Source organism: Nyctereutes procyonoides, unplaced genomic scaffold, assembly GCF_905146905.1.
Source record: "Nyctereutes procyonoides isolate TBG_1078 unplaced genomic scaffold, NYPRO_anot_genome, whole genome shotgun sequence".
Taxonomy (NCBI): Eukaryota; Metazoa; Chordata; class Mammalia; order Carnivora; family Canidae; genus Nyctereutes; species Nyctereutes procyonoides.
This window is the reverse complement of record NW_026575043.1, coordinates 41,895,620-43,049,052: the sequence shown is the minus strand read 5'-3', so window position 1 is coordinate 43,049,052 and position 1,153,433 is coordinate 41,895,620. Positions and strand designations below refer to the sequence as shown.

The 1,153,433-nt window shown below is 43.1% G+C and overlaps 7 protein-coding genes, 2 long non-coding RNA genes, 1 other non-coding gene and 2 pseudogenes across 19 annotated transcripts; 6 read left to right on the top strand and 6 right to left on the bottom strand.

The window, feature by feature from the left end:
* Positions 1-178,152: 178,152 nt before the first annotated feature.
* Positions 178,153-225,577, bottom strand: MN1 (MN1 proto-oncogene, transcriptional regulator). The gene is made up of 2 exons (XM_055323405.1): positions 221,211-225,577; positions 178,153-181,333 (listed from the first exon to the last, which is right to left on the bottom strand). The coding sequence occupies exons 1-2, from the start codon at positions 225,022-225,024 to the stop codon at positions 181,152-181,154; spliced, it is 3,996 nt and encodes a 1,331-aa protein (XP_055179380.1). The 5' UTR covers positions 225,025-225,577; the 3' UTR covers positions 178,153-181,151.
* Positions 225,578-268,102: 42,525 nt separating this feature from the next.
* Positions 268,103-332,713, bottom strand: PITPNB (phosphatidylinositol transfer protein beta). 2 transcript variants are annotated; one of them, XM_055322354.1, is made up of 12 exons: positions 332,639-332,713; positions 328,150-328,180; positions 324,579-324,724; positions 312,952-313,043; positions 312,001-312,008; positions 311,418-311,492; positions 309,752-309,835; positions 290,276-290,353; positions 276,709-276,819; positions 274,969-275,091; positions 271,402-271,487; positions 268,103-270,181 (listed from the first exon to the last, which is right to left on the bottom strand). In XM_055322354.1, exons 1-11 carry the CDS (start codon positions 332,656-332,658, stop codon positions 271,440-271,442), a joined length of 816 nt encoding a protein of 271 aa, XP_055178329.1. In that variant the 5' UTR covers positions 332,659-332,713; the 3' UTR covers positions 268,103-270,181; positions 271,402-271,439. The 2 variants fall into 2 exon arrangements, with proteins under 2 accessions (XP_055178329.1, XP_055178328.1); XM_055322353.1 differs by lacking the exon at positions 271,402-271,487.
* Positions 332,714-332,985: 272 nt separating this feature from the next.
* LOC129507723 (uncharacterized) lies at positions 332,986-389,596 on the top strand. The gene is made up of 4 exons (XR_008664065.1): positions 332,986-333,040; positions 370,105-370,162; positions 373,607-373,734; positions 381,982-389,596. It is a non-coding gene; the product is annotated as an uncharacterized LOC129507723 (long non-coding RNA).
* Positions 389,597-389,687: 91 nt separating this feature from the next.
* TTC28 (tetratricopeptide repeat domain 28) lies at positions 389,688-1,011,469 on the bottom strand. 3 transcript variants are annotated; one of them, XM_055322350.1, is made up of 23 exons: positions 1,011,290-1,011,469; positions 977,175-977,453; positions 699,192-699,339; positions 689,429-689,701; positions 688,319-688,449; positions 567,823-568,330; positions 504,893-506,234; positions 503,081-503,604; positions 499,160-499,269; positions 497,519-497,648; positions 495,209-495,427; positions 493,063-493,228; positions 436,918-437,058; positions 421,093-421,237; positions 409,676-409,855; positions 407,127-407,847; positions 404,304-404,428; positions 401,835-402,066; positions 401,180-401,256; positions 399,430-399,453; positions 398,618-398,747; positions 395,515-395,622; positions 389,688-395,081 (listed from the first exon to the last, which is right to left on the bottom strand). In XM_055322350.1, the coding sequence occupies exons 1-23, from the start codon at positions 1,011,389-1,011,391 to the stop codon at positions 393,472-393,474; spliced, it is 7,425 nt and encodes a 2,474-aa protein (XP_055178325.1). In that variant the 5' UTR covers positions 1,011,392-1,011,469; the 3' UTR covers positions 389,688-393,471. The 3 variants fall into 3 exon arrangements, with proteins under 3 accessions (XP_055178325.1, XP_055178326.1, XP_055178327.1); XM_055322351.1 differs by lacking the exon at positions 399,430-399,453; XM_055322352.1 differs by lacking the exons at positions 977,175-977,453; positions 1,011,290-1,011,469 and adding an exon at positions 813,897-814,171.
* LOC129507724 (uncharacterized) lies at positions 398,740-400,431 on the top strand. The gene is made up of 2 exons (XR_008664066.1): positions 398,740-398,851; positions 399,453-400,431. It is a non-coding gene; the product is annotated as an uncharacterized LOC129507724 (long non-coding RNA).
* On the top strand, positions 865,691-866,551 carry LOC129507822 (40S ribosomal protein S12-like; annotated as a pseudogene).
* Positions 999,918-1,002,534, bottom strand: LOC129507821 (40S ribosomal protein S18-like; annotated as a pseudogene).
* A 1,375-nt stretch (positions 1,011,470-1,012,844) lies between the features above and the next one.
* CHEK2 (checkpoint kinase 2) lies at positions 1,012,845-1,105,377 on the bottom strand. 3 transcript variants are annotated; one of them, XM_055322505.1, is made up of 15 exons: positions 1,105,321-1,105,377; positions 1,061,606-1,061,933; positions 1,045,907-1,046,031; positions 1,045,626-1,045,773; positions 1,043,011-1,043,101; positions 1,037,318-1,037,426; positions 1,034,354-1,034,407; positions 1,029,504-1,029,565; positions 1,027,867-1,027,966; positions 1,025,413-1,025,499; positions 1,024,478-1,024,641; positions 1,024,169-1,024,284; positions 1,023,061-1,023,146; positions 1,017,708-1,017,788; positions 1,012,845-1,016,494 (listed from the first exon to the last, which is right to left on the bottom strand). In XM_055322505.1, the coding sequence occupies exons 2-15, from the start codon at positions 1,061,925-1,061,927 to the stop codon at positions 1,016,405-1,016,407; spliced, it is 1,635 nt and encodes a 544-aa protein (XP_055178480.1). In that variant the 5' UTR covers positions 1,061,928-1,061,933; positions 1,105,321-1,105,377; the 3' UTR covers positions 1,012,845-1,016,404. The 3 variants fall into 3 exon arrangements, with proteins under 3 accessions (XP_055178480.1, XP_055178481.1, XP_055178482.1); XM_055322506.1 differs by lacking the exon at positions 1,105,321-1,105,377 and adding an exon at positions 1,064,155-1,064,221; XM_055322507.1 differs by lacking the exon at positions 1,105,321-1,105,377 and adding an exon at positions 1,064,186-1,064,205.
* Positions 1,064,443-1,080,438, top strand: HSCB (HscB mitochondrial iron-sulfur cluster cochaperone). Of its 5 annotated transcripts, XM_055322508.1 has the most exons (6): positions 1,064,443-1,064,751; positions 1,066,383-1,066,479; positions 1,066,829-1,066,918; positions 1,067,498-1,067,642; positions 1,070,950-1,070,997; positions 1,080,299-1,080,438. In XM_055322508.1, the coding sequence occupies exons 1-6, from the start codon at positions 1,064,516-1,064,518 to the stop codon at positions 1,080,388-1,080,390; spliced, it is 708 nt and encodes a 235-aa protein (XP_055178483.1). In that variant the 5' UTR covers positions 1,064,443-1,064,515; the 3' UTR covers positions 1,080,391-1,080,438. The 5 variants fall into 5 exon arrangements, with proteins under 5 accessions (XP_055178483.1, XP_055178485.1, XP_055178484.1 ...); XM_055322510.1 differs by lacking the exon at positions 1,066,829-1,066,918; XM_055322509.1 differs by lacking the exon at positions 1,070,950-1,070,997.
* A 227-nt stretch (positions 1,105,378-1,105,604) lies between the features above and the next one.
* Positions 1,105,605-1,119,078, top strand: CCDC117 (coiled-coil domain containing 117). The gene is made up of 5 exons (XM_055323204.1): positions 1,105,605-1,105,909; positions 1,106,517-1,106,567; positions 1,112,340-1,112,564; positions 1,112,980-1,113,117; positions 1,116,128-1,119,078. The coding sequence occupies exons 1-5, from the start codon at positions 1,105,728-1,105,730 to the stop codon at positions 1,116,363-1,116,365; spliced, it is 834 nt and encodes a 277-aa protein (XP_055179179.1). The 5' UTR covers positions 1,105,605-1,105,727; the 3' UTR covers positions 1,116,366-1,119,078.
* On the top strand, positions 1,110,082-1,110,185 carry LOC129508437 (U6 spliceosomal RNA). Its single transcript, XR_008664175.1, has one exon. It is a non-coding gene; the product is annotated as a U6 spliceosomal RNA (small nuclear RNA).
* Positions 1,119,079-1,122,709: 3,631 nt separating the features above from the next.
* On the bottom strand, positions 1,122,710-1,128,856 carry XBP1 (X-box binding protein 1). The gene is given in 6 exon segments (XM_055323361.1): positions 1,122,710-1,123,859; positions 1,124,177-1,124,284; positions 1,124,287-1,124,322; positions 1,126,456-1,126,590; positions 1,127,604-1,127,700; positions 1,128,571-1,128,856. Coding segments are annotated over 6 exon segments (1,176 nt in total). The 5' UTR covers positions 1,128,813-1,128,856; the 3' UTR covers positions 1,122,710-1,123,301.
* Between the last annotated feature and the right edge of the window lie 24,577 nt (positions 1,128,857-1,153,433).

Here is a 1,153,433-nt window from a genome sequence, read left to right as displayed (position 1 = left end):
AAGGGAGGGAGAATAGCCTCATGGTTAGTGTCACACACATCAGGGGTAAGTCCTGGCTCACCTAAGCTAAATCATCTCAGGTTTACCTCGGAGCCTTTCTGAACATTTGGGGCTTTTTCAGCTGTAAGAGCAACCTCTGCCTATGCCACCCTCTGCCTCGCTTTCCTGGTCTGCAACATGTATGTGAAGAGGTTGGCCAGGTGGCCTGGCTAGGGTGGGTGCTCAACAGGCAGGAATAAGCCTCTCCGGTTTCAAGCTTTCCCAGGGAGCTCAGCATGGGGCTGGGCCTTATTGAGATTCTAGCCCCATTTTACAGATGAGGCCCAGAGAGGGGCTGTGACTTGCCTGTAGTCCCACATTGAGGCCCAGAGAGGGGCTGTGACTTGCCTGTAGTCCCACAGCTCAGAAGAGGCTGAGGCAGGATTCGAACCTCATTTGAGTCTTCTCTATTAATTGCCTATACCCAGGTCTGGCTACACAACGTGCAAAGCCCAGTGCAAAGTGAAAAGGCATGATCTCTTGTTCGAAACTTTTGCATTTCAAGTCTGTGACAGCAGAGCGTGATCTCAGCACAGCGCTCTGTGTGACAGCATGAGTCACATGCTGGTGAAGCTGGCCCTGGCAGCACAGGTGGGGTTAGCTGCTATTATTCTTATTCTTATTATAATTTCATCCTTCTGTACGCCTGGATCTTCATGAGGACCTTGGTGATACCAGAACTACAGAAACAGTACCCATCCCCTCAAATCCTTGCTAGATTGGGACCCAGAAGATCATAAAGAATGAACAATAGGTTGTCAAATACAGTGTTGGAGCTAGAAAAGGTTAACGAATCGACCCATTTGACAGATGTGGAAACTGAGGTCCAGGGAGTGGTAGTGGCTCTCCTGGTATCCAGGACCCCGGGATCTGTGAGAACAATTCTCTGGGCCCCAGCTCTGCCCATTCAGCTGACAGGCTTCCCCCATTCCTCCTGGCTCTGGCCTTCCTGAGGGGGAGCTCTCCAACCTGTTGTCCTCCTCCTGGGCCCATCTTCGTCCAAGCCAACCGCCTCTCTTAGCTCAGTGCCCCAGGGGAGCGTTACCAGCAGCTGCTTAACTCAGATTATAGCTTCTTTAGAAAGCAAGAGAAAAGGAGAGGAGATGGAGGCAAACATTGCCACTCTAAAGAGGCCCTCGTCAGCCTGTTATGAGCGAGGAGTTTGTTTTTTGTTAATATTTTTTCTGCATGGCGTGCTGCAAATAAGAACATTCAGAGAGCAAATTGGTGGCGTATTTATTGCCGTTGGTTCTTCGGCAGTGCTAAGCCAGTAATAACGGAGAAGCCACTTGAAGTGCTAGCTCCATTCCGCCTGGTTAAAGAGATCAGGGCTCTGCTCGCGGGCTGTGTTTTGTCAAGTAGACGCAGAGCGCAACCCCAGAACGCCCAAGCTAATAGCATAATAGGATTGAGCCTTCTGTGGGCTCCACACATCCTTGTGGGCTCTGCAGGGCAGGGGACTGGACTCCAGGCTCTGAGTGCCCACCAGGCACCTAGTGCAGGCCCAGCGAGGGCTGGCGCCTCCCGCTGCCCAGCCAAGCTGAGCGATGCTCTCTGGCTACCTAATTTGCAAAGCCTAGTGCAAAATGAAAAAGAAGGGTCCCCTTAAGTTGTGCATCAGGAGTGTAGGATACCCCTCGAATGGAGAATTGGGCAGACAAGATGGCAAGGGGGCCACGTGGGTCCAAATCCCAGCACTGGCTATCTCTGGCTGGGCGATCCTGGGCACTTTACTTTAACCGCTCCATCCATACCTCTATTTCTCCATCAATACAATGAGTGGGGCTGGGCCTCAATGAGATTCTAGGCCCATTTTACAGGTGAGGCTATTGAGGCCCAGAGAGTGGCTGTAACTTTGCCTGCAGTCCCATAGCTAGGAATGAGTACCAACCCCATAGGATTATTATAAGGATTAAGCTGAGTTAATACATGGGAAATGTTTAAGACATGCCTGGTCCAGAGGAAAAACTAAACAAGCAATGAATTTTATCATGACTGGGAAGATCACAGACCTGAACTTGGCACGCTGTGTGAACTTGAGTCACTTCATCCCTGGCTGTTTTAATGGAGTTATAACTCATGCCTATGTCACGTGAGCTAAAAGGGTTAACCAGAGTAAGGAATGTTTGCAAGTGTTGTCAGCAGCTCTGTACGGTGGCTGTTACCATGGTCCAGTTCGGGCCCTCCCGGGACATCGTGTGGTCTACCGCCTGTGTACTGCCTGGGAAAGATTTTGCCACAATGTGGCCCCAAGTGGAAGATGCACTCAGCCCCTGACCCAGCAATTCTGCTCCTAGAGATAAACCCAAGAAGAATCCTGGCCCATGTGTTCCAGGAGATGTGCACACGCATGCTCACAGCGGCCACGGTCAAGGAGCTCCAAACTGGAAACCAACCTGATTGTCCATTTCCGTTCCTCTTGGAAGCATCAGGGCCTCATCCTGTATGCAAATAGGTGAACTGTGTTGCTTCCCATCCCTTCTCTGATTTACCCACATGGGTGCAGACCTTGCTGGTTTTCTCCCTTGGGTCTTCTTCCTCCACGGCAAAGCTGGAGTAAGCATACTTCAGCATTGGACTTGTTGGGCAATGAGCCCCATAGGCCTCACGCCTGGACCCTGTGCCCCAGCCTGGCTGGACCAAACCTCACCTACAACCAGATGACGTTCACCTTCCCATCCTTCTCTTCCCACCTGAATCTCCTTTGAAAATCTTGTCATTGTTACTGCTTTGAGCAATTTAATTCTACTACTCAGAAGGGCAGACTTGGTTTTGTGATGATTGGAAACCCAAACACTGGGATGCCTGAGTGGCTCAGTGGTTGAGCATCTGCCTTTGGCTTGGGGTGTGATCCCAGGGTTGCAGGATCGAGTCCCACATCAGGGTCCTTGCAGGGAGCCTGCTTCTCCCTCTGCCTGTGTCTCTGCCTCTCTCTGTGTGTCTCTCATGAATAAATGAACAAAATCTTAAAAAAAAAAAGAAAGTCCAAGCACCAAATGAGGGAAAGTCAGCCACTATCCACCCCTCTTCACCTGCTCTGACCACATGGGCAGAGGCTCAGTGATGAAATATCCCTTCCATTTAGAAGAAACCTGTCATTTCCCAACTCCTGCCCCCCCCTGCTTCCAGCTCCCTAAATATGTGTGAATAGAAAATATAAATAAATGTAAATATAATTCTGTAGCCATTTGTGTTCAGGATTTAGAATTTCCTCCTAGAGGGAAAAGACAGGAAGGGAAAGGCTTGTAAGCACAGGCTGTGCTTCATTAAGAAGCGTGTTTGGGTGGCGATCACTTTTCTCTAACGTAGACAAGCCGGCTGGAAGCTGACCCCCATACATCCTGAAATTTCATCAACTCCTCCCTGCCCCCCAAAGAGTCTCCCTTGACTCCTCCCCGACCAAAACAGAGCCCCTTCCTTCCTGTCTCCCCAAGGACCTCCAAGGGTCACCGGGACTGCGTGAAATACGCTCTTCCACTCCCACCGGTGGGGCTCTGGGCTGCCAGATGCCTGGCAGGCGGCCCACCGGCACGTGATGGGGCCCTGGGGCCACGAACAGCAGGGCTGGTGACTAAAGCTGGGCCACTGCCTCAGTTGACGGAAAGGGGTCCTTGTCCTGATTTCAGCAATGGACATGCTGTATAGCACCCTGTGTCTTCGACAAAACTGTTTAGGAATACTAACAAATGGAACATCGACGATAATGCTGATAATCATATCAGCTGTATCAGAGTGCTCTACTGTCTCCCATCAAGCTGGAAAGCGTGAGAGCTGTTTATTGGACACTGATTAGATGCTAATATTTTATGAACATCCGGGGATCCAATTCCCACAACTATCCTCCGAAGGAGGGCCGAATATTCCCCCCATTTTACTGATGGAGAAACTGAGCCTCGGTGGAGGTGGGCTCCTTTGCCCAAGGGCACCTCCTCCAGTAAAGGACAGCACCTCGCACTGTCCCTGGAGCCACAACTCTCTCTCCAGTTCCAACATCTACCACGGCCTGGAGATATTAAAGTGATGTTTCTTCCTGGTTTTGGCTCAACAGAGGCTCCTTCGGAGCCAGAGCCCTTCGTAGGCGAGCCTGGGCTCCCCACATGCCCTCCCGGCCCCAAGTGTCCTCACAAACTTCCAAGATCCCCAACCAAGGCCCCTTCCAGCAGAGCCCCATTACAAAACCGTCGGCTGCCAAAGCCCCAGCATGTGGGTTAGCCCAGCCCCTGTAATATCAGAAATATTGAAAATAGCTCGCAGGCTCTCCCCCACCACAGCACCCCCCGCCCACCCCTGCCTTCGGGGCTGGCAAGGTGCCCCCGACGCCTGGCTTTGTGCGGACATGCGGGCCCGCCGCGCTGGCTTCAGTTCTGGGTGGGCCAGAGGGCAATCCTGCGGGAGGCAGAAACTTCTGGTGCTCGCGACTTAACCTCTCGTCCAGAGTCAGCCAGTCACGCGGGGGCTGGGGTGGGGGCGGGGGACCCCTCCAGCCTGAGCGGGGGAGCCCCCTTCAGCTGGCAAGACATCAAAACCCACACAAAATGCTTCCATGTGGTGCCAGCCCTCAGCCTGTGTCCTTCACGTCAAATTAATCCTGGGGCTGCTTGGACAGACATGTCCTCACAACTCTGCTTTCATGTTTGCCCACAATTTCAACGTCATCACACAAAATCAAGGCTAATTGTGAACAGGCCTCCCCCGCCCCCCTGCCCTGCTCCCCTCCCCCCGCCACATCTGGATCCCACAACCTTTCCCGGGGGCCTCAGAGACCTGCTCAGGCTCCGAACTCTTAGACTCTAATTTGATCTCTCCTTCCCTTCCCCAGCCTCCTAAATGTACGGATTGGAATGTTCTTTTCTTTCCTTTAGCCATCGACCTTGTCATTGCCAAGACTACCCTACGAATTCTCTACCTTTCTGGGCTCTCTCTGAGTGAACAGCTAGGCTCTGGAAAAGCCGGGGGAAACCCGCCTTCTAACCAATGGGGAAAACGTCTCCCCCTCTGCCTGCCTGGCACATCCTACCCGCTGCCCTGCGCTGTATTTCCTGTGGCCTGTCCGGATGCATGAGTATCCTCACCCTGTGCCCAGATCATGTGAGTGATGTTACCCACGGCAGAGGGGAGGTGGTCCAGCCTGATAGGGCACCCTGGGCTAAGAGAAGGAGTTTGGTGCAGGAGAAATGGAGGTATTTGCCTTCCTCGGAGAAACCCAAAGGAAGGAAGGAAGGAAGGAAGGAAGGAAGGAAGGAAGGAAGGAAGGAAGGAAGCGTCTTTGGTATTGGCCAGTGACTAGTTTGGGGGAGGAAAAGAAGAGATCTGGGGGGAACCTCCAGGTTCTGAGAGCATAGGGGGCATAGGGACCCCCAAGTACTCAGGGCTCCGTGGATCCTTTGGGGCAGAAAGGTAGGGGTGGGAGGGTTTCTGAGCATTGGTTAATGTCAAGTGTGTGTGGCCAAGGCCCCCAGAGTATTCCAAAAAGGGGGTCCTTAATGGTGAACTTATCCTCTCTTCTGAAAAAAAACCCCACATCGTTTCAGAGCCCAAAGAGGGCTCAGAAACCCCCTGCATGCCCATTCTGCAGACGAGAAAGCCAAGGCCCAGAGAGAAGAGAAGGGCCTACCTGAGGTTGAAGAGAACAATGGTCCTTCAGGCCTAGGAGGGTCTTTGTCTGGTGTCGCCTGTCGAAAAAGATGGCAATGAGCACCACTGGCGGCCCGTACTGGGTGTTGGGGTTCCCAGAGAAGGCAGCCCCACCCTAGACAAGGCCAAGCGAGGACAGAAGAATCAGAGTTTGGATCTGTGCTCAGCCCACACCACTCAACCACAGGCTGGTGGCCCAGGGCTGGATCCACAGGCCCAGGCAACACATGTGCTGACATTTAGCAGAAGAGCAGGGCCGAGGGAAGGAACGCAGGCTCTGGGTCCAGACCCCACCCCAAGGCTCACTCTCAGGCCAAGTGACCAAGTGACCGTGAGCAGCGACCTAACCTCTGCAGGACAGAGTATCATCCACCACCGCCCCTACAGCACCAGCCCCATCCTGTGGGCGTTTGCCCTGGGGCCAGGGAGTAAACCAAACGCTTCATTTTAATGACCCCAGTTCGTCCTAGTAAGGCTCTGGACTCTCATCATCCCATTTCCCAGCGGCAGAAACTGAGGCTCTAACATACATAAGAACCCATGAGAAGTTTTCCAGGGGAAAATCCAAAGCAATTCAGGGGAATGAATAAGAGACAACACACATTATTGAATAAACCACTGAACGAATAAACAAGGGGATGAACGAATGAATGATGGGGGGAATTAATATAAATTTACCCTTCTTGAGACAGAACATGAAAGACTCTTAACTCTGGGAAACGAACTAGGGGTGGTGGAAGGGGAGGTGGGCGGGGGGTGGGGGTGACTGGGTGATGGGCACCGAGGTGGGCACTTGACGGGATGAGCGCTGGGTATTATTCTATATGTTGGCAAATTGAACACCAATAAAAAATAAATTTGTAAGTAAAAAAAATAGAATGAAATTAAATAATAAATAAATAAATAAATAAATAAATAAATAAATGTCTCTAAAAGAAAAAAAAATTTGCCCTTCTCCGGGGCTCTAGGGCACATTTTTGGCTTTTTCCCCTTTGAGGTGAAATGTGGTGTTTGAGAAGGAACCCCTCGCCCCCGGCCCCCGCCCCACGCCACCCCCTTCATTTCCAAAAACCACAGAAGGGGATTTAAATGCACTGCGTCCCCTATCACCCGCATCTGCCGAGAAGAAGGCTAGAGCTGCTCGGACAAATGAAATTCTGACAAAGTGTGTCACAGGTTTGAAGCATCTGTCACCGAGGGGGAGAGACACACATTTGAATGCTCTGAAAGCAGGAGAAGTGCCACGGCTCTCGAATGACAATCGCACGAGCCCGCTGACTTTCCCTCTGACCTTCTGGCGGCACCGAAGGGCTCCCTCCTGTAAACATCCCGCAAATAGTTTATCTTCATAAAAGTGCCTGTAATGGAGACAGAGTTAATTTGAAATGGTTTCCTAGACCGTTTGTCTTGTGGGCCAATTGCCGGGTGATGGCCGGAGTGAATGCCGCCCCGCGTGGCAGGGTCCCCCGGGCCGCGGCTTGCGCCCATGTGACAGGGCAGCGCGATGCTGTTTAATGGGCCTTCGAGGAGCCGCAGTGGATGAGTTCAGTCAGTGCTGGACTTGACCTCGGACACATTCAAGGGCCAACCCCCCACCCTCCCGGCCTCTTTCTCCTGGGGTTTGGGAGCGGGGGTGGGGGGACCCGATGACCACCCTACAGACATAGACACTGAGGCCCAGGAGGAGGAGATAGGGAGCCTGTGGTCACCTCGCAGATTGTCCGGAGTGTCGGAAACCGTGTTTTCCCTTCCTGAGCGCACGTGCGCTCGCCAGCCAGTTGCTTGACACTGCGATGCACAGTTTGAGAAATCTCCATAGGAACCCCCTGGGAGCTCCCTCCACCCAGGTAGCAAAAAGGAGCGGAGGCTTTGGAGGCAGAAAGACCTGGATTCCAATTCCACGCTGAGCACCTCCTGGGCTGGGTCACTTGGACGCATTGCTCCGCTGTTCCAGGTCTCGATAAGAAAAATAATAATATTTCACAGGAAGGCTTTGAGGGCCAGACGGCTTTGTGCAGGGCCTGCCGCCGAGGAGGCCTGGTCAAGTGCAAATTCCCTCCCCCGGGGTCCAAGGCAACGTCTTTTCACCCAAGGCCCTCTGCCTCCCCGGACTGCCCAGGCCTAGGCTTCCCTGCTGCCCGACCCCAGACCTTGCAGATGTGACAAATACGGAAAGCATTAGGCTCGCTGGCGATCGTCGGCGCGGCCGTGTTTATGTTTGCAATAAAAGCAAGCAGGTGCTGGCAATTTAACTAATCAGGTACCATCCTGGCCCCAGACGCTGGCCTCCCATTGCTCCTTGCTGTGGGCTAATCTCCACTTGGCCTTCCCTGAGCTGCAATTAGCTGGGTCCCCTGGCCCCTGCACACAGCTCGGATTCCCGCCGTGGGATGGACGAATGGACAAACGGACAGACCCTTGGTGATCCAAGACCAGTCGCCTGGGGCTGAGACCTCCATCTCTTGGTTTCTGAGAACCCATCTGCTAAAGAGGTAGGATCTGTCTGGGGGTTTCAGCAGGGAAAGGAGTAACTTTGAGAGGTCATACGGTCCCCAGCCTGGGTTCAGCTGTGTCCCCAGAATTCAACTGGATCAACTTGGCCTCTGGAATCAGACTGATCTCTAAACCCACAGAGCCTAGCACAGTGCCAGGAACACAGCCTAGGGACAGAAGTTCATGAGTCCTGCTTGTCCGACACCAAACACTCCCTGCATGACCCCAGACAGTGCCCATCGGCCAGTCTGGGCCTCAGTTTGCTTGGCTGTCAAATGGACAGTCTAATAGACTAGAACAGGATTCCTTAACTGACATTTGGGGCTGGATGACTCTTTGTAGTAGGGCCTGCCCTGTACATTATAGGATGTCCAGTAGCATCCCAGACCTCTATCCACTAGGGGCCAGTAGCTGCCCCCTCCAGTTATAACAACCAAAAGTGTCTGCAGACATCACCACATGTCCCCTGGGAGGGCGACATCCCACCCACCCCCAGTTGAGCCCACTGGCATAGAACAGGGTCTTTCCTTCCTGCTACCCGCACATCAGAATACCCCAGGGAAAGGTCTTGGAAAGAGCAGCCATGCCCTGCTCCCGTCTTCCAAGGGATGCCACTGATCTGGGGTGGGCCATGGAGTGGGTCTGGGCCATCAGGCCTGTATTTTTTCAAAAAGCTCCCCAGGTGATTCCAGTGATGGGGTAGTTTGAAACCCACCTTAGGCAGAAAGATCACCAGGACACTCCCAGGTCTCTGGGCAGAGACCTCCTGGCACAATGTTAGCGACACCTCCTGTAGCTCTGTGTCCGCCCATATTCCTGTCTGTCATGCAGGACCGCCCAGAGCCACCCCCATCCCATCCCACCCCACGTGCGGTCCCTTCATATTTCCTTGCAGACATTATTTAACCAATTCTGAGTTGACCAGAATCCAATAAAATGCGGCCTCTACAACACTTTCACAGCTAATTGGTTTGACTGGTACATTGTAAATGTGTGAAGTGACTTTACTGAGAGACAGCAGGGCCCTCGTTAACATTTCCGTGGGACTTAGCTGGTTTATGTGCCTCTCCCAAGACCTGTCCCGCCCCTGGGGGTGCTGCAGCTTGCCCAGAAAGGGGACCCCGGCCCCCAGAGCTCCTGGCTGGGGTGCCGCCCTGGGCTCCACCCCGTCCTCCTAAGATGACCTCCCACAGGCCTTCCTTCCTCTATCCTTCTTCGTCCTCCCTACATTCCCACCTCCCTCCCCCACCTCCCCTTCTTGTTGCCTCACTCCTCCCTGCTTCCCCACATCCCCACACTCCCAACTGTGCAGTCACCCCAGCATCCAGGCGTTTCCTTCCAGCCCTCAGAGCTCAGCTCAAACACCACTTCTTGGTGAAACTGTCCCTGCCACCAAGCAGGCTTCTTCAGAGGACTGGATTGGTCACCATCCGTCACTTGGGCAGTTGATCTGGGTAATCATCTGTCACCCTGAACTCGAATGGGGGCCTCTGGAAGGCAGGTCCAGGTGTGCCTGGTCAGCCAGCCTTGGGGGAAGGTCACCGTGCCCGGCCAGGAGCTGGGCCACCAGAACGGAGAATCAGGGAGGCCAGGCCTCTGTGATCAGGGACTCCCACCACATGCAGGGGCGGAGGGCCCACAGTTGGGGCTGGGGGACCCTCAGGGAGCACTGACCCGTATGCCGGGCCCCAACCTGGCTACTTCCTGCCAATGTGTAGAAATAAGCACCCTATTTCCAGTGGCAGCCACTCTGCAGCTCACGGGCCGCCCCGCTGGGGTAAGCCCTACGACCGGCGTGCAGTGCCAGCTGCTGTGGGCTTGCCTCCCCCCAGGGACCTGGAAGACAGTTTCCAGAGTGAACTATATAGGCCGTTGTCCCTTTTTCAATTAATCTTTTATTTGCTGTAAAAGGAACGCAAGCGCATAGGCTTTACAAAATCCAATGGTACTAAAATGCTTCATAGCCAAAGCAACGACTCCCTGCCCCACACCTGCTTCTTCCCGGCGCCACTCCACAGGGACAGCTTACCTGCGACATGATTAGCTGACTCTTAACTGTATTGCTGAATACTGCGTATGTTACATGTTTTACTATTTTAATCTTAACCACATACAGTACTGTATACACATTTTTTTTTTCTTTTGAAGGACAAGCTTTAAAATCCAGTAGATATGTTTGATGCTGTGAGGTCCTGGGCCAGTTCTTGACCTGTCTGAGCATCAGTTTTCCCTGTCATAAAATAAAGATAAGAACACCTATTTGGCTGGGTTGCTGGGGTTTGAAATGGGCTGATCTCATAAACCTGGGGCCCCAAGAGTAGGTGATAAACCGCAGCCTGCCCAGGCCCAGCTCAGAGGGTCCCTCCTCCAGGAAGATGTCCATGATTCAGCCCTCAGCCCTCCTGCTCCACCCAATCTTAAGTATCCTCCAGCTGGGACACTCTTGCACTCTTGTCAGGTGCAAGTCCTCCCACCCGGGCCTGGTTTCTCCCTGAGCATCGTGAGTCCTTAAGTACAGAGGACTCCACTCTTCCCTGCAACAGAGCAAGCACAGGGGGGCAGCTGGTGTATGTCAGCTGAGGCAAGTCCCATGTGGGACCCACGCAGGGCCAAATGCCTCTTCTAACACAGCCGGACAGAACTCTGGGCACTTCTTGCTTCCCTCTTCCAGCCAACCAAAGGTCTATTGAACACCTACTATGTGCCAGGCTCTGTCCTAGGGACAGAGGACAAAGCAGTTATATATTTACTCATTCCTCTGGACACAAACATGTGTGAGGCGCCTACTCTGTGCCAGGCAGCATGGTTGCGTGGTTGCAACGTAGACAGGAGTTCTGGTCCTCTCCGAGATGCTTCAATCACATCTTAGAGAGAAGCCTGTAGGCCAGGCACAGACTGGGAGCCCAAGATACAACTGCTGAAGTGAGTCCTTACTCCTGCCTGATGCATTTTTTTAATTTAATTTTTTATTTTTTAAAATATTTTATTTATTTATTCATGAGACACACACACACAGAGAGAGATAGAGAGAGAGAGAGAGAGAGGCAGAGACACAGGCAGAGGGAGAAGAAGGCTCCAGGCAAAAAGCCCGATGTGAGACTCGATCCCAGGTCTCCAGGATCACGCCCTGGGCTGAAGGCAGTTCTAAACCTCTGAGCCACCAGGGCTGCCCCAATTTCTTTTTTAAAAGATTTTATTTATTTATTCATGAAAGACAGAGAGAGAGGGGCAGAGACAGAGGGAAAAGCAGGCTCCATGCAGAGAGCCCGATGCAGGACTCGATTCCGGGACTCCAGGACTTCCTGGACTGAAGGCAGACGCTCAACCACTGAGCCACCCAAGGGTCCCCTGCCTGATGCAAATCATACTCAGAGGGCCTGCAAGCTGGTCATGAGCTTTTCATGAGTGCCAACTGATGCACGCCACCATGCTGAGCCCTGGACATGCCTGAGGTCAGGCCATCCTCAAGACAGCCACCTGAGATCGGTGCCAGCCTCTGCGTTCTTCAGGGAGGCAACTGAGGCTCAGACAACCCAGGTAGAAATGAGACCCAGGGTCTAGTCCCTCTGAGTCTAGGCTACTCACTGCACAACAGCTTTAATTGATTTATTTCTTTTCTTTCTGGATTGAGAAGTTGCTTTCAGCTTCCTGGTGGCCCAGAGGAGTGACCTTCTTGGGTATTTGAGCAGACCCTCAGGTAAAGAGATGTTTTGGGTGTCCCCAGAAAAGAGGGTCAGAGAACATGCCAAGGCAGCACCTACATCTTCCCACAATTCCAGGGATGGTCTTGGGAAAGGAGAAGCCAGTGCCAAATGGAACAGACTGGTCTGGAGGCACCTGGGTGGCTCAGGGGTTGAGCATTTGTCTTTGGCTCAGGGCATGATCCCAGAGTTCTGGGATTGAGTCCTGAATCGAGCTCCCCTTAGGGAGCCCGCTTCTCCCTCTATGTCTCTGCCTCTCTCCCTGTGTCACTCACGAATAAATAAATAAAATCTTAAAAAAAAAAAAAAAAAGGAGGAACAGACTGGTCTGTTTGGAAGTGAGCATCCTGTCATGGGAGGAATACAAGCACTTGCCAAGGATGCCACAGTAGAATTCCAGCATTCCAACAGAAACAAGCACAGTTCTTAATTACAGTAAATTCTATTGATTATATAATATCATGCAGCTATGAAGGTATTCTTACCTGCCCTTTATAAACAGGGAAACTGAGGCTCAGAGAGGCTAAATGACTTAGCAAGTAGCCAAGTCCCCAGCTGCCTTGTCTGTGTAGCTCAGAAACTGCGCTCTAAACGTTCTCCTTGACGCAGTCCGTGAAGCCTCCTCCCGCCCTGAATGTTTGTGATTATCTGCTCACTGTGGGCCCCGGAAGAGAGACTGAGGTTCAAAGGGAGTTGAAGGGAGGGCATCTGAGAGGTGCACGTGTGGACCACCAAGCCCTTGCACAGCCCTGGCGGGGTCGGACACTCCAGAACCCGGAGGGGGCACGGACCACAGAAAAGACCAGTTGGCCTCAGGATCCGACGGTCCCCCCTGCCCCAAGTGGGGTTCCGGGGCGGGGTGCACTGACGGCCTCCCCCACCCACCCCCAGAGGCCTCTGGGGGCACTGGTCTCCCTGTTCAGCTCGCCTAACGTTTTCTATTTAAATGCAAATTTTGACTTTTCACTTGGCAGCTAGCAAAAGTTTTCTGCACTGGAATGAGGGTCACGATAATAATTTATCCACAGGCCTTTTTCTAACAATTATTATTTGTTCAAGGGAGAGAGCGGAGGCCCCAGCGGCTGGGAGAAGGGGCTCAGGGCCTGCACGGAGTGGCCTGCATGTGTTGGGAGCAGAGGCCACGCCTGGGCCTTATCCCCAGGGCAAGGGGGCAAGGTGGAAGTAGAGGCTGCCTGCCCTGGGGGCCCCAGCTCTGGGATGCATGCACAAAGGGGATTGGTATTTATTTACTCAGCCCCGAGCCCTGCGTTGAAGCCTGAATAGGCCCGAAGACTGGCTTAATCACGAAGGTTGGTCTCAGGGAGCTCCCAGTCTGAAGATGGGGACAGAGAAGAAATAGACCAGTGCCATACAGCATGCCACATGCCCAGCGCAGAGGCAGGGGTCCAGACAAGGCTCCTGATACGGCCGGAAAGTCTGAGAAGGCTTCCTGGAGGAGGTGACAGTCGTCACATCTTAAAAATGATGAAGAGTCAGCCAGGCCGCTCTCATGTTCTTCTGGTGATAAAGCCTGTCAATAAAATAAATGGACATTTTCAGATTTAGGAATTTATGCTGTAGAATGTCCCCCCTAGATGCAGATAGATGTATTAGGTTATTCAATGAAGTCTTTAAGCAATGAGGGAAAACCACAGGGAACACTCTAGAGAGCCACTGGTAGGAGATGAGATGAAGGAATGGTGGGATAGCCACACCGAGGAATACGATGCAGCTGTATAAACTGAACACGTGAAAAAGATGGGTTGTGTATGGTGGAGGTGGAATTCGTGTGAAAAGCAGCACATGGATAATTTTTTGAAGTATTTGCTTACATTTGCAGAAAGCTTCTGCAAAAGGACATATGCAGCCCTGGGCATTTTTCCACGCAGCCCTGAGCACCCCCACTGCCCCTCTCTGCGTCCCTTTGCCCTCATCTGTAGATGGGGAGCACTGTGCCTTCTTGGCTGATGTCCCCAGGTTGTTGTGACCTGCAAAGGACCGATGGCAGGGAAAAGGCTTTATATACTGTAAAGTGCGATGACCTGGAGTCAGCCTCCTCTCCCCTGTGGGCTCCTTCCTCCATCAGTGTTCTCAGAACAGGAGCCATGTGGAGGAACGAGTGTCACAGCCACCCTGGGTCGGCGGCTTATGCCCAGCCCTCAATTGGACGCCTCCTGCAGCTTCAGGAGGATGCCCCTCTGGGTGTTCCAACCAAGCCCCCACCTGATCCGTCCCAGTTCCCAAGAAAGCAGGTGGCCAATGGGGAGAGGGTCCTGCGAAAGAGTGACAAGGGAGCAGAGAATGAGAGGGAAGAAGGGACAACCAGGAGAGGGGGTGATGCTGGGGATTGCTGTGTGGGCACCTGGGGCTCTGTCCTGCTGGGGGAACAGCACCTGGGGCTCCGTCCTGTGCTGAAATACAGCTCAGGACTATCCCTCCAAAAGGTGGGAGGCTGGGACACTTATCCACGATGCACCTATTGATGGCATCCCACAGTGCCAGGAAGACGAGGGAGTGATGTCGGGGCTCAGGTGAGGTGTTGCTGTCATGCCTGGAGCTGTCCTGCAACTAGATGGGGGTAGGGTCATGTGATGTGGGGCAGAGAAAGCACCTGCTTCCCAGGGCGGTCCCTCCTCCTCTTATACCTTCCCTTTCATTCCCCGTGGCACCCCCATCCCATTTTCCAAGCTCCCGGCACTCAATTATAGGGAAGGAGACAACCAGGAGAAATCACCCCAGCAAAGGAAAAGCCCAAACCAATGCCAGAAGGAACTATTCTCAGCGTAGAAAGGCAATGAGCTAAAAGGTGCTCCCCACCCCTGCCGTCTCCCGCAGTCCCCCACTGTCCCCTGCAGTGGAGATGGTGGCTAGAAGCAGGTCCTTCGGTATGGGCTCTGGCCCTTCAAACCCAGCCTCTGTGGCGGGCCATTCCTGTGTGTCTCCTTGCACCTTCCCTTCTTCTGCACACACACACAATGGACACCTGTTCTCAAAGCCCTCTCAGGCCACGTCCACACTCCTATGAAATGCCACCCCTTCTCCTACTCCTACCTCCTACTGTCCATGTTATTAAAACAAGCAGCCATACCAACCATCCAGTTCATGCTCCTGCCTCTAGACTCCTAGGATCCATGACTGCTGCTCTTCAAACACCAGGAGGACCTACGGCGGCCCCTGTGCCTAAGCCCCAGCCCTGTCTCTCCCCCATATCCCCTTCTCCTCTCTTTATTTGCCACGTCAGCCTCCTTTCTGTCCTTGAAATAAGCCTCCACATCTCCCACCTCAGGGCCTTTGTGATAGTTGTCCCCGCCTCCTAGAATCCTCCTCCTGCAGCTTCCTCACCACTACAATTGTTCTCATCCTTTGGGTCTCTGATGACATGTCACCTGATCACACTGACCTGCTGTATCAGTTAGCTACCGCTGCCTAACAAAGCATCTCAAAACTGCATGGCCCAAGGCGTAGGCATTTGTCTAGCTCACAAGCCCACAGTTCTACTGACTTCTGCATGTGAGGCCCACTGGCAGAGCAGCTGGGTGCTGGCTGGTCCAGCTTGGCCTTGACTGTGATGCTCATCCCTGTTCCACGTGCCTCTTGTCCTCCAGCAGGCAACCCTGGGCTTATATTCCCAAGGTGGTAGCAGAAGTCTGCAAGGTCTCTTGAGACTCGGGGCAGGAGCTGGCCCTGCATCACCTACATCACATCCTATTGTCCAAAGTCGGTCACAGATCCAAGAAGTGGAAGAGAAATACAATCTACCTCTTGATGGGGTGAGCTGGGAAGGCCCATTGCAAGGGGCCATGGTGACAGGGAGGTGTGAAAGGCTGGGCACATTTGTGCAATCCATCCACTTCACCTTCCCTGACCACTCAATCTAGAAAAAAAACACCCCAAGAAATGTGTCTCTGCCCATTGGTTTCCCTTGCTGCATTCATCCCAGTGTGTTATTATCTTGTTTACTTAGTTGACTCATTCTTGTCTGGGGCCCCCATGTAAGGTCTCAAGGCCCAAGACCCAGAGACAAGCACAGTGCCTGACACATAGTAGAGAACACTGCCTGACCCCATTTCTACCCCCAGAAGGAACAAAACAAGCCAGAGCCGTGGCAGCTGGGCCTGGGCGGGGAGGGCGGGTGCTCTGGTACCCGTACGTACGGGGCTCAGCCTAGCCCGGACCACTCTGCCCAGCCTCAAAGGCCCCTGACCCCCAGTCCCCAGCCCAAGAACGTAGCAGATCCTCCTCCTCCCCATCCCGATTCTGATCCTGGGGGCCCGCTCTGAGGAGCCAGGGTCTTGCTTCACAATTGCGTCTGAATGCAAATAGCTCCACCAGTGAGAATATATTAAAATCCGCGGTGTCAGCGATCACAGTGGAGGAGGGGGAGGGGAGGGGGGCCTTGTGGAACCTGAAATACAGACGCCCGCCCGATTATCGCTGCCTCCCAAGGAGGCCGGAGGGTGCACAACTCATTGTATCTGGGGAGGGTTCTCCTGCTTGGCTCCCAGAGGTTGTGCACCACTGTGGCCAAATTCTGTGGTGGGTGGGCGAGGCCCCAGGATACGGCAGAGAGTCTAAGAGTGTAGGGGTGCTGTCTTTCAGGGGGATCACCTGCCAGAGAGTCTAAGAGTGTAGGGGTGGTGTCTTTCAGGGGGGATCACCTGCCGGTGGGGCAGTTTGAGGAGCAGTGAATAAAAGGGGGCAGGACAATGGAGCCCCGTGGGCCACGGTGTAGAGGATGCTCACTTCCCAACTCATTCAACTCACTCATTCCTTCATCCGCTCACCATTCCCTAGGCACACACTCAGACCTGCTAAGTCCTTTCCTTAGAACCTATCTGAGGCTCTTTCAAGTGCCTCAGACCTGCAAAGCCTGGCCTCACCAGTGCCCCCACCTGTCCCCTGACAGTGCAGCACGTCACTGAGGCCTTCATTGCCCTTGCCAGCTCCCAGAAGTCCTCCCTGACGGCCCCCCCCACAAGGACACCACCCACGACCCCTTACCCTGCCCCCTATTCCTTCATAGTCCTTGGCATCACTTATATTAATTCACTTTTTCCCACCTCAGTCTCCCCATTAAAAATGTCAGCTCCGTGCCCATCTTTTTCGTGGCTGGGTCCCCAACATTTGCACATTACCTGGCAGGTGACAATAAATGTTTATTGAGTGGCCAAATGCATGATCAGCATGAGAGGCGGGTGTCACAGGTCATCGCCGCCCAGCACGTGCTGATTTCAGCAGGAAGGGGGACTCTGATAACCCCACGATTCTGAGTCAGGAGGGCAGTAGAGACAAGCCTTAGGATGAGGCCCAGGGAGCATCCCACTACAGGCCCAGAGGCCATGTGCGACTCCCTTTATGCACCTGAGAACATCACCTGAGCCAGGGGGAGTAGCCAGCTCCTACTCTCAGGAGCTCTCAGGCCAGCGTGGGAGGCACTCGGTGACTAATCAAACAAGTACATGATGCCATAGAAAGTGGGAATGTGTGCTGAGGAGAAAAATAAAGCTGAGGGAGGGGTCGGGTCGAGCTGAGGTCGAAGGACAGGGAAGGTCAGGGAAGGCCTCTCAGAGGAAGTGGTGCTATGGCAGGAAGCTGGGTGGAGAGGAGTAGCCCTGTGAGTTCCTGGGGGCAGGGTCTCCTAGGCAGAGGGAACAGCCGACTCCCAGGGAACTCTGCTGGCCTATCTGCTGGGCGACCAAAGTCCTGGGGTGGCTGAGCAGAGCAAACAGGGGGGACACGCTGCAGCAGGGGCTGGGGGAAGAGGGCCTCATGAAGGGAGCCCTTGGGGAGTTCTGAGCAGACCTGGGGAGATCCTACAAATGGGTTCATGGCTTCCCCCTGCTAAGAGGGGCCACGGGAGAAGCAGAGAACCCAGAGAAAGGGCCACTGCAGGTGCCACGTGGGAGGGTGACAGAGGCTCGAGATGCTCTGACGGTAGAGTTGTCAGGACGACTCTAGGACTGGGTGTGAGGTGGAGGGAAGAAGAGGATTCTAGAATGGCCCATGGGTGTGCCTTGGTGCTAGAGGCAAAATGAAGCTACCTGGGTGTGGCGGGTAGAAGACAAACAGGCTTGGCAAGTAAGCTCGGCAGGCAGGTACAGGTCCCCCCCAAACCGTACAGTCCACCCCCACCTCACCACAACGACCGCACCAGGTTGCCATCTGGCTTCTGCTAACGGCCCTGCCATGCCGGGGAGCTCACCACCCAGCCAGGTAGTGGGTCTCGTTGTCACAAACACAGCTCTTCTCTGCTTTCCTGAGCCCTCCCTCCACTCCATTCCAGCACAGAATCCCTCTTGGAATTCTGGAATCCATGAAAGGAAACAAGGAAAGGAAGAGGAGGAGGGAGGGAAGGGGGGAGGGAAAGGTGGGCCAGGGACCTGGGCTTGTAGAAGCTCCCTTTTTCCCTCTGTCTTAGTCTGCTCACGCTGCCATCTCAAAACACCATGGACTGGGGGGTTTAAACAGCAGCCTTTTCCCTTCCCACAATTCTGGAGTCTGGAAGTCGGGGAGCAGGTGCCAGCGCGGTCCGGCTCTGGTGAGAGCCCCCTTCCTGCTCCTGCACGTGGCAGCCTTCTTGCAGCGTCTTCACGTGGCAGGGGGTAGAGGGGTCCCTGGTGTCTCTTCTGGAAAGGCACTAATCCCATCAGACCATAGCCCTGCCTTCATGACCCTAATGACCTCCCCAAAGCACCCAATCCCATCACATTGGAGGTCAGGGCTTCAATACTCAGCCTGTGACATCCTCCGAGGGCCACTCCACTACAGTGATGCCACTGTCTCCACGTGACAGTCCATGAGCCTGCGGCTTAGAGAGACGAATGGACGTGCCCCAACCCCCACCCCCGGAGGCAGTGAGTGGCAGAGGAGAGACCGGGGGCCCTGTTGGGGCCCCACCTTCAGCACAGACATGATCCCACACTGCCTCTGAACAGAACCGACCCCGGGCGGTGGGGGGCGGGGGTGTCACTTTGTCCAGCCTCTGACATCCCGGCACACACCAGGAGCGGGAGTGTGACACCCAGGACAGGCTCCTTGCTGAGATGCCAAAACACGAGTATGAAAATGGGCCCGTATGGCACCGAGGCCCCTCCACCTTGGGGGTACCTAGAGAAAATGATTTGGGGCACACAGTCTCCCCGGAGCCAGTGGGGCTCATGCCGATGTTTCAGACACCTGACCCCCAACAGGAGCAAAACCCCCGGTTTGCTGATACACAGCAAGTGCTGCGTTAATGTGTGCGCGTGTGCATGAATTAGGGGTTAAGTCATGACCTGTGTCTGTCCCCTTTCCTGGTAAGGAGACAAGATCATCAAGCCCTTTGGTAAAAATAATAATAATAATAATCAATCAATCAATCAATCAACCCCAGGGTTTCAATGGCAGGGCCGAGAGACCAGGTGGGTGCGCCAAGTTGAGCCAGGACGAGGCGGCCGCGCCAGCCCACTGTGGGCCACTGATAAGAGGGCTCGGCTGGGGAATCCAGACGGCTTGTCTATCAGCCTCCTAAACACCATTCTTACAAGTTTTTTTTTCCTCCCCCCTTTTCATTAATACGCAGAGTGAATAGAACATTGAATAAAAATCAGCCCTTTCTGCACAATTGTGGGATTGAAAGGTAACTGTCAACAGAAGAATTGGGTGACAAAGGGACCCGTTTCGCGCTTAGCAAATGATTTTCGGCTTGTCATTTCAATGGGCTGTGTTTTTCAGAGATTGTGGGGTGGGTTTTTCTTTTTCTCTTTTTTTTTCTTTTCTTTTCTTTCTTTCTTTCATTCTTTTTTTTTTTTTGAATAGCATTTATTACCACGCTTTAAAAAAATTTTTTTTTGCGTGTTGTCTTTGCAGCCACCCTTCCTTCACAGATGCTGTGTTTCCCTCCTCCTCCTGGGTCTCCTCGATGCAGCTTTCTCCAAAAATAAAATAAGATAAAATAAGACACACGAAGAGATCTGGAAAGCCGAGGAGGGGAGGAGAGGTTCTGTGAGGAGCAGATAGTTGCAAGGTAGGGAGCAGAGGGTGAGGGAGCTGGGCTGAGGCCTTGGTGGGTGGAGAGGGGGCCTTGAACTCTGACCCCTGGGCTTGGCCTGGCGGGATTAGGGATTCTCCAGTAGCCTGGGGGTGTGTCTAGTTTGTCCCTTTGGGGAGTCAGCATCCTGTGGCCCCCCTTGCTTGCTGGACCTTGCTGTTGTTGTACTCAGGGCAGCTTACTTACAGGAGCCCCAGGTCCGTAAAGAGGGTGTGTCCCATGGTCTGATGGCCATGCTGCAAAGTTCTGCTGTGACAATGCATCGCTCCTAGGCACCTTGAAGCCAGCTCTCCAAGCAGGCAAGACGTATCACAGAAAGCATACACCTGTCAGGGTATCAAAATCATGCCTTCCACACTTTCATAAAAAAGCATCGTTTTTAAAGAGCTTCTTTGCCTCCCTTTTCTCAGAAGAGCATGTGACCAAGAGCAGGGATCCAGCTGTAGCTGGACAAACCTGTTTCAACCCACAAGCCTCAGCTTCTTTCATCTGTGAAATGGGCCAGTGATACAAAACCACTGTCATTAAGCACGGAGCAGGGGATCACTAGCCATCAGTGGGACGCCGGTGAAAACTGCAATGAGACAGAGCCGCTCACCTACCAGAAGGGCTACAATTAAAAATAGTGACACACCAATTGCTGATGAGGGCGAGGAGGAACTAGATCATTCATACAATGCCAGTGGGAATATAAAATGGGAAAAACAGGCTGGCAATTTCTTCAAAAAGTAAACACTCTACCGTACAACCCAGTAATCGCACTCCTGGGCATTTGACTCAGAGAAATGAAGACTTATGTTCTCACAAAAACCTGTACGTGAATGTTCACAGCAGCTTTATTGGTAACAGCCCCAAACTGGAAACCACCCAGATGTCCTTCCACAGGTGAGTGGATCCACACAGTGTGGCTCATCCATCCCACAGAATACTACACAGCAGTGGCAAGGAGCAAGCTATGGATCCGCACCACCTGGCTGACTCTTTAGGGAACTGTGTGGAGTCAGAAGAGCAAGTCCCAGGAAGTTCCATACTGTATGATTCCATTTACGTACAACTGTTCAAGTGATGAAATTAAAGAAGTGTAGATGAGTGGGGGAGGATGGGGGACAGGTGTCAAGGGTCAAGGAAAAACTGGGGCGAGCGGAAGTGGGTGAGGCTATGAAAGGCCAGTGGGAGGGTCCCTGTGCTGATGGAGATGCTCCTGATGTTGACTGTGTCCATGCCAGTTTCTGGGTTATTACGTGTCATATGTTAATATTGAATCTCGTCTCGGGGTCATCACTGGGGGAAAGTGGGTGAAGCTCTGTGGGATCTCTCTAAATTCTTTCATTCAACGACATACGAATCTGTAAGTATCTCCAAATAAAAAGCCTGATTAAAAAAATAAAAATTAAAACCGCAGAGCCCATTTGACAAATAGAACGTTGTGCAGCCCGAGATGTGTGCCAGGTGGATTTGGGGGTGCTCTTGTTGAACTGGGGTCATGGCCAGCAGCCTCTTCTCTGTCTCCCAGGGGCACCCGCAGTTTGGAAACCCAGGGGCTGTAGGACCCCTCGGGGATCTCCTGCCCCGGAATCTGCAGATCCTGGGAGGTGTCACCGGGGGCCAAGCCAGCCTTGGGTTTCCAGACTTCATCTATGTGGGCTCCAAAAGGTGAGACCCTTTTTGTCCCTTGGCTGTTGTGCTGACTCATCCCCTGGACCCTGTGAGGGTTCCAGGCAGGGAGGGGTTGGGCAAGACACACCAGGCCCGGGGCAGGGGCCGCAGCAAAGTCCGGGAGGGCTGGACTCTTGTCTCCGCCCCCCTAGCAGCTGGACCACGCCCTGGCCACACCGCGGCCACGTACTGCGGTGTCTGTCTACCTGGGTGCCTACTGCCGTGCTCTGTCCCCCTACCACAGGCCAGTAAAGTCAGACCCTTCTCACCCTAGTCCAGCCCCACTACTCAAGGGGGCTGTGCTGAGGCTGGCAGGGTGTGGGACCCCCCAGAACAGGGGCAGGAGGAGCAGCGCCCAACACGCTGGGACTGGGGCGCCGGTCTCCTCCACGGGACTCTGCTGTGGGCTCACTGCGCCGCTGAATGTCCCATGGCCCTTCTTCTTTGACCTTGTGTCAGCAAGTGAGAAGGCACTCAGTCATGTCATCGGTACTCACTGAGCACTTCCATGCGGGATGCTCTTCCAGATGCCAGAAGGACCCCAGCTCCCTCTCCAGGGGAGAGATTGAATGTTAAACCAGGAAACACATAAAGGAGAACAGTTTGCAGTAAAACAAGGTGACAGAGCGGGACCGGTGGGGCGCAGGGGAGGGCCTACTCTCTGAAAAGGGGAGGTTTGAGCAGGACACAGTCTTGTGAAGGTCTGAGGAAGGACTTTAGGGGTGGGGGAGTGCATGCACAAAGGGGGGGATGGCATGCACAAAGGCCCTGAGATGCAGGCAAACTCAGTAGATTTGTGGGGTAGAGACCAATGTCGGGATGGGGGTGCGGTGAGTGCAGCAATGCAGGACCTGAGGTCAGATGGGTCAAAGGGACCTAATGGGTCCTGAGAGGCCAGGGTTGCCAGGAGTGAGAAGGAGTCCGGCTCTCCTTCTCAAGGCAGGGAGGAGGCACCGCACAGGTTGGGGTGGACAGTGGCCAAGCTCTCAAACACTTCTAAAGGATCACTGTCTGCAGTGGGAGGACTCCCAGGAGGGCACAGACAGGACAGAGCAAACATCCCTGCAACCTCCCTGGGGAGGCTGTAGGGCCCAGAGCATGTGAGGTATCATTCACGCACACAAGGCCTCCCCAGCCTCTAACAGCTCCCAGCCACCAGCCTCTTGTCCAGCCCTGCTGCTGCCGGCAGCCCGGGCCTTCCAGGTGTCCCGAGGACAGTCACAACAGCAGCCAGGGATATCCCCAAGCAGTCACAGTCCAGGAATGCTGGTGCGGGGTGGAATCCTCCTGCCACCTCCTTGCGTTTCCCCAGAGTGCTCTGCACCATACAGACGGGCCCTGGTTCTCCAGCTGTCTCGCCCTCAACAGGGCCAGCCAGGGGGAGGGGCTGGTGGGAAACCGGAGGCCAAAACAGGGGTGAAGGCCACTGTACCTCCTGCGAAGCTCCCGTCAGGCAGCCCTGGCTGCTGAGCTGTGTCCCCGAGCCCCGGGGAAGAGATCCTTGTATTACATTCCCTCTGTTGATATACTGGATGCCAGTGGCCTCCCTGGACACTTGAGCCCTACCACCCAGGCCTCAGGTCATTTGGAGAGCACCAGGTCAGCCTTTGCCCAAGCACCCCTCCCGGGGGGAAGGCCACCTGCCCAATCCAGGGTGTGTTCACCCCTCACAGCCCAGGACAGAGTTCTCCACCCCTCTCTCTGTCAGAGGCCTGCTGGGAGCTTCAACTCCATCCCACAGGCTACAAGAATCCCCAGAGGCCCAGACTCTTAATTGAGAGGGAAGAGCAAAGCACCCGCCCTCCTAGGCTATGGAATATGCCTCAGTTTCCCCATTTGCGAGAGGAAGTCAGAGCAGGTGATCTTCCAAGCTCTTCACTGAAATTCCAAGGATCTCTGATTCATCGGCAATATTAAAGTCTAGCATTGATTGAGCACCTAATGTATTCCCCACATGTTAAGTGCCCTCTTAGGGAGGCATCTCATCAGTCCTCAGCACATCCTCACGAGGCAGGCACAGCTAGCGTCTCCATTGCACAGATGAGAACACCAAGGCACAGAGAATTTGAGTCATTTGCCCAGGATGCCTGGCTGATACATGGCACAGCTGGAATTTGACTAATGTCTACTTGACCCTAAGCCTGTCCCCCTAACCACTCTCCTACGTGGCCTCTTGATTATAAATAAAATCCATGGGGGAGAGCAGCCCAGGTGGCTCAGTGGTTTAGCACCACCTTCAGCCCAGGGCCTGATCCTGGAGCCCTGGAATCAGATCCCACATCGGGCTCCCTGCATGGAGCCTGCTTCTCCCTCTGCCTGTGTCTCTGCCTCTCTCTCTCTCTCTGTGTCTCTCATGAATAAATAATCTTAAAAAAATAAAATCCAAAAACTTATTTTTGACTTAGATGGAAAGAAGATTTATTGAGGTCCTACTAGATGCCAAGCTGGTGCTGGATATTGAGCAGTGAGCAAAAAAGATAATAAATCTTTCTGCTTCCACCAAGTTTATATTCTGGTTGGAGGAGGCAGACAATGGCATAAGTAAGTTATATAGCAGTCGGTGAAAGGTACAATTGAGCAAAATAAAGCAGGGAAGGACACTGGGAAGCACTGGGGCTGGGGGTAGCAATTTAAAAGAAGGTGGTCAGAGGAAGCGGTGCTGAGAAAGTTGGCAGAATCAGAAAGGAGGTGAGGAAGATGACCGGGCAGGTACCCACACAAGGAAGAGTCTAGGCAGGAGGAGCAGCAAAAGCTGGCACCATGTCACTTCCCCTCCGAATGCCTCAGTTTTCCCATCTGTAACATGAAGATGGTCACTCAGGTTACACCGTCCACCCGGAGCTCATCTTTGATTCCTCCCTGGAGATAACCCCACCCAATGGTACCAAGTGTGAGTCTTTCCAAGCAGGCCTTCCAATGCACATGTGGCACTCCCTCCTCATCCTCAACCCCAGGCTGTGGGCTGCTGCCATGAGGTTCTGGGACACTACAGTGGAGGCTCTGCTGTAGGTTGGGCCTCACTCTTCTCCTCTGTGTAATGGGCACCACACTACCACCCCACACATGTCTTTGCTGATCCATGGGGACAAAGAATATAAAACATCAAAACATCTAATACTAGGCCTAGGACAAAAAACCTCTCGTGAGGCCAAAGCCACATGAAGACAGAGGTGGGGATTATAGCGACATGGCCACAGCTAGGAAACACCCAGAGCCATCAGAAGCTAGAAAAGGCAAGGAGGGATACACCCCTAGAGCCCTCGGAGGGAGCACGTTCTGAGTGACACTTTGATTTTGGACTTCTGGCCTCCAGAACTGGGAGACAATCAATTTCTGTGTCTTAAGCCATCAGGTCTATGGTACTTTGTTACAGCAGCAACAAGAAACTAACCCAGTATTGCTTCTTTTAATACTCTTGCACCACATGGTTATGAATCACAGCTGCCCACACATCCATCCTCCCCTCTAGACTGTGAATTTCTGGAATGCAAGCACCATGCTTTGGGGGCCTACAGAAGCATGGAATATCCCTTAGCTATTCTGCTTGAGGGAAACTAAGTCCCTGCTTAGAAGCATTAGGAACAAGGTCTTTATTTCTGATCCCAAGACTGACGGAGCCTTGCCCCAGTGCCACTGGCAAGACCTGAACCCAGAGCCCTCAGAAACATCAAGCCTGTAGCAGCTCCTGCCAGGGATACATGCAGCCTCCAGAGAGCATGTCACCCTACCAGCCAGTAGTTCAGACCCTGCCTGAGTGAAAAGGCAGAGAGAGAGAACCTAAAAATCTCTATGGACTTCTTGTTCATTTAGTCTAGTCCGTGAGGGAGGCTGCATTTTATTAGAACAAGAGAATCAAGTGCTGTGATTCAATGGGTCTTGGAAAGAATCGGCTCAGGGCCCCACATGTATTGACTGCTGGGCTGGAATTACAGGATATGGAGAGGGTTTACCTGTGGGTTCCTAGGGAAAATCAACTCCTTATGCCAGCCTCTCCCCACCCCACTTCCCACACACACCATCTTCCCTGTAAAGGTTCCAATGTCCAAATTGGGTCCCCCTGCTGAGTAAGAGAAACCCCTAACCTGTTGCTTCCTGCCTCCTCCTGGCAAGCTTAGACTATGGCATTCAACATGATCCAAGTGGTCAATCATGATGACTGATGGTCAGACTCCAGACATGGTGGCCTTGGGAACAGTTCTGGGGCATCACTCATTGACCCCTAGGACATCATTCATTATTAAGAATGATTATTGTCTGGCACATGCTTGATTACATTGGATGGATGGATGGATGGATGGATGGATGGATGGATGGGAAAGAAGGAGAGAGGGAGGGACAGCATGGGAGAAATAAGAAAAGGAGGGAAGGAAGGAAGGAAGGAAGGAAGGAAGGAAGGAAGGAAGGAAGGAAAGGAAGTTATAAGGGAGTAAGGAAAAGAGGAAAGGAGGAAGGACAGATGGATAGTTAAATGGATGGATGGACACGTGGATGGATGGATGGACACATGCATGGATGGATGGATGGACATATGGATGGGTGGATGAATGAATGGATGGATGGACACATGGATGAATGGATGGACACAAAAATGGATGGATGGATGGATGGATGGATGGATACACAGATGGATGGATGGATGGATGGATGGATGGATGGATAAAATCTTTTGGAGTTGAGCACAGATTCAAATTCTTATCTCCCCCCACTAACTTATCTATGTGATTGGTTCAAATTACTTCCTATCTCTGAGCCTCAGTTTCTTCAATTATAAAATGGAGGTGACGATGCTTAGCCTGCTGTGAGTTCTAACAAAATCATGCCTGTGAAGGGACTGGTCCCACTTTCATCACACCTTTCTCAGAGTCTCCTGGGCAAGGCTCATCACACCTTTCTCAGAGTCTCCTGGGCAAGGCTAGGTCCTCAGGGTGCCTTAGAGGGGGCCATCACTTTTAGGCCCCAGATCGCCCATCTTGCTTTGGGGCTATGAAAGCCCTTTTCTCTGTGGAATCAGAGGGAAATTCTGATTTCACACAGAGGTGGGTAGAGAGCTAGGCTGGGACATGACCCCTGCTCACTGAGGGCCAAGGCAGACACTTGTCCCAAGACCTGTCCTCCACAGGAGTCCACAGGCCGGGAGGGTGCAAGCACAGCACACATACCCCAGCTGACCTCCCTACAGGTGGACTTACCTGAGCAGGAAGGAGAAGCAGCCCCTTTCCTCTATCCTCTGTCCCAGGCATTGGAGAAGGGAAGGCTGCACGGAGCAGAAACAGATGTACATGCTGTACCTCTCTGGGTGACTGGACACACATTCCCAACTGCTCTGCCAACCAGTGAAGAGGATATTTGGAAATCTGGAGAGTTTTCTGAGTGGCCTTCAAACCCACACTGCTCATGTTAAAGTCAAGAAGAGTACAGGCCTTGGAGCCAGGCAGGACCTGTGTTGGCTTCAACTAGTTAGTCTACCTCCTTGACCGAAATAAGTGGACCAATATGTTGCTCCCAAAAGATCATGTGAACTGTATCATGTCAAAGAGATGCGGGGATGAAGAGTGGTCTACTGCATGAGAATGGAAATCTCCAGCCTGTCACCCAGGCCACAGGCCCCTCAGCAGGGCTGGATATCACCTGGACAGGAGGCCTGCCTGGCTAGGACCACTCCAGCGGTGGGACCATGTGCAGCCGAGGTCACGTGAGTGAGCCTGGTGGATGCAAACTATTGTTCTCAGATCTTCACCTGCTCTTAACCAGCTGTCCGGGGCTCTGCGAGGGACACCTGCCATTTCTAGGCTGGAGCTGCCCCGTTCCAAACTCCCCAAAAGTTCCCCCATTAATGGTCCCAGCTCCTCCCACTCAATCCTTCCTTCCAGAATAAAGCAGCAGAGAATTTTCTTCTCCCTGCAGACGCATCCCCTAACAGGGGCCCCAAGAAAGGGCTCTCAGAATAATTGAATAATCCCAGGCAAGTATGAACAGCAGTTGAGGAGGCGTGTGGAGGAGGAACCCAAGGTGAAATTTATTTCTGTCAACTGGTGGTCTATTTCCCTGATACTATTTCCTTGTATACAGATAAGGAGTTATCTTAAATGACCATGTCTTTTTCAATTTGTACTTAACAGTCAATCCCATTTTCCTTATATGATACTATCGCAGCTGGATGAAAAATGCATTCAATAATCCCTAAGGATCTTCATATATCAATATCAAATGGTCTGAAATTGACCTGTTATAAAATCCAGTCCTTCAAGCTAGCAAGAGACTGAATCAAAAAGAAGCAAATTTTAGCGCTCACGGCGTTTTGTGGAAGCTGAACGCTCTAGCACCGGAGCTCACGTTTCCCGGGTCCTTAATGAGAACAAATGCTCAACATCCATTAAAAACCAAAAACTTACCTGGAAGATGTACCTGGATTATTGATACATCTGTCTAACGCATGGGGCCTCTCAGACACGTGGACCGGCAGGAGCACGAAGGCCAGAGGGGTGGTAACAAGATCCACCCAAAAGTTCTTAGGACCCTGAGGTCGGTGCCCCAAGTTGCAGAGTGTCACGGAGTCCCGGGGCTCAGGAGAGAAGACTGGGACACACGTCTCACACGGCCTCGGTCCTTTTCCACGGTAAATATGCGATATGCGTTCTGGCCAAGTTCCTCTGATGGTAAATAAAATAAGGAGTTCAGCCACTATTCACAGCTCTTCCTCTGCTCTTAGCAAGTCCTCAGAAGCTCTACTAGGAGGGGCGGACTCTAAAGTCTCCCCAACTCCCCTCATTAATAGTTACGATGGAAGAACGATCAACACTGTGTCTGTACTGAATCCTTAGGATAACCCTCTGCTATTAGAGACTGAAGAAACTGGAGCTCAGTGCAGTAAAAGGACATGCTTAGGGCCATCTACCTGGTGACAGAGCTGGGGTCCAAGCCCAGAGTCTCCTAACACAGAGACTATACCCTCCACAGCTGCACATTTCAATTAAGTATAAGACTGATTAATATTTGATTAATATTAGAGGAGGAGGAGGAGGGAGGGGAAGAGGAGGAAGGAGGTGGTACAGATGATGCCACCGTCTGGGCTCTTTGGGGTCAAAGAGGGGAAAATGAGGTCCCCATGACTGGGGCAATCAGGGCAGGCTTCCCGGAGAGGTGGTTCAATCGGTGCACAAAAGGGTGTAGATGCTGGAATTAGTTCTGTTTGACACCCCTATGCTCTGGCCTTGCTGCTATTTAGACAACATGTGGGATCCGTGGGGAACCAGGATGGAGAAGACACAGGTCCTGTCCTCAAGGAGGCTCAGATCAGAAATCGGGTCACCACAGGGGTGGAAGAATGACAGCCTCCACGTTGGACTATCCCTTCCACAGACAGGTACGGGTCGCAGGAGAATCACATGGGCCGAGTCTAAAGTCCAGTGAGACCACCCCAGAGCTGGTGAGCTTGGGCAGTTGACTTCACCTCTCTGAGCCTCACATGTTGGTATCTGGAAAATGCGGCAGCAAAACCAATCTTGGCTGGTTGTGTGCATGAAAATCACGTAGGAGGAATCCCCAGCGTGTAGTAGGTGCTCACAGCACATCGGCTTCTTTTCCATCCTGCATGGAATGTCAGCTCTGTGAGGACAGGGATGGTGTCTGTTGTGCCCACCGCTGGGTCCCGGGTACCAGACACAATCAGTGCTTGGGGCTCATTTATGAAATGGATGGAGGGATAGATGGATGGGTGGACGGATGGATGGTTACAGAGGGACCCAAGCTCCAGACATCACATCCAGGGCTAAATGTCCTGTAGCCCCCATGTCCTCCAGGAGAAACGTCCTCTACTTTGAACCAGAGAGCCAAGCCCCAGAAGTCACTAGCTTCCCAGCCCCAGCCTCTTCCCCAGTTCCTTCCAGCTGTTTCACACCAAAGGGTCAGGATGCCACAAATCTCCATGCATGTCTTCAAAGTGTGAGTGTCTGCATGAGTGTCTCCCACCAACATTAAATCCAAGACATTGAAAGAACAGCCAGATAGCAAACCTAAACACATCCCTGGGCAATGCCCGGGGCTTGAGCCGAATTTCTGTCTGGGGTGAGGTGGTGGGGACACTGGGGGCTGCAGGGGCTGTCCCCAGGAAGCACAGCCAACACCTATTGATGTCACTACGTACCAAGGACACTGTGGTAAGCAGCTTATGAGCATCACAGCAACCGACCTTGACAAAAACAGTTCTTCCTTACTTCCCGTAAGGGGGCACTGAGGTCAAGCTGGGATCCAGGAAGCTCCTGAGGAGACACAGAGGTAAAATGAGGCTGAGCCCCCGGGAGCCTGCCATCCAGCAAAATGGGCATTGGGCACAATTCTGAGAATGTATTACTGTATTGTGGTGTATTCATGTATGTATCGTGAATGCTCAGGGGGAGGTACATCTAAAACTGCCAGAGTGGAAGCAAGGAGGGTTTCCTGGAGGAGGTGGCATCAAAGGCCTGAGTCATATCAGTAATAACAGAGATATTCACCAGAAGTTTCCCAGGAAATAGGTAAAATGATCACTCTTTACTTGCCAAAGGATAGGGATCTGGCCCAAAGGATGGAACTGGAGGGTATTATGCTGAGTGAAGTAAGTCAGTCGGAGAAGGACAAACAGTGTATGTTCTCATTCATTTGGGGAATATGAATAATAGTGAAAGGGAATATAAGGGAAGGGAGAAGAAATGTGTGGGAGATATCAGAAAGGGAGACAGAACATAGAGACTCCTAACTCTGGGAAACGAACTAGGGGTGGTGGAAGGGGAGGAGGGCGGGGGGTGGGGGTGAATGGGTGATGGGCACTGAGGGGGACACTTGACGGGAGGAGCACTGGGTGTTATTCTGTATGTTGGTAAACTGAACACCAATAAAAATTAATTTATTAAAAAAAAAAAGAATGGTCCGTGAGCTCTGTAAGTTCCCACCGTAACACCCTCTAAAGGCTCCCCACCAGACTCAGAATACAATCCAAGCTCTGCAGTAGCCTGTATGTGGTCAAGCCCCTGACTATCACATGCCGTCTGCCCTCGCCCGACTCCACTCCAGCCACACTGGCCTAACTCTTGCCCGCCCCAGGACCTTTGTGCATGCTATTCTCTCCACTTGGATTGACCTTCTTCTGCTATTCATGCAACCAGCTTTCTCTCATCTTTGAATCTCAAACCAAAAGTCCTACCTTCAGAGGGATCTTCCCTGACCAACCATCCGGTGTAAAGTAGGTGCTCCTTCATTCTCCATATAACCACCTTGTTTATTTCCTTGAGGACACTTAGAGGTGTTTTATTTTATTTTGTTTTGTTTTGTTTTTCCTTTGTCTCTTGCCTTGTTGAATCCATCGGTGCTAGAGGACTACAAATTCCCTGGAGACACAGATGACCACATGCTTCTCAGTCACTGCTGTATCCCCAGTGCCCATCACATAATAGATGCTCAAGAAAACTCGTCAAATGAATGAATGAGCTGATGGCTTCTAAATGTGAAAGAATGGTATCAGACAGAAGCCTGGAGCATCAGATATCCTCTGCACGGCTCTCAGACTTGGCCAGAAAAAAAAAAATGAGAGGGGTAGACGTAGGATCCCTGCAAGGGTGATCTGTCCTACAAAAGAGGGAGTCGGAGGTGACTTGCCGGAGACACAGCCCAGCTGGATGCGGGAGCATGGCCGGGAGCGTGCTGAGCGGAGGCAACGGGAGCACAGAGTCTTCCCTCCACACCGCCTGTTTTTCGGAGCGGCCCCAGAAACACCTGCATCGGCATCTCCGAGAAGTGGTGAACAGGTAGTAAAGGTGCACGACCCGGACCAGCTGAATCAGAGTCTCCGGGGCTGGAGCCTGGGGATCTGCATTCTCACCAGCTATTGCAGGGTCCAGGTACATCGGGGTTTGAGAAATGCTCCAGACTCAGAGTCAGTGAGAAACTCAGAGCCAAAGTGAGCCAGCATCAAGCCGCCGCCAACCGATCTGTTGTTCTGACACCCCCCACCCCAGGCCTGGCGGGCGCGTGCCCCTTGAGCCCCGGGACCCCCCGGGCCAGCCCTTCACCTCCAGGACAGAAGTTCTCTACTTCCTGAACAGACCCTGACAATCCCTCCCCGTTTGGTGCTAATGGACTTGGGCTGCCCCCGAGCGTCCGCGCTGCGCCCCAGGAACTTGCTAGATCAGGGAGAGAGATTGGCAAACACGATGCAAACATCACTCATCCTGTTTGGTGGTGGGAGAGATTTTCTTTTTTAAAGAGGAGGGAAAAAAAAAAATCCCTGATGATTGACTGTGTTTTTGCATCTTCCAGCCATTTGTTGCCATGTAATATAGACATTTGCCTGTCAACAAAAACGCCGTCAGTTTTACAAACACACTGATTCCACTGGCTTCGTCGGGGGGAGTGTTTTGACTGGCTTCACTTGTTGAGTATCTGTGCACCGCTCTGCCCCGACCAGCTGTGATGCAGCCTCGGGCCGCCCGAAGCTCTCTCCTCCCGGCAGACTTCCTTCCCTTCAGACCAGCAGGATCCGACCCAGAGAGGCGCTGGGCCCGTGGGAAACAGGCTGGGCGGAGAGAGAGCTGGGCCTGGAATCAGACCCGACGGCCCCCGAGCCTTGGGCAAGCCACTTTCCTTCTCGCCGCCTCAACTTTTTCTTTTGTAAAATGGGAACTGTTCTCAACCCTTCCCTGTGAGGATTGAATGAGATCGTCTCGGTGAAGGAGGCAGCGCCGCGTGGTAGGCAGCCTCCGAGCTGGCCTCGCATCCTCCTCGGCTTCTGCTGTGCGTGCCTCTGTAGAGTCCCCTCCCACAGTGAATCAGAGAGGGCCTGTGGGACCAGCGGAAGATGGTGGCCAAGACGGGGCAGGACTTCTAAAGCTAGGTCAGAAATCCACTGGTGCTCCCCACTTTGCACTCTTGGGTCACTCACTGGGGAGGAAGCCAGCCACCATGTTGGAGGGTGCTCAAGCAGCCCCAAGATAGACCCACGTGGAGACCCAGGGGAACTGAGGCTCTTGACCAAACCAGCCCATGGGTAGGCCAACTTGGAATTAGATCTTCCAGTCGGGGTCAAGTCTTCGGATGACTACAGCCTCCCTCTGCACCGCCCCCCACCCGTATCTGAATGCAACACTAAGAGAAATCCAGAACCAGAGCCACTCAACTCGGCTGCTCCCAAATCCTCGACCCACGGAAACAATGAGAGACAATATACAATCACTCTTGCTTCAAGCTACTAAATCTTGGGGTAATTTGTTACAGAGCAATCGAGGGCTGATACATGCAGTGACTGGCACATAGATAAATACACCTCGAGATGAATAATAGCTAATAGTTATTGTTTTCTGGGCGCCAGGTACTCTGCTCAGCGATTTACATACATACCTCTATCTGTCCTCACCCCACAACTGAGTTAGAGACCCGTATTAGGCTTGCCTTACAGACGAGGCTCAGAGAGATGGAGCCACTTGCCCCAAGCTCACACAACCTGAGAGTGGCACAGTCAGTATTTGAACCGAGCCCTGTCTGACGCCAGAAGGGTATTCTCAGTAGCTATGCCACATGCATTCCAGAGAGCACCAGGAATCAGGGTTATCGGTGCTGGTCCTGACTTCGGAAGGGGTGTTTTTGCTAGCGAGAGGCGGGGACCAAGAAAAGGCAGTTTGTGTTTATGCACCCTGCCCCCACATCCTCCACGGCAAATGGGACAAAGCCCAGAGTCCCCTGGCCTCAGGACATGGCTTCTGGTGGCCATGTGGAGGAGGCCCAGAGAGGGCCGCAGAGTCCCCGGGCAGCCCAGGAGGGACGGCCCGCTCTGCCGCCTGTGTGGCCTGCACACCAGGGCTGCAGGGGTTAAAGAGAACCGCTTGGCTGCAAGAAAATCTCTCCACCGGTGTTAGAGCAGGGGAAAAAGACAACATGATTGTAAATTCCGCCAAGGGAATTCTGCTATGAATCCGGCTCACCTTTCGCAGACCCCCCCCCCACCGCCCCCCGCCCCGCCTGAGAGGATAACTGACCTTTGGAGGGAAATAATGAAAAGAAGAAATTCCTTGGAGAAAATAATGTGTCCGGGCCTCAGTAATGAGATCGGCTCCTTTTATGTTGCCATGGCGACGGCAGTCATTTTATAATACAAAATACATGAATGGGTGCGGGTGGGCGCAGCCTCGTCGAGCAAGGGGGGGCCTGGGGGTGGGGGGGTTGGCCTCTTGCAGGCTGCGGTCTAGGGGTCAGGCAAGCGGCCGGGGTCAGGGCCCGCGGTGCCCCATTCCCCGGAGAAGCAGGCCTGGCTCCATGGGTCTTCTCGGGCTGAGGGGGGTCAGGACTTAGAGGGGGGCTGGGGGTCCGATGGACAACATCAGCCTCCGGGAGGGCTGGGAGTGGGGGTGTCGGGGGGGCCAGGGCGAGGCTCTGGCATATTAATAATAGTGACACTTAACCCCACTTTTCTGCAGGCGTGTGTAACCCAGCACTGGGCCTCATCTTCTCTGCCCCATGAGAGAGCGGGCATAATGACTCCATTTAACAGATTGAGAAACTGAGGCTCAGAAATGCAAAGCAACACATTGGAGGTGTCACCATAGGGATTCCGGCCCAGGTATGGCTAGGGCCACAGTTTGGGGACAAGGTGGTGGACTCTGGCCCAGGGAACTTCTCAGGGTGTTTCATGTTGGGCAGTGTGCGTATGTACAAAGGCATTAAGCTCTCACTTAAACTTTGTGCACTTGACAATTTGTAAGTTAAACCTCAATTTTTAAAATTCTTTCTGTGGGGACACCCGGGTGGCTTAGTCAGTTAAGCGTCTGCCTTCAGCTCAGGTCATGATCCCAGGGTCCTGGAATCAAGCCCCTCACCAGGCTCCCTGCTCAGCGGGGAGCCGGCTTCTCCCTCTCCCTCTGTCCCCCACCCCCCCTCCACCACTTGGGCTCTATCTCTGTGTCAAATAAATTTTAAAAATCTTTTAAATTTTTAAAAAAATAATAAAATTGTGTGTGTGTGCATGTGCGCACACAAGCATCTAACACAGTGTGCAGATGAAGTATGAGGTCTCTGGGGTCAGTGAGACCTAAATGCAGACTCAGCCCTAGCCCTAGCTTCATGTGACCATGGCAGGTGGCTTCCTGCCCTGGGCACCCCTGTCTTTGCCGGGAGACAGCACAACAACGTGCCCACCTCCTAGGGTTGTCGGAGGATGTTACACATGGGATGGACTTAGCTCACGGGGTGGGATAGAGGGAAAGCTCACACATGCTGCTAAGTGTCGCTCTGTCCTGATGTGTTTTCAGGATTATGATGATCACGACAGGAAAACCAGGTGGAGTGGGAAGCCTTCTGGAGAAAGGATCGGAAGAAAGGAGGAAAGGCGAGGAAGCAAGGAGACAGGGAAGAGGAGGGAGAGCCTGGTGAGAAGGGAAGAGGCCGCACAAGCGGGGCAACCAGAGAGAGAGAGTCGGGGCTGGGAGTCTGGGAGAACCGGTCACTCTTGCGCTATGTGGCCTTGGGAAAAGCACTGTCCCTCTCTGAGCTGTGGCTTTCTCGGCTGTGAAAGGATTACCTGGGGGGCCCTGGGGAGCACACAGTAGGTGTACTGGCCGCTGGAAGAGGGAGGAGAGGAAGGGGCAGGGGTGGCAGCCAAGAAGGAAGGGCCAGCCCGCCTTGGAGTGTAAATTTAGCCTCGGACCTTAACTGTCGCTGACACCCACTGTCTGTCTCCTGCTCTTGAAAGCCGGCTCCGAGCTCTGCCGCCAGCCGTGAGAACCAGAGGTCAATTCCAGCAGGGACCCTTGGAGGGAAACACAGTGACAGCCCTCAAAATAACAGCCCCAGTCAGCTTTTTATAGATCCGAGCCTGAGCGGGTGGCATAGGGGCGGGTTACAGAGGTTTTCGTCTGGGAAGGTAAATTAGGGAAGGCCCGGACAGCGCCTGCAGAGAACCTAAGGTCTGGTCCAGAGGGAAGATCCAGAACGATGACATCACACCTCACCCAGTGGGCTGTGGGTCAGGCTGCCCTGGGCTCTGACCTGGCCACTCGCCTGCAGAAGCCAGGCTGCTTTGGGCATGTCCCTTTGTCTCTCTGGAAAATGGGCTTAATCTCCGAGGCCACTGACACCACCAGCAGCTTCCTGTGCCAGCCCCGCTGAGCACCACACAGGTGCCTTTAAAGCCCTATGCAGTGCGGGCATCCTCATCTTACAGATGAGAAAACAGATCCACAGAGACCGGGCAAAATGCCCAAGGTCACCCAGCTGCTAAGAGGCTTGACAGGGATTTGAACTCACGTCTGGCTCCCTCAGAAGCCCGTCCTCCTGATGCTGCAACCCCTTGGGAGGAAAGGACGAACCACACACCTGGCAAACAATCGTGTCCATCCCCGGCACTGTGATGCTTACGTTGTCACCGTGATCCCCAACTTCCGAAATCCCAAAACTGAATCAGGAGCCTGAGGTGAAACAGAGCAAAGCTCTGGATTGGGGAGAGGCAAGTGTTATGTTAAGGGCATTAGTTTGGGGTTGATTGGATGCTTCAGGGGGAAATGCCTTCTTGCTGTTCAGTAATCCCTGAGAAAAATGTCTTAGGGCAACACAGAAATGTAAGAACAGGCCCGCCAGCGGGAAAACAACACTCTTTTCATTCCCGTGTTGTATTCCGCGTTGCCACTGAAGCAGCCGGTTCAGTTAAATAGAAAGTTATCCGGTCACGATTTGTAGGAGCCGGTGTCTGAGCCCAGTGTTGCCACTGGCTCGCAGTGGGATCTGTTTTCCACCTGCAAAGGGAAAACTGAGCGATCGCTTGAGTTCTGAGTGTCAAAGTCCCCTCCCCGTCTGGCCTTGCTGACCACTGCCCAGGCGTGGAAATCAGGCTCAGAGAAGGCAGAGGGTCAGCCCCGTGTCTCACGGTGGCTCCAAGCCGGACGTCAAGCCTTAGGGCTCTTACTCAGCCTCCACATCCCCCCTCCCCGGCCTGCTTCTCCTGCTCGAGGAGAGCCTGTGACCCTGGTGGAGCGACGGGTCCCTTCTGAGCATCTGGCTCCTCTCTGCCTGGGGCTGGAGGTGGTGTCATGGAGACATCTGGGGGCAATCTGGCAGCCCCCTCAGCCTGTGGATCTCGGAGACATCCTGGGGCGCTGAGCACATCTGGCTGGCGGGCGGGAGCCACAGCAAACATCTGGGGGAGGGCGGGAGGGAGGGGCGGAAGGAAGCCGATGCTCCTGGGGTCTGAGGGACACAGTCCTGGCCCTGCTCCAGGGAGCCAGGTGAGCACTATAGTTTCGGGGCTTCAGAATGTGTGTGTGAGTCCGTGCATGTGTGCACATCTGTGTGACCATATGTGTGCATGTGTGCGTGCATTTGCGTGACCGTTGGTGAGTCTGTTGGGCTTGTGTGTGTGCACGGGTTGTGTCCGTATGTGTACACATGGGCCGTGTGTGTGAATGCGTTGCTCTGTGTGTGTGCGTGTGTGTGTGTGTGTGTGTGTGTAGGCACGTAGCACGTGGCTGTCTAGGTGTGCATAATGGTGCTACAGTGCTAAAGACTGGGCTCAAATCCCAGCTCCACCACTCCTCCGCTGTGTGACCTCAGGCCAGTCGCCACCCCTCTCTGAACCTGTAAAGATGGGCAGGACGACGGACGGCCCCAGACCCACAGCTGACCCTGGTGACTCCTGGGTGTCGTCCTGCCCGCCGCGTCTCTGGCCACCAGGGCCCGGCCCACGGCCCCCAGGAGGGCCCGCCGCAGGAATGCCATATTTCTATCATCTTACCGACAGCGTCAGCCTTCTCTCCGAGCTGTTTCCCTTTGGCTCACAGCCAGATTTGAGAGTTTTATGAAAATTCCCAAGACCTTTCGCCGTCTCGACTTGAGAAGTCGGAGCTGCTGGGGCTGGGGTGGGGGTGGAGGCGAGACTACCAACGGCAGGAAGCAAGCTGCGTTCCTGGTCCCAACGAGGGGCTGCTGGCGGGAAGCTCCGAAGGGCTGGGATGTTCTTCTCCGAGTTAAAAATATGTAGCCCGTCAGCTGCAGCAAAGGCCCCTGTGACCTAAACCTGTAAGAGAAAGCAGGAAGGTGCAGGCGGCGTCTGTTGCCGGCTGGGAAGCAGACGAGGTTGGTCGGTCCCAAAACCAAAGGCGCCCAGCTGGCCTGTGTCGGCCACATGCTCACCCGGGGCGGCAGCATCCCCTCTACTGGGGACTCTATCCTCAGCCACAGTCTCTGTGGCACAGTGCCTGGATCTGGGGTTTAAATCCCGGTTTTGCTTCTTACTTGCTGTGTGTCCTCCAGAGAGTTGCTTTACCTCTCTGAGCCTCAGATTTTGTTTGTTTGTTTTTAAGGGGGTTTCATACCCACCTGTGGCTTGAACTCACAATTCTGAGATCAAGAGTCACGTGTTCCACCGACTGAGCCAGCCAGGTGCTCCCGAGCTTCACAGTTTAAAATGAGAACAAGAGGGGCTCCTGGGTGGTTCAGTGGGTAAAGCATCTGCCTTCAGCTCAGGTCATGATCCCAGAGTCCCAGGATCGAGTCCTGCATCAGGCTCCCCACTCAACAGGAAGTCTGCTTCTCCCTCTGACCCTCCCCTCTCCTGTGCTCACCCGTTCACTCTCACTCTCTCTCTCAAATAAGTAAAAATAAATAAATAAATATAAAATAAAGTGAGAGCAAGAAGGCATGCCTGAAAAGATGTCTCTGAAGATAAAGACAAATGGTATCTGTGAAGCTCAGCCTTCTTTGGTTCCAGAGTTAGGCTGGGCCCTTCCCCGGGGGAGCTGTGCTCTCCTGATACACACAGTTGTTTGAGAGAAAGAGGATGGCCCCAGGCCTGCGAGTCAGGAGGCCCGAGCTCTGCTTGCTGTGTGGCCTTGGGCAAATCACTGAACCTCTCTGGGCCCTCTCATAAAATAAGATGGTTGAACTGGACCAGTGAGTCCCCCAGTGAGTTTTAAACATCCCAGTGGCCAAAAGATGGTGGTTAAAAATTTTTATTAATTTAAAAAATATATATATGCACATATATATAGCGATTATCTAATATTTATTTTAATATGTTTTTAAAATATCACCAGTTCTAGCCTGGGATGTCTTGGATATTGTTGCTAAGGCTGAGGCTAAGATTTTTTTTTTTTTTGAGTGAATCAATGTAAGGTTGATTTGGAGAATAACCTTGGGTAGATAATGGGACAAGAACCATTGAGATGGGGGCACCTGGGTGGCTCAGAGGTTGAGCATCTGCCTCTGGCTCAAGGCATGATCCCGGGGTCTTGGGATCGAGTCCCTGAGGGGAGCCTGCTTCTCCCTCTGCTTGTGTCTCTGCCTCTCTCTCTGTATCTCTCATGAATAAATAAATTAAATCTTTTTAAAAAAAAGTGAGATGACCCAGAAAGGACCAAGTTTGGAGAAACAGCCCTACAGATTCCACAGAGGAACCCAGTTCAAGTCCCGGCTCCTCCCTTTCCTAGCTTCAAAATGAGGAGCAAGTCCTGGCGTGTCTGAGCCTCTGTTGGCCCCACAGTAAAACGGGAAGGGGAAAAGCACCCCTCCTTCCCCCAGGCTGCAAGGGAAGGATTCATGAGAACGAGGCTTGTAAAATGTTGGACATGACTCTGGCCGATGACAGATGCCCCGTGCAATGAGTGAGTTACACTATTACCACAGAACTTCAATCCTAGGCTAACTCTCAGCACAATTCCATATTACCATTACTTGTACTGTCATCATCCTCCGGAACGCTGTTCCAAGCACGTTACACCAACACCACAGTGAATGTTTATTAAGCCGCTATTGTGGGCCAGGCCCTCTACATAATTTCTCTTATGTAGTAATCCCTATGACAGCTCTATGGGTCCTACTTTCAAGCGGATGTTTATTGAGCACTTATTTGATTGCAGACACAGGAGATGTCAGAGAGAGCGAGACCGCAGGGCAAAGCCCTGCATCGGAGCAGGTGTTCTTTCTCATCCCCGTGTGACAGCTGGGAGAGCTCAGGAAAGGGACAGAGGCCCAGGACAAGGCCGAGCCAGGATGCGAACCCAGGTCTGAGTGGCCCCGGCACTCGGGCTCTACCCCACAGCCATCTGGAGTGAGGGCGCTTCCCCTGTTCACAACTGTGGAGGAGATTGAGCCTTGGTGACTGTGTCCTCTGCACTCCCCACATCATCCCCGCTGGAGGACCTGGCCATCCAAGAGGCTGGCACAGCCCCCACTGCCTAGGCTTACAGCTCACCCCCCTGCGAGGGCTTCACCCCAGGACGACGGGAGTCTACTGGGGCTGAACCTGATTAGAAACACTGTGCGGCATGCTCCTCTCCAAAAGGTCCTGGATTCTAATCCTTTTCATTAAGACTCTGGATCCTGCGATTTGAAGGGGTCCGCTTCTCACTTATAGGGCGCTCAGAGTTGAAGGAGGATGGCTGAGTGTGAGGAGGGTGAGCATGACCACTGCACATGGGGGCCCAGGGAGGGTTCCCACAAATCGCAAAGCAGACTTGACATTCTTAACTCAGCTCCAACTTCCCAGCACTTTGACTATGGCCATGAGACCTAGTCTCAGTTTCCCCATCTGTAAGATGGAGATAACCTTACTGACTTGCAGGGTTCAGCGTGTGGGAGTGTGCACATCACACGCAGCAGCATGAAGGCAGCATCCAGCCTGTTGTCAGATGCGGACTCCCTGTTCAGCCCAGCTCAGATCTGCACAGCGTCCCGTCCTCAGGGTGTGGTGGCCTGTAGTGGTGCCAAGTCTCCCTGTTGGCTCTACGGATGAGAAACTGAGGCTCAAGGGTGGACAGTAGGCCCAGTGTGGCTCTCTCCATCACCCTGCCCTCCATCCCCCCCAAAAGCAATGCCCTTCACAGAAACAACAAAGTCCAGGGGCCTGTCTCTGAAATCAGGAAACCCCTGGGGCCACATCCTCACCACACCACCCTCACTGAGGCAGTCTGAGAGTTAGTCACCTTCTGGCCACTTCTGCTAAGTCAAAATGCCTGGGGGGGAGTGGGGGTGCTGTGTGTGGGTATGCCCATGTGCACCGTGTGTGTGTGTGAGCGTGTGGTGTGCCTGAGAGCCCACACGCCTGTTGGCTGCAGCACGCACCATGCACACACATGCCCAAGGGGCACCGCCAGGTGTGGGCCACCAAGAGGGTCCTGTGTGTGTGCCCGGATGTATAACATTGCACATGTGTGTGCAGGAGGTCACACGGGTGGATGGAGAAAGAAGTCCTTGAAAAATCTCTGAGAAGTTTCTATGCTCACAACCCCCAGTGGCTCCCATCACACATAGAGGACAATCTGAACTCCCTACCACAGCCGCAAGACCCCGGATGTACTACTTCGTCACTCTCAAGTGTCCCTCAGCGTCATCCACTCTGTCCCACCCTCTCCCCAGTCCTCATGACCTCTGCCCCCAGGTTCCCTCTTCCAGAACATTCTGCCCCGAGATCTTCCAATGCATGACCAACCAGCACCTTCTCATGATTTCAATATGGCCTTGTACAGGGACAGGGTGTCTCCCTGACCCCCCATCTTCTGATAACCCCCTTTACCACCACACCTGCAGTTAATTCCCTGAAGCCCTTCCCCCGATCAGAATGGTTTTGTTTCATGTGCTTTGTTTGGGGCTTTAGGAAGCATCTGCCTCCCCCGTTAGACTAGACATTCAGGCCCTCTACATATTTTCTCTTACGTAACCCCCACGACAGTTCTATGGGGCCTATTTTCTCATCTGCCTTTCTCAGAGTTGGGAAGTGCTGCCTAGTATGACCGGCAACAGATACACTCATTGGACTGAATTGACCGTGTGTGTGTGTGTGTGTGTGTGTGTGTGTGTGTCCATGTGCTAGGGCCGGTGGCACGCTCACGTGCTAGCATATGTGAATGCATCTGCGTCTGTCCATCTTGACATAGATGTGTGTCCACGTCGTGTGTGTCTGAGAGAGAGAGTGTGTGTATCAGGGAAGGATGACCTAGAGCTAAATCCACTGGCTAGCGTCCCAAGGGGCCTGTCCCTGCCTACGTTTACTGGTTCTGTCACCGTGTGCAGAACCCCCAGGTACTGCGGAGACAAGGCTAACACCTCTGCTGGCCCCTGAATGCCCCAGGGGCACAGTCTCATTTCACACACACACACACCCCCCCCCGGCTCCATGCTGGGTGGACCCTGCTAGTTACCCAGATCTTCCAGACGAGGACCTGGGGCTCCCCAGGGGACAGCGTTCATCCTGGGCTCTGCAGTGAGAGAGCAAGGGCTGGCATCCAAACCCAGGCCCTCGGGCCTGAGCCCCTGGTTCTTGCCGCCCATGCCAGAGCCTTCTAGAGAGACCCAGGGACTCCCAGGGAGCATTGGGAGGGAGAGAATTTTTCCAGCAACAGCCCCCATCCCGGCACTTGGCAGCCTGTCCCTACGTGTGACAACAGCGTGAACATAGACACAGGAGCAACAGCTGGTCCCTACCCCAATCCAGATGTAGAAGAGACAGTCTCTCCCAAAATACTCTCGCTGTGAAGTCAGAAACCCTCCCAATATAAACAAAACGTGCTGCTCAGTGCTGGGAAGGAGCTGTTCACGCCTCCGCCAGTGGTCCCCAGCACCCCTCCCCCCGCCCCAGGCCCCTCTCCTGGGCTCTCTGCGAACGGTCTCCGGGAAGACCCCGTTCAGAGGCTATGGCGTTCACCTCCGCAGAGCCCAGGATGCAGTTGGCTCTACCCAGAGGACAGGAGCCGGAGGGGAGGTGACAGGGTAGGCCGGGCTTCCCCAGGCCGAGGGGTCTGGGACAGTGACTCCAAACTTGCCGGTTCTTCCTCTTTCCCTCCCAGCCCCCATCTCTGCCTTTCTCTCTGAGGAAGATTATTCTAGATCCCTGCTGTGTCCTGGTCTGCCCCTCTCTTGTTCATACTGTTCCACCTAAGGTCTCATTTGGAAGAAGAAAGTTGCTGCAAATAAATGAGGAAAAAAAGAAAAACGGTTCTCTCGGCTCGCTGATCTGCCCTAACCCACACCTTGGACAGGGCACTAAGGTGCCCAGAAGGGATGTGACCTACGTCAAGCTAAACGGTGGGTCTGTAGTAAAGTGAAGTGGTACTCAGGTCCCCCGTCTCCCCACTCAGGACCCTTTACAAATCTCCATCCTGCTGAGGATGCGTGGGGAGGTGCCGGGTCCCACAGGGGCCAGGAGACGGAGAGGCTTTAGAAGGACAAGGCCTCTTGGACACCAGTCTCACTTCAGGCACAGGGTCAGGTGTCGGGCAGCAGAGAAATGATAGTGATGTGTGTATGTGTGTGGGGGTGTGTGTCAAGGAATAATCGGGCCTATTGGTCAGCATGGACACCCAGCCTCCTGCCAGGAATCAAGGAGCAGCCCACTCGGGTGGAAATGTCGAGATGGGCACGGTGGGCTCTGTTCCCCCATCCAGACAGGACTTCCTCGTCACCGAGCCTGGCCAGTTTCTCTCAGGCAAAAGCTTTGTCATAATTCACATGGACGCAGAGAGGGTCCAGACGCTCTGGGGTGGAGCATCGCCAAGGGGAGGTTAAGGCAGCTGCCGGTGGGGGCAGAAATCAAACCCACAGAGCCCAGCAGTAGAGCCTGGGTTCTTACTGCACCCAATACAGTGGGAAGAAGGTCCCCTGGCTGGAGCGAGATGGAAAAACCCAGAGTCGTGTGAGCTCAGGGTGCTCACACACACACACTCACACACACACACACACACGCACACACACACACACATGCATCGCTGGGTTTCCACCCAAGGGACCCGCCCAGGCAGGAGGCAGGAGCAGCTGCTGTGTCCAAAGAGCGTGGAAAGGCCCCAGAGTCGGTGGGCTCCGAGCGGGGCACGGATCCAGCGTTGCCCCAGCAACCCCGGACAACAGCCTCATAAACAGGACGGGGCCCAGAGGAGGCAGGCCGAGTGGGGCCCTTCCTTGCCCGAGGATGGCAGGGGGGGCAGGAGGCTCCTGGCAAAACCCAACAGGTTGGAGGAGCCAGAAGCCAGTGTGACGCTGGGAGCCTGTGCGCAAATGGGCTCAAAGCCATGAGGCTTGGGGCAATTCAGTGGGAGGGGATGCTGGCCAGGGTCCAGACCCTAGCCATAGACACCCAGGGCTGGGAGGGCTTTAAAAGTCCCCTAGCCCAACCCTCTCACTGGTGCCAGAGCATATCAAGGAGTTTTCTAGGATTTGCTTGCACACCTCCAATGACAGGGAGTACACTCCCCATATCAGGTACAGAGAAATCTGTTTAATATTGAACTTACTCAACCTCTACTCATTCATCCATCCCTTGGACTACGCAGAACTAAGGCTGAAAAATGCACAGACCTCATTTAGCAAGTTTTTGTCAGGCCTTGGTTGATATATATAAATTCCATGAGAATTCTGTGAGTGCTTTTCTTGCTATGCCCCTCGTTCCCAGCACAGCGCCTGGCACATAGTAGACCGTCGGCAGGTATTTATTTATTTAGCATATGACTGAACACATGAGTGAACGAATGAATGAAGCTCTGGTGAGCATGCAAGAGAGCATTCCTCCCTAGGTGTTGAAGCCAAAGTTCTCAGACTAGACTGGTTTAGCAGAGGATTTACCCAGGACGGCCAGCAGCAGTCAGAGAAGGGATGCACAGGTGTTGAGTTCAAGGTAAGACTATGACAAAAACTCAAAAGCAGGGATCCCTGGGTGGCTCAGCAGTTAAGTGCCTGCCTCTGGCCCAGGGCGTGATCCTGGAGCCCACATGGGGCTCCCTGCATGGAGCCTGCTTCTCCCTCTACCTGTGTCTCTCATGAATAAATAAATAAGATGTTTTTTAAAAAAAGAAAAAAAAACTCAAAAGCAGGAGACAAGGTCTCAGAGGTCAGGATGATAGAAGCAGGTGGCAGCAAAGAAGGCTGAGTGCATGGTCTGGGAGGCTGGGAGTGAAGTGGGAAGCCATGGTCTCATATTTGCCCCCTGTGAGCCACCACAGGGGTGACCCCGAGAGCCTGACAGGATGGCTCAGGTCAGAGATGACAATATCCCTCGTAAGAACACAGCAGCCTTGCAGTTCCCTATAGCATCCTTTCAAGGGCAGATATCACCCCAGTTTGTAGATGGGGACAGTGAGGCTAGGGAATGGCAGAGGCCAAACTAGAACACGGGTGTTCTCTGTCCACGGCCACATTTCAGCCCACCCCACACCTGCCATATTACCTTGCAGGGCAGAGGAGGCAGGGAGAGGCCACAGCTGCCTGGGTCTTGAGGAAAGGTTACTTGGGACTGCCAAGTAGGTAAGTGGAGGCCAGAATGTGAAGGGGAGGAGTTTGGGCTTGCTCCTGCAGAGATGGGACACTGCTGGGCCCACTTTCAAGAAGTAGCAAAGAGCAGTACAGAAAATCAGTGGCCGAGGCTTGGTCAGCTCCTCACTTTCTTGCTATGTGACCCAACGCCCCTGAGCCCCCACTTCCTCATCTATGACAAAGCTACGGAAAGAGTAGCCACCCATGGGGTTGCTGTGGAGGTGATGAGATGTATACAAGGCACAGTCCCTTGCACACAGAAGTGCACAATAAATAAATATCTGTTACTCTTATTAACTCTTGAAGATAGGCATCTCTCTTGCTCCTCATTCCACAGCTGGGCCCCCCCCCCACCAGGAGCCTTTTCTCTAACCCTCAACAGCCCTCCCTTTGCTGCAGGGCATAGTATCTGGGCAGGGGAGGTGTTGGGGAAAGAGATGCTTGATGCTGTACCCTCAAGTCTCAAAGCAGCACCAGCAGGGCAAGGTGAACCAGATCATTCTGTACTCTCCACAGCTGCTCATCGGTTATCCTCTCAGAATCTTTTTACTTCTCCCTGCCAATGGCCTGTCCTGCTGCCATATCCTCAGTGTGAGGGGTGGAGCTGATAATCCCTAATTTTTTTGTTTGTCCACACATAAGACTGGGGAAAATGGAATCTCTCAAAAAGACATGCCTTGCTGTCAGAATTCATCCATCCATCCAGTCATCCAACCACCCATCCACCCATCCACCCAACCATCCATCCACTCATCTATCCAACCATCCATCCACCCATCTACCCATCCATACATCCATTCATCCACCCATCTACCCATCCATCCCTCTGTCCATCCATAAAACATTGTACCCATATAACCATCTATCTATCCATCCATTTATCTATCCATCTATCTGTCCTTCTACCCACCCACCCATCTATCCATCCATCCATCTATCCATCAATCTATCTACACATCCACCCATCATCCACCCATCTCTCCTCTCATTCAACCTATGTTCGCTGAGAACCTCCTCTGTATACTCTACTACTGGAGGATCCAGGACTACAAATAGACCAGACCTTGCACTCATAGACTTCACAACCTGGCAGGTATCAATTAAATAATCAACTGAATCAGTACTTCTCACCTCTAACCTATTCCTCCCTGTGGACCTGGAGAGACCCTTGGAAAACCCAAATCCCTGACCCCCATCAGTCTAGGAACAATGACCCCACCCCACTAGACGGGGGAGGAAATGCCCTTGCAGTCATCACTGCCACAGATGTAACATGTTACAGCCTTTGAGAAAAGTGATTGTACTCCATCCCTGAGAATGTAAAATCCACCATAGGGCCCTGAAAATCTGCCCCCCCCCCCCGGAGTCTCTCCCACAGAAATAACAAGCAGCTCTCTAAGACCACGTGCCTCAGAAAGTTTCCTGCAGCATCACTCGTGATGGCAAAAAATCAGCAAGGCAAAACCACACAAATGCTCTCAGACAGGAAACAGTGAACACGGGGGGTGTGTCCATGCCCCAGAATATCACAGAGCCCTTGACGAGAGGGATCTAGGCTATATCCCAGTCGGCTCAAGAGATTACAGGAGACGTTTTGAGTGGGAAAAGCCAGGTAGAGCAAAGTGTGCACAATAGGATCCCCTTGCTGTAAAAGGAACATCAATCAGGAAACTTCACATGGGTATTTGTGTGTGTCTGGTTAGGACGATGTGAGCACAGGGACGGCTATGACAATTGTAAAGGAATTAAGACCAGGTTGTTAACTTGGGTGACCTTGGCAGGCAGGTGGTCGGGGGTGCGGGGGGGGGGCGGTTGGGGAGGGGAGGAAGCCGAGGATAAAGAAAAAAAAAGGAAATAAAGCTGTCAGCACTAGAGAAACACAGAGGCGACATGACATTTACACAGGTTCATAAAATTACATACATGGGGAGTGTATGAAGGAATTTTAGAAGTTGAAGAGAAGGGAAACTAATCTGATCATGCCTCCTCCTGCTGCCATCCCCCTCGCAACTGTGCCGCCCCACCTCCGCTCTCTGGTCTCACGGGGTGCCCTGCCTGCACCGCTGCCCACTGCTCCTGCGCCCCGGACAGGGCCTGGCTCCCTAACCAAGCACAGCATCCGCCCACCTCCAGGCCCTGGCATGAGCTCTTCCCTCTACCCAGGATGCCCTTTCTTGCTGACCTATCACATCGGGGCCTCTTTTTGAGGATCCCTGACACCTATTTCTCAAGCCTCAAGACCAGACATGAGCTGACACCACTGAGCACCCGCTGTTTACCAGGCAAGCTGTGGGCTTTGCCAGCTGACTCGTCTGCTTCCCCCAGCCTTGGGGTTGCTCTTCCCTGTTCCAATGCATACTGTTCTTACCAAATGCAATCACCTCCGTCCAAAGCTGGCTTCCCTCCTAGGCTGCATTTGATTTATTCCCATTTACAGAGAAGGAAACCGAGGTTCAGAGTGGCCCAATTACCACATAATTAGTGAGACAGGATTTGAATCCAAGACTCTGACCCTTAGGCCTAGACTCCTTTCTTTCCACTGAAGACTGTCCCCTTGGAGCAGAAGGACAAGGCATGAGTTTGGCTCAGGCAAAGCCATTTGAGGTTTAGACTCTCCCATCTCAGATGGGTTCTTTGCTCAGACAGGTGCTCTGGAGTGGGGCACCAGGAGTTGATGCGGCCACTGCAGGTACAGACATGGTCAGGACCCCTCGCGCTTCCCAGCTGGGAGAAGCCGTCCACCCAGCCCCTAGCCTGTGGCCATCACCACTGCTCACCTAATATTTACTTGCCTCATTAAACACCCTCTGCCAGTGCTTTCCTGACCTCCCTGCCTCCCAGGCTGAAAAAGTGCGAGCATCGTGACCTTTGGGGCAGGTACATAAATCACCTGGGTTTGGCAGAAGCGCTACTGTGTCTGTGTCACCTCTGGCTGGGAAGCAGAGGCAGGGCCCTGCCAGGCTTTAATCAGATGCTCCTGTTGTTGTGCTGTGCCCTGCTATTTACACCAGAAGTTTCCCTGAGCACCTGAGGACAGAGGTGGCCTGGAGGAGGCCTTGTCATTCAGGGCCTCTGCAAAGCTGGCAGGCTGGGAGTCATAGGCCATTGTAGGGCATTGCTGTCCACTGAGATCTCCGACTGGGTGAGGGCCAGCCCAGAGAGGGGGAGGGCCTTGCCTGAGGCCACACAGCAATCTAACCAAAGCAACCGGCATTTCCCCTTGACACGGGAGACAGTCACCTCTCAACCAGAAAAATCCTTCTCCTCCTCCTCCTCCTCCTCCTCCTCCTCCTCCTCCTCCTCCTCCTCATAATCTAGCAGCTATGGCCCACCTTGCTAAGCCCCTGCCTGATGCTGAGGGCTCCACATGAGCACCCTCCGAACCTAACACACTTCTGCCCCCTTTAAATACCCCCCCAACTATTTATTTGTCTTTTTTTTTTTAATTGGCTGATTTTTTCCAACCTGAGTCTCATCTGCAGCAACACCCATGGAACCACAGGTAGGATGTACTCATTAGATGTATGTCCAATAGATATTAAAACAAATACATAAAAGGAGAAATAGAAACCGTGCTCCTGTCCCCCTCACTGGTGAAATGCAAACCGCTCTTTGACAAATGCTATGTCCTTGTGCTGAACCTTACAAGGACCCGTCATGGTTGGCAGACCGTGCCTATTTCACGGATGAGGCAAACAGAGCCTCCGAGGTCAGCCTGGGCTGGAGGAGCAGCCCGGTCAATCAGCCCGACGGAGGCAGAGCCGCAATTCAGACCAGGGCTTGTGAGACGCTGAGGCTGGGCTTAAAGTCCTTCCCTTTGCTGCTTCTAGAAGTCAGATGTGCCAGGCACCTTTCAACCCCGCTCAGCAATGGAAAATTACTGGAGGTGAAAGGCACCACACCTTTCAGCAGGTTCTCCCCAGCCACAGATGCAGAAACTGAGCCCCCGGTGGGTGAATCACCCAGCCACAGGCGGACCCTGGCTCCCAGCCTCCTCACCTCTCAGCCCTGGCGGTCCCCAGAGGCTTTCCCCAGGCTGTTTGTCCAACCTGCACCCTGTCCTACGCCTGCCTACCTTCTGTTCCCTGTGATATTTGTTTTGCTTCCTGAGATATTTGTCATTTTCTAGGGGATGACAGGGGGAGAGTCAGCTCAATGAAGAAGCCAAGGAAAATGGATGTATCTCCACTGTACTGAAGTATAGACTCTTCTCAGGTGGGCCAAGGTCCAGGCCAACAGGAGACAGGCTAAGGGAGCAGAGGATGCAGAAAAAGAGGTTCGCTGGCCCCCAAGAAATCCAGGAACAGCCACAGCACCCTCTTTGGAGTCCAGCCTCTGCACAGGGCTCCCCTCCTCCTCGAATGCTCTTCGCCCCAGACTCACCCACGGCCATTCAGCCTTCCAACCTCCCAGATCATGCACTCAGCCTTCCTTCCCCTTCTCTGGTGCTTCCCTGAGCACCTTCTCCAGGTGGGACCCCTGCTTCTCTTTTCCTCTGTCTTGACTTTATAGTATATCCAGCATAATTTGTACTTTTGGGCTGACTTGACTCTTGTCTCCCCCTGACTCAGCAGCTCCAGGAGGATGAGGACCTGTCTTCCCAGCTCCTGTGCTGTTTACCAGCTCCAGGCACAGAGCGGGTCCTGAATAAATAAATATCTGTGGAATGAATGAATGAATGAATGAATGAATGAATGAATGCCTTGAGGACTAGACCCCTTGTAAGTCTTAACATCCTCTTAGCACCTAGGGGAGGAATGAATGGAGGGAGGGGTGGGGGAAGGAAGGAAGGAAGGAAGGAAGGAAGGAAGGAAGGAAGGAAGGAAGGAAGGAAAGATAATGGATCCTCACATTTTAAAATAGGAGGACCTGAGGCCCAGAGAGGGAAAAAGATTTGCCTGAGGTCACACAGCAAGCAGGAACCGAGTGGCCAAGTGGCAGAGTCCCTGGGCACAGCCCTGCTCGCCCGCCCCTGAAAGGCAGGTCCCCGACCAGAAGCCCGACTCGTGCAGGCCTCCCGACTCTCCCTCCCGGGAGCCACGCAGTCCCAGGCGGAAAGCAGTTGGGGACATCGGCCCTCCTGTCACAGACAATTGAATTCCAACCAATTTATCTGTCAGGACGGCACTCACGCACCCGAATCCCGGAGCTTATGACTGTGTAGTCGAAATGCACCCCTGACGCCTTCCCCTTATGAATGATGGGCCCGCGTCTCAGGTGAGAGGCTCCAGCTGACCTACTTCCCTCCCGCTGCAGGCGGCGGCCAAGGGGGGGTGCAGCTGGCCCTGGATGGATTCCTGTCTGTCAGCCGCAGCAGGGCTGGGCACTGGGGTGGCGCCGGGCTGGCCCTGGGCACGTGTGCCAGCCGGGGCTCAGGACCCAGAGTCCATATCCTGCAGACAGCCACGGCCCAATGTCCACTGGCATCTAGACAAAGCAGGAAGCACAAGCTGGGGGACAGAGGGGGTCTGTCCAAAAATCAAAGCTGCCCAGGGCTGCTAGGGCCTCCCGACCAGGTGCCCTGGTCGCTGCCTTGGGGTTGGTGTCATTGAGGGGGCTTGTCGACGGTGACCCATGAGGAGGAAGTAAAGCAGCCATTGGTTTCTGCATCTGCCTATTTGTCTCTTGATTCATTCCTTCCTTTGGGCTGACATTCATTCATTCATTCATTCAGTCAGTCAGTCAGTCAGCCAATCAGTCAGCTGGTCAGCCGGTCAGTCAATCATCAACTCATCTTCCATGGCAGGTGGCTAAGACTTGAATGCTGGAGTCCACCAGATATCAAGCTCAGCTCCTCCCCATCAGGCCTCTTGGGCCTGCTAATCATCTCTCTGTGCCTCACCTGGCTTATCTATAAAATGGGACAGGAGTTTGACAGTGAGGGTATGGTGTTTAGCACAGGGCCTAGCAGCCAGCGCCAGCCCTTAATGTTATTGTTAGGCCCCTACTTCAGTGATGTGAAAAAAACACAGTCCTGGGAGTGGATTCATGAGCTAATCTCTTATTAAAGAGTGTCATTGGGCCAGTAATTGCTACATACCAGGCACTGGAGCTTGACCCGGAGACAGGCAAAGAAAGAGGTACCTGTGCGAGTGCATAGAGGCCAATGTATTCATGGAGGACCTCCTGGAGGCGATGACTCCGAGGCTGGGCTTTGCGGAATGTGTAGGAGTTTTCTGGAGAGATGTAAGGGAAGGGCATTCCAAGCCCTGGGGATATCATTGGTAAAACCCTAGAGGCTCCGGAGGTCTGCTGGGCTCAGGGAACTATAAGTAGTTCCAGACAGCTGGAATGGGAAGTGCGTACGGAACACAGACGGAGGACCTAGTCAGGCCTGAACACCAAAGCTGGGAAGCAACTACACTACCCAGAGTCATGGCTCCTGAGGGTCCAGCCACTCATTTGAAGAATTATCACTTCCTGAGCCCCTCTATGCGTCATGCTCTTTAACGATGTTGCCTCCCTTAATTATCCAGGACTCTGAGCTGGCTTCCATGCCCCCTTTGGACAAATGGGGAAACTGAGGCATGGAGAGTAATATCTATCTACCCAAAACCACAGCTAGGAAGGGAAAGAGCCAGGACTTGAACCCAGGTCTCCTCACCCAGTCCCTCTCTGTGCCTTCAGGCCTTGACCAGGGTGGTGTGCAGGACATGAAATTGTCCAAATATATGAGTGTGGATATGTAATTGGGTGGTGTGAAATATATGCCTGAGCCTCCACGAGTGAGCTTGTGGGCACGCCTGCAGTGTGGACACACGTGGATGAGCATCTGAGTATGTTTGGGTCTATGTGTGCATGTGGGTGCTTGTATGTGTTTGCACAAACACACACATGCACTAAGCCTGGGTAAATGCATGGTCCCGTGTGAGCATGACTGGGTGCATCCCTGTGCATGTGTGTCCATGCACATGTATGTGTGGGCATGGCCATAGCATATGTATGAACGCACACCAGTGTGCGCGTGCACTGTGGTTGAGTGTAAGCACAAGCATATATTCCCTCACACGTGTGTCTGCATGTGGGCACGCCTATCACACGTACACAGTGTATGGGCATGAACACGTGCTGTGGGGGCTACGTGCCCGTGTGCGTGCGTTCCCAGAGGGTGTGGGTCTCCCCACGTGGGCATTTCCTGCAGTTCCCCCGGCGATCTGCAGCCCAACTCCCAGAGGCTAAGACAGGACTCCCTTTTTCTCTCAGCGCCTCCCAAGCAAATGGTCCGACTCCGTCAATACTAGGAGGACGAATATTCTCAGGTAGTGATTTTCATATAAAAAACCCGACAGCCCCATAAATCAGGCCAAAGCTGCGGTCATCACAGCCTCAGGATTAAACACACATAGTGGCTTGTTTCAGCATAAATCACATGAATTTGACTCGGGCCAGGCTAGGGGAGGACGTATGACGGGAGTTCGGCCCGAGAGGGTAGCTCTCTCCACCGTCGGTGTCAGGCCCCGAGCGAGCGCGAGTCCCGCTTGGCGGTCCCGAGGGGCGGATGCTGGAGCGCCAGTGACGGTGAGTCTGCAGCCAACCTCAGGAGGAGGAAGGAGGGAGAGACCTGCACCCCCCCAGCCTGGCTGCCCCCTGCTGTGCAGCTTTGGGCAGGTCACGTGACCTCTCTGAGCCTTAGTCTCTTTTTTCTGCAAAATGGGAATATTGGTCACACTTGGCGGAGATGCGACGGGATTGGATGAGACAAAGCAGCAAGGGCCTGGCTCCGCACAGCCGCTGTTCCCTGTCCTGTGATTGCTGTTCCTGCTGCTCCCAGCTCGGAAAGCCCCACCGTGGAGAGGAGACCCGTCGGCCGCTCTGCTCGTCTCAATGGATGCTTCCTCCCCGGAACCCACAGATGGCTCAGGGAAGGAGGGGAGACGTGCCGCTGTTGGGCAGCCTGGTCGGCTCTGGGCCGACACTGTCCAGCGTTGCACTGTGGCTCTGCAGACAGGACAGCCCGAAAGGTCATATTGGCCATGCCCCTGCCCCCACGTGCTCCTAAACCCACCCAAGCAGGGCCAGAATCCCCAGCCCTTCTCAGCAGCTCCCGAAACTTCTGTGTCCCCCCATCTGTAAAATGGAGGCATGAGAGTACCTACCTCCTAGAGTTGCCGTCCAAATTCAGTAAGATAATCTGTGGAAAGTGCTCATCAAGAGGGCCTGGCTATTACTACTATTCTTGTTCTTATTGTTTCTTTTTTTTAATATTTTATGTATTTATCTGAGACAGAGAGAGACAGAGAGGGGGCAAGGGGCAGGGGGAAAGGGAGAAGCAGACTTCCCACTGAGCAGGGAGCCCGACCTGAGGCTCCATCCCAGGACATTAAGATTATGACCTGAGTCAAGGCAGAAGCTTAACTGACTGAGCCACCTAGGTGTCCATTATTATTATTATTATTATTATTATTATTATTATTTCTGTCTTTCATGAATGGCATTCCATTTGCTCTCCCTTTGAATTAAGCCTTCCCCACTCTTTCCCCTCTTCTTTCTGCGCCCCTCTCCCCATCTTACCTGCAGCATGCAGCTTCTGGGAGCCCCCTGGGCAAGAGGCTGGGTCTGGGCACAAAAGCCATCCAGGTCACCTGACAGCATCAGCTACAGTAACCTCAAGCTGCACCCAGGGTGGGGACCCATCAAGGGCAGGGGTGGCAGTGGGGACAGGGTGGGGGGTTCCTTCTGAACCAGCCAAATACCCATCCCTGAGAAACGAGGGGGCAGGAGGCTCGGCCCTGGGAAAAGCAAGGGGGCAAGTTCTAGAGGCCGACCCATATCCAGATGCCAACCAGTCCCCTCTGAGCCTGTTTTCTCATCTGTAAAATGGAGCTAATGCTGGCACTGGGGTCACAGTACAGCTGCTAGGGTAGTAGGGTTGTTCTGCCCATCTGTGCCCATCGGGGTGGGGGTGATCAGTTTGCCACACATACCCCACCTCCCAAGCCCAGAGAGCTGCTCAAATACAGGCCTGGAGGTTTGGGCAGTGCCACCCAGGGAGCTCAGATGTTCAGTCATGCAGACACACGAACAGGGTTGAAGGTGGAAGACATTTGGCCTTGCCTGGTGCCCAGACGACACCACCCACGGTGCCATACATGGTGCTGTATTTTTTAAATGTAGTTATTTTGCCCAATGATCCAATCTCCCTGCCTGTGGCTTCTCTGCGTTGAAAGCTGCACTGTGGTCAAGGTGAGCTTGCAAAAGGCACCTGGACACTTGTAACCCCCTTGCCCCTTCCTGGTTGATGATATGGCTCTGAAGGCCCAGAAAGTGAAGCAGCCAACAGCCTGCCCTGCTCCTTGAGAAGCCCTGGGTGTCAAGCACCGGGCCCTGCGCCTCCTCCCAGACTGGGGCTTCCAGAAGCCCCAGCTTTCTGCATCCCATCTCTCACCCACAGTGAGTCACCTGCTCCCTTTCATCCTAACACAGAGGCCCCATATCCTTTGTCTCCTTTTGCTTTGTGCCTGGAGCCTCGTAGACATTCATTTTGCAAATCCTTCTGCTTCCTCTCTTCAAGCTGTCCCAGTCAGGGCTGCCGAGACGTGACTCCGTGTCCCTCTCCTCCCCTTCCCATTCTCTCACACCCCTGATTCAATCTTCCCTTTCTCTTGCTCTTCCCTTTACCCAGATTCCTCTAACTCTCAGCCAAGCCTCCCCAAATCCAAGACCTGTCCCATCTCAGGCAGCCCTGGGTTCAAATCCCACCTCCTTCTCTTCCCGGCTCTAGGCCTTAGTTAAGCAAGTTCTTCATCTCTCTGGCTTGCTTTGGCTAAAAGTCTTAGACTCATCAGGCTGGTGAGAGAATTTTGTGAGCAAGTGCATGTAAAGCATTTAGTGCTGTGCCGGCACGTAGTAGGCACGCAATCCACGTTCCTGTCTGCTGTGGCTGCTGATTCTCCTGCTGTTGTTAGGATCACTGTTACCCTGGGGCAAGGAAAGGCAGGGCAGGGTGATCCAGGGAGAGGGAATAGCCTCCAACATATAATGTAACGCGGCTCATATGGCCGACTGGAGGGAGGAGGCCGTCAAGGGAAAAGAGAGTAGCCCCTGAAAACTTGTAAGAATTTTCATAATATCCTTAGATTCCAACAAAGTCCCCAGGGTAGTGGGAAAAGGTTGGTTTCCCCTGGGAACCAGCACAACATCCCTGTAAATCACACCCGGCTAAAAGGAGCCAGAAGAGTTGAAAAGTCCTTCCCCACCCTCCCAGTTTCCACCAAGCAGCCTCCCAGGCCCCCTTCCTCAAAAGCATGCTCAGATTCCAGAGCTGGGAATGGTGAGGCCCAGCCAGCTCTGGTATGCAGGCTGTGGGGACCTGGGATCCCTCTGGAGCTGACAGAAGGACCAGAAGTCTCAGGCAGAGCCACCCGGAGAGACCGTTTTCCCCTCCATAGTCTGTCCCATTCCCAGCAACCAGCTCCCAAAGGGGCCTGCATCTCTCCTGCTCAAGGACTTGCCATGGCTGCCCACTGCCCACTAGCCACAGTCAAAATCCTCATGCCAAAATTTGAGGCCCTGCCCAGTGGGCCTGTACCTGCTTTTCTGTTTCATTTCATCAAGTCTCCATCCTCTCTCCACCCATGATCCCTTACCTGAGCCACATCAGATTGTCCAGCCTCCCCCAGTACCTTCTAGTCCTCAACCTCCAGGCCATCTGCACATGCTGTTCCCTCCATGTGGAATTCCATTCGCTTCCTCCTTCCCTCTGGAGAACTCCTATTGATCCTTCAAGACCCAAGTCACATGGTTCCTTCTCAGTGAAACTGATGAGAGCAGCCTCCTTCCTCCTCCTTCCACACCTAGTTCATACAGTAGTGGGCGCACACACCTGAAGTGTCACCCAGGGGGTCACAGATAGAATGATCTCTATGAATCCTCTAGTCTCAGTCTTACTTTTTAGTAATGGGATTTTTGTTCAAACAAAATTTTAAAGTGGAATTCCAAAGTATAAAATGGATAGATGGAGGTTCCCTGAGTTGAAGTGGAATGAGAGTCCACGTGAGTTGGGACCCTTTAGGCTTCTAAGTTACAGTAACTCAACTTATAATTGATGAAGGAAAAAAAAAAGAATATATAAGCTCATAGGTTCCTATAACTGAAAAGTCCAAGGCGTCAGGTCTGGCTGGATCCAGGAGTTGGAAAGCTGACATTGGAAATCTGTTTGTTTTTTTAAAAAGATTTTATTTATTTATTCGCAAGAGACACACACAGAGAGAGAGAGAGAGGCAAAGACACAGGCAGAGGGAGAAGAAGCAGGCTTCACACAGAGAGCCCGATGTGGGACTCGATCCCTGGATTTCAGGATCATGCCCTGAGTCAGAGGCAGACACTTAACCTCTGAGCTACCTAGCTGTCCCTGTTTTGTATTTTGGTTCTACTTTCCTTTGCATCAGCTTTGTTCTCAAACAAGGTCTTCCCAAATCATGACCAAGATGGCCCTCAAAGCTCTAGTCTCTCATTGTCCTGGCTCAGCCACCCCAAAGTTATGAGACACTCATTCTAAATAGTTCTAGCAAAAATGCCAGGAAACAAGATTCAGTGGCTCTGACTGGACACATAGAAGTCACGTGATTGCTCCAAACCAATCACTATAGTCGAGGCAGTTTGCTGATCATACTGGTCAATCCTGGGTCAGAGCCACCCTCTGGAACCAGGAGGTGGGTTAACTCTTCCAGAAATACATGGACCAGGGGTGCCTGGGTAAAGGGTCTGCCTTCAGCTCAGGTCATGATCCCAGGGTCCTGGGATGGAGCCCAGTGTTGGGCCCTCTGCTCAGTGAGGAACCTGCTTCTCCCTCTCCTCCCCACTCATGCTCTCTCACTATCTCTGTCTCCGTCTCTCTCTCTCTCTCTCTATCTCTCTCAAACAAATAAATAAAATCTTTATTAAAAAAAAGGACTACATGGAACTAATAAGAGTGGTGGGAGAGAGATTCCCCAAGGGACAATCAGGGTGCCAGCACTCAAAAATGGAATCTAGACAGACTCCCCAAAACTGATGCCCATTCTGCTGAAATCTCATCCCATCTGCCTTTTTTAAGCTCCCAAGACATTTTCTGAAGCCCTAGGACTCTGCAGGACATGATATGGAAACCATACCGATAGTCCCATTCTATAGAAGAAAAATAAAGGCCCAGAGAGGGAAAGTGGTTCCCCAAAAGTCACACAGCACACTCCATCCTCACACTCCCAATTCCCCGAGAGAGCCAAAGCCTCCTTGATGAGTCTCTTCCCTGCGGGGTCCATAGTATCTCCATTACCGGGTTTGGCTGAAAGGATTTGTCAGTTGTCGGCTTGCTTGTCTAACCAAATTAATGTTTTACATTTCTCCTACAGTTTGCAAACTTTTTAAAAATTAATCCCATCATTTCAACAAGTGTAACAACTAAATTATCATCTTTACATGATTAAGGAGCCTGCCGCGTCTTCTCTTGGCAAACACTGCATGCACATAATTTTGCTAAATGTAATAAACCAACCATAGAACTATTAATTTTGCCATGGTATTCATAACAATTAGAAACGCATGAACCTTAAAATGATAAAAACTGAATGGAATACTGAAATTGCAGGAAATCCCCAATCCTCCCTCTACAGGCTGAAGACAATGTCATGAGATGCAGATTAGGGTCGAGAGACAGAAATTAGATGTCGTTTGCCTCCCAGCTCCGTTGCAATACACCCAGAACATGACAGACCAGAGTAGGAGCACTTGGCTAACTCGATGAAGTGTGACTCAAAGTCTAGACATTTCTGAAAAATGAAGTATTGGGGGAAATTCCCTACCTATTCAGAGTTTCAGTAGCCTCTAAGGGTGTCTAGTCCTGAAACAGCAAATACATGGCAAAGGCTCCATCACTCCACTTCCCACGCCCGTGGCAGGCATTATTAAGTGATCACAGAACTCTTTCCTGCCACGGCGGGAGGGCTGGGCAATCTCTTCTGAGGCAGGCATTACCAATCAATCACAAGGTGATCTATGTTCTGTTCCAAATTTAGCCTAATCTTGCTTGTTTATAGGAGAGAAACTGCAGAGGGGTAAACGACTTGCTCAGAGTCAAATAGAGATTCAGGGCAGAGCCCGAACCGGAGCTGTAAAGCTGCGGCTTTAACAGTACAGGCCACGAGGCTGAGCCCTTACTGACAGACTGTTCTTCCTTCAACCTGCTAAAGAGAAATCTCCCTCTGCAGGCTCCTGGCAAAACCAAGTACTCCATCCTATCCTCTCCTTCTCCTCCTCTTACTTTCGTATCAGATTTATACTGGCCTTTTTCTTTCCCGCATTATTGGTGGAACAGCGCATCGCTACAGCACTCCGAGAGAAAAACTTGGCAGTTTGTATCAAAAGCCTTAAACACCAGATATCCTCTCGCTCAGAATTCCTAGAATTTATCCCAAGAACTTAAATGCACAAAGACCCAGAAGCATGTTCATCATAATGTGAGATAGTATCACTAAGTGGAAAACATTGAAAATAACCTGATAGCCTAAATTATCTTTAGACATTTAAAAATGAGATATTTATTAACACAAAAGATGATAACAGTATTCTTTCGGTAGTAAATGCAACTTTTCAAACAGTATATGTAGTTTGGCATCGTTGCTATAAAAAATTAACATGCACAGACATACACATACTCCGGGTTGCCATACACAGTGGCCCAGGCTGTGCACTAGACAACTGTAATCACTCAAGAATACTGTATGCATGGTGCCCGCTGGAATGAGTCAATGCAACATCCCTGTATAGCTTGAAAAAGTATGAAGGCTCATTTACTAAAATAGTAATAGCGGCTACTGGTGAGAGGGATTTTATTTTTAATCCTTATCTTGATGTTCTAGTATTTTTATCATGAACATGGCTCACTCGTGTAAAATGCATAAAATAATAATCCTTTCAAAGCACTGTCCTGGGATGCCTGGGTGGCTCAGCGGTTGAGCATCTGCCTTTGGCTCAGGGCGTGATCCCAGAGGTCCTGGGACCAGTCCAGCATTGGGCTCTCCACGGGGAGCCTGCTTCTCCCTCTGCCTGTGTCTCTGCCTCTCTCTCTCTCTCTCCCTCTCTGTCCGTCATGAATAAATAAATAAAATCTTAAAAAAAAAAAAAAAAGGCACTGCCCTGCTCGAAACCCCTCGTACATATCCTGGCTTACTTTGGCATGTTTCTGTGTGTGTGCGTGTTTATCTTACAATATTAAGTCAGAACTAATGAAGGACCTATGGGGCCCAGGCATTGCGTTAGGGGTGCCATCTCCGTCTTTGAAAGTTTCGAATCTATCGAGAGGGGCGTACATCACGCAAACGCCCTGCGAACATCATGAGCCAGAGCTGGGAGGGAGGGAGAGAACCACCCGCCTTGGTGCACATTGCGGGGTGGGGGGCTCTGGGAAGGCATCGGGGAGGTTCCACAAGGTGCATCACAGGGCCGGGCATCTTTCCCTGTAGGCCAAGCGTCTGGTGGCAGATACTGTGTTCTGTCAACATTCTTCGACCCCAGAATAGGAAGCCCAGACACTCCGCAGTGGGGACCGGGGCCAGCCAGCTCCCGACAATCCCCTGTCTGACACCGGGCCTGAGCCTGTCCATGACACTCAGTCTACTACCTCAGAGCTTTGAAGCCAGCGGATCTGGGTTTGAATCCAGCCAACCGAATCTCGCTTTCTTCCTCTGTGAACTGGGAAGAATTCCTAACTCCTGAGGATTAAGCAAAGTCAGGCGAGCCATGCACAACCGCCAATGGTAGTGTTTAAGACTTATTGTTACTGTGAGTATATGGGGGGCGGAGGCAGAGCTGATGGAGGCACCAGGCAACAGCCCCAGCCAGCCCCTCTGGACGGGACTGGAACAGGATGGGAAGGCGAGGGCTTTCCCAAGCTGGCGAGCTCCATCCCCCGCTGGCCGCAGACGGCAAGGCCGGCCCAGAGGACAGGGGCAGCTGGTGGCAGAAGCGACCCAGACATGGCAAGGTGCACCTCCCTTCCCTCCCTTTGGTCTACCAGCCAGTCTCCCCAGACATGCCCCTGTCACCCCAGACGGCAGGTCATTTCCTCCAAGGAAACTGTAGTCTGTGCCTCTGTGACCCCCGCACCCTTCAAGTAACATTGAGGTGATCTGAACAGGCCTGAGGAGTGCTGTTTCCCTCCATGGCCCCAAGGGCTTCTCTGTAGGCCAAGTACCTCCCGTTTTCCTCCTCGGGATGTGTTCCCGAACCAGGGAAACTCGGCTCAGAGTCAGCTTTCAGTTCTGGTTCTGTCGGAAGCAAGGCCCCCTGCCCCTGGCCTCCATTTCCCCACCCGTGAATGGAGGCTTGGGTTTGAGGTTTCTATAGGCACTGAGGTTTTATTTTATTTGAGAGAGAGAAAGAGAGGGCATGAGCCGGGGGAGTTGCAGAAGGAGAGGGAGAGAGAGAATCCCAAGCAGACTCCCCCTCTGCTGAGCACAGAGCCTGACACAGGGCTCGATCCCAGGACCCTGAGATCACAACCTGAGCCGACATCAAGTCAGACGCTTAACTGCCTGACTTGGCTTCAGACAAGCCTCATCGTTGGCCATCTCCCTCCTCCGTGACAATTTCCTTTCCAGGCCTCCAGGCTTTGTTCAGGCCATTGGACCTTCCCTTCCCTATCCCCCAGACAAGACCCAAAACACCTTGACCTGAGTCCCTTCCCTGGACAGCCATAGGCTCCCAGCTCCCAAATGCTGAGCCTCACTTTACCCTTAGCTTCTAAGGCCATCTCTGCCCAGCTGGGTCCCATGACACCATGGGCTGAATGTTCAGGCCCCTGGGACCCACCACGTGTCTGGGTAACCCCCAGTGCTTTGGACCACCTCTTCAGAGGACGTGGTCAACCAACAGGCTGGAGTCACTTAGTCATACAATGAACATGCATCCAGCCCCTGTGATGAGCTAAGGCACATGAAGGGTGCCGGGGAACCCAAATGGGTAAAGTCCAGGCCTGTCTCCAAGGAGCTCACCACCCAGGGCAGGACAGGAGGGAGGAGCAGACCATTTGAATACATTGTGGCTTTCCAGGTAGAAAGGGCAGCGTGTGCACACTGAGGTATGAGGGAGAAGAGAAAGAACACGTGCAAAATTGCAGGTGGTCTGGTCTTGCATGTGGGGTTTGGACAGGTGGCAGGACTGGGGTGGCAGGCAGGTGGGCAGGGTGTCCAGACCCCATAGACCCTTGAGAAGCTAGATTTGAGGCAGGGAGTGAGCTGCATCTTGGAGGAGGCTCTGGCTGCTGTGGGGCGGCTGAGTTGCAAAGGGGAGAACAGACTGGGGTGGACTGGTGGGGGTGGGGGGTGCTTGGCAGTCTTGACCCACTAGGGTGGTGGCAGTGTGGGAGGCGAGAGGCAGACAGACCCGAGATGCTCAAGGCCTTGGGGACAGTCGTGCCTGGGGATTCCTGGGAGAGGGGACTCGAGGGCACCTCCTAGAAAGACAGAGGTGTTCCTCCGGTTTATGAGAGAAGCCACCCCAGGGGAGAGCGAGGAGGGAAGGGGAGGGGATGTTGGGTTCAGTCTGGGGCATATCGAGTTCAAGACCTCAGGCGTCCACAGCTAAACACAGCAGATGCTCCGGGACAGGAACGAAGGTGCCGACAGCCACGCTGGTCCGATGGCCCAGTAAACGGAGCTCCACAGAATGGATGGACACACATGACAGGAAAGGGGCTCAGGGGTGTTGGAAGAAGCCTCTGGAAGCCAGCATCTAAACCCAGAGGACGGGCAGCCTGGGTGGCTCAGCGGTTGAGCACCTGCCTTCAGCCCAGGGCATGATCCTGGAGACCCAGGATCGAGTCCCACGTCGGGCTCCCTGCATGGAGCCTGCTTCTCCCTCTGCCTGTGTCTCTGCCTCTCTCTCTCTCTCTCTCTCTCTCTCTCTCTGTTTGTCTCTCCTGAATAAATAAATAAAAACATTTTAAATAAACAAACAAACAAACCCAGAGGACTGGCCAGGACACCCCGCACGTAACCAGAGTCCTCCACTAACCAGAAGGTCCAATTCCGGATGCGGTGGCCTGACAACCAGGCACTGTGTGGGGCTTCGGGACGAGTCCCCTGGCGTCACCCTGGATGAGGCCCTGGAGCTCTCTGAGCCTCGAGGGGCTGCTGGGCGGGGAGGGAGTGTCAGAAACAAGACAGGGCGTGTGGAGAGAGGGAAAGAGAACTTTCTCGATGGGCGAATCGCACTGGGTGTTGTGGTCAATTCCGTCGCCCAGCCACCGGGTGCCAGCCGGGTGCCCAGCCCAGCCACCTGCCCCGTCCCCAATCAGCGAAGTGCCCTGTGCAGCCTCCCGGCCGCCATCCCCAGACACAGCCCATCTCCGTTTCAGACGAGCCGGAGTAAAATCGGTGCCAGGATGCAGTCAAAACAGTGTCGGCAGGCACGGCCCGGCGGGGAGCGAGCATCACCGGGACTCGGCTGTGCCCCTCAATCTAGCAGCCGGTTCGCAAACGTGAGCTCTAGCCTCGCTGCGAACCCGATAAGTCTTTCAGTTTGACTTGAAAGTCTACATTTTTCCTCTTTAGAAAAATGTCACCCACATTCCTCTGTTTCATTACTCTTGGCTGTGCGGCCCCGGCCGTTAGGGAAATTGCCAGCGGAGAGAGGCTGCCGAGTGGACGCGGCCTCCGCCTGCCTGGACCCCGCCCCGGGCCGGTGCCCCACGCAGCTCATGGGCCGCAGACCCCACAGGCTGGCCCACTCCGGCCTCTCCCGGGGCGGGCTCCCTGCCTCCGGGTCCCGCGGGCCGTCAGCCGCCCCTCCGCCAGCCACCGACCAGGCACTCTGCCTCTGTTTACATCCTCTCTCCATTTTTGTATCCGACAAGCACATATCGAGCACCTACTGTTTGCCAGGCACCGTCCAGAAGCTGAAGATGTGGCAGCGAGCGACACCAGGTCCCTGTGGTCACAGGACAGCAAACAGAGAACCAAGCAGAGTTAAGGCAACGGATTATATATTTTCCAAGGACGGTCACCGCTGTGTCTCCTGTCCCTCGCACTCGAGAGGTGGAGCCTCCATCTCCGCTTCTTTGAAACGAGGCTGACCTTTGTGATGGCCCGAGCAACAGAGGGTGGCTGAAGGCGGCCGTGTTCCTTCCACGCGGGCTGGGTAACATCACGCACGTACCCCGTGCTCCGTGCGGAGACTTGGAACCAGCCTCCACGCGGGGAGGAGGACCAAGTGGCTCGTGGACCATGAAGGGGAAAAGAAGACCCCGCTCAGACCATGGCAGCTGATGGCACCCGGAGCAGCGAGGAGTCCCTTCTGCTGAGCCGGAGCCGGGTGACAGATTCAAGAGCCAGGTGAACGGTGGCTGCCGTTTTAAGCCAGTAAGTTATGGGATATTTGTTAACACGGCAGCTGATACCTAGAACAGCAATAACGAGGCGGGGATGGGCAGCTAGCAAGCTGAGGGAAGCCAAGAACGGGGGGAGGTGGGGCTTGGTGGAGTCGGGTCCCCTGTCCGCCCTGTCGGACCCCAGGTGCCCAGACGGCATTCACCAGCCCCGCGGACACACTGGGACCATGTCTGTTAAAGAAGAGGAGCCTTAGAGGCTGTTTCATTCCTAGGGTGAGAATTCCGACCCCGGCCTCTGCCTGCATACTTCCAGCGATGGAGAGATCACTCCCTAGCGAGGCAGCCCCGCCGGGCGAACAGCTCTGGCCCTGAGAACCAGCTTGGTGGTTCTGGCTCCCTGCTCTGCTCTCTGGGGCCACGTGGACGCAGACGGGGACATGTGTCCCGCCGACCTCTGTGGCCCCTTCTGCACCCCATGGTGACCCTTAGAGAAAGGACTGGACACTAAGAACGTGATCGGGAGCAGAACAGAGTCCCAGCCAAGGAAAGCAGCTGTCATCATACATACAAGGCAGGGGGTGACAAGGACAGGTGGCAGAGTGTGTGCGGAAGTTCTGAGACTAAATGGCAAAGCCGCTGAAAATTTTGGCGAAATCATGCCTTCATGATTCACAAGCTCTTTTGAGGAACCGGCCACCACCAGGGCCCTGACCTCCACCCCACCCCATTCCAAAAAGTGAAAAACTCCTGAAATAAAAGCATAGGTTTTGCACGCACAAGGACCTGAGTTTGAGGCCTTTCTACACGCCGCACGCTTGCTGTGTAACCTCGGGCAGTCACTGGCCCTCTCTGAGCCCGAAGTCAAACTGACAAGGAGGCCTTTGTGGCCTCCAGCAGCTTTTCCAGACTTCACTGGTTTTATGCACCTCCAGCACGATTTCTGTGCCGATCTACTTAGTATTTTCCTCTAACCTGACCTCTATCTTTTACTTAAACTTATTTGTAAAAGAAACATTCTAGGGGATCCCTGGGTGGCTCAGTGGTTTAGCACCGCCTCCAGCCCAGGGCCTGATCCTGGAGACCCAGGATCGAGTCCCACGTCAGCTCCCTGCATGGAGCCTGCTTCTCCCTCTGCCTGTGTCTCTCCCTCTGCCTCTCTCTCTGTGCCTCTCGTGAATAAATAAATTAAATCTTAAAAAAAAAAAACTTTCTATTCCATCTTGAATGGGAACCCCGTATAAGATGCCATCGATAAAAAGGAACCCTCAAAACGATGAAAAAGCAGTGCAGCTAACTTAGAGACAGACATGGTTGCCTTCTCCACCTCCCGAGGCTTTACAAAGGAGAGAAATCAGTCTTAGGGACGAATATTGCCGACACATTAACACCCAACCAAGGCTTTCTCCCTCGTATTACCAGCAGGTTGAAGGAACACCAGCAAGAAGCCGCTTTCTCACTGTTCAATGTCCTTTGTGCCAACAGACAGCAGCATCTCTCCCGGCCTGGGGCCGGCGGTACAGCCCTCGGGAAGTCCCGACCTGCAGTGACCAAGGCAGGGAGGGAATAATCTACGGAGTTCTAGCAATGGCTTTTGGCCCAGGACTCCATTGAACACCCAGGGCAGGAAGTCCTGAAACTGTAGAAATCAAGAAAGGAAGGGACATTGGGAATGTGTCGCCTTGTAGGGCACCACAGGCCTTCCAGACGCTGGACACCAGCCAGCACAGCGACAGCCCAGACCCAGGAGAACATGGGGTTCAGCTAGAGGCTTTGCAGGGGGCAAGTCCTGGGAGCGCAGGGGGATCGCCCCTTTCTTGGTGGTAAGTCACCCACCCCAAAATGAACCTTGGTTTTTCTGGCTCCTTTTGTTAACAGGTTATGTGTCCCTGAGCTAGGGGCCTTACTTCTTTGAGCCTCAACGTCGCCCTGTGCCTCAGTTTCCCCTCTGTACAGAATCAATTTAACCATCAGGGCACGGCAGTCACAGAGCCTAGGACTTGAGATAACATTAGGGGCTTTGAATGTGTTTTAGTTTATTTTAAAACCAGAAGGGAGGGCAGCCCGGGTGGCTCAGCGGTTTAGCGCTGCCTTCAGCTCAGGGTGTAATCCTGGGGACCCGGGATCGAGTCCCACATTGGGCTCCCTGCATGGAGCCTGCTTCTCCCTCTGCCTGTGTCTCTGCCTCTCTCTCTCTCTCTCTCTGTGTCTCTCGTGAGTAAATAAATAAAATCTTATAAAATAAAATAAAATAAAATAAATAAAATAAAATAAAATCAGAAGGGCAAAAAAAGAACTTTTGAACACAATGGTTTAACATATGAAATCAATATTTTCATTGTTCTACCAACATAGTCATAAAATATAATTTTTAGGATTTTTTTTATTTTTTAAAGATTTATTTATTTATTTATTTATTTATTTATTTATTTATTTATGAGAGACATAGAGAGAGAGACGGAGACACAGGCAGAGGGAGAAACAGGCTCCATGCAGGGAGCCCGATGCGGGGCCAATCCCAGGACCCCAAGATCACGCCCTGGGCCGAAGGCAGGCGCTAAACCACTGAGCCACCCAGGCATCCCTAATTTTTAGTATTTTTTAATGGAGAAAGGGGCTCATGAAAACTAAAATGTGAGCCCTATAAAACAGGGAGGGAAAAAGTACCTGCATGGAAAACCTTTGGCCCGGGACCCAGCATCTAGTATATGCTTGACAAATGCTTTTATTGTCATTCTTGGAGGAAGCGGCACTGGTTTAGGCATCAGGACATGGAAACCACTCTGGGCTCTCTCTCCCTCTGTGTGATCTTTGGAAGCTGTCCCCTGGCGGGCCTCAGTTTCCCCAGCTCTACAGCAAGAGTCTCAGAGTCGGGGATCCTCTCCTGGCTCTTTCTCTGCCTTTCTGCCTGGAGAAGCAAGAAGCCCTCCACCCACCTAAACACCCCCACCCCCACCCCCAGAGGCAGACCAGCTAGAAGCTGGACGGCTCACTCCTCAAAATTATATTGTCTCCCAGTCAGGTAAATATTACCAGTTCAGACAATAATTGTGGCTTCTCTTTTTTTGTTTATTTTTTTAATTCCCGGATGTTTGATTTGGCCCGGGCCCAGCTCCCAGTGTTTTCACTTGGCCATCTCTGATTCCTGCTCCCAGCACCAGATTTCCCTGTAGGGACTGGGGTTGATGAGCACAGGGGCAGGTTCCCGTCGGAGCCGGAGTTTGCAGGTATAAAGGCAGCTACCACTTCCTGAGCTCCCACTCTGTGCCTCATGCTGTTCCAGGTGCTGGGACGCTGCCAAAAAGCTAAGAAGTGTCTCTGGGGAGCGTCCTCTGCTCACAGTGCCGAGGGTAAGGTGGCCATAGAACAGGTCCGTGCAGGCATAGGATGGGGGTGGGGGGGATTGTGGGAGAGAATTGGAGAAAGCAGAGGGAAGGGACCAGGGGACCCTACAAGAAGGCAAGCCCAGGGGTGCCAGCCAAGGTCCCTTGTAAGAATAAGTGACCTCCAAGCTGAGCCCTGGCACATGGAGAGGTGTCGACTAGGACGAGAGGCAAGGAAGGGAGTCCTAGGCAGGAGGAGCAGAACATGCGCAGGTTAGGTGCTCTCCAACCCAGGGAGGGAGCAGCCTCACTTTCCAGGTGGGGGAACAAAGTCTCGGGGAGGTCACACGGCTGGTAAATAGCAGCTGCACCACTTGAACCCAGGCCTGGCTGGTTCCAAAGTCGGTCCCTAACCACTGGATTATGCTTCCCCCCCGCCCCCAGCACCCTCCCCTGGCTTCACCCAAGGAACCGATCAGAACTCGGATCACCTACTAAGTCTCCGGAGACACTGTCCCCCTTGTGTCAAAGCAACCGCCAGCGTCTCAAGTCCCACTATCAGGGCCCATCACTTACAAAGTGAGGCTCCCCTGCCCCCATTCCGTGGGGCCCTCCTTGGGGGGACCCCAGATGGGGAGACTGAGGCTCCGACCCCTGAAACGCTGTGCTCCCAGCCACCCAGTGTGGGAGACTGGAGACAGGGAGCTCCCGATGCTGAGCCCCCGAGCCCTAGCCCCGTCTGTGGGCGGGACACCCCCTCCCCAGACCCTCCGCCTGCTCGGGGGACCCCTCCCCGCCTCCCACTCCTGCCCCAGGACAATGGGGCCTTTCACAACCAGACAAAGGGAAAAAGTTTAAAAGGCGAGAATTATGTTTCCACCATGGCGCAGGGGGTGGGGCGGGCAGAGGGAGGAGAGGGCTGGGGAGGAGCCGCCGCAGAAACCGACCGGTGTGTATTTATTCACGTCTGACACAACACAATTTGATTTTCCACATAAAAGATCAAATAATATTTCAGTTACAGTTAATTACACACCCCAAAAGCACATCAAAGGATGGCCCGCGGCCGCCCAGCCCTTGCTCTGCTGCACCGCGTGCGCCCGGATTTCACGCCCCGCTTCGTGGCGTCGGAGGCACAGAAGCTCAGCCTTTCACGCCTGCATGGGCCTTTGAGGCTGGGCCCCGGGGGCCAAGGTGCCTCTGGGGCCCTCATGCCCCTCGCTGGGCTCCCAGGACAGTCCTGTCCCTAATTGATGCCTGGTCCCCCCACCAAAATAGTAGCCCTGGAGGCAGAATCTACACTAGGGCCCAATCCCCCTCACCCTCAGCAGCCACCACCACTCCCCCAGCAGACCTGAATGTCGAGACGTGGGCACCCTGATCTCCATTTGTTAGATGAGGGAACAGGTCCAGGAAGGTGAAGTGATTTGCTCAAGCTGACCAACAAGCTACAGCGCCAGTAATTATGAGGGGGCAGAGGCAAAGCCCAAGTGGAGGGACACCTCTGAGGTATGACCTGGGAGGACCACAGCTGGGCCGGAGCCTTAGCTGACCCTGCAGGGCTTCCCAGAACAATCACTGGTTCATAAGACAGACACAAAGTGGTCGAGAAAATTCTGGAAAGGCTGAGTCTGAGAATCACAGACTCTCAGAAACCTGAGGCTGAAGGAATCTTAATATCATCAAATTAGAAAATTCAAGGGCAAGAAGAGAGATTCCCAATTGATGTCCTTTCCAGTGCGGTGAGGAGGCCCAGAGAGGGTGTGTGCTCTGCCCAAGATTACACAGCAAGGCAGGGTTGGGCTCCTGGCACCCCAGGGGCCATCTGGGGTGGCGGTCAGTGTGCCCCGCCTCTCAAGCCGGACAGAGCTTGCCAGGCACCCCGCACAGACACTCTGTGGGGAGGGATGTGGGCGGGAAGGGCAGTGAGGGAGGGAAGGGGGAGCTTTTAGGATGGCTTAGACTCAGAGCTTGTCAGATGCAGGATCACCACACCCCCATACCCTTTGTGTCACCGCGCTCCATTCCAGAAATCTCTCCTAACAGCCACCTGCCCTTAGGAGGAGCCTTTGAAGGACGTTGAAAGAGTCTCTGCTCCCAGGGGTTAGAGCTCTGGGAACCGTGCCCTGGGGGAGCAGGGTGCAGAGATGAGGGCCAGGAGCCCCAGGAAAGGGGGGATCTAGATCCACTCAGATGGCAGCTTGGCCAGGAGGTGAGAAAACCCCCAAAGGCGGCTCCTTCTTCCCCGACCCCCGATCCTGAAGGCACCCCGGGCCTGGAGCTGGAAGCTCTTTGACTGAGCACCCCCCCTGCACACTGCTGGGATCCCACAGGTATCCACTTCCCCTCCCTGAACCTCTGCTTTTCCCTTCTGCAGGCTGGGGTCCGTGGGAAGCCCGGAGGAAGCAGGCTTGCTGGTGGAGGTTCCCATCTGCGGGCACCTGCGGGGCGTCGGAGGCCGCTGAACGGCAGGCAGGGGCCTGGCAGGGGGCAGGGGGCAGGGGGCAGGGGGAGGGCAGGAACTATTCTGGGTCTTTCTGCCCCGGCACCGCGGCGCCCGAGGCTCAGACGGCAAACGACCATCCTGTTTGCCAGGCCAAGATGTTTCCTGTACGGGCCTCAGCCAGGCTGAACCCGGCCGGTGCCCACCGCAGGCCTTTCCCAGAGGCCTCTGCTCCTCAGCCACCTTGGCACAGCGCCCCTGCACCCCCCCTCCCTGCTCCCCCGACAGCCTTTAACTGCCCCATGCCCCCAGCTCAGGTCCCGAGGCTCCCGATTGCCGAGAAGGCTCAAAGCAGCAGACTAAGGACACTAAGACGGCCACGAATTAGGTCAACCCCAGGAGGCTCTGCGCGCAGTAGGTGCGTGCTCCAAACGCGTGGCGTGGCTGGGAAGACCTCCTCGTGGTTTCTGGCCCACAGAAGGGAGCTTGAGAGCAAGCTCAGATGATGGGCGCCCCGTTGTCGCCAGCACCCAGCTCTGCTCTGCCCACAGCGGGTGCCGGGGGGTGGGCGCTGACCTTCCCCAGGGACATCAGCAGCCGTCTGTCTCCTTGGGGGCGGGGCTGTGCTTTGTTTAGCTCTGTACCTTGCATGTACTCTCTGCTTCGCAAACATTTGTTGGGTGGACAGACCAACTGACAGAGAGGCTGACGGATGTACAGACAGACGGATAGATGGATGGTGGATGGGAGAATGGATAGACGGATAGTTGGAAAGAAGAAAAGGGTGGACAACTGAACAGATGAGTGGGTGAATAAAAAAGGAGAAATCCAGGGGGAAAGAATACTCTGCTCATGGGACTCAAGCATCCTCGATGCAAGTCACCTGACTCTGCTGGGCAGCCTTGGCCGGGACAGTCACCTCCTCTGAGCCTGTTTCATTTGTCGAATGAGCATCACAGTGACTCCGGCCTGCCAGCCCCCTGGGAGGCCTGGAAGATTCCCTGAAGGGCTGGTGCAAATTACTTCCCAAACTGTAAAATGTTCTGCTCTGGGCAGGTGGCGGGCCATCCTGAGCCTCTGAGGAAAGTAGGCCCGATGGATGAGCCCTGGGGTTGGGCAGCCCGGCAGGTGAGGGGGGGCCCCCGAGAGCCAGCAGCCCTCTAATCCTGCGTGGCTGCCCTCCTGGGCAGCAGCTCTTGCTCCAGTAAAATTTTATGGCCTCTGAGAGCAGGCGGAGAGCTGCCAGCGGCAACTCACTGGGAATTTATGGCCAGCCTCCTCCCTCCTGGCACACTCTCCCTGAGCTCGACTCTCACCAAAACTGAGCTCCCTAGGCTTGGCCACTGAGGCCTGAGACCCTCTGTGGGACAGGGGAGGAGGGGCCGAACTACGAGAAAGTAAAAGTTTGTGGTTAACGGCAGGGTGGAGGCAAGCTGGAAGACCCCCGACCTGAGAAGCATTGGCTTGGCAAGACTGTGCAAGAGACCGAGTCCCCCTGTGTCAGGTTACATGATGGCCTGTTATCTAAGGTCCCTTGGGAGCAAACAGGAATGTGGCCACAGCAGGCACAATTGCCTCTTTCAGTCCCTGAGCTTACCTCCACAGGTAAGCGCTCCCACCACAGGACCTTTGCACATGCTACTTCCTCAGTCAGGTGCACCTTCTCCCCAGCCTGATTTGCATAGTTAACCAGAATGCATGGTGGGCCTAACACATGTAGACACGTATGTGCAAGATGCATATGTGAATGTGTTCATGACAAAGCTGGCATGTGGGCATGTGAAGAGCATGGATGGGCTTGATTAGGAAAATCGGAGCACTATTGTAGAGGGATGTGCATGTGTGGCAAGTGCTGAGTGTGGCCACAGATGGGCTGGCAAAGGGGGCAGAGCTCCCATTTCTGGGGTTTTACAGGTCCTGGGCACTGCAAGGCCTAACATGCATTAGCCCATGAGCCCGATGTAGGGCGTACTTGTATTATCCTCATTTCATAGAGGGAGAAACTGAGGCACCCAGGAACTCGCTAGAGAGTTTACACTCTGAGCTTAGAGGGGATGTAACGATCTAGGAGGTGGACCCGGGTGGCAAGGGAAGAGTCTTGCGTGGACGTGGAGGTGCCGGGTGCAGGGAGCAGGCCAGGCTTGGGGCAGTCCCTGTGGACCAGGGTGACAGTGGGGAGGGACGGAGGGGCCCGGGCCCAGCGAGAGCCAGAAGAGGCGGAGACTGGGCAAGCGGCGCCCAGTGCGCCCCTGCCCTGGGCGGGGAACCTGGGAACGCCAGTCTGGCCGCCCGGGTGACTCCCTGGGGCTGTGCTCTGGTCACGAGGCGCTGGCCGGCGTGGTCACCGCGGTCAGGCTGATTTACGGTCGCCCGCCGCGGGGGCCGTCAGCTGCGGCCAGATCTATTATTGATGAGCTTCCCGAGCCCTGCTGGTCCACTGCGCAGGCCCACAGCAAGCGGCAGGGCATGGGGCTCTACTACGGCCTGGACGCCCCAGCCGGCGTCACCCGTGCCTCCCGCATCCCAGCGTGGGTCGTCTGGAGGGGACAGAGCACGGGGTCCTCAGGGCACAGTCTCAGCCATCTCAGTCCCGGCCTCAGGGGTAGGGGCCTGCCGGGCTCTAGCCAGGACCCCCAGCTATGCTGCATGGCCTTAGGCCAGCTGCTTGGTTTCTCTGACCCTGGGACACAGATCACCTAGAACACTGTGGCAGGGGCCGGGTCAGTGACTCCCCTGCCAACCTCAGGGGGCAGTGGGGTGGCACGAACCTCAGGAGACTAGCCCATCAGTGGGACCTGGGTTCCAGCCCCTTCCAGGGAGCTTCTTCCTAGCAGAGAGCAATGGTGAGAGATGGAAGGTGGGGTGGGGGGGACCTCGATTGGGGTTGAAGAGCCAGCAAAGACTCCCTGGAGACTGTTGAAGCCCCGGGGTAGCAGTGGTGGGTGGAATGTTCCTGGCAGAGGGAACGGCTACAGGAAGGAGGCAGACGGGCCAGCGGAGGGGCGGGCTTGGAAGACCAGCCAAGAGGAGATACGGCCAGGGGCAGGGCCTCGGATGCGAGACTCAGCACTGGGGTGGGAATCTGAACCCAGGACTGGGGCGTGGAGACAGGTGCCCGGGACTGCCTGTCAGGTCCCCACGCCACCTCTGGGTGGGGGGTGATTCAGCAGCTGCCCTGCCGGCCCGCCTGGCTCCCTCCCCGGCTTGGCTCCTGTGAACACCATCTATCCCCTCCCCTCTACCTCCACCGCTAGCAGGTTCCTGAGTCAGGAGGGAGACAGTCCTGGGGACACGGCCAGGACTCTGAATCTGTCCTGATTTTGTACATGAGGACGTGAAGGCTTGGACGGGGCAAGCAACCCCCCCCCCCAAGACCGCACAGCTGAAACCTCCCGGGAGCACCAGTTCTGGGGCAGGTGCAGTGCAAGGAGGAGGCCCCCTACCCGCCCCCCCGCCCCCCGCCTCCTGCCCCCCGACTCCCCACGCCTGCCTTCTCCTGAGCATCTCGCCTCCTGTCCACCGGGGAGGGCAGGGGGTGCACTGAGACAGGAGAGAGAGGTCTTGTCTCCCACTTCTCAGGAAGGAACTGGGCTCCGAACTGGTTTGACAAGGAAGAGGAAGCTGAATTTCAATTTGTCTGTAGTTCTTTTTCATTGTCTAGAGACATTCCTTTTTCTCATCTTTTACTCAATTCATACAATATTTATCTTGTTTGTTATGGTTTTTTGTTCCCCCTTGAGTCTGCCTCCCACTCCCATCCAAAAAAGTTAAAATAAAAAACCAAAACCAAACCCCACAGGTCATCTGTGTAGCTATAGTTTGGGTCCTTTTACATCTGTTTTCCTAAATCTGTCCTTCGGGGGTCACACACACAGGATCTGAAGCCAAATGGAAGTGAAGCAAAGAGACAGAGACAGGGGAAGGGACAGGGGAAGTGAGAGGAGGAGAGACACGGAGGGACTGGCAGGGTCAGTGGAGAGAGGAGAGGCGCAGACGGACAGACAGACAGACGGACGAAGCAGGACGGGAGCCCGGCCAGGCTGAGAGCACAGGTGTTCATCCCTGAAAGCAGAGAAGCCAGGGTTCTGAAGGCCGGAGTGGCCATTGCCCAGCAAGGCCCGGTGGCATCCGGAGCCGCGGGGGACACCCTGGATTTCCTCTTGAAGTCTCCTGCCCCCGCCTCCCCCAGAGCAAAGTCACTTGAGAGACAGGATCAGAGCGGTGACTTCCCCACCACAGGCTGCCTCACAGTCACAGGGCTCTCGACGCCGTAGGGTGGAGAGTGCCCCCCAAATCCCCCGGTGCTGAGGAATCTCCCCCCTGCTGCCTGTGCTGGGCAACAGTCTGCAGGAAAAGGCAGAGGGATGACAGGGCGGTGACAGAGCCAGCTACTGAGGGACAGGAGGATTCGGGGGGTCAGAGATGCTGTGTCACCCTTGACGAGTCACCTCCTCTCTCTCTGGGCCTCCCCTATGTCCCCAAAGCCTTCTGTGGGCCAGGGGGAGCTTCTCCAGGGGAAGAGGTATTATTATTTCCATGTGCGGCTTTGTTGTTGTCTGAAAAGAAGGCTAAATGGGCCACTGGGTGGCTCAGTGGCTGAGCGTCTGCCTTCAGTTCAGGGAATGATCCCAGATTCCCAGGATCGAGTCCCACATGGGGCTCCCTGCATGGAGCCTGCTTCTCCCTCAGCCTGTGTCTCTGCCTCACACTCCCTGTGTCTCTCATGAATAAATAAATAAAATCTTTTTTTTTAAATCTTGAAAAGAAGGGATCCCCGGGTGGCACAGCAGTTTGGCGCCTGCCTTTGGCCCAGGGCGCGATCCTGGAGACCCGGGATCGAATCCCACGTTGGGCTCCCGGTGCATGGAGCCTGCTTCTCCCTCTGCCTGTGTCTCTGCCTCTCTCTCTCTCTCTCTGTGACTATCATAAATAAATAAAAAATTAAAAAAAAAATAAATAAATCTTGAAAAGAAAACAGGGAGACAGTCTTTCAGGTTACAAATCTGGAGGCACACAGACCTGGGTTCAGATCCTGCCTCCGCCACTTCCGGCTGTGACCTTAGGCAAGTGCATTCCCTCTCTGAGCCTGTTTCCACGTCTATAAAAAGGGTCACAGCAGCCCCCTCCCTGTGGGTCGTTTGAAGGAGTCAGTGGGTAGGGAGGAGGTGGCAGCTGGTGCCCCAATAAGCAGGCACTCGGCCATGCTCCCACGCTCCTTACCCTCTGTCCTGAGGAGCAGGGACGTCTGGCCTCCTGCCAATGACGGCCGCCCCGGGGCCCCCAGCTCCCTCCCGAAAACACCTGCGCAGACCCTCTTTCCGGCCTCACGGAATGAAAATTATGTAAAGAGGCCCATGCTTCTCCCTTGCAGACAAAGACCGAAAAATACAAATTCCAAACTGTCCCAGGAAGCAGCTGGAAACACAGGAAAGACCGGAGCCAAGACCGCGTACCCCCTGAGCACGGGGCCCGCCCTCCGGGGCCCCGGTTCATCCTCACTGCTGCCCGAGAGCCGGGCGGTCATGCCAGGCTCCCCATTTGCCAGGAGAGAAAACCGAGGCCCCACGAGCAGAAGCCCGTGGCCCCCAGTGCGGCGCTCTGGACCCAGACTTGCCCCTGGAGTGTGACACAGGTCGCTGGGGAGTGGGAGGGGGGGAGCCGAGGGGGAGGGGGAGAGACTGAAAAAGTGCTTAGGTCTTTCTGCAGGATCGGAAAGTCCTGGGCAGGAAAGCAGGTGCTACAGAGCGGGCTGGGGGCCACGCACAGGACGCGAGACAAAGGCCGCTGAACGCCAGGGTGACACAAGTCGTCCTGGTTGCCTTCCAGCGCCCCTGATCCGGCAAGGAGGGGGCGTCTCCTGGGTGCTGCTGCATCTCCCCCTCCAGCAGAGAGGGAGCCGCTGTCCTGAGCCTCGGAGCCTCAGGGCGAGCCTGCGGCCAGCTGGACTGGAAAGACACTTGCATTTCTTTTTTTCTTTTTTTAAAGATTTTATTTATTTATTCATGAGAGACACAGAGAGAAGCAGAGGGAGAAGCAGGCTCCTCGCAGGGAGATGGATGCAGGACTCGATCCCAGGACCCCAGGATCACAACCTGGGCCGAAGGCAGATGCTTGACAGCTGAGGCACCCGGGCACCTGACACTTGCATTTCTAATTCAGCAGTTATTTCTCCTTTGTGGCAAGTTTTCAATTCAAAGCAACGAAAGAACGCTTCCCGATGAAATGAAAGGTGAATGTCTTTAAGCACAGGGCAAGTGAGAAACGGGGCAGCGGGGTGTGGCCCGCATCGGGAGGGAGGGATGGCCGCTGGGGAAGCTGTGTTTTTCCCAGCTTGGTGCGTTGGGAGCTTTCAGACCTCGCCGTCCCCAGGAGGACGCTCCACACGTGCTCGTCCGGCAGCCACTGGCTGCTATTTAGGGGCCAGCCACCACGCGCCCAGGGGTGGTGGGGGACTTGCAATGCTCTGCGTGATCAAGCAGACGGGGCCCTGCCTGCCCTCCAGAACTTTCTGGAGTCTGTTGGGGAAACTGATACATGAGATCCTCATGGAGGGTGAGAAATTTCCTGAGGACCCAAAGTTGTGCTAGAGAAAAACTGAGGGATGGAGATGGGGGGGAACGGAGATCAGGGTGGGCCAAGGAGGCCCCTCGGGAGAGGCACCATATTAAGCAGGCGATGCTAAGAGCAGAGGGGACAGCAGATGCAAAGGCCCTGAGGCAGGAAAAGACCACCTCCTCCCCCATGGAAGAATTAAAGATCCACATTAAAGGATCTTTTATGTCCTGGGGAGGATTTAGGGGTTTGTTTTGGGTGCAGTGGGGTGCAGTTGTTTTTGCTTTTTTAAATCAGGAGACTGGCCTGGTCCAATTTGAATTTTAAGAAGACCCCCCCTCCCATGGCTGCAGCTCAGACCATGCACTGAAAGGGTCACAACAGAGGAGAGGGGGTGGGTCTGACCCGGGTCCAGAAAAGCAGTCAGATCCGAAGGTTTTATTGGAGGAAGAACCAAGGGGCTTGATGATTTGTTTACACACTTAGCAGACATTATGAAGCACCTACTGTGTGCCGGGCACCAGTCCGGGCAGCAGGGAAACCTCGTCATGGGTGAATGACACCCCCAAGGCATCCTGTCCTCATGGGCTGACTCTCCAGGGGGTGGGCAAGTCACACAGAATGCCCAGATCCACGAGTGCCACACACGTACACATGCACACATATGTGCACCTGCTCAAGCCGCTAACCCTCTCCCAGGGGTCCACCCGCACACACCCATACACAAGTGTCCCTGCCCCAGGCACCCGCACGCACACGTCTGGCCTCCTCGCCTTTGCACCCGCACACGCCTATTCACCAGCCTCACTTATAAAAATAACCTCGGTGATTACACTTCATCGGGCTGACGTTGCCAGGGAATAATTGAGATCCCCTCGCTCCCGCGGTAGCAGGTGATTCATTGAGAATGTGCTTCGCCCTCGCCTCAGCCCCGCTGAACACCGCCAGCACTAAGAATACTTTCTTTTATTGTAGCGAATGACATTTGAATTCATTTTCCTACCTATTATGCGCCGAGACGGCAGAGACTGAGTGGTTATTACCTGCCCGCCATTATGTAACATGACAGAAATACGACACGGCTCACGGCTGCCAGAATGCCTCGGGGGCCGCCCGGACCCCGCCGGTCTCCTGGACAAGAGGCAAGAGCCCCGTTCCCTAAGCCGGGGCCTCCCCCAGGCTCCGGCCAAGCCGTTGTGTCGCTTGGGGCCTCAGCTTCCTCATCTGCTACATGAGGGGGAAATGGATGCACGGGATGATCCTTTGGGAACTTTTCCAACTCTCCTGCATGTAATCCAGAGCTTAGTCAGGGAGATTGGCCTCCTCTTGGGCCTCCTCTCACCAGGGAGTGAGGGTGCCTCCCCCGTGAGGCTCACTGTTCATTCACTCACAGAGCAAGTGTGGTTGCAATCTACCATCCGCCAGTCCTGCTCCAGGGACTGGGGCCAGGGTGACATGCAGGACAAAGTTCCTGCATGGTGGACCTTCCATTACAATGACAAAATCTCATGGGTGGATGGGTGGATGGATGAATGAATGAGCCTGGAATGGAAATGGAGGTTGAGGAGGTGTTGGTAGAAAATGGACATCAAGCCCAGAGTGGGCAGCAGATGCAAAGGTCCTGAGGCAGGAAAAGCCTGCCCCCTTGGAAAAGCTGATGTGGGAAGAGGAAGTGGGGAGTGAGAAATGAAGCAGGTGAGGGGGAGTAAGAAGAGCATCTGTGCTGAGCTCGGAGAGCTCCAGTCTATGAGACAAGAAGAAGAAGAGCTCACAGAGGAGCCTGAAGAGGAGTGAAAGAGAAAACAGAACCCAGGGCAGACAGGAGGAGCAGGGGAGGGGACAGTGGGCCATCAGCAGTGTGGAGCCTTGGACACAGCAGGTGACGAGGGCTCTGGCTCCTCACTGGGGCCAGAGCTCTGCACAACCTGTATTTCCAGTAAACCCAGGGCCCCTGAATATTGGTGCAATTAATCCATCAATGGATTCCCCACGTTAGCCGCTGCGTCTTGGCCTCAGAGCCACCACTTCCTGGGCCAGGCACAGAGCAGACCACACCTTAGAATCATTGTCATCATTTTACCACACGGAGTTATTCCCCGGGCACCTACTGTGTACACCAGCCCTGAGGGCATTTTGCACGGCTATCCTGTGCCCTTGCCAATAATAGCAGGTGGTCGGAGTGTGACAAACCCATTTCAGAGATGAGAAAACATACCCGAGGATAAGAGAACTTTGAGATTAGCTAGCTCTCGAGGGGCAGAGGGATTTGAACCTGAACCTCTGGCTTCAGAACTACCCCCAACCCTCACCCCCCACCCCCAACCCCACACACACACTACGCCACAGAATTCAGGAGGCATTTTGCAAAGTAAAATCCCTGGCATACGTGGGGGCCCTTACACTCAGGCCCTGGACTGGGGGCTCCAAGTGGCTTTCCCAGGCCAGGTCCCCACCCCTTCGGGTCCAAAACCAAAATCCCCCCTCTAGGACCCCACGGAGCAGGTCTGGGGCCCCTCAGCCTGGCTCCAGGCCTCTCACCTGCCCAGCCTCAGGAACCCTGCTGCTGGTCGCCTGGCTGAGCCGGATCCCCACTTCCCCAAGTTCAGCGGAGCCTGCAGATCCTTTTCACAACTGCTGCCGATTATAGCAACTTAACTGGCACCTCACCAGGAATGAGGAGCCACGTTCTGTTCTCGGCTTAACGATAACCACATCCCCTGACCTGATTCTTCAGGCTCTGCCCTTGGTCTCCTAAACCTCTAAGCATAGAAGCTGCTGGAAAGCCCCACGTGAGCACACACTGTCACTGGCCCTCACCCCAGCCCTACGTTCCCAAAGAGCAACCCATGCCAGTAAGCCCACTGTTGACAATTGCCAGTATGCCAATTGTCCTTTGGCATAAAGTGTACCTCCCCGTGCTTACCATGCAAACCTTCTGGAAGACTGCACACTCCTTTGCCATGGCTCATGGGACGTGGTGTGATGGGGTCTCTGAGGATGCCCCAGTCTTGCTTGGCCATTACCCCCCACGCATGGTGTCTCAGCCTTGTCGAAATTCTTTCCACTCTCCAAGAAGCAGTGATGCGCCACCCTGCCAAGTCCTTGCCCACGCTGAGCCCTCTGCCTGGAGCACCCCTTCTTCCCTCTCTGCTTCTTCACCTGACCCGCCCATCCCTGATCCCAAGCACTCTTCACTCAGACTGCTAATCCTCACCTCTTTCCCCAATTCCTCCACGACCTTGCAGGGGCAGCAGGTGCGTCCCACTCAACTACGCTTCATAATAACGGCCGTAAAAATAAACCAGTAATTATTGTAGCTGTGATGCACTGAGCACCTACTATGTGCCTGGGCTGGTGCTGCGCGCTTGGCTGTTATTCCTGTTTTAGAAATGAGGCTGCCTCGGATCAGAGAGGAAAAGCCACTCACCACCCATCGCCCATCGGATGTGGGCTCCCAAGCCTTCACTGTCCCAGGAAATAAAACCTGCCTCCTGCTTCCAACCCCAGGGGGGAGGAGGAGGAGGCCCCCAGCAAATTGGGAGCGGGGATCATCTTGAGGCCTCAGCTCCTTCCCTGGTCCCCACCTCAGCCACAGACCTGAGGTTGGGGGCTGAGTGGCTGTTCCATCCCCGCCTCCCCCCCAAACAGCCCAGTGTTTATAACATTACACCCCAGAGAAGGAATTTACTGTCTTAATCCTGAAATATCAAGGAAGACATTCTGAGCAGACGTGTCATCGGCAGGGCCCTGGAGAGCTGCTTCCCACTTCTACAGAAATAAAATAAATACCCTGAGAGGGCCATGCCTTTAGATGGGAAAGCCAGCCTTGGGGCTTCGGGGGAGTGGGGCTGGTGTGTGCTCATCTGGTCTGAGCCCATCCCGCTGGGTTTAGGATGGCAGCCCGGAGGGAAGATGCGTGCAACAAGATGAGGACTCCCCTCAATTCTGAGAGCGGTCTTGACATTTCAACCCGGGGTGTTTTCTGCCTCTGGACAAAGCTGTGCACCCTGAGCCGAGTGGAGTGCCCTCTCTGGGCCTCTCATTTTCCTCATTGTCAAAGGAGGGGCTTATTTTTCACCTTGGCTCCTCTGAGCATTGAGGTAAAAGCAGGAAACCGAGACCACTGGTCTGCGCAGCAAGGTCAGGGCAGTGCTGGCATTCAGCCCAGCTCTGAATCCCCAAGGAAGGAGCTCGACTTCCCACTGGTGGTTTTCAAACTGTCCTCTGTGGAAACCTGGGGTTTCTGTGAAGCCCCTACAAGTAGCCCTGTGGGGTATGGATGGGAGACAGGGGAGCAGGGGATTACAGGCCCTCACCCCTCCCCAGCCAGGGCAGCTCTTCTCATCCGTCTTAGCTCAGGGGTTCTAGAAGAATTTGCCTGAACCAATGGAGCCATGGCTAAGAAGAAAAACTAAAAGCCTTGGCATCTGTAGGACCAAAGCAGGTAGAATGGAAAGAGAGAGGAAGGCAAGAACACAGGCTCCCCAGCAGAGGCAAATTTGGGTTCTGCCTCCTGCCCCAACCCTGGTGGGGAGGAAGGGGACCCCGCTCCTGAAAGGAAGGGGCCCAGGGGTTCCCACGTGAATCCTGGTGGGGAGAGATGGCCCTTGTACCAAACATGTTTGCTGAACCCAGGATCCTCAGTGGGCCTGAGATTCCAAGAACGGCTAGGGGGTGCCAGGAGGGATAACCTGGTGTCCCCAGGAGCGGCCGGCAGCACCAGGCCCGTGCGGTTAGCTGGGCACACCCATGGTTCTTCTTGTGGGCCGCCCAGCAACCCGTCACACACACGGAGGTGAGCTCCAGCCTCCCTCCAAACCAAGTCATACCCCTTCCATCCTGACAGGACACCCCAGCCTCAATGCAAACCTCTGCACTGAAAATGTTGGCACCCTCTGTGAGCAAGGACCTATGGGCTCGCTGGGGGTCAATACAGAGACTCGTGACAAGGCCAGGGTAAGGGCACAGAGATGCCTGGGAGGTTTCCTGGGGCCCCGTCCGGGAAGAGACAGGGCCTGGTTTCTGGCATCAGCATGTCGCCTCCAAATGGCCCTCGAGGACTTCCTCCGAAGGCCCCCTGGTGGGGCCCACAGTCCAGTTGATCATGCGTTTGATGAGACACCACTGCAATTTTGACCTTAGTATATTTAAGTCCCAAGGCAGGAGTTAAATGTCCAGAGAAAGCAAAGAATAAAAAGACAATGACAGGGAGTTTTCTTGTCTCTTAACAATTTCTAGCTGAGTTACCCACAAATGAAGAAAGCCTCCTTCAAATGGAGTAGGGGCAGGGGGTCCTTCCCTCCCCGCCTCGGCCAACCCCCAGACCTCCCACCTCCCCTCCCTTCTACGCTCTGGTGTCTGAAATTCCTTTACCAGCATTGTTTGCTTGTTTATAAAGCACTCAGCCTTTATCATGTTTAACCTCCCTACCCAACCCCTGCCCCTGCCCTGAGTATTTTCCGTGGGTCCTGATGGACCCTCAACTAATCAGAGAACTTTGCACTGACCCCAGCCTTTGAGGAACCAAAGGTAGGCAGCTGATGCCAGCTGTGCAGCCCAGGCCAGCCCCATCCATTTGGATCCTGGATGTTTTATCCAGACTGAGGTGGCCCAGGGTGGCCAGACACTTTCGTACCCAAAGCCCAGGATTTCCAGATCAAAACATGAGAAAATCTCTTGCTTTGTCATTGGTTAAAATTCCAGATTTGACATCTTGGTCATGGAGCTTTGAACTGGCTGTTGGAGCATAAACCCAAGGCCCGACTGCAGGGACCCTTGGCCCCTGGGATTTGGAATTGCGTGCTCTCGGGAGCTGAGATCTGAGAGTTTGGGAAGTTGTGTGCTCTTCCCATTAGACAATTTCGAACCTACGTGCTAGAGATCTTTTCATCGAAAGGATTGGAGGAGCATACCCCGTGTGTGATTTCCCAGTTTCAAAAAGAATACAGTAATTGAATAAATTTTTTTAAAGATGTATTTATTTTCGAGGGAGAGGGAGAGAGAGCGTGTGTGAGCAGGGGGGAGGGGCAGAAGGAGAGGGAGAGAGAGAATCTCAAGCAGACTCCCTATTGAGTGAGGAGCCTGACTCGAGGCTCCATCTCATGACCTGAACCGAAATCAAGAGTTAGACACTTAATCAACTGAGCCACCCAAGCACCCTCGGTAATTGAATAAATTTTAAGAAAATTTAATCACCGAAAAATCATAAAGGGAAAACCACCTAAAATCAGCAAGTCTCGAAGTCACCACACTCGTCTTCTTATTCCCTTTAGACCCTTCCTCCACACAGGCATGGTGCACGTCTACACAAAAAGGGGATAACACAGATGATCTTGACAATAGGAAGATGATCTTTCCATGTTAAGCATTTGTTCCTTCACGCATTCTCCAACAAATGTTTATTGAGCACCTCCTCTACGCCAGGCACTGTCCTAGATCCTGGGGATTACAGCAGCAAAAAACCCAAAGGATGAACAAGAACCCTACCCTTGGTGGAGCTGCCATTTTTCTGCTACAACCTGTTAACAAGCTGGCTGTATGATATTCCACTATGGGCATGCCACATGATCTGTTTAACCAATCCCCTATGGCTGGGCAGGTAGGTTGCTTCTAAATGTTTGATGAGATGAATATCCTTTTATAGCTGAATCTTCATGTGATATTGTAATAACTTATTTTCTTAAAAGTGGAGCCCTAAGAATGAAGCAGATGAGCAGAGAGATAAATAAATACGTATTTATATATAGCACGTTGAACGTCTACTTCCGAATCACCCTCCACAAGAAATTATACCAACGTGGACTTCAGGTGGCAGGAAAGGAGAGGGCACCGTGGGACTGTGTTTAGTTAGACTAAAAATGAGAGGGGTGCCTGGGTGGCTCCGTTGATTAAGCCTCTGCCTTTAGCTCAGGTCATGATCCTGGGGTTCTGAGCCCACGTTGGGCTCCCTGCTCAGTGGGGAGTCTCCTTCTCCTTCTCCCCTCCCCCTCCCCACACTTGTCATGTTCTCTCTCTCTCTCTCTCTCTCTCTCAAATAAAAAAGTATTTAAACTAAAAAGGAGAAAGGTAAGGAGTTTCTTAGTGTTTCTAGACTCCTTGGACATTTAAAGTCATTCTGCTGTTTCTGGAACACACGACATTTTTAAAAAATGTGGTCAGCCCATAACTGGACCACCTGTGTCTTCTCTACATAGTGACACCAAGGCTCAGAAAGGCAAAAGTTACACAATGAAAGATTCTGCATCCCACTCTTTAAAACGTCCTCGACAGATCCCCGTCCAGGCTTCTGATTGGATCACACAGGAGGCAGGTGCAGAGGCCCAGCCATCGCCGGCACAGGGACGGGAAAACTTGAGGGCATGGTCCCTTCTTCAGGACATGACCATTTCCAACAGGCCAGTTTGCTTCCAAAGGACATTTGGTATCAGCCTCATAAACGGGAAAGCAGCCTCAGCTGTCACAAAATAAAAGTGTGAAAATGCACCCCGTGAAAAATGTGTTGCTGAGTCCTAAGCAGCCGCTTTTGCCTGCCGCATCTCTGGCCTGCTGCCTGGCCCCTTTGGGTTAAAAAGGAAGATGAGCAGGTGGTGGGGAGGTGTGAGAGCCAGAGGGGTGCCTGACCGAGATGCTCCCCTCCACGGTGACTCAGCAGACCAAACGGGAATTTCAAAAAGGAATCCGTTTCTCCCTCCCGGGGTTTGGTGTCAGTTAATCCCAAGTCCCGTGCGCCATGGAACAGGCAGCCTTGTCCGGCCAGCAGTCTATGTCTCTCACCATAAAATAAATATAAGGATGTCAGTGCTTGAAGTGGGTTTTCTTATGTGTCAGGTCCCACTCTGAGTGCTTCGCTCCTATTCACTCATTTAACCTGACAGTCCTCGTAAGTGGGGACAACTGCTCTTATCCATCCCATTTTGCAGATGAGGAAACTGAGCCTCAGAGAGGTGAGGTAACTTCTCTGAGGTCACAGAGCTGGCACAAAAAGGACAGAGATTTGAACTCAGGCAGCATGGCATCAAAGGCCTCACAATCGCTAAACCTTTTCTTCCTCCTGGTGAGGGGAGAGCAGGTTTGGGGGCTGCCCAGAAGTCCTGAGTCCCCTTCCCAACCCAACACCTTGTAGCTGAGTGGTCTGGGCAGGTTCCTTCAGCCTTTGTTTCACTATCCGTGTATCAGGATCCTAACACCTACCACAGGCCTACTGGGTGTTCCAGGGGTGAGGGAAGGCTTCTGGGGTTGCATCCCCAAGATCCCAGGAGGACTCTGACCAAATCCAGCAGGGAAAGAAGAGAGGCTGGCTAGGGAGGAGGAAGGTCTAGCCTTGGCGAGGCTGGAGCATGGCTGGCCCATGTTCTAGCTCAGAATTCACTCCAAAGAAGATGTCAGGTATGACATGAGCAAACCCATTCCTCATCAGAATGAGGGCCCCATCTCAGGGGACCACTTGGCAGGGTGCACGGTCACCTGGGTGCCCACACACAGGTCATTGTACACACAGAATCAGAAGCACATCTCAGAGCTGTCTCCTTCAGTCTAATAGAGGACGTGCTCTGTCTTTTTCCTCCTGACATCCCAGGGATTTAAAATACCTGCAGAGTCCCCGACCAGAGGAGAGTGCCAGGTCATCCCAGCACAGAGGGGGCTGCAACGGTCTGGCCGCTGCACACTGTGCGGTCTTCGGCAAGTCCCCTGTGACCTTACTTTTCTCACCTGCCAAATGGGAACAAGCTGGAGTCCATGGGAACCAGTGCTCACTGAGTGCCTGTGACTTCATGCTCTGAAAGGCCCGGGGGAAGGAGGCTGCAGCTGGGCCCGCAGAATCCCACTGAGGCTCTACGATAACCACAGCCAAGTGGACCATCTGGCTGCTCCGCCCTGGGTGAGCCTCACATCAGCCCTGCATGGAAAAAAGGACCATCCCCATTTTACAGAGGACAAAACAGAGGCCCAGAGACCTTAAGCAACTCGCCAAAGGCTCCTGTATCTGTTTCCCCTGCTATGACACGTCGCCACAATTCAGTGGCTGCAAACAACACAAATTTATTATCGTTCGGAGGTCATGATTCCAGAACGAGTCTTCTAGGGCTAAAATCAAGGTGTCAGCAGGACCACGGTTCCTCTGGAAGCTCTAGAAGAGAACCCGTTTCCTTGTCTTTTCCAGCTTCTAGAGGCCACCTGCATTCCTTGGCTCAAGGCTCCTTGCTGCCTCTCTGAAGTGCGTCACTCCGACCTCTGCCTCGGTCAAGACGACTTCCCTGACTCACTGACCTTCCCAACTTCCTCTTAGAAGGAGCTTCGTGTTCACGTTGGGTCCACCCAAGTAATCCGGGGTAATCTCCCAACCTCAAGAACCCTAACTTCAAAGTTCTCTTGCCATGTAAGGTGACATATTACAGCTCCCAGGGGGTAGGACACAGCGTCTTTGGGAGGTAATGTGGGGGAGTGTTATTTTGCCCCCTTCAACCTCATGGGAAGAGAGTCCCAAACCAGCTGGAACCAAGTCCCCCTGGCTCCAGAGTTTGTTTCTGCTACCCCCAGACCCTGCCAAGGCTCTTAAGAATGGTGGATAATGTTGCCAGATAAAATACAGAATAAGTCATTTTTTAACATAAGTATGTCCCCAATACTGCACAGGATATACTTGGACTAAATTTTGGTCATTGTTGATCTGAAACTAAAATCTGGGCATCCTATGCTTTTATTTGTTAAATCTGGCGACCCTAAAAGCCAAAACAAAACAAAACAAAATCCTCAGGAAAAACAAGAAGCACTTGAATGAGAAGATATGGGTCCAAGGCTTAGATCCGAGTGAGTGTCAATGGAGACTCCCTCGTTTCCCCTTTCTGGGTCTCAGTTTGTCCCATCTGTAAAATGGGGCCATAATGGTGCCCCCTCCCTCCCTCCACCCCCACCAACAGATGCCGTTGAGAACACAAAGGAGAAAGTGTTTGCACACTAGAGAGATGTGCCCACCACAGGAGCCTGCTCCAGCCCCTGCTCCCCCGATCCCCAGGCCAGGGATTGAAGAGGCTATTCCCAGGGCCCAGCCCAGATGGGGCTTACACTCCAGTCAGACAGGAGCCAATTTCCCCAGCTCATTATCCCAAACCAAATTAGGAGCAGCCTGGGCCGCGCCACTCGTGGCTTAATTGGGGCTCACAGACGCCCTCGCCCCGTGGCTCCTTTCTTTCCCATTCCCCTGTCCCCAGCCGGACCGTGCCTTGAGGGAGCGAGAGGCTGCCCAGGCCCTGCCACCTGGGCCCGCGCAGACACCCCAGTGTAATCAATTAGAGCCAGGCCAGGCCCGGCTCGTAATGGGGCGCCGCTGGGCAGCTGGGCCCGGCATCGATCCCAGCCCCTGGTGACCCCCAGGGAGGCAAGGCAGCCAAGACGGCCACGCAGATGGCGGTCTCCAGTCTCCGGGGCCCGCTGCCCCCACCCCCAACCAGGGCCGCCGGTGGGACAGGGGCCTGTGCACCTGATGGGCCCCAGATGAGCCTGGAGGCTGCACTTGGTGTCTGTTGTCCCCAGAAAGAGGCAGAAATATTCAGGAAACACTGCCCTACTGGGGGTCCAAGTGCCCCCCTGACAGAAGCATCTTTCATCTCTTTAAACCACCCGGATGCCCCCTCCGGCCCCTATTCTGACAGGGCCCACTGGGGAGTCACTCCAGAGGCTCTGAATGCAGGAGGGCACAGGCGGGGCCAGAGGTTTTCTTTGAAGAATCTTCTCCTGGGGCCTCCCCTGCTCCCTTCCCCATCACAAAGGTTGGTCAGGCTGGCGGAGGGGTGGGGTGCAGGGGGGCAGGGAGGGGAGTGGTGGCAGCCACGGGATTCCCATCTGCAGGCCCTCAGGAGGCCTGGGTGGGGGCAGGATCCCCACTCAGCTTTGTTTGGGGCCATCAATGCTGAGTCCCCCACCCTACTTTCTGGGAAAGCCGGGCAGGAAGATTTGGGACAAGGGGAGGGTAGCGGAGGAGAGATTTGAGGAGCTAACCGGGGCCTCCCGTGTGTGTGCATGCACCCGTGTTGTGTGTGTGTGTGTGTGTGTGTGTGTATCAGGCTGTGCGTACAAGGGGGTGGGGTTCAGGGGTACATTGTCTGAGGGCAGGGATTTCTCTGGGTCTGGATTACTCTGTTTCCCCATGTGGGGCACACAGCAGGTGTTGGGAACTACTGGTAGTATGTAGGATCTGTGTTTCTGAGCTCATGTGAGGGAGTGTGTGTGAGTGTGTGTGATAGTGTGGCATTTTGTCCTCCCTCTAGGTGAGGGTACATATCTAAGAAGGGACTTCAGGGCTCTACCTCCCATCCTGGAGACTCCAGGCCCAGAAGCACCCACCCTGTGTGGGCCTCAGGCCTTGGCCACCTGCTACGGGAGCTTTCCAGCCCAGTCCTGGTAAAATGCAAATTTGGAAAAAATGAGGTAACAAGAATAAAACACACATCACCTATAGTGACATCCCCCCCCAAGATAGACCCCTTAACCTGAGCCCTCACCATGCACCCCCTGGTATCCTCACAGCCTATGGGGCAGCTACTGACAAGAGCCCATTTTACAGATGAGCAGAGTGAGGCTGGGGTCGGGGCTCAGGTGCCGAGTAACAATGCTGGAGTGGATCAAAGGCAGGCCTTAGGGAGAAGGCTGCCTTGTGGACAGAAAGAAACAGGTTTCGGGATCCCTGGGTGGCTTAGCGGTTTAGCACCTGCCTTTGGCCCAGGGATCTAGTCCCAGGATCTAGTCCGGCATCGGGCTCCCTGCATGGAGCCTGCTTCTCCCTCTGTGTCTCTGCCTCTCTCTCTCTCTCTCTCTCTCTCTCTCTCTCTCTCTCTCTAATGAATAAATAAATAAAATCTTAAAAAAAAAGAAACAGGTTTCTTACGGGGCTAGTGCCCTTTGGGGTTTCATTTTATACGCCAGGTGTCCAGGGCAACAATGTTTGTGGAATCACATTGAACCCAACCCAAGATTCTCACAGGCTTTAAGTCTTACACCTGCTACCACTGGCTGTGTGACTTTGGGCAAGTGCCCTTCCCTCCCTGGTCCTGGTTTCCCTGTCAGCAGCCCGGTCCCGAACAGCTTACATCTCCCAGAGTGTCCATCCCACTCTGCCCAATAGAGGATTCCCCTCTTCCCCCAGTAACCAAGGAGAGGCCTGCCCAGCCGCTGCTTACGCTCCTTGCCAGATGGAGAGCTCACTCCCTCCCAAGGCTTCAGGTTGCGCCGTCGTCCGCCTGAACCACACAGGAGAGGCGCGTGGACTGGGAAGCCAGACTGCCCGGCTTTGAGACTCGCCTCTCATCATGCAGCGGTGTCACTAATCTAGCAGTGCCTCACTTTTCCCATCTACAGAAGGGGCCTATCTACCTCGCAGGATTTTTGATGATTTACGGGCACACAGCACCGCCTTAGGAGCTGCCCTGAATGCTAGCTGAGCCACTATGAAGCCCCCACTGTCTCCACCAAAAAAGGAAGCTTTAGAATCAGGGAAGGGGATGTGAGAGGAGTAGTGCCTGGTGCAGAGCAAGGGCCATCCAAGTGTTTGTTATGGTCATCATAGTAATGACCCTTGCCTCTTCCACCCATTAGTCCCCAAGCAAGATTTTTCTCACACAAGGACACCTGAGTGGTTCAGTGGTTGAGCGTCTGCCTTTGGCCCAGGGCGTGATCCTGGAGTCCCGGGATTGAGTCCCACACCGGACTCCCTGCAGGGAGCCTGCTTCTCCCTCTGTCTGTGTCTCTGCCTCTGTCTGTGTGTCTCTCATGAATAAATAAATGGACTCTTAAAAAAAAAAAAAAACAAAGAATGATCTCACCCACTTTACAGACGAGGAAACCGAGGCCCAGAGAGAGGAAGACATTTGCTGAGTTCACCGGGCGGCTTCCCGAGCGGCGAGGCAGCTGCCACCCTGGGGTCCGCTCCTGCACCCGGGTCAGCCCCTCCTTGTCCGTCCAAGGCCGAGCCAGGGTGGGCCGGGAGGGCAGAGAAAGGAGGTGGGGGCCCGAGGCCCCCCTCGGGCCCTGCCAAGGCCACGGTGCCGGGCCAGTGGGCTGCGGGCCAGCCACCGGGCGCAGGCTGGCTAATTGCCGACGCGCGGCCGCTGCCCTGGACCGTGACACGGGCCCCTGACAGACGTGATTTATGAGGGCCCTCGGCAAAGCGGAACCCACTCAATTGCCTATTACCTCACTTAGCAGACACCTTGTCACCGCCCGAGAGCCGGGTGTTAAAAATACAAACCAGGCAGCCGGCAGGCCCTGAGTGCTCGGGCCCTCCACCTGCTCCAAGCCAGATAAGGCCCCCTCCCACTCGGGCCGGCCAGCAGCTGATCTCCGGACGCCTCCAGGGCCAGATTTGCCGCGTAGACATCATCAGGCCCCAGCTCCTGGGTGGAGGAGCAGGCTGGGCAGAGCCGGGACAGGGCCCCCACATTCAGACGGGTCTGTGGTCTGTGCCCACTGCAGAGATGGGGACAACTGAGGCCCAGGCAGTGGTAAAGGTGGGCCTGGATCTTGGGAGTGCCTAGATCCCCACCTTCTTTGCTCCTGTCCTCACGCACCCTTGGTGCTTGCAATAAGCCAGTCAGCAAATTCTGGGCCCCTGGCTGTCGGAGCCTCACCTTTGAGCCTGGAGTCCCACACCCTTCCTGCTTGGCCTCATGGCCTTCCAGAAAACCCCAGCATGAGTCTGGTTCAGGTGGAGCCCCCCGCCCCACTTGGTACTTGCAGGTCGCAGACCCTGGAGAGACACCCAGTGCCAGCAGCTTTATTTGCAGGACCCAGGGCACGATGACACTGCGAGGTGCCTTGTTCAAAAGTGACTAAGAATTTAGGGGTAGCGACGGGAGAGCAGGAAGCCACGCACAAGCCTTTCTGAGCACGAGGCCCTTCGGGGCGGCAGAGGTGGGCCCATGCCCTGCGTGCCTCCGGGGGAATGCGGCAGGAAGCTGAGGTCTTCACCACGTCTGCACATGTAATTCTCATGCTAACCTTGCTGGCCATGTAGCTGCTGTTAGCTTGATTCCCTGCCCTCCATGTGGGGGAGAGCGCGAGACCCACAGGGCAGAACCAGAGGCCAGGGGTACCCGGTGGTGGCCCCCTGCCTCAGGGCAGAGCCACGTGCGTCCCCATGTGTGAGTCGGTGTGCATATCTGTGAGAGTCTGTGTGCACATCCGTGTGCATCCATGAGAGTCTCTGTGCATATCTGTGTGTTCATGTGAGTCTCTGTGCATATCCATGTGTGTGTGTCCAAACGAGTCTATGTGCACATCCTCCTATGTGTCTGTCCATGTGCAGGTATGTGTATGTGGTCCTGTGCATGTATGTCTATGTGTACCTGCGCCTGTGGCCACGTCTGTGTCTCCACAGATCCTTATATGTGTGTGCTGACAGACATTTCCAAACACCTGAGAACAAAAATCAGATCAAAAGCAGTTGGCCCTCTGGGGAAGCCTCACCCGGGCTGGCGGAAGCTCCCTCCTGCCCTGGGAAGACGGGATCCAGTGTCCCCACCCCACCCCGTGCATCCTTGTGGGGTCTTCGGCTGGGGTCTGGGTAAACTTCTGGGGTGGTGCCACCAGAGGCAGAAGGGACTGTCCCCATGAGTCTCCTGGGTGCCAGCGTCACAGATTTCACCCTCAGCAAAGAGAAGTCAGGCAGTGGTTTTCTTCACTCCTTCCTTTACTCAACACTCACCGAGCACTCCCGCCACACTGTAGTGACGGGGACCAGTGTGGTGCCCAAACCCGGCCCTGCTTCCAGGGAGCAATCTGGTTGGCACAGGGGACCACTCAGAGCCTAGAGGAGGCCACCGGCCCAGCCAAGGAGACAAGGCCACAGCTTCCTGGAGGGGACAGTGTCTGAGCTATGACCTGCTGGACAAGCTGGGACCCAGAGCCAGAGGAGGGACAGGCCGAGTGAAGGCCCGCCAGTGGGATGAACCAGAACGTCAGGCCCCTGGAGTATCTCCCCTCCTCCTTGCCTCTGCACATTTTGCCCTCCTGACTCCTGTTCCCCCTTCCAGCCTCCGTGGACACCTCACTTGCTCTGGAAATGGCAGAAAAAGCAAAACAAAACAAGGTGAGTCTCACATGTCCCTGGGCTTGCCCTTCAGAGCACACACCAGAGTGTAACCAAGCTGGGAAGTCCCGTCCCCTGGATGGGGTGAGCTTAGCTCTACCCCACACTTAGCTGTATTCCAGCACAGAGAAGGTGGCTCCTAGGAGGTGCTCAACTAGGGTTTGTTGATTGAATGAGTGAGAGAAGACAGAAAGGCATGCATCTTTCACATTGGGATCAAAGAGCCAGGAACAGCAGGAGCTTCAGAGATCAGTGGGAGCGGGCCCGGATCCCTGGAGGCAGGGACCAGGGCTGACCACATGGCTCATGTCATGGTCAGGGGCACAGAGGTCCTGAGTCAAATCCTGCCTCTACCCCCTCCCAGCTCTGTGACGTCGTGAGCCTCCCTTAGCTGCTCTGGGCTCCAGTTGCCTCATCTGTAAAATGGGATATCAAGAAGGCTGGATGAGTTAGTATAGGAGGTAGGCTTAGGAGAGCATGGGACACATTGCAATTGCTCCGTGACCGTGGTCAGCATGTTATTCTTGTTCTCTGTCCCCTCAGCACTCAGCACCAGGCCGGACACTCCTGCGTTCTCAGTTAATTAATACACCGTCATCGCCATCATGACCATCACTCAGAAGGATGGGCCAGGCCATTCCTGGTAGTGGGGGCGTCTCAGCGTGATCACAGCAGCCCCTGACGATCACACAGGTCCGTAAAGTTACCAAGGATTTTCCCAGGTGCTGCTTCCCCTTCCTCCTCCTGAGGGGAGGTGGGAGCCAGGACCCTTTCTCTCCAACGTGGTTTTGGGGCTGCTTGCAGCAGGCTTGCCCTCTGCTTCTGCACCCCCTGCCATGTGACCTCAGGCTGGCTTTGCCCCTCTCTGAGCTCCGGGATGGATGGGCAGCTCAGCCCCCTGGGGGTGTCAGCGCAGCCTCACACTGAGGAGCCCATGCTTGGAGAACAAATGGACTCTGGTCCCAGGCTGACCAGTTTCCAGGACGCAGGGCCCTTCAAAGGCCCTTCCCCAGAGCAGTACCTGCAACCTTCATGACTCACCTACCTCCATGGGGCCCGGCTCAGGTCCCCCAGCCACTCTGGGGTTTAAAACCAACATTAAAAGAAGCTACAGAGACCCCTGGGTGGCTCAGGTGGTTAAGTGCCTGGCTCTTGGTTTCAGCTCTGGTCATGATCTCAGGGTCATGAAATCGAGCCCTGCAGTGGGCTCTATGCTCAACAGGGTATCTGCTTGAGATTCTCTCTCTCTGTCTCTCTCTCTCTCTCTCTCTCTCTCAAAATACATAAATAACTAGTCAAAAGAAGCTACAGTTGTATTTTTCCAACAAGATCATGCATTCATTCAACAAACATTCCCAGCTCACTCAGGAGCTGAAGACAGAGATGAAGCAGACGTGGCCTCTGTCCCCAAGGAGCTCACATTTCGAATGCACAGAGAGCAGCTTCAGTCAGAGCCTGGGGCTCCTGGGGGGACAATCAGGGAATGCCCCAGTGACAGCTGGAGCCCTGAAGCAGAGACAGGGAAGAGGAGAAGGAATGTGCTAGAGGGGAAGGAGTTTCAAATAGAAGGAACAGCACATGCAGAGGACAAGGAGCTGGAGAAAGTATCAAGAATCCCAACACATTCAACAGGACTGGCATGAAGCAACAGAGAGGGAGCACAGCAAGAAGGGGGCGCTTCTCCAACACCTCCCACTATTGGGAGGCAGAGGCTGGGAGGGATTTGATCACATGGATCTTTATTCATCTATCTGTTTGGTCATTCAGCAGTCACTAGTCACCTACTCCATGCCAGGCCTGGGGTGGGCGCCAGGGCGGCGGGGGGTGAGGGGAGAAGGAGACAAATAAGGGACGACATGAGATGGGTGAGGTCACGGGGCAGAGCATGGTGGGGAAAGCATGAGGGAAGACTGCCTGGAGGAGGGGATCCCAGACAATCCAGAAAACACTTCCTCGTGGCTCTAAACTGAGTTCATAGTAAAAGGAAAATCAGCCCCAAAGTTGTCCCTGCTGTCAGGTGTGAGAAAGTCCAGAATTCTCCAGTGGCCATCCATCCATTCATTCATTCATTTGTTCCTTCGTTCATCCCACCCAGCATCTACTCAGGTGGGCAGCCGTCACTCAGACCCAGCCCTGCCTTCAGAGGTCTGGATGCTGCTGCAAGAGAGACAGGTGTGAATAAACAAGCACACCTCAGTGTCAGGAGTGGTGGCAGGTGGACGGCCCAGGCTAGCTGGCAGCAGAGTCACCTGGGAGCTTTGTAAAGAGCAGATTTCCAGGCCCTCCCATCTGGCCGCTAACTCTGCCTCTCAGGGTCAGGGCAGGGAATCTGTATTCTAAACCCCATCTCCCAGCCCCTCCCGGAGGTCGGAGGTGGCTCCGACTGACACCCACCTGCCAGCTGTCATTTCGGAATCCCCCCGTGCCAGGAGTGTTGAGCCCAGAGGGGCTGGGCAGAACCAGGTGGCGGCAGGAACAGGCTCCTGCTGACTTATTTTCGACTCTGCGTGTCCCCCAGAGGCCCAACGGGAGGAGGCTGGCTGTTTTACAAGGGGGATTTGCATGGGTATTTTCAATCTGAAGAGAGGGGCAGACTGGCCCCAGCCAGCCCTGCAGGAGGAGAAATCAGGCGCTGAAACCTAATACCACTTGCCACACATCACCAACCCGGGAGAAGTTGGTTCTCTCCTGGGTCCTGGGCTGGGGCTTGGCAGCCAGGGACAGGGTGGAGGAGCCTGGGTGGGCCATGTCAGACCTGTCATCTGGTGACTCCCAGTAGCTTGAGGCTCGGATTGCCTGAGAATGGTGAAGCTAGGGGCCTTGTCCCCATTTCTCAGATGCAGACACTGAGCTCTGGAGAGGCCAAGGCCAAGTGTCATGACCTAACCCAACCCAAGTCCTCATGACAACGAACTAGATTTTTGCTAAAAAGGCAGCCTCAGCACTGAACAAATGCCAGGCCCAGCTGATGACTGGTGATGTTAGTACAGCCAACGTTTGCATGGTCTGGTCCTAAGCACTGGACACATTTTACTACTAATTCATTTGCATCCTCATAGTACGCCCATCTGCCCACCTGATAGATGAACTAAAGCCACCACCCCACTTGGAGGTGCCGCAGAAGGGCCCACGGAGCCTCGAGTCCCCAGAGAGCATTATTCTCCCCAGACCACGTCCCCAGCCCCTCCCTATTGCCGGCTCTGACTGGGACCCCCGAGGTCAGGATCAGTGAGGGGCTTAGCAAGATGCGCACCTGCCGTGGGGATTGGCTTACACCTACCAGGTAGAAGCAGAAGACGGTCTGGGGTTGAGAAGCGAAGCCGAAAGCCTGGGTTCAAATCTCAGCCCTACCCTGGTCTGGCTCTGGCTCCTTGGAAAGACCACTGGCCTCTCTGAGCCTCAGTTTGCCCTTCTGAGAAGTGGGAGCCCCTCTTCCCATCCACTCTACCTTCCAGCATGGAGGGTCAGGCCAAGCAAGCAGGAATAGGCTTCCGTGCCCCCAGAGGAGGAGGAGGAGGGCCAGAGGGGCTGAGAGATGCCCGGGCCCCTCCCACGGGGCAGGGACAGAACTGAAGGGGGAGCAGAGGAGCGCTGAAGGGCTGGCAGCAATGTCTGAGGCCTCTCTGACTCCCGCTGGCCGTCCTTAACAAGGGAAGCCACGAAAACCCGGGCGCTGGAGCTTAACCCTTCTAACCAGCTGGGTGACCCTGGGCTAATGACTAAACCTCTCTGGAACTCTCTTTTAGTCATCCTCAAAATGAGCATGATCACACCAGGGCTTTCATGAAAATCCAGTGAGGCAGAAGGTGTGGAGTTGCCTTTTTACAGGTGTGGCACCAGAAACGGAGGGGCAGGGGGAAAGGGGGACATGGGGGAAGGGGCCTGCCCAAGACCACAGAGCCCTCGCACAGCGGCCCAGCAGAGGGGCCGTCACTGCCCTTCCCTGGGCCACGGGTCTGGGGAAGCCCAGGGCCCTGCCAGTGTTGAGGGGTCAGGGGATGGGGACAGGGAGGGGCTCTCAGAAGCCAGGGCTTTGGCAACCACAGGAATGGCCCAGAAGGGGGGTTCAGGTGCAGGAACTGCCAGGCAAAGGCCCGGAAGCAGGGCCGAATGGAACGTGCATGGAGAATAGCAGCCATTTAAATGGTTAGATGAAAGGATGCATGAAGGTCTGCAAATAGGGACGCCTAAAGGGTCTTTCTCCTCCATGCATGCGTGTGTGTGTGTGTGTGTGTGTGTGGTGTGTGCACGTGCGTGCGTGCAAGTGTGTTTGCTCTGCCTACCGTTCCAGGATTTGTTTGCTCAGTTCCGGGTCTCCCGTCGCCCCCGCTGCCTCACTGCACCCCGTTTGCCCGTCTGCTCTCTCTCCCCCTCCCGGGGGCTCCACGGGTCACTGAAACCGAAACAAGCCCCTGCTCTGATCGTTAAACCAGATGCCCAGGCCCCGTCCCGCCTGGGCCCCCTCCCGGGTCAGAATGAGCAATGGAGCTGCTCAGGAGGCCCCACCTGGGCCGCAGCAGACCGTGGGGGGCCTCGGGTCCCAAGAGGGACAGGGCCAGACAAGGGGAAACCCAATCCCCGACACATGGAGATCATTTGCAGAAGGAACCAAATCCGTGACCAGCTCTGAACGGACACGGAGGGGAGGAAGGGGGGGCTGGCCCAGGAGTGCAGGGACCAAGGGGAAAGAGAACCGAGGCCGACCTGGGCCAGCCGCAGACCAGGTACAAAGGGAGACCCGGGCAAGGCTCCCCGTCCTTGGACCCCTGTGTCCTCTCCAACGTGGTGAGGACTGGATGAGACAATTCATAGCACACAGCCAGCCTTCTGCAGACGGAGTTCACGTATGGATGAGGACACCAAGGCCCAGAGAGGTTGTGTGACTTGCCAAAGGACACACAGCAAGTCAGTGAAGAATGGGGCCGGAATCTCTGACAGCCTTTGGGGGACAATGTACACCCCCAGGGAGGGATCAGCGACAGCCCGCCGTCATTGGCCAAACTGGCCTCTTTCTCCGCAAAGGCGATTTCTCCTTCTTTCCATTTTACTGAAAATCCAAGGAGCCTCAACATAGCTCCCACCCGTTTTGTTTTAAACAGCTTTATTGAGATAGAACTCATATGCCACCGAATATACTCACTTTTTGAAGATTTATTTATTTATTTGAGAAAGGGGGAGATAGAGAGCGCTTCAGAGGCAGAGGGAGAAACAGACTCCGATCTGAGCAGGGTCCCCGACGATGCGGGGCTTGATCCCAGGATCACGACCTGAGCCAAAGGCAGGCACTTTAACCCACCTAGACGCTTCCCAATATACTCACTTAAAGTATAAATTCAGTAGGCTTTGGTATACAATTAATTTTTTCATTGTGGTAAAATATACACAACATAAATCCTGCTGTCTTAAACATTTTCATTGGACAATTCGGGTGTGATATTTATAATATCGTAGTGTTGGGAACCCAAAGGTTTCTCTGTTTTCAAGACTTCTTCATCCCCCCAGACAGAAACCCTGTACCCATGAAGCGATGACTCCCCGTTCCCCCTCCCCACCCAGCCCCAGGGAACCTCTACTCTCCTTTCTGTCTATGAACTTGCCTCTTCTGTAGACGCTGTGAATAAGTGGAATCACAGCATTGGTCCTTCTGTGTCTGCTGTCACTTAGTATGATGTTTTTAAGGCTCGTCCATGTCGTGACGTGGGTCAGTATTTCATTTCCTTTTAAGGCTGAATAATATTCCGTTGTATGGCTAGACCACATTTTTTTTCTCTGCTCACCTGTGATGGGCAGCTGGGCTCTTTCCACCCAATGGTTGTTGTGAATGGCCCAGCTGTGAACCGGGTGTACGAGTATCCCCCCCAAGTCTCTGTTTACAACCCCTTTGGGCGGACACCCAGGAGTGGAATTGCTGGGTCATAGGGCAAGGGTAAGTCTAAGCTTTTTGAGGGACTCACAAACTGGGCCAGTACTAGGAGTCCACAGGCCTCTGGCTCAGAGCCCAGCCTGTGGGAAGATGTGGGGCCTGGGGCCAGGCTCTAGTCCCTTCTCACCTGGACCTTCCCGGGAGGTCCAACACCACCCCCTACCTTTGCCCCAGCCCTTCGGACCTGGGGAGATATCACCGAACCCTCGGAACCCGTGCATGGCACCACAGTGCTTTCTGGATAAAATCCTCCAGGCCAGTGTCCCCCGTGGAGCCCTCCCGGACTCCAGGCTGGGTAGGGGTCCCCCTGAGGTCCTCCTGCCCCCTCTGCCCACCCACCACCCCACTTTCCTTGTGTGCTGGGCTTTCTACTAACTGACCTGTCCCCCTCCCTTGGCAGGGAGCCCCACAAGGTTAGAGAGTGTGTCTAATTTATGACTCCTCGTGGTCCTGAATATAGAAGGTGCTCAATAAATAAGTGCGAATTAGATGAAGAGCACCGGAGCTCAGAGAAGGGAGTTAACACGCCCGAGGCCCCAAATCTGGCAGGTGAGGGTAAGCTGACACAGGTCTGTCTGATTCAAGAAGACCGTGGGTGTCAAGTGCCTGGCACACGGCTGGTGTTTGAGACACGCGCGTGCTGTCTTCCTCCCTCCTCTTACCTTGCGGGGGTCTAAACGCTCCTGGGTCCAGCCCAAGCCCTCCCTCTCACTCGCTGTGTGACCCCAGGCAAGGCTGTTGCCCTCTCTGGGCCCCGGCTTCCCATCTGGGATCTGGGGGCTGGAACTCGAGGTTTCTCCAGCCGCCACCACCACCCACCCCCCTTCCAAGCAGCTTCCTAACCGCGTAGCTGGCCCCTCAGCTGGCCCTCCTGCCCACAGGTAATTAGAGGAACGCAGTGGGGGTTGGGGGCAGGGGGAAGCCTCAGCAGGCAGCTCCTTCCTCTGAAAGAGGCCCCTCAATGCTGCCCGCCCAGCCCCTGCTGCGGGAACAAAAGGCCTTGTGGACGTTCAAAGCGAGGCGCTGGGCGGGAGGCCAGCGTGGGAGGCCACAGTGATGGCCACGGGGCTCGTGGCAGGGACGGCCGGCGACTGGAAGCTGTCCCCATCCATCCGTCAGCGGTGACAGCTCCCGGGGCCCAGCGGCCCCCTGCAGCCCAGCCAGCTGACCATCCCGGCTGCGGCAGGCCCATCCCTCCCCCACCCGGTGGCTCAGCCTGATGACCTGAATAATGGAGCTGCCTTTAGCATCCGGCCAGAGTGACAGACACATCTCTGCTCCGTGCCTCTCATGCTCCACCACCGAGCTTTCCCTTCCCGGCCGTGTCCCTGGCCACCGGCCCCCAGTGTGGAAGGAGACATGTGACACATGTCACCCTCATTCCAATGGGGTGGTGCAGTCTGGGCCGGTGTGGCCGGGAGCCTAGGGGTTCAGGAGATGACCGGGGCTGGACCCTGCTTGCTGCCAACTCTGTGTGACCCTGGGCAAGTCGTGGTCCCTCTCTGGGCCTCAGTCTCCCCCTAGGTGAAATGAAGGCGGTATATGTGTGAATTCTGTGATGCTCAAGTGTCCAAGGAGACAAGTGAAGGCCATGTGATGTTAGCCAGGCAGACCTGGTTTCAAATCCTACCTCTGCTTGTCCTTGATGTGTGACCCTGGGCAAGCTACTCCACACTGGTTAATGCCTCTGAGCCACCGCCTCCTGCTCCTCCTCCTTGCCTGTGACATGAAGACCATGTCCCCACTTCAAGAGATAATTGCGAAGATCAAATGTAAAGCACTCTGCCCAGGGCCGGTGCGGAATAAGTGCTCAGTCCCAGCATTACTTAGCAAGTATCTACTAGACGCCATTGCTGGGTGCTAAGGACATAGAGATGGGGGACGCCTGGGTGGCTCAGTGGTGCAGTGTCTGCCTTCGGCTCAGGTCATGATCCTGGGGTCCTGAGATCAAGTCCCACATCGGGCTTCTTACAGGGAGCCTGCTCCTCCCTCTGCCTGTGTCTCTGCCTCTCTCTGTGTGTCTCTCATGAATAAGTAAATAAAATCTTTTAAAAAGAATAAGGACATAGAGATGAAAATCAAGGCTCTGCCCAGTGGAACTCACACACCTAAACCATGACCCAGAGGACCAACTAATTATACATGTAGTGCGTGCTGGGAAGGAAAAAGAATAAAGCGTCCCAGAAGGCTCTTGAGAGGCAGCATGGGACATGAGGCTGGAAGAGCATGCTCGGCAGAAGGGAACAGCTGGTGCAAATGCTCAGAGTTATGACCAAGCTGGGGGTATTTGAGGGATGTGATAGAGGAGGGGCGGGTGACAGAGGAAGAGAGAGCAGCAGGGCAGGGCAGCAGTTAGCTCAGAGGGTTTGCATTCTGGCTGGGTGGCCTTGGGAAAGCTGCCGGGCCTCTCTGGTCTCCACACAACTGTCTGTTACGTGAGATCGATGTCGGGGTCCGCCTTGTGGGGCGTGGGGGTGGACAAGAGGCTGTAGGCTAAGGGGCTTGCGGCAGACTTGGATGAAGGAAACATTCAGGACCTGGGAGTTGTCTGTTATCCTCGTCATCCTCGTCATGGTGGGGCCCGCTGAGAGGTTTGACAGGTACTATTGGCTTTCTGTCACCAGGTGGTTTTCTTTCCTAAAAGAACACCGAGGCCGAGGGTGTCGACGGGTACAAGAAAGTTCCTACAGCTTGGGTGGTAAAAGAGAAAGAAAAAAAATTGGAAACAACCTAAATGTCCATCAGCGGGAGGATGATTCAATGAGTAGTGACACATTCATACTGCGGAATAGTCTATCACGGTGACAGTGTGTCAACTGGAGCGTCACGTATCAACAAGGATCAGTCTCAAACGAGGACGTCGAGCCAAAAACGTGATCACGGGATATACATGGGGGATGCTTGCATTTACAGAAAGTTTTGAAACACGCCGGGCCACACCGTATACCATTGGTGGTTACCTACGTTGGTAGCCAGTAGCCACGGGGAAGGGCAGGCCTGGGAACGAGAGACCCAGCTTGGGAGAGGCATTCTCCTGGGGGACTGACCACCCCCGTGCCCGCTTCTGGTCTTCTCTGCTTCATTTTGATCATTATCTGACATATTCTATGCTCTGACCTGTTTTGTGCATCATGAGTCTTCTTTCTATTAGAATGTAAGCGCCGTAAGTCAGGGACCTGGGCCTGATCGGTTCTGTGCTGGATCCTCAGTGGCCTAGAAGAGGACCTGGAACATCGTGAGCTCTCGATAAAATTTAAATTCGCACAGAAGGGGAGGACAGGGAGGAGGAAGGGAGGGAAGGGGAGGGGGAGGGGGAAAGGAAAAGATGCAAGAGGGAAGGAATTAGCATTGCTGCGGAGAGAAATACAAAAGGACATACTGCAGAGTCCCTGGGGACCCCAGAGGGGTAGCCTCCCCCTCTGTCACCGCTGCACCCCCCAGGGCCCACTGCCCTACCCCATGGCCCCGTCCTCCCATGCACCCGACACCTCCTCCCAGAGCTGGAAGGGGAAGCTGTGACCAAGGGCATCTGGGGAAAGAAGACAGGGGATGGGGTCCCTGAGGACCACAGGACGTCTGTCTGTCCGGTATACAAAGAGATTCGCCATCTCTGAATCAGGGTAGCCTGAGCAATACAATGCACTCACTCCCCCCATTCCCGGTCCCCATCTCTCCTGCACCCTACAGCAATGTCCCTTGGCCATGTCCCTGTGGCCTTCCCTGGCCCCTCCAGACCTCTCTCCTAACCCATGGCCTTCAGGACACAGTCTTTGCCTCAGCCAGAGGCCTTGCCTCCTGCTCCCTAGCATCATCCCCACCACCCCACTCGCCCTGTGCTCCAGCTGCTTCTTCAGAGGCCCCCTCCATCTCCCCACTCTGAGCTTTTTGCACATGCGGTTCCCCCCACACCTTCCCTTCCCCCTCTTTCCCCAGCTCCCTGCCCGCCACCCTGGAAAGCTCCTCCTCGTCCTCCTGTAACTCAGCTTTGATGCTTTCCACCACTGCCACCACTGGGAAGCCTTCCTGGCCTTCTCCTTTTGGGCCAGGTTCCTCCTCAGGGCTCTCAGGGCACCCCGAGTCTCTCGCGACAAAGCTTGCTGCGTTTGGGAGTGTGAGCCCCCAGAGGGCAGGCACCGTGTTCAGTTCATAACTGCATCCCTAGTGCGGGGTTCAGGGCATGCACAGGTTCAATGCTTCAGTGAGGGAGGGAGTGGGGTAGAGAGGGAATGAATGAATGAACCACACCGGTCACACCTGGGTAAGCCCCAGGACCCTTTGGAAGCTCCAGACTCGGGTGTTCCAAACTATCTGAACTGCGGGCGTCCCGGGGGTCTACACGGCCCACAGCCCCTCTCGCAGGGATTGAAGATGTAGAGAGTTTATCACCTGCTCTGAGCACTTGTCCAACGGCACCTGCACGTCCCCCGACGAGCAGAGTGAGTGTGATATAGCTGATAAAACCACATTAGAATTCCCCTTGGTCCGATTTCCCTACAGGAGGATGGTGGGGCCCTAAATCTCCCTGGGCATGAAATATAGTCGGTGCGGGGGCTGGGGGTGGTTAGAGCCGCGCTGCCAGGGGGAATCAGGGAGGAGGGAACGGCAGGCCCATAAATTGCCCTGGAGCCACTGGCCTGGAGGGCTCGGCCCAGAGCGGTCAGGCTGATCAGGAGAAGGCAAAGGTGTGAGGGTCCTGGGGGCGCGGAGGAGGTGCTGGATCCCCGGGGACTCCCCCTCCAAGCAGCCAGATACAGCTGTACAGATGTGCCAGGAGGCGGGGCCGTGGCAGAGGAATTAACCAACCTTGCTAAGCCTTCAGCTCACCTGAAGCCCTTACTTTCCATTAACACCCACATCGGCCCCAGGACTAAGGTGCATCCATCATGCCCCTGTTTCCAGATAGGGAAACTGAGGCTCAGAAGGGTTATATGACATGCCTGATGTCACACTAGTTGGAGGCCCAGAGGCAGGCTGACAGTGTCCATGGTCCACGGAGAGAATGTTTTAAAAAATACCTTTTCATTTTCCAGCCTCTCTATGTCCTCGGACTTCTGGTCTTCGGTGGCTCCAGTGGCCTCCAATTGCCCTTCACAACCAAGGTGGTGCAGACCCCTGAGATCTCAAGGAAGAGGCGGATCTCAAATCATCGAGTCAGCTGTCACATGACAGCTTTTTATTTTCGCGATGCTCATGTTTGAAGACACTTTCTGTCGGATGCCGCTAACGTTGGTTTCCTGTTATTTTCAGCAGCAGCAAACTTCCTTTAAAGAATGTATTTGTGTGTGTTGAAGTGAGCCAACTTCCAGAAAAATAGGAAGCAGATGATACAGGTGGTGCCGGGTTACGGCCAAGACGCCCAGTGCGCACCCCCTAACCTGCCAGGCCGGCTGGTTCTGTGTGGTCACGGCCCCTCCGTGGGTGAAGGCCAGCGGGCAGGACACTTTGGCCTGCTTAACTTATGGATTTATCCCCAAGTGGCCTAGAACAGTGCTTGGCACATAGTAAGTGCTCAGTAAATATTTGTGAAAGAGAGGTGTTGGCAACACGGGGTGGGGTATTGGCAACTGGCGTAGGCAGCCCCAAGCAGTGCTCCCCTGACTCCCAAACCCTCTGTCCCCAGTGTTCTGTTATCCCAGATCCCGTGAGCCCCAGCTGCAGACTTCTGGGGTGCTTAGATCCCAGTTTTCTCGACTCTAGGCTTCTCTGCTGCCACTGTCCTCTGTTCCTCAGGGCTTCTGTGGCTCAGATGGGACATGCGGTCAGTTGCTCCTGGGATCTAAGAATGTGGCTGGGATCATGTGTCTCTGAGACAACCAGGGCCAAACGGCAGAAGCAGGTTCTCCTGCTGATGTTGACAGAGAGCAAGAGCCCGGGGGTTGGGGCTGGGGAGAGGAAGGGAAGGAAGAGGAGGAGGGGAGGAGGAGAGGGGAAAAGAGGAGAGGCAGGGGTAGAGGGACATGAGCAGAGATCCAGAGGGGACCGAGGTCCCACATCCACACACAGCCTGGCCCCTCGTGAATCCCCCTCCCCATGGTCCCTCGCCAGGGCTAGGGGATAGGTGGCCCTCATCCCCTCGCACCCCACCCCAGGGTCACCTGGGCAGTAGGTCCTCCCTCCCTCCTCTCCACGGGTGTGGTGTGACTTGGCTAAGCCCTTGAGGAATTAACCTGCTAGGGAAGAGGAGGTAGAGGCTCTGCAAGCATAAGAGCTAGATGAGGAGTACATGCCTGCTTCCCCGATCCCCATACTGATGCCAGGGCTTCTGAGAGAGGTGTTGGCCAAGCCCCTCCTCTGTGCCAGGTACACCTTCGGAACCTTGCCTACATCATCTCCTGTGAGCCACACAGCCGCACTGCGAAGGAATGTATATCCCATTCTGAAGAAAAGAGAATTGAAGCCCGGCAAGATTGTATAACTTGGCCAGGTCAAATAAAAAGCTTAATAAAAATTGTGTGAATGAGGGCAGCCCAGGTGGTTCAGCGGTTTAGCGCCACCTTCAGCCCAGGGCGTGGTCCTAGAGACCTGGGATCAAGTCCCCCTTCAGGCTCCCTGCATGGAGCCTGCTTCTCCCTCTGCCTGTGTCTCTGCCTCTGTGTGTGTGTGTGTGTGTGTGTGTGTGTGTGTCTCATGAAGAAATAAGTAAAATCCTTTTTAAAAAATTGTGTGAATGAGTAGATGGATGGGTAGAAGAAAGGATGAGTGGATAGATGGATGGACCAGTGGATGGGTTGGTAAGTGGACAGATGGACAAATGGGTGGATGGATGGATGGATAGATGGATGTACAGGTAAGTGGATAGGTAGGTGGATAGATGGATGGAGGGATGGGTGAATGGCAGATACACAGGTAGGTGAGTGGACAGATGGACAGGTGGATGGATGGTGAATGGATAGATGAACAAGTGGACAGGTGGACAGATGGATGGATAGATGATGGATAGATGGATAGACAGATGAAGAAATGAATGGACAAACAGGTGGTGGATGGGTAGACAGACTGGTGGATGGACAGATGGATGAATGAATGGATGGGGAGATGGATGGATGGATGGACAGAAGGGAAGGAGGAATAATTAGTTTAACAGATGACTACATGGCAAGCAGCCCATCCTAGTGAAGGGTGCCTCTGCTCCCGCAAAATCATCCCAAGCATCCACCACCTTTGTCACCCCAATCTTGTTCCCGACATGTCCCTATAACCTGATATCAAGATAGTAACCACAAGAAAGAACATAAGGACATAGGAATAAAATCACAAATACTGGTGAGACCTGCCAGACAAGCAGAAATGAGCCCTGAGAACATCGAGAAGGAACAGTTCAAGCAAAGGCCTGAAGTGGGAACCTGGTTGAACTTGGCCCATTTAAGGAGCAAAACTGAGAGCCATGGGGCTGAGTAAAAAAAGGAGGGCCTTGCAGGCAGAGTCTGCATTTGGGTTTAAAGCCACAGGCTTTGAACAGAGGACTGATGTGACCACTTACACTCAGCCAGGACCGCCCCTGCTTCTGGTGGAGAAGAAATTGGGGGGAGCAGGAGAGGGGCAGAGGGAGAGACAATAGTGAAGGTGAGAGAGGGGAGAGGGTGGGTTTGGATACATTGGAGGTGGAATCGTTGGGTCTTGGTGATGGAAGGAAGCAATGGTGCCTCTCAGGCTTCTGGATCTAGGTTTTGAGATCATGGTGGGAACACATATTGGCCTGGGAAGACTGGTGGAGGTTTTAGGTGGGGAGATCGAGACTTTTTCTGTTCATTTACTCATACGAAAATATGTACGGAGGACCTACTATGTGCCTGGCACTGTGCTGGACTCAGAAGAATGTACCAACTCCCCTAACCCCCACACCCCCAGTCACCCAGCACAGCGTGTACCCGACCAGGTTACCCACCAGCTCACCAAATCCCCTGGGAGTGACAGGGCCAAGTGTTCTGGGGTGTCAGGTTCCCCCCCACCTCCCCCTGAGACCAGCTGGCCCAATGACCGCCTCGCCAGGCCTCCCAGGGAGCAGACAGGCTGGGTGCTAATCCCTCGCCCTCCTCCCCCTGGACAGGCACAAACAGTACTTGCACAGTGGTGGCCTGTGTCACCACCAGGGTCCATGCCCTCCCAGCAACCAGCTGGCCCTTGCCGGCTGTGTGACCTTGAGGGGGAGGGTCACATTCCAGAAATCACCACTCCTAGGAGGTATCATCCTTCAACCACCACTTGCATGGCAACTTCTAAATGCCCAAGGCTCCCAGGGAACAAAAATTAAGACCTCTGGGCCACCCACCCAACCCGTCCATACTCCATATGCCCCTCCCAGCAGCAGATGAACCCACAAACATTTCTGGAGTTAAGGCTTCCAGGGAAATTCAAGAGAAGACAGTGAATCGCAGATCACAGACACACTCTCATCTTTGCACCATCTTCAAGACCAGGGGAGGAACAAAAAGCCCATTGGATAGGTGGAGAAAGGAGAAACTGAGGTCCATGGAGCAGAAGGGTCTCACCAACTTGCATAGAGACTCGGAGGCGAGCCAGCTCTCAACCCCGCATGTATGACTCCAGCTAAGTGTTTCTGCCTTGGCGCCAGCTTCCTCCAACCAAAAGAGAGGCACATGACCAGGTAGCCTGAAGGCTCTAGGGCAGAGAGGAATGATTATGAAATGGGATGTGTCCCAGGGGGATTGATGAGGACTTGAGGGTCTCTTGCCCCCTCTGATCCTCCTCATGATGGTTCCAATTCTATCCCTTCCAAAAAAGGTTCTAAGAGGCCCCCAGATCCCAAGCAGGAGCCGGGGTTGGAAAGATGAAACAGCCAGGGTTATACAAGTCTTTGCAAGTTGCTAAATTTAAAACTGCAATGTGAACCTTGGGAAAACACTTGGGGGAAGGACTGGGGCCAAAGGAAGAGTTTGGGACACCCCCCAGGCCCCCGGAGTACTGCAGAGGGAGTTCGTTCCCAGGTGTGACCAGAGAGTGGCTCCTGAAGCCAGCCTTGCAGACAGCAGGAGCATTACCAGCCCACCCACAGGGCTCCGTGGGCCTGCCTTGGTCATGTGAGCCACTCTTCCTGACTGGGGAAGGGGGACATCCTTCCTGATTCCAAGATGGAAAGAAAGAGAGAAACAAGAGAGAGAGAGAGAGGAGAGAGAGAGAGAGAGAGGAAAGCCTCTTTCACAGGGCTTGAGGCAAATCCTACTACCTCCTACAGAAAGAACAAGTTCGATTTTCCTACAAACCCTTCCACACAAATTAAGGTATTAATCGAGTTAATGAACATTGATATGAAGTGTTCAGAGCAAGCACAAGCCACACCTTGCAAGTGTCTCTTGACTACCAGGTTGCATCTACCCATCATGAATACACAGGTCACATGTAATGCACACAGGTACATAAAACGCAGGCGTGCCCATGTGTGCCAGCATATGTTGTGTACAGACATTCGCCCACGCGGGCATGTGTGAATACACACATGTGATAAGCCCAACATATGTGCTAGCTTGGATAAAAATTCTGGACCCAACTTGCAGTGCGCACACATACACACACACGCATGCATCATCATAGCTGACCCCTATAAGAGAGCTTAACCTGGGCCAAATACCATTCTTCACAGTTATGTATGTGTTACTCATTCCATCCATCCATTTAGTAGGCTAAAAACTACTACCATCCTCATTTTACAGGTAAGGCAATCAAGGCTCCAAGAGGTTGAATGGCTTGCTTATAGTCACACATCTGGCTGCTAGAAGAGTTGAGATTTGAACCCAGGCAGGCTAGCAGCAGAATCCATGTTCTTAAACCCCATGGAAATACAAGGGCCCCACATATGTGAACTCACAGCTACACACATGAAGCCTATTCTTCCTGTTAGTGGGATGGGCGCATGCACACATGCACACACACATAATGCAATCAAATTGTGAGAATAAAAGGAAGAAAGACCATAAGATGTGCAGACCACAGGGCCTTTGCACCACACTCACTCAAACAGGAACCTGAAGAGGAGAAAGACTCAAGAAGAATAGTGAGAAATGAGGGGCCCATAGTTTCAGAGGCAGGGTCAGGATCAAGGATGGAAGGGCCCACAAAGTCAGGGACAAAGTGCAAGATTAAATATTTGTGTCCTTCCACCACCCGTAAGACCCTTCAGCTTCTAGCCCACCAAACCCCAGGCCCACCATGCCTAAACGACGGCTCTCCTGGGCAAGGTCTAACTTGCTGAGAAAGGGCAACCCTTGCCCTAGGTCCTTGGCACTGCCAGCATGCCATGCCCTCCCACTCATGCACTGCAGGAGTGTCAGTGGCTGCTCTGTGCACAGGGACCTGTGGGGGAGGGGACTAAGAGGAGCACAAGCAAAGTCCTCTAGAAGGTGAGAGCTTTGCCTGCAGAAACCACAGCCTGAGGCCTCCGTTTGCACCTCCATGACCTCATCTGTAAAATGAACATGGCAGTAAAATCTGGGCCACTGGGCAGTTAGGACTAGGATAAAATGAGGAAATTCAGGTTCAGAGCTTGGCAAGGAAGGAGATCTTGCTTATATGCATGATTAATATTCATATTATTATTATCATCACTACATATGTTGACTTTTGTTGCTATTTATTAAATGGTGGGAGGAGGGGAGAACCAGAGGGAACCAGTCCTTGAAGGTCCTACCACTGAGGGAAACAAAGGCACATGGCAGGAAAGGGGCAGGTATGGCAGGGCTGGGAGGGCCCTTCCAGGTCCCTTCACCACCAGGGGTCTGCAGCAGGAGTAGATACACAAGCAAAAGCTCTGGAAGCTGCTAGATGCCAGCAACCTCCACACTGGTGCTATGAGGCTGCTATTTTCCAGATGGGGAAACAGAGGCACAGCCCAAGATGCCAGAGCGACATACAGGATGGGACCCCAGCCAGTGCCAGCAAGTCTAAGATGTTTTGCTCCAGCCACCCCCAAGGCCTGGTCCCAGTCACCTGCTTCCCCCAGGGCCCAAACCCCAGACAGTAGCATTTTCTTCCTGTTGTCCAGATGGTGCCTGTTTCTTTGTCTTGAGGGGTTCACTCCCTTTTCTTTTCTTTTTTTCTCCCTTTCTTTCTTTTTTGCCCCCCATTCGAAGGATGAAGCAGCAGCTCCCTGAATGGTGGTGAAAATAAAAGGGCTGCTGTCAGCCAGCCTGTGGCAACCTCCGCACCCAGAGCTGGGGGATGTGTAAATGAGCTGGTGTGTATACAAATGAGGCTCCTGGGTGATTTGCATGGAGCTAGACTGGGCGGGGCTGAGGTGGAGCATGTGGGACAGGCTGCTGGGAATTCTTGGTGAGCTCCCCTGGGGGTCCTTCCTCCAGGTACCTAGCTTCTCCAGGCCAGCCTCCCCTCTGGAAGTCCTCCTCGAATACTCCAGACTCTGTAGCCTGATACCTGGACAGCTGTTGGGGTTTGATCATTCCTATTTGTGTAAAGTTAATTTTCTATTTGTTCCCTCGTGGTACAAACCTACGGCTAGTTGGCTTTTTTTTTTTTTTATTACATTTAAAGGGTAATTTTGCTCTGACTTCACAAAGTTTTCCTGTGAGAAAAAGGAGTCAGAAAAAATCCTGTGGTAAGGCACCATGGATAGAAAATATAGAGGTGTCCCATCAGGACTCTGGGCTGAGGGTCCCAGGGGCAGGTTTTGACATGGTTTGGGTAATGCTAGTGCAGGGAGTGGGGTGAGGGTGTCAGGGCATCCAGCAGTACCAGCATGGGATGGACAAGGGGTAGGCAAAGGAAGGATGGGGCAGGAGGACGGGTGGCTGAGTGGAAGGAGAGAAGGAAGGAAAAGGAAAAGGAAGGAAAAGAAGGAAGGAAGGAAGGAAGGAAGGAAGGAAGGAAGGAAGGAAGGAAGGAAGGAAGGAAGGAAGGAAGGAAGGAGAGGAAGGATGATATATGGATGGATATATGATGGATGGATGGATGAATGGATGGAAGGATGGGTGGATGAACGGAAAGAGAGAAGGAAGGAAAAAAAGAAGGGAGGGGAAGAAGAGAGGAAGGCTAACATATGGATAGATACATAATGGATATATGGATGAAATGATGGAAGGATGGGTAGATGAATGGAAAGAGAGAAGGAAGGAAAAGAAGAAGGGATGAAGGGAAGAGAGGAAGGATGATATATGGATGGATGGATGGATGGATGGATGGATGGATGGAAGATGAAAATGAGGGAAGGATGGGTGGGTAGAAGGAAAGAAGGAAGGAAGAAAGGAAGAAAGGCAAGAAGGAATGGGAAAGGGAAATGGAAGGTGTATTAGCTCAGATTGCCAAGACAAAATACCATAGACTGTATGGTATAAACAACAGAAATTTATTTTCTCACAGTTCTGGAAGCTAGAAGTCTAAGATCAAGGTTCCAGCTAATTCTGTTTCCAGTGAGACCTCTCTTCCTGGCTTATAGATGGCTGCCTTCTCGCTGGTCCTTACATGGCCATTCCTCTGTATGTGCACAGGGATAGGGGTGGGGAGAACTCTCTGGTGTCTCTTCTTATAAGACTACTAAACCCATCAGATCAGGGCCCCACCTTTATTACCTCACTGAACCTTCATGATTCCTCTAGAGTCCTCTCCTCCAAATACAGCTACCTGAGGGCTATGGCTTTGATGTATGAATTTGGGAGGAGGCACAAACATTCACTCCACAGGCAGATGGGTGGATGGGTGGGTGGATGGGTAGACAATGAATGTAATATCCTTCTCTTATTTCTCCATTCACTCAACAAGCCTTCCTGAAGTATCTGCACAGAGGGCCAAGCTGAGCACTAGAGCCAGACTAAGGAAGGAGCCTGTCCCAAAGTTCACAGAATATGTAGGCTGTCCCTCAGCAGAAGGCCTAGGAGACCAGGGCAATTTGCTCTCAGATCGACTGTGCCCTTTACCAACTGAGTGCCCTTGGGCTATGACACCTTGCCACTCACTGTGTTCAGAGGAAGGTCATGCTTCCTCCCCGAGTCTGGCTGCCATCGCACACTCGCTGCATGGCCCTGGACACCCTCTGGTCTCTCTCTGGGCTTCCATTTCCTCCTCTATAAAATGGGGAGCTGGGGGGATCCCTGGGTGGCACAGCGGTTTGGCACCTGCCTTTGGCCCGGGACGCGATCCTGGAGACCCGGGATCGAATCCCACATCGGGCTCCCGGAGCATGGAGCCTGCTTCTCCCTCTGCCTGTGTCTCTGCCTCTCTCTCTCTCTCTCTGACTATCATAAATAAATAAAAAAAAATTTAAAATGGGGAGCTGGACCACATCCAGCTCTTTCCAACTACAAGATTTCTTTCTTTCTTTCTTTTTTTCTTTCTTTCTTTCTTTCTTTCTTTCTTCTTTCTTTCTTTTCTTTCTTTCTTTTTTCTTTCTTTCTTCTTTCTTTCTTTTTCCTGTTCCCTTTACCTCTGGGGACCTCAGCAGAAAATCTAGAAATTTTATTAGCCCACTGCAAAATTTAGCTCAGTCTCATAATTCCATGATTAGGTCACAGCTATCAGCTAACAAAATCTGGCCACCTCATCATGGCAGCCGTCACCAAATATGGCTGCCATCAAGAAGAGAAAAGTTATTTAATTTTAATTCTCTACTTTCCAGTAAAGGCCAAAGACCCCTGTGGTAGGACCCTGAAACAACTCCCATCCCATCCCTCCAGTGAGCCTGCACATAGAGCATCTCCTTTAACATGTGAACCCAAACTCTCCCTGCTGGCACCCTAGAAAGGACATCCATTTATATCTTCATTGCCACATTGCCAGGCTTCATTACCCCATTTGAAAATCAATTTCCCCCAACTTTCTGCAAGGTGAGCCATCTGAGAGCACAGAAGCACTGGTCGGGGAGTCAGGCACCCTGATGAATTGCAGCCAGCAGCACTGTCAGACCCCCACGGGCCAAGATGTACCCTCGCCCTCCTGCAATGGCGAGGTGGGCAATAGAGGCTGGCAGAGGCCCAGGAGGCCTGGGCAGGCCAGCAAACAGGGAACAGCCCATTTGTTTGGCCCATCACAGGCAAGAAAGGAGGACCAGTGACAGATCCCTCTTAATACATGAGGCCAGGGAGGGTAGGTCCAGGATGGGGTTGGGGAGAGGCTTGCTCTGCCCACCTGTGTTCCTGCCTCTCAAAGTTTGGCCTCACCAGGACCCCCATCCTGAGAAACCGCAGCAGTTTATCACCACCAAATTCTGAGGGTGTCACCAAATGGAGACAGGAAGCCTCCCCAGGGGTCAGCAGGAGAAGAAATCAGTACTCATATCACTGTCATTATCATATTAATTAATCTAATATTAACTGTGGTGTGGTAAGGCTTACTTTGGATTAAGACAACTCTGGGTTCAAGCAGCATCTTGCTCTCTAATGACCCTGAAGGTCGCTTTGCCTCTATGAACCTTAGTTCTATGATCTGTGAATGGGTATCCAGATCATTCCCACCGGTGAGATGAGTTGTACAATCCCTGCGGGCCCAGAGAGCATCACTTCATTTGTCCCTCGGAACAATGCCAACAGGTTGGTTCTCATTCTTCTATTCCCACCTCGAGATGAGGGTCCTGAGTGCGGAAACAAGAAATAACTCCTGTGATTATACAGAGCGAAGCTGGAGTTCGAACTTAGGTCTGTCTGACTCTGAGCCCCAGCTGGTTACACCCACCCACCGACCACTCCCCTGAATCCCAGGCAAGGACCTTGGAGACGGAGATCCAAGAGTCTCAGAACTGGGCTCTGCTGAGGAGCTTTGGGCAGGTTCCTCGATGTCTCTGGGCCTCCTTGGCCCTACCTGTAAAATTGAGGAATGAGTTGCTCCTGCAGGTTGGGTGTGAGTTAGACCCATCCATGTGGAAGTACCCAGTTCATGCCTGGCAAAGAGCAGCTTTCTTCCACCTCCACCCCATTGCCTGCAGGCCCACCCTGCTCCACTGAAACCCCCACCCTGACTCCCTGGGCTGCTCAGAGCGCAGCAAACCCACTGCCAAAACCACAGAGCCACTCTCTGCCAGTGGCAGGTGCCACATACCTACCTCGCTCACGACGTGCGAGGTCCCATCTGTGCGTTAACTGAGCAGGCCTCAGGACAACTTATTCTCACTCTACAGAAGGGGAGGAGGAACCCCCGTGAGGGACAGGACTTGCCACATAGTTAGTGAGCAGCTGGCCCAGGACGCGACCCAGGTCTGGCACCCACACATGCCACGTGGCCAGACAGCTGCTGGCGTTCAAATGACTCTCATGTGCCGCATGCTGTTCCCCCCTCCATGAACATCAACTGGCTCTTAGAGACTGTTCCACCGAGAGCCCATTTTATGGCTTTGGAAACTGAGGCCTCAAGATGCTCAACTATGCTTATTGAGCTCCTTTACTATGGCAGGCCCGGGGAATCGCTGAGGTCGAAACACAGGAGGATCTTTATTTTCAAGGTTACATTGGGAGGGAGTTGGGCCAATCCAGGTGGCCCTAGCCTCCAGCCAGGATGAGCAGGGCTTATGGGTGGCCTGAATCCAACTGCTCCACACCCCCATCTCATTCCTTGCCCCAGGTGTAGACAGACACTGTCACATTTCCACAGTTCTTTCCTTGTCTCTGCCCCTGCCCAGCCCACTTGCTGTCAATCCCCCCATCAGCCGTGGGACAGCTGGACCATCTCCTGGCTCTGGACATGCCCCATGGAGACAGTTACATTTCTGGGTGTAATTACTACCCGGCCATCTCCACTGAGCTCTTCAAATGGATTTCCTGGTGATTTAAGGTCTTATTCATATTCTATCAATAAATGAAGTTCTCAGGCCCACATTTTGATGCAAGCAGTCCTGAGCATCTGCAAGGAGGAAAAAAAAAATCTCATTGCTAAACTGCAATGTCTTGTCGAATAGGATTCTGTGACTTACAGTTCTCTCCTCTTCGCTGCACTTGAATATTAAATGTTGTATTAATAGCTCACTCTTAATTATCCATGAGTAATGTACTACGGCTCGGAAATTAATGAAGGGAAGGACCCAAACGAGAATATTTCCCACTCCTCTGGGGGCCGCAGGGCTGATGGGAGGCAGGAGATTTGCATGCAATTTGCATGAGATACTGTGGGTTTGGTGGCCCTGGCTGGGAGGGTGGAAGGAAGACATGTGGGCTCAAATGTGGAAGTGGAGGGGACCTAGCCATTTTCTAGCACAATCTGGAGAGAGAACTCACCTCTCTCGCTTCTACCTCCCAGCTGTTGCCTGTACCCAGCCCCCTGCCAGGAATGCCCACCTACCTACCTCTATAAGTAGAACAAAAACTATCACAAATAGCTCCTACTTCAGGGCAATTTAACTCAGAAACCTAACAAAAGTGCTCACATACCTAACACGCATGTACAAATGCAGGTGTCCATGCACTGATTCTCTCTCAATATCTCTCTCTCTCTCTCTCTCTCTCTCTCTCTCTCACACACACACACACACACACACAACTTTTGAATTATTTCAGAAAACAACCTGGTAGTTGCTTAGAAAGTTAGACCAAGAGACTCCTGGGTGGCTCAGTGGTTTAGCGCCTGCCTTTGGCCCAAGGGCATGATCCTGGGGTTCTGGGATCAAGTCCCACATCAGGCTCCCTGCATGGAGCCTGCTTCTCCCTCTGCCTGTGTCTCTGCCTCTCTCTCTCTCTCGTTCTCCCATGAATAAATAAATAAAATCTTTAAATAAATAATAAAAAGTAAAAAAAATTAAAAGTCAGACCTAGAGTTGCCATATGATCTAGTAATTCCTCTCCTAGGGATATATCCAAAGGCAATGAGAACACACGGACATACAAAAATACTCAGGGCAGCGTTATTCATGATAGTCAAAAGGTGAAAACAATCCAAATGTCCATCAACTAATGAATGGTAAGTAAAGTGTTGTCTATCCATACAAGGGAATATTTTTCAGCCATAAAAAGCCGTAGTGCACTGATCCGCATCACCGCTTGGAAGCATCTCACACACTATGTTACATGAAAGAAGCCAGTCACAGGACCCACATATCATATGGCTTCATTTATATGAGATGTCCAGAATTTGCAAATCTATCGTTTGGAAGTTCCAAGAGGCTGGGTGGGGGGACGAAGGATTGGGGGCTAAGTGCTAAGTGTACAACGTTTCTTTTTGAGGTGATGAAACGTTCTAAAATTCAATATGGCCATGGTTGCACGATTCCTGAATATACCAAAAAAACCACTGAACTGTACACTTCAGATGGGTGAATGATACGGCACATGAATTATATCTCAATAAAGCAGTTACCGAAAACCACCCACATATTTACACTCTGTCCCATCTAGGACTTGGCATATGTTGCTCCCGCTGGAGGGAACACTATTCCTCGCCCTCCTTCCTCTGAAAAATGACAGGCATCCCCCCAGGGGCTGAGAAGCAGAGCCTAGGGTGGGACATGTGGGGTCTGCAGAGAGCTGTCCTACAGGCCAGCTGCACCCCTGATGGGCTGGCTGTATATGATCCTGGGCAGGTGACTTTGTGGCCCTGCCTGACTGTCGAGACCAGGCATGTGGGGTAGATATAAGCTGATGGAGCAGAGAGGAGGACTCTTAATTCAGGCTCTAACCTCAACAGGGTGCCCAGTGAGCTGCGGTCATCAGGCCACCTCCTGTCATGACACTGAGGTCAGAGGGTTGCAGGGAGGCTGAGCAAAGCAGGATACAGCCAGCCCAGTCCCGCGTGATGCCCAGAACAGGGGTGACACTCGGGCCCTTCAGGGCAGGCAGGCTTTTAGCCAGGCCAGGGAAGAGATTTGCTGTTCCCATCTCCCGGCAGTGGGAGAAGGGGGTCCCCGATCCCCATGGGTGCAAGGGGGCCTTGGCCTGTGGCCAGGTGGATGGACCCACCCAGTGTGCAGGCCCCTGGGAGGGATGCCGAGGGGTAGGGGTGGGAGAGGGTCCCATCAGGGCCGTGCACCCGGAGGCCGGACTCAGCAGACCGCCAGCCACAGCCCTAAGGCAGCCAGTGACCTTTTAGAACATGGATCCGGTCACGTCCTTCCCCAGCTTAAAACCCTCTGCTCACCTCCTACCACAGGCTTTGAGACTGTGTGCCCTGGCCCTGCCCACTCTCTGGCCCCATCTCCTGCTCTTGCCCTCGCTCATGCCAAGCCAGCCTCCCCTCTGGCCTTCTCATCTCTCCCATCCTTAAGCCTCAGCTCAGAGGTCAGCCCACCCTAGGCCCCACCTCTCCCTCTGCTCGGCTCTTCCCCACCCCACCCTGCCTTCAGCTCCCATCGCTCCAGCCAAACTGATCACTTGACTGGATGACCAGGATTTTACAGCCTCCCTCGTAGAACGGAAGCTTCGGGAGAGCAGAGGCCAAGTCTGTCTGATTTGGCGTTGATTCCTTGGGGCTGATCACAGTTCCTGGCATACAGATGGTGCCCACTAATGACTGTCCGATAAATGCACAAGGCAGGCAGCCCGGGGCCCAGCCCTGGGTCTGCCCCTCCCTGATTTGCTGGCAGCCCTTGAGCAGATCACACCTCCTCTCTAGATGATACGCTGAACCTTCTTAGAGGATTGTTCTTGATCGAAATTGTAGGTGGGCCCCAATATCTGAAGCAACTAATTGGGCAGCTGGGTGGCTCAGGCAGTCATGATCTCAGGGTCCTGGGATGGAGCCCTGAACTGGGCTCCCTGCTCAGCGGGGAGTCTGCTTCTCCCTCTCCCTCTGCCCCTTGTCCTTGCTCGTTCTCTCTCTCTCTCTCTTAAATTAATTAATTAATTTTAAAAAATAAAGCAGTTAATCACAGAGCTATCTGGGGTCAGAGTGAGTAGCTTCCTACAAAATTGTGGGATTCCTCAGACCCCAGGGACCGGTTACGTCGACTGGGGATGCCCACACTTGGAATATTCCACCTGCCGTGTTTATGTCTACAAGGATCTTTACTGACGTGACAGAGAACGAGCAGGTTATAAGATTATATAGCCAGTACGATGCCAACCACGTAAAGGGAAAACCGAGGGCAAATCTCCACCAGGAACCACAGCCAGGTGTCAACCTTGACTGTGCTGATGGTGGAAATGTGGGGCAGGAGCGGGGGCTGTTCTGCTGCTTCATACCTTTATCATTTTTTCAAATTTTCCACGATGAATAGTTCTTTGTTCGTCAGAGTGAAAAGATTGCTTTAAAAAAAAAAATCCTGAGAACGTCTGAGAATGGAGGGCTAGATAACTTCTCAGGGTCCCTCCAGGTCTGGAAAATGCAGTGAGGAGCTCGAGCAGATGACAGGAAGGACTCCGGTCCTAAGTGGAGGAAGGAGGAGGGACATGTGGGGGAGTCTCGGAGGGAATGGCGACCGGTCAGGACGGGGACACTAACACCCGGCCTTCGCTCTTTCTTATTTGAGGCCTCCAGACTTTTCCTCATCTTGGCCACAAGCTTCCAGTCTCGTTCATTCATTCTCTCACCGAACTCACAATCGCATGGCATCCCTCCCACTTATTGGTGTCATCTGTGAAGTAGGGACAGTTCTAGGCTCCACCTCTAAGATTCACTGTGAGAACTCACAGATGCCCAATAAACAGAGGCATTTCCTAAGGCACCTGGCATCAGATAGGTTCAATATCAATGCATTAGGGACACCTGGGTGGCTCAGTGGTTGAGCGTCTGCCTTTGGCTCAGGGCGTGGTCCCCAGATCCAGGATCGAGTCCCACGTCGGGCTCCCTGCATGGAGCCTGCTTCTCCCTCTGCCTGTGTCTCTGCCTCTCTCTCTCTCTCTCTCTCTCTCTGTGTGTGTGTGTGTGTGTGTGTGTCTCATGAATAAATAAAATTTAAAAAAATAAATTCATTAATATGAAGAAGGCAAAGAGAGAGAGGGAGAGAGACACCTAGCCCCGCTGCAGGGGGTAGGGGGCGGGAAGGAAACCAAGACAATATTTGAGGTTCATTTCCTCCAGAGGTTTCTCTCTGCACAGATTTTAGAAAGAGAGATAAAACAATTTTTTTTACAAGAATTGGGATCGCATTAGAATTCTATTTTTGTGACTTGATTTTTACTTTCGTGGAACAGCCTGAAAATGTTAATATCAGTACAGTTCCCTCGAAACCTTGATTTTTGCAGCTGAACTGTAACAGAACAGCCTATAGCCATAACTTATTTGGGTGATATTAAGAAAAATTGGTGAACAATGAGCAATCTTTAAAAAAGGCAGCAAAATAAGCAACACTGGTTGCTGTAATGTTGGTCATTTTGTTTGTTGTTATTTGCTTGCTATAACAATGCTGCCACGGACATCCTCGTTGATAAATCTTTGTCCACAAGAAACAAATGCTTTAGGATTTCTCAGGGAATTAATCCCCCCAAAGCCGAGAGCACGAATAAGCTTCCCAGAGTGTCGTTGCCCCTGTGATGTGCTCATAAGAAGGGGGACAGTCATCTTGGGGGCATTTTTAAAGGGCTAAGTGTCATGCCATAACGCCATCCCTGAATCTCTGCAATACCTCTGTGAGATGGGCACGACTAGCCCCATTTTCCAGATAAGGAAACAGGCCCACAAAACTGCATTTATAGCACTTTTCATCTTTTAGTGACTTGCACAGATATGCACAATTTTAGCAAGCTGCCCTCCTGCTGGTCCTACAGGAGGGAGTCTATTTGCCCACACCGTCACCAACATTGGGTCTCCTGATCTGCATCAGCTAGTTAGAGCTGTGTGACAAGTCACCCCAGAACTCACTGGCTTAAGACAGCAAGCACTTATGATCGCTCCTGCATCTACAGGTCAGCCGGGCAGGTCTCCTGCCAGGCTCAAGTATGAACGTTTGGGTGGCTTTACTGATCTTGATGGGGTGCCATGGTATGTCTGGGGCTGGTCTCTGCTCCACGCGGTCTCTCATCCCCCAGTGGACCGGCCCAGGCTTGTTCACGTGGTGGCGGCACGGTTCTCAGAGCACAAGCAGACACCACGAGGCCCCTTGAGACCCAGGCTCACAACCGGCACCGCGGCACCTCTGCTGCATCCTATTGGCCAACCAAACCATTCAAGGAGTGGGAACCAGACGCTCTTTTGATGGGAAGAACTGAGAAGCCACGTTGCAGGGGTACAGATACAGGGGCGAGTCAGAGACTGAGAAAATTTTTGCCACCCCTGTGCTATATTTTTTAAGGATATTTTTAAAATTTGTTAGAATTCTCGAACTTTCAAAAAAAGAAGACATCATAGTGTGTGTTTATGGATCACACACTCCTGAGGTTACCCTCTTCCCATTCCATCTGTTTGTCGGCCATTGGTCAGTGGACTCCCTGCACCCAAACACTGGTTTCCACATCCATCCTGGTCCACACTCCCCTTGGAAGTCCTGCTCATGCCCCTTCTGGAAGCCAGCCGTCAGCCCCACACATCAACTCCCCCTTCCCATAATGAATAGCTCAGGAGCCTGCAGGAGAGAGAGCCATGCCCGCCCACCGCCCGCACTCCCCCTGGGCAAGCCCCGTGATGACACCATCCATCACTGCCACCCTCGATGGCTGGGCGCCCCAGGCCCGGCCAAGGAGGGGAGGAAACACTGCCCACAGCTCAGTGGAGCCCTTAATGATTACGTCAAGTGGCAAGCCATTTATTAGTCTCCTTAGCAGCCAAAAAAAATAAGGTCTGAGAAGCCGGCAAGCACATTGGGGGGACTGTGGTTTTATTTTTTATGAGGGCCTCAAGCCTCAGACACTGAGAGGGATGTGGGTGGAGGTAGGCAAGCCTTGGAAGGGAAGGGACGGGGGTGGGCAGGAGAGTCTCTGCAGCGAGACCGTGGGCCCAGAGTGGCCTGTCCAGGGTCGTGCGCAGGGTCTATCTAGGCTGGGTCTTCCCCCAGGGCAGCCTGCCTCTCCCTTTGCACCCCTGTTAACAGCTCCTGTGTTTTACGGTGAAGTTGCCTCGGTGAAGTTGAACTCCTCTGGAGTTCGTTCAGTCAGTAGAAATTAGAGGTGAGAAGGCACAGGTGGGAGAAAATGTAGGGTGCTCGGGAACAGGTGAGAATTCCGGGGCACTCGTCCCCTGCATTTAATTCCTTGAAGCCTCTGTTTTCCCATCTGAGAAATGGGCACAGTCCCGGTCAATTTATGGATAGGTGATCTCTATGGTCACACGGGCCCTGTGGGGAGTGCTCCTGACTGCTGGGCCCCACACGGGTTTTAACATTTCTCTGTTACTGTCTTAAAATACTTTTTAAAAAAGATTTTATTTATTTATTTATTCATGAGAGACACACAGAGAGAAGCAGAGACATAGGCAGAGGGAGAAGCAGGCTCCATGCAGGGAGGCCAATGTGGGACTTGATCCAGAACCCCGGGATCATACCCTGAGCCGAAGGCTGACACTCAACCGCTGAGCCGCCCAGGCGCCCCTTAAAATTCTTTTTTTATTTTATTTTATTTTATTTTATTTTATTTGCCCCTTAAAATTCTTAATAATTTTTATCTTTGAGCCCGTGTTATGTAAGCGAAGTCCGATGGGACACTGGAGCATAGCATGCATCACGAAAGCAGACAAGACGGGCAGAAGGAAAGAAAAGTTTCATATTTTTGTACCTTTATGGGCACTATTCCTGCTTTTTGAACAAGGAAGCGTGTGATTTTATTTTGTACGGAGCCCTTCCTGGTGCTCAGGAGGCTCCCAGGAGGGGCTTCTCACTCTGGTCAAGGGCTCCATTCGCCCTTTCCCTCCACCATTCCTGGCCTCCATCAGAACCCGAGGCTCCTCCTCCTGCCATGTCCAGACAAGCCCCACTGGGATCTTCCCTTCCACCTCCTTCTCTTCCCTGCTGAGGCCCAGCACCGGGCACCACCCCCCACCCCACCCCACTTACTGTTCCTCTGGCTCATCTCCTCTGAGACCTACAGGCCTCTAGGCTACCCCCCCACCCCACCCCCATAGTGGCAACTCAGACCATGTGACTCCTTCTGTGGTCCCCGAAGACCTCCCCCTCTGGGATCCAGATGTTCCCTACCCACCTCTGACTCGTGCTCCTCCAGGTCCGGATGCCCTTCATTCTCTGTACCCTCTCACCAGCTCCCGTTTAGTGAGCACCTGCTATGCACCAGGCGTAGCATCCTACATGGCTTATCTCGGGGTTATCTTCAAATTCACCCCATGACATAAGCACTATGAATATCTTCAGTTTACAGGTGAAGAAACGGAGGCACAGAGCAGATCACACAGCAAGTGGCAGAGCCTGGATTTGACCCTACACACCAGCTCCAGCTCCCACCCCCTCAACCATCTCAGGACTTCTCCAGACCTTTGCAACAAGCCAGCCGTCCCTCCAGGAACACCCTCCTTGAAGGACTTACCCTGCCCTTAGCACTCCAAAAATATTTACCAAGTCGATGAGTGAGGGACTAATTGTGTCCCTTGCTTGCTGTGTGGCTTTGGGTAAACCACTCCCCCTCTCTGGGCTTCCATTTCCTCTTGCATCCAAAGGGAGTGAGCCCAGCCCCACTCACTGAGCAAAGAGAGGCTCTCGGATTTACTGGGATTGGCTGCAGCTGCTGGGAGGGAGCAAGACAGAGGTAGCCACCCCTGGGGACAAGATTATATCTGGGCCATGACTAAGCTTGCTGAGCCCTGTCCCATCTGTCTGTCCAAGTCTGTCACCGTGGGGAGGGGGTGGGGAGCCACGGCCCTGAGCTCCAGCCCCACATGACACCTCCTCCCAAAAGGGCAGAGCTGGCCGCCCAGGCTACCTACTTCTCTATTCAACTGTCCCACCCAGGACCAGGACGGCAGCTCCTCCAGGACTCACACCCTTCCTTCCTGGGCAGGAAGAGCCAGGAGGAGCCCTGGGCTGCCCCAAGCTCCCCTCGCTGTGACCTTGGGAAAATCTTTTGTGCAGCCATCAAGCAGATGTCCATTGTCCCACTAATCCTCCTAACCAGTGCCAGGTTTTGGGCCGATTCTGTGCCCATTATTTCCTTCAACATTCCCCACAACCCTGGGACGTGCGTGCTCCTCTTAGATCCGTTTCACAGAGAGGGAAGCCAGGACGCAGAGAAGCTCGGGACCAGTGGGGGGGGGAGGGGATCACACAGAGGCGGTGGCTGGAACTGCTGGTCTTTACTGCCCACCTCGTGCAGGCACTGGGGGTGGGGGAGGGGGCGGGGGCAGCCAAGGGTAAATCCAGGGCCCACCCTCAAGAGGCTTCCCTGAGCAAGTGCACGCATGCCAGTGATCCCTGTCACTCCTCCTCACCGAGGCCAAAGGCCCCACCTGGAGCCCAGCTGCCTGCGGGAGGCACACAGGTCCCCATCTCCCTGCTCACCCAGCCTCGGCAGGCCCCTGACTTCATCGGCCCCCTTCAAGGTCAAGCCGCGTGACCTTGGGGAAGTCCATTTACCTCTCTGGACTGCCTTTTTCTCATTCATCAATAGACCTGACCCATGTAGTCGACCGCGTGGCTTCTTTGGCTGGAGCCTCCAGACTATCCATGGAGGTTGGAAGATGATTCCCATTACCCAGATATGGAGACTGAGGCTCACAGAAAGGGAAGCTAGGGACCTAAGGTCAGGAGGTGCATTAAGAGCCAACCAAGCAGAGGACATGGGTGTCCACAGGGCCAGGGTGCTGCCTGCCCAGACCTGAGGCGGGGCCAGCCAGGAGGGAGGGACTGTAACCCTTTCCTGGCCATGCTCCTCCCTCTCTCCAGCCTCCCTCTCCCCCTTCCCCCCAGGCCTTCAAACAAAGATGCCTTTATCCAGACCTTAGCCACATTCCTCAGTGACACATGAGGACAAAGGCGGGGGCCACCGGCAGCGACAGGAAAGCCCTGCCCCCCAAACCAGTTTACAGCCTTCCCACGCCCCACCCCCACCCACGGGGCCTCCCCGGGGCCTCCAGCCCAGCCCAGGGGAGCTCTGGGAGGAAGCCCTTCAACCCTGCCTCTCCTGCCCCTTTGGAGCCGGGCTCCCAGGCCTGGCGAGGAGGAGGAGGCCTCGCTCAGGCAGCCTGGGGCCTGGGGCCAGTCTGCACCTGTCTGGGCCTCAGTTCCCTTGTCTGTAAAATGGGGATGGATGGCTAGGAGGGCTCAGTGAGACAACACCTCTGGGGAAGGGGATGATTACTGCTGTCCTTACTATTACTGGCTCCCCATTTCCAGCCATTTCGACCTGCCTTTGGTTCCTTCCAGGGCCATTCTCAGAACTTTGCACATGCTGTGCGTTCTGTTGACTCAAAACGCTTCCACCCCTCACCACCTCCCCATTAACTCCTGCAGGTGTTTTGTTCAACATCCCCTCCTCCAGGCAGCCTGCCCCTACAGCCAATACCCAGGCTGATTTAGGAGCCTCCCGTGGGCTCCCACAGGCCCTGTGAGTCCCCATCACAGCCCCCAGTGCCCTGAATTATCCCTGCTACCTGACCTCCTGTCACCCCCACCAGGCTCAGAGCCCCTAAGGGCATGTCCACAGATGTGCTTGTACGATAAGTGGGTGGTGGGTGGGTGGGTGAAGTAACAGATGAGTACAGGGCCCAGCTTCCTGCTAAATGCGGAAAGGAAGGAAGGAAAAAAGCAGGCTGAGGCCCTGGGGAGGGGAGGGGAGAGGAGGGAAGGGCAGGGCCAGGTGTCTCTCCAAACCAACAGAGGGTTGGGAGTCTCTGAAGCTAGAGCTGGCCCTCTAATCCCACCCTATCCCCATTTTTGCCTCACTAGAAGTGAGAAGGCTGAGGCCGATGGGGTTTCCATGAATAGAAGTGCAAGAACCTCTCCTCCTCCCCAACTCAGCCTGGCCGGGCTGGCCCAGGAGAATGAGCCCCATCTGACAACCAGAGCCCTCCGACCAATTCTGTACAATCTGGTGCCCAGACATCGCCAATGAACCACTTACCTCATTTCCCTGTTCGTTCCCAGAGCACCTACTATGTGTCCCAAGCAAGACAGAAAGCACACAGAAAGTTCTAGTGTCCCCAGGAACTCACAGCCTGGACACCCAATATGAGAGGGAGCTTTTGAGGTGACCTGGCTGGACCAGAGAGGTGCAGGTGTTTGCCTTAAGATCTCATAGCAGAGTAGGGCAAGGTGAGAATCCAGACCCAGGGTTCTGGAATCCCGGTCCAGGGTGTTCCCTTGTCTACAGGGCAGATCCAGGTGGGGAAGGAGGCTACGTGGCCGGACCAAGAGAAATGGGAGTCAGGGGGACAGAGAAAGGAAGAGGTTCTGAGCACCTAGTGCATGCCAGGCGGGTACCAGTCTTGTCGCTCTCATCCAGGATGTGGGGAGCCCTCCCAGTCACCCTTGATCATCCCCACTGAGTAGATAAGGAAGCTGAGCTTGGCGGGGGGGGGGGGGGGGGGGGGCAGGCCTGGGTTTCGAGCCCCACGTCCGTTGCACTGGAGAGCCTGGCCTCTTCACAACAGAGGCGGCCTTGGATTCATTCACAGGGACCAGGCCCGAAGGTGCTGGAACTGCAGGAGCTTGGCTCAGGTGCTTAGCAAGGGGTTAAGGGAAGGGCGAGATGGCCTCAGCAGAGCTGCCCCCGCGTGTCTTCCCAGGGGACACATGCCCAGGTGCCTCTCGGTGCCTGCCGCAGGAGGCCCGCGGGTGTCCTCGGGGTTCCCAGAGGGACCGCGGGCCCGGCAGCCCCAGCCCCGGGCCATCTCACGCCTGCCTCCAGCTCGGCTGGGCGGCCCCGAGGAGGCCGCTGGCCATTCAGCCGGACATAAAGGCTGCGTCTAAAAACAAACAAACGACTTCCGGGGCAGAGGGCAGGGAAGTGGTTCCAGCAGGGTGTTTGGGCAGCACGTCGGCCATTCAATCAGACCCGCCGGGCTGTGAGGGGAACGGCGGGGAATCAATCACGGGCCGTGTGTGTTTGCAGAAGGACGTGTGTGGCTGTGACAGCGGCGGGAGCCCCAGCGGAGGCCCCCCGGGGACACGTGTCCACCACCTGGGCTCCCGCGCCTGCTGAATCCCAGGCCCCGGCCGAGCCCGCGGCCAGATTGCCCGAGTCGGGGTCCGGGACTCTGCAGTCTCTCTGAGGGGGCCCCAGAGGCTTCTGGAGAGCCGCCAGGCTCGGGGCCCAGGCAGGGTCTGGGGGAGGGGGAAGGCTGGGGGGGCTCAATCTGCAGGAGGAGCTGGGGGGGCTTTGCCGTCAGGACACCTGACCGCGTGCACGCTTCCCCCCATCCTGCTCTCACCCAGGAGGCATCGCCCAGCTACAAACTCAGTCCACCAGCCTCTCTTCTCTGCCCCGGAGTCGGCCTCGGACACAGTAGGTGCTCAGTAAACACCCGTGAAATGAATGAAGGAAACTTATCTTCGTTTTTTTCTATCTTTCTACCTCTTCTCTTCTCTGTTTCAGTTCCCCCCTCTCTCCACCCCTCTCTGCCTCAAGCACAGCATCGGGCACCTAGTAGATGCTCAGTAAATATTTGTAGCGTGCCTAAAAGTGTGCGTGATGTTCTTTCTTGGCTTCTGCTCTTGCCCCTGTGCCTGTCTGTCCCTCACATTCCGTCTGGCCCTTCCATTCTTGCTTCTCAGTGTCTCTGTATATCACTCCCTACCCTGCCCCACGCCACCCCTACCCCTCAACCCTCCAGGTCCACCTGCAGCAGCCAGAACCACCCACTCCCCAGCCCAGTTCAGGACACTCTACGAGTTCAGAAAGGAGTCGAGGCTAAGGAGAAAGCCAACCTGCTGGAGAAGCTGCCCCATCCCAGCCCCACCCTAAAGCCATAAGCACATGGCCTGTTCCTCCGGCTTCCATCCTACTGTGCATAGCTGCTGTCTTTTATTCCAAGCAATCCCTCCTTCCTGGACCTGGTGACCACAGGCCTAATCTACAGCCCCAGCACCTGCCGATGCCCAGTGGCTGCAAATAGAAAACCATGGAGCTAAGCCAGTCAATGCACAGATGGGGAGATAAAGCAGGGAAGCCAGCACTGCCTGGGGTCACCCAGAGAGTCTGTGGCAGCCCTTAGGATGGGGCTTGGGGTGGTTTTTTTTCTCCCACAGGGCAGCTTACAACCCCAGGCTAGCAGGGGGTACCCGTTTTGTCCAAATCCACTGCCCCCTTCTCATCATGTATTTATAGCTGAGGACACTGAGGCCCAGAAAGATTAAGTGACCTGTCTGGGACCACATTAGGATCACAGTTCAGGTTTTATGACACAACCCTGACATCCCAGCCAGCTCAGGAGGTGTTGGGGAGTTACAGACGAAGAACAAGTGGTCAATCAAGAGTTAAGCCCTTAGCATACTGGCCTCCCATCATATGTGAATTTAACTGAACTTAGTTAAAATTGGTCAAGGTCAACCTAACTAAACACATCGCCTGCCCCACCAAAACAAGAGAGGTTACGTGGGATGAGCACATTCCCCAGCTCCTTTGGCTTCGAAGGGTGCCTAACCCAAGCGGAGCCCCTCACTTCTGGTCCCACGCATATGCCTGGGTGTGAGCACCCACCCTCTCTGGTTCCCTGTGAGAGTCACAGCATGTGACCCCTAAACACAAATCCCTACTTCTTCTGGAGTCTGACAGGAGAAATAGCAATCTGTCCCAGCACAGGAGGAAAAACTGGCTGTGCTGGGTTTATTGAGATAGCAGTTGGCCCCAACCTGACAGCTTCCCAAGGAATTTTCTTTCTTTTTTTAAAAATATTATTTATTTATTTATTTATTTATTTATTTATTTATTTATTTATTATTTTACATAATGATGTATTTATTATTATTGATTATTTATTTATTATTCATGAGAGACACACAGAGAGAGAGACAGAGAGACAGAGACACAGGCAGAGGGAGAAGCAGGCTCCATGCAGGGAGCCTGATGAGGGACTTGATCCCAGGTCTCCAGGATCAGGCCCTGGGCTGAAGGCGACGCTAAACTGCTGAGCCACCCCGGCTGCCCTCCCAAGGAATTTTCAAGTGTGTTTTGACTATACATGCTTTTCCCCCGGCACACGTGTCCTCCAATAAGATGCAATCCCATCGGCTCTCTGGCAATTAAAAAAGAAACAAGAGACCTGGCATTTTTCTCCTCTCTCCCAAAGTAGAACACACACACACACAAATGCACACATTGTAAGTCTACAGCTCAAAAAAGGTTCACCAAGTGGACGTACCTGTATAACCAGCACCCAGCAGTCCCCTCTCCTACCTCCTCCTAATCACTGTCCCCCAGGTGGAACTACTATCCTGACTTACCTCACCATAGATCCCTTTCACCTGCTTCTGTACTTTTCGTGAAATGGAATCACATAGTACATGTTCTGCTGTGCTAGCCTTACCCGACATCCACGATTCATCCGTGTTGTGTATTATGGTAATCCATTGGTTTCTCCCTTGTTGGGTATTATTCCATGCGTGACTGTACCCATGTAACCATTTTACTCTTGATGATGTAACAATGAGCTATCACTGGGTAACAAAGCTCCCCGAAGTTTGGTGCCCTAAATCAACAGCCATTTATGCAACACATGCTTCTGCTGGTGGATTTGGGCTGGGATCTGCAAGGTGGTTCTTCTGGGCTGGGCTAGGCTAATCTCAGCTGGGCTCACTCATGTGTCTGCATCTGCGGCTGGGGCTGGCTGGTCTAGGAAGACAGCAGCTGGGAAAGCCCACCTATCTCGCATCCTCCAGCCAGCCAGCCTGGGCTCTTCACATGGTGACCGCAGACTTCCAAGAGGGCCAGGGGGAGTGTGCAAGACCTCTGGAAGTCTTAGATCTAGCATACATCGCTTCAGCCATGTTTGATTGGCCACACCAATTAAAGAGCAGCCCAGATTCAAGGGGAAAAGAAATAGACTCTGCTTCTTCGTGGGGTAGACTGCAAAGCATTGTGGCTGTTTTTGTAATCTATCAGGACAGACATTTGGTAATTTCCAGTTTCAGCCAAGATGAATAATTCTGCTGTGAACATTCTAGTGCATATCTTCCAGTGACCACAGGACTCATTTCTACTGAGGATGTTCCCCGGAGTGGAGTCGCTGGGTTATAAAGAATGCTTTCATTCAGCCTACATTGGCCCCAGAGGGACCTAACTATTTGTCAGGATGAAGCTAAGCTTCTAGGATATTTGTTATCTTAAGGAAATCCCCCAAAGGGGCATGTGCACATTCTGAAGCCCCTCCCAACTCTAGACAAGCTCCTCCCTCATGCAGGAAGTGCCCTGTCACCCTCTATAGTTGGTTAAAGAGTATCCCCCCACAAATTCATATCCATCAAGAATCTAGGCATGCGACTCTGTCTGGAAACGAGGTCTTTGCAGATGCCACCCAGTTAAGTTGGGGTGATACTGGTTAGAGTGGGGGCCAGTGTCCTATTTGGTGGCCGGTGTCTTTAGAAGGGAATGGAGGGGAGATCCACGGCAGAGACTCACCAGGGGAACGTCCGCCTCGTAACCACAGAGGCAGATTTGGAGGGATGTGTCTACAAGCCAAGGAACGCCAAGAATTGCTGGCAGCCACCAGAAGCTGGAAGAAGCAAGGAAGGACTCTCCCCTAGAGCCTTCAGAAGGAGCATAGCCCGGCTGACACCTCGATTTCAGATTTCTAGCCTCCAGAACGACGAGAGAATAAATCCCTGTTGTTTTATGCCTCCGGCTTTGAGGTACTGGTGTGTTACAGCAGCCCTGAGAAACCAGTATGCCCTCCTACCCTCTCCCCGCTCTGTGCTCTGGTCCAGAGCAGGAGCAAAGGACAAGCTCCTCTGTGCCCTCCGTACTTGACCTTTTCACGCTGTTTGGTCCCCGGGGTCACACGTGTAAGCACGTTACTTAGAAGATTTATCCCAAAGCACGCACGGGGTGCGGGCCCCATGCAAACACTTGCCGCTGGTTTGCCATGATTTACTCTGACGGAGGGGGCCCCAGCCAACGAGCCTCTCTCATATATCAAAAAGGAAATCCTGAAGACATCCCTATAAACGCAGCAGGGAGGAGAACCTGCCGCCGCCATAAACTTACACGACGTGGTGGCGTCAGATGGGCCATCTGCTTCTCTCCCCCATCCAGATGCGCTCAGCGGCTCTCTCCTGCCTAACGGTTCGCTTCTGTGACTCTGTCCCCTTCCCTATCTTGTGGCTGCAGCATCAGCAGCAGGGCAGCCTACAGGAGGAGCACACCCGGGCAGGGAGGCGAGCTGGGTTATAGAACGGAGCCACGTTCAAACCGTGACCGCACCATGGCTGTGCCATGAAGCCTGGGCTCATTCCGCGCCTCCTCTGAGTTTCAGCTGCCTCGTCTGTAAAATCAGAGAGCTCCCCGGCTCACAGGGTTGAAGGGAAACGAATGAGAAAACATCCTGCCAGACTCAATGCATGGTAATCCCTCTGTGGCGTTACCAGGACCCCTGGTTGTGAGTGACACAACCCCAACTCATAGCAGCTCAAGCAATAGGCAAACTAGAACCATCATCTGGTCTCTCGCATACCTGAAAAATTCTTGAAGTGACAGCTTCAGGTACGGCTGGATCCAGGAGCTTAACAATGTCAACAAGAAGCTGCCCATGCCTTTCAGTCAACTTTCCACTTGATTGACTTTGTTCTCAGGCAGCCCGTCCCCTGGGGGTGACTGAGCAAAGCCAGTAGAAGAGAGAGTTCTCCAGGAGGCCCTGGACTCACCTGAGGAAACTCTGGCCAGCCACAAGGATAGCAGGGGGTTGGAACAGACGCACAGACTCATGTAACAGGATAGTTATGAGATGCTAGGCACTGCTTTTATCACCCTGCTCCGTCTTTGCTCACCAATAGCCTCCCCACTGCTGGGCAGGGTTCCCACTGCTCCCCATGGGATACTGTCCTCTCACCCCCTCTTCCTGTGCCCTCTCTTCCAGGGCGGCAACATCTGCAGCTGGTACAGTATCCCGTGTTGCCCATCATAGTCCAAGTGTTGTGCCCTGGGCCCTTCGAGACTTTGACTTTTGAGGCTCGAAAGCCAGATTGAAGTGCCATAAAACAAACCTTTGAGATCCAAAACCCACGAGCTTAATGCTTGCTTATTCCTCTTTTGCTGTGACAACCACTCCTAAGGCAGAAACTCAGAACAGCCTCCTCTGGCACCTAAGGTGGAGGAAGGATGGGGGGAAGCAGGGGACATCGCTTCACAGCCCAAAGAGTCATTCCACCACCCTCAGAGCACACTTCCCACAAACAGTTGGGGCTCACCCTGCGCCACACCATAGGCTCCCCAGCTGCTCAGAGGGAGAAGACCCCAGCCCACCCCTCGTCCGGGTCTCTCTACCCTTCCACTGACCAGAATACCCTTCCTCCACAGAGCCCTCCTTGGCTTATCCAGTGGGAATGCCTCCCACTTTTCCTTCCTTCTCCATGCTTTCGGCAACCTGGCGTTGTGGATTAATATTACGGCATAGGATAATATGCTCTAGGAGATCTGAGTATCTCCCCTCTCCTAAAAGACCATGAGCTATTTGCCAGTGAGGGGCTGTTTTATGCTCCTTTATGGTCCCAATGCCTGGCACACAGTAGACAGAAGGGGGTGACTCCCTTATCTCCTCTCTGAGCCACTGAGCGAAAGCGAAAGTCCCCAGAAGGCAATTTAAGGAAGGGCATCGAACTGTCAGAGCCATGCACAGACACAATGGCCTACCTTGTTGGGTAATGAGCTCCCTGTCACTGGAGGCAGACAAGCAAAGGCAGCTTGGCAGAGACAGGCAGTCAGTTACCTGGAATCTCAGCAGCAGGAGAATTGGATGGTATCATTTAAGTGTCCTTTTTTTTAAGATTTTATTTATTTATTCATGAGAAACAGAGACAGAAAGGTAGAGACACAGGTAGAGGGAGAAGTAGGCTCCATGCAGGGAGCCCGACGTGGGACTCGATCCCAGGTCTCCAGATCATGCCCTGGGCCGAAGGCGGCACTAAACCCCTAGGCCACCCAGGCCGCCCTAGGGTCCGTGTTTAACACAATGCATGGCTCTTAGGAATTTAAAATACTCTTGGTGAGCAACCAAATTCCTTTCTGTGCTCTCCAGGTTCTGTTGATCCGACTCCAGTCTTCCTCTCCAAACCCCTCTCCTCCCACTCCTCACTTGCCTGAGGCCACTCTGGCCTCCTTTCTCTTCCCACCTCAGGGCCTTTGCTCATGCTACCCTCCCTGCCCGAAATGCCCCTTCTGCAGATCTTGGCATGGCCAGCCTTCGGATCTGAGGACAGATGCTATATTCCCTTCTCTAGGATACTTTCCCTAAGTACCTCATTTAAGAACTCCTTTCCCCTCCCCAGCCCTCTCCCCACCATTAACCTATTTTTTTTTATTGTCCTTGCCACCAACTACAATAATCCCATTTGTTTATCCTCTGTCTCTCCAACTTGAATGGAAGCTTGTTCACTGCTAAATCTCAGAGCTTAACCCAGTGCCCAGCACATAGTAGATGCTCAGTAAGCATTACAGAATGAAATGTGTTTTATCTTTTATATATTTTTTAAGATTTTATTTATTTCAGAGAGTGAGAGAGAACACGAGGAGGGAGAGGGAGAAGTAGACTCCTCGCTGAGCAGACAGCCTGATGCGGAGCTGGATCCCAGGACCCGGGGTCGTGACCTGAGCCGAAGGCAGACACTTAACAGACTGAGCCACCCAGGCGCCCCAAGATATGTTTTTTGGGAAAGCACTAGATGCTGTAACAGGCAAGCCCCCGGTGCAGAGGCTGACACAGCGATTATGTTCTCTTCTTCTAAAGGCCGCATGGTGTTCTTGAGCGGTAGGCAGTCCTCTGCAAGGGCCCGGGCTCCTTCCATTTTATGGCTCTCCCCTCCTCTAGGATGCCAGAGTCTCCTGCATTCAATTGGTAGATGGAGAAAGAGAGAAAGCGAGGGACTGGGGGTCCGGGAGGTTATGGGCCAGGCCTAAATATGGCTCATGTTGCTTCTGCCCACATCCTGTTAGCCAGAATTCAGTCACATAGGTGCACCGAAGTGCCAAGGAGGCTAGGAATACGGTCTATTTGTGTGCCTTGGAAGAAAGGGAAATGTGTTGAATGAAGAGCTGGCCAGTCTCCACCACAAGGGTGAATGAATGAATGAAGGAAGGAGTGAATGAATAAAACAATCTTTTACATGTCTTGCATTTGAAGGTCCCTGATAAAATTCCAAGTCCTGCTGGTCCAGGAAACCTGATGTCAGCTGCTCCCTGTCCAGTTTCATCCACGCTGCCGGAACGACACAAAGCAAGGGCTCCAGGACCCAAATGTGCAGCCTAGGGAACAGACAGACAGAGCTTCCAGGCTGCTGGCTCCACGTAAAAGCAGCCCAGAGATCTGGGCTTTCCTGAGAGGTGCCTGCGGGGCAGCTCTCACCCCTGCAGAGCGAGGGAGAATTGCATCCATTTGCTCAGGATGACTTCATACTGGCTCCACCTGGGGATACAGCAGGCCGGGGGAGCGGAGCAAGGGCAGCTCTCCAGGGAGCTTAGCTCACCTCCAGAGGCTTCGGGAAGTACTGGCGTACGTGTTGGGTGCCTTCCTTGCACTACTGACTTCCTCCTGGGGTTAGTACAGGGAAGTGCTCAGAGCAGCGCCTGGTACACCGTGAGCGCTGAGTTCGTGCTTCTCACCCTTTGGGGTCACTGCGTGTATAACAGCTAGGGCCCGTTCCTGCCCTTTACTGGGTGCTTGGGAAATGGCAATGAACAAGCAAGACGGGGCACGAGAGAGTTATAGTAGGCGCCAGGCCGCCCTTCGCGGAGCTTCTAGTCCGGAGGGAGACCGCGGCATTCAGCAAAGGCACCGGCAGGAGGAAAATTGCCAAGAAGGTGCCAGGACTACGAGGGAGCCCCAGGAGCCCTGGCCCAGCCCGCGGAGGGGCGCTCATCTCCCCCTCTCTCATCTCACACCCACACACTCAGTGTGTGCTGGAGGGACACCTGCAGTGGGGACAATCCCCTGGACAGACACTTCCTCCTGACAGGTGCCCACAACCGGCCAGAAGCCAGGAGAGCCAGGCTCTAGGGACACCCACAGCCTGATCCTTCCCCACCAACCTGATGCTGCTGCAGCCACCAGGAAATGGAGGAGCCACTGGTTGATTGGGGAGAACTCAGCCCCCGGGGAGGTTCTGCAGCGGCAGATGACTAGTAGAGCAGAAGGGTGATGGCCGGAGCCCATGCTGCCTGTCTCTGGATGGCAAAGTGAAGTGGTCACCAAAGGAAGTGCTCTGCGGCCCCCCGCCCCACATCTTTCACCCCATTAACTGCTTATTGGATGCAAAGTCAGCCGGCTATATGCTCAACTGTGAAAGGAAAGAGCCCGTTAAGTGGACTGGTACAAAATTCTAGAAAAAGATCATCAATGACTTTGCCTAAACACAGCCCACTCGAGGATTTAAGAATATAGTGTAGATTTCTGGGGATAACATACCTCTTTAGAACATACGAGCTTATGGCTCCACGTTCACACATTTGCAGATAGGCACATCACGCACACAGATACGTAAGACATGAATTCGGGGGAGAGGGGGGAGCGCTGTTCTCAGCACAGGCCACCACCACAGCTTGCGAATGGGGCTGCCTGCAGCCCAGAGACCCCGCGGGTCTGTGAGGAGCCGGAATTGGGACCAGGGCCTGGCCACCAGGTCGTGGAAAAGCACCCCGAGGGAGAAGGCCCCCAGATCTGGAGGTCCTGAGCGCCCCCCGCGCCCCCCACCAGGAACAAAGGCCAGCCAACCTCTCCCTCTTGTGTGCATCCAGTCCCAGGAGCTGGAGAAATGGGGGAAGGGGACACAGACAGGGGGAGTGAGGCGGGAGCCCGTGTGCCTTCCTCAGGAGGCCAAGGGCACCCGGGACGTGGAAATTAAAAAGGAGGAGGGGAGGCCCAGCATATTAACCTCTTTAATCTTTCATTTCTGACACAGATTGTGGTCCCTCATTTCAAAGAATTTCAAGCTAATGTCTGGAGGGCAGAAAAATCTATTTCCCAATACGCAGCTCCAGCTTTTTTACCAATCGACTGCCCTTCCTGGTACAATCAGCCAAGCATTGATTTTTTTTCTTTTTCTTTTTTTTTTCTTTCTCTCTCTCTCTCTTTTTTAATGCTAGAGCATCATCCAAAAATCTATCAATACAAACATCTTTGGAGAAAATACCAGGCTGCTTCTTAATTAACCCTAAAGCTGCTGGCCTGAGATTGTGGGGTCACTTCTGGGAGACCCAACCTGGGGACACATTTGTGTCCCTCCTAAGAATGTTAGTCTCTCTCGGGAATTTTTAGAATCCCTGTGTTAGGACCCTTTAGCACAGGGACTGTATGAGGCTGTTTAAATGTGAATTAATTTTCATTAGATAAAATTAAAAACTCGGTTACTCTGTCAAACAGGCCACAATTCAAGGGCTCAGTAGCCACACGTGGCTCGTCCTCCTGTAGTCTGTCATCAAAGAAAGTTCTGCTTTAGAAAAAATAAAGTGGCAGCCAAGGACAATATGTCAACAAAAGGGCATTTCACTAAAGCTTGATTTACAAAAACAGGCAGTGGGTTGCATTTGGCCCACAGGCCTCGATCTGCTAACTCCTGCTTTAGCAGCTTCTTCAGAAAAAGTAAGGATCTCGGAAGGTTAGAAATATTAGTGTTAGGACACGAGAAGCACCCTGTGGAGCTATCAGGGGCTGCAAACATTTCATACCTTGGTTCCAGTGATGGTTAGAGGGGCAACGCAATATTTGCATTTTACACTATATAAATTGTCTCACAATTAAAAAAAAAAATCTTGGGACACCTTAGTGGCTCAATGGTTGAGCATCTGCCTTCGGCTCAGGGCATAATCCCGGGGTCCTGGGATTAAGTTCCACATCGGGCTCCCCGTGGTGAGTCTGCTTCTCCCTCTACCTGTGTCTCTGCCTCTCTCTGTGTGTCTATCTTGAACAAGTAAATAAAATCTTTAAAAAAGAATAAGGACAGGGATGCCTGGGTGGCTCAGTGGTTGAGCATCTGCCTTTGACTCAGGGCCTGATCCTGCAGTCCCGGGATCAAGTCCCGCATCGGGCTCCCTGCATGGGTCCTGCTTCTCCCTCTGCCTATGCCTCTGTCTCTCCCTCTCTCTCTCTCTCTGTGTCTCTCATGAATATATAAATAAAATTTTTTTTTAAAAAAGAATAAGGACATAGAGATGAAAATCAAGGCTCTGCCCAGTGGAACTCACACACCTAAACCATGACCCAGAGGACCAGTTAATTATACATGTAGTGCGTGCTGGGAAGGAAAAAGAATAAAGGGTCCCAGAAGGCTCTTGAGAGGCAGCATGGGACATGAGGCTGGAAGAGCATGCTCGGCAGAAGGGAATAGCTGGTGCGAATGCTCAGAGTTATGACCAAGCTGGGGGTATTTGAGGGATGTGATAGAGGAGGGGCAGGTGACAGAGGAAGAGGGAGCAGCAGGGCAGGGCAGCAGTTATGCTCAGAGGGTTGCATTCTGGCTGGGTGGCCTTTGGAAAGCTGTCAGGTCTCTCAGGTCTCCACACCACTGTCTGTTACGTGAGATCGATGCCGGGGTCTCTTGTGAATAAATAAATAAAATCTTTAGAAATATATAAAAATAAATCTTTGGAATGTTAGACTGTCTTAGGGAGCTAGAGTGTCTTAGAATGTCAGAATCCTGTAGGATTTCTGAGCAGTCTTACCTTCAAGGGACCCCACTGCAGCTTCAGGGACCTCCAAGCAGGGGAAGGTGTCTGGGGGCCTCCCATGGACAGCCCCCTTCACCCAGACCTGCTTTATTTGTAAGGATTCTGGGGGCTAAGAAAACCACTAACAACGTAATAGCATCTGAAGCTATTCAGCTCAGTGTGTCTGTGGCTTTTAGGATCGTGGGAAGCCTTAAAAGAAGCAGATACAAGGCAGGATTTGGAGCTGGAACCCTAGCAAGGGTTGGGGGGGCGTGGATTGGGGCTGAGCCTGGAGGTCTCCGAGGCTCCAGTTCCCACTCTGACCAAGACAGCTCCCATCTTCCATATTTTGCATATTGAGTTTCCAAGTTAAGAATTTGTCTGTGGAAAACAGCTCCAACCCCCGCCCTTTAGGGCTGGAGTGAGAGCGTTTTAGCCCAAAGCAAGCAGCAGAGTGGAGAGTTAAAAGCATGCACCAGAGAGCCAGCAGGCGCAGTTCAGATCCTAGTTTTAGCTGTGTGACTCTGGGGAAGTCACTTTGCCTCTCTGTGCCTCAGTTTCCTTCTCTGTTCTCTGTTGAAGTGGGATTTAGGATAGGACCACACTCGCAGGTTATATGAATAAAATGCATTCATGCTTGAAAAGCGCATGCTCACCATCTCGTGTCCCGGACTTTAGAGTCTGCCTAGGACACCCCCTCATTCATTCCTCCAGCAATCTCTACAGATGGAGCTGCCAGGCCTTGGGAAAAGGTACAGACTGGCTAAGGCACAGCGAATGCCCCCCTTTCCTTACCCCTAGGGGACCACTCAAGCTGCCCCAACCTCCAGGTCCCCACAGCCAGTCCCCTCATCAGGACACCCAGGCCTCAGCCCAGGAAACTGCTTTCCACTAGCAGCTCCCAGTGTCCAATGTTCCCAGAGTGAGCTGGGCACCAAGAGGCCACTCTGTCCCCAAGCTGGACCTGGCTGCCCTTGGATCCCACTGCACATGGCCCAGACTCCCTCTCCCAAGATCCTGCTCCCTGTCACCCCACAGCTAAAGGAGGCTCCACTCTGGGCACACAGGCAGCCCGAGGCTCTGTCCCCACAGACATTCACCTGCCTGTCCCTCCTGGTGGCCTCTCATCCCTGAGGAGCCCACACCCTCAGTCACTCACTTGACACCTACCTCTAAGACACCTACTATGTGACAGGCTGGGTCCCCTGAGAGCACAGGGAAGAAGAGAAACAGTCTGCTCTCATGGACTTCGTTTCTAGGTAGACATCCAATAAGCACTCGCCCAAAGACATTGCACTTGGGCGCCTGGGTGGCTCAGTGGTTGAGCGTCTGCCCTCAGCTCAGGGGTGATCCTGGGGTCCTGGGATCGAGTCCTGCATCAAGAGTCCCGCAGCGAGCCTACTTCTCCCTCTGCCTGTGTCTCTGCCTCTCTCTCTGTGGCTCTCATGAATAAATAATCTTAAAAAAAAAAAGACCTTTGCATTTGGAAATCAGTTCAAAGAAGAAAATAACTGGACAGACTGGGAGCAGGCGTGGTCAGGGAAGGCACCCTGGAGAAGGTGACAGATACACAGAAACCCAATGAAGGGGAAGGAACCAGATGCACTGCATGTCTGGGCGAGGGGTATTCCAGGCCGAGGAATGTTGAGCCCAACAGCACTCTGGATGCTTCTTTCCTGCTTGCTCTGTCCTCCTCTGGCAATGCCTGGTGGTCACCCTCTGGGGGGCTGCAGGTGCAGGAGTGTGGGTTCAAATCCTACCACAATCCCTGCTCAGCTGCACGACCTCAGGCAAGGGCCATCCTGGGCCTCAGTTCCTCACCGAAGAACACAGAGGCTAGTGCCTCTGCCAGGGGCTCATAGCAGAGGGTCAGAGCGAGGGTGTCAAAGGCTTAGCACAGTGCCTGCCACGTAGTGAGTACTCAGCCAACATTAGCCAAGACAGAAAATCCGTTACCCCTGACGCCAGACAAGGCCTAATTATAGACACCCAAAGGTCTCTTTTCAGCTCCTTGTGACTCGGGCCGAGGGCCAAGGAAGCTTGGGCTGCCCAAGCGAGGAAGGTTCTCCCGGTGGTCATACAGTCTCCACCAGCAGGCCGGCCCACTCCCTGTCTGCTCCTGGCTCTGCAGGACCTGGCCAACCTGGAGATAGCAGCAGGCAATAGATGGGGCAAGGGACAAGGAGTCAGGCGGGCCTGATGCACTAGGGCCGGTGGGGGTGTGCCTCAGTTTCTCCATCTGCTAAGTGGAGATAGCAGTGGAACTTGCTTCCCCGGGGCCACATGAAGCTTCAGAGACGGGCCTAGTTCTTAGGCAGGGCTCTGCTTAACCTCCACGGTCTACAAGTACACACATAAATGTGAAATTAGTTGTAATTTAGGTAAATTTTCCCAGAGGCTTTCTTTTCTTTGATTCAGCAAATATGTGCTGAGTCCCTTGGTGTGTCTGGCTCTGTGTTAAGTGCTGGGTATACAAAAAATGCCCACGACAGCCACCCAAGGGCTTACAGAGCCAATGAAGAAGGTCAGCGAGGTTGCAGGGGCATGTTTAACCTGCTCAAAGAACAAACTAGAGGGTTCTAGAAGGAACAACCGTTCTTCTTTGTTCTTCGCCAGTTTGTTTATTCAGCTTTATAGGAGCCGGGCCTTGTCCAGCATGCCGCGGCATCTGAAATCTGCTGGGCGGGAGGTGGAGGGACTCATCCTCCAGCCCCCGATGTGGGACCCTCTGTATTCACCTCAAGATCTGAGTTCAAGTCCTGATCTTCCCCTGCCCTGCTGTACCTGGGGCAAGGTCTGCTGGCGGGCTGTACCTTTGCATCCTCAGCTGTGACACGGGTTACGGGAACAGTAACCTGTCAGGGCTGTTTAGGGTGGTATCATCACAAAGGTGATCTGTACCTGTCTAGGAGACCAAGATGATTCCAGCTCTGAGTCCAAGAAGAAGAGATGCACACACTCCTACGTATTCCCAGCTCCTACCCGCTGAATGACTTTGGGCAGGACTATCCCAATCTGGGACCATTTCCAGGCTACTCTCTGGAAAAGAGGGTTCTGAGCTAAGTAGAGGTGACCACTCCTCTGGATTCCTCCTTCCTTCCCATTATCGTAGAATTGTTGCTGGGAAGAGGTTGAGTAGGCAAAGACTACATCTCCCAGCACCCCTTGCATCTGGGTTAGGTCAGGTGACTCGCTCTGGCCAATGGGTTATGAGAGGAAGGGTGTGCATCACTTCAGGTCGCACGTGGTTAACAAATGCATGTGTGTCCTCATCCTCTGTGTCCCCATCTGCCAGCTGAGTGGGTGGGATGCCAAGCCACATGTTGAGGAAGGTAGAGCCACAGACAGAAGGAGCCTGCGTGCCAGGATCACGGCGGGAGGGACGCCACCCAACCAGGAATGCCAGCGGTGGGCTGCGGTATTAGTGAGAAATAGAGGCTCACTGCGTTAACCACAGAAGCATCCACCTCTATGTCAACAAGCCAGCATTGCCTGAATGATCCCATACACGTTCTACGTACTTTCTTCAGTTGTATATACATCATCCGCTTTAATACTCAGCAAACTTCTAGCACCAATAACACAAGCCACTAATTTTTTGAGCATTTGATTTGCGCCAAGCACTGTGCTAAGTCCCTCGCACAGTTTCTTCTTCATCCTAACCACAGTTCTATAAGCTGGGCTCACGGGATTATTAGTATGCCCACATTATAGACGAGGAAACCGAGCCTCAAAAACGTTCAGAAAGCTGCCGAGGGTCATGGGCTGATAAGTGGAACCAGCTAGATCAGAGCTGAGAGTTCCCATTCTGGATGGCTGCACTCCCTGGCCTTCCAGAACCCACTGAGGTAGATACGACAAGCTCAGATTTATAAGTGAGGCCGTGGAGGCTCAAAGGAGGTCTGTCACTTGGCCACAATCACAGAACCAAGTGGCAGTGACTCGCTTAGAATCCAGAGTCACCTGGCTCTGCCCCTAGAGTGTCCAAAGTCGTCTGGCTCTACACCTAGTGTGCTTAGCTTACCTACACGGCTGCCTCAGTTGCTCTACTCGGCAGGCATGAAAGCCCTGACCCTGTTTCCATTCACCAATGTTACAGCGCCATGGCTGATGGCAAATCTGGCATCCACAGAGCCTGTGATGATGCTAAATAAATTTTTCTCTTGGCAGCCTTGGCACTTATTAAGCACCTGGGAGGCTGTTAGTGCCTTGTGCTGTCCAAAACACTCTTAATTACTGTCTAATCAAGATATCTTTTACTGTAGTGAAAATAAGACAGGAGAGAAGGGGAAATGTTCATGCACGTAACTTTCAGGGCCATTGTTGAAAATTGCCCCTCAACCACCACATCCTCTGAATCTCAGTCAGTGAAGGGGGACAAAGAAATAAAGAGGAAGGGAAATTGTCTCTGAAAGAGGCTTGGCTTTCACCTGGGCAATCCCACTCCCTGGACTTGACGTGGAGGGGAATGGGAACAGGCGAATGGTGAAGATGGCTATACCAGGATAATGCTTGTTACTCGGCATCACACTAAGTGAAAATTGGAAACATCTGAACTGCTCCTCAACAGGGCACAGATTAAATAAACAGGTGAATACACGGAGGGGAGTAGTATGCAGCCGTTAAAAAGAATGCCCTGCAGCCATTTGGGCTGATACGGGATGATCCAGCAGAAAAAGCAGGAGGCTTTTTGTGTGCTCCCATTCCAAAACAAAGGGACATTTATTGTCATAGCCAACATTTATTGGGGGCTTAATATACTCCGTGTCAGGCGATCACAGTCACTGCCTCACTTAACCCCTGCAAGAATCCTATGATGTAGGAACTGCTAGCAACTCCAGGTTACAGATGAGAAGTTCAGTAGGTCAGAGATCCAGTAAGGACTGCCCCAGGGTCACGACTTTAGCGAGTGGCGGGGCTAGGATCCACACCCAAGAAGCCCAAAAGCCACTGCTAACCATGAGGCTATTACAGCCTCCCCTTGACACAAGCAAGCATATTGGCTGATGAGAGATTTCCATTTCTTCGAAATGGGGAGAGCAGGAAGTGCAGGGCACACAGGAGGTTGCTGGAAATAGTGGGGATCTGATTTCAACAGCCATATGGAGACAAGAAGCAAAACCTATAGCTTTCAAAAGATAAAGTATTGAGACCAAGAGCCACTACCTAAAACCAGGACACCCAAAGGGCAATATTCTTAAAGGAAGAATGAAGTACAGGGGAAAAAAAAAAACATTAAAACAAGTGCAAGCAAAGAGCAGAAATAAGGCGTTTTGCCTGTCCTGGCTCAGACTCAGTGAAGAAAAAAAATTTCCTTTAAGAATTTGTAAACAAGGACCTACAATCACAGCACTTTGGAGTTTAAACCCCATATTCCCCGCATGGAAGGGAACCTCCAAACTGAGACCAAGGAGGATGACATCATGGCAAACCAAGCAGAAGTAAATGCTAATCTTTTTGCAAATCTCTCTGGAGGGTACCAGACACAACCGTAACACCCAGGATTCCCATGGGTATGGTCACACCAAAGATGAACTTGCAATCCCAGATTATCAAACCTACGAGAAACCAAACCACCACAAAAATGTCTGGAAAGACACTGGAGGCACTGATTGTCTTTGAAGACTGAGTACTGGAGAGACAGTGTGGAACAAGACTGTGGCTTTTTACTTAATACACATCCAAGGCTGGGCGCATTTCTTAGAATAAGGAGTTGATACTTCTTTCTTCTTTCTGCTTTAAAATATGAGATATTTAAGTTGAGCAGAAATAAAAAAGAAGGAAGACAGGAAGGAGATATGAAAAGAGAGAGGGGGGAAAAACTCACTTTTGTGGCCCTGCCCTCCACCCCCAAAACTGCTCGCCCCTCCACCCCTGCCAGCCATGGTCATGGCCACTGGCCTTGGTGCTGCTTCCTAGAATAAAGTTGGGATCCTTCCCATTTGCTGAGAGAGGATGTTTTCACGTATAGTGATCAGCCGCTTCATATAAAATCCACAATTGGGGTCTGTGCTCCCAAACTGCCTCCAACAAGAAGGAGGCTCTATTTTAATTCCTCTGCTGGGGGCAGCCCAGGTGGCTCAGTGGTTTAGCGCCGCGTTCAGCCCGGGGCGTGGTCCTGGAGTCCCGGGATCAAGTCCTGCATTGGGCCTCCTGCAGGGAGCCTGCTTCTCCCTCTGCTTGTGTCTCTGCTTCTGTGTGTGTGTGTGTGTGTGTGTGTGTCTCGTGAATAAATAAACAAAATCTTTTAAAAAAGGGATCCCTGGGTGGCTAGGCGGTTTGGCACCTGCCTTGGGCCCAGGGCATGATCCTGAAGTCCCAGAATCAAGTCCCACTTCGGGCTCCCTGCATGGAGCCTTTCTCTCTCTCTCATAAATAAATAAAATCTTTAAAAAAAATAATTCCTCTGCTGCCACCAATTGATCCCAATCTCCTTGTTTCTACCTCTTAAATATTCCTCAAGCCCCGCCACTGTCCTCTTTCCCAGTCCCTCCTGTGTCCAGAGCACATCTCAAGCCTTGCTCAGAACACAGTTCTCTCGGCTTTTCTGCTGACCATCCTCCAGCCTGTCCACCAGCCAGCAGCCAGAGTCTTCTTCCCAATAAGCACAACAGATTCCTCACCTGCTTGAAATGTTCCAGTGGGTTCCTTCTCACCCAGAATACACTACAAGTTCCTGGATGACCCAGTCCCCATTGGCCAGGCCCATGTGATCACCCACCGTGTCCCTCCTGTCCACTCCCTTCTACTGACTCTGCTCCATTCATACTGACCTCATGTCAGGCCTATGAACACACAGTTCAGGCCAACTGCACAGGGCCACATCCACTGCCTGGTCACTTTTCCCTGCACAGGGAAAATCTCTTGTCAATCTTCAGATTTGGGCTAAACGTCCTTGCCCTCAGGAGGCCTCCATGTACCTGCCTAGAGCAGATGCTATGGTAGATAGAGTAATGGCCCCCCATAGAACCTAATTCCAGAACCTGTGAAAGGGTGACCTTATCTGGCAGCAGAAAGTTTGCATGTGGGGCAAAGCTAAGGATCTTGAGATGGGAGGATTATCCCAGATGATCTGGATGAATCCAGTGCCATCATAAGTGTCCTTATAAGAAAGGAGTTGGAGGCTCAGAGTCAAAGAAGTCAACATGATGACAGAAACAGATATTGGAAGATACTAGATTGCTGGTTTTCAAGATGGAGGAGAGGACCACAAGCCTAGGAAGGCAGGTGACTTCTATATGCTAGAAAGGCAAGGACATGGATTCTCCCCCCAGAGCCTCCAGAAGAAGTCATCTGTACTGTTAAAAACAAGGCAACAGGCCCAAAACGGAGTCACTGATGCTAAGCCTCACACCACCAACCTGGCTTCCCAGAACTGGAATCTCGAACCAGTTAGTCAGAAGCCACCTCATCAGCAACCAGTCAAGCACCTCCACACCCCCTGCCTTCCTCAGACTTGGCGTCCCTGTCTTCTCCAGGGGTGCCCAGGGGCCAGCCCCAGCCTCACTCACCTGAGGGTTTTTCCAGACCTGCAGAAGGCATGCACACTGGGGGCACAGCTCGAGGGCATGGCATGTGCAACATGGTCTCCCGAGGTCCCTCCAGCTCCAACAGGAGCTGCACACCCAGGTAACAGAGTCACGTGCCCTCCCCTCCCTGTCCTCTTCCGGTGCTTTCTAGAATCATCTCTCGGACAAATCACTTGTCTTTGAATCTTTATCTCTGGGACACCTGGGTGGCTCAGCGGTTGAGCGTCTGCCTTTGGCCAAGGGCATGATCCTGAAGTCCCGGGATTGAGTCCCACAACAGGCTCCTTGCATGGAGCCTGCTTCTCCCTCTGCCTGTGTCTCTGCCTCTCTCTGTGTGTGTCTTTCATGAATAAATGAATAAAATCTATTTTTTAATAGAATCTTTAAAAAAAGAGAGAGAGAGAGAGAGAATCTTTATCTCTACGTGACCCTAACCAAACCCCAGCCTCCCCAACGCCGCAGCCTATTTCCTGCCTCACTATCCTTCTCCCCAGTCCTCCCAGCACCATCCCAGTTGTAACTGTGTCTTGCCACTAGGACTACCAGCCAGGACCCTGCACACCCAGTCACTGTGGGCCTCTGGAGCCTGGCACAGGGCCTGACATGCTGGGTACGCTGGATAAATTTTGAGTGGCAGCTTCATAGAGAAAGCAGAGCATCCTCCGGAAGGCACAAGGCACTCACTGTGCCAACAGCTTCCTAACTAGTCCTGGGGGGCCACCCTCATGAGGCCCAAGCTCCGGCTACAATTAGTGGCTCCCATTTGCTTGCAAATAATGGAGGCACCAAAATGCTCCAGGGGAGTTTGTTCCAAATGAATTAAATATACCTCTGCAACCGTCACGTGCTTGCATAGACCAGGCTACCCAACCTGTGTGGATAGTACAAAGCCGCAACTCCTGAGGGGGGCTCCCAGAAAGAGGCTGCCTCTGCCTGGGTTCCCTGCACACTCTCGGGGAGCTGTTCCGAGGCACCACTCAGTCTCCCACCTCCTTGACTTTCTTCAGGCTGCACCCTCCACCTGGAATTCCTTTTGTGCCCCTGGAAAGCAGTTTATCTTTCCAGGCCCCCCTCAAGCAGGGCCTCTCTAGGTCTTCCCTTACTTTCCTTTGCTTAGAAACCCAGTTGAGCCCTTCTGCCCAGTTCCTCTGACACTTACCACTTTGGGCATCTTGGCCCCCAAACGGGTTCCTTGGCAGCAACCCTGCCCATTCCCCTCCGTTCCCCAATGTCTGGCACATAGGAAGTGCCCAATGCTTGCCAACGTGTACAATTTCCCCTCGTTGGCCGTAAACCTGGGAGGCCAGGAGGCTAACCTCACACCCATGCCCCATGGTGGGTCCTGAGCGCAGCAGCTGGCCACAGCTGGAATCGGGGAAGCCCAAAGTGATCATGCTAGGAAGATCCCAAGAAGTCTCTAGAAGGAGAGAAAAGAGATTAAGAGGCAGAACCAAGGTGCTGGGGCTGGAGACAGGCCTGCATCCCAGGCCCCAAGGTCAGCATTAGGTACCCTCACTCTGGGCCCCATCTGCACTGACAGACCTGGGAGGAACCGAGGAACCTTCATTCTCTTGCTCACAAGCTCCCCCTGAGTGGACTTCGGAGGTCTCAAGGGGGAGGGGGTATGAAGATATCATTCTCCTAATTGCTGAACAAATAGATAAAGACAGGGTCCCTAGGTTCTGGATTCAGGGCAGAGACTTGGCCCCAGAACACCCAGGTCTTTCCCCATCACATACCTTCAGATAAGTCCTGTGAGCCAGAGCGGTTCATCCCATAGAAACCAACAGACAGGCTGCAATCTTCCTCTGGGCTGTGCATCCTTGGCAGGCAGGGCCTCGTGTGACTTGTCTCAGCCTTCCTGCAGGGCAGCTGTGACAGGGCAAGGAGACGAGCCTGTAACGCACGCACTGGGACCTGCAAAAAACTCCCTCATTCAATCCATAGACCTTGGTGAACACCTACTGCATGCCAGGCACCGTGCTAGGTTCTGAGGATCGGGGATCAAACAAAACAGACAGGAAGAGTAAGGAGGATATGGTGAGAACAGAGTGTGCAGGAGGGGGACGTGGGCAGGCCCAGGAACCCAGAGCCTGGCAAGTTTGGGGATTGACTCTAATGACAATGAGAAACCCAGAGAAAGTTTTGAGCAAAACCTTAGCCCACCATCAGAGTTCAGAGTGCTTGAAACCAGTGTATCCTGGTCTTGGCATCTGTGGACATCTGGCCAAACCCCTGCAAATAACCCTGCCTTCCATTCCTATGGGCAGCTGCTCCCAACCTTTGAATGTTCCTGGCACACTCTCAAAAATTAAGAGTCCTTGGCCACCCTACCAAAAGGATTAAATCACTCAAAACAAAACTAAACAAGTCAGGGATAGTGGTGAGAACTCCAACATGGCATAACAAAGAATTCATGGCCGGCACGCCGTGTACTCGTTCACCGTTTGAGTAGAATGTGCCCTGCCCTGTCCTGGTTCTCTTATATACTCCCAGGGAGGGTTTGGGCTTATTCCAGCAAACATGCCATCTTCTTTGGGTCAGCTTAGAGTTGGACTCCACCTCCTACCAATGGTGCTCCTTGGAATTGACCAAACCCGCTCAGTATATGCCATGATGAAGCTTGGTTGGTTGGGCAGGAGAGGATGATCAAACTTGAAAGGCCTTCTGGGGAAGGATTCCCAGCCATCTGTTGATGAGCAATGACTTGGGAATCACAGGGGTCTTCATTCTACTCCCAGCTGGGGCCCCCAATTCAATGATGTGAGTTGTCCGGGTTTTCTCCTCACCAGGAATTAGATTTTCCACAGAGCAGGGGAAGAGGTGAAGCTGCCAAAGCTGGTGAAGGTCAGCACATTCATTCTGGAATGATCTCATCAACAAATGAGTCCGTGGCATGGCTGTTGATTCCCCCATCAGATTTCTACTCTCAGTCACACACCTCGGCCTGCCCTCCAGGGCTTTTTGAGGCTTTGTACCTGCAGATCTTACCGGCCTCATCTCCTTCCATAGCCCACCTTTCTCTCCTTCCAGCCTCACCGAACACATCAGCAGTTCCCCTTCATCCTCTGCACCTTTGCACCTGCTGGCCCGTCTATGTGCAACATTATTCCCCTCTTTCTGTCCCTGGGAAAATTCATGCTGCATACCCAGCTAAAATATCCCCTTCTCCCAGAAGCACCTCTGCCTGGAGTCTGGCTCTGATCCTCATCTGTTGTTCTGGGTCCACCATCTCCACCATTGGACAGGGAGGTCCTCCAGGGCAGACATCATGTCTTACACCCTCACAGTCCACCAGCACCCAATACCAATGGTCCTTTGGTTCCATAGGCCTTAAAATCCTGAGCCTCAGTTTCCTCAACTGGAGAATAGGATCATCACTCCAACCTCTCAGGGTTGTGGGGAGGAGGACATGAGCAAGGCATGTAAAACTCCACTCTGACGCAGGACAGGTCGGGAGAAGCAACTGGCTGCCCCTCACAGCAGCCCTGGAGGCCAGAGTAGTGCCGCCCCCCACCTGAGGGGCAGTGAGGATGACACTTGTGTGCTTCTGTCCCTCACTGGGGGAAAAAAAGGCAACAATTAGAAGTACAGACCAAGGGTCATGTGCTCCTCAAAGCCACCTTCCTCTCTTGTCCTCCCCTGACCTTGCAGAGCAATCCCTGCCAGGCTAACACTCACTGCCTTCATACCACACCGGTCAAGAGACCAAAAGGAGAACTTGTCCCCAGCCCAGGGCCAGCTGTCCTCACAGAAGTCATGAGGCTCAGCCCAGAAAGCTGAACCCAGGGGTGGCTGAGGCCCCCACCTCCTGTCCTCGGCCCAGCCAAGACCCCCAGTACCCGGGGCCCTCCCAGTGCCAGGAGCTTCCCACACATCATCTTGAATCCCCACACCAGCCCACCGGGCGATGTACCTTTAGCATCCCCACTCTACAGATGGGGAAACTGAGGCTGGGTGCTGAGTGATGAGCCTGAGGTTTCATAGCTAATAAGCAGGGGAGCCAGGATTTGAACCCATGTCTGCAGGACATTCTGAGACTCCTTGCTTCTTAAGCTCATATTTTCAGCCTGGGGACACCCTTCCATGCCCCAAGGCTGGGACTGTCCTGTGCATGCAACAAGGAGGCCTTGGAGAAATAGCAGATAAAGACATGGGTTCTCACTCAAGGCCTTTGGTGCCTCCACCGAGGGTCCCAGGACCCCTTCCCTGGGTACCCCAGCTGAGCTGCCTTCATAACTCATGGCCTGGACAGAGGGGGCTTGGGCCAGAAGGCTGAGCCCTAGTTGGCCCTGCTGCCACCTGGGGAGGGTCAGAACAAGGTGCAAATCCACCCTGTCACTTAGTGACCTGCATTTATTGAGTGCCCACTGTGGTGGCTGCCCAAAGAGTGGCTTCCTGGCACTTTTTTGCATGAGCCCCCACCCCCACCTCTTCCTCTCAGCAAACATCCATGGATCCTCAGAGACAGAGTGGCACGTGAGACAGGCACAGTCCCTTCTCCATTATCACATGAAGGAGACAAACGACACACAGGTAAGTGACCAGTCATTGAATAAGCCAAGATTGCACAGGGCAGGGGGGAAATGAACTGAGCACCATGCAGAGTGCAGCACGCAGTGCAGTCAGCAGGGACTGCCTGGAGGAGGAGGCTCCTGGGCTGAGAACTTGGAGGAGAAGCAGCCACCCTGCAAAGAGCTGGGGGAGGAACATGGATTAGGGGAATGGAGCGAGAGAAGGAGTTGCACTGCCCCTGCCATACAGTGAGGCTCCACCAAGGTCGCTCTCAGTGCCTGGCCTTCACCCTTCAGCAGCCGGTCTCATTTCGCAAGGCGCTTTACAGTTTATAAGACATGATTCTACTCAGAACCTTCTGGGCTCCTTGCATCTGCCCTAGGGTATGTAGACGAGGAAGTGGAAGCTCAGAGAGGAGGTCATCCAAGGTCACACAGCCAGATGTCCCCGTCCTAACCCAGGCCCCTCCCTTCTCTACCTGCCTCTCCATCTGCCCCAGAAGGCAGTGTTGAAGGACCCCTGCCTGCATCCCCTCCCAGGCCCACCAGCCTCCCCAGAGGGGAGGCAGCTCTGCACCAACCCATATATAACCCACTCCACATGCCTTCTCTGCATTAATAAATGGGGAACCAAGGGGTCGTAAATCCTGGGGCTGCCAATGTCCCCGGGACCAGCTCTTTCTCTGGCCACGCACTAGTACTTTTTACAACCCATTAATTAGTCCCTCTAATAAAGTTTGACAAAATGATAACTTGCCCATGAAAAGTGTTGTAATAAATACATTTTCCCTAACTTTCAACCATTCGAGCATGGCCGCCTCATAAACCCTCCGCCATGGTTCACTGCCTTATTGTCTCTCTATATTTCTCCATCACCATGGAAGTTCAGGGCCTGGGGCCTCATGGACTCAGGATAGGCCTCGGCCTAACTCCAGGTACCCAGCACCTCCAGGGAGACAGTTATGAGCAGTCCCTTCCCCGCTCACAGACCTGCACTGGCTCCCACCGCCCAGGACAGCTCCTCCTAAACTCCGGGCTCATCTTCCAGAGGCCTGCGTTATCCATGTGGCATCTGGAGGAACAGTGTCTGGACATTATGTTCTCTTCAAATGGACTCACTTTAATAAATTTACTTTGCAAGGAAACTTTGTATCATCATTACCCAAAACTGGAAAAGCGGTGTAACCAGCCCTGAAAAGGAAAGAAAAACAGAAGATAGGATAAAACAAAAGCATGCCACAAAATCCCAGACAACTCGTACTACTGTCTGCCTAATGCTCTGGGCCCAAAGCCTGTCTTCTCTCTGTTGGAAAGGGAAGTGAGCCAGGACTAGAAAGGCACTAAAGACACATCAGCCTCGAGTTGAGACTTTCTCCTCAGTATAGACAGAGTCTGAAAAAGGATTTCAGAACCATCTTCCCCCTTGAAGAGTCTCTGACGTTGAATGCCACGTCCCCATTCACCACCCTAGAGGGTTCTGTTGAGTGGCTAGGTTGGCAGCCAGGTGGGTCTGGGGGGTGCTGGTTAGAAGGGTGCCTGGGGGCCCCATATGGAAGCAGCAGGTGTACTGCCAGCCGAGAGTGCTTCAGGTCAGGAACAGGAGACATGGTCCTTCACGATGTAAAGTTGAGAGCACCACCACTGTTCCTATGACAGAGTAAGCACCCTGAGGTGTGGCTTGTGGGGAACAGGCTGGAGGGGCATCCGAGTTCACCAAGATCATTTGTGCTCCCTTCACCCCTGAAGGAAAAGTTAGAACTGCTTCCAAGATCAGCACTGACCTTGACCCACCTGGGGTTACCAGATTCCACGCCCAGGATCTCTTAAACTCCATCCCCAGCCCACACCATTCGGGCTGCAGGACCAGGTCACCTCCTCGTGATCTGTCTCCGAAATGCTCCCAGCATTCCTCCTCATGTCCCATAATGTGATGATTGGGATATAGGGTTAGTATCCTCCGTCTGTTCCAGCACCTGACTCCACACAGAGGGGGGGCTCCATCAGTGTTGCCTGAGTGAGTGACCGCGTGAGTCTCTCAATAAACCTTCGAGGACAAGATGATTGTGTCCATTTAACAGGTCGACAAACTGAGGCTCCAAGAGGTAAAGTCACCGGGACCAGCCCCAAGCACTTTGGTCTTAACCTCTGAAGGGCCATTAACAAGACTGGCCCGATTCTGAGTCTGCTCTACATGGGGAGTAACTTGTCAGCCACCCAGTGCCTAAAAGTCCCGCCCTTAGTCTCACCCATTTGGGATAAAACAATATATGGCCTGAAAGCCTCTTTTAAAATAGAGCAAGGGAGTCTAATACAGTAGAAAGAACATTGGATTAGGAATTAAAAGACCCAAATTCTAGTGGTAGTTATGCTTTCAACTATGAATCTATCCTACCGCCTGCCCTGGTTCCCATAATCCAAGTCTCTTAATTCCTAATCCAAAAACAGGAGAGCACAGCCCTAGAGCACAGTTTCCTGCACTGCAAGGGACGCAGTCTGAGAGATGGATTTTAGGGAGACATGTGGACTCAGCATTAAGAATTACCTGATGATGGCAGCCCCGGTGACCCAGTGGTTTGGTGCTGCCTTCAGCCCGGGGCGTGATCCTGGAGACCCGGGATCGAGTCCCACATCGGGCTCCCTGCATGAAGCCTGCTTCTCCCTCTGCCTGTGTCTCTGTCTCTGTCTCTCTCTCTCTCTGTGTGTGTCTGTCATGAATAAATAAATAAAATCTTAAAAAAAAAAGAATTACCTAATGAGGGGTGCCTGGGTGGCTCAGTCAGTTAAGCTCCAATTTGATTTCTGCTCAGGTCATGATCTCGGGGTCATGAGACTGAACTCTGCATCGGGCTCTGTGCTGGGCATGGAGCCTGCTTAAGATTCTCTCCCTCTCCTTCTGCCCCTCCCCCCTCTAAAAAAGTTTAAAATTTTTAAAAATATTTTTAATAAAAAAAAATATTTTGGGGATGCCTGGGTGGCTCAGCAACTGAGCATCTGCCTTCTGCTCAGGGTATAATCCCAAGGTCCTGGGATCGAGTCCCACATCAGGTTCCCTGCAAGGGACTGGCTTCTCCCTCTGCCTATGTCTCTGCCTGTCTCTCTGTGTCTCTCATGAATACATAAACAAAATCTTTAAAAATATGTATTTTTTTTAAAAAAAATAATTACCCAGTGAAAGCATTATCTCCTTTCTGGTTGAAAGAAAGAAAAGAAAAAGAAAAGAAAAGAAAAAAGAAAAGAAAAGAAAAGAAAAAAGAAAAGAAAAGAAAAGAAAAGGAAAGAAGGAAAAGAAAAGAAGAAAAGAAAAGAAAGAAAAGAAAGGAAGAAAGCAGGTAAGAAAGAAAGAAAAGAGAAAGAAAGTCTCTGGCACCAACGTGCCTTTAACGCCTCCCCTTTGGCACCCACCTTTTCAACAAACACCAAGCGGACCTCAGGCTTGGAGCCCCCATGGACTCCTGCACCTGGCTGTCTTGCAAAATCTCGCTCCGCTCTGTTTTCATTGCATTTTGGTTTAAGGGCACCGTCCATTTAGGGCAAGTGAAACGCACTTCCCGTTTACGAGAGCAATATAAAATGTCCTTTTTAAATGCGCTCCTTTAAGTTATGAGGATGAGTTGATATAAAGAAAAGCACCGAATACATGTGAGGATTGGTGGCTGCCAAAGTGAGCCAACTTGTAAAGCAGAAGGTGAATGGCAGCCGTGGGCGGAAGGCCCTGGCGGAGGGGCTCTCCCGGGGCACATGCTGGGCTCGCCATGAAACAACAGCCCCTCACTCCACAGTTTACAAAAGCCCTTTCTAAACACAGTCTCCGCGGATGCGTCCCACGGCTAGTGACCCCTCTCCACGGGGCCTCGCGCAGGCCACGTCTTGTAAGCATCCCAGCTGCCAGGCCCAGGCCGGGATGGGCATGTTACAGGCATCACCAAACCATGCCTTCTCCGTAGCCTACGAGGCTGGCATGACCTGAGCCCCATCTGCCAGGGGAGAAAATTAAGGCTCAGAGAAGCTGAGGGACAGGCCCAAAGCCACAGCGCAGTATGTTCGTTTCCTGGAGCTGCTGTAACAAATGAGCACCAACTTGGTGGCTTAAAACAATGGAAATTTTTCCTTTTTTTTTTTTTTCTTAGTTCTGGAAGTCTAGCCCAGAAGTCTAAAATCCAGGTGTTGGCAGGGCCAATGGCTCACGGGAGGGGTCTTTGCGGCCTCGCCCCGGCTTCTGCAGGGCTTCCTTGGTGTGTGGCTCTGTCCCTCCAGCCTCTGTCTCTGCCTTCCCGTGGCCGCCTCCTCTGTGTCATTGCACCGTCTGCTTCTGAGCACACCTGTCACTGGTCTGAGGGCCCATCTTAACCCAAGTGGATCTCATCTCAGGGTCCTTAACTCGATTACGTCTGCAAAGACTCCAAATAGCCAGATTCACAGACTCTGGGGACATCTTTTGGGGGGGCATTGCCCACTACAAGTGGGATCAGGATTGATACTCTGAATGTTCTGTTCTCTCTACTCGAGGCACACACACACACACACACACACGTAGGTACAGATGCACACACAGGAGCCCACCTCCACTGCCCATCCCGCCACCTTGATGCCCAGGGACAGCGGCACCTGGGGCAGCCAGGCCCTGCACAGACCCACATTCCCGTTTAATTAGGACAGAAGACCGAACTCCGCTCAATGGCACCAGCATCAACCCACCCACCTGCCTGGGGACCCATCTCTTTGAGGAAATTTATGGCCATAATTTAGTGGGTGAATTATGGCTGCTGGCACCTGAGCTATGAGAATTGCCCGGGCACATTAAACCCACCTGCTGACGCCCCTCTACACCGGAGCCACCCTCACCGAGCCTATAAAACGGGGGGTGGCAGAGAATGGGGGCCCCCGTGGGAGCCGTGCAAAGCCCAGGACTGCAGCAGCTTCTGGAACTGAGTACAGAGGCCTGGGTTCCCGTCCAAGTGCTTCGTGGCTGGTTAAACCGTGGCGGGTTGTGTGCCCATCCCGGGCGTCAGCGGCCTGGCAACCTGTCGTGCGTGGAGCAGCAGCATTGGCAGCAGCCACGGCATGGCTAGCTGCGCAGAAACTCAGGACCCCATGCCGAATTCAGATCCACTCATTAGCAGCCGCCCCCCACCCCCACCCCAGGGACACGCGGGCACAGTCGGGTCTGGGAAGTGCTGGCAGAAAGCACAGGTCAGGGCCGAGCCCCGTGCAAGCCCAACGCACCTGAGAAGCAACACCAAAGCTCTTTACGGTTTCTCCTTCTTTTTTTGTTTTGCTTTTCTTTAGATTAAAGCTTCATGGGGACACCGGGGTGGCTCAGCAGTTGAACATCTGCCTTCGGCTCAGGTGATCGAGTCCCGCATCGGGCTCCCCCCAGGGAGCCTGCTTCTCCCTCTGCCTGTGTCTCTGCTTCTCTCTGGGTGCCTCTCATGAATAAATAAATAAAATATTTTTTTAAAAAATTAGAGCTCTGTGGGTCAGAGGTTAAGAAGCTCAAGATATTGTCCATGATAACCTCTCACAGTGCCCTTAAGGAAGCCAGACTGATAAGAATTTTTTTTTAATTTCCTCATACCTGAGCTTTTAGAAAGTTTAGGACAAAGGAAACCCTATTCCTCAAAGAAGGTTAGTACATCAAACCCACCTGAGGCCTTGATTAGATTGGAGACAGAGGTAAGCAATGATGGTGATGCTATGACTGCACATCAGGCTTCTCAAGGCGGTGTCGGGGAACCAGGCCCCTGGCCATAGGAGAAGCTGCGCAAATCCATGTAAAATAACCTCAAACCAGCGGAGGCGGGAGGCCACGGGCCAAACTGGAGCATGGGAAGACGGCAGAGGCTGTGGAGGAGCGCAGTCCCCCCACCTCCTGGATCCAGGAGGCCTCTGGAGGACCGCAGTCCCCCCACCTCCAAGCCCCCCACCCCCCATTCCGTGACCTCCCCTCCATCCCACTGTGACAGGCAGGCCTCTGTCATCCGCCCGGCTGGGCCTGGCCTGGCTTGCGGCTCCAGCTCTGCCTAAATTGCCCTCTGCAGCCGCACGCAGTCTCCCGGAGCTCGATCGAGGCAAAGATGCACTCAGAAGTGAAGCTCCAGATGAGGTTGTTTGGAATTCCTAACCGGTGCAATTATCAGATCCCAAACACTGTTAATTATGTTTCCCGTGGCCAGTGTACACAGAGGCTGATCGATCTGCCCGGCGCTGCCAATTATGGAGGCACCACAGCATCAAGGCTCATGGGGGGCGTGCGGGGAGGTGGCAAGGCCTGGGTGCCGGGGAGGGTGCTCCGGGGACACCTCCCTGAGCAAGGCTTCACACAGACACCCCCCACCACCACCCTCATCTTTGAGGATTGGCCAGCGGGCTCCAGCCAGACACAGAAGGACCCTGGGAGCCAGAGAGCAGGGCGCCCTGAGACCGTTCCACTTGGGAGGGAACGAGTGATCTGATTTCTGTGTGTGCTATTGTGTATGATCATTAGAGTGTGAGGGGTGTGTGTGTGTGTGCAAACGTGACTACAGGTACACAAGTACAAGTGTGCAGGGCGTGACTGGCAGGCATACGCTAGAAGCTATGAGTGTGTATGTTTGTGTCTGAGAGCACGATGTCATCGTGAGTGTGGGTAGATGTAGGTGTGGGCCAGGTCGAGCGGGAGCATCTGTGTGAAAGGAAAAGTGTGTGTGTGTGAGCGTGTGGGGCAGTGCAAAAGTGAGCGTGCAGAGGCCGGCAGCTTGAAGGAGCGTGTTTAATGGAGGGAGGGACGGTGCTGAGTGCGGGTGCACATGTGTGTAACAGGCTATGAGGACAAGCAGAGAGCGCGTGGCTGAGAATGTGTGGGTGATGGGCGTAGGTGGGAAGGTGAGCGATGCTAGGAGTGGGTGTTGGTGGGATCCAGCATGCTAGAGGGGACCCCCGTGCACCTATGTGGACGCGTTGACCCCCCGCACTGCCAGCACAGACTTCCCCTAGAGAAGGATGCCACCTCGCGATGTCCCGCATGACCCTGTGACTTGCTCTGGACCACAGAATGTGAGAATGCCATGCGTTCACTTTCGGGCAGAACCTTAAGAGCCAGGGCATGGTGCTCCTGGTCCACACAGTGGGCCGGGTGGGAGGACAGGGAGGTGGAGCCGAGCGCATGCCAGAACATGCTGGAGCCAGAGTGTGAGGGGGAAACGAGCCGCGCTAATGCTAGGCACTGCTTCGGGCTGGGGCTGCTTGTTGCTACAGCACAACCCAGTTCACACTGACTGATACAGCAACCATGTCTGTGCGAGTGAGGGGATGTCAGAGTGAGTGGGCAAGATGTGTACGTATGAGGGAAGCCTCTACTGCTGGGAGGTGGGGTGGGTGTTGGGGATGTTTGTTACGCAGCATGACCCTGCGCACGCTGACTGACACAGGGACCGCATATCCTTGAGTACAGGGCTGTGGGAGAATAAAGGCGTGAGCGTGAGCGGGAGTGTGTCAGGATGTCTGTGAGAGATGAGGTCTTGAGGGAGGAGGTGAGGGCACTGTGAGGGATGTTCCCCCACACCCACCGGGGGCCTGCTGTGTACCTAGAGCCCCAGGTCAGGCAGGTGGCATGGTCGGCACCCTCCCCCTGCCCACGCCAGTGCCAGTGGCACCCACACTCCTTCCTCTTTGCCACCAAACCTTCCTGTGAACCTCTCAGCTCCTCCTCCCCACCCTGCTACCTCCTCCCTCCTTCCAGCCACCGTCATCTGCATCTGGAGGGCGCAGCTGCCTCCCTGTCTGACTCCACGCCACCCCCGGGCTCTTCTCCACACAGCAATCCTTCTAAACCCAAAGTGGACCCTGTCACTCCTTTGCTTAAAGCCCTTCAGTGGCTTCCCATGGCCCCATTACCTTCCTTCCCATGGCCAGGACCCCCTCGGCCTGATGTCACAGAGTTCCTGCCACTCTGGCCTCCATTCAACCTGTCAGGCCTCTCCCCTCAGGCCCTTTGCACATGCCATTCCCTCCTCCCAGAATGCTTTCCCTTATGCTCTTCCCCTAGCTCAGATCTCCACTGCCACTTCCTCAGGGAAGCCCTCCCTGATACACACTCTCATCGCGCCACATGTCTCTTTTCTGAAGCATCGTATATGCTAACCCCATGAGCTTTGTCTCTCTTGTAGTCTGTGAGCTCCTGGTTGGGAAGCAGGGAGTAGTAAGAGCCAGGACCTGTTCTCACTCACCACCACGTGCATTCACTGTGCCTACTACTGGCACACAGTAAGCACTTAATAAATGCTTGTGAATGAGTGAATGAATCAGTGAATGGGCAGCCTCTCCATCTTTTCTGCACATCTCAGTGCAGGCAGGGGGCAGGGGGCTCAGGCCTCTGGGGGTGACTAGCCGTGAGTGAACCCCTCCATTCAACACTAAATAAAGATGCCGTCTGTGTTATCCTTATTTTTTTTGACAATTTTATTTATTCATTCATTTATTTTTTATTTTTTATTTGAGGGGGGGCAGCAGGGAGAGTACAAGCAGGTGTTGGAGCAGAGGGGGAAAAATCCTCAGCAGACTCCTCGCCAAGCGTGGAGCCTGACACAGGGCTTGATCCCACGACCCTGAGATCATGACCCGAGCTGAAACCAAGAGTCAGACGCTCCACGGACTGAGCCCCCCGGGCGCCCCTGTGTTATCTCCCTTAAGAGGACAGGGGTCCAGCTTGAATTCCTCATGAGGCCAGCTTCACATAGCAGAGCAGAGCACTCAGGTCTCTCTCGGGGGCGGGCTCCACTCAGCCAGCCTTTCCCAAATCCCTGCAATGGGCCAGGCTCCGTGTGGGGCATCAGGAGCCAAAAGGCCTGGAGGCGCCTCGCCCCACCCTCAGAGACAGGGCTCTAATGCAGGAGAGGGGTTCAAGGGTCCAGGCAAAGAGCAGGAGAGTTCTGGCTGCAGCCGGCAGGGCAGGCTTGCAGAGGATGGCGTGCCCCCCAAACAGACCCAGAAAGACAGGAAGGACTCGCACACAGGCCGATAGAGACGGAGAAGGACGAGGGAGGGGTGCTGGGCCGGGAGGGCTGTTCCAGGTGGTAATACAGCGGGAGCAAACCTGGGAGTCCAGAAACTCTCATCTGCTCGGATTTAAGCTCTATCAACACAGACACTGTATCTCTGTTACTCACCTTTGTGATCTCCAGAGCCTAGCACATAGTAGGTGCTCCATAAATGTGGGGGCGGGGAAAGACACAGTTGATTCCTCCACAAGGCTTTCCTAAGTCAGTCCTCGAGCCCCGAACTCCGACTGTGGTTCTGCCATTTATAAGCTGTGTGAGTCTGGCCAGGACACTTACTCTTTGTCACTCGGTTTCCTCATTGGTAATGTGTATATGAGATTCGCAGACCTCTGTGATAGACGCCTTCCTGCCTGCTACCTGTCCTCTCTTCTGGGATCAGCACGCTGAGGCTTCCTTGGGGACCATCCTCCCACCTCATTCAGTCTGTGAAGTTCGAGAGAGACCCCTTTCCCAAGCTCTCTCAAGGGCACCTGACCCAGGCATGACCAATTAAAGCACCCCCTGGTCTTATGATTGATTCAGGAACATGCACGTGACTCAAGTGCAATCAGTGATAATGAGCTCTGGAACTTGCACTTGAGCTATTGGGAAGAGTTATTTTGGTTTGTTCATTGGGGTTATTTGTGTGTGTGTGTGTGTGTGTGTGTGTGTGTGTGTGTGTGTTGGGGGTGGGGCAGCGAGGGGGTTTCTGTTATACTTCTGAAAGAATAATATAGTTCTGGAATTGCCCAGAATCCTATAAGTGAAGCCTGCCTCAAGAGGAAAGCAGAACCAGAAGGAACCAAGTCCTTAGGATATTGTTTGAGCACCTGGATCCAGCAGTGCCTGAAGGCAGTATTGAGCTTTTTGGTGGCTGGTACATAGTATTATACAAATGGTAGCTGCTATTAGCAGCGTAGAGTCTGGTACCCAGTAGATGCTTGGCAATGTTAGTTCCTCTCCTCCTTCACTCCCATGCCCCTGAAAACATTTTAGTATTACTGCTCCCCCTCTTTCTGCCTATTACAAATGCTTCAAAATGGATTGTGGGGCCCCATTCAGGGCATGAGCAAAATGTGTTAATGACAGAACGTCTGTCAGAGCACTTTCCCATCAAGCTGTTCTTCTTCCCCACTGAAGACACTCAGGGGAAAAGACAGATGCTGAAAATAATGAGGCCCAGAGTTGCCATGATCTCTGCCTGGCAAATTCACAGCTGCCAGACTTTCAGGCCCTGGGACAGCCACAGGGAAAGGGGGAGCTGGGAACCTCAGAGGTGCTCAGGTGCAGGGTACCCCTCCATCAGGCCAGCAGTGGGTGCTAGGGTTCATGAGGTGAGGCCAAGCCCCCATCAGCAGGGTAGTCAGGCTGTGAGTGCATTTAGCAGACACCTGCTGGATGCTAGGCCTGTGCAGGGGGCACAGCAGTGGGCAGCACGCAGCCCTGCCTTCACTCAGTGCTGAATCTAAAAGAAAAGACAGGTCAGCAGACAGTTCCAAACCCACGTGAACAACAGTGGGAGGGGGTGGGGTGTGCAGGAGCCAGGGTGAGGGGAGGGGCTGACCTAGCTCAACCTGGGGAGGGAACAGAGAAGCCTTCCTTGGGGTCATTTGTGAACTGAGTTGAGCCTTAACAGATGAGGAGAAATTGTGCATAAAGGGACAGAGAAATGTTCCAGGCAGGAGGAGCAAAGGAGCAGAGTCCCCCGCAGTGGGCTGGGAATGAGGAGGCTCCAAGTGCACCAGGGCCTCACAGACCTTGCTAAGGAGTTCAGGTTTTGAATTGGGGCACTAGGGAGCCACAGAAGGGCTTTGAGCAGGGCTGACCCGGCCAGATTAGGGTTCAAGAGAAGCCTCTCCAGCCACTGTAGGATAATGGAGAAGGAGAAATCCTGGAGGCAGTTAGAGTCCTTCAAGGGGGTGGTCCTAGGGCAGGAACCACGCAAGAGATTCCAGGAGCAGAAGGAGTAGATTGGGAGTCGGATCAGAGGCAGGGTGGGACAGGAGGCCCAGGAAAAGGATCTCAAGCTCGGGGCCTTGCCTCCTGTGGCCAGGCTGTAGGTCCCTCCTCTAGAAAAGGGAGCTGAATAATATCTGCCCTGCCAAACTCAGGGGTGGCATGAAAACCAAGTGCAATGGGTGACGGGGTCTCCATCGCTCAGAGCACGAATGCAGCCACAGACGATACATAAATGCATGCGCGTGGCTGTGTTCCAATAAAACTTTATTTCTCGGCCCACGGGTTGGGGCTGGCCAACTCCCAGTTTAAAGTGATATGCAGATACCACGCCTTCCTCATCACCGCTGGCATTCTCTGTCGGAGCTCTTCCTGCAGAAAGTTCTCACTTTCTGTATCTCCATAGCCCAGAGGCAAAGAACATCCTGTCCCCTTGGCACCCATTTTATAGATGAGGAAACTAGCACAGAAGAAAGGGAAGCCTTGCACTTAAGGGGGTGTTTTGTTTACTAACCGTTAGATGACTGAACGGGCCTTGGAGATCCAATCCACGGATAACACCCAACACCCGTGCCCCCAACTGCCTGGCCCATTTCCATGGCAGACATCACTAATCAATCCCAGCATGCTCTTCCAGAGAGCAGTGGGTCAGCTTCCAAATCCTCAAGTCAGCATCCCAAGCAGCCACCTCCAATCAAGATTGACAACTAAGAAAAAATGGGACTTGGTTCAACCCACCTATTTTGCGGATGAGGAAATGGAAGCAAGGGGTCTCACGAGGAGCCCATGGGCCAGCTGGTACCCTCTGGCTGCCTGCTTCACCCAGCCGCTCCAGAAGCTCCAGAGCAGCCCTCATCCAGCTGGGCAAGGAGGGGGTGCCAGGGAGGAGCACAGCTGGGCAGCTGGCACGGGCTCGTCCAGGGCTTCCCGGCCCCTCTGCACCGTGATCGCTGCTCTGGCGACGTCCCCTCTGTTCTCCGCCCGCCTGCTCCCTACAGCTGCTCTTTTGAAAGCCCCGCATGGGAAGCTGTTGATGTGTCTCTCTGTTCCCTTTTCAGACCATTGTCCTCTCATTGGCGCCAGCCGTGTTCTTCTCTTGGCCGCTTAATTAACAGTATTATTAATGCTGAGAGGCAAGGCTCGCCCAGAGCCTTTCTCATAGCAACTCCCGCTTGGGAGTAGGAGCCTCGGGCAGGCAGGAAGCAGGGCTGGTGCCAGGCGATGCCCCCGCCCACCTCCGGGGCCCTTCGCTCGCCAATGCCCAGCTGGACCACGTGGTCCCCACCTTCCTCAGGGCAGCCGTGGAAGGCCCAGGAGGGAAGAGTCGGGGAGGAACCCCGCGTGCAGGTACCTAAGGCTGATTGATGAAGCCTGCTCTGAGCTATGGGTACAGGTTTTTCGGAAGAGACAGGAGAGCCCAGCCTTTGTCGGGCTCAGAAACCGACGGTTGTGTTCTGACCACCTCCATGCAGAGAAGAAGCAGAAAAAGCAGATGGAAGACATGCCCAGTAGCTGTGTGACCTTAGGCAAACCCACCACCGTCTCTGTGCCCAATTCCTCTTGTGTAAAAGGAGCCTACATTGCATCCGGTCCTGGGCTAAGCCACCTACGTGCACTATCTCAGCTACTCTTGGTTCTGAAAAACTCTTACTACATAACAGATCACCCCAGGACTTAGTGTCTTAAAGCAACAAGCCATTTTGTTTGCTTGCAGATGTATAATTTGGGTGGGGACTCAGCAGAGATGGCTCACCTCTGCGTCCCCCAGCATCAGCTGAGGCAGACCCACCGTGGAGTAGAGAATCGACTTAGTTTATTCACTTAGGTGGCAGGTTGGTCCTGGTTGAGAGCTCAGCTGGGGGTCTCCATTCCTGCCCACAGCCTGCTTAAGCTCCTCACAACCTGGTGGCCGGGTTCCGAGAACGAGCACCCCAAGAGAACCAGGCACGAGTATGTGCCATTTTTATGACTAGCCCTGGACATAGCATCACCTCTACAGTACTCTGTGGGTCGGGGCAGTTACAAATGCCCACTCAGCTTCAAAGTGAGGGGATTCAGACTCTACTTTCTGATGAGGTCATGCTGAGGTTCCACTGGGGAGCAAAGGATAGGAAATATTGGGACCATCTTTGAAAAATAGTCTTTCACATTCTTCAAACCAACTGCGAGGTAGGTACTAATATTATTCCCATTTCACAGATTAGGAAAATGAGGTGCAGAGAGGTTAAATACTCTGCCCAAAGTCACACAGCTAAGCAGCTGAGCAGAGATTTAGGCATATGCAGTCTGACTTCAAAACTTAGGGCTTTCGGGGCACTCAGTGGTTGAGTGTCTGCCTTCAGTTCAGGTCGTGATCCTGGGGTCCTGGCATCAAGTCCCACATCGGGCTCCCTGCATGGAGCCTGCTTCTCCCTCTGCCTGTGTCTCTGCCTCTCTCTGTGTGTCTCTCATGAATAAATAAATAAAATCTTTAAGAAAAAATAAAAAGACTTAGGGCTTTCAAACTTTTTTTTAGCTGCAAAATATTTCTTCCTAATAAAATCTCCTGGGGAATATCTATGAAAAATGGGGATGGAGGGAACAAAGTGAATGAGGGCTCTGCTGTGGCCTCCACATTCTCAGGAAGTCAAATTCCCAAGAAAGAATCAAAAACCCCTGGGTAAGCTGCTCCCCAAGTCCCATCTATGCAACAAGGAAACCTCACTCCATCTTCCAGCTGGTCCACCTGTTCTTTGACCCCGCTCCCCATTGTCTTGTGTCATGGGCCTCCTGCATTTCTGAATCTCTTCCAAGACAATCCTACAGACCCGGTTGCTTTTCCTTGCCCCCTCCCCCCATCCCATCTCCTGGTTCTTGTTGGAGGTGATGTTTCAAACAAATAGCAGTCAGCCAGGTCAAGGAGGTCGGAGGAAAGGTGGTCTAGGCGGACGGATCAGCATGCACGAAAGCCCAGAGGGCAGGGTGGCCGGGGCACAGAGTGTGAACAGGAAGTGGCATAAGCTGAAGCTGGCAGGAAGGGCAAGCCCAGGGCTTGCAGGGGGCAGGGGAGAGGAACTTTATTTTATTGACAAAGGGGAGCAAAACTAAGGAAGAGTTTTGAGCAGGGGAGACCCACGATCACATTTGGTCTTGAGGAGGAGCACTCTGGCCATGGTGGGGGCCTTGGATCAGTGGGGATGGGAGAGGAGGGAGTGGGGACTTCTGGACTGGAGGGGACTCTGTCATCCTGGGACCATCAGCCCTCCGTGCTCAGAGCAGGTAGGGAAAAATCACCCAGGACCTGGGACTCCCTCCAGTTGGGGGGCAGAGTGGATGACAAGTTCTAGCTGGGGCCGCTCCTCCTGTCTCTAGGAAGCTCCCAACAAGCCAGCTCCCAGGCACAGAGGAGCATAAGCTAGATGTGAGGAAGAGGGGGTGACTCATCGGAGCCCCACCCCGGGCTGCCAGCCTGGCAGCTCTGACAACGTCAACAGAGGCTTCGCCCTGGCCCTGGCCCCGCCTGAACGTCACTTTCCGGGATGCCTGAGGTGCTCCTTACGTGGTGGCTTTGACACGAACACGTTTTAACTTTAAGCAGAGGGGTTTAAAAATAGCCACCCTGTCACGAGGTGTAGGGAAGAGAGATCCACGGGTGAGAGGTGGAAAGTCACGGGCGTTTCGCAGAGCTGCACCCATGGGTGCCACCCCCTCCGCACCTTGCTGAGCTGAATCGGAGCAACTTCATGCAGGTTCACTGGCGCCCTGGGCTCAGGAGTCTTCTGCTGCTTTAGGCAGATCATCCTGGTGTTCGCTGACATCTGCCAGCTTTGTTCTCTCTCCTCTTAGGGCTCAGCAAGAGTGAGAAAAGGTTCTTGCAGCTGTCAGGGGGCCAGCTGCTGATCCGGGGGGCCCACAGAGGTGCTGCTCAAAGCCTGGCTCTCTGCACCAGCGCGCCCAGATCCAAGTCTTCTCCCTTTCCCCTTCTCACCGGGTGACCTTGAGCCATTGATCTAACCGCTCTGGGTCTCAGTTTCCACATCTGTAAAGTGGGGCCCATAATGCAGGGAGATCAGGGAGGCCATGGAGGACAGCATCTGAAAGGCTGGAGCTGGAGTCGCCTGTGTCCATGCAAGGCCAGCAAGGGGCCACTTCCTATCTCTGTCTCGGCAGAGAGCATGGCCCCTGGGGACAGCCTGGGTGCCCTCAAGCTGCTTGATTAATGTTCCATTTAGTGCAATGAACAATACAATTACTCAACCCCTGCAAACTCCACTCTGAGTGGGGGGGACGGGCGGGCTGAGCAGGCAGGACCAGCCTTCGGAGTCAGCCCTGCTATTAATTACAGGCACTTAAGAACAGTTCTAGAAGCCCATGTCACACCTCAGCTGCTGAAAGGGTGGGTGTCGGGGGTGGACAAAGATGGTGTCTTGTGCCACCAAAAACGGTGTCTGGAATGCCTTCATTACGGCATCCAGCAAAGCAGGTGCAGCCAGATGTGGCTTGAGGAAGACACTCTCCCTCTCCCCCTTGCTGTCATTGCCTGTGTTCTGTCGCAATGAATCTGCATGACAAAGAATGACATGGCCTCAGAGGCATCCCGTGCCAGGCACTGACTGCTCCCACATCTAGAGTGGTCCGTCAGGTAGCTCTGCTAGTCTTGGCTGGGTTCACTCTCGTTTCCGGGGCTCAGCTGGCTGTCGGCTGATCCAGGCTGGCCTCAGCGGCGCAGGTCCGGTCCCTGTGCCTCCCCGTCTCCAGCAGGCTAGCCCAGGCTTCTTCTCCTGGCAGCCGGGCAAGGGCTCAAGGAAGAGTGAAGATAGCAAACCCTCCTGAAAGCCCAGTTGGGAATTGCCAGAGTGCCATTTCTAGCACATTCTATTGGCTAGCACGAGTCACGGGGCAGAGCCCAGCTTCAAGGCATGGGAGAGAGACTCACCTCTCCGTGAAAAGAGCTGCAAAGCCACACCATAAAGAGGCATAGACAGGGGAAGGGCTGGGGCCTGGGGGAGGAACTGAGGCATCCTCATTCAGCCTAACACCACCAGCCCCGCAGTATAGGATTTGTGGGCACCAGCTTTGGAATAGCACAGACATTCTGGCTCTGCCATTTGCCAGCTGTGGAACCCGGAGCGAGTCCCTTGACCCCTCTGCACCTCCATGTCTTTATCTGTAAAATGGATATAATAATAAGCACTGCCCCCAAGGGCATTGTAGGATGGAATAAAATAATTCTGCAGAAGGCTTACCTTGGTGGCTGGCAAAGGACTGAGCTCTTCGGGGGTGGGGGTGATCTCAATTATTAATATCTGTAAATAGGAATATTAATACCCATCTAAAGAGCAGCTCTAAGAAACAATGAGGTTAATGAACCATGGAGGTGCCTTGGAAGCCAGGATGAGGCTTGCATTCATCAAAACTGTTTTAGTCATATGAGACAGAAACACAAGTCTAATTAGCCTGAAGCAGAACAGGAGATGTTCTTGGCTCTCGTCACCAAAAATTATGTGAGGAGGGTAGGCGTGGGGCTGCCAACCTCACCTGGACATTTCCTTTGTCTTTATCTGCTGCTCTCGTTACTGGTCACCTTCTTTCTCAGACCAGCCTCTCTTTAGAGCAGGGGACACCCTCCTTGGAAGTTCACCTCTGGGGAGGAAAAGGAGCTGTCTTCATCCAGCCCAAAAGCAGAAATCCCAGGGAAGGGATCTGATTGGCCCAGTGTGGGTCACATGCCCATCTTTAGACCAATCACGGCACCCAGGGGGTGGGATATTAAGATCAGCAGCCCCATTCAGAAGCACACATGTTGAGAAAAGAGAGAACAGGTGTCTGGAAGGAAACAGAATTTGGATAAAATGAAAAGGCCTGCTTTGGCTCGGCTCAGACCTACTCTCCAGGTCCGCATGCTGCATTTGACAGACAGGGTCCCCTAAGTCTAGGCAGGGTCAAGAGACTCACTCAGGTTACACAGCTGGAAAATAAAACCTCACTCCCAACACTCTGTGATACTGTGTCTGCTGGAGGGAAGAGTCTCTGGCGCCCGGGCAGCCCCGCTCAGCACCTCGCCCAGCCTGGCCGAGAATTCCCCTGAATCTTGGTCCCCGTCCATGTGTCCCTGGCACGCTCATGGGATGAGCCATGGCATTCGGTTGCTCACTGCTGGACTGGCTGCCACAGCCTGGTGCTGCTGGTCCATTCTGCTGAGTCTTGGAGTTGTCAAACATCTCAGAAGCAATTGCCCACATATTTTAGGTCCGGCCAAGGCAGCCTGCCTTTGTCCAGCATCATTTGCTGTATATTCCAAAAGAAATTGGATCCATATGGACCAAATTCCTCCACACTCATCTCACACAGGCCAGGGTTTGGCACAAAAGGGCTGAGCACTGTGGAAAGGCTTCTCTACCTTCCCTGGGGGCCAGAGCAGAGGCACCAATGCCAAGGGGATGACAAGCCCCCAGCCAAAGGCGCAAGCAGTGACTTCAAAGCCTAAACGCAAAGGATCAGGCCAGGACAAAGGCTGGGGACAAGAGGAACCTGCTGTCCCTGTGCCCCGGGTCTGGGGGAAGGTTAGCACACAGCCTCTCCTGCCGGCTGCCTGCAAGCAGGAGGCATGGCATCCAGAACTCGGTGCTCAAGAGTGGGACCAGCCTGGCACCCCAGCCCCGCTCTGCCATTCTTTAGCTGGGTGGTGATGAGCAAGCCTCAGTTCCTTCATCTGAAAAGTGGGCATAAAAAAATGGGGATCAATCCCATGGGACAGTGATTCAATAATAGCAATGACGTGAGGAGTGTAAAAGCCAATGTTAGTTGATGGTATTATTTGTGCTGCTAGCGCCACCACCATCATCATCGTCGTCACCATCACCAGGGCCCTTGGGCAAAGCCTAGCTGTTAAGCCAGCACTCACGGCTTCATCCCCAAAGCCACCGTCCTCCTCCCGGTCACCATCACCCAGTCTCACTACCCGCCTCTAGTCTCACTACCTCCACACCCCTGCTCCTGCTCTAAGTTCTTCCAGGACTCCCACTCCTCAACGAGGACATCCCAAGCCCTTTCATACGGCACTGGGGTCCTTCCCACCTGGTCACCCACACCCTGCAGGCCCAGTCACGGCCAACGGGCTTCCTCTCTCCCAGGTAGGCTTTGCTTCCGCGGTGCCTCCAGGCAGGACTGTACGCCAACTGCTCCCTCCACGCAGAATGTTCCTTCCTGTTCCCTGGCGCGCTCCCAGCGACACCCCTGAGCTCAGCTCAAACGGCTCCTTCTCGACAAAACCGCCACTACATTCCAGCGAGGCAACAGCATCGCCTGCAGAAGGTTCTGGGCTGCTTTGTCGAAAAGGGAGTTGAGCAAGAGCTGGAGCGGAGTGTTAAAGACACATTAGCACCAACAGGAGTCTCTCCCTGTCATGAGAGAAAGTGGCAGGAGACGGCTCCCCGGGGAATCTGCAACCATCCAGCTCACACCCTGGTTGTCCCGCCCTGCAGGACACAGTGGCTGGTGTGACAGGCCAGCCAGCTTGGGTGCTTCATGCAGGAGTGTCCCTCCCTACCAACCTCTATGAGCAGAGCCAGCCTTACGCTTTTGGGGGTTCACCTCGTCGTAGCATTTATCCTTCTCTGAAGCGGACATTCCAGTTCAAATCTCAACGTCGCCCTTTTATTGTCCGTTTGGACTCAGTTTCCCCAGCTCGACAGTGGCTGTGTGAAAGCGCCCCGGGGAACCCTTCCCGCCCTAAGCAGGGAAACACAGGCTGGGAATCTGGCAGACCTGTACCCCATCTGGCAGGGCCGCCCACCCTTGATGTGAGAATGGGAGCTCCCCGGCGAGCTGGCTGGAAGCTTCCACCCTGACTCTGCTCGCTGTGAGCAAGCAGGCTTTGGGCTCGGAGCGGATAATGCTCTGCTCCTGTCCCGGGGCCTGCGTGGACACCGCGCGGTGCTTTCTGAGCCTGGCACGGGGGGAGCCCCCGCAGACACCAGCTGGGCACCACACACGCCTCTCACCCACTCCGCTACAAGAGTCCAGTCAACTGGGGCAGGCCAGGGGGTGGTGGACGGGAGTCCAGGGAGGCTGCAAACCGGCAGAGGCCCCACCCGATGCCCACCCGCTCCCAGGATACTCCTTTAAGCAGCAGCCTGCGTGACAGAGCATTTGGCTGGAAACTTAAAAAAAAATAATTGTAGGGAAAATGCAAATGACACACGAAAATGAGCTACAGATGGTGCCCAACTCCCAAAAGAGTGCCACCCTGGTCCCTTCCTGGGTCCCATGTTAGTGCCCCACCCAGCTGACCCACTGTGCCCCTTAGGGAGAGTCTTCCGGAGGAGCCAGCTGAGTAGGGGGGGTCCAGCCGCTGTCCTGAGCAGAGGAAAGGAGAAAGGGGACAGAGCTGCCTGTCAGCAGCCTGCTGACATCCTGACTGCCTCAAACCACATCAGCTGATGTGCTCACTCCTGGGTGTCAGACCCTGCTCTGGGGTTGCCATGAGGATCTGATCTGATCCTTCTGCTCCAGGAGAGTGGCAGAGGCTTTAAGACCTCAGTGCCTTAAAAGGCAACTCTAAGTAAGATTCGTCTACTTCACTGGCTCATTCCTACCACCCGTTCTACTCTCCTTGCACTCTGGCCACTCTGGCCTACTTGCTGTTCTCGGAACATATCAAGTTCTCCCTGCCCCAGGGCCTTTGCACTGGTCAGTTCCCTGCCTGGAGGCCATTTTAAATCTCACCTCTTCAAAAGAATGGTTCTGATCCCCCAAAGTATAATCATCCCAACCGATTCCTCTTTATTAGAGCCCTCAGTTCATGTCCTTCATAACTACTTTCGCAGCTAGCTACAATGCATTGATTTGTGTTTGTTTGTTTTTAGATTTTTATTTATTTATTCATGAGAGACACAGAGAGAGGCAGAGACACAGGCAGAGGGAGAAGCAGGCTCCATGCAGAGAGCCCAATGTGGGACTCGATCCTGGACCCCAGGACCACACCCTGAGCCAAAGGCAGATGCTCAACTGCTGAGCCACCCAGGTGTCTGGTGGAGCCAGGTTCATTTGTTCATCGGTGTTTCACCAAGACCTCGCACCACGCCAGGACCACAGAGGTACTCAGATATTTGTTAGGTAGAGAAATGGAATGCCCCTTGTCTGGGGACTTGAAGAAACAAAGAATAGGGTTTTGAAGGATGAGTAAGAGTTCACCGGGGTGGGGGTAGAGGTAATGGAGGCAGAAAGAGCAGAGAGATGCGAGCAAACAGGACTGTGGCAGTGTGGCCTGGAGGTTTGGGGCTGATAGGGGAGCTCCACATGGCCTGGCTGAGAGCCAGTTCCCCCTCTCACAATGCCTTTGGGGGAGTCACTTCAACTCTCTGAGCTCAGTTCTCTCATCTGCAAGTCGATAGGGTTGGGTGAGGATTCAGTGAGAAGATTCACAGGCTTGGCACAGTGCTGGACTCGCAGTAAGCTGGATAAACAAAGCAGCTGAGAGTTTCAAGCACAGACTCAGCTGAGGAAGGGAGGGAGAGGGAAAGGGAGAGAGAGAGGGAGGGGAGGGGAGGGGTTGGGAAGGAGGAAGAGAGAGAGAGGGAGGAAAACCTGACACATCTAGGCCATGAGGCCGTGTATCAGGGACTCTTGCGGCTGTGCCAGAGAGCCAGGTTCCAAGGAGAAATCTTGCCTGGGGACGTGGCCCAAGAACTGACCAGGTTGGAGATGGGGTTCGGGGTCACATGACCCCTGAGGATCTCCTTTGGGGCCTCTGGCTCAAACCTCCATCCTCACCCTCCTCTCTCCTCAAGGTCCTAGGCTTTGGCAGCTTGGCCCTGAACCCCTTGCTAACTGCAGGACCTCTCCCTAGCCTGGGCCCTCCTCCTGAATGCCCTTTTACTAGCCACTGGGACTCTCAGCAGTGGCACCTCGGTCAGCTGTTGCCATTCAGGGCCCAACCTCTGGCCACTCATCAAGGGGTGATCAGAGTCCCGGCTGCTGGTATCAGGGTCTGGAAGTTTCTAGACAGTGTATCTAGGCTCGGAACAGAGGGCCCTGTCCACAAGGGCTGGGGTCAGATCAGTCTGGCCAGGCACAGAGTAGACAGTCAGCCACCATTTGTTGAATGAGTAAATCAGTAAATGTTTGAACTGCAGGAAGCAGGAAATGATTGGTTTCTGTAGGCTCATTTTCACTTCTGTCGCCTACCAGCACCCGTCCCCGTCCCTGTGAGGCAAACCTGATCTTCAATCCAAATGGATAAACTGAGGTCCAGCGGGGGGTTGGGGGTGGGGTCCTGGTTTGTCCATCTACAGCCTCATCTGGGTTCCTGCACCCCTTGGGGCCTCAATTGCCATCTGTAAGAGAAGTGGTGCTCCCCGAACAGGGCTAGCCTCCTGAGCATATGACTTCTGCAGTCCACAGCCCCCCAACCCCCGGGCTCACAGGGGAACCCCGGGACCCCCACACTCACAGGAGCCCGCGCTCGCTCTCAGGTTTTGCTGTCCCTGTCTGCAAATGAGCAACAATTTTATCTTTGAACTTGTGCCATGTAAGTGAAGTTCCGCCGGGACAGGATGAGCCAAAGAGACAAGAGGAACACGCACATCTGCCGCCTCGCTGCCTGGCCCCCCTGGACTGTCCCCGTGCCCACTGCACAGGCGAGTTGGCAAAAGGCGCGGCACGAAGGTGAGCAGCCTGCAGAGGACTGAGTAAGTGGGGGTGCTGTCTGCCCCGAGCAGCCCCCACTTTCCACCCGAACTGCCTTTGCAGGCAGGAGGAAGGCCCTTGGAGAAGCATGGACAGACAGCTGGAGAACCCTACGGTGTCCCCGACCCGAGCTTAGGGATGCTGAAGCCGACACGGAAAACTAGGAAGCCGGCGCATCGGGGCCACCGCGCCTTCCCGCGCACCCGCAGGCCGAGGGACACTGTTGCAGCGTCACGAGCCTCAAGGAGTGAAATAAAAAGAGCCGAGCTCGTTTTGAGTAACATCTCCGCTGTTCCGGGTAAAACAAAATTCATAGGTGTACACGCAAGCACGTATTGGTTTACGGATCCTGTGATTTTGGTGACTCGGTGCACGAGCTAAATCCTCTTATATTTGCGCTGAATACTGGCATTGCGCAGTACAAGAATGAGTGGTAAAATTCGTGCTGAGGATGGAAAAGCATGGTTTTTCTTTGCTTAGAACCACGTTAAATAGCCAGTGAAAACCATCATGGCAAGTCAAGGGAGAGGCTACAGAAAACATGGAAAACTTTACTTTTTAGTACCTTTTTTCCAGCTTTTTTTTTTAAGGTTTTATTTATTTATTCATGAGAGACACAGAGAGAGGCAGAGACACAGGCAGAGGGAGATGCAGGCTCCATGCAGGGAGCCCTATACAGACTCCATCCCAGGACCCCGGGATCATGCCCTGAGCCCAAGGCAGATGCTCAACCACTAAACCACCCAGGTGCCTCCCAGCTCTTTTTTTTTTTTTAAAGATTTATTTTTTTAAGAGAGAGAGTGCCCAAGTGAGCAAGGGGAAGGGTAGAGGGAGAGGGAGAGAGAGAGAATCCCAGGCAGGCACCAGGCTAAGTGCTGAGCGGGACCCAGGGCTCAATCTCATGACCCCAAGATCATGACCTGAGCTAAAAGCAAGAGTCTAATGCTCAACCAACTGAGCCACCCAGGTGCCCTTTTTTTTCTGCTTTTCGAACCAGGGGCTCACATTTTCATCTTGCATTGGGTCCTATAAATTATGTAGCCGACCTGCCCTGAGCCTGCTAGAAGGCCGGCCCAGCCAAGTCTGAGCCCATGGCACATGGACCTTGGCCTCCATCCCCAGACTGAGCTGGCCTGGCCTCCCCACTATAGGGGTCCCCAGTACTAGGATGGGGCAGCTGGGGTATTGGATCTCAACCTGAGCTTCACACCTGGCCCAGAAGTCAGAATTCTAGACCCCACATCCAGAGGATCGGGTCAGAGAGTCTGAATGGGGACCTGCATCTCTGTGGCCCTTTAACCATCCCCCGGCCCCCCTGGCCCCACGTGGGGCTCACCAAAAGGGTGAAGATGCCAACCCCAGGGGAAAAGACGCTTCATTTCGGAGCGCAAGCCGCTCTGAGTGCCTTCACATCCAGCAGCTCAGTCATTCAATCCTCCCAGAAGCCCTCTGAAGGGCTTCTTGAGCCCATTTGGCAGGTGAGGAAATTGAGGGCCAGGGGCAACCTGGCTGGCCTCAGGTCCCAGGGCCAGCAGGAGGGCTAACGGGATCCAAATTCAGGCCTACCTGCCGCCCTTCAGCACCCCACACCGCACGCCTCCAGCTCCCAGTGGAGCTGGGCTCTGGGGACCACTGACAATGACTCGGGGGCTACCTTGCCCACAACGGGCACCAGTTGCAAGTCACTTATGGCCCAAGCTTGTTGTCTTATCTTCAAGCAGGTCATACCCCTGGTGTCTATTTCAAAAGCCCATCGCTGTCCGGTCCCCAAGATCTACCTGTAACACAATACAGGGGAGAGGTTCTCAGAAAACCTGAGTGTTCAGGGTGGAGGACACTGGCTTCCTCATTCTTACATGAGGCTTGAGGACTCCATGAACCCAAGTACCTGTAGACACACGTGTAGACATTAGGCCGCCCAGCCCAGTGTGCGCTCCGTAAGACGGAGGCTTTGCTGTTTTCCACTGGGTCTCCCAGGCCAGCAGTGTCTGGCACATAGCAGGTACTCAATAAATATTTACTGAATGAATGAATGAGGGAATGAATGAAAGACATAATGAATTCTAGCAGTAAAGGATCATACTCTGTCATGTGCAATCCTGGAGGAATCCAAAAAGGTTCTAAAAAACAGCAAGCTCTTAGATTTGCGTGCCTGGAAGTCTTTCTTTATTTCATATCCTAATGAGAGTATTCCAGTGCTTTCTTATAGTTGATTGCAGCACCCCCCGGAAGAGTCACTGAACACATTAGATGCATCCTACCTTGCTCACCTTTTGAAGTTCTCCCAAAATCTGGATTTGGAAGCACATCTGGCCCCAGGGGTTCCATGCAGGATGGTATCTAGGTCCACAACGTTCAACTCCATGCAGTATACATACAGCAGTTACAGTGAGGCCCCAGTCAGCCCATCTCACAGATGGGTAAATAGAGGACCTCAGAGGCAAGTCCTCTAGGTCATGTGGGCTTTGCAGGCAGAAGCAGCCTTGCCAACTCTCCTCCCTCGCTCCTCCCTCTAGCCTTCCCCTCCCCCTCTGCTTGGCCTTGGCGCCTCAATGAGCCCTTTGTCCTCTGAGGGGCTCAGAACTCCTGAGGGTTCCTCCTTGAGACAAAGGCTAGAAGAGTATAGAGGCTGCTTGGGGTGGCTGGCAGGGGGGTGGCAGGGCGGCTCCAGAGGCCAGGCCAGGAAGAATGTGCTCCTGCAGTGAGATTCCCGTGGTGTCAGGCTCCTCCCACCCTCAGGGAAGGAATATAATGGTGGGGACAAAGGTTCCAGCCACAGTGCACACTGTCCAGGAGGTCCCTGCAGCCCTTCAGCCCCCTCCAGGCCTCCTGCAACTGGCCAGACCTGCAGGGCTCTAGCCCCAAGCCAGAGGAGGGTCCAGAGAAGCAGGAATGCTTGCCTCCCACCAGAGCCCATACCCTGCCCTGCCAGGAGGGGACATCAAAGTCAGGGGCCTCTTCCTCCCAGCCCTTCCTCCCCACCTCCTTGGCCAAAAGGAAGATAAAAAGGGAAGATTTGGCCAGGTCCTGCCCTGGACAGGCAACAGAGCATTTATCCAGTGATTAATGCATGCAGGACACAGAGTCGGGGAGGAAAAGCAAAATGAGCTTAACCCCTTGAACCTGGAGGTCTGTGTGGCCTCAGGTAAGTGGCTGTGCCTCTCTGAGCTCCATGTGTATCACCCAGTGGGGCCTGGCCAGGCCAGGCCCCTTGCCGAGCATGATTGAATCTATTCATGGCCCTGGGTGGGGGAGCTGCCACCAGCTGCCCAGGTGACCTCAGCCAAGTGGCTTTAGCTCCCTGTGCCTCTATTCTGGTTCCCCCTGTGTCCCCACCATCCCTAGAAAAACAGGGTGGCCACAGGAGGGGCAAGTTTACCCCTGTTTGCTCAAATCTCTATAAAAAGTACAAGTAGAAGAAGATGCCTCCTTGCCAGTCCACAAGCTGAGAGCTCAGATCTTTCCAAATAGGTATCCCACCAGCCACTCACCCCCTGGGCCACCTTGGCCCACAGATGACACCACCCTGAGCCTCACTCTCTTCATCTATAGATGAGGACGGATTCTGAGGCCCTCACCTCCCTGGTGAGCACCTACTCAGCACTTGGGGTCCAGGAGGTGATCAGGAACCTTTGGCTGGATGGGTTCTGATAACAGGCAAGGGTGTCCGTCCAGACCCCACAGAAGTTCACCATTTTCAACTTCCCCTTTCTATCTTTCCGAGAAATCTTGTCTTGGGAGGTACCTGAGGCTGATACTGGCTTAATCCCTTTTTTCAGATGGGGAAACTAAAGTCCAGAATGAGGACTCTTGGCTGGCTAGGGGAGAACTCAGCACCGGCCTCCTCACACCACCTGTTCAAAGCCCACCGTGTCCCCGACCCTGCTGGACTGGGGCTTCCTGGGGGCCACAGAGCACGAGCAGACTTCTGGATGGGGACTCAAGCAGGCCGGGGTTCGAATCCCAGAAAATGGGGATGAGAAGGCTGAGTTGATGGTTGGTACATGGGAAGTCCCTGGGCCCATGCACAGTGAGAGGGAGGCCGTCCCAGCAGCAACGGCTTTATTTCAACCTCCTTCCTGCCCCACAAAGCCAGAAATGGGACTGGGAACCCCAAACCACCCAGAGACAAAAGTCGAGCTTCTAGCTCAGGTAGGGGAGCATCAGGGCCATTCCCTGGCCTCCCTGCATCCCAAGACCCTGACGCTGTCACTTCTGGCCTGGCAGCCTCTGCACACACAGATCTTTGTGTCACTTCCCTTAGCAAAATAAAGTGAGATGAATAACTGACACTCAATGAGCTTCGGTGGGAGCCAGAGATGCAGAAACCCGGGAGTCGGGCCAGGCCTTAGGGAATAAGGTAGCAGGTGGATCGGAATCAAAACAGAAAAACTCAAGAAAACACTGTGGGATTCTGGAAGAGAGTAATGAGATGAAGAGGATGCTGGGAGCTTACTTAAAGTTTTTGTCTTTAAATGTAGCAGAGTAAGAGGTTCAGAGGACAGGGACTGGATTCTGGAAGCCCATTGCTGCTGTGCTTCTCTATAAGCCCTGGGCCCAGTGCAGTTGTTATCACAGCCACCTCACTAGTCCTCCAATGTGCCGAAGATGCTCCTACCACAGGGCCTTAGCACATGCTGTACTTGCTATCCATATATCTGCTTGGCTCGCTCTCCTACCTTCTCAGTCTCTACTCCACTCCCTCTTTGAGCATCCCTGAGCAGTCCCTTGTCCCCCTCTATTTCCATTAGTCTCCGTACCAGGGTTCACTCATGACCCGTTGTCTGTTTTGTGAGCACATCCATGAGCAGCCCCAGGGGTGCACAGCAGCTGGAGTCAGATTCTGAGCAATCAGTTCTCACCCCCAGACACAAGCATCATTCTCCACCCGTTAACCTCAATAGCAGCCAAAGGTGAAGAGGCCATCGGGCAAGAACGAGGAACCAGCAACAGCTCCTTTTATCCAACCCCTACCTCGTGAGGTCCTACTGTGTGCCAGGCCCCAAGCTGGCTGCTGTGTATACAGAACAAACCATGCCTGGAGAGGAGCTGCCCTCCCTCCCAGCCATTCTGGAGCCAGATCTCAGGACAGGGGACAATGGGAGGCGGCAGAGAGGCAGGGTGTTTGGTCCGGGCTCCCCTGCTTACTGCTGCATGACCTTCATCCAGAAGCCGGATGTTCAGAACGACTGTTTCTTATGCGTAAAATGGAGAGATTGAGCAACATTTCTGGGAAGTCTGAGGCACGGTGACACATGAGGTGTGCAAAGGCAGCCTTGAGCAATTCCCAGTCTCCCAGCATTGAAGTCACTCCTTTTTCAACCCCACAAACCTTTCTACTGCTACAAGGAGAAAGTGTCTGCTCGGTGCTACTCGGTCTTTAATGCTTCTCTCAAACACGTCAACCTTGTTTTCCAACAGACAGAAAGTCTCGGGCTGGGAGCTTCCATCAGGCAATGGCAGCATTGCCATGCAAGGTGTTTATTTTAGGATCAGGGTAGGACACATTGATACCTTTCCTCCAGATTCCCTCTGTTCTATTCTATTATTTGGAGGGAATGCACCAAACCTGCCATGTGACTCCAGCTTAAAATGCATCCAAGTGGCAAAACAGAGTAAAAAAGCAGACCCCCGCCCACACACACAGTCAATGATTTCCACCAAGAATGGCTAAGCAATCTCCTTTCTAACAAGGGACTAGAAAGTCTCTTGAACTGCTGGCACGGAACACCTAGACATTCTAGAAACAAGAAATCCTTACCTTTGTCTTAATCCTAAATCAAAATGTATTGTCAGAAGTTAAACATAAAACCATCAAGCTACTAGGAGCAAGCCTGACCCTAGGAAGGAAGGAAGGATGCATCTCTTGCCATAACAGAAACTGATAAAAGGGACTATGAAATTTTTTGAAATTTTAAAATCTTTGCATTTCAAAAGATCATGACAAAAAGCCACAGTCTGAGAGAAAATTTTTACAGCAGGTAAAGGGGCTCGTATTAGGCAATGATAAAAGACAAGCAACCAAACTAGAAAAAGCAGGGGCGGGGGGCGGACAAAAGAATTTAACAGACACTTTACGAGAGAAGACATACAGATAGCAAGTAAACACATGAAAATATACTCCACATCATTAGGGAAATAAACGTCACAGCCACAGTGAGATGTCACTACACTCACTCTAGAACAGCTAGAGTTAGAAAGAGATAAAATCTAGTGTTGGCAAGGATACGAAGAGGAACTGGAACTCCCATACATGGCCATTGGGAAGTAGCATCATTTTGAAAAATGGTTTGGCAGTTTCTTTTCTCTCTCTCTTTCTTTCTTCCTTCCTTCCTTTCTTTCTTTCTTCTTTCTTTCTTTCTTTCTTTCTTTCTTTCTTTCTTTCTTTCTTTCTTTCTTTCTTTCTTCTTTTTAGAGGGAGTGAGAGAAGGAGGGGAAGGAGCAGAGGGAGAAGGAGAGAGAATCTTAAGCAGGCTCCACACCCAGCGTGGAGCCCCATGTGGGGCTTCATCTCACAGCCCTGAGACGAAATCAAGAGTCAGGTGCTTAACTGACTGAGCCACCCAGGCTCCCTGGTTTGGCAGTTTCTTAAGTAGGGAAACATATACCTGCTATACGACCCAGCCATTCAAAAAAAAAAAAATTGAGAGCCTAAGACCACACAAGAGTTTGTACACAAATGTTCATGGTACTTCAACTCCTAGTAACCAAAAGTGGAAATAAATGTATATCAACAGGTAAATGAATAAACAGACTGTGGTATGTCCACAGGAGGAAATGGGACTGATACAGAGGAAGGGATTCCTGACTCATGCTTCCATTTTTTTTAAAGATTTATTTATTTTATTTTATTTATTTATGATAGACAGAGAGAGAGAGAGAGAGAGAGAGAGAGAGGCAGAGACACAGGAGGAGGGAGAAGCAGGCTCCATGCAGGGAGCTCAACGCGGGACTCGATCCCAGGACTCCAGGATCGCGCCCTGGGCCAAAGGAAGGCACTAAACTGCTGAGCCACCCAGGGATCCCCTTGTGCTTCCATTTATAGGACATCAGGATGTAAGGACGAGCAAAGCTAGTCAACGGTAATAGAAGCCCAGTGGGTTGTTGCTTGAGGGGTGGGCAGTTGACTGAAAAGGGCAGGAGGAAACCTTCTGGGAAGTTTGTCCTATTCTATGATCTTGGTTTGGGTTACACAAGTGTAGCCATATGTAAAAATGCCCCAAATTGAACACTTAAGACCCTTGGGTTTCATTGTGTATAGATCACACCTTAATTTTTAAAATGTGATAAAGGGGAGCGGGGAACAGTGGGTTAAATAGACAAACAAAAAATCCCTTCCCAAGATGGTAAAATGGCACAACTGCTCAGAAAACAGTCTGGATGGGACGCCTGCGTGGCTCAGCGGTTGACCATCTGCCTTTGGTTCAGGGCATGATCCGGGGTCCTGGAATCGAGTCCCACATCGGGCTTCCTGCAGGGAACCTGCTTCTCCCTCTGCCTGTGTCTCTGTATCTCTGTGTGTGTGTCTCTCATGAATAAATAAAATCTTTAAAAAAAGAAAACAGTCTGGTGGTCCCTCACAAAGTCAAACATGGGGTTACCATACAACCGGGTGATTCCACTCCTAGGTGTACACCCAAGAGGTTTGAAAACAATGTGTTCACAGAGAAACTTGCCCCTGAATGTTCACAGCAATATTATATAATAGCCAAGACATGTGGACATCCCTAATGTGCATCAACTGGAGACTAGAGGACAATGTGGTATATTCATAAGCAGAATGCTATTTAGTCATTAAAAAGGAGCAAACTTGAAAACTTCAGGCTAAGGGGAAGACGCCAGCCCCAAGGGACTGCAGATTGTACCATTCCGTTTACATGAAATGTCTAGAATAGGCGAGGCCATAGACACAGCAAGTAAATTAGTGGTTACCAGGGGCTGGAAGGGGGGGTGGTAATTGGAATTTAATGAGCATGAGTAGAGTGTTCATTTTTCGGGTGATAAGAATGTTCTAGAAGTGGATAGCAAGGATCGTCGTGCAACACTATAAATATACCAAAAACCACTGGATTCTATACTTTAAAATCACTTAAATGGTGAGTTTTGTGTTAGGAAAATTTTACCTTAATAAGAAACTTTTTTCCAAGGTTCCTGGGGCACCTCGTTGGGCCGTGTGACAATTGCAGGATTTGGTACCCACAATCATGTCCACCCCAGGCCAGCCCAGTCTGGGGGCCAAAGCTTGGCACCTCCCACACCCTCTATCTCTGCTACAACACAGTCCTGGTGCTCAGGGTGGGGCCCTTCCTGCCCATCCCCTTGTCAGTTAGGGAAACACACGGTTCACTCTGCCCTTGGAATCTTTTTCCAATTTTTTTAAAGTGAAAGGGTGATGGGGCCCCTGGGGGACTCAGGGGTTGAGCGTCTGCCTTTGGCTCAGGTCTTGATCCCGGGGTCCCGGGATCGAGTCCCACATCAGGCTCCCTGCATGGAGCCTGCTTCTCCCTCTGCCTGTGTGAGTGTCTCTCTCTCTGTGTCTCTCATGAATAAATAAATAAAACCTTTAAAGAGAGAGAGAGAGAAAAGGTGATGGGACGTCCTTCTTTGCACTTCCCCCTAGCTCTGGAAGAGCAGAGGGTCCACCTGATGCCTCCTCTGTCCCCTCATCAGAGATGGGTGGAGGAGGTAGCTGGTGGAACATTCAGGTAAGATGGTATCTCTCTGTCAATACAAAAAGAGCAACCTGCAACCTGCACCCTACCCTGGAGCCCTACCCAGGCCCTCCCTGAGACCAACATGCACCCCCATGTGGCAGCCCCCAAGGCACAGGTTCCCACCTACTCTCAACAGCGTGCCGGTCCCTGGCTCTCTGGTTCTTGGGCCCTCTGCGACACTCCCTCATTCATTTCACACTGACCTGAAGTCTCCCAAACGCCTGTATCCAAAGTTCATCATTCTGTCATTTCTCTTCCCTTCCCTGGGTACTGAACGTGATCATATACCACTGTCACTTTGAGTAGGAGACCTTTAAAGGTTAGAGAGATTTTTAAGCTTCTCCAAATTAAAGTGGATATACAGGCCTGTCCTTAAAACTTCATATTCTGACAAATATACCTTTGCATGTATAAAGAAACCTTTAAAAGCTGGAGAGAGAAGTACAACAAAATTTCTGCCAAATCAGGGCCAATTTATATGCTGGGACAAATAAGACGAACTCCTATTCATCCTTCAAAACCCCATCTGGACATAACCTACTGAAGAAAATCTGCCCTAAGCCCGTTATATGAGATTCAAGAATCTCAGAGTAACATTCATCCCTTGTACTGCCATGGGTTATTGGGCATATTCCCCTCACTTTTAACTGTCAATTTACTTGTCTATTTCTTCACCCCCAAACCCTGTTTTGTAAACTAATGTTTTGTAATGACCTAGAGTCTGAGGCTGCAGGTACCAGCATGAAGCTGTTGCCCAAAGGGTAGGAGAGCTTTTACAGGGCCTGGGACAAGGTTGGTATTCACAGTAACCTGCAAGCTAGATGTTATTTGCTCCATTAAAAAAAAAAAAGACTGATTGATTGATTGATTTGAGATGAGGAGGAGCAGGAGTGGGAGAGAAAGAATCTCAAGCAGAGTCCCTGCTAAGCAGGGAGCCCCATGCAGGACTCGATCTCATGACCCTGAGATCCCACGATGACCTGAGCCGAAATCAAGAGTTAGATGCTTAATCGACTGAGCCACCCAGGTGCCCTTCTGTGCTCCATTTTTGAGACAAAAAAATAGAGACCAGCTTTAAACCACTTGCCCAGAGCCCATGGTTGTAAGCAGAGGAAGCAGCATCTGACCCAGGACAGCGTAACCCCAAAATGCTGTCAGTTGAGCCACACTCTGAGAATGATGCCATGCTAGCAGTTTATTCACACGGAGCCCTACCACCTGCTGGGTCCACCTGGGTTGTCCCCTGGAACCCCAAATTCGACCCATTTCATAGATGAGAGAGAGGAGGAAGTGAGAGGTTACATAGGTAATTTGCAGGTTACAAAGCTTACTGGGATCTGAATTCAGTGCTGGAACCCAAAAGAAGAACCACAGTATGACCACCTGGGGGGGGGGGGAGTCTCTCCTCACCCCCTCCCTCCTGCACCAATCAGATACCAGTGGTCCTCAGTCCCAGGAGGGTCATGCCTCCTGGGGGACACAGGGCAATGTTTAGGGATGTTTTGGTTGTCACGGGCAAGGGGAAGGGAAGGGGTGCTACCACTCTACAGTATAGGGGACAGACTCCATCAGAAAGGACTATCCAGCCCAAATGTCAGTAGCGTCCAGGATGAGAAACTCTGAGATGACCCAACTTAGAACAGCATCAATACACATAGGTGCAGGTGCACATACACGCGCAGTACAGCCTCCAGACCTGCACTCCCATCTCCCCGCTGCCCCGTGGGATTCCAAACAGACCTATGGAAAAAGAGGGGGGTGGGAAAAAAATAAAGCAAGCCCCACCCACAAATGTACCACAGTCACCATTAACGTCATATTTATTGTTATTTAGCTGCTCAGGAAAACATATACAGGTATATACAATATGCATGAATACAGAAGACTGCACTTTACATATTTTTTTAAAAAAGAAAGAAAAAAATAACACTCAATTTCATGAGCTATTGTCACAGTCTTCCAACCAAGCATTTCAGAAATGAATTTCTTTTAAGAGTCAAAAAAGATTACAGGATTGCCTAACACACAGCAGAGTTAAGATTTCATATTTTACATGTGCAATAACGTTTTCGTTTTCTTTCCCAAAAAAGTTTGCTATGCAGTACCGATTACCAGTGTTTGGAGTCTCGTGAGTTGGGTGTGTTTTTAATTTGCCTTTATTCTTTCCATTAAACCAAATTTAATGAAATAACATCCTTTTGCTTAAGGCTATTTTTAAAGCTGTTCCATTCTAGGGTCGTGGGGAGCGAGAAAGTTTCAAACTTCAGGGGTTTCCGACGATGCTAGGACCTCGAGCTGATGGCCAGGTGCTAATGAACTCAACGCAGGGAAAGGCAAAGACAGAAGTCAAGACGCTTGGCTCCCCGGCCTTAAGCAATTAAGGAGAAATCATTCCTGTTTAAAAAATAAAGTGATAAAGCTCTCAAACAGCTGTACATTGTGGAGTCAGAGGGGGGCGTGGGGTTTCGCTCAGACTATATGGCTGATTCTCCTGCAGCCCGTGGCAGGAGGGACCATTTTCTTTTTCTTTCCTCTGGTGGCAGAACTTGGGGACCGAGTCCGTTCACACCTTCTCACTGCGGACCAATTCGCACCACCTGCTTCGCCTGCCTTCTGGGGGCCGGGGGCCGGGGCCGGGCCCCGAGCAAGGACTGTCCAGTCTCGGACCCGAGCCAAAAGGGCCCCCGCAGGAAAGAAGAGGGAGGGGAAAGAGCGAGATTTTTCGGGACACTCTTCCCCCTTTGCTGAAAAGTTCTTTGAAATAAACAATGTGGGTGTTGTATGGTGAATCCAAAGCCTTCAGATCACTTGCAAAAAAAAAGAAAAGAAAAAAGAAAAGAAAAGAAAAGAAAGAAAAGAAAAGAGAAAAGAAAAGAAAAGAAAAGAAAAGAAAAGAAAAGAAAAGAAAAGAAAAGAAAAGAAAAGAAAAGAAAAGAAAAGAAACAAAGAAAGAAAAAGAAAAATAGGTCTAGAAACTCTCGGGACCTGGGGACAGCGGGGAGGGGGCGCAAGGCTTTTAAGAAGACTTGCAATTTAACAAAAATAGAAGTAAATGGGGGAGTTATTGATTTGGGTGAAGGGCTGTCTGTCACTTGTCTGATCCACCCTGGAATCTGTGTGCCCCTCACGACCCCCCACCGGAGTCATACAAGCCTTTTGGAGGCGTCCACAGCCCCCAAGGTGCCTGTCCACAGCCCCCAAGGTGCCTGCCCTGCCGAACCTGAGCTTCCAAGGCCTGCCGCGCCGGGTTCTCGACGGGGTCCTGCTGCTCCCCATCTCTGCTAAGAGATCATTCCTTGGCGAGGTGCTTGGGACATGGCTCTGGTTTTGCAACAAGGTGAGATTAAATCAAAAGGTGGGTGGGGGGTTTTCTGGGTTTCAGAAAAAAGGCAGAGGAGTCAAAAGTCCTTGGTTCTGTCCATTGTTTCCTTCCAATGCCCACCCCACCCCCTGACCGGGAGCCTGCAAAGAAATATACCCAGGTTCAGAGAAGGGGGGCTCCGCAGGCTGGGCCTGGGGGCTCCTTCACTGAATGAGCCCCTGGGAAAAGTGCTGGCAAGAGCCCTTCTAGGGATGGGGGCGGGGGTCGGTTGCCCAGGTTGGATGGTGCAGGGCTGGGGCAGGGGTGGAAATAGATGGGAAGCAGGGACAGAATGGGAGAGGCTGGGTACATACACGCTGTCCCACCTCCTTCCTCCCGTGAGGCCTGGCTGGAACAGCTGTGGGCAAAGGTCAAGGGCTGAGCGTTGATCCTCCCCCAACCTGGGCACCAAAGACCCAGCCAGCCCGGCTGCAGCAGGGCAGGAGCCAGGAGCCCCCCAGAGCCTCTGCAAGCTGGAAGGGCACCATCCCCCACGCACACCAGGGCTGCTTAGCATAGCGTGAAAATTCAGAGCCTGGGCGTTTGCACAGAGGCCCAGAAAAGGAGAGAAAACACCACTGTCGAACATTCTGACTCCTTCCCACTGAGCGGGCTGGACACGTCATCACCTCCATTGCAGAGAGGACAGCTTCCAGCAGAAGACAGAACGGAGCTGAAGGCTGAGCGTGTGTTTGCAGGAACGAAAATATATATCTCTCTATTTTCTCAGGGAACAGACAAAACAAAATCCCAGGCGAAATACCTAAGGGGGGCATTAGTTGTTTGGCTCCTGCCTGACTTGATGACAGTTGGGTGTCAATATATAATATCGTGATGACAATTTGACTTTCACCCGGCAATATTCCAGAACTACTATTCTCCAGGATTTCCATTTTAATAAGCAGTGAACAAAGCAAAAAAGGAGGGGGGGGGGGAAGACGGGGGGAGGGGGCAGAGGAATAAGAATAAAAGAGAATAAAAAAAAGAAAGTAACTCTTGTCTTATTACGAAATAACAATGCTTGGACATACAGCAGCATGGAAATAAAACAGGGAAAGAGGTCATCTAAAAAAAAAAAACGTATGCCAAGGTTACAGAAAAACGGGAATTATCTAGCAGGAAAAAGGCTGAAGCAAAAGTTTGCTAACTGCAAAAGGGTTAACACTGGTAACATACTGTGGCAGACGAGTTTTCTTTTTTAAAAAAATTTTTTGAGGTTTTTTTTTTCCCTTTAAATTAACCCTTTCCGGTCCATATGCCACTAAGCAGGTACCAACCTAGAAAAAAAATCATCCACTCAGCAATAGTGGCCCTTTCAAATTACCAGGAGGGTGGGGGTCAGGGGGAGTAGGGGTTCAGGGCAGGGGTGGGGGGAGAGGGAGGGGGAAGGGGGGGAGAAGGGAGGAAAGGGCCTGGTGGGGGAGGGGCGTTCTTGTCAATTCAAGTTAGGGCGGCCACGAATGTCCCGAATCTGTTGGAAATGTCGGAGTGCAGGGACCGCCAGGTGGGCACGGAGGCTCGGGCCTTGGCGTCGCCCACGTCGTCTGTGCAGTGGACAGACAGGCACTGCAAGTGGCTGCCCGGCTGGGTGGCTGAGGCCTTATTTGCAGGGAGGTCGTGGGCTGCGGAGAAAAAAGGAAGAGATGTTAGCAGCAGGCTCAGCCCCGCGGGAGGCCCTAAGGGGGGGCGGAGTGGGAGAGGCAGGGAACAGAGGCTCCGTCCACGCCCTCTTTTCATGCCTGAAGACGTCTGTGGAGATCTAGATACGTTCGGTTCAAATCCCCCTGCCGTTGCCTCTGATGTGGCTGTGAGACCTCAGCCAAGGGTAGGGCTCCAGCTCACATGTCAGGTTCTCCCCCCTCAGGAAATGGGAGAATTGGGCCGGGTTGGCCCATCTCTCTGATGGACCAGAGCTCCCAAAAGATTGCCTGGATGTGAAATAACTTGGGAAGGCTTCCTGGAGGAGGGGCATCTAAACTGGGCATTGAAGCATATGTAGGAGTTCGCCAGATGTAATTGGAGGGCAGAGGGGAGGAGTGTCTGGGTGTAGGGCACAGCCCATCCTCTTGTCATCCTCTGGACAGACATTTGCTAGAGGCCTATTATGTGCTGGGAACTTCCTGAAACAGTACCACACTACTCGATAACGATAAGGAGCCCAGACTCCCCAACTAGACCAGTGCCCTTTGCCCATTTCCAGTGGCTTTACCAAGGGACTTTCAGTGATGGGGGTGAGGGAGTTCCATTCCTCCTCTATACCCTCAATGAAAATCCCTTCCATTTCCTGCTCACAGCACCAGAAACACCAAAGATCACAGTGATGTCTGAGTTAGACAGACTTGAGGGGAAAGGAAGTCTGGCAGCCACTCACACCTTAGTATGAATTACACTCAAAGAGAGTAAGAGCTGGGAGTTCTGAGGCAGGAAAGGAATGGCAGAGACATTTCAGGGGGCTGCTAGTTTATTGCTGCCAAGTGACCCATGGTTCTGTTCTCAGACCTACTCTATGTCCATGAGTATTCTCATCCTTCCTCCTGTTTGGAGCCTGACTCAAGAGAGGAGAGGTGACCTGCCCAAGGTCACACACCCAGGAAGGGGCAGAGCTGGGCTCGAGCATGGACCTGAGGTAAATTTCTGACTCCAAAGAAGTGAGAAAAGCTGGCATTGGGGGTGGGGGCCCAGCTCCGGCTGAGGGAGCACACCCAGATACTGAACTCCATGACCGGCCCGCCCTCCTCAGCAGGGCCAGGTGCCAGGCAGGAGTTCCCCGCCCATCCCTCCCTCTGGGATGAAGGGGGAGGCCTCCCCCCCCCCCCCCGCCCCGGGGAGCTGAGCCACCGCCTGCAGAGAAAATCCTCCGGAAGGATGGGCCAGGCCGTGTGACTAACGCAGCTCCCACCCTGGAGCCCCAGGGACACCCAGCTGAGGACCTGTGTGTCCAGAGCAGCTGGGGCGGGGGCCGGAGATTCTCTCCCTTGCTTCTTCCCTCAGTCACCCAATGAATAAGCCCTACTAGGTGAGTCCCTACTACGTGCCAGGAGGGGCTCTAGCCCTGCGGATCCAGCGGGAAGTACGGCAGGTGCCCCCTTCGTCCTCCTCCTGGAGTGGACAGTGAAGCCAGGAGACAGCGTCACAGCGGTCATTCTGGAGTCACAGACCCCACGGAGCTTGAATCCCAATCCCAGGCCCACCATTGCGTGGCATGGGGTCTGCCACTTGCCCTCGCTCTGAGCCTCAGTTCCTCGTTGCTAAAGTGGGGGTGACGTCCTCTCCCCTGGGCCTTATAATAACCTGGCATACAGAGAGATCCCCCAAAGGGGCTGTGGGCGCTGTCATTAGTCTCCGGAGAGGTCAAGAGGCGAGGGGTCCTTGCAGCCATTTATTTAGAGACCCCCCCCCAAGCCTCGTCCCCTCCTTGGGACTGGCCAGGTAGGCACGTTACTGCCTAAGAGACTGGAATCTGTGCTCCCATTGCACGGAAAGGAAAGCTGAGGTTTCAAAGCCGGTTAGCAGCGGTGATGCTGGGATGCTGCTAGTGCCACACCCAGGGCCTCCTGGGGAGAAGGTACCCCAGAAAGCTAGGGGCCTCAGATTCAGCCCCCACATTGCTGCTCTTGAGCCCAGGCTTGCCTTGTTCCCAGTGACACCCCACTCCCTAATCTCCCCAGAAGGAATCTTGTTCCAAGCATTGTGAGATCCGGATTGGGGAAGCGGAACACCTGCCACAGACAGAGAGGATTCTAAGAAGGGTTCCTTACTTCACTTTACCACATTATCTCACAGAGCAGACACACAACGCTGTGTCCATTTTATGGACAGGAAACCGAGGTCCCTTGCCAAAGTTTGCACAGCTAAAGAAAGACAAGACCCAGGCCCCAACTCCTGACCCCTGGCTCCCTTGCTCTGAGGCTGCAGCGCCAGGGAGGGGAGGAAAGTTGGCATTTCCCAAGTTCTGTGCTCAGACAGAGAAGGCCTAGGGACCCTTCTGGGAGCTGGGTTTGCTGAGTGATGTTTCCAGACTGATCCAAAAGGGCCAAATGTCCTCAAGATGCCATATTCCCAAATTACAGACGACTCCTGAGCATGCCGTGTGCCAACACCAGAGGCAGCTGCTCTTCTTGCCCAGGTAGGACTTAATGAGGGCACACCAGGCACACAGCTAACATGCCCGTGTGTTATCTCACTGCATCCCCCCGCAAGCCCAGAAGCTGGGTGCCCCTCCTCCTCACATGAGAAGGGGCACCTGGGGCTCAGAGAGGGTGAGGGGTTTGCCCAACGTCACAGAGGATGGGCACAGGATTCCCCAGCCTCTGCCTGGGACGAGCCAGAGAGCCTGGTATCCACGGGGAATATTTTTAAGAGAGAATATTATCCTTCAGTTCCTGACAACCCAAGCATGACCAAACTCATCCTCCCGCCAGATTCATTCCAGCCGGGGGGACCCAACACGCCCTAGGACCGCAGCTCCTCCCGGGGCTGCCGAGCGGCTGCGAATAAATCAGTCCCATGGAAGCCGCCTCAAGTCAGGGCCTGCCCCTGCTCCAGAGAGGCCCTCAGTCCCTGCTCCCGGGCCCCCCATGCCAGGACCCAGAGATAAAACCATCCCTCGCCGAGCTCCCAGGATTGGGGGGAGACCCTGGAACTAGTGCAACAGCGACACCGACGCAGATTGCAACGTTTTCCAGTGAGCGGCCGGCCTCCCCCGCCAGACTGTGGCTGCAGTGGGGGGGGCAGGTTTGTCTGCCACGGCTCCCTGCACACCGGAGGCACTCACTTGGGGCCTGTGGGCTGTGGAGGGACCTTCGTCCCTATTTGACAGATGGGAAGACTGAGGCCCTCGGGGGCCCTCTCCTTTTAGGCTGGGATTCTCAGAATGTCAGACAGAGGTGGGAACCTGGTCCCCCCAGACCTGGGCAGCTGCCCCTCAACACCATCTACAACTTGGAGACAGGGATTCCTGGCAGGCTCATCTCTGAGCAGCTTGGGGCGGGCGGGGGGGGACCAGATGAGAGAAAGAAGCGATGACAATGTGCATGTGGGGGGATCAGTCCCTGAGGCAGGGTGTCTGCAACTCAAAACCTATCACCTGGAATGGGCCTCATCCACTCACCCCATGCAGGCAGCACAGGGGCTTCTGGTTCCCGGGACCCGATGTCACACCTGCCCTGCAAGGAAGGGCTCTGGGGCCAGTTTTGAAGGACACTCCCCTACGGGCCAGGACAGACCATCTGAGTCCCCACGCACAGGGGCAGGGCCCGGAGAGGGGCTGCCCGGCCCCTCCTGCCCGCTTTCTGCATGTGCACGAACAAGTCGTGGCTGACGTGTCCAGCACCCAGCACGTCCCCCAGCACCCCTCCCATACCCACACAGCACGCCAGCGACTCGGTCACGTCTGCCACCAGCTTGGTACCGAAGTGTGGAGGTACCGGCTGCCTCCTGCTCCCCCCGCGGTGACCGTGAGACCCGCGCGGATCAGCCCACGACAGGGACCGTTCATCCCACGCAAGGGACGAGAGAGGACCTCGGGGCCGTGACAGGAAAGCCACCGCACGAGTAACAAACGAGATGCCGCTGCTCTTCCCAGGTTCAACCGTGAGAGCGCCTACCATTTGCGGAGCATGGGGACTTTCTGCGAACATCACCTCAGCCCCCAGAACCTCAGCCCTAGAAAATGGGGGAAATAATAGGACCGGCCGTCCTGGAGGCGGTTAGGAGGATTAAATGAAATGATCCATGTAAAGGGCTTAGCCTGCTGCCTGGCGCAGAGCAGCTCCCGCCCCGCAGTCCAGAGCACACACCCGCGCGGCCAGCCCGGGGCCCCCATCGCCAGCCACAACCGGGGTGAAGGGAGAAGGGGACAGACATGCATGTGTCTACCTGGGGGACACCTCGTGCTTAATTTCAGTTCTGGAGATGCCGCCCACGGAGGGGGCCGAGTGTTCTTTCTTTTTTAAAGTCAGCGAAACAGGCCCCGTCACCACCTTGCTCTGCACTCAGTGTCCCTGGGACTGGGTTCTGATTTGGGTGAAACACGTGTTCGGGAGTCACGAGTTTGGTGGGGGCGGCCGCCACCCCCGCCCCTGGCAGCACAGCACTGCTGTGTCCTTGAACCTTCAGGAAGGGGACTTGTACCTGGCCCCCTCCAGTCCTTCACCGACCCCCACCACCTGCTCACCACAGGGAAGGTCAGAGGCGCGGGCCCGTGGGGGTCAGGTGGCCTCCAGCTGGCGCCCAGGTCAAGGGCCCTGGCTGCTAATCCAGGGTGTGGCCTGCGCAAGGTGTTCACCTGTACTGTAAAATAGGAACCACGTTCACAGGCTTCTGGGAGGCTCCATTGAGGTAACGCGGGTAAAGCGTCTAGCACGTGATGAGCCTCCTGAAACGGTTAGCTGCTGTTCGGGTTGTTACCCTCCTGGTCTTCAACAGCGCAGTCGGAGCTAACACCGCCCTGTGCCAGCAGGGGAGCCCGCCGGGCGACAGCCCCTTGGTCTCCGCGGGTGCCAGGGGCCGGCCCACCAAGGTGGGGTGCAGAGGGGGCACCCAGGCACAGCAGGTAAATTAGAATTCTGTGCGTATTTTTAACTCAAAGCTTATGTAAGGAGCAGTGTGGGCCCCAGAGCACAATAGCAAATGACTCTCGCCCGACTCACCCTCGCCGGATTCCAACAAAGGGAAGTGTATTTTGGTTTTTCCTTTATTTGGACCTGGCAGGGGGAGACGCTGGTGTCTGACAGCTGCCACTCAGCTGGGGGAGCTGGGCCATTGAGGCTGGAAGCAGAAGCAGGCCTGGGAGCCACCGGGTGAGGTCACATCCTCCTGGTGAGTCAGGCCTGCGGCTCGAGAGTCCTACAGGCCCCCAGACACATCCCTGAGTCTCCCAGCTCCTGTTCCTCGTCCCCCCGAGAAAGGCCAGGCCATGGCACCCAGACTCGCTCTGGGCCTCGAACGTCGCTCTTCTCTCTCGCACGGGCCTCACTCACAGTCCAGGCACCAGGGAAGGAAGAGGCTGCCTCCAAAATCCACCTGCTTCTCTCCTGCCCCACTGCCTCCACCCTGGTCCTGGCCCCCACCGCTCCCGCCTACAGCAGCCACGTGCTGCTTTCTGATTCCACGCTGGCCCCCAAGCCCCTCTCCCCCTGAGTCAGGTGACTCTCCTGAAGCACCAACCAGAGCAGACCTCACCCCTGCTTAAACTTCCATGGCTCCCCAGTGCTCCCAAGATAAAGTTCCCAGCTTTGTACAACCTGGCCTGCCCCGCTCTTTGGGCCTCCAGCCTCACCGCTCCATGAGCCAGCTACACAGTCTCTCGACAAGGCCCTGATCCTTCCCGCCTCCACACCCCTGCTCCTGACGCTTCTGCTGCCTTAGAACACCCTCCCCTCCTCACTCCTGCTGACTCCCACCATCCACTGGGCTGTCAGCCACGTGGCAAACTTCCTCTGATGCCCCTACTCTGAGGTATGTGACCCCTCTCCCTGCTCACAGAGGCCACCCCTGCCCCCAGCCACCAAAATGGCAATGAAGTGCCAGTGACCTCCTAGCTAGCTGCCGGGAAGCACTGACACATGTCACCCTGGCAGAGGGGGGAGTCCTGAGTTCGGGTCCCTTCGACAATAAGCTGCAAAAGATGAAAAACATTATGGGGGGGGGGGACTTTGGAGTCAGACGACACTGGCACTTCCCTAGCAGGTCAAGTCCAATCACTGTCCCTCTCTGGGCCTCAGCTTCCTACCCGGTGAACCTGAACCAGGACAGCACCCAGCTCCTTGCAGAGCCCCACCAGGTTCTATGGTGCCTGGCGCATCACGGCAGGGGCACAGCCACCAGCTATCACGGCAGACAAAAGTCACAGGAGAAGAGAGTCCTGCCTGGCAGTAAGCAAAGTCACAAGGATGTTTAAGGCAATTGTAAGGCCCATCTCCAAAAACCCATCGCTGGGGGCATGGGGGACCCAACCCCACTGGAAATGATCCCCACCAGCCAACTGGAATCCTTCTGCAGAGCCCCACCACCCCAAAGCAGACCCCTCCTCAGCTGGCTGTCCATATCAGGTCCCAGGCCACGTCCCCTCCCTCCAGGGAGGTGCACAGGGCCCAGGGGACTCACCCCCACCCCGGGCTCAGGGCAGGAACAGCACATCTAAGCCAGACAGTGGGCTACACAAAGTGGGTCTATAGAGCCACCAAGGAAGCAGGGAAACAGCACCCCAGACCCACACACACATCCCTTCCCCACACTCTGGGGGAGCCCCAGCTCTGTGCGCTCAGAAGCCTCGACTCCAATCCCACCCTGGTCTCCATCTCACCAGCTCCACCACCTGAGACAAGCTCAACTCGCTGAGCCTGTTTCCCCGTATCCCTCCGAGGAGCCTGGCCTGGGCACCCTGAGGGGAGACACACCCATGAGGATCCCAGAGGTCTCTCTGGTCCCTGGCACACAGCAGGCACCTGATGAGGATTTGTTCAGTATTTTATTTGGTTTTTTATTTTTTTGTTTTTAAATATTTCATTTTTAAGCAATCTTTTAAGCAGAGCTGAAACCTACAACCCTGAGATCAAGAGTCGCGTGCTCCACCAACTGGGCCAGCCAGGCCGTCCCCAGGATTTGTGAAATATTTTAAAGAATGACTCACGTGCTCATCCCAGGTCTTCACCTGCTTGCTGTGTGACCTTGGGCAAGCCACTCCCCCTCGCTGGGCCTATTTGGTCCTCTCTGAAATGACTGGTGGTGGGGAAATATACAACCTCCCAGACTCTTTCCATTCCTTTGGGGAAATTAGATTTTACATTTAATGCAGGAGCCCTCCCCAAGCGAGGGACACTAAGATACCCTAGCCTAAGTAAGCCCCAGGAGCCGGCTCCCACGGCCCCAGGGATCACGGAGTGAGGGCTGACAGCTGGCAGCCTGAGTGACACTCCATCCGGGTACCTCCCAGAGGCCAAGGGACCAGCCCTCCTCAGCCCAGCCCTCTGCCAGCGTTCCCACCCTTCAAGGACAACTTCTAGTAGTGGTATCACTGTGACAAATGAGGAAAGGAAAAAGGAAAAGGAGCCCCGTCCCTACTCCTGTCAGCCCCTGGGATGTTAAGCATGAGCACTGACCTCAGGCTCCCTACGGGCCGGGCCCCAGCCTATCTCACTGGCTGACAACACCTGGGGAGAGAGAGGATCTGACACTCCAGCCCATCTCACCGGGGGGGACACTGAGGCCCAGAGAGGGGACATCACTGACCTACAGTCACACAGCTAGCCAGCGGCACTCCTAGGCTGGCCTGATGCCAGAGGGTGTGGGTTTATCAAAGTCACACGAGAAAGTAAAATATCCCGACCAAAGAGGCAGGTGCTACCTCCCCCCCACCCTCGTTCTCTCTCTCCATCTCTCTGTCATCACCCTCCCCAATTCTTTCTCAATGTCTCTGTTGTCTCTCTCTCTCTCCCCCTCAACTCCCCACCCGGTTGCCCCTCGCTTCCCTGTCTCCCCCTGAAACCAATGCTCATTTTTTGGGGAAGGGCCCTGATGCTCACAGATGGGATGAGAATGACCCAGGGTGACAGGACAAAATCTGAGGCCCCCGCTCGATGCCTTCTCCATGGACGCTGCCCAAGTTCCGCGTCAGCCCCATCTCACGGGGGCGATCCAAAGCTTGCACAGAGGGAGAAAGGCCCCCCGCCCCCCCGGGATCAGGAGGGACCCTGTGCGGCCCGCCCTCCCGGCCCCACGAGGGTGAGGAAGGGGCCTCGCGCCCACCGCCGGGGCAGCCGGGTCCGCTGCGAGGCTCAGCCAGGCCCCTGGAAGCCTTGGGAAATTAATTGGAGTTGACTTGGCTGAGGGCAGCTGTCATTTAGATTGAGAACTGGCTCAGGGCTCCACTGAGGCGAAGCAGCAAGGGCATCGTGGGGACCGGGCGGCCGAGCGCCGGCGATGGGGGCGGGGGCCGGAGGCCGGGGACCTTCCCGGGGCCTGGAGGAGGAGACGGGGTGACGGAGGGGGACCGGAGCCTGCGGGACGGCCGGCGCAGGCCCCTCACCCCAGCCTGAGCCTCCGATCGGGCTCCTTCTCCTGGCGCCTCGGGCCACACGGCCAGTGACCTGTGACAGATGCAGCCCCGCGCACCCCCCGGGCCACTCCCGAGCTGTGTGCTGCCGAGACATGACAGGCCGGGGTGGGGGGGCTGCAGGGCGACCCGTCGGCCTGCCCCTTCCTTCCGACAGGGCCCACAGCCGTGTGGCAAGGGTGCCAGCGCGGGAGGCCACCGCCCCAAGAGTCCAAGTGCTTTTGAGAGAGCCACCGGAAGGGCCCAGTGCTAGCGCGAGCAGAGCCCTCAGCACCCCCCAGGCACCAAAGGTGACCCCACACGGCAGCCGCTGTCCGCGTGTAGGATTGCTAGTGGGATCATTACACTTGAGATCCTCCTCCCACCCCTCTGTTTCCTCACCTCCTCGCTCATGATTCACTCCCTGTGGCATCAGACCCTGTGCTGGGTGGCCCTGGACAGGACACTGGCCCTCTCTGCATCCCAGCATCCCCACCTGTTTATGGGGGACAACCTAACACCGGGGCAGACACCTCACTGAGCTCCCAGCACTCTGCTTGGCGGCGGTCAGCCGTTCCACAACTGTTTTTAAAATAAGACAGAGAGACACGCACATCTCTGTTGGAGTACAACTCATTGCTTTCAGCCCACGGAAGGGAAGACCAGCTCTGGCGACGACGACTCGGGATTGTACAAAGTAACTTTTCAAAGTGCTGATGTTTTGCGTGGCGGTTCTCGGGGACATGTGTCCTGCTTGCCCGCCCATCTGAGGGAGCTTTGGGATTGTCCCACGAGGGGTCAGTGGGACTGCAGGTGGCCTGCTCCCCCAGGCGGTTTCCCATAGCACTTCTGCATCCCCGAGGAAGGGCTCTGGAGTGGGGAGTGGTCCATCGTGGGATAGTCGTGTGCTTTGCTAGAGGCTTGGGGTCAAATCCTGACCCTGTCACCGCCAGGCTGCAGGACCCCGCATCAGCTACTCTGACTCCCTGAGCCTCTATTTCCTCACCTGAAAAATGTGTTTGGTCATCCCTGCCTTGCAGACAGGGGCAGTGGACTAGTACCCAGGGGCCTGGTACCCAGGTGACCCTCCATATCCTGTTCCCAGAATGGATTCTCCAAACCTGAGCCTTCCTGGGGCCAGCCTGTAAGAGGGGGATCTCGAGGGGCACCTGGGTGGCTCATGTGGTTAAGCGTCCAACTCTTGACTTCGGCACAGGTCATGATCTCAAGGTGGTGAGATCGAGCCCCGCGCCCAGCTCTGCACTGGGCATGGAGTCTGCTTAAGATTCTCTCTCTCCCTCTGCACCTGCCCCTCTCACCCCCACTCTCTCTCTCCCTCCCTTAAAAAAGATAAAAAGAAGGGGCCCTTAAGACTACAATAACAGCAGGGCGATGAGCCAAAGCATCCCAACTGAGCAGGTGCTCCCAGCAGCATGCTGGGTGCTGGACCGAGAGGTGACCCCAACACAAGGCTCCCAGCCAGCCTGCACCTCCACCCCGGAGTTCGCAGCCTGGTGGAGAGATATTCCGTAAACATGTAAGAGTAAAACAGTGCGCCGTCACTGCCACATGCAAGGCTGCCCTGTGTTGCAGACCCAGGGGACAGGTGGGGATCTGGGGCAGAATTTGCAGAGGAGAGGACATGCAAGGGGGCGGTGGGGCTTAAGGATGAATATGACGCTTGGCAGCGAGAGAAGCAAGAGGCGAGCTCCAAGCCTTTACTGTGACTGGGAAGAACAAGGAGCCACCCCAGGGGCCCTGATTTGGGGCCAGGGGGAGAGGGAGGAGAAGGAGGCTACAAAGTTGAAATGAAGTCAGTCACGGAGGCCTCTGGAGGCCCCAGGAAGTGTTTGGCTTTGTTCCTGAGAGCAGAAGGGAGCCAAGGAAGGCTGGTGAGCAGGGGAGGGGCATTGGGAAGCTGTCAAAATGAATAAGAAGCTTGTACCTCATCCGTTCCAGGCTTGGCACAGTACACCTGATTTAGAAACACATTCCAGGGGGACAAGGTCCTTTGGGTTCCACAGCTTTAAACAAGTAGGGGGATCCGATCCCACCCCCGAAGAGAATGGTATTCTGAGTGAGCGCTGGTCTAATTGGATGGGCCATTCCTCCCCAGCGGCTTCCCCAAGAAACCCAGCTCAGGCTTGCCATGTCTCAGCTGATGGCCCCTGCAAGGGACCCCACCTCTCAATGGATGCGAACATCGTGCCCTGTCCATTTACATCAACAGATCCTCTCTGAGGATACAGGTAGGGAAACCAAGGCACAAAAATGCACGTCCCAGGATATCCAATGGCGAGAAGGGTTGAGGGAAAGAAAGTTCCTTACCTCTCTGCATCTGAGTTTTTCCATGTGTTAAATGAGACCATACACTGCTGACAGGGCTGCTGGGGGAATGAATAGGGTGATACTAACAATAACACACAACAATTAGGGTTAATACCTGTCACGCGTTCATTCTTCTCAACTAATTCCTCACCATAGCCCCAGAGGGCAGCTTCTAGTCTCCCAGCCCCCTTTCACAGGTGAAGGACCTGCCAGGTCAGCAACCTATAGCCCAAGGGTCAAATCCGGCCCACCGTTTGTTTTTATCAATAAAGTTTTATTGGTACGTAGTCACGCTTGTGTATTTACATTTAGTGTGTGGCTGTTTTATGTCACACAGCAGAGTTGAGTAACTGTGACGGAGACCGTATAAGCCACAGACCTAAAATATTTACTGTCAGGCCCTTTACAGTCAAAGTTTGCTGACCCCTGAACCTGACACTCAGAGAGGCTGACGTCACTTGTCTAAGTAGGAAGGAGCAATCAGGCACCCAGTTGGCGCTCAATACCTGCTCCCTAGGAACATGTTTATGTGTAAATGACATTGCTGATCCGCACAGACTCACACAGGGGCCCTTAGGGAATCAGAAATGTCCCTCCCATTCACCGTGTCCCTGTTCTTCCTTCTCAGGCTACAGTGGAAACCTCTCTGGCTTCCTATTTAAAAATCAATAAAACATTACAATGTTGGGGGGCGGAAGGATAGGGGTTGTTATTTAAAAAAAAAATCCTTCTTAGATGTGTTTACAATGCAACAAAAGAGAAAGGTGGGCTCTTGAAGGCAGAACAAGTCAGCCACGTCAGGCCAGAGGAGATGGGTGCCCACCCCCATCGCCCCCCTGCCAGAGGTCACCCCTGCACAGACTCTGAGGACCCTGTCACAGCTCCACTCGACGAAGGACAGAATAATGGGCGAAGTGGACAGCGACAGGCAGGACACACAGGCCAAAGCGGCCGCTGGTGGGCAGGCCCGGGGGTCTTGTCTCTGGCAGAGCTCATTTATTCCCTCAGCAGTCGTATCAGGGCCAAGGTCACCCAGCGAGAAGGTGGAGTCAGAACTCGAACCCAGGTCTGTGTGAGTCCAGAGCCTGTATCTATCGTCTTAACCACCCTCGGCATCTGCCTGGCCTGGAGGGGAAAAAGACAGCTGGAACAGTGGAAGCTGGTCTGGGCTTGGGAGGAGCCGGTTGGTCACTCCCATCAAAACAACAGGGAACAGACCCCAGCCAGGACTGCCCGGCAGCTGGCACACCCGTCCTCAGCTTCCATCCTCCATGGGTTCCGGAAGGTCCGGCCTAGGCTTTTGAGGAGAAGCATACCTGCCACAAACAACCCCAACCTGTTGTCCCTCCAGGTGGGGCTGTCCGTCCCCGACTCTGGGAAACTAGGGCCCAGCTCCGCCAGAAGCTGGCTGCGTGGATCCAGGTGTATCACTCACCCTCTCTGGGCTGCCGTCGCCTTTGTAAGTGGCAGGAGTCCCTACAGCCAAGCCTGTGACTCTGTGACCCAAGGAGGCCGCCCAAGTACCTCCCATCCCAAATTATGCTGTGGACTGATGGGAACTGTTGGCTAAGCTGTACCTCAAGGATGGGAGAGGGGATTTGGCTCAGCCCTCCATGTCCCTCCTGGGGCTTCTGATGTGAGTCTCTGGGGTTGGCTTGGGAAGGTAGGATGTGGGCTCTCAGCAGAAGGCGGGAGCCACACTCCTTCCATGGCAGAGGTCACACCTTCTGGTCCCTGCGGTTTTCTGAGGAAGGCAGACCTGGGCCCTAGGAAGACGAGGCTGGCAGATACTGTAAGTTGGGGAAACTGAGGCCAGAGAGGAGTAAGTCGGGCAGAACTGGGAATAAATCAGAGAATTCTTGCCACTTGCCTAAGCCAGTGATTAATCCTCTCCTCATTCAGAAAGTTTGACAATCGGGACGCCTGGGTAGCTCAGTGGTTGAGGTCTGCCTACGGCTCAGGTCGTGATCCTGGGGTCCTGGGATTGAATCCCACATCAGGCTCCCTGCAGGGAGCCTCCTTCTCCCTCTGCCTGTGTCTCTGCCTCTCTCTGTATGTCTCTCATGAATAAATAAATAACATCTAAAAAAAATAAAATTAAAATTAAAAAGTTTTGACAACAGAGTTTGCAGTATGCTGTCACCAAGTGGTGGCAACACTACTCCTGCCCGCTCTCCCCTCTTTCTGGACCACTGTCACTTCTTCTTTCATCTAAGCAACTCATCTCTCTCCTCCTTCCTCAAGGAGGTCTTTCCAAGGCCCTCAGTGAATTCCAATGGGCACTGTATTATAATACCTGATCCTAACCCCGACCTCTCATAATTGTCCTACTCTCTACCACAGCCCCTAGAATATGAGTTCCATGAAACTGGAGCCTCATCTCTCCTACTCGCTCCTGTGGCCCTGGCACCTGGCACATGGTAGCCCTCAACCAGTATGTGCTGACTTTATCAGTTCCTACGGGCAGGAACAAACCCTAAACAATCACTAAAATAAGGAAGATGAAACCACATCACCTGGGCCTCCAGACAGACCTGAATAGGAATTCTTCAAGGCTTCCTGGTGCCAACGAAACAAGACTTCATTAAGAGTGTGGCCTACTGACCCCACCCAAAATTTACTAAGCGGGACCACACCCCCTCACAGACTATTCTCCAGCTGTGGAGGAATGATAGCCACTTACACCCACAACCCCAACCCAGCAACACGCTTCCTTCCAAGTCTGGACACTAGAATTCTCCCAATTTATTTGAGGCCCTGCTGGGGTGTGAGGAAGCCACAAAATGCAGGTGCCTTTTCCATGGGAAGAAAAATTGGGGGGAGGCGGGGATCAGATAACAAATGCCAGAAATCTTCCTCCCAGCTGAGGAGGACAACTCAGGAAGGCTCCATTCCCAACAACACCCCCCCCCCAGCCCACTCCTCCTGCCTGCTGGCCCCGAGCCCCTGAACCCACTTAGACAAGCCCTGAGGTGAACCTTTTAAGTTGACAGACACCAAGCATGGGAGTTGGTAAAATAACTGTCCAACACTGTCACACCGTCTCTGTTTTTCCTTCTTCTTCAGGAAAGGGGACCACATTCCAGATCCTGTTCTAAAAGTTCCATGTATGGGACGCCTGGGTGGCTCAGCAGTTTAGCATCTGCCTTCGGCTCAGGGCATGGTCCCGGGGTCCTGGGATCAAGTCCCACATCAGGCTCCCCAGAGGGAGCCTGCTTTTCCCTCTGCCTGTGTCTCTGCCTCTCTCTCTGTGTTTCTCATGAATAAATAAATAAAATCTTTAAAAAAATAAAAATAAAAGTTCCACATATATCACTGCATCAGGACCTCCCAGCAACCTACACCAGGAGGGGTTGTTATTCTCCTCTTTAAAGGACACAGAAACAGGTTGAGAGCAATGGGGTGACTCACCCAACACCATACAACTAAGGAGCAATCGAGGCAAGATGAGGTCAGGTCTTTTTCCAAAGGCTCTGCTACTTACTGCATGCCAGAAATAGGAGAAGAGGGAGAGAGGAGGAGAGAAAAAATAACAAAAAGATTCCTCTCTCTCCCTGCCTTCCCTCCCGGTCTGTCCACTCTGCGTCGGGAAGCACCTGCCAGTCCCTCAGGGGTGCCACAGGGTGAGGAGAAGCTAGCATTCGTGCCATCTGATAAGGACAGCTGATCCAGGCCAGGCCTCACACACTGCAGGATGTGAGTCCTGGGGAACCAGGCCCCCAGGGAGGGGAGCGGGACAACAGGGAAAAGCCTTTACCCTCAGGTGTGCAGCTCATCCACCTGAGCAAAACTCTTGCAGAGGTGGTTTCCGGCTGCCCGGGGGCGGTGCTCTACTGCGCGTCTGTTGCTAAGCAGCAGGCTTGCACCCAACAACCTACTTGGAGTTCCCGACCTGCTTAGGATATAACAAGCCTGTGATCTTGGGGGCCCCTATAACCCATCTCGGGTCTAGGGCAGAGCTGCCCAACATGGCATCCACCAGCCACATGTTGCTTTTTAAATTTAAAAGTCCATCCCTCATTCACAACTAGCCACACTGCAAGGGTTCAGCAACCATCTGCGGCTCGTGGTTACTACTAGACAGTGCAGATACAGGACATCTCCATCATCAAGGGGCGCCTGGGTGGCTCAGTGGCTGAGTGTCTGCCTTCAGCTCAGGGCATGATCCCGGGGTCTTGGGATCGAGTCCCACATCGGGCTCCCTGCATGGAGCCTGCTTCTACCTCTGCCTGTCTCTCTGCCTCTCTGTGTCTCTCAAGGACAAATAAATAAAATATTTTTTTAAAAGAAGAAAGGACACCTCCATCATTATAGAAAGTTCTATTGGACACCACTGGTGTAGAATAATAATCTACAAGTGCCAACCTACGTCAGCGGCTGCCACGTCAACTAGTTTTCTTAGAAAAGGTGAGCTCCGTCGTTTTTTAAATGGAAGGTTCCATAGATGGAGGTAAGTTGGGGGCCGGAAGGAGCCACTGAAGCCATCTTTTCCAGGTTTATCAACGACCAGGGACTCCCACCAAAACATATTTCCTCGTGAGCCCAGAGCAGAGCCCCACTCACTGACCACCCACCGCACCAGCGCCCATGGAGCCCAGACTCGGCCTCAGAGTCTTTCTCAACATAATGTCTAAAGCAGCCAGAAAGAATCAATCTGGATTTGCAGGTGACATTGAAGCTATAAATCTGACCTTGTGCAAGTACAGAGATGAGGAAACTTAGGCCCAAGGAAACCAAGCGACTTGCCCACAGTCAGGCGGCAGGTCTAGGCCGGGCCAGGCCAGGGGGAAAGCTCCCGTCTCGCGCTCCTGCTCTCCCCAGGGCATCTTCCCCATTAAGGCTCTGGAGAGCAGAAGGTCACAATCCTCAAAAAATGCCTGGAGATGTAGTGTCTGAAGACAAAGAACGAAGAGTGGCTTTGCTATATCAGCGTAACAGCAATACTACCAGCAGGGGGGCCTGTGTCCTGATGTCCTGATCACCTGCTACGTGGCCGGCCCCACGGGCCCACTCACACCAGCCCCTCCTTTATTCCCATGACAATCTGCAATGCATGATTATCTCCATTTCCCAGATGAGGGAGACTGAGAGGCCCAAGGGGACTCGCCCAAGGTCACACATTCACTCAGGGGTGAGTACAGTCTGCCACTGACAACTGGCGTCTGGAGCCCTCCCAGGCGGGCCCGGGGCTGGGGGCTGGGCGGAGAACCAGGTGTGCGCTCAGGTCCCGCCTCTGCCTCTTCCCTGCTGTGTGACCTCAGACAAGGTGCTTTCCCTCTCTGGGCCTCGTCTGCCCGCAACGGGGGTAATAGGTCCTGCCTCGGTCAAAGAACTCAAAAAAAAAAAAAAAAAAAAAAAAAAAAAAGTCCAGATGCCGTATGAATGGTAAAAAGGGATGATCACCATCCCTTTGTCACCCATACTTCACAGCATTCACAGCACAAAAGTGTTTCTTACTTACTCTTCCAGTAACCAGAAAAGGTATTTCGAGCCCAGGAAATAGTCACAATAACCAGCTGCAATTACTGAGCAACCTCTCTGCGCCACGCATCACAGCGGCTTTTGCACAAGAGCAAGGTTAGGTAGAAATGACGCCGAGGAAGTGGCCTGCACGGCCCAAAATAGCATGTGGTCCTTTACAAAGTTTGCCGACCCCTGCACTAACTCACCAAACGGGCAGGACTGCCCCCATTATACAAATGAGAAAAATCGAGGCTCGGGGAAGGGAAGTGGTTCGTCCAAAGTCCTACAGCTGGGCAGAAGCTGCCGAGTGTGGATTCTGTGCCTGGAGGTGGACAGCAGGGATGTCCCAGAAAGCCTGGGGGACACATGTCCAGCCAACCTGCGTGGAGAAGCGGGCCCAGGGCTACTTGCCGACGCTCCTCCTGGCGACGGGACATTCGCGGGCAGCTCACACCCAGCCGCCAGCAGGCCCAGCGCCCGGCCCAGTGGGCACCAACTCAGCCTGTTTTCATCCCACTGCTTCGCCGCCTCTCGTAGAGAAATTGCCCAAGACTAATTGCAAGTAATATTTAATTTTATCAGCGATAATTACATGAAATTAATTCAGCTTCTACCTGGAAGCACTTTGTTACCGTTCGCTTTCCCGGGGAGGCTGGGGTGGAAAAGGAGGCAGCAGGAGAAGGGAGAGGGCCGAGATTGGCCCCGAACAGGCAATGAGCAAAGTCATCAGGTGACGATGACGTAAGTGAGCACCAACTGTATGCGCGTGGGAAATGCCTCACAGCATGACAGTCATGTCACCTCAGGACAAGCCTGCAGGGAAGCATGTCAGACCCCCACCCCACCCCGGCCACCACGACCACCGCTTTCCAGAAGAGGCCACCAGGTCCCAAAGGGTCATGGGCAGCCATCTGCATGCCGTCAAGGAGAAACCCCGGCTCTGCATGAATTCCCACTTGGCCACTTCCCAGTGACATGATCCTGGACAAGGCAGCTCACCTCCTGGGCCTCGGTTTCCTCATCTGTCAAATGGGAATAAGGAGACTAAGCTGCCACTGTGGTTTTTGGGGAGTCAGTAAGAGGACACAGACAACACGCTGAGCATAGAGTTTGGCACTCAGGAAGTGCTGGAGGGGGACAACACGATGATGCACTGTGGGCCTCAAGTAGTACTGCTTGCAGGCTGGGGCCTCCTGCCTCCACTGGACCCAGTTTGAGCCAGGGGTGGGGGAGGATCAGAAGGAGAATTTGGAGAAGGCCTGGATTTCTTAGCCTCCCTGAGGAGCCTCACACAGGCCAAGAAGCAGAAATGAGGGCCCTAAACAGGCCAAGAAACCCAGGCTGCCCCTCCCTATGCTCCAGCTCCCCACGCAGCCCTTCAGGAGCCCCATTTGGGGGCACACGCTCCCCCGGGTCACCAAGAAGAAAAGGGAGCCCCTCTCCCACAGCTGCTGTGGTTGCCAGCCTCCCAGAGGTCTGGGGGATGCGGTGGGGGGGTCTGGAGCCGCTCTGAAAGGCCGCGGGCGCCGGGGGTTCATTCAGCTGTTTTCGGGTGGCTCCAATGAGTTCATTTTACCCCAGCAGAATATTAAACAGCTCCTGGGGAAGCAGATGCTGGGCTTCGGTTTCAGGGTTTCAGAGGGAGGGAGGGAGGGAGGCCACAGGCTCGTGAGGGGAGAATTCAAGTTCCTCTGCAGGCAACTCCAAAGACCTTTCTAGGCTCGGCTCAGCCTGAGCCATTGTCACAGTGACCAGTGACCAAATGCATGGCACCTGTGGGAGCCCAGGCTGGCACCCTGAATACCTCTACCCCCCCTTCACTGAGTCCTTACGGCCACCCTATGAGGGAGGAACTCTGCTGTGCCCATTTTACAGATGAAAAAGTTGAGGCACAAAGTAGTAACATGACTCACTCGAGGCCACATAGCAAAAGGGGCTACTTTTCTCTCCCTACCCCCACAGTGCCCTCTGGGAGGCAGAGGCTGAGCTCTAGGTCCTGGGGCAGACCTGGAGCCTTCAGGTGCACCTCCTGTGGGCTCAGACTTTCCTCCACCTGACAGAGAAATGATCCCACTTTCTATAATAATCTCTGATGTCTGAACAGCTTCCTTGGAGGCTACAGAATGCATCTGGGTATGTCGCCTTCTCTAACCCTCACTGCAATTTACATATTCCAGACAGGGAAACTGAGGTCCAGCCAGTAAAGTGGACCCCGGAGCCACTGCCCAGTTAAGGGCCAAGCCATGAAGCAAACCCTCCTCTATTCCCCCTGCAGATTCAAGGTCCAGCCTCATGCCACCGCTGATGGAGGAAGCTGGCATTCCCTCCCATCTCCGGAGCACAGAGAGGTGAGGTGACTTGCATAGGGCCACACGGCCGGGTTCTGAGGTCAGCCCTTTGCACGGTTCCCCAGCTGCCGGCTCTCACTGGCTCCCCTGAGGAGCCCTCAAGCCTGGCTACCCACCGAGGTGCCATCACAACGCGGGGCTTCTGCTCTTTAGGACTTTGCGGCTCCCCCCACAATTAGGAATAAATAACAAAGGGGCATTGTACAGAAGCTTGCCAGGTGTGAGCCACTGATCACAAGGCTTTATGGGCTTGAGCGAAGCCGGCTCCCACAGGACCCCCCGAGTGGACGCTGCCATCATCCCGTCTTCACAGATGAGGAAACCGAGGCTCACCATAACGTTGGTGATCATGACCATATGGGCCCCATGTGCTGGGGACAGCTCTGCTGGGTGCTAAGCCACTGACAGACTGGACCCTAGCCACACAAGTTGTCTCCTGAGCCCCGGGTCACAGACCAGGAATCGCCCCTGGAATACTCCTCAGGCGGTGGAGACCTCAGTACTGTCTCTCCTGTCTCCATGGACCGGGTGTCCTCCTGCCAAGGGGGCAGCTTGGCCCAGTAGGCAGAAAGATGGAGGTGCAGATTGGGCTTTCCCACCTGCCGGCCACACCCACCTCTGCACCTCAGTCACGTCATCATCTGTAAAATGGGTCCAGAGAAGTAGCTGCTTCCCAGTGGTGTGAGGATGCGGTGGGTGGCTCAGAGAAGGCACTGGTACATGCTGGGCTCTCAAGGAGTCCAAAGGCCATCCCTGAGTCAGGCCTGTCCTCCTACCGGGCCCCAGGAAGCTCCGGAATCAAGGGTTCAGGACAGGGGCCCCAGCCCCATCCCTGCCGGTTACCAACTGGGAGACTCAGCACATCACCACCACCATCACCACACCCGGGCCTCAGTTTCCCTATCTGTAAAGCGGAGCATGTCCTGGGATGCTGACAGGCCTAAAGCAGTGGATGTGGCCAAGCCCGTCCACCAACGCCATCCAAATGGGTGGCAAATGGAGCCCGTCCCCGGCACACGCCACAGCACAGGTGCTCAGTACCATAAATCCAACCTGACATTCTTCTAAGGACTGCTGCTGGGACTGTCCCCAGCCTGTCCCTCACCCCCTTGCCCCCTCACCTCCTCCAACAGCCCCGCTCCCACCCCCAAAACCCTAAAAAAAAAAAAAAAAAAACAAAAACAAAAACAAAAAAACAATGACCAAGTCCCCTGACCGGTGAAGAAAGTAGGAAGAAGCACCCAAGCCCCCAGGCAGGGGTTGGGCTTCAAAGGGTTAAGCTCAGCTCTGATTTCTCCCAAATGGCAAAGACAGAAGCTGAAACTGCCGGCCTGCTCCCTGCTGCCTGAAGCCTGACCCCTGACATTTCCACTCCCAGCCGCACTTGCATTTAAAAAAGGGAAGGAAGAAAATTTAACCATCCGCACAAACAGGTTGGGGAGAAGTGGGGAGGGGGTGGCAAGGAAAGAGGGGGGCTGCAGATTTCCTTTTGTGGAGTCCAGCTCACCCTCCTCTCAAAAAAAAAATTTTTTTTTTTTTAAAGAAAGACCTAGAAAGGGAGGCAGAAGGGAAAACGGGAGAATAAAAAGGTGGCAGACAAATTCTCCGGAATCACCGGGCACCACTAAATTTTCTGATTAATTAACCCTGAAAGGGGCCTCTCTCCCAGCCCTTCCTGGGGGAGGTTCTGGCTGGCGGAGCCCCTTTGGGGAGCAAGCAGCCTCTTTGGGGGGATTCACTCCTAGGTCCTGGGTGCGGGAGTGGGGGTGGGGGGTTCAATCCCCTCTCGAGGCCTCGCTATCGTTAAAGCCAAAGATGATAAGGAATTTATCAAATGAGATTTACACAGGGAAACCCTAATTAAGAGGTTAGTCTCCGGTTTAATTGCCTTCAAACCTAGGCAGGCAGGCCCAGACAGATGGATTTTCAACCTGACCTCATTAAAAAATAATCATAACCAAACAGAATCCTGAGCAGAACCCGAGGTCCACAGCGTGGCTAACAAGTGGGGGAGGGGGGGTGCAGGGCCGGGGCCTGGCCTGACCCACCATCCCTGGCTCCGTGTCCCTGGGCTGGCCCTAGACCCCGGAGCTGGCCCACACTTCCCTCGCCCTCTCTCTGTCCTCTCTGGAAATCTGGGCGATTCTGGACTCCTTGCTCCTTGAGGCCTTTTCTCCTCCGGCCTCTGCTCCCCTGGAAGCTGGCATGCTGGAATATAAATTGGAAGCATGCATGCCCCCCCCTCAACCCCAGGCGGACGCCACATACCAGACAAAACGACTGCAGGCCTGGTCATCTGGGGTTAAGAATGGTTTTTGTTTTTGGCAGGGAATGTGGAGGAGCCCAAAGGAACTGGCCAGGGACATTGTTCCAGGAATGAAAGGGGGAGGGGGAAGGGGGGAGGAGACAGAGCAAACACCTGGGGAACCACAGTGGGGATGTTTTTCTGTCCTCCAGGGACTAGCATGCAAAGAGTCTTTGCACCAGTCTTTAAAATGCAAGGGGGACACAGATGTACCCCACTCTGGGCAGATAGGCTTTAACTTCCTAACTACCCTCCTCTCCAGCCCCACTTCTCTTTGATGAAACCATAAACGAATGCTCAAATGCTCGAATGTTCGAGGCAGACGCCACCTGCAAATGGGCTTGCTCACCGTCCCACGGATCTGGGGAGAAACACAGGATGAACGGTCCTACAGGGTACACATCTTTGCTGTCCCTAGTCGGTGACCCAGGCCGTGATGAAGCAGCAGGTAATAGTGACTGGGGCTTCCTGCCAGCCAGGCACAGTTTTTAAGGGCCACTCATGGTGTCTTCTAACAGCCCACGGAGAACACGTCACTGTCTACCTACAGAGTAGAAATGTGATTAATATTCTTCACATTCTTTATTAGCACTGTTACCAGGATTGTTAGAAAAGTCTCCTAACATGAGCAAGGCCCTGATTTTCTAAACCCTACACTAATAGGGAATCTAAGAGGCAGGTATGGAGGGACGAGGATATTGAAAATTCGTAAGGGGCTCCAGAAAAATGCACGATTTTTACCTCGGATCAGTTTTCTCAGGGACTTGTGTTCTCAAGCACTTAGGCATCTGGGGAGTTCCTGCCAACAGCTGTGGCCACCATCTATACCCTCCTCGGCACCAAAGATCACCCTCCAAAACTCTGCGGGCAGATTTCCCACTGCCTGCTGGGAACTGAGCGATCCCGTGGGGCAGCCCCCACTCTCCCCTTCCCCTCAAAGGCTCCCAATTCCTCCTACAGGGAGGTTGGGGGGAGGCACCTATATTTATATCAGGGTTTAGGGACCTCTGTGATGTGCCAGATGCTGGGTAAGTTCATTATTTCCTGTAATCCTCCCTAAGACCCTGTTTAACCCAAAAAACAGATGAGGAAACGAAGGACCAGGAGGCCAAGAGATCAGACCAGGGGGAGGTGGCGCTGCTACAGCTCTGGCCCAGACTTCCTGCACTGTCCTCCTCCCCGGGGTCTGGGGCGTAAACACCAGCTCCAATGGCCAGCTCCAGGTGAGTAATGGAAGAGATTCGGACACCCTCTGATGACCTACTCGGGTCAGACGGGCCCTGGCAGCTGGAACAAGCCTCGGCTGGGACAGAGGCTGTGTCCTGGGCCACTGGGGCTCGGGTGAGCATGGACCAGAGATGGGGATGGAGACGGGAGGCGAGCAGGGCAGGGATGAGAAATTCTAATGTCCGCCCTCCCCTCCTCACCCCATCCCTCTGCAAGAAAAGTCCCATCAGCCCTCCTAGGTCTCAGGACTGTTGGGGCAGCACTCAGCTCCCAGACCTGGGACCAGGCAGGGCTGCACCCCTACATCTGGCAAAGCCCCTTCCTTCCTTCATTCAATCACTGGGCACCTACTGACTGCCAAGCCAGTGCCAAGTGCTGGGAATAGCTGCCACTTTGTCTTCATTGTGGTCTCGACTCCTAAGTCAGAGCTGCCCAGCCACCCCGGCCAGCAGGCCCACCCCAGACCCTCTCTCCTTGCATTGGCCAACTTCCTGTGAAACATTAACACCACCGTCCTTTCTACCTGTGTTTACCAGGTAATTCCCGCTCCCAACAGGCATGGTGCAGGGCACAGGGGAAGTAAGTGACAGCTACACGGGCAGGTGCTCCCTGCCTATGGGGGTCCTAGAAGAGACCAGAACTGACCCATTTGACAGGCAGGAAGACTGAGGCTCGGCAAGGCTGCATGGCCTGGCCCAATCACACCAGGTCACCTCCCCACCCCCAGACCCCGGGGCCCTGACCGCTGCCCCTTCAAAGGTGGGGAACGGATGGTGAGGATCTCAACAGTCCATGCTGTGGCTGACATTTGCCAGAAGGGGGCGAGCCCAGGAGTCGGTTTCTATCTCCAGCATCTGTTGGTGAGAATTCAGCTTCCAGACTCATCCTTAGCGGTCCTGAGCATGGGCTCCCAAGTCAGACGGGCCCAGGTATGGATATGCACTCTGCCCCCACTCCCAGCCAGCTGGCCTTGAGCAGGTCAAGTTGCCTGTCTGAGCCTCAGCTCTCTCATCTATAAAATGGGGCACTCATGGACTGTGGCCTCAGTGACTGGCACTCGAGGACTGTGGCCTGTTACAATTGCCTTGCAGCTCTGAGAGTCAGAGAGGAAAGCAAACGAAAAGCTTCCAGAAGGTGGACGCCAGGCCCGGGTCACCCAGAGGCTCAGCCCTCTGCGCCTCCTCGGGCTGGCCCCAGCAGGGCTCGCTGCCTTCCTGTCCCGGTGACCTCTGTCAGGAGTGGAGAACAATGCCTGGGAAAAGAAGGAAACAGAGTCTCCCTGGGCCGGGACATAAATCGTGGCCTGCCCAGATAGGGGAGCGGACGGACATCCCCCACGCCCCCCACCTGTGGCAGGCTGAGCCCTCCCCTTGGGCTCTGAGTGCCTTGTTCTCGAGGAGGGAGGGAACACCCCCTCCCCAAACCCGCAGCCCAGATGCCGGCCCAGACGCCGCCTAACTAGGGGAAGAGAGTTTCTGCCTCCCCAGAAGGAGCCAGGCGTGAAGAAAGAAAAGGGAAACCGACATTTTCTCAGAGACTCTGGGCTCAGATGCAGCCACTGTTCATTGCACATCTACTGTGTGCCATCAGATCCCGTCCCTCCTGTGATCAACACCCTCCCCAGGCTCCCCGTCACACTTGGAATAAAATCCACACTCCTGACTTGACCACGGTGACCACACACCTGCCTGGACCATCTCTCCCTCCTCGCCAGACCCTCCCTGCTCCTAGAATATGCCAGTTCAGTCCTGCCCCAGGGCTCTTGCACTTGCTGTACCCTCATCTCAAAGCCCATTCCTGCAGACCTTGACGTGGCTGGCTCCAGGGGGTGGAAACTGTTAAATATTCAGGAATTCTGCAAGCTGGGGGCTGAAACGGGCTATGGTTGAGAGAAGAGTATTTACGCCAGGGGAATCAATTCAGCCAACGCTACAGAACAGAAAACTTTCCTTCTCCTCCAGAGAGCCAGTTGTTGGCCGGCTTGCAGCACACCACTGGCTGGTCCCTTCTCATCATTCAAGTCTCTTGCTCACCTGTCACCACCCCATAGAGGCATCCCTGGTGGCCCCGTCTAGAAACTCTCATTGCACATCCCCTTCTCCTAAGTCTCCGTTCCCGGCCATGCCTGCTCTGTGTCACTCTCCTTGTTTTTTTTTTTTTTAAGACTTTATTTATTCATGAGAGACACAGAGAGAGAGGCGGAAATACAGGCAGAGGGAGAAGCAAGCTCCATGCAGGGAGCCTGATGTGGGACTTGATCCCGGGTCTCCAGGATCACACCCTGGACTGAAGGCTGCGCTAAACCGCTGAGCCACCGGGGCTGCCCACTCTCCTTGTTTTGCCACTTGTCCATCAGTCTGTCCACTCTCCTAGAATATAAACTCTGTGAGGGCAGGGGCTTTTGTGCGTCTGGCTCCTCGCCGCGTCCCAGCACCCAGAACAGTGCTGCCGCGTGCTGTGGGCTTCCTCCACGTTTGATGAATACCTGCACAAGCCAGGGGCTTGCGGATCCAGACTGTGCTATCGCATTTTGACTATTCCAAACCCTAGCCCCAGTCACCTGGGGTTTCTCCAAACCAGCACTTTTGACGTTCTGGGCTTGGAAACTCTCGGTTGGGGAGGACTGTGGCCTGTTTAGCAGCAGCTCTGGCTTCTCCCCCCTGAACGCCAGTAGCGACTTCCCTGTCTGCAGCTCTGACAACCAGAAACATCTCCAGACACTGCTAAGTGCCCAGCCGGCAAGGGGCAGGGCAGGGGTTGGGGGGGGCAGGGGCAGGATGTCACGTCATCCCTAGGTGAGGACCACAGCCGGGCTCCTGAGGGACGTGTGTTATTCTCTCCAGCGTGTAGCAGAGGACACTGAGGCTGTGATCTGGCCCATCAGAACACAAAGAAGGACCCCCTTCCAGTTGATTCCAAAGGCCCTGCTCTCACCAACCTACCCCACTGCTCGCTGCCCCCAGGGCACAGGGCTCATCGACCCCCACAGCTCCCATCTTAGAGGAGACAAGAGGATCACACCCAGTTATGGGTGAGGAAACAGAAGCTCAGCTGACCACACAGCACACAAGCAGCAGAGCTGGGATTCGAACTCAGGCCTCGACAGCTAGACCCTCCCACCCTCTCCATGGCAGGCAGGGACGTTCCCTTCCTCGCAGATGTTGCTCACTCGCTCGTTCTCTGTTCAGTCCCCACCTGAGGTGCCAGACACAGGGGTTTAATATTTTATTGCCAGCTTTCAAATTGTTTATGGCTGGCACGGGCTCCCGGCAAAGTGCTCAGAGGCCGGGGACCGGCTCATCTCATGAATTCCTTCAATGAGAAGGCTGACCATTACTCACGCATATCAGGGAACCGTGCCTTCAGCGCACAGGGAGAGCTGTCAGGAGGAAGAAAAATATCACGGCGCTGCCATCCTGCCGCCAGCAATCCATGCCTGACCGTGGCTGACCACGCGGGGCTGGGGCCAGCCCACCCGGTCCACTGGGGGTCTGACCGCCCCACACAAGGAGGGAGTCCGACAGCGGGGCCAGAGATTGTTGCTGCGGGAGCCATGGGTACCGGCCCAGCCCTGCCCTATGACACCGTGACACGGTGCCAGGCGCCCGATGCACAGCCCCGTGCAGTTCCGCTCCAGCCCGCAGCACCAGGTAGCAGAGGACAAGTTCACACGGCCTCCCGTGATGGGACAAACAATAGCGGCAACACCGTCCTACATATCGGAGGGTCATGCATATGAAACATCTGGCATACAGCAGGCGCTCAATAAAAGCTGGTGCTGGCACAGAGCTTCCTTTGTGACAGGCAGTCTTCTGAGTATCTGCTCATGTATATACTAACTCACTGAATCCTCCCAGCCCCGGGCGGTAGGAATGATTATTGTCCCCTTTCACTGATTAGGAAAAGGAGGCACGGAGAGGTTAAGTAGCCTACCCAAGGTCACACAGACAGAAATGGAGTTGCTGGAGTTGGAACCCAGGGAGTCTGGCTCCAGAGACTAAGCTCTTAACCACATCATTATTTTCACCTTATTTAGTCCCGTTTAGCTAAATTTAGTCCTCACAATACTTCTAGGAGGTTAAGCACTATTTTTTCTCCCTTTTTTCAACGTGATGAGGAAACCGAACTGAAAGCACTCAAGTGGCTAAGGTCACACAGCTCAAAACAGTCTCGGGCCAGGCCTGAAACCTCAACCACCCGTCTGGTAGGATCTGGTGCTGCTGCTGCTTCCCCGAGGTCAGAAAGTGTCTCCTAAACAACATCCACCTCTGTAAGAGGAAGGGGCGTAAGTGCTGCTGTCACCAGGAACGTGTGTCACGGTGCTCTCTACGGGAGGTCTGGAGACTTGTGGTTTCAGAAGTTCCCCGGCCCTGGCTTAGTTAGCCTGGGCAAAATCAGATCCTGGCTCGCAGGTGAGGAGGTCAAGAGGTAGTAAGGGAAGGTCGAGGCCAAGGGTCTGCTTTAGTCCGATCCTTATTCTGCAGCTGTGCTGTGTGAGCATGGCCAAGTTGCTTGCCCTCTCTGGGCCTGGGTCATCTCAGCTGGGAACAGCTGTGGAGAAGGGGCATGAAACCTGGAGAGGTTCTTTCCCCACCTAAATTGCAACCTCAACTTTCACTTCAGTGCTGTTTCAATAGTGAAACCTACAGGCACGCGCTTCAGGACAATTTCCCTACAGCAGCACGGCAGCTCTGACTGCTGTCACGTCTGTACAGCAAAGTTGCCAACACAAGTCTACACAGTATCTCCACATATGCACACCCAGGCAGGAAAAACTGGGTCAGCAGACACCAGCCCATGGCAGCCAGAGCAATACGCTCTCAGAGACTTTCCACAACCATGCCGCCGCAAGCTCCTGCTGGAATGCATGCAGCAGGCCTTCTAAGAAGTTCTGAATTTCCACTCCCCCCACCCAAATGGCCACATAGGCCCTGGCAGAGAGCTGGGCCACAGAACCCCTCCTCAGTAGTAGGCAGGGGCTGAGAGCATCCTGCCACATAATGGGGAGCCGGGAGCAGACACACCTGAGCATCAGGGAAAGAGAGGATGGTAGGAAACTGCCTGGGGAGGTGAAGGCAGGTAAGGAGGTGAGGGGTGCTGGGGTGCCGAGGACAAACAGCTCCAATTTCAAGACCAGTTTCTGTATTTGTAGAAACCACCAAACACCCCCCCCACCACCAAGCCTACCCAGGAAGAAGAAAGGGGAAGAAAAAATGTGAGCAAACCCAGCCCCTCTCCCTATGACAGACTCCATTTCTACCCATCCTCTGCGCGATCTAACTTCAAAAAAAACCCTGGGCGCAGGGTGGGGAGGGAAGGGGCCTCCTGAAAACCGGGACGCCCGTTTTTTGCAGGCTTAAAAACAGATCAATTTTACTCTAAAGTTTAAAATGAAACATACCCCTGTTTGGGAAAAGAATTTCATTAGGAGGAAAATATAATATAAAAATACCCATTTAGAAAGAATGTGCTATTAATTCTTAGCACTCTATGCAGAAGGGAAAATTGCATTTTTATCTAAATGGTTTTTCTGCATAAGCCATTTACAATATTCTTTGCCTCTCTATAATAGGCCCCGCTACCATTAGTACTGGGACGACCAGGCTGAGGGCTGAAATCACCCTCAAACACATTTAATACATAACCCCTGAAAATCTATTCCAACAGGGACCTCAGCAAACAGGCCCGGCATTCCTTTTTTAAGGAAGAAATAAATATTGCTGAGGGAGATGGCGGGGGGGCGGAGGTTGGGAGTAGGGTACTGGTGGGGAGAGAGGGGACAAGATGGTTTAAGTTAAAAGCAAACGCTCTGTGTCTCTTTCGCCAGCTGTGAAATTGCAACCGATTTTTGGTTGCCCGGCTGCAACCATTTGCCTGCCTGCGTGTGTACACGCATAGATGTGTGTGCTGGTATCACACACACAGGCACACGCACACACTCTCTCGGGTTTCCACCAGACAAGCAAACAAGGAAAGGATGAAATTCAGGATATGAAAACAAACTATTTTTAAACGCTAAAGCAAACACACCAAGATAGTAATACTGGTATTTTCCCATTAAACTAAGTTTCTCTCAATTTGAAAAGCGAGAGTAATCTAAACAATACTTCCAAACAAACTGCATGGAGTTTGGGGGTTGTGGCCTCCTCCTCTCCTAACGACGGAAAAAAACCCTCTGTAGAGAAGCAAAAACACAGCGGGGACGGGGGCCAGCCCGCTTCGCCACATTATGCCACGTTCCACCAAACGCGTCCTCCTCCACAGCAGCATGCCTAGATGCTCAGGCGTCTCTAACTTCAAAACGCAATACTTTTTCCTTTTTTTCCAAACATTTTTCAAAAAAAAAAAAAAGAAGAAGAAGTCTTCTAGTTCTTTCTCTCTTGGAGTCCCAAAATAGCTACTTACTTAATACCAAATGTCGGGGAGCTAAATTAATTCATTAAAGAGATGCAGGGACTGTGATGGGCACAAAGCTGGGGGGGAGGGGGGCAGGCAGGAGGCGCCGGTGGGGAGGTGGCTGTGATTTTGCTGCCAGGAGCCAGAACGCCTCGGGCCGCTGTCTTCCGGCATGGCTGTGTCCATAAATTCTCCCTTTCAAACCAGGAGTGCAGAAATGTCATAATTATAGCCAATACAGGTAACAGGTGTGCCCCCTCTGTCCCTCCCACCCCCCCTGCCACCGTGTTCCAGATGAGCTTCTGGAAGATTTAGTGGTCTAGCCTGGGGTGTCGTAATTACAGGAAACGACTCTAGTTTTAAGGGTTAGATAAAGACCCTCTCCAAATTTAAGGCCAGACACCAATGTCCATTAGACTTTAACGGGCCCACATAAAAAAAGAAATTGTATCCTCATCTCTCCAAATGCCTGTTTCCTCAGTGACTCAGGTTCATTTCAGGCTGGCTCAGTGCCGAAAATATTCCGTCCTGCCCTCGCTCGGCCAAGGCAAGGCCTCGGTGCAAACTAGATGTGTGAGGAATTAAGCACTTGTGGGGGGGGGGGTCCTCGGGAAATCATTCGCTCTAAAACCATGATGGCCAATGGCCAAGACCTGTCTTAAAAAAAAAAAAAAAAGCCCATCATAATGGAAGTGGCATTTTAACCCATTATCTGGAAACAGAGAGAGACAGGAAGGCTGTGGGGGAGCCCCAGGAGGAAGAAGGGGGTACCCAGAGAATACTGGGCCAAAGAGCCCGCACCATCAAGATGACACATGCTCCCCTTTGGAGACTCGGTGTTTCGGAAAGGCCAAAGCTGCGGGCTGTTTGGCTCTGTTTCCCCAGCTTTCAAGACTTATGCATACTTTTTCTTCCTTCTTTGGAAGTCAAACCATGCGTTTCTCTAAAAGTGACGCGCGCGCGCACATCCCAGCACCACCATTTGTCAGGCAGAGGCAGGGAGGGTGCTCCAAAAAGGTTTATGATTCTTAAGTCTTCTCCATGTCAGTGCTCAGCTCCCAGTCAATTAAGAAGTAATGCTCGAAAACTTTCCAGGGGCCAAAAGCACCAGGAGGAAACCCACGTTCTTTGGCTGTCTCCAAGGCTCTGGGAGGCTGGGTTTGCTGGACAATTGGGCTTTCTCTCCCTCCTCCCCGACAAGCGATGGCTAAAGGGGCTGCTAGGCCTCTCTTCCTGTCCTGGGGAGGTGGTGGGAACTGCAACTGGGGGTCTTTATTCGGGCTTGGGGGAGCCGGGGCCCCTTAGGGTACCTGGTTCAGCCTCATGCATGTGCATGCGCATACACAAATGCACACGCACACCCACAATTGTAATCCCAGCAAAATGCTTCTCACACTGAGCACAAAATAAATGCTTATTAACTAAACTGACCCCAAATAGTGAAATGTACAAGTAAATTAATCATGCCTCTCCCGGAGGCCTAACAGGATTACAAATTCGGCAAAAATTGACCACAGTGAGATCAATAAGCTGCTACTTAAAACTGGAAGGAGCCAAAACTTTGTACGAGTTTCTTTTTTTGGGGGGTGCATCGGGGGGGGGAGGAAGAAACCCATTTATTTTTTCATTTCTTATTAAGACTTCTCAGGCCTGTGTGTGTGTGTGTGTGTGTGTGTGTGCGCGCACGCACAAGCAGAAACCAGCAAAAGGCATCCAAAGCTTTATGCCCAGACAATTTAGAAATAGTCACGGCATAAGGATCGTGAAATTGCTCTTGTTTAAAAAAGCCAAATTTTGGTTCACAGCCTCCCTTCCCTCAAATGCTAAACAACCACCAAAAGTCACATTGCAGGGGATGAAAATGGTCAATTTGTTTTGAGCCAATTAGGCCTCCCTACAAAAAAGCACTACAGGCTGTTGATGGCTGGACCATGGGTCTCTCGAAGAGGAAGAGAAAGGAGACCCAAATCTGCAGCTCCTTTCCACACTTGGCTTAATCTCGCTCAAGTCAGGGAAATCTTCCTATTGCTGCATTCATCACTTAACTTTCGTTCCGTTTTTGCCTACCATTCAGAAAAAGGAAAAAAAATATACATTGTGTAGGAGGGCACTGCTTGCGTTTCAAAGTAGTGGGACCTGCCTGCGAGGTCTGTGAAAGGCAAGATTATCCCTAAAGTGGCTGAGTGCTGGGAGGGAAGCCACAGTGGTCACCTTATGGGGTCACCAGGGGAAAGGTCACTGCTTTTTCCCACCCGCCCCCCATCATCCCTCTTTCACGGAAAGGTCTAGGCTCATCTGCAAAACTTGGTGCACACAGGGCCAACCCCTCTGCAGGAGAAGGTGGCCACAGGCACATTACAAGGCCTTGACCCACCCAGGACCCATCTGGGTCTTCATCCTCTGGCTCCCCCGTCCCCCACCCCCACCCACCCCATGTGCCTGCCTGGGCCACTATCTAAACAAAATTGGGCTCTGATTGCTAACAGACCCACCATTCGGTCACCGGTCCCATGCTGGGTCCTCCACATCTATATGCTCCCCGCAAAATCTGCAGTCATGTGGAAGCTCAAACCATAACTTTGCATGCTTTCGCGATGGCCAACGACAGCCCCCAAACAATTCACTCACCCCCAGCCTCGCCCAGGAAATGTTATATAGATGACTTCCACGTTTAGAAATTATTTGCCACTCCTGAAACCCCAAGTATTGGTAAATAACATTTTGATTCATATGGACACACTTCTCCCCGCTTCACCCACCCCTCTACTACCCACCCACCCCGCTCCAAGAAAATAAACTGCACCCCAATCTCAGTTCTTCCCAACCAGGGGTGTTTTTCTCTCTGCCTTCCAGCTCACAGGAAAAGAGAGCAGAATCCACACGCCAGGCCTCGAGCCCTAACGTTCGCGAGGAGTTTTCAAACAGCCCACGCGGACGGGGTAGATAGAGCCCACTTACTTCTCAGTGAGTTCCCAACCAACCCTCGCATCCTCTGGAAGGCTGAGCTTTGGAGATTTCAAAGCAGGCTATGTTTTCTTCGGACTCCCCACCCCCTCTCTGATCATACGATGGTCCCTCAGAAGTATTTTATTCCTGGTGGTCGTTGCCAATCACTCGACAATACTTGTGTTCCTAGATCCAGGGGCGTTTGAAAACACCGCTTCACAGTAACTGGAAAGGGTCATATCTTTTTGACATCCCACCCTGCCTTGGGTGACTGGATGAACAGGGAGCAGGGTATTTGTGTGTGTGTGTGTGTGTGTGTGTGTGCACCCGTGCGTGCATGTGTGTGTGCAACTGTATATGGAGGGCTTCACTCATTAACTGCCATCTCATGTTCCAGGAGCTCCCAAATACAACCAGGAACCCCAACCTGGGGCCCTCAACTTTGGGGCAGACGGATTTCCCCCCTGCACGCCACGCAAAGCCAGCAGCATCAGAACCGCCCAAGAGCCGGGTTGCTGCAATGACACTTTGGACACAAGCTCTAAGACCAAATGAAATCTTGGTGCCCAAACACGTTTTAAAATCATCAGCAGCAACGACAAGGAAAACCTAATTTTAAATCCTCAGAATCAAACGCATCTACAAGCCACTTTGTTGTCACAAGACAGGCTGCTGGAAGAGGGAAATGGGGAATGTGGGTGCCACGAGGCACCAAAGTTAGTCCCAGGCTTCCTCCAAGGGCATGACAAAAGCCCTCTACTGCTGAGTAACCCTAGAGATGGTTTTTGGGACAAGCAGGATAAAAGCAAGACCTGGTTCCCTCCTGGGGGGGGGGGGAATGGTCTTAAAAGTACTCGATTTTCCAAAGAACGTCCACAGCAATGGGCCCCAAATACAGCTCTGCCAAAGGGTCTCCCTGTTTCCCTAAACCATTGTCCAGCATGTTTCCTTCGCCCAAACCAAACACTAGCACAGATATGTCAGCCTACACCCCAGAAAACCCGGGGACCGCTGGAAGGATCGGAATCCCAGGGCCAAACATTTCATGAGGAACCCAAGATCTTCTACAGAGATGGGGGAGGCGGGAAGGAAGACAGAAGGGTTTGAGTCACTCGGTGGACCCTACCAGCAATTAGGGAAGAGGGGCAGGCTGAGTTTGCTGGACCCCTGAGCTTTAAAGTTCAGAACACTAAAAACCTGCTTTCTTACAAGGTGAGTTTGTGTTAGGATGTTTGCTGAGGGTGTTCCCCTTTTTTTGGATAAATCTATTCCATATCAGATGTTCCTTCTGGGACATGCAGACAGAGCCGATTGGTTATTGCAAATGCACTCAGACCTCCAAACTGTTCCATTCAATTGCCTTTATGTTTAAAAGGGCATTTGGGTCCACACGATGATGTGTAAATCGAGAAAGGATACTGCGCACATGATAGCTATAAAGTTCTCTCTCCAAGCCAGCTTTGCAAGGAAAGAGTTTTCTCAGCCAGGAGGGACAATGAGAATTTGGGATGCTGTAGCTATGACGGGCCTCCACTCGTCGGGACGAGGGGTGCTAGGCCACCATGGCCTCGTCAGGCCAAAGCTCAAAGCTCTCAAGGACCCAGAAGAGCCCCTCGGACTTCGAGGCACAACCCATGGCAGTTTCTCCACTGCCTCCTCTCCCAGGTCCTTTCTGGGCAAACACCATGTTGGAGCAAACCCTTCATCTCCTTCCCAAACCTTGGATGCCGCTGATTAAAATGCAGGCCAGCAAACAAAGCGGCCTCGGCGTCCTCTCAGAATTACACCCCAGGAGAACGCTGTCCCTCAAACAGCCGTCCTCGCCCAAATGCGTTGAACTGTACCCTGCTTTTCCATCCTGCTCCCAGACTAAGTTTAGAGCTGGTGCCTCGTGATGTGCACGGCACAGGGCACCTTCTCTCGTACTCTGGAGTAACTGGCTGCCCTGCTGCGGCTGGGCATCGGGGTGTCCCTTGTCGAGTCGCTGCAGGGCCATCAGATAAAGATCGAGGCCCCCTCCTCACTGGGCTACCCACAGGGCAAAACGTGCCAGGGTCCCAGAACCATCTCTTCCTCCGGGTCCCCATTCTCAGCTTCTAAGGGCCCCGCATGGCGCTGAGTTGGGGACCGTCAGCCGAGCCGTTGTGCATCAGGACACAGAGGGTCCCCGAAGGCAAGGCTGTGACTAATTCAAAGCCCAGCGTCGTCTCCTCCATGTTGGTACCAAAAGATTACAATGAAGGAGAGGAATTTCCATAAATGAGAAGCAGCGTCCGCTTCCCACAACGGGGAGTGGGAAGGGGGGAGGAGCGGGGAGGGGGGTGGGGGGGTGGGCACCGATTCAAAGATTCCTCTCCTGGCTGGAGAGTGGTGTCAGCTGAACTCAGCCATGGAGACACCTCCACGCAAGCTCACGCACAAAACCCAGCAAGGGGCGATGTGCGTCTGCTACCAAAATACTCCAGATCAAAGTCACCCAAGCCCAGGAGGCCCGGGAGGCCGAGATTTCGTAATTAGGATCTTCAAAATCCTCCGTCTATTTTTAGGACTTGCGCTCATTCAGTCCTTTACAGAATCAGAACCTGTCAGCTAACGCCATTGAGACAAGGTTTAGCTCCTTTCCCCACTTGCCTTGGGAAAGCAGATTAAGGGTAAAGTGGAGGAGTGGCTGGATGATTTGATGGAAATACACTTGGCCATGCATATGTATATGTGCATGTGCTGGGGTGGGGTGTGGGGGACGGAGGAGGGGGGCTCCCGCGCACGCTGAAACACAGGGGACCCTGCCTTCCTCTCCTGGGCTCCAAGCATCCCCAGACCCGACACCCACTTCAGCCACACTCTTTCAAGCCATCCCCCAGACCACTTCCTTTGGCTTCCGTGGGTTCGAGAAGGTGAGGAAGCTTGAAAATTTTCCACCAAATGTCTCTCTTCTCAATCACGCACTCATGTATATACCAACATCTCTACCACCAGCAATCAAAACCCACACTCAAATCTGTCCACCCAAGTCAGGCCTAAAAATAGACATCGTCCTAAAACAAACACATCGCTCGGCAAGTCAGAATCCCGACTTGAGTCAAAATGATGAAGCTGGTTATTCCAGACCCTCCAGACTGAATATTTGGGTGGAACAAACAAGGGGACGGAGAGGGAAGGACAGAAGGTACACCCACTGGTTACACCTTGGACAGACCCAGGTCCCCTCTGGCGTCAGAAGGTTTGGGGTTTTATGCTGCAATCTGCTGGGAGGCCTGGTTGCCCCCAAACACTCCCCGGACATTTGATCCCATAACATAAAAGCTATAGGTTTTTATTCTCTAAAATTAACCAGACGGAAATACGGTATTCCTTACCAGGAGTATTTATCTCCTAAGTGCCTTTGGCAAAGCAGATCACTCCCTGGGCAAAGAACATGACCCTACGTGATCCTCGCTCAAGTGGAGAGAAAGGTGATTTTGTTCAATCTTCCAGCGTGGAGTGAGTTCAGGAGATCCTGCGAAATCCCAAGGATACACTCAAGTTTGTCCTGCCAGAATATGGGAAGAATTTCCCTCCTCCAATTTCACCTGGTCCTCCCGGGCTGTTTATTAAAGATGTATATTTTATACCAGCAGAGAGTATCAGATAACTTCTTGGCAAGGGCAGGATCTATTCTTCAAGACCTATTAAGATTTTCAGGACCTATTAAGATTCTTTGTGGAAATTTAAATACCTCTGTCGGGCAAACAAAATCATATCGGGAATCATAGAATCTCATTGCTAGAAAGAGATATTAGATTAACCAGCCCCCACTCCCTTCCTAGAAACCTCAATAAAATAGAAGTACATCTCAACAGTCCCTTACTTCCGGTCTGAAGGGCCTCACAAGAAATGTAAATGAATTTATATTAAAGAGAGCTATCCTTGAGGGAAGCCCTTCCGTCTACAAAAATTGTACATATTTACCTATTTACATATATACATATACATATGAAAGAATATGTGTCTGTATTTTATATCAGAAGGCAGGGGCTATTTAAAATCAAAACAGTCCTGGAAAATCCAGTGGTGGAAGCCATTAACAAGTTTGACAGCCATAAGCTTCAAACCCTTAAAAAAAAAATCCTTGTCCTTTATTAATATTTAGTAGAAATGTATAATTGCAGATGTGCACTATGTTGGGGTTTTATGTCGGGAGGCGGGCAAAGGAGACAGGTTTATTACAGCCATGAAATATTAAACAACCACCAAAGAACAGTAGTAGTATGTCCCGGACTAGCCAGGGAGGAGGCAGGCTGGACCGTCAGCTGCACAAAGGGGGATCCTATCTGTTTACATTACCCCTGATTAACACCTGCGATGTCTTGGGTTACATCTTCCGGAGGCGCAAAAGTCATATGAAGGCATGCAACCCGCGCTGGGTGATTTTGCAGGGAAATGGGAATGCAAGGCTCCTCGCCTTCCCAAAACAAGTCTGAGTGAACCGAAAAAAAACCCTCTCCACGCCATGGGGAGTGGGGAAAAGTACTCAGGAAAGCAGCCCTAGGACCCCCTTCCTCCCCCCCCCTCCCGCAAGCCTGCCCCCACGGCTTAGGAAACTCAGTGTCCCAATCCTGCCTGCCTACTATTTCTCAGCACTGCTTACTGTGTTCCGACCGGCACACTCAGAGAAGCATGAAATTCCAAAAATTTCTCCCGCATCACTGTAAAAATATCATACTTCCAAAAAGGGCAGGATTGCATGCACGGCGTCCACAGAGCCCTCTCGTATTTCTATGTGTGCAAAGGAACGTTTCTAGACTGCTCGGGATTTCAGGACAGACAGCAAGCCACGGAATGGAAGTTTGGCCAAGGATAAACTTATTGCAGTTAATTCAAGTTTTGAAAATCGTCAGGGGCAGGAGGGGGTGGGTGGTGAACCTACTTTTTCAGACTTAATACCCTCTTATCAACAGTTTATCATTTTTTCCTCCTTCTCTGTCTGTTCTGGAATTCCTCCTCAGCCACACACACCTATTACACAGAGAAGTGGACGATTTTGCAAACTCATCTCAAATTCGTGTAATCCTTGCTGATCTAAGAGATGTCTGGATAGATCCAAACTCAAGCTGTTTTTCTCCTCGCTCTGCACACCCTCATCCTTGGCGCCCACCTGCCCCCCCACCCCCACCGCCCCAACTTTGTGCAAACAGAACCTCAAGATGAGATGAGGAATTGCACTATGTAAAAGAGGTTTGATGGGTTAAGAAGTCAGGAAAAGCATAATTTGGAGACACTCGCTTACCTGGTAAAAAAAAAAAAAAAAAAAAAAAAAGCCATCATCACACGTGATTCTGGCCTGGACTTTGCCGGAACTACAACTTGCCATTTGAGCTCCCTCCCCCTGCCAAAGGACATCTAAACCCCATAAGACAAGCTGGGCACGTCCCACTGACTACACGGCTTGTGCAGGTCTGAAGACTTAGCCGTTCTCACCAATCCAAGCACAGATCATTTTGTTAAATACCGACTCGTATTTTGTCATCGGAGCGAAGAATTTCAGAAACGGTGTTAATATTTAATCACATTAGTACTGGCGTGTTTTACGGCGTGACAAAATAAAATATCATTACAAAAACGGGCTTTGCCTGAAAGGGGGTAGGAGAAAAGGTGCTGGCCGGGGGCTGGGACCCACAGAAGGTATATTCAAAGCTGCTGGACACTCCGCTTCATGGCTGACGGGCCCATGGGCATGTGTTTAAGGACAAGCAGAACGTTGTACTTTAGAATTTTTTTTAGACTCTATTTTGAAGTGGCACACTTCACTGATTTTCAGCCAGGGGACTCGGGGGCCTGTTCAAGGCTCTGTGTACCTATTTATACAACATGTGCAGATGGAACTGCAGGGTGTTATCATAATGAAAAGTTTAATCATCCTTATTTACTACCAGTAAGGGAGCAGGAATCGGATGCAGATACCTTATAAAGCCTTAACTAGCAGCCCCAAGGCTGCAGAAGCTGTGAGTGACCTCAATTCAGGGCTTTATCTAGGAAACTGTCCTTCCCACATCACAGAGTGGCAAACAAAGGAGGTCAAGTGGGTGTCCCTGCGATGCTGCTAAGGAGGCCAGCCCCACAGCCCATCCCCGAAGGAAGTCCCTGTCCCCCCTCTCCTCCCCCTGTGCAAGGCAGGGCTGCCTTTAGCTTACAGGGGGAACCAATCCTTAAGTGACTAGCATCTGTTTCCAAAAAAATATTTTCGCTCCTCTGACTGTGATAATGCAACAAACAAAACAAGACGTATCTTTAATGACATCTCTTCATTCACAGCCTGCATTTTTTTTTCTGGAAAGGAAAATTAGGGGGACGGCCAAGAGGGCTCTGCGACACCTCCAAAAAAATGTTAAAACCACTCTATTCCTCTTTACCCAGTCTACGAAGGCCCTTCAGAAGACTCGCAGGCCGAGGGCTACTGCTTTTTTTTTCTGTATTAGTTCTCAAAATCAGGGGTTTAAAAAAAAAACTTTTCTCACCCTATCTCAGCCAATATGTTCTTAATTACTGAGGGGGGGAGGGGAGAAGGGGGAGGGGGAGGGGCAGCCAGGCCAAGGCAGGTAGAAGTGACAGGGGCTGGGATTTGTGCTAACCAGCTATCGATCGGGTAGGATCGAGATGTTGTGTACAAGAAAATAAAAGAGACTGTTGGAGTGGGGGGAGCGGGTGCGCCCGGGAGCCGCGCAAGCAGGATGCTGTGTCCAAGTCCATTTTAAAAAGGAAGGGGGGGGGAGGAAAAAAAAAAAAAACAGGGAAAAGGAGTGGAGGGTCCCAAACTAACCAATTTATGGCCTTGCCTGAGAGAAGCCTGGAGAATGCTGATGCTGGCCGCAGCGTCTGCCGTGCATGCTAAACACTCGGCTTCAAATGAGAGAGCAGCGTCCCGGGCTGGGCAGTAGGCGAACAAAGAGAAAAGCAGGGAGGCTGCATTCATGAATTAGAAAAACCTAAGCGGGAAAGCTACCAGGGACGGCAGGCAGGCAGCGCTGAAAGCCCCGAGTTCTGAGCCACCCAACTCCGGGCAGCACTTCCCCTCCCCCTCCACCTTCCTCCTCCTCCTCCTCCTCCTCCTCCTCCTCCTCCTCCTCCTCCATCACATTCTCCTAAAATCTACCCACACCTTAAACCAGGGTCCGGAGGCCCAGACAAACGAAGACAAGAGAAGAGATGAACTCTTAAGAGAGAGCAAGGATCCGGGGACAGATTTTTTTTTTTTTTTTTAAAGACAGGGTTCAATCAGCAGCCGCTGCCTCCATGGCAATATTCAGCCCCCACCCTGTGAAACCTAGGGAAGGCATCTAGGGTTTAAAAGCAAAAGGTAGGAATTGGGGGTGGGGAGGGGAGAGGAACGATGTTACCTCATTTTAAGAAGCAATTATCTGTGAAAAAAAGGAAGGCCCTGTTAAAATAAAACGGTTCTCTACCGCAGTCTAGTCCTCTTCCCGTTAAAAACAAAACTGTTATGACTTTCACTGCGATGGCGGGCCCTGTGCTAACCCTCCACCCCACCCACCTTAAAAGGCCTCTGGGCCTGGTGGGGAGGGAGTGCTCAGAATGCAAACAAGAGCTGGGACTAGACATCTGTCACCAAAGCCCGGCAAGATATTGACAAACGCGGGTCCTTTGTGTCTTAAGAATATATATCCACACCCCATACGCCAAGGATGCCCTGGCTGAGTGGTCCACTTTCGGCCGAGCAGACCCCACCCCAGCCCCTGCACCCCCAGCCAAATATCAAGGAGGTACCACCAGGAAAAGCCTGCCTGCCTCCTACAACCAGACAGGTCTCCAGGTTTCCAATGAAACCCTAATAGTTAAGAAGAGACAAAACAGCTATTCATTAGGAACAAATGTCAAATTAGGCGTTGCCTCTGAGTGATGCTGCTGACACCAGCGCCGGTAACTTTTTTTTTTTTTCCTTCTAAAGATGCTGGCACACGGAAGAGAACTCAAGCTGGAGGCTGCCTGACTGGGAAAAGGTGGGAAGGTTATTAGCGCAACTTCCCAGGTATCCTGCCAGGAAAGGAGGGGGTGGACAGGTACACAACTCCTACAAAGTGGAACCAGCCAAGGAAAGGGGCCTGCCTTGTCCTCTGGGCACCCAGCCACTCAGTTAAAACTTGGTGAGGGGACTCTGAAATAATCCCCAAAGGGCTACCATCGAAGTTCCTACCTCTGTATGTGACTCTGGAATCCACCTGGCAGCACCTGGTGGGGGGGGGGGGGGCGCGTGTGTGTGGAAGTGGGGAATCTGCCCACAGGGCCCCCACTGTAAACGGAAGGGAGGGTATCCAGCTCTGAGCTGGGCATTAGGAGGGCCCTGCCCTCCTAACCCCAAGGGATGATCCCCTCTGATGGAGCACTCCAGGCTTGGCTAAGGCCTGCAGTAGGGGTGGGGACCAGCCTGGGGGAGACGAGAAGGGAACAAGCGCATATACCTTCTTTGCTGTTGGGGTTCTGGGGTTTGGCCTTCTCCCAAGGTGCCAGCGTCTTGTCGTCGTCCGCGCCGTCCACCAAGGCCTTGTCAGCGGGCATGTACCAGGTGGCGCTGTGCTCTGCCATCAGCGAGTCCAGGTCGATGGTGCTCATGGCGCTCTTGACGGCCTCTGAGCAGCAGCTGCCCAGCTCGCTGTCACCATTCTGCGCGCCCGAGGACCCCACGGCGCACTCACCCTTCTTGCCACCTTTGAGCCCCAGGGGCTGGTCCTCAGAGATGCTGAACTGCTGCCTCTGCAGCTGGATCTGCGCCTGGAGGATCTCCAGGGGGTGGATCTCGTCGGGGGGTGGTGCGCCGCTGCTGCTCGTCGGGGTGCGGACCTGCTCCAGGCCGGGCGTGCCAGGATGGCCCGCGCCCCCGCCGCCGCCGTAGCTGTCAGGGGTGGAGGTAGAGGTAGACATGATGCCCAGGCCGAGCGGGGGCGGGGGCGCCTTAGGTCCGTGTTCCCCAGCGCCCACCCCACGGGGAGGGAGTTTGGGCGAGCCTGTCACCAGGGGGCTCCTACTCGCTTTGGCCAGGGCTGGGGGGTTGTCGGAGCTGGACGACACCTCGTCCTCGTTGGCGTAGCTGGTGCTCACCTCGTCCGAGGCAAACTCGCCCACGTGCGGGGAGCTACCGTCCGACTTGGCCCCGCCGTCCAGGGAAGCCATGAGGTCCGGCTGGTCCCCCAGGAGCAACTCGGCCCCCTTCCCCCACGACGGCGACGTGAGCGCTTTCTCGTGGGGCGTAGGGGCCCCGCGAGCCTCGCCGGCGCTGGCGGAGCTGCCCCCGACGGCCGCGCCCTGCGCCGGCGGCTGCTGCCCCGGGCTCACCCCAGGCGCGCCCCCGCTGTCGGGCGCCGCCGGGTACTTGTCGAAGAAGGTCCCGGGGCTCACGTGCCCGCTGTCCCGTTTTCTTCGGCCCCGGCCCCGGCCGCCGCCCCCGGGGACCGGCTTGCCGTCGTTCCCGGACGCGGACTCCAGGGTGTAGTTGGGGGACAGGCTGGTGCCGTCCCCCTGGGCGGGCGGGTTGGGCGGCCCCGAGGCCTTGGAGCCGCTGCTGCCAGTCCCCGGCGGGCCTCCGGGCCCCGGGGCGCCAGGGGCGGCCCCTCCGGGGAAGTAATCCGAGCCCGGGTTGCCGGCCGCCGCCGCGCCGTCCGCCTCGTTCTGGCTCAGTTTCCTCTTGCCCTCGGGCGGGTTCTTTTTGTTGAAGGTCACGTTGAGGTTAGGGGCTCCGAGGCTGGCGATCATGTTCTGGCAGGCGGTGGAGAGTGCCGCCAGGCAGCTCTGGCCGAACAGGTTGTCCTTGGAGCTGGGCTTGTTGAAGGAGCCCAGCGACAGCGCGCCCAGCTTGCTGGCCGAGGCGCGCTGGCTGGGCTGGAAGTCGGGCTGCGGCGGGTAGGCGCCCCCTCCGCCGCCGCCGCCCCCGCCCGCGCCCGCGCCCCCGCCCGCGCTCGGGGGCGAGTTCACGCCCGGGCCGCTGTGCGGCGTGGCCTGCCGGTTCGCCGCGCCGAACGGGAAGCCGGGCTGGCCCCCGAGCGCCGCCGGGGCCGTGAAATCGGGCGGCGGGGGCCGGCGCTCGGAGGGAGCGCTGGGCAGCCCCACCCCGGCCCCGGGCGACTGCAGCTGGCCCAGCCCCGCCAGGCTGCCCGCGAACTGCAGGCCCGGGGAGGGCAGCGCGGGCACGTGGCCCTCGCCGGGCATCCGCAGGGGCTCCTGCAGGGGGCCCCGGAACAGCACTCCCGAGCCCCCGGGGGGAGGGGGCGGCGCCAGGCCCGGGTCGTGCGGGCCGCAGTCGGCCGGCAGGCCCGAGCCGCCCATCCTGCGGGGCAGCAGGTCCCCCGGCGGCGGCGGCGGGTGCGGACCTGGGAACCACGCGCTCTCCTGCGCCAAGTGGGGCGCCTGCTGCTCGAAAGCGCCCAGGCGCCCCGCGCCCGCGCCCGCGCCCTCGCGCTCAAAGTTCGGCTGGGCCAGGCCGCCCACCGGGCCGCTGTGTACCAGGCCGCCCTGGCCCACGTCCCCGGGGTGGCCCAACTGGGCCAGGTTGGGCTGGCGCAGCCGCTGCTGCTGATTCCGCGACGCCATCTGCTTAATCATGAGGGCCGCGTTTTGGCGCTGCTGCTGTTGCTGCTGCTGCTGCTGCTGCTGCTGCTGTTGCTGCTGCTGCTGCTGCTGCTGCTGCAGGGACTGGTGGTCCGGGGCCGGATGCTGCAGGGGTGGCCCTGAGGGGAAGCTGTCGGGCACGGGCGGCGTGAACTCGCCGGGTAGGCCCGAGTAGGCGGAGGGCGAGAGGTGGTTGTCCAGCGCGCCGTTGTGCATGCTCCCGTTCCACGAAGCGCAGCGGTCCACTCCCGCGCTGCCCGGGAAGTCAAAGCGCGGCCTCTTGGCCACATTCATGTACGGGGGCGCGTCGAAATGCTGCAGCCGCTGGTTGGGCGCCTGCTGGGGAGGGGGATGCTGCATGTTGAACACAGGCTCCGAATACGGGTGCATGCTCCGGTTCTCCAGCCGGTGGATGGGGTACTCGAACTGTGCGTGCTGGCTGGGCAGCATGGGGCCCCCGTCCTGCAGGCCGCCGCTGGGCGTGCCCGCCTCGCCCTGCTGGGGCCGCGGGAGCGCAGGCGGGCACGAATTTTGTCGGACGAGAAGCCCAGGTGGCGGCGGCGCCGGCGGCTGCTGCTGCTGCTGGGGCTGCGGCGGCTGCTGCGGGGGCTGCTGTGGAGGGGGCGGCGGGGCCTGCTGGGGAGGCTGCATTAACGGGTGCCTGGAGCCTACTCCCGGCTCCAGCCCCACAGGCATCTTGCGGGCCCCACCGAACCTCTCGAAGAACACGCCATGCTGCTGCTGCTGCTGCTGTTGCTGTTGCTGCTGCTGCTGCTGCTGTTGCTGCTGCTGCTGCTGCTGCTGGGCGTGCATTTTGGACAAGCCCACCATGCCTGCAGCTCTGGGCATGGCCGAAGCACCGGGGAAAGAGCCCCCGGGAACCTGGCGCCCCGCCGCATAATGAGGCAGCTGCCCCTCGGAATCGGAGGGCGAAAACATGTCGAAATGTCCCGAGGGCGCCTCGCCAGGGTAATTGTATTCCAGCGAGTCGACGGCTCCTTGGTTCGCCACCCTTCGGGGCTCCAGACTGTGGGAATCGGAGCCGCTGGGGGCGGGCAGGCCGTGAAAGGAGGCGGCTCGGTTAGGGCTCTGGTCCAGCGGCAAGCATGGGGCAGGCACCGCATGACCCGAGGCGCCCGAACTGTGGAAGTCCGGGAGGTTCCCTGGTCGCTGCGGGCCGAAGCTCTCGGGCCCCTGGCTCTCCGCCATGTGGTCATAACCCTCCGCGAAGGGCGGCTGGCTGCCCAGGCCGCCGGCGGCGCCGCCGTACCCAAGTAGGCGACCCCCGTGCAGGCACGAGGCCCCCGGGTCCGGGCCGCCGAAGTTGCCCCCAAAGTGGGGGTGGTGTTGGTGGGGGTGGTGGCCTCCCGGGTGGCCGTGGTGCGGCTGCTGGCCTCCAAAGAATCCGTGCACCGGCTGCGCCTGCAGCCCCCCCGCGTGCAACTCCGAGTGGCCACGCGCGTGGAAGCCGTAAGGCTCCATGTTCATGCTCAAGATCGGGGGCTCGCCCAGCGCGCTCATGGCAGGGTCCACCGGGCCAGGGGGTCCCCCCGCGTGGAAAGCCGGGGCCTTAAAGTGGGCATTCATGCTTAGTCCGGCCTCGTTAAAGTTCCTCTCGCCCTGGCCAGCGTTCCTGCTGTTGATCTGGGGCTCGAATTGGTCCAGCCCAAACATACTTGGCAGGGGGCGGGGGGATCAATAGGGCATGACAGCCTGCTCTCGGCGGCGCGCCTCCGGCCAGCGAAACGTTCCGGCCCGGGGTCGGGCGCTCCGGGGCGCTCAGCACCGCGGGGGCGCAGTGCGCACCGCCACCTCGCCCGGCGCCTGGAGGCCGGGGGCAATCGGCTCCTCTCCCGAAGCTCTGGCTCTGCGGGACCCGGGCCTCTCACATCTTGCGGTGCCGCGGGGCCTCCGGGAGCCGTGCTGGGGGGCCCATGCCCCGGCGGTTGGCACAGCCGCGGGTGGGTTTGCGCGGAGGGGACGGAGCTGCGGGCGGGTGGAGACAAAAAGTTAAGTGGGGGGAAGGAGGCGGGAAGGAGGGAGGGAGAGCGGAGCGATCACCTTCTCAAGTCCGATCGGGCCGGGTGGGAAGCCCCAGGACGTCCCCCGAGGCCTCCCGGAGTCCGTGGCGGAGCGGCTACGGGGCCGAGCAGGGAGACCCTTCAGCGCCGTGGCGGGCGCCCGGGCGTGGGCCGAGCGGTCCCTCCCCCCTCCCCCCGGAGTCCCCGCGCAGCGCAGCCCGAGCCTCCGCCGGGCACGAGCCGCTCGACAGTCTCCGGCGGCCGCGAGCAAGCGGCGGCGGCGGCGGCTTCAGCGGGGCGGAAAGCGGGAGGCTCCGCTCGGCATCACGGGTGCGGGCCCCGAGCGAGCGAGCGCGCGCGCCGCGGGGCCGGGGAGGCGGCGGCGCGCGGCGCCCGGGTGGGAGCGGAGGTCTGAGCGGGGCGCGGCTCCCCGGCTCCGCGGCGGGCGCGCGGCCCCCCGGTCCGGCCGCCTCGGTCCTCGTCTGCTCGGTCTCGGAGTTCGCGGGGGTCTCGGCGCCGGCGTCCAGGCGCGGGCGGGCAGCGAGGCGGCAGGTCGCGGCGCTCGGAGGCTCGGGTTCCCTGCCTCCGCGCCGAGGTGCTTCGCGAGTCCCCCTCGGACCCGAGCAGGGGGGCGTACGCGGGTCGGGGCCAGGCTCGGCGAGCGGGCTGAGGCGTTCCGGCTACGCTCTCGGAGCCCGGGATGGGGGGGCGGGGGCGGTCCTGGGGGGGTCCGCGCACCCCTCTGCTGGCCGGCGGGGGGGCTCCGCGTGGGGCGTTCCGAGGGTCTCGGCTCCCCTCTCGGCGTCTGCCTCTCGCCCAGCGCCGGGAGAAGCAGCAACAAGTTTTGCATTTCAGCAATCAATTTCAGCCATTACATTTGCACCAATCAGCGCAGCCCGAGCTCCGGGCCCGGGGCGGGGCTCGCTCTTAAGGTGGTCCTGGCTGCTGGCTGCTGGCTGCTGAGGCCCCCGCCATGAACCCGCACCCGCCAGCTCTGGGGTCCCCCGCGCGGGGCTGGCCTCGGGGTCGGCGCCAGGGCGCTGGGGGGCGCGCCCCGGCCTCGTGGCGCACCGGGCTGGAGAGGGCGCAGGCGGGGAACGGCGGGAGCCTGGCTTTGTTCGCCCCCCTTCCCACTCGCACGGTTCCCAACTCCCCACCCCTAACTGAAGCGAGACCTGCGGGTTGGGCAGGGGGCGGGGAGGTGGGCGGTGAGCGGTGCGGGGCGCTCAGACAATGGGGTCGCCAAGCAAAGCTCTTGGACTCGCCACGGAAAGTCTCCAAGAGTCCACTGCGCTTCGTCCCCGGGGCGAGCCCGCGGTTCTCCGCCGCTGTCTGCTTGCTGGTGGCACCCAAGTTAGCCGGCCCTCGCATTTTTCTGGAGGTGGAAGCAGACGGGGAACCCCGAAAGTTAGGTTTCTGCTCGAGAGACCCGGGCGCTTGCTTGCTCACTCCGGCACAATTGTTCCCTATCCCCACTGTCTGGGGCTCCCCGTTCTCAGTCGCCGGCTTTCCGCCCAGAGGAGCCGTGACCACTCAGCTACTTGGTGGGGGGGGGGGATGGGGGTGCACCTCGGATGCACGCAGAGCCGGAGCCGCGAGGCCGCTGGGAGCTTCGAGAAGACCCGCGCTCCGAGGGCGCACCCGCCCGCCGGAGCACCCCACTCCGGACACTGGGGCCAAGGCCCAGGCCCTCCAGGGGCTCGAGGTTGGCCTCCTTAAGAGATCAATTAAACTGAAGAGGCCGAGGAACCGAATTGGGTTGTGATACTAAAATCAATAGGAGTAATTTAATATCTGCCCTGCTCTTTATGAAATATTTATCCCAATAATCTTAGTTAAAATGTTTAGATCTTTCTGATCCCCACTGAGGGCTGAAATCTATCTTGCAATTAGAAGTTGGGAGTCCGAGGGAATGGAGGGTAGAGGGAAGGTGTTTATTCTATGTGCCTGCGTGTGTGTATTTTTCTCCCTAAAGTGCGTGTAAGGGAGGAAGGGGGAGAAGGCCTGTAATTTCCCTTGCCATAAAATAGCACGAGGCGATTTTGCTAGCAGACCAGCATTCTTAGGAGAAGGGGAGGGCGAAGAAAAAGAACTTTCTTTGAAGTGCCCCTGATATCGCTATTAAATCTAAATAAAATTAAGCATGGTGTATAAAAATGCCTTTTCCCCCCACAAAAGAAAAGTGTTTATCACCCAAGTCTGTCTAGCGTTTGCTAAATTGCGCATGAAATCTGAAATGAAATAAACGTTATAATAAAACCAACCCCTGAGCCCTTTTTATTTAAAAACCTCAGATTAAGCACTCCACCGTCGCGGGCACGAGTTAAAAAGTTACCACGTTGTGTGTGCACACCGATTCATTGCTCCCGGGAGTCGCTGCTGGGAAAGCAGCTCTGGGTGTTCCTGAGCCAAAGTGCCAGGAAAATGGGTTCCCCTTTGGGTGAGGGGAGGCGGGAAGCAGGGTCTCTGGAGGGACTCCTGAAGGAAATCACACCCCTCCCCAGAAGAATAGTAATGAAAACAAGCAATAAAAGCCCGCAACTTTGAAACTCAGGGAGCTGAAGCCAGCTCAGATCCCAGCTCCTTCCCGGGACCTTCCTGTTGTGGGTGTCTACAGATTTTTTTTTTCTTTTTGAAATTAAAAATGAAAATCACCCCCACCAAAAACGGGGTCCATAAATAAGCATCGGGAAGAAGTATTTGTACAAGGCGGTGGAGTTTTAAAAGGATTTTTCTGCAGGATCAGGTTGTTGGTCTGTGATTAAATATTGATTTTGTGTAATTAGTTTTCATGTGAACTATCCTCTTGCTGATAGCTTAGAGGTTTCAGAACTAGAAAGAAATGGAATCGGACATGGAAATTATTACTTAGCAAAGTGACAGGGAAGTGAGAGCCGGAAAAGACTGGGGCTTGGCTGATTTAGGCACAAAGAAATAAAGGTACTGGGTAGGCCTCCCATGACCCCCACACATACACCATCCCTCACCCAGGGCCCCAGGCCGGAGACTGGGACACCCTGAGCCTCCTGGTCAGGAAAGGGACCAGTAGGGGGAATGTCACCACCAGGAAGAAGACCCCACAGGAGCAAAGTCCTATGCAAAGCCCATGATGGCTGGTGGCGCACCTTGTCCAGAGCCATGGGTGCTAGGAGATGGGTATCTTGGGAGACCGTATGTGAGGAGCATTACATCTCTGTGTGTGTCTGGAGGGAATGGGGGAAGTTGGGACCTATCTGGAGCCCTGGGTGGGCCAAGGGCAGTGGGAAGAATGGCCCACAGATCTGCAGTCTGGGGAGAGCAGGGTTGGGGTGTGCTCTAAGCTGAGGCATGACTTCACACAGGGGTGGGGGTCCCCTGAACACCTGGGCAGGTTTCCTGTGGAATAATGCTGTGTGCTCCAGGGAGCGGGGGAGGGGTGTGGGAGTATTTTTCTGGGGCTGTTTCCAAGAGTTCAGTCTACAAGGTGTGTGAGTGTCTGAAAGGAGGGTGTGTTTGGGCCTGGCTGGGTTTCTGTTCAGGATGTGTCTGGGTCACCTTTCCTTCACACTCTGAATGTTGTGTGGGTGTGTGGCGTGTGTGCATTTGTGTCTTCGCCCCGGTCGGGAGGCAGGGCATCGGGATGTGTTTGCGGGAATGCTTTCACGTGTCTCGAGGTGTCTTGGGGCATCGGGAGGCACCTCATGAGTGTCCCTGGGGTAGGTACTATCTATCCCCCAACCCCAGGCCTGTCTGCGTGGACGCCTGTGTTTGCACCTAGGCGTGTGCGGCTGCCTCACACCTTGTGTGCCCATATCTCTGCTCAAGTGTGTCTGTTTTCCCTGTGAGTGTGAGAGTGGGCTCCCGCCTGTGTCCATATGTGCTCGTGGACTCGCGGGTGTGTGTGCCTCCAAGATGTGGGCGCCCCTGCGCGTGCCTGGATGCGCACTCAGCCTCCCAGGGCCCACAGCTTCTTTGAAACAGACACATTGCCCCCTAGCGCTCAGACGATTCAAAGTCCCCGCCCGCCGGCACAGAGCCGGGAGCAGCGGGAGCCGCAGGGAGCCCGCGGGGTCCCCCCACTCCCAGGTCCTTCCTTCTCTTTTCTGTTTCCCCTCCTTCAGCCCTGCCCTCCAGGGATGCTGAATGTGCGGGCATCCGGCGCAGGCCTCGGGGATGGAGAAAGGAGACAGCTGGACCAGGGCCCCAGCTAAAGAGGGATGCTCCCAGCTGGTGACAAGCAGGGGGCTGCCTGGAATGGCCCCCAGTGAGCCACCAGAACTCTCCCTGCTGGGACATATTCGAACCAGCCCAGGAGCTCCAGTTTAAGAGGGAGCCCCCCACTCAGTGAAAACGCCACTCAACAAAAACACAGAACGACCAACCGACACTCAACACCCTTCACCCAGTAGACACACGGCCCTCACACCTGCCAACACCAAGACAGGCACACACGACCACACACACCTCCAGAGTGGACATGTCTGTACACACTCACACGCATGCATTCATGCACACCTCCATAATGGACATGTCTGAACACTCGCAACTGGGTATGGAAGGCTCATTGCTAATCGCTTTACATCTGGGGTCCCATTTCTTCCTCACAGGAGCCGCCCCATGAAGTGGGGCTCCATACCCATTTTGGATGAGGACGTGGAGCCTCCCACTGGCCAAGTGAGTTTCCCAGAGTCAAACAGTGACAGAGCTGGGATCCCAAACCAATCCACTTGACCCTGAGACCCGGCTCTTAACCACGGCTTGCTCTCCCTGAATGTGATCCTTCGGGTGAAGCACTTAGCACAGTGCTGGGTACATGGTAAGTGCCAAGCAATGTTAGCTGCCTTTATCGCTACTGCCGCTATTATCACTGTTGATATGATCGTGGCCATCATGAGTATCCTTAGGCTCTGTGTGTTCCCCTTTCATGCACAAACAGGAGAGAGTGCCTTGTGCATGTGCACACGCACGGGTGTGCACACACATACACATCCATACGTCCTCAGCCTTTTCTCCCTTAACCCCCAGGCCCCTTAGAGCTTGGGCACTCACAGGAACCACAGCAGCCTCGAGTCTCAAACGGGACCCACTTCCCCTGATGCCAAGGGTAGAGCATCCACGCAATGACTCTCTCTCCTGAGTCAGTGGTGGAAAGGGTATGATTTTGGCATTATGTAGATTACAGATTCAAACCTTGTCTTCAAGGTTTTTGAGCTGTGCAGCCTTGGCCAAAATATTTCCCTCCTGACCTCAGTTTCTCCTGTTGAAAAGGGAACTCACAGCCAGTGCATATGGAGCATGAAGATTAGAGACAATGCTTAAAAAGTGACATAGAGCATGGCATATGGCCTCTCTTATTACTATTATTATCATTATTATTTCTGCTGTGTTTGGATCCAGGGAGGTGGAGAGCAAAATAATGATCCCAGAGAAATGGGATTTATTTGACAAATCAGCCTTGCCTCACTAGCCAATCTTTGAGAGAAAGGATGATTCTCATAGGTGGTCACCTCAACCTCCCTGACCTCACAACTGTGCTGTTATAAATGAGTGCAGGCCCGTCACCTGTCCAGGGAGGACCTGGGGCTGAAGCCTCGGGGAGGGCCTATATGGCTGAGCCAGAGGATAGGAGCTGACTAGAGGTTGCAAGGGATGAGACCCTAATGCAGCCACAGGCTGCCAGTTGCTAAGCAACCGCATCTCCTCCCACTCTCTCTGCGCATGATGCCTGATATTTTTGGGGGGTCTGTCCTCCATCTGTCCATTGAGTGCTTACTGTGTGCCAGGGCACAGGCTGGGAACTCAGGAAAAAGTGGGAGTTGCAGTCCCAGCTCTCAAGCCAGATCAAAGAAACCACCTCATATTATATACTACATTACACACTGGAAGGGATAAAATAATTGCACTGGGAGGGAGGGATAATAGAGGGGTTCCTAGAGGTGGGTTTTGAAGGTAGAATAAGAGTTTAACAACCAGAACAGGGTCAAGGGACTTTCCAGGCAGATAAATCAGGTTAGAGTGCATGGGGGAGGGTCTTTGTTTAGAGCTGGATGAGGGAAAGGCAAGACTCAAGCTCAAGAGGTCAGGAGGACTGGGGAGACTGGGGGGCCACAAGACAGGTGAGAAAGTCTAGATATTGTCCTAGGGAGCCGCGAAAAGGTTTTTAAGCAAAGTCAAGTGCCTTTCAAGGTGGACCCAAGAGCCATCTTCACTGGTTTCCCTGGAAACAGAGCCCAGGATAGGAGAGAGCCCCAGGTTTGTCCCCAGGCAGGCAGCACAGAGCGAGGCGGTGCCCACTGGCTTTCCCATCTCGGGGTTGTTTGCACAGTCAAGGGTCCCCTCACCTCACTGGCTATGGATGCTGCTCTCTGTTGAGTAGGACTTCCCACCTGGCCCTGAGCTGGAGGAGGCCAAGGGACACGTAAAAGATGTCCTAGGTTCAAAGCCCAGTTTTGCCACCCCCTGACCACATGCCCATGGACCAGACCTGGACTGGAGCTCCAATTGCCAGCTCTATAATAATACCTGTCCAGAAAGCATGGGAAAGCACCCATCCTATACAATATGCTATATATCACATATAACATACTATTATATCATATATTAAATAGTTACCCTGTGAGGTAAGTTCTATTATTTTTCCTATTTTATATTAATTTTTTAAAAGATTTTATTTACTTATTCATGAGAGACACACAGAGAGAGGCAGAGACACAGGCAGAGGGAGAAGCAGGCTCCCCATGGGGAGCCTGATGCGGGACTCGATCCCAGGACCCCAGGATCATGACCAAAGGCAGATGCTCAACCACTGAGCCATCTAGGTGCCCCTATTTTAGCTATTTTATAAAGGAGGAAACTGAGGCACAGAGAGGCAAAGGGATTTGCCCCAGGTCATCCTACAAGTGAGAGGCAGAACAGGACTCACACCAGGGCTGGCTTGACCCTTCAGCCCCCCCACCAGTCCACAATCTATGCAGCTTGGGCCTAGGTCTGAGCTCCCAAGGGGAATAAGGGGGATTGTCCTAGCCAGAGAAATGCCTCCTTCCTCTGCCCCTGGAGACTCCCAGCCTGGGTTGGGGGGCCCCCTACTTCTCTGCTCCTTCCTGCCTGTTCCCAGAGGCCTGTAGGGCTTGACCACAGCATTTCGATATGACAAAGCCAGTGAATTTCCCCTTGAGCCATACCTGGGACAAGACCTGGCCACTTTGCTGCTCACCTGGTTGGCCAGGGCTTCTTGTACAGAAAAGGAGCTCTTGCCGCATAAGCATTCCAGCTTCCCAGGGACCTGGACACACAGGGGCCGAGTCAGTAACCTGCTTCCAGCATTAAGCTGTCCTTGAAACCTGGCCTTTCCCGGGGCACACCCCTTTTTCAGGAGCCTAGCTCCCACCCAATACCAACACGCTCAGCTGTGACCTGGAGGACCAGAAGCGGGACCACCACTCAAAAATAGGAATAGTAACACAGATAAGAGATGCCTCTTTTCGGAGCACAGAAACTCCCCTAGACTTCATTTAATCTTGAAAATGATCCTAGGAAGTGGGTGCCTACATCATCCTTGGGTACTTGCTGGGCCCGGCCTGGTGTCAAATTCCGGGCTGTAGGATCCTCAAACTATTCGGCCGACCTCTCCATCTAAGAGGTTTTCTCTTCCCCAGACAGCATCCAGCTCTGAGCTTCTATTTTCCATTCCCTAAGCGGAGTGTGCTGAACCCAGGCCCCAGTCCCAAAATAACTCAAACCAGCTCCATGGGCTGGAACTGAAGCCTCGGCAACTCCATCGTCTGGTCCAGCCTCCCTCTGAAAAAGTTCTCATTCAGCAGAAGAACAGGCACCACACATGAAGCGTCACGCACCACACAATGAGTCAGAAAATGCAAAAGTTCAGCAGGGTTCATAATTATTCAACAAACCTATTTAGCATGATCCCCCCGCCCCCACCCCTTCGTTCTCTCCCTGAAGCAATCAGCAAGGCGAGCTCATTACCACCGAGAATCTAGCTGGCAAACCAGCTTCATAAACGGAACCAAACAAGCATATATGATGGGAAAACTTTGGGCCAGCCAGTCATTAGCCAAAGCCTTTGCAATGGCTTTGTCTGTTCCCTCGTCCCCACCCTCCGCTGCTGGGGGAGGCTGCAGCGTGGTGGTGTCTCCCCAGGGGCTGGGGCTGGAGGGGCGTGTGGGGAGGTGAGCAAAGCAAGGGGAAAGTCACCCAGACTTGGTCCAGCAGTGCCTGGGGCGGAGGACTTGTCTCCTGGGAAGGATTCTCGCGAGGACCTGGAGTCTGAAGCCTTGCTCTGTGGGGCAGCGGCAGCCACAGCCACAGGGGGGTGCCAGCCAGGACCCCCTTAGATTTCCACTGCAGAGGGACATGCGGGCTGGCGCGGCTCTGAGCATCCCACAGATGTGATATCTGTGACCTTGGACAGGTCATTCTCTCTGTGCCTCAGTCTCCCCATTTGTAAAAGCAGATCCCAGCATACCTATGTCAAAGGATATTTGGGGAAGGTGAGAGCCTGGTTGGCCCCTTCAGTTAAGCTTCTGCCTTTGGCTCAGATCATGATCCCGGAGTCCTGGGATGGAGCCGGGGAGCCCTGCGTGTGGCTTTCTGCTCAGCAGGGAGTCTGCTTTTCCCTCTGCCCCTACCCCCTGCTCATGCTCTCTCTCTCTCTCTCTCTCTTTCCCAAATAAATGAAGTCTTTAAAAAGGTGGAGGGGGTGTTCGTGAGAATAAGATGAAATGATGTCGGTTTAGTGAGCCTCCTCTCAGAGGTGAGCAGAAGCCAGGGAAGGAAATGGGGGGAGGGTCCCTCTCAACCCACAACAGGAGGAACATGTTCTGTTCCAAGCCGTCACTGTGTGGCCTCTGTGCTGAGTCCGCTCTATAGATTATTTCCAGTTCCAAAGGCAAGAGTACACGGGGTTAGGCATGTACCCGTTTTATAGAAGGGAACATAGAGGAAGGCACAGAGCTTTGGGAAGGAGTGTGGGGAGAACTCCCTCGAAATAAGAGCCTTCACCTTGTCACCCAAAAGACCCGGGTGGGAGGTAAACAGAACTCCCCAGGGAAGGCTCAGGCAGCTGCCCCCACCTCCACCACTTGGCTGGGCAGTGGCCCCAGGGCTGGTGGGCCTGGAGTGCTCCTCCCCCTCCAGTGAGGCAGTGGCGCCCAGGCAGAGTCAGTAATGTGCTTATTGGAGTCAGATCCTGGGAGAAGTTCACAAATTATCACTGTTTGGCCCGTGACAGGACAAACAGCTCTTCCTCTGCACATGGTTTTGCAAGGAAAGAAAAAGGTCATGACAGTCTGGAGGTGAGCAGGATGGGCCTTAAGTGCAGCCACTCACAGTCACTGTACCTCTCTGAGCCTCAGTTTCCCTATCTGTCAAATGGGGAGAATAATCGTCCTTTGGGTTGCCTAGGGGCGGGGTGGGCGGGGGGAGCGAGCCCGGCACAGAGTACTTAGCACGTAGTTAACACTCAATAAACGGCAGTGCTACTACTCAGAGCAAGGGCCCTGCAGGGCGGGCCTGGCTCCCATAGGGCGGCCGAGAAGGATTGATGAGGTGCCTGTATCACACTTTTGCTCCCTCTTAGACCCTTGGCTGTGCCGTTCGAGGCTTCCAGCTTGTATCCAGAGGCCTGGCAACGCCAACACACCACCAGCTCCGAGGAGGGGCAGCAGGCGGGTGTCCCCACCCCAGGGTTCTCTGGGCCAGGCCCCAGCAGTGCAGGCCCACCACCCACCCCCACCCCGGTCGGCCCCCCCACCCCCAGCTGAGGCCCAGCCACCCCTGACATTTGCCACCAGGCCACCTGGTTAGCTCCGGGCAGGCTCCGCCACACCAGCTGCCCCCACCTCTGGCTTAGATGAGCTCATCTGGGTTTGGTAACTTCCAAAGCAGCCAGGAATGTTAGCTCAAATGTTCCAGGCCCAGGGAGCAGAAAGAGCAAAATGGTGCCCTCCGCCCCGCTTGCGCATGCAGAAAGCAATCTGCTATAACTCAGACAGGCTGGCTTCACCAGGCCAAGGAGATGGATGCAGCATTTTGGAAGCTATATCACCCAAAAGGAAAATGCCTCTTAAATCACAAGGATTTCGATGGAGAGCGGGGACCTGATGTCACTCCAGAGGCGGGGCCGTGAGGGAGGGACCACCTCCAGGCCCTGGACCTCCTCCTGCCACCGGTGTCATGCCTACTCCTTTGGAGGGACCTCAGGTGGAGGAAGGGAGGTCTGGAGGGGCTCACCCAACTTGGACCTGCACCAGGGGGTGCGTGCTCGTGTGCACATGCATGCACACACACAACACGCACACACACAACACACACACACTCACATGCTCAGGTTCTATCAAAATCTCTCCTGGCTCCTTCCTTACCTGGTTCTGGCCACTACCCTCCCAACCCGGAGTGTAATCAGGATCTAAATCTGATCAAATCAGATCACACACATCCCTACCCACTCCACCCCAGGCCCCACTCCCATCCTACCTACATCCTTAAAGTGTATGGAAGATCCCAATGTTTGGGAATCAAATTCCTAACCAGAGTCTGCCTCGGAGACCTGGCTCAGCCCACCCCACTCTCCCCCACCACACCCCACAGTCCCTTCCCCTGTCCTTCACTGAACTTTGCAGGTGCAGCGCCCACAGCTAGAGGGGAGGGCTCTTTCCCGCCCATACCCCTTTCTGCAATGAGGCACAGCCATCCCACAGCCAGTCCCACTAGAAAAAGCTGGCTTTGGGATGCTCTCCTCACCCCAGGACTGGGTAGTGTGACATCCATTACCTTGGACATCCACCCAGCATTAGCTCGTGGGAGCCTTTAATGAATCTCTGTCCACTCTCACTTAGTAGTGAGTGCCAGGCAGCCAGCGACTCTCCCTGTATCTGGGTCCCTATTGTTTGCTGGCCCCATGTAGGTGCTCAGTATACATTTACCAAATGAATGAATGAAGACATTGTGCCATCCAGAGAAAGGGGCAAGGTTGGTGGGCAGAATGACATTTCTAAAACCTATTAGGTTAAGCCTGGGGCCCTTCTCTGATCTCACTGTTACTTGCCTTTCCGGGCCTGGTAAACTCCTATTCATACCGCAAAGCCCCACTTAGTGCTTTTCAAACTGCAGGTTGTGCCCAATTAATAGCTTAAAAATCCATTCAGGAAGTGTGATGTATCCAAATAATTAGTCAGCTATAACAAGGAATAAAATTCTCATAGATGGTACAACATGGGTAAACCCTGGAAATGTTATGCTAAGTGAAATAAGCCAGATAGAAAAGGACAAATATTGTAGGATTCCACCTACATGAAGTGACTACAATACACAAAGTCATAGATAGAAAGTGAGGTGGAGATCGCCAGGGGCTGGGGTAGGGGGCAGCAGGGAGTTATCATTTAATGGGTACAGAGTTTCCTTTTGTGATGATGAAAAAAATTCCAGAAATGACCAATAGTGATAATTGCACAACATTGTGAATATACGTAAAGCAGCTGAACTGTACACTTAAAAATGGTTAACACAATACATGTGTATTATTTGTATTTATAATAAGTAATAATTAAAGCCTTAAATTACCCAAGTAAGAATTACCTAGTGAAACTTTTGTTTCATGTGTGTTTTTGTTAGAGTGTTTGTGTAAAGTGTATTTTTGACTTTGGGTCAAGGTCAAGTAATTTTAAAAAACACTGCCCTCGGGGGTCATGGATGCTCAGAAGCCTGCCCTGACCTCAGAGAGCATGACGCGCTCCCCACCTTCTGTTCTCAGGCTCCTTGGTGCTGACTCAGTGCTCAGCAAGCGAGCCCTGGGCCCTAACCTCATGTTTATCTGACGGTCACCAGAATCAGACCACAAGCTTAGGAGGTCCCAGGGCTATGTCACACTCATCTCCGTGCCCTCAAGATGCCAAGCGAGTGCCAGCACGCGACCAAGATGTAGGTGAGTCTGATAGTCCCAGATCTGGATTTGCCCTGATTTTAAGTCCTGGCTCTGCCACCTTATATGCTGTGTGAGAGCTCAGGCAAGTCACAGCCTCTCTGAACTTCCGTTTCTCATTAATTATAATAACAAAAACCACTGTAATTTATTGAGCACTTGCTATATGGCAAGCTAAGTGATTTATAAACATCGAGTCACTTGCTCAACGAACATTTAAAGAACTACTATATGCAGCCCGGATATTAAAAGGCGACCAGGACAAGTGGATCCTGGATCTTTATCTTTATGGATCTTTATCTCATCAAATCATCCCAGTGCCCATTGTACAGACAGGGAGACAGACGCCAGAAAGTTCTGACTCTGAGCCTGGTCTCTTTGCTGCCTCTCATCACCCTATGGGGGTCACATGGCTGCAGAGCCCAGAACTTGAGAGGAGTCAAGTTCTTTCTCATTCCCCTAAGTCCTCAGCAGCCTTACTGTGCAGCAGACTAGCCCTGGCTCTGGCCCTGGATGGGGAGAGAAAGACAGGAAGAGTCACTGAATGCCTGAATGAAGGAAGCTCTAGATCTGCAGGAGCAAAGAGGAGACCCTGGATGGGAGAGGGAATCAGGGCAGGCCTCCTGGAGGAGGTGACATCTAACCAAAGTGTAGCAGGAGAAGTAGGGAAGGGCATTCCAGGCAATGGAACGGCAAGCCAATAAGGAAGAGCTCCAGAGAGCTCCCAGTTTCCCATTTAGAGGGCTGGCTGGGAAGGCTGGTCCTCTCTACTTTGCATAAAGGAAGGTCATATGTGTGTGTGTGTCTTGGATGCAGAGATGGGGGCAGCAGCATGGGGTCAGGGGGGATTCACTGTCGCTGGAGGGAAGACAGGAAGGCACAAACCCTGTCTGGCTTCAGGCAACCCAGAATCTGCATTCAGGACACTACTGTCCTCTCCCTCCTTCCAACCCCCCTCCTTTCTTCCCTTCCTTTCCTGCCTCCTAACTTAAGCCATTCCTCCCCAAGAGTCTCAGTGCTCATCCTTGCATCGTGTCACCAGCTGGAGAAAACTCCTCTTTAAGCGGCTGAAGCTAGAGGGCAGTGACCTCCTGTCCTAATAGCCTAGGGCTCCTATGCACGGGGTGCCTTCAAACACCGGGAATGGACTCTCACAGTCTTGGATGATACAAGTCCAAAATCAAGGTCTTGGGGGAACACACCCCCTCCAAAGGTGTTAGGAACTTCCTTGCCTCTTCCAGCTTCTGTGGCCCCCAGCCAGCCTGGGCTTCCCGGGCTTGTGGACACATCCCAGCAGTCTCTGCCTCCATCCCCTCGTGGCCTCCTCTTGTGTGTCTCTCTATTCAATTTTCCCTTTCCTTCTAAGAACACTGGTCATACTGAACGGAGCACCCACCCTAACCCAGCGCAGCCACATTTTAACTTGATAACATCGGGAAATAAGACCCTATCTCCAAATAAGGTCACATCCACAAGCTCTGGGTGGACCTGAGCTTTGGGGGTACACTATTCAAGTCAGTACAATCTGGTTCTTTTTATAAAAGATTTTATTTATTTATTTGAGAGACAGAGAGCATGAACAGGGGGAGGAGCAGAGGGAGAGGAACAAGCAGACTCCATGCTGAGCACGGAGCCCAACTTGGGCTCAATCCTGGGACCTCGACATCATGACCTGAGCCAAAATCAAGAGTTGGACACTCAACTGACTGAGACACCCCAGGCACCCCTACACTCTGGTTCTTTTCAATCAACTAGAATGTTTTCCAGGGATTTTTCCAAGATAAACTAGATAAAACCCATAGACAAGAATTGTCCAGAATTGTCAGCAGGTGCAATTCAATTAGGTGCTAAAATATATTTTGTCAGATAATATCACAAAGCACTTCATTCCAATTATAGTCAATCTGAATTTCATCTCATATATTTAATAGGTTCAACCAATAATTAACAATAACAACAAAAATTTTTAAAGAAGCTAACTGTAGACCAATTAGACATGAGCTTTTATCTTTCACTAGAGGCAGAGGAAAGGTTTGATCGTAATTCACCTCGTTACGGAATATATTCCCCCAAACAGTTAATAATAATCATCTCATAAAATAGCATTGTTTTATAGTTATATTATGATGACACATATTTTATAACAATTTTGTTATTATGATAAATATTTTATAATAATTTTATAAAAACATATAATCTATTCCTGTTACTTTGATCACCTGTGTGCCAATGAGAACTATAATAATAACTCAAGCCAGAAAAACAATACTGTAACTCTTAGAGCTTTGGAGTCACAGAAAGTGAGACAAATATTTAAAAATTAAAAAAAGGGGATCCCTGGGTGGCTCGGTGGTTTAGCGCCTGCCTTTGGCCCAGGGCGCAATCCTGGGCTTCCAGGATCGAGTCCCGCGTCGGGCTCCCAGCATGGAGCCTGCTTCTCCCTCTGCCTGTGTCTCTGCCTCTCTCTCTCTCTCTCTCTCTCTCATTCTGTCTATAATAAATAAATAAATAATAAATAAATAAATAAATATTTTTAAAAAATAAATACATAAATAATAAAAATTTTTTAAAAAATCTGCGTGCATTGGGATCCCTGGGTGGCACAGCGGGTTGGCGCCTGCCTTTGGCCCAGGGCGCGATCCTGGAGACCCGGGATCGAATCCCACGTCGGGCTCCCGGTGCATGGAGCCTGCTTCTCCCTCTGCCTATGTCTTTGCCTCTCTCTCTCTCTCTCTCTCTCTGTGACTATCATAAAATAAATAAAAATTAAAAAAAAAGATTGCTCTTAAAAAAAAAAATCTGCGTGCATTAATTTGGCCTGAAGATGAGAACCACATCTGGGTAGTGAGAGCAATATATTTTTTTAAGATTTACTTATTTTAGATAGAGAGAGATGACTGGAAGGGACAGAGAGAAGGAGAAAGAGAATCCGCAAGCAGACTCCCTGCTGAGCTCAGAGCCCAAAACAGAGCTCAATCCCATGACCCTGAGATCAAGACCTGAGCCGAAACCAAGAGTCGGACACTTTAACTGATTGAGCCCCACGGGCGCCTCTGAGAATAATATTTCTATAGCATTGAGTATGGGCTTAAAGAACCCGCTGAGATCCTACTCATGTTTCTGGATCCTTCTCATGCTCCTGCAAGATGTGGATGGTGAGGAAGATACAGTGCAGACTCCAGAGGATGTCTGGGGATCAACCAGCAAGTCAGAACCTCTCCCCCTCCACCCCGACCTGGGCTAGAACTGATCTCTGACCCCTTTTGTGAAATTATTTAGAGTCAGGAAATCAGAACCCCCTGCCTTCAAACCCCCAAAGGACAAATGTCAGCACAACTCCTCCAACCAAAGACAACTACTTGAGAAGGCCCTGAAGTTCTGCGGAGCCTAATTTTGCCTTGGAGGCCACCAGAGCAGGGAGGTCCCCCCAACACTTGCGTGGAGAGCCCAGGTTGGACCGCAAGAAAGGGTTCTGCTCCCTGGTATGTCTCTTGGCCGCCAGGCCTCCACCACACTGCAGGACAAATGTCAGTCCCCCAGGCATGGACCTTTGGGTGTCTCCTGGCAGTTCTAGGAGCATGGGAAGCCGTGCTCACCGTCCCCCTGGATAGATAGAGCTCTCTGGGATCCCCATTGCTAAGCCAAGTTCCCAACAGCACCCTACACCCACCCAGCCCTTGGGCTGTTTGGGAAACCAGAGGGCTTGACACTAGCACTTGGGGAAGGCAATGCAAAATCCCCTTCCAAGGCCACTGCAGGGGTATGTGGAAGACAGGCCTGTGCTGCCAGGAAGCCGTGGGCCAGCTCCTGGGCACCCAGCAGACCCCACACCCTCCCGGAGCCTCTACTTCTTCACCTGTAAAATGGGGCTGTCAAAATCCTACCCCTACAGAGTCTCTGGGAAAGCCCCCCTTTTTTTAATGGAGGTGAAATTCACATAATATAAAATTACCTATTTTAAAGTAAACAATTTAGGGAGACTGGGTGGCTCAGTTGGTTAAGCACGTGCCTTGGGCTTGGGTTATGATCCCAGGGTTCCGAGATCAAGTCCCTCATCGGGTTCCCTGCTCAGCGGGAGTCTACTTCTCCCTCTCCCTCTGCAGCTCCCCTTGTTCATGCTCTTTTTCTTTCTCAAATAAACCAATTAAATCTAAATAAGTAAACAAACAATTCAGTAGCAATTAGAACATTCACAATGTTGTGCCACCACCATTCCTCTCAAGTTCCAAATGTTTCCATCCCCTCAAAAGGAAATCTCATTCCCATTGAGCCGTCGTTTCCCATACCTTCTTCCCCCAGCCTCTGGTAACCACTAGTCCATATGTCCTGTCACTCTGGATTTGCCTCTTCTGGCTATTTCATATAAATGGAACCATACAACATATGACTTTCATGCCAGGCTTGTTTCACTTAGCATAATGTCTTTGAGGTTCATATATGTGTTAGTACTTCATTCCTTTGGTGGCCGAATAATATTCCATTGCATGGATATATATTTTGTGTGTTCAGTCACCCATGGATGGACACTTGGGTTATTTCTGCCTTTTGGTTATTGTGCATGGTGCTGCCACAAACATGTGTGTTCATAAAGCTGCTTCTTTTTGAAGCAACCTACTCTGTGCCAGGCATGGTACCTGGCATTGGGAAGGCAACAGGGAAAAAGCTAGGAACTCAAGCTGCTCCCTTGAGCTCTGGATCTGTGCAACACAGCAGATGAAGTAGGTGAATTATAAAGTAGATGCCCTGGGGCACCTGGGTGGCTCTAGCTGAGCATCTGCCTTCAGTTGAAGTCATAATCCCAGGGTCCTGGGATAGAGTCCCACATTGGGCTCCCCACAGGGAGCCTGCTTCTCCCTCTGCCCATGTCTCTGCCTCTCTCTGTGTCTCTCATGAATAAATACATAAAATCTTAAAAAAAAATAAAGAGGGGACGCCTGGGTGGCTCAGTGCTTGAGCATCTGCTTTTGGCTCAAGGTGTGATCCTGGAGTCCCGAGATCAAGTCCCACATCAGGCTTCCTGCATGGAGCCTGCTCCTCCATCTGTCTATGTCTCTGCCTCTCTCTGTGTCTCTCATGAATAAATAAATAAAATATATTTTATAAATAAATAAATAAATAAATAAATAAATAAAATAAAGTGGATGTCCTGCTGGACAGTTCCTCTTTTGGTTCTCCAGCTCCTGGCACATAGTAGGAGCTCAATAAATATTAGTTGTATGCATGCATGCATGAATGAATGAATGAACTAATGTCTTTGTCTAACTCATTACTGGACCCCAGTGCCTTGAACGGGGGCTATGTGTAGTAAGTATTCAACATATTTGCTGAATGATTGGACCTAAAAATCCAATGGTTGGTCCTCCCAGAGGAGTGCAGGGCCTGTGTTCAGATCCTAGTCCAAATCCCAGCAGGGACCTTGGCCAAGTCCCTCACCAACTCCTCATCTGGAAAGCAGGGATGAAGCTCATGCCTCTCCTGAGGTGGCTGTGAAGGATCACCAAGGCTGGGAGACCTCAGGGAAGGAGGGGTCGATGGCTCCTGTAAGGTCAAGGCCCTGCTATGTCACATGGCTGGTGGCCCTTCCCGCCCCAATAAAAGGCCCAGTTTAACCCAGCCGCAGCCGCCGCGGCCCCGGCTGGAGCACAATACAGCAGGTTTACGGCCAGCGTCCGCCGATCAGATTTCGAGTAATATCCCCGCCAGGCTGCCCAGGCCAGCAGACAAAGGCCTCTTTGTTGCAAATATATTTTTTAAATCCCTAAAGATATTAGCAGTGAAGGGGAGATCACACTGCAAAACGGTTCAGAAATTGTGTAAGGAGCCTGTTTCAAATATGAGGGTGATGATTCAAACGGAATCTGCCCCGTGCTTGTTTAGGAACAAGATTAGCTCTGGGCAAACGTGGCCCTTGGACCGGGGCTGGAAGTCTCTAAGGTGAAATAATCCTCACAGCCATGGTTATAACAGCGCCAGCTGTGATTCACGGAGCCCCTAACAGGTGCCAGCCTGCCTACGCATGTTACTTCCAACCCTCAGCACTTAGGGGAGACATCGACTGGCAGTACCATTCCACGGATGGGAAAACTGAGGGCTAGGGCCGTGTTGGTGCACGTGACAGGCCCAGGCTTGACCTGGGCCTCTTGGCTCTTCTAAACTATTTCCCGTGTCCCCTCTTCATCCTGTCGATGGTCACAGACATGGAATACATTCCCACGTCTCAGCTCTACCCCTCTGGTTACTCGAGAAGACATCCTACAGCCCCTCGGCCCCATACACACGTGGGCACTCCCCCAGAGCCTCTCCTGCCGATGGTCTCACCCCCTCTGAAGCAACCCCTCGGCTCCAGACCATGCCTACACTCGAGCTTCTAGTAAATGACAGCGACAGTTCTCCGGGGCTGGGAAGCGCCTTCCGTGCACCTCGGCAGGAGGACAGCACCGCGGGGAGCCCGTGGCCTCGAATCAGAAACACCGGCTCTACCTGGATGTTCCCAGGCTGTGTGTCCGAGGGGAGGCTAAAAGTAGATTCATGTTCCTCAAGATGTGAAACCGTAGGATTACCAGATGACCCAAGAAAATTAAAAACAGATGTTTTTTCCAACCAAACCTGAGACATGATGTTCATAGCAACACTACTCATGACGGCCGAAAGGTGGAAAACGCATAAGCAAAACGCAGGGTGTTCGTATGACGGAATATTATTCAGCGATGAAAAAAACCCCAGCGAAGTATTGATCTCTGCTCCGACAGGGAGGAAGCTTGTAAACGTCATGCCAAGTGAACAAGTCAGACACAAAAGGTCACATACTGTGACAATTCCGTTTCTATGAAACATCCGGAGTAAGCAGATCCGTGGATACAGAAAGCCAATTAATGCTTGCCTGGTGCTCGGAGGCCAGGGGGATGGGGAGTTACAGCTCGTGGGTTTACGGTCTTCTTTTGGGGTGATGAAAACACTTCGGAATGACGTGGAGGTGGTGCTTGTACAACGCTGTGGATGTACTAGGCGCTACTGAAAGACATATTTTAAAGTGGTTAAAATGGTGAATTTTATGTTATGTGACTTTCACCACGATAAAAATAATGAAGGTAATCGCTCTGTGCCTCAGTTTCCCCACCTTCACACAGCCATTTCGAGAACACAACAAAATGACATACTGGGGGAGCTTGACACCCCGTGAACAAGAGCAGCCTCTCTTTTTATATTTTATTCTAGTCCTCAAAACCACTCTTTTGCGCCTTTGCCGGAGGTGAAGATTCAGAGGTGAAGCGACTTGGCTGTCACACAGTTAGGCAGGGTATGGACCTCAGCTTACCGAGGTAGCCATGCCATGGCTAGAGAGAAGGGACGTGGGGCAGCCCTGGTGGCTCAGTGGTTTAGCGCAGCCTTCGGTCCAGGGCGCAATCCTGGGGACCCCAGGATGGAGTCCCGCGTCGGGCTCCCTGCATGGAGCCTGCTTCTCCCTCTGCCTGTGTCTCTGCCTCTCTCTCTCTCTCTCTCTCTCTCTGTGTTTGTCGTATTATCATAAATAAATAAATAAATAAATAAAATATTTTAAAAAGAGAGAGAGAGAGAGAGAGAAGGGACGTCTCTCAAATGAGAAGTTGCCACCAACTCCCCACTCTTTGCTGGGTACATTGCCAAGAGCCTTGAACCGGCCAGCCACCAAATGCTCATTTTATTTTATTTTAATTTTTAGAAAGGGACGAGGAGGGGCAGTGGGAGAGGGAGAGAGAATCTAAAGCAGGCTCCACACCCCTCTCAGAGCCTGATGCGGGGCTCAATCTCACCACCCTGAGATCGTAACCTGAGCCAAAATCAAGAGTCAGATGCTTAATCGACTAAGTTACCCAGAAGGCTCTCAAATGATCTTCTTATCTTATTTTAAATATTTTATTTATTTATTCATGAGAGACACACAGAGAGAGGCAGACACACAGGTAGAGGGAGAAGCAGGCTCCCTGTGGGGAGCCCAATGTGGGACTCAATCCCCAAACTCCAGGATCAGGCCATGGGCTGAAGGCAGCGCTAAACCACTGACCCACCCGGTCTGCCCTCAAATTATCTTTTTAAAATCAAACTGTATCTTGAGACCTTGGACCCACTCTGGTCACAGCTTCTGACTTTTCTATGGAACCAGGCCCTGCACATTGTGTGTGTCTGAAAACATTCTCATTGCTTTTATACTGAGAGCTTACTCTGTGCCCACACCTGTCGGGGCCCAGCAGGAGCTCAGAGTTAGGGGATGGGGTGGGGGGCTAGTAAGGAGCCATTCACAGGAGCCAGGGCCAGGGATCACCTCTGTGGAACAGGTGGCGACTTGCACCGAGCACGCCACACGTACGTGCACACTCTCCAAGAAGGACTCAGGGGATGACTTCTGCTCTCTTCAAGCTGGCCTGCATCCTCTATCTCAAGCTAGGATCAGTAGCTGCTGTGGACACTGGTCATAATTTGGACTTTAGCCATAATAAGCTTTGGGCCTGTCCCTTCCCTTCTCAGGGGCCTCGGTCTCTCCTTCTTTACAAAAGGGGACTTTGGGTGACATCCAAAGCTCTCTCCAGCAAACGTGTCTTTGCAGCGCCATCCCCTCTGCCTGAAATTCTCTCATGAGCATCCTCTCCGCTCACTGATGGCTGTCTCACCTGTCACAGATCACCTGAACGTCACTTCCTAGAGGGAGCCCCAATGTTACCTGTCTTAGTGCTCTCTCAGGGGACACATCACATTCCCAGAACGTCTATATGGTTACAGGGCATGTCCGCCTCGGTAGCTGCTGCAGCCCCGGCCCCAACAGCAGTGCCTGCGTGGACAGCCTGTAGTTAACGAGCAGGTATAGATATCCGCACACGTTTATTGACCTTCACTGGTGCACCAGACTCTGTGCTGGCATAACATAAGCCTGCAGTCAGTGGAAACATAGAGTCATGCACACGACCCAGCAAGGCCACTCCTACGTATATACCCCAAAGAACTGAAAACAGGGGTTCCAACCGGAACTTGTACGTGCGTGCTCACAGCAGCCAAAAAGTGGAAACAATGCAATATCCGGCAACAGGTGAACGGATAAACAAAACGTGGCCTAGCTGTACAATATTCCCCAGCCTTAAAGAGGAATGAAGTCCAGGTGCACGCTACCACAGGGATGAACCTGGGCATCATTCTGCTTACGTGACAGGAGCCAATCACAAGACGACGTATTGTGTGATTCCATTTATGTGACATGGTCTAGAACAGGCAAATCCGTGGACACAGAAAGTAGATCAGGGGTTGCCAGGAGCTGGGGGAGGAGGAGAGTAAGGAGTGATGGCTACAGAGTAATGGCTACAGGATTTCCTCTGGAAGTAAGGATTGTCCAGAACTAGTTAGAAGCGATGGTTGCACCGCTTTGTAAATGTACTCAATGCCACTGAATCATTCCCTTTATTTTTAAGTATTTATTTATTTATTTGAGAGAGAGAGAGAGAGCACGGTGGGAGGGGCAGAGGCAGAGGGAGAGAGAGAATCCTCAAACAGCCTGACTCCCTGCTGAGCACAGAGCCTGATGCAGGGCTCGATCCCAGGACCCTGAGATCATGACCTAAGCCAAAATCCAGAGCCAGCTGCTTCACCAATGGTGTCAACCAGGCGCCCCTGAATCATTCACTTTAAAATGGTCAAGATGATCACGTGTACACAATAAATAAAACACGTGTACGTCACTCCCCTTTCAGGCAAGAGGTGGCATGGGGGACAGGAAAGAGCATCCACGTACACAGATCCAAGCTGAGCTCTGCCCAACACACTGGGCACCCTTGGGTAGGTCAGGGAACCTCTCTGAGCATCTTTGTCCTCCTCCATGTACCAGCCTATTGCTTTGGGCCCTGCAGACCTCACAGGGTTCAGGAGAAGCTCAGACAGGAGATCTCATTGTTCAAAGAAATTGTATTATGGCCATGAAAGCAAAACAGGAACAGAACCCTGGGCTCCATGCAGACAGTTGACATCTCTTCGGTGGCCTCAGCCTTCTTCCTTTTTCCAAAGGACCCTATTTCACCCGTTCTCACAAAACCCCTGGAAAGAAGGAAGACCAGAGATGTGGAGGGTTCTCTGAGTGTGACCAGCCAATGGTTCCGCCCCGTCTGGCTTTGGAGAGTGTGCCCTATGGGTGCACATAGGGCAGACGGAGGGGAGCCTTCTCACCTCCAGACCTTTGCATATCTGCTATTCCTCATACCCGCAGGTCTCTTCCACTGTCTTAGCTTCTCGCCGCTGTAACAAACTACTACAAACCTTCCAACAACACCAATTTATTATTTCACAGTTCTGGAGGTCAGGGCCTCACCAGGCTAAAATTAAGGTGTTTCTTTCTGGAGGCTGAAGGGGAGATTGTTTTCTTGGCTCTTGCAGCTCCTTGAGGTTGCCCCATTGCTTGGCTCGTTGGCTGTCTTCTCCCATCTTCAATGTCAGCAACGTTGTGTCTCTCCGACCATTCTTCCACAGTCACATCTCCCCCCCTAAGCAGTCAGGGAAGATGCTCTACTTTGAAGGGCTCATATGATCACAGTGCCTCCACCCCAGGTAATCCAGGATAATCCCCCATCTCAAGATTCTTAACCTTAATCACATATGCAAGGAAACATATTCACAGGTTCTAGGGCTTAGGACTTGGACATCTTTGGGGGACATTATTCTGTCTGTGATGATCACTTCCTCTGACCTTGACCTCTTCCATTCATTCGGTGATCTAATGCCCACCTTTTGGGTGCCTGAAATGTTCCAGGCACTGTACTAGGGAACACAGGGGTGACCAGGACAAACTTGGCCTCTGCCATGGTGGAACTTCCATACCAGTGAATCTCAATATAGATGATCACTGCCTCTAGTCACTCCCTGACTGTCCCAGCAGTTCCTTTGAGCTTTTCTGGACCCATGTGCTACCCCCATCCCAATACTGTTATCTTGTAAAGCCAATGACACATCTCTTCAACTAGATTTCTTAAGGTCAGGGAGTGTGTCTCCTCCATATTCACCTCCGTATTGCCAGGGCCCCTGTCTAGCACAGAGTGGGCACTCAGGACATATCAGTTGAATGGGTAAATCGGGGTTTTCACCCCAGTTTCACTGGTTCATGGCTATGTGGCCTTGGACAATCCCTTTTTCTCTCTGAGCCCAGTTTTGCCATTGCTTTCTTTAAAAAAAAAAAAAATTATTCATGAGAGACACAGAGAGGCGGAGACATAGGCAGAGGGAAAAGCAGACTCCCTGTGGGGAGCCCGATGCAGGACTCGATCCCAGGACCCCAGGATCACACCCTGAGCTGAAGGCAGATGCTCAACCACTGAGCCACCCAGGCACCCCCCAGTTTTGCCATTTCTAAAATGGGTATATGCAGCAGCACCTACTCTCCAAAATTGCCAAAACTAAGCCAGACAAGGTCCATCCTACACATGGTAGATGTTCAACAGGCTGGCAGTTTCTTTTTCTCTTTGGCCTGTTCCATGGAGGCAGATTCTGAGTTAAGTGACCCTTTGGGGCTGATCCCAGGCCTCGGATTTCTCCATCAAAGACGTAGGTTATAGGGGCATTTGTCATAGCCTCATCTATGTGAATAGCACATTGTGGCTACGAGTGCCACCCTCCTGAACATGACTCCCCCCTTAGACAAGCACCAAATGCCACTTTCAGAAGACAGATTAGAAGCTTGAAAGCTAAGTCTTAGCTGGATACTCAGCAGGAAAGCCAGGGGAAGGATGAAACCGTATCTATCTGCACACAGTAGGTGCTTACATCGGCATCGTGTGCTGGTGAGAGTCTGGACTTTGGAGTCATGTAGGACTGGATTCAAATCATCACTCCCACAATCAATACTCGACCTTGAACAGTCCTTTCAGCCTCTCCAAACTTGACTTTCCTTCCAAGCAAAATGGGATACAAAGAGGACCTGCTCGCGAGGAAGGAGGGCTAGAAGCGCCTGGCACGTGGCCTGGTCTGGAAGGGACCAGATCATCGTGAGAGCTCTGATGATCAAAGAAAAACCCCATCACCGTTGAGGCACGAGCCAGGAGACAGGGCCGCTGGAAATTATACAAAGTCGGTCTCTGATTTCCCGTAACTCGGCGACTCCTACTCGCCTCACAACTTTGGAAAATATTCTCTTAGCATTTGCAATTCTTGATCTGAGCCCAACACTGAAATTATTGCAGACTTTTTTTTTTCTTCTTCTTCTTCTTTTTTTTGACAGCTTAAGCAAAGGGAGCTGTTTTTGAATTTCAGGAGGGGAAAAACACACGCACGCACGCGCGCACACACACACGCACACACACCAAACAGCATCGTTTTGCAGGACAGAATGTCCCCTGTGCTCCAGGATGGGCGGCCTCAGCCCCACCCCAGCTGGCCTCACACACACTTAGTGTCCCTACAGGTTATGTAAGCGCGGTTTGGGCCCGCGAGCCTGGACGTGGCCTTGGGTTTTAAAAGGAGGCAGAGGAGTTTGGGTGAGGAGCTGTTTGGCTCAAAACAAGTCCAGGAACTCAATGCGGCAGGGGTGAGGAGTGGGGGGACGGGCAGTGAGGAATCCTCAAGACTCTAAGAAAGGGAATATTAGATGTATAGTTTGGAGCATCAAGAACTCAGAAAACTCATGCCAGAGTTTGGCCAATGCGGCTTTCTCTGCTCCATCATGCATGTGGGTGAGGCTGAGAGGCCGGGGAATGTAGGGTGGAGTGGGGGTCATAATGTGACCCCTTCAGTGGAATAAGGTCAACATGCAGACCACACAACTCCTAGGAGGAAAACACCAATTCTTAATATTTTCAAAAATATTTCAAAAACTGTGTATGCCTCTGTTCACTGAGTTTATAGCCCTCCCGTTGGAGCCTCGGATTTAGTGATTCATACCAGCCAGTGAGGGCAGGAAGCAAGATCTTTGATCGGGGCCCGGGGCCAGGGAGGGAAAAGCAAGAGATATAGATTACCCAATTTATCCTGATTTGCCTGAAACCTTCCCTGCATTAAAACTGAAAGCCTCCCATTCAAGGAAGCCCCTTGGTTCAGGGTAGATGGAGACATCTGGTCACCCTACAAGAGACAGTAATGATGATGACCACCACAGCCATTGTCACGCTAAGGCTTTATACAAATATTTTTGTATACTTCATTCCCTCAGCCATCTTTTCAGGTAAATTATGTCCATTTTACAGACCAGGCAAATGAGACTCAGAGGGGGAAGTCAAATAACAGGGGAGTGGAAGTTCCTCAGGGGCTTGTATTAAAATCAGAGATCCCTGAGCTGCATCCCTAGAGAATCCAACTCAGTGGGTGAGGGCTCTGCATTTATAACACAGATTCTATGAGCAAGTAATTCGAGTGTGCAAGGCTCTACCAAGCTCCACTGGGAATGGCCTTGGAACTGAACGCAGAAGGGTAAGTTCAATAGAGACAGGTATTCAAGCCGAGGGAACAACATGAGGCAGGGCATATAGCGGTGGAGCCCGATGAGGGTGTACCTGAATATAATGCCTTGAGGGACAGAGCAGGAAAGGGAGCTCCTGCTGACAGATCCAGGTCTGGAGGGCTTGAACACCAGGCTAAGGAATTTGGACTTTATCCTGAAGGCCCTGGAGAGCCATGGGAGGGTTTAAACAGTAGTGACGAGGTCAAATTTGTACTTTGGAAAGATGATTCCAGCTGCTATGCAGTAGCTATGCTGGAAGGGGCTGTGACTGGGGTCAACAGAATGGTTAGGAAGAAAGTGAAAGAAGCTGAGCTCAAACTGGCTTGGAAATGCTTTGAAGTATGTAATCGCATTAGCTTCAGGCATGGCTGCATCCAGGTGCTCAATTTAGAAACCAGTCTCTCTCCACATCTTGGCTCTGTTCTGGTGTTTTCCCGGATAGACTCTCCCTCTTTGATGATAGGATTGTCCCCAGAAGCTCCAGGCTTGGCTCTGCGGCTTAGCAACCCCACCAGAAAGAGAAAGCCTGTCACACAGTAGTTTTAGCCTAAGTCACAGTGCTGCCACTTGCTCTGATGGACCCATTTCTCAGCTAACCGCAGTGGTATTTCATTGTTCAGGTCTACATCAAGGCCCACACTTGGAGTTAGGGAGTGAGATCAGCCCCACCCCAAGGCCACAGTCTGAGATGGGCGGGGGACTGGGCCCCAAAGGAAAATCTGGATTCTATTTCTACAAACCTTGATCATGGACCATGAAGGGGAAGGAGTAAAGTAGCCCAGCCGTGGGCTGGAACTAGATTCCAATGGATTACCATCGCCGTTTCCCTGAAGTGGAAACAGAGACGTAAAGTGACTGGCAGGAGGTCACACAGTAGCCCAAAGGTACTCAGGTCTCCAGACTTCCTTCAGACAACAGCTAGGGCCAACAGTTTACAATATGGGCCCTGCAGGGTGGGAGCTATGCACACTCCCTGCTAACAACCCAGAGAAGCCACCCGTGGATACTCCAATTTTAAGAAGGGACTCTAGAAGCTGCTTTCTTGCAAGCATCATTTCAATACCCACTAACTATGAGAGGAGAAGCCTCAGGCAACCTCTGGTCTACAGCCAGGACTGAACATGGCCTGGAAGCCCCCAGAACAAATCGCTTCCCACGGGATACCTGGTTGGGCTACAAGTTGATGGAGCTGAGGCCCCAGGGACTCAGCACCCAGGCACAGGTGCGTACTGACCTGCAGAGCTGTGGCTGCTGGAATGGGGTCCTCATGGCATGTGCAGGCCAGCAAAGGGCCCCGAGTGCCCCCTCACAGCACAGCACAGAATGGTGCTCGCTGTGAGTCGTTGCCCTTTACCCCTCTGTCTCTTCCCCTCGGCTATGAGCTGCGGGAAGGCAGGGAGGGACCGTGTCCCCCACCCTGTACCCCTGCACTCCTGCCCCAAGACTTGGTCTGAAGTCTCCCATTGCAGACCAGGAGGGAGCCTGGCCGGAGAAGGCTGCACAACAGACAAGACTGGCCTGGAAAATATCCCCACTGCCGCAGCCTGACTCATCGTGCGTGAGTCCCGAGAACAAAGACCCCCTGCGCCCACTGGAGCCGCACTGCCAGGCGAGCAGAGTGGTGTGTCAGAGCCGCCCGGGGTGGCCATCTGCTCCTTAGCACGCAATTAAATCTGACCCAGCAATGGTGACTTTGAGGTAGGCAGCGGCCTCGTAACCAGAGCTTATCCCCAGACCCAGGGTTCAGTGGAGAGTTCTAGGGTGTCCCCCGCCCAGGTCAAAAGAGACCCTTCTTCTAAGGGGAGTGGAAGAAGTAACTTCTGTCTGAAGACACAGCTGGCTCTGCTGGGCCATGGATTTATATAATCTTCTTTATACTTCCTGACCCATGAAGCTATACAGTGAGAAGACAAGGAGGGGTACACAATGCCAGGGGAATGTGGGGCCACAGAGGGCTTCCCCGAGGAAGTGCCACACAGGCTAAGAGTTAAAGGTCTGGGAAGGTAACAAAGAAAATAAAGGCAAGTACAGTATCCTAGGCAGTAGAAACAGCACATGCAAAGGCACTGTGGTAGGACCCAAAAAGATCAGTGTGACAGAAGCATAGAAAGTGCCCCAAGGAATAAATAAATTTGATGAGCTCCTAACATCAGTGGTTCCAGCTAACATTTGCTGTGTGGTCACTGCACACTGTGAGCTTCCTGTACGTAATCTCTTTAAATCTTTACAATTCTTCCATGGTGAGGGTATTTCCCTCCCCCTATTTTTCAGGTAAAAGGAAATGGAAACTCAGATGTTAGAAGGCCCCAAGGCTGGCATTTGACTCCACCTGATGGCCCAGCCCCTGCAGTGGGGGGTTATTCTGTCCTCGGCTCTGAGAGAGGCACTTTATACACATTATTTCAGTGCATTCTTTCAGCAACCTGCGGCACACAGATCTTTATTACCTGCGCTGTACAGATGAGAACAGTGAGGCTCAGACAGGGCATGTGACCTGCCCAAGGTCACGGAGCTGGGAAGCCACAGGGCTGGGATGCAGACCCAGGGAAGCTTGGCTCAAGCCCAGGGTGGTTTCCACGGACTTGGAGTAGCTGCGGCTTCCAAGCGTCTGTCAGGGCCAGCGGAGGCCTCGCCCTGAAGCCAGCCCCACCCCTGCACACAGCAGCAGGTGAGGGATTCACGTCGCATTCCTCATTTTGGTTTGTTTGTGTGTTTGTCTTTGCCACTGTGGCTCTGTCTGCAGCCGTGGCAGGTCCTCGGGCTGAGCAGCCCCCTGCTCTGCGCAGCCAGCCACACCTCGCTGATGGTTATCTCAGGCCCTGGCCCCTCTTGTCCTCCTTGTGGGCCTCCTGGATTATCACTTCATTCCTCTGCCCCCCCCCCCCCCCGTGCTGGCTGGCATCCAGACTCGCTCAATCTGGGCTCCCCCCAAAGGAGACTCCGAGGCAAGGCTTTGCAGGCAAGCACCCCGTTTGGTGGGTGATCCGGGAAGTGGAGCAGGGAGAGGGGAAGTGGAGAGAAGAGGAAAGCCAATACAGGATGCATTCAGGAGTGGGGTACTGCAGTGGGCAACAGGGGTGCTCTTCTGCTGGGCCCTCTGGGAGGCTGTGCAGATTACACTTGCGGTGCCCAGCCCAAGAGACAAGGGAGCTGGGGTTTATCCCCCAACACCCATCCCGCTCTAAGGCTGTTCCTGGGGTGGGGCTGAGGGTGGTAACCCTCCAGTGTTGGCAGCCAGCCTGCTCACTCACCTGGGCTGAGAGCACAGCTGCCGTCTGCAGGTGACCTCTGCGGTGGGCCAGGGCATGTTGGAGGGCATTGATTATGGGAAGTTTGTTCACCCACCTAGTCTGGCGGGCAGCAAATACTTCTCGGACCTCCGTATGCCTGGCAGTGCTATGCTCTGAACAGAAGGCAGCCTGGAATGGTTGAAACAATCAAGCTCCTACTATGCATCAGACACCAAGCTCAAAATTTAAATATGCTATTGTTCCAAATTACCTGTGCACATGTAAACATCAGAAAACCACTTCACAAAAACAAAACAAACAAACAAACAAACAAAAAACCCAACCATTTCACAGGGTTTCCCATCCCTTACTCACTGGCTTTGGAAACCAGGGCAGGTGAATCACCCTGAAACCTCAGTTTTCCCATCCATAAAATGGGCATGAAATCAGTATTTGTTTCATTGGGTTGTTGAGAGGATCAGACTGTAAAGTTCCTGGAAACAGTGCCTGGCATAGAGCAAGCATGCCATAAACTATAGTGACTTTCCTAATTTTTTCTTCTTAGCACCATATTTCACCAAATCTAGGACATTATCAGTTGTAAGCCACATCCCAATTTTAGAGCTATTAAAATGCAGGGTGGGGAGGGAAGGATTTCTTAGAATTGATGGAATACAGCATTACTCCTGTTTTCCTGATCGGGGCACTGAAGCTGAGGGCAGAGATATAATATGCCTGTTCCCCACCCTCCACTGTGTTCCCTGCTCCTGCCCCAGGACAGGGTCCTTGCCAGGTCACCCTGGTGTCAGGTCCGGGCAGATATTGCTGTTCATGCCACGTTGCATGAGCAGACCCAACCCTCTTCAAGCCATGGATTAACTTATTTTACTGCTGTGTCAAAGAGAAGCAGAAGTCTGGAGCAATTATGCTGATTGGGGACCCCACCCACCCAACACTCTCCTCCCGGCCTCTGCCAAGATGACTCAGCCCAAATTATCCTCCTAATTGTCTCAACCTGTGTGGACTCCCAGCTGGGGCCCTCCTTCCCCCAAACTCACATTACTAGTCTGGAGGGCTGCAGCCCAGAGGAGAGATCCGCTGTCTCTGAAATGGAATACAGACTGGACTTTCAGGCGTGCTAGCATTCTTATAAACCCAGTTTCTACTTCCCGCTCCCTTCTGCCCCCCTCCCCTGCATATGTGCCTGGGTGTCAGTGGCCTTTATGAGAGTTCCTGCTCGGAACAGAGGACCTCTCACTTTGGGCATCCCTGTCTCTCCATCACCTGGCCTTGCCTTATGTTTGTTGCCCTGCCTAAGGCAGGGAGAGTATTAAATTTGAATCCCCCTTGAAGGGAGGGACAATCTTTGCATTGACATTTGGATCCCGCCCAGTAGAGCTAATGGCACCAAGAAGCTATTCAAGACATGTGGGTTGAATAAAGACAAGGGAAAAACACCAAGAACCAAGGGAAAACTTTAGTCATGGGGGGAGAAGAGACCCCAAGACATGTTGGGTGCTACAGGTGACCAGACTCCTGCAGCAAGAACAAGCAGACAGAGCAGCAAAGCCAACAGAAAGAACAGCAAGGGTAAGCAGACATGGCAGTGGTCCACACAAAGCAAGGGATCAACAGACTGTCATAGGGGGAGGGGATGATGCACTACGAGGTGGATTTTCATCTTCAGGATTCAGTAAAGCATCTTTTTGGGGGCCAAGCAAGTTCTTCTAGTATATTGGTTTTATGAATGCAGAAGTCTTATGAATTGAACAGCTATTTAATGAAGACCCACAGAAGAGGCAGACTGAGGCTCGGGGGACCCAGGCCCGGACTGTGCCACCAGAGGCTGAGAGATACTGGGAGCCTGACCGACTTACGTTTGATTGGCAGGTGTGCAGGAATGAACTGATTTCCTCAAGGACGCTCATCCAAGAGTGCTCAATATTATCATCAGCCTGGCCAGGCCTTCCCCGCCAGGCTGTCCCCCTCCTTGCTACCATAGACATGGGCCACCACGTTTTTCATGTAGATTCATCCTTCCAGAACACCTGTCGCCCCTTTATGTACACATTTATGTATCCAAGAACAAATAACAACCGGCAGGTGGTTTTTAAACGAATGTAAGAGATATCATCTTCTGCGGCTTGTTTGCAATTTTCTTTTCTCTCTCACTATTGATTTTTGAGATCCATCCTTGCTGGTAAGTGTAGAGGGAGCTCCCTCCTTTCAACTATTGTATAATATTCCAGAGTATGACCATCCCCTATTTTATTTGCCCACTTCCGCATGGATGGACATCCACATTATTTCTAACCCTGCCCTACTAGATGCACGTTTTCCTTCTTTAGCTATCTCTTCTATAAAAATGAAGTGCCACAGATGACTTCCAACTTTCCACGAGCTGGCTACCCGAAATGCAGACCTCACTCCGCCCCTGAAGTTTAAAGTACAGTCACAAAGACAGGGCTTGTGGACTCGAAAATATAGAAAAGGGATTTCACTGCATGGCTGAGTGGGGTGCAAACGTGTGGTTCAATTCTCATCTCTGCTGTAGGTCTCTAAACTCTTCCCAACCTGAGGATGCTTTACACAGTGCCCGGCACTCCTGGAAGAATGAGCAAGGCCAGTGAGTGGTCTGGCACGAGAGGGGTGAGGGAGGGAGTGGGGGTCGTGCAGCTCCACTGATTCCGTCGGGAGCCCCTGCCTGGTCCATCAATAACAGCCCAGGCTGGGCAGCTTCCTGCCCCAGACTAGCAGGACGCATCTCACGTCACACAGCGGGAATCCTCTCGCTGTTATTTATGTTGGCTGCAAAATCCAGGAAATCACCACTGGATATATAGCCCAATGTCTCAGGATTAAATCCTGTTAGTATGAATCTCATTCCCCAGTATTCCCCTGTGATCCAGACCACGGGGCCTGCCCGATGGTGGATCCAGGTTTGTTGTTCTAGGGAAAAAGAAACCAGAGCCCACGTCGAGGAAGCTCAGAATCAGATGTACGGCCTGGTGGAAACACTGCCATATGCTTAATTGTGCTCCAATTACACAGAATGCTCCAGAATCGCCGCTCTGGGGTAGAGAGATGCTAATGGCCATCATTACATTTGGACAGGCCTGTTCGGTTATATTGCGATCTTTGCAACTACCGGGTGGTTCACTGAGGGTCACCGGCCTAGTCTAACGTGGGAGAAATGTCAGAGTTGCTCATTTGCAGATGCTTCCTGAGCACCTAGTACAGACTGCAACCTGGCTCTGGGAACTGAGGACGGGGAAAAATTGGCTCTCCTGGAACTTCCTATCCAGCTGGGAGAGATAAGCAGTAAACACAGACGCCCACCGGTACACATGCATGCACAGCGCAGGTAGTGGTAAGTGCTGTGAAGGATAAGGAACGATGACAGGGGGAGGGCCTGGTTTTCTATGAGGTGGCCTGGGAAGGCCCCCTTGAAAAGGGAACATTTGAGCATCTGAGGTGAGAGGAGGGAGGGAGCTGTGAGGGGCTCTGGTGGAAGAGTGTCCTGGACAGCAGGAACAGCCATTTCAAAGTCCCTGGGGTGTTGGAGAAGCAGCAGGAGGCCAGTGTGGCTGGAGTGGAGTGAGGGAGAGGAGGCCTGGGAAGGGGTGGGGACAGAGAGGGGGTCACAGTAAAGGAGACCTGTACTTCAGTCTGAGTGACACGGAAGGGCTTTGAGCAGAGGTGGGGTGTGGCCGGTCTGATACTTAAATGAAGCCCCCTGGCTCCTCTATGGGGAGGGGCAGTTAGGAAGGTCTTGAGCAACCACCTGAGAGGAAAGGATGGTGGCTGCACTGGGTCAGGGTCGCTGTGGTGGACATGGTCAGAAGGGTCGGATTCTGGACCTGTTTTGAAGGTAGAACCTACAGGATCTCAAGTAGGGGAGTGAGAGGCGCACCTGACCCAGTCATGGAGTGAAGGTGTCGAGCCAAGTCTCCTGCTTGGCTGTCCCAGCTTCCTCCCACAGCCTATCACCAGGGCCTTAGATGATGCACTTGACTGCCCTTAAATCCAGTGGGTTCAAACCGGCAGGTTCACTTTCCGAAGGTGACCACCGGGTTCCATTTGCAGTTGCAGACTCTACTCTTTGCATCTGCTCCCTCTTGCCAGTTGGATGGTCATGAGCAGGGTGTGGGACCAGGACCCTGAGCCAAAGGCTGTGTTTTCACCGATAGCTAAACCCCACACAAATGATCCTTTATATTTGCATCACAATCCAGAGAAGAGGAGAGTCTTGCCATCTTTATCAGACAAATGAGGTGGCAAGATCTGTTACCCCGAGGCACCAGGGCCACTTAGAATAAAGCTGGGGCTTGAGCTCAAGTGCCAGGCGGGGCTGGGGGAGGGGGTCACCTGGTGGAGCTCTGCTTGTTCAGAAGGAAAGGACCCTGGTGTTAAAATCCTTCCCAGGCCAGACACTGGTTCCCACTCCTTTATCCTTGGCTCAGCTTGTTTTCTGGGCTCCCTGGTCCCCCCCTCCATCCCCATCCCTACCCAGCCTGAAGACCTCACACTTGAGTCCGTCTTCATGCACAGCTGTGATTATTTGGGGAGCTGCAGACTTTAAACATTGGAAGGCACTAGGGGATGTTGAGCTGTGATAATCAGGTACAAGGCATCCGGCCTCTTGTTCTTTCTGCCTGCAGAAGCTCCCAGGACGATTAAGGAAGAAAGAACGATTCCGTCTTAGATATTCACAGGTCCGGTCCATTCCATTTTCAAATTTCTTAGATCTAATTTCTTATTTTTTCCATCTTGGGACTCCCAAGGTTTTCGTTCCCTTAAAAAATATCCTAGATCTCATTCCTGCCCTAACTAGAATTTCCTTGATCTAATTTCTAATCGAGTCCAGCCCAGAACTTTGGAAAAGTACGTGGGAAACAGGTCTGGGTCACTTTCCCTACCATGAGTATTTGCTTGTATCTAATTATTCCTCCAGTCTGTTTGGAGTGTCGACTGCAGGCCAGGCACAGAGCTGGGAACTAAGAAGGCAAAAGTGAACGGGACAGAGCCTCTTCTCTTGAGGGTCTCACAGTCGGCGGGGGAAGCACACACTCTACGTAAGTGAACGATGATGGCATTTGGCGCTAAATTCATGCAGAATGTCCTATATGTCCGGTCTGTGCCTGGCACACGAGAGAGCACGGGCTCTGCAGGCACTTGTGGCTTCCTGCTACGGTTCCCAAGTTCAAGTGTGCACCAGCGTCACTGCTGGAAACTGATCAAAACACAGAACCCGAGGCCTGAGCCCTCAGCGGCTCTCATTCTGCGGGTCCGGGGCAGGGCCCAAGTAGGGGGACCAGCTATCCCCAGTTGCCCGGACCTCAGGGGTTCTCGGGTGCGTGGGACTGCAGTTCTAAAACCAGGGCAGTTCTGAGCAAATTAAATTAGGACGGTTGGTCTCTCCCGTGATCTAGGAGTCTGCATTTTTCAAATACTCTCCCGGCGATTCAAATGTGGGTGTTCCACAGGGTCTCCCGGGAGGAGCTGCCAGGAGGCCTAGGGTAGGTGGGGTAACGTGGCCCACCTCTGAAGTCCAGAGGGAGAGCTGGCTGGCCAGCCTGGGTGCTGCTGCTGCTGCTGCTGGTGGGGTCATCCAGGCAGAGGGGGCAGTCAAGACTCGTGGAAGTCAAAGTGCCAGTGGGGTCTAAGCACCCTGAATCTGCTGACCTAGATCTCCTTCAGAGCGTTCCCAGTGTGGCAGGCTAGTGTGGGGGAGCAGCAAAAATGAAAACGGATTGATTAGCCCAACTGGGCGGAGATGACTGAGCTTGTCGATACTGCTGAGCCAAATTTCCCGGCAGCCCCCGGCTGGGCACAGCTGAGCCACGGCTTCCGTGAGCTGCAGGATATTTGAAGTAAAGGCTCAACCTTGAAGAAGTATTAATGAAAATGTCACAGGCACTAAAGTCAAAGCAGATGCGAAGCCGGCTACACGGGCAGACATAGCTGATAAGAAACAGCCCAGGAGAGAACAAAACCCTCTTGAGATTAGGTCAAGGGCAGACCAAAAAAAAAAAAAAAAAAAGACATCCGGGGGTCCCCCATGGCACCTCGGAGGAAGGCCGTCGCTCCTATGAAACAGGCTGACATTTTTGTGCTGCTGTGTTATATATTGACATCCCGACAGGGCAGCGTTCGGAGGCCTCCACATCAGCAAATAAATATTACGTCTCCATCTTCAGCTAAGCAGAGCTGCGGTGCATTCCTATTACTTCATGTGGATTAACCATCTGGAAGTTGAATCAAGCCACAGAGTAAAGAATGGGATCCAATTTTGCATTCACCAAAATAAGCCGTACTAGTCTCAATTTATGGCAGATGGTTATGTGGTCTCAGCGGGCCAAAAAATCTCTCTGCAAAAGAATAAAGTTTATGCCAATTACTGTAATAGGAACCAGCACAACAACTGCGTGGGGTTGACTAGGATCGCAGATCTCGCTGTACAGCTCATAAACTGCAGGGGGCCGGGGGAGCAATGGGGACCCAGTTAATTCATTAAGATAACGCGAGAGAAATGAGGAGCGGAGTTAGTCATAAAACAGAAATATTTCCTCGCTGAGGATGGGAGGGGATAGAGGTGGAAGGGGTCTCACCGGGATGCGGCCTCGGCCGTGCGGCAGGCAGGGTCAGGGGATGGCCGGGGGTTAATAGTTAGGGGAAGCTGCTCTGTGCAAAAGGCACGGGGTGGGGGTGTTAAATGGGGGGGCTCCTCTGCTCCATTCCTTCAAAACAGATCTGCTCGGTGGGCAGGCCCTGAGCCTACGACGGTGGCCCGTGCTCCGGGCACCTGCGTGTAGAGCCCCCAGCAGGAGCCTGGCCTAGTCAGAAGGTCCCAGGAGGTGTCTTTGAGGACCTGGACCTGGAGCTGAGGTTGAAGGATGAACAGGGCAGGGAATGGGACTCCACGCCTAGAAAACTCGTGGGCTTTGGTCACCAGATCCTGGATCATGGAGGCGAGGGGCTAGGATGGAGAGGGTGGCCAGGCCCCACAGCAGGGCCTTTCGGGTTCAGTGACAAGGTTCGCCTTTGTCCTCAAGGATGGCATGAGGTGATCCACCTTCCTTTTGGAGAGCCCCTTGGCTTCAGGAAGCTCTGCCTCTTGTCAACTGAGGGCAGCTTCCTGACCCGGGTGTGCCCTGGTTTCCCCAAGGACAGGGCCATGTGAGAACTCCCCGCTCCCCAGGGACATTGTAAGGGTGGTTGTGTGAGCCATAGCAGGTGGCAGGATGCTCAGGTGGAGGAGGGGTTCACTCTGCCCCGTAGAATGGCCCTGCCCGAGCACAGTGCTGCCGGGCCCTCCTGGCCAGCACCTCCTCAGCCGGTGACTGCTGCCCCTCTGCACACCGTACCCCGAAACCTCCTGCACCCCGTGAAGGCTGGACAAAGGATTAGGCAGCTGGTTTAGGGGCACATCCGGCTATGAAACAAGGCTGCTTGTCTCCTTCCTGTGCTACGTTAGTTCAGCTTTTGTATTTGTTTTTATTTTTATTTTTTTTTAAGATTTTATTTATTTTTTCATGGAGACACACACACACACACAGAGAGAGAGGCAGAGACACAAGCAGAGGGAGAAGCAGGCTCCATGCAGGGAGCCCGACGTGGGACTGGATGCCCGGTCTCCAGGATCACGCCGTGGGCTGAAGGCAGAGCTAAACCACTGAGCAACCGGGGCTGTTCCTGTATTTGTTTTTAAATGAATGCTGCTGGCTTAAGAAATGTGGACATTTGGGGCTGAAAATAAGGTGGCCCGCTGACCCCAGTTTGCCCGGGGCTGTCCCAGGAACCTCCCCTATCCTGGGTGAGCTGGGATGGCTGGTCACCCTCACTGATTAGACCTGCAAAGCGGCAGATCCAATGCTGGAGAGCTTCTCACCCGTTACTTACACATTTCTTGTCTCAGGGCCACACTCCGTGCTGGTATTAGTACCCCAACCTTCATGGGCAGGACACAGGGGCTCAGAGGGGCTGAGCCTTACTCACGGGCCTGTTGCTCAGTAGGTGGACGTGGCCTACGCGGAATGCAGGCGCCGGATGCCAAAGCCCCCATGTCCGGCGTGGCCTCTCGGAGAGACACAGCAGCAGTGACCATCAGGAAAGCCTAATGGCAGCGGTCACGGTTGCCAAGCTCCCACTCTCTGGGTAGGCCGACAAGGAAGGGAACAGAGTCGTTCACAAGCAACAGTAATCCCACTGTTCCTCGCCCAGCCAGACGACTCCTCCTCCTCACACAAAGGCCTGAGCAAACACGGGATCAACCTTGCATCCTGGTGGCCCAAAGCCAGGGCTGGGCCAGGCTGTCCTGTCACCCATGGAGCGCCCCCCACCTCGCCCGCCCCAAGATCCTGGGGGCCAGGGATGGAGGGGACCGACGATGGGGGGTGAATTCCAGACCAAGTGGGAGAAGCCCCTGCCTGAGGCCTGGCGCTTGCATGTGCGGGGAGCCCGCCAGTCGGAATGCAGGCGCTGACCTCAATCGCACAAGTGGAAAATCTGAGCCTGTCGGGTTTGGAAGGGGCCGGGAGGAATCCTGAAATCCGCCCCCCCAACCCCCAACACCGACGGCTCTCTGGCACGCGCCTCGGAAGAGGAGTGAGCTCATGGGCCACCAGATGCAGAAGCAAAAGATCTTATCCCCAGTGATAAAAGGCACTGCTGGGCACTTGCGTTTGGGGAAGTGTTCTCGAGGCCTGGCGCATTATAAACACGGTTTTAAATAGGATTCTCTGGTAAAGTGAAGAAAATTCTGGGGGTCAGGGGGCGGTGGGGGAGAACTACCCGCAATCCCGCCATGTTAACAAAACAACCCCGGTGCCTCCCTTCCAGATGTTCACAGGCCTAGAGATTTCCTGCAGCTGAGGAGCGACTGTAGCTCTGATTTCTCACCTCGACGCTGCAGACAATGTTTGTGTTTCCACACGCACTTCAGAATTATCACTAAATCTTTTCCCCCAAGTACTCTGAGGTGACTTACACAGGAGGCACGGATACAGGAGAACCACAAACCCTCAATTTTCACAGCGCCATCGCACAAACCAAGTGTGAGGGCTGAGAAGGGGGAGGGTGCTGGGCTTGTGGGGTGGGGGGGAGGCGAAGGAGTTATGCCAGGAAGCCTGCCTAGAGAGGTTGCCTCAGTTGGACATAAAATGCAACATGGGAGCTGCCTGACACCAAAGACTGAGGGGGGAAATCCGACACTGTCTAGGAAAAAAAATGTTTTCTTGGCTCTGGGCTCTGGGAAGAATCAGTCATGGAAGGTTGCTCCTAAGTTGTGTTTAAGAACAAAGGGTCCTCGATAGGATTTTTATCATTAGGGCTGCTCCCTCCTTCGACCCTTGGTAAATGCCACAGGCATGGGCCACAGCGACCCTAGAAGACAGGGAGGCGGGATTGGCAGTGGTCATGAGTGACTCCGGTGTGACTCCCTGGCTCTGCCGCTTTCGGTAACGGGACACGGCAACATTACACTGGTCTGGGCCTCTGTTTCCCCATCTCTAGAAAGGGAGGCAATAGCAGTGCCTTCATCACAGGGTGGTCATAAAAATTCAATGAGGCCGTTTACGGGTTGTGCTTAGAACAACGAATGACACACTCTTAAGTGTTGGCTGTTTTTAGGGGGGAAGAATCTAGAGGAGGGATTGGCAAACTATGGTCCTTGGGCCCAATCCAGCCCACCACCTGTTTGTGTAAATAAAGTTTTATTGGAACATCACCACGCTCATTCGTTTACCTTATGTCTAAGGCTACTTTCATGCTACAAAGGCAGAACGGAGTAGTTGCAACAGTCTGCATGGCCCACAAAGCCCAAAATATTTGCTATATGGCCCTTTACAGAGAAAGTTTGCCGCCCCCTCAGCTAAAGAGAAGAATGAAGGGCTCGTGCAATGTCTATGCGTGACTGTTCTGAGCCTGATGCTAAGCCTCCCTCCAGCCTCACTTGGGAGAAGTCTCTTGTCCTACACAGTGCCGCTCTGGGAATGACATTTTGGAGTGATGGCTACAAAACACTCACAGAACCTCCTGGTAGCTGACAGGGCTTCCCAGGCCATGGGAAAATGGAGTCAGCTCTGAGAGAGCATGCCATCAGTATTCCAGGCTGCAGGGAGCCAGTGTGCAATGGGATGCCTAGAGGCGAAGCTTTTGTTTAGCACATACATTAATAAACACTGTAAGCCACTCCTCCGTTCCACTCCATGAACCTCCCTCAGTCTGGAGTGCAGGGCAATTCTGCTATCGACTGATTAGCAGGTTGTGTCAGAATATATAAGGGATCAACGAGGCGGAGGCATGTCACGGTGCTTTACTGCTTCTCAGAAATTCAAGGAGTAAACAGAGTCGACCCAGGGTTGAGTGTCACGGACTCTGGGAAGCGGGGCTGGTTTTCTAGGCAAAGGGCTGGCTTTACCGTGCCCCACCAGGAGTCACGAAGCCAAGCTCAGGTCAACCTGTTAGCAGTGGTATTGAGAGAGCCAAATTTCAATCATGGAAAACATGTAGGGCATCTATGAGCTTTTCCATGAGTACAGCATTCAGTACAACAGCCACAGATGGTATTTTCTGGACAACAGACGACAGACAGGGAAGTAACACATGCCAGTTGAGAAGTTTAGCTAACCAGCATTATCTTCATTGTATTTCAGACACCAACAGCTTTTGTTAGCACATCACAGCTCTACCCTTCAACTTTTGGTTGGTATTGGTTGGGAATCTGATGGCAAACAACAGCAACTGTCTTCTTATGCTGAGCGCTTTCTATGGACAGCATCCTCACCACGCACAGCAGACATCGGCTCAGTCCCTTCCACCCATGCCTGACCATCCAACGGCCAGGAGGTAGACAAGCATCGCTGGCTCTACTTCACAGCAGGAGGCTCTCGCTGGTCACTGGCCTTGGCTGCACTAGCCTTCTGGGCCTCAGGAAGCCATGCAAGTGTGTTCAAGCAGGGGTGCAGCATGATCAGGGGTATTCTAGAAAGTCACTCTGGTACAGCCTGATTGAGGTTATCCGTGCTCTATACTCTCTCCAGAGTTTGGTAAATTATGGCCTCAGCAGCTAAATCCAGCCCACCACCTATGTGTGTAAATAAAGTTTTATCAGAACAGACACACTTTGTTTACATACCATCTATGGCTGATTTTGCATTACAAGGGCAGAGGTGAATAGCTGTGACACACCTCATGGCCCAGAAAGCCTAAAATATTTACTGTCTAGCCTTTTATGGAAGTTGGCGGGCCACTGCCCTAGATGACAGGATGGCTTGGACCAGGCCATTAGAGGGGGCTGGGATATGATATCACAGGCATTTGCAGGCACTGTTGAGACTCGGTGACTCGCCAGGCTTCCTGACTTTGCCAGTGCAGCCAGTGATGCAGGTAACTGATGGAAGTCAGGACGTCTGGGGGAAGGAGGAAAGACGTGAATCCGGTTTGAGACTCCTGGAGTTGGAAGAGCCTACAAAAGCTCCAGTTTAGATGTCTGGAGAGGAGGAAATGCGGACCTGGAGCTCCCTCCTCTGTCCTCTCACCGTCAGCTTCCAGAATTACTACATCCTGTTGCCATCTCGTTGTCAGGCTTTAATTCTCTAAGGGCAGACATCAGATCTTACTGATATGGGGGCTCTACTCCCCTTCCCTCTGACCCCAGGACTCAAACGGGGCCTTGTACAGGGCGGGCAGACAGCACCATAGGCAATGAGAGCAGTTTCAGAGTCCAAGTTCCCATCAGGGAGGCGACTGGGGTAGGGGGTGGAAACAACTGCGGCTCCTGCCCACGAGGAGGTCCCAAGATAACCTGGGATGCAAAACATGGACACAGAAGATGACAGCATCGATTAATCTGTTAAGGCAGTGTGGAGTCCACAGGTGCCAAATGAGGGGTGCGGACTGCTGCAGATGGCCAGGCCAGGTTAAGGCTGGCCACATGGAGCAAGCGGCACTTGGCTTTATAAAACAAGGAGTCTGACTGCTTGGAGACAAAGTGGTCTTCTCAGTGATCTCCTAGGAAGACGGTGGGCAATTCTCTGGGCTCTTTCCCTGTCCTCTGAAAGCAGGGCCCACTGACCCCAAGCCACAGAAAGGCAACTGGTGGACAGATGATACTTTTAAAGGCTCCCCCATGTGACTGTAAGGTGCTCCCAGAGCTGAGAACCTCTGGTGTATGTGCACTTTATTTTTCGAACCAATAGCCCTAGCAGGATGGAACACTCAAGAGATGAGAGCCCCTCGGGTGCCCGGGGAGAGTCATCCAGGGATGGATTTTAATTTGTGATTTAACTGGATGGAGGAGAAATGTATGGAGACGTCAGGAAGCAGTGGTTCTCCACAGTAATCACCTTCCCTGCTCCTGTGGGAGTGCAAGCGACCTCGAAGGAGTTGGGGAAGCAAACAGAGTTAGTTCTCGATCCCTTTAAAGCTGGCAATGTGGCACTTTCAGAAGGAAAAAAGGGATGGGGATCAAAGCATCAGGTGCCTCCAACTGCTAAGCATGGCTTCAAATGCCTGGCGTGGCCTCGGATGACATGGCCTCGTGAGAGGCAGCTTTGGAGTATCTGCCATTTCTGCTTTTCCCAATCCAATCTGGTTGAAGAACTGGTTTTGAAAAGACCTGCTGTTGCTTAATATTTCCAAGTCAGAAGAGATAACCTCAAGTGACCCTGGCAGGGTTGCTGGGAAGCAAGCACTCCCTGTGGGCAGTGGATGCTCCAAGCCCAGCGGGATAATCTTCGACCGGTCTCCTAGCACATTCCCTCTCTCCCAACCACTCCAAGTCCCAAACTCTACAACCGCCAGTGAGAGCAGCTTGAAAAATCCTAAAAGTCGTAAAACACCCATAACATTCAGCGTCTCTCAGGATGTTGGACCGGGGGGTCTGAGAAAGGCAGAATGTTCTCCTTCCAAGTGGTCAAGAACAGGGAATTCCATGTGGACGCCTTGTCGATGCAGCTGCTGAGGGGACAGGGACAGAACGACTGTGTCTCTTCCTTCCTCAGAGAGGAGACGTGAGGAGGTGGGGCTGTGGCACTGCAGCTTAGCAAGCTGGAAACATGGGGGGGTAAGGGGGAGCTTTATAAAAACCAAGTGTTGGGTCCCCAGTGATTTTAGATCCATTAGGAGGCAGTCTGGTAAATAAATGGAATAGGAGGGAGAGATTGCACTGAAAGGGGCGCAAGGTAGGCTCGGGTCTCTATGCTCAGGGCTCGACTGACCCTCAACACGGCAGCCAGGCACTCCAGGGCTCCGGGAGAGGCCAGAAGGTGCGCCTGGCCCCACTGCAGTGCCGGCCCAAGAGCAGCACCCCAGCCTCCTCAGGTCTCCACTGCCCTGCCCAGCTGCTTAAACATTTGCTTTCGCATCTGCACGATGACGTCTAAGCTCTCCCTCGTACTGTCCTACTGAACTGGAGTTCTTTTGTGCATGTGTCTGTCTCCCATGCTGGACTGTGTGCTGCTCTGATTCATCTCAGTGCCTTCGGGGAGACCAGAGAATGGAGCCTTGCTGCTCAGCATCCCGAATGACAGGCTGGCCCTGCAAATGCAGACACTAAGAGATAAAACACTGAGGAAATCACCTCAGGAAACAAAGGAGCGCCCAGAAATAAAACATGCATCCAACCGTGTATCCGGCCACCTCTCCCAATGCTGAGCAGCTCTAGAATGTAAGACAGGACCATGAGAAAAGTGCTGTGAGGTGTCTGAACACAGGGGAGCGGAAAAGGCAATGAGAGGTGAATGAAACGCTGCCCTAAACTGAAAAACTACCATCTTGAGTCAGAGGCTGATGACAAAATCCCTACTGAGTGCTTCTAGAAATACTATGGGTTGTCCATATTCTTCCCCTTGAAACAGAATTTTTAAAAAAACCCTGAGACTACTAAATAACCCTTCTTTAGTTTTCTGCTTAGCTTTTAAAGGCAGAAAATTATCTAAGAAAGCAAACATAACAGGTTAACATGGCATAGGTACATCTCAAGAACAAGAGTTTGGAGTGAAAAATTTACAAAAACCACGTTTTTCCTTTCTTGTTCCCAGAGTAGCAGAGCCAAACAGAATTCTTGAGAAAGTGGCAGAGAAGTAAGTGGTCCACAGTATGCTGAACCAGACGTGGCATCGGGGAAACCACCACTCAAGCACACAAGTGGCATTTTGTGATCAAATTTATTTTTTGTTTCAATTTCATTTACTTTGTTTTACTGTAATTTACACAAGAGACTGCCAAGTAAACTAGATATTTTACATTCACCACGCATTCCCTCAAATCTCCACAGTTGTTAGAAAAACATTAGAACCCGTGCACTGGGCATGGATTTCCATGGGCGCCCACACTCCCAACGATGCTACAGATGCCAGTGAGAGTTAAGTCCATTAAAGGAGAGGGCGAGGCTCTTTATTTCACAAAATTAGCAATAGTCTTCCTTGCACCAAACATTTTGCAGACAATGATTATGCTTTGACAACACCTATCTTACAACAGCGCCCAGAGAGTAAACATCAGTCTTGATCCTGAGTACACGGAGGACATATGCAGTGTGGGGTTCGGAGCCAAGGCTAATAGGGCATCATGGTGCGGCAGCGATCCTACACACCCTTGTCTGACTCACTGCCACCACCTCGGTGGAGCCACGGGGTGTGTGGGAAAACGGGGAGCAGGGCGGGCAAGGCTGTCAGCAAATCAGATTACAAATGTGATAGGACTACAGGGGCCGGCGTGTTGCAGGAGGGACGAGGGGTTCAACAAGACAGTTTGTGACGGGAAGGCTTCAACAAGATCACTCTGGCCAAGCTTCCAGGACTGACAGGAGAAAAACTGGATTCGGACAGAGAAAGCTGATAAAAATCTTAACTCAGCTATGGTTCCTTTCTTAAAGAAGGAAGAAGAGAGACGAGGTGGCAGCGGCTGCTAACCAGCATGTTCATGACACTTACTCATGACAGGTTCCAATGGCATCCTACTAGAGAGCACCTACCAGTGGGTGGCACAGCACTGGCTCCTCAGTGTGGCCTCCTAGGCAAGCAGACCAGCCAGCGCTGGATGCTGCAGCTTTAATTCCTCCCTGCTATCTCAAAAAGGCAGTGCCTCCCCCACAGGCTGTATTTTAATATGAAAAGAGCAAAAAAAAAAAAAAAAAAAAAAAAAAAAAAAAAAAGAAAGAAAGAAAGAAAGAAAGAAAGAAAGAAAGAAAGAAAGAAAAAAAAGTCATCACTATCATCTGTATTCTAGCGTGTAAGCTGTGAGGAATCTAGATCATTTGCATAGTTTCCAAGCTCTAATTTCAGAAAACAGTCATTTCAGAAACAAGACTCCATGGAAGTGCTCTACTTCCAAGTTTTCCTACAGCCTACAATGCTATGAATTTCTTCATCAATTTCTTTGTTTGCCTAACAGGAGCCTGAAAATTGTATAGTGTTTATTATAAATCACAAACTGTCATCTCCTTTTTTTTTTGCTAGGTTTGATGTAGAAAAATACTTGAAATTTAAAATACAAAATCCCAATAAAAATCAGAATTTTTTTTTAAGGATTTTTCCCCCCTCAGGGCAAACAAGTAAAAATTGGCCAGTAACTATATTCTTTCCTAATAGACAGTGTCCAATTTGAATTTAAGATAATAACCATCCAGAAATAAATCGTTATAAATACATTCAGAGTTTACATTTCAGATTCATTGGAATACCAAAAGATTTTGAATAAATTTTTCTGTGGGAGTCTGTTTTTGGGACTAAAATAAAAATCTGTAAGAGACTGATTTAAAAGAAAAGTAATAAAAGGCTATATATATATATTGGTCCACAATTTGACATTTATGAAACATACCAGCTAGTATTACATTGCAGTCAATTTGTCCAATAATGGTATTACTCTGATAATTATTAAAATCTGTTCCAGGTATATATATTGAAAATATTTTCTTTTTGCATTCTTGCTGAAGATAGGTACAGTACTTTGGAGAAATTGTACTAATCCTTTCAGTATGTTTGTATGTACATATATACACAAGTGTGTGTATTCTGATCTGTAGCTCTACATGCGTTTTATATACAGCTACAGATATATACACACACAAACATATATACACACGTGGTTGGGAACCTGTGCGTGTGAGTACATCATCACAAGCACACGTCTGGGAAACGTCAACACTGCAAGACACTGGTCAGATTCTTCTTCACTCATCACTGGCTGCACTTGTTCCCCTCACTTGACCTTGATTACGTAACTGTAAGGAAAGTGAGAGACAGGGCAATGTGTTAAAACACAGAGACACACAAAAAATGTCGTTGCGCTACATACATTCTCCAGAAAAGGAAAAAAAACCCCTCAATGTGGCAAAACTTTTGCCAGATAACGTACCCCAACTACTCCATTTTAAGAGTTTATTCTCTTGAAGATTTTGGTCTCACTAATGGCATAACATTTTGTTTCATCAGAGGGAAAATAAATTAATTGCAAGTGGAAATAAGTCACAGAACTTAGAAGAACTTAAAAAAAGTTAACTTAAAAAAATTTTTTTTTTAATGAACATTATATTTAAAGAGCGGGCTCTGGAGGAATCCTAGCAGAGTTCCTTCATTCTTATTTGTACAACTGCTTGTGTTCACACCTGAATACCTTGTTTCTCCCCCGTTCCATAATTGGAGAATAAAGAGCAGGGAGCACAACTGAGGGGGCAGCAAAGAACCAAGTGCTCTTTGAACACCAAGAAGAACAGCAAGTGAGGAGTGTTCGGTCTTGTTCTTTTCCTCAATACACACTGCGGTGCAATAGGAACAACTGGTGGCAGTGGACCATCCCTCTGTGCTTACTCATGCTGGCTTTGGCATGTGGGGTAGATTCTGCAGCTCTTTTTCCCTCGAGGAAAATCTCTTATCTGAGCATATAAATTTGTGTTAGGGAAATAAAGCCATAGTAATGTTTTATAGTAAAAACCAAGGTATATTTAGACATATTAAAGCTAACTGCAAGGGTAACTGAAGATTCAACATGAAGGAAGGCATTGAGATGTTCAGAAAAAATTTCAACCACAATGAATCACTAAGGCTGGCCCTTCTGATATGGGATGAAGGATCTCTGTTTGGTTTGAAATGTTTTTATTTCTTTACTAACCATATATGGTCCTACTGAGAAACAGGTCAATTAACTGGTCATCAACGAAGAATCAGCTGGCTTCTAGGACACTGCGTGATGAATGAGCATGACTGGCAGTTGGTTTCTGGTTCTAACACTAAGAACTAACTGGAGTTTACTAAATTCAACCTGTTCTACAGATAAAACTCTTACAGAATAATAGCTTAGTGTCCCATGTCAATCTTTAAAATATGTACCTCTTTAAATTCTAAAAATTAAACCACATTTAACAGTCTCTGCTCAGCAAGTTAACTACCCGTTAACCAAAGGTATTGGTTTTTAAACATTCTTTTTACCCGGGTCTTCACTTACACAGTTTGATATTGTCTCTGACCCTACAGGGGACTCATCTAGACATCAGCAGCCGACGTGCCTCGGACGGAACCCTTCTTACGCATCTAAACGTAAAATAAAATCATGAGCTGCTGAAATCACAGACTCTAAATTGGGTTAGTAAGTGAGGGCAGAAAAAAGATCCAGAAAAGATTGTGAATGACTGCTGCCTGTTCATAACCACATCCACACTGAGACTGACATTCTGAGGCTTCTCTAGTAATGCTGGTCTAAGGAAAATCCTGTAAGAGGCTTTTCTTACAACAGCACAAAAAATGTGTATCTATTCTTGAATCCAGGAAACAAAAGCCTGCAGACTGATGATATGAAATTATCAAAGACAGCCAAGGGGTAAATGAACTGTTGTTCACTAATACAACGTGAGGAAATGCCCTGACAGTCTGACTTATATTTTCAGGTGTGGCGACCTTTGCTGCTTCTGACGCTAGAGTGTCTGAGAGGAGTTCTTTATGGGAAGTTCATTTAAAAGAGAAAGGACAAAAGGAAGAACAAGTGAGCAGGGGAACGTATGAGAAACAATAAAGGACATAAAGATGCATCAGAAAGGACAGGCATTAGTAACAGTAGACTACAGACGATTAAAAAAAACTCAATGAGAAAATCAGAAAAGAATGGTCAGAAAAGGAACAGATATTGTTAATAAACACATTTCTAGACCTCAACACTTCTCCCCCACCCCCAGAAGTGCCAGTTGTGAACAAATAGGCAGAGAGTTTACCCCCAGTACTTCCTTAGCATCTGAGTCTAACCCGTATTTCTCTTCAGGATTCCAGGTGGGGGTATTCCTGTCATGCCTAAGCTCTCAAGATGCTGCTCCTTTTCTCCAGGGCTAAAACCCCTTTGAAAGAAACCCAAATCTTAAAATATTTTCGAACTAAGAAGAGAATTACAATGTATCAAACTCTATCAACAGGACCTCAAGAAAAGGGGAAATCCCTGGGTGGTGGTGAATACTTATAAGTCATAAGCCTTGTCAAGAGGCAGGTGCTTTCTGGGTAGGTGCTTTGGCCTACTACTGCCCAGAGTCTGAAGATGCTCACAATTCAACTATTAGGGCTCAAAGCAGCAGCAATGTGATGTGGAATAAAGCACTCCCCAATGACCCAAAGCAAAATAACTTAAATGAATTTTACATTACAATGATCAGCAGAGAATGCTGAAACTGCCTTGAAATGTTTTTGAAATATTTAACAAACTCCCATGTATCCCAAACTCTGAACCAACAAAAGATTTCTACCAATGTCATGTGAGAAGTCAATCTGAGCCACGCAGGTACACCAATGACATCTTCTAATAAATGGGGCTTCTATGTAACTACCTGTGTAACTACTTGTCTACCTTATGGACGTGCATGGAGAAGCAAGGAGCTGAACCTGCAGGCCTGCGGCAAGAGATTGGAGAGAGCATCCCCACCTCCTGGTCGGGGCACTCACTGTGTTTATGCTGGGAATACTCTGTGCCCTGAGACTGAGGACCCCGGAGGGAAGGAAGGGTACTCTCCTGAGGGAAGAGGTCACAGCCAAGTTCTGTTCAAGGGGCCCAGAGGTAGGCAGGGTTCAGAGCTCAAACTAGGGAGGGCTCCATCCGTCAGCCTCCAACTATGACCTCTTTTCCTCATGCTATAGACAGTCCTCTTAGCATAAAAAGCAAAAGCAAAAGCAAACCTCCTTCTTCCAAGTTCAAATCAAGAAAAATAAGCATGTTTTGTTTTATCTCAGCACTGGTAAATCTTTTTTTGAAGATACCAAAGTTGTGCCATGAGTTTAGTATCAGAGAATGAGTATCATCATGCTGCCTTCTTTTCTATGTTTAGCTGAGCCTAGCTGTTCAGAGGGGCTGGAGTCAGCTGGCAGGTCTCTGGAGCCTAGACCACCTAGAGGGAGCAGAACGAAGCAAGGCAGGGGAGAAGGGACTAGCACTGGGTAGGAATAGGGGTGTTTTGAGAAGGGCATTCTCAAAGCACTCCTGAAAAGGGAGAGACAGAAGTGGGAGAAGGGGCATGGGGAAAAAAAGGAGGAAGTACCCACGACTTACTCTTGCTTGTTTAAATATCAGGGGCCAGCCTAAAACTAAGGGGGTGAAGGAGAGTCCTCCATGCTTGCAATTCTATCACCACACTTCCAAGATCCAGAACTCAGAATCATACTGTTAATATGAGAAACAGAGGTCAAAGAGACTTCTATTGTCTGGCCTAGAAACCAAACTCCAATTTATAATGTTGTCTCCATGGTAAAACATGTCCCAAATTCCAAAAAATCAACTTAAAAACTTTTGGAACAAAATCCATTCATAAGTTAGAGACTGCCGAAAGTTTACTTTCTGTATAAGATAAGGTTAAAACATTTTATTGCCTTATAAAGAAAATACGTCCTAGTTCTCTCAGAAGGTTTGTATAAAGCTAATTAGAAGCAGATCTGCCGTAATCACCAAAAGTAAGCAATTTTAAACACAGATTCTTTATGATGCCGTGTGCCAGACAAATAGGTTTCCTTCTGTGCCAAAGAACCTGATTTGCTGCCATTCTCCTGTGATTAAGTGGAGGTCCTGCCTCACACACAGGCGTTTGTCAAATACTCCCGCCTGCACGGCTTCCAAAACTGGGACTGCTGGCGGGATTCTGGATGACTGCATGGAAACCACTAGCCTATCCCGGACATTCTTTGGGTTCACTTCCCCCCAGGATGGCCTTACTTTCAACTGAAAAGCAGTGTAGCCCAGAGCAAAAGCAAAACCAGACACTTCTAAGAGGAAGTGGGAAGAATCCATCCCTAGCAGAAAGGGGGCGCTCACAAGATGCAGGGCGGGAACTGGGGTAGGCTTTAACTGTGAAACAGGGCATGCTGATCCCTGGCCCAGGCATTACCTCAGTTCCTGCCTAAAGCTTAAGAAGAGCTAAGGAGGGCAGCCTGGGTGGCTCAGCGGTTTAGTGCAACCTTCAGCCCAGGGTGTGATCCTGGAGACCCAGGATCAAGTCCCACGTTCCTCTGCCTCTCTCCCTGTGTGTCTCTCATGATTAAATAAATAAAATCTTAAAAAAAAAAAAAAATGAAGAGCTAAGGATTCAGTGCTAGCTGTGGGAGGGAAGCTGTGACAATATGGCTAGGCTTCTCTACCTAAGAGGGAAGTAGGACTTACAGTACTAGCATCAGTAACTGAACGGTGACAACAAAATGAGCCAAAGGCTATTTAGTCTGATAAACTGAGTGCCTAAAAGGACTATGAACCAGGTACCATCACAGAGAACTAATGTGTGACAAAGAATATGAAACCACTGGGCATTTAACAGGTAACCAACTCTACATCAGTAAAGCTCTAGGCTACTTTCATAGAAGCTGCTCAAGAAAAGAGAATGAGAACATGTGAAGGGATGTTAGTGTCTAAGAAGCCTGATTTTGAGGAGGGTAATTATTTAAAAAAAAGCTTTTAAAGACCCTCTTCTTATTCCTAAGTCTACACTTACTATAAGCATGCACACAGTTTTAGAAAGGAGAAATGAGAGAATTCCCACAAATGGCGAAGTCTTACTGTCTCTAGTTCTTTCTGAGTTTCATCCTCCATTCTCCTAATGTCTTCCATTGTCAGATCGATCCATTTGTCAATCCAACAAAAAAGTTGGCGATGAAAGTTTGTAAATATCCTTTTTTCTTGCTATTAAAACAAAGAAGAAAAGTAGTGTAAGACAGCAAAAATCTAAGGTTAATAACATATTAACTTTCTACATTCCAATAACCCATGCAATCTACATATATTTGGTTTGAAAAGATCACTTTGTCAATTAGTGTACATCTTAGTTCCATCCCATTATCATTCTGTAAAACAAAAAAAAAAAAAAAGAAAAACCTCCCTGTGAAATGTGAAACAATCTTTTCTTTGCAAAGGTAGCACAATTTATTAGGAACTGAAAAAAATGTGGCGCACACATTCTATTCCAACATAAACTCCTGCTAGATCTGGTTTATTTTTACTTTTTTTCTAAATCTCAGTGACCAAAGGTCAACTCGATTTCTTCTACTATAAAACTATACACAGTCATTCCTAATGTCTCTGCAATTCAAAGGAATACTGAGGTTGAATATGATGTGTACTGAAACAAAAGAATCTGGAGTTCTATGGAATAAGATGCTTACTTAAATCAAGAATTATTACATACTCTCCATCAATTTTTATACTCCCATCTTACTGTCACTATATATATACACACATATACATAACCATGTACATAAATGAGTGGTTTTAATTGCTGCATTATTTAAATTTTACTAAACTTTCCCCAAAAGAGAGAAAAGACACTAAACAGTAAGTACTTTAATACTTTTGGACAATCTTCAAATCTAAAATTTTTTTCCATGAACAGAAGGGACTTCATCAATTACACGTGTGACGAACTAGATTGTTAATCTATTACTATGATCCAAGAGGAAGGAAGGAAGCCAATATTTACAGAGTGCCTACCGTGGGCCAGCTGCAAGCAGGCCCAAGAGTAATCACAGTTTCCAGAACATTAGGACCCTTTTAAAAAAAATGTCAGAGCAGTTCCAGCTTAAAAGTAGAAAAGTTATGGTGGAACAGACATGAGCAGTTGTGGGTTCAGAGATGTCCCACAGGGGCTTCTTTATAATGACAACAGAAAAAACAGTCACATTACAGGAGAAGGAGACACCGAAGAAACCCTCCATATTTCCTATGTGTTTACAACATGCGTATCCATTTCTACAGCTCTTTCTAGATCAAACTGTCCATGTTACTTTCACTTTAATAAAGAAGACATAAAAAAAAAGTAATCAGAATCTGGATCCTCAGGTTCTGCCGCCCTAGGTTCAGAATATAACTATTCTCAGTAAGGACTTCTAAAGAAAACAAAGGGTTAAAGTTTATGTCAAGAGAGGAATGCGTGGAGGGGGTGAGTGGGTGACCAGCTGGGCTTCCTTCAGCAAGGAAGGCCTGGCCTCTCCCTCCAGCCAATGCCAGGATACCAGGTCCTCTGGGGGACATGCTGTATATGGAAAGGGCTCTCTACGGAACAGCTGGGCAAACCATTGGGAAAGCACTTTGAACAAAAAACTCCTATGCTCTTCTCAAAAGAAAGCCCTTTAAAACCTGCTGGCATCTGTCTTTGCTGTTTCTAGGGAGAAAAAAAAGAAAGGCAGAGAGGAATTATACAGGGACAATAACTTTTACCTAATAAATGAGAAAAAGCAATGGTAACAAAATCTCCCATTAATAAGCTACCTAAATTTAAGTCACTGCATTTTGAACAGCCTTTACCTTCTGAATGAAGTTTTCTACTTTGCTTTGCAGTCCCCACCACTTGAATTTGATGGTCACCAGCTTATAGGCACACATCTGAGGACAGTCAGGGTTGTTGGCCAGCTCCTTCTAGATGAAGAAAATTGAAAAGGAGAAATCGTGACTTTAAATATTTATGTTCTGATGAAAACTGACTGCCGTGTAACGACATCACAGACATACATGAGGAAAAGTACAATCTCATATGCGTTTAATTCGGGTATTTGGAAATTCAAAATCATTTTAGCAAGAGCAGTGGTATTCCCCTGCTACAAACCCTCCTTCCACAGACTAAGTTACTTCCTGGCTCTACAGTTTAATAGGTGCATTGTTCGGCCTTACATTACACTGTTCAGATTTCATATTAAATACCAAATGCTATCCCCATCGCATCAACAAGCTTGGATACGTCAGGGTTCTCCTAACACCATTAGCACACTCCCACCATGGATGTGTTGACGCACACTGAAGAGCAAAGTGTAGTGGTTGTCTGTGTCTTCTGTGTCTTCTAACACTGGCACGGGGAGTGGTAGTGTTTTTTAACTGAAGTGTTTTCCCTGCAAGGGAGATCTGAAAAGGGATGCAACAAGCAGCAGAAACCATCTCCAATGACTGAGTGTTTGAAGGCAGTCCCATGCATCCAGACTTGAATTTCTACAAATGATCCTACCTCATAGTCTAAATGGCAGAGTCGGAATCAAACCAAGAGATGTTATGGTAAAAAAAAAAGGGGGGGCGGGGGGAGGGAGAGAGGTTGAGGGCTATCTGGATTAAAAGAGACTAAAGAAGTAAAATATGTCTATAATGTCCTTTCAGAAAACAATATTAAAAAACAATTAGAATTTGGAACACCTCAGATTACATCAACCTAGGTTCAGCCAAAAAACTTTTAAACACACATTTGTGTACAGAGAGGGGGAGAGGGAAGGAGAAAAGAGAAGAGGGGGACAGTGAAACACTAACAACTGGTAAATCCAGGAGGAGGTGGCTTGTTCTATTCTTTCATTTTTTTTTTTTGGCTAACTTTGAAATTTTCATTTGTAACAACTGGGCAGGGGGTTGTGACTGATGGTATTACTGTCCATTTCTGTGAAACTTAATATAGTTTCTGCCTTGGGAAGTTCAGTGTACTACACCATATTTATTTTGGAGGAAGGGTTAAGGAGGGGGTGAGCCAGGAGCTTCACATGGGTCGTCTAAGGTGCATGCGCAGGAGACTGAAACCCTCCTGGGCTGACCCAGGATGGGCTCATGCCAGTGAGCAAAAGCAGACATGGGCTTGCCTCTGGAGCTTATGGTTGCATGCAAAGCAGGTACATATCAAAGGATCACGGACCATGGAAGCAGACTGCAGGCAGGATCTGGGGAAAGGGCCATTCTGTAAACTCTCAGCCCCAGGGCTGGTGTACTTAGAAGATGAAAGCTACCTCTCAGGACCCTTGTGGGGACTCAGCAAAAACAGTGTGAGCTTCTTGCTTAATACATACTACTTCCTGCTCTCCTTTATTCTTTCATAGAGCAGGAATTACCAGTTTGAATTTGCAGAACAATTTTAAATAAAACTATTCAGAAGAGTACAAAGTCATGTGCAACACTATGGGGGTATTTTTTAGAAAAGATTATCTTTAAAAAAATAAAGCTAAATAAATAAAATAATTAAAAATAAATAAATAAATAAAGATTTCTAACAAGGGTTCTTCCCCCTTCTTCACCACTGTTCTCAGTTTCAGTGCACACTCGACACTGAAATGCCAGCATCAGTCACACTGTGTGCCACCATCCCTTCTTATCAGCTGCAACTGATTCGCACATTCTCCTTTTAGTGAGTTGTTTGTGGCAAATATTCATTCCATTCAGCCATATTCACATATTCAAATATTCAATGTACATTCAAAAAATGAATTTCTAGATTGTATTCTAAAACCTCAAAATTATTCATTTGTGCAATCATAGCATGAGACCACATTTCCCCCCAAATCCTCAATAATTTCAAGTGAATTCTAAAGACAGGACAGATGAAAAAATTATTGGTATTATTAATGACTTCAAGTTCTATAGAGTCCTATATGATTGATCAACTTTTCTCAGAATATCTCTTCTGCCGTAACATTTCATCCTATTAATGAGCTAGTACGTGGATTAATCAATGGGGTACCACCATAAGCATTTAAATGAAAACATTATATATACCACAAACTGTCCTTGTGCAGGTTGAGTTCTATGGCAACCCAAGAACTTGGTTAGCTGAGCTCTATTTTCCCTCCCATAAAACAGAGTACTAACATTAAAATTCAGCATGGATGTGTACGTACACAGCCACAAATACACAATCCCATACGAACAAGTGTAACTCAGTAAGTATTAACAGGGTGCCATTTAGGGATGCTTGGGTAGCTCAGCAGTTGAGCATCTGCCTTCGGCTCAGGGTGTGATCCTGGCATCCTGGGGATCAAGTCCCACATCGGGCTCCCTGCAAAGAGCCTGCTTCTCCCTCTATGTCTCTGCCTCTCTCTTTCTGTGTCTCTCATGAATAAATAAATAAAACCTTAACAAAAAAAGGGGGTGCTATTTACAACCCTATCTGTGCTAGGTGTTGTAAGAGAACAGAAAAGTGGCTAGTAGAGAGAAGAGAGTAATTACATGTGTATAAATAACAATTAAACTACTATCCTTGGTGCTAATGATCTCTACCAGAAGGGATACCCTTCTGTTGCTATGGCCTTGGCCTGAAACATTTGCAATTCCCCCTCCCTCTCCCTGACCTGCAGCCCCATGCACTTCAGCTGGGCTTCCTACTGATTGGAAGTAGCCAGTCAGCCTTCCACAGGACACAACTAGCTTCTGAGTGCCCAGTCTCACTGAAATTTTCATAAGACTTGTCTTTCAGATTTTTTTCAATAAGCCATGAGCCAGTGTTGAGGTACTCTCTAATCCAGTGTCACTGAAAACTTTCATATGAAACACAATTTGTGTATGTGAAAAATACAGTTCTTAAAATTATAAGATACGCCTGCTAAATAGTAGTGTTGGACTAGGAGTAAGGGCACATGGGCTGCAGTTCCCACTATGCAAAATAACTTCTTATGTAAGGTGGGTAGGATCCTTAACCTCTCTGGGTCTTACTTCTCTGTCAGTAAAAGGAAAAGCTGGGCTCAACTTTTTATCCTCCACCAAAGTGATACTAAAAGCAAGGATGAGTGAACTTAGTTCATCCAAGGTCAGGGATGGCCCAGGGCTACAGGTGGTATAAGTACATGTCCTTGACATGTGATGGCTTGTCTTAGTATTTCCTTTAATTTTGCACTTTATTCTATAATGGGCTTAGTGCAACATCCTCCTGCCCATGCACTTAGACTAAATTTCCTTCCCTGGTGGAGAACCTCTGATACACCACTGATTAGCCCTAGGATACCTTCCAGATGGAACATTCTATGGTCCTATTAATTATGGGCTGCTGATAGCTTTGCTCTGAAACTCCAAATCACTGGACACCTTGTGCTAAACAAAAACCCTGGGCATTTCCAGAATACCTAGTCCCCAGAATTCTACCATTTTATAAAAACAGCAGGATGAAGCATGGTTCTAATTAAAGAATAAGATAAATGTAATATAAATATGCCCATACCACACCTGGACTCCAAGAGTAGAGCATACATACATGACTTCAAAAATTACCTAAGTTTGTTTCTCACATTCTTTCTAGTGACTCTGGCAGTCTGTTCAAATCAATTAAGGTAATACTGGTAATTTATAAACTAACACTGATCTATAAAATTTAGTTTAAGTGATGGGTCAAAATGAACCTGTTCTCTGAACCATCTTCCCAAGATCCCAAATGTATACTCTAGTCTCACTGGCTTTTTGTTTTCCATGCAACTTACAAGTAATTATTAAAAAAAATTCAAGGAATATGTACCAATTAAAAAACAAGCAAATGAAGAGCCTGCTGCCTTTATTTCTTGGCCCAGTTCTCTACAGTATCGACACCTCACAGCATGAGGCACAGAGGTGACTTACAGAAACATAATCTCAAATAACCATTGGAGAAAGCTGAGACCACAGAAGCTATGTATTTTTTCTTCAAATATTAATATATATGTGATATTTAAGATTTCACTCAGTTCTGCTTCTCCCTCTGCCTATGTCTCTGCCCGGGCTGCCTCAAGAATAAATAAATAAAATCTTAAAAAAAAGATTTAATTCAGTTCATAAAATGACTCATGCAATTCGCCTTTTAATTTGAGCTATGTATGGCCTTAAGACTAGTGGTTAAAATAAAATATGGCTTAAAAATTCTCCACACTTTGGGGCTGGCTTGGTCAGAAGAGTGTGTGACTCTTGGTCTTTATTTAGGATGTGGAGTTTGAGCCCCATGTTGGGTGTGGAAATCATTTAAATAAACTTTTTTTTTAAGATTTATTTATTTATGAGAGAGAGAGAGAGAGAGGCAGAGACACAGGAGGAGGGAGGAGAGAGAGAGAGAGAGAGAGAGAGAGAGAGAGAGAGAGAGAGAGGGAGGCAGAGACACAGGAGGAGGGAGAAGCAGGCTCCATGCCGGGAGCCCGACGCGGGACTCGATCCCGGGACTCCAGGATCGCGCCCTGGGCCAAAGGCAGGCGCCAAACCGCTGAGCCACCCAGGGATCCCCTAACTAAACTTTAAATAGAATGCCTAGATGTGATTAAGTAAAAGGTGAGACAATACTTTTGGCACCACCTTCTTGGGGTAGAATCTGACCCCAAATCATTACAGTCTTAAAGCTGTTCATTTTCTATGTATACCACATATCCTTTAAGCTGGTAATCCCACTGTCAGAAATGTATCCCAGTTCATCAGGTAAGGAAACAACACTATAGGTTTATTCATAATTGCAAAAATGTGGACTTAATGGTGAAGTACTTTGTAAGCCTTCCAAACAATGGGCTACTATGCATACAGCCATTAAAACCCAGGTTTTCAAAGAATGCCTAATCATGTAAAAAAAAAAAAAAAAGGCATAATATGAAAAGAAACAGGTATCTATCTGTGCATGGTATAAACACTTATTAACAAAACTACATAAAAATCAGGAAATATCCCTAATAGCAAAAATTAAGTGGTGACACTGTAATTGGTTTTTACTTCCTCTGTGTACAATTCTTTTTTTTTTTTTTAAGTTTTTTATTTATTCATGAGAGACAGAGAGACAGACAGACAGGCAAAGACACAGGCAGAGGGAGAAGCAGGCTCCATGTAGGGAGCCCGACATGGGACTCGATCCTGAGTCCCCAGGATCAGGTCCCGGGCTGAAAGCGGCATTAAACTACTGAGCCACCCAGGCTGCCCCAATTCTTTATTTTCAAAACCTAACAAACATATATCATTTTATAATCAGAAAAAGTCCATATATTTCAGAAATACATGACAGAAGTTTTTGCCCTAAGCTGAGTATTTTAGGACAAAGAATTACTTTGCCTTAAATTATCTGGGTACTACTTCACATCTTCATTCTTCTTTGACTGTGAAGAATCTAAATGTTCTCCTGCTTCTTTTCATTTTGATGTTTAAAAAAAGCTAAACAAGATCAAGCTAAAAGCTAAATTAAGATCTTAAATACATACCTTTAGTCTACTCCATACTATATTTTCCTAATCTTAAACTTCTGAAGTAAAAGTGAGCTACATGTGCCTAGCATAAAATATGAAATACTCTTAAGTTATCAGATTCTTGTGAAAAAATGTGTAACTTTAAAAATGTGAACAATCTCAATGGGGCAAGTATTTGGGACTCCACATTCGGAGGAATGTTCTAGGATCCAAAGAACCCAAAGGAGTTTCAACTTGTCTGCCCAGCTCTCAGGAAGCTCAATGGGGCAGAGCAAAGCTTCTTCTCTAGCCTTAAACAATACAAATCTTTTCATCTTTTCCTGCTCTTTCCTTTTAATCAGGTAAAAAAAAAAAAAAAAAAAACCCAGGTAAATAAAGCCAAAATCCAAATTCGGATCATTCATACATAATTCCACCGTAACCCAAACTTAACATTCCCTAACCTAAAGCAAAACAGGATTCACTCTTTTCTATATCTTGAAGTAAATACAATTTGGCTGATAAATAGGAGTTGCACAGAGATTAAAGCATGAAAATTTAAAAGAAAAACTGAAAATAAAAGGTAAAAGCTGGATGGTCACCAAAAGACAAGAACAATTAAGAGTTTTATAAAATGAAAACCCTGAGCTAACCGAAGAACCCCAAATTATGACTCATCTCTACATAATTTAAATTTCATCTGTAAAAGAGCAAGCACAAGCTAGTTGCAAAAACGTTTCCAAAATTGTATTTAGTTCTATGTATTCACTGAATTCCTTACATTTCATGTTTCTAACCATAAATGAAACCCCCATTCTCAAATTGTGTTTTTAATTTAACAACGCATATTAGGTTACTCTGAGGTATGTGGATTAGGCCTGAGGGAGAGTAATGTATACTGGAGCCACGCAACAGAACTAAACAAAACACAGTGTGTTTGACTGTAATGGTGAGCAATCAGGCCACGTTATCCACAAGAACTAGTTTCTTGTATCTGTGACAAACAAATATAAACAAATGTAAAAGACAATTAGAAAAAAAACAAAACAAAACGAACCCAAAGGCATTTTGGAAACACATTTTCTGAAAACGTGGTCCTCTTGTAGTTCCACGCTACACGTTAAATCCACACACTTTCCTACTTAAAATGCGTTGGGATGAAGATGGAATTGGTATGTGCTACAGTTAATCAGAGTTAATACTTTGGAAGGACACAGCAGTTTCTAGTAGGCTCACACTGCCTCCATATTTTCATTTGTCAATTTTAGGCAATCTGAATGCTCAATTTCAGCTGTTGATTTCATAATGTAAGTTTCCAATCCAGATTTCACTAAGAAAGTTAAAAATAAATGCACTGCTGGGGCTGTTGCCAGTGCATGCATCAGTAAATATCAACAGAAGATTACAGAATATATGTGAAGTATGTGTACAAAAATTTCAAGCAAAACCCGAATTCCCCACTCAGCCATACCATTCCCTCAATTTTGTTTAGATTTTGGTAGCCATTTGGACAGATCTATAGTGGTACACGGCATGTCCAACATTTGGATGCTTTTTTGTTTTGTTTTGTTTTGTTTTGTTTTGTTTAAAGCAGTTAACTTGAATCCAGCAAATACTTAACTAAGCCTCTCTCCTCCTAGGAACAAACCTTTGTGCTCGCCAGTGCCCCATATTAAGTAGGTCAGACACAGAGCCTATGGCTGAAAACCCAGTAACAGGGGACAAAGGAGGTGGGGGGAGGAAGACTGGGTGAACACATAACCCACTACTCTGATGTGAGACACACAAAGTACCACGAGAAAGGTCACCAAATAAGGACTTCAGTAGGATTCAGAGGTGGAAGATTCCTATCTGACTGGGCAAATAGGAAATGTTAAATGGAGTAAGTAAATGTGAAATCAAAGTTCAAAAGATTAAACCAATCATAGGTTAAACTAATTTCATGAAAATAGGCAAAATAAAAATAAGACAGGAAAGCTTATGTCCTGTGGCAGGATAATCAGTCACATTTTCCATGTCTCCAAACTTCATATTTTTGTAGCTCACACCCATTTTACTAATCAGAACTATGACCTATGTGCTTCATGCTTGTGTCCAATTACTCCAGGAATGACACTATGTACAAGTGAAACCACAGGTTCACCCTTCAGATAATACTCATGAAGAAAACATCGTCTCTGACAGCGTCCGTAAGAACTCTGCAAGGGACCCATCCTGTCAAATCACCTCTCGAACTCAAGTAAGACACTCCATCTGTCCACGCCTGAATCCTCTGCTGCCTGAGAACACAGGCATTCAGTATCCAAAATAAGGTGAGAACTAATCATGTATCACTCCTGGGGCACTTATTAGCTTTTTGAAGACATGGAACAGCTTTTTTGGTGTCCTCTGTAGGTGTTGGATAATTCATTCGTACTGTTACTTTTTTTTTTTAAGATTTTTATTTATTTATTTATTCATGAGAGATGGGGGTGCAGGGGGAGGGCAGAGACACAGGCAGAGGGAGAAGCAGGCTCCATGCGGGGAGCCTGACATGGGATCCGATCCCGGGATTCCAGGATCATACCCTGGGCTGAAGGCGGCGCTAAACTGCTGAGCTACCCGGGCTGCCCTATTTTTTACGATACATTAAAAACCTAGTTTCTAAACCAGATGCTCAACACACACACACACACAAGCCATGTTTTAGGGTCTGTTTTATTATACATTATCCACAACATGGTCTAACCAGAAACTAATTATTAAGTCTCTTTATGTCACCCACTATAGGTTTTTGAAAGTGAGATTATAAGGAGGGAACATGTTTTAAATGTCTTCACAGCTTTCCTGGTACTCACAGCCATGTCTAGATGAAGACAGGTGAGCACCCTCAGTCTGTCTCCTTGGGGAGCTATCAGTGCTCACCAGGCTCTTGAAGACTCTCTGGGCTGCTTTCTTGCCAGCCTCTATCTCAAAGAGATTTCCACAACTGAGATGTAACTTCTCCCTCAGCCCCACTTCCATTTTTCCCATCTCTGGCCAACAGGACCTTGAGGTATCTTTACTTCAGGCCACTGACAAGCAAGGCTCCCGCTTTCTTTCCACAGATGTGAGGCAGAAAGGAGCCTTTCTCTTCCTGGGCAGGGAACAAATAAGCATTCCTATAATCCACAAAGATGGCTGTCCTCCACTAGCTTGGAAGGATCCAGAATAGCCTCTCTGGTAATTCTAAAATGAATCTAAAGTAGGAGTGAGCAGGTAAACAGCATGACATAATGTTGCGAAAGCTCCTACTGCCAGAGCTTTTGCTCCAGACTGGAATTAGAACATTAGAACGTGCTTTTATGGTTAGAAAGAGCATATATGATATACATATAAAGAGGACATAAAACTTATCTAGAAATTCTAATTTCTAGATCAACATCTTCATTTGACCTGATACACTGTACCCCAATGTTCAGACACCAGAGAAGTTTCCTGAGACATAGCAAGCACTCTAAGGGCCAGACACTTTGGCAAAGCATTCTACAAAGACCTTCACAGGCATGTTAACTATCTTATATATGTAGACACAGAAGCTTAAGTCTTCATGAGGAGTCGGGATTAAATGAAGAAAGAAATGAGGCTTTGCTATAGGATATAAGTGACACCATAATCTTCAAAGATGGTGTTTCAATTTGTTAAAATGCCAATTCTTCAGTTCAGAGGAGGTAAACTGGAAAGTTAAAGGAATCTACTTTAATTCCTTTAATTTAATTTTAATTATCTTGTGATAAACCATTAGAATGGGCTCACACCAATGTCACACTACACACAAAGCCCTCAAAACCAAAAGAAACCAAAACATGCACACATACACAGGCATGTGCATGCAGTACTATAAAGAAACATTTAAATTCCTAAGTAATGCACAATTCTACTTTGAAGCAAAAATCTTTATCAGGTATTAGTATACAGAGAATCATTTAAACATTGAACACTACATAACAAAATAGAATTCATGTGCTCAGATTTTAAAGATGATCTTTTAGAGGGAAAAATGAATATATAACTAAGGCCCCCGTCTCTGGGTCTACAAACTACAGTTTTTAAAAGATAAAAGGTATGATACATACCATAGGAAAAAAAAAAAAGGAAAAAAAAGAAGAAGCCTATGCTCTAATCCTATTGGAAAATATGAAAATCTACTCCCTGGCACTCCCATGACCCCTACTAGGAAAGGCTCTCTAGCCATTTTATGTGGCCTCTGCGTTATGGCTGACCCAAGAGAAGCACTCATTAAACACACATAACCACAAGGGGTAAGGACAGGTGAGTCAAGATGGGTTTGAAAACTCCCAGATACTAGAAAAACTGAATCCCTTGATACTAGACAGAGAAAAGGAAGAACTGTGTCATAAATAGAGTAGCTTATGCATTGATCTAATCAACGCCAAGAGATGATGCAGCTTTTCATTCCCAAAGACCAAAGTTTTCTCTGCACTGGGAATGTGACACTCATTAACATTCAGTCCTGGCAACAACCTTCTGAGGCAGTTACAATGTCCCTCCCATTTTAGAGATGTGGAAGCCCAGGCCCAGAGCTAGGATTAAGTTACTGAAGTCACAACTTGTAACACATGGGATAAGGGAATGGATTTCACCCACAGATTGAAAAAGTACAACTGACCATTGAAAACGTACAACTGGTATTAACAGCAATTAAATTCTGACAAATACCATGAATACAGAGAGCCACACAAGTGCCTTCATGCAACAGGGCATAAAAGATGCAGAGTGGTAACTGAGAGTCACGGGCTTGAGTCAGAAATTGCTATGTCTCTGCACATTACTCATCTCTGTGCCCACCACTGAATCAAGTGCTATGGAAATGGGAGACGTCCTACTGTTTCTCCTACAACTATTATCTGTGTGTCTGACCAAGTTTCTCATCTATATAATGAAGCAGTTGTACTTACCCCACAGGAAGGTCATGAAGATTAAACACAACCTTGCATAGTGCCTGGCACCAAGGAGAAGTTTCTTTTCCACTCTCCAGTCTGGCACAGACAAGCAGTAAATACTGCAATAGTTCAGAAGGAACACACCAGTGTGGGATAAGTAAGACAAAGTATCAAACAGATTATAGAGTTTGCACTTAGTACTGAATATACTTTTGAATGTATTCTTTTAAGGTGAGTTTCTCCTGAGGGGCAATGGAAAAGAAGACTGAAAGGTCAGGGTGGGATGGCACATTGAAGGCCTCTGGAGCAGCTATGGAGCTACCAAACAGCTCTGACAAAGGAATGTTCTGACATATACTCTGGGGTAAGCGGGTCCAGAACAGGATTTCTTTTTCCTTTTTACCCTAATTACCATGTACTCCTTGCCTTCTCTCATATTTTAGAAGTACCGAAATCTGCAACTATCATCCAGTACTACTACCCTCAGTGCCATGAGGACTATAGTTACTGACAAATGGGGCCCGCTGAAGACAATTATAGGAGATGCTCAGAAGATTGAGTCAGTCCGTAGTTTTCTCTATGTTGTATTACCAGCTACTGTCATCCTTTCTACTCTTTATTTTCCTTCAGAGGACTAAGCAGATGTTATAATTACACCAGGTCCCCCTTATCCATGGGGAATATATTCCAAGCCCCCTCAGTGCAGGCCTGAAACCAAAGGCAGTGCTGGACCATATATATATATATATATATATATTTTTTTTTTACTGCATATATATATATACACCTATGACCATGTTCCATTTATAAATTAGGCACAATGAGACACAACTAATCACAAAACAGAACAATTACAACAAAATAGTGTAATAAAAGTTACACAAATGTGGTCTTTCTCTCTCTCCAAGTATCTTATTTTACTGAGCTCCTTCTTGTGATGATGTGAGATGATAAAATGCCTACTTGGTGAAATGAAGTGAGATGAACAACACAGGCACTGTGATGCAGTGTCAAGCTACTACTGACTTTCTGACATCAGAAGGTCAACTAATTCCAGAATGCAGCTGACCACAGATAAATGAAACTGTGGAGAGAGAAACTGCGGAGACAGGGGACTACTAGTTATTTCTGGGATCATGGTAATTCAATGAAATTCAGTTAAGCAATAATTCCATTTATAAGAGTAGGTACATCCACCATCATTTGGCTAAAGTTAATAACCAAGAGATAAATGAGTAGAAAGGGATTACTATCAGCCAGCATCCTCACAGAGAAATAAGCAACTGCCCCCTCCTTTCTCTCTCCCTCTCTCTCTCTCTCTCTCTCTCTCTCTCTCTCTCTCTCTCTCTCTCTCACAGACATACACACACACACAAATACACACACTGGGGGAAGACTGCAATAATGCAACCTGAAAAAATGTAGAATTCACATTATTTCTAAAAACTAAACCTATTCTAGAATTTTAACCACTAATGGATGATAGAAGATAAGGCAATGTTAGTTAAAAGGATAAAAATTATAAATAAGAAAGGAATAAAAATCATATTCTAAGTTCTAAAAGGTTGGAAATTAGGCAAAAATCACAGTGTCAAACTACTTGTGCTGCCTGTTTTGAAACTGGGTAGGAGGTCCAACAGGAGAGACTGGAGCCCAAGCCTAATAGCCTACCACACAATGAGTATCATCCCTTCAAGTGTACACTTGAAAAGTTGACAAAGAAAATTTGATGTTTAATACAACTCTGAGTCTCAACTTTGGGCTTCTCTCTCTATTCCCTGTAAAAGCATCACTAGTTAGAATTAGGACTTGTTGGAGCAAGATGGCCTTCTAGAAGACAGAGCTGCCTTAGAGGTGGCCAACATGGCACTTTTTTTTTGTGGAAGGTCAGGTTAAATCCCAAAGGGGAAAGACTTCTCCTCAGACAGGGAGTTCTAAAGTCCACAGCTAGAAATCAGAAAAAGGTTGGGGAAATTCCTTAAATCCACTGAACTAAATTTAGATCACACATACTGAATTTGTTCAGTGACAAATTTTTTAAGTGACATATCACTTCAAGGCAATTAAAATTAAAAATCTCTGGTCATAGCTATTCAATTGGGAGAATCTTGAACTAAACTCTACCCAGAGAATAAATGCAAAATTAAGATAACTATGAATCATTTCTTAAAGAATAAAGTCAGACCCATTCTTCATTTTAGCTGATGTACAAGTCTGCAAAAACAGTTATGTCACCCACAAAGAACCACTCAATGGGTTATCTGTAGAGCTGTTACAGTAATCAATCCTCTATCTGTAAGCAACAACTAGCACCCAGATATCTTTTATCGATGATCAGTGACTGGTTGAAGCATGAACAGATTGGTTAACCAGTAAAAACATACTGGTAGGACTCTGCTTTGGGTATGTTTAGGTTTTACTGTTCCCCTGCTCCTGTCAAATTAACTAATAACTTGCTATCACCATATCAAGCCTTACTTATGGGTGTGTCATTTAGTTTAGTGGTTATCTTTAAAATGCACTATATTTCTATAGCAATTTATATGATTATCTTGACACTGCTTTTCTTACTTCCATGAATAAAGTGAGGATGTGTTCTTTATTAGAAAATGACTACTTGCCATCAAAATTGTTCTCTGGTGTCCTGATTTCCAGAATATAACTATTAAGAGGCCAGGAACATGAGCTCAGGTGAAGGGAACTTGTTCAGTTTTTACTAAGACTAAATTTAAACTATAAACCTTCATTTTACATGGATTTTTGTACTGCTTCAAGTCTCAAAAGAGAACATTACAATCCCCAAAGACTAAATCACTTGTCTCTTTTAAGAGTTATCAGAATAACATTATGCTGAAAGTGACAGTCTGGCTACGTTCTGTTTGTTAATGCGGCACAGGCTTGCTGGCCAACTGCAACTGGCTGTAAGTCCTTATCGCAAATAAAACTATTTTTGTGCCATTTCTATTTTTCACTTAAACGTCACCAGCTCTTCCAGACTCAGGACCTGTCAAGTGGTCTGTTGCCAAGACTCTGCCTGTCAGAAAGGTCAACATCCAGTACCTTCCAGTTGGGTCCCAAAGGGCCTCTCTTGGTCTTGACTGACTGGAATAATGCTGGGTCTTCATCAGCTTTGTAGTCCTGCAAAGCAAAACAAAGTCAGAGGCAAAGAAGAAACCCAAAGAAAATTCTTTAACCTTGCCAGAACAGCTACTAACATAGGACAGAAACTGACTAGACTTACTGTGCTTTTGTGTAAAAGTAGGAAAATGCTTCATTAAGACATTAAGTTTTTGGTTTGGTTCTCTGTGCTTTATACTTTAACATTAAGGCAATAGGACTAGATAATATTTAGTACTTAAAGTCTTGATGAGCAAACCACTAGTTACTGAACAGCTATCTCCAAGAACAAATCTTCCCACATTTAACAGTTTCAACATTTTGATATGTGTATTGTATAGACATATTCGAGAAAAAAAGGTACCCATCCTGGTTCTGACAATACCCATAGATGATGACAGAGAGCGACTACTGTGGCTGAGAACGTAGATCAGAACTATTGATCCTGTGGCACCCCTGATATCTTCCACGGCTGGGTCTGTCCTGGATGCGCCAATGATGTGAGGCCAGACACCTATAAAGTGCAAATCCTTTGGTCTACTCCTGGGAGAGGGACTGCACTCCCATCGCAGTCCCTTGTCAGAGAAGTCAAGGGAAGGGTTTATGACTCCAAGATGGGACTACCTCAATTATATCATGTCACAGGGCCCTAAGACTTAGCTTTTATGCAAAGTTCTAGTGTGTTTCAATTCTATTTCCCTAACATCCTCTTCCATAAAAAATGGAGGAAATGAGAGAAGTAAATCTTTTTAAACCATCTGCTTTACAAAAGTTCTTTTGATTACACACATATATACCATACACACAATCTAGCAACAGGAAAAAACTCCCGCTGAAGAGCTAACGTCCAGATTTAGAAAAAGAAAGGAGTTTAAATGGTACCAGTGAGCAGAGGTCAGGTGGGGAGTTGAAAATTCTACAAAGGGAGAGCTCCTGCCTTCTCCAGAATTTCTGAGCCCGGGGTCCTTCATGGCATTTAAGGACGGACCACATACTTTGGGGAAAATGCCCAGACAAGTCAAAGATGAAAAAAAATCATTGTTCTAGAGATAACAGCAAGCACTGAACATACTCTAAAGCATCAGACACACTTTCACACATCAAAGAAAATGTGTTGAGAAGCAGCCACTCAAGATTCAACACTTACTCAGGAAATGCACATGATATGTCAATTCCTAAAGAAGTTATAGGTAAATTATGTGAAGAAGGAAAAATGTAAGGTTCTAGTACAAAACAAAACTTCAAAAAGGCCCCAACAGCGTGCCATAATTACCACACAAGCAAATTTAGCTGGGTACACTGAGTCTTAGTGCTTTAAAATACACAATGTGGTGTAACCACAGGTATTAGGTCAGTCAGCATTATCCAGGAACGATAACCCAGGATAAGCAACCTGCAAGGAGTTGGAAAACTGGAGTTACTCATGTGTCTGGGCACATCAAGGAAAGTTCAATTACTGTCAACTAACACAAATTCTTAAATTCCAATTTAAATTTACCCTCAAAACTAACAACTTCACTGCTAATAAAAGTACCAATTGGACAGACGGTCTCAAGACCTGGGTTCACAGTGCAAAATTGGCCATCCTGCTAGCATAATCATGTAGTGCCATAGAACATTTTCTCTAGCTCTGAGGCTTAGAATTGAAACCTAGAAACAAGCTCACTTTTCTCCAAAATTGAAAATATTTAACACTGTATCAAATTATCACCTTGACACCATTTCCCTCAATCAAGGTCTATTTATCCTACAGCTCCCATGTAGAAGACAAACACAAGATGCTATGAGGTAGTCTGATGGGTCTGAGAATATAAGAGAACCAACATCTACCTCGTACTAGCTCCTAGAAAGTCACAGTTGGGCTGGGACAAAGAGAGAAAGGCAAACAAAGAAAGATAACCAAAATCCTGGAGTATGGGTTAACTGCCAATAAAGAATGAAGAGAATTATAGTCAGAATCAAAATCAACTGATAAAAGCCAAGGAAATGTATTCTTAAAATGAGTTTTTTAGCATCAAGTTTAAAGGCAGAAAAACCTTGTGGCGCCTGAGTGGCTCAGTCGGTAAAGTGTCTGCCTTCAGCTCATGAGCCCAGCCAGGGTCCTGGGATCAAGCCTCACATCAGGCTCCCTGTTCAGTGAGGAATCTGCTTCTCCCTCTTCCCCTGCCCATCCCTGCTGCTTATGCGCATTTTACGCACTCTCTCTCAAATAAATAAAACCTTTTAAAAAAAATAAAGGTAGAAAAACCTTAATTGCTAAGGTGAATGTTTAAAATTTTTATGATTAAATTGTAATTATCTGTATAATGCCCATAGGCCTGGTGAGTGTTTTACATTTCATCCCATTTAAGGGGAAAATAATTTTTTTTTCTTAACCATCTCAGGTGTGACCTCACTGTGGATATACTGCTCAATTTTTTTTTTAATGCGAAGTCTGAGATATTATAAAGCCTGGCATGCACTGAATGGTAAATACCACATTTCCTGAATCTAAGAGGCTGTCAGTTAGAGGATGCTCCACCATTTTATGTGCCATTAAAAGGAACACACTAAGACAATAAAACATGCCACAACTGGAAGATAGTTAAAATGTGTTAAAACATGAGGAAAAGAGGGCAGGGAACCTTCAAACTGATGAAAGGGAGCCCGCAGAACTACCACACTTTTACTGCACCAGTGAGGGTGAAAACGAGCAGATGGATGAGGCAGCAGGCTTTGCTGACTACACTCCTTCAAGCCCTTCCTAACCCCAGCTCCATGCCAAGGTAACAATCTCAGGGCTTCTCAATGTCTATTTGACAGAATAATTCAACTGAAGAACATGGAATAATGCATCAAAACTTCTCCACTCTGTACTCACATACTGTTGCAGAAAGTCTACTTCCGAGCCTCCATCATTATGCCAGTTATTTGCTACAATACTCTTCTGAACTAAGGACTCACAGAATTACAGAGGAAAACCTAACCCTGAAGGCCATCCCAGCTGCTCCTTTTGCAGATGAGGAAGCCACAGTCCCAACAAGGAAGTGGTATGGCTCTCTTATCCTAGGGCTTCAACTCAAGCCTTCGTAGCCTTGGTCCTCGGCTCACTCTAGCACACCACACAGGAGGTGGCAGGAGTACGTCCACAACAGCCAGATAAGCAAAACACATTTCAAAAACATGAAGCAGCAGCAGCAGCAGCAGCAGCAAAGGTATCAAAGTAGATCTGCCTCTGAGGTAGGAGTGTGTGCATGTAAAATACTATACATACACATACAAATCTCCAAAGGTAAGACTTCCTGGCTCTTCTCTCTTGACTATAATGCAGCAAACATTGAACATACAAAAAATGTAACAAAATCCAATTATTAACAATAGCACCTTAACCCTAAAGATGAGGATAATGTATCTTGTCAAAACCTAGGAATTTTTGTGCTTTTCTTATGTAGGTTTGAATACGTAAATGTTTAATCAGATGAATTAAGTAGCAAGGTATTAAAAAGCAGGAAGCAAGTGTAGTTTTAACCATCTCAGTTTTGTACCTTTATAACAAATATTTAATATTCTTGAACAGAATCTTCTTTGCTACAATTTTATTGTAGGGTATCTAGTTTAGTTTCTCTTTATTTGAAAACTGGCCGATTTATATCCGTATCACAATGAACAAATATATTCCTTCATGTATGACAGTTTCAGCATACAGAATGCAACCTCAGCTACCAATTATAGCTGCAAATGAGCAATAGTGTGGAATGAGACAGCCTGCTGGCTTTGTTAGTATTCTGTCTCCTTTGGGATCCCATGGGGAAAAGGGAGGCTCTGATGAAGAGAAGCCCTTGGCTCATGGTTTATTGTGCTTGCCACCAGCTGCAGACTTCTCATCTCATTAGTTCTTTTAGAATACTGTGGGTGAAGACAGCTGTAGCCTACTTGAGTCTTCAGCTCCTGGGTATTCTGAAGGCTGAATTTGCTATGCACTTTCTGTAATCCTTGGGAAAAAAAGAAAGCAAATTCACTAGGCCAAGGAAATGTATTTTTAAAATGAGTTTTAAAATCACGTTTAAAAGTAGAAAAATCTTATTGCTAAGGTGCATTGTGTTTAAAATTTTTTATGATCAAATTTTAATTATCTGTACAATGCCCAGAGGCCTGGCCAGGATAAGGGCTTAGTAAAACCATCATTATCAAGTTAGGTGTAATGTCCCTAGACACTGCTCGATCCACCAATACTAGTGCCTGAACAACAGAAAAACACAATGGTATCAGCATAAGGTAGATTCGGATTAGTGCTAATACAACTCTATTTAATTGAAAACTCTTATTTAAGTAAAAAATTGGAGGCAAGTGAAAGTCAAGACACCCTTTGGAGAACAAATAAAATATAATATGGTAAATAAATGGCTTACTGAGTCTCCATGCTGGAGCCACAGAATACATTCATTAAAATCTTATAAATAGCTGTTTTCTGTCACTGGAATACAAAAGTTGTGCTACCTCTTGGGTGTACATCTGTTACTCACTACAGCTCTCAATAGAAACTCTCAACAGAAACCAGATTCATTTTGAAGACAAAGAATATTAGTTTTATGAATCTTTTAGCATAGTGGCTGTCCCCCAAAATGCAAGTATAAAATCTGTGCTGAGCCAACCTAAATGTCCTTGAGCCCAGATTTAACTCATGATTATGAATGGGGAAGTGAGTAGGAGGTGGGGGACTGGTAGGAGTTTCTTGACAGCTTGTGGAAAAATTGAGATGAGCTCCAGATACCAGAAACTGCTTAAAGAACCATGCATGGGTTACCACAGGTGAGGCTAAATGTAAGCTGAGGAAAAGAGTGCCCAAACCACAAGCATTAGCAACTACTTCACACCTGTTTATAAAAGAGCACCCCCTCCACCCCCCGCAAAAAGAAACAATTCTACAGGGTAAAAATAAAAACTTGAGAGAGATATTAGGATCCTGCAGCCTACTGTAAAATGCCTTCTTTTAGCGCAAGATGATTAATTAGGTGTCTATTCAAATAGCTCAAAGATAATCACGAAGTTTAGAATGCACTGGAATTGTGACTCAACCTAGCAAAGCTTATTTCATCTAATCATATCTTCAAAGTAAAGATCAGGATGAGGGGAAAAAAAGACCAAGTTAAATATGAAGATAAGTAACAAACATCATCTATTAGCGCTGCCCTTCATTTTTCAGTACGTATTGTGGCACTTGGAACACAAGGAGTTTCTGGATTCTATCACCACTGACCCTAGTGCATAACTAATTGGAGCTGACAAATTCAAGCCAGACTCCAGAGGGGAAGCCCATTAAAAAAAAATGTTTGCATTAAATTTTGTAATAGCAAGTAACAGAGGTGTAAAGACAAATAACATTTACGAACTTGTTTAAGAAACTCATTTCAACAGTTATTTTCAAATAAGCAGCTTTCTTTTCTATTTTTAATTACATCTCCCCAAGGATTCCTCACCCTTTCAGGTTCCCACAGAGCACCATTAATATAGTATAAGTAAATCTCATTAATTCAGGTCCTACCACCTTGGAATTCATAATAATTCGGACAGGGGCTGGACTGAAGTTTATCTTTGCGTGATCTATGAAAAAAAGATTTGCTACACAAATTAATAGAGTAACAAGATCTCAGGAGGGCTGTTTAAACAGTTCAGAAGTGTTTTAGAGCAATTCAGAAGCATTCATTTGCATATAATTATTATGCTAATTACAAATCATTCTTATCTATTCATTAAAGCAGATTCCCAAAGGACCACTAATTGTCAATAACTTGTTGGCCTAGTTTCTGTTACTGAATGTACCTCAGAGGAACAAAACTGCATTAAAAAAATATTCTCTAATTCAGCCCTCTCATTAATCCTCACCGGCTTCCCACCAATGAATCCTAAAAGGAGAATTTTTAAACAACTGCACTGAGAACAGAGAAATGCAGTCAAACATACAGGGCCAAAGAGAACACTTTTTTTGCGATCTTTTTAATCTCAGAGAGACCCTGCATAGAGATCTGGGGCAGGGTGTGTATGGCATTGAGCATGGGAAGCAGGCAGAAGCTGTCAACAGAGTTCTATGCTAAAAGGTGGCCACAGCCCAGAACAGTCTGGGTAGGGCACAGCCAGGCTAGAGCAGAGCGAGGCTGGAGCACAGACAGGCTAGAGCACAGCCAGGCTAAGCGCCTCTTCCATTCTTTCTCATCTTATCCGTATCCTAGTCACAGACTGCCAACACTGTCATGTTTATGAAGGCAGATTCCCAAAGCCTTTGGAAGGTTACAAACTAATAGAGCAATAGAAAGAAATCAGAATCTCAGCCTTGAAAAAAAAGTTGCAACCAAAAGCCCAATGTGACAGGGGCACCTGGCTGGCTCAGTTGCTAGAGCATGCGACTCTTAACCTAGAGGTTATGAGATCAAGCCCCACACTGGGTGTGGGGCCTACCTAAAAATATAAAAGTCAAAAAAAAAAAAAAAAAAAAAACCTTACGTGACAGTTCCATCTCCTACAACCCAACAGAGAAACCAAATAGTCGTGCTCTCGATGTTGGCAGGTGAAGGGAAAAGGAGTAAGTCCTCGGCAGGTGGGAAAGGGGGATTCCTGGAGGGCCCAGGGCTGGTAGGCTATTCCTCATCCCTGCCCTCAGAATAGGTGAACTACTACTGGTTTGGGTGAGCCTGCATTTCATGCACGAATGTACAATGTTTGTTACTACAACATATTATGTTTATATATTTATTAAAGCAGTTTAAAATGAAGATATCTTAAACCCGACATCAAGAAGTTTTAACACATTAACATGTCAATTATGTTAAAGGTGCTTATTAAGCATTATATATTTTAAGATTAAATTGCAAATGCCTGAGGGGCACTGGGTGGCTCAGTGGCTGGGCGTTTGCCTTTGGCTCAGGTCGTGATCCCAGGGTCCCAGGATGGAGTGCCACATCAGGCTCCTCACAGAGAGTCTGTTTCTTCCTCTGCCAATGTCTCTGCCTGCCTTTCTCTCTCTCTCTCTCTCTGTTTCTCATGAATAAATGAATAAAATTTTAAAAAAATAAATTGCAAATGCCTGAAATGTAAGTAATATTTTAAGTAATATGTTAAAGTCTTAACACAAAATGTATTTATTTCCTTAAATGATAATAGATAAAATCTGGCCTAATATTTTAAACTAAAACAAGGGGGAAAGTCCTAATGAATATTTAGGTGAGCCCCTTCCAGCAAAATGTCCATGTTGGTTTATGAGCTGACCTTCAGATACAGCTGCTCCTAAGACCCAGGACCCCAGTTAACCCATTAGCACGAATTTAGCAAACATTAAGTAGGAAATAATTGCAGTGGTTTTTTTTTTTTTTTAACAGCAAGAGCAAAATCCAATAAACAAGATCATTCTTGCTACTATTTTTGGAAAACTTATGTGTCAGGCACACACATTCTCTTAGTTAACCCTCACAATGTTGCAACAAAGGTAATACCACCACTTCGAGGGAGTGGGGGGGAATGACATCCCTTTTGTAGAGAAGAGCCAAGACTCAGATGCTTCTCTGTCAACATCCAGGGAAATGAGCATACTTTAACTGCAAATATGATGTGATTTATACTTTATCATTTGATGAGACTTAAGTACTTGAAGGGATATTTGTTCCCTCTCTGCCTAGAGAATTTTCCCTAAGAAAGAGTAACACTGTTTTAAAAAAGGAGGGGGGTGGTTACAAGGAACACACTTTAAAAAGTCAATTTGGAGGGACGCCTGGGTGGCTCAGCGACTAAGCACCTGCCTTCAGCCCAGAGTGTGATCCTGGAGGCCCGGGATCAAGTCCCGCATCGGGCTCCCTGTATGGAGCCTGCTTCTCTCTCTGCCTATGTCTCTGACTCTCTCTCTCTCTGTGTCTCTCATGAATAAACTAATTTAAAAAAACCTCTCAATTTGGAGCCACTTATGCTAATTTATTTCAGCTGCTCAAAAATGCACCCCCCCACCCAGAAACTGGAGCAATTCTACTTCACACCTCACTACCTCCACCACCCTCCCTACTTTTTTATTTTTAAAACATGGAAGAGATCAGAAATAAACATTAAATTAATGGGTTCTAGTTGAAAAAGTATTTTGTGCAATATACACATCATACATGAAAATTTTTAAAAAGATTTATTTATTCGAAAGAGAGAAAGAGAGCAAGAGAGAGAGACAGAGAGAGAGAGAGAGAGAGAGAGAGCTCGCAAGCATGCAAGAGCACAGGAAGAGGGGCAGAGGGAGAGAGAATCTCAAGAGGACTCTGCGCACGGAGCAGAGTTCCATGCAGGGCTCAATAAAACGACCCTGAGATCATGACCTCAACTGAAACCAAAAGTCAAACGCTTAATCGACTACGCCATCCAGGCACCCCTCATACATGCAGATTTTTAAGAGAAATTTAAAAATCCCTGCTAAGATTTAACGAAGCATGAAATAAGCAATATGTTATTTTCCCACAAGAGGGCACTGCCATCCAACTATGCGTTCAAATACACTAGCACATCCATGACTGGATGTCAGTCTTGCAAAGAGTTCCAAAAGTTGACCATGGGGCAGCATAATAAGGTAGGAAACATTTTCATATTTATTTTTAATAAAAACATGCCTATGTTTATTTATATCTCCTTTAAAGATTGGGGGGAAACCTCTATAACTTCCTACAAAAAGGATTTTGACAGAGGCTTGTTTCACAGCACAAAAAAGGTATAGATGAGACCAGCATTTGACAAGTGGAAATTTCTTATGCAAACGCAAAATCATTGCTACCAGAAAACCTATATTTGAGTTATTTTGTTTTTTTTTTTTTTGTTTTTTTCTTTTCTCTGAGTTTAAGGAGGCTACTATCACAGGAGTTGGGTCACATATCTTACCTCTTTATTATGCACACACTTTAACAAAGAGCTTTTGGTGCTCTAGCACATACATCAGACATATGCTACAAACTTTTAAGACAGAAATGAATGCCTAGGTTCATAATAATGGCAAAAAGAAGAGGTACTCTACTAGATAAAGTGCTCACGCCAAAGAGAACTGAAGCAGCGTTTGGCAATCACAGGCCCTCCTCGGACTTGCTGGATCTCAGCCACAGACTTCTAATAAACAAAAGCTCTCTTCAGAGCTAAAGAATTAGGTAGCCACTGCACAGCTCTGAGAAGCAGAAAGCCCTTCTTAGGAAGTAAGCGGCAATAGTTGGAATGAAAGTTACATCTAAAATGAAGAAAGACAGCTTTTTGAAAGCTGTGAGAGATGATGAACTGGTGTTGACCACTAAAAGTTATCATCCATCAAAGACTAATCTTAAAGGTCTATTAGGCTGACCCCAAAAATGTCATTTATGTGGCTCACAAGCTGACAAATATTAACAATTTCACAAAGTCTGACCTAATATTTAGCCTTTTCCAGCCAGATTTCATGTTTTTTATTTTAAAGAAAAAAACTAATCTTATAAAGATTTAGAAAGTATATCTTACGATTGTTGCGTTTCTTTAAAATTGTGAAGTTTTTTCTAAAGGCAGTACAGTAAAGCATATGTTGCCAAGACTACATACTCAAATGTGTAACATCTGAGCACTGTCTCACGGAATGTCTGATCAAAGGAAAAGATATGCCCAAAATCCTTCCTAGAGCAAAAGAAACAAGAATTGCTAAAGGTGTGACCAAAACTTACATGCCTAAATAAATTAAACCAAGTTTCATCAGCCCTCCAAGGTTGACATTCAAGAAAAAGTCTCTTTAAAAAAAGAATAACTTAAAACAATATACACTCATGGTTTAAAACAATTAAAAAGTGGTCAGATTGTTCAACACTTAAACACGGGAATGGTGTGTTTAAAGTAAAAATGGGTAAATGCAAGGAAAAACAGGCCTTTATATACTCATTTAGAAAGGCAAATGGGATTTCAGAAAATCAGGTGTTGCTTAGCATTATTTCTGCTCTCAACTAAAATGGGGCATTGTTCTGCCTACCAAAACACACCGAACAAATGGATTATAAACAAAGAACAAATGGACAATGCTAGAAAGAACAAGCAAAAAGCACCAACTTTAAAAACCAATTCATTGTCTTTGACATCACAATCCTTAAAAAGATTACTGTGGGATTTCTACAAAAGGCTTAAGTGAGCAGTTTAGAAGAGCCCAACCCTCCATTATTATCTTTTGATATACAATTAAAATGGGCCAGGGCTCTTCTTTTAGCGAAGTACAAAACTCCAACTCTGGCTGCATCTTGGAGCCCAGGACTGGTCTGTATCAGTCGGAAGGGTTTGGGAAAAAAAAAAAAAAAAGAAAAGAAAAAGCCCTCTGGTGCAGAGGAACTCAGTACCATCCACACTACACAAGCAACCAACTCCAAGTCATTTAGAAACACTTTAAAGTATTCCCTGATTAAGAATCTTGCACTCTCTTCAGACAGATACAATTATTCCTCTATCTGGAAAAATATTTACCAGACCAACACAGAGCAAACAGCAAGTTCCAAAAGATGTCTGCTAAGTGAACATATGAGAAAACATATGAGCAGTGTTCTCTGTTAAGTACCCAGACCAAAAGACACCTTAGGGGCTCTATCCTTTTATTATTCTATTGCACATAGGCGAATTTCAAAATATCCCAGAATCTAGCGGTTATGGTTATCTAGTGGTGACTAAGCCACCGATGGAATTGCTTTTTTGGGGAGCCAGTGGAGATGGAAAGAAGAGCAGGTGGTTGTTTGTTTTAAATAAATTAAGCATGCTCTTAATTAACACATGGAGAAGGAAGGAACATCATATGGTGAGAAGATACTCCAGAAAGACCAAAAATTAGCAGCCTTGCTTTTGAGTCCCCAACTTCTCTTTCCAGTGCTTATGTGGTTTTAGAGAAGCTAAGGACTTCCCCTTGGGCTCAAACTCCTTAAAATAAAGGTTGGGGTGAATGTTATAAACCCTGGCCTCCAAGTAAGATTTCATCCCCCTTTAAACTCTTCAAAGAGTTCCCACTATGCAATCTTCACAATGTATAGTGTACTAGAGCATGTCCCAAGTGAGCATGTGTAGAAAATCGCCTAGAGAGTTGGATGGAGCCCAGAATGCCATCCAGAGACTAACCAAGGAGAGAGCTAAAAATCTGCATTTCTAACAAGCTGCCCCTGGGGAGACCCAGCTTAAAAGGAAAAGGCCTCAAGCACTTTGGCCAGAGTCCTAGTTAAGGCTCTGAGAGGCAAGCTTAGGAGTTAGTCACAATGCTCTCAAGAGGGCCTCAGGAATCCTTAAAAGAACCTCTTCACTTCCAAGCAATGTTTGGGGAACTGGACATGTAGGCAGATTCAGCCACAACTAGGATTCCCACACATACAGACCTGCCTCCTAGCCACAGCAGGGGTGTTCTCCAAAAGAAAAGAAACAAGGGAGGGTAAGGCTGAGTGGGCTGGACTAAGGGAGGCAAATTCCAGGTACTAGGAGGAAGAGTGAGCTTTATCAGCAGCCCACCCCTTCACCTGGGAGTGCCTGTGTCCCCTGAGGTATCAGGGCAAGAACTGTGACTAGGGTGTGGAGCCACATGGTACTCTAGGAGCTCATGCTGAAAAGGCTGTTGGCAGAAGGGTTCTGCTGACAAGAGGTGGCACAGAGGACAGTCCAGAGTTCAGCAGTGTGATGATCCAAGGGCCACAGCTGAGGAAGTCTGGCTCTGCAGGGCAAGCCATGAGGGCTGCAGGGTGGCTGTAGCACTTGGCTACCACACTCTACAGGACACACACTTCCCATCACTCCCTGGGGCGGGGGGGGGGTGGCATTTGCAAAGGAGAGAAACTGGGAGAAAGGAGGGAGACTGGGCTAAATATAACTAAAGAACAAGAGGAGTTAAAAAGAATAAAAGAAGGAAGAGGTAGGAATGAAATCTGAGGTTTATCTAAGAACATAAGCTTACTGGGTCACTCGCATTCAAAAGGCCCCTTCAAGCTCTTCGGGGAAGTCCCCAGGAAGGACCCCATCGGTCAAGCACATCGTGCACAGCCTGTGTGTGACCTCGAAATGACCTGGCAGGAATACCATCTTCAGTGAAACACCACTACAGTTTCATATCATTAATATTTCCTTATTACTAATGTTTAAAAAGTTAGATGTAAAACTGTATCATTTGAAACTTGAATTAAACATTACTTCTATGAAAATAAGTTCTTGGAAATGATAAAAATAAAGTCACACAGCACACAATGCAAAGAAAGCATACACTATAGAGGAAGACTGATACAGTCCTTTCTGGTCACACATAAATACCTAAAAATGTGGTTCCAATTTCTTTCTTTCAAACCATGCTCATTTTCTTTCAAATTACTTCCAAAAACGAAGGTCTCTCTGATGTTAATCGTGTGTACACTTCAGCTTACACTTTAAAGAGTCTTCCTCTCCTGGGAAGTGACTTTTGTATACAAATCATGAAAAGCTACTTAGACAAAGTGCTGGAGATGATTAAAAGGGGCCAGATTCACATTTATACCTTAAAAAAAAAAAGCAGAAGCAGATGTCAACTGACTCATTTGTGTATATTTTGGAAATAAGTTGAAGATATGCATGTGCATTTCATCAGGACATTTAAAGAATTCTCAACTTTTTTTTTTATTGTGGTTCTGTATCAACAACTTTAGAAATTTAAAAAAATTATATTCTGGTATATTCTGTATGTTAGACAAAACCTTGACTCAATACAATTTGTTCTAATTAAAACACTTTTTAATCTGACTGAAAAATACTTGCTCCTTTAGAAATGAATTTTTAGACTTGAAGGCATATCACATATGCTTCATTACCTAGGATTAGTAAATAAGGAACTAAAGTAGCATTGTTCATTTAATATCTAAATGATAAAAACTGCAATTCCTTCAAATGGTCTCCTCCCTGCTCCGCCTTTTTTTAAACACCATAAAGGAAAAAAACGTGCAAAATCTTTTTTTTTTTTTTTTTCAAAATCTTTTTGATTCACCAAACCTTTATTGAAAAGTTCACTCGACGTCATGCGTTGAGCATCTTGCTAGGCCTGGAAACACACAGATGATGAGGTACAGTCTGTCTGGGCCCCTAAAGGGTATCCAATTTACTGAGGAAAAGAGAAAGGCTTTTCAGGAGCAATTCCTGAGTTAAATTTGAAATGGAGGAGGGGTCAGGAGGGTGTGAGGGCTCAGGGATGTGTTCTGTTAGAACAGCATGCCAAGCAGAAGGAGCCTTTCTTCATAAGGGATATAACAACCTTAACACTTCACTACAATGCTGCTTTCCCCCAAAATAGGAAACCTGTTTTGTATAGTGGCCAAAGGAAATTGAGTGGGGACATTTGTGCAGAAACTTTAGACTCCTCAGCTTATTTCATTAGTCAATCGTGCATCTTCTAGAAAATTACAAAGAATGGTGGCTACAGTAACAGTCCTATATAGACTTTCCATAAGTAACCAGCAACAAAAAATGAATAACCCATACGTTTAAATATATATATTCATCATGAGAAATATAAACATATATATGTGTGTACTATATGATTTCTGAAGCAAATTACTCTGTGACCCTGGATCACACTGACAGATTTTTACAACAAATCCTTGTTCCTAGAGTTATTGTGACAATATCACCCTTCGATTATGTAAATATGTCAAAGCCGCTTGAATATTTACTCTGTGGGTCTAATCACATTCCTTCTATGCATGATGAAGTATAGTTCATAAGCACAACCAAAAAACAGCAAGTCTACAACGAGAGTGATATATGAGCTGTCTGAAACCAGCAACCTAGCAGAGAGAGTAAATCCTAAATGTAATCAACAGTCACTCTGAATTAAAATGTTTAGAGCTGTAGGTTTATTAAATCCACCTGCAGTGACAGGAAACCCCCACCAGGTGGAGTTAAAAGATGTAAACTTTACCTCCAAATTCTTGGTTTTCTTAAATGACCAACTATTTCACTTTTCTCCTGATCAGGGAGGAGACTTGCCTATTTATCCTTTCAAAATTACTAACCGTTTTATTTCTTTTAAAGCAAGTAATAGGAAAGAAATTCAACCATTTAAGAAGTTTCCGGGGGAAAACTAGCTCATTCAAGAAAAACCAGTGTTCGTTCATTAATAACCAAATGGAAATCAGTGGACTGAGTTAGACTGAGACCAAAACCTCCAGGGGGTGAAGGTACCACAGCCTGAGCTTTCAGACATTACCAGACCTTCACAAGGTCTCCCTATCAAAAATCCACCTTGTTGGTCCAGTCATAGTTACCAAGTTCTCAATTCTAGTGTCCATTTAATCCTCGAAGAGAAAAGTTTTTGGTACTAAAAATGGACCAAGAGCATGGCAGACATCCCCTAAGATGACTCCCAGAATGAGTCACATTCCTGTATAAACTCCTCCTGCGAGCATAGGTGGAACCTGTAATGTGTGGAGAGCTGTCATTCCTTTGATTAGGTTGCATTACTCTAGCCACTAAGTTTGTGATTTATCATGCAGCAATAGCAAATGGATACACGAAGCGAGAGGAGGACTTTCCCAATTCATTGCACACGGTTCTGACAGACCACGACTCTTCCACCCCGTTCCCCAGCCATCCCTCACTACCGTTCATGAAGGAATCACTCTTCCTACCATCTTACACATTCTTCTAGACTGTCTACACATGAGCAATCAAGTACATGCCTATAAATACATTTTTTTCTTTTTTAAATTACATTACTTTAAAAAAAAAATACCACCAGTGAGTTTTTTATTATTTTTTAAGGTTTTATTTATTTATTCATGAGAGACACAAAGAGAGAGAGAGAGATGCAGAGACACAGGCAGAGAGAGAAGCAGGCCCCATGCAGGGAGCTCGATGTGGGACTTGATCCTGGGACCCCAGGATTAAAACCTGGGCTGAAGGCAGGCACTAAACCACTGAGCTACCCAGGCGTCCCCGCTTTTTTCCCCTTTTATATTACAAATGGAAGCATCCTATAATACTCTTTTTTATCTATCTCTAACCACGTAACCTTGTGAAGCTCTGAAGGACCTGAGTCTGTAGAAAGATCACCAGACTGAGACAATTCCCACTTCTGGCGCTGGCTAAATAACCTTGAGAGAAACTAGTTTATATCTGGGCTTCAGTTTTCTCACTTGTAAAACCAAGTGGTTAGCCCTGAAGTCCAACTTTCTATAGCTATGGAACCATGTGTTCAAAGTATACTGTACAGTGAAAACTAATATGAGAGAGGCAGACTGTGCTGGGAGAGGGGGACAGAGGGAACTCCTCAGATCTGTGTTCTAGTCACTCCATCGTGACAGCCTGAGAAACTGGTAAGTGCCAAGAAATTCCTAGGATTACGTAGAGCATAGTTTGAAGGCAATGAGGCCTGGGTATCTCAGGTCCCCTTCAACTCTAAAAACTATTCCAACTCTCCTCTCAGTGTCCGGTAACACTCCTGCACTTCTGCTTGCCTACACCACATTCATTCACTGAGCACCTACTATACAGTTCAGGCACTCTTCTAGAAGCTGGAGAGACAAAAGTTAAGAATACTTTCTCTCATGTTACAACTCTTCCATTCAGTCTTCCCAGATTTTTGTCTTCACAGATTGTTTGTTCTTTCCTCTGATATCCCGCAGCACTTTGGACCGTACATAGGCCTCTGCCATTTGTTCACTGTTTCACTGTGCTAGGCTTGTCTCACCCGGATTGCAACCCTCTCAAAGGTTCTATCTCCATCTTGGATAGCTACTGCAGGGCTACTCCTGCACCACAGACTAAGCAGGCACTCGATTGCTTTGACAGCACTGTCATCTGAGAACTGCAAATGTGTGCTTCAGCTTCCTTTTCCCAACACCACGCACCAAAATTTTCAAAGAACATTAAAGAGCAGAATCAAGGTGCACCTGGATGGTTCAGCTGGTTAAGTGTCTTGACTCCTGATTTCAGCTCAGGTCATGATTTCAGGGTTGTGAAACTGAGCCCCACGTGGGACTCTGAGTTCAGCAAGAGTCTGCTTGAGATTCTCTCTCTCCCTCTGCCCCTCCCCCTGCTTGTATGCATTCTCTCTCAATCTCTCAAACAAATAAAATCTTAAAAAAAAAGGGGGGGGGGGAGCAGAATCAAATGAACAAATCATCGATTATAGAAAGTGAAAACCAAATTGGATCTAGTAATGATGGCCAGGTGGTCTGGGTGTTTGCATTAGATACTAATTCCTAGGATAAACATTAACTATTCAAGGCCAAAAATAAATGGGGTAGAACCTAAAGGGAGACTGTCAGGGTGAATGTTTATGCCAAAAGCATGGGAAGAAGAGGACAAGCAGAAGAAAAGGGCAGACTCAGAGTCCCTGCCCCACTAAGTCTCTTCCTTACTTCCTCACCAGAATGGGTGCTGGCCCTACAACCCCCCCGCCCCCACCAGCCCCTCGGTCCCCACTTAGCCTTCACACATCCTCAGGCAGCTCAATGCTCCAGCTCTCATCCTCAGGCTATAACACTGCCCAGGGGTCCCTCGCCCCCTAGCACACAGAGTTCCCTTCTGCACCAGTCACTGTGTATGTCTGGGTTCCTTTTTTACGTGAGAAGGTCTAAGAATCCCTAAATGGTATCAGTTGTACTTTTAGTATTCACAACTGAGAAAACTCAGTTAAATAAATAAATACTAAATAAATAACTACTGTGACACGGTTTTTCACAGCAGCACTAGCTACAACAGCTTAAAGGTAGAACAACCCAAAACTCCCTCCCCAGATAACGCATAAACAAAAAATGGTATATTCATACACTGGACTATTATCAGCCATAAAGAGAAATGAAGTAATGACACACACCACAGGGGGGATGAAAACATGCTAAAGTAAAATAGATCGATACAGAAGATCATATATTGCTATGATTCCACTTCCATAATTACCCAGCACAGTTAACTCCACAAAACAGCTTAGTGGAGTGGTAGCCAAAGGTTGGGAGGGAGGGAGGAGTAGAGAATGACTGTTACATGTGGGTACAGGGTGTCCTTTTGGAGTGATGAAATGTTTGGAACTGGACAGTAGCAATGGTGTAAAGGTACTTGTACTAAATGTCACTGAACTATGTAGATTTTTAAATGGTTAAAATGGTAAATGCTATGTGTATTTCATCACAATAAAATAAAATAAAATTCAGTCAACGTTAAAATAAGTTTGTGTCTTACTACTAATCTCTACAATGAAACTTGGAAACAGGACCTCGGAACACTGAAAAACAAAACCACACATACCTACTTATTTACTCCCAAACAATGCTTGGTGTGAACATAGTTCTCAGAACTCCTGCACAACTATGGCCAATCATGATGCCAATCCTGGTGAACATTTAGGAAACTAGGCGCTACTCTAAGTGCTCACATTGAATGCTGTGAGATAACTAGCCCCATTACATAAATTTAAAAAAGCACATAGCAACCCATCCAAGACTGAATAGCCAGCAGGTGGTGGAACCTGAGAATCCGAAGCTGATCTAATTTCAGAATGTATGCTTTTAGTCACAGTTCCATGGACTCACAGTACAGACAGTTCTCATTCGGGTCCAATCCCTTCTTTCCCTACATATCCATCCCAAAGAGCATTCCACGCAGGGAAGCATCCGCTCAGCCTTATGCGTGTGCAGTGCCTTATACCTGGAACACCAATCTCCAGTGCTATTGTCACACCCCTCGAGGCCAGCAGTTCCTTCTCTCCTCACTGGTCTAGGCTGGGGTGGAAGGAATGAGACCAGGAGCCTCCAGGGCTCTTGCACAATTGGCCTTAACTGTTCTATCTACTTGCATTCATGCCTGCAAACACTGACTGAGCATCCAGTTTAGCCTGAGAATAAGAACAAAGAACTACTCTTATGAACCCAGCAAAACCAAAGGTGCCTTGTATTCTGCTGGAGAACAACCTGGAATGCAAACCCATGAACCACAAGATCCGATTGTTTTGTCTGGCCAGCACAACTTTTTCAAACACCAACAATATAACTTGAATGCCTTCCCTGGGGCACCCATACTGCTGCTCAGCATTATCTTGTGACCTGTTGGTCCAAGCACGTAGAATATCCTGACCTAGCCCATTAACGAACTCACTCATTGCTTACTCCCAGGATTTTTCCTCCTACCACCACAATTCTTTCATGTTCAATAAACATGGCTGGAAAAGACAGAGAAATAAAAGAGCGAATCAGATATCTGAATGTTGTTTTTAAAACAGTATATAGGGACGCCTGGGTGGCTCAGCGGTTGAGCGCCTGCCTTTGGCCCAGGGTGTGATCTTGGAGTCCTGGGATCAAGTCCCACATCGGGCTCCCTGCATGGAGCCTGCCTCTCTCTCTCTCTGTGTCCCTCATGAATAAATAAATAAAATTTAAAAAATAAATAAAACAGTATATTCACTTCTGAGGACTAAAAAAAAAAAGTCCTAGATAATTTCAAAAGTGGAATTATCCATAAAATTGAAGTAACGTCATATCACAGCACAACTAAAATTGAAGTCCTATGACAAGGGTCCCTCATTAGCAGTGCTCACATTTCTAATCAGAGAGGGGGTCCTAGCAGAATCACTGCTGGCAGTCTCAACCCCAGTGATTTCAGAGAAAAGGTGGGAGACCACTGTTTTAGAAGGTTTACTTTTAAATCTCAATAGCAAAATCAGACATTTATGTTTGGGTTATTTTTGTTTGGCTTGTAACACTGCTCATGTTCAGACAATGAGCAATGAAAATGAAATGGAAAGGTCACGAAATAAAAATACTAAATAAACACACTGGGCTTTACTATGACAGAGAACTCTTATTCCAAAACTTCTGCTCTCTAGACTAGCATAAAGAGGGTCACTGGCTGTCTTTACATAGAAAAAATCCACAACTATGCCCTGCAAAACCAAGCAGCACCAGCATATTCTAAGAACTGAGTTCATATTTTCAAACTGCAGCAAAGTGATACAAGGATCTTACTCTGAGAGAACACAGGTCTTCATTTTTGTTGAAGGTCGGGGGGCAAAGGGGTGGTTATTAAGTCAAAAGCCTTGAGTACGAATATTTACATCCAGTAAAAATCAAGAGTAGAAAACTGCACAACTGTTAAGCTTTCTTAATCATACTTTAAATGTATAAGGGACCCACATTATTTATAGAAGCCCAAGGGAGAATTCCTTTAAAAAATAATGCTAGTCTTTTTTCCCCACAATGAAAGCAAACCGCTATATTTCTCAGGTTTACTAGGATTTCTCAAAGGGATCATTTGTGCAAAGGTGAAATCTAAACAAAAAAACCAAATAACCTTCTCTCCTACTCTCTGGTCTTTTTGCTACAAGACCCATGCCCAAACTCCAGGCTCACTGCAGTGTAGAAATGCAGGCCATACAAGAGAGAAAGAAGATCATTTCTAGATGTAAGAGGCAACAGGTTAAAATGTCATTGAGTAGTATGCAGTACTTACTGCTGGTTCAACTTGGCTTCGATCTGCAATATCTATGTGGACAATTTCAACAGTTTTCCACGTGTTTGGATCTAAACCATGTACCTGTAAATGACAAAGAGAAATAAAACACAACAAACTGTAGACTATTCTTACTAGGCAGAACTATTACACTTACATTAATAATCTTTATCTGAGTCTTTAAGAGTACATTATGAGGAATACAAAAACTCCAAATTGCTACTTCATTGAATTAGTGGTCTGAAGTCTTAAGGAATCTAGATATCTTCTGTTAACCCTGTATCCCTAAGAAATAAATGGAGCAGGTGTGAGGATGCTGCCAGATTAACAGAAATCTGTCACCATTATTTCCTGGCAGTCCTTAAAGAGAAGTTATTTGACAGAATGTACGTAACCTGTGTTTAGTACAACGATACAGGACCAAGTCTTGATAACCCTTAAGTCCTAGCCAAACATAAGGTGACATTATAATTAGATTTCAAAAAGCTGCACTGTGAGGTTTAAAACCTATCTTGAATTTGATTACCCTAAAGCTTTTCAGTTTTGTAGGATATCAATTCCTCATGTTTAATCATTTATTTCTAAAACTCTCTGAACCAATTAAGAACTGTTTACAAACTACCAAAGATATGTCCATTTGGAAGCTAGAAAAGGCAGATCAACTCATACACAGACCAAAGCCTACCCAATAATCTTCATTTAGATTCTAAGTTTTAGAATTAGTGTGAAAAAAACATGAAATGTCGAATGATCACCTGGAAGAAAAATTCAAGTCAAATACTACCAATTATATTTCAAAAGTTCTATTAATTGGCACCAATCACATAAAAGCGGAATCCACCACAACATGAACTTACTCTCCTATAACAGCACATCACGAGGTTGGAACAGTAGTTCTCAAACTGGAGCTCTCAAACTGGAGCGTGCACCACAACACACAGCATGCTGGGCCGCACCCTCAGGGATTTTAATTCAGTAAGTACGGGGTGAGGGCTGAGAATATCTGCATTTCTAAGGAGCTCCCAGATGCTGCTGCTGGTCCACAGACCACACTTTTGACAGCCACTAGGCCAAGACATCAATACCAGATGCCTTCCCAAGTTATCCGAAATACCGTATCAAAAATTAATGATTACACTGAGTCTTAAATGATTTTCCTGAAATTTATTGGAGGGATAAATGTGCACCAACTTGTAAAAATTAGAACATTTTTGTAAAATATTCAAAGTTGCTCCTCCCTCTCGCTTTTTGGCCACGTCTGACATTAATCCAGCAGAGTGGAGGTGAAAACTAAAGCAGTCAATTTTGCCTTGTAGAGTAGCTCTGACAAACATACAGAAATGAAAACATGAAAGAAATCTAAAATTAATGGCTAAATCGGTTTGGGGGTTGTCTATGAATTTTATCTCTGCGCTACCTGTCCCAGATAAAGAGAGCTGATAAAAACAACTCTCCCCACAGTCCACTCTCTCACCAAGGCAAGGGGGCCGACAGGGAAAGCCCCGTTAGTTGCTGGTTGCTTGCCTGCCTCACTATAAATGGACATGCCCTGGTGTGTTCAGGTACCGGTCTCCTGTAGCTGGCATCACTCTGGTGATGACAAAATGGACTATAGTATTCCCATTTCCAAGGGTCACTGCACTGAAAGCCCAGAGTTGAAACTTACATTTTCTAATGTTCCCAAGTCTGGTTTGTGCCATGTTTCAATTTTAATGAAGAAATCATCTTTCATATATTCATTCTGCAGAAAACACAACAGCAAAATGACAGTGATCTTTCACCAGTTCTTTGGGGCTTTTGTCTGTGGGAGCCTTCCCCAGCATAAGCATCCGTGCTTTGACTCTATAAGACTGATCCTCAAGTGACAAAGAATCATTAGCTACCTATTTTTATAGACTTATCAGGGAAACCAAATGCATGCTTTTAAATAATTTAAACTACTCTACTTGTCATGCTGCATACAGGGCTAATATTAAAGAAGCTGGGAGGTTTGGTGAGCAAATATGGCATTCAAAAGAAGTAGCACAAGCAAAATAAAGTCAACAGGGAGATTTTGAGACAAGGCTGGAAAAAACCCATTAACACTGGGAACATGGGGTGGAGTGTGGGCTGGTGAAAAGAGCACAGAGGAGGAGCCATGCAGTGATGGGTAGCTTTAATTTAAAAAGCAAGGAATGACTGAAAATAATTACTATGTAAAGCAAAATTTGACGATTAAGAGTATGTGACACAAAAATAGTTTTACTCACCGTTACAACTGAGGCATAATGGACAGGTGGGCAATAAAAGGGGAAAAATTTCAGAATATTAATCAATGGCAAAACAATCTATCATATTATTTAACATGATGATGATTAAACTACCCAAAATCACAAAGCATTTAGTAACTAATGTCTGCAAAAGTTTCTACAGAAGTGACACTACAGGGTACCTTAGGTTATAGAGTCAATAATTTTAAAACAATGGTAGAATAATGTCACAAAAGCAATAGTTCATTCAATTTGAAGGCCAATTAAGCAAACAACAGGAAACTGCTTCAGAAATCTGCTATATTCTTCCCCTATTATATGTGGCAATATGAGAAAAATATTATTAAAACTATACCAAAAGACACTTTAGAGTGTGGGTAACCTTTCAGGTCTCACCCCTGGAGCCAAAGTGGTCAGCAAGGACCTCAAGTGGCTCTCATCTGGGAATGAACTAATGTCCTTCACAAAGGTCTAGGGGAAGGAACCCAGAGAAATCTCTCCATTGCCACAGCACCTGCAGTGACTACCCAAGAACCCACAGAGGGCTTTTTTTTTTTTAACGGGTTTGAAACGTATTTTAATTGGTTTTGTTTCCAGGATTCCTCATCCATGCCTGGTCTCTAGGGTTCTCCCCAGCCCCTCATTGGGGGTTCAGACTCAAGAGGACAGCTGCAAGATGAAAGAGAAGGCCCCTGACAGAAGGGGGCCGAGTCTCCTTAGTAAGGGGTTCCCGCCCACACCCCCACCTCACCCTGTGCCCTGGCCCAGCTGCAAGTATGCCCACTGTCAGAACATGGTCTCTTTAATGGGACACTCGGAGCCCTGCCCTCCCTGCCTGTGGGCCATGCAGTCCGGGAGAAGATGCCTTCTCAAAGGCATCAGCACCAGGAGTCCATCTCCTCATCAGCAGTGGGGCAGAGCAGTGGAATGGCTGCCAGGAATCAGGCTTACTTGTTCTACAGTAGGGGTATGCATTCCAGGCTTTCTCGTGAAACACCAAGGAGCCCTCTGGAGCAATCATCCTGACGAATGCAGGAACTTTGCTGTGAAGAGAGAAACAGTGAATTATGTTTTTGATAGTACCGTTTCTTTGTTGGCATCTATCAGGCTACCTCAAAGAGTGCTGTCATCAAAGGTGATTATGTTCAAGTTTCATAATTCATGTTCAAAACTGTTATCAACATGTTTCATTTTCAATCCCAAAGTAATCAAGTGGAAAATTAATATAAAAACAACAGTTTAAGAACATTTAACTATATACAGGATTTAAAGGGGGAAAAGAAACAATTTTGTGTTGGGCTTCTGTTCTACATCCCTAAGGTGAAATCTGAAAGTTAACTGCTATTCAGGTCGCACATAATACAACACAGAAGTTCTCTCATGTGGTTAGACCACATTCACTGTTTAACACACAAGAGTCTCTAGAATATGGGAGTATTTCTGAATAAAGGTCTTCAAATACTCTTGACAGAATAAACTTAAAGAAAAGTGACAATCTGAGGAACCTACATAGAAATGATATATTAAAACATTTCCAAGTATAAAATTTTGTATGTTTGGATGATGAATGTCATTTGCTGCCTCAAGTATAGTCACAGAAGTGTTAAGTATATAATACATGAGGAGTTTGTGCCAATTCATAAGGTAATCAGCAAAGATCCAAACAGATGAATGGGCCAAAGGCATCTATAGACACATTACAAGAAGAAAACACAACTGGTTAACAAATGGAAAAATCAGTCTTTCAGTCTTCAAAGAAATGCAAATGGAATGACCACTTCTAAGGACTCAAGCCTGCTGTAAAGAAAGCAGTTTTACATACACAGGCTTTTCATAAAGATCAGATTCAAATCCCAACAGTAGCACTTAGCAGGTGTGCGACCTTGGACACAACACTTGGCTCTCTGAACTTCCCCATGAGTTGAACAGAGTTCGGATTACTCTATAGGGTTATCGAGAAGATTCAATCAGATAATACCTATAGTGTTTATTAGAACATTCCATAATACAGTAAAAGCTCAATAAACAGTGGTACTGCTCTCTAATTGTAAGTTGGTATGAAGCTGAGTACTTTCACATGCTTTTCTTCATTCATATCCTCCAACAGCACTGCAAGGTACACATTCATTTATTTCATATAACCAGCATTTAAGTGGCTAAATAACTACATGTCAACACTATATCCTCCAACTTGAAGCCCTATATACTTTTTCCTGTATCAGAACTGCTTCTCTGACAACTGTCAAACACAACTTAATATCCTAAGCTAGGAGAAAGAACAAACCAAGGAGACTTGGGGCCCAGTGAGGACTTCTGCCTTACTAAGATTAAGCTGATGGCTGGAGGCATCCCTATGTTGAATTTTGGAAGCAAAGCAAGATGAATATAAGGAACCCCACACCAGCTAGACAGCCATGCAGCTACAGAAGAGGTAACATGGACAGCCCTTTTGTCACCTCCTCAGTACACAAAAACATGTGTATGACCTGGAGCTTCCGCTACTGTGGCAATTTAAACCACTGGAAAGGAAAAGCTGAAGCACTATTACATATGACATCATTAGCAAAATGCCAAGGGCATAAAGAGATTTACCTGTGTCTTTACACCCTGAAAACAGTAAAAGAGAACTAATTCTTTGAGCGCTCATTCTTTCCAAATCTAGGTAAGATTCATGGAAAGGGGAGTTAACCTGACAAAAATAAAGCCAAGGTATCTGAAAATATTTCACATTAAAAGTAAAAAAATACCTGAAGTCCAAATAATTTCTTCCATTGCTAAAGAACCAAAATCCTTTTAACTGTGGGAGAGCTCTCATCAGGGTAGAATGTAACACATATGGATAATTTTTTTTTTTAAATCAGCTACAAGCCTGTCAGTCTGAGAGTAAGACAAACAGATCATTGGTTCATGTGGTCACCTTAGGAAAAGGCAGGAAAGGAGTACCTGGGTGGCTCAGTTGGTTAAGAATCCAACTCTTGGTTTTGGCTTAGGTCATGATGTCAGGGTCCTGGCTCTTTGCTCAGAGAGGAGTCTGCTCAAGATGCTTTCCCCTCCCTCTCTTTCCCCCTCTGTCCTTCCCTCACTCACCTACCTGTGTTCTCTCCCTCTAAAATAAAATCTTTTATTTAAAAAAAAAAAAAAAAAGAGAGAAGAAAAAGGCAGGAAAAATATAGCTGTGAATTAGCTCAGAAACAGATTTTAACTATCCTATTTATTCCCATAGTGCCCAACAGTCTAAAAACCTTAAACATTCTCAAAAGCTCTAGTTTGCTGATACAAACAGAAAACAATTGCCAGTCAGTCACTAAATGCCAGCAAGAACCAAATTTACAACGAAGTTTTAACATGTCTTCATCTTGCTCCCAAATACCTATTTTCTTATTTCCAGGATACTTTTCCACTATGTGAATTCCAACAATCAACTTTTTTATACTTAGTTAAAAATGACCAAACCGGGGATCCCTGGGTGGCTCAGCGGTTTGGCGCCTGCCTTTGGCCCAGGGCGCGATCCTGGAGTCCCAGGATCGAGTCCCACGTCGGGCTCCCGGCATGGAGCCTGCTTCTCCCTCTGCCTGTGTCTCTGCCTCTCTCTCTCTCTATGTCTATCATAAACAAATAAATAAATCTTAAAAAAAAATGACCAAACCTTTGAGCCAGTTGTTTCGAATTGACTCACTTTTTACATTTAACATGAGATTCTAATAAACATCTCTCCTCAGTGAATCTAAGTTATGGACTGGGAAATGGGAAAATGTATACATGGAGTAAATAAAATTAAATTTCAATTCTGCTTTAAAGGAGAGAAATTTTCATTAGTGGCAACTTTAAAATATTCCTAACAAGGCAGTTCAAGTGCACCATTTATATATAATTAACAGCATACGTATTAGTTTTCTAGCTCAGTATCACCTACCTAGCAAGTAAATTCTGCTTTGGAAGCTTAGTGTCTTAGAAAAGGAACAAATATTAACCGAATTAACAAAATGGAGGCAGGCCCTCAAAAACAAATGAACAAGGACATTCCTCTTCTTGTTCTCCCAACTATCATGTTCTCTTGTGGCAAACCAACACTCATGACAGTGCTTAACTCAAGGTAAACACTTCTAGATTTGGTTAAGAGTCAGGAATTAAATAATGTTCAAGAGCACAAAAAATTCTTTGCCAAAGTCCTTCCCCCACCTCTAACTCTGAATACACATGAAGAACAGTTCTCTTCAGGATAAAATTCAACCAAAATGTTCCATCAATTATGTTGAAAGGAGATAATATTAAGATCTAACAGATATTACTTCCATATAACAATGGCTGTAAACCTGTTAAGTGGTAAGACAACGTTGCCATAGTGGTAAAGGAAAACAAAGGGCTTACATGGTTTAAAAGATATTTAACAAGTGACCAAAATGTATACTGAACTTCTGATCTAGGAGCATTCTTTTTTCTTTTTCTTTTTCTTTTTTTTTTTTTTTTTTAAGACTTTACTTGTTTATTCATGAGAGAGACAGAGACAGAGAGAGAAGGAGAGAGGCAGAGACATAGGCAGAGGGAGAAGCAGGCTCCATGCAGGAAGCCTGATGTGGGACTCGATCCCGGGACTCCAGGATCATGCCCTGAGCCAAAGGCAGATGCTCAACCACTGGGTCACCCAAATGTTCAGAAACATTCTTTTTAAAAAACTCTTATTCCTGAGATACCTAACACCCTTGCAAATCATTTCAAACTGCACTTTTCCCATGAAAGTTTTGCATCCACCTTGTCAACAAAATGAGCAAACTGTTAAGTTCTATCTTTCCATCCTACAACCTACTGTGGATAAACATCAAAATATAGAAAAACAGGGGATCCCTGAGTGGCTCAGCGGTTTAGCGCCTGCCTTCAGCCCAGGGCGTGATCCTGGAGTCCCGAGATCAGGTCCCGCATCAGGCTCCCTGCATGGGGCCTGCTTCTCCCACTGCCTGTGTCTCTGCCTCTCTCTCTCTCTCTCTCTCTCTCTCTGTCTCTCATGAATAAATAAAATTTTTTAAAAATGTAAAACATATGGAAGAATCTGAAGACCAGATTTATTCGCCATAAGAAATCTTTCATTTTATAATCAACTGAAATATACTTTCAATATATTGGGCACACCTCATTCATTCACTCAATTTACTGAGTGTCCACTGTGCCAGGGGTTATGTAAATAACAGTGTGCAAATGGGCAATTCTTACTCTGATCTTACCTTACAAGGGAAAGAAGCAGCAAATAGAGCAGTAAATAACCAAAGGCAGGGAATTACCCCTCCCAAAGTTCAGTAAAGGCAAAGAATGGAGCACTGGACAAACAAGTACCTGGTTTAAGGGTGCTCAAGAAGGCCTACCTGAGGATATGACAAGACAATGATGATCTGAGAGTAAGGAGGGTCAGCCACATGAAGAGACAGACCCCAAAGTCCTAAAACAGTTAAAGACTTGACCTGCCTGGGCCACTCTGAGGCCTTCAGCATGGCTGGACTATAGGGAAGGAAGAACAGAGGGATAGACAGAAGATGAGGCCAGCGAGCTGAGCAGGGGGGCAGACAGATCACAATAGGCCTATTTTATAAGCCAAAGGGTTTGGGCTTTATTCTTTGTATGATTGGAAGCTACTAAAGGGTTTAAGAAGAATGACCCAAAGATTTAAGAACATTCTGACTTTGTCACTTTAGTAGAGTCATGTCAGTAAATGACAATTAACTGGGGTAAGAGTGGATGGAGGCAAAAATTAATTCAAAATGGATTAAAGATCTACATGTAAGAGCTAAAACTGTAAATTTTTTCTTTTTTTTGAGAGAATGAGAGCGAGCATGCACGTGGGCGAAAGGGGGAGAGAATCTGAGCACAGATTCTGACACAGGTTTGGTCTCATGACCCTGAGATCATGATCTGAGCCAGAATCAAGAGTTAGATGTTTAACCAACTAAGCCCCCTAGGTGACCCATAAACTATAAAATTCTTATAACAAAATGTTGATGCCAATCTTTGGAACCTTAGACTGGATGATGGTTTCTCAGAATGGAAACAATTAAAGAAAAAAATAAGTAAATTGGGCTTAATCAAAATTACAAACTTTTGGGGCACCCGGGTGGCTCAGTGGTTGTGTGTCTGCCTTTGGCTCAGGTCATGATCCCAGGGCCCTGGGTTTGAGTCCCACCTTAGGCTCCCCACTGGGAGCCTGCATCTCCCTCTGCCTATTGCCTCTCTCTGTATCTCTCATGAATAAATAAAATCTTTAAAAAAAAATTATAAACTTTTTAATGCCTAAAAGGAAAGTGGGAAGAAAATTACAAATCATGAAAACATGCTCAACATCATTAATCAGCAGAGATATGCAAATCAAAACCTTGAAATACCACCTCACACCCATTAAATTTTCTATACAGAAACAAAACAAAACCTGATAATAACAAGTGGTGGCAAGGATATGGACACTGGAACCTTTCACATGGTTGGGGGAATGAAAAATGGTACAGTCACTTTGGAAACAGTCTGACAGTTCACAAAGTAAGGAATGACCCAACAATTCTACCCAACTGTAGGAGAGTGCATGTGTTTGTGTGCGCACATGCACATCCAACAAAAATAAAAATGTGTCCACACAGAAACTTGTATACAAGTGTTCACAGCACCATTACTTATAAGAGCCAAAAGAATGGACGGCAAGAGATCAATCTAGAAGCAACTAGAAAAGTTCAAGAGAAAGAGATAACAGTAACTTGCATTAACATGGTAGGAATAGGGCAGCCCAGGTGGCTCAGTGGTTTAGCGCTGCCTTCAGCCCAGGGCGTGATCCTGGAGACCCGGGATCGAGTCCCACATCAGGCTCCCTGCATGGAGCCTGCTTCTCCCTCTGCCTGTGTCTCTGCCGATGTCTCTCTCTTTCTCTCTGTGCCTCTCATAAATAAATAAAAATCTTTAAAAAAAAAAAAACAAAACTCCATTCTCTAAAAAAAACAAAAACATGGTAGGGATAGAGATGGAAAAAATGGGTAAATACAATGGGAAAAATGTACAAAATGACTTCAAATCTTGATTTGTGGAAAGGAATAAAATAACCAGACACAAATTGGTTAACAAAACAAGACTTTAAAGTTTTGGAGAAAATAAATAAATAAATAGAAATAAAGTTTTGGAGAAATATCAAAAAGAGAGGGAAAGCAGTGTTTTCCACATTACAAAAGGGAACAGCAATGAGAAATGAAACCTACCATAAAGAGGAAACAATACATTATAGAAGTTATCTCTAATATTCTTCTGGGATTGAATCACTCTTGATTTAGAAAACTCTAAACTGTGCAAAACTGAAGACTTAGAACTATATGCAAAGAAAATACTTTGCCTTGTTGACTAATTCTCCACTCAAGAATGAAATTAAAAAAATAAAATTTATCAATTTCTTGTGTATACTTATTCAAAAATGTTCTTTGATGTAAATCATCACATATAGTTAATCTTTGCATTCTCAGGTGATTTAAACTTTTCATTTTTAAACATGAATGTAACTTCAGTTCCTGGCAAATGACTTTTGCTTACAAAAATGAGCTCCTAACTGGAACTCCATGAAATTTTAAAATGATTTTCAATTAAACCTCTGCTGTTTCAACTTTTGGAGAACAAGACCATTCAGGAGTTGGCAAAGCTTTACGAATTCTCCATCATTCGTCTAGTCAGTCATTGAAGGCTGACTAGAGATGGTTAAGATATAATGCTTATGAAGAATAGTAAAAGAACAAAGCTGATTTTTCCCAAGAAAGGAAACAGAAAAAGGACTGGTCATTTGCCAGGAACTAAAGTTACATTCATGTTTAAATCTCAGGAGAGCTTCAAGTTTTTCTCTGAAATAACCATCTCAAAGGTTGCAACACATTTCCTTGCCTTGCTTCAGAATTCAAAGAATCTGAATGTTGTCCTCTCCCCCTCATTCACTATTAAGTATACATTAAACATCCTAAAGAAACACATTCAATCTTTTATGGTAAATGGAGTGTGAGACAAATATGTACACATGAAATACATGATCAGATGTCAAAATGAGTAGACGGGACAAAAAGGGATGGAGTTTAGGGAAGAATAAAAGTAGTCAAGGAAAGCCTCTGCCCAGGACAGAGCTGAACTGTGTGTGGGAAACTGAGGTTATAGGCAATGTCACATCACAAGAAGAAAAGAACCTACCGGGGCTGAACATGGCACTTCTAGAGGACAATGAAGAGTCAGGCTTGCTTAGAGCCAACAGTTTTTATTCTGGACATTTGTAACAACTGGAGAGACCTAGATAATCCTGAGTAGCCTCTTAAGTTTAACTTTATCCTGGAAGATGATTTGAGACTAAAGACTATATAAGAACATGGGACACAATGAAATGCATGGTCTTGGAAGAATTTCTCCGTAAACTCCTTTGGCATTAACTTTAGAAAATGGAAAATAACCCTTCTACAGGGCTCAGCAGTAGAGCAAAATAATTACAAGAGCAGGTTCCTAGAGTCACCATGCCTGCCTGGGTTCATGGCCTATCTCTCCCATCAAGAGCAGTGACACAGGGGTCAGTCACTTAAGCCTTTCTGGACCTTCATTTCCTCACTAGAAAAGGTTGCTGTGGGGAATAACTGAGCTCCCACCTAGAGCATGTAGGGTGACCAGCACACAGTAAGAACACAGTCAGGACTAAATCCTCTGCTTAGAATTACCATGGGTGACTATTTACTCTAAGTTATCAAAGAATATAGAAAGAATCTCATTATCCTGTAAGATTATCTGAGATTCAAAGGGGGAAAAAGTCCCTTCTGATGGTCACTAAATTATGGGCTAATACCTTGCCAAGATTATTTCTCAATATTCTGGTTAGGATGAAGTGTATCTTACATCAAGAAGGGTTTGGTGAAATGGGAAAGCATATTGGCCAGAGAATCCAGAGATGTTGATTCCACTGGGTAAAGCGGACCTCCGAAGTCAAGTATCTCAAATGTACAATAAGGTGCTGATGACCTCAGGTAACAAATTTAGCCAGGCAAGTCTGCAATTCTATTGCCGCTATACAATGATAATGGGCACAGCACTAGAAGTTACCCAATGGAGCATGTGCTGAAATGGGGAACATATATTACTGGACACAAACTTAACTTCTTGAGAGAGAAAGTTCTAAAACTCTCTAGGAACTGTGGGTAGCTCTACAACACGCTGAGCGTGCAGGATGCCCTTGCAGGATACTGACATCTGATAGGCTGTGCTGCCAGCCTTGTGTCATGTTTGCTATCTTTTCTATGGCACAGTGCAGGCCTCAGTACTCAAAGCTAAATTATTCTTTGCCCTTCCATAATTTAGTTATTCTGTGCCTGTTGTGCATTGATGCCTTTGAGCATGTGGACATCTGACTGCCTTGCCCTGTGACTGTTCCCTCCCCTAGACTACAGCAATAGTCAGTCCTGGTTTTTGTTTTTATTACCAGACAGGTTTCTGGTTGTTCTTCACTACTATCAGAGAGTATGCTACGTGAGATCCATTAGTGCCATTCTCTTTCCTTTGTTCCTTTCCTGTCTCAGGCTTTATCCACAGTGGCCATATTTGTGTGATAAAGCCAGTGTTCCATGGGCATCAAACAGCCCTTACCATCCAATCAAACCACCTCCCCTCCCTTCTCATGGGACACGTGTGCTCATCAGGTCCTGAGTGCTTATTGTCAGGGGCTTGGGACTGCCTACTTGTGATCAAAAGAGCATGGGATTAGAACCCAGAGAATCTAGGTCACAGTCACCATTTTGTCACTTACTAGCTGTGTGACTTTGGGTAAACATACACTTTAGTGTCCTCTTAGGTACAACATGTACATTGCCTCTTTTTCAGACTGCAATGAGGAGTAAATGAGTGAATGACAGAGTGAAACCAAAGGGTACTGGGAATGATTTCAGCTCCTTCTAGAAATGAAGAAGCCATGAGAACACTGGGAGGCTGGCCTCCAGAGAGTCATGGTTTTCCTTTATTTAATCTATTAAAAGCCCAAGAGGAATTCTGAACCTCATCCCCAAATAAGCTCTTCAGAACAATAACATGCCTTGAATTAACCATATTTATATAGCCCTTTCCACTTTAGAGATTTATTATTCATAGCTGGAATGTCAGCTAAATCAGATGTCTCAAAGTATTTATCATTTTTCTAATTAAACAAAAATACAGAAAAGTAAAAAAAAAAAAAATTTAAATCACCCATAATCCCACCACCAAGAGAAAAACATTAACATTTTAATGAATCTCTTTCTAGGCCTTTTTCTGATTAGTTTTTAAAAATACATGTAATGGGGGCACCTGGGTGGCTTAGTTGCTTAAGCATCTGCCTTCAACTCAGGTCATGATCCCAGGGTCCTGGGATTGAGCCCTGCATCAGCTCCCTGCTCCTCAAAGAGCCTGCTTCTCCCTCTCCCTCTGCCTACTGCTCCCCCTGCTTGTACACATGCTTGCGCTCTAATAAATAAAATCTCAAAAAAATTTAAAAAATACATGTAATGTATTGCATACTTTATTTACATATGCATTTAGCAACTAATGTTTTCCATGTAATGATATATCAAACATTCCCCCAATTTCCAACTCAGTTTTCAAATGAAGGGTGTTTTGAATATATTTCACAATTATTCACATATGAACATCATACACCAACAGAAAGTTTTAAAAATCAAACTTTTCTGGTTAATTTTAGAATCTCCAGAGAGAGTTAAATGTTTACAATTTAAAAAAGTTTTATGCATTAGTAAAATTCAATTAATGAATAAATGTAAAATACTAAAAAATAAATCTAAGTACAAGAAAATCAATACTATGTAGATCATACCATTTAGAATGCCACATTTTTCTCTCAACTGACATTTTTTTTTTGATATACTTAGGGTGCTAACAAATGAAAGGAACCATGAATAAAGCAATCTCTATGGATAACTGATCAGATTATTGCCTTCATTCAAACCTGGATCAGAAACAAAGAAACCCTGTGTTCTAGGAGGAAAAAAAAAAACAAAACAAAACCCCACAATAAAATTCAGGATTCTATAAAGTGAGAACCTACCTTATATTCATGCGTCAGTATAAACCAAGCAGTGGTCTTAAATTAAAAAAACAAGAAACAGACTGATCATCACAGCTCATCTACAACTTTAAGAAGCTCTACAAAAACACGGATGTCACTCATTTCAATATGAAGACAATAAAGGCAAGAAAGACCAAAGATCCCTCCTACTTTTAATAAATTAGGGAGACTACTGACAAAAATGGACTCTTAAAAACCATTACTGATCTTTTGCCCTTGGACAAATACTGGTATGCATTTTCTGTTTTAAAATATTTATGCCATGGGCACCTAGGTGGCTCAGTCAGTTAAGCATCAGACTCTTGATTTTGGCTACGGTCATGACTTCAGTGTTGCAAGATGAAGCCTTATGTCGGACTCCATGCTCAGCGAAAAGCCTGCCTGAGATTCTCTTTCTCCTCCTCTACCCTTCCCCCCTACTCGCTCACTTGCTCTCTCCAAAACAAATAAATAAGTAAAATATTTTTTTAAAAAATATTTAAGCCAAAGATAGAGATTAGACAGCCAAACTTTGGAGAATATGGCGAAAAAAAAAAACAACTTTAATAAACCAAAGAGATAAAAACAATGAACAAAAGTTTTCAAGTCACACAAGAAATTCAAATGCTCTACTAATAGGAAAACTCATTCAACTTCACTAATAAAGCAATGCAAATTTAAATAAGACTATTTTTGCACATCAAACTGGCAAGAAAATAAATGGGAGAAAAATATGGAAAATGAACACTACCAAACTCTTGGAGGGCAATCTGGAAGTAGTATCAAAATTTTAAATGAGTATGTCCTTGCAGCAAAATCCCACTTTTATGCATTTCTCCTAGAGAAATAGTAACCTAAGGCATGAAGACATGTACAACCATGTTCACAGAAATATTTGTAACCTGCAGAAAGGAAAATATTTCTAACACCTAAACTGGCTTATCATTTAGAGAATGATTAAGTCACCTATGCTTTATTCACACTAGGAAATGTCACTAAGCCTTAAAAAGAAGAACATGGACATTAAATAATACCACAGCAGGGTGTTCACAATGTGAAAAACAAAACCAACTTCAGATCCCTATGTATGGTAGGTTCTCGTTTGTTACAGAAAACCAAAAATGACACAAGTGATAGAGCTGTATGTTTGTTTTTAAAAATTTATTTGCATATGTACAGAAAATGATCCAGAAGGAGAAACTGTTTCTAGTGTTTCTCCCTAGGGTTATGGCTATATGACAGCAAGAGATGGGGACTAAATTTTTACTTTATAACCTTTCCTGTTGTTTGAATTTTTTATAAGCAGTTATACCACTTTTATAATTTAAAAATAACCGGGGGGGGTGGGTTTCTCTCAAAAACTTTAAATGTAACATACTGTCACAGTAAAATTTAAAAAGTACTTCAGCACATAACTCAGCAAGTTAGGGATTTACCTGCTCAAAAAGTAACATGGAGAGCTAAAGCATCATCTTCAACAGAATTACTAAGCATCAGATGTGAACAATCAGCTTACCTCTTTAGGTGATAGATTTTGTGTGTATATTGTCCCTTTTCTCCATCCTTCTCATAAGGTTCATTTTTTAAGACTTCAATTCCTTCTCCACCACCAGTTTCATTCTTACTAGCTTCTGCAACAGAGTAAAGCTGCCCAACCTGATACTGGAATTTCAGAGCACAGAATTTCATTAAACCAGTAGTACCTGCAGAAATTTCCTATGCTAAAATCTTACCATGTGTGATATAGAAAAGCTTATCCAAACCAATCAGCACATTTGTTTCATAGGAAAACATGACTCAAACTAGAAATTAGTATGTTTAGGAAGACTAACCACCAGAGGATCATAGAGTTTCACGAAACTCTATAATATTTTATGAGATTTCCATTATTTGAGAAAACTCCTAGCTTAAAGAAAACTCCATACATAGCCTTAGTATGTACTATCCACTTACCAAGAAAACATATTGATGCTTGGCCCAACACTTTTGTATAAAAATACATTTGTGTTTTCCATAGCACTTTCACATCTATTTTAGCCCATTTAATTTCACAAAATTCTGGAAAAATTGGGACGCCTGGGTGGCTCAGCGGTTGAGTATCTGCCTTTAGCTCAGGGCGTGATCCCGGGATCCGGGACTGAGTCCCGCATCAGGCTCCTTGCATGGAGCCTGCTTCTCCTCCCTCTGCCTGGGTCTCTGTCTCTCTCTGTGTATCTCTCATGAATAAATAAAATCTTAAAAAAAAAAAAAAAAGAATTCTGGGAAAAAGGTATGAAAGGAATATAATTGTTATTCTGCCAATTAAGAAAAACTAAGCAACCAGAATACCAATGTCAATGATAAAGAGAAGGTATATAAAACTAATAGTAAAGCCTGAAAATACAAAGAACCATTCCAGTCCACATTTTAGTAGACCTCTGGAGTCTTTTTTATCATGACATCTGTCTGATGTGCCCAATTTAGCCCTTGTCCACCTCAAGAGAAGTGGTATTGGGCACCCAGGATCAAAACTGTTTATTGTAAAGTTCTCCAGTAAAAAGAAACTGTTTTTGAAATATTTTAAGTATACAAGAATTACTATAAAAGGCAAGAAAATGTTGGCAGTGGTTTCTATTTCATTTTAAAGTGACCCAGAATTCTCAATGGCCTAAACCAATACCTGTGAGCAGACAATATTGTTCTGTGCCAATGTGGAGCTGCTAAGTTCCAACAAATAATAAAAAGCAAAGTTCTCATGTTCTAATTTGTTCTAGTGACTCAACCATGACACTGTCTCCAATCTCTTAAAATTTGGCTAGATTTCTTCCTCCTGGTGAGGACAGCCTGAAGAAATACTTTTCTTTGTTTTTAAGCATATTTTCAAAGAAAAGCTATCTCTAAAAATGAATCATTCAAAATGAACATTTTATTTGAGACAAAAAAATACAGGTAGTTATAAGCTCAGTAAATATTCATATCTAAAAAGCCCATGTGGATATGACACAATCTTATAGGATAATTTAAATACATACAAACTCAAGCACTCAGTTTGGGTTTAGGAAGCTAGAACCAAACACATTTCTTAAAAGCAATAAAAATAATTTCTGTAGGGATTTTAGAGTGCAGAGAGGATGTATTTCTTTTCTGGTTTTTGTGATACCACACCAGAGTTAGTCTAGTAATGCTACAATCTTTAAGTCCTTTAAAATGTACTTTTCAACACGGTCATATTTTTTTTTTAAATGGGATTAAAATGTCTCTAAATCAAAAGGTAAATTTAATCTCAGTCAGGAACAGAGTAACAGAACTTTACAAAGAAACAACCAGACAACAGCATCCAAAAAAAATGTTATTAATGAATTGATATTTTGTGACATGCCACTGGCCTTTCATTCTCATTTTTAAGACTAATTTAGAGACAGAAATCATGTTTAGTAAGCCTGAAGAGAAGAAAAAGTTGAGATTATTTTCACTGACAACACCAAGACTCAAAGATTTCAACAAGTTGATCCAACAAACTGAAACCAAAAGAAAAATTTTAACAAAAACAAATGTCAATTTCCACATTCAAGTTCAAACAATCAATTGCACAAGTAAAGCACAGGGTGTCTGGATTGCCTTGAATATTTTAATATGGGAAAACCTCAGGCACTACTGAGATATATACAGCTATGTTCAAGTCTACTTTAAACTGTGCCAGACAGCTACTCATTTTTAGTTCCTGCATTTTATTATTATTTTTTTTCCCTTTCTGTCTTCTGTCAGCTGTCACTTCTTAGGTTATCAGTTTGTTTTGTCCCACTTCCAATTTACTGCTTCTAATCTACTGTCAGCTCCAGGAAAACCAGATAACTGAGCAAGTACAAACTGTGTGCAAATTATAAAACGACCCAGCAGGCTTTGTGGGGTTTGCTACACATTTCTCAGTTTCTCTGCTTTTATCCTCCATCCTGTCCATACCACAGAGAGCTGTAACTGAAGGACACACAAGTTCTGAGCAGGTAGCGTATTTCTTTATTATATGCAGATCAAAGGAAACAATAATCTCTGTAAGAGACCATGTCTGGAATACTGTTTTCTTTCTTTTTTTTTTTTTTTTAAATATATTTTTTTAATTTTTTATTTATTTATGATAGTCACACACACAGAGAGAGAGAGAGGCAGAGACACAGGGAGAGGGAGAAGCAGGCTCCATGCACCGGGAGCCCGACGTGGGATTCGATCCCGGGTCTCCAGGATCGCGCCCTGGGCCAAAGGCAGGCGCCAAACCGCTGCGCCACCCAGGGATCCCTGGAATACTGTTTTCATTTGAGAGCAACAACTATAACACAAGGAGTAGTGAGACCATCTGGTGAGAAAGTCTAGAGGTCATGTTATACTAGGCCAAATCAACGTGCTGGGAATGTTTAACCCTGTGACCTCATGCAGAGAAGATGGAACAAAAGAACTTGGGGGGAGGAGAGAGAATGGCCAAGAGAAAAAATGAAGGGCTACCATACACCAGACAGAATAGGCTTATTTCTCACTGCACAAGTGGGAGGAACTGTAAACAGCAAACATTATAGGAAAGCAGGTTTTGGCTTAAAGACAAATGTTTAAAATATCCAACAGTAAACTAGACTGTTTCTCTAAAGAGCAAGTTACTTAGCCTTAAAGTGCTTATTTTGAAGCTGGAACCTTCTTTCTCTGGGATATGGTAACCAGAATTCCTGAACTGGATAAATTAAACTACCTTCTTTAGAGCCTTCTGAAACAAGTGAGTGTAACAGAATTCATTTACAATGAATTATCTGTAATACCTCAAATTATTTTGTCACATAAAATGGAATGTAAAGGTAAGTAAACACAACAGAAGTATGACTTTAGATTAACATATTGAAATATGGGCAGCCCTGGTGGCTCAGTGGTTTAGTGCTGCCTTCAGCCCAGGGTGTGATCCTGGAGTCCTGGGATCGAGTCCCACATCAGGCTCCCTGCATGGAGCCTGCTTCTCCTTCTGCCTGTGTCTCTGCCTCTCTCTGTGTGTGTTTCTCATGAATAAATAAAATCTTAAAAAAATATATTGAAATAAACGGTGTTGATAAAATACAGAAACAAGCAAGACTTACCTCCTGAACAGAACATGGCAAAACCACACGGCTAAAACGACAAAAGAAAAAAAATACATCATAGATGAAATATTTTGTTTTAAAACATAGCTCTCTACACTTAGAAGAACTTTTGCTTAAATCCAATGACAGCAAAATACAAGGATGTCATTGTCTTTACAATGCCTATGGCTCTAAATAAGAATTTTTAAACTGGGGAAATAAAACTACCATTTGTGGGTCTCAATGATCACTTCCATAAGTGTCCTCATTGTACCAGGACCCCAAAAACGCAGTTGCAGACATTCTTGGAGGAAAAAAGGAACAAGAGAAAACTCATCACTGAAAATTGCAGGGTATTGAATATATTATTTTTAGACTGGTCTGGTTGCCCTCATGAAATTTTTAGTATGATTTCATTCACCATCTATATACTGTATGTTCTGTTTTATGATACTTCTCACAGAATATGTTTTGCATATCATGAATGAATGCTTCCAAAAATTGTTCCCCACTACCCAATTATTCTTGTTTTATTAAGATATCCCTTAGATGTAACAAGGAAAAACTTTATCAAAGGAACTACTTTGAACCTTAGAAATAAAACCTGTTCTAGGGCAGACTCAACACAAGGTCAACTGGTGTTTGATCTTGTCCAAGACTTTGTTACCAGACCAACAAAAGACTGGAGGCATAATGCTCCATATAGTCCCAAAAAAGATTATAGTAAATTATTCTATATCACAATATTGTACTTTATCATCAGATTTTTATAGACAAGTACCTTTGCTTATCTCCAGCATAAACTCTGAAAATCCCTAAATATCAACTATCTCATGATAATAGCTGATGTCCAAGACTGCATTTCTTTTTTGGCCTGGTCTTTCTCAGACTTTTCCCTGCTAACCATTAAGGTATCATGCCAGTGTCATGTAAAATTTCATTTTAACTCTCTATTAAAAGGAGGGGGAAAAAATCCCACATCATCTTGATTTTCATTTTATAGAAAATTCCCAATAGTTTTTCCTCATCCCACCTTGTCTTCAGCTGCACTGTCCACCCACCCCTTTCCCTATTCTCAAACATTTATGCTTGAGTCCTTGATTTCCAACTCATGTAAAACATGCCTCTTGTTATTCTCTCCTCCTTCACTATCAGGGGTCACTCATCACTGGTTGTCTTTCTGATAATGGTCACCTCAAGACAATAAACATTCTCAAACATCCTGATTACTGTTCCAATAAAAAATAAAATTATACAAAAAACCCTCTCATAACCCTAATGCTTTTAACTGTCTCCTCAGAGCACACATTAACTTGCTCACTGTCTCAGTAACAGAAAATAAACTGGCGTCAAGAGGGTGTGGTGGGGGGTAGGGGCAGACTAAGATATAGGTTGAGAGCATATTCTAGAAGATAAAGAAAGATATAGACAGAGATATATAGGTTAGGAGCATTTATTCAGGACCTGGAATGCAGTGATAAAAAATCTATTACATTTATTAGGCAAAAAGAAATCCGGGAAGGTTGTTCCAAAAGGCAAGTGACATGACTATAGCTAATCAAAAGAAGTCATCTGTAGCTGGTAAAAAACACTGAGAAACAGGAGTGTGGCGAAAAGCCATCTGTGGAGACACTGACCTAGGGTTTACAAAGACCTGAACCAAGACGATGGACTTTAGAGGAAATTGAAGGGAATAGAGACGAAAGAGTTAAAGACTTCCCGGAACTTTCACAAAATCACTGCTGAGTAACTTTAACTGCTCACTACTGGAAGATCCCTATTTTTATATAACAACACTTTCAGCGAAACTTATTTCACAAAATCAAAGTGACTGATTAAGACATTCTGGATGAATGATGAGTCAAATTCTTCAAGATTTACTCAATGAAAAGTAAAAGGAATAGACAGGCTTTGATTGTCTCTTATTCTCAAATGCACATTCAACTTCTCTAACAATTTGAAAATTTTCAAAATTCTCTGAAAATCCTCAGGAAAATAATTTTCCAGATGGAACTAGCAACTATTTCTTTAAAACCAGGGCTATACACTAATGGCAACTTCATCTATTGCTTAAGTAACAACTTAAAGGGAACTTCCCCACCCTGAAAAGTCATTTCTAACCTTTCAATTTACGTCATAAACAGATGGCATTTTAAAAGGCAACAAACATTTGCCAAAGTATTTTACATTTTACCAACATCTTCACATAAGAATGAACTATTCATTGCTCCCAACCAAAAACAATTTTAGAAAGTTGACTTGCAAGTAGGAAGAACCATTTTTTTCATTCAACAACAATGAGCATTTATAGTATGGTGGCCTAGATGCTATGCCAGGTACAAGAAACAAAATAAAAACAGCCTCTTTTTTCAATCTCTAAGAGGAGAAAAAAAAAAAAGTCTAGGGAGACATGAAGAGTGAATATCAAGAAATGTAATTTATAACTCCTTAGGGAAAAAAAAATTACACTTGGGCACATTTCAGCATGTGTAACCTTGGTGCAATTAAATTTTTATAATGAAAGTAATGGTTTCCCAAAAAGTATCTTGTGCAAATTCGCAATGAGAACTGCTTTCCATGAGTTAGCTTGATATTCCTCACATAACGTATCTGTCAATGGGATCTACTGAACACTTAATTCAGTTTTTAGGAGGAAGGAAATAACTCTAATAAAAATGACGAGATCTGTGACATAAGATGAGCTCTGCAACTTGCTATGTGACTTGAGCCAAGTCAATTTCCTTCTCTCTTGTTTCCTCCATTTGTCTTACTATCTGCCACCTACCTACATTACAAAGATGTCAGAGTAACAGAACTTTTATGATAGGACATATTGTATAAACCACTTGGAAGAAAACCTTTATATAAATTCAGAGTTCAATACCATAAATTTTAACCAAAAATGTGTCTTTTTGCGGGATCCCTGTCACTAATCACAGCTAAAGTTGTGATTTTTCAATAACTTAACAAGTACTTATTGAGCCCTTACTACGTGCCAAGGACTATTCTAAGAATTGGGGATATGGAAGTGAGCAAAATAGACAAATGCATGGAGCTTGGACGTAGTAAGAGAATACATGAAACAAAAAAAAAGTGACTGTATTGCATGTTAGACGGTGATAATTGCTACTGACAAGGATAATGCAGGAAAGGCAAATACCAAATGGCGGGGGTTGCAATTAGGTCTCTAGAGAGGGACTCCCTAAGAAGGTGATACTTACAGACCTGACGGAGGTAGGTTAACGAGATAAAGGAAGAGCACTTCAGAGGAACAGCGAGCAGAAAGGCCCTGCACTGAGCTCCCCCCCCCCCAACCAAGTAATGAAAGAACCATAAGGAAGCTTGAGATTGAAATGGACACGTGCATGTGCAGGGTAGAAAATGCGATCAGAGCTGAAGAGAAAATGGTGTTAAGACCTCGTGGGCTACTGTAAGGCCTTTGGTTTTCATTCACAGCGCAAGTCTCTCTGTAGGGTTTCAAGCAGAGAAGTGACAGGAGTGACTTTTTCAAGTTAAGTTTGAGAAGACTAAAGATTAGGCGTCTTAAGATAACTAAATCAAGCCAGAATTTACGTTTAAGAATTTAAAGTTGAGAAGAGCACCTGAAAAACCAAAGAACAGGCCACACGAGAAATCCCTAGTTGCCCACAGGATGCTGACGATGGGAACCAGCTGTGACAGCTCAACAATCATGGCTCAACAGATTTCCTGTGACGGACCCAGTCCCTGCTGGTGGGAAATGCCGTAACTCTTCAATATAAAATCACTCCGTCGGTCTAATGCACCTGAAAGACCCTTCCAGGATTTGACAGGCCACGTATTAACAACAACTGCTCTCAACCTCGCGAAGAGTGGGGGGAACCCAGTGTTGGCCCCATCTGAAAGATGTGAACACGGAGATCCGAAGCAAGAGTCTCAAAGTCAACCGAGCTGCCTGCCCCGGAGAGCGCGGTTTTTCCGAACTTCAGGGCGTCTGCGTCCCACCTCCGGCCCCGACACCGAGGCGGTGTGCAGCGGGCAAGTCCATCTTCCGCGGGTTACAGGTAGGCTCCACCCCACACGACAAATCACTGTCAGAGCCGCCGCGCCTCCCCACCCCCGGGCTCCGACTCGGCCCCCAGCTCGCTCCCCGCGGGGGGCCTGCGGGTGGGCCCGGCCTGGGGCGGGCGGTGGGGCGGTGGGGGTGGGGAGTGGGGAGAAGGCGGGTCCCAGCGGAAACTCCCGGCCTCGCCTTCCCCAGCCACGCGCTCCGGCGGACGCAGGCGCCTCCGCCCCGAGGGAGCAGGCGGCGGTGTTGCCACGGCAACGCCAGGGGACAGGGGCTGGGGGGCGCAGCTGGAAGGCCTTCCGGGGCCGGGGGCGCGGGCCGGGGGGAGGGGGCGCGCGCAGGGAGCGGCCAGCCAGCGGCTCGCTCCTTCCTAGGAACAGCCCGCCCGCCACTCCTCAATCAATGGGTTTCCCACCACCGCCGCCGCGTAGCCCCGTTCGCGCCCACCAACCCACTCACAATTCCTTAATCAGCACCATCTTCCCGGAACCCCCTCACAGCTGCCGCCGCTACCACCGCCGCCGCCGCCGCCGCTACCGCCCCTCACGGCGCCTGCGCGGCCCCGCCTCCTTGCCCCCCCCCCCCACGAACCACCGCGGCGCCTGCGCGTTCACGCCCTTCCGCCGCGACTCGTCGCGTCAGCGCGCGCGAGGGGCTGGCTCCTCCCCCGCCCCGCGCCCCACCCTGGGCTGGCGGGGCTTGCACTGAGGCTGCGCGGCTGGCTGAGCCGGCGGGAGGGAGGGGAGGTGCAGCTTCTACTGCGGCTGCGCGCGCCGGGCGCGCGGTCGCTCCGCCCCTTCTCGCGGGAGCCCCGCCCCCCGTCGAGGTCCCTCGGGGCGAGAGTGGCGCCTACGCTCTCTGGTGAGTTTTCCAGTCGGTTCCCTGGAAGCCGTTTCCCGCGAGCGAGCCGCGCTCGACTTCCTCGCGCTCCTCGTCTCCTTGAGCTCTCATTCCAGGGTCCGTGCGAGAGACTTGGGGCGGGTGGGGGAGGCCGCGTCGGGTTCCGTGGGACGGAGGCTCACCTGTGCGCGCAGCCCGGGGGCCGCTGCTCACCGGCTCGGGCCAGCCGAGGCCCCCGCGAGCGCCCGGCGCGGGAGAGGGACGTCACGGGAGGAGCGCCCGCCCCTGGCGACGAGCCCCCCCCCGGGGATGGGGGGACACGGCCTGGAGAGGGGCCTGGGTGGGAGGAGGCTCGGCAGCCGCAGGAGCACCCAGGGACCCTCCCTCCACGCACACCCAGGCTGCAGCCTGCCCGGTCCACCGGGCGGGCCTCGGGATGAGTGATGGCTGGGGGAGCCGGGGGGGGGGGGGGGACCTCGGGATGAGTGGTGGCTGGGGGAGCCGGGGGGGGGGGACCTCGGGATGAGTGGTGGCTGGGGGAGCCGGGGGGGGGGGACCTCGGGATGAGTGGTGGCTGGGGGAGCCGGGGGGGGGGGACCTCGGGATGAGTGGTGGCTGGGGGAGCCGGGGGGGGGGGACCTCGGGATGAGTGGTGGCTGGGGGAGCCGGGGGGGGGGAGGACCTCGGGATGAGTGGTGGCTGGGGGGGCGGGGGGGGGACCTCGGGATGAGTGGTGGCTGGGGGAGCCGGGGGGGGCCTCGGGATGAGTGGTGGCTGGGGGGGCGGGGGGGGGACCTCGGGATGAGTGGTGGCTGGGGGAGCCGGGGGGGGCCTCGGGATGAGTGGTGGCTGGGGGAGCCGGGGGGGGGGGGACCTCGGGATGAGTGGTGGCTGGGGGAGCCGGGGGGGGGGACCTCGGGATGAGTGGTGGCTGGGGGGGCGGGGGGGGCCTCGGGATGAGTGGTGGCTGGGGGGCCGGGGGGGGACCTCGGGATGAGTGGTGGCTGGGGGGGGCGGGGGGGGACCTCGGGATGAGTGGTGGCTGGGGGGGCCGGGGGGGGACCTCGGGATGAGTGGTGGCTGGGGGGGCGGGGGGGGGACCTCGGGATGAGTGGTGGCTGGGGGAGCGGGGGGGGGGGACCTCGGGATGAGTGGTGGCTGGGGGAGCGGGGGGGGACCTCGGGATGAGTGGTGGCTGGGGGAGCGGGGGGGGACCTCGGGATGAGTGGTGGCTGGGGGGGCGGGGGGGGACCTCGGGATGAGTGGTGGCTGGGGGGGCGGGGGGGGGGACCTCGGGATGAGTGGTGGCTGGGGGAGCGGGGGGGGACCTCGGGATGAGTGGTGGCTGGGGGGGCGGGGGGGGCCTCGGGATGAGTGGTGGCTGGGGGAGCGGGGGGGGACCTCGGGATGAGTGGTGGCTGGGGGGGCGGGGGGGGCCTCGGGATGAGTGGTGGCTGGGGGGCGGGGGGGGGACCTCGGGATGAGTGGTGGCTGGGGGGGCGGGGGGGGGACCTCGGGATGAGTGGTGGCTGGGGGGGCGGGGGGGGGACCTCGGGATGAGTGGTGGCTGGGGGAGCCGGGGGGGGGGGAGGACCTCGGGATGAATGGTGGCTGGGGGGGCGGGGGGGGGGACCTCGGGATGAGTGGTGGCTGGGGGAGCCGGGGGGGGCCTCGGGATGAGTGGTGGCTGGGGGAGCCGGGGGGGGGGGACCTCGGGATGAGTGGTGGCTGGGGGGGCGGGGGGGGGGGACCTCGGGATGAGTGGTGGCTGGGGGAGCCGGGGGGGGCCTCGGGATGAGTGGTGGCTGGGGGAGCCGGGGGGGGGGACCTCGGGATGAGTGGTGGCTGGGGGAGCCGGGGGGGGGGGGACCTCGGGATGAGTGGTGGCTGGGGGAGCCGGGGGGGGGGACCTCGGGATGAGTGGTGGCTGGGGGGGCGGGGGGGGGACCTCGGGATGAGTGGTGGCTGGGGGGGCGGGGGGGGCCTCGGGATGAGTGGTGGCTGGGGGGCCGGGGGGGGACCTCGGGATGAGTGGTGGCTGGGGGGGGCGGGGGGGGACCTCGGGATGAGTGGTGGCTGGGGGAGCGGGGGGGGGGACCTCGGGATGAGTGGTGGCTGGGGGGCCGGGGGGGGGGACCTCGGGATGAGTGGTGGCTGGGGGAGCGGGGGGGGACCTCGGGATGAGTGGTGGCTGGGGGAGCGGGGGGGGACCTCGGGATGAGTGGTGGCTGGGGGGGCGGGGGGGGCCTCGGGATGAGTGGTGGCTGGGGGGGCCGGGGGGGGAACCTCGGGATGAGTGGTGGCTGGGGGGGCGGGGGGGCCTCGGGATGAGTGGTGGCTGGGGGGGCCGGGGGGGGACCTCGGGATGAGTGGTGGCTGGGGTGGTGGGGGGGGGGACCTCGGGATGAGTGGTGGCTGGGGGGGCGGGGGGTGGCCTCGGGATGAGTGGTGGCTGGCTGGGGGGGGTGGGCTGCTTACTCGCTCACTCTGCCAGGCCCAGTTCTAGGCACCAGGGGTACATCTGGAAACAAAATCACAAAACCCTCAAGGTCCTTGACCTCCCCTGGGAACAAATCAGTTAGGGTTTGGCTTAGGGGTAAGCGCTATTCCATGAATAAGCGAAAAAGGGTTGTGGAGGGGGCAGTGTCCTCGAGGGAAGGACTGTGGAGGCCGTGCATGCTGGAGCCCGCCATTAGGATGGCCGGGTCTGAGGGGGCACTCCAGTTCGAGGAAGATAGCCTCCCAAGCCAGAATAAGCTTGGAGCATTGGAGGGATGCGGGGAGGATAGGTGTAGCTAGAACATCCTCAGTGAGGGACAAGGATAAACGGGGACTAAAGAGGTCACCAGGCCACAGTAAAGAATAAGAATTGTATTCTGAGAACTATGGGAAGCTGTTAGAAGATGGCTAGAAGAATAAACCAACGTTTAAAATGTTCGATACAGATCTGCGTGGTATATCTGGTGCTAGAACACACTTCGTGGAGTTAGGGGCTGCCTCCAAAGTAATAGAAGTGAAACATTTACCAAAACGCTAGAGATTTCCTCCTAAGGCAGTATCTGGGTATCATTTCTGTGATGTGTGAAGCACTTTGGTAGTTATTATCATGGCTACGATTCAAGGAAATGTGCCCTGTTTCAGGAGGTTAGAAGCTGGGAGCAGCTTCCATTGATTGGGCACCTGCCTTATGCCAAGTACTGTGCTAGGTAACAGAGATGCCTTATCTCATTTCATCCTTAGAGCAAGGCAATGAGATGAGCATTTTATTTTAGCAAGCTTTAGAACGGAAAGAAGATGAGGTTCCGAGAGCCAAATTAAGTGACCTGTACAAAGGTTAACTCAGCCAATTTGTTTAACAGAACCAGGCTTCAAATCTGGATTTTTAAAACTTCAGAATCTGGTCTTTCTACTACACTGACTTTTTTTTTTCTTTTTAGAAAAAAAAAAAATAGGAAGTTGGGGCTTACAATCTTTATGACAAATAATTCTCAATTATGAGAAGAAGAAGGTTATGGTAAATATAGAAGTTACTTAGAATAAAGAGAGTATGAGTTTGAATGGTATGTCCCTGTTTAGGTGTGTAATATATATATATATAGAGAGAGAGAGAGAGAGAGAGAGAAAATATTCTTTTTTTTTTTTAAAGATTTTATTTATTTACTCATGAGAGACACACACAGAGAGAGGCAGAGACACAGGCAGAGGGAGAAACAGGCTCCATGGAGGGAGACCTTGGACTCCCATCCCGGGTTTCCAGGGTCACGCCCTGAACCAAAGGCAGGCGCTCAACCGCTGAGCCACCTGGGCTGCCCTATTCTTTAAGGTCTGGAGGTAATATTAATTGCCAAACTTCTAGAAGTAGTCATTCTATGTCATCATCTCTCCTGAAATGTTATGCAGGCTGAAGATACAGCTTTGAAAACTTCGTGGATGAATTTGTGGCTGGCATGCTTTATCATTCATTTAGAAAAATTAGGATGTTGGATAAATTTCCCTGAAGTCTTACCTTAAAGTGTTTGTTAATTCCATTGTCTGCATAGCACATTTGAGTTTGCACTCAAATGTTTGTAAAATAGAGTGTGCTAGATGGAGCATAACTCTGAACCAGTATACAGTATGGATATTGTTTCCCTTTGCCATCCAAAGATTCATATTAAAACATTCTAGTGCCCCTGGTTGGCTCAGTCAGTTAAGCATCAGACTCTTGATTTAGTTCAGGTCATGATCTCAAGGTTGGCGGATGGATCCGCTTGGGATTTTCTCTCTCCCTTTGCCCCTCGTCTCCCTTCTTGCACTCTCGTGCTGTCTTAAAATAATAATAATAACATATGTAAAACATTCAATACAAACCACAAGGATAAATTTAGAAAATAACCAGTGTAGACATATTTATTGAGGGAAAAAAACATACTAGTTCAAAATTAGCAAGGTTGATAGAAAACATGAAATCTAGATATTGTGCTTTATATCTGCTTAGGAGATAAAAGTGGCAGAATGAGAGAATATTGAAGAGGACAAGAGAGCAGCAAAGACATGAGCCATTACCCCAAAATGAGAAAGAAGGACATACAAAGAAAAAGACCATTACAAATAAAAAATAAACTAATGGATTGTGTGGCGCATTCTTATTTTAAAGCTAAAGATGTTAGATTTTGCGCATTTTTCAAATAAAGACATAACTTATTAATAACTGTTTCTGGATATAGAAAAAAAACCAACATCTTTTAAGCCTGATGTTTCATTTGTTCTTTCAGCCCTCAACAAAGGTAACCTTTACACACAAGATGTACAATTGAACTTAACTAATTCTACATGCCTTATATAATCACCAATCTCATTTCTTGTATCATTCTGGAGCAAAGAGCTCATTGTAGTAATAATAATGGTAGATTTATTGAGGCAAATCAAAAGATCTCTGACCATGAGTGATATTTGGAACACATGTCCTCGTTGATAAAGTCCACCTCTGGTCAAAGAAATTCAGGTGTTCTTCAAATATAGTTCAGTTTCCCCCCCTTTTTCTTTTTTTCCTAAAGCAAACATTCTTAACCAAAGGCTTTTTGGTGGGTGTTCTCAGGGAATCTGAACTACTGAAATTATATAATTTTATGTCCATTTTTCTTTGGGAGAGATCTGTAACTTACATTTGCTTTGCTTAGTCTACATTTTGCCATCCTATTTTACCTTCTTCCCATTCTAGATTATCTTGCTTGGAACTATTTCTATGAAAACTAGAAATATTTCTAAGAATGCTTCAATTTTGTCAAGCCTTAGGGCATCAGTCATAATATTATACCATTGCTGGGGACATAGGATTGGGCTTTGCAGTAGAAAACCCTTGGCCTGAATGCAGGCTCTGCCACTTGCTGGCTATATACCTTGAGTAAATTAATCTTTCAGAAACACTATCTATACAAGGAATATCTGTAACAGATTCATGAGGAATAAAAGTTATGAAGTGTATAAAGAATTTACCTGGGGATCCCTGGGTGGCTCAGCGGTTTGACGCCTGTCTTCAGCCCAAGGCGTGATCCTGGAGTCCCGGGATCAAGTCCCGCATCCAGCTCCCTGCATAGAGCCTGCTTCTCCCTCTGCCTGTGTCTCTGCCTCTCTCTCTCTCTGTGTCTCTCATGAATAAATAAATAAAATCTTTTTTTTTAAAAAAAAGGAATTTATCTCATACACAATCTGATACATAATAGATGTTCAATGGGAATTATTTAAAAGCATATAGCTTTCAGAGAGCAGAACAGTAAATTCATGTATAATTAAATTCCTCCCATCCATTTCCCTTCATCCTTAGAGGTAGCTGCTATCATTAATCACTGTTCATCATAATGCATAAGTATGCATATATGTATTCATATATGCATGTATGTATTCATAAATGACTATAGTAACTTGCCCTTTCACCTGCAGAGCATAATGCAAATTTCTGTTCTATATCATCACCAGCATTGGGTATTTTCAGATCTTTTCATTTTTTGCTGCTTTTGTTGGTTTTAGAATGCTATCTGGTATATTCACTTGATATTTCCCGGTGGGGTGAGGATCTCCATGCTTACTCTCCATGTTTTTATTTGCTCATTTTCCTAGTTTTTTTTTTTTTCTGCTTTTGATGTATAGAAGAATATATACATAGCCATTTTGGATTTGAATTCTGTATTGATTATGCACAGTTTATATACATATTTTCTTTTTTTTAAGATTTTATTTATTCATGAGAGAGACAGAAAAGGCAGAGACACAGGCAGAGGGAGAGGCAAGCTCCATGCAGGGAGCCCGATGTGTGGCTTGTTCCTGGGTCTCCAGGATCATGCCCTGGCTGAAAGCGGCGCTAAACTGCTGAGCCACCCAGGCTACCCTATATACATTTTCTATCAGTGGATTGCTTTATTACTCTGTTTATAGTAGGGTTTCTCAGTCTCTATTGACATTTTGAATCAGATTATACTTTGTTGTAGAGACTGTTCTGTGCCTCGTAGGATGTTTAGCAGCATCCCTGACCTCTATCCACTAGATGCCAGTAGCACCTCTCCAGTCACGACAATCAAAAAATTCTCCAGACAGTGCCCAGTGTCCCCTGGCGGGGGGGGGGGGGAGGGGTGGTGGCAAAATTGCCCCTGATTGAAAACCACTGGTTTATAGTGACTCCGTTGTGTAGTTATTTATCTTTAAGAAAATTTTATCCCACAAACTTTTAAGTTTTAACCCTTACATGTAGGTATTTGATCCACTCTGAGTTGATTGTTGTATGTGCTGTTAGGTATGGTCATTCTTTTGCATGTCGACATCCAGTTTTCCGAGCTACATGTGTTGTAAAAACTGTCCTTTTCCAATTGAATGGTTGCGTACTCTTGTCAAAAATCATTTGACCATATATGCAAGGGTTTGTTTCTATGCTCACTATTCATCTATATGTCTACCTTTGTGCCAGTACTACACTATTTTGAATACTGTATTTTATAGTAAGTTTTGAAATTAGGAAGTGTGAGTCCTCCAGCTTTGTTCTTTTTCAAGGTAGTTTCAGCTATTTAGGATCCCTCTGTATGAAATTTAGGGTATATTTTTCTATTTCTGCATTGGTATCTTGATAGAGATTGTGTTGAAAGCACCTTGGGCTTTCATTTTTTATATAGGTACATGATAATTCCTTGTATAGTGCACTATAATTTCCTAACATCTCTTATCAGTAGCCACTTAGGTTGTATCCAGTAGTTTGCTATTACAAGAGTCCTGCAGTAAATAGCCTTTTACATTGCACGTGTGTAGAATAGTAACCATAAGGTAAATTCTTGAAACAAGAATTAGTCAATGATACGTACATTTGCAATTTTTACAGATTTTGCCTAAAAGTCCTCCATAAAGACTGTAACAATTTATGCTCCCACCAGCAATGTATGAGAGTAACCATTCAACTATTTGAACATATTTTCAAACATCTTTTAAAAACTTTTAATTGTAAGGACGCCTGGGTGGCTCCGTGGATGAGCATCTGCCTTTGGTTCAGAGCATGATCCCGGAATCCGGGGATCAAGTCCCACATTGGGCTCCTTGTATGGAGCTTACCTCTCCTTCGTCTGCCTCTGTGTCTCTCATAAATAAATAAATAAATAAATAAATAAATAAATAAATAAATAAATAAATAAATTAAATAAAACTTTTAATTGTAAAACATAGTACACATGCAAAAATTTTACATAAAACAAATCAATTGCCAATTAGTTGTAGAGAAAACACCACTTGTTATCTCTGCTAGATTATGAAAGAACTTTGCCAGCCATGTACCTGTTCCAGCTACAACTCCTTCCTCCCATCTTGAGTTTTATAGGAATCACTTTTTTGCTTTTGCTTATAGTTTTGTAAGCATTACAAATTCTGTTGGTTAATATTTGCTGCTTTTAATCTATATGTAATCCTATCCTGTCTCTCCCATACCCATGCAGTTTGCTCAGGACATTGGGTTATTGATCTGTAAACTTTTCTACACTCTGGATTTTGCTGCTGTCAGATCTATAGGCTTGACCAGGTTCAGTTGCAATATTTTTGGAAAACTTAACTTCATAGGTGGTAGTGTGTTCTTTCATCAGAAGAACATGTATATTTTCTCTTTATGTAATGATAGCAGCCATTACCATTATTGCTAAATACTTAGCTCCATTAATTTATTGGGGATTGCAAAATGGTGATTTTTTTATTATTATTCAATCATTTCTTGATGTGTTGGCTGGAATGCTTCTATAAAGAGAAACTGGCCATCTAGTGGCACAATTTATATAGGAAAGACAAACCTTTGATTTTTGTCCATTTTTTTAACCAGTTTTCAAAATGAGAATTTATTTTGTCCTCCTCTAAAGGTGAACAATTACTACTTAGTGTAGATTTAAACAAATTTGAAGTACTGTTTTCTATACTATTGCTATTGTTGACCACACTGTCCTATCTGTGGCCAGTTGAATCTCTTCAAGTTGTCTCTGAGTCCTGAGTGTTCCTGGTAGTCTTTGATAATTTCCTGTGTATCTGATATAATAGAATCTAGCATGAAAAGACTAATCTTGTACATTTTCTGCTGCCATTTCACCAAGAACTTTGGTTTCTTTTAGTGGCAAATAGTATTTCCAGAGCAGAATCTTGTGCTAGGAAAGTCATGGATAATGGGTTAATTGTTTTTTGGCCTTTTTGGTAGTTAAAGCTGAAAGACTTTATATTTAAATACATAGATCATGGGCAAATATATAAATTCTATAAATATAGCATGAACACTTAATATCACTATATTATGTAAATAAATTTCTACATCTAAATATGATTTATGATTTAATATTTTGTTATGAGTAGGTATTATGTATAAATGATAGAATTTTCAAGCATACAAATTATAAGTTATAAATACAAAAATAGCTTTTCAAAGATAAAATACATTATGAATTTATACTAATTCATACTAATTCAAATCCACGACTATATAGAGTTTTTACTTAAGCTCCTTTATATCTTTATCTCCTCAAAACCGAAAATCCTGGTTCCTACTAAAGAACTGATAATCTTCTATTTCTCCTTTCCCATCCTGCTTACAATTCTCTTCCACCGAATTCTATTAGTTTTCAGTTTTATTACTTGTATGATTTAAAGGAATCAATTTTTGTTACTAAATTATTTAAGTGTATATTTCAGATATACTACTTTTAAAAAATGATAGAATTTTAAAAGTTTAAAGGGCTGTGGAAATACTTGCTTCAGGATTTCCCAATTTAGAAGAGTGGTACCACTTAGAATCACCTAGGAATCTTAGTGAGCTAGAATGAAGGTGGGAAGACCGTTTATAATGTTTTATATGCATGTGTTCATTCTCTTTTTTGTTCTTCCACCCAGGAGACACTTATTGAGGCCCTCATGTATACTAGGATGCTGCTGGTACTTACTGACATAGACATAAGTAGACATTTATGAAAAAGAGTTCAGATCACCCTATTTCATTGAAGAAAATATTCATAATTATTAAAATGGATATTGAGTTTTCCCTATCTCATGCTTTATAGCAAAATGTGGCTTAAGATAACTAGTAGTAGTATGAGATGCAGGTAGTACTTTACAAAAAGGGGCAAATGATACTTAAAATTATAGCTTACAAAGTTTTATTTTTTTTTTCTGAAGAACTATGCTAGGTTGAATAACCTCCATAGTCTTGTGAATATTTGGTTGAGGCTGGTTCTGTAATTAGATCCCGGTGAGGCAACTAACACTACTGTGCTCAAAGACCTGTAATTTTTGTTGTATGCAAACATCTTTTATTTTTTTTATTTTTAGAGAGAGAGAGGAGAATGCATGGGAAGGGCAGAGGGAGAGAGAATCCCAAGCAGGCTCCACAAGCACTCAGTAGCATGGAGCCTGAGGCAGCTCCATCTCCCCACCCTGAGATCATGACCTGAGTTGAAACCAAGAGTCAATCCCTAACCAGGCACCCTTGCAAACATCTTTTAAAGACCATTTGATGGAGACCCCTGGGTAGCTTAGTGGTTGAGCATCTGCCTTCAGTTCTGGGTGTGATCCTGGTACCCGGATCAAGTCCCGCATCAGGCTTCCTGCAGGGAATCTGCTTCTCCCTCTGCCTATGTCTCTGCCTCTCACTCTGTGTCTCTCATGAATAAATAAATAAAATCTTTTTTAAAAAAAGACTATTTGATGATCATGCATATATGTGCATGTGTGCTTGCTTCCCAACTGGGCCATTTCTGTTAATGCCAACATATAATGGAAGGAAATACTGGCTTTGGAGCCAAGAAAACTCTGGCTGCACCATTTGTAATATCTGAGTCCTATTTGTAATACAGCAATGTAGTAGCCATATATAATTTGAAATGTTACATCAGATTAAGTGGAAGATTTTTTTTTTTTAAGCACATCTAGTAAACATTACTCAAAGACTGGATTTCCACTCATTAGCCGCCATATCTGAAGATATGTTCTTTTTTAAAATATTTTTTGAAAGATTTTATTTTAGAGAAAGCACATGTGAGCATGTGGTGGGTGGTGAAGGGGAGAGGGAGAAAGAATCTTAAGCAGGCTCCACACTCAGTGCAGAGACCTGCATGGGGTTCAATCTTGTAACCCTGAGATCATGACTTGAACAGAAATCAAGAGTCAGATACTTAACCAACTGAGCCACCTAGAGTCCTCTGAAGAGATTTCTTAATTATTCCCACTTCCTCTACCTTCTATCTAGGATTTCCTTTGTTTTTTTCATTATTTTCTTTTCCATTTACATAGATATTATGTAATCCATTTCACCTTAATCTCATGATTGAACTGTTGTTATAGTGTGTATTTGTATAGTGTAGACAAGTATTTGTTTTACGTTAAACAATTCCCTGTAAAATTCTTCTGACATGAAGAATAATATAGAATAATATAATGAATATTCTTGTGCCTACCAGCTAATGAAGAAATCATTGCCAATAAAGTTGAAGCCCTCATTTATACCTGTATGATTGAATCTCCCTCTCTTTATATCTTGCCTTCTACCCAAAGAATCATCATCCTAAATTATTGTAGATTAAGCCATTAGTGTATTATTTCAAAAATAATATACTTCTCTATCCAGAAATGATACATATATTCTAAAAGGTTTAAAGCTGCACATTTTATATTTGGGTTATTAATCCATGGGGACTTACTTTTTGAGTATGGTATGAAGTATAGAGATCCAATATTTTTCCCGTCACATGGATAACAATCTTAGCATAATTTACTTGAACAGGCTTTCCTCTGATGTATATGTAACTGATACATAAAAATTTTTCCAAGATCTCTCTACACGTGACAGTTTTGTAAAATATGTTACTATTCTTGAAAAGTCTGTTTTGTTTTTTTTTTTTTCAGTGTTTAGACTATTAGGCCAAATTTATTCTTTGTGTTCAAATTTTCTAACTCCTCAGTGGTGTATATGTGTGTGTTGGATACAATTAGTAAAAGAGATGTGTTAAAATTTCCCAATACAGTGATTGATGTATTTTTTCTCTCTCCTAGTAGTTCTTTCCATTTTTTTCCATATATTTTTGAAGCTGAACAATTAGGTGCATAAAAAGTAGAATTTTTACATCTTTCATATGAAATGATGCTCTTATTCTGTATAATACCCCTCTAGTCATGTTTTTCCCTTTTATCTGATACACATATAGCATTACGAAATTACTTTGGGTTAGTATTCTCCTGGGATACCTTTTTTATGTGTCTTTTTTAAAAGTCAATTTTGTACTATCGAAGATGGAAGAGTGTAATGAATTCTCCTGTGTCCATCACCCACCTTCAACAATTATCAATTTAACTTTGAACAAGAATTTGAACAATTTTGCTAGATTTTATATTGATCCCATCCTATTTTTCTCTAACAAATCAAACATTTTTGTACCTATTTTATATAGTTAATATTTATTTGGATTTTCCCACATACTTACCAGTATATCTGTTCATCATTCCCTTTTGCATCCCAGCCCTTCCATTTTGGATAATTTTACTTTTCCCTGAAATTAAATTCGTCTTCTAAAATTTACCTTGATAAGGATTTCTTGGTGGTAAGTGATATATATTTGAAAATGATAGTATTCAAAATATAAAAACTTTGTCTTCATTCTTGAAAAATACTTTGATATAGAATTCTAGGCTAGATTTGGGTTTTGGTTGGTGGTTTGTTTTTTTGTTTTGTTTTTTGCATGTTTAAGATACTACAACCCTGTCTCTAGCTCTCATTGTTGAAGTAAATGAAGTTAGTCATCTAATTTCTGGACCTTTGTAAGTGGTACATCTTTCTTCTCTAGTTTTTTTAAGGAAACTTCTCTTAAAAAATAACATGCATCCAAAAAGTACAAAAAAAATAAATATGTTTCTTGGTGAATTTTTAATAATTAAAAATCACTCACATAAACACATCCAGATAAATACATTACCAGAGTCCCAGAAGTCCGTCTTGTAGTCCTTCCCAGTATTTACCATCCAGAGATAATCACTCTCCCATCTTATATCATGATTGATTAGTTTTTCCTTATTTTGAACTTGTACATGGAATAATAAAATACACATTTTTTTGCATCTAGCTGCTTTTGCTCAGTACTATGTGAGATTCATCTACAACTGTTCATTCTCATTGCTATAAAGTATTCCATTACAGGAATATATACAATTTAGCCATTTTACTGTTAATAATCATTTGAGTTGTTTCCAGTTTTTGCCTATTATAGATAGTGACACTTTCTTTAGTGACATTTGTACTAATTCTATTGTATACATATGTAGGTGTGGAATTGCTTGTAGTAAGAAACTGCCAAATTATTTTCAAAAGTGGTCGTGTCATTTTATGTTCCCACCAGAAATAATATAAAAGTTATGGTTGCTCCATAAACTCATCAACCTTGTTGTTCTGAATCATTTGGGTTTTTTTTTAAGATTTATTTATCTTATGGGGGGAGGGGCAAAGGAAGAGGGAGAATCTTAAGCAGATTCCACGCTGAGTGCAGAGCCTACTCTGGTCTCAATCCCACAACCCCAGATCTTGAGCTGAACCAAAACCAAGAGTCAAATGCCCAGCCAGCTGAGCCACCTAGGTGCCCTGGTGTTCTCAATCTTTTTAATTTTAGTTATTCTGGTGGATGGATAATATTATCTCTTTGTGGCTTTAATTCATATTTCTCTGATGACCAATGTGCTTGTTGTCCATTCATGTATCTTCATTTGTGAAGTATCTGTTCAAATCCTTCACCCATTTTTTATTGAGATATAACAACATATAACATATTAATTTGAGATCTACAATGTAATAATTCAATATTTATATATCACAAAATGATCACCACACAGTAAGTCTAGTTAACATCTGTCACCATGGGGTGCCTGGATGGCTCAGTCAGTTAAGCGTCAGACTCTTAATTTTGGCTCAGGTCATGATCTTGGGGTTATGAGATCTATCCCCACTAGAGATTCTCTCTTCACACCTGCTCATGCTCTTTCGCTAAGTAAATAAATAAAATCTTTTAAAAAACAAAAATATCACCATATATAGTTATAAAACCTTTTTTTTTTTTGAGAACTTTTAAGATCTACTCTTTTAGCAACTTTCAAATATGCCATACGGTATTATTAGCTATAGTCACCATGCTGTATATCTCGAGGACTTATTTATTTTATAACTAAAAGTTTGTACTTTTCAATTCCCTTTGCCAATTTTGGTCCCCCCCCCCCCTTTTTTTCCCTGCCTCTGGCAGCTACCAGTCTGTTCTCCGTATCTATGAGCTAGGTTTTTTGTGTTTTTTTTTTTTTTTAAGATTTCACATATAAATGAGACCATATAATATTTGTCTTTCTCTAAGTTATTTCACTTAATATAATGCCCTCAGGATACATCCATGTTGTTGCAAATGATGGGATGTCCTTATTTTTATAGCCAAGTAATATTCCATTATGTATATATACCATATTTTATTTGCCTATCAGTAGACATTAGGTTACTTGCATGTTTTGGCTGTTATAAACCATGCTGGCAGTGAACATGGGGGAGTACATATGTTGTTTTGAGTCAGTGGTTTCATTTTCTCTGGCAAATACCCAGAAGTGAAATTGCTATATCATTCGGTAGTTCTATTTTTAATTTTTTGAGAAACTGCCACGTGGTGCACTAACAGTGTACAAGGATTTCCTTTTCTCCCTACCCTTGCCAATACTTGTTATTTCTTGTCTTTTTAATAATAGTCATTCTAATGTTTGAGGTGATATCTCATTATGATCTTGATTTTCATTTCCCTGATGATTAGTGATGTTGAGCATCTTTTCATATACTTGTGAGCCATCTCTACGTAGTCTGGGAAAATGTCTATTCAGATTCTCTGCCCTTTTTTTTGTTTTGTTTTGTTTTTTTCTCTGCCAATTTTTTTTAAATTTTTATTTATTTATGATAGTCACACAGTGAGAGAGAGAGAGGCAGAGACATAGGCAGAGGGAGAAGCAGGCTCCATGCACCGGAAGCCTGACGTGGGATTTGATCCCGGGTCTCCAGGATCGCGCCCTGGGCCAAAGGCAAGCGCCAAACCGCTGCGCCACCCAGGGATCCCTCTCTGCCAATTTTTAAATAAAGTTTGGGTTTGTTCTTGCTATTGAGTTGCATGAGTTCTTTATTTTGGATATTAACCCTTTATCAGATAAATGATTTGCAAACAATTTCTCCTCTTTGGTAGATTGCCTTTTTATTTCACTGTTGATTTCCTTTGCTCTTTAGAAGCCTTTTAGTTTGGTGTAGTCTCACTTGTTTTTGCTTTTGTTGGCTTTGCTTTTTGGTATCAAATACAAAAATCATTGCCAATATCAAAGTCCAAGAGCTTGCCACCTATCTTTTTTCCTGGGAATTTTATGGTTTCAGAACTTGTGTTCAAATCTTTGACCCATTTTGAGTTAATTTTTGTGTATGATATAAGACAGTGGTCCAGTTTCACTCTTTTGTACTTGGCCGTCCAATTTTCCCAACACCATTTATTGAAGAGACTGTTCTTTCCCCACTGTGTATATTCTCAACCTCTTTGTTATATAGTAATTGACCATCTGTGCCTGGATTTATTTCTGGACTCTCTATTGTATTCCATTGATCTCTGTGTCTGTTTTTATGCCAATAACATACTGTTTTAATTACTTTAGTTTTATAATATAGCTTGAAATCAGAGAGATGATGCCTCCAGCTTTTTCTTTCTTAAGATTGCTTTGGCTTATTAGGGTAATTTTGTGGTTTCAAACAATTTGGGATTGTTTGTTCTATTTCCATGAAAAATGCCATTGGAATTCTGATAGGGGTTGCATTGAATCTGTAGATAGCTTTGGGTAATATGAACATATTAACAATATTCTTCTAATTCATGAGTATGGAATATCTTTTGTGTTCTCTTCAGTTTTTTTCATCAATGTCTTGCAGTTTTAAGAATGCAGGTCTTTCACCTCCTTGGTTAAGTTTATTGCTGGGTATTTTAGTCTTTTTGATAAACTGTAAATGGGATTGCTTTCTTAATTACTCTTTCTGATAGTTCATTATTAGCATATAGAAACATAACAGATTTTTTGTATATTGATTTTTGTATCCTACAACTTTACTGAATTTATTAGTTCTAACAGTTTTTTGATGGAATCTTTTGGGTTTACTATATCTGTCATGTCCTCTGTAAATAGTGAGTTTTACTTCTTTACCAATTTGGATGCCTTTTATTTCTTGTCTGATTGCTGCGGGCCAGGACTACCGGTACTGTGTAGAATTAAAGTGGTGATTGTTGAATAAAGAATGGGCATCTTTGTTCCTGATCTTAGAAAAAAAGTTTTCAGCTTTGTACTGTCAAGTTTTATGTTAGCTGTGGGCTTGTCATGTATGGCTTTTATTATATTTGAGGTATGTTTCCTCTATATTCGCCTTGTGGAGGATTTTTATCATAAGTGAATGTTAAGTTTTGTCAAATGCTGAGGGTTTTTTTTTTTTTGCATCTATTGAGGTAATCATATGATTTTTTATTCATTTTGTTAATGTGGTATATCATGTTTATAGACTAGTGAATATTGAATCATTCTTTCATCCCTGGAATAAATGCCACTTGGATCGTAGTATATGATCCCTTAAATATATTGTTGAATTCATTTAATATTTTCTTGAGGATTTTGCATCTATCTATATCAGGGATATTGGCCTATAATCATTTTTTGTAGTCTCTGTCTAGTTTTGTTATCAGGGTAATGCTGGCCTTGTAGAATGAATTTGGAAATGTTCCTTCCTTTTCATTTTTTTGGAATAGTTTGGGAAGAATAGATTTAAACTCTTTAAATGATAGGTAGAATTCACCTGAAGCTGTATAATCCTGGACTTTTGTTTGTTGGGAGTTCTTTTATATATATATATATTTAAGATTTTTATTTATGTATTCATGAGAGATACAGAGAGAGAGACCGAGACATAGGCAGAGGGAGAAGCAGGCTCCATGCAGGGATTTGATCCCAGAACCCCAGGATCACGACCTGATCCAAAGGCAGACGCTCAACGACTGAGTCACCCAGGTGCCCCTGTTGGGAGTTTTTTGATTATCAATTCAATTTCATTGCTAGTAATCAGTCTGTTCAGATTTTCTATTTCTTCCTGATTCAGTGTTAGAAGATTACTTGTTTCTAGGAATGTATCCATTTCTTCTTACCTTTCTAATTTGTTGGCATATAACTATCAGAGTAATCTCTTTTAATCCTTTATATATTTGTGGTGTCAATTGTTACTTTTCTTTCATTTTTTCTTTTATTTGGGTTTGCGGGGGGGTTGCGGAATCTGTCCAGAGATTTATCAAATTTATTTATCTTTTCAAAGAAAGAGACCTTAGTTTGATTAATCTTTTGTTTTTTTTTTTTCAGTCCCTATTCCATTTATTTCTGCTCTGATCTTTATTATTTCCTTCCCTCTATTACCTTTGGCTTTTGTTTTTTCTTTTTCTCGTCCCTTTTGATGTAAAATTAGATTGTTTATTTGATATTTTTCTTGTTTCTTGAGTTAGACCGATATAGCTTTAAAATTCCCTCTTAGAGCTACTTTTGCCACATCTCTTGTATTTTGGAAGGTGTTTCCATTTTTATTTGTCTCAGTATTTTTTTATTTCCTGATTGATTTCTTTATTGACTCATTGGTTGTTGAGTAGCATGTTATTTAGCCTCCGCATATTTGTATTTTTTCATATTTTTTCTTGAAGTTGATTTCTAGTTTCACACTGTTGTGGTTAGAAAAGATGATTGATGCAAAATCTTTTTAAAGTTATTGAGACTTCTTTTGTGATCTAACATGTGATCTATCCTGAAGAATGTTCCATGTACAATTAAAAAGAATATGTATTCTGCTGTTTGGAAGTGGATTTTTCTGTTTATATCAATAGTCTGTCTGGTCTAATGTGTTAAGGCCATTGTTTCCTTATTGACTTTCTGTTTGGATTATCTGTCCATTGATATAAGTGGGATGTTAAAGTCCCAAACAATTGTTATATTTCTGTCAGGTTTTTATATGTCTGTTAATACTTGCCTTGTGTATTTAGGTGCTCCTGTCTTGAGTGCATAGATACAGTTATTATATCCTCTTATTGCATTTATTTTTTTATCATTATGTAATGCCTTTCTTTTTCTTTTGTTACAGTCTTTGTATCTACTTAGTCTGATACAAGGATTGCTACTACAGCTTTCTTTCATTTCTATTTGCATGGAATGTCTTTTTCGATCTCTTTACTTTCAGTTTGTATGTGTCTTTAGGGCTGAAGTAAGGCTCTGCAGGGAACATATGGATGAGTCTTGGTTTTTTATCTGTTTGCCTATGCTGTGCCTTTTGATTGGAACATTTAGTCCTTTTACATTTAAAGTAATTATATTTAAAGATTTTATTTATTTATTCATTCATGAGAGATATAGGCAGAAGGAGAAACAGCTCCCTGGGGGGAGCCTGATGCAGGACTCAATCCTAGGACCCTGGGATCACTCCCTGAGCCAAAGGCAAATGCTCAACTGCTGAGCCACCCAGGTGCCCCTAAAGTAATTTTTGATAGATATGTACTTACTGACATTTTGTTGTTTTCTGGTGGTAGCTCTTCTCTGTTCCTTTCTTCTCTTGCTCTCTTTCCTTGTGATTTGTTGACTGTATTTAGTGTTTTGTTTGTATTTCTTTCTGTGTGTGTGTGTGTTGTGTGTGTGTGTGTGTGTGTGGTGTGTTATGTGTAAATAATACAGGTTTTTGGTTTGTGGTTTTCATAAGGTTCATCTGTAACACCCTCTGTATATAGCAGTCTATTTTTTGATGGCTACTTAAGTTGAACTGTATTCTAAGAGTGCTACATTTTTAACCAACCATTTTATGTTTTTGACATCATATATTACATCTTTTTATTTGTGTATACATTAACTATAATACTTGCTTTTACTACTTTGGTTTTTAATTTTCATACTAGCCCTATAAGTGGTTGATCCAGTACTGTTATTATGTGTTTGTTTTTACCCATGAGATTTTTTCTTTCACAGTTTTCTTAACTTCAAGTCATGGCCTTTTCTGCTCAAAGAAATCCCTGTGACATTTCATGTAAGGCCGTTTTAGAGGTGATGAACTCTTTTAACTTTTTTTTTTTTTTTTATCTTGGAAACTGTTTATCTCTCCTTCAGTTCTGAAAGATAACCTTGCTGGGTAGATCATCCTTGGTTTTATCATTTCAGCACTTTGAAGGTATCCTGCCATTCCCTTCTGGTCTGCAAATGATCTGCTGAAAAGTCACCTAGAAGTCTTATAGACATTCCCTTGTGTGTAACTAATTGCTTTTCTCTTGATGCTTTTAAGACTCTCTCCCTTTAATTTTTGGCATTTTTATTTCTGTGTTTCTCAATGTGTCCCTCTTCGAGTTTATCTTGTTTGGAGCTCTGCATGTTTCCTGGACCTGATATCTGTTTCCTTCTTGAGTTTAGGGAAGTTTTCAGCTTTTTCTTCAAATAAGTTTTCTGTCTTCCTCTCTCACTTCTTTGAAGAGTTTATAATGTGAATGTTAGTACACTTGATCTAGTAGTCACAGAGGTCCCTTAAACTATCCTTAGGTTTAAAAATTATTTTTTCTTTTTGCTGCTTATCTTGATTTTCACTGCCCTGTGTCCTAAACTGCTGATCAGTTCTCCTCTGTCATCTGATCTGCTTTTGGTTTTCTCTAGTGTGTTTTTTATTTGTTATTGTATTCTTTAGTTCTAATTGGTTCTTTTCCATATTTTCTTTCTCTTGAAATTCTCACTCTATTTGCCCATTCTTCTCCTGAGTTTGATAAGCACCTGTACAATCGCTACTTTGAACTCCTTATCAGGTAGATAATTTATCCCTTCGTTTAGTTTCTTTTCTTGTTTTTCTGTTTGTTTGTTTGGAACATCTTCCTTTGTCTCCTCATCTATCTGACACTGTGTGTGTGTTTTTGTCTGTTAGGTAGATCAGTTACATCTTCAGGTTTTGAAGGAGTGGCCCTTGTGTGAGCTGTGTGCACCATCCTGTTGGCTGGCCTGTGACTGTTGCAGGCATGCTGGTGGGCAAGGCTGGTGACCCAGTCTGCTGGCTGCAATGCCCAGCAGCAATTGCAGCACACACACTGATAGGCGGGGCTGGCTCCTGGAACAGCTGGCTGAGAGGCCCAGACTCAGCTGCTGTGGGTGTGCTGGTATGCATGGCTAGCCCCTGGTGTGGCTGGCAAGGCCCAGCCACAACTATAGCAGGTGTGCTGGTGAGTGAGAGCCACTTTGGGGGTACAGCAGTCCCAGCCAAGGCTCCCTGCTGTGTCCAGCAGGGTGGGAACAACATTGGAAGGCCATCTGCTGGGGTGGGTCAGTTGAGTGGACAGGTCTAGAGGTGAACACCAGGGCAGGAGAGCAGTTCTAGCAAGGCAGATGGAAAGTATCAGAAATGGCACCCACTAATGCTAGAACAGCTAGAAGGTAGCTCCTGTGGTAGGAGGGTAATAATAATAATGGCTCTTACCAGGGCACCTGGGTGGCTCAGTTGAGCATCTGCTTTCAGCTCAGGTCATAATCTCCAAGTCCTGGGATTAAGACTCATGCTCCTTGGAAAACTGTGTGGAGGTTCCTCAAAGAGTTAAAAATAGACCTGCCCTATGACCCAGCAATTGCACTGTTAGGGATTTACCCCAAAGATTCAGATGCAATGAAACGCCGGGACACCTGCACCCCGATGTTTCTAGCAGCCATGTCCACAATAGCCAAACTGTGGAAGGAGCCTCGGTGTCCATCGAAAGATGAATGGATAAAGAAGATGTGGTCTATGTATACAATGGAATATTCCTCAGCCATTAGAAACGATAAATACCCACCATTTGCTTCAACGTGGATGGAACTGGAGGGTATTATGCTGAGTGAAGTAAGTCAATCGGAGAAGGACAAACAGTGTATGTTCTCATTCATTTGGGGAATATGAATAATAGTGAAAGGGAATATAAGGGAAGGGAGAAGAAATGTGTGGGAAATATCAGAAAGGGAGACAGAACATAAAGACTTCTAACTGGGAAATGAACTAGGGGTGGTGGAAGGGGAGGAGGGCGGGGGGTGGGGGTGAATGGGTGACGGGCACTAAGGGGGACACTTGACGGAATGAGCACTGGGTGTTATTCTGTATGTTGGTAAATTGAACACCAATAAAAATTAATTTATAAAAAAAAAAAGACTCATGCTCCTTGCTCAGCAGGGAGTCTGCATCTCCCTCTCCCCCTGCCCCTCCCCCCACAGTCATTTTCTCTCTCTCAAATAAATAAAATCTTTTTTAAAAAATGGCTCTACCAGCACTTCTGTTTCCAGAGAAGGTTCCTACCAATCTTTGTACTCTCTGCACATGCCCTAAACTTACTAAATCTTCACGTGTGACTTATACAAACTGTTGGCTCTGTGCTAGATCTAGGAGCTAGTGAATTTGTGCAGGACCCTATAAGAGCAGTCTTAGTTTCCTATAACCCTCCAGCACTCCCCCAGTTAAGTCCCACTGCCTTTCAAAGCCAGAAGTAATGGGAGCTTATCTTCTCAGTACAGGTCCTAAGGACACGGTCCGCAATGTGGGGCTTGAATCCTTCACTCTCAGGGAAGACTGCTGTCCCTGTGGTATCCATCCCACTTGGGTTGTTGCACCAGGGGTCTCAGTTCTGAGCAGACCATGTTCTGCCTTTCCTGTGGCATTTACTTTATGTTCCTAGCTGCAGGAGATCTGTTCTGCTCTCACAGAGACTTGCTCTGTAAATAGTTGTAGTCCTGGTGTGTCTATAGGAGGACGACATTTTCCTCTGGCTGCTTTCAGGATTTTTCTATTTAATTTTGGTTTTCATCATTTTGATTATGGCTGTCCCTATGCATATTCTTCTTTGTATTTATCCTTTTTGGGGATTTCTGAATTTCTTGTAAGTAGAAAGTACTCACCCTATTGAGTGAGTTTTTGGTCATTATCATTCATTCAGATTTTTCTCTTTCTCTGTTTTAGGAATCAAGTTTAACCTCTTCATTTATCCCAAGTCCCCAATGCTCCATTCATTTTTTAAAATATTATTTTCTCTGTAAATATTGTCTAACTTCTATTGATGTCTCTTCAAGTTCATGTGCCCTCCTATTATCTTCAAGATGATATTAACCCATCCAGGGAATTTTTCCTATGTTATATATTGTAATTTCAAATCCAAGATATCCATTTAGTCTTTTTACATACTGTCCACTTCTCTGCTGACTTTTTTATTTATTCATTCCTTATAAGTGTTTTCTCCTTGTGTCCTAGAACATAATTGTAATAGCTACTTTAAATTCTTTGGTTGTAAATTTCAACATGTTGGGTCCTGTGAGGGTCAGCCTCCATTGATGTCTCTGAGTCTCTGAGTATGGCTTGAATTTTCCTGTTTCAAAGTTATGTGAAGTACATTTGGATTTTATCCTAGACATTGTAAATGATGTACTATAAAGACTTTGAATTCTGTTGTATTCCTCCTAAGAAAATGGGAATTTTTTCTTTTCTTTTTTAAATCCACCCAGTAGGTTGTCTGAACTGGAACTGGAAACTCATCTACTCCACAGTGGGGAACGTTCAAAATTTTGTTTGGCTCTTTGATCCTTACGTGGCTACTTGGAGTCTGTTGTTCATGTCTGTGCTTCAGGGGTTAGCCAGAGATTTGGATGGTGTTTATGACACAGTTTGGGGATACTCCTCTCTTGTCCTCTCCTTTATAGCATTTTCTTCCTCACCAGCTGCTGCATTTGTCCTGAAATCTTTCCTTTTGAACAAGGAAGACTATAGATTATTTAAATCTACATTTTTGCCTCTTGACATGGCATGGATTGGGGCTTACCCAAAGTAGAAAATGCAGAACCCGTCCTAGTGCTCAATACTCCACTATAGAATTTCCCTTCTTTTGATTGCTTTCCAGTGCTTTTAGGTAGTTTGTAAAAATATATTTTGTCCAATGTTGATAATTTTGTTATATGTGGAACTGTTTTTCTTTTTTTTATTTTTTTATTTATGATAGTCACAGAGAGAGAGAGAGAGAGAGAGGCAGAGGGAGAAGCAGGCTCCATGCACCGGGAGCCCGATGTGGGATTCGATCCCGGGTCTCCAGGATCGCGCCCTGGGCCAAAGGCAGGCGCCAAACCGCTGCGCCACCCAGGGATCCCTGGAACTGTTTTTCTTGTAGGTGTTACTACATGATTAGAATGAAAAGTCTCTGGGCTCTTTATAATGCCTTAGTTTTGTAGACATTTGGGGAGAGCCATTCCACATGGACCCTCATGAGTCCCTATTTTAAGAGCTGAATTACATGATAGGCAATAGTATTAGCCATGACTTTACTCTAAGCTTTGGCTGGGAGATTTGACAGGGGTAACTGGACCAGGAATCCTTTATTTGCATTAGATCAGGTTGAGTTATTTCTCTGAACTGTGTGTCATGAGGATGCTGCAATGTTATAGGGCCAGTAGCTTCAACAGGTCTTAAGTTTCATATTCATGCAGAGTCCAGGGAGGGAAAAGTCCATTCCCTGTGGTCAGTAAATGTTAAATCATTATGAGAAACCATTTCAGTCTTGTAAGTGATTCAAAATACTATATAATTTAGAGCAGTGATGGATTTGGGTGTGCCCAAGGAAAAGAAAATTGCCTACAATATGAAGAAGTTTCAGATACATAACCATCTGTGTCTTGATGGAGGGGGGTGTAACATAAAGATGTATGATGCCATTTGTAAAACTAATTTCTCTTTCCATTTAATCTCTTGTTGCCTAAGAAAATGCAGCTAGTAATTAAGATACCATTTTGGTCTTGCTTGTAAGTGCAGTTTCCTTCATTAAATTTCACACTCGTGAAAAGGATCTATTAAGAGACAGCCTAAGGTAACACTTTTGAATAGCTAACTTTGTTAAAAATACGTTTTCCAAATTTCTTGCAATAAAATGTAATTGCATTTTCTGTTTTCACTTGTGTAGAATCTTCTCACATATTATCTATTAGAGATAAGACTTGATGCTGCAGGGAATATTCTGCTAAACTGGAGGAGTACAGGGACTTCTGAGCTCCTTTCCTTGTCATTTATAATAAATAAAGTTTTCTGGTTTCTCTAATTTTTCTTACAGTTCACTTCCCATAAGGTTAAGCGGTGGCAAGAGAGAGATTCCAGAATACATAGTATTTTAAAAGTGTCGAGTTTTTAAAATATTTGTTATTAAATTAAACTGGTTAGAAAGCAATCAATAAATAATCAGTGAGCCTGTACTGCAACACTAGAGTACCTTGATGGCAAACCTTTAAAGTGAAAAACAAAACAGAGTGAGGGAAGAAAAAAATAAAGGAAAAAACCGTACAGGTTTTTACTGTTCATAATAATACCATATCATAGCCAATGAAAGGATGTTCTACTTTATAAAAATGAATACATAGTAAAATTATTGCTGTTGTATGCATGAACAGTGAACTTCTTATATGACATGTCTTTACTATTTAATGTGTTGTGATTTTTCCATTGGAATTAAGTCCTTGTTTCTGTGGCTGGTTGACAGTATAATATAGATGAAAATGTTTTTACATTAAATATTAGTATAACATCTAAATGTTCTGTCTCAGCTTAAGACAGATCTTAATTCAAATACTTTTATTAGTATCTTTGTCATATAGGAGAAACACTGCTTCTTTCTCACCACTAACTGAAATCCATTGCATATTTTTAAAAAGTGACAATATTAATGTGCTTACTTCTAAAGTTCTTTCCTCACACAGGTGATAATATAAGCATTAATTTTCTTTATTTGTATTAATTTTAACCTAAAAAGATAATCTTAAAGAAAAGTCTTGTTGTCTTTTAGTTTTATGTTATCCTTAGCTACCTCTTAGGATTATTAATAGAATATGTAGTTGTTATGGATGATTTTGTGATATGAATGCTTTTCTACAGAGAACGAGATGAAAACTCTAAATTTGCTGAATTCAAAGGTAAAAATCTTTTTGAATTCAACAATTTTAATCTAGTTTGAAATCAAATAAAGTTCAAATATGTGTTTTCTTCAAATTAATGCACAAAAATCTGTAACCTCATATATACAATGACCACCTAGACCAATGAAAGAGATAACTTTATTGTCATTTCAAAGACAATAAAGTACTTAGGAATGAAGTTAATGAAATGTTTAAATGTTATATGAAGGTAACTATGACATTCTTGAAATACACAAATGTAGACTTGAACAAATGGAAAGATGCTGTGTGTTCTTGAAAAGGATGTTTCAATATCACAAAGATGTCAGTTTCTCTCCATGTTGAAAAAAAGCACAATCCTAGTAAAAATATCAACAAGTTTTTTTTTCAAGGAAGCAGATTATTTATAAAATGCATATGGAAAAATAAAAAAGCAAAAATAGTGAGGAAATCCCTGAAAAAGAAAGGTAATGAGTAGAGTGTGAGTTAGCCCTAACAAGTATTGAAACATCATAAAGCCTTCACAATTTAAAAAGAGAGATGTGGTAACATTATAGATGTATTGATGGGACAGAAGAGAAATTCCAAAAATAGACCCATAAATATGGAGATTTGGTATATGGATTTTGCCATCTCAAAGCAAATCAAAGATAGTCTCTTTTTTTTTTTTTTTTAAGATTTTACTTATTTATTTGAGAGGGAGCATGAGCTGCTAGGAAGGGCAGAGGCAGAGGGAGAAGCAGACTCCCTGCTGAGCAGGGAGACCAACGTGGGATTTGATCCCAGGACCCTGAGGTCATGACCTGAGCCAAAGGCAGATGTTTAACCAACTAAGCCACCCAAGCGCCCAAAGACAATCTCTTTAATAAGTAGTGTTAAGATCACTGGATCACAATTTGAGAAAAAAATAATGGATCTAATCCTCACACTGCACTCAGTCAAATCAATAACAAATTGGGAAATAGTGTTTGCAACCTATGTTACAGGGGCTAATCTCAGTCTACAAGGAGCTCACAAAAAATGAGATCAGAAACCCAATAAAAGACTGAGACTGGGCAGAGAGTCAATGGCATTTGAATGTATTTAACAATGCTCAGCCCCACTCATAGTAACAGAAGTTCAAATCAACACCCAATATGTGATACAACAGAATTCTACATGGCAATCAGAAGGAACAAACTATTGAAACCAATATTATGCTAAGTGAGAGAGACCTGACACAAAGGCTACATACACTGATTCTGTTTCTATAACATTCTGGAAAAGGCAAAACTTTAGAGACAGAAATCAGATCCATGGCTCTCAGGGACTACGCGTAGTAGGAATAGGACAGGAGGGAAATGTTTGTATGGTGGTGGTCACATGAGCATATTTATCAAAACCCATCCAACTGTACACCAAAAAAGGTGAATGTTATATTATGTAAATTCTGCCGCAAAAAACCTTGAGTTTTAAAACAAAACCGCACTATGATATCATTTCTTTCTTACTAGTTTAGTGAAAATCTCGAAATTTTATAAGACTGTTCGAGATGCTGTGGGGAAATAGACGCTCTCATACATAACTGGTGGTGGTACGTAATGGCACAGCCCTTATATAGGGGAATTTGGTACTATCTAAAATAATTACATATGCATTTATTTTATCCACTGATCTAGAAGTTTTATTAACAGCCTCAGTATATTTCCATTGAGTACATAATTTATTATGTAACTGGTCTTCTGGTGGACGTTAAAATTTCTAACTTCCTTTTGCTATTACAAACATTGCTGTAAGGCAAAACCATTTCATGTATGTTGATATATCAGTAGGCAAAATTCTGAAAAATATAATTGCTGTGTAAAATGAAAGGTGCATGTTTAGTTTGAAGAGTAGTGGTAGCAGATTGCCACCAGTACGGATTATACCAATTTACATTCTTATCACTGTTGTATGAGTAGGACTGTTTCCCTTCAGTCTTGCCAACAAAATGTGTTATCAAGTTTCTGGACTTTTACCAAAATTATCTTATTTTAGTTTTATCCTTTGGTTGGTTTCCTATTAAGTTGCTGGTCTCCTATATTATGTTAACCCTTAGTAATATGAATTATAAGTATTTTTCTCATTTTGTCCATTGTGTTTGGTGATATTTTTTTCCTATACAGAAGTTTTTTGTTTTTATGAGGTTAAATATCTTTCATACTTTATGAATTTTGAATCTAGTTAAAAAGGCTTTTCCCAGTCTAAAGTTATTATAGAACTTTGCCATAATTTTTTCTAGTGCCTTTACCAAATTTTTTCCATTTTTTACATTTAACTGATTTCATATGGAATCCTGGTGTATAGTTTTTAAAATAGTTATTCTAATACTGTTTATTGAATGGCCTGTTTCCATCCTAGTGACTTGCAGTGCTACCTCTACCATATATTAACTTACCATGTGTTAGAGTCCAATTCCATTATTCCAGTTTTATCTGCCTATTAGGTGCTAGAACCACACTTTCTTAATTGAGGCTTTTGCTATTTGGTATGGCCAGTACCTCATTCCTTTATTCTTTCATTCTTTCCTTCCTCATCAGAGTTTTTCTAGATAGTCTACGTTTTTTATTTCCAAATGAACTTTTGAGTTGTTCCATCTAGTTGAAGAATGGCAGAACCCTCCAAAATAATGCTTAATACTATCAGAAACTTTTAAATTAAAATTGTCTTAAATGTATAAATCAGCAACAAGAGAACAACTATTTTCTTCCTAAGTAAGCACAGAGCTTACTTCACAGTTTGAAACCAGAATTTTTGGCTTTACATTTGAAAGATTAAAATACTGAACATAACGTTGCATAGTAAAATAGCAATACCTATAATACAGTTATTACTAATGTAATAGCATCTCACAGTGTATTTAAAATCATTCATAATTAGGGATCCCTGGGTGCCTCAGCAATTTGGCACCTGCCTTCGGCCCGGGGTGTGGTCCTGGAGTCCCGGGATCGAGTCCCACCCACATCGGGCTCCCTGCATGGAGCCTGCTTCTCCCTCTGCCTGTGTCTCTGCCTTGCTCTCTGTCTCTCTGTGTCTCTCATGAATTAATAAATAAAATCTTTTAAAAAAATCATTCACAATTATATTTACTAAAGTGCTTCTAGTAATGTGTCCCTTTTTGTTTATGTATAACTGTTTACTTCTCTTACCAGTCTCTTATATGTTCTAATGAAACAAAGCTTCTTGTCATAAACACTCAAGTTTTAGCTTGACATTATGACACAACTCTTAACCACCTCCTCCTGTCTCCCTCCATCCCTTACTACGTGTTTAGATCAAATTGCATCATTAAAACACAAATATTTTGTGGATATTTCAAAAATCCAAGTGTCAACTCAAAAAGTAATAACACGGGCAGCCCCGGTGGCGCAGCGGTTTAGCGCCGCCTGCAGCCCAGGGCGTGATCCTGGAGACCCTGGATCGAGTCCCACGTCGGGCTCTCTGCATGGAGCCTGCTTCTCCCTCTGCCTGTGTCTCTGCCTCTGCCTCTCTTTCTCTCCCTGCATCTCTATGAATAAATAAATCGTTAAAAAAAAAGCAATAACACAGCCAAATATAAGCAATTAAAAAAAAACAGTTATTCTATACACCAGAACTTGTTAGTTTCTTAACTGTTTTAAGAAAATATCATATGAGAAAAGACCTCGTTTACAATAGGAACAGATCTATATTTACCTAGGAAAAATAAATTTAACAAGAAATATGCAAATATTTGAAGAAAGTTACAAAATTTTAATAAAGGAAATGAGAACCGTCTGAATAAATGGGGAAACAAATTGGAAAACAGTATAACACTTTCCTAAGATAATATTTGTACATAATACAATTCCAACACAAATTATGATGGGATTATTTGGAAGCTTAAGAGTTTGTTTTAAGACAAAACAAGATATTTTTAGTTTAGTATGTTTATTTTAAAGTTTATCAAGAAGAGGGGCACCTGGGTGCCTCAGTGGGTCTGAGGTCTGACTCTTGATTTTGACTCAAGTCATGATCTCAGGGTCATCAGATCGAGCCCCATGTCAGTTCCACACTAGATGTGGAGACTGGTTGAGATTCTCTCTGCCTCTCCCCCCCCCCCCCGCCTTTCTTTCCCTCTCCCTGGGGAAAAGAAAAAAAAAAGTTTATCAAGAAGAAAAGAGTCTGGAAAATTTTGAAGAAGAGGCATGCAAAAGACTTTCTGTGTAAGATACTAGACTATACTGTAAAGCTGCAGTATTACAACAGTATGGATCTCTGACAGGAACATTGGATTAAAAAAGAAGAAACCACTAAAATACCAGAAGCATATGTAGGTTTTTCCCCCACTGTTTTTTTTTTTTTATGATTTTATTTATTTATTCATGAGAGACAGAGAGGCAGAGGCAGAGAGAGAAGCAGGCTCCCCCACCGGAGCAGGGAGCCTGATACAAGGACGCAATCCCAGGACCCTGAGATCATGACCTGAGCTGAAGGGAAATGCTTAACTGACTGAGCCATCCAGGTGCTCCTACCCACCATTTTATTATGAAAAATTTCAAAAAATTTCAAAAGTTGGAGGAATTTTTACAGCAAACACATATGGCTAGACCTAGATTCTACCATTAACCTTTTAGTGTTCTTGCTGTATCACATATTTCTCCATGTAGTCATCCTTCAATCCAAAATTTTGAATTCATTTCAAAGTAAATTTAAGATATCCGTGTTCTTTCCCCTTTTAAACATTCCAGCATGTGTATTATTAACTGGAATTTCTTAAAAATGAGGCTTATATGTTTACAACTTTGAAATAGATTAGACCCTTATAAGTTTATCATAACATTTAATTTCAAAGGGAAAAATCGGGTATATTAATAAAGAGGTAGAAATTAATACAATACTATCAGATTACCAAACTTTAAGATTTAAAACATAGACAGGGATGCCTGGGTGGGTCAGTCAGTTAAGCATCCAACTTGTGATTTTGGTTCAGGTCATGATCTCATAGGTCATGAGATTGAGCCCCATATTGGGCTCTGCACTCAGTGGGGAGCCTGCTTGAGACTCTCTCCCTCTGCCCTTCCCTCCATTCATGTTCTCTCTTTCTCAAATAAATAACTCTTTAAAAAACACTTTAAAAAATAAAATTGAACATAGACAAAACCAAGTTTGGGCAAGAGGTTGAGGAACCAAGCACCTTCACTCGTTGTTTGTAACAGTATTAATGAATTCAACTTCTTTGGAAAGCAGGTTGCTGATATATAGTCATATATTAAATGTGCAAAACTTCTGACCTAGTAATTCCATTTAAATTTGTTTCAAGGCAATATATATACTAGATTGTTTAATATCTTAACATCATTTATAAGAGTGAAAAATTGAAAACCCAAGTTAAAATAGGGAATTGATAATTTGTGGTCACTTATACTGCTGAGTCTGTATCTATTAATAATGATAATGCTGAGTCATAGACAACAAATTGGCACATGTAAATCTTGCCATATCAGTAGTTACATTAAATATGAATAGAGTAAGTATTGCAACCAAAGACAAGGTGTGTGTCAGACTGCAAGATCCAAAGTATATACAAAAGTCTTGAAATTCAAAGATATAAATAGCATGAATATATAAAGAGAAAAATGTGCACCATGAAGACTAACCACAAAGGAGCTGGGGGAACTACATTGATACCAAGCAAATAGACTTTTAAAAATACTACTAGAAACAAAGGAGAGAGATGTTTTGTAATGATAGAAGGGCCAAAACTTCAGATAGATTTAAATTCATAAGTGCACCTAATAACAGTGCACTCAAATACTTGAAGCAAAACCAAGCAAAATTCAAAGGAAGAAGAGACAAATTCAACAATTATAGATGGATACTTCAATACTCTTCTCTTAGTAATTGATGTAAAAAAAAAAAAACCTAGACAGAAAGTAAGGATATGAAAAACTTGAGTAGTATTATCCCAACTTTGTCTAACTGAAGTATATGGAACTTTCCACCCAGAAATGCCAGAATATACATGCTTTGCAAGTGCATATAGAGCATCGTTAACAAGCTTAAAGGTTTGAAATTATTCAAATTATGTACTAGGTGCAAGAGAATTAAGTTAGGAAGCAATAAGTTACATTCTTCAACCACACATAGATAAATTAGAAATTAACAATAGAAAGAAATTTAGGCAACCCTTGAATACTTGGATATTAAACAATACACTTAAATAATCCATGAGCCAAAGAAGAAATGTCATGTAAAACATCTTGAATTGAAAAATGAATACACAACATGAAAACAATTTATGAGATGTAGCAGAAGCAGTGCTTTAGAAGGTTATAGCTTCAAACATATTAGGAAATTCCAAAATTCATAAGCTAAACACCCACCTGAAGTTAGAAGACCAAATCAGTATCATGTAATGAGGAAGGAAATAATAAAGTTCAGAAGAGAAGTTGATGAAATAGAAAACAGACAAAATCTGTGGAACCAAAAATTAGTTCTCTGAAAAGATTTTTAAATATTGTCTTTTCTTAGACTAACCAACGAAAAAGACAACACACAAATTACCAAAATGAGGACTGAAAGAGGAGAGGTGATTATGAACCTTACAAAGAACTGAAAGAGTATTATGAATTTCTTTAAGTTCATAATGGACATTGGACAACTTAAACATCAGAAATTAGATAATATCAATAGAATAGACAAGTTCTTAGACACAAATTACCAAATAAAGGAGAAATAGGAACTCTATATGCGTATCTAAATGTTAAGAAATTGAATTAGTATTTAAATGTCATCCAACAAAGAAAAGCCTCAGTCTATATGGTTTTGCCAATGAATTCTACTACTTAAGAAAGGATTTTTTTTTAAGAAAGGATTAATATCAGGACACCTGAGTGGCTCGCTCAGTCATTTGAGTATCTTACTTACTCTTGGTTTCAGCTCAAGTGATGATCTCAAAATCCTGGGGTTGAGCCCCACATCAGCCTTGCATGGAGCTCCACACTCAGCATGGAGTCTGCTTGTCCCTCTCCCTGATCCTCCCTCCCCCGCCCCACACTTGCTCACTTGCTCTCTAATAAATAAATCTTTTAAAAAGGATTAATATTAATTTTTCACAAACCTGTCCCAAAATTAGGAGAGAACAATTCACAATGTATTCTGTGAGGCCACTGTTACTCTCGACAAAATGCTAGCAAACCAAATCCGGCAACATATAAAAGTGTTAAGACCAAGTGAGATTTATTGCAGGAATGCAAGGTTTGTTTATCATCCTAAAATCAGTTACTGTACCATTACACATGAATAGAATAAAAGACAAGTAACATCATTTTGGTAGATGTGGAAAAGATGTTTGAAAAAGTTTGACACTCCTTGATGCTAAAAATCACTCAAGGTACTAGGAGTAGAAGAGAACTTCCTTTGAAGGAAGGGTAAAGGGCATCGTAGAAAAACCCACAACTAACACTAATGTAAGAGCTAACTAATGTTAGAGGTTCTAGCCAGGACAACTAAGCAAGAAAAAAAGTCATCTTTTTAGAAAGGAAGAAGATTATCTCTATTTGCAGATATCATGGTCTTGTACATAAAAAATCCTGAAGAAGGGTACCTGGGTGGCTCAGTAAAGCATCTGGCTTCAACTCAGGTCATGATCTCAGGGTCCTGGGATTGAGCCCTGTGATGGGCTTTGTGCTCCGTGGTAGTCTGCTTGTCCCTCTCCCATCTCACTCGTGCTCTCCCTCTCTCAAATAAATAAATAAAATCTTTTTTTTAATCCTAAAGAATACACTGAAAAATAACCAAGTTTAACAAGATTACAGGATACAAGATCAGTATACAAAAATCAGTTATATTGTGACTCAACTTTCAATGAACAAACCAACAATGAAATTAAGAACCTTAATAATGAAATTCAGAAACCAATACTGAAGACTCACTTTCAATGAATAAACCAATAATGAAAAACCAATAATCTATAGTAGCATCAAAAAGAATAAAATACTTAAGAATAAAGTTAGAAAAAAAAAGTACAAAACTTAACGGTATTAGCTTGCATAATAAATTAGCACCACAAACTGGTTGCGTTAAACAACAGAAATTTATTTTCTCATAGTTCTGGTGGCTACAACTCCAAAATCAAAGTGTTAGCAGGGCTGGTTCTTTCTGAGGGCTGTGAGGGAAAATGTGTTTTATGCCTCTCTCAACTTCTGATGGTTTGCTAGTAATCTTTGGCATTCCTTGGCTCCTGCTGCATCACCCTGATCACAAGGTGTTCTATGTATGTCTGTGTCTGTGTGTCCACATTTCTCCCTTATATAAAGACACCAGTCCTACTGAATTGAGGCCTACCTTAATGACTTCATCTTAACTCAGATCTGCAAAGACCTTGTTTCTAAATAAGATCACATTCACAAATAGTGGATGGGTTAAAACTTCTATATCTTTTGAGGGGACACAATTTAACCCACAACACTTACATTCCAAAAGTACCAAACATAAAAGTCAAAGACCTAAATGTATATGGTAAGACTGTAGGAATGCTGACAACACTGAATCTATCTTTGGCTCTCCATCTTGTTCATGCCTATGCAATGACTCCCTAGGGGCTACGTGTTCCAGGCCCTTTGGAGGTTAATGTACACCATACTGGAATGCAGGAAGGCTTGTTTGGATCTCCCCTAAAGTGATGCACAGAAGGGAGCACTTCAGGTGACCAGGAGAAATAACTGGTGCACAGAGGGCCCCACTACCCTGTGACCTCACCACCATGCCCCTCACTCCATAAAAGCTAGGGAGTAAGGTCGGGATTGGGTAGAGAATAGCTGTGAGAATGCCTGCATACCACCTGGATCACCTGTCCACCTGCCTGATCCCCCATCAACAAGTTACCCTGAATAAAATGTGTAAATGATATGGAGTGGCTTGCTTAACTTTTCAATATTAAAGTGCCTTCTCACTCCGGACAATATATTAATGCCCCTCCTCTGCCTTCTAACAAAAGACAGTCATGTTTATGGATCAGAAAACTTATAAGATAGTGATATTCTGTCTACAGATTCAATTCAGTCCCATCAGTGGCTCTTTACAGAAATTGATAAGATGATCTAAACTCCATGTGGAAATTCAAGAGGCCTCAGAATAGCCAAAACAATCCTGAAAAAGAACAATGTTGGTGGACTCACATATCCTAATTTCAAAATTAATATAAAGTGACAATAATCAAAACAGTGCATTACTGCCAAAAAGATAGGCATATAGACCAGTGGAATACAGTTGAGACTTAAGGAATAAACCCATATATATCTCTGGTCAGTTGATTTTTGACAAGGGTGCCAAGGATGAGAAAGCATGAATTCAAACCCCCTATTATATACAAAACTTACTGAAAATGAATTCAAGATCTAAATGTTAGCTAAAACTATTAAACTTTTAGAAGAAAACACAACCATAAAATTATGACCGTGGGGATGCCTGGATGGCTCAGCAGTTGAGCATCTGCCTTCAGCCTAGGGCGTGATCCTGGAATCCTGGAATCGAGTCCCACGTCGGGCTCCCTGCATGGACCCTGCTTCTCTCTGTGTGTCTCTCATGAATAAATAAATAAAATTTGAAAAAATTATTATGACCTAGGATTAAGCAGTGGTTTCTTAGATATGTTACCAACACTCAAGCAATAAAAGAAAAACAAGTACACTGTAAATCAAAACTTCTGTGCTTCTAAAACCACCATGAAGAAAGTGAAAGACAACCTACACAGTTGGATAAACTGTTTATAAACCACATATTTGATAAGGGGTTTTTGTATCTAGAATAAAGTACTCCTACATTTCAATAATGAAAAGGCAATCTAAATTAAAAATGAGCAAAGGATCTTAATAGACGTTTCTCTGAGGGATATACAAATGGCTAATAATGTGAAAAGAGGCTCCAAGTCATTAGTATCAGGGAAATGCAAATTAAAACCACAGTGCCATTTCATTCCCACTAGGATGGCTATCGTGAAAATGACAGTAGCAGGTGGTGGTGAGGATATGGAGGAATCACAAGCCTTGCCCACTACCAGTGGGAACGTGAAACAGTGCTGCCACGTTTGGAAATATCCCGACATTTCTTCAAAATGTTAAACATAGTGTTGCTATATGACCCAGCAGTCCCACTCCTAGGTATAATTCCCAAGAAAAATGAAAACATACATCTATGTAAAAACCTGTACATAAATGCTTAGGCCATCATTATTCATAATAGTGGAAATAACTGAAACGTCTGTCAGCTGATGAATGGATAAATAATGTGGTATATCCATGCGATGAAATATTATTTACCAATAAAAAGCAATGAAGTACTGGTACGTAGATATACTGTGGATGAGTCTTGAAAACATGATGCCAAATGAAAGAATCCAATCACAAAGACCATGTACAGATTGTATGTTTCCATTTATGTGAAAGGTCCAAAACATGCAAATCCATGGGAACAAAAAATATCAGTTGGTGGCTTGTGGAAAGTGGGGAGCGAATATTCATGAGTATATGGGTTTTCTTAGAGGTGATGAAAATGTCCTAAACTTGTAGTAATGATTGGACAACTCTAAATATACTAACAACTATTGAATATATATTTTACATGGGTAAATTACATGGTATATGAATATCTCAAAGCTGTTATTAAAAAAACAACATAAATCATGTTAATAGAATTAGGGGAAGATAGGATTATCCTAGATACAGAAAAATCACTTGGCAAAATTGAAGTCTCATGTTTGATAAAAACTCAACAAATTATGAATGGGAGGGAATTTCTTCAACATTGTAAAGGCATTTAAAAAACCTACAGTTAATCATGCTTGATGAAAGACTGAACAGATATAAAAAAGACAGATGATTTTCTCTGATGATTGCTAGTCATAACTTCATGTTTTTTCACATGCTTGATCACTTTTGTTGGATGCCAGACATAATTAAGTTGACCTTTTTGGATGCTGAATATTTTTGTATTAATGACATATTTAGAGCTGTGTTGTGGGACATAGTTAAAGTACTTGGAAACTGTTTTATCCTTTTGGATGTTGCTTTTGAGCTTATTATACCCGAACAGAGTAGTGGTGTGCTTTGGCCTAATTACTCCCCACTACAGAGGCAAGACCCTCTTGTTTACCTGGTGCTTTCTGAATCATGAATCTGCCTGGCTGGAGAGATCAGGCACATTTCTTGATCCTTGGTAGTGTTCCCTCTAACCCTGTTGGATGGAGCTCTCCCAGGCCTCAGGCGGCTTCTTCATTGCTGATCATTACTCAGCCGAGTGCTTGAGGCGGTGGTTTGCAGCCCTCTCCTCTCTGGGATTCTGCCCTGCAAACTAGTCATCTTGTTTTTCCTACACCTGCGAGGAGCCTCCCAAACTCCACTAGGTTTCTGCTACTGGTATCATGTCCTGGAAACTACCAAAGTAGTATAAGCTAAGACAGCTGGAGAACTCACTTCATTTGTTTCCTCTCAGGGTCCCTGATCTCTGTTGCCTAATGTGTAGTGTTTTGAAAACTATTGTTGCGTGTATATTGTCTGTTCCCTGGTTTCAGGCAGAGTGGTAATATTACTCCATGTTGGCCAGAAGCATGTGGTATTTCAAACAAAATTGACAAAGCAATTCTTTAGGGAAATGCTTATCTTTCCAGAATATGATGGTAGAACAGTTGGATGTTCAGATGCAAACAAAACAAAACAATAGGAAAAAAAAAAGAAGAAGAAGAAAAGAGAACTTAGAACTTAGATCCTTACTTAATACCATACACTACAATTGGTTCTAAGTGAATCATTCATAGACCTAAATGTAAGAGCTAGGGGCAGCCCGGGTGGCTCAGTGGTTTGGTGCCACCTTCAGCCCAGGGCATGATCCTGGAGTCCCAGGATCAAGTCCCATATCAGGCTCCCTGCATGGAGCCTGCTTTTCCCTCTGCCTGTGTCCCTGCCTCTCTCTCATTCTGTTTCTCTCATGAATAAATAAATAAAATCTTTTTAAAAAATAAATAAATAAATGTAAGAGCTAAAACTATAAAACTTCCAGAAAAAAAACATAGGAGAAAGTCTTTTTTACTTTCAGTTCGGCAGTGATTCTTACATATGACCCCAAAATACAATTCATAAAAGAGTAATAAATTGGACTTTATACCTCGCAGTTCCTAGGTGCATAACCAAAAGAACTGAAAGAAGGGGCTTACACAGATAGTTGTATGCCTGTGTGTAAAGCAGCATTATTCAAAGTAGCTAGGACAGAAATAACCCAGTGTCTGTCAACAGATAAATGGTTAAACAGAATGTGGTCTATACATACAATGGAATATTATTCACCCATAGGAAGGAATGAGATTCTGATTCTTTCTACAACATAAGATGAACATTGAAAATATGCTAAGTGGAATAGTTACACACAGAAGGACAAATTCCAATTATATGAAGTACCTAAAATAGCAAACTTATAGTGATTAAGTAGAATAAAGGTTATCAGGGGTTCGGGAAGTAGAGAGGCTAATATTGTATAATGGTGTGTTTATTTCTGAGGGCTGCCATAACAGACCACCTCAAACTGGTACTAGCTTAAAAAACAGATACTCATTTTCTCTGTTCTAGAGGCTGGAAGTCCAAAATCAAGGTATCAGCAAGTCCGTGTTCCTTCTGAAACCTGTAGGTGAGTCATCCTTCCTTGCCTCTTGCCTCTTTCTAGCTTCTGGTAGTTTGCTGGCATTTTTTGGTATTCCTTGACTTATAAATGCATCACACCTATCCTCTTCCTTCTCATGGCATTTCCTTGTGTCTTTTCACATCATCGTTCCTCTGTGCATGTCTGTGTTTGTCCAAAATTCCCTTGTAAGGACACCAGCTATATTGGGTTAGGCTCCACCCTGATGGCCTCATCTCATTACCTCTATGAAGACCCTATTTCCAAAAAAGGTAACATTCTGGGGTACTGGGGTTAGCACCTCAATATCTCTTTTTGAGGGACATAATTCAATCCATAACAAATGGATACAGAGTTTCTCTTTGAAAGAAAGAAAAAATTCTGGCAACAGTTGCACAACATTGTGCATGTCCTTAATGCCTGAGTCGTATACTTAAAATGATTAAAATGGTAGATTTTAGGTATATTTTATCATAATTTGAAATACTTAGAGGGATATTCAGCAAAAAATTAAAACTAGTTTTATCTAAGTGATAGTGGGATTTGGGTGATTTCCCCTTTCTTTTCTATAATCTTGTGTTATTTTAAAAAAGAAAATATATTGATTTTTTCCGGTTAATCTGTAAAGAGCATATATAAGAATCTATTTCCCTCCACTCAAAGTTCCATCTTTAATGAAAAATGAAACCTAGTTTCATGACATCCAGTTTGATAAGACAATAAAAGCTTAGTGAAACGTTTCCCAACTGAAAATGTTTTTGTTTTTCTTCTTTAAGGGGTCTGGATGTTTATAACTCAAAACTTGGAATGTCTGAAGATAATATCTTCTTCAGAACGAGAAACAATTTTTTTGTTAGGTGTTAGTAGAGGGTACTGCTTCTATGGGCCAATTTACTGTGTTAGAAACATAATAACCTAGAAGTAATTCCAAGTGTAAATTCTCATTCTTTACCTTTAGGGAATATTGAGGAAAATTGCAAATTTATTTCATTTAGTTATAATAAATCCAACCTCTAGAACCACTACTTTGTGCTTGGTTGTGCTAGAGAAATTTTAGAGAAAAATACTCATCCATTGTCAATTTTTAGGCATAATTATGATTTAGAATAAGTTGACAAAAATCAGACTTGAGGTAACATCATGCTGATTTGGTTATATTTTATCTTTCTACATATGCATTTATAAATATAATTTGACAAAAAGTAGCCAATTATTATTTCAAAGGGCAGTGTTACCTCTCTTCCATGATCAACTGAGGAAAAAATTCTCTAAGTTTAAGTAACATTTCTGCTTTATGTTACCTGTGGACCAGCAAATGCAGAGTGCTTCTCACATTAAGAAATTTAGAATATCTTGATGTTTCCTTAAGTCATGCTGAATATTCTTGTTGACAAATTATTCTATGATATGATGTGTTGAAAGAGGAATTCTAAGTTAACCTGGAAAATAATAGTAGGAAAATGTTTATGTGTTAACCATACTCTAATCTGATGAGTTAAGCATTTTACTTTCATGATATCATTTTAAGATTCAGCTTAATTTTCAGAAAATGGAAAGTAGAGATACTACTATTCATTGACATTTTGCCCTTTAAAAAAACTTAATACAAGATTAGCAAGATATTAGAGCTGTGGTAATTGGATGTCTTTCAGGGTAATAAACCATTAAAGTTTATGAGTCACGTTAACAGAAAGTCCTCCCAGTTCCACCATTTCCCTTTATCGGTTCATTCTACAATAAACATAAAATCCTCTGCCTGGAGTTCAGGGCACAGCAAGGGAGAGAGGAAAAAGCCAGAACAGAAAGTCTAGGAAGTAATAAGTGGGAAATGTTCAGTAACCTTTTGATCCTCAAGCTCCTGACAAATGTCCAGCATTTAGTGCACTGCTGTGACCAGCAAAACTTGGCTGTGGCGAGACTTCTCTCAGTGACTTAGCGACCAAGTCTGTGGTCTCAAGGATGCAGGGACTCCCCAGTTATGTTTTCTAGAAGTTCTCCCAAAGCCACCTTAGTTATGCAAAAAAAAAAAAAAAAAAAAAAAAAAAAAAAAAGATGAAGAAAAGGTGATAGAGAGCAATGTTAAAAGCTCTGGCCTTTTGTGCGGAGGAGTCACTTGATTGTTCCTTGTTATTGGGGCTGCTGGTGGAAGCCTTGAGATGGAGCATGGTGTAGGTCACAAGCCAAGTCCTAGAGGATGGAGAGTATTATTGCCACTTTCTGCCTGGGTCGACTCAGAGTCTCTAAATGAAACTTTCTGCCTGTGTCTGCTGCTTTACACCATCCTGACTTAGAGGAGCCCTTGGGAAGAAGTTTTGTGTGACTGATCACAGACTGCCATCTGATAAAACTCTCTAGTGTAACTCATTTTCTTCCTTCACCCTCCTCATTACTTGACTCTTTTGTATCTATGGATTTTATTCTGTGCTTTCATTTACAACCTTTCAAAATCTTTTGGAAGTTGAAGGGCATATATATGCTCTTCTGCATATGTGTGCTTTCTGCATGTGTGATGTAACAAGAATATCCAAATTAATATAAATATAAAAACAGATCTTTCATGATTTATGGAAGGCATTATGCAAATCTTACTGCATGTGGGTTATCTTTCCAAAGAATTCTTTGATTACAAATTTTCAAAGAGGGCAGCCCCAGTGGCGCAGCGGTTTGGCGCCGCCTGCAGCCCGGGGCGTGATTGTGGAGACCTGGGATCGAGTCCCACGTCAGGCTCCCTGCATGGAGTCTGCTTCTCTCTCTGCCTGTGTCTCTGCCTCTCTCTCTGTCTCTCTCTCTGTGTTGCTCATGAATAAATATATAAAATCTTTAAAAAATATATTAAAAAAAACAAATTTTCAAAGAAAAAAAACATTGTTTGCAACTTATTTTTCAAAAGGAATATGCTAAATGCCAGATGCTGTTTTGTGGCCAGAATGATGTATCCAAAATATATCCTTCGGTAGAAATGGCAACATCCTTCTGTAAATTTTGGAAGTTTGAAAAGCCACAAAGCAGTTCTCTGTGTTAGGATCTAGGTAGGAATGGGGTATAAAGGGTCGGGGATTGGGATGATCTCAGAAAGCAATCTGGTATCTATTCAGTTGTGAAGTCATTAGCATTTTAGGAACCTGTACATATAACCACTTTTACTGGCTTTTTTTTTTTTTTAAGATTACCGTGAAAGTAAGCATTCTTCTTTTTTTTAAAGATTATTTCTAAATTTATTTGAGAGAAAGGGAGAGAGAGCAGGGGTGAGGGGCAGAGAGAGAGGGAGAAGCAGGCTCCCCATTGAGCAGGGCCTCCAATGTGGGGCTCGATCCCAGGACCCAGGATCACAACCTGAGCCCAAGGCAGACATTTAACTGACTGAGCCACCCAGGTGCCCCAAAAGTAACCATTCTTAGGCCTACATGTCCAGTCCAGAGGAATTTTTTACTTCTCAATTGTTTTTGTCCACAGATTATGAAAGAAACAACTCTACCTTGTTACTTTTGATAGAAAACTGTAAACTCTAGAGTGTTCTCTTATCCTGTACACTCATCTGATCTGTGTCCATGACTCCTGATTAAAAATACCACTTTCACTTGGTAAGTTATTTTATATTTTTTGATGAAGTTGAATGTGTATAGCTGTCTACAGCCACATAGTAAATGTCCTATATACGATTACTCATCAGTACTGTTTGATAATGGCCATCCTACTCAACCTTTAAGTTATGATAAAGCTTTGTCAGTTATTCAAATCTGGACAGTTATCAACTTGGACAGGTTCTAAATCAAACCAATAACCTTGCTGTCAAAATTAGCTGGATGTTTTGGGAATTATTTGTTAATCTGATGAAGTTATCTGATAGTACCTGTGTCCAACTTCCTTATGAGTACATTTTCCAGAAAACCCATGATAAATGGATCCATTTTAGCAATGTTTTATTTTAACTTCTTTGGATGAAAATGTTGCCAATTTAGATTAGCAACAATTTTCAATAAAAAAGGTTTTCAATTTTAAAGAAAGGTAAAAAGAATAACATAATGAAAACCTGTGTATGCCCTTTATCCTAGGAAATGAAACATTATAAATACATTTGAAACTGCTGGCATATTCCAGATCCTATTTCCTCCTCCTACCCACCCTGTAAATCTGCTGTCATAATTCCCATGCATGTCTGTAAGAGATTATTTTTACTCATCATTGTTGATGGGATTTATGCATGTTGGTATGTGCAGCTTTCGTTCATTCTTTCCCAGTGCTATGCATTTCAGCATTCTCTTCTTGGTGGGTATTTAAGTTGATTTTCGCATTCTGGTATAATAATACCATATGGATGTTCCAGTAGGTTTCTTCTTGTGCATATGTATCAATTTCTTTAGAATTATGTACTTAGAAGTCAGATTGCTATGTCATAGGCTATAAACATCTTTTATAGTTGTTACCAATTAATTTCCAAAATGTTTACACAGTTCACAGGTCAATTGTGTTGTAGAATGTCTTTCAGTTTGAGTTTTTCTGATGTTTCCTCATGATTAGGTTCAGCTTTGGCAAGAATATCACAGAAGTAAAGCTGTGATCTTCTCAGTTAAGGACCATTGTTATAAAATGGCACATGATTCCAATTTGTCCCATTTTTGATGATGTTTGTTTTGGTCACTTCATTAAAATGATGTCTGCCAGGCTTTTCTATGTAAAGTTAGTCTCTTTCTCTTTGTAATTGGAAAATATTTTGTGGAGAGTTCCTTTGAAACAATGTAAATACCCCATGCTCCACATCCACTTCTCAGCCATGACAGGATAACAGGGTCCAGACTTACCCTGCAGTCTTAAACACAACGCAGAGTACTAACCACTGTACTATCACAGCTGCAGTCTTAAACAATAACAGAAATCTAACAGAATATGGGAAACAGTAGTTTTGAGATGTCAGATGCTAGACAGTGCTGGATATTGACCCTTCAGGTGAGCCCTGTGATTGCCTAGAGAGTTTCCAGACCTCATCACAGGTAAGGGAAACTCATTCAAAGCTTAGTGGTCTCTGTGAGTTGAGGTTGAGGATTTGGGGAGGTCAATGGCTAGAGTTCACAGAACAGAGTAGCAGAAAGGAGAAAGAAAAACAGAGCTCTGGAGATAGGCAAAGAGTTCTCCTCAAGTCTCTGACAAGTTTATGAGAAACTACACAAAAACCACCATAATGAACAGACAGTACCATTTGTAGAGCTCACAAGGATGAGAATAGGAATAGTTCATGTTCCCAACAGCCAGAGTTGAGAAACCTCATGATACATGGCATTAGGTAGGGTTCTCAAGACAGTCACCTCAGTGGTATTGCTGAATTAGTCTTGGACTACAGGCTGCTCTGGTCCTAACCTAACAAAAATTAAAAGCAAGCCCTGAAAAGACAAAACTGTTTCCGAGTAACCTAATGGTGTCCCAGAACAAAGTGCAAAAATATTTACAGGTAAACTCTACCCCCTCCCCAAACCCCAGCACCTACAATGTAAAAATTACAATGTCCAGCATCTAACCAATAATAACCAGGGATGTAGTGTAGTAAAATACGACCCTAATAAGAAGAAAGCTCATTCAAAACTGACAAGAAATGGCACAGATGATAGAATTAAAGAAACAAGGACATTGAAACCACAATTATACCGTTATGTTCCAAGGTATAGAGGAGAGCATAGCATGGTAAGAAGTAACGTGGAAAATCTCAGGAAGAAAAAAACAAAACAAAACAAAAAAACAAGGCAAAAAACCCCAAAATATTACTACAGATAGAAACTATCGTATTCCTCATTAACTTTCAATTTATTCATTTTTTGTACTTTCTGTATGGACACAATTTTCCGTTTTATTAAAGGGGTTATGATTTGTTACTAATGTTATTTATTGTGATACTCAAATTGTACTTGATGTGGCCATTGGAAGCCTCTAAAGTTGTCATCGTACTTGATGTGGCCATTGGAAGCCTCTAAAGTTGTCATCGTACTTGATGTGGCCATTGGAAGCCTCTAAAGTTGTCATCTGTGCACTTTTGACGTGTCCCACCCATTCTGAAAATCAGCCTAAAATCAGCCATTTTCCAAGGAGCTCTGGTTTCTTTGAGGGGAGTCTAGTATTTAGAAGCCAGTATCTGAATGTTAGGGTTTTCATTCCATGAAGGTGTGCTGCTGTCAGAGCCTCCCAGTCAGAACTAGGGAATAAATATGTCTTTCAGTTGATTGATTCATCAGCTGATAGATACATCAGTCTGTAGATGTAAAACATGAGTTACATCAGTGATTCCAATTTCCATCCAACACCATAGAGGGCTCATTCTAGTTTTTGATATTTGTAACTCCAGCCATGAGAAACCTGACTCCTCTTATCCTTAATATATTTGTGTATTTGATCAGTCCCACTGTCCCCCTTGCCACCATCACTTCTACTACCGCTTCCCTAATGGATGCTCCACTCACCCACTCATGCCCCAGTACCCCACATGGAGCCATTCTTGCCACTCCTCCACGTGGACATCTTCCTCACCCAGCCTGTTCTCTGATACCTGTGCCACCTTCCCATCCTCAGTGTCGCCCTCCTCACCCTGACCAGACTCTTACCCTCCCTGGGCGACCCTAAACCTAACCCCACCTTACTCAGAACCACCTCAGGCTTTTGTTCTGAATGTTTTGAGACAGAAGAGGAGAGAGAGAGAGAGAGAGAGAGAGAGAGAGAGAGAGAGAGAACTTAAGATGCTTTTTGGAGCAGAGAAATTAGTTTCCTTTATGGTTTATGTTTTTTTGCATGTGTCTTTCGTGAAATCTCTTCTTACTCTGAAATACTAAAAATGTTCTGTTAAGTCTTGACAAAAGTTCTTCTTCACATTAAGGCTTTAATTCACCTGAAATTGATTTTTTGTGTGTGGTAAGGAGAAAGGATCCAGTTTCTTTTTTCTTTTCCTTTGTCTGTCTATCTCTCTTTCTTTCTCTCTCTCTCTCTCTCTCTGATTTTAAGTAATCTCCACACCCACTGTGGGGCTTGAACTCAAAACCCTGAGATCAAGAGTTGCACACTTTACTGACTGACCCAGCCAGGTGTCCTATTTCTTCTTTTGAAATCGTTATTTCTTATGCAGTGGGTCCTAGCAATATGTAATGAATAGTTCATGTTTTTCCCACTGTTCTGTAGTTTACTTCTGTAAATATCAAGTCCCCACATATATGTGAGCTTTCTGCTACATTCATCTGGTTGTCTGTTTGTGTTAATCATTGTCACACTACTTTGTTTATCATAGCTTTTCATTCAGATATGGTCCAGTCAGGAAAACAAACCACTCTTAAGTATTTTGAGCAAGAACAGATGGACGTACAGTGGAGAAATGGGTGCTTATAAGACCAGTGGCAGGACTGGAGGAATAAAGGCACAGGAAGTGACTGCTACCTGTCAGATTTGCCACTAACTTTTAGGGCATCAGGAAGGTGGTGAAAACACAGAAAATCTCTGGCAATAATCAGCTGTCAATGCTACTTAGACTAGTGATTTGCAAAAATACACCTTAATGATGCTGCAAAATTTTACATCTGCTGAAGTCTGTCATGCATCTGCCCTCACGGTGTATAGTGAGGTGTATAGTGAGGCTCCCTTTCATTGAGAGGCTAACTAGGAAGCTGCTGGCAGAGTCCAGGGAGGCATAGCTCCTAGACATCCATCCCTGTGAGACAGAGGAGAGCAGCGAAGGGCCATGATGGTATGAATCGTCTGCAGGCATCCTGGCAGAGATTCATGGTCACCAGGCCCCTTATGGGGTAGAGCAGCCCTCCTCTCCTGCACATGCGCACACCCTTCCTCATACCGTCGGGCTGTTCTGAGTGCTGTGTACTGCCATGTGGACTTTGGGATAATCTTGTTAGATTTTTTTTAAAGATTTATTTATTTATTCATGATAGACATAGAGAGAGAAGCAGAGACACAGGCAGAGGGAGAAGCAGGCTCCATGCCGGGAGCCCAACACAGGACTCGATCCCGGGACTCCAGGATCGCGCCCTGGGCCAAAGGCAGGCTCCAAACTGCTGAGCCACCCAGGGATCCCAATCTTGTTAGATTTTATGAAAAGCTCAGGATTTTAATTGGACTTATACCTAATTAGACTTAGACTGATTTTTGGATAATTGACCCTTTATGATATTCAGGCTTCCTATCCATGAACAGGATCCATCTTTTTAATGTCTTCCTGGTATAGCTTTATGACTTTCTGCATCAAGGTTCAGTATCTCTTTCATTATATTTAGTAATTCAACAACACTCAGTAAAAAAAAAAAAAAATGTGCTAGGCACTGTTGTAGGTAGTGGGGATATATTATCTATAGACCAAAAATACCTATCTTAATGGACCTTACAGACAATGAACTAAGTATCATTTAATATATTACCATGTAATAGTAAGAATGATGAGGAAAACTAAAGCTGGACTAAAAGAGATTGAACATGATTGCAAAGAATATTTTAAAAACTACCAGGGAGTCGTAAACAATGCCATTGTAAACATCGGGGTGCATGTACTCCTTCAGATTAGTGTTGTTTTCTTTGGGTACTCAGTACTGTGATTGCTGGATCATATGGTAGCTCCATTTTTAACTTTTTGAGGAACCTCTATGCTGTTTTCCAGAATAGCTGCACCAGTTTGCAAAGAAGGCTTCCCTTCCTTTACATCCTTGCCAACACCTGTTGTTTCTTGCAGCGTTATCTACAACAGCCAAGATATGGAAGTAGCTCAAGTGTCCCATCAACTAATGAATGGGTAAAGAAGATGTGGTATACACACACACACACACACACACACACACACACACACACAACGGAATATTGTTCGTCCATAAAAAAGAACACTGTGTTAACTAACTGGAATTTAAAACTTAAAGAAGTTGTCAGGAAAGGCCTCTGAGGAATAACATCAGAGCAGAAAGCTGAAGGGAGTGGTGAGTCAGCCGTGTGGATATCAGAGAAGATGACTTGTGCCAAGGACCTGGAGCGAGAATGTGTTTGGCACATCCAAGAAGTAGTAAGAAGGTCTCTGGCTGGAGTGACCTGGGCAGTGAGGAGAGTTTTGGGACCAGATCCCAGAGCAGGGCATGGACATAATGGAAGACCTTTAGCTTTGAAGGCTTTGGAGCACTAGGTGAAGTGAGCCACCACATGCTTTACAAGTGGTTGCTGTGGCTGTCATGTGTAGGTCAGCCTGAAAGGAAGAAGTCTGGTGGGACTGGGAGAGACCAGTGAGGAGACCATTACAGTAGTCTAGGTGAGTGATGACAGGGGCAGCCAGCGGGTGGCAGGGATGTCGGGCCAGCAGTTTGTAGTGGATCGTGTGTGGTGAGTCAAAGGAAGGGAAAAGTTGAGCATGGCCTCGCAGATTTTGTTCTGAACAACTGGATGGAGTTGCCATTTTACTGAGATGCAGAAGATTTCAGAGGGAAGAATACTGGGGAGAAAAATCAGGTGTTTTTGTTTTAACTTTATACATGTTGATGTATTACACACCTACAGAAAAGTAACAAATAATGATTGTACGACGCAATGAATTCTTACCAAGCAAGCAAGTCCAAGTCTCCCACCACAGGTATAAACAATATCCTAACTTTGAACACCATGTTCATACATGTGTTTTGCTAGTTTTTGAAATTAATGTAAGTGGAAATATATGCTGTGTATTCCCTCTGGCTTCTTTGGGTCATCATTTTATTTGAGACATTCACTCATGTTGTTACACGTGGTCGCTGTGCAGTATTCCACTGTATGAATACACCACTGTTGATTTGTTCATTCTGTAGTTGATAGTATGATTTATCAAATACTTCCTTTATAGTTGTTACTTTTTATATCCTGTGTAAGAAACATTTGTCTTACCTCCAGATCATGGAGATTGTCTCTTGTGTTTTCTTTTTCTTTTCTTTTTTTTTAAGATTTTATGTATTTATTCATGAGAGACACAGAGAGAGGCAGAGACATAGGCAGAGGGAGAAGCAGGCTCCCCATGGGGAGCCCAATGTGGGACTCGATCTTGGTACCCAGGATCACAACCTGAGCCAAAGGCAGATGTTCAACCCCTGAGCCACTAGGTGCCCCTCTCGGGTTTTCTTCTTAATATTTTCCCTGGATTTTCTTTTTTTTTTTTTTTTTTTTTTTAAATTTTTATTTGTTTACGATAGTCACAGAGAGAGAGAGGCAGAGACACAGGCAGAGGGAGAAGCAGGTTCCATGCACCGGGAGCCCGACGTGGGATTCGATCCCGGGTCTCCAGGATCGCGCCCTGGGCCAAAGGCAGGCCCCAAACCGCTGCGCCACCCATTCCCTGGATTTTCTGCTTTTTACTTTGACCTTTTGCAATTGGTGGTACAGTCCACCAAGAATTGATACTTGTGTGTGGTATGTAGAGGTCAAGATTGATTTTTTTGAAAATATTTATACCCAATTGACCCAGTTCCATTTATTGAAAAGTCCATTCTTTCTCTACTACAGTGTCCTTTTTTTCATAAATCATGTGTATGCGTCTGTTTCTGGACTTTCTATGATGTGTCATCCGTCTGTCCTTGCACTAATCCCACATTGTCTTAATTATTATAGCTTTAAAATGGAGCTTAATTTCTGGTAGCAGAACTTCTCGGCCTTCTTCCTTTTCTAGACTGCCTTGGATATTCTCAGCCCCTTTGGATTTCCATATAAATTTCCATAAAAATTTAGAATCAACCTGGGGCACCTGGGTGGCTCCATCAGTTAAGCATCTGCCTTTGGCTTAGGTTGTGATCCCAGGGTCCTGGGGTCGAGTCCCACATCGGACTCCGTGCTCTGCTAGGAGCCTGCTTCTCCCTCTCTCTCTGCCTGCCACTCCCCCTGCTTATGCTTGCGTGCACTCTCTCTCTCTCTCTTTCAGATAAATAAATAAAATCTTAAAATTTAGAATCAGCCTGTTAAGTTCTATCCAACTACCCTCCCCAAACCCCTCCTAGGGCTTTTTATGTAATTTGCACACACTAAAATGTATACATTTTAAGGGTACAGTTTAAGGAATTTTGACAAATGGATGCACTTCTGTAATCAACACTCCATTCTAGATATAGAAGGGTTCCATCACCCCAGAAAGCTCTGTCTTGCCCCTTTCAAGTCAATTCCTTTTCTTCCCAGAGACAGCCACTCTTTTGATTTGCATTGGTTTTGACTATCCTAGGACTTCATAAAAATGGAATCACAGTATGGCCTCATTGGTACTTGACTACTTTTGCTCAACATAATGTTTCTGATAATCTTTCGTGTTGCGTACCTCATTTCAGTCCTCCTTGTTGTTATAGAGTATTCCATTGTATGACTCTGTCACAACTTGTCTATCCATTCAGCTGCTGATAACCACTTGGGTTTCTTCCATTTGGGGGCTACTATGATTAAGGCAACCACGAACATCCTTATATGAGTCTCTGTTGTCATCTCTTTTCCTTTCTCATCAGCAAATACTTAGACATAGGATTGGATGGGTGTATGTTAGGTTTTATGAGAAACTGCTGAACAGTTTCCCAAAGTGATTGTATCATTCTACACTCCCACCAACAAAGTACAATAATTCTGGTTTTGTATACTCACCAGCATTTGGTGTGGCCCATCTTTTTAATGTAGCCATTCTAAATGTGAGAAGGGTTTCTTCATTTTGATTGTAGTTTGCATTCCCAGATGCAAATTACCATGAATATCTTCTTCTAGGATGCACTTGCCTTCTCACTTTCTTAGTGATATCTTGAAGAGCAGAAAGCTTTAATTTTGACAGATTCTTATTTATTAACTTTTTCTCTTATGGTTAGTGCTTTTGTTTTTTTTTTAAGATTTTATGTATTCATGAGATGTACTCAGAAAGAGACAGAGACACAGGCAGAGGAAGAAGCAGGCTCCCTGTGTGGAGCCCAATGCAGGACTCAATCCCAGGACCCCGGGATCACAATCTGAACCAAAGGCAGATGTTCAACTACTGAGCTACCCAGGCATCCTGTGCTTTTCATGTCTTAAGAAATCTTTGCCTGACTCAGGATCAGAGGTACTCTCCAATGTACAAAGTTTTATCATTTTATGTCTAGGTTTATGATGCATTTTAAATTAATTTTTGAGTATGGTTTAAGGTAATTGTTGAGGGCTTGTTTTTCTACATATTTGTTTCAGTACCATATTTTGAAAATACTGTTCTTTGCCATTACCTTGGCATCCTTTCCTGAAAATCAGTTGACCATGTATGTCAAGGTCTTTTCTTTCCATGTATTTATGATTCTGTCCATTAATCTGCTTGTTTATATGCGGAAACCATACAGTTTTACTTACTGTAGCTTTAAAGTAAATTTTGAAGTCAGCGTCTTCAAGTTTGTTTTGACTTTTCTAGATTCTTTTCATTGACAAATAAGTTTTAGATGTAACTTGTAAGTTTCTGATAAAAATTCTGCAAAGAATTTTGTTCCTGCCAATACTTTGGTTGCAATTGTGTCGACTCTATAGGTAAGTTTGGGGAGAATTAATGTCTTAACAATATTAAGTATCACATCCATGAACATAGTATCTCTCCTAATTTATGCCTTACTTTTTCTCAGATGTGTTTTGACGGTTTCAATGGAGAAGTCTTCTCTCTTGTTAAATTTTATCTCTGTTTTTTCAACAACTTTACTGAGTTATATTTTACATATTATAAACTGTGCCCATTTTAACTAGATAGTGCAATGTGTCTTAGTTGATTATTTTATGTTTATTGATGTAATGGTAAGCAGAACTGGTTTTATTTTCCAATGTTTGTTTCTAGTTTATAGAAATACAATTGTATTTACATTCGGTTATGATGTCTCTTAAAATTCTTTTATTCTTGAAAAGTCCCTAGCCTCTATTTTTTTCTTTATAATATTGGCTTGTTTACACATATGACTAAATTAAGATTATATTAAGATAAAAATTCAGATCCTCAGGCACATTGTATTTTGATTGCTCAATAGCCACATGTGTCTAGTGGCTGCTGTATTGGATACCACAGATTTTTCATATTTCAAGGAGTTGTATTGAAAAGCTCCATGTGGAGTGGTTGGGTGGCCCCACCTTCTAGATTCACCTTATCATTTTCTCATGATGTTGTGTAACTTGTTCTAATAATCTGTATTTACGGTAAATTGAAAGTGATACACATACATTTAAAAGCTTAATTAAATGCAGATTCAACTTTTCAGACTACCTCCTAAGTGATGCTGTATCCTTTGTACTGCATTACAAAGAACTAAGAATTGACATAGATTTTGCAACATGAATCAGCTATTGATCTTGTACTGGGGGCAAAGTCTCGATTCAAGGAGTGGCTCAAGAGAGAAGAGGAGTAGAATTGGTGACACCAACAATGACAAAAAAGTAGTAAGCTTTTTGTTCTTAAAGAGGAGCAGAGAAATGCTGTGTTTACTGGATGGGGATATGGGGTTAAATTGGAGAGACGACAGCATGTTAATGTGCTGATAGTAGTAATTCATCTGCGAGGAAAAGTCTGACTGAGCAGGAAGGGGGGATTACTGACACACTGGTTCTGGGTAGGCAAGTGAGATGGGGCTAGCAAGTGGAGGTGTTGGGCGGGGAGAAGGCCCCAGTGGCTCTCCCCCGACAGTAATAGGGGCAGGCCAGCGTGAGTCATTAGAAGGTACGTGGGACTCCTATTCTGATTGATTCTATTATTTATTTACATCTAAGCATCCAGAACCACAGAGAAGTACTGTATGGTCTCAGACTTCCCTATTTTGTGTGTTCTTCTATTTCATACACGTCTTAACTCCTTTACTATCCCTTCTGTCTTCAGTTTGTCAGTTTCCCTGACTCTACAGCCTCTTTCCATGTTCCACTTTTTTTTTTTTAAAAAAAGATCTTATTTCTTTATTCATGAGAGACACAGAGGCAGAGACACAGGCAAAGGAAAATGTAGGCTCCCTGCGGGGACCCCACTGTGGGGCTCGATCCCAGGGCCCCAGGATCACGCCTTGAGCTGAAGGCAGATGCTCAACCACTGAGCCACCCAGGTACTCCTCCCTGATCCTCTTTTAACTTGATTTTATTATTCCATAAGTTCAAGCATCCACAGATATGGCTGTTGATAGAAAAAGAAAAGAGTTCCCATTCAAGTTACCCCAAATGGGAAAGAACTGAACATGGAACTGTATGTAGAGTGGCCTGGAACGTGTCTCCCTCAGGGACTTTTCTGTGCTTCCACGGTGTCTTTGCGTCTGTTCCTTTCTCCTTTCTCGGCTCCCAGCCTCCTTTACTCACTCATAGTTTTTGCACCTCAGTGACTCTGGCTGCATGCACTCAGCCATCCTGACCCCATGGACCACAGTTACATCATCCCCTTGTGGCTGGCTGTGGCTGCAAGGACCTGATCTAGGCCTGGACTGAATTAGTAAAAAATGGAATCTGATTGTGGGGACTTCCTCTAAGGCTCTGACCTCCCACGGGATTGGCCGCCCTGCTTGGGCCTTGGCAGCTAGACTCCTTCCTTGGAGTGGGGGCATTTTTATACAGCAGGGTATTTTGATTGTGTATGATCCAGGAAAGAATGGTATCTAATTAAGTGAAGCACACAAGCTTTATTTTATGGACTTTCAAACATCTCTTTTAACTTTCAATTTATTTATTTTTTATTGGCTACATTCTTTATCACGACAAACCCTCAGCAAATACTTGTAAAACGAATGACTTTTGAAATAATAGATAAGAACTGATTTTTTTTTCTGAACTACCTATTAATTTTAATTTACTTTTGCATTTTTGGTTCAATAAATGCTGTGCTTCAGAAAGCTCTGTATATGAAAAAAAATTAGACTTTTGGCAAAATGCTGTCAAGGCAAATCAGAATTCAAATTCATTTACCTGTCCCAGTTAGCAAGGAGGGTAGACTTCGGAGTTCTACCACTATGATTTAAAGCTATTTCAGAATTTTAAAACCTTTTATTTAATATAAATATATTGAGAATATTTATATATTTAAGAATATTATTATTCTCTGAGGCCCAAACGCACAGTTGCTATAAATTTAATAAATATCTTGAGATTGGATACAAATTCAGTTGAGAGGCAAAATGTTTCCTTAATGCTAACTTGTCCTTTTAATGTGTTTGAATCCAGATGTTCCGACCTCATTTGCTGGAGTGGATGCAGCATTAGCCTGTCAGTTCCCTGCTGTTTACCATTATATAGTATTATTAGAGACCGTAAGTGTGCATGTAAGAAAAGCTTTAAACTGAGGAAGGTACCACGCTGCGGTCCGTGCCCAGAAATTCTGAGGTTAAAAAACAACAAAACAAAGCAACTATAAGTAAAGCCTTAGAATACTAATATTGAGAAAAAGCTGCAGTGGCTACGAGCAGTCCTGCTTTTACCTGTCTTTGCATTAGCTGTCAGCGAAGGTCCTCAAGCACATCGCCAAGTCCTCATTAAGGGCCATTCTCTCCTTCCAGGAAAGCATCTAACAAAACGTACATTCCACAATTGAATATTCAGGGTTTTCAGCAGTAACAGAAAACATAAATTGTGTTTCCTAAGGTAATAGGGACCACACTATTGTGCTCCTAAATCCTTGTGTAGATCTTAGATTTACTCTGTAGGTTATTGTACTCAAGTCAATCTCTATTTCAACAGTAATACAGGACATAGTTCTTAAGGAATGCTGGAATGCTTAGATTTAGGAATGCTTCCTTTACACCGGGGTGCCTGGGTGGCTTAGTCGGCTAAGCGTCCAACTCTTGGTTGCAGCTCAAGTCCTGATCTCAGGGTCACGAGATCGAGCTCCGAGTTGGGCTCTGTGCTGGGTGTGAAGTCTGCTGAAGACTCCCTCTCTCCCTCTGTCCCACTCTGCCCCTAAAAAAAAGGATTTTATACATATTTCATTGTTCTTATAAGAGGAGTATAATAGATTTGCTTCTTGTTTAACTACAATGTGAGCCATAGAATCCAGCCTCTCCAGGTCTCAGCAGACTTGTATTCTCCATAGTCTAATGGTTATTGGTTTTCATATGTGAGTGTGTTTACAGATGCCCTTAGGCTCAGAGCTCTGGCCCCTTGGGATTACCATGTGCGTGTTCATCAATCAGCAAAGATTCATGCTCCAGTAACCAATACATAGAGGCACTTTCAGCTTGTCTTCCTACTTTTAAAGAACACAGGGATTTAATGGCCAGTATTTTATTGAGATTTATGTCTGGATTCATAAATGAAATGGGCCTATCCTTTTCTTTTCATACATGATCTGTTGACCTGAGAACTGAGAATGCCATCACGAAATTATTTGACTATCTTTTCTTATTTTTTATATTTCCTTAAACAATTTGAAAAGGTAAGAGATGTTCTGGCCCCGGAGAGTTGCTGGGACACATGTAAAAACCATCTGGGCCTGTGTGGTTTTGAAAGAGGCCGGTAAAAGGCAAGGGGGTGCGATTGCCATTTGAGCTTCATGGGCTTTGGCTTCTTTTTCTTTTCCTTCTTGCACCAGAACTTTTATTAATGGTTTTCCTAAAAGTTGAGAGAATCTGATTAATAAATAATTGTTGTACAGTAGCCAATCATACTTTCTGCTCCTTCTGAAATTCCTTATGAAGGAGCATGCAGACAGGAGCGAGCAGAGCTGTGTGGCGTGTGGCACGGCACCGTGCAGCCGGAGCCCCTTGTGTCCTGACCGCCACCATGGCTTCTCTCCCCAAGGACAGCACCACTGCCCTGCGGTCACATCCACTGGTCCCTGCATTTCTAGGTTCCTTGGCCACCCACATGTGTGTGCCTAAACATATTAGGTACCACTTTGCATTTTCACATGTATTGCCACAAAATTGTTCATAGTATTTTATTTTTTAATCTCTGTTGCACTTTTAGCTATATCCACTTTTTCTTCCTTTTTCTTTTCTTTTTTCATCGCTCACAGATATACTTGTTCACACAGGTGATCAGTCCCTAGAAATTAGTGCATTTTATCCTTTTTGCAAGTTTTGCCCTTCTTGATCTTTTATATTGCTTTTCAGTTTCTCACTGTTCTTATTCCCTTTCTTCTTTTTTCTCCGGGTTTATCTTTTGATGACTTCTCGGGTTGGTCATCCAGCTGGGTAGTGGTATTCTTTCCTAACATACGCTTGTGCATATCATCGCCCCAGCTGCGTAGGTTGGCACCCCTCCTTATTGGTTGAGGATTGCGCAGGTACATATTTTGAATATTACCTGTGAATATAATCATGTAGGGCTACAAGTTTTTCTTTTAAATGCCACTTTAACTGCATCTCACTAATTTTTAGGGGATTTTAAATTAATTTTATTCCTAAGCTATTCTATAACTTACATATTCCTGCAAACACGGAAGCAGAAATAAAAGTATGTATTTTACTTTATTGGGTGAAAATGAGATTGTTTGTGGTCCCACTGTGTGAACTTCTGGTCTTTTTTTTTTTTAAGATTTTATTTATTTATTCATGACAGACACAGAAAGGCAGAGACACAGGCAGAGGGAGAAGCAGGCTCCCTCTGGGAGCCCAATGTGGGACTCGATCCCAGGATCCCAGGATCACGACCTGAGCCAAAGGCAGATGCTCAACCCCTGAGCCACCCAGATGCCCCTGAATTCCGGTCTTGAACAAATAAGAAACATTTCTGTTGTTAATAAAAGTAAAACCCACGAACACCTAGGGTGCCTCTGGAGACATCTATCAGTTTAGATATGCAGTATTTTCTCATTTCTTTTATGAGCACTTCTATGGTTCGTATGTTGTTTAGTAGCATTTAAAAATATCTAAGTGACTGGAAGCGTCTATCATCTCCATGTTATTAGTGCTAACTGAATTGTACCGTTCTGTGATATTGATTCCTCAGTATTTGCTAAGACTTTACAGGCCTGCACAGGATCAGTTTCCTAATGTATTCCGCGTGTGCTTGGGAAGAATGTAGATTCCTGTCAGAGACCGGGTTCTCTGCAGCTCCATTTCACAAGCCTGTTTGCTGAATTGTTTAAGTCTACCGTATGCTTGCTGCATCGTATCCTTCATCTGTCGATAAATTGAGAGGAGAAGGTGAGATCTCCCATTATAATAGTGTAGTCTTGGGGTGCCTGGGCTGCTCAGTTGGTTAAGCAGCCGGCTCGAATCGGCTCAGGTCATGATCTCAGGGTTGGGGGATCGAGCCCTGGGTTGGGCTCTGTGCTACCATGGAGTTTGCTTTAGATTCTCTTCCTCTCCCATTGCCCCTCCCCCCTCACTCTCTAAAATCAATCAATCAATCTTTAAATAATAATAATGTAACCTTCCAAACTTGTAGTTCTGCCAATTTTTACTTATCAATTTTTGAAATGATATTTAGGAGTAGCTGCATACAAATTTAGAATTTTGCCCTTCTGCTAAGGCTTTTTAACATTAGAAAATAGATCTTCCTTTGTTTTTACTAGTGCTTTTTACTTTGTTTTGTTGATCCTTTTGTTGTCAACCATTGGGCCTTATGCTTTGTTAGCTTTGTACCCCCCCGCCCCCACCGCCCAAATAGGCATATTGTTTTTTAAAGAGCATGTGGCATATTTCCATCATCATTCTCTTTTGTTTAGTTCATTTGATTACATTTATAATTACTAGTAATCTTTCATACTGTATTTGTACTGCTTTTAAAAATAGTTTATTTCCTCTTTATCCCTTTAGATCAAGTTTTTAAAAGCATTTTTTCCTCCACGAACTAGTTTGATATAACCTTCTATTTGTGTTTTGATGTATTTAACTTACACTAAAAATAATCTATTCTTCTCTTCCTAGACAACCTATAACACTTCCTTGTTTGATGTATTATCTAATGTCCAGTATTTTAATTTTTTATTGCTACTCAAATGAGATGTTAGGGTTTTTTTCAAAGATTTTATTTATTTGGAGAGAGAGCACAAGCGGTGGTGGTACTCTGCAGGCAGAGGCAGCAGAAGCAGGCTCCCCACTGAGCAAGGAGCCCGATGTGGGGCTCCATCCCAGGACCCTGGGATCATGACCTGAACAGAAGGCAGACACTTAACCCACTCAGCCCTCCAGGCCTCCCAAGATGTTACTTTTTATACAATCAGTATTTGTTTTTAATTTAGTCACACTTAGTTCTTTGTCCAGGATTCCTTCATGCGTCTTGGACTTTTACAGGTAGGATTGTTTTCCTTCTTTCTGGAGTACTTCCTTTGGAGTTTCTTTAGTTACAGAGATCTGGCAGTAATGAACCCGTTTTGTTTGTCAGCATGCTTACACAACTGTGGAATTTTCTGACCCTCCAACTATGACTACAGATCAGAGGCATTCTAAGTCACCACCCACCCACAGGTGCCCCGTGCCTCAGAGCTGCAGAAGCCTGCGTGCAAGGTCGGCTCTGCTGTGCACTTTCTTGGGTTTTCCTCCCAGCAAACATGAGGCCATGGTGTATGTCTAGGGAGGAGACCCCAGATGAACATACCACTCATTAAGGACACATGACTATTCTGTGTACAGCAAAGAAACCTAGAAGTGTGGAACGTGTACAGAAAGTGATTCAGATACAGCACTTAAAACCGAGGGAATTCATGCTTTAATAGACACTGAAATCACAAAGGAAGGCCAAGTGCCTTAACAATCTCAATAAAAATATGAAGTTCTTTTTACATGGTAAATTTCGTAATATAAAAAGTTTAATGCCATCTGGAAACTGTAATTTACAAAAAATGTCCACATAGGCCAAAGATGGCTAACACTGCATACAAGGGGGGTGAGTGCCAAGTGGGGAAGGCGTCTGAGGAGGGAGAGGTAACCGCATGTGTCCTTACATGGAACATTTTTGAAAGATCTGTTACAAACGGGGGCCCAGTTCACAAACCACATGTGTTACAGTCATTTTAGATAAAACAACAAAATATATGATGAAAATTATGCAATTTTCACCCTCTGCCTACTTACTAAAAGCAACCAGAGTGTTGCGTGGTATTTTTTCCAAACTGAACTGAAACCAGCAAAGTGACCGTGGGAGGCGATGGGACAGGCGCCTTACTGGGGACTTGCTCCAGTGACCACCTGCTGAGATTCACTGGAACAGCATAAGTGGATGAGGACAGTGTGTGCAGCACCTGGTCTCCTGCTGAGACCCAGCGAGTATCAGGGTGGACCATGATATTTTTCAAACAGGATGGAGGTGAGAATATTTTCATTTCACTACACACTAATGTGGTTCAAAATATAAGTTTTACAGCTAACTTTGTTTTGGTACTTTGATTTAGTTAAAATCAGTGAAGCAGTCGAGCAGTTCACTGGTGAGAATTAGGATAGGATCTACTACCTTGCTTTGTGGTCATACCAAGGTTTCTAGGAGAGGGAGATTTTATTGCTTGTGATCAGTGTACTTGCATCTGATGGAGTAGAATAGGGGCAGGGCATTCCAGTTTCCTGAGCTGAAAAAGAAATATGTCCAATGCTATCTGCATATAGTGAGGAAAAGGGTTTTGTTTTCTTTTCTTTCTTTCTTCTTTCTTTCTTTCTTTCTTTCTTTCTTTCTTTCTTTCTTTCTTTCTTTTTTTTTTTTTTTTTTTGTAAATTTTACCCACATTCATGGCTCATTCCAAGTGGAGCAAAGAGCCACGGACTATGCAGGAGTTATTTGCTTCTATCCACATGGCTCAGGGGTTCCATGCATGCCAATTTTATCCACAACTTGACACTCACTTTCCCTAGACTGTAGACACAAAACATTCTAATTGTGTTGTCCGTCCCCTACACCAGGAGTCAGCAAACTTTTTCTTAAAAGGTCAGGTATTAGGTAATTTAGGCTTGGTGGGCCAAGAGGCAAAATCAAGAGTATGATGCAGGTACTTACATAACTTTTTAAACCTGTAAAATCCATTCCTATCTCATGGCTATAAAAAACCAGGGCTCTGACCGGATTTAGCCCGTGGGTCATGGCCTGCCAACCCCCAATCTACACAAAGGTATCTGTGACTTACACAGTCTCACATAATTATTAAGTGCATATATTTTTTTCAGGGGTTGGAGCCGGAAAAATTTACTTTGATTTTACATCCATTTCACTCATCAAGAAAACACCAAGACTGACAGTAAACATAAAGAGGTGGCAACTCTACAGTGATTTTGAGATTGGCCCTATTATTTTGTCATGTTTGCTTTCTTTCATTCAACCTTTTCTATCTAGGACAAAAAACAAAAACACACACCATTTGGTTTTTCAACATGAAACCTAAAACAACAATGTAATTAGGACTAAAACCAAGTTGGGGTCGACTGAGACCTCCTCGCTGGCTCGGTAAGCACAAGCACAGGAAGCGGTCTGGGTGGCAGACGGGGCGTGTACAGGAGGTGGGCAAATGTGTGCACTCGCACGGGGAGCACAGACCCCAGGCCTGTCCTCCGGGGCTCCTTGGCACTTGGGAAAGAGGCTGAGATTGCTGAGAAAGGAACAGCCTAACTACCTACATAGGGATTCAGAAATTGAGGTTTAGTTTTTGTTGCTGAGGACCTGATTTTGCTAAATGCACAGTGCTATAAACTCGCTTTCGTTTGCTACTCTGATACTTCATTACCGGTTTTTTTTCCCCTACTGACTTAAAACACCTCATAAGTGCTTGCTTCTTTATAAAGTATTTGTCTTCCAGTGTTGGGGTCAGGCCTAGAATGGGACATCCTAATTGTCTGCTTTCACCAGTATGGCTGTTGGGGCAAAGGCAAAAACCACGACGTAGCTCAGGAGAGGAACGCACTGAATAGGGGCCTCTCCTCTCTCCAGGGTACACCGAGGAACAGGGCGCACGGTCAGGCATGTTTAGAAGGTCCTTGGGCAGGACCTCTCGTAAAAGCTCTACGTGAGGTCTTACTGTTCGAGCCCCTCCTGCCCGGCCTCTCCCGTCCACTCCATGCGATGTGGGTACGCGGCTGCTCACCTCTGGGTGACACCCTTGTGTGGAGAGGGCAGCAGGGTCTTCGTTTTCAAATTATGTAAAAGCGGTCTATTTAAATTCCCTAACTAAAGTTAGCACTAGTATGATTTTTAGCATTTCATTTCTTCCTAGGTTAATGCTCACCCCTACCTAGGCGATCTTTTGTCTCGGCCTAGCTGGCAACAACTCAGGAAGCCGGCACGGCAGGCTGGAGGGGACGCCCAGCCTTGTCTAGGACAGCACTTTCAGGAACAGCTGTTTCCCTGCTCATCAATGACTGGAGCATAAAATCCCAGCATAAGGCCCCCTGCTTCTCAGGCTGCGCACAGGACAGGGGTGCTGTGGGACGGGAGCGGGCTGGTCCCGGCTCCGGTGAGGGTGCCTGGGGCAGCAGACATGGGGTTCCTGGGCTGTGAGAGCCTGGGAACGGATTTAGAGAGGAGAGGTGTTCGAGGCCTGGAGATGGGAAAAGAATAAAATTAAGTAGCTGCTGAAGGGAACAGGAGCTGGAAATTCCATTCTGGTTAAGTCGAGTTAGCTGTGAGAATTTTTTTTTTTTTTTAATACACTTACAAGGAAACTGAATAATTTCAACCTTTCCCTCCCCCCCCCCAAACTTGATAATTACTTATTGATGACTATTCAAAATTTGACATTTTAAAAAATTTGAGCTTTTAAAAATAATAGCTATAAATGCAAAGTACTATTGATAATAAAACCAGGTTGTTTATCCACATACAAAAAAAGGTCAATAATGTTTTAAAAGCACAAAGTTGCATTTTAAATCACAATTGCATAGTTCTAAAATGCCTGGAGAAGAGTTACATAAAATTTTTAAGAAAATTCAAGTTTGGTTGACAGTGGGGCCCCAAGGACATTTGTAGAGCTAGGTGGAGCAGAGCAGAATTCAGAATGGAAGCACTGCTGAAATGTGAATTATTGCATTGCTACTGTGATGTCACGATAATCGTAAGCCCAAAAATCGCTACAGTTTAATGGCAAATCATTGGCATTTTAAAAACCATTGTTTTTGGCTGATGTGCACTTTCGTGTAGAATTCAACTTAGATTTCATACATCCCACCCCCAACCAGCACCTGAAAGCCTTAAAAACAGCTCTGTTTGTATTTCTGTGTATAAAAGGTACTGCATATCTACCTCTTAGCAAAATATGTGCTCCCTTTCCTCTCCCCACCCCAGAACTATGACCGTTTTTGTACAAAAATCCTGCAGGAGAATCGCAGCAGAGCGGAGCAGCAGGGAGCCCAAGGTGGAGAACGACCCGCGGAGCCGAGCGCGCGCCCGGGAGGCGGCCGGCGGTTGCGTGGGGAGACGGCGCTGCGGGGCGAGCGGACGCCCGCGTCCCTCTGCGGCGGCTGCACCGGGGCGCGGGGTCCGCGGGACAGGATGCTTTAGCATTTGGAGGAGGGAAAGAATCTTCCCGGGGACAGAAACTTGTAGCCGTTCCCGGAGGGCAGCCTCAGAGGGCGCGCGGCTGGCGCGGCGGGCGGCAGCGCGCTCAGCGCCGAGGGCCCCGTGCGCCAGTGGCCGTTGGGGGGCGCCCGCGGGGGCGCGGCGGGCGGCCGCAGGGGCAGCTCCTGCAGCTCCAGCTTGTCCGCGCCCTCCTCCTTCTTGTGCCGCGGCGACAAGTTCAGCAGGCTGAGGACGTCCCGCCTGGAGGTCATCGTGCCAGGGGCGCCGCGCAGGGCCTTGGCGGGGCCCGCGGGGTGCGGGGGCGCGCTCTGCCAGAACATCTTCAGGTTGTGCACGGCCTGCACCTTCTCGTCGACCGCCGCCGTCCTCAGCTTGTCCGCGTCGGGGGCGTCGGCGGGGCTGGAGCGCGCAGAACCGGCCGAGGAGTAGGACAGGGCGGGGGACGGCGCGCTCCCGGCGGGAGACTGCTGGCCTGAGCTTGGGGACGCGTTCCTGGGGGACTTGGAAATGTGGGCGCTGTACGGGGAGCTGGGATACTTGAGTTTAAAGAGAGGCTGGTCGGGCAGCGAGGTCTGGGGGTCGGCGCCGGGCGCCGGGCCGCCGCGCAGGCCGGGGCTGCCCTTGGCGGACTCGGGCCCCGCGGGGCTGCTGTGCCCGGAGCTCACCTGGGGGAGCGACGAGCTCCTGGCGGGGGGCTTTGGTCTCGCGGGGGCCGGGGCCGGCGACGCCTGGCTCTTGGGGTGGCAGGGGGCCGGCCTGCTGAAGGCGCTGGTCTCGGACGCCCTGAAGCCGGGGGCGCCGCCGGGCGCCGCGGGCCGGTCCTCGGGGCTGCAGCTCCTGCCGGCCGGGCCGCCGCCCCTCTGGAGGCGCTCCACCGCCAGGAGGTGACTCTGCGTCTCCTCCAGAATCTTCTGGGCCAGCTCCTGCGGATCTAGCTTGGGGCTGCTTTCTTCTTGGGACTTGACGGTGCTGTCCGTTTCTGTGCTGGACTGGTCTGATTCTCCCGTATCTGAGCTGGCCAGTTTTCCGACCTTTTGGAAGGGGGAGTTGGGGCTGGGGATCAGAGTCATCTTCACTGGAGAATTCGGGGTGCTCATGCTCCCCTTGGAGCTCACGGAAACCTGGACACCTCCAGCCGCCACGACTCGGGCCGGCTTGTGATCTGGTGAGGCGCGCGCCTGCCTGCTTTCCTGGTAGGCCGCCAGGGGCTCGGTGCTGATGATGGAGAAGCCCTCGTACTCCTCCTCCTCCTTGCTCCCCGCAGGGCGGGGCTGGGGGCACAGCGGGCCCCGGGGCAGAGTGGAGCGCAGAGGGTAGGCGTTCTGGGGCCGGTCGTAGTCCTGCCGGCCGCGGGCGCCCCCCGCCTCCGACCCGGCCTCGGGCTTGGAGACGAAGCTCATGGAGGAGGCGATGGAGCTCAGGCTGTACACGGAGATGGCGTCGGAGGCGATGCTGTCAGCGCCGGTGGGGGAGAAGGGTGGGTGCTGGTAGCTCAAGGGCAGGGCGTTGGAGACAGACTGGGCGGAGGCCAGAGACTCCAGGGAGGACGAGCTGTCCAGGCTGAGGCGCTTGGGCAGCTCAGTAGAATCTAAGACAAGACAGAGGTGCCCAGAGGGCAGTTAGAATGTGCTGTGGTTTTGAAATTTTTGTCAAAATCACAGGCGTCCTCATGCAGAGAAGCCCGCAGGGAGCTGTGCAAGTGCTGCTCACACTCGATTTGAACTTCTCTTACGCTCTGGAAGACCATGGCCCCGAAAACTGCCTGTGGCCTGAGCAGTCGGGCTGCTCGTCCCTAGTTCCGCCACCCCCTGCGTCACCTTCTCGGCCCTTGGCAGCGCCCCGTCTCTACCACAGGTGTTCTAATTGTATGTTCACGAGGGCGGGGAGTTTTTGTCCACTGTTCTCAAGCAGTCCCCAACACATACACATACTTAGCCACTCTCCCCCCTTCCCAAATGCAGCCAGGCTCCCGTGCGTGGCTGCCCCATGCCCCACCACGGGAGGAGGGAAGGGGCGCTTACCGAAGAGCGCAAGCAGAGACTGGAGGGCAAAGTGCATGGTTCGCCGATTGGCTTGTTTCCCTGTCTTCAGGATGACTTCTTCCTGACCAACTTCACAGAGATCGAACCCTAGAGGAGCAAAGAATATGAATCTCAGCTTCCTTAGGGAGGAGCCCGTGTCCTGAAGAGGAGAGCCGCAGGGCTCCCTGCACTGTCTCCCAGGCACCGGGCAGGCGCTGCTCTCTGACCTGCATGCACCCTTGCCCAAATCCCAATCCGTGTGGCTCCCTCCTGGCCCTTCCCGGAGCACCAGCTGCTCTCCTGCCCTGAATTTTGTTCCCGAGAGAGGATGGTCACATGATTGCTCATGAGAATCAGCTGCTTTCTCCATTCTTTCCCAGAACAGTCCACTAGAAGACTTTAAGGACAAAAACTGGCCACTCCATTCAGAATTGGGTCCAATATTTAAAGCTGGAAGCTTCTCAAGGGCAAAGACAGTGTCCTCATATGTGGTCAGCATCTGCCACCAAGGGCTTTGGAACAAGCGGGCTCTGATGGTGGAAAATCTGCCTCCTTGGCTAAAACCACCCTGCAGGGACCGCACTCTGCTCTGCTAAAGCCCAGGGGACTGTTCCCTGAGGCTAATGGTTCTCATGAGACTCCGGAGCGGGAAGCGGGCTCAAGTCACTGCCACTGCACCGAGACTTACAAAGACACCTTGTAGAGCGTCTGTCCGCCACACATCTCCCTGGGAAGTGCATATGCAGAGGAAGCCAAGTGCAGACGCCATGGCTAAGGGCTATGTCTGCAGATAGGATTTCGGTCCTGAGAAGCCCTCTGCCCTGCAAGTGTGCTCTCAGCCTCCTTGGGGGTCACTGAGCTCTGCCTGAAACAGCGGACACACTTGGTGCTACCGGGGCAGGACCCGCCACCCCAGGCCCCTTCCCTCTGATGTGTATTCTGGTGACAAGGGTCTGTATGCTGTGCATCTCATGACATAGGCACCAAAGGAGAAATGTGTTTATATTTTTATTCTCATGCAGATTCTGATACTGGTCTGACACTGTAATTCCTCTTGGGAATTTGGTTCACTTGAGGCGCTACCTCAGCCTTCTGGTTGCTATGGGACATTCTCCCCTCTGAACTCAAACATAAACAGTCCCTGAAAGCAACTGAAAGGTCTCAGAGAACTCAGCATTTAAAAACAAACAACTAATTAATATAAATGTTTCAGTTAGAGACCTCTACTTCTACCAAAACAATTTGACTTGGTTACCCTAACGGAAGTAAATAACTGGCAGCCCTGTGATGGGTTGTGATGGCTTCTGCTAGGTGCTGAGGGCTGGAAAGAGGGGATTTCTTGGAGCCTCAGAACCCTCAAGAGTGAGAGAGTCACTTCTCCAGATGCCAAGCCTGCAGAGATATTTCCTCCCCGGGGTCTCAGGCCATGGGATTCAAGAATAAGCGTGTGCACACTGACTCAACCCTTGAGTATCGGTGGATTTGGAAAATAGAGAAGTAGAGGCCATCAATGAAAATAACCCACCATCCCAACACCAGGGAGAGCCAATGACAGCCCTGGAAATATCCAGTTCACAGGTGAGGAGGGCTAACTCTGTCACACCCACACTGAAGAGAAGTGTAGGCCCTGCATGAGGAAGACTGCTTTTCCTTTATTAAAAAAAAAAAAAAAAAGGACTTGGCTCCATCTTCCCTGTGTCCTGTGTCACTGCCCCAAGGTCAGCCCCACAGCCTGTCCTGAAAGTGCAAAGAGATCCCTCCTGGGTGTGGACCTGGCCTTTCTCACTCTTGGTCCAATTGCAACTGACTACACTTATTTAAATTTATTATGTTTATACCAAGAAGACTATGTTTTAAGCCCACAGAAACAAGTAAACAGTACAAATCATAAAGGATATGAGAGCATATCTACTTCTAGGGATTCAGAGTCCCTATGGGGTCTTGGGGGTCCCCCCATCAAAAGCAAATGGAGCCAGCCCTAAGTTGAAGTGGGCTGGGAAAGGTCAATCCACAAAATGGGTTATAAGAAAGGCCTAATGCTGTGAAATCAGATTTCACAAGCAGAAGAAAAATTCCTTTTTAAGGATTAGCTGCCCTGCATGTCAGATGGCTGGTCCCTGGAACGGTGAATTTAGGCTGTGTCACCCTTCAAAGAGTCCCCATTCCCTCAGGTTAAGAACCAGAGGCCTTCCCCTGGCCTCACGGCCCACAGGATTAGCCCCACCTCTGCTTCATCTGCCCCTGTGCAACCCCCCAACCACCTGTGCTCACCCACAGCTCTGCCCTCTGCCTGGATCTTTCATCCTGAGGCCACGCTGAGGCTCTCGAGACATGCCCTGGCTCTTGCCTCCCCCCAGCCCACCCCTCCAGCAGTCACTGCGCCCCTGACGCTCCTGTGTGTGATGATGCCTCCTCACCTACAGGGCTCCCTACCCTTAGATCAGGTACTTACTAGGTCTGCTCGTCTTCCCCACTAGACTGAAATCTCTAAGAAGGCAGGACTTGTCCTCTGCTCAGTGCTGTAGCCCCTCTCCTGGCACATTGTCCGACATAACAGGTGTTCAAAGGAAAGCTTGTGAAATGAAAGGCTCCCAGGCGAGTCACACAGGCACTTGAGTGGGACAGGAGAACAGCTCACAGGCTCTTGTATCAAAAAATACATCTATTAAAGCAGCAGTCATGCCAGGAGCTGCCTCAGCCGTGTTATGATGTCAGAAAAAGGAAATGAAGTGTCCTGGATAGACAAGGATCCTGGTGTGTGGTGTGTGCAGTTCCAATCACACCTGGTGTCAATAGTACTATAGAGACCAGCACTGAAGCTATCATTTTATGACTGTTTTCTTTCGTTGGACTCCCAACAATGCTGAAGTCTAGCAGATTTCTAGTAAGATGACTGGAAATGAGAGATGAAACCAAAATGGAGGGAAATGGCAGGAGGGCCATTTGAAAATTGTGCTAAAGTACTGGAATCGCTAGGTCCACATCGATGGGTAATATCTAAGAAAACACCAAGACCCCTGAGAATCTACCAGTTTCAGCCAACAGAAACTAGGAGAGATTTTTAGAAGCAGAACTGCAGAAGCAGTTGAGGCCGCTGTCCTACCTAGAGCCGCCAGGAATTCGTGGCAGCCTGGGAGCCGCCAGAGCTGCACGCTGATGGAGACCTGGATGGGGGCCGAGGTGAAGTCCTGCTCCTTCTCACCGGCCTGCAGCTGGACCAGCACCTGGTGGAGCTGAGGGAGGAGAGAGTGTGAGCGCGCCGCCATCCCTCCGGCTGCCCAGACCTGTCCCCCCGTTACTCCTGTGTCACCTGCTACACATCATCCCTGTGACAGCTGTGTGTATCGCATTGGGAATTCCTTTTACAGTGCCTCAGGCCTACTGTCCCCATCTCCTCTCTGGAGGCTGGGGAAGGGGAGGTGTCCCCGGTTGCGGGTGGGCTGCAGGGCCGGTCAGTTCCCTCTCTTTCTCTATTTAAGTCCCCTTGATGACCTTGAGTGACACGGCAAAGAGCCCAGCGTCGCCTCCCAGAGTCTCAGCACTGGAGGCAGCAGCCACAGGTCCCCCGTTCAAGGGCCCATGGCTCTTCAGATTCCCTGAGCCTACTCAGGAGTCCTGTGTGGTGGGTTCACAGTGTCACTCAAAGTCTCTTCTGCCCCTGCTGTTCTGGTGGAACTTGAAAGGTCAAATCAAGAACGCAAGAAGGGTGGAGCAGGAAAGGGGGAGCCAGAGCAGAGGAAGGGTGCACGGCCGCGCTGGCCGCCCGGGCCACCCCAGCCCCGAGCACGCGTGGGCACGTACGTGCATGCAGCTCTGAGCGACAGCACATGCGCCCGAGCAGGCCAAGGGGAAGGCAGGGGGTGGGCGGGTGGAGGGGCTCACCTGACAACAGTTGCTACTTAAAGTAGTACTCACCATTCCAACCATATTTTTAACAGCCTTCGGCCAGCAGATTATAAGAAAAGAAAGAAAAAAGAGAGAGAAAGAAGAGAGTTTAGACTCAAGCACAGGTTGTTATGCAACACGAGCTGATCGCTGCTTTAGGAAGCGCCACAGCAGGCCCGCGGCGGCTCTGACCGGGAGGGGAGAGGAGCGAGAGTCAGCAGGGACGCACAGGAGAACAAACAGCCACGCAGGCCAGGCACGGTCGGGGCAGCCAGGCCCTGCCCTTCCCGGCCAGGAGAGGAGCAGGGCAGCCGGACGCAAGTGGGGAGGGGCGCAGCGGGCACGGACGGCCGCTCCAGACACCGAGGGCCGTGGTTCCTGAGCGACTCCACAAACAGCCACCACCTGCCGGCCACGAGGGCAGCCTGGGACCCTAGCCCACAGCCCAGCGGGATCACAGGCGGGAAATCCCTGTGATGCCACCAAATGCAAGACATTAAGCAGCTGGCTTCTGGGACTCAGCCTTGCCCTGCAAATGTAATTCTGACTTTCTCTTTAGTAAAGCACAGGCTTCCAGCCCTCCTGGGCTCAGGACGTTTTGATTCTAGAAGTGCCTTCCTGGTTTTCCTCAACAAGAAGACCAAACAAGCTTATTGCAAAATGAACAGCAACCCAAGAAGGGTCCATGTCCTTGAACTGGGCTCCCAATCTGAGCTGGAAACCCCCTCAGGGGGTGGGAGCCCGAGGCACCACTCAGATTTTCAGAGGCTGATCCCAGACAGAGCAGCTTTATTTCCATACAGAAATAGTTCCGTTTAAAATGAAATCTGTGGGCAGCCCAAGTAGCTCAGCGGTTTAGCGCTGCCTTCAGCCCAGGGCGTGATCCTGGAGACCCGGGATCGAGTCCCACATCAGGCTCCCTGCATGGAGCCTGCTTCTCCCTCTGCCTGTGTCTCTGCCTCTCCCCGCCCCTCCATGAATAAATAAAATCTTTAAAAAATAAATAAAATGAAATCTGATAAATAATAATGATATATGTTGTTTTTTCAAATTATTACACTACCAACCGACCAGAGAAAACTATTCTGTGCTCTTTAGGGGTTGCTATGCCATTGAGAAGCCCTCCCCCACACTGTGGTCACCCCGGGGTTCACAGTCCAGACCCTCACTGGCTGGTAGGAAGAGTAGGAGCTCTGAGGCCAAGTTGGGAAGGGCCTGTGCCATGCTGAGAGTTAGCATCGTCCTGATGCCCGGATTAGATCTCCGTTCCCCTAACCTGCTAAGCAGTATCTTGCATTAGAGTGACTTTGTGTTCACTGCTGTGCCTCAGTGGCAGGGCTTATACTCTGATCTAGGATAAGTATCAAGACACCTGCTGGCTCAGGAAGTGTGGCTGTAACACTTGGCAATCAGCAGAAAGAGTTGGAGGTGGGGTGGTGACAAGGTACAGGAGGCCACTGAATGGAGAGGTCAGGAAATGCCCTGAGACTGCAGGTCACAGGGACCCCTGAAGCATCCTCTGAAGGCCCTGCTGCTCTTGGAACCCACTTCGCAGAGACAGACGAGAGGCTTTTGCCCCCTGGTGTGCATGTGCCTGGCAGGGGGCAGGGTGGGGGGCTGTTTCACCCCCCTAGCCCTCATCTTTCCCTTCTAGTCACAGAGGCTGAAAAAGGTAACAAGACCAAGTCACTTGCAGATTCCCACGTAGGGCCAATTCACCCTGTCCTTCCAGCTCAGCCCAGCCCTCGGGCCTGGGCTCAGCCACCCTGGCTCAACTCACCCGGCTGATGAGCTGCTCGCCAGTCTCCGAGGCAGTGATGAGCTTGCAGAGGGCTTGGAGGGCAGGGTTGGGCAGACCTAAACGGAGAAGGAGGACGGTGTTACCCACAGCCCGGCTGCCTTCCCGGGCACCGAGCCTGAGACACTCCACATCGGTGGCATTATAGAAGCTCAGGACAGCCAGGTGTGTGGGTCTGTGTCTAACTGGAGAAAAGAGAGAAGGGCCTTGGAGAAAGGCCAGTCGTCCCCGTGTGTGGTCACAGTCCCAGGACCCGGCTCTGCCCCAGGTCTGAATGAAGCACAAAAGGCAGCCGTGGCACCTGCAGCCTGCGTCACCCCGGTCTTTGGCCACGGCTCCGGCGGATCCGAGACTGCTGATTAAACACGAAGGCAGCCACTGTTTGCCCAGCGTTCCTTCCTGTCGGCCCGGGAAGAGGCGGCACCGGGCCAGCGCCCTGCTGGGGCAGAGTGCACCCTGTGTTCCAGGTCTCCAGATCCACAGAGGCCTGCATCTGCAACTCCTTGCCATCTCAGGATGCCCGCTCCTTCCCACCGTGAGGCCCAGCACCCCTCGTGAGGCAGGGCCCACAGCCACCAACTACTGTGCCCACGCTGGCAGCCAGCCCCTCGGTGGCCCAGCCCCGCCTGAGGCTCACCCAGCAGGGACTGGATGGTGCTGCTGCACTGCTGGAGCCGGTCACCCGGGTCGGAGGTTGGGAAGAAGACGGCCGCCGGCAGGCCACTGGCAGGGGGGTCCAGCCGGAAGCCCACAGCAGTGAGGAGGGCCTGCCAGCCAGGGATGCCACCCACTTTGTTCTCAACACTCTGCTGGGACGTGTACATGGCATTGCGCTGCCCATTCTGGATGCGCTGCAGGGACTTCTCCACCTGGAAGGAAAGCGGGAATGAAGCACCACTCCAGTCACGGGCGGGCCCTGGCTTCTCTCCCAGTGGCTTGGGGGGCACCCGAAGCCTCAGGTTTGAGGCCAGTGCAGGGCTGCCTGCTGCCATCTGGACACCCTGGCCTGAGGACCAAGGCATGGTGGCAACAGCCTAGCCCGAGAGGGAAGGTCCGAAGGGAAAGGGGTTACTTTCCAGCGTCAGCAAGGCTGGGAGACAGAAGAATTCTGTCCCTGCCCTAGGCCACACCTCCTGCTCTGGGCTCTCCTCCACAGACGCCACAGCCCACTCTCAGGCCAGTGCCTGCCCCAGGCCACGTAAAGACCCCCACCACCAGGATAAACCTTCAGGCCCTCGGGAACCCCTTTCACGGCCCATAGCCCTTGCCTACACCAAGCAGCACCCACCACAGGGCTCTGGTTGCCACTGCCCTTCTTCCCTGCACTTCAGGCTCACCCTCCATCCCACAGCAGGGGCCCCTGGGCCTCAAGTACCCCTCCCACCTGCCAGGGCCTAAACCCACGCCTGGCACACGTGGGCTGAATTTGTCCAAGTAACTGCTAGTCAACTCCCCGGTGAGTATCCCATGGTACTTGGAATGGCCTCGGCCTCCCTGGCGGTTTCTCTCCCCCTCAGGGAAATTGCAGGCCATCCTGAACTACCGCATGCCCTGGGGCACGTGTGCCATCATGAGAGGGGCAGAAGAGTCATCCAAGAGGTCACCCAAGACTTTCCTTCTACCACCCTGGGATGCTGGGGGCTGACCTCACAGGTTGGAAGACACGAGTGTTCCTGGGCAGGACAACCAGGCCATCGGGCTGGAAGGTCTTTGGAGACACATTGCCCACTGGGGTCAAGGGCAATGGAGGTAGCTTGTAAACCTGACCCATGGCCCCTGGACTCACCCCAGGAAATGAAGCCAAGAAAGAAGAGACGACCTCTAAACATGCCTGAGGGGCCTCAAGGCCGAGTGGGGAGCCAAGGCCTGGCTCTTGCTCCACGGCCCGGTCTGGGAGAAGACAGCCACGTGGGTAGAGACGGTGGTTCAGTTACCTAAGAGAAGCTGCCTGGGAGCCGCAGCAAGGAAGGAGGGGACTCTGGGTTGATGGGGACCGGAAGGGGTCCTAATGCTGAGCAGCTGAATCGCTCTGCACAGTTTCCAGGAACAGGTTAAAATCAGTCAGGAGTCTTCACAGAGTCTCAAGGCAAGTGAGCACAGCTCCCGGGGGCAGGAGGTGCGGGCTATCTCAAAGCTGGCTCAGGAGCTGCCTGGGGTATTCAGTGACATCATTCCTACCTGGTCACACGCTGGTATCAGGTGAGCCCTAACTTAAGGGATGTACAGGACTGACCTCCCACCAGAAGTGCCCTGAGCACCACCACCCTGGGCCCCAGACTCACAGGGCAGTAAGTTTGCCCAGCAGAGGGGACGTGTTCCCTGGAACCCAGCCCCCAAACTAAACTCCCCAGCCATAGCCTCCAGCCCACTCCCAGGGCCTGTGCCCCTCTGTCCTTTGGGGTGGCAGTGGGGCAGCTGTGTGCATCGGGTCTGGAAGGAGCATGTGGGGCTGGGCTGGTCTTTCTTGCTCAGAACTCCACGGAGGCTAACAATTCGCAACGTTAGAAAGTGCCTTCCTGGTTATCAAAGTGGAAGGGTGGAACTAGTTCTATGTCACTGCTGCTTAGCTTGATTTCTAACTTTTCAATGTGTGGACGATGATGCAGAACCTCTGTCACCCCTGACCCCACAGAGGCTGGGACTGGGTAAATACAGGGTCAGTGCCTGGACTCTTCCTCCAAACAAATTGAGGGGAAGGCCAGTGCCATGTGACTCCAGAATATCCTCTCTTAGCCGCTAGGACCCTACTTCTGCCTGCTTCTCACCTTTTCTCTAAGCCTCAAGATAACCAGGAAACATCCCCCTTCCAGATGAGGAAATTGAAGCTCAAAGATGCGGGTGATTTGCCCAAATCTTCACACCCCAGAAAGAGCTGCAGTGTGGGCCCCAGGACCTTGGCAAGGAGGCTGCAGCATCCCTATGACACATCATGCCCACCATTCAACCGACTGGCTCAACCTGTGGATGTCCTAGCACAAGGTCCCCTCCACCTGGCTCATGTCCCTGTTGATTGGGACAGGCCGCAGCCTCCCTTCTCGGCAGTGTGGGCTGCCGAGGACCCACACATCTGCAGTGGGGCCCCAGGAGCCTGGGGGAGGGACCTTACCAGGTGCAGCAGCACTCGCAGGGCGTCCCGGGCACGCTCTGGGTGCTGGAGGATCTCCGTGAGGGCCTGGCCGATGAGCGACGAGGGACTATTCAGTTTAACGTCACTCCCGATGAGTGTGAACCCTGTGGAGGACACAGAAGGGCATCTCAGAGCCCGCCCTCAGCTCGGCAGGGCAGCTCGGGCTGGTCGGTGTCCCCCCACCCCGCCCCGCCAGGGCCTCACAGCCACCCTGCCACCAAGAGGGGCTACACAGCAAAGCTCCTCCACGGAACAGACTATGGGATGTCTAACTCACCGGGGGCCCTTCAGTGTCCTTGTGCCCCTTTTAAGAACCAATACTGTTTTGGGGCTCCTGGGTGGCTCAGTTGGTTAAGCATCTGCCATCTGCTCAGGTCATGATCCTGGGGTTCTGGGATCGAGCCCCATGTCAGCCTCCCTGCTCGGCGAGAAGCCTGTGTCTCCCTGTCCCTCTGCCCCTCCCCCTGCTTGTGCTCTCTTGTTCTCTCTCAAATAAATACAATCTTAAAAATAAAATAAAACAAAAATTAAGAAAAATAATCCATACTGTTTCTCTGTTCAATGAGTGGTGAGCACTGTTTCGCCGTGAAAGCTGCTCAGGAAAGTGCCTCTGCTTTCCTGCTACACAGTGAGGAAGGCAGGAAGAGGCCTCGTAGTCCCCCCCACCCCCCGCTGATGGGCTCCCCCCAGGCCCCAGGGCCCTTCCTAGGTTTGGCCACCATCCCAAGGAATGATCAGCCCCATTTCCCCGGAGATGCACCTGTGTCTGGGACACGCCCGGGGACAGAGCCACCAGGTGTGGGGCAGGAGGTACTCTGCTCTGGTTGTAGGAAGGAGCAAGCAGCCTGGGCTGCCGAGGACCCACACATCTACCTGGATCCTGCCCCACTCCCAGCTGCAGGGGCCTGGGGGAGGCGGACAGAGCGGTCTCCTCCAGCCACCAAGCAACTTGAGGACCAAGCTGCCCTCAAGTGATGGAGAAAGGGGGTTTTCCAAGAGCATGAATGAGCCAAGGCTGTTTTTAGGGTTAGCAGGGCAGCGTGATTTAAACACCATTTTCCAGCACTGAGTGGTGACTCATGTATCATCTCTCCCTAAAACAAGGACAAAAACACCATATCCATGGACACACTGGGAAGATGGGGAGGGGCTCACCAAGCACAGAGGCCGGGCTCCCACAAACTCAGCACAGCAAGTTTGTGCTGGGGGACCATGCGGGGCCCAAAGCCCCTTCTGGCTGCCGGGGGCACACGGGAGTCAGACCTCCGGCTGCGGCAGTCGGAAGGCCCCGCCGGCCCCTCTGCTGGGCCCTCTGCTCTCCGCAGCTGGAGGAGGCAGGCCCCGGCCCTCACTGGCCCTCCTGCCCCTCCTCCCCCTGGGCCACCCGAGGAAACAGGATGGCCTTCTATTTCGTTTGTTCTGAATACCTTTTTGGGAAGCACCGGGGTGGTGTTGTGTTTGTGAAGTAAACACACGTTTCCATTTCCTCACCGCCGCTCATCCACCTGGCCCGCAGCCCCGCAGCTCGGGGTGTGCTGGCTCCTGGGCCAGGGGTGCCGGGGATGAGGGGCTCCTCCTCGGGGCCTCCCCACCGCGGGAAATGGCACCAACCGTGGTGGCACACGCAGACCGCATTTATTTCCAGAGGAAGAGCCAGATGAAAGCGGTTTTGTTGCCAGTTTTTCAATGTGTATGTGGATTAAAACAAAATATAAATGTTTGAAAATACCATTTGGGGCATTCCTCTGTTTCTCCAGTTTAAGACCCTGTGTTTGTGGGTCAGTGCCATCGCTCCGGCCTTGGTGGGACTTCACCTTTGCTCTGGAGCATCTGGGGATGTTCAGGAGCCAATCCTGAGGGACAGCCGCAGACTGAAGGCCCCGGGGGGTGTCAGCAATGTGGCCCCGCTGGGTGAGGCCACGTGGGAGGGAGGCTGGGGTGGGGCTGGACTCTGGCTTGGCAGCCTGTCGGGAGGCCTCCCACATGGGAGGGTCCACGGGTCACCCCTTGCCGCACCTCCTATGACCAGACGTCACAGAGAACATTCCCTTCACTCCCAGACCTGCAACCCCTGTGGCAGGCCCAATCAGAGCAGGTGCTGTCGGCCTTCCAGAATGTGTAGTACATGTGCCACAAGACTTCAGAAGGGGTAAGACCTGTCTCACGTCACAGCCCGGCACAGAGCTAGGTCAAACCCGATGGCTGAACTAAGGGGCTTTCTACAATGTGGCTCTTTGCTACAGTCCTGGGATGCCACAGGGCGCCATAAAATGAGTCAACCAGCACTCTAGTCCCAGGAGAAGCCTATGCTCATACTCCAATGGCAGACTCATCTGCTGCTCTCTAGTCACAAAGACTACTTTAGGGGTGCCGGGTTGGTGCAGTCCATTGAGCGTCCAACTCTTGATTTCGGCTCAGGTCGGGATCTCAGAGTCGTGAGATCAAGCCCTGAGTCGGGCTCCACACTCAGTGGGGAGTCTGCTTGAGATTCTCTCTCCTTTTCCCTCTGCCCTCCCCTCCCCCCATGCTCACATGCAACCTCTCATAAATAAATAAATAAATAAATAAATAAATAAATAAATAAATAAATAAATAAAATTGTAAAAAAAAAAAAAGACTAATACCACATGCCAAATGACTGGTTTTGGCAGAAGACAAGTGTCTCAGCAAACAAAGCCCTCTCCTGCACCTCCCTACGCTGCTTCTCCCCAGCGCCCTGTCCTGCCCCCCTCCCCCGGGAGGCTGTAAGGACCTAGCCCTGGGGTCCCCTGACAGGTGCTGGCAGGTGGTCCACACTCCTACCTGCCCAGTTGGAAGGGTGTGAGAAGGCCTTGCTGCTCTGCAGCACCTTCATGGCCTCCCCCAGGGCGGCGCTGGCTTTCAGGCCATTCAGCAGGGAGGAGTAGAAGGCGTGGAGAAACATCTTGGAAGCAGCCACAGGCGCAGGCCACAGAGACACGAGAACACACTGGGCGCCGGCAGCCAGGAAGGCCCGCGTCAGCGCGACGACCCCGTCAGCGGTGACCTTGCTGCTGGACTCCTGCGAGGAGCCGAGGACCACCAGCTTCACAGGAAGCCGCAGGTCCAGGACGTCGGCCGCCGTGAGCAGCAGCTCCTGCAGGGGCGGGCAGTCCGAGATGCTCTCCCCATCGCTGGCATCGTCCTGCACCCGCAGGGACTCGGGGATCGTGTAGGGGTGGCCAAAGGAGCTCTTGCTGCCGGCGGGGTTGCTGTCCACGCTGGGTGTGAGGACCAGGGCCGACAGTTTCCAGGAGATGTGGGTAGCAAAGTGGACGCACTCTGCCTGCGTCAGGGCACTCATGACCCTTTCTTTGGTGGCCACGCTGCCCACCAGGGGCTGGCAGCCCAGCAGCTCTGACACCATGTACGCTTCCTCCTCGGCCGACGGCATGGGCCCCCACAGCCACCTGTCCATCACTGCTGACGGGAGCTTGGGGTTACCGACAACGGCCGCCATGGACGTGGAGCTGGAGTATGTGGGCGGGTTCTTCCTCAGGTGAGACTGGGAGGGGAAGACAGACAAGCAGACCACGCCACCCATCAGACGGTGGCCTGAGGCTCCTGGTGAGCACAAGGCTGGGTCCAGGTCGGCTACACCTGGTCTCCCAATAACCTCCTTCCCTCTAATTTTCAACACCATTTTGACCCAGCTGCTCGTCCTCCTGAGCATCACACCTGCTACTATGTAAGCTCTTGAAAATCAGGACTGGATCTTAGGAAGGGCCCCTCTTGGAGGCGCTGTAGCAGGAGGCCTGCCCCACGCGTCTTGCTCCCACAGACTGCGCTGTGGGCCCCCAAACAGGGGGAGACCCACTTCCAATGAGTCAGGGCTCTGAGGGTGACAAAAGGCCAAGTCACTCTCAGTGGAGACAGGGCTAGCCTAAGCCCTGAACAGGCACAACGTACTGAAAAGATGATAGTTGTCATCTGCTTTACGTGCTGCAAATAAAATCATCAGCATAGAGAAGTCATAAAATCAGCATAGAGAAGTCCAGCAAAGTTCTGATTTTCCCCCAACGATGCCTTTCGGCTTTTGGGGAAACATCTAAGTATCACATTATTTCACAATAACTTTCTGGTGGCTCTACTTGGTGATGCCTCAAACTCTGGGTATGAGAAGCACCTGTTGGGCGTCTGTCAGGAGACCCTGGCTAGCCTGGCAAGCAGCCAGCTTGCAGTGTCATCACCACGAAGCTCTCCTAGCGCGGGCCATCTCTGACTGCCAGGGTGCTCTGGGCAGGACATGTCCCAAGAGGCCGGCTCACTTTGCAACTGGGATTCATAGTCAGCCACGGACACTCAAAAAACTCAGGGAAGATCATTTCTTTCACTTTGATCCTGTTCCACAAGAAAGTTACAACCCAGCAACAGGAAACAGTCAAAACAAAGATTTCTGAAACCTTGTGAGGCAGAAGTTGACCTGGTTTGAACCATGTCATTGACCGAGGTCAACAGAGGCCACGGCAGGTCCCGTGGGGGCCGCCCACACCCAGGGCCCAGGGTTTGGGTTCCTAAACGAGCCACTTTCTCCCACTGGGAGGAGCCCTGTCTGACCCAGCTCTGCCTGGTGATCTGCGGGCTCTGAGAGCAGCTCAAGCTTGAAGGTTGAGCCAGCCAGCTGGGGCAGGTGGGGTAGCCGCAGTGCAGGCCCGGGGGCTGGGGGCCAGGAGGGTCTGAAAGAGTTTGGAGAAGGGGAAGGGGATCAGGGCTGGCTGGAAGGCTCTCTAACCGGGTAACCGGGTACGCAGGCCAAGGGTGGCTGCGGGGTGGGACCTCTGACTCTGTGGACGGCCCACTGTCGCCTCCTTGATTTTCACAGACATTTCTGCCCAGACTGACTTTTACTGAATGAGACTCAAATCCTGTCTGTCTCCTGAAAGCCACCTCGTTTGTGTTCAGTTCTTTCGCTGGCCTGTGGGACCCTCTTCCACTGGACAGTAATCATATTTGTCCTCCATCCCTGCCTGCGGCACCTCCGCTGTGGGCAGACTCGCGCCCCGTCGGTGGTCAGCTCGAGGTCAGGGTGCGCCAGGGGAAACCAGCTTCCTCAGATACTCAGCCCCGCCTCGAGCCCAACCCAGCCCTCTGAGTGGTTCACAACCCTGTTGTCACGGCAAAGACATTTTCAGAGAAATGACACGTCGTGGCTTCCTGGGATAGCACAGAACAGTCGGGGCAGGAGGGCCGCCCGCCACCTACCTTCTTGCACATATGGACTCCCAAGGGCAGCCTCCCTGGCCGCCAACTACGGAATGCACACTGTGAAGGCTGGCCGGGAAGGCCGGCTCTGGGGCCCACAGCGGGGCACCCGCAGCCCCAGCGAGGCTTACCTTGGACTGTGGGCCCAGGGAGCGGATGGAGGGGACGGCGATGAGGGCGAAGCGCTCGTACAGGTACTCGTTGGAGGAGCTTCCCTTCAGGAGGGCGAAAGGAATGAGGTAGAGCTCCCCCTCCAGAACCAGGACCAGCTGCCGGTGCCGGCCCACGGGGCCGCTGGAGTGCATCAGGCCCTGCAGGGAAGCACGGGCACCTGAGTCGCTGCCGAGCCTCGCGCCGGGTGCCAGGGGCCCACGGGAGCATCACCGAGTGGGGGCTGCTGTCCGTCTCATGGGCCCTGCCCCAGGAGGAGGGCAGGGCCCGGCCTCTTTGAATCTGCACGGCAAGGTGAGCGACCCGGCCACCTGTCAAGGAGGGGATGCCCCACAAGACAAGGACCGGCCCCGTGGTCTATCCCAGAAAGAGCCCTGGGAGTCAGGGTGTAGCCCTGAGGGCCAGGCCACGGGATGCTACATTGGCCCAGAAACGCTAAGAGCAGTGCAGGTGTGACTCCTGTCATAAGAGCCCATGACACTGTGACACCCAGACTGGACCCACTGCACGTGAACAGAGATCAAGGAGCTGCTGCTGCACAAGGAACGCCCCCCGGAACTTGCTGGGGGAGAGGACCACCTGAGAGCACTGGGCGCCTGGCTCCTGGCCCAGCCCTGGCTCTGGGGATAGTCACACGGGCTCCTGTCTCCCTCACCCCCGCTGGCCGCCTGGGTGCCACTGCGCTCCACGGGAGTGAATGTGCAGGCCTAATCCGTCTGACGTGCTGCTGTGGGTGCTGCGCTGAGGCTGGCAGCAGTCACTCAGCTAACCCAAAGTGACACTGCCTGGCGGGCTATTCAGTGTGTGCAAACCCCCTGTGGCTTTTTCTCTTTTTAAAATTCTAGATGCATCTAAAGAAAGCAGAGATAAACACTCTCAGGCCAATTTGCTCGTTGTTTGCTTAAGAGCTATTTCCCCAGAAGGGGTAAAAGAATCACCGTACAACCCAGGATCAAGGAAGAGGGTGTGTCACACTGCTTGTGATGAATTTCTGGATTGGCACGGGGAGGTGAGGAGGGCTAGGAGCCTGCTGTCAGCTCCTGGGCCTGCTGGGCTCAACCTGGTCACACTGAGGCCCCCTCCTGGCCCTGGGAAGCTGCTTATCCGTGGCTGCAGCATGCCAAGACCTGGAAGGTGGGCTGGAGGAGCCGGGCGACGGTGCCCTGACCTCACTGATGGGTCAGCTGCCATAACAGTGACAGCCACTCACGGCTCAGCAGGGGCCCTCCTGCCCAACATGTGGGCAATGTGGGGGCTCAGGCCCCCTGCCCCATGTGCAACTCAGGACCCATCCTCAGCTGACCCAGGGTCACCAGGCATTTGTTGGACAAGATGCCGGCCCCACCCTCGTAGACCCTCCCTGGACTCCTGTACCCAGGGCCCAAACCCCAATCAGTCCCTGTCAGGTGTCATCGCATAGGTCACTGATTTCCCTGGGACAACACCACTCTTAGGCAAGTCCCCAGGCACAGCAGCACCCATATGCATGAATTAAAGATGAACAGAGGAGGGCTGGGCAGGTTAGGGATGTAACTTGGAGCTGTTAGAGAGGTGTTTTTGTAGGGACTCTGCAAACTCCACCAGCGAGACCTGATCTGGGGCATTAGCCTAAAGACGGGCAAGGTCAGGTCCCTGAAGGCAGTGCGGGTGTCCTCTATGACTAGGGATCCTGACCTCTAGGAGTGGTAGTAAGTGTGGCATGGCCCTACTGTTGGCCCTACTCCTTCACCCGGCTTGGGCTTCTCTGTCAGCTATGCAGGGTCCATCTTATGCCTACTGTGGACCATGGGGAAGCCAGAGAAGCTTTGGAGTCAGTCCCTGCTTGCAAGGTTACAACAATGCACTCAGGAAAATCAAATGTATACAGGAACCCATTAGTGAGTCAGAAAGTATTAAGTATGGCATCACCACAGAAGTCCAAAATGGCACCCTCAGAGGGTGGGAGCACCTACCTAGGATGTGATGATGGGCCCTGCCAAGGGGCTGCCCTGGCTTGTGAGGACAGGGGCAGGCCTGGCCTGGGCAGATGAGGCCCATAGGGTAAACAGAGAACAAGGCTGGGGAGAGACACGGAAGCCAGACTGCAGAAGGACCCACCCAAGGTCAGACAGGAAAGTGGCTCTCACAGGCTGGAAGCACCTGCTATGCACTCTCTGCTCACCAACCTCCAATGAAGTGTTCAGAGGTAGATTGTATCACGGGAGATGGGCTCTGTGCGGTCACTCAGACAAGGAGAAGGGGACGGGGGACTTGCCAGGACTTGGTGAAGAGTGACCTCAATGGTGAGGAGAGGGAAGTCTCTGGAATTCTAGCCTGGAGATGGGGAGAGTTTTCCCTGAATGAGCTGCATACCCCACTTCATAGGTCTGGTGACTCGTGGCTGGTTCTGAGCTGGCACCCACGCAGAGCCCTGGGCGAGGGCCCCAGATGGGACCAGTATCCGGGTAGCATGGAACGAGGCAAGTGTCAGCAGCCCGGCTTGCAGGCAGACAGGCCTCACGGCAGACTGACAGCTCCAGTTACAAGACGGCGGGAAACGGATCAAATGTGTCAGAAAAGATGCCCTGGAAACTGTCTTCTGAATTCGGTCCCCAGGATACACGGGCATTGCCCTTGCACTAAAAGATTAGGTATAATCCAATGTGAACTTGAAAACGGAAAATAAGTGATGTCTGTATCCAAATTACATATCATCTATTAGATAGAAAAGGAGAGACAATGCAGGGGAAGGCTTCTCCGTGCCTCTGTATCTCAGTCTAGAAAGGGGATCTGCTAGCTTCTTAAATCCTGGGTTTGAGAGATAAAAGGGCTCCTCAGCATCAGCCCCATATCAGCAACTAACAGAGTCCAACAAATTCCAGCAAAGACTCAGACTTTCTGACCTCTGACGTTTCTAGAAACGGATCTTTTAAAGTAGACCAACACAGAAGGGGAGGTGCTAAAATCTGTCTACTCCCCCAGTGACCCTGCTCATCCCAGTGCATTCCAGGCCTAGGATGGAAAAGGGGAGACTGAGTGCCCCAGCAGGGAAGTCTGGCAATGAGTGGACACAGGCCAGGCCCAGAATTTGCAGAGAGGGAGGGCTGTTCCCTTAGATGGGGTGGGCAGCGGGCACCCGCAGGTGGGTGTGGGCGACTGTTGTCACTTTATAGACTCGCAGCTCCCAATGCCCCATCAACACTTGCCCGGTGACTTGTTGGTCCCTGCAGCTGGGTCTCCTGTAGGGAGCTCGATGCTGAGCTTCCTTGCTGGAGGGCGCAGACGAGCAATGCCAAGTGGGGGCTCTCCTGCTGGCCCAGGTCAGCAGCGTGTGTTTGGAGACATGCAGCAAAGCCCAGAATGTGTCCATCTATCATGTGCGGGATAACCTTCCCGCAGCCCTTGCTACAGGACAACCAGGACCCATGGAACCTGCACACCCTGCAGGCCTCCTGCCCCAGCAGGCGCCTGGACTCTCACTGCCACCCTTGCTGCCCGAAGCTGATTGGCTGCTCTCCTGCCCCCATGCAGAGAGTAGCCTTTGCTTGCCAGCAACCTGGGACCAGCTCCAGCCTGGCCAAACCAGTGACTGTCTCTGCTATACCATGGGCTGAACCACACAGCTTTCTCGGTGCCCAACCTTTCTTTGGGTCAACTCCCTCAGCCCGAGAAAACTAGATAGTGTCCCTATAGCTAACTGAACTCTTTTGCCACATGGAATAAATCTATTAAATGTCCTCTGGCTAATCCAGTTTCTATCCCCTGACTGAGCCCACAAGATAGTGTGTACATCCATCACCTCACAGGCCTGTGGGTCACAGCCGGCTGTGGAGGTGTGGTACCTGGCACCTGGTGGGCACTCAGGACACACTAGTCAAATGTGAATTCATAACTGTCTGCAGATTCTTGAAGTAAGGTGAGCATAGGCCCTATAATTTTTATAGTTGACCCTTAAACCGCATGGGTTTGAATGGCGTGGACCCACATATATGTGGGTTTTTTCCAGCAAACATAGGACAAGACTGTAAAGGCATTTTTTTCTTCCTGATGATTTTCTTAATATACCTTCTTTTCTCTAGCTTCTTTACTATAGGATTACAGTATATCATATAGGTAACTTAAAAACATGTTAATCAACTCCTTGTTATTTATGAGCCCTTCTGAGTTAATAGTAGGCTATTAGTACTTAAGTTTTGAGAGAGTCAGAAGTTACATTTGGATATTTCATTGCACAGAAGGTTGTCGCCCCACATTACATATGACCCGTGTTGTTCAAGGGTCAATCACACTGTTTTTTTTTCTTGCATAACTCATTCCCTTTCCCTCTTGTGCTTATAAACATTCACGTGGCTAAACATGTAAGTGGCACCTCTGGAACATCCAGTTCCAAACCTTAACCCAGGGACACTGAGAGACCAACCTCACTACCATTATTCTCGTCCTCATGGCACCATCACCATCATCTACCAGCTATTTACTGAGTGCCTGTGGCACCTGACACCTCTGAAGTCTGCCACCAAACAGTAACCCTGAAATCCAATTTCCAAATCTGCAGTCTCCCAGGCAACCGCCACAGATCCTGAATGTATGGCTGGTGGTGACTTCTGATCTGATCGCCATTTTTTCAGTAGGGATCTCCTATACACACTCATGGTGACCAGCGGCCCTGATTTGTTCAGAAGCGCTGATATTAAATGTGATATTGCAGGTGCCCTGACTTCTGGTTTAAGAGCTATGTGTGCCACAAAGGTCACCAGGGTTCAAAGGATCAGCGTGCACCCTCTACATGCAGGGAGCTTCCTTTTCGCTAGAGGACACGTGAAGCTGCTCAGAATGTCACAGCATCACAGGCCAGAGGAATAAACATCCCTGGGGTTGGGGGAGGGAAAAAAAACTCCTGGGTCTGTGACTTTCTAGCAGATTCGATTTGGAATAAAATGGACTCTACTGTCTATAACAAGGATCCCAGAAGCAAGAACTGGCAGGAATCTGGGATCTTTTCCTGATTCAAAATCATAGGACAAATTTTGGGATTTTTTCCTGACTCGTATTTTTGATCGAGTGAACTGATCATACAGAACTTTTTAAGGTAGAGAAGTCTTTTCTGTGATGTTTCTGGGAAATTTTGGCATTGTAGTTGGATGTAGATGGTTTCAGCAAATATCATCTAACTATTGGAAATAACCCTCAAAGCATGACTGAAATCTACAAAGACTGTAGATGCTGTAATGCAACCAGAAATGCAAGAGTCAAAGTCAACCCACCTGAATATATTCTTTGGTCATCCCAACAACAAACCATTGGTTTGCCTGAAGAAACAGTGAAGGGTGGGGTTTGGGACTTGGACATTGGGGAAACATGACCAATGGACAGCCAGAGCCAGAGGGTCTGCCCATGCTGGGGGGGTGGGGGCCTCTGTGCAAGAGTGGCCCTCTTGTTCTCTGCTGACCCGGGAAAAACGAGCATCTGACCTTCAGGGGTGGGATCTGCCCATGTGGGGCTGAGATAGCCACTGCTGAACACCAACTGTAGCAGAGCCAGAACCCAACAGCACTGACCCAGGTGGGGACACTCACCTCCCAGGAGGCTACTCATCAGTCTGAGCACTCTCACTGCCAGTTTTACAGCTTTGGGCAGCTTATTGCCTCCATTATTCCTTGCCCTAATCAGTTGTGGAAATGCTTGCCGTCCTTGGGTGATGTCTGTCCTCATTTGAATATCACTACAGATGTCTCACTCAGTAATCAATTAGACAGGCTGGCAGTGGGGCTGCCAACCCCAAGTATGCCAGTCTTGAGGGGGCCTCATCCCCCGTTCCATGGTCAGGAGTGGAGGTCTGTTTATTTCTGGGGACCAATATTCCCTGGCCATCTCCAAACCCTGAATCTGTTTAGACCCCTAAGTGGGCAGTCTTATCTGCTGGAGCATCTGTTCTGGGGTGAGCTGGTTTCCCAGGCTACTGGATTTTGCAAGAAATTAAGGGCATGACTTGGTCAGAGCTGAGCTCTGCCTCTGCCTTACATGCTTAGATGAGAGGTCGGGGCAAATCCCCAGAGCCCCAGCATACCAGCCCAACCAACCTGAATAGCAGGTGTCAAGTACATTTCTGGGGGCCCTGTGATAGGCAAGTCCACATAAACAGGCAGCCTCCCTCATCAAGCACAGAGGTGGGGGAGGAATACTTTTCCTTCTGATCAAGGTCGTTCACTCTTGCTGCCTATCCTACAACTACAGCTTTATACTGCAAATATAGGAAACAGGGAATTTCAATAAATGAAAATAATGGTAAAGATGGGACTAGAGGGCGCCTGGATGGTTCAGTCAGGTAAGCATCTGCCTTCCACTCAGGTCATGATCCTGGGGTCCTGGGATCCAGTCCCATATCAGACTCCCTGTTCTGTGGAAAGCCTTCTTTTCCCTCTGTCTCTGCCTCCCTCCCTCTTTCTCTCTCTCTCTCATGAGTAAATATATATATATATATATATATATATATATATATATATAAAGATGGGACTAGTCAACTAGAATAAGTCTAAACTCCAGGGGTCCTGAAAGGCCCCCCAATCTGGACCTTTGAAGAATGATTCACCCAAATCCCAGGCAATTTCCTACGCTACATCTGGCTCCTTGATCAGAGCAGCTTCTGGATTTGAGTGAAGCCCTGTCTGCAAACTGTGGGGGTGATCTGGGACCAGAGTTAGCAAGCGGCTTCCCCTAGAGCAGCCTTGGGGGCCTCGCCACATCCGATGCGTCTCATGGAACACAGCTGTTGGCACGAACTTCTTACACGACCCTGCTGCAAGACAAAGCTGGTCTGGGTCTGTCATTTCACCACAGGCAGGGCCCAGAGGCATGGTTTTACTGTCCTTTACTCTTGTTTGACTAAAAATGAATGCCAGGGACACAATATAAGGTCCCAGTCCCTTTCACACGAAACCCTGGCAACTTTTCTTTGGTGACATTTTCTGTGGGTATCAGCAGGATTTGACTTAATGTCTGATGATGGGTCATGTGCAGATGTAGCTGGGCCCTCCTCAAAGACAGCTGAACACACTCGCCCCATCCTGACAGCAAAGGACAGCGTGCTTCCAGGAAAGAGCCACAGCAGTGTTTCCCTTAAGCCAAATTAAATCAAATACTGGTGCAAGCCTACAGTAAAATATTATTCTGTTCCACTTTTCATACTGTCTGACCCAATCCCTTAGCCAAATGACTGGGGCTATGCAGAGGCAGTTGTTCAAATGATTATAGGCCCTATGTGAAGAGGCTAATCATCTTAGTCTTGAAGTGTCAGTGATTCATAAGGTTGGACTTTTGGTTTTGATTTGTATTTTCATTGAAAATGTGGAAAAGGGTCTGGCTCTTCCGGGCAGCTGATGGCGCTGGGAGCAGGCGGGCAGGCAGGCAGATGGTGTCGTGTCGCCCTCTAGTGGCCGCTGGAGCTTGGTGTGCTGGCCTTGGGATGAGGGAGGAAGGCCTGGGCTTCCTCTTCCTCCTCCTCCTCCTCCTCCTCCTCCTCCTCCTCCTCCTCCTCCTCCTTCTCCACCCAGGCAGCCTGGCTGAGGAGGCGCTCCTTGCAGCCCACCCGACCTGAGCACGGTCTGGGAGCATCAGACCTCCCATGAGGAGGCCACTCATCAGTCTGAGCACTCTCACTGCCAGTTTTACAGCTTTGGGCAGCTTATTGCCTCCATTATTCCTTGCCCTAATCAGTTGTGGAAATGCTTGCCGTCCTTGGGTGACGTCTGTCCTCATTTGAATATCACTACAGATGTCTCACTCAGTAATCAATTAGACAGGCTGGCAGTGGGGCTGCCAACCCCAAGTATGCCAGTCTTGAGGGGGCCACCCTCTTTGCCACCTCCTCCGTGTCCAGGATGGTGTGTACCCAACACGCGTCAACAAGTGCTTGTTGAATGAATGGATAGAACTTTTCAGTGAAGTGCTTTTATCAGAACATAACGGATCACTTCAGCTACCCAAGGACAAACTCTTTTGCTGACCATTTAATGGCCCTTGAAAGGTTTCAGTCTGGGTCTCTTATGAGGCAGCCACATTCCTTAACAGTATTCGAACACCTCAGTCATACAAGAAAATAGTTTAACTATCAGGAACCAAGGAGATGCTTTTGAACTAAATGCCTCACTTCAAGATGAGACCACATCCCTGCAGGTGGGCGTGCGGTGCGGTGGGCAGGGGGGGGGGGCACTTCCGTCCCATCTGTTCCTATAGTGTAGGTCCCAAGCAACACAGCAGCCTTGTGACCGGGCTTCCCCTGCCTTGGACAGGTAACGTTACGAAGGCTGGTTTCATGCACTGTTCTAACTTGTGGAGGGTTAGAACTGTGCATGAACTAACTGACCTTCCACATTTGTATTGTTTAAATCACAGGGGAAAGTTCTCAGGGAGAAAAAAACAGTGCAGATTTTCCAAACTTGTAGAATCCCTGAGAAGGATGACTCAAGCTGCTGCAGCTTCTCTCCTGGGGGGAAGCATGGCCTCTCTTCCCCCTTCCTCTTCGGGCCGCTCACACCTTAGAGGATTTCTGCCTCAGGCGCACAGCCCCTTCCCAGTAACCACCTTCCCCTGACTCAATGGGGCATGTGTGGGTCCCCTGCAGACATGTTGGGTGACTCATGATCCTACCCTGAAATAAGCCAGAATCCTGGTACCATGCTGCTTGGCAGGGTTGGGGGCTCACTGGATTCCAAGCTGTGCAAGAGCAGGCCCAGCCCCTTTCTTCTGCCTCCTAGCCTCGGAGAAAGCTTCTAAGTGCCACACAGAGCGGCCACACAAAGTCCACAGGCTGATTTGTGCCTTGGGTCTTCTGCTTTGTATCCCAGACTACATGCAAAAAACAAATACAGCTTTGAACCACATACCATTCCATAAACTTGACCAAGTGTCAGCATGTACCAGGCCCCATGCCAGCTGCTGGGGACACAGAGATGAGGCACCATCCTTGCCTTCAGGGAGGGAGCAAGGGGGAAAAGGCCAAGAGTGAAGTTCTGAGTCCAGTGAGGTATTGGGTACCATGAAAGACATGGGGTAATTATGGGACCAGTGGCAGGGAGGGGGATGAAGCCTGCAGGCTGATGGAAGAAGAGGACAAGAAAGGCTTCTAAGAGGAGGGGACATTCAACCTGGGCCAGAACGAGGTGAGGTGCTTGCCAGCTCCAGATGACCTGAGTATCCAAGTACACGCTTGGTCACAGCCCCAGGCTCCAGCTTTGCCCTCTGCTCCCTGCCTCTCCTCACCATCCCCACCAGCCCATTCCATATTCATGGATCAAGTAATCTGGGACCTAGACACAAAAGGGGGAGTGCAAAGGGCCTCAGGAGGCCCAAGCAAGTGAAAGAATGGAAGGTCTGAATAGCTTTCAGAGGATCCAGGGGATTAGTGCAAAATGTAGAGCTCAGGGCGAGCAGGGGTGGTAGTTAAGTCACCGAAATGGTCTGCACGACCATTTGATGACAAATCAGCCTAAGGGTATAGGTGTATATTTCTTCCCTGGGATACGGCACACAAATCACGCTAAGCATGGCATCTGAGATGCTCTGAGCTGGATGCTCTCTGAAGTCTTGGCCCTTCATTAAAAAGAGGACACCAAGGGGACAACAGTCCTACAAAGGACAGGGCAGCCCAGTGCATTGCAGGGAAGGAGAAGACAGGACTGGGCCTCTGTGCTGGTGGGACCAGAGGCCCTGGGGTGCCAGGAGGGGCAGCTATATGGCACAGCAGCCACCTCTCTCCAGGAGTCCTCCTGCTACTGCTGTCCTGTAAGCTCCTCCCACTCCTCTGAGCCCAGCCCTGCTCGGACCTGACACACTCTGTGGCATGGTCTCACTTCTTAACAAGGACGAGAAACAGCTTGGCTAAGGTCACCCAGCCGGGGAAGGTCAGTGTCAGATGTGAGTCTAGACTGCCAGCCCTCGAAGCTCTGGGCTTCCCACCACCCCTGGCTCCCTGAGCGAGAGAAGTCTGGAGGGCCCTAGCAGGCATGCAGCCTCCTAAAACATACTGGGCAAGCTGGCACACGTCCTTGGCTGGCCAGGCAGGGAAATGCTGTCAAGGAGGGGTTTCCTGAGGACACATTTCACCTCTGCCAGCTGGCTGAAGCTGAAGAGTGAGCTGCTGAGGGGCAACCTGAATGTCTGCAAGACAAAACTCCCACCTGGCTGCAGACAGTCGCTAGGATATGCAGGCCTACAGTCTGCTCTCCTAGGCCCGTCAATCACGCCCTCCCTTTCTGAGAGCCAGGCCTCCATGAGTGCAGGCACCTTGGGCTTTCCTTGGGGTCTGTTATGGACTAAATGCTGGTATCCCTCCAAATCTATATGTTGAAGCCCTAATCCCCAGTAGGATGGTATTTGGGGGTGGGGCCTTTGGGAAATAATTTGCTTTAGATGAAGTCACAAGGACAGTACCCCCATAATGGGGTTAATGCTCTTACAAGAGGAAGAGACCAGAGCCACCATGTGAGGACACAGTGAGAAGGGGGCTGTCTATAGCCAGAAAGAGGGTCTTCAGCAAAAATGTGAACATGCTGGCACCCTCACCTGGGACCTCAAGTCTGCAGAACCAAGAGAAATAAACAGCAGTTGTCCAAACCACCCAGTTCATAGTACACTGGCCAGAGATGACTAATACACAGTTATATGTAAAGGAATCTGACAGATTCATAAATGATCCCTGAGCCCTTTGGTCTCCCCCACCCAGTTAGGGAGCGATACCCGGAGAAAAGAATGATGTACAAAGTCCAGAGCCACAGAAACCCATCAGGAGCTGTTCTCAACCTTCTCGAGAAATACCAAGTGAAAGGATGTCTTTGATGCCAGGCTCTGTGATAGAGTCAGTGGCTCCTGACAGTGGCAGAGGCTGAGGGATCTGTTCTCAGCAGAAAGCACAGCCCTGGTGTGAGCTGCTCAGGCAAGACCCTCAAATGAGAGGCAGGAGATGGGGAAGGCTTCCCAGCAGGGCAAAGCAGAGTCATGGGCGCATCCCCCTTGCCATATGCTCTTGGCCCACATAGATGGCATGGTTCCCATTGAGATGGGCACAACCTCATGCTTCCCTAGGCCTCAAAGACTGATGAGAAGATGGGAGGAGGGCATCACTTCATAGTGTACCTGATGCAGCTGAGGCCAGACCTGCCTGGCTGGAAAGGAACAGAGCTAGGGCTTGAACCCGACAGCTGAGCCCAGGGCATCACCCATTAACCAGAAGCCAACCAAAAATGTGCTTCCAAACACAGAGAAGTTGGAGAGAGATGTGTGTTCTGGAAAACCCCTGGTTGTCTCAGGAGCCCATTTTGTATCTAAGGGGCACATGTGGGCACTGAGCAGTAAACAATGTGTCCTGACGCCTAGAAGCCTCTGGGCCCCAGGGGGCACTTACCCCTTCCATGGGCGCTATGAGCAGGTCATATAGAGCACGGAGTGGGGGCCTGGCGAAGGAGCTCTGCCTCCTGGGGAGAGAGGAGGTCCCGTCCTTGATCGGCGACATGGTGTTGCTGACCAAGCTCGTCATGCTTTGGCAGCTCCTGGGGAGAGAAGGGCCAAGGGAGTAAGCAGGGCACACGCGGGGCAGGCAGGGGGTGCTGCTCCCTGTGGAGTCCTGAAGGGGCAGCTCAGGGGCTACACAGCAGGGCCCAGCCCGGCCTCCCTTCTGGCTTCGCCTGCTTCACCTTCCTTTCAGGTAATTGTCACAGAACAGGAAGCACTGACAGAAACCGCAGGGTAAACCAGCTGCACACAACAGCTTACATTTCTATGGAGTTTTTCTGCATAATCAAATGTCCCAAAGTGCTGTTCAGAGGATTTAATTACATCCTTGTGTGAAGTGATTGTGTGCAGGCAAACGTGAGGACCATTAGAATCAGCAGCAGCCACCAAGCTGATGGGGAGGACAGTGTCCCAAGGCCAATTAATCTCTGGGCAGGAGCCACGGGCAAGACAAGGAGTGTGCTGGCCCCAACCCAGGGCTCAGGTCAGCCACCAGGCAACTATCTGAGCCTCGGCACGGTACAAGGCCCCGCAGGACTCCTGGCCCGGCAGCCCCTGTCTGGGGGACCCGCTCAAGTGTGCCTGAGACTTCTGCTTTGCATTGTAGCTTATGCTTCAGTGTTGCCAGGCAGTTTTATTAGCACAGATGGCATTCTTGATCCGACCCCAAATTTCACACTCCTAATGCAGGACACGAACATTCATTCCCTTAGAAAGTGTTTCCTGGGGTGCTGGGATGGCTCAGTCAGTTGAGCTTGGTTTCAGCTCAGGTCATGGGATCCAGCCCAGAATTGGGCTCCCCACTCAGGACGAATCTGCTTGGGAATCTCCTTCTCCCTCTGCCCCTCCTCCTGCTCGCTCTCCCTAAAATAAGTAAGTAAATAAAATCTTTAAAAAAAGAAGAGAAAAAAAGAAGAATGTTTCCTGAGCACTGCCTCCCTGCCGCAGGCACTGCTGTCTGCCCTGGGGGCCTGCAGAGGGCACACAGCACAGGTGGGCAGAAGATGCAGCAGGCAGGAAACATGCCCACTTCCACTGAAGGCACCAGGCCACCCCCCACACTTCCCTCTGAACCTGCCCACAACCGGCTGGTATGGTCTCAGCGCAGCCTCTGGGAACGTTCTCTGCATCGCTGCTGGACAGTCAGTGGTCTCTTAACCTTGATTTAGACACTATGCACATTCTTGGAGTTTCGGCTACGTACTCAAGGACGCTTATGGGGAAAGACCAGGTCTCATACGAGATGCACCTCGAAGATTTGGTAAATACTCTGGGCTGCTGGTAGTGGCAGCTTGAGCATTTCCTGAGAAAAGGCCAGAAGGCAGTTTTCCCTCCTGGGCCTGGCCAGGATCCACGACAGTCTAAAGAAACAATGTGAAAGATCCATTTGTGTTTTCCAGGTATAGTTTCTACCCCCTGGCTTCCCCCCACTCTATCAGTGTTCTCAGAAATGTCCCACTTGACCTACATTCCAGGGCTGTGTGGAGCCAAGCTGTGAGCGCCCTCGGCAGCCCCCAGCCCCTGCACGAGAAGGAAGAGCACAGGGCTTGGAGGCCTGGGAGCCTGCTTGCGTCTGCCCCTCTGTCTTGCTCGCTCAGGAAACATGTCATTACAAGCGACTGGGGCCACGGCGTGTCTCTGCCATCAGAGCCAGCGAAGCACAGATAAGCCTGGAGTGACACGCAGAGACTCACATAATTCCACAGACTACACTGCAAAGAGCAGCAGTCCCCTGAAAGGGGGGTGGGGGCAGATGCTCCCTCCAGAGGAGATGCTCTGGCAATGCTCAGAGTGCCTGTCACGAGCCCACGTGTGTTCGCATTCTCAGCAGAGACCACAGCCCCGGGAGCCCGTATCGTCATCGGGGCAGCAGGACAGGTGTCTGCCTGGACGGGGGGCTCGTAACCCCATGGGAGGCACCTGAGTGTGATGACTCCAGCTGCAGGCATCCCCAGGGAGTACCATATCCCCAGACAACACTGTGGCCTCAGGTGCTCCCCGTGATTCATGGGGCATTCCACAAATCCCAAGGCTCTGAACTAAAAAGCTTCTTCTAGAGAAAAAGACCCCAGCTCTAGAATATCCCCATGAGCCCCCCTCTGGGGTCGCAGGAAACCAGTATAATCCAAGCTGCGTGGTGGAGTCCTTCCAGTTGACTCAAAGATACCACTTACTGTAAGAGCTTAGGGCCAATCTGATTCCTCCTGGCTGAGTGGAGTCCTTGGGGCACAGGACATCAGGTGGGGTCACCCCGAAGGCCTGCGCAGGGCACACCGTTTGCAGGGTGAGGCGCAGAAATGTGGTTTCTGGAAGTGGCCAAGGAAGCGCCTGGGAAGGAACATGTCTGGAAGGAGTTAGGGAGCTGGGGAGGTATACGGGAGGCATGCTGGGTGCAAATCCCAGCCTGGGGCTCTAGGTCTTGCTTTCTGAGTGGGCACAAAGGGGAAATGCTGTCCAGAGGCACAAAGTGTCAGGATTAGAGAAATGGCTGCAAAACATCCAGCACCGAAGGTCGTGGGGAGTCTCAGCTGATGGGACAGTGAGTAAGACAAGGGCCTGGACAGGAGGGTAGGCCACAGGCTGGGATTTCAGAGTGCAAGTGCAGATGGCCACGGTGTCTTTTTACTGAAACATATGAAGTGCCAGAGGCATGTAAAGGAACCAACAACACTAACCTATTCCACAGTGCCCCTGCCTATGCTGGGGCAGGCCTGTGGGGTCTTTGTATGGGCTGCGAGGACAGGGGACAGCTCCAGCAGAGGTCAGGGACACTAAGTCACAAGACACTGACCAACTGCCGGTAAGGCAGAGCCAAGGGACAGCTTTCTGGAAGAGGGCCATTGGATGTGGGCACCATCATCCGAGTGAGCCTGCCTGTGGACAAGGTAGAGAAGGGCTTTCCACGCTGAGGGAACAGTGTGGGTAAAGGCACAGATGCTGAAGAGAGGGACCAGAGTGCCTGGGGCTGTGGGATGGTGCTGTGGGGAGGCCGCACACCTCCATAAGCATCACACTTGCCTGATCACGAAGCTCCTCCCCCAGGCTAATTCCTTCCCTGACATGATCAGAGGAGGGCCATCTGCAACCTATACCCTTTCCTGAGAACTTGCCACCTGGTCTCCAGGGCTGGTCTGCAAAGCCATGTGACACCCTACTCTGACCCCTGGCCAGCTTGATGCAGAACCAATCAGATGATTTTGACCAGGGTTGGTAAATACAGTCAATCGAAGCACCTGTTTGCTCTAAGGAGGTTTCCTGGGACACTCTCTCTTGTTTCCAGGTAGTACAGACTTCAGTAACCAGGACCTGGGCCCCCCAGGTCACATAAACCCACCAGGGGAGAGGCCCCATGTTCGAACCTGTGGCACCTAACTTTGTCGTGTTCTCCCCCAGGCTGTCAAGCCCACCCGTACATCATTGATACTTGCTGATTTCTGCCCCTGAATGCCATGTGAGTGCTGACTCTTACTCTAGTCCCTTGCGAGCTCTGGCAGGCCACAGAAAAACCATCTCTGGAGCTTCTGGGCCCTGACCCCAACCAGCCTAGCCTGGACCTGGACACATGGCTTCCTACACTGTCAGGCAGGAAGCTCCAGAGATCAAGCCTCTGATCTGTGTTTCTATTCAGTGGCAGGCATCTATCCCTAGAGATACCATTTTCGAAGTAAAAAAAAAAAAAAAAGCCCACAAAACACTCAGTTCATATTTAAAAACAAACAAACCTGAAACCATAATTTGAAGTCACAGTAAATCCGTTCAGCTGTCTTTCCCTGAGTGAGAGGCATCATCCATTGCTGGCACCCAAGCCCCCTGTGTGGCAGGCTCCCATGACCCAGCAGTGGCTCCCAGGAGAGAACTGGAGCATGACAAACTAAGGCCAGGAGGGACTGAGCGTCCCTTGGACCCCAGCGCCCTCCTGAGGTACAGGTTGGGGGAGGGTCTCGGGCCAGGCTCCTGGTCCCGGTGGTGGTGGCTGCTGGTTTCCTCACTTCCCCAGTCATTAGGTGCCACCGCTGCCCTGTGCAGACTGCAATCAACAAGCTCCCTTTCATGTGTTGCTTCTGTTTTTACCACAGCTATTTATGGGGTACATTTGCCTAGACATCTGCATAAAGATATTTTCAGTAATTCAAAACAGCCAAGCAGTTGGCTCCTTAGCCCTGAGCCTGGAATTCTTATCCACAGCAGTGGACTGGCTGCCTGTCACCTACTGACCGTGGGACTCTGGCAAGCAGGTCATTCTTCTACTGTCTTCTCCTCGCTTGTAAAATGAAAGGGTTGGATTAATGTCCTTGCAGATCTTTTCTAGTTTGGTTTTTTTTTTTTTTAAAGATTTTATTTATTTGAGAGAGAGAGAGAGAGCAGAGGGAGAGGCATAGGGAGAGAGAGAGAAAATCCTCAAGCAGACTCCCAGCTGAGCACAGAACCCAATGTAGGGCTCAATCCCAGGACCCTGGGATCGTGACCTGAGCTGAAGGTAGCTGCTTAACCAATTGAACCACCAAGGCACCCGGTATCTTCTAGTTTTAATAAATTAAAACTCGACTCACTCTAGGAATCCACTGAAACTCTTTGGATCCCTGCGCTGAGTGAGACACTGGTCCAGCCCCCGGAGCCTGAAGCTCGGCAGCCCTCCCTGTGTTCACCCCGTGTGAGCACAGCTTTCAAGCGCTGCCATCTGCCCTGGACAGTGAGCACTATGGATGCATGCCCCATGGAGAGGATCAGAGTCCCGGCCAAATGGCAGCAGATCTCCCAGGCTCTTAGCCCCTGCTGGCAGTGGGAGGTGGGCGTGAACAGGTGTGTGGGATGAGGAGCCTCCTACAGTCCTCCTGGCAGGCACACCTGTCTCCTTCCTGGTGCAGCCAACACACTGTGAAGGAATGGCCATGGAGTGGGCTGGAGGGCCTCCAAGGTGGGAATCTGGTGACTGTGCTGCTCTGCCTTCTGCAGGACCTTTCAGCCTGACTGACTTCTTTCTGCCTCAGAAATCTGACTCTAAGACAAAGCTGCCTGCCACTTCTCAGAATGGGAGCACTGACGGAGGTGCAGAAGCTTCCCACGTGGCAGGAGTGTGAGCCACAGGAGGGGCACATCTGGGCCCCTGCCAGGCCTGCCTCATCCACGCCCTCTCTCAGGGGCCTAAGACGCCTGGTTGTTTCTCCTTTTCAGGTAAGAAACTAAGGCTCCAAGAGAGGAAGAGATCCCTACAGGCCAAAGAGCAGAGCAGGAGCCAGGCAGGCCTCCCACCTGGCAGGGGAGGGAGGGGGCTTCGTGCTCCTCCCGGGCTTCAGGACACACGGAGCCACCGGCACTTGCCTCCGACGCCGCCCTCCGCTGCTGGGTCCCGCCCTCCCCGCTGCTGGGTCCACACAGGCGGAGCTGACAGTAGGCAGCCTCTCCCGGGAGCTGCTCTGCTTCCAGCTTCCTGGGCGCAACCAGGCGGCCAGGATTCGCAGCTGCACCACCGCAAAGCTCCAGCAGGTGGCACTGGCCTCCTTTCCTCGAGGCCTGCCCATTTATCGCCAGGGACCCCGTGGGGCTAATAGACAGCCTAGCTCTCCGCAAAGAGATTTTCTCACACCACACCGTCTTTATTAGCTCATTCCTCAGATGATTTTTATTAATTTGCTTCTGGAGAAGTATTCGTTTTCTCCACTGCACGGCTGTCTGTGTGGTAGTGGGAAAAGGAAAGGGAGCAAGCCCGGGACCCAGGGAGAAGGGAGGCCCGCAGGGAAGGCGGAAGCGGCCTGGCCCCTGCACGTACAGAATGCAGAGCTGGAGATGATGTGTGAAGCGCTACCGAGGAGGGCAGGGGCACTGGGGTGTAGTTTATGTCTCTGGAATGATGACAAACACCAGGCGGCCTGGGCGGCACGGGGTGCTCATGAATCTCCCTTCAGGGATGAAGAGATCTATTCCCCAAGCAGGGCGATTTATAACTGGGACGGGCCTGCAGATGTGTGCTTGGACTTGCTCGGGCTCCCAGATACTGGCACAGCCCGGGCTGTGGCTCAGTGTGGGCTGGTGTGTGTGCCTGCCAGGTGGGAACCAGCCCTGCCCCGGGGGGAAGGGGGGTGCTGCATGACTAGAAGTCCCCATCAGAACAGAGCCCGGAGTGGGCACCAAGCCAGTCGCCCCTCCCACCCGGGCTCCTGGAGGAGGGGACCTAGGTCACTGTGCACACAGCTGAGCACTAAGCACCCAACCGAACCACATACACACTGGCTTCTCATGCTTTCATATCCAAAGATGGAGCAGAAGGAGCATGTGGATAGAGGGGGCAGGGGTCCGACTCTCCCTCGGGAGAGACTAAAAGGGGCCCCACCCTGCTCAAACTTGACAACTCCAGGAACGGCCGGGAGATTCGATCCCATCTGTCTCTGCAGCACAGAGAGAGGAACCAGTGACCCAGAGCCCAGTGCAGCCGAAGTCCTGGGAGAAACCAGAGCTTCATACGAACAGGCTGGCTGTGGCTCTCCCTGACGCACACCTGGACCCAGAGGCAAGCAGCCCTTCAAGGGCAGGCCCTGGTACACTGTGAACAGGGCTCCCTGATCTGAGGAGGAGGCAGGAGCTCCTGCAGAGCACAGGGGAGCAGCTAGGAAAGGTGCCGTTGCATGAAAACACAAAGGGGCAAATCTGATGGAAGGAGGAACTAGCTTTGCTGAGGCTCTGCTCCTCAGGTACCAAGGAAAATGACTGTTCAGCCCTTCAGGCAGCATGTGCTTACTGAGTGCCCCCTCCCCCGCCACCGACCTGGGGTGACTGAGCTTACAATCTCCTGAGGACCAAGTAAGGCCTGAGGCAGCCTTGGAGTGAGAGCCTTGGAGCTTTCAGTTCCTCCCCCAGGCACTCGGGGTCTCCCTGTCTCTCTGGGCTTGGGGCTGTGGAGTAAGCTGAGCCGGGGGCACTCACCCAGGGCACACTCAGCCATGACATCTTTAGAACAGAAGGGAGAGGGAAGAGGAGGGAGTAGGGGACTAACCAATGTGGACATCTTCCGGGGTGGGCTAGAGTCAGGCTGTGAGGTGTGTAGGTCACGGGAATCCTCACCTCGCCTGCCCAGCCCCTCTACAGTTACAGAGGGGCACATGGAGACCCCGGATTAAGCTCCTTGCCTAAGGCCACGAGGTCAGGGCAGACCTCTGCTCCTGGGTACAGTCAGGCAACAGGAAGCCTGCAGCCTGGGGGGCCTGTGTTCTCTGGGAGCCCGAGGCCTAGAGCTGTTTTGATCTCTGGCCCCAAAACCCTCATCTGGAATGCACCCTCTCCCCCAGCACGGCAGACACCGCACAGAGCGCCAGTTTCCAGAGCGCCGCCTCTCTGTGAGCAGGACTTTGCCTCCTGGTCAAGGCCATGCTGGGGGCAGGGAGGAGGGAGGCAGCTGCTCCCTGAGCAGGGAGCTTCCTCTAAATGTGGCTGCCTTTTCCATCCGTATTTCCCATGCAGCTCAGGCATAAGGCTCCTCACCTTCTCAGAACGTCTTTATCAGACATTTTCACTTTCTAATGGCCAGTCCGGGCAGCTTACTGTGTGTGCTCACAGCCACAGAGGTAAGCCAGGCCACCGGTCCTAGTCCTGAGGGAGTCCTGCCTCTGCTCCTCCCGGGCCCTGAGAACCTCTCCACCTTGGTCAGCAGGGTCTTCCTCCTCAGAGCCGAACTCTGTTCTTGGGTGAGCCCCCAACAGGGCGCTCCTTCCTCCCTGCTCTCAGCCCTGCATGCCTCAAAATGCCCTCCAGGGCTCGGAGTTGTGAACTGAATCTTCTGAGGGATCCGGGCTGGCCTGAGCTCTAAGCAAGCACCCAGGGTTTAAGGTACCAGTGAAAAAATTAATTGCCAAATCCATTATATTCAAGTAGCCAGAGATGCCTCAATTCAATTTAAAAAGGACTCTGATACCATTCAGTGACTCTCTGCTGAACATCCTTCCACGAAGGGTTGTCTCCTCTGGGAGAGGAAAGCTGTCAAATGCATTTTAAGTACTTATTCAATAAGCTGTCGGCGCTTGCTGCCTGCTCACCTCCTTAATTACCAAGTGCCTGGCTTGCTGCTCTGGCTCCCTCCTCAGGAGAAGAGCCATGAGGTTGGGTGGGCTCGGGCAGGGACCCCTACTTTTCCAGGAATGCTGGCTCCCTTTTGCTTGAGGACCAGCCTAGGGCAGCACGTGGCCTCTCTCCTCTTGCTCTTGGGCTCTCCCACAATGGTCCGTTCGTCAGCATGTTCAGGCCCAGGTGAGGGGCTGTGGCACAAACTTCTACCAAGAGGAGTCACAGCCTCTGCCCACTTGGGGCACTTTGCTGTGGCCATTGGCTCTTTGCTGTAATGTGCATGAGGCTCTACCGCCAAACCTGCAGATTGCTGCCTTGGGAAAAGCTGATGCCCAGGCCAGCCTTGCATAGGCTTTACTTCCTGACCACTCAGGAGTTGGGACAGATGCCCCAAGCCAGGCTATCAGTGGGGGACAGGCTTATCATGTACTCAGGGGTGGAGAGAAGGAGAGATGATCCTGTGTGTGGTGGCCTGTCTAGCTAATGCTTGTCCAGCAACATAGGAAAACCCTTTCCAGAGGGCCTTGCACCTATACACAATTTGAGTCAAACATGTCTGCCTCCCTTGTACCCAACAAACCTATAGGGTCTCACCTACTGGCTCATAAAGAACCTCCAGAGCTGTCCTAGTGTTGTCCAAAGACGGAAAGCACCAACTCAGGAGGAAGTGAGCTCCCTGTCACTGGAGGAGTTTAAGCAAAGGCTATGATCATTTGGCAGGGGTGTTAGATGGGTGGGGATCTGAAGGCCAGAGCACTGTCTTTGGAGACTGGCAGATCTGGATCCTAATGCTGGCTCTGTCACTTACTAGCTGTGTCACCCTGAGCAACTAATTTAATTTCTCTGAGCCTCAGGGCCCTTGTCCTTAAGAGAGGGTTACAACTGTTCCCCTCATGTCTTTTGTAGGGATTGGCTAAAATAATACATGTAAAGCACTTAGCACACTGCTGGGTTCTTGGTAAGTAATCAATAGACATTCACCACGATCATCATCATCATCATCACTGCCATTGTTATTAGTTAATGTCTATCTCAGTCCTGACCGGCCTGCCTGCCTCCCTCCCTCCCTGCCTTCCTTCCTCCCTTCCTTCACTAATGAACAAGTAAGTACCTGCACCCACTTAACGCAAGGCATGTAACAAGGCACCCTGGGGGATACAGAAAGAAATCAGATGTGGTACAGCCTTGGAGGAGGGTACAGCCTGGGACATGACCGGGCATGGACATGTTAACTAAAATGCAAGGTGAAAAAATAAAATAAAATAAATAAAATGCAAGGTGAAAGGCAATGGCTCCCTTCTTGACAGAGTGCCAGGGAATTTCAGAGGAGAAAAGTATCCTACTTAGGGCAATACACCATGGATTTGTGAATGGGGCCGCTGGAGATAGCACCCCAGAGGAAAGTGCTCCCTGGCTATGTCCCGCCCAAGCCGAGGCTCTGAGGTAGGCAAGGGCAGGTCTAGGGTCCCTTCTGGATAGGACAGAGGGTAAAGGAGAATGCAATCGGAAGTGGGAAGAGTGGCAGAGCCAGGCCGTGGGGACTCAAACACCAAGCTCTGCCATTTCAACTTGTTCCCTGGGACCCCAAGTGAGAAGGTGATCAGAATTATGCTCCAGCCAGTGCAGGATAGCGGAGACCAGTGGCCTGCAGGCTGGGTGGGTGGTGAGGACAGCAGCATGGGTGATGCAGGCTCAGCCAGTGGGGGGCCAAGTCCTGCTCTGTGCTGATAAGATGGGAGACTGGAGCCACTAACCCTGCTGAACATCGATGACCTTGCCAAGCGTGCTCCTAGGATCACATTAAATGGCCATGTCAGGGGGACAGTGAGTCGCCAGGAAGGGTCGTGGCAGTGGGAATAGACAGGGATGGAGCCCATAAATGTTACAGGTTTGACCTGGCAGGTCTTGGCAGTGACTTGCATTTGGGAAGAGAGATCACTGCGGGTGGAGGTGGCCTGGCGGTTATGGGGAATGCAGGAAGAGCCGCTGGTCAGGCTCAGCCTCAGCCTCAGTGTCCATTAGGCGCTGCACTGGATGTGGGCTTCAGGCAAAGGTGAAGCAGCATTTCTGTGTGAAGCACCTGATGACTCTGCTAAAAGGTGGACTGTGAGTCAGTAAGTCTGGGTCTCGGCTGACCTCTCTGCTGTGGCTGGTGCTTATTGGCACATGTTCCGTATATAAGTTTTACTCCCTCTCTTCTACCTTTATTTTCTTTCTATCTTGACTTTCTCATCCATTTATTTCTTGTTTCTATGATCTTTGGCATCTGTATGTTTTGGTAAACCATCCTAAATAAGTTCTGGAACAAGAAAGTGAATAAAAAAGTGGTAAAGAAAACATTATAAATTAAATGGTACCTTATAATATATATTGGTAAGCTTGATAGTTAGGGGTAACATGTCAGGAATCCTGTGCATTCCAAATAAACTTGTCACTGCTCAACAGACAGGATCTTAAAGTGACTTTTGATAGAGCCTTCCTAATGTCACATCTGCACCTCATTTGGATTTGTGCTGCCCACAGAGAAGCACAGACTGGAGGGGGCAGGTAGCACACAAGTGGCCAACCTGGCAGATGCCTTGAGGCAGTACATTGGGACAGGAAGGGCCCCTGAGGACAGGCTTGTTGGCTTGTGCCTACTGATCAGTTGGATGCTGAGACAGGGGCTCCCGCCTAAGGCCTGGTGACTGGATCCACCTGGAAGGAACAGCAGTGGGCAGGAAGGCCCCCGCCCAGAATTGCCACTGTGTGGGGGGAACAAGTGAGCTGGCCTGGGTCAGGGTTGGGGAGACTACTCCACCTTTCTTGTTGGTGCCAAAAGGAGAGGACATAGTCCTGGCCCAGAGCCAGAGAGCCACTACCAAAGAACAGAGGACAAGGCTGGTAGGACACCAGCCAGAAGCTGAGTGTGAAACCTTGAGGCTCAAGGGCAGGGCCATGGCCGTTACAGACATTTAGTCGGGTTACTATTCTGCATTTATTCAAATCTCTCTGGTATTTGGTAGCCAGAGAGAGGCTGTAAGGTGAGGAAGCATCAAACTATCCAATCAGGTTCTAGGGTAGAGATACCCTCCCCTACCTCACCACACACAAAAATGGCTTTCAGAGCCATAGAAGTCTCAGACCCAGGGGAACCTGGCTGGCTGAGTTGGTTGAGCGCCTGACTCTTGATTTTGGCTCAAGTCATGATCTCAGGGTCCTGGGATCAAGCCTTGCATTGGGCTCTACACACAGTGGGAACTCTGCTTGAGGATTCTCCTCCTTTCCCTCTGCTCCTCCCACCACTTGCACTCTGTCTCTCAAATAAACAAATCTTAAAAAGAAAAGGAAAAGAAAAGAAAAAAAGAGAAAAGAAAAGAAATGAAATGAAACTTCAAGCCCAGGTGGGGAAACTGCTTACTACACTGTTTATCCATCACCACATTGATGGCATCCTCATAACAACTTCTATTATTATCCTCATTTTCCAAATGAAAAAACAAAAGGCTCAAGGTCACCCACTAATGAGAGGTCCCAAATCCAGGTGCGCCTGGCCCCAGAGCCCAAACCTACCCCCCACTATGTGCCACACCACAGAAAAATGCCTAGACATACAGAACACAGGGATAGCCACACCGTCTGTGTAGGGCCCCCCAGTCTACTGCAGACGTCTGTGGCATTGCTGCAGTCTGCTTCCAGGAAGTGCCGGAGGCAGGTGCAATATGAACGTTTATAAAGAACCACAATCATGTGTCTGTGCAGACACATGCATGATACAAATGCAGACATGGACACAGGTTTGCATGATTTCCGGCAGACTGACCGGGCTGACCTTATGGAGTCAGCTTTATTTCTCTCTAGTCACTGCTCTTCCCCGTGCCTCTAGGAATCTAGGGCAGAAAGGGTCTCCAGTTTCTTCTGCAGTGTACCCCTCATCCCATCTTGCCTCCCCGGCAGGCCAAGCTTTTGGTCATGGATTTGGAGGGCAGGGCGGGCTCTGGAACACTCCTCCTCCCCACGGCCTAGGCCTGAGTCTCTGGGGTTGAGGGTGGGTGGTAGAGGAATCACGTGACTCCCTGGAGGGACACATGACCAAGTACTCTGAGGGCCCTGCTCCTGTCCCAACACAGGACAACCAGATCTGGGGGGCACCCTTCCAGCCCTACCACATCCTGCACATCCCAGAACTCTCATTGCTAAGGTACATCTGCCCAGGAAGCAGCCTCTTCGGTGGGGAAGCAGCAAATGGCTGAGCCCCTGTGATGCAACCATCTGGAAAGGCCTATGCTGGAACCACACTAGATATGGATGCACAGACCATACTGTGGCCCACCCACCCTCGCTGGGCCCTCCTTGAGGCTCCCCTCCACCTGCCCCACGGTCATAGGAGGCTGGTTTCAATGGGATGATAACATCTCTCCTCTCTTCTTGCAGGACCTCAGCCTTTGTGGGGAATTCTCTTGGAGGACTCCCACCAGGTCCAGGTGTCTTACTTGCCGATTTCCCCAACAGTCTTCTTTTAGAGGTGGCAGGTGTGTGGCTGGGGTGCTAGCTAGAGGTTACAGAGACCTGAGGGAGGGCTATGGCCCTTTGTGGCACCTCTCTTTAGAAAGTGGACACAATACTTCTTTGTCTTCTGTTTAGGCTCTGGCCACCCACTTCTGGACAACAGGGAAGGCCCTCTGCACACCTTGTCACACACATAGCCATAAGTATGGAAAAATAAAGACCTAACATGTGTATTGTGCCAGTGGTAGCAACAGAAATCAACATTTCTTTGGGATACTGGTCCTAACCGATCCTGGATGGGCACACCATCAATGCCATAGCGCCACCCTGGAACCCTGAATCCAGAATGCAGTCAAAAGCTGTCCTGTTCTTCTTCCTCTTTCTTGTAGCAATTATGATATGACTGCCCCCAGGTTCAGCTGTGTGCATGCACACACACACACACACACACACACACACACACACACACCATGGACACTGGCCTTCTAGCCCCCAGAACAACTTTGATGCATTCTGCAGGATGCAGGGCAGAGGCCTCTCTGAGGGCTGCTGCTCTGTCATATGGGCCTGCACCAGGGTCAAGGTGCTAAAAAAGAGCAGAATCCTTGTTTTATCTCATTAGTGGCACCTGTCCTGTGCTCATGTAAACGTGTTTTCCACCAACATGTATAGGCAAAAGGAAAACTAGTGGTTGTGGAGACCTAAGAATCAAAAACAGAATAAAGAGCAAGTCCTGGAGCGGCAGGAGAGAAGACTCCAATGCCAAGTCTCACTTGACGTGCACAAGCTGTGGCAGCCGCATTGCCAAAGCAGTCCAGCAAACCATCCCAGAACAAAAAGGCCAAAGAATCCATGAATCACCCTGCTGGAAAGCCCCGGGGAGGGGAGCCGGTGCTGCTCCAGTGCATCAGACCTGACACACATGGCTGCCTCCACTTCACCTTCGCCAGCTCCAGAGAACGAGTGCTCTGCAAGCCCTTAGTATCAGGAGCCTGAAGAAAAGTCACTTCTTAGCCATTGCTGTTCAGTGGCAAACCAGCTCACCTCCTCGATGAGATTGCTGGGTGTGGAAGGGGCAGAGATGGGGCCTGGGATCCTAGGACATGGCAGGGCAGTACACTTGGCAGCCCTCAAGGTAGAGGGGATGTGGGAAGGCACAGGCTGGGAGGGCAGCTGGGAGGCATGACCTGAAATCAGCTTTGGCACCTGCTCCTATGCGGGTCTCCAGCCCTTGGCCTGCGTGGGCCCCTCAGCCCTAAAATGCAAGGCTAGACTGGAAGTTTGCAAGGGCCTGCAGTGTTCTAGCTGACAAGGACCCTTTGCCTCTGTGGTCCCTTCTGTAACTCTGCTCCCCTTGGATGGAAGCCAGAAACTCCTTTCTGGGTTCATTAGGAAAGCAGCAGAGAGCACTCAGCATGACACACTGTCCTAGGCCTTATGGGCTTGCTATGCTGAAGCTGAAGAAACACGGGCTGTTTTCCTCATACAGTCTGCCCTCAGAAGCCTCTAGAAGACGAGGATTGGAAGTGTCTGTGGATACTGCTGAAGGAGCTAAGCACAGAGCAGTGGGCAGCAAGGCTCAGGCTCCCCACGCAGCCTTGAGGCTGGCCCAGTCCTCTGCTGAGATTGCATTGTTTAAATGAACCAACAAATTAATCCATAGTATTGTGCTCACAGGACCTATATCAAAACAGATCTAAAGGACAAAAGCCATTTTCCCAAAATGAGCAGCTTCATGATCCAAAATTCATACCACCTCCCACCTGGGGATGATGAACATACCTGGTTTGACCCTTCCTTACTGTATGCCCAGAGCCCTGGAGGAGGGGTTCCTGACTGCTGGCAGGCCTATGATTAGGTGGGCCCTGGAGGCCTCATGGCCTGTCTCTGGCACTCTCTCATATGAAAGACATGAGGTGAGATCAGAAGAAGAGCAGGTGAGGCCACTCCCTAGGTGGCGAACACCTGCTGCATACAAATTTTACACTTTCTCAAGTTATCCACCCATGTTATCTGAAGAATTCAAGCTTAGCACTGTGCTTCCCGATTTACTCAAAATAGTAGAAAGCCACCATGTGTGCAGTGCCTTCTATGCATTAGGAAGCCTGTCAGTGCGTTATTTATACATAAGCCCCTTTAATACTCATGTTAAGGGAAAACTGCAAGGTAGGAAGCTGGTCCTCATCTTAGCAGTGAGGAATAGGCTGATGTGTTCTCACAGCTGGCAAGCAGCAAAATCAGAACCTGAGTCCTATGCACTGTAGTTCCCAACCATGATGGCATCACCTGGCAGTCAAGAGTCACCTGCTTCACAGGCCGAGATGTTGGGTGAAGAGGACATGATCCCAGGCCTGGTCCTGTGCCTCCTCCCCCTGCTCATGGCCTCACACAAAACTAAAAGCTGTGCAGAACGTGTGTGAAGTGGTAGGGAAGAAGGAGGACCTGGAGATGAACCAGCCTGAAGTTTTAATCTCCTTCAAAGAAGCTGCCAATTCCCACACCCCTGGCCCTTGGCTCCCATCCCATTCAGCTTGCCCCTGGGAAAGTAAACACACATTTGTCACCCCGACAGCACAATAACGAGAGGAAACCAGGGCCTGCAGGAGGAGAAGACAGGGCATACCATGCCCCACACAGCAGGGCTTGCCAGGCAGGGGCTGCCTCCACCCAGTGCACAGTCACTTCCCTTCTGTGTTCCAGGCTCGACCTGCTGACCTTTCAAGTCAAGGACCTGAGAATCTGAGATGTCTTTCTGGAAAGTTCTATCAAAATGTGACTCCCAGGTGTGTCTAGGCAACCAAATGAAAGTAGGACAGGTACTCCTCAACCTCAACTGCCTGCTCCCATTTATCTGGATATAGTGCAGCTATCAACCTTGATAAAAAGATACAGGGGTGTGCTGGTTGGTAATTCAACTGTGACTCATCTTAAAGCCATGAAGGCTTATTTGAAGTAATAGGGAGACTGGGCCTCAGGGTAGATGGGTGGGCTTGGGTCTGGACAAGTCCTCCCTCCAAGAAGGCCGGCATCCCTGCTCTCCCTGGCCTCCCTCAATCTCAGGTGTTTGGCCCACAGGTTACTGACAGAAGTAGGTGGCACTGCTCTGTCTGGCATCTGTCTGCTGTTTGGGAAGCATGTTATCCTGCAACCGGGCCTGGGAGGCTGAGTTGGCACGCACCTGTTGAAAAGATTGTTGCGGCGAACCATCCGCAGAAAGCCAGTGGGGTCAGTGACAGAGTTAAGCTTGTTGTTCATCTCTTCGAACTGCTGGTCCATGATGTCTCCAGCTTCACTCTCGGTCTCACTGCTAGCACAGGCCCTGTAAGGACAACTGCAGAGTAAGCCAATCTAGAAAGGAAGTGCTCGGCTCTGGAAGTATGCCCTGAGGGCCTGAGCCATCCCCCACCCAGCAAACCCCTGGTACTGAGTGCCTCCCCGAGGCTGGTGTCACCCCCTAACCTGGAGCCCTCCTTGGTGGCCCTGTGGCCCTCTTCCCTCCTCTGTCTTGTGCTTCTTAAACTGCACTCTGGCTGGTTGTTTCTGGTTGTTGCCCCCACGTGTCTGTGAACTCCCTGGAATTGGTGCTGTGCCTGAACTGCTGTTGCACCCGGGATCTAACATAACTGCGTCATCTAACATAATGACACATGTTAGATGCTCAACAGCTGTGTGCTGAGCAAGCAGCACGATTTGCTGTCTCTCATGGGGTGATTGGGTGCCTCTCCCAGAGCAGAGTTTGGGTGAGTGTGGCAGTATGCAATCTTCCCAGCACAGGTTCCAGTCTAGTCCATTTCAGAAACAGTAACTAAGCACCTAACATGGCCCAGGCACCATGTCGGGCCTAGGGAACACATGGCCTAAAAAGGCAATTTCCACACAAGGAGACAGATGCGCATACAAGTGGCTACAATGCCAGGCAGAGAGGGCACTGTTTCAAACATAGGCTTGAGAAGTGTTGCTGATTGAAGCCTATTTTCCAAGCTCACCATGAGGATGTTACAATTTTCAAATTAATAAATTCATATTTCCCCTCTGACAGACTGTAATAGAACATCTACAATGGGTTTTAAGTAAACAGAAATACTCAGAAGTGCCTTGATTCATCAGCATGATTAAAATGACAAAAGGCTTGTTACTGGTAAAAGCCAAGTACTGGTGGCCCAATGTGACCCATGTGGTGGTGAAGGGTCTGAGAGGGTGCCGCCCACCCTCCTCCCAGTCATCACCACACCTCACCCTGCCCTGAGGCTGGCACAAGCGGGACTTCACACTGGGCACTGCCTTCCTTCAGCTTGATGGTTACACTGGATTTCATGGAAATGCTGAGTGACACCCAATCCACAGAGAGCCCTCAGCCCCCATCAACCATGTAGTTTAAAGTTTCCTGCTAAGGACCAATGTGGGAGAGTGGAGGGCACCCGGGGCCCTGGAGGAAGAGGACAGACTCTACACGCAAACCTCTTAATGCTGAAGTGGGATCTGGAGAGGGACAGCCTTCCTGTCACTCAGAATGAACAGACTTGGCACATCAAGATGTGGGTTTAACGTGAACATGACCTGCTTCAAATAGGCTGGTGGACCTGTGACATCAGAATGTCACAACAGGAAGGGTAAGAAGCCCCTTCCTAGGTTGTTATGGAGCCAAATGACACAGTGTGAGAAGCTGCCTGAAAAACTTGTGTGAATGTCAAACCTGGTGCAATGGGCCAACCTGATGGGTTTCCTGGGTGGCCAGCCATTTGTACAAACCTTATTCTGGGTATATCTGGAGGGTGTTGCTGTGTGAGGTTGAAATTTATCTGTATCTGTAGACTGAGGAAAGCAAATTGCCCTCCTCAATGTGAGTGGGCCCCATCCAATCCACTGAGGGCCTGAACAGAAGGAAGAGGCTGAATGAGAGAGAATTTCATTTCTACCTATCTTCAAGCTGGGACATTAGTCTTCTCCTGCCTTCAGACTTGGACTCAGCCTGGAACTTACACCATTGGCTCTTCTGGGTCCCTAGCATGCCAGCTGCAGATCTTGGGGCTTCTCAGCCTTCATAACCATCTGAGCCAATTCCCCCTAATAGACCTGTGTGTGTTTGTGTGTGCGTGTGCGTGAATGCACGCAGGTGCCCCACTGGTTCTATTTCTCTGGAGAACCTAGACTAACACACCTGCTAATTAGGCACCAGAGCCCTGACTCAGCCATATTCTTTACAGAAGGTCATGCAAAGGCCCAGTCACTGGGAAATGTTCCCAAGAGCTGAAGCCCTAAAGGTGTCAAAGTGAAGCCGTCTTCAAAGAGAGCCCAGAGGTATGATTTCTGGGCCAGCTTTCACCTTTACCCCAGAACCATGCTAACAGCTGGTAAAGCCATTAGTCTGCTTTTCTTCCCAGCCCAGACGATCTGAACGGTACTTCAAAGCCAGCACAGTGCCTGGCATGCAGTAAGTATGCCACAAGAAATTGGTGAATGAATGAATGACTTAACCTGGAGAGCATTTTATAATATGCAAAATATTTTGATTTTATTGTCTATGAGATAGTTCTTACTGTTTCCACCTTATTTCTAAGGAGACTGAGGTTTAGAGAAGTCAAGGAACTTGGCCAAAGGGCACCAGGCCTGAACCCAGGTCTTTGGCACTGACTTCCCCTCCTGCCCTCTCCCCTCTAAGGCTCTAAGCCTGTCACATCCAAGTCTCTCCCAGCTGGGGTTTGACCAGGTGGGGGAAGGGGTGAATATAGGAAGCAAAGGAAACCAGGAAACATCAGAGCACCTAAACAAATCACCACGACTTCCATCCTGCTGGGGAGCAGGGAATGAGGTTTAATTCCTCTTTCTCTGCCCCACGGGCAGCAGCTGAACAGGCGAGCAGAATAGGCGAGCAGAACAGGCGAGCAGCTGAAGGCTTGAAATGCTCCCTTGGGGGCTGAGGGCCCTTCACAGAGACCCTGGTAAATATCACTCAACAAGCTCCTCTGTCCAGGGACACATTCATCATCTGAATGCGACTGCCTGCTTGGAGCTGAGAAATCTGCTTGTCATTCAGCGCTTTGCAAAGGGGAGAAGAATTGGCTGGAACCGGTATCAGCCTCCATTATCTTGCAGTTCCACTCTTGCTGTCAACTGCAGACAGAGCCCTCAGAATCTCATGCTTAATGGGGTTGTTTCCTATTTTCTGACCCTTCAGAGTATTAACACTGAAGTGAAAAACAAACAGGCAATGTCACAGACAAAGGAATCTTCCATTTACAAAACAAGCCTCATCTCTACAGCGGGTATCCCAAGAATGCCTTTGTATCACGATCACCACTCCTACCTCCATTTCTCTGAGAGACCTTCTAGAGATGGCACATCACCTAGTGTGATTCCATTCACTCTAACTCAACAATGATTACTGAGCAGGACCCATGTAAGGATTGCAGAGGCTAAACAGAGGAGGGTCACACTACACCTGCCTTCAAGGCACAAGCTACTATGACTAGTGACGACTGGCTAAGGTGGTTTAAGGAGTTCAAGGAGGGTACTAGCCTGTCACCAAGATGGGGAGAGTATACAGGCTTTCCCAGAATTTGCTGCATCTGAGAGGTATCTTGAAGAATACACGTTTGATAGAGACTTGGGGGGAGTGCTTCCAGGCAGAGGGAATGGGATGAGCAAAGGTATGGAGATAAGAGAGTGTGGGGGCTATTTGGGATGAAAGGACTAGCCCAGTTGAGCTGGAGTAGAGGATATGAGTGGGAGAGGAGGAGGAGGAGTAATGGTAGAGGACTTGGAACTTGGAAGGCAGCTGAGAATTGTCAGTCCAGGCCTCTGAACATGGGGTGACAGGCTCAGGGTTGCTTTTTGGCAGATAGTCAACTGGTATAGAGAGGAGAATGTGGGATAGCTGGGTGGCTATTACCAGCACCTGCTCAGAAGCAGCCTTGAAGGCCCAGAATCAAGTTCACTGAAACCCAATCAGCCCCTCACACCACCTACCAGAAGCCCCATTCTTGGTATTTACTGTTGTGCTAATACATGCATGTCCCTGGGTCTCAACATGACAGGTGAGGTAAGTCTTCCAAAAACCCCTGGCCTCTGAAATGTGATAGTGGCTTCCTCCTCTGCTCCAAGCCTCTGTCCCCTGTCTCCCCTACAAACAGACTAGCTGAGTATAACCCCACTTTCCTGATTCTTCCCCACTTCTTGTCCTCTGTTGTCCATCAACATGGTCCTGGCTTGTCCTGGGGTTGAGACAGCTATCTCATTAGTCTAGATATATGAACCAGGCTGGCAAGTGTAAGAGTGGAAAAGTGGGAACTGACAGAAGAAATATTACCAGAAGGAGAGTTTATTTGCCTGGGAAACTCATTGAAGGGACAAGTAGCAGTTAAAATATGCCAGATGGGAAACTGGTGGCAAAGCAAGAAACTGAAAGTAGAAGTTGGTCTTAGGGGGAAGAAGAATGGGTTCAATTTGGACATGGTGAGCATGCAGACAAGAAGCTTAGTTGGCAAGGCCAAGTATGCAGATGTTGATTCAGTTATTCAGTTACACTTCCTTCCAGAAGGCCTAGAGACTATAGAAATCCAGATCTGGGGCTCAGGGGAGAGGTCAAGACCAATTGTTTGATGTCTCATTCATTCGCTCATTCAACAAATATTACTAAGTATTTCTTTTATAAATATTCTGCTATCCCAGGTTCTGGTTCCAGGTAAAATGGAGTAAGCACATTCCACCCTATCCTTCCTGCTGGATATAACTCTAGACCCTGGATAGGGATGGGCTGCATGGAGCAGCTATGTGAGGAAGGCGAAAAGTAAATAATATCAGGCAAACTGGGGAAGAAGCCCAGAATTTGAAGTGCCACCAAATCAGTTAAGAGCTTCATGTTCTTTCTCCCTCTGGAATCCCTCAGACAGGTCTCCATGCAGCCTAAAATGCAGAAGTGGGTATCAGGGCAAATAGACAAAGCTCCAGGAGGAGCCCTATATTTCTTACTCAGAGAGAAGAGAGAAAAGCTCCATTTTTCTTATCCTCCCATCTCTGCTCTCATGTTCTAGGCCACAAACAATCTCGAGTTGGTAGTGGCAGCAACAGCAAGGGCTGAAAGGAGTTTAAACTCTGAGAGAAAGGAAACTTTGGGTCTAACCATAGATGTGTCCCCATGAGGGCAAGGTAACCCCCTTTGCTTTTTCTCTTCCTTTCTCTCCCTGTCCTTTGTTCTATGATGTGAAGAGTCACTACAGGAGAGGTGCAGCAAGGGAGTGGGGTGATGGTGTAAATAAAGCCCCAGATTTTTGGTGAGAGTATCAAAAAAAAGAGCCCTGGGGAATTGAAAGATACTGGTGAGAGTGGAGGGAGGTATTCAGAAAAGGAAGCACATAAAGTTGCTTATGAATTCCTGGATTCACCCCTAAGCTGCACACTTGTAGAGCTGACCCTAAAGATTATGAGAACCTAAATACAAGATGGACTGCTGCCCAGTTCCTGAGCACTACTGAATAGTGCACCTGTGGGATGGATTTGAGTAGCATGGTAAGAAACTTTGAAAATGGAACTTACCCTGAAAGCTGGTCAGAGCTTCTGACCTGAACCCTAAACAGGTCAACTGCCCACCTCGGCAAAAACATCAACATCTTCCACAGGAGTCAAACAAGACCCAGAGTTTAACATAATTCAAAAATAATTCAAAATGTCCAAGATATAATCCCAAATTGACCAGCATCCAAAAAAAAAAAAAAAAAACTAGGAAAATCTCAACTTACATGGGAAAAGGCAATCACCAGATGTCCTTTGGAATTATGCTAAGATGACACAAGTATTAACAGGAATTGTCTGACAAAGACCTTAAAGCAGCTATTTAAAAATGCTACAAGTAAGGGCAAAAACTCTTGAAAAGATGGCAAGAAAGAAGATCCCAGCAAAAAACATAATAAGAAGCAGCAAATGAAAAATTTGGTACTAAAAACAAATAACTGAAGTAAAAACTCACAGTATGAGTTCAATAACAGAATGGACATGACAGAAGAAAATAAATGTACCTAAAGACAGAAGAGCAGGGGCACCTGGGTGGCTCAATGGTTGAGCAACTGCCTTTGGCTCAGGTTGTGATTCTGGGGTCCTGGGATCAAGTTCTGCATCAGGCTCCCCTTGGGGAGCCTGCTTCTCCCTCTGCCTATGTCTCTGCCTCTCTCTGTCTCTTATGACTAAATAAATAAAATATTAAAAAAATAAAGATAGAAGACCAACAGAGATTATCCAATCCGATTAACAGAAAAAAAGGGTTTTCTTTGGTTTGGTTTTGTTTTATAAATGAACAAACCTGAGCAACCTGTGGTTCCATGCCAAAAGACTTAACATTCATGTATTCAGAGCCCAAGAATGAGAGGAGAAAGAGTGTAGAACAGAAAAAAATTGAGGGAATAATGAATGAAAATTTCCCAAATTTTGTGTCAGACATAAATCTACAGATCAAGAAGCTGAGTGAACCACAAACAGAATAAACCCAAGGAAATCCATGACCAGATGCATCATATTCAAATATCAGAAAACTAAAGACAAAGAAAAAAATCTTGAAAGCTTCCAGAGATAAAAGATGCATTATGTACAGGGAAAATAATCATTCAAATAACTGGATATTTCTCACCAGAGACTATGGATACCAGGAAGAAATGGAAACATATTTATGTGTTGAAAATAAAGAATGATCAACCTAGAATTCCATGTCCAGTGAAAATATCATTCTCAGATGAAAGAAAACTAGAAGCCTGAGATTACAAATACTCTCAGAGATTATAGACATATTCCCTTGTTCATGCCTATGCAAACTATTCCCTCCCTGATGGTGGGCAGGACCTATGGCATGCCTCTAATCAACACGATATGGCACAGTAATGGATGTTACTTTTGTGATTATGTACTTAAGACTGTAACTTCTGGGGATCCCTGGGTGGCGCAGCAGTTTGGCGCCTGCCTTTGGCCCAGGGCGCGATCCTGGAGACCCGGGATCGAATCCCATGTCGGGCTCCCGGTGCGTGGAGCCTGATTCTCCCTCTGCCTGTGTCTCTGCCTCTCTCTCTCACTGTGTGCCTATCGTAAATAAATAAAAAAATTCAAAAAAAATATTAAAAAAAAAGTTTAAAAAAAAAAAAAGACTGTAACTTCTGGATTACTGTAACTTCTATTGTCTTCTTGGCTTGTACACCTTGATGAGATAAGTAGCCATGTTAGAGAAGCCTACATGGCAAGTAATGCAGGGCAGTCTCTGGTCAATAGCCAGCAAGAAACTGACACTCTCAGTCCAGCAGGCTAAAAAGAAACAAATCCTGCCAATAATCATATAAGCTTAGAAGTGGTTTCTTTTCCAGTCAAGCATTTAGACAAGACCTCAACCATAACTAACACTTTGATTGCAGCCTCAAGAAAGACTCTGAAGCAGAGGACAAAACTAAGCCATTCCAGGATTCCTGATACACAGAAATAGTGGGATAATAAAATTTTATTGTTTTAAGCCACTAAATTTTGGGTAATTTGTTACTCAATAATATATAACTAATACAAATACTAAAAGAATTCACTAACAGCTAACCTACTCTAAAACAATTTCTAAAGAAACTTCTTTAGACAGAAGAGAAATAACACCAGAAGGGAATTAGGAATATCAGGGAAGAAGAGAAAGTAATAAATATTAAATGTCTGAGTAAATATAACTATTCTCCTAATACTGTTTGATGGAATTTTAATATATGTATACAGTATACATGACAAATACAAGATAAGAGTGGAGGGAAATGTTACCCCATGATGGTAAGATTTCTATATTTCACTTGGAATAATAAAATACCAATAATAAGTAGATTGCAGACTGTTAAAAATATGTATATTATAATCTTTGGAGCAACCATTACAGGGCTATAAAAAGAGTTAGAGTCAAAGATAAAATAGATACATTAAAATGGAGTTTAAAAAAAGTTCACATAACCCAAAAGAAGAAAGGGGAAACAGAGCAATGTAAATCAGAGAAATAAAACAAATATTAATATGAAATACATAAATTGACATGTATCTATAATTATATTAAATGTAAATGGTCTAAATATAGAGATTGACAGAATGGAATTAAAAAAAAAAAACATGACCTATGATCTCAGGGTCTTGGGATGGAACCCTGCATCAGACTCCCCGCCCAGTGGGGAGTCTGCTTTTCCTTCTTCTTCTGCCCCTCCTTTCCACCCCCAACCATCATCCTTTCTATCTCAAATAAATAAATAAATAAATAAATAAATAAATAAATAAATAAAATCTTAAGTTAAAAGTAAAAGGATACAAACAGATACACCATACAAACACTATTCAAAACAAAGCTGGAGTGGTTACATTAAGATCAAAGTAGACTCCAGAGCAAAGAAAATTACCAGGGACACATTACACAATAATAAAAGATCCAACTCACCAAGAACATAAAATGATTCTAAGTGTGTATTCACTTGCCAACAGAGCTTCAAAATACATGATGAAAAAACTGACAGAACTGAAAGAAGAAATAATAAGTTGGCAGAGATTTCCACACACTTTTCTCAATAGTTGACAGAACTGGTAAACAGAAAATCAAAAAAGATGTAGAAAAACTGAACATCATCAACCAGCCGAGTATAACTGACATTGAGAGAACACTAGACCCAGCAAAAGCAGAATACATATTCTTCCCAAATCCATATAGAACATTCTCCAAGATAGGACACACCTTGGGTCATAAAACAAACCTTAACAAATTTAAAATAATTGAAAGCATATGAAATATATCTTCTGGCCACCATGGAATTAGTTTTGAAAGTGAGAAAAGAAAGGTAACAGGAAAATCTCCATCAACTTGTAAACTAAACCAGACTTCTAAATAACTGTCAGAGAAGAAGCCTTTAGGGAAATTAGAAAAATACTTTGAACTGAACACAACTGAAAATACAACATAAAATTTGTGGGATGTAGTTAAAGTCTTAGCAATAACTTTATAGCATTAAGTGTTTACATTAGAAAAAAAAGAGTTGATATTCATAATCTAAACTTGTACTTTAAGAAACTAGAAAAAATGGAGCAAAACAAACCAAAATGAACAGAGGAAAAAATAATAGAGCAGAAATCAATGAAATTGAAAAGAGCAAAACAAATCTTTAAAAAAAATCAAAACAAAAAGTTGGTTGTCTTTAAAAGAAATCCATAAAATTGAGAAGTCGCTGCCCAGACAAAGCAAGAATAAAAAAGAGAAGGCAAAAATTATTGATATCAGAAATGAAAGAGGAAACCTAACTAGTGATTCAACAGAAATTAAAAGGATAATAAGGGAATACTACAAACAACTCTACACATATGGATTCAGCAACTTAGATGAAATGGATCAATTACTCAGAAACTGCAAACTACTAAAACTCATCCAAAAGGAAATAGATAACCTGAATAGTCTTATAACTATTAAAGAATTATATTCACTGTTGAAAACCATCCAAAATGACATCTCCAAGTCCAGATGGTTTCAATGGCAAATTCTATCAAACATTTATTTTTATTTTTTTTTCTATCAAACATTTAAAGAAGAAATAATGCTAATTCTATGCAATCACTTTCAGGAACTAGAGGAAGGAACACTTCCCAACTCATTTTCATACAGCCTGTGCTACCTGGATACCAAAAGCAAACAAAGACAACATGAAGAAATAAATTCTGCAAACCAATATTCCATAGATCAAATAGAAAACAGACAAAAATAATCAATAAAGTATCATCAATAGAATTCAGAAACATGTAAAAAGAATTACATACCATAGTCAAAAGGGAGCAGGGCTACTCCAGGAATGTAGGACTTGTTCAATATTTGAAAAATCAGTCAATATAATCCACCAAGTTAACAGACTAAAGAAAAATTGGGTGCCTGGGTGGCTCAGCCAGCTAGGCACCTTCCTTCAGCTCAGGTCATGATCCCAAGGTTCTGGGATCAAGCCCCACATCAGGCTCCCTGCTCAGCAAGGAGACTGCTTCTTCCTCTCCCTCTGCCTGCCACTCCCCCATTTGTGCTCTGCCTCTCTCTGTCAAATAAATAATTTTTTAAAAACAGACTAAAGAAAAAGATACACGCTTGTGTCAATTGATGCAGAGAAGCATCCGACAATATCTAACACCAACTTTGATAAAAATTTGCAAATGAGTAATATAAAAGAGAATGTCATCAACCTGAAAAAAGCAGCTACAACAAGACTGCAGCTAATATTATACTTACCTCAGGAACAAGGTAAGTATGTCAGTTCACATCATTCATATTCAACACAGTACTGGAAGCCCTAATCAATGCAAAAAGGCAAGAGAAGGAAATGAAATGGATTGGAAAGGAAAAAATAAAGTATCTATATACAGAAGACATGACTATCTATGTAGAAGGAAGTAAAATGGATTGGAAAGGAAGAAAATAAAGTATCTATATACAGAAGACATGATTGTCTATGAAGAAAATGCCAAGGAATACAAAAAACCGACTACTAGAGTCATGGAGTTTCACAAGGTTGCAAGATATAAAACCAATGCCCAAAAAGTCAGTATTTCTACATATTAGCAACAAACAATTCCAAACTAAAACTTTAAAAATTATCTCATATATAATAGCTCCCCAAATGAAATACTCAGGTATAAATCTAACAAATAAACATACAAGATTTGTATGCTGAAAACTACAAAATGCTGATGAAAGAAATCAAAGATCTAAATAAATGGAGAGACATACCATGTTCATGGGTTTTAAGACTCAGTATAATAAAGACAGCAAATTTTCCCAAATTGATCTGTAAGTTGAAATACTAATCAAAATCTTAAGACATTTTTGTAGCTATATGAGAAGCTGATTCTAAAATATATATGAAAAGGCAAATGAACTAAAGCAGGTAAAACAATTTTGAAGAAGTATAATTAGTTGAAGGAATGACACTGTCAGATCTTAAGACTCACTATAAGGCTACAGAAAAAAGAAAGTGTGGTATTAGTAAAAGGATAGACATGTAGATCAATGGAACAGAGTCCCAAAATAGGCCCACCTAAATATGGTCAATTAACTTTTGCCAAAGGTGCTGAGAGATTTTAATAGAGGAAGGAGTCTTCCATAAATGGCTTGGGAACAAGTGGGTATCCACATACAAAGAAAGAAAGAAAGAAAGAAAGAAAGAAAGAAAGAAAGAAAGAAAGAAAGAAAGAAAGAAAGAAGCTCTGTAAATGAGCCCAGACTAAACTTCACACTTTACACAAAAATTAATTCAAAATAAAATTACGGATCTAAATATTAAAATGTAGGGACACCTGGGTGGCTCAGCGGTTGAATGTCTGCCTTTGGCTCAGGGTGTGATCCTGGAGTTCCTGGATCAAGTTCCGCATCCGGCTCCCTGTGAGGACCTGGCTTCTCCCTCTATCAATGTCTCTGCCTCTCTCTCTGTCTCTCATGAATAAGTAAATTAAAAAAATATTTAAAAAAATAAGTATAAAAATGTAAAACTATAAAACTACTGGAAGATAATATAGGAGAAAAACTGACCTAAAGTTAGTGACAGATTTTTTAGACATTTTACAAAAACATGATTCATAAAGAAATAACTGATAAAACTGATGTCAGAAAAATTAAGCTTTTGCCCTGTGAAAGACATTGTTGAGAGAAGAAGACAAGCTACTGAGAGATAATATTTGCAAGCCACATATCTGCTAAAGAACTTGTATCCTGAATGTATAATTAAGACCTCTCAAACCCAACAGTATGAAAACAAACAACTCAATTTAAAAACTGGGTAAAAGACCTGAACAGTTATTTCTCCAAAGAGAATATAAAAATGGTATAAGAAATAAGAGCATGAAGAAATAAATGTTCAGTATATGAGCCATAAGAGAAATGCAAATTAAAACCATGATAAAATACCACTACAAATCTATGTGAATGGCTGACAATATCAGGTGCTGGCAAGATGGAGCAACTGGAACTCTCATATACTGCAGGTAGGGAAGCAAAATGGGATAGGCATTCTGGAACACATTCTGCTATTTCTTATAAATTTAAATATATATTTGCTATATGACCCAGAAATTCCACTCCTGAGGAAATGAATTTATTTGCCATACTTACCCTAAAGTGGTCAATCAATGAATGTTAAAAGCAGTTCTAGTCATAAATGCCCCAAACTGGAACCAACCCAAAGGTTCTTCAGTGAGTGAATAGATGAGCAAACTGTGGTATGTCCATACAATGGAATACTCAGTAATAAAGAGGAATGAACTGCTGATACAGTCAACAATTTGGAAGACTCAGAAACTTCAGACTGAGTGAAAGAAGCCAGTATTAAAATGTTATGCACTGTACGATTCTATATATATGACATTCTCCAAAAGAAAAGACTATAATGACAAAGAGCTGATTGGTGTTGCCCAGGGTTAGAGGTAGAGGGAGGTAGAGAGGACTGTAAAAAGATGGAGTTCTTTGGGATGATGCAACTGTTCCGTATCCTGACTGTGGTGGAGGTCACACAAACTCGTTCAAGGATTAAAATTCCTTAGGACTATACACCAAAGGAGTAAGTTTTACTGTGTGACAGTTATCCATTTTTTGCCTCTGTGTTCCAAATTCATCCTTCATTGCCTGCTCCAAAATAACGGATCACGGCCCTTTAGGGCAGCCCGGGTGGCTCAGCAGTTTAGCGCTGCCGTCAGCCCAGGGTGTGATCCTAGAGACCCGGAATCGAGTCCCACGTCAGGATCCCTGCAGGGAACCTGCTTCTCCCTCTGCCTGTGTCTCTGCCTGCCTCTCTCTCTCTCTGTGTTTCACATGAACAAATAAATAAAATCTTAAAAAAAAAAGAGTACTGGATCACGGCCTTTTAGATATTTTTCCTTTGCCAGCAGGCACAGTATGGAGCACTGGGAGCCCTGGAGAGGTGTACAGGAGGAAGTAGTTTTGCCTTCCTTTTCTGGTGTGCACGTTCAGCAGGTTCCTGAAGCACACGCAGGTCCCCCGAGGCTTGGCTCTTCCAGTGCACAGCTCCTGCAGCACAAGTAGGTTCTCTAGCATCGGGCCCTTGTACCACCCAAGGTTTCTCCTGCAGCATGGGGGCTTTCTGCACAGTACCATTTTTGCAGCACATGGCAGTCAGTACCCACAGTGGCCATCAACTTCCCCTGGTAACCACTCCTTGTGTGGTTCTGTACTGGAGTAAGGTGTCTCCCTATGAAACACTTTCCTTACCTCCCTGGAGAGCATATTTTTGCAAATTCTGAGGGTAGATTTCCAGCAAGTTCCACCGGTGTGGTACACAGCAACTGTTCTGCCACTGAGAGCACCATGGCAGTGCCATCTCCAAAAGTGTCCACATCTCAGCCCTCAATGGGAGTGGGGATCCTCTTCTTAGGCATTCTGTCTCAGTCTTCAAGGGCAGTGACTGCTCCTTGTATCTGTGATTCCTATGTTCTTTAGAATACTTTCATTAGCCAATCCTTCTTTACTCCAATCTCTGTTACAGTTAACAATTCTTTTTAAAGATTTTATTTATTTATTTATTTATTTATTTATTTATTTATTTATTTGAGAGACAGAATGAGTAGAGGGGAGGGACAGTGGGAGAGAGAGAAACCCAACTCAACTCTGCATAGAGCATGCCACAGAGCCAATCCCACAACCCTGATATCATGACCTGAGCTGAAACCAAGAGTTGATGCCCAACCAACTGAGCCACCCAGGTGCTCCAGTTAACAATCCTTTACCTTAAACTATAAGAGTAAGTAAGACAAAGTAAGTACATAAGATAAACTTCGGTGCCACACATTTATCCATCTGGTCATCAGGTAGACCAACTCTCAAAAACATTCATTGTATGACTAGTGTGCACCAAGCCCTTAGCTAGGCCTGCGATTATTTCAAGTGAAGACAAGCCTCTGCCCCTGAAAAGTTCTAAGAAGGTACAAGATGGGCAACTAATCCCTGCAACACACAAAAAATTATGACATGATGGCATGTATATGTATATGTGTATACACAGAAAGACCAAATGAACAATCAGCAGGTGACGGGAGAGAGAGAGAGGAAGAGAGAGGGACTGATTATGAGAATATGAATGAGTGGGGCAGCCCAGGTGGCTCAGTGGTTTAGTGCCGCCTTCGGCCCAGGGCGTGATCCTGGAGACCTGGGATCGAGTCCCACGTTGGGCTCCCTGCATGGAGCCTGCTTCTCCCTCTGCCTGTGTATCTTCCTCTCTCTCTCTGTCTCTGTCTCTCTCTCATGAATAAATAAATAAAATCTTTAAAAAAAAGAATATGAATGAGTAAACAGTTAGTAGCTGTAAAGAAAGAGCCCTTAGAGCCTTTGGACTCATGGCCTGATTTTTGGCCACTCCTCCATGGCTGTGATGTGAAACAGAAGGAACAGTAGAGAAGTGCTGGCTGTCACAGTTCAGCAAAGGGGAAGCCTGAAGGCTTGAGGGAGAAGGATGTGGGCCAGGTGGCAAGGCAGAAGGAGTAGAGGACCTTCACTCCTGACCCAGTCAGCTGCCCAGCTTTGGCAAGCTAGGGATGCACTAAACCTGTTTCCTCCCCATTCTGCTTACATTCCAGTCCTGTGGACCCGACTCTGGACTGCTGGCCTGCCTATCTGTCCTGCCTGCTGGGCCTGATCACCGCACTAGCTCCCCTGGCCCGTGTCTCTTGAGACCAAGGCTTCTGGCTCAGATTTAGCCCTTTCTATTCCTGGACCTCTGTTTTTGCTCCAGGCCCCTGACCTGGCACTTGCCCACTAGCCAGAACCCCAGCTGGATCCCGCCCCAGCCCCCTGCATGGAGCTGGGTAGACGACTGAGGTTTAGATCATCTCAGTCACAGAACAATGAGAGCAAAAGGTTAAAGTCAGCATGAGCTGGACTATGTTGGATAACAACACAGGTCCTGGAGAGGGGCTGAGCTGGGCAGGGGGGTGGGGACAGTCCAGCAGGTGGGCAGCAGCTTCTCCATGTGCCCACCTGCCCTGCCAGCATCTGCTCCTGGAACCCTGTGAAAAGCCCAGCCCCCACCTACTTCAGGGAATATAAATCATGCCATCACCAGAGGCGAGCTCCAGAATGCTGTTCGCAAGCGGCTTTCCCCAGAGAGATGGAAATAGCCCATGAATCAAGAGCCACAGAGCCGTGCCAGAGCTCATTCTCTTCTCAGGGACAGGGTTTGGCAAGAGGCTCCAGAGAGGATTTTCATTTGTAAGTATGGCCTCCTGATCTCTCCAAGTACACACTCTCCGTCATTGCTCTGACAGTTACGACTGAAGTTCTGCACAGGCACACTTTTATTTATGTCTCAACACTCCTTGCTAACTCCTTTCTTCTTCCCCCGACCCCATCTCTTGGCTTCTTTTGCACTGATAACCCATTATTTGCCAAAGACCAACCACTTGCAACCCTGAAGCTAGAAACAGCAGGTGAGAAGCCCTATCTTCAGTTTCTGGGGCACCGGGTGGTGAGGCAATTTCTATACCAATCACTACATGGAATCACATCAGAGGCAGGAAAATGCCCCTTCTTTCAAAGCAAAGGCCTCTCTATAATTGACAAGATCTGATAAATCAAAGGTTGTTTTATTTGCCACAACTGTTTATTATCACGTGGGGCTTCCTGGTTACTAGAGGCCAGCTCTGACTGGCAACACCTGTGTTATAGAACTGCAGAGCCTCCCAGCAGGGACTATCTCAGAGATATGAAAAGATGCATAGATGACAAGTAATATGGATATTTGCTGGGCTTTACCTGGCCAGCTGGAAAGATCTATTTATCTCAGAAGCCATTTAGGAAGAATCCCAGGAACTTAAGACATGGGACTTTGGGACCTCAAGATTTCTGAGATCTTTGAAATTTTTTTCCCATGTGAATGACCTGCTAGACCCTGTCTGTTTTTTCATGGAGGTTATATGTGAACCTTTAAGATGAAAGGAGCCTTGGCTTACTTTTAGGGTCAACCCTTGTTGAGGGAAGCTGTATAAAAAGTATCCTACTCCATACGCTGTCTCTTAAAAGAATCCAGGAGCAGAGATGTGAGAACTGTTCTGTTTAAAGCAGAACAGGCTATACTTTCTGGAGGAGAGAAGCCAGGGGTGTAGTAGGCAGTGTTGGGGCATCTGCCATGACCATGAGATTCTATTCTAGAAACTGCCTCCTTGATCCATAGGGTCACAGGAGCCAGTTCCCAATGCCAAATTTATACCCAAGGATGCCCAATGCTGAATGGACCAGAGATGGATACCTGCCCTAAGCTAGGCCAATTAGAGTCCTTTCCCCAAAATTCATGCATTGGAATTCAGGGAGATCTAGTATGACTTCCTGTGGCTAGCTCTGCAGGCAGAGGATGAACACAGGGGCTGCTTAGGGTGGCCATGTTCCCACTCTGGGACTGGGAGCAAGGAGCGTGTTGTACCTCTAATCTCAAACTGGATGTTTGCAGTAGGAGGTGCACATGAAGGCAGTGGTTGAGCAGTGATGATAACCAGCCTGCCCCATGCAGCCCGGGGGCTCCCCACAGCTTTCCTTTTTTGTTACAGGCTTGCTTTGGATTTTATGGGACTCCTCATCACGATAACCTTAGTATAAGCCCCTCTCTTTGGTTTAAGCAAACATTGTTAAAAAAAGCTTTTACTTATTTATTTGATAGAAAGAGCAAGAGAGAGGAGAGAGAGCAAAAGCAGGGGAGGGGCAGACCCCCTACTGAGCAGGGAGCCTGATATGGGGCTCAATCCCAGGACCCCGAGATCATGACCTGAGCTGAAGGCAGATATTTTTTTTAATTTTTATTTATTTATGATAGTCACACACACACACAGAGAGAGAGGCAGAGACATAGGCAGAGGGAGAAGCAGGCTCCAGGCACCGGGAACCGGATGTGGGATTCGATCCAGGGTCTCCAGGATCGCGCCCTGGGCCAAAGGCAGGCGCCAAACTGCTGCGCCACCCAGGGATCCCTGAAGGCAGATATTTAACTGACTGAGCTACCCAGGCACCCCTTTTTTTTTTATTAATTTTTATTGGTGTTCAATTTACCAACATACAGAATAACACCCAGTGCTCATCCCGTCAAGTGTCCCCCTCCGTGCCCGTCACCCATTCACCCCCACCCCCCGCCCTCCTCCCCTTCCACCACCCCTAGTTCATTTCCCAGAGTTAGAAGTCTTTATGTTCTGTCTCCCTTTCTGATATCTCCCACACATTTCTTCTCCCTTCCCTTATATTCCCCTTCACTATTATTCATATTCCCCAAATGAATGAGAACATACACTGTTTGTCCTTCTCCGATTGACTTACTTCACTCAGCATAATACCCTCCAGTTCCATCCACGTTGAAGCAAATGGTGGGTATTTGTCGTTTCTAATGGCTGAGGAATATTCCATTGTATACATAAACCACATCTTCTTTATCCATTCATCTTTCGATGGACACTGAGGCTCCTTCCACGGTTTGGCTATTGTGGACATGGCTGCTAGAAACATCGGGGTGCAGGTGTCCCGGCGTTTCATTGCATCTGAATCTTTGGGGTAAATCCCTAACAGTGCAATTGCTGGGTCATAGGGCAGGTCTATTTTTAATTCTTTGAGGAACCTCCACACAGTTTTCCAGAGTGGCTGCACCAGTTCACATTCCCACCAACAGTGTAAGAGGGTTCCCTTTTCTCCGCATCCTCTCCAACATTTGTTGTTTCCTGCCTTGTTAATTTTCCCCATTCTCACTGGTGTGAGGTGGTATCTCATTGTGGTTTTGATTTGTATTTCCCTGATGGCAAGTGATGCAGAGCATTTTCTCATGTACATGTTGGCCATGTCTATGTCTTCCTCTGTGAGATTTCTCTTCATATCTTTTGCCCATTTCATGATTGGATTGTTTGTTTCTTTGGTGTTGAGTTTAAGAAGTTCTTTATAGATTTTGGAAACTAGCCCTTTATCTGATGTGTTATTTGCAAATATCTTCTCCCATTCTGTAGGTTGTCTTTGAGTTTTGTTGACTGTATCCTTTGCTGTGCAAAAGCTTCTTATCTTGATGAAGTCCCAATAGTTCATTTTTGCTTTTGTTTCTTTTGCTTTCGTGGATGTATCTTGCAAGAAGTTACTGTGGCCAAGTTCAAAAAGGGTGTTGCCTGTGTTCTCCTCTAGGATTTTGATGGAATCTTGTTTCACATTTAGATCTTTCATCCATTTTGAGTTTATCTTTGTGTATGGTGCTAGAGAGTGGTCTAGTTTCATTCTTCTGCATGTGGATGACCAATTTTCCCAGCACCATTTATTGAAGAGACTGTCTTTCTTCCAGTGGATAGTCTTTCCTCCTTTGTCGAATATGAGTTGACCATAAAGTTCAGGGTCCATTTCTGGGTTCTCTATTCTGTTCCATTGGTCTGTGTGTCTGTTTTTGTGCCAGTACCACACTGTCTTGATGACCACAGCTTTGTAGTACAACCTGAAATCTGGCATTGTGATGCTCCCAGCTATGGTTTTCTTTTTTAAAATTCCCCTGGCTATTCGGGGTCTTTTCTGATTCCACACAAATCTTAAAATAATTTGTTCTAAGTCTCTGAAGAAAGTCCATGGTATTTTGATAGGGATTGCATTGAACATGTAAATTGCTCTGGGTAACATTGACATTTTCACAATATTAATTCTGCCAATCCATGAGCATGGAATATTTTTCCATCTCTTTGTGTCTTCCTCAATTTCTTTCAGAAGTGTTCTATAGTTTTTAGGGTATAGATCCTTTACCTCTTTGGTTAGGTTTCTTCCTAGGTATCTTATGCTTTTGGGTGCAATTGTAAATGGGATTGACTCCTTAATTTCTCTTTCTTCAGTCTCATTGTTAGTGTATAGGAATGCCATTGATTTCTGGGCATTGATTTTGTATCCTGCCACGCTACCAAATTGCTGTATGAGTTCTAGCAATCTTGGGGTGGAGGCTTTTGGGTTTTCTATGTAGAGTATCATGTCATCGGCGAAGAGGGAGAGTTTGACTTCTTCTTTGCCAATTTGAATGCCTTTAATGTCTTTTTGTTGTCTGATTGCTGAGGCTAGGACTTCCAATACTATGTTGAATAGCAGTGGTGAGAGTGGACATCCCTGTCTGGTTCCTGATCTTAGGGGAAAGGCTCCCAGTGCTTCCCCATTGAGAATGATATTTGCTGTGGGCTTTTCGTAGATGGCTTTTAAGATATCGAGGAAAGTTCCCGCTATCCCTACACTCTGAAGAGTTTTGATCAGGAATGGATGCTGTATTTTGTCAAATGCTTTCTCTGCATCTAATGAGAGGATCATATGGTTCTTGGTTTTTTTCTTGCTGATATGATGAATCACATTGATTGTTTTACGAGTGTTGAACCAGCCTTGTGTCCCGGGGATAAATCCTACTTGGTCATGGTGAATAATTTTCTTAATGTGTTGTTGGATCCTATTGGCTAGTATCTTGTTGAGAATTTTTGCATCCATGTTCATCAGGGATATTGGTCTGTAATTCTTTTTGGTGGGGTCTTTGTCTGGTTTTGGAATTAAGGTGATGCTGGCCTCATAGAATGAATTTGGAAGTACTCCATCTCTTTCTATCTTTCCAAACAGCTTTAGTAGAATAGGTATGATTTCTTCTTTAAACGTTTGATAGAATTCCCCTGGGAAGCCATCTGGCCCTGGACTCTTGTGTCTTGGGAGGTTTTTGATGACTTCTTCAATTTCCTCCCTGGTTATTGGCCCAGACACCCCTTAAGCAAACTTTTGAGAGGCCTGCTGTGGGGGGAGTCTGAGGAAGGTCTGAAAGGTGACCTGAGACACTGTGGGCTTCCCACAGAGTTGGTCACAGCTGCCCACATTGCTCTGGTGCCCTCCAAATCCCTGGGGTACATGGAAAGCAGGCCAGCAAGAGTCAGTGGGTAGGTAGAATGTGAGCTGCACACTGGAGAAGGTTCTAGAGTCACCCATGAGGACAAGGACAATGTAAAGGCTGTTCTCCTCAGAAAATCCCTCCCTATAAGCCCACTCATATCATTTTCCAGACTTTACAACCAGAGGCGATGTAGTCCAGCAAGCACAGACTCTGAGGTCACATCCACTGGATCAAATCCACACTCGCAGTGTGGCCTCTCCAGCATTTAGTGTTGACACTGCCCAGAGGGTATTATGGTTTCTCATCAGAAAGCCAAAGTCACTGTCACATATTCATTTCTCTGGGAATGCTAATTTTTGAATGAAACTAGGTTTTGTTCTTCTCTTGTCTATTACCCTAGGAATTGCTTTTCTCTGTGTCATCTCAAGATTATTAATCCACGCTATTATCCAACAGTTACTACTTAGAGAACAAAACTTTTGTTGATCAGAAGACAAATGATTATGTTTACCTGCCAGGAATTCACACACATACACACGCACACACACACACAAAATCAATACATTCTGATAATGTGTTATGGTTGTTAAACTGGTAATAAACTTCCTCTTCTGAAATGCCTTAAGATGATCATTTGCATCAAAAACAAAAAAGCCACCAGTGTCTGGTGTCCAGAAAAGTTGTGCAATTTTAACTCAAGCATTTTGTGAATACCCTGCTTATCTCATGACCTGGAATTATCTAGTCTGTACTTAAGTGTTATGAGGAGGAACATAGGACTTTTTTCCCCAGCTTTTCTTCCTTTTAGTAAACACAGTGATCAAACAAATGAGAAGGTTTCAATTCCCTTTGCTCAACAGCCTGTGCGCAAGAAGACAGAAAGACTGTAATTGATTGGAAGGCCCTGTTACTGGGTCTCTTATTTTTGAAATTTTAGCTGAGAAAGCTTTGGCCATCAAGTTCTCCTCCCCAGATGATGTGATTCTGGAAGTCTCTGCCATCAGTTTGGCTTTGTTACCTCAGTAAAGTCCAAATATTCAACACACATGGATATGTGTGTGGCAGTAGAAAGACACAAAGCCCTGCAATGTGGGAGACCTAGGTGTGAATTTCTGTGAATACATGTGTGTGTTGTATGAGAACAGACACAAATACACTCACACGCCCAGATAAGTTCAGGAACGAAAGCCATCCTAACTACATAGGATTACTCTGAGTGCCAAATGAAAGCATAGGTGAAGCCCTTTGTAAAAGGTAGACTGTACAGGTGGAAGTTATCACTGTGTTGTTATGACAAGCACTTCATGGAAATTTCAGCCATACCAATATTTGGAAGCAATGTATGCTTTCCTTGGTGAAAACACCAAAAGTAGAAGTAAAATATACTTGTGAATATTTATATTGGTTCAAATGTAACCAACTGAAAAATGTAAAGGCTGCTCTGTCCTCCCACCAAGCAAATACTGCTCCTTTGGTTTGATTAGAGGGACCTGTATGACAACTGCATGTGTGTGTATGTGTGGAGGTGGGTGGTGGGTGGTAGGTGTAGTGTACACACGGGTGTATAGGGAACAATTTTAGAGATGCCAGTACCATAAACATCAGCCACTGAAGGGACAGGTGCTCCCGCTTTAGCTCTGCATAAACAGATGCACACAGGAGATGGCTCTGAGAAAGTGTTCCAGGACACTGGGGTCCCCAGCCAGATCAGGGATCAGAGAGAAGGGAGTGAGGAGAATGGAGAAGAAAATTCTTTGGAGAGAGCTATCCCCAGATAGGGAGTCCCCATTGCACCCTTTTGGCAAGGAGCAAAGGGCACCTCTCCTACCTTAAGCCTGGAGGGCATGTTTTCATGGGGGTACCACTCAGAGAGTTTGGAAACGTGCACCCTAAAGGTGGGAGAGACTGTTTCTAAGTGGGGTCTCACTTCCCCACCCTTTCCCCTACTCAGCTGGGAGTGGGGGACTGGGTGGCACTACTGAAGTTTGCAGGGTCTGGGATACAAGAGCGTTTCCTGTAACCAGATGTGGTCCACAGGGAGGGGAGAGCTGGCATGATTCATTTCAGGTTCTGTCCAACAAGGCCATCTGGAGAGGCCAGAGGAGGTGAACCACAGGATGCCAAGGGCTGAGAATGTGTCTTAGGAGGCCTGCAGAAGAAAGATGGAAGACTAGAGGTGCATCCACCCAGGTCCAGCAAGCCATGGGACACCTCTAAAGAGCCTACAAAGAGTCCACAAGAAGCAAGACTGCACTTTAACCATTTGCCAGACTCAAAGTTCTCAAAGCCATCTACCCACACAATCAGGGTCCTGTCTCCTTATGTGCCCTCCCTTCACCCCCATGACAGCACTAAGTGAGCAGCAGAGGAGGCAGGCCTGCCCCTTCACCTTCAGCTGGCTTCCAGCCCAAAGCAGGCCAGGTGATTAATGCTTTCCTGGGCCATATGGGACAAACCCTGGCTGCTGCGCATCACCACATTCAGGATAGTGGAAGAAGAATTTAAGTGACCTTATAATTTATTTGATAACAAGAGTTTATTCTGGGCTGTCTCCTCTTCTGATCTGGGAAACCACCACTTTCCAGAATAGAGGAAGTGAGGTATCCTTATCCTCCTCCTGGATTATTTCCTAGAGTCAAGCTTTTGCTCAAAATTGAGGGCAGAACTGCTCTGTTCTTTCCATTCCCCCCAAAACAGAGCTCTGCACTCAGAGCCACCATCCTGAGGTCTTGAGAAGACTGTGGCATAGCAGCCATACTTGCCCATGTGGGTGGTTTCTTTCCTCCTGGGTAAATCCATAAGTGACTTGGTCCCTGGTCTCTGAGAAGTGAAGATGAAGGAGCTAAAGCGTTAAAAACACACAGTCCTCTTGGAGTCCTCTTGGACTGGAGGGTTGCAAAGTACAAGCTACCATGAGAGATCCCACAAAGCTCCTGTGGCCTCCGGAGCTCCCAGCTTAAAAGAAGGACTGAAAAGCAGACAAATGTGGCTGTACCACAAGCCAGAAGCTGCCAAGGATCCAATGCAGAAAACACAGGGATTTGGGGGCAGGAGAAGTGACCCCTTATTATGCGGTTGTACTTGAGACAGCTCAAGGAATGATCTAGGGTTGGGGCAGAGTGGGAATGACACAGTAGGGTATTTTGGGGCAAGAAATAGCTAAAGCAAAAGGACAGAGGTGGCATTAAGATAAAATACATATTGTCAGGCGAATCTTCCTAAAACCAGCACCCAGATTAGGCATTAACTGCATGAGCGTCATTGATGCTGTTCCAAAAGACAGAGTACAGAAATGTGGCGTTGGGGACCACTGTCATCTACAGTTCACCTTTCCAGTCTCTCACCCAGCACTACCTGAGACAGGCTTGCTCCATCCAAGCCAGTGTACTCTCCATATCCCAAACCCAACTTGCAGTATGCATCTCTGTTTTGCTTTGGCCATGCCCTCAACCTGGACTCCCCCTCTGTATCACCCCTGACCTGCCTCCACATATGGAAATGATGTCTGTCTCTGAAAACTAGCTCAGTTGTCTTGTGTTCTAGAAACTTCCCCCTGAACACTTCTGTCCAAAAATGAGCTCCTTAGCAGAACTTGAGGTGAACACTGCCTGAGCTCCAGACATATAGTTGGTTACCCCTTCTTTGGATGGACAGATGCAGAGGCAGGGGCTCTTTCTCACATATCCCTGGTCCTTATAAGGCCTAGCACAGGGCAAGCTCAGCACAGGTTGGTTAGCCGCCTAAGGACTACCGAGGGCCACTGTGGATGCATCACAGCACCTGGGAGACATGCTTGGGGACCAGCACAGTACCACTGATACAACTGTGCAATGGTACTACCACAAAAAATTCCACTACAAGGTTTGCCTCAGTTTCCTCCCAGAGAACCAAATCAGTCACTGGAAAAACAAAACATGCCCTTTAAGTAAACGGTGGCTTCCCAGCAATTGTAAATGCCTTTCTTCTATTTCCTTCTTAGAATCATTTCTTTCTTTCTTTTTCTTTTTTTTTTTTTTTTTTTAGATTTTATTTATTTATTCATGACAGAGAGAGAGGCAGAGACACAGGCAGAGGGAGAGCAGCAGGCTCCATTCAGGGAGCCCGACGCAGGACCCAATCCCAGGTCTCCAGGATCACACCCTGGGCCAAAGGCAGCGCCAAACCGCCGGGCCACCAGGGCTGCCCTCCTTCTTAGAATCTTGAACTTTCTTCCTGTGAGGTGACCAGAGAAAGGGGAATTGTTATAAAAGGATTTTTAAAATATTTTATTTATTTATTCATGAGAGACACAGAAAGAGAGGCAGAGACATAGCACATAGACAGAGGGAGAAGCAGGCTCCCTGTGGGGAGCCCAATGCGGGACTTGATCCCAGGACCCAGGATCACGCCCTGAGTCAAAGGCAGATGCTCAACCACTGAGCCACCCAGGCATCCCCAGAAGGATTTTTTCAATGTAGGGTTAGAATTGGAGTGAAATTTCTGGAGCACTGGAAAACACTGTCACCTTGGAGGATGGTCCCAAATCCATAGCACTTTCTAAGACAAGCCTTAGCTATTTCTTTCCCTACGCTGGTTAGAGGCCATCTAAGGGCTCACGATGGCCCTGCCTCACTTCGTCATGAGGTATGGGAATGTGTGTGCATGTATGCACAGGTAAAATGGTGAGTGTGTGTATTTGTCAGGTGTCTACAGTGTGTGGTAGTGAGGACATGAGATGACTGTGTGTATAATGTATATGTCATGTGAGGGATGTGTGTGAGCTTGCTGCTATATGAAGTGAGAGTATCTATATGCGGGAGAGGTGTGTTTCGTGAGGGTAAGTGAGGGTACGTGCAGAAAAAGCATTCTATCAGGTGAGTAGCTCTGGGCCCTTTTACTGGGCATCTGAAATAAGATACCCATTCTCATCTATAGGGCCACTCAATTCCAAATCCAGAGGGCAATAGAGTTGTGACATGTTATTAATAACAGCTGAAGCAAATAGCTAAGCACCAGTGCCCTGCCAGCATTAATCCTCATAGCATAGCTAGGAGGTGGATCTTTGTTAGAGGTGTTTCAAAAGACTCTGAATTTCAGGCACTTGCTCAAGTCCCTACTGCTAATAAGCAGCAAAAGTGAGCCAGGAGCAGGGTAAGCTTGAGTTCGGCCCCCACATCTTTCCACATACCAATCAAGCCTCCAAGGGCTCAGAAGGTGCCTGATCCAGGGACACATTTTCTAAAGGCAATCAGGGTTGAGAAGCCCAAAGTTCACAGAAGTGGTTCCATTAGCTCAGCCCTCTTAGCAGCAGCAGGAGCCCCTATAGGCTATACATGCTTTTTAATTTCACTTCATTCTATGTTCTTGTGGAAAACAGGCTATTATAATAGAAAATGGTCTTCAGAGATCACCATGAGGTCCATTTCCCTTGAATACTAAGACCCAAGAGGGTCTCTGGGAGGAACATTTGCATACGTGACATACACACTACATATTATTTAGAAGCATTTATACAGAGAGGGATTTGAGCAGTATGAAGGTACAGTATAGAGTACAGATAAAGAGAGACAGTGTTTATAGATTTGGGGTCAGTGTTTAAAGATTTTGGTTTTCTACAATGACAATAATACAAGTTATGCCATTAAAAGAAGTTACTTTAAAAAGCCAAATGACTTCTTTAACAAATGAAAAAGAGATGAGGGTTTAAGATAATGAGAACACTATAGCAAAGCTCCTGTTCTGTCTGCTGGTAATGGAAGTTCTGCAGCTAGCCCTCCATGGAACGCTATGAGAATACCCCTAAGAGTTGTTACAAATGCAATCGGCCCTAATATATCATAATGAAAATGCGTATTCCGATACAACACGATCCCTTTAATGAGGAAAACTAGAAAGGCTGTGTAGTTTTACTTAGAATCCTCTAAATCTAGGTGAATGGCACACATTTGAAATTTCTGTACAAATAATGTCACTGAAGCTACCAAATGGAGTCTGTTCGGTGTGAATAACGAGACCACTTGACAGAGCGAGTCAAGGTGTGATGACATGCTAAAAAGGTTGCGAGGAAGAGAGTTATTTTTCACATGAAGCATAGTCCCTACAAGCCAGGAGTGACTCTGAAAATCACTCCTGAGTCCCTAGATCTCTTGTAAGGTTGTTTAATTAAAATGGGAAAACGAGGCAAGGGGGAAAGTGGCTCCTTATGTTTCTAAGAGGAATCATGGCAAGTCTTTGATCTCCCCATCTCTGTGCTATTTTTGAATAGTCTTATATCTGTTATTGTTTAGATTGAACTTTGGAAGAAGCAGCTCCTTGTTCACAGGCAGCATTTTCCTAAGGAGATATCCAGATACACTGGTTTTCTGAAACCGGTCAAAGTAATGTGGGCTTTTCCTTTGTTAATACTGAAGTCTTTTACCTCTGGAGATGAACCTGTCCCCACCCTCCCACTTCTCAGCAAAGCATATTTCCTTCTCTCTCTAATTGGATTTTCTAAAAGGATCTGTTTCCTCTTCTCTATTCCAGATGCTCGCAGTACAGCACTGTACAAAAAGCCGCTGGCTGGTGTCGTTCTTGTCTTTTTCTGCCACATTAACCCGGTAGGGGGTTTAACAGCTCGAGATTTTGAAAAGCTGTTGTCAAGTCGTGAAAGCCCCCAAATGCAACTTAAATGGTTATTAGCTGGTGGGAAACGTCCCTTGCATTCTAATACCTCCATTTAAATAACAATAATAGAGCAAATAATAACAATAAGAGTAAACTCCATGCCTTCGCAGCCCTGATTATATCCCACCACTCATAGCCCACATGGTCCAGAGCTATTTTACACAGGGCCAGGGGTGAGGGTGCAGCCCGTGTCTGGGTGGGCACTCCTGATTTTGCAGTCCGCCAGCAGGGGTCGCCCAAGTCATCCAGCAGCCAAAACGGAGCTTCCATGACACCCTGGATAATTCCTTTAAACAATCCAAGGCATAGACAAAAGAGCCAAGGGGGTTCTTTGCTCTATTAAAAAGGCTGAAACACATGTATTTGCCAAATGGAAAGGTGCAGAATTAATTGGAAAAGAGATGGAATTTGTATTCCTCTGCTCCCTTGGGGGTTTTATAATTAATAAATATTTGTAAAGCCTTTGATAAGTATGAAGTACCATATATGTGCTAAACAAAACAAGGTTTCGTGAGCATCAGAACATACTTCTGGTACATTCCATATTAGATGAAAGAAATGAAAGGTAAGAATAAGAGAAATGATAATAGTGCCACATAGTGACCCTCTATCACGTGCCTGGTATTTTCCCTATATTATTACTTTCGTCACAACAATCCATCAAGATAGATATTATTATTCCCATTTCATAGAGCATTTTTGTTAAAAGCTCTGCAAGATTCAGTCACTTATCCTAGGAAGCCCAGCCAGTCAGTGGAAGAGCTCAGATTTAAACTGGGGTTTTACATTCAACCCTTCCCAATTCCCAACCTGGTGTTTTTTCTACGGCCCTTTTGTATAGCCAGCATAACAAAATGTATGCATTCCTTATGACAAGGATTCCCTAAAGGAAATTCTACTAGAGAAAAGGGGGGGGGGGAGACCAGCCATTTTCAAGAATAATTAATGAAGTACAAATTGTGTAAGTAATACTAAAAAAAATTGAGTTGGCTATGGGGCTTCTAAAATAATGTCTCAAGTGCTTTTATTTCCTTATGTATATTCAATACTCTATAAAATGTCTACAGATGTGAAAATTATAGTAAATATGTTCTGCAGTCTTAATTGCTAAACGATTACAAAGTAACTAAACAAGAGGTGGCAGGTTGCCCTGTGGCTTTATTCATCTCTTTCCGGAGAGCAGCAAAATCATAAAGTCTTCTCCGACACAACAGGTTTCTATGGTTACAAGAGACGTAAATATATTATATGTCCTGTGCGACGTGAAAGGACCAGCCAGGCGCTGTGTGTGCAGCAGACCCCCAGAGGAAGAGCACTCATGTAGATGGCACTCCACAGCCGGCTAAATATTTGTTTCTAGGTTTACAACAGGTTAGGAGCAGGAATAAAAGCTGTTGGTGCTAGAGAGACTGCCTATGTAGCTCAGTGGATGTATCGGCATGTTGGTCACAAAGAAAGGAGATGGCTTCTGTTGTGTCAGGCCTTAGTGAGTGTGTGAGGCAGAGGCTTTATCCACTGTCCCTCCGCATCAGGATGACCTATCTTCTCCCACTGGGTATCTGCACAGAATCTACATGGATCCAGATAATTCTTTTTTTTTTTAACCTTAAAGAAACATAACTCGATAGTGGCTGCTGAGAAGCCAAGTAAGAAAAGTAGCTTCCATTCAAGATAGGATAGAGTTGAGAATTACTACCTCTGAATCTACGATTTATTATATGTATCACGAGAAGCAACAAATTGCAATAATCTGCATCATTAAGACTCAGGATGGAATACCAGAAAATTCCAATTCAAAGAGCAAAGGTAATAACATCCTGGATCACCCCAGAGCTATTTTTATTGCATAAATTGTGAAGCAATGTTAAGTGGAAAAAGGCTATTGCCCACTAAATGGAATCCCTAGGACCCTAAGCTATGGTCACCCCCTGCTTAACCCTAAAGGGTCTCACAGATCACCTGCCCTTGACCACATATATTCTGGGGGCTGGGATCCTGGAAAGTCATAGTGGAGGCAGATACATGTATTTTTTTCCCATTTTAGTGATTAGAGAAAAGAAGAGGGAGGCAGGTCAAGAACTCCTGGGAACAAAGAAGCTATTCTGGAAAAATTGTTTTTACCCAAAGAAAGGGCACCCTTGTATCATTTGGAGCAAAGAGTAATGCCTGCTGATGGACATTTTTGCTTTTAAGGTTTTCAGAATACATTAAATAATTCTTCTTTTAAATGTAAATGTAATCTGATGCTTGTTAGCCAAATGAAGGCTTAAATAAACTCCTGGAACATTTACCCAGCCAAAGGGGATGATCCAGGTCAGGAAAATAACATAGCGACTCCTTGAGAGGCACATATGCATATCTGGCCCTTCAGAATGGAAAGTAAGGAGGCTGATTTTCTCAGCTGTCTTTTAGGGCCCAGAACTGCAGTGAAGCCAGAAATGAAGAGGGCATGATGAGATGGATCAAAGGGAAGGTTGTGGGAATCCCAGGATGGTCCCACATGCAGCAGACCGCTCACCAAAACAAGGCCTCTTAATGAGTAGTTGGGATTGATTTGAAGACATGGAAATAGGCTAAGGCAGTTGCCAAAGGACCCTTCTGAATGTCAAACCATCCCAGCTGGCTATTTTCTGCGCCAGACACAATGCAAAACCAACAACTCCGTGCTGAAATATAGGGTTCCAAGTGTGTCATTTGGATTTCATTTTACAATCAGGGTTTGAGCCTATCTTTGGCCCAGATAAAAGGAAAAGGTAGTCAGGACCAAATCGAGGATGAGATAAGAGTGTTGCAAAGCAGAGAGCAGAGAGAGGATGGTGATGGCTTCCAACTCATGCACTGGCCATCTTGTCCCCTTTATGTCATATAATAATCCTGGTAAGCAGCCAACACCCCACTATGGGCTCCCCTCCAGCACCTATCTGCTGCTATCACCAGTCCCCGGCTCATTTTACTCTATGCTCTTGGACTGTGCCACCCTCTCTTTAGACAATCCACATCACTCCCCACCAATAAACTGCCTAATACTCACCTCCTCTATGAAGGCACTCTTTCTGACTAATCCCAATCACCTCTGAAGACCCGATCCTTTCATTTAACTTTTAGCATTTGAGGGTTTAATTACATAAAATCTAAAATCAACTTCCAGCTTAAAATGTTATCAATAGGTTACAGAAAACCTGAAAGAGCACCCATAGTAAAGAGAGGGTCCCTGTCTTTGAGTCTATGGGTGTTTCTGGAGTGATATTCTATAGCAGGGCTGGGCTGGGCTCATACCATTGCATCTGTGTGTTTGGACAAGTTCAGCAAACCTGACAGTGGGTAAAAGTAATGATAACTCATTGTGCTGAATGAAGAGAGCAGTGGAAAATAAACAATCTCCATTTATTCATCCATCAAATATTTGCTGAACCCTTTCCATGTGGAGGCAAAATACAGAGTTACACAGATACCATCTCTGCCCTCCTGTAGCTGCCAGTCAAGGGAGAGGCATACAAATAACCATACACAATAGCACTAGGTGACCAGTGTGCCGGCAGAGGGGCACTAAGCTACACTCTGAGCTCTCAAGAAGCTATGGAATGGTTACTGGAAGAAATGAGGGAAATATACACAGAACAGCTCTATATGTGTGAGACAAAGTGGGAAAGAATAGAATGCAAGTACTGGTGGCCTTTGGAGAACAGGAAGAAGCATGGTGTTTGTGGAGTTAGAAAAGTTAGGCCCCTTGAAGGTCACCAAGGTTTTAGAGGAATGTGAAGAAAAGAAGACGAGACCTTCATTGAATGTCTGCCAGAGATTAAGGGCTGTTCTAAGAACCTCCTGGACATTCTCCAGTGTTAAGGCTCAAAACTCTGTGAAATGGAGATCCTAATATCCATTTTACAGATGTGAAAACTGAGTCTGAAGAATGTTAAACAATTTACCTAAATGGCATAGAAATTGGTAAGACTAAGATTTGACAAAGTTTTTTTTTTTTTTTTGACAAAGTTTAATGATTTTCCATCCACCTTGGCTTTTTTTTTTTTTTTTTGTTAGCAAAACCACTTTATTCTGAAAAATAGTTTTAACACAAAAATATTAACTAGCAATCCTGGGGGCCTCCACGTTTGTCTTCCCATCGCCTCAGTGTCCAGTGCATGAGGAAAGTATCCTCTGAAGGGGGGGCCGGAGTTGAAGCCAGAGAGGAGGCAGACTGTCCAGGGTCAGGTGTGGAGACTCATAAAATAATGTTTCTGGGTCACAAAGGATGGTCATGTCGGGCCCTGGCCCAGGTGGCTCCTTTGGGGGCGGGGCTCGGGCTTGTGGTGGCAGGAGCGCCAGTTTCTCCCTCAGCGCAGCGTTCAGAACCTGTTCCTCGAGCACCTGCAGGCTCACCAGGTCTCGGAAGAGCCGCTTGGAGCTCAGTCAGAGCCATCTAGTATTGACAGAATGCATTTTTCAAGGAATTTTTCATTCCATTTTAGTTGCTATATTAATTGGTATAAAGTTGTCCATAATATTCCATCCTTTTAATGTCCATAATATCTGAAGCAATAATGTTTCTTTCAGCTCTTATATTCATAATTCACATTCTGTCTCTTCTTAGCCAGTCTCACTAGAGGTTTATCAATTGTTTGCTTTTCTCAAAGAAGCAATTTCTGGCTTGGTAAATTTTTCTTTTGTTTCTTTTTTAAGATTTTATTTATTTATTTGAGAGAGTGACAGAGCAAGCATGAACAAGGTGTGGGGGATGGGCAGAGGGAGAGGGAGAAGCAGACTGAGCAGGGAGCTGATTCGGGGCTTGATCCCAGGATCCTGGGATCATGACCTGAGCCCAAGGCAGATGCTTAACCACCTGAGCCACCCAGGTGCCCCTTGGTAAATTTTTCTATGTTGTTTTTCCATTTTCTCTTTCATTGATTCTGCTTTTTTTTTTTTTAAGATTTTATTTATTTATTCATGAGAGACACACAGAGAGAGGCAGAGATATAGGCAGAGAGAAACAGGCTCTCTGATCCCAGGACCCTGGGATCTCTTCCTGAGCTGAAGGCAGACATCAATCACTGAGCCACCCAGGCAGGCATCCCCATGGATTCTTTCTTTATCCTTACCATTCTCTTCTTTCTACTTCACTTTGGGTTTACTGTGTTCTTCTATCTCTAGCTTCTTTAGCTGTAGACTTAGACCACTAATTTTACATCTTTCTCTATTTGTAATACAAATACTTAAAGCTATAAATATCTATGTATATTTAGCTACATATCACAAACTTTGATTTTCATTATAATTTGTTAGAAATATTTAAAAAATAAATAAAAATAATTTTAAACAAGAAATATTTTAAAATTTCCTTTTTGTTTTCTTCTTTGATCTATTTATTTAGAAGTATGTTTAATTTCCATATATCTGAGGTCAGAACACACACTCTATAGTATTTCAATAATTTTTAATTTATTGAGGTTTGTCTTATGATCTATCTTGTTGAAAGTACAATGAGCACTTGAAGAGAATATTCTTTGGTTTGGGGATGTAGTATTCCATAAACATAATGAGGTCAAGGTGGTTGATGGTATTTTTCTATCATCTATGTTTAAGGGTTTTTTTTTTTCTAAATGTTTTATCAAATTCTAACTGTTCTCTCAATAAAGGGTAGTGTTAAAAATCGCCAAATACAATTGCAGAAAGGTCTATTTCTCCCTTTAATTCTATCAAATTTTGTTTCATATAATTTGGAATTTTGTCCTTAGGCAAAAATATATTTATGGTTTGTATGTATTTTGAATGAGTTATTCCTTTTATCATTAAGAAATGTCTCTCTTTATCTTTGAACACTCTGTCCTGAGTGTCTATTTTATTTGACTGAAGGCAATCCAGCTTTCTTTACCCTTCCTGTTAGTGTGGTATGTTTTTTTTCTATGAATTTAATTTCAATCTACTTATAAATAGCAGATATTTTGGTTCTGTTTTAAAAGAAATTCATTCTGACATCTCTCCTTTAATTGGAGTATTTCATTCCTTAATATTTAATGAAAGTGCTAATATGTGAGTCCTACCATTTTTAAAAATTTTTTTTAAAATTTATTTATTTATGATAGTCACAGAGAGAGAGAGAGAGAGGTAGAGACACAGGCAGAGGGAGAAGCAGGCTCCATGCACCGGGAGCCCGATATGGGATTCAATCCTGGGTCTCCAGGATCGCGCCCTGAGCCAAAGGCAGGCGCCAAACCGCTGCGCCACCCAGGGATCCCAGTCCTACCATTTTTTGTTGTTGTTGTTCCCCCATGGGATTTTCCCTCCTCTTCCTCCTTTCCTGCCACCTTTGGATGGTATTTGAATGTTTTCTAGAATTCCTTTTTAATTTATATTGGCTTTTTAGTTATACATCATTCTGTTTTTTTTTTTTTTAAGTGGTGGGTTCTACAGATTACATCCTTTTCAAAGTATCATTTTAAGCAAAAAAGCAGAAACCCTGCAACTGATTGGTCCATTTCATACCACCTCCAGCTTTTATATAGTGGGGATATGTGGTGCAACTATAGTATAAACATCATAAATGATCTGATTTTTTTTTTAGGTCACCTGATATACTTTAAAAAAATAAGGGGAAACTAGTCTTTTGCTTTTACTCATTTGTTTGTTTTCCATTTCTGATGTTATTTCTTCTTGAAGATACAAGCTTCCACTCAGTATTTCCCTTCCACCTGGTGAACTTCTTTCAGTACTTCTTGTAGCTTAGATCTTCTGATATCAATACCCTCAGCTTTTATTTCATTTTGCTTTAATCCAAAAACATCTTTATTTGGCCTTCATTCTTGAAAGATTCTTTTGCTCTTTATAGAATTTTTGATTGACAGTTTCTTCTTTCAACATTTTAAAGACATCATTCCAATGTCTTCTCCCTTCCATCCTTTCTGTTGAGAAACCCATGTCATTTGAATCACTGTTCTTCTAAGTAAAGTGGGTGCTTTCAGAATTTTCTCTGATTCACAAAAATGGCTTATGATGTACCAAGGCATGGCTTTTTTCTTATTTATCTTGCTTGGAGGTTCTCTGAGATTCTGGAATTTTTAAATGTATGTCCTTCTCCAGATTTGGGAATGTTTTGGCCATCTTTTCTTTAAATATTTTTCCTACGTTATTCTTTCATTTTCCTTTTTTCTTGGACTCTAATTATATGCATGTGAAATCTTTTGAAAAGATTCTATTTTTTCCCCAATCTTTTTCTCTCTTAAAATTAGATACTTTCCACTGATCTACCCTCAAGTTTACTCTTTGTCAATTGCCATTCTGTTAAGTTCATCTAGTGAATGCTTAATTTTAAATATTGTATTTTTCAGTTTTAGAATTTTCACTGTGTTCTTTTTAAAGTTTCTAGTTCTCTGTTGAATTATATTTTATACACTTTATTACTTTATGTATATTTGAAATATACCTGATAACATATTTTTATATACTTGATACATTTGTATATTATTTTGTCTTATGTTTTCATTCATTGTGAGTTATAAATCTTTGTCTGCTAATTCCAACAGTGGAGTCATCTCAGCTGGTATCAGTAGATTGTCTTTTTCTCTTAAAATTGAGTCATATTTTTCTAGCTCCTTGTATGTCAAGTAATTTTTCTATGTATCCAGGACTCTGTGAAAGTTACAATGTGAATTTTGTAATTTTCCTCTAAGGAGTATTGATTTAAAAAAAAAATAAAGTAGGCAATTAGCTTGATTGGATTCAGATGGAAAAATGTTTCTCTTGAGTGGCAATTCAAATCTCAGGTTAGTTCTATCTTTAACTAGAGTCTGTCCCATGCATTTGCAGTTGAGGGGTCAGCCAGACCTTTGAGCAGAGTTTCTACACAGGCTGTGGTAGCCCTGAACACTGTCATCTTATTCTTCAGACCAGAATGGCTGTAGTGTTCTGTTGAAGTTTTAAATGCCAAATGTGGCTACTGACTGTGGTTTGACCTTGGTCTAAAAGCCATAAAAAAATGGGAAACATACTCTGTGCCATTCTTTTCTTCCATGTTTTGACATCCTTCCAGAATCTGCTTGCATCTGTTCACACTCTAGGACCTTCAGGTACGTGGTATTTTCCCCCAAGATTTTAGTTGTTATTTGTGGGAGTACTTCCTGGAAGGTGCTTACTTCACCAGGGAAATCTCAGAAGTGGAATCATTACAATACCCATTACTGTACAATATGCTATGGTGTGCTTCCATCACAGTGTGCCTATCTGTTCTGGCAGTGATTCCAACTCCCCAGAAACAGAAATGACACATTCCAGTGCCTTTCTGAATGAAGATACCACCCCATGCAAAAGCAAAGAGGTAGGCATGCAAAACTGGTATGTGATGAGGTGGAGTAAGAGCTGAAATGGGGACCCATACAGAAATGAGTCACCACAGCCTTGTCATCAGGGGAGGGGCAGAAGAGCTGTGGTTTAGGAGCTCTCCTTGTGCCTTCAGGGAGTTTTCTGTCCTGGACTGCACAGAGACTGGGGCCCAGGAATCTGTTTGATGTCCTTCTTAAGCCCAGATTTGACAGGATATGAACCAGAAGAAGCATGGTTGGCAGGGCTGAGGATAGATGTAAAAGAACTGACGTGGGCTTGTTACTTTTTCTGTGGATGAGGGAGGGGTGCAGTACTGATGGTCACTTTAAATTTAGTCTGCAAGGCCACTCCTCAGGAGCTTGGAGATGGAGGAGTGGAAGGAATGTACTAGAGCTCCATGTCTGTGGCTTGGTATCTTGGGAGGCTGGTGGTATCACTGACACACAAATTGGGGGAAAGAGAATGACTTCAGGCTTGGAAGGAGTCTCTAAGTAACCTCCCGGGTCTCTCTAACTTCAAACCTCTCTGATTCTATGTTTCCGAGTGTGGTTTTATGATCATGTTATGTTCTGAATCTTATTTGTGCTACTTCTGTGCCTTAAACTTGGTGGTAACATCTTGAAAGCAGGAAGTAAGCTTTTATTTCTTTAATACTCCACAGTAATTTTTAACAGAGTTCAGCACTTGAATTTTTATCATCTTCTTAATAACTAATAATAATCAAGACCCATATGTATTTGCTGGATCTTTAAATAAATAAAGTATCTATATTACAGATATAATAAGTATTTCTGCTCTGGCCATCAATCCGGGGAGGCAACGATGCTGGCATGCACAGGCACAGGCACAGATCTGGATTTGAATTCCAGTTCCACCACTTCCAAATTGCATAACCACTGGCAGTTTACCTCATCTCTCTGTGCCTTGGTGTCCTCAACTGTAAAATGAGTTAATACCATCTAAATCACAAGCCTCTGTGGCAAAAAATGGCATATGTAAAGCACCTAACAAAATGCCTAATACAGAGAAGGGCTCAGAGGTTGATTATAAGGACATACTTTTCTTGGGGTAGGTCGTTAATAATCCCTCATGGCATTACTTCTTCCCATATTTTATTCCAGGTGAGAAACAAAAGTATTCCTAAAATCAGAAAAGAGTCCATTTACTACTCAAAATGAATGGTAATGGAGACTCCCCCTCACATCAGGCTTGCATCACTGGACAGAAGTATGAACTCAAGGGGGAACAATAGAACATCTCTGGTCTCATTCTGCCACTGATTAGCTGTAAGACGTAATGAAAGGCACTTACTTTCTCCTCACCTCAGTTTTATGAGCTGTAAAATGAAGATAATACCTCCTCTCATCTATTTTCTAGATTGTAATAAGGGTAAAATGAGATGTGGAATAAATATACTTTATGGCTATAAAATATCAGGTAAAAATCAATATTGTATTGTTAAACAGACCCTCCCTCAAATAACTTCAAACTTTCAACACGGGCTTCATGTTCAGAACTAAGGTTGCAAAGCAGTCTTACCACACCTACTGTCAAACACTATGGCCGACGTCGAGAAGTGAGGAGACAGAAGGATCAAGAGTAAGTGTGTAAGACTTTTTCTCTGGAAAAGTACCCAGGAAACTAACACTGGTATCTCCAAGGAGAATTAGGTGCTGAGAAAAAGAGATGAGAGGAAAACTGTTTATCATTTTCTCTTTGAATTCTTGAATTTTGTACCTTGTCCAAGTACCACTTATTCAGAATTGAAAATAAACATGTAAATAATGAATGACTAGGAGATGCATATAAGAGAGCTATCAGTTTATTAATGCCTCATTTTGATACATTATACTCAGGAATGTGTGGCCTTCACTATCATATCCAGAAACCAATTGTGCCTCTAGAATTCCAGCCATCCCACCCCCTTGCAGAGAGTCTTGGCAGCAGCTGCTAAACCTCACGAGGCCAGCCAGGATGAACTCCTACCACGCAAGGGTGTTTCCTTTCAGTGATTATGGACGCACGTTCTCTTCCCAAAGTGGCATATGCAAGGGTAATTATACTTCCCACCAAGATGAGCTTATTCCAAAGGATGTAAAAACCCTTGAATGCCGAAGAAAGTACTGGTTACTCTGCCACAGTTTGCGATCTATGGACTTAGCCCTCAATTCCTGCTCCACCAACTTGGTGTGTGCTCCGAGGTCACTGAGAATCTTTAACCTAAGTTAGCTGACATTCTTTCCAGACTGCTCTGCCATAATAACATTATCACTCTACATAAAATGATCAGGCCAACAAGGGTCAAACATGCTAACTGTGATCATTTTCCATTAAAAAAAAAACACCTTATAAGGCCAAAATAATTTAAGAAAACATGTTTTCTATGGCTAAATGGAGGGCCTGTGAGCTCCTTTGACAGCTCTGCTACTGTAGTATTGTAAGACAGCTCAAGTGTTAGCCTCCTCTGTCCTTCAGGAAAAGGAGACCACTTCTTTTTACTGTTTTCATTTTTATTTATTTTTACTGACACCATGACAAAAGTACTTGATTTTAACTCTAATAGTACATAGGAGAGAAAGAGACTTTGATACCATTTCTGATTGTAGGCTTTCACTGAGTCAGGTCCTGGCTGTGTCAGGCAGGTTTAAAGAGAAGGGATTTGGGTTTAGAGTATGCCCAGCAAAAACCTTGCTGGTCTCCCTGAATGTTTACCTTGGATAGGTAATTTTCTGCCAACACAAAGACATTACTAGGAAATATACATATTTTATACTTGACTTATTCTTACAGGATTTGCTACACCAAATTAGAAAATTATTTTCTAGTTTTCTTTAGAAACAGAAAGTGACCCTTCCCTTGCTTGCATGCACAATATTTCTTGCTTGAAGGCTCAACATGACTTTTTACTGTCCAGTAGGTTCTCTAAATGATTCTCCTCTTTTCCCTAAGATAATAGATAACATAAAATATTTAACCCAAGAGCCTCAGGGAGACAGGGCAAAATGATCTTGAGCTCTCACTGGACAATCTGGACCACATGTCTTTCTCAGATGCAAACCTCCAGTCCCTCGCTGCAGGGTGAGGCCCCGTATATGGCCACACAGCATCTGGCCCCCATGAACCTATATAAAGGGGTGTATGAGTCAAAGTTATCCCTATACTTTATATTTCAATCATGCCACCTTCCCTGAATCTCCTTAGGCAACTCTCCATCCCATGCCTCAGCCTGTGCTGCACCCTCCACTAGGGTTTCATGTGATGTGTTTGCATGGCCAAAACCTACTGCATTTCTGCTTCAGCTCAAGTAATACCTCCTCCAGGTTGATGGTGGGGGACAGGCTAAATGGGTAATGGTATTAAAGAGGGCACTTGTTATGGTGAGCATTAACTGTTATACGTAAGTGATGAATTACTTTTAAAAAAAGCAACACCTCCTCCAGGAAGCCTCTCCTGATTGAGTCCTCCCTAAGGCACAAGTAGCTTTCTGACCTCTGTGTATCTCTCCCACTTTTCTTATAACTTACAACTGCAATAATTGGTGACTACACAAAGGCTTCTTATGTGCCTGGCTCTATCCTACTGCTTTCAGCATTATTATTTTATAGTTATAAAAACACCAGGGATGCCTGGGTGGCTCAGTGGTTGAGCATTGACCTTTGGCTCAGGGGGTTGTGATCCTGCAGTCCTGAGATCGAGTACCACATCAGGCTCCCTGCATAGAGTCTGCTTCTCCCTCTGCCTGTGTCTCTGCCTCTCTCTCTGTCTCTCATGAATAAATAAATAAACTCTTTACAACAAACAAAAAAACACCATAAGATTAAATTGTTTGCCAGAAGTCACATAGCTAGTAAGCAGCAGAGTCTGGATTGGACGTGTTTATGTATCGTTTCTCTCCTATTAGACTGAGAGCACTTCGCAGCAGGAAATCTACTGGTTTCATCCCTATAACCCCAATGCCCAGCAGAGGACCAGGCATACTGTATGCATTTGATAAATGTTTGGTGAATGTCTCACTAACTAGATTCATCACAAATCAGCAATATGTCTTCTATTTTTTTTTTAGATTTTATTTATTTATTCATGAGACACACACACACACAGAGAGAGAGAGACAGAGAGAGAGAGAGAGGCAGAGACATAGGCAGAGGGAGGAGAAGCAGAAGCAGTCTCCATGCAAGGAGCCTGATTTCGGACTAGATCCTGGGACTCCGGGATCACACCCTGAGCCAAAGGCAGATGTTCAACCACTGAGCCACTCAGGCATCCCAAGCAACAGGCCTTCTAATATGAAATGCTAAAATTTCCAACTATAAGAAAAGATTTGGAACTTTGGGGGGCAGGTGCCCATCATAAGATGAATGCTGGATCTTTGTGAAACTTACACCTGTGATTCTGGATGTCTCTATTCATGACATCCACAAACCTACTGGTCTCTGAGCTCCTGAAAGACAGGAAATGGTCTTTTCTCTGAATTCTTGGGGCCCAGCACCACGATTGGCATTATGAGGATATTCAGCAAACAGCTGCTGAATGAATGAGTGGGTAAAAGATTTCAAACTGTATTTGGAACAAGGCTAACTTACTTGGAAAACTGCTTCTAAAATCGTCTGCACTATCTTCATTCCAAACACTTCACAGCTGTTCTTGCAACCAGAGTTGCATCACACTGACACCTTATTTATTTCTTTTCTTTTTCTTATTCCACTTTGATTTAAGCAGCTTCAGCTTTATCTTGGAATCCACATGCCCAAGCTATGTACAAGTAGACCAGTTTACTCATATGCTATTGACTTAAATTGAGCTCCTCTTAAAGCTTTAGTGTTAAACAGAAAACAACCTCATTATCACAGCTCAAATTCCATTTCTATAAATACTGTTACAAACCCCAGGCAACAATCACATGTCTCAAACATAGGAAAAGCTCCATTACAGTCAAATATTTTGCTTGAGCCTGGGCAAATCTAACAAGAGCTTATCCACAATATATACTTGCCTCTTGAGAGAGACAGATGGCTTGATGGAAAGAGCAGTAGGCTGGAGGTCTGGGTTCAAGTGTTGACTTTATTCTTTAGCTGTGTGACCTTGGACATGTCAGTATTTGAGGTTCAATGTCCTTATCTTGAAAGGAAGCATCCCAAGAGTTGCCCTACCTACCTCAGAGGGCTCCTGTAAAGGTAAACTGAGCACTACATGTGAGGCTGCCTGGTAGACGTTCTATAAAGTACCATGTACATATCAGGTGGCATTGTTAGTGTTAGAGCTGATATCTCACTCCACCCTGAGCTCCCACACATTTGCCTCTTTCCTCTCTTCTAGTCCCCACAGGCAAAGGGCTGAAACCTGTGAAGTCTCTAGGTCTTTAAACTTGCTTTTCTCTTTCAAATAAAGTCAAATATACAACAGATCCAAGTCTATTTCAAGGTTGAGCTAAAATCACCAAGGCAATTATTTAGGGAGAGTTCAGGGAATTGTATGTAAGATTAAACGATTACTTTAATGTTTGAACAGAAAATACGTAACTTTTCAAGGACTGTGGAATTATTTCTTTCATGATAGGTCTTGATATGGACTATTTTCATTTCAAGAAATATCTAGGGTAATGAAGGATTTATTTTTTGAAAATATTCTTCAAGTCAAAGGACTTTCATTTCTCAATGAGAAATCATTCTCCTTGCTCTCAAATTCACCATAGTAAGATTATTTAAGTGATGTATTTGACTGCACTGTGACAGAATCTTTTTCTACTTTTTCATCTTATTTATTTTTCCACATTTTTCTCCCTTCCATCTTACTGCTAAGGCCAGTGAGACTGGAGAATACCTACTAGTACTGGAGACTCAATGCAAGTTTCCAGAGGGAAGGAGAAAAGTCTGCCAAAATCTCCCAAAGGACAGCAAAAGCCTGTCAAGGAGTGAATGAGACATTTTCTGTAAGTCTTTTTCTTATCCTCAAACAAAATAATTTGAAGATGTAATTCCAGAGCCCTAGGAGGCATGCTGGTACTCTTTGTTGTTGAGAATCCCTTTCTAAAGCCTACCCTTGAGTTGCTTTTCTAGCATTTAACTAGCTGTGAACCCTTGACAATTCATTCAAAGGCTCTGAGTTTCTGCTCCCTGATATGTAAAATGGGGACCACAATCACAGCCTTGGAGGCTATTAAAAACATCTCTGAGTTTGTACACCTGTGTCCGACACATGGAAAATGGCCAGCAGAGGCCCATTCCCTCTTCTTTGGAATCTGAGAGGTCCTTATACGGAGTCAGAATTAAAACCTAAGCATTCACTTGGCATCATAGAGTACCCACCAAGGCATGTTCTATATTTCAGTTTATTAATATTATTTCATAGTGTAAGATGAAATCAAAGCTTTATCCATCTACTGAAAAATCCTACATACCATGGGAAACTGAAATGACTTATATTTTACAGAATCTGGATCCTCTTGCCTGTTTGACTCATTTTCAAAGCCAAGTTAGACAAATAGCTTTTTTCCTCCTTGTAAGTTTCTTCCAACTATAATTCCCTATCTCTTTTAATTTAGCCATTTCCAACATTCAAAAACACTGTAATCCAAAGCCCTTACCCACTATAAACTAAGCTGAGTTTTTATCTCTGGGGCTTAAAACTCAACACTGAGCCAAAGTAGGAGGAAGCAGACAAGAAGAAAAATACAATAAAACATTAGTTTATGCTTGATTGAAAGAAAGTTTGTACATACACACACTCTTGTTCCTTTTCATTTCACTCTAGTGTTAGCTGTGTTTGCTCATTCTGCGTCCTTCTTTGGAAAGGGTTTTTCTCATACATAGCCAGACCAATTCTAGCATTGATCAGAAACATTCCCAACTTCAGCTTTCATGTAATTATGAAGAGACCATGTTTATATTGAAAAATGAAAAGGTGGGCCCATCTCATTTAGTCATTCAGTAATTAATTTCCCTGAGAGCCAACTACATTCCAGGTACTATACTGATGGTAAATTGGACAAACCCAGTCCCACCATCGATGGCTCTCGGGTCCATAGAGGGGAAAAGACATTAGAAAATGAACCTTACTCAATAAATAATACTGTGATTAGGGGCAGCCAAGAAGGATACAGTGAAATCCACAGCAGTAGAACTACCCAGACTTGACAACAACCCCAAAGAGATTTCCTAAGTTGTCAACAGGAATGTGGCACCCAAAACATCAGGAAGAAACAAGTCCAAATAAGAGATGGTTTGCAGCAGATAGCTATAGAAAGGAACTCAATGTCATCCCCTCCGTCTTTCTACTTAATCTTCACAAGGAAGGCTCTCTCCAACCTTGAGGGGATAATCAATATGTGATGCATAAGTTTCAACCTCATCAGCTCTAATTAATAAATGTATATTGTGAACTTACAGGAAGATCTGAAAGTTATCCCATGGCTATACTCTTTCATGGACAGGATATGTCAATCCAACCTCTGGTTTAGATAAAAGAATCTACTTGCTTGATCCACCTGTGACATTGAAGATGAGGACACAGAAAAACAGACTGAAGCCCAGATCAGCAACACACTTGTGCATGGCCCACACACTGAGGCAGGGGAGGAGAGTGAGTGCCGGACAGCTATGAGCCAAGTCCTGCGATGGGAAGGTACTCAGTCCTTCCTAAAAGCAGAAAGCTTTTGTGAGGGCTGCCAGAAAAATGAAGTGTTCTCTCCTGATGTTTCTAATTAGCAGTGAGATGAGCAGCATGCACAGGAATAAAGAAAAAGCAGCATGCACAGGAATAAAGAAAAAGACAAGTTTACGATGATAACTTTGTCTCCATCAGATGGTATGTTTTTGGAAGTGACAGATCCTTAAATCAATTCTGCCTCTGCCCGCTTTTTAGCACTGACTCCTCACTGCATTAGCATAAGTCTAGCAAAAGCCAGAAAAGAACATCTCATTACTTTTGAAGCCTTAACGAGTTTAACGTGTTACTGTGAATCAGAAGAGTTTCATGTGCTGGCCTACGGGTCAAGTTTTGTAACATGGATGTAGTTCAAGGTCTGCATTAACTACCAGATCTGGGTGAGTCCACCTCTTTGAGTGTCTAGGATAATGCCCTGCTTTCATGGTACTGCACAGGGATGGGAGTAGGAAGAAAAGGCTAGAGCAATGATTCTGAAACACAGGTTATCACTTGTGTCATGCTTTGCTATACTGATAATACTTGCTAACCATACAGTAATGATGCCCTACCCTATTGACTGTGTGTCAGGAGATGTGCACCCAGTTTGGAGGTAACCCCTGCAGTTCGTTCTTTTCATCTTCTAATCACCCACTCATCCAGTGAACACGTGTGGAGGGCCTCTTAGGTACTAGGCAATAATGCTAAGGGCAAGTAATATAGAGGAAAGATGTGACTGCATGGCATTCAGAGACTCTCTTTATTGGGACTGAGCTAAATTTATACAATTTAATTCCAGATAGCCAACAAGGATACATCAGAGTTCTATGCACTATGTGTTCAGACTTTTCTAAATCCTGGATAGGAAGTAGGAAAAGGGGAGAGGAAGGAGGGGGTCACCTCTACAGCAGCAGCATCTACTTTGTCCCTGCATTTTGGCTTCTCCCCACCTGTGTCAGCCTTTACTGCCTTCAGGAAAAGCAATGCCTTGGGAGAAAGAACCCCAGGGGATCCCACACTGGCAGAAGCAGAAAGCAAATGTATACTCATGGGAATGTGCATGGTGTGGAGGTGGCAGGGGGAAGAACTGCCTCCTATGTGAACAGAGAGTTGACACCAGGAAATAGAGGGGGATAGGCTGTATGGGACAATGGAACCTGAGAACCAACTTCATTTGCAGGTACTCCTCGGCCATCACCATTCTCTGTGGGCTGTGATGCTTATGGGATGTGGAAATGTTTAGATGACAGCAGAGCTTCTAAAAAGTCCTCAGACAACAGACAGCCGAAAAGCACTGATGGGAGGAGAAGGGAGCAGGAAGGCCAGGCTGGTCATGGGGGCATGTTGTGGTTCTTACCACAGTAAGGGGAAGGGACCAAATGAGTAGGATCAAATAGTTTAGTGATAAATAAACAGCAATAAAGGCAAGGGGAATAGAAGGACAAATGATTCAAAAGCCTCAAAACAAAGGAATTTTGGGAGGAAAGATGGAGGCTTTAAAACAGGAAAAACTGGGACTAACAGCAGGTCAGTTAGTGACACTGCTGGGCAGCTGCCTGAGCAAAGGTATGATTTTGCATGTGCTGGGCTAGAGGTGAATTCCAGGGGGAAGGTCAAGCCTAGAAACCAAGGGAGACATGGGGCCAGGATGTAGACATGTGTCCTTGAGGAAGATTATGTTTCCAGGGGAAAGGAAAGTACCCAGGGGTAAATGGGAGGAAGATGGGAAGCCATGGAAGGAGATGAAAGGGTACTTGCAAAGCCTCATCCACCTGGGCATGTGCTATATTGAGCAGAGAGAGTTACAAGCAGAAATAGGGTCAACCGTAAGATACTGAAGGGAACAGAAGCATGAGGCCTGAGCAAAGATCATCCTTATCTTTCTTTCCAGGTATCCACAGGTGAGGGGTAGAGAGAGGCTCTGTTACTATTCAGCTCGTATTCACTACATGGGAGAGAGATACTTCCTGCCTCACTGATGTTTGACTTACTGTGTCAGTGTGACTTGCTTTAGCCAATGGAACATGAGTGGACGAGAGGTGAGCAGGGCTTTAAAAGTATCTGTTTTTCTTGGTCCTTTGCAATCCTTATTTCTGCTATGAGGAGAGTTTTGTCTGGATACCACTGGTCACAGAAAGGTGAGATGCAGAGACCTACACCCAATAGGCAGCCTGAGCAGAACTACCCCAGCTGATCTATAGCTCCAGAGCAAGAAATACATGTTTGTGGTTACAAGTCTCTGAAATCTTGGGTTGTTCATGACTCTTCTGGAGGAAAACCTGACTAGTACAGTGTGACTTGTGGGTCTGACACAGTAAAATGTGCTCTTTTAAGGACGGCACCCATCTAGGGCCTCCTTAACCACTGTTCTCAAATCATAAAAGTACAAATGGGATGAAAAACAATGCCTATTTTAGCCAGTTCAAAGAGGAACTTGGTGGCTATACTGGGGTCATTTTCCCAAAGCAAAATAAGCCAAGAATTATATATTAACTGTCTTAAATATCGATTGTTAGATAAAGCTGCACTCAATCAATCAGAAAGAAAAGGCTAGGGAATTTCACTGGGGCAAAGGGCAGGATATACAAAGTCAGGGATATTGAGATTTTATTAGTTCAAAGAATTTTTACAAAATTGGCCATGGCAACAGCCAGCCAACAGTTGATGTGAAACTGAGAGGGAAGCACTGAAGGTCTGGATTGGTCAATAGATTCACCCCGCCCCATCTCTCTCTGGCCCTTCTTCCAGCAGGGATGCCATTCCAAGATTTGGGACCATCAACAAGGATCTGAAACAAGAGATAAAAGGAGAAATGTCCTGCCAGGTCTTCATGGCATCTACCAAACAGGCCCGTGCTCTGTGGCCTGGGTACAGAAATGTCAGGCCCTGGTCCAGGGAAACCCAAGCCATTCATAGTTCCAGACCCCACACAGGCCAAATTGACAAGGTTTTCTCCTGTTTCACTGCTGTCTGCTTTTTGTCTTTCGGCTGATTCTACCATTCACCAGATTATCCCTCCCATGGATAATGGGAAACTCAGCAACTTCAAGAATTCTGTTTTTTAAAAAGCTCATGAGACATACAAAAGGGGATCAATTTAGCTATTTCAGAGGTCAGACAAGAAGACCAACTATACTTATCCTTCTTGCTAAGCTGCTGACACTCTAAGAAGCTTACTGAATGAAATTTTCTGAATTTATTTTGTACTCAGCCTTTTGGAAGGAATCTAAATTCAGGAATCAGGGGCAGAACCAGCTCTGGCACAGATGGACTGTATGCTTAGAAACTATTTTCAAAAATGGTAACCTAGGGATCCCTGGGTGGCGCAGTGGTTTAGCGCCTGCCTTTGGCCTAGGGTGCGATCCTGGAGACCTGGGATTGAATCCCACGTCGGGCTCCCGGTGCATGGAGCCTGCTTCTCCCTCTGCCTATGTCTCTGCCTCTCTCGCTCTCTCTGTGTGACTATCATAAATAAATAAAAAAAGAAAAATGGTAACCTACCCTAATTTAGAATGAAATTGGAAATTCTTTGTTTTAAGAAACAAAATAAATGTCCCAAATTATTATATCCACTAGTTCAGATTGATTGGGAGGTCAGCTTTGATTATTGAAAAGCCAGAATTAGGGGCAGCCCGAGTGGCTCAGTGGTTTAGTGCCACCTTTAGCCCAGGGCCTGATCCTGGAGACCTGGGATCTAGTCCCATGTCGGGCTCCCTGCATGGAGCCTGTTTCTCCCTCTGCCTCTGTCTCTGCCTCTCTCTCTCTCTCTCTATCTCTCTCATGAATAAATAAATAAAATCTTTATTAAAAAATCCAGAATTAGAAAATATTATAAAGACAACTTTCAAGTACAAATTGTAACTTAAAATAAGCAACAGTATGACAATGACAATGCTTGGGTACTTGCTTCAAAGAACAGATACAAATAATCTAAAGCAATCTATCAATTGTCATTTGCATGGATTAAATATGTCATAGTCAATCTGGCTTTTGAAATTTGTTTTAAAAATTGTGCTTTTTTTTTCTTTTTGGGGGGTGGGAGGATCTCTTTGGGATTGGATTAATCATAATCTTTGGTTCATGACACTCTTTCATGATTGATCCATACATGGCCTGCTTTCATTGATTTACTTAGTAATTATTTTTAAGATTTATTTATTCATGATAGAGAGAGAGAGAGAGAGGCAGAGACACAGGCAGAGGGAAAAGCAGAGAACCCAACGTGGGACTCGATCCCGGGACTCCAGGATTGCGCCCTGGGCCAAAAAGGCAGGCGCTAAACCGCCGAGCCACCCAGGGATCCCCTACTTAGTAATTTTTAAATAACCTATTCACAAAACCACTACCCAAAACAAAATGCAGAGAATAACATACATCTTACCATTTGTTACCTCCCAGGGAGCCCATACCCTGCCTCCCCAGACAGAGGAAAGTCCCATCTCAAATCCCATAGCCATCGTCCTCTGCCTGTCCTTTCTATATAAGTTTTATTAGAGCTAGCTATATTCCTAAAAGCATCTTTTTATTTTAGTTGTTTTCATTCTATTAAAAGGACTTTATGCTATTGTTAATATCTAGGGATCTGTTTTCCCATTGACTATATTTCTAAGATTTAGCCACATCTTTGGGTTCACTGTGGCTCATCTCTTTGTTACTTAATATTCCATTTTGGGACTATTACTCATCCACCCTCTCACCGATGGCATGTGAGTTTCCAGCATTTTGCTATGTTTACAGTGCAATTCTGAAATTTCTTGCTCACATACAAGAGCCTCTCTTGGACAGTATACCTCTGATGTATCCCTAGGTCAAAGGCTAAGTGAATATTCAGCTTTAGAAAGTAATGCTAACCTGTCTTCTTCTTCTTTCTTTTAAAGATTTTATTTATTTATTCATGAGAATACACAGAGAAGAGAGAGAGAAAGAGAGAGAGAGAGAGAGGTAGAGACACAGGCAGAGGGAGAAGCAGGCTCCATGTAGGGAGCCTGACGTGAGACTTGATCCCGGGTCTCTAGGATCATGCCCTGGACTGAAGGCAGCGCTAAACCACTGAGCCACCCGGGCTGCCCACTAACCTATCTTCTGATGTGGTTGTTCCTATGTATTCTCTTACCAGCCTCATACGAGCTATCTCATGGACCCACATCTCCTCCAGCACTTGGTGCTGTCAGATTGAACAGTTGCCACTTGTTATCAGTCCAGAACTAACTGAAGTCATCAGCATTTACAAATTGGTACAATCTAAATTAATCAGTGAAATCAGAAAATACACTAGATTAGAAAAATAACTTTCTGTAAAAAAATTAAAAATCTAGAAAAGCATCGAAAGAAACAAAAATAACAGCTGTAATTTATCAAGGTTTAATATTCATTACAATGAAAGAATATTTCCCCTATTATAAGGGCAGTCTATGATTGCAATTTATTTAAAATCCTTTGGAAGCACTCCTTCCACACCTACTAGTGTTCTCACCGGTCAGCTTGGCATCACCAAATTGTCACTGCACTGTCCCAGGTGTCCAGGAAACAGCAAGATTCTGGCTAAGTATCAAAATTAAAAACTGAAGATGTGTTTTGAAATTCATAACATCTCCCTTATGGGAGGTTCATGTTCTAATACAGTGGTTTCAATCTACGCCTCTTTTGATCTGGGAGGAAGGAAGGGACTGGAAGTCCTTATTAAACACTTAATAAAAGCAGTTCTTTTATTTTAAATCCATTTTCAGAAACTCCTTTGTAGCACTGCACTTCCTTTCAGCAGCAAGATGCCATTAAGGAAAGCAAAAACGGTCTGTAGAATAACAAGGACACCGCAGCCAGGCTGTGGGTAATTGAATGAAGGTGCTCCCCAAGGCACAGAGACTCAATTTCTAGGGGCACAGTGTATTTCACATCCACTAGAAAAAGAGAGTCAATAAATCAGCCCAGCATGAACAGAGAGTGTGCTCACAGCACATCTTCTGGTGACTGAAATTCAAATTTATGGGCATTTCACTATGGGCCAGGCACTGTGTTAGCAATGAGCATTCAGAGAGGACACGGCATCTGCTTTCCATGGTATCACTATCTGCCTGGGAAGACACTCAAGTCAGGTGATGACGAAATAAGGAAGAACAAAATAAGTGCTATTATTAAGCACCTCAGAGGGGAGGCAAAAACCTGATTTGGACTTGGGTCTCTAGGTGGTCCTGATGGAAACGGTGTGAGACTGGACAATTAGAATATCTGTAGGAAAACTAGGGTAATTCCCTGCAGCAGGGAGAAGTGCTTAGTGTGTGTATTCAGAGAGTCAGTTGGTTGCTCACTTAAACATTCATTAAGCATATACTATGTTGCAAGATTGCCCCCAAGTACTGGGGATGCAGAGGTGAATGAAACCAACAGGTCAGCTTCTGAAAGGCCTTTCTGAGGAATTACCATGGAAGCAGGAATTTGAAGGATGAGATGGAACCAGCCAACAGCAGTGGGAAGAACTTTACACAGAGAAGGAAGGGCACAAGCAAAACCTTAAGGTAGGACAGCCCTTGGAGAAGCCTTGGTGGTGAAAAGAGGCCAAGGGCTACGTCAAGCTGAAGGACTAGAGGTGTCATTCAAAGGGCAGACAGAGAGATCCCTGGGTGGCTCAGCAGTTTAGCGCCTGCCCTCAGCCCAGGGAGTGATCCTGGAGTCCCGGGATCAGGTCCCACATCGGGCTCCCTGCTTCTCCCTCTGTCTGTGTCTTTGCCTCTCTCTCTCTGTGTCTCTCATGAATAAATAAATAAAAACTAAAAACAAAACAAAACAAAAACAAAGGGCAGACAGAAGTGAGATTACCAGGGCTTGCAGGCTGCCCTAAGGAATGTGAAATTTAGAAAACATCAGAACCTTTGAAGGGGATCCTTTGGGATGGGGAGAACAAGGAAGCATAGTCCCAAATACATATATGAGTGAAGGGGGCGGAAGGCAGAGAGAGGAAGCAGCAGCAGTGGTTCAGGATAGAGATGATGGGGGACCTCCACTGTGCTTGTGGTGGTAGAGACAGAGTAGCCAGGTTCCAAAGCATTTTTTTAAAGATTTATTTATTTGAGAAAGAGACAGAGGGAGACAGAGAGAGAGACAGAGACAGAGAGAGAGAGAGAGAGAGAATGAGTGGGGGGGGGGTAGAGGGAGAGGGAGAAGCAGGCTCCCACTGAGCAGGGAACCCAACGTGGGGCTCGATCCCAGGACCCTGAGATCATGACCTGAGCTGAGGGCAGATACTTAACCAATAAGCCACCCAGGAACCCTTCAAATATATTTTTTATACCTTTTTTTATTGTGGTAAAAAACATACCTCCATACTGTTTTCCATAGTGGCTACATCATTTTACATTCCCACCAACAGAACACAAGAGTTCTGACTTCACATCTTTGCCAACACTTGTTATTTCCTGTTTATTTTTTTTTAAGTGGCCATCTCTTTTTTTTTTAAGATTTTTATTTATTTATTCATGAGAGACATGCAGAGAGAGGCAGAGACACAGGTAGAGGAAGAAAACAGGTTTCTGGCAAAGAGCCCAATGTGGGATTCAATCCTGGGACACCAGGATCACGCCCTGAGCTGAAGGCAGATGCTCAACCACTGAGCCACCCAGGTGTCCTGATAGTGGCCATCTTAACAGGTGTAAGGGGATATGTATCTCATTGTGGTTTTGATTTGCATTTCCCTGATGATTAGTGATGTTGAACATCTTCTCAGGTGCTTGTTGGCCATCTGTTTATCTTCTCTGGAGAATGTCTACTCAAGTCCTTTGTCCATTTTCAAATCAAATTGTTTTTGTTGTTGTTGTTAGGTTGTAGGAGTTCTTTACACATTCTAAATAGTAACTCCTTATCAGATATATGGTTTGAAAATATTTTATCCTATTCCATAGGTTGTCTTTTCACTCTGTTGATTATTTCTTTTGCTGTGCAGAAGTCTAAAGTTGATATAATCCCACTTGTGTAATTTTCATTTTTGTCATCTGTGTTGTCATACCCAGGAAATCCCTGCCAAATTCTGTGCTATGAAGCTTTTCCTAGTTGTTTTATACTTTCAGGTCTTATGTTTTAGGTTTTTAATTTATTTTGAGTTAACTTTTTTTTTAAGATTTTATTTATTTATTCATGAGACACGCAGAGAGAGAGAGAGAGAGAGAGAGAGAGAGGCAGAGACACAGGCAGAGGGAGAAGCAGGATCCATGCAGGGAGCCTGACGTGGGACTTGATCCCAGGTCTCCAGGATCACGCCCTGGGCTGAAGTCGATGCTAAACCGCTGAGCCACCCGGGCTGCCCTTGAGTTAACTTTTATATATGGTGTATGACAAGGGTTTAGCTTCATTCTTTGGCATGTGGACATCCAGTTTTTCCAGCACCATTTGTTGAAGAGACTATCCTTTTCCCTAATATGTAGTCTTGGTACTCCTGTCAAAGGTCATTTGACTTATATGTCAGGGCTTATTTCTTGTATATTTTATTCCATTAACCTGTGTGTCTCTGTTTTTATGCTAGTACTTTGCCATTTTGATTATTATACCATTGTGATGTTTTAAAATTAGGAAGTGTGTGGCCTTTGGCTTTGTTTTGATTCCACAAAATTGCTTCAGTTTTTTGGGGGTCCTTTGAGATTCCACATGAATTTAGGAATATTTTTTTCTATTTTTGTAAAAAATACCATCAGAATTTTGATAGGGATTATATTGAATCTATAGATTGCTTTGGGTAGTATGGACATTTTAACAATATTAATTCTTCCAATCCATGAACATGGGATGTCTTTCCATTTATTTTTTTCTCTAATTTCTTTCAGCAATGTTTTTCAGTTTTCAGTATAAAGTCTTTCACCTCCTGAGTTAAATTTATTCCTAAGTATTTCTCTTTTTTTTAAGATTTTAATTCATTTATTTATGAGAGACAGAGAGAGACAGAGAGACAAAGAGAGAGGCAGAGACACAGGCAGAGGGAGAAGCAGGCTCCATACAGGGACCCCCACGTGGGACTTGATCCCAGGTCTCCAGGATCACACCCTTGGATGAAGGTGGCGCTAAACCGCTGAGCCATGGGGGCTGCCCTATTTCTAAGTATTTCATTCTTTTTGATGCTATTATAAATGGGGCTTGTTTTCTTAATTTCCCTCTCGAATTATTCATTATAGTATATAGATATGCAACTGATTTTTGAGTCCTGATTTTGCATCCTACAACCCTGCTAAATATGTTTATTAGTTTTTTTGTTTGTTTTTTTTATTAGTTCTAACAGGGTTTTTGGTATAATGTTTAGGGTTTTCTACATATAATATCATGTCACTTGTGAAAAGACATAATTTTACTTCTTCTTTGCAATTTGGAGGACTTCTATTTTATTTTTCTTGCCTAATTGCTCTGGTTAGGACTTCCAGTACTATGTTGAATAGAAGTGACAAGAGAGGGTTTCCTTGCTTTGTTCTTGATCTTGGAAGGAATTATTTTAGTTTTCATCATTGAGTATGATATTAGCTGTAAGTTTTTCATACATGGCCATTTTTATGTGAAGTAATTTCCTTCTTTTCCCAGCTTGTTGAGTGCTTTCTTTTTTAATCATGAAAGGATATTAAACTTTGTCAAATGTCTTTTCTGCATCTATTGAGATGATCATGTGGTTTTTGTTCTTCATTCTGTTAATGTGGTGTATATTACAATGACTAATTGAGGAGGGAAATGGGGAAACTCAAGAGTTGGGATTTAGAGATTTTAGACTAGAGATTCCTTGAAGATTCTTATGCGGGGATGTTTGGTGGGCAGCTGCACCTACAGACTCAGAGGTTAGAGATACCTGAGCTAGAGAGGGGAAGAAGGCACAGGGTACATTTAGAGAAAAGAAAAGAAGGTATGGTAGCTGGAGCATGGTGTTTGCCAAGAGGCAAGATGAAAAATAAACCCAGAATGCCTTCCTAGAGCTAAGCTAGATCATGGTACAAAGCTCCAAAACTTGGATTTTATTCTATGTAAGCTGATTACAGAAAGCTTTCTTTTTTCCTTTTGAGTGACAGAGTTGTTAATTCATGGCTTTATTTCTAATTTAAAAAGTAACATGTGTCCATTGTGAAAACACTGAAAATAAGGAACAGTATAAAGAATAAAATACCACAAATCTATAATTCCACCATCCACCTATAATTACCACTAACACTACAGCTTATTTCCTTCTAAGGATTTTTTTCTTACGTTTCATACCCATATTTTGTATATATTATAAAATTTAAATTATACTATTTATAATAATTCTATATCCTATTTTTTCACTTAATATTTTACCATAAACATTTGGCTATGTGATTAAAAATTCTCTATAAACATAATTTTAATTACAATGTAATATTATATTGGATAGATATAAAATAATTTGACATTCAATTATTGTGGACATTTAGGTTTTTATAATTTTCTATAATGAGGTATCTGGGTGGCTCAGTCAGTTAAGCATCTGACTCCTGATTTCAGTTCAGGTCATCATCTCAGGGTCATGAGTCTAACCCCTGCATCGGGTTCCACCCTGAGCGTGAAGCCTGTTTAAGATTCTCTCTTCCTCTGCCTCTCCCTCCCCACTCACACACTCTCTCTCTCAAATAAATATATAAATACATGATTTTTTTCTATAATATATAGATCTATTATAAATATTCCTCTTTACCATATTTCCAAAATGAGAATTTGGGGGCCAAAGGGCATGAACATTTAATGATTTTTTATACTACTGGCAGATTAATTTTAGAAAGGCTAGACTAATTTATATCCCTACTGTATGAGACTGCTTATCCACTGCATCTTTACTATTATTAAGCATTATAGCTTTAAAAATATTTTAAAATTTTATAGATGAACAATAATTTATCTGTCACTGAAATTTTCATGCTGTTTTCATGAAACTGTGAGGCAGAAACCAGAGTCTCACAAAACTCCATTCTAGTAAATTCAAACCATGTCACTGAAGTATTCCATTTTGAGGTTAAGCTCACAAAATATGAACAAATTTCTAATAAGACTAATCCAAAGCAGCAGAAAAGACCTTATTTCTGGCAGCCTAAACTGGGTATCAAAGCTATCAGGGGCAGCTCAACAAAGTCATACTAAGCATCAAGCCACCCAACATCCTACAGAGATCCCTAAGAACTCATTCCTAAGGACTCACCCTACCTTGTTAGCTTTCTATATAGAGTAGAGAGGAAAAGATTAATGTGGGGAATTAATCAAGTTACAGTCTCTCTTCTCTCCCTACCATTGATGAAGAGCTGAACTATAACCCAAAGCCATTTTTTTCAATTCAAAAGTCACCTGGAAGCAAAATTACTCAATCTCCAGTGTCATACAAAATAACTGCTTAGGCACAAGTGTTTAGAGTTAAACATAGTGGCCAATGGAGGGTGGGGAAAGACACTGGGAAGAGTCAAAGGGTAGTCCCCTTCCTTCTGATGATGAATCCTAATCTAGATACAATGAGAATTGGGATCAAATAAAATCTATATTTTCATGCAGGCTGAGCCCTATCAGGGTTGGTTTGCCCTGAGATGATGCAGGTATGGCCACCACAGTGCTGTAACAGAGGCAACAGACACAAACTACCTCTGCATGCACAGAGGTTTCAAATGGGAGGCATTGCAAGCTTGTGTCCCTTCATGATCTCATCTCAGAGAAGGCTCTGGACTGTGGTCCTACAAGTTTGAAAATTTGATGTTAATGTGCTCAAAGAGGCTTTGCCTTGAGAGCCCACATTTGTTAAACAAGAAGAGTTGCACAGACCAGAAGGCCAGTTTATTTTGCACATTGTCTATTTGCATGTGGACTTACATGAGAAACCTTATATAATCAGAAGGTTTGACAAAAAGCACAGGACCTGAACAAGGGAAGGCAGGGAGATAACCTGAGAGGTCTTCTCCACCAGAGTTACTGAAAGCCTTCATGCAACTGCCTAAGGTGGCCTTCATCTCTTCTATTTCTCCTCCTCCTTCAGAGCTCAGCTCAAATATCCTCTCCCCAAGGAAGCTTCCCCAATTCCCCAGATAGGTTCCTCACTTACACATTTTTATCCACCCTGCATTTTCCTTTAAGTGCTACGGCAATTTTAATTAAAAGATTGTATATGCTCTGTTGTTTCTAATATTTCAGGTCCCTGGTAATAGGAGCCATGTCTGCCTTACTCACCACCTTACTCCCGATCTCTGGTGTACCTAGTATATAGCAGGTGTCCCAATATTTGTGGAAAGGAGGGAAAATGGGAAGGATAAGAGAACATGAAGACTGCAGGTCTACTGTGGGAACAGCCTTCAAATAGGACTTCAAGTCCCTTAGCCAAGACTCTATCTCCCTTCGACAGTGTCAGAATAAGCACTGCCCAAATCTGCCCTCCTCTCCCTCATTTTCTGTTTCTATGGCTGGCCAACCATCTTCTTTAACACTCAATTTGGATATGCAATAACTTTGGTCAGGTTACATTGGAATCAGACTGAAGTACCACTCTGTCTGCTGAAGCAGCTTTGCACACCCCTGGCCTAACCTATTTTATTGTCATGTATAATTACATTTCAGAGAATAGCCTTACTTCCAAGTTCTTGGGGTTACCAAACTGTCAAGCCCCTGTAATCACCACACTGCTACCCAGGGAAAAGGGAAGAGATGCTCCAGGATGCACTGCAGCCATAGAAGAAATAAGACAACAATGTGTGCATGTGGCTGAAGCCTGTTCATACTTCATACACACAGAAGCTGGAGATGACATTCCTACATGCTTTGGCTATTTTCTCAAATATGATATTAATTTTGATAATTAAGAACAGAACAAGCAGTGGCCTGGGAGTCTGGGTGAGATCTCTATTGTTGTGATCCTAGCTCTGACACTAACTTGGCTGTCAGCAGTCTTATTCCATGCTGGCTTTTGCTAAATAAAGGAGTTCGGCTAGAAGACCCAACAGCACCTTCCACCTTTGACATTACATTATCGAGGCTCATCTAAGAACTTGTCCTCAACTTCATAAGCACCCCAAAGATCAATCCAGCTGCTAGCAATGACCAACACATACTTGGGAGTCTGGGATAAGCATCTCCAAAGAATTATGGTGATATCTTAGGATTTCCATGATTGCAAATGAAATCATTCAAGAGACAAGCAGATGTCCCTGGAACCTGACACAGCTAACACACAGACCTTCTCGACACTTGTTAAAGCACAGGATGGATGACTGAGATGTCTGAAAATCTGGCTACCACCCCACCCCACGGCACCCTCTTCTTTTGATTTTCCCCACCAGCAGGGTGCTTGTGGAAATTATTTTCTGTATGTAAAACAGTCAATCATGATAAAACATTTCCATAAGCAAATAATTTTTACAATCTTTGCAGAAAGCACTTCCCTTCTCTATTTTCCATACTGGGAGTTCAACTGTCTTCACCTCAGCCCCGCAATGCACAAATCCTGTCACCAGTGTTAAATTACTCTCTCAAACAGGCATTTGACTGTAGTACAAGCAAATTCATTATTAATTGATTTCTAACTCAAAAATCACCTCAGTTTTAATTAGCTGGTATGTTAAATTCAAAGTCATGCTTAGGTTTAAACATTCTACAAACAAACCCTCCTCAGAAAATGTGCATCTCTGAGGAGACCTTTACCTATCTGAAGGGAAATTACCAAAAAGAATAAAGACAGCCCAGTAAGGGGTCTGCGCTCCAGAGACACATATTGTTTCTCCTGAAGCAACTTGAACAGACTATGCACTAAAGTGAGAATTCCAAAAGATTTCTTCCATTTAGCTCAAATAGGATGTTTACAAAAGAAAGAAAGAAAAAAACCCTAACAACACTGAGACTGTATCTGAATGCGGGACTAGGAACATTGTACTACTTGCCTCGAGTAGTAAGACTCCACCCCCAGGGCCTCTCTCACACTGGCGATGTGCTGCTCCAGGGCCGAGCTGGTGGATGTTGGAAGAGCCGCGCTGCTGCCAGCCTGGAAGTCACTGGAGTTTTCCACTGTGCTATCACCCAGGTAATGTTCATGAAACTTCAGAATTCCTGAAACAAGAAAGGCACAGCCAGTATTATGCAACATCGAGGTTGTGGGAGGGAGAGCTGAAGGCAAGAGGATAGCCCTCTTTGGCATCCAAACCATGTGAAGAAATCCTGAAATCTGATGTCTCAAGAGAGCTTTCCAGAGTTTGGTCAGTACCCATTTCCACAGCTTTTGTTATCAGGTCTGGTGCTTTAAACTAGGAATTCAAGATAAAGCTCCTGATTCTGACAATATATTTAGAAGTTCATGGAATGATGACTACTTCATATGTATTTCCAAACAGATGTTTCTCAGAAGCACCAACTAGGGAAAGTTTTCTTTCCTGAATAGTGCATGAGCATGCCAAGGTATATTCTCCCCAGAAACTGAAATCCTGAACAAAAATATAACTAGCCAAGCAGAAACTGTGTTACTCAAAGACCTTTCATTTCTCAAAAGCAAGTCAAAACAAATACACTGTAGTACAAAGGCGAGATAAAAATATTTTAAGCCATTTTTAAATAAGACTAACTGGTCAACCATCATTAATGGATTAAAGGAGCAAAAAATTATGGCTGCATGAAACTGAAGCAATCCATAGCAGTTTTCTGGCAATAAACATAGGACATATTCTCAAATGGTAATGAGGTGTGTCAGCCCTGGAAAACGCTGGTCCTCTCTGATTGGATTAGAGCCCCAGTGAAAGCTTCAGAGTCTCATTAAGAGCAAAGAGGACGAAAAAGAGAAACAATGGGAGCCTCATTATACATGGCTCATTATGACAGGGATTTGGACATACCACCTGTCAAATCATGTCCCCCAAACATAACAATGACAGAGAGAAAGAGCTTGATACCTCCATCATCAGCCATGTCCTCCTAGGTATCAGTGCCCCTCTGGGGGACTGGCATACACAGGACTTCATTCCATTGTAGCTGACATTCATACCAAGTCACCATGAATATCACAACTCAAATCTTCAGCATAAAAAGGTCAGAGGTAAGACTGTTCTTTATGGGAAACCCATAAAAAACATGGAATTAAGAGGAAAAGATTATAAAAAATAATGCCGAGGCATAGAATGTAGAGGCACGAGTGCTCATAACCCAAGAGGCATCTGAGAATTGTCACCCAGCCATTTTTTTTTAAATCAAAGGGACAGAAACACAATCAAGAAAATCTTGTCAAAAAAAAAAAAAAAAAGAAAGAAAGAAAGAAAAGAAAAAAAAAAGAAAATCTTGTCAATTCTCCTGGCAGTTGAACTTTCTGAAATTGGCTTACAGATATTCAAGAAGCCCATTCTTTAAGATTCCCAATTATAAGATCCCCTTCCCCAGTCAATAAACTCTAATTGGATCTGGTGTGTCTCCAACACAGTAAAGCCATCAGCATTTTATTATGCAAAAAATATGGCCCTAACAGCTAATTAGTGGTTCTGTATTTAGTGAAACAGTTACAGCCTGAACATTTAATGCTGATTTAATCAAAGGGGATTTTTACTTCGGAAATAGATTTACACAGAACTGGTTAAAATGGGTTCTGCTAAACTCAGAAATTTCAAGCATAAGACTTCATTTATATACTGTGGATACAAGCTGCCATTATCATTTTAGTCTAATTTTACCATGACAAAGGGTCACAATTATTAAATCATATCTAGAAATAACTCGTTAGGACTTACAGTCATCACTTTATTAGCTAATGAACAACAGCTGCCTAAAAAACAGGGCTGCTGGTGAAATTCATCCTCCTGCTCTTCATGCTCCTTGATAAATGCTTCCACATTCACTAGTGAGGAGCGGTGATTTCTTGGGGGAATGAGAAAGCTCGGTTGTCTTATTAATTGAATGCCCCACCACGGAACCACCGTGGCTGAGGTTTTGCTGAAAGTCGACATCAGCTCCTTCGTTTGATCTATGGTAATACACCTCTTCTACCTCTATTCATTAGACTTTCACAGTCTAGTGTCTTAATTGCCCAATTCCCATAGAAAGAGATCTTACCTGCCCCAGGAGCAAGCAGCCAGCTATACAGGTAGCCTGCAGCCAGGGAATAGTAAAGCACTAGTCCCCTCTGGCCATTAACCACCTCTAAGATCTGATCAATAGTGACTGGGGAGTAGGGGTCGGAGTCCTGTTGTCCTGTTTGTCGTTCTACCAGTAGATCAGCAAATGCCCTCGTCCGTCCTCTTTCTGCCACAGCCAGGGCTTCATCATGATGGCCTAGGACACAAAAGCCATACAGTGAGGAGTCCCTGGGGGGTGTGTTTATCCACAGAGGACCATCAGGTACAGAGATCCTAGGCAGAAACCTCACTGTCTCTGCCCTCCTATGTGGGGCACAGTCTGTATCAAATCCAACCCCCTGCCTCAGATGCTGAGTACAGTGCCACTCTTATAAAACCCCACATTTTCAGATTCCCACACCACTCTAACCCATGGGGCTTTCCCCCGTCAACAGCCATACCCCTAGAAAGCCAGCTTTGTTCAGAGGATGGTCCTTAGGCCTGCCCATTCTCCGATCCACATGCTAAGTTACTCCCTGGCCTCCTATCATCATTCACTTGAGCTACTTGAACCTAATGCTTTGCACGCCGATTACCCTCTCACTTCCCTGCTCAATTTTTATTTTAACTTGGCCTTAGCAGATAAGCCTACAGGCCTGGCTCCTGACCATCTTTCTAACTCTCTGCGATGCAGCCCCTCTCTGCATCACACTATCCAGCCCCACTAGCACACTCTTCATCTCCAAGTGATACCTCCTGTGCCTTTACACCTGCCAGTCCCTCTGCTGAGTGTATCCTGTCCCCCTCCATTGACCTTGGCTCTAAAGGAGGATCATTATAGTCGTTCTACCTATCTCAAAGGGCTACTGTAAAGATTGACCGAGGTGCTATATGTGATGATGCCTGGATGGGTTATTCAAAGTACTACATATCTAACGGTGATATTATTGTTAGAGCTGAGACCTCATTCCATTCTAGGCTCCCAAACACTTGCTTCTCTTCTCTTCTAGTCCACACAGGCAAACAGTTTAAACCTCTGAAGTCTCTAGTTCTTTGAAATTACTTCTTTCAAAGCTTTTCCTCGGTCTTTTAATCCAATTCCTGATCCCACTTTCCCTAAAAGACTAGTCTGTTATCTAGTTTAAAAGCTAAATGCATATACATGAGGGCACCAAATATATAAAGCAACATATTTTTAAGTGAAGATTATTTAGAGCGTTTAGAAGGAATACAATGAAGTAGGTCTGCTTGCATCATAAATATAGACATGGAAGATTTGCTCAAACTAGGGTCCAAAGAGACAGCAAGTAGAGGCAGGAGCCCAGATCCTGCCACTCCAACAGCACTTCAAGGATCCCTAGCTTCCTACAGTTCCAGGATCAGTAGAAAGTGGGGATTTACTTGTGTGTATGCAAATGTCTTCTTTACCCTATTAAGTTATTAACTGGAACAGCAGGGATGATTTCTGTGCACATTGGAAAATTGGCCCCAAAGTGTTAGGCAGACTTAACACTTATTATAATAGATAATAAATTGTAATCTCAGGCAATGAGCAAATGTAATAGATACATTTTTCAAGGGGAAGTCTGAGCATTCATCTACAAACAGCAAAGGACAGGTTATTGACAAGGCTTCAACATCCAACTTCAAAGACATTGTTAGTTCTGGTGAATTCCTCTTCCATCCAAGTTCTGGGTTGGTGGAAATGGTCTGCAGAGCTGGACAAGCCTGAGAAGAGGCAGAGGACAGGGCAGCTGGACGAGGTTGACTGACAGTTGAGGCCCTGATGAGGGAATAAGCTGCCCCAGTGCAATGCAGCACCCAGGCCTGGGAGAATTATCACTGACTAGGTCACAGCCCAGAAGGCAGATCCATCTTCTCAGGTACTTTCCCCAGGTATTAATGGTGAGAGGGAACCTGAGGGGGAACACCGGGCTCAATCATCTCTAGCCCTAAGTCACTCTCTCTGGTTCCTGGGTCTGCCTGCCAAAACGCTTTGTTTTCCCAGCAGCACTGAGTTTATTTTACTCTAGCACCAGTCACACTGTACTGGACTCACTGACTTCTGTCCTTCAATAGTATAAATGCTTCCTGAGGTCAGGAACCAGGCCTTCTTGACTTTAATTCCCAGAGCTGACACACAGCACACCTAGTAGGTGCTCTACAAATATTTGTTGAATAAACAAACAAATGTTCAATGACTGGATTGCAGTTGTGACTTCACAGTCAGTTATAACAATAAATAATATTTCATCACAGCAATCACCGAACAACTTAAGAAAGAAGTAGGAACCCCAGCTGCTCTCACCCAGGCTGACGAGCACCCGCTGCAAGGCCTGGTAGGATGAAGTCTGCAGGTCAAAGAGGGAGAGTTTGTAGTCTGTGCTCAGCTGCGCCTCATGTCGGATTGTTTCAAACAAGGCCGATGCCCTGTAGAGCTGCAAGTAGGGGACAAAGAGCATTACTCATTCCCCGGAAACCTCTGTATGACTTGGCTATTGAGTGACTAGAGACAACTTCTATACAAATCTTGGTGCCCAATCTACAAACAATTTTTCAAGAGGTTTGAAAAGATGGAATCTTTATTTCCAGGCATGTCCTTGCAAACCTGAGAAGGCATCAATCAGATCACATCCAGTAGATTAACAGTTTATGTGTTCAATTAGATAAGGGGATCTAAAAGACAAAGATTATGGACTTACAGTCTGAAAGTTACAAGAAAAAAAAATCAGCTGTTAATCCAATCAAGTGCTGATTTTTTTATTATAACAAACAAAAAGACTCTGCTCTTGTCATCAAGCAGCCCTCATTTACCTCCCCAGGCCTCACGGAGCCCGAGGTCTGGACTGAGTGCGGGCACAGAGCAGGTGGGCTGGACACGGACTAGGCTGGGGGGAAATGAGATGATGTCAACCACACTTTCAGGAGGAGGACAGCTTTCTGCAGGCAGTTCAGCTGAATCAACCACTGCCCTCCACACCAGTGACCAGGGTCAGATCTTCCTTGGACAAGCTCCCCTGGAGCCACACCTGCTCTCAGGGATACCCAAAGGACCAGATTCTCACATTCCTACAAAGACCTTGTCCTGTTGCTCCAAGCGATTTCTCCACAAGACTTTTGTCTAATATTTATATGCTGGAAATAGTACTGAATTCAAGTTGATGCAAATTTAAAAAGTAGGATTCCAAGACTAAGAGACTTAGACTTAGTATCCCCAACTCCAGCACAAATTCATTCTGTGACTTTGGGCAGGATCTGTAGCCTCAGTTTCTTCTTTTTTACAAAGGGGATGGTTGTCATTCTACCTCATGGGGTTATTCAAGGAATAAATGCAGTTAGTGACAGCACTTGAAAATTGCAAATCACTATAGTAATATAAACTTTAATTTTTAAAACAAGGAAATAAAGAATTCTTTAAACTGCCTTATTTTGGATGACGCCATCTCACAACTCCTTCAGCTTGAGAGGAACCACAACTCTAGTATCTTTCCAGTCTCTAGAGCCAGTAAAAGAGTGGGCTTCTCTTTAGCTATTTGTGCATATGCTGAAACATGAACTGTATGTGTGTGTTTGGGGGAGGGGAGGTTTGTGTGAGAAAGAAGTACCTACTGATATGTCTAGAAACCTATAAAGACATTAAATCCAATAATTATGAATTCTTGAATGACCTCTGTCATATAATGTATGTAATTTCATTTTAAGGCTTAATGAGGAATGGTAGCACATAACACAAGAATTCCAAAGAAATTATTGAGAAATCTATCATACAAGTAAGTGAGCAAGAATCTTCACTATGGATCAATGCTTCTGGACTAGAGATCCTGTATGTCAACCCAAGTGTAGAAGTTAGCACCTTCTCTCAAATGTCATCATTACTAGGACAGTAATTCCAATGTCTTCCATGCTTCTGGAAACAAAATCCACTTGAGACAGGGATTCTTCTGCTCACCTGATGTTGAGACTCCTCCAGGTTCCCACTAGCCCAAAGGGAGAGGCCAAGACCATGGCGAATTTTGGCTTCATCTTCTCTTCGGCCCAGTTGCTCAGCTAACCTTAAACCTGAAAATAGAGAACTTCTAAGGAGACACAGAAGACAGACAATTCCACCCTGCTAAGGAGTCCTGGAGGGTAATTCTGCCTCAGGTGTATATAAAAAATATTAATAACAGAAATAAATAAAATGCAGGACAAAAGTACAATCAGTCAAGGCAGAGTAAGTATTCTCTTCAAATTCTGTGTTAGGAGCTACCTTTCCAGGACACTCCAAGATGCCCCAGCAAGAGCTCAGGTGATGTCTACTAGCAGGAAACAGGTTTGCAGGGCAGGTAGAAACACTGAAATGAATGGAACCTAACCTGGCTGCCCTCCTAGATGTGAAACCCCTAGCTTTATGCAAATGAAAACTCCTGGCCTATAAATTTACCTAACCTAATTCTCTGGTGGACAAAAGCTTTTCCTGACAGTTCCAGAGTCAAGTACAGAAGCCAAGCTAATACTCTTTCCCATCTTACATACATAGCATCCAATCAGTGTTTATGGGAGACACATCTGATGTTCTCCCGAAAGCAGAATGCTCACACCGTCTGACCCTGCCTTCTGTTACTGATGCCACTGATGCATTTCATGTCCAATCTGTTTTTCCTTTAAGGCTGAGACTTTGATATGCCTCAGCAGGGTTACAGAACAAGTACTATTATGAGTTGAAAGCCTTAAATGAGACTATCTTCATTCTGATGGCCTTCAGATAGACACCTGCAGCTTGGGTCACTTTCCTACAGCAAGCTTCTGGCTTCCAGGACACCAGCAACCTCCAGGGCTTTGTGAGAGCCAAATCTGAGGGCAACCATTTATTGTACTTGCCACTAAGCAGTTCTCGGCATCACTTTATCCTCATAAAGTACACAGTAGTTAGATTGTACAGAAAAGAGCATGAAGCTCCCACACTACATCTGCACACACAAAGGAAGGACTTCCTTTTTAAAATCTAATTTAGAGTGGACAGGAGTCTGCCTCTGAGCATGCTGTGTTCTTGCAATTTCTGACTTCTGAAAAGGAACTGAATCCGTTGAGAGGATAATAAAAGTGATATTCAGGTTCACGCTCATAAAATACTATGCATTTCAAAACGCACTTAACTCAGAAAACTTAGAAAATACCATTTCAAGTTTAAATCATGTCACTGGGTAATAAAAATAATACTTGAAAATTATTCATATTTTTAAATACCTCATAGAATAGGAACACAAATGGAAGAAGATGGTTCTTGGGTGACAACCAGGAGAATACTGGTTGTTTTAACCTTCAACATACTAACCATATTCATTCTTCAGTGCAGCTATCCCTGCTAGATTCTGGGTCTATGAGTCGGAAGTCAAAGTCATTGAGATAGCTGCCCTAGAAGGTAAGTTCTGTGTGAGCAGGGACTTTGTCCCCTGCTGGATCCCCAGCATGTAGGATACACTCCAGCCCATAGTCAGTGGTTCAGCAACAAAGAGCTAAAAGTCACTGGCAGACACAGTATCTGTCCTGCTTGTTCCTATCTGCTTCTGCCTCTTAGGAATCTAACCCACCCACCCAGCATTCCTCAAGCCTGGTTTGCCAGGAACTAGTTGCACATAACTCCAGATAGATCACTAAACTGGTACAGACTTTTTCTTCATTTGCAAAAAGAGAAAAAGCTGGATGAGACCAATGGCTTTTTCCAGAACTGTCTATACAAATCACCTGGAGAGCTGATACAAAAATCTCAGACCAGGCCCCATCTGTGAGGTTGTAGTGCACTGAGGAAGGGTGATGCTCACTCATAGCCCACTCTGAAAGCCAAGAGAGAGAGAGAGAGAAGGCACCAAGGTGGTTTCTGACTGAACTGTTCCCTCAGTGCAAGAGGTTACAGACCCAACTCAGAGTACTAGGAAAAGGCCTTCCAGGTGTCTGCATCCATAACAGTTCATGAGAAGAAGCATCTAATTGGGCCCATGAGGCACACCAGGCTCTCTAGTGGAGCACCTCCATGGAACAGACACCATGGAGATGCCACAAAAGAATTTAGATCTCTGCAAGACTTAAAATTATAAGAAACAATAAAAATGAAATTGAGAGTTTTCCATAAATATAGAATTATGTTACAATGTCTCAGGCAAAGCAGCTGCTTTATGGAAACAGTATTTCAGGAAGTACAAAAGAACACAGCTGAAAGGTTGTCATATGCTGGGTCTGAATTTAATAGTTTTCACAAATTCGACTGAAAATCGCCCCCAGTCTGTTGGAATTTTACCACAGACAAGTTTCAGGAAACCAAAAGCCAACTCTCATATTTAATGCATTGAGGCAGAGCTCCCATGGAGTGAGAGCCAAATAAGGTCTGGGAGGTGGCTCCTAGCCTCTCAGTAACCTCTCAGCCTGCAGGCCAGAGCAATCCCTGGTCTGTACAAAGGATGACAGCAAACCATCAGCTCCTGGCCCATTCTCCACTTTGCTTCCTGCTTCCCTCCCTCCTGACTTCCCAGCTGGGGCTCAGGAGTAATGGGGGATATATTACTGTCCCAGCCCTGTTTTGTGCTTAGAAACAACTCTACATAGGGTCTTGTATAGTTTCTGGGGTAGGAAAACTCAGGCTGGGCCCCACTTCACCAAGAAACAACCAGATGGACAGGACCAAGCTGCTGTACTCAGAGCCTCAGGTCATTTGGCTACAAACGGGAATAAAGATACACCTCTGAAGGTTACTGTGAGAATTAAATCTGATTAAATAAATTAAATAAACTATATATGCAAAGACCCCTGGAAACTAGAAATGGGGGTTTTTGTTTGGAAATCACTGACTATTTCCTTTTACTAGTGAGCCAAGAACATCATATCTGCCATTCTTCCCTCCCAGGATGGGAGGATGCAATGTGCCCCTGTGAGGGGAAGCGCTTCCCAGAATAGAAGTGTAAAGGGTTGGAGGATCAGCATGCTGCTGTGAGACTTGTGCTTCCTGAGGAAGGAAGCATCTAAGGACTGGTTAAGGTAGCTGCATAGGACCTGACAGCATAGGACACCCGCGGGGTGGAGGGGAAGGGAGTGGAGGGAAAGAGGAAGAAGGAGAGGCAGCAGTAGTCACATTAGGGTCTGCCTGGAACAAGACCGCCATAGCCCCAGCTCAAGCACTGGGGGCAGTTTGCAGTGGGAAGGAAGCCTGGTCGACAACTTAAGCCACCTTCAAACTGGATTAAATCTCAGCTGCAACATCAAAATGGACTTCTTTACAGTTTTGTTAAGAGTTTAGACATTTTCAGGAAGGACAATGGGGCTTGGAAAAGATGGGTGTTTTGCTCCAACTCGGGTCCTGAAATTTTATGCGACTAAATCTTGCTTGATCCCTCTCATGTGAGAATGTATTCTCTCTGAAGGGCGAGGGCTCTGAAGAGCATGGAGGTTATCAGCTCCCTGGGCAGCTGGCAGCCAGCATTCTACAACCTGGGTAGCACATTCTGGAGGAGGGAATGCCCTTGCACTATTAAGAACACCCAATGGGGGATCCCTGGGTGGCTCAACGGTTTGGAGCCTGCCTTTGACCTGGGGCGTGATCCTGGGGACCCGGGATTGAGTCCCACATTAGGCTCCCTGCATGGAGCCTGCTTCTCCCTCTGTGTCTCTGCCTTTCTCTCTCTGTGTCTTTCATGAATAAATAAATAAAATCTTTAACAACAACAACAAAAAGAACACCCAATGGGGGCACCATGGTTTTGGAGTTGAACTAATGATGTGGCCTCTGAGCTCCTCACTCCAAGCAGAGGTGGCCGCTCAAACTGTGCGTACTTCCTTTTGAGTAGACTCTGAACTCGATCTCAGAGTATATGGAGAGACCACCCCAGACCTTTTCACTTACCTTCCTGTAAATACATAACCGCCTGGGAATAGTTCTGCAAGGCATGATGGGTCCTTCCGAGGCTACTATACGACACTGTCTTGGCCACCAAGTCATTCATCTGTGCAGCGATGCTCAAGTGCTGTTCCTGATAGACTACAGCCCTCTCAAAGGTGCCCAGGGATTCATATGTCAGGCCCAAGTTCCCGTAGGCTCGCCCCTGGCATGTGGGGTTGTTGGTTTCCTCTGCTATCTGCAGATCAAGCTGGTGGTACTGCAGGGCTGTATCATATTCCCCCATCTGCTGGTAAACACCACCTAGGCCACAGGCCGCATCACTTTCCAGGGCTCGGTCTTTCATCTCTCTAGCAATGTTCAGCTGGCGTTCAAGGCAGGAAATGGCTTGTTCGTAATTCCCTAATTGGCTGTGTAGACTTCCTAGCTCTCCATAGGCCTGGGCTTTATTAAAGGCCTCCCCGAGCTCATGGGCGACCACAAGCCTCTTTTCAAAGCACACAAGGGCTTGCTGCAAGCTCCCCATTGCCCTGTGGGGATGTAGACAGAAAAGCAATGATATTATTTTGTGCAGGTGCAGACATGCTAAAGCCCCTGAGAAAATGAAAAGCATTTGTCACTGTCACTTACTATAGAAGCTCTTAACTCCTCTTCTAGCTAAAATCTATCATGTGCCCTTAGAGTGAGATGCAGGGGAATTTCATAATCTGGAAAGCAATTCAAAAGTCATCCCTTAGTGACCTTCCCAAGAGCTTGAGATTCAATGGGATATACACCCCAGAGGAAACATAAAATATATTAATAGGCACAATGATAGCAAGTGAACTGTTTGGTACTTCGGGCCTCCCAATTTCCACTACCGCTTATACTATGTTTTTGAAATCACTTTACAATGGCTATAAATCTTTCACCCTGAGCTTCTCAGAGCACTCTGTGGGTGATGATTTAGTTTGACCCTTGCCCTTCCTCCACTCCAGGAGCCCTAATCCCCTGCTGATCTGGAAGGGCTGTAAATTCTGCAGACACAGACACCTTCTTGGGTTCCCCATATACAGAAGGAAAGCATCACCTTGGCCAACAGTGTGTCTTTTTGTGCTGCTAAGAGATGACATGATAAGACTGGGAAGAGCATGGATTTGGATGGCAGACCAAGTCAGTTGGGTGGGGCATATGAATCTCTTTCCCTGAGCCTCCATTTCTGGATGATAGTAAATCCTACATCCCGTAGCAGATCATAATTAGTGTAGAGTAATAAAGAATTGCCATAAATGTTAAGCAAGATATCTCTGCAAGGTGCCTAGCTTGATGATGATAGTATATATTAATTCACTCCTGCCATCTTCAGGTGGCTTTCCCCAAAAGCAACAAAATGGGAGTCCATATAATTGGTGGGCATAGGTGTTGCATTAATAAACACATTCATATAATGTGAGAGACATTCAGAAGACATCAGATGAACTGATGTATTTACCTTTTCCATTCCCATTATCCCTTTTATCCTGATCATTATGTTGTAGTCAAAAAACCATTGCATTTGGGGTCAGACAGCCCTGGGTTTGACTCTCAGCTGTCCTTAATTTTTTAATCTGTGTAATCTTGGACATTGACCTAACTCCTCTGGGCCTTAGTTTCTGCCTTCATAACATAAGGATAATTAATATCCCCACTAAATTCACAAAATCATTGGTGGAGCCAAATAAAATATGTATGAAAATGCTTTGTAGTTAACAACCTGCTGTGCAGATGTTAAGTTGTCATCACTGCCACAAATGTTCTTTGTGTATGTTATCAACCACATTTGTCCTCTGTCATTTTTACCTGTGTCCATTTCCTAGGCCCCGGTAAGCCTTGGCTTGGTCTTGCATGCGATTCAGACTCTGGGCAACAGATAAATACTGTTCATAATACTTGATAGCTTCCTCGTAGTCACCCAGAGCCTCATAGCAATCCCCCAGATTGCCATAGGCCCGGCCCCTGTCGAGCACAGACTCATTTCCACTTAGCTGCTGTAGCATGGCCAACTGCTGCTCAAAGTAGCCAATGGCTTCTTCCATCACATTCATGTTCATCTTTGTGATTCCCATGTTGCCATAGACCTGGGCTTCCAGGCTAGGGTCCTTCAACTTTTGCCCCAGATCCAGCTGCTCTTCATAACACTTGAATGCCATTGTATATTTCCCAAGGGCCATGTAGACAGCAGCCAGATGCCCATGTGCTCTGCACTCCCCCGGCAAGTCACTCAGCTCCTGATATACCTCCAATTCCTGTGTGTGATAACCCAAGGCCTTGTCATATTTCTGGATCATCCGGTATGCTGTGCCCAGGGCTGCATATGCACTGGCTTCCAGTCTTCTGTCCTTTACATGGTGAGCTAAGCCCAGCTGCTGCTCATAGAATTTTATTGCACCATTTATATCTTTTTTACAGATGAATATATCACCCAGGTTCCCCAGGGCTCGAAATTTAGCCTGGGAATTATTCAGGGACTGGGCTAAGGACAATAGGTACTTTTGACACTCTTCAGCTTTGCTGAAATTCAACAGAGCCTTGAATGCTAGGCCCAAGTTGCAGTAAGCTTTCGCCTGGCTCAATTTGTCATGAAGGTCTTTGGCCAGTGCCAGATCCTGCTCATAGTATTTTACCGCCTCCTGGTAATTTCCAAGGCAGTAATGGGCATAGCCAAGATTGTGGCAGACCTTCCCTTCTCCTTCCATGTCTTGGAGGTCAGGAGCAAGCCGGAGGTATTGTTCATAATATGGAGCAGCCTGGACATACTCCCCCCGAGAGCAGTGGAAGTTGCCCAGGTTGCTGAGGGCCCGGGCCTCACTCTGGATGTCACGAAGCTCCCGAGCAATGTTCAGGTGGTTCTGATAATGTTGCAGGGCCCGGTCATGGGCACCCAGGGCCTGGTAAGCCACAGCCAGATTGCCATGTGTGGATGCCTGTGAGGCGCGGTCATTCACTTCCATGGAGATCTGCAGCTCTTGCCGGTGGTACTTGACAGCCTGGTCGAACATGCCCAGAGCGTTGTAAGCATTGCCCATGTTCCCATAAGCACGGCCCTGGGCAGCATAGTCACTCAGCTCCTGGGCGATACACAGGTGGGTCTTGTGGAGTTTCAGAGCAGTATCATAATCGCCTTTCATCTGGTGTATGATTCCTGAGAAAGAGAATAAAGGAATGAAAAAGATTAGAATAACTGATGAGCATTTTGGGGAAAAATGTAATTTGCAACTCAATTTATACTCAAATACAATCTAGATGAATTAGAGAATTTAAAATAACAGAAAGTAGAATTAAATATTTATCAGCTCCCCAGAGGGATGATAGCTTTCTAAGCTTTGCAGAACAGAAGAAAAGAAAAAAAAAAACATACACAGATTTGATTACAAAATTAAGAAGTTTTATACTCAAATATATATCTAAAATTAAAAGGCAAACCCAATACTGGAAAATATGTGACATCTATATGACAAAATCTAATAGCTATTGTGTATAAAGATTTCAAAGATTTCACTGGGGCGGGGGCACCTGGGTGGCTCAGTGGTTGAGCATCTGCCTTCAGCTCAGGTCATGATCCCAGGGTCCTGAGATCCAGTCCTGCATCGGGTTCCCCACAGGGAGCCTGCTTCTCCCTCTGCCTAGATCTCTGCCTCTCTCTCTGTGTCTCTCATGAATAAATAAATAAAATCTTAAAAAAAAAATTCACTCGGTCTGATTTTTAAAAAAATTAAAATCAAACCCCCAATTTACTGAAATAGGCAAAGAACAGTAAGCAGAAGCAGACAATTCACAGCCGAGAAATACAAAGAGTAATAACCACAGGGGAAAATGCTAATTTCTTTCAATAATCAAAGAAATGCAAAATAAAGCAACCCTGAAGTACCATTTTATTTCAACTAAACTAGCAAACAGAAATTTAAACAGTACCCTATACTGATGAGGTTGCCCTGAAATTGGTAAACACATGAACTGCTGGACATAAACGGGAACTGCCTGCAGAGAAGCAGAATGGCAAGAACCACAAACACAGTCCTGCTCAGACCTGGCAATCCTACTCCTGGGAATATATTCTAAGGAAATCATCTGACAAATGCAAAAGCTATTCGCATGCCAATCTTCACTGCAGAATTACAGATTAGTGGGAAATCAGAAACATCTTAAATGGCAAACACTGGGGGACGGTATCAGTCCATTTTGGTATATCAGCTCAATAGAGGATTATGCAGTCATTAAAAGATAATTATGAAGTCTATGTAGAAAAATGGGGGGGGGGGAAGGTTCTTACAATAATATGTGGAAAAAGCAGAAAAAACGCTGCATGGTCCCTGTGACAACAACTAGGAAAAGAAATGTGTGCACATGGACAAGACCTCCGGGGGGATTATGCAAAAATAGAAACTGTCACCTTGTGAGGCGATAGGATTTGAGTGATTTTTTTCTTCCAAAATTTCTTGTAATTCTGCTCTACAGCTTTCACAGTCAATAATAATAGCACTTTAGGGGCACCTGGGTGGCTCAGTTGATTAGGTGTCTGCCTTTGGCTTGGGTCATTATCCCGGGGTCCTGGGATCAAGCCCCACATCAGGCTCCTTGCTCAGTGGGAAGTCTGCTTCTCCTGCTCCCCTTGTTTGGGTGCTCTCTCTTTCTAATAGATAAATAAAATCTTTTAAAAAATAACAGCACTTTAAACAACCCTCATAAACTATGCTCTAGCTGCTAAGCTATTGTTTTTACAAGCAGTTCAAAATGAGATCTATCATTGATATAAAAAATAGGAAGTGGTTCCAGGGCATCCCGGGTGGCTCGGCGGTTTAGCGCCGCCATCAGCCCAGGGCGTGATCCTGGAGACCTGGGATCGAGTCCCGCATCGGGCTCCCTGCTTTGGGCCTGCTTATCCGTCTGCCTGTCTCTGCCTCAATCTCTCTCTCTCTCTCTCATGAATAAATAAAACAAAATCTTTAAAAAAAAAATAAAAGAAAGTGGTTCCAAAGGATAGCATCAAAGTAACTTGGGAGGCACCTTTAAGGAGAGCCTGGTTCATCCTGGGCAAGGGGGTGGGGTGGGGGCGGGGGAGATGGAAAAGATGGACAGAATTTAGTAAGCAAACAGGTTCCTCCTTGCGCTTGGATTTGAACATACTTTTCCATGAACCAATGCGTGAGCTTTGTAGTGGCGACCAGAACGTGCAGAAGTACAAAAATGCAAAAACACCAAGTGGGTTCTTGTAACAAGTCTGAACTAAAAATAAACATGCTGAGAAAGAAAGCTATCAAAATCCAGGCCCCACAATTCACTTATCTGTGACACCTTCCCTCCCATGTTGCCCCAGGATTTACTGTGTGCTAAGCCTCATGGTGGGCAGCAGTAACAGAGAAACAAGATACAAGTCTGCCCTCAGAGAGTGTGCAGGGTCATAAGGGAGAGACTGTCAAGAAACGAATAATGTCAGCACACATGATAAACGCTCAAGTGAGGGGGGCAGAATGGGAGCATGTTACAGCTGCTCTTCTGTCCCCATGTCCTCCCCTGCCTGGGATGGGGTCAGCCCTGTCACAGGAGTTGCATTTACCTCTGGGCCCAGCCAGCTTTTTGATGTTAACTCAACTCAGGGTACTGGATAAATCATTTAGACTCTCTGAGTTTTTCATAGTTCATCTATAAAGTCAGGAAAAGAATAATCCCAATGCCAATCTTAGAGGGCAGGAGTGAGGATCAAATGAAATTAGGTATGTGCAAGTGCACTATAAATTGTAGACAAATTCAAATGTTAGTCACTGCAATTACTATGTTTGTAAAACAGGGAATTCTCAAGGTGATAGAGATTAAACAAACTCTCATAATTATTCTGGATATTTTCTTATAGGAGTAAGGTATCTCATAATTTAAAAATAACTAATAAGTCATGGTCCTCTATGCAATAGAATAACATAGTGTCATTAAAAATGGTGAAGTAGGAAAGAAAAGAAAAACCCTTTGAGTTTGCCCAAGAACAGACGATTTAATTAAAAAACCCAGTGAAGTGGAAGATTATATATTGACATGGAAAAAAATTAAAATATATTAGGGAGGGCAGCCCTGGTGGCTCAGCGGTTTAGCGCCGCCTGCAGCCCCGGGCCTGATCCTAGGAACCTGGGATCGAGTCCCATGTCGGGCTCCCTGCATGGAGCCTGCTTCTCCCTCTGCCTGTGTCTCTGCCCCTCTCTCTCACTCTCTCCTCTCTGTGTATTCTCATGAATGAATAAATAAAATCTTTAATATATATATATATATATATATATTAGGGAATATATGGTCACAAAACAGTACATTGTAATAAAAAACAATGGGTGTATATACATGTGTGTTTACATTTATATGTCTATATACAGCAACGAATTTCATTAAATATTAACAGTAGTAATCTTTGGGTGGTGGAACTATAGTTTTTTTCATTTTGCTTTTCTGTATTTTAAGTAGGTTTTTTTTCTAAAATGAATGCATTTGGTTTTAAAATTACTGAAAGTATTTTTAAAACGCTGATCCAACAAGCAAAATAATATTCCTAGGGACTTAAAAAAAAATATTCCTAGGGATTAGGTCCAGTCACTTCCCTGGGTTGGAGATGCCACCAGTATCCTTACTGGAAGGATCGGGTTTTTCAGAACCTGTCTCAAGGTTAGAAATTACGCTATCCAAGAGGCAATATCTTAGCATCACCTAGAACCCCATTAATGGTGAAAAATTATTAGTGACAAACATTTCAGTTCTAAAGACCTGAATTTGGCCTGTATCCCTAAACTCCTTTTATGTAAAGACAAAATTTTTAGACTTCAAATTTCCAGGAATCCTTCAAGGAAATGAATCACTTGCTCCCTCTGTCCTCACTTTCTGTGTTTCTAAAATGAAAGGGAAAATATCTTCCCAGACAAGGGTCCACAGTTAGGAACAGAGCCAGAGCTTGAGGGGGCGGTAGGAGCAGCAGGAGAGCTCAAATCTCCCTCTGAGCACGTTCTCCCACAGCAATACCTTCCCATTGATTTTTTTTCCCCTCACAGCTTTTAGATTTCTTTGCAATGTTTTTTTCTTTTTAAGTCAATATGATCATTAATTGGTTTCCAGGATTATGTTAAGAAGAAAAAAGCAGTGTGAGACCTTCAGAGAAGGTAATGGAGGAAGCTCAGGTGTTTTCATACTCCCTTCCACCGAGGACACAAGTCTCTCTTGCTACACCCCACCCTCCTCACTTGTACACCATCCTACAGGAAACTGGCTAAGTATCTGGAAGGCATACTATCACAGAAAAGGCACAGAACTTTAAGACAGCAGTTCCGTTTTACAAGCCTGGCTCTCACCTCGTTCAGCTGGGTACTTTAGAGATAGTCACTTTATATTTCTGTGCCTTTTTTCCTTCTTTCCTTTTAGAGAGAAAGAGAGAGTCACTTTATGTCTCTGAGCCTTGCTTTCTTTTCTTTTCTTTTCTTTTCTTTTCTTTTCTTTATATATATATATATATATATATATATATAGAGAGAGAGAGAGAGAGAGAGAGAGAGAGAGAGAGAGCGAGCATGTGCACACATGTGAGCAGGGGGGTGGAGAGAGGGGCAGAGGGAGGGAGAGAAGCTGAAGCAGACTCCATGTCCAGTGCAGAGCTGGATGCAGGAGTCAACCTCATGACCTTGAGATACTGACTGAGCCACCCAGGTGCCCCTACTTTTCTACCTGAAAACTTTTTGGTGTTTTTCTTTTCTTATTAAGGTCAGTTTATATCCTCTCAAAGAAATGGTATGAGAAACATAATGGTGTCTATCAATAAGCACTGCTATCTGAACATGGTATGAGCAGCATTTAGAGAGTGACAGAAAGGAAAAGGAATTCCATGTTTCCTCTCATGGCCTCAAGAGTCTGGCCTAGTTAATAGGGAGCAGTTGGGATGATAATGGCTACCCAGGGTTCAATGAGTTGTGAAAGAAACTGCCTGCTGGTGATAGCAAAATGATCTGACCCCCAGCCAGCTTGCCCATACACTCCCCTTCCGCCTCCCCTTCTTCCACATTTGACACTTCCAAGGCTCTAAAAAGAATCAGGAAGATTTTCAAAAACAAAGACTTCCGGACACAGGCAAGGGTAGGAGGCAATGGGCCTGGCTGAGATGGGGATTTTTTCATTCACCTCGTGTCTCTACTGTCCCAGCCTCTGCCAGCCTGGAGAGTTCTGAACAGAATATTACACACTCTTGGCAGCCGTTCTCTTTGTTGAAGCAACATAAAAGCGGCCCTGAGAACTGCCAGCAGAGTGATTGCACATGCTGAGGAGATAATCTGCAGATCCTCCTTCCCTTTCGAGACCACAGCTTGATTTTCCAGGGCCGTCACTCAGATGAAGACTTACAGAGAACCTGTCAGCAGGGGTGTGCTAGGTGACAACATGCTGCAGGGAAGGGGATTAAATGAAGATTAGTGGGGCAGAAGATCCTCACAAAGCCGAGTTCCCACAAGGGTGTGTGGAGAAAGGACACATGGATATGGATTTATACATCACCACAGTGGGCCTCCACTTTGGTGACAGGAATGGTCACTGCCTGGGAGTACTAATACCTATTTTAAACATTGTCATGAGGGCCCTATTTTAAACACTGTTGTGAGGTATCATGCTTATGAGGAGCCAGAACAAGTGCCTGGGACATAGTAAATGCGCACTCAGTTTGCTTTTTATTATTAACCATTACCAGCAAAGACCAAGGGAGGTGTGAACAGGATGCACCAAGCAGAATTTCTACTGAAATCAGAACATTTAGCATTTCAGCAGTGACTTTTGGCTGCCTTTTCTCTTGAGAATTCTCTGAAAGTAGGGCCTCAGTGTACCTCCACAAACAGTGGAAGCACTCTTCTCATTTACTAAAAATATTATTGCTCTGATTATTAATAGTACATGATCAAAATGGGGCTTTAAGAGCTCATCTGTTCTTTCCCACTGCTTTCTAACAGGTTGGCTTCTAACCTGGCCTAGCAAAAGCCCCACCTATTCTCAGCAGATTTGAGCTGTGAGAGCTGGAAGAGGCCCTCCTACAGGTTCACTTTATAAATGATGTGGCCCAGGCTCAGTGAGAGGAAGTGAGGTTGTGGCAGAGCTGAAGGAGGCACTCTTGACCTACATGTCCTCAGCTGTACCAGCCCATCTACTTTCAAGATAAGTAGGAGGCATAAAGGAACTGTTAATATTAGTCTCCTAGATATGACATGGGACAGAAGCTTTGCTAAAAGTTCTCATCTGTTAGAAATACATCCAGAAGTATTTACAGATGAAACAACATGGTGTCTATGGTTTGTTTTAAAAAACACTCTAGCAGGGGGGAAAAGTTAGCGTGTGTGTGTGTGTGCGTGTGTGTGCATGGGAGTGTTTATGAAAATAGATGAAACAAGACTAGCAAAGTTGTTTTTTAGCAAAATTTGGTGACTGGGTTATGAGTACACGGGGGTTCATTATACTCTTCCTTCTGCATACCTGTGTGTGTGAAACATTCCATAAAAGAAAATTAAATCAAATTATCAAGATATGCCGAGAGATCTGTATGGCATATTTTTCTGTAGTTCCTTTTGGATCAGGAAACTTCCTCATAGCTAAGTCCTGATGTGGATAATTTAAGTTCCTTTTTCTGTCTTTGGGACCTCAGGAGGGTAAAAAAGAAAAAAAATCAGCTGGTCACCAGCATGTACAGGTATAGCAGCCTCCTTGTCCTCAGGCTGGGAGGACTGAGAGAGCAACATAGTACCACATCCTATTGATTCGATTTCTTTATAGCCACAATATTTAATTTTACCTTTAATTTCAAAGGCTCTTAAAGGATAGGATGATATTTTGTCTATCAAACAGGCAGGATGGGAGGCATGGTGAGAAGAGCTGAAAAACAGGCTCCACAGAAACAGCACTATGTATTTCAGCTGCTCCTTTCAATATCCTCCTCCTCATCAGGAGGAGTGGTCCCAGTTTTCTCGGGGTCACCCATTATTCCAGCTCTTCAAGTTCCCCAGATCCTCTCCCTCTCAAGTTGCCATGTAGAATTTTTCCACATTGTACCTAAAATATCCCAAGGCATGGAGCGGGGACAAGGGGCCAGACCTGCTTAGTAAACAGATGGCTGACATCAAAGGCATGAGAGCAAAGTGCTCTCTGTTAGAAATGCAACCAAATGGATGTTTTACCTCATTTTCAGGTCATTATTTGTGAGTCTGAAGACAAGCTCATTAGTTTTGCAAGTGGAGGACAGCAAAGGTACACAAATTTTTAAATGCAGATAATTCCAAAATTACTTACCATGTGATTTCAGCTATAAGCATCTTCGTAGTAGGTAAGTTTTTTCTGAAAACCTGTGCCTGGCCCCATACTTGATCATCTCATGAACACTTCAAACAATCTCGTGAGATCACTACTGCAGTCTCAGAGACCCAGAAGGTTCAAGAAGCTACTCAGGCCCATACAGCTCCAAGTGGTAGAACTGATTCCAGACCCTAGGTTCTTCTGACTCAGGAGTTCATGCTCTTTCACCTGCTCCCCTTCTGGAATGAAGCTGGAATGCCTTCAGTAAAAGGTGGTAATGATTTTGGACCCACCTCTTCTATATTAAATGTTAGCATAGTGTTGTGGCAAACCAATCTTGTGGCAGCTATATAAGAACAGATTGCTGGCCCGGCTAAATTTTTATCTAGGGCAGAGAAGTATACATTAGAGACCAGGAAATCCTAAGAGATGTAAGAATGCAGAAGGAGGAGGCAGATGTAATCATTCGTGTGGGCATCACCTCTGGAGAACTCTTGGGCCATCACGTGTCTCTTCTGCCTTCATTTATCTTAATTACATCTGTCTACTTTTTCTACCCAACCCACCAGGCTCTTCCTGTTCATCCAAAGGGTAAGTGAAGTTAAGGGCCTATTATCTTCTTTTGCTTCAACAGCAATTTGAGATGTCTTCCGTGACATTGAGAGTTCAGTGGCACTTCTGTCCCAGATACCAACTGCCCTCCCCTTCTGTTTCAGTCCTGAGGAGCCTACTATATGAAGGTTGAGGAAATCTCTGTACACGCCACTCTGCCTCCCACAGACAGACTTCACTGGAAACTACCTGTCTTTTCCTTCTCCTCACTTTATTGATGTATAATTGACAAAATTGTATATATTTAAGGTATATAATGTGATGCTCTGATATACTATTCATTGTGAAATCATTATCACAATCAAGTTGATTAATACATCCATCACTTAAGATCTATTCTGTTAGCAAATTTCAAGTATACAATAGCCACCATGCCGTGTATTAGAACCTTATAATTTCTTCCTCTTCTAACCAAACTTAGAGGAAATAGAATGCAGCTGAAAGAGAAGCAGAGAGGCCCTATCTGCTCAATCCCTGGCTCTCAAGGCTCTCCTGAGGCTGAACAGGGGCACAGCTGGTTCCTCTGTAGCCCACTCTTGCCACTCTCCCAAAGGCGTAGACTGAATGACAGTGTCAAGAAGCCAGCCTGGAGCTCACTGGAGCTTTCATACATGGCCCTACTTCCTCCTTACCTCGGAAAGTTAAAAACCAAGACTGCAGGTGAATAGCTCAGGAATTCCTGGGGCCTGTTCAGCTGTAAATCCTGAGGCAGTGGGTAAGATTAATTGTGCCTTGAAGTAGGGGAAGTAATAATTAAACCTATTAAAAAGGAGGTGGCTGGAGAGGGGTGCTCCGGAGATGGATGATGAGGTAGGAAGTGCTAGGCACAATCATCCCTAACGGCTGTGGCCAGGCCACTGTGAGAGAACTTGGTGGGAAGCCCAGAGCAGAGTAAAAAATACCCTGGGCCTGCCTGGCCAAGCCCTGCCATTAGTCACTGTTTGGAGAAGGCAAAGTGTGGCTGGTTTTCATTCTGGATCACAATAAGAGGAGGGAGGCACCCTCCTAAGTTAACAATGCAGAGAACATTACAGGGAGTTAGTTTCAATACAAAACAAACATTTCTTTTGTTTCAAGGTCGGGGGTTGAATCACTGAAATGCAGAGATAACTGCTTCTGCTTTCTTCCTCGAGCTGAGCCTCTAAAAACTGGACCAGTCCCACCTCTCTGGAATACCTTCTGAGTCCCTCTGGCCAGCAAAGTAAAGTGTGGACCAATTAAAATGGCATTTATAAACTTTGTGGATCCAGTGCCAAACCAGCCATTCCTGCCCTGTGCTCCCTTATGCTATGCCAGCCAAGCAGGAGCCCCACTGGCCCCTCTGCTCAGTCCCACCCTGCCTTGTATGCCTAACTTTCTCACCCTATTTGCTTAGTTTGGACTGCCTTTCTCCCCCATCTGTGGTAGACTTTACTAATTCCCTACTCTGGTTCTCTTCTACATCCAGATGTCTACTTCGTGCTCAACAGAAGTTAGGTGTGGCCAAGTGACTCGTTTTGCCTAATGGAATGTGAGGAGCAGTGTGATGTTTTCCTTCCAGACAGAAGCATGTAAGAGCTGGAGTACAATATTCCATGCTCTCTCTCTTCCTCTGCCTGATTGACTGTAGGAGCTATGTGTTCCAGATAGTGCTGCTACAGGAAGACGGAGCCCTGGGGTGCCTGGATTAGTGAGGTGTCTTAAGTGTTATGTGAACCTGTGGGTATGAATATAATATTCTATTGCTTTGGACCACTAAGATGGGCTGTTGTTATTGCGCCAGCCCCTAGCACATCCTCATGGACATACCATCCAATATCAATGCTCCGCACCCTCATCATAACCTATAATTTTAAATTGTCCTAACAAAGTCTGTCAGAAGAGAGGCTGAGGGGCTTCTGAGGCATCCACACCTCTGGATATCCTGAATTCTGGCCCTGAATCAAATGAAACTGCTAGAAGCTATAAACTTGAAGAAAGAAAACAAAAAAACAAAAAAACTTGAACCCATCATCCTGACCAGGCTTCAGTGAACTAAGGTTTAATCTTATTGCCCTTGGGTTAGTTGATTTTTTAATTCAAGTTTGTTATTAGAAAAAGCACATTGAAATCTATTATACTCTTTGCTGCTAAAATTTTACACTATAAATTTTGTTACCATAATTCCATATATAAAATGTCTCTTGAGAAATTTCTTTTAGAATTCAGCTTTCCTTCCCCTAAGGAATTCTATGTTCTCACCTTTTTGGTAATAAGAATTATGTATTTCTTTTTTCGTTTTGGCCACAAGGAAGCTCTCACTTAAACATGAAACTCTAATATAACAACCATGTTAGCCTCTATGGGCTATATGTTTGGACTCTTTTCCCTGATCTTGGTTTCCTACTTTTATTTGTATTTCCCTGATCTTAATTTTATATTTCTATAGTATCATCATTTGATATAAGTTAAGTAAAATCCTTTATGGGATGAAACAAGTTATAGATAAGCAAGCAAGCAAAAATGTGTTTACGCCTGTTGCATGCTCAGCTGACTGTGCCATGGTAACCTCCCCACCCACTTAGGCTGCCATTTCTCGACTTTGTTGCTGTTTGTTGTGGGCCTTATTCTACCAGTTTGCATAACCTAAAAGTGCCAGTTACTTGGGAGATAGTGATTTACGGTGGAAAGGCGCTGTGACCAGAATTGGAATCTCCCTATTTCTGGCTCTACCACTTCACTGTCTCATTCCCTTAGGAGAGAACTACTTTTCCTGGCCTCTAGTCTTCACCTATCTCAGGTGACAATTATAAAGATCAGATAAAACTGAATGCCAAGGTATGATACTCCATTTTCTAGGGGTGGGATTATTCCATACTGCTGCAGTTATCATAGTGCTCGATATTATAAGTAACAAAATCAAAATATGCCACTCCCTCTACCATTATTTTACTATAGAATGTAATTCATTCTAACTCTTAGATGCCATCATATTTCCAAAGTGAACTCAGTAACAGCTTATGCCATTCAAGGGGGATGCAAAATTATGGGCTCCGAGAATATTATAGCCAGCCTTTCACATGACATGAGAATGGGGCCCATTTCCTTAAGGGTCTCAGGGTGTGCCTGTAGGAGAGGAGACTCTCCCTCAAAGACATTTGAAGATGAAGTGGGACATTTTTGGGTCACAATATCTTGGAGCCCACACTGGGAGACTATGAGTGGGGCCAGGGGTATCAAACAGCCTGCATCATGTAGGAAAAGTCCTGCACAATGTGGGAAAAGTCCTGCATAATGAAGAACTATCGTACCCTCAAATGACAGGAGACCACACTGTGGTTTTTATTAAAAAAATAAATAAAAAGTTATAAAATAAATAAACCCCAGAAGCGCCTGGGTGGCTCAATTGGTTAAGCATTTGCCTCTTAATCTCAGCTCAGGTCTTTTTTTTTTTTTTTTAAAGATTTTATTTATTTATTCATGAGAGACACAGACTGAGACAGAGGCAGGGACACAGGCAGAGGGAGAAGCAGGCTCCATGCAGGGAGCCTGACATGGGACTTGATCCTGGGACTCCAGGATCATGCCCTGGGCAGAAGGCAGGCACCCAACCAATGAGCCACCCAGATGTCCCATCAGCTCAGGTCTTAATCTTAGGGTCTTGAGTTCAAACCCTGCATTGGCAGGCCTGCATGGAACCTACTTAAAAATAATTAATTAATTAAAAACTAAAGACACCTATATATGAGCTTCCTCCTAATTTCATTATGATAATTAATAAGGGAGAGGAGAGCCCTTATTAAATAATAAAAATAGTAACAGCACTTAATACACAATAATACACAAAATTCTCCTTTGTGAGCTCATTCAATACCTGACACCAAGGACCAACCATGTGACTCCCAAACATGCAATTCCAGCTCAGAATTCTCTTTTAAACATTAGTCTCTTAAATCTAACTGCTTACTGGATATACCTCAGGTAACCTAAAACTCTGTTTCCAAAAATATTTGTTGAATTCTTGAGCAGAATTCAATAAAATGCTTCATGGCATTCGTGAGTTTTCAAAATCCTCAGGCCTCTATTAACTTATTTGACTGAAGGACAAAAGCAGGGTGGCTAGGTCTGCTTTTGAAGACATTCACAAAAGACACACTCTAAGTTAACAGACCTAGGACCTAAACTCACCTGAGCCCAATGCCCATCAGCCCAGCACTTTTCCCTGGAATTACTTTGCCCCTCTGAGGGTCTGAGGCAGCAACTGCTGCAGAATTCAGCTGTGCCATCTGGGGTGAGGACAAAGCCCATCCCCCAGGGATGCATAATTCCATTGGCCCAGAGAGGATGAGAGGATGGCATGGTGTGCCCAGACCAACAGGGAGTCCTGGAAACAGACAGGGAAAGGGAGGAGCAGCAGAAGAGCTGGCCAAAAGAACAGCCCTTCAAAAATGATTTCACTTTGCAAATTCAATTGCAAAGACAGATGGATTTTCCAGCCAGGCTGGAGAGCAAATTATAAAATCTGCTTTCCCAAGGCAATCGGGTCTGAAAAGCTTCATTTTAAAAATTCACACTGGATAGGAAACTCAAACTCCATGATTGTGTGAGGTGTTCTAGCTAGATTAAGCATAATGCTATCAAAACAAGTGATTCATATATTCTGCTCATTTTTCTATTAGTACATGGGCTTTTGGTGAGGGCAATTTCAAAAACGTGGAAAAGAGCAAGATAGGATTAAAATTGTGATCCATTTACTGCTTTCAGTTTTTCTTCCCTTTCTGCTTAATTGAGAGGGATTTACTTAGGAAATTAGAGGCTCCTGAGGCTGGCTCACTCATGCATATCACAGAGATGATATTTAAACATGTCTTACTAGAAAGCTCTTGTGAACTGCTTTAAATCTGAAACCCCATTTACCTCCTTTATTCAAATTGTAGACTCACAGGAAAAGAACCTGTAGAAATCACTGAAATTCAGGCTTCCCAGAACATTTGTTAGTTCTTGACATATCTCCACCCTGCTACATCAGGAAGGGGTGGGTTTCTGTCTGTCTATCTGGCCAGAGCAGTCAGCTGTCCATCTACACTTCTATCTCTGGCCAACCACTTCTTCCACATACATATAAATAAAAGAGCCACCCAATCTCTCCCCCTTCTGATTACATACAGGAACATTAATGCAGAATACTATTAGTGTCAAGATCCAGAGCAGACTGGGTTTTCTTTTTGTCCTTTTGGTGTACATATTTTTACATTATTGAGATTCTATAATGATCGAAACTGAACATAATAATCTCAAAAATATTTTTTCAATTGTAAAAATAATACACATTTTTAAAAAATGCTTCTGGACGACAGCAAAATTTGGCTCACCCAACACTCATTTTCAACTTCCTCCATTCTCCCTAGCTGCCTCTGGCTATGGGGCTGGAAAGCTAAATATTCATTTTCTGAATCTCCCTTGCAGTTAGGATTGGTCAAGTGACACTACTGTGGTCAGCAGACAAAAGTAGAAGCATGCTGGTGTTTTAGAAAAAGCTTTTGCTTCTCTGAAATAAGTAAAAGGATACAGAAGCAACTGGCTTAGCATGCCCTGCTTCTGCTAATTTGAACAAGTCACGATGCCTGGAGCTACATCAGCCACCATGTGACCATGAGGACTAGAATAAAGGACTAGCATGAGTAAAGGCCAAAAGAATTAATTGCAGAGTAATAGGCTCTATCATCCTTCACCTCTGAACCAATGTCAGATACCTCACACTTACTGTTTTGTGAGAAAAATGAGCCCCTACTTGTTTAAGTCATTTAAATCAGATTTCCTATTTCTTAGCCAAGGATTGCTATTACCATATCCAATGTAGAAAAATATGAAATACAGAAAAATTCTATCTTACTTTGTGACTGTCTGAAATAATCATTGCTAACACCCTCGTATAGTTCCTGACAATCTGTTTTTGTGTTGGTGTTGATTGTTTAGGTTATATTATTGAGATCATATTACATGTACTGATTTTTAAAGATAATTAAAACAAGACTAGATCTTTACAGGAAGATAATAATAAAAAGGATTTTGATGTCAGATATCTACTGTTAGATCTTTGTTTAAAATTAGGTCATTTAATAGGGGTTTAAGGGGTGTAGACAATAATTTCTCAAGTTTCTTGGTAATGAAAATGGCCATTATGTTGCTCTCTAAGCTCTGCTTTATAGAATAAAAGAACATTTTCAGTTCAGTAACTATTCTGACAGTGTTTTCACAATGTAAAAGTAACTAAGCCATTCTTAGGAAGTGCTGAGCCAGCAGTACATCAGTGAAGGCTTTCAGGGGTATCACACTCGACAAGAGATTCTATTTGAGATCGGAGGTGAAGGATGTAGTAAAAGAAATGCGTTTTCTGGTATTGGTCAAGAAGCCCAAGAATGGCAGTTGACAGAAACACATTGGTTCAAATTTCTCTTAGCAGTTGAGGCCACCTTCCAACATGCCAACCAATTGAAATGTGGGAGCGAGATGAGAAAAAGAAGACCCTCAAGCCATATGCTAATATCTCCTAGTTCTTGTCTTCATCTTTGTTCTTTTCCTCTATATTCCAGTAGAGTTTATTCTCCACATAACTGACTCAGTTACACTCAAGTCTACCTTTACTGCAGATTTGACTGTTAGGTTCCTTGCAACTCTTTCATCTATAATCCATCTTCCTTTCCATCTGACCCTTTCTCTTCCACATCAGCCTGCATTCTCCTTATGATTTCCTACTCACTATTTTGTGTCTTTTTGGATCTATGAAGGATGCCAAACATGTATAAACTTTTATCTTAATACCTACAGTAAAAATTTTAAAGGTCCACTTACCTTCTGAGAATCAACATTGCCTCTCCCTTATTCTGTAGCAATTTTCCATTTAACTCTATTTTTGTTCCTGTTTGACCTTCAAATAAAGCAAGTTTGTATCTAATGTTTACTGATAAATAAAGTACATGGTCTGTGCTCCAGTGAGATTTGGCCCCATTCTCCATGGCTTGGGTTTAGGCCAAATCCTGTAGCTATAGTTACATGACAGAAGGATGATAAAGATAGTGTCTAGCTCAATCCTAGTATATAGTAATGGCCATTTTAATAGTTAAAATTATTGAGAACTTACTATATGCCAGGCACCATTCTAGGTATTTTATATGTGTTAATGTAATTCTCACAAGAGCATATGAGTTAAGTACTATAATTATCCTCACATTCTAGATAAGTCATAGAGGGGTTAAGGAATTTGCCTAAGGTCACAAACTAGAAACTAGCAAGCTGGAATTTGAATCCAGGCAGTCTAAGGTTCAAGTTCTTAACCAGTATGTTTGATAGCATTTAATGGCATCTAGGCAATAAACCAGCGCTCCTGTGAGCAGGATCTAGGTAGAAAAGGTGGAATTTGGGGAGGCACTACCTATGCCCAGTGATTTCTAAGTCATCTCTAGATTGCTCACCTGATATCTGGTCATGGGTCCCTAGTTGTCTCCAGCTTTTGCTTCATCAACTTGGGTGGGGTGGGGGAAGGTAGTTCTTTAGGACAAAGTCCTATAGGTTCCCCAATATTGAAAGGATGGATTCTAAACTGAATGGATTCTAAATCCAGCCTCATCCTCCATGTCTCACCAGTATGAATCCTTCACTTCAGCTAGCTCTCCTCTGTGTTCTTCAAAACAGTAAAATGAATATATTGCACACCCTAGACAAATAATAGCAGTGGCAATTATGATGACTGAGTGGTACATAGATCTTGCCTCCAAAGAGCTCACTATGCTCACATCTCTCTCTTCCCTTTATCTTTCTAGTATTACTCGGAGGGATGTGAGGTTATTAATCATTCATTTTCCAGATGGAGAAATTGAAGTACAAAGAAGAGAGCAACCTACTCAAAGTCAGACAGCTGGTTACTGTTAGTATGTACCTGTTTCCTATCTCATCTCTTTAGGATCAGGTCCTGAGAGCCCTCCAGAATGAAAAATAACTTGATTTATTCATCTCTGTTGGCCTGGACCTAATTTGCTAAACTGCCTTTATCATTCTTTCAGCAAACATTTACTGTAGTGCCACAGTGTGTATCAGGGATAAGAGATGATGAACACAAGGTGCCTGCTCACACCTGGATGGGAGGCACAATCACAACATAGGGTAGTCTGTATAGGCATGAAAATGTGCCAAACAATACATTAAGTCTTCAAGTGCCGCTCAGTGCTCTCTTTGATGACCACTGACACTGCCCAAGTCTCTTCTAAGTGGGGGTAAGAAAAGAATAAAAAAAGCTTTCACACCTTGAATTTTGGTCATACAAAATATTGCAGATGAATACTGTGTTAGTTTATAAAAAGAGGCTTAATATGTGCTTATCTGTAATAGTTCATAAAGGTCAGTTTGAAAAGATGATTATTGCCAATCATTAATAAGACATGTTAATTGGCTTAACTGTGATTTTAAAAAAATCATTAATGAAATTTATTTGGCATAAAAATGAATTTATAAGTAACACAAATGCTTTAAACATACCCATTCGTTACATTTTTTAAATGCTGCATGGCTCATTACAAAAAACTGGATAAGAAACAAAAAGATGAGTTTTCTCTTATGAGGCATAAATTAGGTGAAAAAAAAAAATACCACACTTGGGGCTTAGAGACTGCACAAACCCATCTATAATCCTTAGAGGGTCTGGGGAAATGGAAATTAAAAAGCAGCAAAGTCACTGTATTCTCTGTTACTGAAAGACACTGTACCCCTGAGGCAGAAAGCAACACACGAAACAGGAGAGAATACCTTGTCCTAGAGTGGATTGTAGAGAAAAGGAGAAAGAGAATGGGTTTAGCTCTGCAGAGAGGCAGATGTGAAACAATTTATGGTAGCACCTAAGTGGCTTCTACACTGACCAGTGTTTCCTAGTTTCTGAAGTAATGAAACCTATCCTGATAACAGTTGTTAAACTACATGGTACCAGGTGTTGTCAGTGAAGGACAAGCATCGTCCCCCATAAGAACAAATGGTCTTTCCTTAATTTAATGAAGTAATCTAATTATGAAATTGTTTAATCTAATTATTAGACTGGACTCTGGACATATCATGCAGATGGATCAAAATCACGAATGTAACTGCAGTTGGCTTGACCATGGGAACTATGGGTGTCCAGTGTTTTATAAAGCAGTGCTGGGCAGCAGGTCCAGCGTCTCACAGTATTTGAGGTTAATCTATGTTCCATATTCCTTTTCGTGTCCCACTCTCTACAACAGTTCACTTAAATACAGAGTGACTCCAGTCTAAGGAGGTGCAAAGACAGTATTTCCACAAAAATAATGGCAGTTCTTGAGGTCTTTTGGCCCAAAGAGTCACTCTCTAGTGTCTGTAGTATGCAAATTTAGACTGAAAAATGCTTTATGCCTTATTTTTCAAGTGCCATTATGTAAATATAGGGTCATAGCAAAGTCATCATATAGTTTTGTGTTTTTCATACCTTCAGCTGTGTCCCATGAGATGCCAACAGATGTCTTGGGACACATGTGTCTTCCATGGTCAACTGTGTATGAAGCCCTGAATTAAACAAAGTTAATATAGGACTTCTCAGAGCCTTTCAGATGCTAATATCTCCAGGATGAATTTCCTCAAGGGGGATCTACTATCCCAAATTATTTCATCACAGAAAGACAGCCTTACCCACATCTTCCAGAAGGGGGTTTCTATAGAACAGTTTATGATCTAGCAAGTTAAAAAATATTCTAATAAACACTTATCGTTTAGATTGATTCTTAAAATGTTTGCTAGACTATAATCATTACAATGTTGAGCCGCATTAAAAGTGTGTATTACTGACAGAAGGAACCATTAGGTCACCAGGCCTGGGAGACATAGGTAACTTTTCCCTAGGCTGGGCTGCAAAACACTGTCAAAGTTGGAATCAATCATTTTGCTGAAATTTTGATATATGAAAGCATTTACACCTGAGGGTCTCTAAGAAGCATAACTGCATTATTTCACTGAGTGTAGAGATAGAGCTTAAGGAACACAGCATTACACTTACTTCAATGTGTGACTTTTAAATACTTTTTAAAGTACAAAATGGGAGCAACAACCAACCAACCTCCCTTAACCCCTGCTCCTCAACAACAAAGACAGGCTTTCTTCAAAGTTCCCCTAGATATACACTATCCAATATGGTAGCCACTGACTACATGTGGCTACTGAGCACTTGAAATGTAGCTAGTCTGAACTGAAATGTGCTATAATATAAAATACACATGGGGGTGCCTGGGTGGCTCAGCTAGTTAAGTGTCAGACTCTTGATTTCTGCTCAGGTCATGATCTCAGAGTCATGAGATCCGGGCCTTGTCTCAGGCTCCACTCTGCAGGCTGCTTGAGAATCCCTTCTTTTCCTCTGCCTCTCCTCTGCCTCCCCCTCCCCCGCCCTGCATTAGTGCATGCACTCTCAAAATAAACACAAGATTTCAAAGACTTGGTATGAAAAAAGAATGTAAAATACATCATTAATTTTCATATTGATTGTATGTTGAAATGATAATATTTTTAATGTATTGTTAAATAAAATATATTATTAAAATTAATCTCACCTTTTTTTTTTTACCTTTTAAAATGTGGCTGCTAGAAAAATTTAAATTACAAATGTGGCTCAAATTATCTTTTGGGCTTTGCTGCTCTATCCATTTGTCTACCCTTTAAGACTGTGAGCTCTGTGAGGCAGATGACCTTATCTTCATTCTTAGAGTTCAGTGTCTGTCTTAGCTCAGTTGTCTAGCTCACATCAGAGCCTGTGAAAGTCTTTGTTGAACTAACTTCAATTTCCAGGGATTAACTCTATAGGGCTAGACTCCTTCTTATTAGAAAGTATGACTCTTTAGGGACAGACTCTCCTTCTTATTAGAAAGTGTGGAAACCACGTGGGCCGTTTGACAATATTTTGAGTTGAATCCAAACTCTGGCAAATTGCTTTCTTTCTCTGAGCCTCAGTTTGCTCACCTGAGAAATAGGGTAAGGAGAGGACTAAATGAAATATTTATGTAAATCATACAGCCAGATCCTGTTGCCAAATGATAGAGGATTAGAATTTTGCTATTTTAAAAACTTCTGTGCCTAATATTTGAGACCCCCTTGCAGACTTACACATAAGATTTTAAGTAAAGGTGCTTGGACCTGAGGGCCACGCTGTGTAAGGAGTAAGATAAGAGAATTGTGCTCATCATAAAGACAGAAAAATTTATCTGCCTTCAGCCATTTAGCCATATCTCAATGGTCTGAACATAGAGTGCAATTGTTGTGTTTAACAATGCATGAAATGCTTTAGGTATTTATGCCACTATTCTGGCATTCTCAGTGTCAGCAATCTCAAAGTCTACCCATGCAACAAGTGAACTGAGAAGGTGAGCTGTCTTCAATGGAGGTCTTGTCAACAGTGCCAAACAAAGAGACATTTAGTCTGTTTGTAAACCAGTGGGTCTCAACCTTAAGGTACACATTAAAATCTTATGAGGAGTTTTTAAAATTCCCAGGCCAGGCCCAGACCCCAGACCAATTAAATCAGAACTTCTGACGATGAGTGCCATGGTCTGAATGCTTGTACCTCTACAACATTCATATATTGAAACCCTAACTCACAAAGGTGATGGTATTAATAGGTGGAGCGTTTGGGAGATGATTAGGTCATTAGGGTGGAGCCCTCATGAATGGGATTAGTGATTTATAAAAGAAGCTCCAGCAAGATCCCCAGCCTCTTCTGCCATGATTAGTAAGAAGGTCACCCAACCACATCCAACCATGCTGGCACCCTCATCTCAGACTTCTTGTTCTTCTTCCCCCTTTTTTTTTTTTTTAAGATTTTATTTATTTATTTGAGAGAGAGAAAGTGTGAGAGAGAGAGCATGAGCAGGGAAGAGGGAGAAGCAGACTCCCAGCTGAGTAGAGAGCCTGATATGGGGCTCAATCCTAGGACCCTGGGATCATGACCTGAGCTAAAGGCAAAGGCTTAACTAACTGAGCCACTTGGGTGCCCCTTCTTCTTCTTATTTAAAGGTTTTATTTTAAAATAATCTCTACACTTGGGATCCCTGGGTGGCTCCATGGTTTAGCGCCACCTTCAGCTTAGGGTGTGATCCTGGAGTCCTGGGATCGAGTCCCAGATTGGGCTCCCTGCATGGAGCCTGCTTCTCCCTCTGCCTGTGTCTCTGTCTGTCTCTCTCTGTGTGTATCTCATGAATAAATAAAGAAAATCTTAATAAAATAAAATAAAATAAAATAAAATAAAATAAAATAAAATAGGGCAGCCCCGGTGACACAGCGGTTTAGCACTGCCTGCAACCTAGGGTGTGATCCTGGAGACCTAGGATTGAGTCCCACATCGGGCTCCCTACATGGAGCCTGCTTCTCCCTCTGCCTGTGTCTCTGCCTCTCTCTCTCTGTGTCGCTCATGAATAAATAAAGAAAATCTTAAAAAAAAAGTAAAATAAAATAAAATAATCTCTACACCCAACGTGGGGCTCTGAACTCACAACACGTGAGATCAAGAGCCCCATGTGAGATCAAGATCAAGACATGAGTAACATGCTCCACCAGCTGAGCCAGCCATGTTACTTCCCCTCATCTCAGATTCTATCCTTTAAAACAGTGAGCAATAAATTTCTGTTTATAATCTCTGATATTTTGTGTTTTTTGTTTTATTTGTTTTTTAGATTTTATTTATTCATGAGAGACAGAGAAAGAGAGGCAGAGACATAGGCAGAAGGAGAAGCAGGCTCCCTGCGGGCAGCCTGATATGGGAGTCGATCCTGGGTCTCCAGGATCACACCCTGGGCCGAAGGCAGGTGCCAAACTTCTGAGCCACCCAGGGATCCCTGATATTTTGTTATAGTAGCTTAAAAACACTAGGGCAGGGGAGTGGGCATCAGTGTTTTGTAATGCCCTTCAGGCAATTCTAAAATACAGTCAAGACTGAAGTCCACTGTAGTTATCCCCTCATTCTAGTTGTTCTTGAACACCTGCAAAGAGCAGGGGCTCTGAGATCAGGGAACTATCCAGGCTCTAGCACCTCTTGGCTGTGTGATCTTGGGTGAGTTACTTACCCTCTTGAGCTTTGTTTACCCCAACTGTAAAATGCAACCAATAATACCTCCCTCATGAGGTGTGGTGAGGATAAATGAATCTGGCGACCTTTGTAGAGGGACTGGTGTAGTGGGGGCTTAAGGGATGTCAACTGCTATCACCATTATTTCCCTCACCTCAGGGGAAATGATTCCTGCGTGTGCTAAGGTCAATATCACTTTCTCCTATCTTCATGCTACACTGGTAAGGGAGATGATGCACATAAAAGTACTTTGCAGACCAAGACTTCTCAAACCTTAATGTGCATTAGAATCACAGGGGACCTTGTTAACATACAGAAGCTGACTTCCTAGGTCTGAGGTGGGGCTGAGGGTTTGCATTTCTAACAAGCTCCCAGGAGATAAGATGCCACTGATCCATGGGCCACACTTTGAGTACCAAGACTGTAAATGGGAAAGTTCTTTACAGAAGTGAACCACTACTAGTATTTATTTAACATATCTTTGGGAAATATCACCATATATGTACTCTCTTGAATCTTCAAAATGTTTTTATTTTGAGAGACTTTATAGCAAGTTTAACATGTATAAAGAAACCAGTCTAAATCAGAGATCCTATATGAAAAACTTAAAGGTTTAAGCTCAGTGTTTTTCTCCTTAGAGTCTTTTCTGCTTTGCTATTAGTCAACATCTGAATCAACTTAATGAACACATATCTGGACCACAAGAGTGTGGAAAGCATACTAGTCCTTCTCTTCCCCTAGAATTAAAGACATTCCTCCCTTTGCTCCTGAGAAAAAGCAGAAGATCCATTACTAACTCCAAGGAGCTTTGGGTTTCTCCTACAACTTTTGCAAAATAACAATAAACTCCTTCTTTGATGCTTCAGAAATCTCCCTCATTTTGTCCTTGTAATGACAATGATGTTTCCCAATGCCAATAGTTTTGTTTTAGCATAATAATCTTAGATTAAAATAATCTGTGTGCCCTATCACAATGATAGCAGAAGTTTTGTTTTATAGGTATATATCCAGCTTTACATAGAAGTATGTCTCAAAAAACTGGGCAGTAAGGGGGCACCTGGATGGCTCAGTTGGTTAAGCATCTGACTTTTGGTTTCTGCTCAGGTCATGATCTTCTAGTCCTGAGACTGAACCCCATGTTGGGCTTGACACTCAATGCTGAGTCTGCTTGTCCCTTTCCCTCTGCTCCTCCACAACCCACACCCCATGCCCCTGCCTCTGGAATAAATAAAATCTTAAAAAAATGTTTAAAGAAAAAACTGGGCATTAGAAACTTCTGGTTGAATCAAACCCTATTTTAGATGCAGAAAAATAGCTGGCTAGTTAAGGTGTCTATGTAAAATAATTTTGAAAACCACCCTTGAAAGTCTACTTTGTCTTTTGGAAAATCTGGATTTCCATTTTGCTACACAAATAGAGTGACTCATCTCAATTGGTAATCACTTCTACAGAGCTTCCTCTAGTGTTAGGGATTCTTGCTTTCTTGGGGAATACAACTTTATCTGTCACCAGAGAGAAGCAGGCATTGGGGTGCTCTGGGATAACAAGTGTAATAGCCAGGATGCCCAACAAACACACACGCTGGTGGTACCTGCTGTATAAGTATGTAAGTCAGTGCTAGATGCTGGAGGTGTTTAGGCAAAGACCATGAGTAAAAAGATCCAATTAGACCTTTTTTATTTAAAATATGTATCAGATAATTGGGTGTTATGCTGAGAGGCTTTGTTCTGTTTCTAAGCTTTATTTTTTTTTTAAGATTTTATTTTTTTATTCATGAGAGACACAGAGAGAAGGCAGAGACACAAGCAGGCCTCCCACAGGGAGCCCAATGCAGAACTCGATCCCACAACCCCAGGATCACCCCCTGAGCCAAAGGTAGACGTTCAACCGCTGAGCCACCCAGGCATCCCTGTTTCTAAGCTTTAAAAAGAAAAATCTTCTCTAAGGTAAATAAATATTTTTTGGCTAAAAACCAGTTCCCTCATCAATTTTCTGAGATTTATATATCTACCATGTACCAACTCTGTGACCTTGAATAAACTGCTTACCCTCCATAAGCCTCAGTTTCCGTAGCCATAAAAGGATCATAACACCTACTACAAAAGGTTATTCTAAAGATTAAGTAAGATGTGCATTAAGAGCTTACTTAGCACAGTGCCTGGTATGGAATCAATGCTCAATAAATGGTAGCTATTATAATTTTTATTATATGGCACTGAATATTCAATTGGTCATTTTGATTATTTTCTTCTGTTCCTGGACTAATCCCTAAAACAGCAGTGGGGGAAGACACCATTCATTATTCAAAGGTTGGAGAAATTTTGATTTCAGAAAATTGTGGCCATTATGCAAAGTGAGCTACAGAGAGACCATTAGTGCTATGACATCTCTGTGACCAGTCTCCAAGGGTCACACTCTAGGGAAAAAGAAAAACATTCATCTATATGCAATTTAAACACACACACACACACACACACACACACACAGAAAAGAAGAGAATGAGAAGATTAAAAAAAAAATCAACTGCAAAACTTGGGTCCTTGAATTCCAATGTGTGAATGCTACAAATGTATATCCTTGATGGTGGCAGGATAAAATCCATCATGCACTATCACATCTGTTGCTCCATAAAATTACATGTTTTAATAAGGCAATCCCTTTGAGATGGAATAGAGAGAGAGGTATCCATAGCCACCCATCCAGTCATTTCCATAGATGTCATAAGCAAATTCTCAGCCTGGTGACTTCAACAGGACCTGCATCACAGCACAGAAACATACAATCATGGGAATGTGTTTTCCTCTTGGCTTAGCCATGACTCTGTTGTGTGATCTTAGGTTAGTCAATGGATCTCTCCAAAAATAAGTTTTCTTATCAGTAAAGGGAAGGAGTTAGACTAAACAATATTTTACAAAAAGTCTTTTCAATTCTAACATTCTGTGGTTCTAAGGTCCTCTTAATGCTAGAGTACACTAATATTCTGATTTTCTCACATGTCTCCGACAGTGGTCAGAAGCACCCCACTAATGCCTGGTTCATGTCACAAGCTAACTGCTCCAAAGTGCAGAGGCCATCTCAAATTCCTCAGCAAATACAAATGTAGTAAACTATAAGATATGCTAGTGGCTTTTGCACATGCCTCCAAGTGCTTCTGGAAGTCAAGCAAGTTGAAGAATTAGAAGAGTTCGGACATCTAGATTTGGCATTTTGAGACTGCATGAGCAAAATTAGTTGTTTCTTAAAGGTTCAGAATGATAATGAAGATTTTGATAAGAGCCAAAAAAAAAAAAAATACTGTTCTCAATCCTAGCTCTGACTTCAGCTGGCTCAGTGATCTTTTTTACTTTTTAATCTTTTACTTTGAGATAATTATATTTTCATAGAAAGTTGGAAAGCTGGTACGGAGACTTTATTTCTCTAAAATAAATACCTAGGAGTGAAGTTGCTGGGTAATATGGTAAGTCAGTGTTAACATTTCATAATAGTCATACCATTTTGCATTCCCATCAGCAATGTATGAGAGTTCCAATTGCTCTACATCCTCACTGTATTTGGAATTATTAAATATTTTGTTTTTATTTTTCAATTCTGCATCAGTTAATATGATCATGTGATTTTTCTTCCTGAGCCTATTAATATGGTGGTTTACATTGACTTACTTTTAAATATTGAACCAGTCTTGAACTCCTGGTATAAACCGCTCTGGTCATGGTATATATATGTTGCTGAATTCTTTTTTTTCTTTTCTTTCTTTTTTATTTTTTTATTTGAGAGAGAGAATGAGAGAGTAAGAGTGCAAAAGCACAAGCTGGAGGGGCAGAGGGAGAAAGAGAGAGAATCCAAAGCAGACTCCCGCTGAGCAGAATCACACGTGGGCTCAATCCCAAGACCGTGAGATCACTACCTGAGCCAAAAACAAGAGTCGTACACTTAACCGACTGTGACACCCAGGCACCCGTTTATGTTGCTGAAATCTAATGGCTGATATTTTGTTTAAAATTTTGCATCTACATTCATTGTATATGTGCATATAATTTTTAAAAATTTTTTGCCTAGTTTTGGTATCAGAGTAATATTGGCTTTATAGAATGAGTTGGGACGTGTTCCCTCCTTTTTCATCTTCTAGAAGAGATTGCAACAATGGTGTTAGTTCTTCTTTAAATGTTTGGTAGAGTCCTCTAGTGGAATCATCTAAGTTTAGAGATTTCTTTTTGGATAGGCTTTTAATGAAGAATTCAATTTGCTTAGTAGTTAAAAGACTCTTCAAATTATCTAGTACACATGGAGTAAGCTGTCATAGCTTGTACTTTTCAGAATTAGTCCATTTTATGGAAGTTGTCAAATTTATAGGTGTAAAGTTGTTCATTCTATTTCCTTATCCTTTTGAGTTTTGCAGTCTATAATGATATTCCCCAATATTAGTAATTTGTATCTTCCATTTATCTTTGTCATTATTACATGTTTGCCAATTTTATAGATCTTTTCAAAGAACCAGCTTTTAGTTTTATTGACTTTTCTCCAATGTTTTTCTGTTTTCAATTTCATTGATTTCTGCTCTTACCTTTATATTTCCCTCCTTTGTCTTGCTTTGGGTTTATTTTGCTTTTCTTTTTCTAGTTTCTTCAGGTGGAAGCTTAGGTTATTGATATGACTTTTCTTTTTGTCTAATATAAGTAATTCAGTGCTATAAATTTCCCTCTCAGCACTACTTTAGTTGATTCTCACAAATTCCAACATGTAGTATTTTCATTCAGTTCCATGTATTTTTTCATTTTCTTTTTTTTTTAAGATTTTATTTTATTTATTCATGAGAGACACAGAGAGAAAGAGAGGCAGAGACACAGGCAGAGGGAGAAGCAGACTCCATGAAGGGAGCCCGACGTGGGACTGGATCCCTGGTCTCCAGGATCACGCCCTGGGCTGAAGGCAGCGCTAAACCGCTGAGCCACTTGGGCTGCCCTTTTTTCATTTTCCTTAAGACTTTCTCTTTAACCCATTTGTCATTTAAAAGTGTGTTTAAAAAAAAATAAAATAAAAGTGTGTTTAGTTTCCAAGTGTTTGGAGATTTTTCTACCTATCTTTCTGTTATTGATTTCTAATGTGATTCCATTATGTTCAGAGAACATACACAGATTTCAATTACTTTACATTTGTTGAAGTTTGTTTTATGGCTCAGGATATGGTCTACCTTGTTATATGTTCTGTAGGTGTCTGAAAAGAATGTATTCTGCGGTTGCCAGTGGAGTGTTCTATAAATGTCAGATCCCGTCAGTTGATGGTTATTGTTGAGTTCTTCCACATGTATTCTGCTGATAGGAGAGTCCTTTGTATTTACCTGTATTTTTGCTCTTAACATGTTCTTCCTTCCTAATATTACAAAATTCCTTCCTTTAGCAAGCATTTTCTTTCTGTTAAGAGCACTTCCTTTGGCCATTCTTCTAGAGTAAGGGGAAAAATTCTCTTAGTTATCCTTCAACAGAGAATGTATTAATTTTCATTTCACTGGCTATAGAGTTCTGGGTTGAAATAATTCTCTCAGATTTGAAAAATGTTGTGCTACTTCCTCTGGCCTCCATTATTTCTGATAACTTCATTGTCATTTGAATTGTTTTTCCCCCTATAGGTAATGTGTTGTTTTCCTCTGGTATCTGAAAGACTTTTTTTCCTTTGTGTTTAGTTTTCTGAAGTTTGACTAGGATGTATCTTGGTGTAAATTTTTTAGGGTTTGTCCTATTGAAGTTTGTTGAACTTCTTCAATCTGTAGGCTCATATTTCCTGCTGGTTTGGGGAAATTTTCTGCCACTATTTCTCCATATTCTTTTTTAGCACTTTCCTGGGACTCAAATAACACAAATGTCAGATCTTTTGTTATAGTCCCACATGTCCCTGAGGCCCTATTCATTTTTTTCAGTCTATTTTCTCTCTCTCTCTTTTCACTCTAGTTTCTCTTTTTTGCTCAGATTGGATAATTTCCATTGTTCTATCTTCAAATTCATTGATTCTTTCCTTTGTCCTCTCCATTCTGCTGTAGAGCCCATCTGTTGAGCTTTTATTTTAGTTACTTTATGTTTTAGTTCTAAAATTCCCATTTGGTTCTTCTTTATACCTTCTATTTATTTGCTGAGGCTCTTCATTTTTTTTTCCATTTGTTTCAAGCATATTCACAATTGCTCATTAAAGCATTTTTGTGATGTTTGCTTTAAAATCTTTGTTAAATAATTCCAACATCTGTGTTGTCTTGGCATTAGCATCTACTAGTTGTCTTTTCTCATTAAGTTTGATATCTTCCTGGTTTTTGGTATGATGAGGGAGTTTCAAATGAAATCCGGTCTTTTGGGATACTATAAGATTCTGAATCTTATTTCAATCTTGTATCTTGGTAGATAAAGAGGGGAGTACCACCTTGTCCCTGCCAGGTCAGGGAAGAAGTCCAGGTCTCTCCATTTAGGCTCTGTTGAGGGAATTGACTCCTACGAAGTTCATTACCATGTTGTTCTTTGGGCCCTGTGGTTCCTAGCTGGATTACCCTCCTCTCTCTTTTTGAGTGCTGTTTGTTTTATGTATCCAAGAACTTTAGTTTTACTTGAGAGGATGGAGGAGGCATGTGTTTGCTGGATGGAAGTTTAGGCCACCACTGATATTACCCTTGCTGAATGGGGTAGGGTCACTGCATTACTATTCCTCCCATAGCCTCTACTGATACCATGAGAGTGGAGTGGCCTTGTTACTATTCTCTATCTGAGAGGTGGTAAAAGTCCTGACTCTCCAACAAGCCTTCAGAGAGAAAATAGGAGAGGTACCTTGTTACTGCTGGGTAGAATGTAAGTACAGGCTCAAGACGTGTTACTCAATGACTTGGGGGTGCAAAGGAGTAGAGGCCTCATTATCACTGATTAGTGATGAAAGCCTTGACTCTCTACTGTCTCCTTTGCACTACCCAGGAAGGGGAGGAATAATACATGACTACAACCATGTGAGGGTGGAGATCTAGGCTCCTCACATGGCTTCTACTATTACAGAGATTGGACCGAGGGCGGGGGGAGGGGGAGTTTCACCTGACAGGGACAAACTTTCTGGCTTCTCATTTGTCTTCTTTGGCACTACCCCAGCAGGTAAGTTAGGGTGCCTTGTTTCAGTCTAGCAAGGATAAAAAGCTCATACTCTCCACTAGCCTTTGTTGATGTGGGTGGGGCCTCAATTCTTTCTGTGGTGTTTGGTGAGAGTACAGCAGATTGTCTAAAAGTTTTCTGTCTTGGTAGATGGAGTTTTTGGCTGGAGAGTAAGCTTTTGTCAGGGCTTTTTTGAGGTGGGGGGTGGTCATCTGCACTCATTGGCATTTCCAGGTTGCTGGTTTCTGCAATGTCCAGTCTGGGATATATGAAGCAAAAAAGAAACCAGGGAATTCATCATCATGTCATTTCTTGGGTCCTGAGGTCCCTAGCTCATCTGCCTTCTTTCTACTTAAGTCTTCCCCCATTTGTTTTACATATAATGTCTAGAATTTTTAGTTGTCTTTAGTGGAAGAAATAGGAAAAGTATGTCTATTTCATTTTCCTAGAAACAGAAGTTGGTGGTATAATCTTGAGCAAGTCATTTCACTTCCTGAATAAAGAATTAATGTGCCCAGTGCTCAACCAGGGGAAATCTCAGCAAGTGATAACTAAAGCAAATCAAATGAAATTGAAATGTCTTAAAATGAAGACATCATAATGCCTTGGGATGAAGAGAAATTTTTAAGAGTGAATCAGTTCATGTTACTCAGTGTGTGTGCCTGATTTCCAGTATTACTTCCTTTAAAAAAAAAAAAAGGTTTTAATTGAAAAACCTACCTTTTACAACAACAAAAAAATGCTTATTTATATTATAAAAGGGTTCTTTACAAAATAAGTACAATGGCTTATTAAATCCATTAATGAGCTAAATTTTAAAAATTTACCCTCCTGATGATGTATTCCCAGCTTTTGCTAAGCTGTTTCTTGAGTTGTTTCTTGAAAAGTAAAACCCTAGGACAAAGAGGAGCTCTAGAAACCAAGGAGTCCCAGGAAGGGTGTCAGGAGTGGCAGATGGGGTAAGGATTTCAAGTAAAGGAAGCTTCAGGAGAGGTTGGCAGACCTGATGTTTAGAAGAGCAGTGGATACTTTAGCAAAAGAAATCTAGAAGAAAGGTGGGGGGAAGAAGCCAGATGTAGGGTAGCTGAAAAGTATATGGGATTTGAGGAGGGATATCCTGAGAGGAAGTGGAGTGAAGAGGTAAGGACAAGTTTGAAAGGAAAGGGGAGGAAATACAGGCATTTACACTGCATAGCTGCTGATATTACTACTCTAAGTGTTGTCATTCATTTCAAAAGAAAGATCAAAAAGCTTTATAAGCAGAATAGATATATGGAATAAATACAATGAAGAAATCATTCCAAAATTGATTACTCTTTTAACTATATCTGATTGGAATACAGTATAAAGCAGGACTTCTCAAACTATCTTGTAAAGGGCCAGTTTGGGGGCTTTTTGCCTTTTATGGTCTGTTGCCAATTACTGCTGTAAAATGCAATCAAATATCATGGCAATGGCCAGTTTCTATCAAGGTTTTAAAATGCTTACTCTTGCCTTCTCTCCTTATCTCCTCAGGGGCAGGGAATCGATAATTTGTGGACAGGCTCTGGCCCGTCCCTAGAGCAGCACTGTTCCCTTAAGCTGGACTCAGGCTGCACAGACCTCAGATTCAAAACCTGACTTCTCAATTGAGCTCCAGATGTCCAGGGAAACATCTAACATGAGGGCATTCTGTTTCCGTGCCCCTGCTTGTATTAATCAGAGTAGGCTAGGTTATGCTGTCACAAAGAACACTACAGTCTCAGAGGTTCGCCACATGTCTGTTTCTTGCTCACTCTACATGTCCAAGGTGAGTCAGCAGGAGGCTCTGTTCTGCACCCGCCCCACCTCAGTGGTTGTGGCAGAAAAACAGACACTGGAGAACTACACGTGCATTTTCCATGGCCTCACATTTAATTAGCTATAAGCAGCAAGCCATTCTTGCCAGGGAAGCTGAGAAATAAGTATGTCACTTTAACCATAAACCACAGAGAAAGGTCTATCCAGGTTCTACTGGAAAACAACTAGTACTTCTCTCCTCCCTCACTCCAATGTATTGGGCTAGTGGGCACCAAAACGGACAGGTGACTCTTACTTAACCGGTATTTTCTTGGCTATTGCTGCCCTTTGTTCAAGCATTCAAATGCTGGTCCCATTTGTGGGAGTCTTTTATAAGTTCTTGGGAGCCTCTGGGCAGAGATTTATCCATTGTACAATTTCTGATGTGAGAGCCCTGATATCAGACCCCATCCATAGAGCTACACCCAGCAGTCTTGTGCTGCTGGGGTTTGCTCAGTCAAAAGAAGCCCTCTTGGAGGGTGTTCTGGAGAAGTTGTCTCAAGCTAACTTGTACACCCTTTGGTCCGCAGGAAATCTCTGTGTGTTTGATTTGCCAAGTTAGAGGAGTGACAATCCTATTCTACTGGTACATCTCCACCTTTCTCTTCTCCCTCTCAGGAAGGTACAAAGAACAGAACAGCAAATTCACTACATAATCAAGCATCTGTTCAAAGAATAGGAGTCCCATTCCTGCAGATATCTCAAGTGAGATGAGTAGTTCTCCTAGCGGTTCCTCTTGGTTTGAAAGGGGAATACCACTATTCTCCTCCAAGAGGAGATGGAAGTTTGAGCATTCTGGCAACATGGCATTGACTCCTCCCATTGTGAGTGATCCCAGTGGGAGAGAGCCAAGCAGAAGCTGTATCCTTTTTATGACTTTGCCTCAGAGATCATATAGCATCACTTCTGTCATATTCTATTGGTTTGAAGGGCATCCCTAATAGCCCACATTCAAGGGAAGGAGAATTAGACTCAGCTTTTTGAGGGAAGGAGTGTCAGGGAACTTGTGGACATATTTTAAAATCACCACACTCCTAAACACTAACTCAGTCTGTGGAATGAACTATAGTATCAACCAGCCAGACTCTGAAGCAAACAAATGTCTGACACAGAAATCATTATTATAATCTCAAGATATTGTAAAAAGCTGTCAGAACTCTGCTTTTATAAATGTTCAATAATGGGTAAAGGGATGAACTGCTAGACTCTTGGGAAATGAGATCCAAAAATCTTCAAATGTTCCAACAAATCTCTTTCTGCCACAAATTTTTAAAAACACTGAGCATATGTTTACAAGTATTTGTACAAGGTAAGCTTTAATAACTAATAAAATAAGAGAGTTGAAAGTGTGAGATTCTGTATGTGTCCTCCTACCCAGGATCACCATCAAGATGCCCACTCTGGCAAAAGCTCATCTCTCCATCTGCATGGATGATTGAAGAAGAAAACAATCCAGGAACATGTTGCTATTTAGAATTGTAATGATGTGGTCAATGTGGCTCTGGCTTTAATAGCTTGGGAAAATCCCAAGGCTTATCAAGGCAAACAACTGGCCCCAAGATAACCCCACTGAGAGGACAGGAGAAACTCTGTACCCCTTTGACTCCACAGCCTGAGCTCCTAATCACTAGGTGGCGTTGCCTTTCCTGAACACCAAAACATAACTCAATATGCAGGAAAGATCTGAGGTGGCTTTTATTCCATTAAAAGGAAATCAATATCGTGGAGCTGAACTCAAAGATACAAACAAAAATAGAGGGCAGTTCAAATGAACAAAGAATAACAATGACCACTAGCTCTCAAAATACAGATACTTAAAAAGACAAACATGGGCATGAATCACAAGGCTCCAAATTTTCCTGCTAATGATTAGGATTCTAGAACAACTGCTTTCATCCTGAGATGGGGTGGGGGGGGGTAGTGTGGGGTGGGAAAGAGGACAGGGTGGAGCTGAGGGCATTGAAAGAGATGCAACAGAAACATGCCACCCAAATATACACCTTTAATGAAAGCCTTCTGAGGGTCATATGTTGTGCTAGGGGTATAAGCCTAACTTGAAAGGCCTGCTGCCAGGCCTTCAAGGAGCTCACAGCCTAGAAGGCAGGAGAGACATGAAAGAAATAACACCACATTGTGATACGTGAAACAACAGAAAAGAAAACACATTTATATGAAATGAGCAACTGCCTCCAGTATCCATTGAGCTCTACTTCTGTGGTATAGTCACAATTCAAGGAGAGGATGGTGAGGAGGATTAAACCTGCAGTAACAAGGATAGGATGGCCTTAATCACTGTTCTTATTTCAATTAAAGACATTTTAATCGGGATTGCTTTTAGAAATACGAAACTGTCAAAAATTCAAAGGCTTTCCACTGCGGGAGGGAGATTAAAGAGCATAAGCCTGATACAAGGAAGAAAAATAAAACAGAAACCCATTTGCCTGGGCATTAGAAACACCAGGCTTTCATACTGTTTGGCCATGAACCAGCTCTGTGATTTAAATCCCTCAACTTCTCTGAGCTGTCATTTAGTTTTGTTCCGTTTTGCTTTTCTAAACATTAAAGGGATTGGATTATACAATCACCACAGTCCCTCTCTACCTCTAAAATTTGTGATCCTAGTGTTCAAGGGAAGTCTCTTTTCTCTCTTAGGTGCCATCTCTCCCCGACATGATTCTCTGGCTTCAGGCCCCAAGCCAAATGTCTTTTCTCTCCTTTCCTGGCTTACCTCATACTAATGACCAGGACCCTAGCACCCACCCACATGATTTCTGTGGAAGGATCTGCCACAAGTCAGCAGCTCTATGCTAAGAAAGGTGGTCCTCCAGCATGGTGGCACTGGGGAAACATGTTCATGGGTTTGGATCTGGGTACAGTCCTGGCTTCTTCGGTGACCTCAGACATGTGAACTCCCTGCCCATCAGGTCAAGTGGGTCAGCCCTGACTCTCTACAGGATTCTTAATGAGGACAAAATGAAGTGATTCATAAAGCACTGTAGAAATACAGAGTATTACAATAATGACCATGACAGTTGAGTGCTCCAGATTCAGGGGCTCCATAGGCCAGAAGTCTTGCCAGGACAGAGCTGTGGGGTCTAACGCTCCACAAGAGGAAACCTGACATACAACAGACACAGTCTCATGGGTGATGTGCTTCTGAATCTCTCCCCAGAGCAGCCAGTGGCTCTAGAAGTAATAAGGTCCCGGTGGACTCTTTCTCTAAAGAAGCTTTTAATGTTACTGTGAACTGACAGCAATGCTGTCCACATCATTCCCACTCAGATCATAGTCTCCAAAACACACCACATTAGAAATTCTGACTATAGAACTTTTCTGTCACTTCCCACTTAGGTCAACATTTGTGCCACCCACTGTCCCACATAAAGTTCCAAGAAGTTGAAATCTCTATCTGTTAAAATTGACTTTGGACTCCCCAAAAGAGTTTCATGGGACTGTGGGCATTTAAGGTAATGAAGGTATCCATCCATAGGCTAGAGCTTTCCAGAAATGGTCAATTTTATGTAATCTTCCTCTCAATAAAGGAAAAGAGTAACTAAATGTGTAAGTAAATATAATTAATTTTTATAACTCCCTTGGACATTTATGCATATAAATTCATAAATCAGAAATAAGGTTTTTTTCAGATGAGATTATTGAGTCTTGAATTTTTATTTGGAAAATATGGCTACTGTGAGTATTATAAACTCTGAGTTTGGGGCACCTGGGGGGCTCAGTGGTTAAGCGTCTGCCTTTGGCTCAGGTCATGGTCCCATGGGCCTGGGATCGAGTCCCACATTGGGTTCCCTGCTTCTCCCTCTGCCGGTGTCTCTCCCTCTTTCTCTGTGTCTCTCATGAATAAATAAATGAAATCTTAAAAACAAACAAATAAACAAACAAACAACTTTGGGTTAACCAGCATGGTCAGAGAATATAAAACTGTATTTAATTTGTAAATGCAAAAGAAAAAGAGGAAGAGGAGGAGAGGGAAGAAGAGGAAGAATATCAATAAACAACAAATCCGTCCATGCAAGAGCAGAGAGGCCCAGTAGCAAGTAAGTTCCAAAGAAGGAATTCGAACCCAAGAGTGGCTCACTCTGAAGTGCACTCTGGGCTTCCTTCAGGTCTCCATTTAACTGTTACCTCCTCACAGAGGCCTCACTTGACCTCACCACCTAAAATATCCCAGCTGGTACCCCACTCCCTCCTTCCTCTCCATCCCCTTACTGTTCTTTTCTAGCCCCTTTCCCAGCTTTATTTTCCTTCATAGCATTTCTTCCTTCCTTCCTTCCTTCCTTCCTTCCTTCCTTCCTTCCTTCCTTCGTTCCTTTCTCTCTCTCTCTCTCTCTCTCTCTCTCTCTCTCTCTCTCTCTTTCAAAATCATGTCTCCTGTACTGGCGTATAAGCTAAGCAGGGGCTCTGTTTTACTCACTGCTTTATCTGCAATGCCAAGAACAGTGCCCAAGACAGAGTGCTCACTAAATACAAAACAAACAAATGAATAAGAAATCCTAAACGCATGCATTTTTCATCACACTTCACTGGAGGGTACAGCAGCTATGTACATTCCTATATATGTCCTACTTCATAGTTCTGTCCACATTTTGGGTACTTAGATCATAGAGTAAAGGTTCAAACTGATTGTGGAAACAATGCATCAGTATTTTTACTACAAGAGCAGCTCTTAGTAAAGAGCAACTCTCAGTCCCTCAGACACCCTTACAAAACTGTAGCAGCATGCTCCTATCCACTGCATTTATGTCCTTTCTATCACCTCACTAATGATAATTAATATATAGGACTCTTTTTATGAAGAGTCCAAGAATTTGGTGAGATGATTTTTATTTCGTTTTTGCCATACGAAGGACAATTTAATACCATACAAACCTTCCAGATTCTTCATAGAGTTGATTCCACAACCACTAAACCTCTTCTGACTCACCAACAAAAGCCACAACAACACAAGAGCAAGGGATTCATTTATTACACCAAACAGTCTCTTTAGTACTTCTGAAGTAACTGTAATTTTTGGTCCGTTTAAATGATTTTGCATTTAAAGTAGGCTCTGTTTCCAGATCTTTCTGAAAGAATTGGAAGATATACCTAATAAAAATCCATTTCAACAAAAAGGAGTTAAACAGATTATGGAGCTTTTGGGTCATCTGGGCTTATGTGAGATTTATCATTCACTATCTCTCCAGGAAGATAAAACTCTTAAAAATAAAGTGAGGGCCCCAAGGGTGCATCATTAGGGCACACACCTACTTTATTCAGATAGGATAAGTGTCCAATAAATGTTGATTCACTAATCATGTATACCTTTAACATAACAGATACTCTGAGATCTGAACCACATACCCAATATTCAGCAATGTGGCCTATGACAGAGGGGTGAACCATGTCTATGGAGGGGTATGTTGGGGGGCGATATGCTCTTCTTCCTGATACTCATGAGCAGAATCCTGTTGCACAGACCCATTTTGTATTTTCATAATTACCCAAATTCTCTTCCTTTGTCAGAATTCATTCTCAGTAACAGCTTGAGCAATGTAGCAATCATGCTCTGAAATGACTTGTAAACCACAGACACAAATATTTGGGCCAAGAATGTGGAATCCATTGCTGTCACATTCCATTATTTCTGGTGCAGCAATTCACTAACATTTTGGAATCTAGATCATAAATTATGCAGAGCCTCAGCAAAAGAGCTGAGGATACAAACTGCTATAATAAAATCCCTGTTACTGGAGCCATAAAAACAGAACAAAGGAAAGGCAAAGAGGAAAAATCAGGGTTGGACTTTTCTGACATTCCTTGTCCACCATTGTTAATGGTTTGACAAAATGAGAATGTAATATTTGGGAAACCATCAGACAAGCCAAAAATGATAAGATGGGTATACTGTCATTCATAAACACCACCACCACGAGATTTCCCAGAATAAAGTAGGCTTTTTGAAGAAAGTGTGAATGTTGACATAAATTAAAATGCTTAAATGTACAACAGAGCCATCTGTACATTTTTCATTAATCTCAAAGAGTGTGAAATGTCCTATAACCACAGCACCTGAGCAGTGGTCAAATTTTCTGTTGGGTTGTATTATAAAATACCAGAGGAAGAAAAGCTCAGTGTCACCATATAATGTGAAACATTTCTTCTCTCTGTGGATACTGAGTTAATGGCAGAGCTGGAACTTAGACCTCCGTCTCTTCACACCCAACCCACTGAGTTTTATCTTGCAGAAATGATACCTAAAGCGTGAAAGGTATTTAAAAGTTATTTTTTATTTATTTATGAGAGAGAGAGAGAGAGAGAGAGAGAGAGAGAGAGAGAGAGAGAGAGAGAGAGGCAGAGACATAGGCAGAGGGAGAAGCAGGCTCCATGCACTGGGAGCCTGACATGGGATTCGATCCTGGGTCTCCAGGATCGCGCCCTGGGCCAAAGGCAGGCGCCAAACCGCTGCGCCACCCAGGGATCCCTAAAAAGTTATTTAGTAGGTACATGAATGGAAGAATATGTCAATAGATGGGTAGATGGGTAAATGGATAAATGGACAAAAGAATAAAAAAAATCTGTGTGTTTATAGTCAAAAAAGGTCAAAGAGAACACACTGTTTGAATACTTTAGAAATGAAGAATTGAAAAACCAGACAGATCATACTTAACAACCATTGCTAATCTAACTCTAAGAATTCCTTTTTCCTCCAAGTATAACTTTGTGTTGGGAGAGCACTAGTGTGTGTGTGTGTGTGTGTGTGTGTGTGTCCCCAAAAGAATGAGTGTGAGAATAACCACAGGTCAACATGTTTCTTTAACAGGACTGCTTTCATCTGACAACATTTAGTATGACTCCCTTCTTCAGGTGCACCATAAATGAGAGAGAATGAAGAAGGTGAAGGGGTCAATGACTCAGCACAGAAATGGACAAGAGTCAGGAGTATACTTTACAAGCACACTACTGCTTCTGCAATCATTATGAACATATTTAGAAGAAAACAAAATGCTTTTCAAGATCACATAGAAGGTCTGAAATGGTAAAACAGGAAAAAGGGGCTCAGTACAAGTTAAAACCATATAAGGGAAGAAAGTTATTTTTTCACCAGCTTAGGAGGAAATTTTTCTTCTAGCAAATCCCACAGCACAAAAGGAACTAGCTCCAATCATCTGTCTAGGTCAGGAATCTTCAAATCATCCACAAAGAAAAGCTACTTTAAATTTCCCCAGAGCCTTAACATCACTCAGAAGGAAGAAGGGGAGGGCCCGGTGGTGCCGACAGTGCCCCAAGGCAGGAGGAGGTCTCAGTGCAATGCCAGCGAGGATTCCTGAGCCAGTACTGTGTGCCAGGGACTGTGCAAAGTACTTCACATACATGGCCTCATTTAATCCTCGCAGGAGCTGTGCCTGGACTGCCACCCAAGAGGTTCTATTCTTAATTTCATTCTACAGATGAGGGAATTGAAGTATGAAGAACTTCTACAACTTTCCCAAGGCTACATGTTCACAAATGGCAGAGCTAGAATTCAAACCCAGGCCTGTCCCATCTGACAGCAAGGCTCAGGTTTTTGTGTCTCCTGGCTGTCACAGTCTCCCTGCCTCTGAGAATCCCAGGAAGCTGTGGCTTTATCAGATCTCTTAGAAGAAGATGGTTTAGAAACCTACCAAGTATGCCTTCAAGTTGTCTCAAGACCATGATCTGAGATCACTGGTCAGAGTTTTAAAAATCTGGGGTCATCATTACAAAACAACTGGCAGTTGTTGTCTTTCTTTGTTAAAAGCCTTCCAGAAAGCCAAAATTGCTGTGCTATGGTCATTCCTTACCCAAGTCTGCATTTTAACATCCAGCTAATTGAGATGAGTGGAGACATCTGTAAGCTTATTTTAAAAGACAAATCTCTCCTAGAATAACAACAGCAGTACCATTTTCTGAGTGCTTGCTATGTGCTAAGCACTACTCATCAATTCATGCAGCATCAAATACTAACAAGCAGAGGGCTAAGCACGGAGACTACAAACGTGTCAGATGGGGAACCTACAGCTTCTCCAAGGGCTTGCAGCCTGAGGGGAGAGACAGACAGGGATGCCAACCACGCAGGGCAGTTAGTGTGCTCCCTGCCTATCGGGCACAGAGCAATGCAAGGGTGTGGAAGAGCACCGATGTGGATTTGTGAGAGCTTATTAGAAGAGGGGGTGTCTCCTCCTCACAACACCTCAGGATGGAACCTGAGGGTCAGAAAGATTAAGTGACGCAAAAGTTGGACAGTGATGGAATGAGTTGACCCAGGTTTACCTCACTTTTGCCCTGCTCTGCCCATTGCTTGCTGTGGCCTCACAGGAAACTATCCACCCTAAAGCTTCTCCCACAGGACTATCTTTATCTTCCACGGGAAAAGCTGAACAAACAAACAAAATAACATCAACCTCAAGGTTCTCAGTAGAGTCGTATTGATGTGACTCTTACTTCTTTAGTACTTAACAATCATCAAAGCATTATCACATTCACATTTTTGTTGTGAGCTTAATAACTATCTTAGAAAGAATGAATATATGGCCTTCTTTTGTGTTAGGGAATGGAGGCTCAGAAGGAGAAGTGGTTTGTGAAAGATAAGGTTCAGAGATCTGGTTTGGGCCTTCCAACATCCAACGCCAAGTCCAGCCATCTCAGAGTCACAGAACATTAACTTATCATACCTGCTTGAGCATTTCCGTTCTTGGTATCCAAAACTGATCGCCTTCCTCCAAACATCAGTGAGCAGTGGCAGCAACAGTAAAATCTGTGGTGAGCAATCCCTGAGCAAATCAATGTTTTGGTTTGGATTTTTTCCATGGGTCTCTTATTTGAAGTGTTTCTTGTCAGAGGGATGCAAGCCAGTGACAACACAGTTTTTCAGTCAGAGATAAAGAGATCAGAAGCAGGAGTGACATCAGCAAGATGGCAGAGTAAGAGACTCCAGCCTCCGTCCCCCACAAAGATCAACAATGAGGCAGCTCTCCATGAACAAAACAGCTCTGGAAGAGCTTTGGAGTCCACTTAAGGAACTTCAGTAACACAGTGGAACAAAAACCTTGAGACTAACCACTCAAAAAGGCAAGGAAGAACAGCTTCAATTTGCCTGCATCATCCCATTCCCCAAACTAGCATTGCTCAGTGTTAAGAGGGCTCTTTCCAACTAGAACTTTCTCCCTTTCCAGAGAAAAAAGAATACAGGGTAAGCAACTAGCTTCCCAGCCTTTTGGTGTACCACATGATGCCTCTGCTTCAGTTTAACCCCACCTAGAGACCAGCAAGGCTGGAGACATACAGAGAAGGCGATGAATACGTAAGAAAAGTAGGGGCTACCAGTATCAGCCATATGGCCACATAGTGAATTGCTCTGTAGAAGGCTGTAGTGCTTTGACCACTGAAGAGACCAGTATCCAGCATAGCAACTGCAAACCACCTGCAGATTTCACCAGTCTTCACCCCGAACCTATTCATGTTTGTTGATGCCAGCCACCTGTGTGCCTCTCCACTCCCTCACTGGAGCCTGGGAACTGCACAAGAAGCCAGCCCAGGCCTCTGCTGCTGTGCAAGTGCAAAACAACAGCCTACACCCCTGCAACTGACACACACACACATACACACACACACACACACACACACTACAGTCAGGTGCAGGGCTAGCCCTTCCAGCTGTCCACCTGCATGCCCCTGGCCCAACACTCATTGTTGACTTCCACTGCCATGCACACAAGCTAAGGAAGGCTGCACAGCCATGACAGAACACACTAAAATGTAAATGGATTAAAGTCTCCAATCAAAAGGCACAGACTGGTTGAATGGGTGAGAAAGAAAAAAAAAAAAAAGTCCCAACTACTTGCTGCCAATAACTCACTTCAACCTCCAGGACACAGAAAGGCTCAAAGTCAAGGGACAGAGAAAGATCTTCCAAGAAAATGGAAACCAAAAGAAAACAGAGGTAGGTACATTTATATCACATAAAATAGACTTATAAGTAAAAAATTGTAATAAAGACAAAGAGGTTCATTATATAATGATAAAAAGGTCTACTCATCAAAAGGATATAACAATTATAAATATATATGTACCCAACATAGGAGCACCTAAACATACTAGGCAAACACTGACAGCTTAAGGGAGTAACGGACAATACAATGTCTGTAGGGATTTCAATACCTCACTTTCAAAAGGTAGATACCTGGACCAGAAGTCACTAAGGGATTTATCAATAAGGGACTTACATAATACTTTAGATCAAATGGGCTTAACAGACATCTACAGAACATTTCACCCAACAGCAGGAGAATACAACATATTCTTCTCAAGCATGCATGGAACATTCTCCAGGATAGCTCATGTGTTAGTTAGGTCAGAAAACAAGTCTCAGCAAATTTTAAGATTGAAATTATACCAAATATCTTTTCTGACCACAATGGTATGAAACTAAGAAATCAATCACAGGAGGCAACTGGAAATTTCACAAATATGTGAAAATTAACACACCCATGCACAACCACTAGTCAAAGAAGAAATTTTTTTTTAAAGATTTTATTTATTTATTCATGAGAGACACAGAGAGAGAGGCAGAGACATAGGCAGAGGGAGAAGCAGGTTCCCTGAGAGGAGCCCAATGTGGGACTCAATCCCAGGACCCTGGGATCACACCCTGAGCCAAAGGCAAATGCTCAACCGCTGAGCCACCCAGGCATTTCCAAAGAAAAAATTTTAAAAATATCTTGAAATAAATGAAAATGCAAACACAACATACCATAACTTATGGAAATTTGCAAAGGCAGCACTAAGAGGGAAGTTTATAGTGATAAATGCCTACATAAGAAAAAGGAAAGCTCTCAAGTAATAACCTAATGACACCTCAACAAACTAGATAAACAAGAACAAACTAAGCCCAAAGTTAGCAAAAAGAAGGAGATAACAAAGACCCAAGGAGAAATCAAAGAAATAGAATAGAAATAGAATAGAAAAATAGAAAGACCAATGAAACTAAGAGCTGGTGAGTTTGTTTTGTTTTGTTTTTTTAATAAAGAAAATTGACAAGCCTTTAGCTAGCTAGACTTACTAAGAAAAAAAAGGGAGAGGACCCAGATAAGTAAAATTTTAAATAAAAAGGAGACATTACAACTAATACCACAAAAAGACAAAAGATCATAAGAGGCTTTTGTGACTACTTATATGCCAACAAATTTGGCAACTCGGAAGACACAGGATAAATTCCACAAAATATAAAACTTACCAAGACTGAATCATGATGTAATACAAAATCTGAACAGAAAAATAACAAGACATTGAATAAGTAATAAAAAATCTCCCAATAAAGAAAACCCCAGACCAAGTGGCTTCACAGTTGAACTATATCAAACATTTAAAGAAGAATTAATGTTAATTCTTCTCAAACTCTTCCAAAAAAATGAAAACTCCTAAACTCATTTTACATAGTCAGCATTACCATGATACCAAAGCTGGATAAGGATACTACAAGAAAACAAACTATAGGCCAATATTCCTGATGAATATACATGCAAAAATTCTCAACAAAATACTATCAAACTGAATCCAACAGCACATTAAAAGAATCATACACCATGGTCAAGTGGGGTGTACTTCTGGGATGAATCATCTCAAAGATGATTCAACATATGCAAATCAAAAATATAATACATCATGTTACATAGTGAAAGGGAAAAATCATACGATCATCTCAGTAGATGAAGAAAGAGCATTTAGCAAAATTCAACATTCTTCTATGATAAAAACTCTCAACTAATTGGATATAGAAGGAATATACCTCAGCATAATAAAGGTCATATTTGGCAAGCCCACAGCCAACATCATACTCAATGGTGAAAGGCTGAAAGCTTTCCCTCTGAGATCAGGAACAAGACAAGCATGCCCACTCTCACCACTATGATTCAACAGAGTACTAGAAATCCTAGCCAGAGCAAATAGGCAATCAATCAATCAACCAATCAATAATAAAAGACACCCAAACCAGAAAGGAAAAAGTAAAATTGTCTCTGTTGGCTGATGACATGATCAGCATATGGAAAATCCTAGACTCCACCCAAAAACTATTAGACCTAATAAATAAATTCAGTGAAGTTTCAGGATACAAAATCAACATATAAAAATCAGTTGCATTCCTACATACAATGAACTGTCTTTAAAAAAAAGATATGGCATCTGGGTAGCTCAGTCAGTCAAGCATCTGACTCTTGGTTTTGGCTCAGGCTATGATCTCAGGGTTCTGAGATTGCAGCTGTGTCAGGCTCTGCACTTGATGGAAAGACTGCTTGGGACTTTCTCTCTGTCTCCCTCTGCCTCTCCCACCCCCTCCCACTCTCAAAAAAAGAATCTTAAAAAGAAAATAAGAAATTTAAGAAGTCACAAATAAATGGAAAGGTATTGTATATTCATAGAAGAGTTGATATTGTTAAAATGTCTGTACTACCCACAGTCCTCTATAGAATCAGTGTAATCCCTATTAAAATTCAAATGGCATTTTGCATAGAAATACAAAAAGCCACCCTAAAATTCATAAGGAACCACAAAACAACAACAACAACAAAAATCCTGAATAGCCAAAGCAATCTTGAGAAAGAACATAGCTGGAGGCATCACACTTTTTAAAAAAGATTTTATTTATTTGAGAGCAAGAACAAGCAAGGGGAGGGGCAGAGGGAGAGGGAGAGGGAGATGCAGGCTCCCCACTAAGAGGAAACCCAACATGGAGCTTGATCCCAGGATCCTGGGATTATGACTTGGGCCTAAGGCAGATGCTTAACTGACTGAACCACCCAAGTGCCCCAGCATCACACTTTCTGACTTCAAACTATTTTACAGAATTATAATAACCATAACAGTATTGTATTGTCATAAAAATGGACAAATAGACCAATGGAACAGAATTGAGAGCCCAGAAATAAACCCATGCATACACAGTCAATTAGCATTGGAGAAGGGAACCAAGACTACTTAATGGGGAAAGGATAATCTCTTCAATAAATGGTGTTGAAATGGTTTCAGTAAGTGGTGTTGAAACTCATTATCTATATGCAAGAGAATGAAATTGGACCCCTCCTATCTTACATTACTCACAAAAATTAAGTGAAAATAGGTTAAGATTTAAATATAAAATCTGAAACCATAAAACTCCTATGAGAAAACAGGGGAAGGGATGCCTGGGTGGCTCATTGGTTGAACATCTGCCTTCGGCTCAGGGCATGATCCTGGAGTTCCGGGATCAAGTCCCACATCAGGCTCCCTGCATGGAGCCTGCTTCTCCCTCTGCCTGTGTCTCCACCTCTCTCTCTCTGTGTCTCTCATGAATAAATAAATAAAAGCTTAAAAAAAAAAAACCAGGGAGGAAAAGCTCCTTGACATCAGGCTTGGCCATGGTTACTTTGGGTATGGTACCAAAAGTGTAAATAACAAAAGCAAGAATAAACAAGTGGTACTACATCAACGTAAAAAGCCGTACACTGTAAAAGAAAAAATAAACAAAATGAAAAGGCAACCTATAGAATGGGAGAAAATATTGCAAACCATATATCTGATAAGAGGTCAACCTCCAAAATACATAAGGAACTCACACAACATAACAGCAAAGAAACAAACTGTCTGATTTTACAATGGGCAGAGGATTTGAGTAGACATTTTTTCAAAGACATACAAATGGCTAAAAAGCACATGAAACAGTGCTTAAGATCACTGATCTTCAGGAAAATACAAATCAAAACCATAATAAGATGTCACCTCACATCTGTTAGAATGGCTATTGTCAAAAAGATAAGAGATAAATGCTGAAGGATGTAAAGGAAAGGAGAATCCTGATGCACTGTTGGTGGGGATGTTAATTGGTGCAGCCACTATGGAGGTTTCTCAAAAAGTTAAAAATAGAATTACTGTATGATCCAATAATCTCAGTTCTAGGTATGTATTGAAGAGATGAAAATACTATCTCAAAAAGATAATCTGCATTCCTGGGTTCATTATAGCATTATTCATAATAGTTAAGACATGGAAAATACTTAAGTGTCCATTGATGGATGAATGGGCAAAGAAAATGTGAGATATTTAAATATATATATATATATATGATTAACATTCCATATATACATATATATATGTATATATATAGTGGAATATTAGTCATAAAAAAGAAGGAAATCCTGCCACTTGCAACAACATAAATGGACCTTGAGGGAATTATGCTAAGTGAAATAACAGATTAAGACAAATATTGTATAATCTCACTTATATGTGGAGTCTAGATACATCAAACTAATAGAAACAGAGCATACTAGTGGTTGCAAGGGGCTGAGGAGTGAGGGAAATGGAGAGATTTGGGTCAATTATAAGAAGAATAAGTCTGGGTATCTAATGTATAGCATGATGACTATAGCTAACCACACTATATTGTATGTAATGAGCATAGGCCTTTAATGATCTAACCATACAACAACAAAATGGTAATTATGTGAGGTGGAGGTTGTACTTACCAACCTTATTATGGTAAAGCATGTCACAACATATACACATATCAAATAATCACACTGTATACCTTAAACTTACACAATTGTTCGGTGTCAATTCTATCTCGGTAAAGCTGGAGTAAAAAGAGGTCAAATAACAACATGTACTGCTCTGCTTTTAATAACCACCTTCAACTTTCAATGGATCAGAACTGTCTGAAGGGCAAGAAATGCTATGTATTTCAGTAGTGTTTTCACCTTTCTCTTAGCATCTTACTTTTGTGTTAAGAAATAATATACTCAGGATCCCCGGGTGGCTCAGTAGTTTAACACCTGCCTTCAGCCCAGGGCGTGATCCTGGAGTCCCGGGATCAAGTCCCACATTGGGGTCCCTACATGTAGCCTGCTTCTCCCTCTGCCTGTGTCTCTGTCTCTCTCACTCTGTGTGTCTCTCATGAATAAATAAAAGTCTTTAAAAAAAAGAAATGATTTACTCTTCCCCACATATGATACAACTATCATGATAATAGTGACTATAACATTTTTTAGCATTTATTATGTGCCAGGCATAGTTCTAAGGGTTTTACACATATTGACCAATGGTGCTATAATTATGCCCATTTCACAGATAAAGAAACTGAGGCAGAGAACAACTGAGCACCTTGTCCAAGGTTACAAAGCCAACAGGTGGTGTAGCTAGGATCCAAAGCCAAGCTACCTGACTCCAGCAGTCAGGTTTTTCATAAGTGTGCTAGATGTATGAGGACTCTATATCCTGTATCCTGGTGGTGCTTGGGACTGTTCCAGTGACAAATTATGTGGTCATCCTTGCTATACAATATTGTAAACACCTGTAATGTTGCCAGTGAAAATGAGCCATTTGTGAATAGGAAATCTTAGTGATTACAGTGGAGAAATCAGCACACTAGCTGAGTGGTTTCTATGGTACCAGAAGAAAGAAAAATGAACAGTCCAATAGGATTCTTAAGTAGAATGTCCTCCCCTCAAAGCCCAGAAGGAGAATAGGGGAGAAAGATCATAACAGCGTTCACTAAAGGATTTAGTACATAGGTACTTCTTATTCTCTTTCTTGTCACACACAAACTAGTGCAAGTTTCTCACTGATGACAAAGAGGATGTTCCTCCATCAGGCATTTAAGAAGTACCAGGAGTTGTCAAAGCAGACATGCCAGCTCGCCGGATGGTGCTGTGAACTGGAGAACGCCATCTGTTTTGTTAAGGTTGACAGTCTGAAATTTCTGGTTAAACTCCAGATCTCCTTGTTGTGAAGGGCTTGATAACTTTTAGTCCATTACCTTCTGCTTACTGAGTCACAGAGCATATTATATCTCCCTCCAGAGCACTCCAACAGCTGGGCCATGTTATAAGCTGTCTTTGTCTTATTCAGTATTAGATAATGGATTTGATGGGGTCTTCCATTTGAATCAAGGAAATGCAATTACAGAATTGCTGTTGTTTCAAATAAGTGGCCAACTCTGACATTTTGGCTCAAGAACACAAATCCGTTACTTTTTTGCCACTGGGGCTGTTCTGGTGAGGGCTTGCTTTACAAGCACATTGGACACATAACAACAAAGCATTTACTTCACTTTTTAATTGCTCTTGGAAACATTTTAAATGGCACCAATGCAATCTTTACTAGAAAATGAAAGCGTTCACTTCCCTGAGTAACTTAACCCTTCAAAGGAGGGCAGAATGGACCACTTTTTGAAATTCATTGAAAAGAGAGAGCCTGTATTCAGGAGCTAACAAAGCTGTTTGAAAGTCAAGTGGGGACAGGCTGAGTCAGCAATATCCACTAAAAGTTGCATTCCAGCTTTAATCCAATTCAACAAATGTGTTTTCTGCTGTGTCAGAGAGAGCCTTAAGAGTTTCTGGAACAACATGCTGAAAATGGTTCTTGGTGAAAGCTGCTTTTTGAAGGCACCATGAAATTACTAATTATGCTGAAGAGGGTCTTAAACACTTGATCTCGTGGATTTCATGCTGGAAAAGAGGGGAGAGTTCAGGTTGTGGTATACGTGCAGGCAAGCTTCTGACCTGCATTCAGTCTGTAGGTGTGTTATGTGTGCCCAGTATAAAACGAGGATGAGTAAGAGTGAAAGAAGCCGTGGATAAAAAGATCAATTTCCATTTTTTCCAGTTACAATGTCAAGTTGCCCTACTCACTTAAAAGTGCTAGAGCTTTAGCTCTTTCCTAAATAATTTTAGGCATTCTCTTTTGAGAGGCAGTGTGACATAATATAAAGAGCACTGATTTTAGATTCAGACAGCTCTGGGCTCAAACCCCAGCTCTGCCACACACTTGCTGTGGGATCTTTGACAACTAACTTCTCTGTTCTTTAGGATTTTAATTTCTAAATGGGAATAAGAAGCCATAGCTTTGTGAATTTTTAAATAAAATGATAAAAGAGTACATAAGAAGCTACCCAAAATATAGTGCATTATCGGAGGCATTCCGTGTCATTCCTTTTATTATTATCATGACTTTCTGTGCTATTTGAAAGGTATGTTGGAGAGATCACAAAGGCCTTTTCATATATTCTCTATGGAACCTGTTATTTGAATACCTAAAAAGTGAAGCTAGTATCAGTTTCCTAAGGCTAAATGTTAAGTGCAGAGAATAGACTATTAAGTTCATGTAGTTAAAAGAAGAAATAGTGTGATTATTCTAGTGATTTTCTTGTCCAAAAGTAATAAATATTAGGGTTCTTCAAACCTGCACAAAGGGCCTCATTTTAGCCATGCTTTGTAAACTTCTTGGATAAAGATCCAAAAAAGGTTAATATATTATTTAGTTAGCCTGCTAATCAGACTGTCTCATTTAGCTATAGGGCAAAGGACTATGCAAAAGAAAGAGAAAAATCTGTTCAATTCAGTATTCCTACTAACTATAAGGAGTAAAATTAAAATGGGTATCATAAAACCTAATCACTGCCTGCTGGTTTCACTATTTCTCAAGTTGATTATATTTTTGGTTCGTTTAAAAGGCTTTAGGAATCAGGTTCCAGCTTTCATACACATTGCCTTTCCATGAAAAGATCATAGAATTTCAACTTTTTGAGCAATAAAGAGTTTTAGAGATCATTTATACTGATGAGAATGTGAAGGTCCAATATAAAATATATAAAAACTGCCATTGTTCCCCAGAATTAGTCTCCCTGGACTATGGGATCAGAGGTAGCAGGAATATGTGAACTTAAGGAAGTGGTAAGGAACAAATGGATGAACACAGTAAATATGGAAGAGGTAAGTAATTATTTGGACTTTAGACTCCAGTTATTAATTCCAGGCATTTTCCATAGTGCTTGCCTCTCATCATCCTTCATCCATTCAAAATACACATATGCTGTGCCCATTCTGGACCAAGCGTTGGGCACCAGGTGATAACGCCACAAAAAATTTAAGATACATATCTTGCATTTATGATCTCATTGGTAAATAATGGTAATACTTAACAAGTGCCATGCACAAAATATAAGGAGAACACCAAATTTCCTGGAAGAGCCCAGGAGGCTTAATTGGGAATAATATGACATCTGGTGAAGTATGAACAAATAAGTAAGACTTCAGAGCCTGACAGAAGGAGAAAGATATTTGGGGCATAAGAAGTGGCATTGAGAAGAGCCATGGAGGAGGGAAAGTGCTCAGAGTCTTGGTGAGCTGTAAATGTGAGCAGTGAGAATGGCAGAAAATGGCATCAGTAAGGTAAATTGGGACCAGTTCCTCACAGAAAAGTTTCCTGACAACCCACCTCCCTATTAAATTTACACACTGGTAATACTTTCTGAAACCGCTAGGTACTTTTCCTGCAAGCACTTGAAATGCTTGTTTTGTCTACCAGCCACTGGCATCGGTTCTGGCACAGAGTAGGTGCTCAATAAACATTTTTTGAATGTTGAGAGCTGTTGAAAAATATATATGCCAGGTGTAAACAGGAAAACTCCGTTTTATCCTTCCTAGGTAGGGAAAAACCCAGTTCCTCCCACCCGGGCTTCTCTACTGTGAGCCTCCTTTACTATTCACACAGAACACCTGACTTCTGACACTTCTGGTCACCAAATGTGGGGGAGGAGGGAGTTTCCTCCTGGTGTAAGCAATTCGCTGACACCAGCTGGGTGTCCTACAATTCAACTCAATTCGGACATATCTACCCAGAGACAGCATCAGATGTCACAGGTAAGGGCTCAGTCTCACAAGACTCCCCCCAGCCCCACTTTAGATGCCAGTTGCAAGCTCTGGCATCTGTGCTGCTGACCAACCGGCTACAGGTTGGATATTCCCATAATCTCCTCCTCAGGTTTGATTAATTTGCTAAAGCAATAATTCAGGGAAACACTTACCTATATTTATCAGTTTATTAAAGGATATGAGATGAACATATCCATATAAAGAATACGAATGAACAATCAGATGAAGAGATTTATAGGGTGAGGTCTGGGAGGGTCCCAAGCCCAGGAACTTCTGTCCCCCTGGAGTTGGAGTGCATCATCCTCCCAGAGTGGATGTGTTTACCCATCTGGAAGCTCTCCAAATCCCCTACCATTGGGATTTTATGAAGGCTTCCTCTAGTAGGCTTGATCAATCATTAACTCCATTTCTAGCCCCTCCTTACTCTCTAGGTGAGGCTGAAAACTCCAACCTTCTCATCTTGTCTTGGTGCTTCTGGTGACCAATCCCCATCCAGCAGCCATCCAGTTCACTTAGAGTTGTCTCAGTAGAACAAAGGTGTTCCTAGTATTCTTATCACTTTCGGAATTGAAAGGGCTTTAGGGCCCTGTGCTAGGAGCTGGGGATATATAAAGTGTTTTGGGTTTTTAAAAAACTTCACACCAGGCCAAGGATTTTGGACTTCATCCTGAAGTCAATGGGGAATCATTGCAGGGTTTTATGTATAGAAATGATTTGATAAGATTGGACATTGAGCAGTTGGGGTTTTGAGAGGGTTACCATGGAAGCAATGTGGAAAATAATCTGTAGGAGGAGCTGGGAGATCAATATGAAGGAAAGCGCTAAAATGACCCAGACAAGAGATGATGGGAGGCTGGAAACCCTCAAGCAAATGCTTTATCGTTGTGTGGAGAGGTAAGTAGGTCTGGGCTGTGAGGGAAGGAGGCAGGGATCCCCGGATAACTTTGAGATTTCTGGGCTGGGTGCTGAGATTATGTTGCCATTCTCAGAAAGAGGGAATACACAGCCTGAAATCACAGACTTGGAAAGAGACCTATTTGGGGCCTCTGGATGGAGATGTGCAGGAAGCAAGAGTTTGGGAAGGTGGTGCAAGGTGTTGAAAGCCATAGGCTTGGATGGAATCAAGAAAGGCATATCATTCCAATTCTACTCTACCCCCCAGAGTACAATGTGCTTTTAAATGTAAACCTTTGAAGTATAACATATTGTCAGAAAGGTATTAAATCTTAAGCATACAATTCAATAAATTTTCACAAAGTGAGCACAGCCACGTAATTACCATGCAGATCAAGAAGTAGAGCATTACCAGGATCCCTGCAATGCATTTACCAGCAAAGGCACTCACTGCTACAATCCTATTGGTAGCTTAGAGACCTGGAGTCTTCCAACAAAAAGCTGTCTTAAAACAGAACTCATCATGCAAGAGAACCACACAGGTGATCTGAATAATCACTTGCTATATCATCTCCAAATGTCGAAGAGGCTCGATTCTAATGGATTCTAATGCTCTACATTTTCTGCTGTCATTTTAATTTTCAAAAAAAAATCGGTCAAAAGTAAATTCCTCCAAGGTCACCCCAAAACAGATGGATTCCTTAAGAAACCAACGTGTGACTAAAAGCAGAGCCAAATGATTCTGGAAGAAAGACCCCCAAAGCTCATCGCAGTCACATAACATAGGTCCAGTATGCAGTGTCCAGCACAGATGGCAGGACCCAGGGTCACATCTGCACCCAACACTGCTGGCAAAGCCAAAGGATACAAAGGAGCTGCTACAGATGGAAAGACTTAAAGACAGGCAGGTGTGGGAGGTGTCAGTGCCAGGTGTGGGTGGCAGGAGCCAAAGCCTAACATCATTGCAAGGCTCCCCTGCTCACTGTGTGGTGCCAGGCAGCACTGTTCACAGAACACAGCCACAGAAGAGGGGCCAGGGGCCGAAGGGAGGATGTGTGCCAAAGTGACAGCACTCCTGGCAGGCAGTGCCCACCTAAGTCTGGGAACACAAAACTGTGTTCAGAAATCAATGTTCTTCACAGTTATCCCTCAAGTGTTCCTTTCTGAAGTCCTAACAGAAGTGTTATCAATGCTCAGGACTGGGCTGCCTAATGGGAAATGCCCCCATGGGGGCTTTTGACTCATAAACCTATTCAGCCTCACATGTTCATAATCATTTGTGTAAAGAAGAAAAAAGCTCCAAGCACTAATTAGAAAGATAGAGCTGTTGTATTTTCCTCCCGATCACCTTATCTTCTTTATTCAGTTCTTGAAGACTCAGCTATTAAAAGAAATTAAGTAATTCATCAAGCCCATTTCAATTACCTGCTGCTGATAACATCAGATTACAATTAGCATCTACAAATGAACCAAGTGCCAACTGCCAAGCTGAAACATAAGCTAATTTACTGCTAGACTCTGACTGCTGGAGACAGAACTCTGGGATCTGGCAGCAAGCATCCACTTCATTATTCCAACAACAGTTTTGCAGCCTCTCCTGCCACAGACCAAAGTGCAGCTCTGACCAAGATTTACCGCCCCGTCTGCCTCAGCTCACATGTTTACAGATGCACTGTATCTGTAAGCAAATCACAGTTCCTTTTAAATAGCAATGTCTAGACAAGCAGGGTGACAAATCTTGACCTAAAGTAGACAGTAAATATTATTAATATTTATTAGGCACTGATAGGTGTGGGGCACAGCACAGGATGTGCGTGTCACAACCTTAATGAAGGTCTGAATCATTTTCAGGGAAGCCTCTGCTGCTTGATCAGAAAAACTCCTGTTTTGGTTGATGCCCTCCATTTCTCATTTTTCCTTTCAAACAGGGAAAGCACATTCTGTTACTTTCTTTTAGATGTCTAGAAATACCTATTTCCAGCTCTGGGTCGCATTTTTTTTATACTTATATTTCCCCTTTTTATGACCCTTAATAGGAACTGCTTTAAATGGAAAGCAGAGGTGTGTGCTTTGGCTTCCCATATCGCAGACATTATTAGACTCCAACAATCTGTGTAGTCTCATCTACACTTCTCAAGCAGAAGAACTAACTGTTCAGTAAATATGTAGGTCCCAGAGGGGGCCTGTGGGCTGTATTAGAAGACAGCATACAGACTGAAGGTTGGAACTTGCCACTGCTGCATATAAATTGAATTTGAGCCAGCATCTTTCTTTCTATGCCTACTACACAGCTTTGTAGTGAGAATGAAGTAATGTTTACGAAGTGTCTAGCTCAGTGCAAGTAGCCAATTAACACCAGCTTCTTTGGGAAAAAAGGAAGGGGCTCTTCCATCCTGAAGGTGCCTATACTTCTCTAGGAACACTTGCTATTTTTGTCCCTGAGCACTAGCAAGGTGACCTATGACCCTTCTAGTAGTGCTTCTTCTTTTCCATCTTCCTATGTATTAAGGTGGGAAGATGTGCAGAAGAGGAAGCAGCATGGTCTTGAACCTAGGCTGGGTAATCCTAGCATGGTTTCCACTGGAGTCCACCCTTCTACTGGGAATATTCCTTCACAGAAAGAACTGTGGACATGGAAATCAGAGACCTGAAGTCTAGGCTCAACTCTGCCTATTACTCTATAATCTTGGGTGAGTCACAAGCATTCATTAATCTCTGGATTCTCCCCAGTGAAAAGGAATAATAATAGTTTACTTCACAAGGCTGTTAGAAAGACAAACAAGTACCGTAAAACATAAATATGGTGGAATCACACTGCTACACCAAGAACTTCAAAGTGGTATCTCATAGACCCTTTCACATCTTGAACAGTTATTTTGAATACAGCCCCATAAATCACACTATGGATTTCCAAAGAAAAATACTTAATTGGTGTAAATTAATTACTACCTACAATTATTATCAATATTTTACCTATGAAGCTAGGCTTCTCTCCATCTCTCTCCAACATATAAAAATTGAAATGTGAAAACTGATGAAATAGAGTGATTGCCATATTACCAGATACTTTTTCTCTGACAAAAGAAATTTGTTTTAAGATTTTTTAGCATACAAGTTTTACACATGTTCATGATTTAATTCATAAAATGTATTCCAAAATAATAAGTAATTAATGTACGATATGTGTATATATTATAGAGACAATATGAAATGCTGTTGTACCATCTTTCCTTGGGAATGCACAACTTTCTGATTCAGACTGCTAAAATTTAATTTTTAGATATAATTTTTATAAAAGTTAATTAGGTAATATTTCTTAAAAATCAGAGCAGCTGAAAATCACCATTTCTGGTAATTATCATTTGCCACACTGCAAATAAAAAGAATGATGCATACCCACCAGAATTGCTACCAAACTTATTCCAACACATGACTCCCAGGATGATTTGAAAACATGGTAAAAAAAGAAGCCAAGCACTATTTTATGAGATCTTAATGAGTCTTTTATGCTATGGATCTATTGAGATGAAATGGATCAAATTTTTTAACCTACCTGGGCTGTGATTTTCTCATATGTAAAATTAATTAATACTCCTGACCTCATAGGCTTGTGGAGAGCATTAAATATGAAAGTGAATATAAATGTGGCATAGAGCAGGTCTCAATATATACTTGTGAAACGAAAAACCATAAGCTCCATAGGGGCAGGAACTACATTGGTTTTATTCATTTAAGGCAGGCACTAACTAGTGTGCCTGTCACATAACTAATGTTCAATAAATGCTTGTTGAACAAAAGAATGAACAATTAAATGAACAAATGAATTAATGAACACTAGTCCCATTTCCCTTTCTTTCTCAAACTACTTTCTAGATATTTCTTTTTGACTAAAAGGGGGATGGTTATTTTTAAAATTTCAATTAGTTTCCATAGATGGATTATTAGATATTTGATCCCAGAATTTGGTGGGAAGGGCTTTCTATCTCTCACATTTGACCCAGTACTAGAAACAAAGCCAGCCCTAGCACTGTTGTATGTGGGAAGTGTCTTCTGAAATGTGTTCGCCTTTATAGATACTCCAGGGGCGTAGTGACAAACTAAGAGGTCATCTTCATCTGGAAGGAAAGTGGGAAGGGAGGGAAGGAGAGAGGGAAGAAAAACTGAAACTAGCCATCCTACTGTTCCCTTCTCATTCTTCTGACTGCATTTCATCCCACAGTAAGAGACAAGTGTGCCTAGTCCCCAGTGAATGAGAAGACTTGAGATGATCACTAAGGACTTTAACTGGGGCTTTGTTCCAGTGACCTCCTCTACAGTCTGAGATTTGACTCCAAACTGCCTAAATTAGAACCATAAAAAAGGCTACCAAAAAACCAGTCTACAGATGTAATGTCATGCAACTGTAATTGTTTTCAGCATAAAAGAAAAGACGGACATTTTCTAAGTTAAAATATACATTAACATTATTTTCACAAGACACACGCTTAGGAAACAGCTAGGCTATTCTTTGTTGTTCATACGAAATCTGAAGAGTCTAAGTCATTTCTACTTGTTTTATTTTAAAACAAATAAAGGTGGTAATAAATATCAGTACGTGCTGAACACCAAGGGCAGATTTCATGTCATCTTTACCTTCTCCTCTCTATCTCCACAAGTTTTATCTGCTTTCCCCTCAGATGTGCACAGAGAGCTTCTACTGCCAAAAAACCTTCTTAGTGACTCAAATCTCATTCCCCTTGGCTTCTGTGATATAAGTGATATGCCCTCCACATCGTGAAGCTCTCTTCTCCCTGACCTCTACCTGGACCCCCTCTACCCTCTGTGATTCTGACTCAGCCTCACTGGCAGGCTTTCTCCCTTATCTTACAGATGTCATGAGATGATGCCCTCTTGATACCTGTTTCCAGTACTATTTGCCCATGTTACATTCAGTAAGAGACATACATATTGAACATGTACAAAACCAAACATCAAACACTTCCCCAAACTAGTTTTTCCTCTCAGCTTTCATGTTTCTTTCCAAAGGCACCATCATTCCTCCAATCATCAGGGCATAACATCTTGGGATAAGCTTTCACTCATTCAATCTAACAATATAAGCACTTGCTGCATAACCACTATGTGGTAAGGGGTTACACTCAGTGATACAGAGATTATGGATAGAATGTTGTTCATACTTCCAATGAGTTCTAATCCAGTATGGATAACTATACAAGTATACAAATAATCAAAACTTATGATTGAATATAAATAGAATAGAAAAATTTTTTAAAGTGTTCTTAGGGCTCTTAGGCCTCAGACAAGAGAAAACTTTATTATCAATAGAGTCTTTAAGTAGTGAACAGTATTTAGAATGATCCAAAAAGATGAGTAACTTTACACAAGCAAGATAGGGAATCAAATGCTCTAAGTGGAAGAGATAGCTTGAGGAAATAGAGTGAAGCAAGAAATCATAGCCAATGTGGTGAGATTAGAGAAGATGGAAAAATCTAGTTTTAGGGAAAGTAAACAGTATGGACAGAGGAGGAGTGGAATTAAATAATGGAAATCATGACACACTCCATTTCAAGGTGAGGACTCTGGCCATAATGTTGTGGGCAATATGCAGCAACTGCTACCTGCAGAGCAGCTTTGGGAGGATCAGTGTCATACTGACATGTAGGAGGGAACTCACATTGGAGGGAGGGCCTGGTGGTAAAACAACCCATTAGTAGGCTAACGCACGAGACTGGGCAACCAAAAAGGGGCAATGAAAGAAAAGAACAGGATAGCAGTGCCTCACAGAGACTAGAAGAGGAGGAAATTTCAAGGAAAAGTGAGTTGAGCATACAATTGCTGCATATGATTAGGAAAATTTAGAAGTGTCAAAAGATCTCTCAATTCAGCCATGAGCCATCACTGTTGATCCTTTTCAGGAGACAAAGGTGTGAGTCAAACTTCAATGGATTAAAAATGAATAGGAGTTCCACTTCCAGTAATGGAGGAGCAGCTCATTTCAGACCAGCTCTCTTACAGAAAACAACTGTAATCTGGAAGGAATGGTGGCCACGAAAGATGCAGGGGGAGGAATTTACAAAAAGATACAGTGCAACCAAAAGCAAGGAGGCTAGAGTTGACCCTTTGAAGAAGGAATGGCATTGGTTAAGTTTCCTATTTTTGAAATGCCAGAGGGCATTTTTTTGGTGGGGGGCCAGAAAGCAAGCCCCAATTAGTGCCATGTGGTGGGGTTACAACACATGTAGAAATACAGTATTACTTGCTTGAAGAACCAGAGGAAAAATCCCAGAGTGAGCCACTGTGGAGAGCCTTTAATTCTAAGTATAAATTCTACGCAAATCTCTAACACCTGAAATATGCACATGCAAGGCTGAATCTAAGCAGCGCAGTTAAAGCTAAAAGATCTGAACAGAGATTTTAGCTGCCACCTACCACAAAGATGACTGAATTTGGAATTTGAATTAAGCCAAGTTAACTGGTACAATGAACAATGATAACAAAATATTGTTAGGAGAAATATATCACAATCCAGAGTCTCCATAAAGTAACATTCACAATATTGGATTAATTCCATATTATTGAATATACAAAGAAACATTATAAAATGTGACTGATATTCAAAATAAAAGGCAATTGCACAATTCTGTGACTGTATCAAAAGCCACAGAATTATATACTTTAAATGAGTAAACTGCATGGTATGTGAATATATCTCAGTCAAGCTGCTACAAAACAACAACATCAACAACAGGAAATCAACAGGGTCTACCTCTGAAATGGACTCTTAACTACAGAGAACAAGCTGATGGTTACCAAAGAGGAGGTGGGTGGGGGGAATGGGTGAAATAGGTGAAGGGAATTAAGAGTATATTTATGCACTGAGCAATGTATAGAATTGTTGAATCACTATATTGTATACCTGAAGCTAATACAACACTATATCTTAACTACACTGGATTAAAAAAAAATAGGAAAAAAAATTAAAAAAAAATAGGATCTGACTCTAGGATGACCCACACAGAAATAGGAAACAAGGTTTTAAAAGCTTTTGTAATAAACAGACTCAGTTATGCAAAGGAAAAATACATGTAGTGAATAACATAAATTTTAGCAGAAAACCTAAAATATTAATTAAAAGAATTAAGTGGAAATTCTAAAACTAAAATACAATATATGTCTGATAAAAAAATTCACTTATGCAGTAAAGAATAAACTTGCCCAAAGAGAGGTCTGGACTTCACTCTCAGCTCTGGGAAGCAATCTTGGAGCCCTCAGAATGCCCTGCCCTAACAGTGTCTTTGTTTACCTGAGTGTGTTAGCCATGCCAAATTATTGATGCTAACAAGGTGTTAGACTGGGGGCTTTTAGCTCAATCTTTGGGGAGATAGAAACCAAGGTCACTCATCTTTGTAGTCAACCATATCTATGTTACCAAGGTCCAGTAAAAATTTTGGACATCAAGGCTCAAGCGAGCCTCTCTGGGTGATAATGGTCTGTGCACATTGCTGATATTGTTGCTTAGAAGCACAGGCACTGTCTCTGACCCCACTGATAGAAGACAACTAACTGAAAGCTTCATGCTTAGAACTCTCCTGTCATGTGCCTCTTGCCTTAGCTAACTTTAATCTATATCCTCTCATTGTAATAAACCATAACCATGGGTGTAACAGCTTTGAGTGAATTCTGTGAGTCCTTCAAATGAATTATTGAATCTGAAGGTGGTCGGGTGATCCTTGCTCATAGTTGACATCCAAAGTGAGAGTAGCCTTGAGGAATCCCAAACTTGGCATCACTAGATAGGTTAAAAGCAGATTGGAGATGACAGAAGAGTTAGTGAACTTAAACAGAAATGTTCAAATCTGAAGAATACAGAGAAAAAAGATTTAAAATGTGAACAGAGCCTCAGTGATATATAGGACAATATTGAAAGATCTAAAATAATGCAGAGTCTCATAAATAGATGAAAGAGGGAATGGGCAAGAAAAAATATTTGAAAAATTAATAAGTATAAATTCTTTAAATTTGGTGAAAGATATACACCTGCAGATTCAAGAGCTCAAAGTACCAGAGTAAGGAAAAATACAAAGAAAGCCACATTTTAAACTGCTGAAAATCAAAGAGGAAATCATGAAAGCAACCAAGAAAGAATTAGCACATGCCTCACATATTTTCAATTCTACTGACTTATCATCAAAATAATAGGGCCCAAGAAACACTGGAAAGGATATTTTAAACCTTTTTTAAAAATCCATCAACCTAGAATTCTGTATCCACCAAAAATATTCTTCAAGAGTGAAGATAAATAAAGATGTTTTAAAGTAAATAAAAATGGGAAGAATTCATTACCAGCAGACCTGCCCTACAAGAACTGCTACATGAAGTTCTTTAGGCTGAAGGTAAATGATACGAGAAGGAACCTCAGATCTTGATAAAGAAGTAGGTAAACAGAAAACATTTTTCCTCTTAATTCTTTAATATAACTGTATAAAACAACAACAACAAAAAACCCACATTGTATTGTGAAGTTTAAAAAGAATATAGATAGCATAAAGTACAGGGAATAAGGAATAAATGGACCTATAAACTTGTAAGGGACTTACATTTGAAAGGAAATGGTAAAATATTAGCTCAAAGTAGATTGTGAAAATTTAAGGATAATACAATGCGATCCTAGAGCAACTACTAAAATATAATGCAAAGAGGCAAAGCTAAAAAGCAAGTAGACAAGTTAAAATAAAGCCTATATGATTAAATTAATCCACAGATATCAGGAAAGGAAGAATAGAAAATAAAATATAAAGCAACAAAGAGAAATCCAGGAATAAAATGACAAACCTATATACAACACCACCAGCCATTACAATAAATGTTAGATGAATGAAATTTTCTAATTAAAAGGCCATAATTGTCAAAATCAATAAAAAAGCAAAACCAAACTAGAGGTTATCTGCAGTTAACAAACTAAATATAATGACTTATTGAAATAGAAAGTAAAGAGATGGAAAAACAAAGGACCACACCAACAGTAAGTATAAGAAGGTAAGAGTATCAGATAAAGTAGACCTCAAGACAAAAAGGCTGACCAATGACAAAAAAGAAACATTTCATAATGATAAAAGGGCCAATCTGTCAGGAAGACAAAAACAATCATAAATGAGTATGTACCCAATGACAGTTTCAAAGTCCATGAAGCCATGTTTCACAGAGATAAAGAGTAACAGAGAAGTCCACAATAATAGTTGGAGATTTAACAACCTCCTTCTTAGCAAGTGACAAAACATATGAACAAAAAAATCAAAACAAAGATGATCTGAACATTCAGCACCATTAACTGCCTTGACCTGATATCTGTAAGACATTACACCCAATGAAATTCTACAAAGTATGTTCTCTGACCACAATGAAATTAAATAGAATTTGATAACAATAATGTATCTAGGAAAATTCAAAATGTTTAAAATTAAATAACCCTTTTAGGAGTTAAAGAGAAATCACAATGATCTTAGAAAATATTTTTAAACTCAGTGAGGGTAAAAACAAAATACCCCAAAAATGACTGGAAACGGGCAAAGCAGTGTTTGGAGAAAATTTTATATTTTTCTAATATATGCATTTTTAAAATATTTGCATTATTTCTAATATATGCATTATTTTTATATTTTTATTTTCTAATATATGCATTACTTTGTATTTTTCTAATATATGCATAATTTTATATTTTTCTAATATATGCATTATTTTAATGCATATATAAGAAAATAAAAATATATTTTTATATTTTTAAAGATATAAAATATAAAAATATATTTTTAAAAATATAAAATAAAATCATATTTTAAAAATATACTTTTAAAAATATAAAACATATTTTATATTAAAATTATTAGGGATCCCTGGGTGGCGCAGTGGTTTGGCGCCTGCCTTTGGCCCAGGGCGCGATCCTGGAGACCCGGGATCGAATCCCACGTCGGGCTCCCGGTGCATGGAGCCTGCTTCTCCCTCTGCCTGTGTCTCTGCCTCTCTCTCTCTCACTGTGTGCCTATCATAAGTAAATAAAAATTAAAAAAATAATAAAATTATTAAAGATTATAAAATATATTTTTAAAAATATAAAATATAATATATAAAAATATTTTTCTAATATATGCATAATTTTATATCTTAAATTTAAAATAATGCATATATTAGAAAAAAGAAAGGTCTAAAATCAATGGCCTGAGGTTTGACTTTGAGAAGCTAGTAAGAGAACCCAAAGTAAGCAGCAAGAAGAAAATGATAAAAATGAGACCAGAAATAAGTGAAATAAAAATGCAACAAGCAATTAAAAAATTAACAAAAGCAAAAACTGGTCTTTAAAAAGATCAAGAAAACTGATAAATCTCTTTGTAGAATGATCCAGAAAAGGAGGATGGGGTGGTTTGCAGGTAATAACAAAACTGAAAGAGGTCACTAGATATCCTACAAGCATTAAAAGGAAAATAAGAAAGTTCTATAAACAACTTTATGCTACTAAATCCAATATTTAGATGAAATGAGCAAAGTCTGGAAAATATACCTTATCAAAACTGATACAAGATGATAAAATCTGAATGGTCCAATATGCAACGGCTTTCTGAACCCCAGGTTCCAAGCCCTCCAATCTATCCTATGTGCCACTGTTTGACTTGACTTCCTTAAATATACAATCTATCTTCTTACTCCTACATTTCAAAACCTCCAGGAGTTCTGCTAGCATATCTCTTGCTTAGTTTTCATATTAATCTACCATCTTCTAGCACAGTCCTTAAGGGTACTCATGCCACCATCCCTCAGATATGCCAACCCATTCTTTCACATATCCCTTTTCATCAATGCCATCTCATTCCTGGCCAAATCTCACCTATTCTTCAAGGTTCAAATGAGTCTAACCTCCTCTGAGAAGCTTTCTAGGCTCTTCTCATCCCTCAGGGTCTCCCTTCTTGGAGTTTCATGGCAATGCCACATCACTAATATGACTTGTAGGGAGGCCACTGTTGTCCTATGTATTAAGTCTTATTTTCCCAATTAAATTATAAGCTTTTTGAGGGCAAAGATTTTTTTCTTAAATCTCTATCCCTTAAGGCAACCATTCTAGGATTTAGCACACAGTAATGACTCAATAAATACTTATAATTTATTGAATGAATATATAATGCCAAGAGCTTATGTCTATGATTCTTATCAGACTCTCGAGACTGTCATTCTGATCTCAATACCATCTTCAGAGTTATCTCCAGGGATTTGCCAGACTTTTCCTAGCAACTATATTCATGAAACATCTGGTTACGATAAGCACAGGGTAGAAGGGAGGGAGGAGCAGTGCTATAATTATATAAATGGAGAGAGAGGTGCCTCAGTTTTGTAGGTCACATAAGAAAAGGGAGCTGAGTTTTACATTCTGCTGCTACTAATATCCAATAAGCATACACAAATACCAATGAGGTCACCTTCCCTTTGTCCTCTCCCTGTCCTGTGTCTTTGTGGACACAGAACAAACAATGGGGCCTCAGGGATGAGTTCCATTTATACTTCCAAACACATCTGTTCCTTCCATTCATTGTGTAGCCACATATGTTTGAGAAGAGTAATGATAACAATATCTTCTAAAAAGTAGCCAGTGACCAATACTTACTGTCTCTTCCATTACATACAAATTCCCCAAAATTTATAAATGTCTTAATTGTAACCAAGTACCATCAAACAGTGACTGCAAATCTATCTTATTTAAATAGATCTTTCAAAACATTCTCATTTATACTAAAACTAGCAGTATCATTTGTGAATATGCGTACTTTTGAGGAAAAAATACACTTCCTGTGGCATTCAAGTCACCAAGAAATCCCTTTAAACAAAATTCTTCTCAAATTCCCTTCCATTGATGACTTCCTAGCAGCTTCTCTTTCATTTAAACCAAACATTGCTTTTATATCCTCATTTCATTCCCATTCTCTCTAATTAGATAAATCTGGTTGTTCTTCTCTTTAAACAGATTATAAGGTTGGGGTGTTCTGTTTTTCCAGTATTTCAAAATTCTAATCCTTGCAGGACTGTGATGGCAGGAAGGATCATGTGATTTAGAGCAGGAAGGCTTCAAGGAAATATATCTAAGGAAATATATAACACACACACAATGTGGAGATTCTTTAGAATACAAACACACAGATTCCTGTAAAAGATAGTGGGCTACCCTGGCTACTTCCAGCCCACGGCATTGACTCAGAATCTTGAAAGCAATCCTGTCCTTACCGAGATTTGAGGATGCTCGCCCCTCTGCAGCCCGGTCCTTGAGATCCTCAGCAATGCCCAGCTGCTGCTCATGGTACTGTTTAGCCCGCTCCAAATCCTGCATACACCTGGCAGCATGGCCCAGGCCAGCATAGGCCCGCATTTCAATTGCCTTCTCCATTAATTCCTGTGCCAGCTCCAGCACATAGTTGTGGTAAGACATGGCCTTGTCAAAGTTCCTCCTGTAGTGATAGGCACTGCCCAGGTTGCTGTAGGCCCGGGCCTCTTCTCGCTTGTTCCCCAGATCCTTGGCTATCTTCAGATGCTGCTCATGGCACTGCACAGCATTCTCAAAGTCACCCATGGCAATATACACAGCTCCCATGTTGCCGAGTTCTCGTGCCTCAGAAAGCTCATCTTTGGATTGCTTGGCCAGAAGAACACACTGTTTGTGACTGGCCAGTGCATTGGGGTAGTCTCCAATGGCTGTGTACACGTGGCCCAGACTGCTCAGGGCTGATGAAGCTGCCTGGAGAGAAAGGATAAGGCAGAGAAATGAAAGCATATCAGAAAATGCCTTTGGCTTGTTTTAGCAGATAAAATGTTCAGGGTTTGCCTGTAACCATCCAACTCTGCTCCTAATGGTATTTCTATCAGTGGTCCACAGACCTGTGCAGACTGAAAAAGAGGCCATCCAAACAGCAAGTTCCTAATAAAAGACAATGGTAGTTTAATCAGTAACTTTCAATGCCTAATCTCACAGAAACAGGCTGTGTTCTATATAACCTTTGTTTTAAAGACTAATTGACATTTCTAGTATTATGCTATATCTCTATTAATAGCCATTAACCTCTGTAGTAGAAGAAAACATTAAAGAAAATCAGAATTAATTACAACATATACTACAGCATAGGAAATTCATGAGAAATCCATACTTGAGTCTTTGCACTCCTGGGCCTTTCTCTAGTTGTGTTTTCTCCCAAAGCAAATGGATAGATTAATGGTAAGGGAGATACTTAGAATGATGATTGATAATTTTGTGACTTAGGTTGACTGGGTCAATTTTGTGACTGGAGGGTTCTGTTTTCTTTTCTGCGTTCCCTCAATGTGACTTCATCAGTTGCTGATTATTGTGGAGGGTTTAGATTTGGATGAACCCCAGGGCAAAACAATGGGTGGTTCCAACCTACACCTCTGAATGGGGCAGTCCCACTGGGCCTCACCACCTGTTTTCAGGCCCACATTGGCTCTTCTAGGGTTGTTTTTGTTTTTGTTTTTAAGATTTTATTTACTTAGAGAGTGTGCACGTGCAAGTGGGGGAGGGGCAAAAGGAGAAGCAGGCTCCCCCCTGAGCAGGAAGCTGGACCTGGGCCTGGATCCCAGGACTCAGGGATCATGACCTAAGCAAAAGGTAAACACTTAACTGATTGAGTCACTTAGGTGCCCTTGGCTCTTCCAGCTTTACTCCTCTTCCCTAGAGGCTCTTCTGACCCTGGCCTCTGTGCAGAAAGAAGCTATCTTCCTAGTCCCCTCACAATGCTTGCCACACATACAGTTCTTGTGTAAAGAAAAGGACTTGAGCTCTTTTTGTCTTAAAAGTTTTAATGAAAAGGACTGTATGTCGGTAGAGTGAGCCAAATAGGGGCAACAAAAATAACACAGGAATTATATGCCTCTGAATCTTCCACAAGTGCAATTACTCTTAGATTCTAGTCTAGTTTCTAACTCCCTTGCAGAGACATAAAGGGGAAGTTACACTGGGCTTTTTCTAATCTCCCTTTGTGTTCTGTTTTGTTTAATTACTAATAATTAAGTTTGTATTCAAATTCCAGTTAGTTAACATATAGTATAATATTAGTTTCAGGTGTAGAATTTAGCGATTCAACACTTCCAATACAACAGCAGGTGCTCTTCACAAGTGTCTTCTTTGAGACACCTGGGTGGCTTGGTGGTTGAGCGTCTGCCTTTGGCTCAAGTCGAGATCCCAGGGTCCTGGGATCAAGTCCCACATCAGGAGGCTCACACGGAGCCTGCTTCTCCCTCTGCCTGTGTCTCTGCCTCTGTGTGTCTCTTATGAATAAATAAACAAAATCTTAAAAACAAAAACAGGTGCCTTCCTCAATCCTTCTCACCTATTTAACCCATCCCCCACCCATCTTTGATTCTACAAGTTGGAGACTCACCAACCCTTTCCTTCCTTCATACTGTGCCTACAGCTCAAGCCATGTATTCTCATTTCTTCATGATGATCCCTCTTCCCAACATAAGCATGTAATCCTGGCAGAACAAAGAGTTCACTCTATCACAGGTAGGCAAGTGATTTTCACAAGGGCCTCCAGGCTAGGGAATAACAATGAGATAAGACGGTCCCACCTCAAGTAAGGCCATTTCTTTTATGAGATGTGTTCTACTGTGCACTTCAGAACACTTTTATTAATATTTTATAGACGTGAGTGATTTACTACCCTATTTCTTTGCCTGCAAAATAGCAGTTCTTGATAAAAATAACAGAAACACTGACCATCTTTATGATGTTTGCAACTTGTGTATTTGCAAAGAGTTCTATATCATTTTAAGTTGCCATTAAAAAAAAGATTTTATTTATTTATTTGAGAGAGAAAGTGAGAGAGTACACATAAGTAGGGGTAGGGACAGAGGGAGAGGGAGAAGTAGACTCCCCACTGAGCAGGGAGCCCAATGCAGGGTTGGATCCTAGGACCCCAAGATGGTGACCTGAGCTGAAGGCAGATAGAAGCAATAGAGCCACCCAGGTCCCCTGCCTTTTTTTTTTTTTTTAAGTCGGCTCCATGCCCAGCCCAGTGTGGGACTTGAATTCACAACACTGAGATCAAGACTTAAGCCGAGACCAAGAGTCAGACGCTTAACTGACTGAGCCACCCAGATGTCCCTTAAGTTGCTTTTATCATTTCAAAGATACTTAAACAAAAAGATTTACAAAAATAGGACATAAGTACTCAGAAATTTACTTTCTGTTTGTTTACTTTTTGTTTTTTTCTGAATAGAGAAGAGCAGAAATGCGTCCATAAAAGTCACAATGCTGTAGCAGTTATGATTCTGGCAGAAGCAGCAATGACGTCATCAAAGAGCATGCCCCTTGGACAAGTACTGGTCTCAGGCTCCCACTTCAGGAGCCTTTTTGGGACCAGAGGTTAGAACTACACGTCAGCACATTATACATGAACTTTTCTACTGCTCATGATTCCCCTCCCCCACCCAACAATCTCCTTTTCCTCCTTTGCACAAGCCCAGGGACTTAGCCTCTTTCCTCTACTTCTGTAACTGGCCCTCCCACCTTACACTCTCAGGTTCTCCATCCAAGTCTGGCTAAGTAGCAGTAAAGTCCACAAACTCCACCCACAAATCTTTGTCACACAAAGATCTTTCACTATGGAGCTATTGTAACTTAGAATCAGATAAACTTGATTCAGAATTGTACTGCCCTGGGTTCCCTGGGTGGCTCAGCAGTTTAGCCCCTGCCTTTGGTCCAGGTCGTGATCCTGGAGTCCTGGGATCGAGTTCCGCGTTGGGCTCCCAGCATGGAGCCTGCTTCTCTCTCTCTCTCTCTCTCTCTGTGGGTGTGTGTGTGTATCATGAATAAATAAATAAAATCTTAAAAAAAAAATGGCACTGCCCTTTACTAGCTCTGGGGCCTTTAAGACACTTCACTTCTCTGAGCCTTGTTTTCCAGACAGACATTTCTAGGTTGCAGCAGTGCACCAGGATTTGAGTGTTTTCAGAACTCAGCCATGAGCCTCTGTCAAATGTATAAACCATAAATAATTCACTAGATAATTCCAAATCGTAGATCTGGAGGCACTGGAGGCGATGAGCCTTTGAACACTGCAGGGGATGAACTTATAAGGCCTGGGGCAGGCACAGCACCCCAGGCATTACTGTTCTTAGGAACTTCTAGTTTATGGCAACTCCAAATGACAGCCATGGGATCTTCTGCTTCGGTTCTTCATTTCTCTAAATGCCAGGGAGACAGAGGAGCTCAATTGCTGAAGTTCTCTGAACATAAGGAAAGGCAGTATTGGGGCATTTCTCCTCTAGGGTATGGGAAAAAGAGGAAAGGACTACCATACTAGCTCTACCCTGGTACCCTCTGGCTACCAGACAGTGCTGTCATGCTGCAACTCTTCATGGCAGGTGTCCTAGAAACCAGCATCTCTAGACAATATAATTTATGAGGCACACATAATAGTCTCTGAAATTAGAGAGGCAGCTCTACATTAGAGATATAATATAAGAATGGGGCAGGATTTAGAGTCAGAAGCTTTGGCTGTATAACCCTGATAAGTCACCTCGCTTCTTCACCCGTGTTTCCTTCATATGTAAATTGTACTGGTATCAACAGTGTAGATACTTCCAAGAGCTAAGATGGGATCAGATGAAGCAGTGCATATGAGTGTCCTGCATAAACCATAAAGTTCTCAGTGAATGCATCACTAAGGTGTGGATGGATGTTTTATGACTGCAAGCTGGCTGGGTTAAGCTCTGATACCTAGCAGAAGCTGGTAATGGCAACTGAACACATCAGTCATTACAACCAACTATATTCCTATCAGTTGCCACAGGAAATGAAGTCCAGTGTTTTACAGCCCTTGGGCAAATAACATGTGATGATATTTATCAGCTAAGTGAATTACAAATTAATCACTTGTCTTTGTTCCTGTTCCTGTAGAATAAGCTTAGATCTAAAACATGGTTTCAGGCTGTTAATGAGAATCTGAAGACCCACTATCTACGGGGAATCACAGGCCCCACCTCAAGCAGATGCTACATTTGCCACTAAGGTTAACTGCTGCCTTTGTATATTAATCTCTTTGAGATTTTTGTGCTAGAATAGCAGCAGCTGCTTCCCACAGTGGAAACATTTTGGAACATCTGTATTTGAATACTAAAATGCACACAAACAGTTATGCTAACAAACTATCTGGTTGGGATAAGACAATACTTTTTTTCTCTTTTTACAAGATATAAATTACTCTGGTTCTTGCCAAAGCATGATATCCAGCTGCAGACTTAGCACACAGGAGTCAACACCCTTTGCTCTGTGACCTGAATATTTACAGAAGAAGTGCATCTGACATGTTAGCCTTCATGAGACTAAAGAAAGAAATTTGCTCATAATTTGCAAACCACCTTTAAGGACTTCTAGTTTGAGATATAAAATAGAGAAAGTTTAAACTACTCAAATTATAACCACATTGATAACACTACCATTAAAGATTATTTTAAAGACTTAACCATGTTTTCCTTCACATCTAGCATGTCTCCCTCTCCTTCTCCATTGTATGTATTTTTCATAAGGGTATATTTTGTGGGGGGATTAACTGCACATGCAGAGAATATCCAATATAACTGCTGGCTGACTAATTGTGGATAGTTTTTTAAAAGGAGAAATACACCAGCTAGTACCAGAAATATGGTTTTCCTTCTAAATCCACATGCATCTTGTATTCTCTGCAAGTTCAGTACCCACAAACCAAGGTCCTAGGTTAACCACTTACAGCCCAAGAGGCAGAGGGATGTAGAATAGGGACAGATTCAAATCAGGAAACACAGATTCAATGACAAATTGTGTGATACTGCACAAGTTATGTGATACTGCATAAGTTTCCTCATCTGTAAAATGGGGCCATTAATAGCTTCCAGTGTGGTGAGTACTAAATAAAAGTTTTAAAAATATGGTAAAAAGTAACCAGAAAATAGAACATGAAGTTATGTCACCAGAACTAAAAAGACAACATAAGAGGCTTGCCCCACTGATGACAGGATGTGTAACTATCTTCCTATACTGGAGTATATTACTCACAGTGTTCTTCTGCAAATGTAGGCATAAGAAAATTCACCCTTTACCCAGGAGCACTCTAGAACCATTGGTATATCCAACACCTAATGTTGCTTACACTTTACTTCAAGTAGTCAAAGCTTACAAAGGTACTGGAGTGTTTTGGGTTCGTTGGTTGGTTAGTTGGTTGGTTTGTTCATTCATCCATGAAAAATCTCTAGACTGGCACAAACGCAGTCAACTAATTTTTGAGAAAGAAGCAAAGGCAATTTAATGGAGAAAGGACAGTCTTTTCAACAAAGGGTGCTGGAATAACTGGACATCCGCATGCAAAAAAGTGAATCTAGACTCAGACCTTACATCTTTCACACAAGTTGACTCAAAATGGATCACAGACCTAAATGTAAGATGCAGAAGTATAAAACTCCTAGAAGATAACATAAGAGAAACTCTAGGAGACCTAGGGTTTGACAATGAGTTTTGAAATATAAGACCAAAGGCATGACCCATAGCAAAAAAAAAAAAAATGGTAAGTTGGACTTTAACTGTGCTCTACAAAAGATACTGCTAAAAGAATGAAAAGATCAACCACAGGCTGGGACAAAATATTTGCAAAACACATATCTGACAAAAGACTTGTATCCAAAATATGTTTTTAAAAGAAAAACCCTTAAAGCTTAGCAATAAAAAAAAACAACCTGATTTAAAATAGGCAAAAGATCTGAGCAGACACTTCACCAGAGAAGATATAATGATGGTAAATAAGCATATGAAAAGATGCTTCACATGGTATGCCATCAGGGAATTAAAAATTAAAACAATGAGATAGCACTGCACACTAATTAGAATAACTAAAATCCAAAAAACTGACAATACCAAATGCTGGTGAGTTTGTGGAATAACAGGAACTCTCATTTCATTGCTGATGAGGATGCCACCTGAGACAGCCACTTTGGAAGACAGCTGGGCAGTTTTCTACAAAACTAAACATATTTTTACCACATTATCCAGCAATCATGCTCCCCTGTATTTACCCTAATGAAATGAAACCTATGTCCACACAAAAACCTGCACATGAATTCATAATTGCTAAAAACTGGAAGCAACCAAGATGCCTTCCAGTAGGTGAATCCATAAACTCTGGTATATCCTTATAATGGAATGTTATTTAGTGCTGAAAAGAAATGATGGAGCCACAAAGAGACATACAGGAACCCTTAACTGTACATTGCTAATGAAAGAAGCCAGTCTGAAAAGGCTACATACTATATGATCCCAATTTCTGACACTCTGTAAAAGGCAAAACTACAGAGAAAGCAAAAAAATAAAATAAAATCAGTGGTTGCAGGTAAAGGCTAAATAAGCAGAGTACAGAGGATTCTTGGACAGTGAAACTATTCCGCATGACACCTAAATGGTGGATACGTGACATATTGCATTCTTACAGTCTGAAATGACACACACTGTGTATTTAATGAGTATACTGTAGCTTGAAAATATACCCTTAATCAGTAACTGAGCTGATAAAGTAAGTCTGTGTAAAAGTTAAATGATAGTTGAACATCTAGAGTTACTTACTCAAGAGTCACAAAACCAACTGGACAAAAATAATAAAAAGAAATTACTATCTAGGGGATCCCTGGGTGGCGCAGCGGTTTGGCGCCTGCCTTTGGCCCAGGGCGCGATCCTGGAGACCCGGGATCGAATCCCACGTCGGGCTCCCAGTGCATGGAGCCTGCTTCTCCCTCTGCCTGTGTCTCTGCCTCTCTCTCTCTCTCTCTCTCTCTCTCTCTCTCTCTCTCTCTCTGTGACTATCCTAAGTAAATAAAAATTAAAAAAAAAAGAAATTACTATCTATATTATTGAGGACATTATCCATGATATCACCCCAATGGCATCTCTATAAGAACTATTGGAAAAATTTCTTTTAGATTTCAATGCTTTTACCAAGCAACTGCTATAGTTATATCTTAAAAAAAATAAATTGTGAATCTTGCAAGTGGTCAAATTTACTCTTTTGTTTGGATTACCAGGAAGCTTATGGCTTGATACAGAGCCTCCCTTTAACAGCCAAATAGAATCCCATAATATGTGCAGAATCTGCCCTGGCTTCAGCCTTATGACATAACCTTAATGCTCTCATTACTCTGATTTCTTCCCATTTATGTTTTGTGTCCTGCTCCCAAAATCCTTCTTGGATTAAGACAGAGAAAAAAAAAAACAAATCAACAAAACACAAACAAAATGATTAAATATTAAAGCTCTTGGTAGGGAGAAAGCTTCCTGAAATGGGATCTCTAAGAATTGTGAACAACCTAAAGAAGCCACAACCTAAAGAAGAAACTTAAATACCACACAAACAGGGAAGTTATAATTATTTGGTCTTTAGTATTCTTAAATCATTTTTGTGTTGTACATGTTCTATAATTGGTACCAGCTTTATTATAATCAATCTAACAAGTTTGTCCCAATGCCTAAAGCTAGGGTTGGAGGACTACTCTGCCGTTGTTTCTTAAAAGGTAAAAGAGTGATTTGTGCATATCTGAGTTCTTTCTACCATATAGTATCCCATGGTAGAAACAGTTGGTTTGAATCTATTACTCTGAGCTTAGAGAGCAGTTAGTGATTGTTATAGCTTCTCCACAGCAATCTATCAGCCTTTTCTAATACTGTGGGGCCAGAGAGCTTTCATAATAATTATTTTTATCAAAATTATATTAGGGTTGGAAGAATAACACAATGTCAGAAAGATCTATTACCTAGACCCAAGAGTTGCTATCACAGGTGATAAATTATTTATAATGCCCAGCATTAATACAGCAATGTTTTCAAACCAAGAATTTGTAAATGTCCTTTGCAGATGCAAATTAACAGATTAATAAGGAAACAAGCTTTCTTGTATGAGAAGCTGAGATGACAGATTAGCTATTAAGAGCAATTTATAGGTCATAAGATATGAAAGTTGGCAAGAAGCACTACCTTGGCTGGCTCTATAAATAGTAAAACTGCATTTAGTTTCCCAGAGGTATCCTGTTAGACATTTTAATTATACCATAAAAACTGCCAGAATTTATAATGACATTTTTTAAAAAACTTGATGCTCCATGTAAACTTGAGGCAATACAACAGGCATCTATGCTCTATGTGCTATAACTGCCAAGTTGCAGCCAGCGGAAGACTGCGTGCTGCTTTTTGCAAAGGACTACAAGTGTTAAGTGTTCAGTTTGATGCTGAACGTCAAAGGAAAGACATGTTACCCCCTAATATCTCCCACAGGTCATGTAAGGATTCTCCTCCCTCCTTCACCTCTGGACACGTTCCATTGTAACCCAACACTGTCCATCTAGGATGATTTTTACAAAGAACAGCCTCCATTCTATAAAGCTCCTTGGTCACAAAATGATGACCATGTAAAAACCCTAGAGTCTGGATAGTCCTTTTAGGGAGTTGAATTTAACTGGGGATAAATTTTGTCACTTACTTAAAATAATTAGTTAAGATGATTTTTGGAAACTTAATTTCCATTCTCAGTTTCACCTACATCTTCAGTTTTATTTGGGGGAGTGATAGATAACCTAATCTCAAATAAGTTTTTAATGACATAATTCACTCAAGTTTCTTAAGCAATAATTTGACCTGAGTTTGCAGACATATTCAACTATAATGCTGCTTTAGTCCAATCAAAACTATTCCATTCTATACTTGCCAGCCAACCCGACTTTTAGTAGGCTATAAAATATTGTTCTGTAGGGGGTTGGAATGTAGTAAATCACCCTTTGAAGACAGTGCTTACACCAAATCATAAAATCTGGCTTTGGCTGGGCAGGATATAATGGAGAAATTTGAAGAGAGAAAACACGTATGTGTGCAAGTGCATACAAGAGGCAGAAAAGACATTTCTGAGGAGGAAGAAAGCCCAAGAAAAGGACAGCTTATTTGCCGGGGCCAACAAATAATAACAACCAAGAAATCTTTAAATTGGATGGAAAGGAGTTCCCAAGGGTCCTGGAAATATGTTAGAAAATTAAGAAACAGCTGAGAACTTCTGCTACCACCCATGAAGGAATATCAGTATGGCCCTCTCCCTATAAAGAATAGGTCCTAATGCAGACTGAGACTTTCTGATATGCATGCCTTCTAAGTGTTCAAGAATAAATGGCCCAGAGATCCCTGGGTGGCGCAGCGGTTTGGCGCCTGCCTTTGGCCCAGGGCACGATCCTGGAGACCCGGGATCGAATCCCACGTCGGGCTCCCGGTGCATGGGGCCTGCTTCTCCCTCTGCCTATGTCTCTGCCTCTCTCTCTCTCTCTCTCTCTCTCTCTCTCTCTCTCTCTCTCTGTGACTATCATAACTAAATAAAAGTTAAAAAAAAAAAAAAGAATAAATGGCCCACAATCTCAGCTCTCTGTAATTTGTTCACTCCACAAATTCAACTTCTATCCCTGTTGGATGATTCCAAACTTGGATTTTGGAACAAGAGACAAAATATTTGAGCTGGAAGAGGCCTTATAGATTACCTAATCCACCAGTTTTCAAACTTTGCTTAAATCAAATTACAAATACGTATAATTTGTGTGATTAAAGCATACTTGTTTAGGTTAACTTGGACTAAGGTGCATTCTTCTCCCTAAGCATTAAAAGAATTCTGGCATCTTGAAGGATTCTTTAGAGCAGAATTTGAAAATCACTCATCAATATAAGCTCCTCGATGTCTTTTAATGTAGAAATTAAGGCCAAGAAACATCAAGTACCCTGGCCAAAGATCAACCCACTAAACAACCAGCAAAGGCAGGACTAGAGCCTAGGTCTCCAAGCTCCTATTGGTGCCTCCTCACTCAGCTTTGCCAAATTGCACCATACCATCTCACAGTCACCTCAGACTCAGGCTCTCACTGCCCTTTCCTAAGTCCCCTTTACTCCTGTGACTTCCATGATAAACAAAAGAAGTGAATGTTGTCACCATGCCTTTCAACCAGTCAAAAGTTCAGTGTTATCATTCATTTTTCCATGTCTTATGGCCTTCATAGTCAGCCTCCCCCAAGAACAGCTTTATCAGACTCCTGAATTTACAATTATACTAGTTATTTAATAATCTTTATCCAAATGCCAATGATTTATATACAAGATCCACTTAGAATTAATTTCTAACAGTTTTATTTTGAATAATAAATATTCTCTTCAGGATGTGTGGCAATATTAAAAGATGAGGTTGGTAAGATATTTTAAATACATGTTGCTCTTCTCTCCAAAATCCCAGCCAGCTATTTGATGAAACTCAACAGCAAACTTTATTTTTTTCTTTAAAGATTTATTTGTTTGTTTGTTTGTTTATTTATTTATTTATTTGATACAGAGAAAGAGAGAGAGCAAGAGGAGGCAGGGACAGAAGGAGAAGGAGAGGGAAAGAAACAGATCCCACCCACCACCACCACTGAAAACAGAGCCCAGCAGGGCTCGATCTCAGGACCCTGAGATCACAACCTGAGACAAAACCAAGAGTTGGACACTTAACCACTGAGCTACCCAGGTGCCCCTCAACAGTAAACTTTAACTAAACTTTAGTACCTGCAGTGCCTGGGTGGCTCAGTTGGTTAAGCCTCTGACTCTTGGTTTCAGCTCAGATAATGATCTCAGGGTCGTGAAATCAAGCCCCACAACAGGCTCTGTGCTGGGCATGGAGTCTGCTTAAGACTCTCTCTCCCTCCTTCTTCACCCCCTCCCAAATTTTGTTTTTTAATTAAAAAAAAAACTTTAATAACTTTCCCAACAGTTGCTGATTCTGTCTCCTAAATAATAATGGACTTAGGGGCACCTGGGTGTCTCAGGGGTTGAGCATCTGCCTTTGGCTCAGGTAGTGATCCCAGGGTCCTGGGATCGAGTCCTGCATCGGGCTCCCCGCAGCAAGACTGCTTCTCTTTCTGCCTATGTGTCTGCCTCTCTCTCTATGTCTCTCATGAATAAATAAATAAAATCTTTTTAGAAATAATAATAGGGATGCCTGGGTGGCTCAGCGGTTGAGCATCTGCCTTCACTCAGGTTGTGATCCCGGGGTCCGGGATCAAGTCCCACATCAGGCTCCCTGCAAGGAGCCTGCTTCTCTCTCTGCCTATGTCTCTGCTTCTGTGTGTCTCTCATAAATAAATAAATAAAATCTTTAAAATAATAATAATAATAATAATAATAATAGACTTAGTAATGCCAGGTAATACAGTGAATAAACTAGATTTGAATACTGACTCTGTTCCCTTAAGGAAGTTACTGACTCTCTCTGCCTTGTTTCCTTATCTATAAATTGGGAGTAATGATATCTGTCTCGTGGGACTGTTATAAGCATACATTTAAAGAGCTTAGAATTGTGCCTGGAACATAACAAGTATTCAGACACTGCTGGCTGTTATTATAGATGCTAAATACCAATAAAACAGAGTAAATTAAGTAATTTTAAAGTCATACATTTATATTCATTTAATCCGTTTTGTACATTTATTTAAAATTTAAATGCACTAAATTAGTGCCTTCCTTCCCCTCACTTATTATATTAATTTAAAAAACCTGAAAATGTCATTTCCCTTGTGTTACATTTGTCACTGTTCCTTTGGCACAAAAATTATTTGGGCATGCAAGCACATTACATTCCTTTTTGGGAATCCCCAAAGAAGACATTACACCAAGATCTAAAAAAGGAACACAATACATTCACTGAAGAATACCAAAATTTTAATTAATATCCTAAGTTATTTTTTTAATATTAGCTTACTATAAAAATAACCAAACTGACATTAAATATAGGTTACATTGATAGATAAAATTTCTAATTATAAGTATGATTGAATTTTTCATCATGTTAGTTTTCTTATTTGTTTTTCAGTGGTATGCTTGTTTTGGATGAAAGTGAATACCATAAAATGTACTAAAGTTTCAAAGGAAATATGTTCTGAAGCAAAAAGAGTTGATTCATATATTTTCTATTTAAAGCAATAGGAAAAGATACAGGATGGGGTGAAGGGGAAAGGAGCATAGTAGGAGACAGGTTAGACTGGGGCTTATTCATCTCTAACTTCACAGTCTAGCATAATACCTGGCACTCAACAAACACTTGAAGGACCAAACGATAGTCATGGGACTTTTGGTCTGCATAAGGATATAAAAGAAGAAATGCCAGTCTGCAGTCCCAAAGAAATACCAGTCTTCTATCCTCAAAGGTAAGAATGCCAGAATGAATATGTGGTACCAGTACCTCTCAACCTCTAGCTCTGTAAGCAAAATTCTGGTTCAATGCAACTTTCCTGCTTGGTGTTTGTCTTTGTAGAACTCATGATCCCTCATATTTGTCCTCGATTTTCTTCTACCTGTTACTCCTCATCCAGTCAGTCATAGTCTTGCTAATAAGTCTTATGATACTATTCTCTTTTACCTTTGCATTGTTCACATGAGACATAAAGTGACTAAACAGGAGTCACTATTATTTTTGTTATAATACTATTTTTCCTAAGAAAAATTATAATGGTACCTCAAATTAAAGTCTAGGAAAATTAGTAAAATTCAGATTTTTTCTGGGTACCATTAAATGCTTTCTTAGAAAAAATAGATCATCACAGTAAGTATGACTACTGTTCATTGAGAGCCAGGCACACCACATTTTGTCAGTTCAAAGTTGCACCCATCAAGTTATGAAGCACCTTACAATATGTACCACCAAAAAATGACAACAATGTTGCAATCAAATAATGTCCGTATGCTTACTTATTGAATTTAAGAACATCCTGATTTCAGATATACTAAAATGCGGGGAAAAAAGTGCATCTTAGTGTCAGTGAATTATGATGTATCAGGTGTTTATTTACATTATCCCAAATCCCCATCAGGACCTACAAGATAGAAATTTTTACCTTCTTTTTGCAGATGAGGCTATAGACAACATTAAGCAACTGGCTCAAAGTCAAATAATCAATAAACAGGAAGTTTGGGATTTATATCAAGGCCTACCTGACTGCAAATCAGAGTATTTCCATCACACTTCATTTCCTCCAGAAATCCTAGACGAAAAAATGAGGAAGAAGGCAAGGGCACTGGCTCTTAAAAGGACTCATTATTATTGCTGTCTACAATTAGGTCCTTAGAATAGCTTAGTAGGCGGGTGTTTCTAACTTGAATATTTAATGAAAATGGCTACTGTCAAACTATATCACAAACTGGATACAGACTCAGAATTTTAATAAGACTGAGGAAGAGAAACCTACAACAATTCTACCACACTGCAGTAGCATCTTACAATTTTTTACTCCCTCTCCCCTAGATAGAAAAACTACCTTTAGATGTCTTCAAGTTTGCCAATATACTCATGAGTCTAAAAAGAGGTATATTTTATTTGATTAATATTATCCTCAGGATTATATATAAATGCTGGGATATAAAGTGAAAACTTTAGGGAATGTGCTAAGTCTAGGACTGGCTAATGTGTCTGGCATGCCTGAAAAATCCCAGAAAGCAGCTCCCAAATGTCTATAATTACAGACATTCAGAGGACAGGTTCTGATTCAGGTTTAAGTTTACTCCATTTAGGGATAGAGATGGTTTTCAGTAAGAGTATTGGCTGTGAGTTCAGGCAGGACCATTTAAATGTGCCTTAGTAACGTATGTATGCTGGGAACTGAACAGGAAGAAGTAGTCCAACTCCTAGAATGGCAGCATCCATCTGCAGAAGGTTCTATTCAAAGTCTTATGGTATTAAGCAGAGACTACTGGAAAATATGTCATTTTATGGAAACCTCAGAAGCCTCTCTCTAAAAAAAAATTGGGATTAGGAATGGATTGGTTTACCTTGCTCCTAGTGAATGCTGAAGGGGGAGGTAATGATTTGGTCACTGTTAAAGGGAAAAAGCAGCAAGAGGAAAAAGGTGGAGCAGTGAGTGATGACACCTCTGATGGTGCCCTCTTCCACATGGGGGTAGGACACATGTCTCCTGCTCTGGCTTCTCTCCAAGAAAGTAGCAGCACATTGTTCCCATAATAACGTGTTGTATCATATCTGATTACATGCAAAGTTTATTTTACTTAATTTTATGGCTCAGAAGAGGAAGAGAGAGAGAGGGAAGAAATAAGGAGAAAACAGGAGGATAGACAAAGTTTTGTTTCTCAGTTCTAAGACCCCTCTACTCGTAGTGACTCTACAGGTACTTGCTATGTACCTCAAATCTAACAAAAATAGGTAGAAATGCTGAAAATGAGTCATTAAGTGACAGTAAGGGTTAAGATGAACCTTTTACTGATAGAAGGAATGCAAAATAAAAAATGGAAAGAAGTAAAAAAAATACTAATTCTAAAACATTAATCTATCACAAAGCATTTTTCACTAAGGTGAAAGTATGACTTGAGTTTTTTAATTTAAAAGAAACACAGAAACTTGATTTGCATTCAATGAGTTATCAGAAAGACAGAACTTTGATTTTTTAACCTAATTTTACTGTAACAAAATTAAACTTGTTGAACCGGCGATAAAAGGTAGAGGCCACTACCCACAGCCTCACTCTAGGCCCCAGTTAAGAATTTGCCAGTCTTTCACACCAGAATCCAGATGTGCCCAAGTGTGAGTTACATTTCCCCCTGGGATGCTTCCTCTAATGTCTCTTCTCTATCTCTAACAAGATAAATAGTGATCCTCACACTTCTCATGGGTGCCATCAGAGGCAAAACCAGAGTAGTGCATTAAACATGTGTTGGGTACTTGAGAGCAATGTGGTGATTAAGTCAGCTGGGGGCATCAAGGATGTGCTTCAGGGGGCTGGTAATAAGAGGCTGGGAGATATATTCATCATTGGATACTTAATAAAATTTTCTGCATAACAATGCCCACTGGGAATTCTAAGTAACTCGAGCATACTGTGAATAACAGCTGCGTTCAAAGGAGATGGGCCTCGCCACAATGGCAGAGTCCCCACTGGCACTGTAGGTACTGTGCTTCCAGAAACATCAAGAAAACAAATGCTTGCAAAACTAACAAAGAATAGCTAAAATTTATTTATTCACTCACACGTTCAACAAACATTTGAGTGGTTACTATGTCCTAGGCCCTAGGAATGTAAAGATACATGAGACAAGGCATCTGATGTAGAGTCACAGCTTAGAAGACAGGAAAACAGTAAGTGCAATAGACTTCTGGGTGCCTAGGGCAAATGAAAACCCCCAAGTTTCTCAACTTCTGGTCAGAAGTCCCAGTAAAACAACAGTGAAAGAAATTTTTTTAAAAAGCTGTAAGCCCATAAAAACAAAAAGATTGAGAGAGATGCCAGCAAATGAGAGATATCCACCAAATTTTGGAAGATGGAAAGCAGATGGATGAATGGTAACCGATTTAGTAGGACAAGAAGAATGGAAACCAAACTGCCTGCAAGGAGGGATGCCAAGTCCAGCTGCAGAATGCTGGAAAGGAGCAGGAATTGAGGCACTAAGGCTTCTGAAGTTCAGGGTAAGGGACTCAGAACTGAAGCAAAAGACGGGATATAAGCTTATATAAGAAGCAATTACAGCCTAGATCTGCTCCCCGATTCTGGCAGAAGATGGAAGCCTACTTTCTACAGACTTTTAGAGATGTAGATAAAATTGAAATGCTACACTAACAAACAGGGAGATCGTGAAAGTCCGCATTCTGAATGGTGAGATTCTCCTCATGGCACCCCTCTCTATATTACAAGCCCCTTTGCTCTGCTCAGTTTCTACTATGTTGGCGGCTACATGTATATATTCTGGCAGCACACTAGAAATTACTGAGGAAATTGGTCCAAAGTAAAGACGTGCACATATAAACATGAGGGGATTCCTCCCACCCCCCATCCCCCCCCAAAAAAGTCTTTTCAACCTGCTTGAAATTTCCTATGCATAAGACCCAACCAAGCATCCAGATGCTCTAATCAGTTTTTAGTGCTTCCCTCCTAATATGAGCAGTGAGCCAAAGATTACTAGACATTTGAGGAAATCTCTCACTTTAAAGTTAGTGACCAAAATGAACAAACAAACAAAGAGCTCAAGAGGGAACAGATGCAATGAAAGGATGGGGGAACAAATTCCAAAAAATTATAAAGTCTTCAGGGACATCAAATAATAGCCTGAAGCCAGGACCCTTTTGAACACCACACAAAAATAACAAGAGGACAAGAGAGAAGTGTCCAATATTTTAAATGACAGCAGAAAATAGCACATGAAATAGAGCAAATTGAAGAGGAATATTACTTCAGGAAGTAGGATTTTTAAAAACAAGGAAATAGAAAAGAGAACAATATATAACACAATTAGAGGACCAACCCAAGAAAACTTATATCTGACTAATAAAAGTTCTAGTTGTAGGGCAGCCCAGGGGTTCAGTGGTTTGGCACTGCCTTCAGCCCAGGGCATGATCCTGGAGACCCAGGATGGAGTCCCACATCAGGCTCCCTGCATGGAGCCTGCTTCTCCCTCTGCCTGTGTCTCTGCCTCTCTCTCTTTCTCTTTCTCTCTCTCTCTCTCTCTCTCTCTCTCTCTCTCTCTCTCTCTCTCTGTCTCTCATGAATAAATAAATAAAATCTTAAAAAAAAGAGTTCTAGTTGTAGAGAACAAAGAAATAGAGAAGAATAAATTATTTTTAAAAAATTTTTAAAAAATTTCCCTGAAATTAAGCCCATATAATTCCAGACAATGAAGAAAAGACCCACTAAGCAATTTCAAGACAATAGGAATAGAGAAAAGACCCCAAAATATTCCAGAAAGAAAGATCTGCTAGTACTTTAGGAATCAGTAGCCTTTGGCTTCTCAATGACAATTGAAAGCTAAAAGACAGCGAATGGATCAAATATTGTCAAAACTCTGGTAGGATAGCAATCCAATCTAGAATTCTATTTCTAGCCAAATTATCAATCAGAATTGAAAGCAAATTTAAAGAATTTGAGACATTTAATGTCTTAAAAACTTTCCTTATTATGCATCTTTTCTTAAGGAACTAATGAGAATGTGCTCCAGCAACACATGGGTGTAAACCTAAAAAGAAAATGCAGTTCAAGAAACAGAGGCTACAAGACGAGAAAGAGGCAATGGAATTCTCAGGGTCACAGAATGGAAGTCTCAGAATGGCATCTGCGAAGGGGCCTATAGAACAACTAGCCACGTTTGGAGCAGGACACAAAAGCCTGCAAGAAGGTTTTCTCTAGAAAAGTAAAAGGTATAGATTACTTGTTATGTTTGGCACTCTAGAAAGGAGTTTTATAGTCCAGTTAAAAATTCTTTTTTTTTCAGTTAAAAATTCTTATGTTAATAACTGGCACATAGAAAATCAAGCAAAACCATAGCAACAACAAAAACTAAAGTAATAATTAATTCTAGTTTTGCAATACAGAAAGATCACCAAGGCAGTGTGAAGGATGAACTGTGGCAAGGGCATGATTGGAGGCAAGGAAGACAGGAGTTGAGTGACAAAGTCTGGAGGAAGTTATAAGTGCCTGAACTAAAGCAATAGTAGAGAGGACAGCAGTGGGGCCAACTTAAGGAAATGGAGATCTGGGAAGGTAACTTCTGATACAAGTTCAATCTCTAACCTAACTCACAGAGCCTTGCAGATAAGCTAAGGCAAAGGGAGAATTTTAAAAGAAAATAAGAAGTCATCATAATCACAGGGTGGTTTGATGGGTAGAGTACTCAGTTTTGCTATTCTCATTAAGAAGCCTAAGTAGTTTCAATAGAACTCAATAAATCTAATTACTAGACCATCATGCTGGCCCCTTTAACAACCAACAGAATTAGAAAAATACTGTTATTCCCCATTTTATAGACAAAGCATAGAGAGTTGTAGTAATGTACCGATAGTTACACAGGTGAAGAGTATTAAGAGATTCAAACCTGGGCTACGTAGGTGGCTCAGTGGTTGAGCGTCTACCTTCAGCTCAAATCGTAATCCTGGAGTCCTAGGATCGAGTCCTCACATCAGGCTCCCTCTGTATGTGTCTCTCATGAATAAATAAATAAAATCTTAAAAAAAGAGAGAGACTCAAACTCAAGCCAGCTGTGTCTACAACCTACTGTCTTAACTGCAGTGCTTGCTCTAATAACTACTTAAGATAATAATTATCACCTAGTATCAAAGTACTCTATGCCAGACGCTAGCCTAAACATTTTATATATATTAACACATTTAATCTTCAGAACAATCCTATGATATAGATACTATTATCCTCATTTCATAGGTAAGAGATGAAGTGACTTAACCAAGGCCATCCAATTAGTAAGTTGTGCTGCTAGGACTCAAGCCTAGTCATTCCAGCTCAAGAATGAATTGTGCTGCAGTATGCTGCCCCATGTATCACCAGACCATATTACCTTCTCTTAAGATGTTATCTTTATTCCTCTAAATCTCCTTCCTCTCCTATATCCAATGATGGGCAACTCCTACTGAATCTACCTCTGAGGTATGTCTGATGTAGCACATAGTGGCCAGCAAACATGTTTTATCTGGTTTACACCGAGTTGTTGTTGTTGTTGGGAACATTTTAATTAGGAAATCTCACATAAAAGTTCAGGTTTACAACCTCCCTGTGAACAACAACAGAAAACAGGTATGACAACATCAACCCATATAATCACATAGGAAAAACCACCTAACTGAAAAGTGGCTGTCCAGGTCAGATACTGTATGTGTGCATTTTCAGATTCCGCATAGACTCCACCATTCCTCACATTAAACAAAATTCACTCATTTGCAGCACTGCCTGGCTCTTTTGGGCATCTGTTTTCTGAGACTTCTATTCTTACCTTAGGCCCTCTCCACTCCGGGGCCTTTGCCTCTCAAGTGCATTTGCTTTAACAGCCTCCTAACAGGTCCTCCAGCCTCTACGCCCTCTATACTACTCTCTTAATTTCCCTAAAGCATAGATAGTTCTGATTATGCCATCCCTTTGCTTAAAAACCTTTGATGACTTCCCAGTGCATACTAATCCAACCCCTAGGCTTGGCAAGTAATGATTTTCACAAAGTGATTCAACTTTCTTTTTTACTATTATCTCCCTCCTTACAACCCAGACCTCCTGGCATATTTGTTGTTCTCACATCCACATCATTTCCTGCTTCAAGGCCATGGTTCATATTTGTGTTAAATTTTTAATCATAAGAAACATATTTAAATGCAAGTTTATCTTTTCAAATTATGTTAAAGGCTTCTTTAAAAATCCTGGTTATAAGATCAATGGAGAAATAAAGGATTATCAAGAAAATGAAGATGAAACAATTGGTTAAAAATACACAGTTCTTCAAAATAAACAAGACAGATTAAAAAAGGTTAAACATTTAAAAAAATGAACACAAAAACCTAGAAGAAAATTTAGGTGATTACTTAATCTTTGAATGGGGAAGGACTAAGTCTAAAAACAAATCCTAAAGGATAAAATCAGAAGATATAACTGTATAAAAAAATTTAATTTCATTATGTCTAAAACATGGCAAATATCACAAAGGAAATTAAATGACAAAAAAAAAATCCTGAAAAAAAAAATCTGCCTTAAATAAAGAATGAAAGAACATACAATTTACCAGAAGAATGTAAAAAACAAACATGGTAAAATTCTTCTTTGTTAGTAATCAAGGGAACACAAAAGAAAATAAGATTCTACTTGAACTTTCAAATAGTAAAGTGTAAAAAAAATTATTAAACTCACTGTATCAGTGACAATGGAGTAAGGTAGGTACCCTCATGAACTGCTCATGGTAAAGATTTTCTGAAAAGCAACTTGACAGAACAAATCAAAAGTCCTGAAAATGTCCTTTCATGCAGTAATCTTACTTATAGTCTCAAGACCAGGAAGTTTCAGCTTTGACACTGTCGATATTTGGTCTGGATAATTCTTTGCTTGGGTGGGCGGTGGGAGGGTGCTTTCTTATGCCTTGCAGGATTATTTAGAAGCATCCATGACCTCTACCCACTAAATGCCAGTATGCCAGTAGTTTCTCCCCCTAACTACTGCCACTGCATCAAGCTGTGACAATCAAACACCTCTCCAGACACTGCCAATTATCCCCTGGGGGTGAGGGGGTGGGTGGTAAACAGATCCTTCCTAGTTGAGAACCACTGCTCTAAACAAAATAATGAGAAAGTTGGATGAAGATTTTTTTTTGTAGGTAAGAAAAAATCATAAAATTAATTATAAAATATTATAAATCATAAACATGTTAAATGCTCAGTAACAACAGAATGGTTAAATAAATTATGACACAATCATATTGTGAGGTGCCATACAGTTATTTCAAATGGTATTTTCAAAACATTCAATGACACACACAAAAAACTTCTACTAATTAGAATAATGCTAGCTGCTATAATGAACACCAAAATTTTGCTGACTTAGCAAAAAAAAGTTTATTTCTTGCACATGAAACAGTCCAAAGTGAAGCCAGGTTGGTAGAGGTAGAATGAGGTGGAGGTGGGGCTGTCCCACACAGGCCTTTAGAAACCCCAACTTCCAGCAGCTCTACCTTTGTCACTCTGTAGTTTCCAAAGTTACCCATAGTGTTAATGTCTACCTAGCAGCTGAAAAAAGAGCTTGGATGATCATGGCTGTGAGATTTTTATGGGCCAGACCTAGAAGTAGCAAAAATCACTTCTATTCATGCTCTATTGTCTAGAACTGGGTCATAGGCCACTACGAACTGCACAGGCGGCTGGAATATGTAACAGAGTCATGGGCCCAGAAAAAAGAGAAAACAGATTTGGTAAACCAATAGTTCAGTCTCTGTGCAAGTCATAATATGATGTTAAATAAATAGAGTGGATTGATACATTACATATATACTGAAATCACAATTTATTTTCTTCACATAGTTCCATAAATAAGAGTAATACCTTGCAACCCAGCAATTCTACTTCTAAATATATTCTCTAGGGAAATACTAAGAAATCAGTACAAAGATAAGTTAAAAGATCATAATTAGCCTCAATTATTATATAGGAGACTGATTAAACTATGGCAAACCCATATTATAAAATATTATCCACAAAAGAAAGAAGGTAGAGCTATATGAACCAAATTGGAGATAACTCTAAGGCATACTGAGCATCATGAGCAAAAAGCAAGAAGTAGAACAATAAAATATGATGCCACTTACATTTAAGAAGCATAAAACTAAATTGTGTATGTGTGTGCATGTGCACATTCATAGAACAAGGTCTGGAAGAGGATTTCTCAACAGTGACATTTAGGATGGGATAGTCCTCTGTTGGGTGGAGGGCACTTGTCCCAGGCCTTGGGGAATGTTTAGCTGCATCTCTGGCCTTTACGCACTATATGCCAATAACAACTCCCCCAACATCCCAGCACTGAGGAAGGTACACATTGAATGAACAAAAGTGTTACTCTGGGAGGATGAGGGGGGAGAGATAGGGTAGGAACAAAAGAGGCATTCATTTTACCTGTAATGTGTAAAAATTTACCATGAAAATCTATCCATGTTTATTTATATACTTTATTTTTAAAAGTCAGAAATAAAAAGATTAACAGTAATTATTTTTGAGTCATAAAACTATGGCTTTTATTTGTTACTGTATAATTTATTTATAAATACTGATCTAGAAAATTTTTAGATAAGCTTTATTTGAAGAAAATAACAAAGACTGAGAAAAGTAAAATGTTAACAGTACTTGCAGATGAAAAATGAGATGACAAGTCACTTTTGTTTGTCTTTTTGATCATTGATTTCTAGATTTTCTACAGCAGTATGAACTAATTTACAATTCAAAAAAGCTTTGCTTTCTAAAAATTCTTGTCTTATAAACTCTGAATTAAAAAGAACAGCCCCGAAAGAATAAATTAGGACCAAACGAGGTCAGAGATAGTGTTGGTACCTGGCTCTTCTCTATAAGGCAGTTCAACATCGTAGGCACAGAGATCAGACCCAGGGTTGGTAATGAATAATTTCAAGCTGGGTTTAGAATTGCAGGGCTAGGAAGACAGCTCCTCTGAGAACTTAAGAGCCACAGGAGGGCAGTTAGGGCCCAGAATGGGGAACAAACAAATCCAGTGATGCCGTCTTGAACACTCTCATCTCCAACTAGCAATTAAGGAGCAATATTAACAGAGTGGCTAGTTAGAAGGCTGGAAATGGCCTAGAGCTGCCACTAGGTAGGAGAAAGATTAAAAATTCTGCTGAGATAAGCAGCTCAAAATAGGTTCTCAGAACACTTCTACTTGATTTACAAGTAGAACAGTTAGGTTGTGCATTACTAAATAAATAATGTTTTTATTTTTAAAACACAATTATATTTTTTTCGGAAAATCTCTATCATCTGGCATATCCATCCATGAAGGAAAAGTAGTACTTCATTCAGCATTCACTATGGCCAGGCAGTTTACATACATCGGTTCACTTGCCACTCACAGCACACTAGAGTTGTATGGTGTTACCTCATTTCAAAGGTTAAAAACCTGAGGGTCAGTCAAGTCCTTCAACCAAGAGTACACAGTGAGGAAAGTACAGAAGCAGCATTTGATCGCTCTCAAAATTCATTCATTCCAACAACCAAATCAGTATTTTTTGTGTACCCATGACCTGTCAGCTAGTCTGGGAATATAACAATGGCCATGATAAAGTGTGCTTTCTTTGAGAGTGTAAGGCTGGTATAGAGCACAGACTTCAAACAAAAAGTTAGTTACAAGACAGTATTTGATGAAGACTGGGGAACGGCAAGAGATGATGTGGAAAAAAACAGCGAGATGTAACCTTGGGTAGGGATCAGCAAAGCCCACCCAGAAAGTGAAATTTAAAATGAAGCCTGGGCAATAGGAACATGAGAAGATGCTCAACATCATTAATCATCAAGGTAATGAAAGTTAATACCTAAATGAGAGGTCCCCTTACAGCTGTTAGAATGGCTATTATCAAAAATTAAAAAGAGACAGAGAAAGAAAAAAGGAAAGAAAGAACAAGTGTGGGCAAGGATGTAGAAGATGGGGAAGCTCTGGTGGAATGTTGATGGGAAAGTAAACTGGTACAGCCACTACGGAAAACAGGATAGGGGTTCCTCAAAAAAAGTAAAAAATAGACCTACCTTATGATCTAGTAATTCCATTCTAGGTTTTATCTGAAGAAAATTAAAACACTATCTCAAAAAGAAAATGCATAAACCTCTATTTTCATGACAGTGTTATTTTCAATAAGATATGGAAACAACCTACATGTCCATCAAGAGATGGATGGAGAAAAAGAAATCATGCAACACACACACACACACACACACACGTAGGAATACTATTCAGTCATAATAAAGAAGGAAATCTTACCATTTGCAACAAATGAAAGGACCCTGAGGGCATTATGTTCAGTGAAGTAAGTCAGAAAGAGAAAGACAAATAATGTATGATCTCACTTATATCTGGAATCTTAGGGATAAAAAAAGAGCTCATAAATGAACAGACTAGTGGTTACCAAAAGTGGGGAGGGAGAGTGAAGAGGCAAACTGGGTGAGGAGGTCAAAAGATATAAACTTGGGGATCCCTGGGTGGTTCAGCGGTTTAGTGCCTGCCTTCGGCCTGGGGCATGATCCTGGGGTCCCGGGATCAAGTCTCAAGTCAGACTCCCTGTGAGGAGCCTACTTCTCCTTCTGCCTATGTCTCTGTCTCTCTGTGTCTTTCATGAATAAATAAATATAATCTTTAAAAAAAAAGGTATAAACTTATAGTTATGAAATAAGTCAGCGATATGTAATGTACAGCATAATGACTATAGTTAATAACACTGTACTGCATATTTAAAAGTTACTAGAAGAATAGATCTTAAAAGTTCTCATCATAAGAAAAAAAATTTTGTGACTATGTGTGATGATACATGTTAACCACACTTGTAGTATTTCACAATATATACAAATATCTAATTATGCTGTACACCTGAAACTAATGTTATATGTCAATTACATCTCAATTTTATTTTTTAATTGATTTTTCAGAGAGAGAAATTTTTTTATTTTATTTATTTATTCATGAGAGACACACACACACAGAGGCAGAGAGACATAAGCAGAGAGAGAAGCAGGCTCCATGCAGGGAGCCTGATGTGGGACTTGATCTGGGACCCTGGGATCACGCCCTGGGCCAAAAGAAGAAACTCAACTGCTGAGCCACCCAGCCATCCCGAGAGAGAATTTTTTTAAAGACTTTATTTTGAGAGAGAAGGTAGGGGAAGAGCCAGAGGGAGAGGGAGAGAATCTCCATGCCCAGTGGAGAGTCTGATGTAGGGCTCCATCTTATGAATTTGAGATCATGACCTTACCTGAAATCAAGAGTCAGATGTTTAACCCATGGGCCACCCAGGTGCTCCAAGAGAGAGACGATCTAAACCAGGCTCCACACCCAGCATGGAGCCAGACGCGGGGCTCAATCTCACAACCGTGAGATCATGACCTTAGCCAAAATTAAGAGTTGGACACTTAACCAGCTGAGCCACCCAGGCGCCCTTATACTTCAATTTTAAAAAGAAGGTGTGGATTAAGGCCTAAAGAACGAATAAAATTAAAAAGGTAAGGTAAGGCAAGGTGAGGGTAGATAGACAAGAAGCAAGAGGCAAAATAGAGGATGGAATTTTGAAGGTCACTGGAAAAGGACTCCATTTGGGTGAGTCATTGGATGCAAGTGAAAACAGTGAGAAAAGATGAGAGAGGATGGCAGAAACAGCTTGAGCAGTGCCCAGCACAGAGTATGAAAGGCTGAAATGAGGAAGGAAAGGATGTGGTCTGACTCAGGTTTCTGAAAGAACTGACTACTGGAAGCAAAAAACTCGGAGGGGAGTCAATGCAGACACAGAATGACCAGGTAAGGCTGTTTATCAAATCCAGGTGAGAGACAAATGTAGCTGGAACAGGGGTCATGGCCCTGGGATTAGAGAGAAGTAAGCAGATAAAGAAATATTTAGGATATAGAATTGAATGGAATTAGTATTTGAATAGAGCTTCTGTGGCCAAATGAAATAACCTACTATGAGCACGTATTCTGTGTTCAACTCTTTACACAGGTCATCTCTAACATGTCATTTTAGATATCCCATAACATCTCATCCTACGACAATCATGAGATAGTGTTTTAACTTCCTTTCACAGAGAAAGCAGAGGCTCAGGTAGGTTTAGTAACTTCTCCTCAGTCTCACAGTTATGTCAAGTGGCAAGGCTGAGATTCAGACCTTGGTCAATCTGACTTCACAGAGCCCTGGCTCTCTTCAAAACACCATACCGCATCTAAACAGATTCAGAAACTCTAAAATCCTACTTTTACTATTCAACAGTTTTAAAGAGACAGACAAAAATAAGTGTAATTTTCTTTGCATCATCATTCTGTATCTTAGATTTGAAAAGCTATAAAGATGTCACACTAGTAGGGACCTTGGTCATCCAAGAACCATCAAGTTTAATAGCTGTCCTAGAAGGACCTCAGAAGTACATGCTGTTTACTGCTTCCCTCCTTTTAATGGCCAATGCCATCAAAGCTTTCTATGTGATAATTTAGGGCTGGTTTTCTTTTTGTTTTTAATTTTTTGACATTTTTAAATAGAGAAAAGCATGAAAAAATAACATAATGAATACCTATGACCCAGCTTTAACTTATCTTAACATTCTCCCATATTTGCCTCATATTTTTCTTCTTTTTTAAGGAAAATAAACATTACAGATACAGTTTACCTCCTTCTTCCCTTTCCAGAGTAACCATTATCCTGACGCTGGTGTTTACCACTCCAAGCATATTTCATATTATTATTGTTATTATGAATCTCTAAAAATTATTAGTGTTTTTACATGTTTTCAAATTTTATATAAATGGCAATATTATATACATCTGCAGATTTGCTGCCCCACACTTATTTGCACATGCTTATATTTTTTAGTGTAGCACAACACGGTAAAGAATGGCAAGCATGGACTTTGGGATGGCCAGGTAGGCATTGTGGCTTTTTCACTTAGGCCCTCAGGCAAATTACTGAACCTTTCAGAGCTCCAGCCTCTTAATTTGTAAAATGGAGACAGAGAGCTACCCAGCAAAGCTCCTGGGAGGTATTAGATGGTACCTATCTTTAGGCCTGGCGCTAAGCAAATATTCAATAAATGTTAACCATTATTTGTCACAATAAAATAGCATACACTCAATAAATGGTAGCTATTCTTATTGTGCCTTGTGAAGTTCCTCACATTTGTTCAGGAATCCTATGTCTTAGAATAGCCCCAAGGTCCCCAATGCCTGACTGTTATATATGTTATACTCATATAACAGGAGGTGTGATCATTTCCAGGTCAAGTCTCTGTGAATTTTTATATATTCCCCTATCCAGCTGGGCTGGGCTTGTTGACTTTAATGGCCAAATTAAACTGCTAAATCTTTGATCTCTACTGAATGCCATTCTATGTGACTGTCAACAGGAATTGAAATAGCAGAAGTCTTTTAAAGCCTAATCCTGTCCCCCAGCCCCTTCTCCTGTTTGCCTCCCCTGCGGACTAACTCATCTCACTACAATTTTGTTTTATCCATAAATTTAATGAGCATTCATCTGCGTTTCTAATAAAGATGCTAAACTTGGGGCTCAGTTCTGACACCAGCAAAAGCACTGCTATTTATGTCATCTCTGCTTCACCCGTCACAAGAAGATTGATATTGTGCCTTCAAAAGCTCATCTGATTATGTTATTGCTCCATAAAAAAAGAAAAAAGAAAAAAAAAGAAAAATGTTTATTCACTGCCTCTTTTTAATCCCTTGATCCCACTTCTCATATCTACCTCTGCCTGTCAAAACTTCATCATTTCCTCATGATTTCTCTCAACTACCAACTCTTTCATAAAATCCATCCTGACTTTCCCCTCCCCAACAAGGGTAATAATTTCTCTCTCTTAACATCAAGAGTATGTGCCTGTTGCAAAGAGCTCAAGATGCAGTTAGCCCTATGTAGCACTGATTCTCTTCAAGCTCTGTAGGGAAAGACATCCTACTCACTTCTCATAGGATTCAGAAATGCTCAGTAAGAATGTGATGAACTGAGGTCTGCCTAGGTGGCTCAGTCAGGTAAGTATCAGACTCTTGATCTCAGGGTCATGAGTTCAAGGCCCTTTTGGGCTCCACACTGGGCATGGAGCCTACTTTAAAAAAAAAAAAAGTTGTTCTGAATTGAACTCAGCAGTTGGTACACTGTTGATGGGACATTAGCTAATACACAAACCATATCTACCACTTAGAATAGGCCAATCTGCTTATTCTGATATTCCACATGGATCTTTGTCTGAGGGATATTAATAACCACTCCCATCAGGGGCCTCTGTCATGCCTGGTCCTTTATTTGCATTAGTTCTATTTTTGTATTAACCCCGAAAGAGAAGTAGAATTGTCCCTATTCTCCAGACTGCAGTAGAACTATAATCCAAATTCAGGTCTGTCTAACTCTGAAGCCCATTCTCTTCCCACTCTAGGTATCCAGAGTAATAAACACTAGCCTGATTCTCATTGCTCTGTGAGATGCCTACCTGCCATACAGAACTGAGCTTGAGGCAAGAAGCACAATGAATAAGTAAATCAGGATGCCCTCAGACACAGCCAAACAGTGAATCATAAAAAACATATAATCTTTCCCAAGATTCCTAAAACCTCCAGTACTTTCAATCCCCAGAAAAAAATCCCAATTCGTTTGGGATATTAATTATGATAAAAATTTATTAAATACTTATAAATGCTAAAAACTACAAGAAATACAAGAAAAACACCGCTCTGTGCCTATGCTCTTTTCAAAGAAAATTAAGGGTCTAAACGATGAGAACTCTTGGTACCAGTAAATAGTATTTTATTATTTGCATTTTCCCCTATCCTCCACTTAAAACTGTTTATTATTTACTTAGTCTCTTGATTTCAGACCAAATGCCAAAAAATAACATGTTTCAGGTAAAATATGATCTTAGTGGAGACCACATGACCAACTCACTACTGGTCTTATGTCTATCATAAGGGCCCTTGTGAAATATTACCTATGGTGTTTTCATGTTTGCTCCTTCTTGGGCTGAAATAGGAAATAAAAAGGGCTTAAACTTTTTTTTTTAATTATTTATTTATTTATTCATAGAGATGCAGAGAGAGAGAGAGAGGCAGAGACACAGGCAGAGGGAGAAGCAGGCTCCATGCAGAGAGCCTAACATGGGACTCGATTCTGGGTCTCCAGGATCACGCCCTGGGCTGCAGGCGGCGCTAAACCGCTGCGCCACTGGGGCTGCCTGGGCTTAAACTTTTTAGATGAAAACAGTGATAATGAAGAGATGCTCTTTTACCCTGAAGCCAGAAGCACATACGTGCATGCTCTTTCTCTCTCTCTCTCACATACACACACACAGACACGTGACTCTATTCAACTTCATTTACTTCTCAATAGTAGATCTAGATTTTTCTTCCTTATATTCTCGAATTTTTTAATTTACATTTATTTATTTATTTATTTATTTATTTATTTATTTATTTATTTATTTATTTTCTCATGAAAGACACAGGGAGAAAGAGAGAGAGAGAGGCAGAGGGAGAAGCAGGCTCCATGCAGAGCCCAAGGTGGGACTTGATCCCAGGTCTCCAGGATCACATCCTGGGCTAAAGGCAGTGCTAAACCGCTGACCACGGTTTTTTTTAACTTAAAATTTACTTTTATATTTTATTATTCTTTTTAAAATAAGTTATGTATATTTAATAAAGAAAATAGATACACAGAAGTAGCAACAGAAAGCTGACTTAGAAATATTGGCTACTTGTGTGTGGATGATTAAAATGTGTAATCTGGTTTTCCACTGGACACTGAGTCTTTTTTTTGTATATTTTTTATTGGAATTCTATTTATATAGCATAACACTCAGTGCTCATCTCGTCAAGTGCCCGCCTCAGTGCCCGTCACCCAGTCACCGCAACCCCCCACCTCCGCTTCCACTACCCCTTGTTCATTTCCCAGAGTTACATGTGTCTCATGTTCTGTTATTCTCAAATTTTTAAGACTATTTTTTCTCAGAACCCCTGTTCAAGGTGGTGCAGCAAAATAATTAATGTGCGACAAGACCACAAAAGATCAAGTGCACCTGAAGCCCAGACTAGACTTTATACCCGATGATAATTCTGCCTGGCTGCTCATACTCCAGGGTCAAGTTGATATTAAATTTTCATAAATTGACACTTCCATCTAGTGGCTTCCAAAGGACTGAGGGGATTGAAATTAACATAGGAAAATATCAGAGTGGTGAACGGCTGACTTACTTGGCTGGTATGAATTAAATGAGAATTTTCAATGATGAAGATGTTAAATGAATAATAGAATAAAACATTTGATGTGATATATACAAGTTAAACTTTTGAGAGCAGTACCAACTCTGAAATACAGGTATTATTTCCTAGAGCTGGGAAGGAGCCCACATAAGGCCAAATCCTCTTCCCTTCCCTATGCTTGAATTCCTTTAACACGCCATAGAATCATTTGTTTCACCATTAGAGATCCAGCTTAAATGGAAACAGCCCCTTGGAAGAAGCAGCACATAGATTTTCGTGAAAAACATTGATTTCCACCCCCCCCCCCACTGGTTCATGCTAAGCTTTGAGTATCTGACATGTATAAGAGGGATGCTGCAGACTCTGCCTGCACAAACCCCTAAATAGCCATGGTATGTTAAAAAAGAGGGGAACATTACTGGAAATTGAGAAAAGGAGAGGTTCTCTAACCTAAGAGCTAAAGCAACACATTACAGCTTTAAAATTCCACCTAAATCCCTTGGAAGTCAGCTTGCAAAATCTACTCCCATGATTATTCTAATTATGAACTGGGTCAGCTGTGAGATATTCTGCAGTAATTGCTAATTAAAATACAAAAGCCTATGATCGCATACTGGTAAGTAATGATAAATCTATGCATTTACAGAAGGATAGGAAAACCCTAAGGTTTTGGTTAACAAATGCTCTAGTCTCCTCAGATTCCTTTATATAAAATATTTGTTTACTGTGGGCTCTGATCCAAGTTATGATCATATAGCACCTCTAGATCTTTTGTTGTTTAATTCTATGGAGAAGTAACAAAATGTGTCCACTTTCTAATCATCTTTCAACTTTAATAACATGAGATGCTAATTACAGTATTTGTGCTAGCCCAAGCAGCAGTTAAGTGTCCAGAGCCAGTGCAAGAGAACATAGTTTATCATATAGCTCAGACATTAGGCCATAAAGGAAAATTTAGCCTACTCTGCTGATGTGCAAATCTGGTTAATATGTCCCCTGCAGTAGATGAGCTCTGATTAGTATTTTCTCTGTTAAATCATTTAAGATCTGGGAGCTGCATTTTGCCTTAAATAGCACTAGGGCTTCATAAACAAAAGAGATGGGTCTTCTCATCAGAGGTTTGAAAAGTCACTGAATTTTGGCTATGAGGAAACCAGAAAAAGAAAAGTGACACATTTCTACCCTGGGAGCCACACTATATTCTAGTTGCCATCCTCATTAGTACTTTACTCAGCACTATTGCAAGAAACAGCCACTCAAAAGTAATTTAAATGCAACTGACTCATATTGTTACAGATAATGGGGAAAAGTCTGTACTCTTGGCAGAAGAGAGGGAGGGGTAAAGGCAATAAAACTTAGAAGGACAAAGAGAATGGACTAGTCAGGACCAGTAATTCATTTTAACATTTCAACACTGGATAACACAAAGTGTTATTAGGTAAATTTGGGACAACCCTCCAAATGTAAAGGATATTTAGATTGTTCCAGTTGGGGATTATCTATTCCCGTGTTATCTATGAGTTGAATGTATTCCCCTTAAGGGGAAAATTCTGAATTCAAATAACTAACAAGCTACTAAGCCCTTTGAAGAGGATGCCATTTGATTTCATGGGGTGGAGGAGCTGTAGAAAGGGGCACAAAAAATAGGCCTTCAACAAATACTTCTTTTAATGCTGTGACATAGTATACATAGTATAATCACTGTGGGTTAATTTATCCTAAAAATCACTGTAGCATTCCAGTAGAGAAATACCAAAACCCTCAGAAAACACTGACCCAGAAACACTTTCTTTGACTGAATAGTAGAGTAAAAAGAGCAAGAGACCACCTTTGCAACCAGAAAGAAGTGAAAATGAATCTTGCCTCTTCTATACTACTTACTATGCATGACTTTGGACAAGTTAATTATCCTTCTGGGTCTCAGTTTATCCAGGCTATAAAATAAGGCCAACAACACCTGCCCTTGTAGATTTCTAACTGTGTAAACTCAGCAGAGCACACAGTAGGCATACAAAAGAAAGAGGTTCTTCTAAATTCAACATTAAAACCATCAAGATGAACATCAACCAGAGATACTAGAAAACTGAAGGCAGAGACATGGTTTAGGGACACACAGGAATGTTCTCTATTTTCTCTCCTTTAAGGAGCTGATGTTGCTCACACTAAGCCTGGTAGAGAACGGAAGAGCAGCCTATGCTTGTACTTAAGTAAAGCACATAGCCTGTAAATCTAAGCTCTTCTGGAACAGTGATGAAATCCTGAAAGGAAAAGGATGTGTGTGACTCATCAAGTTGTATTCATTAAATATGTATAGCTTTGTGTATATCAACCATACCTCAATAAAGTGGCTTAAAATAAATAAAAGTATCATAGGTTTTTAAAGGTTATAAAGTAGGAGGTACTCAATGTGGTAGAACTTGATTTCCATGGGGATTGTTTGAGGAAGCTGAATGCCCTGTAGACAACCATGAAGCAACAAACACACTAAGCTGTACCCTCTGACTACTCTGCATAACCACCTTGGCTCTGCAAGTCCTATGTACATGATACAGTAAGTCTAGAACTTGCAGGTGGTGTATGGTTGTATGTGTAGTCTCTTCCCTCTATTCTGCAACCGGCCTAAAATGCTGCAAGGTGCTTAGTATTTGTTAGATAAATGACACATAGATTTTCCAAGAAGCACTGACATCTACAAATCCTCATTTCTTAATGACTAAAGACAAAGTAACTTAGTCAAATATAGTAGCACTTTACTATGGCTCTCATTATCTTCCCTCACCAACACTAAAACTTCACACGATGTTAGGCTCTTCATCCATATGATTTGTGGCTAAATCAAAGAAATGGAAGAGACTGCTAGAATTGCTTCACACTCACAGGGTGGGTGATGAAAAGGGTACTACACTAGAAAAATCAGAAGAATCACCTTCAAGTCCCAGCTCCAAGTCTGCAAAATTTCTAACTTCTTTGGGCTACTGTCAGAAAACCACGAAGTTTAAAGATTCTGGAAATAGGGACCCCTGGGGGGCTTAGCTGTTGAGCGTCTGCCTTCAGCTCAGGGCATGATCCTGGAGTTCCAGGATCGAGTTCCACATCGGGTTCCCTGTATAGACCCTGTTTCTCCCTCTGCCTATATTTCTGCCTCACTCTTTCTGTGTCTCTCATGAATAAATAAATAAAATATTTTGTAAAAAATTATGGAAATCTAGGAATAAAAACAGCCACACATTTACATATGGCCTCCCCTAGTGTATGTCATAACTATGGTCTACACTTAATGCTAACTTGTCTTTTTCTCCAAAAATTAATCACCTACGAATTCAACTTAAAACAATCCATGGTTTTCTAAAATACAGTATTTTAACCTCTAACTAAAATTTTAAAACATATTTTTAAACATCAAAGATGGAAAAAGCTGTAGTCAACACCTGACTCTAAGACTTGATATACCTGAAACCAATTTCAGCCTGTGGGAAAAGTTCTGTCAGAAAATTGTGTGCTCAGATTTGAGACTGAAGGTTCTTATCTTCTACATACTAGAGGGTCAATCACCAATCATTTAGAAGAGCAGTTGCTCATTAGAATCATCTGGGACCTGCCAAGAAAAATTATTTTATAGCCACTGACTCAAAACAGGTCAGTTGAATTAAAAGGTTTCTCGGACACATAGTCTTGTTAATCAAATTTAGCATATGCCAAGAAACCACTGCTCTCATAATTTCATATGTTCACACTGAGTGGTCTATAGACTGGCTACCACTAAACTAGCCGAGAAATTTTAGGGAAATCATTTCACTTCTCTGCACTTCAGTCTCCTTAGCTGTAAAAAAAGGAGACAGGATCAGATGCTCTAAGGTAGCTTCTAGCACTGAAATATCATGCTCATTCATGGCTGCTATCATTTTACACATTACCAATGGAGGGAGAGATTCTAAGGATGGATCACATTAAACTGGGTTTTGCTATGAAAAATGTCTCCCCTGCCCTCTTTGTTCCTTGTCTCCTTATTTGGCAATTTTCTTCCCTACAATAGTGGCCTCACTATGGAATTTATCTCTAAGGAAATAAAAGCAAGACCATCTTAAGTTGGCAAATTTCTAAAATGATTTTAAAGCATGCATACATGTGCATGTGAGGATATGTTTGTGAATATAGGTATGATGGGGTTGAACCAGAAGACCAGGATCCTAGTGACCAGGTACAAAATAGAAATAAAACCATCTTCTCTACTTATCTTAGGGATACTATAAGAATCAAATAAAAGAAGAAGTATGGAAATAATCTATTAGTCATTAAGCATAGTGCAAATATAAGGCATATATTTATTAACTTTTCTTACACTTAGTATACAAAGACCTTGAAATCAGACAGAAAAAAATCCAGACTTACATGGACTACAAGGTCATCAAATTCTGACTAAAAATTTAAATACTAGAAAAGACTGAGAATGAAAAGCATTCAACAGACATTTTGTTGGTAAGCCCTTATTCCATAGCAGACCCTATGAGACTAGGTGCTTAGGACACATGTCTAAGTTCTGAGACGATAGGCACTTTGGGTCACTGCTGCATCCTCAGCACATAGCACAGCAAATGAGAGAGAAACACTCGACATTTGCAGAATGAATGAATGAGACACGGTCCCTGTCACTGAAGTGTTTAGAGTGCAGAGTGGAGACTCCGCACATGACAAGGGCAGTAATTATCATTGCTGATTTGGAAAGAAGTTCAGATAGTAAGGACAAAGGAGGTAGCGATCGATTCAGTGTGGGCTGGTTTAAGTGAGTGGGGGTGGACAGAAAGTCAGAAAAGCCTCTGGACAGGAGGTAAACTTGGACTGAGCCTTCAGTGCATAAAACACAATAAGTCTAACTCTCCTTTAGCCATAAGGTATTTGGAGTGAGATAGGTGGTACTGCATGAGTTATGTGTTGTAGAGTGGGATGTCATGTTGTAAGGAGACTATGTTTATGTCATTTTTGCTATGCATAATCCTACTGAGCTGAATCAATATGCCTTACATGGCCTCATTTACATATGAGAGAAGGTTTAAAAAAACCAAAAGGTAGTCACAGAGGAAGAAAGGATATTGGCAGCTTCCACAAAGGTCCAACAACACTGTAGTCAGTATTGATCCTGATGTCCACTAAAGCTGTTGATGACAGATGTTATTTTCAATAATAAACTTCACATGATGAAAACATTTAGCTCAAATGTGGAGAAAGTATTAAATACCCTCAGATATAGGCAAGAGATGTGTTGTAGTCAGTTCTAGCATATTCATTATGTGTCATTAAATGGTCAAGTCAGAGAATTCATTGCTCCTAAAAGCTGAGTGTTAATGACTACCCAAGATACACATTATCCTAAAGCTGTGGTCCCAAGAAGCACCCTTCTATACAAGATGGATGGAAGGGGAGTAATTAACAACCCCAATTTATATAGCTCCTAGACTGCAAGGCTAAGGAATGATTTCAATAGCAAGTTTGACTGCAACCTACATAAACTGGTCAGTAAAACAGCCTAGTTTTGCACCATTAAAACTGAGTGTAACTTGCCAGAAAAATCTACAAATGACCTAACAATAAATTCAGACATGAATATAAAACGAGTTTTTCACTGCATACTTATTTATATCAATTCAGCCAAATCTAATTTATGGATTCTATTTAGTAGAAAGAAATTGTTGGAAACTGGTAATTAAATACAATCTCCTGGAAATATTAGATTTCTTTCTCAACACCAAAATCAAGGCTAACAGAATAAAGGTGAAATCAGCTCATCATCTTTAGTGATGGGACTATATATCCTTAAAGAGCCTTATCAAGTTAGTCTGCTCATAACATTTCATTTTCACTTCAGAATAAATATGTAAGTATAGGAAACAAGATAGTACAAAGCATCAGTTCTAAAAACACTTTTTGGTCTCAGGACTCCTTTTCTATATCAATATTTAATATATGAGAAATTAAAATTGTAAGAAAATTTAAATATTAACCATTAATAATAATTAAACCAATTATAGGTTAATATAAGTAACACATTTTTACAAAAAGTAACTAGATTCTCTAAAAAAATAAAACAATGAAAAAGAGTGGCATCATTTTTTTTAAAAAACCCTAAATGTTTGTTTAATAGAAGACAGATAGATTTTCATAGCTGTTTCTGTATTCAATCTGTTGTAATATGTTGTTTGGCTTGAAATACATAAAATCCAGCTTCACACAGATATGGAAGTAGAGAAGGGGTAACTGTGGATATTATTCTGAAATACTATACAAAAACTTGACAAGTGATAATTTTTTAGCTAGAGTATGGAATCCAAGACTGTATCAATAAACTTCCTGTACTCTGTTACATTAAAATACATTGGTCTATCTTGCACTTTGAATGGATCTCTTACCTATTCACCTGTAACATCATCCACTGGTTATTTGGAAAATAGCATTCACTGAGTATACAGATCTTCCAAATGTTGACACATTTCATGATACAATATAAAAACCACACCACCAATCTCATCAGAAAAAAAATGTATGGAGAAGTCAAGCTCACAGTCACACTGATTAATACAAGTTTCCCAAAAATCTAAGTTTTCCTTGAAAACTTGAATTGGCAACAAACATTATTTTTCTTAAAATGAGAGGTTCATTTTTTCACTCATGTTTTAATTGAAGTATAATTGACATACACTATCCTATTAGTTTCAGGTGTATATCATAGTGATTCATTATTTATATACATTACAAAATGATCCCCATGGTAGGTCTAGCTACCAACTGTCACCATATGAAGTTTTCACAATATTATTAACTATATTCTCTATACTGTAAATTACATTCTCATGACTTATTTATAACTGGAAGTTCATACCTCTTAATCCCCTTCACCTATTCTGGAGCCCTCCAATTCCTTCCTCTCTGAAAACCAACAATTTGTTTTCTCTATGAGTCTGTTTCTATTTTGTCTTGTTCATTTATTTTATTAGATTCCACATGTAAGTGAAATCCACACAGTATTTATCTTTGTCTGACTTCCCGCACTTAGTATAATATCCCCCCAGTCCATTCATGTTGTCATAAATGGCAAGATTTCATTATTTTTTATGGCTGAGTAATATTCCAGTGTGTGTGTGTGTGTGTGTGTGTGTGTGTGTGTGTGTGAGAGAGAGAGAGAGAGAGAGAGAGAGAGAGAGAGAGAGAGAGATAGGCATGATTTGCAAATATCTTCTCCCATTCAGAAGGTCGCCTTTTTATTTTATTGATGATTTCCTTCACTATGCAAAAGCTTTTCAGTTTGATGTAATCCTATTTGTTTATTTTAGCTTTATATATGCATATATATTGCCAATATGACAGGTTTGAGGTGATACCTCATTGTAGTTTTGATCTGCATTTCCCTGATGATTGGTGGTGCGCCTGTTGGCCATCTGTATATCTTCTTTGGAAAAATGTCCATTCAAGTCCTTTGTCCATTTTTTAAACAGGTTGTTTTTTGAAATTAAGTTGTGAGAAGTCTTTATACATTTTGGATATTAACCCTTTATTGGAAGAATTATTTGCAATTATCTTTTCCCATTCAGACAGGTTGCCCTTTTGTTCTGTTGATGGTTTCCTTCACTGTGCAAAAGCTTTTTAGTTTGATGTAATTCCATTTGTTTATGTTAGCTTTTGTTGCCCTTGCCTGTCACTCATTCATTTTTGATAAAAATCTCTTCATCTACTCAAGTCTGGATAACCAGTTATTCTGCAATTCTTTCAAGTAAAAAATGTGCTCCATGAAAAAAAAAAAAAAAAGACCAACAGCCACAGAGCTCACGACTCATACAATTGCACAAGTGCTTTTCTTTGAGACAACCATAGCACTTTGGTTGGCGTGCAACAGAGGTGATTTATACATACCACCCATTTGGTCACACAGAATATTAAAAAGACATATATTCAAGGACTGAGTTTCAATAAAACTAATGTTTCTTATTGCTTTGTTGAGGACATTCTTAAGTAAAATCGGCTTTTTCCCCCCTTTTAACTGCAAGTTTACAGGGGTAAAAATATAATGATTTCTAGTACTGTTTGGTGCTGCCCAGATTCATGCTAAGGCACAAGCAGTTTTTCTCTCCATTGTTTTTGCACTGTGAGTGCAAACATTTGCACAGCAAAAACAAAACAGACCTCACTACCACCGCCCAAAACATGAATAACACCTTAGTATTATTAGGAAAGTAATTTTGACATCATGCATTCCCTAAGGAAGCACAGCACTAAAGTCATTAGGATTAAATTCTGTCTCGGAGACTTACTAGATATGTGCTCTGGAGAACATTACTTAACCCCTCTGGCCTTAGTTTGCTTACTTAACAAAATGTAGATTTAGAAATAACCATTTCATAGACCTGCTGTGAAGATCAGATGAGATGAGAAACAGGTAGCAAAGTACTCAGTTGGTGTTCATAAAATGTTATTTTTAACTCTCTTTCCCCTACATAAAATAGAGATTATCTCATTTTTGCATCTATGCTAAAGCCAAGAGAGGTTAAATGACTGAAGATCAGAAGCACTATGAATAAATGGGGGAATTACTATAAGAAGGATACATAAAAGCAGATCTAATCTGTTCTGAAACTGAGAGCTTTTAAAATGCTTTGGACAACTATTTATATTCTCTGCCAGGGAACATTTGTAAAGTGTCTCACTGCAAATGTGATGGTAAATCCTCATCCTGAACCATTTTTACTGTATTTCTGATACTACTGACACCTTTCTCAACACTTTCAAGAATATCTTTAAGAATACATTTGTTTTTTCTTTGTTCTCTGCTATATACAAGGTTACACTCAACATAATCTCTGTGATTTTTAGTTTTTGTTACTCCAGCTGCTGGATCCCATCTGGTGTCCTTTATCTAGGACACCTGCTTCAGGAATAAGACAATTAAGGTGATGAGCCAGTTCCTTGTAGAAAATAAAAGTTTCCCATTTCCTTAGGAATATTAGCAGGAGAGAAAGAAAAAATGTTTAATAAAGCACAACTACACATTTAATTACCAGATGTCAAGTATTTAACCAGAACAGATATTCTAATTGCTGTATCTTGTTTTGCTCCACTGAGACATTGTATTAGTTATCTATTGCTGCATAACAAAATTACCACAGGCTTAGTAACTTAAAATAACACACATTTATTATCTCACAGTTCTTTGACTCAGGAGTCCAAGCATAGCTTAGCTGGATATTTTGAAAGGCTATAATCAGGGTGTCCATCAGGTTTCCCATTTGGAGGTTCAGATGGGGAAGGATCTGCTTTCCTGTTCATGTAGTAATTGCCAGTATTCAGTTCCTTGCAGTCGTAGGATTGAACACTTCAATTTTTTATTGGCTGTCAGTGGAGACTGTCCTCAGCTACTCAAGACTATCTGCAATTCTTTGCCATATGAGGTTCCCCAAAATGGCTACTTGGTTCCTTGTGGCCAGCAAGGGAGAGATTCCAGCAAGATGAGAGCTATAATCTTATAGAACACAATCATGTCCATATAGCCTTGTATATCTCGTCACTTTTGCCATATCCTGTTGATTCGAAGCAAGTCACAAGTCCTTTCCACATTCAAGGGAAGGTGATCATACAAGGACATGAGCACCCAGAAGCAGGGATCATGAGGACCACATTAAGAGCATGTGTACCTAACGGCTGAGTAATATTCCATTGTATATATAGACCACATCATCTTTATCCATTCATCTTTCAATGGATGCCAAGGCTCCTTCCACAGTTTGGCTATTGTGGACATTGCTGCTATGAACATTGGGGTGCAGGTGTCCTGCCGTTTCACTGCATCTGTAGCTTTGGGGTAAATCCCCAGTAGTGCAATTGTTGGGTCATAGGGTAGTTCTATTTTTAACTCTTTGAGGAACCTCCACACAGTTTTCCAGAGTGGCTGTACCAGCTCACATTCCCATCAACAGTGCAAGGTGGGGCGATGGGGTGACTGGATGACAGGCACTGAGGGGGGCACTTGACAGGATGAGAGCACTGGGTGTTATACTATATGTTGGCAAACAGAACTAAAAAAAATACAAAAAGAAAAAGAGAGAAAGCATTTCATGTCCCACAGATATACTGGGACATGCAATGTGGCTAGTGGGAATAGAAATAAGTCGAGAAGAGCCCTGATTAGGGTGTGAATAATTCGTGAATTTGACAGTTATGGAGAAAGAGGCTATGGGCCTATTATCAATACAAATTTATATCCACAGAGATGGAACAGATCTAGATGAGAACTGAGCTAGTAATGCTGTATTAGAAGGTCTGATGTGGTGGGTTCGACACAACTATAAGATTTAACAGACACTCACAATAAATAGGTGACAATGTGGTATAGCTCCAGGAAAGCCGTCAGTTGGAACAGGATCCTGGCAAGCAACTGGAATATGGAAAGAAGAACCCAGGCTCTAGGAGGAGTACCGGTAGGAGATAAACCCAGTGTCTGGGCTCTAGCTGAGAAGGCAGAAGCCTGAAGTAAGCTCTAGTTTTGGGAATTAGAAAGCTAATTAGGAAAAAAAGCCCAGTCACAAAGGACCCGGTAAATAAGAATATACTGAGGGTCCAGTTACAGAGTTCAGGGAACTTGTGAGTATCTGGGCATACCACAGTTTAGGACAGCAAAACTAATTCTACATTCCACTAGCTAATAACCCAGAACCATCTTTGCTGCACAGACTGGCTTGGCCAGGGACTAAGGTGAGGGTGAATGTTAAAGAATTGATATTGGGAGCTAAGCAAGAGAAGACAGGAACCAGTTCTGATAGTTTGCTATTCTATAGGACACTGGGTAGAGTCTAAATCCATAGTATAGTATGAATGCCACCCAAATCCAGCCTCAGTCTGCCATCTAGTCTTGTCTCCCTCCATGTTGACAATCCTCAGATTGAAACCACTAGAATGGCCTGCCATGTCCTGAACATGACTTGAATGCATGCTCTGAGTCTTATCTTCGTTTACTCTGTTGAGAGTACCCTACCTTCTCCATCTCCATCTGAGGAATTCTTGCTTACCTTTCAGGACCTAGTTCAAATGCTACTTTCTCCATGGAATATGCCCACTGTCCAGACCACTACTTAGTATTTATCAAGTTATGATTGTTTGCTCTGTATATCTTTATCCTCATAGACTAGGGGTATGAGAAGGAAAAGGGTAAATCTACCCATTCAACTTTGTATCCTTCACACCTGGAATAGTGGCTGGCATCTCATGGTTACTCAATAAGTTACTGAAACAACAAATCCAGGAAGCAATTAAATCATGCTTTATTGATCTTGTGTTAGGAGCCCAATTCTGTTCCCCCACCATCACCAACACTCCCTCATCCTGCTGCTGCTACACGCCTACTTCTTGCAGTATTGATGGCAGCTTTAGGTAAATGCCTGGGTTCACATACCTGCTGCTCTTTAATGAGCATTAATGCAGCTGAAGCCTGACATAGTGGGCTGAAAAAACAGCACTAAATCTTTTATGGACAAACTGCAAATCTGCGTGCACAGTCAGACATTTCCCCTGTTGACCCTGAGCTCTGATCACCAGATGTGAGAAGTAAAGCAGAACACAACACCCACATGTTTTCAAAAGACAGAAAATCCCAAGTGTAGTTCACAACTGCCACTGTGAGTAACCCAGAAAATCTACATGACCTGAAGGTGATTTTAAGTCCCTCTCCCTTTGCTGACAAGAAAAACAGAAGCCTTGGCACTTGGTATCTTTAGTATATGAAGCTACAGTAAAAGTATTTCCTCTTCAAAATTCATTCTGCATGTGAGAATGGCTTCCTTCTGCCCTTGCATGTGAGATTTTAATGACTAAACCTAATGTACAAGCAAAAAGTTGGATCACAGACACAGCAAGGACTATTTCTGAGGCTGGCTATTGAGTTCAGCACTACAAATATTCTGAAGCTATGTACCTTTGGTTGGACAGAGAGGAAAGGGCTATACATCATCCTCAGACATACACAACAATATCAATCAATTCTTTTCTATGGTGAAAGATTTTAAGTTGAAATGAACCCTTCAAATCTTATTTTTTTTAAGATTTTATTTATTTATTCATGAGAGACACACACACAGAGAGAGAGAGAGGCAGAGACAAAGGCAGAGGGAGAAGCAGGTTCCATGCAGGGAACCTGATGCAGGACTCAATCCCAGGACTCCAGGATCATGCCCTGGGTGGAAGGCAGGTGCTAAACCACTGAGCCACCCAGGTATCCCCAAATATTACTGTTAATGTACAAGATGACCCCTACCTGAGTGGCTGGAAACAAGGTCTCAGCTAATCTGCATGATCCCCTTTTGGCCTCTTAATATGGATATTAAACCCTGGAAATGGGAACAAATTATGCACACCTCTTTTCATTTTATTTTAAAATATGCATAGATCCAGGTTTTAAAATGGCCCTTTGGCCTATGACAATAAAGAGCTCCCTTCATAATGAGAAATAAGCATCAGATATGCTGACCAAAAAAAAGAACTAATTTGCTTAATATGTCCTTAGAGTCGGACTGGTAGAGAGAACTGGATGTCCAGGAACTGGATGGCCCTCCTGTCAAGATGCTCTCAGCACAACAATGAACACAGCAGGTGCATTCCACAGGGAAAGCTGGCCAGAGCCAGCATCTCCTGTACTACCATGGGTATCTCCTTGCTCTTCAGTCCTCCTTCTTTCCATTCCACAGATATTCACTGAGAGCTTATTCAATGATATTACTACAATAGACTCTTTCCTCCAAAATAAAAATTTACATAGTAGCATAAGTAAGAAATTAAGGATGTAAAAAAGGAAGTTTTAAACCACATTAGGTGAAGCCAACAAAGTCCCTTTGGAAAGCATACTTGGCTTACTTCTCCAAAAAAAAAAAAAAATGGAAATTGAGAAAATATTTATTTCCACTATTCATTGTTAAAAGTTTAAGGAAAGCTATTATAATGATTTTGGCTTTTATAATCCATTTCCATGAGCTTCAAACATCTGTGCACTAGAACTTAATTATGTGAACTGGATTTGATCTGTTTTTACATCTCTACAGTTGGCCACAGCAGTGGAACTTCCTGAATGATTAGAGCTTGAACTTCCCAGAGATTTATTTGAAAAGGTCTCACTGTTAAATAGCAAGAGGTATTTTATAGAAAATAAATACAATTAAACAAATGGCTAATTTCAAGATTTAAGGTATACATGGTATCCATGTGAATAAACATTTTACCACTATATTAGAAAAATGGAAAAGGAAAAAGAATGACTTTCTAAATTGATGCAGTAAAGTATATAAGAATTTTACATAAACTAATATTAGAAAGAAATAAAAATACACCAAAATCCTGAAGTTAGACATACTCTTTTACATGGCTTTTGGCTTTTGTGATCAAATCCCGTCAGACTGACTAATCTTTATACAGATATTAGTAGTTTATAAAACATTTGAAATAATATTTATTTCAACCTTCTATAGCAGTGGTTCTCAACAAGGGCAATGTTCCTGTGGAGCACATCTGGCAATGTCTAAAAATATGTTTGGTTGTCAACTAGGGTAGGGGTGGAGGTTGCTCCTGCCACCTAGAAGGTAGAGGTCAGGGGTGCTACTTAACAACCAATAAAGTCCAGGAAAGCCCCCACCACAAAGAATGATCCAGCCTCATATATCAATGTTGAGGTGGAGATGTCCTGCACTTAGCAGTGCTTCTTTAGTATGCATATGCATCATGTGAGGTTACAATGCAGTGTTTGGGGCAGGGCCAAGGATTCTGCATTTCTTGCCAGCACCCATGTGATACTAATTCTGCTGATCCATTAAGTATCAAGATTCTATACCATCTATAGTATTCAGTGTGCCTGTCTTATGCAGCCCCTCTCAAGAAATCTGTTCTCAAAGCCCCAATGAGTAGACTACATGACTCCACCCTTCCAGCCATGGCTCATTATACCTTGATGAACCCCAGACCCAGAACCCAGCTGAGCTAGTCAAATGACCTCTTCTATGAATCTGTTATCACACCTCAAGGACTCTAGAGAGTTTTTGCTGAAAACCAGGAGCTAGCAAGCAACTCCAGGAACGAGACAGAAACTGATGTAGGGCTATTTCAAGAACACACAGTTCAGGATGGCTGTGTACCTGACCAATGCACAAAGACAAACAGAAGGTTCTAAACTAGGGAGGAAGGGAGAAAAGGAAGGAAGAAAGAAGGGAATTCCCGATGAGAGACAAATAAGAGAGTTACCTTGGTTCTAGTCCCTCCTGATCTCCAGCTGAACTTTCTGCCCCAGAATTCATTAGATACCTCCATAACCTGTGATTACATTCCCTTTTTCACTTAAATTAGTTTAAGGAAATTTCTTTGCTTAAAATTATTGATTCCTGATTAAAACATGTTCACAATGGTTGTCCCCAATCTTGCAAGCTGTATGGAACTATGGCTCAGAGGTTAACAAAGTTACCCAACATTAGTAAGAATCAGTAAATGGCAAAGCACAAATTCTTTACCCCAAACCCCATGCTCATTAAACTACAAGTTGGCCCACTGATGATCCCGTAATTAACCTTACAGTTATGCCGTATCTCATAGAAAAACAGAGTTCCTCAAATTTTCATTCCATGATCCCAAGTTAATTGTTATTGCCTCTGCCAGGGAAAATGTCTCCAATCAAATCTTCAAATTGCGATAAAGAAAAGTTAATTTTTCTGCCATGGATGAATAATAACATATATATTTAAAGAAAGTATAATGAGGGCAGCCTGGGTGGCTCAGTGGTTTAGTGCTGCCTTCAGCCCAGAGCGTGATCCTGGAGACCCGGGATTGAGTCCCACACTTTGGGCTCTCTGCATGGAGCCTGCTTCTTCCTCTGCCTGTGTCTCTGCCTCTCTCTCTCTGTTTCTCATGAATAAATGAATAAAATATTTTTTAAAAAGTATAATGATCTGGAGAGGGGTAGAATTGCACAGATAATTCAAAATAGCACACAATTTGTTTACTGAGGTAACTAACAAAATAAATAGCACGTATTTGAAATAAATGTACAATTTGATAACCTCTGACATATACATACATCATGATAGGCAACATGGTGAACATATCCCATTACCCCCAAAAGCTTCCTCCTGCCCCTTGGAAATCCCTACTTTTTGGCCAGCTGCCCCATCCCCAGGCAACTACTGATTAGCTTTCTGTGCCTAAAGAAGAGTTTGCATTTTCTAGACTTTTATACAAATGGAATCACTCTTTGGTGGCAGGGGGAGGTTTCTTCACTCCACATAATGGTTTGACATTCATGTACATTATTGCATATATCAATAGTTTGTTCCCTTTTATTAGTGAGAAATATTCCATTGTTTGGTTATAAGTACAATTTGTTTTAATTTGTTTATCCATTCACCTGTTGATGGACATTGTTTTTTTATTTCAATTTTGGTTACTACAAATAAAGCTGCTATGAATGTTCAAGACTTTATGTGGTCATTTGCTTTCTTTTCTCTAGGGTAAATCCTAAGAGTAAAATGGCTGGAAAGTATGGTAGGTGTTTAAGCTTTTAGGAAACTGCCAAGCGGTTTTCCAAAGTAGTAATACAATTTTACATTCTCAGCAGTGTATGAGAGTTACAATTCTTTCACATCTTCAGCAAAATTTGGCACAACAGTCTAACAGGTATATAGGGTTATTCACTGTGATTTAAGTTTGCATTTCCCCAAAGACTACTAGTGTTGAGCACCTTATTATGTTGTTTTTGCCATTCATCACCATTCTTCAATCAAATGTCTATTAACCTCTTTCTCAATTTTTATTTTTTTATCCTTAAAGATTTTTATTTATTTATTTGAGAGAGAGAGAGAGAGAGAGAGAGAGAGAGCACACAAGTGTAGTGGAGGGACAGAGAGAGCCGGTACAAGCAGACTCCCCACTGTGCAGGGAAGCCTGACATGGGGCTCAATCCCAGGACCCTGAGATCACAACCTGAGCCAAAGTCAGACACTTAACTGACTGAGCCACCAAACTGCCCCTTTTTCCAATTTTTAAATTGTGTTTCTTTTTAACCTCTCAACAGTATCTTTCAAAGAGCATAAGTTTTTATCTGATGAAGTTCAATTTATCAATTCTATTTCTTTAGTAAATACAGGGGTATCTAGGGCATCTGTTTAAGCTTAAGCGAGCTTTGGCAGTTTTTATCTTTCAAGGAATTTCTCCAGTTCACCTAAGTTGTCAGATTTTTTGGCATAAATTGGCATGTCATAATATTCCCTTATTATCTATTTAATATTTGTACCAATATTCACTATTTCATTCCTGATATTGGTAGTTAGTGTTTTTTTTCCCCTATCAGTCTGGCCAGATTTATAAATTTAATGATTTTCTCAAATTTTACTGATTTCCTGGATTTTTCCCCTTTTTCTATTTTATTGATTTCTGCTCTGATCTTTATTATTTTTTCTTCTGTTTACTTTGGGTTTAATTTACCTTCCTTTTCTAATTTCTTAAGGTAGAAGCTGAAGAGATTCCATATGAATTTAGGACCTTAAATAGCCAATATAATCTTGAAAAAAGAAAAATAAAAAAAATAAAAAAATAAAAATAATATAAAAAAAGAAAAAAGAAAAATAAAGCTGGAAGACTCACACTTCCTAATTTCAAAACTTACTAGAAAGAGAGCAATCAAAAACAGTGTGGTACAGATATATAGACCAAAGGAATAGGACAGAGAGCCCAAAAATAAACTCTTACATATATAATCAATTGATTTTCCATCAAAGTGCCAAAATCATCCAATGGGGCAGATGATAGTCTTTTCAACAAATAAATCTGCAAAATAGGATATCCATATGCAAAGGAATGAAGTCAAACCCTTACATCATATTATATTCAAAATTTGCTCAAAATTTATCAAAGAGCTAAAACTATAAAACTCCTAAAAGAAAATATGGGAAAATCTTCATGGCCTTCTATTGGCAATGGTTTCCTAAATATGGCACCAAAAGCACAAGCAACAAAAGAAAAAAATAGAAACATTGAAACTCATTAAAATCAAAAACTCTATGTAAAAAATACTATCAAGAGAGTGAAAAGACAATGCAAAGAATGGGAGAGAATATTTGTAAATAATATACCTGATAAGTGATTAATATTCAGAATATATAAAGAACTTCTGCAATTCAACAACAACAAAAACAAACAACTCAATTCAAAAACAGGCAAAGGACTTTAATAGACATTTCTCCAAAGAAACTATACAAATAGCCAACAAGTATATGAAAAGATATTCAACATCACTAGTCACTAGCAACATTCAAATCCAAATTATAATGAGGGGCCCCTGGCTGGCTCAGTTGGAGGAGCACGTGACTCTTGATCTCAGGGTCATGAGTTAGAGCTCCACATTGGGTATCGAGATTGCTTAAATAAATCGTTTAAAAAAAATCACAATGAGATACCACTTCACACCTATGAGGATGCTATTATATGTTTTAAAAAAAAAAAAGAAAAGAAAGAAAAGAACAAGTTTTGGTGAGGATGTGGAGAAATTGGAACTCTTATGCCCTGATGGTAGGAATGTAAACAATGCAGCAGCTGTGGAAAACAGCATGATGATTCCTTAAAAAATTAAACACAAAACTACCACATGATCCAGCAATTTCACTTTGGGGTATTTCTCCAAAAGAGTTGAAAGTAGGGATCCAAACAGATAGTTGTATAGCCACGTTCATAGCAGCATTATTTACAATAGCCAAAAAGTAGAAGCAAACCAAGTGTTCCTAAAAGATGAATGGATAAACAAAATATGGTATATACACAAAATAAAACATTATTCAGACTTAAAAAAGAAGGCAATTCCAATACATCCTATTGCACAGATGAATCTTGAAGACATTATGCTTATGTGAAATTAGCCAGACACAAAGGACAAATATATGATTCCTTTGTAACACACACCTAGAGTAGTCCTATTCATAGAAAAATAAAGTAGAATGGTAGTCATCAGATGTTGGGAGGGTGGTGGTGAAGAGAATGAGAAGTTAGTGTTTAAAGGGTACATATTTTAAGTTGGCAAGAAGAAGTTCTAGATGGGGATGGTGGTGATGGTTAACCAAAACAATGAACTTAATGCCACTGAACTGTATACCTAAAAATGGTTAAAATAGTAAACTTTGTTATGTTTTACCATATAAAAATAAAATTTAAAAAAGGACACATGCTCAGACTATACCCCAAATCTGACAAGAGTCACTCTTAGACAGTGATGACCCTTTTCCTGGTAGGAATTATTTTTAAATTCTTACTTAAATCAACAAACTAAAAGACAACCTACAAAATGGGAGAAGATATTTTCAAATGATATTTCTGATAAAGGGCTAGTATCCAAGACCTATAAAGAACTTATTAAACTCAACAGCAAAGAAACAATCCAGTCATGAAATGGGCAAAAGACATGAACAGAAATTTCACCAAAGAAGACATAGAAATGGTCAACAAGCACATGAGAAAATGCTCCACATCACTTGCCATCAGGGAAATACAAATCAAAACCACAATAAGATACCACCTCACACCAGTGAGAATGGTGAAAATTAACAAGACAGGAAATAACAAATCTTGGAGAGGATGTGGAGAAAGGGGAATTCTCTTGCACTGTTGGTGGGAATATGAACTGGTACAGCCACTCTGTAAAACTGTGTGGAGGTTCCTCAAAGAGTTAAAAATAGATCTGCCCTATGACCCAGAAATTGCACTGCTAGGGATTTACCCCAAAGATACAAATATAGTGAAATGGCAGGACACCAGTACCCCAATGTTTATAGTAGCAATGTGCACAATAGTCAAACTATGGAAGGAGCCTCGGTGTCCATCAAAAGATGAATGGATAAAGAAGATGTGGTCTACATATACAATGGAATATTACTCAGCCATTAGAAATGACAAATATCCACCATTTGCTTCAACGTGGATGTAATTGGAGGGTATTATGCTGAGTGAAGTCAATCGGAAAAAAGACAAACATTATATGGTCTCATTAATTTGGGGAACACAAAAAATAGTGAAAGGGAATAAAGGGAAAGGAGAGAAAATGAGTGAAAATATCAGTGAGGGTACAGAACATGAGAGACACCTAACTCTGGGACATGAACAAGGGGTAGTGGAAAGGGAGGTGGGCGGGGGGATGAGGTGACTGGGTGACAGGCACTGACAGGGACACTTGATGGGATGAGCACTGGGTGATATGCTATATGTTGGCAAATTGAACTCCAATAAAAAAATATATATATACAAAAAAACCACAAATTGAATAAAAATATTTTCCAGATCATTTAAAAATAAAGGGTGGCTCAGTGGTTTAGCGCCTCCCTTCAGCCCAGGGCCTGGTCCTGGAGACCTGGGATGGAGTCCCACATTGGGCTCCCCGCATGGAGCCTGCTTCTCCTCTGCCTGTTTCTCTGCCTCTCTCTCTCTCCCTCCCTCCCTCCCTCTCTCTCTCTTTCTCTCATGAGTAAATAAGTAAAAATCTTAAAAATAAATAAATAAATAAAAACACCTCACAATAAGACAATAAAGTTAGTTTCAAAGGTAAAGATAGCTGATCTTTATCTGCAATAGACTATTTCCTTTAAAAATCACACACACAAAAAAAAAAACAAAAACAAATAAACCCTTCATTCTGCTGTAAAATACAAACTAAAAAATTACATTAAGTTCGGTAAAATAAGGGGAGATCAAGTGGATCAAGAAGATAATTAACTTTAACAGCTGTAATAATGAACTGCTATCAATGTTCCCAGCAAAGACCAACTAAAACTATTCAATTCAACCTAGTTGCCCTATCCTAATTTAGACAAATAAAATATGGAACTAACTAGCTCATCTGAATACTCCAGTTTCAACTAATTTCATTATTTTCTTATTCTCCTAACCACTTATTTGAGATTTATGTAATTATTTTTTTTTATTTTTTATTTATTTTTTATTTATTTTTATTTTATTTTATAAATTAATTTTTATTGGTGTTCAATTTACCAACATACAGAATAACACCCAGTGCTCATCCCGTCAAGTAGATTTATGTAATTAAAGTCAAGCAGTCCTCAAAACAATGTTCAAGGTTAGTAGAGTAGAAGGCAAGAAAGCAAGTTCCTAAGGGCTGCTAGTCATAAAAGTTTGTTCTCTACCAGCCCATTCCATTCTATTAGCATAAGAACCAGGAGTGAAGAATGATCACCCAGGATAGATAACAAGAACTCCGAAGTCTCATTCTGAGCTCTCTGGGTTAGACACAGCATAACTTCTCAAAAATTTCCTCTTCTACCAGATATAAATGATGGTGTTTTCCATTTTCAGTGAGAGGATTTTGAGAATTACAGTTCTAGAAAACATTTTGAGATGTTTAATTTAAAAAAAAAAATCTTAAAAAGGGCAAAATTCTATTGCTAATGACTACCTCATGATGCAGTAATAAATAGGATTCACACACAGTGTGTCTGGGTTCCAGACGGAATATTCAAATAGTGGGAACCTGCTCTCCAGCCTGGTCACCAGCTGACAGACACCAGTTGGAAATTAAAGAATGGAAAAAGCCATTGTGGCAGTAGCCTGCTTCCTGCAACAGCAGATTCTGATTAGCGTCACTTCTGTGAAAAGTAACAGATCCTGACAAAGAAAAATGCAGGCTCTTTTTCTACTTGCAATGGTCACATCAGCCCAAGTGGCAGTATGATGTGCAAGAGAGACATCCAAACACTGAAAGCAAATATCCCTGGCCACAGAAAGGCCCTTTCCAGCTAAGCTGAGGCTGACTTTCTTAGTTGACGGGCAGCAGTATGAATAGAGCTCTGCTGGCTCTAAAAGGCTTATTGATCCTGCTGAAGCTTTCTGCAGGTTATTAAATCTAACTCAAGAGAGTCAGACAAGACTTACTACAATCCATTCATAGGTGAATGCAACGTAAGACTGCACCTTCACATCAGGAGGAAGTTCTTTGTTGTTTCACAGACTAGAAAAGAAAACAATCTTTTTATCCTCAACGGATACCTGGATATCACAGGAGATTCTTCAAAGGAGATTCCTCCAGAACTTCTCCTTCACTTGTCATGACAGAGTCATCCATGGGCTTTTCTTGTATTACACTAATATTCTGGGACACAGACAGAGGCTAGGAGGGGTTTAGCAGAAATGGAACATTTTCCCTTGGAAGTACACCCTACAGTGCCAGCTGGGAAGGGTCTGAACATTAAGAGTGAGTTGAACCCAAATTTTATGGGCAGGAAAAGTTTCCCAGAACTGTAAACTATTGAGATCTCATTCATTCCAATCCCGGAGTTCTAATCCTCCTCAGCCAAGAGGAGTGACCTAATAGGAAGTCTAACCTCATTACTCAATTCTTTGTGTGAGTTTTAGGCAAAAAGTGTTTAAGAGAGACATGTATGACTACATGGAAGCTTGTACTGGTAAAAAATGTTTCAAGTATTTTACAAGTGTGAATGATTAGTATGTAACATTGCTGAACCCTGTACCTGCGTTTATTTAATTAGGTAAAGCTAGTTTCTCAAGCTTTTATTTCAAACCTGTTCATGCACAAATGCAGACAGCAGAATCCAGCATATAAATTACTGGGCTAGAGACTGAGGCAGGAGGGGGAGGGTGGGGAAGAGTACACACAGATAACTTAAGCATTGTCTCTGCACTTGAGGAACAAAATGTCCATAGGAAGAGACAGATACATAAAACAAATGCCCATATAACATGATAAATGCTTTAATACAGAAGCTAAGGAACCTCTAAGAGAAAATCACAGCATCTGAGTCTGGGTTTTGAACACAAGGCAAGAGAATGAGCCTAGAGTCCTATTTCTAATTTTTAATTCCAAATCCCTGCAGAGGTCAAAATGCACAGCTTGTATCTATAACTCTTCTAACTCCTAGAATCACAAGATAAACCCAATACAAGAGGGGCTGATGTCTGTAGATCACAGCTGGGAACAGCTCTGAGTTCTGTTTGGTTTACAGGTCCTATGGGGGGTCGTGGAATGTTAGCAGTTTACACATGGCTGATGGGGGCGAGACTATGCAAGAGCCTTCAGGAGCTCAGCTCTAACAGACCAGGCATGGCCATTAGGAAAGTCCATGAAAATAAATGTCTGGAAGGAAAATATTTGTTGTTCCAAAGAATATAAGAAGTCAACCATCAGGTCATTTAACCTTCTAACCATACATTAATTCCAGCTTTGATAATAGCAAAGAAACAATGAAAAATGGTTGCATTTATTTATATAGAACATAAAGAATCAATCAATGGCTTGAAATTTTAAGGGAAGTTTTCTTTCTGATTTGGCACCAGGCTTAAATATTTATTGCAGACGTATGTGCCTATGGGCCACAGAAGTTCTCAATAGTGCTGAGAAAGTATCCAGCAGAGAATCGGGAGCCATGGGTAATTTTTTTAAAGTGTGACCCTTTAGCCATGTAAGTCAAGGATAAATTCTCTTATATCAGACAATCTAGTGATGGTGAATGCCAGTCCACAAGTCCTTTTTAAGGGAAACTGCTTTATCCCATCTCCTGATGAGAGCCACAGCTGTCCATGTTGAGTACCACTGTGTTTCAACCACCCATCACAGCTAGTTGAACCAGCTACGGCATCTGACTGAAAAATAGCTAGTCAATTGGATGACCAGTGACCTGGTTTGTGGTCTGGAATGGAAAAAAAAATTCCAACCAATTGGATTATTCCACTTTCAGGAATTTAAACTCATAAATATTAAGAGACTGAGGCAGTTAAGAGTGAAGCTAAAGATGAAAAGATACCTAAAAAGGGATTATGATTATTCATAATATAATATTATTTGAGCATTACAATTCTGGATTTTCTTTCCAGGGATGATTTTGGAGAAAATCAAGTATATTGGTAGAAAGAGTAATCTAAAGTGCTTCCAATCAATTTATATTTGAGTTTTGGATATTTTTTCATACTTTACTGCATTTATTTATTTATTTATTTATTTATTTATTTATTTTTTACTGTACTGCTTTTAAATAGTGGGTGGCTCAGCGGTTTAGCACCACCTTCAGCCCAGGGCATGATCCTGGAGACCGGGGATTGAGTCCCACGTCAGGCTCCCTGCATGGAGCCTGCTTCTCCCTCTTCCTGTGTCTCTGCCTCTCTCTTTCTTTTTCTCTCTCTTTCTCTCTCTCTCTCTCTGTATGTGTCTCTCATAAATAAATAAAATCTTTTATTTATCGTCATATATATCATCATCATATATATCACATAATTATGCTCATAGTTTAATTATTTTAATTTCCCTTCATTATAAGATGTCTTTACACCGCAATGCCATGCACACATTTTTATTAATGCACTATTTATACACTCTTGTAGAATATTGCCAAGTTATTTAACATGTGAATTATTTGTCCATTATATAACTAGGGAAACAGTAAAAAATAAAATGATAATAAAAAAAACAACCCAGGGGTTGATTCCCCAGTTGCACATATGTATTCCAAGTATCCTTCAGACATTAAAAATTCACCAGCAATACATTACACCATGCAAAGCCATGTGTCGTATTTGTTACAAGAGCACAAGGAGCCATAACTAATGTGCATTCTACAGCCTAATACATCACTGGCTAAATGACAATGAAGGAATTTGCTAAAATTGATAGGGAAAGGGAAATTCACCAGGACCTAAAACTCCACTTTCTATTCTACTAGCCTCATCTTCTAACTTAAAGACCTTACAAAATTAGGGAGAGGCTGAGACCCCCTGAAATATTTATCCATACCTACTGAAACAAAAGGGTAAATAAAATCTGCAAACACTAAAAGACATGCTAGGAAAATACTGTATTTTACTTCTAAATTAGACCTACAATGCTGAATTGTTCCAGTGGGACTGAGAACTTACATATAATAAGCTCTTAAAATATATTCACTGATAGACGATCAGCCAATGATTACCTCCATTTTACATTACCTTCAAGGAAAGGGCTAGTATGTATTACAAATGCCTCTTCTCTGAGTACTTTTTGATACACACAGTATGATGAGGTTTGAGTCAAACAATATTAGAAAAGACTAAGATGATTAATCTAGTCCACTCACATGGCAGACGATAAATCAGACCCCAAAAAGGTGAAACAACTTTTCCATAGTCACAAAGGGTATCATGTCAAAGCCACCACCAGCCCCCAGAATCAGTTTCTCTTAGTCCAGATTTCACTATTCCTCCAGTTACTCTCATAATATCTCATTGGTTTATTTTTTATTTTTTCCATTCAAAAATAAGCAAGACCAAGAAATCAGAGAAGGAAGTAACATTTGATATCTGGTCTGCTGCCTTTACTGAACTCCATAGAGGAAAGAAGCTTCTCCCCCAAAGAAACTCCATAGTAATCAGTGGCAAAGTTAGTGGTCTCTACATCTCAGGGTTCTCCTTTTCTTATATTCAAGGTGAAACACTGGTTTAAGTGAGGTTCTAATAATGAAAGGGACCATAAGGGAAGAGGGGGAACTGAGTGGTGAAAAATTAGAGAGGAAGACAAATCATGAGAGACTCTTAACTCTAGGAAACAAAGGGTTCCAGAAAGGGAGGTGGGTGGGAGGGATGGGGTAACTGGGTGAGTGGCATTAAGGAGAGCATATAATGAGATGAGCCCTGAGTGTTATACTATACGTTGGCAAATTGAATTTAAATAAAATTTCAAAAAAAGTTTAAAAATAAAAATAAATTTTAAAAATTTAAAGAAATAAAATAAAATCACAAAATTAGTCCTTTAATATTTTGATATTTTAAAAGATTGATTTCACATGAAAAATTCATTGTACACACTTTTCCCATGTTTAAAAACCGTAAGATACTCTTAACTATAGGAAACACCAAGGGTTGTTGGATGGGAGGTAGGTGGGGGGGATGAGGTAATTTGGTGATGGGTATTAATTAAGGAAGGCATGGGATGTAATGAGCACTGGGTGTTTTTTTTTTTAAATTTTTTTATTTATTTATGACAGTCACACACAGAGAGAGAGAGAGGCAGAGACACAGGCAGAGGGAGAAGCAGGCTCCATGCACCGGGAGCCCGACGCGGGATTCGATCCCGGGTCTCCAGGATCGCGCCCTGGGCCAAAGGCAGGCGCCAAACCGCTGCATCACCCAGGGATCCCAGCACTGGGTGTTATACACAACTGATGAATAACTGAACTTTACCTCTAAACTAATGATACACTATATGTTAATTAATTGAATTTAAATAAAAATTTTTCAAAACCTAAAAAAAAAGTGAGGTTCTAATTAAAGTAAGAGTGGCATTTAAATATGTACTTTTGAGCTATAAAGGAAGACTAGCCCAATCAGATATGAAGACAACACTGAAAGTCTTTAGGATGGAACGATGTAGTAGTGGTGGCACCTAAACAGACAAAGTAAACAATGGGACAGAATATAAAGTTAGAATGGATAAAAATACATAAGGAAATGTAGAACATAACAATAGCATTTCAAGGCACTGAGGCAGAAATGAACTTTTTAATCTTGATGAGGAAAATTAAATCATTCTTGGAAAAACCAGATCCATACCTTAGACCACACACAGAGTAAACTCAAATGGATCACAGATAAAAATGTAAAAACAGAAACTTTATGACTGTTTCATTGTTAATTTAGTTAAGCTTGGAACAACATTTTCTAGAATCCCTTTCCTTGTATGGCTTCAGGTTAGAGCAGGGCCACAAAGGAACCTGAGAGAACTTTGGGAAGTGGAACCAAACCAGCAGCTACTACTTTCACAGAGGCTTCATGGTCTGGTACGGGGGTGAAAAGATAGAGAGTTGCCTAGTATTTCCTGCATGTCTTCCTCCACTGCTCCACATCCAGGTTTTCTTCTTAACTGTTGACCAACAGCAGTTTCAAGCCCATCCCCAGCTTCCAGGAAGTAGTTACACAAAGGCAACACCTTCCCCACAGACCCCACCATGGACTTCCCCTTCATGATCCCACTTCAGCAGTTGAACCATGCTCAGCTTCTGAGACTCCTTTGTGCACTCCAACTTGTCCACTGTACCAGTGCTTTAGGAGGAAGGATTAGTGACTTCTCTGCTGATCCACCAAACCCTACTAACTGGACTTTGCTTTCCTTAGCTACTCCCACATTTGTGTAAGGTCTAATTCCTATATTAAATCCTTTATCTCTTAACATTCATAGTGGATTTGCTTGCATAAGTGATACAATTATTGGTCAGAATGAAAAGAGAATGAAACAGAATGAAAGAGAGTCTAGAACTGGTTTCTCTTTTCTGACTAAACTTAAAGGCACCAGTGACCCTGTCACCACTGTTAAATGGGATACTGCCAAATGTCCCTTTGTGGGGGGGGGGGGGGGCAAAAGTGCCCCCAGTGGAGAACAACTGTTCCAGGCCAATAACTAGTCTCAAGGACTGGCAGCTTCAGGGGTGACACGTGAAGAGGAACTAAACACTAGCAAAATTACAACATTTTCAGATTCATATCAACAGAAACCTGAGAATTGATCTTAATAGTTCTATAGTGAAAGGAACATGTGAAGGACAAATTTAGTTGGAGACATTCTCTGAGCTAAAGCAACTAGAAGTGGCTCTAACAATCTGGCTGACTGAACAAAACCTAGAACTTCCATCTATCCTTTGTTTCTTTTCCCCCCTTTTATCCTGCCTTCTTCTGGGTCAAGTGAGCAGTTTTTAGGATTTCATTTTCTCCATGCTATTGGCTTATTAGTTCTCTCTCCCCTTCTCTATCCTAAGCAACCTGCCTCGCTCACCTTTCTCTCTTTCTCTCAGCAGATACTCTCACAGCCCTCTTCAACTGGGATTCTATGACAGAACTGAGTCTTAAGGCCCTCAGGTATCCAATGTATGTAATGATTTAACTCCTCTCCTATGCATCATAGAATGGTACTAATTACATTCCACCCTTAGGAGAACTGAGATGACAGTCATTCAGTTAATTTTCTGTGTTCTGTAGGTGAGACAAGGAATTCCAGTTGAGAAAGGCTGCTAGGGTTTATAGGATGCATCTTTAACTTCTTGCAGTCTACCTTTTAATAACAATAACACTTCTTCATGTATAATATAAGAACTTTACAACAGCCTTCTATACTTTGAAGTATTATTGTAATACATTTTACCTTAACATGTTATAAGCTCCTTAACACGTTACTATTATTTCCACTTTACACAGTAAAATATCTTTAAATAAATGGAAAACATGAGGGGAAACGTCATTTACATGTATCCACATATCTGCATTTTAAGCTCGTTCCTTTGTGTAGACTGGGTTCTCTTTGGTATCATTTTCTTTTCACCTGAAATGTTTCTTTTAATGTTTAGGTAGTGCATGTTCTGCTGACAACAGTATTTTTCAGCTTTTGTTTGTGTGAAAATGTCTTTATTTCATCTTACTTTTGAAGTATATTATTGCTCCTTAAAGAAGTCTAGGGTGACTGTTTTTTTTTTTTTTAACACTTCAAAGATGTCATTCTATTGTTCTTTTGGCTTGTATTCCTTCTGAGGAGAAGTTAGCAATCATTTCATCTTCATTCCCCAGTATATAATGTCTTTTTTCTCTGGCTGCTCTTCAGACATTCCCTGTATCATGTGTTTTCAATAGTTTGATGGTAGTATGCCTCAGTATTGGTTTACTTTATATTCATCCTGCATTGACGGGGTTCATTGAGCTCCTTTGTTGTATAATTCTCATACTATTAGGAAATTCCTTGGTCATTATTTCTTCAATATTCATATGCCTTATTCTGGGAATTCAATTACACATGTGATAGAACACTTAGTATGTCCAATGGACCACGGAAGCTCTATTCATTTTCCTTGGCCATTTTTCCGTTTCTTCAGTTTGGATGGATTTTAATGTTCTACTTTTAGGTTCTTTGATCTTTTCTTCAGCTGTGCCTAATCTGTTATTAAGCCCATCTAGTAATTTTTGTTTTTGATGTTGTGTTCTCACAATCTTGAAGTTTCTTTTGGTTCTTTTTGATAGCTTCCATTTCTCTCTTCATTATACCAAATGTCTCTTTTAAATCCTTGAACATATTTATTATTATTTTATTTTTAAAGTATAGTTGACATATTATATTAGTTTCAGGTGTATAACACAGTGATTTGACAATTATATACATTATGAAACATTCGCCATAATAAGTGCAGTTACCCTCTGTCACCATACATAGTTACTTCAGTATTATTGACTATATCCACTATGCTGTACTTTTCATCCCCATGACTTGTATATTTTATAACTGGAAGTCTATATCTCTTAATCTCCCTCATCTATTCTTCCCTTTTCTTCCATTCCATTCCCCTCTAGCAAGCAATTATCAATTTGAAATCCTTGAACATATTTATAATACCTGTTCTGAAGTACTTGTCTGATAATTCTATCATGTGTATAACTTATTCACAGATCAGTTTATTTCACAACTTCTTTTGAAGATTGTTAGGATGTGTCCAGCAGAGCCTTTACCAGGGATATTTAATCCTACTCCTGGTCTTTTTAGAGTCTTTACTAAATGCTGTGGGTGTTTAACAAGGTCTTTCCAGCCTGACCCTATAGTAGTTCCAATAGTTGATCAACACAGCTCCCATGTGGATGTTTATGTCCCAGGAGTTATTTTTGTCTGGCTTCATGGAAACCAACCTTCTCCAAATAAAGCAGAGTATACATCCAAAGACCCAGAAGATCCATATGTCCTCTTGAGTTCTGGAAGTCTTTCTCTTTTCACCCCTTTGTGTTGCTATTCCACAAATTCCAGACACTTCAGACTTTTCAAACTATGATCTATTTTTCTTCTACTTAGTTCTGTTTAGGTTCCACTCCCTGCACCACAACCTGTTAAGTGCCTCTAGGTAGAACCAGGGTAATTCAAGACTCAATTCTCTATTTCCTCTTTCTCAGGGATCACAGTCCTGCACTATTTGTTTAATGTCTGAAAACAGCCCCCCCCCATGGGTATTGGCCAGTGTTCTAGTTTTTTACAGTGGAAGGACTAATCTATTCCTAGTTATTCCAATATGACCAAAGGAGAATTTTTATTCTTTTTCTTTCCTTGTTGTCTCTCCAATTTCCCTTCTGTCTAGCACATTGCTATCCAATAGAACTTTCTACAACAAGAGAAATATTCTATAATATCTTCTATTCAACATGGTAGCCAACAGCCACATGTGGCTATTGAGAAGCTAAAATGTGGCTAGTGACTTCCAGTTTCAGCTTAAAAATGTAAAAAACTGGAAAGAGCAACATTCCATCCTAAAGTAAGAAAAAAAACTGGACAAAGTACAAATGAGGGTCTTTTCATGAACTGATCAGATAATGCAGGTCACAGGGCAGAGAACTAGCCTGAAATCTAGAAAGAGACAGGTAACTTCAGAAACAGGACCTGAGCATTTGTTACCTGAGACATATGCTGTCAAACACCATAAACCCAACAAGAAGATTAAACTAAAAAATTTTCACAAACTGCTAAAGGCTTGGTGTGGTCTAGCATAATAACACAAAGCTCCTGGAGAATACCAACATAGACAGGTTATCAAACTTGTGCAGGTTTCTCCTCCAGCAACTCTACCAGGTTCTCATAGGGAAGATCAAGGAAAATGGAAAGGGATCCTGAAAAAAGGAATGGAGACGACAGGCATATTCTCATGATACTGAGGATGTTAAGCCTCGAATGGTTAGAGTAGCCTTACCTGACAGCCTTTCCTGAAGTAATCACCTTGAAGGAGAAGCTAATCTTCCTGAGACCTATCCCCACCCCATGCCCTCACCACATCTCACTAGTTACCCACCAGGGTTTCTCATCTTTGGCACTATCGATATTTGGAAATAAATAATATTGTAGGGGCTGTTCTGTGTATTGTAGGATGTTTATTTTTAGCAACAGCCCTGACAGAAATAAATGAAGCTAACTGTATTTCGAATGAATAATTTAATTATAGTAAAGAATGGGAACTAGCCCAAGGGGCTTATGAATCAAATTCTTGAACTTTTGATTAGAGACCCTCAGACAAAGACAAAAATAGCCCTAGCAAATACTGAACTCCAGTTAGGGAGATCGTTTTTCATAGTGGTGTGAATTAGTACTCTTGAAACAAACTTTGTATATGAAGGACTGAGAGAATACATTGAGGATAACAGAACTCCGGTTTCTCACCACTGAATAAAGCAGTTAGCATATGGAAAGAAAAAACAGAACGAACATTGTTATGGTTTAGATTGGAATTAGAAGTATTTACAGGGAGTCGTGATTTTTAATATATGATTTTTTAAATATAGTTAAATGTAGAAATGGCTATAGATGTGTATCTACATACACATATATGTGCATGTGTAACATGTATCTGTATATACACAAAGATATAGAGACATAGAGATATTATGTATACACATATTTTTCCCCATCTTAGTTTACAGAGAAGAATATTGTTAACTCATTAGCAATATACACGCCTGTAGTTGAGATCTTGATTTCTAAAAAGCATTCCCTTTTAAAAGGGAGTAGGGATAGTTGGAGAAATGGCTGATTCTGATAGGGAAAGCAGATTATGAGCCTGAAACATCTTGTTGCACCAGAAAGTAAAGAAATGCTCAAAGAATAATGGAGAATGTCAAAAGGACATAAGAATCAGCCTAAAAGGACTCCCAAGTCTGGAATAACTTGAGCATCAAATCAAGTTAAATAAAAATAGAAACAGGCCTTTTTTTTTTTTTTTGAAACAGGCCTTTTAACCCATTTAACAAAATAAATAAAATAAGAATCCATGAGACCATGCTAATATACATGGAATAAATAAAGGGTAGAAAAAGGAAAGCTCTTCTTTCTGGTAAAATGTCAACTAACAAAAATAGAAGGGATAAACAGGAAATATATGTAGTCTAGTCTCAAAATGCATCCCCACAAATTACTTAGAAATTACAAAGAAAAAAGTAAATGCACAGTAAAGAAACCTGGCAGATCCCTACCTGAAAGAAGTGAACAAAATTCACCTGCCCAGGAAGGAAGCACTCCAAAACCATGTGGCCCCTGAGATGACATACTAAGAAAAGTCAGCATCACTTCTATGGAATTCCTGTCCCCAAAATGGATAACTGGAGTCTAATCATGAGGACACATCAGATAAACCTAAATTGAAGAAAACTCTACAAAATAAATAGCCCATACTCTTCAGAAACTATTCAGATTAATGGAGGATTAAGGAGACATGAAAACAATGCAATGTTCAATCCTGGATTAGATCCTAGACCAGGAACAGCCAAGTTGAACGTTATTGGGACAACTGACAACATTTGAGTATGAGCTGTGGATTTATTAATAGTACTGAATCAACATAAGTTTCCTGAATTTAACTGAACTATGGTTATGGAAGGAAGGAAGGAAGGAAGGAAGGAAGGAAGGAAGGAAGGAAGGAAGGAAGGAAGGAAGGAGGAAGGAAGGAAAAGAAAAAGAAAGAAAAGAAAGAAAGGAAAAAAGGAAGAAAGAAAAGAAAGAAAGAAAGAAAGAAAGAAAGAAAGAAAGAAAGAAAGAAAGAAAGAAAGACCTTATTCTCAGTAAATATAAATTGAAGAGTTTAAGAGTAAAAGGTAAGTGTTCATAATTTGCTCTCAAAAGGTACAAGATGAGGTGCCCAGGTGGCTCAATCTGTTAAGGGTCTGACTCTTGGTTTCAGCTCAGGTCACGATCTCATGAAGAAGAAGAAAGAAGAAAGAAGAAAGAAGAAAGAAGAAAGAAGAAAGAAGAAGAAGAAGAAGAAGAAGAAGAAGAAGAAGAAGAAGAAAAGAGAAGAAAAAAGAAAGAAAGAAAGAAACCAAGCAAGGATATGAATGAAGCATTTATAATCATAAACAGGATGACTGAAAACAGATTCATTCAACAGAACACTATAAGTAATAGAAGCTTAAAAGTGGTACTTTGAAGAAAGGAAGCATTGATTAATAAAATGACACGGCAGCAACTATTTTTAGGGATCTTCCTACCAACACACATTATTCCCTGCTATCTGTTCCCTCCATAGAATACACTGTCCAGTGCCACCAATCACTTATGACTGTCGTCTATTCTCCAGTATTCCCTGGCATCTTGAACTTCTCCTAATAGAGCAGTATACTTACCAAGAGTCTGCTATGACTGCTCCCAAACCAGTCTATTTCGCAGTTATTTGTTACAGTAAACTGATGAACTATGAGCACAAAAACAAAGCTCTTGTTTCTCAAAAAACAACACTGAATTCTTGATTTTTAAAAGATTTTATTTTTAAGTAATCTCTACACCCAATATGGCACTCAAACTCACAACCTTAAGACCAAGAGTTACATACTCTTCCAACTGAACCAGCCAGGGACCCCAATATTGAATTCTTCAGAAAGACAATGAATTCCCGGTGAATTCTATATAGGTCAAGTAACTATCAATTTTTTAAAAATCATAAAAATCTAAAGAGGTTCTGTACTCAGATTTCTTTGTAAATTATGCATTCAATTCTCTCATTTCTTTGAAGAAACTGAAATTGTAAATGGATACCGTTTATGTAAGAACAAGTCTGTGGAAATCTAAGGCCTAAATTAAAAGGAAAAGCCTTGGTTCTATACCTTATGGTTGTTGGGTCAGTGTTTTTCCATGTTTGTTTTAGTTGAAATAGTATGCCTGGATGTGTACATATCCTTGTTATGATTTCTATTCTAAATTACTTTTCTTTTAATAAATCAATTACTGGTGCTGATTAGTTTCAGTAAGTTTCATCTTTACTTAATGCCTAAGACCAATAACCTGTAAAGGCAGAAGTAATAAAAAAAAGATTCCTATTAGAGGGCAGCTAAAATTGAACAGACAGAAAATTGGGCAACCATGCCTGGCACAGAACTTCTCAAGCTATGGTTCATAGACTGGTCCTGATATGCAAACTGCTTGTTACTGGTCTGCAATGAGATATGTAGGAAATTGAGAGTAAGTATAGAAACTTGTCAAATTGACATGTAATTATATTTAATCTGATTTTTAAACTATGGTTTATCTATCTACCTTTTAAAAAACTTATTTCTGGGTGTCTAGGTGGCTCAGCTGGTTAAGCATCTGCCTTCAGCTCAAGGCTAAAGCCCTGTGTTGGGCTCCCTGCTCAGCGGGGAGTCTGCTTCTCCCTCTCCCTCTGCACCTCCTCCTGCTTGTACTCTCTCTCTCTCTCCCTCAAATAAATAAATAAAAACTTTTTAAAAAATTTTTTTTCAGGGGATCCCTGGGTGGCTCAGCGGTTTAGTGCCTGCCTTTGGCTCAGGGTGTGATGTGATCCTGGAGTCCCACATCGGACTCCCTGTGTGGAGCCTGCTTCTCCCTCTGCCTGTCTCTCTCTCTCTCTCTCTCTGTCTCTGTCTCTCATGAATGAATAAATAAAATCTTTAAAAAAAAATTTTTTTTTAATTTTTTTTCAGAGGTGCCTGAGCGGCTCAGTCAGATAAGCAGCTATCTTCAGCTCAGGTCATGATCCTAGGGTCTTGGGATTGGAGCCCCATGTCAGGCTCTCTGCTCAGTAGGGAGCCTGCTACTCCCTCTCCCTCCCCCTCTTGCTCTGCCTGCTTGTGTTCTCTCTCTCTCTCCCCCATTCTCTGTCAAATACATAAAATCTTTTAAAATTTTTATTTCGTTTTTGTTTTTTATATTTTAGAAATGTGTCAATTTGTGATGGATTGGAACCCCAAGATCAAGAGTCTCACACTCCATTGACCGAATCAGCCAGTTGCCCAGTGATGGGTTGTTAATTTAAGACTGATCCTTAGCCACAGAGTTTGAAAAGCCCTGCCCTAATACAGCTCAAGCTTTGGTGCTCCTTCCATGACTATAGACTATAGACAACTACAGAACTAGGGAAAGTAAGATCTGAGCTGGTAGGGAAATCTTAGAGTCTTAGGCTTGAATTACAGGAAATAGGGAACAGATATTCTCTGTACATCCACCTCACTACTCTAGCGGCCTCACAAGCTAAGTGAAGGGGGATGGAGGCCATGCAAACTGAGAGTATCCTCTGGTACAGAAAAGACAAGCAGGCTAAGACAAAGGTGAACAGGAGGGGGCCCTGTTATTTCTCTATCCTTGCATAAGGATATGTAGAATAGCTTTTCCTCCAAATCCCTTGAACTCAGTTTCTCAAATCATTCAACAAATACTGAGTTCCTATCATGTGACAGGCACTGTTACAGGTGCTGGATATACATAATGTACAACATAAAGAAAAATCTCTGCCCTCATGGAGCTTATAATGTAAGGGTGAGAAAAAGACAATAAGGAGAATCAACTAATATACATATTTATTTTTCAGAATCTAAAGGTCATTATTAGATGACCAATTTCAGAGATGTGAAAAATATATATATATTTATATTTCAAAGTGCCAAGAAGCAATAAACATGGCACTAAGTTAGATAGTGCTAAGTTCTGAGGAGAAAATGAAGCAACGAGGGAGGACAGGCAGGGTTGGGGCAAGTTTGAATAAGAGCCTGGAGAAGGTGAGAGAGTGAGCTAAGTGATAGCTGGGGAAAAAAGCAAACAGAAAGCACAAAGGCTAGATGGAGACCAGCCACTGCTTTATCGCACAGAGTGCTTTCACAAGGATGATGTGGATCCACTCTGAGACATCTCTTCCTACCACATTTACAGTTAACCTTTGCCTCTTTTCAACTATAGGAGAAAGATTTTACTGAGAAATAATTTATCTGTTTTTTAAATCAAAAGGCAGGCAAAGAATGATTTAATTGTGGAGAGGAAAAAGACTCACATAAATATACCACTACACCTAAGTCAGGAAACAGACAGTTATGTGCTACTGAATGATTTAACTGATTGCAAGATTGTCCTCTTGCTTGCAGGGTATAAAGAAGGCAAATAAAAATCTGATAAAGCTTTTAAAGAGAAACCTAAAGCTCTACATTTTTCCCCCAAGTACTGAATGCATGCTCTGAATTCTCAGTACCTCTGCTTCCAGGGGCTCTTGATACATTATTCAATGTTTTTAATTCACGACAAATTACATCTAAATTTCCTCGCTCATGTTCATTTATGGGACATTTTTATCTTGTCATCTTTTTTCGTCTACTGTGCAAGCAAGAAGAGAACATCCAACAAAACATACCCTTCAGAAATAAGCTAATGGCACAATTTGGTGTCAATTTCACAGCTCAGTGAAGTGAAAGTGATCTAGCTGGCCATCCACATACACCTAGGAGGAGGTCTACTGAGAGTGCCGAGCCTTGATGTTACTTGTGTCATGCCTACAAGCAAGATAAGTTCAAGTGGAGACATTATGTATTAAGAGAGAAAGCAGTTATCATTCAGATGCCCTTCCAGCTTGCTAGAACAGAATGTAGAGAGAGAAAGCAGGCCAGACCTTCATTTTTATACTGTGGAAAGTTGTTTTTCAGAAGTCATGCTTATATTCACAAATGGCTGGGAACAGTAGCTCCCCTTTGGGGTTTTGATAACATTTAGAGACAGAAATTTCCTTTAACAGATACATGAAAACTGAGTAACTATTTTAACAGTTCTCCATGAGCTTCATAATGGGGAAAAAAGTCATAGACTTTCAGCTATTTTTAATATAAAATAAAAATGCAGTAGGAAGATTACATAGCTTCTATCATTAACAATTATAGTAATACCAATACTATCATTTGTTAGTGCACAGTAAAGATGACATTTCATTCTTAGGCCACTTCTGTAAAGGGATACATATTAATGATTTCCCTATTTTATAGATAAGGAAGTGAATCTGAGGTGAATCTGAAGTGAATCTGAGGTTAAAAAATGATGCAGTCAGAACTTAAAGCCTGCTTTTTTTTTTAAGATTTTATTTATTTATTCATGAGAGACACACAGAGAGAGAGAGAGAGAGAGAGGCAGAGACACAGGCAGAGGGAGAAGCAGGCTCCATGCAGGGAGCCCGACGTGGGACTCAATCCCAGGTCTCCAGGATCACGCCCTGGGCTGAAGGCAGCACTAAACCACTGAGCCACCTGGGGTGCCCTAAAACCTGTTTTCTAGTGGAGAGATTGGACTACCTAGTCTCCGCGGCTCTTCCCTGATTTTTAACATTTTGTCATTCTTCAAAGGGGCTAATCTTGTCACTTTGCATATAATACCTTATATCACTACGGACTTGTTTCTTGTCAGTATTTTATACCCCACATGGACTCTAGCAGAATTGTATGTGTAATGATCACAGTGATCAAATATTTATCAACTTTATATGCATAAATTAACTCACTGAATCCTTAAATCAACCTAAGACATAGGAATTATCCCCATTTTCAAACAAGGAAACTAAGGCTCAAGTGGGCTAAGCCTCAGGCCAATCACAGTCTCCTAACTGGTGAGCTCAGCTCTCACCCCAGATCCCAGACTTCAAAGCTCCTCCTACTTCCATCGTGCTATGTGGCCTCTTAGAAGAATGGTAAGGAGATGGAAGGCCAAGTGTAGCAAACTAGTAAAAATAGTAAGACAGAATAAATGGCGGTGATACACAATACTCCAATAAACCATTGTGTACATACCAGCACCCGGTTAGGAAAATGCATTTCTTGGAAGTAAACAGCATGCAAGCACACACTGAAGCCATGGGAAACTCTACCAGAGCCCTGGCTGAAGACAAAATCTGCCTTACTATGGACAACTATGCCAAATAAAACAGAAAAATGATCAAGATCAAGATATGAGGCAGTCGTTCTAAGACACTACTTTGCTGCTAACTGAAAACAATAGACGATACGGCTGCTGGGTGCCTCGTAGGCCCACAAGAGACAACACTCAATAAAGTGTCTCTAGTGACAACACTCACAAAAGAGATTGTACGGTTTGTATATCTGGGCTCTTCAATCAAGGAAAATTGAAGGAGTCACACTGCCGGCCAGTTCTTCAGCATGAACTTTTTCATGATGTGGGTGTGCAACGCATTGGGATAGGGGATATAATGAGAATCATATGTGAGTGTGCCTGAGTGAAGCTCAGAGCTGCTTACAAGGCAGTTCAATTCAGTTCAAGAATCACTAGTGGCTGCCTCTGCACTGCTTGAGACACTGGGCTGGGCACCTAAAGGTGGCTGAGAAAAGGAATGCAAGCCAGTCCTTGGGCTACTTGCACCCTGAAACAGGGACAGAAACATTGTTTCAAAACAGGGAGAGAAGAGCTACCTGTAACAGATGACATCTCACCATTTTCTGAGTACACAGAGGATGCAAAACCCAGACTGGGGGAAGTAGAAATATGGAAGATTTGCTGAGAGAGGTGACACCTAATCTAAGCCTTAGCAAATGAGAATGCCTTCTCAAAGAGGACAAAGGCCTTGTCAACAAAAGGCATAAAGCAGCAGAGGTCAAGGGAAGGCCAAAAATGGTCTGATCCATGTGGATCGCTAACAGCAATTTAGCCTTCTAGAAGTAAAAGGATGAGGATGTGAGAATGCAGAACCTGGTCCTGAATGATCCTGTCATGAGTCACTGAAAGGTTTAAGTAAGGTAGACACATAGTTGGATTTGCATTTTAAAGACATTTCCTACTAGAAGCACCTAATAAAATGCTTCTTCTCTGCAAGAGGGTTTGGATATTCTTAAGAAACAATATCCTTGTATAATAAACATTCTAAAAGAACTAAGTCACACTGTTTGCTGCTTACTTGTAACAGGGCCCGAGCGCCAGTCAGTATCAGTAAGTGGCCTATGATAAATGACCCATTCAACTCTGGAGTAAGGCTGGGGACAGAGAGGGGTCTGAAGTGTCCCTAATGGAAACAGCATGTGTTCTTGTATTTGTATTCACTGAACACACCACATGTGGTGCCCACACATGGCTGAAAACTCCAGGAAACCTTAGAGCCCCCATCTATCTCCCTGACAGTTCTCACTGTAGCCAGCTTAGAAACCAGGGGCCAGGCTGGGGGTTGAATTTACTTTAATCTCTACTCCTTTCTCGGGGTTTCAGTCACCATGGAAAAAATGAGACTTAATTCCAGAGGTGCTCTTTAATTAAGCAGGACATCAGAATTTGAAATAGAACACAATTCTCAACACTGCCAACTATAAATATATTGCGAAGATAGCCAATATATGCCCTACACCATATACACTACTCAAATAAATATAGGTAGGGTTTTTTTCAGCTCAATAGCTAGAAAAGAGGAAAGACTTGGAATATGATCCCACTTTCTTGTTGCAACTCTGTCCTTCATAAAATACACCCACTGAAGCCACACTAGAGTGTGCTCTCCATTGATGTTTACTTAGGAAGAGAGAAAGGATCCTGCTCAAAGTACCTTGTAAACCTATATGGCTTCTAATCCATAAGGTCAAGAATAAAGGTCCACTCTCTTATTTCACATCAAAAGTTCTCTTGCAGGTTGGTTTCCTAATTCATTTCATGAGGGATTGATAATTCACTAGCCTAGCATCTCCACTTATCCACATAGTGAGAACAAACTAAAAACTTAAAGCAGTATAGGATATTTAACACAGGGAGGAAATACAGAACTACACAAACTGTTTTTCCTTTTATACCAGCCTTACCATGTGAGTAAATATGTACCTCCAAACATAAATACTGCACATGTTCATTAATAATAGGTAGGGCTTGTAGGAATAATATTAATTCCTTAATGTCCCCAAATTCTTCCACTTGCACTGTATGATATAATTCTTTATATAGCCTAATAATCTATTCCCAGAAGAAAAACATTATAAGACAACTAAGTACTTACTATAATTGGGGAAGTGAGAATAAAAGAGAGGTTTAAAAGGACAGAACTTGAAATAAGACAAATCCAGGTTTCAGACCCCAACTCCACCACTCGGGAGCTCTGACCCTGAGTCTGCTCATTTGTAAAATGAGGACAAGAACACTATTTGCCCCACTGGGTGGCTGTGAGAATTAAATAAGTGAGTGCACAGAAAGTTTTTGCTTCAGTATCTGGCACACAGAAAGTGTTCAATATATGTAAGCTCTAATTATCTTTACCATCATTACTTCTCAAAGGGTAGCAAGGTGACTCACCACCCCTGCGGATCTCAGGAGAAGGTAGAACAAAATCTCCCACAGGTAATTTTTTTAAAAATAATCTTTAAAATTAATTTTGAATTATACAAGTAGTACATGAAGACATTCTCCTTGGCCAGGGATAATTTAAGTGAATTCCTACTTGGAGTCAGAGGGCTGAATGAGATAATGTCTTGTAATCTCTCATAGCTCTAAGAACTAATGAATTTCCCAAGGACAAGGGCAAAAGGGCAGCACCTCCACCAGGACTTGTAATGGAACTGGGATTCAGCCAAGCTTCACCTCCCCCTGCAGCAGGGTTGTATACCCTCCGTGGCCGCCTTGAGCTCTCACCGAGACGGGCAGGCCCTTAATGGTAAACACACTGTCCAGCAAAATGAGAGGATGGATGTGTTTCCAGCTCAGGAAACTTAATAAAAATTCTTTATCTATTTTATTGAAAACTCAGTTCTGAGACATTACCTCAGAGGTCAGGCCTGAAGACCAGCCACTCACTCACTGTTTCATGTTGAGACCAATTCACTGTTCCTCAGAGCAGCATCTGTGAGATTTCACTCCTCTTGTTGTGATTAAAATGAGGACTCTCAGCCACTTAAATATAACATTTCAATTAATGTTCAAATAAGAAGTTAATTCTGCACATAAGAGAGAGGTGTCTAATGTAAGTAACTGGCAAATCATGGTCCTGGAAGACAGTTGTGAGATTTGTAAACCATTTTCAATATTTCAAAGGCCTCTAGGAAGCTGTAAACTGCACTCTAACTAAAATGTCACATTTCTTTGCTGTGCCTGGAATTCTATCAGCACTGTACAGTCATGATAATATTCATACTGATCATTTCAGAGTGATGTTTTCCTTTTTAATGTCTTAGAGAACACACACAGAAAAGACTATATAAGCATTTTTTGGTTTATTTATTCATTTATTATATTTCAAAATTCAAAAATCCACTTCACTCTTAAGATTTCAAGCTTAGTTTCCTGATTATTCTGTTTCTACCCTCTCTTTAAAAGAGAGACTATTTTACCTTAAACTCACTAACATGCTTTAAACTATAATTATAGGGCAGCCCCTGTAGCCCAGCGGTTTAGTGCCGCCTTCGGCCCAGGGTGTGATCCTGGAGACCCGGAATCGAGTCCCATGTTGGGCTCCCTGCATGGAGCCTGCTTCTCCCTCTGCCTGTGTCTCTGCCTCCCTCTCTCTCTCTCTCTCTCTCTCTCTCTCTCTCTCTGTCATAAATAAATAAATAAATCTTTAAAAAATATATAAAAATAAACTATAATTATAAATTTAATATATTCAGTTCTCTTTTGAAGTCCTCTAGTTAGCTGACAACGTAGGTGATTTTTTAAAAGATTTTATTTGTTTATTTATTCATTCATTTATTTGATAGACAGAGACAGCACGAGCAGGAGGGGCAGAGGAAGAGGGACATAATCTCAAGCAGACTCTGTGCTGAGCACAGAGCCTGACTTGGGGCTTGATCTCATGACCCTGAGATCATGACTTGAGCCAAAACCAAGAATCAGACAGTCAACTGACTGAGCCACCCAGTGCCCCTGTAGGTAATTCTTATAAATAAATGTTCAAATATGATAATTCTTGGACTCTCTAAAATATTCCAATATTGTTTAGAAACTTAGACTTTAACTCAAAACCATAAACCTAATCAATTACTTGGTTACATATATTAAGAATCTTAAGGCTGACCCATTAATCTAATGGGCCAAATTCTCTTAATTTTTCAAATTATATTCCCTAACACAAAATACTAGTATTGGAATTTGAATCACTTCTATACTCAATACATAATTCTAAAAAGATGCTTACCAACTAAGGAAATGATTATGCTATCTCAAACAATATTGAGGCTTATATTGGGAAGGAATTTGGGGGATTAAGTTAGCTGCTTAAAGCTGCCTGGTGACTGAGGGACTGGCTGGGAGGCAAGCCTATAGATGCAGATATCAGAAGATTATTCTCATCACCTGATGGCAGAATGAACCCCTTTATGTGGTTGGTATGTAACAGGCTACAGAAGCAAAAGAAGGAGGTAGGCAACTAGCCCAGGGCTTGAGCTGTATCATTACCTAGTTTTCAAATCATCATCTTGGTGGCTGTCCCCTTGACAGGAAACTGGAATCTGAGTATCACAAGACAATATCTAACTCAGTGGTCAGAGCTTTTAAGAAACATGGCCATGATTTGATCATGATATAATCAAAAATGTTTTGATTGGCATTAATTTAAAAATGAGAAAGTAAACGCATTATTATTCAATATTGAATTTCTTTGAAAGTCCAACTTTCAAAACATGAGAGGCTGGAAAGATACACAGATGGGGAACATAAAAAGCCCTTTAAGGAGAAGTTTGGGGGACACCTCAGTGGCTCAGTGGTTGAGCATCTGCCTTTGGCTCAGGTCATGATCCCAGGGTCCTGGGATCGAGTCCAGCATCAGGTTCTCCACAGGAAGCCTGCTTCTCCCTCTGCCTATGTCTCTGCCTCTCTCTCTATGTCTCTCATGAATAAGTAAATAAAATCTTAAAAAAAAATAGAAGGAGAAGTTTGGAAGCTATTAGTTTAGACAGAGCTGGCCAAATCTCACCCACCACCTATTTTTGTAAATAAAGTTTAATTGGAATACAGACGCATCCATTTGTTTGTCTATGGTTATTTTTGTACTACAATGGCAAAATTGCATAGTTGGCAACTGGCCCAAACAACCTGAAGTATTTACCACCTGGTCTTTTACTGAAAAAATTTGGAATACCAGGTTTAGATAACTAGCCACAGAACTGGAAATGAGAACTGGACTCCATATCTGACTCTGACACTGCTGGGAGAAACAAAAATATAATACATTATGAATTATGAACTAAATGGTAAAGTGATTCACAAATACATAGTAGCATATGATTAGTAATTAATTGAACCATCTTAATCAATTTATTTAACATACTTTGAACTGTATTTCACAATCTAATATGAAAACATGAGAAAGTGTATGTATCCAAGCAAAGGGCTAGGAGATAGGTTACTTCCATTCCATTATTCATTAAAAAATACCCTGAATCAGAAAACCTCTTCCTCCCTCCTCTCCTCTCTCTCAGTATTCCATATTCCATGTAATTAAAGGCAAAACAAACACATACCAAGACCATGAGCATTTATCCTACATCCCCAAGACAACTGATTATTGGCCGTGTCAGCTAGCTGTAAGACATTCTCCACTCAGTTACTAACTTTTTTTAGTAGGAAATTAAACTGCATTATATGCTGTGAGGACACAACTTAGAAATAGCCACAAAATTATTCAGTATCATAATTTATGCATATGAATAACATGCTACATCTCTCTTTCCAGAATAGCCCTGTGCCAATATGGAGTGATTCCATTGCTATCTTTTGCTCCAACTCAGTCAAGGCAACTCCAATAGATTTTCAACAACTCCTGTCTCACTATCCAAGAGTAGCAACAACCATCAGTTAACATCAACAACAATTCCTTAACAAAAATAGAAATAGTATATCACTGTGAGAAATAAGACTATGAAGTCTCCAATCACTGTTTTTAACCTGCCACACCTGCTCTTGCAATGGTCTGAGTTAAGAATGGCTGCAAGATCTAGAAAGGAGGGGAAGAGGTGGATTATAGCAGGTATTTCTACAAAACTGAAGCCAGATAGTTAAGCTCTAGCTGCCATGATTAAACCCATAAATGTAAATGGTGTTGTCTCATCTTCCTAGAAGCATTTATCTAAATGAAACAGCTGAAACCAGAGAGAAGCTGTTCATTTGCAATAAGTTGGATGCTGGGATCTTTTTTTCTCTCATTTCAGACTGCCAGGTTCATCTCCATTTAGCACTGCTGGAGTCTTTGAAAGATGAGGACATTAGGGGAAAGACTCAGGTTTGTGTTCAAAGGCCACAAAAAACCTGGCACAATCCTCTGGCAGAAGTGGACTATGGGGACAGATGTGATGGTCATTAACTTGCCCAGCAAGCCCCAATCAATGTCCTGCCCCCTGCCCCTCCCCCAACAGGAGTTATTAGTTACATAGTTGTCTTAGAAACATGACCAATTCATCATCAACAGTAGTGAGCCAAAGAACAACATAATGTGGATATAAAGAAACCCAAATATATATCGTTCCTGTTAAATGCCAAGACAGGATTTAGGTACTCTAGTGCTCACTCATTCCATAAACATAGTTCGCAGTTGCTATAGCTTTCTGAAAAAGTCACATCATTTTAAAGACATCTACAAAAAGTTTATATATATATTTCAGAGAGTTGACTGAAAAAGAAAATATTAAATGAAAAGAAAATGAAATATTCCTGAGAAGGAGTATATAGTTCTACTTATGGGGAATTTTCTAAGTACAACTTAAAGAAAAAGCCACCATATAAAATATCTATATAATCAAATGATTTTTTATAGGAACACATTTCAATACTGTAATGGAAACAACTGTTTTGACTTCCAAACTACTTTAAGTAAATTTATGTTTTGCATAGCTAAAACTTAGGAACATAGTCATAGTATGGCATTTTCTGGAACTTATTTTAAAACAGGTTGATCTTTAAGTCACATTTTATTCACATTCCAAAACATCAAACCTAAAAGTTACCTAATCACCACTAGGTAACATTACAATGTTGCTGCAATGCAATGACTTCTTGCTCCCTAATATCATATTATACATTACATATTTATTTGTTTACTATATCCTGCATATGAATGGAAGCTCACTTGGGCAAGGACTCTGTTGTTTTAGTCACTACTGTGACCTCAGCACTCAGCATACAACACCTGGCACATAGTATCCTATATATACTTGTATGAGTATATGAATGAATAATGAAGATCTTAACTCCATATGATAGTAGGGATAGAGAGGAGATACCTAAGAGCTAAAACAGTAGTTCCTGGTATTTGGCTAGATGAGAGTTGAGGGAGAAAGAGAGTAAGAATCTATGTATGGTAAGAGGCCAGGTTTCCTGTTTGAATGACTATCCTTAAGTGGTATCAGAAATTCATGGAGAGAAATGAGTTTTGAGGGAAAGGTAATGAGCCTAGGTTTACATAAGCTTAGCTTGGGGCACCTAAATGTGTATGTCTGGCAGACCAATGAAGATATGAGGAAAGGAAGGGTAAGTCTGAAAATACATTTTTGTTAATAATTATAATGATGAAAATATATGGGGTCATACAAAAAGAGAATGTAGAGAAAAACACTATGAACAATAAACTTCAAGAACATCAATATTTGTTGAGTGGGTATATTTGGGAAATACCAAGAAAGAATGTGAAAAAATTCAAAGTGCTAAAAGAATCAGAAGAGAAAAGCCAAGGAAAAAGAACATCTCAAACAGAGTGCTCATTCAGGAATACTGAGTGCACAAAAAAATGTCTGGTATGATAAGAGGCTAAAAAGTAACCCTGGGATCTGATAAAATGGAAATCAATGAAGAACCACTGAAAAAAAAAAAAAAGGTTTAGTATGCTAAGGAAAGAAAAAACATACTATAAAAAGTGACTAAGGCCTAGCTGTGGACCTCCTCCCATTAAAATACATAGAAATGTCAGATATAATAACATGTTAAAATCTCCAAAGTGCTAGAAAGAGGGAACTCAAAACCAAAATATTAAATATGGGAGCCGATAGACTGGTGATCCAGGGACCATCTAATGAGGAAGAATACCTGAATGGGGAGGAGGAAACCTGGCCATAGGTTTGCAAAAGGCAGAGAGTTAGAGCCCTTTATACCCTTGTATAAAGCAAGGACCCTGGAAGGCCTCTCCTTTGCCCTCCCCTCCACCAACTCCATGAAAAGGGAACTAGAAAACCTATCGCTGGAAGACATTTGTCATCTCTCTTGTTGCATACAAACACCACATCCAATAAAAGATTAAAACCGTAGGCCTGTGTGATGTGCAGCTTTTGAGTCTGAATTTAAACCTCCCAAATTGTATGGAATTTCAAACCAAAAAAATCAACATTAAGTACAAGTTCTAGGGCAGCCGCCGTGGCTCAGCAGTTTAGCACTGCCTTCAGCCGAGGACGTGATCCTGGAGACCGGGAATCGAGTCCCGCATCAGGTTCCCCGCATGGAGTCTGCTTCTCCCTCTGCCTATGTCTCTGCCTCTCTCTCTCTCTCTCTCTCTCTCTCTGTGTGTGTGTGTGTCTCTCATGAATGAATAAATAAAAATTAAAAAAAAAAAGAACAAGTTCTAGACCAGGGAAACACTGTGGTTTCTTCAGCAGAAGCCAATGCAAAGCCAATCTGCAGGAACTCTTCCACAATCACTCCTAATATAGAGATGATCGCACCATTTGAAAAAGGCACAGAACACACGAGAAAGCCATTTCCATGAGGATGTCACAAGATACCACACAGTGAAAATTTGAACCCCTGTGACATAATTTAACTGTGGTTATCATTAGTGCTAATACCAAATATTTCCAATGCTTTACATTCTAGGCATGTAATATTGCACCTCTTAGCCCACTTGTAAGTGAGCAACATGTATTGGTTACAGCGTAAGACCCTCTTTTCACTCTCACGTGGCAACCAGTGATGCTTGGGATGGTGACTGATCTTTCAGTCTGGGTCTCTGAGGGACTACAATGAGCAGAGATTCTGATGACCTGCTAAGAATATATGGTATTTTTTAAAAAGCACCTTTATTGTTCTAAACCACTAAGATTTGAGGGTTGGTTATTATTGCAGGATAAACTAGCCTATGCTGTCTAAAATGAATTTGGTTTAGAAAAGCTTATAAAATAAACATTTCAACACGATTAAAGATATTTTTTTAAAAAAAAGATTGACAACAAAGTCAGAAAGTGTCAGTACTAACTGTAGATTATGTTTTCAGGAAATGTGGCTGACATTGGTAGTAAATAAAAATAGCACATTAGCTAAAAGACTATACAAGATCACAGGAATTTTTTTTCTAGTATAGGAAAGACTTGAAGATATTCATAAGGATAGGCAAGGAGAAAGAGGTTAAAGACAGAAAAGAAAAACTACATTATCGCTTACTCACTTTACTAAGCTTTTAAAGCAAATCGCATAGAAAGTCTTAGCTTATTCTTACCACCACTGTCCTCACAGAGTTCTATTCTTTATACTAATTAAAAGCCACTAGGTAAAAGGTCCCCAAAATTTTCCCCAAAGAAATACTTGCCCTCTATACTCCTTTAGTCCTACTATCTTCCACCTTCATTAGCAGAAACCAAATATAATTTTATAAACATGCTCTACTTGGAATTAGTTGGTTTCCTAAAATAATGGACATTGCTTAGCAATATTCTTGTAACTGGTCTCTTAGAGCTGTGCCCTACTATTGGTAACTTATTCTTGAAACTATAAACAAAGACTGAACACACACAGGTCAAACCATGGCATTTCATGTTCTAAGGGAAGTTACTATTCTACAGTTACATCCAAGCTCTTAGATGGAATTTTCAAAGGTACACTTTCAGCATTTTACATATGTTCTTCAGCCTTATTCTTTTCCCTCTTTTACCAGGAGACGTCAAAGAAACAGTCAAATTGAGGATAAAGACATAGTACTTTGGGCAGAGCCAATAATTTTCCATCTTTATCTCAACTAGTTTATGAGACCTACAATTTTTTGCTAGTATTAGCACTTTTATATTTAAATATCCCACTCATTTTTATAAAGGGTGAAATGCAAAACATACAAATAATCATACCAACTCATTCACAATGAAGATGGCAATAAGACATCTGTAATGTCTAAAACTGGCAAATGACCTAAACTCTTTCACAAAGCATGTGAAAAACACCTGCAAACTCAACAGGACAGCAACCCCAACAATAACAAACAAACAAAAAAAGCAAGAATATCAGTAGATGTTCAAATTCATTAGTAATGAAAGAAATCACATTAAAAGAGGAAGCATTTTATTCTTGTTAGATCATCAAAAATTAGAACGTTGAAGAATGTCATATATTGACTGAGATGTGGAACATAGGAACATATTTGTCGATGTATAGACTAATACATCTATTCCAGGGAAGAATCTGGCAATCAAGTAAACGTATATGCTATGACCTCACACTTCCACCTCGGAGTATGTATTTCAAAGAAATTTCATATAGATCCAGAAAGGAACAAATACAAAGGTGATCTTCAAATCACTGTTCTGGTGGTAGAAAGCTGAAGATAATCTGGTTTTCCACTACTGAGGGGGAGTCAATTGGTAAAATGTGGTAGATGTGAACATGTCAAGGACATGCAATAGCTCTTTAGAAGCAAATTATTATTCCTGTCATTGTTGTAATTTCCCTGTTTACCCATCTGCCTTCCTTTCTGGATTGTGAGCTCCTCAAAGGCAGGGACTGAATCTTGCCCATCTCTTTATCACAGTCATCATAATAATAATTCCTAATCCATAGTAGGTGTTCATGAAACATGTAATGAATAAATAAAAATTAATTTAATAAAACTTTCAGATGCAAAAATAAACTGCATGCAAAGTGTGAGAATGCAATTTTCACTTCTATGTAAAACAACCATTTGACAGTAATGGCAATAATGGTGGCAATTTAACATTTTGTTTTTTTCAGTTGACCCCAGAGTACTAGAGATAACAAAGTAATTGATGATGTTAGTCCAAAATGCTTAGGTATGTCACAAAACTATGAGAAATAGTTGTATCTTTAAAATGTAAACAAATGCTAGAAAAATTTTGTCCATATCTTCGGATCAAATCACATTTCTAAGAAAAAAATGTGTTTAATGTTCAATAGATGGAGCATCAAATATAAAAAGACAGCTCAATGGGTTTGCATCATGATTTTTTTAAAAAAGAACCAGCCAGCCACCTTTATGTATGATGGCTAGAATCCACTAAGAGCAGCTATAATGGAAATGTCAGATGAAACTACTTCACTATTTGCCTTTAAAAGTGTTGTGCTGCATTTTAAAGACACTTAGATATTTGGCATTAAAAAGTGTGGTGACAGGGTCACATGATTTCTCTCAGAGGAAATTGCAAGGAAAGGGGAAAAGGGCAGAAGGAGACACTGTCTGGCAGTAGAGGCAGAAAGTCAGTTTTCAACCCCAAACTCTCTACTTCTGAGGTTTTCCTCTAATCACAACAAATCAACTGTCAATGCATTTATCAGAAAAATGTCTTGCCACAATTCTAGTATTTTAGTTAATGCTGTGTTCTCTTAGATGAATGCTTTGGAGAAAAGACAGGAACAGATGTGGAAGACATAATAATTTATTAGGAACTAGCAGAGCTTGTGCTTTGTTTTGGGCAATCACATGTCCTAAAGTATAATCTCATGGGACATAAACATACCTCTGAACAATTCTCTTTTTATGAAGCAGGAGTAGAAACAGTGGAAAACTAGTAGTTGTGATTTTGAACTATAAAATTTTGCACTAAAGGGAACAGATTTTGGACCAACTCTCTGGAAAACAATGGGGCTAAAAGTTACTTTCTTATTTCTTTTTGAGAAATATATGATAGGAATCTCAACAAGTTAGCTAAAAAATAAAACCTCTATTTCTTTGTGCCTCTTGGCACAAAGTATCTAGAAGTATCATCATAGTACTAAGTCTCCAACTCAGCCTTCTATTGTTTTTTAAGACAACAACAAAAATAACTCATTTTAACATGATAGATTTGAAAAACAAAAGGTGAAACTGTCAAAATCCAGAAACCAAATGAACAGGCTTTGCAAAAACAAAGCTGAACAAAACAACAACAACAATAAAAATCTATCAATGGAAAAACAACATCTCCGAAATTAATCTGGCCTTTGTATAACTCATTTGGCATGATTTGGCATCCTGTTAATATGTGCTTAAAGAATGATAGGTCAGTGTTTCCTGTACTCAGGACCAATTCTGCTCTAGACTAAGGAGTTTCTCTTAGGTGATGCAAGAGGGCTTCCCTGTCCTTTCATGTAACACTGATTGTAATTACAGGTGAGAGAAGCACAGTAAAATGAGCCCCATCACCTATTCCTATTTCCAAAACATCATTCCTAATCTCCTCCTATTTCTTCTCACCCTTGGTCCCGAGAAGGCAACTGTCACCACATTCACTGTACAAGATCATAATAGGACTTCTGTTTCCTCCTACATGAACTCCCAGAGGGGATCCTTCTTCTCTAGTTGTGCTTCTGCTCCCCTGCCTGGCCTGCTGGGGTTGGAGGTGGTAAAAATCTATACCTTTCTTTTAGCCTGAGGATATCACCCTAATTTAGATTCTTGCTTTCTCCCAAGGACAATTAGCTCATCCGACAAATAGTTAAATAGTTACTGAGACTCTACTACGTGTGAAGCAGTATTCTAGATGCTGAGGATACAACAGAGCACAAAATACTACAAAAAATTCTGTTGTCATGGCACAACATTCTAGTAGGAGGACACAGATAATTAAAAAAAAAGTAAATAAGGCAATGATGTAGTTAATAGAGTCAAAGATACCACAGGCTCTGGAGAAAAACAGAGCAGGAAGAAAGAACATGGACAATAGGATAATCTGAGCAGGCCTCATTGAGAAGGACCAGGGTAGAGAGAAGTAAGAGAGGTTAAAGAGAAATAAAAGATCTGGACTTGAAAGGTTTTGGAGGCCACTATAAGGATCTTGGCTTTTACTCTGTGAGATGGAAACCTATTTCAGTGGTTTTGAGCAGCAAAGAGGCATACTCTGAGTTACTATTTTAACTGGATCCTTCTGGTAGATGTTAACAGGTGTTCCACATAAAAAGAATTCAAATAAATTTGAGTTACCCTCCCCCGACTTTATTAACCCTCCCTAAGTAATCCCTTTATGATTAACAAAGTGCTTTAATACATTTAAAGCTCTGAGAACTCTGCTGAAAAAGCCTACTAAGCATACTTTTTAATCTTAGGTGTATCATGCCTCCACTAAGACCACAGAACTCTTTTGTTATTAGAACACCTTCTCATATCTTACAGAACAGTTCAGAACCCAGTCCAGGAAACATGGGGCTGGATGATCTTTTAATGTCCTTTGATACCTAATAAGTTTCTGTATCAAAAATATTTTAATAGAAGATTACCAACTAGACCACAATTGCATAGGGTCAACAAGATGTGTGAAAAATAGATGACACAACTTCGGGTTTTAGATATCTATCCTTTCTCTCTCTTGCTACAGTGAAATAATGACAAAGAGAAGGGAATCAGGAATACTTGGAAGCAAAATCAAGCCCAAAGTTTCCCTAGCATACTGTGATACTAGGTACAAATCAAAGTTGAGGTCATTATTTTGAGCAAGGACCCCTCACTGGCTCTTGTCACACAGAAGTAGTTCTACAGCTTGAACTATTACAACTAACATAACCCTGAAGCCAGCTGAATTTGACATAACCCCATACCCATTTGTATCTGACACAAATGTTTATCTCAGCTACTGATTTTGCAAATTAGAATTTATGCAAACAATAGTTCTGAGCCACTAAACTAGAAAAATAGAGTTTTCTGCACTGCAGCAAGGCTAAAGTTACATTTTTCAAAGCAATATATTCATTATCCAATTTGTTTCTTTGATCTTCTTTTATTCACATCAAAGTATCTCAAATAAATCTCACATGCCCACAATATCTTAGTCACTGAAACTTAATATAAACTAACAGCCTATTTCTATAGCTTCATCTCTGATACAATTGAGATTTTCCTTTTAAAGTAAAAAAAAATATGGATAAAGTAAAATCGGTCTTTTTTTTAATACATAATATTTTATTGGAGTTCAATTTGCTAACATATAGCATAATACCCGGTGCTCATCCCGTCAAGTGCCACCCTCAGTGCCTGTCACCCAGTCACCTCAACCCCCTGCCCACCTCCCTTTCCACTACCCCTTGTTCGTTTCCCAGAGTTCGGTGTCTCTCATGTTTTGTCACCCTCACTGATATTTCCCACTCATTTTCTCTCCTTTCCCCTTTATTCCCTTTCACTATTTTTATATTCCCCAAATTAATGAGACCGTATAATGTTTGTCCTTCTCCAACTGACTTACTTCAACACAGCATAATACCCTCCAGTTCCATCCACGTTGAAGCAAATGGTGGGTATTTGTTGTTTCTAATGGCTGAGTAATATTCCATTGTATATACAGACCACATCTTCTTTATCCATTCATCTTTCAATGGACATCAAGGCTCCTTCCACAGTTTGGCTATTGTGGACATTGCTGCTAGAAACATCGGGGTGCAAGTGTCTCAGTCTTTCATTGCATTTGTATCTTTGGGGTAAATCCCCAGCAGTGCAATTGCTGGGTCGTAGGGCAGGTCTATTTTTAACTCTTTGAGGAACCTCCACACAGTTTTCCAGAGTGGCTGCACCAGTTCACATTCCCACCAACAGTGCAAGAGGGTTCCCCTTTCTCCACATCCTCTCCAACATTTGTTGTTTCCTTTCTTGTTAATTTTCACCATTCTCACTGGTGTGAGGTGGTATCTCATGGTGGTTTTGATTTGTATTTCCCTGATGGCCAGTGATGTGGAGCATTTTCTTCTCATGTGCTTGTTGGCCATGTCTATGTCTTCCTCTGTGAGATTTCTCTTCATGTCTTTTGCCCATTTCATGATTGGATTGTTTGTTTCTTTGGTGTTGAGTTTAAGAAGTTCTTTATAGATCTTGGATACTAGCCCTTTATCTGATAGGTCATTTGCAAATATCTTCTCCCATTTTGTAGGTTGTCTTTTAGTTTTGTTGACTGTTTCTTTTGCTGTGCAGAAGCTTTTTATCTTGATGAAGTCCTAATAATTCATTTTTGCTTTTGTTTCCCTTGCCTTCATAGATGTATCTTGCAAGAAGTTACTGTGGCCAAGTTCAAAAAGGGTGTTGCCTGTGTTCTCCTCTAGGATTTTGATGGATTCTTGTCTCACATTTAGATCTTTCATCCATTTTGAGTTTATCTTTGTGTGTGGTGTCAGAGAATGGTCTAGTTTCATTCTTCTACATGTGGATGTCCAATTCTCCCAGCACCATTTATTGAAGAGACTGTCCTTTTTCCAGTGGATAGTCTTTCCTGCTATGTCAGATATTAGTTGACCATAGAGTTGAGGGCCCATTTCTGGGTTCTCTATTCTGTTCCATTGATCTATGTGTGTGTTTTTGTGCCAATACCATACGGTCTTGAAAATCAGTCTTAATAAGGGACCTAAACTAACAGATTTAGCATAAGACTATTTGGGGTTTTTTTTTTTAAAGATTTTATTTATTTATTTATGAGAGACACAGAGAGAGGGGCAACAACATAGGCAGAAGGAGAAATGGGCTCTCTGTAAGGAGCCCAATACAGGACTCGATCTTGGATCCTGGGATCATGCCCTAAGCTGAAGGCAGACACTCAACTGCTGAGCCACCCAGGGGTTCCAGCATAAGACTATTTGTGAAGAATCCCAATGAGTCACATTTCATACACAAGTCATTCAGTTAAGCCCAAGGGAGAGACTGGCCAACTATTAGCCTGAAGGGTCTGATTTTTCTGTCCTAAGAGCAGGAAAATATGACAAATCTGTCTTCCCATAAATCCCAACTGACAATGAAGAACCAAGGCTTTCTTCAAGGGGAAGGGTAGTCCCTCAGGAGACCACATGAGATCCAGTGTGGTTAACAAGTAAACATGGTTGGTACCAGGTAGGAGCCAAGTTACAGAGCCTAAATAAGGGTGGCAGGCAGGGGTGGGTCAGAAATTAGGACTAGAAAAAAACTAAGAAGAGGAGGGCAGGCAAGCAGAGGATGGTCTGGAAGAATTCCAGAATAAAGGTTATGAATGACAAAGTGAATCTTAAGGAAGCTGCAGGATACGCTTTCATGGTGAAGCTTATGTTAGGTGTCAAATGAGATAAATAAGTCAGTTTCTGGCATCAAGAAATAAACAATAATATGGGGTTTCTGGGTGACTGAGTTGGTTAAGCATCTGCCTTTGTTGGCTCAGGTCATGAGCCCAGGGTTCTGGGATAGAGCCCTGCATTGGGCTCCCTGCTTAAGACAAAGTCTATTGTCCTTCTCCCTCTGCACCTCCCCACCCCCCACTTATGCACTCTCTCATTCTCCAATAAATAAATAAAATCTTTTTTTAAAAAAGAGAGAAAGATAAACAATAATAATGACTAACATTTACTACATCCTTACTAGGAACTATGCAAGATTTTAATGTGCTATGTGGATTTATCTCTTTAATAGCCCTGTGAAGTATTTTCTATCTTTATCCCTGTTTCACAGATAAGTAAACAAAGGTTTAGAGATGTTGAAAAGCTAACTAGAGTTCTTCAAAAAAAGCCCACACAACTCAACAGCAAAAAATAAACAACCCAATTAGAAAATGGGAAAAAGATCTGAATAGACATTTTCCCACAGAAGATACACAGATGGTTAACAGGTACATGAAAAGACAGTCAGCATCACTAATCACAGAGAAATGCAAATCAAAACCACAATGAGATATCATCTTACCCCTGTTAGAATGGCTAAAATCAAAAACACAAGAAATAACAAATGTTGGTAAGGACGTGGAGAAAAAGGAACCCTAGTGCACTGTTGGTGTGAACATAAATTGGTGCAGCCACCATGGAAAACAGTATGGATGTTCCTCCAAAAATTAAAAACAGAACAATCTTATGACCTAACAATCTCACTTCTGGGTATTTATCTAAATAAAATGAAAACACTAACTCAAAAAGATATATGCATCCCATGTTTATGGCAGCATCATTTACAATAGACAAGGTATAGAAACAACCTACACGTCCACTAGTGGGTGAAAGGCTAAAGATGATACACACACTCGTGTACACACAACACATACACAACACACACAATGGAATATTATTCATCCATAAAAAGTATGAAATCTAGCCATTTGCAACAACAGAGATGGACCTTTAGAGCATTATGCTAAGTGAAATAAGTTAGAGAAAAATACCATATGATCTCACTTATATGTGAAATCTTAAAAAAAAAAAAAACAGAAATAAGTTCATAGATACAGAGAACAGATTGGTGGTTGCCAGGGTGGAGAATGGGCAAAAAGATACAAACTTCCAATTATACAATAAATAAATCATGGGGATGTAACGTACAGCATGGAGACTACAGTTAATAATACTGAAATGTATTTTAAGGTTGCTAAAACAATAAATCTTAAAAATACTCATAAGAAAAAAATGTAGTTATGGTGATGGATATTAACTAGACTTATTGTGGTGAACATCTTACAATATATACAAATGTTGAATCATTATGTTGTACACCTGAAACTGATACAATGCTATCTGCCAATTATGCCTCAGTAACAATTTTTTTAAATAATAAGATTCTATTATATCAAAAGAAGGAAATGGATAGAAAGACCAACTCAGAGACTGTTGTCTCTTTCATCATTTGTGAAACAACATAGAACAAAAAAAAAATTTTTTAGTGTGTTAAACAGAAGATGATGAGGGCTTAGACAGGGCCTGAAGATTGCCTTGGCTGTGGAGAATGTGCGAGGCGAGTGTGGCTGCCATGTTTCTGCACTGGGCATCAGGGGCACCAGGAGGATCAGAGAGACCACGTGGGAGGGGGAAGAAACCAAAAGCTCTGGTTTAGACCTGATGAACTGAGGATGTGTGTGTGACACACACTGGCAGAGTTGTAGGGAAGAAAGTCCATAATAAGGGCTTGAAATTTAAGAGCAAGGTCTAGGATAAAGATAATTCTCGTGGTTTCTGAGTGATTCCTCATTTTCCCTCACAGGTAACAGTACTGAATATTAGATTAAGCTACACAAAATTACCAATATTCTACTTTTTTGACCTACAATAATGACAATTTTAACAAGAAATCTACTTTATCTGTGAGCTCCTTGGAAAAAGACAATATGTAAATATATAGTATTTGTAAAATAGAAACTGCAACAGATATTTCACAAATAGTCTGGAAGAAATAAAGTGATTAACATATATTTATGTATCCTGTGCCCATGGTTTTTTTAATGTGGTTTTGAAAAATTATTCTTATTAGCAACTTATACAAATTACATAATTAATGGAACTGTAAGACTGATGGATTGCTCAATTGTAATTTCAAGTAAATGTCTTTTGCGGGGTCATGCATACAATGCATCCATCCTGTGATTTTTCTGCTTATGTGAGGAACTAGTAACTACTGCTTTCCAAATGGCTTATCAGTGCTCATTAATTCACTCTCTCCCAGTCAGTCTTTGTGGAAGGAAGAAATGAGAAGAGGTGAGCACTAGATCAACTGCAGAAATGTCTCCTCCAACATGGCATCCCAGTCTCCACATGTGCAAAACCTAGTTCTTTTTTTTTTTAAGATTTTTTATTTATTTATTCATGAGAGACACAGAGAGACAGAGAGAGACAGAGACACAGAGGGATAAGCAGGCTCCATGCAGGGAGCCTGACGTGGGACTTGATCCCGGGACTCCAGGATCACGCCCTGGGCTGAAGGCAGTGCTAAATTGCTGAGCCACCTGGGCTTCCCTATTTCTGTGGCTTACTGTAAAAATGTGAGAATATACTGCATGTATCCCATGGGACACAAGAGCGGCTCAGTAAACAGTAGCTAATGTTATTACATCACAGTTTTGCCAAAGGCCCAGCAGCACTATTCAAAAATCATCTCCTATGCCAGGTTGCTAATGAATGACCTATATCATCTTATTTATACACTTAGAATTCTGAGGACAAGACTAATATTAGGAAGAGTAATGCTGAAACAAAAAGTCAAAGTCATTTGGCCAAGATAACATGGTAAATGAGTCATATACTCGGAAAACTATGCAGTAACCACTAAATCTTAAAAATCTTACCATAGGGGATACCTGGGTGGCTCAGCGGTTTAGCGCCTGCCTTTGGCCCAGGGCATGATCCTGGAGTCCCGGGATCCTGTCCCACATCGGGCTCCCGGCATGGAGCCTGCTTCTCCCTCCTCCTGTGTCTCTGCCTCTCTCTCTCTCTCTCTCTCTCTCTCTCTCTGTCTATCATGAATAAATAAATAAATCTTAAAAAAAAATCTTACCATAGAAAACAGCCTTAAAAACTTAACATTCTGGGGCACCTGGGTAGTTCAGTCAGTTGAACGTCCGACTCAATTTCGGTTTGGACCACGATCTCATGGGTCTTGAGACTGATCCCCAAGTTGGGTTCTATGCTCAGTTGGGGAGTCTGCTTGAGATTCTCTCTCTCCCTTCCCTTTCCTCCTCAAATAAATAAATAAATCTTTTAAAAAATGTATCAACATTCTTTCAAACACACCCAGATAGAACTGAAGAAGCTCAAATATTTCAGATATAAATACTGATTGAAGTTATTAAGAGTTCTTGTAGATTTTTGTGGGGATGAAATGAAAAAAACAAGAAAGTGCCACATAAACTGATTCGAGTCAACTTTGTCCTGTTCTTCCTTCTGAGGACATGGACAGTAAGTGTATTACTTCCTCAAAAGGAATCACTGAAAACCATACATATTAAGACATGTGTAACCTGGTGTTGCGTCATTTTCATCATGCTCATTGATGAGATAATGAAGCCACCACACTCTGGGAAAGTGATAGTGCTAATAGCCCCAATTCTTCACTCCTTCCATTGTTGTGTGGCTAAGTCATGTTCATTTGCTTAGGCCAATAAGATGTTAGCAAATGTGATTTTAGTAGAAGCTTGACAAGTGCTTGTTACTCTGCCTTCACCATAAATAGAAGCATGCCCAGCATGATCCAATGGAGGATGAGACACATGAAACACAGTCTGTTTGACCCAGTTGTCCTAGGAGAAGTCTCAGATATGAGAGAGAGGCTGGGGAAGCTGCCTACCCATTAGTCAGCTGACTTCAGCTGACTGCAGACATGTAAGCTCTGCTGAGGTAAGCTCTGCTGAGCCTAGCTCTGACCAGAGATATTCAAACAAAAATAACTGTGTATTGTCTTGCCATACTGCATTACTGTAGCAACAGAAAACTGATATATGTAACTATTAAGCATGTAAAAGTTGTTTACACACTAACCCTATAAAAGCCCAGACTTCACCAGAATGACTACATGATAGCACCTCAACAATGATAGGAGTTGTGTGTATTTGAACATGAATTTGGGAAATCACTGTTATTAAGGTGTTTGTAAACACATTTTAATGTAGTGTTGCATCAAATAAAGGACTTTCCTATTATAGTACTTTTAAATTCAAAATCAGAAAGCATCAAGGATACTGAGTTGCTAAGATTCTATCCATTTGAGAAAACTGTCTTGCATAGAGTTGACTTCCTGGATGCATGTGGGGGAATATAAGGTATTATATTAAACATGGGATAAATGACCTATAGTACCTTTCCTATTTTACTTTCTGTGATTCCCTATTCTGTACCTTGAAAGAAGCTAGTTACCTAACTATACAGAAATATTAGTTTCTAGTGAGAAGAAAAAACAGTTGTATTTCTAGTCCTATTTCCTGGAAAGACTTCTCTAGTATTCGAGAGTCTAATCTTGGTATATCAATCTAGAAGAAACTTTATAAGTTGGGAAATCCATTCCTTTAAATAGCCACAAAAGACACTAAAATAGCTAGGAGAGGGCAAATCACACTTAGCAAATGGGGACAAGGCAAACCAAAATATCTGTTTCTGAAATTTGGTAAGAGGAGGACCCAAGTCACTGCTTTTCTGTGATCTTTTACCTATGCCCAATTCTTTCTGTAACCAAGAGAGAAAAAAAATAGAATGAGAAAAAAACATGGATGTCTTAGAGTCATAATAGCGAATGTACTAAGACATATAGAATATTTTCAGTTCTTCAGAGGAAGATCATCATATAAACAAACCTATCACTATTGATCCTATCGTCCAATTCCTACACATGAATTAAACTGGGCAGTGCATAATCAGAGGTGCACATTATCTGGACATATTCAAGCCGATAACATCAATTAGAGTGTTTCTAAATTCAAATGTTTTTGTCAAGGTTTTAGTAATTGTTTTTGCAATCTCTCTAAAATGATTGATATCCCACATTCCTATGTAATAGTACAGGACAGAGATCAAGTCCTTTGGGACTAGAGCTGGTCAGCTATGGTGAAATCCTTTTACTGACATTTCAAAGTTTAATATCACGTATTTTATCTTATTTAAACCTAAAGGGCATGTCAAAGCCTAGTGCACCATCAAGAACAGGCTCTTTTTTTGTTGTTCATTTAGAATGGAGATGCATAATGTGTATACTCAAGAGATTAAAAGCAAATGGAGTATATGAACCAGATTAATGGTCTGGCTCCTACAGCCCCAGCAGAGAGTTTACTCAAAATGAAAGCTCTGGATGCTGATCCAACTTTTTAGATTTAACCAAGGTTCTCATTTGAATGGCCCTTGTAACAGTATTAGTATTGAAAACCTCCAGCTTATTCTTTCCAAGGCTGCTAGAAACAAGAATATTGCAGAGAAACGTGATCCAGACTACTGCCTGCAGTGGGCACAGGAAAGGAGTACTACAAGTTCAACAGCAGGGACAGGGTGGGGTGTATGCCAAGAAAAATCCTTTTAAAAGACTGATTCATAAGGTTGGGTAAAAATCTTTTCATCCAGGTCACTGAAACACATCCTTGAAAGCAGACTGACTTCAAGACTCATCTATGTTAATGATATATGTGGGAACGAAAGCCAGTTGCCACGGGAATGCATACTTAGTAGCAAGAACCATTGAACCAGAGCAGGCTCTGTGACATACTAGTTTGAAAATACCTGATTCTAAGAGAGAATCAGTTTTCCTTTCAAGTTGTAATGAGAATTCCAGATCTTCTATAAGTATGCATTTAATAGGAAATGCAATGATCCTCACCATACCTTTATGTTGAAGTCCTACTTTTTTCCCTTTTACAGATTGATGAAAAATTAGTTTTTTGTCAGCGGTGGTGGTATTCCTTACTGAGACATCTAGTTTCTTAGATATTAGCTCTTAGATACCCCTCACTAAATCGGTCTTTTTTAGAAAAGGAGTAATATTTCTTCTTCAGTCAAAATTATTTAATTTCTGCTTCTCTATTTTGGTGAGAAAGAGTAACACAATTATGTACTATGGCAATCCACTTTTTTGATCCATTTTCTATTACTTAAAAAAAATCTCTTTACACTAGTGATCATAAAGAAAAGACGCTCTATCTTTAATAAAATGCCTAATTCGGGTCTTAACGTTCTGGCCAGTGAATACTTGAATACTGCCAACACCCAGCGGCCTTCTGGCAGCCAGGGGCCTTCTAAAAGCTGTTCTCTGGCAATAGTCTTTCATGCAAGCACTAATTTTATTATAGTGAGTTTATGATTTTCTCTCATTTCCCTGCTATTTTTAAGTGTGAGGCTGTAATAGGAGGCGTCCAGAGGCCCACGAGATGAAGGAACCATTACACACTGTTGAGTCTCTGTGGTATCAGTGGCCTTTGGAAGCTAAGAATTCAAATGCAATGTCAAAGAGTATTTGAATACAGGGTCCCTCAGGGGAACTCTGCCCAACGAGAAACACATTGCTTTGCTCTCTTCATTTTCTTTTTAATTTCTGCTTTCAAGTCCTTGTGGTCTCTCAACACTCTTCCCAGTTTTGTTCTTTAAAGTTATTTTTGTACATTGCCCATTCTATCCAGACCTATGTAGCTACATTTAACAACACTGTCTTTGGGGAGAAGTTTTTGACTTCTTGCATAATATACCAATACTGATTTCTGTAAAACAACAGAGCAGCTCATGATGTGAATAAGACATTCCATGAAGAAATGCCCAAGTTACTAGATGTCATTCTACATATAACTCTGGGATGTAATTTTTTGAAAGATTGGCTCTGAATTTATGCTAATCAGGAAAAAATCTGGGAGAAGTAAAGTGATTTTTCAATGATCATTTATGGGGATAAAGAAAACCATTTATGAAATGGTGGCAGGGGAGAACCATGTGCTTTTCTTAAAAGCTTACTTTTAGTAACTAAGATAAGCAGAGCTCTCACACAGGAAAGTGACAAGTGAACACCCTGGACCCAACCTGCACCACCCCAATCAACTTCTATCTATAGTCAAAAAAGCGGGGAAAAGCCCAAGCTGAATAATAATAAATACCAAAGAAGCTCCCTTACTTTAAGTTAGAAGAAATACATGCAAAAAAGTAAGGACCAAAGGTAAGAACACGGAGATGAGGATCAGAAAGCTTGCAGACTACTTCCAAATCTACTCCTAATCAGCTAGCTACACAGACAACCCAGGCAACTTGGTTTCTTCATCTGTAAAATGAGAAAAGTACCAGCAATGATCTCCCTAAACCTTTTCCATCTTGAAAATTCTCTTTCTAGAATTTTTATGTGTCTCAGGCCTGGATACAAAGGAATCACTGATTTATTAGTTATTTTCATTTACTATTATTTTAATTCTTGTGAAAAAAAGTAAAAGGCAAAAGAAAATACACACACTGGGGAAACATTTGAATCCTAAAACTGCATTTAAGAAAAAAAGCAAACACTGGAAATGTTAACTCTGAAGTTACATTCATTCTAAAAAAAAAAAAAAAAAAAGTGAAACAAAACAAAAAGACCAGAGAGATGAGAAAAGTCACAAGCACATAAAATTATAGCTCTGGCAATACTATTAAATATTAATAATCCCTGGATCAGACATTGCCTAACAAATGTATTTTGTCTGGAAAAGCTGCAAGCCCAAAGCAACACTAGAATTCTTTCCCAGACTGTCATCAAGTACAGATTACACTCTTGTCATTTTAAAAATAAAACAAACAAAAACATTCTAAAATAGCTTTTATACATACAGAGGTCAAACACTAAGCAATATATATATATATATATTCATCTTTTTCTATTTACGTATTTCCATTACCTATATGTTTTCCTTTTCCTAACATAAAAACTAAAAGGTAAATTGATAGGCAACACAGATGCTACTTTATACTTCCTTGTATAGCACGAGAAACCAGATAATCAAGTCATGCTACTATAAGGCAACTGTCAGTGGTTCCTCTATAGATCTATAAACCAGATCAAACTCTTTAGCCAGAATCAGCTCTGTTTATAGCGGATCCTCTGAATTTACAAGTAAATTTAGCCTTTGTAAGAAAAGGATTCAACATGACTGAAAAATAAGATTAGGATTATCCAAACATTCTGAAAGTAAATTGTGTAGTCCCACACAACATTCTTTGGTGTAGCACCCTCTCTATGTGATTCCATAGTCATATATATCTTATTCTTCTCTGGCACACGTAGTTAATAAATACTTTTTCTATAGCACTAGAGATGGGCATAATCTGGTAATGCTATGATTTATCCTCTCTAGACTGAAAAAAAAGCACCCCATCTTACATGTAGAATTTAACAAAAGGGGGAAATTATAATTTTAAAAATGGGTGTATTAAATAGCATAGATAGGGCTTCATGGATGTGCTCACAATTTTATAATGTTATAATAACTTCAAAATGTAAGCTCTTTTTTCATAATATAAAGTCCATCAGAACACTATCAACACTCAACTGGGTCAAGGTTGAGTTGATTTTATAGAATGCTAGTTAGACATGGTTTATGACCTCAGGGAGTAGAAGTCACAAATACTGCATATCAGTGATGCAGTGTAAGAGCCAATAGACTAGAAGCTGAGAGTTCCTGATATGCGAATGGCCATTAATGGGCTGTATGTCCTTGGGTGGGTTTTTCTGTCATAGGGCCCATGCTGTCTCTACTACAAAATGAGGTCAAGGTGTCTCTATGATCCTTATAAGATCCCAAAGCTGTAATTCTAAATAAATAAGCATTAGGAATCAAAATATTCATTAGTAAAAAGGATGTAATAAACTACTTCCAGCTATGACAGACTAGTTTGTAGCAGAATTCATTTGCAAAAAATAACTGGGAAAAAAATTTGGATTGAATAAAATTCATTTGAAAGTATTATAGCGGTATCAAAGCATTCAAGATTTAAGTGACCAAGACTGTAGACAACAGAAAACTCACTAAGGTGAGCCTGACATCCTCTGGAGAAATTTTCCAATTTGAAAGGGTCATGGGAAAAAGGTTGAGAGGTCAGGCATAAAGTGGTTACTATGAAGCACAGAAACTGAGCAGAGCTGTCAGAAATCACATGGGAATAGATATAAAACCTGAAGGTGAGGGTTACCAAGGAGGTCAGGATTTGACCAATCTTACAGAAAAGTGAGCTCAAGAGCCCAAGCCATCTCAATCCTTAAGATAGTCACTATTATAGAACTAGCACACACCTATGAAGACAAGTAAAGAGCAATTGCAATAAGCCATGTTATTGGCATTCCTATCATACTGGTAAAATAAAAACTGAAGCTTGGATCCAACCACAGTGGTGGGCCTGGTCAGTACCCTCACATTTACAGTTGACACTGTTGAGGGAGTAAAGCCTACACATAAAGCTGAATCAGAAATTGATCTGACTAAAACCCAGCTCTGAAATAACTAATTCTTGACTGCATTAAGATGATCTTCTCCTCCCCTAAATACCTATTAGATATTAAAGAAACTTCTATCTAGAAGTAGATAATATCACTGAGATCTCTTAATACTTCCATACAGAAAGGCAAGCATTCAGTAAAAAAAAAAAAAAAAAAAAAAAAGAACCAGGACAACAAAAAAGGACCAAGAGAAAAACAGAACACAGAAGAAAAAGAGAAAAAGAAGAAAATGGAAACAAGCCCATGAATTATTAGACATAACATTTAAACTAATTGTGATTAAATGTTCATGAAAAAATGATAATATGGAGAATTTCAACAGAGAACTAAAATCTACGAAACAATAATCAAACTGGTATTCTAGAAAAAATAAAATTACCTAAATTAAGAATGTGGTAGGGATGCCTGGGTAGCTCAGTGGTTGGGTGTCTGCCTTCAGCTCAGAGCATGATCCCAGGGTCCCAGGATCGAGTCCCAAATCGGGCTCCCTACATGGAGCCTGCTTCTCCCTCCCCTATGTCTCTGCCTCTGTGTGTATGTGTGTGTCTCATAAATAAACAAATAAAATCTTTAAAAAAAAAATTTAAGAATGTGGTAGAGGAGTACCTGGGTGGCTTAGTCAGTTAAGTGTCTGACTCTTGATTTCATCTCAGGTCATGATCTCAGGGCCATGAGATCAAGCCCCAAGTCAGGCTCTACACTCAGCATGAAGTCTGCTTGAGATTCTCTCTCTCCCTCTTCCCCCTGCCCCTCCCACACCTAAGTAAAGATTAAATAAAATTTTAAAAGAATGTGGTAGATAGACTTAATAGAAAGTTAGAAACAGCTAAAAAGAGAATATTTGTGATCTAGAATATAGGAGAGTAAAAACATCTAGACTGAAACACAGAGACAAAATGGATGGAAAATACAACGGAAAGCATAAGATACAAATAGGACATGCTGAAAAGAAGATATACTATATGACCCCCATCTGTATAAAGTTCAAAAACAGAAAAACTTACACAATTATAAATCAGAGTAGCAGTTAACCTTTGGGGATGGTTAATACTGGAAGGAGAACAAAACCAAACTACTAGGTTGCTAGTAACATTCTAGTTTCTGATCTGAGGTTAAATACGTATGTTGACTATGCGAAAAATCATTTTTAAAAACGATGTGTGGGCAGCCCCGGTGGCTCAGCGGTTTAGCGCCGCCTTCAGCCCAGGGTGTGATCCTGGAGACCCAGGATCGAGTCCCACATCAGGCTCTCTGCATGGAGCCTGTTTCTCCCTCTGCCTGTGTCTCTGCTTCTCTCTCTCTTCTCTGTGTATTCTCGTGAATAAATAAATGAAATCTTAAAAAAAAAAAATAAAAAAATAAAAACGATGTGTATTTTTCAATGTATATGCTATATTGCAATAAAAGTTTACTTGAAAAAAAGTTTACTTGAACAGATACACACATAATTATATAATCGCAGTCCTTTCATTGCAAATTCATTCACAAATGGTCCATACACAATTTGTTTCCACCTTTCTACCTACTGTTTAACATATCTTTCAACTACACATTCTTTGGGTTCAAGAGACTCTCAAGAATGAGACGATCTCAGAAATGGGATATTAATCGTTTAGTTCATCTATAGATTATAAAGTGACTAATAAGATGCTGAGGGCTGAGCTGGAAACTTGATCACATAAGATGTTTGTTTCTGTAAGTAAACAATTTTAAATACAAGCCAAGCAAAAAGAATCTAAGAGGGTAGTAATTATTTACCAAGCGCAACACCCCCCACCTAAAAAAAGAATATGGATTGCAGGAAAGATGCTAGTAAGAATGCACTAGGAGATGAGTAATTGGATAGGAATGGACCAAGAAAATAAATACAGTATCTTGAACCTCATAGTAAGGGGTTCATTTGTGATAGATGAAATTTAGCAATCACTTGAAGAACAAGAACTTTATAACAGGAAAGATCACTTAGGCTGCATTATATAAGTTTTATAAGTTCTACATTTCTAGGGCAACTTTCAGAAAAATCCGTCAGTCTGGTGTAAAAAAGGCTTTAAGCAAAGGCCTTTCTCAGTTCACAGCTGGAATCAAGAGAAGGCCCTTAAACTCCACCAGCAACATGAGTTTACCTAAAAATCAAAATCAGTACATAGTTTGAGATAAAGACTGTTAATAAAGCAATCTTTTCAACTTGGCAGATGTTCTTTCCTAGTCATTTTTCTATAGGATCATATGCAGTGAAGGTGGCTTTAAAACTGGACAATGTTAGGAACCAGAAACCCAGCGCAGGCTTTATAGGCTTTTGGTTTTGTTTTGTTTTGTTTAGGCATTATAGCTATTGAATATTCTTCCATTCTGGTGATTTAGTAAAGAAAATTTTTATCAGACTCTGCTGAACCTTGGGAAAGACGGTCACTAACAGAAATATTCCTACTTGAACTTAGAATTATTCTTATGTGAAAATGCCCTCTTCTACCTCTCCTTGCTGAAAGAAGGCACTCCAGTTGCTTTTTTTTTTTTTTTTGGAGAAAGTCAAGGTATTCTGCACTAGAGGAAAATAACAGGTTTTTAACCTATGGTGGGATGGAGAACTTCTTTAAAAATGTTTTTCAAACTATGCTATCAATCATTCCACTCCATTATACTAAGATGGTGAGAAGACTGAATCAGGAGATGTGGTGTTAGGTAGGATCTGGTATGTTTAGTTTAGAAAGTTTGGCCAAGTGATTCTGATCCCCCAGTTGAAGCAGCATGCACTACAACAAAGTAAGTGATATACAGAAAGTGACAGGCTTTAGAGATGGTTTTATAGGTGGCTGAATGATCAACAAAATGGGGACTGTCCACTATTTTTATAGGGATATTTCACATGTATCAATACTCCAATCTTGGCTAGCCTAAACCACTGGGACCAAGTAATAGAGTAAAATTAAATATCAAAGGAAAAATAAGCATCTTATTGATTTGGATTCAGGAGAGAGATGAACCTGAGTTAGTTAAGATTTGATTAAATAGAGATATGATACAGTCAAGAATGGATAGTAGCTAGAACTGCTCTAACAGCTTTCTTGGCTAAAGGAGAATAATGACTCCGACAGCAGCTAACACCAACGAACCACATGCTTTGTGCTAAACACTGTGCTGAATATTTTATTACATATCACCCTCATTTTACGGATTAGGAGACTGAGGCTGAAAGTTTAGGTAACTTATCAAAGTCACACAACCAGGTAAGTGTCAAAGTGAGGACTCAGCCAAAGTCTATGTGATGCTAATCATATTCTGCTTATAAATTCTGGTCAACATAATTAATTTCTTATATGCCTAATATTTCTGGAGAATTTGGGAATGCTTATTATCTTAAGAATTTTATTCATCCTGTAATCATTTTAGCCTCTTGGTATGCCTAGTAAAACCTCCTAAAGAACAGTAAAAGCTAAACATTTAGGCTTAATTATCACAAATTCTACATAGAATCAGTTTAATTAATTAGTAAGGTATTATCAGAGAATAAATGTTTAAAAAAATTTTTAGAGAAAATTCTTGGCACTCTTAATCTCTATCTTCCAGGAAAGGCCCAAAGATGTGCTCTAATATACCTCTAGAAAACAGTGGACACCTGGTTAGTGAGTCTGCAGAAGAATGTGGATTAAGAAAGAAAAGCAATAAACAATTCAATGGTGATTTCTCTGGGATGTGATTTCTCTGGAGAAAAGAACTTTGAGATTCATACATGCTTTATGGTAATTAGAGGAAAGTCCTTTTATTCAGGGAGAATAAAAGATTCTGATTACCGCTTTGAAAACAGACTTTTTGATAGTGAACTAAAATTGAAAATAAAAAAGGATTCCTAATTCGGATCATCTGTAGCAGTGGATGGGAAGGGCATTGTTCTTAAAATCTATTCTCATCAGATTTTAATTCTTCTAACCCACAATGACATAAAATTAAACAAACCTCAGCGATGTCCTTACAAAATTAAAATAGACTGCAGGAAATTATGGTTTCTTTGTTGTTGTTTTTGTTTTCGAAATTATCTTTTTTTAAATTTTTATTTATTTATGATAGTCACAAACTGAGAGAGAGACAGAGAGAGAGAGAGAGAGAGGCAGAGACACAGGAAGAGGGAGAAGCAGGCTCCATGCACCAGGAGCCCGACGTGGGATTCGATTCCGGGTCTCCAGGATCACGCCCTGGGCCAAAGGCAGGCGCCAAACCACTGCGCCACCCAGGGATCCCCTGGAAATTATCTTTTTAAAAACTGGACACACAGGATGGATTTCATTTCAGCAAAGATTAATGATTTGTACCAAAAAAATTCAATTCCAAGTAGCTAGCAGAATGTGTTCTATATTGTTTTCCAAAACCATGATTCTACTACTTATTAGCTGTGTGGCCTAAAGAAAAATCACCCAACCTTCTGTAAGCCTTAGTTTTCTCATCTACATAGTAGGAAGAAGACCACTAATTTGCTTCAGTTTCTCCAAGTTTCCATGGTCCCCAGGAAAAGAGAGGTCCAAAGTTAAAAATCTAGGGAGTGCAAGTTAATTCAGCAGCTATTCTATTGGAGCAGCATGCCACCTATCATACCAGAATGACAGGGTCTTACCATTACAGACTATCACAAATGACTTTAGGAACAATAGGCCTCAAACCCCTCTTAGTCCTGAGATAATGCTGCTACCACCAATATGTCAGACTCTATTTCTGAGTCCTTTACTTTTGACTCTTTGTGCTCAAATTTCTTCATTCTTGGTTCAATTCACAGTCCCTAATAATGGTACCATATGCAGTATCAAGCAAGAGGCTGTTGGTATATAGCCCAGAGAGCCTACCTCTCTGGGAAATTACTTAAGTATATCAAACTATATAAAAATCAATTCCTTGCTCTAGGTTTTATGAGAATAACATGAGGAGGAGGGGCAAGATGGCGGAAGAGTAGGGTCCCCAAATCACCTGTCCCCACCAAATTACCTAGATAACCTTCAAATCATCCTGAAAATCTACGAATTCGGCCTGAGATTTAAAGAGAGAACAGCTGGAACGCTACAGTGAGAAGAGTTCGCGCTTCTATCAAGGTAGGAAGACGGGGAAAAAGAAATAAAGAAACAAAAGGCATCCACGTGGGAGGGGCCCCGCGAGGAGCCGGGCTGAGGCCGGGGCGAGTGTCCCCAGGACAGGAGAGCCCCGTCCCGGAGAAGCAGGAGCTGCACCAACCTTCCCGGGCGGAAAGGGGCTCGCAGGGAGTTAGAGCAGGACCCAGGAGGGCGGGGATGCCCTCGGACTCCCGGGGACACTAACAGACACCTGCGTGCCCAGGAGAGTGCGCCGAGCTGCAGCGCGCACGGCGGGACCCGGGAGCAGCTTGGAGGGGCTCAGGCGCGGCTCTGCGCGGAGGGGGCTGTGCGGCTGGGAGCACGAATCCAACAGTGCAGGCCCCGGGGCACAGGGCACCAGGACACAGCCCAGGATCCGGCCTCCCCCCGGGACAGGCAGAGGCCGGGAGGGCACAGGACAGCAAGGACGCTCCTGCCCCAAGCTGAGCAAATCAGCAGCCCCGCCCCGGAGCCTCCAGGCCCTGAAGACGGAGAGCCCTGTAGTTACTGCGGGAGCTGACTCCAGGGCTCCAGAGCTGGCCCTGCCACTGGGGTTGTTCCTCCTGGGGCCCACGGGGTAAACAACCCCCAAGGAGCCCTGCACCAGGCAGGGGGCAGAGCAGCTCCCCCAAGTGCTAACACCTGAAAATCAGCACAGCAGGCCCCTCCCCCAGAAGACCAGCTAGAAGGACAAGTTCCAGGGGAAGTCAAGGGACTTAAAGTCTACAGAATCAGAAGATACTCCCCCGTGTTTTGTTTGTTTTTTGTTTTGTTTTTTTAATTTCTGATTGCTTCCCCCACCCTTTTTTCCCCTTCTTTCTTTTTCTTTCTCTTTTTCTTCTCTTTTTCCTTTTTTTCTTCCTTTTTTCTTTTTTCTTTTTCTCTTTTCTTTCCTTCTTTCTCTCCTCTCTTTTTCTCCTTTTTCCAATACAACTTGGTTTTGGCCACTCTGCACTGAGAAAAATGACTAGAAGGAAAACCTCACCTCAAAAGAAAGAATCAGAAACAGTCCTCTCTCCCACAGAGTTACAAAATCTGGATTACAATTCAATGTCAGAAAGCCAATTCAGAAGCACTATTATACAGCTACTGGTGGCTCTAGAAAAAAGCATAAAGGACTCAAGAGACTTCATGACTGCAGAATTTAGATCCAATCAGGCAGAAATTAAAAATCAATTGAATGAGATGCAATCCAAACTAGAAGTCCTAACAACGAAGGTTAATGAGGTGGAAGAACGAGTGAGTGACATAGAAGACAAGTTGATGGCAAAGAGGGAAACTGAGGAAAAAAGAGACAGACAATTAAAAGACCATGAAGACAGATTAAGGGAAATAAACGACAGCCTGAGGAAGAAAAACCTACGTTTAATTGGGGTTCCCGAGGGCGCCGAAAGGGACAGAGGGCCAGAATATGTATTTGAACAAATCCTAGCTGAAAACTTTCCTAATCTGGGAAGGGAAACAGGCATTCAGATCCAGGAAATAGAGAGATCCCCCCCCCAAAATCAACAAAAACGATTCAACACCTCGACATCTAATAGTTAAGCTTGCAAATTCCAAAGATAAAGAGAAGATCCTTAAAGCAGCAAGATGAGGCCAGCATCACCTTAATTCCAAAACCAGACAAAGACCCCACCAAAAAGGAGAATTACAGACCAATATCCCTGATGAACATGGATGCAAAAATTCTCAACAAGATACTAGCCAATAGGATCCAACAATACATTAAGAAAATTATTCACCATGACCAAGTAGGATTTATCCCTGGGACACAAGGCTGGTTCAACACTCGTAAAACAATCAATGTGATTCATCATATCAGCAAGAAAAAAACCAAGAACCATATGATCCTCTCATTAGATGCAGAGAAAGCATTTGACAAAATACAGCATCCATTCCTGATCAAAACTCTTCAGAGTGTAGGGATAGAGGGAACTTTCCTCGACATCTTAAAAGCCATCTACGAAAAGCCCACAGCAAATATCATTCTCAATGGGGAAGCACTGGGAGCCTTTCCCCTAAGATCAGGAACAAGATAGGGATGTCCACTCTCACCACTACTATTCAACATCGTACTGGAAGTCCTAGCCTCAGCAATCAGACAACAAAAAGACATTAAAGGCATTCAAATTGGCAAAGAAGAAGTCAAACTCTCCCTCTTCGCCGATGACATGATACTCTACATAGAAAACCCCAAAGCCTCCACCCCAAGATTGCTAGAACTCATACAGCAATTTGGTAGAGTGGCAGGATACAAAATCAATGCCCAGAAATCAATGGCATTCCTATACACTAACAATGAGACTGAAGAAAGAGAAATTAAGGAGTCAATCCCATTTACAATTGCACCCAAAAGCATAAGATACCTAGGAAGAAACCTAACCAAAGAGGTAAAGGATCTATACCCTAAAAACTATAGAACACTTCTGAAAGAAATTGAGGAAGACACAAAGAGATGGAAAAATATTCCATGCTCATGGATAGGCAGAATTAATATTGTGAAAATGCCAATGTTACCCAGGGCAATTTACATGTTTAATGCAATCCCTATCAAAATACCATGGACTTTCTTCAGAGAGTTAGAACAAATTATTTTAAGATTTGTGTGGAATCAGAAAAGACCCCGAATAGCCAGGGGAATTTTAAAAAAGAAAACCATAGCTGGGGGCATCACAATGCCAGATTTCAGGTTGTACTACAAAGCTGTGGTCATGAAGACTGTGTGGTACTGGCACAAAAACAGACACATAGATCAATGGAACAGAATAGAGAACCCAGAAGTGGACCCTGAACTTTATGGTCAACTAATATTTGATAAAGGAAGAAAGACTATCCATCGGAAGAAAGACAGTCTCTTCAAAAAATGGTGCTGGGAAAATTGGACATGCAGAAGAATGAAACTAGACCACTCTCTTTCACCATACACAAAGATAAACTCAAAATGGATGAAAGATCTAAATGTGAGACAAGATTCCATCAAAATCCTAGAGGAGAACACAGGCAACACCCTTTCTGAACTTGTCCACAGTAACTTCTTCCAAGATACATCCACGAAGGCAAAAGAAACAAAACCAAAAATGAACTATTGGGACTTCATCAAGATAAGAAGCTTTTGCACAGCAAAGGATACAGTCAACAAAACCAAAAGACAACCTACAGAATGGGAGAAGATATTTGCAAATGACCTATCAGATCAAGGGCTGGTTTCCAAGATCTATAAAGAACTTCTTAAACTCAACACCAAAGAAACAAACAATCCAATCATGAAATGGGCAAAAGACATGAAGAGAAATCTCACAGAGGAAGACATAGACATGGCCAACATGCACATGAGAAAATGCTCTGCATCACTTGCCATCAGGGAAATACAAATCAAAACCACAATGAGAAAAAAACCCTTATTTTTATACATTTTTTTCATGTTATTCTTTTTTTCTTTTTTTAATAAATTAATTTTGTATTGGTGTTCAATTTACCAACATACAGCATAACACCCAGTGCTCATCCCCTCAAGTGCCCCCCTCAGTGCCCGTCACCCATTCACCCTCACCCCCCGCCCTTCTCCCCTTCCACCACCCCTAGTTCGTTTCCCAGAGTTAGGAGTCTTTATGTTCTGTCTCCCTTTTTAGTAAACATGAATCACATAAACATAATTCATTATCACTGATTATCATTTTAGATGACTAGGACACAGGCAACATTCTACAGATTGTATCATTATAGAGAAAATATTCGACCACATTAGGATCTTTAGAAGTGCCACATTTAATCACACACAAAAATTATTCTTAAATATAACAAATTGAAGCAGTTCACTGTTGGTCTTGGGCAAGTCATTTGATTTCTATAGGCTCCCTATTCCTAAGGATAAAATGAAAGGGTTAGCTCTGGTGATTTCTAATAAACTGCATAAAGTAATTTTTCCATGAGACCTGTATCTTACTTTCTACCCCATTCTACCACCTTTCAGGAAGGAAGAGGTGGGGATGCCTGGGTGGCTCAGCGGTTGAGCATCTGCCTTCAGCTCAGGGCATGATCCCATGGTCCCGGGATCGAGTCCCACATCAGGCTCCCTGCATGGAGACTGCTTCTCCCTTTGCCTAAGTCTCTGCCTGCCTCTCTCTCTCATGAATAAATAAATAAAATCTTAAAAAAAAAAGGAAGGAAGGAAGGAAGGAAGGAAGGAAGGAAGGAAGGAAGGAAGGAAGGAAGGAAGGAAGGAAGGAAGAGGTAAAACCCACAGGCAGTGCTATAAGAAAAGGCTGTTTGTCATGCAATCAAGGTGAGTGCTCCCACCTTCACTAAAGTAGAGATCAGACTGCCACTTGTTTTCTCCTTCCACTCACACCACCCAAACTACCTTACAAGGCTGTTGTGCAATTCATAGATTTCTGACAATTTAGTTAAACCTCGTTGTACCCATATATGAATATTTGGTGCAATGCTGTTCCAGGATATGTTGGGTATAGAGACAGAAAGAAGAAGGGAATTGTGGTGAGGTTTTCTTAGCATGGGGGACAGAGATAGCAGCATCCAGTGAAATTTATTCCACATGGGTCAGCTCCCACCAAGAGACTGATCACTAGAATTACTGCTTATCCCTCTTTTACCACCAAATCCTTTTTTCTTTAAATTTTCTAATATCTTACAGTCAAAAATTACAAAGATACAGGAAAGTTTTCAGAATTATATGGTGAATATAGGGTGAGTTTAAGAATTATATGGTGGGGCACCTGGGTGGCTCAGTTGGTTAAGCATCTGCCTTCAGCACATGTCATGATCCCAGGATCTTGGGATAGAGCCCCATGTCAGACCCCTGCTCCAGAGGGAGTCTGCTTCTCCCTCTGCCCATCTCTCTTTCAAATAAATAAATAAATCTAAAAAAGAATTATGTGATTAATATAATATATATTTTAATACATCTATAAAGATTCTGCAATTACTAACAATTTACTAAACGTGCTTTATCTCAAAAAAGTGCTTTACCTAGAAAGTTCATTCATATCCCTTCTTAGTCAATCCCAGCCCACACTTTGGCTCCCAAAGGCAGCTACTGATCTGTTTTCACCACAGATTAGTTTTGCGTGTTCTATAACTTGTTGCTAATGCAATCATAAAATACATTCTCTTTTGTTTTTTACTTTTTACATAATCTCATGTTATTGAGATTCATTCACGTCACTGCATATATTTTACAACTATATAGAGGTTTATATATCCATGCTTCCAATGAGAAACACTTTGGCTAGTCTCAGATTTTGCTATTATAAATAAAACTGCTATGAACATTCTTGTACAAGTCCTTTTGCAGACTTATGTTTTCAATCCTCTGGGGTAAATATCTAGGAGTGTACTTGGAGTGGTCAGTGTACATTTAGATTTTAAAGAAACTGCAAGACCTTTTCCTAAATTGGTTTTACCATTCATGTTTCCAACATAGGAGAATCAAATGTGTGACATCCATGTATGCCTTACATCCTACAATTTGATGTTATGATTGTTGCTTTAAATAGCCATATGCATGGGATCCCTGGGTGGCGCAGCGGTTTGGCGCCTGCCTTTGACCCAGGGCGCGATCCTGGAGACCCAGGATCGAATCCCACATCGGGCTCCCGGTGCATGGAGGCTGCTTCTCCCTTTGCCTATGTCTCTGCGCCTCTCTCTCTCTCTCTCTCTCTCTCTCTCTGTGACTATCATAAATAAATAAAAATTTAAAAAATTAAAAAAAATTTTTCCATAAAAAATAAATAGCCATATGCATATTTTTAAATTATAAGAAAAAATTAAAAGCAGATATGTATCAACATATTTATTATTTATGGTGCTATTCCTCTATTCCTGAAGATTTGAGTTTCCATTTGATACCATTTCCCATCAGCCTGAAAATACTCCCTCAACCTCTCTTATAGTGCAGGTCTGTTGATATTTTTCATGGTTTTCTCCTATCTTTGAAGATCTTTATTTTGCTTTCATTCTTAAAATTATTTTTGTTCTTCTTTAATTCCGGGTCAACAGAGTTTTGTGTGTTTTCCTTTCAGCATTTTGAAAATTTTGTTCTGTCTTCGGGACTCTATTAATTCTCATAAGAAACCAGCCATCATTAGTATAGTTGGTCCCTCTCTTTGTAATAGGTCATTTTCCCCTGGTTACTTTCAAGACTTTTTTCTTTAAAATTGGTTTACAGTCATTTCCCTATAAATTGCATACGTGTGGTTTCCTTTGTATTTATTCTGCCTGAGGTTAGCTGAACTTTTAGAACCTATGAATTTGTTTTTATGATATTTAGGGAAATTTTAGCCACTATTTCTACCAATATTTTTTCCATTATTTTATTTATCTTTCTGCAACGTGTGTGTGTGTGTGTATATATATATATATATATATATATAAAACCCTTTGATATTGTCCAACAAGACACTGAGACTCTGTTAATTCCTTTCAGATTACATAATTTTAACTGACCTATCTTCAAGTTCATATCTCATTCTTTGTCATCTCCAATATTCAATTAAACCCATTCTGTAAAGTTGCCTGGGCAGCTCAATCGGTTAAGTGTCCAACTCTTCACCTTGGGTCATGATCTTGGAGTTGTGGAATTGAACCCTGCATCTCGGGCTCCACACTGGGCAGGTAGTCTGCTTAAGATTCTCTCTCTTTCCCTCTGCCCCTACCCCTACTCTCTTGAAAACAACAACAACCCATTCAGTGAATGTTTTAATTTCAGATATTGTACTTTTCAGTGCTAAAATTCATTTTGCTTTCTTTACTTTCTTATAGAATAGTTCTATTCCTCTATTTGAGATTTTCTATCTCTTTTCTTCATTATGAGCATATTTTACTTTCCAGATTTGAACACAGTTATAATAACTGTTTAAAAATTCTTGTCTATTGATTCCAACCTTTGGGTCGAGTTTGTTTGTTTTTTGCTATTTTTTTATAATAAATTTATTTTTTATTGGTGTTCAATTTGCCAACTTACAGAATAACACCCAGTGCTCATCCCATCAAGTGTCCTCCTCAGTGCCCGTCACCCATTCACCCCCACCCTCCGCCCTCCTCCCCTTCCACCACCCCTAGTTCGTTTCCCAGAGTTAGGAGTCTTTATGTCCTGTCTCCCTTTCTGATATTTCCCACACACTTCTTCTCCCTTCCCTTATATTCCCTTTCACTATTATTTATATTCCCCAAATGAATGAGAACATACAATGTTTGTCCTTCTCCGATTGACTTACTTCACTCAGCATAATACCCTCCAGTTCCATCCACGTTGAAGCAAATGGTGGGTATTTGTCGTTTCTAATGGCTGAGTAATATTCCATTGTATACATAAACCACATCTTCTTTATCCATTCATCTTTCGGTGGACACCGAGGCTCCTTCCACAGTTTGGCTATTGTGGACATTGCTGCTAGAAACATCGGGGTGCAGGTGTCCCGGCGTTTCATTGCATCTGAATCTTTGGGTAAATCCCCAACAGTGCAATTGCTGGGTCGTAGGGCAGGTCTATTTTTAACTCTTTGAGGAACCTCCACACAGTTTTCCAGAGTGGCTGCACCAGTTCACATTCCCACCAACAGTGTAAGAGGGTTCCCTTTTCTCCACATCCTCTCCAACATTTGTGGTTTCCTGCCTTGTTAATTTTTCCCCATTCTTTGGGTCGAGTTTGGTCTCATGGAATGCCTTTTCTCTTCAGTATAAATCATTTTCCAGTTTCTTCATATGTCCAATAATTTAAGAATATATCCTGAACATTGTGAATGATACATTGAAGGCACTCAGGACTTTGTTATACTACCCTACAGAGTATCAACTTTTTTGTTTTTGCAGGCAGTCAATCCTAACAAACTCAAACACCAAGCTGCCCTGAAGTGAGCAGCAGCTGAAATCTCTTCAGTTCCTTTAGCCTTAGCCAAGTTGCTTGGAATCTGTCCTCGTATGCTTACTTCAGAGATTATCTAGAGATCTGGCAAGACTTTATACACAGAATCTAGGGCTTCTCTATGTAGGTACCTCCTTTCCAGGATTTCCTTCTTACTTTCTAGTTACCATTGTGAGGCCAACTAGATTCTCCGATACCACGACCAATAAGGCTACAGATTTCTATATACATTTCAGTACCATTGTGGGGTATGGTGCTGGCACTCTGGCAATAAAGACATTAAAAATAAGAAATTATTATTTATAATAGCCAAATTATGGAAGCAGCCTGAGTGTCCATTTATAGATGAATGGATAAAGAAGATGTGGTATACATATATACAATGAAAATATTATTGATCCACAAAAAAGAATGAAATCTTGCCATCTGCAACAACATGGATGGGTCTAGAGAGTATAATGCTACATGAAATAAGCAGAGAAAGACATATACTATTTGAGTTCACTCAGATGTGGAATTTAGGAAACGAACAAAGGAAATGGGGGAGAGAGACAAACTAAAAACAGACTCTTACCTATTGAGAGCAAACTGGGCATCCCTTGGTGGCTCAGCGGTTTAGCACCTGCCTTTGGGCCAGGGCGTGGTCCTGGAGTCCCAGGATCCAGTCCCGCATGGGGCTCCTGGCATGTAGCCTGCTTCTCCCTCTGCCTATGTCTCTGACTCTCTCTCTCTCTCTCATGAATATATAAATTAAAAAATCTTTAAAAAGAAAAAAAAAGAGCAAACTGATGGTTTCCAGAGGGGAAGTGGGTGGGGGGGATGGGTTAAATAGGTGAAGGAGATTAAGAGTACACTTATTATGATGAGCGCTGAATAATACATGGAAATGCTAAATCACTATATTGTACTGAAAACTCATATAACACTGTATGTTAACAACACTGGAATTAAAATATCATTTTTTAAAAAACAGAAAATTCATCTAGTGTTATTCCCTTATTTCAAGTGTTAATTTTCTTCAATTTCTGCTAGCTTTTGGTCACTCTCCAGTACTTCCACATATTTATTTGTTTTATCTTTTTCCCAAAGTTCACAGTTGTTATATGTGGCTGAGCTTTTTTGTCATTATCAGAAGCAGAATCCTCCCTCTTTCCCTGTGTATCAAAAGAAAATACAGATGATTCTAGTATATAAATAGCAGGTACTATGGAAAAATGAAGGTGGTCTGTGATTCACACTGATGTACTTTTTTGCCTTCTGATTAAAATTTAGAGCTACATAAAACTCTAATTGCACTATTCAATAAAACTTTAGATAACAGAAATTTTTTCTGTATCTGATTTGGTAGCCACTAAACACATGGGCTATTGAGCACTTAAAATGTGATTATTGTGACTAGGGAATTGAATTGTTTACCCTAATCCTAATTAATTTAATTTAATGTAACTACTTGTGGCTACTACACTGGACATCATCTGATCTGGTGTTTCTGTTTACAGATGGAGAGCCAGCAACAAGAGAGTTTCCAAAAGAGGTCTGCCCATAATATATGGTCACTAGTAGCAAAACCAGGATTCAAATTTAGATCTCCTCATTCCTAGTCTGAGATTTTTTCTACTCTGTAGAAGAGACTGCAAAACACTATGGTTGGAAGAGGATACCCAAAAATACAATGGGTTAAATGATGATAAAGTAGAACTTGAAAAAATTAGTTGAAGAATGGAACAGCTAAGGGCTGAATGATCTGCAAACATATCAAACATTACACATACATACACACATATTCACTGGGTGTACAACTTCTTTTGAGGCAATAACTATTTTATCAGTATGAGAAAAAGCTTTTTTTACAACTCATTACAGGCCAAAAGCTCTGGCTCAGCTAATTTATAATACAAAGTACAAAGAGCACAATCAAGAAATTGATGTCCTATCTCCACTCTTCACAAGTGTCTACTTTCCAACTCTTTAGTGATTTAAAGAGTTACAGCTTAAGAATCTTATTTGTTTCTTAAAAGCCTCTAAGATAAACACTACTGAAAACATTGCCAAACCTTCCCCTCCTGAACTTAATACTCCCTATGAGGATATGGTTCTCTGCTAAAATGCAATGCTTTTTTACCTTTTAACCTACTCTCTTGTACTACTGATAGAGAATAATTATTTCACTACATTCTTTGTGTGTGTGTGTGTTTCTCTCACACGCACACCCCTAGAAGTCTTTGTGTGGACTTCATACTAATATACTAATATACACAGTGTAGAAAATACTGCAAAAAGATCCAAGAAAAATAGCACTGCTTTCAGAGAAAGTGCTGTTGTCCGGATGATGTCATCAAAAATTGTCTAATTAATTTCCTGTAGCTACATCCTAAAGGAAATCTACAAGGATCAATTTTCTCAAAAAGTCAAGTAGTCCTTGGTGCAGGGGCGGGGGGAAGGGAGTAACTGTGCCTGTGAACCTACAGGTTCATAAATTGATAATGATTATAATTTACCTTTAATCTTCAAAATCACAAAGAATGAAATTCCATTTTACAAAATTTCTTATTGGTAGGTATTATCAGAATACGAAAAGTATCCTTTTGAATGTAAACTTTAGATTTTAGTTCCTGACACAAAATACCTGCAGAAAATAAAAATAAACTTAGTTGGTATTTACAGCTGGGCTACTGTAAGTCTTCTTCTCCAGCTCTGAATAAAATTAAGACCACCATTCATAAGAACCAAAGAGATAAGAGCACCCTTTACCTACTATAACCCTCAATATTTTTCCTCCAGGCTAATAAGTATTTATTGATACTGGACTGGAACACTGCAGATGGTTTGTCAGAATATTTGATCTTGAGGGCAAGAACAATGGCATATCCACCTTTATACCCAAAGGCATTATAGCATCTGGTTCATAGTAAGTACTGAGTAGTAAACATGTGTTGAATGAGGAACAAATGAGATTATCGATATAAAAAAGCTATTCTCTTTTCCCTCCAGAAGCTGCCAATTATACAATGAGGAAAAGACCACCAATACAAACAAATGGTAAGTACTATAACTAAGGTATCACTAGGGGCTATGCTTTGCCAATCTATTTGAAAAAAACAAAACAAAAGATTAAAATCTATTAAGAGCTTAGGGGTTTAGAACAACCTTTTTGGAGTACAATTTGGTAAAATCTTTTAATTTAAAATGTGTATTATAAAAATCAATCAATCAATAAAATGTGTATTATAGCTGTGTACCCAGCAATTCCACTTGCTAGGCACTACTCTACTCCTATATGTATACAAAGTGACTTGTATGAGGTCTTTTTTATTACAATCATCCTTGTAAAAGGGTTAAAAACAACTTCCTGTACATTCCATCAGTAGATAAATGGTACAACCATAATACATGTCACTACACAGAAGTTCAAAATAATGTGGTAGATCTACAAATGCTAACATGAAAAGAGGTTTAAGACTATCAAGTAAAAAAAAGGCATTTGGTAAACAATATCTTATTCCCACATATGAAAAACAAAACTATAATAGAAAATAGCTAGAGTCCTTCTACCTAACATATATAACTTAAACCTTCTAATAACCACATAAAAATATAGAACAAGAAAAGTGGAATTAACAATAGCCAAACTGTGGAAGGAGCCTCGGTGCCCATCGAAAGATGAATGGATAAAGAAGATGTGGTTTATGTATACAATGGAATATTACTCAGCCATTAGAAACAACAAATACCCACCATTTGCTTCAACGTGGATGGAACTGGAGGGTATTATGCTGAATGAAGTAAGTCAATCGGAGAAGGACAAACAGTGTATGTTCTCACTCATTTGGGGAATATGAATAATAGTGAAGGGGAATATAAGGGAAGGGAGAAGAAATGTGTGGGAGATATCAGAAAGGGACACAGAACATAAAGACTTCTAACTCTGGGAAATGAACTAGAGGTGGTGGAAGGGGAGGAGGGCGGGGGGTGGGGGTGAATGGGTGACGGGCACGGAGGGGGACACTTGACGGGATGAGCACTGGGTGTTATTCTGTATGTTGGTAAATTGAACACCAATAAAAATTAATTTATAAAATAAAAAAAAAAGCCATAAAAAAATAAAATGAAATGACAGTGTCTTGAATAAAAATTTTTATTAGGATATAAAGTGCAAATTGGTGTTAGTGTAAATGCAATCTCAAAGGTTATTCAAATATGATTTCACTAAGAGGTGTGTTTATAAATTATGATGAATAAGAGGGTATATGGAGAATTTTTGGAAACTGAGCCTGAAAATGTCTTCAGCAGCTACCTTTCCTTCTTTGTCTGGGGGAGAAGTCCTTTTTTAATTTTAAAACAAAACATTGTGTGTTTAGTCATAATCATAGTTTTATTCCCTAATTTCTTTCAGAAATATATTATTAATATACTTTCATGTAACAGACCGATGTTGTAATAAGGGCCAGAATAAATTCTTATATAAAAAATTAAAAAAAAAAAGAAAAGTGGAATTAATAACATATTTTATTTAGTCCATTGTATCCAAAAAACATTTGACTGTAGTCAAACAAAAATTTAGCAATGAGATACTTTGGATTCTTTTTTTTTTTTTCATCCTAAGTCCTCAAAGTTCAGTGTATATCTTATATTTACAGCAACATCTCAATTCAAACTATTCACATTTTAAATAAATGCTCAACAGCTACACACAGTAGTGGCTACCACAGTAAATAGTGTAAATCTAGAAAGGAAATACTTCAAACTAGTAACAGAAGTTATTTCCAGAAAGGACAATGTTTTAATCTTTTACATCAGTAACTAACTCATATATTACTTACATAATGGGAAAAATATATAGACATAAAAAACAAAGTAGTATGGGAATATAAGTGGCTGAGCAAGTAAACCTATTCCAAGAGTTGTTGAATATCTGGGTCCAGGAAGAGAAGCAGGAAAAAATAAAATTTTAAAATATCATTTACAACAAAGAACAAACTGGTGGTTACCAGAGGGAAGGTGGGTCGGGAGGTGGGTGAAATTAGTGAAAGGGATTAAGAGTATACTTATTGTGATAAACACTGGGTAACATATAGAATAGCTGAATCCCTATATTGTATGCTTGAAACTAATATAACATGTATGTTAATTACACTAGAATTTTAATATAAATAAAATAAAATACTACTGAATTAAAAGAAAAAATAATAAAATATCATTTATAATAGCATACCTATGTACACATGCACACACCTAAAACCTAACAATAAAACTATAGAAAGATATGCAATAGTTCTACACTGAAAACTATAAAACATTGCTGAAACAGATTTTACAAGCCCTACATAAATGGAGAAATATACCAAGGTCATGGACTATAAGATTCAAATATATTTAAAGACTCAATACTATCCCAACCAAAATTTCAGCAGGATGTTTGAGTATATGTTTATTTAATGTATGTAAATGTAAAGAACCTAGAATAGTCAAAGCAATCTGAAGAAATACAAAGCTACTAGAATTATCTGATTAGAATTCCAGACTCATTAAAAAGCTGCAATAATTAGGCAATATGCTATTGGTATAAAGATAGACAATGAGATCAACAGTACAGAAAAGAGAGCCCCTTTATTTTTTTGTGTATGTGCATCTTTTTATTGGAGTTTGATTTGCCAACACATAGTATAACAGCCAGTGCTCATCCTGTCAAGTGCCCTTCTCAGTGCCTGTCACCCAGTCACCCCATCCTCCCCCCACCTCCCCTTCCACTACCCCTTGTTCGTTTCCCAGAGTTAGGAGTCTCTCATGTTCTATCATCCTCTCTGATATTTCCCACTCATTTTCAGAGAGTCCCTTTATATACCTGATACCTGACTTACGACAAAAGTAGCACACAGTGCAGTCTTATGGAATATACAGTACTGGATCAATTGGAGATTCAGATGAAAGAAAAAGCTGAACTTTGATCCCTACCCCAAACCAAACACAAATGTAAATTCCAAGAGGCAGGAGACCTAAATGCAAAAGGTTAACTAAGGCATCACAGAAGAACATTTTCATGATATTGGGATACACAAATATTTTCTTAAATAGAATACAAAAGGCACTAACCATTAAAATAAACGGATTGGTAAATCAGGTTTCACCAACATTTGTATGATAATGGGTAAAAAAGATAAAAATTGGAAAAACAGAGCTTTCATGATGCAGAGACGATTTAATGAAACTTGAATAAAGAAAACCTTGCTGAGGGGTCAAAGATAGGGTCCTCTACACAGAGGGCCTAGAACAAGTAAAGATACTGAGGGTAAAGTATAAGGCATGTTTAACAAAGTATGGCAAGTAGACTTGTATGAACAGATGATACAGTGTATGCCATACAGAATAATGGGAAAAGATTATGAAGGGGTTTGGACTTTATTCTGAAGGCCAGAGAAAGCTGTCAAAGGCTTTTAAGCAGGAAAACTGCATGATCAGAACTAAATTTTCAAGGGATAACTCAAAGATCTCTGTAGGTGATGGATCAAATTGAGAAGAAACTAAAATCAGGGCAGAGCTAAAACAGATTTCACAAATTACAATATTTACATTCTCCAGTGTGACAAGAGGTATGCAAAGTTACCTAACGAATAAATATCACTTTTTCCAAGCATGTTCAGTTTACTTGACTATCTGGTGGAAAACAATTTTACACTGAATTAAGCTCTGATATTACATAGGCATATGCAACTGCATATGAATCACTTAAATGATGGTGACAATGATAATGCTAATAATAACAGCACCATTTTTGAATTCTTATTGTGTCTCAAGCACTGTGATAAGGAAACACTTATATGAACTCATTTAATCCTTACAACAATAAGTATAGTAGTAGCTATTATAATCACTTCCTCCATCTAACTACACATACAGACTTATCTACTCAGATATTGGTGTTTCCTTGTGCCTTGTTCTTTTTCCTTTTCTATATCTGCTATTAAGGCTTCACAATCCCTTACACTGCTGATGATATAACTTGGTGCAACTATCTCAGAAAACTAAGATTTCAGATTTTTTTTTCAGAAAATCTAATAAATCTAAATACATATATGACCAAATGCTTAACAGATGTAAGTGCTGATGTTTCCCAAAAGATATATACAAGAATGTTTATTAGCAGCTTTTTCATAGCCAAAAATTGGAAACAACTTCCATATCTATCACACTTAGAAGAGTTTACATAATTTTCAGGATTACATGGTAATAAGCCAAAGTTCAAGTTTGTCTATTATTTAAGTTCATACTCTCAACCACACTGCACTATACTTGAAAGAAATTACCTACTTATGGCAGCAACTTCAGGCTATGCTCATAGGTCCAAGTAGTAGACACCCCCTCCTCTTTACTTTTAGGAGAGTACATGTTAGAAAGTTCAGGAAGTTCTGTAAGAGTCCAGGCAAAAGATGGCACAGTGTAAAGCAGGAGGCAGAAAAGAGGTTGCCAGAAAGAAAACCCAGTAATAAGCCAAACATGAAATTCAAGTGGCTTGAACAACAGGACAAACAGCAAAGGCAGAAAGAGGCATAGACTAAGGGCTAAGTTAGGCATACAGAATCAAAGGTGGGTGTCAAGGAGGCAGCTGGATAAAGAAATATGATGCTCAGGAGAGAAATCAGACTGATAAAAAAAACCTTCAGAGTCATCAGCATATTTGCATATCAGATTTCCTGGATAGAGAACAACATCGCTAATACATCATAATTTATGCACTCTTCTGACAATTAATATTGGCTCATAGGAAAGTCTCTGTGGGAACCTGAAATTAATTTTCAAACCATTAAAGCAGACAGAAGGTTAGTTAGAATGAAAAATTCCTATGGAGAAGGTATCACCTCCCCTATTAAGTATCTGAGAGAGTAACTAACTGTATAAAAGAAAAACCTATTGCCTTTTTTAAAAAATATTTTTTTTTATTTATTCATGAGAGAAAGGCAGAGACATAGGCAGAGAGAGAAGCAGGCTCTATGAAGGAAGCCTGATGTGAGGCTCAATCCCAGGACCCCAGGATCATGTCCTGAGCCAAAGGCAGATGCTCAACCACTGAGCCACCCAGGTGTCCCAACCTATTGCTTTTTAAGGTAAGTGGACAAGGTGGTTCCAGGCTGCTATGTCACTATTTGGGACAATATTAAAGTGTACTATAGCCAAAGATATAAAATGCAGAAAGATATAGCTTGTTATTCTTACAGTCACAGCATTCAGAGTGGTTACTTTTTGTTTCAAAAGGCAGTTTTCTATTATTTTATTTCAATATTAAAATAATGCAAAAGGGAAACCAAAGTACAATTTGAGGTCACAGATACAATGTAAGAATAGGATAATTATAGGGAAGCCTGGGTAGCTGAGCAGTTGAGTGTCTGCCTTCGGCTCAGGGTGTGATCCCAGGATCTGGGATCAAATTTCGCATTGGGCTCCTTGCAGGGAGGCTGCTTCTCCCATTGTCTATGTCTCTGTCTCTGTCTCTGTCTCTGTCTCTGTCTCTCTCTCTCTCTCTCTCTCTCTCTGTGTGTGTGTGTGTGTCTCTCATGAATAAATAAATAAAATCTTAAAAAAAAAAAAGAATAGGATAGTTACAAAAAGTACATTCTCTGAACTTTTTGTACTCAAGAGGAAGAGTGATTCTTTTGGGGGGAGTTCTCAAAGTTCTAACCAGTGCAGTAATTAAGAGGAAAAAAAGGTAGGGATAATGTAAGGAAACAAATGCACAAAACTATCATTATTTGCAAAAAAAAAAAAATCCTATTACAAGAAAATTTACAAGAATCAACAAAAAATTATGAGCTATGAGAGAATTTTCACATGGTCAAAACATGCAAAACATATAAAACAAACACCTTTTCTATATGCCATCAATACCTAGTTTTGTTTTGTTTCCTTACGATATTATTTTTAAGTAATCTCCACATCCAAGATGGGGCTCAAATTCACAACCCCAAGGTCAAGAGTTGCATGCTCTTCTGACTGAGCCAGCCAGGTGCCCCCACCAGTATCTAATTTTAAAAACCCATATATGTTGGAAAAAAATGTCCTATTTCCAACAAGATATATTAAATACTCAGGGGAAAAAATGGGTTATTTGTTTCATTGGTGTTGACTTGTGTACGTTCTTTATATATTTTGGATATTAACCCCATATCAGATATATCATTTGCAAATATCTTCTCCCATTCAGTAGGTTGCCTTTTTGTTTTGTTGATGGTTTCCTTTTCTGTGCAAAATCTTTTTATTTTGATGTAGTCCAAATGTGTTTTGTTTGTTTTTGTTTCCGTTTTTGCTTTTGTTTCCCTTGCCTTAAGAAACATGTCTAGAAAACCATTGTGGCCGATGTCAGAGAAATTATTGCTGATGTTCTCTTCTAGGATTCATTTAGGTCTAGGACACATTTAGTCCTTTAACCCATTTTGAGTTTGTTTTTGTATACAGTGTTAGAAATGATCTAATTTCATTCTTCTATATACAGTTTTCCCAGTACCATTTTTGAGGAGACTATCTTTTTCTCATTTTATATTCTTGCCTCCTTTGTCATACATTAATTGGCCATTTAAGTGTGGGTTCTCTATTCTGTTTCATTGATATATGTGTCTATTTTTGTGCCAGTACCACACTGTTTTGATTACTACAGCTTTGTAGTATATCTTAAAATCTGGAACTGTGATATCTCCAGCTTTGTTTTTATGCAGCCATTAAAATAAAAAAATGAGATCATGCCATTTGTGACAAGAGGGCTAGGAGGTATTATGCTAAGTGAAATAAGTCAGACTGAGAAAGATAAATACCATATGATTTCACTCAAATGCAGAATCTAAAAAAAACAAATGAATGGGGGTGCCTTGATGGCTCAGTTGGTTAAGAATCCAATTCTTGATTTTGGCTCAGGTCATGATCTCAGAGTTCTGAGACTGAGCCCTATGTCAGCTTCCATGCTGGATGTGAAGACTACTAAAGGTTCTTTCTCTCCCTTTTCCTCCCCACCTTTCTCTCTCTCTTTAAAGAAAAAAAAAAAGAAAGAAAGAAAAATTAAAAAGCAAAATCAGACCTATAAATACAGAGAACAAACTGATGGTTGCCATAGGGAAGGAAGGTGAGAGGATGAGAAAAATAAGTGAAAGGAAGTGGGAGACATAGGCTTCTGGTTATGGAATGAATAAGTCACAGGAATAAAAGTCACAACATAGGGAATATAGTCAATGATATTGTAATAGCACTGTATGGTGACAAATGGTAGCTATATTTGTTGTGAGCAGAGCATAACATATAAACTTGTTGAACTACTATGTGTACACTTGAAATTAATATAACATTGTATATCAACTATACTCAAACAAAAATAAATAAATATGGAAAAACTCTCCCTAAAAGTGCAGATCACCAAAGAGCATAAAAGGTAAAATGCAAGAACAGATCAGGTTCCTGAGTAGAAGATCGACTATTAAAAAGATATAAATTTTTTAAAAAATAAATAAAATAAAATAAAATAAAAATATATAAATTTACCCATAATTAATATGTAAAGCTCAACAAAAATACCAATGGGAGAGTATCCAAATTTTGACAAAATGATTTTAAAGTTTATTTGGGGGTAGTGAGGGGAGATAAGGATATTCTAGACTTTTTTTTAAAAGAATTAATGTTATGAAACTTGTAGCAGATTTAAATGCATAATAAAGCAACAATAATTAAAACTATGCATTAGAACACAAATTGTCCAATAGCTCACTGGGCTGACATAGCAAGGTCCAGGATTAAATCAATATAAAATAATGAACATCAAAAAAACATAAAAAAAGGAAATAACCAACATCACAACAGAAAAATAAGATGAGTATTAAAGTTCTTTATGAAAGATATTTTTAAAAATAGTCATCCCTCGGGTGCCTGAGTGGCTCAGTCAGTTAAGTATCCAACTCTCGATTTTGGCTCAGGTCACGATCTCAGGATCATGAGATTGATTCCTACATGGGGTTCTATACTTAGAGTGGAGTCTGCTTGAGATTCTTTCTCTTCCTCCCCCTCTACCCCTCCCTCTGCCTCTCTAATAAATACATAAAAATTTTTAAAAAATAGCCCCAACAGTGATCAAAGAAATTCAAAGTAAAACAGTAAGATGTCACTTTTTATTTATCAATTTGACTTTTTATTTTATCTATTATTTAGTAATGCCTAGTGTTGGCCAGTCCAGGGAAATGGAATATCTGATACATTGCTGGTAGGAATGAAAACATACATAGCCTTTCTGAGAGCTGTTTAGTAGGATCAGAAGCCTTAATACTTTTTTTCCAAGCAAGCCCACTTTTAATAATCTAGCCAAAGGAAATGATGAGAGATATGATCAAAGATTTATTTACAAAGATTTTTTCCATATTTTATAATACCAAAAATTTTGAAGCAAACTAAATGCATTATGGAAGAGGTATAGACAAAATAATTTGTGCTAAAACCATAAGACTTTCAGAACACTTAATAAAATACAAAAATGTGAAAATATTAAGGAAAAAACAAGTTATAAACGTACCACAACAGGATCTCAATTTTTGTTTGGATAGGTATACATATGACCAAAAGATCATACCCAAAATATCAAAAGGATGGTAGGCTTATGGTTGGTTATTTTCATGATTTTTTTATATAACTAGATAAAACTAACAACTCTTACATTTTTTTAACAACTCTTACCTTATTAAAAAACTAAGTCTGTGACCTTAACAAATAGGATAGTAGAAAATAGGACCTGACCTTTGCTAATGGTATGAACTATCTCATCCTTCATGAATGATATGAGGGATAACATGACTGATATGCTAACCAGATTTCAGAACCTGCTTGCCAATTTCTACATCTCACTTAAGGAACAACTTGAGTTCCACCTGTTTCACAAAGCTCTCACAAGTCTCTACCAGTCTCTGTCTCCTCTGGAATCCAAGAATCTTGGCAGTGATTAAAGACAATGTTCATTATTTATTGCAGAAACATTGTTTTAATATTTGTGTTATATTAAATTCTGTCTCCAAGACAATATAAGTTCCTCAAGGGGAGTGACCCCACACCTACTGCCTAGGCCCAGAATCCTCAGCACAGTACTTTATGAACACCTAACATATGCATAGCATGTTAATAAATTACATCACAGAAGACTGGCCAAGCAAAATTTTGAAACTGGATGAAATACATATACTGCAATAGTTCCTACTAGGCATTTTCTATGTCCCTTTAAGTTCTGGACCAATATTAATTCTAGTCTTAACAATTATTGGCTGTTTTCAGGGATGTGGAAATAAAGATCTCCAGTTAAATGCAGATGTACAAGCAGCAGTACTCAAATACAACCTTTAAAATTAAGAGAAAAGAAAATTACATTAAATTCTCAAAAAAATGAATGGTACTGTATGATTCCAGAAGCAAATACAACTGAAGAGACACAGTGAGAAAAAAGAGAAATTCTACAGGTCAGTTTAGAAATCAGATAAATATGTCAACACAGAGCAGAAGCATGCTCTAGAAAGAACATCCCAAAAGAAGGTTTCTGCCTTGGCCAACCTATGGCTAACCCAGCAACCATAATGGCAACAGTGAAAGGGGAACAGTCAGAAGAGGATTGTAAAAATTATTCAAGTTTTGATAATGAGAAACTTTGAAGAGAAAATTAAAGGGAAAAAATTAATGAGATTTTCAACTTGGAAAAGGAGAGGCCACAGTCCATTAATTATGGTAGCTGAACATTCTCTTTCTAATCCCAGAGGGTAAAATCAGTCTTACTTATACATAAGGAGGGGTTCCCAATAGGCAGGCTTGTGAACTATTGTAGTAATTGTTAAACAGAGGCCAATGGGGGGGGGGGAGACAGGGTGTCTGTGGTAGGTGGAAATTCAAAGAAGAGAAGATTTGGGGAGGAAATTGGCTCCAATATTATCTCAAAGTCCCTTCTATCCCTATAATCAATGATTCCTTAATAACTTATTGTACAGCAAAGGTTTATAAAACCCAGAAATAACAGACTAAAGAAAATTACACTATTAAAAATAGGGAAGGCAGAAAATTTTCACTTCTCCTTTTTAATACCTACGATAATCCTATGTCCTAATTTCAAGTCTTTCTACCCCATGTAGTAATTGTGCTAATATATATGCATCCCAAAGGTCAGGAAAATAGAGATGCAGTTCTTTTTTTTTTAAGATTTTATTTATTTATTCATGATAGATACACAGAGAGAAAGAGACAGAGACACAGGCAGAGGGAGGAGCAGGCTCCATGCAGGGAGTCTGACGTGGGACTCGATCCTGGCACTCCAGGATCACACCCTGGGCAGAAGGCAGGTGCTTAAACCGCTGAGCGACCCAGGCTGCCCTCTTTTTTTTTTTTTTTTTTTTAGATTTTATTTATTTATTTATGAGAGACACAGGCAGAGGGAGAAGCAGGCTCTGTGCAGGATGCCTAACATGGGACTCGATCCCAGGTCTCCAGGATCACGCCCTGGTCTGAAGGTGGTGCTAAACCGCTGAGCCACCAGGGCTACCCCTATAAATGCAGTTTTTGACATATTTATGGTCATCTGAGCCTTCACCAAATGGCCCTATCTAAGCAACTTAGCTGTTTTAGTTCTTAAACCTGGCTGTCACCTAATGCCATCAATATATCTGTGTCTATAAGTCTGATCCCTCTTTTCATTCTCTTAACATCAACAAGTCAGATAATCTGGCTTATAAGAATTTTTTGTAAACTAAGAGTAAATAGATAGAGAAAAGTATTTAGATAACACTCTTGAGAATAAAATCACCTAAAGTCCATCTCACTTGAACGATATACTTTGGCAGCTTTCAAAGGCTTTTCTCTGACACCCATGTAATGAGAGACTTTATGGAAGTCTCTTCCCCTTCCTAAGGGGAGATTTCAACACACCATTAAAACAAAGGCTTTTTTCTTCCCCAATTCCTTCCTAGTAACTGACCATGTTTTAGAGACTCAAAGATGCTAAGTCATTGAAATCAAAAAATTAATTTCTATAATGTGAAATTCTAAGATGTACGTAAATACATTTCCCAATACATAGACTGATTCATAAGTTTGTTGTTGCCTCTATTACCCTTCTTTTCCTTGTTAATAATATGATATTAAAAAAATAATATGATATTAGAAGCTACCCTTTATGGAATTCCAACTGCCATTATAGGTACTTTATATATATATATTATTTATAATCCTATCACAACAGTATATGGAATAAATATGATCATTATTTTCTAAGAAAACATAGGTAAAGAGGAGCTAAGTAATAATTTCCCTAAGATCCCAGAGCCAGAAAGCACTATAGCAGGGATTCCAATCTGGGTCTATTTCACTCTAAACCCCACCCTCTCTCCACTTTGCAGGCACTTTTTTATCAGGCTGCATCTACTGGATATCAACGCTCTGAGAATATTATATTCCATTTCTCTAATAAAGATAGGATGATATTCTTAATCATTATAACTCAGGTCTCTCAGTCAGACTTAATATGCTTCTACTACCTGAGTTAAAAATCCACCAAAGAAATAACATGAAGAGTTTGCAGTAATAATACTCTATCTCAAATAAAGTAAATGTGTGCTCATTTAATTTAATGGATATATCATGAAGATACAGTTTTTTGTTAATTTTTCATGGGTCTCTTTCCTTCATATTTGAATAGAAAAAGAGCCATGCATCTGAACAATGCAAGCTGTTAGATCCTGAGGTCAGGGACCAAGTCTTACTCAATTCTATACCTCCAAGGTCTATATATGGTAGACATTCAACACCAGATCATTGATTAAAGATGGAGGCAATGATTAGCAACTTCTAAAAATAATATTTTAGGGTACCTGAAACATTTTGAACAGCAAAAAGGATTCCATGTTTCAAAAAAAATGTTTTTGGTCTACAGGTAAACTTCCTACCTCTCGATCCTTGAGTTTCATGGCGAGCACCAACTGATGCCTGTGGTTAGTGAGAGCCTCCCGATAATTTCCTTTGGAGAAGAATGCAGAGCCCAGATTCCCATGAGCTCGGCATTCTCCTGTCTGGTCACCTGAGTTGGATTTTAAAAAAAGATAAAATTTCTCTAAGTTATAGTGTTAATTATAATTTATAATGCCCATCTTAATTTAATTAACAGATTTACTGACTAATATTTTCTTTGTCTTCTTTTAGAAAAGTATTTTCATCTTCTATGAGACTCTCTATAGTAAGTTATGGTACTAGAATTAAATCTCTGGACAGTAACTGTTGTTATAACATACGACTATATTCAAGGACATAGGTATCCTGGAAATTAGAGGTTAAAGACCTTGACACAAACAAGCTATGAGTCACCTCAATGCTCTGCTAATGACCTCTGGTTCTGAACAACTATCAGCCTGTTGATTCAGTCATTTAACTAAACCTACTATGAAAAATAAAAAATAAAAAAAAATAACTAAACTTACTATGATATATTGCTTCTTTACAAGTGTGCTGATGATAGATTTACTATATCTCTTCTCTTACTGCAATGCCGCAAGTCACTGAATAATCACTGTAACAATGATCATAAGCATAAGCCACACTTATTTTACAAATGAGGAAATGGTAGCACTGAGAGGTGAGGCAACTTGCAGAAGATCATATGTCTAGTAAGTAGCAGAGCCAGGATTCTAAACTCAGCCATCTAGCCCCACAGGCCACACTCAACCACTGCACTGTACTATTACCTCTAACAAAATGCTGATGCATTCTATGGTAGGCAAAAATTAAAATTAAGATGAGAGATTCACCCATCAATACTATCATTTGGGATATTAAATCTGTGAGCCCAAATCTCTGAAGAGGGCAATGAATATGTTAATCCACATATCTTGGCCTTTCAGGAGCTTTGGTATTTTGTTATAAGAAAGGCCCTAAGTACTCTAAAACACAATATTCTAGAGACACACTCAATTTTCATTGCATATGTTATTCCCATCCATGTCAGGTTAATCAGCTTTTTTATTTCCTTTCTGTACTGAAATAAAAGACAGAAGCAACCCTACCTAAGGTCTTGGCTACATCCAAGTCCTGTTGCATGTATCCGGTACTCTTCTCTGTGTTTCCAAGAGACCAGTAAGCACTGCTCAGGGCAGAGAAAACAGAACCTCTCAGTTTGAGGCTGCAGGTGCCAATCTTGAGAGCAGCTTCTAAGACAACCACAGAGGCCCCATGATGGCCAGCTGTCAGGAGTTCCTGTCCAACCACAGACACAACCACAAAGGGACTCTTGTCCAGTTTCATTTTCTGAAGCTGCTGATAAGTGGGCTCGAGGGAATCTGGGGGAAAAAAAGAAGGAAACAAGAGAACATAGATGATATACAAAACCATTTTTTATAGTATGCTCTAGAAGCAAATGTGTATCATACCTCTTATGGACCATTTCAAATATAAGTTCCTCAACCTTTAATCCAGCACCACTCTCAGTGTCCACCTATCCATAGGATTCCATAACCCCACCCTCAATCTGGTAGGTAATCTCCTTCTCCCCATTGCACATGCTTAAGCCACATTCACCTTCCCTTCTGGTCTTTGAGTATGACATATCACTTTCCTTGAATAATTCTCCTCCTCTGTCCTGCTGTCCTCTCAAAATCTTACAAGCACATCCCTCAGGTTCTGACTCCACCATATGGTATCCTCAGGCTCTCCAGCCTATCTGACTTCTTGTACCTAAATTTCTGCTGCACTTTTATAGAAAGTATTGCAGTTTGACCCTTAACCATTTTAGAATTATTCCACGTGTGTTAATTTTGAAGACATTTCCCCCAGCTAAATCTGAAGACTGCTATAGAATGTTTAATGCTTTAAAATAATCCCATAGTAACTGGCACAACGTGGGCATTAAATTGAAAATGAGCAATTTCTGGGGCACTTGGGTAGCTCAGTCTTAGGTTAAGCATCTATCTTCGGCTCAGGTCATGATTCCAGGATCCTGAGATTGAGCCAGGCAGATTGGGCTCTCTGCTCAGTGGAGAGTCTGCTTCTTCCTCTCCCTCTGCTCCTCCCCTTGGCTTGTGCACATTTTCTCTCTCTCAAATGAATAAATAAAACCGTACCAACAAAACAAAACAACACACCAAACTTGCCATTACCACATAGGTGATAGTCCCTAACACATCTGGTGTTCAAAAAATGTTTGTTCAATCTGAATCTGAATGACTGATTAATAAAACTCCATCTACCTTTTCCCTGGAAAATGCAATAAAAGAAGCTCTCCCAACAAAATCGCCATCATCCTCACTGCAACCCAGTATCTACTGCTGCTTCTAAGATCAGTATGACCAAATTAAAAAGTATTACCAGTTTTTGTTGTGGTGACAAATGAAACCATTAAAAAAATCATCTGAATTTGCTAAGGAAAGAAAGAAAACAAAATTAATGTTGATCTCATTTTATTTTCATGTGGTATCTGGAAAGGATACAGACTAAGAGTCAGAAAGCCACAGAGATTCTTTCTACCTGAAGCTAGGTTTGAATGTGATGACCTCTAAGTGCCTTCTCCCCCTTCTCTCATTTTTTTAAAGACAATTGCAGAGTCACTGACTATAACCTTACAATGAGGCAGCATTTACAACACATTGTTAGCTTTACTGAAAAACTATTTCACGTTAGTTGTTCCACTGTGCATTTGTTAAAAAAAAAAAACTATTAAAAAGCTGGTCTCTTAAATCTTGAATATCTCAGCCAATGGTACTGCATTAACATGTAATTTTTACAATTTATGACTTTGAATTTCAACTCTACACTGAGGAGCTCTCATCTGAATCAACATTACCACAGAAACCTCGAAACCTACTGATGCCTAAAGCATTTTTCCCCTTCAATCACATCACTAAACAGAGAACAAAGAACATTTTTATACCTGTCAAGATGCAAGTGCGCATAGTACCAGTAAACACTAGCTAGCCAGTAAGGTTAAATACAGGCACAAGAACTCAGGAATTACTAGAATAGAAAACAACAGTACCATACTGAAATAAATGTGAGCATAATTTGGTGGTACCCACTGCTGGGTTTGGCTGCCAATGATGATCACATTAGTATTAGCTAATTGATCACAAGTCAATTAGCAGAAGCAAAAATAACAGAATTTTGCAGCTAAAAAGACCTCGAAAATACCCATTTTAGATGTGGTGAATCTAAGTATTTAAATGATTCACTCAAGGTCAGACAGCTTGGGACAGAACCGAGGCAAGAACCTCGTTGCAGAGCTCTAAGTCTAGGCTCTGATACCATACCAGGCAAAATTCTTATTGTTGACAAAAATAAAAATAAATCAATCCTCACTGGTTCTAAGTAGAAAAGAAGTGCACTGAGGAGCTACTGCCAAGAGTGAAAAAGCAGACCTCCAGACCCTCAGTCAAAATCATGCCACAAAACCTCCATAATGAAAGCAACATGACTGTTGCAACTAAACACAGGACACCACAGCTTTCACTGCTGCCTCCATCACTACTGAATGGCACCATTAGAAAACAGATGTCATGACTGCCAAAAAACACCACCAGAACAAATTCTGTGCTATCCTTTCTTTTTTGAACCTTGACTCAAAGGTGGGTTGCAGCTGCAAAGGAGAATGGGAAAATTAGGATCTGAAGGCAAGAGGCAGAAGTAGGACATAGGGAATTCCCAAAACATAGGAAGAGTGTTCAGACACTCAGAGCCAAAATGATCAATAGCCAACAAAGATACCATGCTCACCTGGTGACTTTTTTTAACTGTAGCAATCATGACCAAGTTCAAAAAAAGGAGCCCTCTATTTTTTTTAAAGATTTTTATTTATTTATTCATGAGAGATGCAGAGAGAGAGAGAGGCAGAGACATAGGCAGAGGGAGAAGCAGGTACCATGCAGGGAGCCCAATGTGGGACTCAATCTTGGAACTCTGGGATCACGCCCTGAGCCAAAGGTAGATGATGCTCAACTGCTGAGCCACACAGGTGTCCCAAAAAAGGAGCCTTCTAAATGAGCCTCTAAAACTACACAAGGTAGAAAGAAGAGAGAACAGTGCCACAATTAGAGGACTTAGGGAAATACCTGGAAGACTACCCCTGCAAAAGAAAGAAATATTCAATTGTACAAATTTTCACTAAATAAAAATGAAGTTGAAGGAACAAGAGGAAAAAGAACAAATTTCCATTTTCAGTATATAGGAAAGAGACTATAAATACATTAACAGATAAATTAAATGCAATCTCAAATGCAGTACATGTTATAAGAGTTTGGAAAAGGGGGCAACTATTAAGGGTTGTCAGAAAGCTTCATGGAAACATAACTTGATCTCTTAAAGAAAGGGTAGATAGGACTTAGACAAGTCTTTGCTTTGTTTCTGAAAGTAGAGGGTATTTTAGGCAGAAGTTCTGTTCTAAACAAAGGTGCCAGAAGAAGATAGGTACATGAATTGATAGACAATGGAGAATAGGCCAGCTTGAAGGGACCAGAGATTATTATAAGGAAGAAAGCAGATGTGGAATAATAGAGAAAATATCCAGCCAAGGACAAGAGATCTGGATTTCAAAGCCGCACAGCCTCAATCTCCTTACTTTGTCAAATGTATAGATTGTGATTCTGGTGATAGTTACATAAATCTATACATCCTATAGATATGTATATGTCTATACATATTTGTGTACATGTATGCATAAACATATACACGCATATACATGTGTGTATATCTATGTGCACAGAAAAGTACACAAAAGTCTATTTCACCTTATGTAAATTTAAATTTCTGATGTCAAATTTCTCTGCTCTCAGCTGTAAATATGTCTCATTGGCCCACACTCACTAGTCAGAAGCTCCAGTTAGCAGGTATTCATGCCTTTGACACTAAAAGTGGTAGGAAAAGTTTTTTTTTTTTGATGTATTAAAAATATAGGCTAGATTAGCTCTCTCTGAGATTCCAACTCTACTATTCTATTCCTCTAATTCCTATTCTAGAGTAAATAGGCTATTAGCATAGGGACTAATTTTGTGATTTTATCAGGCTAGGTGAAACAGATTTGACAGCCTGTAGCTGTTAAGAGGTTTTTCTTTCTAGAAACTATGCATGATATATGAAATAGCCAATGTTAAACCAACTCCGTAAGAATGCAGAGGTCCTCTGCAACATTCACTCGATACCACTTATGTGCTTTCAAAATGTATAGGCTTTAAGAATTTAAGATGAACGAAGTCACACTACCTGACATTTGAAGAGCTTGTTGGAATGTAGTAGAGACTCTTAATAAACAATCTCATTCAGCTAAGAGATATATTATATTTTATCAGTTCTGAGATACACATTTATTCACATATTAACATCCTTAGATTTGGGATTTAATATCTTTAAACATGGTGGTGCCTCACAGTGATCTGTCACTTCTATGTTTAAATGGGTCCAACAGAGCTCTTTCAGTTTATATAAAATAAAAAGTTAAATGACAAGAAAGAATTATGTCATTAAACATCAGCATTTTTTTAGTAATATATAAAATAATAATACAACTCTCAATCCAGAATTCTTAGCATTGGTAGGATGCACTATGGGTCCCCAACAGAGCAAAGTGATGACTCTACCCATATAGGTCTAGGAATGCTTTCCAGAGGAAGTAAATATCTAAATAGAAACTGAAGATATAAGAAACCAGTGTTTTCCAGGAACTGCAGGTTGTTTTAGTTGGGGGTATCTTGGAGATGAGAATGAAAGAGAGGAAAGATCTCTTATACTAAGGAGGCTGACCTCTACCCCATAAGCAATGGGGAAAATAGAATTATGAATAAGAGAATGACCAATCAGACTTATATTTTAGAAAAATTCATTCTGGGAAGAAAGCAAAACATGGACTGGTTTAGGAAAAATAAAAGTCACGAAAACCAGTTAGAAGCAAAGTCCTGAACTTTCAATGACAAAACAAATGGAGAACAAAGGATAAATTTCAGACATAGTTAGAATTTAAAAATTTTATAGAATTTGAGGAATAAATGCATTTAATAGACCTTATACCAAAGAAATGTTACTCTACTCACGTCTCCCATGGATCACCTTCAAGGTAATTAACGTTTTTACAGACTTCAATTTGTCTACAATGCTATGAAGACCTGGAGCCTTCCAAGCTACTACCCTTGTAACATTTCCATACATACATGATTTTAAAAGCTTCAGTTTTCCTAAAAACCTGGTAATACCACTACCAATTATTCTTGGACACATCACTAAAATAGAGTACTGCATTGCAAATCCAGAAGACTGACAGAAACAATTATGAAATGAATCTCCAAACAGTGGTCCAAAGAGAGAACAGCAACTAATAAAATGTAAGGAAGTGGGACTCTTGGGTGGCTCAGCAGTTGAGCGTCTGCCTTCAGCTCAGGACATGATCCTGGGGTCTGGGATGGAGTGCCCCATCAGGCTCCCTACAGGGAACCTGCTTTTCCCTTGCCTATGTCTCCACCTCTCTCTCTGTGTCTCTCATGAATAAATAAATAAAATCTTTATTAAAAAAAAAGTAAGTAAGCAAAGTATTATGAGGGTAAAGTACTCCCAAAAAAACAAAATTTAGAGGTAATTTTCCTAACATTCATTTAATTTTAATTTTCACCTTTTCTTAGGTTAATTCCTTAAAGAGGCAACTAAATTAAAAACCACTTGGCTTGTCACAAAAGAAAAACTATCGTATGATTCCACTGATATGAGGTACCTAGAGTAGTTAAATTCACAGAGACAGAAAATAGCATGGTAGTTGCCATGAGCTGGGGGGAGAGGAAATAGAGAGTTATTATTTAATGGGTACAGAGTATTAATTTGGGAAGATAAGAAAGTTCTGGAGATGGATGGTGGTGATGGTTGCATAACACTGTAGATGTATGTAATGCCACTGAATTATATAATTTAAAAAAATAGTTAAAATGGTCAGTTTTATGTTACACATATTTTACCACCATTAGAAAACTTTTGGTTTATACAAAAAAGTAAAATTTAACCCTCCTCAAAAAAAGAAAAAAGAAAGAAAGAAAAACAACTGACATGTTTAGCACTTTGTCTAAGCCACTCACTTCACATTTTCCCAGGCGTGTCTATATATAGTTCCAGAAGGATTCGAAGGCCTTCCATAGATATAAAGGTAGAAAATATAGAAGCCAGAAATGAATAGAAAGTAAGGATAAGACAAAAAAAAAAAAAAAAAAACTCAGCATACAGACAGGCAGACTATAAGCCCCAGCCCATTTCCTAAAGATGGCCAGGACATTGGGCTCTATGCTTCATAGAGGACAAAGCAAAAGGATAAAGATTATTTCTAAAATTCCCAGACCTTCTAAATAAAAATACAGCAACAGTCAGGAGAAATGCAGCCTTTCCTGGCACTGGGGGCTGAGACAAAGTTCTCCAGTGAGTGCTCAGCAAGAGGACCACATGTATGGTGTGGTATTCATTCCACACCCACAGCACTGTGCCTGTCATAAATATAAGAGCAGGATTAACAGTGCTTCTATGTGTGCTCCTCAGTGAGAAGTGCATGACACTGAAGCAGGGAAGGTCATGGGCAAGGGCCAGCTTATGCCCTGTAGTGATGGATTCTCAAAACAATATACTGTCATTTCCCTCTTACAGGTAAGGACTGAGGTATAGAGAAAGGAAACAACCTTGCTCAGTCGGAGAAACAGCAAATGGCAGCACTGGGATTAGATTCCAATCTTTTTTTAAAATAACATTTCAGAAACAGGCCTCCTGTGAAGTGACTGCCACCTAAAAGAAAATCAGAGGGAAAGAATTCTCCAAGGGTGGGTGGCAATTAGGCAAATAAAAGGTGAGCCCCAAGTTGACCCTGAGAGAAAAGCTTATACATTCAACAGCCATTTTCCATCAGCACTCCATAAAATTAGCTTCCCTGGAACCTCTGGAGCTAGTAGAAACACCACGACAGGTGATAGCCCATAAATGTAATAGTCTTTAGATTACCGAATTAACAGGAGGAGAGAAAATATACACAAGAGAACCCTCAGCAAGAAGCAGCCCTGGCGCCTTTAGAGGAACAAATAAAGGTAAACTCAATCTCACTTTGTAATTATATTATTGAATTTGGTTGGCAGTAGTACTATGCTATACCATGCAAATTTGCATAAACATTTATAAGATACAATGAGCTGAAATTGCTGAAAGGCTATCAGAAAAGGAGAAATGGAAAACAGTAAAAGGATAACTTGAGAGGTCATGAAAAAGCATATCATTTTACATTTATACTTATTTTTATGTTTTCATTAATGATCTAAGGAAATACATTATATATAAGGATGTAAATATATCTATAGGAATAGTTTAACTGATATCTTGGTTGGTGACACGAGTAAAACCATAATGATTTAATAAAGTAAAACAGACAATTCAGTTAGCAATATAAGCAACAACATATCAAGTAACAAAATATCAAGTAAAAAAAATCCAGTAAGTTTCAATATGGATAAATATAGCATATGTATTTGGGAACGAAGACATATTGATGTAGGTTGGCCCTACCTTTAAAAAAAATGAAATCTTGAAACTTCTCCAAAAGGTCAAACCACAAGGATGCTGTGCATATCACTAGAGCTTTGTTTCCTTATAGAAGTACCTGGACTAGGGAGCTTCCTCCGTTGCATTTAAGAATTACAAAACAGGGATCCCTGGGTGGCACAGCGGTTTGGCGCCTGCCTTTGGCCCAGGGCGCGATCCTGGAGACCTGGGATCGAATCCCATGTCAGGCTTCCGGTGCATGGAGCCTGCTTCTCCCTCTGCCTGTGTCTCTGCCTCTCTCTCTCTCTCTCTGTGTGACTATCATAAATTAAAAACAAAAAAGAATTACAAAACAAAAACAACTGATACAACAGATCAGACCTATATGTAAAGTGACCAAACTGCACAGCTATGCAACAATAGCAGGAACTTAGAAAGCTGCAGGAAGCTAAAATAAACAGTGGGTAAAAAATGGGCAGCAATGATGACAGATTTTGTGAATTACAACCATATGACAAAAAGAGAGGTCATTAAGATGTGAGATGATGCACAGAACAACACCATGCAAAGCAACCACCTCTATAAAATGTTGATAAGAGAAGCCCACCTGGAATAGACACAGTGGTAAAGGCAATGCTAAAAATAAATGAAATAAATCAAATTGCCTTAAGGAAAGAGAAGAAAATATTGAAGTGTTCCAGGCACCTGTAAGATGCAGCTTTCTCCAGGGTCAGCCTTAGGTCACTCAGTATAAGATGGGAAAGAACATGGCACAGAAAACCCTAAGGGGGACAGCAGCATTGAACTATTTCTCACAGTGCAGGGAAGATTTCCTTACATTTACCTAAACAAATTGCTTCAAAGGCAAAATGGTAAGTATGATTCTGCTGATCTCAACACATTCACTCCAGTATTCTAAGGCAGCAGCAGAAACACCTCAGAATAAAGAAGTGATATCTTCATGAACTAAATTTAAAAAAAAAAATGTTCCATGTAAATTGCTTGCAGAAGGATATAGGGAAAGAATGAGAAAATGCCAGAGAACGGCAAGGAGAGACAGATTGATTTTTGTTGTTGTTGTCCACTTCCCCCCCCCCACACACACACACAAGCCCTGCAGCTCCAAAGCACATCTGCTCTAAGTCAGAGTTTATTAACAGTAGGTCCCCCAGTGGGAAAAGCCATTTGGTTCCTACAAGTAAAGACTCAGCTTTGTATGGGGTTATAAAATCACATGAGGAGAGATTTCCTTATCACTTTTTTTTTAAACATGCAACCTTCAACTTTCAGGAAAACATTTTTCATAGCTAGAAATCACCAAGAGACTATAGGAGTCCCATTTAGTTCATCAAACTTTTACTTAGCCAAGTACTGTACTAGCCAATATATTAAAACTATAAAGTCACAAATATGTTCAAAACTAGATAAAATGTCTAATGATGTTGCCATCAAAATTTTTAGGTTCATTCAAAAACATGCCGTTTCAGAGACAAAACAGAGTTCTGTTTGACATAATCTAATATGGAACATTATTAGCTGTCTGCCTTAGTGTCTCCATCCCTGCAAAGATGGTAACTGTTATACCCTCTCCGCCCAACCTAAGAGCTGCCACAAAAATTGATGTCCTCAAAATGAAGCCAATCAGTTTTGGCCCTTAGAACTCTTCCAACCTCCAGTACTACTTTCAATCCACTGTTCTTCCAGAATACTTATTGGTATGAAACACAAGTAACAACAGAAGTAACAACCATATAACTAGTGTCTGTCTTTTCTCTTTCAATTCAATATAATCTTTTCATGTTCCTCTGAAAAATGTTACACACAGCCTTACAGTCAGGTCCATATTTCCTTTCCTGAAATATCAGAAAGCCTAATATCTTCTCTTATTTGATTTTTTCTAGATGGCATATTGGTCCAACTGAGCAAATCAATTTACTTATAGAGCTATTGTGATTTAGAAGTCTAGAATCTTAGAACCATCTTTTTAAAAAAGTAATCTTTAGATAGCCCTAAAATCCAGAGAAGTTAATTCATTCACACACATTCATATAGTTAATGAAAAATTAAAAAATATAACCCATGTCCATAAGCTTCTGGGCTGGTGGCCTTACTACTATCCTATTTCACCTCATTAACAACAGCTATTGACAGTGATTCTTGATCTTCCTTTGTGGAAAATACAGAATCTTAGCAAATTTGATAACCTATCATTTCTCAGTGCCTGAGTCCAAAGTCTTCAAAGGCTAGAAATGCCCTACTTTAAATTACTGTCATATCAAATAGTTTCATCATATTTACCTCTCATGGGAGATTTCATGGCAGCTTCTACCATCCCCACCAGAAGCTGGAGACTCTTGGGGTCCTGAGCCAGTCCAGATGCAAAGGCTGCCAGGGCATCGGCATGACGTCCGAGGTACTGGAGGGCAACACCCTGTCGGAAGTATGCCTGGAAATACAGAAAAAATAATGCATGTTTTACTTATACATTATGCTCCAAGAAGGCATGTAGTGATTCTTGATTACAAAAACTGGTCAGCAGACAAGATTTAATTAATTAATTAATTTTTATTTAGTTCATGGAGATTGTCTTGGTTCAAAAACCCAGTAATCAATTCTGATTTCTTCCAATACCATAAAATGTAAGCATTACTTCTTTCAAGAAAATTTTATTTAAAACTTCTGCTCTTTTCACTTCTAGAACATTTATTAATTCTACCACATTCTTTGGCATTTATTTACAAATTGCTTTTCTAAAATTATTTTTAAAATATTTTTTATCCTATCTTTAACAACATAAGCTCTTCAAAGACAGGTATTTAAAAAAAAAAAAGACAGGTATTTGAAGATTTCTTTATGTCTCACCAAAGTATCTGGCATAATGCAATATAAATGAGAGACACTCAAATTCCACTTATTTCAAATTTCCCCTTTTACATAATTTTTTTAAAGATTTTATTGATTTATTCATAAGAGACACAGAGAGAGAGGCAGAGACACAGGCAGAGGGAGAAGCAGGCTTCATTCAGACAGCCCGACGTGGGACTCGATCCTGGGTCTCCAGGATCACACCCTGGGCCGAAGGCGGCGCTAAACCGCTGAGCCACCCAGGCTGCCCAAATTTTCCCCTTTTATATATTAAAGAGAAAAATCAATGTATTATGGTTATTAAGATAATTTTAATAATGATAAAAGATGGCTACATTTAATATGGTGTTTCAGACATAATATTTAAAAGCTGTTATCTAAAATATGTGTGCTTCGCTCAGAAGCAAAATATGATTATTGTCCTCCAAGTTCTTTAATTGGATTAGTTTAAAAACTAGTATGACCAACTCTAATTAAAAGAAAACATCCTTCCTTCCAGATCATTGCAGAAAGGACCAGAAAATTAATAAAATATTTACATTTTAGAATAGTCTTAAGACATGCAGTTTGTTTTCAAGTACACAGAGTAAAAAGAAGTAAATGAACAAAGTATTACTAATATATAACTACCAAAGGACCTTGTATCTGATTAAATGATACATTAAAAAGGCATTAATACACTCATTGCTTATATGACATCTGTTTCTAAAATAGTTGGCCTCCTATTCCACTTAAATAACCTTATAATATGTTTATAACAGACACTTAACTTTTTCAGTCCAATATACTTTGAAATTGTCACAAATTGTATTCATGGGATCTAAATGAAGTTTCAATCAACTCCTAAAACTGCCACTCAATAAACTTAATATATGATTTTATTATTTTATATTACATACACAGAGAGCACTGTTCATGTACACAAAACATATGTACTTACCTTATCTTATTTCATTTTTATAACTCCCTGCTGAAGTAATTTAAGATAGGTAATACTATTAAGTGTTTCTATTAAGAAACAATCCATAAATAGAATGAATACTCAATTATGGGCTATTCAGATTTCTATTAGTTTAAACCACCAGCAGCTGTTAAAACTCAGATCCTAGTAAGACAATAACCTGTAAATGCACTTGTATTACTAATTCATAAGATCACTTCCTTTCAATGGACTCAGCCACTGTTTTAATCTTTAATGTCTTTATAGACATTTGTCACTATCCTTTTCATGTCACATTTTAGGTGATTTCTATAACCCAGGAGGCAATATCTACCACATTCCAACTAAAAATAACTACAGTTTAGTTTAATATAGCATTTCTAGAAAATATAAACTAAAAAAGTATATCTATTTATATTATACATATATAGATATATACCAAATATCTGTAAATTATTATTATTATTATTTATGGAGAGAGATAAAAAATGTCTATAGTTTTGATTTCAGGTATACATTTTAAGAAACACAAAAATCTATTGTGGCAATCACTTCTATTACAATTACAATACATGTAAGCCAAATCATGCTATACATCTTCAACTTATATAGTGCTGTTACTCCAATAAAACTGGGGGGAAAACACAAAAATCTAATGAGTCTCAATGAATTTGGTAATTTCTTGTATATTTAAAATGAAACCTTATCATTCATTACTTTATCAGAAGAACAATTCCTTTCCCTGTCTGACAATGAAATCACTGAAAAGTATGGTTTATCTATTCCGTCTAGGTAGGCAAAGTTCAGGGTTTTTTAAAGATTTTATTTATTCATGAAAGACACAGGCAAAGGGAGAAGCAGGCTCCATGCTGGGAGTCTGATGTGGGACTTAATCCCGGGACTCGGGGATCACGCCCTGGGCTGAAGGCAGGCGTTAAACCGCTGAGCCACCCAGGGATCCCCCTAAGTTCAGTGCTAAATGCAAGTCAGGGTCTCAAGCTTACACAGCAGTTACACAAGAAGAGTGTGTGTGTTTTGTTTTCTTAGGGCATTCAGAAATGGGATGAGAAAAGGTACAACTTGGTTAAGCTGCCCACAATCCTGGCTTCCTTTCTTCAAAAGATTTTGAAAAGAGGTATAGGAGAGAAAGCTCAAAGGTCTCCCTTGGTCCTCCTTTATGCCACCTCAGGAACCCCCAACTCAACTCTATAAGATTTCCTCAATTAAAAGCTTAGTTGTATCCCTGTCAAAACATAAGCATAGGGCAGCCCGGGTGGCTAAGCGGTTTAGCACCGACTTCAGCCCAGGACGTGATCCAGGAGACGCGTCTCACGACAGGCTCCCTGCATGGAGCCTGCTTCTCCCTCTGCCTGTGTCTCTGCTTCTCTCTCTGTCTCTGTGTCTCTCATGAATAAATAAATAAAATATTTTTTTAAAAACATAAAAAAAGGGGATCCCTGGGTGGCGCAGCGGTTTGGCGCCCGCCTTTGGCCCAGGGCGCGATCCTGGAGACCCGGGATCGAGTCCCACATCGGGCTTCCGGTGCATGGAGCCTGCTTCTCCCTCTGCCTGTGTCTCTGCCTCTCTCTCTCTCTGTGACTATCATAAATAAATAAAAATTAAAAAAAAATTTAAAAAAAACATAAAAAAATAAACATAAGCATAATTAGTTCAAACTCTGACAAACCCCTGTTCCTCACTCATAGATTGGGACTCTGCCAACTTTTCCATACAATATTTACTGCATATACAAATAGCTGTTAAATAAAAATTAATTATCTATACTTTTGTGAGAGAAATGCCTCTATGGAGTTCAACTGATGGTGATAAAACATGGACTGTAGTTTACTATGATAGAATAAAAAGAATTTAGCACAGTGTGCCTGACACAAAGTACACAATAAAATTAGGTATTTTGATCATAAGTTAATGAGAAAAGAATCACAATAGGAATACATAATTATAGACCGACAGAATATAAGGGGAGCCCAATAAATATTTCAAATATCCTATTATCAATATAACATGATTCAATTCCTATCATTGCTTCATTCACTCCTCCTCTGCTCCCTAAAAGACTGTTTGCAACTGGGAACTCACTACTTTAAGGCTCCTAGACAAAATTTGATCCACCTGACTACAACAAATTAGTATTACCAGGTCTTGGGAGATGCAGCAGCCACTCACAGGATCCTCTGCTAGCCTTTTTCAAAGCGATGGTCAAAATGTGGTGAAATTCACAGCTGTTTACCATAGCTTCAAGAGAATTGATGTGATCTGCCTTGGCCTATCTGCTTCTCCCCTATTGAGTTCCTGCTACCAATTTTTCTCTTACCATCATAGGTTTCACAGGAAGCTATTTCATCTGGGAAAGGAGCAGAGGCAGTATATGTGCAGCATGATAAGCGAACGTGGGGCCCATGGCACAATGTTGAACACTTGGTGCCCAGGCAACCTCTGCAAACCTCTCGCATACACCACATTCTAGCCACAGGTTATGCAACAGGTGGAGAAGGAAAAGCAACGTGGATTCACTACTGAGAGTACCCATCCCCTGAGAACAATGGTTTTAACCTGAACCTTTAGTGAAGAAGAGAAACTTGAAGGGAGTTAGTGAATACACTGGACTAAAAGTGGGGTGCCTAGAGTTTCAAGTGTTGCAGTCATTTACCACAAAGAACCCTCAATGAATGAAAAAAAAAAAAAAGAGCCCTCAATGATTATTCCGCACATGCTACAAAACAACCTCACAAATAATACAAATACAACTGGGTTATAAGTTTCCATACTTCCTTCCATTAACATTACCTAAAAATCTACAGCACCAGGCACTGTGATGTATACCATAAATAAAAAGAAATAGTCAGGACTCTTACCCTCAAGCAACTCACAGTCCATAGGGGAAATATATTAAAAAAAAAAAAAAAAAACTCTTAATGTCTTGACTGCTACCTTCAGTAATTGCTTATTAATAGTAAGGTTTGGTAATATTTCAGCAATAATAATGTAAACAGCAGTAATAATGACCAAAGAGTTTATGCCCTATTGTCGTAACTGTTAGTATTTGCTTTTTATTATGTGGCCATTCCTCTCATTTCAGAGAGTTCGCAATGGACTGAATGTTTGTGTCCCTGCAAAATTAGTATGTTGAAACCTAACCCCCACTGTGATGGAGGTGGAGTTTTAGGGAGGTGATTAGGTCATAAGAGTGGAGCCCCATGAATGAGATTCGTGCTCTTATAAAAGAGAACCAAGAGGTCCCTCATACTCTTCTGCCATGTGAGGACACAGCAAGGAGATGGCCTATCTATTCACTAGGAAGTGAGCCCTTACCATACACCAAATCTGCTGTCACCTTGATCTTGGACTTCTCAATGAGAAATAAATGTCTGTTGTTTAAGCCACCTGGTCTATGGTATTTTGTCATAACAGTCCAGATGGACTAAAACAGGTTTAAAGTACGAACACTCAAAGACTAAATAAACTTGGGAAGTAGTAAGCTCTTCACCCTTCAAGCATCTCTGGAAGCAACGAAGGACCTGACCTGGAAGCCTTTACTTTCAACATTCCATTTGTGGTTTCCAATTCTAAAATATCACTAAACTCGGTAATAACATAACATCCTACTTTCTCACAGCTCAAATGAGTGATGAGGTAAATTACTATGCTCATGGGTACATGTATATATGTAAGACATAAAATATAGAACAAATACATGTAATATGTAATGCTACATAACATTGTGTTTGCTTACATATAGAGTCTATTAGTTCAAGCATTCACAAATATTCTTTCAGTTAATCTGTACTTCCTCACACTTTAATATTCTTCATGTCTTTCACTGTTTGAAGATTTTTACATTTTCTAAAGAATATATCTATAACATGGTGATATACCTGCTAACCAATCATACCACTGCTACCACCTCATTGCCATCTTTTTCAAGAGTGTTTAAAAATTACGTAACTATTTTACTGAATTTTCCCTTATTATTTTATTTAAAAATGAGTAGAAATGGGAAAAATAGGAATGCCAATTCTCATTTTTAAAAAGCAACAGTATTAATCTATAATTTAACACAACTGGGTCAAAATGAAAATGATTACAGGGTGCCAAAGGCAGAAAAACTTTAATATCACTGGATGTACACAGAACAACTAACTATGCTCAGTTGTGATGAAAAGAATAAAATTAGAGAATGTGAAAAAATATTCTTAAAAAGGAAAGGTATGATTTGAGATTTTGTTTTTTAGTTATTTAGGAATTAACACTTTCTGCCCACTAAACATGTCAATCTCTGGTTTAGTATTTTCCCTCTTAATATATTACATATCTGATTTTCATATACTTCTTCAGGAATGCTTTGTATGAGAAAATAAAAGACTATTACTTAAAATAGGCATGAGATATGATCAAAATGTAAATATACGTAAATTACCTTTATCATATTTATTATATATTATAAATTATACATTATATCACATAAAAATGTGATACACAAAAATGAAGGCACAGACCCATGTCCTCATCAGTTTTGTTTTGTTTTAAAGATTTTTATTTATTTATTCATGAGAGACACAGAGAGAAAGAGAGAGAGAGGCAGAGACACAGGCAGAGGGAGAAGCAGGCTCCATGTAGGGAGCCCTACAATGGGACTCGATCCCGGGTCTCTAGGATCACTCCCTAGGCTGAAGGCGGCGCTAAACCCCTGCGCCACTCAGGCTGCCCAGTTTTGTTTTGTTTTTAAGATTTTATTTGTAACTGAAAAAGAAAGCACAAGGAGGGGGAGGAAAGGGACAAGCAGACTCTGATGAGCCCATAGCCCAATGTAGGGCTATATCCCAGGACTCTGCGATCATAAGCCAAGCTGAAATCAAGAGTTGGATGCTTAATTGAATGAGCCACCCAGGCACCCCCTCAATAAGTTTTCACCATCTTATATCAAATAGGCACCTGTATGGATACATATATGCTAATTATTTTTATATGCAAATTATTTTTATTATGTATTTTGTTATGTATATTTCACTTAGAAAAAGGTATACATCAATAGAACTTTCTGTAGTGATGGAAATATTCTTTGTACCGTCTAATAATGGTAGCCTCTAGCCAGTCACATTTGGCCACTAAGCATTTGAAATGTGGCTAAAGTGACTAAAAAACTAAATTTTAAATTTTATTTCATTTTAATTACTTTAAATTTAAATAGCCAGGAATGGGTAGTAGCTATTAGACCGAACAATACAGTTCTAAAATTTGATTTTTCTCTAACAACAAACTTCCAAATACAAATCTAAACTGGAAGTTGAAAGAGGATATATTAAACAAGAGAAACAACTACTACCAAAGCTCTGAACTAAAGCTATGTACCTTACTCCCAAAGCAGCTTGGTAAGAGAAAGGACTCATAAAGCTAACACTAGAATCCTGTCCTGATTACTTTTTAGCTGTGTGCCTTTGTCCAAGACACCTAACTTCACTGAACTTCATGTTCCATTTCCACTCAGAGAGAGGAGAATCATGACAACCTCCAAAGTGTTGTCTGACTGACATCACATATGAAACGTAAAACACAAGGTAGCCACTTTTTAAAAAGTTGAACAAAACTTAATATTTCACTGTTACTCTTATTTGGTATGTGCTATTTAATCAAGTGGTTCATCTGCTTCACCAGCTTGCAGATCAGAAATCATCTTTGGTAAAGTGGGCCAGGGACTGACAAGAAAATTAGACACAAAACAAAAATTAATGATCATAATGATTATCTTGAGTCACTAGGGAAATAACTTATGCTTGGCATCTTCTCTTTAAGAAGCCTGTAAAGTAGGGGCACCTGGGTGGCTCAGTTAGTTTAGCAGCTGATTCTTGATTTCTGCTCAGGTCATGATCTCAGGTTCTTGAGATTTAGACTCACATTGGGGTGTGGAGTCTGCTTAAGATTCTTCCTCTCCCTCTATTCCCCCCTTCTTCTCTGAAAAATAAGTTAAAAATAAGATGTTTACACTTTCGTAGTTGATTAGGTAAGCTTCAATTATCTAGTAAATTCATTATCTGGGAAAAACATTGTATGTACCTTAAATAAAGTCCACTGGCCCAGGTGAAAAAGAAGGTAGCAGAAAACAGAGACCAAAAATCTATATGCAGAAACATAAAAGTCTTTCCTCTCAAAGACTTTATATTGACACACTGATTATGAGAATTACAAGGCATTGTAAGACCCAAACCTGATACCTGTTTTAGAATTAGCAAGAGCCCTGTCTTACCATAGCAGTCCTGCCACTACAAATCATCACTAAGTTCTACTGCATATATGTAGGTGTTTTATTTCCAAAAATGTTTCCGGCTATCATTTGTTGAATTGCTAACTCTGTGCCCCACAGCGCTAGGTGCTTTTCATAGTTTATCACTAACCCTCACAATGTCTTGCAGGATGTTCTTATAATGCCTATTACACAAAAGAGATGCTTATGACTCTTGCCCCAAATCATACAGCTACAAACTGAGACAAACCCGCTGCCGAACTCTTTCTCTTCCCACTATTCCACACTACCTCTTTGATTAAAGAATTAATGGCGTGCAATTAACCTCTAAATCAAGATTTTTTTCTGGGAACTCTTGTACTCACAAAATTCAACCTATGGAGGCAGAAATGAAGGAAAATCAGAAATGACACAGAAAATTTATGAACATGAATATTTAATCTCTATTCCATTAGCAACCGTTGATTATAGAACAATTTTTAATGAATTGAATGGAGGAAAAATTCATTTCATTAACCTTTCATATAAATGTATTATTATTGAACCAAACAGGCCACTGTACTTGCAACTCAGTTCGATGTTAATTAGATTACAGGCATGAGGCTTTAAATCAAAGAGAAACAAAAGGACCATCAGCAAGCTTCTCAGCCATTGCTTGTTTGTTTCCTGGCAAAAATGGATTTTTACCTGCAATACAATTTGCTATGCTTCTTTTATTTTCTGACATTTTCAAGTGAATTTTCTCTTGCTTCTGTGTGCTGACACTTTATATTAAAAATAAAAATAAAAATAAATAAAACCTTGAGAATCAGCAAAGAGCACATTCTTCATGTAGCAATATGTTTTACCTGCTCGGCTGGGAATAATCATTCCTATCTCTCCAGAAAACGACACTTGTATTTCTTTTACTAGTCTGCCTTATTGTATGCTGAAAGCACATGCAAGAGATTGGAAGCTATTTTAGAAAACCATTACTGAGTTTGTAACCCAGAGTCAAAGGCCCAAATGGCCTAAACATAATGTTCTAACCAAATCGGCAGCTGTGAATTGCTTTTCTCCCTAACATCGGCTTTTGGTCCATTTAATATAATTTCTACAGGAAATCTGCTCTCAGGCCTGATTGTTTCATATCATATCAGTTCATCCTTTTCCCAAAATTGATTTTTTCTCCAAAATTAATTTTTAACCAATTGTATCACAGGTGTTAAGGTAAAAAAAATTATGGGAAAATCACATTTTAAAAAGAAATTAGAAATCTGATAAGTTATAAGATGAAATGACAACCAGGAGTTAACTAAGTAGGTGTCATTTTCTAGCACTGGAGGGATTCCCAATGTTAATGTTTATGTCAGATTATAAAATGTGTGTACCATCATTCGAAGTTTCTCTTCTAAGCTTTAAAAATAAACAGTGAAATAAGTCTGAAGTCCCCTAGAGCAATGGTTCTGAACTTTCCATATCTGGTGCCTTCACTCGATGGGTGTGACATAGGAGGAGGATAAAATCAAACCAAGAAGAAAACCAGAGAATTTCCTGAACACTCTCCAAGAAATCATCTGGCTTTAGCATGAGTTCTATGCCATACCTAAACTATGCCACATTAATGGCAATCCATTCCTTTCAGAAAGCAGTCTATCAGAAATTATTATAGGATGCCTAGGTGGCTCAGTCAGTTAAGCATCTGCCTTCGGCTCAGGTTCATGATCTCGAGGTCCCAGGATCGAGCCCCATGGTGGGCTCCTTGTTCCCTCTCCCCAAGCCCTTCTCCCTGCTCATGCACATGTGCTCTCTCTCAAGTAAATTAAGTAGAATTTTAAAAAGAAAGCAGGGTTGTCTTCTATGTCACTCACTCTCTCTTCCACCTCATTAACCCTACCAGTTAGAGCATCCAGTTTATCCCTTGTGAATAAATAAGTGAAATCTAAAAATAAATATAAAAATAAAAATAAAGAAAGAAGGGTTGAAAGGTAAGAATATATTACCCCAAAATGCTTACACAAATATTTCATTCATGTTTTTCTACATGATAAACTTTGCTACCTGTATATTTCCCCTTCCTATGTTATGTAATCTTTCCATACTGGCACCTGTGTATTAGTGTGCTACATATCACAATGAAAAACAAGAACAAGGAAATGTCTGCCTCTCAATACAGCACAAAAATGTAACAATACACTTTATATCTTTTCAAAAGAGAAGGGATTCCATTTCAAGGCAAGATGGAGTAAGTACCTAGTATTTCACACTGCATACAACTATACCCTAGAAAGGCTTTATGGAACAGCTCTATGAGGACTCTAAAGAGTAAATGGTAGCATATGAATTGAGGGAAAAGATCAGAATTCAAAGTAGTACCAAACCAGCAATGGGTTTCCTGTTTTGTTTTATTTATCTTTTCCATCTGCTTGGATTACCCAGCTTGGATTCAAAAGCAGCGCAAAATAAGGAAGCACTCATTGGATTCAAATAGAAAACACTCCAAGAAAAGTCTCCTCCTCTGGTCAAAGAAGCAAAAAAAGGGGACTCCTGAAGGTAGGAGTGGAGAAAATCCTGTGTTTTAAGTCCTCTTTCCATTCTTTCCAAGTCTAACACCCCAGGCAAGTAACAGGAATACCAATAGCAGTGGTTGCTGGACTGGCATCTCAAATTCTCTGGTCACAAGAGCTCTGGTCACAAGAATACAAGATGAGTCCCAATGCTTTTTTTCTTGCTCTCTGCCCTCCCACTATTTGATGCTTCATATAGTTGTAATTATGGAATATGCATGGCAAAGCGGGGAAACTACAGTCCCTCAGTTTGGGTTAGAGAATAGGAAGGAAGGAGGGCAGCCAGAGAATTGGAAAGTGTCAGGAAGATCAGATATAGAAGGGAACTTTTGAGAATAATCCCATAAAGAGGTATTCTAGATCTGATCTTAAATAGCACACCAAAGGCTTTGAGAATTATACTACCCAGTTCTCAGACTGGCCAATGGGTAATACACATAAAAGAAAGGTCCTCCTAGAACTACAAAGGCTCTGAAAACTTAACTGGTATTGGAACCAAAGTCCACAACATGTGGATCAGGGCTTATACCCCGAACCTAACCAGGTAAACTGTTTATTAAAACAAACAAAAAATTACATGAGCTAATCTAGCTTTCCCCTAAGAAAAGAAAATGGCTTTTATTTTATTGTTGGAAAACCAGGTAAAGAGGTTCAAGTTCATAGTGCCTTCCTCTTAACACATTAGAGCTGTAAATAGGCAGTTCTGTTCTGCACATCCTATTACAGACTTTAATCCTGAAAGGGTTTATGCCAGGGATACAGGTTTCCTGTGTTCTTTCTTTGTTTTTGTTTTCTTAGGTAGTTATTTATGTGACTGTCCTCCTAACTAAATGGGCCAATCTGGGCATAAACCATTTTCTCATTTTCTCTGCTTATAGAAAGGAATGGTTTATTTCAGCACTACAGATAACATCTTGAGGTCTCAGGAGGATGACAAATTGAAACAGTCTCTTTCTTGCCTAACATTTCTTCCCCAAGAGTCAAAGTGATGATGTTAAGGAACAAACCTCTCTTCTCCTGACAATTTGCACTTATTTTCTTAATAGCCCTGCTAAGATTCAATGAATTTCAGTTTGCTTAGAGCTTACTTAGTGCCTGCCAACAGGCACAGGAAGCTTTCATTCATCAGCATAATAGTCCTTTTGGTGATACATTCCTTTTGAAATTACGGCAGCAATTCCAAAAAAAGAAACAACAGATATGGGACAAATGAATTCCCTTTCAAAAACAGCCATCAGAAGAGTATAGCTAAAAACTTAAGAAATGTTTGGGAATTTCATTCAAGTATAATATCAATGTAATATACATATCAAATATAATCAATATAACATCACATAACTATTCACTGGGATTGTCTATACTTTGCAAAATCATTTGAAAACAAGCACAACCATCAAAAACAACTGCATAACTCTATTCATAAACCTAGGTCTTGGTAATTGCGTATAAACAGTAACATTCACAGATAATTGGTGCCTCAACTGGCTTAAAGTTCCAGATTAGTACTCTTCTTTGACCTGATAGGGTCTCTTGCACCACATAATTCTGGTGTGCTACTTGACAGGTACCTTTTGCTGCAACAATGATATGATTATGCATCTCTCCTGAAGATCGCAAATTGGTAACATTGTTCCCTCTATCATTTAAGCTCTCTGTAAAACTTTTAGACTGAAGCATTTTCTACTATTGTTTGTTAAGGAGTTTTAAACTGCAGAATCCAAATCATTTCATATTTTTAATTAAATTAATCTTTGGTTTTTTTTTTTCTGTAACCTTTTATCAAAAATGTGTTTTCTACCTACTGTGTATAAATGAATTCAGTGCTACAGGGGTATATGAAAAGAGATCATTAATCCCAGGTTTCAAATAGCATATAATCAATGTGGGGAGAGATATAAAAACTGCACATTGAATAAATAAAGAATTGTTTCAGAGGTGCCTGGGTGGCTCAGTCGGTTGAGTGTCCAACTCCTGATTTTAGGTCAGGTTATTGGGCTCTGTGTTCAAAGGGGAGTCTGCTTGAGATTCTCTCACTCCCTCTCTTCCTGCCCCTCCCCTCACTTCCATATGCTCTCTCAAATAAATTAACTTTTTTTAAAAAAATAATTATAATTATTTCAAAGCAGCATGTAAAAACTGAATATGGGTCTTCCCCAACATACAAAGGAATTATTTTTTAAAAGCTCACTTTCAAGTCAGTTGCTCAGAATGTTTTAAGCATTTTTACCATAAACAAATTATGCTGTAAAGTATGGTTATATTATCCAGCCAGTTCAATGACCTAGTTCATATAAAATGTCAGTGGGTGACAGGACTAGCAATACTACAAAAAAGCTCAGACATGGAACTAACATTTGTTAAGATGTGGCAAACACTTTCATATAAGCAATGTCGTTTAGTCTTAATAATCATGTAAATAAATTATTATATCTTTCCTTAAAGATAAGAGACCTGAGGCTGATAAAGGTTAAGTTGCTTGTTTAAGGTAATAGCTTATATGAAACAGAACATAGATTCAAACCCAGAACTATCTAACTCTGAAGCCAGGTCTCCACGCCTATAGTATGTAGCTTCCCTCTAAAACAACGTTGATAAGGGAATACTTTTTCTGTGCTCCAAATGAGAATATCAGGAATATGTTCCACAGACTAAAAGCTCCTGAAGTACAGAGACAATGTCTTTTCATCTTTGTATCTCCAGTGTGTGATTATTTGACACAGAGTAGGTACCCAATTATTATCGAATGGACAAACAAATGAACAAATGCACAAATTAATGGAAAATGAGTTCTTCAAAAGCAGGGTTATTTTTTATTCATATTTATATACATATAACCTACCATAGAGATATAACCTATCCATTAATAAATATTTATTTTTATCAATAAATTCTTATCAACTAAAGAATTCCATTCCATTAGCACACCTTCTCTCATTCTGCTTTCCCTAAATTTGCAATCCTGACTGCTTCCAAATTCATGCCTTGAAACTCAATGTCTTTCAAAATCTTAGTTCTCTCCTTCCTTTGCTTAGATGCTGAAATCTAGAAAGACTAAATCCATATTTATATCTTTTATGTGGCTCAGCATGCTCCCCGCAGACAGGACAGATACGAATTTAACCTAGCAAGGTTTATCCATAAAGCTCTTGGATCTCTGAGTTTGAAAAAGATGCACTGCCCCTTGGGGAGAAATTATCCAAACTAATATCAATGAAGTGGATTTATCCTGTCCAGAGGAAATGCAAATGTACTTGGTTGCATCAACTTTCTGAAACTACACTTCTAAAGCAAATTAAGAAACCCATTTCAAGTTATTTGAAAGAAATGTTGGCTGACACTTGCAAATTAGTCTTCTACAGAGAAGTAGCTCTAATTCTGCAGAATGATCTTAGAGATGAATATTCAGATCCCATATCAATTTTTAATGTAATGGATAGAATCCCAAAAGCTTAAAAACTAGATTCTACTTCATAATCTGTCATTCTCTCTACCTTCTTTCAGGATACATTAATTTTTTAATAAGTTCTTTTAAGTAGCTCCTAAGATACATTTTTAACCACTACAAGTTCAAAAATGATATGCAAAGCCCCTAATTTGGTTGATATCTTATGTAAAGAATCCTTATTAATTATAAAATGGTGACCATAATTAAATAAAAATATACAAGTGATGGGAACACAGGTTCTGAAACTCTCACACTAAAAGTCCTTGAAAAAAAGACAAATCATTTTCTTAAGCTCCCAGATGAACACATTTAATATCCTTTACCAACCATGTTGATTATTTTCAAAATTGCCCTGAATATTATTAATGGCAAATGTTAAACTACCAAATATCCTGTAATATTGATAAGTACTCCCTAAAGACATGGCTCAACAATTTCAGGACATACACGTTGTGAAACAAGAGAACCAGCAGTACTTTTAAGAAAGAACAACAACAAAATCTTCATTCCCTTCAGCACGTTTGGCTCAGAGCAATGAAAGAGAAATACTTGTTTTTAAAACATACTTTATATCTACATTTAAATGCCTAATTAGTCCTAATAATTAAATGCAACCACTAACACTTTCTTCGCAAGATCTCTTTTTTATTTCCATAAACTCTGGAATTTAATGCAAATCATTGTGTCATTATGGACAGGGTAATAAATGCCTATTGGTCAATAAGCTCTGAACCTTAACAGGCAGTTAACTAATTCAGTTGGAAATAAGACCAATAGTTCTAATGGCCTCTAATTTCACTGTAAGAGTCCAGCCTTATGAACTATAGATGGTTTTCATGAGCTCTTCCTATAGCAGAAGACAGCAATTTAAATGTAAAAAACATGCATTTGAAATTCAAGAGCTTACACTGATTCCATTTGCCAGAGAGACCACAGATCAGAAGAGGTCCTTCCTAAAGAAATATTTCAGCCCAATAAGCAGAGCCAATGAAAACAAAAATAAAATGATTTTAAATTACAAGAGCTCAATGTAGTCTATTTGAAAACCATTCAAATTTTCTTATGGTTATTTCAAACAACCTGAATAGTTTGCTTTAAAACTGGACAAAAGTAATAACTGTAAAAACACGTTGTAATAAAAACAAAAAGGGAGGCTTAGAAAGTTGATCTCTTCCTGCTGTCTCACTCATCCTCCCCTGAGAGTGAAGGCCTCTAGATTTCAACATAAATAGATAGAATTTAGTATACAGATATCAGTGTACTTGAAATCAAAATAGTCTGGAGACATCAGAATCCACTCAAAACCCGATCCCTTCAAGCTTTTGTCTCACATTGTAACAGCAGAGAAAGCACTTCAAGCGATGACGTAAGAATGTCCCTTTGCCCTATGATACTAGGGGTGATTTCAACATGAAAATGAACAAGGTTATATTCATTGTTCTGCCAACATTTAATTCTGATCTGACCATTCAGTGCCTCCATTCACCTTTCCATGGTAATTACGCCTACTTCTAGGAAAATCTCTTAAATTACCTATTTGGGCTCATTTATTCAAAATGACATTTAATTTCCAAACCATTTACATGCCAAAATTCAAAATCCTTATATCCTATTCATCACTTACTTTGTTTAATTATGGTGAAAAAGAAGTTAAAGTTCTCTGGCATAATTTTGTGCCAAATTTTTGACTAACTTAAAGAAAATAAATTGCTATATTTTCTAGCCTCTAGTTCAATCACAATCACATTTCCTGTAAAACATTTAGAGTAGATTAATCTTCCTGAGAGCACAGTAATTAAGACAGTACAATATATGGTAGTAAGCTAGAACACTGTACAAGGAGTAAAGAAACCTTGGGCTGGTTTTACTCTTGTTGCTGACCAGCTATGTTAATTTCAATTACTTGCCTTCTCTGAGCCGCAATTCCACCATTTCTAAAGTGAGGGGCTGAATTAAGTGATCTCTTAAGGTTCTCTAAAACTGTAACATTCTAAAATCCTATGAAATGAGATCGTCTTTATATATACAGTGGCTAGCTGCTGAGGCATTCCAAATTTCTCCTTAATACCTCCACATCAAAAAAAAAAAAAAAAAAACACTTCCACATCAAGGTGTCTGGGTGGCTCAGTCAGATAAGCAGCTAATTCTTATTTTCAGCTCAGGTCATGATCTCAGGGTCCTGGGATGCCCCCCCCTTTGCATAGGGTGCCATACTCAGCAGAGTCTGCTTCTCTCCTTCTCCCTCTGCCCCTCATCTCTCTCTCCTGTCCCTCTTCTCTCTCTCTCTCTTTCTCTCTCTCTCCTTTTCCCCAAAATAAAATCTTAAAAAAAAAAATACTTCCACATTCACTATCATTTAGAGCCTTGTGATTACCACACTTGGTTTCATTTCAATGTCTCCTTTTCAAACACCTTCTTCCTAAAGAGAAATTCCAATATAAGAGTTTTGTGTAAGAAATCTGCTACAACCATCCCCCACAAAGCAAGGAAAGCTTTTCCTTTTAACAAAACATTCTCAATTGGCAAAGAAGGGTGTGAGCCAGTCTATTTCTTTCCATGTGTTAATGAACCACCTATTGCCAAATGGAACTCTCTCCTTAATTTCAGACCAGCAAACACAATTTTCTCATGAAGTAAAATGACAAAGTACTAATTAGACGGAATCTAATCTGAAGCCACAATTCTCATTAATTGGAAGTTACTACAGTAATTATTAACAAGTCAAAATATCATTAGACCAAAGAAAACGTCAAAATTGATTTATGCATTCAGGAGTCTCTAATAAATAGGGTCTGCATCCAAGGTCCACTCTAAAATGACCAAAGTAAAGAAAATCATATTTTACAGCTAATGAATACCTTGAAAATTACATTTTTCATTGCTCAGATGACTTTTTCCCATATTAAACATACCCTGAAATATTGAATTAAACTAAATGACCAGAAAGAAAATACTTCAATGTCTCCAAAGAGTACAACACGCATCTTCAAGAAGCCTACAACAATCCCAATGAGAACTAACGCCCTGACGATCCTAAGATACATCTATCTCCAAGGTCAAAAGAGTACTGCCTTAGTTCAACTGGCTAATTAAGATGAGTTAAAGATATATGAAAAGAATTGTGGGCATTTGGGGACCAATACATTAAAACAATAGAGCAAGGGAAAAAGCTGCTCAATTAGTTGCAAAGTCATAATATCATGGGTAAATTTCATGTTTCTTCTAAAATTCATCAGACTCCCTGGTTCTTATGGGTTTTTTTTCCCCCAATATTTGAACTAGCTCAGCCATAAAGATAAAGATACTTTCATGTCAGCAAATATTGGTATGTATTTGTACTCTGGACATAACTTAAAAACTGTTGTTTTTGTGTTAAACTTCCTAATTACTACATATGGTCTAGGTTAGAAAAAAATATTCTCAGAGCATAATTAACATGTTCATGTGATGGTGATGTAATAAGGTAATATTACTTAATTATTTTACAGTTAAGTTTGCAATATGGATTCAAGTTCTTTATGTTAATACATTTATCATAGTATTAATCAAATAAAAACATGTGTTTCTCAACTAAAAGGTAGAGTAAGTTTAAAATGTTTCTTTCAAAAAAATTTAAACTACATTTACTTTAAAGTAATTTAAAGTAAAGTATTTATATTATTCTCATTAAAGAATGTGTTCATTATAAAAGTTTAGGAAAAATATAAAAGCACAACAAAAGTAAACTCATCCTTTAATCTTATCACCCAAAGATCATTTTGATTTTAACTTATATACTGCCAATATTTTTCTCTTTAGACATAAGATATATATTATTTTGGGGCATCTGGGTGGCTCAGTGGTTAAGCGTCTGCCTTTGGCCCAGGTCGTGATCCCAGGGTCCTGAGATCGAATCCATCTATCTCTGCCTCTCTCTGTGTCTCTCATGAATAAATAAATAAATAAAATCTTTTTTAAAAATATATATATGTATTGTTTTATAAAACTTGGAATTACTCTAACTTTTTCTTTTGGCTTAACTTGGTTTATTTTTTTAAAAAAGATTTATTTATTTATGATAGACATAGAGAGAAAGAGAGGCAGAGATACAGGAGGAGGGAGAAGCAGGTTCCATGCCGGGAGCCCGACGCGGAACTCGATCCCGGGACTCCAGGATCGCGCCCTGGGCCAAAGGCAGGCGCCAAACCGCTGAGCCACCCAGGGATCCCAACCAATGACTATTTTAAACCAAGTTAAGGGGGATCCCTGGGTGGCTCAGCGGTTTGGCGCCTGCCTTTGGCCCAGGGCGCGATCCTGGAGACCCCGGATCGAATCCCACGTCAGGCTCCCGGTGCATGGGGCCTGCTTCTCCCTCTGCCTGTGTCTCTGTCTCTGCCTCTCTCTCTCTCTCTCTCTCTGTGACTATCATAAATTAAAAAAAATTAAAATAGTCATTGGTTATATAATCTCCACAGACAAAAGTATACAAAAGGTAAGATGAAGTTCATTTACAAGGCCCGTGATTTTATGTGTATATGGATGATACACACAAAAGCATGTATAAAATTACATATACACGCATATATATAAAATCATGTGTTAAAACTCAACTTTCATATAGATCCAATCAAATTTATATTTCAGAGCTTAAGTCATATCACAGTTTTGTCAAATAAATGTATCTATGCAGCATGTCTAATTTGGAAGGTAAGGATACTGATCATATTATAACATATAGCCAAGGCTAAGAGATAAGAGAGACTAGAACAGCTTAGACTATAAAGCATTTTTCAAACAAGTGTGAGAAATTAACATACACACATTCAGACCTAGACTAAAATTTTTATTAGACCCACAAGAGGAAATTCCAAACGCCTTTTAATTCACATTAGCTTCTGCTACTAGAGAAGAGAACCAAGCTATTCTAGAAAGAAAAGAAAAAAAAGAAAGAAAAAAAGAAAAGAAAAGAAGAAAGAGAAAGAGAGAAAGAAGAAAGAAAGAAAGAAAGAAAGAAAGAAAGAAAGAAAGAAAGAAAGAAAGAAAGAAAGAAAAGAGAAGAGGAAAAAAAGGAAGGAAGGAAGGAAGGAAGGAAGGAAGGAAGGAAGGAAGGAAGGAAGGAAGGAAAAGAAAAGAAAATAAAAAGTTTAATGAAAAGAAATGTTTTCACTCTGACAACTGCTGTGGCAGAAGGGAACATACATCATACACATGTACACATCATGAAAAAATACGCACCTTTTAAATGATATACAAAACTTACAAATTCACCTAACAACTCTTTCCAAAATATCCAATCCACAAAGTTGTTTAAATTCAGAATAAAATACAATAGAGGTTAGACCAAAAAACCTGGAAGGGAAACTCATGTATGTCTTTAAAAGCTTCTTATACAAAGGAGTAACAACGTCCTCAGTTTAATTCAAGAATTCCAAAGGATTACTTTTATGGAGCACAGGTAAGTCTTTTTTGTGAGATTTGTAGAATGTGGCACCGGAGATGAATATAATTTAATTTGGAACATGTGCAAACATCTATAAACATCTATGGGAGCCCAGTCTGTTTGCAGCAACATTTTCACTGAGTTATGTATTCTGCACACCAGTACAGCTGGCTGTTCTACAGCTTTCAAATGCTGATATAAAACTAGCTTCTACCTATTTAAAAAATTACATGAACACTAAAAACTTGGATTAACCCAGTGTTCTGGTATTTTTAATTTCCTTGGGAGCTTATAGAAAGGACGAAGAAAAGGATTCTTTAACATTAAATATACGCTATTGTTTGTATATGAACACAAACAAACACACACACACACACATCACTATTACTTTTTAGCAATATTATAAAAATCAATAGAAACAAGTAACACTTATTATTTTAAGCAGCCTTAGTCACTCTACAAGTCATTTGGCGTCTGGTCTATGCCTGTGAAAGAATGTGCTAACCACACACATACCCGTCCTGGGATGGCTGGTCCAGCAATCCAGTGCAGTGTCTCACAACTCAGAAATTAGACCATGTTCAAAACAAGTGCCTTTAAGCTGCGTCTTGAAGAACCACTAACCAGAGAGAATGAAAGACATACCCCTGAAGCAATATTACCAAGAATAAAAAAGCAAATTCAACCATGTTGTATCTAAAATAATCTCAACTCAAAATTTCTTCAGCTTTCTTTCCTGATACAAAGAATCTAATATCAAGATATTTTTTAACAGAAAAATATCTGCAGAAATTAACACACGACAAATACCTTGTTATTATTAATGAACCATGACACTACCTGCCAAACCCAAGAGTCTGAAAGCATTAAGGAAACTCTAGGACTGAGTTTCTCACATGCTGGAAAATATAGTACATTTAAAGGAAATGTAACTGAGAATAATAAATCCATTTTTGTGATTGGAATTATTATAATTGCCAACCACACAGACACTCCATTTATGCTTCAATCAAAGCTATTTTATAATCATCCTAATTCTATAATCTGCATGCAATAAAGATATAGCCCACCATTGGGATAAGTAAGTTTCCCAAAGGGGTGAGAAAATGAGCCTCCCCGACCTTAATTAGGAGAAGGAAGGCAGGGTTTTTCTTTCTTTTCATCTCCAGAGGATCCAGTAAGGCTCTAGCCCTATGAAAATCAGAGGTTGGACTCTTTTATGAATAAGAAGTGGAAGAGAAAGGATAAGAAAGAAAGGTACTAACATGGGTAGACCTTTACATATAGGACACGTTACATAAATTAATGCTCTCAACCACCCTGAAACATAAGAATTAGTCATTTATTTTTTCAAGTGAGGGATAAGAGCGTCTGAGAGCCTGGGCACCTCGCCCTACATCACACACACTCTATTACCAATTGAGTCGGGACTCAAACTCAGATCTAACTTTCAAAGCCTCTGCTCTTTCCCATTATAGTACACTGCCTCCATGACTGAAGTTTTATTTAGCATGGTTTAGTCATAATACCTTTCTGTATCAAAATAAATAACTTTAACCAGCTGGTCTTAATATTTCAGGAACTGAAATTAAAAAGAAAAACCCACAACAGCCACAAATATTTGGAACCACAAAGGAATATGTCATACTACAGCCAATAAAGTGCTAGTTAACAGAACTTCCAAAGCTAGACCCCCAAAATAACAGCTCACAGGGAAGAAAGAAAAATAACTGCTGCCACAATGCTAATAATCACCCCCTAAAACTCCTTATACAGTGCATGGGACTATTGAATTCTCAAGTCCAGAACTGTCTCCTTCCCCAGGCCTCCTGTTCTGTTTCTCACAAGCCCCACTCTCCTTTGAGAGCTAGGACACTAAGTTAGCTGAGGTGCCTGCAGTGACCTTTTATGGATCTGCCTGAGCTTGCTCACAGAGCCCAAGGCAAAACCACTTTGAGAGTTTGGCAAAGAAATTCATTTTTAGTTGTTTTTATTTTTAAAAGAAAACATCATCACAAAAACATGAATGCTCCGGTTACATAAACAAGAAAAATTTCTTATGAAGCTCCCTCTTTTTTTCAAAGACTTTTACTGCATAGAAATCAAAACCTAAAACCCAGGAAGGCATATTATATTGGTTTTTCAAAAACTACAAAGAATCGTAAAACTCCAGGGCTTGAAGGGATCTTAAATAGTTACACAATCCATCATTTCACTTCAAACAAAATTATATTAAAGTATTTAAAATAATTGAGAATTCATTCAATGTTAAAACCTTCTCTCAGAAAAAAAAGTCAGCATTCACAGCAAGAAATTATTTCCTATATAACTAAACTGAATCACTCATTTTGTCCTATAAACCTGTACAAGTCTTGATTAAATCTTCAGGGTGGGAGTTGGTAGTAGGGATGGTTTGTGTGGAAGAAAGGAAAACAAACACTAAATATCAGGCACTCACTACCCTGGATGTTTTTTTATATCTGTTATCATTTAATCTCTGCAACAATCTGTGAAGTTAAGTACAACTAGCCCATCTCCAGAGCAGAAGCTAAGATTCACAAAGGCAAGTAAATTACCCAAGGGCATAAGGTAGTAGGTGGCAGATCTGGGACATGGACTCAGGTCTGGCTAACTCTTGTGTCAATTTATGGGTTTTATTCACTCTTTATACCAGATATTACTAACCTTGTCAAAATAGGGGACCAAAGTCTTACACTGTTTTCATTCTAATGTGTCAGACTGGATTAGGGACAGGGATTTGAAAACCTGGGGAATGAAGACATGTGCTGGCCAACAGCTCTTATGTGAAACACTGGGTCTACTTTATGCTCACTGGAAATACCTAAAAGCCAGGAGGGGTGACAACAGCTCCAAACTCTCAGCAGAGTTTGAGAATGGTATCTAAGGTGGTAGACAATGGGCCACAGAATAATCAGGGAAAGATCCAAAAGCTACCATCTGTTAGGGTAGGTGGCTGACAAAAGCCCCTGCAAGTGACAAGGAGTGGGACTTATGGACATAACCTCCTTGAGTAGCCGTGAAAATTGCCAAACGGCCGTCCTTGGTACATACTTCATAGACGGCCAATCTCTGTAACCTACAACATATTTTTACATAAAGACAACACAGGTAACTCAGAACAGGGGGAGCAGAGACAAAATACAGTGAGAGTAGGGTGTCCAACCTAAGGTGTCCTCCTGTTCCAAGGAGACGGGGTAGGATGAGGCAGAGCGTTGGGTAAACACCCTGCATAGCTCAGCAACAAAGAAAGCAAATTAAATCAAAAGGAAACAACAACAATAAATAAAAACAAAAAATGTGAAAATCAAGAAACAAGTAAGCAAAAAACCCAAAAAATATTCAGTGAGGATATCAGGATGGAAACAAACTAAAGATTTTAAAGGAAAACCTCTCAAAAGTCCCTGCCCATTCTCCTCAGTACATGCTCCCTTGGTTCCTTTTACTCACCACTATTCTCTCCATTTACGTGGAATGCACATTCCATTCAATTTCATATTTCATCCCTAGGGTTTCATTAATAGAGTTTCACCACAGATAGCTTGAGATACAATGATCAATATTATTACTCAGCAATAATGTACATGCATAAAGCACCTAACACCCCAGATTAACACAGTTACTGCTAACCCATTCAGGGTTGGTGAGGCCCATAGAGAAGGGCAGCAGGGAGAATAACACCCACACCATCTCACACATTTTTGAGAAAGTGACTTAAAGCAATGAGCTTTTGACATCTCTCTTCAGAACAATCAGATGGGTATCAACCAATCAGAATCAAAAGCAGACTTGCCATTCAAGTATAAATCAGACAGGAAAGAGCCAGCCACACACCTTTCCAGTGTTCCAAGTTAGTCTAGAACCTGTATCTTGGTTTCAGACAGTCCACTTAGTGCTTGAGGGCTGTGATAGAATAAAAATCCCCCCTCAGGTAAAAGTTATAGAAGAAAACAATCATGGGATCCCTGGGTGGCTCAGCGGTTTAGCACCTGCCTTTGGCTCAGGGTGTGATCCTGGAGTCCCGGGATCGAGTCCCACGTCAGGCTCCCAGCATGGGCATGGGGCCTGCTTCTTCTCTGCCTGTGTCTCTGCCTCTCTCTCTCTCTCTCTTTCTCTCTCTCTCTCTCTCTCTCTCTATCATGAATAAATAAATAAATCTTAAAAAAAAAATCATTACTCTCCTAGACACTAGGAACAATTACAAAACTCATAGATGTCTCAGTTTGTCCAAAAATATATATATATATATGAAAGCAGTAGATGTACCCCCAACCCCTGCCCACATGCATGATGGCCCTCAAGTCCTCTCGTGTGCCTCTCATCCTTGAAAGGTGCAATGTAGCCAAGGGGCCAAGGGAAAGACATGATATTCAGGACTAATCGGGGCTTCCAGAAGATACTAGGTATAGGTCTAGCCTACCAGGCCTCCTGAGGTTATCCAAGCATGAGATAAAGCACACAGATTTCCTTGAGTTCTTGGAATTTGCTCTCACCTGAAAGGAGGTGAGGTCTCAGTGAAGCCTTGTGGAACTAGACTGACTTTCCCATGTTTGAACCAAAACAAGACAGAAGTCCACAAGCTGAAGATATACCCAATTATTTGGGGGCTGACTTTCAAGCATGTGGAACTTTCATTCATGATCAAATGCTATTTAAGAGTTATAGACTATTGCAAACCAATCAATGGTTTCTGATCCCACACTCCCTGCTCAAGTGAACATGAAGAAACGAAATGTCAGTCTCTTTAAACATGCCAACTGGAAATCAGAGTGAAATGCTGAAGAAGTGACAGTTCAATGTTTCTCTCTGGTATAAATCCCCTGATGTTCACTCTTAAAAGAACCGTCCCAGCCCTTTCGAGTTTGACATTTCCTTCCTAGCTCAAGCTAAAGTGGGCCCTGTGCATAATCACTGATGAACTAAATGCCCACAAGACCACCTCAAGTGACACACACAGTACCCTGACACAAAAAATAAAATCAGTAATCTGCTGCTCTATGTCACATGGAAATCCTGACTGTTGTCAGCAGACAGAAGGAAGAGGCTTGTGGGTTGCAGTAAAGACAATTAAAGCCCTTGGAAAAGCAGAGCAGAAAGTAATGAAACCTCCCCCCAAGTTCATCAGTTACACACACACACACACACACACACACACACACACACACACACACATTCTCATGAAGTGAAAAGGCCACGTAGCCAGAGGTCATATTTTTCCAGTCTGCTAAATTAAAGTGACTGAAAACCTCTGTAATTACATAGAAACAGATGAAATTGTTATCTTAACTAAATTGTAAATGCACTTTAAATGTCATAAGTTTTGATGCAATTTAATATTTTAAATGGACATTGCTCAGTATAGTGACTGATTTTCTACCAAGCAGATGGAGACATAATCCATGTCCATTACCAAGACTGAACAAACGCCCATCCATCTGCCTGGGCAGTACAAAAGATACTGCAGAGAAAGCAAAGAGCAAACCTTCTCTTCCAGGAGTTATTGAAAGGGCCAAGAAGCCTGAGTACCCATCTCAGCTCTACCATTTAGTTACTCTGTGACTTTAGTTAGGTAAGTCATAACCACTCTTGGCCTCAGTTTCCTCTTCTGTGAAACAGAAATAATCCTTAGCATACCTGTGTCACAAGTTATTATGAGGACAAGATGGGATCAAATTTTTTAAAATGTTCTGTAAACAGATACAAATATATGCAATTATTATAATTCATGCCATTATGTATTGGGGACAAAATATAAAAACAAATCATTTCCTACTATAACTCAGAAAAGATCTGAATTAACTTTCTACTAAAAAGCTACTTTAAAAAAAAAAGTGGATGAATGACATGAACCCAGGGCATTTCCCTTAACCCCCCAGAGTACCTGATATTTCTAAAAATTAACCCAGGATTATGGTATAGTGAAGATGAGACAGTAATTATCTTCATGTATAAAACCAGCATACCTGTCCAGTATGTACCCAGAAGGTTGAAAGAATAAGTAAATGTACTTTTTTTCATATCTAATTCATTAGCAAAGAGCGACATAAGCACCAGAGAGAAACAGGTCCATTATCTCTCACCTTTCTTTGTCCCTTCCTACACACATTGTATATAAAATAGCAACTAAAGAAAGCTATAAGAGCAGTACTCAAGTGGCAAGTTTAAACATTAACCATGTTCCAGATAAAGCACAATCTTCTCATAGCTACTTTAACTTATTTCCCTATTCTATATTCTCTGCATCTGGCAGATTTACTAGCAATTTTAGGAATTGAATGGATTGTGTATATGAATTAATGTTGAAAGAAAATCTGGGTCTTTATTCTTAGTTTCTAGGGTTATTGAAATACTAATAGTATTAGTTATCTGTTCATCAAAAAAAAAAAGTTTTTTTTTTCATGGTTTAATGTGTTTTGCTCAGACTCCAAAAATTTGTTTTGGAGTTAATCATAAGAATGGAAAGTTTTAGCTTCAATGAGATATTTTTTGAGGTCTGGATTAGGTTAAACTAGAATATATTTCATATACTTTGAGCTATACAGGACTCCATGGATGAAGCTATATTTTATAATCAGTCTTTTTTTTGTAATCAGAGGCTCCACCAGACTGCTAAAGATATCCAACTCTCCCCCCTATACACACACATACACACACACATTCTTAAGAATCTCTGAGTTAGTGGGAAGCCATCACAGCAATGCCATCAGAAACAAAGAGGGCTGCAGTTAATGTACCAATCAATAGTGGAGAAACAAAAAATTATTCAAGAGAAATTTAGGAGACCCCCCCCCACACACACACACACACCTTGCTCAACTTTGGATTTTAAAGCACTACTCTATGCACATATAGGAAATAGATAATTTTTTGTAGTAAATAAAGTCTGAGAATAACTTTGAAGAAATGTTTCTTCAAGAAACAATGTTTGTTTTGAAGAAACATTTCTTCAAAGCTATTAGGAAAGGACTGGTAACACTGCACATAAAGTGTGTCCTAACAACCTGTGCTTTGCGAACAAAAGAACTCACAAATAACAAACAGATATCAATTTTATATGTATAGAAAAGAGGTTGTTTAGCCCCCCTAAAAAGAAAAATACTACCAAAACAAAAAGGAGAACATCATGTCTTAATACAGTCTTCCATCGTTTCAGCCTTGAGCTCACTTGATCTGAAGAATTCTGTATATGCTCTGAGAGGTGAAAAGCCTTTGTGAATAATTGAAGACAAAATAATGAAACCCTAGAATGTCAGAGACATAATATAGTTTTGTAGAATTCATCATGGAGCTTTTAAATTCCCAAATACTACATGCTGAATAATTTATTCCTGTGTCAATATGGGGCCAGCAGATGTTCATTCAAAGCCAATATTAACCCTCCTCGAGCTGAAGAACAGAAAAATAGGCTCTGCCTGAGATGTAAGGAGGCACTTAGTTTAAGTGAGATTATCTGGGTGTTTATGAGAAAATTAAAGCAGCTTTGGAAGTTAAGAAAAAACACACTACTTAGTCGGCAATCTTTTATCAAAGTCTGCCTATAAAGATAAGGAGGTGAATTTCATGAAAAAACACAAATGGTTGGTACAGGGGGAGCTGATAACACTGTTCTTTCCTTTCAGAAGGGTCCCTAGGGGCTTTTCACTGATTCTGTGTAAGAAAATCTTTTAGTGGCTTATTGATATTTACCTTCCCCTTTGGATCACTAATTCCTGATGCAATTTTGAACTCTCTACTGTGTTTTGGTTTCTGGATATTCCTCCTTCCACAACCCACCCTCTAAGTTCACTTTAACTAAAATAGGTTATGTAGTTCATTTTTTAAAAAAAGAAGAAGAAGAAGAAAGCAGGGGAAAAAACTGAAAAAATTAAGCAACAATAAAGTTTAAGGTCTCACCAATGGTCTATTATACTTCAATATAGATCTCATTCATTCATTTACTCATTCAACAGCTACTTACTGAGTACCGACTCTATACAAAGTATTACACCAGGGCTGAAAAGGGGGGAAATGTTTAATCAAAGATTCTAAAGATGCATTAGGGAAATGTACATGTCTAGATATCTGCAGAGGCTTCCAACAGGGCAAAATTGTATATTGGGTTCCTGTGGAAAGACAGCTGTCAATCTGAAAACACAGAATGGGTAGAATATACATAAAAATAATTTTATGCTACATGTCCAAGGAAGGGAACCCCTCTCTCTCCCAAGTGCTAGAAGCAAAGGAAATAAAGACAGTGGCAAGCAGGGGCTAAAGCCAAAAGAGCTCCCAGGAAGAGTGAGTACTGGAATCAGTCAGAGGCTTCAGCTACTAAAGGAGGGCATTGATGACACCTTGGTGAAAGGTGCCTGATGGCACTTTTCTTGAACACTGCTCAGTGGATGTGAACTACCTGAATAAAACCAAGAATCGCCAAGGTCTGCCTATGAAGACAGGAAAAACCTCACCCACCACCCAGAGTGGTGATATAGATAGCAGAATTTGCACCTCAAGAGTTGACAATCATTCAACAGACTAAAAGAAACTTTAAGACAACTATGTTAAAACAAAACAAGAGAAAATGAACAGTATGAAAAATGACCAGGCATATCTGAAAAAGAATCAAAAGAAACTCTAGAAATAAAAGGAGGAGGGGACCTTATTTGGTAGAGAGGACCTCAACAGGTAATCTGAACAATACACAGCTTATCATTAGCAACTAGGAAGATTAACCCAAGGAAATCATCCAAAATACAGAACACTCAAGGAGATAAATACAGGAAAAAGAATTGAGGTAAGGAGGATAGAATAAGACACATCTAAAAAAAAAAAAAAAAGAATAAGACACATCTAACCGGAATATATCTAACAAGTGTTCCGAAAGAGAATACATAGAAAAATAAAAGAAAAAAATAACTTAAGAGTTAGTTATACCTGGAAGACCTTATTTTACAAATGACAAAACTCCAGCCCAGAATCATCTTCAATCATACAAGCTTGTTAGAGGCAAAGCTGGCAGAACAGAGATCATCAGCTGCCCACTCTTCCATTATCAAGTATCTACCCAAAAGGATAACTCCATTAAAAAGAAGCCCTATAAGCCTAAATTTTTGTCAGCTTTCTTACTATTTGAATATTAAAGCATATCTGACTTTGTACTAAAATCCTTATATGTTATTACATTTAACTTTCATAACAATCCTATTATTATTATTTTCATTTTATAATTGAGATAACTGAGGCTCAAAGAGAAGACATTTGCCTAGGTATACTGGTGAACACCAGAGCATGGATTCAAACAAAGGTATGTCTGATTCCATACTCTGAACCACTGTATAATAATGCCTCTATGGTGATACAGCTTTAAAATAAGACATCTCTAAATGTTACAAAGATCAAATTTATTACATAATAATCTCACTGTACTTAGAGTATGATTTTTTTAAGTATATAGATCAATTTAGTATATTTTATATTGCCTTATATGTTGGCAACTACAGGAAGCCTAAAGGGCTTTATTTTTTGGAGTACTCATAAATTTTTCAATCTGCTGTTTTTAAAATTTAAATGAATGAACGTATTAAAAGAAAATAGAATAAAAACCTACCATAAAATCCATATGTAATCTCAAGGGTTCCCAAATAGTCAAAATAATATTGAAAAAGAACAGCAAGTTGGAAGACTCATACTTTGATTTCAAAACTTACTACAAAGCTACAGTAATCAAAACAATGTCATACTGACATAAACACAGACATAGACGAATGGAATAGAATACAAAGCCCAGAAATAAACATTCACATATATGGCCAATTGATTTTCAATACAGGTGCCAAGACCATTTGATGTCATTTCATCAAACGGTGCCTGGAAAACTGTATATCCATATGCAAACAAATAAAACTAGACCCTTACCTTATACCACATACAAAAATTAACTCAAATGGATCAAAGACCTAAACATAAGAGCTAAAGGTATACAACTCTTAAAAGAAAACATAGGGATAGGGCTTCATGACATCATATTTGGTAATGTTTTTATAGTTATATTACCAAAAGGACACGCAACAAAAGAAAAAAAACTGACAAACTGAACATTACCAAACTCTGATGTAACAAAAGACACTACTAAGAGTGAAAAGATAATCTACAGAATGGGAGAAAATATTTACAAATCAAGTATCTGATAAAAGATTAACATCCAGAATATATAAAAGAACTCTTATAATCAACAATAACAAAAACTAACAACCCAATATAAAAATGGGCCAAAAACTTGAATAGACATTTCTCCAAAGAAGAAAAATGTCCAACAAGCACATGAGAAGATACTCAATGTCATTAGTTATTAGGAAAATCAAAACTACAATAAGATACCATTTCCCACTCATTAGTGTAGCTAGTATCAAAAAAAGGGTAGGAAAACTGTGTTGGTGAAAATGTGAAGAAAGTAGAATCTGGTGAGTTATAGGTGGATATGTAAAATGGTGCAGCTACTATGGAAAACAGTTGGACCATGCTTCAAAAAGTTAAACAGAGGGTTACCACATGATCCAGCAATTCCAATTCTAGGCATATACCCCCAAAAAATAGAAAGCAGAGACTCAAACAGATACTCATATGCCAATGTTCATAGCAGAATTATTCACAATAATAGCCAACAAGTACAAACATCCCAAATGTCCATCAAGAGATGAATGGATAAACAAAATGTGGCATATACATACAATAGAATATTATTCCATCATACAAGAAAATGAAATTCTGATACATGCTACATCATAGCTGAAGCTTAAAAACATTATGCTTTTAGAGAACAAAAATTTAAATTATGCTAAATGAAATAAGCCAGACATAAAAGGACAAATATTTCATGATCTCAATTATATGATGTACCTGAAACAGGCAAAATCATAAAGACAGAGAGTAGAACAGAGGTTACCAGAGGGAAGGGGAAGGAGGAGTGTGTAATTTAGTGTGTTTAATGGATATAAAGTTTCTGTTTGGGGTGATGAAAACACTCTGTATTGGAGAGTGCTAATGTTTGCATAACTGTGAATGTACTAATGCCACTGAATTGTACACTTAAAAATGGTTAAGATAATAAATTTTATGGTATGTATATTTTATCACAAAAAATAAACAGAACTGGCATGTGATTCACAATATGCCTCCTCCCAATGTTACTAATATACACTAATATATTTTAAACATCTTTAAGAATAAGAAAAATACTGTTTTACTATCACAAATATGCGTATTTAAAAGCAGAAGCCATAAAGAATCTCAAAATAATAATTATTGCTAATATTTATTGAGCACTTGTATTATGCCTGCCATCACACTCAAATAACAACACCATGTTACATATTAATATTACCCTAACTTTACAAATAAGGGAGATTCGCAGAGATTATAATCTACTTGCATTTACTTATATAAATGCTATAAAGGAAAATATTTTTTTAAAAATAAACTGGGGAGGCAGCCTGGGTGGCTCAGCGGTTTAGCGCTGGTCCTGGAGGCCCAGGATCAAGTCCCACATCGGGCTTTCTGCATGGAATGGAGCCTGCTTCTCCCTCTGCCTGTGTCTCTGCCTCTCTCTCTCTCTCTTTCTCTGTGTCTCTCATTAATAAATAAATAAAATCTTTCAAAAAAATTAAAAATCAAAAATAAACTGGGGAGAAGTGTCTGGATGATTCAGTCAGTTAAGTGACCAACTCTTGATTTTGGCTCCGGTTATGATCTCAGGGTGAGATCAAGCCCTGGGTCAGGCTCTGCACTGGGCATCAAGCCTGCTTAAGATTCTCTCTCTCAAATCTCACAGAGGAAGACATAGACATGGCCAACATGCACATGAGAAAATGCTCTGCATCACTTGCCATCAGGGAAATACAAATCAAAACCACAATGAGATACCACCTCACACCAGTCAGAATGGGGAACATTAACAAGGCAGGAAACCACAAATGTTGGAGAGGATGTGGAGAAAAGGGAACCCTCTTGCACTGTTGGTGGGAATGTGAACTGGTGCAGCCACTCTGGAAAACTGTGTGGAGGTTCCTCAAAGAGTTTAAAATAGACCTGCCCTACGACCCAGCAATTGCACTGTTGGGGATTTACCCCAAAGATTCAGATGCAACGAAACGCCGGGACACCTGCACCCCGATGTTTCTAGCAGCAATGTCCACAATAGCCAAACTGTGGAAGGAGCCTCGGTGTCCATCGAAAGATGAATGGATAAAGAAGATGTGGTTTATGTATACAATGGAATATTACTCAGCCATTAGAAACGACAAATACCCACCATTTGCTTCAACGTGGATGGAACTGGAGGGTATTATGCTGAGTGAACTAAGTCAATCGGAGAAAGACAAACAGTGTATGTTCTCATTCATTTGGGGAATATGAATAATAGTGAAAGGGAATATAAGGGAAGGGAGAAGAAATGTGTGGGAAATATCAGAAAGGGAGACAGAACATAAAGACTCCTAACTCTGGGAAACGAACTAGGGGTGGTGGAAGGGGAGGAGGGCGGGGGGTGGGGGTGAATGGGTGATGGGCACTGAGGGGGGCACTTGAGGGGAAGAGCACTGGGTGTTATGCTGTATATTGGCAAAGTGAACACTAATAAAAAATAAATTTATTATAAAAAAAAGAAAAAAAAAGATTCTCTCTCTCTCTCTCCCTCTGTACCTCCCCCTAGCCCCCCACTCTACTTACATGGGCACACTCTCTATCAATCAATTAATCAATAAGATATTTTTCTTCACAAAAGTATTTTTTTCTTCATTGGCAAATGAATTATCACAGAAAACTTTCCTGCAATGGAAATTTCATCCAAATTTAAATTTCATCTATAATTTAAATTTTTAAACTGATTTTGCATATAATTTTTGTGACCATCTCTATTGCATCAAGAAAGACAGATCTTCACAACACCTAATTAAAAAAAAAAAAAAAAGAGGAGCAAGAAAGGAAAGTAATATTTGTCAAGCATCAAATCATGTGCCAGGCACTATACTAAGCATATTACATACTTATTTAATCCTCTCAATTTGGATAGTAGAATTATTTACTTTTTATAGATAAAGAAACAAAAATATAGTAATCCACCATACTCTTAATCACTACTTTCAAAATCTGATAAATATTCTATTCAAGTAGGAGCCAATTAATTGCAATTGCCTAGGGAATCAAAGAATAGTAGTCACTGCCAAAAACTATCCCAGATACCTGAAGGAGCCAATATGACAGCTGCCCCCAGCATGTTGCATGGCTGAGTATTCAAAAGTCCAACAGATCTCATACCCAAACACAGTGTGCAAGGGCAGAAGATCATCCTGCTGTACTATTAAGTCAAGAAGAATGGATTGTGTGGACTTCTGCTCCAGCACCAGCCCATGACAGCTAAAAAGAAAGCCAAATATGGATGGCCCTGAGCCACATTAAGGGAATTCACGCTGTCCTCCTGTATTTGGGTACAAAGACTAAAATCTAAAGCATCTTCTGGTGCTTTGGAAAATGAAAACTTTTGAACCTCAGTTCAAGAATGCACACAAAAACCATGTAATACATTTTCAGTAAATATCTGGAAATGATTACATTTTACTTTTCCCTCTCAATTATCTTATTAACATTTAAATGTGTTCAGTTCTCTATTTAAAAAAATCAAAACAAAACAAAAACAAAAACAACCTTTCTATCTCCCACTTCTCCCTACACTTCCAGGCCAATCTTTTGAACAAGTTTGTTTCAATTGTTATCTACAAAATACATCTTTCACTCACTCCTACATACATATACTCCTACTCCACCCTTACCAAACTGATCTTGTCAGAGTCTCTACGACCTATCCCCATGATGGCCTTAAAGGGAAACAAAGAAATCTCTAGGGCCCTGAAGGGCAGAGTTTGAAAATTACTATGCGTGGGCCTAGTTACATATTCTGTGGGGCAGCCACACAATTTGTGTAGGCCAATGCAAAGTGAAAATGTGGGTCCTCTTGTTTAAAAGTAGGAAAAAGAGCTTTTCCTGTTTTTCTGTCATCTCTCTAAACAAGTTATGGTATTTTTTTTCAATTTCCTACTTAATATTGGGCCATGAAGATGTTCATGTGATAATGCAGATTGTCCTACAACTCAGTGTGTAGGGGTACACACAAAATCCACTTCTATACCCATACCCAAGTTCTTGTCAGGAATGGAGGATGGCAGCAGTCGATGGACAGGGGCAGAAGTGGGCAGTCAAGAATTCACCCCAGGGAGCTGAAAAGTGGCCAAACACTGGAACATAGAGCTACCATGCCCACAGTACATGTTCTATTGTCCCATCTGACTTCACATCAAAATATAATTTCAAAGATACAACTATTCAGAATTTCAGGATGATGAGCATAGCATATAAAATTCCAAGCACAGGACCCACTTCTGAGCATGAGACCTTAGGTAATCATACCGGTTGCATGCCCATGAAGCTGGTCCTCACTATGCTACAGATAACCATAATGCCACTTAACATATGCATAACATTAGAGTCCACAAAACAGTTTCAATTTCATTTAGTCTCACAATAAACCTATAAATAGAGATGAACAGATATCCTCATTTTACAGATAAAACAAATGACTCAGAGGTGAAATACATTGCCCAAGGCATGGAAAAGCAGGTGTTAAACCCACGTCTTCCAAGTTCTTTCTAGTGTAATGTGTTTCCTAATCCAAGGGCAGATGGGAGGGGAGAAGAATAGAGACCGTTTTTTTACATTAGCCACTGGTTTAATCATTAGTTGGAAATTAGTTCTATCAAATTTCTGTCAATTCCAGTCAGATTTTAAAATTCAATTGATTTTTTAACATTCTAGTATTCAGTGGCTTTATATAATACATGTAGTCAAAAAAAAAAAAAGTAACAGCTGCAAAGTTAGAGTGTTTTTCCTGAACGTACCACCCACCCAGTATGCACCTTACCTCACCAATCTTGGACTCCCTAAACACACACGTCAATCACTGGCAGTCAGTCACAAAGGACTACAGAGCCAGCAGATGAGACCGTGCTATTCTGGGATACAATATACTTTCACTATAGGAGAGCTGATTGATTAGTTTAGTTGAGAGAGAGTTCATCTAAACACCAGAAAGATAGTAATAATAGGGATGGTGGGAAGTACTTACCTAGGAGATACCAAAATCAAGAAGTGAGCTTTTTACTTCAACCCAACTCTTCCCTACCATCATCCCACAAACTTCATAGAATTCAGTCTTTCCAGATGGTGAAATTGTTGCTAAACTTCCTCATGTTAACATAAAGTACTTTATTTTGAGACTTGAACTCTCAACTCATTCATTTCCTAATTCAGTCACTCAAAAATCTCCCCTGAAAGCAAGAGAGCGTTTTTTGGTTGAACTAATATGCATTTGTTACAACCATTCGCACTGGCAACCCTTCACACTGCCTGATCACCCAGAAAATATCCAAGGAAAAAGAAGTGCAACTGAATGTTAGATCCAAATAGCACAATCTCTCAGCTCACTAGAGCAGAATCTCTCTCTAATACACTGGTCACAGGCTGTATTACTAGCTCTTTTTATCCTATCTCTAGGTAGAAAAGCTATAATTTAAACTGACAGCATTACTTGTCATGAAGTCTGTAGGTTTACAATTTCTAAATGTCAGTTTGAACTTCTGACTAGTTCCTTAGAGCACTACTGTTTGTTTCTAAATGAGGCAACTTGTCAGCTCTGCATACATAAAAGCAGTTAATCAGCAATTTGCAGTGCTACACAAGAGGAATCAGCTGGTATGCTAATGGTGAGCCCACAAAGCACCTCCAATTAGGAAAGAAAGCCTTGTCCGAAGCCAATAATATCCTCATATATCATAAAATTTATCCTACTACTCAATAGATGAAACATTTCATGCCAAGGAACTTATTATTTTGAAGTAATTGTCTGCCTCCAGCCTGATATACCCATGTTCCCGCTGGCCTATAATGGAAGAGCTGCATGCAGTGAGTGAATGAGGACCACGATGATTCCTGACCCTCCTTGCTGTGGCTTCTACTCAGTTCTCAATGGGTTCTTATTCTTGACCTTGCCCTTTTTACTATTCTGCTCTCCCCTTTTCTATTCGGGCTTCACATTACCCATCTTCAGCTCTCTAAGTAAAACAGGATGGGATCTTACCAAGAATTACCCTGGTTCCTCTAACCTTCTAGAGAATTACTGAAATATATAACAGAGTCCTTTCCTAAAACAGCAATAATGATAACCCTAATAATCAGATTATCCCATTAATAAGAACACCCACTACTGGTGCAAAAACACTTTGGCATAGTTTTAACTACTAACAGGTTTAAGCCTATGGATTGAATTCTAGAACATGGATTGTAATGAGTAAAATTAAACAGTAAATAAAGGAAAAGAGTCTAAAAGATTTTTAAAGGAAACCTCTTCTATTATCTCCAGTGGTTATCTCAGGTGTTATAACAGGATCATATTGGAAAAAAAAAAAAGATTTGACTGTAGTCATATACCTCACCCACTTAAGCAATAACCTTTGTCTGTGCTAGCCTCTCAAATCAGATTTTGAATTGATCAAGCAAATTTGGTTTAGTGATTGAAGGAAAAGGGCTGCCAGACAGAATCCAATAATCCATTTTTCCATTTTACAGAGTTATAGACTAGTACTTCCAAATATGCTTCAGATTTTTCCTTAGTGCCTAAGACGTTGGTGGGGAAGGGCATGTAGGGGGGTGGAATCCTTTCTGGATTCAATGGCATTCACCTGCCTATCAAATAACAGGTAGAACATAGGCAGAGCCTGAGAAACAGAAAATGGTTCATGGTAAGCCCACATGCCACCAGTCAACTGTCAAGCAGATGCACACAAGTAACTGGAGAAACTATGTTTGTGGATCACAATAGGCTGGCCTACAGAGGGAAATTCTGAGGCACTGGAGTGGCCTCTTACCAATGTCAGGCTTTGACAGCTCTTCATGAGACCATTTAGCCTGGGGATGTGAGGCTGGCTGAGCCAGAGCACAGAGTTCTGATCTCCCCATGCTCAGGTTGCCCCTATTCTCAGTAATACATAGGATACTGTAGAGATATTATATACCTTGAAATCATCTACTTTAAACCTCTCTGCCCCCATTTACAGAAGAGAAAATCAAGGCCCAGAAGTCATTTGTCCAAGATAACAGAACTAGTCAAGTCAAGCCTGATTCTTTTTTTTTTAATATTTTATTTATTTATTCCTAGAGACAGAGAGAGAGAGAAAGAGAAAGAGAGAGAGAGAGAGAGAGAGAGAGAGAGAGAGAGAGAGGCAGAGGGAGAAGCAGGCTCCATGCAGGGAGCCCGATGTGGGACTGGATCCCGGGTCTCCAGGATCACACCCCGGGCTGCAGGCGGCTTTAAACTGCTGCGTCACTGGGGCTGCCCCAAGCCTGATTCTAAAACATCAAATCCCTAATCTAAAACATTTACTTCTCCTTCTCTCTCTCCTTTCTTCCTCTACCTCCTCCCTTCCATCTCTATCATCAATAGCAACATCCTGAAGCAGCCAGTATCTTTCTTCAAACAAAATTTTAACTAGAAACCCACCATATAAAACAGATTATAAAGGGCCTCCATTCTCAACTTACACTTAGGGGTACCTGGGTGGCTCAGTGGTTGAGCATCTGCCTTTGACTCAGGTCATGATCCTGGGGTCCTGGGATCCAGTCCCTGCATCAGGCTCTCCACAGGGAGCCTGCTTCTCCCTCTGCCTGTTTCTCTGCCTTTCTCTGTGTGTCTCTCATGAATAAATAAATAAAATCTCTCTTAAAAAAAAAAAAAAAAGGCCTGCTTAGATGCAAACAGAAAAGGGAGACAGAGCATGAGAGCATGTATGCCAGAATCCTACCTGCATAACTGGGCCTGCAGCCTCCTCTGGGATCCTAAACAGAACATTATGATCATGGGAACTTCTTCCTTGATAGCTTGTAATAAAGCTAGCTGCAAATACTAATTAGGATAATATTTTTATATAAAACTATTATTTTCTGAAACACTGGCAAAGTATATGTTGGGAAGTCAGCTGCTTTTTAAAATTATTATTATTTCCCTGTGTTGTTTTTTTTTAAGGCTTTATTTTTTTTAGAGCAGTTTCAGGTTCTCAGCAAAATTGAGAGAAGGGACAGACATTTCCCATATAACCTCACACATATATAGTTTCCCCCATTATCAGCATCCCCCACCAGAGTGGTATATTTGTTTCAATTGATAAACTTACATTAACATATTATCATCCAAAGTTCATAGTTTATGTTAAGGTTTACACTTACTGTTACACATTCTATAGGTTTAGACAATGTATGACAGCATGTGTCCACCATTAAAACATCATGCAGAGTAGTGTCATTGCTCAAAAAATCCTCTGAGCCACACCTAATTTTTTGTTTTAAAACAAAGTCCAAAAAATAAAAAATAAAATAAATAAATAAAACAAAGTCCAACATTCTCAAAGCTAGGTACAAGTGTATCCTTCTCACTAAGATTTCAATACCAAATCTGAAACTGAGAAACATCAATTTTCTTTCAATACCACCAACATATAAGAACAACTCTACTGTGATACATTTATTTAGGTGATATTCAACATTAGGAAATAAGGTCATGAAATGATTGGCAGTAATGAAATGTGTCATTCCTAACAGTTTAGCTATCAGAAAAAAAAGGCACATGAACCTGAAAACACAGAAGCAAGCATTGGGACATTATTTGTAGCAGAAAACATACATGAAATTACCACATGCAAACACCAGACATTCATCTTATTCCCTTGGGTAACTCTTTTCATTAGTGCTAATGGGCTCAGGGCCTCTGTTTGGAGACTGTTTCTGCAAATGCTAGAAGAACACAGATCTTGTTCTGTTTGATGAAGTCCATTCTCATAAGCAAGAAAAAAGTGAAATCAATGCGTTGACATTAACACATGTACACATGCATATTTGTCTGTGCATTATTTCTAATCATTTCTTCCTTTAATTTAAATTTATTAGTCTTTACAAATCTTGCCAAACATCACTGAGCAACACAATGGAAAATGAGTACCAAAATTAGATCCCATGGACATTTCTAATTAAATCCCTTTCATTGGGATTAAGAATTCTTTAAAACTATGTACAAAAAGGCAGTGACACTAATTGCCATTCACCACAAGCAGCTAAAAGCAGTAACACAAAAATATGGCACATATCAACCATATATTTATTAAACACCAATTTGCATGTCTAAGTGCCAAATACTATATAGACCTGAACCCCCCTACAAACACACACAAAAAAAAAATGTGCCACAATTCAGCAGCTGTTAATTCAACAATTTGTTTTCTCTTCCTTTAGATGTATATACATTGAAAATACCATTCTCAACCTACATTTCTTGATTACTGTCTTTTGTTATTTTCCTCTATAATTTACTAACTGCACTTAATTATGTAAAGACACAATACCAAATTTTAACCAAGAAACCTGTGAAGTTAATAAAGAAACTCATGGAAAATATGTAGTCCTATATAAGATTTCCTATACCCCATTTGACATTCTACCCACAAATGTAAACCAAATCTAAATACAATGTATTTTCTTCTCAATGAGTTTTTTTTTCTTAAAATACTTCTAATTTCCTCTCCTTTCACTCAAGCACCCATTCTTTTAATGTTTTCTTACTTAGTGAGGTCTAGCCATTGAGATACAAAGATGAATTAGCCTTGAATGACTGTCTTCTTCTGAACTCAGTCAAGAAAGACAGGTAATGCAAACAATGACAAGAGAAAGTAGTAAGTACAGCACCTGAGTGCCTGGATGGTTCAGTCAGTTGAATGTCTCACTGTTGATTTTTAACTCAGGTTATCATCTTGAGGTCATGATCTTAGGGTTGTGAGATTAAGCCCTGCATTAGGGCTCTGTGCTCAGCAAGGAGTCTGGTTGGGATTCTTTCTCTCCCTCTCCTTCTGCCCCTCCTCCTGCTTGTGCGTGCAGGCTTGCTCTCTCTCTCTCTCTCTCTCTCTCTCTCTCTCTCTTTCACTCAAATAAATAAATAAATCTTAAGGAGAAAAAAAAGTACTCAGTAGAGGTCCACAGTGCTTTGGAAGCACAAAGGAGGGAGCATTTAACTTAGACAATGGGAGGTTTCTCCAAAGCATTTGGATGAATTTAACAAAGGAGCTGATGATTCACTGGGAAAAGAGTATCTCAGGCAGAGGGGAAGAACTTGCGGGAAAGCACAGAAGCATGAAAGCCAGTATCACAGGGAACTGAAAGCAATTCCACACAGTAAAACAGAGGGAGATGGGAAGAAGCTAGTTTTGTTAGGAGATGAACAAGGAGAGTTGAATTGGGGCCAGATTATTAAAGGTCTTGTTTATTTTCTGAAGAGTCTGGTCTTTATCTGTTCTCATTTTGTTTTCACAGTGCTGAACAACATAGAAGAAAAGCAGAAGGGCACAATAAGAAAACTCCATTGTTTTTAGACAGAGGATAAAAGCAATGCAGTGAAGACTGAATAGACTCTCCAACAAAGGGTGCTGAAACTGAATATCCATATGCCTCTTCCCCTCCCCAAAATGTGGATCCATACCTCACACCGTATACAAAAAAAAAAAAACAAAAAAACAAAAAAAAACTAAAAATCAACCTTAGACCAAAACATAAAATGTAAAACTGTAATATGTTTTAGAAGAAAGCAGGAGAAAATCTTTGTGCCTTTGGAGTTAAGCAAAGATTTCTTACATATAACACAAGTCATTAAGGTAACAAATTTTTAAAAATGGACTTTATCAAAATCAAAAGCTGTTGCTCCTCAAAAAACAATTAGGGGAATAAAAAGATATGCTGGAGACTGAAATAAAATCTGCAAAGCATATATCTGATAAAGGAATTTATATTCAGGGTAAAAGGAACCCTCAAAATTCAACAATCAGAAAAACAACAACCCACTTTTTAAAAACTATCTGACCAAAGGTGTATGGATGGCAAATAACCACAAGAAAAAATGTTCAACATCATTAGTCATTACCAAAATGAAAATTAAAGCCATAATGAGATACTGCTAACACACCCATTAAAGTGATTAAAATTAAAAGACTGGCCATATATACCAAGTGTGGTTAGGATGCAGAGAAACTAGAACTCTCATAAATTCACAGGGGGAATGTAAAATGATGCAACTTTTTTTTTTAAAACAGCTTGGCAATTTCTTTTTTTTTTTTTTTAAGATTTTATTTGTTTATTCATGAGAGACACTGAGAGAGAGAAGCAGAGACACAGGCAGAGGGAGAAGCAGGCTCCATGCATGGAGCCTGATGTGGGACTCGATCCTAGGTCTCCAGGATCACACCCTGGGCCAAAGGCGGCACTAAGCCGCTGAGCCACCCAGGCTGCCCCTGTATACAATTCTTATAGCAGATTTATTTATTTAAAAAACAAAAAACAAAAAAATAGAAACCATCCAAATGTCCATTAATAGGCAAGTGAATAAATATGTTTTGGCACATCCATACAAAGGAACTACTCCAAAAGAAAAAGTAATGAACTATTGACATATGCAACAATATGGATAAATCTCAAAATAATTATGCTGGGTGACAGAAGCCAAACACAAAAGTATATACGCTACGATTCCATTTCTATTAAAAAATCTAGAAAATGCAACCTAATTTATAAAAAGGATACTGGTTGTTGCCTGGAGAGGGCATTACTGGTAGAACTACAAGGGCATATACAAGGAAACTTTGGGAGATGGCAAATACTATGAGAATGGTTTCATGGGATGCACATATGTCAAAACTTATCAAACTTTACACTTTAAATATGTGAAGTTTATTGTATGTCAATTACATCTCAGTAAAGTTATTTTTAAGAAGCATTTAGAGGGGGATGCTGGGTAGCTCAGTGATTTAGCGCCTGTCTTGGGCCCAGGCTGTGATCCTGGAGTCCTGAAATCGAGTCTCACATTGGGTTCCCTGCAAGGAGCCTGCTTCTCCCCCTGCTTGTGTCTCTGCCTCTCTCGTGTCTCTCATGAATAAATAAATAAATTAATTAAAAAAAAAAGCATCTGGGGGGTTGGTGCAGTCAGTTAAGCAGCCGACCCTTGTTTTGGCTCAGGTGATGATTTCAGGGTCCTGAGATCAAGCCCAGCACTGGGCTCCGTGCTCAGCATAGAGTCTGCTTCAGATTCTCTTTCCCTCTGCCCCTCTCATTTATGCTCCTGCTCACTCTCTTTCTATTTTTTTCTCTTTCTCTTTCTAAAATAAATAAATGAAATAAAAAGCATTAAAGGATCATATTCAAGTATTCATAATCATTTCACTTTTACACTGCTTTCATTCTTCTTTGCCAGAGAACTGAATTGAGACTGTACAGCTCTCTCTCTCAAATAAAATCTTTTTAAAAAATGAGAGTACAAAAAGGCATGATCTGAGGTTTGCATTTTCAGATAGTTTTCCATATTTGTGACAAGGCTACATATGATAAAGTGAATAAAGTAGACAAGGATGGAATATGCAAGACGGTAGAAACTAAACTTTTTAGATAACTCCAGAAGAAATTTGCTATCGATAAAGTAGCTGCTTTTCCTTATTTAGTTTTTCCTTAAGCTACCCAAACAATTCATGTGGCTCCTTATTTCTTCCATGACTTCAAAAGAGTAGTGATACACAGTAGTCTTATTTTTAATTTTCTTTTACTATAATGATGAAAAACTACAAAGAATGCTTCTATCCCCTCATTATAACAGGATGCTGCAATATTACTGTGAAATCACATTTGTTTGCTTGGTTTTTTTTAAAGGTTTTATTTATTTATTCATGAGAGTCACAGAGAGAGAGAGAGGCAGAGACACAGGCAGAGGGAGAAGCAGGCTCCATGCAGGGAGCCCGACGTGGGACTCGATCCCGGGTCTCCAGGATCACACCATGGTCTGAAGGCAGTGCTAAACCGCTGAGCCACCTGGGCTGCCCCTGAAATCACATTTGAATGCATGTGATTACTCCAACATGTAAATGCACACTGTCTAGTAAGATGTATGTTTAAACTGATAGAACAGTCAGTGGTGCTGAAAGAATGTGCAAAAACATTTAAGAGAGTGAGAAGACTTTAAAATTTTTAACAACACCCATTTCAAGACTTTATAAAAACAAACCAACAAAATAATACCCTTTAATACTTCAGCTTTCCTACCTACCTATATGCCCTAAAAAAAACATGCTCTAAAAAAGATAACTATTAAACAACATTAAGAGGGAAGGAGATCCAACAGTCCAGAATGAGATCATGTCCTGGCTAGGGTGCATACACTTGAAGTTACTCTCTCAAACTACAATGGTAAGCCAATGTACTTTAGATTTACAATCAATGACTTAGAAGGGTGTCTGGCTTTTCAAGGAGCCACTACTTAAGAGTATCCATGACTTTTGTCCATCCTAGGCCACATTTGCAAAACACACACACACACCAATCCAAAACAAAAAACAAACACAAACCAAAAAATAAAAACAAAAAACACCCAGCTCTTTTCTTAGAAGTTTGTATTTGAAAGTTAATATTAGAGGAGTATTTTACTCTAAAGAGTATGTTGATCAGGGATTAAAAATGAAGCAAGGTTATGATAGGAATATACCTGGCCTCATTACCAGGGCCAGAGGCTTTACTTATCAGGTGTAGTTCATCTCAGTAGATAGTGGAAGTAAGACCAGTAAGGCCAGAAAACTCTCATATCTTGAATACAAAAGGGCTACACTTACGGGCAGACACTTACTTGTTTGTAAATGTACTAAAAAGTTAGGATTTTGTTGTTGCTTTGTTTGTGATTAAGACAGAACTTTCTCATTCAAAGGATAAACTCTCACAGTACTGTGTGTTACTCTAATGGGTTACAAACAAAACTAGCTTGTAAACTTTCTAGAAATGTAGTAGGCAATGGGGAGTTCCAAGTTGTATCATGAAGGTATGTCGACTACAGACATATTTGAAAAAGGTTACATTCAGTGTGATCAGTTGTAACACGTACTATAATTAGATTACTAACACATCACTCAAAAGAAAAGATCGGGTGCTAAAACAGAAAGAATCCTTTCTTAATACAATCCATGTACATCAGAGAACAGGTCATGTTTTAAAAATGAACTGGCAGGTTTTTCAAAGGTTCATGCTTAATTTAAAGTATCTTTCATCAGCTTTAAAAGAAAATGTCAACTTGACCAACTAGCATGTCTCCTTTTCTTGAGTATAATAAATATTTATAAAAGTAAATAAAATCTACGGAACAAAGTGATTTGGGCTTTTAGTTCCATGTAGAACTCCTCCCTCTCCTTCTCCTTCCTTCCTCCTTCTTCTCCTTCTTTTTTTTTTTTTTTTGAACTCCTTCTTCTTATGGTATTCACAAAGCACAGTGAAAATTATTTATAAAAAGTTTAAATGATAGATGTTAAAAGATACAGAATATAAGATTAACAGGAATATATAGTCAGCATGAGATGAAATCACAGATGTGCTTCATTTTACATTGAGGCTAAATTCTACCTGTAAATCAACCTTTCTACCTGTATATCAACATTTTACATTAGGGCTAAATTCTACTTGTAAATCAACCAATTCTACCTTTCCTGTGCTGATAATTCTACTGCCTTATCCATACCCTGCCTTATTGGCTCCCTCCGTGCCCCAGGAGGCCAACCTTTCTGGACAACTACAGCTCTCTTAGTCCAGGCTTTTGGGCTCAGCCAATGAGAGGTGAGAATGCAAGAGGAGAGAGGTATCAGAGCATTATTCCTGATCCCTCTCCTATAACTCCTCAGCTCCCTCCTGGCTTCATCAAGACTATTTCAGTGACTTTATTCCTCTGCAGCTACAGCTTCTATCACATAGCTTTTCTTCGATGCCAGTGCTCAGGCTTCATCAGAAAACCAGGTCCAGATATTTTACTAACCTTTTTCAGTTACCTTACCTTCCACAAACCTCTGTAAATGGTGCCCTCACTACAGAGAATTTAGTGCATTTTTTTAAAGCAAGATGTACCTGTTTTGAGGGATAAATGAACATTTTATATGAAGACTATTCTACATTTTGTCCAATCTCATATTCCCTATCTATCCAACTTTATTGTGATACCAGATGACACATCTCAATCTGCATTATCACTAAATTTGTTATCATAAATCATGAAAAAAAATCACATCTTATGACAAAAGATAAATAATCATGTATAGTTTCCTGGTAATTAAATAATTTGATAGAGAACATATAATATATAAAACTTTGAGATGTCAAATCCAAGGAACATTCAAACTAGTACCAGAATATGAGTACTGTATCTAATGAGTACAGGGACCATTTATAGTAAAAAAGACTCAGTTACATAAAGAGTTCAGCTTTGCAAGGCCCTACTCATTCTACTTTGCATCCTTATTTTTCCCCACCAAAACCAAAAGAAAATACAACAGATGTTTCTAAAAACAGTGGTATCTTCTAAAAGATTTATTAATTGTTCTGTTCAGTAATAATAGAGGATATCCACAGCACTGAAGAGTAAAATGCACTCAGTTGGGTTTTTTAGGCTTCAGATTATCTAGTATTATATATTATGTCCAGTTAGTGATAGCTCCAGGTAGCTTCACAAATACAAACTATGTCCAATATTAGCCCAAGCAAACCAATTGGGGAAAAAAATTTATAGTAATTAGACAGTGTATTCTAAAGTAAATAAAAATGATTTTTTGCTTACATTACCCTTTACCTACATTACTCAAGATGAATGAAATATACTGATTAATCTTACTTAAACCCAGAACATAACAAGTCTAGCCCCATTTTACAAACAAATTTACTTTTTTTTTTTTTTTTTTTTTTTTTAAAGGGATGCCTGGATGGCTCAGCAGTTGAGTGTCTGCCTTTGGCTCGGGTCCTGATCCCAGGATCCAGGATCAAGTCCTGCATCGGGCTCCTTGCAGGGAGCCTGCTTCTCCCTCTGCCTATGTCTCTCTCTCTCTCTCTCTCTCTCTCTCTCTCCGTGTGTCTCATGAATAAATAAATAAAATCTTTTAAAAATATATAAAGATTTTATTTATTTGAGTGAGAGAGAGAGAGAAAGCAAGCACAAGAGGGGGGAAGGGCAGAGAAGAGGGAGAAGCAGACTCCCATGCTGAGCAGAGAGTGGGATGCAGTGCTCGATCCCAGGACCACAGGTTTGTGACCTGAGCCAAAGGCAGACACTTAACCTACTGAGCCACCCAGGCTCCCCAGAAATTTGTATTTTCGTGAGAAAAAGATCCAAACAGGAATTTGAACAAATAGTCAATATTTGAAATGTTCTTTACCTAATGACTTTTAAAAATCACAGCATGTCATAGCTAAAAGGAGCCTTGGAGACCATCTAGTTAAACTCATATTTTACACATGAGGAACTCAATGCCCAAGGTTTAAGTAATCAGTTCAAAATTACTAGCAAGCTGTTGTGGACTAAATCTTGGGGCAAATAGATGCATGGCTGCAAGAAGTATGATTTCTTGAAGGGTAGTAATTAAATTAGGGGGAGGAATTCAGCTCATCAGCTAAGATTACTGAATTCAGAATGACCACTGTAGCCTTCTGTAATAACTAAACCAGCCTGGGGAATTTATGAGCTTTTCTAATACTTTTGAGGGAGCCATGATCACCTCTAGAATGTCTCAATGTCTCCCAATGGTGAATAAAAATCCAGCACCCGTACACCCTATCCTTGGGATTGTTCCTTATCTCTGAGAACAAGGAGAAAGCAAGCTTTGGCTTAGGCTCAAATGGGAAATATGTCATCAACATCATTAAATACTGGTCAACATTCTTCACCAAGCACAATTGTGCCCTACGGTGTAATTCTGTGAGTGTGGTGCACATGAGTGTGAGAGAGAAAAAGAAGGAATGGCCTGAAGGAGGAGATAAGCAGAGAGGCAGATTGTCAGAGAGAGGAGATAAAGAGGGAAGGCAGAGAAGGGGAAAGCAGAGAGAAGCAGAGAAAGACAAGGCAGAAATACACAGAGAAGGCAAGGCACAAACTGTGAAAAACAGAAGCAGAGGGAGGAGACAGCTGGAGAGACCGCAGCTCAAGAAAGGCAGAACTACCAAAAGGAGGAACGTAACATTGTGAAAGAACACTGTAAACCCTTGCTGTTCAGTGCTGCCCCTGGCCCAGGAGCATGAGCACCACCTGAGAAGAAGGCAGAAACTCAGCGCTTGCCCCAGATCCACCAAATCAGAATCTGTGTTTTTAAGAATACCCTCAGGTGACTTAGGCAATACTACAGTTAACTCCATTTACTCAAGGTCATTTTAACTGTCATTAAAGCAGTGAAATGTCTGTCTGTATTCGGAGTCACATGGTTCCACCACTTAGAAACCCAGCATAAGCTCCAACCTTAGGCCAGGTAGCCTGCATGCAGGCATACAGATTCAACCTAACCACCCCTGCTACCACTTTCTTTTTTTTCCACAGTAGGTTCACATCTAAGAAGTCAATAAAATAGCCATTTGTGTGCACAGAAATTTTCTTCCAAGAGTTCAGAAAACAGGAAACCTTCAAGACTGACAAATGATAGATTTAATCAGGTAACTCTGAATTGATCATTTATAGTTGGAAAACTTCAGAGTGGCTGCTATTAAAAACATCTAATTTCCTTTCTTAAAAAATTTAAGATGTAGCACCCATCCCATGATGACACATGTATTTAAGATATTCTGCATTTCAGATACAGAGTAAATATATAGTAATTTCACCACGGGATGTTTTTATTAAACAGCCAAGCACATAATTATAGGATTTTCAGTGTAAAATTACTCCTGCTTTGAAACTCCAGCATTTCACTCACCCACATGGCAATGTTTTTCTCTCCCTGCAGTCCCAGCCATATTCCCTGAACCTTCTGCCAGCTGCCACTTCCTCTCCCCCACCTCCCTATTGTTCCTGCTTTGTCTTATCACTTTTTTTTTAAAGGAAGAAAGTAAGTGTAAGACACTGATATCTAATTTTTGCAGGATTTTGCTCTTTGTTCTACACACTGGATAGACACAATAACTATTCCTAACAGAGGCAGGATGGGGTCTCTTGGGTGCTGATGGTCAGCTTTTCCTTCTGCTCCTCCTTCCTTTTTCCTTCTCCCTTCCAATCATCCTCTTTGAACCCTCACCCCTACCAATATATCCTACTTAGCAAATGTCTAAGTGGGAAAAGCAACAAGATTTCTGCTATATGGGAGCAAACACTGAAGTCAGGAGAACAGAGCCATTTTGAAACCCAGGAATACTTCCATCAGTAAAATGTAGGTGAGCTAAGTCCCTTTCAAAACAGTCTATGTTTCTAGGGGAAGCTTGCATTTAGCTGAATCTCTCTTTTCTTCTAATTTACAGCAAAAGGATGAAGAATACCACAAGAGCAGGGTAGACTAGCATGAAGAGCAAGTAAAAGAGAAAATAGGAGAACACTGGATATTGGTGAGCCCACTCCTAGAGATAACTTTATATTTGGAAGTACCTTACATCATTTACTGGATTCTTTCATTTATTCAAATAACATGTATCAAGTGCCTACTAAATGCCAGGTATTGTGCCAGATGTTCAACATACAAAAAAGATGAAAATATAAGGCAAGTTCATATTTCCTATTTCATATTTCCTATTTCTCCAAACACACATATACACAAAACACCTTAAAGTCTGACTTTGATTATTTTAACTCCTTCAGATACTTTATGAAGTCCTTCCTTCATATGGCAGACAAAGGTTTAATTGCTTATAAGCATCCAGTGTTTTGTAAAAGATGAGCAAATCAAGAGAATCCCAAATGCTCAGGCTGCTTTACTTACATAGTGACACTTAGCATAGGGCATTATAGGTCTATTGACAGAATCCTTCCATTGCAGAAGAGAAGATGAAGAAGAACCCTGGAATCCAGAGATTCCAATCACATCTTCTAATAAATATACCACTGTTTAACATCTGCACTCACTAGATATTTTAATTATGAGAGTAAGGACCACTGACTGCAGCTTTATCATCTAATCTCTTTTATATTTTTAAAAAGCTTGTCTTATAGATAATTATGAAGGATATAACCAGTAGCTAAGGAAATAACCACCAAATAACTATACTAAGTTTACAAGAGGATTTGACCAAATAGTTTCTGAAAATGACAGCAATCTTCTGCCTAAATCTATAAACAATATAGGTAAAATAACAAAGATTGGCCAAAATAGCCTCCTTAAAAGAATACAAGTATTCTAATACTAGGGAAGTATAGGGAAGGAAGTCAAAACCATAAATAGGCCATGATAATTAACATGTAATTAACTGCCCCAAAGAAATTGTCTCCCTGTAAGGATATTCTAGGATAGACAAAAACTATGAAATAAAAGTGGAAGTAGTTTTTGTTTTGTTTTGTTTCTGAAAGCAAACATGGAGGAACACAGACATTCAAAATAATGACTATTTTTCAAAAGGAACAATTAGAAATGTCCATCATTTGAAACATCCTGCCTCCCCTCTTTGCTTTAAATGCCACATAAGTTATTTTGAGCCTATTGCTTTGATCAGATTTAGCTGTAAGTAATTATATTTAGTCATAGACATTTGATCTATAAATGGAATCTACTAAAGGAATTACTGTAACTTCCATGAAATTGGCAAATAGCAGTTCCATTTGAGGTAATTCTAGAAAAGCTTTATCCTAAAAAGAAAATGCAATACATTTACCTACATAGAATATATTTTCTTTCAAACTGAAAATCTCTCAAGACTCTAGTTATGCATCTACATTTTGTTGTTGTTTTTTTAAATAATTTTTTTTTTAGGGATCCCTGGGTGGCGCAGCGGTTTGGCGCCTGCGTGTGGCTCAGGGCGCGATCCTGGAGACCCGGGATCGAATCCCACGTCGGGCTCCCGGTGCGTGGAGCCTGCTTCTCCCTCTGCCTGTGTCTCTGCCTCTCTCTCTCTCTCTGTGACTATCATAAATAAATAAATTTAAAAAAAATAATAATAATTTTTTTAAAGATTTTATTTATTTATTCACGATAGACATAGAGAGGCAGAGACACAGGCAGAGGGAGAAGCAGGTTCCATGCAGGGAGCCTGACGTGGGACTCGATCCCGGGACTTCAGGATCGCGCCCTGGACCAAAGGCAGGTGTGCTAAACCGCTGAGCCACCCAGGGTTCCCCTGCATCTACATTTTGAAGAAAGAATTACCATTTAACAGTGTCCTACACAAATATGTATTAATTTCTCAAATCACTCATTTGGGGGAAGTAAACAGTAAAAGAAAAATTATGTTTTTTTCTTTTCATAGATATCATATAAATAATATCTACATTGAGTGCTGGCCACTAAGCAAAATAAAAACAGTGAAACTCTTCAGGATCCTTGCCCTGAAAGAATATAACATCCAATGTTGATGATACAATATGCCAATCTAGACACAAGTAAAATGTTTCACTAGGAAGCAACATGGATAGTGCAAACAATATTCAAACAGGAGTTCCATAATCACTGATCTAGTTGTGGCTCTGCCATTTACTAACTGTTTGGCCCTCAGTTCACTGCTTATCTTCTCTGGGTCTCAGGTTCCTCAATGGAAAACAGAGATAGAGATTCAAACACCAAACAAGATAATGTATGTAAATATATTCTGTGAACTATAAAGTGATATTCAAATATTAGGTAAGTCGTAAAATAAAAAGAAAAAACTGCTAAAAGAAAACAACCGCCTACAAAGTTGGAGTTGGATATGCTTACTTCAATTTTAGATCTCTGTCGTGAACTTTACTACTAGTAAAGCTAATCGCTACCATTTACCAAGTCCTAGTTGTGTGACAGCCACTGTCCTAAAGGGTTTATACACATTGATTTTTTTGTTGCAACAGCCACATGAAGTACGCCGTGTTGCCCCATTTTACAAACGAGGCAACTGAGGACTAAGCACTCAGAATACCTACCACAGATTAGTAAAAGGAGAAGCAAGGATTTCAATCCACGTCTCACTATAGACTGTGTTCCTGATCATTATACTATTCTGACTCTGTGGGGGGGGGGGTTTCAGACAAAGTTACTACCTTCTACATTGATTAGGGTATTGAGAATGATGTTTTAGGCCTGATAAAGAGAGAGAGATAAATAAATAAGAGAGGGAGGGTGGGAAGAGTTGAGGGTAGGGGAAAGAGTGGGAGAAAAACACTTTCATTAATAGTTCTTGCTTTTTAATATTTGTGAGTCAGTTAAAAGTGAGTCAGAATAAAAAGGACTGGCTCATGATCCTAGTTTCCCAGACTAGTTCAAGCCATTCTCTCCCCACTTTGGTGCCAATAATAATAACTAACATTCACTGAGTACTTAGTTTGGGCCAGGAACTAAAGTAAGTGCTTTATGTGATTTATCTTATTCAGTCCTCACAAATCCATAAATATCATCTTCATTTTATAGATGAGTACACTAGAACATAAGGAGATTAAATAACTTGCTCAAATTCTGTCTCTAGGCAAGATGGAATAATAGGGACAAGACTTACCCACTTAATTACTTCACTGAAAAACTGGGAGGAAATAGAGAATAAATGACACTTTTCAGACATTAGACATGAGGCAGCAAAGGACAGTGATTCCTGAGTGAGGACAAAGGAAGAGGTGAGCCCTATGACTGCTCAAGCTTACTGCATAGAGAGTTTTCGGCTGCAACTCTGTAAAGCAGGAGCCAAAAAGAATCCAGCAGTCCCCCTTAGCTGAGAAGACCATGTAAGGAACTCAAAAGGTTGTGGTGTGTAGTATTCACACACAGAATACTGGAGAAGAGAGAGAGGCACTGAGAAAAAACTGTGGAGATCTTCCTCCCATCCCAAGTTTTCATTTCAAAATTGATTAGCACATTAGTTTGAGAAAATTATCCAGGGTTGAGGAAAGAACCACCAGAAAGAAGCAGGTGGAACCTCTCTCTGGAGCTCAACAGAAGACCAGGAATATTCTTCTCACTAGCCTAAGCGAAAGACAAAACAAAACAAAACAAAACAAAACAAAACCCACCTCACAATTCATGGGACATGAAGGTACTGTCTTAAGGGTGAAGTAAAATTAGCCTGGATTAACAGCTGCTTGGTCCCACTCAACAAACGTCAAAAAGCAAGCCTCAAAAGGGTCAAACAATTTCCAAGTAATTTACAACAACAAAGCTTCAGAGCAAAATTCTTAATATTGTTTAAGTACAAGAGTACCTAGCATCCAACAAAGCAAAATTCACCATGCCTGACATCAGATCAAAACTTATCAGGCGGGCAGCCCGGGTAGCTCAGCAGTTTAGCACCACCTTCAGCCCAGGGTGTGATCTTGGAGACCCAGGATCAAGTCCCACGTGAGGCTCCCTGCATGGAGCCTGCTTCTCCCTCTGCCTGTTTCTATGCCTGTCTCTCTCTCTATGTGTCTCCCATGAATAAATAAATAAAATCTTTTTTAAAAAAATTATCAAGCAAGCCAATAAGCAGGAAAATACAACCCTTAACAAGCAGAAGAATAAATCAATAGAAACCAAACCAGAAATGAAAGAGATCAGTAAACAAAAACATTAAAAGAATTATTATAACAATATTCCACATGTTCAAGAAACTAGAAAAAACCATGATCATGTTGAGGAGAGACCTGGAAGATATTTTTGAAAGACACAAACCAGGGGTGCCTGACTGGCGCAGTCAGTAGAACCTGTGACTCTTGATCTCGGAGTTCTAAGTTCAAGCCCCATGTTGGGTATAAATAATAAAAATTGAAAAAAAAATAAATAAATAATAAAAATTGGGTGTAAATAAAACAAAATCTTTTAAAAAACAATAGACACAAAGACACAAATGAAGGAAAAACAAAAGTAAATTTGAAGACATACCAACTGAAAACAAAAATGAAAAGAGACAATGTTTCAAAAGAACATCCGTGGGGATCCCTGAGTGGCTCAGCGGTTTAGCGCCTGCCTTTGGCCCAGGACCCGATCCTGGAGTTCCGGATCGAGTCCCACGTCGGGCTCCCGGCATAGGGCCTGCTTCTCCCTCTGCCTGTGTCTCTGCAATTCTCTCTCTCTCTCTCTCTCTCTCTCTCAAATAAATAAATAAATAAATAAATAAATAAATAAATAAATAAATAAATAAATAAATAAATCTTAAAAAAAAAAGAACATCCCTGAGCTGCGAACAACTTCAAGCAGCCTTGAATGTATGTGCTATCAGATCTCCAAAAGGAAAGAGAGAGGGACACCTGCGTGGCTCAGCGGTTGAGCGTCTGCCTCGGCTCAGGTCATGATTCTGGAGTTTCCGGATCGAGTCCCACATCAGGGTCCCGGCGGGGGTGGGGGGGAGCCTGTTTCTTCCTCTGCCTGGGGGAGCCTGTTTCTTCCTCTGCCTATGTCTCTGCCTCTCTCTGTGTCTCTCATGAATAAATAAAATCTTAAAAAAAAAAAAAGGAAAGAGAAGGCAGAAAAACATTTGGGAAAATAAAACCAAAAATTTTCCAGATTTAATAAAAACTATTATTTTAAAAATAAAAACGATTTAACAAAAACTATGGGGCACATCATGATCAATTTTTAAAACATATTAATAAAGAAAAAATCTTAAAAGCAGCCAGAAAAAATAAAGATTTAACACAAGAACAAAGAATGACAGCAAACTTGTTTTTGCAAACAATGCAAGAAAGACAAGTGGAACAATATTTTTTATAAAGATTTTATTTATTTACTTGAGACAGAGAGAGAGTAAGCATGAGAGAGCATGAATGGGAAAAGGGGCAGAATCAGATGGAAAACACGAAACAGGAAGCGAGAGGTGGGGCTCAATCCCAGGACCCCAGGATCGTGATCTGAGTCGAAGGCAGTCCCTTAACCAATGGAGCCACCAGGTGCCCCAGAGCAACGTCTTTAAATCTCTGAAAGAAATCTCTAGACTTCATGAAAATATCTTTTAAACACCACCCGAAAAGAAGAAAAAAAAACATTTTCAGACATATAAAAACTAACATGGAAAATAGTATGGCAGTTCCTCAGAAAATGAAAAATAGAATTACCATTTGATCTAGCAATTTCACTTCTGGGTATATACCCCCAAATCCCTGAAAGCAGGGACCAGAACAGATATTTGTATACCAATGTTCACAGCAGCATTATTCACAATAGCCAAAAGGTAGAAGCAACCCAAGTTTCTACTGACAGATGAACAGATAAACAAAATGTGGTAAATCCATACATACAATGGAATACTATTCTGCCTTAGAAAGTAAACTCTGATATACACACACACACATGACAGGCTACAACAAAGATGAGCCTTGAGGACATTTTTACTAAGTGACATAAACCTGTCACAAAAAGAAAAATATGGTTTTTCCACTGATATGAGATACCTAGAGTAGTCATATTAATAGAAACAGAAAGTAGGATGGTGACTGGCAAGAAATGGGGAGAGGCAAGAATGGGGAGCTATTGTTTAATGGGTACACAGTTTCAGCTCTGAAAAGTGTTCTGAAAAATGGTTACAATGGTAAATTCTGTGTTATGTGTTATTTTATCACAGTTAAAAATAAATACAATAAAAAGATTTTTTTAAGCTGAAAAAATTCATCATTAGCAGAACTGCACTACAAAAAAATGTTAAAGACTGACAAAGACAAGGAAGGCAAGCCACATAGTAGAGGCAGCCTATGGAGAGGTAGGACAGTTAAGTGCAATGTGAGATTCCAGATTGTATCTTAGAGCAGAACAAGGACATTAGTGAAACTAATGAAACTAATGAAAACTGGAGAAATTTGTATGGGCTGTAATTTAGTTAATAATATTGTACCTATGTTCGCTTATTAGTTTTGATAATTATACTCCATTTAATCAACATGTTAGCATTAAAGAAAGCTATGTGAGCAGTACATAAAAACTCTCTGTTCTATTTTTGCAAATTTTCTGTAAGTCTAAAATTATTCTATAATACAAAGTTTTTTTAAAAATGAAGAAAGCATTGTTAGCATACCACCTCTGAGGAGAGTTAAAAGTTCCACTGTTAATATACACTGAGAATAAAGTCCAAAGTGAGCATATTTTAGGTTTAACTTGGAGGAAAGAGAAGCAATTTTGTTTTGTCTGTTTGTCTTAAATAGGAGTATTCAGGAGAATAAAATCATCGAATACTGCTGGAACAGCATAAAAATCATCGTCTACATATATCAAAATAAAAAATGCCTCCTTCCCAAAGTTGTGACACATGTGGCAATAAAACAAATCCCCAAACTAACCCAACAAATGTGGGGATCCAGGCACATAAGAAATGTAGGAGGAGCTAAGAATAAGGAACATGCTTAAGAGGACTGGTTTGTGTAATTCTGTATGCTGTATGAAATCCAATTACTTATAATCAGTCCCTTCTGCTAAAGAGTAATAATTTGTTGGTTAAATTTCCATAAGAAAAAGCATGTTTTTCCTCTACTGTTTCTGTCCATGAGATAGACCTATTTAATTCTCCACCTTCTCATCTACACCAATCTGGAGAGGCAGTTTTATGCAGTAGAAAAAGCATGAAACTGAAGCTTAATGTATTGATCAGCTACTCTGTGCCAGGTACTGTTCTAAATACTCTATACATAGGTTATCTGATAATCCATTTAATCTTCACAACAAGCCTGAGAAGAATGTGCTATTATCCCCATTTTTACAGATGAGTGCTCCAGGCCTAACTTTTCCACTATGTCATTGGGAAAGTTTACATAAATTACAACTTCTCTGGGCCCTCAGAAGCCAACACCTGTTAAATGTCACTGCTAGCATTTGTTTCACACCTGCCTTACCTATCCTATTCTGAACTCCTACAGGGTGGGACAGTATTTATCTTGGTATTAGGCACATACATGTACTAGATTTGTAGTTGTTGAAAGAGAAAGTTAGGTGAGAAAGCTGAACTAACTAGAAAAATGAACCACTCAAGTTTCTCACAGTTCTTAACCACTACATTCTCAAAAAAAAAAAAAAAAGGAAAGAAAAGAAAAGAAATGAAAAAAAGAAAGAAAAGAAAAGTATCAGGAGACCCAGTGGAAGGAATAAACTAAGGATGAGGAATTTGGGGTCTGGTCCCAGCTCCACCACTGATTGGCTATGTGGTCTTAGGCAACTCACAAACCTCTCTCTAAGATTGCAAACTAGTGCAACAGAAATTATAATATCTGTCCTTCTTGATTCAGCAGATTGTTGTGAGGAATGAATAAGTCTACTTTAAAGGCTTAATATAAACCTAAAAGAGATAAAATATGTAAAGCTCCTGGTACAAGCAGTGCCCAAAGATATCAGTTCCTTCCCTTCCAACACAAAGATTCAAGGACGGAGCTGCCTTATTAGTAAATGGTGCCTTCCTGTCTGCAGTGTTTTAGTAACCTGGCATTTTCACTCTGACGATACTTCTTGTGGTATCCTACAAATGTTGCTATAGAGAGTGATTCATCATGTAAACTAAAATCACTGCTTGCAAGTAAATGCAAACTGCAAATTACAGGGAGAACAGAGGTTTAAAAATGTACTTAAAAATAATAAAAACTCAAGTGAAGTCACTTAATCCAATATTTTATTGGAAATTGGACCACCTCCAATTCTCTTAAGGGTACCACAGTTTGGTAACCAGATGTTAATATTGTTCCTCTGCCAAAGAAAACTGCAAGATTTAAAGACTATTTTTTCCTTAAAATTATGTTCTATTTATATTTCAAAACATATTTCTCTGATACCTCAATAGATTAGATTAAAAACTAAGTATCCCTTCAATCTCCACAGCAGTCTAAGACATATTTGACATGTATTGGCAGAGGCACTGGAAGAGAAAGTACCTATTCTTCATGATTTGTCTAAAGAATAAAATGGACAGCAGTAGACAGCCAGATCCAAATTCAAATTTCCTAAAAGGTAAGCATTACAGAAGCAGCCCAGACCCAATAGAACTTAATTATTCTATTGTAACTAGCAACATGAGCTTTATTAAGGGATAGGTGCAATAGTCATGAAGGAACGTGACTGCTAGAATGATCCAAGCTATCAAAAGAAATAAAGCAAACCATCATCCAAACCAACCAAATGTCAAATTAAAGTAAATTCTCTGCATTTTCCCTCAAGATACAGAAGTGAATATACTAATCTACAGTATCATAGCAGCAATTTTGACAACTGTACCGAGGCATTTTATTAGTCTCTATTAGATTTGGCAAGAGCTCTGAGCTGCTTCTCCACATCATCAGCTGAGTACTCCCTCAACCCCAAAGCTGTTTCTGACATAAATGAAGCACAGAAAATATGATTTTCACCTGTGTCATCTTCCAAGTATAGATAACAGATCAGATTTGATTCTTTGACAGGATATCTCTGGACCTGACCTGTGGTAATTGTTTCTAAGTTCATCAGCTATCCAACACCAGTAAGTGAGGAAATAAACAGGAGAGCTAGAATGCACAACACTGCACAAAACCCATATCACTGTGCAAATAAAGACCTTCAACTTAAAATCTTAAATGTCAAATGAATATGAGAGCCAAACTAGACCAAATCATCCTTCAAGTGGCTACAGCAAATGGTCATATTAATATCAAAGTAGATTTCAAAACAAAGAGTAGAGACAGAGACAAAGAGAAACACTTCCTAATTACAAAAGGGCAAATTCGGGATCCCTGGGTGGTGCAGTGGTTTGGTGCCTGCCTTTGGCCCAGGGCACGATCCTGGAGACCCGGGATTGAATCCCACGTCAGGCTCCCGGTGCATGGAGCCTGCTTCTCCCTCTGCCTATGTCTCTGCCTCTCTCTCTCTCTCTCTGTATGACTATCATAAATAAATTTTTAAAAAAAAATTTTAAAAAGGGCAAATTCATCAGAAAGAATTATCATCATAAATGTATGTGCACCTCCTAACAGAGCTTCAAAATACAGGAAGTTACCCATTCTTGGTCACTACTTCATCTCTGATTTTCTTGAACCTTCCCAACAAAACTTCTCTAAGCAAGGTTACCAAGTGACATTTTGCTGTCAAATCCATTGATCAATTCTCAGTCTTACCTTATGTAACCTATCACTTCCTTACCCTTGAAACATTTTTCTCTTTTGGCCTCAATAACTCCATTCTCTCTCCATTCTTTTCAAGTCTACATCGTTCCAGTTAGGAAGTGTGTTGGAAGAGACTGGAGGCAGAAAGAACAGTTGTAGTCACTCATGCTCTGGCCATTCTTTCTTGGTTTCCCTTCCTGATTTCTGATCTTATTTTCTAAATATTCCAGTCCCCAGTATTTGGCTCTCAGACATTTGTTATGTTTCTTGCTTTATTTACGCACTTTCTTTAAAAATCAAAGACATTGAGACACTTTCCTTTGCCCACAGTAGTTAAATGTTAATCCCATACTGTCCACATTCCCTCACCAATCTCTATTTACAGTTGGTAATTTCAGGGTAACTGACCAGTCATAATCTACAACTCTCAAATTTATAAATTCATTAAATTCCAGTTGTGTACTCAAATTTCCACTTAGTGTCTAATAGGCATCCAAAGCTGAACTTTGAATTCCAACTCCCTTCACCTAAAACCTCTTTTGTCTGCATTCTTCCTATTGCTCAATAAATAGCAACTCCATTCTACCAGTAGCTCAGGCTAAATAACTTGGTTCCATTCTTTCTCTCACACCCCATACAAAATTCGTCAGCAACTCTAATTAGTCCTACTTCGAAAAAAAATATCCAGATCTCAACTAATTCCCATCACTCCAATGCCACCAACTTGGACCAAGCCATCATTTTCTCTTGCCTACATTAAAACAAAGGCCTCCCAATTGGTCTAATGGATCTGACCCTTGCACCATATAGCCTATTCTCTACACAGCAGCTAGAAGGAGTCTCTTGAGCATTAGTCTGACCATGTCATTACTTTGCTCAAAGCCCTCTGATGTCTCTCCATTACAGTAAAATCCAAAGTCCTTACCATGGCCTTCAAACCCTGCATGATCTGCCCTCCCCCCAACAACCACTTTGACCTCATTTTCTACCATTGTGCCCTCAGTTTCTCCAGTCCAGCCAAATTGTTCTCCTTCCCATTCTGTGAGTACAACAAGCATATTTCCTCCTGTGGGCCCTTGATGATCCCTCTACCTGAACTAGTCTTTTTTTTCCCCAGGAAACACATGGCTTTTTTCCCTTACTTCCTCCAGGTCTGTGTTTATACACCACTTCTTCAGAAATGCCTCTCTATTATACCCAAGATAAAATTGTGTTCATCCCAACATATGTATGTATTGTTTCTCTCTCTGCCACAGACTAGAATATAAATTCCACGAAAGCATGGACTTTATTTTGTTCAATTCTGAAACCTCATTGCCTAAAACAGTTTCAGGTATGTGATAAGTGTGCATTAAATTTTTGGTGACCAAATGAAGACATTTTTTTTTTTGGTTAAATGGGAATCTTCAATACTTCCCCTCCCTTATTACCCTCATCCCATTAGTCTCTTAAGTTCTTTCAAGTCTACATCCATAACACTTCTTTATATCTCTCCATTTATATTACCACTGCTAATTTAGCTTCCCATCATCCACCTTCTGCAACAGGCTTACATTTCTGCATCCAACCTCTTCTCTAATGTACTTCCTAAGTGGAAAGAGGATGGACTTCAAAAATGAGACAAGTATAGACTTTCCTTGAGCAGCCATTTACCAGCTATGTGACCTTGAACAAATCATTTCAGGGTTTCAGTCTACTCACTTGTAAACAGAGATTAAACCTACTTTTTTAAAAAACGTATTGTTTAAAAAAGGTAAACACATGAAAACATTTTAGTAAAAATTCAAATAGATAAGTATATAGGTAACAAGAGATAGTTCCTCAGCAATATCACCCCCAGTTCCACCTCCTGCCACAGAAGTAACGTCTGTTAGCCACTGACCTTGCCCTTTCCCAGGCTCTTCTGTGCACTTACATTCATATTGCACATGGACACATCTAACTCCCCCCTTTTTTTTTAACTTTTTTTTTTTATGATAGAGAGAGAGAGAGAGAGAGAGAGAGAGAGAGAGAGGCAGAGACACAGGCAGAGGGAGAAGCAGGCTCCATGCACCAGGAGCCCGAAGTGGGATTCGATCCCAGGCCTCCAGGATCGTGCCCTGGGCCAAAGGCATGCGCCAAACCGCTGCGCCACCCAGGGATCCCCCCCCCTTTTTTTTTTAACATATTAGGATCACCATTCCATGATGTGCCATGAAAAAAACCTACTCTTTAAAATTTTATAAACCTTATTTTTTAAAACACGTTTAGGTCCACAGCAATAATGAACAAAAAAAGGTACAAAGAGTTCACATATAACTCCACCATCCACAAATATCTACTTTTCAGGACTCTTATAAGGAGTAAATATAAAGCACATAATGTTAGCAGTAGTGAGTAGGCACTCAACTATCATGAGGTTTCTTTCATTTCTGAACTCTGATCATGTATCCACTAGCTCAAAACTTTAACTGGTTTACCACTACATATAGAATAAATCAAATTCTTGAGTCTGGTATCCAAAGACTTTCACAATTTGGCTCCAATCTACTTTTCTAATTTTATCTTTTACTAAACACCCCCATCGATGAGCCCCCACACAAACTTTACTCCACCCACAACTCTACTATTTCTGATCACATTGAGCATTTTCCTATGAGTATTCTTCGCTCCACTTCTGCCAAAAGTACTTTTCTCTTCCAGTATGTCTGCCAAAATCTTGCAATCTTTCTAAACTCCACTCCAATTCCATTTTTTTCAAGAAGACATGCAGTTTTATCACTTAGCATTTATCTCTCTTTCTTTTGTACTTTCACATTACTTTGTTTATGCCTCTTTTCCCACTCCCTCTTGATGGGCAGGGACCACATCTTATTCAGCAATTAGCAGTGCTACGCAATACTCGGTGTTCAGAAAACCTGTTGAATTGAATATACTGACTAAACAATCACAAGTTACTCAACACTAGAAGAGAAAGCTAAAGATCCATCCCTAAAATATATATCTTTGAATGGGTAACTGAGTCAGATGATATAAATATTCTTTCTAGACTCTGATTCTAAAAGTACTCTTCATTAAGAGCTTTTCAAACTATGCCTTAGGGTGGGGGCACCTGGATGGCTTAGTTGGTTAAGTGTCTGACTTGTCTGACTCTCGATTTCGGTTCAGGTCATGATCTCAGAGTTCTGGAATTGAGCAGGGGCTGCTCTTTGCACTCAGCAGGGATTCTGCTGAAGATTCTCTTCCTCCCCCCCCCCCACTCCACTGTGCAGATGCATGTTTGCTTTCTCTCTCTCTTTCAGATAAATCCTTAAAAACAAATAAAAAATAAAGAACGCCTCATGGTGAAAGGAAGGAAATATGAGGGAGAAAAAAAAACACTAAATATCTAATAGCTACAGAATCTTAAATATTGTATAGCTCCTGAGAAGCATTAATTTGTTTTTTATTATGTTTTTTAATTCCAGTATAGTTAACAAACATTGTTATATTGGTTTCAGGTGCAAAATAAGGTGATTGAACAATACTGTATCCTACTCAGTACCCATCATGGGTGTAGTTGTTAATCCCCTCCATCTATTTCACCCACCTCCCTACGCCTCTCCCCTGTGGTAACCCATAACATTAATCATTTGATAATCATATACTGTACTTTGTTATTTCTTGCAGTATTTTTTGAGTCATTTTTAAACCTTTCATCATTTAACTCTACTTCTCATATTCTCAACTAGAAGATCAATTTCATGTAGGTAGAGTGCATATCTTGCTCTTTTATAGTCTGTTCTGCAACAACACATGTTTCTAAAGCACCACTTAGTTCACGTCAATAGAATACTGAAGTCATATTAGTTCATATGTGATTTTTTATGTTAGGCAAGAAGAGCTGGAAGAGTAGACTAGAATTATAACCTTCAGAAGGAAAAGTAAAATGGCTTCAGCTAGGCTGTTACACAGACATGGCCCTTTGCTCTATTTTAAGAAAAATGAAAAGTGAATGCCTGTACATAAGGCTAAAAGAGGGATAATTTCTAGTTCTCATCTCAGGGCAACTCTTACTCCCATCTGTGCCCACCTCAGTGGCAAACCCACTGGCTCAGGGCCCCAAATTCATATACATTATCTCACATTTCTGCAAATCAGCATTTTTTAAATTCTTTTTTTAGTACATTTTTAATATCTATGGCATCTTCCACCCATGCTGAGCTACCTGCCTAGGTTGTAAAGCTATTAGTTTTTTAGTTCCATGATTCAAAGTTGCAGAGATTTTGAGTAGTCTACACCTCCCCTCATTTTTTCCCCATAAGCCTTAATAATTTTAGTGTATAATTTTGTACATATATTTTTTTTTAATTTTTATTTATTTATGATAGTCACAGAGAGAGAGAGAGAGAGAGGCAGAGACATAGGCAGAGGGAGAAGCAGGCTCCATGCACCGGGAGCCCGACGTGGGATTCGATCCCGGGTCTCCAGGATCGCGCCCTAGGCCAAAGGCAGGCGCTAAACCGCTGCACCACCCAGGGATCCCTAATTTTGTACATATATTATAGTAAAATGCCTTTTTATCCAAAGTCACTAGCACAGTGCCTTTAATATAACACTTAAAGTTTATTGCATTTAATTTTGAAAACAACTAAAAACTTTTATGTTACCACTGTTCCCATGATTTCAAATATAAAATCCAGATTCTGGGGTTCCTAAACTCAGCTCAATATGGGGAGCCCTTCCCTGGTACAGTCTTTATTCCTCATACCAAAATCACTACCAAAACAACTTTAGCTGATACAAGATTCAACTTACTGTTATAAAAAGATCTCCTCTGCAGCAATATCACTATGACTCTCATACCTCAATAATCAATGTGACCTCAGTGCTTGGTGACACTAAACTTCTGGACATAATGAATGGAAAAGCCGAGACAAACAGGGACTGTTTTCTATTCACTTTCACAGCTGCTTGGGCTACTGCCCAATCTCCTTAATGAGGGTGGTCTCTTGCTTTGTTTTCATGAAACCTATAGCATGTAGAACACACAGCATTTCAATAGTGTAGCCTTCAGGATATTATATTGTCCCCGGTTGCTCGATATTTTGTCTCTCTCCTCCTCAGAATAGTCAGAAACATGTTGGAGCTATACCAGTTAACTATGACTCCTAGTGAACCAGTGTAAATGATCTACTTATTGTCAACAAGATGAATAACCAGCATACGATTTTAAGCAAAAGCCTCCATACTTTAATTTTTAATTTCCAGTCCCCAGGCAGGGACTTAAGTTTCAGTTCAAAAACTTGGACTGATACCCCCAGTCAGGTCTGACAATTTAGAGATATGTATGTGCATAGTTTCATGGATACAGATTTGTTTTTAACACACACAAATATCTACTATACATATGTTTTTATAAAGCAAATCAATCTTCCTTCCTTTCTCCTTTATTCTTCAGGGAGGCAGTTGTAGTGCCAGAAAACATTTTCCTTTAAAAAACAGAGACAACCAAATATCCACTGTTATTGTGTATTTATATAAACCTTGTGTAAACAACCCCCATGTCCTTGTAGGGCTATGTCATCACTGACATATGCTGCTCAACCAAATTATTTACATTACAAAATATATTCAAACAAAAGCAACATTTTTAAACACCATGTACTCAAGGCCTAATCACCATTTGGATATGATATGAACTGTGGCTCATCTTTCATCAAAGCAGGCAAAATCAGGAAAGGCACTGATAAATTTCATATTTCTTAGAATCTGAAAAATATTCACAACTATGGCTGATACAGACCAAAAAAAACAAAAAACAAAAACCAAAAAAACCAAAAACCAAAATCTTGAGTTATGCTATTAGGTCCTAAATTCTAAAAGATCAACCTGAAGGTACTTTAAAGATCAGATATTCCAGCCACCTCATTTTCACATGAGAAAATTTAATCCCTACTGTGTGGAAGTAACTGGTCTAAGGTCACAATGCTAGAATTACAGGTCTGTTAATTGTTGAGTATCACAATCCTTCTCTTTATAGTTTGAAAAAAAACTGATTTTAAAGCAGGTTTCAAAATAAATTGAAGCACTAGTAAAATATCATTGATAGGAATTTTCTGCAGGTTACTTACTGAATTATGTATGTTAATTCAGTGATTGTACTTAGTTAACTCTCTGTGTTCTTAGAAAGTATTCCATATTTCTAACATCAACATGACATTTCCTTGCAACTCCAAACTCTTTTGGCAGCCTTTTCCATCTATTGGGATGTGCTAAGAAAATATATGCTGCATTAAATATTTATTGAAGTAGAATCACTTGGAAGCAAATTCATTAGGAAAACAACCAATTAATCATTACATTTGTTATATAACAGGCCTGTAATGAGTGTATTACCTTTACCAATCTTAGGAAGTAGGCATTGTTAATATCACCATTTTAGAGATGAAGAAACTGAAATAAAGAGATTAAAGAACTAACCAGGATCAAATATCTCCTAGTAAATTGCAGAGCAAGGGATTCCATCCCAAATCTAGCTCCAGAGCCCACACTCTTAACCACTAATACTACAGTGGCTCTCTACAAGGAAAGCATCCACATTTCCCACCTCCCCCAACAAAGACACTATTTTTCAGACTAGCTGAAAGTTGAAAGATTAACTAGACTACACTTAATTGAATGACAAAATTTCCAAGTTCAAGGAAACCCATAAGTCATTAATCCAAATCATCCACTTTAAACATAAAGAAATTGATGCTCAGAGAGGTTAAGTGGTTTGTCCAAGGTCACACAGCAATTTCGTAGCAGAACCTGTTTGTCATTATAGTCTAATGTTCTTCCCATTATTTCTCATTGTTCCCCTCTGCTAATAGAGAAGCTAGGGAATGTACTATTTAAAGTAGAAATACAGGGATCCCTGGGTGGTGCAGCGGTTTAGCGCCTGCCTTTGGCCCAGGGCAGGATCCTGGAGACCCGGGATCGAATCCCACGTCGGGCTCCCGGTGCATGGAGCCTGCTTCTCCCTCTGCCTATGTCTCTGTCTCTCTCTCTCTACCTGTGTGACTATCATAAATGAATAAAAGCTTAAAAAAAATTCTCTTTAAAAAAAATAAATAAATAAAATAAAGTAGCAATACAAAGTATCAGATAAATAGTCTAAAAAGAAAACCTGATTTGGGGGAAATAGAATTTCTAAAAAGTGACACATCAAAGAACAAAGTTTGTGCGTAATTTGGTGATTACATATTCCACAAACAGGCAGAAAAGATTTCACTAACTCAAAAGAAAGCCAAATCCAAAAGTTACATTCTCCCTTAGAAAAGAAGATATATTTTTCTAGAATTGATTGGCCCTAAACAAGCATGGCTCAAAATGCTGTCTGGCAGTAAAATCAGTGTGTCCACTGCCTGGCTGTTCACAGTTGGTCACATAGCTCAACATGTAAAGGCTATAATTCTGAGTTATCAGTTTGTGGATGCAAGTGTTAAACAAAGCCTACAGCACCAGCCCAGATCATTTCCTCCTCCCCCTCTTTTTTAATGAAGCCACAAATTCAGTGGAGTCTGGAGATTTAAATTCTAATCATTTTCCCTTTGCCCTTTAACATTGGTGCTCCCAAGGGAACCTTTACTTCCAAGCATTACTATTCTAGGCCACTGAATCAATAACCCACAGCTCTAAAAGGCAAGAATGCCAAGTAAATGCTCTTCTCTCTCCCTCCCCATCCCAATTAAAGAAAATGAAATCTATAAGGCTGTGGAAGAGCCTCCAATAGACATACTATAATAATAAAAACCACTTAGAACATTTCAAACCAGACTAAACAAAATGCTGTACTCTACTTGCATACAGCAGCCATGCGACAATTCAGCTGATTACATTTAGGAGGAATGCTTTTCAAAAAAGTGGGCACCTAAATCTCTGATGGTCTTTTGGTCCCTGCTTCACATCCAAACCCACCAAATGCTCCACTTACTCACCTGCTCCTCTGTGCACAAGAAGAGATCTACCAGCCCACAGCTGGGTCTCTGCATTACTCATTCATTCCACTTTGCACAGAGGAGCTTGGCTGTGCTGCAAACCAACCTAATATTAAGAATAAAAAAAGGGGATCGCTGGGTGGCTCAGTGGTTTAGCACCTGCCTTTGGCCCAGGGTGTGATCCTGGAGTCCCGAGATCAAGTCCCACATCAGGTTCCCTGCATAGAGCCTGCTTCTCCCTCTGCCTGTGTCTCTGCCAATCTCTCTCTCTCTCTCATGAATAAATAAATAAAATCTTAAAAAAAAATTTTTAGATTTAAATTTAATGAATATTTATTGACTAGCTTTCGTGTGCCAAACATTGAGCCACATACTGGGAACAAAGTAAAGAAAAAATGTCCAGTCCCTGGTTCCAATAATCTGCCTAGTAAGGCAAGAGACAAGAGAGCAAACAAAAATCTCTACAGTTCTATAGTCCTTCATAACCTCATAAAAGTCTTATAAAACTTTTGCATCCTTTATAGCTCACTGAACCTCACAACAGTCCTGAGATAGGTAAGACAGTGCCTACTGTCTTAACAGATGAAAGCACAAATTCAGAGTACAGACATGCTATGAATAAGAGGCAAGAGGAGCAACATACCAAAAAGCCACTGCCAAAGAGTGTATTTAATGAAACCACAAACGCTATTGCATCATAATTATGTGAGAACGCTCAGTAGGGCAGTGAACAGCTCTAGCAGAAAAACAATGCTGAAAGAATGACCAAATAAATATATACCAACCAAGGATGCTTTCACAGGCTCCAAGAGTCTGCGATACTCTGATTATAACTGCTGAATTGTTGCTGATGTGTTTAGTGCTATTTGCCTTATTTCCTTTCAATTATGTCACCAAAACTCTATTAGAAAATATGTCACGAACATGAAAAGCTGAGAAACAAGGACCTCAGAACACAGCAAGTTGTAGTACAAAACCAAATTTCTCATCTTCCATTCAGTGTTCTTTCTATTATAAAATACAGTGTCTCAGGGACGCCTGGGTGGCTCAGCAGTTGAGCGTCTGCCTTTGGCCCAGAGCATGATCCTGGAGTCCCGGGATCGAGCCCCACATCGGACTCCCTGCATGGAGTCTGCTTCTGTCTCTGCCTCTCTCTGTGTCTCTCATGAATAAATAAATAAAATATTTAAAAAATAAAATAAAATAAAATACAGTGTTTCAGACTGTACAAAGAAATTCAGGTCACATGAATTTCATTTTGGAAAAGACTCCTTTATTACTCAAGAGGGCTTTCAGTCCAGGATCCCTGGGTATATCCCAAGTCTCAGGTAGCCTCAAAATTAATCGTTAGACTATTACATATCCTCAGAGTTTGTGAACACAGCCTTAATATCTTTAAAGTACCTACACCAGACTGGATGCCCTGAAAGCCCAGTTCGGACCCAATTTTCAGGATGACACTAGTTGCCCCAGGACTAAATGGCTCCAGAAACATAAATGTTATATAAGGTATAGCATAAACCTTGTCAGGCTAGAACACCAGTTCTCACCCCATTTCAAACCAAAGATGATTCAGTAAGTGCCTAAAATCATCATTACAAGAGCCCATAAGCACAAGTACTTATAGTGCCACACCTGTGTGCCCTAGAGAGCTAGAGAGAGGGGACCAGGAGAGAAAGATGACTGAAAGGGAGGATGGGAGAAAGGAATGGGAGAGAGAGAAGTAGAAAGAGAGAGAATGAATGTGAGGGGATGGGGAAAGGAAAGATGTGGGAACAAGAAATATAAATTAGGGATGAAAGTTGTGAATGTGCTCCCCCTTCAGTCAGCCTCACTTTTTTAAAAAGATTTATTTATTTATTTGAGGGATGGGAGGGTCAAAGAAGAGAACCTTCAAGCAGACTCCCCGCTGAGTTCCAAGCCCTATGTTGGGCTCAATTCCACAACCCATGAGATCATGACCTGAGCTGAAACCAAGAGTCTGATACCCAAATGACTGAGCTAACCAGGCACCCAACAGCCTCAGTTTCTATGAACCTCTCATGGCATGAACAGTTTGCCATGCTGTAGGTGGTTCTAATGTATAAAGCATTACTTTTCCCTAAACATCATGCCTATAAATGCAAGCCAAGGATACCTGGGGCTCAACTAAAGAAATGTTGCTTTGTTCTAACACTGGAGGAAAAATCTGCTGTATTAAAATTACTGATCTCTAAGATGAAATTTTTTTAAAGTATTCATTTATGTGAGACAGAGAGATAGGGAGAAAGAGCATGAAGGGGTGGGGAGAGGGAAAACCAGGCTCCCTGCTGAACAGGTAGCCCAATGCAAAGCTCAGTCCCAGGACCCTGGGATCATGACCTGTGACGAAGGCAGATGTTTAACCAACTGAGACACCCAGGTGCTCCTTAAGCATGGAATTTTTAAAGGGACTTTTCAAGGTCATTTTGCTATTAAATAGTTTTCACTTTAGGTACTGCCTTTGGAACCGATCTCCCAAATAGGTGCAGCTTCATAATACTTTTCTCAGGGCAAACATGACTTTCCTACCCACCTGAGTATCTCCAGCATTTTGCTGTCATTTCTTCTCCTAATTTACAGTTTATCATTTCTATATCCTTCTTCCTACTTCAGTTTAGAAAAACAGGACTGCAGTAGCTGGTTCAAAAATAATAAAGACTCCTAACTCTGGGAAACAAACTAGGGGTTGTGGAAGGGGAGGAGGGCGGGGGGTGGGGATGAATGGGTGACGGGCACTGAGGGGCCACTTAATGGGATGAGCACTGGGTGTTATTCTGTATGTTGGTAAATTGAACACCAATAAAAATAAATTTATTATTAAAAAATAATAATAATAAGATTTTTTAAGCTTAAACATGAACTAAAGAAACCAACAGTTGTTTTTGTTTTGCCTTTTTTTTTTTAATTTCTAACTTTAGTGATTTGGCAATGAAAATTCATTGCATTGCTGATGATCCTAATATATGATGCACTTCAAGTCTACCAGACTTTTTCATTTTCCAGCCAACTGTCTCCTGTCAGCCTTTGTTTGAAATTTCTTAACTCCTGGGGATTTCTGCCAAACTCTTAATACCATGAACTCGGCATTGTCTCTGTAAAATTTAAATCCCAGGCTGGCTTCCCCAGTCACCCAGCTCATTTCTGAGCTCTTTCCACTATAATCTGTATATAATCTTATAATAGAAACTAATTTTATTATCACTCTGAAACATAATTAGGAAGGTAAATTTCTCATAATCACAAAAGTTGATAAATTTATCTTAAATACTATCACGTAGAAGATAAGTTTTTTACCCTTGATGTTTTGTATTGTCAAAGTCTTCACTTACGTAAGCCTTCAAGGCCCTCAGTCCCTAGTCTTGCCTCATCTGGTCCCACAGCAACAGCCATCCTCATCCACAACCAAAAGGAGATTCTACTAGACATTCCTCTTCAAGAGTCAATTTTCAAAACAGACTTCTATGATAAGAATAGAAGCATGTGCACCATAGAAAATTTTAAAATGCTGATAAGCATTAACGATTTTTTAAAAGATTTTTATTTACATATTTATTTGAGAGAGAGCAATAGAGAGAAAGCACGTGCACAAGCAGTGAAGAGAGGCAGAGAGAGAGAAGGAAAAGTAGATTCCCTGTTGAGCAGGGAGCCAGACATGGGACTTGATCCCAGGACCATGGGATCACGACCTGAGTTGAAGGCAGATGCTTAACCAACTGAGCCAACCAGGCACCCAAGCAAAAACAATTTTTATTTATTTAAAGATTTTTATTGGGATCCCTGGGTGGCGCAGCGGTTTAGCGCCTGCCTTTGGCCCAGGGCATGATCCTGGAGACCAGGGATCGAATCCCACATTGGGCTCCCAGTGCATGGCGCCTGCTTCTCCCTCTGCCTATGTCTCTGCCTCTCTCTCTCTCTGTGACTATCATAAATAAATAAATTTTAAAAAAGAATAAAGATTTTTATTTATTTATTCATGAGAGACACAGAGAGAGAGAGAGAGGCAGAGACACAGGCAGAGAGAGAAGCAGGCTCTATGCAGGGAGCCCGATGTGGGATTTGATCCCAGGACTCCAGGATCACGTCCTAGGCAGAAGGCAGGCAATTAACCACTGAGCCACCCAGGCATCCCACAAAAACAATTTTTAATAAACATTTCATGCCTTCATCATTCAGAGATAGCACTGTTAATATCTTGATGTATACCTTATTATGTCTTTCCCTATGGCCCACGGACACATATTTATACACGTTTTCACAGGAAAAAAAAAACATTATATTCCACATTCTATTTTGCAACCTGATTTTTAAAGCCTTCATCTTTCTATTTCAGTAAGTTTCCATCTCATTTAATGCCCAGACCAAATTCAATTATCTCACATGGACCTCATCTGGTTTGTCCAAATTAGTATCAGATCTATAATCATCATCACCAATATTTACTTTAAGCTGTGTCTCCTAAGCCAGGTATGACCTGCCTTCTTCCCTTTGCCCATCTACACAGCTCAAGTCTTTCTGTTCAATATCTCAAAAAGTGTCAGGACTCATCCCCTAAAATCCTATATAGTTAGCTATTTAGTTAGTTAGTTAGTTAGTTAGTTAGTTAGTTAGTTAGTTAGTCAGTCAGTTAGTTGTATATAGTAGTAACCATAGTAGTAGCAGCAGCAGCAGCAGCAGCACCACCACCACCACCTTACACTTGGAAACATTTCCTTATTATACACATAGAGAGCTTAATGCAAAGCAAAAGCTTCTGAATTAGTAAGCAACTCATCCTCAGCCTGAAAAAAACAGAATCTTCATGTTGGAAGCTCTATCATCCAAAATGATTGAGAAGATCTAAATGAATTTATGACTTAATATGTAAACATTGTCTAAAATATTTGGGATAGCCCAGATGGTTAACAGCAGTAGTGACAACTCCCCAGGCCACTTACTAATATATTTCCAGTATTACTACAATTTTAGGCTCCCATATTTTAAACAAGTGTGCGTACGTAAGAAATCCAATGAGATCCAATCTAATTTCTTCAACTGTTAGACTCTGAAACATTTTTAAAAATACACATACATATTCAAACACTGAAAAGGCAGACATTTTATACTTATTTTAAATTAATGTTTCAGCTTCTTTAATTCTTGAGTTGAAAAAGCAGATAGAAGTAAGAGTAGGAAAAATGGGGATCAGGAAGGTATGATAAGAAAGATAATGCAGAACAGTTTACAGTCTAAAAAGGAAACAGAAAGGGTGAAAGGTTGGTAGAAAGCCAGAGAAGGGGAAACAAAAGGAAAATTCAAAGGCATATCCCAGCCAGTTGAGAAATCAGTAAGAGAGGAGCAAATACATAATGGCTGAATTGGCCCTTCCACTAAAGGTACCTCCTTAGATTAGCTGCAACAGGGTGACTGCTCACCAAGCAATTACTCAAGTAATACGGCCAAAATAAAATAAAATCCAAAGCTTTTAAATGTGCTTAAAAGAAACTGAGATAATTCAAATTCAGAAATACATTTGTCAAGTATTTGCTGAAATCCCCAATGTGGCAAGCTCTATGCTGAGCAATACATATGCATCTTCACATATCCCTGACGTCAAGATAATTATTATCAAATTAACATTGTCTCTTTATTAGCATATCACAAAGATCTTTAAATCATAAAATGTCCTTAAGACAAGAAGAGCCACCAACACCTTATGACTTTACCCAGTGCAAATAACATATATAAACACTAATATACTGGAGACTGAAGTCTTCTGCTCAACCCCTGAAATGGTAGAGTAGGAAGAGCAAACACAACACCACCACATTACATGAACTTGTCAGAAGAAGCATTGGGAGGGTAGACTTAGGGGAACATCTGTTTTCAGTAGCAGCGATGGATGAATGAGGAAAAATAAGTTCCTGGTGTCCGCACTGAATAATGCCTAATGTGGTGACAGGAGACAGGGCTTATAAGCACTGTCATTTTTAAAGCATAGAAAGTCATTAAAAATCCTGACAAATGCAAAAATAAGAGCTATTAATACTTTCCTTTACCTGAAATTACTCCGGAGTGTTAGTTAAGTAACTCACTCCATAATTCATTCTGATCATCACATGTTATTGGTTTGTGATCTTTGATAACGTGTTGAAAGCTCTCCTTCTTGGGCCTTAGAAGTTTTGGCAGTACTTCTTTGTAGGCCTGTCTGTAATTTTTTTCCTCTTAAAGCACACAACTATGGAAATTGTGCAGCACACCTGTGTCAGACAGATCCAGGTTCAAATCCCAAATGACTACTTACGAATTCCTGGATTGTCGGCAAGTTATTGACCCAGTCTTAGACTTGGTTTCCTACCTTGTAAAACAGTCATTCTAAAATTTTCTTGCAGTATTGTTAGGATGTGAAATAGGTGATGACACCAGCACAGTGTCTAGCACACAAGAGGCATTCAGTAAATGGTAGCTATTATTATTATTAGCATTGACTACTTTCCTCTACTTTGTCTATGCTTCTGTTTTAGCTCCATTTGCAAAATTGGAAATGAATTTCCAAAGTTTTATCTCTAATCATGCTCTTACAACCAAGATTCCAGACATTCTGATTATTTTCAGGTCACAGACTAGTAAGAGGTCCACACAACTTCTTTACAATCTCCCAATCTCTAGAAGGCAATTTAACCTATGGAAGTAGCCTCAAAGATTACAGATATTGTGATTTTATATCTCTTAACTGTACATCAATCTGTTCATTAAGCAAACCAAGAGACACAAAAGCTCACCAACAGACTCTTGCCCAACTTACCAGAAGGAACACGGATTATAATCTTTGCTCTTTGCTACTGGCCAATTGTCTACTGTAACTGGCACCAGATCACCAATATGACTACTACAAGGCTGGCATATAGGAAAATAACTGGCCCAAAACACTTTGTTTTATTCCCAGGCTATTTGGTTATGAACAAAGCTGGTACCCCTTTATAATATGAGTGATCCTGAAGTCCAAAAGGGATGTAGCAGTGAAGGGACAGAATGATTCCATGCGACTGTTCAATTTATCAAGTGGACAATTACCCTCCATCCCTTGTTAAACGTGGTACCAGATTCTAGAGTCAAAGCTTGGCTAACATTTGTCCATGTTACCTCATGTTTTAGGCCCTTTGTATAGATACTAGCCCGAGCTAGCTGTGTCCATGAAGGCCCATTTTGTCCTTCCTCCAACTACCTTAACCAAGTGCTTCAGGAAAAGCATTAAAAAGGGGTCTCTTTGATTTGCAACATACCTGGCAGCCAATCAAAGCCATCTCTTGATGGTAACTAGCATCCTCTCTCACCAATACCCTATTTCTTCTGCTTTACATATAACAAGAATGTAAGAGGGTACAGGACAGCACAAGACAGGTTTTACTTGGCTTTGTGCCAACAGTGGTGAACAGTTTTGTGTGTTTCAAAGCAATGGCAGGTCTCATTTTGTCATAAAAACAATCTCTGCAGCCACTCACACCACGGGCCTAAGGAGGTCAGTCTGAGCTGGAAAAGCAATTGGAAAGACAGATTATTTTTTAAGTAAAGAAACATAAGCCCAAAAAAGCTGAAGTAACAAGCTTCCATCCTCATGTGACTGGCTTAGCTTTTGATCTCTTTGCTTCTAAAATGACAGGCTCTAGAAGCAAAAGACACACAACCACTAATAAAAAAGACAACATGAATATAAATAAGATAGGAAAAAGCAGAATATGTGCATTCTTTTTAAGACAAACACACAAGAAGGAAATGATGTTGTTGGCAGACGTGGACCACGTTCTACAGATGCTTGTTATCCTCTCCAAGGCATTCCAAAGCACTGGTCTACCTGTCATCCCACTCCGTTCTCCCCACAGCTTCTCACTCACCACCTGCCTCCCAGCACCCACCTCCAGGTTCCTCCCTCTTTCCTGTCATTGTTCCTATCACCTCTCTCCTACTCACCCCTGGTTTTCCTTCTCCTATCTTCTCAAGTGTCCCTATAAAACTTGTTACTAGCGGCATTAACAGTGGCATTATCATTAGCTGCCAAAATCCTAATGTTCCTTTTATGAGAATTATCTAGGGAGGACAGAGTTTTAAGGAAGATGGGGCCTGGGGAGATGAGAATGACAATGATCACTACCAAAGGCCAGAAAAGTGTGTGACAGCTGTTGTAGAATTTATTTTCCAAATAATGCAGGGCTGGAAATAACCTATGACTGGTAAAAAGCAGGGCTTGATCAAATGTTTTACTTTCTAATACTTCTAGACAGTTTTTTCTGTTTGCCTGTTACTTTATCTTTTGATAGTGAGTGTTGCCAGGACAGGAGACTTTGTGCTGAGCTCAGAGGTATCACTGATTAATGAAGAATTCTATCTTGATAAAGGGTTTTCTTTTATTTTTTTTAAATTATTAAAAAGATTTATTTATTTGAGAGAGTGAGAGAGAGAGAGAGAGAGAGAGAGAGAGAGAGAATAAGCAGGGGAAAAGGCAGAGGGAGAGGGAGAAGCAGACTCCCCATTGAGCAGGTAGCCCAATGCCCAATGTGGGGCTTGTGCCCAAGACCCTGAGACCATGACCTGAGCCAAAGGCAGATGTTTTACCGACTGAGCCAGCCAGGAGCCCCAGATGTCATTTCTTTCTATATTCTATACTCAACAAATATTACTGAGTAAACCACAATGTACAAGCCATTGCACTAGACTCCATGGGAGACCAGAGAATGGTCAATCTTAAAGCCTACCTGTAAGGAAAAGTATTTATAAAACATGTGTATACATATAGCTACAGCATAAAGTAGAAGAAAGATATAGATAAAGCACTCTGGAAATTTAGAGAAGGAAGAAATTAATTTCAATGGAAGGACTTGTGAAAAAGACAGTGATAGCAGATAGTTCAGACAAGAGGCTACTTCAACTTGTACCAGCACTGGAATATTTGTGAACTTCTCTGGGTGGCTAAATCTCCTGTGGAATTTACAGGTACTCCATTTGTTGTTAGTATTCCTGTCCACAGCACTTCTCCAGTTACCTCTTCCATTCATTGAATGAAAATATAAGAAGACAAAATGAGGACATACTGTTAAATCACAATGAAACTGGTAAAGGGACTGGAACACAAGCATAATTCACTCAACAAAGCCAGAAACCCTTTGTATTTGATAGCAATAATCCTGCAGCATCTAGAAAACACACTTATCTTATTAACGAGACTGGAATTATTTCAATTAGGTATCTCCACATGCAGCAACTGTTAGGAATCAGACTGTTTTGAAACAGTTGTTAATGACTTCACACGGCAAACGTTTTCCTGAATTTCAGGGGGAAATCTATGATTGAGACAGATGGGAAAGAGCCTGGCCCTGCTGTGTAGCAGAGGAACAGCCTTGTGGGCCTAAAAAAGCATTTTCCACTGGGATCCAGCACAACAACCCTAAAGACACCCAGAAAGACAATCAGAAACTTTGGTAACATCTGCTACATTAAAAGTTCAAAACCTGGCACCAGTAAACAGCTAATTATGGGAAGAAATGCTTTAGCTCGGAAACAAGTGTTTAAATTTCAGTCATATAACACCTACTGAGAACATCAGGGGCCCAAGGTCTAACCCTAGTCCTCTGGCTAACCCGGGGGAATTTGCACTCTGCCTCTACTAGATCACTCCCCTTAGACAAGAAACAGAATTCATCATAGAGCTTCATTCAAATGCTTCTCTTCCTGTTGGAAAGGAGGTTTTTTCAGCCTATTAACTCATGGAAATGCTTTAGAACTTTGAAAGACTGTTCACAAACTTACAGAAATATTTACTGGGTCAATTTTGACTCTATGAGGAAGCATATGCCCTAGAAATTCTAACCCATGCTGTAGCATGTATGTCTACATACATACTGCCTGAAGCAAGTTGGAAATGTGCTAAAAACACCTACAAAGGAACATATTTTATGTTTACCAACTGGATAAGTACTATCCTTGTGATACTTCATAGGATACTTCACAGGTAGATACTTCATGCCTGTCTATTGAGAGCAAACCCATCCAAAAAAATGGGACACCATTATAAATTCATTTATTTTAACTTATTTTCTGGACTAATTAGGAAGAAAAGTAATAAGAGTTCTCTTCTAGCCTGTCTTGTCTTTTCTTAGACCTGGAACGAAAGAAAATACTTCTGGAGAAAATAGAAGGGAGAAAAGCAAACACAAGCACAGCAATGTTTATTTCCAAGGTTTATGGTATGCTGTGCCAGGTATTTCTCCAAGGCTGTGATGAATGGACTTGCCATGCCTGGCCAGCATCCCTGGGCTCCCCAAGCTCTAAGGTTTGGGAATACTAAAGAATTGTTATGTATACTTGTTTACACACACACACACACACACACACACACACACACTGTTTTATACAAGGTTACGGTGTTTAGATACAACAGAATGTCTTTCATTCTCTATAAGGCTGAGGGTCAAGGTAGGTATAGCCTAGTAATCCACTTAACTGCTTCACTGATTAAATTTTTTGAGCTCTAATTTTCTTTTATAAGAAAGAAAAAAATTCAGTTGTTACATGGTATAATAATATACTTAGGTATTTCTGCAGTATAATATGCACTGTGACTTGTCCATATAATGAATTTAAGGACTGAATTATGCTAGTGACAAACTTCTTATCTTCATTTTTCTAATTCTCACACAGCCAATCACTTCTATTGGTGCTTAATGACCAAAGGGGCATTCTATTGGATCTGGCACAATGCCAAGTATACAACCCAAGAAACTGAATTGAATGTCACAGAGTCAACATCCCGTGTAAGAGAAGTAAGTTAGAAACAGAAGTTAAGGACACTGGGTTTCAATTAACTATTAGAATGACAAGGAGAGGCTGGTTCTGGTCAATGATAGTATTCCAGAAAAGATGCTTCTGAATTTTTAGTAATCTCTTATATTTTGGTTACATTGTAGAAGAATTACTATAAACTCAGTTATAGCTTTTCCTGTTTCGTTTTCCCAGTTTTGTAAAGACCTTTTTAGAGTAGACTTAATAAGATGCTAGCAAGCAAGCTTCCTAAAATTTGCAAAGGTTTGAAAAAAATAATAAAGAAGTTTCTAAAATATCACTACTGAATATGGCAAATACACAACTTGCCAGTCCCAATTACCAATGAGTTGTTGGAGTTCCTCAGGAAGAATAAGGAGACTGGATTAAGCAACTACTAAGGTCTCTTCCACCAAGAAGATCCCATGATTCTCAAGGTAATGTTTTAATTCATAATACATACAATCACCAAATACCTTGAGGGAAAAGTCCCAACTTTTATTTTAAAAGCTCAGTCTTTATTAAAGCCAGTGTTTTTCTATCCGCTCTGCAATGACTACAGCCACCAATGTATGTGAAATTAACCTATAATTAAAATGAACTTTTCAAGGAAATCGCGATCACCTCTAACTCTGAGACAGTGAAGGAGGTAAACTGCTTCTCATGCACAGAAGATACAGTTACTACATGTCACTTTAGAACCAGGCAACAAAGTTGCCTGCATAGAATTTCTTCAGATCATGTTTCATTATTCATTAAACTTGGAGCCGAATCCTTTCTGAGCTACTGCAGGGTAAAGGAATCAGTTCCAAGCTTCCAGCTGCAATTTATGACTCTTATCATTGCTTCCCTGTCCTCCTTGCAATGTTATACAATATCCGCCTTCAAGACGTGGGAGTTTCACTCCACCCTTCTCCTGCTGTGAAAAATTGGTGATAATCACGGGAAGAAAAATAACAATTGTTAAATAATATGGTTCTAACCTTAAAACTAAAAAGAGAGGTCACTCTCATAATCAAGTCTATTGTATTCTGACTCCTATATTATTAAAGAACTGAGAAAAGTACATCTTTCAGAATCAAAGAAATCTAATATAGGGGTCATCTAATTCAGCCTCCTACCTGATGCCTAAATCTCATCAACAGCAGCCCTATAACATATAACTAAGCACCTCCAGTAACAGAAAACTCACTACTTTCAGAGGAAGAGAGTGCCATATCTTGAGACCATCCTAACTTTTGATAGTTCTCCTTTGTACAAAGCAAACCAAAATACGTTGCTGTCATTTCCACCAGCTGGTCTTGCGCAATTCTTTTAAGGATGTAATTCATATAAAATTTATCCCTTGCACATCTTTTAAGAAAATGTGGAACACAGCTAATTCCTCTTACATGATAATCCTTCCAAAACTTGAGGATAGTACAATAGGCTCCTTTCTACTACTAAATATATCCACTTCTTTCTGTCATTTCTCATTTCAAATAGTTTAAAAGCCACCTTTGTCATCCACTGTTTTGGCTGCAGTGGCTATTCTAAGCATAGAATATCTATGCACCGGTTTATCTATACGCAAAGTTACTTATGCTTCATCATAAACATGGTAGATAATGAATAAAAATAAATTCTAGAACTCTAGTAAACATTTTTTTTCTAGTAAACATTTTAGAGTGAGATGTAACATAGATGTATTAATGTGAGATAGAAAATGAAACTGACTCAGTTCTAAGCACAGTCCTTAGTAATTAACAGATGATGTCTGGGATTTAGAAAGAATGGGGTTAAAGAGAAAATAGCCAAGTAGGTTGGGAAGAGCCCAAGAAAGGCTAAAGCAATATGAGGATAAGAAAACTGGTATTTAGTAAGAGAAAATCAGGAAAATACTTAAATGAAGAGTTTAGGATAACCTTGTGAGGATAAAAAGATAAATGTCTAGAAATAGACAAAAGTAGTGGGGTGCCTGGGTGGCTCAGTCAGTTATGCAGCCAACTCATGGTTTCAGCTCAGGTCATAATCTCAGGGACCTGAAATCAAACCCTGCATCAGGCTTGTGCTCAGCAAGAAGTCGGCTTCAGGATACTCTCTCTCCCTCTGCTCCCCCTGCTTGCTGGCTCTCTCTTCCTCTCTCTAAAATAAATCAATAAATCTTAAAAAAAAAAAAAAGAAATAGAGAAAAGTAGTAATTCAGTGAAGTAGCAAATAGAGTGAATATAGAGGGTAGAATCCTTTTTCAAACTTTTCAGAAGATTTCCATCTTTAATAACATAAATGTCAATATACAATCTTTTTATTAAAAATTCTCCTCACCTTGGATTGAATTAAAACAAAACACAAAGATAACCCAAACAGCCATTTCTAAAACAATTATCTGGGTATGCTATGTATAAGACTTAATTTTTACTCAATTCTTTTATATTCATGTTTGTAAAAAAAAAAGTGATGAACTAAAGTCTCTTGCTTTACAGGTAAATTTTTAAATATTCTAATGAAAATCTGTCCAGAAGGCATTAGTTTTTTAAACACATTCAGCAAGGAGGGCCAAAGGGTTCAGTGGATTAAGCATCCAACTCTTGATTTCAGCTCAGGTCATGCTTTCAGGGTCATGAGATCGAGCCCTGCATCAGGCTCTGCACTCAGCAGAGAGTCTGCTAGAAATTCTGTCTCTCCTTCTGCCCCTCCCCCTTCTCTTTCTCTCTCTTTCTCACCTCTCTCTCCCTGTGCCCTTCCCCCTTTTCTTTCTCACTCTCTCCTTAAATAAATAATCTCTTCAAAAAATAAAATAAATGCATTCAGCAAAACTCCAGATCAAATTCTTCTAACAGATTATAGATAAAATAGTATATTTTTATGATGCCTTGCCACCCTTAAAATTTTCTCTCAAATCCGGCTGCAGTGTCAATGACAGCCAAACATACAGATCCTAGTTATGTGGGGCCAGGAAAACCAAGTGCAGAGTTAGTCAACTCTTAAGAGAAGGCATTACCACTCATAATTCAGCCATGTTTATCATTTTAGTAATCTAAAAGCAAGTTTCCTCCAATAGTCCATTCCTAAAGCAGTGTTGAAAATTTTGGTTCAGATCATTTTTATCCATCCTCAGAACCTCAAAAAGAGGTTCTACAAAGAACAGGGTCCCTGCTGCAAGAGGTCATCAAAAAGCCGTGCTTATGAGATAGCACTGTGTTCCTCGGTAACTCAATGAGAACTATAATCTTTCCAAAAAGGTGCAGGATTAAATGATGCCTGCAGGAAAGTACCATTTTCACAGCAACAGCGGCAGTGTCAGTTTAGTGGCCTTCACTAGTTATAAAGGCAGTGAAAAGCAGTGCCTGAAAAAAAGAACAGTCCCTATCACTGTAGGAACTACAGCTACAACATCTTCTGTTAGGGAGCAGAACACAAGCAGAAGAAATGTGGTGCCGGAGTCATTTACATTTTCTTTATAAGAGATAGGAGAAACAATCCAAACCAAAGCTCTTTGTGGCAGCCTGAGATCTGGCAAACAGAACCAGAACACACAAGTCTCTGGGATCCTACTCTTCAAAAGTTCTAGACCCTGCTGGAGTTTTCTAAAATAAAGCCCCCACAATGATGTCATTTCCCAAACAAATATTTTAAAGCATTGTAATTTCAAAGTATTAAGAACAGCACAGTTGCATAAAAGTTATGAGAAGAGAGAAGGCAAATTCACAATTAGGCTAACAAGTTACTACTGACCCTTTTACCCTGCTCTAGTTCAAGAAAAGCTGGGACTTCGTAAGTTCCCCTAAAAATGTCTTGATAAAAGACACAAGCCTACGTTCAGACATCTCAAGATTTGCCATATAGAAGACGAATGAAGGGGGCGCCTGGGTGGTCAGTTGGTTAAGCATTTGCCTTTGACTCAGGTCATGATCCTTGGGTCCTGAGATCAAGTCCCGCATGAGGCTCCCGCTCAGCAGGATTTTGCCCGTCCCTCTCTCTCTGTTGCTCCCCCCATTCATGCTTTCTCTATATATAATCAATAAAATATTTTTTTTAAAAAAGATGATGATAATGAATGAAGGTTGGCCAGATAATCAGAATCAATCTCAGTCCAGTCTTGTGACTCCTTGATTAGAACTATTGCAAAATACCTCAGGAGTTAGCAGGTCTTTCTGCTATGCTTATCCACAGCTACTCCTTTCCAGTTCATCTTCTACATGCAGCTGGAAAGAGACAGTAACAGAGAAAGATGATCATGGTTCTTTATCAATCTGGAAAACGTATCTTGGATGGATGTTCACTGACTCCTAAACAAAACCAAAGCTCAAAAAAAAAAAAAAACAAAAAAACAAAGTTCCTTATCTTAGCATACAAGGTCTTCACAATATGACCCAATATGTCTCCCCTGCCTTACCTCCTTATAATTTCCCACCAAACTCCTTAAGATCCCACAATGATCTTCTCCACCTACCAGGTTAGCCAGGTGTTTCACAATTCTATGCCAGATATACCTTTCCCCAATCCTTCCTCTACCTGACAAAATGTACTCCTTTAATGCCTGCTCTCAGAGTTCAAGTTTGTTATTCCACTGCTCTTCTACTGATTTTGCAGTTTTCACACATACTGTGGTTTTCTATACTACTTTCTCTTTCTGTGTTTAGGAATGGTTATGCTTGGTGACTGAATAGCAGGGAATGGGGCAGGTAGACTGCAAGTAGACAGGAATGCAAAACAGCTATATGCAAACATTCTCCATTTTAAATACTTTATCTAAATTCTTGGTTGTCAGCTTTTTAAAAAATCATCTCACTTGCTGCATTATTTAGATCTCTAATGTCTAGAAGCACATTCAGGTGTGCTTCTATGAAGAATCCAAGTACCAACATGCTTAATTGACTTCTTTAAGATCAAACTATTTCAAAGAATCTGATGTATTATTGAAAAACAATGTGAACTCAATTTTATTTTCATGAAATACTGGGAGATAAAAGCTTAAATGCTATAATGAACTCTAGTACTTACACTGCTCCCAGAAGCAGCCTAGAAGGCAGCCACAGGGGTTAAAGAGAATCAATTTGGTTATAGGAAATCTTATCTTAAATGTATAATGCAGAAGGAATACCTTATACTTCAAAATACTTTGTCAAAACCATTTAGTTTGGTAAAGACACAAATCTATGTATTCAGAAATTTTGAATTAAGATTGAGGGCTCGGGCAGCCTTGGTGGCCCAGCGGTTTGGCACCGCCTTCAGCCGGGGGTGTGATCCTGGAGACCCAGGGTCGAGTCCCGCATCAGGCTCCCTGCATGGAGCCTGCTTCTCCCTCTGCCTGTGTCTCTCTCTCTCTCTCTGTGTCGTGAATAAATAAATAAAATCTTTAAAAAAAAAAAAAGATTGAGGGCTCAAAAAAACTGGGTATCCTCCTCTACCATTCCCATGAGCAGTTGTCCCTATCACTTATGATTTTGACAGCAGAACAAATGGAGAGCTACTTGCTTTGGGATGTTCAAAAGCAAAGTACAAGGACAGCCAAATGACACAAAAACCAGCAGAATGGTGCAAATCTGCGTTATTTTAAGCTTTGAAGGGGATACTATAAACAATAAGGAGGAAAATAAACTACTAAGTCAAACTCAGAAACAATTCTCTATTTAATTCACTATGAAGGGGCAGCCCAGGTGGTTCAGCGGTTTAGCGCCGCCTTCAGCCGGGGGTGTGATCCTGGAGACCCAGAATCGAGTCCCACATCAGGCTGCCTGAATGGAGCCTGCTTCTCCCTCTGCCTGTGTCTTTGCCTCTCTCTCTCTCTCTCAAATAAATAAATAAATAAATAAATAAATAAATAAATAAATAAATAAAATCTTTAAAAAAATAATAATAATTCACTATGAAACCTAGACACATGTCAAAGCTTGGATGAGCTTAAATGTTCTTACTTTTATCTCTGTCTGTTATTAATATGTCACATCATCATCTAATATTTTTATTCTGCACAGCACATCTGAATAGAGACTTAATTTCTCCCCTAGGTAAAATAAGTACACAAGAGAAAAAAGACTGCACTCTGGCTTGATATCCTTTGGTTAGAATTCACACCAGGAAATGACCTTTCAGAAACAAACACCCTGCACAGATGCAGCATAGTTCTCTAGAGATCAACAGTAAATCTGAAGTTGATCAGACAGTAACTGGGGAGTGCCTGCAGGAAGGAATATTTGAAACATATGGGATGCTAACAGCACCCCTCAAAAATAATGTAAGGTGATGGAGAGTGTGGAAAGAGCCCAACATGTTCTGTTCTGAGAAGATGGTTGTTGTCAGACTAAACTATCTTTGGACTGAGAAGTTAGTTCCAAGACAAAAACTGCAGCAGAGTGGCCTATGGTGGGAAAAGCACTCTTGTTGGAGACAAACCACCCAGAGGCAAGTGCTTCAGAGATGAAGGGGCAATGCAGACAATCCGTATGCAAAAGGAACGAGTGTCTCAAAAGCCAAGGTTTTCTGTCCAAATATTTATATTAGTTGGGAAAGGGGGAAGAATTGAAGCAAGGGCAGGACAGGGATGTATGCCTGTCCCTGAGGAAGGGATGGTGAACATGCAGTGATCAAAGCACCACAAGTGGAATAAAATTTGCTACGTGTCCAATAATTTCCCAATCTGTATCATTCAAACAATTTGCCATTTTGTACAGAAACTTCAAGAAATGCCTTTCTTTGAAATAGAGTAATAAACAATAATCAGTACAATATTTACAACTTTTAAAAAACATATAATCAGATTGGACAGATTTGATCGATTTACTTTCAATATTTTAATGGCATAAAATGTTGAATTATGGCAAAGCCAATGATCTAAAACTGTATTCCAGTAAAATAACTTAGGGTCTCAGAGTCTAATTCACAAGCTTAATTAAAATTGGCCTAATATGAACACTGCCAGATGGATTGAAAAGTGGCTCTGAGATCACATAGGAAAATGATAAAGGAAAATATGTCAAATGGGAGGAGGGTCTGCTGTATGTGCCAGAGTTGGTATCAGGTCTGAGTTTAATTAACACATTCCTTAAATGACAAGAGAAAAATAAGATAATATTAGAGAGATGGAATTCCCTTGAGATAAATAAGAAAAATTTTAAACAAAGAAATAATTATAGACAAGTGGAACCTATCCTTTGGAGTCATACAGATAAGCAATTATCATTTTTATTAGAAAAAATAATATACATGGTACATACATTTAAGGAAAAAATCTATTATTTTATTCAATCAGAATGAAACACATGTTCAATGTGAGTCTAGAACTATAGGGAAATCAAATTTGAAAATTAATAAAAAGTAGTTTAATAGAGATTTACTTGTAATAGACTATAGCGACCATAAGGTAAATATGATTTGAAACTCCCTTTTACAGAAATTATAATAATGTATTGCTTACAGCTTCCCAATGCTTTCACATATATTATCCCTTGAGACCCTTATTACAGCCCTCTGAGACAGGCAAGGTTCCTTATCCAATTTTACAGATAAGCCTGAGGCTCTGCATTGGCACATAATGTGCCTATAATCACACAGCTAGGACATAGAAGAAATCCCGGCAAATCTCAATTTGTTGACTTCTATTTCAATGAAAGGAAAGGGATAACATCACTGGAAAAAAAAAAAAAGCTTATGCTACTACAGTTGTAAATATTCTTTCAATGCTTTATCAGGCACTTCAGCCTCTAAACTGGGCAAAATCCAAATAATGATGCAACATATTAAAAGGGCCAAAATGATTTCAAAAAAAAATCTTGAAAATATCAAACACATATATTTCCCACACTTTGCAAACTTCAATAAAAAATTTTAAGAATGTATATATATTTACAAAGGCATAGACTTCTGGAAAAGTCTTTGATTAAGGAGGATTTAAAAGAAGTTCCAACATTTCAAGATTAAAATTTGAATTTTCCGGGCAGCAGCCCCGGTGGCGCAGCAGCGGTTTAGCACAGCCTGCAGCCCAGGGTGTGATCCTGGAGACCTTGGATGAGTCCCACGTCAGGCTCTCTGCATGGAGCCTGCTTCTCCCTCTGCCTGTGTCTCTGCCTCTCTTTCTCTCCCTGCATCTCTATGAATAAATAAATAAAATCTTTTTAAAAAATAAATAAATAAAATTTGAATTTTCCTAAATATCTCCCTATGAAAGAAGACTCTATAAATTGTCTGATTTTTCTTTGTGCAAGTATATAGAACTTTAAAAACCACATTGGAGGGGTGCCTGGGTGGCTCAGTCAGTTAATTGTCCAACCCTTAATTTCAGTTGAGGTCATCATCTCAAGGTTGTGAGACTGAGTCCCAGGTGGGCTCCACACTGAGTGTGGAGCCTGCTTAAGATTCTGTCTCCCTCTCCCTCTGTCTGCCCCCCTTTAAAAAAATACACATTGGAAAAGCCAATCTGTGGTTATAAAGAGTCTGTTCAATACTCTTATTCTCCAACTCTAGCTCTGTTCAGTTTAGCATACCTAATCCTAATGGATTAGGATCCTTCTATGGATCGATTGTTTTTCTTTTCCTCTTTGCAAAAAATATGTATTAATTGAGAGGATATTAGAGGAAAATATACTGGTAGAATCACAATTTCCTACAGAATTCCAAATAGTCTCAAGAGGCAATGCCACTCCATGTGTCAATCTGAAGTGAGAGAAATTATTTGAATATCATGTAGTCATTTCATACTGAATACAAGCTCTACAACCTCCACACTCAAAGAACTTTTACTTTTCTGGAGACAAACCAGAGGAAGATTTACCAGGCTGCAAAAAGGAAGTGGTTGTTGTTACACTCCTAGAATATTCTTTTCTTATGACCATCAATCTTACTGCTTTGATAAAATTAACAAGTTAGGGTGAGCTCCAGCAACATGGCTGGGCTCAGTTTCATCACTCCAAGGTTTTAAGTTACCCCTACCAATCCTCATGAGCCATTTGGGAAAGGATAGCACACAATACTCAAACAAAAGGCTGGGTGAAAGAGTAACATCCTCCACAAAGAGAGCTGGGAACATTCAAACCAAAGAGGAAAATTGCAGTGAGAGGCAAGATTTAGAACCCCTATGATAAAATGTTATTATATCAATTCAATCAAAAATACTCAGTGAGCACCTTTTCTACATATAAAGGACATATTCATAGAAAATGGCACATCCATAGCATAGCCATAATATGAATAACCTTCCAAAAAGTAATTTTTCAAAGTAGTTTCTTTCTTTTTTTTTTAAGATTTTATTTATTTATTCATGAGAGACACAGAGAGAGAGAGGGAGGCAGAGACACAGGCAGAGGGAGAAGCAGGCTCCATGCAGGGAGCCTGACGTGGGACTCGATCCCGAGTCTCCAGGATCACACCCTGGGCTGAAGGCGGCGCTAAACTGCTGAGCCACCTGGGCTGCCCAAAGTAATTTCTTTTTAACTTAGTCATTTTTTCCGCAGTTTGGACAAAATTCTGAAACAGATATTTGCTTCACAATTCCAATGAGAAGTACCTTATGTTGACATAAACCTTAGCAAAAAGAATGAACTCACTGTGTTCTATGTTGGAAAGAAATTCTAAAAAGGCAGACAACATATGGGTGACTTAGATGACTCAGGAATTTACAAGATTTAGATTCTATCTACCAACCAAACACTGTGGTAGACATGTTCACATAGTTTTATTACCAAGGCATATGCACATGCATTTTCATTACATTAGTAAGTTACAATATCCCAAGTTGCCTGACAGAAAAATGGCACAATGTCTGATTACTAATCTACATATCAGGAAAAGCTATGGAAGCCCAACAGTCTCAGCCTGAAACCTCAAGCCCTCTCACTACATAGATGAAGACAGTTAGTATGACTCTTAACCCAGGAATGACTGTGGCTTTGGAAATATTAGCTATCTCTGCTCTGAATGGTACTACTCTATGGTTTCTCTAAAATACAAGCAACTTCTTACAGTACTCCCAACACACTAAGATATAGATCTTCTACTTTTTGTCTGACTGCAACTAAGAAAATCCAGTCTTAAACAGCACACAGGTGTTTAAAACTGGAGGCACAATGGAGGCAATCTCTCAAGATCTGAGTAAAGAAGAATTAAGAGGGAAAACCTTGAGAAGACAGTAATTGGGTCATTGGAGTTTCTTCTCACTAATTATCCCAGAGTGGCCATTAGCTTTGTAACCAAGGAGGAAAGTGTGTCAGACTTCAGTGAAGCTGTGTCTTCAGCATCTTATGGAATGCACCCTAAAGCCACTGTGTAATTAACTGCCAGGAAAATGCTGAGCGAGTAGAATAAAGAATCTATAACAAATCAAATAATACTGCACAGTTCAACTCCCAATGACAGGAGTTGAACTGCTTAGAACTTCAAAATACTCATCAGCATATATTCCCTTTTTCAGAATCTAGAGAAAACAGATTTTTTAGTTGAGTGAAGAAACAAAAGCAAAAATACAGGTTACAAAAGAGGCTTAACATCAAAGAAATTTTCAGCAATAGGACTTGCTTTATCTAGCTGCCCTTCATAATGTTATAAGAATTTAGCTATCAGTGATGCTCAAAGCATGAGCCACAAGGAAACTACAGGGCTTTTTCAAAACTCTAAGAGCATTACATACTACATGGTCGAAAACAGAATAGACCAAACAAAATAAACAAACGAAAAAAAGGTGAGTCCCTTAGAGGAATTTATTGTGGAGTACATTCCAATACAACCTTAGAATTTTTTAGTACATTTCTACTTATTCAACAAATATTTATTGAGCACTTATGTGCCTATAGCTAAGAATAAACTCCAATTCCACTTGAATATTGAAATTTCAAGGATCAAATAACTAAGCATAGAATGAAATAAAACATGTCTAATTGTTTTATTCTGATATCAGAACTGAGGAATGAAAGGAGGAAGATTGTATTTTGAATGAGCAATAAAAGTTCATGAGGAAGGCTATCTTCCAAACCTGGCTGGAAAGAATCACAGAAAACAAAATCTTAAACTTGAACGCTACCTAAGGCTTACTGAGACAGAAGGTCTAAAAGTAGAGTCTAGAAACATGTCGTTTTTCAGATTCCTAGGCCTAGATAATTATAATGACCATCAAAGTTTAGTAAAAACCATTCTACTGGATATTTTGTCTCTCTTAAAGAATCAAAAAGCTAAACAACCCCTATTAAATAAACACAGAATCATAACTAAGAATTCTATATAACTAATTGAATCCACAGTTTCTCATTATATCAACATTTCCCTCTTTCAAACTCGTTACTTGGAAAAACGAATATTATTTTTTAAAATACTTTAACCCCTCTCCCCATATTCACTTGTTGAAATTCTATTCATTTTTCATAACAAATTAAAATGTTTTTTCTTCCAAGAAGCCTTCTCTCTGATCCCTAACAGGACTTACCCACCCCCACCCCCCGTGTTCCATAGTACTTTATAATAGGTTTCTTATAATCTTTCTTGTATTACACTAGCTTGTTTACATTACTCACCCTGACAAGAAGTTAACCTCTTTAACAGATGGAACCTCACCTATTAAGATACACCTATTAAGAACTTCTGTATCTATTCCGGCATTTAATTCTTGGCTCAAAGCAAATATTCCACACATATTTGCTTAATTGATTTAAAGTCACAAATCAGAAGAGATCTTAAGTCTTTTCTTTCTGTCTGACAGCATTATTAAGAAACATGGCTGACTTAGGACTCTTGCTAAAAACATGGATGCTTCAAATAGCAAAGCAACAATCTGAATAAGAAAACAATGGTATGTCAGCATTCTGGTTAAACTAGAGCACTCAATTATGAACAAGCTGACCATGACAAAACAAAAAATCTGTTTACTTTGAGTAAAATCTCAGAGTCACACTCCAAGTGTAAAATTGCAGTTTCTCTGTTTCATTTCTTCTGAGTATTATAAATATCCAGAGAGCTAAGAATGTCATTTTCCCAATAGCAGTTCTAAAATGAGTCTGAGATTCATTGCATTTCCAAGGAAAAGAACTACAGATGACTATAAGTAAAAGGAAAATGTCCCCAAATCTATATTGCAGGATATTAATTTACAGATTTACCAGAAGTATTCACATTACCTGGCTTATCATGAAAGGCTGATTTATTTCATATAAGGTAAGGTTGATTCTGAAAAGTTTCATCTTTGATTCTTTGGCAGCTGCTACTGGTGTTTGTACAGCCCTTGTCATCACCCCAGATGACTACTGATTGACAGGATTAATAGATTTTGTTTTAATTGTAAAGGAAGACAGATGAAAGGTTTTGGCTAGATGACTAACTGCTCATCTTGAGTAATAAATGTGCCTATTCATCTCTCTCCATATTAAAAATCTATTTTAATTCATTATTAACTAATAAGTAGGACTGTATTTTTTTTAATGGCATCAGTAGAATACAAAAGTTCAAGAGTATCTATTTGAAAAACCAATTTTATTTTTCTAACTTTGATATCAATTCAAAATTACTAAATACAAACCCAGGTAAGGGTAGCCCGGGTGGCTCAGTGGTTTAGCGCCGCCTTCAGCCCAGGGCTTGATCCTGGAGACCCAGGATCGAGTCCCACATCGGGCTCCCTGCATGGAGCCTGCTTCTCCCTCTGCCTGTGTCTCTGCCTGTCTGTCTGTCTGTCTGTCTGTCTCTCTCTCTCTCTCTCTCAATCTGTCATGAATAAATAAATAAAATATTTAAAAACAAAAGCAAACCCAGGTAAAAGTTTAGTTTTTTCCTGGTAGTTTCTCTTCTCTGTAGTAATTCTCAAAATCACACTTAAAAATAGAGGGGCACCTGGCTGGCTCAGTGGATAGAGCATGTGACTCTTGATCTCAGTGTTGTGAGCTGGAGTCCCACACTGGGGGTAGAGATTACTTTTTTAAAAATTGTTAAAAAAATAGAGACAAAGGGAGAGACGGAAAGAAAGTGCACGTCTTAACTCTGGCCTTCTGGCTATCTCTTTTATCTCCCCAAGCAGTTGAAAGAAAGCAACTCTCATTCTGTTTTTATAATCAAAAAACCAGGAAATACAACATTAAAACACAATTTTAGCTGAGACCTGCCTGGAAAAAACAGTAGAGATCTTCCTTCTTTTTGCTATATTTTATATTAAGTGATGTATGTTCAAATGCATAATGCCATATTTCACCCAACTATATATCGTATTTATGACTGACCAAATAAAAAGTTCCATACCACTAAGATGGCATAATAAAGACTTTATACTCTGCTACAGAGTTGCAACCTTCAGAGGCTAGTGCTATTATTAACCAATAATGAAGCATTCAGAAAAACGCCACAACATATCTGGTTTACTTGACAAGCAATCTGTAAAGATGTTATATGAGCTCCAATTCTGCTCCCACGTATTTTTAAGTATTTCTTTCCACTTCCTTGCCTTTGTCTTATATCACCTAACTATAGAAAAGGATTTTGGCATATCCTATTCTGTTCCTTCCTTATATGCACATATCCAAAAGCATGCTTTAAGATACTTTGTCTTTCAAAATTAAACAAAGCTTCAACCCTGGAAAATTTATTTGTCTCCATCTAGGAAAATACAAATAATAGAGTGAAACCTTCAAAAATAATTGCTTTAGTTCCATTTTACATAGTAATTTACTGACTTTTTAAAGAAAATTACAAATAAGCACATCATCAAAAGAAATAGGAGTCCAAAAGAGGTTTATCATATTTCTCTGATGACTAATGAGGTTGGAATTTTTTTCCATATATTAGCACTAATTATCAATTTATGACTAATTACTACTTAAAGAAGAAATATCATTTACACAAGAACTTATGAAATTATATAATTGTTTAAAGCATTTATCAAAATGCCTATAGTTGTTATTGCAAATCAAGAAAAGCTATAATAAGTATATAGTCAAGGGGAAAAAAAGAGCAAGAAATGTGGTCTAATACATAAGCTTTAAACAGATTCAATGGAGATATCATGATCTTCAGTTACATTCCTTTTAAAAATAATCACTGGAATTTTTTTAATATTTTATTTATTTATTCATTCATGAGAGACACACACACAGAGAGGCAGAGACACAGGCAGAGAGAGAAGCAGGCTCCATGCAGGGAGCCCAATGTGGGACTTGATCCCAGGACCCCAGGATCACACCCTGGGCCCAAGGCAGTTGCTCAACCACTGAGCCACCCAGGCGTCCCTAATCACTGGAATTTTTAAGGAGGAAAGGAGAGGAGTAAATGGATAGAAATATCTCTGTTAAGTCCACAAAGCACAAAATGTTACTCAACACAATAATAATAATAATGTAAAGCTCAAAAACATGAAAAGAAAGTGGTCTTCATCTCACTTTTCATCTGAATGGCCTTCCTGCTAAATGTTTTGTTGTTGTTGTTGTTTGTTTTGTTTTTTAAATATTTTATTTATTTATTCATGAGAGACACAGAGAGAGACACAGAGGGAGAAGCAGGTTCCATGCAGGGAGCCTGATGTGGGAATCGATCCGGGACTGCAGGGTCACGTCCTGAACTTAAGGCGGCGCTAAACCGCTGAGCCAGCGGGCCGCCCCTGCTAAATGGTTTTGATTAGCAGTGGGGGAGGGGGCTTCTATATACAAATGGGCAAATATACGGATGAATTTCAGAGATTAATGGTCAAAACCTTTTTTTGGAACCATGTAATTCAACACCACAAACACATTTTTTCATTTGTGTTAAAACCTCATATACTGGGGTCCCGGGTGGCTCAGCAGTTTAGTGCCTGCTTTCAGCCCAAGGCATGATTCTGAAGACCCAGCTTCGAGTCCCACATAGGGCTCCCTGCATGGAGCCTGCTTCTCCCTTTGCCTGTGTTTCTCTCTCTTGTGTGTGTCAAGAAAGAAGAAAGAAAAGAAAGAAAAAAAGAAGAAAAGAAAAGAAAAGAGAAAAGAAAAGAAAAGAAAAGAAAAAAGGAAAGAAAGAAAGAAAGAAAACTCATATATCTCTAAATTCTATTAGTCTGCACCTTTTGCCACTAAATAATATTAAATAAGTTTCATCTGTGCCTCTAAAGAGGCCTAAAAGCATTTTAAAACTCAAAAAACCCTTATTTCATAAACACTAAAGGTCTAATTTTTATTTTAAAAATTTTTATATATTTAAATGTATTGTTAACAGTAACAACTCTTATCAATGGATAATACCAATTTCTCATTTGTATTATCATTTACTCATTTCTAGTCACCTACTTCTTCACTCAAAATACTGAAAGCACAGGGCAGTTTTTTTAATGAAGAAGAAACAGCTGTTACATACCATGTATCTGAGATGAAAAAGATTCCCGATTAACAGTCAAAAACTTAAAAACTGCTACAGATCCTAAACTGATATTCCTAAAGATCTCTAGATCATTCCAACTCCCCAACAAAATTCACTAAGATACAACTGAAAATTTTAGATAACCCTTTTCAGACCCTCAATAGTTCTATAAACATTGGACTAAAATAACTTACGATGCCATTAAAATAAATCCTGCAATAAAAATAAACTCTAAAGTCTATTAAGTTACATCATTATAGTAACAACATTAACCTTACCTGTCTGTGCAAAACTAGAGCAATGCTTCTTTTTTTTTTAAATATTTTTTAATTTTTTTATTTATTTATGATAGGCACACAGTGAGAGAGAGAGGCAGAGACACAGGCAGAGGGAGAAGCAGGCTCCATGCACCGGGAGCCCGACGTGGGATTCGATCCCGGGTCTCCAGGATCGCGTCCTGGGCCAAAGGCAGGCACCAAACCGCTGCGCCACCCAGGGATCCCTAGAGCAATGCTTCTAAATGCTTTTGACAGCCACTATATACCAAGCACATAGGACACTGTGATGAAGAGAAGGATGGAGAACACTGCATAGCAGGGAGGAGGCAGAGGACGCTAGCAGTAATCCAAATGTGGGTATATTTATAAAGAGGTTTAATATGAGGTTGCTGGGTAGCCAGCTATGCTCTCTCATTTAGCTAAGCAACTCACCGATGACACATGGTCTACCATGTGCTTTATCAAGGTCACAAATTATCACTCTTTGGGATCACTAGATCAATTTAAATTTGAGTGTTGAAAGATGCTGGAAATGCCAGGGTTTTTTTGGTATATTTAACTCCTATAAAATTATCCTTATGAAATACTTGGAAAAATACCTAATAAAATAACAGCACATGAAAAGATGCAATGAAAAGGTTATCTTTGCATTCATTTAACAGATACTGCATTAAACATAAAAAAATATAACTAAGGGGGAGCCTGGGTGGCTCAGTCAGTTAAGCGTCCAACTCTTGATTTCAGCTCAGGTCGTGAGCTCACAGTCATGATCTCTAAGTTGTGAAATTGAGCCCAGTGTCAGGCTCTGCACTCAGCAAAGAGTCTGCTTAAGATTCTCTCACTTGGGGCAGCCCAGGTGGCTCAGTGGTTTAGCACTGCCTTCAGCCTAGGGCCTGATCCTGGAGACCCGAGATCGAGTCCTACTTCAGGCTCCCTGCATGGAGCCTGCTTCTCTCTCTGTCTGTGTCTCTGCCTCTCTCTTTCTCTGTTTCTCCCATGAATAAATAAATAAATAAAATCTTAAAAAAAAAAAAGACTCTCTCCCTCTCCCTTTGCCCCACTTCATGCTGCATGCACATGTGTGCTCTCTCTCCCTCTCTCAAAAAAGAAAAAAAAGGAAATATGACTAAGACCCAAAAAATACATTTACCTGATTATTTATCATTTTTAGTACTATTAATATCAAAGAATACAGGAACTAGGCTCTTACTAATTACTTGCTCATAATGCTATACATTCCCACAATAAAACAAATAAACAAATATGTTCTAGTGTTTCACATCTTTCTGCCTTTGCCTATGGTGATACATAGGTGTTTCCATCTGAAACAAAATCTTCTGCAGGAGTAGGAAACCTCTATTTCCCTCCACATTCCTTTCTCAGTGGTCCCGTATTTGTAGTATATATTTCCATTAGAATACTTAAAATACTGCATTATAGTTAGATAGTAATAGTAATTCCTGCCAACTATACCCTGGCAGAAATTGTGCCTTTTTAGGTCATTCTGAAGTATTATTTCCTTTTTTAAAAAAGATATTTTATTTATTTATTCATGAGAGACACACAGAGAAAGAGACAGAGACACAGGCAGAGGGAGAAGCAGGCTCCATGCAGGGAGCCCGATGCGGGACTCGACCCCGGGGTCTCCAGGATCACGCCCTGGACTGAAGGTGGCGCTAAACCACTGAGCCACCAGGGCTGCCCCTGAAGTATTATTTCCTTATTCAGGCCATAGTATAAGTTTGATAACAACTTCCTTTGAATATAGTCCCAGGAAAAAGCATCACATACCTAATTTTGTGTTTGCGTCAGAACTGTTTCCAGTAAAGGTCTTTCTCACCACTTGGCTTTAATATGAGGTCATTTCTCACCTCTGGGCTTTACCATACAAAACTATAACCACATTTAGTCAAACATTTAGATCTTTGCTAATTTCCAGTTAGCCCCTATCCATATGTTCCTCTTTCACAAACCTCCTGGATTAGATCAGTAAGGAATGGCTGCTGGCAGCTGTTTGCCATTCAATTTTGCTACCACTAAAGCATGTGAATATTTCGTTGTTTAGGCATTACAGAGACTCTCAGCAAACATTTACTCTGGATTCTTGGATTAGAAGAACATTTGTGGTAGGCAAAAGGTAAATAATAAACCACAATGCTACTCAACCAGTGACCTAAAAGCCTTTTGACATCTGACTCTATTGCTTACTAAATCATTGTGTGTATAAACAAGGATCCAATCCTTTGTTTCTACTACAAATTATATTTCAAAAACAGTTCTTCAGTTATTCAGTTTATTTAAAATAAGCTAAAGTAAGGCACAATAGTTCAGTGGCTTGTAAACTAACATAAAAAGTATCAAGTATGAATTCTTCTGTTACAGACTTACTAAATACAGCTGGATGAGTCACTTAATATATGCTGTCAGAATTTTGGTTTCCACCAATTGAAGCCTATTATACAAATTTCAACTATAATGAAGTAGTATCCATGAATTTTCAGTTCTGTGTGATGAAAACAAAAACAAATTCAGTATATTCAAAGGGACTTGCTGAATGCCTTGTATAGTCAGGCACTATGCTGGGCACACAGGAGATAAGTAAGAGCCATTACTGCTCTTTAGGGGTTTAAGATCCAGTGGGATATAGATAAGCAATAAGTAATGCATAATTAGCTCTATTAGAAGACAGAAATAGACTCTTATTTATCAGCCCTCTCCCGGATATGCTGAATGGCTGATATATTGTGTTTAACAAACACATGTTGAACAGATCAACTAATCAATCAATTCACTGATCAATGGATCAAACTGCAATAATTGCTCAAATAATGACAAAACATTGCAGTGAAAGAAAGGATTAATTCCAATTTGATGGATCTCAGAGAGCCTCAGAGAGAAGACGGCTTGAGAGGCCTTGAAGGAATTCAATTTGATCAAGTTGAGATGGAATGGGAGACTTTGGAGACAGAGTGGGAAAATCTTGCTCACTAACAGGGCCCAACAGTATCTCCTCAGTCTCACTTTCCCTGGGTTCTGTTACCATCTCACTGGCACCAAGAGGTGTGTTGCTTCCCTCCTCAGAATTCAGTGTGCACTTGCTAACTATCTGTTCAATGAATGACCTAACCTAGTGGGAGTAGAGGAAAACAACAACAAAATCTTCCTTTGGTTCTCTTCAGTACAGTTGATGACATTTCCAACAAAACTTCAAATGCTTAAGTTAACAAAAAAAAAAAAAAAAAAAAAAAAACTAAGCAAAAAATATTAACTAATTTAATTAAATAAAAAGTTCTACTTACACAGTTTTCTGAATCCATCTTCAGTTAGTTGGTTGTCCTTAAGAACTGTATGAAGTCTCTCTAATTTCTAAAGTTGTCACATTCAAACCCCAAAGGGTCTCTATAATTTCCCAGGTTTCTTACTTTCAACTTCCTAAGGCTGCTTTGATGGAAGGGGACCACTTGGTTATGCATCATGCAAGAGCTAACTGGAGTATTCTGACAAGACTTAGAGCATGCTTCACCCACTCAATTCCTGTTCTTATCTAAGCTATCTGGCAAGAGTAGACATACTCAATAGCTCTCTCTGACCTCCCCCTAATCAAATTCAGAAATACCCTTTTATCCAGTAGAGCTCCAAAAGAATAAAAACATTCCATCAAAAAAAATAACCAAATGATTGAACAATTCATACCTTTATCGGAGACTTAAGTACTACAATTCACACCATCACAGGCAGCATAAGACTTAAGAGATTCTTTCCATACCACTTAAAATTTACCTGCCCCTCAGGCAGCCTGGGTGGCTCAGCAGTGCTCAGCGGTTTAGCGCCGCCTTTCCACCCAGGGCCTGATCCTGGAGACCCAGATAGAGTCCCATGTCAGGTTCCCTGCATGGAGTCTGCTTCTCCCTCTGCCTGTGTGTCTCTGCCTCTCTCTTTCACTGTGTCTCTCATGAACAAATAAATAAAATCTTTAAAAAAAAAAAACAAAACAAAAAACAAAACAAAACAAAAAAAAAAAAACACCTTACTTGCCCTTAAAAAGTCAGGAAGGAGAAAATGTTTTCCCAATTGTGAAATTTGCCAAGGGAATTAAGCAGCTCTCTTATCTAACTTTATATTGTTGAAAATTTTAATCCTTTAATAACAAAGTGAAACCTTCATAATAGTTTTAAGGATAAACAGTAGGAAAATGTTTTAAGCACTATAAAAATTAAATGTGAGAAAAATACTTTGGCACTTAGCAATATCTTCATATCTCTAGGAAAATATTAAATCCAGGAACCTGATAAATGGATTTCACTATGTCTCATTTTAATAACATTTTGTAGCCTTTACAAGAATTTTTTAACCTTTCTGCTACTACCAATATTTTTCTATCACATTTCTCTATTCCTATAGTCTTTCATTTTATTTTCTTCTCTTGTCTTCTTTCTTGTTATTTCCTTCTAATTAATTTCAGCACATAAGAATATTTCCATATTGATTATGTGTCTGAATTCTTTTATCTAACACAAAAACAAAGATTTTAAGAAAGAAAGCAATTTCCAAGACAGCCTCTTTAATAAATAATGCTGGGAAAACCAGACAGCTACATGCAAAAGAATGAAACTGGACCACTTTCTAGCACCATAAACAAAAATAAACTCAAATGGATTAAAGACCTAAATGTGAGACTTAAAACCATAAAAATCCTAGAAGAGAACACAGGCAGTAATTTCTCTTATACTAGTCATGGCAACATATTTCTAGACACATCTCTTAAGGCAAGGGAAACAAAAGCGAAATTAAACTATTGGGACTACATCAAAATAAAAAGCTTTTGCACAGCAAGGGAAACTGTCAACAAAACAAGAAGGCAACCTATGGAATGGGAGACGATATTTGCAAATATATATCTTACAAGGGGTTAATATCCAAAATATATAAAGAACTTATACAACTCAACACCAAAAAAAAGTCACATTAAAAAATGGGCAAAGGACCTAAATAGACATTTTTCCAAATAAGACATACAGTTGGGGCAGCCCCAGCTCAGCGGTTTAGCGCTGCCTTCAGCCCAGGGCATGATCCTGGAGACCCGGGATCGAGTCCCACATCAGGCTCCCTGCATGGAGCCTGCTTGTGTCTCTGCCTTTCTCTCTCTCTCTCTGTGTCTCTCATAAATAAATAATTTTTTTTAATTTAAAAAAAAAAGACATACAGTTGGCCAACAAACACATGAAAAGATTCTTAACATCATTCATCTTCAGGAAAATGCAAATCAAAAACACAGTGAGGTATCACCTTACACCTGTCAGAATGGCTAAAATCAGAAAGATAAGAAATAACAAGGGTAAGGAAGAATTTGGAGGAAAAGGAACCCTTTGGTGGGGATGTAAATTGATACAGCCACTGTACAAACCATTATGAAGGTTCCTCAAAAAATTAAAAACAGAATTATCATATAATCCAATAATTTCACTACTAGATATTTACCCAAAGAAAATGAAAACACTAATTTGAAAAGATACATACACCCTATGTTTACTGCAGCATTTTAACAACAGCCAAAATATAGAAGCAACCTGTCCATCAATAGACAAATTGTGATATATACACACAATGGAATATTACACAAGTGAAATAAGTCAGAGAGAGAAAGACAAATACCATATGATTTAATTCATATATGGAATGGAATCTAAAAGATAAAACAAATGAATAAACAAAAAGCAGAATCAGATCTATGAATACAGCGAACAAACTGATGGTTGCCAGGGGGAGGAGGATGAGGGATGGACAAAATGGCTGAAAGGGTGTGGGAAATACAGGCTTCTACTTGTGGAATAAATAAGTTAGAGGAATAAAAGTCACAGCATAAGGAATATAGTCAATGATACTGTAATAGCATGACAGATGATAGCTATTTTGTGAGCATAGCACAGTGTATAAACTTGTCAAACCACTATGTTATACACACATAAACTAATGTAACAGTATGTGTCAACTATACTTAAAACAATTTTTTAATAAAATTTTTATTTTTTTTATTATTATTATTTTTTTAATTTATGGTAGTCACACACACAGAGAGAGAGAGAGGCAGAGACACAGGCAGAGGGAGAAGCAGGCTCCATGCACCGGGAGCCTGATGTGGGATTCGATCCCCGGTCTCCAGGATCGCACCCTGGGCCAAAGGCAGGCGCCAAACCGCTGCGCCACCCAGGGATCCCAATAAAATTTTTAAAGTAAAAAATAAAACTTAAAAAAAAGGACTTGAATACAGAAAACAAATTGGTGGCTGTCAGGGACCAGGGGTATGGGTGAAATAGGGGAAGAGGATTAAGAGGTACTAAGTTCCAGTTATAAAATAAATAAGTCACAGAGATGAAAAGTAAACATAAGAATATAGTTAATAATATTTTAGGGGATCCCTGGATGACTCAGCGGTTTAGTGCCTGCCTTTGGCCTATGGCGTGGCCCTGGAGTCTCGGGATCAAGTCCCACATCAGGCTCCCTGCATAGGGCCTGCTTCTCCCTCTGCCTGTGTCTCTGCCTCTCTCTCTGTGTCTCTCATGAATAAAAAAATTAAATTAAAAAAAATTTTTAATAATATTTTAATAACACTGTATGGTGATGGATGATAATTACACTTGTTACAGTGAGCACTGAGTAATGTATAGAACTGTCCAGTCATTGTGTTGTACACCTGAAACTAATATAACATTGTATGTCTATACTCAATAAATTTTTAAAATATCAAATTTTTAAAAAGCAATTCCCGGGCAGCCCCAGTGGCTCAGCAGTTTAGCTCCACCTTCAGCCCAGGACATGATCCTGGAGACCCGGGATCAAGTTTCACGTCGGGCTCCCTGCACGGAGCCTGCTTCTCCCTCTGTCTGGGTCTCTGCTTCTCTCTCTCTCTCTCTGTGTCTCTCATGAATAAATAAATAAAATCTTTAAAAAAAAAAGCAATTCCCAAAATACATATATTTTCATTCCATAAAAAAGTCATATTTAGGATACATTCTGTCAAATAAAGGTTAAGAAGTGTCTCCTCCCTTCCTTTCTTTCTTAATTGTAGGACTTCTCAAAACCCTCACAATATGCCAAATGAAACTCCAAAAGGAAAACAGTGTGTATACTTCCAAATTTATTTATAGAATTTTTCCTCCTCAGTGAATCTATGAAAAATACTTTGAGAACTGCATTCCTAATTTTTAAAAAAAAATTTAAGGAAAAAAAATTAATATGGGTATAATACATTCAAAAGGTCTGTATATTAAAGTATTTTTTAAAAAGGAAGACATTATGCCATATGGTGGAAGGAAAGAAGAAAGGAAGGGAGGGAGGGAGGAGGGAAAGGGGAAGGAAAAAACAAACCAAGAAGGAAAGGAAGGAAGGAAGGAAGGAAGGAAGGAAGGAAGGAAGGAAGGAAGGAAGGAAGGAAAAGAAAGAAGAAAGAAAGAAAGAAAACACAAGAGAGACTCAAGGTAGCACTCATTTTATTAAGAATCCAACTGTGGGGATCCCTGGGTGGCGCAGTGGTTTGGCGCCTGCCTTTGGCCCAGGGCGCGATCCTGGAGACCCGGGATCGAATCCCACATCGGGCTCCCGGTGCATGGAGCCTGCTTCTCCCTCTGCCTGTGTCTCTGCCTCTCTCTCTTTCTCTCTCTGTGACTATCATAAATAAATAAAAATTTAAAAAAATTAAAAAAAAAAAGAATCCAACTGTGAAAACTAATCTAATTGGAGGTGAATATGAAGGAAATGCACATTTATCTTCCAAAAGTATTAAAAGGAAATCAAACTATGATACAGTAACATGAGATTAATAAATGAAATCAGAATGTGCTGAACCCTTTTAAAAATTGGTTTACTTTTGAAAATCACTGTAATAAAAATGAAAGAAGTGTTAAAGTCTTTATTCTAGAAATACACACTGATCATTAACCTAGACAACTTGTACACATAGTTCAATGCTTAGCTCACATCTCCTCCTCCTCATCCTCCCCCTCCTCCTTTCTCCTGCTTTTCAATGTTCCCATAGCACCCTGTATGTGGTACCATTGTTATCACATTGTATTGCAATAATTTATTTTCTCCTCTGACTTCCTGTCTAGACTGTAAGCTCCTTGAGAATGGGGATCATATTATATCTGAATCTGCACTCCCAACATCTAACACTTCATAAATTATTAGAGTGCTTATAGTTAGTAAATTAGTTCGTTCTCTCAAATCCAGTAATTACTAACTTACTTAGCAAACATTCATAAGGTTAAACTGATCTATCCCAAATTTTGAGATAATGGAGTTATTACCATTAAGCATTACTCATTTTCCTCCTCACTATGAAATAAATAGCCAGCATCTGGCACATAATGGGCCCTCAACAAATGCATATTGAAATAATTATTCAATCAATTAACCCAAGTTTGACTACAAACTTAGGTCTTAGTAGAAAGGGCAGGACATTTCAAAATCAAAGAACAACTCTTGAGTCACTTGTGGCTTTTGCCTCTCACCAGGGTTACCTGATCCTCCCTAAAAGCTGCTATACTCAGGCATGGCTTCTGGTTGCTAAGTACTGTACCTGACATCAAGGGAGACAGAAATTTTAGCACCAAGTCACCTCACCTGCAGCCAAAATAAATTCATGTATAACGTGAAGAAATAAGTGTTCATTGAAAACTCAGAATTGTTTAAGCTACCCCACTAGCTCTGAAGACTGAAATCACTCATTTTTTTAGACAATCTCAGCCTAATGAGTTAGCTTTCCATACTTAATACCTTTGTCACCTATGGAGACATAGGTCCATCATTTGTTTCAGTATTCTTTCCAATTAATTATATTCTCATATAAACCCATTCTTCCCACTCCAGTTTTCTGTCTTAACTACATACAAGTAACCCTTTCTAGATGGTATAATTAAATACTTAACAATAAAAAAGTAGTCAGAATGTGGTCTTCATAAAAATGCTCGGAGATTCAGCATCATTTTTAAGCCATAGTAATTACCTATCAGCCTAAAGACCATCTAAATTTTAAACTCTTCAGGGAATAACATGACAGGTGAACGCTCCAAGTACAAGTTAGACTCTTTTCACCATCCAGACTACAGTTTCTTTGGGAGTTTATTCTCCTAGTAGAGATGTACTATTCTTTTACAACTTGCTTAGGATGGACGTTTAACTTTTCTCCAACAAGAGCTCTGGAATATGATTTTTTAAAAGTGAAGACTGCATTTAACAGAAATTCAAACAGAAGCATGAATTAAAGGGGTAATTTCAGATGTAGTGAAAAGCTGTAATGTCCATTCAAAGTAATGAAGGCACACAGCATTAATCTCCTAAAAAGATTCAAATGCTATGAGTAGAGCAATTCTATTTCTTAGTAGGAACAAATTAAGATGATTTCCCTTACAGAAATTGCCATAATTACAAGTAATTATCTTGTACTCTCTAAATTTACCACTATAGCACATTCTGCAAATATCATTCCCTTCAAGTACTTTATTTGGAAATACAGGAGAGATTGTTGCTTTGTGAATTGTGCTACAGACCTCAAACTGACTGTTTAACAGTACTACATAATATGTGTAGTAAAGAGATGACATTCTGAAGTTGGAAGTGCTTGGAATTCCAAATTTATGATATTCCTATCATCAGGTAAGTAATACTACCCAAGGGAGTACAAACAAAATGAGAATGGCAAACATTCAAAGATAAACTTGAGTCAAATGTGGACTTATGCAGAAACAATGAAGAGAATCATTCTGATATGCATAAGGGCAAGCATGAAAAACATATAAACAGCTGCTGTAGTATTTATAAAAATCCTTGCAGAGCCAAATAAAATCCCATCATTTGCAACCTACTGAGTTTTTCATCTTTCTTTAATAAGAAACGGTGAGAAAAACCAGTTACTCACTAAGCATTAGGAGGAGAATAAGCATGTGAAAACCTAATTTCACCATCTTTGGGGCCAATTACTGTCCACATTTCAGCTGGCATTTGAAGCTTATCCTCCAGCCAAACTGGGATTCCTTACCATGTTGTAAAAACATGTTCAGAGCTTGCCTTTCCCTCCTACATTATTCTCACTGCCTGGAATGGCCTCCTCAGCTCCTCTGTCTGGTAAAAATCAGCGCACCAAGTATAGCCAAAATGCCACTCCACCAGGTAGACTCTCTTGGTCTATGAATTTCTATTTCAAACTCCAAACTCTTTCCCTTCTTTTATCAACTCAGCTGTGACCTCCCCTTTTATTGACTCTCTCCGGTAATACTTTGCATATGCCACCTCACATTTCAGGTATTTTGTGTACTGGCCTCATCCTCCCTTCCAGAGAAAATGTATTTTATTCATATCTGCATCTCCAAAAGCTTTAGTAAATGTTTAATAATTTGATCACTTAAAAGAAATTTGGTTTTTAAAATTCTTCTCATTTAAAAGCATATATTATTGAAACAGTCTCAAAAATGGCTAACAGAATCCATTAAGAAATTACAGACATTTTAAACTCTGAACAAATATCTGGTTCTATTTATCCAAAAATTATATATTTTTATATTAGTGTTTAAAACTCATCCATGATGAGATTATATCCTCTGTGCCAATTAAGCTTCCCTGATTTGGTCAATATAAGTATTAATTATACTTGTATATGTAACAGCACATATAGGTCAATGACCTATAATTGAAGATCTTTCCTTTAACTGATATCTCTTAAAGTTAGAATTTTTCTGTTTAAATTTTTAAGAGATGAAGAAATCCAGTTACTTTCTCCACATTTTTATCCTCTTTTAATCAACTTCTAAATGTTAGCAGAATAGTCTACAGATTTATAATTTAAATTATATAAATTTATAATTTAAAAATTAGCTTTAGGAATTTTATATTCTCATTCATTCTTAAGTCAGTATGGTGCAATGCAAAGATCTGTTATGTATTCATTTTAAAAAATAAGAGTTCTGTTCAAATTAACACAGATAACCTACCCACAGTTATGGTTATTTACTGAAAACACTGGTTTCCATAATAACCTAGTTACTCTAAATTGTTTCATGACCACTATAAATGGGATACCATTTATATGGTTCAATAAAATTTCTCAAGAACCATAACTATCATCAGAAATAATTAGAACAAAGTACATCCTGATATGATTTATTTACCAGTGAGGTCTAGTTCACACTTGTATAAATCAACATAAACCATTTACTTTCAGATAAGTTATTTCATCTTTATAGATAATAGTCATTAATTTTTCTTCCCTTACCCGTGGTCCTTTTGCATCAACTACTCTGACCTAGAACTGGTCCTTCCTTAAAATTATGGAGTACGTGAAGTGTGTGGCCAACATCCTCTATTTCCATTCTCAACTGGTTCTCTTGTCCCCTCAAATCACAGAACCCTTGTTAGAAGATGGAGGAGAGTCAGTAAAGTATCCTTCAGATCAATAAGGCACTTTGAAACCAAAAAACAAAGCAAACCACCCCACACGTTTACAAGGAATTTTATTCAGGGCAACTTACTGACAGTTGGGTATATGACAGACGGATGATCCAGGTGGTAGGCAACCATTCTCTGTCCCATCCTCCACGGCTATTTTCTGCCCTGTTTGGACCTCAAGCCATAGCTTTTATAAAGCTAGGGGCATAGTGGTGAGATCCCAGGGTAGTTATCTAGAGTGATGCCATCTGTGCATCAGAGCATCTCTACTAGTTATCTAAAGTGGAGCCTTCTTGTGTCACTTTTAAGGAAGATCTGAACAAGCCTTCCTGCATTGTGGCCAAGGCATACATTTCCAGAGGCCTGGAACACATAGCACTGGGGGAGGTCATTGCACAGACAGGAACAAGATGGAAGGCCAAAGATAGAGTCAGTATTTCAGCACTCCTACCTACCTTAATGCTGATTCTAGGCTACTCATGGTTCCCATCAAAGTAACCCCATCCTCCACCTCAAATCAGGCCTCTCCATGACTAAGGTCCTGATGGTTCATGAACCCCTCCCTACCAGCTATGACAAGAGGGTATTTTTACAGATCCCATTTCTGAATGTCTTGCTAAGTAATAGCAAAACCAACAAAACAGGAAAAAAAAAGCTTTTGCATTTTACTCTGGATTTTTCAAGCATTAGCACAAAAGAATTTTAGGAAAAGAAGTCACAGAAGAGATATCTGAAAGCAAATAGATTTCTTGTATCTTTGAACTATACCACCTATATAAGTGTCTTTTTTTAGAAATAAGCCCAACCCTAGATTCCAAATTGCTAGAGCAGTAGAAGCAGTATAGTGGATACAGCCTCTAAATACCCAGAGGCTGGTCTAAGATCTAGGCCAGCCTTGGAATAGCTACATGATTCTGAGGGTGCCAATTTACCCTACTGGTTGGTATTTTGCTTCCTAATCTGTAACATTAAGTGTCCCTTAAGGTCCTTTCATTTCTAAAAATGTTTCAGTCTCAGTATCATAAAATCTGTCTACCACGAACCTAAGCCAAAACTAAAAAAGTTGTTTAAAATAAGTAACGGGACCCCTGGGTGGCTCAGCGGTTTAGCGCCTGCATTTGGCCCAGGGTGCGATCCTGGAGTCCCGGGATCAAGTCCCACGTCGGGCTCTCTGCATGGGGCCTGCTTCTCCCTCCTCCTGTGTCTCTGCCTCTCTCTCTCTCTCTCTCTGTCTATCATGAATAAATAAATAAATAAATCTTTAAATAAAATAAATAATATTGGGGATCCCTGGGTGGTTCAGCAGTTTAGCACCTGCCTTTGGCCTGGGGCGTGATCCTGGAGTCCCGGGATCGAATCCCACATCAGGCTCCCTGCGTGGAGCCTGCTTCTCCCTCTGCCTGTGTCTCTGCCTCTCTCTCTCTCTCTGTCTCTCATGAATGAATAAATAAAATTTTAAATATAAATAAATAATAAATAAATAAAATAATTAATATTTATGTCACTATAAAAGTAATGTTTTAGTTAATTAATGTGTAACTAATTAATATTTAAATCCCACATTCTTTGGTCATTTCTTCTCAAAGGCAATCACACTCCCTAGGATATGAATTTTTTTTTTTAAGATTTTATTTATTTATTTGAGAGAGAGAAAGAGCACAAGCAGGGGAGTGACAGGCAGAAGGAGAGGGAGGGAACCCAATGCAGGGCTCTCGATCCCAGGACCTTGAGATCATGACCTGAGCTGAAGGCAGAGGCTTATTAACCCACTGAGCCACCCAGGTGCTCCTAGGGTATGTAACTCTACCCTCCACATAAACTACTAGTAGTAGTTCTTTCTGCCATAATCCTTTTTTTTTTTTAAAGATTTTATTTATTTATTCATGAGACACAGAGAGAGAGGCAGAGACAAAGGCAGAAGGAGAAGCAGGCTCCCCATATGGAGCCTCATTCGGGACTTGATCCCAGCACCCCGGAACCATGACCTGAGCCAAAGGCAGACACTCAACCACTCAGCCACCCAGGTGCCCCTCTGCCATAATCTTTTATTGTGTGTGTATATATATATGAACAAGTTATTTTTTAAAATGCCAAGCCAAATAAATAAATAAATAAATAAATAAATAAATAAATAAATAAATAAATAAATAAAATTAAAAAAAATAAAACGCCAAGCCAGATACACCAAAGCAAAGACAGAGAAGAGAAAAAGTATACTGGTATTTATCAAATCATTCATATGTTTTCAATTCCTGTGACCGTGCATCCTCGAATATCTAACAGTAATCAGCATAATATACTTATCTCACATATCAAAAGGTCACTAATTTAACCATTTCAACTATCTAAAACCTAGCCTAAAATCAGAAAGTATTAAAAAAAAAACAAAATCAAAATTAAAGAAAATTTAAAAAACAAAAAACCTCTATGTAGTCAAGATAGAAAGCCACAGGTCACAATCTAAAGTTCACACACTCATAAGAGAAACCCTCATTCAAAGTACTTTCATCTTAATCACAAGGTAAGACTCAACTGGATTTCCTACCCACCACAGACAGAAAACAGAATTGCAAAAGGTAGGTACATGACAGATGCATTACTTTGGGTAACATGAAAAGATAGGAAAAATATGTACAAAGACAACATAAAAGTATTTTAAAGAAACAAAGAGCAATGTAGGGTCATTCAGTATGGGAAAAAATTCCACATTCTTAAAAGCTTCTGTACTGTTGCTGTACTATATAGCAAAGTAGAATAATTCATGTTTGTGATAATACCCTAAGTAATCAGGAGAAGCTTTTTTTTTTTTTTTTTTAATCAGGAGAAGCTTACATCACACTTAGTACCTACTAAGTACATCACACTTAGTACCTAAGAAGAAAATGGGGATCCCTGGGTGGCGCAGCGGTTTGGCGCCTGCCTTTGGCCCAGGGCGCGATCCTGGAGACCCGGGATCGAATCCCACGTCGGGCTCCCGGTGCATGGAGCCTGCTTCTCCCTCTGCCTGTGTCTCTGCCTCTCTCTCTCTCTCTGTGTGACTATCATAAATAAATAAGAAAATTTTTTTTTAAAAAAGAAGAAAATGTGTAATATATTTTAGAAAATTTCACATCAAAAAAAATGACAGAAACTTAACAGGGGCTGGCAGGATTAATGAATTAAGTTTGAGTTAACAAGAAATTCATATGCGGGGGGTGGGGGTGAATGGGTGCGGCACTGAAGGAGACACTTGACGGGATGAGCACTGGGTGTTATTCTGTATGTTGGTAAATCGAACACCAATAAAAATTAATTTATTAAAAAAAAAGAAAGAAATTCATATGAACACTATAGATAAATTAAATATTAGTGTAGCAATTTTCCATGGAAACCATAGTGACTTTGAAATTAATCCATAATTAATCCCCCAAACATATTTTAGTCTTAATTTCAATATTTATCACCACCATTCCTAACCCCCAAATATTAATTGAACCATAATAAATTTCTATTTCTGTAGGTAAAAGATGGTTAAACATCAGCAATTTCACACAGTTCAACCTAAAATCTTTACCAAAATTAACAGTAAAACAAAGTGGTTTGCATTTTATCTTTTCTTTCTCAAGCCCACCCTCTTATTGGATAAAAAGCTAATTATTAGGTAATAAAAACCCAACGCCCAATCAAAACTAAAATGAGTCCACAATCACTCATTATGGCATTTTTCTCTCTACTCCTCAAAAACAATCTTACCTATGCCTGAGAATCTCAACTCCACAAATACAGCTCCAAAAGTATCTGGCAGGTCTGGGCTTAAGCATAAAGTTTTTCACAGATACCACAATTGCACATAATCCTGAAATATGTATATGCATACTTGTTATGTTCATTTATAACTATTAAAAATATAAAAAAATGCTTAACAACTAATTGTCAGAGTAGTGAAGTAATGATCCAGATAAATATAAGGGACATTCAAGGTTTTTAGTTATGTAAAATAAGTTGGCTTTCAGTCTGTTTTCAGATTTTAAAAATTATATTTTGGGGGATCCCTGGGTGGCTTAGCGGTTTAACGCCTGCCTTTGGTCCAGGGCATGTTCCTGGAGTCCCGGGATCAAGTCCCACATCGGGCTCCTGGCATGGAGCCTGCTTCTCCCTCTGCCTGTCTCTCTCTCTCTCTCTCTCTGTGTGTGTGTGTGTGTGTGTCTCATGAATAAATAAATAAAATCTTTTAAAAAATTATATTTCGATTTTCCTTAAAAGAAGGAACACCTACATTGGACAAACTAAAATAATGAATCATTTACCAATGGGAAAAAAAGCTATATATATCTGATCTAGTCAGTGTTAGCATGCCAGTATAGAATACAAACAAGTTATCCCAGAGCGTGCAACAAAGTTTCCTTAAGAGTTTCTTCCTTCCCTAGCCCCAGCTATTACCTTTCTAGGTTCAAGTCTATGTATATCGAATGTTGGGATAGTACATATCCAAACACAGTTCCCACAAGGATCTCCTGGCTCCCAACTCCACTTTGACGCTATTCCAAATATTAACTGCTCTCTAACTCAGAATTGCCTCAGAATCTGTACTTCTACAAGTCTCAGTCCCCTGACATGATAGGAATCCAAAATATTATCTCCCACAAACTAAATGATTCTAGAAATATGGGTGTATTTCATGAATGGACATTGACTTACATAATCAGAAATAAGCTAGAGAAATTTCAGTCCTTTAATAATCCAAACTAAGAGACATCTACCAGCAAAAAACTGATGCGCAGCTTTGACAATTGCCATTAAGCTCATTTCATGTATGTTTTCTAGAATGCTAAATTTATTACACAGCAGGTATAAGCCAAAAGACACGATTTTACATTTTTTTCTTAAAATATATGTTAAAAGCATAGAATACTCAAAATAACAGAGACAGAACATTCTAACATGATAAATAACAAAGGTCTCAATCATATGAAAATACTCTTTTTAGCTACAAAAACCTAAAAGGGGGGGAGACTAACAAGAAAGTTCAGGATAAAAGATTCATATAAATCCTGAAAATGTCAGTTAAATGATATAATTTTTATAGCTTTCAATAAAACTACATGGTGTTAACACATCTTAAAGCTGAAACATACATTGTTATTAATGATTTAATGAAATCACTGTGGAAGCTAAAGCTGATAGGGCCAGCTGGGACTTCAGGCTTCCTCTTGCTTCCACTGTGTTTTCCACATATGTCATCACTGTAACTGACTAGCAAAATGAAGGTGGCTGCTGGCGCCCTTTTTTGAGGTTGGGCCAATTAAACTCTGTAGCCTCTCACACTGGCAATGTTTACTGGCTTGCTCCTGAACACTAAAGGTGCCAAATCAGATTTTCTCATCACTGACTTCCTTCACTTCTTATCAAGTCTATTGACCATTCCTAGCTTCTCAAACGTTCCTGGAAGTAGTTTTCTGTAGATGACCATTCCTTACCAATCTTACAGAATTAAAAATATTTGAGGCTAAGAGGAAAAGAGATTTACTCCAGTGGTTTAAAACCATGGTGTTGCTGTACTGATGTCAGATGATCAGTCATGAGATGTGTCACAAATAACTGTTAACTCTCCCCCCCCCCCTTTTTCAAATTGAGGGGAAGTTCACATAATACAAAATTAACCATTTTAAAGTATATGATACAGTTGTGCTTGGTACATTCACAATATTGTGCAACCACTACCTCATAACTGTGACTTCATCTTTAATAGGTGCATAGTTAAGATTACCCCTTTAGTGAATCACCCTCACTTATAGTCCATATGGCATTCTAAGAGGGCGAGAAATGGGCAGAGATAAACTTGCAAGTTAGACATCTCCAAAAACTGGCAAGTCAGAGAATTTTGCCAATTGATTGAAGATCACTGTCTATCAATAAATGCATTACATTTTTTCAAACATTCACTCATTCAATTCCTACTCTGTGCCTATTCCTTCAAAACTTTACACTGGGAGAGACAGACACACTGATAATGACAGGGCTATGATGGTAGCCCATACAAGTACAGTCAAAAGAGGGTGCAGCCAACTATGCTCAGCAATTAAGAAGGATTCACTAAGGAGGAGAAGTTTGTGTTAACTCTTAAGGTTATGGCCAGTGACAAAAGGAACACAAGCCAATGACAAGGAGAAGGTATTCTAGGTAAAGGACAGAGTAAATGCAAAACACAGGAGCCTTGGTGAGCCATGGCCAGCTACACTGTAAGATACAGTTATACCCACAGGAAAAAGGTAGTAAGCACATTTTAAGTGTGAGGCACCCCTAGTACATATTTTACATTATATCTTCTAGGGCACACTAAGAGCTAGGTACCAGTCACATTCAGTAGAGGAGACATGTGAAGTACAGAGAGGTTAAGCAATGGCTACACAGCTATGAAGCAGCGAGCTCGAATTCAAACGCAGGCAGTCTAGCTGCACAGCCCATCCTCTTCATCACTATATAATTTACATTTTTCTTTTTTCTTCTTCTTCTAATAAAATTAATCACCTAAGACAGAACTTTTATGATAGAAACTACAGTACCCCATAGCATACTGAAGGTGAACAAATGACTGACAGGAATAATGAGTGGGCACCACTACAAATCCCTGATAGCCTATGAACAAAGGAGGACAGGAATGGCAAACCATACTGAAAGATCAATAAAACTTAAATTTCTTATTCCTTTAAATTAAAAAATACATAAAAACAGAAGTTCTATTTTCCCCCAAACCCAGTCATTCTCTTGCATGGCCCCTAACCCAAGGTGTGTTTACCCACTTTGAAGACCTCTATGAGACAATGGAGAGACACAGCAGGGTTTTAAGGAGGTGAATAATGTGAACAGATGTGGGGGGGGGGGTTAACAATTACTCTAAAAGGAGTAAGAAGGAAAAACCAGAGGAAAAAAAGAGACCAGGAAAAAAAATCATTAGGATGACATTTGCAGTAGATTGAGCAAGTGATAATGAGGTGCTAACCTCTAACAGTGGGGAGTCAGATGTGAAAGATTAAATGACATGCCCAAGGACACAAGTCATGGGAAGTGCCAGAACTAAAACCTGGGCCTCTAGGTTTCACTGATCTGGGAATGGTATACAGAACAGATTTGTAGAAAGATCTTTATCATGAAATGTGTGACACTTCTCTTTATAATTACTTTTGTCTACAATGTCTGATTATTTTTAAGTCTAATTTTACACTATTATATAAGCCGTAGTTCAAAATTAATAGTATCATAATAACTAGCATAGCATTCAGGCAGTAAGTATGTAATTTAGTAAAGTTAAAATTTAAGCCTTAGCTTTCTAATTCAGAAACAAAATACTGTACCATAGAGAAAGTACAGGAATTTGAAATACACTCTTCTGTAAAAGTAATAAGCTATTCCAAGACACAAATTTACAGAATGGGATCCTTACAAGTGAGCTTCCAAACAAGTTTTTTAAATGAAGCTCCATCAGAGAAATCATTTAAGAAGCCAGATTCACGTTATATTAATGTGACAAGTATAACAAGATAAATACATCATATGATTCTCAAATGACATAATTAATGTAGCTTATGTGACATCTTCCTATTAATGATCTTTTATTATGTGTGAACAGTAAAATAACATTAGATAAGCAATGAAAAAATCCAATCAGCAGCCGCTTTCCTGCAGGTTTTGACTGCAGTCTTATTTACACAGTGTTATCTGATACTAATCCTTGGATTTTAAAGAGCAGAAATCACTTCAGAATTGTAAACAAACATGTTTCTATGAGATGAGCATTTTAATTACTACCATTTCTGCAAGTACAAGATAAAAATAATGTGCTACATGATAGCCTCTTAATGTGTAAACAGGGAAAGTATATTTTGCCAGGCCAATAAGGTTACATTAATAAAATGATCATGACACTGAACCAGGAGTCTGGTCTATGGATTCTGGTAGTGTGTCTTAACAATGACTGTCGGTAGATATCTTGTGGAAAGTATGGTTGTCCCCTCCCTAATATTCCCTACAAAAGACCAGAAGTCAGTGCCAAAATATTCTCGTGCTCTTTAATAACCCACTACACTCTAATATCTATGAATCAACTGAAATATTTTGAATCTTTTTACATTTAAATTTCCTACTGTTTCTTAGAATAAGAAAGTCTAAAAATATAATTTCTACAAAATAATAGTTCTTACTTACTTTTACATCAAATACTTGTTGAGAGGGGTGCCCAGGTGGCTCTGTCGGTTGGGCATCCAAATTTTGATTTCGGCTCAGGTCATGATCTCAGGGTCGTGAGATCAAGCCCCACATAGGGCTCCATGCTGGGTGTGAAGCCTGCTTAAGATTCCCTTTCTTTATCTCCCAAAACACATATTGAGCAACTATATTATCCTTGGCACCGAAAAAAAAAAAAAAGAGAGAGAGAGAGAGAGCTATGAGATATGGTTCCTAAACTCAAGGAGACTGAAGTATATAATTGAGAGACTGGATATATACATAAAGAGATTTTTTTAAAGGTTGCTATCAATTTAAAAGACAATCAGCCTAAAAGAGCATAGATTCTAAATGCTCCAAGAATTTGGAGGTAGATAAAATCACCGTGTTTTTTCAAGAAGGAGAAGGAAGAAGAACATCTTGGTGCCAGTATCCAGAAATGCAGGAGCAAAGCTATGGCAAACCTTCTTATATGGAGATCACTTCAGCAGTCAGGCTTTATCTTTCTTGGATAAATTCCCAAGTACAATCGTGAAGAACACACATCTTGAAGTAAACAAGGGCTTGTCTAATCCTACCTCTGACCCTGCCATTCTGCGTTACACTGGGTAAGTCACTACATCTCTCTAAACCTGTTTCCTTAATTTGTAAAATGCAACTTATAACACCTACCACCTCACTGGATAAGAAGTAAATGAATGTGTATAGAGCAAGTAGAGATGCCTACTAGCATAGCACAGGTGCTTTAAAAATGGTAGCTGCTAATTGCATGATATTAAATGCCATTCTTACCATGATGCAATCACAATTACACAGAATCTTACTCTTTAGGTAATTATAGGGCTCTTGGTGGGAGGCTTTGGAGGACTGGGTCCTAAGCTCCTCACTGATTCTGAGGGTAGAACATGATTAATCATGTTGTGGGGGTTTCTATGAAAAGTTAGGACACCCTAATTGAATACTTTGTAGGGGACATCTTGAATTTTAATATTTAGTTTAATTCAGCCAGTAAGCAAAGAGGAGTAAGAAGCTCCCCTTCCATCATGTACCCCAGCTGCATGCTCAGTTAGAAACAAAGAAACCTAGAACCTACAGTCATTCTTTTATAGTTAGCCCAGAATTTATGAAGGCCAGCACTGGTGATGGACAGAACCCCATAATAGCAAGTTACCAACCAATCCTAGTCATAAAGCCCAGCTATAGACAAATGCTATTTGGGGCAGCCAGCATTCTATGGATGATCTTCCTAGCTTTGTTAAAATCACATCAATGCAGTATCACTTTTCATCTGTAGTGTAAATGATTTTTATGAAACAGTTTGGCAAAACACATGGCATGTGACTGTTCCACTACAAATGTGTTAGCAGACCCAGCCAGAAACCATGGCAATGATCCGATCATGAGAGTATTCTTGGAAGAATAAGAAAATAAGCCTAATCCTTGTAAAGACTTAATGGTACCCTACCAGGTTTTGAACACTGAGTATCATCCAAGGAAGCTTCCATTTCCAATGAAGAAGAAGCAAGAATTGTTCTCAAGCCACCACCAAATAATCATACAGTATTTGATGGCTCAGCTTATTTTTTAATCTTCTATGAACTCCGTAGAATTATATCTGGATCTTTATAACATGATGGTTTGGGATTATGAATACAGTGAATAAACACAGCCTTCTGGTATAGCAATTTAAGCATCACAGAGTGAGTAAATACTGCAGAGTGAATCCTAACACTTGAAACAGAATCTTCCAGAGTCCAGAAATCCACCTGACTGCCAAGAATAATACTTCCGTGGTTCAAGCAATACCGGTACCCAGAGGGGTTTCCACAGACATAACCACATGAGTTACTGCATATTGGGTAAAATAGAAAAAACAGACATTTATGAATGTATAGTTTACAGACATCTTAAAAGTACTCATAAATATGCAATTTACAAATATAGAAGAAATGGGGGAGCACTTTAGGAATACACTGCATCTATTTAAATTGCTTAATTATATGGTTTCTTCTATGGTTTTCCTCAACCTAATTTTTGTCAGGATTGGGGGGGGTTGATACACGGATCTCTTAACTAAAGTAAATGAAACCAATCTCACTGAAAGAACCTCTATGATGAGAACTAATATATATATATATATAAAAAATAACTAATATAAAAGAGATTCTAACTTCAGGATGAGGTAAGAAAATAACTTAGTGTCAGAGATCAAAATTGTATTATAGATATCAAAGCAAACCTTTCAATTTATCAAGCTATACTAAAGAAGGGGGTTGTTAGATTCTCTAGCAATATAGCAAATGCACAATATCTTAAAAATCATTTCACACACAATTTCTATTTCAACTCTGATGTAAAACTCGGTATCACACATCATGCCACAAAGGAAGAGTCAGTTTAGCTAAGCTAGTTCAAGTAAAACACCAGGCAGCTGCTAACAGAGACAGGTCAAGGCTGGGGAGGGGCACAGCACATTCAGTTCGCTGTGTTTTCCTTCAGGAGAATGTCAATAAAAACCATGGCCAAATGAGGTATTTGAAAGGGGGGGGGGGGTCCTGCTATGCTATGTACCACTGGGTTCACCTAACAGTGCCAGACAAGTTAGCAAAAGGGAGCCCTAGCCAAACCTACAGCCGCCAACAACTTAAAGAAAGCTGTCTTTCTCCCTGAGCGTCCTGGGGTAGGGACCAGTCCCACATTTAGAACGTTATTTCTGGGACCAATAGCAATTTATTTTGATAGAACCACTGGATTTTTTTTTCTTGAGTTCTCAACAAAGGAGCCATATTAGGAAATAATCTCGCAAAAAGCAAAGTGCCCCCTCCCCCTCTTCCCCACGATCGATGCACACACGCCCGTGCACGCTGACACGCACAGACACACACCCGTGCACAATGGCCGGCGCGCGCACTCGCACCGGCCCACGCGGCGGTCCAGGAGCCCCGCAGGCAGAAGGCCCGGCCGGGCCCCAGGCGCTGGGGCAGGAGGCCCCGAGGCCGGCAGCCCGGGAACCAGCTGCTGGGGCTGGGCGTTTGTGCTGGGGATGCTCGCCCCCCAGCGGGGCCCTTGGGAAGCAGCTGCCAGCAGCTCGCAACCTATTAACCCCTTGGGGAAGTAGGTGCTACAACACCCACCTGCAGGGACACTGGAATGTGTCGGGGGTGCAGCCCCAAATGGTCCCCCAGAGACAGGCACCACCGAGCCCTTGGACTCTGGCAGCTCTTGGACAGGTCCTGCAAAGCTAATCCTGTCGCTGGCTTCACGGGGCTTCTAAAGCAAACGGGTGTTTCTGAGCTGTCACCCCTGAGAGTCCAGGGATACCAAGAAGGAAAAACTTAAGAGGGCAGTGGACGTAAACTTGACTTGTAACTCGTCCCTGAGGGACTGGCGCCAAGTCCCTAAAGGGACAGAGCTGCCTGTCCGGCCAGCCCAACAAACTACGGAAAGGATGGAGGGACCCGAGGGCAACCGCCCCCAGTCACCCTTCCCTGGGTTGGGCGTCAGGGCCCCGTCCCCACTCCAGGACACTTACCTTCTTCCGGGGCTGCCATTTCATCATATTTGTACAGCCGATACGTGGAACATCAAGATGCTGGCTGGGGGCTGGGGACAGATGCAGGGCAGCAGCGACTGCAAGTCATGCTGCCTCCCTCCCACCCCCTAATTCTTTCCCATATTCACTGCAAAGGGAAAAAGCCCAGGAGAGTCCAGTCTTTTCGCCTTCAGTTCAATGAAAAGTATCCCCAAACCACGAACACACTTCCCACCGGGCTAGGAAGTCCCAGCAGCAGCCAGCGTACTCCTGCCAGAGCGGGGCATTTCCCTCCCCCCCCCCCCCCCCAGCCAGCCCCTGCAAAAGGAGTCTGCGGCAGGGGGTCTCCAAGCCGGCTGCAGAGACCCTCCCTCAGAGAAGAGACTCCGGACGAGAGCTGCTGCGGAAACCGAGCCGGGCTCCTGCCATCCAAACCCCTTTTGGCGAATTCTCCTCTTCTCAAAAAAAAAAAGATTAGACAAGCAATCAAACCCTCACGCGCAGCCTGGAGCAATTCCCAAAATTCTGGGTGTATTTCTCGTTTGTAAAATTTAGCAAAGAAAATTCCAAAGATCTGTAATCAGAGCTTCTTTACGCTGTTTTTTTTTTTTTTCTTCGTTCTTGGCTAACTTGGGAAAAGGATCTGCCCTTCCCGAAATGCCTACCTTCCCTGAACACTGTAAATAGGAAAACTTGGTTTGTGTGTTTAGATTTTTTTTTTTTTTTAATTCCCAAGAACCTTAGTGGGGAAAGGCTGGAAGGAAATCCTGCAAGAACCCAACTCCACAGCTCAGTCTGCACTAATGACTTCCTTCCCTTCAGTGTGAGCACCGCCTGCCCAGCTCCAGCCACACAGAGCAAACGGTTTCTGGGTCTTAGTGCCACGACATCTGTTCTAAAGCAAAAGTAAGCATACAGTTGGAGAGATACCTAACAATAGCTCCTCAAGAATCAGAGCCAGGAGAGACCTACAAAACCAGGAAACTATTTCAAAAGATGTATTTGAATTTGTGAATTACATCAAGAGAAAAAAAATTGAAAAGGGACTCCAGATCAAAAGGCTACAAAATCTCAATGTGTAATTTGAAGAAAAAAATATTTCAGATATCTTAAAAGATTAAAAAAATAGTCAGGAATAGACTCTGCTTGTCTAAGTAAAGCACTAATTTTATTATTATAAACTATTGCTATGGAGATTGTTTCACTCATCTTCTGTAAAATGATTCCATCTTATTTAAGGAGCTACATCTCTAAACACAAGATACTATGTAATTCCACTATTATCTGTCATCCAACATGTCTATGAATTCCTATCCCACCATGAGGCTATTTTGTTAGATGGGAATATAATGGTTGATGTAAGCTACTAGAATACTAATGTACACAATAATAGTAACTGATGTACTATGAGTCCAAGTTCCTACAATGTTTAACTTATTACTCTCCAAGTTCTAGATGCTTTGGCAGAATTGGCCGATGTGGGTGATTATATGCAGACTGAACACTATATCTGGTTATAAATGTTATTAAAGTACTCAAAATAGTTATCGAAACAAATTACTTTTGAGATACTTTCTGAGCCTGAGTCTGAAATTCAATGTTGAAACCATGATCTTTTTTTAATAATAATATTAACTGATAATAGCTGAGTGAATAGGTACTATTCCTTAAACCACTACTCTCTGCCAGGACCTATGCCTACATTCATTATCTCCAGCCTTGCAAGGAAGGTCTCATTATTCCATTTGCCAGATGAGGACATTGAGCTTCAGAGGGGTCATAAGCTCAACCAAGACCACAACACATGGAAGGTGGTAGGGCTGGTATTCAGACCCACAATAACACAACTCCAGAGACTATGACCCTTTCATGACATGCATCATAACTACCTCTCATTTCAGTAAAACCATGAAGTGCCGGTACAACTGGGTGGCTCAGTGGTTGAGCGTCTGCCTTCAGCTCAGGGCATGATACCTGGGTTCTGGGGTCAAATCCCACATGGGGCTCCCTGCAGCAAGTCTGCTTCTCCCTCTGCCTATGTCTCTGCCTCTGTGTGTGTGTGTCTCTCATGAATATATAAATAAAATCTTTTTTTAAAAAAACACAATTATGAAGTGCCTATGCTTAAGCACCTATTATTTTCCAGCCTTTGTTCCAGGTACTAGAAATATGAGTAAGAGGCTAATCCTGCTCTTGAAATTACATACAGTAGTCAGCAGTCAAATAATACCAGCAAATGGCACCAATACTTTGTATATGTTCTGACATACCCAAATTATTCCACACAGCTTAACCTGGATATCGTACTAGCATGGAAAGTTCAGTAAACTGTAAACCAAATTCATCAATCTACCCCAAAACTAGTTTCTCTTCCCAACTTTCCTTTATCTATCCACAGCACTGTTATTCTTCCAGGATAACAAAACCTTCATGTTACTCATGTTAAGAAATTCCTCCATCATTTCTTATCACCAAGTCCTATCACTTCTTTCTTAGATATCACTTTCAAATTCCTACTGCTGACATCTGAGGCCAGGAGCTCACCAAACAAACATATATTATGTGCCAACTAGGTACAAAATAACAAGTAGGATAGAAAGATGTTAGACTAAGTCCCTATGCTACAGGAAGTTACAAAGAAGCTAGGACAAAACAAAAAAACCTATAAGAAGACAACCAGGCATTGCCTTAGTTAAGTAACAAAGGAGTTATATAGTCAGTTGGTGTTCTAGAAGTTAGAAGGAGAAATCATTGTAAACAGGCTAATCAAGGAAGGTTTCTCAAAGGAGAGTGTGGTTACAATTCAGAGAAGATACAACTCACTGTAGAGCCAAAAGCCAAGTTGCTTACCACAGTCAGGAATGACTTTCAGGATCCAGACCCTTCTACCTATCAGACCTCATCTCTTAACCCCTTCCTGCTCCCTTTCTCAGCTCCTACCCTACTCTTACCCTGCTGGCCACCTCACTGTCCCTTGAACATATATATCAAGCATATATTAGTTGTACTCCCTATCTAAATCGCTTTTCCTCCAGATAGCCTCTTGGCTCTCTCCCTTAGCTCCTTCAGAACTTTTTTCAAATATCATATTAGAAAGGCTGTCTCTCACCATTCCTTCTAAAATAATAGCACCATGACCCACACACTTTAATGTTCCATCTTCCTTACTCTGCTACATTTTACTTGATAGCCCTTATGACATATATTTCGTTTGTTTATTTAATGTCTTATTCCTCTCACAAGAACATAATTCCAAGGGAGCAGGGACTTCGCTCTGTTATAATACCAACACTCTGTGAAAAATACCTGACACAATAAGCAATCATTAAATATTTGTTGAATAAAACAATGAAAGAAAGAGAAAATGGAGAATAGTGTGAACAAAAGATACAAGCATATACAAGATGTATTCAAGAGACATTTATTTTACCTCCCTAAAATATGAGGTTTCAGTGTGAGAATGTTAGAGACAGAGATTTGTCTTGTTCAGCTTTGTAAACCCCTGTGCCCCAAACAGTGCCTGGTACAGCAGACGTGCTTGATATTCTGGGGGGAAAAGAATGAATGGGGCAGAGTGGGGGTGAGGGAATGAATGGTGAATGAGTCAAAGTCCATTCCATTCCATACAAAGTAAAAGATACTTTGGTAAGGTATGTTGGAACCAAATGGTACGGAACATTGTAAATCAGAGAAATTTGGACTATATCCTATAGAATGCAGGTCACTGAAGGTATCACAGTAGGCAAAGAGCACAAATGAAGCAGCATTTTTCTTTATTTTTACATTTTTAATACATATATTTAAATTGTTTACTGGACACTACTACTAATTCCCCAGTCACCCAGTTCCATTTTTTAATTTTAATTTCAGTATAGCTAACATACATTTTAATTCCAATATAGTTAACATGTTGTATTAATTTCAGGTGGACAATATAGTGATTCAGCACTTCCATATCTCTCATAGTGTTCATCAAAGACAAGTGCACTCCTTAATTCCCATCAGAGATTTCACCCACTCCCCCACCCACCTCCCCTCTGGTAACTATAGGTTTGTTCTCTATAGTTAAGAGTCAGTTTCTGGGCAGCCCCAGTGGCACAGCGGTTTAGCACTGCCTGCAGCCCAGGGTGTGATCCTGGAGACCCTGTATCGAGTCCCACGTCGGGCTCTCTGTATGGAGCCTGCTTCTCCCTCTGCCTGTGTCTCTGCCTCTGTGTGTGTGTGTGTCTCTATGAATACATAAATAAAATCTTAAAAAAAAAAAAAAAGTCAGTTTCTGAGGGCAGCCTGGGTGGCTCAGTGGTTTAGCGCTGCCTTCAGTCCAGGGTGTGATCCTGGAGACCGGGCATCTAGTCCCAGGTAGGGCTCCCTGCATGGAGCCTACTTCTCCCTCTGCCTGTGTCTCTGCCTCTCTCTCTTTCTGTCTCTCTCTGTCTCTGAGTAAATAAATAAAATTTTAATTTTAAAAAAGGCAGTTTCTTAGCTTCTCTCTTTGTCCTTTGCTCATTTGTTTCTTAAATTCCACATATGAGTGAAATCATATGGTACTTGTCTTTCTCTGACTGACTTATTTTGCTTAGCATTATACTCTCTAGCTCCATCCATGTCATTGCAAATGGCAAGATTTCATTCTTTTTTATGGCTGAGTAATAATTTACTACTTTCTGATGGCTGAGTAATACTCTACTACTAATATTCTATTATTTATGTGTGTATACACACACACACACACACACACACACACACACACACCATACACCACATCTTCTTTATCCATTCATCTATCCAGGGACACTGGGACTACTTCCATAATTTGGATCGTGTAAATACCTAAATTTTTTATTTTTTGGGTGAACCAGCATTTTTAAGCAATCTAATATGTAACAAAATATAAACCCTATAATATAAATATTATAAGGCTGTTTTTTATATAAACCTTTAGATTTTTTTAAACTACATAAACTATTAAAATGCTTACTATGAGGGACGCTTTGGTGGCTCAGTGGTTGAGTGGTTGAGTCTGCCTTTGGCTCGGGTGGTGATCCCGGGGTCCTGGGTTCAAGTCCTACAATAGGCTCCCTACAGAGAGTCTGCTTCTCCCTCTACCTGTGTTTCTGCCTCTCTCCTTCTGTGTCTTTCATGAATGAATGAATGAATGAATGAATATTTTTTTATTTAAAATTAAAAAGATAAAACGCTTACTATAACTATTTGACAGATATCAAAACTAAATTTCTGAGGGGTTAAGTAATTTGTTCGATACCACACAGCAAGTCAATGGCAATGGGAGGGCTAGAACCAAAGGCTTATAAATCAATGCCTGAGTGATGAAAGCAGAAACCTACAATTGCTTTGGGGTCAAGAGAAAAGTTTCTATTTTCTACTCTGCCTCTGATTTACTAATAGAACAAAAATTTTCATAAGAGCAAGGCACATGACATGAGTAAATGAAATACAGTCAGGGATAAGACAAAAGGGAATTGTGAGTATTGTAAACCTGAAGATACATGAATAATGTAAAAGAGGTAGCTGAGACATAATTTTTCTCAATTGATGTTATACAGGAACATCAGTATAACAGTGCCAGAAACTCTAAATTTTCATGAGAAGCTAAAAATTTCCTGATTTTTAACTATTTGCTTGAAAATTTAAAAGCATCCTAACAGGCCAAACAAAACATGCCTGTAGGTCTAAATTCCATCTGCACGCCATAATTTGTGACTGCTGACTTAAACCAGTCAAGGCCTCACTTTTCCAAATGTAAATTAAGGGACCTACCTGGTTCCTAATCTGGGGGGTGGTCTTCTGAAGGCATCTGTGAATCCATATACATACCACCACACATGGTCTGTGGACTAAGAGTAATCTCCCACACTCAGACTTTGTTAGACTTAATAAAAGTTCTTTAATCTGGGGGAAAGGGGTCTGAGAACAGTGGATTGTATCAGGAAAGAAGACAGAGAATATGTTTCTATGGAAAGATAGATTCGATCTAAAACTTCAAAGGGATCCAAGATTTTTTTTTTTTAAGATTTTATTTATTTATTCATGAGAGACACACAGAGAGAGGCAGAGACACAGGCAGAGGGAGAAGCAGGCTCCATGCAGGGAGCCTGATGTGGGACTCGATCCCAGGTCCCCAGGATCACACCCCAGGCTGACGGCGATGCTAAACCGCTGAGCCACCCGGGCTGCCCGGGATCCAAGATTTTAAACTCATTTTCAATCATTTAAGTATATTTCCTTTGGATCACTTATTTGTATGGCATTTCTTCCCCTGCTGTCTGATGAGTAGTTGAGGTTTCATTCAACAGGTACCACTTGATAGAAGACCATTACCTAAATGCTCTTACATACCAATACTATGTCTTTATTTTGCTTACTCTAAATTGAATTGGTAATTATTTTGAAATATTTACAGAATTACCATTCTACCAATATACTTTCTCCATTAGTAATTATTTATATAAAATTATCAAGCTAACACAGTTCAAAATAACATAATTTAGCTTATTGTTTCAAAGATCCAGTATCAAACAGCAAGAACACCATTTCTCAGATCCACAGCTACTAAAAGGCATTTTTACAACTGGTTTATTTCTAAACATAGCACTTCACAAATCACTTCTCTAAAAGCAGATATTGTAAAAACAGTTTATTAAAATAGTATTTTCCTCAATAACTACTTGACTATTCAAATTTGAACAATAGCAAGAAAGAGGAAATGAATGAAGAAAACATACCTTTCTTCATTGTAAATTTTCTTAAGACTTCCTAAGGAATATGTCTGTCTTTGATCACAGGGTAAATGCCCGAAAAAGCTAGCCTCATACTTACTTACATTTATTGGGTTTATAAGAATATTCAACTCAATGTGAAACAGTATTTGGAAAACATATTAATTTTCCTAAAGGCCAAATTATTTTCAAGTATCAAATATCTAAAGAGGTGTTAGGAAAGTAAAGGGACAAAAGTAGAAGTACATTTGAGATTTAAAAAATTTGCCTCAGTCGTGATATTTCACACAATTGGTTGCTTTCAGAATATAAGGGCCTTACTTCGCTAAAGAAAGAAAACTAAAATAGCTTAGGACAGTATGAACTCTGCCACAACAGCCAAGCTGATGCAGGATCATGGTCCTCTTCCTCAGAAGGGAAACTGTTCCACAACATCCAGAAAGGATTCCCCCCCTAACCTTACCACCTCACTTCCTTCCACTATCAAGCAGTATCAGAGAAAAAAATCCCAATCCTTTAAATCTAACACACATTGACTCACAAACTCCTATATACAAGGGACTGTATAGCATAGAGAGAGACAAAAAAGCATCAAATGATTTTTGCCCTTGAAGAGACAGCAGTCTGGTGGAGGTAGGAGAAGATAGGTAGACAACTAACAAAAATAACAATAACAATAGCAACTAACTAACACTTACTGGTCTTGCTATTTGTCTGACTTTTCAGAGCCCAAGCGCTTAGCACAAGCAAAGTGCTAAAAGAATGGAGTAACTAATGGTATATTCTCTCATTAAGACTATGGAAGACCTGGAACACCAGGGTGGCCAAATGGTTGAGCATCTGCCTTCGGCTCAGGTCATGATCCTGGGGTCTCAAGATGGAGTCTTGCATCGGGCTCTCCGCAGGGAGCCTGCTTCTCCCTCTGCCTGTGTCTCTGCCTCTCTTGGTGTCTCTCATGAATTAATAAAATCTTTTTTAAAAAAAGGAGAGAGAGACTATGGAAGACCTAATGCACAATTAATTCTGACTGTGGTAAATGAGAAAGGTTTTACAGGAGAGGTGGACAGTATCCTTGCAACAATCAAAGAAGCGGTTTGGGGACAAGTATTTCAGATGGAAGAAACAAAGCATGAGCCAAAACACAGAAGTATGAAAATGTGGGCCACGTCAGTAAGTCATCCAATAGATCTGAGACCTTTAATGTAGGGCAAGGTATGGTGGAGTTAAGGTTAGAAGGCCGTAAGCGATATTATCTTTACAATTAAAACTATCATTTATTGAGTACGTGTGAAGTATTTTATATATTCTATTTTGTTGATTCTTCCTAACACCTTCATGAGGAGAAACTATTATCACACCCATTTTATAGAGAAGGAAATGAAAGGGTTAAGTAAATTTTCAAACTCTCATGGATAGAAAGTCATCAAAAGGGATCCCTGGGTGGCGCAGCGGTTTGGCGCCTGCCTTTGGCCCAGGGCGCGGTCCTGGAGACCCGGGATCGAATCCCATATCGGGCTCCCGGTGCATGGAGCCTGCTTCTCCCTCTGCCTGTGTCTCTGCCTCTCTCTGTGACTATCATAAAATAAAAAAAAAAAAAAAGAAAGAAAGAAAGAAAGTCATCAAAAGGAAATTTAACTCAGATTCTAAAGTCTTGTTCTTAAATTCTGCCTTAGAATATAATGATGAGAGGCACAGGGTTTTAATCAAGGTGTTGGCAAATCCATCTGATTTTTATGCTAATTCTGGAAGTACTGTGAGTGATAGAATAGGAAAACAATAAAGACAGGAAGGCCAAATAAGTTCTGTTGCATTAGCTCAATAAGAGAAGAGGCCTTGGATTGGGGCAGCAGAAACAGAAAAAGGGTCTTCTTAAGAGACATTTCACAAGTAAAACCGATTCTAAGAACCTGTTACATGAAAAGGACAGAGAGGGTAGGATCTCAAAATGTTTCATCATTTTTTAAGAAGAGACACCCCACTGAGGTATGGATCACAGAAAGAACAAGTAGATAGTAAATTCAGTTTGAGACAAAGTATGAGGTAGTGATGAGAGATACACAGTAATGTGGAGTAGGTAGGTATATGTATGGTCTGGAATTAAGGATATGTATCTGTAACTATAGCTTTAGATTTGGGGCTCATTCACATAATGATGGTATTAAAAAGCTTTCGGTGAAGGAAAAAAAAAGATCCCCTGAAGGATGGAGTTTGGGGCAAGAATATGAGAGACAGAATGAAATCTGGAGCAATGCTATACTCCTAAACACAACACAATTCACTGCCAGTTGAGAAAGGTGGAATTTCTGAGGCAGTAATTTTTATTTGGCTAATACTGCCTGATCCATTATATATTAGCTATAGGACTTTGATTACTCTTTTTCTGTACCTTAATCTCCAATTCTGTAAATGAAGATAAAAGCCCTTACCTAAACATGGTTGTTGCAAGGATTAAATTATATATATTTAGTATATATAATTATACACACATAATACATCCTGTACCTAATGCTATATGCTTAATATTGTTGTTGTTTTACTACACTAACCTAATTTTTTCCTTTCTTCATCATACCATGGATTTTGTCCTGGTTTTATTTTAAGGCCAACAAACTGCTAGAACTGATACTCATGTGTTTCAGTGGTATACTCATTTTCCTAACAGGCCTTATGCTTCTGTTCATTACAGAGCGACTGGGACCAGGTTTACTCTCTTGACATTAAGTAGAATATTGGATAAAATATAGGAAAAATACTGTTTTTATACTGTTTCATACAGCAGTCAGCACGGTACTATGAACCTAGAGAGAATCAAAACACAGGAGGTGAGCTCTATGATCAGATCACCCTGGCTTTCTGCCTAGAGGCACTTTCTGGACCACAAGGGAAAGGAATCCCAAGAAGAACACAATGGTCTTACTGCGTTGGGGAGATCAGAATCAGAGAACAAAATACCTGGAACATTCAGGGTAGGAAAATGGAGAAGCTGAACTTCAAGGGGGGCTACACAGACAAAGTGTTCCAGAAATCAACACAAGGGTCTCCTTGAGTTTTACCTGAGTACAAAGTGGCCCAGTGTAGGGTAAAACACCACAAGGTAAAGCAAAGGGAAGCCATAAGCTGAACAACTGCCAGAGCTTATGGGCTGCAAGATGTTTAAGTTCCAACCAGCCAGAGTGGAAGGAATACCCAGGACATTCAGTAAAGATCTCAGAAAAGTCATGTCTTCACAGAAAGGGTAAATTAGCCTAAAGTACAGTTGACCTTTGATCTGTACAGATCCAAACTGCATGGGTTCCCTTATACCCAGATTTTTTTTTCAATAAATATAAAACTGTAAACTTACTTTCTCTTATGATTTTCCTAACATTTCCTTTTCTCTAGCTTAATTATAAGAATACAGTATATAATACATATAACATACAAAATAGATGTTAATCAACTGTTTATGCTATCAGTATTGCTTCTGGTCAATTAGGCTATTCGTAGATAGGTTTTTCGGGAGTCAAAAGTTATATGTGGATTTTCAACTGTACAAAAGGAGGAGTAAACACCCCAATCTCTGCCCTGTTCAAGGATCAACTGTATACCCTAAAATTCACCTTAACAAAGCTTAAAAGCAAACCTTAAAAGAAGCATATTTAATCTACAAGTAGTTTATCTGCCACGACAGAGTTCAACACTCTTTGAAGGAAGACAATGAAATCTAGCACCCAATAAAAAAGCCCAGCATTCATTTTCCAATGATACTAAAGGACACTGGTGCTAACCTGGAAATGCCCTGCTATCTCTTTAGCAAGCAATTAAGCTTCTATCATAAGAATACTATGTGTTACAAATTTTCTCATATAAATATGATGAATGAATTACATTATTTGGGGCTATAATCTTATTACTTGCTGTTGTATAATTTATCAATCTGGGAGAAATTTCAGCATATGTTATCTTCAGCTAAAGTTTATAGTATTTATCTGAAGTAGATTCAGTGGTCAGGTATTTGGGCCAGAATATGCTCCTTTAGATTTATTAACCTTCCTAAAGAAATCCTGAGTGTGATGCTAGAAGACAAATAGTAGCTCATGCCAAAGACTTAAAAAATTTGTGACAGCAAAGTTATAAGGGTAGTAATTGTGTGTATGTGAGTGTTTTAATATATTAGTCTTTCTTTAAAAAGATATGTGAAATATATGTGAAATATATGTGAAATATATGTGAAATATATGTGAAATATATGTGAAATATATGTGAAATATATTTACTTGTGTGTTTTAACCAAAAGAGGCTATATTTCTCTGGCTATGATTTAAAAAAAAATAGAGAAATGTGCAGCCCTGGTGGCCCAGCGGTTTAGCGCCGCCTTCAGCCCGGGGTGGGATCCTGGAGACCCGGGATTGAGTCCCACGTCAGGCTCCTTGCACGGAGCCTGCTTCTCCCTCTGCCTCTCTCTCTCTCTCTCTCTCTCTCTCTCTCTCTCTCTCTCTCTCCGTCATGAATAAATAAATAAAATCCTAAAAAAAAATATATATATATATATATATAATAGAGAAATGAATCTCATTTTAATCCTAGGACAGGAAATAGGCTTGAGGGAAAAAAAATGTCAGTAGAAATATTATTCTTGAGGTCCATTTAGAGGCCCTCTAATGACTTGTTGTTTAACTATAATTATGAATTTATAAACAACCAAATAGATTACATTCACAAAACTGACACTTTTTTATGGTGTCTGTTGAACTGCCTGATATCTAATCCCATCCTGATTGAGGGGAATTTCCCCATTAGCTAAGTCCTTTTTTTTAAAATTAATTAATTTATTTATTTGAGGAGGTAGGGAAGGAGCAGAGGGAGAAAGAATCCTGAAGCAGACTCCCTTCTATGCGGGGAGCCTTATGTGGGGCTCAATCCCAGTACTCTGGGATCATGACCTGAGCTGAAAGCAGGCACTTAACTGACTGAGCCACCCAAATGCCCCCAGAATGATCTTTCTACAATGTACACCAGATTATGCATTTCCCCTGTTTAAAACACACTTAAGGGGGTTGGTGGTATGGAGCCTACTTAAAATAAATTAATTTAATTTAATTAAAATAAAATAAAAAACATTTAAGGCCTCCCTTTGCACAAAGAATAAAATACAAAGCCTTTACCATGGCCTACAAGGTCCTACATGATCTAGCTTCTACCTTTCACCCTCATTTCTTATCATACTTTCCTTTCACTGTGCTGCAGCCAAACCTGCATTCTAATGTTTCTTTCATCACCTTGGTGGTTGCCGTTACATCTGTCTGAAATTATCTTCCTCCAGAATAGGTATTTCCTTCTTAATATTCAATTCTCTTGGGACACCAGGGTGGCTCAGAAGTTGAGCATCTACCTTCTGCTCAGGGTATGATCCTGGGGTCCTGGGATCGAGTCCTACATCGGGCTCCCTGCATGGAGCCTGCTTCTCCCTCTGCCTGTGTCTCGGCCTCTCTCTGTGCCTCTCATGAATAAATAAATCTTAAAAATTCAATTTTCTTTTCAAATAGCAAGTCCTCAAAAAGATCACACCAAAATTAACTTCCCTCTCCACATTCACCATTTCACCTATTACTTTGTTATCTTCAACCCACATATTATAATTTGAAATTGTATTATTTATCCATTTGATCTGTGTGTCACCCAACAGATTATAAGGCCTATGGAGTGGTATCCATTTTGTTCACCACTGCAAGTCCAATACTTAGAACAGTTCCCAGCACATACTAGGTCCTCATTAAATGACTGTTGAATGAATCAATTTAATGTCAGTTACATGGTAAGATAAAACACAGAATTTCCTTTGCAGTAAAATTTTCAGCATGGAATTTATTCATATATCAAAGGATACTTGTAAAACCCCTCAGTTCCAAAAGGACTTCAGACTCAATTTATTCATATATCAAGGGATACTTGTAAAACCCCTCAGTTCCAAAAGGACTTCAGATTCAAAAAGGTGCCATTTCCTTTAAGTCAGGACTACAGCTAATCTAAGTCTAAAGATGCTCAATTAAAAGAAATACAAGCTTTAGAAAACAATTATTCTGAAATATCATTTTAGCACCCTATTTTATCACTGAAGGAATTCCAGTACTATCACTCTCTATTTTCATTTATTTTAGAAAAATCTCACATTACCTAAAAATGAATGGATAAAATAATCTTTAGGTAGTTTAATAAATAAATTAAAAAACACTTTGAAATCCTTAGATGAAGTACAAATCAGTTGTCAAATGTACAATCTCATTTGTCAAAACACGAAAATGAAAAAAGAGAAGACACAGAAATAACAGGCTCAGAGCTGCCAAACTGACAGGCTGTCTTAAGTGAGGTAGTCAAAACATTCATATGCTAATTTTTAAAAGTGCTGTCTATCTGGCCGTCCATATAAAAACATGAGAGGGCTTTTTCTTATTTCAAAAGTATACAAATGGGTCAGACGGTAGACACTCTGATTACCAAATTAAGTAACAGGAATTAAGGTCCTAAAGAATTTTCTGTTTTTCTTAATATACATGTAAAACAACTACTTAACTGACCTGCAATGGTAAGAGATTCAGAAGATCCAATCCCTATAAAAAACTCTTATCAATTACACCATCAGCACAATCACTAGCAGTCGTTTGCATATAGAGCACAATGCAAAAAAGAACCTCCCATGTTAGCAGCTGGGGTTTGTTATATACTGTAAATGGCAAAAAATTGAATAACAAAAAACTATCAAAATAGGGTTAAAGATTTAACTAAATGTACAAATATTTTTAATTATTTTATTTTTTCATTTGCTATCATAAAGGGTTGTTGTATTCACATTTCTAAGCATTCTTCCCTCTACCTCTAACACCAATAATTCTAAACAAAAGAGCATCTCTTCAAATGTTCCCCTCATTAGGTTGATGAATTCACCATCGAATGGACACTTTCGTGAGTCACCTCACTTTCTGGGATGTGAAATCCAGTCTAGAAATAAAACTGAAGTTTTGTTCAAATATGCTTTGGTAAGATTGCTGATGTTTTTGGATTCAGATGTTCTGCTGCTAAAAATGAGAGTGACCACATTTGTATGATTACATTTGATTGTATGATTACATTTATGTGAAATATCCAGAACAGGAAAATCTATAGAGATAGAAAGTAGATTAGTCTGAGGGGTGGGGGGAATGAGGAGTGGCTGCTAATGGGTACAGGGTTTCTTTTAGGCAAGATGAAATTGTTCTGGTATTAGATAGTGACTGCATGATTTTGTGAATATATGAAAAAAATTGCTGAGTTGTACATTTTTTGAAAAGGGTGAATTTTATAGTAGTGAATTATATTGCAATAAAGCTATTATTTAAAAAATATGGTCAGCTTTCTCCAATTCACAAAGAAGTTAATATATAATTCTCTATCCTTAAAACTTTGCTGTCACAAATTTTTTAAGTCTTTGGCATGAGCTACCATTTGTCTTCTAGCACCAGACAATAAAAATAAACAATTAGCAAACGAATGTTAGCATGAAAACTTGAAAAAACAAGTTAACATTCTTAGTTGAACAGCTACTTTATTCATGGACATGTGCTAATGATATAAATTTATTATAAGTATATACCACAAAATCATTTTCTAATTATTTTCTATATGCATTTGAAAGATATAAGAAAAGATGTCCTATTTCATAGCATTCTACCAGGAACACCATGGCTGTATATGGTGTCTTCTTTAGACACATTAGAACCAATGAAACAGAAAAAAGCTAATAAGGTTAAACAAAGTTGAAACTAATCCTTGTCTTTATAACCACATACACTAGCCTAAGATATCTCATCCAACACTATAAACTCTTACAAAAACCTTTGCACAAATCTCTCCTCAACTCCACAAAAAAAGCAGATGGAAAGGTTGTTTCTTATAATCCTCACCAATTTTAACACTACCACTTCAAAGACAAAATTTTAAAATTCCAATCCTAAAACACAGGGACTATTCTAAATGTCAAAATCAGTTCCAACTTTAAAAGAAACCTAAAAACAAAACAACAGAAAAATACCTCTGCTTCCTGAATCAGTCTTACCTTAATGATAAATAAATCACAATCTGTATCTCTGAAAATCCAAACTCAGGCTATCCATAGAAATTTCTAGCTTCTTATAGTTACTCTTAGGTAGATGAGTTTTAAATTGTTAAAATAATCTAATCAAATAGTATCATACTGTTTTCATTACTGCTTTTTTTAAAGTATGCTTTATTATAATGTAAGATTAATCCCCTTTTATTAGCTTTATTTTTTCAAAATAATCAAAATAATCTTTGATATTCTAACCTATTCATTCTTCCATACAAATTTCAAATTAAACATGTCAAATTTCAGGAAAAATTTAGTTGATATTTTTACTGTTTCTGTTACATAAAATCACACATAGATCTTATTTATATTATTCTTAAATATTTGCTCTGATCATTGTGCCTCTTTTTTTCCACTAAATTTTTTAATTTTTTTAATTTTTAAAGGATTAATTAATTAATTAATTAATTAGAGACACACACACACAGAGAGGCAGTGATATAAGAGGGAGAAGCAGGCTCCATGCAGCGAGCCTGATGTGGGACTCGATCCCAGAACTCTGAGATCACGCCCTAAGCTGAAGGCAGATGCTCACCTGCTGAGCCCCCCAGGTGTCTCTTTCCACTAAATTTTCTAACCTAGATGGAATACTAAGTGGAATATTACTTATTTTATTGAACTCATTTTTTCTAATATCTTAGTCAACTTACTTGGACTTAGTCAATTTCTTGGTGTAAAGTATGTTTGCATAAATATTTTTGTCTTCATTTTATATAAAAATTTGTTTCAACATTTTACCGCAAAAAAGTTAGAATACAATTAAAAATAATAATAAAGTACATTTAAATGAATAAGAAAGCAGTGTCTAAGGATTCTAGAGATACAAAAATAAATAAGGCAACAAATCCAAACAGAAATACAAAACCTATAAAAGTAGAGTTTAGCTTGAAGGTAGTATGGACTTCATTTCAAATTTATATTTAAAAACCACTCTTAAATGGCTGAGACAGTTTGAAAAATTCCAGATGTATCTAAGCCTGGTTTTCAATAACTTTCTTGATAATCTCCCCTGAAATATAAGTTCTAATACAAACCAGGATTTGGTAAAGACAGAAACATCAAAAGATATGTTCCTAAATAAGAGGCTTAATCTTTTTTTAAAGTCAGTTTCTAAAAGGTAGTATTAAAATATTTACCAGAATAATAACAGCATACTCTGGTTTTATCAGATCATTAATGTCTCATGCATCCCAGTAAACGATATTGAACACAACATCCAAAGCCCAAAAGATCTCCTAGCTGCAGGGGTGGTAGTGGTAAATAGTTTCATTTGGAGTTTTATATTCCTACTCCAAGATACCTTTTTTTTTTTTTTCCTATAGAAAGCCTAAAGAAAGTGAATAGAACTTGACAGAAACTGCCTTGTTCTCACCTTTCTCTCAAAACAGGGTCAAAGTGCCACCTGCTTCCCTCTTCCAGGTCAAGCCCACCCAAAATCTAAGAGCAGATCCAGCTTTTTTGCAGAAAACATATATTAGCAGTCTCTCTTCTTTCTTGTTACTGCTACTGCTTCATATTATTGCAATTATCTTGCCTTTGTTCTAAGTCTCCAATGCTGAGGCCTGACTCCTTGGTGCCCCACTCCTTATCCAAGCTTTTTCTTCTCTGTCTTTGAATACCCAGAAATCTGAACCAATGCCTGGTTCTTGCCCTCAAGAAGACCTTGACACCTGACCTACGATCTGGCTCTGATCTTTGGTATGTGTCTCCTTGTCTAGATTGTCCTCTATTCTCAAATACTCCAGGTGTGGCAGTAACTATCAGTTTCAAGACTGTCCTTTTAGGAATGTTGCTTGTCCTGAGGAGGTGGAATTAGGAGGTAGAGGAACATGTTCATTTAGAAAAAGGGCTCAATATGAACAAATATACATTTTAAAATGCTTAAGATGCCAAATGTTATGACATGTACATTTTATCAAAATTAAAAATAAAACAAAACAAATAATAGAAGTGAACCTCAGAACCTATAGGAAGAAAATAACTATTTGGTGAATCTGTAAAGCAGACTCCTTTTATTAGGATGAAAGAATAAATGAAAGAAGCCAGGTCAGAGTTAAAGTATATTAACATGAAGGCATTAGTATTAGGATATTTAAGTCTGGAGATAAAGTCATGGGTAAGGTAAAGGTTGATTATAGAGAGATACTTTTTTTATTTAACTAATTTTAATTTAAAAGTTAAAAATATATTGTGGGGACATCTGGGTAGCTCAGCGGTTGAGCATCTGCCTTTGGCTTGGGGCATGATCCCGGGGTCCTGGGATCGAGTCCCCCATCAGGCTCCCTGTTGGAGCCTGACTCTCCCTCTGCCTTATATTTTTGCCTCTCTCTGTGTGTCTCTCATGAATAAATAAAATAAAATCTTTGAAAATATATATATTGTGGTAAAAACACAAACAGAAGTGTATAAAGTAAAATTTTAAGTTCATCCTTCCTATTGCCGCTGAACTCGTCTATGCATATGCAAACATTTTTTCAAACTCACATAAGAGAATACTTTATATACTGATTTGCAACTTGCTTTTCCACCCAAAGGAATATCTAGGACATCTCAGGAGCTACCTCCTCTAATTGTAAATGGCTCCATTATATTCAAAATACAGTAACTTAACCCATTGGTAGGATCTGATTACCTATGTACTGCCTCTTAAGAAACATCTGGCACACTTTGTGCTTGTTCCTCATTGTGACCTCCTAGCCCACAGTCATTATTGCATTTTCTATAGTTATCTTCCAACTGCCTAAAACTTTATTAAAAGCAGGCTATCATTTCATCTTTATACCTCCAGTACTTGGAATGGTGCCTAGTAAGCAGTAATATTTAATAGCTTACTTTGTTGAATGAATGATCACTGACTTGTCCAAAAATAAATGGCTAATGAATGTGAGAAATAGCATCCTAAATTCTCAGTCTAGCTCTCCCTTTCCATTGGACAATATGGTTCTATTGCGTCTATCTTTAAAACACCCTGCTACCAACAATATCAAATCCAATTTTTTCCTTATTTTTTAAGGTCCTCTATAATTTGGGCCTACTCTCTCTTGCCAACCCTATCCTCCCTGAGTATAAATCAGGTTACCCTAGTCCATAAAGAGTGGTTTCTTCTCTGGCCTTTCTATCAGTTACGTATACCCTCATCCTGATCATGGCTTAATCTGTTGCCCCATTCTGGAACCCTCTTCCTTCTCATGTCCTGCTACCCCAAACCCATCACTAAACCATGTTATAACTGTACTTAGTGTATATCGTTTGGCATTAGTTGTTCTCTGACTGTTGCATATTTATTAGTATTTCCTCTCCTGTTATCATTTGCAAGTAGGAATTATATTTTAACAATAATAGTTACAATTTATTAAGCAACTATAATAGGTTGTATTATTTGTTCAAAATACTGCTCTTCTCTGCTTGGCCCATCCAAAAAGAATCCCTCCCTTTGAAAGCTCATTTGGAAGTTCTAGCAAGGGAATGCAGCTACTCGTATACCTTGACTGAAGAAGGGTCCTCCTCTATGGGGGAAGGTCATCCTCTTCAACTGAGCTTGCAGCTTTGGGAGGGATGCACACAAAGCAGTGAGGGAGGAAGGGGACAATGCCTAGCTAACCAGATCAGCAGAATCAACCCTGGCCAATCAATGGGGTGACAGATATCACAGCCAGATCATCCTCACTTCTAAAATCCCTCCCTTTGAGATGAGTAAAATTCCTGCTCTAGTGATGTTAGTGTGACCATATGACTAGCTTTTGCTGACAGAATGGGAGTAGAAGTGGCATATGCCACATCTAAACAGAATTTTAAGATCTATCACAGGGTTCTAAAACATCTCTTTTTCCTCTGCTGTGAGATTGGCATGTCTCAGATAGGAGCTGAGCCTAGTCTGGGTCCTAGAAGAAAAATGTTGTGCAACAGGCCTACAATTGACCTGTACCCAATATAGAATATGCAATGTGATTAAGAACTAAACTTTTGTACTTGTAAGCCACTGAGATCTGGGCATTGTGACCCCAGCATAATATACCATAAGCTAATACTCCCAAATAATACCCCTCATGCTACTGCTTTCCCCACCCCCACCTTTCCAGTCTCAACAACAACATTACAAATTCCAAGAAGTTACTTGGGGAATCATATGGCATTCCCTAAACCTAGTCAAAGTGGGGCTAGGGGCTTCTAGGGAAAATTAATCATAAAGATTGAGAGTACCTGTGGTAAGAGAAGCCAGCATCTCAGTCCTCATTTGGATATTCAGTTAGATCAGCTGTTTGGGCATTTTGTTTGTTTGTTTGGGCATTTTAGAACACAGATTAGTGAGCCCCATCAGGCCCAAGAACTCACACAACTAACAAATTTCCAGGTGATGCTAACACTGCTGGTCTAGGTGCCACATTTTAAGAACTACTGGCTTAGGCAATGAATAATTGATTGGGTCTGATAATTTGAGAGAACTAGCAGAAAGGGGGCAACTATGGAATAGCTTATACTCCCATCATTGGCATGGCAAAGATGCAAGAATTTCCAAAATTTAGATACCACAGAAGATCACTTGGGACATCTTGCTGGTATCCTACCCCAGAGGACTACCTAGGGGTGAGAAGATTCTAGCAGCAGGAGCTTGAGTATACCACTAGAGGTGGATACTGAGAGGCTGGAAGAGACAGAACTGGAACTTAGTTTCTCATACTATAAAGTTGCAATGGAGAAGCTCCTAAAGGGTCTTCCAAAATATCCATACACGTGCTTCCATAAGAGAACTAGCATTTGGATACCTGCCAATGTTGACCAAAGAAACTGCAACAATCAACAGTGAGTGAGCTACAAGTGACCAATAAAGTGAGGGAAACATATAACCCTTTCCATCTCCTTCCTTCTAAGGAGACAGAAATAACTAATCTAATATCTAATCTAATACATGGTAAACCCTGTGTATTAGGTTTCTCCTGGGAGACCCAGAAGAGATGGGGAAAATTTTTTCTGGATGAAGCCTGGACCACTGGCTCTGGAGATAGGAGAAAGGAAGAATTTTAAAGTGTATGTAGTATTGGGGTTTTAAATTGGGCCAGAATGAATTTTTTAATACCCAAAAGCACAAAGAAAGTTATGGAATCTGGAAACTGCCCACAAAGAGGGATTTGGCAGAATATGGTTGGAAGAAGTGATTGCAGAAAAAAGAAAAACCGTGTCATGTTTGTACTCCATAGAATTGGTGAGGAAGCCAGATGCTAATTTACCATATCGGCACCTTCATTTTCCTGATTACATGCACATCTTTTATAATCTCTTGATGATGCTTACTTTTCAATTTTCTTTAGGAAAGCCTTTTCCTTCCTATCTATGAAAAAGACTAAATTAGAATGTGATAAGATTCTATTGGTCTTCATTTGCTCACTTCAGAAGGAAAAAACGTCTCAGACTTGTATCTTCTTTAGAGCAGAATTTTAAATGAAATATCCTCTCTCTCTCTCTCTCTCTCTCTTTCTCTCTCTCTCTCTGTCTCAGGACTTGTATGATATCTCCACTTTTTCTACTATCTCCCCGTATTATTACTTCATTTTCAATCCTGGAAAGGATGATCCTTACCAGGTTGACCCTCCCAGGATTTTTATATCCACTGAACTGAACTACAGCATTCTTCACTGCTTTAATATCCTCTTCCAGAACAGAAGGAAGCAATACCACTTGGAAGCTATTTATATTAAGCCAAATTTCAACTCACAAAAGAACTTGACCTGATACTGTGGTCTTTTATAGACTTCACACCAGATGCTTTTCATTTTATAGACTCCCCCAAAACTTCAGTTTCTTATTGCATTTCTGCACCTCTGTGTCCAGCAATCATATATAATCAGCAGAACTATAAAACATCAGGGATTTACATTTTCTGGTTACTAACTTAGGTAGTTTCTCTCATTTGGAAGAAAACTATTTTATCTATCCTCCTGAAACACAAAAATTAAGATGAATTCTACATGTAGTAAAATATATAGGTCAGACATAGATAATGAGACAACAGAAACCAGATTTTCATTTTTAAAAATATTTTAAAAAATATTTTAAAAATATGTATCTGAATTCTAGAAATAGTCAATGGCCCAACTTTACCATGGGCACAAAATAAGTCTTCTCTTGAAATGATTATTTTATTCAGAGTTAGATTTAGCCACAGATACTAGATAAAATAACAGCATCTTTACCAAGAGGGAAGTTTGAGGGAAGTTTGTCTGATATAGACAAAATCCAGAGATCAAAAGCCCAAGGCTGATATACGTCCACTACCATCAAGTATCCATTCCCTCTTGCCTACCCCCATCTTCAACACACAGCTTTCAACTACAGTCCAGCTAGCTACTTAAGCCATCATATCCACCTTTCAGCCAGTAGGAAGGAGAAACACAAGAAGAAAAGCACCTCCCTCCCTACAAAGATATGTCCTAGAAATTGCCTTGACACTTCTCATTATATCCCACTGACCAGAATTAGTTTTATGAGCACACCTTAGCTGTGAGGTTGGGAAATGTATCTTTTATTCTGGGTGGCCAGAAGTCTAGGTAATAATTGCAGAGTTTATTGCTACAGAAGAAAGGGAAATGAATATTGGGGAACAGTGAGCAATTTCTGCCATAGTGATTATCACATTTCACTGTTTTTGAGCACCAGGACTTAAATTGTGACCTCAGACAAGCCAATTTACATTTTCTCATTCAAACGTCTCCCAATTCTTGGCATGAAGAATATCAACTGGGCATATGTACAGTATAAGCTTCTAGGAATAAGTTCTTGAGATCTAATGTACAGCACGGGGGTTACAGTTAATAATAGTGCATTGTGTACTTGAAAGTTGCTAAGAGAATAGATCTTAAATGGTATTACAGAAAGAAAGAAAGAAAGAAAGAAAGAAAGAAAGAAAGAAAGAAAGAAAGAAAGGAAGGAAGGAAGGAAGGAAGGAAGGAAGGAAGGAAGGAAGGAAGAAAGAAAGAAAGAAAGAAAGAAAGAAAGAAAGAAAGAAAGAAAGAAAGAAAGATGGTTTTTATGTGACATGACAGAGATATTTGCTAACCCTATGGTGGTAATCATTTTGCAACATACAAGTGTCTTACCCTATATTCTATGTCAATTATATCTCAATAAAGCTGGGGGGAAGGGATAGAGAAAGAAAAATAGCAGAAAATACAAGGTTATACTGAGAATGCCAACAGATTATTAATCTAGAAGCAACAGTAAATTTACAAAGAATTTTGAGTAGCATTTGAGCAATGAAAAAAAAAAAACAATGATGATTTGATGCTCTCTGTTTCGTCTTTCCCCTCGAGATTCCCTCCTCTGTGTTGCAGGTAGAGATACTAAAAATAATTTCACTGTAGAGCAGTAATGCTGTATAAAAGATGGTATACCAAACAGAAGTAATAAATCTAAAGAAATCATACAGAGTACAAAGAATGTGAAATGTGATTTGGCACTAAGGCTAGAAAAGAGCAGCACAGTGCGTGATTAATCCTGCATGGCTACATTTACAGCTCTAATTTGCTCATATAAATGCATTAAGCCAGATGGTTTAGAGACTAGCATTCTGCATATACTCATGGGTCAGCACCCACATCTTCTGTACTTTATGGGTGCCCAGGCTTTGGCAGTGCCCACCTTTCAGTCTTCATTAGTTTCCTAGTATAACCCCTTTATTCTTGTTTTTCCCCACATCCTATAATCAGCATTCTTACATCCAATATACCTAGGCTAACATCTGCTGAACTTGCTAAGTAATATATTAGGGGCATGGGAAGAGGCAACTATCACTTTAACTTAGAATATATTCAGAAGAAATATAATTTTGAAAATGGGTATTTTATTCTAATTGTGAAAAATTAGCACCCCTACCAAAAACCAGGAATTGTGTATTTTACTAGTATAAATCCTATTCCATCTTTTAAAGAATAATCCACACTAATAACTGGAATTCTTGAAAATTCAATAAAAAATTACAAAACCATGCTTCTATTTGTTAAATTTTAATACTGATTTTCAATTATTATAATAACTCTGTACTTATTGATCTGTTGGCATCTAGCTCCAACCAGACATATCATGTGAGCCTATTCAGTGAGGCAGCTGTGTTAGCAATTCGTTTCTAGACTAACAATATACTGTTGAATATGGTCATTTTCTTCTATCTCAAGTGCCATCAATTAATGGATCGTCAATTAGTCTTCAGTATGGAATTGTCATATTAGGAATGATACATGACAAGCAGATATAAAAGAAAGTGCCTAGAGCATTCACAAGCATAGAATTTTTTTATATCCTACAGTGAAAGAAATCTGAAAGACCCAGAAAAAACCTGTTTATTTTAGGGAAACAAAGTTCAAAGTAAGGATACTATGCAAATATAACTGTGTGTCCAAAAGGAAACATCCTCAAAGAATGTGAGCATGATTTTGGAGCAACAGACAGTCCTCTCTGAGAAGAAACTGAATGGATCCCCATGGCAAATCTGCAGCTGGTCTACAAACAATGGGAGCGGTTAAGGTTAAAGGAGGGTATCTTTAAGTTCATGATATAAATTGGAATTGCAACTACTGCTCAGGTTGCAATCCCAAGGCCCATAGAATCTATTTATCTGAATGATGGAAAAATCTATTTAAACAGCCATAGTTTTGTGTCTATTCAAGTACCAGCTTGCACATCTTGCCATGAGGTTCCATGAAATCCGAGTACTTCATTACAACATATCAACATTTTACTGAGGCCAACCAGAGTATTAGCTAAAATGTAAAGCAAAGCCCAATAAAGTGAAAGTACAAGAAAACACAACTATCTGATTCTCAGCCTATGTGTCCTATCCCCTCCTCTAAAGTCAGATTATCATTTCTTTCATCTTCTACTTCTATCACATATATAAGAGTTTACCTTTTATGATGCTATGTTGAGGGCCCCAGTTGTAAGATTGACTCTCATTTGGTTTTGAGACAAAGGGATAGTAATCATCAAGTTTCTATCATTTCTTGTTAGAGTTATCCTTCTCAATACAACTAAAACATTCCAATTGTGATTTTTTTTTTAAAGATTTTATTTATTTATTCATGAGAGAGAGAGAGGCAGAGACACAGGCAGAGGAAGAAGCAGGCTCCACGCAGGGAGCCCGACATGGGACTCGATCCCAGGTCTGCAGGATCAGGCCCTGGGCTGAAGGTGGCGCTGAACCGCTGAGCTATCCACGCTGCCCCCAATTGTGATTTTTAAGAACATGTATTTATTCTGTCTCTACTTATGGCTAATTTAACAACCTCAATTTAGGTCCCCTACTTATCCTTCTTTGAGAACTGTACCTCCTCAATATGATTGAGAGTCTGAAACCATGTTTGCTCTGCATGAATCTGCTACCTGACCATGGGAAGCTGGACCAGGAATGGACATCTGACTAAGTTAGAGCTTCAAACTACCTCTTACAGGAATCTGGAAATGATACTCAATTCTGTTATTTACCATCTTGAACTATTCTCTTGTGAACCCAGAATCTAAGGCTGCCCTTGTGGGTTAGACATGCTTGGTATGAATAGGCCAAACAGAGAAAGCTGGTCTTCAGAAAAAGTAGCATGATCAGCTGCAGACAGAGGAGCAGCAGAGAGACTGGTAAACTGAATAATAGCTCCCAAATATATCCAGGTCCTAATCTCTAGAACTAGTGAATGTTACCTTATATAGCAAAAAGTACTTTGCAGATGTGATCAAGTTGAGGATCCTGAGATGGGGATAATCCAGGTAAGCCCTAACTGTAATTACAAGTGTTCTTATAAAAGAGTGGCACAGGGAGATGTTACAGAAGAAGAAGACAATATGATAAAGAAGCAAGATGCTATGCTGCTTTGAAGATGGAAGAAGAAAGGGAATGTGAACTAAAGAGTGCAGAAATGTAGTTCTAGAAGATGGAAAAGGCAAAGAACACAGATTCTCCCCTACAGCCTTCAGGAAAAACATGGCCCTGACAATACCTGGATTTGATCCCAGTGCAACTGATCTTAGACTTCTGAGCCTCTACAACTTAAAGAGAATAAATTTATTATTTAAGCCACTAACTGTGTGGTAATTTGTTTACAGGAAACTAATACAGAGACCATGTGGCCCTAGAGAGAGAGACTGAGAAAGTGGTTGCCTGAGTTCCTAACTGCTTTTTTACTTCATCCCTTCAAGTACTAGCTTGCACGTCTTGCCATGAGGTCCCATGAGATACCAGTATTTCATTACAATATATCAACATTTTACTGAGGCCAACCAGAGTATTAGCTAAAATGTAAAGCAAGTCCAATAAAGTGAAAGTACAAGAAGTTATGCAGTATAATTTGAAAAGAACCATAATGCATAGTCTCCAGATTAAAATGTATTTGCCAAAAAAAAAAAATGTATTTGCCACAAGGTCAAAAAAAACAGTGTCCCAAATTTCTACCACAAGAGTCACCCTTGTAGCTTTAGATATTATCTCTAAAATGTCTTGCCTTTTTAAAATATATATATATATTTTTTATTTATTGGGCAGCCCCGGGTGGCTCAGCAGTTTAGCACAACCTTCAGCCCAGGGCCTGATCCTGGAGACCCAGGATCAAGTCCCACGTCAGGCTCCTTGCATGCTGCCTGCTTTTCCCTCTGCCTGTGTCTCTGCCTCTCTCTTTGCATCTCTCGTGAATAAATAAATAAAATTTAAGATTTTATTTATTTATTCATGAGAGAGAGAAAGACAGAGAGAGAGGTAGAGGCACAGGCAGAGGGAGAAGCAGACTTCATGCAGGGAGCTCAATGTGGGACTTAATCCCAGGACCCCAGAAACACGCTCTGGGCAGAAGGCAGGCGCTAAACCACTGAGCCACCCAGGTGTCCCTAGCATGTCTTGCCTTAAAATGAAACTCTATTTCTCCCTGAAAGTGGAATTCCCCAATATAAATGCATCAACTGAACACATCAACATAGATTTATCAACAAAATAATATGACAAAGTATTATTATATTTGGCCCTAAAAAATAGGAGAAAGAAAAGGTACATTTGCAAGGACATTGGAAGAGACTGGAGCCTAAAAACAGCATCAAAAAAAGCAAAACTCAGCAAGGTGGTTGTGAAACAATAAGAAATACATATTTGGTCTTTGCCCTATGTTCTTGGCATACAGCGCCTAAAATCCTTGGCATCTCTGGAGTGGTATTTGTCTTTGATATGCTAATGAGATGAGTGGTCCATGAAGGCTGGTCTCCAGAAAGACGAAGGCATGTTTTGAGGGTTGGAACTTTCAGCCTACTCTCCAGCCTCTAGAGAAGGGAGAGGGACTGGAGGTTTAGTAGTCAGCAAGGGCCAATGATTTAATCAATCATGCCTACATAATGAAACCTCCCTATAAACCCCAAGTGATAGGGTTTTGAAAGCTTCTGGTTTGGTGAACACATTGAGGTACTGGGAGGGTAGCATGCCCAGAGAGGACATGGAAGCTCTGTTTCCCTCCCACTCATAGCTTGCTCTTTTCATCTCTTCCATAAAGGGCTTCCCTGAGTCGTTTGAGCTGTTATAGCAAATTATTGAACCTGAGGAGGGGCCAGGATAAACTCTCATTTATACTCAGTTGGTCAGAAGTACAGGTGACAAACTGGAACTTGTAACTGTATCTAAAGTGCAGGCAGTCTTGTGGGATGGACCTCTTACTCAACCAGTTTGTGCTAACTCTGGATCATAATGAGAATGAATTATGGTATCTGGAGAATTATGGTGGGATCTGGAGTATCAGAGAATTGGTTGTTGGTGTGGCAAAACCTCACATACAAGCAGTGAAAAAAGAGAAAGTTTTAGCAGGAAGAGAACAGTACATGAGAAGTGGGTACCCAGAGAAAATTAGATACAAAACCCAGAGATGATATGAGCAGATTTTCCCCATGTATCAGCCTAAGGCCTACAGATTCAGGGGATGAACAGAGAAACCATAATGTGCTTCACAGATCACAGCTATCTTAAAAGTTAGTACAGAAATCAAACTCTCCCAACATGAATCACTAGATCTTAGTAGAATAAGAGAATGGATTCTTAACAATGAGAAACAAATAAATTCACCAATCTTTTCACATTTTAAAGCTTAGGAAGTTGTACTTTTATGAATAATTACTAGTCTGTCAGTGTTTTATCTTTTTAATGATATGTATGCACAAGTCTCTTTCCAAAAGTATTCTCCTTTCTTGTAGTGTCTTTATGGGACAGATCATTATCATGCTGAAATTCTTAATACCTCAATCTTCAATTCACATTAAAAGAGATGTCATTAGAAACTGTTTGATTAGTGATGCAGAAAAACAAAATTCTAACATAGCAGAAACCTAATCCAGGTTTAAATACCACAGCTAAAATCATGGGAAACAAAGATACACTTATCTAGCAAGGACTCTGTGACAAAAGAAAAGATGGGAGTGGGTGAGGTGAAAGGGGATGTGCATCCTTAACATAAACTGGAAAGATATTGCAGTATTTGGTGAAGAAAAAGCAGAATGTCCTGAACAAAGCAGAGCTAAAGTGCCCATTCATCACTTGGAAACAACAGAGAGTATGGAAGGTCAGAACAAGGGAGCAATCACCCAAACAGGATTATTCGTGAACTCTAAATGCCTGTCACTAATTACAAATTATCCACTAATACTGTGAAATGATCAAATAGGTTAATACAGGATTTGAATTAATCTTCCTGGGTTTAAGATTTTACTCTAATCCACTGAACCTTGGAATCACTGAAGTGCAATTTTGTATAAGATGAGAAAGAACACTCAGAACATTAACATAATATTCCAATCTTTTGCTAGGCCAGTCTCAGATACAACTCTTTTGCTCAGGCAAAAACTTAATGCTTCACATTCTGACCTTCATTAGGATTTACCTTTTAAAGAAAGGTCCATTTGAAGTCAGAGAGCATTTCTGAGCCTCTGGAGGGCAGGGACTATGCTCAATGCATCTTTGAATCTTCAGTGCTTAATAAATGATGTATGATTGGTTAAGAAATGAATGGCAAAAGTTAATATCAAAAACTTTTCTTCAAAGATTCTGCTTTTCTTGTATAGCTAATTAAAGCCCCAAATACATTATCACACTCTAACCAACAAAGACACAAAAGAGCATCTACTTTTATCTATCATTTCTTTATTAATTTACATCAAACATCATATCTACCTTTCATATTCCAATTCTCCAACTGGATGATTTTATTCCTGATGTCCGTATCTTTTTAATACAATGACATTTCTTTGGTTAAATAACTACTATTCTCTCTATAAAGAATAATGGTAAAGATTGCCTTGTATAGTTATTCTTTAACCAGTGAAGGTTATAAGCCTCAAACAGTGAAAAAACAATTCTTGTGGGGGATGGGAGATAAAAAGGATAGTATAAAAGTACCTTCTATTACTTGTCCTGGGTGGTTCACAAGTGTTTCCTCAGGGATAAATTATACATCTTGTTTTGTATCCCTTTGTGCTTGTAAATTACATTTTCACAGAAAGAAAATATATATGTGTGTGTATCCTCAAATGTATAAATAGGGAAACTACAAGCATGAAATAAGAACAGGTTAACTTAGAAACAACAACAACAAAAAACACTTCAGAAAATAAAAAAGAACTCTTGGAAATTAAATATATAATAAAAATATAGGATACATCAGGAAGATGGGAAAATAAAACCAAAGAAGGAAAAGGAAAAATATTTGAAAACAAGAAAGAAATGATAGGGAAAAAAATTAAAAGATCAATCCAGAAGGGTCAACATCTGCATAACAAATAGTCCAGCAAAATAGAAAAAGAAAATCAGAGAGAGAAAATCACCAAAGAAATCATTCAAGAAAATTCCAAATGTGGTAAGCACAGCATAAAGTATAGACTTGTTGAAACACTATGTCATACACCTGAAACTACTGTAACATTATATGTCAACTATACTTTACTTTTTTAAAAAAGGAAAATTCCAAAGGATCCTTATTTCCAGATTGAAAAAGCCTACTAAGTGCCCAACACAATGAATAAAAATACACTTACCTCAAGGTATCATTTCAAGAAATTTCAGAATACTGAAAATCTTATGAGCTTCTAGGGAAAGGAAGATAATTAAAGTATCATGAAGAAAAGATTTGCAATCAGAATGGCTTTAGACTTCTCAACAGAAACACTCTATATAAGCTTTGGCTGAGTTTCTAATCCTTGCAAAAGAATGGCAAAAGAGTCTTAGTTAAAATATTACCAATCTCAGGGCACCTGGTTGGCTCATTCGTTTAAGTGTCTATCTTTAGTTTGGGTCACAATCCTGGGGTCCTGGGATGGAGCCCCTAGTTGGGCTCCCTGCTCAGCAGGAAGTCTGCTTCTCCCTCTCTCTCTCTCTCTCTCACATAAATAAAATCTTTTAAAAAATTAAATTAAAGGGGCACCTGGGTGGCTCAGTGGCTGAGCTTCTGCCTTTGGCTCAGGGCATGATCCTGGATCGAGTCCCATCGGGCTCCCTGTAGAGAGCCTGCTTCTCCCTCTGCCTATGTATCTGCCTCTCTTTGTATCTCTCATGAATAAATAAATAAAATCTTTTAAAAATTTTTAAATTAAAAAAATACTTCCAATCTCATTATATTGAAAAGTATAACTCCTCATTATATTTGAGGAAAGTATAACTTAAAAAATAAAAAGTGATCCATAGTTGTTTCTATAAACATAAAAGATTTCTTTACACAGTAATGAAATGAAAATGAAAAGATATACAATTTGAAAATAATATAATCAATCATTTAATTAATGTCAAAAATATTCTTGTCATTGACCTAATATTGAAGTCCTAACCCCTAATATCTCAGAATGTAACTTTATTTGGAGACAGGATGTTTAAAGAGGTAATTAAGGTAAAATGAGGTCATGTGGGTGGGCCCTAATCCAATATGACTAGTGTTCCTTTAAGAACAGAAGATTAGGACACACATACTTACAGAGAAAAGACCATGTAAAGATTGAAGAAGACAGCCATCTACGTGCCAGGGAGGGAGGTCTCAGAAAAATCAACCCTGCTGACACCTTGATCTCAGACTTCTAGACTCCAGAACTATGAGAAAATAAATTTGTGCGGTTTATGCCATCCAGTTTGTGGTACTTTGCTACGGCAGTCCTGGCAAGCTAATACAATCTTCTTAAACCCCTGTTAAAATAATTACTAGTAGTTGAATATGGTGAATTAAACACATGCGTTTAGGTCTCCTCTCTTCCAAAATTCTGCTAAAATGACAATAAAACGTTTTTATAAATACATAAACTCACAACGAAAAAAAATCAGGAGAAGAAGCAAAAATAGCAAAGTTTTAAAAGCTAAACGCAGATGGACCAGTGGTAACTGACTTAGCAGAACCAAAACTTAAGCCAGGAAGAAAAATCATGAAGCAATACAATTTATACTACAGAATCCTCATCAGGCTCAGGAAGTGGCAGCACCACGTGCCTCTGGAAGCTGAGATGAGGACAGTCTGGAAACAGGAAGATAGGTTGAAAGTCTGTTGAAGAAGTAGTTACACTCCCAGATGACTGCTCCTCCCTCTTCTGGCAGAAGCCTGGAGAAAGGAAAACAGAAGTCTCCAGGCTAAGAGGTAATAGGCAAAGTTGCAGGATTCCACAGTGAAAACATGTGGATGAATTAAAGACTTACATGTCTGGCTCTCGGAACACTGACAGGCAGCCAAACATAAATCCTCGGGCAGGAAAATGGAAGAGTTGGTGCTAGAGGATCTATCTATATCCAAAAGGGGGTTCCAGAGCTCAGTGAGATCATTATGTGATGAAAAGCACAATAAGTAAGTCTCACCCTTTGCTTAGAGAGTCCTTTAAGTTTTACTGTATCATTCTTAAATCTAAGCAGAAAAATAAGGATGGTAGATAGACATATTCTAGAAAACATCTAATATAAAAAGCAGACACTGAAACAAATAGGAAAAAATAAGTTGGTAAAAGTAGAGAATATGTACATAAACACTTCAAATATTTATCATTAATACCCTTCAAAAGACAGTAGAGAAAATACTGCTTGAATGAAATAAGAACAGAGAATACTAAAAAAGAACACTGGCAGGGATGGCACTGGGAGAGAGAACATACATACTACAACACAAATTGACTTTGAAAGCATTATGCTAAGAGAAGCCAGAAATAAAAGGCCACATATTATATGATTCCACTTATATAAAATGTCCAGACAGGCAAATCTATAGAGGCAGAAAGTAAATTAGTTTTTGCCACAGGAATTAGGAGAAAAGAGAATGAATAGTGAGTAGGGACTTTGGAATGATGAAAATTTTCTGGAATTAGATTATTGTGATGTATTTATTTTGAGTAAACTCAAAACCACTGTATTGGACATTTTTAAAAATAGATTTTATGGTATGTGGACTATATCTCAATTTTTTTAGGAAGGAATTTTTTTGAACAGACTGCTTTTAAAAAATTTATTTATGTATGTATTTGTTTATTTATGAGAACACAAGTTGGGGAGGGGAGAAGTAGAGGGAAAAGGAGACTCTGGGTTCAATTCCAGGACCCTGGCTCAAGACCAGAGCCAAAAAGATGCTTAACCAACTGAGTCATTCAGGTGCCCCTGATCAGATTCTTTTTTAAGAAGGCTCCACACCCAATATGGGTTTTGAACTCATGACTGTGAGATTAATAAGAGTCACATGACCTATACCTATTGAGCTTGCCAGGTACCCCAAAAGGAATTTTTGAAATTAAAAATATGATAAAAGAAATTAAATACTCAATACAAGAATTGAAAGATAGGATAGAAGTGATGTCTCCAAAAGTAGAGCAAAAATGACAAAGTAATGAAATTAGGAGACAAAATATGTTAAAAAATTAAATGACAGGTTCATATAGTTGAAAATCCCAGTAGCAAAAATTCTAGGAAGAGAGAATGGACAAAACTAGTAAACTAAACTATCAAACTCTATGCCTCTAAGTCCTGTAAAACATTTACCTGAACATAGAGAATCAAAACATCCATGTGAAGGTACATTGTTGTGAAACTGTAGAATGCTAGGGATAAAGAAAAGATCTTATAAGCTTGTAAAGAAAGAATAGCAAAAAAAAAAAAAAAAAACCCCAGTTTTCATACCAAAAATCAGAATCAGAATAGTACTGGACTTCTCAGCTGCCACAATGAAAACTAGAAAACAGTGAATTGATGTCGTAAGATATATTGAAGATTATATTTAAGTTATAAACAATCCAAGACCAGAACACTACCAACAACTTGCATCTACCTCCACCACTCCTTCCACCTGCATCCTGCCTGTGGAAATATTCTTAATGCTGTGTTTATCATCTCCTTGCCTTTTTTGACATAGTTTTATCATATTATGCCTGAACAAAATATTTAGTTTTGCTTGTTTATTAACTTTATCAATGATGCCTATAATTATAGTTCATTCATTTTCCCTAATGTGTAAAATTGTAATGTGTGAATATGCACAATTTATCCTCTATCCTGTCAGCACACAGGGGTAGTTCCCAGTTTTTTTTTTTCTATCATAGTGTTATTCTCAAATTCTAATGCGTAGCTCCTAGAGTGCTTGTACAAGAGTTTCTCTATCTAGATGTGAAATCACTGGGCTGGAGAGTATAAAGTTTAAAATTCAACTTTCAAAATATTGCCAAACTATTTTCAAAATCAGTCATACCAGTTAACATTCTCACCATGACACTTCTACAATAGCACTCCTTTTTTTTTTCTTAAGTTTTTTTTTTTTCAAGTAATCTCTACACCTAATATGGGGCTTAAACTTACAACCCTGAGATCAAGAGTCACACATTCTACCGACTGAGCCAGCCAGGTGCCCCTGTAATGGCACTTGTATAAATCTATTAGGTGAACATAGTATTTCACTGTGGTCTTAATTTACATTTCCTTGATTAGTAATGAGGTGGTACAATTTTGAAAAGCAATAGCAATAAAATTGAAATATACTAAACTCATATGATTCTACAATTCCACTCTTAAGTTTTTGCTCAAGAAAAACAGAAACAGGGTAACCCAGGTGGCTCAACGGTTTAGCGCCACCTTCAGCCCAGGGCCTGATCCTGGAGACTCAGGATTGAGTCCCGCTTTGGGCTTCCTGCGTGGAGCCTGCCTCTCCCTCTGCCTGTGTTTCTGCCTCTCTCTCTCCCTCTCTCTCTCTCTCTCTCTCTGTGTGTGTCTCTCATGGATAAATAAACGAAAGAAAGAAGAAAGAAAGAAAAGAAAGAAAGAAAGAAAGAAAGGAAAGAAAGAAAGAAAGAAAGAAAGAAAGAAAGAAAGAAAGAAAGAAAGAAAGAAAGAGAGAAAGAAAGAGAGAGAAGAAAGAAAGAAAGAAAGAAAGAAAGAAAGAAAGAAAGAAAGAAAGAAAGAAAGAAAGAAAGAAAGAAAGAAAAACAGAAACAGGGCAGCTCGGGTGGCTCAGCGGTTTAGCGCCCCCTTCAGCCCAGGGCGTGACCCTGGAGACCCGGGACAGAGTCCCCAGTCAGGCTCCCTGCATGGAGCCTGCTTCATATTTACAAAAGACATGTTTATATAAAAATGTTTATAGCAACTTTATTCATAACAGTCGAAAAACTGGAAACCACTCAAATGTCCATCAACACATGAATAAAGAAACTGTAGTATAGTCAAACCATTATATATTACATAGCAATAAAAATAAATGAATTGCTAGTGCCTGAAACAATAAGGTTGAATGTTACAGACATTATTTTGAGTGAAAGCAGCCTAATACAAAATTATATATCAGAATAGTTCCATTAATATGAAGTTCTGGAACAGGTACAATTAATCTGTGACTTCTAATGTGGACATTAGATTGGTGGTTGCTAGACTGGAAAAGGAGAGACTGACTATAAAGGGGCAATAGGACACTTTCTAGGGTAATGGAAATGATTGATATCTTGGATTGCGGTAGTGGTCACATGAGTGTACACATTTGTCAAAATTCATCAGTGTATTTCTACTACATGTAAATGTACCTTGGATTTATCAAAAACAAAATATAAATCAAATCATGTCATCCTCCAGCTCCAAACCCAGCATAATTTCCCAACTGCTCTTAGACTAAAACTCAAGCTCTTTCCCATGATCCATAAGGCATTGAATGAGTTAGCCTATATCCTCTAAAACCTTGCCTATTTTTCTAGCCCTCATTACTATATTCCAATCACATTGGCCTTCTCAATGTTTATTATAAATTCCCAATTCTCTTTTTAAAAATAAAATACAAGCTAAAAAAAGAGAAGGGAGAAGAACCTGGAAGTAACAATAATTACAATGTGCGGACTTTATTTGCATTCTGATTCATACAAAATGCAAAAGAAAATCATTTACAGCATTTGTATTAGAGTAACTACATTAATAAACTCAATGAATGGCTTTCCTGAATTTACCACTTTGTCATGCATCTTTATAATACCCTCCCACTCTGACTTGCTTTTTGCCCAATGGGACATTAGCAAAGGTGAGGAAAGCAGAGGCTTGAAAAGCACTCATTCATTCACACTTTCTCTCTAAGAACCAGACTTTGTTCTTGCTCCTCTGTTTTCATCATGAAAATATGCCCACTGCCAAATGGAGGAAAAAATATGTGGGGCAGAATCAAGTTAGCCCAATCAAGGATTTAAATATGTGAAAAAGCCCAACCTAGTCCACCCAAAGCTGACCATAGATAAATGAGTTGAATCCCTCCAAATCCAGCTTAGAGCAAAAGAACCACCCAGTGATCCACAGACTGTGTTTACTCTTTTATACCTGTGAGGTTTTGTGGCTATTATATTGTGTAACTGTGACAACAGATAACTGGTAAAGCATTTATGAGACAAATGGAAGTTAAATACTGACTAGATATTTAATGATATTAAAAAAGAGTGTTAAATTTTTTTCTAATTAGTTATTATAGTCTGGTCATATATTTTAAAAGAGACCTTATCTTTAGAACCATACTGAAATATTCTTAGATAAAATAATATGATGTTTAGAAAATAATATGATGTCAAAATAATATGGGGATAGGAAACTTCATCATTGAAACTGATGATGAGTACATGAGAGTTCATTACACTGTCTCTACTTTTCTGGATGTTTGAATCTTCCCATTATTAAAAGTGGGGGAAGGGATTCTATTTTTTTTTAAGATTTTATTTTTAAGTAATCTTTACATCCAAGGTGGGATTCAAACTCACGACCGAGATCAAGAGTTGTATGCTCGGGATCCCTGGGTGGCGCAGCGGTTTAGCACCTGCCTTTGGCCCAGGGCGCGATCCTGGAGACCCAGGCTCGAATCCCACGTCGGGCTCCCGGTGCATGGAGCCTGCTTCTTCCTCTGCCTATGTCTCTGCTTCTCTCTTTCTCTCTCTCTCTCTCTCTCTCTCTCTCTCTCTCTCTGTGTGTGTGTGTGACTATCATTAAAAAAAAAAAAAAGAGTTGTATGCTCTACTGACTGAGCCAGACAAGCACCCCCAAAGCGGGTTTTTTTTAAAGTCTAAGCCAACCAATCTGAGGGCCTTTGTGCTTGCTGCTATGTCTGCCAGAGCTCACTGAGGCCTCAGTTAAAATGTTACTTTCTCAGAGAGGCTTTCTTGAACTACCCTGTCTAAAACACTCTCCCAATTACTCTGTAGCACATCACCCTGATGACTGTCTTCTCTGGACTAAGACTATCTGAAATGCCCTTGTTCATTTGTTTGCTTATTTTCTGTGTCACCACCTTCACACTCCCAAAATGTAAACTCTAAGATGCACGGGACTTCCTATCTTGTTCACTTATGATTTTCCAGCATCTAGCATATGTCTGACTCAAACCAAAAATAAAGAAACTCAAACCACAGCTGCCTGAGCAATTTCAAATGCATAAGTCAAGGCAATGTACATGGGCTAAGTATAAAGGAGAAGAAACACCTCTGAGATATCTTCACAGAACTACAACCAAATGGGGTACTCCATGCAGCTGATCCAATCGAATTGTCCCTCTTGAAAATATACAAACAGTAGATGGAATGAGGAGAGCCACTTTAGCTTAGGTTGTGAACTATAAGCAGGCTGGTTTTCCATAATAACCACTGCATTTCCAGTGTTTGCATCAGGGGTGAGTATAACCTCATTAGGGTGGCTTTCAGTGCTAATGTACCTATATTGTTTATTCACAATAAACTCTTATGGATAAGGTTTTTCTTCCTTTGGGACTATAAAGACCTATCTAATCATAAATGACAAATCTGACCTTAACATGATTTTATACCAGTCACTGCTTGTTGAATCTAGGAGAATTTCCATTCCAGTAGGTTCTTCTGATTTCCCCTTGCAGAATGAAACCTTTAACGAAGTAAGGATTAAAGCTGGTGAATCAATCAATCAATCAATCAATAAAGCTGGTGAATCCATAGATCAATGGAACAGAATAGAGAACCCAGAAATGGGCCCTCAACTCTATGGTCAGTTAATATTTGACAAAGCAGGAAAGACTTATCCACTGGAAAAAGGACAGTCTCTTCAATAAATGGTGCTGGGAAAACTGGACAGCCACACGGAGAAGAATGAAACTAGACCATTCTCTTACACCATACGCAAAGATAAACTTAAAATGGATGAAAGATCTAAATGTGAGACAAGAATCCATCAAAATCCTAGAGGAGAACACAGGCAACACCCTTTTTTTTTTTTCAAAGATTTTATTTATTTATTCATGAGAGAGAGAGAGAGGCATAGACACAGGAAGAGGGAGAAGCAGGCTCCATTCAGGGAGCCTGACGTGGGACTCGATCCCAAGTCTCCAGGATCAGGCCCTGGGCTGAGGGTGGCGCTAAACTGCTGAGCCACCCGAGCAGCCCGCAACACCCTTTTTGAACTTGGCCACAGCAACTTCGTGCAAGATACATCCATGAAGGCAAGAGAAACCAAAGCAAAAATGAACTATTGGGACTTCATCAAGATAAGAAGCTTTTGCACAGCAAAAGAAACAGTCAACAAAAGACAACCTACAGAATGGGAGAAGATATTTGCAAATGACCTCTCAGATAAAGGGCTAGTATCCAAGATCTCTAAAGAACTTTTTTTTTTAAGATTTTATTATTCATTCATGAAGACACACAGAGAGAGGCAGAGACACAGGCAGAGGGAGAAGCAGGCTCCATGCCGGGAGCCCGACACCGGACTCGATCCCGGGACTCGATCCCGGGACTCGAGGATCGCTCCCTGGGCCAAAGGTAGGCGCTAAACCGCTGAGCCACCCAGGGATCTCCTATAAAGAACTTGTTAAACTCAACAGCAAAGAAACAAACAATCCAATCATGAAATGGGCAAAAGACATGAAGAGAAATCTCACAGAGGAAGACATAGACATGGCCAACATGCACATGAGAAAATGCTCTGCATCGCTTGCCATCAGGGAAATACAAATCAAAACCACAATGAGATACCACCTCACACCAGTGAGAAGGGTGAAAATTAACAAGACAGGAAACAACAAATGTTGGAGAGGATGTGAAGAAAGGGGAACCCTCTTGCACTGTTGGTGGGAATGTGAACTGATACAGGCCACTCTGGAAAACTGTGTGGAGGTTCCTCAAAGAGTTAAAAATAGAACTGCCCTATGGCCCAGCAATTGCATTGCTGGGGATTTACCCCAAGATACAGATGCAGTGAAACGGCAGGACACCTGCACCCCAATGTTTCTAGCAGCAATGTCCACAATAGCCAAACTGTGGAAGGAGCCTCAGCGTCCATCGAAAGATGAATGGATAAAAAGATGTCGTCTATGTATACAATGGAATATTACTCAACCATTAGAAACAACAAATACCCACCATTTGCTTCAACATGGATGGAACTGGAAGGTATAACGCTGAGTGAAGCAAGTCAATCGGAGAAGGGCAAACATTATATGGTCTCATTCGTTTGGGGAATAAGAAATAGTGAAGGGGAATAAGGGGAAAGGAGAGAAAATGAGTGGGAAATATCATGAAGGTGACAGAACATGAGAGACTCCTAACTCTGGGAAACGAACAAGGAGTAGTAGAAAGGGAGGTGGGCGGGGGGTTGGGGTGACTGGGTGACAGGCACTGAGGGGCGCACTTGATGGGATGAGCACTGGTTGTTATGCTATATGTTGGCAAATTGAATTCCAATAAAAAAATAAAAATAATGCTGGTGAATCAAAACTACTTAAACGTTTTCAAAGGACAGTGGATAACAGGTGATAATAAGAATCTCAAAGCTTAAAATGACAAGTGAGTAAATTCTGACACTACCCTCAAAATAACCACCTTCCCCACTCTTCTATCCAGTACCCCTAGTCTCCTTATCTTTGTCATTCTATCATCTGTTCTCAATTTATCTCTTCTGTTCCGTTTCCTTTTCCTCCACCCCCATTCCAGTCCCTCGTGCTATCCTCTTTCTTCCCTTCGCCTCCAAGCTTTTGTTAAAATGAACCCATTCATATTTTTTAAATATTTACTGAATAATATAAGAAATGAAAAATAAAACTATAGAAAGATACCATTTTTACCTATCAGATTGAGCATCTCCTTCCTGAGGGAGAGAAAAAGGCAAACAACAAGCTCATGTTACAGAAGAGGCAAAGCCAAATGGGGGTTATCAATATGCAGATTTGACAAGTCTCCAGATGTGAACTGTCAGTCACAATGATTACCACAGCAATCTCACAAAGGCTATATATGAGAAACAAGAATGCTGCTACAAGCATTCATTCTAAAAGCATTTGTTTAATGAGTTAGGAAAATTCTTGCAAACATATCCAACAATTTTCTTTCTCTTGTTTTTCAGACACTTGTTTCTCATGTAACTAAGCTCTGCATAGAGCCCAAGGTTTTATGCCAACTATCTTTCTATAAAACTAAGATCTTACACTTCTGACCTCATCATCAACTTTCTGGCAATAGTATCAGGTCACAGACTCTACAGAAAGACTTAGGAATATAAGCTCAGTAGGAATCTTGAAATGCTCAAAAAATTAATTAGTATTTGGCATGCTGTTTAAAAAGCCTTTCATTCTGGTTCTGTCAAAAGCAGTCTGGCACATTTCTCTAGCACACTAACAATCTGATGACTGGTAAACCAATGTTTTATTTAGGTCCTCTCCACAGTTCTTCAGAGTTTCATTTGCATACGTACATAAGAACCAAGTCAAAAACTGAGGTTCTGGAGGAGGAAGAGGCATTTCATTTGTAGATTAGCCTACTTTTAATGCTTTTCTATGCTCTTAAAACTGTTTCCTATCAAATGAAACAATGGCAGGAATAGCTAGGGAAGAAAGCAAACCAAGAAAGCGAAAATACAGTCAAGTGTTCACAGCTGCAAAAAAGAGAAGTTACCTTGCAGGTTTTCCTATTGTATTTTCAAATTAATTCATTTAAAAGAATAATCGCTCGTGATGACATGTCAGATCCCATTTTTTAAAAGGGCTTTACACACCAGATAGGTTGATCATCCTCATTCTGTAAATGGATAAACTGAAGATTATTGAGGTTAAATGGTTGTCCAAGGTCACACAGCCAGCTAATAATAGAGAAGCAATACAAGTTCAGGTCTGATTCCAAAAACCTGTACTCTTTAACCATGATTCTACTCTGTTATTCTATTTTTGTTATATATTGCATTACATCTATAAAGTTTATGCAACATAAAAATCTAACTATTTCAAGACGGTACTTTTAAAAGACTGAAATGTTTCTTTTTAACTTTTATTTCTGTCACTTACATGACAGGTGACATACCACAGAAATTTTAGTTGTTCATTATTAATTTCCATAGAAAAGCAGTTACAATTTACATATGAGAATAACCCTGGGCTTACTGCTTAGATATTCCCCCATTTTGAGAGATGCCTATAATAGGGAAATCACCGCTAATAATTAAACACATGGGAATATTGGGCAGCCCCGGTGACATAGCAGTTTAGTGCCACCTGCAGCCCAGGGTGTGATCCTGGAGACCCAGGATCGAGTCCCACTTCAGGCCCCCTGCATGGAGCCTGCTTCTCCCTCTGCCTGTGTCTCTGCCTCTCTCTCTCTCTCTCTCTCAATATGAATAAATAAATAAATCTTAAAAAAAAAACATGGGAATATAAACAGGAAAGGGAACATGGGAAAATTAAGGGAAAAAAGTACTTTGTGACTACAGAACATACATAAAAGGCTATACTTTAGTATGGAAAACACCAAGTCTGGACACTTGGTTATAACTTAAAAAAATCCAAATTTATCTGTATTCTGATTAGCAAAATGCAGAAAGTTTGCATGTGACAGCAGAGGCCAACAAAGCTACAGAATGAAACTTGGTGAAAAGATGGGAATAGGAAATTTGTTCTATTTTGAAGAAGGACAAGCTTTTCTAGCTGCTGGGATAAAATGACTGCTTTCAAATGTTGAGGCCAAATTTGGATTAATTTCTTGGTACTGTTCTCCTTCATTCCCCTAGGAAGAAAGATCATGTCACTCAACAGTGATACTTCTAGCCAATTAAAGTATAGATTTGGGCTGCAATGCTTCCACTGCACCTCCAAGCTGGAAAGATTTCAGCTGTAATGTAGGATCCACAATAAGGATAAGGTAAAATGAGCTCTGTCATACAGGCAGTCAGTCTCTTGGGAAGGAAAGAGCTGAAGAATTAGCATTTCTGAACTTGATAAGTGAACGTCACAGTCACAGAGATTCAATATGCACCACAGTCTTATTCTACTCTATCTCTCATGTTACATCAGGTTTTAGGAACTATCTCTATGTGTATTTTCCTTCTCCCATATGAATCAAAAACTTCTGAAGAATTTTAGTCTAATCATTGTTTGTTCCTACTCTCCTATTTTGCTCAGATCCCAGAGCTAACAATTGGTAACCTTATACAGTACCCTATACATAGCAAACATTCAAACTGGTCACACTGATTGTTCAGCAAGCAAGCATTTTAAAAAATAATTTGTTGTGGCACCTAGGTAGCTCAGTCAGGTAAGCATCTCCCAAAGTCCCAGGATCAAGCCCTGCATCAGGCTCCTTCCTTGCTCAGCAGGGAGTCTACTTCTCCCCCTTCCTCTGCTCCTCCCCCTCTAAATAAATAAATAAATAAATAAATAAATAAATAAATAAATAAATAAATAAATAAATATTTTTTAATTTTTAAAAATAAAATAAAAAATTATTTATTGAGGTAAAATTCATATAACATAAAACTAACCATTTTAAAGGAAACAATTCGGTGACATCTAGTACATTTACAATGTTGTGCAACTACTACCTCTATCTAGGTCCATAACACTTCCATCATTCCAAAGTAAAACCCCACACCCATTAAGCAGTTTCTCTCCTTTTGCCCCTGTCCTTCAGTCCCTTCAATGTGTATTCTGTCTCTATGGATTTGTCTATTCTGGACAAATTCATATAAATATCATATAATATGTGACCTTCTACGCCTAGCTTTTTTCACTCAGTAGAATGCTTTTAAGGCGCACTCATGTTGTAGTATGTGTCAAACTGTCATTTCTTTTTATGGCTAAATAACATTTCATTGTATGTATATATCAGTTTGTTTAGCCACTTATCCATTGGATGGATAAACATTCTTTTGGGCATACACCTAGGAGTAAAATTGCAGGGTCATGGGGTAATCCTACATTTAATTTTTAGAAACTGCAAAACTGTTTTCCACAGCCAAACAACCATTTTAAGCACCAATCATGGGCTAGATAAAGTCCCTGTTCTCATGAAGCTGACATTCTAGTGTGAAAGAAAAATCACAAACTAGTTAATTACTAATTATATAGGTAAATGTATATACATACAAATGTCTCATCAGATAGTGGTAAGTGACAGATAAAAAAAAATTAAGTAGAATAGGTACACAGAGAGTTATGGGAATGTGCTATTTTACAGAGTGATCAGGAAAGGCCTCTCTGATATATAAACATATGAAATGAGATCATTAAATGCTTTTAGACACCTCAACAGTCAGTGAAACATTTTTTATGAAACATCACTGCTTATATGACATTTTTTTCAAAGTACATTCATCTTTTTGGCTAGAATAATATTCCCTTTGTGACTTTTTTCTGCATGCTAATTCAGACTGGTAACTTTATGTAAAGATTCTTGCTATTTATTTTGCTCAATACAAAATAAAGGCCATCTGGTGAATTCTGCTGATCACTAGTATGCCCTGTGGCAACAAACCTACATTTCTGATATGATTACAGTTTAGGGGTAATCATCAAATAAAATGTTGTGTAATGTCAAGACTCTATAATCTCAAACCATCCATTTCTAAAACATTGTAACCAGCAAATTATGAACTCAGATAAAGTATTCAAATCCAAATGTGACACAAATACACTTGGCTAAGGGTTAGGACAATACTACTTCCTGCTCTACTATCTTGAGCAAGACAATTACCTTTTTCTGTATCTCAATTTCAGAAAGTGTGGTGGAGGAGGAGGAGGGGAGAAATTATGTCTAAGGTTCCTTCTGGTCTAAAGTTTAAGAAATATGTTTTGAATAGTACACCTGGAAGTCTCTAAGAGGTAGCTAAAAACCCCAAACATAACACAGCAATGACATAGTGCCTTGGCTACCTTTCAATCAATTTAGTTGAGTGAAAAAATGGCTATCCATAATCCTACTTTACAGAATAGCCCCAGTTTATACAGCTGAAGTGAGAAATCAGAAATTTATGCCTCAAACCAGGATCACCATCTACATTGCTAAAGAACACTAGGATCAACACAATGTGTATTGAAGAGTAGTAATATACAAAAAGAATTTTAGTTCAACACTGAACATCATAAAGCTATCTTTTGAGTGCCTAGTACATGCCTGGTATAGTTAGTAAAAATATATATAATATTTATCATATACATATGTATGAATATAGAGAGAAATATATATATATATAATATGGGTAAGTATCCTCATTCCCAGCTTATACATGAGAAACAAAGACTTTGATAAAGCAAATGTTAAAGATCACACAGATAAGGGTGCCTGGGTGGCTCAGTCAGTTAAGCATCTGCTTGATCCGGAGTCCCAGGACCAAGCCCCACATCAGACTCCGCGATTAGTCTGCTTCACCTTATGCCCCTCACCCTGCTAGTGCTCTCTCTCTCACACACTCTCTCTCAAATAAATAAAATCTTAAAAAAAAATCACATAGAACATAGTAAAAATTGGATTTTTACACAGATAAAATTGACTGATTCAAAGTCCACTATTATAGTGAAAGACCTAACAAAATGACTAAATATACCATTTTTCATTAAAGTTTATAGTATTTTATTTATATAAAAAAACCCAGGATATAAACAAAACCCAACATCCTGGCTAAAATCAAATCAACTTTCTTAAGTTTCTTCATCTAAAATTTGCCTCTGATATTTCCTCAATCTCAACTCAAACCCCCTTATTAACTATTTAATTGACTTTTCTTTTTTCACAAACAACATAACTTTTAGAACAAAATTCTGCATTATAGAACACTAGTTCTTTTATTTTTTTTTACAATTTTATTTCTTTTTTTTTTCATGAGAGACATAGAGATGCAGAGACATACGCAGAGAGAGAAGCAGACTTCCCACAGGGAACCCAATGTGAGACTCAATCCTGGGACCCCAGGATCACCACCTGCACCAAAGGCAGACACAACCACTGAGCCACCCAGCTGCCACTGCAGAACACTAGTTCTTAACATATTTTCCACCTCACTCTGTCCCCAGGTGATTTCACTTATTTCTATCATCTATATGCTTACGACTTCCAAATTATACTTCTCTACTAAGGTATAGACTCTTGTATCCAATTGCCTCCAAAACATTTCCAGTTAGATGTTTCAGAGCATCTCAACTTTAACAAGGACAAGACATAATTTCATATTTTCCTTGCCATATCTGAACCTCTTCCAGTCTTCCTATTACAATAAATAGCACCTCTATCCAACTGATCACTCAAAAGTTAAAACTTAGGGTTCATCTTTGATTCTTACATTTCTCTTCTCCCCATGTCCATCCTACCACCTGGTCTTGTCAGCTCTACAACTAAAGCCCTCATCTTTCCTTCTCTACTACGACTTCCCTAGTTCTGGTCCTTACTATCACTCACTCAAACCACTGCAGTAAGACTCTCCTCCTAAGTGATCTTCTTTCTTGATCTCCTATAATCTGTAGAGCAATCACAGTGATTTTTTTAAATTTATTTTTATTTATTTATTTGACAGAGAGAAAGCACGCAAGCAGGGGGAGAAGCAGGCTCCCAGATGAGCAGGGACCCTGATGCAGGGCTCTATCCCAGGACCCCACGATCACAACCTGAGCGGAAAGTAGACGCTTAACTGACTGAGCCACCAAGGCGCCCCTCACAGTGATCTTTTTAAAGCACTTATCAGATGGTGGCACTCTGAGCCTTAAAACTCTTCAAGTATACCACTACACTTAAATGAAATTCAAACACCTTACCACAGCCTACTGCAAAGCCTTGTGACTTGACCTCTACCAAACTCCCTGACACCACTGCCTATCACAACTCTTTGCTCTCCATGTTCCTGCACACTAATCTTTCTGTACTTCAAGTATTCCAAGGTTATTTTCTCTCAGAGTCTTTGCATTTGTTGTTTCCTCTATAAGGAAGCTTTGTCCCCAAATCTGTATGTAGCTAGCTCCATCTTGTCATTCAGGTCTCAGTTTAAAACGTTATCTCCTCACTGAGTCCACATCACTCAGCAGATACTTTATTAAATAAATGAGTAAATGAACAGATAAACCTATAAAGTATTTTTATAAACCAAACTTATTATTAAACCATCTTATATCAACAGGAAGAAAGAATCTATGTCTAAATCATCTTTCCAACTCCAAAGAACTTTCTACAGGCAATACCCTGAACACTGTACATGCTCAAAAATTAATGACTGAAACAATAAAGGAAATTCTGTTCTAACATGTTTAAATATATTTAATTGAATACATATATTTAATTATATATTTTTATATTAACATTTATTGAGTAGTATATACCAGGCTCTGTTCTAAATGCTTTATGTATTATCTCTTTTGATACTCCTAACAACTCTATTAGATGAGAAATAACATTATTCACATTTTACAAATGTGGGATCTAAACAAAAAGAGCTGAAATAACTTGTCCAACATAATACAATCAGTAAGTAGCAAGGCTGAAATGTGAACCTGGACATTCCACCTCACAACAAGTATTGATATCAGCTAGATGAATATTCTAAGAAAGAACATGTAGGGATGTCTGGGTGGCTCAGTCAGTTGAGTGTCCAATTCTTGGTTTCGGCTCAGATCATGATCTCAGCATCCTGGGATGGAGCCCTCAGTTGGGCTCCTTGATTTGCAGAAAGTCTGCTTGAGATTCTCTCCTGCTGCCCCTCCCCATGTGCTCACTTTCTCTCTCTCTGTCTCTAAAATAAATGGACAAATCTTAAAAAAAAATAGTTGCCATTTTACACATTTGAACTTAAGACTTTTCAGAGAACTTGTGGTTCTTCTAAACTTAAGTAAGCCATAAGTTTATTTAGATCACTGTTGTGAGATAATCTTACCTAATCATTACTTGATATCAGAAGAGGTAACATAGAATAGTTTTCTCTGCTATGAGGTCCAGGTAATGCCAGAAGAATCTTTGAGCAATGAAAGAAGAACTGTACAATATAAACTTAATTCATAATCACTGGAGGGAGAAATTCGGTTTGTAGCTTACTATTAAGTATATGATCCAATATGAAATTTAAAAGGATACTGAAGAAGTAGAAAAAAATTCTGAGATGATTGGCTACACATACAAAAAGTGACATGAAATATATCACTTCACAACAGGGCTGGTGAAAAGTTAATATGAGGTTATATTTTTTCATAATACATAATTCAATTCTATAAGGACTGATAAGCAATAGCCTTTTGTCCTTGCTCTTCAAAAGCTCTGCTAGAGTCATCACCCAAAAGTTTTATTAAAAGTTTTAGGATTCCAGCATTTCAGAATATCAAAGGTATTTGTAAAAAGAGGCAAACCCATGGTTTGTCATTTTCAATATCTGGAGCTCCCCTGATCTCCCCCTGGAAGCCTTGGGGGTAGACAACCTCAAAAATGTACCCTATACTCATGCCCTAAGTCTAAGTCTATTATTCTCTTCGTCTGCTCCCTGGGTCCTCTCCCAAAGATCACTCTCATGCATATTAAACTCATGATACTTTAGCCGGGGTCAGACAGGAAAACCCTCCATAACTACAACCCCAAAAGAAACCTGAATGACAAAACTATGTAGATATGCACTGAAAAAATCCAATGAAAGTATATACAAGAGTAAGTAAGCAAAAGGTTAAGAGAAAAGAACAACAAGCAGACCAACCTCACAACTATTCTCTGAAATCTACACTCTTCCAGGTTATCTTAGAATCCTCAAACATGATTTATGTGTCTGATTCATCTCTTCAGCTTGACACTAAGTACACGGAATAGCACAGCATCTGTAAATCTCCCTAATAAAAATATCTGTAAATTGCTCCCCCTAGAATGCCCCTCAAAGTCCAGTATATTTTTACTATCCTGTCAGTTTTCTGCCATGATATTATGACAGGGTTATTTCATTTTAAAGGTTACCATTCCTTCAACTGCCAGACATCAGCGATCACAGAGGCAAATAATGGAACAGTACTTCTGTAATCTACATAGAGTCAACATTTTTTAAAAGGTTGTGACTGAATGAAATGATTCAATAACTCTAAAACCTAGTCTGATGAGAAAATTAGAAAGGCTACCAAATCTTAGGAAAAATAAAATCCTTCCATTGTTAAACTGGTATCATATCATAAATGAATCAAGCCATCCCATTCCATTTCATTTTTAGTTATATGTAAGTCAATATCCTATATATATTATAATATAACCTGAAAACCAGAATAATCTGTATCAGTGACTTGTGTATAGCCTATATTTAATTTTAATATAAAAATATAAACTGCTATCTTTACACAAGGTCCTTGCTTAATTCCTAATTGACTTCCCTTCCACCCTTTCTTTCCCATATCTTTTCTCATTTGGTCGACTTTAAATATATTCATGCCAATTCTCCATGTTCTCACTAGCATGATTAAAAATTTTTTATACAACACTGGTATGGGAGATGATTGATAACAATCTGATTTTTTTTCAAACTGATTTCTTGGTGGGTCTGTGGAGCGAAAAAAAATGTTAAAAGTGATTTAAATGTTAGATTTTCTTAAGTCCCAGTTTTTCAGATGAGTATCAAAAGAAAAAGAAAATGAGCATGTAGTCATTCTACCTCTAAAATGAGAAGTCCACTGTGAAAATAGAGAAAAAATATATTCAAAGAGACTGAGTAATAAACTGCTCAAGCCATTTTCTGAAAAGAAATTGCATTTCTGGTTATAACTGTTAAAATTATAGAAAACAACTCCCTCTTCTTCAAAAACCACTAAATTATGGCCCCCAAGTCATAGATATTACTATTTTTTAAAATGTAAAGGTATTAAAAACAAAATTACACTGATAATAAATTTAAGTAATGAGCTGTTGTAGTGGAAGACAATTGTGGTAAAATATACACAATACTAACCCATCTTGCCAAAAGAAGACAAAGAATAATAAAGACAATTATAAAATTGATTAAATCACTTTAAAAGAGGGGTTAACACCTTTGAAATTCTTTAGTATGGAATTTTCTTCCTATGGATACTGCACAAATGTCTTTGTCTTGTCTAAAGTGTTCTAAAATTACAAATATACACTCATACTGAGGAAAATTGCTTTTACTTATCAGGTGGAAAGAAACCAGAGAGCCTTGAAAAACAGATATTTCCAGGGAAGAAAAGTAAAGCAGGAAAGTGAAGGTATAATAAAAAGACTATAATCAGAGATATGGGAGGAAGACAAACTGCATTAATTAATTTTCTTTAAGAAATGAGACTAGCTGCACACTGAGATGAATTGTCTCATTTGCCAAGTGTCCCAAGTGGCAAAGTCAAACAAATAACTCTGTAATTCTTCATTAGTATTTCATCAAGTTTAACCATTTGTGGACTGCCAAAAAAGGAGAAGGGGGGAAGAGATCTCTCAAATCTTATGAGAATTACAACTAATCAACTTTTATGTGTAGTTTCCAATATCTCTGTTGAAATAACCAAGTGCCAAGTGAAAATGGTATAAATACAGAGCAAAACCAAATAAGATAAATAGCAAGAAGGGCCCACTTATCATGGGAGGCCATGCTGGACAAAGCAAAGCCTTTCTTTTTTAAAAATATTTTATTTATTTATTCATGAGAGAGAGAGAGAGAGAGAGAGAGAGAGAGAGAGAGAGAGAGGCAGAGACACAGGCAGAGGGAGAAGCAGGCTCCATGCCGGGAGCCCAAAACGGGACTCGATCCCGGGACTCCAGGACGGTGCCCTGGGCCAAAGGCAGGTGCTAAACCACTGAGCCACCCAGGGATCCCCAAGCAAAGCCTTTCAAATCCTTCAAAACTAGGTTTAAATTCTAATTCTTCCATTTCCAGTTAAATGACCTTGCTCTACTTGTTTAATCTCTCAATTCTCAATTTTCGCAAACATAAAAGATGAAGGATACACCAGCACTACTGGGTCATTGTGAGATGATTATGACATTAAACATCATGTATATAAATTACCTGGCTCTTACCTTAGTAAATGTTAATTCCTCTAATAAAGTACATAAGTCAGGAAAATATTTATTTAAATGCTTCATGTTTACTGTTAAATGTTCAAAAATTTGAGTATACTATATGATCTTCTGAAGCCAAATGATTCTTACTCAACATTTGAGAAATTTAGTCTTCAATTATTCTGTACTTTTATGACAGAGGTAAGCCTTATGGAAAGATTTGTTATAAATTTCTTTTTCCTTTATACATAAATTTTCCTCAGCCCCACTAAATAATAAAATTTTAAGTCAAAGCCTAGACTTTATAGCACATAAGACACTTTTCCAAAATGAAGATATCTTTATCATTTTTATAATGATAAAATAAATTATTTTTAAAAATTGAATATTATAAAAATATCATAATAATTTTTTAAGCGGTGCCTAAGTGGGTTGAGTATCCAACTCTTGGTTTCAGCTCAAGTCATGATCTCAGAGTCATGAGATCCACCCCTGTGAGGGGTTCCATGCTCAGCAAGGAGTCTAGAGATTCTCTCTCTCTCTCTGCCCCACCCTTGCTCACACACAATCTCTAAAATAAATAAATCTTTTTTTTAAAATTATTTTTTAAGAATATTTTTTAATCATTTGAAATCTCACTACCTAGAGATAATAATGGTTAAGACTTTGATCTATAAATGAACACAACCCACCATCTTAGACTTCTTTCCCTGTACAAATGTATATACTTTAATAAAAACTGGGAGATTAATTCCCTTTGAATAAAACACTACAACACTACAATAAAATGAATAAAATTTGCACAATACCACAATTTCAATAAAGTGTTTTTATTTTTGGCAAATCCATTTCTGATACTTATGTAATTGTAATATGAATTATACCTGGAATAATTATAATCATTAAAAATACAGTTTTGGGATCCCTGGGTGGCGCAGCGGTTTGGCGCCTGCTTTTGGCCCAGGGCGCGATCCTGGAGACCCGGGATCAAATCCCACATCGGGCTCCCGGTGCATGGAGCCTGCTTCTCCCTCTGCCTGTGTCTCTGCCTCTCTCTCTCTCTCTGTGACTATCATAAATAAATTAATTAATTAATTAAAAAATAAAAAAATAAAAATACAGTTTTATATGCTTTCTTTGTCCATTGTAAAGATGTTATCTGTTGCTGCATGGAATAGTTGTTACTATAACAAATGAGATATTTTTATAAGTAAGAATCAAAATATCCTCCTTGGATTATGATTTACAAAGCCAATTTCCCATTCTTGAAAATAATTAGTTTTAATAACAAACATGCCTACCTTTTTTCTTTCTTTTTTTTTCTTTTTTTTTTTTTTTTGCCTACCTTTGTTTTTAAGATAAAAACCTTACTTTCTTGCTATGGAAAATAAATAAGATATGTGAAAATTCTTTAAACCTGCATTATATGAATGTAATGTATCATTATTATCAATGGAACACAGCATTCTAAGTACATGTGATGTCTTAAGAATGACTCTTCTAGGGCAGCCCGGATGGCTCAGCAGTTTGGCGCTGCCTTCAGCCCAGGGCATGATCCTGGAGTCCTGGGATCGAGTCCCACGTCGGGCTCCCTGCATGGAGCCTGCTTCTCCCTCTGCCTGTGTCTCTGCCTCTCTCTCTCTCTCTGTCCGACTTCCATGAATAAATAAATAAATAAATCTTAAAAAAAAAAAAAAAGACTTTTCTAGGGATGCCTGGGTGGCTTAGCAGTTGAGCATCTGCCTTTGGCTCGGGGTATGATCCTGGGGTCCCAGGATCAATGGGGCTCCCTGCATGGAGCCTGCTTCTCCCCCTGCCTGTGTCTCTGCCTCTCTCTGTGTCTCTCATGAATAAGTTAAATTAAATTAAATTTTTAAAAAGTTGGCTTTTCTAGGGGCACCTGGGTGGCTGGGTCAGTTGAGTATCTGCCTTTGGTTCAGGTCATGATACCAGAATACTAGGACTGAGCCCCATGTCAGGCTCCCTGCTGAGTGGAGAGTCTTCCTCTCTCCCTCTGCCGCTCCCCGTGCTTGTGTTCTATCTCTGTGTCAAATAAATAAATAAAATATTTTTGTTAAAAAATAATGACTTTTCTAGGATCTTTTGCTCATGGCAAACAAAAAAGATTCCTCCTCTATTAGACAGCTAGACCCAGGATAAGCTATAAAATTTTATTTTAATGTATTTTTCACCTTGCACATAAGTAAGGGAAAGCTCTAAGGGGGAGAGAAGAAAAATGAGCTAAAATAGAGGATATGGACGAAATAAATCTGGATGAACTGAATGAGAATCTTCTTCTGAGAAATTAAGCAGACTCTTGGATAATGCTAAAGTAGTCTCAGGTCTACAGAATCCTTTGTCTGGCAGAAAGAAATGCAAATTCTTCCTGAAATAAACAATCCCCAATTTAGGCCCTTAGGAATTTCACAGATCAAGTTTAAATAAATATGTACTAATTAATTGCTTTTTAAAATTACTAAACTGGGCACCTGGGTGGCTCAGTCAGTTAAGCATCCGACTCTTGACTTGGCTCAAGTCACAATCACAGGGCTATGAGATCAAGCCCACATCCAGCTGTTGGCTGGTGGTGGAGCCTGCTTAGTATTCTCTCTCTCTCCTCCCTCTGGCCCTCTCCTCACTTCTCTCTCAAAAAAAATAATAAATAAATAAACAACTAAACCATTTAAGGAAATAAGCCACCATAAGTGAGAGCAAAAACAATACAACAGATTTAAACATCCAAGCATATTGCTTTTCTTTAAAAAAGAAAACAATATTTTATCTCTACATTAAAAGATAATTACCCTTCCACAAGTCAGAATTAATTAATTAATTGATTAATTAATTAATTTTAAAGATTTTATTTATTTATTTATGAGAAACACACAGAGAGAGAGAGAGAGAGGCAGAGACACAGGCAGAGGGAGAAGCAGGCTCCAAGTAGGGAGCCTGATGCAGGACTTGATCCCAGGTCTCCAAGATCACACCCCGGGCCAAAGGCGGTGCTAAACTGCTGGGCCATTGGGGCTGCCCTATTTTTTTTTTAAGATTTTTATTTATTTATTCATGAGAGACACAGAGGCAGAGACATAGGCAGAGAGAGAGGCAGGCTCCATGCAGGGAGCCTGATGTGGGACTCGATCCCAGGACAAAGTCAGAATTTAAAGCTTTATTTCTACTCTTTCTCTGCCGCTGCCAAGTCACGCAGAGGCAGAGGCTCAGGTGCAGGCAAGATTCGGCTACACGCATAATCCACCCCCATGGCAGAGGAAGGCACTGCTGCTGGAGGTATTACGCCCCTTAATACTGCTTTCAAGAGGTGGAGACCGCCCTCTTCCACAACAGCATAACACGTGGAATTCACAAAGCTGCCAAAGCCTTAGACAAGCATCAAGCCCATCTTTGTGTACTTGCATCCAACTGTGATGAGCCTACGTATATCAAGTTGGTGGAGGCCCTATGTGCTGAACACCAAATCAATCTAATCAAGGTTGATGACAATAAGAAACTAGGGGAATGGGTAGGCCTCTGTAAAACTGACAGAAAGGGAAAACCCCGTAGTCTTTGGTTGCAGTTGCGTGGTGGTTAAGGACTATAGCAAAGAATCTCAGGTGAAGGATGTTATCGAGGATACTTCAAATACAAGAAATGACCAAATAAAAAACTTGTTTTTGTTAAAAATAATAATAAAATAAAGCTTTATTTGTTTCCTGTGATTTAACCATATGTATCGATGATGTGAAGAATGTATTCCTCCAAAATCTCACCCTGAAAGTACTATAAAATTTCATCCTTCATGAACAGAAGCTTGGATTTAAAATAGCCATAATTTTTTTAATCAATCATCTATAGCTTTTTGTTCTTAACTGTCTAAATAGGGATGTTAGTACCACATTCTTCTGAGTAACTTAGTCTACCTTCACAGCATGTTAGCAAACAAAGGCTAGGTTACATGATAGCAGCACAAGCCCCAGGTTACTGTGGCTTTAATTAATGGGGTTGTTTTCATTGCTCTCCCTGTGTGTACCCTACTCTGCTCTTTAAAGCCTTCATTCAGGTACAAACTGCAAGAACTTCCACCTTATGCAACAAGAGGAAGAATAGGAGGAAGAGAAAGATGAGAAGGAGGAAGAGGAAAAGAAATAATAATAATAACCACAACAGCAACAATAATTTATTAGCCTCCTTTGGAGGATGTGAAGGAACTGATTCATTACTGTGAAAATAGGAGAATGAGGGAAAGAAACAGTCATCCTGCCTTTCTATAGAAACCACATCTACAGGAACCAAAAAGCTTCTTGGAGAAGGGCAGGAGATAGGTTTATAGAAGTTTTCTAGTTAATGAAAAGAGATGGAATAAAATTAGAATATCTTCACTTTGTAACCCCAAATTAATTTAAGGATCCAGGCAATGATCATCGGTGCCTAACAACACAAAAGAGAAGACATTAGTGGGCAGCCCGGCTGGCTCAGCGGCTTAGTGCACCTTCAGTCTGGGGCATGATCCTGGAGACCTGGGATCGAGTCCCACGTCAGGCTTCTGCATGGAGCCTGCTTCTCCCTCTGCCTGTGTCTCTGCCTCTGTGTGTGTGTGTGTCTCATGAATAAATAAATAAAATCTTTAAAAAAAGAGAGAGAGAAGACATCAGTGCCTCATGACAGAAGTATGCAACACTTCTAAAGTAGTCTTGCCCCTAATGCTTGCATGTGCGCGCACGCGCACGCACACAAATTTGCAATAATTTGTCTAACAAAGCATCTAAATCCAACTATTAGGTTGTAGTTTTTAGGAAATAGATGAGACACCATATCATGTTAAAGATACCACAAGGACATAATCAGCAAAGTACAGACTGAAAAATGATAGGACAGTTGACTCTGTTTCTTCAACAAGCAATTTGCAAGAGGATAGAGAAAGCAAGATAGTAAAAGAGCCAGAGATTCAGAGATAGCAAGAACATTTGAAGGTGGGGGGAGAGATTAAGAAATTTATAAGATGTAGCAAGCAATATGTAGATCTTAATTTAGATCATGAGTCAAACATGCTATGGGGTGGAAATGGGAACCATTAATGAAACGAGGAAAATCTGAACAATGATTAAACTATGTGACTATAATGAGAAATTACTGTTAATTATATTTTTGTTCAATGATGGTGGTATTGTTCTTTGTTTTTAAAAATGTCTTTTGCCTTTATGAATACATATTGAAATATTTGTAAATGAAATCATGATGTTGAAGATTGCTTCAAAATAACAGATAAAATGATCAGTCATGAATTAGTTACTATACATTAAGAACTGCTCTCTCTCTACTTGTACTTACCTAAAGTTTTCATAATAAAAAGTTTATAAAGCAGTTAGACATCTCCAGCCACCCAGATATTGATTTTTAAAAAATTTTATTTATTCATGAGAGACACACACAGAGAGAGAGGCCAGAGACATAGGCAGAGGGAGAAGCAGGCTCCATGCAGGGAGCCCAATGCAGGACTCGATCCCGGGACTCCAGGATTATGCCCTGGGCCAAAGGCAGGGGCTAAACCACTGAGCCACCCACAAATCCCCATTGGGTCTCTGATATAAGGGATACCAGGAACAATCAACTTAGGATACTACATGAAATGAGAATTAATTTAAAGTTTATTTGATGAATGTTGAGACTCTTCTCTAACCTCCTTATTCAACTTGACTTCAAGAGTACTGGCAGTCACAGGGCACCTGGGTAGCTCAATTAAGCATGCAACTCTTGATTTCTGCTCAGGTCATGATTTCAGTATTGTGAAACAGAGGTCCACAGAGCACGGAGCCTGCTTGAGATTCTCTCTCTCCCTCTCCCTCTGCCAGCCCCCCACACTCTTGCTCTCTCTAAATAAATAAATAAATCCTTTTTTAAAAAAAAAAAAAAAAGAAGAAGAACAACACTGGCAGTCAGAAGAGTACACATCAGGCCAGAAATTGAAATAGTCTTCATTATACAATCTCACAATCCCAAGAGAAAAGACCTAGAAAGACTGACATTAGTAATTCCTACCAAAGAAACAGCCCAGCCAGTCAACCAGTACCAGCATGCACCCTACCATTAAATATTACACAAAGTTCAAAGACCATCTGACATTTAAGAAAAGCATTTGAATATGAAAGATAGAGACTTGCGATGCCCGGGTGGGTCTGCCTTTGCCTCAGGGTGTGATCCCGGAGTCCCAGTCCCAGGATTGAGTCCCACATCGGGCTTGCTACATGGAGCCTGCTTCTCCCTCTGCCTGTGTCTCTGCTTCTCTCTCTCTCTCTCTCTCTCTCTCTCTCTCTGTCTCTCATGAATAAATAAATAAAATCTATTAAAAAAAGGAAAAGAAAAGAAAGAGACTTAAAATATAGAAGGAAGAAAAAATAAATAAAATAAAATACAATAAAATACAATAAAATAAAATATAGAAGGAAAGAAGGGAAAGAGTAGGGAGAAGAAACTTGGAAGAAATAAAGAAGAAAATTTCAAAACTACTACTATACCCTTTGTGAAATAAAGAGATATTACATTTATGAAACAAGAATGGGCTGATTCACCTCCCTCACTCCACTGAATCTGCTCCTGTCACAGTTATTAGTAAGTTCTCTGTAGTCAAGCCCAATATTAAAAAAAAAATCTTGAAAGAAAAGAAAATGGAAATACAACATACAAAAACCTGTGGGGTGCTGCAAAAACAATTCTAGGGGATCCCTGGGTGGCTCAATGGTTTGGCCCCTGCCTTTGGCCCAGGGCATGATCCTGGAGTCCCAGGATCGAGTCCCACATCAGGCTTCCTACTTGGAGCCTGTTTCTCCTCTGTCTGTGTCTCTGTCTCTCTCTGTGTGTCTCTCATGAACAAATAAATAAAATCTTAAAAAAAAATAAAAGAAAAAGAAATGAAACAACAGAAAAGCAACAGAAAAACAGAGTTGGTTTTTGAAAAAAAAAAAAACAATAAAACTGACAAAACCTTAGCTAGACTAAGAAAAACAGAAAGAAGACTCAAATAAAATCACAAATACATATATGATACATATGTGTGTTTATATATGTGTATACACACACACAGAATATAATAGAGACATATTGCTAGGCCTTAGAAATAAAGCACAAATTCTTAAAAAAAACTTAAAATATAGTTAAGAAGACAGCATATATGGATAAAATAACCTAAAATTGCAATTCTAAATTGCCTATTAGGAAAAAATTAAAATAAAAAAAATAAATTGCCTCTTAGGGAAACTCCAGCACCACTACTTTTTTAATAATAACATTATTGAGATTTAATTCACACACCATAAAATACATCCTTTTAAAGTATACAATTCAATGTGTCAGTAGAATCTCAGAGTTGTACATCCTTCACCACAATCAGTTTTAGAACATCTTCATCACTCCAAAAAGAAACTCCTTATCCATTAGCAGTCACTCCCTAGTTCTGCCTCCCCTAAGTCCCTGGAAACCAGTAATTTACTGTCTTTCTCTACTGATTTGCATATTGTGATAATTTCATATAAGTGAAATAATACAATATATGCTCTGGTTTCTTTCACTTAGAATAATGCTTTCATGTTGTAGCATATATCAATACTTCATTCCTTTTCATGGCTGAATAATATTCTATTATATGGCTATATCACATTTTTTTCTACCCAATCATCTGCTGATGTATATTTGGGTTGTTTCTAATTTTTAGATTTTATGAATAGTGCTGCTATAAAAACATTCTTGTAAAAGTTTTTGTGTAAATATGTTTCCAATAACTTTTGTGCATCACAGCAGTAGAATCACTGAGTCATACGGTAACTCTCTAATGTTTTGAGGACCTGTCAAACTATTTTCCAAAGTGGCTGCACCATTTTATAATCCTACCAGCAGTGTATGATAAGAATGTGGGTTTTCCCACATTCTCACAAATATTTGTTACTGTCTGCCTTTTTTTTTTCATTTTAGCCATACCAGTGGGCCCAACACCATAATTTTTTAAAATATATCTTATCATTTCACAATATGTGTATATATCAAATCATCACATTGTGCACCTTAAACTTATACAATGTTATATGTATAAACCTGGAAAAAATTAAGTACACATATTGTTGGAACTGGAAAATATACACACATACACACCCCTTAGGGACTGTCTCAAACTAAAAGGTTTCTTCAAAGCAAAAGAAACCATCAACAAAATGAAAAGGCAACCTACTGAATAGAAGAATTTATTTGCAAATCATATATCTGATAATGGGTTAATATCTAAAATATATAAAGAATTCATACAACTCAAGAGTAAAGACCAATATAATATAATATGCAGAGTAACCAGGGGCACCTGTGTGGCTCAGTCATTTACACATCCAACTCTTGGTTTTGGCTCAGGTCATGGGTCATGAGATCAAGCCCCACATTGGGCTCCACACTTAGCAGGAAATCTGCTTGAAGATTCTCTCCCTCTGTCCCTCCCCCTACTTACGCTGGTGCTCATGCTGTGTCTCTCAAATAATCTTTAAAAAATAAAATAATTTTAAAAATATGCAAAGTAAATAGATATTGTTCCAAAGATGACATACAGATAGCCAACAGGTACATGAAAAGGTGCTGAACATCACTAATCAGGAAAATACAAATCAAAACCATGAGCTATCATTTCACACCTCTTTGAATGGCTATTACCAAAAAGATAACAGATAACATCTAGTATTGATGATGATGTAGAAGGACATCCTTGTATGCTATTGGTGGAAATGTAAGTTGGTGCAGCTACTATGGAAAACAGTATGGAGAATTCTCAAAAAAGTAAAAACTGAACTACCACATGATCCAGCAATCCCACTTCTGGGTATATATCCAAAGGAAACAAAAACAGGATATTGAAGAGACATCTCCACTCCCATGTTCATTGCAACATTATTCACTACAGCCAAAATATGAAAAACCTTAAGTGTCCATCAAGGGATGAATGGATAAAAAAGAAATGGGATATATATATATAAATATTGTTCACCCATGAGAAATGGGATATATATATATGAATATTGTTCACCCATGAGAAAGAAGGAAATCCTGCCATTTGTGACAAAATTAATAACTCTGAGGACATTATGCTAAGTGAAATAAACCAGGCAGAGAAAGACAAATTCTGCATAGTATCACTTACATATATAAAATTGGGGGAAAAAGTCAAACTCAAAGATACAGTGAGTAAAAAAGAGGTCGCCAAGGGCCACAGGGTGGTGAAATAGGAAGGGGTGGTAAAAGGATACAAACTTTCAGCTATAAGATGAGTAGGACCTGAGGATCTAATGTAAAAACATAGTGACTATGATTGATGACACTGTATTATGTAACTAAAATTAGCTAAGAGAGTAGAATGTAAATGTTCTCATCAAAAATATATACATGAAGTGATGAATATATTAACTAAATGGGGGGAACCCATTCACAGTGCATACATATATCAAATCACTATGGATTCAAATTCCTTACAATTTTGTTACTTACATCTCAATGAAGCTGATAATAATAATATACTTTAATTCTAGGATCCTTCTAAACAATATAAATAATAAGTACTAAATAAATATTTGTTCAATTGGTATGCTAATGTTAAATCATTTGGAGAATCTGGAAAAGTGAGAGAAGTCTCCAAGAAGGAACCATCACCACCTCAACCAGAAGACTATCATGAGGGGCAACTGGGTAGCTCAGTAAGTTAAGTGTCTGACTCTTACTATTATTATTATTAATTCAGCCCAGGTCTTGATCTCAGGGTCATGACACGGGGCATGGAGTCTGCTTAAAACAAGACAAAACAAAAACAAAAACCTATCATGAGCTGACAGCTCCAGCACTTGTCTGATATCATCCATTCATACATTTTGCTGCTAGAATGCCACTGTCAGTGTGGTTAAGATCATTTATTTTAACCATTATGTCCATATGGCTTTCTCGAGCTTGCTCATAAAACAGGAAGAATTCATGTAATAATCTTTCAAAAATACTTTTCTCATAGAAGGATCCATCATTACAAACAGAAGATTACAAAATGATGATAGAAGTAGTCTAATGTAGGTCCAATTGATCCTTAATATTCAGATTAGTTTTATCTTTTGATTAGGATATAATCTTACTAGGACACAGCTAATTACATTAATGTCTACAATATGCAGAAACCTCAACATTTATAATAGACAATTTCTTATATCAATAATCCCATCATTTTCATTAGCAGTAATAATTTCTCTTTGTTAGCAGTAACAATCTTCTACATGATTCCTGCTAACTTGAGTTTCATAAAGCTGTACAAAGAATATTAGTTAACAATTTAGTTAACAATTTCACAAAATGAGATAAGAGGAAGAGAAATTAGAAACAGATCACGTGAGGTACTGCACTCTGTGTTGGAATAAAAATCACACCCATCCCTCCATTACACTTGCCTTAACTACAAATTTGAAAAACAGAATATCTATTTTTTATTAAAGTATAATTAACATACAGTATTATATTATTTTCAGGTGTACTATATAATGATTCAACAATTCTATCCATTATATCACAATAAGTGTACTCCTATCCTGTTTATCAATTTCACCCATCCCTCCACCCACCTCTTTTTGGCAACCATCAGTTTGTTCTCTGGATTTAAGACTCTTTTTTGCCTTTTATTTTTTGTTTGTTCATTTGTTTTGTTTCTTAAATTCCACATATGAGTGAAATCATATGGCATTTCTCTATCTCTATCTGACTTATTTCATTTAGCATTATACCCTCTTAGGTCCATCCATGTGGTTGCAACGGCAAGATCTCATTCTTTTTATGGCTGAGTAATATAACAGTATAATATATATAATAATTCTAGGGTCAATGTCAAAGAAATTACTGCCTGCCTATGTTTCCTTCTAGTTTTATGGCTTTGGGTCTCACAATTAGGTATTTAATCCATTTTGAGTCTATTTTTGTGTGTGGTATAAGAAAGTGGTCCTGTTTCATTCTTCTGCATGTAGCTGTCCAATTTTCCCAGCACCATAGCATTGCAATGGGGAAAGACATTTCCCCATTGCATATTCTTACTTCCTCTGTTGTAGGTTACTTGACCATTATAAGTATGAGTCTATTTCTGGGCTCTCTATTCTGTTCCATTGATCTAGGTGTCTGTTTTTGTGCCAGTACCATACTAAAAAACAGGGTATCTTATTTGATAAAACCTCAGGGGCCAGAGGAATATCTCTTCCTGGTATGAAATTTGAAGAATTCAGAAAATATTCCTCAGCATCTATTTCTAGACTTCTGCAAAACTGATAAAATAAACATTTGTAGAGTATCTACTACCTGCCAAGCATTTTATTAGGCATTAGATATACCAGTAAAGAAATAACAGTGGTCACTGTTCTCAAGGATTTTACAATCTAGTGGACACAGGAAATATAAGCATTATAAAAGCTAACATTTATTGAACAACTAACATGAGATAGGCACTATATTAAAATCTTTAGATGGATTCAAACTTAGGCTGTCTGACTCTGGGCCTATTATTAATCATATGAAGATGTGATATGTAAGGTGTTCCAGGTAAAGAAATCATCTGAATCTCAAAGCATAAAATGACATGGTGTGTGAAGGAATAGTTCAGTGTTCATGGAAAAACAACTTAAAGGCAAGGAGTAGCAAGAATTGGGGCTGAAGATTTTAACAGCAGTCAGATCACAGAAGATGCCATGCTGATGAAAACTTAAGAAAGCTCTACATAAATGGAGTATGTACCATGCCCATGGATTGGAATATCCACTATTGTGAAGATGCCACTCCTCACTACATTTATCTATAGCGTCAATGTAAACCAATTAAAATGCTTTCTAGGTTTTTGTAGAACCTAACAAGCTGATTCAAAAACTTATATAGAAATGCAAAGGACCCGGGGATCCCTGGGTGGCGCAGTGGTTTGGCGCCTACCTTTGGCCCAGGGCGCGATCCCGGAGACCCAAGATCGAATCCCACATCAGGCTCCCAGTGCATGGAGCCTGCTTCTCCCTCTGCCTATGTCTCTGCCTCTCTCTCTCTCTCTCTCTCTCTCTCTCTCTCTCTCTGTGTGACTATCATAAATAAATTTTAAAAAAAAAGAAATGCAAAGGACCTAGAATAGCCAAAATAGTTTTTAAAAAGAACAAAGTCAGAGGACTCACTATCTGACTTTAAGACTTACTATAAAGAGACGGTAACCAAGACAGTGTGATATTGTTGTGATACATGTATAAATGAAGAACAGAATAAAAAATCCTGAAAACAGACCCAACTACATACAGTTAACTCATTTTCAACAAAATTAGCAAGTTAATTCAATGATGAAAAAGATGGTCTTTCATTTAACAACTTGGTATCTATATAGAAAAAAATGTACCTCAAACTCTTACCTTACATCATACATAAAAATTAACCACATAGGCCATGTATAAAAGCTAAAACTATAAAACTCTAGGAGAAGATATTCACAATCTTTGAATACACAAATATTTCCTAGACATAATACAAAAAGCATGAATCATAAAAAAAGTCATAAATTAGACTTCGCTAAAATTTAAAACTTCTATTCTTTGAAAAATGCCATTAAGAAAATCAAAATACAGGACACCTGGGTGGCTCAGTGGTTGAGCACCTGCCTTTGGCTCAGGTCATGATCCCAGGGTCCTAGGATTGAGTCCCACATCAGGCTCCCTCTGCCTATGTCTCTGCCTCTATTTCTGTGTCTCTCATGAATAAATAAATAAAATCTTTATTTTTTTAATTTTTATTTATTTATTTATTTATGATAGTCACACACACAGAGAGAGAGAGAGAGAGAGAGAGAGAGAGAGAGAGGCAGAGACATAGGCAGAGGGAGAAGCAGGCTCCATGCACCGGGAGCCCGACGCGGGATTCGATCCCGGTCTCCAGGATCGTGCCCTGGGCCAAAGGCAGGCGCCAAACCGCTGAGCCACCCAGGGATCCCTAAATAAAATCTTTAAAAAAAAGAAAATCAAAATGCAAACTACAGACTAGGAAAAAATATTCTCAATGCATATGCCTGAAGGATTTGTATCCAAAATATATACATAACTCAATAATAAGAAAGCAACCCAATTAAAAATTGGGCAAAAAACTTGAACAGATATTTTATAAAAGTAGACATACTAAGAGCCAATAAGCACAGAAAAAGATGCATAACATTATTAATTTATCAGGGAAATGGAAATTTAAAATCACAATGAAACATTATTACTCAGTTGGTTGAGTATCTGACTCTTGGTTTCAGCTCAGGCTGTGATCTCATGGGTCATGATATAGAACCCAGTGATGGGCTTCCTGCTCATGGACAAGTCTGCTTCAAGATTCTCTCCCTCTTCCCCACCCCCTCTGGTATGTGCACTCTCTCTCTCAAATAAATAATTTTTTAAAAACCATATTACACACCCAAAAGAATAACTAAAATTAAAAAGAATGGTAATGGGGATCCCTGGGTGGCTCAGTGGTTTAGCGCCTGCCTTTGGCCCAGGGCATGATCCTGGAGACCCAGGATCGAATCCCACGTCAGGCTCCCGGTGCATGGAGCCAGCTTCTCCCTCCGCCTATGTCTCTGCCTCTCTCCCTCTCTCTTTCTGTGACTATCATAAATAAATAAAAATTAAAAAAAAATTTAAAAAAAAAGAATGGTAATGGATCAAAGGTGAAATCATCAGAAAAATTAGAAAATATCTTTAAAAATGCAAATGAAAATACAACCTACCAAAATGTATGGGATGTAGTAGACAGAGGTTTACTGCCATAAACATTTAAATTTAAAAATAAGAAAGGTCTTATAAACAACTTAACTTTATACTTCAAAGGACTAGGAAAAAAAGGAACAAACTAAATCCAATGTTAACAGAAAGAAGGAAATTAAATGTATAGCTAAAGGAAAAACAAAAGTAAAATTCGATAAAAGAGTCAATTTTTAAGAGATCAACAAAACTAACAAATCCTTTATTCTTAGACTAAGAAAAAAAGAGAAGACTCAAAAACCTATAAACAGAAATGAAAGAGAAGACATTATAACTGATGTTGCAAAATAAAATGATTATAATATGCTAACAAATTGGATAAATTCCTAGAAACATACAACCTATCAAGATTGAATCACAAAGAAATAAAAAATCTAAACAAAACTATAAGTAGCAAGATTGAATTGGCAATCAAAACTTCCCCAAAAACAAAAGTTTCAATGAAGAAATCTAACAAACATTTAAAGAAGAACTAATTTTTTTCAAAAAATTGAAAGAGAGAACACTTCCAACTCAAGTGATGAGACCAGCATTACCCTGATACCACAGCCAGATAAAAATACTCAATAAAATACTAGCAAATTGAATTCAATAATACATTTAAAAGATTATACACCACAACCAAGTGGCACTTATCCCTGGAGTATGAGAGTGGTTCAATATACAAAAAAATCAGTCAGTGTAATAAAACACATTAGCAGAATAAAGGACAAAAGCCACATGAACATGCAAATGATGCAGAATACCACTTGACAAAATTCAACACCTGTTCATGATAAAAAACAAAAACAAAAACATCTCAACAAACTAGAGTAGACGGAAACTACCTCACATTATAAAGGCTATATGTGAACAACTAACATCACACTTGATAAAAATTGAAAGCTTTCCCTCTAAGATCAGGAACAAGGCAAGGTTGCCCACTCTCACCACCTCCATTCAACATGGTACTTGAAGTCCTAGCCAGAGCAATAAGGCAAGAAAAAGAATAAGATTCAAATGTAAAATTATCTCTGTTCACAGATGACATAATCTTATACACAGAAAACCCATAAAGATTCCATATGTTAAAAAAATGTTAGAACTAATAAACAGGGCAGCCCGGGTGGATCAGCAGTTTAGCGCCGCCTTCAGCCCAGGGTCTAATCCTGGAGACCCGGGATCAAGTCCCACGTCCGGCTCCCTGCATGGAGCCTGCTTCTCCCTCTGCTGTGTCTCTATCTCTCATGACTAAATAAATAAAATCTTAAAAAAAAAAGAATTAATAAATTCAGCAAAGTTGCAGGATACAAGATCAACATACAAAAATCAATGTGCTTCTGTATATTAACAATGAACAATCCAAATAAAAAACAATCCTGGGATGCCTGGGTGGCTCAACGGTTGAGCATCTGCCATCGGCTCAGGGCATGATCCTGAGATCTGGGATCGAGTCCCACATTGGGCTCCTTGCAGGAAGCCTGCTTCTCCCTCTGCCTGTGTCTTTGTCTCTCTCTCTTTCTGTCTCTCTCAAGAATAAATTAATTAAATATTTAAAATAAAAATAAAAAATAAAAAAAAATCCCATAAACATCCCATTTAGTATCAAAAAGAATACTTAGAAGTAAATTTAACCAAGGAGGCAAAAGACCCACACAATAAAAACTATTAAGTATTGCTGAAAGAAACTGAAGATGACACAAATAAAAAGACATCCCATGTTTATGGATTGAAAGACTTCATACTATCCACCCTGAGAAAAACATAAAACTATACCCCTACTCTTAACATTTACATAAAATCAATTCAGGTAAATTATGAATATAAATATAAAATAATAAACCTTTTAGAATATAAGAGAACATCTTCATTACCTTGATGAATGTGAATAAAGATATGAAAGAATTGCCATAAGGAAAAATAATGGTACACTGAACTACATTAAAATTAAGAACTTCTGTTTATCAAGAGACATCATTAGAAAAATACAATGGCAAAGGCAAATCACAGAGTGGAAGAAAATATGTGCAATGCATATCTTAACCAAGAGTTTGTATCCAGATTATAAATAGTTTTTTATACAAATCAGTAAGAAAAAGTCACAACCCCAAACCCCCATAGCCCCAAATCAACAAGAAACTTCAATAGGCACTTCACAAATTGTGATATCCACATGGCCAGGAAACATAAATGCTCAACTTCATTAATCATCAAGGAAACATAAATGAAGCCATAATGAGATGTCACTACACAATCACCAAAATGACTAAAATTAAATGGCCTGAAAATACCAAATGTCAGTAAAAATGTGAAAAATCTTGAAGTCTCATAAACTGCTTGTGAGAGTTCAAACTGGTACAACTATTTGGCATTACCTATATAATTGTACATACACTTACCTTATGACCCAGTAATTACAATCTCAGGTATAGCCAATAGAAATGTGTATACAAATGCATTCAAATATATTCCCCAAAATGATCACAGCATCATTCATTACTCATAATAACCAAAACCTAGAAACAACCCAAGTATTAAACAACAACAGAATGGAAAAGTAAGTTGTATATACAGCAATAAAAGTCAACAAACTACAGTCACATGCAATGTAAGTCAATCTCACAGGCATACTGTGGAGCTAAAGGAGTCAAAACACTCAGAAGCCCCTCAAGAATGTGTATGGTTGGATTCCATTTGAAAGAGGGTCACAGCACCCGGCTGGTTCGGTCTGTGAAGCATGTGACTCCTGATCTTGGGGTTGTGAGTTTGAGCCTCACACTGGGTTTAGAGATTACTTCAAAAAAATAAAATCTTTTAAAAATAAAAAATAAAGGTTAAAATCTATGATGTTAGATATTAGGACAGTAGTTACCTTTAAAAGTGAGTGAGGCAGTAGAGGAGAGAGAGCAAGAGGAGGTGCTTTTAAGACATTGGTAATATTTTATTCATCAATGATTGGTGGTTATACGGGTATGTTCAGTCTTGTATGATCATGATTTTGCACTTTTCTCTGCGTATATTATATATAAACAAAATGGGATTTTAAGTTAATGTGGGTCATAACTATGTGGCAGTGGGAATAGAGAGAAGATGGGATTTTTTTTTAATTGCAGAATGCTCTAACTGATGTAATAAGGAAACAAAATAAACATAAGATCAGAATGTTACTTCAAAACACATAAAGCTTATATTGTATACCCCTATAAAGACACTGCAAATTTTGAACCTCAGAATAGCTGTACCACAGATCTGACAAGTCAGTTTAAAATATATATTTATTCCTATTCTTTTTTTTTTTTTAAGTAGGCTTCATACCCAGCATGGAGCCCAACACAGGGCTTGAGTTCACCACCCTGAGATCAAGACCTGAGCTGAGATCAAGAATCAGATGCTTAGCCAACCAAGCCACCCAGACTCCACCCCTCTATTCTACTTCTTAACAAGGTCTTCAAGAGCTTTGCTAGAAGCTTGAATAAATCTTTCTAAATATTTTTGAATAAATCTATTTGTTGTTCCAGATTTTTTAAAAATGAATTAGGATTTATTGAATTCTTTCCCAAGAAAATTTCAAAAGTTATTTTCATGAGAATGCAATAGGTAAGATGAGTTAAGAATCTTCTCATTGTGCTATTTTTTGTTTTACATAATCCATGCAATACTGAAAAAATATACTTTTTGAAATCATCTCTTCTTTACTTTTTTTTTTAAGATTTTATTCATTTATTCTTGAGAGACGGGGGGGGGGGGGGGGCAAGGACACAGGCAGAAAGAGAAGCAGGCTCCATGCAGGGAGGCAGATGTGGGACTCAATCCCAGGACTCCAGGATCACGCCCTGGGCCGAAGGCAGGTGCCAAACCACTGAGCCACCCAGGGATCCCCTCTTCTTTGCTTTTTTATATCTGTTCTCTTTTCACGCAATGAATCTTTAAAATGTCATTAAGTTTTGGGTTTTATAGTATGTTCTGACGTTTTAAGTCGAAGAGCTTATTATTACTAAAAGCTTTCTCTAGTATCTGTAAAAGCATTATGTTTTTCACCAAATTTTTTAAGACTTACATAGTTAATATGTGCTCTCATACATATTTCCCAAATGAAATAGAATAGAATTACTATTTTTGGTGATGGTCTGTAACTAAAGCCTTAAAAATCCATCTGATAATAATCAGTTAGAGAGGAACTGCTGTTTCTGCAATGGAGCACCAGAATCTGTTGAGTGTAGCCTAACCCCCATTACCCCTGCACCTGAGAGAATTGCAGTTCGGAAAATTTTCATCAACTTATTTCAGTACCACTAAATATCACTTACTGCCTGGCACCACAACAGAAATCATGCAGACTCCTTTCTGAAGAAATTAGAAAAAAAAATGTAAAAGCAAGCACCCAAAAGTCCTTCTAAAGAGCTTCCTACAAGATTGTGAAAATAAGGCTGTCATTGCAGAAATTTTGGATGATGCAGATCATCTTCAATTCTTAAGAAAGTCAGAGGAAAGGGATTAATCCTCTAAACCCTTGGTTTTAAACGATAAAAGCAAACATATCCTAGTTTGGGTATACATGTTATTAATAAAAACTGACCAGGTAATATTATAAAAGTACCTGTAAAAGTCTACAGCTGTCTTGTGGCATCACACACTGCCTCATGGATGATAGGCACTAAGAAATTTGTTGAACTTTTTGCTAAAAAGCTCTAATGAGATTTGGACCCCAATCCCAACTACCTCATTAGACATCTTTTCACTCATTCTTTGTGCTCCAAACACACTTGCCTAATTTCAGTTTCTAAATATAACAATACTCTTTCTCCCTCAGAACTACTGCCCATGCTGCTCCCTCCACCTGGAACACTTCCCACACCTCCTCCACTTTCTTCAGAATCCAGATGAAATATTTCTCCAGAGGATTCCAGACTAGGTCAGGTCTTCCTGGTTGTATGCCCTCATTTTGCATTGTACGCTCTCATTTTGTGTTATACTCCTTTATACCATTAATCACAATTATAATTAAATAATTAATCCTGTGATTGATTAGTTTAATATTTGGCTCTCCCTTAGGATGTAAGTGCCATAAGTGTTCACAACTTTATTCCTGGTGCCTTTTACAAGCAGATTCAAAATGAGTATTTGTTGATAAATAAATGAGTTTGAATCCTAGCTTTACAACTTAAGTAAATTTGAAAAGGTCACTTAATATCACTGGCTTCAATTTCCATACCTATGAAATGATGATGAAAAGACTACCCTACAGAGTTATTGGGATTTATGGTAAACTAAACCTTAAAATTTGTATAAAAAATGTGAATCTATTATTATTTTCAACAATGATATTTCACATTGCATTATAGCTAATGCCGTCATTAGCTAGATCTTAACAGTATTAGCTAAAGTCTTTTTACAATCTTACAGATTATCAAGATGCTAATAAATAATGGAACTATCTGACAAAAATTAATAAGTAGTCATTAGTTCCAGTCAGTAGCAGCCTGTGACAGATTCCAAGCACTGATCTAACGATTGCCAGTTTCATAATAATTGTCCATCTCACATGAAAGCCTGGCAGGCCCACTGTAATTCATGCCTCAGAAAGAAGAATTTTCTGTGGAGCCAGCCTCACGAACAAATACACCAGTTAAAGTGTGGATCAATAGTGGAAAGATGAGCTTCTCCAATTCACTCACAACTATACTTAAGTCAATAGACTCATGTAAATCAATAATTTGTTATATTTGCTATATTTATGGACTTTGATCTTTAATAAAAACCTGGCATTAATACAATATACATTTCTTTTCCTGTGTTCTATAGTAATCTGATCATGAATATGATAAAGGAAAAAAACTATTTTCCCTCTCATCTGTGAAATAAATACAAAATTCTGAATTCTGAAGAAAGTGGAGGAGGTGTGGGAAGTGTTCCAGGTGGAGGGAGCAGCATGGACAGTAGTTCTGAGGGAGAAAGAGTATTGTTATATTTAGAAACTGAAATTAGGCAAGTGTGTTTGGAGCATAAAGAATGAGTGAAAAGATGTCTAATGAGGTAGTTGGGATTGGGGTCCAAATCTAATGCTTTTTAGCAATTGTTCACTAACCAGCTCTAGGGGTTAATGTAATCTCTTTCTGCTGTCTTCACAAAAAAACTTTTAAAAAATTGTACGTAAGCAACTAAAAGCTAAATGCACAAAGGGTAATCATTAATCATATGTAATTTTATACCTTGGGTTACATACTTCTTTCAGATATATAGGTCCTATATATGTATGAATATGTATGTATATGCCTATATGCATGCATGTATACATGTATATAAATGTATGTATATACACTTACCCCCATACACATATTCTCAAACACACATAAGATACTATACATACACACATGTGTGTATACATATCTATATAAACTCAACACTTGCTATATTGTATTATATAGTGTTTATCTGTATCTCTTCCTAAAAAGTGAACTCTTTGAAGGCATAATCAATGTCTTTTGATTCTGTATCCTCAGAGGTGTCTGGCTAGCTCAGTCAGTAGAGCATGAGACTCTCAATCTCAGGGTCATGAGTTCAGGCCCCTCACTGAGTACAGAGCTTACTTAAAAATCTGCATCCTCAGGACCTAGTGCAGCATTTAAACATAATAAGTATTCAGGGAATGTTTGCTAAATGGATTTTACAGTTTCTCTCCATCATAAAATTTTCCTGATACTTGACTCATACTTAGTAACAGTCAACCTCTGGGGTTGTCCATTCCCAGCTCCGAAGGAAAACATGCTCTTAATAAAAAATGCTTTCCTAACATGCATACATACAGACAGACATTACATACATATAAATGTCTGTTACTTGCTTCAAGAAAATCCAGTGGGAAGACTCGGGTGATATAAAGGTGAAATAAGATAGTCTATGAGCTGATAATTTTTAAAGTTTTATATAGATTTATTATGCTATGCTCCCCACTTCTGTATATGTTTGAAATTTTCCATAATAAAACTTTTTAAAAAAAAAGATTGTATTTATAGTTTTGTGCAGGGCAGTATCGTAGCCAATAAGGTGTGATTATTGCTAATTAAAAGATTTTATTTATTTACTTATTTATGAGAGACACAGAGAGAAGGCAGAGACATAGGCAGAGGGAGAAGCAGGCTCCCCTAAGGAGCCCAATGTGAGACTTGATCCTGGAACTCCAGGATCACATCTGGAGCCAAAGGCAGATGCTCAACTGCTGAGCCACCAGGCATCCCCATAATAAAACATTTTAACTGAAAAAGAGTATTTCTTTTTTTTTAAGATTTTATTTATTTATTCATGAGAGACACAGAGAGAGAGAGGGAGAGGCAGAGACACAGGCAGAGGGAGAAGCAGGCTCCATGCAGGGAGCCCGACATGGGACTTGATCCCAGGTCTCCAGGATCACACCCTGGGCTGAAGGCAGCACTAAACTGCTGAGCCACCCGGGCTGCCCGAAAAAGAGTACTTCTTCATATAAATTTGGCATTCTGCACTTCTTTTTTCAATATTTTCACCTCGAAATTTTTTCTTTATATTCATGCTCTGAACAAACACACTAAGTAGTGGTTATTACCCAATCCACACTTTAAATTTCTGATACAGAGTCAGGAAGATAGTAGCTCCTGCATTTTCCCTATAGTAGTCATGCCCTGATATAAAATGAAAAGGTCCAGTGTTAGAGTTAATGTGTCAAGTAATAGCTTCAGCCACCTCACTATTTAATCCCACCCACTGCTTCCTTGGTTACTTTAAAGTTGAAATAGAAGGATACATTGATTTTTTCTAGCCCAAAACAGCATTTTCTTTTTAAAGCAAAAACTCAAATAGTTCTAAAAGAGACTTTTTTTTTAAAGATTTATGTATTCCTGAGAGACGCAGAGAGAGACACAGAGACATAGGCAGAGGAAGAAGCAGGTTCCTTGTTGGGAGCCTGATGCCGTACTCAATCTCAAGACCCCGGGATCATGACCTCAGCCAAAGGCAGATGCTCAACTGCTGAACCACCTAGGTGCCACTAAAAATGAGACTTCTAAAAACATTTTAATGACATGAGAAAATCTCTTGATACACTACTAAGTAAAATAGTCAAGAAAATGAGAAAATCTCTTGATACACTAAGTAAAATAGTCAAGAAAATGTTAATTTCAAAGGGTTTCTGAATTTTATAAAAATTAAAACATAATAAAAAGAAATAAAACATATTATGTCTATACACACACATACATTCATGTATATATGTAAGTGTACATATACAGAAAAAATCTAATGCCCTATATAATGCGCAAATATGGCTTTTTTATATATAATTAAGATCATAGTGTTTGTTATACGAAGTAGTCTTTATATATAATACAAGAGTTCTGCTCAGCGGTTTAACGCTGCCTTTAGTCCAGGGCATGATCCTGGAGACTTGGGATCAAATCCCATGTCGGGCTCCCTGCATGGAGCCTGCTCCTCCCTCTGCCTATGTCTCTGCCTATCTCTCTCTCTGTCTCTGTCTCTGTGTCTCTCATGAGTGAATAAATAAAATCTTTAAAAAAAAAGAGTTCAAGATATTAAAATGGCATATATTCAAGCTTAAAATGACATTAGACTTTTACTAAGGACACTGTGACTTGCTTATAAAAATTTTAAGAATAAAATAACTGGGTATTCATATTTTTGCATCTCCATATATTCTTCTATCTTGTAAACTATAAATTCCTAACAGGAATCAATTGTTTTATTTATTTGACATATCCATTATGTACCATTACAGCATAATATTTTAAATAACAGTAATGAGAATAATTAAAACACAACAATTATATCCTTTCTGATATATTAATGAGTGGAACAATGATTAGCAGTACGAATCTCTCAGATAACCCAGTTCTACTGGGAAAAGGAGAACAATTTGGCAAGTTAGCTGAGTCAATTAATCATTTCCATCTGCTGCAAACCACGCACACTAAAAAACTCCCCCAGCTTTACTTTAATGGAGAAAATGGAACTTTCATTTGGTGTTCATATCATATCAATAGAAAGAACATGCTGAATAAGGCCTTCAGAATGGACTACTTTGAGAGCCAACAAAAGGCCGGAAGCTGGAGAATGAAGAAGAGAAAACCTTACATGGAGTATTCATACTTGGCAGCTACTGGTGATTTGATCAGGCTCAGGACAGAACATTCTTGTTTTACTTCTCTGTATTTTTATAAAAATGATTTTTCCATTCCAACACTTACATATGCCTGTGCACGGCAGTGAGAATAGCATTCACTGATTCTTGATACATATGGTATGCATTCAATGACATCATTTACCACTACATTTGCCAAGTCGAACCTCTCCTATAGACCACCAAAACACAGTTTCACAGTCCCTGTGGGACTAAAAGAGTAGTTCCAAGCAACAGGTCAGTCCGACAGAATGAAGAGGTTATTAATGTTTCATCCCATATATTCCATATCCTCCCTATCCCCTAATAAATAAAAACCTTTGTAATCTTGTAATGTATTCAGCTTTTATTAACTCTTTCACTGTTGTTTTGCATAGTGAAGTGAATACACATTTGATGGCTCTTAGTGCTACAGTGCTCTGGCAGGTGCTGTTTACTGTCTTTTTATGCAAGAGATTACAGAGTGAATTTTTATTATGAAGATAGATGAAAATTACTATGCACGCTGTAAATCATAATTCGTGTAACTGATATTTTTAATTAATGATGATGACATAAAAATCAAAGCAGTTTTTCTATCAAAGAAAGCTTTCAATAATATTCTGATTTTCTAATTTAAACATCCCACTTAAAAGATTTTTAAATGATTATATAATGGATTCTATGATCTTTCAAGATAGCTAAAAACCATGGTAATTATTTTCCAAGAGGTATAAGGTCCTTCTTTATTCTTAAACCATTGGAAAAAATTGGTGGAAAAAGCAACATTACTCACATAAAATTATTGTTTTTCCATTGGTCTGTAATAATCAACCACACATGTAAGTATAGGAAAACTAAAGTAAAAAAAATACTGCTGAAAGATTTCAGGTGAGGTCTTGTTCATAGCATGCTGGTTACTGAGGAAGTTTAGCAAAGAGCAGAGCCCTTAGCACAAACTGTTCAGGGTTTTAAGGCAAATGTCAAGAAATCTAATCTTTGAGCAATGCAATATAGTTTAGAGTATAGCACTCTTTGTTCAAAGGCCTCAGCATCTCTTCATCTGGCGCTCCTCATTGAGGCTGGGATACAGGTTAGCCCACTATACACAGTATATGCAGTGGGGCCTGAAATTTTGCACGTTACAAAATAAGTCAGGTATTATATAACAAACTTATTACATCTTTTTTATAAAAAATGGATGGTAACATATTTTCATTTACAAGAAAATTTCAGTGGATTCATATGATTTCAAAAAGATTAGTTTTACCCATATTTTAATATAAGTAGTAAACAAATATGACAATGCTAGGAATTTTCTGAGGCATGAGTATGTCTACTAGACATTGTGATGCTTAAGAATTATTTAAGCATTTCAAAACCAAAATCTATTTAGAAATGTAAGACACAAGAATGGTTCTGAAAACTCAATGACTAAAATGTAAAATACATGCCATGCTCCAGGATAATAGAATAGTTTTCATATGTTACCAATAATACTCACTACAACCCATTTTACAGATGAGGAACTTGGGCTCAGAGACAAATATCTTGCCCAGGGTTGCAGCAAGTGGTAGAGGTAGGTTTTCAAACCAAGTATTTCTGACTCAAGCTTTCCTCTATACCAAACTGACCACAATGAAAAAGACCAACCATAAAACTATAAAGCTCCAATTCTCTGAGGGCTAGTTAGTAGAAAAGATTGGGACTAGAACTATAGTTTCTATAATATGGAAGGAAAAAAAATAAAAGAATTCTTCTAACATTCTTTGACAGCCAAGTAAAGATAAATCTATTACCTATAATCAAAGATAAATACTAACTGTTCAGTCAAAATATATGTAACAAACTACTCCCCAATTCCCAGTATTTACTAGGTACCAAGATATAGTTCATTTATAAAATTCTGTCATTCTATTTGTTGTCCTGGGTTTGAAGACAATAGTCTCCTAAAACCAAGAGATAAAATTGCCTTCCCAAAGGTAAAAATTAATGAATCCTAAATATTAAAACAATTAAGTGTAAATAAATGGCTAAAGAATGTCTTCCAATCAGTTTTTACCCAACTGTAGCCAAAGTAGAGCTTCAATAAGGACATAGTATGCCGGGGGATCCCTGGGTGGCGCAGCGGTTTGGCGCCTGCCTTTGGCCCTGGGCGCGATCCTGGAGACCCGGGATCGAATCCCACGTCGGGCTCCCGGTGCATGGAGCCTGCCTCTCTCTCTCTCTCTCTCTCTCTCTCTCTCTCTCTGTGATGACTATCATAAATAAATAAAAAAATAAAAAAAGGACATAGTATGCCCAACCAAATTACCAATCTAAAGAGAAAAAGAAAAATTTCCACCAAAGATAGAGTACCCATCCTCTTTCCTCCCCTCCATCCCAAAAAGGAATACAAACAGAGAACTCTAGGCAGAGCCTAGAAGAGACAGAAATCATAGCTAGTGAACTTCCAGTTAGGTCCAATATACAAGTTAATGGCAAGCCTATCTTTGTGGTAAGAAAACTCTTATATACCCCTGCTATATATATAACATCTCAACTATAAGACTTTAAGAATTCAAAACTTCCTTTCTCAAAAGCCAGGTTAACCTAGAGTTACACAGTTCTTCCTAGATGAAAAAATTTCATAAAGTCATTTAAATTTCTTAAATACATTTGTTAAATACTTATTAAAGCAACAGTCTGACTTTAATTAAAACTCAGAAGAGGGCAGCCCAGGTGGCCCAGCAGTTTAGTGCCTGCCTTTGGCCTGGGACGTGGTCCTGGAGACCTGGGATCGAGTCCCACATAGGGTTCCCCGTGTGGAGCTTGCTTCTCCCTCTGCCTGTGTCTCTGCTGTTCTCTCTCTCTCTCTCTCATGAATAAATAAATAAAATCTTAAAAAAATAATAAAACTCAGAAGAAAATTCTTTCAACTCTTTACTTCCCCAACACTGCTTCGATATTTCATAATATATTAAATGTGAATTCATTCAAAATAACTACTAAGCAATTTTTCTTTTTTGAAGTTTTTAGACAGAGGATTTTTAAATATCATATACCTCTAATATATCTACCATAAATAAGATATTCTCTGCCTCTCTTTTCCTGGGGGCATTGATAATACTGGGCAAAGGTCAAGAGTTTGAGAATAAATAGTAGATATATTATGCTTAGCAATTTTTAGCAGTATTCTTTTTTTTTCTAAAGATTTTATTTATTCATGAGAGACACAGAGGGAGAGGCAGAGACATAGGCAGAGGGGGAAGCAGGCTCCCAAAGGGAGCCTGATGTGGGACTCGATCCCAGGACCCTGGAATCATGACCTGAGCCAAAGGCAGATGCTCAAACACTGAGCCACCCATGTGCCCCTAGCAGAATTCTTCAAATATTCCTATCATTGTTTTTTTCTGGCTTCAGCATGAAAACTTCAGATTCATGAAAATGAAGATTGCTATGGGGTTTCAGCACAGATTTCAGTGAATTGAGATGTTAACAGTTATTTTATATTCATAGATAACTATTCTAAGATTACAGATGACAGACATAAGTTTTTGATAATTAGTATGTAAGATTAAATGAGCATAAACACATACACACAAACAAACCAAACTGATGTTGAAGTAAAATGTCTGGCAGGCTTCATCTATCAATTAGGAAAGAGGCAAAAAGGTCTTTAACATTCAGAAATGATGTGATTTACTCATTAGAAGCTGCTAATCTCAGGGCCTAAAAAATAAAAATGGTAAAAAAAATTAAAGACCATGTGGGCTTTAGAAGATTCAGTTCTTCTTGTCCTGTTACCTAACTGGCTGTGTGTTTTAGGCATGCACTTAATTTCTCTGGACTTCAATTTCATTATCTATAAAATTTTAAAGAGCCCACCCCAGCTACCTAACCTCTAAAGTCCTAAAATTGTATTTTTATTTTCTATTGAACACCCTTGGTTATCTAGTCTCCTGAGCAATAGCAAATCAAAGATAGTTAATTAGAGAAGAAGAAAGTGCAACAAGAAGCAAACCATTGGTAATAGTATAAAAGGAAGCTCACCAAAACATTTTAACAATCAAAGATCATCACAGTAATCTTGGTCCATTAGGAATAAAAGAAAACAACTCTTCTATATATGGATTATTCAAGGCTTTATTTCTCTTTTGGCACTTCAGTTTTGTTTTGGTCATTTTACTGAACTAGAGGATGAAGAAAAACAGACAAGACAGAAGTAAAATTACCACTTTCAAGTGTTGACAGTTAAAGCAAAACACAGAACTATCTGTGAACCAATGTTCTACTTAGGACAAATTAAAGAGAGAAAGAGAAAATGTATCCTTTGAGTACATCTGTAAGTTATATACTACTTTATAATTATAATACTTTATACTTTATTAGGCAATAAGGCAAATTGATTTACATAAGAATCAATTTCTGAGTTCCAAATGGGGGAAGGTGGGAAAAAAATACTGGTTGGGGGTCATATGATCTGGGTTTAAGACCTAATTCTATTGAAAACCAACAAATGAATGACAGAGGCAAGTCATAGTCTTTTCAAGCTCAACTCTTAGGTAGAAAATTAAAGAAGATAATGTTTATCCTCACAAAGTTGAAAGGACCAGGGCAACCCAGGTGGCTCAGCGGTTTAGCACCTGCCTTCAGCCCAGGGCATGATCCTGGACACCCAGGATCAGGTCCCGCGTCAGGCTCCCTGAATGGAGCCTGCTTCTTCCTCTGCTTGTATCTCTGCCTCCCTCTCTCTCTCTCTCTCTCTCTCTCTCTCTCTGTGTGTGTGTCTCTCATGAGTAAATAAATAAAATCTTAAAAAAAAAAGTTGAAAGGACCAAATGAATTTAAATCTTTCAATGTGTTTCGTCATTATATAAAAGCTTTTCACCAACTAGAGTTTCATACACATATCTTATAAATCTCTTAACTCCAAGGTTTGAAGTAATTCATATAAAAAGCTTACCTTCTCACAGTGAACAACTGGTGGTCAACTACATAGATAAGAATAAACTATAAAAGTTAGTATGTTTCTCTGACCAACACTCTCAACACACTCGTTAACAAAAGCAGTGAGATTATCCAATTAAGTTAAACATTGACTTCAGGTACAACAGAATAGTTTGTTACAGAACAACTCTCTCATCAAAAATATCCCCAAAAATCCAAATAATATATGTTTTAAAGTTTTTTTATTTATTAAATAATCTCTACACCCAATGTGAGTCTCGAACTCAAGACCCTGAAATCAACAGTCACATGTTCCTCCAATTTAGCTAGCTAGCCACCCCCAAATAATATATATATATATTTAAAGACATCAGAGAGAACTGATAAAGCAACTAGGACTAGAAAAGCCAAGATTCCAGAAAGGGGAAAAGAATAGAATGAGCAGATATTCTGCTGCCCCTCTCCCCACTGGAGGCATTGCTAATTCTGGGCAAAAGGTCAAGAGGCTAAGGATCCATCTAAGCTTCCCTCCAGACAGAAGGTTGCTTCTGGAAAACAGAAACAAGGAGAGCTTTTGCTTCTCTCCTAGGGCTAGTAAAATAAAATTAGAAACTTGAAGGGCTAAGATCCCAGAGAGAAGAGAACGGTATAGAACTAAACCTGACACACAGCCAGCTTTCTCTTAAAAACATTTGCCAAGGGATCCCTGGGTGGCACAGCGGTTTGGCGCCTGCCTTTGGCCCAGGGCGCGATCCTGGAGACCCGGGATCGAATCCCACATCGGGCTCCCGGTGCATGGAGCCTGTTTCTCCCTCTGCCTGTGTCTCTGCCTCTCTCTCTCTCTGTGTGTGACTATCATAAATAAATAAAAGTTTAAAAAAATTATTAAAAAAAAACATTTGCCAAACAGAACAGTATAAAAGGCTAAGCAGAAAGCCTTCAAAAATCAGGAAAAAGAGACAAGAATTAGAGTTTAGAACCCATCGGAGCAAGAAGCCCTGGTGAGGACACAAGAGCTCACAGAGTTGGAAGTTCTAGAAGGCTAGTCTCAGTTCAATCTGACTGGATTAAAGTGAACAGTCCTACCCTGCCTAGCAGAGGAAACAGAACTTCTCCAGAAGAAATGTCCAACTCCTTCAAAATTCACCAGATATGCCAGAAAAGACAAGGCAGACAACCAAGAAAAAAAAAAAACAACAAGTAAATCACAGATAATTCAGAAAATAGAGTTAGCAGTTAAAGACTTTCAAAGTACCATGATTAATATGTTTAAGAAAATAGAGAAACAAATAGAAAATACTGAAAAAAATTGAGAATTACAGCTGAGAATTAAAATATACTAAAAATATAAAATTGAAGTAATCAAATAAACTCCTGAAATTTGGAATCAACAGTAATTTAACAGATTACTGATAACCCAGAAGCAGGCCAACTGAAAATAATGAACTGAGGAAGAGTAAGCAAAAAATATTTTAAAAGAATGAAGTCCTAATACATGCTATGACATAGATGAGCCTTAAAACTGTTCTAAATGGGACAGCCCAGGTGGCTCAGCGGTTTAAGTGCCATCTTCAGCCCAGGGCATGATCCTGGGGGCCCGGGATTGAGTCCCACGTCGGGCTCCCTGCATGGAGCCTGCTTCTCCCTCTGCCTGTGTCTCTGCCTCTGTGTGTGTGTGTCTCTCATGAATAAATAAATAAAATCTTTAAAAAAAAACTGTTCTAAATGATAAACCTAACCAAAGATGCCCAGAAATCAGCGGCATTTCTATACACTGAGACTGAAGAAAGAGATATTAAGGAGTCAATCCCATTTACAATTGCACCCAAAAGCATAAGATACCTAGGAAGAAACCTAACCAAAGAGGTAAAGGCTCTATACCCTAAAAACTACAGAACACTGCTGAAAGAAACTGAGGAAGATACAAAGAGATGGAAAAATATTCCATGCTCATGGACTGGAAGAATTAATATTGTGAAAATGTCAGTGCTACCCAGGGCAATTCACACATTCAATGCAATCCATATCAAACTACCATGGACTTTCTTCAGAGAGTTGGAACAAATCATCTTAAGACTGGTATGGAATCAGAAAAGACCCCGAATAGCCAGGGAACTGTTGAAAAAGAAAACCAGAGCCAGGGCATCACAATGCCGGATTTCAAATTGTACTACAAAGCTGTGATCATCAAGACAGTGTGGTATTGGCACAAAAACAGACACATAGATCAATGGAACAGAATGGGCCCTCAACTCTATGGTCAACTAATATTCGACAAAGCAGAAAAGACTATCCACTGGAAGAAAGACAGTCTCTTCAATAATGGTGCTGGTAAAATTGGACATCCACATGCAGAAGAATGAAACTAGACCATTCTCTTGCACCATACACAAAGATAAACTCAAAATGGATGAAATGTGAGACAAGATTCCATCAAAATCCTAGAGAACACAGGCAACACCCTTTTTGAACTTGGCCACAGCAACTTCTTGCAAGATACATCTATGAAGGCAAGGGAAACAAAAGCAAAAATGAACTATTGGGACTTAATCAAGATAAAAGGCTTCTGCACAGCAAAAGAAACAGTCAACAAAACTAAAAGACAACCTACAGAATGGGAGAAGATATTTGCAAATGATCTATCAGATAAAGGGCTAGTATCCAAGATCTATAAAGAACTTATTAAACTCAACAGCAAAGAAACAATCCAATCATGAAATGGGCAAAAGACATGAACAGAAATCTCACAGAGGAAGACATAGAGACAGGGCCAACAAGCACATGAGAAAATGCTCCACATCACTTGCCATCAGGGAAATACAAATCAAAACCACAATGAGATACCACCTCACACCTGCATCCCAATATTTATAGCAGCAATGTCCACAATAGCCAAACTGTGGAAGGAGCCTCGATGTCCATCGAAAGATAAATAGATAAAGATGATGTGGTCTATATATGAAATGGAATATTACTCAGCCATTAGAAATGACGAATACCCACCATTTGCTTCAACGTGGATAGAACTAGAGGGTATTATGCTGAGTGAAGTGAGAATGGTGAAAATTAACAAGACAGGAAACAACAAATGTTAGAGAGGATGTGGAGAAAGGGAAACCCTCTTGTACTGTTGGTGAAAATGTGAACTGGTACAGCCACTCTGGAAAACTGTGTGGAGGTTCCTCAAAGAGTTAAAAATAGAACTACCCTATGACCCAGCAATTGCACGACTGGGGATTTACCCCAAAGATGCAGATGTAGTGAAAAACCGAGACACCTGCACCCAATGTTTATAGCAGTAATGTCCACAATTGCCAAACTGTGGAAGGAGCCTCGATGTCCATCAAAAGATGAATGGATAAAGAAGATATGGTCTATATATACAATGGAATATTACTCAGCCATTAGAAATGACCAATACCCACCATTTGCCTCAACGTCGATAAAACTAGAGGGTATTACGCTGAGTGAAGTAAGCCAATTGGAGGACAAACATATGGTTTCATTCATTCGGGGCATATAAAAAATAGTGAAAGGGATTAAAGGGGAAAGGAAAGAAAATGAGTGGGAAAGATCAGAGAGGGTGACAGAACATGAGAGACTCCTAACTTTGGGAAGCAAACAATGGGTAGTGGAAGGGGACGTGGGCGGGGGGATGGGGTGACTGGGTGACGGACACTGAGGGGGGCACTTGATGGGATCAACACTGGGTGTTATACTATATGTTGGCAAATAGAACTCCAATAAAAGAAATACACACACACACAAAAAAAGCTGATCTAAATGAATTAAGCCATGTGCAAAAGACCAGATATTGGGAGGAGGGGCAAGATGGTGGAAGAGTAGGGTCCCCAAATCACCTGTCCCCACCAAATTACCTAGATAACCTTCAAATCATCCTGAAAATCTACGAATTCGGCCTGAGATTTAAAGAGAGACCAGCTGGAACGCTACAGTGAGAAGAGTTCGCGCTTCTATCAAGGTAGGAAGACGGGGGAAAAAGAAATAAAGAAACAAAAGGCCTCCGAGGGGGAAGGGCCCCGCGAGGAGCCGGGCTGAGGCCGGGGCGAGTGTCCCCAGGACAGGAGAGCCCCGTCCCGGAGAAGCAGGAGCTGCACCAACCTTCCTGGGCGGAAAGGGGCTCGCAGGGAGTTGGAGCAGGACCCAGGAGGGCGGGGATGCCCTCGGGCTCCCTGGGACACTAATAGACACCTGTGCGCGCAGGAGAGTGCGCCGAGCTCCCTAAGGGCTGCAGCGCGCACGGCGGGACCCGGGAGCAGCTCGGAGAGGCTGGGGCGGCGGCTCCGCGGAGGGGGCTGCGCGGCTCCGGGAGCAGCTCAGCGGCGGCGGCTCCCGCAGAGGAAGAGGCTCAGCGCAGAGGGGGCTGCGCTGCAGGGAGCAGCTCAGAGGGGCTCGGGCTGCGGCTCCGCGGAGGGGGCTGCGCGACCGGGAGCGCGAATCCACCAGCACAGGCTCCGGAGCACAGGGCGCCGGGACACAGCCCAGGATCCGGCCTCCCCCTGGGACAGGCAGAGGCCAGGAGGGCCCAGGACAGCAAGGACGCTCCTGCCCGGAGCTGAGCAGATCAGCAGCCCCGCCCCGGAGCCTCCAGGCCCTGCAGGACGGGACGGAGAGCCCCGTAGTTCCTGCGGGGGCTGAATCCAGGCTTCCAGACCTGCCGTAACAAGTGCGGCTGTTCCTCCTGGGGCCTCACGGGGTAAACAACCCCCGCTGAGCCCTGCAGCAGGCAGGGGCGGAGCAGCTCCCCCAAGTGCTAACACCTGAAAATCAGCACAGCAGGCCCCTCCCCCAGAAGACCAGCTAGACGGACCAGTTCCAGGGGAAGTCAAGGGACTTAAAGTCTACAGAATCAGAAGATACTCCCCCGTGTTTTTTTGTTTTTTTCTTTTTTCTTTTCTTTTTGATTTCTGATTGCTTCCCCCACCCCCCCTTTTTTTTCCACCTTTCTTTCTTTTTCTTTCTCTTTTTCTTCTCTTTTTTTTCCTTTTTTTCTTTTTCTTTTTTCTTTTTCTCTTTTCTTTCCTTCTCTCTCTTTCTCTCCTTTTCCCAATACAACTTGTTTTTGGCCACTCTGCACTAAGCAAAATGACTAGAAGGAAAACCTCACCTCAAAAGAAAGAATCAGAAACAGCCCTCTCTCCCACAGAGTTACAGAATCTGGATTACAATTCAATGTCAGAAAGCCAATTCAGAAGCACTATTATACAGCTACTGGTGGCTCTAGAAAAAAGCATTAAGGACTCACGAGACTTCATGACTGCAGAATTTAGATCCAATCAGGCAGAAATTAAAAATCAATTGAATGAGATGCAATCCAAACTAGAACTCCTAACGACGAGGGTTAAAGAGGTGGAAGAACGAGTGAGTGACATAGAAGACAAGTTAATGGCAAAGAGGGAAACTGAGGAAAAAAGACCATGAAGACAGATTAAGGGAAATAAATGACAGCCTAAGGAAGAAAAACCTACATTTAATTGGGGTTCCCGAGGGCGCCGAAAGGGACAGAGGGCAAGAATATGTATTTGAACAAATCCTAGCTGAAAACTTTCCCAATCTGGGAAGGGAAACAGGCATTCAGATCCAGGAAATAGATCCCCCCCTAAAATCAATAAAAACCGTTCAACACCTCGACATTTAATAGTGAAGCTTGCAAATTCCAAAGATAAAGAGAAGATCCTTAAAGCAGCAAGAGACAAGAAGTCCCTGACTTTCATGGGGAGGAATATTAGGGTAACAGCAGACCTCTCCACAGAGACGTGGCAGGCCAGAAAGGGCTGGCAGGATATATTCAGGGTCCTAAATGAGAAGAACATGAAACCAAGAATACTTTATCCAGCAAGGCTCTCATTCAAAATGGAAGGAGAGATAAAGAGCTTCCAAGACAGGCAGGAACTGAAAGAATATGTGACCTCCAAACCAGCTCTGCAAGAAATTTTAAGGGGGACTCTTAAAATTCCCCTTTAAGAAGAAGTTCAGTGGAACAATCCACAAAAACAAGGACTAAATAGATATCATGATGACACTATATCTTACTTAAAGGATCTATCCAGCAAGAGGACTTAACAATCCTCAATATATATGCCCTGAATGTGGGAGCTGCCAAATACTTAAACGAATTATTAACCAAAGTGAAGAAATACTTAGATAATAATACACTTATACTTGGTGACTTCAATCTAGCTCTTTCTACCCTCGATAGGTCTTCTAAGCACAACATCTCCAAAGAAACGAGAGCTTTAAATGATACACTGGACCAGATAGATTTCACAGATATCTACAGAACTTTACATCCAAACTCAACTGAATACACATTCTTCTCAAGTGCACATGGAACTTTCTCCAGAATAGACCACATACTGGGTCACAAATCGGGTCTGAACTGATACCAAAAGACTGGGATCGTCCCCTGCATATTCTCAGACCATAACGCCTTGAAATTAGAACTCAATCACAAGAAGAAGTTTGGAAGGACATCAAACACGTGGAGGTTAAGGACCATCCTGCTAAAAGATAAAAGGGTCAACCAGGAAATTAAGGAAGAATTAAAAAGATTCATGGAAACTAATGAGAATGAAGATACAACCGTTCAAAATCTTTGGGATGCAGCAAAAGCAGTCCTGAGGGGGAAATACATCACAATACAAGCATCCATTCAAAAACTGGAAAGAACTCAAATACAAAAGCTAACCTTACACATAAAGGAGCTAGAGAAAAAACAGGAAATGGACCCGACGCCCAGCAGAAGAAGAGAGTTAATTAAAATTCGAGCAGAACTCAATGAAATTCAGACCAGAAGAACTGTGGAACAGATCAATAGAACCAGGAGTTGGTTCTTTGAAAGAATTAATAAGATAGATAATACATTAGCCAACCTTATTAAAAAGAAGAGAGAGAAGACTCAAATTAATAAAATCATGAATGAGAAAGGAGAGATCACTACCAATACCAAGGAAATACAAACGATTTTAAAAACATATTATGAACAGCTCTACGCCAATAAATTAGGCAATCTAGAAGAAATGGACGCATTCCTGGAAAGCCACAAACTACCAAAACTGGAACAGGAAGAAATAGAAAACCTGAACAGGCCAATAACCAGGGAGGAAATTGAAGAAGTCATCAAAAACCTCCCAAGACACAAGAGTCCAGGGCCAGATGGCTTCCCAGGGGAATTCTATCAAATCTTTAAAGAAGAATTCATACCTATTCTACTAAAGCTGTTTGGAAAGATAGAAAGAGATGGAGTACTTCCAAATTCGTTCTATGAGGCCAGCATCACCTTAATTCCAAAACCAGACAAAGACCCCACCAAAAAGGAGAATTACAGACCAATATCCCTGATGAACATGGATGCAAAAATTCTCAACAAGATATTAGCCAATAGGATCCAACAACACATTAAGAAAATTATTCACCATGACCAAGTAGGATTTATCCCCGGGACACAAGGCTGGTTCAACACTTGTAAAACAATCAATGTGATTCATCATATCAGCAAGAGAAAAACCAAGACCCATAGGATCCTCTCATTAGATGCAGAGAAAGCATTTGACAAAATACAGCATCCATTCCTGATCAAAACTCTTCAGAGTGTAGGGATAGAGGGAACTTTCCTCGACATCTTAAAAGCCATCTACGAAAAGCCCACAGCAAATATCATTCTCAATGGGGAAGCACTGGGAGCCTTTCCCCTAAGATCAGGAACAAGACAGGGATGTCCACTCTCACCACTGCTATTCAACATAGTATTGGAAGTCCTAGCCTCAGCAATCAGACAACAAAAAGACATTAAAGGCATTCAAATTGGCAAAGAAGAAGTCAAACTCTCTCTCTTCGCCGATGACATGTTACTCTACATAGAAAACCCAAAAGCCTCCACCCCAAGATTGCTAGAACTCATACAGCAATTTGGTAGCGTGGCAGGATACAAAATCAATGCCCAGAAGTCAGTGGCATTTCTATACACTAACAATGAGACTGAAGAAAGAGAAATTAAGGAGTCAATCCCATTTACAATTGCACCCAAAAGCATAAGATACCTAGGAAGAAACCTAACCAAAGAGGTAAAGGATCTATACCCTAAAAACTATAGAACACTTCTGAAAGAAATTGAGGAAGACACAAAGAGATGGAAAAATATTCCATGCTCATGGATTGGCAGAATTAATATTGTGAAAATGCCAATGTTACCCAGGGCAATTTACATGTTTAATGCAATCCCTATCAAAATACCATGGACTTTCTTCAGAGAGTTCGAACAAATTATTTTAAGATTTGTGTGGAATCAGAAAAGACCCCGAATAGCCAGGGGAATTTTAAAAAAGAATACCATATCTGGGGGCATCGCAATGCCAGATTTCAGGTTGTACTACAAAGCTGTGGTCATCAAGACAGTGTGGTACTGGCACAAAAACAGACACATAGATCAGTGGAACAGAATAGAGAACCCAGAAGTGGACCCTGAACTTTATGGTCAACTAATATTCGATAAAGGAGGAAAGACTATCCACTGGAAGAAAGACAGTCTCTTCAATAAATGGTGCTGGGAAAATTGGACATCCACATGCAGAAGAATGAAACTAGACCACTCTCTTGCACCATACACAAAGATAAACTCAAAATGGATGAAAGATCTAAATGTGAGACGAGATTCCATCAAAATCCTAGAGGAGAACACAGGCAACACCCTTTTTGAACTTGGCCACAGTAACTTCTGGCAAGATACATCCACGAAAGCAAAAGAAACAAAAGCAAAAATGAACTATTGGGACTTCATCAAGATAAGAAGCTTTTGCACAGCAAAGGATACAGTCAACAAAACTCAAAGACAACCTACAGAATGGGAGAAGATATTTGCAAATAACACATCAGATAAAGGGCTAGTTTCCAAAATCTATAAAGAACTTATTAAACTCAACAGCAAAGAAACAAACAATCCAATCATGAAATGGGCAAAAGACATGAAGAGAAATCTCACAGAGGAAGACATAGACATGGCCAACATGTACATGAGAAAATGCTCTGCATCACTTGCCATCAGGGAAATACAAATCAAAACCACAATGAGATACCACCTCACACCAGTGAGAATGGGGAAAATTAACAAGGCAGGAAACAACAAATGTTGGAGAGGATGCGGAGAAAAGGGAACACTCTTACACTGTTGGTGGGAATGTGAACTGGTGCAGCCACTCTGGAAAACTGTGTGGAGGTTCCTCAAAGAGTTAAAAATAGACCTGCCCTATGACCCAGCAATTGCACTGTTAGGGATTTACCCCAAAGATTCAGATGCAATGAAACGCCGGGACACCTGCACCCCGATGTTTCTAGCAGCAATGTCCACAATAGCCAAACTGTGGAAGGAGCCTCGGTGTCCACCGAAAGATGAATGGATAAAGAAGATGTGGTTTATGTATACAATGGAATATTACTCAGCCATTAGAAACGACAAATACCCACCATTTGCTTCAACGTGGATGGAACTGGAGGGTATTATGCTGAGTGAACTAAGTCAATCGGAGAAAGACAAACAGTGTATGTTCTCATTCATTTGGGGAATATGAATAATAGTGAAAGGGAATATAAGGGAAGGGAGAAGAAATGTGTGGGAAATATCAGAAAGGGACACAGAACATAAAGACTCCTAACTCTGGGAAACGAACTAGGGGTGGTGGAAGGGGAGAAGGGCGGGGGGTGGGGGTGAATGGGTGACGGGCACTGAGGGGGACACTTGACGGGATGAGCACTGGGTGTTATTCTGTATGTTGGTAAATTGAACACCAATAAAAATTAATTTATTTAAAAAAAAGACCAGATATTTTATGATTCTATTTTTTTTAAAGATTTCATTTTCAAGTAATCTCTATACCCATTGTGGGGCTCAAACTCACAACCCCAAGATCAAGAATCACAGGCTCCACTGACTGAGCCAGCAGCCAGGAACCCCTGTATGATTCTATTTATATGTAATGTCCAGAATAGGCAAATCCATAGAGACAGAAAGTAGATTCATAATTGTCAGAGGTTGAGAGGTTGAGGGAGATAGGGAAAAGAGATAGTGATTGCTAATTCGTATAAGATTTCTGCCATGATAAAAATGTTCTGGGAATTAGACAGTAGTGATGCATGCAAAACTATGTGAAGATGCTAAAAGCTACTTAACTATGTATACCTTCAAAGGATATAATGGTATGTGAATTATATCTCAATAAAACTGTTTTAGGAAAAAATGTAATAAAACCTATAAGAGATACACTGTTTTTAAGATTTATTTATTTGAGAGTGCGAGAGAGTGTGAGTGGAGGGAGGGGCAGAGGGAGGAGAGAATCCCAAGCAAACTCCCCACTGAGTACAGAGCTTGATGTGGGGCTCTACCTCACAACCCCAAGATCATGACCTGAGTCAAAATCAAGATATGGACACCCAACTGACTAAACCACGCAGGAGCCCCAAGAGGTACACTTTAAATATAAAAATACAGAAAGATCAAAATTACAAGGATAGAAAAAGATGTAACTCAAATCAAAAGAAGGCTGGCACAGCGACATGAGTATCAGACTTGAACAAAAGTGGTATTATCAGAGATACAGACATTTCATAGCAATAATTTTAAGTTAATCCACGAAGGCAATATCACAATTCTAAACTATATACATTCCTATGATCAACTGAGATATTATTCAACAAATATACACTTCTTTCTGCATCTCACTGAAGGTATCCTCTCCTACTCTTTCTAATGTTGGACTTGGCCATGTTACTTGCATCAACCAGTAGATTCTCAGTGAGCATAACATGAGCAGAGGCCTTAAATGTGTCTGTATAGTTTGGATTGAGTCTAGTGCTCACTGATCTACCTTAAGAGAATGTTCCCAATAGCCTTACCCCATCAGCAGGGGCTATAAAATGATGACACATGAAGTAGAACTAAACCCAACCAGCAGCCTGAAGCAAAACTACAAAGTCAACCCATGGGCAAGAAATAAATGTTTATTGTTATAGACCACAGAGATTGCTAAGGTTGTTTTTTTATGCTGCAAAAGCTGACTACTACAACCCAGTAACATATCAAAATATATAATGCAAAAATTGACTAAACTAAAAAGGGAAAGCAGATACTTCCATACTTATTGTAGAAAACTTCAAATACCTCTTTTAAGGCTGATAGAGAAAGCAGACAGAAAATCTACCAGAGCATGGAGGAACTGAACATCCAGTTGGGTTCAAAGTAACAAACCATTACTGTATCTCCTTGGTTAATAATAAAATCTCAATAACTTGAACAGAAAAGATTGCAGCAGAAGGTATTATTTGTCATGTTCTGACAAACAGGTTAAAATAGAAGTTCAAGTCCTAGAATAGCTGACTCTTAGCTTGAAGCTTGGCTTTAAGCAATGCACCCTTCAATGCTTCCTTCACAGGTTTGGGATAAAGTCAGGTACAATACTTAGGCACGTAAAATACTAAATATTACTACATTTCTCTGCTTCCCTTCATAGCTATGATTCCCGCAGAATACTCTCCCCCAACATGGTTAACCCCAACTTTCTCAAAAGTTTTCTCTTCCTCTCATATGAATAGTGTCTGGCAGGCACCGTTCCACTGAAACTACCTACCAAAGCCAACAATACCTTTATATTGTCAAATGCAAGGGTCACTCCTCTGAAATCATTTTACTCAGCCTCTTACTTGCCTTTGGCACATTTGACCATGACCCTTTATTGAAACAGTAGTCTTTCTCTGCTTCGATGACACTGCATCCTTCCATTTCTGCTTCTTACTGCACAAGCAGCTTCCTCTCTTGTCTCCTTTGCTGACTCTTCACCTCAATCTCTAAATAGAGGAGATTCACAGGATTCAGTACCAAGCCCTCTTCTTACTCATACTACACATGATCCGTAGTGATCTCATACTATCCTAAGGCTTTAAATACCATTACATGCTGATAAGTCCTAATTTCTATCTCCAGCCTTGACCTCTTCTCTGAGCTGCAGATTCAAATATCCAACTGCCTATTTGATATCTTCCCTTGAGTATATCCAAGGTGTCTCAAATTTAACATGTCCTAAACAGAACCCTTTTTTTTTAAGATTTTATTTATTTATTAATGAAAGACACAGAGAGAGAGGCAGAGACACAGGCAGAGGGAGAAGCAGGCTCCATGAAGGGAACCTGATGTGGGACTCGATCCCGGGACCCCAGGATCACGCCCTGGGCCAAAGGCAGGCGCTAAACCTCTGAGCCACCCAGGCATCCCTAAACAGAACCCTTGATTTCATTCTTCCCTGCACTAGCCTATCTCTCCTCACAGTTACAAAAAACAGAAACTTCAAAGTCATCTTTGCCTTCCTTTTTTTTTTTTTTTAATTATTGTCATGTGGTATTGGCCACTTTTACTTTGGTCTATAAATTTCTTTTAGTATATATGTGTGTACTTTTTCAATATTATTAAGTTTTTTATTTTAACCCTAGTATAGTTTACATAGTATTAGATTGTTTCAGGTATACAATATAGCTATTCTATAACTACTCAATGCTCATCATGATAAGTGCCCTCCTTAATCCCCACCACCTATTTCATCCATTCCCCAATCATCTCCCCCCTGATAACAATCAGTTTGTTCCCTATAGTTGAGTCTGTATCTTGTTTTGTCTTTTTTCCTTTGTCCATGTGTTTTCTTAAATTCCACATATAAATGAAATCATATAGTATTTGTCTTTCTCTGACTGGCTTATTTCACTTAGCATTATAGTCTCTAGCTCTATCCATGTTGCCATTCTTTTTAATGGCTGAATAATATTTCATTATGTATATATACCACATCCTCTTTATCTATTAATCTATATCCATGGACACTTGGACTGCTTCCATAACTTGACTATCATAAATAATGCTGCTATAAACATAGGGGTGTACATATCCCTTTGAATTAATGTTTTTATATTCTTTGGATACTCAGTAGTATGATTGCTGGAGCATAGGGTAGTTCTATTTTTAATTTTTAAGGAACCTCCATACTATTTTCCAAAGTGGCTGTACCAGTTTGCATTCCCACCAACAGTGCATAAGAGTTCCTTTTTCTCTACATCCTCACTAATACTTGCTGTTTCTTGTGCTTCTGGTTTTAGCCATTTTGACTGGTGTCATCTTTGCCTCTTTCTTTTCCTTATACCACATTTTATTAGCAAGTCCCATTAGTACTATCTCCAAAACTTATCTCCTATATCTCCACTTCTTTCCATCTTCAATGCGACTACCAAAGTCCAAGATAACATCACATTTCAGTTAGATATTAGAATAGCCTCATATCTCCCCATTTCTACTTTTGGCCCCCTTATAATCTGTTCTCCCAGCTTCCAGAGTAATCTTTTAAAAATGCAATTCAGGTCTTGCCACTCCTCTAATTAAACCCATCAACTGGCTTTGTACTGCTTCTACATGTTCTGGCCCCTGCCACCTACCCAATTTCATCTCCTACCACTCTGCCCCTCAAGCACTATACTGCAATCTGGAGCCCCTCTGTCAATACACAAAACACAGAGAATTTCTCTTACCTCAAAGAATTTATATTCCAGACTCCTCACAAAGCTAAATACTTCTTAACTTCCAGGTCTCATATTAAAAATCATCTTCTATGGGGATCACTGGGTGGCTCAGTGGTTTAGCACCTGCCTTCGGTCCAGGGCATGATCCTGGAGTCCCGGGATCAAGTCCAACATCAAGCTCTCTGCATGGAGTCTGCTTCTCCCTCTGCCTATGTCTCTGCCTCTCTCTCTCTCTCCCTGTCTCTCATGAATAAATAAATAAAATCTTTAAAAAAATAAAATAAAATAAAAAATAAAAGTCATCTTCTCAGAAATGTTTCCCTAACTACCCTATCTAAATCAGGTTTCTCCTATTAGTCCCTAATACTATGTACTTATCTCTTAGTATTTATCACAATATATATTATTTTACTTGTTGTCAGTCTTCTCAACTAGTATATAAATATGAAAATTCTGTAATCACAGATTCTAAGTCTGTAATCACAGATTCTAATTCTGTACAAACAACACCTTTTTTTTTAATTTATTTATGATAGCCATCACAGAGAGAGAGAGAGAGAGGCAGAGACACAGGCAGAGGGAGAAGCAGGCTCCATGCACCGGGAGCCCGATGTGGGATTCGATCCCGGGTCTCCAGGATCGCGCCCTGAGCCAAAGGCAGGCGCCAAACCGCTGCGCCACCCAGGGATCCCAAACAACACCTTTTTAAAAGAATATCAGAAGCAAAGCAGGCACAATATGAAGCTGGTAAGTGCCATTAAAAAGAGCCCAAAGATCTCCGCTCTCAGGTACTTACGATATTAATTTTAAAATAAATAATTCAGTTAACTCGTGACAGATTTACAAAGATCTGTTCTCACTATAGCCCTAATGAGGGCTGGCAACTTGAAAATCCTGAGACATTCACACTGTGTTTGCCAAGAGACCTCATAGTTGAATCTAGGTGTGGTTTTTTTTTTTCAACTCCATACTTTGATTGGCTCCATACTACTGAAAGCCAGGTTATCTGAGTGTTTACTATTACCAGCAGATATTTTTCAGTAAAAAGAGTATGAGCCCATTCAAAAAGAAAAACTCCACAACCTCTATCACTGCCACAATCACTGGGGTGGGGCTGGCCTGATCCCTAAAGACCCTCTTCCAAATAGCACAGATCAACAACACTCAGCCTGGGCAGCCACTGAGATCCACCCTTCAGGCACTTCAATGAGCTCAAGGAGTTCTACTCTCAGTCTCTCAAAGGAAATTCAGGGTAGGTGGTGACATGGAGGAAAAGTCATTATCTGAGACTCTTCTGTGTGCTTGGCACTTTACATGTGTTGTCTCATCTAGCCTTGAAATAGCCCAGTAATTCAGCTGTACCATTTCTCCCATTTTATAAACAAGGGCACAAACCTTCAGAAAGATTAGGTGATTTATTCATGGTCACACAGTTAGCAAAGAAAATAGCAGAACCACAGTTCAATGTCAAGCCTATTGTTGAAATAACTGTATTCTTTTCAGAAACATAAAGGAGGCAAAAAAAAAGGATTACCAACCTGAATATGATCTGAGGCAAGTCCTAGATGAAGCTCTTGCAAAGTATCCTCTATAATCTTATAGCAGTCCCTCTGTCTAATCTAGTAATTCAGGTTTTATCCAAAGACAGAAACAACACTCTGTACTTCCCAAACTGATATGGAAACCACTTGACAAAGAGGCAGTGATGGAGAAGAAAACCAAACCACAAAAAACATGGTACATCTTCCTGCAGTATCAGTTTTGCTCACTGGAAGGTAACCTGAATCATGTATTATTAAAATAAATACAGTAAGTTACAGAGTAAGTAAAAAACTAAATTTATGTGAATCACTAAGTTTAACAAAGAGTTTACCCACATTAGCCAGCTCTGGATAAACTTCACAAAAACCAGGAATAAACTCTGTTTTTAGGGATACTTTGATAGAAAAATTTAAGAAGCACTTAACCAATTTACCCTAGGTTTAGTAATAATTTAGGTAATGTGAAAAAGAATGAACAATGGTTTTTCATTTTTTATAATTTTCTCTTCAGAAAAGTAGAGAATTAAAAAGGCTGGCTGATGACCATAAGCAAATTGGAAATCTAAGGAACAAAATAAAAGTGTAAGTTTTTAAGCCAAACAAAATACAAAGAATTGGACAAGTTGCCTTTAACTGAAAGCTATTAAAATACCAATTACTCAGAAGACCATATTAATAATTATTTAACAAGGACTGAGATAATGATGATCTTGCCCCTCCATTTTTCATTTATTTCAGTTCCTTATAATTTACCAAAGCCTGAAGTGAAGTCTGTTGAGTCTCAGGAGAAGGAGAATTAACCAGCAAAATATTATTTATATGGCAGTCTCTCTACGCCATTTGGAAACCACTATCAATAAAAACTTTTAAGCCTGCAATACTACGTGGCAGGGAACTATGGAGACTAATCACAACCTATTATATCAGAACCTAGATTAAGATAAATCAGCCATTCTAGCTTCATTAGTAAGTCACTTCCCTAAAGGACCTGCTTTAGAAAAATAAAAAGCTAATGATTCCATTATTTAATAGTTTTTTGTCCTCTCCTATCAATCCATGGAGTCATTGCTGAGTGCATGTTTGCACCTTCTAGATGCATCACAACAGGGCAGCAATGAAGGCAAAGGTTTCAAGCTTAAGAACCAGCTGACCTTTCACAAAAATTTTTCTCTGTATTAAAGAGTTCTTCTTCCTTTCCAAAAATATAATTACTTCCCTCAGGCTTCCTTCTCCTCACCAAAAGATGCTCCTTACTCAAAAAGCTTTCCCCTACCACCTACCATGTACTGTCTGAAATTCCCTCTAAAGTTACTTCTTTGGTGGAAGCATAATTTTCGGAAAGATCCTTTTATTTTTTATTTGAGAGAGAGAGAGCATAAGCAAGGGGAGGGGCAGAAGGGAAGGAGCAGAGGGAGAGAGAGAATCTCCAGCAGACTCTATGCAGAGCTAGGAACCCCAAGCAGGATTCACATGACCCTAAGATCATGAGCAAGAACCAAGAGTCAAGTACTTAACTGACTGAGCCACCTAGGCCCCACAAAAGACCCTGTTAGTAAGAAAATATGTAATTGGTGTGATTTAACCTGTTAAGTCAAGAATATCTTTTTTTTTTTTTTTTAGATTTCACTTATTTATTTTAGAGTGAGAGAGCACATACAAGCAGGGGGAGAAGGAGAGAATCTCAAGCAGACTCTCTGCTGAGCATGGAGCCCAGAGCCTAACTGGGGGCTCAATCTCACAACCCTGAGATCACGATGTGAGCCAAAACCAAGAGTCACCCAGGAGTCCCTCAAAAATATCTTTTCAAGTACAAGCATTAATTGATCACTTAATGACACCGTGCTAAACATTATTTCATTTCCACATGTATCCCTGACAGGAAACCTGTAAGATTAATGTTATTATTACTTCCATTTTAGAGAGGTGGAAACCAAGGCTCAGATAGATTAGGTAATTTGTTCAGAATCACATCTATAAATAGTAAAGCAGTAAACTGAAGCTAGATCTGCCAAAATCCAAATAACTAAAATCTTAAAAAGTAGGAACCTAAATAAATCCAATAAAAAACAAGTATATTTTAATGGTAATATAACAGTAACAGCAGTGGCAATACTAAGGATTTTTTAAGGTGGTTAATAAACGCCAAGAGCTTTACATTGATTATCTCATATGTTCCCTCCTTCTTCTCCCTTTCCCCCCACTTTTCTTTCCTTTGCCATCTTATAACCTATGTGAAAGCAAAATAGTACTTAGTAGGAAAACTTGGAGGAGGAATGGTGTGAAAAAGCAGATTCTGAATAAATTACAGTTTTATCAAAATTCATCCTTATTAAAAACTACTTTTAATAGAATCTGTTTGAAATTTCAAAAAGTCATTTTTGAGGGGTGATGAACATGAATAAGCAATTTACCCTCAAAAAAATTAATAGTCAGTAAATATATGCAAAATGTTAACCTCACCTGTGAGGGGTAACATCAAAGAAATGCAAACTGACAAAGAAACCATTCTTTTACCTCACAAAAATATGAAGTTTGTTTTTTTAAAATTATAACTTCCAGCATTGGCAAAAGCATGGTGAAAATAAGCATTCTCATATGCTTCTGATGAAAATATAAATTAATAAAATCTTTTTGGAGGACAATTTGGAATTACATATCATTGGCCACAAATATCATAGCACTTCTTAATTGTAATTGTGAAAATTTATACTAAGAAATAATCATGGGTATTTATTATTTTAATGTTGAAAATGGGAATCCTATCTTCACGAAACCAAATAGAAAAAATAGGGAAATAAATCATAATAAAATTATAATGCCTGCATATAATAAAATAGTATTTAATTATTCCAAGTAACATTTTTCAAAGCTTTCTCTATAGACATGAAAAGGTATTCAGGATATGCCAGATGGAAAAAACACTTATTGAACTTACTGGAGCTTAAATTATGTGTAATTTTTCTTTATACTCAGTGTATCTTTAAAGTGATCAACAACTAAAATATTCTGGTCTCTTAAAAGAATTCTTTCACTCAGAATTTTGTTTTTATTAGCTACTCTCTAGCACAAATCTTTCAGACAGAAACACCTTCAAATATCTTTTAAATGGATAATTAAGGGCAGCTCAGATGGCTCAGTGGTTTAGTGCTGCCTTCAGTACAGGGCATGATCCTGGAGTCCCCGGATCAAGTCCCACATCAGGCTCCCTGCATGGAGCCTGCTTCTCCCTCTGCCTGTGTCTCTCTGCCTCCCTCTCTCTCTCTCTCTGTCTCTATAAGTAAATAAATAAAATCTTTAAAAAAAATAAATGGATAATTAAAAGTAGGATTGCTCTGGGGAAAAGGAAAAATTTTTAAACTTACACAACCCGATACAATTCTTCCTTTATAAATAATTTTAATTAAATACTCTAATTATCTATATTCCATGAGGTTTCCAACAAAGAGGACATAAATACTACAAATGGAAACTGTGCAGGTGTCATGAATATAACAAAGAATTCATTCCTGTATCCTGAATATTAATTAAAATTCATGGGAACATGAAAATAAATCTGGAAACTAACAAAATGCATATTTAAGAAGAATTAGCTGACCTATTATAAACCTAAAACTATTTTTTACTTAATAACTTCATAGTACAGTACTCACAAATATTTGTATGGCTTTTTAGACTGAAAGAAATCCAATTAGCAAACACACGAGACTCCACAATACTCCCTGAAACATAAGGATTCATCACAAAAGAGAGATGGCACACCATTCTTGCACTGAAGAAACTGTAATTCTAATAGACAAGCCAAAACACTACAGCATATTTTTTTACGTCTTATACCAACACTATGAACAAATATGTCCTTATTCATATAAGCATAGGACATGTACTGTGGAGTAGCACACATTTGCACTCAAATACTAGCAGTGTCATATGATCTTAATAAAATAAGAAACTCTCTGAGTTTCAATATCCTTGATCTAAAAAACTTCTAGAGATAATAACTACGTAGCATTGAGGTTGAAATAAAATGACATATTTCATTTCACTCATGGTGAATGTTCAATACATGTTAGATATAATTATCCTAACAAATATCTTTCTCAGCTTTAAATTTTTCTTTTCATAATAAAAATGTAGGTTCCACCCAGTAATGGCAGAGAACTTATATAGGCCCTTCCAAAATAAATGCTTTAAATGATGAACAAACTATAAAAAATAACTATTAAAGGAAAATAACAACCAAAATCAGGCAGAAAGTGGAAAGGAGTCAACCCTTGAAAGAAGAGAACTGCAGTTGGCAAGAATTGTATGTGTGTATGTGTCTGTGTATGTATATTTATATTTATATATATATGGCTTCTTGTCTGAGAACACTCCCAGTCCACAGAGAACAGAGCAGCTAGGACTCAAACAGAAAGCATCTTACTGACCTGAGGAATTTGATGATGGATTTGCTTGTTATTAATTTATTATCTCTCAGCCTCAAATTCAATTCACCCTTCAATACTTGCTTTTCAGTAACGGATTAAGTCTCCCTTACAATCAACCTAATATTGAACTTTCTTAGTAGAGGGTACTAGAGGACCAGAGCAGGAAGCAGGAGTTCTGATTTTTTCTGGCTGTCTCATTGGGGATCAGTGGTATGAGGACATCTAGTGGTATTCTGACCCAGCCAAGCGTTAAGAACATACAGTCTCCTGGGGCACCTAGGTGGTACAGTTGTTTAAGCATTCATCTCTTGGTTTCATCATGAGGTTGAGCCTGCATAGGGATCTGCACTCAGGGCAGAGTCTGCTTAAGACTCTTTCTCCCTCTCCCGCTGCCCATTCCTGCTGCACTCTCTCTCTCTCTCTCTTTCTTTCTCTCTCTAATAAACAAATCTTAAAAAAAAAAGAACATACAGTATCCTATAAATTCATAGCTCCTGACTCAGCCTGGTGATTACCTTTCTGTAGTCCTCTCAACTCAAATGCTGCACCCTCTAGACCTCCTGCCCACAATAACGCTTCAACTCATTCTGCTTGCTCCTTCCCCTAAAGGTTCCTACAATCCAATGACATATCCCTACTAATATGGACACCAAGTACTCCAGGCATCTTGCATGACTGGTGCTACACTTCATCTGCATTCCCATGTGACTGGTCACCAGACTAAGGTGGCGAGTGTAAGGCTTGCTGGTGCCCAAGAGTTGCTTTATGCTTGCTTATACACTGTAGACCAGGCAAACCAAAAACCTACCATCCAATAGGCTACAATTACACCTTCTCCAACAAGGTCCCGAGTCCTAGGAAAGGACACCCTTCCAGGTTTGTCCTTTCTTGGGTACTCTCCCTCAATATTAGGGTACTCTAGAGAGTTCTCTTAAATCTTATAGATACCTTTTATCAGAGCTTAATAATTCTTTTTTACTAAACTTCCCATGTTTAAATCGCTGTCTCCTGACTGGACCCAGACTGATATAGGATTATTACAAGGTAAAATCCCAGGAAAAATACTTCTAAATACCAGATTCTGGGATTGTTCTGTTTGGGTCTTTAGGTTTACTTTTTCTTTTCTTTTTTTTTTAGATTTTATTTATTTATTCATGAGAGACAGAGAGAGAAAGAGGCAGAGACACCACAGGCAGAGGGAGAAGCAGGCTCCATGCAGGGAGCCCGATGTGGGACTCGATCCTGGGACTCAATCCTGGGACTCCAGGATCATGCCCTGGGTGGAAGGCAGGCGCTAAACTGATGAGCCACCCAGGGATCCCTTTCTTTTCTTTTTTAAGAGAGAGTATGTATGTGTGTGCATGAGAGTGGGAAGGAGGGGGCGGTTGAAGGAGGGGGCAGAAGGAAAAGGAGAGAGAATCTTAAGCAGACTCAGTGCTGAGTGCAGAGCCTGACATGAGGCTCTATCTTACCACCCTGAGATCATGACCTGAGTGGAAATCAAGAGTCAGAAGCTTAACTGACTGAGCCACCCAGGTACCCCTGAGTCCTGGAGTTTAAAGGAAGTATGAGCTCCTTGCCAACGTGAAATGGGATGCTAATAACCCATGGCATGTAGTTATATAACAGTTAATCAAAATATTACCTGTAGTTGTTTATAATAAAGTAACAACTGAAGCAAGTGCCTTGGTGTACTTCACAATTCTGAATACTGTAAGGATTGTGATATGGGATGAATTTCTAAAAGTGCACTTCAGTGCTTATAGAGAGAAGAATGACAAAGTCTGTTGACTCTTAGTTCATGTCATGGTATGAACTTCCATGACAGCCCAAAAGAATCTTTTATTTCTTATAGACACAGGGCAGATCTTCTAAAAATCAGACACAATTTAATTGCTTGGGTTTCTGAATTACAATAGTTGAATTCACAGTCTCACCAAGTATCTCAACCAAAATTTAGGACACTGATTGAGAAAAAAAGTTGGAGGGCTTACTCTACCTGACTTCAAGATTTATTATAAATCTACAGTATCAAAATAATGTGGCTTTTGCATAAGGAGAGATAAAATATACCAGTTGGACATAACAGAAAATCCAGAAATATACTATGTATATAGTCAATTTATTTTTTACAAAGATGCCATAAGAAATAAAATGAATGTCAAAATTACCTTGTACCATACACAAAAATTAACCTGAGAGGGCAGCCCCAATGGCTCAGCAGTTTAGCGCTGCCTGCAGCCCAGGGTGTGATCCTGGAGACCCGGGATCGAGTCCCACATCAGGCTTCCTGCATGGAGACTGCTTCTCCCTCTGCCTGTGTCTCTGCTTCTCTCTCTCCTCTCTGTGTATTCTCATGAATAGATAAATAAAATCTTTAAAAAAAATTAACCTGAGGAAAATCATAGACTTAAATGTAAAAGAAAAAATTGTGACACTTATCGAAGAAAACATAGGAGAGAATCTTTGGGTTGGGCAAAGATTTTTTTTAGATACTACACAAAAAACATACTCTGTAAAAGAAGGTATTAATAAAGGAGACCTTGTAAAAATGTTAAAATTTCTCTTCCATAAACTGTTAAGAAAACGAAAAAGTAAAACTGAAGATAACACAAATAGAAAGATACTCCATACTCATGAACTGAAAGAACATTATTAAAATGTCCATACTATCCAAAGTAATGTAAAAATTCAATGTAATCCCTATTAAAATTCCAATGGCTGGGATCCCTGGGTGGCGCAGCGGTTTGGCGCTTGCCTTTGGCCCAGGGCGCGATCCTGGAGACCCGGGATCGAATCCCACGTCAGGCTCCCGGTGCATGGAACCTGCTTCTCCCTCTGCCTATGTCTCTGCCTCTCTCTCTCTCACTGTGTGACTATCATAAATAAATAAAAATTTTAAAAAAAAATTCCAATGGCATACAAATCTTTGTTTCAGCTCAGGTTGTGATCTCAGGATCCTGGGATTGAGCCCCACATGGGGCTCTGTACTCAACAAGGAGACTACTTAGGATTCTCTCTCTATATAACCTCTGCCGCTCCCACTTGTGCTCGCTCTCTCACTCTCTAAAATAAATATATATTTTTTAATAATTCCAATGGCATTTTTCACAGAAATGGAATAACCAACCCTAAAATTTGTATGGAACCACCGAAGACCCCAAATAGCTGAAAGAATCTTGAAAAAGAAGAATAAAGCTAGAGGCATCATAGTTCCTGATTTCAAATTGTATTGCAAAGCTAAAGTAATCAAAACAGTATGATATTGGCATAAAAACAGCCACATAGGTCAATGGAACAGAATAAAGAACCTAAAAATAAACCCACATATATGTGGTCGCATCCACACATAACTTATGACAAAGAAGCCAGGAATATTGGGAGCCCCCGTGGCGCAGCGGTTTAGCGCTGCCTGCAGCCCAGGGCCTGATCCTGGAAACCCGGGATCGAGTCCCATGTTGGGCTCCCTACATGGAGCCTGCTTCTCCTTCTGCCTCTCTGTCTCTCGCTCTGTATCTCTCATGAGTAAATAAAATAAAATCTTTATAAAAAAGAAGCCAAGAATATACAATGGGTAAAGAACAGTTTCCTTAATAAATGATGTCAGGAAAACTATACAGTCACATTCAAAAGAATGAAACATACATAAAAATTAACTCAGAATGAATAAACATAAGACCTGAAACCAGAAAACTCCTAAAAGAAAACATAGATAGCAAGCTCCTTGACACCAGTCTTGACAAGGATTTTTGGGATTTGACAACAAAAGCAAAAATAAACAAATAGGATTATATCAAACTAAAAAGCTCTGCACAGCAAAGGAAACAATCAACCAAACGAAAATGCAACCCACCAAATGGGAGAAAATATTTGCCAATGATATAGCTGATAAGGGGTGAATATTCAAAATATACAAAGAACTCCTACAACCCAAAAGCAAAAAAAAATCTGATTAAAAAATTGGCTGAGAAAAAAAATTGGCAGAGAAGCTTACAAGACATTTTTCCATATAGATGACCAACAAGTACATGAAAAGGTACTCAACATCCCTACTCATCAGAGAATGGAAGTCAAAATCACAATGAATGTCTATGAACAAAAAGACAAGAGAAAAAACAAGGGAAGGATGTGAAAAAAAGGGAACCCTTACGCACAGATGATGGAAATGTGAATTGGTGTAGTCAGTATGGAAAATAGTATGAAGCTTCCTCAATGAAGGAAATGAAAACAGTTAACTTCAAAGACATATGTGCCCCCATGTTTGCCACAGGATTATATGATTAGCCAAGGCATGGAAACAATTTAGGTGTCCATCAATGGATGAATGGACAAAGAAAATGTAGTATATTATACAATGGAATACTATTCATCCATAAAAAGGAAGGAAATCTTACTACTTGCAACAACATGAATGGACCTTGAAGGCATTATACTAAGTGAAATAATTCAGACAGAGAAAGATGAATACTATGTGTAATCTAAACAATAAATTAATTAAAAAGTGAATTCATAGATACAGAGAACAGACTGGTGGTTACCAGAGGCAGAGGATTGGTGGGGGGTAGAAAATGGGCGAAGATGGTCAAAAGGTACAGGTATAAAATAAATAAGTCAGGGAGATATAACACACAACATGGTGATTATAGGTATAAATACTGAGTTGTATATTTGAGATTGCATAGAGTAGATCTTTTTTATTAATAATCATTGTTTTTTTAAACAATGACTTTAGAGTTTCTTTTTTTAATATTTAATTTATTTATTCATGAGAAACAGAAAGAGAGGCAGAGACATAGGCAGAGGGAGAAGCAGACTCCCTGTGGGGAGTGCAGAACCCCAGGATCACGCCCTGAGCCAAAGACAGACGCTCAACTGCTGATCCACCCAGGCATCCCAAGAGTAGATCTTAAAAATTCTCATCACAAGAAAAAAAAATCTGTAGCTATATATGTGGTGATAGATGTTAACTAAACTTACTATTGTAATCATTTTGCAATAAATGCAAATGTCAAATCATTATGTGTACACCTAAAATTAATATGATGTTCCATGTCAAGTATATCTCAATTAAAGAAATGAAAAAGCAAGCTACAGACCAGGAATAAATATATACACTACACTAAATATCTAAGAAAAGATTTCAGAAAATATTGAGAATTCCTACTAACCAATAGTAAAAATATAAACCATCACTAAAAACATACAAACTAAAGAGATACTTTATAAAAGACATATGAGTGGTCAGTAAGCACATGAAAAATGCCCAACATTAGTAACCAGGGTTAAACAATGAAAACTACAGTGAAGTATCATGATACACCCATGCAAATATTTAAAATTAAAAAGACTGGGCACACATCATGTGCTGACAAGGATGTCAAGCAACTAGAACTCTACATTTCTCATGGAAATGTAAAATGTTACAAACACATGGGCACTTTTTGGGGGGGGCATTTTCTCCCTTTCTTTTTTTAATTTTTATTTTTTTAATAGTTTTGTTTTTCTTTTCATGATTTATTTATTCATGATAGACACAGAGAGAGAGAGAGAGGCAGAGACACAGGAGGAGGGAGAAGCAGGCTCCATGCGGGGAGCCCGACGCGGGACTCGATCCCGGCACTCCAGGATCGCGCCCTGGGCCAAAGGCAGGCGCTAAACCGCTAAGCCACCCAGGGATCCCCCCTCTTTCTTTTTTTTTTTTTAAGATTTTTATCTATTTATTCATGAGAAACACAGAGAGAAAGAGGCAGAGACGCAAGCAGAGGTAGAAGCAGGCTCCATGCAGGAAGCCCGATGTGGGGGCCCATCCTGGGACCCCAGGATCACGACCCAGGCTGAAGGCAGGCGCTAAACCACTGAGCCACCCAGGCGTCCCACTCTCCCTTTCATTCTTTCCCTGTGTGTGTGTGTGTGTGTGTGTGTTCCAGTTATGCTACAATCTTCCATGGTTGTGCTGTCTAGTGATTGGGACTTAGAAGTAAGTTTTTCCCTGCACAAATGCAGCCAATGATTCATTTAATCACCATCATCCTCCTATATACACCAGTTGAATAAGTGAAGGTGAAATAGTAAAAAGCCTCTACACTTAATGCATTCCAACTAAGTGGTTCTACCATTAATAAGTGATGCAAAACTACACTCAAGATTCTTGTTACTCTTATAAAATATGCAAAACATTTTCTGCCTCTCATACCAAGTGTCCTGTCTGTTGTCTTTCCACCTCTAATCTATGAATCCAGTATTCTAATTCACAACTTTACACTGCAATCAAATCCAAGGGGCAGCCCGGGTGGCTCAGCGGTTTAGCGCCACCTTCAGCCCAGGGCCTGATCCTGGAGACCCGGGATGGAGTCCCATGTCAGGCTCCCTGCATGGAGCCTGCTTCTCCCTCTGCCTGTGTCTCTGCCTCTCTCTCTCTCTCTGTCTCTCATGAATAAATAAATAAAAATCTTTTGAAAAAACCCAAAAGAACAAATCCAAGCGGCTATCATTTTTTATTTAACATCTATGGGCTGTGGTCATGAAAAATTTACTCACTGTAATATGGTTGCATTCCTTCATAGTCAGACTTCCATAGTCAGACTCTTATGATATAATGCAATATTCTTAAGGACATTTTAATGGTGAGGCATGTTAAAGAAAAGTAGCATAAGGGCACCTGGCTGACTCAGTCAGTAGAGCATGTGCCTCTTGATCTTGGGGTCATGAGTTTGAGCCCCATGTTGGATGTAAAAATTACATTTTTTTAAAAAGTATCTTAAGAAATATATAGGATGCCTGGGCAGCTCAGTTAAGAGGCCTGGTTAAGCTTCTGCTTGGTTAAGCCTCAGTTAAGAGGCCTGATTAAGCCTCTGCCTTCAGCTCAGGTCATGATCTCAGGGTTCTAGGATGAAGTCCCATGTTGGCCTCACTGCTCAGTAGGCAGTTGCTTCTCCTTCTCCCCCACCCCCCACCCCTGGCTTATGCTCTCTCTCTGATTAACTAATTTTTTTAATAGCATAAGATAATTCTAGAGATAAGTATCACTTAACTCTCACTAGCCAAAAAAAAATTGTTTTAACTGTGCAAAACCAGAGATTATGTTCTTTCTGCCCATCTCTCTATTAAATCCTGGTCTTAGGGAACACTGGATGGCTCAGTGGTTGAACATTTGCCTTTGGCTCAGGGCATGATCCCAAAGTCCTGGGATCAAGTCCCACATTGGGCTCCCCACAGGGAGCCTGCTTCTCCCTCTGTCTATGTCTCTGATGTCTCTGCCTCTCTGTGTCTCTCATGAATAAAGAAAATATTTTTTAAATAAAATAATAAAATAAAATAAAATATATCCTGGTCTTAGGGAAAGATTGAAGAAAATCATTTATAGTGGGTCATTCTCTAAAGATACATGTTTTAACAATGGGCAGTAAAAATTATTTAATCTTTAGCCAGCATTAAGTGAGAACATCTTTATAGGGTTTTTTTTTTACCACTACAATCACTCCATCAAGAATACTATGTATGAAAATTATAGGCCTCTAGTTTCTTTTTAATCACCCAATACTGCTGCTCTCTTTTGAAATTATTTTATGTCATATAACATGCCAGTTTTTTATTGTTACTTAAATATTGTCTAACAAAGGATGAAAGATCTATCAAGTGATACTTGGTTTTCTTTTCCCGTCTCAGCAACCATATCCTTGACACTGATTTATACCAAGGGAGAGGAGTACAATTTGTGGTCACCATAAAGGATCTACTTAGTCCCGACTCATCTTGGAAGGATAAGGTAAACCCCAAAACAAGTCTGGGGACTGAACTCTGTTCTGAGGCAGGGCAGAGGCTCACTCCTATATAAAGAACTAATAAACTTAGCTTTGTGTCTTCAGCTATCAGTCCCCAACGAAAATATTTTCCTAGAGATTTGACCAGAGGCGTCTAAAGCTAGGCTGGGCATCCGAGGCCTATTCTCTACCATGGACCAACATTCTGGAGGTTCTACTAAACTAGACAGATCTTATAAGTAGGTATCTGTTGGAAGGTGTATTTAGGGTTAAATTGTTACTATATCTTAATGTTCAGGCATTTGCAGTCTAATTCTACTTCTACAAGATCAATAAAAATTGAGAAGCTAAAATCAATCAACAAAGCATTTGGACAGCTCATATAAATTGAATTACTTTTAAATATAATATAAATATAAATCAAGCTAGCAGTATAGTAAAAAGATACTTCTGGCTCATAAAAGATAAAGTATATACCTTGTGAACAATCATTAGCTTCACTCTGTTAGAAACATAAACATATCCCCCAACCAAGTATTTTTATCCATATTACAATTTTAGATGCTTTATTATATGTATCTGTGAATTTCATTCCCAACTATGTTGTTCTATTGCCCACAGAGATTCATAAATCTTAGGACTGAAAGAAAACTCAAAGATTACTTCACTTGGTTCTCATCATCTGTTTTCCTCAATAATGAAAAATCAACAATTTTGTTCAAAAAACATATAGCTAATTAACAGGCAATGGTAGAACAAGAGCTCAGTTTTTCTCATTGTCTGTCCATAATGTACAGTTCTATCCAATAACTAAATTCAGTTCTGGGGCAGCCCCAGTGGCCCAGCAGTTTAGCGCCGCCTTCAGCCTGGAGTGTGATCCTGCAGACCCGGGATCAAGTCCCATGTTGGGCTCCCTGCATGGAGCCTGCTTCTCCCTCTGCCTGTGTCTCTGCCTCTCTCTCTCTGTGTCTCTCATGAATAAATAAATAAAATATTTTTAAAAATTAAATAAATAAATTCAATTCTGACTGATGCACTACCAATTTGTATAATTATCTCCAAGTGAAGGTCTGAGCAAAACTGCATTGTGGATAAAATTTGTCACTGTTTCTTAAAGCCTCTTTTCTGCCCTTTATCCCTTTATTCTGTGGTGCTCCCTACTACTTTTCTGCCCTTTATTCCTTTATCCTGTGGTTGCTCCCTTACTCCCTTACAGCATCCTGTGGTGCTTCCTTACTATTTTACCAGCATTCAATGAGCTTATATTCTTTCTACCCACCTTTCTATTAAATCCTCATCTTAGGAAAAGACTGAGAAATGTATTCATTGTAAGCTGAGCATGGTCCCTTCTCTAAAGATATGTGTTTCAGGGATCCCTGGGTGGCGCAGCGGTTTGGCGCCTGCCTTTGGCCCAGGGCGCGATCCTGGAGACCCGGGATCGAATCCCACGTCAGGCTCCCGGTGCATGGAGCCTGCTTCTTCCTCTGCCTGTGTCTCTGCCTCTCTATATATATATGACTATCGTAAATAAATAAAAAAAAAAGAAATGTGTTTTATATGTGGGCAAACAAATAACCACTTGATTCCAGCATCTCAAGTATTGAGGAAGTAGGGAGTGCGGTGAGCAGAGAGACCTTACAGTCTGATATCATACCACAATGGTAACCTCTGAATAATAAGGTAAGCTCAGCTCATCCCACACCATTTAAAGTTATACTTTTTTATTCAAAATCACTGTGAAATATTAGTCAGAAAGCTTGTGGTCATGATGGTTTGCTAGTGTTCATAGCAGGCAGCTTTACTGATACCAACAGTACCATTTCTTGCCACCTATGCATCTGTCAATCCATCTGAGCAAACAGCTGAGAGGCTGTGTGCCAGGAAGGCTACTGGCAGATGGATATGGCCAGAAGCAGATGAGTTTTGGTGGTGAATTGCAAAACTGCCATTGGGAATCTAAACTCTTCTGTCAAAATGCCACTTACCAATACAACCTTACCATAGTATAATGTTTTGAATAAGGTTATTTTTTTCATTGACCTATAAACATGTTTTCTCATTTCCATATCAGCCATGATGTTGTCCTCACCTACAAGGCCACCCATATTCACATTCAAATCCTATGACCCCTTTAGGGTTTGTTCAAGTCCCACTTCCTTCCAGAAGACTTTGCCTGACCTTGCAACTATAAATTCTGTTAAAAGCACTTGAAATACCATATTTGAAAATTATTATAATTATTTAGCACATACTTATTACTGTCTATTGTTCAGACTGATTTTCTGTATATTCATCTATTATATCCAAGGGCTCTAAATTTCCTGAGAGAAACCATCAAGTCCTTCTTATTCATCTATTCATTCAACTAATCTTCAACAAAAGTCTACTATTGCTGGGCCCTCTGCTAGGTAACAGAAATACAAAAATAAAAACAATCCCATTCTCCAAGGATTTAGAATCTACCCTTTTTGTTTTATATATATATATATATATATATATATATATATATATATATATATATATATATATTTTATGATAGACATAGAGAGAGAGAGGCAGAGACACAGGCAGAGGGAGAAGCAGGCTCCACGCCAGGAGCCCGATCCGGGACTCGATCGCGGGACTCGATCCCGGGACTCCAGGATCGCGCCCTGGGCCAAAGGCAGGCGCGAAACCACTGAGCCACCCAGAGATCCCCCCTTTTTGTTTTCAAGTGTATCTTAATTCTTTTCCCTTCATCACAGTGCCTAGCATGTTAATAAGTAATCAAATATTTGCCAATTATAAATGAACAAGAATATCATTAAATCTAAAAATATAGATTTTATAGTTCAGATACCTCTTCAAATGAAGGGCTGTATTATATGCTTATTACAGTTGACACATTTGCAAAACAAAAAATGTACTTGATTTGCCAACAGGAAAAGAAAAATAACTATAGAAATCGTGGCCTTTAAACCTTTTCCTCAATCTAAAGATCAGACACCATTAGTTCTACAAAACACAACTATAAATAATATCATACACCAAATATCCACACTTCTATATTTCATAAGTCAAAGTTTTAAAGTTACTTTGGCTCACAAATAAGATCTGTGCTTTAATTTCCCCAAAATTTTAGTGCATTGAGGTGTGTGATAAATTCTTTTTTTTTTAAGATTTTATTTATTTATTCATGAGAGACAGAGAGAGAGAGAGAGAGAGAGAGAGGCAGAGACACAGGCAGAGGGAGAAGCAGGCTCCATGCAGAGAGCCGGACATGGGACTCGTTCCCAGGTCTCCAGAATCACGCCCTGGGCTGAAGGCGGCGCTAAACCGCTGAGCCACCAGGGCTGCCCGAGGTGTGTGATAAATTCTTAAGATCAGTGACAACCATCTTCTCTATAGTTGTCAGTAAAAAGATACATTCCAGTGATAAGATATAACAATTTAAGAGACAACATTTTTCCATTTCCAAAGAGTGACTCTTCACTATATTCCTAAAAAATAAAAGAGGTAAATATTATTGACATTTTACAGAACAGACAGTAAGATTGGGGCCAGAGAGCTATAATGCCAGAATTATGACTACAATTCATTTTGAAATTTTAGCCAAAGCAGCTTAAGACCTCATCTCCCCTCAAAAGTATAAAATGTCAGTAAAGCTTACCTACATTTGTATGGTTTCATTATTCTTTATTCAAGCTACAATTCTTTTTTTTTTTTTAATTTTTATTTATTTATGATAGTCACAGAGAGAGAGAGAGGGGGGCGCAGAGACATAGGCAGAGGGAGAAGCAGGCTCCATGCACCGGGAGCCCGATGTGGGATTCGATCCTGGGTCTCCAGGATCGCGCCCTGGGCCAAAGGCAGGCGCCAAACCGCTGTGCCACCCAGGGATCCCTCAAGCTACAATTCTTTAAAGACAAGACTGTTTAAGTTCATTTCATCAATCACAAGAATTCTACATACCTATTCAAATAACTTAGTGCCCAGGAATCAATCATAACTGCAATGCATTTTCCCTGTAACCAACACTGCTAATGACTAATCAAGCTTCCATGCCCTGCTTCTCTCAGGAGTGCACCTTTCTCACTTGTATAGTGGCAAATCTAGCATAAAATATGGTTTCTAAAACTATTTTGTTCTATAAAAACTATAAAAAGAGAAAATGAAACATTAAAAAGTACTCATGTTCCATAAGTTCTATTTTATTGAACAGTGACCTCCCTGGAACAATTTGATGGAATTGCACTTTAGAAAACTATGTGATGAGTCTTGACAGAATTCTTCCTACCGCTCCAAGCACTAAAAAATAATAAGAAGAACCTAGCAAAACAATCCCAATGGGGCTATTTTAAGTTATTTCAAAGGACAACCCTGGGTGCATTTAGTAGTCATACACTTAAAACAGATCAAATGTTCTACATTTTTATTGGCCATTTAGAACTATAATTGGCTGGGACGCCTGGGTGGCTCCGTGATTGAGCGTCTGCCTTCAACTCAGGGCATGATCCCAGGACTCCTGGGGTCCCAGGATCAAGTCCCACATCAGGCTCCCAGCAGGGAGCATGCTTCTCCCTCTGTCTGTGTCTCTGCCTCTCTCCCTGTGTCTCTCATGAATAAATAAATAACATCTTAAAAAAAAAACATAATCTGCTAACAAAGAATTTTATGGCTGTCTGAGCAACTGGCAAAATGTGGAGAGATCTGGACATTTATGCTACCTAAATAGAAGGAAATGATAGAATTGTTCACTCTAACATCTCACAATCTGCCTTTCAGTAATGTAAACCTGATACAATATACAACAATCTTGGAAAATTCCATTTAAAAAACAATCATCTGAAGGCTTGACCAGGGCCATAGGATCCACTTCCAAGGTAACTCACTTATATGCCTCACAATATTGGAAGGAGGCCTCCATTCTGCCCCATTTGACTCTTTCCATGGCCTCTTGAATGTCTTCACAATATAGTGGCTGGCTTCATGCAGAGCGAGTGATCCAAGAATGGGCAAAGTAGAAGTCCCAATTTCTTTCATAACTTAGCCTTGGAACTCATACTCCTTCATTTGCACAGTGGTTAAGGAGGTCAGCCTTATTAAGTGTGAGAGGGAACTACATAAGAGTATGAATGATACCAGAAGGAAAGAATCATTGCAGACCATCTTGGAGGTTGGCTACGAGATACAGTTTTGCCTACAATGTGCTTAGGTATGAATTTATTTTTTATTTATTCTGATTTGTATATTGTGTTTCCTGTATTTATACATTCAAATCAATAATTCTAGAAAATTCTCAGGCTGAAGCACCTGAGTGGCTCAGTTGGTTAAGCGTCTACCTTTGGCTCTGGTTGTGATCTCAGTGTCCTGGGATCAAGCACTGTGGTGGGCTCCCTGCTCAGTGGGGAACCTGCTTCTCCCTCTCCCTCTGCTTGTGCTCTCTTTCTGCCAAATAAAAAAATAAAAAAAAAAAACCTTATAAGAAGGAAGGAAGGAAGGAAGGAAGGAAGGAAGGAAGGAAGAGGAAGGAGGGAGGGAGGGAGGGAGGAGGGAGGGAGGGAGGAGGAAGGAAGGAAGGAAGGAAGGAAGGAAGGAAGGAAGGAAGGAAGGGAGGAGGAAAAGAGAGAGAGAATTCTCACCCATTAACTCTTCAAATATTGTCTCTCCTGCATTTTCTAGTCTCACTTACCGGAATTCAGATTAGATCTCTATTAGACTTTCTTATTCCATTTATCTTAACCTCTCTATTATATATTCCATTCTCCTGCTTCTGTGCTGCATTCTGTGATTTCTTCAAATCCATATTCCAGTTCATTAATCCTCTCTTTAGCTGGGTCTAATTTACTGTTTAATTAAGCCATTGACGTTTTATTCCAATAACATTTTTCACTTCTAGATATTCTAATTTGTTATTTTCCTGGTCATATTTGATAATCTCCTGTTGCTTGCTCATTTTTGTGAATCCACCTCTTATTCCTTTAAATATTTTATGCATAATTATTGAATATTCTATACCTGATCCTTCTAATATCTGAAGTCCTCAGGGGTCTAAATCTGTTGTATTTTCCTTAACAACAACCTGTTTCCTGTATGGGTGGTGATCTTTGTTTTTTTTTTTTTTTTAATTTTTTTTTTAATTTTTATTTATTTATGATAGTCACATAGAATGAGAGAGAGAGAGGCAGAGACACAGGCAGAGGGAGAAGCAGGCTCCATGCACCGGGAGCCCGACGTGGGATTCGATCCCGGGTCTCCAGGATCGCGCCCTGGGCCAAAGGCAGGCGCTAAACCACTGCGCCACCCAGGGATCCCGGGTGGTGATCTTTGATGGTGACCTTCATATCTACTTGATCTTAATCTGATAAAATCCTAGGGGGGCAACTCAGGAATGTTTTCCTTCATAGAGAATTTGTTTTTGCTTCTGCCAGGAACCATGGAGCTCTATCCATATCATTTTAGCTCCCTTTTATGATCCTTGGCTTAAAGCTGGAATCTTATATTCACTTTCTTACCTTGTCATCAGCCTAAAGCTTGGACTCTTAACTGCTGCTGTGCTGATACGGGCATTTACTTGCAGGGAAACTTTTCAAGTGTGCTTATCCTTTACTCTTCCTGTTTCAGTTCACAGTTTTTAGTTGGGGTGTAGTTTTTGTTGTTTTGTTTTATTTTGCTTTGCATTTGAAAGATGTTGTAAGATTTCCCTTAATTTCTGTAAATCCAGTAATGCATTATCCAATGGTTTGCAGTGAAAGGTCCTTTTAACCTAATGTACCTAGTATTCTTCTAGAAGTGAAAGCTGTCAAGTACTTTTCTTACACACTCACCTTTTACTGGATAAATAATTCCAGAGAAACAGTCATGGACTCTTTTTTTTTTTTTTAAGATTTTATTTATTTACTCATGAAAGACACAGAGATAGAGGCAGAGACTTAGGGAGAGGGAAAAGCAGGCTCCATGCAGGGAGCCTAATGTGGGACTCAATTCCGGGACCCCAGGATCACACCCTGAGCTGAAGGCAGACGCCCAATCGCTGAGCCACCCAGGTGTCCCAGGACTCTTTTTTTTAAAGATTTATTTATTCATTAGAGAGAGAGAGAGAGAATGTGAGCAGGGGGATGGACAGAGTGGAGGGAGAGAATCTGAAGCAGACTCTCTGCTAAGCACAGAGCCCCACATGGGGCTCCATCTCATGACCCTGACATCATGACCTGAGCCAAAATCAAGAGTCGGACATTTAACCAACTGAGCTACACAGGAGCCCTATCATAGACTCATTTTAATATTGATCATAAGCGGGCAGCCCCGGTGGCACAGTGGTTTAGCACCGCCTGCAGCCTAGGGCGTGATCCTGGAAACCCTGGATCGAGTCCCACATCAGGCTCTCTGCATGGAGCCTGCTTCTCCCTCTGCCTGTGTCTCTGCCTCTGTGTGTGTGTGTCTCTATGAATAAATAAATAAATTATATTTAAGAAAAATATATTGATCATAAGCTATTCATTATTTAGCATTCATTTGCATAGTAACATGTAGAATATCACCAAAAAACAAAAACCTTACAGTATTTTAATCATATATCACCTCATTAATATGGATATCATTAATGCAAACATTAGCATGTAATGAGGACACAGCATGTCAGAAATACTGCAAAGTCTGAGGCAGAATTTCCTGAAGAATTTCAGTTTTTTTTATTTCCAAGTCTATAGTGCACCTGAAAAGAGTTGCAGAGGGCCTGCTTAAAATTGAATGCTTAAAAAATGGTTTATATGAGTTGATCATGTCCCTAGCAATCTTTACTTTATGCACATGTTTAGAAATACTTTTTCTGAAAAGATTAATTGATATGTCCTAATTCAAAATATTCATTGAACTGTCATTAAATGCGTTGACCCTTGAACATGTGTTTGGACCACATGGGTCCGCTTATACACAATTTTTTTATTATAAATAAGGGTACAGGACTATAAATGTCTTTTCTCTATGATTTTCTTTTTTTTAAATATTTTATTCATTTATTCATGAGAGACACAGAGAAAGTCAGAGATACAGGCAGAGGGAGAAGCAGGGTCCATGCAGGGAGCCGAACGTGGGACTCGATCCCTGGACTCCAGGATCATGACCTGAGCAAAGGCATATGCTCAATTGCTGAGCCACCCAGGGTCCCCCTCTCTATGATTTTCTTAATAACATTTTCCCTAACTTACCTTATTATAAGAATACAGTATATAATACATATACCATACAACATAACACATTGACATGTGTTAATCAACTGTTTATGTTATCAGTAAGACTTCCAGTCAACAGTAGACTATTAGTAGTTAAGTTCTGGGGAGAGTCAAAAATTATACATGCATTTTCTACTACACAGCAGGGGGCTAGTACCCGAACACTATGTTGTTCAAAGGCCAACTATAGTTTGAGTTAGCCAAACTTTAGTTTTTAAAGTTCAATCTTTTGGGGGCATGTGGGTGGCTCAGTGGTTGAGCTTCTGCCTTTGGCTCAGGTCATGATTCTGGGGTCCTGGGATGGAATAACAAATCAGGCTCTCTGTGGGGGTCCTGTTTCTCTCTGTTTGTGTCTCTGCCTCTCTCTGTGTGTCTCTCATGAATAAATATTTTTTAAAAATAAAATAATGTTCAATCTTTTAAATATTATACCTAAGACCCATACTATTCACCCCATACCAAATTATCAAGTCTGTTTATTCTGCCTCCAGAATTGGCCTACAACTCTCCATCCCAATTGTCACTGCCCCAGAATAAGACACTATTTGTCATTTCTCTTCTGGGTAGGTGCAACAACATTCTATTTCCCCAATTCTAATCTTGCCTTTCTTTAGTACATCCTCTATACTATACCAAAGTGGTCTTTCTTCAGAATATATCTCAGTATTTAACATAATGGATCAGTCTCCTCCTTCACTTAGATTCTAGGATATCATATTCTCAAGGTTTTTCTTTTACTACATTGTATGCTCTCCTTCAGGCTTGTTTGCTGATCTGCCCACCTCTTCCCAAACCTTTAATGTTGTAATGCCACAGGGCTCAGGCCTCAGACTTTTTCTCTTCTGTATATACATTCTCTAAGGATCTCATCAAGTTTTATCATAACTTTAATTACCATATATATGCTAATGAATACCAAATTTATAGCCTGAGCACTGACTTCTCTTATTGACCAAAATATCTACTTGTCGTTGCCACTTTGACATCTAAGAAGAATCCCAAATTTAACAGAATTTTTTAAAATTAAACCAATTAAAATGGAACTCTTGGTTTTGTAATATTCCCCTACAAAAAAAAATATCTACTTTTCCTTCAATCTCTCCCATCTCAGAAGTGAAATCAGCACTCACCCAGTTGCAGGGGCCAAAGAGGTCACTTAGCAGTGACCCTTTCTCTCACAATCCAGATTCAAACTCCTCAGCAAATCCTCTTGACTCTATCTGCCAAATATATCCTAAATCCAACTATTCTCACCACTTCGACAGTTACCATCCTAGTCCAAGTCATCATTATTTTTTCCTAGATTGTGGCAAAAGGTTTTTTTTTTAATTTTTATTTATTTATGATAGTCACACACACACACGGGGGAGGGGCAGAAACATAGGCAGAGGGAGAAGCAGGCTCCATGCACCGGGAGCCCGACGTGGGATTCGATCCGGGGTCTCCAGGATCACGCCCCGGGCCAAAGGCAGGCGTTAAACCGCTGTGCCACCCAGGGATCCCTGGCAAAAGGTTCCTAATTGGTTTTTCTGCTTCTAGGCTTACCCTTTACACTATACTCTACCAGCAGCCAGAATGACCTTTTCAAAACCTAAATCACATTGCTCCCCTCAAAACATTCCGATGACTTTTAATTATATCTAAAATATAACCCAACTTATTATGGCTCACAAAATCCTGTGAGCCAGGACTTGTGCCATGCCTATCTCTCTGACCTCATCCCACACCTGTCTTCTCACTCATAAACTTCTTGTAGTTCCTCCAACATAAGAAGCTCATTCCCACTCAGGTACTTTTCATCATTTGTTTTATTTTCCTGAGGCTCTTTCCCCAGATCTTCATATGACTCACTTCTTTACTTCATTTAGGTCTCTGCTCACATGTCTACTTCTTGGATGACTTCCTCAGGGTGTACTTCCCTGATCACTCTACCTAAAATTATTTCCTCTCTTTCATTTTCTATCTCTTTGCCTTACTTTGTTTCTTCCATAGTATTTAGCAAGAAATGATACTGAAATGATATTGTATATTTATCTGTCTATCCATTGCCTGCATCAGAATGCAAATTCCAGGGAGCAGGAACTTTGCCATGTTACCTCTGTATCCCCAGGCTTAGAACAGCATCTGACATGCTATATATAATTAATGAATATAATGCCATTTCTCTGCTAAAAACCCCTCAATGATTTCCCATTGGCTTTTAGATAAAATCCAATCTATTTAACATAAATTATAAAACCCACTGTAATATGGCTCCTGTCTCATCTGGAACCACTGTGTTTACACACACTCTCAATGCTGAGCCTGGAATGCTCTTTCATATTCTCTGCATTTCACATCGAACTAACCTATACAGAATTGTTTAAGTCTCATCTTAAATATCATTTAAGAGATGCTTTCCCTGAACCACCCAACTAAGTGAACCATGTTTAGTCTCTTTGCCATGTGCTCTTATACTACCCTGTTTTTTTCCTATCAGGAAATACTAGTTTTGTAATTACTCAAATAAGCCCTGTCAAAATAAGTATTCCTTGAAAGCATGTCTGAATTGTATATCATTACATCTCTAATATCTAACACAATATCTGGCATACGTGGATACTCAAATATTTATGAAATGCCAGAATCAATCATTAAAACGTGTACTTGCACAAAAGGGTGAATTAGACACTTAAACCACCTTTAAAATATTGAATAAGTATAGTAATTAAGTACTTTTAGTAAAAATAAATAGTGACACAAAAATTGTAATGGAAAATTACATGAATTATATAATCTATGGAGAAGAGAATAAGAAATATTGCCCCCTTGATTCAAGCTAATTAAAAATAGCTTCATAGAAGACCTCCATAGGAGGTCCATAGGAACAGCTACTTTTTATTTATGTTTATGATGCTTTCAACTTCTTCATTAGAGATGCATTATAAAAGTATATGTGTTTGAGCAAAATAAGTTATTTTACATTTATGAAAGGTAAAGATGAGTTTGAGAGACACTCATGACGATTTAATGGTACTGGTATCTCTGAAGGGCAAGATAAAGTTGGTTTCAAGGATAGTGTAAAAATCAAAGACTCAAACTAACTGCCACTGCCAGGGTAAAAGCATCATTGCTAGAGTAACCTTGAAAAAGGTAAGCAAACAAGAATGAGCATATCAATTCTCCTATGTCCAGACTTCCAGTCTCCTTCTAGCACCTTGCACTGGAAGAAGGGAACAGTTGGCCAAAAAAACCATAAGAGACTCTTCACTATGGGAAACAAACTGAGGGTTTCTGGAGGGGCAGGGGAGGCACATGGGAATTGGGTGATGGGCATTTAGGAGGGTACTTGATATAATGAGCACTGGGTATTATATGCAACTGATGAAATCACTAAATTCTACCCCTGAAACTAATAATATGCTATATGTTAACCAAATGTAATTTAAATTCAACAAATTTTAAAAGAGCATTAAAAGAAAAATATTATAATGTATACACACAATGAAACAGCATTCTGGAATAAAAAGGAGTATGGTGCTATAAGTGCTACAGCTACAGAGTTGATGAGTTTCAAAAACATAACGTTACATTAAAGAAACCATACACAAAAGATCACATATTGTATGACTCTATCTATATGAAATTTCCATAACAGGTAAATCCATTGTCAGAAGGCAGGCTGGTAGTTGACAGGAGGTAAGGGGAGGGAAAATGAAGAACACTGCTTAATAAGTATGGAGTTTCCTTTTGGGGTAATGGAAATGTTTTGGAAAAACTAAATAGAGGTAATAGATGAACAATATTTCAAATGTACTAAATCCCACTGAATTGTTCACTTTAAAATGGTTACTTTTATTTTTTTATTTTTTTAAAGATTTTATTTATTCATGAGAGACACAGAGGTTACTTTTATTTAATGCTAATTTTACTTCCTTTTTTTAAGTGTAAAATTTTGAAATAACTTTTTAAAAAACTCTAGGGTTGAAATCAAATTAATGTCAAAGAACTTAGAAAATGCCACTTCAAATAGTACTCCCCAAACTAGATTTAACTATTTTATTTGCCAAGTTAGATTTTACTTCATTTTTTTAAGGAAGTAACCAGTAGGTTTTTAATTTTTATATGAAAATGATGTCAACATAATGCCTTATAGAAAATTGTTTAATTTTTGCTTAAGATAGTGTTTCCATACTTTTTCCACCCTAACACTCTAAACATCTGAATACTACACAATGCATGAAGAAAATGGCTCACTCTAGCAGTGAATTCTCAAACAGCTAGTCATACTTCAAGGAATATGAGAATACCTCAAGAAAACTAAAAGAAGATATAAAAATTTCAAAATTCATTCTATCCCTCTCTCCCCAAACTCACTTCGTCTTGTCCCACCTCTGCTATCAATCTTGAGAACCACTCACTAGTCTACAAATTATATTTATTACTATGCAAAAAACTAAAGTAGAAACAAATGTGTTTTGGGGGTGAAGGTAGAGGAGGGACGTGATCAATAGCCTTCATTAGACTCTCAAAGAGAAATATGACCCACTCCCACCAAAGGCGAAAATCTCTGCTACGTTCAATGAGGTTCATCCATATATAGTACAGCTCTCTAGGCTGACAATTTAACAAGCCACATCAGAGAACAACTATTACTCATTTCAGCTGGGAAGACAAGAGAGACAATATACCTGGGTAATACATGCCTATGCTCTGTCTCTAGAAAAAGAAAATTAAGAACAATTTTAATTTTATCAAAATTTCCCTAAAAACTTAAATTGCTCCAAATGTTCCAAAGAGGACATTTTATGATAACTAGTAGAATTTAATAAGGTACAGTTCTTGGAGTGGCTAGTCCTAAAGTGCTACAACACTATCAAAAAGGATTCCTTTATTACACATTTTGATATGCTCTTAAAACACATATATTCACATAATCCATCTTTCAAAGAACTGAATCCAAGAGTTCCCATGCAGAAAAGCAGCTAAAATGGAATCTGCACATCCCAGCCAACTTCTGAAAATGCTGTAAGAATATAAAAGTAGTTCTTTCTAACTGCTTACTAATTTCAAATTCTGTTTTGAGAATACATCTCATAAATCATGGCTGAGAATGATTCAGAGATGGAAAAGATATTTACTATTAGAGATTTTAAAAATTCAGAAGTGCTGAAATCATTTTAAAAGGAGATAGAATTTTTCCTGCTATATAATAAAACAATTAATATAATTGGTATTCTATCTTTGAATTCTCCCTTATTGACAAATTTCTCTCCCTATACCTTATCTGCCATTGTAGCTCCAGTCAAGGGGGTGAGACAAATACTACTTCAGAAAAGAAAGAGCAATGAAATAAGGGATCTTCCAAACATTAGAAGGAAAGAGAAAGCCCAGCTCTTCCACTTCTAGTATGTAAACAAGGGAAAAATCAAAAGTAGCAGGAGGCTTTTGCCTATCTCCGCACATGAAACCCTGAGAGAAGACCATCATGCAGGATGATCCTGGGGCAAAATGGTCTGGAAGGAGGACAACAGAACCTTAGCAGAGGAAAGAGGCAAGTAAATGAGCTTGAGGCAATACCCCTGGCTCCCATGACTTACATATAGAGAGAGGATCCAGAAGTTCCATAAGTGAAAATACCACTCCCAAAGGACAGAAAAACCATCTAAGCAGTCAAATAAATCCAAGACAAGATTAGAGGAGCTACCCCACAGCAGATACTAGTGAAGACCAATGACCAATATGGAATTCTAGGATACTCTACCACCTTCACAAAGTCACCTAAAGCACCCCCATAGCACTGAAACAGCATCTTGAAGTATAGCAGGAAAAGAGGTAGGAAAGTGTCTGAAAGTCTGATCATACACTCACTAGGAGCTGAATTAGCTAATGAAAGAGACATTAATTGGCAAGCTCAAGCTGTGTATACCCTGTCCCTCTCCTTGCCTAACACTACCCAACTAGGTAAGATGCTCATAAGAAAGATTAGAGTCAGGCAGCCTGGGTGGCTCAGCGGTTTAGCGCCGCCTTCAGCCCAGGACATGATCCTGGAGACCCGGGATTGAGTCCAGCGTCAGGCTCCCTGCATGGAGCCTGCTTCTCCCTCTGCCTGTGTGTGTGTGTGTGTGTGTGTGTGTGATTAATAAATAAATAAAAATCTTTAAAAAAAAAAGATTAGAGTCATTACCAAAAATAAACTCTGCTTTGAGTATTTGAGTTAGATGCAAAATTTCAACCTTGCTAACAATGTTTAGTAATTTTTATTTCATTTTCCTTTTTTCATTTCATTTTCCTTTGTTTCCATCTCACAAAAACAAATCAAGTTTCAAAATTACTACCATAAATATCCTCAGGTAAGACACTACTCCATGAAACAAGACAGGGTGGTTAAAAAAAAAAAGTAAAAGTTCTTAGAAATTAGAAATAAGGGGTGTCTGGGTAGCTCAGTTGGCTGAGTAACCTACTCTTTCAGCTTAGGTCATGACGTCAGGGTGGTAAGATCGAGCCCCATGTAGGGTTCCGCACTCAGTGGGGGAACTGCTTGAGATTCTCTCCCTCTTCCTCTGACCCTCCCCTCCTGTTTGCATGCTCTGTCTCTTTAAAATACATAAATAAATCTTTTCTTAAAAATTAGAAATAAGAGGATCCCTGGGTGGCTCAGCAGTTTAGCACCTGCCTTCAGCCCAGGGCATGATCCTGGAGTCCCGGGATCAAGTCCCACGTCAGGCTCCCGGCATGAAGCCTGCTTCTCCCTCTGCCTGTGTCTCTGCCTCCCTCTTCCTCTCTCTGTGTATCTCATGAATAAATAAATAAAATCTTTTTTAAAAATTAGAAATAAGATAGCAGAAACAAAAAACTCAGTGAAAGAATTGGAAGCTAAAACAGAAAATACCCTACAAAAAAACAAAAATCATAAAAAGAGAAAAAAAAATAAAAATAAAGAATCTAGGAGCCCATTGTGTGGCTCAGTCAGTTAAGTGTCTGCCTTTGGCTCAAGTCATGATCCCAGGGTCCTGGAATCAAGTTCCACAACAGGCTCCCCACTCAGCCGGGAGTCTGCTTGTGCTTCTCCTTCTGCCCCTCTTCCCCACTTGTGTGCCCCTTCTCTCACTCTAATCTCTCTCTCAACTAAATAAATAAAATCTTTAAAAAAAATACTAGAGAGTCTAGGAGGTACAATATCTATAAAAGAGAAGTTCAAGAAAAGAATTGTAAAAAAAAAAAAAAAACTTTTAAATGTAGAAATCAAGAATAAGGAAAACAGAATAAATGGCATGAGTTTCCAGATTAAAAGAATCATCAAATTATATTTGACCCAAACTAATATTCTTAAAATAAAATATATCACCAAGAAATTTCATAATACTATGAATTTTAAAAATGCTTTAAAACTTCCATGTTGAATAAACAGGTTTCAGACAAAGAAAAAGATATAGAACATTATCAGATTGAGAAAGCCGGATAGAATGGCAACCCAGGCAGAAGACAAGTAAAACTCAAGAGAAACTCTTTTAAAGGCTCAAGGAGGGGCACCTGGATGTTTCAGTTGGTTAACCATCTGCCTTCTGCTCAAATTTATCCTGCTGGTAGCAAGGTACATTGCAACAAAACTTTGAAAAACAATTTTGCATTATCCATTAAAGGTAAAAATATGTATGCTCTGCAACCCAGTAATTTAACTCTAAGAGAAACTCTCATAAAGAATTGTTCATGGCGGGCAGCCCGGGTGGTGCAGCGGTTTGGCGCCACCTGCAGCCTGGGTGTGATCCTGGAGGCCCTGGATCGAGTCCCACATCGGGCTCCCTGCATGGAGCCTGCTTCTCCCTCTGTGTCTCTGCCTCTCTCTCTGTGTGTCTATGAATAAATTAAAAAAAGATCTTTAAAATAAAAAAAAGGAATTGTTCATGGCAATATTCAGAATGTTCATAGCAGCACTGTTCATAATAGCTAAAACTTGGAAACAATACAAAAAGTAAAATACAAAAATAAGTTACAGTATGTTTATGCCAATGGAATTAAATAAAGGTGTAAAAATGAACACGCTATAGCTACATACACCAAAACCGATGAACATTAAAACATGGCAATGACCTAAAGAAATAGATCACAGAAGAATACTTAAAAGATTATTCCATTTATAAAAAATTACAAAAACAAACAACACTAGATAATATGTTATTTAGAGATAAGTAGATGGCAAAACTTCACTAAAGAAAAGTAAAAAGGGGGAATCCCTGGGTGGCTCAGCGGTTTAGCGCCTGCCTTCCGCCCAGGACGTGATCCTGGAGACCGGGAATCGAGTCCGCGTCGGGCTCCCAACATGGAGCCTGCTTCTCCCTCTGCCTGTGTCTCTGCCTTTCTCTCTCTCTCTCTCTATGTCTATCATGAATAAATAAAAATCTTTAAAAAAAAAAAGAAAGAAAAGTAAGAGGGTGATTTATTATAAAAACCAGAACAGTGTTTACCTCGTTGGGAGAATGAGCTGTTAGGGAAGAGCATACAGGTACTATATAAGGTACTGGTAATGCTCTATTTCTTCTTAGAGGTGGTTATAGAACTGTTCACTTTATAATTAATCTCTAAAGGTACACATACACATTTTATGTATAGTTACGTAGTATTTCACAAAAATTAAAGAAAAATTAATCCCATAAAAAGAGGAACATTAAAAATTAAGATGAGAAAAATGTATTGCAATTAATGTGAGCCAATTGTAAGTTTTTAATTAATTATTTCATTTATTAACATTTGAATACAGTGTGGGTTCATAATGTGAACTGTACCTAAAAGTAATACAACTTTATTGCTTATTTCTTTTTAACTGTAATTAAATACTTGATTCAGTTCAGCAACTACTGAGAATTTGTTATGCACCAGGCATGGATTAAGCAAGCACTGGGGATACCATGATAAAGAAGTCACAGTCTACTGTCCTGCCTTTGAATGCTCTGGAGACAAAGATATATCAACAGGTAAATATTTTAATTAGTATCTATTTTATCCTAATGATTAGGATAGTTTTTGACTTATTATTCCTTCTCCACCAAATAATAGGTAATTATATAGGTTGAAAGAATAAGTGCACCTAATTCTGTCATTATCGTGCTACGTCTTTTAATGTGATTCTTCTCAAAATCTTATTAAAGTACCATGCTATCTTTATTTTTTTCTTGTGAACAGAACTCTGAAGATGTACTTTCTTAGCAACTTCAAATATACTATATACAGTACTGTTAACTACGGTCATCATGCTGTGCATTTAATTTCAGAATCTAGTTCTTATAATTGGAAGTTTGTACCTTTTGACCACCTTTGCTCATTTCTCCATTCCCCCTCCCCTCACCTAATAACCACCAATCTGTTCTCTGCTTAAGGTACTAGGCCATCTTGTACAGCAGTAGTGACCCTTTATCTGCTGTCTCACTTTCCACTATTTCAGTTATCTGCAGACAACCACAGCCCAGAAGCAAATGATACTCCTTCCCACACATCATAGGATCAATAATAGCCTAGCAATAAGTCAATGCCTACATCATTCACCTCACCTCACCTCATCATATAGGCATTTGTCATCTCATATCATCACAAAGAGTACAGTAAGATATTTTGAGAGAGACCACATTCACATTACTTTTATTGCAGTATATTATTATATTTGTTCTATTTTATTATTAGTTATTGTTAATCTCTTACTGTGCGAATTTTGTAGATTAAACTTTATCATAAGTATGTATGTACAGGAAAAAAAACACAGTATATATAGAGTTCATTACTCTCCAGTTTTAGGCACCCACTGAGGGTCTTAGAACATATCCCCCATGGACAAGGGGGTACTTCTGTATCTCTTTACTCCTCTACAGAGGTTGCCTTTATGCCACATGGATTTTTCAAGGAGTCCCATGAGTTTACCTATATCTTTAGAACTAATGTCATTTTTTTAAAAGATTTCTTTATTTTATTTGGGGGGGGTGGAGCATGAGTGAGGGGAGAGGCAGAAGGAGGGAGAGAATCTCAAGCAGACTTCCCACTGAGCCCAGAGACTGACACAGCCCTGAGATCATGACCTGAGCTGAAACCAAGAGATAGATGCTTAACCAGCTGAGCCACCCAGACACCCCAGAATTAATGTCATTTCTACCCAAGTCTCATAGCTAATGTTTAATTAAGCATTTACTAGAAAAATTATAAAAATATTTACCAAATACCAGTAATACTAAACTCTATATAAGATCTAGAATGAAATATTCTTCCTACTGAATATAGAATTATAATTATTTTTACCTGCTTTTCTTTGACAAGTCTGGTATTAATTCCTAAAATAATTATAAAATATGAAATTTTTATCTTCAGGTTTCAGTTATCTATCTCATTTGTAAAGTACTGCAAAGGCTACCTTAATTCCCAGTGATTTCAAACTACAGTTGACTCCTGAACAACATGGGTTTGAATCACATGCATCCACTTACACATAGATTTTGTCCAGTAAATATAGTACAGTACTGTAAATAATATTTTCTTAGTAACATTTTTTCTGTAGCTTACTTTATTGTAAGAATACAGTATATAATACATATAGCAAGCAAAATATATGTTTATCAACTGTTTATGTTATCAGTATGTCTTCCAGTCAACAGTAGGCTATCAGGAGTTACATTGTGGGGAAGTGAAAAGTTATATGGGCATTTTCAACTGCACAGGGTGGGGATCAGTACACCTAACCCCTGTGTTGTTCAAGGCCAACTTGTATATCTTCTAGGACAAATGAAAATTAGCACTTGTTTAAACCAAATATTCTCATACTAATATTGTTTGATTTTGTAATAGCTCTCTTCCTCAAAAAATAATTTTTAAAAAGAGATTCATATAAAATAAACTAAAATTAATTTTACTCTAACAGTTTTATATCATCCCTTGAGATAAGTGACATACATTAGAATGCCACAAAATAGCAATCTGGTAGTAGGGTAAGTAATATCAGGAGATTCCAAACAATAAATATATAATACAGGGACACCTGGGTGGCTCGGTGGTTGGGCGTCTGCCTTTGGCCCAGGGCATGATTCCAGGATCCCGGATCGAGTCCCACATTGGGCTCCTTGCAGGGAGCCTGCTTCTCCCTCTGCCTGTGTCTTTGCCTCTCTCTGTGTGTCTCTCATGAATAAATAAAAATTTTAAATAAATAAATAAATTAATTAATTAATTAATAATAAAACATTATGATTTAATGGAGAAAGGTCTAAATAACTATTAGAAATATTTAAGGAGGGGATCCCTGGGTGACTCAGCAGTTTGGTGCCTGCCTTGGGCTCAGGGTGTGGTCCTGGAGTCCCGGGATTGGGTCCCACATCGGGCTCCCTGAATGGAGCCTGCTTCTCCCTCTGCCTGTGTCTCTGCCTCTCTCTCTCTCTCTCTCTCTCTCTGTCTCAAATAAATAAATAAAATCTTAAAAAAAAGAAATATTTAAGGAAACTATTATCAAACACATACCTACAATCTGAAATTTGAACAGCAAGATACCACTAACAGAATTCAGTGACTTTATCTACAGATATTACTCCAAGAATATTTCTTCCTTTTGTCACATGGTTATTTTCTTATGTATCTATGTTACTTGGCATAAGCATATTAACAGATCATGCACCATAAATAACACACTGATGTAGATGCCATCTCAAGTACCTGATAGAAGGACTAAAAGACAGTGAAGGACTTTATAAACTTTTGAAAAGAGTGTATTATTTAGATTGTTTTGACAAACATCATGTTTTTATCTCAATATGTGGTGTATTTTTTTAAACAAAGCAATATTATTGTAATAATTTTGTGGCTTATAAAGCAAATATTCATACATATAATTACCACCCATTTTTCTCAGCTAAGAATGGATGGTTGAGCTCATCCAGTATTGAGACTTACAATTACAATGTCTTAAATATTTGCTATAACATTAAGGAGTAATGGGGAAAAGAAAACAAAGGAAAAAATGTTTCTTAGTGCCACCAAGAAGATACAGAATAAAAGAGTTCCATGCTTAAGCACTGAGCAGCCTTAAAAATATACATAGATTATGTCTCACAGAAGATAGGTAAAATGAACTAAATGATCCAAGATGTTGAAAATGCTTTATATTTCTTTCAGGGAATACCTGGTTGATAACAACATTCTATAAAAAACAGTCTAACAGCTTCAACTGTGTATTATTTAAGGAGGACCAAGGTGAGATGACATCTAATTATTTTTAATATCATAGTAAATGTGCAAATGAGAAAAGAAGATTGAAATCCATGAAATGGTATATGTTTAATTTCAGGATAACCCATCATGACTAGAGAACTAGCAAATCCAAAAAAAGTCCATTAAAGTTTTATGTCTGAAAAATTGGAATGCATCTTTTTTACAAATTAAAGACAGATTGTAAAGAGAGGGTTAGAGTTGGAAAGTCCCCTGCTCATCAAATTAAAAACAAGAGCTCTATTCATTAAAAAAAAAAAAAAAAAAAAAAGAATACTTATGTGGTCAAGTCACATTCTTTGTTCTGAAATTTTTATATGCAACTTGGGGTGAGCATTTTACTTGTGATTCATAAAGAATCAGTGTAAGTAAAAAAATAATAATAATAAAGTTTAACAGGGGCTTCTAGAGCACATGAGTACATTTCAGGTAATACGTAAGTAGCCATGTAAGATACCATAAGAAAGGAGAAAACACACCCTAAATACCCAAAGGAAACAGTGTGGTCACATGACCAACAGCTGCACTTGATTAAAAAGAAATACCAGGTTAGGCGCTATGGTGGTTCTTCCATAGTTACAATGACAACACAAATGAGAAATGCTACATTTCTCACAGCCTGTTGCCTAGTAATCTCGATACCTGCCCCTTTATCCACCCTCACAGTGCAACTCCCTCTTCTCCCTTTCTTCCTCTACAGCATTACAGTATTATTTTACAAATTCATTTTTTAAAAGGACTTAGAAATTAGAGCAAGTATAAACAGTCAGTTTTACTTATAATTTGTGATTCATTTTTACTTTCACAAGCATGATAAAATACAAATTGAAGTTTCCTCATCAATAATTAAGTAAAAGACACAAATGTGGACAAAACTACTTTAAGTAGATTAAATTGTGCTGGGACAGTAGAATTCTTGCCTTCTGTGGACTGAAAGTTAAAATGCAGGATAGGAAGCAGATGATGAATGTAACACATCTTTCTTCCTTAAGATTAGCTGTGCAATACGGCAGAAGGTTAATACAGAATGTAGTACTATGGAAACAACACGGTTTTATTGAACTGTGAACTAAAGAGTTACATTAAATACCCACAATTCCTTGTGAAAATCTCTTTGTTTTTCTGCTTGTCAGCATCTGCATTTTACAGCTGCCTCCTTTAGTATGGATCCTGTCTTATGGAAGTTTAGGAACTTAAAACATTAATATCCAGGAGCTTAAAAAAATCATAGCACTAATAACTTACACAGATGGGAGTAAAACAATCACAGTATTCTTAACTATAAGCTGAACATAAAATAAATCTAAAGACTAGTGATGACTATTTACAGAATATAAGAGCAAAAATATCTCTTTCAGCTTGGCAAAAGCATTTATACTTGCAAAATTTTCCTATAAGCCAAAAAAGCAGACAGTTAATATCAGGTCTGAGGTAACATTTACCAAAAGGTTAAAATCCTGAGAAACTGTTTCTCAATCAATTTATTATTTTCTCACAATAAAAAAAAAACATATCTTTTTATCTTTCTGAGATAAATGCTCAACTTAATACAAAAAGCATCATTTAATCAATGAGATTTTTTTTATTCCTCAACCACAGTTAAACATCACAACAGATATAGATAGCTCTTCCCCTCCTGATACCACCATCACTCCTGCTGATCTTTCAGAGTATTCCTCATTTCAAGGCAGCTCCAGCTTCTCCCCAACAACCTTGACTCTGGGGCAGCTGGGGTGGCTCAGCGGTTTAGTGCTGCCTGCAGCCCAGGGTGTGATCTGGAGACCCAGGATTGAGTCCCACGTCAGGCTCCCTGCATGGAGCCTGCTTCTCCCTCTGCCTGTGTCTCTGCCTCTCTCTCTCTGTGTCTCTCATGAATAAATAAATAAAATCTTTAAAAAAAAAAAAAAAGAGTATAAAAGATGTAAGAGAGTAACTGAGTAATTGATGGAACAAGACTCTAAAAAAGATAGGGAGAAACAGAGTCGAAGTAAGAGATATTAACCATAGATGTGAACAAGAAAGTTCCTTCCTCTGAGATGGAAAGATAGAAATCCAGTAAGTGTGAGTGTATGTATATTTATTGCACAAGGGGTAAGGGGATGATAGGAAATAGATAAAATTAAAATCTGATGATCTCTATTTTCCCTGTAAAGCAGAAGGCAAGAACTCGTGTAAGAAGATGAGAGTAAAAGTTTAAAGATGATGGTATGACCTAGCCAGAGTGGAAAGAAAGAAGGAATGGGCCTGAGACCAGAAAGGTACTTCTTTTTTATCATCAGTTCTTGGAGTTTGATGTTCAGCTAATAATGCTAAGTGCCTGATACATTGAAAGCATATACAGTAAGGGTTTAAACCAATGTTTTCCAATGTGTGATCAAAATTCTTTTGATACTTTTACCATTTTCAGCTATTTTTTACCTTTTTTATTGTAGTAAATACACTTAACATAAAACTTGCCATAGTTGTAATTTTTTCATAAATAATAAAATGTATGAAACATCACCTTTCATTGGACTTATTACAAATTAGAAGAAACTAAATCTGGGGCAACTCGGTGGCTCAGTGGTTGAGCATCTGCCTTTGGCTAAAGGCGTGATCCTGGGGTCCTGGGGTCCAGTCCCACATCAGGCTCCTGGCAGGGAGCCTGCTTCTCCCTGTGCCTATGTCTCTACCTCTCTCTGTGTGTCTCTTATGAATAAATAAATAAACAAATCTTTTTTAAAAAGAGAAAAACTAAATGTTAGGGACACCTGAGTGTCTCAGTGAGTTGAGCAGCCAACTCTTGATTTTGGCTCAGGTCATGATCTTGGGGTCATGAGACGAAGCCAGATGTCAGGCTCTGCACTGGACATGGAGTTTGCTTGGGATTATCTTGCCCTCTGCCCCTCCCCCCCACTCATTTTCTTAATCTCTCCTCTCTCTCTTAAAAGGAGAAACTACATGTAGGTTTTTTTAAAGATTATTTATTTATTTATTTATTTATTTATTTATTTATTTATTTATTTATTTATTTGAGAGAGATAGTGAGTGAGAGCACAAGTGGGGGAGAAGGAAGAGGAGAGGGAGGAGCAAAATCCCTGCTGAACAGGGAGTCCAAAATGAAGTTCCATCCCATGACCTGAGATCATGACTTGAGTTGAAGGCAGATACTTAACCAAATGAGCCACCCAGGTGCCCTGAAACTAAATGTGTTTAACTAATAATTTTATAATTAATAATGCTAAAACCATGCATTTGTACCATAATTTGAATTTTTTATAAAGACCTTTCAGATCTATTATCTTGAATTCTGAACTGTAAGAGTCCTAATTTAAATAAACATTAAATTATTTTTTTAATTTCTAAAGTATCAATGATTTTCCCTAAAGTAAAAATGTACTATAAAACATGTTACTAAGAGTATAACATAATTAAAAATACATATAAAGCTATAAACTTCAATAATGAAGCACTATACTATCTGTTATTAATAACTAGAACTTGGGGATCCCTGGGTGGCTCAGCGTTTTAGTGCCTGCCTTTGGCCCAAGGTGCAATCCTGGAGTCCTGGGATCGAGTCCCGCATCGGGCTTCCAGAATGGAGCCTGCTTCTCCCTCTGCCTGTGTCTCTGCCTCTCTCTCTCTCTCTCTCTCTCTGTGTGTGTGTCTATCATAAATAAATAAATAAATAAATAAATAAATAAATAAATAAATAAATAAATAAATCTTTAAAAAAATAACTAGAATTTATCTTTATCATTTAAGCTTATAACAGAAACAAAGTTAAAAATTTTTAAACAGGGATACCTGGGTGGCTCAGCAGGTGAGTGTCTGCCTTTAGCCCAGGGCATGATCCTGAAGACCCAGGATCGAGTCCCACATCAGGCTCCCTGAAGGAGCCTGCTTCTCTCTCTACCTGTGTCTCTGCCTCTCTCTCTCTGTGTCTCTCATGAATAAATAAATACAATCTTTAAAAAAAATTTTTTTTAAACATCATAAATAATTGCTGGCTTCCATTTAGGATGTAAAATGCTGAAAACAGAGTTGCTCCCACTCTTATAATAAGAAAAAAATGAATAACCTAACCTAAACAAATAAAACTCTTCTAGAAACCTTTAGAGAGCTAAGTTTGTAGGAGAGCCAGCTACTCTGAAATCTAAGGAAAGACAATGCCTCCAAAGAGAAATAGGAAGTGAACACTTACTTGAAACACAGACCAGGTGCTATACACCTATAGAAAAAATTCAGCTAAATTTTTTAACAAATTGCTAAAAGCCAAACGTGGGCTAGCATGAGAATGGAGAACCCCTGGGAGCCACAGAACAAGAGGCGTCTGCACCCACTCACAGATTCTTCTCTAGAGACCTTACCTGGTGCTGGTGTAGGGCCAGGAGAGGGAAGCAGCAGCTGCTCCAGGGAACACCTGAAGCCCCATCCAAATCTTTCTACCCTATAGAACAAAAGCCATAAGTTGATTGGGAAAGGGGATCCGAAAAAGACCTGAGGCAGGGGAAGAGTCAGGAAGATGTTCTAGCTCCAGACCATTCTCACCTGTGAGAGAACTTGAGTCAGAAACACCAATAGGGGGATCCCTGGGTGGCGCAGCGGTTTGGCGCCTGCCTTTGGCCCAGGGCGCGATCCTGGAGACCCGGGATCGAATCCTACATCGGGCTCCCGGTGCATGGAGCCTGCTTCTCCCTCTGCCTGTGTCTCTGCCTCTCTCTCTCTCTCTGTGTGTGTGACTATCATAAATAAATGAATGAATGAATGAATGAATGAATGAATGAATGAATGAATAAATAGAAAAGAAACACCAATAGGGCCCCAGCCCAGCAACTGTTGAAGGTTGAGACTGAACCAAGACAACAGAAAACATCCCTTCCCTTAGTCCCTAGTACCAAGTTAGGAGGCACTGAGTAACCAATAATAGATCCAGGGATACCTGGGTGGCTCAGTGTTTGAGCATCTGTCTTTGCCTCTGGTGGTGATCCCGGGGTCCTGGGATTGAGTTCTGCATCAGGCTCACCGCGGGGAGCCTGCTTCTCCCTCTGCCTGTGTCTTTGCCTCTCTCTGTGTGTCTCTCATGACTAAATAAATGAAATCTTTAAAAAAAAATAGCAGATCCACTACCGGGGTAAAGGCAAGAATTATGGGAAAAGACTCTCTCTGCTACAAAGGGAAACTGTGGGTAGATCAGACTTTGAGAAAAAGTCCCTGGTAAACCCACCCTCTCCCTGAGCACAGGTAAACACTAGGTGAATTTGAAGCACACAGCAGACTGAGGATGAGGACAACAACAACAAAACTCAAACCCAGCTCACTTTCAGCCTAACACAACTCCTACAACCAAGACCAAGCAAAAGAAGCAGCATGACAATTTTCAGACATAAATAATTGTGACTTCAGTGTCTACTGTTCTACACAAGACATCTGCTTTCAACCAACACATGAAATGCACAAAGAAGCAAGAAAAGATAAGACACTGTCAACAGACGATGCAATCAATAGAATCAATCTAGATATTGCAACTAACATATGGGGAATTTAAAATAATAGAGCTTAACATGGTACAATAGTGGGGAAAGTCTTTTTTAAAAATGACAATAGAAGAAAAAAAAAGGCATAGTTTTAGGTCTAGCTCCCCAACTTGATTCTTAGTTCCTTCGAGGCAGGATCCAAGTTCATTTCTCTTTGCTTCCCGAGCATCTAGCACAACCAGCAGATCTGACATTAGCACAACAGTACAAAAAAGGAAATGCTTTTTAAAACTTGAAGACCCTCAGTCCCCATTAGCAAAGTACAAGGCCAAACCTCAATTCCAGAACTGGATGGACTTTTGCACTTTTACACCTAACTTTGCAAATTGAGTGGTAATATCTAAACCCAGGGTCTGCACATTTCTCCTGGAGCCCTTGAAAACCTGTTCATTCATACTATGAAATAGCCTTTTAATTGTTCTGTTCCAGGGACACCTGGGTGGCTCACTGGCTAAGGGTCTGCCTTTGGCTCAGGGTGTGATCCCGGAGTCCCAAGACCAATTTCCACATTGGGCTTTCTGCATGGAGCCTGCTTCTCCCTCTGACTATGTCTCTGCCTCTCTCTGTGTGTGTCTCATGAATAAATAAACCAAAATAATAAATAAATAAATAAATAAATAAATAAATAAATAAATAAATATTCTGTTCCAAAGACTAGAATCCTTAAGTAAATGACTTTTATATAAAGTAACTTATGAAGTATATTTATAAAATTGATCTCACATTTTCAGATCCTACAGAAAAAAAAAAACTATGCATCTTTCACTGACCAACATCCTTAACTTATGTACATGCTATGCTCAAGCCTTCTTAGCTTTCATTTCTCTTTTACCACTTAAGGAAAATAAAGTAGCACTGAGATATTCTGAAATTAGACCTTCCAATTCTTACCGCAAGTTTTCCTAACTCCAAAAAGATAAAACTAACAGCCCCCTATATTCCAACCTCTAGCTCATCTAAAAAATCTTGTACAGTCTTAGTGACACTGTCCCTAAGGGACTATTATATATAAGTCTAGTTTTATGGAGCCTATGGGGATTTTGGCAACTTCCTGTTATTATCACTAGTTGAATTATAAAAATAATAAAGATACAAAAAATAAACATACAAAAAAATAACTATAATTTCCTATTTGATCTCATGGGCATCTTCCAATTTCTTTTTTTTTTTCTTTTTAAGATTGTATTTATTTATTCATGAGAAACACAGAGAGAGAGAGAGGCAGAGACAAAGGGAGAAACAGGCTCCCCACAGGGAGCCCAATGCGGGACTCGATCTCTGGACCCAGGATCACACCTGAGCCAAATACAGACACTCGATCACTGAGCATCCCCTAATATAGGGGATATATATATATATATATATATATATATATAGGCATTCCCTAATTTCTGAATCTTATATAGGACCTCAGTAATCTTCTCCATGAAAAATTTAGAATAAATCTGCAAGAACTGCCAAAATTTCCAGCACAGATGCAAAATAATTATAGAAATTTCAATTTAGGGATCCCTGGGTGGCGCAGCAGTTTGGCGCCTGCCTTTGGCCCAGGGCGCGATCCTGGAGACCCGGGATCGAATCCCATATCGGGCTCCCGGTGCATGGAGCCTGCTTCTCTCTCTGCCTGTGTCTCTGCCTCTCTCTCTCTCTCTCTGTGACTATCATAAATAAAAAAAAAAAAAAAGAAATTTCAATTTAAAAAAATTCTAAAATGTTTTCTATATGCTATCATCAATTTCCACATCCACCTACACTAAATCTACTACCCTCAGGAACAGTCACAAAGCATCTTTTGATGTCATACACATTTTCATATACCTGGATCATGCTCATGCTCAATGACAACTGACCCAATGACACTTCCAAAATGCTACCTTCTCTTGTTTATTGGCATAACTCATCACTCTCTTTTGCTCACTGTTTGTCTTCTCCTTGACCTCCAAATGGAAGAGCCACTTCCACTCAATCCTTAGACCTCTCTCTTTTCTAACTCTCCTCAGTAATTCCATCTAGTATCATGGTTTTCAATAGAAAACCAGTTCACACTTCTCTTGAACTCCAGACCTACATATATAACTGCCTACTCAACATTTCACTTGAATATCTTTTAGGTATCTCAAATTCGGTATGTCCAAAACTGAACTCCTGATCTTTTTCCCAATCCAACCCCAACCACAACTTTCTCAATTGTCAGGTGTTGGCAAATCTAATCCTTCCAGTTGCTCAGGCAAAACACCTTGGAATCATCTTTGACTTCCTCTAAACTGTCAAAAAATATTGTTGGCACAATTATTTATTATTTCAAAGTAATCCAGAATCTGACCATTTCTCACTACATTGACACTACCACCATTATCTCTCACATAGATTACTGCATTGGCCTCATAACAGATCTCTCTGCTCTGATTCTGAGACCTCACAACCCATTCTTAACAGAGTGGCCAGAGTAATCCTCTTAAAAGGTAAGTTAGATTATCACTTCTCTGTTTAAAACCCTCTAATGGCTCCACATATCCCCAGTAAAAGCCCGAGTTCTTACAATGGCTTATACTGACCTACATGATCTGGTCCCCCTAATGTCCTATTAATTTCCCCTCTGTTCATTCCACTCCAGCCATATGAAATTATTTCTTCAGATGGGCCAAGTATCCTCCTGACTAAGGGCCTTTGTTTTAGCTGTTCCCTCTGGTTACTGTTCCTCCAGATACATTCACAGTTAACTTCCTCACTTCCTTTAACCTTTGCTCAAATATTACCTTTTGCATAAAACCTACCCTCACTCCTATCCTTTACATAGTTTTTTTTTTCCATAGCACTTACCATATTCTAATGTACCATGTATTTATTTTGATTACTGTTTATTTCTTTCTTGTCCCATTAGAAAGCTCCATCCCTGGGACACCTGGCTGGCTCAGTGGTTGAGTGCCTGCCTTTGGCCCAGTGTGTGATCTTGAAGTCCTGGGATCCAGTCCCACATCGGGCTCCCTACATGGAGCCTGCTTCTCTCTGCCTGCGTCTCTGCCTCTCTCTGTGTGTCTCTCATGAGTAAATAAATAAAATACTTTAAAAAAGAAAGAAAGAAAGAAAGCTCTGTCCCAGTTGACGGCTACTTTTTCTTTGGTTCACAGAGATATCCCAAATGCCTACATTATCCAGCATACAATAGATACCAATTAACATCTGTAGAATGAAAATCTCCAAATTCTTAAGCCAGTGGTCTGCTAAGTGGCTGAGGAATGATAACGGACCACTACTGCTAAGAGCCATGAGCTATGGTTCTTTTTGTTCAATCTAGCCTCACTAACAGATTATAAAATGTACTGGCCCTGCAAATAATGGTAAACCTTGCATATGATGATTTCAAGCTGGTGTTCCTAAGAAAATAAAAATAAGAATTTAATCCAAAGGTGACCATACCCCACTGCAAAATTTTGCATGCACATAGTATTGAGAATATACTCATTGTTTGTAAATAAAACCAAGTTTAAAAGAATTATAACTTTAGGGATCCCTGGGTGGCGCAGCGGTTTAGCGCCTGCCTTTGGCCCAGGGCGCGATCCTGGAGACCCGGGATTGAATCCCATGTCAGGCTCCCTGCATGGAGCCTGCTTCTCCCTCTGCCTGTGTCTCTGCCTCTCTCTCTCTCTCTCTCTCTCTCTCTGTGACTATCATGAATAAGTAAATAAAATCTTAAAAAAAAAGAATTATAACTTTAGAAAGAATTAAAATTCAAAGCTTCAGGCAACTGGGTGGCTCGGTGGTTGAGCATCTGCCTTTGGCTCGAGTCGTGATCCCGGGGTCCTGGGATTGAGTCCTGTGTCAGGCTCCCTGTGGGGAGTCTGCTTCTTCCTCTGCCTGTGTCTCTGCCTCTCTCTGTGTGTCTCTCATGAATAAATAAAATCTTTAAAAAAAATTAAAATAAAATAAAATTCAAAGCTTCAAAGTGATTTTAATGAATTTGTGAAATGGTCTATAAAAAAAAAGACCCCAAATTGGAAAAAATATTCTTAATTGCAAGAAGTATACAATTTTATTTTTTTTAAGATTTGAGACACAGAGAGAGTGAGCAAGGGGAAGGTCAGAGGGTCAGAGGTGAAGAGAGAGAGAGAGAGAGAGAGAGAGAGAATCTTCAGACTCCTCGCTGAACGCAGATCTGGACATGGGGCTCGATACCAAGACCCTAAGATCATGACCTGAACTGAAGTCAGATGCTTAATGGACTGAGCTACCCAAACACTCCAAAAAGTATATCATTTTAAGTAAGATTCACATAGACCTCTGCTGTCTACAAACTATTTTCAGAAAAGCTCTTATTTGATCTTTATATAGGTATATTATCATCAACCTCATTTTGTAGGTATGATAACTGAGGTTAACAGAAGTTAGGTGAACTTCCAAGGTAACTCAGCTCGTAAGAAGAGATTCCTAGATTCAATTCCAAGTCCATGTACTTTTAAAATTTTGAAACTTGAATTCAGAAATAATTCAGAGAAATTTGCAAAACTAATACAGAGGATTCATGTACTCTTTACTATGGTTCCTCCAATGGTTACATCATACTATATTTATATAGTATGATATAGTATATCATACATATAGTATGATATACTATATCATACATATAGTATGATATCAAAACTATATGTATGATACTATATCATACATATAGTATGATTTGCAAAACTAATACAGAGGATTCATGTACTCTTTACTATGGTTCCTCCAATGGTTACATCATACTATATTTATATAGTATGATATACTATCTCATACATATAGTATGATATCAAAACCATGAATATTTGTCTAGACACTTTTCGTTATCGTGCCTGGGACTGATAATGGATCACAAATAATATGACTCAAAATTTATCTTGGGGCACCTGGGTGACACAGTCAGTTAGGCATCTAACTCTTGGTTTCAGCTTAAGTCATGATCCCAGGGACGTGAGACTAAGACCACGTGAGGCTCCACACGCAGCACAGAGTTACTTAAGACTCTCTCCCTCTGTCTCCATCTCAAATAAATAAATAAATCTTTAAAAAAAATTCTTCTTCTTAACTCCAGTGAAGATAATTTACATAAGTGAGCTAAGAGGTAATTTTTACATATACACTATTTTACTCTGCCAATTATAGAAGTATTACATTCCATGTGGGTATTTGTGTTTAATAATATAAATAATATAGCAGAAAAGGAGTTGAAGATATGATTAAAAGATGATAAAGTGGGCAAAGTTTAGTTGATAAACTTTTCTTCACTTATGTGGTTGATTACAATGACACTATTGACCAGTTATAAAGACATCTCTGCTCTAATCCACAGAAACTACTCTTGGATCTCACTAATGACCATTCTTCAACTTTAAACTCAGTATATTTCTTTTTCCTCCTCCCTTTTATCCTCATGACAGCACTGTTTATAATTAGCTGGTGGGTTCTTATGGAAATTTTTTCCTTCGTTTGCTTTCAGGATACTACAGTCCCGTGATTCTCCTTTTTTGTGGTCTTTTTGTTGTATATGACCTATTATCTTTTTTTTAAGATTTTATTTATTTATTCATAAGAGACACAGAGAGAGAGGCAGAGACATGGGCAGAGGAAGAAGCAGGCTCCCCCTGGGGAGCCTGATGCAGGACTCAATCCCAGGATCCCAGGATGACAATCTAAGCCAAAGGCAAACACTCAACTGAGCCACCCAGGTGCCCCTAATTATTATGTTTATATTATCTTTTATCAAAAACCTCCAAGCCCTTTCTTAAAGTACAGGTAAAAATCACAGTCCCATTTGGAACACAGCAGTTCTTCTGGGCTGAAATCTATTGGCCACTGTCTGGGTTACTTAGGACAACCATCTGCTCTTTTAAGACATCTCTATATTCCCAGAAACCCCTTCCCTATATAGATCTGGGTCAGATTTTGCCAGTGAAAGGAAAGCACATGAGATCTGGAAAGGGAGAAGCCATTATTCTTTGGGGGTGGCTGGAAGCAGATGTCAGATTCATAGTAGCTTTGTGATATAGCAGCTTTTGCTTGAGAATCACTTACTTTATTGTTGTAACCCAAGACACATGACAGAAGCATTCTCAAAGATGCTTGATAATTACAGCAATTTCCCAGTCAGCTTTCGAGAAGCCTGGAGGTCTTCAGTGTCTGCTTCCCTGACCTTCCAGCAGAAGCTTTCCTGACTTTCTAAGGTGACTCCCCTGACATTCACTCCACCAGTTCTTCTAGCCTTCATATAAGCTTTAATTCCCAAATCATTCCTAAGATATTCCATTTTATTTCCCAATGCCAAACTATTTTAACAATCACATAGATATAGATTAGGTAGAGAAAGAGAGAGAGAGATGTATCTAATCATATATAGATAGAGATCATAAAAGATTATTTTATATATTGAGAGATTTATCCATTTGTCAAATACCCTGGAAAGGACAGAAACAGCCTAGTTATAATTGCCTGTGGAGAGGAAAACTGAATGCCCTTAGAGTACAGGAAAGGAAGGAAAACTTATTTTTTACTATATGCCCTTTTGAAGCTTCTTGAAATTCATATATAAGCATATGCACCTTTTCAAAAATGAAGTAATTTTAAAAGCTATATTCCCATATAATTATTGTTCTATGCCCCTATGGGCCCACAGACTCAGAAGTTTTTTCTATGGTCCCTGCTCAAACCTCTGAGCTGTAAGGAGAAGTGGCATAGGATGGGAAGAATGACTTCTCAGGAATAAAATTTTGTACTTACAGGGAAAAGATCTATTGATCAAGACTTCTCAAGTTTGGAAGAACTTTCCTTATTCACTCATTCATTGTCATATTTAACTACTCTTAAATGACACAAAAACAAAAAAAGAAAAGTCCACGGTGCTATAATTAAGGCACAGATAAAGTGCTGGTATTCCTGATGAGAGCCATCGATGCTGTGCCTAAAACGTTAAGGACAAAATGAATTTTTTTTTATTTTTTTTAAGATTTTATTTATTTATTCATAGAGACAGAGAGAGAGGCAGAGACACAGGCAGAGGGAGAAGCAGGCATCATACAGAGAGCCCGACGTGGGACTCGATCCAGGGTCTCCAGAATCACGCCCTGGGCTGCAGGCGGTGCCAAACCGCTGCGCCACCGGGGCTGCCCCAAAATGAATTTTAAAGACCATTTAGTTTCTAGCATTATTTTTTAATTGCTAATAACCTAATCTTAGTTCTTATCCCCAAAGAGAATTAAAGCCTTTTTTTAGATTTATTTATTTATTCACCAGAGACAGAGAGAGAGAGAGAGAGAGAGAGGCTGAAACACAGGCAGAGGAAGAAGCAGGCTCCCTACGGGGAGCCCAGTGCAGGCCTGGATCCCAGATCCCAGGATCACACCCTGAGCAGAAGGCAGATACTCAACTGCTGAGCCAATCAGGTGTCCCATAGCTTTTTTTTTATACCTTACTGTGAAAATTATAATTAAAAAGAAAGAAAGAAAGAAAGAAAGAAAGAAAGAAAGAAAGAAAGAAAGAAAGAAAGAAAATTATAATTCCAATGTTTATTGTCTGAAAGTAGGTGACCAGTCAGAAGTATAATCTAGGAATTACAATAAATTGAGGATTTTAGGGGTGCCTAGCTGCCTCACTAGGTATAGCATGCAACTCTGGATCTCAGGGTTATAAATCCAAGCTCCACATTGGTTGTAGAGAATACTTGATTAGATACATATTTTTTAAAGGTATGTATGTATGTATTCATTCATTCATTCATTCATTCATTTGACAGAGAGAGAGAGAGCGCACAAGCAGGCAGACTGGTAGACGACAGAAGGAGAAGCAGTAGCAGGCTCCCTGCCAAGCACAGAGCCCAACATGGGGCTTGATCCCAGGATCCTGAGATCACGATCTGAGCTGAAGGCAGACATTTAACCAACTAAGCCACCTAGGAGCCCCAGGTGTACAGAATACTTAAAAATAAAATGTTTAAAAGCAAATTGGAAAATATATAACTTACCAGTTTACTGGACCTTTCAACCTCAAATAAACAGTCTGGGAACCTGGGAAAATGAAGCATTAGAATATTTTCCCTATATTCTGGTACCAAAGCCATTACCACCTGGTAACATCCCTCTTCCAAAGAATTCAGTGTTTCTAGGTACCTTTAAAAACTGAATAGTTGGGGTTTTTTAATGATTATTTATTTGAGAGAGAAAGAAAGCAAGTACATGCACATGAGTAGGGTAAGGAACAAAGGGAGAGGGAGAGAAAGAATCCCAAGCAGACTCACTGCTGAGCCTGGAGCCCAACTCAGGGCTTGATCTCAGGACCCTGAGATCATGACCTGAGCCAAAAATCATGAGTCCAATACTTAACCAGCTAAGTCATCCAGGTGCCCCCAATAGAATTTTTTTAAGGTCTTTCTCAATTCTTATAAATTACAACAGAAGAAAAATATATTCCTTCTACTTACCTATTAGTGAGTCCCAAACAACTAAATTAATAATTACAGTAGGAAGTCTTATGCTAAAGTTCAAATATTTAAAAGTATTTCCTCATGTTCTGGATAACAGAAAACAAAAAGTACAAAAAACAGCCTATGTGACATAAAGCTGGGCAGTTTTTAGTACAGATATTAGTAATGAAGGTATATAAGCAGGTGAAAATACAGTCAATCAAGCTTTAGCCAAAGACTATATCTCTAGAACTGAACAAGAGAACAGTACCTTATGGACTGCCTGGGTGGCTCAGTTGGTTGGGTGTCTGCCTTTGTATATGGTCATGACCTCAGGGTCCTGAGATTGAGCCCCACTTCTCCCTCTGCCCTGCCCTCTCCACTCCTGCTCTGTCTCTTGCTTTCTCTCTCTCTCTCAAATAAATGAAATATTTTTTAAAAAATTTTAAGGACACCCGGGTGGATCAGTGTTTGAGCACCTGCCTTTGACTCAGAATGTGACCCTGAGGTCAAGTCCTGCATTGGTTTCCCTGCAGAGAGCCTGCTTCTCCCTCTGCCTATGTCTCTGTGTCTCTCATGAATAAATAAATAAAATCTTTAGGAAAAAAAAAAACAGTGTTAAGTGTCCATTGGTACTTTTAGGATGCTCTGAAATCAGTACCCTCAATGAGAATTTCCTAAAATTTTACCAATGCACTGTATTGTCTAAAACAACTCCTAAATACCTTCTATAACAAAAAACCTTTGTAAACGGCATCTTTCTTTTTCTGCACTAATTATATTTATTTAAAAACTTCATGTCTAATAAATACAGTATTCATTTACAGTATTTGTTGAGCACTTACTATGTGTCAGGCACTAAACTTTCCTTGGAGAACATAAGTGAACAAGACAATGTTCCAGCTCTCAAGAAGCTCACAGTCCAGAAACACAGATAGACTGGCAGTTACAATACAGTGTGTTAAGTCAGTACTTAGGGCAGGGATAAGGGTAGAACATAATGAGAGCACACAGAGGGGCCCCCAAGAAGAACCTACAAATGCCTGACTGCTTCACAGTTAAAAAAAAAAAAAAAATCTTTAAAATTTCTACACTTTAGAAAACATTGAAAAAAAAAAGAAAACACTACTGCTGATATGTTAATATAAAAAACCCTTAAGGCAGGGCACCTCGGTGGCTCAGGCATTTAGCCGTCTGCCTTCAGCTCAAGTCATGGTCCTGAGATCCTGGGATTGAGCCCCACATCAGGCTCCCTGCTCAGCGGGGAGCCTGCTTCTCCCTCTGCCTCTCCCTCTGACTCTCTCTTTCTCTCTGTCAAATAAATAAATAAAATATATAAAAAAAGAAACCAAAACCTTAAGGATAAGTGGGATGCAGGGATAAAATATTTAAAATAATATTCTCTCTTTTTTTTTTTTTTTTAAGTAATCTTTACACTCACTATAAGGCTGGAATCTACAACCCTGAGGTCAAGAGTTACGTGTTCTACCAAATGAAATAGCCAAGCACCCCTAAGAATAATGTTCTTTTTGATGGCTGCTACCCTAATTCTTGGAAGATGGCTAACTCTAACTCTCTGAAGTAGGATTCTTTAAGTAGATAATGAAACATAAAACCCTCTAAAATCTGAGGGGGGAGTGGCAAGTGCTGTTAATCTGAGAATCACTTATGCTGCAAGCCATAACTAAGAGTTTTTTGTTTTAGGTTTTTAAGATTTTATTTATTTATTCATGAGAGACACAGAGAGAGAGAGACAGAGACACAGGCAGAGGGAAAAGCAGGCTCCATGCAGGGAGCCCGACGCGGGACTCGATTCCCGGTCTCCAAGATCACACCCCGGGGGGAAGGCAGCGCTAAACCGCTGAGCCAGCGGGGCTGCCCCACAACTAAGAGTTTTAAGTACATCTGATCCATTAGCATGTTAGGGCTGAAACAAAAGTTGAAACTCAATGCCAAAATAAATTTAAGGTAAGATTCAATTTATTAAAATTCCAGTCTATTCATAACTTTTACAAAAAAATCTGTAACACAGTTGAACCTTGAAAAAACATGGATTTGAACTGTGCACATCTACCTCTATGTAGACTTCCTGAAGCACAGTACCATAAATAAATGTATTTTCTCTTCCTGATGATTTTCTTAGTAACATTTTTTTTTCTCTAGCTTCCTTTAAGAATACAGTATACAAGGGGCACCTAGGTGGCGCAGTCAATTGAGCCCCCAACTCTTGGTTTCAGTTCAGGTCATGATCTAAGGGTGTCATCAAGCCCTATGTCTAGCTCTGTGCTCAGGGTGGAGTCTGCCTGGGTTTCTCTCTCCCTCTCCCTCTGCCCCTCCCATTCGTGCTTTTTCTCTCTCTAAAATAAAATATTTTTTTAAAATTATTTATTTACTTATTCATTTGCCAGAGGGAGGGAGAGAGAACACAAGCAGGGGGAGAGAGAGAGGGAGAAGTAGGTTCCCCGCTGAGCAGTGAGCCCAATGTAGAACTCAAAAACCCTGGGATCATGACCTGAGCCAAAGGCAGACATTTAACCGACTGAGCCACCTAGGCACCCCAATAAATAAATAAATCTTTTTCTTAAGATTTTATTTATTTATTCATGAGAGACACAGAGAGAGAGGTAGAGACACAGGCTGAGGGAGAAGCAGGCTCCATGTGGGGAGCCCGATGTGGGACCTGATCCCAGGACTCCAGGATCACGACCTGAACTGAAGGCAGATGCTCAACCGCTGAGCCACCCAGGCGTCCCAATAAATAAATCTTTAAAAAAGAATACATCATACAATACATACAAAATATGTGTCAGTCAACTGTTTATGTTATTGGTAAGGCTTCCAATCAACAGGCTATTAGCAGTTAAGCTCTGGGGGAGTTTAGTTATACATGCAATTTTTAATTGCACAGTGGCCAGCAACCTTAACTTCTGCATTGTTCAAAGGTCAATTATACAGCATATATAGTATAATAGTATAAAGTGAGGTACCCCATGTATATAATGATCCCAAGTACTGAAATAGATAGATCCTCTTTGAGGAAGGAAAAATTCTTTTTTTTTTTTAAGATTTTATTTTTATTTATTCATGAGATACAGAGAGAGAGAGAGAGAGGGGCAGAGACACAGGCAGAGGGAGAAGCAGGCTCCATGCAGGGAGCCCGACGTGGGACTCAATCCCAGGTCTCCAGGATCACTCCCCGGGGCTGAAGGCGGCACTAAACTGCTGAGCCACCGGGGCTGCCCTGAGGAAGGAAAAGTTCTTAAACACAAGATAACACAATACTATGGGAAACAGAACATTAAAATATCTGTTGAAACCTTCACTATCTTATCAATAAGAAAGGGAGTCTCAACATGTTAAATCTAGACACTAACGGCTCATACTGCTTTGGCCTAAGCACAAAATCCTCCTGGTATAGTACTGCCTCCTGGAGGCTACAGTACATTACTACTCTTCTGAGAAACCATTGGTATAAACAGAAAATACAGATATTATTTTCAACTAAAAACACAATGCAAAAAGTACATGTCAAATAATAAGTAGGCCTTTCCTAAATAATCTATTTTTAAAACACAGTGTCATATTTATTTCTATCTGAATAATTGGGAATAAAGTATATAATAAAACTTAATTATAGAAAGTGGTTGTTAATATGATTGAGAACATCAGGGCTTATACAGCATTTTGCATTTTCAAAGCACTTAGCCAACATTAAACGATTAATCTTTACAACATTCTTGAGGTCAATATCACTACCATCTTTTTACAGAAAAGTAAATAGCAAGGTTAAGTGAAGTATTAGAAATTCAAGAACTAGTCAGTAAGTAATCAGCAAAGTGCCACATTATAATCTAATGTGAAATATGAAGCACTAATACATTAACTCATCTCTAATACCCCACGACCTACTTCTAGGAGAAATTAGTTACTCTTTTATCAGTGGCCCCATAGCATTTTACAGATCCCTCTATTAGGCTTAATATTTTTGCATTATAATTATTGAATTGCCAGTCTCTGTGACTAAACTCTGTACCTCCACAGAACTTTGCAGTGTCTAGAGCATAGGAAGGCACAACAATGAATTACTCAGCAATTTGTCCAACTATTATTAAGTATTAACAAGTCAGATACTATTCTGGACATGGGGGATACGGTGGTAAAAAAGAGAGCCAAGCTCCCTACTCTCATGAAACACACATTCTAGGAGGCAAAGGCAGATGACCAAAATGAAAACAAACAATCAGGTACTAGAACAGCTATAGAGAAAATTAAAGAGGGCAATGTGACTAGAGATGGATAAGTAGCTACATTAGATTAGGCAGTAATATTCAAGCTAATATCTGAATGTAAGAAACAACCAGTCAAAATTGTATGGGGAAAAGACAATTCCAGGTGGCAAGCGCAAAAGGTCCAAAAAGGGTAAAAAATGCAAATATTGAAGGAACAGGAAAAAAAAAAAGACTGTGATTAAAGTGGTCCATTGAGTGAGGGATAAAAGATGAAATCAGAGAGGTGGGCAGGAGCTAAATAAGGGCTTTTTCTGACCATAAGAATATTACTCTCAATGAGATGAGAAATTATTTAAGGCTCCACATGTACTTGCCCATTTGAATTGCTGCACTTGAGTATTAGGGACCACTAAAAGGAAAATTAATATTGAGAAAGGAAAATTACTATGCTATTGGTTAAGGAGCCCTTCTGTTTTAATAAATTACTTTTTAGTGAAAAGTTATTTTATAATTAAATCTTCAGATACAGGATAAAACAGCAGTGTCTACTAATATTTTAATAGAAGTTAGAATAATGAGATTTTGACAGTCATTACTGGAAGAAATTGAAAAGCTCTTGCATCAACTACTGTACATTACAGATGACTATACTATGATCTTATGTTAATTACTTATGAATTTTGCAAAGCCTAAGATATCTCTAAACAGTTCATGATGAGTGCCAGACAGACATCTGGAGAGGAGGTTCCTGAGTGAGAGTAGGAAGTCTCATTAAACATAATAAATCTCTTCCTCTTACCAGAGAAACCAGAATGAAAAAGGTAACATACGCTTAGTAGCAAGAACACTTCTCACCATATTAACTGAACAAAATACAGCAAAGGCTTAAAAATTAAGGGCTTATATTTCACCTGAAATGATGAATGTGCTGAAATTCAAGAAGCCTCAAGGCCAATACCGAGCTATAACACCAAGATCCAGTTAAATTTAACTTCACAAATAGTTACTGCAGAGAAAATATTATCATTAGCCATTCTAAGTAGTAGGCTCCTGAACATGTGATACATTAACCTCATGTATTTTCACCCTTTTTAGTGTGAGTTTTTATTGTGGTTAAAAAAACTACATCACACAAAATTACCGTCTTAGCTATTTTCAAGTGTACAGTTCAATAGTGCTGGATATATTCACATTGTTGTGCAATGAAATCTCTAGAACTTTTTTCATCTTGCAAAACTAAAATTCCAGGGCAGCCCCAGTGGTGCAACGGTTTAGCGCCGCCTGAGGCCCAGGGTGTGCTCCTGGAGACCCGGGATGGAGTCCCACGTCGGGCTCCCTGCATGAAGCCCGCTTCTCCCTCTGCCTGTGTCTCTGCCTCTCTCTCTCTGTGTCTCAATAAATAAATAAATAAATGAATGAATAAATAAATAAATGAATGAATGAATGAATAAATAAATAAATAAATAAATAAATAAATAAATAAATAAATAAATAAATCTGAAATTCCATAACCCCTGAACAACTCTGTTTCCCCCTCCCTCTAGCCACTGGCAACCACCATTCTATTTTGTGTTACTATGTCACTCCCAGTTTTTTAACTGATAATATTATAGTACCCAAGCCCCTTTAAAAGAAACTATGTATGCAAGCTTTTTTAAAATATATTTTTAAGATTTTATTTATTAATCTGAGAGAGAGAGTGCACACACAAGCAGGGAGAGGAGCAGAGGGAGAAGGAGAAGCAAACTTGAGACTGAGCAGGGAGCGTGAACCAAGGCTCAATCCCAAGACCCTGAGATCCTGACCTGAGCAGAAGGCAGACGCATAACTAACTAAGCCACCCAGGCACCCTAATATTTTAAGTAATCTCTACACCGAATATGGGGCTTCAACTCATGACCCGGAGATCAAGAGTCATGTACTCTACCAACTGAGCCATACAGTTGACCCTATATGCAAGTTTTTGAGTTGGTATTAGTTTGTTTTGTTTTAAAGATTTTATTTATTTATGAGAGACAGAGAGAGAGTAAGAGACACAGGCAGACGGAGAAGCAGGCTCCATGCAGGGGGCCCGATGCAGAACTCGATCCCAGGATCCTGGGATCACGACCCAAGCCAAAGGCAGATGTTCAACCACTGAACCACCCAGATATTCCTGTTTGTTTTCATTTAAACATAATTTCATCCCTGTTTCCTAAACCAAAATGTGGATCATAGAAGGGCTAAGAATGGCTTCTACTATATAGAAAGGAACACAGACGAAGTGATGAGAATTATATTGTAATACACACACTCCTATTTACAATCCATCATGATTACTAACAAATTTATTATGGAGAAGCAGAATTACTGGCTACCAGCAGTATGGCAGCTAGTCAATATGGTATGATCTATCTATATGGAAAAACACATCATATATATAGGGAGAACAAATACTGGACTTAAAAAGACTGAAATTTGAGAATAGCCTAATAAATAATAATAAAATTATCTTATATTTTTAGCCTCTTATATGTTACAAGGATCTTCCACATACACCAATTCATTTAGTCAAGTTGCAATCTCTGTAAAACAGGATTATAATGCCTGCCATGCTGACCTCATAGGATTGAAACAAGGAAAAAGCTGAAATAATAAATATAAATGCAATCTTAAGGGTATAAACACTTCTACATATATATAAATTGTCTAAAGATAAATCAAAATAGTATTGCTTATAAACAAAGAATTGTTGACATGGTGCTATGTATGCAACAATTTACTAAATACTTGTAAATAGTTTATAGAGTATCCTGAATATAAAGAGAGCAAAATTTCCTCTATTTGGTGCATAGACAATGAGCTCTCTTAAATCTGCTAATGGTGAGATGAAAGTTAAAAGAAGATCAAAATATCAAGCAGCCCAGGTGGCACAGCCGTTTAGCGCTGCCTTCGGCCCAGGTGGTGATCCCAAAGACCCAGGATCTAGTCCCGCATCGGACTCCCTGCATGGAGCCTGCTTCTCCCTCTGCCTGTGTCTCTGTCTCTCTCTCTCTCTCTCTCCCCCTCCTCCCTCCGTGTATCTCTACTGAATAAATAAAATCTTTAAAAAAAATCAAAGTACCAAACTACATACTAAATATAACAAGAACAAGAAGGGGCAGGATTATGGGTGTGGTTATTCATGATACAGAACAGCAAATCTTTAGAAAAATACACTATATGTAAGTAAATTTTCCAAAATTAGTTTTTTTTTTTATTTACCAATTTGGTAAGTTGCAAAACTGTCATGAACTCCTTGCTGAATGAAAATTACAAGGGCATAAGCACAGGCAAGATTATGTATAGGACAAATTAATACTAAAATCAAGACAAATCTACCTCTCTGTGACACTGTATACTTACAGAAATATGTGAGATTATTTACATGAAGAATCCTACATCTCACTCTTTAAAATTTAAGATGCTGTATTAAATTTAAGACTATAATCAAGAAAGTCATACAAGGTGCTTTACCTCCATCTCTAAATTGTACCAGTTTAGCCTCTAATTGCCTGCACAAATCAAATGTAAGAGGGTTTTATTATTATCTGGTAGGCAGGCAAGGCATTCTCAAATTCTGAGCCTTTGGTAACAAATTCTTTATAATTACCTGTTCAATTCCTCCCCCATGTAAAAGAATGCTTTTTTTATGACACTATTTGCTAACTTCTATAATCACTTGACACAATGGCTTATAAACCTGCACCAAAGTTGATCTGATTCTAAAGGGATCCACAAAATCAAAGTAATACAGTCCATAAAGGCTCAAGATAAAGGGAGCCCTAGTTCCATGTCAATTAGGAGAAGGCTACAGGTTGAGATTTTAATGATTATAAGTACCATGAGGTGTAAAGGTCCTAACTCCAATTAAATATAGACCCAAAGATCAAAGTCACTTGTTTTCCAGGTGTCTTTGTAACCAGAGTAACAAATTATCCTTCAGAATATAACAAGTTAGCAATTATCCAATTAGTTTCAATTCCTTAAGTCAATAAGAAAATACAAGTCATCAGTTATACTTCCATTCTTCCTTCCAAAAAAATATTTCTTGAAGGTCTCCAACATGCCAAACACTATTATTAGCTTGACCACCTAACGTAGCTCACAATAGTTACAAAACTCTCATGTAAAAATAATAGTATAATTAAACCTCCTAAGCCTTTTTCAAAATAAGTTCTATGACATATACTTCAATAAATGCATTAATTAAATATAATAAAAGTTGATATTATGTAAAAGTTAATGTAGGAAACAGAGACAGGGAAACACTTAAAATTATTTCCTCTTAATAATGTTGGGTAATACGCATTGAATATTTATCATTATACTTGTAAATTTTTAATCTCTTCACAAAATGAACACAAAATGAACATGTATCAACCCAACCTATCAAACTACTGAAAGCCACAGAATATAGATTAAGTGTTAACTGTTAAGTTAAACACAAGAGGGCGCACAAGTCTGAAAGATTCATAAAAACCAAAGCCAAGTTGCATTTTACTCAAAAATTTGCAGCTATTTTTAATGCACGGTCAAATGGATTTATAAAAGATTATTCATGAATGCACTAGAGGTCAATTACACTGAAAATATTTCCCTTTCTCAATATATCATCCAGAAATCAAATCATTGTTTCTCTGATAACAAATTCCCTACCTAAATTTTTTTTTTCAGATTTTATTTATTTATTCATGACAGACACAAAATGAGAGAGGCAGAGACACAGGCAGAAGCAGGCTCCATGCAAGAAGCCCAATGACGCAGGACTCCAGGATCTCGCCCTGGGCCGAAGGCAGGCGCCAAACCACTGAGCCATCCAGGGATCCCCCTCCCTATCTAAATTGACTTTAACCTAAATTTAATATTTTTATAAAGAAAAATTATGACTTTTAATCAAAAATTTATGCCACCTTTTAATCTAAATTCTCCTTGGGAACCTATTTAGAAGCTGACCAACTCATAAAATGCCTATTTTCAAATATCTTTAAAGCTTATCCATCAATTGAATGATTAGAACCATAGTAACATTACAGGAAATAGACCTCCACCTTTTAGAAATTGATGCAAATCTATATCATACTAATATCAGCTATTTAATTCTCAAGCAGTGAATATTCTCTCTATAATATCTATTCAAGGAGTTGCCAACCAATCCCAAATGGTAGGCTGTGATTCCATTAGTTCACTCTCAGAAATAAACTACTGAGGAGTTTCTGTATGTGAGGCAACCAGGCTAAGATTACGTAACCTATAGGCTCCATAGGAGCAGAAACATAATCCAAAATAATTCCAGAACACATTCTGCCTACCCCAAGATTCACAGCAGAATATAACACACAAACACACACAGAATTCTAGGTAGATAGCTCTACTCAGCCCTATATAGTCATAATGCTGGCTGTGACACATGAAACTATTCTAAATGCCAACAGTTTTATATTGTGCCTAACTCCTACAGAGAACAGGTAGCCAACATGAGGGCTGGGCATGGTACTCACCATCACAAAAATATTACTTATCCTTTATATGTTATTACGCTAAGGATACAAAAAAGAGAGAGAGAGAGGAACTGTCTACTAGGATCAAGACAATTAGGCAAAAAACTACAGACTAGTAGTAGTGAACTGTAGGTTAGGTAGTATGGGTTGAATGACAGTCCACAGTGAAGGATTAGGAATATATTACTTTAGTGATTAGGATGCCTGGGTGGCTCAGTGGTTGGGTGCCTGCTTTCAGCTCAGGTCATGATCCCGGGATCGGGGATCGAGTCCTACATTGGGCTCCCTGTGGGGAGCCTGCTTCTCCCTATGCTTCTGTCTCTGCCTCTCTCAGTCTGTGTCTCTCATGAATAAATAAATAAATCCTTTAAAAAAAAAAATATATATATATATATATATATATATATTACTTTAGTGATCAAAGGAAATAATGATCAGGAACCCACAAGTGGTCAAAATCCAGTGAGTCAAATAAATTACTAGTAACATGAGTAGATGGTATAGCCCTGATACTAGAGTCTATCTGAACTAAACACCTAATATATTTCTTGCCAGGTACGTGATCCAGAACCAGAAAGGAAAGGGTGTCTATAAATGATATTGATAAGCAATCACTGAAATTTGAATAGACTCTAATGGCCTGGATAGCAGCATTGCATCAATGTTAACATCTTGATTTTATATGGTTTTATTATGGTTATATATCAGAGTGTTCACAACATATACCTATTTAGGGAGGATGAGACATCATGTCTACAACTTACTAACAAATGGCTCAGAAAATAACATTAATAATAATAGGTAATGGATAATTACGAGCCAAATATGGTAAAATGAACAACTGGAGGGTCCAGATGAAGGATATACAGGAACACTGTCAACCTGAGGTAATGCTGAGTCAGAGGGAGAGAGAATCTCCAGCAAAATCTCCACTGAGCACAGAGCCTTGCAGGGGGCTCAGTCTCACAACCCTGAGATTAACCTGAGCCAAAATCAAGAGTCTGTTACTTAACCAACTGGGCCACCCAGGTGCTCCAATAATAAATTTAGTTCTTAAAAGCCTCACTGGAGTTCAGTTAACAAGAAAAAAAACTTCCCTTAAATTAAGTTAGTAGGTACTTTCTTCTAGAGAATGCAAATTAAGGGAACAATATAAATATTCTAGAAAGCTACCTAAAGGTGTCTTTTAAAATACAGTGTAAAAATAACACTTTTCATATCCCTTGTCAAAACGGAAACTGTGTAATCAACACTTCTGAAATCCGAAATTCAATTTTGTAAGAAAAAAATTACTACATTTAATCAATGACTAGACTTATTTAATGACTTTAAGTGTTGCTATACTCACACAAATATAAAAAGCATGTTCTAATTTTGGTAGTAGTAATACTTCAATGTCCAAAAAAAGATTGATTTTTATATATTGGTCATCTACCAATCTTATCATTTAAAAATATTTTTTGGAAAAACTATTTCTTTGCCATTACTTCTGGAATTGCTTCCATAACTTCTAAACTGAAACTGTTTTGAGACTACTAAAAAATATTTTTATGAAATGACTATGAAAACCCCCAGGATAAATAAAATCTTTAAAAAAAATTTTTTTAAAAGGGGGGCAGGGCAGCCTGCATGGCTCAGCAGTTTAGCACTGCCTTCAGCCCAGCATGTGATCCTGGAAACCTGGGATTGAGTCCCACATCAGGCTCTCTGCATGGAGCCTGCTTCTCCCTCTGCCTGTGTCTCTGCCTCTCTGTGTCTCTCACGAATAAAAAAATAAAACCTCTTTTAAAAAAAGAAAACAAAACCCCTAGGATAGTTTATTCTCTTGATCAGCATAAAAAATGCTACCAAACTTTTTTTTTTTTTTAAATGATAGTCACACAGAGAGAGAGAGAGAGAGAGAGAGGTAGAGACATAGGCAGAGGGAGAAGCAGGCTCCATGCACCGGGAGCCTGACATGGGATTCGATCCCAGGTCTCCAGTATCGTGCCCTGGGCCAAAGGCAGGCACTAAACCGCTGTGCCACCCAGGGATCCCTGCTACCAAACTTTTATTACAGAAACCAAAACAAACAGAAACCTTTAAAGGTTGAGTGTACTAAGACATTTTAAATAATATCACCCACAAAATGTATATCTACAGTTTAATCAACTGTCACGAATAAATGACAAAACTTTCATTTCACTTCAAACAATGTATTCACATTCCATAGTGAAAAATATATACCATCTGGGAGCTGGAAGAAAACTTGTTATTTATGTTTAAAACTTTGTCATTAAAACATTCTTGAAATGAATTATGATAAACAAATCAAAGAATTTAAATAATTGAGCTATTTCCTGAATTTCCTTTCTAGCAAGACTTCTCTTCTTTCCAGACTTCCTGAAGAACACATCTTAAAGTAGTTGGTTCCATCTCACAAAAGTATGGTTCCCAAGGAGATGCTATAGACTCAGCATTACCTAAGGCTGACATTTATGAGAAAAATTCCTCTCAGTAAAAAACTGACTTTTCATCTCCAAGCAACAATATAAAATGAAAACCAAATGCATAAATAAGTAAACAATGACCAGTGAGTTTAAGAAAGACTCACTTCAACACCAAATAGAGAAAGCTACCAATTAAATGGTAGCAACCAGAAAATGTACTTTCATCAGTAGTCTGATTGCAATCTTTCTTGAATAACTAAGAAACAGAGACTACTTTGCATCTTCACACATGTATCCAAGAAAAAAAAAAAAACTTTGAAACCACCTTTACCTCACCTCTTTTTACAGATTATCTTTACTTTAAAAAATAAAATCAAATAAAAAACACTAATTGGCATATTTCTACTGTGGAATACTATATAGCTATTAAAAATAGGTGTATGAATTAACAGAGAAATAAACACATAGCAAATATAACATTTAAAAAGTATATAAGGGGGATCCCTGGGTGGCGCAGCGGTTTGGCGCCTGTCTTTGGCCCGGGGCGCGATCCTGGAGACCCGGGATCGAATCCCACATCGGGCTCCCGGTGCATGGAGCCTGCTTCTCCCTCTGCCTGTGTCTCTGCCTCTCTCTCTCTGTGACTATCATAAATAAATAAATAAATAAATAAATAAATAAATAAATAAATAAATAAATAAATAAATAAATAAATAAAAAGTATATAAGGTAGTGACGCCTGGATGGCTCAGCAGTGATCTGCCTTTGGCTCAGGGCGTGATCGTAGGTACCCGGGGTTCAAGTCCCACATCAGGCTCCCTGCATGGAGCCTGCTTCTCCCTCTGCCTATATCTCTGCCTCTCTCTCTGTGTCTCTCGTGAATAAATAAATAAAATCTTTAAATATAAATAATTAATTAAAAAATAATAAAAAGTATATAGGTAGGCATCCCTGGATGGCTCAGTTGGCTAGGCATTCAACTCTTGATCTCAGCTCAGGTCTTGATCTCAGGGTCATTAGTTCAAGCCTAGCTAGCACTGGGCTCCACGCTGGGCATGGAGTCTACTTAAAAAAAAAAAAAGTATCTGGGAATATGTATTCATTTCTGCATAGCTATAGATGTATTGCAAAAGGTCTGAAAGATATTCAAATTAAATTAAAAAAAAACAGTGAAGTCTAGGACTGTAATGGGGGACAAAGAATGGAATCAGCAGTGCGGTGCCTGGGTGGCTCAGTGGTTGAGCATCTGCCTTCAGCTCAGGTCATGATCCCGGGATCCTGGGATCAAGTCCCACACTGCACTCTCCGCAGGGAGCCTGCTTCTCCCTCTGCCTATGTCTCTGCCTCTTTCTGTGTGTCTTTCATGAATAAACAAATAAAATCTTAAAAAAAAAAAAACAGGAATGAGCAGTGGATAAGGGATATAAAATTTTATAGTTTGATATTTTTGCAGAAGTAATTTTGAATTATCTTCTTAATTAAAAAATTACATGTGTGCATGTACAATTTACAGATTAACCCAAAGCACCCATAACATAGCTTCAAATGCATACAAATAATAAGCCTATCATAAAATCATATATTTAAGACATGCAAAATAATAGCCTATATTAATAAGAAGAAACCATTTAGTCCCAAAGATAAACTGGTAATAACCATTTGCTTTGGTAATGAAACCTGTTAACATTAATAGAAGTAACAGCTGGCTGAGATGGATTTTACTTATGATAGCATAATAGTTTCATTTAAATTTAAGGTGTCATATTCTTAATTTTAAAAAATCCCCTTTCATGATTATCATTCCAACTGTCTACAAAAAGATTCTGAATGACTAAATTCTCACCTCCTTAAAAACAAGAATAAAATTATGCAAAAGAATTATATAAGATAGCCAACTTTATTATAAATATTTACTGTGAATTTAATACATATATACTCTTAACTTTGATAATAATACCTACAAACACCAGAAGGTCAGGAGCCAATGGTTTGGAGATCTCTAAACACCCAACTCCAGAAATTATTACTATTTGACCTGGCTGGTGACTTCCTAAGAAAGCTCAATTCACAGGACTTTCTATGACCTGGCTCAGAGACAACTTACCGCAAACAGCCCTCTTCAAGGGACATGTGTCAAACAAAATCAGTGGCAATTGTCTAACATCATAGCTGCCTGATGTAGCAATATCAGGTGAGGATACAAGAAGCTAAAGAAAAAAGTTAAAAATCTGGAGAGTTAGAGGGCTTTGAAAAACTCCAAACATTCTTGGGAATCTAGGAATGCATAGGACCATAAACCTGCCCAAGAAGATCCAGGAATGTCCTCATGTCTCACCTCTGGATGAACCTGAAGTTCTACACAAGCAGGAAGTAAAGGCTAATAAAGAGTTGTAAATTGCCAGAGTACTGAATATATGCAGAACACACCCAAAGGAACTTGTCAACAAACAGGGGGAAACTTATTGGTTCAAGGCATTTACGGAAACTCTATCCCTTTAGTACCTGACCACTAAGCTATCTAAGCCGATTTCAGTGGCTGCATATGACAAAGAATACAGACTTTAAAAAATTAGTTGAGGGAAGTAAGCAACTCAAAAAAGGCACAACAAAAGCAACAATAAATCCAGTCAAGGGATGGGAAGGGAAGAATCTGATTTTCAAAACTGCCATATTTCTTAAAATGTTCAGTGTTCAACAAAAAATGATGACACCTAGAAATAAACAGGTAAGTATGACTCACATACTGCAAAAAAAGCAGGTGATAGAAAATGTCCCTGCTTAGGATCTTAGAAGAAATCCTAAGATTGAACTTACTAGGCAAAGACTATACATCAGCTACTATAAACATGTTCAAAGTAGCAGAGAAAACCATGTCCTAACAACTAAAGGAAAATGTCTCACCAAACAGACAATATCAATAACGAAAAACAACTTATATGATTTAAAAGATAGGGGCATTAAGAAGTAATTATAAAACTATGCTGATGGCGTCGGGCTTCCGGCATGGAGCCTGCTTCTCCTTCTGCCTGTGTCTCTGCCCCCCTTTCTCTCTTTCTATGTCTATCATGAATAAATAAATAAAAATCTTAAGAAAAAAAAAAACTATGCTGATGGGCTTATAATATAGAAAGATGTAATTTGTATGACATCAATAGCACAAAAGATAAAGGAATGGAGCTATATTGGAGCAAAGTTTTTGCATACCATTAAGTTGAAAGGCTTCTGGCAGGCAGCCCAGGTGGCTCAGCTGCTTAGTGCCGCCTTCAGCCAAGGGCATGATCCTGGAGATCCAGGATCGAGTCTTGTGTCAGGCTCTCTGCCTGGAGCCTGCTTCTCCTTCTGCCTGTGGTCTGCCTCTCTCTCTCCCTCTCTGCATTTCTCATGAATAAATAAATGGAATCTTAAAAAAAAAAAAAATTAAAGGCTTCTGGCTGGCTCAGTCAAAAGAGCATGCAACTCTTGATCTTGGGGCTATGAGTTTGAGCCACACAGGGGGTGTAGAGATCACTTAAATAAAACTTTATAAAAAAGGAAAAACAGGGATGCCTGGATGGCTCAGTGGTTGAGCATCTACCTTCGGATCAGGGCATGATCCCAGGATCCAGGATAGAGTCCCACATCAGGCTCCCTGCATGGAGCCTACTTCTCCCTCTGCCTGTGTCTCTGCCTCTCTCTCTCTGTGTCTCTCATGAATAAGTAAATAAAATTCTATAAATAAATAAATAAATAAATAAATAAATAAATAAATAAATGAAATAAAAATTAAATTGATATATATTTTTTTAATTTTTTTAAATTAATTTATTTATGATAGTCACACACAGAGAGAGAGAGGCAGAGACACAGGCAGAGGGAGAAGCAGGCTCCATGCACCGGGAGCCCGACGTGGGATTCGATCCCAGGTCTCCAGGATCGCGCCCTGGGCCAAAGGCAGGCACCAAACCGCTGCGCCACCCAGGGATCCCCATTTTCTTCTTTCTTTAAACAGTAGGTACTAAGTGTGATGTAAGCTTCTCCTGATTAAAAAAAAAAAAAAAAAAAGCTTCTCCTGATTACTTAGGGTATTATCACAAACATGAATTATTCTACTTTGCTATATAGTACAGCAACAGTACAGAAGCTTTTAAGAATGTGGAATTTTTTCCCATACTGAATGACCCTACGTTGCTCTTTGTTTCTTTAAAATACTTTTATGTTGTCTTTGTACATATTTTTCCTATCTTTTCATGTTACCCAAAGTAATGCATCTGTCATGTACCTACCTTTTGCAATTCTGTTTTCTGTCTGTGGTGGGTAGGAAATCCAGTTGAGTCTTACCTTGTGATTAAGATGAAAGTACTTTGAATGAGGGTTTCTCTTATGAGTGTGTGAACTTTAGATTGTGACCTGTGGCTTTCTATCTTGACTACATAGAGGTTTTTTGTTTTTTAAATTTTCTTTAATTTTGATTTTGTTTTTTTTTAATACTTTCTGATTTTAGGCTAGGTTTTGGATAGTTGAAATGGTTAAATTAGTGACCTTTTGATATGTGAGATAAGTATATTATGCTGATTACTGTTAGATATTCGAGGATGCACGGTCACAGGAATTGAAAACATATGAATGATTTGATAAATACCAGTATACTTTTTCTCTTCTCTGTCTTTGCTTTGGTGTATCTGGCTTGGCGTTTTATTTTTTTTAATTTTATTTATTTATTTATTTATTTATTTATTTATTTATTTATTTGGCATTTTAAAAAATAACTTGTTCATATATATATACACACACAATAAAAGATTATGGCAGAGGGGCACCTGGGTGGCTGAGTGGTTGAGTGTCTGCCTTTGGCTCAGGTCATGGTTCCGGGGTGCTGGGATCAAGTCCCGAATGAGGCTCCATATGGGGAGCCTGCTTCTCCTTCTGCCTTTGTCTCTGCCTCTCTCTCTGTGTCTCATGAATAAATAAATAAAATCTTTAAAAAAAAAAAAAGGATTATGGCAGAAAGAACTACTACTAGTAGTTTATGTGGAGGGTAGAGTTACATACCCTAGGAGCACCTGGGTGGCTCAGTGGGTTAATAAGCCTCTGCCTTCAGCTCAGGTCATGATCTCAAGGTCCTGGGATCGAGAGCCCTGCATTGGGTTCCCTCCCTCTCCTTCTGCCTGTCACTCCCCTGCTTGTGCTCTTTCTCTCTCTCAAATAAATAAATAAAATCTTAAAAAAAAAAATTCATATCCTAGGGAGTGTGATTGCCTTTGAGAAGAAATGACCAAAGAATGTGGGATTTAAATATTAATTAGTTACACATTAATTAACTAAAACATTACTTTTATAGTGACATAAATATTAATTATTTTATTTATTTATTATTTATTTATATTTAAAATTTTATTTATTCATTCATGAGAGACAGAGAGAGAGAGAGAGAGAGAGGCAGAGACACAGGCAGAGGGAGAAGCAGGCTCCACGCAGGGAGCCTGATGTGGGATTCGATCCCGGGACTTCAGGATCACACCCCAGGCCAAAGGCAGGCGCTAAACTGCTGAACCACCCAGGGATCCCCAATATTACTTATTTTATTTTAAGATTTATTTATTTATTTATTCATGATAGACATAGAGAGAGAGAGAGAGAGAGAGAGAGAGAGGCAGAGACACAGGAGGAGGGAGAAGCAGGCCCCATGCAGAGAGCCCGACGTGGGACTTGATCCCGGGACTCCAGGATCGCGCCCTGAGCCAAAGGCAGGCGCCAAACCGCTGCGCCACTCAGGGATCCCAAATTGATATATATTTAGATGCTAATTATCATCTCTAGGGCAACCACCAAAAAAATAACTAAAAAATATATAGTAAAAGAAACAAAGTAATATAAATGGTATACTAGAAAACATTTATTTAACATATAAAAGATGAGATGCCCGGGTGGCTCAGCAGTTGAGCATCTGCCTTTGACTTGGGGCATGACCCCGGGGTCCCAGGATTGAATCTCACATCAGGCTCCCTGCATGGAGCTTGCTTCTCCCTCTGCCTGTGTCTCTGCCTCTTTGTGTGTCTGTCATGAATAAATAAATTAATTAAATATTTTTTAAAAATAATAAAAATAACATAAAAAAATAGAAAAAGGTATATAGAAAACAAATAACAAAGACAGAAAAAAGACATAAAAAAACAAGCAACAGAAAGATAAGCAAAAGTCGTAACTTATCAGCAGTTACATTAAATTAAATATAAAGGGAGTTATTTTGGGACACTACAATCATAGGAAAAAGATTGGAAAAATGGATTTTAAAAAATATGACAATTATATGCTGTCTATAAGACACTCACTTTAGTTTCAAAGACATATATAGGTTGAAAAGGAAAGTATGGAAAAAGATATATGCAAATAATAGCCAAGAGAGAGGGAAAGGCTATATTAATATCACACAAAATAGATTTTATTCATTTATTTATTTATTTATTTTAAGATTTTATTTATTTATTCATGAGAGACACACAGAGAGAGAGAGAGAGGCAGAGACACAGGCAGAGGGAAAAGCAGGCTCCATGCAGGGAGCCCAACATGAGACTGGATCCCGGGTCTCCAGGGCCACGTCCTGGGCTGAAGGCAACGCTAAACCGCTGAGCCACCTGGGCTGCCCCACAAAATAGATTTTAGGACCAAAATTATTACTAAAGAAAAAGAAGGATATTCTGTAATGATAAAAAGATTAGTCTCCCAGGAAGATATAATAATCATAAAAATATAAATATCCAAAAACAAAACCTCTAAGATACATGAAGCAAAAACTGACAGAATTGGACATAAAATTCAACCATTGCAGGGGCACCTGCATGGCTCTGTCAATTAAGCATCTGCCTTTGCCTCAGGTCATGATCCCAGGGTCCTGGAATTGAGTCCTGCATTGAGCTCTTTGCTCAGCAGGGAACCTGCTATTCCCTCTGCCTCTGCCCACTGCTCCACCAACTTGTGCTCTCTGTCAAATAAATAAAACCTCAGAAAGGAGAGAGAGAGAAATAGAGAGATAAATAAAGAGAAAGAAAGAAAGAAAGAAAGAAAGAAAGAAAGAAAGAAAGAAAGAAAGAAAGAAAGAAAGAAAGAAAGAAGAAAGAAAGAAAGAAAGAAAGAAAGAAAGAAAGAAAGAAAGAAAGAAAGAAAAAGAAAGAAAGAAAGAGAAAGAGAGAGAAAGAGAGAAAGAAAGAAAGATTGATTTCAACTACTGGGACTGCCTGGCTGGGTCAAAAGAGCAAGTAGCTCTTGACCTTGGGGCCATGAGTTTGAGCTCCACGTTGGGTGTAGACATTACTAAAAAATATAAGTAAATTTTTTAAAAAGAAAGTAAGAAAACTGAACCACAGTAACTGGATACTTCATATCCCACTTTCAATAATGAAAAGACCATCCATGGATGGATGGTCTGTTGGACTCTGCACTCAACAGGGAGTGTTTGAGATTCTCTCCCTCTCCCTGCCCCTCCCTGCACGCCACACACACTCTCTCTCAAAAATAAATAAATATATTTTTTTAATTTTTTATTTTGGGTGCCTGGGTGGTTCAGTGGTTGTGCTTCTGTCCTTGGCTCAGGTTGTGATCCTGGGGTCCTAGAACTGAGTCCCACATCAGGCTTCCCATGGGGAGCCTGCTTCTCTCTCTGTCTGTGTCTCTGCCTCTCTCTCTGTGTCTCTCATGAATAAATAAATAAATAAATAATTTTTATTTATTTATGAGAGAGAGAGAGAGCACAAGCAGGTGGAGCTGCTGAGGGAGAGGGAGAAGCACACTCCCCACTGAGCAGGAAACCTGATATAGGGCTCGATCCCAGGACCATGACCTGAGCCAAAGACAGACCCTAACCCAACTGAGCCACCCAGGAGCCCCCAAAATAAATATATCTTTAAAAAAAAAAACTGCCTAGCACGCAGAAACATTCCATAAATAAATTTCTTACTAAAAAAATTGAAATTATAAAAAACATACATACTCCCAAAAGTGTGTAATAAAGGCACATATTAAGATTATCTAGCTTAGGGACGCCTGGGTGGCTCAGCGGCTGAGTGTTTGCCTTCGGCTGAGGGCATGATCCCAGAAGCCAGGATTAAGTCCTGCATCAGGCTCCCCATGAGGACCTGCTTCTCCCTCTGCCTGTGTCTCTGCCTCTCGATCTGTGTCTCTCATAAATAAATAAATAAAATCTTTTAAAAAATCACAAAGATTATCTAGCTTAAAAAATACCATTTTATGCTCCAATGCACTTATAAAATGTTTTTAGGGGGATCCCTGGGTGGCTTAGTGGTTTAGTGCCTGCCTTTAGCCAGAGTGTGATCCTGAAATCCCAGGATTGAGTCCCGCATGGGGCTCCCTGCATGGAGCCTGCTTCTCCCTCTGCCTGTGTCTCTGCCTCTCTCTCTCTCTCTGTCTCTCATGAATTAATAAATAAAATCTTTTTTAAAAAATATAAATAATTAATTGAAATGAGCAATAGACAATGAATGTTATATTCACAGAAGCTCAACGTAGCTTTCAGGGAAAGGTGAGAATTGAACTACACCTACTTAGCCAAATACTGGGAGTAAGGAAGAAAGCTCCAGGCACAGAGTTTGGCATAAACAGGAAGGAAGAAGAAAAAGGAAAAGACTGGATCAACAAGAAGAGTATATTTGTCAGCACAGTAGCAAGAAATAAAGGTGCAAATGTGACCACTTGTGCACTCTTGAATATCAGGTCACTTGAAACATGGAACAACAGAAAGTTTTTTTTTTTTAAACAAAGTTTTTCATGAGAACATTGTTACAATAAAAAATTTCACAACAAAAAAAAAGAAAAAAGAAAAAAGAAAAAAATTCACAACAAAATAAGAATGAAACAAGAATAACCTAGACTGTAATACTGGCTGTGGAAATAAACTGCATAAGATATATATGGAATACATTCAAGAAAGAATGTAGAATGGGACGCCTGGGTGGCTCAGCAGATGGGTGGTTGCCTTCGGCTCAGGTTGTGACACCGGGGTCCCAGGATCGAGTCCCACGTCGGGCTCCCTGCATGGAGCCTTCTTCTCCCTCCGTCCATGTCTTTGCCTCTCTCTCTCTGTGTCTCTCATGAATAAATAAATAAAATCTTTAAAAAAAAATTATAGCTAATCATGTCAAACAATACATAAAAAGAATAAGACATAATGACTGAGTGGTATTTATCCTGTGAATGCAAGTTTGGCCTAACATCCAAAAACAAAATCAATTTAATTTACCACACTAAAAGACTGAGAAAAAAAATTATGATTCCAACAAATGAAGAAAAATTGACAAGATTCAACACTCAGTCATAATAGAAATTAAAAGGAATATCTTCCACCAAATTAATGGCATCATCCTCAACAATGAAAAGCTCAATGCTTTCCCATGAAGATCAGGAATGACCAAAGAAGTTTGCTCTCACAATTTCTATTCAGAATCATACTGGATATCCTAACCAGTAAAATGGAGCAAGAGAAAGAAATAAAAATCATATGCAAAAGAAAGAAAGAACTGTCATTACTTACAGATTTTATGATCATGTACAAAAAGATCGTAAAGCATCTGCAAAAATTCCACTAGAACTTAAAAGTGAATTCAACACAGTTAACATGACATAAAGTACAAAAATATATTTCTGTAGACTATCAATGAAAAAATAGAAAATAAAAAATTTTAAATCAATCTATAATAGCATCAAAAAGCAAAATACTTATGGGCACCCCAGTGGCATAGTCAGTTAAGTATCTGATTCTTGGTTTCTGCTTAGGTTATGATCTCAGGGTCATGAGACTGAGCCCTTCATTGGGCTCTGTGCTCACCACAGAGTCTGCTTGTCCCTCTCCCTCCTCCTATGCCCTTCCCTCTCTACCTTTCCCCTACTCCATGCACATACATGCACAGGCATGTGCTCTCTCTCTCTCTCTCTAAAATAAATAAATAAAGTATTTTTAAAAAGCAAAATACTTAGGAATAATTTTTTTTAATTGTGCAAGAACTGAACACTAAAAACTACAAAAAGTTGCAATGGAAAATGAAAGGAAGAATAAATAAATGGACATCTATACCATGTTCATGGATTAGAAGACTGAACAACGTTAAGAAGGCAATTTTCTCCAATTTTCTCTAAAAGTTCAGTGCAATCCCATTAATTTCCAAGTAGGATTTCTGAATAAACTGATAAGCTGATTTTATAACTTACATAAAAATACAGAGAGAATAAGAAATACAATCCAGGGACACCTGGATGGCTCAACGGTTGAGCACCTGAGTATGGGGATCGAGTCCCACATCAGGCTCCCTGAAAGGAGCCTGCTTCTCCCTCTGCCCATGTCTCTGCCTCTCTCTATGTGTCTCTCATGAATAATAAATAAAATCCCTAAAAAAAAAGAAAAGAAAAGAAAAAAGAAAAAGAAAAACAATCCAGAAAAAGAAGAACAAAAATGGAAGACTCACAATATCTGATGTCAAGACATACAATAAAGCTAGTAATCAAGACTGTGTGGTTAGGGCATAGGTCAATGGAACAAAACAGAAACCAATAATAATCTCATACTTTTACAGTCAAATGGTTTGTGGCAAAGGTACCAAAGGTAGTTCAATGGGGAAAGGATAGCCTTTTCAATAAATGTTGCTGAAACACGGTTATCTGTATTGAAAAAAATAAATAAATCTTGACCTCTACCTCATATCATACCCCAAATGAATCATAAACCTAAAGGTAAAAAACTATGAAAATCCTAGAAGAAAACCTAAGAAAAACTTTATAACTCCGAGTAAGAGAAGTATGTCTTAAACAGGACACCAAAAAAATGAACATAAACGGACAACAGCTAAGAGACAGAGATAAGTATCATAATTTAGTAATAAGACTGGCTTATTCTTTTTGGGCAGCTTTCATATTGCTTTGTTCATACCTCTTTTGCAGCCCTTATCACACCAAAATCATTTTTCATTAAGACAAAATAGACATAAATAAAAGACTCTATCCAATCACTGGAGCCCTTAGATGTTTACATAAAAAATTACCACAGAGACAGACAGAAATTGGAATTTATGCTTCCCCTCATTAAACTAGACAATACTGACATCTCAGAGAAACACTTCAGAAAAGCAAAATGATTATAATAAAAAAGTTAGAAAAGCCAAAATGAAAAGAAAAATGAATTGGTAAAATTTTAAGACATATCTTTAAGGCAAAAGAGTACAAGTGAGCCTTCTTTTACATACTGAGTATATTCCTAGAAAAAATAAGTATAAAATAAAGTTTTTATGAAATGAAAAAAACTATGCAGCAGTAGAAATTTCTTTATAAATTAATTTTATTATAAATCCCATTGGGTTTTTATTTTCTTATTTATCTGATAGAGCAAAAGATCTTCACTTACTATACAGGGAAAAAATCAGAAACTAAAACTTGATAGAAGTTACCTTAAAAGGTTCATTTTCACCTATAATCATAAAAGTGCACCTTTTAAAATCATTTTTTTGTGTTAAATCACAAGAGGTTAACAAAAGGAAGGAGAATGACACAGAAAAAGGAAAAAAGATAAACAGTTTTACAGTGTTCAAAATAGACAGTGCCTAGGTGGCAGCTGGTTAAGAAACTGATTCTTGGTGGTTTCAGCTAAGGTCATGATTTCAAAGTCATGGGATCAAGCTCCATATCTGAAGTCTACACGTAAAACTCTCACTCTCCCTCTCCCTCTGCCCCTCCCCATTGTGTTCTCTCTCTCTCTTTCTCTCTCTCTCTCTCTGAAATAAATGAATTTTTAAAAATATTCACAAATATAAGAACATAAAATATCCAGACCCAAAGAAAGAAGGAATGGAGATACTTAATTTGAAAATTAAGCTATTTATCAGGCTCACTGCATCAACCACAGGTTTAAAAAAAAAAAAAGGAAAAGAAAAAGAAAAAGAGAAGACACTAGCTAAGTCTTGCTGGAATAGTTTACTAATTTGTACCTTTAATAAAAATGTCACAATCACAGCTATTATTTATCAAACACATACCATGTACAAGTAACAAATTATCTCTCTTAAGTAGCCTTAAAAGAGAGGTATTATTATCCCATTTATCTTAACCCCAGAGGGGTTAAAAAGCCATACTGTTATTAGCAAAAGAGAAAGAATTTTAACCTGGGTCTGTCCTTTGATAACTGCATTCTAACTCCCAAATGGTGTCATATAACAATTTTTTAAAACAGATTTTGTTTAGTTTACGATAATTATAGTTATAAAAGAACTCTTTTTAGGAATTACAAAATACTAAAAAATTCATGAAGCAGCAGCAACACTGGAAATTCCACTGAAAGAGGTCAAAAGTACCCATCAGAGTTAAAGTATAAATTAATATGATTATGACATTAATAAGACAATAAAAATATTTTTTAAATCTCTAGCAAATATCCATTAACTTTGTTAACATAACAGAAAGCCACGAATGGGATCAAATGCTTTTGTGGTTCAGTAAAAAAAATATCTCAAACATTTCAGTACATCTTAGGAAACTTTTTCTAAAATAGACTGGGGGTTAGATGGTAAATAGGCACACTGGAAACAAAGTATATACAAAACAAAGATAATTCAAGCCTTAAACCATTCAAGGGAACAGAGATCATTAAAATGATGTATTCATGGAAAAAACTGTTTCTCCGATTAAATATCATTCTGAAAACAAGTAGTCATTGACAAGGAATATTAAAACTAATTATTTTCAACTTTTTTCAAGAAAAAAAAGAAACCATTCCCATATAAACATCTGTGCAAAAAGGAAATGTCAAAACCTATGCAAATGACTAACATGTATCTTATTAAGGAACTAGTGGGGGAAAAAATGCCAATTTCAAATATACAGGAAAAGAATTAAACTTGAATATGGAGAGTACAGTTTCAAAGCATTAAAAGGGGAAGCCATTCAACTAGTGTACCAGCTCAATGAGGCCATTCTACACTTTGCTGATTTACAGACTATTAAAATATTAATAACTACAAATTCAATTAAATGTTACATTAAAATAAGAAATCAGCACAAATGATTCTATGAAATTAAATGATATTTCTACCTTTGGCCATTTGGGATTGAGAAGTCGAGCTTTGATTGCATCATCCAGTGCCTTGTCATACTGCTGGATTTTCATATAGGCTGCAGATCTATTGCTGTATAAGATGCAGTTCTGTGGGTCAACAGCCAGGGCTTCATTGTACAGAACAATAGCTGTGTGAAAATCACCATCATGACAGGCCTGGTTACTCTGACGAACCTTCTCAACAAATTCAGCTTTGCTCAACACTGGTCCATCGGGACTTCTCCGACCAATAGTCTTAGCACCAAAGAGAGGAATCTACAAAGAAAGAAACTTTGTCAGATAATCCAGATGGTTTCCTTTTCTGAACTTCAAGAGAACAGGGACATTCTTCATAGACTGCTTTACAAAGAAAACTTTTGTATCCTGAAAGACAAGAAACTTTCCAAGAAGCACCTAACATAGTACCTTGAATGCATATGCATATATATATATTTTTTTAAGATTTTATTTATTTATTCATGAGAGACAGAAAGAGAGAGGCAGAGACATACGCAGAGGGAAAAGCAGGCTCCCTGCAGGGAGCCCAGTGTGGGACTCGATCCCGGGACTCCAGGACCATGCCCTGAGCCGAAGGCAAGGTTCAACCACTGAGCCACCCAGGTGTCCCTGTTTTTATTTATATATATGGCTATAAACATATATATTTACATTTTTTTTATTGAGAGTGTGAATGAATGAATGTATGTAGAAGAAAGCTCGGGCTTTTCTTGGTAACTTACAGTTAATACTAAGGGAGGGCACCTGGCTGGCTCAGTTGGTACAGCATGGGACTCTCGATCTCAGGGTCCTGAGTTCGAGCTCCACATTGAGTGTAGAGATTATATACATACATATATACAGACAGACAGACAGACAGACATATGTAAAGTTATAGTAAGGGAAAGAATGCAAATATAAGCCAAGTAGAAAAATATGATCTCAATCATATTAAGATGGCTGCACTTAAAAAGATGAAAGAAACAAAATCAAAATATTAACTATGCTGAGTTATCTCTGAATATAAAATTATGGGTTATTTTTATTTCCTTAAAATTTTCTCTTATCCAAATGTTACACAATGAGCATATGTAAGTTTTAAATTTAAAAAAAAAAAAAAAACAACTTAGGGCAGCCCAGGTGGCTCAGCGGTTTAGTGCCGCCTTCAGCCCAGGGCCTGATCCTGGAGACCTAGGATTGAGACCCACGTCAGGGTCCTGCATGGAGCCTGCTTCTCCCTATACCTGTGTCTCTGCCTCTCTCTCGCTCTCTCTCTCTCTCTCTCTGTGTGTGTCTCATGAATAAATAAATAAAATCTTTAAAAAAAAACTTATAAGGGATCCCTGGGTGGCGCAGCGGTTTGGCGCCTGCCTTTGGCCCAGGGTGCGATCCTGGAGACCCGGGATCGAATCCCACATCGGGCTCCCGGTGCATGGAGCCTGCTTCTCCCTCTGCCTGTGTCTCTGCCTCTCTCTCTCTCTCACTGTGTGCCTATCATAAATAAATAATAAAAAAAAAAACTTATAAAACATAAATTTTAGGAGCACCTGGGTGGCTCAGTCAGTTACGCATCTGACTTTTTTTTTTTTTTTTTTTAAGCATCTGACTCTTGATCTCAACTCAGATCTTGATCTCAGGGTGGTAACTTCAAGCCCCAAATTGGGATCCACGCTAGGTGCAGAACCTACTTAAAAAAAAATAAATGGGATCCCTGGGTGGCTCAGTAGTTCAGTGCCTGCCTTCGGCCCAGGGTGTGATCCTGGAGTCCTGGGATTGAGTCCCGCATCGGGCTCCATGTATGGGAGGGAGCCGGTGTCTCTGCCTCTCTCTCTCTCTCTCTCTCTCTCTCTCTCTCTCTCTCTCTGTGTCTCTCATAAATAAATAAAATCTAAATCTTTAAAATAAAAAAATAAACACATAAATTTTAATGTGTCAAAGAATATTTATAGACTGGCAAATTTGGTAAATTGGCTATTACCATGGAATTTCAAGGAAAAATGTCAGTTTTTGAAAATCACCAAAAAGAAAAAGAAATCTACTGTAAACTGTATCTTGGCAATTTAAGACCTGTTTTTTATGTTGATTTTTTTCCAAATCATTAAGTTTTCTATGACTTAATTTAATAATAGTGACCTTAAAGCCAAAAGGAGTGAATGAGTCAAATGTTACTCATTTTTAAAACAGGAAAATTATGAACTGCATCAGAATCCCAAGAGAAGAAATTTAAGACAGCAGTATCCAGAGTGACAGTTCACAATTCTAAGAAGGCTAGCCCTAAGTAAAATTAAAAGTATAAAAGTGTAATCTGCTTCCCTGTGTCTTTAAGATTAAGTCCACTCCCTCCATTTAAGAGGACAGCAATATTTACAAAAAAATCAGACTCCTCAAAAAGATACATGCATTAAAAAGGACAAATTCCACAGAAAGGAGGAAGAAAGGCAGAGTTGATCTCCTAAATAGGCAACCACTATTCTTCCTGATTACAGGGAAATCATGTCCTAGATTTCCAGGACAATTTGAAATATTAAAATATCCTAGAAATTTCAAATATCAATATCCAAGTTACATACCTCAACTTTATGAACCAAGTGGCTAACTAAGAATGTATTCTGGCAGTTGTTTTAAATTATGATCATGAAACATATTGCTCAAAAATGAATGGACTGAGGTGCCTGGGTGGCTCAGTTGGTTAAGCCTCTGCCTTCAACTCAGGTCATGATATCAGGGTCCTGGGATCGACCCCTATATCTGGCTCCCTGTTCAAGGGGAGTCTGCTTCTCCCTCTGCCCCTCACCCTGTTCCTACTCTCTCTCCCTTACTCACTCTCTCTGAAATAAATGAATAAAATCTTTTTTTTTAAAAAAAGGAAGAATGGGATCCCTGGGTGGTGCAGCGGTTTGGCGCCTGCCTTTGGCCCAGGGCGCAATCCTGGAGACCAGGGATCGAATCCCACATCGGGCTCCCGATGCATGGAGCCTGCTTCTCTCTCTTCTCTCTCTCTCTCTCTCTCTCTCTCTCTCTCTCTGTGACTATCATAAATAAATAAAAAAAATTTTAAAAAAAATACTAAGGAATTCTAACATCATCATTACCACCAAGTGTCCACATATTGAAAAGAAAAAGGTACTCTAGTAAGTGTCCACAGAAACTTCTAATTTGTCAAAATATGTCTGTTCCTACCAAGATAGTGACAACATGGTCCTTAGGAGACTAATAAATAGTATTTTGTGTATAGTTAAAAAAAGGAATATAATTTACCTAGTTCCTCTTTATCTTCTCAGCTATTCATAAGCTCAGCATAACACAGAGAAAAAAAGACTCTGGCATATATTTTTCAGATTTTATATATATATGTATAATATAAAATATAATATATATAACTACAGATGTATAGCTGGCCATATTAAATTCAGAAACAACTGGAGTGAATAGTACTACTTATGGAAATTTTAAAAAATAAAGTAAAAAAATTTTTTAAAGATTTTATTTATTTATTCATGAGAGACACAGGAAGAGAGGCAGAGACACAGGCAGAGGGAGGTGACACAGGCTCAATGCAAGGAGCCCGATGTGGGACTCAATCCTAGGAATCCAGGATCACACCCTGAGCCAAAGGCAGATGCTCAACTGCTGACCCACCCAGACATCCCAAAAAATGAAATTTTGAATCACTAATTTAATTGCTTATGATATTTTCTTTCCTCATATATTTCTCATATTTACAGTTTATGGATGTCAACATATATTAACATTGTTACTTTTTTCTGACCTTCTGACAAACTCATCTTGAAATGGTGGTGGCAATTACACATAGATGAAACAGGCTCAAAATATTCAGCCACCACATACAATTATCAAACCATAATCATTCCATGCCAGTTATAAATTTTGATTATTCAAATGATATAGAAAAATATTTATCATCCTCTCTATTAAAAAATTATAGGTGAATCAAAGAATTAAATATTTAAAATTGTGAATTACTAAAATAAAACGGAAGAATTTTTCATTATATAAGCTGAAGGAGGCCTTTCTAAGCACAACAAAAAATCTAAAGACATAGTAGAAGGGCAGCCTGGGTGGCTCAGCAGTTTAGCGCTGCCTTCGGCCCAGGGTATGATCCTGGAGACCCAGGATCGAGTCCTATATTGGGTTCCCTCTATGGAGCCTGCTTCTCCCTCTGCCTGTGTCTCTGCCTCTCTCTCTCTCTCTCTCTCTCTGTGTCTGTCATGAATAAATAAATAAAATCTTTAAAAAAAATTGATCTGTCACTCATCTTTTTGCTTTTTTTAAATCTATTTTTCCATATAGATATTTAAAATTTTTATGTAGTCAAATTAATCAGTCTTTTCTATTTTTTGAAAACATATATTTTTTTATTTATTCATGAGAGACACAGAGAGAGAGAGAGAGAGAGAGAGAGAGGCAGAGACACAGGCAGAGGGAGAAGGAGGCCCCATGCAGGGAGCCCAACGTGGAACTCGATCCTGGGTCTCCAGGATCAGCCCTGTGACGAAGGCAGCGCTAAACTGCCAAGCCACAGGGGCTGCCTAACAAATCAATTTTTAAAAACTCTTGTGACACACAACAAAAGGCTCATTTTCTTACTATATAAAAATCTACAAATAGATAAGAAAAAAACAATCCAGTGGACATAGGAAAATTGAAGAAGGATATGTACAGACAGATCATAAGAAAGAAACTCCAAATGGCTTCTAGGCACATTATTTTTAATGTGTGACTTCATTTTTTTTAAGATTATTTATTTATTTATTAATTCATGAGAGACGCAGAGAGAGAGAGGCAGAGATATAGGCAGAGAGAGAAGCAGGCTCCACACAGGGAGCCCAATGTGGAACTCCATCCAGGAACTCCAGTATCTTGTCTTGGGCCAAAGGCAGGCACTCAATAGCTGAGCCATCCAGGCATCCCATGACTTCGGTTTTGTTTATTTATTAAAAGTAAGCTCTAGGCCCAACATGGGGATTGAACTCACAATCTTGAGATCAAGAGTTGTATGCTCTACAAACTGAGCCAGCCAGGCGCCCCATGACTACAGTTATTTTTGTTTTTTAAGATTTTATTATACATCTGTCAGAGAGAGAGAGCATATGCAGGGGAAGCAGCAGGAAGAGAGAAAGACAGGTTCCCCACTGAGAAAGGAGCCCAATGTGGGACTCAATCCCAGGACCCTGAGATCATGCATGACCTAAGCCAAAGGCAGATGCTTAACTGTATGAGCCACCCAAGCATCCTTCCTTCAGTTATTTTAAAAGAAAATTAAATCCTGTGATACTATTTCTCTTCTCACACTAGTGGAAAAAAATTATCATTCCACTTTCATAGTAAGGGATAAGGAAAATGCTACATTCATACATTGTTGATGGAACTAGAAACTAATATTTCTTTACAGAAAAAGTAAGGAATAGCTACAAAAATGTAAAAAGATACATATCCTTTGAATTCTAGAAATTTCTCCACTTCAGGTAATTTATCCTTCAGATACATTTACCTATATAAACAAAGTCACATATATAAGAATATTCATAACAGCATCATTTGTATTGGCATGAGGTTAGAAATGACCTAAATGTCAGACAACAGGAAAACAAACAAATTAGTTTTCATAGATCAATATAATTGATACTACAAATCTAGCCAAAAGAATGAGGCAGATTTTATATACTGATATGGAAAGATAGAAAAAATCAAGTTGTAGAAGAGAGATATAGAATATGTTATCTTCCATGAAAAAAAGGGGGAAGGAAAAAATGCATACATGTACACACATTTATGTGCTTAAATATACATGGATTAATTATGCCAGAAACAATATATAAACCAGTAGAATAACTGCCTCAAAAGAGAGTTGTTTGAAGACTGGAAGGTAGGAGTAGGAAAGGAACCAACATTTCTATTTTGTACTGTCTGATACTTTATTATATGCATATATTACCTATTTTTTCAAAATACAAAAAAAAAAATCTGAAAACAGCATAGCTTACGTTATATACCAGGGCACACATGTGTAGTAGAATCTGTTCACCGTCTAAGTGTGTTTGTCTAAGAAGACAAAAGTAAGATAAAAAAGTCAACCTTTGTACCTGGCCCAGAGCTGCACTGCCTAGAGGAAGGGGCATGCCACTTTCTACATCTTACAAAATCTCTCTTCACTCACCAAGCTATTCTTATGCCTAGAGAGAAGGAATATTTTTAAATTTACACAAAGGCCCATATGGATAAGCAAAGGGTACACATAAGTTGTGTATTTTTTTTAAGCCTTTACTTACTTATGAGAGATACAGAGAGAATGGCAGAGACATAGGCAGAGAGAGAAGCAGGCTCCATGCAGGGAGCCCCATGTGGGACTCGATCCTGGGATTCCAGGATCATGCCCTGGGCTGAAGGCAGATGCTTAACCACTGAGCCACCCAAGTGTCCCTAATTGTATATTTTTAAAACAAAATAGAAAATAGGGCACCTGGATGGCCCAGTCAATTAAAAGTCTGACTCGTGATTTCAGCTCAGGTTGTGATCTCTGGATCGTAAGATCAAGCCCTGCATTGGGCTCCACACTCACCTCAGAGTCTATTTGAGATTCTCTCCCTCTGCCCCTCCCTCTGCTCAGGCACACACTCTATCAAATAAATAAATAAAATCTTAATAAAAAATAAATAAATAAAATCTTAATAAAAAATAAATAATTAAAATAAAATAGATAAGGCAAATTTTCACTAGAGAATTGGCCATATAATAAAGAATTCAGGGCAGCCCGGATGGCTCAGTGGTTAGCACCGCCTTCAGCCCAGGGCGTGATCCTGGAGACCCGGGATCGAGTCCCGCGTCAGGCTTCCTGCATGGATCCTGCTTCTTCCTCTACCTGTTTCTCCCTCTGCCTGTGTCTCTGCCTCTCTGTCATGAAGAAATAAAAATAAAATTAAAAAAAATAAAATAAATAAAAAATAAAAATAAAGAAGTCAATGTACATTCCAAAGCTAAACTATATGATATCTCAAATTAACAACTTTGTAGATGGGTTTATAAGATGTGACATAACAAATGGATTAATAAAGCAGAGGAAAACTCCATTAAAAATACCGAAAATGAAATATACCCAAAAAGAAACGATTGGGGGGAGAAAGTAGGTACATAAGAGACATAATAAGAAACATGCTCAAGAAGTCTAACACACATATAATTGAAATCCCAGAAAAAAGAGAAGTAAATGCAGTATTTGAATACCTCATGACCAACAATTTTCTAAAACTAATGATAGACATCAATTCATAGAATATTGAACCAACTGTTTTAGGAACTTCATTCCCCCCTCCAAAAAAGAATTTCATCCAACCCCAAGATATCACAAAGAATACTAGATCTACACATATCACAACCAAACTCCTAAAAACCAAAAACAAAGAGAAAATGTTAAAACAGTGGAAGGGGGAAAGACACACTATATTCAAAGCTTCAACCTTAATAGAAATGATGGAAGATGAAATAGCAGCTAACCAAAATTCTATACCCAGAGAAAATATTATTCAAAAATGAAGTTAAAACAGGAACCATCATACATTGCTGGTAGAATTTTAAATGATAAGACTGTTGTGGCAAACAGGTTTGGCACATTCTCAAGAAGTTAAACATAGAGGTACCATGTGATCCAGCAATTCCACTCCTAAGCATCTACCCAAATGAACTGAAAATGTGTGGACACAAATGTTTATATCAGCATTATTTATAAAAGTCATAAAGTGAAAATAATCCAAATGTCCATAAACCAACTGAATGAATACACAAAATGTGGCATAGCCATACAATTGAACCAGAAAAAGAAAATACTGATATACATAAGAACATAGATTAATCTTTAAAACACTATGTTAAGGGAAAGAAGCCAGATACAAAAAGCCATACTTTGTATGATTTACTTTATATTAAATGTCCATGAAAGGCATACTCACTGAGATCAAAAGCAAATTATGGTTGCCACAGGGTTAGAGGTAGGGGGAAAATGGGTCACCCAATGAGTAAGGGGTTTTTGAAGACGATAGAAATGTTCTAGAATTCGTGGTGATGGTTGTGAATATACTAAAAAACACTGTTGTACACTTTTAAATAGTGGATTTTATGGTATACTAATCATATCTCAATTTTTTATCTTTTTATTTTAAAGATTTTATTTATTTATTCATGACAGACACAGAGAGAGAGGCAGAGACACAGGCAGAGGAAGAAGCAGGCTCCATGCAGGGAGCCCGACATGGGACTCGATCCTGGGTCTCCAAGATCACGCCCTGGGCTGAAGGCAGGCACTAAACCACAGAGCCACCGCACCAAGGCTGCCCATATCTCAATTTTTTAAAAGGTAAAATAAATACTTGTACAAACAAAACAAAACTAAGGGAATTCATCCACAGGCCTGCACTAAAAGAAATGCTAAAATATATATTGAAGGAAAATGATCTTAGATAGAAACATGGAAATGTAGTAAAAAAATAATAAAAAAAATAAAAAAGAAAAAAAGAAAAAAGAAAAATAAAAAATAAAAAAAAGAAAAGAATAATAATTAGTATAGCTATAATGACTTGTGAAGTTTAAGGTATATGTATAAAATACAAATACAAGAGATAATGGAGATCTATTAGTAAACATGTTTTATGTCATACTGAGGAAGTCACTATGAGAAAGCATGCATTTCTAGAAATTATAAGAAGTTTTTATAAGTGTGACAATCTGCAGAATGCTAATATAAGAGTTCATAATTGTTTACTTCTCTATTTTCACTAAAAATTCAGAGCTTTTTAGGATTTTAAATTTCAACATATCCAGTTAAAGCCATTAAGCTTTGGAGAAAGGAATCTTTCGAAAATAATTTTATGCATGGTCATGACTGGCAAAGATTAGAATAAATTTCATTAAGCAAATAAGCTTTAATATAAAAATGAGGAGCTACAAAATTAGAATTGCTTTTCTCTCTGTTAAAAGGACAAAGTTTTCTCGGCTACTGGTCTGCTCTCAATAAGAGAGTATGAAAGGTTTTTCTTTAACAGATTCTCCTAGAAAACAAAGATTCTGTGTTTTGGCAAAATAATTTTATGTGCTGACTTAATCAGATGTCTGATTACTTAAGAAAACTGAATCTTCTCTATTAAAACAGCTAAGGTTTTTTGGAGTTTTGATTGTTTGGGTTTTTTTTTTTAATACAATTTAACTTTCTGTATTTGCCTGCAAAATCTTTTATTGTCACTCTTGTTAAATGGATAACTAAGTGTTGTTTTTACAATGACCTATTTGACCAACTATTTTAGGACCTTTGATATTTTTAACAAATTTCTCCAAATCAAATCCTAAATGAAGTCTTTTAACTTTGGGATTTTTCAGAGGATCCCCGAAACACCTTAAAAGATTTATTCTCCCTCCTTCTAAAAAGGGAAATGTTAGAAGCATCTGGGTGACTCAGGTTAAGCGTCCAACTCTTGATTTTAGCTCATGATCCCAAAGTGGTGAGATCAGGCCCCACATGGAGCTCTGCACTCAGCACAGAATCTGCTTGTCCCTCTGCCTCTACTCCTCCCCCTCCCCACATTCTCTCTCTCAAATAAACAAATTAAATCCTTAAAAAAAGATATTTTTTTTAAAGATTTTATGTATTTGTTCATGAGAGATACACAAAGAGAGAGGCAGAGACACAGGCAGAGGGAGAAGCAAGCTCCATACAGGGAGTCCAATGTGGGACTTGATCCCAGGATTCCGGGATTGTGCCCTGAGCCAATGGCAGACGCTCAACCGTTGAGCTGCTGCCGAGGCATCCCTTATTTTATTAAGATTTTATTTATTTTTTCATGAGAGACACACAGAGGCAGAGACATAAGCAGAGGGAGAAGGAGGCTCCCTGCAGGGAGCCCAATGTGGGACTCAATCCCAGGACATTGGAATCACACCCTGAGCCCAATGTAGACACTGAACCGCTCAACCACCCAGGCTTCCCTAAAAAGGGAAATTTTTAAATAATCGGGGCTATTTGTCATTATATTACATGGGAAGCATTATCAAATAAGAATACAAAATCTCGGCCTCTCTCTTTCTCATGAATATATAAATAAAATCTTTTAAAAAAAAACAAAAAAATACGAAGACTTCTTTTATATTTGTATACATATAATTTATAAGTGTGCTAGATATTGTATGAAATTCTTACAAATCTGATATTCCCTGATAATGTTTAGTCATAATTCCAGCTATTTTCAAGTGTTGTGTGTCACAGAAGTAACCAAATTTTCTTGTCTATTCCTTTATAATGAACTCTCATTAGATCTTTCTTTAACAATGGGCATTTTAAATCTTTATCATTTATAGAATAATTGTTTTACTCAGATGTTTTTGCAAAAGAGTTTCTGCAAAAGTGTTTCATCTTCTGGAAGATTCATGGAAAGAACTTTGACAAGTACAGTTTCTTACAGCTTTAAGATCACAAAACTGAACTGGATTCAAGCAAAACAAATATTAATTATATGGGACTGAATTAACTAAGGAGGACTATTATAAATTTTTATGACTTTTTGTCTGAAACATTGCTGTTTTGGTAATTTTGTCCAGATTTAAATTAACTTTTTCTCTTAAGCTACCTATGACTTACAATTTGGTAAAATACACCATTGTAAACAAAGGTAAAAGATTTACTTTTTCTTCCTGATGCCTCCAGAATTCAGAAATTTTTGAGTATTTTTTACAGCAAGATTTTTTTTTTTTTTTAAGATTTTATTTATTGGGATCCCTGGGTGGCACAGCGATTTAGCGCCTGCCTTTGGCCCAGGGCGCGATCCTGGAGACCCGGGATCAAATCCCACGTCGGGCTCCTGATGCATGGAGCCTGCTTCTCCCTCTGCCTATGTCTCTGCCTCTCTGTGTGTGTGTGTGTGACTATCATAAATAAATAAAAATTAAAAAAATTATTAAAAAAAAAGATTTTATTTATTTATTCATGAGAGACACAGAGAGAGAAAGGCAGGGGGAGAAGCAGGCTCCATGCAGGAGCCCAATGTGGGACTCCATCCCAGGTCTCCAGGATCAGGCCCTGGGCTGAAGGTGGCGCTAAACCGCTGAGCCACCCGGGCTGCCCAAGATAGTTCTTTACATAAGTTCAATAAGAGTCTGCTCTCCATAAGAGGACACAATTGGAAATATTGCCAAGACTGACTGGAATAGCACTGCAGGTAAAATCTAATGGTGAGCCCCTGGTTTGGCTTCCTGGCCTCAGAAGCTTTTAAGAGTCCAACCTGAGATAAAAAGTTTCAGCAAAAGAGCCTTAAAACGAGCTTATGATACATTACTATTCTTGCTCCACTTGTATAAATAATCAGACTACATGCAATTCAAATAAATTAGTTTTACTGTGATTAACTACTGTAAAAAAATGGGGTAAACGTACAAAGAAAAATTATGTTTGTGTATCTTTGTCTATATTAGCCTCTAATCCTGTCAATTTCCTGTGAGGTTTTGTAATATACCTGTAACTGGGGCAGCCCGGGTGGCTCAACGGTTTAGCACTGCCTTCAGCCCAGGGCGTGATACTGGAGACCCAGGATTGAGTCCCATGTTGGGCTCCCTACATGGAGCCTGCTTCTCCCTCTGCCTGTGTCTCTGCCTCTGTGTGTGTGTGTGTGTGTGTGTGTGTGTCTCATGAATAAAAAAAACAAAACAAAAGTAATAGACCTGTAACTGGACTAAACCTTGAATTCTAGTTTCCTCAAATATCTGGCTACAATTCTCCAAACTAACATTTCCAATTTTCTTCCACCCTTCTAATTTAGACTCTTTAAGGAAAAGAATCCTCTTGAACCTTGGAAGGAACTGTACCAGGTCTTCCTCACTATCCAGTTGGCAGCCGAAGTTCAGAGACTTGAATCTTGGGTATATATCTCACAGCTGAATACATATCCACCTGACATCTATGTGGTCCTATACACCAGCTGGAGACCTCAAAATTAAAACTAACTAAACAGAGGAGAAGCTGACATCAAGGTAAACTGCTCCCAAAATGCCACATCAAAACTTCAAACTTTAAACATGAATCCCTCTCTTCTCTTTCCTTTACTCTAGCATTGGCCTGGAAAGAGGATGCCATCACTCATGTCTCCCAGACCATTGCTAAGGGATTTTAAATGCTAGATTTTTTCATCAAAAACTCTGATCTGTCCATGATGCTAGAGATCCCCTGCTCTATTTCCCTGTCTCTGGTTAACAACCTCAAACTTGGGGGGCCTGGGTGGCTCAGGCAGTTACGTGTCCAACTCTTGATTTCAGCTCAGGTCATGATCTCAGGGTCATGAGATTAAGCACCAAGTCAGGATCAGTACTGGGTGTGAGCCTGCTTGGGATTCTTTATCTCCCTCTCCCTCTGTCCTTCCCACTCCCTCTATAAAACAAAACAAACACACACAACAAACAAAACATTCAAACTTGGGGAACTTTGTGTCCAAGCTCTATACACAGAAAGGGATATAGGTAAGGATAACCAGCATGAAAAAAAAAAGCCTGTGTGGCCTACAGACACTTAAAATTTTATCAGCCTCCATAGCTGTCACCTTTCCAGTAATGAGCCACAGATTCAAATGGGAATTACCAGGAGGCATTCGTGATTCAAGATCTGCTTCCATTGTCAGAGCCCTACTTCCCTAGCCAACACTACCTGCTGCACCTGGATTAACACCCAGGGGAAGGTGAAACTCAAGTTACATGAGCCTACTGAGCAAGCCACTTGGCTTAAAAAGGTGACTCCTTCAATGGGGGAATGTCTTTCTTTGACTCACCTGATTTTGATTGGTTTGGGTCTAAAAGACCATGGCTCGGAGGGAAGTAAACTCCAGACATTGGGAATTATCCTGTTTGTCATAGTCGTAGTAGTCTCCCTAGCATACACTGTATTCTCTCAAAATGAATGTTTGCTGACACTTAACACTAAGCAATTGATCTCCCTAAGACTAGAATATCAGTAAAGGAACAAAGAGAATGACCAACTTTAAAAAAAAATAGGAACCTGAAATTGTGCCCTGTGAATATCACAAGATTAAGCAAAAAAGGTTAATACAAGGGCACCTGGGTGGCTCAGTGGTTGAACGCCTGCTTTTGGCTCAGATCATGATCCCAGGGTCCTGGGACGGAGTACCGCATCAGGGGGGACTTGCAGGGACCCTGCTACTCCGTCTAGGTCTCTACTTCTCTCTGTGTCTCTCATGAATGAATAAATTAAATAGTTTTAAAAATAAAGTAATAAGCAAATAGTTAATACCTATGAATACCACACAAAGCATTGACAAACACTTCAAGAACTTCATAGCAATAGGTGGAAGTGACATTAACGCTTTAAATTTTGGGGGGCCCTGGGTGGTTTAGTGGGCCAAGCATCTGCCTTCAGGTCAGGTCATGATCTTGGGCTCCCTGCTCACTGGAGAGTCTGCTGCTCCCTCTCCCTCTGCCTCTTTCCCCCAGTTATGCTCTCTCACTCTCTCTCAAATAAATAAATGTTTTTAAAAATAAAAAATAAATAAAAATAAAAAATAAATTTATATCATATCTCTCAGCTAATGTAAGAGTCTGATAAAAAGGAATGAACTATTTATGGGCAGCCCGGGTGGCTCAGTGGTTTAGCGCCACCTTCAGCCCAGGGCATGATCCTGGAGACCCAGGATCAAGTCCCATGTCGGGCTCCCTACATGGAGCCTGCTTCTCCCTCTGCCTGTGTCTCTCATGAATAAATAAATAAAATCTTAAGAAAAAAAAAGGAATGAACTGTTTAAAAAAAAAACAAAAGGAACAGGCCCAAGATGGAGTTCACTTGCCCTAGGATAGCACACCAAGACTTAATATCTAACCTAATTGCAGTTTCAGCCTCTCAGGGATGTAACCTTTAACAACTCAGTTGGGAATTACCTGATCAGCACTACAGAGGTAATTTGCATGACGGGCACCCACCCTTCCCCCAGAAGGAAGGTGACCTTGCCTAAAACAATCTACCCTTTGTTAGAAAATTTTCTTCTTCTGCCCCCTTCTGCCCCCTTCTGCTTATAAAAGACCTCCATTCTGTACAGCTCCCCAGAGTTCCTTTCTACTGCTAGATAGAATGCTACTTGATTCCAGAGTCACTGAACAAAGCCAATTACACCTTCACATCTACTCAGTTGAATTTTTTTGGCAAACATAAATCTAGTATTCATAACTTTGCGTTTCTACACTGTTCTATTCACTTGAGATTATAAATCGATACCATTTTATTAGACTAACAACTAACTCCCTTTAGGACTAATATGAAAAATAATTTTGCTTGTTTACTCATAACAATCAAAATGCACAGGTCAAAATTAATTACTAAAATTTCAAACTCAACCAAATCACAAATACATGCAACTTAAATATTTAACATGTGAGCATAAATAACTTATGTCATGCCATTAAATTTCAAGAGGGTTTTTCAGCAATTAGGACATAATAATTCATGAGGGTATTATCTCTAAACTTACTGGTACTTTCGTGATTTTCTTTTTTGATAGGCATTAAAAATCACTAAATGACCTTGTTCCTGTTACAATATCCATTTTGTAAAAGTAAAATCATGATTCTCACACAAATGTGAAATGAACACACATCAAAGACTACTTAACTCATTTATTAATGACCCAGTAAAATATTACAACCAATTCAGAGGAGAATTCAAAATATCCCACATGTATTAGCAATCAGCAATGCTGAAAATGAATTTCTAAATAGATATAAACTGGCCTTTTCCAGGGGAGAAGGAAAATGAAATCAACAGTTCCTCCACCTGAAAATAATCATTTGCCTATCTATGAACAAGAATAATTTGGATTGGCAGCCCCGGTGGCACAGCGATTTAGCGCCGCCTGCAGCCCAGGGCGTGATCCTGGAGACCCTGGATCAAGTCCCACATCAGGCTCTCTGTATGATGCCTGCTTCTCCCTCTGCCTGTGTCTCTGCTTCTCCCTCTCTGTCTCTATGAATAAATAAATAAAATCTTTAAAATGAAAAAAAAGAATAATTTGGATTGCTAGCAGTTATCTATAACGAACAGAGCTGTGGAGTAGTTCAAAAACAATGAAAGGTGCAAACTTCATAGAATCCGATGACCCAGAAAGGTACAAGACATTCCAGACAACTTAGCTTTCCGTTGAAGATACTCAGTAATATTTTTCCAAATCCATTTCAGGTCTTTCACAATTTTTCCAGAGAATACTAAAGTAAAGTACACTAGGATCATGGAAAATGAACTATCTCTTATTGAAATAAATATGATCAAAAGAACCCTGCCATTAGATCATTTGAAGGAAGGGTACTACAAATAAACACACTCAATCCAGAACCTAGAATGCATAATTAATGAAAATACAATTCTCTGTGTTTTCAGCATCAATCAGAGGAGAATGAAACCTAGCTCAAGTATAGAAATGCTAAGGGAGAAGGGCTAGTTGAGGACAAAGTACAGCTGATATCCCACAAACAACTCCCACTCAGGGTGGGATACGTATGTCATCTTAATGTTAATGCCTTGCTAGAGGGAAAAACAATCTTTAACTTGACAATGGCAAAGCCTCCAGTATCTTGTAGGTCCTCCTTAGCATATGAAAATCCTTTTGAAATCTCCCTCTTTGCTTGCTTTCCCCCAACCCCAGGGTATATAATCGGCCACTCCTCACGGGCCCAGGGCAACCACTCTTCCTGCCCAGGGATCCTGTCCCCATGCTTTAATAAAACCATTTTGCACCAAAGATGTCAAGAATTCTTTCTTGGTCATCGGCTCCGGACCTCACCTATATTCAGAAGGATGGGACTCTCAACTTAACAGTCACCAGTACTCTTACAAACTGTGTATCTTAAACCAAGGTAAGGGTCATGGTTTGCAGGAAAGTTCCTTCCTTGGTCACCTTGATGTGACGTAGGCCAGGAGTGAACACCAGTGAGACATTTTTCGTGCAAAAAGGTGTTTTTATTAAAGAACGGGGACAGTGAGCAGAAAGAGCTGCACTGTGATCATGAGGAACAACTGACTATATTATCTTTTTTTTCTTTTAATTTTTTAAGTAGGCTCCATGCCCAGGGCAGAGCTCCAACACAGGGCTCAAACTCACGATTCTAAGATCAAAACCTGAGCTGAGATCAAGAGTTGGATTCTCAACCGACAAGCCACCTAGGCACCCCAATTATATACTTTAAAATGGCGTTGGGTAGATAGAGATAAAGGAAGTTTCTAAACAGGTCAAAGAAGACTTACAGGATCCTGCAGGTCTGCCTATTTTCAAGCTAGGTTTGTTTTTTGCCTCTAGCAAAGCATTAACATTAAGGCAGTTGTGAATTCCAGGAAGACGGTCATACTCTAGCCATCTCAGATATTTGTGAATGGGCTGCAAATTGTAAGGAAACTTATCTACATTTCTTTTGCCTTGTTTCTCCTTATCAATCTGACTAGTGTTCTGTAAGGTGTAAGACACGATTATAGTCTAACCCCTTCTCACCTCCATCTTTTTAAACTTAATTTTTAGAATCTGAAATAACTTTAACAAGATCTAGATCAGGGCTCAGCAAGCTTCAGCTGCCAGTGTTTGCAAATAAAGTTTTATTGGGGGATGCCTGGGTGGCTTAGCGGTTGAGCACCTGCCTTTGACTCAGGGCATGATCCCATAGTACTGGGACCAAGTCCACATCAGGCTTCATGCATGGAGTCTGCTTCTCCCTCTGCTTATGTCTCTGCCTCTCTCTTTCTCTGTGTCTCTCATAAATAAATAAATAAATAAAATCTTAAAAATAGTTTTATTGGAACACAGCACACCCATTTATTTATACACTGTTTAAGGCTGCTTTTGTATTACAATGGCAGAATTTAGTAGTTAGAACAAAGACTGCACTGCCCATAAAGTCTAAAATATTTACTATCAGGCCCTTTACAGAAAAAGTTTCCCAACCTCTGAGCTAGATCAATCATTGCCAGTACTTTCTACTCTCTGGACTCCTTTTAAGCATCAAAACCTGTATCTGATTTCTTAATTGTACATTTTAAGACAGCTAAGTGAGAAAATATAAATAGCAAGGGCTACTCTGAATTCAGTATTGCCTTTAAATACATTTATATTTTATGAATCTAACAGTATCTGTACAAATTTGGGAAAAAAAAAAAAAAAAAGCAGGCAGCCCAAGATGGCTCAGCGGTTTAGCGCCACCTTCAGGCCAGGGCCTGATCCCGGAGACCCGGGATTGAGTCTCCCGTCAGGCTCCCTGCATGGAGCCTGCTTCTCCCTCTGACTCTCTCTCTCTCTCTCTCTGTCTCTCATGAATAAATAAATAAATAAAATCTTTAAAAAAAAAAAAAAAGCATGTGTGTAAACAAGTTATTCTTTTTATTCAGTCTACAGGTAATTCTTAGTGTACACATGAACTGAAACATGGACCTCCCTTGTGCAGCGGAAATGCAGGGGTATAGAAGCACCTGGCTCCAGGAATCCAAAATAGACCAGGTTTGGCCACTTATGGCTGACAAAATCCAAAGGCAGAGAGACAAGCAGTGGTGAAACAAGAAAATAATTTCTTTCTCTTCTTTTTTAACTTTTAATTTTTTATTTAAGAAAAAATGCAGACATTTTATTTTTTTTCTACGTTCCCCCAATCCCCTCCCCTCCAGTGACCCTGAGTTTGCTTCCTATGATTAAGGGTCTCTTATGGTTTGTTTCCCTCTCTGATTTTTTTTCCTCTTCCACTATAGTTCACTGTTTTCGTGTCTTATATTACATATATGAGTGAGCTATAGGATAATTGTCTTTTCTCTGACTGACTTATTTTACTTAGCATAATATCCTCTAGTTCTATCCATGTCATTGCAGAAAGCAAGATTTCATTTTTTGATGGCTGAGTAATATTCCATTGTGTGTGTGTGTGTGTGTATATATATATATATATATATATATATATATATATATATACCACATCTTCATTAACCATTCATCTGTTGATGGACATCTGGGTTCTTTCCAGTTTGGCTATTGTAGACATTGCTGCTAAAAAACAATGGGAGGCATGTGCCCCTTCGAACCACTACATTTGTATCTTTGGGGTAAATACCCAATAGTACAATTGCTGGGCCATGGGGTGGCTCTATTTTCAAATTTTTGAGGAATCTCCACACTGTCTTCTAGAATGGAAGAGTTTAAGAGGGTTCCTCTTTCTCTGCATCCTCGCCAACATCTGTTGTTTCCTGACTTGTTCATTTTAGCCATTCTGGCTGGTATAAGGTGGTATCTCATTGTGGTTTTGATTTGTATTTCCCTGATTCCAAGTGATGTGGAGCATTTCTTCATGTGTCTGTTGGCCATTTGCATGTCTTCTTTGGAGAAATGTCTTTTCGTGTCTTCTGCCTATTTCTTGATTGGATTATGTGTCCTCTGGGTGTTGAGTTTGAGAAAAGAATTTATTTCAGTGAGGACAACACCAGGAAGACAGGGGACTAGTATCTCAAAGACTATCTCTGAAGTGCCAAGAATACTTCCAGATTTATAAAAGGAAAAAGTGGGACAAAGGTTGGTAGATGTGGCAGGTGAGCAGTGATGGTCAAGCTGATCATTGTCCTAGGGTCAATCAGGCAGGGTCTTGCTGGCCCAGGGCTGTCCTTATTACATGAGGGGTAGTTTTCATTCCTCTCAGGGGATGCTTTCATGCCTTCAGGGTCTTTCTCCTGAGTTAAGAGATAAGCTGGAAAGAACTTAATCAATTAGAAAGTTAGAAGTCAAAATGGCAGTAGTTGACGTCCTCTTTCACTTGGAGTCCACAAAACAGTCCACAGAGTCCAGTGATCTGGTAGAGGTTTCCTGGCTACAGAGAATAAAAGGCTATGCTGGTTAATCAAGTTTGCTATCTGTTACCAGAAATGACTTGATAATCAACTACTCTATTGTTTTTGCCAGACATGTTTCAAAATGTAAAAAAAACTCATAATCTAGGTTTATTTATTTAGTTATTTAAAGGAAGACTTCACAGTAATCTGACCTGAAAACTTTAAGGAAACTTAACGTTACATAAAACTAAAAGTTTACATAGAAACATTTGTGAGATTTTGTTCTATACGTGATGTCTCCCTAAAAGTTTTTCAAAATCTTAGCTGTGATTTAATTGTAAAACTGAGATTATCATTTGTCCTAGGACTGAAACAGACAAATATTTCTTCAGAAAATACTGCAGGCTAGCACAATGGTCCCTCAATTAGATGAGACACCAGGGTAAGCATCCCCATACTGCAAAAAAGAAACTGACTGCATCTTTACCATTTGCCCATTGGATCCCTATTGTATAAATATGCCCTCAGGGCACAGCACAGAATACCCTATATTCCACTATTTTCATTAATGAATACTAAGACTGCATTCATTAGCTTCTTAGTGATTGGAGATAGATAGTTCATATTGAGTTTATAGAAAACTCAAAGCTTCTTCCCAAAAATGCTTCATAAACAAAGTGTTTTTCATGTTTTTGAACCTAAATGAAAAACCTCACAATTGTTTTCATGTTTTTGAAACTAAATGGAAAACCTTACTTATAGTTGATTAATCTTGCCTTGATTTATCAACATAATCACTTATTGAACACATATTCTGTGCTAACAACTGGATATAATAAAAGAAAAGAAAGTAGACATGGTCTCTGCCCTCAAGATTGCAAAATATATATCTTCATGGTTTCATCTTATTGTCTAGTAAATCACATCTCTTTGAATCCTAATTTTTTCAGCGTGGTATCTACCCATCTCATATTTGTGAACTCTCATGTCTTCATCCAAGAAACAGTATTTATTACATGAGACCAGATTTTAAAAGTAAAGTCTTATGTTTTGGTACAGATTTTTTTTTTTAAGATTTTATTTATTTACTCATAGAAACACAGAGAGAATGAGAGGCCGAGACACAGGCAGAGGGAGAAACAGGCTCCACCCAGAAAGTCCGACGTGGGACTCGTGGGACTCGTGGGACTCGTGGGACTCGTGGGACTCGATCCAGGGTCTCCAGGATCACGCCCTGGGCTGCAGGCGGTCCTAAACCGCTGCGCCACCGGGGCTGCCCTGTTTTGGTACAGATTTAGTGCAGGTTTTTATCACCTCTATTATTCTCTAATTCAACAAGCTTATTATCTTTAATTCTACAAGATTCATGTCCATAAGATTATCATGGGATACTTTGTAAAATTATTTAGGGAAATCAAGATATACTATATCATCTTAGAATAACCATTAAAAAAAAAAAAGGTAGGGACACTTGGGTGGCTCAGTCAGTTAAGCATCTGCCATCTGCCTTCAGCTCAGGTCATAATCTCAGGGTCCTGGGACAGGACCTTCCTCAGCAGGGAGTCTGCTTGTCCCTTTCCCCCTGCCTCTTCTCCGCACCTTCAACCCCAGCTTCTGCGCTCTCTCTCTCTCTCTCAAATTAATTAATTAATTAATTAATTGTTATTAGATTCAATCTATTTTTCCATATGCTTGAAATTATTTATACATATGCACTCTATTTTAACTATTATTTTTAGATTTAGTTTGTCACTCTATAAAATAGCTTTAGATGACAGGGTCATCTTGGATGACAGGTATAATTCTGCTCATTTTACCATCTATCAGTGAAAATAAAAATGGGAGAGGAGCAAATAAAGACTGTAGTAAAATATCTTTTCATTTTACTTTAGGAAAATATCTTTAATGGCATTTCAAAAGATTAAATATTTTTTCTCTTTATTTTTTTTAAGTAGGCTCCATGTCCAATGTGGGACCTAAATCACAACCCCAAGATCAAGAGTCACATGCTCTGCCAATTGAGCCAGCCAGGTGCTCCTTTCATTTTCTACTTGTTTTTTTTTTTTTTACACCTATAATGAGACATATATTTCAGATACCATAAAATTCATCCTTTTTAAAAAGTTTTTAGGGATCCCTGGGTGGCGCAGCGGTTTGGGGCCTGCCTTTGGCCCAGGGCGCCATCCTGGAGACCCGGAATCGAATCCCACATCGGGCTTCCGGTGCATGGAGCCTGCTTCTCCCTCTGCCTGTGTCTCTGCCTCTCTCTCTCTCTCTCTCTATCATAAATAAATAAAAATTAAAAAAAAGTTTTTAAAGATTTTATTTATTTATGAGAGACAGAGAGAGAGAGAGGCAGAGACACAGGCAGAGGGAGAAGCAGGCTCCAAGCAGGGAGCCCGACGGCGGGACTCGACCCCGGGTCTCCAGGATCACACCCTGGGCTGAAGGCAGCACCTAAACTGCTGAGCCATCCAGGCTGCCCCATCTTTTTTTTTTTCTTTTTTTTTTTTTATTTATTTATTCATGAGAGACACACACAGAGAGAGAAGGAGAGAGAGAGAGAAGCAGAGACACAGGCAGAGGGAGAAGCAGGCTCCATGCAGGGAGCCCGACGTGCGACTCGATCCCAGGTCTCCAGGATCACAACCTGGGCTGAAGGCAGCACTAAACCGCTGAGCCACCCAGGCTGCCCCCAAAATTCATCCTTTTAAAGTATGCAGCTCAGTGGTTTTTTTATTTATTCAGTTTTGTAACCTCTGCCATAATTCTAATATTTCTATCACTCCCAAAAGAAGCACCATACTATTAACAGTCACTTCCCACCTCTCCTCCCCAAGTCCCTGGCAAATACTAATCTATCTACTGTCTTTATGGATTTGCCTATCCTGAATATTTCACATAAATGGAATCATACACTATGTGATGTTTTATGACTGGCTTCTTTCACTCAAAATACTTTCAAGGTTCATCTGTATTGTATCATATGTTAATATTTCTTCCATTAGTATGGCTGAATACTAGTTCCCTGTATGAATACACCACATTTTGTTTATCCACTCAACAGTTAGTTCATACACTTACAGATTGTTTCCACCTCAGAGCTATTATGAATAATTCATGTACATTCATGTACAAGTTTTTGTATGGACAAATGCTTTCATTTCTCTCAGTATATATTCAGAAGTAGAATTACCATGCCATATGGCAGCTCCATGTTCAGCATTCTGAAAAAATGCCAAAGTGTTTTCCTAAATGGCTGCACAATTTTACATTCTCAAGAATTGGGGTATGAGGACCCCAATTTCTCTACATCCTGACCAACACTTGTTATCCTTTTTACTTTTAAGCCATTCTAGTAGGTATAAAGTGGCATCTTATTGTGGTTTTGATTGGCATATTCCTGATGAGTAATATCTTTTCATGTGTTTATTGGTCATTTGTACATATTCTTTGAGAAATGTCTATTCAAATACTTTGTCCATTTTTTATTTTTTTTATTTTTTTAAATAAATTTTTATTTGTTTATGATAGTCACACGCAGAGAGAGAGAGAGAGAGGCAGAGACACAGGCAGAGGGAGAAGCAGGCTCCATGCACCGGGAGCCCGACGTGGGATTCGATCCCGGGTCTCCAGGATCGCACCCTGGGCCAAAGGCAGGCACCAAACCGCTGCGCCACCCAGGGATCCCCTTTGTCCATTTTTTAATTAGGTTATATTTTTATCATGAGTTGTAAGAGTTCTTTATATATTCTTGACACAACTCCATTATTAGATCATGATTTGCAAATATTTTGTTACATTGTGTGGGATTTCTTCACTTTGTTTTACGTTTTTTTGTTTTGTTTTGTTTTGTTTTGTTTTTACAAGGAAGCCATAAGTGTACAAACTATTTAACAAAGCCTACAGATTTATGTTTTCTTTGACATACCCACAGTGTAGCCACAGTGGCCTGTGGTCTTGGTACGCTGGCCTAGGACACAAAGTCCCAAGGAGTGACGAGGCCTCTGTGGGCTTGAATCTTCTTGATTCTAAGTCTTCATTAAGTTTGTTGTCCAGGCCTTTGGCCAGGACCTAGCTGTATTTTCTATGCTTCACATCTTTTAGTCTGTTCCAGAATCAGTCTGGGATCTTACACTGTATAATAGTGATCACACATTCCATGTCATCCTGATGGAGCTCTACTGATCCCCTGGTGAGGTCTATGTCTGCTTTCCTTAACACCACATATCTTTGCCCCACCCCTCCCATCACTTAACTGCAGTAATGGCAAAGACTATTTTCCACTGTCCATTGATATTAGTGTTGAGTACTCACAAAATGTGCTGGAATTCTCAGGGATCACTAAAGATATGCCACTTCTAGTGGCAGTGTGCAGGCCTCCTGTGGAAGACCTCTTTTCACTTTCTTGATGCTGTCCTTTGACATACACAAGTGTTTAATTTTAATTAAGTCCAAAGCATCTATTTCTTCCACTGTTACTTTTGTTTTTAGTATTTTACTTAAGAAATCACTACCTATGTGGCACCTGGCTGGCTCATTTGGTAGAGCACGCAACTCTTGATTTCTGGGTCATGAGTTCAAGCCCCATGTTGGGCACAGAAATTACTTTAAAAAAATAAAATAAAAATCACTGCCTAACCCAAAGTCACAAAGATTTTCCCTGTATTTTCAAATAAGAGTTTTATTGTTCTTGTTCTTATGTTTGGGTCTCTGATGCACTTTTGAGTTCATTTTTGTGTATGGTATGAGGTAGAGGTTCAAATTCATTATTTTGCATGTGGAAATCTAGTTGTCCAGCACCATTTGTTAAAAAGACCATTCTTGGGGATCCCTGGATGGCTCAGCGGTTTAGCACCTGCCTTCCGCCCAGGGCGTGACCCTGGAGACCAGGGATCAAATCCCGCATCGGGCTCCCTGCAAGGAGCCTGCTTCTCCCTCTGCCTGTGTCTCTGCCTCTCTCTCTCTCTCTCTCTCTCTCTGTCTCTCATGAATAAATAAATAAAATCTTAAAAAAAATAATAAAATAAAATAAAATAAAATAATAAAATAAAATAAAATAAAATAAAAAGACCATTCTTTCTCCCACTAAGTGGTCTTCACACCATTGTTGAGAATCAAATGGCCATAAATGTGAGGGTTTATTTCTCGACTGTCAATTCCATTGATCTATATTATTCTTTTGTTTGTTTGTTTAAAAGATTTTATTTATTCATGAGAGACACAAGGAGAGAGGCAGAGATATAGGCAGGGGAGAAGCAGGCTCCTGGCGGGGAGCCCAATGTGGAACTCGATCCCAGGACCCCAGGATCACTACCTGAGACAAAGGTAGACACTCAGTCACTGAGTCTCTCAGACTCCCAACAGAAACTATTCTTGAACCATTCTTTCCCACATCACTACTGGCTACGAACTGAATGAAGCTCAGGTGACCAGAGCAGGACAGTTAAGCACCATGTCCCAGGGGGCCCAGTAGGACCTAAGGAGATAAGCAGAGGAAGTGAGACTTTCCATGGAGCCTGGACCCCCACCCTGTGAATCTCAGTGAGCACACAGTCCCCAGAGGAGGCGGGCTTATGCCAGTACCACACTGACTTGATTACTGTAGTTTTATAGCTTTTAAAATTGGGAATTATGGGTGCCTAGGTGGCACAGCTGGCAGCCAACTCTTGGTTTCAGCTCGGGTTATGATCTCAGGGTCATGGGATCAAGCCTCACATTGGGCTCTACACTGAGCACAGAATCTACATAAGACTCTCTCTTCCTCTCCTCTGCCCCTCCTGCTGCTAACACATAACAAACATGTGCTCTTTCTCTCTTAAAATAACAAATATATTTTTTTAAAGATTGGGAAGTGTAGGCAGCCCCAGTGGTGCAGGTTTGGCGCCACCTGCAGCCTGGGGTGTGATCCTGGGGACCAAGGATCGGGGGACCAGGGATCGAGTCCCACATCGGGCTCCCTGCATGGAGCCTGCTTCTCCCTCTGCCTGTGTCTCTGCCTCTCTCTCTGTGTGTGTCTATGAATAAATGAATAAAATATTTTAAAAATTATTAAAAAAAGAAAAGAAAAGATTGGGAAGTGTGAGTCATTTAAGTTTGTTCTTCTTTTCCAAGATTGCCTTGGCTACTCTGGGTAGATGCTTCTACATGCATTTTAGGATCAGCTTGTACATTTCTGCAAAAAAAGGTAGATGGGATTTTTATAGGGAATGCACTTAATCTGTATATCACTTGGGGAAATACTGCTGTCTTAATAATGTTAACTCTTCTGGTCCATGAATATGGGATGTCAAAATGGACTTACTCTTATTTTAAAATTACATTCCTTCAACTGCTCAGTCCAATAGCTGTTAAAACAAAATAACCAAGAAAAATACCTTCAACCCCAAAGAACTGAATCCATTCCAGCTTTACTTGATGCTGAAGAGTTCAATCACAAAAGAAAGAGAAGTGACCCAGAGATCCCAAAAAAATTTTGTAGGATGTCTGTCCTTTAATTCTAACCATTACCCTCTTCTCTCCTCCCATGTCCACTTTCTACTTATTTGGTTGATTGCTTTCCAATATATCTTTTCTTTTAGGCTATTCTATCACTACTTTCCCCTCCTCCTCTTTCAAAGACTATTTTTTCTTGGGACACCTGGGTGGCTCAGCGGTTGAGTGCCTGCGTTCGGCTCACATCGTGATCCCAGGACCCGGGATCGAGTCCTGCATCAGGCTCCCTGCAAGGAGCCTGTTTCTCCCTCTGTCTGTGTCTCTGCCTCTCTCTCTCTCAGTCTTTGTCTCTCATGAATAAATAAACAAATCTTAAAAAAAAAAAAAGACTATTTTTTCTTGGGTTTAATCTAAAAATGAGCACTAATGACTTTCTACATACAGGATTTGGCAAAATATAACTATCTAGGTTAAACTGATTTTCCTTTTATGATAACACTAGCAAATAATAATCTTAATTTTCATCTTCATCAAAGTGATATTCTCTACACAATTCTACAAGTATAATGAATATTAATAACAAGTTTTTCCTACCAATTGTTGATCTAAGTCTATAGGAAGCTGAAACATTGCCATGGCAATTTTTAGGCTTTATTTTATTTTTTTAAGATTTTATTTATTTATTCATGAAAGACACAAAGAGAAAGAGAGAGAGAGGCAGAGACACAGGCAGAGAGAGAAGCAGGCTCCATGCAGGGAACCCGATGTGGGACTCGATCCCAGAACTCTGGGATCATGCCCTGTGCCCAAGGCAGATGCTCAACCACTGAGCCACCCAGGCATCCCCCATGGCAATTTTTAAACTTCCACTTTGGCAAACTTAGCCAATGATAGCATGAAAATGCCAAATGCATAATCATGGAATGGGAAGCCACATACAATAATATGCCTTCCCTTATTTAACAGTCAGAACTAACCTATTGTCTGTCCATTCTTGCAAAATTACAACACAAAGTCAGGGTTGGTTGCTGTGTTACTTAGACCACCTACCATTTCTTACCAATCCTGTTCTTTATCCACAAAATAGTACCACATCCTCATCGTAAATCATCAATTATTTGTCAACTAGAATCTCATTTAAAATAATGCAGGTTAGGGGCACCTGGCTAGCTCAGTCAGTAGAGCAAGTGATTCTTGATCTCGGGGTCATGAGTTCAAGCTCCACACTCATGTGGGTTCCCTCTCTGCTCCTTCTCTCTCTCAAATAAAAAATATTTTTTAAAAAGAATATTTGGGGACAGATTGGGAAAACAATAACTGAATATTACCTAAGCATTTATTTTTATTAAAGATTTTATTTATTTGAGAGAGAGAGAGCACAAGCAGGGCAAGTGGCAGAGGGAGAGGGAGAAGCAGGCTCCCCACTGAGCAAGGAACCTGATATAGGATTGGATCCCAGGACCCTGGTATCATGACCCAATCAGAAGACAAAAGACTCTGAGTCACCCAGGCCCCCCTGCCTAAGCATTTAATAAGAAGAAACTACTTAAATGGAAAGTGGGGTGTGATCATTAACTGAAAAAAAAGGTTTCAAAAACAGTATCTAGGGGGATCCCTAGGTGGCTCAGTGGTTAAGCGTCTGCCTTCCGGCTCAGGGCGTGATGCTGTGGTCCTGGGGATGAGTCCCATGTCGGGCTCCCTGCATGGAGCCTGCTTCTCCCTCTGCCTATGTCTCTGTTTCTCTCTCTCTCTGTGTCTCTCATGAATAAATAAATAAAATCTTAAAAAAAAAAACAGTATCTATATACATGTTTATCATACAAACCAGCAACTCCATTCTTAAATATTCGCTCTTTAAACATACATAAAACACATCAAGACTTGTACATGCAAGTTCATAGTAGCTCTACTCAAAATCACCAAAAACTGGAAACCCAAATGTCCATCAACTGGTGAACAGATAACAAATTGCAGAACACGTAAAATGAAGTGGTTCTCAGTAATAACAAGAATTTTATTTCTACTGACTGTGGTGGTGACTGCACAACTATAAAAACTTGTCAGAACTCATGTAACTATAACAAAAGTATGGGTAAGGTCTAAGGCCAAATGTTGATATATGCATGCAGTAACAATTTCTGTATTGCCTTGGATCTCTGAGGACTAGGTATTAGCAAAACGAAGGGCTTGTTAAATAACTTTAGCTCAGTGGTGTGAAGTTCAATATATCCAAGATATACAAACTCAAGTTATTTGTGAATTGATCATGAATGTCCCTCAATCAAGGTGTAACTCCTTTGCTGTTCTCATTGTTATTGTTTTGAATTAAAAATAAAGAATGATTCGGGGGGGGGGGGGAAGAACTCATATTTTAAATTGGTAATTTTATTGTATGCAAATTATACCTAAATAAAGCCAATTCTTAAAGACGTTTTGCATATTTTTATCTTGTCTTAGTTAAAATACCTATATACATTTGTGTATGTGTGTAAATATTATTAGATAGAAAAAATGCACAAAAAGTTCCGGAAAGATTTATACTGAGGTATTAATAATCATCTCCATATTGGTAATGTTATGGTTTGGGGGTTATTTATTTGTCTTATATTTTTCTTAAAATGTTATTTATTTGATAGAGAGAGAGCACAAGCTGGGGAAGCAAGAGAGGGAGAAGCAGGCTCCCGACACAGGATTCAATCCCAGGACGGTGGGACCACAACCTGAGCCAAAGGCAGACATTTAATCAACTAAGCCAACAGGTACTCAGTATTTTAAAAATTGTATACAATGTATATGTTCACTTTTCATAATAACAAAAGGGGTTTTTAAAACAAAGATCAATTTTGATTTAAAATTTTCTTACAGACATGTCTCTGAGTTATCCATCTGTGGGTTTGTGGGTTATAAATTTAATTATATTTCTAAGTTTGGAGGTAAGGTTTTATTGTCAAAATAATATTTACAAAGTAAACAATTATTTTCTTTGGATCATAGTGAATACACATTCAACAAATATGTTCCAAGTATCATATTTGGATTAAACCGTGTCTCTGGTTTCTTCCCATATTAAACAATCTACTCTGGCTACTGAAGAAACACCACAAAAAGAGTAATATTAAGTTTAAACATCAGGCTTTGGCTCTAACAGAGTTTTTATAAAAATAGCAATCATTCAAAATAAACAAGAATTGTAACCAGCAAATTCATTGGAAAAAAATATTGCTTCTGCTTTTAGAAGAAATAGGTAATAAAAGAACAGCCCATTAATAAGAAATATGGGGTAAAAACAAACAGCTTTGAGTTACACTTTATCACATTTTTTAAAGCTTTATTTATTTATTTGAGAGAGTATGGGGGGGTGGGGGAGTGCAGAGGGAGGGAGAGAGAGAGAATCTCCAACAGACTCCACACTGAGTGCAGAGCCTGACGTGAGAGTGGGTCTCAGGACCCTGAGATAATAACCTGAGCCAAAATCAAGAATCAGAAACTTAACTGAGACATCCAGGCATCCCACACATTTAATATTTTAAAAAATACTTACAAACGCATTGTCAAATCCCTATATAGCTCTTTAGCAGGCTTTTACAATACAATTGTGTGATGTGAGAAATTTTGTCTTTCACTATTCCTCAAGCACTCACAGAGATGCCTTAGATCACAGAAAAGCAATGGGGGACAGGAAGAGGTTTGAGGTTTTTGCTTGCGGTTTTTCTTTGTGGGTTTGGGGGTGTGGGGGAGGGTGACTTTGTCTACGCTTTGGGGTTTGTTTGGGGGGGTTTATTGGTTTTGTTTGTGTTTGGTGTTTTGTTCGCTTTTTGTTTTTTGGCTTGCTTTTAAATGGAGTTATTTAGCAAAAGAAGATAAACAACAAATATCAAAACCCCACCACATGTAAGGCATTGTTCTTACTATCTATCAAAATTCTCTTTAAAAATTCTTTGGGGAAAAAAATAAAAAATAAATAAGTAAATAAATAAATGTTCTTTGGGATGCCCATTATACATACAAGAACACTAAGATGTATAACAGTTAAGAATTGTTAAAACTCATTCAACTAGTAAGTAGCAGAGCCAAAACCTAGAAACTTAACTATCACTAAATAATGAGATTAAAAGATTTATCCAAAACTCAACTATATTTCTTCTACAGACTAGCAATGAATTAGTAGTAAACAAAAAGAATATGGAATTTTAAAAATAGTTCCATGTAGGGCAGCTCCAGTGGCGCAGCGGTTTAACGCCGCCTGCAGCCCGGGGTGTGATCCTGGAGAGCCGGGATCAAGTCCCACATCAGGCTCCCTGCATGGAGCCTGCTTCTCCCTCTGCCTGTGTCTCTGCCTCTCTCTCTCTCTCTCTCTCTCTCTCTCTCTCTTTGTGTGTGTGTCTCTATGAATGAATAAATAAAATATTAAAAAAATAGTTTCATGTATAATAGCATCACATAAAATAAAATACTTAGGAATAAATTTTCAAAAGAAGTGCAAGACCTTGATGTGAAAACTACAAAACACTACTGAAAGGGCAGATTAAACACAACTTATATAAAAATCCCAGCTAATTTTTGCCAAAAATTAAGAACCTGGCCCTAAAATCCATAAATAAGGGGCCAAAAAAAGCTAAACAGCCTTGAAGAAAACCAAAGTTACAGGATTTATATTTAATTTCAAAACCTATTACAGGGCTACTATAATCAAATAGTGTAGTACTGGCATAAGGATAGACAACAGAATAGAATTGAGAGTCCAAAAATAAAACCTAACATATAGTCAGCTAGGTTTCAGTAGGGTGCAAAGACCATTCAATGGTATAAAAACAATCCTTTCAATATACAGTGCTTGGACAACTAGATCATCATAAGCAAAAGAATGAATTTGGATCACTATCTTACAACACACACACAAATTAACTCAAAATGGATCAACAATGTAAATATAAGAGTTAAAAACAGAAAACCCTTAGAAGAAAGCAAAGGAATAACTCTTCTTTTTTTTTTTTTTTTTTTTTTTTTTTTTTAGGGATAACTTCTTGACCTTGGATTTGGCAATGGATTCTTAGATATGACAGCAAAAGCATGAACAACAAAAGAAAAAATTGATAAATTGGACTTCATCACAATTAAAACTTTTTATCAACAAAGGACATAATCAAAACAGTGAAAGACGGAGGAGCACTTGGGTGGCTCAGTGGTTGAGCATCTGCCTTAGACTCAGAGCATGATCCTGGGGTCCTGGGATTGAGTCCCACATCAGGCTCCCTATAGGGAGCCTGCTTCTCCCGCTGCCTATGTCTCTGCCTCTCTCTCTGTGTCTCTCATGAATAAATAAAATCTTTAAAACAAATTTTTTTAATTAAAAACAAAAGTGAAAGACAACCTACAGAACAGGAGAAAATATCTGTAAATCATGTATCTGACTAGGGTTTCATATCCAGAATACTTAAATAACTCTTACAACTCAATCTATAACAAATAACCCAATTAAAAAAGGGACCTAAAAAATGGACAAAGGATTTTAATAGACATTTCTCCAAAGAAGATACACAAATGGCCAATAAGCACCAAAAAATCCCCAACATCATTAGTCATCAGGGAAATGTATATCAAAATTGCAATGAGATACCATTTTATACCTACCAGGATAAAGTTAATAAATAAATAATAAATAAATAAATAAATAAATAAATAAATAAATAAAAAAAAAGACAATAACAAGGATTGGAAGGGATGCAGGGAAACTGGAGCCCTCATACTTTGCTGATGAAAATGTAAACAATGTAATACCTTAGGAACAGATTGTCAGCTCCACAAAAGGTTAAAAAACAGTTACCATATGATCCAACAATTAGGATATGCCCAAGAAAAATTAAAACACGTCCACACTAAAACTAATAAATGTTCCTAGCAGCATTTTTCATAATAACCAAAAAGTGGAAAAAACCCACATATGTATCAAGGAATAAATGGAAAAACAAGGGGCACCTAGGTGGCTCAGTCAGGTAAGCATCAGCTTCAGCTCAGGTGTTGATCTTGTGATCCTAGGGTCAAGCCCAAAGTCTGGTTCCTCAAGTGGGGAATCTGCTTGACCCTCTTCCCCTCACCCTGATGGTACTCTCTCTCTCTTTCAAATAAATAAAATCCTTTAAAAAAATGTACAGGGATCCCTGGGTGGCGCAGCGGTTTAGCGCCTGCCTTTGGCTCAGGGCGCGATCCTGGAGCCCCGGGATCGAATCCCACGTCAGGCTGCCGGTGCATGGAGCCTGCTTCTCCCTCTGCCTATGTCTCTGCCTCTCTCTCTCTCTCTCTCTCTCTCTCTCTCTGTGTGTGTGTGTGACTATCATAAATTTAAAAAAAAAATTAAAAAAAATGTATAAACAGGGCAGCCCGAGTGGCTCAGCGGTTTAGTGCCACCTTCAGCCCAGGGCGAGATCCTGGAGACCTGGGATCGAGTCCCACATTGGGCTCCCTAAGTGGAGCCTACTTCTCCCTCTATCTGTGTATCTGCCTCTCTCTGTGTGTCTCTCATGAATAAATAAAATCTTTAAAAAAAATGTGGCATATCCATTCAATGGAATATTATCCAGTAATAAAAAGGAATTAAGTACTTATAAATGCTACCACATAGATGAACCATAGAATGCCTGTACAAAGTGAAAGAAACCAGACTACATATTGCAAGATTATATCATGTGAAATATCCAGAATAGTGAAATTGGTAGAGACAGAAAGGTTACTGCCAGCAGCTAGGAGAAAGGTGAACAAATAATGCTAGTGTGAATGGCATTTCTTTGAAATATGATGAAAATGCTAAAAGCAGATAATGGTGATATATCTGGGCATATAGCGATTATTCACTATAAACTATGAAACTGTACATTGAAAAGGTTGATTTTATAGTAGGTGAATTATATCTCAACAAAGCTAGGTTTGTTTTGTTTTCTTTTTAAGACACTTGAAAAGACAGTGATGGAAATGTAATATACTGCATGGTGACTATAGTTAATAATACTGAATTGTACATTTGAAAGTTGGTAAGAGTAAATCTTAAAAGTTCTCATAAGAAAAGAAACTGTAACTATGTGTGATAACAGATGCTAACTGGGCTTACTGTGGTGACCATTTTGCAATATATACAAATATTAAGTCATTATGTTCTACACCTGCAACTAATGTTATATGTAAATTGTATCTCAATAAAAAGTCTTTTAAAAATCCATATAAACTGCAAAAACGACACACTGAAAAGCATCTAATTTTTCTATTTTTCTTCAGATGCAATCGCACCTCCTAAAGTCCTTTCTATATATTCACATTTTTCCAGTCAAAAACAAAAAAAAAAAAAAGAGAGAGGGATGAAATCAACTACTAAAATTCAAAAAACCGGGACACCTGGGTGGCTCAGAGGTTGTTGTCTGCCTTTGGCTCAGGGCTTGATCCTGGGATCGAGTCCCACATCAGGCTCCCTACAGGAAGCCTGCTTCTCCCTCTGCCTATGTCTCTGCCTTGCCTCTGAGCCTCTCATGAATAAATAAAGTCTTTTTAAAAATAAAGTAAAATAAAATAAAATAAAATAAAAATTCAAAAAGCCATGAAAGAAAAGAAAAACCAGCCCCTGAAATACCAAATAACTTTCAAACAACTCTATTTTAGCACGGACTCCGAACTAAAACATAAATCTCAATTTTAAAATATTACATAAAAACTACAAACACTCAGAAGAAGGTCTAAGCAAATTGCCAACTTTTCTGAATAAACAGTAGTTCAGATTTACTTTGATAAAATGTAAATATTTACCTGCCTGGAAGGAACAAAATCCTATATGCCCAGTGTTCCCAAATGATGAAGAGAAAGAAGCATGTTTTTGTGTTTTGTTTTGTTTTGTTTGTTTTTGAATCAGGGTTGGTTTTAGAATTAATTCTAACCTGGCGAGGGTATACACAGCTGATGGTTTATAGTAAGAAACGTACTCTCTGATTTTGCCTGGAACATACTGAAAACATGGCGCTATACAGTCACAGAAGTCGGGACCTGAGGGAAATCCCATCCTACGGTAAATCTGAGAGACACGTACTACTCTCAAGAGCTCCTACTGGGAGACTGCCGCAGCGAGCCAGCCACCACCTGGGACCACGACGCCAGGTGCGCGGTAAGCAGAACAGGTCCCGGCAGCTGGGAGCCCACTCGGCGCCCCAGTGCCCGTCGAGTCGGCTTGGTCCTAACAGCTCGACAGTCTGTTCCAGTCAGAATCTGCGTCTCTGCGCCTCGGAGAGTCCGAGGCCCTGCAGGAGTGCCTCGAACGCCTGGGCAGCCTGGGGCCACCCCCCGCCCCGCCCCACCCCACCCCATCCTCCGACGGCCACACCTCCAGAGTCCGTGGCGCTGGCATCCTTCACCCTGCCGGGTGCCCCCGCGCTCGGGTGGACGTCAAGCATTCCACGGTCACTGCGCGCTGAGCCACCGCCAGGCTTGGCCCCCCCACCCCGGGAACCGACGGCTTGCTCCCTGCGGTGCCCTCGGGGGCGGTCTGCACCTGAGTCTCGGGGCAGCACGGACACCTGTCTCCCGGCGCGGCCCCCCGCCTGCGGCCCCGGCCAGGGGCGGCCGCCACCCCGCGGAGGCGAAGGCGGCGGCCACAAGGGGAGAGGTGGTGCGCAGTAGGCGCCGACTGTATACCCCCCCCCCGGGCGCGCGCGCACAAGCCGAGAGGGCGGCGGCGCGAGGCCGGCCAGCGCGGGCCGGACGGTGCGGCGGGTTCTGCCCCGCGGGCGCTCGCCAGCCGCCGAGGCCCGGCCCGGCTCGTACCGACGGAGTTTCACAAAGAAAGTCTCCCGGCCCGCGCCCCTCACGCACTCACCGGCGCCGGCGCCGGCGGCGACTCTGGCTCCCGCCGCCTACGGCTCCGTGCCGGGGTCGGCCCCGGTGTGGGCTCAGGCGCAGGCGGCGGCGACTGCTCCATCCCCGCGGGGCCCGGGCCGCGTCCGCCTCGAGCTAACGGTCCCGCCAGCTAGGCGCGCGCGCCGGAGCCGCGCGCCATGTTCCCGCCGTCCCGCGCGCCGCCGCGGCAGCCCGCGCCGCCCCCCCCGCAACCGCGCACGCGCGCACTCGCCGCGCCGGCCCCGCGCGCGCCTCCGCGGGGGCCCCCCACCGCGCACGCGCGCACTCGCCGCGCCCCTTCCCCGCGCGCCCCGCCTGCCCCGCCTCGCGCCCTCCGGAGCCCGCCGCTGTTCCCGGCATCGCGCCCACCCCCGCCGCCCCCGTCCGGCCTGACTGGAGCGCTGGCCGTTCTGGACTCGGCGCCGCCGCCTGCCTCGCTGCGGACGACCCCCGCGCGGGGCTCCGGGCACCTTCCCCGCGCTGCACCCATGCGCTTCGCGGGTCACGCCCGGCTTGCGGCGAGGGGCTTACCCCCAAGAGGCGCCGGGGAAGAGCGCGGCTAAGGTGATGAGATCTCCGTCTTGGAAGTGTGCAAGCACGTGCGCGAAAGTAAGTGGCACAGGGAATGCCCGTGTCCCTGGGCCAGGCTCCATGGAGAAGCTGAGTTCGAGTCCCACATCTCCTTTGCATGACTAAGGTCAACTAAGGCACCCTGGAAGGACCCAATGAAGCAATGCGGATGGTGTCAGCACAGCTCCTAGTACTAGGTGGTAGTCGGGTGACCGGTCCTACGTAGTTTTGCGTAATGGTTAAAACCAAGGTTCTATTTATTTATTCATGAGAGAGAGAGAGAGAGGCAGACACACAGGCAGAGGGAGAGAAGCAGGCTCCAGGCAGGGAGCCCGACATGGGACTCGATCCCTGGACCCCAGGATCACGAAGGCAGACGCCCAACCGCTGAGCCACCCAGGGATCCTGGAGAAGGGGAAATCTCAGCTCAAGTCTTAGCCTCCACCTCTTGCAAACTGGGAAAACTTTAACAAGTCACTTGATGGAAGCACAGAGCCTCGATTTTGATTTCTAAATCAGCAAACGGGGAGCGTGGCAATACTTCACAGGGTTGAGGTGAGCTTTCAGATGATGCATGTCCCTCCCAGAGCACAAGGCCTTGGGAGCACCAAGCTTTCCAGGCTTCGCTGATAGAATTCTGGCCCTAGCCTTCCAAGAATCCTGAAAGTTTAATGAAAGGGGCTCTGCTCCCAAACGCTGTGGTATAATTAGCTGGGAGGGGTTCCCTCAACCTTGGGGCTGGTGGGACTGTTACTTCCCACATCTTCACTTTCCATTCTCTGCCCCAAACCTCTCTGAAAACCCTAAAGTTGGCAGAAAAACAATAGCATCAAATGTTCTTCCCTAATAGAAAAAGAGAGTCTCCAAGGGTCTCCTATTGGAGTTTGTACATGGTTGAATTTATTAGTTTGAACTTTTCCAGGCAGTAGTGACAATAATTCAATCTGGAGTAAAAAAGGGAAGCAAATTGAAAAGTCTCTGGGTGGTAGCTCACTTCAGGCATAGCTGGATCGAGGTGTTCAAACAAGGACTTAAATCTTGAATCTCTTTCAGCTCTGCTTGCCTCTTGGATGCCTTCTTTCTCATGCAGCTCTCTCCAGTGTCCTGGGCAGCACTTAGCTCATATATGATCAGGAAAGCCAGAGCTATTTGCCAATAATTGCAGCCAGTCTCAGGGTTGACTCATTGCACTTATTTGAAGTCCCTACCTGAGCTGATCACAGCAAGAGTGGCCAAACCTGGCTATACTGAGCCCCCTAGGAAGGGGATGGGGTCAGGGGAGTGAGAAGAGGGACACCTCCCCCAGGAAAATAGCGATACAGTTGTCACAAGAGGCATCAGATGAGGACAGGCACAAATAAAAGGTGTCCACTCCACCATTATCTAGGCATGCAGCAGGTGGAACAACATGCCTGTTCTGCAGAAGGGAGTGGCAGTTACTTCAGCCACTGGAAATTGCCCCTCCACCTCTGCTCTCACCATCCACCCAGTCCTGACATTTCCCAAATGTTAGGTCAAAGGCATCTCAATTATCTGCCCATCTTGTGTGTGCCTCTGCCCCCAAAACCTGAACAGACTGCACTACTTCCCTGCTCAAGGATTTTCTATGGCTCCCCTCTAGGTACTTATGTGGTCCTCCCACCTTTAATGATGGAAGCCACCAATGACAGATCCCTTATTACATGTAGACACTTTAAATGGCCTTCCCCCATTCAATCCTCAAAAACACCATATGAGACATACTCTTATTGCACCTACCTTGTAGATAAGGACACAAAAGCTCAGTAATTTCAAAGCCAAAGTCAGGAAGTACAAAGAGCTCATACTGACACGATATTGTTTCTACCACTAGTGTTGCCATCCAGGCTCCATTTGCTCATGTTTCAAAGTCTTGGGCCCACCTCTAGGTAGGAGACCAGACAGACATTTAGTTTTACCATTTCCCCTTTTCCCCCATGAGATAAGGAAAAAGAATTGCCTTAAAAGAAAATTGGAGTGGTCAGAAGAAGTGGATGCTGGGTGGCCCCAAATAAGCAGCTGAGGGACATCTGGGTGGCCCAGTCAGTTAAGCATCTGCCTTTAGCTCAGGTCATGATCCCAGGGTCCTGGGACGGAGCCCCACATCAGCCTCTCCCTGTCCCTCTGACCCTAGCCAGCCTCCCACCCCACTCTTGGTTGTTTCTCCCTCTCTCTCAAATAAATAAAATCTTTAAAATAAATAAATAAGCAGTTGACATCTCTTTATTGAGGAATATAGTAGTTTCCTATGGCCTCTATAAAAAATTACCACAAATTGGGTGGTTTAAAACAACACAAATTTATTCTCTTATATAGTTTTGTAGTTCAAAAGCCTGAAATCATTTCTACTAGTGAAAGTCAAGATGTAAAGGACTGGTCCCTCCAGGAGAGGCTCTGAGGGGAGAATCCATGTCCTTGCCTTTTTTCAGCTTCTAGTGGCCACCTGTATCACTTGGCTTATGGCCCTTTCCTCCCTCTTCAAAGCAGCTCACTCCATTCTCTTCTGACTCCTTTGGTGTCCCTCTCAAAAGAAACATTGTGATGATGTTGGACCCACCCAGAAAAGAAGGATAGTCTTCCCATCTCAGGATCCTTAACTCAATCACATCTGCAAAATCTCCTTTGCCACGTAAAGGAACATATTCATACATGATGGGGATTGGGATGAGATCATCTTTGGGAGCCATTATTCTATCTACTATGGTCGGTATAATCAGAGGGAGCAAATAAAAAGTGCTCTGGAAACAGAGAGGAGCTTGCTGACTCTGCTCCAAGAGGGGAAAAATGCCCTAAGAAACCACAGCCTTCACAGTACATATTCAAATGAGCTAAAAACCCATCTAATTTGGCAATCTCAGTCTCCTTCTTTTAAATATGCAAACCACTTAAATCCCCATCTACCCCCCACCCATACACACACACAAACACCAGGCTAGCCAAGCCTCAGAATGCTTGCTCACCCTTCTAATGGAAATTGTCAACCACCACTAACTGCCCACAGCAACAGCTGTGTGCACCGATGCCCTGGTTGGCTCATCAGTGGCATCAGAATCAAGGCATTGGCATTCAACTCATGATATGACCAGTGAGCTATAATGTGGCCTACTATCAACAAGTCAAAGATACATGGGAAGCAAAATCAGTGCGTCAAAGAGACAAGAGGAACCAAGCATTACAAATGCGTGGGCTCCTCATGGATCCCAGGTCCAGACATCTATAACCTTGAATCAAATCCCCTTTATCATGAATGAATGAGCTTTTGTTCCTTGCCACCACGTTATCCCAACTTCCACAGATCATGGAGCTGTACCCTCTTGTAGTAATTGAACACACTGGCATTTAGGATTTAGATATCAGTCTCTTGTGAGTTTTGTCAGTGTGAGTCAATTCAGATCAGTTGTTTTCTGTCAAAGGAGTTATGGGATGACTCTCAGATTTCAAAGCTGTTTGGATTTTAGAAATGCAGATAAGGCATGTGGGCATTTCATGTTGAGCCCATTTCAACATTCCTGAGTCTGACTGTATTTGAGTCCGAGAAGATGAGGAATATTAGAGTGAGAAAGACCTGAGTTGGGTCCCACCTCTGACATTTGCTCTGTGACACTGGACAAGTCACCTTGCTCTTTCATCCTGGGTTTCTCACCTACGACATTTGGGCAGTCAGAGGACTTATACCATAACATCACTGTGAGGACTAGACAAGACCAGCCAAGGGAAGGACTTTATACAGGGCCTTCTCGGTCATTGTTGGCTCAACATGAAATGCCCACATGCCTTATCTGTATTTCTAAAATCCAAACAGCTTTGAAATCTGAGAGTCATCCCCTAACTCCTTTGACAGAAAAAAGCTGACCTGAATTGACATGCGGCACTAATCGTCTTTTCTAACTGTTTTATTGTGAATATTTGCTGCAAACATATTTAAGTGTTTGGTTATAGGACTCTGCTGGGTGTTACAAAATAGAGTCAATGTGCCATGTATCCTTCCTAAAATCAGTAAATATTCTAATATTACAACTTTTCTGGTCCCATAGTTCCAGTGATGATGGACCTGTATCTTTATATGGGTGAGAATGAGAATTTAAAACTGGTTCCTGGGATACGGTACCAAAGTACCTCCTATCTCATGAGGACTTTGGCAATCAGTCAGGCTCTACAAAATCCACCCCAACCTTGCTGTGCACCTTTCCCAGCAACTTGCTAAAGGACCTTTCAAATTTGTATGCAGCTTGCCCAGGCTGAGACCAGGGATACCCACCAGGTTCCAGCCAATGTAAAGCACCAGACAGAAAGCAAAAACTGCAAATACACAAAAAAGCCATGCAAGTAAAGAGCTCCTTATCAAGCAGAAGCACAAGGTTCAGGTTTCACTAGGTTTGGAATTATGTATTGATGATTGGGAAAAAACCACTGTTCGCATAATTAAAATTAAAACTACAATAAACAGATTTAAAGAAAATGGCAGCAGGATTCAAGAAGGTTGGGGTCTTTCATGTTCAACCAGTGTTCACGACACAGCAGCACACACAGCCAGACGCTTTGTGGTGTCAGCATCCTCTGCTTCCCCTTCAAGAAGCCGCTTTCGACTTGTGGAAGGCTGGAAATAAAAAGGGAGAAGTGTTCAAAGAAAACCACTGGCTTTAAAATTATTTTTTTTAAGATTTTATTTATTTATTCATGAGAGACACAGAGAGATAGGCAGAGACACAGGCAGAGGGAGAACCAGGCTCCACGCAGGGAGCCCGACGTGGGTCTCCAGGATCATGCCCTGGATCAAAGGTGGCACTAAACTGCTGAGCCACCAGGGCTGCCCTAGCTTTAAAATTATTAAAAATTCCACTATGCTTCCTATAAATTTGGAGCATTTCATGTGAAACTTCTAATACCAAGAATTATGAGTTGCCTTCCTTGACATCTGAGCCCTCACCCCACCTCCCCAGACTCAGACATGCTTATCGAATGGACATTTATTTCCCCTGTGGCATCCAACCACTTGATGTATACTCAAAGTAAGCAGCATAACCACCCTCCCTCCTCTCTGTCATCTTCTCCTAAATTATGAAATTTAAAGGGACTACAATTACCTCTTGCTGGGAGCCCCAAATATTGCTGTTTTGTAGGAAGACAATCTTTTGTGTGTCTTTGTTTTCCCATTCATAAAATTTCAAGGGGACAGTAGGAAGGGGAATATTATTCACCAAAAGAAGACAGAATAGGAATAAACAGATTAACATATACTAACAAAGAACTTTAGAGGGATAAAATTATGATCAATAATCAACCACTTGCCCAGATTTGTACATTTCCAACAAGTTGTTTTTTTTTTTTTAAGATTTTATTTATTTATTCATGAGAGACACAGAGAGAAAGAGAGAGGCAGAGACACAGGCAGAGGGAGAAAGCAGGCTCCATGCAGGGAGCCCGGTGTGGGACTTGATCCCAGGACTCCAGGATCACGCCCCGAGCCAAAGGCAGGCGCCAAACCACTGAGCCACCCAGGAATCCCCCCATTTCCAGCAAGTTTAAATTTGAACTTCTAATAGAGTCTTCCAGTTTTGCCTTACAGGAAACCTTCTGAATGACAATCTCTGGCTGTGCTTTTTTAATGCATTAAACATACTCTTCCTTACTAATTAAATCTTCTAAGGGTGCTAAAGCAGATCGAGCTGAAATAAAATATCTACTACATTATTCCAAAAAATATCTATATACATTAAGCAATTGCTACTAAAGAGTCCTCTCAAGCTCATCACCCTTGCTCATTCAGTCTTTAAAACTGAGCCTATGTTTAATGACCATCATCTGGATACCTGAGCTGGAACCTGGAGTAGAGCTGTAGACTTCTTTTCTTCAGAAAGTAAATTCTGAAATTTTCTCTTCATGTCCTCATCCTGTGAAGAAATGAAAAAAAAAAAAAAACTAAGTAGGCTGTGTGTGACAGAAAGAAAGGTCCTAGAAAGAAAGGGCTAGGGTGCCCCTGGAAAGGAAAGTGGGTAAAGACACCCAGTCTGTCCACCAAAAGGCATGCTCTTGCTGAGGCTCCAGGAGAAAATGGGCACGTGCTCCTCACCTCTGCCTTCCCAGAGGAGTCTAATCAGCAGTCAATACTTAGTCAATACTGGCTGAATCAAACCCACATTCCTCAGGGCTCTCAGTGGGTCAGAGAGAACCACAGACATTAGTAGTCAAAAGACATTCAGAACCAGCACCCCAGGTCCTCTCAGAGGGCAATCAGGAAGCCAGAGGCTGGGACTGGCTCAGCACCCTATGAGCAGACTCCATGAAGCTCCCCCAATATTTCCAGGAGGTGCCCCCTCCCCATGCCAACAATAAGACCATATACTGGGACCATCCTAACAAAGCAACCCAGCACCCCAGCAAATTCTCCTAGCAAATACTACACAAGTCACCAGAAGGACTAGAAGCCCACAATATCCCAGAGCTAATGAGAAAGGAAGACAAATGAACAGATCATAGCATTACAGGTGCTTTGACCACTAGAGGAAGGGTAGGGGCGGGCTGCAAGTGTACACAGAGAACTCCTACCCAGATGTCTATTAAGGGTAATTCCCACTTCCATGAATGTTCTGCAGGGTTCAAGGGTTTGCGTCTGGGAATCCTGAAAAGTAACCTGGTGCAGCTCTACCATCTTCAGAAAGGTGAAATATCCATGACTAGGATGGGGCCAGCTGGAAGACCAGTTTAGCATGTGCACAATACAGACCCACAGCTAGCTGATTCCAAAACCCCGTGTACCTTGCCGCCCAACCCCTTCCCACTCTTCCCACTTAGCTAAGAGCACTACAGTGGGTAAGGGCAGAGGACACAGGAGGGAAGACCTCCAATATGTAGCAGTTTGACACGTACAGAAAAACTGCCGTGCTTGAGGATTAACTCACCTGTTCTATATCTAATAGCTGAATCACCTGCTTCTATCACCGTTTACTGCAGCACTCAGGATAGCACCCCACTGCCCATTCTGAAAGCACCACGTTCATCTGGTTCTGATCCACAATCTCCCTTAGGATCTCGCTTCCTACACAATGCCACTCTCAAAATTCCTTCCCCTATTTCCTTCTATTCCTGCTCACAGCCTTCACTGGGAATGCCCTCCTTGCCTTCCTGCCCATCAACCTCACCCTCCTTTCTCTTTTTTTTTTTTTTAATTTTTTATTTATTTATGATAGTCACAGAGAGATAGAGAGAGAGAGAGGCAGAGACATAGGCAGAGGGAGAAGCAGGTTCCATGCACCGGGAGCCTGACGTGGGATTCGATCCCGGGTCTCCAGGATCGCGCCCTGGGCCAAAGGCAAGCGCCAAACCGCTGCGCCACCCAGGGATCCCAACTCACCCTCCTTTCTCATTCACTCAGTGAACAAATACTTCCTGAGCAGCCTTAGGTGCCAGGCACTGTAAAAGGCACAGGGACCTCCATATAGAGGGACTCAATCAACATTGAAAATGCTGTCCCCCATTGTGACTAAACCGTGTCCACCTCTGCCCCCTAAATTCAAATGTTGAAATAGTAACCACCAATGACTATTTGGAAACTGGGCCTTTAGGGAGGCAATTAAGTTAAAATGAGGCTATATTAGGGTGGGATTCTGATCCAATAGGACTGATGTCCTCATAAGAAGAGAAAGAGACACCAGGGATGTGAGCAAAGAGAAAAGACCATGTAAGGACAGAGAGAAGACAGCCATCTGCAAGGCAAGGAGAGAGGCCTCAGGAGAAACCCAATGTGCTGACACCTTGAAATTGGGATTTCTAGCCTCCAGGACTGTGAGGAAATAAATTTCTGTTGTTTAAGCCACTTAGTCTGTGCTATTTTGTTACAGCAGCTCTAGCAAACTATGCAATCATGTCATCCCCAGATCACTCAGCCTTTAGAAGTTATTCATACTGTATGAACTGCAAGTACCTGAAGCCCAATGGATTGTGGCCCTATCTCATTCTGAGGATCCCCCCCATACTCTGCACCTACCCCTATTGCCACACATGTCCCACTGTCCTATTGTGACTATGGTCAGGGTTGGCCCCCACCCAGACGGTCAACTGCCCAAGGGAAGGACTCCTCTTACTCTTGTGTCCCCAGTATCTACTCATTGACAGAGCTCATTAACTGTCCTCTGAAAGAATGAGTGCACAAATGAAACAGAACCACATGGCAACACCCTGTATGGCAGGTCTTCAGTACAGCCAAACAGAACTCCCCACAAGCTTATTTAGACCTGTATTTAAAACAAGTCGGGCAGCCAGGTGGCTCAGCGGTTTAGCGCCTGCCTTCGGCCCAGGGCGTGATCGTGGGGACCTGGGATTGAGTAGTCCCCCATCGGGCTCCCTGCATGGAGTCTGCTTGTCCATCTCTAGCTGCTCCTCCGTGTGTGTGTGTGTGTGTGTGTGTGTGTGTGTGTGTGTTTTCTGCATGCACATGTGCATACATGCCCTCTCTAATAAATAAATCTTTCTTTAAAATTTTTATTTTTTTAAAGATTTATTTATTCATGATAGACAGAGAGAGAGAGAGAGAGGCAGAGACACAGGCAGAGGGAGAAGCAGGCTCCATGCAGGGAGCCCAACTCAGGATTCGATCCTGGGTCTCCAGGATCACACCCCGGGCTGCAGGTGGCACTAAACTGCTGCGCCACCGAGGCCGCCCAGAAACTTTTAAAAAGGGGGGCAGCCCGGGTGGCACAGCGGTTTGGCACCACCTTTGGCCCAGGGCCTGATCCTGGAGACCTGGGATGGAGTCCCATGTCAGGCTCCCTGCATGGAGTCTGCTTCTCCCTCTGCCTGTGTCTCTGCCTCTCCCTCTCTCTCTTCTCTCTCTCTGTGTCTCTCATGAATAAATAGATAAAATCTTTAAAAAAAATTTTTTTTTAAGTCATCAATTAGCAATAATACGGAAAAGGAGCTCATTATGTGCCACAGGTAGCAATGTGTATTTGTAAACACCCTTCCTTGAGATGTCTACAATCTATTCAAAAATTTAAATTGTGGGCAGCCCAGGTGGCTCAGCGGTTTAGCGCCGCCTTCAGCCCGGGTCCTGATCCCAGGGTCCTGGGATTGAGTCCCATGTCCAGCTCCCTGCATGGAGCCTGCTTCTCCCTTTGCCTGTGTCTCTGCCTCTCTCTCTCTACCTGTGTCTTTTATGAATAAATAAATAAAATATTTTTAAAAAATTTAAATTGTAAAATACCTCAAAGGCAAGCAGGAAGGAGTTCTCTATTTCAGGAACTTAATTTGAGACCAAAATGTGGATATATAGGATGTCATAGGATGATATAAAGGATGTTCCCCAAACTGCACTATTAAGAACAAGAGAGACTAGAACTCACATTCCAAACACTCAGTCCAGGGCCAGACCCACAAAACCATTTGGCTTCTTCAAAACCACTGAAATATTCCCCAAATAAAACCTAAACTATCACTAGCAGATGATTAACGTGGGCAGTGTCTGCATTCTTGTCCACAGTCTGTGTTCATTCCACCCTTTTGCAGCAAAAACAAAATGTGGACGAAAGAGTATTCCAGTGAGACCCCTGTGGCAGGGCTGAACTTCACCTTTTCATCAGTTGTTAGTAACGGTTTTCTTTTGAGACAAACAGAACAAGAAAAATAGGTTACGCACGTTCATAAATTTCGAGCAGCTACAAGCCCTGTTCCCTGGCCTAACTGGCAAGCTCTATTTTCTTCTTTTTTTTTTTTTTTTCCAAGACTAGCACAGTTCCTCCACCTCCACATCTGGCCCCAAGAGTTTCCCTATTAGGGCACATAAAAAGAGCCAAGAGGCATGTTTTTCTTTTTCATCAAAATTAAATCCCCACATGCAAAGGCACCCTTTGTTTCCAAATTCCTTTTCTCCAGGGTCCTGCTGTTTCAAATCTGTGTGGTCTATTAAGTGCTAAATCATCTGACAGATTTCTTCTGGGGGGAGACTGCTGTTTCCAGGGTAATATCCCAAACAAATCTATCTACTTTTTTTTTCTTTTAAGGATTTGTTGTTCTCAACCTGAATTGGCCTGAGCAAAAACCGTTAGGTATGGAGGGCTGGAACAGAGAAAGAATAGGGACAGTCTTCCCAGAGTCCCAGAAGCACAGTGCTGAAACTGGATGGCCCTAAGGAATTCCCAGACCAGTAATCCCCAGAGTACTTGAGCCTCTAGCTCAAGCTAGCTGGTAAAGTTCCCCATCCCTACAGGAAACAGACCAAATGGAAATTAACAAAGAGGGGTAAGGCTGCGCTGAATGGAGCTGCATTTAACAAAAGGCCTGACATCCATCAGAAAACCTGGCCCACGCAGTAAAAGATTAGCCCAGCAAAGCCACAAAGGACTTCTGAGTCTGGCAGCTAGAATGAGGTCAGGGTATAATCAAACAACAGCCACAATCCCTGGCAGGGACACATAGGTAATAGAGACTTGAAAGTGCAGGTGACAGTCTGTATTAACAGCATGTTTACTCACCAAAAATAAGTGGGCCTCTGTATGCCCAATTACTCGGGCTTGGGAAATAACCAGATTATACCCCAGAGAGGCTACCCTCCTCCTCCTCCTCCTTCCCCTGCTCCCATGACTTAATTAAGGTTGAAGACAGCTGGAATGCAGCCCATCCCACCTGACTGATAGAAGAGGCTGGCATGAGTCAGGTTGTGGCGGAGGTTCCACGCTAGAACCACCTCTCAAAGTACCAGAACCCAACTGCAGACTCAGGGAACCCAAGTGGGACCAGGACAGGCCATAAAGTGAGCTTGGCCGTCCCAGGACCCACAAGTTAATTTTAAAAGGTTATACTCAGGGCACCTCGGTGGCTCAGGTGGTGATTCTGGGATCCTGGGATCGAACCCTACATTGGGCTCCCCACAGGGAGCCTGCTTCTCCCTCTGCCTATGTGTCTGCCTCTCTCTCTGGGTCTTTCATAAATAAATAAAATCTTTAAACAAAACAAAACAAAACAAAAAAAGGTTATACCCAAAGACACACCTACACTCATGACCCATATACACACATAAACATACCTGATACATCGAAAGCTCATTCTAAAGCAAGTGCACATTAAACAGTCTCAACAAGGCAAACAGGTTTCCAACTTCTTCCTTTATCCCTCAGGCACCACTGAGGGCTGCCTATATATTTTATGCTAGCAAGCACTGTCCTAACCCACCTGAAGCCACGGGTGTCTTAAAGCTTCTTCTGTTGTAAAACGCACCTTTGGATCCACCATCAACAACTTCTTGACAAGATCCAGGGCTAAAGCAATAAGATAATCAAATATCAAACCACAGTGGAAAAGGCAGGTACATTAAATCAGCAAAATTAAAGTATACCAGAATCACAGGCCAACATCCAGAAAGACGGGGGACTAAGGTCATTACAAGTCACCAGGTGTGGTGGGCAGCCCCCACCCCCACCCCACCCAGTCCTCTCACTCTGTATTCAGAGCTCTCAGAGAACACCAGGAATGACCACAATGCCCCCATCTCTCCTTGCTCACACATCACCACCTCTTCAACGCTCCCTGTCCCCTCCCTCGTTGCTGGACTCAAGTTCAAACTAATTAAATCTGAACTTCTACCTAGTTCTGAAATGCTCAGGATGCTCAGCCAACTCTCCCTGAGACCCATGGATGGACAGGGAGAGTTTCTCAGCCAGCATCAGGCTCCTCGGAACTGCAGGCTTGGCAGAAACAAAGCTTGACAGCAAGCAACAAGCGGAGGCTGGCTTTTATGTTGCAACAATATTATTCCTTTGACATTCTAAGACAACAAAATTGTTACATAACCTGACATTTAGTTTTATTTTCTACTTCTCCTTTTGAGAATTACAAAGTTATACTTTTAAATTCTAAAACACAAAGTAACTACTTAGGCTCTTACTCACTCAAAGGAGACTTTGTAACTGAAAAGTTACTTATTATTTTGTACACTAGTAGGTACCAGGCACTTGCTCAGGTTACACTTTCTCTCACAAAACCCCTTTAAGGTAGGGGTTTACTGTACCCCCTTTACATTCAAAGGAAAGGGTAACTCAGAGAGGTTAAGTAACTTGCTTAAGGTCACATAGCTAAAAAGTAGCAGACCGAAAATATGAGCCTCAGCCAGCCTGGTCCTGGAGCCCATGTTCTTAACTTCCTTTGCCCCTCAAGAGGTGCAAAACAAACAACAGAAAATAAAAATTAACAGGAGAAGCAAAACAGAATGTAAAAAGAAATTTCCACCACAGTACACACACTTTTTAGAAACCACAAATTCTTAACCCTTTCATATCCATACCCTTTTCTGAGACCTCTGCCCAGACTTCAGGAATGAAGTTGAATTTTCCACTGGTGATCTGATCCTTCAAGGGCACTTGAGTCTTATGCTCAGAGAAAGGTGGGTACCCACTAAGGCTTAATATTGGTAAAGAGAAAAAGGAAAAGAAATCAAGTTATATTCTCAGTGGCATTCAGACATCTAGATTTTTCTTTAAATCAATGGTCAAAAAAAGTCACTCAAATTAAACACAAGCTCTCTACCTGGACACATTTTTGATTTCACCTAAATACCTACAACCAGACGCTGAAGCAATGAAACTTTTCTTACCAAATAAAAAGAATAACTCCTAAACTCCAGCAATCCACCGCTCGGTTATATCCAGCAGTCCCAAAGGAATTAAGAACCTCAGGAGCCAGGTAGGTGGGAGTACCACATAAGGTTCTCATGAGAGAGGTCTCCCCCAAAATCTTAGACTGCCCAAAATCAGTAATCTAAAATTAAGGACAAAAGGGTACCATTTTTAATGGTGTCATAAAAAAAAAAAAAAAAAAAGATTAACATAGTCTGCCAATCCTAAAAGGCATGTGGGCTAGATCAGTTCATATCCTATATGGTTCATGCCTACTATTAATCTGGAATCTATAACTTTAACACTGCAAATTAAATTTAATTTTGCTGAAATTAAAATTTCCAACCCAAGGAAGCAGAAGGTTTTTTCTACAACTTATCTGTGGCTCTCGTAACCTTACAAAAGGTTTATCCCTTATCTAACCCAGACCCTAGGGCACTAATTAGTTACCCAGTTTTCCTTAGACCCTAGTTTCTCAACCAATCTCAACACTGGAATTCCTGAGGAGCTTGGACAAAATACTCACACTTGGGTGCCACCTTCAGCAATTCTGAGATGCAGCTTAGGTGTCATGACTTTTTTTTTTTTTTAATTAATAGGAAATTCTATAGTGAAACCAGGCTTGGGAAGCATGTTGCCCTAGAAAGCAGGGGAAGAGAGTGGATGGGATTGTCTCATCCATCTAGACACCTCTTTCCTTTCTGAATAAAAGTGGTGTGTATACAGTGGAGTTCAATAAATACTCATTAGAATCTGGACCAGAGCAATACCACCTAATCGCTAAAATGATTGCTAATAGTGGAATGGTCAAATTCTGTACCTTTTTATGTTCCCACTTTTTACTTGATAAATTTTATAAGTCTATGAACAAAAATCTACTGGAGTGGCCACATACAGAACATAAATATCTTACCTTTATAAGACAGTCCTCTTTTTGAGATGAGAGTAGAACATTCTCTGGCTTTAAGTCCCGATGTATAATGCCATTTTCATGAAGGTACTACACAGAAAGGGAGGCATGCCTTGGATTTAGAGTAGGTATGTGAGTGAAGACACACAGAAAAACACACACATGTGCGCGTGCGCGCGCGCACACACACACACACACACACATACACAAACCTTTACAGCTCGGTGAAATCATAAGCCAGGTTACTTACAATCATGTTCCCCCAAATCATAGAAAACTACTGGGTAAACGGCTTAATGTTTACAAATTTATTTTCTATGTTTGTTTTTTATTTTTTAAAATATTTTATTTATTCATGAGAGACAGACAGACACACAGGCAGAGGGAGAAGCAGGCTTCCCATGGAGAGCCAGATGTGGTACTTGATCCCAGGACCCCAGGATCACAACCTTGAGCCAAAGGCAGATTCTCAACTACTGAGCCACCCAGGCACCCCTGGGTTTGTCTGGTTGTTTTTTTTTTTTTTTGTTTTGTTTTGTTTTGTTTTTAAAGATTTTTATTTATTTCTTCATGAGAGATAGAGAGAAAGAGGCAGAGACGCAGGCAGAGGGAGAAGCAGGCTCCATGCAGGGAGCCCGACATGGGACTTAATCCCAGGTCTCCAGGATCATGCCCTGGGCTGAAGGCAGGCGCCAAACCACTGAGCCACCCAGGGATCCCTGTCTGGGGTTTTTTTTTTTTTTTTTAAAGATTATATTTATTCATTTGAGAGAAAGAGAGAGTACTCACAAGAGAGAAGAGAGATCACAAGCAAGGGGAAGGGCAGAGGGAGAGGAAGCAGACTCCCTGCTGAGGCAGGGCACCCCATGAAGGCCTTGATCCCAGGACCCCATGATCATGACCTGAACCAAAAGCAGATGCTTAACTGACTGAGCCACCCACGTGCCCCACAAATTTGTTTTCAAGAAAATCTTTAGGGGCACCTGGCTGGCTCAGTCAGTACAGCATTCAACTCTTGATCAGAAAAAGTGAAAAATGCCACTTATGACAGTAGACTGTTTATTTCACTCTTCAAAATAATAAATATCCCTTCACACTGCCAGAAATACAAGGTATCAGTTTCAATAAAAATGTAAATAAGTGATAAAAGTATATTGAGATCTTATTAAAATAAGCCATAAAATTCCACCAAAATAATGTATTTGGTCATTTTTCCCTGAGAGTATTTTTTAAAAGCCACTGTAAAGTACATAACGGTAAATTATCTGTTTAAATACCCAGAATTCACATATTCCAACACAAAGACTAAAAGTTCATCTTCAAAAGCTCTATCTGCAATACAATGTTGATGTTTGTGTGTTCACCATTTTTATACACAAAGTCATCTCTTTAGGGAAAAAAATTCCCACATCCACTGATCTGCACTCAGTTCATCTTAATATTCTTGGTATGATATAAGGGAGAAAATAAATCATTAAAGAGAGTAAAGCACTAGTTAGATGCTAATGGACTTCAATTTATCTGGATGCCCCTCTGGCCTGGAACAAAAATCCTTCCAAAACATCCTTGGGAAAGATAACTGTCAAAACCCCCAGGGAGGGCAAACGGGTGAATCAGCCCAGGAAAATCTCCCTCAAACCCACTCAACAGGAGAGTGCTCCCAATCACTAAGAGTAGGTCTTCAAAGGAAGAAATCTTGGTGGAGAATTGCCACAGCTAATTTTTTTTTTTAAGATTTTATTCATTTATTCATGAGAGACACAGAGAGAAGCAGAGACATAGGAAGAGGGAAAAGCATGCTTCCTGCAAGAAACCCGATGTTAGACTCAATCCGAGACCCCAGGATCACGCCCTGAGCAGAAGGCAGACACTCAACCACTGAGCCACTCATGCGTCCCCTAAATTTGTTTTCAAAGGGTGATGTTCCTCTAAGCAGGCAGCGTGCCATCAGCTGTTCCTCCATGCAACACTTTCACAGAACAGAGAAGGCAGTACACATGCCTGCCCACCTACCTGCTGCAGTGAACAGGATGCTGCACCTAAGGGGCCACCTCGCATTGCACCATGGGGGAGCGATCCGTCCATCACAACCACCCCACCTTGCCAGCCTTAATCTACACCTGCCCCCCTCAACCCCCAGCAGGTAAGGGGGGTTTCTGCAAGGTTCAGGCTGAAGTAGAGATCAGTGCACCTCCGATATACTTCCAACTTAAAAGAGAAGACACGTGGGGCCATGTGTTTATTTCTGTAACTCTCCTTACTGTTGCTTAAGCTTCCCGGCAAGAGCTTTCTCGTCTGAGTCAAAGGGGTGGGATGTTTTTGCCAAGAACAGAACAACATAAGCACAGACTATCTGCTCTCCAGGTTTTATCCACCATCCTTTGCTTTCTGCCTAACTTAGGGAATAATTCACCTACAAGTAGGTAGGTTGTCAAAAGAACCGAGGGCTTCTCTTACCTGTACAGCCAGGAGCATCTGGTAAAAATAGAGTTTGCACGTAGCTTCTTTCAGCCTCTTATTCCCCACCACCCTGTCAAACAGCTCTCCTCCTTCCATCCTGAAACACACAGGCAAAGTAGGGGTTTTGTTTCTGGAGGGAAACTCACTTGATGAAAGACAATAACAAAAACAAACTCTTTCAGACCAAGCAAAGAACTGCCTTTTTTATTCACTCACGAGGACTCCCATTTTTTAAAGCAATGAGGTAATAAATCTCCTCTCCATAATGAAGACATCCTCATTGGAAACAAAGGAACAGGGAAAGACAAAAGGAATGGGCAGTGGGTACCCCACACACTTGGGAGCTTTTAGGAATCTGACTCAGTAGACTAGAGGTGGAGCCCATGAGTTTGCATTTTCATCACACACCCCAGTAATTCTGTGGCTGGGATAGAGCAGCAAGCAGGAGCCCGAAATCAGACAACAGGGGTTGGAACCCCAGCTCCACCACTTCCCAGCTGTAGGACTTTGGGCAAGTTATGTAACCTCTTGGCCTCTTAAAAAATAGGGATAATCTCCCCACCCCACCCCTCAATGGCTGTTCTGAAAGTTGAGATAACTAATGTAGATAAGGCACCTGCCACAATGTGGATGCTTGGCAGGGTTATTCAATCCCTCTGAACTTCAGTTTCCTGACTAAAAATAGTAACCCATCAGTAACTTGTAAGTAACCTGGATGACTGTTATGAAGAGTAAATGAATCACTCCATGTGAGGTGCTTAGAGCAGAAATTGGCTCATAGTAAGTACTTCATTAATATCAGCGATTGTTATCCTATTGTTATTGCACTGTTTTAAGTTGGTCTAGTCAGACAGCAACAGATACTCCCTTATACACCACAAGGGTAGTCCAGTCTTTCCTAGTGCTATAATTGAGGCTGTTTACTATAAAATCTTACCAGTAAACCCACTTAACCACGGAGTGCCACTCAGGAGCAAAGCCTTTCCTGTCACAACAACAGCCGCTCCCACAAACACTACATATTTATGCAGGAATGAGGATCCAGATAGGCCTCTTCCAGGGATAAGACAATAAATTATTTTGGTCACACCATAGAAAACAGGATTTTGTGGTTACTGAAATAAACCAGCAAGTAAATCAGCACTGAAAAGATAATCGGGTATCACCATGCCACCTAAGCAGAAAGATCCACTCAGGCAGGTATTTCAGAAGAATTAAAACCCACCCATATTTGAGCAACTATGTGTGCCAGGTGCTCTGCTGGGCACTTTCCATCCCTCACAGTATTTAATTCTTATGACTCTGGGCATGGGGGTATCATTATTACCACCCCCTCAACACTAGGAAAATAAGATTCAGAGATATGAAATAAACTAACTCACAGGCAGTCACCTGCAGAGTGAGCTTCAAACTCAGGCCTCAGACCCAGAGCCTGGAACCTCTAAGCCATGTGCCTTTGGAAACACTGGAGGAATTTCAGAATCAACACTAACCCCACATGTACACTTTGTGAGCCCCCCCACCACATACATATATTGAGGGTCCCCAGTATGAGAGAATGCAAGCCAGCATTAGATTTTTTTGGTGGTTTATAAGCTCTTAAATGGAAACAAATAGAAAAGTTTATTACTTACAATTCCAAAACAATATAATAATCTTCGGCATCAAAAAAGTCTTTGATCTTGATGATACAAGGCTAAGAGGAAGAAGAGGAAAAGTAGTGAGAAGCGCTCCCAAGAGGAAAATCACAGGAGCAGTACTTGGGCATTTGGTCCCCTGCCTCAAGAAACTTTGAAGTTCATATAGCAGAAAAGGCAGAACAGCATTTAGCTGGTTCCTCAGTGAGAATGGGCTTACGAAACCCTCCCTTCTACCAAGCTGGCAAGGGACTGGTTCAGGTTTCACACACGAGGATGGCACAAAGGAAGGCAGGCCAGTCTCTTCCCAGCATTCCTCCTCACTGCCCCAGAGCTCGGGTAATTAAGGACACTTAAGGAACCTGGAAGAGCCTAACACTAGTGAAAAGAGAAGCAGGCCAGGTGGGGAGCCCAGCCATGACACCACACAGCAAGGCTGTTCAGCTCCATACAACTAGAACCACAGGAGTATGGGGACTCCATTGTGGTAAGATCCTCCCATTTCTCAATGGAAGAAGGAAATAACAGTTTTATAAGAACTCTGAAAGGCTATGTGGGGGTAAAGAAGACACAAAGACACACAAACACACCCCTATAGCTGATAGTTTGTGGTCTCTGATCAATGCAGCATGGATACAGTAAAGAAAAAAAGGGGGATCCCTGGGTGGCTCAACAGTTTAGCGCCTGCCTTCAGGCGTGATCCTGGAGACCCAAGATTGAGTCCACGTCGGGCTCCCTGCATGGAGCCTGCTTCTCCCTCTGCTTGTGTCTCTGCCTCTCGCTCTGTGTCTCTCATGAGTAAATAAATAAAATCTTAGAAAGAAAGAAAGAAAGAAAGAAAGAAAGAAAGAAAGAAAGAAAGAAAGAAAGAAAGAAAGAAAGAAAGAAAGAAAGAAAGAAAGAAAGAAAGAAAGAAAGAAAGAAAGAAAGAAAGAAAGCACACCTATTGTTTTGCAGTACAAAGGATAGATAGTAGAGCTCAGTGGTCTGGGTAAGTAAGAGATGTGGTAAATATCTGTCAGGGTCATGCCCCACCCGGAGGACTACAGCTTTAATCAGAATTAAAGACAGTTACACAATTTCTAGATTTCAGATTAAAGAATAGCAAAATTCACCAGAGTGCTCACTCTGCAAAGCAAATTTCATCACACCTTTTGCTCTGATTAAAATTCTCCCCAAGTGGTAGCTTCCCATGATAAACTATTATACAGCAGTGAATGGATCCCCCATTGCTTCCCCCACCCAGCACACTGGATCCTGAAAACATGATGCCAAGGGGAAAAAGCAAATCATGAAGAACTTCAAAGTGTATGAAGTAACTTCAATTGTATGGTCAAGTTTTCTTTCTTAAGTTGAATGGGGAGTTCAAAAGTGTTGGTTTGGTTCATAATTTATATTTATTGCTTTTCATGTATCAAATACTATATATATATATATAGTACTGTCTCTTGCTCACACACACACACACACACGTATATAAATTTTTTTTTTTAATTCTTAAGGTTTTTTAGTAATCTCTACACCCAACCTGGGGCTCAAACTCACAACTCTGAGATCAAGAGCTGTATATTCTACAGACTGAGCCAGCCAGCCAGAGCCCTAATTTTAAAATATTTAAATGAAGGAGAGGGGGAGACCAATCAGGAGGAAGGGAAGGAAGGAAAGAGAAGAAAGGCGGAAAGTAAGACAAGAAGGAAAAAACCTTTGGAAATCCAACATTTCAGCAGAGATCAGCAAACCCTGGAGACCCAGCCTACCCACCACGGTAGCCCCATCTCCTGCATCCCTCTCTCTAGACCACAAAACACCCCACCTGCCCTAGACTCCCAGGGTTCTTTCCCAATGTCCCATGTGGCTCGCCATGCTCCTGCCGGGTGATCCCGCCCTCTGGGCACACCTGGCCTCCAGCATCAGGCCCCAGTTCAAATGTCACCCTCAGAATGCATCCAGTGCCCTGCATTAGTTCTTATCTGTGTTGCCTCATGCTGCATCTTTAATTTCTGTCTCCCCACTGTAAGCTCTAGGAGGGGAAAAAAAAAAAGGAAAGTAACACCCACTATGGGTCTCCTCCCATCAGGCACTTCATCAGCTGAGTCAAGTCTTATTCATCTTTCGAGGACCAACACTCAGCAGACCAACTGCACACAAGAGACATTCATATGCTGCCCAGATTAATACAAACAACAGCAATAATAGAAGCCCCACCCACTTAGGTAGACTCCGCCAGCCACATTTTGGTCATGGCACACACAGCCATAGGAGTAAGGCTGAGAGCATCCCAGCTCCACCACTCCTTACCTATGACCATAGGATATACTTGCTCTGCTGACCATTTGTTCTTGTCCCAATAATGAAGACACTGGATATGTACTGTAGTATTATATTGAGAGGAACAGAAAGGAGAGGAGAACTAGAAGTCTCATATAACAGGAAGGCAACAGGCTATCTAAAATTGATAAATCAACAGGCAGCAGTTTATGCATATTATATAGAAATATGGGGATAAGTTGGATTTAAAAAGTTTTTAAATGTTTGTTGGGGAGGTTTGGGGGGCTACAGAGCTACAGTCTGTGTATAAACTTTGAGCAAGATTTGACTCTCTAGAGATTATATGCATATGATTACCCTGACAAAAATAAAGAAGAAGCAGAAGAAAAGCCACACATGGAAAAGGAACAGGAGATCAGAGGAATGAATGAGAGCTGCTTGGTTCTGCTGGCTTCATCCGGCAGGGCCAGGGCCCACCTGGGAACAGCTGGGTAGGGGAGCTAGTGGAGCACAAGAAGGTCCTGGCAGTCCGAACCTGCAGACACCGCCTCCTCTAGGTGCCACCACCTCTAGTATCATTCACTGGTGGCAGGTCATGGCTGAAGATGTCTCTCGTGAACCAGAGGCTACTACCCTAAACCCTCCACTTAGATCATACAGGGAACAGTTTAGAGAATGACAGATCGCTGTCGTTGCTCAAGTGTGTTCTCCACGCAGAAAGCTTGGCAAGCACATCCCATCAAATTCCTACACTGACTTTTAAGGTATGTACCCTCATTGTCTCCACTGCACAGATGAGCAAACAGAGGCTCTGAAAAGTAAAGTGACCTTCTCAGACCCAGGAGATAAGAGAAATGGGATTGGGAACCCAGGTCTGTCTCTCCACTAGGCTGAAACCATAGAAGGAGGAGAGCCAAGCCCATCTGTGCTCATCACCACCCAGGCTTTAGAAAACAGGCTGGCACAGTAAGTGTCTAACAACTGATTGAATCACTGCCTGGCTCCAATTGCCAGGCTCTGTTGGGCTATCAGGCTCTACTCATTATCCCCTAAATGCACTCATGAGCCCATATATAATTTCCAAGACCTTTCCACATGCCCTTGTAAACCGCCAGGAAATTATCTCCAGGGATCTTTTTTGAGGGTTCTAAATTCCTCTTGACTGCAGTGGACATTGGATTTGTATAAATGTTATGTTTGGGGATCCTATGACATAAGAAGAAAATTCCCTGAGAATTCGAAGTGTTTATCTTAAGCATATGTTTGAACCAACCCCACCCCAGAAAATGAGAGGGCTCCTCTCTTTAACAAGACAGTCCAGATCACTTGTGGGGGGCGGGGAGGCTAATTCAGGGAAGAGGAGGAAGTTACAAGGGAATTAGAAGAAAGCCAAGTCAAGACGCTGGCTACTCAGATTCTTCTGGGTTCAGATGCACTCACTGGGTTCTCAAAGACCCTCTTGAACTATTGTGTTGACGGCAGTGATTCTGTTCTTAATTTCTATTTATTGTTTCGGGGATTTGAGGAGGTGAGAGAAGGGAAAATAAATCTTTTTTTTTGTTTGAAGGTTAAGAACCAGAATAAGATTGGGGCGCCTGGGTGGCTTAGTTGGTTAAGTGTCCAACTCTTGATTTTTGCTCAGGTCATGATCTCAGGGTTGTGGGATCAAGCCCAGCATCAGGCTTCTTGCTGGGAATGGAGCCTGCTTAAGACTCTCACCCTCTCCCCTCTGCCCTCACTACCTCCCCCCCCCCCCAAAGAACCAGAGTAAGATCATCTTTAGCTAGAGACTAAAGGTCTTATTGCAAGTTTTAATTCCAGTGCCAAACTAGCTCATGACTTCATGGGGGCTCATGAATTAATGAAGAAACAGAAAGAACAATAAAAAGGAAGATGGGATAAGATCACAACTCCTCTTTTTTTTTTTTTTTAAGTCACTTATGGGAGACACAGAGAGAGAAGCAGAGATATAGGCAGAGGAAGACATGGGAGCCCAATGTGGGACTCCATCTCAGGACCCCGGGATCACACCCTAAGCTGAAGACAGACACTCAACCATTGAGCCACCCAGGTGCTCTTCTCTTCTCATTTCTAAAAAGACAGATTCACTTTCCAGTGAGACAAGGTCATCATTACACAAAAGATAGTAACTATACCCATTGAGATCAGTGGGCTCACCACCATCAAAAGGTATTCAGAGGTACTGAAACTTGAGATATAATTAAACCAAATTACCAATGTCTTCCCAAACATAATCAGTTGATCAAACCCCTATCAGATAAAATATTTAGAAAACTATGTGTTTTGGTGAAAAACTCACTCAGTGGAAATATCAGTTAATCTGAAATCTTTATAAAATTTCAGGGTAAAGCTTCTCCCAGTTAAATTACAACTAAACACACACACCCATGCATGTGTACCCACACATGTACACACGCACACACACAGGCATAGGCACATACACACAATTAAGGAATCCAAGTTAATACTAGCTTTATTAAATTAAGATACTTTGTATTCTTCCCATATTTTCAGAGAAATGAAAGTAAGAATGAGTCATATTTTACAGCAATACTTACATGATTTAGCTTTTTCAAAATTTCTATTTCTGTTTCAACATCGAGAGCTGGATCCTTGGATAAAGGGAATAACATTAAATTTTGTTAATAATAATGATAGTCAATATTTAGAAAACAGTTACAACTTAGTTGAGTAAAAGCTGCATGAGTTCCACACCCAGTACTACTCATACAAACAACTCAAGGCTTAGAGGTGGAAGAAATCACTCACCTAAAATCACCCTGTGAAGTGCCTGGCAAATAGTAAGCATTCATTAAACGGATAGGTGCTATGCCAACCTCTTTTAAATAGTCATCTTACAGAAATCTCATAATCCCAAAATGAACTTGGGTTCTATATTTATCCCCATTTCACAGATGGAGTAACTGAGGCTCAGAGAAAGGAAGCCACCTGCTCCAGTTCTCACAACCAGAAACAAGTGTGCTTCTATTGTTCTCACACTTACCTGGTAAGCTCGCTCTTTCTTTCTCTCTCTCTCTCTGAGTTTTTATTGGAATTCCAGTTAATTAATATACAATGTAATATTAGTTGTAAGCTCTGTCTCTCTGGCTGTGGAATTCTTTATACTCATAAAAATGATACAGCAAACAAAGACAAGAGTTATTCAATTAACTTGTAAAAGGAAAACATCAAGCCAATTTTTTTTTTGTTTTGTTTTAAGATTTTATTTATTTACTCATGAGAGACATAGAGAGAGGAGCAGAGACATAGGCAGAGGGAGAAGCAGACTCCCTGTGGGAGGCCGATGTGGGACTCAATCCCAGGATCATGACCTGAGCCGAAGGCAGATGCTCAACTACTGAGCTACCCAGGTGCCCCCAACCCAAATTTCTAATAATGGAGAAGACACAGGTTCCAAGTTACTACAGGCTAACATATTTCCTGAGACACCAACAAGAGTAAGCATCAGGGGACTATAGTTGCTCTCTGCTGCAATTCCAAAAGGATGAATCAAGTTACTCAGCCTCATGGGCTACACCCTCCAAAATGAGGAGGATATAGAATTACATATTTATGTAAAATGGACTTCAGCTAAGAAATCCAGATGTTTAATTTTAAAAGCCTGCCTCTTCCTGTAAGCTGCTAAACTCATTACCAAGTCAGGGCGTACTCTGATGATAGAGCAGTCTAAAAGAGTCCAATCTGATTTGAAAGATGAAATTAAGAAGTAAAATTTTACTCCAAGTCATTAAGAACCTGATAGGTATTTTCTTCCCCTCAAAACGGGAAACAAATCTGGAATCACAAGGGAAAAGGATCTACAACAAAGTGACCACATAAAGGAAATTGCTCTTGCCATGTGAGAATGGCATTGTCTTTGGGGTGTGGGTGTGGGAGTATCGATCTTTAAAGAATGTTAAAGTATAATGGCCAGAAACAGATGGCCACAAAGGAAAAAATGATTAGAGACCTCACTTTACATTACTTTGTTGGATCATGTGTTAAAACACCAGTATATTTGACCATTTCACCAATGCAGTAAATACATATTAGAGAAAATGTAATAAAATGAATGGCTACTATACAGAGACTATTAAATAATTTAATTCAGATTTTTAAAAATCTGTAGATGCTAAGATAGTCACTGTTTTGTTATCAGGAAGGGCAAAGAATTAGAAATGTAAATGATCAGAGCAATGGGTGAATAATTATAATAAAGTTCATGAAATAGAGGCTCAATCACCAAAAAGCATCTATTAGGGGAAAGTTTATGCATTAATGCTCATAAGGAAAAGCAGAATACAAAACTGTATATACAATATGATTTCAACCATCTAAAAATGCAAATCTGTATGAACAAGCCCTAGAAGGAAACAGAAAACTGGAAACAGCTGTGGAATTGCAGTGGTAGGGATATGGCTGAGTTGCTTTTCCCCCCAATTCCCTTTTATGTATTGTAAAAATTTGTAACACTGGGGTGGAGGGGGTGGGGAGGACATGGAATGGAACTTGGGACACAGGACACTTTGCTAGGTATGTTATTATGTATAACAAAATATTTTTGGAGGGATCCCTGGGTGGCTCAGCGGTTTAGCGCCTGCCTTTGGCCCAGGGCGCGATCCTGGAATCCTCGGATCAAGTCCCACGTCGGGCTCCCTGCATGGAGCCTGCTTCTCCTTCTGCCTGTGTCTCCTGCCTCTCTCTCTCTCTCTCTCTCTCTCTATCATGAATGAATGAATGAATAAATGAATAAATAAATAAATAAATAAATAAATCTAGTTCATTAAAATATATATATATTTTTGGAACCAAACTATCGATCAGTAAATTTCTAGGTTAGCTGAATATGTTTTTAAAAAAAATGGGGTGAGGGGCAGATAATCTTTTTTTTTTTTTTTTAAGATTTTATTTATTTATTCATGAGAGATAGAGAGAGGCAGAGACATAGGCAGAGGCAGAAGCAGACTCGGGAAGCCCAATGTGGGACTCGATCCCAGGACCCCGGGATTATGGCCTGAGCCAAAGGCACATGCTCAACCACTGAGCCACCCAGGTGCCCAAGTGAGAGATAATCTTCAGCAGACTCCACACCCAGCATGGAGCCCAATACAGAGCTCAATTTCATGACCCTGAGATCATGACCTGAGCCAAAATCGAGTTTGGATACTTAACCAAATGAGCCACCTAAGGCCCCAATACTCAAAAATTTTCAATGTTGTTTAATACAAATTCACAAATGGGGCACCTGGGTGGCTCAGTGGTTGAGGGTCTGCCTTCAGCTCAGGATGGGATCCCGGGGTCCTGGGATTGAGTCCTGCATCAGGCTTTCCTCTCTGGGAGCCTGCTTCTCTCTCTGCCTATGTCTCTGCCTCTCTCTGTGTGTCCCTCATGAACAAGTAAGTAAAATCTTAAAAAAAAAAACAAAAGCAAAAAAAAAAAAAAAAAAAAACAACACTCTAAAACTATTTGGGGACATTAAAAAGTGTTAAAAACACTGAGCATCCACCAATAGAGGTACTTACTGCCTCTCTCTCAGAGCCAATAGCGAACTTCCTCTTGCTGATGATTTTTATGGCTACTTTCTTACATGTTTTCCTCTCAAAAGCTAGCTTCACCTCACCACAGGCACCACTACAGAGAGAAACATAAGATGATCAATTATCAGAATGATTTTAATCATGAGATCCATCACTCCTGAGCTGGCCTCAACTATAACAAGTTAAACACCATCCACCCACAACCCTTCCATTATCCCTGTTTCCAGGGGACAACACAGTGAAACCTCACCAATGTAAAATGTCAAGGGCATAAGTGAATGTGGATCATCCGACAGCACTGAGTCAGCTTCAAATTCCACCTTTTGAGCTAAGAAATACAGACTTAAGTCTTATTGGCACCCCAGAGTGTGAAATTCTCAGACACCAAGAACAAATAAGAGGGAAATTGCTCATCCTAGAGTCAGACAAACATGATGTAGAACAAAGTCCTAGACAAAAATGAGTGCCTGACACAAGTTACAGTAAATAGCATCTGCAAATGAATTACTTTCATTGATATATTCTTTCTTATTTAAGCGAACTACACAAGTAGTTGATGCCATGAATTTCACCATAAATAAAATCACAATTTTATACACACACAAGTATTATACAACCTACTTGAAGCAAACTCTTAAAGATTTGTAATTAATTGGGATACTATAATGGAGAAGGAATAATAACCAGGATACCACTCAAAATACAGGTAACCTAATGGGCTCTGTTCTCCAAAGCTTGGGTCAAGTGAAGGTAATTGCTATCCAAGTATCCATCACTTATTACATGCCCAAAGTAGACTATAATTATTGTGACTTTGGAGTGGGATGAGTTTGCCAAGACATTTTTTAAATTGTGAATTGTGTGTGTATATATATATATATATATATGTATATATATATATATATATAATTTACCATATTAATCATTTTATTTTTTTTAAGATTTCATTTATGTATTTGAGAGAAAAAGAGCGTGCAAGACAGCATGAGCAGGGTGAGCAGGGGAAGGGCAGAGGGTGAGGGAAGCAGACTCCCCGTTGAACAGGGAGCCCAGTATGGGACTCAATCCCAGGACCTTGGGATCATAACCTAAGCCAAAGGCAGATGCTTAACAGACTGAGCCACCCAGGCACCCCATTGTAATCATTTTAAAATGTACAATTCAGGGATGCCTGGGTGGCTCAGCGATTGAGCATCTGCCTCCGGCTCAGGGTGTGATCCTGGGGTCCAGGGATAGAGTCCTGCATCGGGCTCCCTGTAGGGAGCCTGCTTCTCCCTCTGCCTATGTCTCTGCCCCTCTCTCTGTGTCTTTCATGAATAAATAAAATTTTTTTAAAAAAATTCCATTCAGTGGCATTAAGTACATCCACACTGTTTTGCAACCACCAACCCTATCTAACTACAGAATTTTTCCATCAGCCAAAATGGAAACTCCATCCCCATTCTATGCTACCCCCAGCCCCTGACAACCACTTAACTGCTTTGTCTCAATGGATATGTCTATTCTGAATATCTCATATCAGTGAAATCACACAACATGTGGATCTTATGTCTGGCTTCTTTGACTTAGCATGTTCTCAAGGTTCAGCCATGCTACAGTATGGATCAGTATTTCATTCCTTTTTTTTTTTTTAAAGATTTTATTTATTCATGAGAGACACAGATAGAGAGGCAGAGACACAGACAGAGGAGAGGCAGGCTCCATGCAGGGAGCCTGATGTGGGACTTGAACCTGGGACTCCAGGATCACGTGCTGGGCCAACGGCAGATGCCAAACCGCTGAGCCACCCAGGGATCCCCTATTTCATTCCTTTTTTTAAAAATATTTTATTTATTTATTCATAAGAGACAGAGACAAAGGGGCAGAGGGAGAAGCAGGCTCCCTGTGGAACAGGAGCCCAATGCAGGACTCGATCCCAGGACCCTGAGATGACCTGAGCTGAAGGCAGACACTAAGCCACTTAGTGGTTACCCAGGTGCCCTATTTCATTCCTTTTTATAGCTAAATAATATTCCATTGTACTGATATATCAGTTTGTTCATCTATTCATTTGTTGATGGAGATTTGGGGTGTTTCTACCTTTGGGCTATTGTGAATAGAGCTGTAATGAACATTCACGCCTAAGTTTTTTGTCTGAACACTTGTCTTCAACTGGGAGAGAGGGAGTCATATATCTACAAGAGGAATTGCTGGGTCATAGGTTATTCAATGCTTAACTTTTTTAGAAACCAAGAAACTATTTCCCACAATGGCTATACCATTTTACATTCCCATCAGTAGTATACAGAGGTTCCAATTTATCTGCATCCTCACAAACACTTGTCACTGTCCGTTTCCTTACTATGGCCATCCTAGTGGCTGCAAAGTAGTATTTCATTGTGGTTTTGATTTGCATTTCCCTAATGACTAATGATGCACAGCATCTTCTCATGTGGTTGTTGGTCATTTATATATCTTCTTTGGAGAAGTCTATTTAAATCCTTCGCCCATTTGTATATTGGGTAGTTTTTCCTTCTGTTGTTTATTCTGAATACTAGATCCTTATCAGATAATTTGTAAATATTTTCTCTGTGTGGGTTGTGTTTCACTCCTTTGATAGTATCTTGATGCACTAAGGTTTCTAAATTTAATGAAATCTAATTTATGCATTGTTTTCCTTTGTAGCTTGTGCTTCTGGTGCCGTATTTAAGAAACCACCACCAAATCTAAGGTCATGAAGTTATCCCTGTTTCCTTCTTACAGTTTTATAGTTTTATCTCTTCTGTTTAATTTTATTTGAGAGAGAGAGCACAAGAGTAGGGAGGGTCAGAGGGAGAAGCAGACTCCCTGCTGAGTGGGGAGCCTACTGTGGGGTTGATCCTGGGACTCTGGGACCATGACCTGAGCCAAAGGTAGACACTTAACCAACTGAGCCACCAAGCCACCCAGGTGTCTAGGTTTTTTTTTTCTTTTGAGTTAATTTTTTTATCTAGTGTGAGATAACGGTCCACATAACTATTATTTTTTAAACTCTGCTCAAAACACTTTCCAATTCCCCTTCTGATAAAGCCACCTTCTGCCTGAGAAATCTTCCCTGAGTCAATGTAGCTCTAGTAGAGTATATCTATAATAGTACCATGTGGCAGACATGTAACCAAAATTGAGCCAGTCAAGATTTCCCCTGGAATTAGATGCTGATGTTGGGAGAGAAACGATTCTTCCTGTGGTGGTTTCTAGAAGGAAGAAAACATGAATGTGGGGCCCCTTGAAGCCATTCTCCTGCCACAAAGAGAAAGCAAATCTATAGGCAACCAATAGTAGCTAAATCAATAGATGAGCCAGAGCCCTAGTAACACTTATAAGAGTCCTAAAAAGAGGCAAAGCCACACAGATAATCAGAATTCAAAGAGTGAAATAAAGGCTACCAGGCATAGCAGATTTCAAGTATGAACTCAGTAAATTTCTTTTATCTCACGTGAGTTAAGTTTCTGTCACCTGCTAAAAATTAAGAGGATTTGTGTTGAATCCTCCCCTAGGAAAAATAAGAGTCCCATACATTTCTTAAGGACAGGCACAGGGACTTGTGGGTAGCTCAGTGGTTGAGCATCTGCCTTTTAGGGCCTAATCCTGGAATCCAGAGATCGAGTCCCACATTGGGCTCCCCGCATAGAGCCTGCTTCTCCCTCTGCCTATGTCTCTGCCTCCCTCTGTGTCTCTCATGAATAAATAAATAAAATCTTTAAAAAGGGGGTGGGGGAGCAGGCACAAATTTCACTGTAAACTTCCAAGCACCTATGCAAATATGAAAATAGTGAGTAACTGAATTTAATAGCCATAAACTAAAATATCTCCCATAGATGGTCATAAAGAGTACACTGTATTTGATTCTATGTGGCAGGAATATAGGTGATTATTTCCTTCTATTAGTTCCTACTTTCATATTTCCAAATATGTTAAAAGAAAGGCCTTTGGGGAGGGAGAGTGAAGGACATGATGCAACGTGGTAAAGGTGTCCCTAAGGAAGTGTTTCTCAGGGTATCTGCCTGGCTAAGTTGGGAGGGCATGAGAATCTTGGGATCATGAGTTCAAGCCCCATAGTAAAACTTAAAAACCTAACTAAGTGGTTCTCGAAGTAGTTTTAGGCAACCTCAAGGGACCCCAAGATGCTTGCAGGGTGTCCACAAAGCCTAAACTATTTGCAGAAAAATACTAAGACATTATTTGCCTTTTTCATTCTCATTCTCTCATGAGCATACAGTTTTCTAGAGGCTATACGGCAGGTGACATAACTGACCAAACAAGCAAATATCTATCACAATCTAGCCATTTTCTAATCCAGGTATCAAAGACATTTGCAAATCTGTGAAATAATGCCTCTTTTTTAAATATTTTATTTATTTATTCATGAGAGACACAGAGAGAGAGGCAGAGACACAGGCAGAGGGAGAAGCAGGCTCCATGCAGGGAGCCTGACGTGGGACTCAATCCTGGGACTCCAGGACCACGGCCTGGGCTGAAGGCAGGTGCTAAACCACTGAGCAACCCAGGGATCCCCAAATAATGTCTCTCTAATCACTAATCTTTATTTAAAGAATTATTTTGTACTAAAAATATTATTTTATTTTATTTTAGATTTATTTATTTGAGAGAGAATGAGTGGGAGGGGCAGAAGAAGAGGGAGAGAATCTCAAGCTGACTCCCCACTAGGAAGCATAACTCAGGTATCAATTCCTGGACAGAAATCAAGAGTTGGATGGTTTAACCAACTAAGCCACACAGGCACCCCCCAAATATTATTTATCTTGACATAAGTGAAATTTTAATGCATTAATAAATATTAATAATGTCTCTCCACTTGAATTTCTAATACAATTAATATCAATAGATTTAAGCCATTTGAACAAAAGCTCTTTGGCGTCCTCGGTAATTTTTAAGAGTCTAAAGGTTCCTGAAACCAAAGATTTTTGAGAACTTTGCCTGACTCCATGGTTAATTCCATTTCACTTCCCAAGATGTTCCTAGGATTTTGGGAAGGCAATAAAAATGTTCTAAAACTGATAGTGGTAAACGTTCCACAACTCTGTGAATATATTAAAAATCGTTAAATTATATACTTTGTATCAGTCAATTGTATGGTATGTGACTAACAACTTTTTAAAATTAATTTTTTTAAAGATTTTATTTATTCATGATAGACCTAGTGTAAGAGAGAGAGGCAGAGACACAGGCAGAGGGAGAAGTAGGCTCCATACCAGGAGCCCGACACAGGACTCTACCCTGGGACTCCAGGATCATGCCCTGGGCCAAAGGCAGGCGCTGAACCACTGAGCCACCCAGGGATCCCCTTAAAATTAATTTTAAAAAAAATTAATTTTTAAGTGATCTCTATACCCAACGTGGGACTTAAACTCACAACCCTGGTATCAAGAGTCACAAGCTCTACCAATGGAGCTAGTCAGATGCCCCGTGAATAACTTTTTAAAAGCAGCTTTATTGAGCTACCAAAGTTAAAATTTATTTAAAAAAAAGTATTCATTTGAATTGATCATTATCAAATAAATCAATAACATACCTATCACAAGTGCCCCACAAATATGAAGTTAATGAATGTTACAAAACTAGGAAGAAGAAACTAATCAATGACAAATGTTTAGGGGAAAAAATGAAGGGCAATTTCCATAATAACAAAAAAAATTTACCTTCCGAGAGTTTTTGACATGATGTATTCGTCTCTTAATTCCTTAGGATAAACTGACTGATCATCTACAGTCAGATCAAAAAATACAAAAACTAAGGGAAAAGGGCAGAAAGTCTCATTAATTCATTTGGTAAAGAGAAAATAAAATAGTCCTAAGATATAGTGAACATATGGAATATAAGACAATTGTTTTTAATTACATTTAACACCTAAGTCTAAAATGAATTTAGCCAGGCTAATACATGTTATGAAACCCATGGAAAATAACAGTCAAATCTCATTCCTCAACAGAAATACACATCATCATTTCACTATAGAGCAGGAAATCCATATATATATATATATATATATATATATATATATATATATGGTAGTCTTATTCCTTGACTTCAGAATATTAATCAATTGCAACTGATATAAAAGGCCCATGCAAGATTAGTTCCTGCCTCAATGCGGGGCAAGGGGGGGGCAACCATGCAGATTAGCATAAGCCCAGCACCAAAAAACAATTAGTTTTAGCCTTAAAAAAAAATGTTCTAGGCAAATACACATCCCAATAAAATTAGACCACAGGTCATCATCATACTAGTATCATTTTCTCTTTGCCATTTATTTTTTTTTTTATTTTTTTTTCTCTTTGCCATTTATACACCTCTACACGTCTGGCATTTTATAGTGCAAACCATGTTGAACCTACTTGTAAAGTTAAATAAATAGCATTTTCCCAAAAGTCACCTATTTCTCCATTATTTGGGCTGTATCCAAGAAAAAGAAAGAATACCCCACTCATTAAAAAATTTAACAATCCATGTGGGCCAAGGCTGCAATTATCAACATTTCAATTCCTCAAAATCGATGGTAAATATAATATCTTAAAAGAGTGAAATTTGTTAAGACCCTTGAGTTTCTCATATTTCAGGCAGCAACAGGTTTCGACTTCCCTGGGGTAACCTTGAGTTCCACTCAAAGGCACAAATCTGAGCCACCTGAGTGTGCTTCATTCCACGCTGGTCCGCATGAGACACCTGTGTAGTGAAGGAAACCTGCCAATGAACCAAGATACAACTGTTTCTCTATGCTTGTGGGTATTTATGACTCTAGATATTCCAGTGGCATCTAAGAATCTGGGAACTTGAGGGGCTCTGGAGAGCTATTTCTCACAGATGTCAAGGTCTACTTCAAGAGCTGCAAATTCAGTTGCCCACAGAAGCCAGGCCACGTACACAAGGAAGGCTGGGTTGAGTGTAAGACAACGTGGAGCAGTGAGGACTTGAATGGGCAAACACACACCATGCAACTAAAACAAAGGCAGGCTCTACTGAGCACTGGCCAATCCTCCAGTTATGGGATTATAGGATCAGTGTGGCTAGACAGTCTACCTTTTCAAAGCAATCTGGATTTTTTACATTCAAGTACAAACAGCAAATGCCTAATAAAATGTCAATAAACTGAATGCAATCTGCAGAGCACCAGCCTGATCTATTTCGATTATGGCCACCTTTAGCCCATATAACACCTCTGTTCCAAGCAGAAAAGGTGCCCCTTGGACAGACCAACTAGGAAAAGGTGGCACACAGCTTACCAAGTAAGACAGGCCAAATTTCAACACTTGGTTGTCATCTCCACCAGGTGCTCTCAAACAGCAAAACTTTATGCAGCTGCCCTGACTATAAGTATCACACACAGAAAACACGAGTCAGAAACAGGGGAAAATATCATAAAATGTGCTTTGGGATGCCTAGTATAGCCATCATTCCCAGATGCCAGTTTGAAGACTGCCTACATGAGAATCACCTAAGCAAGAATTTTTAAATCCCTGGGACTACTAGACCAGGATCTGTGGGACAACACCTGTGAGCATCTATATTTTTAAGGTGTTACCCACACACTCATACATTCTTCCCATTCAACTCTCATGTAGTTTTGCAAAGTTCTGCGGTTGTTGTTCTTTTTTAATCAAAGAAATGAGTGTTCCTACTGTCCAAGGATTTAAAATCACTGTGAGATTACGTTTCGCTCTACAGGTTTTTATTCTTTCTGTGCTGAATGACAACTGTTCATTTTAGATGTGATACTAGTAAAATGTTAGGAGTGGCTGTTCATAAAATGCTGCCTGATGATGACAAGAAACATCAATCAGAGAATAACCACGTGGCATTTAAGGCAGAAACTTTAAGCTGAGATTCTTCCAGAAATACCCTAATGCCTGGCAGATAAACGAAGTTCAATAGATATTTGCAGCAATTAAGGAAAAGAAGGAAGGAGGGAGGGAGGAAGGGATTGAGGGAGGGAGAAAAATTCATGGCCTAAAACAACTCATTGACACCTAAGACTGATGCGGTGTAAACTGCATCAATGAATGAAGAACCATCTTAAGCAGTACCATTCAATTGACAGCATACAGCCTTAAACAAAACTAACCCAATCATTTAAACCTTGGAAAATCTGCCTTCATAGAAATTTTTCATTAATTTAAAAATATACCTAAGTCTGCACTGAATCCTGAATACAAACTTTCTTACTTTATCCAAACCATACTCTGCCAAGGGCACAATGTCAATTTCCCTTTATAGGAGAGGAAAAAAAGATCCAGTAACCAAAAGATAATAATGTTACCTTTATTACTCCATACTGAAAGTGCAATTTCAGAATTGTTATTCAAAGGAAGGCGTCTTCCTTTCCCTACCAGCTCTCTATTTACAAAGGTTCCATTCCCACTGTGATCTTCTATGTATGCGATGTAAGAGTTTTTAGGACCCATTTCCTAAAATAGAGAACATTTTATTTCAAAGTTTTAACAGTGGGGAGTTACAGGAGTTACATATCCTTGCTAACATATCTCAGAGTGGTGATGACATTACCAGTTCTCCCAAATATACGGATTATTTGTCACCTACTCTGAAAATCCGAAAGTGCTTCTTGCTGTAAGTCCGGTATTTATCTGTTCTTTTCAGCAATGGCTCATCAAAGCAGTATTCACAGCTTCTATCTCTCCCAAACCAGTAGTTGTCATTAACACACTCTGAAACACAAAAGTACACACCGGAGTGCTGTTGAATTTCATACATCAAACACCTTTAAAAACTGCTCATAAAATCTAATTGTAGAAAAATAACCTAAGAAAGCAATTAAGCTTACAGATAACTTTTTTTTTTTGCTTACAGATATCTTTATCAGAGTTCAGAGTTTTACACGAATAAAAACAAGGGGACAATTTTCCAGTGAGTTTAATAAATTATGGTTTATATATAAGTATGAAATAATAAGCAGTCATTAAAAATTCTCAGTTATTAATGATTTGAAAAAACACTTATAATCTAATAACTTCCTACCAATTATCCTCTTGATTCTTCCCATCGTACTTAGTATAAAATGTGCCCTCCTCCCCATAGCAGGATAGATGCTCAGGATAGAATCTCACACTGCTTCCCTACTAGCATCACCTTGTACTACTCCCCTTGATTACCCAGTCCCACAGGCACCTTCCATTGCCCCAAAAATGCTGGGGGCACAGTGTTAATGTCACAATACCCCTGGTGGCCTTTGCAGTCTCTGTTCCCAGCTACTTCAATAGCCATCTTACCTTTGCCTGGACTCAAATTATCACCTTTCACTCAGCTTTCTGTATAAGCAGACTCCTACGTTATCACCCATTATCATAATGACATCCTGCTTTGTGTCCTACTAAATATGGACCATGACCAGAAGTTATCTTGATTATTTATGTATTGTCTCCCCACACTCCCTTGTTAGAATAAACTCCAGGAGCAGGCTTGGTCTCACGTGTTACATAGTTCCAGCACCTAGGTCATGAATATAGTAGGCAAGTAAATGGTGATAGAAAGACCAGACAAAATATTAGCAACTCATATCACAAAGTTGTAATTTCTGTAATATCTGTCAAGTTATTACAAATTTTAAAAAGACAAACAATCCAGTAAAAACTGGGTAAAGGATACGAAGAGGCAATTTACAAGACAAAGAAATACAAATAGCTGGGCAGCCCCAGTGGCCCAGCGGTTTAGTGCCACCTTCACTCTGGGGCGTGATCCTGGAGTCCCGGAATCGAGTCCCACATCAGGCTCCCTGCATGAAGCCTGCTTCTCCCTCTGCCTGTGTCTCTGCCCCGCTCTCTCTCTGTGTCTGTCATGAATAAATAAATAAAATCTTTAAAAAAAAGAAAGAAAGAAATGCAAATAGCTCAAACATAAGAAAAAATAACCTATCTTGGTTATTCAATACAAGAAATTTTAAAGGCAAGGGCTGCCTGGCTGGCTCAATTAGTAGAGCATATATAACTCTTGATCTCAGGGTTGTGAGTTCAATCCCCATGTTGGGTGTTAAGATTACCTAAAAATAAATCCTTTAAAAAAATGAAATCAGGGGATCCCTGGGTGGCTCCCTGGATGGTTTGGCGCCTGCCTTTGGCCCAGGGGCATGATCCTGGAGACCCAGGATTGAGTCCCACATCAGGCTCCCTGCATGGAGCCTGCTTCTCCCTCTGCCTGTGTCTCTGCCTCTGTCTCTGTGTGTCTCTCATGAGTAAATAAATAAAATATTTAAAAAATAAAATAATAAAAAATAAAATAAAATAAATGCATGAACATGTACGCATTTAACAAAAAAAAAAAAAAAAAAGAGGGCACCCTGGGTGGCTCAGCGGTTTAGCGCCACCTTCGGCCCAGGGCCTGATCCTGGAGACCTGGGATCGAGTCCCATGTCAGGCTCCTGCATGGAGCTTGCTTCTCCCTCTGCCTGTGTCTCTGTCTCTCCCTCTCTCTCTGTGTGTCTCTCATGAATAAATAAGTAAAATCTTTTAAAAATAAATAAATAAATCTTTAAAAAAATAAGCAAAGAGTTACATATTATAACATTGTATTGGCAAAAGGTGTGAAGAAGCTGTTACCCTTATACATTGCCAGTAAGAATGTAATTTATACACCAAATATAATTTGGAATCTAGTAAAGATAATTTGGCAAGATCTATCAAAATTACATATGCAACCACTTCACACTGATGTAAATGGCTTTAATTTTTTTTAAAAAAGGAAAATAATAAAAATAAATAAAAATAAATAAAAATAAAAAAATAAAAAATAAATAAAAAATAAAAAATAAAAAAAGGAAAATAATAAGTGTTGGCAAGGATACAAGGAAATCAGTACCCTAACATACTGCTGGTGGGAATGTAAAATGGTAGAGCTACTGTGGAAAAGTTTGTCATTCCTCAAAAAGTTTTTTTTTTTTTAAGATTTTATTTATTTATTCATAGAGACACAAAGAGAGAATGAGAGGCAGAAACACAGGCAGAGGGAGAAGCAGGCTCCACGCAGAGAGCCCAACGCAGGACTGATCCAGGGTCTCCAGGATCACGCCCCAGGCTGCAGGAGGCACTAAACTGCTACGCCACCGGGGCTGCCTTCCTCAAAAAGTTAAACATAAGAATTGCCTTTTGACTCAGCATTTCCCCTCCTCGGTATATACTCAAAAGAACTGAAAAAAGGTACCCAACAAAACCTTGTATAAAAGTATCCACACCAGAACAATTCACAATAATCAAATGATAGAAACAATCCAAATGTTTCTTGCTAGATGGATAAAAAATTGTGGTATTTACATATAATGGAATATTATATCCATTTAGTAGCTTTATGGATATAAGATCAAGAGTTGCATGCCCTACTCACTGGGCCAGCCAAGGGCCCCTGTAGTGAAATATTATTTAGCCAAAAAAAAAATAATAATAAATGCTACAATTCATACATACCACAACATAAACTTTGAAAACATTAGAAGAAACCAGACACACAAAAAAAAACATTAATTGTATAATTACATTAAATGAAATATCTAGATCAGTTAAATCCATACAAATGAAATACAGATTGCTAGTTGCCAGGAAGAGAGAGGAATGGAAAGTAACTGCTTAATGGGTACACGGCTTTATTTTGGAATAATGGAAATGTTTCAGAACTAGAAAAAGGTAGTGAAGTCACTGAACTGTTCACTTTCAAATGACTAATTTTACTTTATGTGCATTTCAACTCAATTTTTAAAAATTATATAGATACACATATTGGCCCAGAAATTCCACTTGTAGGCATTTATCCGATGGATAGAAGCATATGTATAATAAAAGGATATAAGAACAAAAGTAAAGGTTATTCACTATAGCATTATTCTTAGAGCAAAAAGAAATAAACATCTTAAATGTTCATTAGTAAGAGGCTAGTTCAAAATGCCTTTATATATCAAGGGCGCCTGGAGGGCTGAACTGGTTAAGCGTTCAACTCTTGATTTTTGGCTCAGGTCATGGTCTCAGTGTGATGGGATCAAGCCCTAGGTCAGGCTCCCTACTCAGTGGGGAGTCTGCTTTTCTCTCTCTCCCTATGCCCCTCCCCCACTCCTGCAAGTGATTACTCACTCTCACAAATAAATCTTTTATTTATTTATTTATTTTTTATTTATTAAAGAGGTTTTGTTTTTTGTTTTTTGTTTTTTTTTTTATGATAGTCACAGAGAGAGAAAGAGAGAGAGGCAGAGACATAGGCAGAGGGAAAAGCAGGCCCCATGCACCGGGAGCCCAATGTGGGATTCGATCCGGGGTCTCCAGGATCGCGCCCTGGGCCAAAGGCAGGCGCCAAACCGCTGCGCCACCCAGGGATCCCTAAATCTTTTTTTTTTAATGTTACATACCCATAAAAAGGAATGAGGATCTTTACATTCTTTTTTTCTTTTTGTTTAGATTTTATTTATTTATTCATGAGAGACACACAGATAGAGAGAGAGAGAGAGAGAAAGAAAGAGAGAGAGGCAGAGACACAGGCAGAGGGAGAAGCAGACTCCACACAGGGAGCCTGACATGGGACTCAATCTCAGGTCTCCAGGATCAGGCTCTGGGCTAAAGGCAGCGCTAAACCGCTGAGCCACCCAGGCTGCCCCGAATCTTTACATTCTTACAGAAAGATGTCTAAGACACATTGCTAAGTATACAAAGCCAGTTGCAAACAATGTGTTGTGAATCACAATTAACATAAAAAATAAAGGGGGGCACCTGGCTGGTGCAGTTGGTTAATCAAATGACGCTTGATATTGGCTCAGGTCCTGATCTCACAGTTATGAGATCAAGCTATGGGTCAGGCTCTGTGCTCAGTGCAGTCTGTTTGAGATTCTCTCTCCCTTCCCTCTACACCTCCCACTTATGCTCTCTCTCTCTCTCTCAAATAAATTTTTTTAAAAAAAGAAAAATGTGAAAAGAAAAACATAAAGATGCTTAGAAATACATTATGATTACAAAGTAAAACCATTCCTACTCTGTGACCCAGCAATTCAAATCAGACTCTACCCCAGAGAGACATTTGCCAATTGACCGAGGAGACACCTACAAGTATGTTCACTGAATCCTGCTTGTGGGAGCAAAAACTGGAAACAACATTAAGTATCTGTTAACAGGGGAAGGAATTAATGAACCATGGTATTTCTACTAGAATTCAGGAACTTGGGGGATCCCTGGGTGGCTCAGCGGTTCGGCGCCTGCCTTTGGCCTGGGACGCGGTCCTGGGGTCCCGGGATCGAGTTCCGTGTCGGGCTCCTGGCATGGAGCCTGCTTGTTCCTCTGCCTGTGTCTCTGCCTCTATCTGTCTCTGTGTCTATCATAAATAAATAAATAAATCTTTAAAAAAAAATAAAAAAAGAAATCAGGAACTTCTCCAGCAGCTGGGAAGAGGAAGAGCACTGAGAATTCATTAGGACACTAATAGTCCAGGGATGGTAGAGAGTCTAAAAAACAGCCACCTACGGAAGAGCCTGCTCTAGCATTTGCTCATCAGGAGAGCCCCCAGGCTCCACAGATGTGTGGAGGATGGCACGGAGAGCAAGGTAGGAGACAAAGTGACCAGATGTTCTCAGTAAAGCAATTAGGTGTATGAACCCAGGGAAGAATGTGTCCATCTTGCCAGCAGGTAAGAGAGTATATGAGGAGAGCAACAGAAACATTTGTTTTGGCAAGTGATTTGAAAATTTAGAAAAGTAATTTTCTTTTACTAGGTATCCCAGACCTCTTTGAAGTTCAAACTCACTGTTCTCCCTCATTCTATATCACAGTCAAAAAAATTAAACCTATCTGGGAAAAGTTAACCCAACTTTCCCTTTGATCACCATTCTATCCTGACCTTTAGACTATCTTCCTCACCTTTGCTTTAACATTTTCCCCCAATTTTACAGATGAAGATGGCGAGGTTCAGAAGTAGCATCACTTGCCTGAGACAGCCAAACAGGGACAGACCTAGGACTTGAACCCATGTCCTTCCAACTACAGAGCCTCCAACCTAAACCTTCCCAGCCTCCAACCTAAACTCTCACCCTTATTTTCTTCCTACTCAATTTTATGTTTTTTGTTTTGTTTTGTTTTGTTTTTTAAGATTCTATTTATCGGGACGCCAGGGTGGGTCAGCGGTTGAGCATCTGTCTTCGGCTCAGGGTGTGATCCTGGGGTCCTGGGATTAAGTCCCGCATCAGGCTCCCTGCGAGGAGTCTGCTTCTCCCCCTGCCTATGTCTTTGTCTCTCTCTCCTTGTCTGTCATGAATAAATAAACAAAATCTTAAAAAGAGAAAGATTTTATTTATTTATTTGAGAGACAGGAAGAGAGTGCGTGTGTGCACACATGAGCTGGGAAGAGGCAGAGGGAGAGGGAGAAGCAAATTCCCTGCTGAGCATGGAGCTTGATACAGGGCTCAGTCCCAGGACCCTAGGATCAAGATCTGAGCCTAAGCCAGATGCTCTACCCAACAAAAAGAAAATACACATTCTTCTCAAATAAAACATACTTTCCAAGACAGAACATAAGCTAGGAACAAAAAAAGCCCCTTAGTGAATGTAAAAGTGCACAAATCATACAAAGTATGTTCTCCAACCACAATGTAATGAAATTAGGAACTCAAAAACACAAAGAAATTTAGTAAATTCCCATTTAAGTAGAAATTAAACACCATACTCCTGAAAAACCAAAGGGACAAAGAAAAAAACTGGTAAGAAAATTAGAAAGTACTTCAAAATGAATGAAATGAACAAACAACAAACAACATACTAAAACTTACAGGATTCAGCTTAAGCACTACTCAGGGAAATTTATAGTTGTAAATATCTAAGTTACACGATTTTAGGTCAATTACTTAACTCTCCTTAAGATACTGGAAAGAGCAAATAAAATCTAAAACTAGCAGGAGAAAATAAAAATTAGAGCAAAAATAAATGAAATATAGAATAGAAAGATAATAAATCAATCAAGCCAAAAGCTGGTTCTTTTTTTTTTTTTTAATATTTTATTTGTAAGTAATCTCTACACCCAACGTGGGGCTCAAACTCATAATCCCAAGATCAAGAGTCATATGCTAAAAAGAATTTAAAAAAAAAAGACACATGCTCTATTGACTGAGCCAGTCAGGCACCCCAGAAAGCTGGATCTTTGAAAAGATCAACAATTTGATAAAACTTTGGATAGAGTGACCAAGGGGGGGGGGGGTCAAAAGGAGCAATTATTACTAACCTTACAGAAATAAAAAGGATTTTTTTAAATTTTTATTTATTTATGATAATCACACAGAGAGAGAGAGAGAGGCAGAGACACAGGCAGAGGGAGAAGCAGGCTCCATGCACCGGGAGCCCGACGTGGGATTCGATCCCGGGTCTCCAGGATCGCGCCTTGGGCCAAAGGCAGGCGCCAAACCGCTGCGCCACCCAGGGGTCCCTAAAAAGGATTTAAAAGAGAATACTGTGGTGGTGCCTGGGTGGGTCAGTTGGTTAAACATTTGCCTTCAGCTCCTGTCATGATCTCAGGGTCCTTGGATCAGAGCCCTGTGTCAGCTTCTAGTTCAGTGGAAAGTCTGCTTCTCTTCTCCCTCTGTCCCATCCCTGCTCATGCACATGCATGCTCTCGTTCATTCTCTCTCTCAAGCACATAAATAAAATCTTTTTTAAAAAATGCCATGAATAACAGTAAGACAATATTAGATGACACAGAAGAAATGCACAAACTTCTAGAAAGAAACTATCAAATCAGACACAAGAAAAAGAATACACAAATACACCCAAAAGATTGCACTAGTGATCAAAAAACTTCAAATGAATAATTTTAAATTCTACCTTTTTTTTTTTTAAGATTTTATTTATTCATGACAGACAGACAGAGAGAGAGAGAGGCAGAGACACAGGCAGAGAAGCAGGCTCCATGCAGGGAGCCCAACTTGGGACTGGATCCTGGGTCTCCAGGATCACACCCCAAGCTGAAGGTGGTGCTAAACCGCTGAGCCACCGGAGCTGCCCTCTACCAAACATTTAAAGAACTAATATCAATTATTCTCAAACTCTTACAAGAAATACAGAGGAAGGAATCTTTTCAACTCATTCTATGAGGCTACTAATACCCCAATACCAAAGCAAAGGCATCTCAAGACAACTACAGACTAACATACCACAGCAAACCAAATCCTGCAACATGTAAAAAAAGATTAGACATGAACAAGTGAGAATTAACCCAGGAAAACATGGTTGGCTTAGCATCTGAAAAATAATTAATGTAACACACAATCACAATAGAACACAGAACAAAACCACAAGACCATCTCAGTAGACAGAAAAAGCTTTTGAAAAAAATCCAACACCCCTCATGATTAAAAACAACAATGATTGGGGATCCCTGGGTGGCTCAGAGGTTTGGCGCCTGCCTTTGGCCCAGGGCGCAATCCTGGAGTACGGGATCGAGTCCCACGTCGGGCTCCCTGCATGGAGCCTGCTTCTTTCTCTGCCTGTGTCTCTACCATTCTCTCTCTCTATGTCTATAATAAATAAATAAATAAACAAACAAACAGATAGATAAACAAATAAATAAATCTTTAAAAAAAAAAACAATGACAACAGCTTCATAAACTAGGAATAGGAGGGAACTTCCTCACCTTGAGAAAGAGCATTTATGAACTGCCCATGGCTAATAACACACTTAATGATAAGGGTGAAAGCTTTACCCCTTACACCAGAAATAAGACAAGGACGTATACTCTTACAACTTTTATTTATTATACTAGAGGTTCAAACCAAGACAATGAAAGGAAGGAAGAAAGGAGCAAATCTATTTCTGTCACAGATAACATAATCTTATGCAGAAAATCCTCAGGAGGGATCCCTGGGTGGCGCAGCGGTTTAACGCCTGCCTTTGGCCCAGGGCGCGATCCTGGAGACTGGGGATCGAATCCCACGTCGGGCTCCCGGTGCATGGAGCCTGCTTCTCCATCTGCCTATGTCTCTGCCTCACTCTCTCTCTCTCCCTGTGTGACTATCATAAATAAATAAAAATTAAAAAAAAAAAAAAAGGAAAGAAAATCCTCAGAAACCCACTAAAAACTGTTAGACCTAATAAACAAGTTCAGCAAAATTACAGAATACAAGATCAATATACAATAAGCACTTGTACTTCTTTTTTTTAAAAGATTTTATTTATTTATTTATTTGTTTGTTTGTTTGTTTGTTTGTTTATTTATGAGAGACACAAAGAGAAAGGCAGAGACATAGGCAGAGGGAAAAACAGGCTCCCTGTGGTGGGATTCAATCCCAGGACCCCGGGATCACACCCTGAGCCAAAGGCAGACGCTCAACCACTGAGCCACCCAGGCATCCCAGCACTTGTACTTCTATACATAAGCAATGAACAAACCTAAAATGAAATGTCTATTTTTTAAAGATTTTATTTATTTATTTGAGAGAAAGAAAGAGAGACCACAAGCAGGGCAATGGGCAAAGGGAGAAGCAGATTCCCCAAAGAACAGAGAGCCCAACACAGGGCTCAACCCCAGGACCTTGGAATCATGACCCCAGCCAAAGTGAGACACTTAACTGACTGACCAACTCAGGGGCCCCCTTAAAATGAAATTTAAAAATAATTCTGTTTGGGGGCTCCTGGCTGGCTCAGTTGGTAGAGCATGCAACTTGATCAAGCGGTTGAGTTCAAGCCCCACATTGGGCACAGAGTTAAGTATATATTAAGATAATAATAATCTGTTTGCAATAGCATTAAAAGGACAAAATACTTTGGAATAAATTTAGCAAAAGAAATGTAAATCTAATACTCTAAAAACCATAAAATATTGTTGAAAAGGAATTTGAAAGACCTATATAAATGTTCATGGATCAGAATACTACTGTAAACATGGCAAAATGCACAAATTGCTGATTTACACAATTCCTGTCAAAATCCCAGCTACGATCTTTGCAGAAATTAACAAGCTCGAATTAAAATTCTTATGGAAATACAAAGACTCAGAATAGCCAAAATCATCTTGAAAATGAAGTACAAAGTTAGAGGACTTACTTACATTTTGCAATTTCAAAACTTACTCCAAAGTTACCATCATCAAGATGGTGTGGTACTAGCATAAGGACAGCATATAGATTCTTTTCAGAAGAATGGAGGGACCAGAATAAATTACATTTACAGTCAGCTGATTTTCAAAGAATGCCAAAACAATTCACTGGGAAAAGAACAGTCTTTTTAACAAAAAGCACTAGGACAAGTAAATATCCACATTCAAAACAAGAGTTGAAATTCTTACCTCATGCCATAACAAAAACCAACTCAAACAGAATCAAAGGCTAATAGTAGTAAGAACCAGAACTATAAAACTCTAAGAACAGTAATGAAGCTTTGCAATCCTGGGTTAAATAATGCTTTCTTAGATACAACACTAAAAGCACAAGTGACAAAAGAAAAAATAGAGAAATTGGACATAATCAAACTTTAAAATTACTGTGTCAAACAGCATCATCAAAAAAGTGAAAAAGAAAAAAAAAGTGAAAAAGTGGGGCACCTGGCTGGCTCAGTGGTTGAGCGTCTGCCTTTGGCTCAGGTCCTGATCTCAGAGTCCTGAGATCCAGTGGGGGGGGGGGGTGTCTGTTTCCACCCTCTCAGCAGGGAGTCTGTTTCCACCCTCTGCCCCACCCCATGCTTGTACTGTCTCTCTCTTTCAAATAAATAAATAAAAATTTTTAAAAAATAAATTTCATTTTAGGTTTGTTCATTGGATATAGATATCCAAATAACAAAGACATAAGAAATCCATTATGTCTTTAGACAGCAAACAAACCACAAGGAGAACAAGAAAAAAAAATGGAGCAGAAAAGAACTACAAAAACAACCATAAATAACCATAAAACAATAAAAAGAGGGAAGTATATAACAATACAGGCCTACCTCAAGAAGCAAAAAAAAAAAAAAAAAAAAAATCTCAAATAATATAACCAGGATGCCTGGGTGGCTCAGAGGCTGAGCATCTATCTTTGGCTCAGGGCATGATCCTGGGATTCGGGGATCAAGTCCTGCATCGGGCTCCCTGCATGAAGCCTGGTTCTCCCTCTACTTCTGTCTCTGTCTCTCTCTGTGTGTCTCTCAAGAATAAATAAATAAAATATTTTTAAAAAATAATTTTAAAAAAATAAATACAAATAAAATACAAATTTTAAAAAAGCACAATCAACAAAAGCAAAAATCAGTAAGTGGGACTATGTCATGCTAAGAAGCTTCTGTGCAACAAAAGAAACCATCAACAAAATGAGAAGACAATCTACAAATCAGAAGAAGATACTTGCAAATCATATATATGAGAAGGGGTTAATATCCAAAATATATAAAAATTCTTACAACTCAAGAGCAAACTGTAAACAATCTAAGAAATAGGCAGAGGAACTGAATAGACATTTTTCCAAAGAAGACATCCAAATGGCTAACCAATACATGAAAAGGTACTCAACATCCCTAACCAATGGGAAATGCAAATCAAAACCACAATGAGATACCACTTCACACCTATTAAAATGGTTATCATCAAAAAGACTAGAGATTTGGGGCACCTGAGTGGCTCAGTCACAACCTACTCTTGGTTTTGGCTCAGATAATGATCTCATGGGTCATGGGATGGAGACCTACATCTGCATCAGGCTGCTGGCTCAGAGGAGATTCCCTCCCTTTACCCCTGCCCTGATCATGCACAACCACACACTCTCTCTCTAAAATAAATAAATATTTAATGAAAGAAAAAAAAAAGGCAAAAGATTTGCTAAGTGTTGGCCAGGAAGTAGAGTAAAACGTATCCTGGTGCACGGCTGGCAGGAACGTAAATTGGTGCAGCCATTATGTAAAGCAGAATGGAGGTTCTTCCAAAAATTAAAAACAGAGGGATGCCTGGGTGACTCAGTGGTTTAGTGCTTGCCTTCGGCCCGGGGCCATGATCCTGGAGTTCCAGGATCAAGTCCTGCATCAGGCTCCCTGCATAGAACCTGCTTCTCCCTCTGCCTGTGTCTCTGCCTCTCTCTCTCTCTGTATGTCTCATGAATAAACAAAATCTTAAAAAAAAAAAAATCCTACTGCCATATGATCCAGTAATTCCACTTTTCAGTACTTATCCAAAGATAACAAAACAATAACTTGAAAAGATATAGTACCTCCATGTTCACTGCGTAACTATTTATAATAGCCAATACAGGGATGCCTGGGTGGCTCAGTGGTTGAGCATCTGCCTTGGGCTCGGGGCGTGATCCTGAAGTTCTTGGATCAAGTCCCACATCGGGTTTCCTGCATGGAACCTGCTTCTCCCTCTGCCTATGTCTCTGCCTCTCTCTCTCTCTCTCTGTGTGTGTGTGTGTCTTTCATGAATAAATAAATAAAATCTTTTAAAAATACATATATATAATAGCCAATACATAGAAGCAACATAAATGTCCAACAATGGATGGACAAAGAAAATATGGTATGTGTGTGTGTGTATATATATATGTGTGTGTGTGTGTACACACACACACACACACACACAATATGGAATATTATTCAGCCATTAAAGTCACAAATCTTGCCATTTGTGACAACATAGATTAGCTCTGAAGGCATTATAAGTGAAATAAGACAAAGAAATTCAAATACTATATAATCTCACTTACATGTCTTAGACAGGGAGTCTAAAAAACCTAAACTCATATACACAAAGAATAGTGGTTACCAGGTGCTGAAGAGTGGGGGGGAAAGGGGAGATGTTCGTTATAGGGTGCAAACTTCCCAGTACAAGATTATAAGTTCTGGGGATCTAACGTACAATGTACTGATTATAGTTCATAATACTATACCACATACTTGAAACTTGCTAAGAGCATAGATCTTAAATGTTCTCACCACAAAAAAGAAATAGTAATTAGGCAATGTAATGGGAATGTTAGTTAACACTATGGTAGTAATCATTTTGCAATATGTAACTATCAAATTAATACACTATACATCTTAAATTTACACAATGTTATATGTCGATTATATATAAATAAAGCTTAGAGGTGTGAGGGCAGGGAGAGGACAGTTACCAGAAGAAAATTTTTATAGATTATTAGTGATAGTTGCACACATTTTGTAAATGTACTTAATGCCACTAAGCTTAATGGTTTACTTAATGGTTACAGTGGCAAAACTTTTTGTTACATATATTTTCCCACAATAAAAATAAGTAAATATGGGGAGTCTGGCTGGCTCAGTCAGTAGAGTATACAACTCTTGATCTCAGGGTCACGAGTTCAAGCCCCACAAAGGGAACAGAACTTACTTAAAAAAATAGGGATCCCTGGGTGGCACAGCGGTTTGGCACCTGCTTTTGGCCCAGGGCGTGATCCTGGAGACCCGGGATTGAATCCCACGTCGGGCTCCCGGTGCATGGAGCCTGCTTCTCCCTCTGCCTATGTCTCTGCCTCTCTCTCTCTCTCTCTCTCTCTGTATGACTATCATAAATAAATAAAAATTTAAAAAAATAATAATAATAAGGAGCACCTGGCTGGCTTAGTCAGAAAAGAGTGAAACTCTTGATCTTGGGGTTCTGAGTTCGAGCCACACATGGGGTACAAAAATTACTTAAATAAATAAAATTTTAAATAATAATAAGTAAATATTTTTTAAATACTTAGGAATTTTTTTTAAGATTTTATTTTAAATAGTCTCTACATAAAATGTGGTGCTCAAACCCATAACACCAAGATCTAGAGTCACATGCTATACCAATGGATCCAGCCAAATGCTCCAAAAATACTTTTTTTTTTTTTAGATTTTATTTATTTATTCATGAAAAACACAGAGAGAAAGGCAGAGACATAGGCAGAGGGAGAAGCAGGGACCTCAGGTTCCTGTGGGGAGCCTGATACAGGACTCAATCCCAGGACCCCAGGATCACAACCTGATCTAAAAGCAGACACTCAACCACTGACCAAGAATACATTTTTTTTTTAAATGCAAGACTTACATACAAAAACTACCAAACATCATTGAAAGAAATTAATGAATACTTAAAAAACTGGAAAGACATCCCATGTTCATGGACTGGTAGACTTAGTAAAATTAAGATGTCAGTACTCAGGGGCACCTGGGTGGCTCGGTTGGGTGTCCGACCCTTGGTCCTAAAATTCATATGAAAATGTAAAGGACCCAGAATAGTCAAAACAATTTTGAAAAAGAACAGGAAGGCCTGGGTGGCTCAACAGTTGAGCATCTGCCTTCTGGCTCAGGGTACAATCCTGGGGTCAAGGGATCAAATCCCATATCAGGCTACCCATGGGGAGCCTGCTTCTCCCTCTGCCTATGTCTCTGTGTCTCTCTCATGAATGGATGAATAAAATCGGAAGGAAGGAAGGGAGGGAGGGAGGGAGGGAGGGAGGGAGGGAGGGAGGGAGGAAGGAAGGAAGGGAGGAAAGAAAGAAAAGAAAGAAAGAAAGAAAGAAAGAAAGAAAGAAAGAAAGAAAGAAAGAAAGAAAGAAAGAAAGAAAAGAAAGAAAAGAAAGAAAGAAAGAGAAAGAAAGAAAGAAAGAAAGAAAGAAAAGAAAAGAAAAGAAAAGAAAGAAAAGAAAAGAAAAGAAAAAAAAGAAAAGAAAAGAAAAGAAAAGAAAAGAAAAGAAAAGAAAAGAAAAGAAAAGAAAAGAAAAAAGAAAAACAAATCAGGACTCACATTCTGGATTTCAAAACTTACTGCAAAGTTACAGCAACTAAGATTTTGTGGTACTTGCACAAAAAGATAGACACATAGACCAAAAGAATGGAATTGAAAAGTCCAGAAATAAACCCTCACATTTATGGCCAAATGATTTTTGACAAGGGTGCCAAGACCATTCAACAGAGAGAGAATGGTCTCTTCAAGAAAGTACTCAGAAAACTGGGATATTCACATGCAAAAGAATGAATCTGGACTTCTATTTCATACCATATACAAAGCGCAACTCAAAGCAGATCAATATAAGGACTAAATCTATAAAACATTTAGAAAAAAACGGATGTGAATCAATAATTAATAATAATAGCTCCTACTTATTTTTTTTATTTTTTAAAGATTTTATTTATTTATTCATGAGAGACACACAGAGAGAGAGGCAGAGACACAGGCAGAGGGAGAAGCAGGCTCCATGCAGGGAGCCTGATGTGGGGCTCGATCCCAGGACTCCAGGACCACGCCCTGGGCCGAAGGCAGGCACTAAACCGCTGAGCCATCCAGGGATCCCCTAGCTCCTACTTATTGAGCATCATCCACTTTATGCTGTTCACTCTATCAGGATTTTCAGATATATGTAATCTCACTCTTGAAAGTCCAAGGTGCCTGGGTGGCTCAGATGGTTAAGCATCTGCCTTTAGCTCAGGTCATGATCCCAGGGTCCTGGGATGAAGCCTCGCATCAGGCTCCATGCTCAATGGGGAGCCTGCTTCTCCCTCTCCTTCTGTCCCTCCCCCTTCACTTGTGTTCTCTCTCACTTATGCACTCTAATAAATAAAATCTTTAAAAAAAAAAAAGGGGGGGGATGCAGCCCACTTTACCCTTTCTCACCATATCTCTGTTTCCCATTCACCATTTAGAAGCCCTAAGCCTATCTTAAAACTATGGCTTAAATGAGTAAAAAACAGCTTCAAATACTTACTTCTAAATTTAAAGTCGTACCTATGAATATTCCTATATTATTTCTCCACTTTTTACAGTTTCTTATTCAGGTCATCAAAGTTGGACATGAAATAAAGAGTGAATGATAAGGTACAAATAATACATTAGTCTTTCATGTTTTATATCAAAATGCCATTTCAAACATAACAAAGTCTTACTATTGGAATCAATAAGTGTCATAGAGGATGAATGTATTTAAATTGCAAGGCTGGCTACTTTGAAATAATAACAGTCAACAAATAGCCTTCTCTATTTTGAAACTGTAAAATGGATGTTCTGAAGATGCCACAGCAGGAATTAAGTAGTGAAGTTTCCATGATTAGTTTGCATGAGTCAGCACTTTTCTAGGGAAAGGATCTACTGCTCTCCTCAGATGCTCCAACGGACAGAACATTAACAGATGTCCAATTAACATTTATTGAAAGAATAAATGAAGGGAGATCCACACAGGTAAGAGTCAGTAAACTCCCCAAAACTGCTTCCTTCCTTCCATTTTTCAACACCTTTACACTCTGGAATCATTCCTGAAGTGTCTTGAGCTTTCTGCTACAACTATCTGTAACTGTGTTTGTGAACAATTAAAATATTATACAATATATCAGTCTTACCAAGATTGGGGAATCCATCCTGAAGGGCCCATAATCGAGCCCAAGGGGCAGGGACAGGCTCTTCAGGTTCCTGGTCCTCAGGAATAGAACAGAGTTCCTGGGTGGACACTGTGTCTAAGGAGCTCAGGGTCCCCGAGCTGGAGTGAGACGACTGGCTAGATGTGGGTGCTGTGCTGGTGGAGCTGGATGTGCCCTGAGAGTGTGAGGAGGAGCCGTGTGTCTGCGAGGAGATGCCTTGAGACTGTGAGAAAGTGCCTTGGGACTGCGAACAAGCACCACTGCCATGGGACTGCTGACACTCCACATCCGTCTCCCGAGACATCACGACCTCAAAAATAAGTGTTCAATAATAAGGTAAGTTTCAAGGAACAAGACTTGAATTTCAAAAGTAAAGAATGGGCAGGGGCGCCTGGATGGGTCAGTTGGTTAAGCATCAACTCCTGATTTCAGCTCAAGTCATAATCTCAGGGTCATGAGATGAGCCCTGCAGCATGCGGGCTCTGGGCATGGAGCCTGCTTGGGATTCTCTCTCTCCCTCTCCCTCTGCCCCTCCACTCCCCCACCCCCATGCAAGAGCTATCTCTCTCTCTCTCAAAAAAAAAAAAAAAAAAGTGAAGGATGGGCATATTTACATCAGGAAAAAAAAATTCAGAGCAAGCATGTTCTGCAAAAGTTAAAATTCTAAGTCTAGATTGATCTATAGTTCTTCTGAGATGAGCTTTTCATTATATCACTTTCACCAGATCATTTTTCTGTTATGACAGCCACAAATCACAGGGAAAAGAAAGAAATTATTTGAAGTTTATAAATAAGTTAAAAGAAATGAACTAAATTAGGGGTGGAAGGAAGACTCATAACAGCTTATATTCATCTAATTTTTAAAAACTAGAAATGAAACCTAAAAGATATTCGTTAATACAATCAACACTACACTTAAATTTCATGTTTTGGAACAAGAAAGAAGGGGGAGGGCCATGTGGCTTGGGGGTAGAAGATAGCAAAGAGAAACTATAATTCACTGCACCTTGCCAGGGGTGACCATTTACATTAAATGTCAGATACCCCTCCTCCCCCAAGCCTGCCCCAGGACGATGAAGACCACATCCTGTTTGTTCACTCTAGATTCCCTGACTCCTAACTAAAGGCCAGCCTATTAATGAAGCACATCACAAAGAAGACTACTCTAAACAACTCCACCTAGCCCTTTGTGATGCTGAGTAACCATAAGGGCACACCTTTTCAGCATCCTAAATGGCCTTCCAGCCCTTAGGATTCTGTAGAATCCTACAGAAAAAAATTTGAGTCACAAGAGACCTTGACAGGTTCCCACCCTCACTTTAGAATTAATTTGATGGACTGTTAAATTCTGATAACAGAAACTACAGTAAAGTCAAAGTAACTGTCGACTGTCGATCCTTAACTTTAAATTTCTAATCTGATTTTTATAAAGGGGGGGGTGCATTGTCTCTTCTCTCCAGATACCCATACTCAGGCTATTCCTCCAAGGAGAACATAGTAGACATTACTCACATTGACTGCATTTATACAGCTTTCTAGATACAAAGATCCTGATGACTTTTTCTTAAACCACACCAGGAAGATGATGCCAGAGCTGAGTGGGCCACTCCAGGACCTCGTGGTTTAATACTACCTCAGTCAAGGCTGCAATCTTTCACAGCTTTTTGAGCAAAACTTCTCTGCCCTGAGAACTGGCAAAAGACTGTCAAGAAGTGGCTACTATCCTCGCTTACCTTAATGGTCCAGCAAACGAAAACCACACTAGCCTCAGCGATGAGGAGAAAGTATATAGAAAGATTAGAGACAAGTCTGGAGTCAGATGCCGGACTCAAAGCTCTGCATGATCTTCAGGTAGATCACAACTTCACTAGGTAGAGAGATCTTGAGGATTAAATGAGATGATATAGGAATGTTCTTCCTCCGGTACTGCTCGATAGTTGGGAGAATATAATTCCAGTCCCAAAGAATACGACAGCCGGAAAGGGGTTGATAAGGGCAACACATTTTTTTTTTCCGAATAGAGAAACTGAGTCCCAGGGTGGACTGGTGCCCTCCTACCCTTTCTTATCCCACACACTCACTTATGGACACTCGCAGGGCATCCTCCTACACAAGTCAGTGTGTCCCGGTTCCTGCAGCGCCCAGCTGCTAAGACTGAGTTTTCAATAGTTTTTTTTTTTTCGAAATTGAATCTAAAATATGGTAATAATTGCTACCATTTATATAACTCTTTACAAAGCAACGACTGGCTAGATCAAAATCAGTTACCCTCTGATTTTGAAGAACACAACTTCGTCCTTTCTCATCCTGCACGTCTGGGCCAGTTTCAGCTTGTAAGTAACAGGGGAAGTGAACTTCACTTCGAAGTTCATCTACAAAGGAAGACAGTCGCCCACACATTCCTCTCCTCACCCTAACCGAGCTCAAAAAACGCACAAAGTGGAAACTCGGGAGATTCAGCGTGGATTAAGACCCTGGGGACGGGACTCGAACCCCCCAACACCCAGGAGAAGTTCCCCACTACGACTCACCGCGTGAGCCCACCTAGAGCCAAACACTCACAGCAGCTGCATCCAAGCAGAGTGGCGCTAACCAAGCACCTACAAACTCCACCCTCAGCCAATCAAAACACCCCGCCTTCGCCGCCGGACCAATGAAGAGCAGCGGATGTGGCCGTCCACACGTAGCCTCAATGCTTGCTGGGAGTTGTAGTTTAAAATGAGGAGCGGGACACTCCGAGTCCAGGTTCCCCTCCTCCCGCCCCCACCGGGTGATCCCGCCCCGTCAGCTCCCCCAGCCAATCAGCAGCACTAGTCTGCTCAGCCGCTCTCCATCGCTCTCTCCCGGTTCCCCCCGCCCCCAGGTGCCCGCGGCGACCTAGGCCGCGGCCAGATGTGGGGCGGGAGGACCGGCGCCTTGCTCCGGGTGTGCGGGCTGTGGCAGGCAGGGGCCCTCGGAAGGAGACCGCTGAGCTGCGATGCTGCGTCTCTGGCGAGAAGCGGTTCCTCCCAGTGTTGGAACTGCGGCGGCCCCGGGGGCCCCACGCGGGGGGACGGGTTCTTCTGCCCACAGTGCCGCGCGCTGCAGCCGCCTGACCCCACTCGAGATTACTTCAGCCTCATGGACTGGTACGGGAGGCGGTTTCGGGAAACACGCGAACGAGAGAGGCGTGGGGCTGGCCTGCGAGGGGCTAGGGCCGAGAATGCCCGGGGAGGAGAGGGCGGGACCGGTTAGCCTGGTGGGCGGAGCCTAGAAAAGGGGGGTGGGGCCCGGGAGCGCCGAGGGTGGGATTGCGGCCGGTGCCAGAGGAAATTGAGGGGTGGGACTGAGCTTGGGGCCTCAGGAATGGAGACCCGAATGGCGGGAGGGGAGGGGGGGAGGCGTTTATGGGGGTCTGAAAGGTGCAGGCTTCGGTGGAGGGAGACCTGGGGGGGGGGGTGCCTGACGGAAGCGACCTGGAGGGGCTGGAGAAAGACTAGAGCGACTGGGCCAGAATGGTTAAAGTTGGGTTGAGATTTATAAGAAAGGGGTACTTAGGTGTTATCAAGAGAAGGGAGTAGGGGGGCCCCTGGGTGGCTCAGCGGTTGAGCATCTGCCTTTGGCTCAGGGCGTGATCCTGGGGTCCTGGGATCGAGTCCTACATCGGGCTCCCTGCAGGGAGCCTGCATCTCCCTCTGACTGTGTGTCTGCCCCTGTGTGTGTGTGTGTGTGTGTGTGTGTGTGTGTGTGTCTCATGAACAAATAAATAAGACCTTTAAAAAATAATAAGGGAGTAAAGGAGCCTCCAGGATTGTGGACACGCGGAGATGGGAGAGGAGTATGCCTGGGGAGGACTTCGAAGCTCCCAGCCAGCCGCTTTCCCCCATTCATGTTTTCCATCTGGTTGTTCTTGAGTTACTTCCTTTTATAATAAATCTAGTAAGAAAAACAAACAAAATAGGGTGTAAAAGGGATCCCTGGGTGGCGCAGCGGTTTGGCGCCTGCCTTTGGCCCAGGGCGCGATCCTGGAGACCCGGGATCGAATCCCACGTCGGGCTCCCGGTGCATGGAGCCTGCTTCTCCCTCTGCCTATGTCTCTGCGCCTCTCTCTCTCTCTCTCTCTCTGTGACTATCATAAATAAATAAAAAAAAAAAAACACAGGGTGTAAAAGCATCCGAAAACTTAATATTGTCGGCTGAGTCTAAGGGAGAAGTGAGACCCAGAGGGAGAGAGGCTGAGAAGTGGCTGTTTTCCTGTTACCCTCTGAAAGTCAAGGAGCTTGGAGAGGTGATGAAGTTTGAGCAGACCTAAGCTGTTAAGCCAGGGCAGGCTCCAGGAATGTAAAATGAAAGACAAAGAAGAAAGGACCTGGGCCTTGGAAAGATAGGGTGGGATTCAGGAATGGCCCTTCACCTTAACTCTGGTATCTGCCCCTACCAGTCACTGCACACTACAGTGACACTGTGCTTTAAGTTCTGCAAGCATACCAAATTCCTTCACACCTCAGGGCCTTTGCATATTCCCTCTGCCTCTAGATGACTTTTTCCTCTGGTCTTTATTTCTCATCATCATTCAGGTCTCAGCTCAAATGTCATCTCTTTGTCCTCCCCATCTACCACTTTCTCTGACCCTATTCTCTTTTCCCTCACAGCACTTTTTGAAAGTTATCTCTCTTTACATGTTTATTGTATTTTCCCCGGTGAGAATAGGAACCAGGCCCATAGTATACAAATCTGTAAGTATTTGTTGCATGGATTTTATCTCCCAATTTCCTTACAGTAACCGTGCCTTCAGAGTTGACACAGCAAAGCTCCAGACTCGGTACCAGCAACTACAGCGTCTTGTCCACCCTGATTTCTTCAGCCAGAGATCCCAGGTAGCCTGTTGGCCACCCCTTAATCATACCCAAACACTAGTGTACACAAGGTGGGTGGCAGTGGCCTTGTGGTGATGTGATTATCAGAGACAGAGCTAACAACCAGCTCCACCCTGGGGCAGCCTGACCCCAGGTAGCCACGCCCTAAACCTGCCTTGCACTCACAGCTTTTACCTGACTTCCCAGAAGAATCAGAACCCATCAGTTGAAAATAAAGACAGCTCATCCCACACCAGTTCTACTTGGGAGACTTCCTTAGTTGTCTGCTCTCAGTATTTTATGAAACAGTATGTGAATTTAATATGGCTGATTTAGATGGTAATGAGATTATCTTCATCTCTACTAACAGACTGAAAAGGACTTCTCAGAGAAGCATTCAACCTTGGTGAATGATGCCTATAAGACCCTTCTGGCTCCCCTGAGCAGGGGACTATATCTTGTAAGGTGATTTCCCAACCTGTGCGTGACTCCCTGGTATCCATTGTGCTGTGGGACAGCTGCTCCCCTTTATTCAGCAGAAGAGTGCTTGAGACCTGATCTAGTTTAGGGACCCAAAGATAATTAGCCTCAATAATACTACATGTGAATAGTTTTCTCTGAGTATTTGTAAATCTTACTTGCCAATTGCAATTTTTTTTTTTACCATTTTTTATAAATTCCAAAGATTGTATAGTGGTAGCATTTAGGGAAGAAGAATTTTGGGGTTTTTAAGGAGGGAGGAAAGAGTTTAGCTCCTTAGAATTTTAGGATTTTATAGAGCCTTTACAAATATCTAGTTGAGTCTCCCAAGTGGAGGATCAGCCCCCCAGGATCACACAGTTTCAGGTAGCAGAGAGGAATTCCATCTCAGCACTCTCTCAGTCTAACTTTCCCATACCCTTTGTTCACTCTTTCACTATATTTTGAAAGTTTTGTGAGGTTTTTTTATGAATGATATTCTGTTCTGTAAGTAGGATTTATGACTCTGGCCACAATCTTTTCAACCAATCTTACTTTTCTCTGCTTTATATCCCAATAGCTAAAGCTCCATGGAGTAGAGATTCCTGAAGGGACAGATTATAAAATGGACAGGCAGTTCCTCATGGAAATAATGGAAATCAATGAAAAACTTGCAGAAGCTCAAAGTGAAGCTGCCATGAAAGAGATTGAATCTATTGTCAGAGGTAAAAGATAAAATACCACTGAATGCATTTTATTGCTGTTACAAGTACATGTTCAAGGTTGGGTGAAAAATTAATATAAAGACTACATATTGGTCATCATAATGATTCAGGGAGTATTTTTTTTTCTTGATTATACTGAAACGAATTTTATCTGGAGGTTAGACTCACAACACCCCTTTCCGGAAGGCAGCCTTAAACCAAGAACATAATAATATTTTGCAGATTGCAATCCTCCTTCCTACCCATGACATCATTTAGATGTTATTATTGTCTCTGATAAGAATAAATAGGCCATAGAAGCTCATGAAAATGCCCAAGGTCACATTGCAGAGCAAAGATGGAAAAACTGACTTCTGATTACATATTGCCTTGCTTTCCACTTTATTTAATACTGTGTCAGTCAGAGTTATCTAGAGAAGGAGAACCAATAGTATATATGTATATATGGAGATAGAGAAATCTGTTTTAAGGAATTGGCTCATAGAATTGTGAGGCCTAACAACTCCAAAATATGTAGGGCAGACCAGCAGGCTGGAAAGTCAAGCAGGACTTCTATGCCCACATTATCAAAGCTAATCTTGACCTAAAGTCAACTGGTTGTAAATGTCAATCACATATACAAAATACCTTCACAGCAATATCTAGGCTAGTGTTTGACCAAACAACAGGCACCATAGCCCAACCAACATGACATATAAAATTAACCATGCCATGTAGAAAAAGTTCCAAGTTCTCTCTCCAATTGTATGTACGTATGTACTTTCACAAATATTTGTGGCATGCCTACTGTGTATCGAGCATTGCGTAAGACACAGTAAACAAGAAAGACATGGCCCATGTCTTCATGGAGTTTATATAGTTCAACTCAATGTGTCCAAAATGGAATTCATGAGCCTCTCCCATCCCTCCTAAAAAAATAACCTATTCCTCTGCCGATGTTCTCTAAATGCACAAGTCCAAAACACTGTGGAGGCATTCTTAATAATTTATCCTCCCTTACCCCATAAACAGTCCTCCCCAAATCTTGAAACGCTGGCCTTCTAAATGTGTCCCAAATCTGTTTCCACTGCCAGCACCCTGTTCCCAGCTGCCATTTTTTCTTACCTGGACAGCTGCAATAGCTCCAGACTGACCTAGCTGTGCCTTCAATCTAATACATTCCTACACTATTTAATCAATTCCTACACTATCAATCTAATCTAACATATTCCTACACTATCACTTATGTGATGTTTTGAAACCTAAATCTAATCATATTACCATTGCTCTTGCTTTAAAACTTGAAGTGGTTTCCCACTACTCTTGGGTTAAAGACCAAAGTCATTAGTATGGCTTACAAGGCCCTATATGATCTGACCTCTGCTTCTTCCCATTTGCCCCTCCACTGTCCCACACAGGCTATTTTTAGTTCTTCATCTGTACCAAGAACCTTTCTACCGCAGGGCCTTTACACATGATGTTCTTCTGCTTAAAACCCTCTTCTCTTCCTCTTCCTCTAGTTAACTCTGCCTCTTCCAGATCTGGGAGCAATCATCACTTCCTCAGAGAATCCTCAGAGAACCTCTTTATCTGTACCTTTTGGCAGTGTGTAGCTCTCCCTTATAGGCCTAATCACAGTTATAACCTTTACTGTTCTCCATGAGATTATTGACCAATATCAGCCACCCTCCTTCCTTAGACTGGAAGTTCTGCAGAGGCAGTAATTGTGTCTGCTTTTTGGTCCCCCTCATATTCTCAGCCCATAGAATAGGACATGGTTATAACAGGGGCTCAATAAATATTAATTGAGTGAATAAGTAATGAACAAAGAAGCTAAAATCAGTAAAGTGGGAGTGGGAGTCTGTCAGCTAGGGATGTATCAACAGCCTTAGGGCTAGTTGGTGTTGGAAGAAGACCTCAGGGCTTACAGTCAGAAACTCCCATCTGCACAGCTTTGGAAGGCAGAGGAATATGATGCTCTGCTGTAAGGGGGTCATGGGTACGGTGTCAGCACTGCCTTTACATGTGACCTTGAGCAAGCGACTTCAATTCCTCTGAGCTTCAGTTTCCTCATCTGTCAAATAGATTTAACATTAGTACTGCGTGTTGCAAGGACTAAATTAAATAAGGCAAAACAAATAACACAGTGCTTAATCCATAGCAGGTGCTCAGTCACCGGCAGGGGTTATCCTAGCCCTATAGTGAATGTCTGGTTTCGAACAGGTCACCGAGCTTCATTTAGATTAATTTCTAAGTTTCCTCCCCAAAGTAAGCAAATATTCAAGGGCATAGAGCTAGTTAGATCTGGGGCGGAACTTTAGAGCCTCTAGACTCCTAGTCCAGTGCTTTTTTATTAACACGTTGCTAGTTTCCCACCACTCTCCAGGAGTCTAGAGACTTGGGGTCTGCTCCCAACTCCTCCACTCAACCAACCATATGACTAGGGCCATCTCCCAATACTTGCAACTGTCTACAATGGGGATATAACGTATTTGAAAGTGCTTTGAAAGCAGGCACCATATAAGTGATTGATACCCTTTATATGTGGAAAACACATGGTAAAATTCTTCATTTCCTAATGAGGAAACAGCAGAAACATGAGGCAGCTGCTCCCTTTACCTTATCTGGCATTCTCTCTTATGGTACAATATGATCTAAATGTTCCATTTTCCTGGGAGGCTGTATAATTTGCAGATGGTTGCTTGAAACACTTTAATGCCCTGCCCATTTTTCTCCTACCTGAAATCTAGAAGATTTCAGACTGCTTGGTGGAGACAAAGCATTTCCTTGTCCTTTTTTTTTTTTTTTTTTTTTTTTTATGATTACATAGCCATCTTACAAGCCTTAGTGTTTGTCCCTCAGACCTTTCAGAGGTAGAAAAACAGAATGTGAGTAGGGTCAGCTGCACTAAACAGGAGTTGCCAGGGTGCCTGGGTGGCTCAGTCGGTTGAGTGTCTGACTCTTGGTTTTAGCTCAGGTCACGATCTCAGGGTTGTGGGATTGAGCCTCCAGTTGGACTCTGTGCTCAGTGGGGAGTCTGCTGAGATTCTCTATCTCTCCTTCCTCCCTCTCTCTTTCCCTTTCCGTCCCTCTGCCCCTCCCTCGCATGCACATGTGCATTCTCTCCCTCCCTCCCCTTCTCATAAAAATAAATAAATCTTAAAACACAGGACCTGCCATCATGGGACATGTGGACACAAGGCTTGTGAGGTCTTATCCTGGAATCTAAGTTCCATGTTATGTTGTGTTGAAACCAGCTACACAGTGTTATCTTTACATCGTTAGTCTATATAAATAGAAAAATTAAGATAGTAATTTTCTCTTTCAGCTAAACAGAAAGAAATGACTGACTATGTGAGCAGAGCTTTTGAACAAGGTACTTTCTTCATTCCTTGACTTTCTTAAATATGGAAAGAAATTGTAAGCACTGAGGTATAACTATCTATTCAGTTAAGACCTATTATATACCCATCCTATGATAGGTACATGGGGAGCTCTAAAATATAGACAAGTCGACATTTATCCCTTTGAGGATTTACAGCCTTGTGGGAGAAATAAACTGTATGCCCCAAACAGTAATGTGCCAGCAAAAGAGTATATGAAAGTGCTTCTATTCCCCTTTTAGCAAGTAGGAGAAGTTAAGGTAAGGAATGTAGGCTGATCCTGAGGGCAAGGCTGCACAGTCGACATTTGGCAAAGCCTACCCCTTCTGCAAAGCCCAGGAGAAGCCCATGGCAGAGCTGTGCCCAAATTACAAAAATGGAATATTCATCCTCGTCCCCATTGCTCCTGGCTTTCAGGGCCAAGAGATTGAGTCTATTTCTGGCTATTTTGAAGTAAGACCAGTTTTTCTTTCCATCCCAGACTTGTGCCACCCCTTAAATGAGAGAATAATGGCCCTTTGACTGAGGGATCATTTGATTGCAGGAAGCAGAAAGGCCACTCAAGCTAGCCCAGATAAAAAAGAAGTTTATTATAAGAAATTAGGACTATATCCCCAAATCCAAAGAGGAAGTCGCTGTGATGATTATAGTATACAGTGTGATAAGAGCTCTTCTGGGGCAAAGCCTAGGAACCAGAAACCATTCTGGAACCAAAGCTGTGGTCCTAGACTCAATGCCTCTGGCAGTTTCATTCCAACTTCTCACTATAAACCAGTTCAACCCACTTCCTCATTAGTGTACCGTGCTCCAAAGCAGTCACCCCCACTGGATGACTCCTTGGTTCTCCTAGGTCTGTTACCTTATGAGAACAAAGACTTTGACCATCTGACTATAGTCCCCTAGACACAACTCTAGATTCCTGAGAGGGGCTATTTGATTGGCCCAGGTTGAGGCAAATGTCCACTCTAGTCCCATCAGCTAATGCTGAGGGGATAGGCTTACAAAGTGTGCCATCTAGTTTGCAGGACTGTAGAAATCCATTCTGAGACACAGGCAGAGTGAGGGTCTCTAAAAAGATGTCAGGCAAATACAGATTAGCAGCCTGATATGTCTGCCTGAAATCCATGAACCCAACCCACTGGCTATTCAGGTGTTCCAGCAGGGCTCACTCCCATCTCCTTTTGTACTTTTATAGATTTTGTAGATTTTTTTAAAAAAAATTTTTGTAGATTTTAAGAAGAATATATCTAGGTACAATTTAAGGAATAAAAATAGAAGAAATACCCACCCAACTTAAATAGAACATGCAAAGAAGATATACAAATAAGCACATGGAAAAATGTGCAACATCACTGATCATTAGGCAAACGAAATTCAAAACCACAACAACATACGGCCTCATACCCATTAGGATACTAGTATTAGAAAATCCAGAAAAATTGGGACACCTGGGTGGCTCAGCTGTTGAGCGTCTGCCTTTAGCTTAGGGCATGATCCTGAAGTCATGGGATCGAGTCCCACATCAGGCTCCCTGCATGAAGTCTGCTTCTCCCTCTGTCTATGTCTCTGCCTCTCTCTGTCTCTCAAGAATAAATAAATAAAATCTTTAAAAAGAAAAAAAGAAAACCCAGAAAAATAACAGGTATTGGCAAGGCTCTGGGGAACTTAAAATTTTTGCTCACTGTTGGCAGGGCTGTAAAATACTTCAGCCACTACAGAAAACATTATGATATTTCCTCAAGAAATTAAAAATAGGATCACCATACGATAGAAGCAGTTTCACTTTTAAGGATATACCTGAAGAATTGACAGCAGGGACTCAGAGAGATACTTGCACATTGTCAAAAATAAAGCCAGATACTAAACTGGTAAGGATAGATTTTAATTAGTAATAACTATTGAAATAGGGAACAGTCCAGGGTGAACTGAACTCCCAATTTGTACAGAGGTACCTGGGCATTTTAAAAGAGAATGAGGGGGATGGGGGTGCCTGAGTGGTTCAGCCAGTTGAACATCTGCCTTCAGCTCAGGTCATGATCGCAGGGTCCCAGGACCAGACCCTCATGGGGCTCCCTGCTCCAAGAGGAGCCTATTTCTCCCTCTCCTTCTGCCTGCCACTCCCCCTGCATGTGCTCTCTCTCTTCCTCTGTCAAATGAACAAATAAAATCTTTTTTAAATAAAACAATAAAGAGAGAATGAGGGAATAGGGTGGTAGATGAGCATGGTCTCAGTAGTCTGGGAAATGACAAAAAAAAAGAAGGTGGTGGGGGTTGGTCCATGTGAAACCAATCTGGGTTTGTTAACTAGGGCTTATCAAAGTTAGGCTCCTACCTTCCCCCAGATACTGAGAGACAAGGGCCCTACCTTCTAGTGTTGGCTACAAAAAAACAGTAAGAAAAAGGTAGGAAGAAGAGACATTTTTCTTTCCCCTGAACAATGTAGGTCCGTTTCTCATTTGATTGCTTTGTTTATTAAGGACTGGCTGAACCATCTGTTGAGACTTGGTAAAAGAGGATATTTGCTGGATGACTTGAGCAATCAGGCATTTAATGAGGAGCATCTCTATGGAAACAAAGAGAAAACAAAGGCTAATGGTGGGAGCAGACTATAAACCCAGTTTCTGAGTCCAGAGGGTGGGCAGTCACTTGAGAAGACACTGAACTCAAGCATCTTTACACAGTGGTATGAGGACAGCAGTGGCAATCTGATAGATTTCTCGTTTTATAGTTTGAATGTTGGTAATGACGGCGTGGACTTCCATGTCACAGCCATAGCTGCTTCCCATGAGCAGAGCATGGAAGGCAAAGGAGTTGTGGTGGACCTTCTGGGTAGCCCACGTGGCAGCAAGTCCAGGCACAAAAGTCGCCCACTCGTAACTTGTAGTGATGAGTTCTTTGATATTTATATCAAGTCGTCTGGTCTTATCATACAGGGCATTTTCAGATACCAGAGGGAAGGGTGACCACAATAAAACCTGATTCCCAGAAAGGATCAGGTTTTAGTTCTCACTGATGGCAAGTCAGGAGGGAAGGAGAAAAATAGGAAACAGCACTTTGGGGAGTAGTAGCCAGATATTGAAGGAAACTAGGAGAATTAAAAATTTGCTAAGAGCTAAAAAGAAAAGAAAAGAAAAAGAATTTGCTAAGGGCTGACAAAATGTGTAAGATGGCAGGATCCAGTTCAGTTTACAGGAAGATAAAATCTCAGGACTAGATTCTGGTGTATAGACTTTTCCACTGTCATAAAATTTCAATATACAGTCACCCCCCCTTTGTAATCAAAGGTTATCAAGGTAGGAATAGTTTTGTTTACAAAATAATTTTGGTTGCATTAAAGTTGGCCTAATTGTTTACATAAATGCATTGAGAATGGTAATCAGCCATACAAACCCTTGTTAAGTTTTCTTTATGGAAGTTTTTTTTTTTTTAAGATTTTATTTATTTATTCATGAGAGACACAGAGAGAGAGAGGCAAAGACACAGACAGAGGGAGAAGCAGACTCCATCCATGCAGGGATCCAGATGTGGGACTCTATCCTGGGACTCCAGGATCACGCCCTGGGCCAAAGGCAGGCTCCAAACCACTAAGCCACCCAGGGATCCCCTTATGGAAGTTTTTATAAAGAATCTCAGATTGGACTTTAAAAGGCCCTCAGTGAGGGGCACCTGGGTGGCTCAGTCAGTTAAACACCTCACTCTTGATCTCAGCTCAGGTCTTGATCCCAGGATCCTGAGTTCAAGCCCTGCATAGAGCATGAAGCCCACTTAAAAAATAAAAAAAAATAAAAAGCTTCTCAATGCTAGGAAGTCAAACCAAGAATTTGCCATCAGATATGACCTGCACTACCTATAGATTTGGACCTCTTCTCAAGGTGCCCCAAAACATCCTAAATATCTTGGGCCTGCAAGGGAATGATCTTCTTTACTCACCTGTTAGGATGGGAAGTCTATAAGCCAGGTGGCAACCCGGTTTTTTCCAAGAGGGCTTTGTAAGTTTTAGCACCATAAAGTTGACCTAACTTCCTTAAAATTGTCTGTTCTGTCTGATTTTATGCATCATTTTGGTCATATAACCAATATTTTAACTTATGTCCTATCAATTTTTGCTAAGCATATGCAAATAGCTATATTGCCTTGAAAATAAGAACATTTGGGGTGCCTGGGTGGCTCAGTCGGTTAAGCATCTACCTTAACCTCAGGTCATGATCCCAGGGTCCTAGGATTCAAGTGGGGCTCCCTGCTCAACTGGGAGCCTGTTTCTCCCTCTCCCCACTGCTGTGTGTGCTCTCTCTCCCTCTCTCTCTAATAAGTAAGTAAATAAAATCTTTTTAAAAAAAAAGAATATTCAATGATAGTTTCAGAGTTTTTTGGAGAATCAGGCAGGGAGAAAATATATGCAAAATACGCATTTTGTTTACAAAAGTAAAACTTATTTCTTAAGTTCCACATATTAGTGAAATTATATGGTATTTATCTTTCTGTGATTGACTTATTTCACTTAGCATTATACTCTCTAGCTCCACCCACATCATTGCAAATGGCAATATTTCATTCTTTTTTACAGTAAATATTCCAGTGTATATGTATATAGAGAGAGGATCACAACCCAAGCCGAAGGCAGATGAGAAGATATATATATCGTCTCTATCCATTCATCAGTGGGTGGACATTTGGACTGTTTCCATAATTTGCTATTGTAGATAATGCTGCTGTAAACATTGGGGTGCATGTATCCCTTCAAATTATTTTTGTATTCTTTGGGCAAATACCTAGTAGTGCAATTCCTAGATTATAAGGTAGTTCTATTTTTAACTTTTTGAGGAACCTCCATATGTTTTCCAGAGTGGCTGTACCAGTTTGCGTTTAAGAAAAAAAACAAACATGGGGCACCTGGGTGTCTCAGTTGGTTAAGCATCTCACTTTGGCATAGGTCATGATATTAGGATCCTGGAATCGAGCTCCTCCCTCCCTCCACCCCATCAGACTCCCTGCTGAGTGGGGACTCTGCTTCATCCTCTTCTTCTATCCCTCCCCCTGTTCATGCTCTCTCTCTCTCTCCAATAAATAAATAAAATCTAAAAAATAAAAAAAAAATTAAAAAAGCAAGGGCACCTGGGTGGTGCAGTTGGTTAAGCCTCCAACTCTTGGTTTCATCCCACATCATGATCTCAGTGTTGTGAGATAGAGTCCCCTTGGGCTCCATACTCAGCCTGGACTTTGCTTGGGATTCTCGCTCCCTCTCCTTCCGCCCCTCTCATTTGTGCTCTCTCTCAGTCTCTCTCTAAAATAAAAAAAAAAGGGGGGGGGGATAAAGAGACAAAACAGTCATGGGGGGGGAGGCAAACCAAGAAACAGACTTTTAACAATAGAGAACAAACTGATGGTTAACCAGCCAGGAGGTAAGTAGGGGGATGGGTTAAACAGGGATGGGGATTTAAGGAGTGCACTTGTGATGAGCATCGGGTGTTGTATGGAAGTGTTTTTTTTTTTTTAATTTTATTTATTTATTCATGAGAGACACAGAGAGAGAGAGGCAGAGACATAGGCAGAGGGAGAAGCAGGCTCCATGCACTGGGAGCCCGACATGGGATTCGATCCCGGGTCTCCAGGATCGCGCCCTGGGCCAAAGGCAGGTGCTAAACCGCTGTGCCACCCAGGGATCCCTGGAAGTGTTGAATCACTAAATCATACACCTGAAACTAATATTACACTGTTAACTGGAATTTCAATTAAAAATAAATATATAAATACATTTTTTTTTTTTAAGTAAAACTTCCTAGATTGTTGTGGCATGAACCCACTGGCTTTTTCATTCAAATTTTGGAAATCGTAACTTAGTTTATTGTTTTGATCTCAAGGTTATTTAAGCAATGCCATCAGAAGCCTGTACCTGGTACGGTCCTTTTTCATGGGTCTCTAAGACAGTCCCTTTTTTTTAAGCACACATATTCTGGCATGTAGCTGGTTGCAGGAGCTTTTAGGAAAGCATCAGAGTAGAACAACAGCTATCTGTGGATAGCAAAAGACATAAAATAACCACAATTAAAGATCTGATGAGGGACACCTGAGTGGCTCAGTGGCTGAGTGTCTGCCTTTGGCTCAGGTCGTGATCCCGGGGGTCCCACATTGGGCTCCCTACATGGAGCCTGCTTCTCCCTCTGCCTGTGTCTCTGCCTCTCTCTGTGTCTCTCATGAATAAATAAATAAAATCTTTTAAAAAAAATAAAGATCTGATGAAAGTTATAAAAATAATTCAGTTGTCAAGGAAATTTGGTTGTTTCTGTGACAGAATATTTTAACATAATAACTAGACTAATAACATTATACCAGGCCATATTATAGTGAAGGCATTGATAAATTTCTAGGAACTTTATAAAATTTCTGAAATAATAACATTTTACCCATACAAATATAACCTAAGGAAGATTAAATATCTCTTCTTTGACAGTGCTTCCCATGCAATGTAATCAAATAAACCTAATTAGTTTAACAGCTCTCTTTTAAGAAAGTAAGAGAACAAATCCTATGAGGTTTTCTAGAGATCCTCTCAGAAAATTCAAAGTTAGTTTGAAGTTAGGAAGTCTTAATTAGAATTTGATTTTGGGAAGTTGTCCAAAATGTCAAATGCTTTAAATATTTAATTAAATAGGATCATAGGTCACTGTGAAACAATAACTCAGTTATCCATTTAACCAATGTGGTGATAAAAAACTTCAAAGGCAAATACAGGAGGTAACATGAAAAATGAAGAACCTTAGTTCTGAATAGTGAGAAGTCTTTATTCTCTTAAGTAATGCAAGATATGATAAAGACAACATGAAGCACAGGAAATTATTTTGATAAGACATAGAATATATATTACCTAGGCAGATTACTCAAAAGGTAAAGAAAAATCTTTTACAGTCTTTTATTAAGACCAGATCAATAATCAAAAAAAACTTTGTCATTTTAACACAGAAAACCAAACTCTGGTTTTGTCAGTATACTATTGAGATTAAAGTTCATTTCAAGGGGCACCAGGGTGGCTCAGTGGTTGAGTGTCTGTCATCAGCTCTGGTTGTAATCCTGGGATCAAGTTCCATGTCAGGTGCCCTGCAGGGAGCCTGCTTTTCCCTCTGCCTATATCTCTGCCTCTCTCTGTGTGTCTCTCAATAAATAAATGGAATCTTTAAAAAAAAAAAAAAAAAGTTCATTTCAAGAGGCGCCTGGCTGGCTCAGTCAGTGGAATGTATGACTCTTGATCTCAGGATTGTGAGATCATTGGGTATAGAGATTACTTAAAAAATAATAATATTAAAATCTTTTTTAAAAATTAAAAAAATAGGGATGCCTGGATGCTTCTGGCTTCAGCTCAGGACCTGATCCCAGAGTTCTGGGATTGAGTCTCCATCAGGCTCCCTTCAGGGAGCCTCCCTTCTCCCTCTGTCTGTGTTTCTGCCTCTCTCTCTGTATCTCTCGTGAATAAATAAAATCTTTAAAAAATTAAAAAAAATTTAAAAATTGAAATTAAAAAATAACCTTAGCCAGCTTTGACCTCACATAAAATTCCTTTCCACAAACCTACCACTCTCAATATCTATTCATGTTTGGTTCTATTCTTTCCCTCTTTCACATTTTACTTTAGGACAAAATTACTCTTTTTTTTTTTTTTAACAGAAACATACTCTTCATTCTTTTTTTTTGTTTAAAATCTTATTTATTTGAGAGAGAGACAGAAATAGTGACAGTACAAGCGAGGAGAGAGAGAAACAGGCTCCCAACTGAGCAGAGAGCCTGACACAGGGCTTGATCCCAGAACCATAGGATCACGACCCAAGCCAAAGGCAGATGACCAACCAACTGAGCCACCTAACTTGTAGTCTTATTTTTTTTATGAATTGATTATAAATTTTGACCATTAGTAACCTTTATTTTACAGAGAAAACTAGGAAGTAGACAATTGAAAACTATAATACACCAGTATTCTGTAGTAGATAAGCAGATTTTATGAGTTTACCATCTTCATAAGCTATAGAGGTATATGCTTCCTACAATACAAGTTTTTTTAAGGTGGCAAGAACATGTTTATTAAGAGACCCAAGATCCTTGATCTCTTGGACCATATAAAAATAAATAGCTAAAAGTGTATCAACTTAAACTTTTGCTTAATAGTGAATATTTCAACACTTTATCTTATTTAGAGATTATTTATATATTTAATGACTTTATTATTTAACGTAGCTTACCACGACTCTAAGGTTCCAAGTTGCCAAAAATACTTTGGAAATTATTTTTAGGCAGCATATTATAAAACATAATTATTGTCGTTATAAATAAAGCTTGTCAAAAAAATTTAAAAAAAATAAAAAAAAAGCTTGTCAGGATGATTTGAGTAATATCAAATTTACCATCTCTATAATCTTAAACATCTAATAAGTATAATATTAGATTATTAGACTAGTAAGTCCAAGGACAATTAAAATGTATGTTTGCATTACAATTTAATGTTAACAACTCTGAAAACATACCTACTTTATTAAACCAACAAACCAAACTAGTCTTATTTACCAAAGATTTATACAAGTACGTGACAATGAAAAATATTTGAGTTGGTTCCTATATTTCTGGAAGTTTTAGGAAGACTTAATTTATGTGAGAACTTATTTCTCTCTCAGACAATAAGGATACAACTCTTTGAAGGGATTTTATAAATTAATTTGGTAATACCATTGGGAGATAGGGAAATATATATACAAATCAGACATACATCCATAAATGTACAGGCAGACACAAATACAGATTTCACAGCTTTCTTTTCTTTCTTTTTTTTTTTTTTTAAGATTTTATTTATTTATCCATGAGAGGCACAGAGAGAGAGGCAGAGACACAGGCAGAGGGAGAAGTAGGCTCCATGCAGCAGGGAGCCCGATGTGGGACTTGATCCCTGGCTTCCAGGATCACGCCCTGGGCCGAAGGCAGGCACTAAACCACTGAGCCATCCAGGGATCCCCAGATTTCACAGTTTTCATTTTAAAACTTTATCTGTGGGACACCTGGGTGGCTCAGCAGTTGAGTACCTGCCTTTGTCTCAGGGCATGATCACGGGGTTCCGGTATACAGTCCTACATCGGGGAGCCTGCTTCTCTCTCTGCCTGTGTCTCTGCCTCTCTCTGTGTGTCTCATAAATAAATAAATAAAATGTCTTAAAAATAATAAAATAAAACTTTATCTGTAAATCAGACTATGTTGGTCAATAGAGTTAGTTTTATTCTTGCTGGGAAGGAAGCCTCACCTTAATGTCTCTGTTTATTTCAGATGATTTGGAAAAAGCCAAGGAAATGTTAACAAAGATGAGATACTTTTCAAATGTAGAAGAAAAAATCAAGTTAAAGAAGATTCCCCTCTAATGATTACTAGTTTAAAAGTTTCAAAAATAAAGTTATTGTCTATTTCTTTTCTGGCTTCTGCTAATTGAGATTAGAGACGCTACCACCCGAGAATCATTAATGGATGGCGAAGTTTATCATGCCAGAGGAAACACAGTTGAGCCAGAGCTTGGGTGGTCAGTTCTTTGTGTGATATTTGATACAACATGCTCCCCATCCTGGCAGGTTAAAGGAAGTGGGGATGGGCCCAACCTGAGGCCCTGGAGAAGGCATTGTCAAACTACTGCAAAGAGCCAGATAGTAAATGCTTTAGGCTTTGTGGCCCATACTGCCTCTGTTCTAACTACTCAACTCTGTCATTGTAGCTCTTTGTTTACAAAACAGCAGTGGGCTGGATTTGGCCCAGGGTTTGCCAGCCTTTGCCACAGAACCATATAATCTCTCACGGTAGGCCTTTCACTAGTATCCGTGTTAGTATAGTCTTCAGGGCATTCAGTTTAGTAACCATACAAAGCTGCCTAAGGATCTCTTAGGCCTACATTTCAAAATGTAGATAAAGATTATTAAGAATTAGTCTGGTGGGGCACCTGGGTGGTCCAGTTGCTTAAGCTTTTGACTTTGACTCCCGTCACAATCACAGGGTCCTGGGATTGAGCCCTGTGCCGGGCTCAGTGGGGAGTCTGTTTCTCTCTCTCCCTCTTCCTCTGTCCCTGTCCTAGCTCATGCTCCCTCTCTCTCAAATAAATAAAATCTTTAAAAAAAGGGGGGGGGGGATCCCTGGGTGGCGCAGCGGTTTGGCGCCTGCCTTTGGCCCAGGGCGCAATCCTGGAGACCCGGGATCGAATCCCACGTCGGGCTCCCGGGGCATGGAGCCTGCTTCTCCCTCTGCCTGTGTCTCTGCCTCTCTCTCTCTCTCTCTCTGACTATCATAAATTAAAAAAAAAAAAAAAGTGATGCTAAACACCAGCCCCATTTCCGGGTCTTTTTTTTCCCAATCCCAATTTCTCTGGTTAGTTGACACTGTCCTCACCATTTCCATGCTCCTCTAACCTAGCCCAAAGAACAACCCCCACTTATCCTTCTAGATCTTTGGAAATTCAGATTAAGTTCTTGATTCATATCCAGAAGGGAGGAAAAAATGCCTCTTTTAAGTCTCTGGATCAAGGAAATTAAAATAGAAAATTCTGTTTAAGAAATTCCAAGAGGGGCCACCTGGCTGTCTCAGTTGGGGCATGTGACTCTTGATCTCAGGGTTTTGAGTTCGAGCCCTACAATGCAAGTAGAGATTACTAAAAAGAGGAAAGAAAGAAAGAGAGAGAGAGAGAGAGAAAGAAAAGAAAGAAAGAAAGAAAGAAGAAAGAAAGAAAGAAAGAAAGAAAGAAAGAAAGAAAGAAAGAAAGAAAGAAAGAAAGAGAAAGAAAAAAGAGGAGGAAAGAAAGAGATTCCAAGAAATAACTCTTAGCATTGCTTGTTTATAATTGAAAAATCAGAGTTGTGAACCAAGGTTTAACTCCTAGTGCTTAAAACTGCAGCTCCTTTGGGTCCTCCCTCATCCTAGTCTAAGAATTTATCCTGTGAATCCTGATCCTGTTCTACTCAGTTTGTTAACATTTTAGGATTTATAGATCTTCAGAAGGCAAATTAACTACAGCAGCTGTCTGGCTTAATGGTATTTAGGAATATTAGACAATCACAACTCTCTTACATTTTACAAGGAGAATGAGTTATTTGTCTAAAAACACACAGGGAGGGCAGCCCAATGGCTCAGCCGGTTTAGCGCTGCCTTTGGCCCAGGGCATGATTCTGGAGACCGGGACCAAGTCCCACGTCAGGCTCCCTGCATGGAGCCTGCTTCTCCCTCTGCCTGTGGTCTCTGCCTCTGTGTGTCTCTCATGAATAAATACATAAAATCTTTAAAAAGGGTGGGGGGGAGGGGGAGAGTCTCTAAGTGAACAATTACAATGCAAGCAAATGTCCTGATTAATTTGGGTGCTTCTGCAAAGAAATAGGAGATGAAAGTAGTGTTTGAAAATACTTCTGCAGACAATCTTCATTCCTTTTTCAGACTAATGACCAGGGACCAAAACAATCTGACCACAAAAAGAAATCAGATAAACATTTTTGGAGGAACTTCAAAGAAACTTTTCCCTTACCTGTTGCTATTAGCTGGAAAGGCCACTGGGCATCCCATCTAACTACTTCTGACTTAGGGGATATATAAAAAAAACTTTTTTTTTTTTTTAATTCATGAGAAACACAGAGAGAGAGGCAGAGACATAGGCAGAGGGAGAAGCAGGCTCCTCGTGGGGAGCCCGATGAGGGACTCCATCCCAGGACCCCAGGACCACGACCCGAGCCAAAGGCAGACACAACCACTGAGCCATCCAGGTGCCCCTAAAAAAGGCTTTATTTCTGAGTCAGTATAATTACTTTTGTTTGGGGTGGGGGTTGTTTTTGTTTTTGTTTCTCCCTTCACTCTTCCAAATTATTTTCCTGTTAGGGTAAATTCCAAGTTTAGTTAGACTTCTAAATCCAGGACCCTTTGCATGTGTTCTCTGTCAAAGCCCTATGGGGAGGTAGGCTTCCAGACATCTGCCCAAGTTAGCGTTAGCAGCTCTATTTGGACTAAAGTTTTGTTTTGTTTTTTTAAGTTTATTATTTTTTAAGTTTATTTATTTAAGTAATCTTTACACCCAGCATAGGGCTGGAACTCACAACCCCAAGATCAAGCATCACATGCACTTCTGAAGGAGCCAGCCAGGCACCCCTGAAGTAAAATTTCTGACCGAGTGAAGCAAACTTAGCACTCACCTCCCTCCCCACATCATTCCCAATATAGAAAAAAATTATCAGAACAAATAAGATAAATATATCTCTTTTTTTAAAGATTTTATTTATTGAGGCAGCCCAGGTGACTCAGCGGTTTAGCGCTGCCTTCAGCCCAGGGCGTGATCCTGGAGATCCGGGATCAAGTCCCACATTGGGCTCCCTGCGTGGAGCCTGCTTCTCCCTCTGCCTGTGTCTCTCTACTCTCTTTGTCTCTCCTGAATAAATAAATAAAATATTTAAAAAATAAAAAAAAAGATTTTATTTATTCATGAGAGACACAGAGAGAGGCAGAGCCCTAGGCAGAGGGAGAAGCAGGCTCCCTGTAGGGAGCCTGATGCCAAACTTGATCCCAGGACCCCAGGATCACGACCTGAGCCAGACACTCAACCGCTGAGCCACCCAGATGCCCCAAGATTAGTATAATATCTTAGGCAAATAAGAGGTTTTGACTAGGGATGCCTGGGTGGCTCAGCAGCTGAGCCTCAGCCTTTGGCTCAGGGCATGATTTTGGAGTTCTGGGGTCAAGTCCCGCATCGGGCTCCCTGCATGGAGCCTGCACTCCCTTTGCTTGTGTCTCTGCGTCTCTCTCTCTGTCTCTCTCTCTCATGAATAAATAAGTAAATAAAATCTTTAAAAAAAAAAGTTTTGACAAATTTGTGCTTTGCTTATTTCTTCTCAGACTCTGCTATCAGACAGCTACCCTTCTCCCCCAGAAAATTCATATGGTGAAGCCCTAATCCCCAGTGTGGCTATATTTGGAGATGGTGCCTCTAAGGAATTAATTAGGTTAAATGCAGTCATAAAGGTAAGACTCTCATTAGACAGGATTCATGTCCTTATGAGAAAAGACACCAGGGACCTCCCTCACTTCCTCCCTACTCATTCACTATGGAAAGCTCTTTCTTATGAGAAAGCCAGAGGGAAAACAACCAGGAAGAGACATCTCACCGGAAAATGAAACTGACCGCGCTGGCTTGATCTTGGATTTCCAGGCTCCAGACCTTGAGAAAATTGACTTCTTTTGTTTAAGTCACCTAGTCTGTGATATTTTATTATGGCAGCCTGACCTGAGTGATACACTTGGATTTGAATCCCAGCTCTGCCACCTATTTGTGTGAGGCCACAATGATGCTAAGCTTCATTTCCTCCTCTTTAAAATGGTGATAGTAGAATCTATTTCACAGGGTTGTTGTAAGGATCAAATGAAACAAATTAAGCAAATTGCTTAGCCCAAGGCATAGCACAAGGTAAGCACTCAAATGTGATTCTTAAAATTATAATGATTACTTTTATTATTTTTACTTTGGCAACAATATCACGTCTTTCACAACATAGTAACCAATGCCCTTTCAGCAGAGCGTCAAGCACCTACCCTGTGTAAGAGAATGTTCAGTCCCGGGAGAAATGCAACAGAACAGTTAGATGCTTCCCGTCTATTTGGGGAGAGGATTTTTATACCAATAATCAAAACAATAATAAAAATTCCCATTGACTGGGGAGACTGGCTGGCTGAGTCTGTGGAGCTTGTGATTCTTGATCTCAGGATCATGAATTTGAGTTCCACATTGGGTGTAGAGATTACTTAAAAAAAAAAAAATCAGGAGGAAAAAAAGTTTCCATTTGCTCCATAGTTAATATATGTAGTACTTTGCATGAATCCATCAAATTAAACCCAATTTAATTTTCATTTTACAGTTGAATAAACAAGCTCCCAAAAGATAAGAGTGAAGAGCTAGGATTCAGGGGTGCATTGGTGGCTCAGTAGGTTAAGCATCTGCCTTCCGCTCAGGTCATGATCCTGGGGTCCTAGGATTGAGCCCCATGATGGGTTCCCTACTCAGCAGGGAGTCTGCTTCTCCCTCTCCCTCTGCCCTACTTGTGCTTTCTCTGTCTCTTTCTTTTTTTTTTTTTTTTTTTTTTTTTTTTTTATCATAGTCACAGAGAGAGAGAGAGGCAGAGACACAGGAAGAGGGAGAAGCAGGCTCCATGCACCGGGAGCCCGACGTGGGATTCGATCCCGGGTCTCCAGGATCGCGCCCTGGGCCAAAGGCAGGCGCCAAACCGCTGCGCCACCCAGGGATCCCTGTCTCTGTCTCTTTCAAATAAATAAATAATCTTTAAAAAAAAAAAAAGTGAGAGAGCTAGTATTCAAACCCAGGTCTACCTAAGCCTGTGCTCTTAGGGAAGCTGAACCTACCAGATTAAGTACAGCCAAGATGATTAAACAATTTGTACACCAGGGGCCATTTACCAGGGCTTGCATAAGGAGGTTTCAGGGAAGAGGGAGAAGAATAGAATCCAGATAACTGGAGAGAAGCTGTGTCAGGTATCTCCCAAACCCACCCTAGGTGCAATGCCTCTCTAGGAAATCTCACAGGACTTGGTGTATCATCCTATTCATGGCTATGATGTATTACAGTGAAAGGATACAAAGCTAACCCAACACAGGGAAAAAGCACATGGGATGAAGTCCAGGCACAAACTCTTACGGGCCCTCTCCCGGGGAGTCACACAGGGCACAATTCATTCCCCCAGCAACGAGCTGTGACAACTTGTATGAAAATGTCATCTGTAAGGGAAGCTCATTAGAAATTCAGTACCCAGGGCAGCCCAGGTGGCTCATAGGTTTAGTGCCTGCCTCCAGCCCAGGGCATGATCCTGGGGTCCCTGGATCGAGTCCCACATCGGGCTCCTGGCAGGAGCCTGCTTCTCCCTCTGCCTGTGTCTTTGCCTCTCTCTCTGTGTGTCTCTCATGAATAAATAAATAAATAAAATATTTTTTTAAAAAAAAGAAATTCAGTACCCAGACTATTTCTTGGGCACTGGTCACATGAGCCCTCTGCCTAGCATGTGCCAGAATTCCAGAAGGAAAACAGGTATTCAGCATAAACTATGTTTCTATAAACAATAATAGGCAGAGTGGGCCAGTCTTACCAATTCTGGGAATAAGTAAATTCTCCCCAAATCCAAATTCCCAGCCAACGGCCAACCTTATCAGCAGGACTTTCTAAGGATATGCAATCTCAAAACTGCTATGTTAACTTTTTTCTGCACAGAAGCCAAGGGGAGTTCCCATCCTAGCAGAGGGAATTATATAACAAATAATCTATAACCAGAAAGGAAGGCATTTCCATTGCTGATGGGCTTTTTCCTGTCTTTGTGGCTGCCACCAGATGAAGAGAAAGACATTACTTTGCTCTGAGTCAAGATAGCAGTCATAACCCCTAGCATGTTCAATAGCTGGTGACAAATACTTGCAACAGACTTAGGTGTAAAGTTTTACTTTGACTAAGAATTCTTTTGGTTTGGTCACTTTTTGTGACACGTTGACTATATCAGAGATGGCCAGATGAGAAAATACAACACACCATTTTTTCCTTTCCAGGTGCTGCTGTCAAGAGGCAAAATAATCATCATTATTATTATCTAATTATCTAATTATCATTAGAGTACTGAGGGGTAAGGGCTTCAGGCAGGAAGCAAACACATGGATGACAGTGGTGGGGGTGGATATATCAGGGAGCGGGGAGGTCTTCATGGAAATAAAGTAAGTGCCCCATCTCAAAACTGGGGAGGAGACACTACTAGACTCTGGTAATTGTTGCCATGGAGAGATTCAGATACTGTGGTTTGTTTGTTTTTAATTTTTTAAAAGATTCTATATATTTATTTGAGAGAGAGAGAGAGCACACATGCACACAAGCAGGGGGGAGGAGCAGGGGAGATGGAGAAGCAGACTTCCCACAGAGCATGGAGCCCTACACAGAGCTCCATCCCAGGACCCTGGGATCATGACCTATGCTGAAGGCAGACACTTAACTGACTGAGCCATCCAGGTGCCCTGAGAGATTGAGATACTGTGTTGACAGTCTCATGATTTTTTTCAAGAGAGAAGTTGAAATGGAGATTTTAATAGGTATTTCCCTGGGGCTGCCAGGACCATGGAGACACCAAGCAAGAAACACCTAACTCAGGTAAGGTAAGGGGAGGAACAAGATAGGCTTTCCAGAGGAGGTGATATGAGAGCAGTAAAGTGTAAAAAATAATAATAATAAAATAATAATAATAAGTGCTCACCTAGTGGACTAAGGAGAAAAGAAATCCGGTTATGCATTATATTTGTGACACTGCAGATTTTACCCAAACAGAACTGGGTTTCACATCTAGTGCTTCCTCTTACTATATAACCTTGAGCAGTTCAGTGAGTTTCAGTTTTCTTATCTCTAAAACACGATGGCCATAACACCACCCTCAACAGTGGGGACATATATATGGGACATCAGGAGTGCAGAGTATATAAAGTAGTGCACACAGCCTGCCACTTTACTCAGCAGGTATCAATAGAAGCACAGAAGGAGATGGGAACAAAGAGGAAGTATCCTTGGCCTCAACCTGGAGTTAGTGATGAAATCAAGGATGCTTCCTGAAGGTATTTTCAGATAGATAAGCAAGAGACATGGCATGCAAGTGGAGAAGAATCCTATTGCATTGGGGTTGGGGGAGTAGTGGGGGAGTGACAGAGGTGATATTGAGCGAGAGGCAGCCACGTCAGGAGGAACAGTTGACCCTTGAACAACACAGGTTTCAGCTGTGTAGATCCACTTATACACAGATATTTTTTGATATAGGACAGTAAATGTATTTTCTCTTCCTCATGATTTTCTTTCTTCTTTTTAAAATGGTTTATTCACAAAAATAAAAATAAAATAAAAGGGTTTATTATGAGTGTGGCTGGGGGGCAGAGGGAGAGGGAAAAGCAGACTTCCTTCCCTCTGAGCAAGGAGCCCAATGCCGCCAGATCCCAGGACCCTGGGATTATGACCTGAGCCAAAGGCAGGCACTTAACTGACTGAGCCACCCAGACACCTGTTCTCATGATTATTTTTTACTTTTTTTTTTTTTAAGATTTTATTTATTTATTCATGAGAGACACACACACAGAGAGGCAGAGACACAGGCAGAGAGAGAAGCAGGCTCCATGCAGGGAGCCCAACATGGAACTCGATCCCGGGACTCCAGGATCAGGCCCTGGGCTAATGCTGGCATTAAACCGCTGAGCAACCCGGACTGCCCTCTCATTCTTTTCTTTTTTTTTTTTTTTTCTCTCATGATTTTCTTAATAACATTTTCTTCTTTCTAGCTTACTTGATTTTAAGGAAACAGCATATACTACATATAGCATACAAAATATGTGTTAATTAACCATTTATGTTATTGGTAAGGCCTCTAGTCAACAATTGGTATTAGTAGTTAAGTTTTTGAAAAGTCAAGAGTTATATGTGGATTGTCAACCATACACCGGGTTGGCGCCATTAACTCTTGCATTGTGCAAGGGTCAATTGTACTGGAGAAAGGGAGATCTCTGTGGGGATGTCACTGGAGTTGAGAGGCGGTGGTTCCTGAACTAAGGCAGCTTCCTGGTGAAAGGGAAAATGGACAGATTTAAGACCATTCTAGGAGATGGGACCATTAGGACTTGTTGACATATTGGATATGAGGAATTAAGACTGAGTCAAGGGGGATTCCTGGGTGGCTCAGCGGTTTGGCGCCTGCCTTTGGCCCAGGTCATGATCCTGTCGACCCAGGATCGGGTCCCACGTCGGGCTCCCTGCATGGGGTCTGCTTCTCCCTCTGCCTGTGTCTCTGCCTCTCTCTCTCTCTCTCTCTCTCATGAATAAATAAATAAAATCTTTAAAAAAAGTCTTTAAAAAAAAAAAAAAAAAAGACCGAGTCAAGGTATCTGAGTTTCTGGTGTGAGCTTGGAGAATGGAAAGGCCTTGACCTGGGAAGGAGAGTTGCAGCTTAGGGTCAGGACTGAGAAGAGGCTGAGTTCCATTTCATACAGGTTGTATTTGTGCCCTTGGGACTTCCAATAGATGTTAGTAGGCAACTGGAGGATGGCTTGCAGCTGAGGAAAAAGATCTGGGCAAGAAGTAGATCAGGAGGGATCCCTGGGTGGCGCAGTGGTTTGGCGCCTGCCTTTGGCCCAGGGCGCAATCCTGGAGACCCGGGATCGAATCCCAAGTTGGGCTCCCTGCATGGGGCCTGCTTCTCCCTCTGCCTGTGTCTCTGCCTCTCTCTCTCTCTCTCTCTGTGACTATCATGAATAAATAAATAAAATCTTAAAAAAAAAAAAAAGAAAAGAAGTAGATCAGGAATTTTACAAGCTCTTTACATTCCTCTTCTCACTGAATCCTCAAATTGTCCTTTCCAGGCAGGAACTATCATCCCTATTTCACAGATGGGGAAACTACAGCTGTGAATGGCAAAGTAGCTCTTTTAAGTTCATATAATTACAGTATGAGGAGAAGTCAAACTCAGGTCCTTCACTTTAGAAAATGTGCTCTTGGTACAGACCATTAGTTGTAGAAGATGACAAAATTCTGGAGGTGGATGGTAATGATGGTCACAAGCAATACGAATGTACTTAATGCTGCTGAATTATACACTTAAAACTGTATGCTAAAAAATGGTTAAAATGATAAATACAGTATAATGTACATATTTTTAATATTTTATTTTATTTTTTAAGATTTTATTTATTCATGATAGAGAGAGACAGAGAGAGAAAGCAGCAGAGACACAGGCAGAGGGAAAAGCAGGCTCCATGCAGGAACTCCAGGATCATGCCCTGGGCCAAAGTCAGGAGCTGAACTGCTGAGCCACCCAGGGATCCCCTAATATTTTATTTTTAAGCAATCTCTATACCCAACATGGAGCTCTAATTTACAACCCTGAAATCAAGAGTCACATGCTCTACCAACTGAGCCAGCCAGTGCACCATATAATATATATTTTACCAAAATAAGAAAAAAGAAAGAAAATGTGGTCCTGACCACAATACAGCAAGTATTGGCTCAGGAGCTATCATTTCTCTCTGTGCTGTTTTTATATGTGTGTGCTTTCATCATTATGGTATTTTATATTTTGTCTGGTTTCTTTAGTTTCAAATTCTCAGAGAAGTAGATAAAGGAAAGCTCACGATAATCCCTCTGTATGGGATGCCTGGATGGCTCAGCAGTCAAGCGTCTGCCTTTGGCTCAGGGAGTGATCCTGGCTCAGGGAGTCTGGGATCAAGTCCCACATCAAGCTCCTTGCGGGGAGTCTGCTTCTCCTTCTGCCTATGTCTCTGCCTCTCTCTGTGTGTCTCTCATGAATAAATAAATAAAATCTTAAAAAAAAAACCCACCCTCTCTATCTCTTACAATAGTTACCAACCCTCCTAGTATATGTTAGGAAAAAATGGCACAAACCAGTAGAACCTCCTAGCATATGTTAGAAAAAAGAATGGTGCACACCACAGGCAGGCTAGGTGGTTTGTACTGCACGTAGGACCTAAGCCAACTTGCCCATGCATGGCTATTGGTTCCTTTTGGTAGGTGTTAGAAACCACCAAGGATATTAGGTAGGTCAAAGTTAGCTACTCTACCATAACCTTGCTACCAGATTTGTTCTCTAAAAATTGTATTGAGATTTAGTTTATGGGACACCTGGGTGGGTCAGCAGTTGGGTGTCTGCATTTGGCTTGGGGCATGATCCCAGAATGCCTGGATTGAGTCCCATAACGGGCTCCCTACATAGAACCTGCTTCTCACTCTGCCTATGTCTCTGCCTCTCTCTCTCTCTCTCTCTCTCTCTCTCTCATGAATAAATAAATTAAATATTTAAAAAAGAAGTAAAGAAAGAAAGAAAGTCTCTAAATAAATAAATAATTATATCCATTTTTGCACAGACCTATATTTTCATTTTTCTTGAATCTATGCCTAGGAGTGGAATTGCTGGGTCATATCATAACTCTATGTTTAATTTGTTGATAAACTGCCAAACTGTTTTCCAGAGTGGTTGTGCCATTGACAATCTTACCAGCAGTATATAAAGTTTCCATATCCTTATTAACATTTGTTACTTTCTTTTGTTTTTTTTTTTTAAGATTTTATTTATTTATTCATGAGAGACAGAGACAGAGAGAGAGAGAGAGAGAGGCAGAGACACAGGCAGAGGGAGAAGCAGGCTCCATACAGCGGGAGCCTAATGTGGGACTCTATCCCGGGTCTCCAGGATCAGGCCCTGGGCTGAAGGCGGCACTAAACCCCTGAGCCACCCGGGCAGCCTGTTACTTTCTCTTTAACTTCAGCCGTTCTAGTAGGTGGCAAAGTGATATCTCACTGTAGTTTTTGTTTGTTTGTTTGTTTGTTTGTTTGTTTTTGAAAAGGGGAAGAGAGAGAGCATGGGGGGGAGGGGGAGCATAGGGAGAAAAAGAGTCTTAAGCAGGCTCCACACCCAGCACAGAGCCTGATCTCACAACCGAGAGATCACAACTTGTGCCCAAATCAAGAGTCAGGCACTTTAAAAAAAAAAAAAAAAAAAGAGTCAGGCACTTAAGCCACCCAGGCACCCTGTCACTGTAGTTTTGATTTGCATCGGACTAATGATGTTCAGCATATTATCCAGTACTTACTAGCCATTTATAAATCTTCTTTGAAGTAATGTCTGTTCACATCCTTTGCCCTTTTAAAAACTGAGTTGTCTTTTTACTATTGAGTTACAAGAAATTTTTCACATACTGTGATACAATTCCCTTATTGGATATATAATTTGCAAATATTTTCTCCTATTTTGTGTTATCTTTTCACTTTCTTGATGATAACCTTTGTTTTTTTGTTTTTGTTTTTTTTTAAGCTTTTATTTATTTATTCATGAGAGACACAGAGAGAGAGAGAGAGAGAGAGAGAGGAACAGACACAGTCAGAGAGAGAAGGAGGCCCCATGCAGGGAGCCCGATGTGGGACTCGATCCCCCGTCTCCAGAATCACACTCTGGGCTGAAGGTGGTGCTAAACCGCTGAGCCACCTGGGCTGCCCTTGATGATAACCGTTGAACCACAAAAATGTTTAATGTTGTTGAGGTCAACTCATCAATCTTCTCTTTTGTTACTCATGCTTTTGGTGTTGCAGCTGAGAAACCATTACAATTACCTTTGCATTTTCTTCTAAGAGTTTTATATTTTTAGCTCCTACATTTATATCAATAATCCATTTTGAGTTCATTTTTGTATATAGTCTGAGGCAAGGATCTAACCTCATTCTTTTGCATGTGGCTATCCAACTATTCCGACATCATTCTTGGAAAGTCTGTTATTGGGGTGACTGGGTGGCTTGGTCAGTTACGCATCTGCCTTCTGCTCAGGTCATGATTCCAGGTTCCTGGGATCGAGCCCAACATCAGGCTCCTCACTCAGCAGGGAATCTGCTTCTCCCTCTCCCTCTGCCTTCCACTCCCCCTGCTTGTACTCTCTCTCTCTCTCTGTCAAATAAATAAATAAAATATTTTTTTAAAAGAAGAAGAAAGGAAAGTCTATTCTTTCCACCATTGAATTGTTTTGGCATCCTTGTTGAGAATCAAATGATCATAAATGTAAGAGTACATTTTGGAATTCTTAATTCTATTCCATGATCTACACATCTATCCTCATGTCACTATGATACTGTTTTGTCATTAGTAAGTATGTTGAGAAGCTGGAGCCAGTGTATTGAATTTAGAATATGCAGATTATGACCTGGTGAATGAGGGCACACAAACCACACACACATTCTCAATATTGGAGCTCCCACTTTGGGGAAGTGAAAACGACGAGGTTGTTGTGATTGAAGGCACAGTTTCAAGACACACAAAAGAAGTAAAGTCATAGGATTTATTACTTACAGATCGCAGAAGTGGAGTGGCAGGTGAGAAGGTATAGGAGATGGGGAGAGGTGGCCAACACAATGAGCTGGAGGAAGGGCAGTTCCCTGTCCTAGGTCATGAGTGAGCAGAAGATGGAGAACAGGGTTGCAAGCATCTATTATTTATAAGGTGGTTGAGGTAGAGATCACTAACTTTTCATGGGCTTAACTCTACATGATTATTTTAAAAGGTGCCCTGGGAAAAGCAAAGTCCTAAATTCAAGTCCTTATTAACTGTCCAGACTCTGGATATGAGCAGGATTATCATGCTGTAAAATGCTTACGTGGCAACTCAGAAAAACAAAAGTTGTTTTTCTCATCACAGCAAATTCAAGTCCATCAATTTCATTCCTCCTCCTCCTCCTCCCTCTCCCTTTCCCCTCCTCCTCCTCCTCCTCCTCCTCCTCCTCCTCCTCCTCCTACTCTTCTTCTTTAGCCTGGCATGGAGCCCAATGTGGGGCCCAAACTCACACCTGTGAGATCAAGACCTGAGTCAACAGTGGTTTGGCGCCACCTTCGGCCCAGGGCATGATCCTGAAGACCTGGGATCAAGTCCCATGTCAGGCTCCCTGGATGGAGTCTGCTTTTCCCTCTGCCTGTGTCTTTGCCTCTCTCTCTCTCTCTGTGTGTTTGTGTGTGTGTCTCTCATGAATAAATAAATAAAATTTAATAAATAAAAAATAAAGACACAGGTTAAGTCCAACAAGACTGCCCTTATTTCAGATGTCAGCCTCAAGTGGGAGTCCTCAGGCCATCCATACTTATGACAGATGGGCTACGAGTTCAAGAGGTTCCCATAACCCTTCTTAGAATCAACAATTCACTAGAATGATTCACATAACTCATAAAAAGTTATATTTGTGACTACAGTTGTATGAATGATACAAATAAAAAGACACATAGTGCAAGATCTGAACAGAGAGTTTCCTGGGACTCCCTGTTGTTGTTTTTGTTTTAAGTAAGTTCTACACCCAATGTGGGGCTTGAACTCAAGACCCTGAGATCAAGAGTGGCATACCTACAGACTAAGCCAGCTAGGTGCCCCTGTAGGAAGATTGTTAATTACTAACTTAATCTCTTATTACAGGTCTATTCAAAATTTCTATTTCTTCTTAAATCAGTTTTGTTAATTTGTGTCTTCCTAGGAATTTACCCATTTCTTCTAAATTATCTAATTTATTGGCAAATGTTTGCTTATCGTATTCCTTTATAATTCTCTTTAATTCTTTTTTTTTCTTTTTTATTTAAGTAAGCTCCATACCCAGAGCAGAGTCCAGCATGTGGCTTGAACTCACAACCCTGCACTTAAGACCTGAGCTGAAATCAAGAGCCAGATAATCAACCAACTGAGCCACCCAAGTACCACCACTCTCCTTCATTCTTAATTTTAGTAATTTGAGTCTTTGCTTCTTATTTTTTGGTCAGTCTAACTAAATGTTTATCAAATGTCTTGTTCTCTTCATAGAACAAACATTTCATTTCACTGTTTTTTCTCTATTGTTTCTACTATTTCATTTACTTCTACTTTAATCATTATGATTTCCTTCCTTCTGCTTGCTTTGGATTTAGTGTGCTCTTCTTTTTCTAATTGTATAAGGTGGAAATTTAAGCTATTTATTTGAGATATTTCTTCTTTTCTAAAATAGTTGTTCAAAGCTATAAATTTCCCTCTAGGCATTACTTTTGCTGAATCCCAAAAGCTTTGGTGTGTTGTACTTTCATTTTCATTCATTTCAAACCATTTCCTAATTTCTTCTTTCATCCTCTAGTTCTACTAGGTTCTTTTTTTTTTTTTTTTTTTAAGTTTTGGGGTTTTTTTATTCATGAGAGACACAGAGAGAAAGAGGCAGAGACACAGGCAGAGAGAAAAGCAGGCTCCACACAGGGAGCCCGATGTGGGACTCGATCACGGGACCCCAGGATCACACCCTGGGCTGACTGCAGGCTAAACCACTAAGCCACCGGGGGGTTGCCCTTCTACTAGGTTCTAAAGAAAGCAAGTTTCTGTGATGCTGGGGTAACTCAGTGGTTGAGCCTCTGCCTTTGGCTCAGGACATGATCTTGGGGGTCCCGGGATAGAGTCCTACATCAGGCTCCCCTCAGGGAGCCTGCTTCTCCCTCTACCGATGTCTTCTGCCTCTCACTCTTTGTCTCTCATGAATAAATAGTCCTTTAAAAAAAGATTTATTTATTTATTTTATGATAGACATAGAGAGAGAGAGAGAGAGCGAGAGAGAGAGAGGCAGAGACACAGGAGGAGGGAGAAGCAGGCTCCATGCCGGAAGCCCGACGCGGGACTCGATCCTGGGACTCTAGGATCGTGCCCCGGGCCAAAGGCAGGTGCCAAACCGTTGAGCCACCCAGGGGATCCCCGAATAAATAAAGTCTTTAAAAAAAAAAAAGAAAGAAAAGAAAGCAGGTTTCATACAGAATTCCAGCTCTGGTAAGTACATTTAGCAAGCAGGCATGAAACAGCCATATGACTTACTCTAAAATCTCCCATATGCACCCCTACACCCCGGACGTGTTCCTCTTTGCTTTTCCTAGAACTCCTTGCACAAAAGATTCATCTGAGGCAAATGAAAAAAGTATTCCGATGTTAGGATATAACTAAGAACCCTCCCCACCTGTATTGGGCACAGGACCCTTTAAGAATCGGTGTCCCGGGATCCCTGGGTGGCGCAGCGGTTTGGCGCCTGCCTTTGGCCCAGGGCGCCATCCTGGAGACCCGGGATCGAATCCCACGTCGGGCTCCCGGTGCATGGAGCCTGCTTCTCCCTCTGCCTGTGTCTCTGCTTCTCTCTCTCTCTGTGTGACTATCATAAATAAAAAAAATAAAAAAATAAAAAATAAAAAAAAGAATCGGTGTCCCGATCTGAACATTTCTGAATAGATGCTGCTTTTGAGAAGGTGCTACACATTTGGAATGTCAGTGACAATATGTGACCATGTAGTTTTTACTCCATCCTGGATAGAAGATGCTGCCATTTTTAAGTATGAGCATTAATTCTTTAGGGATTATGATGGTTAATTTTGTGTCAACTTGGTTGGGCTAAATGATGCCCAGATAGATGGTAAAACATTATTTCTGAATATGTCTGTGAAGGTGTTTCCAGAAAAGATTAACATTTGAATAGGTGAACCTGAGTAAAGCAGATGGCCCTCCAATGTGAGTGCTCATCACACAATCTGCTGAAGACCTCAACTGAACAAAACGGCAGAGGAAGAATGAATTGGCTCTTTCTGCTCCAGCTGAGACATCCATCTTCTTCTGCCCTTGAACAAAAAAGTGCTCCTGGTTCTCAGGCTTTCAGACTTGATGGAGACTTACACCATCAGCCCCCTAAATCACAGGCCATCAGACCCAACTGAATTGTATCACCAGCTTTCAGGGTTCTCCAGCTTGCAAAGAGAAGTGGCTTGGGACTTCTCAGCCTCCATAACTGTGTTATGGAACTCAGTTCTCATAACAGATTTTCTCTTGTGTATATATCTTATTGGTACTGTTTCTCTGGAGAACCCTGATAAAGGGATCTTCTCTTGCATATGCATTTTGTAGTGTTGTGCCCAAGATTGCGAATCCAAGAAACCACCAAGGAGCCGACACCGATGCAAGCGCACGAGGGTTTTATTTGCAAGCTCAAGCTCGGGTCCAGGGACACAACGGAGCAGGGACTTGGACCCCGAAGTGGGTTACAGCTGGGTTTTTTATAGGCTGGTCTAGGGGATGGAAGAATTTCTCAAGTTCTGTTTACATTTTGATATGGGGCTTTCAAGGGCATTGAGCTCTGTTCTCATCTACCACAGGTGTGGGCTCTGTTGTCGTTCTGATATGGAATTACCTGCCGAGGACATTGAGGACATTCTGCATTTTTCCTATAAAGTTCAGCTCTTATGGGGCCTAAGATGGCTGTACTTGTGTGAACGCTAAACTTGAGTGGAATGGCCTTGATTTTTCTCGGCCTCCACAGTAGAAGCTGAGCAGCAAAGAATGTTTCTATTTGCTTATGGAGAACAGTGATAATGATCCTGCCTTTGGAACCAGCCAAATTTAAAACCATCAATACGAACTGTGAGACCTCGAGATATTTCCCTCACCTCCCTGAATCTTACTTAGCTTCTTATTTTACAAAGGAGTGCTATTGACAACATAGTACAGAATTGTGGTGAAGCTGACTACTTTTTATCACACTTAGCAAAGTGTCTGGTATAATAAATGCTCAGTAATTGCTTGCTGCTAGAATTAATTGCTACTCTTAATCTTTAGTCTTCTTTAACCTTGTGTCTTAGTCTGGCCAGGCTTTATATAACAAATGCTATATACTAGGTAATAAAAATGACAGAAACTTGTGTCTCATGGTTCTGGAGACTGAGAAATCTGAGATTAAGATGCCAGCAGATTCTGTGTCTGGTGACAATCTTTATTATTATTATTATTATTATTATTATTATTATTATTATTAAAGATTTTATTTATTTATTCACAAGAGGCACAGAGAGAGAGAGAGAGAGAGAGAGAGGCAGAGACACAGGCAGAGGGAGAAGCAGGCTCCAGGCAGGAAGCCTGATGTGGGACTCAATCCCGGGTCTCCAGGATCACACCCTGGGCTGAAGGTGGCACTAAACCGCTGAGCCACCAGGGCTGCCCTGGTGACAATCTTTAAAAAAAAAAAAAAAAGCCAGTTATTTTACCTGCAAAAGATGGGTTCATTAAGGAATAAAAGAGAATTGTGGTTCGGGACAAACAAGTTGTGGCAAAACTGTAGGTAAGTCCAGGGAACAAAGGAGAGGTATGCTTTTTATGGAGAAAAAGGGAAAGTAGGAGAGGCTGTTATAAATTAAAAGTCCATTGGAATAAACTGGGAGTTCAAGTGTGGTGGCTTTTCATCAGTTCAGTTGTTGCCTGATGAGGAAAGTGTCTCTTCCTCAGTTGGAATAGTAGTGTAGTATCCATCTGCATGGTCAAGTCCATCTTTTCTTTCCTGTTTTGTTTTTTTTTTTTCCTTAAGATTTTATTTATTTACTTATTTGAAAGAGAGAGAGAGAGAACACAAGCCAGGGGGTGGAGCAGAGAGAGAGAGAGAAACAGACTCCCCGCTGAGCAGGGAGCCCAATGCAAGGGCTCTATCCCAGGAACCTGAGATCATGACCTGAGCCAAAGTCAAACACTTAACCAACTGAGCCACCTAGGTACCCCCCCACCTTTGTTTTTAAAGATTTTTATTATTTATTTATTTATTTATTTATTTATTTATTTATTTATTTAAAGCTCTTATTTATTTATTCATGAGATACAGAGAGAGAGGCAGAGACACAAGCTGAGGGAGAAACAGGCTCTTCGCAGGCAGCCCAACGTGGGACCCGATCCCAAATCCCGGGATCATGCCCTGAGCCAAAGGCAGCCGCTCAACCACTGAGCCACCCAGGCATCCCTAAAGATTTTATTTTGAAGTAATCTTGAGACTCCTGGGTCCTCAATCAGTTAAGTGGCAGGTCTTGATTTCAGTTCAGGATGTGATCTTAGGGCCCTGGGATAGAACCCTGTGTCAGACTCCATGTGTGTGTGTGTGTGTGTGTGTGTGTGTGTGTGTGTAGTCTGCTTAGGATTCTCTCTCCCTCTCTCTGCCCACCCCCCCCACCAGGGTGCATGCATGCACACATGCACTTTCTCTCTCTCTAAAATAAAATAAAATCAATAAATAAATCTTTAAAAAAGAAAAAAGAGTAATCTCCACACACAATGTGGGGTTCAAACTCATAGCCCTGAGATCAATACTAACTGTAAGACAACACTAACTCTGAGATCAAGTCACATGCTTTACTGATTGAGCCAGGCTGGCACCCCACGTCTTTTCCTGTTGGGTCTGCAACTGCCTGTGACTAGTAGAGCGTAAGAGCTCCACCTGCCAAAACCACCCAACTCCATTTTTTATGATTTCCGATTACTGATTTTCACACAACCCATTCCTAGTTCACAGATGGCCATCTTTTTACTGTGTCCTTAGCTGGTGTGAGGGGCAAGGGAGTTGTCTTGAGTCTTTCATAAAGGCATTAATCCCATTCATGAAGATTCACTGTCCCATAGGCCCTAATCCCTATCCTGTAGGTCACACCTTCTGATACCATCACAATGAGGATTAGGATTTCAACATATGAATTTGGTAGGGATAGGGGTAGAGAGAATAACACAAATAGTCCTTTGCACTGTCATATTGAACATGTTTATTTCAAAAGCATTTATCTGGGGTGCCTAGTTGGCTATCAGTAAAGCATATAACGCTTAATATCAGGGTTGTAAATTTGAGCCCCATACTGGGTGTAGAGATTACTTAAAAATAAAAAAATAAAAAATCTTGAGGGTCCCTGGTTGGCTCAGCAGTTTGGCACCTGCCTTCAGCCCAGGGTGTGATACTGGAGGCCCAGGATGGAGTCCCACATCGGCTCCCTGCAGGGAGACTCCTTCTCCCTCTGCCTGTGTCTCTGTCTCTCATGAATAAATACATAAAATCTTTTATATATATATATATAATTAAATATTAAAAAATTAAAAATCTTAAGAAAAAATAAAAAACAGGGGCACCTGGCTGGCTCAGTTGAAGGAGTATCTGGCTTTTTTTTTTTTTTTAATTTTTTTTATTTATTTATGATAGTCACAGAGAGAGAGAGAGAGAGAGAGAGGCAGAGACACAGGCAGAGGGAGAAGCAGGCTCCATGCACCGGGAGCCCGACGTGTGATTCGATCCCGGGTCTCCAGGATCGCGCCCTGGGCCAAAGGCAGGCGCCAAACCGCTGCGCTACCCAGGGATCCCAGTATCTGGCTTTTGATCTTAGGGTTGAGCTTACTTAAAAAATAAAATCTGGGGAAATCCCTGGGTGGCTCCGCAGTTTAGTGCCTGCCTTCGGCCCAGGGCATGATCCTGGAGTCCCAGGATGGAGTCTCATATTGGCTCCCTGTATGGAGCCTGCTTCTCCCTCTGCCTCTCTCTCTGTGTGTCTCTCATGAATAAATAAATGAAATCCTGGGATCCCTGGGTGGCGCAGCGGTTTGGCGCCTGCCTTTGGCCCAGGGCGCGATCCTGGAGACCCGGGATCGAATCCCACGTCGGGCTCCCGGTGCATGGAGCCTGCTTCTCCCTCTGCCTGTGTCTCTGCCTCTCTCTCCCTCTCTCTCTGTGTGACTATCATAAATAAATAAAAATTTAAAAAAAAAAAATAAATAAAAATAAATAAATGAAATCCTTAAAAAAAATAAAATAAAATCTTTAAATTGGAAAAAGAACTAAAAACTTTGTCTATGAAATAGCACATATTCCTTGGAACAGAATAAAAGCTTACAGTTTACACCCTTAAAGTGCAAGTTTTGATAACCCCACCTCTCATGGGTCATTGCCATCACTAGCTTGGTTTGGTGTCTTTTCTTCCAGAGTGGGTGAAGCTTAATACTTTTGTTTTAATATCCCAAGAAGGTTGTTTCTTGCTAAATTCTATTAACTAATGGCAATTAATTAGGTAGACAAATTACTTACCCTCTCTAAGCTTTAGTTTTATCACCTTTATATTGAATCATAAGTATACCTGAGGTCCAGTTATGAGAGTAAAATGAGAAAATGTAGAGAGTTATGTGTCATACACTAGCACACAATACATATGTGTACATAGTAATGAATGATCTATCATTGCCATTAACCCAGAAAATGAACAGGTGAGCTTTGGCATACTGCCCAGCCAACTACTCCATCCTAGGAAATCCCAAGGGGGCTGGACAAATCAAAAGCATAGCTGCTGGTTGGATTTGCCAACACTGTTGTTGCTAAACAAACTCTGATAAACTCATTACAAGTGAAGCCCTATCACTCAAGACAAGTGTTTGGAAAAGAGAGAGAAATTTATTTTCGGGGAGGTGGCCAATTCAAGCCTTAAAAACTGACTTCTCCATCTGCAAGATGCACACCTAGACTTTCATAGAGAGGTTCAGGGATGTAAGAGAATAGGCAGAGAGTGAGTGTTTCATGAGTGGGGTTTGAGGTGTTCAGCCCACGATCAAGAGCATGGAAGGGGATGTATGGATGTGGTCTTCTAAGTATTCCATTGCTATCAGGGCTTTTTTGGACTGGCAATTGGAATGCTGTAATTGTCAATGCCAGAGGAAAGTGCACTAAGAAATGACTGTTGGGGGAGATCCCTGGGTGGCTCAGTGGTTTAGCACCTGCCTTCGGCCCAGGGCGCGATCCTGGAGTTCGAGTCCCACATCGGGCTCCCTGAGTAGAGCCTGCTTCTCCCTCTGCCTGTGTCTGCCTCTCTCTCTCTCATGAATAAATAAATGAAATCTTAAAAAAAAAAAAAAAAAGACTGTTGGGGTCTATAATTGAACAAGGCAGCTTACTTGTGCACACACAAACCCACACAAATAAGAAAAAAGACTAGAACTGATGAGGGAGCAGAAGGAAAGCTGAGGACAAAGCACAAGCTGACACCCCTCAACCCCTATTTCCCACCCCTGTGTGGGATAGGTGTGACCTTCCTCCTGGAAACCTCCAGCTTTCTTAATGCTAATGTTTTGCTGGAGGGAAAAACAACTTTATTTTTTATTTGTTTATGATAGACACACAGTGAGAGAGAGAGGCAGAGACATAGGCAGAGGGAGAAGCAGGCTCCATGCACCAGAAGCCTGACATGGGATCTAGCCCAGGGCCAAAGGCAGGGGCTAAACCGCTGAGCCACCCAGGGATCCTGGGAAAAACAACTTTAGCTTGACAATAGTCAGATGTCCAGGATCCTGAGAGTCTTCTTTAGCATATGAAAGTGCTTTTGGACCCCTCCCTTTTTCCTTACCTCCCCCCAACTCCCAATATATAATCAGCCATTTCTCACAACCCCAGTGGAGCAGCTCTTTCTGCCCACAGGTCATCAGATGTTTTTATGGTTTTTTTTTAAAGATTTATTTATTTATTTGTTTGTTTGTTTATTTATTTATTTATGATAGACAGAGAGACAGAGACAGAGACAGAGGCAGAGGGAAAAGCAGGCTCCATGCCGGGAGCCTGACTTGGGACTCGATCCCGGGACTCTAGGATCGCGCCCGGGCCAAAGGCAGGTGCCAAACCGCTGAGCCACCCAGGGATCCCTTTCATCAGATGTTTTAATAAAATCACCTCTTTTGCACCAAAGACGTCTCAAGAATTCTTTCTTAGCCATAGGGTCTGGACCTCACCTACATTCAAAACTGAATCATGAAAGATATTCATATAACGGAGCTTCCTGTGGGATGCTATGAAGGCTTTAAAAAAATTGATTCTATATACTTTTATCACCACCTCCTATCATTTTCTACTAGACTGTTAGTTTTATAACCAGAAAATACTGTTGTTTCTAAAAAGCTAGCAGATAAGATTAGCCACCAGGAGAACAGAGTCAAGAGGGTACTGTCAAAATGTCTATGTCTGGCCCATCAATTTCCTGAGAGGTTAACTGGAAGTCCCCTCAAAGAGGCAGACCTAGACTGTTACTAGAAAGAAGAGATGCTCTCGGTGGCCACCATCAAATTCTCTACCGCTCTTCTCAGGTTACTGTAGGAGATAATGCATAATAATCCTCAGTCTTTTGCTTCCAGGGTCTGAAGCCACAAGGAGTCAGTCTCAGACACACTCTAGTGAGGCTTTCCTTTATTCCTCCAAAGCACTTTCTGCTGGGAAATTCAACGGGATGGAGCAGAGCCTAGCAATTTAGGACAGGGTCTAAGGTCTCAGACCTGGGATTGAACCCTTTCACTTATAAATAGGGGAATTGGGAACTAAAACTTGCCTCAGTTTTCTTATCTGTAAAGTGAGGCGTAAGAAAAGCATCCAATTGACAGTGTTGTGAGGAATACTTGACTTAATTTGGGTAAAGAGCACCTGCAAATAGGTAGTACATAGTAAGTTATTCTAGTATAGTACATTGCCTGATAAGGAATATACAACTTGGTACAGACTTACGAACTAAAGAATGCATTTGGGTAGCCATTCAAGAAATACAGTTAGGTGGAAAGTAGTCTGAAAATGATATGCAGAGTACAAGTGTATGGGGCCACTTTTGCATGAACAGCATTTTGACTTAAAAGCAATTAAAATCCAGTAGATTCAAGAAAAGCTCTTTACCACCCCCCTCAACTGCCTGCTTTACCCGGAACAGAGCCATTAACAGAGATTCCTCTTTACCTAAGAAACATATGCATAATAAGGCAAACTTTGTTTTCCAAAAGCATGTCTCATTTTCCTGCTGGTTATTCTCTTTGTATTCTTTTTTTTTTTTTTTTTAAGATTTTATTTATTTATTCATGAGAGACACAGACAGAGAGAGAGAGGCAGAGACACCGGCAGAGGAAGAAGCAGGCTCCATGCAGGGAGCCCGATGTAGGACTCTGTTCTGGGACCCCAGGATCACGCCTTGGGCCGAAGGCAGGCGCTAAACCGCTGAGCCACCCAGGGATCCCCTCCCCTTTGTATTCTTGATCCCTTATACCTCTTCTAAGCTCCTGTAAACCTCTTGTTGACTATGGTTTTGTGGGGTGTTTTTTTTAAAGATTTTATTTGAGAGAGTGTGTCCTTGAGCAGGGCAAAGGGAGAGGGAGCAGTCTCCCCACCAAGCAGGGAGCCAGATGTGGGGCTGGATCCCAGGACTCCAGGATCATCACCTGAGTCAAAGGCAGAAGCTTAACCAACTGAGGCACCCAGGTGCCCACCGGTTCACTATGTTTGGAATTTCTTGTCTATGTGGATTTCCTGTATGCACAAAATTAAGTCTGGTTTTCTCTTGTTAATCTGTCTCATGTCAATTTGTTTGTTTGTTTTTTAAAGATTTTATTTATTCATAGAGGGGGGGGAGGGGCAGAGACATAAACAGAGGGAGAAGCAGGCTCCGTGCAGGGAGCCCGATGCGGGACATGAGCCCGGACTCCAAGATCACGCCCTGGGCCAAAGGCAGGCGCTAAACCGCTGAGCCACCCAGAGATCCCCAGGACTTTGCTTCCTTACTATTTATAGCATCCCTTCATTCTTCCTACTTTCTAGGAAAGATCAACTAAGTTACCCAATCATAAAACTATCCCTGCTTCCTGACAATATTAATTCTAGAACAAAGCCCTGCTTTCTTGAACTTTCCCCCAAATCACCTAAGACAGTCCCAAATCCTAAAAGAAGCCTTTTCTGACACCTCTTTGCTGAGACACTCCCTCACTATAAGCAGGAGTAAATCTGTTTAATTATAGGCGTGTTTAGGTGGTTTTTGGCCAAAGAGCATTGACTTTGGTATAAGCAACCAGACTGAAAGTAGTGTCATTCTCTGAGATGGGAAAAATGGTAAGATCAGCGGTTGGTGATATAGGAAAGTGTTGGGGTCGGAGCCGAGGGCCAAGCAAGAATTCTTGAGACATCTTGGGGGCAAAAAGGTGGTTTTATTAAAGTACAGGGACAGGACCCGTGGGCAGAAAGAGCTGTGCTGGGGGGTGAGGAGTGGCTGATGATATACTTTCAAGTTGGGAGGGGGTTAGGGAATATCATAAGTCTCTAAGAAATTTTGGAAGCAAGGTTTCTAAGACCTTGAGGGGACAGCTATTGTTAGGAAAAGGCCATTTATTACTATCTAGTAAAACTTTAGTTATGAGATTCTTTACATGAATATGGGTGGGTCATATGCTTGGAGGATGACTGCTAACATGTCTCTTGGGAAGTAGAGATAAAGTTTCCAAAGGAATTTTATATGTGTTAAAATAGACTTACAGGATCATGGAGGTCAAGCTAATATCAAGCTAAGATCGCCTTTTGCAATACTTTTGCAAAGTATTAACATTGAGGCAGCTCTGGGTTCCTAGAGGAATGTCCCGGCCTATTTCAAGGACTTCTCAATGGAGTATTAGTAGTAAAGAAATTAAGTTGTTATTTTGCCTGTCTCTCATGTCATTTGGGGTCAACCAACTCTGCTAGCCCCTCCGGCAAGACTGTTTCCAGATCTAGGCAGAGGCCTTAGACTTGACACTACCTCTCACAGTGCTCTGAGTATTTTACAGATACCTCCAAGCTGTTCCCCCTAAGACAACACCAAACTTTATTCATATTAAAACACGGAAATAATTAATAGCTGATAGTTAATGAGTATGTGCTATATGCCAAGCATTGCTCTAAGAGATGTAGTTTTCGTTTTTTAAAGTAGGATCTGGGCAGCCCGGGTGGCCCAGCGGTTTAGCGCCTGCCTTCGGCCCGGGGCGTGATCCTGGAGACCCGGGATCGAGTCCCCACATGGGGCTCCCTGCATGGAGCCTGCTTCTCCCTCTGCCGCTGTCTCTGCCCTTTCTCTCTGTGTCTCTTATTAATAAATAAATAAAATAAAAAGTAGGATGTATGCCCAACATGGGGCTTGAGCTCACCACCCGAGATCCAGTCACAGGCTCTACCCACTGAACCAGGCAGGCGCTTCAGGATGTTGTAATTCATTTGCTTCTCCCATCAACCCTAAGAAGATAGGTGCTGTTGTTATCAGGTTTTACGACTGAGAAAACAGCTACAGAAACGCGAGGCAGGCAGAGGCGGCCATCCCAGTTGTAGTCCGCTCGGACTGCAACTCCCAGTATCCCTCGCGGCAGCCACTCTCCACACACAACAAATCCCGGCGTGCCCCGGGGCGGCCCGGGGTGGAGGGTTCTAGAAGGCGTGACGTGGGGTCGAGAGCGGGCTCAGAGGCGGGCGCCTCTCTGCCGTCGCTGTGGCCGCAGCTGCCGGGCCTGGGGACGCGGGCGGTCGTGGCCGTGGGCGCAGCCTCCTGGTCTCCCCGGCCATGGCCGCGCTCGGCCGGCCCTTCAGCGGCCTCCCCTTGAGCGGCGGTCCGGACTTCCTGCAGCCGCCGCCGGCCTTCCCCGCCCGGGCCTTCCCGCCGGGAGCGGACGGCGCCGAGCTGGTTCCGCGGCCGGGACCCCGCGCCGCCCCGAGCCCCGCGGGCGGGAGCGCGGCGCGCGGACGGTGAGGAGCCCGGCGGGCGCGGCGCGGGGCGGGCGGGCGCGCGGCTCGGGCTCGTTACGCGTCCTCACGACCCTCGGCGGGGGGCGCCTGAGCCCCGGGGGCGTTAGCCGTAAGGCGCCCGGGAGTCCGGAGCGGACCCGAGCGGCGCGGCGCCGAGGCTTTCCCGAGCCCGGCCGACCGCAGCGCGGAGGCGCCCTGGGCACGGCCGCGGGGGCTGACCTCCAGGGCCCCGCCCCCACTCGGCTTTCTCGCCCGCAGCGTGGGGCAGAAGCGGGTCCTGTTAGTGGGATCGTAAGTGCGGTGCTTATGAGCACCGTGCTTGCCCCCAGAAACGTTTTCCCCTACGTAGGTCAGTCCCTCCAGCTGTGTTTCCCACTCCCTTGGCAAAGTGGGAAGTTGAGATTTCAACTTCTAGTTATGTCGGGACCACCCAACCTGAGCGACCTTGTGATCTGTCTGTCCAATCCCAGTCGGCCTGGAAGGGGACAGCCAGTACTCGTGGAATGAGCGAGATTGTTGGGGAAAGGGAGAGTGGAGGCCGAGAGCACAGGCTCAGTGAATTTCTCAATTGACTAATGTTTGTTTGTTTGTTTGTTTGTTTCAACAGTGTTTCAGTGCGCTGTAAAAAGAAACACAAGCGAGAGGAGGAGGATGATGAGTAAGTGTCAGGTGCCATCTGTTCACCTTAGGTCGCTTAAATTTAACCTGTTTTATATCCTCGACTATTTAAGTGAAAAGGTGAATCATTAAGTATCTCTGCAGGGCGATACAAGGAACTGGTAACTGGTTGCCTTTTGGGGAAAGTAACTGGGTAGCTGGCATATCAGAGGGACACTTCTCCCTCTACTCCTTAGTAATGTTTGCATTTTCATCCATGTGAATATTACGACATGGACAAAGTTAAAAGAATTTCAGGTGTGCAAAAGGATACAAATTGTAAAGTCTTAGAGTGCCTGTTACCTGTTTCCTATGTCCCTTTTGGAAGATAATCTAAAAGCTTAACAAGTTTATAACTGTATATACCTCTGCTCTTCTACATTTGTAAAAGGTAACTCCCCTCGTTGTGCAACACTTGGATCTTTTTATTTTACTCTCCTAGTTTGTTGCATATGGGTGCATTTCTTTTGCAACATTGAATATATTTCTGTTGGAAGGCTAGGTATAGATCATTAATTAGTCTCCTGTTGATAGATTTCTAAATTATATCTAATCTTTTGCTTTTACTGTAGATTAAAGCTACTGTGTCCATTCTTTTTAAAGTTCCTTGTGTATATTTGCAAGTGGGTTAATGGATTCCTAGGTGCTGAATTGCTTGCATTTTAAATTTTGAACAAGAGTGTTGCCGATTTATATTCCTTTTAACAGTGGAAATGCCTGTTTCTCCATCTTCTCACCAGAACTGTCTTTTCAAACTTTTTCACTAAACTCAAAGGTTAAAAAATTGTATCTCATAGACAGGCAGTCTAATAGAAAAATGAATGGAAGAATCAAAGAGGATATCCAAATGACCAATAAATGAAAGGTGTTCATTCAACCTTATCAGTCTTCAGAGGAATGCCTAGTAAAGCCTCAATGAGATATGCTACTTTACCACTAGGTACTGGAGCACCAATGCAGTATTATAGTTGAGACAGTACAAGCACTTTGGGAAATAGTTTGGCATTATCTAGTAAGTTAAAGACATACATACATACTCTGTTACCCAACAGTTCACCTCTTGAATGTGTACACGATTGGAACAGGAGACACAAGAAAGTCCATAGCATCCTTGTTCATAATAGCTCAAAGCAGAAAAGACCTGTATGTCCCTCAGTAGTAAAATGGATAAAGAAAATTACAAATTCATACAATGGAGTTGTATTAAGCAAAAAAGGGGAGAAAATGGAATGTATTATACCTATCAATGTAGATATGTCTTATAAGCATAGTATGAGCAAAAGAAACATCCAAGAATATGTACAGTATAAATTCTTTAAGCATACAGTTGAAAGCTGGGCAAAACTAAACATAGTGTAGGGATGCATATCTACATGCATGATGATGTATTTTTTTTTAATTTTTATTTATTTATGATAGGCACACAGTGAGAGAGAGAGAGAGAGAGAGGCAGAGACACAGGCAGAGGGAGAAGCAGGCTCCATGCACCGGGAGCCCGACGTGGGATTCGATCCCGGGTCTCCAGGATCGCGCCCTGGGCCAAAGGCAGGCGCCAAACCACTGCGCCACCCAGGGATCCCATGATGATGTATTTTTAAAAAGAAGTAAATAACCTAGTGTTTACCTGTAGGGAAAAGGAAATAGAGTACCATTTTGGGATGTTGGTGAGGGTCAATATCTTGAATGTTATTTTCATGGATGTTTGTTTTCTAATTATTCATTGAATTGTGTTAGCATAGGATTTTATACTTAAAATTAGATCTTTTTTTCAGACCACTGTTTTGATTTATATTTGGTAAACTAAAGTTATTTTGAACATCTTTACATTTAATACATTTGTGTTTAAGTGTGTCATTTGTTCCTGTTTTTGCACATTTTCTATTGGCTTATTGATCTTTTTCATGTTCATGTATAAGAAATCTCTAGTACAAAAAGTAGCTTATTGCTTCTTTAAAAGATTTTATTTTTTTATTTTTTTTTTTTTTCTTAAAGGAATGTTTTCCTGGCCTTTATTTTTTTTTTCCTTTTTTTTTTTTTTTTAATTTTTATTTATTTATGATAGCACAGAGAGAGAGAGAGGCAGAGACACAGGCAGAGGGAGAAGCAGGCTCCATGCACCGGGAGCCCGACGTGGGATTCGATCCCAGGTCTCCAGGATCGCGCCCTGGGCCAAAGGCAGGCGCCAAACCGCTGCGCCACCCAGGGATCCCGATTTTATTTTTTTTATTGGACAGGGAGCACAAGCAGGGGGAGCAGCAGGCAGAGGGAGAAACAGGCTCCTTGTGGAGTAGGGAGCCTGGTGTGGGGCTTAATCCCAGAAGCCTGAGACCATGACCTGAACCAAAGTCAGATGTATAACTGACTGAGCCACCCAGTCGCCCCAGAAATCAGTAGTTTATTATGTGTGTTATGTTTCCCCAAAATTTGTCATTGGTCTTTTTACTTTGTGTAAGTTTTGCTTATTTGTTTGCTTTTTGGACAGCAGAAACTTTGGATTTTCCACTCTTGCTTGCTGATGCATAGGCTAAATAGATTTAAAAGTTGCCTTAGTTTAAAAACCACCACACCAGACAATATTTATATTCTTAATTGCCCTGGGATTGCTGCAGATACACAGGGATCTCTTTGCTTTTTTCTTTTGGCATATACTATAAGATAAGTGAATAGGGGCACCTGGGTGGCTCAGTCTGTTGAACGGCCGATTCCTGGTTTTGGCTCAAGTAGTGATCTCAGGGTCAGGAGATCAAGCCCAGTGTCAGGCTCCACACTCAGCAAGGAATCTGCTTCTCTCCACCACCCCGCACCCTTACTCCTGCTCACGCTCTCTAAAATAAATTAATTAAATCTTAAAAAAAAAAAGAGATAAATGAATAAAGAGTTCCAGTGTGAAAAGTTTGAAGCATAAAATTTGTTGGCTTAAAAATGTAACCAACTTTGGGGTGCGTAGCTGGTTCTGTCCAAGGAGCATGCAATCCTTGATCTTGCGGGTTGGGAGTTCCAGCCCTACATTGGATGTAACACTTACTTTAAAAAATTAAACTGCCTTTAATTTACAGATGGAGAGATTAAACCCCTGAGAATGAGGAGCTTGACATTTGAATACCTAATGCCCAGAAGTGTACTGCCCACCTGCCACTTCCATGGCTCTTATCTGTACTTTGAAGTCTTTTATAGCTCATTTTCTTTGAAACTTAATTATCATTGATCTCTAATTATATGCAAAACGGACCTACAGGCATAAAATAATACAGTCCAAATCATGTTGGAGGTCAGAGATCAGAACCCAGCTCTTAAACTCAGTTGCATTTCATAGTTGAATTGTTGGATGTACTAGGAAATTACCTGTACAGATTTTTTCTGCGTTTTCTTAGCTGGTTTTATGTGTGTAGCTTTTCTCCTGCTTTCCAAAACACCGCAAAACTATCCAGGTACTACAGAAATATGTGATGTATAGCTATACATTCTTAATGTTTTCTTATCAATTAAAGCAAATTATAAATTAAACATATTCTCGTGCTTACTCTGGCAGCATAGACTAAAATTGGAACAATACAAAGACGATTAGCATGGGCCCTTGTGCAAGAATGATATGCAAATTTGTGAGGGGTTCCATATATTTAGATGATAGCTACAGTTGTGTGTTTTTTTTTTAATGATTTTATTTATTAGCATGAGTGGAGCAAAGAGGAGAGGGAGAAGCAGACTCCCTGCTGAGCAGAGAGCCCGATGATGTGTGGCTCAATCCCAGGACTTTGGGATTATGACTTGAACTAAAGGCAGGCACCCTATCCTGATAACTACAGTTGTGAGCATAGCATAAGATACAGTGTTGTTGAATCACTACGTTGTACATCTGAAACTAATGTAACATTGCATGTCAACTGTACTCAAAGACTTTAAAAATCTAAACACTTGGGATCCCTGGGTGGCGCAGCGGTTTGGCGCCTGCCTTTGGCCCAGGGCGCGATCCTGGAGACCCGGGATCGAATCCCACATCGGGCTCCCGGTGCATGGAGCCTGCTTCTCCCTCTGCCTGTGTCTCTGCCTCTCTCTCTCTCTCTCTCTGTGACTATCATAAAAAAAAAAAAAAATCTAAACACTTAAATTATTTAATAGCCGATTCCAATAAAAGTCTAGGTTCGAAAGAGCATCACTATTTGTCAGATTTTATATTGCCAGAGGCTTTAATGTTGATTTTTGCAGGTTTTTTTGTGTTTTGTTTTGTAGTCTTAACAGGATTAGAAATTTGTCTTTATGGGGATCTCTGCGTGGCTCAGCGGTTTAGCACCTGCCTTCGGCCCAGGGCGGGATTCTGGAGACCCCGGGTTGAGTTCCATGTCGGCAGGGAGAGCCTGCTTCTCCCTCTGCCAGTGTCTCTGCCTCTCTGTCTCTGCCTCTGTCTCTCTCATGAGTAAATAAATAAAATCTTAAAAAAAAAAACAAAAAGAAATTTCTCTTTGTAAAATACATACCACTTCCTTTGACCTTCAGTTTATAGAGTCATAAGCTGTGGTAGCCGTTAATGATTTTTTTTTTTTTTTTTTTTTTAGGTTGCAGAGCTGTGTTCTGTTTTTTGAGGCTGTACTTGCTAATGCCCAAGCAATAAAGTACATCTGGTCTTGGGACTTAAATAGAATAGTTGTCTATATATATATATATATTTTATAGTTGTCTATTTAACCTGCTTCAGAATTTAACCTGCTTCAGACAGTTTTCAGCTAAATTGGGCATGTTGCAGTGCATGCAAATACTAGTTCATGGTTAGAGCTTGAAGTGTTTGAACTTCCTTAAGGAGGCCATCAGTTTCAGTGAAAAGAGCATGGAGCTCTGACTTGTGTCCAACATGCAACTCTACCTTATATGACACTTAGAAGAGGGCACTTTAGCTTTTTTAGGTCTTAGTTTCCAAATCTGCAAAAGTTAAGTTGATGAACTCTAAGGGCTCTATGAAATATAAATTTTTCTAGGAAGTGAAAATGGTTTATGATGCAAAGTGGGAGAAAAATGTACCCCATTATAGTAAGGGACTCAGAGCCAAATAAGAGTCTTCTGACATTTCAGAGGACCAAGAAATCAGCAGTATTGGAGGCATCTGGGTGACCTTGTTGGTTAAGTGGCTGCCTTCTGCTTAGGTCACGACCCCAGGGTTCTGGGATCGAGCCCCTGCATCAGGCTCCCTACTCTTTGGGGAGCCTGCTTCTGCCCCTTCCCCTGCTTGTGCACACATGTATGCATGCTACTGCTTGGTGTCTGTCTGTCTGTCTCTCTCTCTCTCTCTCTCTCTCTCAAGTAAATAAATAAATAAAGTTTTTTAATGTCTTCTGCAACCTGTACTACTTGGAACAGACCTAATGAAGTTATATATTTTTTGCCCTAAGGGAAGATAGGATGCCTGTAGACCACCTCCCCATATGGAGCAAGCAGAATTAGGACAAAATATGACTGGTGCTCAACTGCCGCTTTGTGATTTTGGTTTCTTTCCATTTGACCTATCCAGAGCCAAAGAAATGGGAATGACTTCTAAGTTCCCACATTGAACACTAATCTGAAAAAAGCACAATCTTGCAGGTACAGTCTAATTTGTCAGAGCAGAAGAAAACATCTCTCGAGGCTGTTAGAATGACAGAAAAGAAAATTAATGATTTCCTATCTTATAATCACATGCTGTCAAAAAATCAGATTTTTTTTTTTTACATGAGAGTTTGGTTAGAGATAGGGATGATAAACATTTCATTTATATGACTCTGAATTGTCATTGAATTTTTTTTTTCAGTTGTCCAGTAAGAAAGAAAAGGCTAACTGAAGCAGGGCTCTGTGCTGGTCCTAATGACTGGATTCTTTGTGCACATCAGGATATAGAGAGTCATGGAGTAAATCCGTGCACTAGTGGCCTCTCCGCACCTGGCATGTTAGATGTTATTTGTGAAGAAATGGATCAGACAACCGGAGAACCACAGTGTGAAGTTGCCCGAAGGAGGCTTCAAGAAATTGAGGACAGGTAAATGGGTAGCATATGTTGCTGGCTTATTTGCTGTTCCTCTGTGACGTCTCTACTCATTTAAGCTAGTCTAATTCATCATTGAGTAATAACGGTGATCCTCAGCCTCTCAGACTATGAAAAATCTGAGAACTCAGGAGTTTGCACATTTAATGTTAAGCTCATAGAACTGTGCTAAATATTTTCACCTACTCTCTGAATATAAATTTTTGGTTTATGGGAATTTTCAAGGACACATTCTTCAAATCTGATTGCATGTATGTACTTTTTCCCTTGGAGTCTCATATTTTACTTGATCTTTTCCTGTAGCACCTCTTGCCTTTATTGTGTTTTTAAATTTCATCTAATTACTAGAATATATATAATAGCTTGACTAGATAATTTTTCTTTCTCTGCTTCTGCTGTCTTTATTTAGGATAATTGACGAAGATGAGGAAGTGGAAGCTGACAGAAATATCAATCATCTCCCCAGTCTTGTTCTTTCTGACACCATGAAAACCAGTTTGAAGAGGGAATTTGATGAAGTCTTTACAAAGAAAATGATTGAGTCCATGTAAGTGTTGGCTCCTGGTTTCCATTTATTTATTTTTTAAAATGTATTTATTTGAGATGGAGCAGGGGAAGGAACAGAGGCAGAGGGACAAGCAGACTCCATGCTGAGCACAGAGCCCAACACAAGGTTTGATCCCACAATCTTGAGATCATGACTTGAACCAAAATCAAAGTTAGAGGATTAACCAAATGAGCCACCCAGGCACCCCCTTGGTTCTGTTTAATTATGATCTTGAAGAGAAACCCATTGTCTCTAGACATGGCCTGTCCTATCCTAGTCCTCTCTTTGTCCCCTGATCACCAGCAAAATGAAAGCACAATAGGTTTTATATTTAGCTTAGGTTGGATATAGGCCTTTTTCTTTTTCTTTTCTTTTTTTTTTTTTTTTTAAGATTTTATTTATGTATACATGAGAGACAGAGAGAGAGGCAGAGAAGAGACACAGGCAGAGGGAGAAGCAGGCTCCATGCAGGGAGCCCAATGTGGGACCGATCCCGGGTCTCCAGGATCATGCTGTGGGCCAAAGGCAGATGCTCAACCGCTGAGCCACCCAGGTGTCCCAATATAGGCCTCTTTCTTAGTTCATTGGGGGTGAGCAAAATGCTGTGCAAGGAGAAGTTTGAAGTGTGCAGGAGTGGCTACCTTACCTTCTTAACCTCCAATTCTTTTGAAGTCCTGAAATGCACTATCATCTGTTATTTGGGATTGGGAGGATTGGCAAGAGAGTTCATTCTCTCCTAAATTCTTGTCATAAGATATGGGAACCACATTTCAAAAGCTCTTGCTTACCAGTCTCTCTCAATTATTCAGGAACACCACTGAGACCTAGAAAACAAACCAAAAGAAATCTCCCAGTAGTCAAAATAGTTACCACAAAGGCCACAATCCAAAGCTGACATTATTATCTCATAGTGGATAGCCCGTCAGGGCTTTAGCTCTGAGCCATTTTGCTATTTATTTTATTTTATTTTATTTTACGCATGAGAGACAGAGAGAGGCAGACACACAGGCAGAGGAAGAAGCATGCTCCTCACAAGAAGCCTGATGGGGGATTCGATTCCCGGACCGGGATCACGCCCTGAGCCGAAGGCGGATGCTCAACCACTGAGCCACCCAGATGTCTCTAAGCCATTTTGCTCTTAAGTTAGCCATAGTTTAATGAGTTTAATTATCTGGTTTCCCAGAACATCAGAGTAGAAACACAGAAACAGGAAGTGAGAACAAACTCATAGTAGTGGGTAGTGGCAGAATAATCATGTGAGGACAAGAGAGGAAACGTAAGAGTGTAAAGAACAAAGCAGGCTTGGGGGCTGTTGACACAAAACCTAATGATAGCCCTGTAATTCTTATAGTCCTTGAGTTTACATGATCTGAAACAGTCATTATTCACGTGTAAAATAGTAGTCAAGTTATAAAGTGCCATTTACGTGTTGCCTAGGAAAGACTAAATAGATTCATACATAGAGTAGATTCAGGTATCTGAAAAAATCTCTTAGAACACCAGCTCCAGTGATGCCAGGTAGATGGGGAATTACTGCCTTTGGCCATAGTTGGTTCAGGTGATGTTAGATCACGGAAGTTTTGCATTAGCCCCTTAGCTTGGGCCTATAATAAACTACTCAGCTCTGAGAGTGGGTAAATAGTTTTGTCAAGCAGGTCATGTTGCTCTATAGCCTAAAAAATAGCACTTTTTTTCTTGGTAGTTTTCCAGAAGCTAGCTTTTGAGTGTGTTCTTCAGTGTGATTTGTCTTACTTGCCTTTGGGTCCCAGAAACCACCAAACCATCATTGAGTGGAGGAGGACTGAGGCAGAGGCAGGCATTGGGGACATAATCATTTGGGCTTATTGCAAAAAGCATTCTGCTTTGTAGCTGTACTAAGCAAAAGGCATAGGGAGATATTTTTAATGTGTTTGGTCAGTATTTCATTTTCATTTATAATGATTTAGTACAAAGTAGTAGTAGCCCATAACTACTAATATTAACCACAATTTAAGAAATTTATGACATTAGGGCGGTCCTGGTGGTGCAGCGGTTTAGCGCTGCCTGCAGCCTGAGGTGTGATCTTGGAGACCTGAGATCGAGTCCCACGTTGGGCTCCCTGAGTGGAGCCTGCTTCTCTCTCTGCCTGTGTCTCTGTGTCTCTCATGAATAAATAAATAAAATCTTAAAAAAAAAAATTATGACATTAAATTAAGGGCCTCTATTTTTCATATTGAATATTTATGTTGCTTTTATATATTTTTGTTTGTTTTGCTTTTATATTATTTTTAAAGATCGTACCTAATCTCTACACCCAGTGTGGGGCTCGAACTTAGAACCCCAGGATCAGGAGTCACGTGTTCTACTGACTGAGCCAGTCAGGCACCCCTGTATTACTTTATTTACTTACTTATTTTATTTTTTATTTTTTTAAGATTAAAAAATGAGAGACAAAGCGCGGGGGGGGGGGGTGGGCAGAGACACAGGCAGAGGGAAAAGCAGGCTCCATACAGGGAGCCCGACTTGGGACTCAATCCCATGTCTCCAGGATCAGGCCCTGGGATGAAGGCGGCGCTAAACCGCTGAGCCACTGGGGCTGCCCTGTATCACTTTAAATCACATCAATATAACTAGTTCGTTTGCTTAAAAATATGTGCAGAACAGGGGCACGTTAAGCATCCAATTCTTGATTTCGGCTTGGGTCATAATCTCAAGGTCCTAGAATTGAGCCAGTAGTTCACTCCATGCTCAGCAGAGCCTGCTTGGGATTCTGTGTGTCTCCCTCTGCTCCTCCCCCTACTCATGTGCATATGGTTCTGCTTTTTTTCTCTAAAATAAATCTCTAAAAATATGGACAGTACTATAAAATTGTATGTATTCGAGTGGCCTTTCTAAAGATCTATTTAGATCATCAAAAATTTATTTTGATGCCTTCAGTTCTTAATTCTAGATATTTGATAGCAAACATTCAACATGTATCTTTTATTTCCATATCCTAAAATTTTTGATAAAAATCTTTTTTATTTCATAGGAGCCGTCCTTCCATGGAGCTTGTGCTCTGGAAACCTCTCCCTGAACTCCTTTCTGATAAGCCAAAGCCGTCATCTAATGCTAAGAACTACACAGGAGAGAGCCAAACTAAGCATGCAGCTGCTGGCACTGCCTTCCCTGGGAGAACTGAACTGTTCTTGGAACCTCGGCAAACGGGGATGCCTGTTTACAATAGTTTGGAGACAGCTGCTTGCACAGAAGAAGAGATGGAACTCTAAAACCAGTTTCTATACTAAAGTTGTCAAATTTTAGGTGGCTCATGTATTTAGTCGTGAGCCTCCTTGTATTTGTATAGTATAGGGACTTGAAAGTTTTATGAAACGGGTGTAATATCTCCACCTGTGATTTGGGGTGGGACTCTGATTTTGGGTAGCCATTTCGTGAATCCAACTTTTTGCCAAGGAAGCTTGTCTCGAGGGAAAACGGTTTACTAGGGAGCTTATTAAGGGAATGTGAAATTAGCTTGCAAAGGCAAGTATATAAGCTGTGTGTCTAAGGGTGACTTAAGTCATCTGTCACATTGTCTAAACCATTCAGATAGTTGGCAAATATTTAGACACTTGAATCTGAAAACGATGCATTAAGAAAGAAGGATGCTCCTACTATGTACTCTGACAGCTGAGTCACAACTGCATCTTCAGATCAGAGCTCTTGTTTACAGTGGTGACTATATATGATTGGGAAGAGGAGGGAGGAAAGCAGTAGCTTGAGCCTTTTGCTAAGAGATTTAATAGGAGCTCTGAGACTTGTATATTGTCAATTCTGAGTAGCTATGTTGATGAAATAGCTGGTAGCTGTGTGGCTCACCTCTGAAAATGCAATGAAAATACAAAGAAAAGATTTTTCCTTCAAGGCTTTTTTGCCTTGTGCTACTGTTGCTCCTTGGTTTCCCTTGCATAATTAATAAGCCCAGTTATTCAGAAATGTTTACAACTTCTTTAACTTTGATCGATCCTTAAAAAGCGATTGAGAGGTAACCCATGTGCAGATTGACTATGGGAGAAGCCTCCCTTAAGTTATCCCAAGGAACTGCCATGTCAGCGAAGCCTGGCACTGATAGGTATTTTTAAAAAGGTTGTACCTATATTAGCAAGTTGAGTATTTTGGCATTAATGTAGAAAATAATGATGAATAATTAACTGAGAACCTATGGGTAAGTGACGTTGAGATGTACTGAACTAGCCACTCTGCCTGGTGCTTCAGCTGTTGGGCAGTAAACCTCAGTTAGTAGAGAATAGCTTCCTGCTAGCAGGACATCTTCATCTTTAGGAACTAAACCAGGCTCAAGGTGTCCTTTGGGGATAACCAGGATTGAAGTTTTTTTTATTTCTCAGGAAGGGCTCTTCTGTGTTACAATGTCTCAGTGCCGAGTAAACTAACACTTCCTTCAATGCTACAGAATGTCCACTATAACTTAATGAAATGAGTGTAATAGTGTAATACTGGCCCTTACATCACACGGCAGGAGACCACCCCAGTTCTTTTCATTTTGTTTTCTGGGTTTCTTCCCCCTTTGTAGGAATCAGATAACCTTGTGTAGGAAATAAAAAATGGCTTCTGCCAAGTAGAGGTGACTTTAGAAACCAGCTCCCAGGCATTTTCAAAACCCATGCTGAAATCCCTCCCCTTATTACAGATGGTGTAGAAGTAACGAGTCTGTTAATTGGACTGTTTCTTCCCTTGCCTGTTGTTCCTGCTTTCTCTATTTCTGTCTGGATAGTCAGGAAAAGATTTAATGTTTAATATTTAAACAATATTTAATGTCTACACAGTAAAATTATTCGAACTTCAAACCAGTGTTAAAACCAGTTGGAAACCAGCTAATAGTTTCTTAATCTCAGATTTAGAGATGAATGTAAACTGTATTCTGTTGAAATGTGCAAGTGTTTGATTCATGCCGTTTGAAAAACTCCTGCCTTTAGGTCATTGTTTAATGGGACCAACTTAAAGTTTGTAGCCTTAAAGAAATCGCCGTGCTAAAAAAGTTTGTTCTGGTATAACTCAAAAACATGAAGTGAATGCCCAGAATTTGGAGTTAGTCCCGGTGTTAGGACGGACGGGAAGGTGAGAACTTCCAAAGAAAGACCCAAAAGACACTAAGATAGGCTTCGATAGGAATTGTGGGCGAGGCCTCTGATCAAAGGTCTGTATGGGGGAAGGAGGAAGAGCTCCATACAGGGCTCTGATACCACTGGTGTAAAATACAGGAGAGAATGAAGAGTCTGTTAATTAAAATCCAAACAATGTTTCAGGAGTCAGATTATCTGACATGGTTAATTATTTCTGCAGGAAAATGGATGTTTAATGCTCCTTTTTAAACTTTATCCTTTTGCATATGTTTGTACAGAAATTTTCTTCATCCTTGTGGTGCTTATTCATCTGAGCCGTCTCCACAGTCTCCATGCCTTTATTTTGTTTTCCTTCTGTAGTGTAAGGCTTTTGCTTTTGCCTTAAGGTTTCCTTAGGGAATCAACAGGTCTTTTCATTTTGTACAGCTTTTGAAGCATGGATCAAACATTGGCTTACAATGCTAATGTGTGAAGAGAAAAATTATCTGAAGCAGGTGAGCTTTAATGAACAAATGTATATTTTCTCTGAGTTTGAGTAGGGTGTGTGTGGGATTTTTTTAAAAATATCAAATTAAGTCCAGTTCCCACAAATATTAATCAGTCATAAAACAGAAACAAAAATAAAACCTGCTACTCATTTTTGAAAAGGTGCAAATGTAAAATTTGGGAAAATAGGGTGGGGGCTGGAACGATGGAAAGAATGCTTATTATAAGCAGGTTCATTAATTATTTTGGTTTCGTTGATAGTGATAAGAATGGTGCAGTACTAGGAAGGTTCTGGAAGATGCTGTCAATTTTACTTTAAAATGAGAATCTGGTGTTTCTGTATTTTATTTTCAATAAAACTTCTTAAGTGTTTTGACTTTTTGAAGTATTTGTATTCTGCATATAACAAATCCGCTACCTCTGCTTTCCTCTAAATATGTTTTGTTGTTGTTGTTTTTTAATATTTATTTATTCATGAGAGACCCACAGAGAGAGAAGCAGAGACACAGGCAGAGGGAAAAGCAGGCTCCATGCAGGGAGCCCAATGTGGGACTCCATCCCGGACCCTGGGATCACACCCTGAGTTGAAAGCAGACGCTAAACTGCTGAGCCACCCAGACGTCCCCCTCTAAATTGTGTTTAAAGCAGCATTCATATCAGAGAGGGACTTAAATTTATCTCAAAGAGATGATTATGTTGGGTTAAAGGTAAGCTTCATAAGTGAGTTCACTTTCCAAAATAGGCTGTTTTGCAGTTCTAAAACCTATAGAATGCTTTCTAATCTGCTTATGCGTTTGCTGCTGTCAGTCAACGGCATTGATCGGCAGTGGTGATTGATTGCCAGTATTCAGATGACAGTAGTGACAGTCAAAAATGTTTAGAGAGGGGATCCCTGGGTGGCTCAGCGCTTTAGCACTAGCCTTTGACCCAGGATATGATCCTGGAGTCCCCGGATCGGATGAGTCCCACGTCGGGCTCCCTGCGTGGAGCCTGCTTCTCCCTCTGCCTGTCTCCGCCTCTCTCTCTCTCTGTTTCTCATGAATAAATGAAATCTTTAAAAAAATGTTTAGAGAGTTGGAAATGGTATATAGAGTTCACAATATTTTTGTTTTTATAGGTTTAGGACCTTTAGAAGGAATAGGAAAATTCCAAGATGTTAGTTACGTGGTCATTTCTTTAAGAGCTGACAGGTCACTGGGTGGCAGTATTGCCTGCATATTTACAACCTTGACTTGATCACTTGGATCCCTGATTTGTGGGCAGGTGGAGGTAAGTTTGAGTTGCAATTACAGAAAACTCAGGATATTGTTTTTCACCAAAATTTGGAAATCATAGCTAAAAGTTACCTAATTTCTTTATAGATAGATTTGGAACCTAAAGCCTAAGTAGATAGTGACAATTCAGTATTTTAATTGAACTTAACCAGCTTCAATGTTCTTCCTACTTGACCAGTGGTTTTAGTGTTTTCATGGAATACCAGAATATGTCATTTAGACTTAAATAATCCACAATAAAGTATGGTTCAGTCAGTGTAACATTAAACTCCTTCAGAAAATAGTGTGCACCCGGGTGGCTCAGCGGTTTAGCACTGCCTTCAGCCCAGGGCCTGATTCTGGAGGCCAGGGATTGAGTCCCACGTCCGCCTCCCTGCATGGAGCCTGCTTTTCCCTCTGCCTGTGTCTCTGCCCCTGTCTCTCATTGTGTGTCTCTCATGAATAAATAAATAAAATCTTAAAAAAACTTAAAAAAAAAAGTGTTGTGTGTACCCGTTTGGTCCAGATAGTCTGCCGGTGGCATCTTAGAGCTGAATTGCGTGCATTTAGGCTACAGTTACAGCAAGATGAGGGTATGTTGTCTTTCAATAACTGATTAATGGGTCAACAAGCCAGTTTTCTTGCCATTCAATGAATTTGAGAAGTCACAAGGTAAATATTTCATTCTTTAGATACTAGATTTTGACTGATGCCATAGAATATTCCTGGAGTAGGCAATGTTACTTTTTGCCTATAGTTCTTTCCTTTGTGTGCACTCCAATAGCATGTCTAGTAGAAAAGGAAGCCCACATAGGTCAGTATTACAAGGCCTAGGGAAATAGTGTTCAGACATTTGTCTTTCATTTATGGACAACCCTCTGCATTTAATATAAATCTTGCTTTGGTTTTACAGAAAAAGGTCCTGGTTTTTATTTCTAACCAGTTTGTTTCAATAAGATGTCCTTAAAGGCAGGTGTTTTCTCAAGGCTGAGCAGTGGTTAGTCATTTTCACCCATCTGTACAGGAACTGAAAACCCCAGTGACCAACACAGGTTATGTACGTCCTCTTATCCCTGTTAGTGCAGCTGCCTCTTTCATGTGATGTCATTGAATGTAAATTATTTGAGCCTCAATCTCCAGATGCTTCTATTATGGAGAGTGGCTAAAATGCATCTATAATTGCATTTGCCTAGACAATTCCTAAATAAATTCCCAACACTTAAGTTTTCAGTTATAGAAAATCAGGTGATCAGATTTCTAATCATGGGGGCAGCTGGAGATTGTCTATACATTTCTGATATGGAAGCAGCGTAGGGGCACCTGGTGGGCTCAGAAGTGTGAGACTTGGGTTCTGAGTTTGAGCCCCACATTGGGTGGAGAAATTTTTTTAATTTTTATTTATTTATGATAGTCACAGAGAGAGAGAGAGAGAGAGAGATGCAGAGACATAGGCAGAGGGAGAAGCAGGCTCCATGCACCGGGAGCCCGACGTGGGATTCGATCCCGGGTCTCCAGGATCGCGCCCTGGGCCAAAGGCAGGTGCCAAACCGCTGCATCACCCAGGGATCCCGGTGGAGAGATTCTAAGATAGCCTAAGTAAGCTTGCATTGCCAAAAACTAGAACTCTGGCTTTAGTGACCAGGGGTTTTAGGCTGTCTTGTGGACATGCCTCCAATCACACCAAACTCCCCTGTACTTGGTTCAAAGTAGAGACTGCTTTGCCTTGCTGCTTGGGATTTCTTGAATCCTCCCTTTTGCCTATCCACTTGACCTCTCTAGTGGTAGTTTAATTTTGGCATAGGATGCTGGCATAGGTGAAATGATCTCTATAAATGAGGGAAGTCCTTCAGTATCTTGCAGTATCTTGTAAGATTTCCAAGAAAAGATGCACATGAAGGATGAGGATATGTCTATAGTTTTGGGATACTATTGATGTGTCAGATTTTTTGAACAGGTTCATTCTTCTGTGAAACAAATTCTAGCATATAATTCCCTAAGATTAAAATCTCTCCAAAGTAGATTAAGGGAAGAGGTAACTTTTGAGTGCTTGGGATGGTACCTACCTGATAAGGTACATATACCAAGAACTTATAATGCATCACCTCCTTGAATCCTCCAGCAACCTTTAGAAATATGGACTATTATGCCCCTTTTACAGGTGAGGAAGTGATTACATGTCCAAGGCTACCTGGCTAACCAGTGGCAGAGTTAAATTCAGGTAGTTTGAGTCTGGAAGATGTTCTTAATCCCTATAATGGCAAGACAATTTTGATCTTTAACAGCATGTCCATCTCTTAACATAAGGTGGTATAGCAAAATAATGGCTAAGCATTCTAGTTCTGCCACTTACTAGTCTGTGATACTGGCCAGTTAGGCTACAGAATCAGAAATATAGTAACTGCTCAAAGAGTAGACTGTACCACTTATGGCAGGAATTGAGGCAGGCAGTAACTGAGGAGGGAAAAACCTTTAAAAAGTGGCACACTTGGGCAGCCTGGGTGGCTCCGCGGTTTAGCGCCTGCCTTCCACCCAGGGCACGATCCTGGAGTCCCAGGATCAAGTCCCACCATCAGGCTCCCTGTGTGGAGCCTGCTGCTCCCTCTGCCTGTGTCTCTGCTTCTCTCTGTCTCTCATGAATAAATAAAAATCTTAAAAAAAAAAAAAGTGGCATGCTCACTGAAGTCGGATAAATTACTATCATTGTAAACAGTGAAACACCTAGAGAGAAAGCAGTAAGACTTACCAATGAACAAAGACACTGCATTGCACTTTTTAATTGCACAGGTAGTTTTAAATAAATGGAGAAAGCACCTCCCAAAAGTTACACTAGCAGGGAAAGATTCCATCAAGCATTTACATAGTAAATTTTCATAGTAATACAAAAGATTCTTGATCTTTACTTGAACTGTACATGACGGAAAGGAGCCCCCTCAGGTAGGTGTTCTCTGCTTGCAGAAGCAAACTAAAGGGCCTAAAATTGGAGGCAAGCCTGGGATGCCAAGAAGGAGGAAAAGAAATGTTAAAGGGCCACTCAAATTTCACGTCTAAGACACTTGTTCAATGACCCTTACGTAAGAATTTTAGGTCAAACTACTGCCCTTAAGATAAAGGTACAACCTCAAAAACTGTAATTCTGGATTATAGTAATATATCTGAGTACCTTGCACTGCTAGATGACAAAAGAATACTTGGGGTGACCTATAAGGTTTGAACAGATAAATACTTTAAAAGAATTCCCTAGGACTGTACACCCTCTACTTTGGCTTTTTTAAATGAAGCACAGGCTTCTCTGCTATCTTCAGGCAGTATAATGGTCAAGGGAAAGGGTAACAGCACTGATCATTCCTTAGACACTAATCAGCTGGGGAAAGAGTTCATTGGCAAAAGTATCCTCCCAAGAATGGTCTACACCAAGCAGAGAGGACATGTCGCTGAAGGGAGAAGGGGAGCCCTCATATCCACAGTCACTATAAGCATCCAGTAGACAGGAAGATGGCTTCAGGCAGTGGCTGGATGAAAGTAGATCTGAGGTGCCCAGCTCTGGAATGAAGTCATCTTCTACAAGTTCTTCCTTCACTGAGACAGTGAATTCAGGGTGATCTTTCTCTGAGGGGCTGAAAGGTGCTTCCTCAATTTTCACTACCACATTAGCTTGGCTTTCTGTCTCAGAGGGTATCTCTAAGACTAGGGGCTTGGTATATACATGGTCAAAACGAATCAGTTCATTAATGGCTTCCAGCTTGGCTGATGACGTCCCCAGTGATGGAGAAGGGGAGGCCGGTAAGGAACTGGGTCCTTCTGGGTGGACCTCTGGAAGCTGCTCCAAGCTGGTAGACTCTGGAGAAGGACATCTGAAGAACATGACTGGATCCAAATTGAACAGAATGCCCAACAGGATATCAGACTGCAAGAGACAAAAATGAAATGGAATCCAACCATTAGAATGTGCCTGAGAATCTACCTGGAATACTTCCTACTAGGTCCCACAATGTAAATTAATCATCACTCAACAGGATGACCTCCGAGACCCACAGACCCATTTATCTACACCTCACTCTATGTCCTAAATCACCTGGAGATAGGAAGGCAGTCGATCTTCACCTGTAACCCAGCCAAAATTAACCTTTCCTGCCCTCCTCCATCTGGTCAGGGATCTCAGACATCAAACAGAAGGAATTAACTAGTTACACAGCTCTTCGCTAAATCCAAAAAAACTCTTACCTCAGAGTCTGAAGAGTCAACGCTGTCAGAATCCATGGGGAGATGCTCTGGAGGGGTGACAACTGGGCCTGCACCTGCTGCAGAGGTGCACGTAGTCTGAGTGCTGCGGACTCAGCAGACCCGGCCACCGGCCTCACTCCGTTCCCCTGAAAGACCAACATAAATAAACTGCTCAAACTGCTGAGTCCTCAAGGAGATGCTCACCAGGCAGCTGTGATTCTCAAGGTTCAAGAAAGCTAGAAAACTAAGCTTTGGAGCTGAAAACCTTTCCCTTACCTCCGTTATTTCAGTTTGAGACTTCCTCAAGAAGAGAGGAAAAAAGAAGGAAGACTAACTTCTGTCATTTTATGTGCAATGAAACATTTTTATGGCCCAAATTAAGATTCTGGAAGGGAAGGACTGATATTCTTAAAATCTTCAGTGATATTCTCCATAATACTGTTTTATTTTTTTTAAGATTTTATTTATTTTTTCACGAGAGACACAGGGAGGCAGAGACACAGGCAGAGGGAGAAGCAGGCTCCATGCAGGGAGCCTGATGTGGGACTCGATCCCAGGTCTCCAGGATCAGGCCCTTGGCTGAAGATGGCGCTAAACCGCTGAGCCACGGGGGCTGCCTCTCCATAATACAGTTTTAAGATTTTACCTTTAGAGGCACTTGGATGGCTTAGTCTGTTAAGCATCTGCCTTGGGTTCAGGTCATGATCTCAGGTCCTGGGACTGAAGCCCACATCGAGCTCCCTGCTCAGCGGGGAGTCTGCTTTTTCCTCTCCCTCTATCCCTGCCCCCACCACTGATACTCTCTTTCTCTCTCAAGTAAATAAAATCTTTTAAAAGAAAGATTTTACTTTCTACTAAGTAAAAAAAAAATCTTTAAAAAAAAAAAGATTTTACTTTTTACTAAGTAATCTCTGCACCCAAAGTGGGGCTTGAACTCCCAACCCCGAAATCCAGTGTTTCATGTTCCAGCAACTGAGCCAGACAGGCACCCCTCCACAATACATTTCTTAAGTAATAAAGTTCTACAGTGAATTCGGGCCCCAAATCTTTTGGGACAGTAATTTTTTTAAAATATTTTATTTATTTATTCGTGAGAGACAGAGACAGAGGCAGAAGCAGGCTCCATGCAGGGAGCCCGATGCAGGACTCAATCCCAGGACTCCAGATCACGCCCTGGGCCAAAGGTAGGCGCTAAACCACTGAGCCATCCAGGGATCCCCATGGGACAGTAATTTTTTTTCTAATTTTTTTATTTACTTATGATAGTCACACACACAGAGAGAGAGAGAGAGAGAGAGGCAGAGACACAGAGGGAGAAGCAGGCTCCATGCACCGGGAGCCCGACGTGGGATTCGATCCCGGGTCTCCAGGATCGCGCCCTGGGCCAAAGGCAGGCACCAAACCGCTGCGCCACCCAGGGATCCCGGGACAGTAATTTTTAGTTTGTTCTAAACATTACCTTTGCAGAGTAGAAGTGCCCTACTGTCAACCTTAGACCACTTAAGTGCTGTCAATAAATTTCCCATGTCTGTATACTAAAACCCATAATTACCTCTTATCAGAGGGGTATCACTATCATAATAAATCCTTTCCCTACTCATTCATATTCACCAAAGAACTACTACAGTTTTAGTAGCATTCAGTTGGATTTGACCAGCTCTCGGGGCACCTGGGTTGCTCAGTCAGTTAAGCATCTGCCTTTGGCTCAGATCCTGGATTTGAGCCCCGCATCAGGCTCCCTGTTCAGGAGGGAGGAGGGAGCCTGATTCTCCCTTTCTTCCTGCTCATGCTCTCTCTCGCTTGCCCATTCTTTCTTTCAAATAAATAAATGAAATATTAAAAAAAAAAAGTGACCAGCTCTTTTTCTGGTTCTCCTAAACACTAACACAGTACATTTTGTTGGCTATCAGTATTTGTTAGTACTTGCTCTGTTTTTTTTTTTTTTTTAAGATTGTATTTATTTATTCATGAGACACATACACAGAGAGAGAGAGAGGCAGAGACACAGGCAGAAGAAGAAGCATGGAAGCTCCCTGCATGGGGCCTGACATGGGACTCGATCCCGGGTCTCCAGGATCATGCCCTGAGCTGAAGGTAGGCGCTAAACCACTCAGCCACCCAGGGATCCCCGTTAGTACTTGCTCTTATAAGAGCTGTGTAACTTACTTTAGTAGAATTTAATACTATTCACTACACAGTTGAAAAATGAGTGTCAGTAAGGGGTCATGTCACTTAGAACCAGTTCTCATACAGGGCATCAGATAAATGAGACAACTTACCTTGGTCTGGGTCTCCGCCTCCTCTTCAGTAGCCAGGGTATCCATCCCCAACCGCTGTCTTAACTCCTGGTTCTCAACTACAAGGCCATGAGTTTTCTCTCGTAAAAGCTGATTTTCTAGCAAAAGTTTTTGGTTCTGGAAATAAGTTCAGAAAAAGCTATTAAAACATCCAGTTCTTTCACTTAAGAATCCACCTGATGATGTTTCACTACAGTTGGTTTCCTTTCCTTCTCTTTGACCTTCTGGAAAACTCTGCTTACATTCACAGTAGGTATTCAAAGGAAAGGTCATAGTTATGAAAAATAAGAAGTGCCATTTCATGGGGCCACAAATAACACAATGCTTCCAACTACGAATATAGACCTCAGCAAAGGATGACTTGCGGCTTTTAGATAGGACAAGGGAAAAAAAAATCCTATCTTAAACTAGCAGGTTTTAATAGAAGTGGTAATGGTAGGCCATAAAATCAAAACATGTTTTTAAAAATGTATATATATACATATATAAAATCCTTATGTGTTCAAGATGTGTAGCTGGGAATAATTTAGGATTAGGCAATAAGCACGCCCTAGAAGGGGAAGGGAACTGTTAAGTGAACTTTTGGCCAAGCCAAGAAGGGTCTCAGGTTTAAGCAACTATTTTCTACCATACTTTTATGAATTTCTTAGTACTAACTCGATAAACGTTGTAATGTTGCAATTCACAACTTTGAGACAGATCTAGCACCAAATGCCAGAGGGTCAACCACTTCTGCTCTCATCAACCTTCATCACTTATCACTTATTACCTAATTACCCTAATTTAGATTATTTTTTTAGTTTAACTTTTATTTATTTTTATTTTAGTTTAGTTTAACTTTTAATTAACTGTTCAATCGTATTCTAAAAAGAGAGAATCAGGGCAGCCCCGGTGGCTTGGCCCAGCGTGTGATCCTGAAGTCCCGGGATCCCACGTCGGGCTCCCTGAATGCAGCCTGCTTCTCCCTCTGCCTGTCCCTCTCTCTCCCTGTCTCTCATGAATAAATAAATAAAATATTTAAAAAAAGAAAAGAGAATCAACTTGGGATGGGCAGCGAACCTCAGAACATTCACCAAGGAAGGGATTACAGGAAATAAAAGATGAAAGAGTTTGATCTCAAGTAGTTTTACCTCTTCCTCCAAATCTACCACTTGCTGTTCCAGCTCACTCATTCGAGCTTTCTTTCGGTCTCTGGCAGTCTGGGCTGCTACTCTGTTTTTCAGTTTCCTGAGAACAGAAGGGACATACCACACTAAGTCATCTCAAACCTTATTTATATCTTCATTTGAAAGCTCCACCAGCTGGTGCTTTCGTTTTCGTTTACAGCATATAAGGTAGACTAAGGTAAAATATACTCCAGGCTCCTCCCCTCAAAAAAAACCAAAACCAAAACAAACAAACAAAAAACACAGCCTTTGGTGGATCTGGCTTGAGGAACCGTTTCATTCTCCCCCACACTGCGTCATCCACACCCCCGTCGCATCCAGGCCGCTGGACACAACTACGACTCATCTTGCATCAGAGGAGATTTCCTCCTCCCCTTGCTACTCCCCGTGTAACTCAAATAAGGGCGAGGCCGAGGCCTCTCACCCCGAGACGGCTGCTCCCCGTGTCTGCTCAAGAAGGTGGGTACTTAAACCACAAAAGGCACCCACGAATCACCAAAGAACTAAGATTTACGGAGAACGGAGTACGAGGCTCAATCCTCGCTCAATGCTTCCAACGACCCCAGAAGCGGACGCGGAGGCCGTTGCCTAGCGAGCCTCACACGGCTCACCGCCCTTTCAGCCACGGTCACTGCAGCTCCGCGCCTCTCCAAAAAAAAAAAAAAAAAGTGGGTCGATCGAGTCTATGCACACGGGCCAAATTCAGGAAAGCGGAATGACAGGTCCGCCTGGGGCCCCGCGGCAGAGGGCCCGACCCCAGCGCGCCGACGCCCAGCGCCACGCACCACTAAGGACCCAGAACGGAAGGGGGGGATGACAAAGGCCCGGCAGCCCGGGCTCCGGCCTCCCGCCCCGCCCCGCCCCGCGCCCCCCGGCCAGGCCCCGGCGCCCGAGCGCGGCCATCCGGGCCCCCGCCCCGCCCCGCGCCCACCTGCGCAGCGCCTTCTCCTCGGGGCTCAGGTGCGTAAGGCGCTGTCGCTTGCGCGCCTGGGGCGGACCCCCGCAGGCCGCCTCCGGGCTGGCCCCTCGCGGGCCCGGCACCATGAGCGGAAGAGCCCGGCCGGCCGGGGCTCCAGCGGCGGCGGCGGCAGCGGCGGCGGCGGGCTTGCCGGACAGAAGCAGCACCTTGGGGGCCCCGGCGGCCGGGCTCTGCGCGGCTGCCACCACCACCATCGTCCCGCAGCCTACACGCCGCTGCGCGCCGCCGCCGTCCACGGGGCTGCCCCGCCGCACCCGGCCTTTCTACGGTCGTGGCCCTCCGCGATTGGCCAGCGCCGCGTGACGCACGGCCGCTCTCGGCGCTCATTGGCCCGGCGGGCCCCGAGGGGGCGGGGCCGGGGCGTCCAGCGTGGCGGCCGCCGCCCGCGCGTCGCAGGAGGGGCCGGAGCTGGGAGGCGGTCTGGGGCCCGGCGGAGATTGCTCCCCGAAAGGATTTTACCCGCTAGGCTGCTGCATTTCCCCCCCGCCCCCGGAACCGCTGAGTCTAATTCCAGAAGGAGAGATTTCCAGACTGATGGCTTTTTACCGACACTGACAGCAGTTGTCACCCCTGCCCGACCAGTTATCTCGTGCGCCACGTCGGGGCCCCGAGCGGAGCGGAAAATCGAGGCGGGGGGAGGGATGGAGGGGGAAGAAGGGGGGAGGGGGAGGCGGGGGGAGGGGGCGGGGGGACAGCGAGCGCCAATCAGGCCTTGGATGAGCAACGAGCCTGCAAAGAAATCTTGCTAAATAAGAGTCTTTAGGAATTGAAATCGCGCGTTTTAAAACTAGCCTTGCCTCTTGGCGGGGCTTTCATACACCGGGGCTTTGTGATCTCGGGAGTGGCAGGAATACATGCAATTTTAATTTGCATTTCTACATTTCCTACTATGAGTATACTCTTTTCGTTTCACTTGTTAAAACCAGGGTCCCCGGGGGTCTACCCTGAGCCCCCCAGGCACGCGGGTAAGTTGGAGGCTCCTGCCCTGGCAGCTAGGGAGCAAATTTAGGCACAAGGTTATTAAAATGGTTCAATCCCAGGAAACACCCCACCACCACCACCACACACACAGGATGTTCAGTTTTTTGAAGCAAATTACAGAAATGTGAAATTCCCTAGAATTACAAAGCGATACTGTCTTTAACAAGCAGTTACTGCTTCCTCTGTGCCTAGGCCTGTACTAGAGTCCAGGGATGCAAAGATGAGTGAAACTCCCATCTGGTGATTGGAAATAGGCAAAAAGTGAAAAGACAATGGTTCCAAGTAATTTTTCCATGTCCTGAAGTCAGATTAGCTCTTCAATTATATTTTGGTGGGGAGGAAACAGGATGGGAAGAAGGAGCTTGATACACAGGCCCTTTAAAGGGGCACAATTTCTGTTACTCCCGGGAGTGGCCCATGAGCCTCCCAAGGGCACTTTTCTTCCTCCAAGTTGGCAAAGCTAAACTATTGAAACTGAGGGCGCCCTGAGCACATACTGCTTTGGTGGACTGTGATCAGAGACTCCGCAGGACAATGAAGCCTATTTCCTTTTTTTTTTTTTTCTTTTAAGATTTTAATTTTTATTTATTTATTTATTTATTTATTTATTTATTTTTATGATAGTCACACACAGAGAGAGAGAGAGAGGGAGGGGGGGCAGAGACATAGGCAGAGGGAGAAGCAGGCTCCATGCACCGGGAGCTCGACGTGGGATTCGATCCCAGGTCTCCAGGATCGCGCCCTGGGCCAAAGGCAGGCGCCAAACCGCTACGCCACCCAGGGATCCCCTTCTTTTAAGATTTTATTTATTCATTCATGAGACACACAAAGAAGCAGAGACACAGGCAAAGGGAGAAGCAGGATCCCTGCAGGAAGCCCCGTGTGAGACTCAATCCCAGGACCACTGGATCATGACCTGAGGGGAAGGCAGACCCTCAACCCTTGGGCCACCCAGGAGCCCCAAGCCTGCTTCCTTTGTAACTCTCATCAACTTGGGGGTATCCAGCTCCTAGTGTGCCTTCCCAGATGGGAGGCTCACTCCTAGCCTCCTGGCCATTTGCAAGAAGTGTTTAGAGTGCCTTCTGGTTGAGACCTACACCTTTATAGAAATCTATAAGAGATTTGAAAAAAGTCATGTAACTGTCATGCAACCTTTTTTTAAGTTACCAGTTTTGAACACCAAGAGACTATCTGGCACTATGTAAGAGGTCTCAATGAAACTAAAATTTAAATCATGTAGGCAGAAAAAGAAAATGCCATGAGGCCCCTGTTAGTCCAGCAGGGTGTACATGAGTAACCATGTGGAGAAGGCACAAGATGCTGGGGCAGAGGAGAAAAGGTGGATGGATTGCATTTTGGTCTTGATTAATGGGGTACAAATGGAATGTCCAAATTGACTCCCCCAGCTTTGTTTTCAAGGCTTTTATCTTTTTGATAAACATTTAAAATCATGCTCAAAAACAGTAAGTTGACCCAGTGCAGATTACTATCCATGAAATCTCACTCAACTCCAAACCTTTGAACAGTTTCATATCCTCTCTGTAAGAGTAATCTGATAATTCTTGCATCAGGTGCCATTAATATTTCAAAACATTTACTAGACACTTGTGATAAGAGATATATAAAACACAAAGTTCTTAGACTTTGTGAACTGCAAGAAACAGTGGTGAGAAGCCATAGGTCATGAAGTCAAAATAAATGTCAGTGTAAAACAAAACAAAAGGCAGTTATAATCTGAAACTAAAATTTGTAACTGCTCTAATGTGGTAGCCACTAACACATGTGGCTATTAAGCACTTGAAACTGGCTACTCTGATTAAAATATGCTGCAAATGTGAAATATTCTGTTTGAAGACTTAGTATTAAAACAAAAGATATAAAATATCTTGTTGATCATTTTTTTAAAAGATTTTATTTATTCGTTCATGAGAGACACACAGAGAGAGGCAGAGACATAAGCAGACGGAGAAGCAGGCTCCCTGCAAGGAGCCCATTGCAAGGCTCCATCCCAGGACCCTGGAATCACGACCTGAGCCAAAGGCAGACACTCAGCCACTGAGCCACCCAGGTGCCCTGTTACTCAGAATTCTACTGTACAGTAGAACTTCACTTTTATTTATCTATTCATATAATTATCAACTCATAAAGTCCTATTTTACTTTTAAAATTGCTAAATAAGTTGAAGAATCTATTACTATATTATTTATTTTTTATTTATTTTAAAGATTTTATTTATTTATCTATGAGAGACACAGAGAGAGAGAGAGGCAGAAACACAGGCAGAGGGAGAAGCAGGCTCCATGCAGGGAGCCGGATGCGGGACTTGATACCGGGTCTCCAGTATCACACCCTGGACTGAGAGCAGTGCTAAATTGCTTGGCCATTGGGGCTGCCCTATTTATTTTGATTTTCAGACTGTCTCAGATTTGGCCAATGAAAGGCCCCCACCCTTTTTAAAGATTTTATTTATTTGAAAGAAAAAGAAAGTGGGGGTAGGGGCAAAGGGGAAAGGAGAGGGACAAGCAGCCTCTGTGCTGAGCATGGAACTAGACACAGGGCTCGGTGGGGGGGCTTGATCTCCCAACCCTGAGATCATGACCTCAGCCCAAACTAAAAGCCAGATGTTTAACTAACTGAAGTACTAAGGTGCCCTCAGAGCCCCCCGTCTTAAATTGTGGTAAGATGAACATAACATAAAATCTACCATTGTAACTATTTTTGGGCATACAATTCAGTGGCCTCAAGTACCTTCACGTTGTCAGAAAACCATCACCATTGGTTATCCATCTCCAGAACTTTCATCATCCCAAGCAGAAACTCTGTTATCTATGAAACAATGACTCCAGTCCCCCAACCTCTCAGGCCCTAATTACCTGTATTCTGTATCTTCTATTCTGTGTCTCTATGAAGACTATATAGAGTCTTGCCTATTTTAGGCATCGCATATAAATGGAATTACATAATATTTATCCCTTTGTGTCTGATTCATTTCACTTAGTATAATGTGTTCAAGGCTATCTCTGTTGTAGCATATATGGGAGCCTCTTTTTGACATGTGTGCTCTTTGACATGTCCCAATCACTTTTTGAGCACGTCTTAGTTGTCTTCTAGAAACAGATATTCCAAATTCTTTCCCAGGTCTAGCCTTGGCATTGGCCATTTCTCCAATGAGTACTGACTCCTTTTAGTGGAGAATGATATTTAGTGACAGAGATATGGGCACTAGGTGTGCTCATTGCTCTGGGATATCTTTGCTTCTAGGTTCTCTCACTGGATAGAATTAGGAAATATATTTATGTGCATGTGTATGCATAGCTGTGTATAGAGAGAGATATAGAAAGAGACAGACTTATGTACATTTAAACCTATTTTTATATTAATCTGTTTTTTTCTTTTTTAAGATTTTGTTTATTTATCCATGAGAGACAGAGAGAGAGAGGCAGAGACGCAGGCAGAGGGAGAAGCAGGCTCCATGCAGGGAGCCTGACACGGGACTCGATCCCGGGTCTCCAGGATCAGGCCCTAGGCTGAAGGCGGCGCCAAACCGCTGAGCCACCCGGGCTGCCCTGTATTAATCTCTGTTAAAAGTTCATGGGTGCACCCCAATAACTCCAATCCAATTCAACACCAAAGAGTTTATTCTAACCTTCCCTCTTTTCATAATTTTAACTCATTGACAGTAAGAAAATAGGCTCCCACTAACCTCAATATGAATACTTTTGTTAAATTCTCATGTATGCAAATATTTATAACTGCTCTATTAGCAATGTTTAGTTGAATTCTCAGACCTGGAACATACCAACCCTCCACCCCAGCCAGCCATTCTTAGTCAAATCCTCAGCTCATATTTTATTTTATTCTTTTTTTTCAGCTCGTATTTTAAAATATGTGATGATGATTAGCAAATAACAATGGTATTCAGATTCATTGAACACATTTAAAAGAATGATGCGAAGAAGTTTTGTTTTAAAATGTCAGTAATCCCAGGTACATTAGAAATGGCATCCTTTAGGGGTGCCTGGATGGTTCCGTTGGTTAGGTGTCTGCCTTGGACTCAGGTCATGATCTCAGGGTCCTGGGATCCCGCCCTGCATCTGGCTCCCTGCTCAGCAGTGAGTCTACTTCTCCCTCTTCCTCTCCCTCTATGATCTCTCTTGATCTTGCTCTCTCTCTCAAATAAAATCTTAAAAAAAAAAAAAAGAATGACATCCTTTGACACTGTTTAAGATTATGATGAGGAATTTTAAATGTCAAATTTAAAAATATATGTGGGGTATGTAGCTTTACTAAATTGTTTTAGGGACCTTGGGAACAAAAAAGTTTCAAGCCAAAAAGAAAAAAAAAAAGATTCAAGCTCCTTGTAGCAAAACCAAAACATTAAGGAAGACAAAGACAGTGAGAGCAAGTGAAACAGATAAAGAACAAGAAATAATCCTTCCAGGGCAGCCCGGGCGGCTAAGCGGTTTAGCACCGCCGTTGGCTCAGGGTGTGATCCTGGAGACCAAGGATCGAGTCCCACATCAGACTCCCTGCATGGAGCCTGCTTCTTCCTCTGCCTGTGTCTCTGCCTCTCTCTCCCTCTGTCTCTCGTGAATAAATAAATAAAATCTTAAAAAAAAAAAAAAGAAAGAAAGAAAGAAAGAAAGAAAGAAAGAAAGAAGAAAGAAAGAAAGAAAGAAACTGCAGGAAACTTCAACAATTCAGTGTGTCTGACTGAATAATAATCCGGAATGTAAAGCAGTGTAAGAGAGCTAGCAGTTGTTGAGTATCTCCTGTGAGCCCAGCCCTGTGTTTAAAAAAAAAAAAAGAAAAAGGAAATAATCCTTCCAGAAATTACAAGGGGAGAATACAAGAAACACAGTAAGTATAAAACATGAAATAGTATGGTAGGAATAAGCCCAAATATATAGTTATAAGAAATAAACATGAATGCATGCGTTATATTATCATTGTAAAAGAGAAAGGCTCTCTTTTTAAAAAAAAATTTTTTTATTTATGATAGTCACAGAGAGAGAGAAGCAGAGGGACCCTGGGCCAACGGCAGGCGCCAAACCGCTGCGCCACCCAGGGATCCCGAGAAAGGCTCTTTTGAGTGAAAAAATCCAAGATCTAAGACACCTAGGTTGCTCAGTCTGTTAAGCATCTGCCTTTGGCTCAGGTCATGATCCTGGGGTCCTGAGATTGTGCCCCACATGGGGCTCCCTGCTCAGCCAGGAGTCTCCTTTTCCCTCTCCTACTTCCTCTGCTTGTGTTCTCTCTCTCTCTCTCTGTCAAATGAATAAATAAAATCTTAAAAAAAAATAATCCAAGATCTAGCTATATTTTTACAGTTAAGACACATACAGTTGAGACCCGGTGAAAGAATGGAGAATAGCTTACCAGGCAAAGAAAGAAAGCGTATGTGACTATATTAGTATCAGGAAGTAGTGTTTAAGGAAAAGGCATTAAAAAGGACAAAGAGGGTATTTTATGTTGATTAAAGGCACAAGCTACCAGTCATAAATCTTTATAAATAAGGTAAAAACATTTTGGGTCTTTGTTCGTTTGTCTTGGGTACCATTAGTTTATTATAAAAGAGAGACATGAAAATTATTTACATGATGAAAGATTTGACAACTTCACTGAAATGGGCCACTTCACTTCATGCCATTTTTTTCTTTCTTTCTTTCTTTCTTTTTTTAAGATTTTATTTATTTGGGGCAGCTCTGGTGACGCAGCCTTCAGCCCAGGGCATGATCCTGGAGACCCGGGATCGAGTCCCACGTCGGGCTCCCTGCATGGAGCCTGCTTCTCCCTCTGCCTGTTTCTATGCCTCTCTCTTTCTCTGTGTCTCTCATGAATAAATAAAATCTTTAAAAATAAATAAAAAATAAACACTTTTTCCTACCATTGACTCCAGCCAGTGCGTTTTTGTACTCTGCTCCGGAGCGGCTGCCACCCAAAGGAGACCTGCACTATGCCAGTAGCATCATTTTGAAATGTACTAAACAAAGCCTGAAAATAAATGGTCGGAATGACTGATCCACAGTCGCATGGGAGACAAATACACTTCTATCGGAAACAGCAGCTGGAGTGGACCAACAAGATGTGAATGGAGCAATTAATAAGCTTGATTTAATAGAGAACTTTCTTCCTTTTAAAAGATAAACTGAGGCATATTAAAAATTTTAAGAGTTTATTTGAGCAAAACTCAAATGTGGCAGTGCCACACCTGAAGTAGTTAGGAGCACACCACCCTATAGGGAAAGACTTACAGAGAAGCAGTGGAAGCAAAGCAAGGAATTATCTGATTTGTTGTGGCTTAAAAACCAGTTGCATTATTAGGGAAAGCCTAGTAGGCTGTTTGTGATTGATTGTCCTTGGGTTTTGATTTCTTAATCTTGAGGCATTACAGCCTTAAACTTTAGTTTGTTTACTCAGGCTACTAATACATTAAAGCCACCCCAGTCTCATGGCCTCCTTGTTCAACTAATTTAACACTCCCAACTAAGAACATGTTTTTGTTCAAATGAGAAACATTACCAAAATTTGATCCAATTTTACTTTTCTTTTTTAATTAAAGGATAGTTGACACTCAATGTTACATTAGCTTTAGGTGTACAACATAGTAAATGACAATTCCATATGTTGCGCTGTGCTCACACAAGTGTAGCTTCTGTCTGCCACCATACAGCACTATTACAATACCTTCTACTATGTTCCCTATGCTGTACGTTTCATGCCCACGACTGATCCCATTTTACTCTCAGTGAGACTGACCATTGCGTTATAGGTTGAGAAATGGAATTGTTCCCAAGTTTTGACTTTTGTGAATAAAGCTGCGGTGAGCATTTGTGTACAAATCTTTGTGTGACAGAAATCTTTGTATTTTCATTTCTTTTGGCTAAGTATCTAGGAGTGAAATTGTGAGACATGTGGGAGGTGTATGTTTAACTTCTTTTTAGAAACTATCAGTTTGCCATACTCTTATCATTTTACATTCCCACTAGCAGTATACTGTTCTCTTATGTTACTATTTCAGATAGTTACTTAACTCTTTGTTGTTACTCAACTTTTTTTTTCAACTTTTTTTTTAAAGATTTTATTTATTTATTCATGAGAGACACACAGAGAGAGAGAGAGGCAGAGACACAGGCAGAGGGAGAAGCAGGCTCCATGCAGGGAGCCCGACATGGGACTTGATCCCGGGTCTCCAGGATCACGCTCTGGGCCGAAGGCGCGCTAAACCGCTGAGCCACCAGGCTGCCCTGTATCTTTTTTCCAGTTGGATTTCAACATGCTCATTAGAAGCAGAAGCCATGGGGTGCCTGGGTAGCTCTATTGGTTAAGTATCTGCCTTGGGCTCAGGTCAGGACTCCAGGGTCTGGGGATGGAGCCCCACATTAGGCTCCCTGCTTGGTGGGGAGTCAGCTTCTCCCTCTGCCCCTCCCCCTGCTCCTCTCCCTGCTCATGCTTTCTCTCTGAAATAAATAATAAAAATCTTTTTTTTTAATTTTTATTTATTTATGATAGTCACAGAGAGAGAGAGAGGCGCAGAGACACAGGCAGAGGGAGAAGCAGGCTCCATGCACCGGGAGCCCGACGTGGGATTCGATCCTGGGTCTCCAGGATCACGCCCTGGGCCAAAGGCAGGCGCCAAACCGCTGCGCCATCCAGGGATCCCAATAAATAAAAATCTTGAAGAAAATTTTATTTTGGGACACCTGGGTGGCTCAGCCATTGAGCGTCTGCCTCTGGCTCAGGGCATGATCCTGGGGTCCTGGGATCAAGTCCCACATGGGCTGCCTGTGAGGATCCTGCTTCTCCCTCTGCCTATGTCTCTGCCTCTCTCTCTCTCTCTCTCTGTCTCTCATGAATAAATAAAAAATATTTTAAAAAATTTTTTGTTTATTTGAGAGACAGAGAGAGAGCATGAGTGGGAGGGGAGGAGCAGAGGGATAGAAGGAAGCAGGCTCCCCTCTGAGCAGGGAGCCTGATTGCGGGCTCAATCCCCAGACCCTGGGATCATGATCTGAACTGAAAGCAGATGCTTAACTGACTGAGCCACCCAGGTGCCCCCATAATACCATTTTCTTAAAAGCAGAATTCAACATAAGGTTGGTCTGTGTTGGACCCATTACAAAAGCCTGGAATGTGCTCATTTTAAGACACTAAGGCAATATTTCTAATTACTTACACAGGATCTCTTCTACTTTTCTTCCTTATGAAGAAAAAAGAAAGAAAGAAAGAAAGAAAGAAAGAAAGAAAGAAAGAAAGAAGAAAGAAAGAAAGAAAGAAAGAAAGAAAGAAAGAAAGGTGTTCAAGGTGCTTGGCTGAAAACACTCAGCTTCCAGATTCCCCTGAAGCTATGGACAGTCACATAATGCAGTTCAGGCTAATGGATAAGTGGAAGTTCTAGGCAGAGAGGATTCCAGGAAATTTTGTTAAATGGAGACTCAGTTGGGTTCTCTTTTGCATTTTGCCTGTTGCCCTTTTCCTCCTACCCCCTCCTCTTGCCTGGAATGCTGATAAAAGGGCAAAAGGTGGAGAAAGCAGCAGCCATTTCACAACATGAGGAAGGAAGCCACACACTTAGGATATCAGAGAGGAAAGATAAAAGGAGTCTGGGTTTCTGATGGCATCATGGAGTGACCCCTAAGCCCCAGCCTAGCTCTAGATTACCCACTTCCTGGCCTCAAGTTATGTGAGAAATAGAAATACCATGGTGGCTAGGTTCTTGTTACACGCCACACAACACAATCCTCACTTAATGCAGATACTTCACCCACCTTTTGCCCGAAGTGACATTTCCCAAACACTGTCCTTGTTTTCCTGTCAATGTGTTACTAGCTGAGGAACCAGTCTGCTTGAGTAGGAGGGCAGCTGGAAGTACACAGGTCCCAGGGACATAATTTTTATCAGTGGCATTTTCTTCTGATACCTGGAAAAGAGATGAGTCATTTACTATTAGAGCATCACTATTTTGTAGCTGGGAGAATTGAGGTTCAAAAGGACAAAAATAATCAGCTTAAGGCCATAGATTACCTTCCCAGTTTATCTGTCCATCCCCTACTCCAGTCCTACCATTTCTCCTGGCATGTGCTTGTCCCCTACCCCCACCCCCGAGTTTGCTAGGCAAATGCATGTTTCTCTCTGGTGAAACCATAGTTTCTCAACCTTGGCATTACTGACATTTGGGACTGAACAGTTTTTTGCTGTGGGGAGCTGTCCTGTGCATTGTAGGATTTTAGTAGCATCTCAGGCTTCTACCCACTAGATGCCAGCAGCACTCCCCCTCCAGCTATGACAACTGAAATTGTCTCCAGACATTACCAATGCCTGCTGAGAGCCAAGATCTAGTCCCAACCATTGAGAACCACTGCTCTAAACTCATTTCAAACATCACCCCACTCTGCACCTGCTTTGTTCCCATGCAATCAGTCCTCCCAGCAAAACACCTGTGACACTTGGCAGTTAAGACTCACCTGCCTGGATCTCCATATGCTTCTCGAAGGCAAGGACTGCATCTGGCTCATCTTTTTTTTTTTTTTTTTTTAAGATTTTATTCATTCACTTATGAGCAACACAGAGGGGGGGGGGGGCGGGCAAAGACACAGGCAGAGGGAGAAGCAGGCTCCATGCAGGGAGCCCGACGTGGGACTTGATCCCAGGACTCCAGGATCACACCCTGGGCTGCAGGCTGCACCACACCCCTGCGTCCCCGGGGCTGCCCCTGGCTCATCTTTATATTCCCCTGTTTATTGACTAAATAGATTTTTTAATGGTTCAGGAGAAGAATGAGAATAGAATTCAGGAATTCTGGCTTTCTGATGCTATGATTCTGACACTCATTGTTAGAGACTCATGTGTTCCCTTGCTTTGCTTGGCGTCAGAGTTTATAGATTCCCACGCTGTAGTCAAGAGGCAGATTCTAGCAAAAAAGTGCTAATTACTCTTGTTCTAGCACCAACTATACTGGAAAAAGAAAAGCAAACATTCTAAAACAACCTTTTATAGTCTCACAAGGTAAAAAACACACACATACACACACACACACAAAAAAAAAAACATAAAAACAAACTCCTAAGGGTACGGGAAAGAGTGAAGAGCAAAATTCTATATATTTTTGTTTCCCTAATGAAATCAAAGTTTCATCTTAGTCTTGCAGAGAAAGCTGTGTACACCTCTCCCCCAATTCCCGTTTCCTCTAATGTTGTCATTTTACACGATTGAGGTATATTTGTCATCACAAAGAAACCAACCCTGGATGCACAGGGCAGGCTTCCTTAGCCTCTAGGAATGAAGTCTTTTGGTTTGCTGGGACTAGTAATCCCAGTGCTTTTAATTTGATGAATATCTTTTTAAGGGAGGACATTTATGAACCGTTTAAGTTTTGTTGAGACACAGAGCATGTGGACAGGAAATCCTCCTGGTCTTGTTGATGAATGTTTCCTTCAATCCTGTGGCTGCCCACCCCTTTCTGGAGAGGAGTTGCAACACTTCCTGACTTTCATCTGTGTGTATCAAGGTTCTAAGAAATTCAATACTCCTTTGGCTTCTGCAGAACAGGGACAGTTCATTTGACCAGTATATTCAACAGGGGCTAAAGGACACAACAACAAAAGGAAAAGATTCATTTGAAAAGTGCAAAGATACCATCACATGCCTCTCTTTTTCATTTGGCCTTGACCCAGAGCAGTAAATGGCTCTGCATTTGGTTTTGTCTCTTTAAAGAAAGCGCAAACAAACCATTGTCTGTACCTTTATTGACACAAAGGTTCAAAGGCAGCAAGAGAAGCAAGTTTTACCATACTCAAAGGAGTTGAAGTCCTGCAGGGCCCCTTCATTAGTACTAGGAGAATACGTGTCAATTCACTGGTTCTAATAAAACTTTATTTTATTTTAATTTTTATTTGTTTATTTTATTTTTATTATTATTATTTTTTAATTCATGAAAGACAGAGAGAGAGAGAGGTAGAGACACAGGTAGAGGGAGAGGCAGGCAAGGAACCCAATGCAAGACTCCATCCCAGGACCCCAGGATCACACCCTGACCCGAAGGCAGACACTGAGCCACCTCTAAAAAAAATTTAAATAAACTTTTTGGAGCGCCTGGGTGGCTCAGTCAGTTACCAGTCTGCCTTCGGCTCATGATCCTGGGGTCCTCTGATCAAGCCCGCATCAGCCTGCTTCTCTTTCTCCCTTTGCCACTCCCCAACACTCATGCACGTGCTCTCTCAAATAAATAAATAAAATCTAAAAAAAAAAAAAAAAAAAAAAGAAAGCCTTTTGTTTTGGCATAATTTTAGATTTACAGAAAAGACGCAAAGCCAGTACAGGGAGTTGGCACACACCCTCTACACCCCGGTGCCGGCTCCTCTAATGTTCTCAGCCTCCAGTAACAGTGGCACATTTGTCAAAGCCAAGAAACCAACGCTGACACTTTGCCATTAACTAAACTCTTAGACTTTATTTGGATTTCAACAGTTTTTCCCTTAATGTCCGTTTCCCGTTTTTCAGGATCCTGCCTTGTTTTTGATTCCTTAGCTTCTAGGTGGTGTATCTGTTTTTGCAAAATGTTTCATGACTAATTTCAGTAAATGACATCTATTTGAGGAGCTGAATGGACTCAAGGTCAACCTTCCCAGGTGCACATGTACCCTGAAGTGTTGACTCCTGAGTAGTAGCAACAGAATCCCTCCCTCTCCCTTGGGTTGGGTGGCCTTGTCTTTTAGGTGACACTGAGCTTTTGCAGGACCTAGAGGATAGGAGGCTGGAGAATGGCCTAGGGGTTCTCAACATTTAAAAACTGAAAAGAGGGCAGCCTGGGTGGCTCAGTGGTTTAGTGCTGCCTTTAGCCCAGGGTGTGATCCTGGAGACCTGGGATGGAGTCCCACGTAGGGCTCCCTGCATGGAGCCTGCTTCTCCCTCTGCCTGTGTCTCTACTTCTCTCTCTGAGTCTCTCATGAATAAATAAATAAAATAATAGAAAGAAAGAAAGAAAGAAAGAAAGAAAGAAAGAAAGAAAGAAAGAAGAAGAAAGAAAAGAAAGAAAGAAAGAAAGAAAAGAAAGAAAGAAAGAAAAGAAAGAAAGAAAAGAAAGAAAGAAAGAAAAGGAAAGAAAGAAAGAAGAAAGGAAAGGAAAGGAAAGGAAAAGGAAAGGAAAGGAAAAGAAAGGAAAAGGAAAGGAAAAGAAAGAAAAGGAAAGAAAAAAGCCTGGGTGTCTCAGTTGGTTAATCCTCTGACTTGTCTTTTTGTTTTTGTTTTTTAAGACAGATAGATAGATAGATGATAGATAGATTGATTTGAAAGAGAGAGAGCAAAAAAAAAAAAATGAAAGAGAGAGCACACAGAGGGAGAGGGAGAAGCAGACTCCTCACTGAGCGGGAGCCTAACTTAGGGTTTGATGTGGGGCTCCATCCCAGGATCCTGGGATCATGACCTGAGCCTAAGGCAACCATTTAGCTGAGCCACCCAGGCCCAGGTCTTGATCTCAGGGTCCTGAGTTCAAGCCCCTCTTCCCCCCATGCCCAGAGTCTTTAAGTACTTTATTTCAAAACTTAGGTTCTTTAAGTTGCCTTTGGATTCAGCCTTCAATTCCTCTTTTTTTGTTTATAGCTGACTTTATACATTTAATATTCAAATGACAGCAAGCTGTACCACTTCTATTCTCTTTATAAACTTTTTTTTCCCAGGAAAACAGCCAAGAATTATGTGGTTCCAAGAGCCAGTTGGGTAAAATATAGATGAAACTCTGGATTGGTGAATAGTGGGGATATGAAAGAAGAAAAGCTTTAAGAGAGGAGGAAGAAATAGAATTGTGTTCGCTCCAGAGAACATCGGGACAGAGGCCATCCATCTTCTATTTCTAAACCTGTAAGAATGGTTATTACAGTCTGGGAGACAAAAAGGGGGAATGGGGACCTTGGCTCATGAAAAAATGGATATAGGGTATATATGTTTTCAGCTCTAACACATACTCGTTAGGTAACCTTGGACAAGTTACTTAATCCCTCTGGGGCTCAGTTTCCTTGTCAATGAAATAAGAATCAAGTATTGAACAAGGGAATATATTGAACACAGTGCATGACACAGAGGAAGCATGTTGTATGGGTGTAAAGTATTATAGTTATCAAGGGCCATCTACCCTAATGCCACCTGGCATTCCTTCATTTTCTCTAGTCTATCATTAATCTCATCCTTTCTCCTATCTTTTGGTATTTGGTAGCCAAGAAGTTTGACAGGCAGGTCTCAGAAAGCTAAGCCGAACAATTGAGAGTCCAAGTCTTTAAAATATATGTCTAAGTATAAAATCTGGTCACTGCTCATAAGCAAGGACAGAGTCTACAAAGCAGGAAAAATGTCACAGCAATGAACACCAGGTGAGTTTTCTCTAGTTATTCCCTCCCCTACTCTGAGAACAAAATGCCCACTTGACCCCTGGGCCAGACCTGGACAGGCTGCCAGTGATCTGCCCTGTTAATGTGACCTAGGATAACATTCCCAGCACAGAGCTGCAAACATTTACTGAGCACACGGACCCATGACCTATAGTGAGGTTCCAGAGGTTGAATCTACCTTACGCCCAGACTGGGGGTTGGTGGCTTATGGGGGCTGCTCTGCACAGAACAGGTAGGTGAGTGAGGCTGTGTGGTCTGGGGAAGAGGAAGTTTAAAATGGGGCCCCATTGTTTTGTACAAGACACAATCATTTTCTGTTTGCAAATGACTTGTATTTTCCAGTATATAGTTCCAGAGTTATAGAGTTTATTACAGTCCTTAAGACCTATGATGTTGGGACACCTGAGTGGCTCAGTGGTTGAGCACGTTTGCCTTCAACTCAGGGCATGATCCTGTTGTACTGGGATCAAGTCCCACATCAGGCTCCCTGCATGGAGCCTGCTTCTCCCTCTGCCTGTGTCTCTCATGAATAAATAAATAAAATCTTAAAAAAAAAAAAAGACCTGTAATGTTTTTCAAAAAAATACTTGTCACTGTCTATACCTGTGGCCATCTGCAGCCTTTTTGGAGAACTGGGTGGTAGTGGACTGGCCACTGCACCTGAGAGATGGGTGCTATGGTGGTTAGTGCTTGGCTCTGCTGGATGACTTGTAATAAGCCATGAAGCTCTTCAAAAGCTTCCTTTAAAAAAAAAAAAAAAAAAAAGCTTCCTTTTGTTGTTGTTTGTTTTTACTAGAAGAGGCGGGAATGTGCGTGAAAGTAACCTAGTGGAGTGCCTAGAACACAGGAAGGAGCTTGTTTCATTTAGTTCCAGGCTCCAGAACAAATGCAGCCCGCCCAGCCTGAGCCACTCTGACTTTACTTGAGGAAGCTTGCCTTGATGTCTAATGGAACCAACCCCTGTTTGTGAGCTCTCCCTCCTTGACATACAGGAATGTTGTGCAGGTGACCAGAGCACACACTGATCCAGTCTCTGAGCCCACCCAGGGACAGCTCTGTAAAGGGACAGGTACAGCAAGTGAAGGAATGAACCCCAATTTTCTGACATCCCACAGATACATACTAGGGAACCCCGAGGGTGTGTGTTTTAGTTTCACCTTCCAGGTGAGCAGATGACTACAGTTCAAAGGGCCTGTGAGTCTGAATTTTTCTTACCTTCTGGAACAGACATAGGAGAGTACATAGGTACAGCTCTAGAGAGGGATGACATTTCTCAATTGAATCTTTCATCACGGTCTTGGAAAATCAGAATTGCTCAGGCTTGCAGGAAGTGGATTGTTTGATTCTAAGTTTTACTTGAAATTTTTTGGAGAAAAATTGACAGAAAAGTTTTCTAAAGGGATTCCCTCATCTTAACCAAGTGTCCCATACTGCACCCCATCCCCTTCCACCCCAGTTTCCAGCAAGAAGAAAGAGAGCAATTTGCCTTTGTATCAACTCGAGGTTCTCCTGGAAATCTCTACCCTGCACCTGTGTTCAGCCATTTGCATTCAACAATTTTTTTTTAAGATTTTATTAATTTATTCATGAGAGACACAGAGAGAGAGAAAGAGGCAGAGACATAGGAGAAGCAGGCTCCATGCAGGGAGCCCGACGTGGCACTGGATCCTGGGACTCGAGGATCCCGGGACTCGAGGATCCCGGACTCGAGGATCACACCCTGGGCCAAAGGCAGGAACTAAACCGCTGAGCCACCCAGGGATCCCCCCATTCAATGATTTTTTACTCGGTTTCCAGGAGCTGGTTGTCCACATACAATATACTGTTATTTCCCACATCATGATCAGACTCTGTGCTACCTTCACCCTTTTTTTTTTTTTTTTTTTGTAGGCAGCAAAGCAAGGTTTATTGAGTGATAGCAAAGTGCTAGTAAGAAGCTCCCAAGGAGGCTTAGTGGTTTAGCACCGCCCACGGCCCAGGGCCTGATCCTGGAGACCCAGGTTGGAGTCCGGTCCAGCTCCCTGCGTTCCCTGCGTGGAGCCTGCTTCTCCCTCTGCCTATGTCTCTGCCTCTCTCTCTCTCTCTCTGTGTTTCTCATGAATAAATAAATAAAATCTTAAAAAAAAAAAAAAAAAGCTCCCGAGGAGGGAGGGGACCCAAGAGGGTTGCCTGTGCTAGCTTTACCTTGCTCTGAAGGGAGCAGAACCTGGAAGAGCAAAGAGATAAATAAGCAATTTCAATGCAGTATAATTACAATCAGCCTGTGGTGAGGAGCCACAGGCAGAAGGAAAGGCTCCGTAAAGGAGAGGTTTGCATGGGCCTTGAAAGATGAGTAGGAGTTTGCACAAGATCTAGTTTTTCTTTTACTCTGGACCCTCCTCCCTGCTCAAGAAGCTAGCTGCCCTCTGGCCCCTGAGATAGAAAAGTGGTAATAGTTCATCAGGTGCTAAAAAAGACCTGAAACTCACACAAAATATACATTCAACCAGGGACACCTGGGTGGCCCAGTTGGGCGTCTGCCTTCGGCTCAGGGGTGTTCTGGGGGTTCTGGATCCCCTGCAGGGAGCCTGCTTCTCCCTCTGCCTGTGTCCCTGCCTCAATCTCTGTGTCTCTCAGGAATAAAAAATAAATTTTTTTTAAAGATTTATTTATTCCTGAGAGATACAGAGAAAGAGACAGAAAGAGAGAGAGAGAGAGAGAGAGAGAGAGAGAGAGAGAGGCAGAGACACAGGCAGAGGGAGAAGCAGGCTCCATGCAGGGAGCCTGACACGGGACTCCGATCCCTGGTCTCCAGGATCACACCCTGGGCTGAAGGCGGTGCTAAACCGCTGAGCCACCCAGGCTGCCCCAAAAATAAAATCTTTAAATATATATATACATTCAACCTTTACCATCTGCTAATATGCTCAAAACTAAATGTATAAGAAGATCCTTCTGAGTTTCCGTGTACTGATTTTAACTTTCTTGGGACATCCCTTGCTCTTCTACTCTCGTCCTCAGCACTCTGGAAGATGTCCTTAACAGTTCTCATTTAACCAACAACTTTTCTTTAAAACAGGAAGCAGGGCTCCTCTGGGGCAGTCCTCTCTCTGGTCATCCTGCCCCTCCCCCCATGGGTTCCAGCCTCCCAGCTGGCTCTCACTCACCGTCCACACCTCCAGGTCTCTCTGCTCTGGTTTCAGCCTGCAACCCTTGCCAAAAGTATCAAAAAGGAAACCGCTAGTCAAAATTTTCTCTCCTTCCCTGAATTTCTTGTTTTTCTTTCTTGCTTTTTTCTTTTTAAGATTTTATTTATTTGAGAGAGACAAAGAGCATGGTGGGGGGGGGCAGAAGGAGAGGGAGAAGCAGGCTCCCCACTGAGGCAGGAGCCTGATGTGGAGCTCCATCCCAGGAACCCAAAATCAGGACCTGAGCCCAAGGCAGACACTTAACAGAATGCGCCACCCAGGTACCCCTCATTTTTTTTTTTAATTGAGGGCCATCTTTATTGGACATGATTTCTTTCTTCCTTTTTTTTTTCCTTTCCCTGAATTTCTCTCTCTCTTTTTTTTTTTTTTTAAGATTTTATTTGTTCATGAGAGACAGAGAGAGAGAGAGGGAGAGACACAGGCAGAGGGAGAAGCAGGCTCCACACAGAGAGTCCAATGTGGGACTCGATCCTGGACCTGCAGGATCATGGGCTGAGCTGAAGGCAGACACGCTCAACCACTGAGCCCCCCCAGGTGTCCCACCTTTCCCTAGATTTCTGATTCTACTTCTGCAGCGGGTGCAAATGGCAACCCAACTCCAGGGTGTGTGTGTGTGTGTGTGTATAAAAAAAAAAAATATATATATATATATATATACACATATATATAGTATATATGTACTAAAATGTACAAAAATGTATATATACATTTTTAATTAAAGTTTTTTTTTTTTTAATTCATGAGAGATACACAGAGAGAGGCAGACACACTGGCAGAGGGAGAAACAGACTCCATCCCAGGACCCCGTAATCATTACCTGAAACAAAGGCAGACCCTCAACCACTGAACCACCCAGGCATCCCAAAATATATATATTTTTTATTTTATTTTATTTTTTTCAAAATATATATATTTTAAAACCTAAAAACAAAAAACCCTGCAAAGCTGGAAGCAGGAATATGAGGGAGAGAATGTGGGGGAGGACTTCTTGTCACCTCCACTATGATCCTACCCTTGCTTGGCTGTAAATTCTGCAGTCACTCCCTCTCCCAATTCTGGCTCTGCCTCTTTCTCTAAAGCAGCCAGAAGGGACTTGGGGGTGTCTGAGCTTACACATTTTCCTCACTCTCCCTTGGGGCCCCGGGGAGAGGCTAACCCATGGGCTGAGGAGCTGGCTTGGAAACTCAGGGCTCCAGAGACTATGCTCTCTGGACCGCGCTCACTTCCTCCCTTTGCACAGCGAGGGAGCTGACCTTTTCGGTTTCATCCTGCCTTTTTCCTCTACGCCCCACATGGCTTGGCAACCATAAGTCACCACTGTTTTTCCTCCTTGGCATTTCTTAAATGTGGCCTGCTTAAATTAAAAGGTCAAAAGAGAGAGGCCCCATGGACTTTGAAACGTTCAGCTTGCCTTCTGGCCCCGGCCACTGGCTTGACAGGTCCCGCTGGCTCTTCCGGAGAGGGGGCCGCTGATGAAATCCGGAATCCAGAGGAGGCCCTGAACCCTCCCAGGCCCTCCCTCCCTGAAAGTGCCCTTGTTTGCGTATCCGGGTTCCAGAACAGGAACCTTTTGTTGGAAATCACCCCGGGAGGTAACGTTACTGATTGAGTAGTCTGCCCGCCTCCCTGAGAAAGACAGAACCTGTTTTCACTGATTAAAATCGCCTTATTTGTTCACTTTCTACTTCTTTTAAATTTTTTTAAAGATTTTATTTATTTATTCATGAGACACACACACACACACACACAGAGGCAGAGACATAGGCAGAGGAAGAAACAGGCTCCACACAGGGAGCCCGATGCGGGACTCGATCCCGGGTCTCCAGGATCACGCCCTGGGCTGAAGGCAGATGCTAAACTGCTGGGCCACCCAGGCATCCCCACTTTCTACTTCTAAATGTTCTCAGAACCTTTTTCCAGGAAGAAGCCAGATGATAGGAAACCAGAGAAGCAACGATCATCCAGCCTGTTTTCACCCTCCTCACTCTAAAGCTCCTTTTACTGTCACGAAACACGCAGGAGTATGTGTGGAATAAGCCAATAGCAGCAACAACAGCCGATGAGCGTGGGGTGTGTGCCAGGTGCTGTGCAAGGCACTGGCATCCATTCTCTTTCATTTCTGCAGGGTGGGAACTGGCTCCAGAGGAGGAAGGTGGAGAGGTGAGGCCCAAGGTCACACCACTAGTCGGTGGGAGAACTGACCTTTGAACCTAGATCTCCATGCCCAGATTCCTGGGGGTTGGACAGGCAGGGAAAGGACCCAGGCCTGGCTTCCTGCTTTGAAGCCCTGTGGCTTCTGAGGCGACCCCCACTTTCAGTGATTTGCATTTGATTAGACAGAAACTGAAAACTCAAGTTAAGGGGTCTGAAACCAGCAAAAGAATGTTCTTTCAGTCTCTGTTGGCCTTCCTTGGTTGGGTAACATCTACTCTGCAAACAACAGACTGGGAGCCAGGCAGAGCTGGCCCCACGCCTAGTGGAGTAAACAGCACCTGAAGGTCAGGCAGCCCGCGCAGGGCACCTCATGAGGCCTCGCTCTGAGACACAGCCATGGGCTAGAAGCCCGGAGCCCAGAGCCCAGAGCCCAGAGCCCTGCTCCTGGTGCTGCCGTTATTATCATGTGTGCTTCTCTTTTCCTCATCTTGAAGTGGAAGAAGTCGTCTTGAAAGATTGAGGTCCAGGCTGGCCCCAGGGATCAGTTTGATGGGAGCAGTGCGGCTCAGGGGTGGGCATGCAGAGGGTAGAGTCCAGTTGCCTGGGTTCAGGTATCAGCTCTACCACTTACAAACTCTAGGACTCTAGACAACTCCCTAACTTTTCAGACTGTTTTCCTATCATGCATCTAAGAATAATAGTAGAACCTACCCCATAGAGTTGTCAAGATATTAAGTCAGAAAGCCCAGCAGAATTCTAGAATATAGTGTCATGGCCACTAAGGTCCTTTCCTTTGACTTTGTTTTGGTGGGGAAATTGAAATTCAATTAAAGCAAAAGTTAAACTAGAAGAAGGAGGAGGAGAGATGGAGGAAGAGGAGGAAGGGATGGAGGAGAAGAAGAAGTTAGAAGTTACAGTTAACATCTAGGGGTGCCTGGGTGGCTCAGTCAGCTAAGGGTCTGCTTTTGGTTCTGGTTGTGATCCGGGGGATCCTGGGATTGAGACCTGTGTCCAGCTACCCTCTCAGCGGAGAGTCTGCTTGTCTCTCTCCCCCTGCTCACTCTCTTTCTCTCTCAAATAATTTTTTTTTCTTTTTTTTTTAATTTTTATTTATTTATGATAGTCACACACAGAGAGAGAGAGAAAAGCAGAGACACAGGCAGAGGGAGAAGCAGGCTCCATGCACCGGGAGCCCGACATAGGATTCGATCCTGGATCTCCAGGATCGCGCCCTGGGCCAAAGGCAGGTGCCAAACCACTGCGCCACCCAGGGATCCCTCAAATAAATTTTTTAAAAAATCTTTGAAGTTATATTTAACATCTTATAATTAATACTTATTTCAGGGATGTCTGGGTGGCTCAGCGGTTTAGTGTGTGCCTTCAGTCCAGGGCGTGATCCTGGAGTCCCTGGATCAAGTCTCACGTCAGGCTCCCTGCATGGAGCCTGCTTCTCCCTCTTCCTGTGTCTCTGCCTCTTTCTCTGTGTCTTTCATAAATAAATAAATAAAATCTTAAAAAAAATAAAACTTATTTCAGTGATTATACATAGGAAACAACATGTTGGGAATTATTAGTGATTCTTTAATTCTGCAAATATTCACTGACTGGTTGGTGGATGTGGAGCCTTTTTCTAGTTCTGCATATCATAAAAAGGTATTTACACATAGACCTTTTCCTAAAGAACTCCCAGTCCAGGAAGAGACACATACAAATAACTATGACAGAGAAGTAACAGTGTCATGCAGGGATTAGGAATCTGCTCTGATGCTTCAGTATATTCTCTAGAGGCCCAGACACAGCAAGATTCCTGGGAGAATGTAGACTTTGTGGTCACATATAGCACATTTTCAGGCCCAACTTTGACACTGATCAGCTGGATAATCTTGGACAATTTAAATACCTTCTCTGAGCGATTTCCTCCTCTTGTGATGATTAATTTTATAAGTTAATTTAGCTAAGCTACAATACCCAGGTATTCTATTAAACAGTAAACCAGGTGTTGCCCTGCAGGTATTTTGTAGAAGCAGTTAACGTCTACAATTGACTTCAAGTAAAGGATGTCGTCCAAGTGGGTCTCATTCAATCAGTGAAAGGCCTTAAGAGCAAAACTAAAGTTTTTCTGAGGAAGAATAAATTTCACATATGGATTGTGGCATTGGCTCCTGCACAGTTTCCAGCCTACCAGTCTGTGCCAAAAATAATTTCAAACATGTCAGCCCCACAATCATATAAGCCAATTCCCTGAAATAAATCACATATATGTAGATCATATATCACATATATATCAGGTATATATGATATGGGACCACATCATATATACATACAATGCTATATACTACATATATATATCAAATCACATATCTATGATATTATGTAAAAATGTCCTACTGGTTCTGTTTCTCTGATAATAGACAAGCAGACATGTTACTTCTCTTTCCCTGTCTTGACTGTCCCCAGCATTATCTATCCCCTGCTCCTCTCAGTTCCTCAACACCTTATCATGAAAGTACAGAACTTGGACTTGGGAGGGTCTCTAAAGGCTGTGTAGTTCACTCTCTTCTAATGTGTAAATGAAGATATTCAGATGGAGAAGCCAAGTGATTTGTCCCAGATCTCAAAGACTACATTGGAGGCCTGGGGGTAACTTTTAGGGCTGCCTTGCAGAGTTGGCATAGAGTGAGGCAAGAGAAGCACTTACTTCAGGTGCAAAATTTAAGGGGGTGCCCCAAAAGTCAGTAATCAAGATGAAAAATGTTTTGATGTAATATTTTTTAAAATCTAAATTAATGCAAAAATCTATGATGCACAAAGTATCACTTTTTTTTTTTTTTTAAGTAAGCTTCATGCCCAACATGGGGTTTGAACTCACAACCCTGAGATTAAGAGTCACATGCTTGGGCTTCTGGGTGGCTCAGTCAGTTGAGCATCTGCCTTTGCCTCAGGTCATGATCCTGGGATCCTGGGATCCAGTCCCACATCAGGCTCCCTGCTCAGTGGGAAGCACCTGCTTCTCCCTCTCCACCTGCCACTCTGCCTACTTGTGCTCTCTATGTCAAATCAATCAATCAATCTGAGAAAAAAAAGTCACATGTTCTACCAATTGAGCCAGCCAGGCCCCCACAAACTAACATTTTTAAATAAAGAAGGATCATTATTATTGGATTTTCCTTTTGCTGTAGGCGCTGGTCTGGTTGGCACAGTACAGTTGCCTGTGTCTATTGGCATCTCTGTATTTAGACATGGCATCATATGCTACCCACGGTGTGCATTATAATTGTGCATGTGGTTTCCTCTGCCCATCAAGACCTCTCATAGGTGGCCAAAAGCCCTGGTGTGCCCAGGACTAAGGGGTTTCTCAGAATGCAAGATGTTTAATGGATAAATTAAGGACAGTAACAGCAAACCAGGATGGTTGGTTATCCTGTTAGAGAAGGAAACAGGGACCAGATCATATGCACTTTTTGTACCCTTGAGCCACTTGGTTACACTGAATAATTATTATTGATTGAATTTGCCTTTTCTGGAGAAGTGCTTGGCAGGCACTCAGTATATCCCTAATCAGTTGCTTATCTGAGGCACAGAAAGGCTAACACTGACTTGGCCAGGACCCCCTGGCAAATCCCTGGTGCTCCAGCACCAAGCCTGTTGGCCTTCCCAGTGTCCTGCCTGCTGCTGCTCATCCATAACCATCCCCTGAGATTCCTGAGCTATAAATCCACTTTGCAAAACCAGTAAAGGCCAATTTGCCTAAAATCTGCCCAGGAAGTTGCACTCCTTTTCTTCTTTTTTCTTAACCAGCAAATACTCTGCCTTTTGAAACTTTCTGTGCCTTAGACATAAATAAGCTTATTGCTTCAAGGATCATCATATCGTGCCTTTTGCTAAGGACAGACATACAGAACGTTGTAGGCAGGCCACTTAACAAAGCTAGCTCTGTCACCTGGATCAAGACCTCTGACTGCTTTGGTTCTAAGTTTCTTCAATGACCAAATGAAAGGCCTGCACTCATTGTTCTGGGACATAGCAGAGTGCTTCTGTGACCATCAGTACCCTTAATCTATAAAGTTGGCATCATACCTTTTTAAGGCAAATGTGAAAATTAAATAAGGTAATGTATAGAAACCACTTTACGGGGCAGCCTGGATGGCTCAGGGTTTAGCACTGCCTTCAGCCCAAGGCCTGATCCTGGAAACTCGGGATCGAGTCCCATGTCGGGCTCCCTGCGTGGAGCCTGCTTCTCCCTCTGCCTGTGTCTCTGCCTCTCACTCTCTGTGTCTCTCATGAATAAATAAATAAAATAAAAAAAAAAAAGAAACCACTTTATATGGTCCCTTGTGGGAAGTCATTTATTTTGTTTTTCCTTCTCTCTAGTTCTCTGAATCTAAAATGCAGTTTTATTTATTTATTTATCTAGCTATTTGTTTTATTTATTTATTCCTGTGAGACATAGAAGCAGAGACATAGACAGAGGGAGAAGCAGTCCCCCCATAGGGAACCCGACTCAGTCTTGATCCCCAGATCGGGATCATGTCCTAAGCCAAAGGCAGATGTTCAACTGCTGAGCCACCCAGACACCCCATAAAATGCAGTAATTTTATGATTCCACTTTCTTTCTTTTTTTTTTAAGATTTTATTTATTCATGAGACACACGCACAGAGAGAGAGAGAGAGAGATAGAGAGAGAGAGAGAGGCAGAGACACAAGCAGGCAACCTGCCTGGGACTTGATGTGGGACTCGAACCCAGGACCGCATGGATCATGCCCTGGGCCCAAGGCAGGCACTAAACCACAGAGCCACCCAAGGATACCCTCCTCTTTCTTTTCTTTCCTCTTTTTTCTTTCTTTCTTTTTTCTTTTTTTCTTTCTTTCTTTCTTTCTTTCTTTCTTTCTTTCTTTCTTTCTTTCTTTCTTTCTTTCTCTTTCTTTCTTTCTTCATGAGAAACAGAGAGAGAGAGGCAGAGACACAGGCAGAGGGAGAAGCAGGTTCCATGGAGGGAGCCTGATGTGGGACTTGATCTCAGGACCGCAGGATCATGCCCTGAGCCAAAGACAGACGCTCAACACCTGAGTTACCCAGGCGTCCCTTTTTTTTTTTTTAAGATTTTATTTATTT

Excerpts from the sequence above, each read along its gene's own strand:
- HSCB (XM_055322508.1), top strand. The coding sequence starts at position 1,064,516 with ATGTGGGGCGGGAGGACCGGCGCCTTGCTCCGGGTGTGCGGGCTGTGG. Across the intron at positions 1,066,480-1,066,828 it reads TCTTCAGCCAGAGATCCCAG|ACTGAAAAGGACTTCTCAGA; the intron begins GTAGCCTGTTGG and ends CTCTACTAACAG. Across the intron at positions 1,066,919-1,067,497 it reads TGAGCAGGGGACTATATCTT|CTAAAGCTCCATGGAGTAGA; the intron begins GTAAGGTGATTT and ends ATATCCCAATAG.
- PITPNB (XM_055322353.1), bottom strand. The coding sequence starts at position 332,658 with ATGGTGCTGATTAAGGAATT. Across the intron at positions 324,725-328,149 it reads TGCCATGTTCTGTTCAGGAG|TATCAGGTTGGGCAGCTTTA; the intron begins GTAAGTCTTGCT and ends CTGAAATTCCAG. Across the intron at positions 270,182-274,968 it reads CTCAGAAAGAACTAGAGACA|TTACGTAATCAAGGTCAAGT; the intron begins GTAAGACTTCGC and ends CTTTCCTTACAG.
- TTC28 (XM_055322350.1), bottom strand. The coding sequence starts at position 1,011,391 with ATGGAGCAGTCGCCGCCGCCTGCGCCTGAGCCCACACCGGGGCCGACC. Across the intron at positions 688,450-689,428 it reads GGATGTAGCCAAGACCTTAG|GTGACCAGACAGGAGAATGC; the intron begins GTAGGGTTGCTT and ends AATCCAACTCAG. Across the intron at positions 404,429-407,126 it reads ACACCCTTCCAACTGGGCAG|GGTTCACACTCATCGGGAGT; the intron begins GTAGGAGTGTGG and ends TGTCCTCCACAG.
- MN1 (XM_055323405.1), bottom strand. The coding sequence starts at position 225,024 with ATGTTTGGGCTGGACCAATTCGAGCCCCAGATCAACAGCAGGAACGCT. Across the intron at positions 181,334-221,210 it reads GAACCCCAACAGCAAAGAAG|CCCACGACCTCCCTGCAAAT; the intron begins GTATATGCGCTT and ends TTTTCTCCGCAG.
- CCDC117 (XM_055323204.1), top strand. The coding sequence starts at position 1,105,728 with ATGGCCGCGCTCGGCCGGCCCTTCAGCGGCCTCCCCTTGAGCGGCGGT. Across the intron at positions 1,105,910-1,106,516 it reads GGGAGCGCGGCGCGCGGACG|TGTTTCAGTGCGCTGTAAAA; the intron begins GTGAGGAGCCCG and ends TTGTTTCAACAG. Across the intron at positions 1,112,565-1,112,979 it reads CTTCAAGAAATTGAGGACAG|GATAATTGACGAAGATGAGG; the intron begins GTAAATGGGTAG and ends GTCTTTATTTAG.
- CHEK2 (XM_055322505.1), bottom strand. The coding sequence starts at position 1,061,927 with ATGTCTCGGGAGACGGATGTGGAGTGTCAGCAGTCCCATGGCAGTGGT. Across the intron at positions 1,027,967-1,029,503 it reads TATTATATTGTTTTGGAATT|GATGGAAGGAGGAGAGCTGT; the intron begins GTAAGTAATAAA and ends TGTGTGTTTCAG. Across the intron at positions 1,016,495-1,017,707 it reads TACTCCAGGTTCCAGCTCAG|CCTTCCACAAGTCGAAAGCG; the intron begins GTATCCAGATGA and ends TTTTATTTCCAG.